The 1153433-nt window shown below is 48.8% G+C and overlaps 2 protein-coding genes and 2 pseudogenes across 11 annotated transcripts; 1 reads left to right on the forward strand and 3 right to left on the reverse strand.

Annotated features, from left to right (window-relative positions):
* The first annotated feature begins 135785 nt into the window (after window positions 1–135785).
* Window positions 135786–733279, forward strand: arhgap32b (Rho GTPase activating protein 32b). Of its 8 annotated transcripts, none has more exons than XM_070894258.1 (25): window positions 135786–135853; window positions 323395–323460; window positions 387445–387553; window positions 465744–465835; window positions 490075–490159; window positions 530704–530790; window positions 584494–584631; window positions 605781–605873; window positions 610718–610840; window positions 612525–612602; window positions 616643–616724; window positions 623420–623470; window positions 627096–627170; window positions 662526–662675; window positions 687108–687210; window positions 700207–700351; window positions 701820–701902; window positions 702572–702679; window positions 705106–705251; window positions 707613–707814; window positions 710492–710637; window positions 711487–711558; window positions 713807–715150; window positions 722614–722960; window positions 733187–733279. In XM_070894258.1, the coding sequence occupies exons 1-25, from the start codon at window positions 135804–135806 to the stop codon at window positions 733187–733189; spliced, it is 3978 nt and encodes a 1325-aa protein (XP_070750359.1). In that variant the 5' UTR covers window positions 135786–135803; the 3' UTR covers window positions 733190–733279. The 8 variants fall into 8 exon arrangements, with proteins under 8 accessions (XP_070750359.1, XP_070750351.1, XP_070750352.1 ...); XM_070894250.1 differs by having other exon boundaries at window positions 135797–135853; window positions 726166–733279; XM_070894254.1 differs by lacking the exon at window positions 135786–135853 and adding an exon at window positions 167611–167630 and having other exon boundaries at window positions 726166–733279.
* LOC139276613 (U2 spliceosomal RNA) lies at window positions 154840–154975 on the reverse strand (annotated as a pseudogene).
* On the reverse strand, window positions 422718–422955 carry LOC139276553 (U2 spliceosomal RNA; annotated as a pseudogene).
* A 338334-nt stretch (window positions 733280–1071613) lies between the features above and the next one.
* Window positions 1071614–1106584, reverse strand: LOC139276374 (G protein-activated inward rectifier potassium channel 4-like). Of its 3 annotated transcripts, XM_070894261.1 has the most exons (4): window positions 1106479–1106584; window positions 1085615–1085789; window positions 1083519–1084494; window positions 1071614–1076349 (listed from the first exon to the last, which is right to left on the reverse strand). In XM_070894261.1, the coding sequence occupies exons 3-4, from the start codon at window positions 1084444–1084446 to the stop codon at window positions 1075964–1075966; spliced, it is 1314 nt and encodes a 437-aa protein (XP_070750362.1). In that variant the 5' UTR covers window positions 1084447–1084494; window positions 1085615–1085789; window positions 1106479–1106584; the 3' UTR covers window positions 1071614–1075963. The 3 variants fall into 3 exon arrangements, with proteins under 3 accessions (XP_070750362.1, XP_070750360.1, XP_070750361.1); XM_070894259.1 differs by lacking the exon at window positions 1085615–1085789; XM_070894260.1 differs by lacking the exon at window positions 1106479–1106584 and having other exon boundaries at window positions 1085615–1086319.
* Between the last annotated feature and the right edge of the window lie 46849 nt (window positions 1106585–1153433).

The following is a 1153433-nucleotide window of genomic DNA, read 5'->3' on the forward strand; positions in this document are numbered from 1 at the left end:
GAGGGACTGAGGGACTGAGGGAGTTGGACTGAGGGAGAGGGACTGAGGGACTGAGAGAGAGAGACCGAGGGAGAGGGACTGCGGGAGAGGGACTGAGGGAGAGGGCGCTCAGGGACTGAGGGACTGAGGGAGAGGAATTGAGGGATAGTGACTGAGGAGAGGGTCTGAGCGACTCAGGGAGAGGGACTGCGGGAGAGGAATTGAGGGAGAGGGCGCTCAGGGACTGAGGGACTGAGGGAGAGGAATTGAGGGACAGTGACTGAGGAGAGGGTCTGAGCGACTCAGGGAGAGGGACTGAGTGAGAGGGACAGGGAGAGGGACTGAGGGAGTGAGAGAGAGGGACTGAGGGACTGACTGAGAGGGACTGAGGGAGAGGGACTAAGGGACTGTGAGAGAGGAACTGAGTGGGAGGGCGCTCAGGGACTGAGGGAGAGGGAATGAGGGAGAGGGACTGAGTGACTGAGGGAGAGGGACTGAGGGAAAGGGTGCTCAGGGACTGAGGGAGAGGGACTGACGGAGAGGGACTGGGGGACTGAGCGAGAGCAACTGAGGGACTGAGTGACTGAGGGAGAGGGACTGAGGCAGCGGGACTGAGCAACTGAGGGAGAGGGACTGAGGGAGAGGGACTGAGGAACTGAGAGAGACTGACTGAGGGAGAGGGACTCAGGGAAAGGGTGCTCAGGACTGAGGGATGGCGATCGAGCGAGAGCGACTGAGGGAGAGAGACTGAGGGACTGAAGGAGAGAGATTGAGGGAGAGGAACTGATGGACTGAGGGAGAGGGACAGAGGGACTGAGGGAGCGGGACTGAGGGAGAGGGACTGAGGGATTGAGCGAGAGGGACTGCTGGAGACGGACTGAGGGACTGAGGGAGAGGGACTGAGGGAGAGGGAATGAGGGACTGAGGTAGACGGACTGCGGGAGAGAGACTGAGGGACTGAGAGAGAAGGACTGAGGGAAAGGGACTGAGGGAGAGGGCGCTCAGGGACTGAGCAACTGAGGGAGAGCGACTGAGGGATAGTGACTGAGGAGAGGGACTGAGGGGCTGAGGGAGAGGGACTGAGGGATAGGGACTAAGGGACTGAGGGAAAGGGTGCTCAGGGATTGAGGGAGAAGGACCAAGGGAGAGGGACTGAGGGAGAGGGACTGAGGGACTGAGGGAGAGGGACTGAGCGAGAGATACTAATGGAGAGGGACTGAGGGACAGGGACTGACGGAGAGGGACTGAGGTACTGAGGGAGAGGGACTGAGTGACTGAGGGAGAGGGACTGATGGAGAGAGACTGAGGGACTGAGGGAGTTGGACTGAGGGAGAGGGACTGAGGGACTGAGCGCTCAGAACTGAGGGAGAGGGACTGAGCGAGAGGGACTGAAGGAGAGAGACCGAGGGACTGAGGGAGAAGGACTGAGGGACTGAGCGAGAGGGATTGGGGGACTGAGGGAGCGGGACTGAGGGAGAGGGACTGAGGGATTGAGCGAGAGGGACTGTTGGAGATGGACTGAGGGACTGAGGGAGAGGGATTGAGGAAGAGGGAATGAGGGACTGAGGTAGACGGACTGCGGGAGAGAGACTGAGGGACTGAGAGAGAGGGACTGAGGGAAAGGGACTGAGGGAAGGGCGCTCAGGGACTGAGCGACTGAGGGAAAGCGACTGAGGGACAGTGACTGAGGAGAGGGACTGAGGGTCTGAGGGAGAGGGACTGAGGGAGAGGGACTGAGGGAAAGGGACTGAGGGACTGAGGGAGAGGACTGAGGGAGAGGGACTGAGGGACTGAGGGAGAGGGACTAAGGGTCTGAGGGAAAGGGTGCTCAGGGACTGAGGGAGAGGGACTGAGTGAGAGATACTGAGGGAGAGGGACTGAGGGACAGGGTCTGAGGGAGAGGTACTGAGGCACTGAGGGAGAGGGACTGAGTGACTGAAGGAGAGGGACTGATGGAGAGGGACTGAGGGACTGAGGGAGTTGGACTGAGGGAGTGGGACTGAGGGACTGAGAGAGAGAGACTGAGGGAGAGGGACTGTGGGAGAGGGACTGAGGGAGAGGGCGCTCAGGGACTGAGGGACTGAGGGAGAGGAATTGAGGGATAGTGACTGAGGAGAGGGTCTGAGCGACTCAGGGAGAGGGACTGCGGGAGAGGAACTGAGGGAGAGGGCGCTCAGGGACTGAGGGACTGAGGGAGAGGAATTGAGGGATAGTGACTGAAGAGAGGGTCTGAGCGACTCAGGGAGAGGGACTGAGTGAGAGGGACTGAGGGAGAGGGACTGAGGGACTGAGGGAGAGGGACTGCGGGACTGACTGAAAGGGACTGAGGGAGAGGGACTAAGGGACTGTGAGAGAGGAACTGAGTGGGAGGGCGCTCAGGAATTGAGGGAGAGGGAATGAGGGAGAGAGACTGAGTGACTGAGGGAGAGGGACTGAGGGAAAGGGTGCTCAGGGACTGAGGGAGAGGGTCTGACGGAGAGGGACTGGGGGACTGAGCGAGAGCAACTGAGGGACTGAGTGACTGAGGGAGAGGGACTGAGGCAGCGGGACTGAGCAACTGAGGGACTGAGGGAGAGGAATTGAGGGATAGTGACTGAGGAGAAGGTCTGAGCGACTCAGGGAGAGGGACTGCGGGAGAGGAACTGAGGGAGAGGGCGCTAAGGGACTGAGGGACTGAGGGAGAGGAATTGAGGGATAGTGACTGAGGAGAGGGTCTGAGCGACTCAGGGAGAGGGACTGAGTGAGAGGGACTGAGGGAGAGGGACTGAGGGACTGAGGGAGAGGGACTGAGGGACTGACTGAGAGGGACTGAGGGAGAGGTACTAAGGGACTGTGAGAGAGTAACTGAGGGGGAGGGCGCTCAGGGACTGAGGGAGAGGGAATGAGGGAGAGGGACTGAGTGACTGAGGGAGAGGGACTGAGGGAAAGGGTGCTCAGGGACTGAGGGAGAGGGACTGACGGAGAGGGACTGGGGGACTGAGCGAGAGCAACTGAGGGACTGAGTGACTGAGGGAGAGGGACTGAGGGACTGAGGGAGAGGACTGAGGGAGAGGGACTGAGGGAAAGGGACTGAGGGACTGAGGGAGAGGACTGAGGGAGAGGGACTGAGGGACTGAGAGAGAGGGACTAAGGGACTGAGGGAAAGGGTGCTCAGGAATTGAGGGAGAGGGACCAAGGGAGAGGGAGTGAGGGAGAGGGACTGAGGGAGAGGGACTGAGCGAGAGATACTGAGGGAGAGCGACTGAGGGACAGGGACTGAGGGAGAGGGACTGAGGCACTGAGGGCGAGGTACTGAGTAACGGAGCGAGAGGGACTGATGGAGCGGGACTGAGGGACTGAGAGAGTTGGACTGAGGGAAAGGGACTGAGGGACTGTGTGAGAGAGACCGAGGGTGAGGGACTGTGGGAGAGGGACTGAGGGAGAGGGCACTCAGGGACTGAGGGACTGAGGGAGAGGAATTGAGGGATAGTGACTCAGGAGAGGGTCTGAGCGACTCAGGGAGAGGGACTGAGTGAGAGGGACTGAGGGAGAGGGACTGAGGGACTGAGGGAGAGGGACTGAGGGACTGACTGAGAGGGACTGAGGGAGAGGGACTGAGGGACTGAGAGAGAGGAACTGAGGGAGAGGGCGCTCAGGGACTGAGGGAGAGGGACTGAGGGACTGAGAGAGAGGAACTGAGGGAGAGGGTGCTCAGGGACTGAGGGAGAGGGACTGAGGGAGAGGGACTGAGGGACTGAGCGAGAGCAACTGAGGGACTGAGGGACTGAGGGAGAGGGACTGAGGGAAATGGACTGAGGGACTGAGGGAGAAAGACTGAGGGAGAGGGACTGAGGGAGAGGGACTGAGGCAGCGGGACTGAGCAACTGAGGGAGAGGGACTGAGGGAGAGGGACTGAGGAACTGAGAAAGAGGGACTGAGGGAGAGGGACTTGGGACTGAGGGACTGAGGGAGAGGGACTGAGGGAGAGGGACTGACGGACTGAGGGAGATGGACTGAGGGTGAGGGACCTAGGGAAAGGGTGCTCAGGACTGAGGGATGGCGATCGAGCGAGAGCGACTGAGGGAGAGAGACTGAGGGACTGAAGGAGAGGGATTGAGGGAGAGGAACTGAGGGACTGAGGGAGAGGGACTGAGGGACTGAGCGAGAGGGACTGTGGCAGATGGACTGAGGGACTGAGGGAGAGCGACTGAGGGAGATGGACTGAGGTAAAAGGAGTGAGAGAAAGAGACTGAGGGACTGAGAGACTGAGGGAAAGGGACTGAGGGAGAGGGTGCTCAGCGACTGAGGGGCTGAGGGAGAGGGACTGAGTGATAGTGACTGAGGAGAGGGACTGAGGGACTGAGGAAGAGAGACTGAGGGAGAGGGTCTGAGGGAGAGGGCGCTTAGGGACTGAGGTAGAGGAACTGAGGAAGAGGGACTGAGGGACAGGGACTGAGGGAGAGGGTGCTTAGGGACTGAGGGAGAGGGACTGAGGGGCTTAGGGAGAGGGACTGAGTGAGAGGGACTGAGGGAGAGGGACTGAGGGACTGAGGGAGAGGGTGCTCAGGGACTGAGGGACTGAGGGAGAGAGACTGAGGGACAGTGACTGAGGAGAGGGACTGAGGTACTGAGGGAGAGAGACTGAGGGAGAGGGACTGAGGGAGAGGGACTGAGAGACTGAGTGAGAGGGACTGAGGGAGAGGGACTGAGGGAGAGGGACTGAGGGACTGAGGCACTGAGGGAGAGGAACTGAGTGAGGAGGAGGGACTGAGGGAGAGGGACTGAGGGACTGAGGGAGAGGGACTGAGGAAGTTGGACTGAGGGAGAGGGACTGAGGGACTGAGCGAGAGAGACCGAGGGAGAGGGACTGCGGGAGAGGGACTGAGGGAGAGGGGGCTCAGGGACTGAGGGACTGAGGGAGAGGGACTGAGGGAGAGTGACTGAGGAGAGGGACTGAGCGACTGAGGGAGAGGGACTGAGGGACTGAGGGAGATGGACTGAGGGACTGAGGGAGAGGGACTGAGGCACCGGGACTGAGGGACTGAGGGAAAGGGACTGAGGGAGAGGGACTGAGGGCGAGGGACTGAGGGACTGAGAGAGAGGGACTGAGGGAGAGGGTCTTGTTACTGAGGGACTGAGGGAGAGGGACTGAGGGAGAGGGACTGCGGGACTGAGGGAGATGGACTGAGGGTGAGCGACTGAGGGACTGAAGGAGAGGGACTGAGGGAGAAGGACTGAGGGACTGAGCGAGAGGGACTGAGGGACTGAGGGAGAGGGATGAGGGAGAAGGACTGAGGGAATGAAGGAGAGGGACTTAGGGAGAAGGACTGAGGGACAGAGCGAGAGGGAGTGAGGGACTGAGGGAGAGGGACTGAGGGAACGGGACTGAAGGACTGAGCGAGAGAGACTGTGGGACTGAGCTAGACGGACTGAAGGACTGAGGGAGAGGGCGCTCTGAGACTGGGGGAGAAGGACTGAGGGACAGTGACTGAGGAGAGGGACTGAGGGACTGAGGGAGAGGGACTGAGGGAAAGGGACTGAGGGAGAGGGACTGAGGGAGAAAGAATGAGGGAGAGGGACTGAGTGAGAGGGACTGAGGGACTGAGGGAGAGGGACTGAGCGAGAGGTACTGAGGGAGAGGGACTGAGGGACAGGGACTGAGGGAGAGAGTCTGAGGCAGTGAGGGAGAGGGACTGAGTGACTGAGGGAGAGTGACTGAGGGAGAGGGGCTGAGGGACTGAGTGAGAGGGTCTGAGGGAGTTGGACTGAGGGAGAGAAACTGAGGGACTGAACGAGAGAGGCCGACGGAGAGGGACTGCGGGAGAGGGATGAGGGAGAGGGCGCTCAGGGACTGAGGGACTGAAGGAGAGTGACTGAGGGACTGAGGGAGAGGGACTGACGGAGCGGGTGCTCAGGGACTGAGGGAGAGGGACTGACGGAGAGGGACTGGGGGACTGAGCGAGAGCAACTGAGGGACTGAGTGACTGAGGGAGAGGGACTGAGGGAGATGGACTGAGGGACTGAGGGAGACAGACTGAGGGAGAGGGCGCTCAAGGACTGAGGGACTGAGGGAGATGGACTGAGGGACTGAGGGAGACAGACTGAGGGAGAGGGCGCTCAAGGACTGAGGGACTGAGGGAGAGGGACTGAAGGACTGAGGGAGAGGTACTGCGGGAGAGCGCTGCGGGAGAGGGTGCTCAGGGACTGAGGGACTGAGGGAGAGTGACTGAGGGACTGAGGGAGAGGGACTGACGGAGAGGGTGCTCAGGGACTGAGGGAGAGGGACTGACGGAGAGGGACTTGGGGGACTGAGCCAGAGCAACTGAGGGACTGAGGGACTGAGGGAGAGGGACTGAGGGAGATGGACTGAGGGACTGAGGGAGAAAGACTGAGGGAGAGGGACTGAGGGAGAGGGACTAAGGGACTAAGGGTCTGAGAGAGAGGACCTGAGGGAGAGGGACTTGGGACTGAGGGACTGAGGGAGAGGGACTGAGGTACTGAGGGAGATGGACTAAGGGTTAGGGACTAAGGGAATGTGCGCTCAGGACTAAAGAATAGGGTCCGAACGAGAAGGACTGAGGGAGAGAGACTGAGGGAATGAAGGAGAGGGACTGAGGGAGATGGACTGATGGACTGAGGGAGAGGGACTGTGGGCGACGGACTGAGGGACTGAGCGAGAGGGACTGAGGGAGAGGGAATGAGGGACTGAGGTAGACGGACTGAGGGAGAGAGACTGAGGGACTGAGAGAGAGGGACTGACGGACTGAGGGAAAGGGACTGAGGGAGAGGGTGCTCAGGGACTGAGGGACTAAGGGAGAGGGACTGAGAGACAGTGACTAAGGAGAGGGACTGAGGGACTGAGGGAGAGGGACTTGTTACTGAGGGACTGAGGGAGAGTGACTGAGGGAGAGGGACTGCGAGAGAGGGACTGAGGAACTGAGGTAGACGGACTGAGGGAGAGAGACTGTGGGACTGAGAGAGAGGGACTGAGGGACTGAGCGAGAGGGACTGTTGGAGATGGACTGAGGGACTGAGGGAGAGGGACTGAGGAAGAGGGAATGAGGGACTGAGGTAGACGGACTGCGGGAGAGAGACTGAGAGACTGAGAGAGAAGGACTGAGGGAAAGGGACTGAGGGAGAGGGCGCTCAGGGACTGAGCGACTGAGGGAAAGCGACTGAGGGACAGTGACTGAGGAGAGGGACTGAGGGACTGAGGGAGAGGGACTGAGGGAGAGGGACTGAGGGAAAGGGACTGAGGGACTGAGGGAGAGGACTGAGGGAGAGGACTGAGGGACTGAGGGAGATGGACTAAGGGTCTGAGGGAAAGGGTGCTCTGGGACTGAGGGAGAGGGACTGAGTGAGAGATACTGAGGGAGAGGGACTGAGGGACAGGGACTGAGGGAGAGGGACTGAGGCACTGAGGGAGAGGGACTGAGTGACTGAGGGAGAGGGACTGATGGAGAGGGACTGAGGGACTGAGGGAGTTGGACTGAGGGAGAGGGACTGAGGGACTGAGAGAGAGAGACCGAGGGAGAGGGACTGCGGGAGAGGGACTGAGGGAGAGGGCGCTCAGGGACTGAGGGACTGAGGGAGAGGAATTGAGGGATAGTGACTGAGGAGAGGGTCTGAGCGACTCAGGGAGAGGGACTGCGGGAGAGGAACTGAGGGAGAGGGCGCTCAGGGACTGAGGGACTGAGGGAGAGGAATTGAGGGACAGTGACTGAGGAGAGGGTCTGAGCGACTCAGGGAGAGGGACTGAGTGAGAGGGACAGGGAGAGGGACTGAGGGAGTGAGAGAGAGGGACTGAGGGACTGACTGAGAGGGACTGAGGGAGAGGGACTAAGGGACTGTGAGAGAGGAACTGAGTGGGAGGGCGCTCAGGGACTGAGGGAGAGGGAATGAGGGAGAGGGACTGAGTGACTGAGGGAGAGGGACTGAGGGAAAGGGTGCTCAGGGACTGAGGGAGAGGGACTGACGGAGAGGGACTGGGGGACTGAGCGAGAGCAACTGAGGGACTGAGTGACTGAGGGAGAGGGACTGAGGCAGCGGGACTGAGCAACTGAGGGAGAGGGACTGAGGGAGAGGGACTGAGGAACTGAGAGAGACTGACTGAGGGAGAGGGACTCAGGGAAAGGGTGCTCAGGACTGAGGGATGGCGATCGAGCGAGAGCGACTGAGGGAGAGAGACTGAGGGACTGAAGGAGAGAGATTGAGGGAGAGGAACTGATGGACTGAGGGAGAGGGACAGAGGGACTGAGGGAGCGGGACTGAGGGAGAGGGACTGAGGGATTGAGCGAGAGGGACTGCTGGAGACGGACTGAGGGACTGAGGGAGAGGGACTGAGGGAGAGGGAATGAGGGACTGAGGTAGACGGACTGCGGGAGAGAGACTGAGGGACTGAGAGAGAAGGACTGAGGGAAAGGGACTGAGGGAGAGGGCGCTCAGGGACTGAGCAACTGAGGGAGAGCGACTGAGGGATAGTGACTGAGGAGAGGGACTGAGGGGCTGAGGGAGAGGGACTGAGGGATAGGGACTAAGGGACTGAGGGAAAGGGTGCTCAGGGATTGAGGGAGAAGGACCAAGGGAGAGGGACTGAGGGAGAGGGACTGAGGGACTGAGGGAGAGGGACTGAGCGAGAGATACTAATGGAGAGGGACTGAGGGACAGGGACTGACGGAGAGGGACTGAGGTACTGAGGGAGAGGGACTGAGTGACTGAGGGAGAGGGACTGATGGAGAGAGACTGAGGGACTGAGGGAGTTGGACTGAGGGAGAGGGACTGAGGGACTGAGCGCTCAGAACTGAGGGAGAGGGACTGAGCGAGAGGGACTGAAGGAGAGAGACCGAGGGACTGAGGGAGAAGGACTGAGGGACTGAGCGAGAGGGATTGGGGGACTGAGGGAGCGGGACTGAGGGAGAGGGACTGAGGGATTGAGCGAGAGGGACTGTTGGAGATGGACTGAGGGACTGAGGGAGAGGGATTGAGGAAGAGGGAATGAGGGACTGAGGTAGACGGACTGCGGGAGAGAGACTGAGGGACTGAGAGAGAGGGACTGAGGGAAAGGGACTGAGGGAAGGGCGCTCAGGGACTGAGCGACTGAGGGAAAGCGACTGAGGGACAGTGACTGAGGAGAGGGACTGAGGGTCTGAGGGAGAGGGACTGAGGGAGAGGGACTGAGGGAAAGGGACTGAGGGACTGAGGGAGAGGACTGAGGGAGAGGGACTGAGGGACTGAGGGAGAGGGACTAAGGGTCTGAGGGAAAGGGTGCTCAGGGACTGAGGGAGAGGGACTGAGTGAGAGATACTGAGGGAGAGGGACTGAGGGACAGGGTCTGAGGGAGAGGTACTGAGGCACTGAGGGAGAGGGACTGAGTGACTGAAGGAGAGGGACTGATGGAGAGGGACTGAGGGACTGAGGGAGTTGGACTGAGGGAGTGGGACTGAGGGACTGAGAGAGAGAGACTGAGGGAGAGGGACTGTGGGAGAGGGACTGAGGGAGAGGGCGCTCAGGGACTGAGGGACTGAGGGAGAGGAATTGAGGGATAGTGACTGAGGAGAGGGTCTGAGCGACTCAGGGAGAGGGACTGCGGGAGAGGAACTGAGGGAGAGGGCGCTCAGGGACTGAGGGACTGAGGGAGAGGAATTGAGGGATAGTGACTGAAGAGAGGGTCTGAGCGACTCAGGGAGAGGGACTGAGTGAGAGGGACTGAGGGAGAGGGACTGAGGGACTGAGGGAGAGGGACTGCGGGACTGACTGAAAGGGACTGAGGGAGAGGGACTAAGGGACTGTGAGAGAGGAACTGAGTGGGAGGGCGCTCAGGAATTGAGGGAGAGGGAATGAGGGAGAGAAACTGAGTGACTGAGGGAGAGGGACTGAGGGAAAGGGTGCTCAGGGACTGAGGGAGAGGGTCTGACGGAGAGGGACTGGGGGACTGAGCGAGAGCAACTGAGGGACTGAGTGACTGAGGGAGAGGGACTGAGGCAGCGGGACTGAGCAACTGAGGGACTGAGGGAGAGGAATTGAGGGATAGTGACTGAGGAGAAGGTCTGAGCGACTCAGGGAGAGGGACTGCGGGAGAGGAACTGAGGGAGAGGGCGCTAAGGGACTGAGGGACTGAGGGAGAGGAATTGAGGGATAGTGACTGAGGAGAGGGTCTGAGCGACTCAGGGAGAGGGACTGAGTGAGAGGGACTGAGGGAGAGGGACTGAGGGACTGAGGGAGAGGGACTGAGGGACTGACTGAGAGGGACTGAGGGAGAGGTACTAAGGGACTGTGAGAGAGTAACTGAGGGGGAGGGCGCTCAGGGACTGAGGGAGAGGGAATGAGGGAGAGGGACTGAGTGACTGAGGGAGAGGGACTGAGGGAAAGGGTGCTCAGGGACTGAGGGAGAGGGACTGACGGAGAGGGACTGGGGGACTGAGCGAGAGCAACTGAGGGACTGAGTGACTGAGGGAGAGGGACTGAGGGACTGAGGGAGAGGACTGAGGGAGAGGGACTGAGGGAAAGGGACTGAGGGACTGAGGGAGAGGACTGAGGGAGAGGGACTGAGGGACTGAGAGAGAGGGACTAAGGGACTGAGGGAAAGGGTGCTCAGGAATTGAGGGAGAGGGACCAAGGGAGAGGGAGTGAGGGAGAGGGACTGAGGGAGAGGGACTGAGCGAGAGATACTGAGGGAGAGCGACTGAGGGACAGGGACTGAGGGAGAGGGACTGAGGCACTGAGGGCGAGGTACTGAGTAACGGAGCGAGAGGGACTGATGGAGCGGGACTGAGGGACTGAGAGAGTTGGACTGAGGGAAAGGGACTGAGGGACTGTGTGAGAGAGACCGAGGGTGAGGGACTGTGGGAGAGGGACTGAGGGAGAGGGCACTCAGGGACTGAGGGACTGAGGGAGAGGAATTGAGGGATAGTGACTCAGGAGAGGGTCTGAGCGACTCAGGGAGAGGGACTGAGTGAGAGGGACTGAGGGAGAGGGACTGAGGGACTGAGGGAGAGGGACTGAGGGACTGACTGAGAGGGACTGAGGGAGAGGGACTGAGGGACTGAGAGAGAGGAACTGAGGGAGAGGGCGCTCAGGGACTGAGGGAGAGGGACTGAGGGACTGAGAGAGAGGAACTGAGGGAGAGGGTGCTCAGGGACTGAGGGAGAGGGACTGAGGGAGAGGGACTGAGGGACTGAGCGAGAGCAACTGAGGGACTGAGGGAGAGGGACTGAGGGAAATGGACTGAGGGACTGAGGGAGAAAGACTGAGGGAGAGGGACTGAGGGAGAGGGACTAAGGGACTAAGGGTCTGAGAGAGAGGACCTGAGGGAGAGGGACTTGGGACTGAGGGACTGAGGGAGAGGGACTGAGGTACTGAGGGAGATGGACTAAGGGTTAGGGACTAAGGGAATGTGCGCTCAGGACTAAAGAATAGGGTCCGAACGAGAAGGACTGAGGGAGAGAGACTGAGGGAATGAAGGAGAGGGACTGAGGGAGATGGACTGATGGACTGAGGGAGAGGGACTGTGGGCGACGGACTGAGGGACTGAGCGAGAGGGACTGAGGGAGAGGGAATGAGGGACTGAGGTAGACGGACTGAGGGAGAGAGACTGAGGGACTGAGAGAGAGGGACTGACGGACTGAGGGAAAGGGACTGAGGGAGAGGGTGCTCAGGGACTGAGGGACTAAGGGAGAGGGACTGAGAGACAGTGACTAAGGAGAGGGACTGAGGGACTGAGGGAGAGGGACTTGTTACTGAGGGACTGAGGGAGAGTGACTGAGGGAGAGGGACTGCGAGAGAGGGACTGAGGAACTGAGGTAGACGGACTGAGGGAGAGAGACTGTGGGACTGAGAGAGAGGGACTGAGGGACTGAGCGAGAGGGACTGTTGGAGATGGACTGAGGGACTGAGGGAGAGGGACTGAGGAAGAGGGAATGAGGGACTGAGGTAGACGGACTGCGGGAGAGAGACTGAGAGACTGAGAGAGAAGGACTGAGGGAAAGGGACTGAGGGAGAGGGCGCTCAGGGACTGAGCGACTGAGGGAAAGCGACTGAGGGACAGTGACTGAGGAGAGGGACTGAGGGACTGAGGGAGAGGGACTGAGGGAGAGGGACTGAGGGAAAGGGACTGAGGGACTGAGGGAGAGGACTGAAGGAGAGGACTGAGGGACTGAGGGAGATGGACTAAGGGTCTGAGGGAAAGGGTGCTCTGGGACTGAGGGAGAGGGACTGAGTGAGAGATACTGAGGGAGAGGGACTGAGGGACGGACTGAGGGAGAGGGACTGAGGCACTGAGGGAGAGGGACTGAGTGACTGAGGGAGAGGGACTGATGGAGAGGGACTGAGGGACTGAGGGAGTTGGACTGAGGGAGAGGGACTGAGGGACTGAGAGAGAGAGACCGAGGGAGAGGGACTGCGGGAGAGGGACTGAGGGAGAGGGCGCTCAGGGACTGAGGGACTGAGGGAGAGGAATTGAGGGATAGTGACTGAGGAGAGGGTCTGAGCGACTCAGGGAGAGGGACTGCGGGAGAGGAACTGAGGGAGAGGGCGCTCAGGGACTGAGGGACTGAGGGAGAGGAATTGAGGGACAGTGACTGAGGAGAGGGTCTGAGCGACTCAGGGAGAGGGACTGAGTGAGAGGGACAGGGAGAGGGACTGAGGGACTGAGAGAGAGGGACTGAGGGACTGACTGAGAGGGACTGAGGGAGAGGGACTAAGGGACTGTGAGAGAGGAACTGAGGGGGAGGGCGCTCAGGGACTGAGGGAGAGGGAATGAGGGAGAGGGACTGAGTGACTGAGGGAGAGGGACTGAGGGAAAGGGTGCTCAGGGACTGAGGGAGAGGGACTGACGGAGAGGGACTGGGGGACTGAGCGAGAGCAACTGAGGGACTGAGTGACTGAGGGAGAGGGACTGAGGCAGCGGGACTGAGCAACTGAGGGAGAGGGACTGAGGGAGAGGGACTGAGGAACTGAGAGAGAGGGACTGAGGGAGAGGGACTCAGGGAAAGGGTGCTCAGGACTGAGGGATGGCGATCGAGCGAGAGCGACTGAGGGAGAGAGACTGAGGGACTGAAGGAGAGAGATTGAGGGAGAGGAACTGATGGACTGAGGGAGAGGGACAGAGGGACTGAGGGAGCGGGACTGAGGGAGAGGGACTGAGGGATTGAGCGAGAGGGACTGCTGGAGACGGACTGAGGGACTGAGGGAGAGGGACTGAGGGAGAGGGAATGAGGGACTGAGGTAGACGGACTGCGGGAGAGAGACTGAGGGACTGAGAGAGAAGGACTGAGGGAAAGGGACTGAGGGAGAGGGCGCTCAGGGACTGAGCAACTGAGGGAGAGCGACTGAGGGATAGTGACTGAGGAGAGGGACTGAGGGGCTGAGGGAGAGGGACTGAGGGATAGGGACTAAGGGACTGAGGGAAAGGGTGCTCAGGGATTGAGGGAGAAGGACCAAGGGAGAGGGACTGAGGGAGAGGGACTGAGGGACTGAGGGAGAGGGACTGAGCGAGAGATACTAATGGAGAGGGACTGAGGGACAGGGACTGACGGAGAGGGACTGAGGTACTGAGGGAGAGGGACTGAGTGACTGAGGGAGAGGGACTGATGGAGAGAGACTGAGGGACTGAGGGAGTTGGACTGAGGGAGAGGGACTGAGGGACTGAGCGCTCAGAACTGAGGGAGAGGGACTGAGCGAGAGGGACTGAAGGAGAGAGACCGAGGGACTGAGGGAGAAGGACTGAGGGACTGAGCGAGAGGGATTGGGGGACTGAGGGAGCGGGACTGAGGGAGAGGGACTGAGGGATTGAGCGAGAGGGACTGTTGGAGATGGACTGAGGGACTGAGGGAGAGGGATTGAGGAAGAGGGAATGAGGGACTGAGGTAGACGGACTGCGGGAGAGAGACTGAGGGACTGAGAGAGAGGGACTGAGGGAAAGGGACTGAGGGAAGGGCGCTCAGGGACTGAGCGACTGAGGGAAAGCGACTGAGGGACAGTGACTGAGGAGAGGGACTGAGGGTCTGAGGGAGAGGGACTGAGGGAGAGGGACTGAGGGAAAGGGACTGAGGGACTGAGGGAGAGGACTGAGGGAGAGGGACTGAGGGACTGAGGGAGAGGGACTAAGGGTCTGAGGGAAAGGGTGCTCAGGGACTGAGGGAGAGGGACTGAGTGAGAGATACTGAGGGAGAGGGACTGAGGGACAGGGTCTGAGGGAGAGGTACTGAGGCACTGAGGGAGAGGGACTGAGTGACTGAAGGAGAGGGACTGATGGAGAGGGACTGAGGGACTGAGGGAGTTGGACTGAGGGAGTGGGACTGAGGGACTGAGAGAGAGAGACTGAGGGAGAGGGACTGTGGGAGAGGGACTGAGGGAGAGGGCGCTCAGGGACTGAGGGACTGAGGGAGAGGAATTGAGGGATAGTGACTGAGGAGAGGGTCTGAGTGACTCAGGGAGAGGGACTGCGGGAGAGGAACTGAGGGAGAGGGCGCTCAGGGACTGAGGGACTGAGGGAGAGGAATTGAGGGATAGTGACTGAAGAGAGGGTCTGAGCGACTCAGGGAGAGGGACTGAGTGAGAGGGACTGAGGGAGAGGGACTGAGGGACTGAGGGAGAGGGACTGCGGGACTGACTGAAAGGGACTGAGGGAGAGGGACTAAGGGACTGTGAGAGAGGAACTGAGTGGGAGGGCGCTCAGGAATTGAGGGAGAGGGAATGAGGGAGAGAGACTGAGTGACTGAGGGAGAGGGACTGAGGGAAAGGGTGCTCAGGGACTGAGGGAGAGGGTCTGACGGAGAGGGACTGGGGGACTGAGCGAGAGCAACTGAGGGACTGAGTGACTGAGGGAGAGGGACTGAGGCAGCGGGACTGAGCAACTGAGGGACTGAGGGAGAGGAATTGAGGGATAGTGACTGAGGAGAAGGTCTGAGCGACTCAGGGAGAGGGACTGCGGGAGAGGAACTGAGGGAGAGGGCGCTAAGGGACTGAGGGACTGAGGGAGAGGAATTGAGGGATAGTGACTGAGGAGAGGGTCTGAGCGACTCAGGGAGAGGGACTGAGTGAGAGGGACTGAGGGAGAGGGACTGAGGGACTGAGGGAGAGGGACTGAGGGACTGACTGAGAGGGACTGAGGGAGAGGTACTAAGGGACTGTGAGAGAGTAACTGAGGGGGAGGGCGCTCAGGGACTGAGGGAGAGGGAATGAGGGAGAGGGACTGAGTGACTGAGGGAGAGGGACTGAGGGAAAGGGTGCTCAGGGACTGAGGGAGAGGGACTGACGGAGAGGGACTGGGGGACTGAGCGAGAGCAACTGAGGGACTGAGTGACTGAGGGAGAGGGACTGAGGGACTGAGGGAGAGGACTGAGGGAGAGGGACTGAGGGAAAGGGACTGAGGGACTGAGGGAGAGGACTGAGGGAGAGGGACTGAGGGACTGAGAGAGAGGGACTAAGGGACTGAGGGAAAGGGTGCTCAGGAATTGAGGGAGAGGGACCAAGGGAGAGGGAGTGAGGGAGAGGGACTGAGGGAGAGGGACTGAGCGAGAGATACTGAGGGATAGCGACTGAGGGACAGGGACTGAGGGAGAGGGACTGAGGCACTGAGGGCGAGGTACTGAGTAACGGAGCGAGAGGGACTGATGGAGCGGGACTGAGGGACTGAGAGAGTTGGACTGAGGGAAAGGGACTGAGGGACTGTGTGAGAGAGACCGAGGGTGAGGGACTGTGGGAGAGGGACTGAGGGAGAGGGCACTCAGGGACTGAGGGACTGAGGGAGAGGAATTGAGGGATAGTGACTCAGGAGAGGGTCTGAGCGACTCAGGGAGAGGGACTGAGTGAGAGGGACTGAGGGAGAGGGACTGAGGGACTGAGGGAGAGGGACTGAGGGACTGACTGAGAGGGACTGAGGGAGAGGGACTGAGGGACTGAGAGAGAGGAACTGAGGGAGAGGGCGCTCAGGGACTGAGGGAGAGGGACTGAGGGACTGAGAGAGAGGAACTGAGGGAGAGGGTGCTCAGGGACTGAGGGAGAGGGACTGAGGGAGAGGGACTGAGGGACTGAGCGAGAGCAACTGAGGGACTGAGGGAGAGGGACTGAGGGAAATGGACTGAGGGACTGAGGGAGAAAGACTGAGGGAGAGGGACTGAGGGAGAGGGACTAAGGGACTAAGGGTCTGAGAGAGAGGACCTGAGGGAGAGGGACTTGGGACTGAGGGACTGAGGGAGAGGGACTGAGGTACTGAGGGAGATGGACTAAGGGTTAGGGACTAAGGGAATGTGCGCTCAGGACTAAAGAATAGGGTCCGAACGAGAAGGACTGAGGGAGAGAGACTGAGGGAATGAAGGAGAGGGACTGAGGGAGATGGACTGATGGACTGAGGGAGAGGGACTGTGGGCGACGGACTGAGGGACTGAGCGAGAGGGACTGAGGGAGAGGGAATGAGGGACTGAGGTAGACGGACTGAGGGAGAGAGACTGAGGGACTGAGAGAGAGGGACTGACGGACTGAGGGAAAGGGACTGAGGGAGAGGGTGCTCAGGGACTGAGGGACTAAGGGAGAGGGACTGAGAGACAGTGACTAAGGAGAGGGACTGAGGGACTGAGGGAGAGGGACTTGTTACTGAGGGACTGAGGGAGAGTGACTGAGGGAGAGGGACTGCGAGAGAGGGACTGAGGAACTGAGGTAGACGGACTGAGGGAGAGAGACTGTGGGACTGAGAGAGAGGGACTGAGGGACTGAGCGAGAGGGACTGTTGGAGATGGACTGAGGGACTGAGGGAGAGGGACTAAGGGACTAAGGGTCTGAGAGAGAGGACCTGAGGGAGAGGGACTTGGGACTGAGGGACTGAGGGAGAGGGACTGAGGTACTGAGGGAGATGGACTAAGGGTTAGGGACTAAGGGAATGTGCGCTCAGGACTAAAGAATAGGGTCCGAACGAGAAGGACTGAGGGAGAGAGACTGAGGGAATGAAGGAGAGGGACTGAGGGAGATGGACTGGTGGACTGAGGGAGAGGGACTGTGGGCGACGGACTGAGGGACTGAGCGAGAGGGACTGAGGGAGAGGGAATGAGGGACTGAGGTAGACGGACTGAGGGAGAGAGACTGAGGGACTGAGAGAGAGGGACTGACGGACTGAGGGAAAGGGACTGAGGGAGAGGGTGCTCAGGGACTGAGGGACTAAGGGAGAGGGACTGAGAGACAGTGACTAAGGAGAGGGACTGAGGGACTGAGGGAGAGGGACTTGTTACTGAGGGACTGAGGGAGAGTGACTGAGGGAGAGGGACTGCGAGAGAGGGACTGAGGAACTGAGGTAGACGGACTGAGGGAGAGAGACTGTGGGACTGAGAGCGAGGGACTGAGGGACTGAGCGAGAGGGACTGTTGGAGATGGACTGAGGGACTGAGGGAGAGGGACTGAGGAAGAGGGAATGAGGGACTGAGGTAGACGGACTGCGGGAGAGAGACTGAGAGACTGAGAGAGAAGGACTGAGGGAAAGGGACTGAGGGAGAGGGCGCTCAGGGACTGAGCGACTGAGGGAAAGCGACTGAGGGACAGTGACTGAGGAGAGGGACTGAGGGACTGAGGGAGAGGGACTGAGGGAGAGGGACTGAGGGAAAGGGACTGAGGGACTGAGGGAGAGGACTGAGGGAGAGGACTGAGGGACTGAGGGAGATGGACTAAGGGTCTGAGGGAAAGGGTGCTCTGGGACTGAGGGAGAGGGACTGAGTGAGAGATACTGAGGGAGAGGGACTGAGGGACAGGGACTGAGGGAGAGGGACTGAGGCACTGAGGGAGAGGGACTGAGTGACTGAGGGAGAGGGACTGATGGAGAGGGACTGAGGGACTGAGGGAGTTGGACTGAGGGAGAGGGACTGAGGGACTGAGAGAGAGAGACCGAGGGAGAGGGACTGCGGGAGAGGGACTGAGGGAGAGGGCGCTCAGGGACTGAGGGACTGAGGGAGAGGAATTGAGGGATAGTGACTGAGGAGAGGGTCTGAGCGACTCAGGGAGAGGGACTGCGGGAGAGGAACTGAGGGAGAGGGCGCTCAGGGACTGAGGGACTGAGGGAGAGGAATTGAGGGACAGTGACTGAGGAGAGGGTCTGAGCGACTCAGGGAGAGGGACTGAGTGAGAGGGACAGGGAGAGGGACTGAGGGACTGAGAGAGAGGGACTGAGGGACTGACTGAGAGGGACTGAGGGAGAGGGACTAAGGGACTGTGAGAGAGGAACTGAGGGGGAGGGCGCTCAGGGACTGAGGGAGAGGGAATGAGGGAGAGGGACTGAGTGACTGAGGGAGAGGGACTGAGGGAAAGGGTGCTCAGGGACTGAGGGAGAGGGACTGACGGAGAGGGACTGGGGGACTGAGCGAGAGCAACTGAGGGACTGAGTGACTGAGGGAGAGGGACTGAGGCAGCGGGACTGAGCAACTGAGGGAGAGGGACTGAGGGAGAGGGACTGAGGAACTGAGAGAGAGGGACTGAGGGAGAGGGACTCAGGGAAAGGGTGCTCAGGACTGAGGGATGGCGATCGAGCGAGAGCGACTGAGGGAGAGAGACTGAGGGACTGAAGGAGAGAGATTGAGGGAGAGGAACTGATGGACTGAGGGAGAGGGACAGAGGGACTGAGGGAGCGGGACTGAGGGAGAGGGACTGAGGGATTGAGCGAGAGGGACTGCTGGAGACGGACTGAGGGACTGAGGGAGAGGGACTGAGGGAGAGGGAATGAGGGACTGAGGTAGACGGACTGCGGGAGAGAGACTGAGGGACTGAGAGAGAAGGACTGAGGGAAAGGGACTGAGGGAGAGGGCGCTCAGGGACTGAGCAACTGAGGGAGAGCGACTGAGGGATAGTGACTGAGGAGAGGGACTGAGGGGCTGAGGGAGAGGGACTGAGGGATAGGGACTAAGGGACTGAGGGAAAGGGTGCTCAGGGATTGAGGGAGAAGGACCAAGGGAGAGGGACTGAGGGAGAGGGACTGAGGGACTGAGGGAGAGGGACTGAGCGAGAGATACTAATGGAGAGGGACTGAGGGACAGGGACTGACGGAGAGGGACTGAGGTACTGAGGGAGAGGGACTGAGTGACTGAGGGAGAGGGACTGATGGAGAGAGACTGAGGGACTGAGGGAGTTGGACTGAGGGAGAGGGACTGAGGGACTGAGCGCTCAGAACTGAGGGAGAGGGACTGAGCGAGAGGGACTGAAGGAGAGAGACCGAGGGACTGAGGGAGAAGGACTGAGGGACTGAGCGAGAGGGATTGGGGGACTGAGGGAGCGGGACTGAGGGAGAGGGACTGAGGGATTGAGCGAGAGGGACTGTTGGAGATGGACTGAGGGACTGAGGGAGAGGGATTGAGGAAGAGGGAATGAGGGACTGAGGTAGACGGACTGCGGGAGAGAGACTGAGGGACTGAGAGAGAGGGACTGAGGGAAAGGGACTGAGGGAAGGGCGCTCAGGGACTGAGCGACTGAGGGAAAGCGACTGAGGGACAGTGACTGAGGAGAGGGACTGAGGGTCTGAGGGAGAGGGACTGAGGGAGAGGGACTGAGGGAAAGGGACTGAGGGACTGAGGGAGAGGACTGAGGGAGAGGGACTGAGGGACTGAGGGAGAGGGACTAAGGGTCTGAGGGAAAGGGTGCTCAGGGACTGAGGGAGAGGGACTGAGTGAGAGATACTGAGGGAGAGGGACTGAGGGACAGGGTCTGAGGGAGAGGTACTGAGGCACTGAGGGAGAGGGACTGAGTGACTGAAGGAGAGGGACTGATGGAGAGGGACTGAGGGACTGAGGGAGTTGGACTGAGGGAGTGGGACTGAGGGACTGAGAGAGAGAGACTGAGGGAGAGGGACTGTGGGAGAGGGACTGAGGGAGAGGGCGCTCAGGGACTGAGGGACTGAGGGAGAGGAATTGAGGGATAGTGACTGAGGAGAGGGTCTGAGCGACTCAGGGAGAGGGACTGCGGGAGAGGAACTGAGGGAGAGGGCGCTCAGGGACTGAGGGACTGAGGGAGAGGAATTGAGGGATAGTGACTGAAGAGAGGGTCTGAGCGACTCAGGGAGAGGGACTGAGTGAGAGGGACTGAGGGAGAGGGACTGAGGGACTGAGGGAGAGGGACTGCGGGACTGACTGAAAGGGACTGAGGTAGAGGGACTAAGGGACTGTGAGAGAGGAACTGAGTGGGAGGGCGCTCAGGAATTGAGGGAGAGGGAATGAGGGAGAGAGACTGAGTGACTGAGGGAGAGGGACTGAGGGAAAGGGTGCTCAGGGACTGAGGGAGAGGGTCTGACGGAGAGGGACTGGGGGACTGAGCGAGAGCAACTGAGGGACTGAGTGACTGAGGGAGAGGGACTGAGGCAGCGGGACTGAGCAACTGAGGGACTGAGGGAGAGGAATTGAGGGATAGTGACTGAGGAGAGGGTCTGAGCGACTCAGGGAGAGGGACTGAGTGAGAGGGACTGAGGGAGAGGGACTGAGGGACTGAGGGAGAGGGACTGAGGGACTGACTGAGAGGGACTGAGGGAGAGGTACTAAGGGACTGTGAGAGAGTAACTGAGGGGGAGGGCGCTCAGGGACTGAGGGAGAGGGAATGAGGGAGAGGGACTGAGTGACTGAGGGAGAGGGACTGAGGGAAAGGGTGCTCAGGGACTGAGGGAGAGGGACTGACGGAGAGGGACTGGGGGACTGAGCGAGAGCAACTGAGGGACTGAGTGACTGAGGGAGAGGGACTGAGGGACTGAGGGAGAGGACTGAGGGAGAGGGACTGAGGGAAAGGGACTGAGGGACTGAGGGAGAGGACTGAGGGAGAGGGACTGAGGGACTGAGAGAGAGGGACTAAGGGACTGAGGGAAAGGGTGCTCAGGAATTGAGGGAGAGGGACCAAGGGAGAGGGAGTGAGGGAGAGGGACTGAGGGAGAGGGACTGAGCGAGAGATACTGAGGGAGAGCGACTGAGGGACAGGGACTGAGGGAGAGGGACTGAGGCACTGAGGGCGAGGTACTGAGTAACGGAGCGAGAGGGACTGATGGAGCGGGACTGAGGGACTGAGAGAGTTGGACTGAGGGAAAGGGACTGAGGGACTGTGTGAGAGAGACCGAGGGTGAGGGACTGTGGGAGAGGGACTGAGGGAGAGGGCACTCAGGGACTGAGGGACTGAGGGAGAGGAATTGAGGGATAGTGACTGAGGAGAGGGTCTGAGCGACTCAGGGAGAGGGACTGAGTGAGAGGGACTGAGGGAGAGGGACTGAGGGACTGAGGGAGAGGGACTGAGGGACTGACTGAGAGGGACTGAGGGAGAGGGACTGAGGGACTGAGAGAGAGGAACTGAGGGAGAGGGCGCTCAGGGACTGAGGGAGAAGGACTGAGGGACTGAGAGAGAGGAACTGAGGGAGAGGGACTGAGGGAGAGGGACTGAGGGACTGAGCGAGAGCAACTGAGGGACTGAGGGACTGAGGGAGAGGGACTGAGGGAAATGGACTGAGGGACTGAGGGAGAAAGACTGAGGGAGAGGGACTGAGGGAGAGGGACTGAGGCAGCGGGACTGAGCAACTGAGGGAGAGGGACTGAGGGAGAGGGACTGAGGAACTGAGAGAGAGGGACTGAGGGAGAGGGACTTGGGACTGAGGGACTGAGGGAGAGGGACTGAGGGAGAGGGACTGAGGGTGAGGGACCTAGGGAAAGGGTGCTCAGGACTGAGGGATGGCGATCGAGCGAGAGCGACTGAGGGAGAGAGACTGAGGGACTGAAGGAGAGGGATTGAGGGAGAGGAACTGAGGGACTGAGGGAGAGGGACTGAGGGACTGAGCGAGAGGGACTGTGGCAGATGGACTGAGGGACTGAGGGAGAGCGACTGAGGGAGATGGACTGAGGTAAAAGGAGTGAGAGAAAGAGACTGAGGGACTGAGAGACTGAGGGAAAGGGACTGAGGGAGAGGGTGCTCAGCGACTGAGGGGCTGAGGGAGAGGGACTGAGTGATAGTGACTGAGGAGAGGGACTGAGGGACTGAGGAAGAGAGACTGAGGGAGAGGGTCTGAGGGAGAGGGCGCTTAGGGACTGAGGTAGAGGAACTGAGGAAGAGGGACTGAGGGACAGGGACTGAGGGAGAGGGTGCTTAGGGACTGAGGGAGAGGGACTGAGGGGCTTAGGGAGAGGGACTGAGTGAGAGGGACTGAGGGAGAGGGACTGAGGGACTGAGGGAGAGGGTGCTCAGGGACTGAGGGACTGAGGGAGAGAGACTGAGGGACAGTGACTGAGGAGAGGGACTGAGGTACTGAGGGAGAGAGACTGAGGGAGAGGGACTGAGGGAGAGGGACTGAGAGACTGAGTGAGAGGGACTGAGGGAGAGGGACTGAGGGGGAGGGACTGAGGGACTGAGGCACTGAGGGAGAGGAACTGAGTGAGGAGGAGGGACTGAGGGAGAGGGACTGAGGGACTGAGGGAGAGGGACTGAGGAAGTTGGACTGAGGGAGAGGGACTGAGGGACTGAGCGAGAGAGACCGAGGGAGAGGGACTGCGGGAGAGGGACTGAGGGAGAGGGGGCTCAGGGACTGAGGGACTGAGGGAGAGGGACTGAGGGAGAGTGACTGAGGAGAGGGACTGAGCGACTGAGGGAGAGGGACTGAGGGACTGAGGGAGATGGACTGAGGGACTGAGGGAGAGGGACTGAGGCACCGGGACTGAGGGACTGAGGGAAAGGGACTGAGGGAGAGCGACTGAGGGCGAGGGACTGAGGGACTGAGAGAGAGGGACTGAGGGAGAGGGTCTTGTTACTGAGGGACTGAGGGAGAGGGACTGAGGGAGAGGGACTGCGGGACTGAGGGAGATGGACTGAGGGTGAGCGACTGAGGGACTGAAGGAGAGGGACTGAGGGAGAAGGACTGAGGGACTGAGCGAGAGGGACTGAGGGACTGAGGGAGAGGGATGAGGGAGAAGGACTGAGGGACTGAAGGAGAGGGACTTAGGGAGAAGGACTGAGGGACAGAGCGAGAGGGAGTGAGGGACTGAGGGAGAGGGACTGAGGGAACGGGACTGAAGGACTGAGCGAGAGGGACTGAGGGACTGAGCTAGACGGACTGAGGGAGAGAGACTGTGGGACTGAGAGAGACGGACTGAAGGACTGAGGGAGAGGGCGCTCTGAGACTGGGGGAGAAGGACTGAGGGACAGTGACTGAGGAGAGGGACTGAGGGACTGAGGGAGAGGGACTGAGGGAAAGGGACTGAGGGAGAGGGACTGAGGGAGAAAGAATGAGGGAGAGGGACTGAGTGAGAGGGACTGAGGGACTGAGGGAGAGGGACTGAGCGAGAGGTACTGAGGGAGAGGGACTGAGGGACAGGGACTGAGGGAGAGAGTCTGAGGCAGTGAGGGAGAGGGACTGAGTGACTGAGGGAGAGTGACTGAGGGAGAGGGGCTGAGGGACTGAGTGAGAGGGTCTGAGGGAGTTGGACTGAGGGAGAGAAACTGAGGGACTGAACGAGAGAGGCCGACGGAGAGGGACTGCGGGAGAGGGATGAGGGAGAGGGCGCTCAGGGACTGAGGGACTGAAGGAGAGTGACTGAGGGACTGAGGGAGAGGGACTGACGGAGAGGGTGCTCAGGGACTGAGGGAGAGGGACTGACGGAGAGGGACTGGGGGACTGAGCGAGAGCAACTGAGGGACTGAGTGACTGAGGGAGAGGGACTGAGGGAGATGGACTGAGGGACTGAGGGAGACAGACTGAGGGAGAGGGCGCTCAAGGACTGAGGGACTGAGGGAGAGGGACTGAAGGACTGAGGGAGAGGTACTGCGGGAGAGCGCTGCGGGAGAGGGTGCTCAGGGACTGAGGGACTGAGGGAGAGTGACTGAGGGACTGAGGGAGAGGGACTGACGGAGAGGGTGCTCAGGGACTGAGGGAGAGGGACTGACGGAGAGGGACTTGGGGGACTGAGCCAGAGCAACTGAGGGACTGAGGGACTGAGGGAGAGGGACTGAGGGAGATGGACTGAGGGACTGAGGGAGAAAGACTGAGGGAGAGGGACTGAGGGAGAGGGACTAAGGGACTAAGGGTCTGAGAGAGAGGACCTGAGGGAGAGGGACTTGGGACTGAGGGACTGAGGGAGAGGGACTGAGGTACTGAGGGAGATGGACTAAGGGTTAGGGACTAAGGGAATGTGCGCTCAGGACTAAAGAATAGGGTCCGAACGAGAAGGACTGAGGGAGAGAGACTGAGGGAATGAAGGAGAGGGACTGAGGGAGATGGACTGATGGACTGAGGGAGAGGGACTGTGGGCGACGGACTGAGGGACTGAGCGAGAGGGACTGAGGGAGAGGGAATGAGGGACTGAGGTAGACGGACTGAGGGAGAGAGACTGAGGGACTGAGAGAGAGGGACTGACGGACTGAGGGAAAGGGACTGAGGGAGAGGGTGCTCAGGGACTGAGGGACTAAGGGAGAGGGACTGAGAGACAGTGACTAAGGAGAGGGACTGAGGGACTGAGGGAGAGGGACTTGTTACTGAGGGACTGAGGGAGAGTGACTGAGGGAGAGGGACTGCGAGAGAGGGACTGAGGAACTGAGGTAGACGGACTGAGGGAGAGAGACTGTGGGACTGAGAGAGAGGGACTGAGGGACTGAGCGAGAGCAACTGAGGGACTGAGGGACTGAGGGAGATGGACTGAGGGACTGAGGGAGAAAGACTGAGGGAGAGGGCGCTCAAGGACTGAGGGACTGAGGGAGAGGGACTGAGGGACTGAGGGAGAGGGACTGCGGGAGAGCGATGAGGTAGGGGCGCTCAGGGACTGAGGGACTGAGGGAGAGTGACTGAGGGACTGAGGGAGAGGGACTGACGGAGAGGGACTGCGGGAGAGGGACTGAGGGACTGAGGTAGACGGACTGAGGGAGAGAGACTGTGTGACTGAGAGAGAGGGACAGTGGGAGACGGACTGAGGGACAAAGAGCGATGGACTGAGGGACTGAGGTAGACGGACTGAGGGAGAGAGGCAGTGAGACTGCGAGAGAGGGACTGTGGGACTGAGGGAGAGGGCGCTCAGGGACTGAGGGACTGAGGGAGAGGGACTGAGGGACTGAGCGAGAGGGACAGTGGGAGACGGACTGAGGGACAAAGAGCGATGGACTGAGGGACTGAGGTAGACGGACTGAGGGAGAGAGGCAGTGAGACTGCGAGAGAGGGACTGTGGGACTGAGGGAGAGGGCGCTCAGGGACTGAGGACTGAGGGAGAGGGACATAAGAACATATGAATTAGGAACAGGAGTAGGCCATCTAGCCCCTCGAGCCTGCTCCGCCATTCAACAAGATCATGGCTGATCTGGCCGTGGACTCAGCTCCACTTACCTGCCCGCTCCCCGTAACCCTTAATTCCCTTATTGGTTAAAAATCTATCCATCTGTGACTTGAATACATTCAATGAGCTTGCCTCAACTGCTTCCTTGGGCAGAGAATTCTGCAGATTCACAACCCTCTGCGAGAAGAAATTCCTTCTCAACTTGGTTTTAAATTGGCTCCCCCGTATTTTGAGGCTGTGCCCCCTAGTTCTAGTCTCCCCGACCAGTGGAAACAACCTCTCCGCCTCGATCTTGTCTAGCCCTTTCATTATTTTAAATGTTTCTATAAGATCACCCCTCATCCTTCTGAACTCCAACGAGTAAAGACCCAGTCTACTCAATCTATCATCATAAGGTAACCCCCTCATCTCCGGAATCAGCCTAGTGAATCGTCTCTGTACCCCCTCCAAAGCTAGTATATTCTTCCTTAAGTAAGGTGACCAAAACTGCACGCAGTACTCCAGGTGCGGCCTCACCAATACCCTATACAGTTGCAGAAGGACCTCCCTGCTTTTGTACTCCATCCCTCTCGCAATGAAGGCCAACATTCCATTCGCCTTCCTGATTACCTGCTGCATCTGCAAACTAACTTTTTGGGATTCATGCACAAGGACCCCCAGGTCCCTCTGCACTGCAGCATGTTGTAATTTCTCCCTATTCAAATAATATTCTCTTTTACTGTTTTTTTTCCCAAGATGGTGACCTCACACTTTCCGACATTGTATTCCATCTGCCAAATCTTAGCCCATTCGCTTAACCTATCTAAATCTCTTTTCAGCCTCTCTGTGTCCTCTACACAACCCGCTTTCCCACTAATCTTTGTGTCATCTGCAAATTTTGTTACACTACACTCTGTCCCCTCTTTCAGGTCATCTATGTATATTGTAAACAGTTGTGGTCCCAGCACTGATCCCTGTGGAACACCACTAACCACCGATTTCCAACCCGAAAAGGACCCATTTATCCCGACTCTCTGCTTTCTGTTAGCTAGCCAATTCTCTATCCATGCTAATACATTTCCTCTGACTCCGCGTACCTTTATCTTTTGCAGTAACCTTTTGTGTGGCACCTTATCGAATGCCTTTTGAAAATCTAAATACACCACATCCATTGGTACACCTCTATCCTCAAAGAATTTCAGTAAATTAGTTAAACATGATTTCTCCTTCATGAATCCATGCTGCGTCTGCTTGATTGCACTATTCCTATCTAGATGTCCCGCTATTTCTTTCTTAATGATAGTTTCAAGCATTTTCCCCACTACAGATCTTAAACTAACCGGCCTATAGTTACTTGCCTTTTGTCTGCCCCCTTTTTTAAACAGAGGCGACAGTGACTGAGGAGAGGGACTGAGAGACTGAGGGAGAGGGACTGAGGGAAAGGGACTGAGGGCAAGGGACTGAGAGACTGAGGGAGAGAACTGTGGGAGAGGGACTGAGGAACAGGGACTGAAGGAGAGGGACTGAGGGAGAAAGAATGAGGGAGAGGGACTGAGTGAGAGGGACTGAGGGACTGAGGGAGGTGGACTGAGCGAGAGGTACTGAGGGAGAGGGGCTGAGGGACAGGGACTGAGGGAGAGGGGCTGAAGCAGTGAGGGAGAGGGACTGAGTGACTGAGGGAGAGGTACTGAGAGAGAGGGACTGAGGGACTGAGGGAGAGGGACTGAGGGATTTGGACTGAGGGAGAGGGACTGAGGGACTGAGCGAGAGAGACCGAGGGAGAGGAACTGCGGGAGAGGGACTGAGGGAGAGGGCGCTCAGGGACTGAGAGACTGAGGGAGAGAGACTGAGGGATTGAGGGAGAGGGACTGACGGAGAGGGTGCTCAGGGACTGAGGGAGAGGGACTGACGGAGAGGGACTGGGGGACTGAGCGAGAGCAACTGAGGGACTGAGGGACTGAGGGAGAGGGACTGAGGGAGATGGACTGAGGGACTGAGGGACTGAGGGAGAGGGACTAAGGCAGCGGGACTGAGCGACTGAGGGAGAGGGACTGAGGGAGAGGGACTGAGGGAGAGGGACTGAGGGACTGAGAGAGAGGGACTGAGGGAGAGGGACTTGGTACTGAGGAACTGAGGGAGAGGGACTGAGGGAGAGGGACTGAGGGGCTGAGGGAGATGGACTGAGGGTGAGGGACTGAGGGAATGGGCGCTCAGGACTGAGGGATAGGGACTGAGCGAGAGGGACTGAGGGAGAGAGACTGAGGGACTGAAGGAGAGGGACTGAAGGAGAGGGACTCATGGACTGAGGGTGAGGGACTGAGGGAGACGGACTGAGGGACTGAGGGAGAGAGACTGAGGGAGAGGGACTGAGGGACTGAGGTAGGCGAACTGAGGGAGAGAGATTGAGGGACTGAGAGAGAGGGACTGAGGGACTGAGGGAAAGGGACTGAGGGAGAAGTTGCTCAGGGACTGACGGACTAAGGGTGAGGGACTGAGGGACAGTGACTGAGGAGAGGGACTGAGGGACTAAGAGAGAGGGACTGAGGGAGAGGGACTGAGGGAGAGGGCGCTTACGGACTGAGAGAGAGGGACTGAGCGAGAGGGACTGTGGGACTGAGGGAGAGTGACTGAGCAATAGGCACTGAGGGAGAGGAACTGAGGGACTGAGCGAGAGGGACTGTGGGAGATGGGCTGAGGGACTGAGGGAGAGGGACTGAGGTAGACGGACTGAGAGAGAGGGACTGAGGAATTGAGGGAGAGGGACTGGGGGAGACTGACTGAGGAAGTGGGACTAAGGGACTGAGGGAGAGGGACTGAGGGAGAGGGACTGAGGGAGAGGGGCTGAGTGAGAGGGACTGAGGAGAGGGTGCTAAGGGACTGAGGGAGAGGCACTGAGAGACTGAGCGAGAGGGACTGAGGGAGAGGGACTGAGGGAAGGGGCCGAGGGAATGAGGGAGAGGGTCTGACGGAGAGGGAAAGAGGGACTGAGTGAGATGGACAGAGGGAGATGGACTGAGAGACTGAGGGAGAGAAACTGAGGGAGAGAGACTGAGGGAGAGGGACTGAGTCACCAGGACTGAGGGACTGAGGTAGAGGAACTGAGGGAGAGGGACTGAGGGACTGACGGAGAGAGACTGAGGGAGAGGGACTGAGGAAGGGGGACTGATGGAGAGGGACTGAGGGACTGATGGAGAGGGACTGAGGAAGAGGGACTGAGGGACTGAGGGAGAGGGACTGAGGGAGAGGGACTGAGGGATAGTGACTGAGGGAAAAGTAGTGAATGACTGAGGGAGAGGGACTGAGGGAGAGCGTCTGAGGGACTGAGGGAGAGGGGCAAAGGGCTAGTGTGCTCAGGGACTGAGGGAAAGGGACCAAGGGACTGAGGGAAATGGTGCTCAGGGATTGAGGGAGAGGGACCGAGGGAGAGGGTGCTCAGGGACTGAGGGACTGTGAAAGAGCGGCTGAGGGAGAGGGACTGAGGAGAGGGCACTCAGTGACTGAGGGAGAGGGACTGAGGCAGCAGGACTGAGGGACTGAGGGAGAGGGACTGAGGGAGAGGGACTGAGCGAGAGGGACTTATGGAGAGGGACTGAGGGACTGAGGGTGGGGGCCAAGGGAGAAGGATTGAGATACTGAGGGAAAGAGACTGAGGGACTGAGGGAGTGGGACTGAGCGAGATTGACTGAGCGACAGCAACTCGCGGACTGAGCGAGAGGGACTGGGCGAGAGAGACATAGGGACTGAGGGAGAGGGATTGAGGGACTGAGCGAGAGGGACTGAGGAAGAGAGACTTGGGACTGAGGGACTGAGGTCGAGGGACTGAGGGAGAGGTACTGAGGAGACGGGCTGAGGGACTGAGGGAGAGGGACTGAGGGAGAGGGACTGAGTGAGAGGGACTGAGGTAGATGGACTGAGAGACTGAGGGAGAGGACGGAGAGAGATAGGTTGATAGGTTGAGGGAGAGGGACTGAGGGACTGAGGCAGCGGGACTGAGTGAGAGGGACTGAGCGAGAGGGACTTGGGACTGAGGGACTGAGGGAGAGAGACTGAGGGAGATGGACTGAGGGAGAGGGACTGAGGGACTAAGGCAGCGGGACTGAGGGACTGAGCGAGAGGGACTGAGGGACTGAGCGAGAGGGACTGAGGTAGAGGGACTTGGGACTGAGGGACTGAGGGAGAGGGACTGAGGGAGAGTGACTGAGGGACTGAGGAAGAGGAACTGAGGGAAAGGGACTGAGGGACTGAGGGAGTGGGACTGAGGGAGAAGGACTGAGGAAGAGTGACTGAGGGACTGAGGGAGAGCTACTGAGGGAGAGAGACTGAGGGACTGAGGAACACGGACTGAGGGAGAGGGGCAGAGGGACTGAGTGAGAGGGACTGAGGAGAGGGTGCTCAGGGACTGAGGGAGAGGGATTGATGGACTGAGAGAGACTTAGGACTGAGAGATTGAGGTCGAGGGACTGAGGGAGAGGGACTGAGGAGACGGGCTGAGGGACTAAGGGAGAGGGACTGAGGGAGAGGGACTGAGGGACTGAGTGAGAGGGACTGAGGTAGATGGACTGAGAGACTGAGGGAGAGAGACGGAGAGAGATAGACTGAGGGAGAGGGACTGAGGGACTGAGGCAGCGGGACTGAGGGAGATAAACTGAGGGAGAGGGATTAAGGGACTGAGTGAGAGGGACTGAGCGAGAGGGACTTGGGACTGAGGGACTGAGGGAGAGAGACTGAGGGAGATGGACTGAGGGAGAGGGACTGAGCGACTAAGGCAGCTGGACTGAGGGACTGAGCGAGAGGAACTGAGGTAGAGGGACTTGGGACTGAGGGACTGAGGGAGAGGGACTGAGGGAGAGGGACTGAGGGACTGAGGAAGAGGAACTGAGGGAAAGGGACTGAGGGACTGAGGGATGGGACTGAGGGAGAATGACTGAGCAAGAGTGACTGAGGGACTGAGGGAGAGCAACTGAGGGAGAGAGACTGAGGGACTGAGGAAGACGGACTGATGGAGAGGGGCAGAGGGACTAAGTGAGAGTGACTGAGGGAGATGGATTGGGGGACTGAGGGAGAGGGACTGAGGGAGAGGGACTGAGGGACAGAGGGAGGGGGCCGAGGGACTGAGGGAGAGGGACTGAGGGAGGGGAATGGAGGTACTGAGGGAGAGGGACTGAGGGACTGAGAGATAGGGACTGAGGCAGCGGGACTGAGGGAGAGGGACTGAGGGAGAGGGATTGAGGGACTGAGTGAGAGGGACTGAGCGAGAGGGACTTGGGACTGAGGGACTGAGGGAGAGAGACTGAGGGAGATGGACTGAGGGAGAGGGACTGAGGGACTAAGGCAGCGGGACTGAGGGACTGAGCGAGAGGGACTGAGGGACTGAGCGAGAGGGACAGAGGTAGAGGGACTTGGGACTGAGGGACTGAGGGAGAGGGACTGAGGGAGAGGGACTGAGGGACTGAGGAAGAGGAACTGAGGGAAAGGGACTGAGGGACTGAGGGAGTGGGACTGAGGGAGAAGGACTGAGGAAGAGTGACTGAGGGACTGAGGGAGAGCTACTGAGGGAGAGAGACTGAGGGACTGAGGAACACGGACTGAGGGAGAGGGGCAGAGGGACTGAGTGAGAGGGACTGAGGAGAGGGTGCTCAGGGACTGAGGGAGAGGGATTGATGGACTGAGAGAGACTTAGGACTGAGAGATTGAGGTCGAGGGACTGAGGGAGAGGGACTGAGGAGACGGGCTGAGGGACTAAGGGAGAGGGACTGAGGGAGAGGGACTGAGGGACTGAGTGAGAGGGACTGAGGTAGATGGACTGAGAGACTGAGGGAGAGAGACGGAGAGAGATAGACTGAGGGAGAGGGACTGAGGGACTGAGGCAGTGGGACTGAGGGAGATAAACTGAGGGAGAGGGATTAAGGGACTGAGTGAGAGGGACTGAGCGAGAGGGACTTGGGACTGAGGGACTGAGGGAGAGAGACTGAGGGAGATGGACTGAGGGAGAGGGACTGAGCGACTAAGGCAGCTGGACTGAGGGACTGAGCGAGAGGGACTGAGGTAGAGGGACTTGGGACTGAGAGACTGAGGGAGAGGGACTGAGGGAGAGGGACTGAGGGACTGAGGAAGAGGAACTGAGGGAAAGGGACTGAGGGACTGAGGGATGGGACTGAGGGAGAAGGACTGAGCAAGAGTGACTGAGGGACTGAGGGAGAGCAACTGAGGGAGAGAGACTGAGAGACTGAGGAAGACGGACTGATGGAGAGGGGCAGAGGGACTAAGTGAGAGTGACTGAGGGAGATGGATTGGGGGACTGAGGGAGAGGGACTGAGGAAGAGGGACTGAGAGACTGAGGGAGAAGGACTGAGGAAGAGGGACTGAGGGACTAAGGGAGTGGGACTGAGGGAGAGGGACTGAGGGACAGAGGGAGGGGGCCGAGGGACTGAGGGAGAGGGACTGAGGGAGGGGAATGGAGGTACTGAGGGAGAGGGACTGAGGGACTGAGAGATAGGGACTGAGGGAGAGGGACTTGATACTGAGGGACAGACGGAGAGGGACTGAGGGAGAGGAACTGAGGATGGGGGACTGAGGGACTGATGGAGAGGGGCTGAGGAAGAGGGACTGAGGGACTGAGGGAGAGGGACTGAGGGAGAGGGACTGAGGGATAGTGACTGAGGGAAAAGGAGTGAGTGACTGAGGGAGAGGGACTGAGGGAGAGGGACTGAGGGATTGAGGGAGAGGGGCAAAGGGCTAGTGTGCTCAGGGACTGAGGGAAATGGTGCTCAGGGATTGAGGGAGAGGGACCGAAGGAGAGGGTGCTCAGGCACTGAGGGACTGTGGAAGAGCGGCTGAGGGAGAGGGACTGAGGAGAGGGCACTCGGTGACTGAGGGAGAGGGACTGAGGCAGCAGGACTGAGGGACTGAGGGAGAGGGACTGAGGGAGAGCGACTGAGCGAGAGGGACTAATGGAGAGGGACTGAGGGACTGAGGGTGGGGGCCAAGGGAGAAGGATTGAGGGACGGGGGGGCCGAGGGACTGAGGGAGAGGGACTAAGGGAGAGGGACTGAAGGACCGAGGGAGAGGGACTGAGGGAGAGGTACTGAGGGAAAGAGACTGAGGAACTGAGGGAGTGGGACTGAGCGAGATTGACTGAGCGAGAGCAACTGACGGACTGAGCGAGAGGGACTGGGGGAGAGAGACATAGGGACTGTGGGAGAGGGATTGAGGGACTGAGCGAGAGGGACTGAGGAAGAGGGACTTGGGACTGAGGGACTGAGGTAGAGGGACTGAGGGAGAGGGACTGAGGAGACGGGCTGAGGGACTGAGGGAGAGGGACTGAGGGACTGAGTGAGATAGACTGAGGGAGAGGGACTGAGGGACTGAGGCAGCAGGACTGAGGGAGAGGGACTGAGGGAGAGGGATTGAGGGACTGAGTGAGAGGGACTGAGCGAGAGGGACTTGGGACTGAGGGACTGAGGGAGAGAGACTGAGGGAGATGGACTGAGGGAGAGGGACTGAGGGACTAAGGCAGCGGGACTGAGGGACTGAGCGAGAGGGACTGAGGTAGAGGGACTTGGGACTGAGGGACTGAGGGAGAGGGACTGAGGGAGAGGGACTGAGGGACTGAGGAAGAGGAACTGAGGGAAAGGGACTGAGGGACTGAGGGAGTGGGACTGAGGGAGAGGGACTGAGCAAGAGTGACTGAGGGACTGAGGGAGAGCAACTGAGGGAGAGAGACTGAGGGACTGAGGAAGAGGGACTGAGGAAGAGGGGCAGAGGGACTGAGTGAGAGTGACTGAGGGTGATGGATTGGGGGACTGAGGGAGAGAGATTGAGGGAGAGGGACTGAGGGACAGAGGGAGGGGGCCAAGGGACTGAGGGAGAGGGACTGAGGGAGATGGACTTAGGGACTGAGGGAGAGGGACTGAGGGAGAGGGACTGAAGGACCGTGGGAGGGTGCCGAGGGACTGAGGGAGAGTGACTGAGGGAGGGGGATGGAGGTATTGAGGGAGAGGGACTGAGGGAAAGGGACTGAGGGACTGAGGGAGTGGGACTGAGGGAGAGGGACTGAGGGACTGAGGGAGATGGAGTGACGGAGAGGGATTGAGGTAAAGTGCGCTCAGGATTGAGGGAGAGAGACTGAGTGAGAGTGACTGAGGGACTGAAGGAGAAGGACTGAGAGAGAGGGACTGAGAGACCGAGGGAGAGAGACTGAGGGAGAGGGACTGAGGGACTGCGGAGCTGAGGGAGGGGGATTGTGGGACTGATGGAGAGGGACTGAGGGAGAGGGACTGAGGGACTGAGCGAGATGGACTGAGGAAGATGGACTGAGGGAATGAGGGAGAGGGACTGAGGGAGAGGGACTGTGAGACTGAGGGAGAGGGACTGAGGGAAAGGGACTGAGGGACTGATGGAGAGGGACTGAGGGAGAGGGACTGAGGGACTGAGGGAGAGGGACTAAGGGCTTGTGTGCTCAGGGACTGAGGGAGAGGGACCGAGGGACTGAAGGAATGGGTGCTTAGGAATTGAGGGAGAGAGACAGAGGGAAAGGGCGCTCAGCGACTGAAGGTCTGAGGGAGAGGGACTGAGGAGAGGGACTGAGGGACTGAGGGAGAGGGACTGAGAGACTGAGGGAGAGAAACTGAGGGAGAGGGACTGAGTCAGCAGGACTGAGGGACTGAGGGAGAGGAACTGAGGGTCTGAGGGAGAGGGACTAAGGGAGATGGAATGAAGGACTGATGGAGAAAGACTGAGGGAGAGGGACTGAGGGAGAGGGACTGAGGGACTGAGGCAGCGGGACTGAGGGACTGATGGAAAGGGACTAAGGGGGAAAGACAGAGGGACTGAGGAAGAAGGACTGAGGGAGAGGGACTTGGGACTGAGGGACTGAGGGAAATGGCGCTCAGGACTGAGGGAGATGGACTGAGGGAGAGGGACTGAGGTAGAGAGACTATGGAACTGAGGTAGAGGGACTGAGGGAGAGGGACTGTGGAGCTGAGGGACTGAGCGAGAGGGACTGAGGGAAAGGGACTGAGGGATAGGGACTGTGGGAGACGGACTGAGGGACTGATGGAGAGGGACTGAGGTAGACGGACTGAGAGAGAGGGACTGAGGAATTGAGGGAGAGGGACTGAGGGACTGGGGGAGACAGACTGAGGAAGAGGGACTGAGGGAGAGGGCGCTCAGGGACTGAATTGAGGGAGACGTATTGAGGGACTGAAGGGGAGAGGGGCTGAGGGAGAGGGACTGAGGAGAGGGCGCTCAGGGACTGAGGGAGAGGAACTGAGGAGAGGGACTGAGGGACTGAGCAAGAGGGACTGAGGGACTGAGGAAGGGGGCCAAGGGAATGAGCGAGAGGGTCTGAGGGAGAGGGAAAGAGGAACTGAGGGAGATGGACTGAGAGACTGAGGGAGAGAGACTGAGGGAGAGGGACTGAGTCAGCAGGACTGAAGGACTGAGGGAGAGGAACTGAGGGAGAGGGACTGAGGGACTGAGCGAGAGGGACTGAGGGAGAGGGCCTTAGAACTGAGGGACTGAGGGAGAGGGACTGAGGGACTGAGGGAGAGAGACTGAGAGAGAGGACTGAGGGAGAGGGACTGAGGGACTAAGAAACTGAGGGAGAGGGACTGAGGGACTAAGGGAGAGGGACTGAGGGATAGGGACTGAGCGAGAGGGACTGATGAAGAGGGACAGAGGAACTGAAGGAGAGAGACTGAGGGAGAGGGACTGAGTTACCTGAGGGAGACGGACTGAGGGAGAGGGACTGAGGGAGAGTGACTGCGGCAGAGGGACTGAGGGAGTGGAACTGAGGGACTGAGGGAGAGAGACTAAGGGCTAGTCTTCTCAGTGACTGAGGGAGAGGGACCAATGGACTGAGGGAAATGGTGCTCATGGATTGAGGGAGAGGGACCGAGGGAAAGTGTGATCAGGGACTGAGGGACTGAGGAAGAGCGGCTGAGGGAGAGGGACTGAGGAGAGGGCGTTCAGTGACTGAGGGAGAGGGACTCAGGCAGCAGGACTGACGGATTGAGGGAGAGGAGCTGAGGGAGAGGGACTTGGAACTGAGGGACTGAGTAAGACGGACTGAGGGAGAGGGACTGAGGGACTGAGGGAGAGAGACTGAGGGAGAGGAACTGAGGGAGAGGGACTGAGGGACTAAGGAACTGAGGGAAAGGACTGAGTGACTGAAGGAGAGGAACTGAGGGAGAGGGACTGAGCGAGAGGGACTGATGGAGAGGGACTGAGGGACTGAGGGAGGGGTCCGAGGGAGAAGGAATGTGGGACTGAGGGAGGGGGCCGAGGGACTGAGGGAGAGGAACTGAGGGAGAGGGATGGAGGGAGAGGTGCTGAGGGAAAGATACTGAGGGACTGAGGGAGTGGGACTGAGCGAGAGGGACTGAGCGAGAGCAACTGACGCACTGAGGGAGAGAGACATAGGGACTGAGGGAGAGGGATTGAGGGACTTAGGGATTGAGGGAGAGTGACCGAGGGAGAGGGACTGAGGGAGAGGGACTGAGGGACTAAGTGAGAGGGACTGAGGGAGATGGACTGAGAGACTGAGAGAGAGAGACTGAGGGAGATGGACTGAGGGAGAGGGACTGAGGGACTGAGGCAGCGGGACTGAGTGAGAGGGACTGAGGTAGAGGGACTGAGGGACTGAGCGAGAGGGACTGAGGGAGAGGGACTTGGGACTGAGGGAGGGGGACTGAGGGAGAGGAACTGAGGAGTGGGACTGAGGTCTGAGGGAGAGGGACTGAGGGAAAGGGACTGAGGGACTGAGGGAGTGGGACTGAGGGAGAGGGACTGAGCGAGAGTGACTGAGGGACTGAGAGAGATCAACTGAGGGAGAGAGGCTGAGTGACTGAGGAAGAGGGATTGAGGGACTGATTGATTGAGGGAGAGTGACCGAGGGAGAGGGACTGAGGAAGAGGGACAGAGGAACTAAGGGACAGAGGGAAGGGGCCGAGGGACTGAGGGAGAGGGACTGAGGGAGAGTGATGGAGGGACTGAGGGAGAGGGACTGAGGAAAAGGGACTGATGAACTGAGGGAGTGGGAATGAGGGAGAGGAACTGAGGGACTGAGGGAGATGGACTGATGGAGAGGGACTGTGGTAAAGGGCGCTCAGGACTGAGGGTGAGGGACTGAGTGAGAGCGACTGAGGGACTGAAGGAGAAGGACTGAGAGAGAGAGACTGAGAGACCGAGGGAGAGGGACTGAGGGAGAGGGACTGAGAGACTGAGTGAGAGAGACTGAGGAAGATGGATTGAGGGACTGAGGGTGAGGGACTGAAGGAGAGGCACTGAGGGAGAGGGACTGAGGGAAAGGGACTGAGGGACTGAGCGAGAGGGACTCAGGGCTTGTGTGCTCAGGGACTGAGGGAGAGGGACTGAGGGACTGAGGAGCTGAGGGAGGGGGACTGAGGGACTGATGGAGAGGGACTGAGGGAGAGGGACTGAGGGACTGAGCGAGAGAGACTGACGAAGATGGACTGAGGGACTGAGGGTGTGGGACTGAGGGAGAGGTACTGAGGGAGAGGGACTGAGGGAAAGGGACTGAGGGACTGAACGAGATGGACTAAGGGCTTGTGTGCTCAGGGACTGAGGGAGAGGGAACGAGGGACTGAGGGAAAGGGTGCTCAGGGATTGAGGGAGAGGGACCGAAGGAAAGGGAGCTCAGGAACTGAAGGACTGAGGGAGAGGGGCTGAGGGAGAGGGACTGAGGAGATGGCGCTCAGGGACTGAGGGAGAGGGACTGAGGAGAAGGACTGAGGAACTGAGGGAGAGGGACCGACAGAATGAGGGGGGGCCGAGGGACTAAGGGAGAGTGACTGAGGGAGAGGGACTGAGGGACTGAGGCAGAGGGACTGAGGGAGTGGGACTGAGGGCAAGGGACTGAGCGAGAGCGACTGAGGGACTGAAGGAGAGGGACTGAGGGAGAGAGACTGAGGGACTGAGGGAGAGGGACTGAGGGCCTGAGGAGCTGAGGGAGGGGGACTGAGGGACTGATGGAGAGGGACTGAGGGACTGAGCGAGAGAGACTGAGGAAGATGGACTGAGGGACTGAGGGTGAGGGACTGAGGGAGAGGTACTGAGGGAGAGGGACTGAGGGAAAGGGACTGAGGGACTGAGCGAGATGGACTAAGGGCTTGTGTGCTCAGGGACTGAGGGAGAGGGAACGATGGACTGAGGGAAAGGGTGCTCAGGGATTGAGGGAGAGGGACCGAAGGAAGGGGAGCTCAGGAACTGAAGGACTGAGGGAGAGGGGCTGAGGGAGAGGGACTGAGGAGATGGCGCTCAGGGACTGAGGGAGAGGGACTGAGGAGAGGAACTGAGGGACTAAGGGAGAGGGACCGACAGAATGAGGGGGGCCGAGGGACTAAGGAAGAGTGACTGAGGGAGAGGGACTGAGGGACTGAGGCAGAGTGACTGAGGGAGTGGGACTGAGGGCGAGGGACTGAGCGAGAGCGACTGAGGGACTGAAGGAGAGGGACTGAGGGAGAGAGACTGAGAGACTGAGGGAGAGGGACTGAGGGAGATGGACTGAGGGACTGATGGAGAGGGACAGAGGGCTAGGGACTGAGGGACTGAGCGAGAGGGACTGAGGGAGAGGGACTAAGGGAGAGGGACTGAGAGAGAGGGACCTGGGGACTGAGGGAGATAGACTGAGGGAGAGGGACTGAGGGACTGAGCGAGAGGTACTGAGGGAGAGGGACTGAGGGACTGAGGGAGAGGGACCTGGGGACTGAGGGAGATGGACTGAGGGAGAGGGACTGAGGGAGAGGGACTGAGTAAGATGGACTGAGGAAAAGGGACTGAGGGAGAGGGACTGAGGGAGAGGGACTGAGGGACTAAGGGAGAGGGACTAAGGGACTGAGGGAAATGGTGCTCAGGGATTGATGGAGAAAGACTGAGGGAGAGGGTGCTTAGGGACTGAGGAAAAGGCGTTCAGGAACTGAGGGAGAGGGACTAAGCAGAGGGACTGAGGGACTGAGGGACTGGAACTGAGGGAGAGGGACCAAGGGACTGAGGGAGGGGCCAGTGTGCTCAGGGACTGAGGGAGAGGGACCAAGGGACTGAGGGAAATGGTGCTCAGTGATTGAGGGAGAGGGAATGAGGGATAGGGTGCTTAGGGACTGAGAGACTGAGGAAGGGGGCTGAGGGAGAGGGACTGAGGAGAAGGCGTTCAGGTTCTGAGCGAGAGGGACTGAGGAGAGGGACTGAGGGTCTGAGGGAGCGGGACTGAGCGAGAGGGACCAAGGGGCTGAGGGAGGGGCCGAGGGACTGTGGGAGAGGGACTGAGCGATAGGGACTGAGGGATTGAGGGAGAGGGACGGAGGGAGAGGTACTGAGGGTAAGGGACTAAGGGAGTGGGACTGAGGGAAAGGGACTGAGGGATAGAGACTGAGGGACTGAGGGAGATGAACTGAGGGAGAGGGACTGAGTGAGAGAGACTGAGGGGGAGGGACTGAGAAACTGAGGGAGAGAGACTGAGGCGATGGACTGAGGGAGAGGGACTAAGAGACTGAGGCAGCGGGACTGAGGGAGTGAGGGAAAGGGACTGAGGCAGTGGGACTGAGGGAGAGGGACTTGGGACTGAGGGACTGAGCGAGAGGGACTGAGGGAGAGGGACTGAGGAGATGGACTGAGAGACTGAGGGAGAGGGATTGAGGGAAAGGGACTGAGGGACTGAGGGAGTGGGACTGAGAGAGAGGGACTGAGAGAGTGCGACTGAGGGTCTGAGGGAGAGCGACTCAGGGAGAGAGACTGAGGGAGAGGGACAGAGGGAGATGGACTGAGAGACTTAGGGAGAGAGACTGAGGGAGAGGGACTGAGGGAGACGGTCTGAGGGACTGAGCAAGAGGGACTGAGGGAGAGGGACTTGGAACTGAGGGACTGAGGGAGAGGGACTGAGGGCGAGGGACTGAGCCAGAGGGACTGAGGGAAAGGGTGCTCAGGATGGAGGGAGAGGGACTGAGGGCCTGAAGGAGAGGGAATGAGGCAGAGAGATGGAGTGACTGAGGGAGAGGGACTGAGGGAGATGGACTGAGGGACTGTGGGAGAGGGACTGAGGGAGATGGACTGAGGGACTGTGGGAGACGGACTGAGGGAGAGGGACTGAGGAAGCGGGACTGAGGGAAAGGGACTGAGGGACTGAGGGAGAAGGACTGAGGGAGAGGGACTGAGGGAGAGGGACTGAGGGACTGAGCGAGAGGGACTGTGGGAGATGGACTGAGGGACTGAGGGAGAGGGACTGAGGGATAGTGACTGAGGGAAAAGGAGTGAGTGACTGAGGGAGAGGGACTGAGGGAGAGGGACTGAGGGATTGAGGGAGAGGGGCAAAGGGCTAGTGTGCTCAGGGACTGAGGGAAATGGTGCTCAGGGATTGAGGGAGAGGGACCGAAGGAGAGGGTGCTCAGGCACTGAGGGACTGTGGAAGAGCGGCTGAGGGAGAGGGACTGAGGAGAGGGCACTCGGTGACTGAGGGAGAGGGACTGAGGCAGCAGGACTGAGGGACTGAGGGAGAGGGACTGAGGGAGAGCGACTGAACGAGAGGGACTAATGGAGAGGGACTGAGGGACTGAGGGTGGGGGCCAAGGGAGAAGGATTGAGGGACGGGGGGGCCGAGGGACTGAGGGAGAGGGACTAAGGGAGAGGGACTGAAGGACCGAGGGAGAGGGACTGAGGGAGAGGTACTGAGGGAAAGAGACTGAAGAACTGAGGGAGTGGGACTGAGCGAGATTGACTGAGCGAGAGCAACTGACGGACTGAGCGAGAGGGACTGGGGGAGAGAGACATAGGGACTGTGGGAGAGGGATTGAGGGACTGAGCGAGAGGGACTGAGGAAGAGGGACTTGGGACTGAGGGACTGAGGTAGAGGGACTGAGGGAGAGGGACTGAGGAGACGGGCTGAGGGACTGAGGGAGAGGGACTGAGGGACTGAGTGAGATAGACTGAGGGAGAGGGACTGAGGGACTGAGGCAGCAGGACTGAGGGAGAGGGACTGAGGGAGAGGGATTGAGGGACTGAGTGAGAGGGACTGAGCGAGAGGGACTTGGGACTGAGGGACTGAGGGAGAGAGACTGAGGGAGATGGACTGAGGGAGAGGGACTGAGGGACTAAGGCAGCGGGACTGAGGGACTGAGCGAGAGGGACTGAAGGAGAGGGACTTGGGACTGAGGGACTGAGGGAGAGGGACTGAGGGAGAGGGACTGAGGGACTGAGAAAGAGGAACTGAGGGAAAGGGACTGAGGGACTGAGGGAGTGGGACTGAGGGAGAGGGACTGAGCAAGAGTGACTGAGGGACTGAGGGAGAGCAACTGAGGGAGAGAGACTGAGGGACTGAGGAAGAGGGACTGAGGAAGAGGGGCAGAGGGACTGAGTGAGAGTGACTGAGGGAGATGGATTGGGGGACTGAGGGAGAGGGATTGAGGGAGAGGGACTGAGGGACAGAGGGAGGGGGCCAAGGGACTGAGGGAGAGGGACTGAGGGAGATGGACTTAGGGACTGAGGGAGAGGGACTGAGGGAGAGGGACTGAAGGACCGTGGGAGGGTGCCGAGGGACTGAGGGAGAGTGACTGAGGGAGGGGGATGGAGGTATTGAGGGAGAGGGACTGAGGGAAAGGGACTGAGGGACTGAGGGAGTGGGACTGAGGGAGAGGGACTGAGGGACTGAGGGAGATGGAGTGACGGAGAGGGATTGAGGTAAAGGGCGCTCAGGATTGAGGGAGAGAGACTGAGTGAGAGTGACTGAGGGACTGAAGGAGAAGGACTGAGAGAGAGGGACTGAGAGACCGAGGGAGAGAGACTGAGGGAGAGGGACTGAGGGACTGCGGAGCTGAGGGAGGGGGATTGTGGGACTGATGGAGAGGGACTGAGGGAGAGGGACTGAGGGACTGAGCGAGATGGACTGAGGAAGATGGACTGAGGGAATGAGGGAGAGGGACTGAGGGAGAGGGACTGTGAGACTGAGGGAGAGGGACTGAGGGAAAGGGACTGAGGGACTGATGGAGAGGGACTGAGGGAGAGGGACTGAGGGACTGAGGGAGAGGGACAAAGGGCTTGTGTGCTCAGGGACTGAGGGAGAGGGACCGAGGGACTGAAGGAATGGGTGCTTAGGAATTGAGGGAGAGAGACAGAGGGAAAGGGCGCTCAGCGACTGAAGGTCTGAGGGAGAGGGACTGAGGAGAGGGACTGAGGGACTGAGGGAGAGGGACTGAGAGACTGAGGGAGAGAAACTGAGGGAGAGGGACTGAGTCAGCAGGACTGAGGGACTGAGGGAGAGGAACTGAGGGTCTGAGGGAGAGGGACTAAGGGAGATGGAATGAAGGACTGATGGAGAAAGACTGAGGGAGAGGGACTGAGGGAGAGGGACTGAGGGACTGAGGCAGCGGGACTGAGGGACTGATGGAAAGGGACTAAGGGGGAAAGACAGAGGGACTGAGGAAGAAGGACTGAGGGAGAGGGACTTGGGACTGAGGGACTGAGGGAAATGGCACTCAGGACTGAGGGAGATGGACTGAGGGAGAGGGACTGAGGTAGAGAGACTATGGAACTGAGGTAGAGGGACTGAGGGAGAGGGACTGTGGAGCTGAGGGACTGAGCGAGAGGGACTGAGGGAAAGGGACTGAGGGATAGGGACTGTGGGAGACGGACTGAGGGACTGATGGAGAGGGACTGAGGTAGACGGACTGAGAGAGAGGGACTGAGGAATTGAGGGAGAGGGACTGAGGGACTGGGGGAGACAGACTGAGGAAGAGGGACTGAGGGAGAGGGCGCTCAGGGACTGAATTGAGGGAGACGTATTGAGGGACTGAAGGGGAGAGGGGCTGAGGGAGAGGGACTGAGGAGAGGGCGCTCAGGGACTGAGGGAGAGGAACTGAGGAGAGGGACTGAGGGACTGAGCAAGAGGGACTGAGGGACTGAGGAAGGGGGCCAAGGGAATGAGCGAGAGGGTCTGAGGGAGAGGGAAAGAGGAACTGAGGGAGATGGACTGAGAGACTGAGGGAGAGAGACTGAGGGAGAGGGACTGAGTCAGCAGGACTGAAGGACTGAGGGAGAGGAACTGAGGGAGAGGGACTGAGGGACTGAGCGAGAGGGACTGAGGGAGAGGGCCTTAGAACTGAGGGACTGAGGGAGAGGGACTGTGGGACTGAGGGAGAGAGACTGAGAGAGAGGACTGAGGGAGAGGGACTGAGGGACTAAGAAACTGAGGGAGAGGGACTGAGGGACTAAGGGAGAGGGACTGAGGGATAGGGACTGAGCGAGAGGGACTGATGAAGAGGGACAGAGGAACTGAAGGAGAGAGACTGAGGGAGAGGGACTGAGTTACCTGAGGGAGACGGACTGAGGGAGAGGGACTGAGGGAGAGTGACTGCGGCAGAGGGACTGAGGGAGCGGAACTGAGGGACTGAGGGAGAGAGACTAAGGGCTAGTCTTCTCAGTGACTGAGGGAGAGGGACCAATGGACTGAGGGAAATGGTGCTCATGGATTGAGGGAGAGGGACCGAGGGAAAGTGTGATCAGGGACTGAGGGACTGAGGAAGAGCGGCTGAGGGAGAAGGACTGAGGAGAGGGCGTTCAGTGACTGAGGGAGAGGGACTCAGGCAGCAGGACTGACAGATTGAGGGAGAGGAGCTGAGGGAGAGGGACTTGGAACTGAGGGACTGAGTAAGACGGACTGAGGGAGAGGGACTGAGGGACTGAGGGAGAGAGACTGAGGGAGAGGAACTGAGGGAGAGGGACTGAGGGACTAAGGAACTGAGGGAAAGGACTGAGTGACTGAAGGAGAGGAACTGAGGGAGAGGGACTGAGCGAGAGGGACTGATGGAGAGGGACTGAGGGACTGAGGGAGGGGTCCGAGGGAGAAGGAATGTGGGACTGAGGGAGGGGGCCGAGGGACTGAGGGAGAGGAACTGAGGGAGAGGGATGGAGGGAGAGGTGCTGAGGGAAAGAGACTGAGGGACTGAGGGAGTGGGACTGAGCGAGAGGGACTGAGCGAGAGCAACTGACGCACTGAGGGAGAGAGACATAGGGACTGAGGGAGAGGGATTGAGGGACTTAGGGATTGAGGGAGAGTGACCGAGGGAGAGGGACTGAGGGAGAGGGACTGAGGGACTAAGTGAGAGGGACTGAGGGAGATGGACTGAGAGACTGAGAGAGAGAGACTGAGGGAGATGGACTGAGGGAGAGGGACTGAGGGACTGAGGCAGCGGGACTGAGTGAGAGGGACTGAGGTAGAGGGACTGAGGGACTGAGCGAGAGGGACTGAGGGAGAGGGACTTGGGACTGAGGGAGGGGGACTGAGGGAGAGGAACTGAGGAGTGGGACTGAGGTCTGAGGGAGAGGGACTGAGGGAAAGGGACTGAGGGACTGAGGGAGTGGGACTGAGGGAGAGGGACTGAGCGAGAGCGACTGAGGGACTGAGAGAGATCAACTGAGGGAGAGAGGCTGAGTGACTGAGGAAGAGGGATTGAGGGACTGATTGATTGAGGGAGAGTGACCGAGGGAGAGGGACTGAGGAAGAGGGACAGAGGAACTAAGGGACAGAGGGAAGGGGCCGAGGGACTGAGGGAGAGGGACTGAGGGAGAGTGATGGAGGGACTGAGGGAGAGGGACTGAGGAAAAGGGACTGATGAACTGAGGGAGTGGGAATGAGGGAGAGGAACTGAGGGACTGAGGGAGATGGACTGATGGAGAGGAACTGTGGTAAAGGGCGCTCAGGACTGAGGGTGAGGGACTGAGTGAGAGCGACTGAGGGACTGAAGGAGAAGGACTGAGAGAGAGAGACTGAGAGACCGAGGGAGAGGGACTGAGGGAGAGGGACTGAGAGACTGAGTGAGAGAGACTGAGGAAGATGGATTGAGGGACTGAGGGTGAGGGACTGAAGGAGAGGCACTGAGGGAGAGGGACTGAGGGAAAGGGACTGAGGGACTGAGCGAGAGGGACTCAGGGCTTGTGTGCTCAGGGACTGAGGGAGAGGGACTGAGGGACTGAGGAGCTGAGGGAGGGGGACTGAGGGACTGATGGAGAGGGACTGAGGGAGAGGGACTGAGGGACTGAGCGAGAGAGACTGACGAAGATGGACTGAGGGACTGAGGGTGTGGGACTGAGGGAGAGGTACTGAGGGAGAGGGACTGAGGGAGAGGGAACGAGGGACTGAGGGAAAGGGTGCTCAGGGATTGAGGGAGAGGGACCGAAGGAAGGGGAGCTCAGGAACTGAAGGACTGAGGGAGAGGGGCTGAGGGAGAGGGACTGAGGAGATGGCGCTCAGGGACTGAGAGAGAGGGACTGAGGAGAAGGACTGAGGAACTGAGGGAGAGGGACCGACAGAATGAGGGGGGGCCGAGGGACTAAGGGAGAGTGACTGAGGGAGAGGGACTGAGGGACTGAGGCAGAGGGACTGAGGGAGTGGGACTGAGGGCAAGGGACTGAGCGAGAGCGACTGAGGGACTGAAGGAGAGGGACTGAGGGAGAGAGACTGAGGGACTGAGGGAGAGGGACTGAGGGCCTGAGGAGCTGAGGGAGGGGGACTGAGGGACTGATGGAGAGGGACTGAGGGACTGAGCGAGAGAGACTGAGGAAGATGGACTGAGGGACTGAGGGTGAGGGACTGAGGGAGAGGTACTGAGGGAGAGGGACTGAGGGAAAGGGACTGAGGGACTGAGCGAGATGGACTAAGGGCTTGTGTGCTCAGGGACTGAGGGAGAGGGAACGATGGACTGAGGGAAAGGGTGCTCAGGGATTGAGGGAGAGGGACCGAAGGAAGGGGAGCTCAGGAACTGAAGGACTGAGGGAGAGGGGCTGAGGGTGAGGGACTGAGGAGATGGCGCTCAGGGACTGAGGGAGAGGGACTGAGGAGAGGAACTGAGGGACTGAGGGAGAGGGACCGACAGAATGAGGGGGGCCGAGGGACTAAGGGAGAGTGACTGAGGGAGAGGGACTGAGGGACTGAGGCAGAGTGACTGAGGGAGTGGGACTGAGGGCGAGGGACTGAGCGAGAGCGACTGAGGGACTGAAGGAGAGGGACTGAGGGAGAGAGACTGAGGGACTGAGGGAGAGGGACTGAGGGAGATGGACTGAGGGACTGAGGGAGAGGGACAGAGGGCTAGGGACTGAGGGACTGAGCGAGAGGGACTGAGGGAGAGGGACTAAGGGAGAGGGACTGAGAGAGAGGGACCTGGGGACTGAGGGAGATAGACTGAGGGAGAGGGACTGAGGGACTGAGCGAGAGGTACTGAGGGAGAGGGACTGAGGGACTGAGGGAGAGGGACCTGGGGACTGAGGGAGATGGACTGAGGGAGAGGGACTGAGGGAGAGGGACTGAGTGAGATGGACTGAGGAAAAGGGACTGAGGGAGAGGGACTGAGGGAGAGGGACTGAGGGACTAAGGGAGAGGGACTAAGGGACTGAGGGAAATGGTGCTCAGGGATTGATGGAGAAAGACTGAGGGAGAGGGTGCTTAGGGACTGAGGAAAAGGCGTTCAGGAACTGAGGGAGAGGGACTAAGCAGAGGGACTGAGGGACTGAGGGACTGGAACTGAGGGAGAGGGACCAAGGGACTGAGGGAGGGGCCAGTGTGCTCAGGGACTGAGGGAGAGGGACCAAGGGACTGAGGGAAATGGTGCTCAGTGATTGAGGGAGAGGGAATGAGGGATAGGGTGCTTAGGGACTGAGAGACTGAGGAAGGGGGCTGAGGGAGAGGAACTGAGGAGAAGGCGTTCAGGTTCTGAGCGAGAGGGACTGAGGAGAGGGACTGAGGGTCTGAGGGAGCGGGACTGAGCGAGAGGGACCAAGGGGCTGAGGGAGGGGCCGAGGGACTGTGGGAGAGGGACTGAGCGATAGGGACTGAGGGATTGAGGGAGAGGGACGGAGGGAGAGGTACTGAGGGTAAGGGACTAAGGGAATGGGACTGAGGGAAAGGGACTGAGGGATAGAGACTGAGGGACTGAGGGAGATGAACTGAGGGAGAGGGACTGAGTGAGAGAGACTGAGGGGGAGGGACTGAGAAACTGAGGGAGAGAGACTGAGGCGATGGACTGAGGGAGAGGGACTAAGAGACTGAGGCAGCGGGACTGAGGGAGTGAGGGAAAGGGACTGAGGCAGTGGGACTGAGGGAGAGGGACTTGGGACTGAGGGACTGAGCGAGAGGGACTGAGGGAGAGGGACTGAGGAGATGGACTGAGAGACTGATGGAGAGGGATTGAGGGAAAGGGACTGAGGGACTGAGGGAGTGGGACTGAGAGAGAGGGACTGAGAGAGTGCGACTGAGGGTCTGAGGGAGAGCGACTCAGTGAGAGAGACTGAGGGAGAGGGACAGAGGGAGATGGACTGAGAGACTTAGGGAGAGAGACTGAGGGAGAGGGACTGAGGGAGACGGTCTGAGGGACTGAGCAAGAGGGACTGAGGGAGAGGGACTTGGAACTGAGGGACTGAGGGAGAGGGACTGAGGGTGAGGGACTGAGCCAGAGGGACTGAGGGAAAGGGTGCTCAGGATGGAGGGAGAGGGACTGAGGGAGATGGACTGAGGGACTGTGGGAGAGGGACTGAGGGAGATGGACTGAGGGACTGTGGGAGACGGACTGAGGGAGAGGGACTGAGGAAGCGGGACTGAGGGAAAGGGACTGAGGGACTGAGGGAGAGGGACTGAGGGAGAGGGACTGAGGGACTGAGCGAGAGGGACTGTGGGAGATGGACTGAGGGACTGAGGGAGAGGGACTGAGGGAGAGGGACTGAGGGAGAGGGACTGAGGGACTGAGGGAGAAGGACTGAGGGAGAGGGACTGAGGGACTAAGGGAGTGGGACTGAGGGAAAGGGACTGATAGACTGAGGGAGTGGGACTGAGGGAGAGGGACTGAGCGAGAGCGACTGAGGGACTGAGGGAGAGGGACTGAGGGAGAGGGACTGAGGGACTGAGGGAGAGGGATTGAGGGCTAGGGACTGAGGGACTGAGCGAGAGTGACTGAGGGAGAGGGACTGAGGGACTGAGGGAGAGGGACTTAGGGAGAGGGACCTGGGGACTGTGGGAGATAGACTGAGGGAGAGGGACTGAGGGAGTGGGACTGAGGAACTGAGCGAGAGGTACTGAGGGAGAGGGACTGAGGGACTGAGGGAGAGGGACCTGGGGACTGAGGGAGATGGACTGAGGGAGAGGGACTGAGGGAGAGGGACTGAGTGAGATGGACTGAGGGAAAGGGACTGAGGGAGAGGGACTGAGGGACTAAGGGAGAGGGACTAAGGGACTGAGGGAAATGGTGCTCAGGGATTGATGGAGAAAGACTGAGGGAGAGGGTGCTTAGGGACTGAGGAAAAGGCGTTCAGGAACTGAGGGAGAGGGACTAAGCAGAGGGACTGAGGGACTGAGGGACTGGAACTGAGGGAGAGGGACCAAGGGACTGAGGGAGGGGCCAGTGTGCTCAGGGACTGAGAGAGAGGGACCAAGTACTGAGGGAAATGGTGCTCAGGAATTGAGGGAGAGGGACTGAGAGATAGGGTGAATAGGGACTGAGAGACTGAGGAAGGGGGCTGAGGGAGAGGGACTGAGGAGAAGCGTTCAGGGACTGAGCGAGAGGGACTGAGCGAGAGTGACTGAGGGTCTGAGGGAGCGGGATTGAGCGAGAGGGACCAAGGGGCTGAGGGAGGCGCCGAGGAACTGTGGGAGAGGGATTGAGCGAGAGGGACTGAGGGATTGAGGGAGAGGGACGGAGGGAGAGGTACTGAGGGAAAGGGACTAAGGGAGTGGGACTGAGGGAAAGGGACTGAGGGATAGAGACTGAGGGACTGAGGGTGATGGACTGAGGGAGAGGGACTGAGTGAGAGGGACTGAGGGGGATGGACTGAGAGACTGAGGGAGAGAGACTGAGGGAGAGGGACTGAGGGAGACGGTCTGAGGGACTTAGCAAGAGGGACTGAGGGAGAGGGACTGAGAGAGAGGGACTGAGGGACTGAGCGAGAGGAACTTTGGGAGACGGACTGAGGGACTGAGGTAGAGGGACTGAGGAAGAGGGACTGAGGGACTGAGGGAGAAGGTCTGAGGGAGAGGGACTGAGGGACTAAGCGAGCGGGACTGTGGGAGACGGACTGAGGGACTGAGGGAGAGGCACTGAGGGAGAGGGACTGAAGGACTGAGGTAGACAGACTGAGGGAGAGAGACTAAGGTACTGAGAGTGCGGGACTGAGGGACTGAGAGAGAGGGACTGAGGGAGAGGGTGCTCAGGGATTGAAGGACTGAGGAGAGGGACTGAGGGACTGAGGGAGAGGGACTGAGGGAGAGGGTGCTTAGGGATTGAGGGAGAGGGACTGAGGGAGAGGGAGCGAGGGACTGAGGGAAAGGGTGCTCAGGGATTGAGGGAGAGGGACCGAAGGAAGGGGAGCTCAGGAACTGAAGGACTGAGGGAGAGGGGCTGAGGGAGAGGGACTGAGGAGATGGCGCTCAGGGACTGAGGGAGAGGGACTGAAGAGAGGAACTGAGGGACTGAGGGAGAGGGACCGACAGAATGAGGGGGGCCGAGGGACTAAGGGAGAGTGACTGAGGGAGAGGGACTGAGGGACTGAGGCAGAGGGACTGAGGGAGTGGGACTGAGGGCGAGGGACTGAGCGAGAGCGACTGAGGGACTGAAGGAGAGGGACTGAGGGAGAGAGACTGAGGGACTGAGGGAGAGGGACTGAGGGAGATGGACTGAGGGACTGAGGGAGAGGGACAGAGGGCTAGGGACTGAGGGACTGAGCGAGAGGGACTGAGGGAGAGGGACTAAGGGAGAGGGACTGAGAGAGAGGGACCTGGGGACTGAGGGAGATAGACTGAGGGAGAGGGACTGAGGGACTGAGCGAGAGGTACTGAGGGAGAGGGACTGAGGGACTGAGGGAGAGGGACCTGGGGACTGAGGGAGATGGACTGAGGGAGAGGGACTGAGGGAGAGGGACTGAGTGAGATGGACTGAGGAAAAGGGACTGAGGGAGAGGGACTGAGGGAGAGGGACTGAGGGACTAAGGGAGAGGGACTAAGGGACTGAGGGAAATGGTGCTCAGGGATTGATGGAGAAAGACTGAGGGAGAGGGTGCTTAGGGACTGAGGAAAAGGCGTTCAGGAACTGAGGGAGAGGGACTAAGCAGAGGGACTGAGGGACTGAGGGACTGGAACTGAGGGAGAGGGACCAAGGGACTGAGGGAAATGGTGCTCAGTGATTGAGGGAGAGGGAATGAGGGATAGGGTGCTTAGGGACTGAGAGACTGAGGAAGGGGGCTGAGGGAGAGGGACTGAGGAGAAGGCGTTCAGGTTCTGAGCGAGAGGGACTGAGGAGAGGGACTGAGGGTCTGAGGGAGCGGGACTGAGCGAGAGGGACCAAGGGGCTGAGGGAGGGGCCGAGGGACTGTGGGAGAGGGACTGAGCGATAGGGACTGAGGGATTGAGGGAGAGGGACGGAGGGAGAGGTACTGAGGGTAAGGGACTAAGGGAGTGGGACTGAGGGAAAGGGACTGAGGGATAGAGACTGAGGGACTGAGGGAGATGAACTGAGGGAGAGGGACTGAGTGAGAGAGACTGAGGGGGAGGGACTGAGAAACTGAGGGAGAGAGACTGAGGCGATGGACTGAGGGAGAGGGACTAAGAGACTGAGGCAGCGGGACTGAGGGAGTGAGGGAAAGGGACTGAGGCAGTGGGACTGAGGGAGAGGGACTTGGGACTGAGGGACTGAGCGAGAGGGACTGAGGGAGAGGGACTGAGGAGATGGACTGAGAGACTGAGGGAGAGGGATTGAGGGAAAGGGACTGAGGGACTGAGGGAGTGGGACTGAGAGAGAGGGACTGAGAGAGTGCGACTGAGGGTCTGAGGGAGAGCGACTCAGTGAGAGAGACTGAGGGAGAGGGACAGAGGGAGATGGACTGAGAGACTTAGGGAGAGAGACTGAGGGAGAGGGACTGAGGGAGACGGTCTGAGGGACTGAGCAAGAGGGACTGAGGGAGAGGGACTTGGAACTGAGGGACTGAGGGAGAGGGACTGAGGGCGAGGGACTGAGCCAGAGGGACTGAGGGAAAGGGCGCTCAGGATGGAGGGAGAGGGACTGAGGGCCTGAAGGAGAGGGAATGAGGCAGAGAGATGGAGTGACTGAGGGAGAGGGACTGAGGGAGATGGACTGAGGGACTGTGGGAGAGGGACTGAGGGAGATGGACTGAGGGACTGTGGGAGACGGACTGAGGGAGAGGGACTGAGGAAGCGGGACTGAGGTAAAGGGACTGAGGGACTGAGGGAGAGGGACTGAGGGAGAGGGACTGAGGGACTGAGCGAGAGGGACTGTGGGAGATGGACTGAGGGACTGAGGGAGAGGGACTGAGGGAGAGGGACTGAGGGAGAGGGACTGAGGGACTGAGGGAGAAGGACTGAGGGAGAGGGACTGAGGGACTAAGGGAGTGGGACTGAGGGAAAGGGACTGATAGACTGAGGGAGTGGGACTGAGGGAGAGGGACTGAGCGAGAGCGACTGAGGGACTGAGGGAGAGGGACTGAGGGAGAGGGACTGAGGGACTGAGGGAGAGGGATTGAGGGCTAGGGACTGAGGGACTGAGCGAGAGTGACTGAGGGAGAGGGACTGAGGGACTGAGGGAGAGGGACTTAGGGAGAGGGACCTGGGGACTGTGGGAGATAGACTGAGGGAGAGGGACTGAGGGAGTGGGACTGAGGAACTGAGCGAGAGGTACTGAGGGAGAGGGACTGAGGGACTGAGGGAGAGGGACCTGGGGACTGAGGGAGATGGACTGAGGGAGAGGGACTGAGGGAGAGGGACTGAGTGAGATGGACTGAGGGAAAGGGACTGAGGGAATGAGGGAGAGGGACTAAGGGATTGAGGGAAATGGTGCTCAGGGATTGATGGAGAGGGACTGAGGGAGAGGGTGCTTAGGGACTGAGGAAAAGGCGTTCAGGAACTGAGAGAGAGGGACTAAGCAGAGGGACTGAGGGACTGAGGGAATGGAACTGAGGGAGAGGGACCAAGGGACTGAGGGAGGGGCCAGTGTGCTCAGGAATTGAGGGAGAGGGACTGAGAGAGAGGGACCAAGGGACTGAGAGACTGAGGAAGGGGGCTAAGGGAGAGGGACTGAGGAGAAGCGTTCAGGGACTGAGCGAGAGGGACTGAGGAGAGGGACTGAGGGTCTGAGGGAGCGGGACTGAGCGAGAGGGACCAAGGGGCTGAGGGAGGGGCCGAGGGACTGTGGGAGAGGGATTGAGCGAGAGGGACTGAGGGATTGAGAGAGAGGGACGGAGGGAGAGGTACTGAGGGAAAGGGACTAAGGGAGTGGGACTGAGGGAAAGGGACTGAGGGATAGAGACTGAGGGACTGAGGGTGATGGACTGAGGGAGAGGGACTGAGGGGGATGGACTGAGAGACTGAGGGAGAGAGACTGGGGCGATGAACTGAGGGAGAGAGACTGAGAGACTGAGGCAGCAGGACTGAGGGACTGAGGGAGAGGGACTGAGGGAGCGGGACTGAGGGAAAGGGACTGAGGGACTGAGGGAGAGGGACTGAGAGAGAGGGACTGAGGGACTGAGCGAGAGGGACTTTGGGAGACGAACTGAGGGACTGAGGTAGAGGGACTGAGGAAGAGGGACTGAGGGACTGAGGGAGAAGGTCTGAGGGAGAGGGACTGAGGGACTAAGCGAGCGGGACTGTGGGAGTCGGACTGAGGGACTGAGGGAGAGGCACTGAGGGAGAGGGACTGAAGGACTGAGGTAGACAGACTGAGGGAGAGAGACTAAGGGACTGAGAGTGCGGGACTGAGGGACTGAGAGAGAGGGACTGAGGGAGAGGGTGCTCAGGGATTGAAGGACTGAGGGAGAGGGACTGAGGGACTGAGGGAGAGGGACTGAGGGAGAGGGCGCTTAGGGACTGAGGGAGAGGGACTGAGGGAGAGGGGCCGAGGGACTGAGGTTGAGGGGCCTATGGAATGAGGGAGAGGTACTGAGGGAGAGAGACTGAGGGAGAGGGATTGGGGGAGACACACTGAAAGAGAGGGACTGAGTGGGAGGGACTGAGGGACTGAGGGAGAGGGACTGAGCGAGAGATACTGAGGGAGAGCGACTGAGGGACAGAGGGAGAGGGACTGAAGGAGATGGACTGAGGCACTGAGGGAGAGGGACTGAGGGAGAGGGACTGAGGGAGAGGGACTGAGGGGCTGAGGGGCTGAGGGAGAGGGACTGAGGGAGTTGGACTGATGGAGAGGGACTGAGGGACTGAGGGAGAGAAACTGAGGGAGAGGGACTGGGTGAGTGGGACTGAGGGAGAGGGACTGACGGAGTGAGCGAGAGCGACTGAGCGGGAGGTACTGAGTGACTGAGGGAGAGGGACTGAGGGACTGAGCGAGAGTGACTGAGGGAGAGGAACTGAGGGACTGAGGATGAGGGACTGAGGGAGAGGGTGCTCAGGAACTGAGTGAGAGGGACTGAGGGAGAGAGACTGAAGGACTGAACAAGAGCGACTGAGGGACTGAGGGACTGAGGGAGAGGGACTGAGGGAGATGGACACAGGGACTGTGGGAGAAAGACTGAGGAAAAGGGACTGATGGACTGAGGGAGTGGGAATGAGGGAGAGGGACTGAGCGAGAGCAACTGAGGGACTGAGGGAGAGCGACTGAGGGAGAGGAACTGAGGGACTGAGGGAGAGGGACTGAGGGACTGAGGAGCTGAGGGAGGGGGACTGAGGGACTGATGGAGAGGGACTGAGGGAGAGGGTCTGAGGGACTGAGCGAGAGAGACTGACGAAGATGGACTGAGGGACTGAGGGTGAGGGACTGAGGGAGAGGTACTGAGGGAGAGGGACTGAGGGAAAGGGACTGAGGGACTGAGCGAGATGGACTAAGGGCTTGTGTGCTCAGGGACTGAGGGAGAGGGAACGAGGTACTGAGGGAAAGGGTGCTCAGGGATTGAGGGAGAGGGACCGAAGGAAGGGGAGCTCAGGAACTGAAGGACTGAGGGAGAGGGGCTGAGGGAGAGGGACTGAGGAGATGGCGCTCATGGACTGAGGGAGAGGGACTGAGGAGAGGGACTGAGGGACTGAGGGAGAGGGACCGACAGAATGAGGGGGGCCGAGGGACTAAGGGAGAGTGACTGAGGGAGAGGGACTGAGGGACTGAGGCAGAGGGACTGAGGGAGTGGGACTGAGGGCGAGGGACTGAGCGAGAGCGACTGAGGGACTGAAGGAGAGGGACTGAGGGAGAGAGACTGAGGGACTGAAGGAGAGGGACTGAGGGACTGAGGAGCTGAGGGAGGGGGACTGAGGGACTGATGGAGAGGGACTGAGGGAGAGGGACTGAGGGACTGAGCGAGAGAGACTGAGGAAGATGGACTGAGGGACTGAGGGTGTGGGACTGAGGGAGAGGTACTGAGGGAGAGGGACTGAGGGAAAGGGACTGAGGGACTGAGCGAGATGGACTAAGGGCTTGTGTGCTCAGGGACTGAGGGAGAGGGAACGAGGGACTGAGGGAAAGGGTGCTCAGGGATTGAGGGAGAGGGACCGAAGGAAGGGGAGCTCAGGAACTGAAGGACTGAGGGAGAGGGGCTGAGGGAGAGGGACTGAGGAGATGGCGCTCAGGGACTGAGGGAGAGGGACTGAGGAGAGGAACTGAGGGACTGAGGGAGAGGGACCGACAGAATGAGGGGGGCCGAGGGACTAAGGGAGAGTGACTGAGGGAGTGGAACTGAGGGCGAGGGACTGAGCGAGAGCGACTGAGGGACTGAAGGAGAGGGACTGAGGGAGAGAGACTGAGGGACTGAGGGAGAGGGACTGAGGGAGATGGACTGAGGGACTGAGGGAGAGGGACAGAGGGCTAGGGACTGAGGGACTGAGCGAGAGGGACTGAGGGAGAGGGACTAAGGGAGAGGGACTGAGAGAGAGGGACCTGGGGACTGAGGGAGATAGACTGAGGGAGAGGGACTGAGGGACTGAGCGAGAGGTACTGAGGGAGAGGGACTGAGGGACTGAGGGAGAGGGACCTGGGGACTGAGGGAGATGGACTGAGGGAGAGGGACTGAGGGAGAGGGACTGAGTGAGATGGACTGAGGAAAAGGGACTGAGGGAGAGGGACTGAGGGAGAGGGACTGAGGGACTAAGGGAGAGGGACTAAGGGACTGAGGGAAATGGTGCTCAGGGATTGATGGAGAAAGACTGAGGGAGAGGGTGCTTAGGGACTGAGGAAAAGGCATTCAGGAACTGAGGGAGAGGGACTAAGCAGAGGGACTGAGGGACTGAGGGACTGGAACTGAGGGAGAGGGACCAAGGGACTGAGGGAGGGGCCAGTGTGCTCAGGGACTGAGGGAGAGGGACCAAGTGACTGAGGGAAATGGTGCTCAAGGATTGAGGGAGAGGGACTGAGGGATAGGGTGCTTAGGGACTGAGAGACTGAGGAAGGGGGCTGAAGGAGAGGGACTGAGGAGAAGGCGTTCAGGGTCTGAGCGAGAGGGACTGAGGAGAGGGACTGAGGGTCTGAGGGAGCGGCACTGAGCGAGAGGGACCAAGGGACTGAGGGAGGGGCCGAGGGACTGTGGGAGAGGGACTGAGCGATAGGGACTGAGGGATTGAGGGAGAGGGACGGAGGGAGAGGTACTGAGGGTAAGGGACTAAGGGAGTGGGACTGAGGGAAAGGGACTGAGGGATAGAGACTGAGGGACTGAGGGAGATGAACTGAGGGAGAGGGACTGAGTGAGAGGGACTGAGGGGGAGGGACTGAGAAACTGAGGGAGAGAGACTGAGGCGATGGACTGAGGGAGAGGGACTAAGAGACTGAAGCAGCGGGACTGAGGGAGTGAGGGAGAGGGACTGAGGCAGTGGGACTGAGGGAGAGGGACTTGGGACTAAGGGAGAGGGACTAAGGGACTGAGGGAAATGGTGCTCAGGGATTGATGGAGAAAGACTGAGGGAGAGGGTGCTTAGGGACTGAGGAAAAGGCATTCAGGAACTGAGGGAGAGGGACTAAGCAGAGGGACTGAGGGACTGAGGGACTGGAACTGAGGGAGAGGGACCAAGGGACTGAGGGAGGGGCCAGTGTGCTCAGGGACTGAGGGAGAGGGACCAAGTGACTGAGGGAAATGGTGCTCAAGGATTGAGGGAGAGGGACTGAGGGATAGGGTGCTTAGGGACTGAGAGACTGAGGAAGGGGGCTGAGGGAGAGGGACTGAGGAGAAGGCGTTCAGGGTCTGAGCGAGAGGGACTGAGGAGAGGGACTGAGGGTCTGAGGGAGCGGCACTGAGCGAGAGGGACCAAGGGACTGAGGGAGGGGCCGAGGGACTGTGGGAGAGGGACTGAGCGTTAGGGACTGAGGGATTGAGGGAGAGGGACGGAGGGAGAGGTACTGAGGGTAAGGGACTAAGGGAGTGGGACTGAGGGAAAGGGACTGAGGGATAGAGACTGAGGGACTGAGGGAGATGAACTGAGGGAGAGGGACTGAGTGAGAGGGACTGAGGGGGAGGGACTGAGAAACTGAGGGAGAGAGACTGAGGCGATGGACTGAGGGAGAGGGACTAAGAGACTGAAGCAGCGGGACTGAGGGAGTGAGGGAGAGGGACTGAGGCAGTGGGACTGAGGGAGAGGGACTTGGGACTGAGGGACTGAGCGAGAGGGACTGAGGGAGAGGGACTGAGGAGATGGACTGAGAGACTGAGGGAGAGGGATTGAGGGAAAGGGACTGAGGGACTGAGGGAGTGGGACTGAGAGAGAGGGACTGAGAGAGTGCGACTGAGGGTCTGAGGGAGAGCGACTCAGGGAGAGAGACTGAGGGAGAGGGACAGAGGGAGATGGACTGAGAGACTTAGGGAGAGAGACTGAGGGAGAGGGACTGAGGGAGACGGTCTGAGGGACTGAGCAAGAGGGACTGAGGGAGAGGGACTTGGAACTGAGGGACTGAGGGAGAGGGACTGAGGGCGAGGGACTGAGCCAGAGGGACTGAGGGAAAGGGCGCTCAGGATGGAGGGAGAGGGACTGAGGGCCTGAAGGAGAGGGAATGAGGCAGAGAGATGGAGTGACTGAGGGAGAGGGACTGAGGGAGATGGACTGAGGGACTGTGGGAGAGGGACTGAGGGAGATGGACTGAGGGAGTGTGGGAGAGGGACTGAGGGAGCGGGACTGAGGGAAAGGGACTGAGGGACTGAGGGAGAAGGACTGAGGGAGAGGGACTGAGGGACTAAGGGAGTGGGACTGAGGGAGAGGGACTAAGGGAGAGGGACTGAGAGAGAGGGACCTGGGGACTGAGGGAGATAGACTGAGGGAGAGGGACTGAGGGACTGAGCGAGAGGTACTGAGGGAGAGGGACTGAGGGACTGAGGGAGAGGGACCTGGGGACTGAGGGAGATGGACTGAGGGAGAGGGACTGAGGGAGAGGGACTGAGTGAGATGGACTGAGGAAAAGGGACTGAGGGAGAGGGACTGAGGGAGAGGGACTGAGGGACTAAGGGAGAGGGACTAAGGGACTGAGGGAAATGGTGCTCAGGGATTGATGGAGAAAGACTGAGGGAGAGGGTGCTTAGGGACTGAGGAAAAGGCATTCAGGAACTGAGGGAGAGGGACTAAGCAGAGGGACTGAGGGACTGAGGGACTGGAACTGAGGGAGAGGGACCAAGGGACTGAGGGAGGGGCCAGTGTGCTCAGGGACTGAGGGAGAGGGACCAAGTGACTGAGGGAAATGGTGCTCAAGGATTGAGGGAGAGGGACTGAGGGATAGGGTGCTTAGGGACTGAGAGACTGAGGAAGGGGGCTGAGGGAGAGGGACTGAGGAGAAGGCGTTCAGGGTCTGAGCGAGAGGGACTGAGGAGAGGGACTGAGGGTCTGAGGGAGCGGCACTGAGCGAGAAGGACCAAGGGGCTGAGGGAGGGGCCGAGGGACTGTGGGAGAGGGACTGAGCGATAGGGACTGAGGGATTGAGGGAGAGGGATGGAGGGAGAGGTACTGAGGGTAAGGGACTAAGGGAGTGGGACTGAGGGAAAGGGACTGAGGGATAGAGACTGAGGGATTGAGGGAGATGAACTGAGGGAGAGGGACTGAGTGAGAGGGACTGAGGGGGAGGGACTGAGAAACTGAGGGAGAGAGACTGAGGCGATGGACTGAGGGAGAGGGACTAAGAGACTGAAGCAGCGGGACTGAGGGAGTGAGGGAGAGGGACTGAGGCAGTGGGACTGAGGGAGAGGGACTTGGGACTGAGGGACTGAGCGAGAGGGACTGAGGGAGAGGGACTGAGGAGATGGACTGAGAGACTGAGGGAGAGGGATTGAGGGAAAGGGACTGAGGGACTGAGGGAGTGGGACTGAGAGAGAGGGACTGAGAGAGTGCGACTGAGGGTCTGAGGGAGAGCGACTCAGGGAGAGAGACTGAGGGAGAGGGACAGAGGGAGATGGACTGAGAGACTTAGGGAGAGAGACTGAGGGAGAGGGACTGAGGGAGACGGTCTGAGGGACTGAGCAAGAGGGACTGAGGGAGAGGGACTTGGAACTGAGGGACTGAGGGAGAGGGACTGAGGGCGAGGGACTGAGCCAGAGGGACTGAGGGAAAGGGCGCTCAGGATGGAGGGAGAGGGACTGAGGGCCTGAAGGAGAGGGAATGAGGCAGAGAGATGGAGTGACTGAGGGAGAGGGACTGAGGGAGATGGACTGAGGGACTGTGGGAGAGGGACTGAGGGAGATGGACTGAGGGAGTGTGGGAGAGGGACTGAGGGAGCGGGACTGAGGGAAAGGGACTGAGGGACTGAGGGAGAAGGACTGAGGGAGAGGGACTGAGGGACTAAGGGAGTGGGACTGAGGGAGAGGGACTAAGGGAGAGGGACTGAGAGAGAGGGACCTGGGGACTGAGGGAGATAGACTGAGGGAGAGGGACTGAGGGACTGAGCGAGAGGTACTGAGGGAGAGGGACTGAGGGACTGAGGGAGAGGGACCTGGGGACTGAGGGAGATGGACTGAGGGAGAGGGACTGAGGGAGAGGGACTGAGTGAGATGGACTGAGGAAAAGGGACTGAGGGAGAGGGACTGAGGGAGAGGGACTGAGGGACTAAGGGAGAGGGACTAAGGGACTGAGGGAAATGGTGCTCAGGGATTGATGGAGAAAGACTGAGGGAGAGGGTGCTTAGGGACTGAGGAAAAGGCATTCAGGAACTGAGGGAGAGGGACTAAGCAGAGGGACTGAGGGACTGAGGGACTGGAACTGAGGGAGAGGGACCAAGGGACTGAGGGAGGGGCCAGTGTGCTCAGGGACTGAGGGAGAGGGACCAAGTGACTGAGGGAAATGGTGCTCAAGGATTGAGGGAGAGGGACTGAGGGATAGGGTGCTTAGGGACTGAGAGACTGAGGAAGGGGGCTGAGGGAGAGGGACTGAGGAGAAGGCGTTCAGGGTCTGAGCGAGAGGGACTGAGGAGAGGGACTGAGGGTCTGAGGGAGCGGCACTGAGCGAGAAGGACCAAGGGGCTGAGGGAGGGGCCGAGGGACTGTGGGAGAGGGACTGAGCGATAGGGACTGAGGGATTGAGGGAGAGGGATGGAGGGAGAGGTACTGAGGGTAAGGGACTAAGGGAGTGGGACTGAGGGAAAGGGACTGAGGGATAGAGACTGAGGGATTGAGGGAGATGAACTGAGGGAGAGGGACTGAGTGAGAGGGACTGAGGGGGAGGGACTGAGAAACTGAGGGAGAGAGACTGAGGCGATGGACTGAGGGAGAGGGACTAAGAGACTGAAGCAGCGGGACTGAGGGAGTGAGGGAGAGGGACTGAGGCAGTGGGACTGAGGGAGAGGGACTTGGGACTGAGGGACTGAGCGAGAGGGACTGAGGGAGAGGGACTGAGGAGATGGACTGAGAGACTGAGGGAGAGGGATTGAGGGAAAGGGACTGAGGGACTGAGGGAGTGGGACTGAGAGAGAGGGACTGAGAGAGTGCGACTGAGGGTCTGAGGGAGAGCGACTCAGGGAGAGAGACTGAGGGAGAGGGACAGAGGGAGATGGACTGAGAGACTTAGGGAGAGAGACTGAGGGAGAGGGACTGAGGGAGACGGTCTGAGGGACTGAGCAAGAGGGACTGAGGGAGAGGGACTTGGAACTGAGGGACTGAGGGAGAGGGACTGAGGGCGAGGGACTGAGCCAGAGGGACTGAGGGAAAGGGCGCTCAGGATGGAGGGAGAGGGACTGAGGGCCTGAAGGAGAGGGAATGAGGCAGAGAGATGGAGTGACTGAGGGAGAGGGACTGAGGGAGATGGACTGAGGGACTGTGGGAGAGGGACTGAGGGAGATGGACTGAGGGAGTGTGGGAGACGGACTGAGGGAGAGGGACTGAGGAAGCGGGACTGAGGGAAAGGGACTGAGGGACTGAGGGAGAGGGACTGAGGGAGAGGGACTGAGGGACTGAGCGAGAGGGACTGTGGGAGACGGACTGAGGGACTGAGGGAGAGGGACTGAGGGAGAGGGACTGAGGGAGAGGGACTGAGGGACTGAGGGAGAAGGACTGAGGGAGAGGGACTGAGGGACTAAGGGAGTGGGACTGGGGGAAAGGGACTGATAGACTGAGGGAGTGGGACTGAGGGAGAGGGACTGAGCGAGAGCGACTGAGGGACTGAGGGAGAGGGACTGAGGGAGAGGGACCGAGGGACTGAGGGAGGGGGATTGAGGGCTAGGGACTGAGGGACTGAGCGAGAGTGACTGAGGGAGAGGGACTGAGGGACTGAGGGAGAGGGACTGAGGGAGAGGGACCTGGGGACTGTGGGAGATAGACTGAGGGAGAGGGACTGAGGGAGTGGGACTGAGGAACTGAGCGAGAGGTACTGAGGGAGAGGGACTGAGGGACTGAGGGAGAGGGACCTGGGGACTGAGGGAGATGGACTGAGGGAGAGGGACTGAGTGAGATGGACTGAGGGAAAGGGACTGAGGGAGAGGGACTGAGGGAATGAGGGAGAGGGACTAAGGGATTGAGGGAAATGGTGCTCAGGGATTGATGGAGAGGGACTGAGGGAGAGGGTGCTTAGGGACTGAGGAAAAGGCGTTCAGGAACTGAGAGAGAGGGACTAAGCAGAGGGACTGAGGGACTGAGGGAGTGGAACTGAGGGAGAGGGACCAAGGGACTGAGGGAGGGGCCAGTGTGCTCAGGAATTGAGGGAGAGGGACCGAGAGAGAGGGACCAAGGGACTGAGAGACTGAGGAAGGGGGCTGAGGGAGAGGGACTGAGGAGAAGCGTTCAGGGACTGAGCGAGAGGGACTGAGGAGAGGGACTGAGGGTCTGAGGAACGGGACTGAGCGAGAGGGACCAAGGGGCTGAGGGAGGGGCCGAGGGACTGTGGGAGAGAGATTGAGCGAGAGGGACTGAGGGATTGAGAGAGAGGGACGGAGGGAGAGGTACTGAGGGAAAGGGACTAAGGGAGTGGGACTGCGGGAAAGGGACTGAGGGATAGAGACTGAGGGACTGAGGGTGATGGACTGAGGGAGAGGGACTGAGGGGGATGGACTGAGAGACTGAGGGAGAGAGACTGGGGCGATGAACTGAGGGAGAGAGACTGAGAGACTGAGGCAGCAGGACTGAGGGACTGAGGGAGAGGGACTGAGGGAGCGGGACTGAGGGAAAGGGACTGAGGGACTGAGGGAGAGGGACTGAGAGAGAGGGACTGAGGGACTGAGCGAGAGGGACTTTGGGAGACGGACTGAGGGACTGAGGTAGAGGGACTGAGGAAGAGGGACTGAGGGACTGAGGGAGAAGGTCTGAGGGAGAGGGACTGAGGGACTAAGCGAGCGGGACTGTGGGAGTCGGACTGAGGGACTGAGGGAGAGGCACTGAGGGAGAGCGACTGAAGGACTGAGGTAGACAGACTGAGGGAGAGAGACTAAGGGACTGAGAGTGCGGGACTGAGGGACTGAGAGAGAGGGACTGAGGGAGAGGGTGCTCAGGGATTGAAGGACTGAGGGAGAGGGACTGAGGGACTGAGGGAGAGGGACTGAGGGAGAGGGCGCTTAGGGACTGAGGGAGAGGGACTGAGGGAGAGGGGCCGAGGGACTGAGGTTGAGGGGCCTATGGAATGAGGGAGAGGTACTGAGGGAGAGAGACTGAGGGAGAGGGATTGGGGGAGACACACTGAAAGAGAGGGACTGAGTGGGAGGGACTGAGGGACTGAGGGAGAGGGACTGAGCGAGAGATACTGAGGGAGAGCGACTGAGGGACAGAGGGAGAGGGACTGAAGGAGATGGACTGAGGCACTGAGGGAGAGGGACTGAGGGAGAGGGACTGAGGGAGAGGGACTGAGGGGCTGAGGGGCTGAGGGAGAGGGACTGAGGGAGTTGGACTGATGGAGAGGGACTGAGGGACTGAGGGAGAGAAACTGAGGGAGAGGGACTGGGTGATTGGGACTGAGGGAGAGGGACTGACGGAGTGAGCGAGAGCGACTGAGCGGGAGGTACTGAGTGACTGAGGGAGAGGGACTGAGGGACTGAGCGAGAGTGACTGAGGGAGAGGAACTGAGGGACTGAGGATGAGGGACTGAGGGAGAGGGTGCTCAGGGACTGAGGGAGAGGGATTGAGGGAGACTGGCTGAAGAGAGGGATTGAGGGACTGAAGGAGAGGGACTGAGGGAGAGGGACTGAGGGACTGAGGGAGGGGGTCGAGGGAATGAGGGAGAGGGTCTGAGGGAGATGGAAAGAGGTGAGATGGACTGAGGGAGATGGACTGAGAGACTAAGGGAGATGGACTGAGGGACTGTGGGAGAAGACTGAGGGCGAGGGAATGAGGGAGCAGGACTGATGGACTGAGGGAGAGGGACTGAGGGAGAGGGACTGAGGGACTGAGCGAGAAGGACTGAGGGACTGTGGGAGAAAGACTGAGGGACTGAAGGACTGAGGCAGCAGGACTGAGGGACTGAGGGAGAGGGTACTGAGGGACTGAGCGAGAGGGACTGAGGGAGAGGGACTTGGGACTGAGGGAGAGGGACTGAGGGAGATGAACTGAGGGAGAGGGACTGAGGGAAAGAGCGCTCAGGACTGAGGGAGAGGGACTGAGGAAGAGGGACTGAGGGAGAGAGACTGAGGAACTGAGGTAGAGGGACTGAGGGAGAGGGACTATGGGACTGAGGGACTGAGCGAGAGGGACTGAGGGAGAGGGACTGAGGGAGAGGGACTGAGGGAGAGGGCGCTCAGGGACTGAGGTAGAGGGATTGAGGGAGACTGGCTGAAGAGAGGGATTGAGGGACTGAAGGAGAGGGACTGAGGGAGAGGGACTGAGGGACTGAGGGAGGGGGCCGAGGGAATGAGGTAGAGGGTCTGAGGGAGAGGGAAAGAGGTGAGATGGACTGAGGGAGATGGACTGAGAGACTAAGGGAGAGAGACTGAGGGAGAGGGTCTGAAGGAGAGGGACTGAGGGACTGAGGCAGCAGGACTGAGGGACTGAGGGAGAGGGACTGAGGGAGAGGGACTGAGGAACTGAGGGAGAGGAACTGAGGGAGAGACTGAGGGAGAGGGACTGAAGGAGAGGGATTGAGGGACTGAGGGAGAGGGGCTAAGGGTTAGTATGCTCAGGGACTGAGGGAGAGGGATGAAGGGACTGAGGGAAATGGTACTCAGGGATTAAGGGTGAGGGACCGAGGGTGAGGGTGCTCAGGGACTGAGGGACTGAGGAAGAGCGGCTGAGGGAGAGGGACTGAGGAGAATGCGCTCAGTAACTGAGGGAGAGGGAGTGAGGAGAGGGACTGAGGGGAGGGACTGAGGGACTGAGGGTGGGGCCGAGGGACTGATGGAGAGGGACTGAGGGAAAGGGACTTAAGGACCGAGGGAGAGGTACTGAGGGAAAGGGACTGATGGACTGGGAATGAGCGAGAGGGACTGAGCGAGAGCGACTGACGGACTGAGGGAGAGGGACTCTGGGAGAGAGACATAGTGACTGAGGGAGAGGATTGAGGGACTGAGGAACTGAGTGAGAGGAACCGAGGGAGAGGGACTGAGGGACTGAGTGAGAGGGACTGAGGGAGATGGACTGAGAGACTGAGGGAGCGGGACTGAGGGACTGAGGGAGAGGGACTGAGGGACTGAGGCAGCGGGACTGAGGGACTGATGGAGAGGGACTGAGGCAGAGGGACTGAGGGACTGTGCGAGAGGGACTGAGGGAGAGGAACTTGCGGCTGAGTGACTGAGGGAGAGCAAACAAGGGAGAGGAACTGAGGGAAAGATACTGAGGGACTGAGGAAGTGGGACTGATGGAGAGGGACTGAGCAAGAGGGACTGAGGGAGGGGGACTGAGGTACTGAGGGAGAGGAACTGAGGGACTGAGCGAGAGGGATTGTGGGAAATGGACTGAGGGACTGAGGGAGAGGGACTGAGAGAGAGGGACTGAGGAACTGAGGGAGAGGGACTGAGGTTCTGAGGGAGAATGACTGAGGAAGAAGGACGAAGTGAATGACGGAGATGACTGAGGGAGAGAGCGCTTAGGGACTGAGGGAGAGAGACTGAGGGAGAGGGGCCGAGGGACTGAGGGAAAGGGACTGACGGAGAGGACTGAGGGAGAGGGACTGAGAGACTGAGCGCGACGGACAAAGGGACTAAGGGAAAGGGTGCTCAGAGATTGAGGGAGAGGGACTGAGGGAGAGGGACTGAGGGAGCGGGATTGAGGGAGAAACACTGAAAGAGAGGGACTGAGCGGGAGGGACTGTGGGACTGAGGGAGAGGGACTGAGCGAGAGGGACTGAGGGAGAGAGACTGTGGGACTGCGGGAGAGGGACTGAGGGAGAGGGACTGAGGGAGAGGGACTGAGAGGCTGAGGGAGAGGGACAGAGGGAGTTGGACTGATGGAGAGGGACTGAGGGACTGAGGGAGAGAGACTGAGGGAGAGGGACTGGGTGAGAGGCACTGAAGGAGAGGGCGCTCAGGGACTGAGGGAGAGGGACTGAGGGACTGAGCGATGGCGACTGAGGGAGAGGAACTGAGGGACTGAGGGAGATGGACTGAGGGAGAGGGACTGAGGGAAAGAGCGCTCAGGACTGAGGTAGAGGGATTGAGGGAGACTGGCTGAAGAGAGGGATTGAGGGACTGAAGGAGAGGGACTGAGGGAGAGGGACTGAGGGACTGAGGGAGGGGGTCGAGGGAATGAGGGAGAGGGTCTGAGGGAGATGGAAAGAGGTGAGATGGACTGAGGGAGATGGACTGAGAGACTAAGGGAGATGGACTGAGGGACTGTGGGAGAAGACTGAGGGCGAGGGAATGAGGGAGCAGGACTGATGGACTGAGGGAGAGGGACTGAGGGAGACGGACTGAGGGACTGAGCGAGAAGGACTGAGGGAGAGGGACTTGGGACTGAGGGACTGAGGGACTGAGGGAGAAGGACTGAGGGACTGTGGGAGAAAGACTGAGGGTCTGAAGGACTGAGGCAGCAGGACTGAGGGACTGAGGGAGAGGTTGCTGAGGGACAGAGCGAGAGGGACTGAGGGAGAGGGACTTGGGACTGAGGGAGAGGGACTGAGGGAGATGAACTGAGGGAGAGGGACTGAGGGAAAGAGCGCTCAGGACTGAGGGAGAGGGACTGAGGGAGAGGGACTGAGGGAGAGAGACTGAGGAACTGAGGTAGAGGGACTGAGGGAGAGGGACTATGGGACTGAGGGACTGAGCGAGAGGGACTGAGGGAGAGGGACTGAGGGAGAGGGACTGAGGGAGAGTGCGCTCAGGGACTGAGGTAGAGGGATTGAGGGAGACTGGCTGAAGAGAGGGATTGAGGGACTGAAGGAGAGGGACTGAGGGAGAGGGACTGAGGGACTGAGGGAGGGGGCCGAGGGAATGAGGTAAAGGGTCTGAGGGAGAGGGAAAGAGGTGAGATGGACTGAGGGAGATGGACTGAGAGACTAAGGGAGAGAGACTGAGGGAGAGGGCCTGAAGGAGAGGGACTGAGGGACTGAGGCAGCAGGATGAGGGACTGAGGGAGAGGGACTGAGGGAGAGGAACTGATAGAGAGTGACTGAGGGACTGAGGGAAAGGGACTGAGGGAGAGGGACTGAGGAACTGAAGGAGAGGAACTGAGGGAGAGACTGAGGGAGAGGGACTGAAGGAGAGGGATTGAGGGACTGAGGCAGAGGGACTAAGGGTTAGTGTGCTCATGGACTGAGGGAGAGGGATGAAGGGACTGAGGGAAATGGTACTCAGGGATTAAGGGTGAGGGACCGAGGGTGAGGGTGCTCAGGGACTGAGGGACTGAGGAAGAGCGGCTGAGGGAGAGGGAGTGAGGAGAGGGACTGAGGGGAGGGACTGAGGGACTGAGGGAGGGGCCGAGGGACTGATGGAGAGGGACTGAGGGAAAGGGACTTAAGGACCGAGGGAGAGGTACTGAGGGAAAGGGACTGATGGACTGGGAATGAGCGAGAGGGACTGAGCGAGAGCGACTGACGGACTGAGGGAGAGGGACTCTGGGAGAGAGACATAGTGACTGAGGGAGAGGATTGAGGGACTGAGGAACTGAGTGAGAGGAACCGAGGGAGAGGGACTGAGGGACTGAGTGAGAGGGACTGAGGGAGATGGACTGAGAGACTGAGGGAGTGGGACTGAGGGACTGAGGGAGAGGGACTGAGGGACTGAGGCAGCGGGACTGAGGGACTGATGGAGAGGGACTGAGGCAGAGGGACTGAGGGACTGTGCGAGAGGGACTGAGGGAGAGGAACTTGCGGCTGAGTGACTGAGGGAGAGCAAACAAGGGAGAGGAACTGAGGGAAAGATACTGAGGGACTGAGGGAGAGGGACTGAGGGAGAGACTGAGGGAGAGGGACTGAAGGAGAGGGATTGAGGGACTGAGGGAGAGGGACTAAGGGTTAGTGTGCTCAGGGACTGAGGGAGAGGGATGAAGGGACTGAGGGAAATGGTACTCAGTGATTAAGGGTGAGGGACCGAGGGTGAGGGTGCTCAGGGACTGAGGGACTGAGGAAGAGCGGCTGAGGGAGAGGGACTGAGGAGAGGGCGCTCAGTGACTGAGGGAGAGGGAGTGAGGAGAGGGACTGAGGGGAGGGACTGAGGGACTGAGGGAGGGGCCGAGGGACTGATGGAGAGGGACTGAGGGATAGGGACTGAAGGATCGAGGGAGAGGTACTGAGGGAAAGGGACTGAGGGACTGAGGGAGTGGGAATGAGCGAGAGGGACTGAGCGAGAGCAACTGACGGACTGAGGGAGAGGGACTCTGGGAGAGAGACATAGTGACTGAGGGAGAGGATTGAGGGACTGAGGAACTGAGTGAGAGGAACCGAGGGAGAGGGACTGAGGGACTGAGTGAGAGGGACTGAGGGAGATGGACTGAGAGACTGAGGGAGCGGGACTGAGGGACTGAGGGAGAGGGACTGAGGGACTGAGGCAGCGGGACTGATGGACTGAGGGAGAGGGACTGAGGGACTGTGCGAGAGGGACTGAGGGAGAGGAACTTGCGGCTGAGTGACTGAGGGAGAGCAAACAAGGGAGAGGGACTGAGGGAAAGATACTGAGGGACTGAGGAAGTGGGACTGATGGAGAGGGACTGAGCAAGAGGGACTGAGGGAGGGGGACTGAGGTACTGAGGGAGAGGAACTGAGAGACTGAGCGAGAGGGATTGTGGGAGATGGACTGAGGGACTGAGGGAGAGGGACTGAGAGAGAGGGACTGAGGAACTGAGGGAGAGGGACTGAGGAAGAAGGACGAAGTGAATGATGGAGATGACTGAGGGAGAGAGCGCTTAGGGACTGAGGGAGAGAGACTGAGGGAGAGGGGCCGAGGGACTGAGGGAGAGGGACTGACGGAGAGGACTGAGGGAGAGGGACTGAGAGACTGAGCGCGACGGACAAAGGGACTGAGGGAAAGGGTGCTCAGAGATTGAGAGAGAGGGACTGACGAGAGGGACTGAGGGAGAGGGATTGAGGGAGAAACACTGAAAGAGAGGGACTGAGTGGGAGGGACTGTGGGACTGAGGGAGAGGGACTGAGCGAGAGGGACTGAGGGAGAGGGTCTGTGGGACTGCGGGAGAGGGACTGAGGGAGAGGGACTGGGAGGCTGAGGGAGAGAGACTGATGGAGATGGACTGGGTGAGAGGCACTGAAGGAGAGGGCGCTCAGGGACTGAGGGAGATGGACTGAGGGACTGAGCGATGGCGACTGAGGGAGAGGAACTGAGAGACTGAGGGAGATGGACTGAGGGAGAGGGACTGAGAGAAAGAGCGCTCAGGACTGAGGGAGAGGGATTGAGGGAGACTGGCTGAAGAGAGGGATTGAGGGACTGAAGGAGAGGGACTGAGGGAGAGGGACTGAGGGACTGAGGGAGGGGGTCGAGGGAATGAGGGAGAGGGTCTGAGGGAGAGGGAAAGAGGTGAGATGGACTGAGGGAGATGGACTGAGAGACTAAGGGAGATGGACTGAGGGACTGTGGGAGAAGACTGAGGGCGAGGGAATGAGGGAGCAGGACTGATGGACTGAGGGAGAGGGACTGAGGGAGAGGGACTGAGAGACTGAGCGAGAAGGACTGAGGGAGAGGGACTTGGGACTGAGGGACTGAGGGAGAAGGACTGAGGGACTGTGGGAGAAAGACTGAGGGACTGAAGGACTGAGGCAGCAGCACTGAGGGACTGAGGGAGAGGGTACTGAGGGACTGAGCGAGAGGGACTGAGGGAGATTGGCTTGGGACTGAGGGAGAGGGACTGAGGGAGATGAACTGAGGGAGAGAGACTGAGGGAAAGAGCGCTCAGGACTGAGGGAGAGGGACTGAGGGAGAGGGACTGAGGGAGAGAGACTGAGGAACTGAGGTAGAGGGACTGATGGAGAGGGACTGAGGGAGAGGGACTGAGGGACTGAGTGAGAGGGACTGAGGGACTGAGCGAGAGGGACTGAGGGAGAGGGACTGAGGGACTGAGCGAGAGGGACTGTGGCAGACGGACTGAGGGACTGAGGAAGAAGGACTAAGGGACTGAGGGAGAGGGACTGAGGGAGAGGGCGCTCAGGGACTGAGGGAGAGGGATTGAGGGAGACTGGCTGAAGAGAGGGATTGAGGGACTGAAGGAGAGGGACTGAGGGAGAGGGACTGAGGGACTGAGGGAGGGGGCCGAGGGAATGAGGGAGAGGGTCTGAGGGAGAGGGAAAGAGGTGAGATGGACTGAGGGAGATGGACTGAGAGACTAAGCGAGAGAGACTGAGGGAGAGGGCCTGAAGGAGAGGGACTGAGGGACTGAGGCAGCAGGACTGAGGGACTGAGGGAGAGGGACTGAGGGAGAGGGACTGAGGGAGAGACTGAGGAAGAGGGACTGAAGGAGAGGGATTGAGGGATTGAGGGAGAGGGACTAAGGATTAGTGTGCTCAGGGACTGAGGGAGAGGGACGAAGGGACTGAGGGAAATGGTACTCAGGGATTAAGGGTGAGGGACCGAGGGTGAGGGTGCTCAGGGACTGAGGGACTGAGGAAGAGCGGCTGAGGGAGAGGGACTGAGGAGAGGGCGCTCAGTGACTGAGGGAGAGGGAGTGAGGAGAGGGACTGAGGGGAGGGACTGAGTGATTGAGGGAGGGGGCCGAGGGACTGATGGAGAGGGACTGAGGGAAAGGGACTGAAGGACCGAGGGAGAGGTACTGAGGGAAAGGGACTGAGGGACTGAGGGAGTGGGACTGAGCGAGAGGGACTGAGAGACTGAGCGAGAGGGACTGAGGGACTGAGGGAGAGTGACTGAGGGAGATGGACTGAGAAACTGAGCGAGAGGGACTGAGGGACTGAGGGAGAGTGACTGAGGGAGATGGACTGAGGGAGCGGGACTGAGGGACTGAGTGAGAGGGACTGAGGGAGATGGACCGAGAGACTGAACGAGAGGGACTGAGGGACTGAGGGAGAGTGACTGAGGGAGGTGGACTGATGGAGAGGGACTGAGGGACTGAGGGTGAGGATTGAGGGACTGAGGAACTGAGTGAGAGGAATCGAGGGAGAGGGACTGAGGGACTGACTCAGAGGGACTGAGGGAGATGGACTGAGAGACTGAGCGAGAGGGACTGAGGGACTGAGGGAGAGTGACTGAGGGAGATGGACTGAGGGAGAGGGACTGAGGGACTGAGGCAGCGGGACTGAGGGACTGAGGGAGAGGGACTGAGGCAGAGAGACTGAGGAACTGTGCGAGAGGGACTGAGGGAGAGGAACTTGCGGCTGAGTGACTGAGGGAGAGCAAACAAGGGAGAGGGACTGAGGGAAAGGGACTGAGGGACTGAGGAAGTGGGACTGATGGAGAGTGACTGAGCAAGAGGGACTGAGGAAGGGGGACTGAAGTACTGAGGGTGAGGGACTGAAGGACTGAGCAAGAGCGACTGAGGGACTGAGGGAGAGGGACTTAGGGAGATGGACTGAGGGACTGTGGGAGAAAGACTGAGGGAGAGGGACTGAGGGAGCAGGACTGAAGGACTGAGGGAGAGGGACTGAGGAAGAAGGACTAAGTGAATGACGGAGAGGACTGAGGGAGAGAGCGCTTAGGGACTGAGGGAGAGAGACTGAGGGAGAGGGGCCGAGGGACTGAGGGAGAGGGTCTGACGGAGAGGACTGAGGGAGAGGGACTGAGAGACTGAGCGCGACGGACAAAGGGACTGAGGGAGAGGGACTTGGGACTGAGGGACTGAGGGACTGAGGGAGAAGGACTGAGGGACTGTGGGAGAAAGACTGAGGGACTGAAGGACTGAGGCAGCAGGACTGAGGGACTGAGGGAGAGGGTACTGAGGGACTGAGCGAGAGGTACTGAGGGAGAGGGACTTGGGACTGAGGGAGAGGGACTAAGGGAGATGGACTGAGGGAGAGGGACTGAGGGAAAGAGCGCTCAGGACTGAGGGAGAGGGACTGAGGGAGAGGGACTGAGGGAGAGAGACTGAGGAACTGAGATAGAGGGACTGAGGGAGAGGGACTGAGGGAGAGGGACTGAGGGACTGAGGGAGAGGGACTGAGGGACTGAGCGAGGGGGACTGAGGGAGAGGGACTGAGGGACTGAGGGACTGAGCGAGAGGGACTGTGGGAGACGGACTGAAGGACTGAGGGAGAGGGACTGAGGTAGACGGACTGAGAGAGAGGGACTGAGGAACTGAGGAAGAAGGACTAAGGGACTGAGGGAGAGGGACTGAGGGAGAGGGCGCTCAGGGACTGAGGGAGAGGGATTGAGGGAGACTGGCTGAAGAGAGGGATTGAGGGACTGAAGGAGAGGGACTGAGGGAGAGGGACTGAGGGACTGAGGGAGGGGGCCGAGGGAATGAGGGAGAGGGTCTGAGGGAGAGGGAAGGAGGTGAGATGGACTGAGGGAGATGGACTGAGAGACTAAGGGAGAGAGACTGAGGGAGAGGGCCTGAAAGAGAGGGACTGAGGGACTGAGGCAGCAGGACTGAGGGACTGAGGGAGAGGGACTGAGGGAGAGGGACTGATGGAGAGTGACTGAGGGACTGAGGGAGAGGGACTGAGGGAGAGGGACTGAGGGACTGAGGGACTGAGGGAAAGGGACTGAGGGAGAGACTGAGGAAGATAGACTGAAGGAAAGGGATTGAGGGACTGAGGGAGAGGGACTAAGGGTTAGTGTACTCAGGGACTGAGGGAGAGGGACCAAGGGACTGAGGGAAATGGTGCTCAGGGATTAAGGGAGAGGGACCAAAGGTGAGGGTGCTCAGGGACTGAGGGACTGAAGAAGAGCGGCTGAGGGAGAGGGACTGAGGAGAGGGCGCTCAGTGACTGAGGGAGAGGGAGTGAGGAGAGGGACTGAGGGGAGGGACTGAGGGACTGAGGGAGGGGTCCGATGGACTGATGGAGAGGGACTGAGGGAAAGGGACTGAAGGACCGAGGGAGAGGTACTGAAGGAAAGGGACTGAGGGACTGGGGGAGTGGGAATGAGCGAGAGGGACTGAGCGAGAGCGACTGACGGACTGAGGGAGAGGAACCGAGGGAGAGGGACTGAGGGACTGAGTGAGAGGGACTGAGGGAGATGGACTGAGAGACTGAGGGAGCGGGACTGAGGGGCTGAGGGAGAGTGATTGAGGTACTGAGCGAGAGGGACTGAGGGACTGAGGGAGAGTGACTGAGGGAGATGGACTGAGGGAGAGGGACTGAGGGACTGAGGCAGCGGGACTGAGGGACTGAGGGAGAGGGACTGAGGCAGAGGGACTGAGGGACTGTGCGAGAGGGACTGAGTGAGAGGAACTTGCGGCTGAGTGACTGAGGGAGAGTGAACAAGGGAGAGGGACTGAGGGAAAGGGACTGAGAGACTGAGGGAGTGGGACTGATGGAGAGTGACTGAGCAAGAGAGACTGAGGGAGGGGGACTGAGGGACTGAGGGAGAGGGACTGAGGGACTGAGCGAGAGGGATTGTGGGAGATGGACTGAGGGACTGAGGGAGAGGGCCTGAGAGAGAGGGACTGAGGAACTGAGAGGGACTGAGGGTCTGAGGGAGAGTGACTGAGGAAGAAGGACGAAGTGAATGACGGAGACGATTGAGGGAGAGAGCGCTTAGGGACTGAGGGAGAGAGACTGAGGGAGAGAGACCAAGGGACTGAGGGAGAGGGACTGACGGAGAGGACTGAGGGAGAGGGACTGAGAGACTGAGCGCGACGAACAAAGGGACTGAGGGAAAGGGTGCTCAGAGATTGAGGGAGAGGGACTGAGGGAGAGGGACTGAGGGAGAGGGATTGAGGGAGAAACCCTGAAAGAGAGGGACTGAGCGGGAGGGACTGTGGGACTGAGGGAGAGGGACTGAGCGAGAGGGACTGAGGGAGAGGGACTGTGGGACTGCGGGAGAGGGACTGAGGTAGACGGACTGAGAGAGAGGGACTGAGGAACTGAGGAAGAAGGACTAAGGGACTGAGGGAGAGGGACTGAGGGAGAGGGCGCTCAGGGACTGAGGGAGAGGGATTGAGGGAGATTGGCTGAAGAGAGGGATTGAGGGACTGAAGGAGAGGGACTGAGGGAGAGGGACTGAGGGACTGAGGGAGGGGGCCGAGGGAATGAGGGAGAGGGTCTGAGGGAGAGGGAAGGAGGTGAGATGGACTGAGGGAGATGGACTGAGAGACTAAGGGAGAGAGACTGAGGGAGAGGGCCTGAAAGAGAGGGTCTGAGGGACTGAGGCAGCAGGACTGAGGGACTGAGGGAGAGGGACTGAGGGAGAGGTACTGATGGAGAGTGACTGAGGGAGAGGGGCCGAGGGACTGAGGGAGAGGAACTGAGCGAGAGGGATTGTGGGAGATGGACTGAGGGACTGAGGGAGAGGGACTGAGAGAGAGGGACTGAGGAACTGAGGGAGAGGGACTGAGGAAGAAGGACGAAGTGAATGACGGAGAGGACTGAGGGAGAGAGCGCTTAGGGACTGAGGGAGAGAGACTGAGGGAGAGGGGCCGAGGGACTGAAGGAGGGGGACTGAGGTACTGAGGGAGAGGAACTGAGGGACTGAGCGAGAGGGATTGTGGGAGATGGACTGAGGGACTGAGGGAGAGGGACTGAGAGAGAGGGACTGAGGAACTGAGGGAGAGGGACTGAGGAAGAAGGATGAAGTGAATGACGGAGAGGACTGAGGGAGAGAGCGCTTAGGGACTGATGGAGAGGGACTGAGCAAGAGGGACTGAGGGAGGGGGACTGAGGTACTGAGGGAGAGGAACTGAGGGACTGAGCGAGAGGGATTGTGGGAGATGGACTGAGGGACTGAGGGAGAGGGACTGAGAGAGAGGGACTGAGGAACTGAGGGAGAGGGACTGAGGAAGAAGGACGAAGTGAATGACGGAGAGGACTGAGGGAGAGAGCGCTTAGGGACTGAGGGAGAGAGACTTAGGGAGAGGGGCCGAGGGACTGAGGGAGAGGGACTGATGGAGAGGACTGAGGGAGAGGGACTGAGAGACTGAGCGCGACGGACAAAGGGATTGAGGGAGAGGGACTTGGGACTGAGGGACTGAGGGAGAAGGACTGAGGGACTGTGGGAGAAAGACTGAGGGACTGAAGGACTGAGGCAGCAGGACTGAGGGACTGAGGGAGAGGGTACTGAGGGACTGAGCGAGAGGTACTGAGGGAGAGGGACTTGGGACTGAGGGAGAGGGACTGAGGGAGATGGACTGAGGGAGAGGGACTGAGGGAAAGAGCGCTCAGGACTGAGGGAGAGGGACTGAGGGAGAGGGACTGAGGGAGAGAGATTGAGGAACTGAGGTAGAGGGACTGAGGGAGAGGGACTGAGGGACTGAGGGAGAGGGACTGAGGGACTGAGCGAGGGGGACTGAGGGAGAGGGACTGAGGGACTGAGGGACTGAGAGAGAGGGACTGAGGAACTGAGGAAGAAGGACTAAGGGACTGAGGGAGAGGGACTGAGGGAGAGGGCGCTCAGGGACTGAGGGAGAGGGATTGAGGGAGACTGGCTGAAGAGAGGGATTGAGGGACTGAAGGAGAGGGACTGAGGGAGAGGGACTGAGTGACTGAGGGAGGGGGCCGAGGGAATGAGGGAGAGGGTCCGAGGGAGAGGGAAGGAGGTGAGATGGACTGAGGGAGATGGACTGAGAGACTAAGGGAGAGAGACTGAGGGAGAGGGCCTGAAAGAGAGGGACTGAGGGACTGAGGCAGCAGGACTGAGGGACTGAGGGAGAGGGACTGAGGGAGAGGGACTGATGGAGAGTGACTGAGGGACTGAGGGAGAGGGACTGAGGGAGAGGGACTGAGGGACTGAGGGACTGAGGGAGAGGGACTGAGGGAGAGACTGAGGAAGATAGACTGAAGGAGAGGGATTGAGGGACTGAGGGAGAGGGACTAAGGGTTAGTGTACTCAGGGACTGAGGGAGAGGGACCAAGGGACTGAGGGAAATGGTGCTCAGGGATTAAGGGAGAGGGACCAAGGGTGAGGGTGCTCAGGGATTGAGGGACTGAAGAAGAGCGGCTGAGGGAGAGGGACTGAGGAGAGGGCGCTCAGTGACTGAGGGAGAGGGAGTGAGGAGAGGGACTGAGGGGAGGGACTGAGGGACTGAGGGAGGGGTCCGAGGGACTGATGGAGAGGGACTGAGGGAAAGGGACTGAAGGACCGAGGGAGAGGTACTGAGGGAAAGGGACTTAGGGACTGAGGGAGTGGGAATGAGCGAGAGGGACTGAGCGAGAGCGACTGACGGACTGAGGGAGAGGAACCGAGGGAGAGGGACTGAGGGACTGAGTGAGAGGGACTGAGGGAGATGGACTGAGAGACTGAGGGAGCGGGACTGAGGGGCTGAGGGAGAGTGATTGAGGTACTGAGCGAGAGGGACTGAGGGACGGAGGGAGAGTGACTGAGGGAGATGGACTGAGGGAGAGGGACTGAGGGACTGAGGCAGCGGGACTGAGGGACTGAGGGAGAGGGACTGAGGCAGAGGGACTGAGGGACTGTGCGAGAGAGACTGAGGGAGAGGAACTTGCGGCTGAGTGACTGAGGGAGAGCGAACAAGGGAGAGGGACTGAGGGAAAGGGACTGAGAGACTGAGGGAGTGGGACTGATGGAGAGGGACTGAGCAAGAGAGACTGAGGGAGGGGGACTGAAGGACTGAGGGAGAGGGACTGAGGGACTGAGCGAGAGGGATTGTGGGAGATGGACTGAGGGACTGAGGGAGAGGGCCTGAGAGAGAGGGACTGAGGAACTGAGAGAGACTGAGGGTCTGAGGGAGAGTGACTGAGGAAGAAGGACGAAGTGAATGACGGAGAGGATTGAGGCAGAGAGCGCTTAGGGACTGAGGAAGAGAGACTGAGGGAGAGAGGCCAAGGGACTGAGGGAGAGGGACTGAGGTAGACGGACTGAGAGAGAGGGACTGAGGAACTGAGGAAGAAGGACTAAGGGACTGAGGGAGAGGGACTGAGGGAGAGGGCGCTCAGGGACTGAGGGAGAGGGATTGAGGGAGACTGGCTGAAGAGAGGGATTGAGGGACTGAAGGAGAGGGACTGAGGGAGAGGGACTGAGTGACTGAGGGAGGGGGCCGAGGGAATGAGGGAGAGGGTCCGAGGGAGAGGGAAGGAGGTGAGATGGACTGAGGGAGATGGACTGAGAGACTAAGGGAGAGAGACTGAGGGAGAGGGCCTGAAAGAGAGGGACTGAGGGACTGAGGCAGCAGGACTGAGGGACTGAGGGAGAGGGACTGAGGGAGAGGGACTGATGGAGAGTGACTGAGGGACTGAGGGAGAGGGACTGAGGGAGAGGGACTGAGGGACTGAGGGACTGAGGGAGAGGGACTGAGGGAGAGACTGAGGAAGATAGACTGAAGGAGAGGGATTGAGGGACTGAGGGAGAGGGACTAAGGGTTAGTGTACTCAGGGACTGAGGGAGAGGGACCAAGGGACTGAGGGAAATGGTGCTCAGGGATTAAGGGAGAGGGACCAAGGGTGAGGGTGCTCAGGGATTGAGGGACTGAAGAAGAGCGGCTGAGGGAGAGGGACTGAGGAGAGGGCGCTCAGTGACTGAGGGAGAGGGAGTGAGGAGAGGGACTGAGGGGAGGGACTGAGGGACTGAGGGAGGGGTCCGAGGGACTGATGGAGAGGGACTGAGGGAAAGGGACTGAAGGACCGAGGGAGAGGTACTGAGGGAAAGGGACTTAGGGACTGAGGGAGTGGGAATGAGCGAGAGGGACTGAGCGAGAGCGACTGACGGACTGAGGGAGAGGAACCGAGGGAGAGGGACTGAGGGACTGAGTGAGAGGGACTGAGGGAGATGGACTGAGAGACTGAGGGAGCGGGACTGAGGGGCTGAGGGAGAGTGATTGAGGTACTGAGCGAGAGGGACTGAGGGACGGAGGGAGAGTGACTGAGGGAGATGGACTGAGGGAGAGGGACTGAGGGACTGAGGCAGCGGGACTGAGGGACTGAGGGAGAGGGACTGAGGCAGAGGGACTGAGGGACTGTGCGAGAGAGACTGAGGGAGAGGAACTTGCGGCTGAGTGACTGAGGGAGAGCGAACAAGGGAGAGGGACTGAGGGAAAGGGACTGAGAGACTGAGGGAGTGGGACTGATGGAGAGGGACTGAGCAAGAGAGACTGAGGGAGGGGGACTGAAGGACTGAGGGAGAGGGACTGAGGGACTGAGCGAGAGGGATTGTGGGAGATGGACTGAGGGACTGAGGGAGAGGGCCTGAGAGAGAGGGACTGAGGAACTGAGAGGGACTGAGGGTCTGAGGGAGAGTGACTGAGGAAGAAGGACGAAGTGAATGACGGAGAGGATTGAGGCAGAGAGCGCTTAGGGACTGAGGAAGAGAGACTGAGGGAGAGAGGCCAAGGGACTGAGGGAGAGGGACTGACGGAGAGGACTGAGGGAGAGGGACTGAGAGACTGAGCGCGACGAACAAAGGGACTGAGGGAAAGTGTGCTCAGAGATTGAGGGAGAGGGACTGAGGGAGAGGGACTGAGGGAGAGGGATTGAGGGAGAAACACTGAAAGAGAGGGACTGAGCGGGAGGGACTGTGGGACTGAGGGAGAGGGACTGAGCGAGAGGGACTGAGAGAGAGGGACTGAGGAACTGAGGAAGAAGGACTAAGGGACTGAGGGAGAGGGACTGAGGGAGAGGGCGCTCAGGGACTGAGGGAGAGGGATTGAGGGAGACTGGCTGAAGAGAGGGATTGAGGGACTGAAGGAGAGGGACTGAGGGAGAGGGACTGAGGGACTGAGGGAGGGGGCCGAGGGAATGAGGGAGAGGGTCTGAGGGAGAGGGAAGGAGGTGAGATGGACTGAGGGAGATGGACTGAGAGACTAAGGGAGAGAGACTGAGGGAGAGGGCCTGAAAGAGAGGGACTGAGGGACTGAGGCAGCAGGACTGAGGGACTGAGGGAGAGGGACTGAGGGAGAGGGACTGATAGAGAGTGACTGAGGGAGAGGGGCCGAGGGACTGAGGGAGAGGAACTGAGCGAGAGGGATTGTGGGAGATGGACTGAGGGACTGAGGGAGAGGGACTGAGAGAGAGGGACTGAGGAACTGAGGGAGAGGGACTGAGGAAGAAGGACGAAGTGAATGACGGAGAGGACTGAGGGAGAGAGCGCTTAGGGACTGAGGGAGAGAGACTGAGGGAGAGGGGCCGAGGGACTGAGGGAGGGGGACTGAGGTACTGAGGGAGAGGAACTGAGGGACTGAGCGAGAGGGATTGTGGGAGATGGACTGAGGGACTGAGGGAGAGGGACTGAGAGAGAGGGACTGAGGAACTGAGGGAGAGGGACTGAGGAAGAAGGACGAAGTGAATGACGGAGAGGACTGAGGGAGAGAGCGCTTAGGGACTGATGGAGAGGGACTGAGCAAGAGGGACTGAGGGAGGGGGACTGAGGTACTGAGGGAGAGGAACTGAGGGACTGAGCGAGAGGGATTGTGGGAGATGGACTGAGGGACTGAGGGAGAGGGACTGAGAGAGAGGGACTGAGGAACTGAGGGAGAGGGACTGAGGAAGAAGGACGAAGTGAATGACGGAGAGGACTGAGGGAGAGAGCGCTTAGGGACTGAGGGAGAGAGACTTAGGGAGAGGGGCCGAGGGACTGAGGGAGAGGGACTGATGGAGAGGACTGAGGGAGAGGGACTGAGAGACTGAGCGCGACGGACAAAGGGATTGAGGGAGAGGGACTTGGGACTGAGGGACTGAGGGAGAAGGACTGAGGGACTGTGGGAGAAAGACTGAGGGACTGAAGGACTGAGGCAGCAGGACTGAGGGACTGAGGGAGAGGGTACTGAGGGACTGAGCGAGAGGTACTGAGGGAGAGGGACTTGGGACTGAGGGAGAGGGACTGAGGGAGATGGACTGAGGGAGAGGGACTGAGGGAAAGAGCGCTCAGGATTGAGGGAGAGGGACTGAGGGAGAGGGACTGAGGGAGAGAGATTGAGGAACTGAGGTAGAGGGACTGAGGGAGAGGGACTGAGGGACTGAGGGAGAGGGACTGAGGGACTGAGCGAGGGGGACTGAGGGAGAGGGACTGAGGGACTGAGGGACTGAGCGAGAGGGACTGTGGGAGACGGACTGAGGGACTGAGGGAGAGGGACTGAGGTAGACGGACTGAGAGAGAGGGACTGAGGAACTGAGGAAGAAGGACTAAGGGACTGAGGGAGAGGGACTGAGGGAGAGGGCGCTCAGGGACTGAGGGAGAGGGATTGAGGGAGACTGGCTGAAGAGAGGGATTGAGGGACTGAAGGAGAGGGACTGAGGGAGAGGGACTGAGTGACTGAGGGAGGGGGCCGAGGGAATGAGGGAGAGGGTCCGAGGGAGAGGGAAGGAGGTGAGATGGACTGAGGGAGATGGACTGAGAGACTAAGGGAGAGAGACTGAGGGAGAGGGCCTGAAAGAGAGGGACTGAGGGACTGAGGCAGCAGGACTGAGGGACTGAGGGAGAGGGACTGAGGGAGAGGGACTGATGGAGAGTGACTGAGGGACTGAGGGAGAGGGACTGAGGGAGAGGGACTGAGGGACTGAGGGACTGAGGGAGAGGGACTGAGGGAGAGACTGAGGAAGATAGACTGAAGGAGAGGGATTGAGGGACTGAGGGAGAGGGACTAAGGGTTAGTGTACTCAGGGACTGAGGGAGAGGGACCAAGGGACTGAGGGAAATGGTGCTCAGGGATTAAGGGAGAGGGACCAAGGGTGAGGGTGCTCAGGGATTGAGGGACTGAAGAAGAGCGGCTGAGGGAGAGGGACTGAGGAGAGGGCGCTCAGTGACTGAGGGAGAGGGAGTGAGGAGAGGGACTGAGGGGAGGGACTGAGGGACTGAGGGAGGGGTCCGAGGGACTGATGGAGAGGGACTGAGGGAAAGGGACTGAAGGACCGAGGGAGAGGTACTGAGGGAAAGGGACTTAGGGACTGAGGGAGTGGGAATGAGCGAGAGGGACTGAGCGAGAGCGACTGACGGACTGAGGGAGAGGAACCGAGGGAGAGGGACTGAGGGACTGAGTGAGAGGGACTGAGGGAGATGGACTGAGAGACTGAGGGAGCGGGACTGAGGGGCTGAGGGAGAGTGATTGAGGTGCTGAGCGAGAGGGACTGAGGGACTGAGGGAGAGTGACTGAGGGAGATGGACTGAGGGAGAGGGACTGAGGGACTGAGGCAGCGGGACTGAGGGACTGAGGGAGAGGGACTGAGGCAGAGGGACTGAGGGACTGTGCGAGAGAGACTGAGGGAGAGGAACTTGCGGCTGAGTGACTGAGGGAGAGCGAACAAGGGAGAGGGACTGAGGGAAAGGGACTGAGAGACTGAGGGAGTGGGACTGATGGAGAGGGACTGAGCAAGAGAGACTGAGGGAGGGGGACTGAAGGACTGAGGGAGAGGGACTGAGGGACTGAGCGAGAGGGATTGTGGGAGATGGACTGAGGGACTGAGGGAGAGGGCCTGAGAGAGAGGGACTGAGGAACTGAGAGGGACTGAGGGTCTGAGGGAGAGTGACTGAGGAAGAAGGACGAAGTGAATGACGGAGAGGATTGAGGCAGAGAGCGCTTAGGGACTGAGGAAGAGAGACTGAGGGAGAGAGGCCAAGGGACTGAGGGAGAGGGACTGACGGAGAGGACTGAGGGAGAGGGACTGAGAGACTGAGCGCGACGAACAAAGGGACTGAGGGAAAGTGTGCTCAGAGATTGAGGGAGAGGGACTGAGGGAGAGGGACTGAGGGAGAGGGATTGAGGGAGAAACACTGAAAGAGAGGGACTGAGCGGGAGGGACTGTGGGACTGAGGGAGAGGGACTGAGCGAGAGGGACTGAGAGAGAGGGACTGAGGAACTGAGGAAGAAGGACTAAGGGACTGAGGGAGAGGGACTGAGGGAGAGGGCGCTCAGGGACTGAGGGAGAGGGATTGAGGGAGACTGGCTGAAGAGAGGGATTGAGGGACTGAAGGAGAGGGACTGAGGGAGAGGGACTGAGGGACTGAGGGAGGGGGCCGAGGGAATGAGGGAGAGGGTCTGAGGGAGAGGGAAGGAGGTGAGATGGACTGAGGGAGATGGACTGAGAGACTAAGGGAGAGAGACTGAGGGAGAGGGCCTGAAAGAGAGGGACTGAGGGACTGAAGCAGCAGGACTGAGGGACTGAGGGAGAGGGACTGAGGGAGAGGGACTGATGGAGAGTGACTGAGGGACTGAGGGAGAGGGACTGAGGGAGAGGGACTGAGGGACTGAGGGACTGAGGGAGAGGGACTGAGGGAGAGACTGAGGAAGATAGACTGAAGGAGAGGGATTGAGGGACTGAGGGAGAGGGACTAAGGGTTAGTGTACTCAGGGACTGAGGGAGAGGGACCAAGGGACTGAGGGAAATGGTGCTCAGGGATTAAGGGAGAGGGACCAAGGGTGAGGGTGCTCAGGGATTGAGGGACTGAAGAAGAGCGGCTGAGGGAGAGGGACTGAGGAGAGGGCGCTCAGTGACTGAGGGAGAGGGAGTGAGGAGAGGGACTGAGGGGAGGGACTGAGGGACTGAGGGAGGGGTCCGAGGGACTGATGGAGAGGGACTGAGGGAAAGGGACTGAAGGACCGAGGGAGAGGTACTGAGGGAAAGGGACTTAGGGACTGAGGGAGTGGGAATGAGCGAGAGGGACTGAGCGAGAGCGACTGACGGACTGAGGGAGAGGAACCGAGGGAGAGGGACTGAGGGACTGAGTGAGAGGGACTGAGGGAGATGGACTGAGAGACTGAGGGAGCGGGACTGAGGGGCTGAGGGAGAGTGATTGAGGTGCTGAGCGAGAGGGACTGAGGGACTGAGGGAGAGTGACTGAGGGAGATGGACTGAGGGAGAGGGACTGAGGGACTGAGGCAGCGGGACTGAGGGACTGAGGGAGAGGGACTGAGGCAGAGGGACTGAGGGACTGTGCGAGAGAGACTGAGGGAGAGGAACTTGCGGCTGAGTGACTGAGGGAGAGCGAACAAGGGAGAGGGACTGAGGGAAAGGGACTGAGAGACTGAGGGAGTGGGACTGATGGAGAGGGACTGAGCAAGAGAGACTGAGGGAGGGGGACTGAAGGACTGAGGGAGAGGGACTGAGGGACTGAGCGAGAGGGATTGTGGGAGATGGACTGAGGGACTGAGGGAGAGGGCCTGAGAGAGAGGGACTGAGGAACTGAGAGGGACTGAGGGTCTGAGGGAGAGTGACTGAGGAAGAAGGACGAAGTGAATGACGGAGAGGATTGAGGCAGAGAGCGCTTAGGGACTGAGGAAGAGAGACTGAGGGAGAGAGGCCAAGGGACTGAGGGAGAGGGACTGACGGAGAGGACTGAGGGAGAGGGACTGAGAGACTGAGCGCGACGAACAAAGGGACTGAGGGAAAGTGTGCTCAGAGATTGAGGGAGAGGGACTGAGGGAGAGGGACTGAGGGAGAGGGATTGAGGGAGAAACACTGAAAGAGAGGGACTGAGCGGGAGGGACTGTGGGACTGAGGGAGAGGGACTGAGCGAGAGGGACTGAGAGAGAGGGACTGAGGAACTGAGGAAGAAGGACTAAGGGACTGAGGGAGAGGGACTGAGGGAGAGGGCGCTCAGGGACTGAGGGAGAGGGATTGAGGGAGACTGGCTGAAGAGAGGGATTGAGGGACTGAAGGAGAGGGACTGAGGGAGAGGGACTGAGGGACTGAGGGAGGGGGCCGAGGGAATGAGGGAGAGGGTCTGAGGGAGAGGGAAGGAGGTGAGATGGACTGAGGGAGATGGACTGAGAGACTAAGGGAGAGAGACTGAGGGAGAGGGCCTGAAAGAGAGGGACTGAGGGACTGAGGCAGCAGGACTGAGGGACTGAGGGAGAGGGACTGAGGGAGAGGGACTGATGGAGAGTGACTGAGGGACTGAGGGAGAGGGACTGAGGGAGAGGGACTGAGGGACTGAGGGACTGAGGGAGAGGGACTGAGGGAGAGACTGAGGAAGATAGACTGAAGGAGAGGGATTGAGGGACTGAGGGAGAGGGACTAAGGGTTAGTGTACTCAGGGACTGAGGGAGAGGGACCAAGGGACTGAGGGAAATGGTGCTCAGGGATTAAGGGAGAGGGACCAAGGGTGAGGGTGCTCAGGGATTGAGGGACTGAAGAAGAGCGGCTGAGGGAGAGGGACTGAGGAGAGGGCGCTCAGTGACTGAGGGAGAGGGAGTGAGGAGAGGGACTGAGGGGAGGGACTGAGGGACTGAGGGAGGGGTCCGAGGGACTGATGGAGAGGGACTGAGGGAAAGGGACTGAAGGACCGAGGGAGAGGTACTGAGGGAAAGGGACTTAGGGACTGAGGGAGTGGGAATGAGCGAGAGGGACTGAGCGAGAGCGACTGACGGACTGAGGGAGAGGAACCGAGGGAGAGGGACTGAGGGACTGAGTGAGAGGGACTGAGGGAGATGGACTGAGAGACTGAGGGAGCGGGACTGAGGGGCTGAGGGAGAGTGATTGAGGTGCTGAGCGAGAGGGACTGAGGGACTGAGGGAGAGTGACTGAGGGAGATGGACTGAGGGAGAGGGACTGAGGGACTGAGGCAGCGGGACTGAGGGACTGAGGGAGAGGGACTGAGGCAGAGGGACTGAGGGACTGTGCGAGAGAGACTGAGGGAGAGGAACTTGCGGCTGAGTGACTGAGGGAGAGCGAACAAGGGAGAGGGACTGAGGGAAAGGGACTGAGAGACTGAGGGAGTGGGACTGATGGAGAGGGACTGAGCAAGAGAGACTGAGGGAGGGGGACTGAAGGACTGAGGGAGAGGGACTGAGGGACTGAGCGAGAGGGATTGTGGGAGATGGACTGAGGGACTGAGGGAGAGGGCCTGAGAGAGAGGGACTGAGGAACTGAGAGGGACTGAGGGTCTGAGGGAGAGTGACTGAGGAAGAAGGACGAAGTGAATGACGGAGAGGATTGAGGCAGAGAGCGCTTAGGGACTGAGGAAGAGAGACTGAGGGAGAGAGGCCAAGGGACTGAGGGAGAGGGACTGACGGAGAGGACTGAGGGAGAGGGACTGAGAGACTGAGCGCGACGAACAAAGGGACTGAGGGAAAGTGTGCTCAGAGATTGAGGGAGAGGGACTGAGGGAGAGGGACTGAGGGAGAGGGATTGAGGGAGAAACACTGAAAGAGAGGGACTGAGCGGGAGGGACTGTGGGACTGAGGGAGAGGGACTGAGCGAGAGGGACTGAGAGAGAGGGACTGAGGAACTGAGGAAGAAGGACTAAGGGACTGAGGGAGAGGGACTGAGGGAGAGGGCGCTCAGGGACTGAGGGAGAGGGATTGAGGGAGACTGGCTGAAGAGAGGGATTGAGGGACTGAAGGAGAGGGACTGAGGGAGAGGGACTGAGGGACTGAGGGAGGGGGCCGAGGGAATGAGGGAGAGGGTCTGAGGGAGAGGGAAGGAGGTGAGATGGACTGAGGGAGATGGACTGAGAGACTAAGGGAGAGAGACTGAGGGAGAGGGCCTGAAAGAGAGGGACTGAGGGACTGAGGCAGCAGGACTGAGGGACTGAGGGAGAGGGACTGAGGGAGAGGGACTGATGGAGAGTGACTGAGGGACTGAGGGAGAGGGACTGAGGGAGAGGGACTGAGGGACTGAGGGACTGAGGGAGAGGGACTGAGGGAGAGACTGAGGAAGATAGACTGAAGGAGAGGGATTGAGGGACTGAGGGAGAGGGACTAAGGGTTAGTGTACTCAGGGACTGAGGGAGAGGGACCAAGGGACTGAGGGAAATGGTGCTCAGGGATTAAGGGAGAGGGACCAAGGGTGAGGGTGCTCAGGGATTGAGGGACTGAAGAAGAGCGGCTGAGGGAGAGGGACTGAGGAGAGGGCGCTCAGTGACTGAGGGAGAGGGAGTGAGGAGAGGGACTGAGGGGAGGGACTGAGGGACTGAGGGAGGGGTCCGAGGGACTGATGGAGAGGGACTGAGGGAAAGGGACTGAAGGACCGAGGGAGAGGTACTGAGGGAAAGGGACTTAGGGACTGAGGGAGTGGGAATGAGCGAGAGGGACTGAGCGAGAGCGACTGACGGACTGAGGGAGAGGAACCGAGGGAGAGGGACTGAGGGACTGAGTGAGAGGGACTGAGGGAGATGGACTGAGAGACTGAGGGAGCGGGACTGAGGGGCTGAGGGAGAGTGATTGAGGTACTGAGCGAGAGGGACTGAGGGACGGAGGGAGAGTGACTGAGGGAGATGGACTGAGGGAGAGGGACTGAGGGACTGAGGCAGCGGGACTGAGGGACTGAGGGAGAGGGACTGAGGCAGAGGGACTGAGGGACTGTGCGAGAGAGACTGAGGGAGAGGAACTTGCGGCTGAGTGACTGAGGGAGAGCGAACAAGGGAGAGGGACTGAGGGAAAGGGACTGAGAGACTGAGGGAGTGGGACTGATGGAGAGGGACTGAGCAAGAGAGACTGAGGGAGGGGGACTGAAGGACTGAGGGAGAGGGACTGAGGGACTGAGCGAGAGGGATTGTGGGAGATGGACTGAGGGACTGAGGGAGAGGGCCTGAGAGAGAGGGACTGAGGAACTGAGAGGGACTGAGGGTCTGAGGGAGAGTGACTGAGGAAGAAGGACGAAGTGAATGACGGAGAGGATTGAGGCAGAGAGCGCTTAGGGACTGAGGAAGAGAGACTGAGGGAGAGAGGCCAAGGGACTGAGGGAGAGGGACTGACGGAGAGGACTGAGGGAGCGGGACTGAGAGACTGAGCGCGACGAACAAAGGGACTGAGGGAAAGTGTGCTCAGAGATTGAGGGAGAGGGACTGAGGGAGAGGGACTGAGGGAGAGGGATTGAGGGAGAAACACTGAAAGAGAGGGACTGAGCGGGAGGGACTGTGGGACTGAGGGAGAGGGACTGAGCGAGAGGGACTGAGAGAGAGGGACTGAGGAACTGAGGAAGAAGGACTAAGGGACTGAGGGAGAGGGACTGAGGGAGAGGGCGCTCAGGGACTGAGGGAGAGGGATTGAGGGAGACTGGCTGAAGAGAGGGATTGAGGGACTGAAGGAGAGGGGCTGAGGGAGAGGGACTGAGGGACTGAGGGAGGGGGCCGAGGGAATGAGGGAGAGGGTCTGAGGGAGAGGGAAGGAGGTGAGATGGACTGAGGGAGATGGACTGAGAGACTAAGGGAGAGAGACTGAGGGAGAGGGCCTGAAAGAGAGGGACTGAGGGACTGAGGCAGCAGGACTGAGGGACTGAGGGAGAGGGACTGAGGGAGAGGGACTGATAGAGAGTGACTGAGGGAGAGGGGCCGAGGGACTGAGGGAGAGGAACTGAGCGAGAGGGATTGTGGGAGATGGACTGAGGGACTGAGGGAGAGGCACTGAGAGAGAGGGACTGAGGAACTGAGGGAGAGGGACTGAGGAAGAAGGACGAAGTGAATGACGGAGAGGACTGAGGGAGAGAGCGCTTAGGGACTGAGGGAGAGAGACTGAGGGAGAGGGGCCGAGGGACTGAGGGAGGGGGACTGAGGTACTGAGGGAGAGGAACTGAGGGACTGAGCGAGAGGGATTGTGGGAGATGGACTGAGGGACTGAGGGAGAGGGACTGAGAGAGAGGGACTGAGGAACTGAGGGAGAGGGACTGAGGAAGAAGGACGAAGTGAATGACGGAGAGGACTGAGGGAGAGAGCGCTTAGGGACTGATGGAGAGGGACTGAGCAAGAGGGACTGAGGGAGGGGGACTGAGGTACTGAGGGAGAGGAACTGAGGGACTGAGCGAGAGGGATTGTGGGAGATGGACTGAGGGACTGAGGGAGAGGGACTGAGAGAGAGGGACTGAGGAACTGAGGGAGAGGGACTGAGGAAGAAGGACGAAGTGAATGACGGAGAGGACTGAGGGAGAGAGCGCTTAGGGACTGAGGGAGAGAGACTTAGGGAGAGGGGCCGAGGGACTGAGGGAGAGGGACTGATGGAGAGGACTGAGGGAGAGGGACTGAGAGACTGAGCGCGACGGACAAAGGGATTGAGGGAGAGGGACTTGGGACTGAGGGACTGAGGGAGAAGGACTGAGGGACTGTGGGAGAAAGACTGAGGGACTGAAGGACTGAGGCAGCAGGACTGAGGGACTGAGGGAGAGGGTACTGAGGGACTGAGCGAGAGGTACTGAGGGAGAGGGACTTGGGACTGAGGGAGAGGGACTGAGGGAGATGGACTGAGGGAGAGGGACTGAGGGAGAGGGACTGAGGGAGAGAGATTGAGGAACTGAGGTAGAGGGACTGAGGGAGAGGGACTGAGGGACTGAGGGAGAGGGACTGAGGGACTGAGCGAGGTGGACTGAGGGAGAGGGACTGAGGGACTGAGGGACTGAGCGAGAGGGACTGTGGGAGACGGACTGAGGGACTGAGGGAGAGGGACTGAGGTAGACGGACTGAGAGAGAGGGACTGAGGAACTGAGGAAGAAGGACTAAGGGACTGAGGGAGAGGGACTGAGGGAGAGGGCGCTCAGGGACTGAGGGAGAGGGATTGAGGGAGACTGGCTGAAGAGAGGGATTGAGGGACTGAAGGAGAGGGACTGAGGGAGAGGGACTGAGGGACTGAGGGAGGGGGCCGAGGGAATGAGGGAGAGGGTCCGAGGGAGAGGGAAGGAGGTGAGATGGACTGAGGGAGATGGACTGAGAGACTAAGGGAGAGAGACTGAGGGAGAGGGCCTGAAAGAGAGGGACTGAGGGACTGAGGCAGCAGGACTGAGGGACTGAGGGAGAGGGACTGAGGGAGAGGGACTGATGGAGAGTGACTGAGGGACTGAGGGAGAGGGACTGAGGGAGAGGGACTGAGGGACTGAGGGACTGAGGGAGAGGGACTGAGGGAGAGACTGAGGAAGATAGACTGAAGGAGAGGGATTGAGGGACTGAGGGAGAGGGCCTAAGGGTTAGTGTACTCAGGGACTGAGGGAGAGGGACCAAGGGACTGAGGGAAATGGTGCTCAGGGATTAAGGGAGAGGGACCAAGGGTGAGGTTGCTCAGGGATTGAGGGACTGAAGAAGAGCGGCTGAGGGAGAGGGACTGAGGAGAGGGCGCTCAGTGACTGAGGGAGAGGGAGTGAGGAGAGGGACTGAGGGGAGGGACTGAGGGACTGAGGGAGGGGTCCGAGGGACTGATGGAGAGGGACTGAGGGAAAGGGACTGAAGGACCGAGGGAGAGGTACTGAGGGAAAGGGACTTAGGGACTGAGGGAGTGGGAATGAGCGAGAGGGACTGAGCGAGAGCGACTGACGGACTGAGGGAGAGGAACCGAGGGAGAGGGACTGAGGGACTGAGTGAGAGGGACTGAGGGAGATGGACTGAGAGACTGAGGGAGCGGGACTGAGGGGCTGAGGGAGAGTGATTGAGGTACTGAGCGAGAGGGACTGAGGGACTGAGGGAGAGTGACTGAGGGAGATGGACTGAGGGAGAGGGACTGAGGGACTGAGGCAGCGGGACTGAGGGACTGAGGGAGAGGGACTGAGGCAGAGGGACTGAGGGACTGTGCGAGAGAGACTGAGGGAGAGGAACTTGCGGCTGAGTGACTGAGGGAGAGCGAACAAGGGAGAGGGACTGAGGGAAAGGGACTGAGAGACTGAGGGAGTGGGACTGATGGAGAGGGACTGAGCAAGAGAGACTGAGGGAGGGGGACTGAAGGACTGAGGGAGAGGGACTGAGGGACTGAGCGAGAGGGATTGTGGGAGATGGACTGAGGGACTGAGGGAGAGGGCCTGAGAGAGAGGGACTGAGGAACTGAGAGGGACTGAGGGTCTGAGGGAGAGTGACTGAGGAAGAAGGACGAAGTGAATGACGGAGAGGATTGAGGCAGAGAGCGCTTAGGGACTGAGGAAGAGAGACTGAGGGAGAGAGGCCAAGGGACTGAGGGAGAGGGACTGACGGAGAGGACTGAGGGAGAGGGACTGAGAGACTGAGCGCGACGAACAAAGGGACTGAGGGAAAGTGTGCTCAGAGATTGAGGGAGAGGGACTGAGGGAGAGGGACTGAGGGAGAGGGATTGAGGGAGAAACACTGAAAGAGAGGGACTGAGCGGGAGGGACTGTGGGACTGAGGGAGAGGGACTGAGCGAGAGGGACTGAGAGAGAGGGACTGAGGAACTGAGGAAGAAGGACTAAGGGACTGAGGGAGAGGGACTGAGGGAGAGGGCGCTCAGGGACTGAGGGAGAGGGATTGAGGGAGACTGGCTGAAGAGAGGGATTGAGGGACTGAAGGAGAGGGACTGAGGGAGAGGGACTGAGGGACTGAGGGAGGGGGCCGAGGGAATGAGGGAGAGGGTCTGAGGGAGAGGGAAGGAGGTGAGATGGACTGAGGGAGATGGACTGAGAGACTAAGGGAGAGAGACTGAGGGAGAGGGCCTGAAAGAGAGGGACTGAGGGACTGAGGCAGCAGGACTGAGGGACTGAGGGAGAGGGACTGAGGGAGAGGGACTGATGGAGAGTGACTGAGGGACTGAGGGAGAGGGACTGAGGGAGAGGGACTGAGGGACTGAGGGACTGAGGGAGAGGGACTGAGGGAGAGACTGAGGAAGATAGACTGAAGGAGAGGGATTGAGGGACTGAGGGAGAGGGACTGAGGAAGAAGGACGAAGTGAATGACGGAGAGGACTGAGGGAGAGAGCGCTTAGGGACTGAGGGAGAGAGACTGAGGGAGAGGGGCCGAGGGACTGAGGGAGGGGGACTGAGGTACTGAGGGAGAGGAACTGAGGGACTGAGCGAGAGGGATTGTGGGAGATGGACTGAGGGACTGAGGGAGAGGGACTGAGAGAGAGGGACTGAGGAACTGAGGGAGAGGGACTGAGGAAGAAGGACGAAGTGAATGACGGAGAGGACTGAGGGAGAGAGCGCTTAGGGACTGATGGAGAGGGACTGAGCAAGAGGGACTGAGGGAGGGGGACTGAGGTACTGAGGGAGAGGAACTGAGGGACTGAGCGAGAGGGATTGTGGGAGATGGACTGAGGGACTGAGGGAGAGGGACTGAGAGAGAGGGACTGAGGAACTGAGGGAGAGGGACTGAGGAAGAAGGACGAAGTGAATGACGGAGAGGACTGAGGGAGAGAGCGCTTAGGGACTGAGGGAGAGAGACTTAGGGAGAGGGGCCGAGGGACTGAGGGAGAGGGACTGATGGAGAGGACTGAGGGAGAGGGACTGAGAGACTGAGCGCGACGGACAAAGGGATTGAGGGAGAGGGACTTGGGACTGAGGGACTGAGGGAGAAGGACTGAGGGACTGTGGGAGAAAGACTGAGGGACTGAAGGACTGAGGCAGCAGGACTGAGGGACTGAGGGAGAGGGTACTGAGGGACTGAGCGAGAGGTACTGAGGGAGAGGGACTTGGGACTGAGGGAGAGGGACTGAGGGAGATGGACTGAGGGAGAGGGACTGAGGGAAAGAGCGCTCAGGACTGAGGGAGAGGGACTGAGGGAGAGGGACTGAGGGAGAGAGATTGAGGAACTGAGGTAGAGGGACTGAGGGAGAGGGACTGAGGGACTGAGGGAGAGGGACTGAGGGACTGAGCGAGGTGGACTGAGGGAGAGGGACTGAGGGACTGAGGGACTGAGCGAGAGGGACTGTGGGAGACGGACTGAGGGACTGAGGGAGAGGGACTGAGGTAGACGGACTGAGAGAGAGGGACTGAGGAACTGAGGAAGAAGGACTAAGGGACTGAGGGAGAGGGACTGAGGGAGAGGGCGCTCAGGGACTGAGGGAGAGGGATTGAGGGAGACTGGCTGAAGAGAGGGATTGAGGGACTGAAGGAGAGGGACTGAGGGAGAGGGACTGAGTGACTGAGGGAGGGGGCCGAGGGAATGAGGGAGAGGGTCCGAGGGAGAGGGAAGGAGGTGAGATGGACTGAGGGAGATGGACTGAGAGACTAAGGGAGAGAGACTGAGGGAGAGGGCCTGAAAGAGAGGGACTGAGGGACTGAGGCAGCAGGACTGAGGGACTGAGGGAGAGGGACTGAGGGAGAGGGACTGATGGAGAGTGACTGAGGGACTGAGGGAGAGGGACTGAGGGAGAGGGACTGAGGGACTGAGGGACTGAGGGAGAGGGACTGAGGGAGAGACTGAGGAAGATAGACTGAAGGAGAGGGATTGAGGGACTGAGGGAGAGGGACTAAGGGTTAGTGTACTCAGGGACTGAGGGAGAGGGACCAAGGACTGAGGGAAATGGTGCTCAGGGATTAAGGGAGAGGGACCAAGGGTGAGGGTGCTCAGGGATTGAGGGACTGAAGAAGAGCGGCTGAGGGAGAGGGACTGAGGAGAGGGCGCTCAGTGACTGAGGGAGAGGGAGTGAGGAGAGGGACTGAGGGGAGGGACTGAGGGACTGAGGGAGGGGTCCGAGGGACTGATGGAGAGGGACTGAGGGAAAGGGACTGAAGGACCGAGGGAGAGGTACTGAGGGAAAGGGACTTAGGGACTGAGGGAGTGGGAATGAGCGAGAGGGACTGAGCGAGAGCGACTGACGGACTGAGGGAGAGGAACCGAGGGAGAGGGACTGAGGGACTGAGTGAGAGGGACTGAGGGAGATGGACTGAGAGACTGAGGGAGCGGGACTGAGGGGCTGAGGGAGAGTGATTGAGGTACTGAGCGAGAGGGACTGAGGGACTGAGGGAGAGTGACTGAGGGAGATGGACTGAGGGAGAGGGACTGAGGGACTGAGGCAGCGGGACTGAGGGACTGAGGGAGAGGGACTGAGGCAGAGGGACTGAGGGACTGTGTGAGAGAGACTGAGGGAGAGGAACTTGCGGCTGAGTGACTGAGGGAGAGCGAACAAGGGAGAGGGACTGAGGGAAAGGGACTGAGAGACTGAGGGAGTGGGACTGATGGAGAGGGACTGAGCAAGAGAGACTGAGGGAGGGGGACTGAAGGACTGAGGGAGAGGGACTGAGGGACTGAGCGAGAGGGATTGTGGGAGATGGACTGAGGGACTGAGGGAGAGGGCCTGAGAGAGAGGGACTGAGGAACTGAGAGGGACTGAGGGTCTGAGGGAGAGTGACTGAGGAAGAAGGACGAAGTGAATGACGGAGAGGATTGAGGCAGAGAGCGCTTAGGGACTGAGGAAGAGAGACTGAGGGAGAGAGGCCAAGGGACTGAGGGAGAGGGACTGACGGAGAGGACTGAGGGAGAGGGACTGAGAGACTGAGCGCGACGAACAAAGGGACTGAGGGAAAGTGTGCTCAGAGATTGAGGGAGAGGGACTGAGGGAGAGGGACTGAGGGAGAGGGATTGAGGGAGAAACACTGAAAGAGAGGGACTGAGCGGGAGGGACTGTGGGACTGAGGGAGAGGGACTGAGCGAGAGGGACTGAGAGAGAGGGACTGAGGAACTGAGGAAGAAGGACTAAGGGACTGAGGGAGAGGGACTGAGGGAGAGGGCGCTCAGGGACTGAGGGAGAGGGATTGAGGGAGACTGGCTGAAGAGAGGGATTGAGGGACTGAAGGAGAGGGACTGAGGGAGAGGGACTGAGGGACTGAGGGAGGGGGCCGAGGGAATGAGGGAGAGGGTCTGAGGGAGAGGGAAGGAGGTGAGATGGACTGAGGGAGATGGACTGAGAGACTAAGGGAGAGAGACTGAGGGAGAGGGCCTGAAAGAGAGGGACTGAGGGACTGAGGCAGCAGGACTGAGGGACTGAGGGAGAGGGACTGAGGGAGAGGGACTGATAGAGAGTGACTGAGGGAGAGGGGCCGAGGGACTGAGGGAGAGGAACTGAGCGAGAGGGATTGTGGGAGATGGACTGAGGGACTGAGGGAGAGGGACTGAGAGAGAGGGACTGAGGAACTGAGGGAGAGGGACTGAGGAAGAAGGACGAAGTGAATGACGGAGAGGACTGAGGGAGAGAGCGCTTAGGGACTGAGGGAGAGAGACTGAGGGAGAGGGGCCGAGGGACTGAGGGAGGGGGACTGAGGTACTGAGGGAGAGGAACTGAGGGACTGAGCGAGAGGGATTGTGGGAGATGGACTGAGGGACTGAGGGAGAGGGACTGAGAGAGAGGGACTGAGGAACTGAGGGAGAGGGACTGAGGAAGAAGGACGAAGTGAATGACGGAGAGGACTGAGGGAGAGAGCGCTTAGGGACTGATGGAGAGGGACTGAGCAAGAGGGACTGAGGGAGGGGGACTGAGGTACTGAGGGAGAGGAACTGAGGGACTGAGCGAGAGGGATTGTGGGAGATGGGCTGAGGGACTGAGGGAGAGGGACTGAGAGAGAGGGACTGAGGAACTGAGGGAGAGGGACTGAGGAAGAAGGACGAAGTGAATGACGGAGAGGACTGAGGGAGAGAGCGCTTAGGGACTGAGGAAGAGAGACTGAGGGAGAGGGGCCGAGGGACTGAGGGAGAGGGACTGACGGAGAGGACTGAGGGAGAGGGACTGAGAGACTGAGCGCGACGGACAAAGGGATTGAGGGAGAGGGACTTGGGACTGAGGGACTGAGGGAGAAGGACTGGGACTGTGGGAGAAAGACTGAGGGACTGAAGGACTGAGGCAGCAGGACTGAGGGACTGAGGGAGAGGGTACTGAGGGACTGAGCGATAGGTACTGAGGGAGAGGGACTTGGGACTGAGGGAGAGGGACTGAGGGAGATGGACTGAGGGAGATGGACTGAGGGAAAGAGCGCTCAGGACTGAGGGAGAGGGACTGAGGGAGAGGGACTGAGGGAGAGAGACTGAGGAACTGAGGTAGAGGGACTGAGGGAGAGGGACTGAGGGAGAGGGACTGAGGGACTGAGGGAGAGGGACTGAGGGACTGAGCGAGGGGGACTGAGGGAGAGGGACTGAGGGACTGAGGGACTGAGCGAGAGGGACTGTGGGAGACGGACTGAGGGACTGAGGGAGAGGGACTGAGGTAGACGGACTGAGAGAGAGGCACTGAGGAACTGAGGAAGAAGGACTAAGGGACTGAGGGAGATGGACTGAGGGAGAGGGCGCTCAGGGACTGAGGGAGAGGGATTGAGGGAGACTGGCTGAAGAGAGGGATTGAGGGACTGAAGGAGAGGGACTGAGGGAGAGGGACTGAGGGACTGAGGGTGGGGGCCGAGGGAATGAGGGAGAGGGTCCGAGGGAGAGGGAAGGAGGTGAGATGGACTGAGGGAGATGGACTGAGAGACTAAGGGAGAGAGACTGAGGGAGAGGGCCTGAAAGAGAGGGACTGATGGAGAGTGACTGAGGGAGAGGGACTGAGGGAGAGGGACTGAGGGACTGAGGGAGAGGGACTGAGGGAGAGACTGAGGAAGATAGACTGAAGGAGAGGGATTGAGGGACTGAGGGAGAGGGACTAAGGGTTAGTGTACTCAGGGACTGAGGGAGAGGGACCAAGGGACTGAGGGAAATGGTGCTCAGGGATTAAGGGAGAGGGACCAACGGTGAGGGTGCTCAGGGACTGAGGGACTGAGGAAGAGCGGCTGAGGGAGAGGGACTGAGGAAAGGGCGCTCAGTGACTGAGGGAGAGGGAGTGAGGAGAGGGACTGAGGGGAGGGACTGAGGGACTGAGGGAGGGGTCCGAGGGACTGATGGAGAGGGACTGAGGGAAAGGGACTGAAGGACCGAGGGAGAGGTACTGAGGGAAAGGGACTGAGGGACTGAGGGAGTGGGAATGAGCGAGAGGGACTGAGCGAGAGCGACTGACGGACTGAGGGAGAGGAACCGAGGGAGAGGGACTGAGGGACTGAGTGAGAGGGACTGAGGGAGATGGACTGAGAGACTGAGGGAGCGGGACTGAGGGGCTGAGGGAGAGTGATTGAGGTACTGAGCGAGAGGGACTGAGGGACTGAGGGAGAGTGACTGAGGGAGATGGACTGAGGGAGAGGGACTGAGGGACTGAGGCAGCGGGACTGAGGGACTGAGAGAGAGGGACTGAGGCAGAGGGACTGAGGGACTGTGCGAGAGGGACTGAGGGAGAGGAACTTGCGGCTGAGTGACTGAGGAAGAGCGAACAAGGGAGAGGGACTGAGGGAAAGGGACTGAGAGACTGAGGGAGTGGGACTGATGGAGAGGGACTGAGCAAGAGAGACTGAGGGAGGGGGACTGAGGGACTGAGCGAGAGGGATTGTGGGAGATGGACTGAGGGACTGAGGGAGAGGACCTGAGAGAGAGGGACTGAGGAACTGAGGGAGAGGGACTGAGGGTCTGAGGGAGAGTGACTGAGGAAGAAGGACGAAGTGAATGACGGAGAGGATTGAGGCAGAGAGCGCTTAGGGACTGAGGGAGAGAGACTGAGGGAGAGGGGCCAAGGGACTGAGGGAGAGGGACTGACGGAGAGGACTGAGGGAGAGGGACTGAGAGACTGAGCGCGACGAACAAAAGGACTGAGGGAAAGGGTGCTCAGAGATTGAGGGAGAGGGACTGAGGGAGAGGGACTGAGGGAGAGGGATTGAGGGAGAAACACTGAAAGAGAGGGACTGAGCGGGAGGGACTGTGGGACTGAGGGAGAGGGACTGAGCGAGAGGGACTGAGGGAGAGGGACTGTGGGACTGCGGGAGAGGGACTGAGGGAGAGGGACTGAGGGAGAGGGACTGAGAGGCTGAGGGAGAGGGACAGAGGGAGTTGGACTGATGGAGAGGGACTGAGGGACTGAGGGAGAGAGACTGAGGGAGAGGGACTGGGTGAGAGGCACTGAAGGAGAGGGCGCTCAGGGACTGAGGGAGAGGGACTGAGGGACTGAGCGATGGCGACTGAGGGAGAGGAACTGAGGGACTAAGGGAGAGGAACTGAGGGAGAGGGCGCTTAGGAACTGAGTGAGAGGGACTGAGGCAGAGGGACTGAAGGACTGAGCGAGAGCGACTGACGGACTGAGGGAGAGGGACTCTGGGAGAGAGACATCGGGACTGAGAGAGAGGATTGAGGGACTGAGGAACTGAGTGAGAGGAACCGAGGGAGAGGGACTGAGGGACTGAGTGAGAGGGACTGAGGGAGATGGACTGAGAGACTGAGGGAGCGGGACTGAGGGGCTGAGGGAGAGGGATTGAGGGACTGAGCGAGAGGGACTGAGGTACTGAGGGAGAGTGACTGAGGGAGATGGACTGAGGGAGAGGGACTGAGGGACTGAGGCAGCGGGACTGAGGGACTGAGGGAGAGTGACTGAGGCAGAGGGACTGAGGGAATGTGCGAGAGGGACTGAGGGAGAGGAACTTGCGGCTGAGTGACTGAGGGAGAGCGAACGAGGGAGAGGGACTGAGGGAAAGGGACTGAGGGACTGAGGGAGTGGGAATGATGGAGAGGGACTGAGCGAGAGCGACTGAGGAACTGAGGGAAAGCGACTGAGGGAGAGAGACTGAGGGACTGAGGAAGAGGGACTGAGGGAGAGGGACTGAGAGACTGAGCGAGAGGGACTGTGGGAGACAGACTGAGGGAGAGGGACTGAGGGAGAGGGACTGAGGAACTGAGGGAGAGGGACTGAGGGACTGAGGGAGAGAGACTGAGGAAGAAGGACTAAGGGACTGAGGGAGAGGGACTGAGGGAGAGGGCGCTCAGGGACTAAGGGAGAGGGATTGAGGGAGACAGACTGAGGAGAGGGACTGAGGGAGAGGGTCTGAGGGAGAGGGACTGAAGGACTGAGGGAGAGAGACTGAGGCAGCAGGACTGAGGGACTGAGGGAGAGGAACTGAAGGCGAGGGACTGAGCGACTGAGCGAGAGCAACTGAGGGAGAGGGACTGAGGAACTGCGGGAGAGGGACTGATGGAGAGTGATTGAGGGACTGAGGAGAGGGACTGAGGGAGAAGGACTGAGGGAGAGGGACTGAGTGACTGAGGGAGAGGGACTGAAGGAGAGGGACTGAGGGATTGAGGGAGAGGGACTCAGGGCTAGTGTGTTCAGTGACTGAGGGAAATGGTGCTCAGGGATTGAGGGAGAGGATCCGAGGGAGAGGGTGTTCAGGAACTGAGGGCCTGAGGAAGAGCGGCTAAGGGAGAGGGACTGAGGAGAGGGACTGAGGGGGGGGGACTGAGGGACTGAGGGAAAGGGACTGAGGGAGAGAGACATAGGGACTGAGGTTGAGGATTGAGAGAATGAGGGTCTGAGTGAGAGGGACCGAGGGAGAGGGACTGAGGGAGAGGGACTGAGGGAGAGTGTGCTCAGGGACTGAGGGACCGAGGAAGAGCGGCTGAGGGAGAGGGACTGAGGAGAGGGCGCTCTGTGACTGAGGGAGAGGGAGTGAGGAGAGGGACTGAGGGGAGGGACTGAGGGACTGAGGGAGGGGACCGAGCGACTGAGGGAGAGGTACTGAGGGAGAGGGACTTAGGACTGTGGGAGTGGGACTGAGCGAGAGGGACTGAGCGAGAGCAACTGACGGACTGAGGGAGAGGGACTGAGGGTGAGGGACATCGGGACTGAGGAAGAGGATTGAGGGACTGAGGGACTGAGTGAGAGGGACCGAGGTAGAGGGACTGAGGGAGAGGGACTGAGGGACTGAGTGAGAGGGACTGAGGGAGATGGACTGAGAGACTGAGGGAGGGAGACGGAGGGAGATAGACTGAGGGAGAGGGACTGAGGAACTGAGGCAGCGGGACTGAGGGACTGCGGGAGAGGGATTGACGGACTGAGCGAGAGGTACTGAGGGAGAGAGACTGAGGAAGATGGACTGAGGGAGAGGGACTGAGGCAGTGGGACTGAGGGACTGAGGGAGAGGGACTGAGGCAGAGGGACTGAGGGACTGAGGGAGAGGGACTGAGAGAGAGGAACTTGGGATTGTGACTGAGGGAGAGGGACTGACGGAGAGGGACTGAGGGAAAGGGACTGAGCGAGAGTGATGAAGGACTGAGGATGAGGGACTGAGGGAGAGGGACAGAGGGACTGAGTGAGAGGGACTGAGGGACTGAGTGAGAGGGACTGACGGAGAGGGACTGAGCGAGAGCGACTGAAGGACTGAGGAAGAGGGACTGAGGAAAAGGGACAGAGGGACTGAGTGAGAGGGACTGAGGGGGATGGACAGAGGGAGTGGGACTGACGGAGAGGGACTGAGCGAGAGCGACTGAAGGACTGAGGAAGAGGGACTGAGGGAGAGGGACAGAGGGACTGAGTGAGAGGGACTGAGGGGGATGGACTGCGGGAGAGGGACTGAGGGAGCAGGACTGAGGGACAGAGTGAGGGGGCCGAGGGTTTGAGGGAGCGGGACTGAGTGAGAGGGATGGAGGGACTGAGGGAGAGGGACTGAGGGAAAGGAATTGAGGGACTGAGGGAGTGGGACTGAGGGAGACGGACTGAGCGAGAACGACTGAGGGACTGAGGGAGAGGGATTGACGGACTGAGGGAGATGGACTGATGGAGAGGGACTGAGGTAATGGGTGCTCAGGGCTGAAGGAATGAAGGAGAGAGACTGAGGGAGAGGACCTGAGGGACTGAGGAGCTGAGGGAGAGGGACTGAGGGATTGATGGAGAGGGACTGAGGGAGAGGAACTGAGGGTCTGAGCAAGAGGGACTGAGGGAGACGGACAGACGGACTGAGGGAGAGTGAGAGGGACTGAGGGAAAGGGACTGAGGGACTGATGGAGAGGGACTGAGGGAGAGGGACTGAGGGACTGAGGGAGAGGTGCTAAAGGCGTGTGTGCTCAGGGACTGAGGGAGAGGAACCGAGGGAGAGGGACTGAGGGAGAGGTACTGAGGGAAAGGGTGCTCAGGGATTGAGGGAGAGGGACTGAGGGAGAGGGCGCTCAGGGACTGAGGGACTGAGGGAGAGGGGCTGAGGGAGAGGGACTGATTGGGGGACTGAGTGACTGAGGGAGAGGGACTGAGGGAGAGATACTGAGGGACTGAACGAGAGGGACTGAGGGACTGAGGGAGAGGGAATGAACGAGAGGGATAGAGGAACTGAGTGAGAGGGACTGAGGAGAGGGAGTGAGGGACTGAGGGAGCAGGACTGAGGGAGAGGGACCAAGGGACTGAGGGAGGGGCCGAGGGACTGAGGAAGAGGGACTGAGGGAGAGGGACTGAGGGAGAGGTACTGAGGGAAAGAAACTGAGGGACTGTGGAAGTGGGGCTGAGGGAGAGGGACTGAGGGAGAGAGACTGAGGGACTGAGGGAGAGGGACTGAGGGAGAGGGACTGAGGGACTGAGCGAGAGGGACTGAGGGAGAGTGATTAGGGAGAGGGACTGAGGAGAGGGAGTGAGGGACTGAGGGAGCAGGTCTGAGGGAGAGGGACCAAGGGACTGAGGGAGGGGTACTGAGGGAAAGAAACTGAGGGACTGGGGAAGTGGGGCTGAGGGAGAGGGACTGAGGGACAGAGACTGAGAGACTGAGGGAGAGGGACTGAGGTAGAGGGACTGAGGGACTGAGCGAGAGGGACTGAGGGAGAGGGACTGAGGGACTGAGGGAGATGGACTGAGGGAGAGGGACTAAGGGAGAGGGACTGAGGGAGAGGGACTAAGGGAGAGGGACTAGGGAGAGGGACTAAGGGAGAGGGACTGAGGGAGAGAGACCAAGGGACTGAGGGAGGGGCCGAGGGACTGAGGAAGAGGGACTGAGGGAGCGGGACTGAGGGACCGAGGGAGAGGTACTGAGGTAAAGAAACTGCGGGACAGGGGAAGTGGGGCCGAGGGAGAGGGACTGAGGGAGAGAGACTGAGGGACTGAGGAAGAGGGACTGAGGGAGAGGGACTGAGGGACTGAGAGGGACTGAGTGAGAGGGAGATGGACTGAGGGAGATAGATTGAGGGCGAGGGACTGAGAGACTGAGGCAGCGGGACTGAGGGACAGAGGGAGAGGGACTGAGGCAGAGGGACTGCCGGATTGAGGGACTGAGAGAGAGGGACTTGGGACTGAGGGAGAGGGACTGAGGGAGATGGATTGAGAGAGAGGGACTGAGAAAGAGCGACTGAGGGACTGAGGGAGAGGGACTGATGAAGAGGGACTGAGGGAGAGGGACTAAGGGCTAGTGTGCTCAGAGACTAAGGGCGAGGGACCAAGGGACTGAGGGAAACGGTGCTCAGGGATTGAGGGAGAGGGACTGAGTGAGAGGGTGCTCAGGAACTGAGTGACTGAGGGAGAGGTACTGAGGAGAGGAACTGAGGGACTGAGGGAGAGGGACTGAGGGAGAGGGAGCAAGGGACTGAGGGACTGAGTGAGAGTGACTGAGGGAGATGGACTGACAGACTGAGCAAGAGGGACTGAGGGAGAGGAACTGAGGGAAAGGGACTGAGGGACTGAGGGAGTGGGACTGAGGAAGAGGGACTGAGCGAGAGCGGCTGAGTGACTGAGGGAGAGGAACTGAGGGACAGAGACTGCGGGACTGAGGGAGAGGGATTGAGGGTCTAAGGGACTGTGAGAAGGACTGAGTGACTGAGGGAGAGTGACTCAGGGAGAGTGACTGAGGGAGAGGGACTGAGGGACCGAGGGAGAGGGACTGAGGGAGAGGTACTGAGGGAAATGGACTGAGGGACTGAGGGACAGGGACTGAGGGAGAGGGACTGAGGGACAGAGGGAGAGGGACTGAGTGAGAGGTACTGAGGGAAATGGACTGAGGGATTGAGGGAGTGGGACTGATGGAGAGGGAATGATGAATAGAGACTGAGGGACTGAGGGAGAGAGACTGAGAGAGAGGGACTGAAGGACTGAGTGAGAGGGACTGAAGGAGATGGACTGAGCGACTGAGGGAGAGAGACTGAGGGAGATGGATTGAGGGAGAGGGACTGAGGGACTGAGGCAGAGGGACTGAGGGATTGAGGGACTGAGCAAGAGGGACTGAGAAAGAGGGACTTTGGACTGAGGGACTGAGGAAGAGGCACTGAGGGAGAGGGACTGAGGAGAGGGAATGAGGAACTGAGGGAGAGCGACTGAGGGAAAGGGACCTAGGGAAAGGGACTGAGGGAGTGGGACTGAGGGAGAGGGACTGAGCGAGAGCGACTGAGGGACTGAGGGAAAGCGACTGAGGGAGAGAGACTGAGGAAGAGCGACTGAGGGAGAGGGACAGAGGGACTGAGTGAGAGGGACTGAGGGAGATGGACTGAGAGACTGAGGGAGAGAGACTGAGCGAGAGGGACTGAGGGAGAGGGACTGAAGGAGAGTGACGGAACTGAGGGACTGAGGGAGAGGGACTGTGGGGGAAGGACTGAGGGACTGAGCAAGAAGGCTGAGGGACTGAGGGACTGAGGGAAAAGGCCTGAGGGAGAGGGACTGTTGGACTGAGCGAGAGAACTGAGGGACTGATAGAGAGGGACAGTGGGAGACGGACTGAGGGAGAGGGACTGAGAGAGCGGAACTGAGGGAAAGGGACTGAGGTAGAGGGACTGAGGGAGAGGGACTGAGGGAGTGGGACTGAGGAAGAGGGACTGAGCGAGAGCGGCTGAGTGACTGAGGGAGAGGAACTGAGGGACAGAGACTGCTGGACTGAGGGAGAGGGATTGAGGGTCTAAGGGACTGTGAGAAGGACTGAGGGACTGAGGGAGAGTGACTGAGGGACCGAGGGAGAGGGACTGAGGGAGAGGTACTGAGGGAAATGGACTGAGGGACTGAGGGACAGGGACTGAGGGAGAGGGACTGAGGGACAGAGGGAGAGAGACTGAGTGAGAGGTACTGAGGGAAATGGACTGAGGGATTGAGGGAGTGGGACTGATGGAGAGGGAATGATGAATAGAGACTGAGGGACTGAGGGAGAGAGACTGAGAGAGAGGGACTGAAGGACTGAGTGAGAGGGACTGAAAGAGATGGACTGAGCGACTGAGGGAGAGAGACTGAGGGAAATGGATTGAGGGAGAGGGACTGAGGGACTGAGGCAGTGGGACTGAGGGACTGAGGGAGAGGGACTGAGGCAGAAGGACTAAGGGATTGAGGAACTGAGCGAGAGGAACTGAGGGAGAGGGACTTGGGACTGAGGGACTGAGGAAGAGTAACTGAGGGAGAGGGACTGAGGAGAGGGAATGAGGAACTGAGGGAGAGCGGCTGAGGGAAAGGGACCTAGGGAAAGGGACCGAGGGAGTATGACTGAGGGAGAGGGACTGAGCGAGAGCGACTGAGGGACTGAGGGAAAGCGACTGAGGGAGAGAGACTGAGGTACTGAGAAAGAGCGACTGAGGGAGAGGGACAGAAGGACTGAGTGAGAGGGACTGAGGGAGATGGACTGAGAGACTGAGGGAGAGAGACTGAGCGAGAGGGCTGAGGGACTGAGGGACTGAGGGAAAAGGCGCTCAGGACTGAGGGAGAGGGACTGAGGGAGAGCGACTGAGGGACTGAGGAACTGAGGGTGTGGGACTGAGGGAGAAGGCCTGTGGGATTGAGCAAGAGAGCTGAGGGACTGATGGAGAGGGACTGTGGGAGACGGACTGAGGTAGAGGGACTGAGAGAGCGGGACTGAGGGAAAGGGACTGAGGTAGAGGGACTGAGGGAGAGGGACTGAGGGACAGGGACTAAGAGTTAGTGTGCTCAGGGACTAAGGTAGAGGGACCAAGGGACTGAGGGAAATGGTGCTCAGGAATTGAGGGAGAGGGACTGAGGGAGAGGGTGCTCGGGGACTGAGGGACTGAGGAAGAGGGGCTGAGGGAGAAGGACTGAGGAGGGGGCGCTCAGGGACTGAGGGAGAGGGACTGAGGAGAGGGACTGAGGGATTGTGGGAGAGGGACTGAGGGAGAGGTACTGAGTGAAAAGGAGTGAGGTACTGAAGGAGTGGAACTGAGGGAGAGGGACTGAGCGAGAGCGAGAGCGACTGAGTGACTGAGGGAGAGGAACTGAGGGACAGAGACTGAGGGACTGAGGGAGAGGGATTGAGTGACTGAGGGACTGAGCGAGAGGGTCTGAGGGACTGAGGGAGAGGGACTGAGGGAGAGGGACTGAGGGACTGAGTGAGAGGGACTGAGGGAGATGGACTGAAAGACTGAGGGAGAGAGACTGAGGGAGATGGACTGAGGGAGAGGGACTGAGGGACTGAGGCAGTGGGACTGAGGGACTGAGGGAGAGGAACTGAGGGACTAAGCGAGAGGGACTGAGGGAGAGGAACTGAGGGAAAGGGACTGAGGGAGTGGGACTGAGGGAGAGGGACTGAGCGAGAGTGACTGAGGGAGAGTGACTGAGGGAGACAGACTGAGAGACTGAGTGAGAGGGACTGAGGGAGAGAGACTGAGGGACTGAGGGAGAGGGACTGAGGGACCGAGGGAGAGGGACTGAGGGAAAGGGACTGAGGGACCGAGGGAGAGTGACTGAGGGACAGGGACTGAGGGACTGAGTGAGAGGGACTGAGGGAGAGAGACTGAGGGACTGAGGGAGAGGAACTGAGGGAGAGAGACTGAGGGACTGAAGGAGAGGGACTGAGGGACTGAGGGAGAGGGACTGAGGGAGAGGGACTGAGGGAGAGGGATTTGAGGGACTGAGGGAGAGGGACTGAGGGAAAGGGACTGAGAGAGAGGGACTGAGGGAGAGGGACTGAGCGACTGAGCGAGAGGGACTGAGGGAAAGGGACTGAGGGAATGGGATTGAGACTCAGGGAGAGGGACTGAGGGAGAGGGACTGAGGGAGTGGGACTGAGTGTGAGGGCGCTCAGGGACTGACAGAAAGGGACTGAGGGACTGAGGGAGAGGGCGCTCAGGGACTCAGGGAGAGGGACTGAGGGACTGAGCGAGAGGGACTGAGGGAGAGGGCGCTCAGGGACTCAGGGAGAGGGACTGAGGGACTGAGCGAGAGGGACTGAGGGAGAGGGACTCAGGGAGAGAGACTGAGGGAAAGGGACTGAGGGAGAGGGACTCAGGGAGAGGGACTGAGGGACTGAGGGAGAGTGATTGAGGAAGAGGGACTGAGGGACTGAGGGAGAGGGACTGAGTGTGAGTGTGCCAAGCGACTGAGGGAGTGGGACCAAGGGACTGAGGGAGAAGGCACTCAGGGACTGAGGGAGCGGGACTGAGGAGAGGGACTGAGGGACTGAGGGAGAGGGATTGAGGGAGAGGGGCTGAGTGACTGAGTGAGGGGGGCCGAGGGACTGAGGGAGAGGGACTGAGGGACCGAGGGAGAGGGACTGAGGGAAAGGGACTGAAGGAACTGAGGGAGAGGGACTGAGGGAGAGGGACTGAGAGGGAGGGGAACAGAGGGCGAGTGTGCTCAGGGACTGAGGGAGAGGGACCGAGGGACTGAGGGAGAGGGACTGAGGGAGAGGGCCTGAGGGACTGAGGGAGAAGAACTGAGGGAGAGTGCCTGAGGGACTGAGGGAGAGGAACTGAGGGATTGTGGGAGAGGGCGCTCAGGTTCTCAGACCTGGCACTCTGGAGGTCCAGGTGGAGGAGGTTCCGAGGAGGAGGGATGTCCTGTATCTGCAGGGGTTGGAAGGAGCCCACCTCACTCTCCTGTCCTTCTCTCCTGCAGCAGCTGGTGTCGCTCTGCCTGGCCTCATCTCCTCCTCCCATTCCTTGTCCAGACCAAGGGGGACCCCCAGCAAGATGCCCATCGCCAAGCACGCCCTTTGTCCTAGTGACTCCAATAAGGTGGAGTAGCACAGCACTTATTCTTTTTTAGGTGAAGTCCCCAGAGAATTTCTGAAATAAACGTTGCTCAAGTGTTGGTGAAATCTTGCCGCAGTGTCCCTGGATCTCTCCGGTGTATTTCAGAGGCCCTTCTCACAGCTCCAGCAGCAATGTCCATGAAACGGTGAGTGTCCCTTTAAAAGTAACGCTTGAAATCGACATTGAGGCCGTGTTTAGTCCCGATCAGCTGGTCGTTGTTAGGAGAGGGCGCTAGGACAAACGCGAGCCACCAAAATACAGCGCAGCCTCTTATTGAGCGCTAGCACGCGATTTGTGTCAATCAGCTGTTTAACGATCCTGAGGGCAGCCCTTGTGTTGTCCTGCACCGCCCTCCGGTGGTAGCATGATGGATGTGATGCTAAGCACGTCACTGCTTCAAACATTTGGGTATAACTGGGGGTGAGTTGCTGGGCACTGGGGGTGAGTTGCTGGGCACTGGGGGTAAGCCTCACCTGGAATATTGTGTTCAGTTTTGGTCTCCTAATCTGAGGAAGGACGTTCTTGCTATTGAGGGAGTGCAACAAAGGTTCACCAGACTGATTCCCGGGATGGCTGGACTGATATATGAGGAGAGACTGGATACACTGGAGTTTAGAGGATGAGAGTGGATAGCATAAAAACATACAAGATTCTAACGGGACAGGTTAGATGCAGGTAGATTGTTCCCGATGTTGGGAAGTCCAGAACCAGGGGACACAGTCTTCGGATAAGGGTAAGCCATTTAGGACTGAGATGAGGAGAAACTTCTTCACTCAGAGAGTTGTTAACCTGTGGAATACCCTGCCGCAGAGAGTTGTTGATGCCAGTTCGTTAGATATATTCAAGAGGGAGTTGGTTATGGCCCTTTGGCTAAGGGGATCAAGGGGTATGGAGAGAAAGCAGGAAAGGGGTACTGAGGGAATGATCAGCCATGATCTTATTGAATGGTGGTGCAGGCTCGAAGGGCCGAATGGCCTACTCCTGCACTATTTTCTATGTTTCTATGTTTCTATGTTTCTGGGCGCTGGGGGTAAGTTGGTGGCTACAGCTTTTCCTGCTCTGTGCCAGCCATCAACACAAGGCAGCTGTTACCTCAACTTCTTTAGGGGATGAGCGGCAACAGCCCTATTAAGGAGGAATAGCCACCACTGAATGCCACGTACATCTCCCCTACCTTCACCCAGTGTGTCACTGAGCTGGGGCTGCTCCGTGCTCTGTCCTGGATTAGTTACCTAGAATTACATAGAATCACATCGGCCCAACATGTCCGTGCCGGAGTTTGTGCTCCACACGAGCCTCCTCCCACCCTACTTCATCTCACTCCGTCAACATAACCTTCTATATCTTTCTTCTCATATGTTTGTCTAGTTTATAGAATCATAGAAGTTTACAGCACAGAGGGAGGCCATTTCGGCCCATCTTGTCCGCGCCGGGCGACAAAGAGCTACCCAGCCTAATCCCACTTTCTAGCTCTCGGTCTGTAGCCCTGTAGGTTACAGCACTTCAGGTGCACATCCAAGTACTTTTTAAATGTGGTGAGGGTTTCTGCCTCTACCACCCTTTCAGGCAGTGAGTTCCAGACCCCCACCACCTTCTGGGTGAAGTAATTCCCCCTCATATCTCCTCTAAATCTTCTAATCACTTTAAATCTGTGCCCCCTGGTTGTTGATCCCTCTATTAAGGGAGACAGGTCCGTCCTGTCCACTCTATCCAGGCCCCTCATAATTCTATACACCTCAATCAGGTCTCCCTCAGCCTCCTCTGTTCCAAAGAAAACAGACCCAGCATCTCCAATCTTTCCTCATAGTCAAAATTCTCCAGCCCAGGCAACATTCTTGTAAATCTCCTCTGTACCCTTTCCAGGTAAATCACATCTTTCCTGTAACGTGGTGACCAGAACTGCACGCAGTTCCCCTGAAAACATCTGTCATTTAACTCAACCACTCCCTGTTCTCACCACTCTCTGGGTAAAGAAGTTTCTCCCGAATTCGCTGTTGGATTTATTAGTGACTATTTTATATTGATGGCCCCCAGTTCTGGTCTCCCCCACAGGTGGAAACACCTTCTGTACGTTTACCCTATCAAACCCTTTCATAATCTTTCAGACCTCTATTGGGTCACTCCTCAGCCTTCTCTTTTCTGGAGAAAAGAGACCCAGCCTGTTCCAGTCTTTCCTGATAGTTATATCCTCTCAGTTCTAGTATCATCCTTGTAAATCTTTTTTGCACCTTCTAAAGTGCCTCTGTATCCTTTTTACAATATGGAGACCAGAGCTATACGCAGTGCTCCAAGTGTGATCGAACCAACGTTCTATACAAGTTTATTATAATTTATCAACTTTTCAATTCTATCCCTCTAGTAATAAACCCTAGTGCTTGGTTTGCGTTTCTATGGCCTTGTTAACCTGCATTGCTACTGCTAGTATTTGTGAATCTGTACCCCATGAAACCTTTGCTCTCTCCCCCATTTACACACTATTGTTCAAGGATTATATGGTCTCCTTATACCAAAATGTACCACTTCACACTTAGCTATACTGCAATTCATTTACCAATTCTCAGCAATTATGCATGCTTATTAATGTATTCTGGTGTTTTGTATTAACTGCACCCCTCAATTTGGTGTCATCCACAAATTTTGATATTGTACTTCTGATTCCCGAGTCCACATAGTTGATGTAAATGGTGAACATCAGTGTTCTGTCCCAACACTAATCCCTGTGGAACACCTTCTGCCAGTCTGAGGAACTACCTTTTACCCCTACTCCCTGTTTACTGTCTTGAATCCAGCTTGCTTTCCATTCTGCTACTTGTTCCCTGACTCCACATTCTCTGACCTTAGTCATAAGTCCTCTATGCGGTAACTTATCAAAGACCTTTTGAAAATCCAAAGGGTCAAAATTTGTGTTGTTTGCCCCTCCCGTTAGTGCCCCCGGGTGGGGGAGTGCTAATAGGGAACGGAACACTGACTCCCACAAAATTCCACAGAAATTTGGCAACAGCGCTGACCTGTAGTTCCCCAGGTTCGCTGACCTACAAAATAATGCCTCGATTTCAAAATTCTCTTCCTTGTTTACAAATCCCTCCATGGCCTCGCCCCTCCCTATCTCTGTAATCTCTTTCAGCCCCACAACCCCCCGAGATGTCTGCGCTCCTCTAACTCTGCCCACCTGAGCATCCTGATTGTAATCGCTCAACCATCGGTGGCCGTGCCTTCAGCTGCCTAGGTCCCAAGCTCTGGAACTCCCTCCCTAAACCTCTCTACCTCTCTTTCCTCCTTTAAGATGCTCCTTAAAACCTACCTCTTTGACCAAGCCTTTGGTCATCTGCCGTAACTTCTTCTGTGGCTTGGTGTCAAATTTATCTGTTTTGTCTTATAACACTGCTGTGAAGCCCCTTGGGACTTTTTGCTGCGTTAAAGGCGCTATATAAATAATCTGACCCGTTTGACCCGTCCACCCCATAGCGCCCCGCACTGACCTCCTGGGAAATCAAGGCGGTCCAACCATCCCGACAGCGGAGTGGTGAGTAATGGCCTCCTAAGGCAAGTGTGATTGTTTGTTCTTTTTGTTATTTTAGCGATGTGTGTTGTGGTGGCGTGGGCAATGTTTGGTGAGTGTTTTTGTGGGGGGTTTTAGGTTTTTTTTCCTCTGGAGTCTGGAATGAAAGGGAGAGAAATGGCGAAGAGAAGTTTAGATAGATCTTCTCCAGTCCCTCATTCCTGCTACCATTCCAGTAAATCTGCTTTACGGTGCCCAGAATTGGACACAACACTCCAGCTGAACCCTAACCAATATTTTATGAAAGTTTAGCACAACTTCCTTGCTTTTGAACTCTATTCCTCTATTAATAAAGTCCATATATTTTTTAACAGCCTTCTCAACCTGCCCTGCCACCTTCAATGATATGTGCATATACCCCCAAGTCTCTCTGTTCATGCACCCCCGATAAAATTTTATTTACTTTATATTGCCTCTCATCATTCTTCCTCCCAAAATGTATCACTTCCATGCATTAAATTTCATCTGTCATGTGTCTGCCCATACCGCCAGTCTCTACATCCTCCTGAAGTCTGTTGCTATCCTTTTCATTGCTTACACAACATCAACCATACTGCCTCATCAACCCTCTCCGTTACTTCGTCAAAGAATTCAATCAAATTAGTCAAATACAATTTGCCTTTACCAAATCCGTGCTGACCTCCATTCTTTTCCAAGTGCCAATTAATTTTGTCCCAGATTTGTCAGCTTTGATGTTTTTGAGGAGTTAATGACAGCGAGACTGTAAAGTTTACGCCTGCGAACAGTTTGCGCCTCAGTAAGTAAGTTTGGGCAGCTGGGCCCTGAGTCAGGAGCCGCAGCGCTGAGGGAGGCGTGTACACCTCTCGCTGGGCGTTAGGATGGGAAACTCCCAAGCTAAAGAGCTGGACCAGGAGCACTCCGAGAAACACCGGAAATAAACTCACCGAAATAACGCACGCCGCTTACAATGGTTGTTTGATGCATAGATATTAAAGAGATTGCAATTCAATCCCTCCATTTTTACCTTTAGCCGTAAAAATCTCCCCTCAGTGTCCTTGTCCATCAAGGCAACATTCTCTTTTATGGATGAACTCACTAAAACAGCCACCTCTCTACGGTTATTGTTTGCGCAACTTACAAACACATTCCCTTCCAAACCTTCCAAACTCTTTCAAGGAGATCCTCATCCCTAAAGGATCTTGCAGACACAACAGGTCAGTTGAAAACTTTAAAACACTACGCTATCTTCTGCAAATCGTTCTCCCCCTCAGTCTGGTCACATTCATCGAGACCAATGTAATCATGGCTCCGAATAAAAGAAGTGTGCCTGATAATCGATCCATCATTTAATCTCTGGCCCTTCCCTCCTCTCAGGCTCCTTCCCAACACTCCGGGGCCGTTGTTGCTTTTTCCTGCTGCCTCCGGCTCTTTCTCACCCCCTGTTTGAACCTTCCCTGCAGTTTCAGCCTCTTCCTTACGTAATGTCTGTAAAGCTTGTAATGTTTGCAACTCTACACTGTGGATGTAGACGTATTGTGTACTGCAACTGCAGGGATAATAATAAACAGAACCAGGCAGATTCCGGAGGCTTCCGAGAGAGCTGCCTGCCATGTTAGGAGCTGTGTGTGCTATGCTCTGTGAAGATATCACATTTGGTGGCGAGATGGGATTTTTAGCTTAAATTTTGTTGGTGAAGGATTCAGCCAACCAACAGAGAGACTTTAGAAGTTTCTATCTTTGGAAAATACAGCATACGGTGTGAACAGCTAGAGATTAAAATGGCAGGTGTAATCTGACATTTGGGGGAATATAGACATGACCGGGAACGTTTTAAAGAGTATGTGGATCGGCTAGAAAATGTATTTTACTGCAAATAACATAATCGAAGTTCCAGACAATGCAGTCCAGAACCGGGCTGTGTTGGAACGTAAGAAAGCGATCTTCTTATCGGAGGCGGGTCCAACATTATACGAAACCCATGTAAATCTGCTTGTGCCTGACGAGCCAAAGGACCCAACGCTTAAAGAGATTTTAACGAAGCTGGAGCAGCACTATAACCCCAAACCATCATAAATTGCTGAAAGCTATCGTTTCGGGATTCAGAATCAAAAGACTAATGAAAGTATTAATGATTACATCGTAGCATTAAAAAAGCTATCGATGCACTGTAATTTTGGAAACGTTCAAAACCGAGCATTATGGGATTGTCTTGTTTGTGGGGTGAAAAATGATGCGATCAGAAGGAAGTTATTGTCAACGGATGACTTGACTTTTGAGATTGCTTGTCAGACAGCGAGGTCGATGGGCATGGCCGAACAATATTCCCAAGAATTAAATAATAATTACGGTCATCAATCAACCGAGGTAAAGGGGGCCCAAAGTCTCAGAAACTGGAAATTCTAACAGAGCGTCGAAGGACAACACATTGCTCAAAGTTGTCCATACGTGAAGGCAGAGTGTTTCTTCTGCAGAAAGACTGGGCATCTTGCGAAGGCATGCCGACTAAAGGATAAACCAGTTTATAAAGCTATGAGTCCAGCGTTCAAAGCTATGAGTAGAAATCCCAAAAGACTACATAACATGGAAGAACAACAACAGGACGAGGAGATGTTAGAGTTACACGTCATCAGGAGCACGAGGTTAATGATTCGGAAAGCATCAAAATCCACATAGATGTTGCGGGATTCAAGATACCAATGGAAATCGACACGGGTGCATCCGTGAGTGTAGTACCGGAGTCACTGTACCTCGACAAATTAGCGATTTCCAACTGGAGAAATCCAAGATAGAGCTGCGAGGCTACTCGGGAGAGAAAATTCCTGTGGTAGGTCGTATCACCGTACCGGTGAAATATAAAGATCAATTTCAGAACTTGCCTCTAATAGTAGTGAAAAGAGACAAGTTTGCCTTACTAGGAAGAAAATGGTTGAACTCACTGAAGCTGGATTGGAGTAAGATTTTCTTTGTGGAAGCGAGATTTTCATCAATGGATGAGGTTATCAAGAAGTATCCGAAGGCGTTCTGTGAAATGGGCAGTCCGATCCAAGGCTTCAAGGCGAGTGTCAGGGTACAGAAGGACGCGAGATCGGTTTACTACAAGTCACGTTCCATACCATATGCACTCAAGGAGAAAGTTGAGCAAGAACTCAAAAGATTATAGAGACTGAGAACATTATTTGTAAGATAGATCGATGTAATTGGGCTACACCCATTGTTGTTGTACCTAAGTCCGATGGTAAAGTAAGATTGGGTGGTGATTATAAAGTAACCGTAAACCATGTTCTAGAGGGTAATGTCCCCAATACATTGCCAAATATAGAAGATTTGTTCACAACACTGACAGGTGGTCAGATCTTCTCAAAACTGGATTTTACGAATGCCTACTTACAGTTTGAACTAGATGAGGAGTCCAAGTCATGGTTGACTATAAATATCATCTAGGCCTATATTAATTTAATAGGCTACCGTTTGAAGTGTCTTCCGCCCCTGCCACATTCCAAAGGGTGATGGACCAGATTTTGCAAGGTATTGAAGGGGTAGTATGTTATTTGGATGACATACTAATTTCAGCACCAAATAGGAAAATTCATAATAACATATTGAATGAAGTCCTCAAACGGCTAGAGAAGCACAGAGTATGAGTGTCTGCTCGTAAGTGTGAGTTATTTAAAAACTCAGTGGAGTACTTAGAATACAGAGTAGACAAAGATGATTTACATCCAACCATGGAAAAATTGGATGCAATTACAAATGCACTCACTCCCAGGAATGTCACTGAACTTCGTTCATTCTTGGGTCTTTTGAGAAGTTCCGACCAAATTTGGCTACAATATTACATCCACTGAATGAACTTTTGAAAAAACTGGTCCATTGTAAGTAGTCAAAAGAATGCGATACAGCATTCAAGGAGTGTAAAAGCAAATTGGTAAAGAGCACCATGTTAGTTCACTATGACACATCTAAGGAGATTAAGCTAGCATGTGATGCCTCTCCGTATGGAGTTGGGGCAGTGATCTCTCAAATATCACATAGTGGGAAGGAGAGACCAATTGCTTTTGCTTCACGCACTCTCCGTGCCAGTGAAAGTAATCATGCGCAAATTGAAAGGGAAGTTTTGGCATTAATTTTTGGGGTCAAGAATTTTCACAAACACTTGTATGGTCATAAGTTTACCATCGTTATGGACCGTAAGCCCCGAACAGCAATCCTCCATCCAAAGTCCCCAGTTCCAACATTAGCTGCAGCCCGAATGCAGAGATGGGCTTTGATTTTGTCAGCATATACATATGATTCTGAATACAGACGATCAGCTGATCACAGTAATGCTGATGCAATGTCTAGATTGCCTTCCTCATCACAAGTTACACCCGATAGGGAAGAAGTGTTTTATTTTTCATACATTGATGAACTGCCAGTCACAGCTGAAGAGGTTGGCAGAGCAAGCAAACGTGACCCAATGATGTCAAAGATGTATGAGTATATTGCAAATGGATGGTCAAACCAGGTAACAGACAAAGATACACATCCATTCTTCATTCGTAGGAATGAATTATCAGTCGATAAAGGTTGTATCATGTGGGGTGGAAGAGTGGTTATACCAAATAAATTCAGGTCCAAATTATTAGGAGACCTCCATGACCAGCACCTGGGAATGTGCTTGACCAAGAGTTTTGCACGCAGTTATTTATGGTGGCCAGGCCTTGATAAAGAGATAGAGTACATCGTGAGTCATTGTTCAACATGTCAATTGGTAAGCAAGCAACCACCACCAGTACCATTACAGCCATGGAAATGGCCTCCCAGGGTGTGGCAAAGACTACATATTGATTTTGCTAAGTTAGATCAGCAACAATTGTTCATTGTGATTGATAGCCATTCGAAGTGGATTGAGGTGTTCCCAATGTGGAAAATAATAACATTGGACATTTTACAAAATTTATTTTCTTCATTTGGCCGCCTTGAAGAAATTGTTTCGGATAATGGACCACAATTTCGTTCAGAAGAATTTGCACAATTCACGAGCAAAAATGGTGTGAAACATACCAAGGTTCCACCATACCATCCTGCTTCGAATGGTGCAGCAGAGCGCACTGTACAAATTGTAAAACGTGCCCTCATAAAACAAATGTTAGATCCAAATCCAAGGAAACGACAGTTGTCATTGGATCACAAATTGGCTAATTTTTTGATTACATATTGAAATACTCCTCATACAACTACTGGTAAAACACCAGCAGAGTTGTTTCTCAAACGACAGCCATGAACCAGATTCTCGTTGTTAAAACCAAATTTGGCACAGTCCGTAGTGGAGACACAATTAAGACAGAAAGAGAATCATGATAGAGGTAGAGTAAAAGAGAGAAGTGTGAAATTAAATCAGAAGGTGAGAGTGAAGAACTATCACCATAAATGGTTAAAGTGGTTACTAGGAAGAGTGGTGAAGATATGTGGTCCTCGCACATATTTGGTAAAGATGTTTGATAATGGACTGGTTAGGTTTGTTCATATTGATCATATTTTACCTTCAGACATGGAAGGAGTTGAAGATGGAAATGATTCAATTATTTCTGACTCATCAGATAGTTTTGATACACCAGTAGCAAATCCTAAATCCAATGTACTGGAAACAAATCCAGGAGAGAATCAGAATGAAAGTCTGAGTCCGAGTCAGGAAAACAAAGAGCCTGAAGTTAGAGTGAGTTCAAATGAAAATCAAGGAAATTCCGTGGAGGAAAACATTCCTCAAGATGAGCCTAGAATGAGTTTAGATTCGACACCTAGTTTGGAAGGTTCTGTTCGAGAGCGAAGGTATCCTCTTCGAAACAGAAAACAAGTGGTAAAGTTAAATTTGTAAATATGAAAAAAAAATAAGTCTATATCCTGTATTATGTATAAACATGAAAGTTATGTATGATGTTTGTTATAATAACTTCATTAAGGAGGGAGAAGTGCAATGTCTGTAAGCTTGTAATGTTTGTAGCTCCACACAGTGGATGTGGACGTATTGTGTACTGCAACTGCAGGGTTAATAATAAACAGAACCAGGCAGATTTCTGGAGGCTTCCGAGAGAGAGCTGCCTGCCATGTTAAGAGCTGTGTGTGCTGTGCTCTGTGAATATATCACACCTTACGTTAGGTTTGGGCCAAGGGGCTGCTCCCTCTCCCTCCTTCCGCCCCTCACTAACCTCTTCTTATATACACGTCCCTTTCTGTCCCTCGGCCAATTCCATATCCACACTGTCCCTTTAATCCCAAGGGCTTTCATTTTGCTAACAAGCCTAATATGTGGCACTTTATCAAACGCCTTTTGAGAGTCCATATACACAACATCAACTGCAGTTCCCTCATTAACCCTCTCTGTTACTTCATCAAAGAACTCAATCAAGTTAGTCAAACACGATTTGCCTTTAACAAATCCATGCTGACTTTCATTTATTGACCCATATTTTTTCAAGTGCCAATTAATTTTGTCTCGGATTACTGTCAATAACAGTTTCCCCGCCCCCACCACCAACGTGAGGCTGACCCTTACCTGGACTATCTGGGACACCCTGTGTTAGCTCTAAGCTGCTGCAATTGGTTCCCAGACTGCTTTATTTCCATTCGGACACACTCCCTCCCACAAAAGGCTTTGGCCTGGATCTCTGGTAGCATCAGGACCTGCTGTGTGTTCCACATTTGAGGGCGTGTGTAATCTCTCGATGGGAATTGGGGGCTCTTACAGAGTGCGATCACACACGACTCATCCCTTTCTCAGACATTGTTTCAATGGCGATCAATGATCTTGTAGGATCTGTTCCTCTCACAGAACAGTCAGCAGCAAATCAGCAAACACATGGATAGATTGTAAAAGACAGATTATTCAGCGATTCACAGCTCCTCTCCCCCACACATTACTGCCAACAATTACCTTTGACCCCAGTGGGCCTTGCCCTCCCCATGAGTCCTGTCTACCCAGACTGGAATGGCACTGAATCAAGGCCCAGACATTGAATAGAGCGGGGAAACGTATTCTATGTCGCTCTTTACTTTAATTTCAATCCCTCTGATAGGGCTAACAAGGAAAGAGAATACGCATTAAATGGTAGGATACTGAGAAGTGTCGAGGAACAAAGGAACCTTCGAGTGCATGCCCACAGATCCCTGAAGGTAGCAGGCTAAGTAGACAAGGTGGTTAATGTCATGTATGTACGCTGTTTGTAGCCACTAGATGGTGTCATTGTTGGAGGCCACTGAGCAACACGCACATGTTGCTGCTCTGGTATAAAAGTTCAGCCATTTTGAGAGTCAGGCACTTTGGGCCGTAATAAAGCAGAGCGAAGGTCGTACCTTGTTCAGTTAAACAGTACTCAGTCTGTACCTTTATTGCATACAAAACATTTGGTGACAAGAATACAAGAACCTTTGTTTGCAAAATGAGCACGATTGGATTTTTAGAGCCGTTTGAACCAGTACTTCATAGCCAACAAAATGAAAGGGGTCGACGATGCAGATCAGTGCCGGGCCGTGTTCCTCACTGTGTGCTGTTCAAAGATCTACGGTCTGATAAAGAATCGATTCATACTTGGTGATCCAACAGAGAAAACGTACGAGGAGTTAACAAGGCTCAGCCTGGGCCTCACAGTCTTAGTATCCCACAGCTTATTAAATGCCCTCTCATTCATGATCGATTGACTTGCCCCTGTGTCCAGTTCCATCGATACTGGTATCCCGTTAAACTTCACATTAATCAAAATTGGTTTACTCTTGGTTATGAAAGAGTACAGTCCATACAGTTCCTCCTCTGGCATCTCGGATTGTGTATCCGGATCCGTGCTAGTCTGACTCTCATCCTCCATGTGGTGTGTCGCAGCGCGTTTGCTTATCTGCGGACACTTGCGATGGAGATGCCCTACTCTCAATCAGCCTTTGCACTATATTGCTTAAATCAGCACTGCTAGTGCCGATGATTTCCCCCACAACGCCAACACGGAGAAGTCGGATACATTCCCCCTGCAGACTTTGGACAGCCACAGGTTTCGCGAACGCAGCCGGATAGGCCCTGCCATGTGCTGCTCTGCCGAACGCTGAATCAATTGCATTTACAGTACTTGCCGAGGTTCGGTTCGTCACCAATATTTGCTTTAAACTCCTGTCCGTCGTCATACATGATTGAGCGATCTAGATGGCCCTTTTTAAATCCAACTCCTCCACCGCCAGAAGTTTGTGCAGGATCACCTCGTGGTTGATACCGATAACAAAGAAGTCCCGCAGCATGTCTGCCAACACGGTCCCGAACTTGCAGTCCCGCTAGACGTCTCAGGTCGGCAACGAATTCTGCCCCGCTCTGGCCCTCTGATCGAACATGTGTATAAAACCCGTATCTCGAGATGATGATACCGTCGTCTGGCTTGAGGTGCTCCTGTACACCAAAGAACTGATAAAGGTGATTGGCAGTGCACAAATTAAAGTGTCGTATAATGGTGCAGTTCATGAGTTACCGCTGTGGATTATTCCAGGCAATGGACCAACGCTGCTCGGCAGGTGCTGGTTGGAGAAAATCAGATGCGACTGGAACGAAATAAAGGCGCTGTCGTTGTTGGATGATACATGTGCCCAAGTATTGAGCAAGTTCCCCTCGCTGTTCGAACCGGGTATCGGCAACTTCACAGGAGCCAAGATGCAGATCCACATGGACTCAGATGCAAGACCCGTCCATCATAAAGCTCGGGCAATGCCGTATATGATGAGGGAGAAGGTCGAAATTGAACTGGACAGACTCAAGCATGAAGGAATTATATCACCGGTCGAATTTAATGAATGGCCCAGCCATTGTTCCTGTGCTGAAAAGTGATGGCACAGTCAGAATCTGTGAAGACTACAAGGCTACGATCAACAGGGTTTTGAAACAAGATCAGTACCCGTTACCAAAGGCTGATGACTTCTTTGCGACGCTAGCCGGAGGGACGTCATTCACAAAACTGGACTTAACATCGGCCTTTATGTCACAGGAATTGGTCAAGTCGTCAAAGAGACTTATGTGCATTAACATGCACAAAGAACTGTTCATTTACTGCAGGTGCCCGTTTGGAATTCGCTCGGCTGCAGCAATATTCCAGAGGAATATGGAGAGTCTACTGAAGTCCGTTCCCAGAACGGTCGTGTTCCAAGATGACATCCTGATCACCGGTCGTGACTCCAAGGAATATCTGAACAACCTGGAAGAGGTTCTACTGCATTTGGACAGAGTGGGACTCAGACTTAAACGCTCGAAGTGCATCTTCATGGCACCGGAGGTCGAATTCCTCGGGAGGAAAATCGCCGCTGATGGCATCAGACGTACTGACGTGAAAACCAAAACCACCAAGAATTCACCCAAGCTGCAGAACGTGACAGAGCTGCATTCGTTCCTGGGTCTACTCAACTACTTTGGTAACTTGCTACCTAAGTTGAGCACCTTAGTTGAACCACTGCACATGCTATTGAGAAAAGGCAACAACTGGGCTTGGGGCGCATTGCAAGACAGAGCCTTCGAGAAAGCCACCAATCTGCTTTGCTCGAACAAGCTGCTGGTACATTATGACCCAAGTAAACGTTTAGTTTTGGCCTGTGATGCATCGTCATATGGAATTGGTTGCGTGTTACAACAAGCTAATGAGTCGGAGAAACTTCAACCTGTCGCGTATGCATCCAAAAGTCTGTCTAAAGCAGAAAGAGCCTACAGTATGGTGGAAAAAGAAGCTTTGGCGTGTGTGTACGGTGTTAAAAGGATGCATCAATACCTGTTCGGTCTGAGGTTCAGATTAGAGACCGATCACAAGCTAATTTCGTTGTTTTCCAAGAGCAAAGGTATCAATACCAACGCTTCATCCCGCATCCAAAGGTGGGCGCTGACATTATCTGCCGATGATTATGTCATTCGCCACAGACTTGGCACAAAGAATTGTGCCGATGCTTTGAGCCGGTTGCTGTTGCCCACACCGGAGGTGGAAACGCCACAACCGGCAGATTTAATGTTAATCATGAATACTTTTGAGAGTGAAGGTACCCCTGTCATGGCTCAACAAGTTAAGACCTGGACCAGCCAAGACCCGATATTATCAGTGGTAAAGGGTTGCATTCTCAAAGGGGATTGGTCTGCCATACCCAAGGAAATGTGCGAGGAGGCCAAACCGTACATTCGTCGCAAGGGTAAACTGTCTATTCAAGCAGATTGCATATTATGGGGCAATCGAGTTGTAATGCCTGAGAAAGGGAGAGAGAAGTTCGTGTGTGAGTTACACAGCACACATCCTGGTATAGTGATGATGAAGGCCATCGCCAGGTCACACGTATGGTGGCCAGGAATTGATTCTGAGCTGGAAGTATGCGTGCAACACCTGCATGCAGCTCAGCAAAGCACCAGCAGAATCGTTGCTGAGTCTGTGGTCATGGCCATCCAAACCTTGGTCCAGGATCCATGTAGATTTTGCAGGTCCCTTCCTGGGCAAGATATTTTTAGTGGTGGTGGATGCTTGTTCGGTGGATAGAATGCATAATTATGTCATCCAGTACGTCCACGGCCACCATAGAGAATCTCAATGTCATGTTCACAACACATGATCTGCCTGACATAGTGGTGAGTGACAATGGGTTGTGCTTCACCAGTCAGGTGTTTCTGAAGTTTGTAAAACTTAACGGCATAAAACATGTAAGGGCAGCACCGTTCATGCCTGCATCCAACAGGCAAGCAGAACGTGCAGTACAAATTATTAAGCAAAGCATGAGGAGAGTAACCCAAGGGTCACTGCAGACCTGCTTGTCTTGCATACTGCTGAGTGACAGGACAAGACCCCACACACTCACAGGGGTCTCGCCTGCTGAACTCATGATGAAAAGAGGTCTTAAGACCAAGTTATCTCTTGTACACCCGGATTTAAGTAATCATGTTGAATACAGAAGACAGGGTCAACAAGGGTATCACGATCGCGCAACTGTGTCATGCAAAATTTCTGTTAATGATCCTGTATATCTGTTGAATTATGGTCAGGGTCCCAAATGGATCGCTGGTACGGTCATGGCCAAGGAGGGCAACAGAGTATTTGTTATTAAGCTCAAGAATGGGCAAACTTTCAGGAAACACATGGATCAAACAACGTGAGGCACACAGACGAAGGTGAGGCCACAGCAGTCGGACGAAGAAACCGTTGATGACCAACCAACCTACCAGCAGCCTTCAGTGGACTCAGGGTTATCAGTGAACCCGGAATTTCCATCACGGACTTGTTCAATAAAAATGGACTTGCAATTCCTGACATGACCACTGCCACCCCCAACAAGTCAGCCATCCAGCCACCAGCCACAACAGACTCCGCACATTCACCCAAGGCCGGAATCGAACTGAGACGGTCAACCTGGGAATGTAAAGCACCGGACCGTCTCAACCTGTGAAAGGCTGTGATAAGATCTCACAGGAGGGTATTGTCATGTATTTACTTGCTGTTTGTAGCCACCAGATGGTGTCATTGTTGGAGGCCGCTGAGCAGCACGCACATGATGCTGCTCTGGTATAAAAGGCCAGTCATTTTGAGAGTCAGGCACTTTGGGCCGTAATAAAGCAGAGCCAAGGTTGTACCTGGTTCAGTTAAAACAGTACTCAGTTTGTATCTTTATTGCATACATAACAGTTACGAAATGCTTGCCTTTATTGGCCAAGGCACAGAATACAAGAGCAGGGGGGTTATGCTTGAACTGTACAAAACACTGGTTAGGCCACAGCTGGAGTATTGCGTGCAGTTCTGGTCACCACATTACAGGAAGGACGTGATTGCATTCGAGAGGGTACAGAGGAGATTTATGAGGATGTTGCCAGGAGTGGAAAATCTTAGCTATGAGGACAGATTAGATAGGCTGGGTTTGTTTTCATTGCAACAGAGGAGGCTGAGGGGAGACCTCATTGAGTTATATAAAATTGAGAGGTCTAGATATATTGGATAGAAAGGGCCTATTTCCCTTAGCAGAGGGGTCAACAACCGGGGGGGGGGGGGAATAAATTTAAAGTAATTGGTAGGAGGTTTAGAGGGGATTTGAGAGGAAATTTCTTCATGCAGAGGGTTGTGAGGGTCTGGAATTCACTGCCTGAAAGGGTGGCAGAGGCAGAAACCCTCACCACATTTAAAAAGTACTTGGATGTGCGCTTGAAGTGTCGTGGCCTGCAGGGCTACGGACCAAGAGCTGGAAAGTGAGATTAGGCTGGATAGCCTCTTGTTGGCTGGCACAGACACGATGGGCCGAAATTACCTCCTTCCTTGCTGTAAACCTTTATGATTCTATGATTTTGTGATAGGTACCAGTGTGTTTAACTCTATCCTGAATGTTTCGTTAACATTTATTAAAAAAGGTGACAAGGCAGACCTGGGTAACTCTAAGCCGATCAGTTTAAAATCACTAATATGGAAGATGCCTGAAGGAATCATAAGGGATGCAATATATGAATGCTCGGATAGGGAGAGGCATATTAGGGACACCCAACATGGCTTCATAAAGAGGTCATGTCTCACAAATCTAATTGTATTTTTTGAAGAAGTTTCAAAGTTGGTGGATGAGGGAAACCCAGTAGACATTGTATACTTAAGAGTTCCAAAAAGCTTTTGACAAGGTACTGCACAAGAGGCTTCAATATAAGGTCAGAGCCTCTAGTATTCGTGGAAATATATTGAGTTGGATACAGAACTAGCTGGCAGGACGCAGGCAAAGAGCAGTTATAGATGGATTTGGATCTGCTTGGAGATTGGTCACCAGTGGTGCCCCGCATGGATCAGTGCTGGGACCGTTGCTTTTTACTATTTTTATTAATGATCTAAATTTGCAGATGATACCAAAATCTGTGCGAGTGCTCGAACTGTAGAAGAGGCTTGTTGGATTCAGGCAGATCTTAAAGTATTGGGAGACTGGGCTCATGACTGGAAAATGATGTATAACTTAGACAAGTTCAGTGTTATGCATGTGGGCAGGGCAAATGCTCAACATTCATACACCTTCCAGGGAAAGGCATTAAAGATATTGGAGATAGAAAGAGATTTGGGTATTCTAGTGCATACATCCTTAAAGCTACACGAGCAATGGCGTACAGCGACAGCTTGAGCAAATAGGGTGTTGGGGTGTATCCATGGGACAATTGAGTATAAGATGAGGCGTACTGTTTTGTCCTTGTACAAGACCTTAGTCAGGCCACACTTGGAACACTGTGTCCAGTTTGGTCTCCTCACATGGTGGGTGATATTAAGGCTCTAGAAATGGTCAGAAGAGAGCCACTAGATTCATTCCAAGTCTAAAGCATCTTAGTTATCAAGATAGGTTAAAAGAGTTGGGACTCTTTACCTTAGAGCAGCGTAGACTTAGGGGGATCTGATTGAGGTTTATAAGATAATGAAGAGAATAGACGGTGTTCCAGCTGACAGCTTATTTCAATTACATCGGTTAGGCAGGACCAGGGAGCACAAATTTAAGTTGTACAAGGCTAGATCTAGATTAGACATCAGGAGGTGGTTCTTTTCCCAGAGAACAGTAGACCTCTGGAACAAGCTGTCGTTCCATGTGGTGGATGAATCCCTTCAAGCAAAAGCTGGATTTATTTCTGGCTGCCGCGGAGATGAACTCTTACAGAAGGTAGGTACTGCAGTCAATTCAATGGCTAGAGTGATCTCCTGGACTTGCTTTGATCGCCTAGATGGGTCGGAGAGGAATTTCCCTAAATTTTTTTCCCAAATTGGCCTCGGTTTTTTTACCTGTTTTTTTGCCTCTCCCAGGAGATCACATGGTGACAGGGTTTGGGGTGGGGTGGAGTGTATAAGTTGTGACACACAAGGTATCGCAATTGTGTGGGACCGGCTCAATGGACCAGGTGGTCTTTACCTGTCCGTCATTGTTCGCAACTTCGTCGCTTTGTAACTAGATGGTTTCTCTATGGAGCATGTGGCAGTGCCTTGATTAACAAGTTTAAATCAGTCGTGGTACAGTGTGTGTTCTCACTCTCCTGAGCACATGAACTATTTCAGGTCGTAGTATTGTCAATGTGCCTGACCATGTCTAAAACCCGTTCCTCATTCCACCTTCATCATTCATTCCACATAACAGCTCCCTCACGCACAGCATTTCACATTTGCTCACACTCCAATTTTCCAAAATCATGGCACATGTCACAGCAAATACCAACATTTCCTGTGCTTTCAGGCAATCTGACCAACAGATCGGGGGTGTCTGGAGGTCTTTGCTTATAAGAACATAAGAAATAGCAGGAGTAGGCCATACAGCCCCTCGAGCCTGCTCCGCCATTTAATACGATCATGGCTGATCTGATCATGGACTCAGCTCCACTTCCCCACCTGCTCCCCTTATCCCCTTATCGTTTAAGAAACTGTCTATTTCTGTCTTAAATTTATTCAATATCCCAGCTGCCACAGCTCTCTGAGGCAGCGAATTCCACAGATTTACAACTCTCTGAGAGAATAAATTTCTCCTCATCTCAGTTTTAAATGGGCGGCCCCTTATTCTAAGATTGTGCCCCCTAGTTCTAGTCTCCCCCATCAGAGAAAACATCCTCTCTGCAGCCACCTTGTCAAGCCCCCTTATAGTCTTATACGTTTCGATAAGATCACCTCTCATTCTTCTGAATTCCAATGAGTATATGCCCAACCTACTCAACCTTTCCTCATAAGTCAACCTCCTCATCACCGGAATCAACCTAGTGAACCTTCTCTGAACTGTCTCCAAAGCCACTATATCCTTTCGTATCTCTCCCTACATGGTCCCGATGTCTCAGGTAGTGGCTGGGCTATTACATTCATTTTCCACATTATTCAGTTTTGGCAAGGACACTACCATCTCACGGGAAAGCTATCAATTAACTATTCTTAACCATTCTTTTCTGACCTTCACGAGATTGTGTGTTGATACCAGATTGCCATCTTTTGGCTAATCATGCCCAGGTGACTTATGCCCCTCATGGATGCCCTCACACATCCCTTTCCCGAACCCCTTTGGCTGGATCTTGAAATTCACCCATAATCCCCGAGGGTGATGACCTTAGAGCCCATTTAGTTGTGTAATTGACCTGTTTCTATCTCATACCCTCAGTCACTTCCTCATGTCCAATTTACACAACCCATTATATTAATATTTCATCTCATTCATGAGCCCTGGAGGAACTTTAAGTAAGTATTCACAGTTTAGTACAATTCCTCAATATATTTTATTTGTTTTTCTTAAACCCTTCTTGGACCTGCTTTTTTAAATATCCCAAATAATTGTGCCTGAGTCCATGTTATCATTTCAAAACGACCCCAATTACAGGTCAGTCTGCAAAATGAGGTTTAATGTATTTGCTTCATGGGTTCTTTGCTTAAGAATTCATAGCAACACATTGCTATTAAGAACTAGTTGGTTTATTGACAAAAATTTAACATTTCAAAGTATACATTACCAGCTCATCCACCAGGCTCACAATGGCATACCTCATCGTGGATGACCTAGGCCCAACTGGCTGGGGTTTTATTGAGTCTTGTGAACATCATGTGACTGGCTAAGTCACTCACAACGCAACAACTCCACAAACCTGTGAGCACACTCACATTACATGAGGGATGTCAGTTACCTTTAACACAACAGTCTCCTCGGCACCAGGACCAGGCTGGACTGGGATTGTTGGACTGACAGCACTTGTAAATGTTTTATTTTATTTTAAAAAAGAACTTTCTTGCTTGATGTGCAGCATTGGGCCGGAACCACCTCGACTGGGTTCTGTGAATAACCCATGAAACTTCAGCTAAATCTTCCCTTCACGAGAGCTTAAACAGCAACTCATATCAATTTAGCTGATCAATTTCGGAAACAAATGATGGCCAAGCTTGCTGGGTTTACAACAGGGTCAGAAGTGCTTGCAATTACATGTGGAGGTAACATTCTGTCTCGGAAAATGACAGATGACCCTGAACGGGTTAAAGCCGAGCCTTCCCACACTGTGAAACTGGTTATTCGCCAATGTCTGCAGATCGGACCTTAAATCCTGAACACTACTAGATCCCCTCCTTGCACATTTCCAGCAAAGGCTGCTCCGGGACTTTGTCGAGCTACTTTCCTGTAAAGGTAATCCTGCTCTATCACCACGGGCCCCTGAAAACGCTGGTCACCAACGTTCCCGCTAAGCTCTGCAGTCACACAGCTCTCTGCCGGTCCCGCGCAGCCCAGGACCAGCTTTTCCAATCTTAAATTCTGCGCATCAGCAAAACTGTGAATGTGCTGTGCCTCCCCCTAAAGGGGCCGCGCACCCCCAAAAAATTAAAGCGAACATTGAGCCTCTTTAAACAACAGAAAAGCCTACAGAAAGCCCAATGGGTTAAATAGATGACAAATATTTGTCAATTCCTGATTTCCTCTGTCACCATGAGGAAAGATTCACCTTCCAGCTCCCCTGTAGCTCTGGGACCCTTCCTTCAACCCTTTGAGAAAGGACCCAATCACGCCCGAGGGAGCCCATTGACCCCCCCCCCCCCAGACCCTCAGTTGCCCAGGGAGATCATTGACCCCACCCCCCCGACCCTCAGTTGCCCAGGGAGATCATTGACCCCCCCCGAACCCTCGTTTGCCCAGGGAGACCACATTCCCCCTGGGCTGGGATGATGAGGCCCGAGACCCGCCCACAGGCAAATCCCATCACAGTTTGTAAGGGAACGGCGTCTATAAATAATGTAGCGTGGTGATGCAGAGAGGAATTGCATGGAGGGGAAAGATCTGTGTAATGTCAGTGTGAGTGAGTGTGAGGGGTGTATGTGTGAGTGTGTGTGTGAGGGGTGAGTGTGTGAGTGTGTTGTGAGGGGTGTGAGTGTGAGTGTGAGTGGGTGTGGGTGTGGGTGTGGGTGAGTGTATGTGTGAGAGAGAGTATCAGGAGAGTTCACTCCCAGTTACACAGCAACGGGACCTAGTTAAAATGGAACAACAGGATATCGATTTAGTTACAATCATAAAATCCTATTAACAGAATGACCCTAAGAGGAAGAGGTGGTGGAGATGGTTGGTCAGTCTGAGGGTGGACAGCAGCAGTTCATTGGGCAGCTGTCCCCCCAGTGACCCTCCAGGCGGGTCGGACATGTTCGGGCTGTTGAAGTAAACACAAAAAGGCCATGGTGTGTGATCGCCATGGCTCCTCGGGGTTCCGGCAGAGGGACTCGCACTCTGGCATATCAGGTTTGGGGATGTCTTCAACCACGAAAGGTCTCTCAGGAAGTCCATGTAGATCCCGGTGGGCTAATCCTGGTGCTTCTCAATCAGCGAGGAAACCTCAGCAGGTCCAAGAGCAGTGTTGGACACAAGCCCTGGTCACCTCCTCACTCTGTCCATCCAGGTGCAACAACAAGTGCACCAGGCTGGAATGGAACTGCCGGCAGACGGAGGGTCTGGAACCTCCCATTCTACATTTGGCCAAGTTCGCCAACACACCGCAGCCGGCACTGTCACACTCTGCCTCGAAGGGTGGGTGAATGCAGGCGAGGATTTTCTCTATAACAGGGGTGGGATGGTGTTTACTCTCAACTGAATTAAATGCTCAGAGAGTCATGACAGCACCTCAACTATCAGCACCTCCTTCTGTTCTCCTTGTGCCCCAACAGACTAATCATTGTGCACATCACTTCCGAGACCCTCGATCAGTCTTGTATTGTGCTCCAATTGTAACCTTGTCCAGGGCCCTGACACACAGCAACCTGTTGGCCAGTGTGTCTGTGTGCTGCAGTGTAAAACCAGTGGAGATTTATAAGGTCTCCAAAAAAGGAAGGCACGGTGGGTATCTGACAGCCGTGGGCAGTCAGGATCTGAGGTGCCAGCTGTTTCAGGATGTCAGTCAGACTGGGTCCTGCCCGGGCCAGCAGGACAAACCCCTTTGTCAGACTTGCAGAGATCCATCATTCTGTCCCGTCTGCCACCTCCCACCTTGTCATTAAGCACCATTTCTCCGAACTCGCGGGTCCTTTAGTGTCTGCACAGTCCACACACACATCACTGCTCCCAGATGTTTGAATCTCAACCGAGATTTCTCTCTGCTGTGATCGCCCATCAGGAACCAACCCATTGGCCAGACAAACACTCACACAGGGGGTTGAGATGGATGAGCAGGACTCTGAATACCTGCGGGAATAATGTCATCACCACCTTTGCTGACTCGGGCTCATTTATCATCTCACGCAGCCCACAGATGGCAGCCAGGGATTCTTGGCTCGAATGCTTAGTTGTTTTGATGGGATAGGTTCTGCTTATCGCAAATGGTAGCTGATGGCTGAGTATGTCCAATAGTTCTCTCATTGTACTCGTGGCCCATTCTGTGTCCTCGGCCAATGAACGACACATGTCACTGACGTTCTTGTCGAAAGGAACGGGGTAGGTGAGGAGACAGGACACAACTGTTGCTCTGTTGCGTGACGCCAATACTCCTCAGCACTGAAAGTTTCACTTCCTCATGAGGAACTGACTCTAACTGAACACTCAGCACGTGGAGTATCTCTGTCACAATATCCCGTCGTTCACTGCCACGTGCCAAGGCCACAAAGAGCAAGTTGGCCAACTGTTCATGGGCAAACACTTGGAGCAGTTGAAGGATCTGAAAGCAGTCAGAGACAATTAGTTAATCCTGAGGCTTCAAACATGCTGCCAGGTCACGGAGCTCATTTCCAGCTGTCGAACAGGAAGTGATTGCTCTGCACAACGAGGCATCAGTTGTCCAATCAGAGTCCCCATGTTATTGCCAGGCGCTACATTATCGACATTGATATAATCTCTCCTGCCTCCCACTCTATCACAGACCGTCTCTTTTGCTCTTTTCTCCCCTCCCCCCTTTCCCTGTCCCTGTACTTGCTTCAAATCTGTTACGTCTGTAACATTTTCCAGTTCTGACGAAAGGTCATTGACCTGAAACGTTAACTCTGTTTCTCTCTCCACAGATGCTGTCTGACCTGATTGTATTTTAGATTTCCAGCATTGGCAATGTTTTGCTTTTGCATGCTTTGTAGGGTTTGGGAGGTGCTGCCAAAGAAGCCTTGGCGAGTTGCTGCAGTGCATCTTGTAGACGGTGCACACTGCAGACAACACTTGCGTTTGTGCACACTCGGAGTCCGAACTCCAAACCATCAGTGGTACCTTCACTGAAGCATACGAGAGTCTGCGCCTTACATTAAACATCCGTAAGGCAAAGGTTCTCCACCAACCTGCCCCCGCCACACAGGACTGCTCCCCGATTATCAAGATCCATGACGAGACCTTGGATACCATGGACCACTTCCCATACCTTGGGAGCCTCCTGTCAACAAGGGCAGACATCGATGACGAAGTCCAACACCGCCTCCAGTGCGCAAGCGCAGCCTTTGGTCACCTGAGGAAGTGAGTGTTCGAAGACCAGGATCTCAAACCTGGCACCAAGCTCATGGTCTACAGAGCAGTAGTGATACCCACCTTCCTATATTACCGCGATCAGACTTGTCTCCTTTCTTGAAGATGGTCACAATTATGACATTTCTGAAATCCCCTGGCATGTTCTCCTCCGTCCAGACAAGAGAGATGAGTTCATGGATTCATGCCAAGTGTATTCTCCACCATGTTTTACTGCTTCGGCGGGGATTCCATCTGCTCCTGAGGCCTTGTTGTTCTTCAGTTGTCGGATTACTTTTTCAACCTCGTGTCAGGCTGGGGTTGTTCTGAGATGGTGGCGGGTCGCATGCTACGGGACGGAGTCGAGGACACTTATGTCATAGACAGAGTCTTGGTTAAAAAGACCTTCGGAGTGCTCCTTCTAGCGGGCATTGACTGCCTCTCCATTCTTGGCCAGTAGTGGGGTAGGACCTTGGGTGCTTGGGCTGTAGGTGGTCTTGACTACGCTAAAGAATCCTCGCATGTTGTGGTTGTCGGCTAGTTGCCGGATTTCTTTAGCTTTCTCCACCCACCATCTGTCCTTTAGGTTGCGGGTTTTCTGTTGGACCTCAGACATCTGTAGGTCTGTTTTTATGTCTTGAGTTGTGATGATGTTTCCAATTCAAGAATGCCTTGTGTTTATGATTTATTAACTCCTGGATCTCCTAGTCGTTCTCATCGAACCACTCTTTACAGGTGCTAATTATGGAAGCCTTGAGGGCAGGCCAGGAGCTGCGGACACTCTGCGTCTCTGGGTTACTGGGAGCCGTCGGGTTGGTAGCGAGGCGCTGGCTGAATAGGGCTTTCTTTGCAGGGTCTTTGAGTGCTCTAGTGTTGATTTTCCTGCGGTATTGTTTCTGTTGCCGTCACTGTTTTGGGGCAGTATTGATGGAAATAACAGAGCAGATTAGGCGGTGGTCAGTCCAACAGTCGTCAGCTCCTGTCATGGTGCGAGTGATGCGCACGTCCTTGCGGTCCCTTGCTCGGACAATGGCGTAGTCCAGCAGATGCTAGTGCTTGGAGTGAGGGTATTGCCATGAAGCCTTGTACTTGTTTCTCTGATGGAACAAGGTGTTGGTTATGACAAAACTATGCTCTAAGCATTTCATCAGGAGGAGGATACCATTGGAGCTGGTTTTCCCTACTCCTTCCCTGCCAATCACACCTCTCCAGAGGTCTGTGTCCTTTCCAACTCTGAGAATTAAAATCACCAAGGAGAATCAAATTGTCGCCCGTTGGAACTCGGGACAGGGATTGTTCGAGGCTGGAGTAGAATTCCTCTTAGCCTCGTCTGTAGCTTCCAGTGTTGGGGCGTACGCACTGATGACCGTAGCACATTAGTTCCGGGTTAGGGTGAGCAAAAAGGTCATCGGGCGTTTGTTTATCCCGCAAGGGGAATCTCTAAGATGCCAAACTAGCTCATTTAACCCCATGGAGACGCCGTTCTTCTCCTGGTTTGGCTTTCTAGAAGAAGATATATCCATCACCTTGTTCCTAGAGCTTGCCTTCTCCTGCCTGCCATGTCTTGCTCAGGATGGCAATGTCCATGTCAAAGCGTCTGAGCTCCCGGGCAATGATAGCAGTACGGCATTCTGGTCTGTCGCTGTTGGGGTTGTCCATGAGGGTCCTGACGTTCCAGGACCCGAACTTTATTTTAAAGGGTGTAAGATGCCTGTATGTGAATTCTTTTAACGTGGGCTGGCCTTGGTTTGGTGGAAAGGGGACCCAAGACGAATGGAGTCCAGCCTCTGCTGCGTGCCTAGCAGACACACAAAATCCCACTGACCCCCACCTCCCTCCCTCAGGTCCTCGCTCCCTGGTTTTCAGAGATCGCAGTGTAGGTGAGCACATTAACCTTGGAACAGCTTGTGCGTTTATCCATAAAATACTGACACTGTACCCCGGGTCCCCCGGCTTCAGCTGCAGCACACTGCTCTCCATTCACAGGCTCTGGCTGTGCCTCTCAGCTGCAGTAACAGCTCGTGCCTGCGGGAGGTGCCACTGTGTATCTGAGCTGCAATAACAGCCCGTGCCTGCGGGTGGCACTGTTGTATATCTGAGCTGCAGTAACAGCCGCAGTCTGCGGGTGGCGCTGTTGTATATCTCAGCTGCAGTAACAGCCCATACCTGCAGGGTGGCGCTGCTGTGTATCTGAGCTGCAGTAACAGCCGTGTCTGCGGGAGGCGCTGTTATGTATCTGAGCTGCAGTGACAGCCCGTGCCTGCGGGAGACGCCACTGTGTATCTGAGCTGCAGTAACAGCCGGTGCCTGCAGTATCTGAGCTGCAGTAACAGCCCGTGCCTGCAGTCGGAGCACTGTATCTGAGCTGCAGTAACAGCCAGTGCCTGCAGTAGGAGCACTGTGTATCTAAGCTGTACAGTGAACACCAAGCACTGAATTTTAACTCCCAAAAATGGGTGGGTTGGGGGTCGAGTCTGAGGCAAAAATTTTAGAAATCTGAAACCCGACCCCTACCTGTCCATGGCTGGGTTTAACGGAAGAGGGACTAGAGCCGGAAAGCCAACTTGCTCGCAAGAGGCGGGTTGGCAACTTACGCATTTTCATCATCATAAGCGACTTGACTTGGCGAGGATGACTTGCTTCCACACCAAAAGGGGATGAGTTCACAGATGTTTCAATGAAGGACTCAATATTCCAGTCTTGAACTCCAGGGGTGGAAGATGTCTATGCGTGGATTTTTTTATCATGTGGTGACCATAGCACATCAGCCACCACGCGGGCTTGAAAGAGCTAAGCCTTTATCCAGTGGCAAGGGTTAACCAGAACGACTGGAAACCTGCTGTGCTGCTAACTAGCAGAAGATGTAACTAGCAGAGTGGACAAGGGAGAACCAGTGGATGTGGTGTATTTGGACTTTCAGAAGACTTTTGACAAGGTAACGCACAAGAGATTGTTGTGCAAAGTCAAAGCACATGGTATTGGGGGTAATATACTGACGTGGATAGGGAACTGGTTGGCAGACAGGAAGCAGAGAGTCGGGATAAACGGGTTTTTCAGAATAGCAGGCAGTGACTAGTGGAGTGCCGTAGGGCTCAGTGCTGGGACCCCAGCTCTTTACAATATACATTAACGATTTGGTTGAAGGAATAGAGCGTAATATCTCCATGTTTTCAGATGACACTAAACTGGGTGGTGGTGTGAGCTGTGAGGAGGACGCTAAGAGGCTGCAGGGCGACTTGGACAGGTTAGGTGAGTGGGCAAATGCATGGCAGATGCAGTATAATGTGGATAAATGTGAGGTTATACATTTTGTGGGCAAAAACACGAAGGCAGAATATTATCTGAATGGCGGCAGACTAGGAAAAGGGTAGGTGCAACGAGACCTGGGTGTCATGGTTCATCAGTCACTGAAAGTGGGCATGCAGGTACAGCAGGCGGTGAAGAAGGCAAATGGTATGTTGGCCTTCATAGCTAGGGGATTTGAATATAGAAGCAGGGAGGTCTTACTGCAGTTGTACAGGGCCTTACTGAGGCCTCACCTGGAATATTGTGTTCAGGTTTGGTCTCCTAGTCTGAGGAAGGACGTTCTTGCTATTGAGGGAGTGCAGCGAAGGTTCTACAGACTGATTCCAGGGATGGCTGGGCTGTCAAATGAGGAGAGACTGGATCAACTGGGCCTTTATTCACTGGAGTTTAGAAGGATGAGAGGGGATCTCATAGAAACATATAAGATTCTGACGGGACTGGACAGGTTAGATGCGGGAAGAATGTTCCCGATGTTGGGGAAGTCCAGAACCAGGGACATAGTCTTAGGATAAGGATAGGCCATTTAGGACTGAGATGAGTAGAAACTTCTTCACTCAGAGAGTTGGTAACCTGTGGAATTCCCTGCCGCAGAGAGCTGTTGATGCCAGTTCACTGGATATATTCAAGAGGAAATTAGATATGGCCCTTACGGTTAAGGGGATCAAGTGGTATGGAGAGAAAGCAGGAAAAGGGGAATAAAGGAATGATCAGCCATGATCTTATTGAATGGCAGTGTAGGCTCGAAGGGCCGAATGGCCTACTCCTGCACCTATTTTCTATGTTTCTATGTTTCTATGCAATTTAATGAGGCTGGCAGCTTCTGATTTAACCTGCTTTACAGCACTACTTATGGGCAGGAGTGCTTCCCCAAGCAACACCCCACCCGCCCCAGCAGAACTACCAATACAAAGACCCCCGGGATTGGGGGGGGTCAGACCCCCTCCCCCCCACCCCCGAGTCAGGGAACGGATCGGACCCCTCGGGATCAGAGCTCGGACCTACTGGTTCTGCGGCCAGCACTGGAGTTCTCTCCACCCGACTGTTCGGAACCCTACTGGCTATATCCCAATTGGCTGTTTCCAGTGGGGTTCCGCAGGGCTCAGTGCTGGGTCCTTTGCTTTTTGTGGTATATATCAATGACTTGGACTTGAATGTTGGAGGTATGATTAAGAAGTTTGCAGATGATACTAAAATTGGCAGTGTGGTTGATAATAAACAAGAAAGCTGCAGACTGCAGGAAGATATCAATGTACTGGTCAGATGGGCGGAACAGTGGCAAATGGAATTCAATCCGGATAAGTGTGAGGTAATGCATTTGGGGAGGTCTAACAAGGCAAGGAAATACACATTAGGGGATACAAAGACGGGGTCGAGAGGAGAGTAAAAAAGGAGGGGGGGGTCACAGTATTAATTAAAGAAACAATTCCAGCTGTCAGACGGGATGATATGTTGGAGGGGTCAATAAATGAGGCTATATGGTTTGAACTGAAGAACAAAAAAGTGGCGCTCACACTACTGGGAGTGTACTATAGACCCCCAAGCAGTCAGAGGGAGATAGAAGAATGAATATGTGGGCAAATTGCTGCGAAGTGCAAAATCTATAGAGTTGTAATAGTGGGGGATTTCAACTACCCTAATATTAACTGGGGAAAAAGTAGTGTGAAAGGTACAGAGGGTGCGGAATTCCTAAAATGCATTCAGCAGAACATTTTTAGACAGTATGTAACAAGCCCAACAAGGGAGGAGACGGTTCTGGACTTGGTTTTGGGGAATGAAGAGGAGTAGATGGAAGGGGTATCATCGGGAGAGCATTTTGGTGCTAGTGATCATAATTCAGTTAGATTTTGGGTAGTTATGGAAAAGGACAAAGATGGACCAGGAAAAAAAGTTCGCAACTGGGGTAAATCCAATCTTGCTGAGTTGAGATGGGATTTGGCCAAAGTGGACTGGAAATAGCTAATTGATGGTAAATCAGTGTCAAAGCAGTGGGAGGCATTCAAGGAGGAGATCCTGAGGGTTCAGAGCAAATATGTTCCCTTCAAAAAAAGAGTGGGGCTAACAAATCTAGAGCATCCGGGATGTCAAGGGACATACAGGGTAAGGTAAAGAAAAAAAGGGAAGCTTATGACAGATACCAAGAACTCAACACTGCAGAAACTCTAGAGGAGTATAGGAAGTGCAGGGGTGCAATTAAAAAAGATATCAGGAAAGCAAAGAGAAAGCATGAAAGAATGTTGGCAAGTAAAATCACAGAAAACTCAAAAATGTTTTATAAATATATTAAAAGCAAGAGGACAATTCGGGAAAGAGTGGGGCCTTTTGGAGACCATAAATGAAATTTGTGTGGGGAGGCGGAGGACGTGGGTATGATTCTCAATTAATACTTTGCATCTGTTTTCACAAAAGAAAGGGGCAGTGCAGACTTTGCAATGAGGGAGGAGGAGTGTGAAATATTAGACTCTGGATCAGTACCTATGGACTGGAGGGTAGCTATTGTAACCTCACTTTTTAAAAAAGGAGGAAGAGAGAAAACAGGGAATTATAGACCGGTTAGCCTGATATCGGTAGTGGGGAAAATGTTGGAATCAATTATTAAAGATAAAATAGCAGGGCATTTGGAAAGCAGTGACAGGATCGGTCCAAGTCAGCATGGATTTATGAAAGGGAAATCATGCTTGAATCTTCTTGAATTTTTTGAGGATGTAACTAGTAGATTGGACAAGGGAGAACCAGTGGATTTGGACTTTCAAAAGGCTTTTGACATGGTCCCACACAAGAGATTGGTGTGCAAAATTAAGGCACATGGTATTGGGGGTAATGTACTGACGTGGATAGAGAAATGGTTGGCAGACAGGAAGCAAAGAGTGGGTATAAACGGATCCTTTTCAGAATGACAGGCAGTGACTAGTGGGGTGCCGCAGGGTTCAGTGCTGGGACCCCAGCTATTTACAATATATATTAATGATTTAAATGAAGGAATTGATTGTAATATCTCCAAGTTTGCAGATGACACTAAGCTGGGTGGCAGTGCGAGCTGCGAGGAGGATGCTAAGAGGCTGCAGGGAGACTTGGACAGGTTAGGTGAATGGGCAAATGCATGGCAGATGCAGTATAATGTGGATAAATGTGAGGTTATCCACTTTGGTGGCAAAAATAGGAAGGCAGATTATTATCTGAATGGTGACAGATTAGTAAAAGGGGAGGTGCAACGAGACCTGGGTGTCATGGTACATCAGTCATTGAAGGTAGGCATGCAGGTACAGCAGGCAGTAAAGAAAGCAAATGGCATGCTGGCCTTCATAGCGAGGGGATTTGAGTATAGGAGCAGGGAGGTCTTATTGCAGTTGTACAGGGTCTTGGTGAGACCACACTTTGAGTATTGTGTGCAGTTTTGGTCTCCTAATCTGAGGAAGGATGTGCATGCTACTGAGGGAGTGCAGCGAAGGTTCACCAGACTGATTCCCGGGATGGCAGGACTGACATATGAGGAAAGACTGGATCGGCTAGGCTTATACTCATTGGAATTTAGAAGACTGAGAGGGGATCTCATAGAAACTTATAAAATTCTGACGGGACTGGACAGGTTAGATGCAGAAAGAATGTTCCCGATGTTGGGGAAGTCCAGAACCAGGGATCACAGTCCAGAACTTAAAGAAGGCTAACTTTGAAGGTATGAGGCGTGAATTGGCTGAGATGGATTGGCGAATGATACTTAAGGGGTTGACTGTGGATGGGCAATGGCAGACATTTAGAGACCGCATGGATGAACTACAACAATTGTACATTCCTGTCTGGCATAGAAATAAAAAAGGGAAGGTGGCTCAACCGTGGCTATCAAGGGAAATCAGGGATAGTATTAAAGCCAAGGAAGTGGCATACAAATTGGCCAGAAATAGCAGCGAACCTGGGGACTGGGAGAAATTTAGAACTCAGCAGAGGAGGACAAAGGGTTTGATTAGGGCAGGGAAAATGGAGTATGAGAAGAAGCTTGCAGGGAACATTAAGACGGATTGCAAAAGTTTCTATAGATATGTAAAGAGAAAAAGGTTAGTAAAGACAAACGTAGGTCCCCTGCAGTCAGAATCAGGGGAAGTCATAACGGGGAACAAAGAAATGGCGGACCAATTGAACAAGTACTTTGGTTCGGTATTCACGAAGGAGGACACGAACAACCTTCCGGTTATAAAAGGGGTCGGGGGGTCTAGTAAGGAGGAGGAACTGAGGGAAATCCTTATTAGCCGGGAAATTGTGTTGGGGAAATTGATGGGATTGAAGGCCGATAAATCCCCAGGGCCTGATGGACTGCATCCCAGAGTACTTAAGGAGGTGGCCTTGGAAATAGTGGATGCGTTGACAGTCATTTTCCAACATTCCATTGACTCTGGATCAGTTCCTATGGAGTGGAGGGTAGCCAATGTAACCCCACTTTTTAAAAAAGGAGGGAGAGAGAAAACAGGGAATTATAGACCGGTCAGCCTGACATCGGTAGTGGGTAAAATGATGGAATCAATTATTAAGGATGTCATAGCAGTGCATTTGGAAAGAGGTGACATGATAGGTCCAAGTCAGCATGGATTTGTGAAAGGGAAATCATGCTTGACAAATCTTCTGGAATTTTTTGAGGATGTTTCCAGTAGAGTGGATAAGGGAGAACCAGTTGATGTGGTATATTTGGACTTTCAGAAGGCGTTCGACAAGGTCCCACACAAGAGATTGATGTGCAAAGTTAGAGCACATGGGATTGGGGGTAGTGTACTGACATGGATTGAGAACTGGTTGTCAGACAGGAAGCAAAGAGTAGGAGTAAATGGGTACTTTTCAGAATGGCAGGCAGTGACTAGTGGGGTACCGCAAGGTTCTGTGCTGGGGCCCCAGCTGTTTACACTGTACATTAATGATTTAGATGAGGGGATTAAATGTAGTATCTCCAAATTTGCGGATGACACTAAGTTGGGTGGCAGTGTGAGCTGCGAGGAGGATGCTGTGAGGCTGCAGAGCGACTTGGATAGGTTAGGTGAGTGGGCAAATGCATGGCAGATGAAGTATAATGTGGATAAATGTGAGGTTATCCACTTTGGTGGTAAAAACAGAGAGACAGACTATTATCTGAATGGTGACAGATTAGGAAAAGGGGAGGTGCAAAGAGACCTGGGTGTCATGGTACATCAGTCATTGAAGGTTGGCATGCAGGTGCAGCAGGCGGTTAAGAAAGCAAATGGCATGTTGGCCTTCATAGCAAGGGGATTTGAGTACAGGGGCAGGGAGGTGTTGCTACAGTTGTACAGGGCATTGGTGAGGCCACACCTGGAGTATTGTGTACAGTTTTGGTCTCCTAACCTGAGGAAGGACATTCTTGCTATTGAGGGAGTGCAGCGAAGGTTCACCAGACTGATTCCCGGGATGGCGGGACTGACCTATCAAGAAAGACTGGATCAACTGGGCTTGTATTCACTGGAGTTCAGAAGAATGAGAGGGGACCTCATAGAAACATATAAAATTCTGACGGGGTTAGACAGGTTAGATGCAGTAAGAATGTTCCCAATGTTGGGGAAGTCCAGAACCAGGGGTCATAGTCTAAGGATAAGGGGTAAGCCATTTAGGACCGAGATGCGGAGGAACTTCTTCACCCAGAGAGTGGTGAACCTGTGGAATTCTCTACCACAGAAAGTTGTTGAGGCCAATTCACTAAATATATTCAAAAAGGAGTTAGATGAGGTCCTTACTGCTAGGGGGATCAAGGGGTATGGCGAGAAAGCAGGAATGGGGTACTGAAGTTGAATGTTCAGCCATGAACTCATTGAATGGCGGTGCAGGCTAGAAGGGCCGAATGGCCTACTCCTGCACCTATTTTCTATGTTTTCTATGTTTTCTATATAGGACCGAGATGAGGAGAAACTTTTTCACCCAGAGAGTTGTGAACCTGTGGAATTCTCTACCACAGAAAGTTGTTGAATCCAGTTCATTGGACATATTCAAAAGGGAGTTAGATGTGGCCCTTACGGCAAAAGGGATCAGGGGGCATGGAGAGAAGGCAGGGGTGGGGTACTGAGGTTGCATGATCAGCCAAAAATGGTCTGCTCCTGCACCTATTTTTTATGTTTTTATGTTTCTAAACATAGTGAGAGAGGAAGTATTAAGGGACTTAGCAGCTATGAAAGTGGATAAATATCCAGGCCCAGATGAAATGTATCCCAGGCCGTTAAGAGAAACAAAAGATGAAATAGCAGAGGCTCTGACCATAATTTTCCCATCCTCTCTGGCTACAGGTGTGGTACCAGAAGATTGGAGGACTGCTATCCAATGTTCCATTGTTTAAAAAAAGGAGAAAGGGATAGACCGAATAAACACAGGTCAGTCAGCCTAACCTCAGTGGTGACAAAATTATTGGAAAAAGTCCTGAGGGACAGGATAAATCTTAATTTGGAAAGACATGGATTAATCAAGAAGGTCTTGTCTGACTAAATTGATTGAATTTTTCGAGCAGGTAACCAGGAGGGTCGATGAGGGCAGTGCATATGATGTAGTGTATATGGATTTTAACCAAACTTTTGATAAGGTCCCACGTGGCAGACTGGTCACGAAAGTAAAAGCCCATGGGATCCAGGGCAAAGTGGCAAGTTGGATCCAAAATTGGCTCAGAGGCAGGAAGCAGAGGGTTATGGTTGATGGGTGTTTTGTGACTAGAAAGCTGCATCCAGTGGGGTTCCACAGGGCTCAGTACTGGGTCCCTTGCTTTTTTGTGGTATACATCAATGACTTGGACTTGAATGTTGGGGGTTTGATGAAGAAGTCTGCAGATGAAACTAAAATAGGCTGTATGGTTGATAATGAAGACGAAAGCTGCGGACTGCAGGAGGATATCAATGTACTGGCCAGGTGGGTAGAAAAGTGGCAAATAGAATTCAATCTGGATAAGTGTGAGGTAATGCATTTGGGGAGGTCTAACAAGGTTCAACACTGAAAAGTGTAGAGGAACAAAGGGACCTTGGAGTGTAGGTCCACAGATCCCTGAAGGTAGCAGGCCAGGTAGATAAGGTGGTTAAGGAGGCATATGGAATACTTGTCTTTATTTGTCAAGACATGGAATGCAAGAGCAGGGAGGTTATGCTTGAACTGTATAAAACACTGCTTAGGTTGCAGCTGGAGTACTGTGTGCAGTTCTGGTCACCACATTACAGCAAAGATGTGATTGCACTGGAAAGGATGCAGAAGAGATTTGCAAGAATGTTGTCTGGACTGGAGAATTTTGGCTATGAGGAAAAATTGGAGATGCTGCATCTGTTTTCTTTGGACGAGGAGGCTGAGGGGAGACATGATTGAGGTGTATAAATTATGAGGGGCCTGGATAGAGTGGATAGGAAGGACCTGTTTCCTTTGGCAGCGGGGTTAACAACCAGGGGGCATAGATTTAAAGTAATTGGGGGGAGGTTTAGAGGTGATATGAGGGGAAATTTCTTCACCCAGAGGACGGTGGGGGTCTAGAACTCACTGCCTGAAAGGGTGGTAGAGGCAGAAACCCTCACCACATTTTTAAAATACTTGGATGTGCACTTGAAGTGCCGTAACTTACAGGGCTACGGATCAAGAGCTGAAAAGTGGGATTAGGCTGGATCGCTCTTGTTGGCCGGCACGGACACGATGGGCCGAATGGTTTCCTTCCGTGCTGTAAATTTCTATGATTCTATAATGGAAGCCAGGTCTGTCAATCAGGCTGAGTTCTGGGCAGGAAACCTGTCAGGGCCAAAATATGCACGGTATGGAGTTAAAACTACACTGCGCGTGGTGAATCCCGGATTTCCAGGTTTCCCATCCGAATCCCCGCCCCCACCCCCACACCTACGTAACCCGCACCTGTTAATATCCAAGCCCAAGTATCAGAAAGATGAGAAAGTGAAGAGGGAGATTAGCAGGGTTTGGGGACGGTGATGCACGAGGCTGCTATTTAATCGTTCGGGTGAGGATTGATGTGAGTGAGGGTCTTTTCTCACCCTTTTACTAAAGGGAGAGTCAAAAGGAGTGTGAGGCTAATTAAGGACTCAACAGAGGCGGGACCAATATCCTCGCAGGCAGGGTGGGGGGTGGGGGATGGGGAGTAGGGCTGCTAGTGCTGTTGGGGAGAGTTTAAACTAGCTTGGCAGAGCGATGGGAACCTGAGAATAGATTCAGAATGGAGAGAAGCGAAGCTGAAATTGGAAAGCAGAAAAGTAGAAAGTGAGTTTGGAAGACAGACAAAGTAAAGGCTAGAAAATAGACAAACAAGGGATAGACGGATAGACACTCATAGCTATCACTGAGTCAGAGATGGGTGTAAAAAGGGAGGGGAGGTCGCGATATTGATTAAAGAAACTATTACAGCTGTGAGGAGGGATGATATGTTAGAAGGATCATCAAACGAGGCCATATAGGGCAAACTGAAAAACAAAAGAGGGGCGATCACACTGCTGGGAGTGTACGATATGTAATGAGATAATGTATAGCGCCCTCTGGCTAGGAGGTATTGATATACTGTATAGCGCCTTCTAGCTAGGAGGTATCGGGAGCTGTATTGAGAGAGAGGGTCTGTGAAGGAACGCCATCTTAAGCTCCACATGGCTGTTTGAATCTCCCAAATAAATAGTTACGTTGAACTGAGAGTGTGCAAGAGTGTTCAAGAGACTATAAAATACACGGTGTCAGAAGCGGAGACTTCCAATTTTTCATCGAACGCATCTACAACTGAAATATTGGAACTATAAGATTTTTCAAGCCGATCGAAATCAACTTTAGCAGTGCAGTGCAGTGTAGAACGTGCTTTCTACACATCGCGCGTGGATAGTCATAAGCTTGTAAAATAATCTAGAGGCATTAGTAAAGTAAACTTAAAGCGGCAAAAGTTATTGTGGAGCCTCGATTGCAAAAGTATTTTTACAGTTACATGGCCACGATATTTTACTATTAGACTTGTTCTAGTCCTCTGGGTATTTGAGCTGTATACATCTATGTGACAAACTCAAAGTCCTAAACTCTAGCGAACTATCATGACCACCATGGTGCCAACTTCCACGTACATTCCTCTCCCACCTCCATTGCAGGTGACTGGCCAACTGGAAAGCCAACTGGAAAAAATTCAAACAGCTGTGGGACAGCTATGAAATTATCACGAATATCGTGGAAAAACCAGATAGAGTTAGGGTTGCAACATACATCACTGCCATTGGCAGCAATGCCCTAGATATCCACAGTAATCTTCCCTACAAGTCAGAGGAAGACAAGCAGAAATTTTAGATTATTTTTGTTATGTCTTTAATACTCCACGAGGTCTAGTATTGTACTTGAGCTGTTGTGACCTTAGTCCCATTCATTGTAACTCCAGAGTGAGGCACAAGCATGGTGGGCAGCCTTTTATACTGGGCCCTGCACACCTATGCAGATGACCCTCAGGTGTCCCATCGCAGTGCCCTCTGGTGGCACACCTTATGTGACGATACATGGTCTACATACATGACATCACTTCCCCCCCAAGTCTTTAATGCAAATTGACTCGGACATTGACGGTGACCTGGGCTTTGCTCTTCCTGGTTGACCATTGGAGGGTCGCTTCTGGCTTGGGTGGGTTGGTAGTAAGATTTGTTGCCAGTGGAGGTCCCCGTGGTTTCTGGTTGTGAGTCCATGACTACTCCATTCTCCCCCCCACACAGGGATCATGGTAATGGCCTGTTACATGCAAGTTGCATTCAAGTTCACACATGGGTTTTACATTTACATCTTGGTACATTTGTTGGGTGGATTACAGTGCGTTTCTTTTTGTGTGGTACATTTACATGATCAGTACAGGTATATCAGTACAGGTACACAAGGACAGTCTAGTTCCAGCACGGCCGGATGAAATCCGTGTCGTCTGGTGGTGGCAGCACCCCATGCTCGTGAGTCTGTGGGCGAGGTGAGCTCATTTTGATCGCGTTGCCAGAGCTCAGGGCTCTTGCCGTTACTCCTAGTGTTAGGCAGGCCCAAAGACAGCTGATTTGTCTGTGACCTCCCTGTTCTTTTCATTTGCACAATGTCGCTGCTGCTCCCTGGGAAGCGGTCTGAGTGAGTGAGTGTTTTGTCTAAGCGATGGTGGGGCTGCCTCGTCTTGTCTAGCAGTTTGGAGGGGACTGCTGACTCGCTTTCCTTGAGTGCACCGTTGTGAGCACTCTCTAGTTTGGGATTTTGGCTGGTCCGGGTCCCGTTCAGAGGAGCCTTTACGGGTGACCCTTCGCTCTTGGGCATTGCCGTGGTGGCGAGTGGGTTTGTGGGGTGGTGGGCGACGGTAGCCGACTGCGAGCATAGGCGCAGGTTATTGTTTCTGGCCCGTGATGGTTCATGCCACCGGGTGCCTGCAATGTTAAACCGATCTGAGGCAGGGTATCGCTGCCAGTGTCTCTGTTCTCCGGGGATCGTTTACTCTGCGGTTTGTCTACTTCTGTCAGCTGTGGGGACACTTTATGATATATCGTTGGGTAGCCTGCTGGACCTGTATACGACCGTTAGGTGTTCGCCCGCTACATTGGCTGATTGCAATTTGCCCCCGACATCGCTCAACAACATTTTGCTCGTTACAGCTGGGCTTTTACAGTGGTTACCTACTTCAAGCAGTTTATTCAAAAGTGGCGGTTGCTGGCTTCCTTTAAAATGGCCTTACTACTTTTACCCCAATCATCTGCCTTGCGTGGAACCACGTGTCGTTGCTCCATTAGCGCTGCACCTCATGGTTTGGACGCCATCTTTTCCCTGTCCATGATGTGGACTGCCGCGATTTTCTTTCCCAGGGATTGTGCCACTGAAGCTGGGAAGGCGCCCTCGGATCCAATCTTCCTCCCCAGGAGTCTTGCCACTGAAACCGGGAAGGTGCATTTGGGTCATCCCGGCCAGATCATCAGCACGCAATCGTGATGAGCGGTCTGTGCCTTGGGGGCTGCGCGGATCTGCTCTCCGGTGCCTGGTCCAACCGAAGGCGGGGGCTTGCTCTGCCTCTGAGCACGGGGGATGTCGATTGCTGGAGGGATGAAGTCTTCCCAGTTCCAATGAATCTTCCCCATCCATCTTCTTCCAAGTAGCGTTGGTCCATCACCTGAACAATCCACAATGGTAAATTGTGCACCGTGCCATGTTGGGATACACTTACATCCACACTACTAACAACTGATATCAGTTCCTTGGTGTAGGTGCGCAGCTTTGACTGAACCGGGACCAGTTTGGGTCGTTCAGCTTGATCGTTTCATACCTCTCAAAGGCTTCCTGGCTCATTACTGACTGACTCGCCCCCGTGTCCACTTCCATGAAGACTGGAATGCCATTTATCTCAACTTCCATTATCACTGGAGGACAATCTGTGGTGCAGGTATATACTCCATACACTTCATCCTGGGACTGAACTGTCTCTCTAGCCATCTCCTCGTAATCCGCGCTGGATTCACAGCCATCTGCTGACTCCTCTTCCACATGGTGAGTCACAGCTCTTTTGCACATTCTCTGGAGATGGCTCTTTGTGCTGCAGCCTTTGCACACATAGTCTCTGAACCGACACTGATGAGCCCTGTGATTACCTCCGCAACGCCAGCATGGTGTTACTCAACTTACGTTTGCACCCCTCGGCAGACTCTGAGTTAAAGGACTCGGGGGCTTGTACGCTCTGCCCTGGGCAGATTGATGTTCAACAGTTCTGCCTGTGAAAGGTGCCATTCTATTTACAGTACTTGCCGGGTTTGAGTATATGCAGACTACAGATATACTCTCTGTGTAATCACAGTATAGTTGCTTAAGATGGAGTCTTGTTACCTGATGTACTATCAATAAAGTTTACACTGTGTATATACTATGCTGGCACCACTAGAGGGTGCAACTGGTAGAGACCGGGGTTTCCTGCCCCTGTGGCAGAGGCTGTCCACCAGAGGGCACTGCAGTGGGAAACCTGAGCGTCACCTGCATAGGTGTGCAGGGCCCAGTATAAAAGGCTGCTCACCATGCTTGTGCCTCAATCTGGAGTTACAAATAAAGGACCAAGGTCACTACAGTTTGAGTACAACACATTGCCTCATTGAGTGCATTACAGACATAACAACTGGCGACGAGAATACGGACTTTCACACTATTATGGCTACCTTTGGCACACTAAAAGACTTCGCAGAGGATGATGATTGGGATGCCTTCACGGAAAGGTTTGAGCAATATTTCGTGGCAAACGACCTGGCAGGGGAGACGGACACATTGGCGGAGAAATGCAAGGCTATACTGCTGACCACTTGTGGGCCCGAGGTCTATCGCCTCATCAGGGACTTGCTGGCACCCACGAAGGCCAAGGGCAAAACATACGATGAGCTGACTGAACTAATTCACGACCAACTAAAACTATAAAACCAAAAGAGAGCATCCTCAGAACCAGGCACAGATTCTACACTCACCGCAGACCTGAGGGCCAGGAGATTGCAAAATGTGCTGCCGACCTCAGGAGACTTGCGGCGCCTGTGATTTCGGCACGTACCTCAATGAAGCATTGCGAGACATCTTCATTATGGGAATTGGCCACGAGGACCTCCTTCACAAGCTATTATCTGCTGACACCACAGTCAACCTGCAGAAGGCCATCAGCATCAGTCAGGCGTTCATGACTTCAACCTGCAGCACCAAGCGAATTATTCATCCTGTGGACTCAAACCCGGCAAGTACTGTACATAGAATGGTGCCTTTCACAGGCAAGACTGTAGAACGTGGCTCTGTCCAGGGCAGAGAGCACAGACCTCAGGGTTTCAGAACACAGAGTCCGTCGAGGGTACTAATCGAGTAGCACCATGCTGGTGTTGCGGAGGAAACCATAGGGCTCACCAGTGTTGGTTTGCTGATTACGTATGCAAAGCCTGTAACACGAAGAGCCACCTCCAGCATATGTGTAAAAGAAATTACGACTCACCGTCTAGCAGAGGAGTCGGTAGATGACTTTGAATCGGGGAGTATGATGATTTGGCCAGAGAGGCAGCTCAGCCCCAAGAAGTGTATGGAGTGTATATCTGCACCATTGATTGTCCTCCAGTGAAGATGGAAGTCGAGATAAATGGCATTCCAGTCTTCATGGGAATGGACACGGGAGCGAGCCAGTCAATGATGAGCCAGGATGTCTTTGAGAGGCTATGAAACGAAAAACGACCTTAGCTGGTTCCAGTACAGGAAAAGCTGCGCACTTACACCAAGGAGCTGATCCCAGTCCTTGGTAGTGCGGATGTAAGTGTAATCCATAATGGCGTGGTGCACAAGTTACCTCTGTGGATTGTTGCAGGTGATGGTCCTACTTGGAAGAACGTGGATGGGGAAGATCCAGTGGTCCAGCAATCGATGTCCCCCATGCTCAGAGGCAGAGCAAAACCTCACATTCGCTTGGGCCAGGCACCAGAGAACAGACCAGAGCAGCACCTGAGGCACAGACTGTCCATCATGACTGCGTGGCAATGATCCGACCGGAGCGACCTAAAAGTACCTTCCCAGCTCCAGTGGCAGGACTCCTGGGAGGAAGATCGAATTCACAGGCACTCTTCCAGCTTTTGTGGCAGCATCGCGGGAGAGAAGGATCAAGGCAGTCGATCTCAAGGACAGAGGCAAGATGGTGACCCTGCTGCAGCGAGGTGCAGTTTGGCTGAAAAAAAAGATGGCCACGACCATATCACGAGGTGCAACGCTGAGGGACCAACATGTGGTGTCTAACAAAGGATTTGTTTGAGGTAAAGTCAGCAGGATTCTCTTAAAGGACACCTGCAACCAACTGAACTTAAAGAGACATTGTATGCATGGCAATCAATGTAATGAACCAATTAAGATTGTGAACAAAATGTTGTTGCGAGATGTCGGTACCAGTCCTAATGTAAAGAACAAAATGTTGTTGCAAGATGTCGGGAATAGAGTGTCCCCAAAAGTAGCAAGCGAGCGAATTCGGGAGGGTAAATGCGCTGATCCTGATACCCTGCCCCAGGTGTCCCCACAAGTTATAGGCCAGCGCCCTCAGGAGGGTGAAGGCACTGATCCTGATACCCTGCCCCAGGTCTATCCCACGCTGCAGGCACCCGATGGCACTATTCGCCATGGACCTGGAAACGAAAATGGTGCCAATACGTACAGTCGGCCGCCGTTGCCCACCACCCAGGTGGAGACGGTGCAGCCTCCAGACCCAGTCGCTACCTTGGCCATGTCCGGGAGTGAAAGGTCAGAACCAATGCATTCCCCAAACGGGACCTGGAACAGCCAGGTTCCCAACACCGTTAGGGAGCAGGCAGAAGATTCTGCAGCCCACAAAGGAGGACAGGGAGGCCACACACATCTGTGCCTCTGCCCACCACTAGGCAACGGCAAAGGCCCCTGTAAAGTCCTGTCCCCTCAGTACAGATTCACACGAGGCATGTAGTGAAGTCAAGGTCACTCTGGACCTGCACCTTTATTTCACAGCTCTGGAATGCTGCACTTGCCTGAGACCTGTCCTTATATACCTGTCTCTTGCAAGTGCACCCCTGGTGGTAAGGAATGCTGGTGGTTACAGGTCATATCTTATTACAGTCATGTATAGCATGTTAGGATACAGTTATATATAATAATGTAAGATACATGACATCACCCTCCCCCAAGGTCTTATTGTCTTTATAGGTTCAGTCTTTCAGGTGGTCTACGCTCTTACGTGGAGTGTCTGAGTTGTGGTTCAGTTGTTTGCCTTGGTGTCTGTTTTCTTTGGGTGTGGTTGCTGGTATCTCGCCTGGGCTGTCTGTTTCGATTGGTGTGATTGTTGTTGACTCGCCTGGGCTGTCTGTTGGGATTGCCCTTTCCTCAGGTTGTTCCCTCTGTCTGTCCACCAGGTATGGTGCGAGTTCCACATTGTAGTCTGCCTCTGGTTCCGCAGTGTTGTTGGTAAATCTGCTTTTGACTTGGTCTACATGCCTCCGGCAGGTTTTGCCATTGTCCATTTGTACTACCAGTAGCCTGTTTCCTTCCTTGCCTGTTACTGTCCCTGCAATCCATTTGGGACCCCTGCCATAGTTTAGTACAAACACTTTGTCCCCTATCTCATTCCATCTGCCCCTCGAATTTCTGTCATGGTACTCAGTCAGCTTACATCGCTTTGCCTCAATGATTTTGTTCATGTCTGGTAGGATTAATGAGAGCCTTGTTTTTAAAGTCCTTTTCATCAACAATTGCGCGGGGGGATCCCAGTCAATGAGTGCGGACAAGATCTGTATGCCAGCAGCAGTCGCGACAAGCGACCCTGCAGCATGGGACCTTGGATTTTAAGCATGCCTTGTTTAATGATTTGCACTGCTCTCTCCGTCTGGCCATTGGAGGCCGGCTTGAACGGTGCCGTCTTGACATGATTTATGCCGTGGTCAATTATAAAGTCTTGGAATTCTGCGCTGGTGAAGCACGGACCATTGTCACTGACCAATGTGTCAGGGATTCCGTGCGTTGCAAACATGGTTGCGAGGCTCTCCACAGTGGTGGAGGTTGTGCTCAAGTTTAAAATGGTGCATTCGATCCACTTTGAAAATGCATCTACAACTACGAGGAACATTTTGCCCATGAATGGGCCCGCATAGTCTACGTGCAGCTGCGACCATGGTTTGGTAGGCCAGGGCCAGGGGCTCAGTGGAGCCTCCCTGGGGGCATTGCTGAGTTGGGCACAAATGGTGCACCTTCGGACGCAGAGCTCCAAGTCCGCGTCAATACCAGGCCACCAGACATGGGATCTGGCTATGGCCTTCATGAGAACGATCCCCGAGTGCTCGCGGTGGAGCTCCCGGACAAATGCCTCTCTGCCTCGCAGAGGCATGACTACTCGGCTGCCCCACATCAGGCAGGCTGCTTGTAGTGATAGCTCATGCATGCGCCTGTGAAAGGGTTTTAATTCCTCGGGGCAGGCATCGCGAGCCTCTGCCCAGTCACCGTGTTAGGACACATCTTTTTACTAAGGATAACGTGGGGTCGCTGGCCGTCCAGGCTCTGATTTGGCGAGCCGTCATGGGCGAACCTGTGGACTCAAAGGCATTGATTGCCATGACTATCTCACAGTCCTGTTCGTCAGACCCTTCCGTGGTCGCCAGGGGTAGCCTGCTGAGCGCGTCGGCACAGTTGTCTGTGCCTGGTCTATGCCTTATTGGACGCCAGCATGAGTGCCCACTGTTGAATTCGTGCCGAGGCGTTACCGTTTATTGCCTTGCTCTCGGATAGGAGGGACGTGAGGGGCTTGTGGTCGGTTTCTAACGCGAACTTGGCCCCGAAAAGGTATTGGTGCATCTTTTTGACACTGTACACGCACGCGAGCGCCTCCTTCTCTACCATTTCGTACCCGTGCTCCGCCCACAAAAGTGACCTGGAGGCATAAGCTATGGGTTGTAATTTGCCCGCACTATTGACATGTTGCAAAACGCACCCGACCCCATACGCTGACGCATCGCATGTGAGAACTAGCTTTTTACCTGGGTCAAAGAAAGTCAAAACACTGTTGGAACACAGAAGGTTTGCGTGCCTTATTGAAGGCGCGTTCCTGGGCGTCCCCCCAAAACAAATCGCACCCCTTCCTGAGTAGCACGTGGAGCGGCTCCAGCAGCGTGCTTAAGTTCTGCATAAAGTTCCCAAAGTAATTGAGTAGCCCGAGAAAAGCGCGCAATTCTGAGACATTCCGGGTCCTGGGTGCCAGGCGAATTGCTACTGTTTTGGACTCTGTTGGGCGGATTCCATCAGCGGCAATCCTTCTGCCCAAAAATTCAACCTCGGGTGCGAGAAACAGGCACTTGGATTTCTTGACTCGTAGGCCTACCCAATCCAACCGCCTTAGTACTTCCTCCAAATTACGGAGATAGGAGTCCCTGCCCGTGATAAGTATGTCGTCTTGAAATACAACCGTCCCCGGGATGGACTTGAGCAGACTCTCCATGTTGCGCTGGAATATGGCAGCTGCCGACCTGATGCCGAATGGGCATTGATTGTACATGAAAAGGCCTCGATGTGTATTGATGGTGGTGAGTAGCTTGGATTCCTCGGTCAATTCTTGCGTCATATACGCAGATGTGAGGTCTAATTTTGAGAAAAGTTTACCTCCAGCCAATGTGGCAAATAAGTCCTCCGCTCTGGGAGACTCTGTTTATGGTAGATTTGTAGTCCCCACAGATTTATACGGATCCATTAGGCTTGCCCAGTCACTAAATTCCACAGGTGATATAATGCCTTCCCGCAGAAGCCTGTCTAGTTCGTGTTCAATCTTTTCCCTCATCACATAGGGTACAGCTCTGGCCTTGTGATGGACCAGTCTAGCATCCTGTGTGATGTAGATTTTGAATTTGGCCCCTTTGAAAGTGCCCACACCTGGCTGAAAGAGATGCTCAAATCGCTTTATAACTGTTGAGCAGGAGGTCCGTTCCTCTAATGACATGGCATGGACATCATCCCATTTCCAGTTTAGTTTTGCCAGCCAGCTTCTCCCCAGCTGTGCTGGGGGGGTCTCCAGGGACAATCCACAGGGGAAGTCGGTTCACTGTCCCTTTGTGTGTGACAGAGAGCATGGCGCTGCCGAGGACTGGTACAATTTCTTTGGTATAGGTCCTTAGTGTGGTGTCGACCCTTGTGAGTTTTGGTCTGTCTCTTTTATGCGGCCACAGTCGTTCAAATTGTTGAGCGCCCATGAGAGATTGACTCGTTCCCGTATCCAACTCCATGCTGACAGATATCCCGTTGAGTAGGACCCTAATCATTATAGCAGGAGCAGTGGCCATTGATCGTGCTGACCCGCTGTACATCGGTGTCCCGGGTACTGTCCCCACCATCTTCTGGTCCGCTTTCCAACCCATCCGATTTGTATACCAGCCGAGCTGCCGTTTTTTTGCACATGCGGGCCAAATGCCCTGTGTATTCACAATTTCTGCGAACAGCCTGCTGAAATCGACATCCTCTTGCGAGTGCCCATCACCACACCTCCAGCACAGACCTGTTCCATTGTTCAAAGAGTTCCCAAAGAATGAGCTGCGTCTGGCTGATCTCTCTTGAGCTTCTCTCAGTTTGTAGTTGATTACTCGCATTGTGGGTTGATGAGGTGTGAACGGCCGTCCTGAGGCTCTTGATGGCTTCTGCCTGCTATCGAGAGCCTGTTCTCCCGATTTTGTCTGTGTGTGGGGGTAGCAGCTTGTTTAGTGCTGTGAACTTCTTGTTCCGATATTTCGTTAGTTGTCGTACCTGCATTGTAAATCAACCTCGTTTCTTCTTCCCCTACCAAGAATGTCTGTGCAACCAGTGCTGCTGCCTCTAAGGTCAGGTTCTTGGTCTCTATGAGCTTTCGGAATATGCCTGCGTGGCCTATTCCTTCAATGAAAAAGTCTCTCAGCATGTCTCTCCTCAGTTCATCGGAGAACTCACATAAACTAGCCAACCTCCGAAGTTTCACCACGAAGTTGGGTATGCTCTGGCCCACACAGCGTCTGTAGTTGTAGAACCTGTGTCTGGCCATGTGTAGGCTGCTCGCTGGCTTCAGGTGGTCTCTTACCAGTGTGCTCAATTCTTCAAACGACTTGCTTGCTGGTTTCTCGTGTGCCAACAGATCCTTCATTAAAGCGTATGTTTTCGAGCCACAGCTGGTCAAGAGATGGGCTCTTCTCTTGTCTGCCTTATCGTCGCCTAACCAGTCTTTGGTTACAAAGCTTTGCTGGAGCCTTTCTATAAAGTCCTCCCAATTGTCTCCCGCATTATACTTTTCATCTGATCCGTTGTTCGCCATTCTGTGGATTCTGTAATCCCATCCTCGTCGCCACTGTAAAGTCCTGTCCCCTCAGTACAGATTCACACGAGGCATGTAGTGAAGTCAAGGTCACTCTGGACCTGCACCTTTATTTCACAGCTCTGGAATGCTGCACTTGCCTGAGACCTGTGCTTATATACCTGTCTCTTACAAGTGCACCCCTGGTGGTAAGGTATGCTGGTGGTTACAGGTCATATCTTATTGCAGTCATGTATAGCATGTTAGGATACAGTTATATATAATAATGTAAGATACATGACAGCCCCGATTCCTGGCTAGGTGAGTGAACCAAGCCCACCATGCTAGCAGGGGGTGCAGCGCCGCTATCAGATGACTAGGACCCCGTCCAGTTGCTCTGGAACTTGCGTCTTCGCATACCTGTACTGCTACGTCAGTACTGACCATGACTGAACCATGAATGCAATCTACCCAATCCTGGCACATGACCACAAAACGTAATGAATGTAAGTCACTGAACCAAGGTGTCACGATACAAACTGTAACTTCCTTTCTTTGTACTTGCACTGTGTCTGATCCTGTATGTTAATGTAACGGGCCTGCTATACGATCTCGCTGTGGGGTGGGGTTGGGAAATGGATGTATGTAGCAATACACACACACACACATGGATCACTCCCAGAACCCACTGGAACCTCCACTGCATCATCGAACCATCCAAACTGGTAACCACTACCTAACGTTGTGGCAAAGGGACTTGGGGGTTATCAGGGAGCAAGCCAAGCCAAAGCACAGCCAAAGTGCAAGGGCTATTGGCACTTAAATCTGGGGAGAGCTAAGCCAGAGCACATAGTGCAAAGGTAATCGGCACAAAGGATTTGGGGAGAGTGATGTTATATATACAGACTATGGATATACTCTCTGTGTAATCACTGTATAGTTGCATAAGGTGGAGACTTGTTTACCTGATGTACTTTCAATAAGGTTTACACTGTGTATATACATGCTGGCACCACTAGAGGGTGCAACTGGTGGAGACCAGGGTTTCCTGCGGTGGGAGACCTGAGGATCACCTGCATAGGTGTGCAGTGCCTAGTATCAAAGGCTGCCCAACATGCTTGTGCCTCACTCTTGAGTTACAAATAAAGGACAAAGGTCACTACAGTTTGAGTACAACACATTGCCTCGTTGAGTCATTCATAAGTGCATTACAGACATAACACTGAGAGTGAGTCATCATTTGCTTTGAGCTGCGGCTTGAGATCATGAACGCCTGGCTGATGCTGATGGCCTTCTGCAGAATGACAGTGGTTTCGGCAGACAGTAGCCTGTGAAGAAGACAGTAGCCTGTGAATATGGTAGAATTCTTTATTAAGATGGAGAGTGACACAGTTGATTCAGAGACGAGGGTCCTGAACTTGGGGAAAGGTAACTTCGATGGTATCAGATGTGACTTGGCTAGAATAGACTGGCGAGTGATACTTAAAGGGTTGACGGTGGATAAGCAATGGCAAACATTTAAAGATCACATGGATGAACTTCAACAATTATACATCCCTGTCTGGAGTAAAAATAAAACAGGGAAGGTGGCTCAACCGTGGCTAACAAGGGAAATTAAGGATAGTGTTAAATCCAAGGAAGAGGCATATAAATTGGCCAGAAAAAGCAGCAAACCTGAGGACTGGGAGAATTTTGTAACACAGCAGAGGAGGACAAAGGGTTTAATTAGGAGGGGGAAAATAGAATATGAGAGGAAGCTTGCTGGGAACATAAAAGCTGACTGCAAAAGCTTCTATAGATATGTGAAGAGAAAAAGATTAATAAAAACAAACGTAGGTCCCTTGCAGTCAGATTCAGGTGAATTTATAATGGAGATCAAAGAAATGGCGGACCAGTTACACAAATACTTTGGTTCTGTTTTCATGAAGGAAGACACAAATAACCTTCCGGAAATACTAGGGGACCGAGGGTCTAGTGAGAAGGAGGTACTGAAGGATATCCTTGTAAAGCGGGAAATTGTGTTAGTGAAATTGATGGAATTGAAGGCCGATAAATCCCCGGGGCCTGATAGTCTGCATCCCAGAGTACTTAAGGAAGTGGCCATAGAAATAGTGGATGCATTGGTGATCATTTTCCAACAGTCTGTCGACTCTGGATCAGTTCCTATGGTCTGGAGGGTAGCTAATGTAACACCACTTTTTAAAAAAGGATGGAAAGAAACCGGGTAATTATAAACTGGTTAGCCTGACATCAGTGGTGGGGAAAATGTTGGAATTAATTATTAAAGCTGAAATAGCAGCGCATTTGGAAAGCAGTGACAGGATCGGTCCAAGTCAGCATGGATTTATGAAAGGGAAATCATGCTTGACAAATCTTCTGGAATTTTTTGAGGATGTAACTAGTAGAGTGGACAAGGGAGAACCAGTGGATGTGGTGTATTTGACTTTCAAAAGGCTTTTGACAAGGTCCCACACAAGAGATTGGTGTGCAAAATCAAGGCACATGGTATTAGGGGTAATGTACTAAACATGAATAGAGAACTGGTTGGCAGACAGGAAGCAGAGAGTCGGGATAAACGGGTCCTTTTCAGAATGGCAGGCAGTGACTAGTGGGGTGCCGCAGATACAGTGCTGGAACCCCAGCTCTTTACAATATACATTAATAATTTAGATGAAGGAATTGAGTGTAATATCTCCAAGTTTGCAGATGACACGAAGCTGGGTGGCGGTGTGAGCTGTGAGGAGGACACTAAAAGGCTGCAGGGTGACTTGGACAGGTTAGGTGGAGTGGGCAAATGATGGCAGATGCAGCATAATGTGGATAAATGTGAGGTTATCCACTTTGGGGGCAAAAACACGAAGGCAGAATATTATCTGAATGGCGGCAGATTAGGAAAGGGGGAGGTGCAACGATACCTGGGTGTCATGGTTCATCTGTCATTGAAAGTTGGCATGCAGTTGGTCGAGCCGCTCCGTAAATGCTTCCCAATCTTTACTCTCTGAGAACTTTTCTAATGCACCGTTAGTCATTTTTGCGTGAAAGTTCGTAATCGCGTTATGTCTTTAATACTCTTATGAATGACTCCACAAGGTCTAGTATTGTACTTGAGCTGTTGTGACCTTAGTCCCATTTATTGTAACTCCAGAGTGAGGCACAAGCATGGTGGGCAGCCTTTTATATTGGGCCTGCACACCTATGCAGGTGACCCTCAGGTCTCCCACCGCAGTGCCCTCTGGTGGCATACCTTATGTGACTATATAGTTAGTATACATGGTCTACATACATGACAATTTTGAAGCTCTGGGAAGAGCACTGTAAAGGTAAAACCAAAATCATCTATGAACGGTATCAGTTTAACAACTGTGTATAAGGGGACGAGCAGTTTGACAGATATCTCATGAAAGTGAGGGAGCTAGCATCGTCATGTGATTTCGGCAATTTGATGGATGATTCATCAGAGACCGCATAGTCTGCAGAATATTTGATAACACTCTGCGTGAGAGGCTGATGGAAAAATCAAGTCTAACACTCGATAAATGTGTGATACTCTGTAAAGCTACAGAGGCTACAGCTGTGCAAATGAAATCCATGAAGCTCACGAAAACAGACTCTGAAGATGTCAAAGCTGTCAGACAGAAACCCTGACCCACAAAGAAAGAATTCACAGACAAAGAGTTCACGAACAATTGCAGATATTATGGCAAAAGACATGAGCTGTCAAAAACTAAATGCCCAGCATATGGGAAGACCTGCACAATTTGTGGCAAACTAAAGCACTTTTCTCAAAAGTGCAGACAAAGTGGATCGAGGCAGAAATCTACACATAACCCTAAATATAAGGACAAGTCAAAAGTTCATACACTATATGTAGAGAGTTAGTATTCTGATTTTGAAGTCATGACTGTTAAGATGCTTGGTAAAGTTGATCGCACAATCATGGACAAAGCTGACAGAAAGTATCCTTACAAAATTAAGGTTAAATGGTAAAAATGCAAATAGATTGTGGGGCCACATGCAGTGTGCTACCTCTTAAATACTTACCTTAAGGCTTACAGATAAAAGAATCTAAGACAATACTGTCACTATATGACAACCATGCAACTATTCCAGTGGTAGGGACTTGTAATGTGCCACTGAAAAATACAAAGAACAAGTAAAAGTACGTTGTGCCCTTTGTGATCATTGAGGGCCAAAGTGCACCACTGATTGGCTCACGCACTGCTCAACAGCTGCAACTGATAAAAGTGCAGCATCAGAATATCGCGTTGGTAAATGAACCACGCAAATCGCAAACTACCAACAAGGCAAACGTCTTGCTAGCGTCAAAAACTGATGACAACTATGCGTATCCGGATATGTTTAAGGGACTTGCGGACACATGTCAGGGACAGTTCACCTTGAACTTAATGAATCAGCGACACCTGCTATAATGCCACCCAGACGGGTGCCAATAGCGATCAAACAAATGCTAAAAGAAGAACTCAATCATTTAGAAAAATGACAAATCATCACGAAAGTGGTTGAACCGACGGACTGGGTTTCCAGTCTAGTGACTGTACAAAATCCAAATGAAAAGATATGAGTATGTGTCGACCCTCAACATCCGAACAATGCCCTGAAACGTGGGCACTAACCACTTCCTGAGCCGAGCGCTCACTCCAGCAGAAACGCGATACTCTCAAATCTCAAGTCTTCGGAATGGAATGAAACCATCAATATGTATACAGTTGCAAGATCATGCTATGGACAGACTATAAGCCTTTGGTTGCTTTACGATGCAAGCCGTTATCTGCAGCACCCAAGCGACTACAATATCTGCTCATTCGGCTCAACCAATATGACGTTGAAATAAAGTATCAACCAGGAAAAGAAATGTAGTTAGCAGACATCCTTTGGCGCGCATATTTCGAAAACGTGGAGAGATCACTGACAGAAATTGCAATAGAATGCATCCACATAGTGAACTTTCTCCCACTCTCCAACAATACGCAACTGCAAGCGACTCCACACTACAACTGGTCATACAACAAATCACAACGGGATGGCCAGAAACGACACATGAATGCCCGCCTGAAACGCATGCATACATCAAAGTTCGTGACGATCTCACAACACAGGATGGCATAGTCTTCAAAGGCTATCGCTTTGTCATCCCAAAATCCCTAAGATCCGACATTTGTCAGCAACTTCATACTGCTCACACTGGTGTCGAGAGCACTCTTCGACATGCCAGAATCCGTTTACTGGCCAGGACTGAACAGTGACATAAAAGACTATGTTTCAAAGTGTGAAACATGTAATAACTATCAATCAAGCCAACCAAAAGAACCATTGATAAGTCACGAACTCCCACAGAGACCATGGGAAAAGATTGGTTGTGACATATTCACACTCAATGGCAAAGACTACTAATGCACAGTGGACCACTACTCAGACTATTTCGAGATAGACAATCTGCATGGAAAGAAAGATGCCACTGTCATCATCAAACACCTCAAAAAACACTTCTCTAACCACAGCATTCCATACAAGGTTCAGTTCGCCAATGGCCCTCTCTTCAACTCACAACAGTTCACAAACTTTGCCACAGAATATGGATTCGATCACGCAACAAGCTCACCAGAATATCCACAACAGAAAAGTTGAGAACGCGGTTAAGCTCACAAAGCGGTTAATCAAGAAGACAAAGAAAGACTGTGGTGACTTCTACATGAACCTTCTCATCTGGCGAAACACACCAATGCTTACAGCACAATGCTTACTCGGTCGCCACACAAAGACAAATATCCCAATCGCAAATGAACTACTCAAACCAAGGATCATACACGTCATCGTCAACAAAGAAAGGTACCATGCCAAACAAGCACACTACTGCAACAGAGGTGCTACAGCACTTCCTACACTGCAGGAAGGAGAAACAGTGAGACTCAAACAAACGTGAGAAAGCAAAGAGTGACAAAAAGCTCCGGTCAGAAACAAATCGGCATTCGATCATATCAGGTCATTACAGAAGATGGCCGTATCGCAGAAATAGGAAACATCTGAGAAAGAGCGCTGAGACATTCATCGAAACTCCAGAGATCTCAGTGTCACCCACACACGATCTGCTGCCAACACAGCCAACTAACACGCGAAACAGCACTTCAGCAACAACATGTGAAAACAGGGATATGTTGCCTGATATTTCCCCTCAGAGCACTGATAAAGGGACTAAAGCAATCAGTGCACAGAACACCACTGAAACAACCAGTTTGATGCAAAGCAACAGAATCTGCACAACACCAAAATACCTAGAGCACTGTGTACAGAAATAAGAAATCATGGACACTGGACTCTTGGATAAATAATTAATAAGACAAGAGTTTTGTTGTTGTTTGTTAAACTTGTAGTTGTTTAATACATATATTCATAAGAAGTTAACTACCAGTTTATATCAAAGCTAACTTTAATTCATTTTTATTTCTTATGAAAGAAAGGTGGAACGAGATAATGTATAGCGCCCTCTAGCTAGGAAGTATCAATATATTTTTTTGTCATTCTTGTCAGATCAACTCCAGCGCCAAAGATCACTTTGCTACTACATTTGATCTTAGCCAAAAGGCCGAGAGGGGAAGCTGCACCGTTCCTGGAAACACTGCAATAACAGGTCGGTGCGTGGAGTGGACGGAGCAAGCCCCTGTTCCATCTCTAGGAAGTATCAATATAATGAATCGATATACCTCCGAGCCCTTTAGCTAGGAGGTATAGGGAGCTGTATTAAGAGAGAGGGTCTGTGAAGGAACACCATCTTAAGCTCCAAATGGCTGTCTGAGATCTCCCAAATAAATAGTTAAGTTGAACTAAGAGTGTTCAAGAGACTATAAAATACACTATAGACCCCCAAACAATGAGAGGGAGATAGAAGAGCAAATTTCTGAGAAATGCAAAAGCTATAGGGCGGAAATAGTAGGGGATTTCAACTATCCTAATATTAACTGGGACAAAATTAGTGTGAAGAGTATAGAGGGTGTGGAATTCTTAAAAGGCATTCAAGATAACTTTTTTAGCCAGTATATAGCAAGGGAGGGAACGGTTCTGGATTTAGTTTTAGGGAATGAAGCTGGACAGATGGAAGGGGTATCAGTGGGAGAGCATTTTGGTGCTGGTGACCATAATTCAGTTGGATTTAAGGTAGTTATGGAAAAGGATAGACCAGTAATAAAGGTTCTAAATTTGGAAAAAGCCAACTTTACTAAGCTGAGAGGTGATTTGGCAATAGTGGACTGGGTACAGCGACTTGAAGGTGGGAGGCATTCAAGGAGGAGATCCGAAGGGTTCAGGCCAAATATGTGCCCTTAAAGAAAAAAGTTGGGACTAACAAATCTAGAGCCCCCTGGATGTCGAGGGACATACAAGGTAGGATAAAGAAAAAAAGGGAGGCTTATGACAGATATTGCAGGCTAAAAACTGCAGAATCTCTAGAGGAGTATACAAAGGAGGGGTAAACCTGGAGCCTGGAGCTGGAAGCTAAGTTGCAGGAAGTCAACTTTTGCAGTTACAAATTGTCCCGAAAGAAAGGTAAGGCCAAAAAAAAACAAGTGATGAAAGAACATAAGAAATAAGAGCAGGAGTAGGCCATTTGGCCCCTTGAGCCTGCTCCGCCATTCAATAAGATCATGGCTGATCTGTTCATGGACTCACTCCACTTCCCTGCCCACTCCCCATAATCCTACTCCCTTATCGCTCAAAAATATGTCTATCTCCATCTTAAATGACCCAGCCTCCACAGCTCTCTTGGGCAGAGAATTCCACAAATTTACAACCTCTGAGAGAAGAAATTCCTCCTTATCTCAGTTTTAAATGAGCGACCACTTATTCTGAAACTGTGCCCCCTAGTTCTAGGTTCCCCCATGAGTGAAACATCCTCTCTGCATCAACCTTGTCGAGCCCCCACATTATCTTATATGTTTCAATAAGATCACCTCTCATTCTTCTGAACTCCAACAGGCCCAACGTGCTCAACCTTTCTTCATAAGCCAACCCCTTCATCTCAGGAATCAACCTTGTGAACCTTCTCTGAACTGCCTCCAATGCAAGTTTATACCTCATTAAATAAAGAGATCAAAACTGTACGCAGTACTCTAGATGTGGCCTCACCAATACCCTGTACAATTGCTTTTATACTCCATCTCCCTTGCAATAAAGGCCAACATTCCATTTGCCTTCCTGATTACTTGCTGTACCTGCATACTAACTTTTTGTGTTTCATGCATAAGGATCCCCCCCAGGTCCCTCTGTACTGCAGCATTTTGTAATTTCTCTCCATTTAAATAATAATTTGCTTTTTTATTTTTTCGTCCAAAGTGGATAATCTCACACTTTCCCACATTATACTCCATCTGCCAAATATTTGCCCGCTCACTTAGCCTGTCTATATCCTTTTGTAAATTTTTTATGTCCTCCTCACAACTTGCTTTCCCACCCATCTTTGTATCATCAGCAAACTTGGCTACTTTACACTCGGTCCCTTCATCCAAATCATTAATATAGATTGTAAATAGTTGAGGCCCCAGCACCGAGCCCTGTGGCATCCCACTGTTTGCCAACCGGAAAATGACCCATTTATCCCGACTCTCTGTTTTCTGTTAGTTAGCCAATCCTCTATCCATGCTAATGTATTACCCCCAACCCCGTCAACTTTTATCTTGTACAGTAATCTTTTATGTGGCACCTTATTGAATGATTTCTGGAAATCCAAATATACCACAACCACTGGTTTCCCCTTATCCACCCTGCTCGTTACACCCTCAAAGAACCCAGCAAATTTGTCAAACATGATTTTCCTTTCATAAAACCGTGCTGACTCTGCTTGACTGAATTACGCTTTTCCAAATAATGGACTCCCAGCATTTTTCCTACGACAGATGTTAGGCTAACTGGTCTATAGTTTCCTGCTTTCTGTCTGCCTCCTTTTTTAGTTAGGGGTGTTAAATTTGCAGTTTACCAATCCACTGGGACCTCCCCAGAATCCAGGGAATTTTGGTAGATTACAACCAATGTATCCACTATCTCTGCAGCCACTTCTTTTAAGCCATCAGGTCCAGGGGACCTGTGCACCTTTAGTCCCATTATTTTACCGAGTACATTTTCTTTAGTGATAGTGATTGTTTTAAGTTCTTCCCTCCCTATAACCCCTTGATTATCCATTATTGGGATGTTTTTAGTGTCTTCTACTGTGAAGACCGATACAAAATATTTGTTCAAAGACTCTGCATTTACCAGTTCCCATTATTGATTCCTCAGTCTCATCCTCTAAGGGACCAACATTTACTTTAGCCACTCTCTTCCTCTTTTATATAGCTGTCTTACTATCTGTTTTTATATTTCTTGCTAGTTTACTTTCATAATCTATCTTCCCTCTCTGGACACTAGGTTTATTACTTTTATCCCATGTTTTCGAGGTGAGATTGAACTAAGTAAGTGTCACAGGTGGGACAGATAGTCGTTGAGGGAAGGGGTGGGTGGGACTGGTTTGCTACATGCTCTTTCTGCTGCCTGCGCTTGATTTCTGCGATGAGACTATAGGTGCTCAGTGCTCTCCCAGATGCACTTCCTCCACTTAGGACGGTGTTTGGCCAGGGACTCCCAGGTGTCAGTGGGGATGTTGCACTTTATCAGGGAGGCTTTGAGGGTGCCCTTGTAATGTTTCCTCTGCCCACCTTTGGCTCGTTTGCCGTGAAGGAGTTCCGAGTAGAGTGCTTGCTTTGGGAGTCTCGTGTCTGGCATGTGAGCAATGTGGCCTGCCCAGCGGAGCTGATCAAGTGTGGTCAGTGCTTCAATGCTGAGGGTGTTGACCTGGTCGAGGACGCTAACATTGGTGCGTCTGTCCTCCCAGGGGATTTGTAGGATCCTGCAGCGACATCGTTGGTGGTATTTCTCCAGCGACTTGAGGTGTCTACTGTACATGGTTCATGTCTCTGAGCCATACAGGAGGGCGGGTATTACTACAGCTCTGTAGACCATGAGCTTGGTGCCAGATTTGAGGTCCTGATCTTCAAGGGAAAACAACAAATATGTCACTTACTTTCTTTCCAAACATAGTTATTGAACGTAGAAACATAGAAAATAGGTGCAGGAGTAGGCCATTCGGCCCTTCGAGCCTGCACCACCATTCAATATAATCATGGCTGATCATACAACTTCAGTACCCCATTCCTGCTTTCTCTCCATACCCCTTGATCCCTTTAGCCATAAGGGCCACAACTAACTCTCTTTGAATATAGCTAACAAACTGGCCTCAACAACTTTCTGCGGTAGAGAATTCCACAGGTTAGAATTCTCTGAGTGAAGAAGGTTTTCCCTCATCTCGGTCCTAAATGGTTTACCCTTTATCCTTCGACTGTGACCCCTGATTCTGGACTTCCCCAACATCGGGAACATTCTTCCTGCATCTAACCTGTCCAATCCCGTCAGAATTTTATATGTTTCTATGAGATCCCCTCTTATTCTTCTGAATTCCAGTGAATATAAGCCTAGTAGATCCAGTCTTTCTTCATATGTCAGTCTTTCAATAGATGTCTACTTACTGTAGCCTCAATCCAGCCTAACTCCTGGTTCACTGACTTTAAAAACACGTAGCTCTGTCGCGATTGGTTGTGGGACTGCAACAGATTCTTAGGCAAATACACTTGTCACAGAAATAAAATCGAGCCTTCTTTGAAGAATACAAAAACAAAGGCAAAAGATGCTTGCATCTCTCATAATTACCTCAGATCAGCAGCCATCATTGCTTGGAATATGATGGATGGAGTCTTATTGTTGACTGACTGTGTGCCATATTGGGCGAACTGAATAGGAAGGCATCTTAAGAGGCAAAAGCAAGATACTGCGGATGCTGGAAATCTGAAATAAAAACAGAAAATGCTGGAAATACTCAGAACCTGCGGAGAGAGAAACAAAGTTAACGTTTCAGGTTGGTGACCTTTCGTCAGAACTGGGAGGCAAGGTGTCTCAAAGTGTTACTGAGGAAGACCATAGGAAGACTTTGACAATGACAGGACTGTTTAGCTCATCATCCTATTTGTTGTGATAACTGACTGCTTTGCATCCAGTCTATATTAGCATATGAGAACACATTTGTTTCAGGGACCACCATCCTGATATATATTGGCCCAAAAATTGCGGTCAAAATACAAAGATACATTGTGCGAGGCCTAGAACGGAGACTTGCTCTTCGGCGCTGCAGAGTTGTGCGCAGTGTCTGACATCAGGGAGCTCAGGAACGCAGCGTACAGCCTATGTGTAAGGAAGAGCTGTCAAAACTAAGCCACGCCCACAGAAGCTTCTCTCAGTCTCTTTCATTGAATTGCATTTAAAAACTTCTAAAAACTTAAATTGGTATTTATACTTATTTCATTTATCAGCATTTTATCAGTATTTCTTTTCTTCCAAACTCAAAATGTATTAGTCTCTATGTATACAATTTCTTGTTTTAATACTCAGTAATGGTCTAACAATGTTTTATATCTCCTACAAGTAATGTTTTTGAACTTCAGAAAGATTCCCAGCCATATAGTCAATGTGAATTTTCATGATTATATATATTAAGACCTCATTAAGACTGGTAATAGATAAATCTATTTTCGTTGTTATAGATGCATTATATTGTTTATGGTCTCATTTCTGAGTTGAAAGGACAGAATTGGTCACTGAAATCTGATAGATGTTCACTTTATTTAGCTTTCTTATTCAACTTCCCAAGTACTTAAAATGAAACTCGACCGACAAATAGTCTCCTCCACCAAAACGTACACAATAGGCATACATAGATCCTCTAAGATGTGAAACAGGCTCCTGCTCCTGCTTTCACGAACCGTAAGAAAAACGTATGTAATTGCTGTGCAGTTGAACTCTACGGCAGAAATTGGGATTTCCAAGGCGGTGCGGATTCATCTGTCAAGCTGTATCTTGACAGATCGCAGGTGTGGGACTTAGCGCATGCACAATTGGAAATCACAAACTTACGGTATGTTTCAAAGATGGTATGACAGCGTACTCTCAGAGTACGATGTCATACTCACTGCTAAATCCAGGCCATTAGTTGATCTTTGTCTGCCGTAATGTAATATATATTTTCTGTCCTATGCAGAGCCTAGCTCACAGTAAACAACATATATTTATATAGCACCTTTCACATAGTGAAACATCCCAAGGCATTTCACAGGTGTATTATGAGACAAGAAATTTCACATTGAGCCACATAAGGAGAAATTAAGACAGATGACCAAAAGCTTGGTCCAAGAGTTAAGTTTTAAGGAGCATTCTAAAGGAGAGGCGGAGAGGTTTAGGCAGGGAGTTCCAGAGCTTGGGGCCCAGGCAACTGAAGGCATGGCCACCAATGGTTGAGCGATTACAATCAGGGATGCTCAAGAGGGCAGAATTAGAGGAGCGCAGATATCTCGAGGGGTTCTGGGGCTGGAAGAGATTACAGAGCTAGGGAGGGGCGAGGGCATGGAGAGATTTGAAAACTAGGATGAGAATTTTGAAATTGAGGCGGTGCAAATTAGGTCACGGGCAGCCGAGTTTTGGATAACCTCAAGTTTACGTAGGGTAGAATGTGGGAGGCCAGCCAGGAGTGCGTTGGAATAGTTAAGTCTAAACTACAAAGTGTGCTGTTTCTGGTAACAACAGTACAAGAAAAATGTTAGCATGGACAAAAAGTACATTGTACTTTGTCAGCAGTCTTCTGAAAGTCCAAATAAAATATATCATAGAGTCCCATGATCTACTTTATTTATAACATCCTCAAAGGAGTCAAAGTAATTTGTCATAATCATGTTTTAGGAACCAGCAACTCTTGCAATCATGTTCCACATAGGAGCTGATAAAGGACAGCCCAGACACAAAGAATGGGTCACCTATCAAACAAACATTCGATCACTGAGTGGGTATCGGAAGGGTAAAGCACTGGAACTATTGTCAATGGAAAATAGTCAGTATCACTCATTTATATAGTGCCTTTAATGTAATAAAATTAACGTAACGTTCCAAATAACCTTCAATATAGGTAAAAGACAGATTTTTGAACGATAAGAGAGTCAAGGGTAATGGGGGCAGGCAGGGAAGTGGAGATGAGGCCAAGATCAGATCAGCCATGATCTTATTGAATGGCAGAGCAGGCTCGAGGGGCCAAATTGTCTATTCCTGCTCCAATTTCTTATGTAAGTGTGAGGTGGTGTATTTTGATAGGAAGCATAAGGAGGTCATATACTGCTTGGAAAATAAATGTGGTAGAGGAGCAGAGGGAACTAGAGGGACAGATAAACAAATCACTAAAAGTAGCGACGCAGGTTAATAAGGCAATAAAAAGAGCAAAGCACTGGGTTTCCTTTGTAGAGGGATGGAATTGAAAGCGAAGAAGTTATGGTAAAATTGTATAGAACCTTGGTTCGACCACACTTGGAATACTGTGCACAGTTCTAGTCTCCATATTATAAAAAGGATCATCATCATCATAGGTGGTCCCACGAACGAGGATGACTTGATTCCATGAATTCTCAGGTATTTCGATGAAGGACCCGATGTTCCAGTCCTGAACTCCAATTGAGGGGGTGGAAGATGCCTGTGCGTGAATTTTTTTAACGTGTGGTGACCGTTGCACACCAGCCACCACATGGGCTTGACAGAGCTAGGTCTTGGTTCCAGGATTAACCAGGATGACTGGAGACCAGCTCTGCTGCATGGATCAAGCGCGCACACATCCATCGCAGTGTGGGCTGGCCCGTGCTGCCCCTGGGCCCTCGGCTCTTCTGGGCCCCGTACCCTCATCTGTTGCCACGATCTCTCACCGCTCATCCTCCCCGACCTTCCCACTCCTCTGTACCTGGGTCCTCCCGACGTTCCTGCCCACGTTCCAAAATGGCGACCAGGGTTTTGATGATGTCACCCAGTCACCCATCTCAAAATTGGCGCACACTTGGAGCAGCTCACGCTGGAGGATGAAGTGGTATACTCCAGCTCTTTGATAGCCCGACCTGCGGGTCTGGATATCGAGGCACTGGATAAGATGCAAAAAAGATTTACTGGAATGAGACCAGAATTGAGAGATTGGAAGATTGAATAGGCTGGGGCTCTGTTCTCTAGAAAGAGAAGATTGAGGGGTGACCTGATAGAGGTCTTCAAGATTATGAAATGGTTTGATAGGGTAGACCACTTGCAGGTGAGATCAGAACCAGGGGCCATCAATATAAGATAGTCACTAATAAATCCAATAGGGAATTCAGGAGAAACTTCTTTACCCAGAGAGTGGTTAGAATGTGGAACTCGCTACCATAGGAAGTGGTTGAGGTGAATAGTATTGATGCATTCAAGGGGAAACTCGATGAGCATGAGGGAGAAAGCAATAGAAGGATATGTTGATGGAGTTCGATGAAGAGGGGGCAGGCAGGGGCTCATGTGGAGCATAAACCCCAGCATAGATCTGTTGGGCTGAGTTTCTGTGCTGTAAATACTATGTAATTCTATGTAAAATGTCGAATGTGCTTAACAAGAGTATATTCAAACAAAATTTGTCTCCGAGCCAAAGTAGGAGAAATTAGGTCAGATGATCAAAAGCTTGGTCAAAGAGGTGAGTTTTAAGAAGCATCAAAAAGAAATAGAGGTGAGGTATAAGGAGGGGATTTCAGAGTTAGGGACGAGACAGCTGAAGGCTTGACCACCAATGGTGGGGTGAAGGAAGTGTGGGATGCACGAGAGGCCAAATTTGGAGGTATCCAGACCTTGAAAAAATTGCACGAATTTGGGAGACAACATGATGTTCAAGGATGTTTATTGCTGGAGGAAGTTACAGAGATGGGGAGGTGTGAGACCATTGAGGGGTTTGAAAACAAGGATGAGAATTTTAAAATGGAGGCTTTGATGCACAGATGAAGGTTTCAGCAGCCTATAGGCTGAGGAGGGCAGAGACAGTCCGTGATGGAGAGGATATAGAATCAGAAGCTCAGCTCAGGCTCAACTAAGATGCCAAAGTTGCGAACTAAAAGCATAGGAACAGGAATTGGCAATTTATGCCCTCGAGCCTGTTCTGCCATTCAACGTGATCATGGCTGATCCATGACCTAACTCCACCTTTGCTCCATATCCCTTAATACCTTCGGTTAACAAAAATCTATCATTCTCAGATTTAAAATTAACAATTGACCTAGCATCAACTGTCATTTGCAGAGAGAGTTCCAAACTTCCAAAGGTGTAGGAAATACACTTCGTACAGTGAGATGCCCAGAACTGCTCACAGTACTCTGGGTGTGGTCTAACCAGGGCTCTATTGGTGGAGCATAATGTCTACCCCCTTGTATTCTGGTCCTCTAGATATAAAGGGCAGCATTCCATTAGCCTTTGTGATTATTTTCTGTACCTGTCTATGAGATTTTAACAATCTGTGTACCTGGACCACTAAGTCTCTGTGAACCTCCTCTGTTTCTAGCTTATCACCATTTAGAACGTTATATTCTTTTTAGGTCCAAAGCGGATGACCTCACATTTGCGTGTATTGAAATCCATTTTCCACATTTTTGCCCATTCACTTAATCTACGAATATCTCTGTAATTTTATGCTTCAATCTACATTGCCGACAATGCCACCTATCTTTGTGCCATCAGCAAATTTGGATATGTGGCTTTCTATCCCATCATCCAAGTCGTTAATAAATATGGTGAATAGTTGAGGCCCCCACACAGATCCCTGCGGGTCACCACTATTCACATCCTACCAATTAGAGGACCTGCCCATTATCCCCACTCTCTGACTCATCCCCCTCAGCCAATTTCCTAACCAGGTCAATAATTTGCCCCCAATTTCAGGAGCTTCAACTTTAGCTAACCGTCTCTTCTTATAAGGGACTTTATCGAATGCCTTCTGGAAGTCCATATAAATAACATCCATAGACATTGAACCTGTCCACTACTTCAGTCATCTCTTTAAAAAATTCAATCAGATTCATCAGGCAGGATTAAATGTTCCCTGTAATGTTTTATTGGGGCCACACAGCCCCTTTAACGGGCTACACAGCCCATTCAGAAGCCTGTGCATGCACATTTTATAATTTAAAAGCTGGCTCACCGGCTGCGCGGGGCCCCTGGAGTGCTGAGCAGCCACGCAGCTTCAGGGGAACATTGGCATGACCTACCCGTTAGAAATCCTGTTGAGTATCAGGCAGTGGCCAGGGAGAGGCGGGGGGGGGAGTCGGAGCTTAGGGAATGGAGTTTGTGACCTCGGTCTCCCCAATTTTTAATTGGAGCAAATTTCTGCTCATCCAGCCCTGGATGTCTGACAATTTAGAGACTGTGGAGGGGTCGAGAGAAGTGGTGGTGAGGCAGAGCTGGGTGTTGTCAGCGAACTTGTGGAAACGGACGCTGTGTTTTTGGATGATGTCGCCAAGGGGCAACATGTAGATGAGAGATAGGAGGGTCCAAGGATAGATCCTTGAGGGACACCAGAGGTAACGGTGCAGGGACGGGAAGAGAATCTATTGCTATTGAATCGATAGATAATGGAAGCAGGCAAGTGCAGTCCCACCCAGCTGGACGGTGGTGGAGAGGCGTTGGAGGAGGATGGAGTGGCCAACCGTGAGACAGGTCGAGGAAACATAGAAAATAGGTGCAGGAGTAGGCCATTCGAGCCTGCACCGCTATTCAATATGATCATGGCTGATCATGCAACCTCAGTACCCCACCCCTGCCTTCTCTCCATACTCCCGGATCCCTTTAGCCGCAAGAGCCACATCTAACTCCCTTTTGAATATGTCCAACGAACTGGAGTCAACAACTTTCTGTGGCAGAGAATTCCACAGGTTCACAACTTTCTGGGAGAAAAAGTTTCTCCTCATCTCGGTCCTATATGGATTATCCCTTATCTTTAAGACTGTGACCCCTGGTTCTGGACTTCCCCAACATCGGGAACATTCTACCTGCATCTAACCTGTCCAGTCCTGTCAGTATTTTAAGTTTCTATGAGATCCCCTCTCAATCTTCTAAATTCCAGTGAGTATATGCTTAGCCGATCCAGTCTTTCCTCATATGTCAGTCCTGCCATCCCGGGAATCAGTCTGGTGAACCTTCGCTGCACTCCCTCAATAGCAAGAATGTCCTTCCTCAGATTAGGAGACCAAAACTGTACACAATACTCAAGGTGTGGTCTCACCAAGGCCCTGTACAACTGCAGTAGACCTCTCTGCTCCAAAACTCAAATCCCCTCGCTATGAAGGCCAGCATGCCATTTGCTTTTTTTACTGCCTGCTGTACCTGCATGTAACCTCACATTTATCCACATTATACTGCATCTGCCATGCATTTGGCCATTCACCTAATCTGTCCAAGTCCCCCTGCAGCCTCTTAGCATCCTCCTCGCAGCTCGCACTGCCACCCAGCTTAGTGTCATCTGCAAACTTGGAGATATTACCTTCAATTCCTTTGTCTAAATCATTAATGTATATTGTAAATAGCTGGGGTCCTAACACTGAACCCTGCGGCACCCCACAAGTCACTGCATGCCATTCTGAAAAGGACCCGTTTATTCCTACTATTTGCTTCCTGTCTGCCAACCAGTTCTCTATCTACGTCAATACATTACCCCCGATACCATGTGCCTTAATTTTGTGGGACTTTGTTAAAAGCCTTTTGAAAGTCCAAATGCACCACATCCACTGGTTTTCCCTTATTCACTCTACTTGTTACATCCTCAAAAAACTCTAGAAGATTTGTCAAGCATGATTTCCTTTTCATAAATCCATGCTGACTTGGACCCATCCTGTCACCGCTTTCCAGATGTGCTGCTAGTACATCTTTAATAATTGATGCCAGGATTTTCCCCACCACCGATGTTAGGCTAACCGGTCTATAATTCCCGGTTTTCTCTCCCTCCTTTTTTAAAAATTGGGGTTACATTAGGTCCCCTCCAGTCCATAGGAACTGATCCAGAGTCCATGGAATGTTGGAAAATGATCACCAATGCATCCACTATTTCTAGGGTCACTTCCTTAAGTACTCTGGGATGCAGACTATCAGGCCCCGGGGATTTATCGGCCTTCAGTCCCTTCAATTTCTCTGACATCATTTCCTGACTGATAAGGATTTCCCTCAGTTCCTCCTTCTCACTAGACCCTCGGTCCCCTAGTATTTTCGGGAGGTTATTCGTGTCTTCCTTAGTGAAGACAGAAACAAAGTATTTGTTCAATTGGTCTGCCATTTCTTTGTTCCCCATTATAAATTCACCTGATTCTGACTGCAAAGGACCTACGTTTGTCTTCACTAATCTTTTTCTCTTCACATATCTATAGAAGCTTTTGCAGTCAGTTTTTATGTTCTTGGCAAGCTTCCTCACATACTCCATTTCCCCCCTCTTAATTAAACCCTTTGTCCTCCTCTGCTGAATTCTAAATTTCTCCCAGTCCTCAGGTTTGTTGCTTTTTCTGGCTAATTTATATGCCTCTTCCTTGGATTTAACACTATCCTTAATTTCCTTTGTTAGCCACGGTTGAGCCACTTTCCCCATTTTATTTTTACTCCAGACAGGGATGTACAATTGCTGAAGTTCATCCATGTGATCTATAAATGTTTGCCATCGCCTATCCACCGTCACCCTTTAAGAATCATTTGCCAGTCTATTTTAGCCAATTTATGTCTCATACCATCGAAGTTACCTTTCCTTAAGTTCAGGACCCTAGTTTCTGAATTAACTGTCACTCTCCATCTTAATAAAGAATTCTACCATATTATGGTCACTCTTCCCCAAGGAACCTCGCACAAGAAGATTGAGGAGGATAGGTTACCATGGTCAGTTACCACCGCTCCCCAAATCGCCATGGAATCAGAACATGTACAGCACAGGAGGCCCTTCGGCCCATCATGTCCACGCCGGCCAACAGCTACCCAGCCTAATCCCACCTTGCAGCTCTGGGCCCGTCGCCCTGCAGCTCATCGCACACCCAGTGCTGAGGGTTTCTGCCTCTCCCACCCTGTCAGTTGCAAACCCCCGCCACACTCTAAATGAAGACATTCCCCCCATATCCCCTCTGAGCCTCCCCCGTTACTTTAGATCTGTGCCCCTGGGTGTTGACACCACTACTGAGGGAAACAGATAGTCTCCCCCTCCCCCATCCCCATCTTACTCTGGGGCTCCGGCCTGTGCGTGTGACGCGGGGGGCGTGGCTGTGAGTAACGCAGGGGGTGGGGCTGTGAGTGACGCTTCGGATGGGAGCGGGGCTATGAGTGACGCGGGGGCGGGGCTGTGAGTGGGCGAGGCCGTGAGGCTGTGGCGGGGGCGGGGCTGTGAGTGGGCGGGGCTGTGAGGCTGAGGTGGGGGGCGGGGCTGTGAGTGACGCGGGGGGCGGGGCTGTGAGGCTGAGGAGCGGGGCGGGCGGTCGGCGGTGAGTGCGAGCGTGGTCGAGCGGTGGGTGCGGGGTCCCACAGCGAGCGGTGAGGAGATGGAGCCGGTGCGGGAGTGGGAGCGGGAGCCGGAGCGGCGCAGCCTAGTCCGCGGGTGATGAGCGACAGGCCGGTCAAGGCAGGTAGGACCCGAGGGCTGAGGCGGCGGCCGCGGCTTTGCGGGGAGAAACCGCGAGGCGGGAGTGACCGCTGGAGGGGGAACGATCCAGGCTCACACCAAGAGCGATCCTGGAGCGGCCCGCGCTCACACCGGGAGCGATCCGTGCTCACACCGGGAACGGTCCGTCTCACACCGGGAGCGATCCAGGCTCCCACCGGGTGAGATCCGGGAGCGATCCGGGAGGGATCCGGGCTCACACCAGGAGCGGTCCAGGTTCACACTGGGAGCGATGCGGGCTCACACCGGATGCAATCCTGGAGCGATGCGGGCTCACACCGGATACGATCCTGGAGCGATCTGGGCTAACGTCGGGTGCGATCCTGAAGCGATCCGGGCTCACACCGGGAGCGATTCTGGAGCGATCCTGGTTCACACCCGGACCGGTCCGTGCTCACACTGGGAGCGATCCGGGCTCACACCGGGAGCGATCTGGGCTCCCACCAGGTGCAATCCTGGAGCGACCCAGGCTCACATCGGGAGCAATCTGGGAGGGATCCGGGCTCACACCCGGAGCAGTCCAGGCTCACACTGGGAGCGATCCTGGAGCGACCCAGGCTCACACCGGGAGCGATCTGGGAGGGATCCGGGCTCACACTGGGAGCGGTCCAGGCTCACACCAGGAGCAATCCGGGCTAACACCGGGTGCGATCCTGGCTCACACCGGGAGCGGTCCGTACTCACACTGGGAACGATCCGTGCTCACACCGGGTGCGATCCGTGCTCACACCGGGGGCAATCCAGGAGCGGTCTGGGCTCATGCTGGGAGCGATCCGGACTCACACCAGGAGTGATCCGGACTCACATCGGGTGTGCTCCAGGAGTGATCCGTAAAGCAATTTGCCTTAACAGTAGACTGTACTCTAGGCACAGTGACTGGATTTGAATTGAAAAGGACACAGCCGCTCACAATGTATTTGAATGCTAGAATGGTAGAATTAGGATAGAGAGATGAGCATACTGGGTTGAAATGGCATTTCCCATCCTTGACTCTTGGTTCTTGTATTCATAGAAACATAGGGCCCAAGTTTCCACATGATTCGCGCCTGATTTTTAGGAGCAACTGGTGGAGAACGGACTATTTTAGAAATCGCAATTCTCCACATTTTTTTTTATGCAGTTCTAGTCAGGTAGAACAGTTCTAGTTTAGAACAGAATTTTTTCTTCAAAAGGGGGCGTGTCCGGCCACTGACGCCTGATTTGAAAGTTTCCACAGTGAAAATGTACTCCAAACTAAAGTAGAATGGCGCCAGTGAAGATTTTTGTAGAACTGAAAAAACCTGTTCTACACATTAAAAAATCAGGCGCAGGTTACAAATTAGGCGTCCAGAACGAGGTGGGGGGGAAGGGAACTCATTAAATTCGACAATAAATCCTTATTTATACTTCTACAAATATTATACAAATAAATCCAACCTGAATAAACATTTATAAGCCAAGAAAAGATTAAATAAACCATCTTCCTACCTGTGTGAAAGTGCTTCAGCCAGGGAGAATTCTGCAGTTGTTCGTGCCGCTGAGCGAGGGAGGGGAGAGAGAGAGAGAGAGAGAGAGGGAGGGAGGGGAGAGGGATGGAGGGGAGAGAGAGAGAGGGAGGGAGAGAGGAGGGAGGGAGAGAGGAGGGAGGGAGAGAGGAGGGGGAGGAAGGAGGGAGGGAGGGAGGGAGGAGGGGGGTGGTCGGAGAACAGGAACAGGAGCGGGTCGGGGCCGGGGGGGGGGCAGAGCGGGTCTCGGTCGGGGCGGGGGGGGACGGGTCTCGGGTGTCCGGATAGGGGGTGGGTGGGGAGCGGGTGTCGGGTCGGGGGGAGCGGGTGTCGGGTCGGGGCAGGAGGGGGGAGCGGTTGTCGGGTCGGGTCTGGTCGGTGGGGGGGGGGGCGGGGGAGAGCGAGTGTCGGGTCTGGGCGGGAGGGGGGGGGGGAGCAGGAGCTAGCCGTGGGAGGAGCCTCATTCACGCAGCTCCAGTGAGGCCATTGGGCCAGGGCTAGGGGCTGCGTGCTTCGGGCCCCTCCCACACAGTTCGGCGCCTGGAGCTACTGCACTTGCGTGCCGACTGTAGCGCGCATGTGCAGAGGTCCCGGCACTGTTTTCAGTGCCGGGGCCTGGCTCCGCCCCCCCACAGCTCGTGCTGGCTGCGCCGAGGGCCAGAGGACCTGTAAGTAGGTGGAGAATACCGAGGATTTTTTTAGGCGCCGTTTTAGGCGCGAAAAACGGGCACCCAGCTCGGAGGGGCGCCCGTTTTTTTTCTTGTGGAAACTTGGGCCCATAGAAACATAGAAAATAGGTGCAGGAGTAGGCCATTCGGCCCTTCTAGCCTGCACCGCCATTCAATGAGTTCATGGTTGAACATGCAACTTCAATACCCCCATTCCTGTTTTCTTGATCCCCTAGTAGTAAGGACTACATCTAACTCCTTTTTGAATATATTTAGTGAATTGGCCTCAACAACTTCCTGTGGTAGAGAATTCGAGAGGTTCACCACTCTCTGGGTGAAGAAGTTTCTCCTCATCTCGGTCCTAAATGGCTTACCCCTTATCCTTAGACTGTGACCCCTGGTTCTGGACTTCCCCAACATTGTGAACATTCTTCCTGCATCTAACCTGTCTAAACCCATCAGAATTTTAAACGTTTCTATAAGGTACCCTCTCATTCTTCTGAACTCCAGTGAATACAAGCCCAGTTAATTTAGTCTTTCTTGATAGGTCAGTCCCGCCATCCCGGGAATCAGTCTGGTGAACCTTCGCTGCACTCCCTCAATAACAAGAATGTCCTTCCTCAGGTTAGGAGACCAAAACTGTACACAATACTCCAGGTTTGGCCTCACCAAGGCCCTGTACAACTGTAGCAACACCTCCCTGCCCCTGTACTCCAATCCCCTCGCTATGAAGGCCAACATGCCATTTGCTTTCTTAACCGCCTGCTGTACCTGCATGCCAACCTTCAATGACTGATGTACCATGACACCCAGGTCTCGTTACACCTCCCCTTTTCCTAATCTGTCACCATTCAGATAATAATCTGTCTCTCTGTTTTTAGAGTGTGCAGTAGTTGAAGTGCTCCTTATGGGGTTTAAGACTCACTCATGACCTTGAATCATAATTTGATTTATGAATTGCAGTGTAACCCCAGCTGTTTCCACTCCTGTTTGCACATCCTACTTTGCTGGGGAATTAGGAATGATTTCTGGCTCCAAAATCTGATTTTCGTCTCCCTCTTTCACAACCACAGCATCTGTGAAAAGTGAACTCTGGAGAGATGTCCCTTCTGAGGTGTTGGTGCAGAGATACCATATAGTTCTGGGTCGATTAGTCAGCAACAAAAGCTAGCGTTTATATACTGTCGTGCTGTTCATAGAATCTTACACCACGGAAGAAGATTACTCAGCCTATCGTGCCTGTGCCGGCTCTTTGAAAGAGCGATTCAATTAGTCCCACTCCCCTGCTCGCTCCCCATAGTCCTTCAAATGTTTCCTTTTCCAGTATTTATCCAGTTCCCTTTTGAAAGTTACTAATAAATCCAATAAGAATGCGGTGTGAATATGGAACGTGCTTGCATGTGGAGTAGTTGAGGCGAATAGCGTATTTGCATTTAAGGGGAAGCTGGATAGGTACCTGAGGGATAAATGAATAGGAGATGCAGATAGGGTTAGATGAAGTAGGGTGGGAGGAGGCTCGTGTGGAGCATAGATTAATTGGGCCAATGGCTTGTTTCTGTGATTTTAAACTCCATGCAATTCTATGAATCTGCTTCTCTACTTCTTTCAGACAGTGCGTTCCAGATTATAACAATCATTTAACGTAGTAAGTCCCAAAGCACTTTGCAGGTTCGTGATCAGACAAAAAGTGACATGGAGCCAAAGAAACGTTAACCGAAAGCTTGGTCACAGAGGTGAGATGGAGAGGTTCAGGGAGGGAATTCCAGAACTTAAGGCTGGAACAGGTGAAGGCACGGCCACCAATTTGGCGCCAACAATCCGGGGTTGAATAAGGAGCCTGAGTTAGAGGAGTGCAGGATGCCAGAGGGATGTAAGGGGTAACAGAGATAGGGAAGGGCGAGGCTATGGAGGGATTAGAAAACAAGGATGAGAATTTTAAATTTGAGGCGTTGCCGGACCGGCAGTCAGTGTAAGTCAGCGAGCACAGGGATGTGATGGGTGAAGAAGACTTGGTGCAAGTTAGGACAGGGGCAGCAGAGATTTAGATGAGCTCAAGTTTATGTAGGGTGGAAGATGGGAGGCTGGCCAGGAGATATTGGGGTAGTGAAGTCTGGAGGTAACAAAGGCGTGGATGAGGGTTTCAGCAGCAGATGAGCTGAGGCAGGAGCGGAGTCGGGTGATGTTACGGAGGTGGGAATAGGCGATCATGGTAATGGAGAGGATATGGGGTTGGACACTGAGCTCAGGATCAATTAGGAAGAAAACCTATGATGGGCATTTGTTTAGTTTCAATTACAGTGCATAGACAGGGTTTTGTTTTTAACAGGTGAACAAGCTGTACAGCAGGTAACGGGTTAAGGAGCAGTGGGTTTATTGTAAGACGGTGAGCAGCAATTGGACTGGGACTGTGTGTTGTGGAATGTTGTAATACAGGTTTCCTATGGCCAGAGGTTTAGACAGCTGTGTGAAAATCCGTGAGTGTCGCTCTGCCTTGTGGCCGATTACAGAGGGCCAGAGGCCTGGAACATGCCTTTGACTGTGGGCAATGCAGAGGATCGGGGAGACCACCAGGGAGGGAACAAAATATATAAATGGGGGAGTTTGTGTATCTGGGCAGCAGAGTGAGATCACAGAATGGTTACAGCACAGAAGGAGGCTATTCGGCCCATCGAGCCCGTGCCGGCTCTCTGCAGGAACCCCTCAGCCATTCCCATTCCTCCGCCCTTTCCTCGGAGCCCTGCAACTTTTGTCCTTCAGATACTTATCCAACTCCCTTTTGAAAGCCACGATTGAGTCTGCCACCCCCACCCTCTCAGGCAGCGCATTCCAGATCCTAACCACTTGCTGCGTAAAAATGTGTTGCCTTTGGTTCTTCTGCCAATCACCTTAAATCCGTGTCCCCTGGTTCGCGACCCTTCCACCAATGGGAACAGTTTCTCTCTATCTACTTTGTCTAGATCCCTGATGATTTTGAACACCTATCTAATCTCTTCTCAACCTTTTCTGCTCCAAGGAGAACAACCCCAGCTCCTCCAGTCTCTTCACGTAACTGAAGTCCCTCATCCTTGGAACCATTCTCGGATATCTTTTCTGCACCTTCTCTAAGGCCTTCACATCCTTCCCAAAGTGCGGTGCCCAGAATTGGACACAATACTCCAGTTGAGGCCGAACCAGTGATTTATAAAGGGTCATCATAACTTCCTTGTTTTTGTACTCTATGCCTCTGTTTTTGAAGCCCAGTTTTCCGTATGCTTTTTTAACAGCTTTATCAATCTGCCCTGCTACCTTCAACGATTTATGCACATATATCCCTAGGTCTCTCTGTTCATGCGCCACCTTTAGAATTGTACCCGTTAGTTTATATTGCCTCTTGTTCTTCCTACCAAAATGTATCACTTCGCACTTTCCTGCATTAAATTTCATCTGCCATGTGTCAGCCCACTCCACCAGCCTGTTTATGTCCTTTTGAAGTCGATCACTATCCTCCTCACTGTTCATTATCCAAGTTTTGTGTCATCTGCAAATTTTGAAATTGTGCCCTATACACCCAAGTCTAAGTCATTAATATATATCAAGAAAAGCAGTGGACCAGAGATTGCTGGTTCTGTATGGCACAGAGTGAGTCATCTTTCAATTTGCCCACTCTGCTCACTTGCTGCTCTGGGCCTGTTTATAATTGCAGAGGCTGCACGGTTTCTTAGGAGGGGGAAATCGGAAAGTGGACGAGGGGTTTGAGCCTTGGCAGCAAGGCCGATCTTCAGTGGGACGTTGATTCAGTGTTGGTTGCAGGTAATGCCCTGCCAGGCACACTGAAGGCCGGGAGTTAACTGATGTATCAAATTATATTTTCTTTTCGACATCAGTGAAGGTGTGGAGGATTGGCAGTGGGTGAATGCAGAGGATGTGCTCAGCTTCACTTCAGGCTATGTGAGTTTTACAGACACTGTCACGTGGAAAATATAACTGCTGGTTTGACGTGCTTCAAGCTGTGAGGTGGGTGGGGGGAGGGGGCTGGACTGTGTTGGAGAGGGAGGGGGTTTGAGCTTTTATGCGGGGTGGGAGGGGGTTGGGCTGTGCTGTATTGCAGAGGTGATGGTTTGAGCTGTGTGGTTGGGGGGGCGCTGTCTGTCTTGTTTCGGGTAAATTACAACATTTCTAAATTATACATCGTGTCAGCTGCAGCTACAAATATTCTGAATGAAGCCTGGTTTAAGATGCCACAACTAATGCCTCCAAATGGTGAGCAGTCGATTACCGTGTTTAGAGGAAAAATGTTGTGTGTTTCTCAACTAAGCGGCGGACAATGCCGAGTGGTGTGACCTTTGACCTGTGAGCGCCATAGACAGAGGGTGTATTGTCTGCAGGCTGTGACCCAGCGCCCAGCGGCCCGCAGTACTCCTCTTGGGCTGATAAGGAAACTACGTTTTCAGCATTAAATAATCAGTTTGTTTTTTCTGAAGTTGCATTGGGAAAGGATGTGCCGATCCTCTTTGGCACTCTGCATTGTAATAGTTTACACCATGTAGACAGCTTAATGTTTGCTGTTCTCTGGGCAGGTCTCAGTACAGTAAACGTTTAGCTGTCTATTGTACTACTGGATGCGAGGATTCTGTCTTAACAACCCCCTCTCCCACACACTGGTCTTGCTCCCTCCCTATCGTCCTCTAATTCCCTCCCCTCAATTTCATTCTTTTCACTCACTGAATGCCCCCTTGGGAAAATCTCCCACCCCCGACTTGGTCTCATTCCAATCCCCCCCACCTCTCCCCTTCCCCTTGGTGGTATACACTTCTCCCCTCCCTGCAAGCCTGGTTGCTAAGATAGACAAAATTGTGGTCTCATATCCCAAAACATTTTGTGGCCAATGAGGTACGGTTAACGTGTAGTCACTGTTGGTAATGTAGGGATCACACTTCTTCCACTCAGTCTCCTTCCCTCTCTTCGTCCACTGTCCTCCTTCCCTCCCCCCAAATTCTCAATTTCATTCTTCGCAATCCTCTCTACCCGTCTCCTTTCTTCCCCTGAACACCCTTGGTCTCAATCCCTCCTCCCCCTCAGTCTCCCTTCCCCAGTTCCCTGTCTCTCGTATTGTGAGCAGCTTAATTTCCTGTGTGCTGTGAAGCTTATTCCATAAACTCCTGAGTGGCACCTCCATTCGTTAGCCTTGCATTGGCCTGAAGGTTGTGTGCGGCAGGCTCGGCAGGTCCATCTTGCGGTGCTCCAGAAAATGTTTGCGCCAGCTGCCCAAAAATGGGTCAAAGAGCTGACAGGGGCGATAAATTAACCATTGCATCATCATCATCATCACCACAGGCGGTCCCTCGAATGAGGATGACTTGCTTCCACATGAGTTCACAGATGTTTCAATGAAGGACCCGATGTTCCAGTCCTGAACTCCAATTGAAGGGTGGAAGACGCCTGTGCGTGGATTTTTAAAATCTGGGTGGTGACCATTACACACCAGCCACCACACGTGCTTGACAGAGCTGGGCCTTTATCCAGTGTCAAGGGTTGAACCAGGACGACCGTGTGGTGGCTGGTGTGCAATGGTCACCACCCGTTAAAAAAATCCATCTGCTCTGCTGCACGGACCCCTATCCCCCTGCTAACCCCATTTACTGGTGCCACTCCTCTATCTCCCCATTTACTGGTGCCACTCCCCTATCTCCCCATTTACTGGTGCCCCTCCCCTATCTACCCATTTACTGGTGCCCCTCCCCTAACCCCCCATTTACTGGTGCCCCTCCCCATCCCCCATTTACTGGTGCCCCTCCCCTAACCCCCCCATTTACTGGTGCCCCTCCCCTATCCCACATTTACTGGTACCCCTCCCCAATCCTAACCTACATTTACTGGTGCCCCTCCCCTATCCCACATTTACTGGTACCCCTCCCCAATCCTAACCTACATTTACTGGTGCCCCTCCCTATCCCCATTTACTGGTGCCCCTCCCCATCCCCCTTTTACTGGTGCCCCTCCCTATCCCCCATTTACTGGTGCCCCTCCCCATCCCCCTTTTACTGGTGCCCCTCCCTATCTCCCATTTACAGGTGCCCCTCCTCTATCCCCCATTTACAGGTGCCCCTCCCCTATCCCCCATTTACTGGTGCCCCTCCTAATCCCCCCTTTACTGGTGCCCCTCCCCTATCCCCCATTTACTGGTGCCTCTCCCCTATCTCCCATTTACTGGTGCCCCTCCCCTATCCCCCATTTACTGGTGCCCCTACCTATCCCCCATTTACTGGTGCCCCTCCCCTATCCCCCATTTACTGGTGCCCCTCCCCTATCCCACATTTACTGGTGCCCCTCCCCTATCCCACATTTACTGGAGCCCCTCCCCTATCCCACATTTACTGGTGCCCCTCCGCTATCCCACATTTACTGGTGGCCCTCCCCTATCCCCCATTTACTGGTGCCCCTCCTCTATCCCCTGTACTTGATATGGCAGTGTCAATATAACAAAAACAGATTACTTGCTGTGTCTGCATAAGGAACCACATGTGTTTCATGCACATCTGAAATAAATCAGCCGTTGCTCACCAGAGCTGGGGGGGGGGGCGAGTGGGCGCGATAACGAAAGTTTAGTTGTGCATGCGTAGAACTCCGAATCAGATCCCGGGAAAAGCCGAGTCTTAAAGGCTTCACCTGGACAGCATCCATCTTGGTTTCATGTCTCATCCGAAAGGCAGCATGTTTGACATTACAGCACTCCCTCGGTACTGCACTGAAGTGTCAAAATCACTGTTACATCTGTCTGCCGCTGCGAACTCGGAGGCTCACGCACCGTGCTGTGTGTAAACGTTGCACTGACTGTGGCCTCCAAGGAAAGGCTATAGACAACCGGAAATCCAACCCATTATGTTTTAGTATGAGAGGTAAAGTTAACCAATGACCAGAGAAGGGGTTCCCTGCTGCTTCCGCGAGTTTGGCCAGTCAGTAGCTGAAAGAGTCAATGATGCGGACTGGGGAGCCTGGAACCCTAGCCACCAGGTCCAAGTACTTCCCTTAAGTTGTTGGACTTTTTACTGCAATTTTATCTCCCCGTCCTGTCAGCCCATTCACATCAACTGATAGAATGGCGATCGTCACCCAAAGTCAAGTTTAATCAATGAACTCGTCTCCTTCACTCTGCCCACCCTGCCTTCTCTCCCCTCAGGTTGCGATAACCCGGCTCCCTCCTGCTGCAGCCACCAGCTCTCCAGCCTTGGACATCGGTACTCCCTGCAGTTTCAGCCTCTTCCTCTGATTTAAAATAGGCCCCTTGGGCCGCCCCTTGTCACTGCCGCTCCTGACTGACTGCTGCCTTCCTTCCAGCTGCTCGATCTGTGCTCATTCCCAGCCCCTCACTAGTCCCTCACAGTCCTGGCATCATGTTGTTCCACATTCCGCGCCCCCCCCCCCCCCCCCCGCCCCGGCTGCTCCTCGCTCTCTCTGTCTGGGCCACTCAATCTCCACCCGCCAATCATTGGCCCCCCCATGCAACATCCTCCCGTCCACTGGCCACCTCTTCTGTCAGCCCACACTTCTTGGGAGCCACCAATTCTCCCGTTTGCATGCAGGGATCCCCAGTTTTGGTACGAGCCTCCATCAATCTTGCCGACTCCTGTATTTATTGTGCCAAAACTGCTGCCCTGGCGCCAACCCCCTGCTCCTGCCTCCTTATGTTCTACAATATTACTTATTATATTCTCCTTTCCAGGCCTTCCAGAATCCCAGCCCAAATCCTTCGGCATTCTCCTATACACCTAACCCACCGTTACAGTCCCTGGTTGAACCCATGCAGGAATGGCAATGTCCTCTAATCTCACCCTGCCAGACCTCAGTGATTGGGGGCCATGACCTCCCACTGGCTCTGCCATTGGATAACATTAATTTGCTGTATTCCCATATTAATCAGAATGAAAGGGAGACTTTGCTTTTGGTTTTGCTCTCATTGGGACGAAATTAGTAAATCGGTTGGTGAAAAGGTACATTAGAAATAAAGAATTTGTATTTCCATGTCCTCAGGATGTTCCAAATTGCTTTTGGAGTGTGTTTATGTTATGCAACTAAACTTGACAATCAGCAATGAGAAAGGTGACAATTTGTTTTGGTGGTGTTAATTGAGACATAGATGTTGGCCAGAACATCAGGAGAACCTACTCTTTCAGTAATGTCAGGGTATATTTCACATCCACCTGGACAGCATCCATCTTGGTTTCATGTCTCATCCGAAAGGCAGCATGTTTGACGGTACTGCACTGAAGTGTCAGGCAGGAATTTGTGCTCAAGTCTCTGGAGCGGGGCTTGAACCCACCACCTTCTGACTCCAAGGGCAGAGCCAAACTGACCCTTAAGCCACAGTAAAAACATGTGGCTTCGGAGAGATCATGTAGCTGTTCCTGAGCTAAGCCCGAGTGATGCATCAACTGTGCAAGTACGAGAAATCTTTTAGTTGGCAGCCCACAGTGCTATGATGCAATGCAGCTGATACTGGAGGACAGATGGATGAGACTCAATGACATTGCAGACAGAAGGAATACTCCAGAGATATGTCACAGGGCAGTCTAATTCAAGGAAGTGTACGCTTAACATCACAGTCCATGAGGGAGGCAGTGCCAATGATCTGAAGCCAATCATAAATGCAACACGAAGCTGAGAACAGTGAGGATTTCCACTGCTATGCTGGTCATCACCAATTGTGGTGTGTTTGCTATGGCCATAACTCAAGGAGGCAGTGCCTTTGGGATAGGTACTTTGGACGGTGCGGAGATACTGAATCCCGACCCCTCACTTTGGCTGTGATGAATTTAGAATCATTACCACTGAAGCTTCACAGTGCTATCACTGGTATCAATATACTAAATAATCACAATGTGCTATTGGAAGAATCACATTTCAGTGTTGTGCGATGAGCTTTTAATTGATCACCTCAGCCACCCACTAATGCTTCGTACGGCTCAATACTACTTTTCAGACACAAGTTTTGAAGTACAAAATCTGTAACTTACTACAAGATGTTTTCACATTTCGAGGGGAGCTAGTACAACAACTTCAAACACCCAACTTAATGTTCCGAAAATCTTAGTGACAACCTTTGCAAGGTAGACTGTCTCCCAGCCCGCAGGCTTGTATTCACAGCAAAAGGGCAGTTTCCATCATCAGAACCAAAACCTGCACCCTTATACATACCTTCTAAAGGATAGACTTTGCTTTTGGTCAGGACAAAATTACCTGTTTCCACAATACAAGGCACTGGAGACTGGGCTTCTCACCATGCTCCCTGGTCCAGGTGGTAACTGTCATGGTTTCATAGCATAATGATCATTTATTTATATGTAAGATAATTGCACAGAAGGACAAACACACATCAAATAATGTCTTCACTAATCTTTTTCTCATCACATATTTATAGAAGCTTTTGCAGTCAGTTTTTATGATCTCTGCAAGCTTCATCTCATACTCTATTTCCCCCTCTTAATTAAACCCTTAGTCCTCCTCTGTCGCATTCTAAATTTCTCCCAGTCCTCAGGTTTGCTGCTTTTTCTGGCCAATTTATATGCCTTTCTTGGCTTTAACACTATCCTTAATTTTCCTTGTACCTGTAGTACAAAACTCCACTAAAATAATATTGAAACAGTCATATTTTTGAGATCTTTCCGGACTCGCTTACCTTTATTGCCTTTTGAAGCATTGCAATAGTAATGACCACTGCAGAGCCCCTCTTCATCATCTCAACGTGGAAAGAGAACAGGGAATGACAAGTTTTAGGGCAGTTTTTCAGATTAGGGCAGTTTTTCCTTTGAGGTTCTTTTCAAGTATTTATCCATAGAAGCATAGAAAATAGATGCAGGAGTAGGACATTCGGCCCTTCGAGCCTGCACCGCCATTCAATAAGATTATGGCTGACCATTCCCTCAGTACCCCTTTCCTGCTTTATCTCCATACCCCTTGATCCCCTTAGCCGTAAGGGTCACATCTAACTCCCTCTTGAATATATCCAATGAACTGGCATCAACAACTCTCTGCGGCAGGGAATTCTACAGGTTCACAACTCTGAGTGAAGAAGTTTCTCCTCATCTCAGTCCTAAATGGCCTACCCCTTATCCTAAGACTATGTCCCCTGGTTCTGGACTTCCTCAACATCAGGAACATTCTTCCCACATCTAACCTGTCCAGACCCATCAGAATCTTATACGTTTCTATGAGATCCCCTCTCATCCTTCTAAACCTCAGTGAATAAAGGCCCAGTTGATCCAGTCTCTCCTCATATGACAGTCCAGCCATCCCTGGAATCAGTCTGGTGAACCTTCGCTGCACTCCCTTAATAGCAAGAACGTCCTTCCTCAGATTAGGAGACCAAAACTGAACACAATATTCCAGGTGGGGCCTCACTAAGGGCTTGTGCAACTGCAGTAAGACCTCCCTGCTCCTATACTCAAATCCCCTAGCTATGAAGGCCAATCTACCATTTGCCTTCTTCACCGCCTGCTGTACCTGCATGCCCACTTTCAGTGACTGATGAACCATGACATCCAGGTCTTGTTGCACCTCCTCTTTTCTTAATCTGCCGCCATTCAGATAATATTCTGCCTTCGTGTTTTTGCCCCCAAAATGTATAACCTCACATTTATCCACATTATATTGCATCTGCCATGCATTTGCCCACTCACCTAACCTGTCCAAGTCACCCTGCAGTCTATTAGCGTCCTCACAGCTCACACCGCCACCCAGTTTAGTGTCATCCGCAAACTTGGAGATATTACACCCAATTCCTTCATCTAAATCGTTAATGTATATTGTAAATAGCTGGGGTCCCAACACTGAGCCCTGCGGCACTCCACGAGTCACTGCCTGCCATTCTGAAAAGGACCCGTTTATCCCGACTCTCTGCTTCCTGTCTGCCAATCAGTTCTCTATTCACGTCAGTACATTACCCCCAATACCATGCGCTTTGATTTTGCACACCAATCTCTTGTGCGGGACCTTGTCAAAAGCCTTTTGAAAGTCCAAATACACCACATCCACTGGTTCTCCCTTGTCCACTCTGTTAGTTACATCCTCAAAAAATTCCAGAAGATTCGTCAAGCATGATTTTCCTTTCATAAATCCATGCTGACTTGGTCTGATCCTGTTACTGTTTTCCAAATGCGTTGCTATTTCATCCTTAATGATTGATTCCAACATTTTCCCCACTACTGATGTCAGGCTAACCGGTGTATAATTACCCGCTTTCTCTCCCTCCTTTTTCAAAAAGTGGTGTTGCATTAGCTCCCCTCCAGTCCATAGGAATTGATCCAGAGTCGATAGACTGTTGGAAAATGATCACCAATGCATCCACTATTTCTAGGGCCACTTCCTTAAGTACTCTGGGATGCAGATTATCAGGCCCCGAGGATTTATCGGCCTTCAATCCCATCAATTTCCTGTCTAATAAGGATATCCTTCAGTTCCTCTTTCTCACGAGACCTACTATCCCCTAGTACATTCGGAAGGTTATTTGTGTCTTCCTTCGTGAAGACAGAACCGAAGTATTTGTTCAGTTGGTCTGCCATTTCTTTGTTCCCCATTATAAATTCACCTGAATCCAACTGCAAGGGACCTACGTTTGTCTTCACTAATCTTTTTCTCATCACATATTTATAGAAGCTTTTGCAGTCAGTTTTTATGATCTCTGCAAGCTTCATCTCATACTCTATTTCCCCCTCTTAATTAAACCCTTAGTCCTCCTCTGTCGAATTCTAAATTTCTCCCAGTCCTCAGGTTTGCTGCTTTTTCTGGCCAATTTATATGCCTTTCTTGGCTTTAACACTATTCTTAATTTTCCTTGTTAGCCACGGTTGAGCCACCTTCCCCGTTTTATTTTTGCTCCAGACAGGGATGTACAATTGTTGAAGTTCACCCATGTGATCTTGAAATATTTGCCATTGCTTACCCACCGTCAACCCTTTAAGTATCCTTTTGCCAATTCACGCCTCATACCATCGAAGTTACCTTTCCTTAAGTTCAGGACCCCAGTTTCCGAATTAACTGTGTCACTCTCTATCTTAATAAAGAATTCTACCATATTATGGTCACTCTTCCCCAAGGGGCTTCGCACAACAAGATTGCTAATTAGTGCCTTCTCATTGCACATCACCCAGTCTAGGATGGCCAGTTCTCTAGTTGGTTCCTCGACATATTGGTCGAGAAAACCACCCCTAATACACGCGAGGAAATTCTCCTCCACCACATTGCTACCAGTTTGGTTCGCTCAATCACTATGTAAATTAAAGTCGCCCATGATAATTGCTCTACCTTTATTGCACACATCCCATATTTCTTGTTTGATGCTGATGCCAACCTCACTACTACTGTTTGGTGGTCTGTACACAACTCCCACTAACTTTTTCTGCCCTTTGGAATTCCGCAGCTCCACCCATACTGATTCCGCATCATCCAGGCTAATGTCCCTCCTTACTATTGTATTAATTTCCTCTTTAACCAGCAACACCACCCCGCCTCCTTTTCCTCTCTGCCTATCCTTCCTAAATGTTGAATACCACTGGATGTTGAGTTCCCAGCCTTGGTCACCCTGGAGCCATGGCTCCGTGATGCCAATTACATCATATCTGTTAACTGCTGTCTACGCAGTTAATTCGTCCACCTTATTCCAAATACTCCTCGCATTGAGGCACAGAGCCTTGAGGCTTGTCTTTTTAACACACTTTGCCCCTTTAGAATTTTTCTGTAATGTGGCCCTTTTTGTTTTTTGCCTTGGGTTTCTCTGCCCTCCACTTTGACTATTCTCCTTTCTATCTTTTGCTTCTGCCTCCATTTTATTTCCCTCTGTCTCCCTGCATAGGTTCCCATCCCCCTGCCATGTTAGTTTAATTCCTCCTGAACAGCACTAGCAACCACTCCCCCTAGGACATTGGTTCCGGTCCTGCCCAGGTGCAGACCGTTCGGTTTGTACTGGTCCCACCTCCCCCAGAACCGGTTCCAGTGTCCCTGGAATTTGAACCCCTCCCTCTTGCACCACTCCTCAAGCCACATATTCATCTGAGCTATCCTGCGATTGCTACTCTGACTAACACGTGGCACTGGTAGCAATCCTGAGATTACTACCTTTGAGGTTCTACTTTTTAATTTAGCTCCTAGCTCCCTAAATTCGTCTCATAGGACCTCATCCTGATTTTTACCGATATCGTTGATACCTATATGCACCACGACAACTGGCTGTTCACCCTCCTTTTTCAGAATGTCCTGCACCCGCTCCGAGACATCCTTGATCTTTGCACCAGGGAGGCAATATACCATCCTGGAGTCTCGGTTACGGCCGCAGAAACGCCTGTCTATTCCCCTTACAATCGAATCCCATATCACTCTGGCTATCCCACTCTTTATCCTGCCCTCCTGTGCAGCAGAGCCAGCCACAGTGCCATGAACTTGGCTGCTGCTGCTCCCCTCTGATGACTCATCCCCCTCAACAGTACCCAAAGCGGTGTATCCAGGGGACCCCTGCACTATCTTCCTTGCACTACTCTTCCTGCTGGTCACCCATTTACTATCTGGCTGTGTACCCTTTACCTGCGGTAATACCAACTCACTAAACATGCTATTCACATCATTCTCAGCATCGTGGATGCTCCAGAGTTCATCCACCCGCAGCTCCAGTGCCGCAATGCAGTCCGTCAGGAGCTGGAGGCGGATGCACTTCCCGCACACGTCGTCGATCCCTGACTTCGCACATAGTACAGGAGGAATAACACGTGTCTTAGCTCTCCTGCCATGACTTAACCTTTAGATAAACTTAATTTGGCAACAACAATGCTAAATGATACTGATATAGAAAAGAAAAAAGGAAAGCTACTTACCAATTACCAGCCAATCACTTACCCCCTTGGTTGTGACGTCACCTTTCAATTTCTTTCTACTTTTTTGTCTTCTCTCCCTGCTGCTGCTGCAGCTGCACCGGCTGGCCTCTCACCGACTCACCAACGCTGGGCCTTTTTATAGGCCGCCCCACGCTGCCTCGCGCCGACTCACCAACGCTGGGCCTTTTTATAGGCCGCCCCACGCTGCCTCGTGCCGACTCACCAACGCTGGGCCTTTTTATAGGCCTCCCCACGCTGCCTCTCACCGACTCACCAACGCTGGGCCTTTTTATAGGCCGCCCCACGCTGCCTCTCACCGACTCACCAACGCTGGGCCTTTTTATAGGCCTCCCCACGCTGCCTCTCACCGACTCACCAACGCTGGGCCTTTTTATAGGCCTCCCCACGCTGCCTCTCACCGACTCACCAACGCTGGGCCTTTTTATAGGCCTCCCCACGCTGCCTCTCACCGACTCACCAACGCTGGGCCTTTTTATAGGCCTTCCCACGCTGCCTCTCGCCGACTCACGATCTCCTGCTGTCTCTTCCCTTTTGAAAGTCAAGAGTAAATCCAATAAGGAATTCAGGAGAAACTTCTTTACAACAACAATCTAGCATCTTTAATGTAACATAATGTCCCAAGGAGCTTCGCAGGAGTGATTATCAAACACAATTTGTCACCGAGCCACATAAAGAGATATTAGGACAGATGACCAAAAGCTTGGACAGAGAGGTAGTTTTAAGGAGCATCCTAATGGAGGGGAGAGAGGCGGAGAGGTTTAGGGAGGGAATTCCAGATCGTAGGGCCTAGGCAGCTGAAGGTACGGCCGTCAATGGTGGAGCGATTAAAAATTGGGTTATGCATGAGGCCAGAATTGGAGGAACGCAGAGGTGTTGAAGGTTTGTAGGGCTGGAGGAGGCTACAGAGATATGAAGATTAGTTGAGAATGTGGAACTTGCTACCACATGGAGTAGTTGAGGCGAATAGCGTAGATGGATGTATAGGGAAACTCGATAAGTATGTGAGGGATAAAGAAATAGAGGGTTAGCTGAAGTAGAGTGAGAGTAAGCTTGTGTGGAGTATAAACCGGCGTAGTCCAGTTGGGCTGAATGTCTTGTTTCTGTAAATTCTGTGCCATTATAGGCAGGCTTCATTGAAGAACAAATACATTCTTTCTCAGATTTCAGACAATCACAATATTAATAAGTTCTACCACTTCAGCAGATGAGGTGTGCACAGCAGTCTCTTGACACTAGTCATCGGAAATTGCTGGCAGAATATTGGTGAATTAACGGGACCCCCATTCTTAGTTCAGCAATCTGTGACGAGGAAGAGCTGCGCCGTGAATTACGATTCTCCGCAAATCCGCCGTCAGCCTCACAAGTTAATCGCACATGATGACATTTCTGGATTTGTTATATAAATATGAATGAATGTCGGCGTTGCCATTTAGAGCTGGTAATTCATGTCGCAAGGACCCTGTTAATGATGTGGTTTATGGTTCTGACATCCAGAAACGAACAAATGAAACTGTGATGTCTCACTCTAGCAGGTAGTAAATTGTTTCTAGAGGTTTATTACATTTTTAACACATTTGTCCTGGCAGTATTTTTATGTTATCCATACTCCTGTTAGTGTTGGAAAGCAATAATTCTCAGGATGCAAAGCTGTGTTGACACTCAGCGATGCAAATTGGACAGATTTCTTTCAAAAAATGATTTTGGGACACAGTATATGAGTAAGAATGTTTCACTTTTCACACACCTACCTTATTCACTCATTAATTACTTCTCAAGAACAACAATTCCCAAATACAACAAGGCTACAATGACCTCTTCTGCTCCTTCATAATATTTTCCTTACTTTTCCTTTCTGTCTCTTTATCTCTCTCTCTCAATCCACTCTTTCTTTCCCTCTCTCTCTCTCAATCCACTCTTTCTTTCCCTCTTGCTTTCTCCTTCTGTATCTAATTTGACGCTAATTCAACCTATTTCCTTCTCTGCCATTGGCTCTGTTTCGTTATCCCTTTGTTTGATTAATTAAGGAGATGGCCCATTGGCCCCGATGTTCAGGAGGTCCCAGGTGCCCCATTGACCTCGCTCACACTGCCAGCAATTTGTGGTGGAAATAGAGAGCGATCTGAGGTAAAATGTCCAATTCTCGTTGCTTGCCATGAGATGCCCCACTCCAGCAACTTCTGGGCCAATATTTACAATGTCAGCTAGGAGTCTGCAGTTGGATACGTTAACGATTAAAAAACACGAGGACTGGTCAAACAATCTTGATTGCATTTAGCGTACAGGCAATGATACTACCAATGACTGACCATTTCATAAAACGAATCTCCCAACTTTTAAGAATGAAACTCTCTAAAGCCAGTTTTTTAAATCACGTTGGTTTATCGTGAAGCATGGAGTACAGAAAGATCCCGATACATAACGGAGCTTCACTTCTGGCACAACAGTGCTCACTTTGTGTATGACATCAGAGTTTCAGGCCTTCAGGCAGGGATGAAGAGTTGCAGCTCAGAGAGGTGGAAGCTGACTACAGTATTGAACCCCGGGGAGTGATTGCAGATTTGATATAGCCCTCCCGGGCAGATAGAATAGAACATTTGCTCTTGTGCCACTATCTCTGTGCCCATAGTAAACAGAACGTGCTGGAAATGCTCAGAAGGTTGCAGCATCTGTAAGAAGAAAAAGCAGGTTATGACCATTGTTCCCCCTAATTTTTTGGGGGGGATTGCGTTCCCCTCCCCGGCTGCCCAGGACCAGCAGAGAGCTGCACGGCCACGCGGCTTAGAGAGAACATTGGTTATAACATATATGTTGTGTATATCAGAATGGATACGCTTCCAAAATATATTGCCTCTTATCTTTACAGATGCTGACTGACCTGTGTATTTTCAGCATTTGCAGCATTTCCGATGGGTAGCCGATTTCTGTTAGTGGGAAATTCAGGTTTGTGGTCAATAATTTCTGAGCCTTCAAACCAGGCAGCAGAGATAATGGGTTTCAGTAATTCAATCTCAGTAGTGACCCTGCATACTTGTAACAGGCAGGGTTGGATGATGTAGTTCATTTTCACAAACATGCTGTCATGTTCAGGTTAGTTTAAGCCATATTTTCCCAATTATAAGTAATGCGATGAATGCAGGATGACTAGCTGGTGCTGATGGAATGAACTGATCCATAGCAAGATCTGCTATCAAGGTAATAGAAACTGAAAGCCTGCCTGCTGTGCTTGTAGATGTAGGAGTATTCGGGGCAGATTGTAAAGCTCGCTGTTGGGGAGCACCGTGCGGTGAGAGGGTAATGATGTTAGACGTATTGTCCTGGTGCTGACCGTCACCAATTGGTAACGGTGCTACTCTTGACCCAGTGGAACAGTGTTTGTGGGAGGATCGTATGTGTCACAAAACAATATTTGGGAGCTCCCCCGACCTGGTGTACAGTTTGTTTAGGAACCTCGGAATAGGTGTAGGATATTCAGCCCCTCGAATCTGTTCTGCCATTCAATTAGATCATGGCTGTTGTGTATCTTAACTCCATCTACCCGCCTTAGTTCCATATACCTTGCCTAACAAAAATCTATCACCAAGTTACCATGTTGCACAAAGTCTAGAAGGTTTGGTTGCTGGGTTGAGTCAGGGCACCAGGATTGGACTGGGCATTTTTAGGCTCGGGAGGGGTAACACCTGACAGTTTTCCAGCTGGGAAATGCATTGGGTGGTGAATGAGATTGAATCTAGCTATGATGGCCTCACTGGTCGAATAGCCTACCAATACTCACTGTCTAGGCTTACACTCGAAGAATGGCCACTTGGGTGAAATACTAGCTGGTTGCCAATATCTGTAGAACTACACCCCAGTAAGAGTCAGCCCCTTCAGAAGAGGAGGAGAAAAAATAACAATTAAAAATGTAAAGGTGTCTTCAGAATGGAATGATGGCGATTTCATCAACCTGGAGAATGACATTGCAGTATTCTGGACCTTTTTGTTAAAGGAACATACTGACTATTTAACTTATCGATTGCTTTGGAAGTTTATTGAACTTGCTATTGGTAAAATAATGTGGATGAGGTCAGTGTATTCCGTTGAAAAGTGTTTCTGGAATTCAAGAGGTCATTTCAGTGTAAAGTAAGGAATGTGCAAAGTCTGTTTTAGATTTCTCTGGGCAGACGCCGGGAATTTGGAACGATACTGCTGAGCTTGGAGTTTGACGTGTCAAAACGGTCATTGAATAAAGAACTGGGACTTTTTAAATTTTAAGGAGTGTGGTTGGACACAGACTCAGTCACATTGGACATGAGTTTTTAGGGGTAACTTGGAGAAATTCTAAGTGTGTTACATGCAGTTTATGCTCTCAGTGCTCAGTGCTCTCCCTGTAAATTCTGGTAGATGCAGACACCAGTAGTCATAGATAGTGGAATGTGGTTTACAAGTCCCGAACTGAGGGTTTGGTGTCATAAACTGTGAAAGAACTGTCACTTGAACCATGGGAATATATTCCAGCTCTGGATTCTGTCCCCGATATATGCTCTAGCTCCTTACATAGAAACATAGAAAATAGGTGCAGGAGTAGGCCATTCGGCCCTTCGAGCCTGCACTGTCATTCAATGAGTTCATGGCTGAACATGCAACCTCAGTACCCCATTCCTGCTTTCTCGCCATACCCCTTGATCCCCCTAGTAGTAAGGACTACATCTAACTCCTTTTTGAATATATTTAGTGAATTGGCCTCAACAACTTTTCCACAGGTTCACCACTCTCTGGGTGAAGAAGTTTCTCCTCATCTTGGTCCTAAATGGCTTACCCCTTATCCTTAGACTGTGACCCCTGGTTCTAGACTTCCCCAATATTGGGAACATTCTTCCTGCATCTAACCTGTCTAAACCCGTCAGAATTTTAAATGTTTCTATGAGATCCCCTCTCATTCTTCTGAACTCCAGTGAATACAAGCCCAGTTGATCCAGTCTTTCTTGATATGTCAGTCCTGCCATCCCGGGAATCAGTCTGGTGAACCTTCGCTGCACTCCCTCAATAGCAAGAACGTCCTTCCTCAATACTCCAGGTGTGGCCTCACCAAGGCCCTGTACAACTGTAGTAACACCTCCCTGCCCCTGTACTCAAATCCCCTCGCTATGAAGGCCAACATGCCATTTGCTTTCTTAACCGCCTGCTGTACCTGCATGCTAACCTTCAATGACTGATGTACCATGACACCCAGGTCTCATTGCACCTCCCCTTTTCCTAATCTGTCACCATTCAGATAATAGTCTGTCTCTCTGGTTTTACCATCAAAGTGGATAACCTCACATTTATCCACATTATACTTCATCTGCCATGCATTTTCCCACTCACCTAACCTATCCAAGTCACTCTGCAGCATCATAGCACCCTCCTCGCAGCTCACACTGCCACCCAACTTAGTGTCATCCGCAAATTTGGAGATACTACATTTAATCCCCTCGTCTAAATCATTAATGTACAATGTAAACAGCACAGAACCTTGCGGTACCCCACTAGTCACTGCCTGCCATTCTGAAAAGTACCCATTTACTCCTACTCTTTGCTTCCTGTCTGCCAACCAGTTCTCAATCCACGTCAGCACACTACCCCCAATCCCATGTGCTTTAACTTTGCACATTAATCTCTTGTGTGGGACCTTGTCGAAAGCCTTCTGAAAGTCCAAATACACCACATCAACTGGTTCTCCCTTGTCCACTCTACTGGAAACATCTTCAAAAAATTCCAGAAGATTTGTCAAGCATGATTTCCCTTTCACAAATCCATGCTGACTTGGACCTATCATGTCACCTCTTTCCAAATGCGCTGCTATGACATCCTTAATAATTGATTCCATCATTTTACCCACTACCGATGTCAGGCTGACCGGTCTATAATTCCCTGTTTTCTCTCTCCCTCCTTTTTTAAAAAGTGGGGTTACATTGGCTACCCTCCACTCAATAGGAACTGATCCAGAGTCTATGGAATGTTGGAAAATGACTGTCAATGCATCCGCTATTTCCAAGGCCACCTCCTTAAGTACTCTGGGATGCAGACCATCAGGCCCTGGGGATCTATCGGCCTTCAATCCCATCAATTTCCCCAACACAATTTCCCGACTAATAAGGATTTCCCTCAGTTCCTCCTTCTTACTCGACCCTCTGACCCCTTTTATATCCGGAAGGTTGTTTGTGTCCTCCTTGGTGAATACCAAACCAAAGTACTTGTTCAATTAGTCTGCCATTTCTTTGTTCCCAGTTATGACTTTCCCTGATTCTGACTGCAGGGGACTTACGTTTGTCTTTACTAACCTTTTTCTCTTTACATATCTATGGAAGCTTTTGCAGTCCATTTTAATGTTCCCTGCAAGCTTCCTCTTGTACTCTATTTTCCATGTCCTAATCAAACCCTTTGTCCTCCTCCTCTGCTGAGTTCTAAATTTCTCCCAGTCCCCAGGTTCGCTGCTATTTCTGGCCAATTTGTATGCCACTTCCTTGGCTTTAATACTATCCCTGATTTCCCTTGATAGCCACGGTTGAGCCACCTTCCCTTTTTTATTTTTACGCCAGACCGGGATGTACAATTGTTGTAGTTCATCCATGCGGTCTCTAAATGTCTACCATTGCCCATCCACTGTCAACCCTTTACGTATCATTCGCCAATCTATCCTAGCCAATTCACGCCTCATACCTTCAAAGTTACCCTTCTTTAAGTTCTGGACCATGGTCTCTGAATTAACTGTTTCATTCTCCATCCTAATGTAGAATTCCACCATATTGTGGTCACTCTTCCCCAAGGGGCCTCGCACAACGAGATTGCTAATTAATCCTCTCTCATTACACAACACCCAGTCTAAGATGGCCTCCCCCCTAGTTGGTTCCTCGACATATTGGTCTAGAAAACTATCCCTTATGCACTCCAGGAAATCCTCCTCCACCGTATTGTTTCCAGTTTGGTTAGCCCAATCTATATGCATATTAAAGTCACCCATGATAACTGCTGCACCTTTATTGCATGCACCCCTAATTTCCTGTACCAGCTTAGGAAGCTGGGAAGGCGAGTTAGTCATTGGCTTCTGTTAACTTCACACTTGAGCAAGCCCCAAAGTGGACAAGTGATGCAGGCATTGGCTTGTGTCTCTGGGGAGCCTCTACCTGCTACCCTGAGATCTAGGGAGCTATAAACTGACAATTGAAGACAACGTAAATGAGAAATTAATGATCGGGTGCTGATGCGCTTGTGCTTTAAGAAAGAAAGACTTGGATTTATATAGCACCTATCACAACCGCCGGACGTCTCAAAGCGTTTACAGCCAATGCTGTACTTTTGGAGTGTCGTCACTGTTGTAATGTAGGAAACGGGGCAGTCAATTTGCGCGCAGCAAGCTCCCACAGACAGCAATGTGATAAAGACCAGATCATCTGCTTTTTTATGTTGATTGAGAGATAAATATTGGCCCCAGGACACCGGGGATAACTCCGCTGCTCTTCTTCGGAAAAAATACTGCCATGGGATCTTTTACGTCCACTTGAGAGGGCAGACGGGGCCTCGGTTTAAAGTCTCATTAAACCAGCACTGCACTGGAGTGTCGGCCTAGTTTGGAGCCTGTCATCATCATCATAAGCAGTCCCTCGAATGAGGATGACTTGCTTCCACAAGAGTTTACAGATGTTTCAATGAAGGACCCGATGTTTCAGTCCTGAACTCCAGTTGAGGGGTTGGAAGATGCCTGGTGTGGATTTTTTAACGTGTGGTGACCATTGCACATCAGCCACACACGGGCTTGACAGAGCTAGGTCTTTATCCAGTGGCAATGATTGAACCAGAACGACTGGAGACCTGCTCTGCTGCACGGACCTAGTGCGCACACATATCACAGTGTGGGCTGGCCTGTGCTGCCCCTGGGCCCTCGGCTCTTCTGGGGCCCCATAACCTCATTCGCCGCACCTTTGCCCACGATGTTGCAGGGGAAAATACCTCTGCAGTTAGTACCACCAAAATTCTCCACTCTTCAACAAAGCATAATTACAAGTTAGGCTATGCTACAACTTTTTTCAAAAATGGAAATTAGAACCTCGATTTGTTTCTTGGCCAGGTGAGATAATGTATTAATTTTTTAATTTCTTAGAAGTTCCATGAGATTCAAACAAAACAAATTGATGTTAACAACAGTTGGTTTGTAAAACAGACAGCAATGACGCCCATTTTTGTGGTCTGATCAATTGTAGGAGGAAGGGAACACTGAGGGAGGAAAGAAGTTCCAAAAGTTTTGTATCATGGAAAGAACGAGTTAGCATCATGGTTGAGAGCTGGTGACCTGTCACATGGTGACTCGGGCAGCGATATTGATCCACAGGCACTTGGAGCCTTCCAGTGGCCATCTTCATGTCTCGACAGTGATTTTTTGGGAGCTATGGGATTTCACATGATGTTGGATAACATCATTATCTGACTGAAGGACTGGGTGCTTGAGAGCTATTAGTTTTTGAGGCCAGCCAGATGGACTGCAGGGAGTTTTTTGCAGTCCTGCAATTTCCCATGCTCTAACATATGCAAACCACAACTCATTCAGAACTCTGCTGCCCTCATTCTAACCCTTCCACGGACTTGCCCCACTCTCTCTCTCCAGCTCGGTGTGTCCCAGCTCACACCACCTGCTCTTCCCACTGGTCTGTGCTTCATCATTGGTAGAGCCTTTAGTGATGACGCCCCAGCACTTTCAAACTTCCTCCCCAAAGCACTTTGTCTTGCTGCATCTCTCTCCACCTTCAAACACCACCTCCTTCAGTCACCTCATGAGCTCCCACCTGAGTCCCTGTTCTGTACCTGGTCCCTATTTATAAAACCCTTGCTATGTTAAAGACACAGTAGCCCCGGTTTTAACTGGGGGCAGCAATTGGCAACCATCCGGCAACCTGAAGCGTGAGGCCTGGGTGATTTTAACTCGTGGACCTCATTTGCCCGCCCCGGCACTGACTCCCGCCTGAAGCCAGTGGGAATGATGCCACCGCCGGGGTGGGGCGTTAGGGGGAGCTATGGAAACGCTCCCCTGGCAAGTTAAGGAATTGAGAGGTGGGGACAGGTGGGAAAATCTGTGATTGTGAGAAGGTGAGGCCGGAGATATCCTTGTGGAGTCGGGAGGAACACTCCGGCTCCTTCTGGTCCACAAAGAACCGCAGTGTTTTGTTAATCTTGGTTCTCTGGGCTTCCTGTGACCAGAATTCCGGCTGCTGCCAGCCTTTGCTGGCGGGCTCAGGGTTACGGCTGTAGTTAAAATGGCGTGTACGTCCCCATAAATGTCATTCGGGCCCGACTTTGCCGTTGAAATTAGAACCCGTTCCTTTGGGGTGGACAGCCTTCCGGTGCCTGAACTCAGGTGAATTAAAGTGGTGGGGGAGTGAATGCAGCCAGAACACCCCCCGACATCGCGTTAAAATAGAGCCGTATATTTTTGGGGCTGTGGCATAGAAATGCTTTGGTGCACTTTGCCAACATGAAGCTGCTTCTGAACTGTTGGCTGATGTATTTCCCGTGACCTCGTCTACTGTTAGATCTGCTGACAGGCTGGGGTATTGGAGATAATGATCTCTCTCCAGTTCGTGTTCTCTGTGAGAAACGGGTACGCTCATTTCTGTCACTGGAAAGATAGTTTGTGATCTAAGTGAATGGACCATTAGAGAGCACAACATTTCACTGCAACTATATTTAGATTTGGAATGATACAGTTGGGTGTAAGTTCAGACTGTTCTAGTTGTACTGTGCCAGTTATTTCTCCTTTTCTCTCTCTGGGCGTTGGTCTGGCAGTGGTGTTGTTCCACTGGGACCGGTCAATCCAGTACCTTGCCCAAGTGGCCGCTATTTATTCATTCGCCACCCCAGACAGGGACTGCTGGCACATTATTCGACTATGAAGGGCACCATAGCTGAGTCTAATCCTCACTTCACCCAACATTCACACACGGGCATTTTCCAACAGGAGATACTGAGCAGTGATCAGGAGTTGGAACCCTTGTTGAAGCTGGGCCTCAAATATGTGCTGGATCCTAATTGCTTTGGCTATTCACTACAATAACACGGAATCTTGTTCAGGCAGTTTAAATATTCATGGCTATATGACACTGGGGGAGGAAAGGATTTCTGAGCTGCTAGCTTAGAGTAGGTGTAGTGTGACTCATAGGCTTACTTTAGAGACTCGAATCCCACGCAAACCCTTGATATGTTGATTTGACTTTTTCTACATGAGATAATCTCCACAATGTGAAACCACTAAGTTTACCATTTGTCTAACTGAGGAACTGCAAATGTAAAAACCAGGAGTTCCATTTTCAAATAATTTGTAGACTATTGGAGAGAAAGAGCTTATCTTAGGCTCGCTAGATTTCTCTACAGTTTTTAGATTGCCCTGTTACAGCCGATGTCCGGTTTGGAGCTGAGGCTCAGTCCGGTTTGGAGCTGAGGCTCAGTCCGGTTTGGAGCTGAGGCTCAGTCCGGTTTGGAGCTGAGGCTCAGTCCGGTTTGGAGCTGAGGCTCAGTCCGGTTTGGAGCTGAGGCTCAGTCCGGTTTGGAGCTGAGGCTCAGTCCGGTTTGGAGCTGAGGCTCAGTCCGGTTTGGAGCTGAGGCTCAGTCCGGTTTGGAGCTGAGGTCCGCTTTCTGCTTAATTTGGGGGCGGGAGGCAAAGAAAAGTCAACACTGGATAAAGATTTGTGTTTATTGAAGTTTCAGTCTAAGCTAGCTGTGACATGGACAGAGTATCTTTCTTATATTTGTAGATGTGTCTACAATTGTGGGTCCCTCCTTTATTGGTTCACTCTGTAAACTGCAATCTCGTTTCTCTAGTTTTTGGTTGCAGCCTCTTAATTCAAATTATCTGTTAATTTTCAGCACTCAATTTCCACTTTACTGTGTTATTTATGTTCAAATGTTGGATAATTTAAATTTTTTAGCCCAATGAAATGGTTGAATTATAAGGAGCAGGCGCTAGCTGTAACTGCAGGCAGACCTTCAGAAGCTTTGGTTTAGTATTGCGGACTGAAAAAACCATCGGGTGAACTTGTTCGAATCAAGGTTTAGTGTGGGATCCTTCGCTTGAACTGCGAGCTCTGAGGCCACAAGACTCGGGAAGTGAGGAACAGTGAGCTGCGAGTGTCTTATTCCATTCCATCTGTAAAACCTGCTCACTAAAACCTTCTGCTTTGATCATGCAGGCTGCTGAGGCAGAGGCGGGGGGGGCATGTGCAGAGAGAATAGCCTCCAGAATTTGGCTTATTTAACTTTTCCAATCTTACAAGAGGAGATTGATTGTAATGTGGTTGATGAGGGTTTTCTCGGGTGTGTCAGGAGAATAATGGTTTTGACAAAGGTTGGCCAGGTTACCCTCTGAATGCTGAGACGGGTTATCTTTGCAGATTTAAAAAAATTGACTGCTGAGTCTGTGTGTGTGTGTGTGTGTGTGTGTGGCCATTTCAGTCAAACGGACACTTCTAAGATGGTTTATTTTGTCCTGCTGTTCAGTGAAAACTTTGCAATCCTGGTACCCACACAGTGATGGTCTCGCACTGAGAGGATGAACAACTTTCTGTGAGACCTCGAGGTGGCTGAGCAAATCCAGTACATCAGTTGCGTTACATCCCTTATGCAGGAAGCAGAGGAGCTTCCGATTTTATTTCCAAACATCGCTATTTGGCCTGTATCTCTTCGAACTCTGTAATGAAGCTAGCACCCCTCATAGTTAAACCTTCTCTTGTTATCTCTAGTGGAAACAGATTCTCATCTCTCTTTTTCTGTAGATGATTATTCTACATTTTTTCTGTGACTTTTCTCAGGCAAGAGAAAATGGAAATGGAAAGCTTGCAGTGCTTTTCACCCAACAAAAGACCCCACCGAAGATATTTTACAGTGGAAATGGTTGACACCGAGCAGGAGGCAGAGGAACTAATGGAAGCTGGGGCGAGGTGAAGCGGGGCGGACAGGTTCAGGAGGAGAATTCAGAGGGCAGGGAGGTGACTGCAGGCTGTGCCACCGATGGTGCAGTGGGGGCGGGTAGCGTGTGCAGTCGACCAGAGTCGAGAAGAGAAGAGACGATGTGGGCGATGATGTGGGGCTTGAGAAGTTTGCAGAGGTAGCGAGGAGCAAGGCCCGCGAGGGATTTGAAGGCAAGGTTAAGGACTTCAAAGTTAATGCACTAGGGCTAGTGAACTAATGCAGGTTAGCGAGGGCAGGGTGAAGGCACTTAGTGCAGAATAGGTTGTAAGCGGTAGTTGTGGTTGAGTTGAAGTTTATGTGGAGTAGAGCTGGGGAGACTAACAAAGAGAGTTGGATAAATGGAGCCCTGATGTGCTTGACATAGGTGAGTGGATCAGCGGTGGAGACGTGAGTTGGGGCTTTTGGGGGAGGGTGCTATATTCTGGATTTGGAAGTCCGAAGTCTTTGCGATAGACTGGAGCTAGGCTTGAATAGGATGCCGAAGCTGTGCGCCTGTGATTGCAGTCTGAGCAAGAAGCTGGAGCCCAAGGATCAATGTTTCCAGTTGTGAGTTGAACAGAATGGATTCGGATTTGTCAATATTGCACTGGAGAAAGCCTGGATTTGGCCACAGACAATAAGAACGCATTGGTTGGAGTCGTTGAAGGTGGAGGCAGAGAGTAAAGTTTGGTGTTGACCAATGATCCCTCGAATTTTTTTTAACATAATTCCGCACATGCGTGTTTTTTCCATTTAAAAGGCGGTCAGGTGGCCGTGCGGTCCGCGAACATTGGACTGTTGCCGAGTACGGAAACTCCCTCCATGTTAGATACTGTGGGGATTAGCAGGGACAGGATGGAGCCTTGGAGCACGGTCATGTTTTGGGATTATTTGTTCATTTTGCACAGAAAAGTCGATTCACTCTACTCTAAAATTCTCCTTACTGTCACATGCTGCAGCCGCTGGGACTGGCAGCTTTATGTTCACGAGCCAGACACTGAAGGTGTGTTTACACAGTGACGGTGGGGAATAGTTCATTTATTTTGTCTCAGTCTTATCGTTTGGAAGGTTTTTTTAAATTTGAGTTTAGCTTGTGTCTGCTGGGAATTCACTTCTGGGGGGAGTGCAGAGTAAAGTAGGTCATTTTATTGACCGGGCTGCTGGGGAAGGTGTGGCAAGGGCTTCTTGTAAATGCAGGGAGAGTGAAGGTGAAGTTGAGACATGAGTCAGTCGGGATGGTCTGCTGAGAGAAAGACAAGAGAGGCTCAGGCAGCGTAATGTTCCATTAATGCTGAGACAGACTAAACCCAAGTGTATTTAGCTCACCAGCCAGGACAGGGCTGCATTGGTTATTATTTTTCTTATTCACGAGGAGTGGTTTGAAGGTAAGTGAAGTGAGTTTTGATGATGACCGTCACTCTATTCACTTGCTGTCTGTAAAGTAAAGCAGCTCAGTGGTTCATATCCAGCCATGTCTCACTAAAATGTTCAGTCCGCTTGTTAAAAGGTTGGGGAAGTGTCGTGTGATTAAGGCACACTATCCCTTTCATAGCGCAAAGGGGTTACGTCGCTGGGTAATGCTGCTGTATGATTAGATTTTGAGCAGTACAGGTGCCTTCCGAATGTAAGATGCCGGCCGGGACTGTTTCTAGCAGTGACTCGCACCGCTGAGCCTGAAATGATATCTAAGGCAGACCCACAATGTAATAAGCACACTGGAGGTGACCATGCGGGTTTGGAAGGAGAAAGTGTTGCTGGAGTTGAACTAATTGTATTGGGGCTCGAAGCAAGAGGAAGGCAGTGTCACAGAGGTGAGGAACTGGAGACTTTGAAGCAGAGGAAGATTATTGAGCTAGAGAGAGAGTGCGGTGCGGCGCGATCAGTTTTGGATTGCCTTTGCGAAGAGCTGGCAGAGGCAAGGTGGGCTGAATGCCTTCCTCCTGTGGATGAAGAGGGTTAGCGCGCTGCAGTCCCAGTTCTGTCAGATCGATTGAGTTTGGGCTCCCAAAGTCAGCATCAGCACTCCTGGCTCAGGTACAATGTGATTGGATGTAAAGCTTCACATTGCTCCTGTAATCTATCTCAGCCCCAATTTGTTCCTGGTGTAACCTTTTTCTGTTTCCTGCTCCAGACATCCTTTCTGAGTGAGATTACCATTTTGTGCCCATGCTCATTAGGAGCTGGATTGAGAGTGCTGAAATTCCAGCTAGCCGTCTTGCTGTTTACAAGCCTTTCTTGCAGTCCTGGGCAGTACCAGTGGCGATGGGTGGTTATAAAATTTCCTGTGAGAGACTTCCAGGTGACCTAACTGAAGTTTACAAAATTACCAAGGAAATTGACAAAGCTCTTCTGGGCAATTTATTTATCTTGATGAATGGTTGAAAAACTCGGGACATAATATGGGAGAGGGCGAGGAAGTCAGACAGAATGACCTCAGCCACAGTAGGGGTATGGAATATGTTATCAGAGAGGGCCATTGAAGCAGTACAATCAGATTCAGGAAACAATCCAAGGTGTTTCTGGCGAGAGAGGAAACTGGGGTAATGTGGATAGGTTGGCCTATGAAAAAGTGACAGACTTGTTTCCAGTTAATATTCTTGTGCTGTAAATGGGCCGGGCAGTAGCTGGGTGGGGCCGGGCCATTGTGGCTGGTTGTAGTTGGGCTGGGCAGTAACTGGGCTGTGGCTGGGCTGTAGTTGGGCAATAACTGGGCTGGGGCTGGGCTGTAGTTGGGCTGGGCTGGGCTGCAGCTTGGCTGGGGCTGGGCTGTAGTTGGGTAGTAACTGGGCTGTGCTGGTTGGCCTGTGGTTATTAATAGATGTCTGATTATGCCCGGACAGGGAGTTTGCAGTGGGCTTGCCCTGAGGTAACGTGGCTGCAGTTTAAAAGCCTGCTTTGCTGCGTGATGAAACTGCGGCAAGGTGTGGGTGTGGGTGTTTGCAGCGTCTCAGTCCTTCACAGCTGGAGTGCAGCTTTATGAATGCAGACTGATCACTTTGTGCGATTCAATCCTGATGAGGATGAACAATTTTGGCAAGAAATATTTTGTTTGGTTTAAGATTGAGGAAAATTTTATGATGTATTTGATTTCGTTGTGCAGATCAGGTGAGCTGGATAGGCCACTGGCTTTCTTCACCTGTACTTGTTTTTGTGATCTTTGTGGATATGTGCGTGGGGCAAACTACTGTGCATTTCCTGAGTGTGGTCGGGGGATCCTTTGTCATCTTGTGGCAAGAGGTTCATTTCATTCGCATTTTACATTCTCAGTTTGTGCACGTTGATGGGAGGATAGGAATGGATTGCTTTTCCTGTTTGGCCGCATATGTCCAGACTCTTGAAGTCAGGTGCATTGTGACCAGCATAAAGCTTTCTCTGCTGTGCCTCAGCTCGGCTTTGAAAACCAGCCCCTGCTGTATGACAGTGATCCTTTCCCAGTTTCGACAGCAGCACTCTGTAGCCTTTCTGTGATGAATAATTTAGGGTAGTGCTGTGTCCTATTGCTTACTGGAGCTTTCATCCCATCACCGATGGCTGGATTGGTCCCCTGAGGTCGAAGAATAGTGCTAATATACTGTGCCACCCAGGCAGTCTGTCTCTGCCTTTTGGTGGAACCATTCCCACGAAGAGTTGGTGTGAAAGTATGATGCTGAGATTTGTACAGGAAACAGTGCTGAACTCTGCTCTCTGACCTGTGAGTAAATGCGAATGAATCTCTTAACATCTGTTGGAGCTTACGGCCATAGAGTCAGAAATGTTATGTGGATTCCATGGTGTATGAAGACAGCGTGATGGCTGTTGGTTCCCAGTCTGCTGGAGTATCTGCTGCTTGTAATTCATTAACCTGCTAAAGTGAAATCTGACTACACTGGCTCCTACATAACTACAACTTGCATTTCTGCAGCATCTTTAATGTAGAATAAACATCACAGGGAGGTGAGTACACCACCAAAGTAATTCATAGTGCTTCGATGGGATAAGTCTCTATATAGCTGCATCCATTATCTTTAAGCTTCTGGCAGCTGTATATATCCTTGGTGCAATGTGCTCTTTTACTCTTTTTTTTTATTCGTTCGTGGGATGTGTGCATCTCTGCCATGTCCAGCATTTATTGCCCATCCCTGATTGCCCTTGGTGGTGGTGAGCCAGCTTCTTGAACCTCTGCAGTCGTGATACTTCTTTGTAGCGGTTTGGTACAACTGAGTGGCTATTTCAGAGGGATGCATTTATGCTGCCAAAATGGTCGCATTGTCTCTGATTGGTTCTCCATTAGCACATGACCTACTGCTGACTGGTCCCCTTGGAGGATAAGCAACACCCTGAAGTTTCTCTGGACTGTGCAACTGGAACCGCCCAGCCTAAGTTCTGACTGACTTTGCAAATTATAATTCGATCCATTTTAACTTCAGAAGCCACAGAGGATAGACCTTCCCAAAAGCCACCAAGTTCCAACCGAAGTTCCTTACACCAGTGCAAGTGCTGCCTCCCCCAGGCGAAGTCCGTACCCGAGCTGAAGTGGATGATCTCACCCCCCCACACCCCCGCTCTCCATAGATGGGGCATTGTCGATGGGTCATGGATTCGTAACAGGTTTATTGGGTACGAAGTGAATAGTGACACTGTCTTGACTACTGGATTTCATCCACTCCAAATATGTCCCTTGTAACCGAGTTTTCCGAGAAATTGGGCGTTGGTGTGAAGGGGGTTGGAAGCACGTGATCCGGGTTCACTGAGTTCCCTCTCTCCCCTCCCGCTTCCCCTTTCTCCTCCCCCTCCCGCCGTGCCCCTCTCTCTTCCCCTCCCGTGCCCCTCTCTCTTCCCCTCCCGTGCCGCTCTCTCTTCCCCCCCCGTGCCCCTCTCTCTTCCCCCCCCCGTGCCCCTCTCTCTTCCCGCCCCGTGCCCCTCTCTCTTCCCCCCCCGTGCCCCTCTCTCTTCCCCCCCCGTGCCCCTCTCTCTTCCCCCCCCGTGCCCCTCTCTCTTCCCCCCCCGTGCCCCTCTCTCTTCCCCCCCCGTGCCCCTCTCTCTTCCCCCCCGTGCCCCTCTCTCTTCCCCCCCGTGCCCCTCTCTCTTCCCCCCCGTGCCCCTCTCTCTTCCCCCCCGTGCCCCTCTCTCTTCCCCCCCGTGCCCCTCTCTCTTCCCCCCCGTGCCCCTCTCTCTTCCCCCCCGTGCCCCTCTCTCTTCCCCCCCGTGCCCCTCTCTCTTCCCCCCCGTGCCCCTCTCTCTTCCCCCCCGTGCCCCTCTCTCTTCCCCCCCGTGCCCCTCTCTCTTCCCCCCCGTGCCCCTCTCTCTTCCCCCCCGTGCCCCTCTCTCTTCCCCCCCGTGCCCCTCTCTCTTCCCCCCCGTGCCCCTCTCTCTTCCCCCCCGTGCCCCTCTCTCTTCCCCCCCGTGCCCCTCTCTCTTCCCCCCCGTGCCCCTCTCTCTTCCCCCCCGTGCCCCTCTCTCTTCCCCCCCGTGCCCCTCTCTCTTCCCCCCCCGTGCCCCTCTCTCTCCCCCCCCCGTGCCCCTCTCTCTTTCCCCCCCGTGCCCCTCTCTCTTTCCCACCCGTGCCCCTCTCTCTTTCCCCCCCGTGCCCCTCTCTCTTTCCCCCCCGTGCCCCTCTCTCTTTCCCCCCCGTGCCCCTCTCTCTTTCCCCCCCGTGCCCCTCTCTCTTTCCCCCCCGTGCCCCTCTCTCTTTCCCCCCCGTGCCCCTCTCTCTTTCCCCCCCGTGCCCCTCTCTCTTTCCCCCCCGTGCCCCTCTCTCTTTCCCCCCCGTGCCCCTCTCTTCCCCCCCCGTGCCCCTCTCTTCCCCCCCCGTGCCCCTCTCTTCCCCCCCCGTGCCCCTCTCTTCCCCCCCCGTGCCCCTCTCTTCCCCCCCCGTGCCCCTCTCTTCCCCCCCCGTGCCCCTCTCTTCCCCCCCCGTGCCCCTCTCTTCCCCCCCCGTGCCCCTCTCTTCCCCCCGCCGTGCCCCTCTCTTCCCCCTCCCCCGTGCCCCTCTCTTCTCCCCCCCCCCGATGCCCCTCTCTTCCCCCCCCGTGCCCCTCTCTTCCCCCCCCGTGCCCCTCTCTTCCCCCCCCGTGCCCCTCTCTTCCCCCCCCGTGCCCCTCTTCCCCCCCCCCCCCGTGCCCCTCTCTTCCCCCCCCCCGTGCCCCTCTCTCTTCCCCCCCCCCCGTGTCCCTCTCTTCCCCTCCCCCCGTGCCCCTCTCTCTCCCCCCCCCCCGTGTCCCTCTTTCCCACACCCCGTGTCCCTCTCTCTCTCCGTGTCCTCTCTTCCCCACCCCCCCCCCCCGTCCGCCACCCGCCGCTTCTCTCCCTGCTGTCTGCAGGCTCTGAGGAACAATGTGGTCTGTCCATTGTGTGGCCCCACTTCCGGTTCCTGTTTCGGGCGGGAGGCATGGTGGGCGGACGCAAAAGGACAGTACAAATAGACACTCCGATTTCAGAGCGCAGTTAAGAGTCAACCACATTGCTGGTGGTCTGGAGTCACAGATCGGGTAAGGACGGCAGATTTCCTTCCCTAAAGGACATCAGTGAACCAGATGGGTTTTTACGACAATTCAGTAGTTTCATGGTCACCATTACTGATACTAGCTTCTTTAAAATATTCCAGATTTTATTTAATTAACTGAATTTAAATTCCCCAGCTGCCGTGTGGGATTTGAACTCGTGTCTCTGGATTACTAGTCCAGTAACACTACCACTATGCTACAGTACCCTGTGATTGTACTAGTTCTGGTCATTGACCTATTTGCAGGTTGTGGTAAGATCTGAACATTTTATGCTCATTTCTTACATAATTAATTTGGTGCTTTCTCTCGGTGTTTAAAAGATTTGTCTGGTACCCTGGAGTGACCCTTGCGGCTGTTGGTGTGCGGAGCTGGATGAGTGCTTGTTATCGCCGCCTGCCATTCCATTCCTGTGTGATTGGCTCACCCCTCGCTCGTCACATCGCTGGCTGCTGCTTCGATTTCGTTAAAAAAATCCAACAAAACCCAAACAAGGTCATAATTCAACTGCTGCTTTTTTGCAGAACAGAGTGTCATTGTATGAATCATTAAAAGATTAATTTTACAATCCCTGTCAGCACCAGCACACCTGGTAACAATCTCGGGGATTGTGAGGCTCTGTTATAGTTATAGACATAAACTGAGGAGGAGCAGCTGCAAGTTATTACCTCTGCAGCTTCTCCATCCAGCGAGTTGGCTGAATTAGAGCAATACAGAGGGGAAGTGGCGGATATCAGTCCATTACACAGATGGATGCAGACTCACACATGGACTTTCATGCCTCACTACTGAGCCACTTTCTGGGGATTAAGTGTTGTTGATGATTCTATTGTCACCTCTCTTCCAATGTTCTCTATTTCGTTCCTAAAGGTGCTGATTGATGTTGGGGTGTGGCTCCATGGAAGCCAGTAGCCCTCGTGGGGGCTTATCGGCCCTTTCGTCATGTATAGGCCCAGACAGTGAGTGCCAGCAGGCTATTTGCATGAAACACAAAAGGTTAGTGTGCAGGTACAGCAAGTGATCAGGAAGGCCAATGGTATCTTGGCCTTTATTGCAAAGGGGATGGAGTATAAAAGCAGGGAAGTCTTGCTACAGCTATACAAGGTTTTGGTGAGGCCACACCTGGAATACTGCGTGCACTTTTGGTTTCCATATTTACGAAAGGATATACTTGCTTTGGAGGCAGTTCAGAGAAGGTTCACTCGGTTGATTCTGGGGATGAGGAGGTTGACTTATGAGGAAAGGTTGAGTAGATTGGGCCTCTACTCATTGGAATTCAGGAGAATGAGAGGTGATCTTATCGAGACGTATAAGATTATAGGGGGCTTGACAGGATGGATGCAGAGAGGATGTTTCCACTGATAGGGGAGACTAGAACTAGAGGGCATAATCTTAGATTAAGGAGCCGCCCATTTAAAACAGAGATGAGGAGAAATTTCTTCTCTCAGAGGGTTGTAAATCTGTGGAATCGCTGCCTCAGAGAGCTGTGGAAGCTGGGACATTGAATACATTTAAGACAGAAATAGATGGTTTCTTAATCGATAAGGGGATATGGGGAGCGGGCAGGGAAGTGGAGCTGAGTCCATGATCAGATCAACCATGATCTTTTTGAATGGCGGAGCAGGCTCGAGGGGCCATATGGCTTACACCTGTCCTATTTCTTATCTTCTTATTTAGTTGTGGAAGATATCACAGCTGAGCCTGTTACTGTCCTTGCAAATGTGAAGGGTTGCTGGATAACAAATGGGAGCTGGAACCATGGCTGATGTTCTCTTCCTTTGGACTGGGTGCTGAGACCTGTTGCATTGTCTTTGCTACTAGCCCAGTGGAAAGCAAACCTGACATCTTCTGAATTCTGTGGCTCAATGGCATGAGTCACTGGGGAAATGTGGCTATGTTGAAAGTATAGTTGATTCTGTATTGATACATGGTCACTGCCTCTTGTGCCACTGGTCCTGCATGGCCTCTGACCATGCCAAAATTAGTCCATTGTTTTTCTTAAGACTGGTGACCAGGAAGCATTGATTTTTTTTCTGCTGGTGGTGCGAATTTTGAGAAGCAATGAACCGAGGAGAAGCATAGGCGATCAATACATATTGGAATGGGAATTTACACTGGGAAAGGACTTGAGATGGTGATTGAACAAGAGGGATAATTATTTGTGCAGTCAATTGGACAATACACCTACAGGAGTGATAGTGCTTCAAAAACAATAACTTGCATTTATATAGCGCTTTTAACATAATAAAACATCCCAAGATGCTTCATAGAAGCATTCTCAAATAGAACTTGAGACCAAGCAACATAAGGGCATATTAGGACAGGTAATCATAGGCTTGGTCAAAGAGGTAGGTTCTAAGGAGTGTCTTAAAGGAGGAGACAGAAGTTGGAGAGGTTTAGGGAGGAAATTCTCGAGCTCAGGGCCTAGACAGATGAAGGCACGGCCGCCAGTAGTGGAGCGATGGAAATTGGAGATGGACAAGAGGCCAGAATTGGAAGAGTGCACAGATGTTGGAGGGTTGCAGGGTTATAGGATGTTCGAGAGATAGGGAGGGGGGCGGCGAGGTTATGGAGGGATTTGAAAAAAAAGATGAGAATTTTAAAATGATAGCGTTTGCAGAACCAGGAGCCAATGTAGGTCAGTGAGCACAGGGGTGAAGGGTGAATGGGATGTGATGTGAGTTAGGAGACGGAGGCAGAGTTTTGAATGAGCTGAAGTTTCAACATTCAGCAAATGTGTGGGGAGGAGAAATGGAAGGGAATGGAACTGCGCCAAAAGTTGATAAAATATTCCATTCTCGAGTACAATGAGACGACAACAGGAAACCCAAATCCTAAAGCAGCGGGCTGGGTGCAGTGGAAACACGTTCTGTATGCTTGACCTCCTGCAGTATCGTAGCCCAATATCACCAAGCTGAGATAGAATAGATGTGAAGATTAGGTGTGCGGGAGCCAGCTATCCTGTATTCCTCTGATACATCTGTATTCGCAGATTGCTAACTGCACATATCCTGGTGTTTTGTAGCTAGTATGTGGGAGTTTTAATTGTCACGGGAAGTTGCTAGTTTATAATACAAGACCACAGACCACATAACCTTCCTTTGCCGATCTAACATTGTATGATTAACATTCAGCTTTTGTGTGGTAAGAAAAAAGTCAGATCTGAAGACGTCTTAAAAGCACCATCTTTATATTTCTTCAGTTTTTTGACGTTTTCCATTTCAGGTACGCCCAAGTCAGGTAAAGCACGGTCAGTTGCAGATTGAATTTCCTTTTAATCTGTACCAACAATGTCTCTCAGCCACTCCCAGAAGAGCACCTTCATTGCACAGTGATACATTTCTGTTCCATTTCCCACGCCAACAATCCTTAGGCCAGTCTGAGTAATAATGCCGAATTAGGCCAGTCGGAAGGGGGTTGAGACGGCCCAAGTGATCTCACTACTTGTAGCCAGCAGACAGAACCCTGATCCCAGAGGGGAAAGTGTTGAAACCGCTGCATCACCCAGTTCCTCAAACATCACTATCTTTAAGAGAATATTTGCCTTGTGGGAAAGGGAGTCATTGGATTGAGTTGTCTTCAGCAAAAGGAAGAGCTGTGGATGCTCCAAATAGGGACACTTATGGAAACTCCCCAGCAGCGAGGGAGGGGAGGAGCCAGACAGGCCTCGCGGCATCAGACAAAGTGGCAATAACTTGCTTTTAAACTGCACATTTAACGTTGTAAAATGTCCCAAGGCGCTTCACAGGGGAGTATTATCAAACAGAATTTGACGCTGAGCCGCATTAGGGCAGGTGACCAAAAACTTGGTCAAAGGGATAGGTTTTAAGGAGAGTCTTAAAGGAGGAAAGAGAGATAGAGAGGTTAAGAAGACCGGGTGAGCAATAACCATGTTGGGCCTAATGAGCGCCCTCAAAAAGAATAAATATGAAAATAAGGATGTGTTCTACTGCAGAGGCTTGAGCACAACGATCTTGGCTGACACTTCAGTGCAGTACTGAAGGAGCATTGCACTGTCGAAGGTGCCGTCTTTTGGATGTGACATTAAACCGAGGCCCCGTCTGCCCTGTCGGGTGAAAGATCCCACGGCACTATTTCGAAAAGAGGAAAGGAGTTCTCCCCTGTGTCTTGACCAATGTTTATCCCTCAACCAATATCACCTAAAAATCATTTATCTGGTCATTATCACTTTGCTGTTTGTGTGACCTTGCTGTGCACTAATTGCCTGCCGCATTTCCCACATTACAACAGTGACTACACATCAAAAGTACTTCATTAATTGTAGAGCGCTTTAGGATGTCCTGAGGTCTTTCTTTTTTATGAAACGGGACAGGGGATAAGATCCCTTATGCCATTCCTGACCATTGGTGTAGGAGGATTGTGCACTCCCAATTCATCAATTTACTATTTTGAGTCTTTATGGTCAGTCAAGGTTTGGGCGTAGGGTGCTGCCCCCTGGTCCATTGCCACAAGTCTGTGAGGAGGGCACCTGAATTGGGTTTAGTCCTAGTCTGTTTATTGAGGATTTCTTATTTAAATCACTTCCTGTGTTTTGAGTTGCCAGTTTTGAGAAGCGCTCTCATTTACAGCTTCTGTAATTCATTTTTTAAAACTTTTTCTCGGCATATGGCTGACACTGAGTATTTATTGTCCATCCATACTTGCTCTGAGGGCATTAAGTCACCATGTCCTGTGGAACCAGGTAAGTGTGGCAATGACCCTTCTCTGAAGAACATGAACTTTTGGTCTTCACAAGTCATTCAGCTTTTGTGGTCATTTTCTGGTGTTTGTACACAAATGATCAAACTTAAATAGTCGAATTTTAATTCATGTTCTCTGAGTAACATCATCCCTGCACTGTCGCCCTCTGCACTGTCACACCAGTAACATCCCCCCCACACGCTGTCGGCCCACGCTGTCGGCCCCCCCCCACACACGCTGTCGGCCCCCACCCCCCACACACGCTGTCGGCCCCCCCCCCATGCTTTCGGCGCCCCCCCCCCCCCCCCCCACACTGTCGGCCCCTCCACGCTGTCGGCCCCCACCCACGCTGTCGGCCTCCCCCCCCCCCCTCCTCCCCACACGCTGTGGGCACCTCCCCGCACACGCTGTCGTCCTCCCCCCCCCCCACACTGTCGGCCCCTCCACGCTGTCGGCCCCCACCCACGCTGTCGGCCTCCCCCCCCCCCCTCCTCCCCAACACGCTGTGGGCACCTCCCCCCACACACTGTCGTCCCCCCCGACCCCCCACACACTGTCGCCCCCCCCCACACACTGTCGCCCCCCCCCACACACTGTCGCCCCCCCCCACGCTGTCGCCCCCCCCACACGCTGTCGCCCCCCCCCACGCTGTCGCCCCCCCCCACCGCACGCTGTCGCCGCCCCCCCCCCCCGCACGCTGTCGCCACCCCCCACGCTGTCGCCCCCCCCCACCGCACGCTGTCGCCGCCCCCCCCCCCGCACGCTGTCGCCACCCCCCACGCTGTCGCCCCCCCCCCGCACGCTGTCTCCCCCCCTCGCACGCTGTCGCCCCCCCCGCATGCTGTTGCCCCCCCTGCACGGTGTCGCCCCCCACACCGCACGCTGTCACCCCCCCCGCACGCAGTTGCCCCCACCCTCACGCTGTCGCCCCACCCCCACCCCCCCACATTCTCCGCATCATTCTACACATCATTCTGCACATCATTCTACACATCATTCTACACATCATTCTACACATCATTCGACACATCATTCTGCACATCATTCTGCACATCATTCTGCACATCATTCGACACATCATTCTACACATCATTCGACACATCATTCGACACATCACTCGACACATCCTTCTACATAAACATTCTGCACATCATTCGACACATCATTCGACACATCCTTCTACATATCCTTCTAAACATCATTCTGCACATCCTTCTACACATCCTTCTGCACATCCTTCTACACATCTTTCTGCACATCATTCGACACATCCTTCTACATATCCTTCTAAACATCATTCTGCACATCCTTCTACACATCATTCGACACATCATTCTGCACATCATTCTACACATCATTCTGCACATCATTCGACACATCATTCTACACATCATTCTACACATCATTCGACACATCCTTCTACACATCCTTCTACACATCCTTCTACACATCATTCGACACTTCATTCGACACATCATTCTACACATCATTCTGCACATCATTCTACACATCATTCTACACATCATTCTACACATCATTCTACACATCATTCGACACATCATTCGACACATCATTCTACACATCATTCTGCACATCATTCTGCACATCATTCTACACATCATTTTACACATCATTCTACACATCATTCTGCACATCATTCTGCACATCATTCTGCACATCATTCTACACATCCTTCTGCACATCATTCTGCACATCATTCTGCACATCATTCTACACATCATTCTGCACATCATTCTGCACATCATTCTGCACATCATTCTGCACATCATTCTACACATCATTTTACACATCATTCTACACATCATTCTACACATCATTCTACACATCATTCTACACATCATTTTACACATCATTCTACACATCATTCTGCACATCATTCTGCACATCATTCTACACATCATTCTACACATCATTCTGCACATCATTCTGCACATCATTCTACACATCATTCTACACATCATTTTACACATCATTCTACACATCATTCTGCACATCATTTTACACATCATTCTGCACATCATTCTACACATCATTCTGCACATCATTCTGCACATCATTCTGCACATCATTCTGCACATCATTCTGCACATCATTCTGCACATCATTCTGCACATCATTCTGCACATCATTCTGCACATCATTCTGCACATCATTCTGCACATCATTCTGCACATCATTCTGCACATCATTCTGCACATCATTCTGCACATCATTCTGCACATCATTCTGCACATCATTCTGCACATCATTCTGCACATCATTCTGCACATCATTCTGCACATCATTCTGCACATTATTCTACACATCATTCTGCACATCATTCTGCACATTATTCTGCACATCATTCGCAACATCATTCTGCACATCATTCTGCACATCCTTCTACACATCATTCTACACATCATTCGACACATCCTTCTCCACATCATTCTGCACATCCTTCGACACTCCTTCTACACATCCTTCTGCACATCATTCGACACATCATTCGACACATCGTTCAAAACATCACGCCCCCCCCACGCTGTCGACCCCCCCACCCCACACGCTGTTCCCGCCCCCCACGCTGTCGCCCCTACCCCCACATGCTGTTGCCCCCCCCCCGCTGTCGCCCCCCCCCCCTACGCTGTCGCCCTCCCCCCTACGCTGTCGCCCCCCCCCCACGCTGTCGGCCCACCCCACACGCTGTCGCCCCCCCCCCCCCCACGCTGTCGGCCCACCCCACACGCTGTCGCCCCCCCCCCACGCTGTCGGCCCACCCCACACGCTGTCGCGCCCCCCCCCCCCACGCTGTCGGCCCACCCCACACGCTGTCGCCCCCCCCCACGCTGTCGGCCCACCCCACACGCTGTCGCCCCCCCCCCCACGCTGTCGGCCCACCCCCCCGCTGTCGCCTCCCCCTACGCTGTCGGCCCCTCCACACGCTGACGCCCCCCCCATACGCTGTCGCCCCCCCCCCACGCTGTCGGCCCCCCTTCCCCCAAACGCTGTTGCCCCCCCTACACTGTCGGCCCCCCCGCACGCTGTCGCCCCTCCCCCGCATGCTGTCGCCCCCCCCCCCGCAAGCTGTCGCCTTCCCCCGCAAGCTGTCGCCTTCCCCCGCACGCTGTTTTCCCCCCCGCAAGCTGTCGCCTTCCCCGCACGCTGTTTTCCCCCCCGCACGCTGTCGCCCCCCCCCCGCACGCTGTCGCCCCCCCCCGCATGCTGTAGCCCCCACAAACGCTGTACCCCCCTGCACGCTGCCGCCCCCCCCACGCTGTACCACCCCCCCCCACGCTGTCGCCCCCCCCACGCTGTCGCCCCCCCCCCGCACGCTGTCGCCCCCCCCGCACGCTGTCGCCGCCCCCCCCACACGCTGTCACCCCCCCACACGCTGTCGCCCCCCCCCCCTCTCCCCCCACACACACTGTCACCCCCACACTGTCACACCAGTGACACCTGTACCATGACCACTATACTGTTTCATTTGCAACATAATTCAGCAATTCAGTTCATAGGGCAGTGACATCTGTGTGTTGGCTTCATGTTGGTGCAGGTTTGTGACTGCTGGGGTAATGCAGCCTGCTTTGGAAATATAAACATTGGAGAAACAAAAGCACTGTTATTTATATCGTGCTGACGGTCTTAAAGTGCTTTGCTTCCAATGAAGGACTTTTTGCAGTGTATTCACTGTTGTAGTATAGGAAACCGCCTAATCCGATCCATCATTGACATCAATATAGCCCCAAAGCAAAGGGGGCAGCAGACGCAGTGTCACTAAAAAGTTAATGCCAGGGCACTTAAAGGACCCAGCTAACAGAGCCCTATACAGCCAATGCCTCACACCTAACCTGTCATGCCTTGATGACCTTGAGATGCAGAATGCCCACAGCGCTTGGTCTGCCCTCCAGGCCTCCATAACCTGTGCCTGCGAAGAGACACTTGGTCACTCAACCAGAAAACAACAGGACTGTTTTGATGAGAATGATCAGGCGATCCAAGATCTAATAGATCGCAAGTGCAGAGCATTTCTGAGCCTTAAACAACAACCAACCTAACCCGGGACCTAAAGAACAGGTGGTGGATGGCGAAAGCACAGGAGATACAATAACTAGCCGACAGCCACAATATGCGAGGATTCTTCACTGCATCAAGGCCACCACGTCCCACTCCTGGCCAAGAACACTCATCAAAGATTCTTTATCGCAGTCAAGGCCACCTACAGTCCAAACTCCCAAGGCCCCACCCCACTCCTGGCGAAGAACGGGGAAACACTCATCAAGGACACCGAGGCTGTCAGGGCCTGCTGGACGGAGCACTTTGAATATTTCCTCATTTGAGACCCTTCCTTTGACTCGAATGTTCTCGACTCCATCCCGCAGCATGCGACTCGCCACCACTTCACTGAAACCCCAATGTTGCACGAGGTAGGCAAAGCCATAAAACAGCTCAAAAATAACAAGGCTACGGGAGCAGATGGAATCCCTGCTGAGATACTAAAGTATGACAGAGAGGTGCTGTTGGCGCAATTACACGACCTCATCTCTCTCATCTGGAGGGAGGAGAGCATGCCGGGAGATCTCAGAGATGCAGTGATCGCGACCATCTTTAAAAAAGGGGACAAGTTCGACTGCGGCAACTACAGGGGAATCTCCCTGCTATCATACACGAGGAAAGTTGTCGCTAGAGTCCTCCCAACCGTCTTCTCCCTGTGGCCGAGGAGCTCGTCCCGGAGTCACAGTGCGGATTTTGTCCCCTACGGGGCACAATGGACATGATCTTTGCAGCGCGACAGCTGCAGGAAAAATGCAGGGAGCAGCACCAGCCCTTATACATGGCCTTCTTCGACCTTACAAAGGCCTTTGACACTGTCAACCGTGAAGGTCTATGGAGCGTCCTCCTCCATTTCGGATGCCCCCAAAAGTTCGTCAACATCCTTCGCCTGCTCCACGACGACATGCAGGCCATGATCCTTACCAACGGATCTATTATAAACCCAATCCACGTCTGGACTGGGGTCAAACAGGGCTGTGTCATCGCTCCAACCCTCTTCTCAATCTTCCTCGCTGCCATGCTCCACCTCACAGTCAACAAGCTCCCTGCTGGAGTGGAACTAAACTACAGAACCAGTGGGAAGCTGTTTAACCTTCGCCGCCTCCAGGCCAGGTCCAAGACCACCCCAACCTCTGTCGTCGAGCTATAGTACGCGGACGATGCCTGCGTCTGCGCTTATTCAGAGGCTAAACTCCAGGATATAGTCGACGTATTTACTGAGGCATACGAAAGCATGGGCCTTATGCTAAACATCCGTAAGACAAAGGTCCTCCACCAGCCTGTCCTCGACGCACAGTACTGCCCCCCAGTCATCAAGATCCACGGCGCAGCCCTGGACAACGTGGACCATTTCCCATACCTCGGGAGTCTCTGTCAACAATAGCAGACATTGAATGAGGAGATTCAACACCGTCTCCAGTGTGCCAGCACAGCCTTCGGCCGCCTGAGGAAAAGAGTGTTCGAAGACCAGGCCCTCAAATCTACCACAAAGCTCCTGCTCTACAGGGATGTAGTAATACCCGTCCTCCTGTATGGCGCAGAGGTATGGATCATAAGTCGCTGAAGAAATACCATCAATGATGCCTCCGCGAGATCCTACAAATCCCCTGGGAGGACAGACGCACCAATATTAGCGCCCTCGACCAGGCCAACTTCCCCAGAATTGAAGCACTGACCACATTTGATCAGCTCTGCTGGGCAGGCCACATTGTCCGCATACCAGACACGAGACGCCCAAAGCAAGCACTCTACTCGGAACTCCCTCAGGGCAAACGAGCCAAAGGTGGACAGAGGAAATGTTACAAGGACACCCTCAAAGCTTTCCTGATAAAGTGCGGCATCCCAACCGACACCTGGGAGTCCCTTGCCAAAGACCGCCCTAAGTGGAGGAAGTGCACCCGGGAGGGCGCTGAGCACCTCGAGTCTCATCGCCGAGAGCATGCAGAAATCAAGTGCAGGCAGCGGAAAGAGCGTGCGGCAAACCAGTCCCACCCTCCCTTGCCCGCAACGACTGTCTGTCCCACCTGTGACAGAGACTGTGGCTCTTGTATTGGACTGTACAGCCACCTCAGGACTCATTCTAAGAGAGGAAGCAAGTCTTCCTCGATTCCGAGGGATTGCCTATGATGATGATGATGATGATAAGAAACCTGAGCTGGCAGACTGGGCCTCGGTTTAATGTCTCCTCCGAGGACAGTCCCTCGGCGCTGCACTGAGCATGGAAGGACGGGGTGCGAATGTTGCTCAATGAACGACAGAAGCACCAAATGTAAAACGTGGTGACTGCATTGGGACTCTGAGCGGTGTGTGGAATGAGGAAGCGACTTGATGTGGGTTCCATCCTTGCAGTAATTTTTGTGACAAATTTAAAATAATGATTTAATGACTGTATGGAAGCAATAGATTAAACGGCAGCCCGTTGTGACGCATTCAGTTTATAAGAATATAAGAACGTAAGAAATAGGAACAGGAGTAGGCCATACTGACCCTCGAACATGCTCTGCCATTCAATGCGATCATGGCTGATCTGATCATGGACTCAGTTACACTTCCCTGCCCGCTCCCCATAACCCCTTATCCCCTTATCGCTTAAGAAACTGTCTATTTCTGTCTTAAATTTATTTAATGTCCCAGCTTCCATAGCTCTCCGAGGCAGCAAATTCCACAGATTTACAACCCTCTGAGAGAAGAATCCTCCTCATCTCTGTTTTAAATGGGCGGCCCCTTATTCTTAGATCATGTAATTGGCATGATATAATTGGCATCACGGAGACATGGCTCCAGGGTGACCAAGGCTGGGAACTCAACATTCAGGGATATTCAACATTTAGGAAGGATCGACAGAAAGGAAAAGGAGGCGGGGTGGCATTGCTGGTTAAAGAGAAAATTAATGCAATAGTAAGAAAGGACATTAGCTTGGATGATGTGGAATCGGTATGGGTGGAGCTACGGAATACCAAGGGGCAGAAAACGCTAGTGGGAGTTGTGTACAGACCACCAAACAGTAGTAGTAAGGTTGGGGACAGCATCAAACAAGAAATTAGGGATGCATGCAATAAAGGTACAGCAGTTATTATGGGTGACTTTAATCTACATATTGACTGGGCTAACCAAACTGGTAGCAATGCGGTGGAGGAGGATTTCCTGGAGTGTATTAGGGATGGTTTTCTAGACCAACATGTCGAGGCACCAACTAGGGAGCTGGCCATCCTAGACTGGGTGATGTGTAATGAGAAGGGACTAATTAGCAATCTTGTTGTGCGAGGCCTCTTGGGGAAGAATGACCATAACATGGTAAAATTCTTTATTAAGATGGAGAGTGACACAGAAACTAGGGTCCTGAACTTAAGGAAAGGTAACTTCGATGGATTGAGGTGTGAATTGGCTAAAATAGACTGGCAAATGATACTTAAAGAGTTGACGGTGGATAGGCAATGGCAAACATTTCAAGATCACATGGATGAACTTCAGCAATTGTACATCCCTGTCTGGAGTAAAATAAAACGTGGAAGGTGGCTCAACTGTGGCTAACAAGGGAAATTAAGGATAGTGTTAAATCCAAGGAAGAGGCATATAACTTGGCCAGAAAAAGCAACAAACCTGAGGACTGGGAGAAATTTAGAATTCAGCAGAGGAGGACAAAGGGTTGAATTAAGAGGGAGAAAATAGAGTACGAGAAGAAGCTTGCCGGGAACATAAAAACTGACTACAAAAGCTTCTATAGATACGTGAAGAGAAAAAGATTAATGGAGACAAACGTAGGTCCCTTGCAGTCGGATTTAGGTGAATTTATAATGGGGAACAAAGAAATGGCAGACCAGTTAAACAAATACTTTGGTTCTGTCTTCACGAAGGAAGACACAAATTACCTTCCAGAAGTACTAGGAGACCGAGGGTCTAGTGAGAAGGAGGAACTGAAGGATATCCTTATTCGGCGGGAAATTGTGTTAGGGAAATTTATGGGTTTGAAGGCCGATAAATCCCCGGGGCCTGATAGTCTGCATCCCAGAGTACTTAAGGAAGTGGCCCTAGAAATAGTGGATGCATTGGTGATCATTTTCCAACAGTCTATCGACACTGGATCAGTTCCTATAGACTGGAGGGTAGCTAATGTAACACCACTTTTTAAAAAGGGAGGGAGAGAGAAAGTGGGTAATTATAGACCGGTTAGCCTGACATCAGTAGTGGGGAAAATGTTGGAATCAATCATTAAGAATGAAATAGCAGCGCATTTGGAAATCAGTGACAGGATCGGTCCAAGTCAGCATGGATTTATGAAAGGGAAATCATGATTGACAAATTTTCTGGAATTTTTTGAGGATGTAACTAGTAGAGTGGACAAGGGAGAACCAGTGGATTGGTGTATTTGGACTTTCAAAAGGCTTTTGACAAAGTTCCGCGCAAGAGATTGGTGTGCAAAATCAAAGCACGTGGTATTGGGGGTAATATACTGATGTGGATAGAGAACTGGTTGGCAGACAGGAAGCAGAGAATCGGGATAAACGGGTCCTTTTCAGAATGGCAGGCAGTGACTAGTGGAGCACCGCAGGGCTCAGTGCTGGGACCTCGGCTCTTTACAATATACATTTGGATGAAGGAATTGAGTGTAATATCTCCAAGTTTGCAGATGACACTAAACTGGGTAGCGGTGTGAGCTGTGAGGGGGACGCTAGGAGGCTGCAGGGTGACTTGGACAGGTTAGGTGAGTGGGTAAATGCGTGGCAGATGCAGTATAATGTGGATAATTGTGAGATTATCCACTTTGAGGGCAAAAACGCGAAGACAGAATATTATCTGAATGGCGGCAGATTAGGAAAAGGGGAGGTGCAACGAGAACTGGGTGTCATGGTTCATCAGTCATTGAAAGTTAGCATACAGGTACAGCAGGCAGTGAAGAAGGCAAATGGTATGTTGGTCTTCATAGCTAGGGGATTTGAGTATAGGAGCAGGGAGGTCTTACTGCAGCTGTATAGGGCCTTGGTGAGAGGCCTCACCTGGAATATTGTGTTCAGAAGGACGTTCTTGCTATTGAGGGAGTGCAGCGAAGGTTCACCAGACTGATTCCTGGAATGGCAGGACTGACATATGAGGAGAGACTGGATCAACTGGGCCTTTATACATTAGCGTTTAGAAGGATGAAAGGGCATCTTATAGAAACGTAGAAGATTCTGACGGGACGGGACGGGACAGGTTAGATGCGGGTAGAATGTTCCCGATGTTAGGGAAATCCAGAACCAGGGGACACAATCTTAGAATAAGGGATAGGCCATTTAGGACTGAGATGAGGAGAAACTTCTTCACTCAGAGAGTTGTTAATCTGTGGAATTCCCTACTGCAGAGAGTTGTTGATGCCAGTTCATTGGATATATTCAAGAGGGAGTTAGATATGGCCCTTGCGGCTAAAGGGATCAAGGGGTATGGAGAGAAAGCAAGAAAGGGGTACTTGAGGGAATGATCAGCTATAATCTTTTTGAATGGTGGTGCAGGCTCGAAGGGCCGAATAGCCTACTCCTGCACCTATTTTCTATGTTTCTATACCCTCTAGTTCTCGTCTCCCCCATCAGTGGAAACATCCTCTCTGCATCCTCTTTGTCAAGCCCCCTCATAATCTTATACGTTTCGATAAGATCACCTCTCATTCTTCTGAACTCCAATGAGTAGTAGCTCAACCTACTCAACCTTTCCTCCTAAGTCAACCCCCTCATCCCCGGAATCAACCTAGTGAACCTTCTCTGAACTACCTCCAAAGCAAGTATATCCTTTTGTAAGTATGGAAACCAAAACTGCACGCAGTATTCCAGGTGTGGCCTCACCAACACCCTGTATAACTGTAGCAAGACTTCGCTCCTTTTATACTCCATCCACTTTTCAATAAAGGCCAAGATACCATTGGCCTTCCTGATCACTTCGTGTACCTGCATACTATCCTTTTGTGTTTCAAAAACAAATAGCCCCAGGTCCCGCTGTACTGCGGCACTTTGCAATCTTTCTCCATTTAAATAATAACTTGCTCTTCAATTTTTTTTCTACCAAAGTGCATGGCGTCACACTTTCTAACATTATACTCCATCTGCCAAATTTTTGCCCACTCACTTAGCCTGTCTTTGTCCTTTTGCAGATTTGTGTGTCCTCCTCACACATTGCTTTTCCTCCCACCTTTGTATCATCAACAAACTTGGCTACGTTACACTCAGTCCCTGCTTCCAAGTCGTTCATGTGGATTGTAAATAGCTGGGGTCCCAGCACTGATCCCTGCGGCACCCCACTTATTGCCAACCTGAGAATGAACCATTTATCCCGACTCTCTATTTTCTGTTCGTTAGCCAATCCTCTCTCCATGCTAATATATTACCCCCATTCTATTTGGATGCAAGGCCTATCATTTTTCTAACCTGACCCATCTGGCTGGAATATGCGCACATGCAGCTCCCACTTGGCTCGGGTTAATCCCTTGTATCTCCGAGCATTTCTATTCACTGTGAAGGTGTGCAAGCATATGCCACGTGTAAATGCGTTGATCAGAGTCGGAATGCTCCTGAAAGCAGCCCTGAGCTTGGTGTCTGAGAGCGCCTGCATTGAATTGCCCAGCCGTGTCGTACTCTGGTCGGATGCTGCAGTAATGCTTGGTGTAATGCTTGGTGTGCCTGTTCAGATACACGCAAAACAAGTTGACGAGTTGCCTGAGCAACCAGTAAAAGGTGTTGCTGGTGCAGTGCAGTGATTGTTCAGTTGGGAGTGTTCCGATGAGAGCTTGCCGCTCTTGCTATTCAATTCAAGCGCTTTCATTTTCTCTGTGCTGACAAGGCTCTCGAGGAAGATGATTTCAGGAAGTAGGTGGTGGGAAATGTTAATTAGATTGTCAAGTGTGAATGTTAAACATTAAATATTCAGCTGACTGCATGCATTGAAATGTGGCTGGAGAATGCGGGGAGTCTGAATGCTGCTCTGCAATCGAACTGAAGGATTTCTAATTGATTTGAAGGAACAGATCGTTCTGGCTGACACAAACCAATCTTTTAATGAGGCATTTAATGCAGTTCCAGGAGTGAATTTGCTATTCCTGGCTTTGTTCCACATATACAGATAAATGCATCTCTTAGATTTTAATGAACCGTTAACTGTTTAGCAACGTAGTTGAGCATATCTTTGATAGTTGTAAACGTTTAAAGGGACATCCTGTTCAATGCAAAACTGAGGTGATTGTGTTTACAATTCCAGTTTCTGGACTTCTGTTAGTAGGATCCGCAACAGGAAATTCCATGTCGCAGTTAAGGAAAGCCTCGGCCTGTGGTGAGCGAGATGTTGGTATTAACCCTTGTCGAGTTTATTGAGTATAAATCACTGCATGAGTGTGCAGGTGTTTCCTTTTACTAAACCGTTGAAAACGCATTCAACATTTTATTGACTGCGTTAGAAATTAAGATTACATTCGCGGCAGATTATAAAAGAAAGACTTGGATTTATATAGCGCCTTTCATGTCCACCGAACATTTCAAAGCGCTTTACTTTTGGAGTGTGGTCATTGTTGTAATGTGGGAAACGCGGCAGCTAATTTGTGCACAGCAAGCTCCCACAAACAGCAATGTGATAATGGCTAGCTAATCTATTTTTGTTATGTTGATTGTGGGATAAATATTGGTCATCATCATCATAGGTAGTCCCTCAAAGCGAGGATGACTTGCTTCCACGCCAAAAAAGGATAAGTTCACAGATGTTTCAATGAAGGACCTAATATTCCAGTCCTGAACTACATCCTGAAGGGTGGAAGATGTCTGTGTGTGGATTTTTTAAATGTGTGGTGCCCGTTGCACACCAGCCACCACACAGGCTTGACAGAGCTAGGTCTTGGGTCCTATGGCAAGGATTACCCAAGACAACTGGAGACCTGCGCTGCTGCACAGGCCTAGTGCTCACACATATCGCAGTGTGGGCTGGCCCGTGCTGTCCCTGGCCCCGAACTCACACCTCTCCTGGGCCCCGACCACGTCCCTCCACAATCTCTCGCCGCTCCTTCGCCTTGATCTCGCCGCTCCTGCTGTATCTGCTCAGGCTCCAATCACCAACCTGGACCTTGATGACATCACTCTTCGCTACCATCGCAGTTGGTGCTGCCCCCTGAAGTGGCCTCCACTCTGCTCCTGAACGCCCGCTCGCCGCTCCTTTTATGGCCCCGACCTGCCGCTGGTGTTCTCACGCAGGTCGGGGCCTCCACGCGGCCAGGGCACTGGGGATAACTCCCCTGTTCTTCTTTGAAATAGTGCCATGGGATCTTTTACGTCCACCTGAAAGGGCAGACGGGGCCTCGGTTTAATGACTCATCTGAAAGATAACCTACCTCCAACAGTGCAGCACTCCCTCAGCACTGCATTGGAGTGTCAGCCTGGATTTTTGTGCTCAAGTCCCTGGAGTGGGATGGAAATGAAGTGGGAGTAGAATTGTAAATTCACTTGGCCACCCTCCATTAATAAGTCAATTGGAAGCGTGATTTTAGCCCGTTTTGTGACTAGGCCTGAAGACCGAGGCCTGAGCTGACCGGTTCAGTAGACCTGGTCATTGGGTAAAGAGCGGAGACTGTACAGAGGTGCCAGCACTCTGAGCGGAAATGGAGCAGTAATTACTGGATTTTTTTCTGCTAATACCAACATCTTGCTCACCACAGGCCGATCCCTTCTGAAATGAAAGACATGAAGGGATTAACTAGGGGAAGCCAGGATGAAAGTGCAGTGTAAATTTCCCGGCGATGAGGTCAGACAGTACAGCATTAAAACACGTTGCTTCCCGGTCAAAGAAGAATGACCCAATGATGAATTGAAATAAATAACAATTAAAAGCTTTGTGGGGCCCATAGGAACTCTGAGGCCACGCCTACATCACGTGGTTTGGGTGAGTAATATGAGGTGTTCACTTTCCATCTACCCAGTCATCAGCTGCCTGAAAACAAAAGGGTCTATGCACAGCAGCCTCTCCGCATCAGGCGGAGAGAGGGCCGGTCAGCATGTCGTGTTATAAACCGTTGCCACACTTGAGACAAAGGGTCTCCTGCCTCTCTTTATCACATGCTGCTGGATCAACGGTTCCTGCTTTTACTGCAGATTTCCAGCACGCGTGTTGTGTCCTGTGATGTATGCGTCCAAGTTGCTTTAAGGATGCCCTCTGGGGTTGCAGAATATCGTGCTAAATCAGGTGTAAAGTGGGAAGGGGCTCCTTGTCCTCTTGTTGAGAAACTGTTGTCGCCGATTGAGTGATGATAGCTGTCCTTTGAATTTTTGCTGTAACATGCCCGGCAGAATGATAATCCAGGGCGCGCTGATCCACAATTCATCAATTATTGAAACCTATAATCCAGTCAGGACAAGATGGCTGTTTATTCATGTAGGAGTTCAGATAGAGGTCAGCTAAGGCAGACTGCCTTTCATTGTACTTCTCATTATCTAACGGAGTGCACTTCAGCACAATAACCTCTCACCAGCCATCAGCCAGCCGTGTAGACCAGGATTGATCACAGTCGCCCATCTACTTGTCTAAATCATTCCTGCCAATTGTCACTTGCTTTGGACTGAGATTGCATTTGTCTCCGATTGCAGACAGTTGGGGGAGGGGGATCTCCTCCCGGCTCTGCCCCTCCCCGCTTTGCCCCTGCCCCTCTTCCCTCCACTTCTGCCCTTCCCGCCTCCGCCCCTCGTACTTCTGCCCTTCCCCCCCCCCTCCACCCCTCCCACCTCTGCCCCTCGCCACCTCACTACCCTCCTCTGCCCCTCACCTCTGCCCCCCCCCAAGCCCTTCACCTCTGCCCACCCTCCCCCCCCCCCCGCCCTTCACCTCTGCCCACCCCCCTCCCTCTGCTGCTCCCGCCTCGGACCCTCACCTCTGCCCACCTCTCTGCCCCCCTCCCCTGCGCTCCACCACTGTCCCTCGCCTGCCTCTGCCCCTCTCTCCCTCTGGCCTTCCTACTACTGCCCCACCTGCCTTTTCATCTCCCACTGTTGCGTCTTGCTGCTGTCGCTGCCTAGGTATCGCTCCGCGAACCCCAGAGATTGTCACTGCCTGTATATCACACTGTGAACCCCAGAGATTGTCACTGCCTGTATATCACACTGTGAACCCCAGAGATTGTCACTGCTTGTGTATCGCTCCACGAACCCCAGAGATTGTCACTGTCTGTGTATTGCTCCGCGAACCCCAGAGATTGTCACTGTCTGTGTATCACACTCTGAACCCCAGAGATTGTCACTGCCTGTATATCACACTGTGAACCCCAGAGATTGTCACTGCCTGTGTTATCGCTCCGCGACCCCAGAGATTGTCACTGCCTGTGTTATCGCTCTGTGAACCCCAGAGATTGTCACTGCCTGTGTATCACACTCTGAACCCCAGAGATTGTCACTGTCTGTGTATTGCTCCGCGAACCCCAGAGATTGTCACTGCCTGTGTATCACACCCTGAACCCCAGAGATTGTCACTTCCTGTGTATCACACCCTGAACCCCAGAGATTGTCACTGTCTGTGTATCACACTGTGTACACAGGTCAGTCAGCATTTGCGGAGAATACAGACAGTTGATATTTTGGGCTCGTACCCTTCTGATGAAGCTGAAACATTGACTCTTTTCTACACAGGTACTGACTGAGCTGCCTTGTGTTTCCAGATTTTTCTGCTTTTGTTTCAATATTCCAGCATTTGTAGTACAGTATTTTGCTATTTATTTTTCTGGTAGTAATACTTTCATGGGAAACTTTTCACATCGAGAGCTTTGTACAGTGAGGTGCTTTGTGAACTGCACTTACTATGATGGAACCCTGTATTGCATTCGCAGCGAAATGTGTAGCAGACTGCGCTCCTCTTGCGGCTGAACTAGCATTGTAGTCTGTTACAGACCCAGCAACCCCCTTTCCTTTATGATTAACATTCCTTTAGATATGTCAAAAATTAATTTTCTCTTGTGGCTGCTTCACTCACTCAGAAAATATATCGCGGATATTTTCAAAGTTAATGCTTGCCACAGGGTAAGCTTTTCGCTGGATGGCTGGCTGCTTCTTTGGGAGGACATTGTTTTTTTTCTGTGTGACTTTTTCTCCTCATGCCCAGCATCTCCAAGATGTGTCTGTTCTGTTCCTCCTGCTGCTCAGTTTACGGCTCCCCCATGAATTACACGTTCCTCTCAACAGCCCTTGTTCAACATTCTGATTTTAGCCTGCAAAACTGAGATAGGTTGTTCACAACTGTGCACCAAGCCTGCACTTGAAGTTTGGATTGCAAGTCAGAACAAGTTCGAGTGATACTGCAGAAGTCAGTGCTGTGCCAGTTTCGGAGTACTGTGTACAGTGTTGATTACTCCACCTTAAAAAGGACATGGATCTATTGGAAAGTGTTCCGAGAGGAGGGCCACGATGATTCCAGTTCTTGGGAGAAAGTCTGAAGTGACTAAACCTGTTTGTTGGGGAAAAGCCTCAAGGGAGACCTGATATACATTTAAAGTAATGAAAATATAAGTACGTTTGACGGAAGCAAGCTGTTTAGCTTGGACTATGAACATAGGATAGAAGATTAATTTTGTAGTGGCCGAGCACTTATGAACAATCCCCATCGAGTTCAGAAATCAGGAGAAAATCACACTGTTGTGTGAGCACCATCACCACATGGACTGCAATGATTCTGTGAGATAGACTCACCACCCCCTCAGGGCAACAAGGGAGGGGCCAGAAATGCTGGCCCGTCCAGCATTGCCCACAGCCTGAGAAGAAATATATATAAAAACATCCAGTCTTCTCAAGTGTAAACATGTGTAGCTTCTGCAGTCTCCTTGCAGCGCAGTGTCTGATGCCAGGTATCGGCTGGGGAGCCCAGTTCTGCTCCTTTCCCAGAGCCATGATGTCCTTCCTGTAACATAGTGACACAGAGCGGGGCAAATCAATACCCTGTACGGGCTCAATATCACACCCGGTGCTTTGTGCTTTATTCAACAACAACAACTTGCATTTATATAGCGCCTTTAACGTCGTGAAACGTCCCAAGGTGCTTCACAGGAGTATTCTGAGATAACAAATTTGACACCGAGCTGCATAAGTAGAAATTAGGGCAGGTGACCAAAAGCTTGGTCAAAGAGGTATTGAAGGAAGAAAGAGAGGCGGAGAGGTTTAGGCAGGGAGTTCCAGAGCTTGGGGCCTACCCACAGAAGGCACGGCCGCCAATGATTGAGCGATTATAATCAGGGATGCTCAGGAGGGAAGAATTAGAGGAGCGCAGACACCTCTGGGTAGGGGGAGGGGGTTGTGGGGCTGGAGGAGATTGCAGAGATAGGGAGGGGTGAGGCCATGGAAGGATTTGAAAACAAGGATGAGAATTTTGAAATGGAGGTGTTGCTTTATTCCATGTGCGATATAATTTCGCTGGTTTGCCATATTTACTGCTGCCCACACAGGTAATCTGTCCACCATTACCGTCAAATCCTTTTACTGCGCTGTACACAAACGCCGTCTAGTCTAATCTCATCACTGCACTTGTTGACACATGGAATTTTATTTGCCTAATTTCTCAATCCATCTTGATCTCTGCACCTAACCAGTCAGCTCCTGATTGTCTGCAATCTCTCCGTCGCCCACCACCATCATCCCCTCCTGTGTCTTTATTCCCACTTGCAAATCATTGATCTACAAAGTGACTAGCAAGGATCCATGCATCAGATAATGCCACTGAGTAGCTACTGATAAGAACGACATGGACTTAGGACTTAGGTCGAAATTGCCCCTTTTTATAGCCCTGATAGCACCTTTAGCGCCCCGGGCCGTTATCTTTATTTGTCGGCCAACTCTTGGGTTGGCCCGACAATGGCGGTCCTCGCGTCGACTGGACCACCATCGTGCAGCTCCATTTTGGGCACCGGGCTGCTGGCCCGGTTGATCGCGTCCCTGGTGGCTCATTGGCGGCTACCAAAGGGCCTGCAGACTGCGCAGTGGCCCTCCCCTTTAATATCTGTGTGTTAGTGACTCAGCAGCGTGCTACCGCCCCGGGAGCGGCCCTCAAGGGAAGCGGAGCGCCGGACACAGCCCTCTGCTTCCTTTGAGGGATGTATGGCCCAATTCCGCGTTGGGGGGTGGGACTTCTGGGCCGGGAAGTTGCCACCCGCCAATTTCTAGTCCTCAGTTTAGGACATTTTATATGACAACAACAACTTGCATTTATATAAAGCCTTTAACATAGTAAAACGTCCCAAGGCGCTTCACAGGATGGTTAACAAACACAATTTGACACCAAGCCACATGAAATATTAGGACAAATGACCAAAAGCTTTCTCAAGGAGTGCCTTAGAGGAGGAGGGAGAGGTAGAGAGGCGGTGAGGTTTAAGGAAAGAATTCCAGAGCTTAGGTCCTAGGCGGCTGAAGTCACGGCTGCCGATGGTGGAGCGATGAAAAGTGGGGATGCACAAGAGGCCAGAATTGTAGAAGTGTGGAAGGTTGTAGGGCTGGAGAAAGTTACAGAGATCGGGAGGAGGTGAGGCCATGAAGGGATTTGAAAACAAGGGTGAGAATTTTAAAATTGAGCCGTAGCCGGACCGGGAGCCAGTGTAGGTCAGCAAGGTGGGTGAATGGGACTTAGTGCGAGTTAGGGCATGGGTAGCAGAGTTTTGGATGATCTCAAGATTATGGTAAAAGTCTATTGTATAAGCCTGGTTATTGCCTTTTTAGTATTTGTTGCATCTTTCTGTGAATTACAACTGTAAATAAATCTGACTGAGGAGCTAAACCTGCCTGCATTGGTCTTGTGATATTTCTGCTTTTAGAAGTGACTGGAGAATGTGGTGGGCACCCCATGTACTCAGCGAGCAATGTTCTGTCATTAAGGGTTAATGACCTCATCCATGCCTTTGTTACTGTCATGTATTCAACTGTCGTTGTAACCCATGTATAAACTGACCTAAGTTGTACACTGACCACTAGGTGGTGAACTTGTGGGAGACACTCCTAACCTGGACTTTCAGGTATAAAAGGGGAAGCTCCACCCGTCTTCTCCACTTCAGTGCTGGCTAATAAAGGTTACTGGTCACAGAGTGACCTTCTCTCTAGTATGGGCCTTGTGTGCATTTGTACATATTAGTAAGGACATATTAGTTACCTCTTGACTTGACTATTTCAATGCACTGCTGGCTGGCCTCCCACATTCTACCCTAATAAACTAGAGGTAATGCAAACCTCGGCTGCCTGTGTTCTGACTCGCATCAAATCACGCTCACTCATCATTATCATCATAGGCAGTCCCTTGAAATCGAGGAAGATTTGCTTCCACTCTAAAAGTGAGTTCTCAGGTGGCTGTACAGTCCAATGCGGGAATTACAGTCTCCATCACAGGTGGGACAGACAGTGGTTGAAGGAAAGGATTGGTAGGGAGCCAGGTTTGCAGCATGCTCCTTCCGTTGTCAGCGCTTGATTTCTGTGTGCACTTGGCGACGAGGCTCTGGGTGCTCAGCGCCCTCCTGGATGCTCTTCCTCCACTTTGGGCAATCTTGGACCAGGGATTCCCAGAGGCCAAACTCCAAGCCATCGTCAACACCCTCACCGAAGCGTACGAAAGCATGGGCCTTACGTTAAACATCCATAAGACAAAGGTCCTCCACCAACCTGACCCCGCTACACAGCACTGCCCCCCCGGTCATCAAAATCCACAGCTCAGCCTTGGACAACGTGGACCAATACCTCGGGAGCCTACCATCAGCAAGGGCAGACATCGATGACGAGGTCCACACCGCCTTCAGTGTGCCAGCGCAACCTTTGGTCGCCTGAGGAAGAAAGTGTTTGAAGACCAGGACCTCAAATCTGGCACCAAACTTATGGTCTACAGGGCAGAAGTGATACCCACCCTCCTATATGGCTCAGAGACATGGACCATATACAGCAGACACCTCAAAGCGCTTGAGAAGTGCCACCAGCGCTGCCTGCGCAAGATCCTGCAAATCCACTGGAAGGATAGATGCACCAATGTCAGTGTTCTCGCTCAGGTCAACATCCCCAGTATCGAAGCACTGACCACACTCGACCAGCTCCGTTGGGCGGGCCACATCGTCCGCATGCCCGGCACGAGACTTCCAAAGTAAGAGCTCTACTCGGAACTCCTACACGACAAGCGAGCCCCAGGTGGGCAGAGGAAATGCATCAATGACACCCTCAGAGCCTACTTGCTCACTCATCACCTCTGTGCTCGCTGACCTACATTGGCTCCCAGTTAAGCAATGCCACGATTTTAAAATTCTCATCCTTGTTTTCAAATCTCTCCATGTTCTCGCGCCTCCCTATTTCTGTAATCTCCTTCAGCCTTACAACCCCCCGAGATGTCTGCAGTCCTCCAATTCTGCCCTCTTGAACATCCCTGATTATAATTGCTCAACCATTGGTGGCCGTGCCTTCTGTTGCCTGGGCCCCAAGCTCTGGAATTTCCTCCTTAAACCATTCTGCCTCTCTACCTCTCTTTCCTCCTTCAAGACTTCTTGCTCCTTAAAACCTACCTCTGACCAAATTTTTCCTGCCGTAATTTCTCCTTATGCGGCTCGGTGTCAATTTTTGTCTCATAATACTCCTGTGAAGCGCCTTGGGATGTCTCACTACGTTAAAAGCGCTATATAAATACAAGTTGTTGTTGTTTCCTGATGTGCTTTCCCGTCTGGTTGCAATCAGAATCTGTGTCAGATGTGTGCAAATGGAAAACGTAACTCTTTTTAAGTTTCTGCTGTGACACTCGAGCATTTAATCAAAGCACTAAAAAAAAATGACCTTAGTGCTGCCAGCACTATTTGTGATGTTACCAATTGAATTTCAAATAAAAATAATCACACATATATGTCAAACTGCCAATAGAATGTTAGACAGACATAAGCAATTGTCTCACTGTAGGCCATTACTGTACCCAATGCCTTTTTAATGTTATATAGTTTTAACTTTAAACCTTTTAGATTCTATTAAAACCATATTATTGGAAATAGCTGTTGCAGAAAATCAAGAAACCATAAACAGAAAGGCAAACCCAACCATTTGTGAACTTGGGAACAAGAGTGTCGTCCGCTCAGCCCCTCGAGCCTGTTCCACCATCAATTAGATCATAGCTGATCTGTGCTTCAACGCATGGTATTGAGGATAATGTACTGACGTGGATAGAGAACTGGTTGGCAGACAGGAAGCAGAGAGTCGGGATAAACGGGTCCTTTTCAGAGTGACAGGCAGTGACTAGTGGGGTGCAGGGCTCAGTACTGGGACCCCAGCTATTTAAAATATACATTAACGATTTAGATGATGGAATTGAGTGTAATATCTCCAAGTTTGCTGATGACACTAAACTGGGTGGTGGGGTGAGCTGTGAGGAGGACGCTAAGAAGCTGCAGGGTGACTTGGACAGATTAGGTGAATGGGCAAATGCATGGCAGATGCAGTGTAATGTGGATAAATGTGAGTTTATCCATTTTGGGGGCAAAAACACGAAGGCAGAATATTATCTGAATCGCGGCAGATTAGGAAAAGGGGAGGTGCAACAAGACCTGGGTGTCATTGTTCATCAGTCACTGAAAGTGGGCATGCAGTGGTATGATGGCCTTCATAGCTAGGGGATTTGAGTATAATAGCAGGGAGGTCTTACTGCAGTTGTACAGGTCCTTAGTGAGGCCTCACCTGGAATATTGTGTTCAGTTTTGGTCTCCTAATCTGAGGAAGGACGTTCTTGCTATTGAGGGAGTGCAGCGAAGGTTCATCAGACTGATTCCAGGGATGGCTGGACTGTCATATGAGGAGAGACTGGATCAACTGGGCCTTTATTCACTGGACTTTTGAAGGATGAGAGGGGATCTCATAGAAACATATAAGATTCTGACGGGACTGGACAGGTTAGATGCGGGAAGAATATTCCCGATGTTGGGGAAGTCCAGAACCAGGGGACACAGTCTTAGGATAAGGGGTAGGCCATTTAGGACTGAGATGAGGAGGAACTTCTTCACTCAGAGAGTTGTTAACCTGTGGAATTCCCTGCTGCAGAGAGTTGTTGATGCCAGTTTATTGGATATGTTCAAGAGGGAGTTAGATATGGTCCTTACGACTAAGGGGATCAAGGAGTATGGAGAGAAAGCAGGAAAGGGGTACTGAGGGAATGATCAGCCATGATCTTATTGAACGGTGGTGCAGGCTCAAAGGGCCAAATGGCCTACTCCTGCACCTATTTTCTATGTTTCTATCTACCTGCCTTTTCTCCACAATCCTCGATACCCTCAACAACTGTGACTACACTTCAAAATCATTTCTTGGCTATGAAGTGTTTTGGTCGTCTTGAGAATGTGAAAGGCTCTAAATAAATGCAATGTGTTTTTTTTATCTCTTTTGCCAGGACGACTCGCCTAATACTGTCACAGACAAGTGATGGAAATATCACTTAGTCAATTTAATTGAAAACGAGCTTTGTTTGGTTCTGTGAAGCAGGCCCCATAGTATTCGTCCTCAAACAAATAGCAATTGACCTGCACTGTCTCCATGTCCGTCTACAACAGTGTGATGTCTGATGTCCTGAGGTACAGTTCTATGGTGGAATGAGATCAGTCCAAGCATTAATGTGGGACATTTTCAGTTTAGAGGGAGAGCTGTATGAAATCTATTAGTGCTAATAGGATTTACAGAATTGTGCTTTTAACAGAACCAATGGCTGTGCTGGCAGTCTGCTGTGGCAGATTGCTGCCTGATCTCACTGCCAGCCTCGCTCTCTCACAGCTCAGCTTAGCAGCCCTTTATTCTGGAATGGTGGGAAATGTCTTTGAAGCTGGCTTCTGTTTCTGCTGGGAGGTTTGTTTTGGATCTGAATGTGAAGCCTTGAATATTTCAACCTCCGCATGTACCGACCGGAATGTTGTTGAGGAACCGAATATGTGGGAATCAGCAAAAATTCTCTTGAGCGCCGAGGTAATCTGGGGGCAAGCAGAGGCCCAGCTGGATCCCTCACAGCATCGGGGTAAAAGCGCTTTCTTTGCATAGTGAGTTCATCCAAATCTGCCTTTGTACAGTTGGGGAAAAAAATGGAAAGTTTGAATCTGCAGAATAATCTTTGCTTCTTTATAAACATTCTCGTAACCTTTAATGCTTTGTTTATTCAATTGTTTCTGTCCGCCCAAATGTGTTTGGCCTTGGCTTGGAGGTTGTGTACACGTCCTGTGACTGGTTAATAATCTGAGGGCTCTACTATTTTACCCATTTGGAGGTAGTTTCTCTTTTCCCCTGGGTTGGGATACTGAGCCAACACAAAGAAAGACAGAAAGACTTGTATTTATATAACGCCCTTCACGACCTCTGTTGTCCCACTGCGCTTTACAGCCATTGAAGTATTTTTGAAGAGTAGTCACTATTGTAATGTAGGAAACGCAGCAGCCAATTTGCACACAGTTCCAACAAAGAGCAATGTGACAATGATCAGGTAATCTGTATTTTAAGTGTTAGTTGAGGGCTAGGTATTAGCCAGGACACCAGCAGCATTCCCTCAGCACTGCACTGGGAGTGTCACAACAGATTTACCTTCTCAAGTCTCCAGAGCGAGGCTTGAACCCACAACCTCCTGATTCAGAGACATAAATGCTGCCAACTGAGCCACGGATAACATCCAAGATTAGTCAAACAGCTAGTTCAACTAAGCTGCTGACATTGCTGGTTGCTGCATCTAATCATTTAATATATTAAGGATACTATGCTCATGAATAAATTTTAAAAGTTGAAGCATGTTGAACACAGTGATGACAGGAATTGTGAACAGTGATGTGCTGTTTCTGGGGAGAGGGATTATGGAAAAGAAATAGCAGAAATCGGGCAAGTACATAATTGGGGCGTTGACAGCAGATTATTTCAGTACAATGCTTGTGGTTTGAGCTGAAGCAATTTGGGTTCTTCTGAGGACAGGAAAGGTGCTATATAAATACAAATTATTTCCTTTGTTCCCTCTTCAAAGATGAGTGATTGTAGAATTGCAGTTCCTGATAGCCCAGTACTGAGGGCACTCTCTAGCAGACACAACATGGAGCCCACTTGTTTCTGGTCAGGTTTTTCTCTCCTCCCTTCCTCCGCTTCCTTACCTGGCCACAGTTCCATTGGTGTTGGCCACCATCAGTACTTCCCGAAATGACCATTCTTTACGTGTGAGCTGTACGGTGTGTTGGCATGCTATTCAACTGTGGAAGGTTTTACAACCAAACCCATTTCTGTCCTTGCTTGTTTCTCTTGACCCCTGACATCCTTACCTGCGGAGTTATCAGTAGGAGTTGCTGGATAGTAGCCCAGCTTGGGCCCCTCTGCTGGTTTACACCCCCCCACTCTGGAGCACTGAGCCCAGTTGTAGTTCCCCACCTGCTGCCTGAGCAACTGTAGGGTTTTTAGCACAAATAAGAAATAATGCTGGGAAATCTGAAATAAAAGCAGCAAGTTTCAGAAATGCAAAGCCGGACCATTGGGTTTAGAGCAGACTCAATGTGCCCAATGGCTGTACTATTCTATGATTCTATGGGAGTTTAATGTTTTAGGGTTCAGTCCTTTTGTCAGGTTGTGATGAGGGCTCAGTACTCGGAACAGTAACCTGTCTCTCCACTTTATAAATGCTGATGGACCAGCTGTGCATCTCCTGCACTACATGCTGAGATTTTCCGCGATGTGCTGAAATGGCCCAGAGATATTCCTGTGCCGAGGAATATGCGATAAGACTTCAGCATTGGTCGATTGTTCCAGAGGGGAGTTCTGTTAATAGGCTTGTTCTTCTTGTACTTCAAATTTTTTGTCTTGTTCTCATACATTATTGGAATTGTTATGTTTTGGAGCAGTTCGCAGAGCCAGAACAACAGAGTCTCTGGTTGTTTTTCTAATATCAGCTTTGCAATTTAATGAAATGCTACTAAGGGTGATGATAATTGAGCTGAAAGTTTAGCGAGTTAGAGTAAAGTTTACGGTTTAGCAATGGTTCAGTTTTGCAGCTAAGAAAAAAGTGACTTGTTCCCCATGGAACAGCGTAACACAGGAACAGGAGGACGCCATTCAGCCCCTCGAGCCTGTTCCACAGGAACAGGAGGAGGCTATTCAGCCCCTCGAGCCTGTCCCACAGGAACAGGAGGAGGCTATTCAGCCCCTCGAGCCTGTCCCACAGGAACAGGAGGAGGCTATTCAGCCCCTCGAGCCTATCCCACAGGAACAGGAGGAGGCTATTCAGCCCCTCGAGCCTGTTCCACCATTCAATTAGATCATGGCTGATTTGGATCCTAACTCCTTCCATCTTCCAGTTAGTTAGCAAAAATCTATTGATCGCAGATTTAAATGTATTAATTGAGCTAGCATCTACTGCCTTCTGTGGGAGAGAGTTCCACACGTCTACCGCCCTTTGCGTGAAGAAGTGTTTTCTAACTTGTCTCTTGGATGGCCAGGCTCTGATTTTAAGATTATGTCCCCTTTCCTAGATTCCCTAACCAGTGGAAAATGTTTCTCTCTACGCTATCAATTCCTTTCAAATGACTAAAGACCTCAGACAAATCACCCCTTAACCTTCTGCCAGGAAATACAAGCCTTGTTTATGTAATCTCTCCTCATAATCTAACCCTTGGGGCCCTGGCAACATTCTGGTGACTCTGTTCTGAACTCCTTGCAAATCCAGTATATCCTTCCTAAGGTGCGGTACCCAGAGCCGAACACCACGCTCCAGGTGTGGCCGAAGCAGAGCTTTGTATAGTTGCACCAAACCTCCTCCTGTGTATATTCTAGCCCTCTAGTTATAAAGGCTAACATTCCATTCGTCTTTTGTACCTGACCACTGCATTTCAGTGATCTGTGTACATGGAGCCCTGGATCTCTTTGGGCTTCCACTGTTCCTAGCTTTTCACCATTTAGTTTAATCCTAGGATCTATCTTTTTTAATTCAAAATGGATGACCTCACACTTGCCTTGATATCAATCTGCCTTAGTTTCGCCTACTTACTCAATCTATCATTGTTAAGAGAGTGCTCTGTACACTGGGTGCAAATTGCACAGTGGAGCTGTATTTTGATGCAATCTTCTTCGCAGCCGTCAGTGATGCCATTGAAAAGGTTGGTTATAAAGCTTATACCTCACTGCCGCTGACAGTTCAACATCACGAAGCTTCATAGTTTTTCTGTTTGTAAGACTGGCGAGGAGGTGATGGGGCAGCAGATTGCCGAGCTGTGGAGAGAGGGTGATGTGGAAGAGTGCTGGGCTGCAGCAGGCCAGGGCCCAGTGGATAACTTGTCTTCTGGGTGGCAGAGGAAATCATTGAAATCGCATTGCAATTTCTTTAACAATCTAATGCTGCTTTAGAATCCACTAACCTACTAAAATCTAGCCAGTAGCCCAAGTTTATTTAACACGATTATAATATGATGGCTCCCAGGGGGAATAAACACACAGCCTTTCTTTGAATCACTTCCTTTGCACTTCCGAGCACTCAGTTCAATCGTTTGTAGTGGGATGTACAATCTCCTCTGTGCAGTTTCTGTCTGCAGTTAGTTAGTAATGAAAAGCTGGCTCTCTGAGGGAGGATTCTGCTTAAACACTTCCTTGGCGCAAATCTGTGTTGAGGACCTTGCTAACGTTATAGTGCCGATGGAACCATTACTATGGTTCCCTTTTAATTGCACACATGGGCTGTCATTACTGTCAAATATTTCCACATGCATTGTACCAGAATCCCTGAAACCATTCTTTTCCCTTCAGGGAGATTGCTTGCGATATTGGAGGCTGTTTTTGCAATGTGCATTCCGTGATGCAGATGTCCCTCTGATGTACTGACGGAATTCTTAGTCGTGTTTCTACTTGTATACTGCCAAACAATTTCATGTACACTTCAGACGTGCTCCCAGTTACCCGTTCTCGATTTCACCTGTTCTCGCCTACCCTCCTCCCCCACTGTTTCCCTCCCACAACGTTCACATAGCTTGCTTCTGTGCACCAACTCACTCTCGGAGAGGGGCAGACTCCATTCAAATACTGCCATCATGAAATCTATCTTGCTTTTGTATTCTTTCATCATCGAGTCCATGCTGCAAATCCAACACAGATGGGAGGATATAGAGATCTCTCCCGGCTGCAAAGCGTCCCAGGGGAAACTGATTTTGATGCTGTTAACTCAGTGGGTACACCTGCACAGTGCAAAATTACCCAGTAATTCTGCTGCAGTGAACTGGCACTGTCACTCAAGCTGGAGAGGTTGCTCGTGAGTATGATAATGTCACACTGCTTCAGTAGTCTGTGCTCGTTTGACAAGGCATATTTAAGGGGCAGAGTTGAGAGAGTTTTACCTGCATTTAAGCCATGCTGTACTTAATCTAGGAGTTCTGGAGCAATGTAGACAGCTTTACTTATCATTTACTGGACCTAACTTGGGGAGTGCTCAATACTAATACTGGGAGTGGAAGTTGTTCTGGGTTCCATCTCAGAATCCATCATTGAGCCTGCCCTGCTCCCTGCACAACTTGGTCTTTATATAACAGCCGAGAAGTGATTGGCTGTGAGGCATGAGGTGTCAGCATGGCTCAATGTGTAGCGCTCTCGCCTCTGAGTCAGAAAGTTGTGAGTTCAAGTCCCACTCCTGAGCTTTGAGCACAAAAATCTAGGCTGACACTCGAGTGCAGTACTGAGGGAGTGTGGGAGTACATCACGTTTTTCGGATGAGACGTAAAAACGCGGCCAGTCTGCCCCCTCAGGTGGACGTAAAAGATTGCATACCAATATTTCAAAGAAGACCAGGGAGCTTGTTCTGGGCAATATTTATCCCTCAACAAACATTATGAATCAGATTATCTGGTCATTATCACATTGCTGTTTTGTGGGAGCTTGCTGTGTGCAAATTGGCTGCCGCGTTTCCCACATTACAACAGTGACTACACTCCAAAAGTACTTCATTGGCTGTAAAGCACTTTGGGATGTCCTGAGGTTGTGAAAGGCGCCATATAAGTCACTTGATTACAGAAGTTCCGGTCTCAAGCAAATTCAAAACTTGTTGTAAGAAAGGGACCATGGAATTGGCTAACTGCTCTACATGGGCCAGTGCACACTGTCAAAAACAAATACCAGCTCGGCCATTAAGACCAATTCCAGTGTCTTGCAGCGTGTACAGCAAGCTCGAACCGAAACTCCACCCAGAGCCTCCATACCTTCAACGCGCACACCTACAGACAGTCTCCAGTTTCTCCATCGTGTCCTCAGTGAACGTGGAAATCTGAAAGGAGTGGCTTATTACCCCCTAACAGGAGAGGTATCAGGAGAGACATCGAAGTACTTGGTCTTATGCAGTAGAATAGCTCGGTTCAAAGTAATGCTTGAAACATACCCCTTCTTCTCTGGTGTGTGTTAGAGGGGCTGTGGCCTCATGGACTTACTGTTCTACACATTCTGGTATTGGGCATGTCTCCAGGCCTTTTTATTAGGGGTCTTGGAGACTGAAAGGCCAGATTTAACCAGACCCTGCGCTATACCTACTTGGCTTGCTACACAGACACAGACATGCAGGCTGGCAGCTTTTTGTTTGCAGCAAGATGGTTATAGCCCAGTGCACATGGTCAGTGCACATGAGTAGAGTTCCCCTAGGGCACTTGCTAATCCAAATAGGTTACATTTGGATTGTGCATTGGGGTGGGCAAATGCTTCGAGGTTTGGGTCCCTTTTATAACATCATGCTACCTCTAACTTTTAAGAGAACCAGTCTCCTCTGCCCCGATCTGGTGAACTTAATGAGATGACTTCGATGACATGCAGCCCGTTGTCCTGTCTGAGACTTGTTAACTTGGCACCAGCTGGGAGTGAACAAGGGATATTCACCTGCAGAGCCAGTGGGGGAGCCCTCCGCCTGTTTAAATATATGGGGCTGGATTTTCGGTTCGTTGCCGCCTTTGTTTTCGCCCCGAAGAGATGGCAATGGCTGCGGAAAGCGTTTCCAGATGGCTGGCCAGCTTCCAGTGCCCCGCTGGGCCATTCGTGCCGGTTTTGTGGGGGCACAGAGGCGAGAGGTGTGCAATGTCCCTGGTTGTGACACCAGCTCAATATTTGGTTTGCGCCCGATCTGTAGAGCACTCCGTATCGCTTGCTAGTGGTGAAAGCTGGTGGTCCGAGCTGTACCGGCTGCAGTGAGGGAAGTAATGTCCACCTGAGGTAAGTGTGATTGTTTTTTATTTTTGCGATTAATGTTGATGTGGCATCAGTGTTTGGTGTTTTCTTCCCCAGATTTTTTTCCTCGTGGCAGCCTACCTTGGGGTGCTCTGAGGCCGGCTCTTTCGCTCAGAATTTTCAGTTGCTCAGCCGGCCTAGCGCCCTGAAAGAGGTGTGGAACCCTCCCTTAGCGCTCCGCCCCACACTCAGGGCCCAGCGGGTGTATTTTGTGGCTGGAGACGTAAACCATTTCCCAGTGCAACATTTACTGCTACGCCCGGGTTCACAGAGGCACGACCGAATTTCCACTCCACGATGTCTGTACCTATTTGGTCATATTCAGAACAACTGCAGAATAATTACAGACAATTTTAATCCACCACCATGCACCAGGACGTTTCAGTACTGTCTGAATCACTGCAATCTGCCAATCCTCTGTGAACTTAGGTTCTTTTAAAGATGAACATTTGTGATCTGTGTTTGGACAAAATCCTAGTGCTCTCAGAAGGAGAGCTTTGTTGACCATAATGTGAAATTTAGCTCTGTACGGATGACTGGAGATGCGAGAATAGAGTTGATGAATTGAACTTTCTGATCTTCCCATTCCATTTCCAACATGTCTCTGGGCCCCAGGTGAGGTAGTGGTGATTGATGTTGGTTGCCAGTGCTCCATGGTGTGTGCATTGTGGTACAGGTTGTACCTCTCCAGTCCTGGAAACATCCCTGGTCCGGCATCAGTTCCGGCATGGGTGGCGTCCATTGAGGAAATAAATAATTTACAAACCTCCTCCTCGGGAACATATGCTGTGGTTTGACACGCGCTTCTCGCTGCCAAGGCCGCCGCTCCTTGCCTGATCGGCTGGCGGGAATTCTCTGAAGGCTGCAGCGCCGGGCTGAGCCAACATTCTCCCCTCCCCCGGACTCGGGGCGGAGGTTGTCTGTGTCTCGGTCCGAGAAGGCTGCCGCTTTCACCAGTCAGGCTCTGCTCGCGGCTACACATGGACTGGCGCTGGGAGTAGGATCGTGGGTAAGGGGTTGGCGTCTCTCCTTGACTTTATCCTCCACTTTTGTAGGCTTTTGCACAACACATGACCTGGGTCGTTGTCAGTAGCGTTGTCACCAGTTGACCTCCCGTGGTTCGGAAAATTCTCTCGTCCGGCACGGGTCAGGTCTCAAGAGTGCCGGACCAGAGAGGCCCAACTCTATTATTTTTCTGGTAAGTGTAAGAGCTGTATGAACATGGTTGCAGTAATCATGTGCTAGGTGTGTGACGTGCGCAACATGATAAAGGAGTGGGATTCCTTTTTTTAACCAGCTGATAATTTTCTACCCCCTTTCCTTTCCCAAAGACGCTTGCAGAGTTAGGTTTCCATGAGCATCAGTATTTCACCTCGTAACTTTATATATGAGCTTAGATATTGAGTATCAGCAGGAAGTTCAACTGGGAGAGGCATCACAGCCAAGCCTTGGGCTGTCCTCACTCACCACTCACATGCAGGCATAAGCTTTCCAGAAGAGATTACTGGCTAGTGATTTATGTGGCAACCCCGTTTGATATTTTTCTGAGCTTGTGGGCACTAAGATTTATCGTACCATGTCCAATTTTGGTCTCCTTACTTAAGGAAGGATATCCTTGCTTCAGAGGGGGTGTAATGAAGGTTCACTAGATTGCTTTCCTGGGATGAGAGAGTTGTCCTATGTTCTCTGGAGTTCAAAAGAATGAGAGGTGATTTCATTGAAACGTATGAAATTCTGAGAGGACTTGACAGGGTAGATGCTGGGAGGATGTTTTCCCTGGTTGGGAAATCCAGAACTAGAGACATAGTCTCAGGATAAGGGGTCGGCCATTTAGGACTGAGATGAGGAGAAATCTCTTCACTCAGAGGGTGGTGAATCTTTGAAATTCTCTGCCCCAGAGGCCTGTGGATGCTCAGCCGTTGAGTATTTTTCAGGACTGAGATTGATATATTTTTGGGCACTAAGGGGAATCGAGATGTGGGGATAGTGCTGGAAAGTGGAGTTGCTGTAGAAGACCAGCCATGATTTTATTGAATGTGGAGCAGGCTCAAGAGGCTGCATGGCCTATTCCTGCTCTTATTTCTTATGTTTTTGTGTTCTGCAGTTGCTAACCTGGCTACTGTCAACCAACTCAGCATAGACAGTTGTGGTGTTATGGGCTCGTGCTGCACCACATGGTATCTAACCCCTCACGGAGTTCAGAGCAGCTTGCAATCCCTTAATATTTTATGTTATTGATATTTGATGAGCCGCCTGTCCCGCAGTAAGAGAATTGTTGAATTATTTGTGTCAGTGCACAATTACCATGCGTTTATTGCTGGTACTTTGAACAATGGAGAAAAGGCAGGGTGTTGCTGTTAGTCCCACCCTGGGGTAATTAACTAAAGGGACACTGATTAGTTGTCCCCCTCAGATTGTTGCTCGGTGTACGTGACCGACGTGGTTACACTTCATGCTCGATTCGTATGCTGCAGTTTCTATACTGACCAGGCTTATACGTAGGAGTTACAACACGAAACAGGCCATTCCGTCTGTGTCGCCGTTTACCCTCCACAGGAGCAAATAGTTCTAATCACACTTACCCACCCCATTCCCATATCCCTTTGACCCCTCTTTTCACAATCAACCAAATCTAATCTTGAATGTTGACATCGTTTCTGCCTCAACCACTAACCCTAGATGTGAATTCCACAGCCTCACAACACTCTGTCAGCCATGGCTCAGTGGGTAGCACTCTTGCCTCTGAGTCAAAAGGTAGTGAGTTCAAGTCCGAAAGGCTGACACTCCAGTGCAGTACTGAGGGAGTACTGCACTGTTGGAGGTGCCGTCTTTTAAATGGGACGTTAAACCGAGGCCCCGTCTGCCCTCTCGGGTGATCGTAAAAGATCCTATAACACTATTTTGAAGAAGCGCGGGGAGTTCTCCCCAGCGTCTTGGCCGATATTTATCCCTCAACCAACATTACTAAAACAGATTATCTGGGCATTAGCACATTGCTGTTTGTGGGAGCTTGCTGTGCACAAATTGACTGCCGCGTTGCCTACATTTCAGTTGGCTATAAAGCGTTTTGAGACATCTAGAGGACATGTAGAGCGCTATATAATGCAAGTATTTCTTTCTTTAAAGAAGTTTCTCCTACTCTGTTATAAATCCCTTACATTTAATCTTGTATCATGGTCCCTCAGTCTAGACCACTGGAAATAGCTTGCTTCTATCTATCCTGTCCCATCCTTTCATAATTTTAACCACAGGGGCTTGGAATTAATAATTTTTCTCTCGGCAATTAGGGATAAGGCTGCCTTGTTATGAAATCGAAGTGCAGGAGATAAAGGATCAATAGATGAAATATTCTGATTTAGTGTTTATTCACAGTCTGAGGCAATGACCCAGTTTTCCATGTCAGGAGGATTGATGTTAACTTGCTCTCATTTGGAGACAGGATCTGAATATGCAGCTGCAGCTCTCCACACTTTGATGCTAATCTTCTTCAATTTATAACCTAAACCATTTGTTCAGTTGGAAGGCAAATGTTCAGGAATGCAGCATCAGTCATAACTCATCCAGAATTCACCATTCGTTTCCTAACGCCACGAGCATCAGTTTAAAAACATTTAAATTAAATTAAAAATCTACAATTGCTAAAGTTATTCTCTTTAAACTAGAGACCTGCTGAATTAGAGACTTGTACTGGCTGTTGGAACCAAGCTCTCTGCAGTATTCATGGAATAACTGCATTACTCTGAGTTATTTCTGTGATAGGTGATTAGTGTTTTGTGATCGTAAAAGTCCTGCCTAACCCTTGTATACAGTGATTTGAACATTTTAATCCAATATCGATGTCGTCTTGTGTCTGGGTCATCCTGTGACGTACTGTGTGTTTGTGTATAGCTCTGAGTCATGGCCACATTATCGGACTGTATTCTGGGCAGTTTTGTTTGCCTTATTTGCTCTGGTTAGTCAGACAATCTAAAGCACTCTTGGATGAAGATTTAAACATGCGTTGGGTAAGGTTCTATTCTAGGAGAATCCCTTGGCGACTATTGGGGATGCTCTTGTGTTGAGTTCCCACAGTGACCAAGGTTACCTTAAAACTAGAAAGATCCAGCAGATTAGGGTCGTAAACACATGAAGGGCTTGGTGATGCATAACCAACTCAGCTTATTACATCTTTATTCACATAGGCCTTGGTAATCCTCTGTTCAAGTGAGGTTAGGTTTTTGAAGCAGGCTGTTCAGCAAAAACGAATCCAGTCTTTCTGCTGGAACCAGAGAGGATCTGATCCCAGAATGAGCCACAGCTGACAAATGTGGCCAGGTATAAAGCAGGATTAGAATTTACAATCAATTTTTAACTCAATCTGAATTTTTGAATTGGCTTTTCTTTGAGTGGTGCTTTCCCTGGGTAACTTTGATTCTTCCAGTCTCTGCAGTGGGAGCTTCCATTCAGTGCCGTATCCTGACTTTTCAGGCCACAGCTGCTTGTTGTTTAGCAAGTGGCAGCTGTGGCTCAATGGACATCCCTCTCACTTCTGTATCACAAGAACATAAGAACGCCGAGCAGGAGTAGGCCATTTGGCCCTTCGAGCCTGCTCCGCCATTTAATAAGATCATGACTGATCTGATCATTCTGTCAAATATATTCAATGACCCAGCCTCCGCAGCTCTCTGGGGCAGAGAATTCCACAGATTTATAACCCTCTGAGAAAAGAAATTCCTCCTCATCTCAGCTTTAAATGGACGGCCCCTTATTGTGAGACTAGGTCCCGTAGTTTTAGTTTCCCCTATCCTCTCTGCATCCATCTTGTTGAGCCCACTCATTATCTTATATATTTCAATAAGATCACCTCTCATTCTTCTGAACTCCAATGAGTATAGGCCCAACCTACTCCACCTATCTTCATATGTCAACCCTCTCCTCTCCGGAATCAACCTAGTGAACCTTCTCTGAGCAGCCTCCAATGCAAGTATATCCTTTCTTAAATACGGAGACCAAAACTGTACGCAGTACTCCAGGTGTGGCCTAACAATACCCTGTACAGTTGTAGCAGGACTTCTCTGCTTTTATACTCCATCCCCCTTGCAATAAAGGCCAACATTCCATTTGCCTCCTGATTACTTGCGTACCTGCATACTCACTTTTTGTGTTGCATGCACAAGGACCCCCAGGTCCCTCTGTGCTGTAGCACTTTGCAATTTTTCTCCATTTAAATTATAATTTGATTTTCTATTTTTTCTGCCAAAGTGGATAATCTCACATTTGCCCACATTATACTCCATCTGCCACATGTTTGCCCAATCACTTAGCCTATCTATATCCCTTTGCAGATTTTTGTGTCCTCCTCACAATTTGCTTTCTCACACATCTTTGTATCATTAGCAAACTTGGCTACATTACACTCGGTCCCTTCATCCAAGTCATTAATATAGATTATAAATTGTTGAGGCCCCAGCACTGATCCCTGCGGCACCTCACTAGTTACTGTTTGGCAACGGGAAAATGACCCATTTATCCCGACTCTCTGTTTTCTGTTAGTTAGCTAATCCTCTATCCATGCTAATATATTACCCCCAACCCCGTGACCTTTTATCTTGTGCAGTAACCTTTTATGTGGCACCTTATCAAATGACTTCTGGAAATCCAAATACACCACATCCACTGGTTCCCCCTTATCCACCCGGCTCGTTACATCCTCAAAGAACTGCAGCAAATTTGTCAACATGATTTTCCTTTCATAAACCATGCTGACTCTGCTTGATTGAATGATGCTTTTCCAAATGTCCAATTCCAATTGAATAGATTGTAATATCTCCAAGTTTGCAGATGACACTAAGCTGGGTGGCGGTGTAAGCTGTGAGCTGTAAGAGGCTGCAGGGAGACTTGGACAGGTTAGGTGAGTGGGCAAATGAATGGCAGATGCAGTATAATTTGGATAAATGTGAGGTTATCCATTTTGGGGGCAAAAACACGAAAGCAGAATATTATCTGAATGGCGGCAGATTAGGAAAAGGGGAGGTGCAACGAGACCTGGGTGTCATGGTTTATCAGTCATTGAAAGTTGGCATGCAGGTACAGCAGGCGGTGAAGAAGGCAAATGGTATGATGGCCTTCATAGCTAGGGGATTTGAGTATAGGAGCAGGGAGGTCTTACTGCAGTTGTACAGGGCCTTGGTGAGGCGTCATCTGGAATATTGTGTTCAGTTTTGGTCTCCTAATCTGAGGAAGGACGTTCTTGCTATTGAGGGAATGCAGCGAAGGTTCACCAAACTGATTCCAGGGATGGCTGGACTGACATATGAGGAGAGACTGGATCGACTGGGCCTTTATTCGCTGGACTTTAGAAGGATGAGAGGGGATCTCATAGAAACATATAAGATTCTGACGGGACTGGACAGGTTAGATGCGGGAAGAATGTTCCCGATGTTGGGGAAGTCCAGAACCAGGGGACACAGTCTTAGGATAAGGGGTAGGCCATTTAAGACTGAGATGAGGAGGAACTTCTTCACTCAGAGAGTTGTTAACTTGCGGAATTCCCTGCCACAGAGAGTTGTTGATGCCAGTTCATTGGATATATTCAAAATGGAGTTAGATATGGCCCTTATGGCTAAGGGGATCAAGGGGTATGGAGAGAAAGCAGGAAAGGGGTACCGAGGGAGTAATCAGCCATGATCTTATTGAATGGCGGTGCAGGCTCGAAGAGTCGAATGGCCTACTCCTGCACTTATTTTCTATGCTTCTATGTCCCGCTACTGCTTCCTTAATAATTTTCCCAACGACAGATGTTAGGCTAACTGGTCTGTAGTTTCCTGCTTTCTGTCTGCTTTTTTTAAATAGGGGTGTTACATTTGCGGTTTTCCAATCCGCGAGAACCTCCCCAGAATCCAGGGAATTTTGGTAGATTACAACCAATGCATCGACTATCTCTGCAGCCACTTATTTTAAGACCCTAGGATGCAGGCCATCAGGTCCAGGGGACATGTCCGCCTTTAGTCCCATTATTTTACCGAGTATTCTTTAGTGATAGTGATTACATCCTCCATACCTATAGCCCCTTGATTATCCACTATTGGGATGTTTTTAGTGTCTTCTACCGTGAAGACCGATACAAAATATTTGTTCAAAGTCACTGCCATTTCCCGTTTCCCATTATTAATTCCCCAGTCTCATCCTCTAAGTGATCAACATTTATTTTATCCACTCTTTTCCTTTTTATGTACCTGTAGAAACTCTTACTGTCTGTTTTTATATTTCATGCTAGTTGACTTTCATAAATCTATCTTTCCTCTCTGCTCAAGCTCCAATCCAGAGACTTGAGCACAAAATCTAGCACTCCCTCAGTACTGCACTGACTTTCAGATGAGATGTTAAAGCGAGGCCCCATCTGCCCTCTCAAGTGGGTGTAAAGGATCCTTTGGCACTATTCGAAGAAGAGCAGGGGAGGTCTTCCAGTATCTTGGGCAAAATTTTTCCATCAACCAATACCACCAAAACAAATTACTAGTTTACTCACATTGCTGGTTATGGGATCTTGCTGTGTGCAAATTGGCTGCCATATTTCCTAATAGTGACTATTCTTAAAGCATTTAATTGGCTGGGAAGTGTTTGGAATGTCCTGGGGTTGTGAAAGGCACTACAGAAATGCAGCTCACTCTTTTATTTATGTGTCTTCCTACATTACAACAGTGACTAGATGCCAAAAGTACATCAGTCTCTCTAAAACACTTTGAGATCTCTGGTGGTCGTGAATGGCGCTATATAAATCCAAGTCTTCTTTCTTTTCTCAGGAGCTTTAATGCATTACAGCTGCACACCTCTCATCAAAGAGGTGTGGAATAATCAGTGTCTGGAGCATGTTGCCTGCTTTTCCTCTCATTTAGGGAGTGATGTGTCATATTGGAAAGACAAAGAGAGAGATTCAATTGACGAGGTGTACAGTTTGGAAGTAAAGAATTTACTGTAGAAAATCTATTTATTGCAGTGTCTCGCTTAAAGGTCGAGTTTTGGTCCTGTCGTGGTTATGGCTCGGATTGATTTTAAGCATTTCGTAGATAATAAAATCAGATCAAAAGTTGCATGTTGCCTCTGAATCCCAAGGAATACTTTTGCTCTGTATGGAGAGTGTGAATCGATGCTGCTTGTGTGAAATAATTGCGTGTGACTGACCCAGAGTCTTTCAAATACTTAAAAAGTTGCATCAGTTACACAAAAGAAAGTGTCTCTTGAGACTGAATTTTTCCCTGCAATTTCTCCCCCGGTTGCTGGGATACAGTTCGAAGATATTAGTAGCCGGCTAATACATTATCCAAGCGCTCATTCTTCAACAATGCATGTCAGCAGGCTCTTCCATTGCGGGTGGCATTTTAGCTGAACTTGATCCTGTTCCAACCATGTTTCCCCACAGCCACACATACAGCACAGATCTGTGGAGCATTCAGGAGCAGGAACCCTGGCTGATTATCACTTTCCAGACCAGGGTGTAGCAGTCTTTGTGGCACTCTGTTATTGTGGTTAAAGTTCACTAATTGGACCTCGGACCTTCCTGTACAGCTCAGTTACTGTTTCAGCATTGGGGAGCTTGTGTCTTTAAATTCATAGGAGTGAAGATTGCATTTATTTCTGCTGCCAAATGTTCAGTATCTTTGCTGAACAGCAATATATTTTTCTACGGTAGGATTTATTTGGGTGCAGCAGTTACATTTTATTTGTTATCCTCTTCTGTGTCTGTTCTGAGTATGGGTGGGTGAGCAGGAGCTGCTTGGAGCAAGTAACCAGTCAGCTCTCCCTGTCTCCCAGGGGACATCATCCAGCCCCACTCATCGGATGCCTGTGTTGCGACTGTGACGGGAAGCTTGTGCGGGAATCACAGGCACAGATGTTCGTTCTTTCACTGTGTGGCACAGTAAATTGGTGTTGCATTGCGATGTTGCACAGATCCAGTTTGTCAGTAACATTTATAGGGAACTGCAGCTTTAAAATGGATTGAGATTAGTTAAGGAATAAACAGGTTGGAGTTCTTTATTACCATGGGATCTCACGGTGTGGTGTGCCTTTAGTGATGCTGGCCTGGACTGGATGCTGCAGCATTACTCTTTAAGCAGTGAGGTAAGTGCTGCGTGTGTATTACATTTGCATGTGTAGGTAACCAGGAAACGGGGAGCTGCTTCTGACTGTGCTGTATGTGTGTGTGTGTGTGTGTGCAGGAGTTGTGACACAGTGAGGAGCTTGCTGGCACTGGCTGCACTATGGCTGGATTCAGGTACGGGTGTGTAAGCTGCGTTGTACATAAAGGCAAGGTGCACAATATGTTGCTGTATGTATTTTGATCGATGCATCTTTAAATCTATTGCTCTGTAAGCCGTCTACTGGTCAAGCTGACTCGGGGAGCGGTGGAGTGAAGGAAACAGTAGCGCGTGCCTTCAGTGATGCAGCATTATTGAATTCTGGGTCTCGCTGCTCAGGTGGTTACGTGTTCTTTTACCTCACTCTGATGTGGTGACCTATATTTTTAATGGCTGTAACAAGAAATGACAAGAGAATGCAATTATGAGTGTGAGCCTGACTGGCCAGCCCTTCCCCATTTGTCTTAAAGCTGTATGTTAGGCGAACTGTGAAACCAGTTTGAACAGGAGTGGAAGGAAAGCTCATTGCCCCAGAAGCAACATCTGATCCGCCTCGGAACAAACATCTGATCCGCCTCGGAACAAACATCTGATCCGCCTCGGAACAATGATGCTAACCAGACAGGCTGCTTCCTTTGCAAATTACTTGCCAGCGTGTGTACACCTGCTCAGAGCCTGAACATGTGCAGGAGATGCCAAAGGTTTTGGTAACACGGTCGGGATATATCAGTACCCCCTCCCCTCCCCGCCTCTCCCAAGGACCACTCTAATCCAGGTCCATGCGGGCATAAACTGCAGTGACCGGAATAATTCATGTGATTTTAATATTAAGCATTTGTTAAAGTTTAAAAACTGCAAACCACTCCCATAATGAGCTTAAGTAGTAAATGTCACAATGTCGACGTTGTTTGCACATCTCAGTATCTACACTAACTGTGCAGGGATGATAAAACCCATTGAAACTGTGACCCGGAGTGCATTCCTGCTCCTGAGGACACTGGTAATTGACAGCAGTGGCTGTAACACATTTGGATATGGACATTTTTCAGTGTTTGCATGCTCAAGAGTGTTTAAAAAAAATTAAATGTGCCGCAACATTCCAGCAATGTCAACCGCAGAGTGTAAAAAAAGTTTAAAAAAGTTCCTCGGTGCTTTGATCAGAGGAGAGATTGTAGTTCAGACACCCCTACAGCCAACATGTTGCAGTGAGGCGGAAGTGTTGATGCAGTGTGCTTCAGCTATCTGCTTGTTGCTGTGGTGACTAATGTGACAAGTTGGAGTAGTTCTACTTAATAAGCAAAGGCATGTTGTAGTTACAGGGATAGGAATGTGGCTCTCTGCCAGTGAGGAGTTGGCCTTACCCTGGACGTCGCTCCTTCAGGGCAAGACGAGTTCACACTGTGATCTCTTCCGTGCAGAGATCAGTGATTCGTAAAACATCAACCTTGAAACTCGATGCTACTTTCGATTTGCATTTGAGCAAAGCGTTGAGGTGTGGGTTATTGTATTCGCCCACTGTGCAGATGCCCCCGCCTTATAATTGCCCTTTAATTTTAAACTGTTTAAAGATTGCTCATTCAGACTCCCCACCCACTCCCACCTCAATTTCTGGTCCCCCATTTGCTGATGGATGTGACTCGTGCTGGAGTACATTTTAATGCTTTTGCACTTCTGGTTGTTTGCTGGAATCTCTTACAGTTATTGTTGTGGGTGAGTGGTGTGTTGTAATACACTAACTTGCATTTATATAGCACCATTATCGTAGTAAATGTCCCAAGGCACTTCACAGCAGCATAACCAGACAAAATAAAATGACGTCAAGTCAAAGCAGTAGACTTTAGGATAGGTGGCCAAAAGCTGATACTAACCCTACAGCCAATCACTCCAGACTGGTTTATTTTCTGCAGTGCTCTTTGTACTGTGCTGTCAGCAGAGGCCAGTTCTGCTCACCCCCTCAGCAGAAGCTGTTGATGTTTGTGTGTTGCCTGCTAGTCCTGGGCAGAAATACGCTCTTAAAAGTTCTATTTTTTTTATGTGTGAAGGTATCCCTGAAAGATGAGTTGATGATGATATCACCCAATGTTGCTCTCGGCCATACAGACCAGGAGATCGTAGCTTCGATTCTCGGTCTTTGACTCAGGAGCCTGGGCAAGCGAGCGAGGGGAAAAGTCAGCCTGGGTTACTGCTACTGATTGCTCTCCAGTAACTTGTACTGGAAGTGAGCTTGTGATAAAATTGGACTGTGATACCTTTCATGACAGGTTGTTCTGTTGACTCACTGTCTAAGTCTGTCATATGAAGAGTAGCCACGAGTGCAAGCATTGGGAGGACTGACAGTTCAGCGCAGTTACTCCTGAATGTTTATTGAGCTCCACAATTAGTTTATTTAGTAACTTTTTTAGTTTGCTAAAACCCTTTTTCTTCTGAGAAAGTTACTTTTCATTTGAATAGTGCAACACATCTGTGGAAAGTGAATGGGTTTTAGACGGGGAGTGAAGTTCGCTGAATGCAGATTAATGCTCTATGCTGCTTTTTCACGTTTGAAGTTCAGGCTGCGTTGGAGAAAAGGCCAGTGCTTTGTGTCACATCCTTTTGTGCTGCCCAGCTGCTGCAGAGCAAACTTTCAGCACAAATCGACTTTTCATTTCAAATGAAGAAGCAATGGGGCAGTTTGAAGAATGCGTTCCCTTTGTGAAAAGCAGAGTCTAGGACTAGGAGACTTCGTATAAAAATTAGAGCCAGGTCTTTCAGAAGTGGAGTTAGGAAACACTTCTACTCGCAAAGTGTGGTAGAAGTTCAGAATTCTCTTCCGCAAACAGCGGTTGATGCTAGGTCAATTGTTAATTTTAAATCTGTTCACCAAAGGAAGTAAGGGATATGGGGCAAAGGCGGGTATATGGAGTTAAGTCACAGATTATCCATGATCTCATTGAATGGCGGAACATGCTTGAAGGGCTAACTGGCCTGCTTCTGTTTCTATAACCAGAAAACAGATGCACTTTGTTCTGAGTTGGGCAAGGAAGAAGATACTGAAACACATAGGATTACATAGGATACATATCACAGAAACAGGTCCAACCAGTCCATGCCGGCATTTATGCTCCATTCGAGCCTCCTCCTGTATTCCTCATCTAAATCTATCAGCATAATCCTCTATTCCCTTCCTCCTCATATGCTTGTCTAGCCTCTCCTTAAATGCATCTATACTATACGCTTCAACCACTCCCTGTGGTTGTGAGTTCCACATTCTCACCACTCTCTGGGTAAAGAAGTTTCTTCTGAATTCCCTATTGGATTTCTTGGTGACTATCTTATATTGATGGCCTCTGGTTATGCTCTTTCCCACAAGTGGAAATACTCTCTCTGTATCTACTCTATCAAAACCTTTCATAATTTTAAAAGCCTCTATTAGGTCACCCCTCAACCTTTTCTTTTCAAGGGAAAAGAGACCCAGCCTGTTCATCCTTTCCTGATGTCTTACATTTCTGGTATAATTCTTGTAAATCCTTTTTGGACATTCTCCAGTGCCTCAATATCCTTTTTATAATATGGTGACCAGAACTGTACATAGTACTCCATGTGTGGTCTAAACAAGGTTCAATACAGTTTAGCATAACTTCACTACTTTTCAATTCTATCCCTCTTGACAATAAATCCTCATGCTGGGTTTGCTTTTTATGGCCTAGCTTACCTGTGTCGCTACATTTAGGAATTGTGTATTTATACTCCAAGATCCCTTTGCTCCTCTACCCCATTTAGATTTGTGTTTTCCAAGTAACATCTGACCTCCCCGTTTTTCTTACCAAAATGTAATATCTCACATTTTTCTGTGTTGAACTTCATTTGCCAATTATGTGCCAATTCTGCAAGTTTATTAATGTCTTCTGGTAATTTGTTGCAATCCTCCTCAGTATTTACTGCCCCCTCCCCCCCAAATTTGGTGTCATCCGCAAATTTAGAAATTATATTTTTGATTCCAAAGTCTAAAACGTTAATATAAATTATGAACAACAGTGGTTCCAGCACTGATCCTTGTGTCCACCACTTCTTATCTTCTGCCAGTGTCAATAGCTACTCTTTACCCCTGCTCTCTGCTTTCTGTCTTGAAGCCAGCTATTTATCTATTCTGCTACTTGTCCCCTGACTCCGCATTCTCTGACCGTATTCATTCATCTATTATGGGGTACCTTATCGAAGGCCTTTTGAAAATCTAGATAAATTACATCTATTATGTCTACTCTCTCTGTTACCGTTTCAAAAAATTCTATGAGGTTGGTCAAGCAAGACTTTCCCTTTTGAAATCCATGCTGACTATTCATTATTATATTTTTGGTTTCTAGATGTTCTTCTATTTTCTCTTTAAGTAGGGATACCATTATTGTTCCTAACACTGATGTTAAGCTGACTATAATTCCCTGCAGATGTTCAATCCCCATTCTTAGGTACAGGTATTACATTAGCTATCTGCCAGTCCTCTGGCATGACACCTTTTTCTAATGAATTATTAAATATGTGTAGTAATGCCTCTGCTATCTCTTCCCTAGAATCTTTTAAAGGGCGCGGATGTAATTCATCTGGACCAGGGGTTTCATCCTCTTTGAGTTTGATTAGTTTATTTAATATTTCTCCTCTTTTAATTTTAAATGCAGTTATCTCATTTCTAATCTCATCGTCTGATATGTTATACCTTGCAATGTTTAATTCCCAGTGCTGATTTTTTTGTAACCATGACTCAGTAATCCCTAATATATCTGGTTCCTCACAAATTATTGCTGTGTGCATTGCTGTACAGACAGCTTAACTCATTTTTCTACCACTTCCTCTCACTTTTTTAATCATCTTTTTATACTCCTGTTGTATAAGTCTATTCCCTGGCCATCAATGTCCTCACTTACTTTATTCTTTCCTATGCTCTCCTTTCATTTTGTCATAGTTTAGAGCCTTTGCCACCTCCCTGTTTGGCTTCATAAAGTTTCATACAGTTTGTATGTAGTACAGTATTGCTGAATCAAGCCAAGATCTTTACTTTCCTATACATTTCTCATTGTGAATAAACACCCCCAAAAAATGTGAACTCTTTGACTGTAATCACCTCAGCACACTGCTAACAATGGGCATCCTGATATTAATGGCTAGATAGGCTAAGTCAGTGGGCAAAAATTTGGCAGATGGAGTATAATGTGGCAAAATGTGAGGTTATCCACTTTGGAAGGAAAAATAAAAAAGTAAATTATTCTTTGAATGATAAAATGCTGCGGTACAGAGGGACCTGCGGGTCCTTGTACATGAGACACAAAAATGCATGTTTAATGCCTCTGACATCTCCTCAGCCTCCTTTAATATTCTGGGATGCAAACCATCAGGGCTTATTTGACTGCCCTTTCAGTTATGGGTTTAGACAATCCCTTGCTATTTCCGTCACACTCCTTGATGTCCTTCTTAATCTCCTTTTATCCTTCCCTTCTATAATTTGTATATTTTTACATTTTCTTCAATTATTATCATCCCTATATTTATCTCATATGTCTCTTTTAAAACTTCGCTGTTGTTCTAATCTCTCAACCCCCCCGCATCTCAGGTACAGCAAGTAATCTGGAAGGCAAATGGAATGTTGGCCTTTATGGCAAGGGGGATAGAGTATAAAAGTAGGGCAGTACTGCTACAACTGTACAACGTTGGTAAGACCACACCTAGAGTACTGCGTACAGTTCTGGTTTCCTTATTTAAGGAAGGATATACTTGCATTAGAGACAGTTCAGAGAAGGTTCATGAGGTTGATTCCTGAGATGAGGGAGTTAAGAGATTAGAACAACAGTGAAGTTTTAAAAGAGACTTATGAGATAAATATAGGGATGATAATAATTGAAGAAAATTAAAAAATATACAAATTATAGAAGGGAAGGATAAAAGGAGATTAAGAAGGACATCAAGGAGTGTGACGGAAATAGCAAGGGATTGTCTAAACCCATAACTGAAAGGGCAGTCAAATAAGTCCTGATGGTTTGCATTTCAGAATATTAAAGGAGGCTGAGGAGGAGATGTCAGAGGCATTAAACATGAATTTTGAAAAATCTTTGGAAACCGGCATAATGCCAGAGGACTGGAGGGTGGGTATGCGGCACGCTGTTCAATAATGATCAGCCTCATCATCGGCAGTCCCTTGAGTCGAGGATGACTTGCTTCCACGCCAAAAAGTTCACAGGTGTTTCAATGAAGGACCTAATATTCCAGGTCCCAAACTAAATCTTGAAGGGTGGAAGATGCCTGTGCGTGGATTTATTTAACGTGGGGTGGCCGTTGCACACCAGCCACCACACGGGCTTGACAAAGCTAGGTCTTAGTCCAGTGGCAAGGGTTACCCAAGACGACTGGAGACAGCTCTGCTGCATGGACCTCGTGCACACACATATCGCAGTGTGGGCTGGCCCGTGCAATAAAACAGTATGGGATAAGCCAGAAATTATAAGCCAGTCGGTCTTTCTTTGGTTGTGGGTAAACTCCACATCCTGCTTATGAACTCTGAACACTTGGGGAGGCATGGACTGATCAGGGACAGACAGCATAGATTTGTAAAGGTCAAATGGTGCTTTACTAATTTAATAGAATTGTTGAGGAAATCACTTTGTGCGTATATAAAGGAATGTGGTGGATGTTTTGGTCTCCTTATTTAAGGAGGGATATACTTGCATTGGAGGCAGTTCACAGAAGGTTCACGAGGTTGATTCCTGAGATGAAGGGGCTGTCATATGAAGAAAGGTTGAGCAGGTTGGGCCTGTACTCATTGGAGTTTAGAAGAATGAGAAGTGATCTTATTGAAAGGTAAAAGATTCTGAGGGGGCTCGGCAGGGTAGATGCAGAGAGGATGTTTTCCCGTGGAGAAATCTAGAACTAGGGGGCATAGTTTCAGAATAAGGGATGGCCCATTTAAAACGGAGATGTGGAGGATTTTTTTCTCCCAGAGTGTCGTGAATCTTTGGAATTCTCTACCCCAGAGAGCTGTGGAGGTTGGGTCATTGAATATATTTAAGGTGGAGATAGTCAGATTTTTGAGTGATAAGGAAGTAAAGTGTTATGGGAAGTGGGCGGGGAAGTGGAGTTAAGGCCAAGATCAGATCAGCCATGATCTTATTGAATGGCTCGAGGGGTCAAATGCCCTACTCCTGCTCCTATTTCTTATGTTCATGTGTTGTCTACATTGATTTGAAAAGCATTTGATAAGATGCCATATAAAAGGCTTGCTACGAAAATTAAAGCATGTGGAGAGAGGTGGCTGAGGGTCAGAATGGGGGCAAGTGGAAGGATATGTGAATCATTGGGGTGCCCCAGCAATTTGTGGTGAGGCCTTTTGTTTTTCATTCATGTAAATAATCTGAACACAGGCATATGGAATGATATTGAAGTTTTCTGAAGTAAATGAGTGGAATCGCAAATTCAGAAAGAATCTAGGAAATGACAGGAGGATATAGAGAGGTTAGCAGATAGAAACGGTCATAAAAAGGAAAATAAGATTCTTGGTTTTATACATGCGCATTGATTATAAAAGCAAGAAAGTAATGCTGAATTTGTACAGGACATTGGTTAGCGGTATTGTGTGCAGTTCTCGAGGATATGAAGAATATTAGAGCCATGAAAAGGATACAGTAAAGATTCTCCAAAATTTTACCAGGAACGAGGGGTCATAGTTATGAAGAGAGAACTTTTTCACGAGACTAGAGACGGTTAAGTGAAATCGAAAATTATGAAAGGTTTTGAGAAGTTAAACAATGAGGAATTCTTTCCCTGGTTGGAAAGTTGATACGGAAGGGGAGGAGGGGCACAGACTAAAGATTTACATTTTTTAAGTTCTCGGCATGTGGACGTCGTTGGCAAGGTCGGTATTTATTGCTCTTGCCTAATTGCCCTTGAGAAGGTGGTGGTGAGCCGCCGCCTTGAACCGCTGCAGTCCGTGTGGTGAAGGTACTCCCACAGTGCTGTTAGGGAGGGAGTTCCAGGATTGTGATCCAGTGATGATAAAGGAACTGCCGATATATTTCCAAGTAAGAATGGGGGGCAATTTGCAGGTGATAGTGTTCCCATGCACCTGGTGCCTTTGTCCTAGGTGATGGAGGTCGCAGGTTTGAGAAATGCTGTCGAAGAAGCCTTGGCGAGTTGCTGCAGTGCATCCTCTAGAGAGTACACTCTGCAGCCACATGCGTTGGTGGGGAGAGCGGATATTTGAGATGAGATGCCAATCAAATAGGTTGCATTGTCCTGGATGGTGTCGAGTTTCTTGAGTGTTGTTGCTGCTGCACTCGTCCAGGCATGTGGAAAGTATTCCATCACACTCATGACTTGTGGCTTGTAGATGGTAGAAAGGCTTTGGAGAGTTGGGAGATGAGTCACTCGCTGCAGAACACCCAGCCGCTGACCTGCTCATGTAGCCACAGTATTTATGTGGCTGGTCCAGTTAGGTTTCTGGTCAGTGGCGACCTCAGGATATTGATGGTGGGGGATTTGACGATGGTAATGCCATTGAATGTAATGGGGAAGTGGTTAGACTTTCTTTTGTTGGAGAGGGTCATTGTCTGGCACTTGAGTGGCGTGAATGTTACTTGCCACTCGTCAGCCAAAGGCTGAATGCTGTCCAGATTTTCCTGCATGCAGACACGGAGTGCGTCATTATCTAAGTCCCCAATTTTCTTCACCCCACCGTTGGCGGCCGTGCCTTCAGCTTCCTCCGGAGGTCCCCACCCTCACAGAGGACAGCCTTCAGTCAATTCGATTCATTCCACGTGATATCAAGAAACGGCTGAGCGCACTGGATACACAAGCGTGACTGGTGCTGGAAATGGAGATGACACACCTGATAAAGCTGATCTGAGATTGGAGATTGATGGTACAAGACTTAATCAAAATATTAAAGATCAAAGCGAACAAGTTTGGCTTGATGCTGTTAAATATTAAAAAAATCTTTTTGAACTCAGTCATTCTGCTGTGCAATGTGATGGAGCCAAGAGTCTGAGATTCAAAGAAGCCTCTTGTGTGCAGAACAGATCTTTGACTGTGTTTAATCCAAATGCACTGAGAATGGTGATTGAGACCACGGAGAGCAGAAGTAGTCCAGATCGAGTGCCTTTAAATTGCTTTTATATTCTTTAGCTGGTAGCTCCCACCAAGTCAACTGCAACTGCAGGATGCCAAAGGGAAATAGTGAGGTTATCTAAAACCATAATCAGACTTTAGATCACACTACAGGAAGGATATTGAGGCTTTAGAGAGGATACTATACAGCTTCACCGGGATGCTGCCTGGTATGAGGAAATACAAATATGAAGAAAGACTTGAAAAATTGTTCTATTTTTGTTGGGACAATGCAGGTAATGGGGTGATATAATAAATGTTTCAAATTATGAAAGGATGGAACAGGGTCGATAGAAGCAACTGCTTCCAGTAGTCGAGGGGTCGAGAATGAGGGGCCATAAATACAAGATTAACTGTGAGAGATTTAGAACAGTGAGCAGGCGGAACTTCTTCACACACAGAGCTGTGAGGCTGTGGGATTCACTTCCAGGGTTATTGATTGAGGCAGAAACATTGTCAACATTTAGGATTAGATTGGATGGGTGGATGAAGGTGGGGAAATGCGCTAAGGACTATTTGCTCCTGTAAATGCCGACACTGACTGACTGGGCTGAATGGCTCATTTCTGTGTTGTATTTTCTATGCATACTGGATAGTTCAGAGCCACAAAATCTAAGAACAGCCAAAAAAGCAATTGAAAAAAGCCCTGTGGATAGCTGTGGTAGTGATAGCAATGCCTGTCTTTAGTTATGGTAGGAGTCAGAGTGATCAAAGATTGCAGAGAGCTTTTGAGAGATCCTCCAGGGCATATTTATGTGAAGTCCAAAGATATTGCTAAGATGCCGAATAGTTACTTTGCATCTGTTTTCAGAGCTGAAAGATGGATAAGATGCAAAAATTAAATGGGTTGAAGTTGATTCAGAATTAGACGTGGCTAGGAGTTGGCAGATGAAGCTGCTGGCTCCGATGGTATTGGCCTTAAAGTACCAAAAAAAATGGGTGCAATGTTGTGTTTTTTGGCTGTCGGTGAGCTCTGCTCTGAGTGCACAATGAACAAAACAGATCGATTCCGAATCTGATCAAAAACATCAAATTTAGTCCAGAGCCCCAATGAACATTTGCCATATTATTTAATGAACTTTTATGCTTCTCCCTCCACTGACAATCTGACAGAAATCCTCCTGCGCTCTGTTCACCCCTCGCCTCCACATGGTACAGTCATCTCTTATATTGTGTGAAGATCATCTGTGATTCCTGGAGTCTGCTCACACTTTGCCGTACAGATAATGAGTTGCAGCCTCCTACCCTCCCACGCTCGTACCGTGGGTGTAACAAGTCAGCCTGTTGAATCTTAAACCTACGGGTGTTCATTTGTTTTTTGAACCAGTGAAAGTATAATCATTAAAACAGAAATTGAGGACTAACAACAAATTTTAACTCTCTAAACCCTTTAACCCTTTGAGTGTCAGAGCAGTGATTTACAAATAAGGCTGGTGTTTTACTGCAATTACCAGGAGCAGGAACCTTGGCTGTTTCTCCCCAGAAAAGATAGTGTGGGGAAAATGCGAGGTGGAATAGCTGTACTTATCAGGGATAACATGATGGCAGTAGAAAAAAGTGACACAGCCATCATCAAGACAAAAATAGAATCCATATGGATAGAGATAAAAGATAATAAAATATCAATCACACTAATAGGTTTAGTCTACAGACCATCTAATAGTGGAAGGGAGGTGGAGGAAGAAATATGCAGACAAATTACAGAAATGAGTAAAAACATAGAATAATAATCATGGGGGATTTCAACTACCCCGATATTAATTGGACAGAAGAAGTAGTAAAGGGGATAAGGGAATGGAGTTCCTACAATGTGTACAGGACTCCTTTCTAACCCAACATGTAAAAAGCCTAACAAGGGAGGATTCACTATTGGATCTAGTAATGGGGGATGAACTAGAGCAGATAAGAGAAGTAAAAGTAGGGGAACATCTAGGCAATAGTGACCATAATATATGCTTTAAGATGATATCTGAGAAGGATACAAGTATGACGAAAACCAGGGTAATAGATTGGAGAAAAGCTGACTTTAGGAGCTGAGAATAGAACTTGGGAAAATAAAATGGGTAACAATATTGGCAAACAACGATGTAGAACAGCAATAGGAAACATTTAAAACGGTGTTCAACAGAGTGCAGGAAAAATATATTCCGCGAAAAGGGAAGAACAAGTTAAACACTAATGAGACTCCATGGGTGAATAAAGCCATAAGGGCACAATTGAGGGTAAGGAGAGAGGCATACATTAAGTACATAGACAGCAGGGGAGTGTACGATAAGGGAGAATACGAAGAGATTAGAAGAGAAGTAAAAAATACAATTAGGAAGGCAAAGAGGAACTATAAAATTTAATTATCAAGGAATATAAAACAAAACAGTAAAATATTTTACAGGCACATCGATAAAAAAGGAAGGTTGGGAATAGGGCCATTAAGGGGTAGACAGGATAATACCACAGATAACGATAGAGAGATGGCAGAAATATTAAATAATGATTTTGCTTCAGTATTTACCAGGGAGATAGAACAGGTGGACATGACATTGGATGATGTGATTAGTAATGAGATAACAGCATTTAAAATAAAAAGAGGGGATATGTTAAATCAACTAATCAATCTCAAAGAGGATAAAACTCCTGGTCCGGATGGATTACATCCACGCATTTTAAAATAATCTAGGGAAGAGATAGCAGAGGCATTGCTACACATATTTAATAATTCATTAGAAAAAGGTATAGTGCCAGAGGACTGGCAGATGGCTAATGTAATATCTATATTTAAGAAGGGGGATAGACCATGTCCAGGGAATTATAGACTAGTCAGCTTAACATCAGTGGTAAGAAAAATAATGGAATCCCTACTAAAGAAGAACATCTAGAAACCAAAATTATTATAATGAATAGTCAGCATGAATTTCAAAAGGGAAGTCTTGCTTGACCAACCTCATTGAATTTTTTGAAGCGGTAACAGAGAGTAGACAAGGGTAATGCAGTAGATGTAATTTATCTAGAATTTCAAAAGACCTTCGATAAAGTTCCCTATAATAGACTGATGAACAAGGTCAGAAAATGTGTAGTGAGGGGAGAAGTAGCAGAATGGATAGCGAGCTGGCTTCAAGACAGAAAACAGAGAGTAGGGGTAAAGGGTAGCTATTCACAGTGTCAGAAGGTGGGTAGTGGTGTTCCACAGGATCAGTGCTGGGACCGTTCAAAATTTATATTAACGATTTAGACTTGGGAATCAAAACACAATTTCTAAATTTACAGATGACATCAAATTGCGGGGGATAGTCAATACTGAGGAGGACTGCAACAAATTATAGGAGGACATTAATAAACTTTCAGAATGGGCATATAATTGGCAAATGAAGTTCAACACAGATAAATGTGAGGTATTACATTTTGGTAGGAAGAATTGGGAGGTCACTTATTACTTGGAGGGTGCGAGTCTCGGTGGGGGAGAGGAACAAAGAGATCTTGGAGTACAAATACACAAGTCACTAAAAGTTGCTACACGGATTAGCAAGGCTGTAATAAAAGCAAACCAAGTACTAGGGTTTATTTCTAGAGGTATAGAATTGAAAAGTAGGGAAGTTATGCTAAACCTGTATCGAACCTTAGTTAGATTACATTTGGAAGACTGCGTACAGTTCTGATCGCCATATTATAAAAATTATATAGAGGCGCTGAAGAGGATGCAGAGAAGATTTACCAGGATAATACCAGAAATGCGAGGGTATACATATCGGGAAAGGATGAGCAGTCTAGGTCTCTTTTCTCTTTGAAAAAAGCCTGAGTGGTAACCTAATAGAGGTCTTTAAAATTCTGAAATTTTTGATAGAGTGGATAGAGAGAAAATGGGCCGAAATTTACCGTTTCTGATGCGGTTTTGCTGCCGCACCGGATGAGGTCGCTTCTTTCCGTAAATTCAGCTCTTTGTCCTTTCTTTTGAAGCGGCCAGGAAATCAGTCATAATGGGGGTGGAAGTGGGGCGGTAAGTACTCAGTCAGCAGCGGAGCGGAGATGATATCACGACAGGTGTGCGTCACCACGCTCGATTCTTCACTTAAAGGGGAGAGCCTTCGGCACTTGAAATTTCGGTCCACTGGGCCACCAGGAAGGGTTTTGGCCGGACCAGCGGCCTGGCACCCAAGAGCGGGTGTCAGTCTGCCTGCTGGCGGCCCGGCTGAACCTGGGGGCATAATTGACGGCCCGACCTGGCAGTCGGCCGACAAAAAAAAAACACGGCAGCTGCGGCAGTGCGCCCGCCCCTTGAAGGGCCGCCGTGCTGCCATGGCTCACAGAGTGAAAGCAAGGGCAGAAAAAGCTGTCGGGGGCACCGTGCGGCAGATTAAAGATTTTTGTAGCTAAATTTCGTGGGAGGTGCCATGTAGGTGCAGGAGATCGGCAGAGTGCCCTTTGATGACGCACTTAGCACGGTGGCAGCAGCGACGCGCAAGTGGGGACCGCCAGAAAAATCTCCGAGCTGAATCTCGCTGGCGGCGGCCATTGGACCGGGCGACTTTCTGGCAGTGAGAGGACTTTTTGGGGAGCTGAATTTCGGCCCCAATGATTCCACTTGTGGGGAAGAGCATAACTAGAGGCCATCAATATAAGATAGTTACCAAGAAATCCAATAGGGAATTCAGAAGAACCTTCTTTACCCAAAGAGTGGTGAAAATGTGGAACTCGTGACCACAGGGAGTGGTTGAAGTGAATTGTAAAGATACATTTAAGGGGCTAGACATATGAGGTAGAAGGGAATAGAGGAGGCTCGAGTGCGGCATAAACACGGGACTGGTTGGGCTGAATGGCTGGTTTCTGTGCCGTATATCCTGTGTAATCCAATGTAATCTTAACACAGGAGTACTAATTCCAGTTGTAATGCCCTTACCACTACCCTGGTTGAGATCAGGTACCTCACCATTGACTGGGAACTGAACCATAAACTATCCTGGTCTGCATGGCTGGGCTATCCAACTCATTGCCCAGCTGAACTATTGAGAAATGGTTTATTTGATATGTAAAATTTTCTGTTTTGTTCTGCGATTCCCAATGAAGTCAGCTGGGGACTTCGTGTCACAGGTTTCCCAATATTATTTCAACTTAACCAACATCTTTGGTCGGACATTAAAATGCTCACAACGCCATCACATACGAGACGATTCATACAGACTTCTGCCGCAACATAATCAAATGCTAACAGAGAGCATGAGGAATTCTTGGCCAGTAATATTAAGGAAAACCAAAAGATGATGTTCTATAAATATTTGAAGAGTAAGAGGGTAACTAAAGAAAGGGTAGGGCCGATTAGAGACCATGAGGGTAATCTTTATGTGGAGGTGGAAGATGTTGGTAGGGTTCTTACCGAATACTTTGCACCTGTTTTCACAAAGGAAAGGGGCAATGCAGATACTGCTATCAAGGAGGAGTGTGATATTCTGGATGAAATAATTATAGTGAGAGAGGAAGTATTAAGGGATTTAGCAGCTTTGAACGCAGATAAGTCCCCAGGCCTGGATGAAATGCATCCCAGGCTGTTGAGCGAAGTAAAAGAGGAAATAGTAGAGGCCTTGACCATCATTTTCAAGTCCTCTTTGGATCTGGGCATGGTGCCGGAGGATTGGATGACTGCTAATGACTCCCTTGTTTAAGAAGGGAGAAAGGGATAGGCTGAGTAATTACAGACCTGTCAGCCTAACCTCAGTGGTGGGAAAATTATTGGAAAAAATCCTGAAAGATAGGATAAATCTGCATTTGGAAAGGCAAGGATTAATTAGGGACAGTCAGCATGGATTTGTTAAGGGAAGATCGTGTTTGACGAACCTGATTGAATTTTTTGAGGAGGTAACCAAGAGGGTAGTGTGTACGATGTAGTATATATGGACTTTAGCAAGGCTTTTGATAAGGTCCCACAGAGACTGGTCATGAAGGTTAAAGCCCATGGGATACAGGGCAAAGTAGCAAGTTGGATCCAAAATTGGCTTGGAGGTAGGAAATATAGAAACATAGAAAATAGGTGCAGGAGTAGGCCATTTGCCCTTTGAGCCTGCACCGCCATTCAATAAGTTCATGGCTGAACATGCAACTTCAGTACCCCATTCCTGCTTTCTCGCCATACCCCTTGATCCCCTTAGTAGTAAGGACTACATCTAACTCCTTTTTGAATATATTTAGTGAATTGGCCTCAACAACATTCGTGGTAGAGAATTCCACAGGTTCACCACTCTCTGGGTGAAGAAGTTTCTCCTCATCTCAATCCAAAATGGCTTACCCCTTATGCTTAGACTGTGACCCCTGGTTCTGGACTTCCCCAACATTGGGAACATTCTTCCTGCATCTAACCTGTCTAACCCCATCAGAATTTTAAACGTTTCTATGAGATCCCCTCTCATTCTTCTGAACTCCAGTGAATACAAGCCCAGTTGATCCAGTCTTTCTTGATATGTCAGTCCCGCCATCTCGGGAATCAGTCTGGTGAACCTTCGCTGCACTCACTCAATAGCAAGAATGTCCTTCCTCAAGTTAGGAAACCAAAACTGTACACAATACTCCAGGTGTGGCCTCACCAAGGCCCTGTACAACTGTAGTAGCACCTCCCTGCCCCGTACTCAAATCCCCTCGCTATGAAGGCCAACATGCCATTTGCTTTCTTAACCGCCTGCTGTACCTGCATGCCAACCTTCAATGACTGATGTACCATGACACCCAGGTCTCATTGCACCTCCCCTTTTCCTAATCTGTCATCATTCAGATAATAGTCTGTCTCTTTGTTTTTACAACCAAAGTGGATAACCTCACATTTATCCACATTATACTTCATCTTCCATGCATTTGCCCACTCACCTAACCTATCCAAGTCACTCTGCAGCCTCATAGCATCCTCCTCTTAGTGTCATCTGCAAATCTGGAGATTCTACATTTAATCCCCTCATCTAAATCATTAATGTACAATGTAAACAGCTGAGTCCCCAGCACAGAACCTTGCGGTACCCGACTAGTCACTGCCTGCCATTCTGAAAAGTACCCATTTACTCCTACTCTTTGCTTCCTGTCTGCCAACCAGTTCTCAATCCACGTCAGGACACTACCCCCAATCCCATGTGCTTTAACTTTGCACATTAATCTCTTGTGTGGGACCTTGTCGAAAGCCTTCTGAAAGTCCAAATACACCACATCAACTGGTTCTCCCTTGTCCACTCTACTGGAAACATCTTCAAAAAATTCCAGAAGATTTGTCAAGCATGATTTCCCTTTCACAAATCCATGCTGACTTGGACCTATCATGTCACCTCTTTCCAAATGTGCTGCTATGACATCCTTAATAATTGATTCCATCATTTTACCCACTACCGATGTCAGGCTGACCGGTCTATAATTCCCTGTTTTCTCTCTCTCTCCTTTTTTAAAAAGTGGAGTTACATTGGCTACCCTCCACTCCATAGGAACTGATCCAGAGTCTATGGAATGTTGGAAAATGACTGTCAATGCATCTGCTATTTCCAAGGCCACCTCCTTAAGTACTCTGGGATGCAGTCTATCAGGCCCTGGGGATTTATCGGCCTTCAATCCCATCAATTTCCCCAACACAATTTCCCGACTAATAAGGCTTTCCCTCAGTTCCTCCTTCTTACTCGACCCTCTGGCCCCTTTTATATCCGGAAGGTTGTTTGTGTCCTCCTTAGTGAATACCGAACCAAAGTACTTGTTCAGTTGGTCTGCCATTTCTTTGTTCCCCGTTATGACTTCCCCTGATTCTGACTGCAGAGGACCTACATTTGTCTTTACTCTTTTTCTCTTTACATATCTATAGAAACTTTTTCTCTTTACATATCTATAGAAACTTTTGCAGTCCGTCTTAATGTTCCCTGCAAGCTTCCTCTCGTACTCCATTTTCCCTGCCCTAATCAAACCCTTTGTCCTCCTCTGCTGAGTTCTAAATTTCTCCCAGTCCCCAGGTTCACTGCTATTTCTGGTCAATTTGTATGCCACTTCCTTGGCTTTAATACTATCCCTGATTTCCCTTGATAGCCACGGTTGAGCCACCTTCCCTTTTTTATTTTTACGCCAGACCGGGATGTACAATTGTTGTAGTTCATCCATGCGGTCTCTAAATGTCTGCCATTGCCCATCCACTGTCAACCCCTTCAGTATCATTCGCCAATCTATCCTAGCCAATTCACGCCTCATACCTTCAAAGTTACCCTTCTTTAAGTTCTGGACCATGGTCTCTGAATTAACTGTTTCATTCTCCATCCTAATGTAGAATTCCACCATATTATGTTCACTCTTTCCCAAGGGGCCTCGCACGAGATTGCTAATTAATCCTCTCTCATTACACAACACCCAGTCTAAGATGGCCTCCCCCCTAGTTGGTTTCTCGACATATTGGTCTAGAAAACCATCCCTTTTGCATTCCAGGAAATCCTCCTCCACCGTATTGCTTACAGTTTAGTTAGCCCAATCTATATGCATATTAAAGTCACCCATGATAACTGCTGCACCTTTATTGCATGCACCCCTAATTTCCTGTTTGATGCCCTCCCCAACATCACTACTGTTTGGAGGTCTGTACACAACTCCCACTGACGTTTTTTGCCCTTTGGTGTTCTGCAGCTCTACCCATATAGATTCCACATCATCCAAGCTAATGTCCTTCCTAACTATTGCATTAATCTCCTCTTTAACCAGCAATGCTACCCCACCTCCTTTTCCTTTTATTCTATCCTTCCTGAATGTTGAATACCCATGGATGTTGAGTTCCCAGCCCTGATCATCCTGGAGGTACATCTCTGTAATCCCAATCACATCATATCTGTTAACATCTATTTGCACAGTTAATTCATCCACCTTATTACGGATACTCCTTGCATTAAGACACAAAGCCTTCAGGCTTGTTTTTTTAACACCCTTTGTCCTTTTAGAATTATGATGTAATGTGGCCCTTTTTGTTTCTTGCCTTTGTTTACTCGGCCTTCCACAATTGCTTTTTACCTTTCTACCAAAGGGTAATGATTGATGGATGTTTTTATAACTGGAAGGATGTTTCCAGTGGGGTTCTGCAGGGCTCAGTACTGGGTCCCTTGCTTTTTGTGGTATGTATAAACGATTTAGATTTGAATATAGGGAGTATGATTAAGAAGTTTGCAGATGACACTAAAATTAGCTGTCTGGTTGATAATGAAGAGGAAAGTCATGGGCTGCAGGACTCTCTTGGTTACCTCCTCAATCTACTGGTCAGGTGGGCAGAGCAGTGGCAAATGGAATTTAATTCAGAGAAGTGTGAGGTGATGCACTTTGGGAGGGCTAATAAGGAAAGGGTATACACGTTAAGCGGTACGCAACTTAATAGTGTAGATGAGCAAAGATGTCCACAGATCCCTGAAAGTAGCAGGCCAGTTGGATAAGGTGGTTAAGAAGGCATACGGAATGTTTGCCTTTTTTGGCCGAGGCATAGATTATAAAAGCAGGGAGGTTATGCTTAAGTTGTATAATACTTTGGTTCGGCCACAGCTGGAGTATTGCGTGCAGTTCTGGTCGCCGTATTATAGGAAGGACGTGATTGCACTCGAGAGGGTGCAGAGGAGATTTACTAGGATGCTGCCTGGAATGGAGAATCTTAGTTATGAGGACATATTGGATAGGTTGGGTTTGTTCTCATTGGAACAAAGCAGATTGAGAGGAGACCTCATTGAGGTGTACAAAATATTGAGGGGCCTGAACATAGTGGATAGTAAGGGTCTATTTCCATTGGTGGAGGGGCCTATAACGAGGGGGCATAGTTTTAAGTTGGTTGATGGAAGGTTTAGAGGGGATTTGAGTGGGGGGGGGGGCTTCTTTGCAAAGAGGGTTGTGTGGATCTGGAACTTGTTGCCTGGAAGAGTGGTGGATGCAGAAGCCATCACCACTTTTAAGAGATGGTTGGATGGGCACTTAAAGTGCAGTAACCTGCAGGGTTATGGACCTAGAGCTGGTAATTGGGATTAGACTGGATGACCTTTTGTTGGACGGCGCAGATATAATGGTAAGTACTGCAGGGAATAGAATATGGCTAGGGTGATCTCCTGGACTAGTTTTGATCGCCTGGATGGGTCGGAGAGGAATTTTTCCAGATTTTTTCTTCCTAAATTAGCCAGGGTTTTTATCTGGTTTTTGCCTCTCCCAGGAGATCACATGGCTCTGGTTGGGGTGGAGTGTAGAATGTTTCAGTATAAGAGGTGTCGCAGTTGTGTGAGGCAGACTGGTTGTGCTGGGTGCTCTTTGCCTTTCCGTCAGTGTTCACAGGTTTATATGTAACCTTTAAGGCTGCTGACCAAGGGCCGTGCGGCTCTTTGTCGGCCGGCGTGGACATGATGGGCCGAAATGGCCTCCTTCTGCGCTGTAAATTTCTATGTTTCTTTCTATGTTTCTATAACAAAAAAAAGCAGATTATCTGGTCATTACCATATTGCTGTTTGTGGGAGCTTTGCTTGTGTGCAAATTGACTGCCGCGTTTTACACATTACAGCAGTGACTACACTCCAAAAGTACTTTGGCTGTAAAACGTCCGGTGGTCGTGAAAGGCACTTAATGGGCCCAAGTTTCGGCCTGAGTTGCTCCTGATTTTTTGGAGCAACTGGTTTAGAACGGAGTATCTTAGAAATTTGAATTCTTGGCATTTAGTTTGCTCCAGTTCTAGTTAGTTCGAACAGTTTCACTTTGGAACAGAATTTTTTTTCAAAGGGGGCGTGTCCGACCACTTACGCCTGTTTTCAAAGTTTCGGCAGTGAAAACTTACTCCAAACTAACTTAGAATGGAGTAAGTGAAGATTTTTGTACGCTCGAAAAAACCTTGTCTACACTTTAGAAAATCAGGCGTAGGTTACAAATTAGGCATAGGGAACGAGGTGGGGGGAGGGAGCGGGGGGGGAAGGGAAGCCATTAAATTCTACAATCAATCCTTAGTTATACTTATACAAATATTATACAAATAAATCCAACCTGAATAAAAATTTATAAGCAAAGAAAAGATTAAATAAACCATGTTCCTACCTGTGTGAAACAGCAGCAGCCTTCGAGCTGCTGTGCTTCAGGCAGGCCTTTCATGTTGGAGACAGGCAGGGGTGTGGCGTCAGTGTCTCGACGGCAGCCCCAACAGCGGCAGCAAGCAGCCTTCGAGCTGAGCTGCGGTGCTTGAGGCAGGCCTTCATTCTCTTCGTGGCTGGCCGCGAAGAATCAACACCGGACGGACTTGAGGCCATTTGGCCATGGGATAGGAGCGGTGTCAGTGGCTGGCCGCGAAGAATCAACACCGGACGGACTTGAGGCCATTTGGCCATGGGATAGGAGCGGCGTCAGTGGCTGGCCGGCAGCCAAAGAATCAGCACCGGACCGACGTGAGGCCATTCGGCCATGGGATATCAGCGGCGTCAGTGGCTGGCCTGCAGCCGAAGAATCAACACAGGACACACGCAGCTCTTTAAGGTGCTTGAGGCCATTCGGCCACGCTTTAGGGGCGGCGTCAGTGACTGGCCGGCAGCTAAAGAATCAGCACCGGACGGACCCGAGGCCATTCGGCCATGGGATTTCAGCGGCGTCAGTGGCTGGCCAGCAGCCAAAGAATCAACACCTGACACACGCAGCTCTTTAAGGTGCTTGAGGCCATTCGGCCACGCTTTAGGGGCGGCGTCAGTGGCTCGACGGCAGCCGAAGATACAGCAGCAGCCTTCGAGCTGTGAGAGGGACTGAGGCCATTTGGACAGGGAGAGCCAGCCACATAGATAGTTTTATTCTTCGATTTGCAGAATGGGTGCTGCATTGTCAACACCACGTATTATGCAATGGTTCGCCATCAATTCACTGCATAGGAGAGAATTGATTCTAGCTCACCGCACCAGGAACGTCGTAGCCCGTAGGTTGATGGGCAGGAGACCTTACCCACGTCGACAATATCGAGCCAGGCGCTCGTACCTGGACATGAGCGAGGCTGATTGTGTGAAAAGGCTGCGTTTTCGCAGAGAAGTTGTCACTGAGATCTGTGATATGGTGAGAGCAGATTTGCAGCCCAGAAGCAGAACGCCAACTGCCCTGTCTGTTGCAGTGAAGGTAACAGCTGCACTTTCTTTCTATGCCTCGGGATCGTTTTAGGCTACAACTGGAGATGTGTGTGCCATCTCTCAACGTGCAATACATGCCTGCGTTTACCAGGTCACGACTGCACTGTATGCGCGAAGGAATGACTTAATCAATTTCCCAATGACCGCACAAGCGATCCATGAGAGGGCTGTGGGCTTCTTCAGGATTGCCGGCTTCCCAAAGGTACAGGGCTGCATTGATTGCACCCACATAGCCTTGCGAGCACCTGTGGAGGATTCTGAGCAGTACCGAAATAGGAAAGGTTTTCACTCTATCAATGTGCAGCTCGTGTGTGACGACAAGCAGCGCATCATGTCAGTCGATGCGAGATACCCTGGCAGCACCCACGATGCGTTCATCCTACACGACAGCGTTCTATCTGACATGAAATGTTTGAGCAGCAGCCAGAAGGGCAGAGCTGGCTACTGGGAGACAAAGGGTACGGCCTGACCACCTGGTGCCCCGACGCGTGACACGGACAGAAGCTGACCTTCAATACAACATGGCGCAGCATCATTGAGAGGACCATTGGCATATTGAAACAGCGATTCCGATGTCTGGACCATTCTGGAGGACAGTTGCTATACTCTCCTCAGATTGTCGGTCACTTCACTGTTGTGTGCTGCATGCTTCATAACTTAGTCATCATGAGGCAGCAGGAGCTGGTAGTGGAACCAGAAGACCCATGTGAGGGTCCAGTGCATGATAATATTACGGAACAGCAGGATGTGGATGATGACGACGATCAGGAAAGCATGCAAGTGCCTGATGCCAAAGCACGAGGTCGGAGTAGGGCCGTCCATTGTGCCCCTTTAACGATTGCTCGAGCCTTGCGCCAGCAGCTCATCCGTGAACGCTTCAACTACTGATGCCTGAGGGCTCTGCGACCACTTTTGCGTATGGACATGTTTATTCTTTGCAGTTGTTCCTATGTTGTCTTGTGTTAATGGAACATGAAACAGTTTTAATGAAAAAATATTTTATTGAAAAGTTAACGTTACTCCAATAAAATATTTGTTGTATCAAACTATACCTTTTAATATGACTCTTGAAGATCACTTATAAGCTTGTAAAGTTACAAAAGTTACAAAACACTTTCTATGTGAAAAATTTTACACTCTAACATCACTTACACTTCAAGATCACTTTTTAGATGCAAAATTAAATAATTTACAGAATGTGAGAGCATTTACACTATAAGATCACTTGAAAGCCCTGAGATCACTTATATGTTGTAAAGTTACAAAACTTACAAAACAGTTTCATTGTGAAAAATCTTATTCTCTGAAGAACACTTAAACTTCAGGATTACTTTTTAGGTGCAAAATTAAATAAGATACAAAAAAATGTGAAAGCATTTACACTATAAGATCACTTAAAAACCATAAGATCCCTTATAAGTTGTAAAGTTACAAAACTTACAAAACAATTTCAATTTGAAAAACGCTACTACAGCTACATCAAGAACAAGAACAAAAGCAGCAAAGAAAGGCTGCAACCATGTCTCATCCATATCTCAGTGAATGTTCACTTCCTCATGGGGGTGTCATTTGGCCGGGCTGTGTGCCCTTATTGCAGCAGCTACCTCAACCAGGCCCTCCCTGACGGCCTGTGCCGTCGATTGCACTCCCTCGGACATTCCCTCCCTAAGTTCCCGTGTCATTGCTGCTATTTCTCCCGTCCGGACCGTCAACTCTTCACCTACTGCACTGACGCCATCGATGAGTGATCGGGTAAGCTCATTGATCTCCATACCCAATGCCACAACCTGAGTCGCATCTGTTGCACGCTGCATCTCAGGAGAGCGTATCTCCAATCTCCTTCTCCTCTGCCTGGGTCTGCCTCGTGGCACCACTACACTGGGAGGCGCGGGCTGGGACTGTGGGACGCTCTGTGTTCCAGACGGCTGAACTGGAGGGAGAGGCTCGGGCTGGAATGGTGGGATACTCTGTGTTGCAGACGGCAGAACTAGAGGGAGAGTCTCGGGCTGGGATGGTGGGGCGCTCGGTGTTCCAGACGACAGCACTCGAGTGCGAGCTGTGGGCTGGGATGTTGGATGAATGGGTGTAAACTGCTCCATGATATCAGCAGCAACACTGGGACCCGAAGCGTCGGAATCAAAACCATAGTAGGTGGAACCAGAACCTATGCGAGAGGGAGGCGCAGGCTCGGACGGTAGTGCACTGACTGTAGAATGCTGCATTATACCAGCAGCACCACTGGGACTCGCAACATCGGAAGCGAAACCATGAAAGGTGGAACAAAGACCTATGCTAGGGGTTGAAACTCTGATGCCCCTTGATGGGGGTTCATAAACATTAAATTGGAAGCTCTCCCCTGCAGACATTTCAGTCATCGCTGCCATCATTCAGTCTGGTTCGTCCGCAGCTGGTTGTACTGGTTCTTGTTCTGTATCCCCGGGATCCTCAGGGTTGGCAGCAGCAGCAGCATCGTCATCATCGTCATCATCGTCATCATCATCATCATCATCATCATCATCATCATCATCATCATGTTCTGCAAAATACATCAGAACAGTCAAATGCTTAACAGCAAGGGAGGGGGTCGGATGGGTGGCATGAGTGCTCTCACACATAGCAGGTTAGGCAGCAGGTTGATTTAAAGGGCCACGATGCATTTTCAGGACTTACCCTCTTCCTCGCATGCGGGCCCAACTTGTGCTGTATCGATTGCTTTTCTCCATGTACGACTCATCATCGCAGCTACCCTTTGTTCCAAGGGTGTCAGTGGATGCAGATTGGGCACGCCTTCTCCTGTCCGAGTTGCCTCCCTTTTGTTGTGGGCCAATTTCTTCTGCAAAGAGTAAAATCTAACTTTTTACAGTGTGTCAGTCTGCAAGGTGGGACATACAGATAGCCAGGTTACACTTACGATTAAATTAAAAATGGGAAATATTACTTACACTAACTACTTGACCAAGGTCGTGCCATTTCTTTTTACACTGGCTTCCAGATCTCCTGGTATGCACCACTGCGCAGTAATCTTCTGCAACTTGGTTCCAGCGTTTCTTCATTTCTTTTGGTGGTACGTTTATGCGACCTCTGTTGCTGGTATCTAGCTCCTGCCATCTCTGCTCAATTACGTTGACTAATATCTCCACTTCCTCATGCAAGAAATTCTTTGTTCTTGGTGGACGTTGATCCATTGCAAAGTTGAATTGGCACTCATTTCTCAAAACACACAGTCCTTAATTTGCATGCACCAATGCAGCACCGGTTCTGCAAGTTTAGCAGTGAAAAGCTGAACTCACTGATTTCAGCAGGTGATTTATTCAACACTCCCTCACACACAGAAATATCACAAAAATTAAATTACAAACCTTTGCAGGGGTCCAAGAGACAAATCTTCACTTTTTCTCCAGTCCTTTTAAAAATGGCCGAGTGCCAATGTTTGTTTGACATTGCGCGTGTGCGCACGCTCCAACGCACACGCGCAGGGTTGCCGGCACCACGTTGGCTCATTTAAATTGGACCCGCCCCCCACTACTTACAGAATCGGTGTGAGTGTTTGGCTCTGCCCCCTGCTGTGAAGAGTGCGCTGCGCCAAGCTGAGATCGAGCTCCGAGGAGCAGGAGAATATCGCAGTTTTTTTCTAGCGCACTTTTAGGCGTGAAGAACAGGCGTCCAGCTTGGAGGTGTGCCGTTTTCGGCGCGGGCCGAAACTTGGGGCATATAAATGCAAGTCCTTCTTCTTTCTTTATCCATCTAATTAGAGTTGGGTATGCCCTGTGTAGGATCTTAATCTGCATTGTGTTGCTGCATGTTACATGGCTGTTGGTAGAAGCTGCCTTGCTGCTGAGTATCTGCAGTATGATTTGTAAACTTCTCCTTTACATCTTGAATTAATCTCGCATCTAGCTGCTTTCGTCTGCATGGTTGTACTGCAGTTAATCAGGTGCTTGTCAGACTTGTAATTGAAAGAACTGATTATTAGATTGCGAGTTTGCACTTCGCTCTGACAAGGAATGCGTGCCACCTTTCCCATTTCGCTGGATTGCTGCTTAGATGCAGGCATTGGTTCGTAGATTTACAGCGAAATTATTGGGGCCCTTTACAGGAGGCGTTACAGTTGCTGTCCGCTGTGCCCCTGCCTTGCTCGGAAACTGAAACTGTCAGCTGACCATTCTTACCTTGGGTGGAGGAAAATTGTAAAATGATTTTGATTAGGTCTTCTGTACTTTGATGTTTGCTGGGTATTTCGACCCTGTTTGGAACAGCATGTGTCACACTTTCCCATTACATTCCACCAGTTGCAGGCTCTGGAGGTGTGCTGTGTACAGAGTACCACTGCATGACCTTGTAGGAACAGGCAGAGGAACCTTGCAGTACATTTGCGGGGCTAGTTTTGCCTGGGACTGCACTGTATGTACTTGGCTCCTTATGTTTCATGCCGCTATTGGAAAGCCTTATGTCTGTAACTCCAGTCATATAAAAAAACAGCAATAATCATGCATTTATATAGCGCCTTTCACAGACGTCCAAAATCACTTCACAGTCAATGAATAACTTTTGAAGTGATGTAATGTAGGAAACACAACAGCCAATTTGCACACAGCAAAGGCACATAATGATAAATTACCAGATTATCTGGGTTTTTTTGTGGTGTTAGTTGAGGAATAAAAGGTGGCCAGGACATCAGGCATACTCTTTGAATAGTGCCATGGGATATTTTATATTCATTGGAGAGGGCAGACAGTGCCTTGGTTTAAAATCTCATCCAAAAGACGGCACCTCCGACAGTGCAGCACTCTCTCAGTACAGTACTACACTGGAGTGTCAGCCTAGATTATATGCTGAGGTGTGTGGAGTGGGGTTTGAACCGACAACCTCTTACTCCGAGGTGAGAGTGCCACCACTTAGCCACGGCTGACCCCTCCAATCTGGTTTTTAGGAACATAGGAATTGCTAGACGAAAAAAGACAAATGTCTGTCTAGTTTGTCCTCTACTAGCCTGGCACGCGCATAGTGGACTAATCACAGCAGTCAGTCTCTATCAATTAGGCTACACCAGACCCAGACATAAGGCGAGGTAAACCCCAGTGGTGGAAAGATTTAAGAAAGAAAGAATTGCATTTATATAACTCCTTTCACAATCACCAGATGTCTCAAAGTGCTTTACAGCCAATGAAGTACTTTTGGAGTGTAGTCACTGTTGTAATGTGGGAAACACGGCCAATTCGTGCACAGCAAGCGCCCACAATGTGATAATGACCAGATAATCTGTGTTTGTTGTGTTGATTGAGGGGTCAATATTGGCCAGGACACCGGGGATAACTCCCCTGAGCTTCTCTAAAATAGTGCCATAGGATTATTTACGTCCACCTGAGAGAGCAGACAGGGCCTCGGTTTAACGTCTCATCCCAAAGACGGCATCCCCGACAGTGTAGCACTCCCTCAGCACTGCACTGGGAGTGTCAGCCTAGATTTGTGTGCTTGTGTCACTGGTCCAAAGTTTGGTCCAAAGTCACCTGTTGCTCCAAAGCAGGCTACACTTAACACATGTCATGTCTCAAATTACTCATGTCCTATAGGAACATAGGAATTGCTTGTTTTATTATTGAGTGGAATGAATTATTTTACCAATCTTATGTTATTCTCGGGTTGTGAGAGCGAAAGCCTTCCTTGAACTGATGCAGTCCTCTGTTCTGTTACCACTGTTTCACTACTCAATGGTTTGTTAGGTATGCAGAGTCAACCACGTGTTGTGGAACTGGAGTTACGTATAGGACAGACTGGGTAAGGAAGGCTGTCAGGTTTTCTTGCCTGGAGGCTGTTGGTGAACCAGTGGGTTTTAGGGCAAACAGCAGCTTTTGTTCATTTTACAGTGGTGGCAGCCCACACAGTGACTAGATTTATTGGGAGATGAACCATCGGCTGTAATCATCACCGCTGGATATTATCATCAGATTTATGGAATTCAATTTCACAACTTGTCACAGTGGGATTTGCACTCTCAACCTTGGTTGCTAGTCCAATGCCACAACCATTAAAATATTGTTCCTCTGATTATATGTACACGTGGGTAGAAAGGTGAATTTGTCTGACCTCTGTAGTAACTAGGTCCGATTGTATATGGGACATGATTATTTGTGACATTCTGTTTACCAACCCTCTCGCACCCTTACAGACAGCGGTGACTGTACTTTCTCTCACTGCTAAATTGAAGCGTGTTATTTAGTGTCTGTGGTATCTGCTGTGGTGTTATCAGGAAGCAGGATATCCTGTTTATGGCTGTGTTGGAAACAGCAGTGACTCAAATCTCTTTGTATTTTCTACTTTGCTGAAAAGATCACCAGATTTCATACCACAGTAACAAAAAAGCCACATCAACCAAAAACTTAAAATATATATAAACTTCAGGCCCATGAAAATGTGAGAGGAGTTCGATTCAAATCATGTTGTGATGCAGATTCCATGTTGAACGCTTAATCTATTTATGTTTTCGATATTGATTGAATTCCACGTATAGATAGAAAATTGTCAGCACCCTGGGAGAAAATTAGCCTTTAAAAAAATCATGCCCTAAATGTTCAGATAAAAGTTCAATCTCTTCAGGAGATCGCTTGTCCCCCAGACCAGAAAAACATGTCATTTTGTGTTTATTGGTTTCTACTTTTTGAGGAGAATGGTTCATATCATCACCCAGACAGTGAATGCCACATCTCTTATTCCTGCATTACGTAAATCTCCAGGGCCTGCACTACTGTCCTAGTTTGCTAAGGATTTTATTCAAACGTCATTGCCAAAAGTTTGATAAGAAGTCGCCAGCCTTGGTCCGGGAATGGGTTAGATTAGATAGAGGAGAAAAAAATCCTGTTAAATCAGTCTTGTTCGTCCGTGTTTTTCAGGTTTCCCTGGAGTCTAATACTTTGGCACCGGGCAATGGCTCTCAATATTCTTAGCATTTTTAAATTCTTTCCTGGGATGTGGGTATTGCTGGCAAGGCTGGCATTTATTGCCCATCCTGAATTGCCTTGAGAAGGTGGTGGTGAGCCGTCTTCTTGAACCTCTGCAGTCCGTGTGGTGAAGGTGCTCCCACAGTGCTGTTGGGGAGGGAGTTCTAGGATTTTTACCCAGTGACGATGAAGGATGGTATGTGACTTGGAAGGGAACTTGGAGATGGTGGTCTTCTCAAGCGTCTGTTGCCCTTGTCCTTTTAGGCGGTAGAAGTCGCGGGTTCATAGATATGCAAATGGTCATATATGGCTTATCTCCTTATATGGCTGGGTGTCAATTTTTTTTGATAACACACCTGTGAAGCGCCTTGGGATGTTTTATTACGTTAAAGGCGCTGTCTAAATATAAGTTGTTGTTCTATGATAATACCAATGGCCAAAACCTGGGTGGTCATGTGAGCACCAATAAACCATGGGGTAGAAAGGAACTGGCAGGGTTAGCGTATAAGAAGCTAAGCCACAAGTTGAAACTTTACACTCCGCACAGAGCGCATGCCCCAGCTTAGTGCCTTTACGCAATGAGTAAAGAGCCTAACAGCTGTTGCAAAACATCTCCAGAATAGGCACAGACTTTGGTGCTTGTTGAAGCATCCTAGGGTTGCCTTGACATAGTTGGCAAATAAGCTGTTCCCTGAAAAGGGCAGCTCTCCATCAGCTTTTTCAGTTAATCAGGTGGAAAACCTGCGGTTCTCAGCCAAGCATAAGAATAGTAGTGCAAACTGGCCTTTGTGGAGAGCACATCCATCGTTCATTGCCACCTGGCCAACCTGGTCCACATTGGCTCAATTCTTGGATGGAACAGCAACTTAGATATTAGCCAAATCCATTTCAATGGGCAATTTGTACAGAGATTTCACTCTTTGGCAAGAGATCAGATGAAGCTGGTGTGTTCTCTTGAGTGAAACACTTTTCCTTGGATGCCAAGTGTTTTTTTTATGCCTATTCCGGAGAATCTGATGGAGAGAAAGCAGGAAAAGGGAACATTGTAAAATGAATCCTGGAGAGGGGCCTATATTCAGCTCGAAGGACCCAGTGGTGGTATTCTGTGCTAAAAATCTATATTTCTGTTTCTGCATTTCTGAAAGCCTCTACTTCATTTGGACTTTAGATTATCACTGAACCAGTGGGTGATTGTGTAAAAACAAAAGTTACTGCCTGCTGCGTTCCTAGATAGTTGGAGCCGTGCAGAAACGGGATTAGCAGAAATATCCACCACCAATGCTGATCTTGTTTGACCCAGGATTAACCTTTGGCTTGACCCACATTGAGAGACAATCCAAGCAGTATCGTCAATAAATCTGCATATACCAAAGTGTTTTACAGCTAATCAAGTACTTTTTAAGCACTGTTGTACTGTAGAGAGAAGTAGTAGCCAATTTGTTCACAGCAAGGTCCTGTACACAGCAATGTGATAAATGACGAGATAATCTGATTTTTAGTGATGTTGGATAAGCGATATACATTGGTCAGGACACCAAGAACTACCCCGCTCTACTTTAAATAGTGTCATGGGATCTTTTACAACCACTCGAGGTTTAATGTCTTACCTGAAACACAGCACCTACAACAGAGCAGTGTCCTAGGCCCGACCATCCTCAAGTGCTTCATCAATGACCTTCCCTCCATCATAAGGTCAGAAGTGGGGAATTTCGCTGATGATTGCACAGTGGTCAGTTCCATTTGCAACTCCTCAGCCCGCTTGATTGGCACCTTAAACATTCACTCCCTCCATCACTGGCGCACTGTGGCTGCAGTGTGTATCATTTACAAGATGCACTGTAGCAACTTGCCAAGGCTTCTTCGGCAGCACCTCCCAAACCCGCAACCTCTACGTTGGACAAGGGCAGCAAGCGCATGGGAACACCATCACCTCCATGTTCCCCTCCAAGTCACACATCATCCTGACTTGGAAATATATCGGCCGTTCCTTCATCATCGCTGGGTCAAAATCCTGGAACTCCCTCCCTAACAGCACTGTGGGAGCACCACCACCACACGGACTGCGGCAGTTCAAGAAGTCGGCTCCACACCACCATTCTCGAGGGCAATCAGGGATGGGCAATAAATGCCGGCCTTGCCAGCGACGTCCACATCCCGTGAATGAATAAAAAAAACCTCCCTCGGTCCTGCACTGATGTGTCAGCTTAGATTATGTGCTCAAATCTCTGGAGTGACTTCAAACCATTAACTTTTGATTCAGGTGAAAGTGGTACCACTGAGCCACGGCTGACAAGAGGACTTTATTAGATCATTTTTGTTTGCCATTTCCTCCATGAAGAAATATAAAATCTAAGAGAAGGAAGCACCTGTATTAAAACCATGAAATCGGTTGCCAGGAGCCATCTATTATTGGAAGGTGTTGTGTTGCATTTAAACTTCAACAGCACTGTGTAGTAAATGTGTGATATTGTTTCTATGTGCCAGCTTTGTATTTGCTATCCGTGGGAACTAGAATGATAGAATGATACAATGCAGAAGGATGCCATTCGGCCCATCGCGCCATTACTGGCTCCTTAGTTATCCAATTAGTTTCACCCCCCCTGCTCTTTCCCCACAGTTCTGCAAATTTTTACGGTTCAAATATTTATCCAGTTGTCTTTTGAATGTTACTGTTGAATCTACTTCCACCACCTTTTCATTCCATTTCATTGGTGCATTCCAGATCACAACAACTCACTATGTGAAAAGAATGTTTCCTCATGTCGCCTCTGGTTCTTTTGCCAAACACCTTAAATCTGTGTCCTCTGGCCCTGCTTTTTGTGGACAGGACAAACTTGGGCAATATTCCAATTTGTCGGCTAGGTGCCAGTGTTGTAGTTGTAGGAGAACAGCTTGGCTGGAGGCGTGGCTAGTTTTGGAGCACAAGTCTTCAGCACTACAACCGGATGTTTTCGGGTCCCATAACCTTTGTTGTATCCAGTGCACTCAGCTGCTATCACATGAAGGGAATCAAATTGTCGGAAGACTGACATCTGTGTTGGTGGGGATCTCAGGAGCCAGGCCTCGGGACACTGGACCACTATGCTACCGTACCTCATGTGGTGAAGGTACTTGCACAGTGCTGTTATGCAGGAAGTTGCAGGATTTTGACTTGGTGTCAATGAAGGATCTATGTCCAAGTAATGATGATATGTGACTTGGAGGGGAATTTGGAGGTGGTGATGGTATTCCCATGCCACAGCTGTCCTTGCCGAAGGTGGTAAAGGTTGTGATTTCGGGAGAAGAAGAAACCTTGGCAAGTTGCTGCAGTGCATTCTATAGATAGTAGATAGTACAAACTACAGCCACGGTGATGGAGAGGGTGGATTTTTAAGCTGGTGACTGAGGTGCTGATCATAAGAACAGAAGAATACAAGAAATAGGAGCAGGAATCGGCCATTTGACCCCTTGAGCCTGCTCCACCATTCAATAAGATCATGGCTGATCTGATGATGGACTCAGCTCCACTTCCCTGCCCACTCCCCATAAACCTTTATTCTCTTATCGCTCAAAAATATGTCTATCTCTGCCTTAAATATATTCAATGACCCAGCCTCCACAGCTCACTGGGGCAGAGAATTCCACAGATATACAATCCTCTTGAGAGAAGAAATTCCTCCTCCATCTCAATTTTAAATTGGCGGCCCCTTATTCTGAGACTATGTCCCCTAGTTTTAGTTTCCCCTATGAGTGGAAATATAGGGCGCAAGTTTCCACAGGATAAAAAACGGGTGCCCCTCCGAGCTGGGCGCCCATTTTTCGCGCCTAAAACGGCGCCAGAAAAAAAACGCACGATTCTCGAGCGCTTTGCAGCTCCTTGTCTGTTTGGCGCGGCGCCCAGGGGGGCGGAGCCTACACTTGCGCCGATTTTGTAAGTGGGAGGGGGCGGGTACTATTTAAATTAGTTTTTTTCCTGCCGGCAACGCTGCGCGTGCGCGTTGGAGCGTTCGCGCAGGCTCAGTGTGAAAAGAAACATTGGCACTCGGCCATTTTTGTAGTTCTTTGTAGCTGTTTAATTTTTGAACATTTTTTAATAAAATCACATTGCCATCAGCACTGAGGCTACCCTTCTCACTGTCTCCTTCCCCTCCCTCCCCTGCGCGGCAACAAGCCGCTGTCTCCTTCCCCTCCCTCCCCTCCCTCCACGGCAACAAGTCGCTGTCTCCTTCCCCTCCCTCCCCTCCCCTGCCCGGCAACAAGCCGCTGTCTCCTTCCCCTCCCTCCCCTCCCTCCACGGCAACAAGTCGCTGTCTCCTTCCCCTCCCTCCCCTCCCCTCCACGGCAACAAGCCGCTGTCTCCTTCCCCTCCCTCCCCTCCCCTCCACGGCAACAAGCCGCTGTCTCCTTCCCCTCCCTCCCCTCCCCTCCACGGCAACAAGCCGCTGTCTCCTTCCCCTCCCTCCCCTCCACAACAACAAACCGCTTTCTCCTCCCCCTCCCCGCCCCCCCTCCCACTCAGCGGCACGAACGGCTTCCCCCCCCCCCCCCCCCCCCCGCTCAGCGGCACGAACGGCTTTCTCTCCCGCCCCCCTCCCGCTCAGCGGCACGAACGGCTGCAGAATTCTCCCTGGCTGAAGCACTTTCACACAGGTAGGAAGATGGTTTATTTAATCTTTTCTTTGCTTATAAATGTTTATTCAGGTTGGATTTATTTGTATAATATTTGTATAAGTATAAATAAGGATTTATTATAGAATTTAATGACTTCCCTTCCCCCCCCATCTCATTCTGGACGCCTAATTTGTTACCTGCGCCTGATTTTTTAATGTGTAGAACAGGTTTTTTCAGTTCTACAAAAATCTTCACTTGCTCCATTCTACTTTAGTTTGGAGTACGTTTTCACTGTGGAAACTTTGAAATCAGGCGTCAGTGGCCGGACACGCCCCCTTTTGAAGAAAATATTCTGTTCCAAAGTAGAACTGTTCTACCTGACTAGAACTGCAGAAAAAAAAATGTGGAGAATTGCGATTTCTAAGATAGTCCGTTCTCCACCAGTTGCTCCTAAAAATCAGGCGCAAATCATGTGGAAACTTGGGCCCATACTCTCTGCATCCATCTTGTCCAGCCCTCTCATTGGGCCCAAATTTCGGCCTCAGTTGCTCCTGATTTTTTGGAGCAACTGGTGTAGAACGGAGTTTCTTAGAAATTTAAATTCTCGGCATTTAGTTTGCTCCAGTTCTAGTCAGTTAGAACAGTTTCACTTTGGAACAGAATTTTTTTTTCAAAAGGGGGCGTGTCTGGCCACTTACGCCTGTTTTCAAAGTTTCGGCAGTGAAAACTTACTCCAAACTAACTTAGAATGGAGTAAGTGAAGATTTTTGTACGCTCGAAAAAACCTTGACTACACTTTAGAAAATCAGGCGTAGGTTACAAATCAAGCGTAGGGAATGGGGGGAGGTGGGGGGGGGGCGGAGGGAAGTCATTAAATTCTACAATCAATCCTTAGTTATACTTATACAAATATTACACAAATAAATCCAACCTGAATAAAAATTTATAAGCAAAGAAAAGATTAAATAAACCATGTTCCTATCTGTGTGAAAGATCAGCAGTCTTCGAGCTGCTGTGCTTCAGGCAGGCCTTTCATGTTGGAGGCAGGCAGGGGTGTGGCGTCAGTGTCTCGACGGCAGCCCCAACAGCGGCAGCAAGCAGCCTTCGAGCTGAGCTGCTGTGCTGCAGGCAGGCCTTCATTCTGTTCGTGGCTGGCCGGCAGCCGAAGGATCAACACCGGACACCCGCAGCTTTTCAAGGGGGTTGAGGCCATTCGGCCATGGGATAGGAGTGGCGTCAGTGGCTGGCCGGCAGCCGAAGGATCAACACTGGACGCACGCAGCTTTTCAAGGGGGTTGAGGCCATTCGGCCATGGGATAGGAGCGGCGTCAGTGACTGGCCGGCAGCCGAAGGATCAACACTGGACGCACGCAGCTTTTCAAGGGGGTTGAGGCCATTCGGCCATGGGATAGGAGCGGCGTCAGTGACTGGCCGGCAGCCGAAGGATCAACACTGGACGCACGCAGCTTTTCAAGGGGGTTGAGGCCATTCGGCCACACTTAAGGGACGGCGTCAGTGGCTCGACGGCAGCCGAGTCCTTTTAAAAATGGCCGAGTGCCAATGTTTGTTTGACACTGCGCGTGTGCGCACGCTCCAACGCGCACGTGCAGGGTTGCCGGCACCACGTTGGCTCATTTAAATTGGACCCGCCCCCACTACTTACAGAATCGGCGCGAGTGTTTGGCTCTGCCCCCCCACTGTGAAGAGCGCGCCGCGCCAAGCTGAGATTGAGCTCCGAGGAGCCGGAGAATATCGAAGTTTTTTTCTTGTGCTCTTTTAGGCGCGAAGAACAGGCGTCCAGCTCAGAGGTGCGCCGTTTTCGGCGCGGGCCGAAACTTGGGGCCATTATCTTATATGTTTTGATAAGATCACCTCTCATTCTTCTAAACTCCAATGTGTATCGACCCAACCTACTCAACCTATCTTCATAAGTCAACCCCCTCATCTCCAGAATCAACCTAATTATCCTTCTCTGAACAGCCTCCAATGCAAGTATATCCGTCCTTAAATACGGAGACCAAAACTGCACGCAGTACTCTAGGTGTGGCCTCACCAATACCCTGTGCAGTTGTAGCAGGACTTCTCTGCTTTTATACTCCATCCCCCTTGCAATAAAGGCCAACATTCCATTTGCCTTCCTGATTACTTGCTGTACCTGCATACTAACTTTTTGTGTTTCATGCACAAGGACCCCCAGGTCCCTCTGTACTGAAGCACTTTGCAATTTTTCTCCATTTAAATTATAATCTGCTTTTTCTGCTTTTTTCTGCCAAAGTGGATAACCTCACATTTTCCCACATTATACTCTATCTGCCAAATTTTTGCCCACTCACTTAGCCTGTCTATATCCCTTTGCAGATTTTGTGTGTCCTCCTCACAATTTGCTTTCCCACCCATCTTTGTATCATTAGCAAACTTGGTTACATTACACTCAGTCCCTTCATCCAAGTCATTAATATAGATTGTAAATAGTTGAGGCCCCAGCATCGATCCCTGTGGCACCCCTTTAGTTACTGTTTGTCAACCGGAAATTTACCCATTTATCCTGACTCTCTGTTTTCTGTTAGTTAGCCAATCCTCTATCCATGCTAATATATTACCCCCAACCCTGTGAACTTTTATCTTGTGCAGTAACCTTTTATGTGGCACCTTATCGATTGCCTTCTGGAAATCCAACTACATCACATCCACTGGTTCCCCCTTATCCACCATCCTCAAAGCAATGCAGCAAATTTGTCAAGCATGATTTCCCTGTCATAAAACCATGCTGATTCTGATCGAATGGACTGCTTTGTCGTGGATGGCATTGTTCATGTTGAAAGTGTTGTTCCAGGTGCATCCCTCCAGGCAAGTGACTCAAATGAAACTGAGAAGCAAACTTTGGTGAAAACTCCAGGTGAGTCATGTCAGAATGCCAAATCAAACATGCTAACTTATAATAAAGCCTTGTAGTTTGCTCCCTCTGCAACCTAAAACTAACACTAACACTGCAGCTTTCTGTGCAAGAAACAAAACATGCATATTTCAAAAGGGTTGAAAGGTGGAGACGTTAATTTGTGAAGCATTATGTTTGGTCTCCCCTGAGAACCAGTGAAGGCTTACCTGGGCACAATTTCCAAATAAAATGCAATACCATTAGCTCATTCCCCTGAATGGTATAAATATGAATGGGCTATGAAAGGCTGAAGTAACCACAACATAAACCTGGTCAGTGTTGGACAGATGTTCTCGACAAATCTTCTAGAATTTTTTGAGGATGTAACTAGTAGTGTAGACAAGGGAGAACCAGTGGATATGGTGTATTCAGACTTTCAAAAGTCTTTTGACAAGGTCCCACACAAGAGATTAGTGTGCAAAATTAAAACACATGGTATTGGAGGTAATGTATTGACATGGATCGAGAACTGGTTGGCAGACAGAAAGCAAAGAGTAGGAATAAACGGGTCCTTTTCAGAATGGCAGGCAATGACCAGTGGGGTACCGCAAGGTTCAGTGCTGGGACCCCAGATATTTACAATATACATTAATAATTTAGACTAAGGGATTGAATGTAATATCTCCAAGTTTGCAGATGACACTAAGCTGGGTGGCAGTGTGAGCTGTGTGGAGGATGCTAAGAGGCTGCAGGGTGATTGGACAGGTTAGCTGAGTGGACAAATACATGGCAAATTCGGCATAATGTAGATAAATGTGAGGTTATCCACTTTGCTGGTAAAAGCAGGAAGGCAGATTATTATCTGAATAGTGACAGATTAGTAAAAGGGGAGGTGCAACGAGACCTGGGTGTCATGGTACATCAGTCATTGAAAGTTGGCGTACAGGTACAGCAGACGGTGAAGAAGGCAAAAATGGCATGTTGGCCTTCATAGCGAGAGGATTTGAGTATAGGAGCAGGAAGGTGTTACTACAGTTGTACAGAGCCTTGGTGAAGCCACACCTTGAATATTGTGTACAGTTTTGGTCTCCTAATCTGAAGAAGGACATTCTTGCTATTGAGGGAGTGCAGCGACGGTTCACCAGACTGATTCCCGGGATGACAGGACTGACATATGAACAAAGACTGGATCGACTAGGCTTATATTCAATGGAATTTTGAAGAATGAGAGGGGATCTCATGGAAACATATAAAATTCTGACGGGATTGGACAGGTTAGATGCAGGAAGAATGTTCCCGATGTTGGGGAAGTCCAGAACCAGGGGTCACACTCTAAGGGTAAGGGGTAAGCCATTTAGGACCGAGATGAGGAGAAACTTCTTGACTCAGAGTTGTGAGCATGTGGAATTCTCCACCACAGAAAGTTGTTGAGGCCAGTTTGTTAGATATATTCAAAAGGGAGTTAGATGTGGCCCTTACGGCTAAAGGGATCAAGAGTTATGGAGAAAGCAGGAATGGGGTACTGAAGTTGCATGACCAGCCATGATCATATTGAATAGTGGTGCAGTCTCGAAGGGCTGAATGGCCTACTCCTGCACCTATTTTCGAGGTTTCTATGCTGGAGGTATTGTAGAATATGCAGGACATCGGTGGAGATGGGACTGACTTAGAGCAGCACCCACTGCACAAATCTTTTCCATTTTGTGTTACAAGGTATATTTGTGGTTATCCTGTGGGAACTAATTGCACTAGCTCACTCTGAGTGGGACACCTGATCTTTTGATAACCAGGTATCAACCAGACTTTGGATACAATATTTGAACACTCCCTCCAACTGAGAAAGGAGATTGCTCTTTTAAATGGGAGCATGGACATTGTGTTAGGACAAGGATCCTTGTTGGTTTTTCTCCTCCCAGCTCAGGGAGGATGCAGCAAAGCAGAGGGTTCCGACAGCTGCCAGGTTACGATCAACCAACTCACACTGACCTAGAATCAAGCCTGGGACCTTCTCATCTTACAGGTTAGTGCCATACGCAGTGGATAGGTGAAATAGAAATGTCCCTGACAGGGTGGGGTACCAACCTTACTGGCTGACAGCAAATGGGCAATACAGCAGTCCACCCGGCACATCAATCCATTGGGACTAAGGGCAGTAAAACAGGTCTCGCAGCAATCGCAGACCAAAGTAAGGCATCAACGGGGCAGTGAAGGCTTACCACTCTAACATTTGCTTGGTATGCTCAAATCTTCTGAATTTCCTGTGGGATTGGGAAATGGAGGAAACACATGAAGAAACCTTTGCATCCAAGGGAAAGTGAGACCAGACAGACTGACAATGCCTCTGTCACCAAACAGAAGCATGGGGGTCGTGGTCCTTGGAAGAGGCATGCAGGTTCATTTCCAGATAGTGGTATAGTGGTAAGCCTTCACTGCCTCACCCAACTCTTGCTGTAAACTGTAAAGTCCTGCCGTAAAGCGTTGCTATGCTAACTAATTGCTGGCCTGTAAAGGTAATCCTTTGACTCGCGCTGGTGTACTAGTATGATCACATCTTTTCAAAAGAATGGAAGTGCGTCTCTTTCAACCTATACTCTCCCCTCCCACCCCAGTCCTCAGCCTGTTGATGGAGCAGGCCATCGTAGTGTCACGTTGATGCCTTACTTTGGTCTGCGATTGCTGCGAGACCTGTTTTACTGCCCTTAGTCCCAATGGATTGATGTGCCGGGTGGACTGCTGTATTGCCCATTTGCTGTCAGCCAGTAAGGTTGGTACCCCACCCTGTCAGGGACATTTCTATTTCACCTATCCACTGCGTATGGCACTAACCTGTAAGATGAGAAGGTCCCAGGCTTGATTCTAGGTCAGTGTGAGTTGGTTGATCGTAACCTGGCAGCTGTCGGAACCCTCTGCTTTGCTGCATCCTCCCTGAGCTGGGAGGAGAAAAACCAACAAGGATCCTTGTCCTGATTTCTAACTTGTGGCCGGCCCCTGCTGGAAAGTGCATGTGTTTATTGACTGACCCATCAGGATCCCATACAACAGCTCAATGGGGCTGAGGGCAATTGATGTACATCTCTCTCTCCCTCTTCTATGGCTTTCAACATACTTGCCGCTCCATTTGTATGATGGTCTGTATCCAATTGGGGGGGGTCATTGCTGCAGAGAGAGAGATACTGGGGTTGTTGTGCTTGATCGGAGAATTGCAATTGAACTGGGCTCATTACCCATTAATATGGATTTCTCTGGTAACTGTGGAATGAGCTTACAGCTGTAACAGTCTGATGTGGTGGAAGTAGAAGGCGTGGGTGAGGGGAGGGTCGGGTCGGTGTTGAATTCAAGCCCCACTTAAACTGCATACATGTGTGCTATGCCTGTCTGCCGTGTTCTGCCTTGTATGCAGACGTGCCTAGGACGTGTGAGAAGTCTGCTCCATCTTTAATATGGGTTGATTGGATGTGGTTTGGGGCAAAACACTCTCAGAACTAAATGATTTTGAATGATACTAATTTGTCAGAGGAGCAGTTTTTGAGTTCGGTGGTGCTGACCGTGTGGGTAATGTAGCTCAGCTAGCGGAGCAGGCGAATAATCAGGCAGGCCAGTGCTGTTCCTCATCAGAAGGTGGGACCCTGTGCACTTGGGCTGTGTGTGTGTACACAGTTTAACCACACCCAATCTGATAGAATATGGAGGAGCATTGTGAAATGAAGCGTTTTCAAATGTTTCTCTTTGAAGACTCGGGTATAAAGTGATCCGAAAATGCTTTAAAACGGTGATGTGCTGTGGGTTACCACTGCTGGGGTCAGGTTTTTTGCCCTGTTTATTTCATACAGATGTTACAACACCTGAAAAGAGCATTGTTGTCCATCTTTTATGCTATAATTTGTAACCCCACTTTTTAAAAAAGGAGGGAGAGAGAAAACAGGGAATTATAGACCGGTCAGCCTGACCTCAGTAGTGGGTAAAGTGATGGAATCAATTATTAAGGATGTCATAGCAGCGCATTTGGAAAATGGTGACATGATAGGTCCAAGTCGGCATGGATTTGTGAAGGGGAAATCATGTTTGACAAATCTTCTGGAATTTTTTGAGGATGTTTCCAGTAAAGTGGACAAAGGAGAATCAGTTGATGTGGTATATTTGGACTTTCAGAAGGCTTTCGACAAGGTCCCACACAAGAGATTAATGTGCAAAGTTAAAGCACATGGGATTGGGGGTAGTGTGCTGACGTGGATTGAGAACTGGTTGTCAGACAGGAAGCAAAGAGTAGGAGTAAATGGGTACTTTTCAGAATGGCAGGCAGTGACTAGTGGGGTACCACAAGGTTCTATGCTGGGGCCCCAGCTGTTTACATTGTACATTAATGATTTAGTTGAGGGGATTAAATGTAGTATCTCCAAATTTGCGGATGACACTAAGTTGGGTGGCAGTGTGAGCTGCGAGGAGGATGCTATGAGGCTGCAGAGTGACTTGGATAGGTTAGGTGAGTGGGCAAATGCATGCAGATGAAGTATAATGTGGATAAATGTGAGGTTATCCACTTTGGTGGTAAAAACAGAGAGACAGACTATTATCTGAATGGTGACAGATTAGGAAAAAGGAAGGTGCAACGAGACCTGGGTGTCATGGTACATCAGTCATTGAAGGTTGGCATGCAGGTACAGCAGGCGGTTAAGAAAGCAAATGGCATGTTGGGCCTTCATAGCGAGGGGATTTGAGTACAGGGGCAGGGAGGTGTTGCTACAGTTGTACAGGGCCTTGGTGAGGCCACACCTGGAGTATTGTGTACAATTTTGGCCTCCTAACTTGAGGAAGGACATTCTTGCTATTGAGGGAGTGCAGCGAAGATTCACCAGACTGATTCCCGGGATGGTGGGACTGACCTATCAAGAAAGACTGGATCAACTGGGCTTGTATTCACTGGAGTTCAGAAGAATGAGAGGGGACCTCATAGAAACGTTTAAAATCCTGACGGGTTTAGACAGATTAGATGCAGGAAGAATGTTCCAATGTTGGGGAAGTCCAGAACCAGGGGTCACAGTCTAAGGATAAGGGGTAAGCCATTTAGGACCGAGATGAGGAGAGACTTCTTCACCCAGAGAGTGGTGAACCTGTGGAATTCTCTGCCACAGAAAGTGGTTGGGGCCAATTCACTAAATATATTCAAAAGGGAGTTAGATGAAGTCCTTACTACTCGGGGGATCAAGGGGTATGGCGAGAAGGCGGGAAGGGGGTACTGAAGTTTCATGTTCAGCCATGAACTCATTGAATGACGGTGCAGGCTAGAAGGGCTGAATGGCCTGCTCCTGCACCTATTTTCTATGTTTCTATGTTTCTATGTAAATGGGAAGGTTTCCCACTTTAAATGCGCTGAAGATTGGAGTTCACAATATGAAGTGTGCTCACTGCTGGGTTCCATGAATCGGGCAAAACTGGAGCCCTCCCAGATCTCAGTACCAGTAGGCTGTATAAACGTGGCATTTGATCGGTAACTGAGTAGAGATTAAGTAACACCCTACTCCACCCGAGTCCTGGATACTGGGGGCTGGATTTTCGGGTCTGCTGATTTCGGGGCAATAATGGCGACAGGATGGTAAAGTTTGCGCCCGGGAACAGTTTGCGCCTCGGTCAGTAAAATTGAGCAGCGTTGTACACCGCTCTTAGGGCGCTGGGCCGGCTGAGCTTGGGAAAATCTTGAGCTAAACGGCCGGCTCGGGAGTGCTCTAAATCAGGCCTGAGGAGAAAAAAAAAACCCAACCAAAAACATTCTCAATAAATAACTCACGCCACCACAACATAAATTGTTAAACCCCCCTCCCCTGAAAAAAACAATCACACTTAGCCGAGGTCGACATTACTTACCTCACTGCGGGCGCTACAGCTCAGACTGCCCGCTTTCACAGGCAGTCCCAGCATACGGAGGGTGGGAGCCAAACATCGAGCTGGTGTTGCAACCAGGATCATTGCACACCGGCTCGCCTCTTCTGGGCGGTAATGCTTCGCACCCTGCCGAAACTGGCCCCGAAAACCCCCGTGGGGTGCTGGAAGCTGGCTGCCTGCCCGGAAGAGCTTGCCTCTGCCATTGTCATCCCACTTGGTCGAAAACAGAGCCGGTAACAAGTGGAAAATACAGCCTTGGTTGTTTAGTTGATGGAACAACTTACGGTCCTTTAATCTCTGGGTTTGTAGTTGCAGCATGACTGTGTCAACAGTCTGGGTGACACACCCAAACCCCCCTGAGAGAACCCCCTTCGTGCTGAAATCATTGTTTATCACAAATATTCCCGTCATGACACTTGCGCTACATGAAACTTACAGTCGGAGCTCCTGTGGTTCTGGAGAGATGGGATCTGAGCTTTCACTACTGGCTGAAAAGTATATGGAGTAAGTTCTTTTCTAACTTTTTATTATAAAAATAGTGCCCCCAGAAGCGATATCAATTGTTAAAAATTGTTATGTACGCTCATTGTGGTACAATGACTCCCACCTCACCTGACCCGTGTCCCGGTCAGGAATGGAGTGATACTGCTGGAATTGGGGGTTCCAACATCCCCTTGATCTAACTGGCCCCACTGCACAGTAAGGGGTGAAAGATTCACCCTTGATTTCCCACTCTCCCCTCACTCCCAGTAGTCTATGAGTGAGGTTAAGTTACGGACAGTATTTTTTGTTTTCAGGTGATGCTGGCAAGGCTGCATTTTTTTTTTAATTCATCCCTTTTTGCCCTTTTTAAATTGCTGGTTGATTGTACAACTGAGTACCAGGCCACTTCAGCGGGCATTAAGCATCAACCACATAGTGTGGGACTGGAATCCCATGCAGATTTGTTAGGATCCCTTCCTCGGAGGACATCAGTGAACAATTCTAGCAGCTTTCTTGCCACCTCTTGCTAGGTGAGATTGAATGTACACATTTTTTTCCTACATTACAACAATTCAATAGTACCTCATTGGTTGTAAAGTGCTTTGCGATGTCCTGAGGTTGTGAAAGGCACTGTATTGTCTTTCTTTGGTTTGGGTTGCTAGTCCACACTACCGAACCCCATTGTATGTGTGTCTACAGACTTCCCTGAGAAATAGTGTCGGACTGTGAGAATACTAAGTGCCCATTGCTGCTGTAGACCAGCAAGCATTCTCCCGCACCTGTTTTTGTAAAAAGTGATGAGCACGAATGGTTTGATGGGTTGCTAGCAGTGCAGTGGCATGTTAAAGGTGCTGGTAATCTGCCCAATGTGCACCACTCCTGCACAACTCACTGCCAACTTCCATATGAGCAGCTTCACCGGATGAGCTCATTGGTTGAAGAGAATGCCAAGGGCACAGGATTTAGCTCAGGACATTGGTTGAGCTGTACATTGAATTTGCTATGTAGCAGCAGTCACAGTGCCACACACAATCTTTCCCGAGCTTCATTGTGCGCTGTGTTTAGGGATATGGGGATCGGGCAGGAAAGTGGAGTTGAGGTAGTAGATCAGTCATGGTCTTATTGATTGACGGAGCAGGCTCGAGGGGCCGAGTGGTTTACTCCTGCTCCTATTTCTTATGTCCCTTAAATGATTAATTGTGTGCAGCGTTTTGAAATGTATTTGCATAATAAGCTGTATATAAGTGAACAAATTGCATATCACTTAACTGATTGTTGGATGAATATTTATAGTGCAAAAAATCAGAACATTTTATTTAAGGATTTTCAAAGATAAATCTGGTAATAATTACATAAACACAAAATGCAGCAGATGGCAAGTTCTTCCATAACTATGTGATCCACAGTGAAGGAGTGCACTGGGGAAGAAGACCACACCGGAATTAAATCTTTCCCGAGCTTCAGTGCGCGTGGTGTTTGCAGGCCAGCAGCGAGCGAAGGGACTGAGATCCTCAGAACTCCTGTGATACACAAACATGTGATTCTCCCATTCCTCTTTACAGACCGAGCAGGTCACAAAGGTCACAGCGCCAAGCTGAGAGAGGATTCCTACAATAAGGAACCAGAGTTAACACGATATATAGAAATCCATATTTGTGTTAATTTAATATTTGGAATAATGGTTCGACCAACAAGAGACTTGGAAGCAGAGGTGATGAAGGGGGAGGGAGGGGGGGGGAGGGGAGAGTTGAGAGGAGAGAGACAAAGCAATATGATGGACTTTTAGACGATTATTTTTTTTAAGTTGCTGTCGGATTACTTTTACCCCTTTTGTGGCTCCCTGGTGATTATGTGTGACTGGTTGTTACTGCTGCGTGGAGTCTCAGTACGAGCTGGCTGTACCGGGTGTGGCACATTGCAAAATTCTATAAGATTGATTTGATTTAGTGGCAATGTTCCGCCTTTGTAAATGTACTGTCCGCCTCTCGTAGTTTAGCGCACACTGGATTAGTGCACGCTGGATCCGATGAATAAGAATGACGATTTCACCATTTCTGTTACAGCCCTGCCTTTGAGCGCAGCATGTAATATAACCAAAGTGGTGTACACGCCTTCGGAAGTAATTTTTCTTGCCGCCTCTGGAGGAACAGTGCTACAGGAGCAAATGTACGTCCCAGCTGCGGGCAGGGTGGGTACTGTTGTTCTTGACCTTGTATAGGCTGAAATACCATCCCACTGTACGTGGCAGCATTGCAGTTTTCACCTGAAAGTCCCAACAGGACCTTCCCCAACATCAGGAACATCCCTGGCCAGAAGTGGAAAGTCCTACACTGGTCTTACACTTCTCCAGTTGTGCTGTTCTGCCTCTTAAAAACACCCTCTGCATGACATATGGGTCAAATTGGAACAGAGGCAGCCACGTAACTATTGGATGCAGTCCTGCTGTATAATTGGGTGATTAAATCTGCTGAAAGGCTGCTGCCTTCTTTCATGCTTGGTGCTCAGTGAGTGATTTGGATAGCAGTCCTTCAGCTCAGATGGCTGCAGAGTACTTCACAATGCCTTGCTGTGTGGCGATGACAGGGTGATAAGTGTTGGATATGGGGTGGCGTGGAGACAGCTGACTTTGGCATCTGTTAAAGGTTACAGTGTGCCTGTTCTTGGCTCGTTCCCCTGTACAAAAGGGACTGACAGTATGCCTTGGTACAGTGCTCAAATTCTAGAGATTAAATGGGAAAATACAGCAACTTTTGAGGAGCGTTATGAATGAAATACTTTCAGACTTTCCTCCTCCCATATTTCTAATATGAGATTAGTACTGGGGCTGTGTTCCTGGCATTGCGTTTCAAGCAGTCATTGCAAAGGGCAGTGCTGTCATTTTCTAATGTAACAGCAAGTAAAACTATGTATCTGGAGCATGAAATTATCAAGGTGTTAGCTATGCCTTGCAGTGCTAGACATTGCAACATTCAATTTCCTTTCTTGGCTATTTGTGAGCACTGAACCACCAGTTCTAACAACCAGTCCACTAAAATCACCGTATCCCTCCTGCCCCAGTTACCTCCAGCCCGTTACCATTTAACATCTATTCCATATCCTCGCTTCTACCTGGCCATTCTTAATGTATAATCTAGACATTACGTTCAATTGTGGAGGTATCACAGCTAATGAGCCTGATCCTGTCTCGTGCAGTGCCCACAAACATGGGAGATTGCAGTATCCGGTATACACAATGAGGGGCTTATATTTACGTTCCTTGGGCCACAAAGGTGCTCTCCAGATGTAGAGGACACAAACTTCACTGATGGATGTGACGAGTGACTCTGAACTTGACAGGAAATCTACACGCACACAAATCACTAAAAGTAGCGACACAGGTTAGCAAGGCCATGAAAAAGCAAACCCAGCACTAGGGTTTATTTCTAGAGGGATAGAATTCAAAAGTTTGGAAGTTATGCTAAACCTGTATCGAACCTTGGTTAGACCACACTTGGAGTACTGCGTACAGTTCTGGTTGCCATATTATAAAAAGGATATAGAGGCACTGGAGAGGGTACAGAGAAGATTTACAAGGATGATACCAGAAATGCGAGAGTACACGTATCAGGAAAGGATGAACAGGCTGGGTCTCTTTTCTCTTGAAAAAAGGCTGAGGGGTGACCTAATAGAGGTCTTTAAAATTATGAAAGGTTTTGATGGAATAGACACAGAGAGAATGTTTCCACTTGTGGGAAAGAGCATAATTAGAGGCCATCGATATAAGATAGTCACCAAGATATCCAATAGGGAATTCAGAAGAAACTTCTTTACCCAGAGAGTGGTGAGAATTGGAACTCGCTACCACAGGGAGTGGTTGAAGACAATATTATAAATGAATTTAAGGAGAGGCTAGACAAGCATATGAGGGAGAAGGGAATAGAGGGTTATGCTGATAGATTTAGATGAGGAAAGACGGGAGGAGGCTCGAGTGGAGCATAAACGCCGGCATGGACTGGTTGGGTTGAATGGCCTGTTTCTGTGCTGTATATCCTGTGTAAGGTGCTGTGTACAGTCTCTGCTCTTTCTAACATGCACCATTAATTGTCACAGCGTGTGCTCTGTAATCTGCTGTGATATTACTCTCCTTTTGTATTCAGTTTTGCAACATGTGCTCTGTAACAGGTTATTATTTATTAGTGTGTGCTGTATAACACCTGCTTCTTATAGTGTGTGCTTTGACAAGCCTTGTTATTAGTGTATGCTATATAATGTAGTTAGATTTTGTGCGTGGTTTGTAATGTATACCGCTCTTTTCAGTGTGAGCTCCATAATGTGGATTGTTTCTAGTGTGACTTCCAGCACGTGGTGTTATTTTTAATTGTTGCTGTTTGGGACCTTGATGAAAGATTGAACTTGTGACATCAGTACAGCTCTCTCAAAGAGCCGGCACAGGCACGAGGAGCCAGGTGGCTGCCTTCTGAGCTGTTAGATCCTTTGGTTCTATTTCAGGTTAAAGGAAGTTAGTCTGCGGTGAATGAGTCCAGCAGGGGTGTATTGGGAGATTAAAAACTGACTCTGCATTTTAACCAAGATTAAAGCTGGTTATCTTCCGGAGACCAGCCGTGTGCCGTTGTACTAATCATTTCTTGCACTGATCTCAGAACTACTCCCTTGATGTGATGCAAGCGCAGCATAACTTTAAACATCACATTCCCTTGTTCTCTGCAGCTCTTCCACTTCAATAACTGAATGAGTGTGTCTTTAATGACTTTTATCTCTGCACTTAATCTGGAGTCTGGCTCAATTTCTCGATATCCTTTTGGATTCACAGTTGTGCTTTTTTGGAAGTATTCATGTGGCATTCAAGTACATAATTAAACCATTTCTGCTGTAGTATCTGGAACATCGGTGGTTGTTGTGGCCCCCTGCCCCCCGCCCTCTCGCTGTGCCCCCCCACCCCCTCTCGCTGTGCCCCCCCACCCCCTCTCGCTGTGCCCCCCCACCCCCTCTCACTGTGCCCCCCACCCCCTCTCGCTGTGCCCCCCACCCCCTCTCGCTGTGCCCCCCCCCTCTCGCTGTGTCCCCCACCTTCTCTCGCTGTGCCCCCCACCCTCTCTCGCTGTGCCCCCCACCCTCTCTCGCTGTGCTCCCCACCCTCTCTCGCTGTGCCCCCCACCCTCTCTCGCTGTGCCCCCCACCCTCTCTCGCTGTGCCCCCCACCCTCTCTCGCTGTGCCCCCACCCTCTCATTGTGCCCCTTACCCTCTCGCTGCGCCCCTCGCACTGTGCCTCTGTCTTTGGCCTCATGTGCATCCCCCACTCTTTGTTCCCCATTGACGGCTGTGGATTCAACGACTAGATTACACTCTGTAGAATTCCCTGTGCCATTGTTCCTCCCATAAAACTCACCTCTTTGACCAAGCTTTTAGCCATTCTTTCTAATTGTTCTCCTCTTGGGTTTGGTGTTCATTTTTTCTTACCTCTCTGTGAACCGCCTTGGGACATTTCCTCTATGGTAATGTCACTTTCTAAGTGTGATACAATATTCTAATTCTGCTAAATTATGCAACGAAAGATTGATAAATTGATGGTAAATAAACTTAAATATCCTCCATTCCCCTGTGTGACAAGGAATCAGTAAGTGAGCAGCAGGATGCTGTGGGTGTGGAAAAGAATGAAGATATTCCGCAGGTCTGGTTCTGAGCAAGCTGCTTGTCTTCCTATCGGTTTGTTGTGTTTGGACAATGTGGGACAAACGCCCTTCGGCCTGTGAACACTATGAATATTTATGGGACTGAATTTGAAAGCAGTCTAAGAATTCTGACCGACAGAGGAGATGTTTTTGTCCTGGAGAATCAGTGGGCTGGTGTGTCAGGAGACGAATGTGCTCCGTCCGCTGACAGTGCAGTACGCAGGCTCCCAGATAACAGCTTCACTCTTTAATCCAGCCAGAATGACAGAGGAGGAAAGTGCTGCTTTTGGTAAAAGTTTAATTTAATCTATCTCTGTGCTATTAATAACTGCTCAGCGAAGGTTTCGTCATCTTTATGCTGCCTTATTGTGCTGCTGTTCCACAAAGTGCAGCCGCTCAGCATTTTGCCGAACTGTGTGCTCTACATTGTGATCAGGATCTCTTCCCTGGGACGTGCTGGGAGTGTAGCTGGTGCAGCAGCATTACTGAAAAGCCCCCACTTTCCCTGTCTTCAGCATGCCCCGCTCTGCTCCAGAGTGTTGCAATGCCCTGGCTCGATTTGTGATTTGGATCGGTCCCTTGCACGTTAGCTGCAGTAATTGGGCCTTGTCTGTGGGCTGGGCTGGGGCTGGGCTGGAATGGGCTGGGCTGTGCTGTGCTGGAATGGGCTGGAATGGGCTGGGGCTGGGGCTGGGCTGGGCTGTGCAATGCAAGCACCATCCAGCTGGATGAGGACGTGCAGCTGAATTTTAAGCTGTGCCCTTTTTCACTGTGATTTAGCATCAGTTGTATTTTGTACAAAGAAGCAGTTGACAGCTAGGCTTTAATGCGCGTGTGTTTTAAGTTGTGGTTGTGAACAATGTGCTGATTTGCAGACTGAAAGATTTTGTAATTTAATCAAGCATTTGATGGTCGGAGACGGCATTGGCTGGGCTTGTTGTTGGGCAGTGGGCTTTCCCTGTGCTGTCTCGTTACAGGCTGGTGGACGGAGAGAAGGAATAATATCGTGTCAGTCCTGAAGGATGTGATGTGAAGTCGGCTATCTTGGTGGTAAAGTCAGTCACTGCTCTTTCAGGAGATGAGTTATTAATCTTGGAATAATTTTTTGAGCGGCAGGTACTGCGAGTCGGGTCAGTGTGCTGAGCTGTGCAGGACTGCAGTACTGGCACCTGTCCAACACAGAGGCACAGGTTGCGACAGCCTGCTGTGGAGCTGCCTGCCTGCCCTGCTGAGCTGGGGGTGTTGAGAAAGCACGCAGCTTCAGTGCAATGGGTCGACAGCTATTCGGTGCCCAGGTGGGGACAGCAAATTACTCAGTTTGTTGTCTTTCAGGAAATCCAAATTTGTTTTTAAAAAAGCTGCAATCGCTTGGCATTAACCCTCAGCTCGCTGGAGATTTTGGTACATGTAGAGAATGAGCTTTACTCATTTTCATTTTCATACTCATTTTCAGTTACCGTTCATCCTTTATTTAGATCTTGACTCATGCTTTGTGTATGATGGGCATTTTTCTGTCAATTATAGAGCTGGATATTTGGCAGTGAGCTAATTTATTTGGCTCTTTTGGTGTACAGACAGATAACCCCGGGCAATGCCCCGAGTGAGAAGCAGGGGATTTGCATTGGAAGCACTCAGTGACATAACAGGAAATGAGCGCAGACTGACCTGTGAGAGGCACTAGTGCAGCAATGTTTGGGGTGCCATGAATCGAGCCAGTTAATTATTTACAGTGCTCTGAACAGTGAGCTGAGTCCTGACTAACTTCCAGCCACTAAGTGACGGACTTAATTTGCTGGTGGATTCCAAGACAACTGCCAGAACTGGGGTTTGTTCCAACTGGGGAGTGGCTTCCTCGGCAGATCCCGTTTTCTCACGGGATGGACCTTTTGAGATATCAGCATTCCATTGTAGGCACCTCCTTTTGTAGTTGCTGCTCCTGTACCTGGTTCGATACCAGTGGAGTGTTGTCCCTGCACCATATACTATTGTGTAGAGCGACGTGATCGGTGCCCAGGAAAGCCAAGGGCCCAGGGGCAGCACGGACCAGCCCATACTGCGATATGTGCGCACTAGGTCCGTGCAGCAGAGCAGGTCTCCAGTCATCCTTGTCACTGGACCAAGACCTAGCTCTGTCAAACCCGTGTGGTGGCTGGTGTGCAACGGCCACCACACGTTAAAAAAATCCACGCACAGGCATCTTCCACCCTTCAACATGTAGTTCGGGATCGGGAATATTCGGTCCTTCATTGAAACACCTGTGAACTCATCCCTTGTTGGTGCGAAAGCAAGTCATCCTCGATACGAGGGACCGCCTAAGAAATCCATTCATGGAGAACTATTGTTTCAACACCATGTGGTCTCCTGGATCTTTACTGAGCACTCTTCAGTTGCAGTCTCATTGGGCCTTGCATATTTTTCATCATGTGTAAAGCTTATGAATTTGTTGTACAATTTCATTGCATAGAGCTTGTGGGAGAAATCTGTGGATGCATGGCTCTGCGTGTGCTGGGAGTAGCGTGAGTTTAAGGATTTGTCACAGTTTGGTATTGGTTTTTGGGCTGGGGAAGTGGTCACCCCACCTCCTAATACTGTGGTTGCTGGATCACCACTGCTCCCTTGCATTTCAACATGTCCTGGCCAATATTTATCCCTCAATCAACATAACAAAACAGATTATGTGGTCATTATCATATTGCTGTTTGTGGGAGATTGTTGTGCGCAAATTGGCTGCTGCATTTCCTAAATTACAACAGTGCCTACACTTCAACAAGTACTTCATTGGCTGTAAAGCGCTTTGAGATGTCCGGTGGTCGTGAAAGGCGCTATATAAATGCAAGTCTTTCTTCTTTTATGGTTACAGTTAGTGAGCTTCCAAGAAATGGCCCCAGGCTGCTTGGTATCATCCCCAGATTCAGATAGAGGCTGACCATTCTTTGGATTATGAAATATTCCACAGGGCCTCCAATCCCCCACAGTGCTGAGAGGTAGCTTCTCGCAATTAGTAACGAAAGCTGTGCCAGTCTGAATTTTGACATGCCTCACTCTCCGGTGGGACTCTCTCTCTCCAGTGGGACACTCTCTCTCCGGTGGGACACTCTCTCCGGTGGGACACTCTCTCCGGTGGGACTCTCTCTCTCCAGTGGGACTCTCTCTCTCCAGTGGGACTCTCTCTCCAGTGGTACTCTCTCTCACCGGTGGGACACTCTCTCTCCGGTGGGACTCTCTCTCTCCAGTGGGACTCTCTCTCTCTCCGGTGGGACACTCTCTCTCCGGTGGGACACTCTCTCTCCAGTGGGACTCTCTCTCTCCAGTGGGACTCTCTCTCTCCAGTGGGACTCTCTCTCTCCGGTGGGGCACTCTCTCTCCGGTGGGACTCTCTCTCTCCAGTGGGACTCTCTCTCACCGGTGGGACACTCTCTCTCCGGTGGGACTCTCTCTCCGGTGGGACTCTCTCTCTCCAGTGGGACTCTCTCCAGTGGGACACGCTCTATCCGGTGGGACTCTCTCTCTCCAATGGGACTCTCTCTCTGCGGTGGGACTCTCTCTCTGCGGTGGGACACTCTCTCCAGTGGGACTCTCTCTCTCCGGTGGGACTCTCTCTCTGCGGTGGGACTCTCTCTCTCCGGTGGGACACTCTCTCTCCAGTGGGACTCTCTCTGCGGTGGGACTCTCTCTCTGCGGTGGGACTCTCTCTCTGCGGTGGGACACTCTCTCTCCAGTGGGACTCTCTCTGCGGTGGGACTCTCTCTCTGCAGTGGGAATCTCTCTGCGGTGGGACACTCTCTCTCCAGTGGGACTCTCTCTCTGCGGTGGGACACTCTCTCTCCGGTGGGACTCTCTCTCTGCGGTGGGACACTCTGCGGTGGGACACTCTCTCTGCGGTGGGACTCTCTCTCTGCGGTGGGACACTCTCTCTGCGGTGGGACACTCTCTCCCTGCGGTGGGACACTCTCCCTGCGGTGGGACACTCTCTCTGCGGTGGGACACTCTTTCTGCGGTGGGACTCTTTCTCTCCAGTGGGACTCTCTCTCTCCGGTGGGACACTCTCTCCGGTGGGACACTCTCTCTCCAGTGGGACTCTCTCTCTGCGGTGGGACTCTCTCTCTGCGGTGGGACACTCTCTCTGCGGTGGGACACTCTCTCTGCGGTGGGACACTCTCTCTGCGGTGGGACTCTTTCTCTCCAGTGGGACTCTCTCTCTCCGGTGGGACTCTCTCTCTCCAGTGGGACTCTCTCTCTCTCCAGTGGGTCTTTCTCTCTCCAGTGGGACTCTCTCTCTCCAGTGGGACTCTCTCTCTCTCTCCAGTGGGTCTTTCTCTCTCCAGTGGGACTCTCTCTCTCCAGTGGGACTCTCTCTCCGTTAGGACTTGCTCTCCACTGCCCTTCAATCTCATAGAATCATAGAAATTTACAGCACGGAAGGAGGCCATTTCGGCCCATCATGTCTGTGCCGGCTGACCAAGAGCTACCCAGCCTAATCCCACTTTCCTGCTCTTGGCCCATAGCCCTGTAGGTTACGGCACTTCAAGTGCACATTCAAGTAGTTTTTAAATGGTGAGGGTTTCTGCCTCTATCACCCTTTCAGGCAGTGAGTTCCAGACCCCCGCCACCCTCTGGTGAAAACATTTCCCCTCGTATCTCCTCTAAACCTCTCTCCATTATTTTAAATCTATGCCCCCTGGTTGTTGACCCCTCTGCCAAGGGAAATAGGTCCTTCCTATCCACTCTAGCCATGCCCCTCATAATTGTATACATCTCAATAAGGTCTCCCCTCAGCCTCCTCTGTTCCAAAGAAAACAGACCCAGCATCTCCAACCTTTCCTCATAGCCAAAATTGTCCAGTCCAGGCAACATTCAGGGGTATATGGACCTGCATTCCAAGGTCCCTATTCAGTCCTCTACACATTTCAGTATCATACCATTTAATGTGTATTCCCTTGCCTTGTTAGACTTCCCCAAATGCATTACCTCACACTTAGCCGGATTTAATTCTATTTGCCACTGTTCTGCCCACCTGACCAGTTGACTGATATCTTCTAACCACACAGCCTATTTTAGTGTCATCTGCAAACTTCTTAATCATACCCCCTACATTCAAGTCGAAGTCATTGATATATACCACAAAAATCAAGGGTCCAGTACGGAGCCCTGCGGAACCCCACTGGAAACAGCCTTCCAGTCACAAAAACACCCATCAACTATTACCCTTTCCCTTCTGCCTCTGAGCCAATTGTGGATCCAACTTGCCACTTTGCCCTGGATCCCATCGGATTTTACTTTCATGACCAGTCTGCCATGTGGGACCTTATCAAAAGCTTTGCTAAAATCCATATACAGCGTCCAAAATCCGGAGTTCCGTAATGTTCCGAAATCTAGACTCCGGACCGATTGGTGGCAGGGTCGTCCGGAATCCGTAAAATGTTCCGGAATCTGGACCCCTCGAACTTGCCGACCTCAAGGTGCCGCCGCTGCCTGACCTCGGGCCTCGACTCACCGTTGCTGCCCTTACCTCGAGGCCTCCTCGCCGGCCCGCCTGAACACCACCTCTGCGATGGGCCCACCCGACCAGCTCCTCGGCGGCAGGCCCCGCCGGAACATTTCCATGGCGGTGGGGCCTGCCCGAACACCTCATCGGGCGGCGGGGCCTGCCCGAACACCTCATCGGGCGGCGGGGCCTGCCCGAACACCTCATCGGGCGGCGGGGCCTGCCCGAACACCTCATCGGGCGGCGGGGCCTGCCCGAACACCTCATCGGGCGGCGGGGCCTGCCCGAACACCTCATCGGGCGGCGGGGCCTGCCCGAACAGCTCATCGGGCGGCGGGGCCTGCCCGAACAGCTCATCGGGCGGCGGGGCCTGCCCGAACACCTCATCGGGCGGCGGGGCCTGCCCGAACACCTCATCGGGCGGCGGGGCCTGCCCGAACACCTCTTCGGGCGGTGGGGCCTGCCCGAACACCTCATCGGGCGGCGGGGCCTGCCCGAACAGCTCTTCGGGCGGCGGGGCCTGCCCGAACACCTCATCGGGCGGCGGGGCCTGCCCGAACAGCTCTTCGGGCGGCGGGGCCTGCCCGAACACCTCATCGGGCGGCGGGGCCTGCCCGAACACCTCATCGGGCGGCGGGGCCTGCCCGAACACCTCATCGGGCGGCGGGACCTGCCCGAACACCTCATCGGGCGGCGGGGCCTGCCCGAACACCTCATCGGGCGGCGGGGCCTGCCTGAACACCTCATCGGGCGGCGGGGCCTGCCCGAACACCTCATCGGGCGGCGGGGCCTGCCCGAACAGCTCTTCGGCAAGCAACCCCCCCCCCCCCCCACCCTTTCTGATGTTATAAAATCCGGAAATACTCGAACCTGGGCTCGGGTGTTTCCGGATTTGTGACGTCAGAAAGATGTTCCAAAATCCGGCAAAACGCAAAATCCGGAATGTTCTCGGTCCCGAGGTTTCCGGATTTGGGACGCTGCACCTGTACATTACATAATATTTTATCGACTCTCCTGGTTAATGCCTCGAAAAATTCAATCAAGTTAGTCAGACAAAACCTTCTCTTAACAAATCCATGCTGACTGTCCTTGGTTAATCCATGTCTTTCCAGATGAAGATTTATCCTGTCCCTCAGGATTTTTTCCAATAATTATCCCACCTCCGAGGTTAGGCTGACTGGCCTGTAATTACTCGGTCTATCCTTTTCTCCCTGTTTAAACAAAGGTACAACATTAGCAGACCTCCAGTCCTCTGACACCACACCTGTAGCCAGAGAGGACTCGCCTTCAATGGGACTCGCTCTCCAATGGGACTCCAGTAGGCTTTGGGCTGTTCCCCCTCTGATTGGCAGACCTGTCCTGGTGTTTAGGATCCCATAGACTATTGTTCCAGTTGGAACGTTACACCAAGACAAGTTGTACTGATTGAATTGAGTGAGTCCGATCATAACTCTTGCTTTGAATGTTCACATTGTGTATGAGAAATAAAACAGCATAATGTTTCATTCTGGGCTTGTCTCTGAAGTGTAAACAATCTGCGTACTGGGAGACTGGATAAGCAAACTTGAGGGCATGTGCTAACAACACAACATCCAGCTGGTATGCCAAGGGGGAGGGGGGCACCTTGTTACATCCCCTGCATTACACTATTTTATAAGATATTGGGCAGTGTAAGTCAACTCCATCAAGTTTTTTTATTATTCATTCCGGAATGTGGGTGTTGCTGGCAAGGTCAGCATTTAAGGTCGAATGAAAGAGAAGAGGTAATATAAACTAAATGTACAGTTTTAAAGGGGTGGAGGAACAGAGACTCCTGAGGGTGTATGTATACACGTCTTTGAAGGTGGCAGGGCAAATTGAGAAGGCTGTTAAAAAGGCACATGGTCTCCTTGGCTTTATAAATAGAGTAAAAAGCAAGAAAGTTATGCTAAACCTTTATAAATCACTGGCTAGGCCCCAGCTGGACTATTGTGTCCAATTCTGGGCCACGTACTTTAGGAAGGGTGTCGAGGCCTGAGGGAGGATGCAGAAGAGATTTATTAGAATGGTACCAGGGATGACAAATTTCAGTTATGTGGATAGACTGGAGAAACTGGGGTTGTTTTCCTTAGAGCAGAGATTTGATGGAGGTATTCAAAATCATAGTGTTTCCAGTAGCAGAAGGGTCAGTAACCAGACGGCACAGATTTAAGGTGATTAGCAAAAGAACCAAAGACAACATGAGGAAAATAAAATGAGGTAGCAAGTTGTGGTGATCTGGAATGCACTGCCTGAAAGTTTGGTGGAAGCAGATTCAATCGTAATTTTCAATAGAGAATTCGATAAATGCTCGAAAGGAAACATTTCCAGGGCTACGGTGAAAGAACGGAGTGAGAATAATTGGATAGCTCTTTCAAAGAGCCGGCACAGATGTGATAGGCTAATGGCCTCCTTCTGTGCTGTATCCCGCACAAGAGATTGGTGTGCAAAATTAAAGCACATGGTATGGGGGTAATATACTGACGTGGATAGAGAACTGGTTGGCAGACAGGAAGCAGAGAGTCGGGATAAACGGGTCCTTCTCAGAATGGCAGGTAGTGACCAGTGGGGTGCCGCAGGGCTCAGTGCTGGGACCCCAGCTATTTACAATATATATCAATGATTTAGATGAAGGAATTGAGTGTAATATCTCCAAGTTTGCAGATGATACTAAGCTGGTTGGCGGTGTGAGCTGTGAGGAGGATGCTAAGAGGCTGCAGGGTGACTTGGACAGGTTAGGTGAGTGGGCAAATGCATGGCAGATGCAATATAATGTGGATAAAGGTGAGGTTTTCCACTTTGGTGGCAAAAACAGGAAGGCAGAATATTATCTGAATGGCGGCAGATTAGGAAAAGGGGAGGTGCAACGAGATCTGGGTGTCATGGTACATCAGTCATTGAAGGTTGGCATGCAGGTGCAGCAGGCGGTGAAGAAGGCAAATGGCATGTTGGCCTTCATAGCTAGGGAATTTGAGTATAGGAGCAGGGAGGTCTTACTGCAGTTGTACAGGGCCTTAGTGAGGCCTCACCTGGAATATTGTGTTCAGCTTTGGTCTCCTAATCTGAGGAAGGATGTTCTTGCTATTGAGGGAGTGCAGTGAAGGTTCACCAGACCAATTCCCCGGATGTCAGGACTGACATATGAGGCGAGATTGGATCAACTGGGCCTGTATTCACTGGAGTTTAGAAGGATGAGAGTTGATCTCATAGAAACATATAACATTCTGACAGGACTGGACAGGTTAGATGCAGGAAGAATGTTCCCAATGTTGGGGAAGTCCAGAACCAGGGGTCACAGTCTAAGGATAAGGGGTAAGCCATTTAGGACCGAGATGAGGAGAAACTTCTTCACTCAGAGTTGTTAACCTGTGGAATTCCCTACCGCAGAGAGTTGTTGATGCCAGTTCATTGGATGTATTCAAGAGGGAGTTAGATATGGCCCTTATGGCTAAAGGGATCAAAGAGTATGGAGCAAAAGCAGGAAAGGGGTACTGAGGTGACTGATCAGCCATGATCTTATTGAATGGTGGTACAGGCTCGAAGGACCGAATGGCCTAGTCCTGCACCTATTTTCTATGTATCACTTCCTTATAGTTGAGTGCACAGGATGATGTTTTTCGGAATGTACTGTACATAAGAGCCTGCTCCACCATTCAATAAGATCTGATCTAGGCCTCAGCTCCACTTTACTGCCCTCGCTCCATAACCCTTCGCTCCCTTATCCTTCAAAGATCTGTCTACCTCCACCTTAAAATTACTGCATTCGCACCTCCGCTAACTCCCGCACAATTTTGTGGGAGCCCATAGTGCTCCCCCATCCCTTGCTGGGCGAACTATTTTTCCCCCCGAAGGGGCACAACAGTGGAATTTCGCCTCCCGCAGAGTGTAAATTGGAGAATCTGCTTCTGTTATCTGCCATTTTTGTGGGTTTGCAATGCAGTCGGCTCTGCAAACCTTGGCTTTTTTACACTAAAGGCGCAACTGATGGAGAGGCCTGTCTCCAGATGCACTCCTGTAGAGTAAAAGCATCCGACAAGATTTCACCCAAGACATTAACCTGCCTTCCCTCTCGTGGGTGCTGTGCAGTCTGAGAGGGTTCTGATTTTCTTTCGAAACGAGCTGGAGTAGGTGTAATTCGTTTGGTCGTACTGCTACAGCGGGAGATTCACTCAGTCCTATTGCCAGCCAGTGGTGTCTCTGGGGGTTGGCTGTGTGAGATGGCCATGCTGTCAGTATGAAGGAGGTGAGCTCTGCTTTTCTGTGGGCCCAGAGAATGGCTGGAGGCAGCAGTGCAAGTGGGACCAGAGGCCCGCTGGTGAAGGAAGACCTGCGGTGCCAAGGGACACATAAGGAGTGCTTTCTCGGTGGCAGATTGCACAAAATCTCGTGAGATTATATCCTGGCATACCACAACCTGACAGCGGGCATAGAAAAATCTGATTGGATGTACAGCAGTCCTATCGGTCATCACCCCAATCCAGGTTTGCTATTGGATATTCTGACTCTGAAAAGCAGTTTCTTTGCTGCCTACAAATCTATCACAGTGTATTGTACTGAAGTATGGACATGTGGTGATCTGGACCGAACATCGACTGGTCCGCCTGATATTGAAGTTGCCTACGTCGCATCATCTGGAATCCGTACAGCAATAAGAGAAAAAATATGATGAGACAGGAGAGTTTGTTTGGGTTGGCATTAGGATTCTGCAGCGATTGCAGGATTTAGGCACTGTGCTGTCCAATCCTGTGTAAATGATGTTCTTGCCCAAACCCTTGCTGAGTTACCATCGTGAGATGTTCAGTACACCCCTGCAAATGTCAGACTGTGTGGGCGATAATTGATCACCGGTGCTTGCCTGGCTTACCTGCCTGCCGTTGTTTGATGGTAGGGTCATCTTTCAGTTGTAAACTTGCTGCACGGAGATAAAAAGAAAGGAATGTTAATTTGCTGCTCTCAGTAGATGGTTCCTTAAGCATACTAGTCGAGTGTTGAATGTCCTGTGCAGGTGTGACAGTTTTGACATCGTAAAGTTGATTGCCCCCGTGGTACTGACCTGTGTCTGTGAAGTTGGCTTGACATAAGAACATAAGAACATAAGAAATAGGAGCAGGAGTAGGCCATACGGCCCTTCGAGCCTGCTCCACCACTTAACACGATCATGGCTGATCCGATCATGGACTCAGGTCCACTTCCCTGCCCACTCCCCATAACTCCTTATTTCCTTATCGTTTAAGAAACTGTCTATTTCTGTCTTAAATTTATTCAGTGACCCAGCTTCCATAGCTCTCTGAGGCAGCGAATTCCACAGATTTACAACCCTCTGAGAGAAGAAATTTCTCCTCATCTCAGTTTTAAATGGGCGGCCCCTTATTCTAAGATTTTGCCCTCTAGTTCTAGTCTCCTCCATCAGTGGAAACATCCTCTCTGCATCCACTTTGTCAAGCCCCCTCATAATCTTATACGTTTCGATAAGATCACCTCTCATTCTTCTGAATTCTAATGAGTAGAGGCCCAACCTACTCAACCTTTCCTCATAAGTCAACCCCCTCATCTCCGGAATCAACCTAGTGAACCTTCTTAAGGAACCATCTATTGACGTTTGGCTTCAGTGCGCTGAAAACTATGGCCCAATTTACTCTTTTCAACTAGTAAAAATCATTTGTTCAATTGATCAATAAAATTCCTGCTGGCAGCTTCCCAAAGTTGCAGTGTAAAGGTGTAGCACTAAGTTGTACAGACCAGAAGGTCCCAGATTTGATTTCGCTCTGTGCTGAATGAGATGATTTCAGCTGGGGCAGTAGAGTATTACAGCTTGTTCCAGTGCCCATGGGCTGGGGAAGGAGAGTCAGCCAAGGTTCCCGCTCATGGTTTCTATTATGGGCCCGAAATTCAGTACTGCTGGAAAGCTGGTGCTCCCCCCACCTTTTTGTGGCCATTAGTGCCAAAAGGTTTTTGTGGCTGTGCCACCCCATTTTCAGCTCCAAAAGTGAACAAGTAGGTTCCAGCGCTAATGAACCCTTCCAAAGTGGATTTTTCAGCGGTGTTGGCTGTCTTAATTTGAGCATTATCACCACAGAGAAATTCAGCATGCAGGTAAGGGTTTCTAACCAGCCAGCTGCTCCCTGGCCTTTTTAAAGACCAGGGTTTACAGCAAGGCCCTAAGGGGCGAAGGAGTTTGGAAGGATGGCTGGTGTAAGAGATGCAAGGAGAGCCAACAGGTTCACTGATATGGAGCTGGAGACACTGATGGATGGTGTGGAGGACAGAAGGATACTGTTTCCTGATGTGGGGAGACCTGGCAGACCGCCAGTACATAATGCATGGAGGGAGATTGCAGGGGAGGTGTCAGGCACCTCCATATATGTGAGGATGCACCCTCCCAGGAGGATGCTGGGCAGTCTGAACCCAGCCCTTCCAAGGTGGCGATGGGTCGAAGCCTCCTAGCTCTGGGGCAACGGGGATCCTCCTCTTCCACCTCAGGTGGTACTGCTGGCTCAACCTCCAGCGGCTGTCCCCTCATGATGTCCAGGTTGTGCAGCATGCAGCAGACCACGACAATGATGGGACACCCGTTGAAGAGAGTACTGCAGGGTGCCACCAGAGCGGTCCAGGCACCGGAACCTCTGCTTAAGGATACCTACGCACTGCTCGATGATGCATCTGGTGGCACAATGAGTGCCATTGTAGGCATGCTCTGGCACTGTCCTGGGGTCCCGCAGTGGAGGGTACAGGGGATATCCCTTGTCCCCAAGCAGCCAACCGCAATGCTGATTCGGGCTGGTGAAGACGGCGGGCACACTGGTCTGACGCAGAATGAACGAATCATGGCTGCTGCCTCCCTCACCCGCTGCCTGTCTGCACGGTGCTGATGGCGACACCTTCACCTGCATGCCGCCCTGCTTCTGAGCAGGTGTACCAGGTGTCGCCCTCCCAACACTCCTCCCATCCTCAGGGTGAACCCTGCCAAGCAGGTCTCTGCAGCCCACAGGCCTCCACTAAATAGTCAGACCTGAAAATTGTACAAAAGTACAGGGGTATGTGCAAACCTCTGAGCAGCACTCAGCAGGTTGAATGGAGCCAAAACAATTAATAAAACTATTAAAAGATAAATACAGTGGATGCTGTAATCTTAAATAAAAACACTAAATTAATAAAACTATTAAAAGATAAATACAGTCGATGCTGTAATCTTAAATAAAAACACTAAATTTATAAAACTATTAAAAGATAAATACAGTGGATGCTGTAATCTTAAATAAAAATACTAAAATTTATAAAACAATTTCCTTACCAAAGAGCCCCCCCCCCCTCTGATTGCGGCAATACTCCAGCGGTGTCCCGTTCGAGCACCGACTGGAATACCTCCCGGGGACACCGCTGGGAAAACGCTTACCTTTTTGCAGCTGAAAATCCTGGTCCTTGCCGCTTTCCAGCGGCCCGCATGCTGCAGAGCTCACCGCTGGAATGTCACATTTAGCGCGGCTTCACCGCGCCGTTTCCGGCGGAAGAGCACACCGCTCAACACCCCCCGCCCCCCCCCCCCCCGAGCTGAATATGGCTCGGGGAGGGAAACTCATCCGACCACGGCGGCCCATCTATTTTTTTTCCATGGTAGTTGTCCCTTCGGGTACGGTGAATTTTGGCCCCGGTGACTCCTGGATAATGCATGTGTAGGGATTAGGTTTGGCTATGGTACCTCCCACAGTGGAATAGCCTGCTAATGCACGCTATCTTCATTGGCCATTTGGGGTGAGTGCCTGAGCAAGTTACCTGTGAATCTGTACCAGCAAGAGCTGCCGCTTTCAGCAGGTGGGAGGGAAATTGGCAAATTTCTTGCTGCACTCAGGATTTGGGGCTGGGGCGGGAGTGGTGTGAGAAATTATTTTCTGAGATTTCTACACGTGACAAAGCCTTGTAGCATCTCTCATTGTATGTGGCAACTGATGGGGTGAGTCACCCTTCTTTCACTAAATCCCCTCGTGAGGATCATCGGGAAGCTTTGCAAAATGGTTGGAAAATTTTACTTTCAAATTTTTTCTTCCACAACTGACCAGAACTCGCTCCCCTCAGTTCAGTTATGGGATTTAACTCGCATCCACGAATCAGGGTGAAGTTTCCTCTTTATGCCCTGAACAAAAAATACTGGGGTGAACTGACTTGGGTCGAGGTGCAGGAGGTGGGTTTCATTGTGTACCATGTCCCTGGGTGCTTCGTTGGATTTGAAATTGTAATGTATTTGCCTCATGGGTTCTTTGCTTAAGAATTCATAGCAACACATTGCTATTAAGAAATAGTTAGTTGATTAATAAAGGTTTAAAAATCACACTACACATTACCAGTTCATCCACCAGGCTTACAATGCACACCTCATCGTGGATGACCTAGACCCAACTGACTGGGATTTTATTGAGTCTTGTGAACATCACGTGACTGGCTAAGCCACTCACAGTGCAACAGCTCTGCAACTATTTTAAAATAGACAGATAAAGCCGGCTGCCCCCTTATTAAAGGGAACTTTAACAAATCAAATTAAAATTCTGTTCCCTGTTGAAATGATGCACTCCAGTCCCTCTGGTGCCCACCTCTCGCAGAAGGCCGCGAGCGTACCGGTAGACACCATGTCTATCTTCAGGGACACCCTGGCACGAACGTAGCCATGGAAGAGAGGCAGGCAGTCAGTCGGGCTGAAGGACCCCCTCGATCCCCTGCCTGGACCTGGCCAGGCCCAGAAGCAGAACACAACAGCTCGACAAACCTGTGAGTATGCTCACAGGTGATACATTACAGAAATCAGTGCTGATCCCAGCAGCTGTTCAACATGGGCTTACCATGTTTATACTCTGAACATTTTCTTCACCGTGTCAGTCAGTGGAATACGATATTTCAGTGGACTTTCTGAAATATTTCCTGGGATTACCTCAGATAGAAACTTCTCGCATTTGGAGCCTGTTTCATTGTCGTCCTAAACATCAGCATGTGTCGGTGATTGAAAGAACAGGAGCCAAACCAGTCAGAGGAGCCCTAAAATGGATGGTGTTAGCTGTCTGTCCTGGAATCATTGGGTGATGGTCTGATCTGTGGGTTCTTGTGACAGAATGCCGGATTGGGTTTGTGATTATAACAGTTTGCACCCCTTGATTAAATGGCTTCCCAGAATAATTCCCATTCTCTTATTATCCCGCCCAATAGTGCTCAGTATACAAGTACAAGATATGTGTACTGAGTATTTAACTTGCATGCCCTGGGATTTGAATCCTTTACTATAGTGAGCAATTTGCCTGGATAAACTTTCGCCAATCCCTTTAGTAATCTTAAAAACTCCAATTAGGTCACCTCGAAGCCTCCGCTTTTCCAAAGGAAATAACGGCGTCACTGTTTTCTGAATCTGTCACACCGTTGAAACCTATCCCTAGGCAACTGTTCTAGATATAATTGTCACAGTGTTTGAAATAACTAGTAACATGTACATAGTTTCCTATAGAATTATAAGGATCAAATGTTCCACATTTATTCTAAGTCTTGTTGAACAGCATCAAAGTGAAGTGACATTTTGCTATATTCCCCCCCAGATTGGTGGTGAGCCTGGTTTGCTCCCTCCTTTCTGTATGCCCAGGTTGCCAGTGTTCAGGTTCTCCCCATCCTCCGTTGATGCTCTTACCTGTTAACCGAGTATATTGCGTTTAATTTTGGTTTCAGCACACTTTATATACAGGAATTTTGCCAGCGATGCTGTCCATTGATTGAATGTTCTCAGGAGACTGGCGAAGACGGAGAAAATCAACATTATATATCTTGGCGACAATAATCGATGCTTTAGTATTTTTATTGATGTGTCAACTTAACCGACACGGCATCAGTTGTGCTAATGTGCAGTATTACCTTGTCTCTGCGCCAGCTGTGTAAGATTTAGAGATTTCACATTGCAGCATTTGTCCTTTAATTCTTTTGATAGAAGGCAAACTCTCAGTCGAGCTTCAGGAGCAGTATCTCATCGTGGATACTCAGCCTCTGATCTGAAGATGAACCTTAGCTAGCGCCTCCACTTTCTTTACAGCAGAGGCTGTGCACGGTCCGTCAGTTGACTTATGGGAGCAGGCAGGCGTGTGGGCCCATCAGAGTGTCTATTCAAGAAAGGCCCTATAGGTTTCCGTTGCTGCACCAATTGTTTCTTGAATAGTTCAAGCTTTCATCTCCACTACTCTACCCAGAAGACCATTCCATGTATTGATCACTGTGTGACGAAGAGCTTCTGGATAATGGCCCTAAATTTTCTTTTCACTAGTTTGAGTCGGTGTCACCTTGTCTTACTCTCATGGTTTGCTTTTAGAAGGGCTCAAAACAAATAAATCACCATTCGGAATTATCTTGTGAAGACAGACAAGTGGGTCTGTAGGTGTTTGCTTTGTCATCCTTTCTGACAAAAGACATCAGCATTTCCAATCTACTGCTACCTCTGCAGTTCTATTCACTCCCTCATCTTGATAGTTGATGACGCGCACAAATCTCCTTGACAGTACTCTGGAATAAATTCCACCTATCTCCGGGTATTTGTTTTGAGACCTTTTATCCTAACTGAGACTTCCAGCTCATTTATATCAGTCATTAATGCAGCTTGGTTATCTCTGCTTGGGGTGAAGGCATTCTAGTCACATAATCTCTTGTGAATACCTGGCCCAACCATCATCAGCTGCTTCATCAATGACCTTCCCTCCATCATAAGGTCAGAAGTGGGGCTTTTCCTGATGAGTACACAGTGTCCAGCTCCACTTGCAATTCCTCAGATAATGGAGCAGTCCATGCCCGCATTCAGCAAGACTTGGACAACATCCGGGCTTGGGCTGATAAATGGCAAGTAACATTTGATACACACAATAGTGTACCATCTACAATTTGCACCTCCCGCCTTCGGCAGCACCTCCCAAACCCATGACCTCCACTGGCTAGAAGGACAGCTGGTGCACAGAAACACCATCACCTCCAAGTTGCACAGCATCCCGACTTGGATATATATCACCATTTCTCGAACTCCCTCCCTTACAGCACTGTGGGAGCATCTTCACCACACGGACTGCAATGGTTCAAGAAGGCGGCTCACCACCACCTTCTCAAGGGCGACTAGAGATGGACAATAAATGTCGGCCTTGTCAGCGACGCCCACATCATGAGAATGAAAATAAAAGTAATAATTCAGAATGTTAATCTGTGCTTGTCTTCGACGCCGATGCACTGGGTCATGAGGCTATCAACCGTTGCATTGAACAACTCGAACTCTGAACCGCTTGGGTATTTGCTTGATTGAAGTCACCCATTAAAATAACCTTCAGCTCTCGTACACCCTTCCTATCTCTTCATAGAGCACTGGTTCCTTTCACATACTGACCTGTTGGTGTGCCGCCTGCCCATAGTGTTATCTTTGCATTTCCGCATTAAATAATTCGTTATGCAACTTTACAGCCCTTCCAGAATCCACTTCTTGAACCCTTCACGTGCCCTTGACATTTAGGGCTGCACCTGCTCTTTTCCTGCCTACTGTATTGCTCTGAACACTCTATCCATATTTATATGTTGTATCTTATTTATTTGCAAAGGAATAAATGGTACAATAAAGATTGGGGTAAAAATAATCAAAATCCAAACACTAGAGTAGCACCATTACCACAGTAACCGGGACCCCGGGTTGTCCACTTTTGATCTGTTTGCTGCTTTGGTTTCTACAGAAAGGTAATCACCTCTTTCCAGCTTTTCAAAAAGTAATTTGCTGAATTCTTAAAAGATGCATTAAGTTGCGGGTGGGGGGTAACAGCACTATATAAACAGTTCCATGAACTAGTGCCAGGTAAATAGTTTAGTGAACGGTGTTTGTGTTCAATAAGCATGTTTCGTTCAACCCATGAGCATTAACCGCATTTTGGCTGCTCCTAAGCCAATTGTATGCCAACCTGTTGTGTGGAGGATAGCTGGATCGTTAGCCTAATCACCCCAACTCTGACAATCACCCATCTCATCGCTGTCGTTCTGTCCATCTGAGAATTCTTGCTTCAGAATACACACATGGTTACTGTATAAATGAGCTGTAACATCAACCTTCCATTGATTAGGTGACGATCTTTGTCTTGGACCAGTGATGTTGTGGAATCTGGGAGTGTGTTGTATGGTCTGACTGGCAGGATCTGGGATGCTGTATTGTTTGAAGAAAAAACATGCTTAATGTTTTAAAAACCTTACCTACCATTTGTTTTTCCTCTATTCAGCTTTTATTTTACCTTATTTCTTTCGGAATATTTTAACTGTAGTTGTTTTGTATTGAGATAGAAACTGGGCAGTAATGATCCAGTATACATTAGGCATGCAGCATTATTTGTAAGGCTTTCAGAGCTGCTGCTACCAGCGTGGGCGTTTGAAACCATAAGCCTGGATTGAAATTACTGTGTTTGGGAGGAGTGGGTGGCATCAAGGGATCTGAATATTAAATGTCTGGGCCTGCTAAATGGCAGTGTTTCTGCATCAAAGATTCCTTAAGCTCAAGGATCTATTTGTATCCTGATGGGCCGTATTCACATCCTGACCAAGCACTTGGACTGATTTGAAATGAGTCTTTTCCGCCTGTAGCTCTGACTCCAGTGTTCCCTCCTTGCACCTCCTGGTTTGGAGGTGATGACCGATGGGAGCTGGTTCAATGGTGCCTCGTCCAGGAGCTCACCCTTCACATCTATCAGCCTGAAGATGGGCCTGCCAGTTTGAACATTGGGCTTGTTAATGAGCTCGGACCAGTCCTCACCCAGAATGTGCACATCACTTACAGCAATGATCAACAATAATGGGTGTTTTTCTCCCATCCCTGGGGACAATGAGGCCAGGCAACTCTTTCCTGCCTTAGGAGACAACAGCACTGACCAACCATGGAATGGGGGTCTTCGTGGTCTGTCTGATTCAGCACGTGGGACGTTTACTCTGAGCTGTTGAAATATATTTTAATCCGATCAAATTTCACATGAAGAAATAATTACCTTGAATGAAGCGGCAGTTAGCACTCACTTATCCTGTGAATCAGCCAAAGTATCGCACACTAATATTCTGCTTATCATCCAGCGTGTTTACTTGGAGAGTAAATGTTTATAACCCTGTACCAAGTTCAAGTATTTAGAGTTTCCAACGGACGGAGTAAGCAAACCTCCTATAAACTGCAGCAAGTGTAATGAGAGCTGCTCAAAGTGAATGACTGATTGCAAAGTGAAGGTTGTTTTTAGAGGAAACCTCTTTGCTGTTGAGGTGAAGTTGTAATTTAGCACTCAAAAGACAGGGAGGCTGCAATTGAAAACTCTGACCCTGTATGTGCTGTCCTTACATGCTGTGTCATGGAGAATTCAGTAAGGGGTTGATATCTGTCAACTTGCAAAGGAAATAAAGCTAGAATCTTGCCACTAGAGATTGTGTGTGCACTCGATAGATGGTTTCAACCCTTACCCGTGCTGACAGCTTACACAAGCAGGGTGCACCATGGGGACAAAGGCTGCCAGAAAACATAGGCAGTGGCAGCCTGCGTGGTCCTGTATAGAGCTCCCTGGTCTGTTGGGGATCTCCAGCACAGTATCTGCAAATCATGACTTTAACACATGTTGCTACACTTAATATGCAGCGGAGGGAATCAAATGTTAACAAACGAGTCGTCAAAGGTGGGTCCGCGGACCATAGGGAAAGGTGGGTACGGTGACCAGAGGGAAAGGTGGGTACGGGGATCAGAGGGAAAGGTGGGTCCACGGACCAGAGGGAAAGGTGGGTACGGAGACCAGAGGGAAAGGTGGGTCCATGGACCAGAGGGAAAGGTGGGTACGGGGACCAGAGGGAAAGGTGGGTCCGGTGACCAGAGGAAAAGGTGGGTACGGTGACCAGAGGGAAAGGTGGGTACGGGGACCAGAGGGAAAGGTGGGTCCACGGACCAGAGGGAAAGGTGGGTACGGAGACCAGAGGGAAAGGTGGGTCCATGGACCAGAGGGAAAGGTGGGTACGGGGACCAGAGGGAAAGGTGGGTACGGAGACCAGAGGGAAAGGTGGGTCCGCGGACCAGAGGAAAAGGTGGGTACGGTGACCAGAGGGAAAGGTGGGTACGGGGACCAGAGGGAAAGGTGGGTCCACGGACCAGAGGGAAAGGTGGGTCCACGGACCAGAGGGAAAGGTGGGTACGGAGACCAGAGGGAAAGGTGGGTACGGAGACCAGAGGGAAAGGTGGGTACGGAGACCAGAGGGAAAGGTGGGTACGGAGACCAGAGGGAAAGGTGGGTCCGCGGACCAGAGGAAAAGGTGTGTCCGTGGACCAGAGGGAATGGTGGATACGGGGACCAGAGGGAAAGGTGGGTACGGGGACCAGAGGGAAAGGTGGGTCCGCGGACCAGAGGAAAAGGTGGGTACGGAGACCAGAGGGAAAGGTGGGTCCGCGGACCAGAGGAAAAGGTGTGTCCGTGGACCAGAGGGAAAGGTGGGTACGGGGACCAGAGGGAAAGGTGGGTACGGGGACCAGAGGGAAAGGTGGATACGGGGACCAGAGGGAAAGGTGGGTATGCGGACCATAGGGAAAGGTGGGTCCGCGGACCAGAGGGAAAGGTGGGTATGGGGACCAGAGGGAAAGGTGGGTATGGGGACCAGAGGGAAAGGTGGGTCCATGGACCAGAGGGAAAGGTGGGTACGGAGACCAGAGGGAAAGGTGGGTACGGGGACCAGAGGGAAAAGTGGGTACGGAGACCAGAGGGAAAGGTGGGTCCATGGACCAGAGGGAAAGGTGGGTACGGGGACCAGAGGGAAAGGTGGGTACGGAGACCAGAGGGAAAGGTGGGTCCGCGGACCAGAGGGAAAGGTGGGTACGGGGACCAGAGGGAAAGGTGGGTACGGGGACCAGAGGGAAAGGTGGGTACGGGGACCAGAGGGAAAGGTGGGTCCGCGGACCAGAGGAAAAGATGTGTCCGTGGACCAGAGGGAAAGGTGGGTACGGAGATCAGAGGGAAAGGTGGGTTCACGGACCAGAGGGAAAGGTGGGTACGCGGACCAGAGGGAAAGGTGGGTACGGTGACCAGAGGGAAAGGTGGGTACGGGGACCAGAAGGAAAGGTGGGTCCATGGACCAGAGGGAAAGGTGGGTACGGAGACCAGAGGGAAAGGTAGGTACGGGGACCAGAGGGAAAGGTGGGTACGGAGACCAGAGGGAAAGGTGGGTACGGAGACCAGAGGGAAAGGTGGGTCCATGGACCAGAGGGAAAGGTAGGTACGGGGACCAGAGGGAAAGGTGGGTACGGAGACCAGAGGGAAAGGTGGGTACGAGGATCAGAGGAAAATGTGGGCCTGTCAGCAGCCTCACTGTGATGAACAACAAACCTTAAAAGGCAATGGCTGTCTTGCCTCATTCTTTAAAGGAGCATTGTCTTCGAGAAAAGGTATTGGCAGATGTAGGGGGGAGGGGAGGATGCGTGTGTTATTTTTATCCCAGTGATGGCATGTGTAAATGATGTACGGTATTGAGATATGATTTACACCTACACCTCTAAGTGAGTGAGAGAATTTGGTAAACACTTCTAACATGACAGTGTACTTCTCCTGAAAAAAGTGATCAGAGGACCATCAAAAATTTGAAGATTTGTTAGTGCTGGCACATTGGAGGAGGAGCTGGATATTTCTGGCATTAGAAGCAATTGAGTATGAGAGGAATGAATGTAGGAATTCATTGAGGATTATGAGCGGTAAAGAAAAGAAAGATCTTGCATTTCTATAACATCAGGACATCCAAAACCATTTTATATCCAATAAAGTACTTCTTGAATTGCAGTCACTGTTGTAATGTAGGAAACACAACGATCAATTTGTGCATAGCAGGGTCCCAATAACCAATGATGAGATAAATGACCAGATAATCTGTTTTAGTGATCTTGGTTGAGGACTAAATGTTGGCTAGGACATTGTGAGTAATCCCATATTCTTCTTCAAATAGTGCCACACGATTGTTCATGTCCATCTGAGAGGGCAGATGGGGCTTTGGTTTAATGTCTTATCTGAAAGACGTCAGATTCAACTGCAGCACCTTCTTGATACTGCACTGAAATATCAGTCGAGGGGTGGAATATAAGAGCAAGGAAGTTATGCTTGAACTGTATAAACCACTGGTTAGGCCACAGCTGGAGTACTGCATGCAGTTCTGGTCACTACATTACAGGAACGATGTGGTTGCTCTGGAAAGGGTGCAGAGGAGATTTCCAAGACTATTTTCTGGACTGGAGAATTTTGGCTGAGGAAAGATTGGAGATGTTGTGTCTGTTTTCTTTGGAACAGAGGAGGCTGAGGGGAGACTTTATTGAGGTGTATAAAATTATGAGAGGCCTGGATAGAGTGGATAGGAAGGACCTATTTCCCTTGGCAGAGGGGTCAACAACCAGGGGGCATAGATTTAAAGTAATTGGGGGGGAGGTTTAGAGGAGATTTGAGGGGAAATTTCTTCACCCAGAGGGTGGCGGGGGTCTGGAACTCACTGCCTGAAAGGGTGATAGAGGCAAAAACCCTCACCACATTTAAAAGGTACTTGGCTATGCACTTGAAGTGTCGTAACCTACAGGGCTATGGACCAAGAGCTGGAAAGTGGGATTAGGCTGGTAGCTGTTGGTCGGCCGGCGTTTGGGCCAAAATAGCCTCCTTCCGTGCTGTAGATTTCTGTGATCAGTCTAGATAATGTGCTCAAGTCTCTGAAGTCGAGCTTGAATCCATGAAGCTTTGAGTCAGAGGCAGGAATGCTACCACTGAGCCAAGGTAAGAGAGTAGGATGGGATTGAGAGTGTGGAGGATGGGATTAAGAGGTTTGAGAAAGACTGTAGGATGGTAGAATGTGAAGAAGGGGCGTGAGAGTGTGTTGGATGGCATTGAGGGGTGTAAATTCAGGATATGATTGAGGAGTTTGAGAGCGTGCAGGATGGGATTAAGTGGCTTGAGAGAGGGTGCATGTTCGGATTGAGGGGTTTGAGAGTATAGAGTTGGATTGAGGGGTATGAGAGAGTGTGTAAATGAGGATCGAGGGGTATGAGAGAGTGTGTAAGTGAGGATCGAGGGGTATGAGAGTGTGTAAGTGAGGATCGAGAGGTATGAGAGTGTGTAGGTGAGGATCGAGGAGTATGAGAGTGTGTAGGTGAGGATCGAGGGGTATGAGAGTGTGTAGGTGAGGATCGAGGGGTATGAGAGAGTGTAGGTGAGGATCGAGGGGTATGAGAGAGTGTAGGTGAGGATCGAGGGGTATGAGAGAGTGTAGGTGAGGATCGAGGGGTATGAGAGAGTGTAGGTGAGGATCGAGGGGTATGAGAGAGTGTAGGTGAGGATTGAGGGGTATGAGTGTGTGTAGGTGAGGATCGAGGGGTATGAGAGAGTGTAGGTGAGGATCGAGGGGTATGAGAGAGTGTAGGTGAGGGTCGAGGGGTATGAGAGAGTGTAGGTGAGGATCGAGGGGTATGAGAGTGTGTAGGTGAGGATCGAGCGGTATGAGAGTGTAAAATACCTTTTTGAACAGGTGAAATGGATCTCAATGTTTCTGTCTTGCATTCATGGATCTTTAGTGATCAACAAAGTGAATATAAATCAGGCGATAATGGAGTGAAGTGCCCTGCCGCAGTAATGGAGAAATCTTTCCTCACTCTGTTATGCTTGACAATAATGCAGGATGTGAGATGATGGAACTTGCACTTCTGATATGCTCTGAGAGTGTTTCTGAAGCAAGTCTGGAGGTTATAGTGTTGTGTGGAAGTGTTGAGACTGTTGAATGTAGAATGTGTGCAGCCTTCCCAACACCCAGAACTAGTGTAAATAAAGCGGCTCGGGAGCTGATGAAAATGGCCATATAAAATCTGGTTTCCCTGTACCATCTCCTGGTGAAATGAAGAAGGTGGGATGTTTTTCTGCGCTAACTAATTACAGATGTAGTACCTTTCACACCAATTAAACTGCTTAATTTAATCTGAATACATTCAGTTTGAAATGCTGGACTTGTACAGCCCTCATAAAAATGCAAGAATGTGAGTTTGTCTGGAGAGGAACAATTTAACCGTTGTGTACCCAGCCTTGTTTTTTTGTGTCCCCCGAGTGTGTGTTGAGTGTGAAATTACCCAGTGTGATTCACAGCAGAATGCAATGCCTGGCCATCGCATAGCTTAAGAGAATTCTTGAAATGTTTAGCAACAGCTGTTGTGTGTTCTGGCACATTCTTGCTGCGATAGTGAAGCGTTGGAGAACATTACGGCAGTGATCAGCAGAGAGGTGCGCTGCCGGTTTGGGTTGTGTGACAGACATCTCGTGCAGTCTGCCAGCGGGCAGTTTGGTTTCTGAGTGAAAGGGCTGTCCAGAAATTGCTAAGGTAAACCAGATGGTCAAAGTCTTGAGTTAATTCAAATAAAAGTCTGTTATTTTTGATGTGGAACAATTACTTAATTGAGATTATTAAGGGATTTTAATGTCTTTTCAACAAAGCAGCACATTGACCCTGGCCTGCGCCGAGCCTGCAGCTGGGCTATGCTGAGCAAGCTGGAGGAGAGGCCACTTTTTCCCTTTGAAAAATTTTGTGTGAACTCTTTGAGCTGGATTTTCGGTTGTTAGCGTTGTTAGCCTCAGTTAGCGCCCAGAGGGGGCGTTAATGCGGGTGTTGGAGCTTAGCGACTGGGTATGCAGCTTTTAGTGCCCCGACAGAAAATTCATTATCGTTATCACCCCCCCCCCTCCTCCCCCAGCTCTGGTGTGCAGGGGTGATTTATCGCCCCTGTTAGCTCTTCGACCGATTCTGATGCATTTCTGGGCGGGAGACACAAACTCTTTCAAGGTGCTAAAAGTACCGCTCCGCCTGGATTAACGCCGCAACAGAGGGGCGGCTGAATTTCTCTCCCTTTGTTTATTAAGATGAGGGTTAACAGTGCTGTGAATAAAACGTTCCCAGTTTTTGAACCCAATATCAGTACGAACCACTCCCAGACCTGAAGCCACTACCTCAGAAAGGTACCCCGACTCGTGCCAGTGAGGGTTTCTTCGCCTCTCACACCAGCTCTCATGGGCCCTCTGAATGTTGGTGTCATGTCAGGAGACATTTCCTGCTCATTGTCACTGGGGGGCTGGCTTGGACTGCCTTCGGACATCAACCATCCCGTCAGCCGACACTGGTTCCAGACCAGATTGTAAAGGTAACAGAACATCATAACCCAATCCAGTCTTAAAATGTTGTACAAAGTTCTACGGCCAGCACGACATTCAACTGCTTCCCCTGGTGGAAATATCTGACTGGCTTGTGTAACTATAAAGAAGGATTAAACCTTCCAATTGGGATTGACTGGTCACTCCCAGCCAGATCACACTGAGGCCTTAAAGTGTGTAAGGACATGAGGCAGTGCCCAGTAAAGCCAATGCAGAATTCGATATCAGGACTGAAGTAGAAATGGCTCTATATGCGATGTTTGTGTGAGTTAGCTGATCGTGATGGGATACAGCAGAGATGCTTCACTTGTCCTTCGTGCCCCTGGCCGAGGGAGAGAATATCAACCAGCGTTCCACTTTCACATCACTATCCAGCGGCCCTGTGGATTTTGGGTGAGGACAGGATTGAGTGTAGCTGCGATGGTATCTATGGTAGAATAGCCTCCCATTAAGCCTCAATCATGTTTTCAGGTGTTTTTGGTTGAGCTTTTGGCTGAGCTGCTGCCTTCTCACGATGCCCACTGGAGCTGGGTACTTCCACAGAAGAGGAGGGAGGCGATTGGTGCAGGCAAGGCAGACGGGCTCGATCCTCTCCCATTCTTATTCAGCTGTGGCTAGGGTTTGGGTCGTTGGTTACTGAGTGGATTGAATTGTACACCAGCTGTCCCGGTACAGTTCCGGAGTCAATTCCGCAGTTTAAGTGCATGGGAGTTGTGCAACTGTCAGGTGACTGGCTGACGGTAGTGAATCGGGTATATTTATCTTGGGATGACCGCTGACTGTGAGACCAGAATATTGACAGCCAGTGACACTAGCTTTAACATGGCACGAGACCCACACTACAACATCCATAACAACTTGCATTTACATAGCATCTTTAACATAGTAAAACGCCTCAAGGTGTTTCACAGGAGTGCTATCAAACAAGATTTGACAGTGAACTACATAAGGAGATATTAGGACAGGTGACCTAAAGCCTGGTCAAAGAGGTAGGTTTTAAGGAATGTTTTAAAAGAGGAGAGAGAGGTGGAGAGGTTTAGAAAAGGAATTCCAGAGCTTTGGGTCTAGCAGCTGAAGGCACGGCCACCAATGGTGAATTGAATAAAATCGGGGATACGCAGGAGGCTAGAACTGGAGGAGTGCAGAGATCTCGGAGGGTTGTAGGGTTGGAGAAGGTTACAGAGATACTGACGAGGCCATGGAGGGATTTGAAAACCAGGTTGAGAATTTTAAAATCCAGGTGTTGCCAGACCGGGAGACAATGTAGGTCAGCAAGCACAGGGATGATGGGTAAACGGTAAGAGTATAGAAACATAGAAACATAGAAAATAGGTGCAGGAGTAGGCCATTCGGCCCTTCTAGCCTGCACCGCCATTCAATGAGTTCATGGCTGAACATGCAACTTCAGTACCCCATTCCTGCTTTCTCACCATACCCCTTGATTCCCCTAGTAGTAAGGACTCCTTTTTGAATATATTTAGTGAATTGGCCTCAACAACTTTCTGTGGTAGAGAATTCCACAGGTTCACCACTCTCTGGGTGAAGAAATTCCTCCTCATCTCGGTCCTAAATGGCTTCCCCCTTATCCTTAGACTGTGTCCCCTGGTTCTGGACTTCCCCAACATTGGGAACATTCTTCCTGCATCTAACCTGTCTAACCCCGTCAGAATTTTAAATGTTTCTATGAGGTCCCCTCTCATTCTTCTGAACTCCAGTGAATACAAGCCCAGTTGATCCAGTCTTTCTTGATAGGTCAGTCCCGCCATCCCGGGAATCAGTCTGGTGAACCTTCGCTGCACTGCCTCAATAGCAAGAATGTCCTTCCTCAGGTTAGGAGACCAAAACTGTACACAATACTCCAGGTGTGGCCTCACCAAGGCCCTGTACAATTGTAGCAACACCTCCCTGCCCCTGTACTCAAATCCCCTCGCTATGAAGGCCAACATGCCATTTGCTTTCTTAACCGCCTGCTGTACCTGCATGCCAACCTTCAATGACTGATGTACCATGACACCCAGGTCTCTTTGCACCTCCCATTTTCCTAATCTGTCACCATTCAGATAATAGTCTGTCTCTCTGTTTTTACCACCAAAGTGGATAACCTCACATTTATCCACATTATACTTCATCTGCCATGCATTTGCCCACTCACCTAACCTATCCAAGTCACTCTGCAGCCTCATAGCATCCTCCTCGCAGCTCACACTGCCACCCAACTTAGTATCATCCGCAAATTTGGAGATACTACATTTAATCCCCTCGTCTAAATCATTAATATACAGTGTAAACAGCTGGGGCCCCAGCACAGAACCTTGCGGTACCCCACTAGTCACTGCCTGCCATTCTGAAAAGTCCCCATTTACTCCTACTCTTTGCTTCCTGTCTGACAACCAGTTCTCAATCCATGTCAGCACACTACCCCCAATCCCATGTGCTTTAACTTTGCACATTAATCTCTTGTGTGGGACCTTGTCGAAAGCCTTCTGAAAGTCCAAATATACCACATCAACTGGTTCTCCCTTGTCCACTCTACTGGAAACATCCTCAAAAAATTCCAGAAGATTTGTCAAGCATGATTTCCCTTTCACAAATCCATGCTGACTTGGACCTATCATATTACCTCTTTCCAAATGCACTGCTATGACATCCTTAATAATTGATTCCATCATTTTACCCACTACCGATGTCAGGCTGACCGGTCTATAATTCCCTGTTTTCTCTCTCCCTCCTTTTTTAAAAAGTGGGGTTACATTGGCTACCCTCCACTCCATAGGAACTGATCCAGAGTCAATGGAATGTTGGAAAATGACTGTCAATGCATCCACTATTTCCAAGGCCACCTCCTTAAGTACTCTGGGATGCAGTCCATCAGGCCCTGGGGATTTATCGGCCTTCAATCCCATCAATTTCCCCAACACAATTTCCCGACTAATAAGGATTTCCCTCAGTTCCTCCTCCTTACTAGACCCTCTGACCCCTTTTATATCCGGAAGGTTGTTTGTGTCCTCCTCAGTGAATACCGAACCAAAGTACTTGTTCAATTGGTCTGCCACTTCTTTGTTCCCCGTTATGACTTCCCCTGATTCTGACTGCAGGGGACCTACGTTTGTCTTTACTAACCTTTTTCTCTTTACATATCTATAGAAACTTTTGCAATCCGTCTTAATGTTCCCTGCAAGTTTCTTCTCATATTCCATTTTCCCTGCCCTAATCAAACCCTTTGTCCTCCTCTGCTGAGTTCTAAATTTCTCCCAGTCCCCGGGTTCGCTGCTATTTCTGGCCAATTTGTATGCCACTTCCTTGGCTTTAATGCTATCCCTGATTTCCCTTGATAGCCACGGTTGAGCCACCTTCCCTTTTTTATTTTTACGCCAGACAGGAATGTACAATTGTTGTAGTTCATCCATGCGGTCTCTAAATGTCTGCTGTTGCCCATCCACAGTCAACCCCTTAAGTATCATTCGCCAATCTATCCTAGCCAATTCACGCCTCATACCTTCAAAGTTACCCTTCTTTAAGTTCTGGACCATGGTCTCTGAATTTACTGTTTCATTCTCCATCCTAATGCAGAATTCCACCATATTATGGTCACTCTTCCCCCAGGGGCCTCGCACAACGAGATTGCTAATTAATTCTCTCTCATTACACAACACCCAATCTAAGATGGCCACCCCCCTAGTTGGTTTCTCAGCAGCTGAGATTTGGATGAACTCAAGTTTATGGAGAGTGGAAGATGAGAGGCTGGCTGTGAGAGCATTGGAATAGTCAAGCTTAGAGGTAATGGAGTGGATGAGGGCTTCAGCAGCAGATGAGTTGAGGCAGTGGTGCAGTTGAGTGATGTTATGGAGGTCGAAGTAGGCAGTACAGGTATTGGTGATGAGCTTCCAACCACTTATCTGCTCCAGTTCTGGGTGAAACACAGCACCAGGGCTGTGAATGGTCTGGTTCAGCCGCAAGACACTTGACAGGGAGAGGGTTGGAAGTGTGGGCTAGGGCACGGAGTTTGTAGCGGGGACCGAAGACAATGGCTTCAGCCTTCCCAGTTTTAAGTTGGAGGAAATTTATGCTCAGCCAGCATGACAAATTGGAGACAGTCGAGGGGGTCAAGTGGTGGGGAGGTAGAGTTGGCTGTCGTCAGCATACATATGGAACCTGATGATGTGTTTTTGGTGATGCCACCGAGGGGCAGCAGGTAGATGAGAAATAGGAATGGGCCAAGGATAGATCATTGGGGGATTCCACAGGTAACGGTGCAGAAGCGGGAAGAGAAGCCATTGCAAATGAATCTCTGGCTACGACTGGATAGATAAGAATGGAAAAGCAAAGTTCAGTGGACACTAGAAATCTGAAATCTAAACAGAAAATGCTGGAAACACTCAGCAAGTCGGGCAACATCTGTGGAGAGAGAAACCGTTAACGTTTCAGTTCGCTGACCTTTCATCGGATCGGAATGGAACCGGCAAGGGCAACCTCGCCTAGCTGGACGATGAAGAAGAGGTATTGGAGGAGGATGGTGTGGTGAGCTGTGTCAAAGACTACAGGCAGGTTGAGAAGGATGAGGAGGGATAGTTTGCCACAGTCACATAAGATGTCATGTGTGACTTTGATGAGGTCGTTTCAGTACTGTTGCAAGGGTGACAAACAGATTGGAGGGGTTAAGAACATAAGAAATAGGAGCAGGCCATGAGGCCCCTCGAGCCTGCTCCGCCATTCACTGAGATCATGGCTGATCTGTTCAAACATGGAGTTGCGGGAAAGATGTGAGTGGATTTGGGGGTGATAGCACGTTCAAAGATTTTGGAGAGAAAAGTAGAGGTTGGAGATGGGGTGGTGGGACGGAGGGGTGGAGGTTGGGAGGGTATTGGAGACCGGGCAGTAGTTTGCAAGGACAGAGGGGTTAAAGGTGTTTTTTTTGAGGAGAGAAGTAATGATGACAGATTTGAAAGGGAGGGAGACAGTGCCTGAGGAGAGGGAACGAAACCACGAACAATAACAGCTGACACTATTGCCACCACTACCTGGGAGCCTCCAAGCTGAACGTAATATTTCTGGGACCTGCAAAGATGAGCACCCGGAAAACTGGTTTGGGATTGCCAACGTTAGCAGGACTTGTATATTAGGAGCCTGGATACTAACATGGATCCCATGCAATATAAAAGGAAGTTTTATTGGTTATATACTTGCAATATCTACAGTGAGAGAAATGGAGACGGTGCCCATGGTACTGACCTGGGTTGATGGGTTTGGTGGGTGGGGGGGTTAATGCAGTGATGCAACTGATCGGTATAATTCAAGGTTCATGTAAAACCAGGCCAGAACTCGGCAGAGGAACAATGCAGTTCTGGAGCAAATGGAACGAATTGAAGTGATCAGTGAGGTGAATAAAGTGAGGATTATTCATTAATTTAAAGCACTGTGTTTCAATGTGGGGATTAGCGACACTGTTCCAGCCAAGGCAATCTATTATCAAACTATTTCTAGATGGTTGAGCTGCTTCCTGTTAAGTCAGCTCTTGGCTTTTGCCCTGCAAACATCCGGGGAACTATCAGAATGTTTTTCATGTCCTTACACCTGGGAAGTCTTTACCTGTGGGTGTTTGTGCCAGTCTTGACAATTTGTGCAATTTCCACAACTCCACGCACAGGCCACGGATGGCTGTGGGCCGTGTCTGTGTTCTCTCACCCCCTGTTCCAGATGTCGGGTTGTATGATGGGGAGACTTCAGGCATAGGCCTTCCCCACAGGAAGGGAAGGGAATTTGAGTGGAGTTAGCAGAAGGCTATGCACCCGCACCTTTTGAGCAAATTAATTGGCAGTTGACTGGGCACAGGCCTACTGCTCACCCTCTCACTCACCGTGATGGCTGAACTGGAATAAATCAGTAATGTAAGAATGAGGCTTGGGGTGAGGGGTATGAACTGACGAGATTGGCCAGGGTGCGCTCATTGCTGGTTTTGCATTGTCAGGTGATCCTGTCTTGTGGAACTTGTTACCGCAGTGCAGAGGGAGAGGAATGGTTGGATTTGGATGGGGAGGCTATGGGAAATGATTGGAAGCCGCGGCGTGGAGGAGTGCATGGGGAGAGAAGAGGGGGAACAATGGAGTACGGTACTGGCAGAGAATTGGCCGGAGGAATGATGCCTGTTGGTGGGAGGTGTTGGTGTGAACAGTATGTGCAGTTACCGGTGTGACTGAGAGAGCTGGAATTACTCGCTCCCGGGAATCAGGAAGACTTGTGTTTGTGGCAACAGACTGTGGTAATTCAGCAACCTGCTCGGTGAGAACTGTATGCAGGAAGTGGAAGATTCCAAAATATATATAACAAACTGTCAAAGCAGCGCATTGGCAGAATACAGCTGGCCAGTGACTCGGTGCGGAGAGAGGGAGAGAGCTCCCTGATCACTCACTGACGGTGGGTTTGTCCCGTCAGTGGGGTCCCACTGAAACTTCAAAACGATCAAACTGATGGTGAGGACGGGCAGATCTCGGTCAGTCGGACAGCCGGCACGGATTCCGTGCTGCAGAGCTTCACTTGCAGTGCTTGACTTATTGTTGCTGCGATTGAGCTGCAGTGCCCAGGCATCGGACCATGGAGGTACTGGCAGGCAAGGCACTGAATGGTTCGGTGCGAGCTTTGGAGAAGCTGGCAACTGCAAATCATATCACCAACCAGATTTTAGAATATGTACCTCAGCTTGATTTAATCAAATGTTTCTGACACAGCACTAAAATGGAGGCGGTGCCTATTGCTGTATGTCTAATAGCTCACTCTCTCTCTTTCTCTCTCTCTCAGGCCATTGCTGCAGTGTGACATGGAGGGCGCTGCTGGTGCTGGAGGGACTGCCGATGATTTTGTGAGGTGAGTCTGATTGGCAAAGACAGTCTCTTCAGCAAGGACGATAAGAATGTAGGGCTGGAGGGAAAGAATCCATAAAATGTTGCAGCTTTACTGAAAGGTGTAAGAGAAGCTGTAACAGGGGTTGTTGAGGGACCCACTATAGCACGGGGAGGGAGCGGTGGGGGATGGACGGTAGCACGGGGGGTGGTGGAGGGGCCGTTACACAGGGTGGCGGGGGAGGGGCCGTTACACAGGGTGGCGGGGGTGGGGCCGTTACACAGGGTGGCGGGGGAGGGGCCGTTACACAGGGTGGCGGGGGAGGGGCCGTTACACAGGGTGGCGGGGGTGGGGCCGTTACACAGGGTGACGGGGAGGGGCCGTTACACAGGGTGGCGGGGGAGGGGCCGTTACACAGGGTGGCGGGGGTGGGGCCGTTACACAGGGTGACGGGGGAGGGGCCGTTACACAGGGTGGCGGGGGAGGGGCCGTTACACAGGGTGGCGGGGGAGGGGCCGTTACACAGGGTGGCGGGGGAGGGGCCGTTACACAGGATGGCGGGGGAGGGGCCGTTACACAGGGTGGCGGGGGAGGGGCCGTTACACAGGGTGGCGGGGGAGGGGCCGTTACACAGGATGGCGGGGGAGGGGCCGTTACACAGGGTGGCGGGGGAGGGGCCGTTACACAGGGTGGCGGGGGAGGGGCCGTTACACAGGGCGGTGGTGGAGAGGCCGTTACATGGGGCGGTGGGGGAGGGGCCATTATACAGCGTGGCGGGGGAGGGGCCGTTACACAGGGCAGTGGGGGAGGGGCCGTTACATGGAGCGGTGGGGGAGGGGCCGTTACATGGGGCGGTGGGGGAGGGGCCGTTACACAGGGTGGCGGGGAGGGGCCGTTACATGGGGCGGTGGGGGAGGGGCCGTTACATGGGGCGGTGGGGGAGGGGCCGTTATACAGGGTGGCGGGGGAGGGGCCGTTACATGGGGCGGTGGGGGAGGGGCCGTTACATGGGGCGGTGGGGGAGGGGCCGTTACATGGGGCGGTGGGGGAGGGGCCTTTATACAGGGCGGTGGGGGAGGGGCCGTTACATGGGGTGGCGGGGGAGGGGCCGTTACATGGGGCGGTGGGGGAGGGGCCGTTGCACGGGGCGGTGGGGGAGGGGCCGTTACATGGGGCGGTGGGGGAGGGGCCGTTATACAGGGTGGTGGGGGAGGGGCCGTTACACAGGGCGGCGGGGGAGAGCCGTTATACAGGGTGGCGGGGGAGGGGCTGTTACATGGGGTGGCGGGGGAGAGCCGTTATATAGGGTGGCGGGGGAGGGGCTGTTACATGGGGCGGTGGGGGAGGGGCTGTTTCACAGGGCGGCGGGGGAGGGGCCGTTGCTGAAGGAAACTTTAAGGGCCCAAGTTTCCACATGATTTGCGCCTGATTTTTAGGAGCAACTGGTGGAGAACGGACTATCTTAGAAATCGCAATTCTCCACATTTTTTTTTCTGCAGTTCTAGTCAGGTAGAACAGTTCTACTTTGGAACAGAATTTTTTCTTCAAAAGGGGGCGTGTCCGGCCACTGACGCCTGATTTCAAAGTTTCCACAGTGAAAACGTACTCCAAACTAAAGTAGAATGGAGCCAGTGAAGATTTTTGTAGAACTGAAAAAACCTATTCTACACATTAAAAAATCAGGCGCAGGTTACAAATTAGGCGTCCAGAACGAGGTGGGGGGGGGGAGGGAGGGAGGGAAGGGAAGTCATTAAATTCTACAGTAAATCCTTATTTATACTTATACAAATATTATACAAATAAATCCAACCTGAATAAACATTTATAAGCAAAGAAAAGATTAAATAAACCATCTTCCTACCTGTGTGAAAGTGCTTCAGGCACGGAGAATTCTGCAGTCAGCCTGAGGCGCCCGTTCTTCCCGCGGGGGGGGGGGGCGGAGAGGAGGCGCCCGTTCTTCCTGCGGGGGGGGAGGGGGGCGGGAGGCGCCCGTTCTGCCCGCGGGGGGGTGGGGAGAGGGGAGAGGAGGCGCCTGTTCTTTCCCGCGGGGGGTGGGGGGGAGGGAGGGAGGGGAGAGGAGGCGCCCGTTCTTCCTGCGGGGGGGGGGAGCCCTTTCTGCCCGCGGGGGGGGAGGGGAGAGGAGGCGCCCGTTCTTTCCCGTTGGGGGGAAGGAGACAGCGGTTTGCCGCCGCGGAGGGGAAGGAGACAGCGGTTTGTTGCTGCGGAGGGGAGGGGAAGGAGACAGCGGTTTGTTGCCGCAGAGGGGAGGGAAGGGAAGGAGACAGCGGTTTGTTGCCGCGGAGGGGAGGGAGGGGAAGGAGACAGCAGTTTGTTGCCGCGGAGGGGAAGGAGACAGCGGTTTGTTGCCGCGGAGGGGAGGGGAAGGAGACAGCGGTTTGTTGCTGCGGAGGGGAGGGAAGGGAAGGAGACAGCGGTTTGTTGCCGCAGAGGGGAGGGAGGGGAAGGAGACAGCGGTTTGTTGCCGCGGAGGGGAGGGAGGGGAAGGAGACAGCGGTTTGCCGCCGCGGAGCGGAGGGGAGGGGAGGGAAGGGAAGGAAACAGCGATTTGTTGCCGTAGAGGGTGGGGAGGGGAAGGAGACAGTGAGAAGGCTGCAAGTGCTGATGTGCTGATGGCAATGTGCTTTTATTAAAAAAATGTTCAAAAATTAAACAGCTACAAAGAACTACAAAAATGGCCGAGTGCCAATGTTTTTTTCACACTGAGCATGCGCGAACGCTTCAACGCGCACGCGCAGCGTTGCCGGCAGGAAAAAAACTAATTAAATAGTACCCGCCCCCTCCCACTTACAAAATCAGCGCGAGTGTTGGCTCCGCCCCCCTGGGCGCCGTGCCAAACAGACAAGGAGCTGCAAAGCGCTCGAGAATAGAGCATTTTTTTTCTGGCGCCGTTTTAGGCGCGAATTACGGGCGCCCAGCTCGGAGGGGGGCACCCTTTTTTTTATCTTGTGGAAACTTGGGCCCTAAGTGTCGAGTAGCTGTGCAAGAGTTGTTGAGTTGTCTGCCTAGAATTAATGCAGTACATATTAAGGGAATGTTGGCAAAGATTGCACAGGGGACAGGTAGATACCCAGTGCTGGTAGCCTATGCGGGGGTAAACAATATGTCACATATGCAAGGATTGCCTCAAAGATCAAAGCTGGGGGATGTTCTTGGTGCACTCTTGACATTTAGAAAGGGAGGAGAGTTTGCTCAAAAAATTGCAACTTAATGTGACATCAACAATGTTATCTTCATACATAGCTAAGAACATTTTCAGAACAAAAAGCAATGAAATAGAGACGGACTTTATCATAATTCAGTTGGAACAAAGACTTGCGAGGAACATTAAGAAGCAATCAAAATTGATTTAAACTAGCTAGGTGTGGGCGGGCACAGGGAAAACCGTACCCCAGGCAGGACAGATCGTAACAGTGGTTCTCAATCTTTTTGTGTTCGCGGCACACTTTCGAATACTAGAATTTTTGGCGGCACACTTGAAGGGATTAAAAGGTGAACACAGGTATAAAAAAAAAGCAAGTTTCAGAAAATTTAAAAAACATTTTAATAATCACAGTATATAAAGATATACAACATTGTACACATGTATGTTATTAATTACTTTTTATTTTGAAAGCAACAATAAAATAATAAACTAGAATAATGATTCCTCACATTAATTATAGATTAATTAGTATTTTAATGTGATACTTGAGCCTGACCATTTTTTAGTTATGTCACTAATATTAGGGCGTATAACCAATAAGGTGACTCTCATTTCGTGTTCAAGTTCGCTAAGTTTTTCCCGTTTTTTGCATTTGATGTTCGTAAGAGTTGAGAATCCCAATTCACAGAGATATGATGTTGAAAACTGTCTCAGAATTATCAAGGCTTTTTTTGTTATTACAGGATATTCTTCTTTAATAGAAATCCAGAATGCATCAAAAGACATATCTGAATGTTTCATTTTAAGACCGCGGTCTGTAGAAATAGAAGTCAATTCTCCTTCTTCTTGCAATGTAAAATCAAAATCTGACGGACTAATTGGAGAAAATGGATTTCTTACCCAATCATACTTCTCTGCATCCAAAGATGGAAAATATTTTTTGATGTTGTCTTCCAGTGATGCCAAATGCTCTATCACGATAGGAGCAACCTTTTTAATTCTGTGATTTGGTATCAAAGGGAACATTTCAAGATTTTTTTCTGTTGCTCTCTTTTTCCAGATAGAAATTTTTTTCTGAAAAGCTAATAGCATGTCTATAGAGGTGAGCATGTTTTCATTTCGCCCTTTCATACTGGTATTAATGCTGTAAGGCCAGTTAAATATACCTGCCAAATATGTTAACTTAGAAACATAGAAACATAGAAAATAGGTTCAGGTGTAAGCCATTTGGCCCTTCGAGCCTGCACCGTCATTCAATAAGATCATGGCTGATCATTCCCTCAGTACCCCTTTCCTGCTTTCTCTCCATACCCCTTGATCCCTTTAGCCGTAAGGACCATATCTAACTCCCTCTTGAATATATCCAATGAACTGGCATCAACAACTCTCTGCAGCAGGGAATTCCACAGGTTAACAACTCTCTAAGTGAAGAAGTTTCTCCTCATCTCAGTCCTAAATGTCCTACACCTTATCCTAAGACTATGTCCCCTGTTTCTGGACTTCCCCAACATCGGGAACATTCTTCCCGCATCTACCTGTCCAGTCCCGTCAGAATCTTATACGTTTCTACGAGATCCCCTCTCATCCTTCTAAACTCCAGTGATTAAAGGCCCAGTTGATCCAGTCTCTCCTCATATGACAGTCCAGCCATCCCTGGAATCAGTCTGGTGAACCTTTGCTGCACTCCCTCAGTAGCAAGAACGTCCTTCCTCAGATTAGGAGACCAAAACTGGACACAATATTCCAGGTGAGGCCTCACCAAGGCCCTGTACAACTGCAGTAAGACCTCCCTGCTCCTATACTCAAATCCCCTAGCTATGAAGGCCAACATACCATTTGCCTTCTTCACCGCCTGCTGTACCTGCATGCCAACTTTCAATGACTGATGAACCATGACACCCAGGTCTCGTTGCACCTCCCCTTTTCCTAGTCTGCCGCCATTCAGATAATATTCTGCCTTCGTGTTTTTGCCCCCAAAATGTATAACCTCACATTTATCCACATTGTACTGCATCTGCCATGCGTTTGCACACTCACTTAACCTGTCCAAGTCACCCTGTAGCCTCTTAGCGTCCTCCTCACAGCTCACACCGCCACCCAGTTTAGTGTCGTATGCAAACTTGGAGATATTACACTCAATTCCTTCATCTAAATCGTTAATGTATATTGTAAATAGCTGGGGTCCCAACACTGAGCCCTGCGGCACTCCATGAGTCACTGCCTGCCATTCTGAAAAGGACCCGTTTATCCCAACTCTCTGCTTCCTGTTTGCCAACCAGTTCTCTATCCACGTCAGTACATTACCCCAAATACCAAGTGCTTTGATTTTGCACACCAATCTCTTGTGCGGGACCTTGTCAAAATCCTTTTGAAAGTCCAAATATACCACATCCACTGGTTCTCCCTTGTCCACTCTGCTAGTTACATCCTCAAAAAATTCCAGAAGATTCGTCAAGCATGATTTCCCTTTCATAAATCCATGCTGACTTGGACCGATCCTGTCACTGCTTTCCAAATGCACTGCTATTTCATCCTTAATGATTGATTCCAACATTTTCCCACTACTGATGTCAGGCTAGCCGGTCTATAATTACCCGTTTTCTCTCCCTCCTTTTTTAAAAAGTGGTGTTACATTAGCTATCCTCCAGTCCATAGAAACTGATCCAGAGTCGATAGACTGTTGGAAAATGATCACCAATGCATCCACTATTTCTAGGGCCACTTCCTTAAGTACTCTGGGATGCAGACTATCAGGCCCCGGGGATTTATCGACCTTCAATCCCATCAATTTCCCGAACACAATTTCCCGCCGAATAAGGATATCCTTCAGTTGCTCCTCCTCACTAGACCCACTGTCCCCTAGTACATTCTGAAGGTTATTTGTGTCTTCCTTCGTGAAGACAGAACTGAAATATTTGTTCAATTGGTCTGCCTTTTCTTTGTTCTCCATTATAAATTCACCTGAATCTGACTGCAAGTGACCTACGTTTGTCTTCCCTAATCTTTTTCCCTTCACATATTTATAGAAGCTTTTGCAGTCAGTTTTTATGATCCCTGCAAGCTTCCTCTCGTACTCTATTTCCCCCTCTTAATTAAACCCTTAGTTCTCCTCTGTTGAATTCTAAATTTCTCCCAGTCCTCAGGTTTGTTGCTTTTTCTAGCCAATTTATATGCCTCTACCTTGGTTTTAACAATATCCTTAATTTCCCTTGTTAGCCACGGTTGAGCCACCTTCCCCGTTTTATATTTACTCCAGTCAGGGATGTACAATTGCTGAACTTCATCCATGATGTGATCTTTAAATGTTTGCCATTGCTTATCCACCGTCAACCCTTTAAGTATCACTCGCCAGTCTATTCTAGCCAATTCACCCCTCATACCGTCGAAGTTCCCTTTCCTTAAGTTCAGGACCCTAGTTTCCAAATTAACTGTGTCACTCTCCATCTTAATAAAGAATTCTACCATATTATGGTCACTCTTCCCCAAGGGGCCTCGCACAACAAGATTGCTAATTAGCCCCTTCTCATTACACATCACCCAGTCTAGGATGACCAGCTCTCTAGTTGGTTCCTCGATATATTGGTCAAGAAAACCATCCCTAATACACTCCAGGAAATCCTCCTCCACCGCATTGCTACCGGTTTGTAGATTTGTAGGTTAAAGTCACCCATGATAACTGCTGTACCTTTATTGCACACATCCCTTATTTCTTGTTTGATGCTGTCCCCAACCTCACTACGACTGTTTGGTGGTCTGTACACAACTCCCTTTGGTATTCCGCAGCTCCACCCATACCGATTCCACATCATCCAGGCCAATGTCCCTCCTTACTATTGCATTAATTTCCTCTTTTACCAGCAACGCCACCCCGCCTCCTTTTCCTCTCTGTCTATTCCTTCCTAAATGTTGAATAACCCTGGATGTTGAGTTCCCAGCCTTGGTCACCCTGGAGCCATGTCTCCGTGATGCCAATTGCATCATATCCGTTAACTGCTGTCTGTGCAGTTAATTCGTCCACCTTATTACGAATACTCCTCACATTGAGGCACAGAGCCTTTCGGCTTGTCTTTTTAACATACTTTGCCCCTTTAGAATTTTTCTGTAATGTGGCCCTTTTTGTTTTTTGCCTTGGGTTTTTCTTCCCTCCACTTTTACTATTCTCCTTTCTATCTTTTGCTTCTGCCTCCATTTTATTTCCCTCTGTCTCCCTGCATAGGTTCCCATCCCCCTGCCATGTTAGTTTAACTCCTTCCCAACAGCACTAGCAAACACTCCCCCTAGGATATTGGTTCTGGTCCTGCCCAGGTGCAGACTGTCCGGTTTGTACTGGTCCCACCTCCCCCAGAACCGGTTCCAATGTCCCAGGAATTTGAATCCCTCCCTTTTGCACCACTCCTCAAGCCACGTATTCACCTGAACTATCCTGCAATTCCTATTCTGACTAGCACATGGCACTGGTAGCAGTCCTGAGATTACTACTTTTGAGGTCCTACTTTTTAATTTAACTCCTAGCTCCCGAAATTCGTCTTGAGAGACCTCATCCCGTTTTTTACCTATATTATTGGTACCTATATGCACCACGACAACTAGCTGTTAACCCTCCCTTTTCAGAATGTCCTGCACCTGCTCCGAGACATCCTTGACCCTTGCACCAGGGAGGCAACGTACCATCCTGGAGTCTCGCTTGCGGCCGCAGAAACGCATATCTGTTCCCCTTACAATCGAATCCCCTATCACTATAGCTCCCCCACTCTTTTTTCTGCCCTCCTATGCAGCAGGGCCACCCACGGTGCCATGAACCTGGCTGCTGCTGCTCCCCCCGATGAGTCATTCCCCTCAACAGTACCCAAAGCGGTGTGTCTGTTTTGCAGGAGGATGACCGCAGGGGACCCCTGCACTACCTTCCTTGTACTACTCTTCCTGCTGGTCACCCATTTACTATCTGGCTGTGTACCCTTTACCTGCGGTAAGACCAACTCGCTAAACGTGCTATTCACGTCATTCTCAGCATCGTGGATGCTCCAGAGTTCATCCACCTGCAGCTCCAGTGCAATGTGGTCCGTCAGGAGCTGGAGGCGGATGTACTTCCCACACACGTAGTCGTCAGGGACACCGGAGGCGTCCCTGACTTCCCACATAGTACAGGAGGAGCATATCACATTTCACTCTGAAGGCATTTGCAACAGGTATCGTTTGCATCTCTTTCCAAAAAATACTGACAATTGTTCTTTTAAGTTCAAATACACGACATAAGACTTTTCCCTTTGAAAGCCATCTTGCCTCTTTATGCAAAAGTAAACATTTATGCTGTGCATCCATAGCTTTGCAGAGCTGTTTAAACAAGTGAGTTTTTAAAGGTCTTGATTTTATATAATTTACAATATTAACAACTTGATGTAACACAGATTTTAATTCTAGCGGTAATATCTTTGCAAGAAGTGCTTCTCTATGCAAAAAGCAATGGGTGAATAATATACTTGGATTATGTTTTTTTGCGAGCGTAATTAATCCTTTGACACACTCCACCATAGATGGAGCACCGTCCGTGCAGATTCCAACACATGAGTCCCATGAAATTTTCAAGTCTTCTAAATATGAATTCACAGAATCAAATATGTCTTGACCTCTAGTATTCTCTGGAAGTTCTCTACAGCACAGAAATTGGTTCAATATCTTGTTTTCATGAATGAAGCGAACAAATGCTAATAATTGTGCTTTACCACTAATGTCGTGGACTCGTCGATTTGCAAAGCAAAATTCGAGTATGTAAGTTTCTCGGCTACATTTTCTTCAATGTTAGATGACATTATCATTTATCCTTCTCTGAATTGTATCGTCAGACAGCGGAATTTATGCAATTTCTTGTTCCGCTTCATCACCAAGCATTATTTTGACAATTTTACGACATGCTGGCAAAATAAGTGACTCAGCGATAGTATGAGGCTTCATTTTCTGTATTAATTCAGCAACTTCATAAACAGCAATTTAAACCTTATCTGACACCTTAACATTTTTTTCAAAATATTTCACTTGTTTTGATTGTGTTGCCATCAATCTCCTAAAATAACTCTGATCTTTTGTTGCAAGATGTGCATGTTTCGTAGTAAAACGATGTTTGACAGTTTCTCGCCGCATACTACACACAGTGGGATGGGGCATTCTTCTTCTCCTGTCCATGAAAAACCGAACCTCAAATAATCCTCCATATATTAACGATGAATTTTGGATTTTTAGGATTTGGTTTGGCGCCGCTTGTACTGGAGTTGGTTGTAGGCCTACTACCGCCACTTGTAGTGGCACTGTCATTGATAGCTCCTTGCTCATTTTTACATTTTCTTATGATGAATTTGTCCATTGCGGGGGGACAAGCTTTATTCGTCTGAGTGATCCAAACTCCAGACAGACAGGAACCGAGTCTTCCAATTTCCAAACTCCAGAGGGTCCAGACAGAAACAAACCTAGAGTTGAACAGGAAGTTTTGATTTTGACTATGTTCAAAATATGCGAAAAGCCAACTCTCAAAAATCAAAGGAACCGGTAGGGCGGCTAGGCCAGGTCAAATTGGATGCCGCATACATCAAAGGAGCCGCTAAATGGCGTTATATCAGGTCAAAGCGTCAAAGATGCTGCCAGTCCTGGCCACACACCAAGCTGCAGATCAATAAACAAAAATAACAAAATATAAATAAGAATGTGGTTAAATGTAATTAAATAGTTTTTGATATTTTATTATAAAAACTACACTTTTTGCTGCATATGTGTTAGACTCCTCTTTCATTTCTTTCATCCAAATTAATAATCAAATTTTAAACTTTTCACATGAAGAATTGAATACTAATATTTTGGATTGGGGGTAGCCATGGCCCAAGTGCCCCCACCCCAGGCTATGCCCTTGGTACAGATGCACATACACACACAAACGTAAATATACATACACACGCTTGTACACACACACAGTCTCTTCCGGTGGTAGGCACTCGCACTTCTCTATCAGTAATGGGAGGGAGTAAGGGAATGGGAGAGGCGGGAAGGGTGTCGAGTACTCAAAGGAAACACATTTTGCCAAAGGATTTTGTTCTAAGTATGGACATTTAAATTGTTTGTGTGTGTTGTCTCTTGTCATTATTACTTGTACAATTCGAGAACATAGTTTTTTTGATAATAGTAGAGATAAATAGAAAGTTATTTGTCAATATTGGCAATGTTTACTACAGCAATGGCGTCATACATATAGGTAGATGACATATGTGTTCTTGTCTGTCTCTCTCCCCCTCCCCTTCTGTTTCAGAATTAAATGGTTTGTGTTTCATTGTGAAATCAGCTAAAGTCCACCATAGTCTTACACAATTTGGAGGCACACCTGTGAAGGGTTCACGGCACACCAATGTGCCGCGGAACACCGGTTGAGAACCACTGTTGTAGAAGGTGGTTGGTATGGACCTAGACTCAGTGTAGGGAGAAGTATTATAAAGTTTTCAGATGATACAAAACTTGGCAAAGTAGGAGACAGCGATGAGATACCCAGGGAGCCATCCATGAACTGGAAACCAGGACTAAGCAGATACTGGGAGACATGAAAGGATATACATCTATAATAAAATGTGTATACATGACTGCTAGAAAGATGTGAAATGAGATGCCTGAAATGGAGGTTCTGTAGCAGTTGTGAACTACAATGCAGTGGGAATTTCAGAAACATGGCTTAATACAAGAGATGGAAATTAATAAATTCTCGATCAATATATCTCCAGTTTAACAAGGAAGCAAGCAATGTTGGATTTGATTCTGGGAAAGTAAGTCGGGCAATTGGAGTGTGTTACAGTAGGAGATCATGTAGCTAACAGTGACCACACAACATAATGTGGTTTAAAGTAATTATGGAACGAGAACAGAAAATATCGAAGGTAAAATGCTCAACTGGGGAAGAGCTAAATTCAGTGATTTAAGACGGAACCTGGCACAGATAGATTGGAAAAGATGATTGCAAAGTAAAGCAGTAATGGAGCAATGGCTTTCAGGGAAGCGATAGTTCAAAAATAGGCATGTTCCTTTGTGAGGGAAAGATAGAGCATCCTAAAGCTAATGCCCTGAATGACATGGAAATAAAAGTTAAAATATAACTGATAAAGGAGGTGTATGATAAATGTCAGGAGCAAGATTCAGTTAATAACCAGGAAGATTATGGAAAGTCCAGGAGGGAATTGATGTATATATGGACTTTCGGAAGCCATTCCACTCAGGAGATTTACTAAGAAGATGGAAGCCCATGGGATTAAGGGGAAAGTGGCAGTATGGATACAGAATTGGCTGTGACAGAAAGCAAAGGGAGGTGGTCACGGTGGTGGATGATGATGATGATGGATGGGTGTTTTTCAGTGGTGTTTCCCAAGGATCAGTTTTGGATCCATTACACAGTGTAATTTTTATAAATGAACTAGACTCAGTGTAGGGAGAAGCATTATAAAGTTTTCAGATGATACAAAACTTGGCAAAGTAGTAGATAGCGATGAGGATAGTTATAGGCTTCAAGATGGCATAGACAGGATGGTAAAATGAGCAAAAGCATGGCAGATTTTACTGGCATGGATTGAAAATTGGCTAACTGGGGAAACCAGAGAGTAGGAATAAATGGGTCTTTTTCAGGGTGGCGGGCAGTGACTAGTGGGGTACCACAGGGATCAGTGCTTGGGCTCCAGCTATTCACAATATATATAAATGATTTGGATGAGGGAATCAAATGTAATATTTCCAAGTTTGCTGACGACACAAAACTAGGTGAGGAGGATGCAAAGATGCTGCAAGGCAATTTAGATAGATTGAGTGAGTGGGCAAACACATGGCAGATGCAGTATAATGTGGATAAATGTGAAGTTATCCACTTTGGCAGGAAAAACATAAGGACAAAGTATTAATTAAGTAGTGATGGCCTGGAAAGTGTCGATGTACAGAGTGACCTGGGTGTCCTTGTACACCAGTCATTGAAAGCAAACATGCAGGTGCAGCAAGCAGTTAGGAAGGCAAATGGTATTCATAGCAAGAGGATTTGAGTATGTCTTTACATCTTTAATTGCAAGGATGTCTTACAACAGTTATACAGAGCCTTGGTGAGACTGCACCTGGAGTATTGTGTGCAGTTTTGGCCTCCTTACCTAAGAAAGGATATAGAGGGAGTGCAGCAAAAGGTTCACCAGACTGATTCCTGGGATGACAGGACTGTCGTATGAGGAGAGATTGGGTCGACTAGGCCTGTATTCACTAGAGTTTAGAAGAATGAGAGGGGATCTCATTGAAACGTGTAAAATTCTGACTGGGTTGGATAGACTGGATGCGGGAGGATGTTTCCCCTGGCTGGGAAGTCTCGAACAAAGGGGTCACAGTCTCAGGATACAGGGTAGGAAATTTAGGACCGAGATGAGGAGAAATTTTTTTCACTCAGAGGATGGTGACCCTGTGGAATTCTCTACCACAGAAGGCTATGGAGGCCAAGTCACTGAATATATTTAAGAGGGAGATAGATAGATTTGTAAAAACTTGTTATCAGTTAGGCAATTCTTCCCTCATTTGGAATAATTTTACAAATAAATTCTTCAAGGTGTATGGAGGAAAAAGCGGGAATATGGTGTTGAGATAAAGGATCAGCCATGATCATATTGAATGGCGGTGCAGACTCGAAGGGCTGAATGGCCTACTACTGCTCCTATTTTCTATGTTTCTAGATGGGGTTCAATTCGGGCAAGTGTGAAGTGATGCACTTTGGGAGCACTGGTATAAATGGGCTGATTTTGTAAAGTGTAGATGAGCAGAAAGACCTCGGTGTCCATATGCACAAATCCTTAAAGGTGGCAGAGCAAGTTGACGAGGTGGTTATAAAAGCAGATTGGTTACTTGGGTTTATAAATAGAGGAATAAAATATCAAAGCAACGGTATCATGCAAGAATTTTAGAATCACTTGTTAGGTCACGGCTGGAGTATAGTGGATAATTCTGGGAACCACACCTGGAAAGATGTAAAGAGACGGCAAAGACATGATGGGCTGAATGGCCTTCTTATGTGCTGTAAACATCTATAGTTCAAATATTGCAGCATTATTCTATTGAATTGTCTGTTGCTGGGTAGATGTGATTTCAAGCAAATGCTTCTGACCTTCATTGCAAAGCTTATCTCGGATTTCGGCAGCCCTTGGGATGTCGACATATGGGGGCTGAAATTGCCCTCGTCTTTAAGGTCGGTAATGGGGTGGTAAGGCCTTTCCGACCGGGGGCAGGCGGATGGGCCGACCCATCAGAAATTGCCCCCGAGACGGGGGGGCGGTGGAAACGGCTTTCTGCCCTGGCCCGTCGGACACGCGCCGACCCCTTTCCGGCCCGCGAGTGAGGTTGCCCCGTGGGAATGGAGTCGCTGCCGCTCGGTGCCCCCGACAGCTTTTCCCGGCGGTATGCTGCCAGTGGCTGGGTGCCACTTTAAGTCGGCCCTTAAAGGAGAGGGTGCACTGCTGCGGCCGGCATTTTATTTTAATTGTTGGCCGACACTCAAGTCAGCCTGACAGTGGCGGCCACGGGTTCGTCCGGGTCGCCAACAGGCAGCCCGTCACCCTCTCTTGGGTACCGGGCCGCTGGCCTGGCTGAATCCCTCCCTGGTGGCCCAGTGGGCGCCACGAAAGTGGCTGCAGAGCTCACAGTGGCTCTCTCCTTTAACTGAGTTGAGTTCGAGTTGTGCTGATGTGCTCAGCGTGGCGCTGATGACACCGTCTACCTTCTGCCCCGCTCCCAAACCACTTCCCCCCCCCTCTCAGCCACCCCAAACACTACCTGGACAATTTCTAAAAGTTAAAGAGGCCCATTTCCCTCTATTCTCCACCCCATGGATTTGACCGGAGAATATTCATTTAATTCAAATTTTTCGCCCCATTTGGGGTGGAGGGCAATTTCGGCCCCATGTTCTGTTGTTTTATTAGCTTAAAATTTGAATTTTTCTGACAGCAAATCTAAATGTAAGTTATAAGGCAGCTTTTGAACTTAAGTCATTTTGAGTTTTATAAAGGTGAAGCTGTTTTAATCGCAGTGGTTATTAAGTATCAACGCCAGGATACTGTCGGGGGAGAAAGCTGGAACGGAGAAGATCACTGTACTGGTTTAAATATTTATATACTCTAAGTGTGGAGCATTCCCTATAAATAAAATGGTGCGGAATGAAAACAAACATTTGCATAACTGTGGGAACAGGCTCGCTGAGCACCAGGGAATGGGAGTTTGTGAAACCACTAATGGAGTGTGTGGCTTTGGCAGAAGATGCTGGCAGCTGCTGCTGTTGTCACAGTGTTGTTCCAGCAGCAGCCGCCATGTGGGCATGAGCAGACCCAGCTTTTCAGAAAGAGACCTGACTTCCTTTAAAGGCCCATTAGCTGATGGTTTGGTGTGTGTCAGACACTAAAATGATGACCTTGCATCGCTCTACTGTAGATTTTCCTGTTGCCAATCTACTGTCGCCCTCTTGGAATCTGAAAGAGTGCATGGAAACCTCTTCTTCTGTGCATGTGTGTGACCGTCCATATTTCCATTTCCTCCTATAATCTGTGCACATTTTTTGTCTCGTAGTACTCCTGTGAAGCGCCTTGGGATGTTGCACTATGTCAGAGGTGCTATAGAAATACACGTTGTTGTATTATTCTCTTGTGGGAGGTGTCTAATGAAAACGTGTTTTGTCACTTTGGGAAAAAAGAAAACCTGCTAACCCTAACCCTTTTCCGCAAAATTTTCTGACATGGCATAAAAAGTCAGCTGGTGGAAGGAGGCACCTAATGAGCCTGGGAATTGCTGCTCAGCCCGTTCCGTATGTCTGAACAAGGCACGGTGCTTGCATCCTGACAAAGCATTCAGACAAAGAACCAGCTCGGGTGTTTATCGGGCCGGAGGAAGATGCAGTGGATCCGTTAGCAGATTGTGAGCCTCTCGGTAAACGTGGATCCCTGTGGCTGTCCTCTGCAGGGAGCTCGGGCCATCAATGGTTAGCAGTGTCAGCAACAGCATGGGGGATATGCACCTGCAGTCGATGGAACTACAAGAGGGTATGTAGGATAAGCGGGGTGTGGGGCGCTCCTGCAGTAGATGGCACCCACACTCAGTTCTGCTTAACTGCTGAAGCCTTTCTGACAGCTGCAAATTTAAATGGTGAATTCTGCTTGTTGGTTCATAAGTAACCAGAAGCATTTAGTGAAATCTTTCAACAATAAGAATTCTGTCATTTGGAGCGGTTTTTAGAAAGTATAAAAATTGAACCTAATGTTAGTTCTACAGTCGCATGTAAGAATTGAGGTCAAGTTTAATGAACACATGATTTGAACCTAAAAGTGTTACCTTGCAGAATTTGAAGAAAGGCAGCGGGGATTTGGTGGGATCTGTTGGCTGACGTTGGCGTATGTGGGTAGATGAGATGCTTAATCATTCTGATAGAGTGCAGATGAGATGACAGAAGGGAGCTGATTCATAGTGGGACTGAGACGGAGCCTGCTGGGTTCTCATTAATATTATACTTCCTCCATCGCCGAGGTCGTTATGACTAATAGGCCTCGAGTCAGGTATGCAAATAATCCATTCCAGTCGGAATTCTTTGTGTCTGTGGGCTCTTCGTCTGTTCTCTGTTGACATCATATAGCCAAATCTCATGATTGCAAATGGCAACTAACAAAGTCATGCTTACTAGGGAATTATGAAGTATTTATGTTGCATCTCTGATCTGAAAAGGTTACTCCGTTAAGAACGGAATTGAATGAAGAGGGTTTCATAAAGAAGCGCTTCAGTCTCCCTTAGCTTCTGGTGCTTTGGAACTTGTCTTGGCAGAAACCCAATGGGGGAGAAATTCGGCTGCGCCTCTGTTGTGGCGTTGTCCCAGGCGGAGTGCGGTAAATTTGGCGCCAGCAAATGGATTGCGTCTGCTGCCGCAAAATTCATCAGCTGGGCCTGGAGTTTGGAGCGGAGCTAAGGGAGGGTGTTGCACACCTCTTTTAGGGCACTAGGCCAGCTGAGCATTGGAAAATCCCGAACTAAACAGCCGGCCTTGGAGCTCCCTTCACCCAAATCATTCCCAATCATGACTCACGCCACCACAACATAAATCACAAAAAGGAACAATCACACTTGCCTGAGGTGGACATTGCTTACCTCACTGCGGCTGCTGCAGCTTGTAATGCCAACTTCCACAGGCGGTCCGAGCAGGGCGCTCTGCGGAGCGCTACGGGTCAGGCAGCAGCCAAAGATTGAGCCGGTGTCACAACCAGGGACATTGCACACCGGCTCGCCACTTCCAGGCGGTAATGCTCCGTGCCCCCGCAAACCTGGCACTGAATGCCCCGGCGGGCCACTGGAAGCTAGCCGCCCGCTTGAAAGTGGTTATTGCCACCCCTGTGGCGTTGTATGGGGGCGGCAGAAGACTGAAAATCCAGCCCCTCGTGTGGTGGGTGGTTTGATGGTCTGTATAGGCAGGTGACGTTCTCAGAATGACGGCTGGCGGCAGCTATTTCTATATGATGTTTGGATTGAGCGTCTTGTGACTTGATGCTCTGCATCACCTCCTTTGCTTCTCAGCACTGCTGCTGAAGCTGGGCTGTCAGTGGGAGCATTGCCATGTAAATGTAGTATTGTCTCAGAGGCCATTTAGAGGGATAAGACTGACCTTGAAACTTGTTTTGTGTCCCATCCCATTTTATCTGTGTCTTTTCTAACTTGTTAGAGCCCCTTGTTGTTGTCTCCATACTTGAGAAAATGTCAAGTGTATTTGAAGGAGCTTATTGTGCAATATTATAATATATTGAATATTTTAACAAAAGCAATCTAGTTTCTCGTACAGCTGTGCTGTGACTAGGGAAGTTTGTGTGTGCTGCACCTTAACAATTTTTGTATTGATGGGAAAAAAAATTGGAGATTAAAATTATTAAAGCTTTTAAAAAATATATAAACTGACAGATTTTTTTTAGGGGCACATTCCTATTTAGCCGTCACATGAAGGTCCCATCTGAGTTGCAGCACATATGAAGTTAAAGGGAGGATGTTCTCTTCATCATCTCCAGGCCAGATCCAAGACCGTCCCGACTTCTCGTCGAACTACAGTACACGGACGACGACAGCGTCTGCACACATTCAGAGACTGAGCTCCAAGTCATAGTCAACATCTTCACTGAGGCGTATGAAAGCATGGGCCTCACACTAAACATCCGTAAGACAAAGGTCCTCCACCAACCTGACCCCGCCACACAGCACTGCCCCCCAGTCATCAGGATCCACGGCGCAGCCCTGGACAACGTGGACCACTTTCCATGCCTCGGGAGCCTATTATCAGCAAGGGCAGACATCAGCGATGAGGTTCAACACCGCCTCCAGTGCGCCAGTGCAGCCTTCGGCTGCATGAGGAAAAGAGTGGAGAAATACCACCAACGATGTCTCCGCAAGATCCTGCAAATCCCCTGGGAGGACAGACGCACCAATGTTGGCGTCCTCGACCAGGCCAACATCCCCAGTATCGAAGCACTGACAACACTCGACCAGCTCCATTGGACGGGCCACATTGTTCGCATGCCTGACACAAGACTCTCAAAGTAAGCGCTCTACTCGGAACTCCTACACGGCAAGTGAGCCCAAGATGGGCAGAGGTAACGTTTCGAGGACACCCTCAAAGCCTCCTTGATAAAATGCAACATCCCCACCGACGCCTGGGAGTCCCTGGCCAAAGACCACCCTAAGTGGAGGAAGTGCATCCAGGAGGGCGCTGAGCACCTCGAGTCTCATCGCCGAGAGCATGCAGAAAACAAGAGCAGGCAGCACTTGTGCGGCAAACCAGTCTCACCCACCCTTTCCTTCGTTGGCTATCTGTCCCACCTGTGACAGAGACTGTAATTCCCATATTAGACTGTTCAGTCACCTAAGAACTCACTTTTAGAGTGGAAGCAAGTCTTCCTCGATTTCGAGGGACTGCCTATGATGAGGTATGAGTGTGGTGTTTGGTGAGGGGAGAAGCTCCTTGATGCAGACGCATTGGCAGAGAGAAGCTCTGTAATGCAAGGTAGATTGGGACCCCGATTCCCCCACCTGCCCAACCCCGATCTCTCTTCCCCCCCGCCTCGATCTCTCTTCCCCCCCCCCGCCCCGATCTCTCTCCGCCCCCGCCCCGATCTCTCTCCGCCCCCTCCCCGACCTCTCTCCGCCCCCGCCCCGACCTCTCTCCGCCCCCGCCCCCGCCCCGACCTCTCTCCGCCCCGCCCCGACCTCTCTCCACCCCTGCCCCGACCTCTTTCTGCCCCCTCCCCGATCTCTGAACTGAGCAGAGTTTTCCATGTGCTCAATTGTTCATTGCTTGAGGTTCCCAATACTACACACAGCGCCAACTAGCGATAGGGTGATATTGCACACAGCTGCACCTGGGGCAGGTGATATTACACAGCTAGGGGCAATGAGTTGCTACATACCTAGTCACTGCAGGGTATCTTCTTCACCCAGAGGGTGGTGGGCGTCTGGAACTCACTGCCTGAAAAGGTGGGAGAGGCAGAAACCCTCACCGCATTTAAGAAGTACTTGGATGTACACTTGAAGTGCTGTAACCTACAGGGCTACGGACCGAGAGCTGGAAAGTGGGATTAGGCTGGATTGCACTTTGTTGACCGGTGCAGACACGAAGGGCCGAAATGACCTCCTTCCATGCTGTAAATTTCTATGATTCTATGTCATAGTGGGGTATTACACACCTGGATCTTTCAGATTTTGATAATTCAGGTTTTTGGTATTGGATTTGAGAGTATGGATGGAAATGTAGCTGGCAGAAGCTGTTGAAACTGTAATATATGGTTAGGATATTCTGACATGGCCATGAATCTGATTGAAGAGTGCCTGTGGCAGGAAATCTGATTGAAGAGCGTTGCATAGTATTCAGATTCAGAAAGGACGTGCCTTTGACAGCAATACTTAAAAACTGTTCATCTGCCAACACCTGGTATCCAAACTGTTTGAGCTAATGGTGCATTGTAACCATAGTATTCTTGCACTTGGTGTCCAGGCAATTCAACTACAGTATCTTTTGCAGCACTTGAAAGGGGCATTTCCCCTTCACAACCCTGAACCTGGACCCTCTTGGAAGTGGTGTTTATTTTGCGTACATCATGTATCTTGTTAATTATCGTCTGTGGGCGAGGAACCAAAGCTCATCATTCTTCAAGCTCTTCCATCTAACACCAGGGATCAGCCTTTTTGCCTGCACTGTGTCTCATTTGTGTCTTTGTCGATTATTCCAAAGATCTCCTGTCACCTTCGTCCGTAAACCCTACAACCTCGCTTCCCCGTATTTTTCATTCCTCTGATACGGCCGCCTACTCCCTTTATCCCACCATTGGTGACTGTGACTTCAGCCCCCTTCCGAAATTGTTCTGCCTCTCCAACTTCCTCTCCTCCTTTAAGATCCTCCCAAAGCTCATTCTTTGGCCGAGCTTTTGGTTACCACTTGTAATCTTGCCTTCTTTGACTTGGAGTCCATTGTAATTGCAGAAGCTTGCATTTATATAGCACCTTTAAGATAGAAAATGTCCCAAGATACTTTGCAGAATCAAAAAAATAGGTGCTCAGACGAAGTGGGAAATTTTACTCCTCTGTGAAGTGCCTTGGGTCCTTACTGGTCTTGCTCCACAAAAAGGAATACATGGATGACCAGTTCATCTCTTTTGATGGTGTTGTTTGATGGATAATTGTTGGCCAAGACATTGCTCTTTTATGTTGACATGTGCAGAGCAATCAGTTATCATTTTACCCGAAGGACAGCATCTCAAGACCCTCTCTGCTGCACTGAAGTGTCATCCTGGATTATGGCACAAGTCCTGGAGTTGAAATTAACCATCAACTTTCTGACTGAGTCAAGATTGCTACCACTCATCCATGCTGACACTCGATTTATGTAGATCAGAAACAACAGGGGCCCCAGGACTGATGCCGGGCACACACTCCTGATTGCATCTCTTCAGCTCCCCCAACATTACTCTCATTAGCCACCTCCAAGGATGCCCACTGCCTTATGTTTGTCTTTTATGTGGAACTTTATTAAAGACTTTCTGGAAATGTCGGTGCGCTATATCACAAGAGCTTGGCAGCACCACTTGGGGATCTCACTTCCTCCAAAAAAGCCATGTTGGTCAGGCAGGATCTAAAACTGTGTTGGCTGTCCTTTACCAAGTTTCTTTCATTTAGATAGTCCCCCGCAACATTGTTCCTAATGATCGATGCCATTATTTTGCCAGTTATTGATGTAAGACTAATGAGTCCGCACTTACTAACATGTCGTATGTACTTTTCTGCATGCTCAGTAGACTATCCCTAATGTCTTCAACTCACGTTTTCTTGTGTATGGCCCCATTTTATCTGTTTAATTGCTTTCCTTATTGATTTGAAGTTGGCCCTTTTAAATTTGTATACCTGACTGTGGATTATCAAATTTAATTATTTTCTGGCTACTGGTTACTTGTCATTACAAGTTGAGCTACCTCTTGTGGCATACCTAATGCGCCAAACACAAAGTATTCATGCATTGCCATAAGAACATAATAAATAGGAGCAGGAGTAGGCCATACAACTCCTCGAGCCTGCTCCGCCATTCAATAAGGTCACGGCTGATCATCGACCTCAACTCCACTTCCCCGCCGGATCCCCATATCCCTAGAGTCCAAAATCTATCTGTCTCAGCCTTGAATATATTCAAAGCCATTCACCAGCACAGATCCAACTTGGGGATTCCCAGTTTTTGGGGTTGGTTAATATCTTTTGTTAGTATGGTTTTTCTGTTTACATGTATTTTTCTTCTTGCTTTATAGATTAATTTCCTCTCCTTTTTAGAGTCCCAATGTGTCCCACTTACCAGCTCCTTGTTTCTGGCCCTCCATCCCCCATTGTAACCTTGTTTCCCCTGCTGTTTCCTCCCCCTTAGCCAAACATCTCCATGTCTTGCTGTTCATACTCACTGACTTCTTTTGAGTCTCTCAAGCAGGACTTCAAAGGTACAGTACATCATATGACTCCTCCCAAAACCATGTGATTTCCTGGGAGAGGCAAAGTAAACAGATAAAAAAACCCAGGCCAATTTGGGAGAAAAAAAAATCTGGAAGATTCCTTTCTGACCCATCTAGGCAATCAAAACTAGTCCAGGAGATCACTCTGGCCTTGATTTCCCTGCAGTCCCTACCTTCTGGAAGAGGTGATCTCCGCCGCAGCCAGAAACAAATCCAGCTTTTGCTTGAACGGATTCAGTGAGTCTGCATCCACCACATGGAACGGCAGCTTGTTCCAGAGGTCTGATGTTCTCTGGGAAAAGAACCACCTCCTGATGTCTAACCTAGATCTAGCCTTGTACAACTGAAATTTGTGCTCCCTGGTCCTGCCTAACCGATGTAATTGAAATAAACTGTCAGCTGGAACACCGTCTATTCCCTTAATTATCTTATAAACCTCAATCAGATCCCCCTAAGTCTACACTGCTCTAAGGTAAAGAGTCCCAACTCTTTTAGCCTATCTTGATAACTAAGGTGCTTTAGACTTGGAATGAATCTAGTGGCCCTCTTCTGACCATTTCCAGAGCCTCAATATCACCCACCATGTGAGGAGACCAAAACTGGACACTGTATTCCAAGTGCGGCCTAACTAAGGTCTTATACAAGGACAAAACAGTACGCCTCGTCTTATACTCAACTATCCTATGGATACACCCCAACACCCTATTTGCTCAAGCTATCGCTGTACGGCATTGCTCGTGTAGCTTTAAGGATGTATGCACCAGAATGCCCAAATCTCTTTTCCAACTCTAATATCTTTAATGCCTTTCCCTGGAAGGTATATGAATGTTGAGCATTTGCCCTGCCCACATGCATAACACTGAACTTATCTAAGTTATACATCATTTTCCAATCATGAGGCCAGTCTCCCAACACATTAAAATCTGCCTGAATCAAACGAGCCTCTTCTACAGTTCTAGCGCTCACACAGACCTTGGTATCATCTGTAAATTTACAAATTGTGCCGCCAACCCCTGAATCCAGATCATTAATAAAAATAGTAAAAAGCAACGGTCCCAACACTTATCCCTGCGGGCACCACTGGTGACCGGTCTCCAAACAGATCCAAATCCATCTATAACTGCTCTTTGCCTGCGTCCTGCCAGCCAGTTCTGTATCCAGCTCAATATATTTCCACAAATGCCAGAGGCTCTGATGTAGAGAAGCCTCTTGTGCAGTACCTTGTCAAAAGCTTTTTGGAACTCTTAAGTATACAATGTCTACTGGGTTTCCCTCATCCACCAACTTTGTAACTTCTTCAAAAAATACAATTAGAGTTGTGAGACATAACCTCTTATGAAGCCATGTTGTGTGTCCCGAATATGCCTCTCCCTATCCAAGTATTCACATATTGCATCCCTTATGATTCCTTCAAGCATCTTCCCTATTACTAATGTTAAACTGATCGGCTTATAGTTACCCAAGTCTGCCTTGTCACCTTTTTTAAAAATGAGGACTACATTAGCCTCCTTCCAACCTGTAGGAACCATTCCAGAGTGCAGTGAAACATACAGGCCAGAGGCTCGCACAGCACATGTCCCATCTCCCGGAGGACCCTCGGCTGGATATCGTCCGGCCCTGCTACTCTATCTATTTTCAAGTTCTTAATCCTTTCTAAAACAATATGTTTATCTATGTTACAGGTGCAACGTCCTGAATTCGGAACTCCGAAAACTGGACATTTTGCGCATAGCTGATGGAATCGTCCGGAATTATTGTCCGAAAACCGGACATTTTTGAGGCAAAACCCAAAATCCGGCACGGAATCGGTCGAGAATTCCATATTTCAGACAAGGAAATCAAGTCAGAAATCCGGAATCCTCGACGAAATCCGGAATCCTCGACATAATCCGTGCCGGATTTTGAGTTTTGCCAGACTTCGAACCTCGCTACTCAGAACCCGGCATGGATTCGGTCAAGGATTCCAGATTTCAGAGTATTGATTTTCTTGTCTGAAATCCGGAAAAACCCAAAAACTGGAACGGACAATGTCCCGAAGATTCCGGATGCGGTACCTGTACTAACACAAATAGTACAGGTGTATTACTAAATTCAATATTCGAGCATCATCTTCAAGAGTGAAGACGAATGCAAAGTACTCAATTAATATTTCTGCCATACTCAGTGAATCCTTTGTAACCTGTCCTTGAACAGCCTTCAGTGGCTCAGTAGAGTCTTTGTTAGTGCTTTGACTCTTCACATAACTAAAACAGCTCTTCCCCTTACTGCCACAATTGCCTACAATCCTTTTTTCCATTAGTCTTTTTGCTGATCTAATAGCAGTCTTTGTTTCTTTAGTTGTTCCTTGTATTCAACCCTGTTTATTTGAGTATTAAATGTTTTTAATTTATACAAACATTTCTGTTTATATCTTATTTGTATTTGTACATAACCAGTCAACCACTTTGGCATTTTCTTACCACATTTCCTCGTTTTAATTTTGGGAACATGTTTGTTTTAAAAGCATAAGAACATAAGAAATAAGAGCAGGAGTAGGCCATTTGGTCCCTCGAGCCTGCTCCGCCATTTAATAAGATCATGGCTGATCTGATCATGGACTTAGCTCCACTTTATCGAGCCCCCTCATTATCTTATAAGTTTCACTAAGATCACCTTTCATTCTTCTGAACTCCCATGTGTATAGGCCAAACCTACTCAACCTATCTTCATAAGTCAACCCCCTCATCCCCGGAATCAACCGGTGAACCTTCTCTGAACAGCCTCCTATGCAAGTATATCCTTCCTTAAATACGAAGACCAAAACTGTACGCAGTATTCTAGGTGTGGCCTCACCAATACCCTGTACAGTTGTAGCAGGACTTCTCATTTGTAATCTTGTTCTTAAAAACTTTTCATTTATATTCAACATCGGTTGCATCACCACCTAGGAGGGTTCGCCAATTTACTTGTCATCTGCCATTTTAGAGAAGTTTGCTCTTCTGAAATCCGGTGCGAGTTGCATGTCCCCAGTATCTTTAGCTCTATGAGCCAACTGGAACCGTATAATGTTGTGGTCACTGTTATCCAGATGTTCCCCCACATAGAGGCCTGATACGAGGTCAGGCTCACTACTAAACACCAGATCCAATATAGGATTTTCCCTAGTTACTTCATTAACATGAGTCAGGAAACAGTCTTGTATATTTTCAAATAAATGTTTGAGCTGTACGTCTCACCACAACAGCAGGTTAATCATTGTGCCACTGAATGCCAGAAAAATTAAAATCACCCACCAGACAAAGGTAGCATTTTATATTAAAGCATCAGTGATCTGTTTCCATAATAACTCATCAAATTCAAGTGACTGACCCGGGGGCCTATAACAATTACTGCTAATTAATCCCTGCCCGTGAGCTCGGTCCACTTGAACCCAGTTGCTTCAGCAGTCATCATCATCATAAGCAGTCCCTCAGAATCAAGGAAGACTTCCCTCTACTCTTTGCATGAGTTCTTAGGTGGCTGTACAGTCCAATACGAGAAGCACAGTCTCTGTCACAGGTGGGACAGACAATGGTTGAGGGAAAGGGAGGATGGGACTGGTTTGCTGCACGATTCTTCCGCTGTGTTTATTTTCTGCATGCTCTTGGTGACGAGACTCGAGGTGCTCAGCACCCTCCCGGATGCTCTTCCTCCACTTAGGGCGGTCTTTGGCCATGGACTCCCACTTTATCAGGGAGGTTTTGAGGGTGTCCTTGTCACGTTTCCGCTTCCCACCTTTGGCTCGTTTGCCATGGACGAGTTCCGAGTAGAGCGCTTGCTTTGTGAGTACCCGATATCAAGTCTCTCTCTGGTTGTTAGATTCTCATTGATACAAAATAGCAACCCCACCTCCCATTGACCTTCTTTCTGAAACCCTTGTGGCCTTTAGGTGAATTTCTGTACCATCATTTTCATCTAGCCATGTCTCAAACACACAATGGGGGAGAAATTTGGTTGCATCTCTGTTCAGGCGTTAATCAAGGCGGAGCAGTACTTTTAGCTGCTTGAAAAGGTTTGCGCCTCCGGCCCAGAAATTTGACAGAATCAGTCGAAGAGCTGAGGGGGAAGCTAAATCAGCTATTGCACATGAGAGCTGGGGGAACGCTAACGAAAATGCTGGCGCTAAATTTAACCGCCTGTCCTCATGGCCTGTTGTGTTCTCCAAATCACAAAGCGGGGCATACCTGTTCAAAGTACTAAGAGATCTGGTGGTATCAATGTCCGACAATGAAGACTTATATTTCGTCTCTATGTAAACTAGAGGTGATCCAAAACTCGGCTGCCCATGTGCTAACTCGCACCATGCCCCGCTCACCCATCACCCCTGTGATCGGTGACCTACATTGGCTTCTGGTTAAGCAACGCCTCGATTTCAAAACTCTCATCCTTATTTTCAAATCCCTCCATGGCCTCGCCCCTCCCTATCTCTGTAATCTCCTCCAGCTCTTCCCCCCTTCCCCCCGCCTCCCCCCGAGATGTCTGCGCTCCTCGAATTCTGCCCTCCTGAGCATCCATGATTATAATTGCTCAACCAGTGGTGGCTGTGCCTTCTGTTGCCGAGGGTTAGGAACTCCCTGCCTAAACCTCTCCGCCTCTTTATCTCTCTTTCCTCCTTCAAGACACTCCTTAAAACTGACCTCTTTGACCAAGACCTACGCTAATTTCTATTTACTTGGTTCGATGTCAACTTTTTAATCGTATAACACTCCTGTGAAGCGCCTTGGAACATTTCACTACGTTAAAGGCGCTATATAAATACAAGTTGTTGTTGCCCCAGTTAGGAAGTCGTCAAAGTCCACGAAGTATGTCAGTTGGTCAATCTTCTCTTTTCGGCAAATGATGATCTGCTGCAGAGACAAAAAACCTGGACACATTTACTGCAAGTGAAATCCCACAATGGTTCACCTTGACACCATTTCTCTCTAACATTATCTTAAAGGTGTAAATGGAGCACACCTCACATTGGAGTCGTTCTCCTTTCCTTTGAGACCCAAGGGCCACCATCCTTATTTTTTTAAGGAATCTACAAAGAAAGCAGGAAAAAAGAGGAGCAGACAGAAAAAGTAGTCCTGGTTCCCTCGGCCCTCAGCCCTCGGCCCCCAACTCTCAGAAACAAATGCCCACACTCCGCTGAAATCACACTGTCCCCATTCAGCTTGGCTTGCATTGCTTAATAACGCATTATCCAGTGTGGTTATCCGTTGAACCATTGGGAGAGCCAAATATCCTTTTCTGATTGCTTTTGACGTTGTGTTTCAATATTCTGAGCGCAGTTATTAATCGCCATGGTCCTCCTGACCACCAGGGAGTGCTGCTTTTTGTTGCCAGGAAGAACGACACCCTGAATGGCCTAAGCCACAGGTTACCTTATTCAGGTGTGTGCGACTGGAATAACTCAATGCGGAAATACTGAGTAGGGAGCGCCGATTGAGCTAGGATCCAGTGGCATTAAGAATCCAAACAGGTAATCAATTCCTGCAGCCGTGATCCACACTGTGTAGTGCTGCATGCTTTGTTTACATACTGTTTGCAAAATATACCAGTGACATCCAGTGGCAGAAGATCAGGTTGTCATTAACCTGCTGACAGTGTCCATTTTGGACAGTCTGGTGTCCAGGGTAAATTCATTGGATGGGAACCAGGATCTAACACCGCTGGGGACAGAGAGAGCTCCTGAATTGTTAAAGTCTCATTGTCATCCAGGTCCTCTGCTGCTTGTGGTGCTTCAGTTAAGAGCTGCTTGGCTAACCCTTTACAACAGCAGAACATATAAAAGATGAATCTCATTCAGAGTACGTGAACTGGGTGTGTGATGGTCCTGCCCCTCCGTTCTCAGTAACCACGTCATGTGATGGGAATTCTCTTCAGTACATGTGGTTATTTTTGCTTCATACAAAAGTTGTTTTGAAGCTGCTATAGAACAGGGAGTACTTTGAGGATGATCACAAGGATATTTTAAAAATATGACTGTATAAATTCAAGTTTCCAAAGGGCTGTTAAATGAAATACATGAAGATCATTTATGCCATCCTGAATTTATTTCTCCCTGATGTTTAAATATCGTCTTCTCTTCACTGATAAATTTAATTACAATTTTCCAGTCCCTGTCTGATTTCCACTGGCGTTTAAACCTGACTATCTTTCCTGTTATCTATTAATTGCAGCAACATTTGTTTAATGAGATTGGATTGGTTTACAGCATTGACAACAATTCAGTGCTTTGATCTTGCCCTATAAATAGGCATTGACAACACCGTGGATAATTGCCAAATTAACTCCATTTGGCAGGAAATGTGCCACTGGGATTCACATTCACAGCAAATTAAAATTGAAAATTAAATTAAGATTTAAAAACACATTCTTCCTCATTTGTTCAAATTCTAAAGGTGGTTAGGATTTACCACAATCAAGGGATACTGTTCCTTTAAGAATTGCCCCCTGACACAGCAATCTTTTCATTGAAGGCCTCTTTTTAATTTAAACCCTACATTTTTTTTCCTATCGGTTATCTGAAAATGGAAAGGACATTTCAAACTGACCGCCTGCGCTGTCAAGTCGTGCAGAATACAGTCCCTATCGTAAACTGTAAATTCCCTTTGGAACTTAATTGTGAGGTGGATGTGGTAAGAACCGAGGTACAGGATTTAAAGCAATACATATACAAGTTACTCCTGGCTTCCCATGGTGCCTGTAGCAGAAGTGCTTCTCCTGAAGTGGTTCTGGATACCAGCTGTGCTGGAGGAAGGTTCTGTTTGTGATGCAGAATGGTGTGTATAATATTCAGATCCACTTTAAAACAACTGAGTAAGTGATTATTATTTTAAAACCATTAACAGCAACCATTTGTCAGTGTTCCATGGAAGGTCCACACAGGTTAATGGGAACAAATGGCTTTGATGGCCTGCATGCGATGGGCGTCAGTTCAGCTAGCTAGCCCACTGATGGCTAAATGTGGAGCTCGTGGGCCAGTGGAGCCATAGCATGAAGCCACCTCGTGCTGGTGCTTGCTGTGCCTTGGCACAAATGATGTTTCATTTACATTACTGGTTTCCTGATGATTTGAGGATTGCAAACTATCGATATTTTGGTGTGACGCCTACATTGTGATCTTTGTCTAGAGCTACTTCCTGGGACATCCACCAACAGGGTGCTGAGCCTTTTAGAGTAATTCTCTTCATTGTACATGGAGTGATTCCAGCTGCAGCTAGGCTTGTTTAGGTTCTGACCAAGGGCCAAATGTAGCTCCAAACACTGGCAATCTGGCCTAAGAAGCCCAGATAACTCCATTCGAATCGCACTGGTATTTTTCCTTTGCTCTCTCTTAATGTTGTGGACTGAACGTTTTTATTTGGCCCTCGGTGATACTAAGACACCCAAGGTAAATGCAGTAACATTTGCAAGCAATGGCACATGTCACGTGATCAATGTCACGTAGTCGAATACCACATAATCAAATGTCATGTGATTGAACCTCCGGGAATACATCCAACCAGGGTTAGCAACACTCTTCTGACTCTTCAAATCCCTGCGCCGTCTCCAAGACTTGGGTCAGGAATGCAATGAAATACTCACCACTTACCTGGCTGGTTACAGCAATGGAGAAACTCAGCACCATCCAGGACAGAGCAGTCTGTTCGATTGGCAGCCCTTCCACTGAACTCAGTAGTATCCCCTCCAGCACTCATACACTGATTGCAGTATATACTTTCTGCAGCAACTCGCCAAGCTTATTTCCATTGCACCTCTCAGCCCTGCCATCTTTACCACTGAGAAGGACATGAGCAGCAAGATCATGGGAACACCGTCAGCTCGAAGTTCCTTTGCGAGTCGCACATCACCCTGACTTGGACATGAATTGCCATCTCTTCATTGTCGCTGGGTCAAAATCCTGGAATTCACCGGCCTAAAACTAAGGTGGATGCAGCATCAGCACAAGGACTACTGCAGCTTCTCCGGGAAACTGGGGACGGGAAATAAATGGTCCACGCACATCCTGAGAGATGAAAAATTCACGCTCGCCCTGCATGTGGAAGGCATGGTGTTCACAGGTGGAACCTCACCTTGTGCCGTCCGCCCCCAGCAGCACAGGCTGAGGTGACTTTATTACATCTCAGACCATGACCCACAATCCAGCTCACTTCAACCAATCTACCAACCTCCGAATCCAACTTGACATTGGAGCCTCAGGCCCACCTTCCTTGATAACCAGAAGCTCCCATCCTTCCTTCGGGCTAAGTTCACCAGACTGTGGGCTCCACACTACAGCGGGAAAAGTGGTCCTCTCGCTCGGCACCAGCACCTTCACCTCAGCAAAGAGGCATAAAAAATTCCAGGCCACGCAGCACAAAACTGAATAATGCTTATCCAGTGCTAACCCTCGCAGGGCAGTGCAGAGTTGCCTGAAGCCCCGATCCTGGCCACTGAGCTCCAGCAGGCTGCAAGGAGGATCCTGCAAAGCTGGCATTGACATCCGCTCGTGTCACCATGCATGGCGAGGACGTCATCGCCGGTTGCGTGGTGTCCCAGGGTGCTAACCATGGGGCGCGGCACTGTCATGGCAGCGTCTCTGCAAACTCCCGGGCAATTCCCCGGGAGCCGATAGCGTCCCCCTTCCCGGTGGAAAGTATTTTCTGCCCTGTTAGCTCCCACCCCCCCTGGGAGACACTAATGGGCCTCTAAAAAAGGGGCACTATCACCCTCATTATATGTTGTATTTTTTGAACAGACATTGATTGCTGGTACACTGGTCTTGAAGGTAATTTTGCTGTTCCTGTTTTATAGCAGCCCCAACAGTAAATCTGAGATTCTCAGATCAATATGTGTCGACCATTCACGGGTTGTCTGTACTTGCCGTGGTTCCCTGAGCTCACGACTGTCTGCTTTAGAAGGCAGGGAAGTCATACTGCAGAGAGCTACTCTGTGAGGCGAGGTAACAGCAGCATCATGGAACAGTAACTGGTATCGTTGTTAGCTCTTAATTCTAGTTGCTGATAGCGGAAGGACATGCGCTTCTGACATACAGAGCGGCCAAGGTTGCAAAGACTGTCACATTGGGCTGTGCTTACAGGCAAGCCAGTCCCAAAACCCAGGAATAACTAGAATCTGCCAAGTTTCAGCTCAGAGGATCAGGAGTTGCAGGAAACACCTTTTGCTTGTTTGTCAATGTTGCTACACTCAGGATGTTCAGCAGGATGGACACGAGAAAAACTGGGAGATCTGCACATGTATATATCATTCTGGCTTTTCAACGTTCATTAATGGTGTCTATTTTTTGCTAATGTTTTTTTGAGAAGATACGTGTTTCAGTGGTACAGTGCAAAACAGTCTCTCCGCGGAATCACAAGGTTGATTCCGGGGTTGAGGGAGTAGGTTGGGCCTCTACTCATTGGAATTCAGAAGAATGAGAGGTGATCTTATCAAAACATATAAGATTATGAGGGGGCTTGACAAGAGAGGATGTTTCCACTAATGGGGGAGACTAGAACTACAGGACATGATCTTAGAATAAGGGGCCGCCCATTTAAAACAGAGATGAGGAAAAATTTCTTCTCAGAGGGTTGTAAATCTGTGGAATTCACTGCCTCAGAGAGCTGTGGAAGCTGGGACATTGAATAAATTTAAGGCAGAAATAGACAGTTTCTTAAACGATAAGGGATTATGGGGAGTGGGCGGGGAAGTGGAGCTGAGTCCATGATCAGATCAGCCATGATCTTATTAAATGGCGGAGCAGGCTCGAGGGGCCGTATGGCCTACTCCTGTTCCTATTTCTTATGTTCTTATTAAAATCAGCTCTCCTGACAGGTCGCATGTGGGTCAGCCTAACGATAGTTCTGCGCCTCATCGAGGCACTTTCTGCAGCAATTGAAACCAAATTATGTAGCGTGGTCATGTCGGTTCCTCAGCAGGTCTGTCCAAGTTTTGCAGCCATCTTTTGAGATAAACTGGGCATTGTAAATCGCTCACTATGCTCAGCCTCGAAGTTGAGCTTGTGTTGCTTTGCTGTCCGCAATAGTATCTGCTTCTTAACACCTCGTTGTCTTAACCTGACTTTCCACCTTGCCAGGTGAGACATTTAGATGTTCAGTGGCAGTGAGCTTTTTGGTTTGAAGCACAGTACTGGGACATGCACCGTTTCATTTGAAGTAGGAAATGTTATTGCTGATGCTGCATTGATCAGACTAATTTGTAAATGCAGACACTTTAAACATTTCAAACACAGAGGCTCAGCACAGCATCATCAAGGTCTTTGAGATCGGACTGAGATTCTGTAAAACCATCTGATTCGGGGGCTGAGATCAGTGAGGTTACATCATTGACTTGCATTTCACACCTTCCAACATCAGCTATTAAACTGTGCTCTCAGCTTCTGAAATGTCAGCTCATTGAGAGATATATTTATGGGTTCTCCAGTTTGGATTGTTGGAAATCCTTGTTTGTTTGCTAATTTCTCGTGTTTACACAGCTAGCTGAACTACTGGCTTTTTATTTTAAGCACTATACTAGGAGATATACTGCTGTAATTTGAAATAGGAAATTGTAATGCTGATGCTACATTCATCATGCTGTGTGATATAATTCGTAGGGATACATTAGAGATTGGTTTGGGTACACCAGAGATTAGTTCCAATACAGTTACAATGGGGAAAACAAGGGACAAGAACAAGTGGAAAAATTAACAGAGATTAAATCTGCAGCAGTAGCCACATAACTGGAGTGGTGGAACTTCATAGAATCATAGAAGTTTAAGCACAGAAGGAGGCTATTTCGGCCCACTGTCTCCGTGCCGGCCGACAAAGAGCTACCCAGCCTAATCCCACTTTCCAGCACTTGGTCCGTAGCCCTGCAGGTTACTTCAAGTGCACATCCAAGTACTTTTTAAATGTGGTGAAGGTTTCTGCCTCTACCACCCTTTCAGGCAGTGAGTTCCAGACCCCCACCACCCTCTGGGTGAAGAAACTTCCCCTCAAATCTCCTCTAAACCTCCTACCATTTACATATGCCGCCTGGTTGTTGACCACTCTGCTAATGGAAAGAGGTCCTTCCTATCCTCTCTATCTAGACACCTCATAATTTTATACACCTCAATAAGGTCTCCCCTCAGCCTGCGCTATCCCAAAGAAAACAACCCCAGCCGATCCAATCTTTCCTCACAGCTAACATTCTCCAGTGCAGGCACCATCCTTGTAAATCTCCTCTGTACTCTCTCTAGTGCAATCACATCTTTCCTTTAATGTGGTGACCAGAACTGCACACAGTACTCCAGCTGTGGCTTCAGGGCTGAAGTGTTGGCTCATCTCACTGCAACGTGGAGAGCCAGCTGACAGTCACAGCTGCAGGAACTCACCTGTGCACAAGTGTGCACGCGCGTGTACATCATAGGTGGTCCCTCGAATGAGGATGACTTGCTTCCACGAGAGTTCACAGATGAAGGACCTGATATTCCAGTCCTGAACTCCAATTGAAGGGGTGGAAGATGCCTGTGCGTGGATTTTTTTAACGTGTGGTGACCGTTGCACACCAGCCACCACTCGGGCTTGACCGAGCTAGGTCTTTATCCAGTGGCAAGGGTTAACCAGGACGACTGAAGACCTGCTCTGCTGCACAGACCTAGTGCGCACACATATTGCAGTGTGGGCTGGTCCGTGCTGCCCCTGGGCCCTCGGCTCTTCTGGTCCCCGAACCCTCATTCGCCTCACCTCTGCCATGATCTCTTGCCGTTCCTCCGCCACAAACACTCGCCGCACCTCCGCCACGATCTCCCTCCGCACCAAACATTCACCGAACCTCCGCCACGATCTCCCATCAAATATCAGCCACGATCCCTCATCGCTCCTCTGCCCCGATCATTTGTCGCAAGTCCGCCATGACCTTCCCGCTCCTCTGCTTTACCAGAGTTCCGCCGATGCTCCTGGCCACGCTCCAAATGGCGCCCTGGGTCCTGCGCGTGTACATACGTACAATGGCATTCGTATTCTCAACAGTCAGCAGGTGAAACCGGTGTGTTGGAACCTTCTGTGGGGTATATCAGCATCTGGTGAATGATGTCTGTGTTTCGATATTCCAGTCGCCTTGTAATACATGAATTTGCCCGTTGCATGTGTAGACACACAATCCAACGCTAGTTGTTTAGGTGTGGGCGTCACTCCATGGGACGTGTGCTTCAGTTGTTGCAATGCTATCAGGGACCCTGTGTCTGGCAGAAACCATTTACATAAACCTTGTCCTGACCCTAACTCTACAATTTGCTATTAAGAACGGTAAGGTTTGAATTTATTTACAATCAACAACAACTTTTATTTATCTAGCGCCTTTAACGTAGTGTTGTCACAAAACAGATAAATTTGACACCGAACCACGTAAGAAGAAATTACAGCAGATGACCAAAAGCTTGGTCAAAGAGGTAAGTTTTAACGAGCTATTTAATTCAAAGAACACTCCGCTCCTTTCTTCCTCATTCATTCAGCCTGCCATACAAAATGAATGCCCTCAATCAATAGAGAGAATCACTTGAAAAGCCATCCTTTTAAGAGATTTGTGCCATTGTGCTGCGGGGTAAAGCTCTCCCGCTCACTTGTACAGAGGCTGGGATTGAGACTAGAGCGTTTAGTTCGCATTCATGGTGTTTTAATGTAAAGTGGAAAAATGAGATGTAAGCTGAGCAAGCAGTCCCCGAGCTGGGAATAAGAAGAAAAACAAACCGTGCAGAGGTCACCGGGAAAAAGGACGGGAGAAAACGGTGGAAGGAGTGTGGGAAATTGTCGAAACAGATCACAAGCGGTTCGAGGTGTAAGGAGGATAGCTAAAAATGTTAAACACAACATTAAACAATCCTCCAGTAACATAGCAGTAAAACTATTGGAGACAAAATTTGGAATTCAAAAAGGTGGAAGTAGAGGAAGGAGGGAATGAAGGTAACACTAACACTGCCCAGCTCCTGGGGTACACCAGTATCTTTGAGGGATTTGAAGTTAGCATGGCAGAGCTGCCGAATCAGTTAAGAGGACTTGAGAGGAATATCCCAGGCCAGGTGCTATTTACACCGAGTGCTGAAGGAGACCAAAGAGGAAACTGCTGGCCATTGGACATTGACATGGACCAATCATTGTGGACGTACTGCAAGTGCAGAAGTAAGCAAATATTTTTTTTAAAGTTACAAATTTGGACATGCGTCTGAAAGTCTATTAGCCAACTTCATTGGAAAATAATAGTGTAAGAGGTAGGGTGAGTAACAACTTAAAACAACCAGAATGCCTGAGAAACCTTGACTTCTTTGAGGATGTTGTAAAGTTCATTTGGATATTCAGAAAGCTTTCAACAAGGCTACAGATGAAAGGCTTTTCACTGAACTATCTCCCTATCTCCCTCTCTAACTCTGCAATCTCCTCCAGTCCCATAACTCCCCTCTCCCCCCGTCCCCCGAGATGTCTGCGCCCCTCCAATTTTGTCCTCCTGAGCATCCCTGATTATAATCGCTCAACCATTGGTGGCCGTGCCTTCTGTTGCCTAGAGCCTAAGCTCTGGAACTCCCTGCCTAAACCTCTCCGCCTCTCTACCTCTCTTTCCTCCTTCAAGACGCTCCTTAAAAACTACCTCTTTGACCAACCTTTTGGTCACCTGCTCTAATTTCTACTTATGCGGCTCGGTGTCAAATTTTATTCGCATAATACACCTGTGAAGTGTCTTGGGACGTTTCACTACGTTAAAGACACTATATAAATACAAGTTGTTTTTTATTGTTGTTGAACTAAAATCCACAATAATCCAGGGACTGGTTGGAATCTGATTAAAAAACAGAAAACAGAGTACTTGTATGAAACTTTGGGAGGGCCGGAACAGATGTACAGGGTGTGTGAACAGTGATGCTCCATGCTGCTAACAGCTGAATCTCAAAATTCTTATGCGAAATAGAACTATAAAAGTTAATACAGCATAAAACCGTGCACCATTTAAACGTGTGCATTTGCTCGAGCATTCTTGCTCCTTCCCAAATATACTTATTTATTTTTCTCTCTGCAATCTGGTTTTACTGATGTATTTTTGTCCTGTTTTGCACTCTTGCTCCCAGTTTCAATCTCTCACCCTGATTTTAAGAACACTGAATTTATTTAATCTAATCCAGTTTGCCAGATGATCAGTGACATATATTGCAATGTTATCATTGTCAATGAATATTTTGCCAGAACCATTAAGCGGTTTATCTTGTATTCTTATGAGCACTGATTTTTAAAAAAGGATCAATTACTTGTGCAACGTTGCATTGTGCTAGTCGATGCCCAGTGATCACTAGTCGATGCCCAGTGATCACTAGTCGATGCCCAGTGATCACTAGTCGATGCCCAGTGATCACTAGTCGATGCCCAGTGACCACTAGTCGATGCCCAGTGATCACTAGTCGATGCCCTCTGATTGCAAGTCGATGCCCAGTGATCACTAGTCGATGCCCTCTGATTGCAAGTCGATGCCCAGTGATTACTGCAGTGGAAGAGTTGCTTTCTGCATACTACTAACTGTTATCGTTAACTATGGAGAGTGGCCTCAATGACAGCCCAGCACATTGACTGGAAAGTGCTTGTGTGGACTGTGCATGAGGACAGGATGGAGTTGGGTTGTGACAGCCTCCACTGTTGCATTGACTGCTGATACCCACTATCTGGGCGCTGACAGGAAGAATGTGTATTTGGAAGGAATAATGAAGGCCTAGTGCTCTTGGAGCTGGTATGGATAACCTTCAGAACAGTTGTGTGTGTGGGGGGGTGGGGGAGGGGGGGAAGCGGGGATTGGAGGAAGGATGAAATCCCAGACTTAAGATAATAATGGGGAACAAATTAACTCCGGATTGTAAATTACCCCATTGCTCATCATTTACTGCAATGTGGATGGGGGGGGGGGGGGAGTTTGGTTTGAAATCACAATGTTTAATAAGTAATTCCAGTTGCGATTTCATTAAAGCTGCGGTTGCTTTACTCCATTAATTGTTCCCAGAACTATGAAGTACTTTGAGGAAATGTTGGAGATAAGGATTTTTAGTTTTTGCAGCTGTGTTCATGTGTGACTGATGCCATTTAAATCTGCGGTTAATGTGAGGGCTCGGTAAAACCCTGTGGTGCGATGCACTGGCACTTCCACTCATGTTCTGTGCTACACTGAGCTGATCAACACATCTGCCTTTCTGGTGTGAGGATTGTCACAGAGACTATAGCACCATGTGAGCAACTGGTGAGTTCACAGAATTCTGCTTGAAAGGAAAAGGACATGGAGCTAAACCCCATGTGTGATTCGTCAACAGTGATGGTGCTTCCTGCGTTATATTGTATGTGACACAAAGGCCATGATTTTTGCAGCATGGCAGCTACAGGAAAAATTCAGGGAGCAGCACCAGCCCTTATACATGGCCGCCTTCGACCTTACAAAGGCCTTTGACACTGTCAATCGCGAGGGTCTATGGAGCATCCTCCTCCGTTTCGAATGCCCCCAAAAGTTCGCCACCATCCTTCACCTGCTCCACGACGACATGCAGGCCGCGATCCTTACCAACGAATCCATTACAGACCCAATCCATGTCCGGACCGGGGTCAAACAGTGCTGCGTGATCACCCCAACCCTCTTCTCAAAGAAAAAGAGTGGGAGAGCGATAGTGATAGGGGATTCAATTGTGAGGAGCATAGATAGGCGTTTCTGCGGCCGCAACCAAGACTCCAGGATGGTATGTTGCCTCCCTGGTGCAAGGGTCAAGGATGTCTCTGAGCGGGTGCAGGACATTCTAAAAAGGGAGGGAGAACAGCCAGTTGTCGTGGTGCACATTGGTACCAACGACATAGGTAAAAAAAGGGATGAGGTCCTACGAGACGAATTTAAGGAGCTAGGAGCTAAATTAAAAAGTAGGACATCAAAAGTCGTAATCTCGGGATTGCTGCCAGTGCCACGTGCTAGTCAGAGTAGGAATCGCAGGATAGCTCAGATGAATACGTGGCTTGAGCAGTGGTGCAGCAGGGAGGGATTCAAATTCCTGGGGCATTGGAACCGGTTCTGGGGGAGGTGGCACCTGTACAAACCGGGCGGTGTGCACCTGGGCAGGACCGGAACCAATGTCCGAGGGGGAGTGTTTGCTCGTGCTGTTGGGGAGGAGTTAAAGTAATATGGCAGGGGGATGGGAACCAATGCAGGGAGACAAAGGGAAACAAAATGGAGACAGAAGCAAAAGACAGAAAGGAGATGTGTAAAAGTGGAGGGCAGAGAAACCCAAGGCAAAAAACAAAAAGGGCCAATGTACAGCAAAATTCTAAAGGGTCAAAGTAATAAAAAGGCAAGGCTGAAAGCTCGGTGCCTCAATGCGAGGTGTATTCGGAAACCAGGAGAGGGCTCTGAGCTAGTTAGAGTGGGTGAGAGCGCAGATGAACAGGACCCCAAGAAAGAATGCAGAGTAGCACTGGGGTAAGTGTAAACCACAAGGTGATAGGAAGGGACAATATGTATGAATATAAAGGGGCTGCAGGAGGGGTCAAAACTAAAAATCATGGTTTTAAAAATTAGTATTAAAACACTTACCTGAACGCACGCAGCATTCGAAGTAAAGTAAATGAGTTGACGGCACAAATCATTGCAAATGGGTATGATTTGGTGGCCATTACAGAAACATGGCTGCAGGGTAGCCAAGACTGGGAATTAAACATACAGGGGTATCTGACAATTCGGAAGGATAGACAAGAAGGGAAAGGAGGTGGGGTAGCTCTGTTAATAAAGGATAATATCAGGGCAGTTGTGAGAGATGATATTGGCTCTAATGAACAAAATGTTGAGTCATTGTGGGTGGAGATGAGAGATAGTAAACGGAAAAAGTCACTGGTGGGTGTAGTTTATAGGCCCCCAAATAATAACTTCACGGTGGAGCGGACAATAATCAAGGGAATAATAGAGGCATGTGAAAAAGGAACGGCAGTAATCATGGGGGATTTTAACTTGCATATCGATTGGTCAAATCAAATCACACGGGGTAGCCTGGAGGAGGTATTCATAGAATGCATACGGGATTGTTTCTTAGATCAGTATGTTACAGAACCTACAAGGGAGCAAGCTATCTTAGATCTGGTCCTGTGTAATGAGACAGGATTAATAAACGATCTCCTAGTAAAAGATCCTCTCGGAATGAGTGATCACGGTATGGTTGAATTTGTAATACAGATTGAGGCTGAGGAAGTAATGTCTCAAACGAGCGTACTATGCTTAAACAAAGGGGACTACAGTGGAATGAGGGCAGAGTTAGCCAAAGTAGACTGGGAACACAGACTAAACGGTGGCACAATTGAGGAACAGTGGAGGACTTTTAAGGAGCTCTTTCATAGTGCTCAACAAAAATATATTCCAGTGAAAAAGAAGGGCGGTAAGAGAAGGGATAACCAGCCGTGGATAACCAAGGAAATAAGGGAGAGTATCAAATTAAAAACCAATGCGTATAAGGTGGCCAAGGTTAGTGGGAAACTAGAAGATTGGGAAAATTTTAAACGACAGCAAAGAATGACTAATAAAGCAATAAAGAAAGGAAAGATAGATTACGAAAGTAAACTTGCGCAAAACATAAAAACGGACAGTAAAAGCTTTTACCGATATAGAAAATGGAAAAGAGTGACTAAAGTAAATGTTGGTCCCTTAGAAGATGAGAAGGGGGATTTAATAATGGGAAATGTGGAAATGGCTGAGACCTTAAACAATTATTTTGCTTCGGTCTTCACAGTGGAAGACACAAAAACCATGCCAAAAATTGCTGGTCACGGGAATGTGGGAAGGGAGGACCTTGAGACAATCACTATCACTAGGGAGGTAGTGCTGGACAGGCTAATGGGACTCAAGGTAGACAAGTCCCCTGGACCTGATGAAATGCATCCCAGGGTATTAAAAGAGATGGCGGAAGTTATAGCAGATGCATTCGTTATAATCTACCAAAATTCTCTGGACTCTGGGGAGGTACCAGCGGATTGGAAAGCAGCCAATGTAACGCCTCTGTTTAAAAAAGGGGGCAGACAAAAGGCAGGTAACTATAGGCCGGTTAGTTTAACATCTGTAGTAGGGAAAATGCTTGAAACTATCATTAAGGAAGAAATTCGGGACAGCTGGATAGGAATAGTGCAATCAAGCAGACACAGCATGGATTCATGAAGGGGAAATCATGTTTAACTAATTTATTGGAATTCTTTGAGGATATAACGAGCATGGTGGATAGAGGTGTACCGATGGATGTGGTGTATTTAGATTTCAAAAAGGCATTCGATAAGGTGCCACACTAAAGATTACTGCAGAAGATAGAGGTACGCGGAGTCAGAGGAAATGTATTTGCATGGATAGAGAATTGGCTGGCTAACAGAAAGCAGAGAGTCGGGATAAATGGGTCGTTTTCGGGTTGGAAATCGGTGTTTAGTGGTGTGCCACAGGGATCGGTGCTGGGACCACAACTGTTTGCAATATACATAGATGACCTGTTTGATCTTTTTGAATGGCGGAGCAGGCTTGAGGGGCTAGATGGCCTACTCCTGTTCCTAATTCTTATGTTGTTATGTTCAATCTTTCTCGCCGCCATCCTCCACCTCACAGTCAGCAAGCTCCTCGCTGGAGCCGAACTAAACTACAGAACCAGTGGGAACCTGTTCAACCTGCGCTGTCTCCAGGCCAGGTCCAAGACCACCCCAACCTCTGTCGTTGAGCTGCAGCATGCGGACGAAGCCTGCGTTTGCGCACATAGAGCCTGAGGCATATGAAAGCATGGGCCTTGTCTTACGCTAAACATTCATAAGACAAAGGTCCTCACCGCACAGCACTGCTCCTCAGTCATCAAGATCCATGGCATGGCCCTGGACACAGTGGACCACTTTCCATATCTCGGAAGCCTGCTATCAACAAGAGCAGTCATCGACGACGAGATCCAACACTGACTCCAGTGCGCCAGTGCAGCCTTCGGCCGCCTGAGGAAAAGAGTGTTTGAAGATCAGGCTCTCAAAACTGCCACCAAGCTCATGGTCTACAGGGCTGTAGTAATACCCGCCCTCCTGTATGGCTCAGAGACATGGACCATGTACAGCAGTCCCACCCACACCTTCCCTGAACGACTATCTGTCCCATCTGTGGCTCTCGTAGTGGACTGTTCAACCACCAAAGAACTCGCTTCAGGAGTGGAAGCAAGTCTTCCTCGATTCCAAGGAACTGCCTATGATGATGTATGTGTTAAGGTGCTGAATTTCCTCACTGGACTCAAAGTCCTTGGGCCACTTGCGTCTGCACAAGGACTTCCAGGTCATGTTGAATTTCGCGGACCTTCCCTGATAGATGGCGAATGCATGGGTTGTATTGATCGTCTCTGTGGGCAGCTGTGAGCTCAGGTTGGCAGAAGCTGGGTATTCTGTGGCTAGTGTCACACCTCCTGACTCCCCAGAGACAATGGCTCCAGACCCCTGTTTGTCACTACCAGTGCATTGTCTCTGGCAGTGTGAGAAGAAGCCCCCTGTCGAGGTGGATCTCCGCACTCCTAGTGGTATGAGCGCCACCTTGTTTATATTACAGCACCAGCACTGGAGTATGCAATGCACCACTATTCTGTGCCCACGCAAACTCTCCATGCAATTTATTTTCTCTGTCACAGAATTTCTCACTGCTGTTTTTTACCCTTTGTCCGTTCCCAGTTTTTCCCATTGTAATAATATTGGAGTGACTATTTAGTCAGCCTTGGCTTAGTGGTAGCTCTCACCTGAGTCAGCCAATGCTCACACGCAGCAAGGCCTGGACAACATTCAGGCTTGGGCTGATAAGTGGTAAATGTATTTGTGCCACACAAGTGCCAGGCAGTGATCATCTCCAACAAGTGAGAGTCTAACCACCCCCACTTGATATTCAATGGCATTACTATCACCGAATCCCCAACCATCAACATCCTGGGGGTTACCATTGACCAGAAACTTAACTGGGCCAGCCACATAAATACTGTGGCTACAAGAGCGGGTCAGAGGCTGGGTATTCTGTGGCGAGTGTCTTACCTCCTGACTCCCCAAAGCCTTTCCACCATCTACAAGGCACAAGTCAGGAGTGTGATGGAATACTCTCCACTTGCTTGGGTGAGTGCAGCTCCAACAACACTCGAGAAGCTCGATACAATCCAGGACAAAGCAGCCCGCTTGATTGGCACCCAATCCACCACCTTCAACATTCACTCCCTCCACCACTGGCGCACCGTGGCTGCAGTGTGTACCGTCCACAAGATGCACTTCAGCAACTCGCCAAGGCTTCATTGGCAGCACCTCCCAAACCCGGGATCTCTACCACCTAGACGGACAAGGGCAAACAGGCGCATGGGAACACCACCACTTCCATGTTCCCCTCCAAGTCACACACCACCCTGACTTGGAAATATATCGCCGTTCCTTCATCGTCGCTGGTTCAAAATCCTGGAACTCCCTCCCTAACAGTACTGTGGGAGTATCTTCACCACACGGACTGCAGAAGGTCAAGAAGGCGGCTCAGCACCACCTTCTCAAGAGCAATTAGGGACGGGCAATAAATGCCGGCCTTGCCAGTGAGGGCCACATCCCAGAACGAATAAAAAAAAAACAAGGTTGTGAGTTCAAGCCTCAGCCCAGAGACTTGAGCACAAGATTTCACACCTTGCACATTGCTAGATATGTCAAATCTGCATGTTATGACTGGCATACGGATTACCCTGCTGACCTCAGCTGCTCCATACATTGGCTTTCTAGAAGCTCTGAGTTCAATCTTCACTGATGCTATTGTATCTCCTGGGTTGGTGAGCACCCTTTCAGTGTTACATTTTGTCTGTTCAGAAGTGTATCTGCTCAGTTTAATATGCAGCTGAGGTGACCATGCTTTTGACTGCAACAGGAGTTATGCCCATCATCCTCGCCCCCTCGCCCCTCTCCCCCCTCCCCCCACCCTCTCCTCCCCGCCCCCTCCCACCGCCCACCCCCTCGCCCTCCTCCCACCCACCCCCTCGTCCTCCACTGCTCCCTCGCCCCCTCCCCCACCCCCGCCCCCTCGCCCTCCCCCTGAATCGTCCCCCTCTCCCCGTCTCCTCTCCCCGCCCTGCCCCACCCCCTCGCCCTCTCCCCCTCGCCCTCACCCCCTCCCCTCGCCACACTCCCTCGCCACACCCCCCTCCCCTCTCCCTAGCCCCCTCTCCCTCGACCCCGCCCCCTCACCCTCTCCCTGCCCCCTCACTCTCTTCCCGCCCCCTCGCTCTCTCCCCTCGCCCCCTCCCTCTCCCCGTCCCCTTGCCCTCTGTCCATCATCCCCACTCTGCCCGGATGCTCTCTTGCTGCCTGAAAATGGCCCACATACTTTGCACAGCCTGTGTGATACTGGTTTGTGCACGCTAAACTCTGTCACTCTGTGTTTATACTACTATTCACAGTGGAGAAGACTTCACGGGTAAGATTGCACCTAACAGATCAGTAGATGATAGCAGGAAATAAATTTGTTCCTTAGAAATCTGCCTAAGGCCAATGTGAAGGATGTGACATGGGAGAGGAAGATGAGGATTGATATCTGAAATGCTACTGCAGTGCACACCTTGTCAGCCTGCTGGATCAGGTGTGAATATTCTAGGTATATTTTCAGGTGCAATATTTTGAAAACAAAATATTCCAATTGCAAAATAATTTTCATCCGAATGCGTGATATTTCTTCATGCCTGGCATCCTTTGTGTTGCTCTCTCTGGAAGGCACGTGTTTTTGTCTGTCTTGGAGCTATTCTGTGGCAATTGTGGCTGTGTTCAGACAGTGAGTGTCAGGCTATTAGACGGTGAGTGCTGCTGAAGAGTTCTTTAAAACAACAACCACCAAGAATTTGCATTTATATAGCACCTTTAACATTGTAAAACATCCCAAGACGTATTCAAACAAAATTTGACACTAAGCCACATAAGGAGATATTAGGGCAGATGACCAAAAGCTTTGTCAAAGGGGTAGGTTTTAAGGAGCATCTTAAAGGAGGAGAGAGAGGTGGAGAAGCAGATAGGTTTAGGGAAAGAATTCCAGAACTTAGGGCCCAGGCAGTTGAAGGCACGGCCGTCAATGGAGGAACGATGAAAATCGGGGTTGTACAAGAGGCCAGAATTGGAGGGGCGCAGAGATCTCAGGGGGGTTGTGTGGCTGGAGGAGATCACAGAGATTGGAAAGGGCAAGGTCAGAGAGGGATTCGAAAATGAGGTTGAGAATTTTAAAATCGAGGCGTTCCTTATCTACCTGCTGCTGCAATACAACACAAGTAACACAGAGCACCTGTACTCAGACCTTTTCCTTTCTTTCTCATACTCTTCTACTATTTCAGTTCCTACCTTTGAAAAACATTCCATATCTTCTGCTTCTACATTCCCATAGTTTCAAGTCCCCCCAGTCCCCCATTTTAATGCTTCGCTGTTTGAATCAACCCTTGCCGCATCTACTGTTCTCTTGATCCACCTTTGGAGAGATTGAAGAAATACTTGTGCATAAGACACATAAACCTTGTTCAGATTATAGGGGGTTCCTTTATACATACCTGGGTTATACTGTCATATAAGTAGATGTTATCATAGGCGGTCCCTCGGAGTCGAGGAAGACTTGCTTGCACTGTAAAAGTGAGTTCTCAGGTGACTGAAGAGTGCAATGCGGGAATTACAGTCTCTGTCACAGGTGGGACAGACAGTGGTTGAAGGAAAGGATGGGTGGAGAGTCTGGGTTGCCGCACGCTCCTTCCGCTGTCTACACTTGGTTTCTGTTTGTTCTCGGCGATGGGACTCGAGGTGCTCAGCGCCCTTCCAGATTCTCTTCCTCCATTTTGGGCGGTCTTTGGCCAGGGATTCCCAGGAGTCGGTGGGGATGTTGCAGTTTATCAAGGCGGCTTTGAGGGTGTCCTTGTAATGTTTCCTCTGCCCACCTGGGGCTCGCTTGCCGTGTCAAAGCTCCGCGTAGAGCGCTTGCTTTGGGAGTCTCGTGTCAGGCATGCGGACACTGTGGCCCGCCCAAGGGAGCTGATCGAGCGTGGTGAATGCTTCAATGCTGGGGATGTTGGCCTGAGTGAGAACACTGACGTTGGTGCACCTATCCTGCATGTAGATGTAGGGCAGTGTGAATCAATTCCCATCATAGTGAGACTGCTTAAGGGAATGACTGAAGCAACTGAACCAGTGAAGGTACCTACGCCAGACCAAAATTCAGAACTGTAGCTAATGTAAAAATATTAAAACTTTTTCAAAAACTATTTCACGTACCCATGAAATTGCTCAACTCGTCAGAAATGCATTCAGTTGTGCCTTGCCATTGGTGGCCTCGGATAGGGATGTGGGCTCTGGTTTTGCTCTGATGCTGACATTTGTGCTTCTGGTGAGACAGTACTGCCAGGCCTCGCTTGGACCCTCCACCCACCGCTGCCCACACCCTCAGCCAAATCCACATCCTGCTCCCCATTCTCCCTGATCCACTCCAAGCCTGTTGCATGTCTTCCTCGTCATGCCTGGTCCCCACCTATTGTCCTGCGCCTGCCGCACTCTGATGCACCTCTGACCTTTTCCCAGGCCTACTGTTCTCAGTGTTTTTAAACTGCGAGGCCCCGACCTACGAGGGAACATCAGCGGCCATAAAAGCAGCGGCGGCCATGGACAGCCTGGAGGCCACTACAAGGTACAGCGCGAGCTAGTGCAGGAGGGCGCGGGCTGTGAAGAGTGACGTCATCAAGATCCAGGTTGGTGATTGGAGCATGGGCAGATACATCAGGAGCAGTGAGGTCGGGGCGAAGGAGCGGCGAGAGACTGTAGAAGGATGTGATCGGGGCCGGGGAGGTGCGAGTTCGGGGCCAGGGGCCCAGGGGCAGCACGGGCCAGCTCACACTGCGATACGTGTGCGCGCTAGGTCCGTGCACCAGAACTGGTCTCCAGTTGTCTTGGTTAACCCTCGCCACTGGACCAAGACCTAGCTCTGTCAAGCCCGTGTGGTGGCTGGTGTGCAACGGCCAACCCCGTTAATAAAAATCCACCCACAGGCATCTTCCGACCTTCAAGATGTAGTTCGGGTCCTTCATGAAAATACCTGTGAACTCGTCCTTTTTTTGGGTGCATGGAAGCAAGTCATCCTCGTTTCGAGGGACCGCCTATGATGATGATGATGATTTTATACTGCATTTGTCCTCATGCTCCCAGACCCCAGGACCACCCTCTTCTCCCGAGTTCTTGCAGGATGTGAACCCTCTTCCCCAGTGCTCCCAGACAGGAAGCCCCTCCTTAGTGCTACTGTGTCCTAGGACCCCTCCCCCAGTGCTACAGACACAGTGGCATCCAGTACCTCCCCAGGGACTTCCCTTTCAATATTTCTGTGACCCGCACTGATGCCTGACCAAAAGGAGCTCCCAAATGCATTGGGTTTTGGGGAGCCCACTCCCAGAGATACCAGTCAGGGACCTTGGTCTTCACTGCTCTCACGTCTGTTTGCATTCTGTGATCATAGAAACATAGAAAATAGGTGCAGGAGTAGGTCATTCGGCCCTTCGAACCTGCACCACCATTCAATAAGATCATGGCTGATCATTCCTGCTTTCTCTCCATATCCCTTGATCCCCTTAGCCGTAAGGGCCATCTCTAACTCCCTCTTAAATATATCCAATGAACTGGCATCAACAACTCTCTGCGGCAGGGAATTCCACAGGTTAACAACTCTCTGAGTGAAGAAGTTTCTCCTCATCTCAGTCCTAAATGGCCTACCCCTTATCCTAAGGCTATGTCTCCTAGTTCTGGACTTCCCAAACATCGGGAACATTCTTCCCGCATCGAACCTGTCCAGTCCCGTCAGAATCTATACATTTCTATGAGATCCCCTCTCATCCTTCTAAACTCCAGTGAATAAAGGCCCTTATGATCCAGTCTCTCCTCATATGACAGTCCAGCCATCCCTGGAATCAGTCTGGTGAACCGTCGCTGCACTCCCTCAATAGCAAGAACGTCCTTCCTCAGATTAGGAGAACAAAACTGAACATAATATTCCAGGTGAGGCCACACTAAGTCCCTGTACAACTGCAGTAAGACCTCCTGCTCCTATACTCAAATCCCCTAGCTATGAAGGCCAACATACCATTTGCCTTCTTTACCGTCTGCTATACCTGCATGCCCATTTTCAGTGATTGATGAACCATGACACCCAGGTCTCTTTGCATCTCGGCTTTTCCTAATCTGCCACCATTCAGATAATATTCTGCCTTCGTGTTTTTGCCCCCAAAATGGATAACCTCACATTTATCCACATTATACTGCATCTGCCATGCATTTGCCCACTCACCTAACCTATCCAAGTCACCCTGCAGCCTCTTAGCGTCCTCCTCACAGCTCACACCGCCACCCAGTTTAGTGCCATCTGCAAACTTGGAGATATTACATTCAATTCCATCATCTAAATCATTAATATATATTGTAAAGAGCTGGGATCCCAGCACTGAGCCTTGCGGCACTCCACTAGTCACTGCCTGCCATTCTGAAAAGGACCGTTTATCCCGACTCTCTGCTTTCTGTCTGCCAACCAGTTCTCTATCTACATCAGTACCTTACCCCCAATAACATGTGCTTTGACTTTTCACACCAATCTCTTGTGCGGGACCTTGTCAAAATCCTTTTGAAAGTCCAAATACATCACATCCACTGGTTCTCCCTTGTCCACTCTGCTTGTTACATCCTCAAAAAATTCCAGAAAATTCGTCAAGCATAATTTCCCTTTCATAAATCCATGCTGACTTGGTCCGATCCTGTCACTGCTTTCCAAATATGCTGCTATTTCATCCTTAATGATTGATTCCAACATTTTCCCACTACTGATGTCAGGCTAACCGGTCTATAATTACCTGTTTTCTCTCCCTCCTTTTTTAAAAAATGGTGTTACATTAGCTACCCTCCAGTCCATAGGAACTGATCCAGAGTCGATAGACTGTTGGAAAATGATCACCAATGCATCCACTATTTCTAGGGCCACTTCGTTAATACTCTGGGATGCAGACTATCAGGACCCGGGATTTATCGGCCTTCAATCCCATCAATTTCTCTAACACAATTTCCCACCCAATAAGGATATCCTTCAGGTCTTCCTTCTCACTGGACCCACTGTCCCCTAGTACATCCGGAAGGTTATTTGTATCTTCCTTTGTGAAGACAGAACCGAAGTATTTGTTCAATTGGTCTGCCATTTCTTTGTTCCCCATTATAAATTCACCTGAATCCGACAGCAAGAGACCTACGTTTGTCTTCACTAATCTTTTTCTCTTCACATATTTATAGAAGCTTTTGCAGTCAGTTTTTATGTTCCCTGCTAGCTTCCTCTCGTACTCTATTTTCCCCCTCTTAATTAAACCCTTAGCCCTCCTCTGTTGAATTCTAAATTTCTCCCAGTCCTCAGGTTTGTTGCTTTTTTTAGCCAATTTATATGCCTCTTCCTTGGCTTTTACACTATCCTTAATTTCCCTTGTTAGCCACGGTTGAGTCACCTTCCCCGTTTTATTTTTACTCCAGACAGGGATTTACATTGCTGAAGTTCATCCATGTGATCTTTAAATGTTTGCCATTACTTATCCACCGTCAACCGTTTAAGTATCCTTTGCCAGTCTTTTCTAGCCAATTCACACCTCATACCGTTGAAGTTACCTTTCCTTAAGCTCAGGTCCCTAGTTTCCGAATTAACTGCGTCACTCTCCATCTTAATAAAGAATTCTACCATATTATGGTCACTCTTCCCCAAGGGGCCTCGAACAACAAGATTGCTAATTAGTCCCTTCTCATTACACATTACCTGGTCTAGGATGGCCAGCTCTGTAGTTGGTTCCTCGACATATTGATCCAGAAAACCATCCCTAATACACTCCAGGCCCATCACCACCCACCCCCAACCTGCCTAACCCTAAGACTTCCAGATCCCACCCCTGTGCTACTAAACACCAGGTAGTCGCCCTCCTCCCCACCGCAGTTGTTAAATATTATTCTAAAATTGTGACTCATGAGTAACACTATGGGAGTACTATTAAAAAACACTTGTGTTTGTTGCATTTCAGAAGTCACAGTGTCTAATGCAAATTTGTGTCATACTTTTATAAAAATAAAGTATGAAGAAACAAAGGCAGTTATTTGTAATGTGCAGATGAAGTCCAAAAATGGAAAATGCCAGAGCCACAAAGCCTGCAACCTTTTGTGGACCTTCGGATAAGTAAAGCCAGGGTTCTGTCGCCACAAAAGCAATTAACCATTAAATGACCTCACACGGAATATATTTAGACGTTGCAGCCTTGAACGAACATACAATGACACTTTAGCCACAGGATTTGACATGGTTCCTTTGTTCCGAACATGGTGCTTCCTCTGACTTAGTATGAGCAGTGCCACAGCTGTTTTAGGATATATAAATGTCACATTTAGCCCATCGCACTTCAGGTATGTCGGTCCCTGAGTCTTTCACTTGTCATGTTAAGTACGCTTCACACTTGCGACTGATTGCTGAAAATTTCATGTGCGTAAAACAACAATTCACAACCAAAGGGGTAGGGAATGTAGGAATTAACTGAGGAAAACGGATAGATACATTTCTAACATTAAACTACGATGGACATCGGAAAACAATGAATGAAAAATGAGTTCTCCACAAAATCTACTAATAAAAAAGAGGAGAAGCGCTAATAAAATCACTCCAAATATTTTTGAAATTTCTTCAGGCTTGTCATCTTGATTCCTCTACTATATAATTTTCTTTAACATAATATGCATAAAATCCCACAACATTTGTATGAAAATAATTAAACTTACGTGTGCATTTTAGCCTTTTCCATTTTGAAATGCTGCAATGATGTTTTCTGTCAGAAGGCTGTGCCACTGTGATAGGCCAGAACCTCAGTTAATGCAGGTTTCCAGACATATCACTGTCAGCTGAAGAGACTAAACAGAGGTAGCTGTAAAATGCATTTTGTGCGTACAACTTAAGAAAACTATTCATGATTACTAGTAAGACTGGCCATTGACAAAGTGCAGCAGGTCATGCTGTTTGTAAGGCCTATGCCCTGTCATGGGAAATGTCCGAGAATCACACACCCGAGGGAAACCATTTTAGCAGTAACTAGGCTTAATTTATTTTGTGTAAAACATTGGAACAATGCAAAGTACAAAATCAGCATTTTCTCAGGTAACTTTGAAAACAAAATTATATAAATTGTGAAAATTACGGTCAGAGGCTTCCTTCATACGAATGCCTCCAACCCGAAAAAAATCTACAAAAGTATCTGGTGGTCCTGGAGGAATATAGGATCCCGGTCGGAGGCCGAGATTCGTTACGCAGCGCACGGGGAGATGCCTTTCATGTACGTAATGCTGGAGTCATGTGGGCCTGGACCACCAATCACGATGCAGTTTTCTCATTGATTAAAAATGGGAACTCCCTTTGTGCGAGCTCCCATTACTATCAATGAGGAAACCTCCGAAGCACAGCAAAATAAATAAATAAAACACCTCACATATTTAAAATTAATTGAAATTAAACGTAATTAAATGTTTTCGAAAAAATATTTTTTTTTTGGCTTTTTTTTAAATGTTTTTTATAGGGTTAAAAATAAATTTACCTTAATGGACAGGGCTTTTTAATATAAAAAGGAGTGTTTAATTTTAAATTTTATATATTTTAGAAGAGCTACCTTGGTAAAGTAAGCTATGTTCCTGCTTTTATCAGGTGTAAAAGTTTGAAGGACATTTTCTTGGCATGAGTTGGGCAAATGGAACACATTCAATCATTGCAACAGTATGAAAATGGGCTTCTGCTTGTCCTTTTGAATCAGTGTCCCATTGTTCCAGATACCATTGATTGCTTTAATTGCAGTAATCATTTTGTGCAGTGATAAATGTGGACATTGCAGACACCATTCTGAGGGCTGAAGTCTGGGGGCAATGTAACACGCGGCTATTTCGTGAGGTCCATGTGAAATCTTTATATCCATTTATGGCATAATGCTAGAGGCACAGGGGCCAAAATTGCCCCTTTTTTGCGCCCCGATAGCGCCTGCAGGTGGCACTAATGGGTGGCAATGGCCTTTTCACCCAGGGGCGGCATGCTGTAGGGCCTCGGGCAAAATTGCCCCGGAGGTTTTGGGGGCAATATGCCGGCAGCACCGTGCCTCGCAATTAGGGTCCCGGGCCGGCACGCAGCGGGCTTATGACATCATTGCCGAGTGCGCTGACCCCTTTGCGCGAGGGTGGCACAGGTGGATGTCAATGCCAACTTCGCGCGAAGCTGTGGGATATCCGCCGTCAGAGCGCCCCTTAAAGGGGAGGCTGTGTGCGCCATGGGCCGCCATTTTATTTTGTCGGCCGACTCTTCAGTCGGCCTGGCAATGGCGACCCACGCCTCGACTGGGCCGCCATCATGCAGCCCGGCACTCCCTTTTGGTGGGCCTGCAGAATGCGGGGTGGCCCTCCCCTTTTACTGAAGGGGAGGGGAGTTGTAGCGTGCTGCACTATGTGGAGCATCCGCATAGCGCTGGCCTCTTCAGCGTGGCGCTGCACTTGGCGCCGAGCTGTCGCCCAGGGAGCGCCCCTCCAACCACGTGGAGTGCCTGAGACGGCGCTCCGCCTCGTTTCAGGGGCGCAAAGCCCAATTCCATACTGGGGCGGGACCGCCGGGCTGGGTGATAAAAGTCCCAGCCCCGGAGCGCCGGGTAATCTTGGCCCCAGAGAGTTGTTGGGTGTCCATTTTGCATCATGAGAAAATGATCAGAAATGGAATTTGCCTAGTGAGAGTCTGATTTTTAGTTTTTAATTTGAAAGCTGGTTTTGTGGAGTTCAGAATCTTAAATTCTCCACTTGTGATACTATCAAAGCTTTTCGGGCCTATGCATTCTGCAGCCAGCACATTGTATAAGCAAACTACTAATGTCCAGTGCAGTGAACCAAACATTACAAAGAAGTGTTCTTTTCACTGGCCGATTGTTCATCAGTTGTGGTCTAACTCATAGATACGTGGAATTATCACAGCATTTGAAAAGAGGATTGATCAATAAAGAATAGGAAATGACCTTCTGCTTTTCACTTCAACCCTGCTCTTTCCAGATTATCTCTTGAACCCATTTGATTTATCCTTTTCAGTGGCCTTCCCGGGTAAATTACTGCACAACTCTATTACCCCTTGGGTAATTTATTTGTTTTGTCTTATAATATTCCTGTGAAGCGCCTTGGGACGTTTTACTACGTTAAAGGCGCTATATAAATACAAGTTGTTGTTGGGTGAAAGTATTCTGCTACTTCCCCTTTTCTTCCCTTACTTATTTCCCATCAATTTACTTCCTTAAAATTCTTTGCCATACACAGAATTGTGGGATCTTATGGGCCTATTTAGTTTGGGAATGCTACTTACTTATTGTACTTTCCAGGGAATCAGATGACATGATAAATGTGCATAGGGATGGCCATTGAGCTGATCTTTGCTCAGGAATGTAAAATGCCTGTTCTATCCAGCAAGCATCTAGTTCCAGTTGCTGTGTATGAGATCTGTTTCAGCCTCAGTAAAGAAGGCAGGAAACCCAGTCGGAAGGGGCAAGACTTTCCCACGACCCTGTTGGCAGGCTGCCCAAGGAGTGATCATGTTGATGTGTGTGGTGGGGTTGACCAAGGTGTAGGTGCTTGGAGGGGGAGTCAGGGGAGAAATGAGGAACTTACGAGTCACTGCACAGAAGCAGTAATGCCACGGGGTATGTGCCGACTGCATGTGACTGAAAGTAATGGGCGAAACCAGTTTGTCTGGTGCTGTGTGGAACACTGCAGCATTTTACAATGAGTGTGCAATGTGATATTTCAGGGATTTTACTCAGCCTGAGCACTGGAATATTTCTAACAGTTACTCTTACACTTCAATGTACTTCACTTTTCTCTCCTGGCCCCAGCCCCAGCGAAGAAGATGCTGTCGCTGTGTCGATGCCCAGGGATGCCTCAGGGGAGGTTTGACGGTGGGTGAAGGGAAGGGGGGGGGCGGCGGGGGAAGCAGTAGAGGCAGCGAAACGGACGGTCTCATTATTCGTGATAAAGAAGCCCATGAGCACCTTACACCTGCTGTGGGAGGTGAGCGTGGATACGACTGGAGAGGGTTAGAAGTGGAGGAAGGATGCTGGGAGTTATCATTGCTTCCCAGGATGATCCTGGTCTAGTGGGTGGAATGAGCAGTAGAGGTTGGAATGGACTGAAGATTAACGGTGAAGGATGGGAAGCCACACAAGAGAGCATTGGTTCCCATCCCCACTACTTCCTTCCCTTTGTTCTGTTTCTCTTTAAATGCTGTTGGTCTGTAATATCCCAGTTGTGAGGAAGAGTTCTTATTCAAAGTCCACGATTTCTGCCTGGCCTGCTGACTGCGTCCAGCGTTTTCTATTTTTGTTTCAGATTTTCAACATCTGATTTATTTTTTTAGAGTTTAGGAGTAATTGGGTCTTGAGGTGACAAAGACATGAATGAGGAATTTAGTGGCAGATGGGTTACAGTAGGGGTGGAAGAGTGCGATATTACAGAAGTGGGAGTCGGTAATCTTTGTAATAAAAAGGATATGGGGTCAGAAGCTCGGCTCAGGGTCAAGCAGTATGTTTAACTGAGCAGATTATTTATCTTAGGCAGTGAGCACAGAATAGACACGATTCATAAGATGAGCGATTAGAATAATCTTTTTGTTCCGAGGAATATGGCCACGGAACAGAATCCCAGAGAAAAGAATTAACTCTGGGTTAGTTGATGCCTTTAAAAGGATCTGGATCAATAACTGTTGAGGAAGGGGTTTTACAGATAGCAGTAATTGATTTGGTAGTGAGGAAGAGGGCACACCAGCCACCACACGGGCTTGACAGAGCTGGGTCTTGTTCCAGTGGCAAAGGTTAACCAAGGCGACTAGAGACCAGCTCTGCTGCACGGACCTAGTGCGCACACATATTGCAGTGTGGGCTGGGCCGTGCTGCCCCTGGGCCCACGCCTCTTCTGGCTGCAAACTCATGCCTCTCCCGGGCCCCAATCGCGTCGCTCCACGATCACTCGCCGCTCCTTCGCTCCGATCTTGCCGCTCCTGCTGTATCTGCCCACGCTCCAAACACCGACCTGGGTTATGGTGATGTCCAATCCAGTCGCCTCTTTGCTGTCGTCGCCCTCCTGCACTACCTTGCAGTGATACGCTGCCACGCTGCTCCAGGCCGCTGCTCGCCGCTCCTTTTATGGTCCCGACCTGCCGCTGATGGTCTCTCGCGTGGCGGCCCCGACCTGCGAGAGAATTGTAGTCATGCATGGAGTGTAGCAAAGCCCTTGTCTCAAACCTTCTCAAGTTGGCTAGTTCAAGACAGAATTGTTCTGTTGAGTGTATCCCTACCATTTAACATTCCTTTTTGTTCATTTAATCTCCCGAGTTTTTATAACATGGAACATGTAAAACTAGCCTTGGATCTTACCAGTGACCTAATACATGTCTGCTCCAACTAGCATTAGACTCGTGTTGGGAACATGAGGAAAAATCAATGCTGATCTCTCAAATACCAACCTGTTTTGTGCTTCTACCAAAGCATCTGCTAGTGTCTGTACACGATATTCTTTCTAAATGTCATTCACTCATTGTTAGGCCGAATAACTTGCAGTAATGTGTATCCTCACTCCATTGTTCTGTAGTTATTAATAAAGCAAGCTCATCATGAGTAAGGTTTGTTGCATAAAAACCTGTTCCAAGCCGGAGTACTGTAATTACAAGTGCAGTTAGTGTGGGAGGAGAATGAATAGATTTTGCATGTATTCCATTGGCTGTACTCTAACTATACTGACCGTGTACTTGTTGAAGGTGCCTTCTGCTAATTGCTGTGAGATTTATCTGGATGTCAGACTATATACAGGACTTCAACAGAACATCAAATGATTTGCCATCTGCAGGATGCAGTGCTGGCTGATGGCAACTGATTAGTGCTTAAAAGCTGTTATTTAAATTTCGACATTGCCATGTGCTCAATTAGAGGTCAACTACTTGTCCAATGTTACGATAATTTTAATAAAGAGGTGTTTATGAGCACTGTCTGTAATTTTGAGTTGGCACAATGGATGTGTTGTTCAGTGTTGATTCTGTCTGGGACTTGAAGCACAGCTTTTAACTAATAGGCATTTTGTTATATAAATGCATTATTGAAAACTATTGCTGGCTTTGTGCAGTGAAGTTTAGACATAAGAAATAGCAGGAGTCGGCCATTTGGCCCCTCGAGCCTGTTCCGCCATTCTTGTGCTCAGCTCCACTTCTCTGCCCGCTCCCCGTAACCCTTTATTCCCTTATCACTCAAAAATCTGTCTACAAAAATCTGTCTATCTCCACCTTAAATATATTCAGTGATCCAACCTCCACAGCTTTCTGAGATTGACAATTCCACAGATTCACAACTCTCTGAGTGAAGAAATTCCTCATTTCCATTTTAAATTGGCAACCCCTTATTTTGACACTATGCCTCCTAGTTCTAGATTAATCCCCCACGAGGGAAAACATCCTCTCTGCATCTACCCTGTCAAGCCCCCTCAGAATCTTATACATTTCAATAAGATCATCTCTCATTCATCTAAACTCCAATGAGTATAGGCCCAACCTGCTCAACTTTTCTTCATCTCACAAATCAACCGAGTGAATCTTCTCTGAACTGCCCTCAATGCAAGTATATCCCTATTAAATAAGGAGACCAACACTGTACGCAGTACTCTAGATGTGGCCTCACCATTACCCTGCATAACTGTAGCAAGACTTTCCTGCTTTTATACACTATTCCCCTTGCAATAAAGGCCAACATTCCATTTGCCTTCCTGATTACTTGGTGTACCCACATGCTAACTTTTTGTGTTTCATGCACAAGGACCCCCAGGTCCCTCTGTACTGCAGCAGTTTGTAATCTCTCCCCATTTAAATTATAATTTGCTTTTTTATTCTTCCTACCAAAGTGGATAACCTCACATTTTCCCACATTATATTCCATCTGCCAAATGTTTGCCCACTCACTGAGCCTGTCTGTATCCCTTTGCAGATTTTTATTGTCCTCTTCACTTTTTCCATTGTTTGCTCACTCTTTGCTCTTTGGGAACAGGGTTAAGTGCCCCGAACAACACTCTGATTAATCCCAGTTTCCCACTTCAGTTTGCTCCTCTAAACTGTTCAAACTACAGGTTCTGAATTGGCACCATGTACACCAATGGGTTCGCGAATAAAGTGACAGTGACAGGGACTCTGGGTGCAGCCGATTCCTCCTGGCCCGCTGACCGGATGAATTCCTCTTTTTCTCATGCACCCCCAGTTTACGATCACTTTGGCTCAGTGGTAGCAGTCAGAAAGACGTGGTTTGAAATCACACTTCAGAAACTCGAACACATAATGTTGGCTGGCAAACTACTGCAGTACTGAGTTGTAGTGCTGTATTTCAGATGAGGTATCAAACGGAGGTCGTGTCTGCCTGTTTAGGTTGACATAATAGTTGCAATGGCACTTTTCAGAGAAGAGCAGTGGAATTTTCCTGGTGTCCTGGTCTACATTTCTTTCTTAATCAACGCTGCCAAAAGAGAGAGACTGGTTATTTATCTTTGCAGTTTGTGGGACCTTGCTGTGCAGAATCATAAAAACTTACAGCATGGAAGGAGGCCATTTTGGGCCTATCGTGTCCGCGCTGGCCGACCAAGAGCTATTCAGCCTAATCCCACTTTCCAGCTCTTGGTCCGTAGCCCTGTAGGTTATGGCACTTTACGACGTAATTTTTAAATGTGGTGAGGGTTTTTGCCTCCACCACCCTTTCAGGCAGTGAGTTCCAGACCTCCACTACCCTCTAGGTGATGAAATTTCCCCTCAAATCTCCTCTAAACCTCCCCCCAATAACTTTAAATCTATGTCCCCTGGTTGTTGACCCCTCGTCAAGGGAAACAGGTCCTTCCTATCTACTCTGTCCAGGCCCCTTATAATTTTATACACCTCAATCAGGTCTCCTCTCAGCCTCCTCTGTTCCAAAGAAAATAGACCTAGCATCTCCAATCTTTCCTCATAGCCAAAATTATCCAGTCGAGGCAACATTCTTGTAACTCTCCTCTGCATGCTTTCCAGTGCAATCACATATTTCCTGTAATGTGGTGACCAGAATTGCACACAGTGCTCTCGCTGTGGCCTAACCAGTGTTTTATACAGTTCAAGCATTAGCTCCCTGCTCTTGTATTCCATGCCTCGACTAATAAAGGAAAGTATTCCATATGCCTTCTTAACCACCTTATCTACCTGGCCTGCTACCTTCAGGGATCTGTGGACCTGCACTCCAAGATCCCTTTGTTCTTCTACACTTTTCAATGTCGTACCATTTAATGTGTATTCCCTTGCCTTGTTAGACCTCCCCAAATACATCACTTCACACTTAACCGGATTGAATTCCATTTGCCACTGTTCTGCCCACCTGACCAGTACACTAATATCTTCACGCAATCCGCAGCTTCTCTAACTGTGCCTCAAAAGTAAAGTGGTTGTGAAGCGACTATAAGGCATCTTGAGGACCTGATGGGTGCTATATAAATGCAAGAAGGAAGCCATTATCCAGTCAGGTCTGTGCCGGTTCTTTGCATGAGCATTCCAAAATTAATGTCACTGCCCCTCTTTTCCCTGTAGCCCTGTATCTGCCTCTGCTTCAAATATTCATCCACTTTTCTATTAAAAGGTCCCTGCTTCAGCCATGCCTTTATAATGAGACATCGCATGCTCCAAAAACCCTCTGCTTAATTTCTACTATACTCTCTTATTGACTATTTTAAATTGATGACCCATCTCCACTGACTCCCTAATTAGAGGAAAAGCCTTTCCCTATTCACTCTATTAAAACCCTTCGTAATTTAAATTATCTCTGTTAAATCTGCACTTGACCTTCTATGCTCTAGTAGAAACAGTTCCACTATCTCAAGACTCTCCTCATAACTATCGTATCCCATCCCTAGCATCTTCCTGGTGAATCTGTACTGTATGCTCTCCTTTCTATAATTTGGTGCTCAAAATTGCTCATGGTAACTGTGGCTAAACAGTGTTTTTGTACAAATTGATCATTACTTGTATTCTGTGCCTCTATTTATGAAACCCAAAACGGTATTCATTTTTACAGCATTATCAATCTGCTCTTGTGATTTCAGAGAATGGTATATTTGAATCCTTAGGTCTCTGAGTTCATCCACGCCCTGCTATGTCGTTCCATTGAGTGTGTGCTCCCATCTGGTTTTACCTGTCAAAATGTATTACCTCAGATTAAATTGTATCTGTCACCTCTGCCCATTCTGTTAGTTAGCCAATCCTCTATCCATGCTAATATATTACCCCCAATTCCGTGAACTTTTAGCTTGTGCAGTAACCTTTTATGTGGCACCTTGTCAAATGCCTTCTGGAAGTCCAAATACACCACAACCACTGGTTCCCCTTTATCCACCCTGTTCGTTACAGCCTCAAAGAATTCCAGCAAATTTGTCAAACATGACTTCCCCTTCATAAATCCATGCTGATTCTTCCTGACCGAATTATGCTTTGCCAAATGTCCTGCTATTGCTTTAATAATGGACTCCAACATTTCCCGACCAACAGAGTTGCTATTGTTAGGAGGCCTATAGACTACGCCCACCAGTGACTTTTTCCCCTTATTATTCATTATTTCCACCCAAACTGTTTGAACATTCTGATCATTTGAGCCAATATCGTTTCATAATATTGCAGTGATTCCATCCTTTATCAATAGAGCTACCCCACCTCCTTTTCCTTTCAGTCTGTCCTTCGGATTGTCAAATATCCCTGAATATTTAATTCCCAGTCCTGGTCACCTTGCAATCACGTCTCTGTAATGGCTATCAAATCATACCCATTTCTAATTCCAGCTTTACTCCCCTCTCTACTGAATCTATTCTCAGGTTCCCCTCCCCCTGCCAAGCTAGTTTAAACCCTCCCCAACAGCACTAGCAAATCCCCCCTCCCCATGAGGGTATTGATCCTGGCTCTGTTGAGGTGCAACCCGCCCGGCTTGTACAGGTCCCATCTCCCCCAGAAGTGGTCCCAATGCCCCAGGAATCTAAAGCCTTCTCTCCTGCAACATCTCTCCAGCCACGTATTCATCTGCTCTATCCTCCTAGTTCTGTACTCACTAGCACGTGACACCGGCATTATCCCAGAGATTACTACCTTTGAGGTCCTGCTTTTTAATCTCTCTCCTAGCTCCCTAAACTCTGCCTGCAGGACCTCATCCCTCTTTCTTCCTATGTCATCGGTCCCGATATGGACCATGACCTCTGGTTGTTCACCCTCTTCCCCCCAGAATGCCCTGCAGCCGTTCGGTGACATCCTTGACCCTGGCACCAAGGAGGAAACATACCATCCTGGAGTCACGTCTGCGGCCGCAGAAACGCCTGTCTGCTCCCCTGACTATAGAAACCGCTACCACTATCGCTCTTCCATTCTTCTTCCTTCCCCCCGTGCAGTTGAGCCACCCGTGGTGCCGTGGACTTGGCTCTGGCTGCACTCCCTGGAGCCACCATCGCTCTCACCGGTGCTCAGAACAGAGTACCAGTTGAAGAGTGAGATGGACTCAGTGGACTCCTGCACTACCTGCCTAGTCCTCCTCTTCTGTCTGGCGGTCACCCACTCCCTCTCTGCCTGCATACTCTTAAGCTGTGGGGTGACCACCTCTAGAAATGGGCTATCCACGTAGCTCTCAGTCTCACGGTTGCACCACAGTGACAACAGCCGCCGCTCAAGCGTCAAAACGCAGAGCTCGGGTTGGTGCAGCTGGAGACACCTCCTGCACACGTGGTCGTCCCGGCTGTGCGAAGCAGCCAGGATTTCCCACATGCCACTGGATGTGCAATCCATGTGACTAAGCTGCCCTGCCGACCCTCTAGTTACACTCACAACTATTCAAGTAGAACTAAACTCTGAACCTTAGCAAAACTGCTACTCAGCTGCTACTCAGCAAACAGTCGATTTAATTAATTAGTTCTGCTTAGATAATAAAGATCACTTATCTATTTAATTGCAGTTCCTAACTTACACTAATGCCCAAGGTTTCTTAAAGAAAAGAAAAGAAAAAATATTCACCAATCCACCAGCCAATCACTTACCTGCTTGGCTGTGACGTCACATTTGGATTTTGATTCTTTTTACTTTCTGTCCCTGTTGCAACGGGCTTCTCCCGACTGCCGCTGTTTCAACCTGCTGCCCCCCTTTGTGCTCCTGCGCCCGCTCAGGTCTCGCGATTCTAGGCTGCTCCTCCCGAGAGCCCAGTAACACATCCACCTTGAGTTCTGTTCATTTTTTTTGAACCAATTCCTTTTATACAGTTATCTCTAACAATTGTTCCATCTCCTCCTGCAATGCACCTGTCCCTCTCACAGACCTGATCCTTGTCTTCACTCTAGACACAGCTATCAATCAAAATCACTACTCCAGGATGTTACATAGGATGTTTGGAATTGAATGAATGGCTTGATTCATTGATGTATGACGAGTTCTTTAAATTGCCTGTTGGATGGGAACCTGTCCAGATACAATAACATCTCTTGGGCTGTGTCTGTGTCGGTGTAAAGCTAACCACATTGAATGGAATGACAGCTGAGCGGATCTTGGACTATGCTCCTAAAGAATAATGCTTTTGCCCCAGACGTTGAACATGTTCCTGTAACTTGCAGAAACTGCCACCAATAACCAATAACCTGTGGGTACTGTGGCCAGCAATAAAGTGATACATCATCATCATCATCATCATCATCATAGGCAGTCCCTTGGAATCGAGGAAGACTTGCTTCCACTCTAAAAGTGAGTTCTCAGGTGGCTGAACAGTCCAATGCGGGAATTACAGTCTCTGTTACAGGTGGGGCAGACAGTGGTTGAAGGAAAGGGTGGGTGGGGAGTCTGGTTTGCCGCACGTTCCTTCCGCTGCCTGCGCTTGTTTTCTGCATGCTCTCAGCGCCCTCCCGGATGCACTTCCTCCACTTAGGGCAGTCTTTGACCAGGGACTCCCAGGTGTCGATGGGGATGTTGCACTTTATCAAGGAGGCTTTGAGGGTGTCCTTGAAACGTTTCCTCTGCACACCTGGGACTCACTTGCATGTAGGGGTTCCGAGTAGAGCTCTTGCTTTGGGAGTCTTGTGTCAGGCATGTGGACGATGTGGCCCACCCAACGGAGCTGATCGAGTGTGGTCAGTGCTTCGATGCTGGGGATGTTGGCCTGAGCGAGAACACTGACATTGGTGCGTCTATCCTCCCAGTCAATTTGCAGGATCACATAATCTACCACAGGCAAAAGACCTGTCACATCCCTTGTGCCTTGTCACCTCCCTTACTGCTTTCAAAAGCTTCAAGCATTTTTGTTCGACTCTTATCTTTGGTTCCCCATCCTGGCTTCTCCACTTCTCCCCTTATCGTGTGCTCAACACTCTGGACATGGGTTGTCCATTGTATTGCTTTCTTCCTTGTTGTGAGTGCTCTAAGGCATCTCCCAGCATGTGAGGAGCATTATATAAATACACATTATTGTTGATCGAGAAAGAAATACTACACCTTGTTATGCCTGTTCTCAAAGTGCATCACATACCATTTTTAACATCTAAAATCATCCCAGCACCACACTGAATGTCATCATCCTACATTATGGGATGAGTGCAACATAGCCAAGTATGCTGATGATACAAAGATGGGAGGAAAAGCTGCAAAAGGACATAGACAGGCTAAGTGAGTGGGCAAAAATTTGGTAGATGGAGTATAATGTTGGAAAGTGTGAGGTCATGCACTTTGACAGAAAAAAAATCAAAGAGCAAGTTATTATTTAAATGGAGAAAGATTGCAAAGTGCTGCAGTACAGCGGAACCTGGATAGTATGCAGGTACAGCAAGTGATCAGGAAGGCCAATAGTATCTTGGCATTTATTGCAAAGGGGATGAAGTAGAAAAGCAGGGAAGTCTTGCTACAGTTATATAAGGTATTAGTGAGGCCACACCTGGAATACTGCGTGCAGTTTTGGTTTCCATATTTCCGAAAGGATATACTTGCTTTGGAGGCAGTTCAGAGAAGGTTCACTAGGTTGATTCCGGGGATGAGGGGGTTGACATGAGGAAAGGTTGAGTAGGTTGGGCCTCTATTCATTGGAATTCAGGAGAATGAGAGGTGATCTTGTCAAAACATATAAGATTATGAGGGGGCTTGACAAGGTGGGTGCAGAGAGGATGTTTCCACTGAGAGGGGAGACTAGACCTAGAGGGCATGATCTTAGAATAAGGGGTGCCTATTTAAAACAGAGATGAGGAGAAATTTCTTCTCTCAGAAGGTTGTAAATGTGTGGAATTCGCTGTCTCAGAGAACTGTGGAAGCTGGGACATTGAATAAATTTAAGACAGAAATAGACAGTTTCTTAAACGATAAGGGGTTATGGGGAGCGGGCAGGGAGGTGGAGCTGAGTCCATGATCAGATCAGCCATGATCTTATTGAATCCTACTCCTGTTCCTATTTCTTATGTTCATATTATATGCTCAAGCCCATAGTCAGGCTTGAACCAAGAACTTTCTGACTACCAACTGAGCCAACACTACATTGCTATTGCACAGGTTGTGTCTGGAGTTGGCGAAGCAGCAGGGGTATGAGTCCAGTGTCTTCTTTTTCAGTTTTGGTCTCCTAATCTGAGGACGGACGTTCTGGCTATTGAAGGAGTGCAGCAAAGGTTCACCAGACTGATTCCCAGGATGGCAGAACTGACATATGAGGAGAGACTGGATCGACTGGGCCTTTATTCACTGGAGTTTAGAAGGATGAGAGGGGATCTCATAGAAACATATAAAATTCTGACGGGACTGGACAGGTTAGATGCAGGAAGAATGTTCCCGATGTTGGGGAAGTCCAGAACTAGGGGACACAGTCTTAGGATAAGGGGTAAGCCATTTAGGACCGAGATGAGGTGAAACTTCTTCACTCAGAGAGTTGTTAACCTGTGGAATTCCCTACCGCAGACAGTTGTTGATGCCAGTTCGTTGGATATATTCAAGAGGGAGTTAGATGTAGCCCTTATGGCTAAAGGGATCAAGGGGTATGGAGAGAAAGCAGGAAAGGGGTACTGGGGTGAAAGATCGGCCATGATCTTTGGTGGTTGTGCAGGTTCGAAGGGCTGAATGGCCTATTCCTGCACATATTTTCTATGTTTCGAGAATACTTTGCTCCACCCTCACCCAGAGTCCTCACAGCTGAAGGGAGCCCAGAGCCACCTGTGAGCAAAGGATCCCCGACACACAGAGGGGAGTGCCATTGAGCGAGTGCAACGAAGGTTCACCAGACTGATTCCTGGGATGGGTGATTGTCCTATGAGGAGAGATTGTGTAGAATGGCCTATATTCTCTCGAGTTTGGAAGAATGAGAGGTGATCTCATTGAAACATACAAAATTCTTACGGGGCTTGACAGGGTAGATGCAGAGAGGATGTTCCACCCTGGGTGGGGGTCTAGAACCAGGGGTCACAGCCTCAGAATAAGGGGTCGGCCATTTAGGACTGAGATGAGGAGAAATCTCTTCACTCAGAGAGTGGTGAATCTTTGGAATTCTCTACCCCAGAGGGCTGTGGAGGCTCAGTGTTTGAGTATATTCAAGACAGAGATCGATAGATTTTTGAATATTAAGAGAATTATGGGATATGGAGATAGTGCAGTAAAGTGGAGTTGAGGTTGAAGTTCAGCCATCATCTTATTGAATGGTGGCACAGGCTTGAGGGGCCGAATGGCCTATTCCTGATCCTAATTCATAAGTTCTTATGACACCTCACCCTCATCCCTGAAGTTTCCAAAGGCACTTTGTTGTGATTAAGCGGAGCATTCACTGACCTGAGCCTATGGCCAAGCAATTGTCTGTCCAGTCAGTGAGTAAATGTACTTCGAGGTGGATCTGAAATGTCCAAAAGGTCATCAATCGACAAAGCATGTACATTTTGTACAACTCAGAAACAAAAGTTTGATTCTCCTGGCTGCAAAGTTTGACCATGAGTGCTGCTGTCACACTTTTAGCGCCACCATGTGCCGTTTAAAGTTGGACATTGTTTGTAGTCAGGGCAATTCTATTAAAAAAAATAAAAATACAAATCCAATATATTTTCCTGTCTTTAACATTCCCACCGAAGAAGGAACGGTTTAGTACTCAAGGCTGAAGCATCTTTCCCTGATCGAATCTTGAACCCAGCAACTCTCTCCCCTGTATGGTATGGAGCTTGGATCTTGGATAATTTCAGTGGCCGTGTTGATTTAGGACTCGGGAGGTCTCTGCTTGGGGTCGACCATTAAGCGATGTCTCAGTTATATAAATCCTGACTCTTCGCTTCAGGTTTGCACTGACCTGGGATTCAAGGATATATCATCTCCTATTCTAACACTAACCCTTAGAAAGAAAGCAGTTGTATCCCTCTATAAATGCTGTCCGTTATGTAAGCTGTGGCTGGAGCGCTGGCTTCAGGTAGCAGCGCACCCACTCATATTAGTTTATGCAGATCCTTCTGCCAACCTGGGCCACCCCACATTATTGTAGAACTAATCAAACTGCTTAAAGTTTGAGTTATCCTGTTGCATTGCAGCTTGTTGCTGTGCTCACATACTCTTCGTGTCCATCCTTATCAAAGCCCTGCTCCAGTCCTGTGAGTAAAGTGTGGATCGCATGAGGAACTTCCTGATATGAATCCTAAAATGACTCTCTATTAGTCCGAACTGCTCTGGTATGTTTTTTGTTGAGTGTCTGATTTTTGTTTTCTCTGCTGCTGTTTGTAGGTTGACGAGAGGCTCCCCACAGCTAGAGGAAGATGATTACGTCCCCGAACTGCTGCTGACGCTGCCCCCTCGTGATCGTCTCGATTGGGAAGAGACAATCAGTGCTATGGTAATGCCTCCTTGCACAATGTTCTTGTGGACGAATTGAGATTCAATCTTTCATTTGTTGTTCTGCTTATTAAAATCACCATGTCCAATAATTCGAATGACACCTGGCATCCCTTGCGGAACTGCTGAATCCAGAATAAGCAAAATGATTTGTGTGCTTTCAATCCTCGTTTCATTGATGTGCAAAATCCGTAGCTCATCAAAATCCGTAGCTCATCAATCCATGTACAGTTTAATTGATGTTACAAATACAAATCTGTGGCCATATTGGGCTCTACCACGCCCAATTATTAGTTTTAGCAGGAGGCAAAGCCAAAGGTCAAAGCATTGTTATGGATGTTAAAAAGCAAGTCTGCACACACCTTTAAATTCATTATTCCTGTGCAATAATCAGTGCCCAAACTGATTACTAATACATAAGACTGAGACTGAGGGACAGGACTCATGCTGTCAGCAGATAAAGAGAATGAAATATGTTGCCAACATTCCCAAATTCTAACCTGATAGGTTAACCTGCCTTTTCTCTCTCTGATGCTGAATCAACGGTGTACGTACAGCATTTTCTGTTTTTTTGTTTCTGACATCTAGATTTTTTTCTTTCCATTGAATGCTGGAAATCTGAAACAAAACCAGGAAATGCCGAATACACAGCAGGTCACTCAGCATCTTAACGCAAAAAGACCAACTAAAAATAGACATCCTTGCAGTATTTTGCTGCCTCTATGATCTAACACAGATTACTGATACTGGTTTGAGTAATTTTGCCACTTTAGGGCCTTGGTGCTTTCAATATTAAATCAGGGAATAAAATTGCAATGCTTGTTGAAATACATGTGCCCATTGTGAACGTCAGCTCTGTTGAAGTAGCACTGAAACATGTGTTTTCAAACACATGCAAGTGCTCCTGGATCCTTAAAAGATTTTATTTTGAACCACCTTGTTTGTAGAGAAAGTTTAGGGTACAGCATGATGGTGGAATGGATTGAAGCCCGAAGTTCTGCACAACAGGTCATCCTTCACACACTGAGCAGTGCTTCCCAGCTCGGCTACTGTGAATTGAGATTAAATAGAGGGAAAATGTGAGGCTACATCACCTTAGGCCTTGTGACACACTCCTCACAGGTGATTTTAGTGTTGTCGGCAGAGCCCTGAGAGGCAGAGAAGCAATTTCTACTAGCTTCCATCACGTAAGTGACCAACGGACCCATCACAGACCCATTCCACGTTTGGACCGGGGTCAAGCAAGGCTATGTCATCGCATCAATGCCCTTCTCGATCTTCCTTGCTACAATGCTCCATCTCACCGTCAGCAAGCTCCCTGCTAGAGTGGAGCTAAATTACAGGACAAATGGGAATCTGTTCAACCTCCGCTGCTTCCAAGCCAGATCCACGGTCGTCCCATCCTCCGTCATCGAGTTACAGTACAGTCTGCGCACACTCGGATTCCGAACTCCAAGCCATCATCAACACCTTCACCGAGACGTACGAGAGCATGGGCCTTACACAAAACATCCGTAACACAAAGGTCCTCTAGCAACCTTCCCCCGCCACACAGTATTACCCCCCAGTTATCAAAATCCACGACGAGGTCTTGGACAACGTGGACCATTTTCCATACCTCAGGAGCCTATTGTCAGCAAGGGCAGATATCGACGACGAGGTCCAACACTGCTTTCAGTGTGCCAGTGCAGCCTTCAGTCGCCTGAGGAACAGAGTGTTCTAAGACCAGAACCTCAAACCTGGCACCAAGCTCATGGTCTACAGAGCAGTGGTGATACCTCCTATATGGCTCAGAGACATGGACTATGTACAGCAGGCACCTCAAAACACTGGAGAAATACCACCAACGCTGCCTCCACAAGATCCTGTAAATCCATTGGCAGGATAGACGCACCAACGCCAGTGTTCTCGCTCAGGCCAATATCTCCAGCATCGAAGCACTGACCACGCTTGATCAGCTCCACTGGGCCACATTGTCTGCATGCCTGACACAAGACTCCCAAAGCAAGCGCTCTACTCGGAGCTCCGACACGGCAAGCGAGCCCCAGGTGGGCAGAGGACACGCTTCAAAGCCTCCTTGAAAAAGTACAAGATCCCCATCGACACCTGGGAATCCCTGGCCCAAGCCCGGCCCAGGTGGAGGAAAATCATTCGGGAAGGCGCTGAGCACCTCGAGTCTCTTCGCCGAGAGCAAGCTGAAGCCAAGCGTCGACAGCGGAAGAAGTGCGCGGCAACCCAGGCTCCCCACCCACCCGTTCCTTCAACCACCGTATGCCCCACCTGTGACCGAGACTGTAGGTCCTGCAATGGACTCATCAGTCACCTGAGAACTCATTTATAGTGTTGAAGCAAGCCTTCCTCAACTCCGAGGGACTGCATAAGAAACGAAAGAAGAACAGGGGAGAACCATAAAATACATGTTGGAGTTACAGAAAATAAAACACTGAGTGCGCTGGTCATGTAACTCATGTCTCCACAACTCGGCTGCTGTTGTTCAAACTAAAAGAAGTTTAAATGTGTTATTTCTTTCCTGATTATTTGGGCAAAACTCTTGCTTTCTTCGTGGAGCAACATGTGTGGCTTAAACAGAAAGAAAAAGGGCTCAAATTTGGCCCGCCCCTTTTTTCGGCCCACTTACCGGAGATGCGCCGCTTTTCTCCATTGATAAGTGTGGCGAAAAAAATCGCTCCCCACTTTGGCCGCTTTCCGGCCTCTCCTTGGTCGTCACGCCATCGGGGCGGAGCCAGCGTCCTGCGCTGAAAACAGTGCCGGGACGTCTGTACATGCGCAGTGGAGTGTCCGCGCATGCTCAGTAGCTCCTCGCCTCCAGTATGCACTGTAGCTATTTTTGAACTTTCTTAATGGCTTGTCATTTTCCTGGACTTTTGGATATTTTGAAAAAATTATGTAAATATACATGGTTCATTCTCTGGTCGGCAGTCAATAACTAGTGGGGTGCTGCAGGGATCAGTGCTTGGACCCCAACTATTTACAATCTATATTAACGACTTGGAAGAAAGGACCGAGTGTAACGTAGCCAAGTTTGCCGACGATACAAAGATGGGAGGAAAAGCAATGTGTGAGGAGGACACACAAAATCTGCAAAAGGACATAGACAGGCGAAGTGAGTGGGCAAAAATTTGGCAGATGGAGTATAATGTTGGAAAGTGTGAGGTCATGCACTTTGGCAGAAAAAAATCAAAGAGCAAGTTATTATTTAAATGGAGAAAGATTGCAAAGTGCTGCAGTACAGCGAGACCTGGGGGTACTTATGCATGAAACACAAAAGATTAGTATACAGGTACAGCAAGTGATCAGGAAGTCCAATGGAATCTTGGTCTTTATTGCAAAGTGGATGGAGTATAAAAGCAGGGAAGTCTTGCTACAGTTGTACAGGGTATTGGTGAGACCACACCTGGAATACTGCGTGCAGTTTTGGTTTCCATATTTCCGAAAGGATATACTTGCTTTGGAGGCAGTTCAGAGAAGGTTCACTAGGTTGATTCTGGGGATGAGGGGGTTGACTTATGAGGAAAGGTTGAGTAGGTTGGGCCTCTCCTCATTGGAATTCAGAAGAATGAGAGGTGATCTTATCGAACCATATCAGATTATGAGGGGGCTTAACAAGGTGGATGCAGAGAGGATGTTTCCACTGATAGGGAAGACTAGAACTAGAGGGCATAATCTTAGAATAAGGGGCCACCCATTTAAAACTGAGATGAGGAGAAATTTTTTCTCTGAGGGTTGTGGATCTACGGAATTCGCTGCCTCAGAGAGCTGTGGAAGCTGACACATGAGTAAATTTAAGACAGAAATAGACAGTTTCTTAAACGATAAGGAGATAGGAGATTATGGAGAGCGTGCAGGGAAGTGGACATAACTCCATGATCAGATCAGCCATGATCATATTAAATGTTACATAGAAACATCGAAAATAGGTGCAGGAGTAGGCCATTCGGCCCTTCGAGCCTGCACTGCCATTCAGTGAGTTCATGGCTGAACATGCAACCTCAGTACCCCATTCCTGATTTCTCCCCTTGATCCCCCTAGTAGTAAGGACTATATCTAACTCCTTTTTGAATATGTTCTTATGTTACGTTCTTTTGAGAAAAAAAAACTAAACTAAAAAAAATCCGAACTAACTCACTTACACTGGCGCAAATTGAATGTGCAAAATGGGGATTTTTAAGATACTGCAGAAAAATCAAGTTGCTCCCCAAAAACGAAGCAACTCCTGGCCAAAATTTACCTCATTGAAGGCACAAACTGAGAATCGACAGATGTTCAAATAAAGTGTTTGGGTGGATGGATGATTATTCTTCTTAGGCCGTCCCTCGTATCGAGGATGACTTGCTTCCACGCCAAAAAGGGATGAGCTCACAGGTGTTTCGATGAAGGACCTAATATTCCCGATCCCGAACTGCATCTTGAAGGGTGGAAGATGCCTGTGCGTGGATTTTTTTAACGTGTGGTGGCCGTTTCACACCAGCCACCACACGGGCTTGACAGAGCTAGGTCTTGGTCCAGTGGCAAGGGTTAACCAGGACGACTGGAGACCTGCTCTGCTGCACAGACCTAGTGCGCACACATATTGCAGTGTGGGCTGGTCCGTGCTGCCCCTAGGCCCTCTCCTCTTCTGGGCTCCGTACTGACGCCTCATTAAAAACCTGACTCTCCATTTTCAATTAAAGTAATACATTAAATACCTGACTCTCCATTTTCAATTAACGTAATACGTTCGCACAATTTAATCTAGAAAGCGTCACCAGCAGTATAATTACCGAAACAAGATGCTACATTCACTGCACAATGGTAGATATCAGAAACTGAATCTAATTAAATTAACATTTTAAATACATAATTGTGCTGCAATTTCAATTTTTTAAACAATGAAATTCCCAAGTTAATATTGCATTGTTTTTCAATTTTTTTAGCTTTCTTAACCTCTTGCTATCCCTCCCTGCTCCCCCCATGCCCCTGCACAACTAAAACTACAATTGTTGAATTTTTCTCTGTAGCTTATCCAAGTTTTACTCTGCTTTAAAACATGTTAAAGGAAGGCACTCTGAACTTAGTTGGTCATGTGAAGCTGTGTTTCGTTCATGAACCAATACAGATCAATGTGCCACAAAGCAAAATTACCACAGCAGGAAACAAAGACAGCATCAGAGTTTTATTCTCCAGTTTAATTATTTTAAAACGAGTCGCAAAAAGTCACAATTGCTAAAATGATAAACACGTTAAATCTAAAAAATCAATATATGAACAAATGAAATTCTTTCGACTGTGATTAAAATTGCATTGATTACTGTCTATGTCAAGTTATAAAGCAAGACGTCCTTTAAGAAAACGGAAACATTACTTTTGTACAAGGCTGACTCTCCAGTTTCCAAGGAGGACTGTCCAAGTTTTCCTCTTTAATCAAAGTGAACAGAAACAATGGTACAGGCCACAACCAAGCTTGAGTTGTTAATTTGGTCAGCACTCTGTAAAACCGAATCTCAGCCCTTAGCCTCTGATAGCCAGGTGATAGTTTATGCTGTAATATTTGATGTTACACTGGAGCTTTCATAAAAATCAGATTTATTATGGAATAGAGTATCCATTGTAGACGTTTAGGATAAATTATTTCCTCTCAATCCAGTAGTTCCTCAATATATCCAAAAGGCACCAATCCCCAAGGTAATATGAAAGAACTAGGGATACATCAGCAATAAAGAATTCATTAAATACTGAATGTTTTCCATGTGACTGCTAAAACCAGCTTTATAGATGAGGAAGAATATTAGCGTTACCAATTTATTTTTTCATGGGTGTTCTCAAACATATTGCAGTAGAAAATGTAATAGTTATACAATGCAGTTTTGAGATCTATGACACAGGTACTATAGAAATCAGTCACATATTCAATCGAAGTAAAACATAGTATGTACACAGTAAGAGAGAGTTGTAATACTGAATTGTAATTGGCAAACATGTCTGGTAACAGTATAGGATTCTTTTGATCAACACTGCTAGCATTCCCAACATTAACTATGTACAAATGCAGCATTTTGAGACATATCGCATTAATCGCACACAAGGCACAGTCGATTCCATCTAAGTGACCAGACAATGGAAAATTAAAGCCATTGTCCAGCAAGCCTCAGCATTGCTGTAAAAGGAAACAGGTTCAGTTATAAATTGTTGGTAATTAGATTACATACTACACTGTTTACAGCTCAATCTGCATTTGGTCATACAGTGCCTCGTTTTGGCCATTTTTTTCTGTTGGGAACAATATCGAAGATTTTTTGCTCGAAGGTACATGCTCCAAAAGCACTTGTTAGGACCAGTTCAATATAATTCTGCAAAGGTAAGGCATTCAGGTCACAGGAATCACCGATGCGAATGTCTTCCATGGGTTCCGTGTACTGCTAATTATATACATATATGGTACCAATTTCTAACCCTACCCATTTACGCCAATGTTGTAAGTTTGTCAATCAGATCATCAATTGTGTATACTATTAATTTGACAGCAAATAAATGGGAAAGATGATGGTGGATGGATGCAGTAATGAGTTAAACCATCTTTCTGCACACTACACTTGCACACTGACCCTCTGTTGATGCAGGGCTGAGTGTGGAGACAAAGCAGTATTAAAGAGCTACTGATGGTGCTGTTAGCTTGGTTTTGGGGGACTGGCTCCAGAATCTATAGCTCACTTATCCCAGAGGCAGGCTGGTAGACCCAGGTGTTTACAGATACAATTCTCTCATAACCTAAATTGCAGAAAAAATGTAAGAAAATGATACCAGAAATGGGAGATTATACCAATCAGGAAAGAGTGAACAGGCTGGGGCTCTTTTCACTAGAAAAAGGGAAGGCTGAGGGGTGACCTAATCGAGATCTTTAAGATTATGAAATGGTTTGCTAGGGTAAATGTAGAGACGCACCAACATCAGTGTCCTCGTCCAGGTTAACATCCCCAGCATTGAAGCACTGACCACACTCGATCAGCTTCGCTGGGCAGGCCACATAGTTCGCATGCCAGACACGAGACTTCCTAAGCAAATGCGAATCTCAATGCCGAGAGCATTGAGAGGTCAAGCGCAGGCAGCGGAAGGAGCGTGCGGCAAACCAGTCCCACCCATCCCTTCCCTCAATGACTATCTGTCCCACCTGTGACAGAATCTGTGGCCCTCGTATTGGACTGTTCAGCCACCAAAGAACTCACTTCAGGAGTGGAAGCAAGTCTTCCTTGATTTCGAGGGACTGCCTATGATGATGATGAGAGATGTTTCCATTTGTGAGGAGTCCAAAATTAGGGGTCATAAATATAAGATAGTCAACAATAAATCTCAAATTTCAAGTTCAGTTGGAGGGTGAGAAAGTTGGATCTCTAACCAGTGTCTTAAGCTTAAATAAAGGAGACTACAAAGGTATGAAGGCAGAGTTGGCTAAAGTGGACTGGGAAAATAGATTAAAGAGTGGGACGGTTGATGAGCAGAGGCAAACATTTAAGGAGACATTTCCTAACTATCAACAAAAATATATCCCAATGAGAAGGAAAGGCTGTAAGAGAACCATCCGTGGCTAACTAAGGAAACAAGGGATGGTATCAAATTGGAGTTCAGAAGAATGAGAGGGGATCTTATCAAAATAATGTAAAATAATGAGGGGGCTCGACAAGTTGGATGCAGCGAGGATATTTCCACTCAAAGGGGAAACTAAAACTAGGGGGCATAGTCTCAGAATAAGGGGCCGCCCATTTAAAACTGAGATAAGGAGGAATTTCTTCTCTGAGGGTTGTAAATCTATGGAATTTTCTGCCCCAGAGAGCTGAGGAGGCTGGGTCATTGAATATATTTAAGTCGGAGATTGACAGATTTTTGAGTGATAAGGGAATAAAGGGTTATGGGATGGGAAGTGGAACTGAGTCCATGATCAGATCAGCCATGATCTTATTAAATGGTGGAGCAGGCTCGAAGGGTCAAATGGCCTACTCCTGCTCCTATTTCTTATGTTCTTATAAATCCAAATGGGAATTCAGGAGAATGTTCTGCACTCAGACATGATTAGAATGTGGAACTCTCTACTGCATGGAGAGAAGAAATTCCTCCTTCTCCTCAGTTTTAAATGGGCGGCCCCTTATTCTGAGACTATAGAAATATAGAAATTTACAGCTAAGAAGGAGGCCATTTCGGCCCATCATGTCCACGCCGGCCGATATAGAGCCGCACGGCCCTCGGTCAGCAGCCCTAAAGGTTACATATAAACCTATGAACGATGACAGAAAGGCAAAGAGCATCCAGCCCAAACCAGTCCGCCCCACACAACTGCGACACCCCTTATACTGAAACATTCTACACTCCACCCCAACCGGAACCATGTGATTCCAGGCCAATTTAAGGAGAAAAAATCTGGGAAAATTCCTCTCCGACCCATCCAGGCGATCAAAACTAGCCCAGGAGATCACGCTGGCCGTATTCTATTCCCTGCAGTACTTACCATTATATCTGCGCAGTCCAACAAAAGGTCATCCAGTCTAATCCCAATTACCAGCTCTAGGTCCGTAACCGTGCAGGTTACTGCACTTTAAGAGCCCATCCAACCATCTCTTAAAAGTGGTGAAGGTTTCTGCATCTAACACTCTTCCAGGCAACGAGTTCCAGATCCCCACAACCCTCTGCGTAAAGAAGCCCCCTCTCAAATCCCCTATAAACCTTCCACCAACCACCTTAAAACTATGCCCCCTTGTAATTGACCCCTCCACCAAAGGAAATCAGCACTTATTATCCACTATGTCCAGGCCCCTCAATATTTTGTACACTTCAATGAGGTCTCCTCTCAACCTCCTCTGTTCCAATGTGAACAAACCCAGCCTATCCAATCTGTCCTCATAACTAAGACTCTCCATTCCAGGCAGCATCCTAGTAAATCTCCTCTGCACCCTCTCTAGTGCAATCATGTCCTTCCAATAATACGGCGACCAGAACTGCATGCAGTACTCCAGCTGTGGCCCAACCAAAGTATTGTACAATTTAAGCATAACCTCCCTGCTCTTATATTCTATGCCTCGGCCAATAAAGGCAAGCATTCCATATGCCTGCTTAATGTCCTTATCCACCTGGCCTGCTACTTTCAAGGATCTGTGGACAAGCACTCCAAGGTCCTTTTGTTCATCTACACTATTAAGTGGCCTACTGCATAATGTATATACCCTTTCCTTATTAGCCATCCCAAAGTGCATCCCCTCACACTTCGCTGAATTAAATTCCATTTGCCACTGCTCTGCCCACCTGACCAGTAGATTGATATCCTCCTGCAGCCCATCACTTTCCTCTTCATTATCAACCACACAGCCAATTTTAGTGTCGTCTGCAAACTTCTTAATCATACTCCCTATATTCAAATCTAAATCGTTGATATATGCCACAAAAAGCAAGGGACCCAGTACTGAACCCTGCGGAACCCCACTAGAAACATCCTTCCAGTCACAAAAACATCCATCAATAATTACCCTTTGCTTCCTACCTCCAAGCCAATTTTGCATCCAACTTGCCACTTTGCCCTGTATCCCATGGCTTTAACCTTCATGATCAGTCTATCACGTGGGACCATATCAAAAGCTAAAGTCCATATATACTACATCATATGTACTACCCTCATCGACCTTCTTGGCTACCTCCTCAAAATTTCAATCAGGTTAGTCAAACATGATCTTTCCTTAACAAATCCGTGCTGATTGTCCCTAATTAATCCTTGCCTTTCTAAATGTAGATTTATCCTGTCTTTCAGGATTTTTTCCAATAGTTTCCCACCACTGAAGTTAGGCTGACAGGCCTGTAATTACTTGGCCTATCCCTTTCTCCCTTCTTAAACAAGGGTACTACATTAGCAACCCTCCAATCCTCTGGCACCATGCCCATATCCAAAGAGGACTGGAAAATGATGGTCAAGGCCTCTGCTATTTCCTCTTTTACTTCGCTCAACAGCCTGGGATGCATTTCATCGGATCTGGGGACTTATCTACTTTCAAAGCTGCTAAACCCCTTAATACTTCCTCTCTTACTATATTTATTTCATCCAGAATATCACACTCTTCCTTGATTAGCAGTATCTGCATTGCCCCTTTCCTTTGTGAAAACAGATGCAAAAAGTATTCGGTAAGAACCCTACCAACATCTTCCACACAAAGATAACCCTCATGGTCTCTAATAGGCCCTATCCTTTCTTTAGTTACCCTCTTACTCTTAATATATTTATAGAACATTTTTGGGTTTTCCTTAATTTTACTGGCCAAGAATTTCTCGTGCTCTCTCTTAGCATTCCTAATATCCTTTTTAATTTTGCCTCTTAACTTTCTATATTCCTCTAAAGATTCTATAGTATTTAGCTGTTGGTATATGACATAAGCGTCCCTTTTTTTTCTTAATCCTCCCCTAGACATCCAGGGAGCTCTAGAATTATTTTTCCCAGCCTTTTTCTTTAAGGTCACATGTTTGGCCTAAGCCTTCCGGATCTCCTCCTTGAATTCCTCCCACTGTTCCCACACTGATTAACCCACAAGTAGCTGTTTCCAATCCACTATAGCCAAATCACTCCTTAACTTAGCAAAATTAGCTTTTCCCCAATTCGGAACTTTTATTCCAGGCCTATCCTTGTCCTTATCCATAACCAACTTGAATCTGGCTGAATTATGGTCACTGGCACCCAAGTGCTCTCCCACTGATACCACTTCAACCTGCCCAGCTTCATTCCCCAAAACTAAATCCTATGTCCCCTATGAGTGGAAATATCCTCTCTGCATCCACCTTATTGAACTCCCTCATTATCTTACATGTTTTGATAAGATCACCTCTCATTCTTCTGAACTCCAATGAGTATAGGCCCAACCTACTCAACCTATTTTCATAAGTCAACCCCCTCATCTCCGGAATCAACCTAGTGGACCTTCTCTGAACAGCCTCCAACATATGTATATCCTTCCTTAAATACAGAGATCAAAACTGTACACAGTACTCTAGGTGCAGCCTAACAATACCCTGTACAGTTGTAGCAGGACTTCTCTGCTTTTAAACACTATCCCCCTTGCAATAAAGGCCAACATTCCATTTGCCTTCCTAATTACTTGCTGTACCTGCATACTAACTTTTTGCGTTTCATGCACAAGGACCTCCAGGACCCTCTGTACTGCAGCACTTTGCAATTTTTCTCCATTTAAATTATAATTTGCTTTTCTATTTTTTCTGCAAAAGTGGATAACTTGATATTTTCCCACATTATACTCCATTTGCCAAATTTTTGCCCACTCACTTAGCCTGTCTATACCCCTTTGCAAAATGTTTGTGCTCTCCTCACAATTTGCTTTCATCTTTGTATCATCAGCAAACTTGGCTACATTACACTCGGTCCCTTCATCCAAGTCATTAATATAGATTGTAAATAGTTGAGGCCCCAGCACCAGTGAATTTTATTTTTCCAAATGTCCTGCTACCGCTTCCTTAATAATGGACCCCAGCATTTTCTCAACGACAGATGTTAGGCTAACTGGTGTATAGTTTCCTGCTTACTGTCTGCCTTTTTAAAATAGGGGCGTTATATTTGCGGTTTTCCAATCCGCTGGGACCTCCCCAGAATCCAGAGAATTTTGGTAGATTACAACCACTGCATCCATTATCTTTGCAGCTACTTCTTTTAAGACCCTAGGATGCAAGCCATCACGTCCAGGCGACTTGTCCGCCTTTAGTCCCATTATGTTATCGAGTACTACTTCTTTAGTGATAGTGATTGTATTAAGTTCCTCCTCCCCTATAGCCCCTTAATTATCCACTATTGGGATGTTTTTAGTGTCTTCTACTGTGAAGACCGATACAAAATACTTGTTCAACGTCTCTGCCATTTCCCTATTCCCCATTATTAATTCCCCAGTCTCATTCTCTAGGGGACCAACATTTACTTTAGCCACTTTTCTCCTTTTTATGTACCTTTAGAAACTCTTACTATCTGTTGTTATATTTTGTGCTAATTATTATTTTTTTAGTCGTTCTTTGCTGGCTTTTCAAAGTTTTCCAATCCTCTGGCCCCCCACTAGTTTTGGTCACATTGTATGCCTTTGTTTTCAATTTGATACCCTCCCTTATTTCCTTAGTTAGCCACGGATGGTTATCCCTTCTCTTACAGGGATGTATTTTTGTTGCGAGTTATGAAATATCTCCTTAAATGTCCGCCACTGCTCGCCAATCGTCCGATACTTTAGTCTATTTTCCCAGTCCACTTTTAGCCAACTTTGCCCTCATACCTTTGTAGCCTCCTTTATTTAAGCTGAGGACATTGGTTTGAGATCCAACTTTCTCATGCTCCAACTGAATTTGAAATTCAACCATGTTATGGTCACTCATTCCTCGAGGATCCTTTACTAGGAGATTGTTTATTAATCCTGTCTCATTATACACGACCAGATCTAAGATAGCCTGCCCCCTGGTTGGTTCCGCAACGTACTGTTCAAGGAAACTATCCCGGATGCACTCTATGAACTCTTCCTCAAGGCTACTCTGGCCAATTTGCTTTGTCCAATCAATATGAAGATTAAAATCGCCCATGATTATTGCCGTTCCTTTTTTTACTGCCTCCATTATTTCTTGATTTATTCTCCGTTCAACAGTGTAGCTACTGTTAGGGGGCCTATAGATTACGCCCACCAGCGACTTTTCCCCCTTATTATTCCTTATCTCCACCCAAACTGATTCAACATCTTGATCTTCTGAGCCAATATCATTTCTCACTAATGCACTGAGCTTATCCTTTATTAATAGAGCTACCCCACCTCCTTTTCCTTTCTGTCTGTCCTTCCCAATTGTCAAATACCCGTGAATATTTAATTCCCAGCCTTGGTAACTTTGCAACCACGTCTCTGTAATGGCTATCAGATCATACCCATTTGTATCTATTTGTGCCGGCAACTCATCTATTTTGTTACGAATGCTGCGTGCATTCAGGTAAAGATCATCCTCAAAGATGGCGGAGCCCAGCACACAAGTGCAAAAGACAAGGCTGAAGCATTTGCAACCATCTTCAACCAGAAGTGCTGAGTGGATGATCCATATCGGCATCCTCCTGAGATCCCCACCATCACAGAAGCCAATCTTCAGCCATTTTGATTCACTCCACACGATACCAAGAAGTGGCTGAGCGCACTGGATACAGTAAAGACGATGGGCCTTGACAATATCCTGGCTATCGTGTTGAAGACTTGTGCTCCAGAACTAGCCGCGCCTCTAGCCAAGCTGTTTCAGTACAGCTACAACACTGGCATCTATCCGACAATGGAAAACTGCCCAGGTATGTCCTGTCCACAAAAAGCAGGACAAATCCAATCAGGCCAATTACCACCCCATCAGTCTACTCTCAATCATCAGCAAAGTGATGGAAGGTGTCGTCGTCAGTGCTATCAAGCGGCTCTTACTCACCAATAACCTGCTCACCGATGCTCAGTTTGGGTTCCTCAAGGACCCATGGGCTCCAGATCTCATATAGTCTTGGTCCAAATGTGGATAAAAGAGATGAATTCCAGAGATAAGGTGAGAGTGATTGCCCTTGACATCATGCATTTGACTGAGTGTGGCATCATGGAACCCTAATAAAACTGAAGTCGTTAGGAATCAGAGGGGCAACTCTCCTGGCTGAAGTCATACCTAGCACAATAGAAGATGTTTGTGATGGTTAGCGGTCAATCATCACAGCCCCAGGACATCGCTGCAGGAGTTCCTCAGGGCACTGTCCTAGGCCCAACCATCTTCAGCTGCTTCATCAATGACCTTCCCTCCATCATAAGATCAGAAGTGGGGATGTTCACTGATGACTGTTCAGTTCCATTCGCCACCCCTCAGATAATGAAACAGTCCATGCCTGCATGCAGCAAGATCTGGATGACATTCAGGCTTGGGCTGATACTTGGCAAGTAACAGTCATGCCACACAAGTGCCAGGCAATGACTACGTCCAACAAGTGAGAGTCTAACCACTGCCCCATGACATTCAATGGCATTACCATTGGCGAATCCCCCACCAACATCCTGGGGATCACCATTGACCAGAAACTTAACTGGACCAGCCACATAAATACTGTGGCAACAAGAGCAGATCAAAGGTTGGGTATCTGTGGCGAGTATCTCACCTCCTGACTCCCCAAAGCCTTTCCACCATCTACAAGGCACAAGTCAGGAGTGTGATGCAATACTCTCCACTTGCCTGAATGAGTGCAGCTCCAACAACACTCCAGAAGCTTGACATCATCCAGGACAAAGCAGCCCGCTTGATTGGCTCCCCATCCACCACCTTAAACATTCACTCCCTGCACCACCGGTGCACTGTGGCTGCAGTGTGCACCATCTACACGATGCACTGCAGCAACTCGCCAAGGCTGCTTCGACTGCATCTCCCAAACTCGCGACCTCTACTACCTAGAAGGACAAGGGCAATAGGCTCATGGGAACACCACCACCTCCAAGTTCCCTCTCCAAGTCACACACCATCCTGACTTGGATGTATATCGGTGTTCCTTCATCGTCAATGGGTTAAAGTTCTGGAACTCCCTTCCTAACAGCACTGTGGGAGCACCTTCACCACACGAACTGCAGCGGTTTAAGGCGGCGGATCACCACCACCTTCTCAAGGGCAATTCGCGATGGGCAGTGACGCTCACATCCCATTAACGAAGGAATGCGATAGAATTAGATGAAGAGGGGTCGAAGGAGGTTCGTGTGGAGCATAAACACAGACATGGGCCAGTTGGACCGAATGGCCTGTTTCTGTGCTGTAAATACTGTGTAATTCTATGTATATTCAAACAGCTCCCAAAAAGCAACAGTTTAAATAAGGCTGCCCGATTGCAGTAGAGGAACCAAGAGATACCCCAAAGGGCAGAAAACGTTGATGGGAGTTGTGTATAGACCACCAAACAGTAGTAGTGAGGTTGGGGACAGCATCAAACAAGAAATAAGGGATGTGTGCAATAAAGATATAGCAGTTATCATGGGCGACTTTAATCTACATATTGATTGGGCTAACCAAACTGGTAGCAATGTGGTGGAGGAGAATTTCCTGGAGTGTATTAGGGAAGGTTTTCTAGACCAATATGTCGAGGAACCAACTAGAGAACTGCCACTGGGTGATGTGTAATGAGAAGGGACTAATTAGCAATCTTGTTGTGCGAGGCCCCTTGGGGAAGAGTGACCATAATATGGTAGAATTCTTTATTAAGATGGAGAGTGACACAGTTAATTGGGAAACTAGGGTCCTGAACTTAAGGAAAGGTAACTTCGACGGTATGAGGCGTGAATTGGCTAGAATAGACTGACAAATTATACTTAAAGGGTTGATGGTGGATAGGCAATGGCCAGCATTTAAAGATCACATGGATGAACTTCAACAATTGTACATCCCTGTCTGGAGTAAAAATAAAACGGAGAAGGTGGCTCAAACGTGGCTAACAAGGAAAATTAAGGATAGTGTTAAATCCAAGGAAGAGGCATATAAATTGGCCAGAAAAAGCAGTAAACCTGAGGATTGGGAGAAATTTAGAATTCAGCAGAGGAGGACTAAGGGTTTAATTAAGAGGGGGAAAATAGAGTATGTGAGAAAGCTTGCTGGGAACATAAAAACTGACTGCAAAAGCTTCTATAGATATGTGAAGAGAAAAAGATTAGTGAAGACAAACGTAGGTCCCTTGCAGTCGGATTCAGGTGAATTTATAATGGGGAACAAAGGAATGGCAGACCAATTGAACAAATACTTTGGTTCTGTCTTCACAAAGGAAGACACAAATAACCTTCCGGATGTACTAGGGGACCGAGGGTCTCGTGAGAAGGAGGAACTGAAGGATATCCTTATTCGGCAGGAAATTGATGGGATTGAACACCGTTAAATCCCCGGGGCCTGATGGTCTGCATCCCAGAGTACTTAAGGAAGTGGCCCGAGAAATAGTGGATGCATTGGTGCTCATTTTCCAACAGTCTATCGACTCTTGATCAGTTCCTATGGACTGGAGGGTAGCTAATGTAACACCACTTTGTAAAAAGGGAGAGAGAGAGAAAACAGATAATTATAGACCGGTTAGCCTGACATCAGTAGTGGGGAAAATGTTGGAATCAATCATTAAGGATAAAATAGCAGCGCATTTGGAAAGCAGTGACAGGATCGGTCCAAGTCAGCATGGATTTATGAAAGGGGAATCATGCTTGACGGCTTCTGGAGTTTTTTGAGAATGTAACTAGCAGAGTGGACAAGGGAGAACCAGTGGATATGGTGTATTTGGACTTTCAAAAGGCTTTTGACAAGGTCCCACACAAGAGATTGGTGTGCAAAATCAAAGCACATGGTATTGGGGGTAATGTACCGACGTGGATAGAGAACTGGATGGCAGATAGGAAGCAGAGTCGGGATAAACGGGTCCTTTTCAGAATGGCAGGCAGTGACTCGTGGAGTGCTGCAGGGCTCAGTGCTGGGACCCCAGCTCTTTACAATATACATTAATGGTTTAGATGAAGGAATTGAGTGTAATATCTCCAAGTTTGCGGATGACACTAAACTGGGTGGCGGTGTGAGCTGTGAGGAGGATGCTAAGAGGCTGCAGGTGACTTGGACAGGTTAGGTGAGTGGGCAAATGCATGGCAGATACAGTATAATGTGGATAAATGTGAGATTATCCACTTTGGGGGCAAAAACACAAAGGCAGAATATTATCTGAATGGTGGCAGATTAGGAAAAGGGGAGGTGCAACGAGACCTGGGTGTAATGGTTCATCAGTCATTGAAGGTTGGCATGCAGGTACAGCAGGCGGTGAAGAAGGCAAATGGTATGTTGGCCTTCATAGCTAGGGGATTTGAGCATAGGAGCAGGGAGGTCTTACTGCAGTTGTACAGGGCCTTGGTGAGACCTCACCTGGAATATTGTGTTCAGTTTTGGTCTCCTAATCTGAGGAAGGACATTCTTGCTATTGAGGGCGTGCAGCGAAGGTTCACCAGACTGATTCCAGGGATGGCTGGACTGTCTTATGAGGAGAGACTGGATCAACTGTGCCTTTATACACTGGAATTGAGAAGGATGAGAGGGGATCTCATAGAAACGTGTAAGATTCTGACGGGACTGGACAGGTTTGATGCGGGAAGAATGTTCCCGATGTTGGGGAAGTTCAGAACCAGGGGCCACAGTCTTCAGATAAGGGATAGGCCATTTAGGACTAAGATGAGGAGAAACTTCTTCACTCAGAGAGTTGTTAACCTGTGGAATTCCCTGCCGCAGAGAGTTGTTGATGCCAGTTCATTGGATATACTCAAGAGAGAGTTAGATATGGCCCTTACGACTAAAGGGATTAAGGGGTACGGAGAGAAAGCGGGAAAGGGGTACTGAGGGAATGATCAGCCATGATTTTATTGAATGGTGGTGCAGGCTCGAAGGGCCGAATGGCCTACTCCTGCACCTATTTTCTATGTTTCTATGTCTCAGCAGTTTTCACTCCTTGAAGAGTTAAGTGTATGTACATGGTGAGACTTTTTCAGACAGATTAAATGCATGTTATATGTTAATAATGTCCATTTGGTTCGTTGCTAGCACGCTCTTCTGAGTAGGAAGGTTATGGGTGCAAGACCATCTCCAGGATTTAAGTTCATAATTCAAGCTGAACTCCAGTGCATTGGTGAGAGAGTGCTGCATATTTTGGATGAGACGTTACAGTGAACCCCATCTCCCTATTCTGGTGGGTGTAAAGGTCCCATGACCCTGTTTGAGCAAGAGCAGGGCAGTTCTCTGGTATCCTGGTCAGCATTCCTCCCTCAATCAACACCACAAATGATTTCTTCCATTTGCTGTTTGTGGGACCTTTCTATTAACAAAATGATCTGCTGCACTTGTCGACAAAACACTGATAGCATTTGAAAAGTAATTCAATGATTCTGAAATGCTTTGAGATTTCCCGAGGATGTGATAAAGCTCTGCATGAAAGCAACTTTGTCCTTTACAAGGGTGAGGATGGTGATGTGGATGGTATTGCTCCTTAATGGTTAGCTGTTATAATGAAAATTCTGAGTATTGTTATGCTAAACTTTTGTTGCTGTGTGTTAGCCGTGACTCAGTGGGTAGCACTCTCGCCTCTGAGTCAGGAGGTCGTGGCTTCAAGTCCCACTCCAGGGACTTGAGCACAAAAATCTTGGCTGACACACCAGTGCAGTACTGAGAGAGTGCTGCATTGTCGGAGGTGCCGTCTTGCGGTTGAGACGTTAAACCCCATCTCAAATGGACATAAAAGATCCCATGGCACTATTTTGAAGAAGAGCAGTGGAGTTATCCCCGGTGTCCTGGCCAATATTAATCCGTCAACATCACTAAAAACGGATTATCTGGTCATTATTACATTGTTGTTTGTGGGAGCTTGCTATGCACAAATTGGCTGTGTGTTTCCTACATTACAACCTTGATTACACTCCAAAAGTATTTCATTGGCTGTAAAGCACTTTGAGACGTCCGGTGGCCATGAAAAGCGCTTTAGAAATGCAAATCTTTATTTCTTCCTGATTTGTTTCCATATTCCGCAAATATGGTAATTGAGGCCATTCTAAATCCCAAGGCGGTTTCAATGAGAAAAACAACATGTAGCATCAGTTGTCGAGATGTCGAACTGTCAGTCCCAGGGAATGAATGGGTAGCAAGTTACCATGGCGATTGAAGTACTGAAATTTGTTTGCTATTCTGGATCAGCACAGTGGGTTTCTGTGCATGTCTCCTGTGCACTGCTGATTACCGGTGAGAATGTCTGAGGGCTTTGTCTGGCAGGCCACTTAAAAAAAATCATTAAGGCGTTTTATAGAAAATGTGCATATCCCAAAATGTCTGAAGTGATCAATGAGACATCACATGGCCCCAGAAATTGCTGGCAGAATATTGGCGAATAATCCCCCATTATTAGTTCAGCAATTTGTGATGAGGAAGAGATACACCATGCGTTCCGATTCTCCACAAGTCTCTGGACGATTTGCACCGCTCCGCCGTTAGCCTCACAAAAACTGGAAAAATTACAACGTCACCGTGAGTCTCTCCATTGAAATTAATCGCACGGCTTGAAATTGCTGGATTTGTGATATAGATATGAATGAATGTCGGCGCTGCCATTTAGGGCTGGTAATTCATGTCGTAAGAACCCTGTTAATGATGTGGTTTATGGTCGTGATGTGAAACGTAACCATAGAAGCCCATAAAGGAACAAATGAAACTGGCGTCTCACTCGCAGGTTGTAAATTGTTCTTTGAGGTTTTTAAAATTAAAAATTTAATTTTTTTTCTTACCTTCCCTTTCTGTCTCTTAATCCGCTCTCTTTCTTTCCCTCTCTAGTTCTCTATCATTAATTCATCCTATTTCCTTCTCCGTCTCTTCCTGTTTATTTCTCTGTCCTGTTTGATTAGTTAAGGAGATGGGCCCGACGTTCAGAAGGTCCCAGATGCCCTGTTGATCCCTGTTATCAATTCACAGTTCCAGCAATTTGCAGTGCAAGTATAGTGCAATTTGAAGGCTGAGGAATGAAGTCCAATTCATGTTGCTTACGTGACCGTGTGTTGAAATCTCGACCTCCGAAAAAAATGACTCCGACACTTACAGCTCCGGCAGAAGTTTCTTTAATTTACTTGCTAGCAAGGGGCAGGTCACACTCAGTCAATGGCTAAGTGAACACCTCCGAAATGGTACAGTTTCACAAGATATTTATACAGTAAAACCCAAGATATGGCCTCTCCCTGTGTATTGGCTCTGTCTCGCAGTCAGTGAATACAGATAAAGAGTTAATTACAACATCCTTGTCCTGACATGGTTTCCAGATATTTCCTTTTGTCAGGGTTATTAGTTGGCCAGCCGGCCATTACTCCATGAGAGTGTGGTAATGAGCTATTACCTATCTTGCATTGTGTCAGGATTGTCCAGTTTCCTAGTCAGTTATCTTTTTGCATCAAATGGATGAGGTCTCTGCAAGAGATAATGGCTGGTGGTTTGAGTACTTCGAAAAGGGTGGGGTGGCATGGAACTGGTGTCGTATAGACAATAGGAGAGCACCATGGCGGGGGGGGGGGTACTTGTCTCAGCATGACTTGTCTCCTAGCTGTCTGATGGCCATCAGCCATCTCAAACCAGGTTTAGCTGTTTATGCAAGCCGACTGCTTTTATGCAGAAAGTTCTGGAAGGACCAGGACTCCATTTTGTTATATATATTGCAAAGGGCACACAAATACCGTGTGGTATCAGCTTAGATAAAAAATACATTTCCACACGTGTCATTCTGACAATTTCTGGGCCATGGTGTCCGCACACTGCCACTGTTTTAACTGGGAACACGGGTAGTCATTATGCAGGCAGTGATTGACCATGGTGGTGTTTCTGAGACGTGTACAATAGCACAGAATATGTACGCTAACTCAAGCATAAATATCAGTTGCAACAAACAATTCAGTAAAGCAATTTTAGTTAAAATGAGTAATGCCCGATATTGTACACAAACATTGCTTAGTTTGCCGAGGCATGTCTCCTACCCCAACAGCAATTCAGGTAGACTGGCCCTTTAATGAGTGTTAAATGAGGCCCTGTTTGATTTCCACTACTTAACCTAACATCTGTTGTTGGGAAAATGTTGGAGTCCATTATTAAGGAAGCAGTATCGGGACATTTGGAAAAATATGATTCAATCAAGCAGAGTCAGCATGGTTTTATGAAAGGGAAATCTTGTTTGACAAATTTGCTGGAGTTCTTTGAAGATGTAATGAGCAGGGTGGATAAGAGGGAACCAGTGGATGTGGTGCATTTGGATTTCCAGAAATCATTCGATAAGGTGCCACATAAGAGAATACCGTACAAGATAAAAGTTCACGGGGTTGGGGGTAATATATGAGCATGTATAGAAGATTGGGTAACGAACAGAAAAGAGTGTCGGGATAAATGGGTCATTTTCCGGTTGGCAAACAGTGACTAGTGGGATGCCGCAGGGATCTGTGCTGGGGCCTCAACTATTTACATCTATATTAATGACTTGGATGAAGGGACCGAGTGTAAGGTAGCCAAGTTTGCTGAGGAAGAAGGCAAGTGGTATGTTGGCCTTCATAACTAGGGGATTTGAGTATAGGAGCAGGGAGGTCTTACTGCAGTTGTACAGGGCCTTAGTGAGGCCTCACCTGGAATATTGTGTTCAGTTTTGGTCTCCTAATCTGAGGAAGGACATTCTTGCTATTGAGGGAGTGCAGCGAAGGTTCACCAGACTGATTCCCGGGATGACAGGACTGACATATGAGGAGAGACTGGATCGACTGGGCCTGTATTCACTGGAGTTTAGAAGCATGAGAGGGGATATCATAGAAACATATAAAATTCTGACGGGACTGGACAGGTTAGATGCAGGAAGAATGTTCCCGATGTTGGGGAGGTCCAGAACCAGGGGACATAGTCTAAGGGTATGAGGTAAGCCATTAAGGACTGAGATGAGGAGAAATTTCTTCACTCAGAGAGTTGTTAACCTGTTGAATTCCCTGCCGCAGAGAGTTGTTGATGCCAGTTCATTGGATATATTCAAGAGGGAGTTAGATATGGCCCTTATGGCTAAAGGGATCAAGGGGTATGGAGAGAAAGCAGGAAAGGGGTACTGAGGTGAATGATCAGCCATGATCTTTTTGAATGGTGGTGCAGGTCGAAGGGCCAAATGGCCTACTCCTGCACCTATTTTCTATGTTTCTATGATACAAAGATGGGTGGGAAAGCAAATTGTGAGGAGGACACTGTTAGATCTCTTAATTTCCAATGAAATACGAACTCCGATTGTAGTTTTAATGTAACTTTATTCTGGCAGCAGCAACAAGCTTCTGGCTTTAAGCCAGGCCTTTGTCCTTCTGAGACCACATGGCCAAAATGGCTGTACTTATCCCTGGTTCAATTTACAGAAAATAACTTCTTTGACCTTATTGGCTCAATTAATAGTGTGTTAACCTTTAATTGGCTCGCTACCCATGGTCCTAAAGTGTCAAGTTGATTGATGACTTAATGCAACATGCTGAGTTGCACGTAGCAGCTTTGACTTGGGGTCTGTGAATTTTCACAAAACTGCAGCCAGGCTGCAGAGCTTGAATTTTCTATCAATCCCCCCTTTGATTCTTTCACAAATTGAATCATAAAACATCAGCTATCACTGGTTAAACATTCTACAAAATAAATTTCATACATGTTAATAGAGTTTCCTTCTAAAATTTGTTGAGGTGTTTTGCCACATGTCCGGACTAGTAGCTTCCACACAAATTTACACCAACCCGAGTTCCATCGTGGCCACAATGGAAGTCTGGTTTTAGGAGGTTAATTAACCTTATTCCAATTTAATCCAAATCAATATCTTAATTCAACCAGTAAACAACCATCCCTTAAGCATAACATACCCCTGTGCCACGTACAGACGGTCTGCTGGGACCTGCAAGGTGTCTCACCTGCGGGACAGCAGCTACAGCCGCCTGGTCGCAACAACATTTAATCAACATAAACAAACAATATAAAAGTAAAACAATTACAACAAATAGAATTAAACCTTCCACCAATGAAGTTCCTATTGAACCTAGCCATTCAGTGGCTCTGCTTCACAAAGTGAATGATGGGAGTTGCTTAAGTTTTTCTACCTCCTTTTGGATATGCTCCGCTAAGTGGGTAATTTCTTCGGAGCTATCTGGGATATATGTGCAACACTCAGTTCCGAGTAGGGCGCAAGTACCTCCCTTTTCAGAATTCCGGGAGCAGTTACTATAATTCCCTTGCTACCCTACTATTTCCCTTTGGTGCAGAGGGTCGGCTAGTAAGAAGTAGGCTTATACCTGGAATACCTACAATCAGTAATACAGTAAATTTATACATTTTGGCAAAAAGTAATTGTCCTTATTAGATTTCAGCTTCAGTTACGGGTGCTCGTTTAACGTGTGAAGCGTGGATCCAGGCTTTCTTTCCTTGGACTTTAACAGCTGCCTGGGTGGTCAATAACACTTGATAAGGTCCCTCCCACTTGGCACCCAAAGGTTCTTTATGCAACGTTTTCACATACACCCAGACTCCCGGGATGATGTCGTGTCCTCCTTCGGATGGATTACCCCAAGCTGCCGATACCTGTCAGGAAACAGAACTAATAGCATTGATTAGGTTCTGACAGTATGATAACAAAGTGTCACTCATTAAGTGAACATCAGCTTTCCGTAAATCGATAGTTCCTGGCAGCGACATGGGTCTTCCTGTTATAGTTTCAAATGGGCTTAGACCTGTATTTCAGTTCGGGGTTGCCCTAATGCTACATAGCACTATTGGTAGTGCCTGGGGCCATGGTGTTCCTTCTTGGTGATATTTGGCAAGCTGTTGTTTCAGAGTTCGATTCATTCGCTCTACTTGTCCTGATGATTGTGGATGATAAGGGCAGTGTAAATCCCACGTAATGTTCAGTAATCTACAGACTTCTTGGCAGACAGCACCTGTGAAGTGTGTTCCCTGATCTGAGTCAATGCTACTCGGGACACCCCATCGGGGAATGTAATCCTTTCATAAGACCTTTGCAGTGTGATTGGCTGTGGCTCTTTTAGTTGGGACAGCTTCTACCCATCTTGAGAATCTGTCGACCATGACAAGAATGTTAGTGTATCCTTGGCATGAAGGAAGAGATATATAATCAACCTGCAGATGCTGGAATAGTCTGACAGGGGCAGGGGGCCTCAGTTGGGGCATTACCGTGATGGGTCCAGAATTATTTTTCTGACAGACCACACAGCAGTCTGTTACCAGCTGGGCATGTTTTTTAAATCCCCGACCCCACCAGCTTTTCTGGAACCATGCCGTCATCTGTTGTGAGGCCAAATGTCCCCACGAGTGGATCTGTTGGGCTAAAAAAGGCATAAGCACTTGTGGCGCACTGGCTTGTCGGTAAATTTTTGTCTCCAGACACCATCTTCACATAGCTTAATTCCTGCCTCAATCCATGTCCATTTTCCTCTCGGGAGCACTCGCCTTGCATTGTTTGAACGTCTCGTGTCAGATTCCTGAGTGCTTCCAATCTGCACATCTGTGTTGGTTCTTCTGGGGGAACGCCCTGTGAGGCGGCATCTTTAGCTGCCTGGTCAGCTAGGGCATTTCCCTGTGCTCCGTGGTATTTTCCTTGGTATGGGCCTCACACTTCAGGATGGACACTTCCTGAGGTAATTGTATGGCCTCTAGTAAGTCTCGGACTTCTTTTCCATTTCGGATAGGTGTACCAGCAGCAGTGAGGAATCCTCTTTTCCGCCACAACAGACCAAAGTCGTGAGCGACTCCAAAAGCATAACGCGAATCTGTGTAGACATTAGCTGTCTGTCCTTCTGCTATTCGACATGCTTCTGACAGGGCCCGTAACTCGGCCTGTTGTGCTGACGTTCCTGAGGGTAAACATCCTTTTACCACTACCTCATATAAGGTTGTAACTGCCCATCCTGCTTTTGTGGTACCATGGCAGGAGAGCTTGGACACGTGTTATGCTCCTCCTGTACCATGTGGGAACTCAGGGACACTTTCGATGTCCCTGACGACTACGTGTGTGGGAAGTGTATCCGCCTCCAGCTCCTGACAGACCGTGTTGCAGAATTGGAGCTGAGGGTGGATTCACTCTGGAGCATCCACGATGCTGAGAATGACGTGACTAGCACGTTTAGTGAGTTCGTCTTACCACAGGTGAAGGGTCCACAGCCAGAGAGGGAATGGAAGACCAGCAGTGCAAGGAAGGTAGTGCAGGGGTCCCCTGCAGTCATCCCCCTGCAAAACAGATACACCGTTGAGGGGGATGACTCATCAGGGGAGGGTACCAGCAGCCAAGTTCATGGCACCGTGGCTGGCTTTGCTGCACAGGAGGGTAGGAAAAAGAGTGGGAGAGCGATAGTGATAGGGGATTCAATGGTAAGGGGAATAGATAGGCGTTTCTGCGGCTGCAACCGAGACTCCAGGATGGTATGTTGCCTCCCTGGTACAAGGGTCAAGGATGTCTCGGAGCGGGTGCAGGACATTCTGAAAAGGGAGGGTGAACAGCCAGTTGTCGTGGTGCACATTGGTACCAACGATATAGGTAAAAAAAAGGGATGAGATCCTACGAGACGAATTTAAGGAGCTCGGAGCTGAATTAAAACGTAGGACGTCAAAAGTAGTAATCTCAGGATTGCTACCAGTGCCACGTGCTAGTCAGAGTAGGAATCGCAGGATAGCTCAGATGAATACGTGGCTTGAGCAGTGGTGCAGCAGGGAGGGATTCAAATTCCTGGTGCATTGGAACCGGTTCTGGGGGAGGTGGGACCAGTACAAAACCGGACGGTCTGCACCTAGGCAGGACCGGAATCAATGTCCTAGGGGGAATGTTTGCTAGTGCTGTTGGTGAGGAGTTAAACTAATATGGCAGGGAGATGGGAACCAATGCAGGGAGACAGAGGGAAACAAAAAGGAGACAAAAGCAAAAGACAGAAAGGAGGTGAGTAAAAGTGGAGGGCAGAGAAACCCAAGGCAAAAAACAAAAAGAGCCACTGAATGTAAAGGGGCTGCAGGAGAGGTCAAAACTAAAAATCATGGTTTAAAAACGAGTATTAAAACACTACCTAAACGCACGCAGTATTCGAAATAAAGTAAATGAGTTGACGGCACAAATCATTACAAATGGGTATGATTTGGTGGCCATTACAGAAACGTGGTTGCAGGGGAGCCAAGACTGGGAATTAAACATACAGGGGTATCTAAAGATTCGGAAAGATAGACAAGAAGGGAAAGGAGGTGGGGTAGCTCTGTTAATAAAGGATGATATCAGGGCAGTTGTGAGAGACGATATTGGCTCTAATGAACAAAATGTTCAATTATTGTGGGTGGAGATTAGAGATAGTAAGGGGAAAAAGTCACTGGTGGGCGTAGTTTATAGGCCCCCAAATAATAACTTCACGGTGGGGCGGGCAATAATCAAGGGAATAATGGAGGCATATGAAAAAGGAACGGCAGTAATCATGGGGGATTTTAACCTACATATCGATTGGTCAAATGAAATCGCACGGGGTAGCCTGGAGGAGGAATTCATAGAATGCATACGGGATTGTTTCTTAGAACAGTATGCTACAGAACCTACAAGGGAGCAAGCTATCTTAGATCTGGTCCTGTGTAATGAGACAGGATTAATAAACGATCTCCTAGTAAAAGATCCTCTCGGAATGAGTGATCACAGTATGGTTGAATTTGTAATACAGATTGAGGGTGAGGAAGTAGTGTCTCAAATGAGCGTACTATGCTTAAACAAAGGGGACGACAGTGGGATGAGGGCAGAGTTGGCTAAAGAAGACTGGAAACACAGATTAAACGGTGGCACAATTGAGGAACAGTGGAGGACTTTTAAGGAGCTCTTTCATCGTGCTCAACAAAAATATATTCCAGTGAAAAAGAAGGGCAGTAAGAGAAGGGATAACCAGCCATGGATAACCAAGGAAATAAAGGAGAGTATCAAATTAAAAACCAATGCGTATAAGGTGGCCAAGGTTAGTGGGAAAATAGAAGATTGGGAAAATTTTAAACGACAGCAAAGAATGACTAAGAAAGCAATAAAGAAAGGAAAGATAGATTACGAAGGTAAACTTGCGCAAAACATAAAAACGGATAGTAAAAGATTTTACAGATATATAAAACGGAAAAGAGTGACGAAAGTAAATGTTGGTCCCTTAGAAGATGAGAAGGGGGATTTAATAATGGAAAATGTGGAAATGGCTAAGACCTGAAAAAATTATTTTGCTTCGGTCTTCCCAGTAGAAGACACAGAAACCATGCCAGAAATTTCTGGTCACAGGAATGTGGGCAGGGAGGACCTTGAGACAATCACTATCACTAGGGGGATAGTGCTGGTCAGGCTAATGGGACTCAAGATAGACAAGTCCCCTGGTCCTGATGAAATGCATCCCAGGGTATTAAAAGAGATGGCGGAAGTTATAGCAGATGCATTCGTTATAATCTACCAAAATTCTCTGGACTCTGGGGAGGTACCAACGGATTGGAAAGCAGCTAATGTAACGCCTCTGTTTAAAAAAGGGGGCAGACAAAAGGCAGGTAACTATCGGCCGGTTAGTTTAACATCTGTAGTGGGGAAAATGCTTGAAACTATCATTAAGGAAGAAATAGCGGGACATCTAAATAGGAATAGTGCAATCAAGCAGACGCAGCATGGATTCATGAAGGGGAAATCATGTTTAACTAATTTACTGGAATTCTTTGAGGCTATAACGAGCATGGTGGATCGAGGTGTACCGATGGATGTGGTGTATTTAGATTTTCAAAAGGCATTCGATAAGGTGCCACACAAAAGGTTACTGCAGAAGATAAAGGTACGCGGAGTCAGTGGAAATGTATTAGCATGGATAGAGAATTGGCTGGCTAACAGAAAGCAGAGAGTCGGGATAAATGGGTCGTTTTCGGGTTGGAAATCGGTGGTTAGTGGTGTGCCACAGGGATCGGTGCTGGGGCCACAACTGTTTGCAATATACATAGATGACCTGGAAGAGGAGACAGAGTGTAGTGTAACAAAATTTGCAGATGACACAAAGATTAGTGGGAAAGCGGGTTGTGGAGAGGACACAGAGAGGCTGCAAAGAGATTTAGATAGGTTAAGCGAATGGGCTAAAGTTTGGCAGATGGAATACAATGTCGGAAAGTGTGAGGTCATCCACCTTGGGGGAAAAAAAGCAGCAAAAGGGAATATTATTTGAATGGGGAGAAATTACAACATGCTGCGGTGCAGAGGGACCTGGGGGTCCTTGTGCATGAAACTCTTTTGGAGTTTACCTGTAAAACATAAACATTAATCGGTGCCACCCGACCTGGATGACACACCAGACATTTACAAGGCCCCTTTTTTTTTGTGTTTTTCTTTTTTTTTGGTTTTTTTTTGGGCACTAAAATCACATTTTTTTCTTCTTTTTTTTCCCCCTCCAGTGCCCCCTATAAAACGGGAGGGAGACACTAAAAGCACCGGCAATTAAAACAAATTAAACTTTAAAACGTAAAATCAAATTAAAATTTGGTTGCCGGGCGTGATGATGCACTCCAGTTACTCCGGTGCCCACCTCTCGCGGAAGGCCGCGAGCGTACCGGTGGACACCGCGTGCTCCATCTCCAAGGACACCCTGGACCGGATGTAAGAGCGGAAGAGAGGCAGGCAGTCAGGTTGAACGACCCCCTCGATCGCTCGCTGCCTGGACCGGCTGATGGCACCCTTGGCCGTGCCCAGGAGCAGTCCCACGAGGAGGCCCTCGGACCTACCCGCTCCCCTCCGCACAGGGTGCCCAAAGATCAGGAGAGTGGGACTGAAGTGCAGCCAGAATTTCAGGAGCAGCCCCTTTAAATAATGAAACAGGGGCTGCAACCTCGTGCACTCAATAAAAACATGGAACACGGACTCCTCCAGACCGCAGAAATTGCAGGCGGCCTGGGAGTCCGTGAACCGGCTTAAAAATTTGTTGCACGGCACTGCTCCGTGCACCACCCTCCAGGCCAAATCCCCGATGAATAGTGGGAGGACTCCGGCATAAAGTGCCCTCCATCGGGGACCCCCGCCTCCTCCGGACAGCAAGATGGTACGCCATGGCGTGTCCGGACGGCCGGCGAGGATGGCAAAGTTGAGAGTGTGCAGGAGCAGCCCGTACAGGAAACCCCTCCACGCGGAAATGAAAGGCACGGAGGGTATTTCCCCGAGGTGGCTCAAGATGTGAGGCGCCGGCCCCCGAGGGAGGTTCCGGGGTTTGGCGCCAATGAGGAATTCCGTTCGGACGGGGGTCAGTTCGGACGGGATCTCCCCACGTGCTTGAGCCTCCTCGATGCACCTAACAGAGTCAGGGCCCAAAGCTGTTTTTAGCGACTCGATGCCTTCGGCCGCGTGGCGGACGTTGGCTGAATTTAGGCGCCGCGCCAGCGTGCCTGGCGCCATCCAGCCCGCTCCTCCGCCATCGAGCAGGTCCCTGACCCTGGTCACCTCACCAGCCACAGCCCTCTCTTCCGACCGCCACAGAAAACCTCGGTCGTGGAGGTACGGATTCCCGAGCAGCGGCTCCTGCAGGACAGCCGCCACTCCAGCCGGCGGAGAGCTGCGCTTGGTGGAGACTTTGTTCCAGACCCTGATGGAGTTCCTTGTAAAAGACAGGCAGCTACCGGAGGGCGGTCCTGACACCCCCCCAGTTCACAAACAGGAGCTGCGTGTCGTAATTGAGGTCGCGCTGCTGGTGGAAGAAATACGTCGCCAGAGCACACCACCTAGGAGGGGGCTCGACGTAAAGGTATCTCTGCAGGGTCTGAAGACGGAAAGTCGCGAGCTGGGTGCTGACGCACACCAACGACTGACCGCCCTCCTCAAGCGGGAGACTCAAGACCGCAGCAGAGACCCAGTGCTTCCTGTTGTTCCAGAAGAAGTCCACCAGCTTCTTCTGTATCTTGGTGACAAACGCAGGGGGAGGGGTCAAAGTGACCAGCCGGTACCACAACATTGCGGCCACCAGCTGGTTTATGACTAGCGCTCGACCCCTGTAGGACAGCACTCGGAGCAGTCCTGTCCAGCGCCCTAGGCGAGCGGTGACCTTGGCCTCCAGCTCCTGCCAGTTCGCCGGCCAGGCTTCCTCGTCGGGGCTAAGGTCGACTCCCAGATAGAGGAGATGGGTCGTGCTCCAGGCAAAAGGCCTGAGCTCCTCCGGCAGGGAGTCCACCCGCCACTGACCCACCAGGAGTCCGGAACATTTCTCCCAGTTGATTCTGGCGGAGGATGCGGCCGAGTAAATCTCCTGGCACTCACGCATCCTCCGCAGGTCAGCGGGATCCTCTACCGCGAGGAGCACGTCATCGGCATAAGCCGAGAGGACGACCTCCACGGCCCTTGCAGAGCCAGTCCCGTCAACCTCGTCCGCAGGAGGCGCAGGAAAGGCTCCACGCAGACGGCATATAACTGGCCGGACATGGGGCATCCCTGGCGCACCCCTCTCCTAAAGTGAAGGGGCGCCGTCAAGGACCCGTTAACCTTAATCAGACACTCCGCGGCGGCGTACAAAAGTCGGATCCGGGCGACGAAATGCGTCCCGAACCCGAAAGCGTGCAGAGTTCCGAGCAGATAGTCGTGATCCACCCTGTCGAACGCCTTCTCTTGATCGAGGGATAGGAAGGCGACCGAGAGACCAGCCTCCTCGGAATAATGGATGAGGTCCCGGACCAGATGGATGTTATCGTGGATTGTCCGGCCCGGGACCGTGTAGGACTGGTCGGGGTGGATCATGTGGTCCAGCACGGCGCCGAGGCGAGCAGACATCGCCCTGGCGAAGATTTTGTAGTCCGTGCTGAGGAGGGAGACCGGGCGCCAGTTCTTAAGGAGGCGGAGATCGCCTTCTTAGGCAGCAGGACGATGACTGCCCTGCGCCAAGAGATGGGCATCTCCCCAGTCGCCAGACTTTCCCCCAGGACCCGTGCGTAGTCGCTCCCCAGGACGTCCCAGAGCGCTCTGTGGAACTCCACAGTCAGCCCGTCCAGCCCCGGGGTTTTTCCCCTCGAGAGCCGGTCGAGGGCACCGGTCAGCTCCGCCAGGCTTAGCGGAGCTTCCAAATTTTCACCGCCCTCCGGGCTGACTTTCGGCAAGTCCTCCCACAAAACTCGACGCGCTTCCTCGCTGGACGGATCCGGAGAGAACAGAGCTCCGTAATATTCACGGGCCCTGTTGTTGACGCCCTCCGGATCCGAGACGAGAGAGCCGTCGTCGGCCAGCAGCGTCAAGAGCTGCTTACGGACACTCTGCCTTTTTTCCAGCGAGTAGAAGAAGGGGGAGCCGCGGTCCAGATCCCGCAGGAACCGGATCCGCGACCTCACGAACGCGCCTCGGGACCCGACGAGCTGCAGGTCCTTCAGCGCGGCCTTCTTAGCTTCGTACACCGTCCGCAGGGCCGGGTCCTCGACGACTTGACCGAGACGGGATTCCAGGTCGAGCACCTCTTTTTCTAGGCGCCCGACCCTGGCCTCTTGGTTGACCCCCTCGCGTACTCTTGACAGAAGACGCGGACGTGAGCCTTGCCCACGTCCCACCATAGCCTCAAGGAGGGGAAGCCCCCCTGCTTCCTTCTCCAGTCGGCCCAGAATCGACGGAACGAGTCCTGGAACCGCACGTCCTCCAGCAGCCGGTTGTTAAAGTGCCAGTACGCTGACCCCGTCCTCGCGCGGAGCGAAGCGAGCTCCACCCACACCAGGTGGTGGTCCGAACACGGCACCGGCCGCATGGAGGCCGCCGGGACGCAGGAAACGTACGCCCGAGACACGTAAAGGCGGTCGACTCTGGACCATCCTACTCCAGGCCTCACCCAAGTAAAGGCGCTGGAGTCGGGGTGGAGATTTCGCCAGACGTCCACCAAGTCGAAGGACCCGACCAGGTCCCTCAATTTCTCGATCGCCGTCATACTCTGCCGGGCACCGGAGCGGTCCCTCGCCTCGAGGGTGCAGTTAAAATCCCCCCCGAGGACAATGCAGTCGCCGACGTCGCCGGAGCCAAGAAGAGCGGACACTTCTTCGAAGATGCGCGCTTGCTGCGGGCCGGGCTGAGGGGCGTACACGTTCACGAGATGGAGCGGCACGTCCCCTAGGCGAACCGTTACGTGCAGCAAGCGGTCTGGCACGGGCTCCTCGACCCCCAAGATCTCCGGCTGAAAATGCGGGCCCAGCAAGATGGCCACCCCACTAGAAGTGGCGGTGAGGTGGCTCATGCGGACCTCTCCTTGCCATTCCAGGAGCCACGTGGCTTCATCTCCCGGAACGGTGTGGGTTTCTTGCAGGAAGCACACCGCATATTTCCCCTCCCGCAGGAGCGAAAAATTGTCAAATCTACGGCGTGCCCCTCTGCCGCCGTTGATGTTGAGGCTGGCTATGGTTATCTTCATGGCAAAAGCATAGTGCAACCTCTACCTTAACCTATTGTGGGCGAGGGGGCGGAGTCTTTTGTTGACCTCCACTCCCTCTGCAGCCCAGCGAGGAGTCCCTCGAGCTCGCGCTGCTCAAGGTGTTGCTCCTTTGTCAACGGCCCGCCCGCGGCCAAGGTTTTAGCGGCGGCGCGGACGGACCCCTTGATCAGCTCTGGCTCGGACCATTTTTCCAGGGCCAGTCGGGCTTGATTGCAGCGACCCCGGCTCTGGGCCAAAAAGTCCCGGAGTTCCTTTGCAGGAATGAGGAGGGTCTCAGCGGCGGTCGCGAGCAGATCCACCTCTTCACTGGCGGTGGTCTCTCGATCTTCTCCCGCGTCCCCCACCGAGTCTCCGTCCTCCTCCGGGAGGTGGCCGCCAGCAGCCGGCCCATCGACCGCACAAGGTACGGCAAATGACCCGGCCGCTCCAACCGGCCCTGGCTCTGCCCCGATCCCACCCCCAGGATCGTCGGCAGAGGAGTCCCCACTGGGCTCTTTTAAAAACGGTGCTGGGTCGGGAAACGACAGCGGAAGGCGTTCCCCCTCCGCCCCAGGAACCGGGGAACAAGGAGAGACCCGGCCATGGGAAATCCCCAGGCCCTCCAAGTGCTCCAGCTCCAAAGTAGGGGGCGAGGGTGGGTGTTCCTCCCCCTCCCCGCTGCCACTCCCCGGCCCAGCATGTACAGTGTCATTAAAATTCTTAATTCCATTTTCTGCCGGGTCGAGCGAGTCCCGGGGGAAGTTGGTTAATAGCTGGGTGGGCTCAGGTTCGGCCTTTTCGGCCCCGCCCGCCTCAGTCCCCGGGACGCTCGGCCCAGCGGCAATGCATTCCTCCGCTGGCCCCACGCCCCCCACGACAGGCAGATCCTCCACGCCATCCTCGGGAGGCAGAGGCTGGGCAGCCTCGACTGTCTCACCCTCCCCGGGGTCAGACTCCTCTCGCCTACAGCGCAGTTTGGGGGCGCTGGTGGGGGACGCGGGACACGCGGCGGGCACCGACTCCTCCGCGGAGGGATGTTGTTCCCCCTCCGCCTCATCGGAGCGGCGCCTCCTTTTGTTCCTGGGGGTGCGCGGAGGCAGGGAGACCTCCATGTCTGCCGAGGCCTCCCGCTCCACCCCCCCCTTTTTCTTTTCTTGCCCGCGCCCGAGCCCGTCTGCGGTATTGGTCAAGGGCTCGGGCACGGGCTCAGGGCACCCCGCGCTCGCCGGTGACTGGGTTGGGCTGAGCGCGGTGTTCAAGCTGTCTGGCGCACCGAGGGGACCCGCCTCGAGATGTTTCGCCTTCTCACGCGCCTTCATTCCGATCGGATTCTCTCCCTCCCCCCCCGCCAGAGGCCGTGAAAGCAAAGGCCCCCGGCGATGCCCGCGCACCCACGGCTCCCGGCACGCGGACGCTAGTAGGGGGAGGGGTGGCGGTGGCGCCAGCCTTGGCCGCCCTCGGTGGTTTGGAGGCGGGGCAGTTCTTGCGAACGTGCCCCATCTCCCTGCAGGCATGGCACCGCACGCTGTCCGACGTCTAAAAGACGCGGTAGGCAGTCCCCTCGTGCACCACATTAAAACTGCCCTCCGTCGTCTCCTCCCTCGCCAGCCGGACAAAGAGCTGGCGGCGGAAGGAGAACACGTGGCGCAGGCTGTTCTCCCTGAGGCCGAGCGGTATGGGGTTGATCCCCGACCTTACCTCCCCCAGTTGGTGTAGGTGAGGGAGGAGGAGCTCAGCGGGAACGAAGGGCGGGACGTTTGAAATGATGACCCTCTGCGCGGTGGCCTCGAGGGTCCACCGGCAGGAACGTCCCGCCCACCGTGAGCCCCTTTTCAAGGGCCAGGGACACCGCCCGCTCCGACCCCAGGAAGAACACAGCCTTCCCAGACATCTTGGAGGCCGCGACAATGGCCGAGGGCCCGACTACCCCAGCCATCGCCCGCACGCACTCCTCGATGCTCATTGTGGGGCGAGTGTAGCTCTTGACCCCGTGTTGTTTTGTAATCAATCTGAAAGGTGGCAGGGCAGCAGGAGGCGCAGGACGTGCCGTGGATGTCGACTCTGCCTGCGCATACGTCCTAGCTGGCCCTGCCACCGGCGTGGATGGAGTCGCCATCACGGGGTCCCTTTAAGGCTGCACCCACCCCAAAGTCACAGGCCTTAATGGTCTTTAAATGGCCTCGTTCAAAAGACTGAGCAGAGGAGCTCTTAACGAGGCACACCTCTCCCCTAGTTGACAATTGGGGAGGGGCCTTGCTTCCTCTGCTCAGTTGTTTTAATTGTTTTAAAAAATTAGGAGGAAGGGCTCTCAGAGAGAGAGGGGAGAGACAGAGAGAGAGAGATGGAGAAAAGGGGGTGTGGGAAAGAGGGAGGCTGCGAGGGCAGGTCTCCCCTCACAGCAATGGGTGGGTGCACTCCCCAGATGGCAAAAAAACAAAAGCACAGTCTTTGGGGTGGTCTTCGGGTGGGGGGAGAAGATGTCTTCACCTGGGGCAGCTGGAGCCACACAGGCACACACTCCCAACGATGTTCAATAGGGTGATTAATGAATGTTCAGCCTGGTAGCTCCAGCTATCCCAGGCTAGGCAATGGGGGAGGGGTGCTTCAATTGTGTGTGGGGCCTAGTTGTAAGCAAGGCCCCCACACACACTTCCACACACACACACCCCCCGCGATGTTCCGGCCCTCGAAAAGTCTTCTTTCCTCCCCCCACCAATACAACAAAGTCTTTTAGGGGGGGAATGCACCAAAACACACCCACCTTTGGTTGTTGAAATTTCTCCCTCCTTCCACACTGGATGGTGTTCTTTTTCCTCTCTCTCCAACTCTCTGTAGCAGTAATAAGATGGTTGAATTTGCAGCTCTCCTCCTCTCCCTCTGGATGGATTAGAATTGTAGAAAGCCCCTTCCCTCCTTCTCTTCCTGGGCTGGTCTCAGGGCTCTCAAGGCCTTCCAAGGCAGGAGCAAAGTTGGTAGCTCCTTCTCTCACTGCTCACTCACCCAATTGAATAGGCCACGCCTCCACTGCTCCACGATTGGTCCTTGTGCATGAAACTCTTTTTAATTTTTTAATTTTTATTTATTTATTTATTTATTTATTTATTCGTAGCCAATCTTTCCAATTCTTTGTCAAATCACAAACGCCAGAGGTCACCTTGCACACATCAAGGATCACTCTGCGCCAATGCTCTTAGCCAAAAGGCCGAGAGCCACTGCACCGTTCCTGGAAGTACTGCAATACCAGGTTCGTGCCATGGAGGTGGATGGATCAGCAACCCCACACACCTCCGTGGAGGTGGATGGGTCAATCCACCCCACACACCTCCTATTTTCAAAAAGCATAGGAGAACCACCTTCCTGATCCAGGGAGAACCACTTTGGGGTCATGGTTACTCCCTTGTCAGGTCAGTTACGCATGATCTTAGCCAAAAGGCCGAGAAGCGATGAATCCCAAAAGGTTAGTTTGCAGGTGCAGCAGGTAATCAGGAAGGCGAATGGAAAGTTGGCCTTCATTGCGAGAGGGATGGAGTACAAAAGCAGGGAGGTCCTTCTGCAACTGTATAGGGTTTTGGTGAGGCCGCACCTGGAGTACTGCGTACAGTTTTGGTCACCTTACTTAAGGAAGGATATACTGGCTTTGGAGGGGGTACAGAGACGATTCACTTGGCTGATTCCGGAGATGAGGAGGTTACCTTATGATGATAGATTGAGTAGACTGGGTCTTTACTCGTTGGAGTTCAGAAGGATGAGGGGTGATCTTTTCGAAACATTTAAAATAATGAAAGGGATAGACAAGATAGAGGCAGAGAGGTTGTTTCCACTGGTCGGGGTGACTAGAACTAGGGTGTACAGCCTCAAAATACGGGGGAGCCAATTTAAAACCGAGTTGAGAAGGAATTTCTTCTCCCAGAGGGTTGTGAATCTGTGGAATTCTCTGCCCAAGGAAGCAGTTGAGGCTAGCTCATTGAATGTATTCAAGTCACAGATAGATTTTTAACCAATAAAGGAATTAAGGGTTATGGGGAGCGGGTGGGTAAGTGGAGCTGAGTCCACGGCCAGATCAGGCATGATCTTGTTGAATGGCGGAGCAGGCTCGAGGGGCTAGATGGCCTACTCCTGTTCCTAATTCTTATGTTCTTATTGTCAACAAAGGAGGAACCATCTGTAAACAGGATGAGGTCTGGGTTGTTCAGAGGCTCCTCTGCTGCTCAGGCTGCTTCTTCTGTTTCTTTAAAAATCTCCACGCAGTCGTGCTCTTCACATTCTCCCCCCCACTTGCTCCCTCGATTCTGACATCGGGAGCATAGTTGTGGGATTAACCGGGCTGGCCCGGACGATATGGAAATTCGAAGCTTCCAAAACTGCTGTCCAGCGGGTCCATCTAGCTGCCGTCACCTGAGACATTCTATTCATAGACAGCAAAGCATGTACGGTGTGGGGACACTTGACAATCAGCTTTTGGTCGAGGACTAGATCCGCAGTGATCATTACCGCTCGACATGCAGCTTCCATGGCCCTTCGGCAACTTCCTCATTTGAGGGCTACCGCATCCAGTTTTGCCGAATAATAGCCAATAAGTCTTTGCCGATTCCCATGTTCTTGTGTCAGTATAGCTGTCATGTATCCTTCTTTCTCATGGACAAACAGGGTAAATGGCTTACCACTGTCGGGGATTCCCAGAGCCTGTGCCGAACACAAAGCCTTTTTCAAACTCAGGAAGGCCTCATGCTGTTCCTTAGTGAGGGTGATGGCTTCTTTAGAGGCACGTTTCCCCTTTAAGATATCATGGCTGAGCAAGCTGTGTGAAGGAGTCAATCCAATTTCTGTTAAAGTTACACAATCCCAAAAAAGACCTTCGTTCCTGAATAGTGGTGGGTTTTTCAGCAGCCCGAATGGCTTCAGTTCTATCCTGGGTAAGTTCTCTCTTTCCTTGTGAAATCTTTTGTCCCAGATATACAACCTCTTCTTGGGATATTTGTGCTTTGTCGATGCTGGCTTTATGTCCTTTCAGCCAAAGGTGGTCCAGCAAAGCTCGTAAATCTTGTTCATGCTGTTCTTCCGTGTTTGAAGCTAGCAGGATATCGTCTACATATTGGATGACAGGGGAGGTAATTCTCGCAAATGGCTTTGTAAAGCCATGTGGAATACCGTAGGGCTGTTGTGGAAACCCTGTGGTAACCGGGTCCAAGCATACTGTTGTCCTTGGACAGTGAAAGCAAACCACTGTCAGAGGAAGCAATCAAAATCCGTTGGCCATATCTATAACCGAGAAATATTTATGTTCCGGTTTGAGGGCATTAAAAGTGGTGGAGGGATCTGCGACTAAAGGAGCTTTTTGATCAATACACTGTCTAGCGTTCCTATAATCGACAGTCAAACGCCAAGTCTCATTAGATTTCTGTACCGGCCACACGGGGCTATTGGAGGAGCTATGCATTTTAATAAGCACCCCTTGTTTCTCCAATTGCTGAATAACCGGTAAGATTCCCGCGATGGCAGTTGGACTGATGGGATACTGTTTAGTGCATAGAGGCTTGGTCCCGTTAAATGACGCAGGCTCCATCTGGAGTCGGCCACAATCGTTCTTATCTTTAGCCCATATCGGGTGTTCCTTCAATTCTTCTTTCTTCAAAGTTCTAATTGACCATGTCACCCGACCATCCTCGAAATGCAATGATGAATCGACTTGGATTAGAACGTCCATTCCCAAAATGGGTTGATCTACTGATCTATCCAGACCGGCGTGGTTAGTTCATGTGGACCCAGCCCTATAAGTACCGGTGTTGTCCTTTTAATTTCCATTTTATGGCCCCCAACTCCATAGGCTGTACATGCCCTTCCATCTAACGGCAAAAAGTCTCCATATTGTAGGGGTAAGCATGTTAATTCCGCCCCTGTGTCTAAAAGACAGTCCACATTCTGATCACCCACCCTCACAGTAATATATATCCCATCTCCCCACTGTTGTATTAGTGCGAGGAGGGGGGCCAGGGTGGGCTCTAATCGTTTTTTGCTATCCCAAGTAACTCCTTCTGTTGTTGTATTGTCAGTCGCTTAAATGCTTCTATGAGGTCGGTATCTTGTGACAAGCCTGGTTTGTTGGCTGAATTGTATCCCTGACTGCGTCCTCTTCCCCGGCCACGACCTTGCTGTTTTGCCCTGCACGTCTTGGCCCAGTGACCTTCTTTCCCACAATAATGATATTTTCTGGGTAATTTTCCTAATAACTGTTTATCGGAATGCTGGGATTTCCATCCCATAGCCTGTACAGCTCGGACTTTAGCTCCCATATCCCGATCTAATTGGTTACATCGATCCACCAATGCTGCAAAGGGAGTTCCTCTACCTTCCCAGTCCGGTAACACTACCTTAAGTATTTTAGACAGTTCTGGCTTTAGACCTGCCATGAAAGCTGCTTTCAGGGGTCCAAACAATTGTTCATCCATTTCCTCATCTGTATTATTCATACCCGAATGTTCTAGCCTCGTGCATCTAAACCGCTCGTCATACTCCAGGACCTCCTCTGTTCCTTTCTGTTGGCAGGCTGCAATTTTTCCCCAGTCTGTCTTAGCTGGACTGAAGGCTTGCAGCCAGTGTTTAATCGCCTCCCATCCTGCGTTTAATTCTTGCTCATCCTGCCCCAAAGCTTCTTCTACCTTGTCGTGCAATTTGCTTCCCTGTGTTTTTGGCACCATTATGGTCAAAATTTGCACTCCGTCCCAGGGATGAAGTTGATATATATTTCTTAAGCGGTCCAATTGGTCCCACGTTTTCACTCCCCCTTTCTTTGGATTGGGCAATTCCTTGGACCATTTATCAATTTTCTCTGGGTCTGCCGGATCATGAAATAAGTATTCTGCATACATCCTTTTCCTCGTTTTTTTGGTTCCGCCCTCATCCGCAGTCTCTTCTGATTTGACTACAACTCGTCTTTTTTAAACGGGGCAAAGCGCACCCCTAATTCTTCATCATCCGACCCTGTATCGTCAGAGGATTCAGAATCCGTATCTATTCCTCGGTCGTGTCTTCGGGTTTGCGCTTTTAATTGATCCAAACATGAGTACCCTGGGAATTGACCGATATATTTCCCTTTTCCTATTACTGTCTCTTGACCGAATGATTTTTTCCATTCTTTAATTTCACCTTTAAGATCTTTAACTTCCGCTTCCGACTTTTCAAGTTCAAGTCTTTTCTGTCGCAGCTGTGCACAAACAGCTAGCAATTGATCCTTTGTACTGGTCAGTTCTCGATCATGTTGGGAACGCATTATAATTTCATTCCGCTTTCGGATCTGTCCCATAACGGCTAGGGACCATCTAGTTCGCTCTTTATTTTTCATACGGGTCGTTTTTCCCCAGACCTTTTTAATCTCGTCCAAGGACCATTGTCCTTTGGAGGTACCGTATTTTTGTTCGATCTTAATACAGGTTTTAGATAAGTTGAATTATTGCTCTATGTATTCTTTCAACTGTTGGAGGATTTCATCTATTGAAACCTCAGGCGGTGCCCGCCCGCCTTTAACAGTTGTAGGCAATTCTTTGCTCTTATCTCCTGCTGCCATAATACTGATTTCTTTACTGGGGTCTCAAGTCGTAGGGTTTCCAGCTGATCAGTAGGTCGGTGATTAATTAACTAACACACCGCCGAAGTTAGTTGTCGATGGGACCTCGAGCCGACTACCAACCGGAGGGTTCGCAAACCGGAGGCTTTCGGAATCGCGTAGAAGGAGAGGCGAATTTAGACTTTTGACCGAGGACTTTTATAAAGAGGAGTCCTTACCTCAGTATGTAGGTCCGATGTCCAAAATTCAGTTTCTTCCCTCAGCGATCGTGTTCGTGACGCCAAAATTGTTAGATCTCTTAAATTCCAATGAAATACGACTCCGATTGTAGTTTTAATGTAACTTTATTCTGGCAGCAGCAACAAGCTTCTGGCTTTAAGCCAGGCCTTTGTCCTTCTGAGACCACATGGCCAAAATGGCTGTACTTATCCCTGGTTCAATTTACAGAAAAGAACTTGCATTCTTTGACCTTATTGGCTCAATTAATAGTGTGATAACCTTTAATTGGCTCGCTACCCAAGGTCCTAAAATGTCGAGTTGATTCATGCAGCATGCTGAGTTGCACGTAGCAGCTTTGACTTGGGGTCTGTGAATTTTCACAAAACTGCAGCCAGGCTGCAGAGCTTGAATTCTCTATGAGACACAAAAAATCTGCAAAGGGATATAGACAGGCTAAGTGAGTGGGCAAACATTTGACAGATGGAGTAGAATGTGGGAAAATGTGATGTTATCCACTTTGGCAGAAATAATAGAAAAGTAAATTATAATTTAAATGGAGAAAAATTGCAAAGTGCTGCAGTACAGAGAGACCTGGGGGTCCTTGTGCATGAACCACAAAAAGTTAGTATGCAGGTACAGCAAGAAATCAGGAAGGCAAATGGAGTGTTGACCTTTATTGCAGAGGGGATAGAGTATAAAAGCAGAGAAGTCCTGCTACAACTGTACAGGGTATTGGTGAGGCCACACCTGGAATACTGTGTACAGTTTTGCTTACAAAGAGATCTTCCGGTGTTCTGACCAACATTCCTCCTTCAGACAATACCACACAAAATCAACAACCCCTCATTGCTGTTAGTGCGACACTGCTGATGCAGAATGGCTGCTTGGTTTGCCTAATAACAGTAGTCATTGCACTTCATATTAGTTCATTGTGTGGAACACTTTCAGATGTTTCAACTGTATGAATACTAGTGAACGGACAGACACTTGCCGTCCTGACCCGCTCTGGTCTATATGTAACTCCAGACCCACAGCAATGTGGTTGACTCTTAACCTTCCTCTGAATTAGCCTAGCAAGCCACTCAGACCGCTACAAAGAATTATAATATGAATAAAACCGTATGGACCACTCGACCTCGACCTAGGCATCGGATTCGGAAACGATAAAGGCACATCTCAACCCCAGGCCATCGCTGCAGAAGTTCCTCAGGGCAGCATCCTTGGCCCAGCCATCATCAGCTACTTCATCAGTGACCTTGCATCATAAGGTCAGAAGTGGGAATGTTCGCTGATGATTGCACAGTGTTCCATTCCATTCGCAACTCCTCAGATAATGGAGCAGTCCGCATGCAGCAAGATCTGGACAACATTCAGGCTTGGGCATGGGCAATTGTGTGGCAAGTAACATTCATGCTACACAACTGCCAGGCAATGACCATCTCCATCAAAAGAGAGCCTAACCACCTCCCCTTGACATTCAATGGCATGACCATCATCATACTACTACCATCAACATCCTGGGAGTCAGCATTGACAAGAAACTTAGCTGGACAAGCCATATAAATACTGGTCAGAGGCTGGGTACTTTGTATCAAGTGGCTCAGCTCCTGACGAGTATTCCCTCTAGTGCAGTAATGGAGAAGGTCCCGTGCAACCCACTCACCAGCTTTTACTTTGTAAATACCGCGCATGCGCAGAAATTTAAAGGGCCCATGCATTAAAAGACCAAAGCGCAGCAACAACCATTGCTCTTGACTTCACACCACCTGCAAGCCACAAGTCAGGAGTGTGATGGAACACTCTCCACTTGCTTTGATGAGTGCAGCTCCCAAAACACTCAATAACCTCGACATCATCCAGGACGAAGCAGCCCGTTGATTGGCACCCCATCCACCACCTTAAACATTCACTCCCTCCACCACCGGCGCACCATGGCTACAAGATGCACTGCAGCAACTCGCTAAGAAATCTTTGATAGTACCTCCCAAACCCACGACCTCTACTATCTAGTAGGACAAGTGCAGCAGGCGCATGGGAACACCACCACCTCCACGTTCCCTTCCAATCACACACCATCCTGACTTGGAAATATATCACCGTCCCTTCATCGTCGCTGAGTCAAAATCCTGGAACTCCCTCCCGAACAGCACTGTGAGAGCACCTTCACCTAATGGACTTCAGCAGTTTAAGAAGGTGGCTCACCACCACCTTCACATGGGCAATTAGGGACGGACAATAAATATTGGCCTTTTCTAGCGATGCCCACTCCTCGTGAATGAATAAATAAAATTTTTTAAGGTATCAATTTGTTAGTTGACACATAAATGGATTGGAACCTTTAGTGGCACGATTTCAGGCACAAATTCAGAATCAATCAGCTTATGTGTGGATGACGACACTGCAGTGGTCTGTTACATCTTGTCCCTGGTTTCTATGAAACTGCTAATCAGCCACTGCTCAGTCAGTGCTGATCTTTGCTCAATACATTGCTGAAGTGAACAACAACAGCCAATGCAGGCAGCCAAACCCCTATCTGTCCTTATTGGTGAACAATACAACTGGAAGTTGATGTGGATAATCTTCCAGGCATGAGGTTACCCTTCAGTAGACCTGTTTGCACTGATGGACACACTATTTCCCTGCTCATGCCAAGGACCTTGGACAGATCAGCTTGGAGGCTGGAGAGTTCATCACTGTTGTGGAGCTGGGCATTTCTGTGTGTGTTTCATCCATTCCCTCTCATCTCCATGGCCTTTCAAAAGGTCCAAATAGAAAGTTTGACAGTGACCTTAAAAGCTCCATCTTCGCTGCAGAAGTTATTCTCAATCTCAGTTGGCCACAGTAGGATATCTTTGTTGAGCTGGCTACACCAAGAGCTCATTTTGATCTGGTTATTGAAGAATAGTTTCTTCGACTCAATATCTTTCTTGCCTATTGGAAATCCTTCAGTGCAGCTGTTCTAAACATATTAATCATATTGTGTGATATCTCTGTATTTTGGTGCATGGTCAACATTTGGCATTCCTTTAGCTGAAGTGAATTGTATGAAAGTTCATGGGGAATATTTTTTCGCAGCTCTCCACAGATTTGCCCTAGCTTTGTGAAAAGGGTGTAGCAACTGAATGTCGTGTGTCGTCGCAAGCTGGTGCACTGCTTGGTCAGTCTTGTGCAGTGTGTGGAGGATGCTTAGAATAAAGACGTTGTCTTCTCTTGAGGGTTGTCTTCAATTTGAGGCATTTTTCACACTCAATTCCTACTTAACCATCCCCTCGGGATTTGTTCATTCCTGTTTCTGTCGGTCAGACCAAATAGAATGTGTAGACTTTGGAATGTGCCTTTGATACAGAAGGCCATAATGGGTGTAGTTGTGATACAACAGATGTCAAAAATAGCTGGAAATAATGCTGTCCATTGAGATTTTCCCACTAACATTGTGAATCCTTCCTGCAACATGTAGGGTATGCTTCACCTTGAGGAATAACAATGAAATAACACATCTTTTATCTTGCACACAGATAATGACAAGTCTTCATTTGTTCATACAAATAATTCATTTGAAGAGAGGTGATGTGGATATGTCTCATCCATCAGTAGTGATCACACTGTATTGTTTTTGTGAGTGTCAGGATGAGCTGTTGAAGAAGGCACAGATAAGTCTGTTACAGTTCAGGCTTTTTCTCCACACAGAGCCCCTCATGAACTGAAAGGTGTATCTATATTCACTGCTGTTTTTGGGTTAGCAGAGCCCTGGTGTCTCAGTTAACCGTGAATCATGGAAAGTTCCTCACTGGAGGGTATGTAGGATGCCAACCACATTTTGTAGTCATCTCAGACAGTGGAAAACACCCCACACCCCACCAGCAGACACTGCATTCAGGTCAAACATTGTCCTGATTCATTTACAGACATAATACACTGACAACAAAAAGACACAAGCAAGATGCTAATATAGCACAAAAATCAAACCCACTGCATAAAAATTGGGTTAACAGTTTTAAAACAGCGACTTAATCATTCTTAAGCTTCCCTTGGCATGCTCTGTAAAAGACCCATTTGTAAGCCATCCTCCCAAACTGGGCGGATGCTTCCGACCGCAAACGTTTCTGAGAAAGTACCTGGTGGTCCCGGAGGGTCGGAGACTTCTGGTCCTGGGCCTCTATGCGTAGGCCTACGTAGGGGCCCACATATCCTAGGGACTTGAGCGGTTTGTACGCCCAACCTATCAAAATGGGGGATTCCCATTCATACTTGTGGTGAGTTCTGTTTCTACAGAGCTGCCATATGTATGAATGGGAACACCCCAAAACACACATTAAATACATTTTAAAAATTACATAATTAAAATGCAATAAAATGTATTTTATATGTTTTAACAGGGCTAAAAATAAACTTACCTTAATGGACAGGGTTTTTAATATATAAATGAGTGATTACATTTTATTTTTCTATTTTTTTTAAATTCTTACGCTGGTAAAAGCAGGCCTTGCTAAGAATTTGCATTCGCCGGCAGGAGTGGGGCAAATAACTACGCCTGCGAAGGCCCTCTTCCTTCGGATGCGGTGGATCTGTCGAGACAATTCTTGACATGTCGTATGTTCCGGGTTTAGGCATATGCTCTTCGCATACCTAAATCCAGAAGGTGCGGGGCCCCTCTGGGCGCGTACGTACTTCCCCGTAGGGGCCGCGATTTAAGGCCCACAGTCTACGGTGGTACATACATTAGATTATTTTTCTTAATCTCTTTCCACCCATCACCCCATGACGACTAGAAAGCAAATGACTACGTGGCCTGATGTTTATATATTGAATTTCTTTGAAGTAGAAGCAGTATCTAAGCAGATTTTCATTGCAATAAAAAAAATGGGTGGAGGGCTTACAAATGATGTGTCCTCCTACTGGTGGCCACGAGCCAGCTTTAATAACGGACAACAGTTGATCATTACATTTTTGAACTATTATCACAAAAATAATTTCCTATTAAATAGCCAAGCTGTGGAGGATCCCATGGAAACGGTGAGCTGTGTTTTGGAACAAGAAGGCAGCAGTTAGGTCAGGCATTCACATTGAATATGGTAAGCATTGGAAAAAAAATAGAGTTACTTACATTGCAGACAATCACATGTGTTGGCTATTGACGAGCTAAATTCAGGCGCACAGTGATGGAAACATCGTACGTTCCAGACACACAGCTGCTGATGCTACTTAAATAATAAAAGAGCAGTTTTGGTCACAGTGGCTATTCCTGCGACTTCCTGAGACACTTGCCCAAGTGGCTGCACAATTGAAAATGTATTTGTTGCACATAATTCCTTTGGAGAACGATTGAGGATATCGGTAGCGCTTTCACAGACAAGGGATGAGCTCAGCAGCTGTGATAACAGCTTCAGTTTAAAACAGTCGGAGGTCTGCATGGAGCAGAATTAATGACTGCTTCTCTAACACTCTCTAAAGTGCAGGTTTTGTACAGCAGAGAACTGAGCTAAAAGTGCTCTCTGCTACGGTGTATAGCCACCTACATACATCACTGAGCTGCTGGACACAAACATTGCATATTAACAAAATTGGATTTGAGCATTAATCTTAAAGGTTAGCATGCTTTAATAAGAATCACTACAACTGCTAACATTTTGGGAGGAATGTTTTGGAGCCTACAGGGCAGAGGGTGGCAAGAGCACCCCCACCTCCCAATCCTGCCACCTTGGTCTCCCCTCTGCTCCCCCGTATGCATGGCTGCCCTCATCTGTTTGCGGTGACAGTTTTATTAGTGTCATGTTTTGGGCTCTCACTGGTTCCTCAGTTCTCACTCCTGCGTTCGTTGAGCAAGGAGCTGTGGGTCTGCTACAGACTGAGGTTGTGCAGTTGAAAAGATCACCTCACTGATCAAGATGCACAGTTTCTTAAGCGAACAGGGCCCAGATTATATTCCCACCCGGGGATCATTGCATTTCCTATTTATGTATGGGAGTCGAACTTCGGAATCCTAGAGTTTGTAACCAACCTCTCAGATCTTATCATAGAATGATACAGCAAGGAAGGAGGCCATTTTGCCCATTGTACCCATCTATGGTAGAGCTATCCAATTAGTCCCACTGTTCTTTTCCCATAGCCCTGTATTTTTTTTTCCTTCAAGTATTTATCCAATTCCCTTTTGAATGTTACTATTGAATCTGCTTTCACCACCGTTTCAGGCAGTGCATTCCAGGTCATCATAACTCGCTGTGTAAAATAATGTTTCCTCATGTCGCCTTTGGTTCGTTTGCCAATCACCATTGTAATGTATTTAACTCTGTGTAACCTGCATGACACCTGACCACCAGAGGGCCCAACTGTTGGAGCAGGCCACCCACGAGGTACCTGTACTCTGGAGTCTTATTAAAGGAGCTAAGGTCACACTTGCTCATTGTACACAGTACTCAGTTTCATCCTTTCTTATGAGTGTACCAATTGGCGACAAGGTAACGAACAACCGCCCGAAAATGCAAAGAACAGTCGGTATCCTGGAGAAGTTCTCAGAAGGGAGGCGTTTGTGGAGAGAGTCGACCAATACTTCGTGGCCAACGAGCTGGAAGGGGATGAGAACGCAACCAAACGAAGGGCGATCCTCCTAACTGTCTGTGGGCAACAACCTATGGCCTCATGAAGAACCTCCTGGCCCCGGCAAAACTGACGGAGAAATCCTACGAAGAATTGTGTACGCTGGTCCGGGAGCACCTAAATCCTAAGGAAAGCGTTTTGATGACGAGGTATCGGTTCTACACGTGTCAACGATCGGAGGGCCAGGAAGTGGCGAGCTATGTCGCCGAACTAAGGCGCCTCACAGGATATTGTGAGTTTGTGGGATTCTTAGAACAAATGCTCAGAGACTTTTTTGTACTGGGCATTGGACATTAGACAATCCTTCGCAAACTGTTGACTGTAGAAACTCCGAATCTTAAGTAAAGCCATATCGATAGCCCAGGCATTTATGTCCACCAGTGACAACACCAAACAGATTTCGCAGAGTAAAGAAGTTTCGGCCAGTACTGTGCATAAAATAACGTCGGTCTCGAGCAGAAATGTACAGGGCAGAACGTACATGCCGGCTGCTGTGGCCCAACCTCAATTGACCCAGAGTCTGCCATCAATCGTTAATGCGAGGCAGTTAACACCTTGTTGGCGCTGCGGAGGTGATCATCGGTCCCATCAATGCCGCTTTAAGCACCATGCGTGTAATGGTTGCAGAACAATGGGGCACCTCCAACGAATGTGCAGGCGAGCTGCAAACCACTGTGGGTTAGGCTGAATTGGAGACTCGTACGGAGGAGGCAGAAGTATACGGGGTACACAAATTCTCTACGAAATGTGCACCAATAATGTTGAAAGTTGAACTGAACGGTATTCCAGTATCTATGGAACTGGACACAGGGGAAAGTCAGTCCATAATGAGTAAAAGGGCCTTCCGACAGGCTGCGGGGCAAAAAGGCACACAGGCCCGAACTCAGTCCCGTTCACACCAAACTAAGGACTTACACCAAGGAACTAATTCCTGTAATTGGCAGTGCTGAAGTCAAAGTCTCCTATGATGGAGCACTACACGAACTCCTGCTGTGGATTGTGCCAGGGGATGGCCCCACGTTGTTTGGTAGAAGCTGGCCGGGAAAATTCCGCTGGAACTGGGATGACATCCGAGCGCTTTCGTCCATTGACGGCGCCTCGTACCCAGATTCTGAGTAAGTTCCCGTTATTCGAGCCAGGCATTGGAAGCTTGCAGGGAGCGAAAGTGCAGATCCATTTGGTTCCCAGTACGCGACCCATCCACCATAAGGCATGGGCGGTACCGTACATGATGCGTGAAAAAGTGCAAATTGAGCTGGACAGGTTGCAACGTGAAGGCATCATCGCGCCGGTGGAATTCAACGACTGGACCAGTCCGATTGTCCCTGTACTTAAGGAGTACGGCACGGTTAGAATTTGCGCGGATTATAAAGTAACGATTAATCGTTTTTCACTACAGGACTAGTACCCGCTACCCAAGGCAGAAGACCTATTTGTGACCCTGGCTGGAGGGAAGACGTTCACCAAGCTGGGCCTGACCTCGGCCTACATGACGCAGGAGCTGGAAGAGTCTTCGAAAGGCCTCACCTGCATCAACACGCATAAAGGTCTGTTTATCTACAACCAGTGCCCGTTCGGGATTCGGTCGGCCGCAGCAATCTTCCAGCAGAATATGGAGAGCCTGCTAAAGTCGGTTCCTTGCACAGTGGTTTTCCAAGATGACATATTGGTTACAGGTCGGGACACCATGGAGCACTTGAAGAATCTGGAAGAGGTTCTTAGTCGGTTGATTCGCGTGGGGCTCAGGTTGAAATGCTCGAAGTGTGTTTTCCTGGCACAGGACGTCGCGTTTTGGGAAGAAGAATCGCGGCAGACGGCATCAGACCCAACGACGTCAAGGCGGAGGCCATCAAGAACGCGCTGCGGCCACAGAACATGACAGAACTGTGGTCGTTCCTGGGACTCCTTAACTATTTTGGTAATTTCCTACCTGGATTAAGCAGCCTGCTAGAACCCCTACATGCGCTACTGCGCAAGGGAGACGACTGGATATGGGGAAATTCACAAGCGGCTGCCTTTAAGAAAGCCAGAAATCTGTTGTGTTCAAACAAACTGCTTGTCTTGTATAATCCTTGTAAACGATTAGTGCTGGCTTGCGATGCGTCGTCATACGGGGTCAGGTGTGTGTTACAACAGGCTAATGAATCGGGGATTTTGAAACCGGTCGCTTATGCGTCCAGGAGTTTGTCCAAGGCCGAAAGGGCCTACAGCATGATTAAAAAAGAGGCTCTGGCGTGCATCTATGGGGTGAAAAAAATGCACTAGTACTTTTATTTGGCCTCAAGTTTGAGCTTGAAACTGACCACAAGCCGCTCATATCGCTGTTCTCTGAGAGCAAAGGGATTAATACCAATGCCTCTGCCCGCATCCAAAGATGTTGACATACAACTATGTAATCCGCCACAGACCGAGCACAGAGAACTGCACAGATGCTCTCAGTCGGCTGCCATTGTCCACCACCGGGGTGGAAATGGCACAGCCAGCGGACTTGCTCATGGTCATTGAGGCATTCAAGAATGAGAAGTCCCCCGTTATGGCCTGCCAGATTAGGACCTGGACCAGCCAGGATTCTTTACTATCTTTGGTAAAAAAAACTGTCCTGCATGGGAGCTGGTCCGGTGTCCCAGTGGAGATGCAGGAGGCGATTAAGCCGTTCCACAGATGCAAAGACGAGTTGTCCCTACAGGCGGACTGTCTATTGTGGGGCAATCGTGTGGTCTTGCCCAAGAAAGGCAGAGATATGTTCATATGTGAACTGCACAGCATCCCCCCAGGCATCATAATGATGAAAACCATAGCCAGATTCCATGTGTGGTGGCCCATGGTCGACTCAGATTTAGAGTCATGCGTGCGCCAGTGCAACACTTGCTCTCAGCTGAGCAATGCACTCAGAGAGGCACCGCTAAGTTTGTGGTCGAGGCCCTCCAAACCGTGGTCGAGGATCCATGTAGACTATGCAGGCCCATTTCTAGTTTTTGGTTGTCGTGGACGCTTACTCAAAATGGATTGAATGTGCAATAATGTCTGCAAGCACGTCTACGGTCACTGTCGAAAGCCTACGAACCATGTTTGTCACGCGTGGCTTGCCTGATGTCCTAGTCAGCAATAATGGGCCAGTGCTGAGTTCAAGGAATTCATGACCCGCAATGGGATCAAAGACATCACATCTGTTCCGTTCAAGCCCGCATCCAACGGCCAGGCAGAACGGGTAATTCAGACCATCAAGCAAAGCTTTAAACGTCTGTCGGAAGGCTCCCTGCAGACCCGGCTGTCCCGTTTGCTGCTCAGCTACCGTACCAGACCCCACTCACTCACCGGGATTCCCCCAGCTCATGAAAAGGGCGCTCAAAACAAGGCTCTCGCTTGTCCACCCTGATCTCCATGATCATGTGGAGGGCAAGCGGCATCAACAAAGTGTGTACCATGACGGCGCAAATTTGTCACGCGATATTGAGATCAATGGTCCTGTGTTTGTGCTCAATTATGGAAATGGTCCCAAACAGCTCGCTGGCACGGTCACAGCCAAAGAGGGGAGTAGCGTGTTTCAGGTCAAATTGGCCAATGGACAAACGCACAGAAAACATTTGGACCAAATCAAATTGCGGTTCACCAACAGCTACGAACACCCGAAGAAGACACCACCAACTTTGACCCTCCAACACACACACAAGTGGCAACTGACATGGTTGACCACGAAGCCGAACTCACCATCCCCAGTAGCCCGGCAAGGTCGGCTGCCCAACAGCCCAGTGAAGAACTAACCAACTCACCCACACCCGCATTTGTACCGAGACGATCGACACGGGAGCGTAGAGCCCCAGATCGTCTCACTCTGTAAATAAGTGTACTGTTGGCTTCACAGGGGAGTGATGTAATGTATTTAACCCTTTGTATCCTGCATGACACCTGACCACCAGAAGGCCCACCTTTTGGAGTCCCAAGGGATCCCAGCATCCCTTGGGAGCACAGTATATAAGCAGGCTACCCACGAGGTACTTGCACTCTGGAGTCTTATTAAAGAAGCTAAGGTCACACTTGCTCATTGTACACAGTACTCGGTTTCATCGTTTCTTTTGAGTGTACCAACCTTAAATCTGTGTCCTCTGGTTACCAACCCTTCTGCCAATAGGAACAGTTTCTCCTTATTTACTCTATCAAAACCATTCATGATTTTGAACACCTCTATCAGATCTCCCCTTAACCGTCTCTGCTCGAAGGAGAACAACCCCAGCTTCTCCAGTCTCTCCACGTCACTGAAGCCCCCCATCTCTGGTACCATTCTGGTAAATCTCCTCTGCACCCCTTGACACCCTTCCGAAAGTGCCGCTCAGAATTGAATACAGTACTGCAGCTGAGGACTAACCAGTGATTTATAAACATTTAGCATAACTTTTGAGCTCTATTCCTCTATTTATAAAGCCAAGGATCCCATATTCTTTTTTAACAGCCTTCTCAACTTGTCCTGCGACCTTCAAAGATTTGTGCACATACACCCCCAGGTCGCTCTGTTCCTGCATCCCCTTTAACATTATACCATTGAAGTCATATTGTCTCTCCTCATTCTTCCTACCAAAATGTATCACATCACACTTCTCTGCGTGAAATTTCACCAGTCTGTCCATGCCCTCCTGAAGTCTGTTGTCCTCTTCATTGTTTGCTACATTTCTCAAGTTTTGTGTCATCTGCAGACTTTGAAATTGTACTCTGTCTACCCAAATGCAGGTCATTAATATACATCAAAAAGAGCAGTGGTGCTAACACCACTGTATTCCTCCTTACAGTCTGAAAAACAACCGTTCACCACTACTCTCTGCTTACTGACTCGTAGCCAATTTTGTATCCATGCTGTCACTTTCTCTTTAATACCATGGGCTTTAATTTTGCGAATAAGTCTATTGTGTGGTACTTTATCAAATGCTTCTTGAAAGTCCATATACACAACATCAACCACACTACCCTCATCAACCCTCTCTGTTACTTCATCAAAGAACTCGATCAAGTTAATCAAACACGATTTGCCTTTTATCAAATCCGTAACACCTTTCATTTATTAGCCCATACTATTCCCAGTATCGTTTACTTTTATCCTGGATTGTTGGGCCCAAGTTTCCGCCCCCTGTAAAAACGGCGCATCTCCATTAGTTGCGTCGACTTTTAGAATAAAAAGGGCGCCGAAAACTTACCTTCTAATTCTCCGAGCTCCTCAGGACGTCTTCGGCCTCGGAATAGTGCAGCACAAGGGGTGGGGGGGCGGAGCCAGGTCCCGGCGCTGACAACAGTGCCGGGACCTCTGCACATACGCGCTAGAGTGTGCGTGCATGTGCAGTAGCTCCTCGCAGCCCGACGCTCTACAGGCTGTGTGGGAGGGGCCCGAAGCACGTTGGCCCTAGCCCTGGCCGAATGGGCTCAGTCATCAGCGGCCTGCTCCCGTGTATAGACTCTTCCCTCTCCCCCTCGCGTTCAGCCTCCGTTCACCCCGCCTCTTCCTTCCTGCAAATAAGTGCTTTATCTCTACTGCCAACAGTTGGGTTTATGCTTTGAGAAGAAATTAATTTTTAAAAATTTGCATTGATATATATGTAACTACTAGTTTAAAGATACTTAAAATAAGTATCTATGGTATCAGCTTCAAGTTATAGCTAGCATGCAGATTTGATGATTGCACCTAATTACCTGTTAAAAACGGTGTTGTAATAAATGCATGTTTACACAGTATGTACATCTTTCTTTCCCGACATGAAAGTCAATTCATGTTTTATATAGCTTTGGGAGGAACAGAAAATGTTAATATAATTAAGACTGCAAAACCACGATGCAGTGAAAATATCGCAGACTAGCTTCTTCACGTCGGTGGCCAGGATTTAGCAGTTCTAATTTTGGCTGCAAGCACCCCCATGGTCAGGTATAACGGAGGTTCAATAGAGTTATGCCTTTGCTATACTAGAATTATCACACTAGATTCATGTTGTTGTAAATTTGGAGCAAAAATTCTGCCACAAAGCAGCCAATTGATGGGTTCTGCTTCCAGCGATGCAATCTGAAAGTAATGTGAAGCCACAAAAAGTTATGCAACTCCAGTAAACAAGTGGAATTGGCACATCACACTGTGCACTCAAAGGAGACATTCAGCCTCCGTTCACCCTCACTCCACCCCCGCCCCCGCGTTCAGCCTTCCCCCTCCACTCCTTCCCCCTTCCTCCCCCCTCCATTCCCTCCCGCTCCCCCTCCCTCCTCCTCCTCCTCCCTCCCTCCTCCTCCCCCCTCCACCTCTACCCGCTCTCCCCCCACTCCTCACTGTCAGAAACACAGAGAGACACTGACAGAGACAGAGAGAGAGACACTGACAGAGACAGAGTGAGATACATTGACAGACAGAGAGAGTGACACTGACAGAGACACAGAGAGAGACACTGACAGAAACACAGAGAGAGGCTGACACAAACACCTTCCCTTCACATAAAGGTAGGACTTCTATTTTTTATTTGTTATTGATTGGTTGCTTATTACGTTGGTCTTGGAACTTTAGGTGCAGAGTTCCTTCTTGCTTATTTATAAAATGAGAAACAACTGTCCTCACTCAGCAGATATAAGGCAAAATATCATCGCAAGAGGTTTTTGGTTGCTTATTACGTTGGTCTTGGAACTTTAGGTGCAGAGTTCCTTCTTGCTTATTTATAAAATGAGAAACAACTGTCCTCACTCAGCAGATATAAGGCAAAATATCATCGCAAGAGGTTTTAGGCCATTTTAAGTGATGTGTTTAATGCTTTAGTCCTTTTTATTTGTTAATTAATTACTAATTACTTTTTGTGCTTTGTTTAGTGCTTAGTGCTTTAAATGTACTTATGTTTCTTTAATGTTGTTGTGAAGGTGTTTAGTGCTTTTGAAAATCCTCTAACTTCCATTCCCCCCCCTGTTGATGATGTGTCTGCCTCAGCCGGGAGCCTACACTTGCTTATTTATAAAATGAGAAACAACTGTCCTCACTCAGCAGATATAAGGCAAAATATCATCGCAAGAGGTTTTAGGCCATTTTAAGTGATGTGTTTAATGCTTTAGTCCTTTGTGTTTAATGCTTCCCACCACCACCGTCTCTGGCTGTGCCTGCACTGAACTTAACTCTAGGTAAGGTTTTCAGAACTTACAAAAGTGGACATTTACTCCATTCTAAGTTAGTTTGGAGTAACCTTTAGCAGTGCAAACTTGCAAAACAGGCCCAAGTGGCTAGACACCCCCCCTTTTGGAAAAAAAACTGAACTAAAACGAAACTAAACGAACTCACTAGAACTGGAGCAAACTAAATGCTGAGAATTGCGATTTCTAAGATACTCCAAACTAAACTACTTGCTCCAAAAAAATTGGAGCAACTCCACCCGAAACTTGGGCCCAATGTCTCTAACAGTTTCCCCATCACCAATATTAGGCTGACTGGCCTGTAGTTGCTGGGTTGAACCCTCTCATTTTTAAATAGGGTTATAACATTTGCAAACCTCCAATCCTCTAGCATCATCCCCATATCCACGGAGGATTGGAAGATTATGGCCAGAACCTCGGCAATTTGAACCCTTCTCAAAGTAACCTCGGATCAACGTTCCCCCCAAAGGTGCACAGTTGCACACCAGTCGGAGACCGTTCACCAGCTGCCGCCACTGGAATAGATACCGCGCTTGTGTGACTGCAGCAAATTTAGAGGGACCATGCACCAAAAATAATAATAGAGGGAAGATTGCTTAGGATACATCCCATTAGGACCGGACAGGATCTTCTGGCTTGAATATCAATCAGTCCGATTGGATCCCACACAAACAGGGTCTTCGAAGACAGATTGAGGGGAAAAGTGGCTCAGCGACCTGCAGAATTCCTATTTGATGGTATTCCTCTTATGAGCAGCTGCTGAACTAAGCCGGGATTCTGCTCAGCGTAGCTGAAACACTCCGGGGAGATTGTTTCAAAGTGAGTTAGACACTGACCTTTTAACTCTGGGATCTGAGATCAAATTATTAGTGAAAGTTTCTCTCTGCTGTCTGTATAATGCTGTGTGAAATGAGTCTGAGCACTCTAAGTTCAGTTCTTCAAGGACATGATCCCTAAGCACAAAACTGGCCCGAATTCTTCATTAATCGGCAATCACTTGCTGAGGCCGTACAATGGCTCTTGTGGGAAATGGAAAGATGGCTTTCTGGCACATTAAGGGGTACTCCTGAGGGTGAGGCTGAGGAAGCTTTTCCTTGTATTTGAGCTGTGCTGTGTTTGATGCTTGATGCTACTATAAAAATTAATTCAAACAAATTACCAGTTGTGCCTTAACCTGTAAGGCGACGAATGCAAAATAAATTGATTGATTCTGAGATAAACGTAATCTCTGGGGCACCTTTATCTTTACCTCCTTGTTGGTGGAAGTCTTGTGTGTGAGCCATCATCACAGGTGGTCCCTCGAATGAGGGTGACTTGCTTCCACAAGAGTTCACAGATGTTTCAATGAAGGACCCGATGTTCCAGTCCTGAACTCCAATTGAAGGATGGAAGATGCCTGTGCGTGGATTTTTTTAACGTGTGGTGACTTGAACACCAGCCACCACACGGGCTTGACAGAGCTAGGTCTTTATCCAGTGGCAAGGATTAACCAGGACGACTGGAGACCTGCTCTGCTGCACGGACCTAGTGCGCACACACATCGCAGTGTGGGTTGGCCCGTGCTGCCCCTGGGCCCTCGGCTTTTCTGGGCCCCGTACCCTCATTCGCCGCACCTTCGCCCACGATTTCTCAGGGCCCGGCACTCCAGCTCTATTTACAGCCCTGACCTACGGTGGTGTTCTCACACAGGTCGGGGCCGCACGCTGTGATGGGCAGACTCTTGACAATGCCTGCATGGTCAAGTTAACTCATGTCTGAACGTATTGATGCCAGAACATTTAAACCCAAAGTTTTATCTGTGAAATTCATACTCTTGTTTTCATGCAGAAGGTTTATGAGCTGCATGCACTAGTGGTAAAGCCACCTTATCTTTGGCACCTGGAGAGTGTTGGACTCTACCCTACCAGAAATTGCAGCTTTATTCAGCACCTCACAATTCCTCCGGCACAACAAGTATCTGTGAATGTGCTCAGCGCATTACATTTCTGCTTCAAACCAAGAGTATCTATTTTTGCATAAACAAGATATTTGATGAAGACACCACTAAACAGAGATCCGCAAACTGAGCAGTAGAATGTATCTTCTTGGGTTGGGCTATTCTCCCTGGACCAAAATCAGCACAAAATGTCAGAGCTCGTTTCACTTGTGTTATCTGAATGGCCACGACCTGGAGTGACTAGAGAGCTTGCACTAAACATGTGCCTTGATCTGAAGGCCAACAACAATGCTTTGGTGTACATTTATTAAATGGACATTTTTTTCTCTTCTATATCAGTGAGTAACTTTTAACACTGTTATTGCCAATTTAAGTTAATCTAAGGGTTAAGTCATGGCAGGAGAGCTCGGACACGTGTTATGCTCCTCCTGTACTATGTGGGAAATCAGGGACGCCTCCGTGTGCGGGAAGTATATCCGCCTCCAGTTCCTGACGGATCGCGTTACGGAATTGGAGCTGAAGGTGGATTCACTCTGGAGCATCCACGATGCTGAGAATGACATGAATAGCACATTTAGTGAGTTGGTCTTACCGCAGGTAAAGGGTCCACAGCCAGAGAGGGGATGGAAGACCAACAGGAAGAGCAGTGCAAGGAAGGTAGTGCAGGGATCCCCTGCGGTCATCCCCCTGCAAAACAGTTACACCGCTTTGAGTACTGTTGAGGGGGATGACTCATCAGTGGGGAGCAGCAGCAGCCAAGTTCATGGCACCGTGGCTGGCTCTGCTGCACAGGAGGGTAGGAAACAGAGTGGGAGAGCGATAGTGATAGGGAATTGAATTGTAAGGGGAATAGATAGGCGTTTCTGCGGCCGCAACCGAGACTCCAGGATGGTATGTTGCCTCCCTGGTGCAAGGATTATGGATATCTCGGAGCGGGTGCAGGACATTCTGAAAAGGGAGGGTGAACAGCCAGTTGTCGTAGTGCACATTGGTACCAACGATATAGGTAAAAAACGGGATGAGGTCCTCCGAGACGAATTTAAGGAGCTAGCAGCTAAATTAAAAAGTAGGACCTCAAAAGTAGTAATCTCGGGATTGCTACCAGTGCCACGTGCTAGTCAGAGTAGGAATCGCAGGATAGCTCAGATGAATACGTGGCTTGAGCAGTGGTGCAGCAGGGAGGGATTCAAATTCCTGGTGCATTGGAACCGGTTCTGGGGGAGGTGGGACCAGTACAAACCGGATGGTCTGCACCTAGGCAGGACCGGAACCAACGTCCTAGGAGGAGTGTTTGCTAGTGCTGTTGGGGAGGAATTATCTAATATGGCAGGGGGATGGGAACCTATGCAGGGAGACAGAGGGAAACAAATTGGAGACAGAAGCAAAAGACAGAAAGGAGATGAGTAAAAGTGGAGGGCAGAGAAACCCAAGGCAAAAAACAAAAAGGGCCACTTTGCAGCAAAATTCTGAAGGGTCTAAGTGTGTTAAAAAGGCAAGCCTGAAGGCTCTGTGCCTCAATGCGAGGAGTATTCGGAATAAGGTGGACGAATTAACTGTGCAGATAGCAGTTAACGGATACGATGTGGTTGGCATCACGGAGACATGTCTCCAGGGTGACCAAGGCTGGGAACTCAACAAACAGGGGTACTCAACATTTAGGAAGGATAGACAGAAAGGAAAAGGAGGCGGGGTGGCGTTGCTGGTTAAAGAGGAAATTAAGGCAATTGTAAGGAAAGACATTAGCTTGGATGATGTGGAATCGGTATGGGTGGAGCTACGGAATACCAAGGGGCAGAAAACACTAGTGGGAGTTGTGTGATGTTGGGGAGGGCATCAAACAGGAAATTAGGGGTGCATACAATTAAGGTGCAGCAATTATTATGGGTGACTTTAATATGCATATAGATTGGGCTAACCAAACTGGAAATAATACGGTGAAGGAGGATTTCCTGGAGTGCATAAGGGATGGTTTTTTAGACCAATATGTCGAGGAACCAACGAAGGGGGAGGCCATCTTAGACTGGGTGTTGTGTAATGAGAGAGGATTAATTAGCAAGCTCGTTGTGCGAGGCCCCTTGGGGAAGAGTGACCATAATATGGTGGAATTCTGCATTAGGATGGAGAATGAAACAGTTAATTCAGAGACCATGGTCCAGAACTTAAAGAAGGGTAACTTTGAAGGTATGAGGCATGAATTGGCTCGGATAGATTGGCGGATGATGCTTAAGGGGTTGACAGTGGATGGGCAATGGCAGATATTTAGAGACCGCATAGATGAACAACAACAATTGTACATCTCTGTCTGGCGTAAAAATAAAAAGGGGAAGGTGGCTCAACCGTGGCTATCAAGGGAAATCAGGGATAGTATTAAAGCCAAGGAAGTGGCATACAAATTGGCCAGAAATAGCAGCGAATCCGGGGACTGGGAGAAATTTAGAACTCAGCAGAGGAGGACGAAGGGTTTGATTAGGGCAAGGAAAATAGAGTGCGAGAGGAAGCTTGCAGGGAACATTAAAATGGACTGCAAAAGCTTCTATAGATATGTAAAGAGAAAAAGGTTAGTAAAGACAAACGTAGGTCCCCTGCAGTCAGAATCAGGGGAAGTCATAACTGGGAACAAAGAAATGGCAGACCAATTGAACAAGTACTTTGGTTCGGTATTCACTAAGGAAGACACAAACAACCTTCCGGATATAAAGGGGGGGCAGAGGGTCTAGTAAGAAGGAGGAACTGAGGGAAATCCTTATTAGTCGGGAAATTGTGTTGGGGAAATTGATGGGACTGAAGGCCGATTAAATCCCCAGGGCTTGATGGTCTGCATCCCAGAGTACTGAAGGAGGTGGCCTTGGAAATAGCGGATGCATTGACAGTCATTTTCCAACATTCCATAGACTCTGGATCAGTTCCTATGGAGTGGAGGGTAGCCAATGTAACCCCACTTTTTAAAAAAGGAGGGAGAGAGAAAACAGGGCATTATAGACCGGTCAGCCTGACATCGGTAGTGGGTAAAATGATGAAATCAATTATTAAGGATGTCATAGCAGCGCATTTGGAAAGAGGTGACATGATAAGTCCAAGTCAACATGGATTTGTGAAAGGGAAATCATGCTTGACAAATCTTCTGGAATTTTTTGAAGATGTTTCCAGTAGAGTGGACAAGGGAGAACCAGTTGATGTGGTATATTTGGACTTTCAGAAGGCTTTCGACAAGGTCCCACACAAGAGATTAATGTGCAAAGTTAAAGCACATGGGATTGGGGGTAGTGTGCTGACGTGGATTGAGAACTGGTTGGCAGACAGGAAGCAAAGAGTAAGAGTAAATGGGGACTTTTCAGAATGGAAGGCAGTGACTAGTGGGGTACCGCAAGGTTCTGTGCTGGGGCCCCAGCTGTTTACATTGTACATTAATGATTTAGACAAGGAGATTAAATGTAGTATCTCCAAATTTGTGGATGACATTAAGTTGGATGGCAGTGTGAGCTGCGAGGAGGATGCTATGAGGCTGCAGAGTGACTTGGATAGGTTAGGTGAGTGGGCAAATGCATGGCAGATGAAGTATAATGTGGATAAATGTGAGGTTATCCATTTTGGTGCTAAAAACAGAGAGACAGACTATTATTTGAATGGTGACAGATTAGGAAAAGGGGAGGTGCAACGAGACCTGGGTGTCATGGTACATCAGTCATTGAAGGTTGGCATGCAGGTACAGCAAGCGGTTAAGAAAGCAAATGGCATGTTGGCCTTCATAGCGAGGGGATTTGAGTACAGGGGCAGGGAGGTGTTACTACAGTTGTACAGGGCCTTGGTGAGGCCACACCTGGAGTACAGTTCTGATCCCCTAACTTGAGGAAGGACGTTCTTGCTGTTGAGGGAGTGCAGCGAAGGTTCACCAGACTGATTCCCGGGATGGCGGGACTGACATATCAAGAAAGACCGGATCAACTGGGCTTGTATTCACTGGAGTTCAGAAGAATGAGAGGGGATCTCATAGAAACGTTTAAAATTCTGATGGGTTTAGACAGAGTAGATGCAGGAAGAATGTTCCCAATGTTGGGGAAGTCCAGAACCAGGGGTCACAGCCTAAGGATAAGGGGTAAGCCATTTAGGATCGAGATGAGGAGAAACTTCTTCACCCAGAGAGTGGTGAACCTGTGGAATTCTGTACCACAGAAAGTTGTTGAGGCCAATTCACTAAATATATTCAAAAAGGAGTTCGATGCAGTCCTTACTACTAGGGGGATCAAGGGGTATGGCGAGAAAGCAGGATGGGGTACTGAAGTTGCATGTTCAGCCATGAACTCATTGAATGGTGGTGCAGGCTAGAAGGGCCGAATGGCCTACTCCTGCACCTATTTTCTATGTTTCTGTGTTTCAGTGTGATTTTTCATTGATGAATGAAGGAAGTCCTTATTGTATGTGAAAATGAAATTTTTCAAAAGATAGGACCATACTACTGGGAGGTTACTTAATCTACGTAATGTTTAGATGAGGTTGTCCTATAAGTATTGACATTAACCAGAGTGCCAACCACCAGAATGTCGAAGTCCCGACCTAGTTACCACTGCAGATATGTTGCTTCCATTTTGGAATCCCAAATCCTAACATTTGTCTTTTATGCTTTTCCAGGAAAAATATTTATTTTGGCGATTTGAAGTTCATTTTCTCAGCAATGTGTGAAGGTACTGCATCTGCCTCTGTACCTTTGGAATAGGATCATGTTGGAGAGGAGTAGGAATGTGCAGCTGGTGTACTCTCACCAGCCAGGAATTAAATGGGGAATTTGCAGGAAGAGCAGGAATGTTTCCATTATTGGCATTGGTTTAAAAAATAGGGTATTGCTTTTAAAAAAATACATGTGCTTTAGGCTAGTCATGTCCAAATCGCTGGTCATAGAGACTCATAATATGGCATGGTGAGGCCTGTCTCCCCTGTCCTAGGACACCCACTACCACTTGTTACAATGCCTTTATAATTGTTTACATTAGCAGGCTGTACCCTGGTGAACTGAAGTCCATGTGTGCAAAATTGCCCTGCGCCCCGATTGGGGGTGGTAACTTTCTGGCACTGCGACTTTTAGCGCCCGGCGCGGAAGTCCAGCCCCGCCACGGAATTGCCCTTACCGGCCCTGAAATAACGCGTGGCGCAATCTCCCGTGCTCCACTTCCTTCAGGAGCGGTAACTGGGACGCCACTGGGGCGGGGGAGTCCAGCGCTAAGCAGATAATCCCCATAACGCTGACGCGCTTCAATGACCCTCGCCTGCGCTTAAAACGGAGGGCCGCTGCGCACTATGTACGACCTCTGATGGCCTCCACTGGGCCACCAGGGCAACGTGCGACTAGGCCAGCAGCCCAGTACCCAAGACGGAGTGCCGGGCTGCACGAAGGCGGCCCGGACTACGCTGGGGCCGCCATCGTCGCGGTGACCCGAGAGTCGGCTGACAAAAAAAGGTGGTGGCCCGGTGAACTGGCACCCTCCCCTTTAGGAATCGCCCTGAGAGTGGATGTCGACCATCTTCGTGACCCGCGGGGCAGTGAAGGGTCGCTGCGCACGGTGATGGCGTCATCGCCGGTTGCTCGGTGGCCCGGGTCAGCGTCTCCGTAAACTCTTGGGCAATTTCCCGGGAGGCAGTAATGCCCCCCCCCCCCCGCCCCCTTCCCCTCCCGCCTGGGCGAAAACTGTCTTGTGCCCCCCGGAGGTGCTAACGGGACTATAAAAGTAGCAATTTCACCCCCTGTGTCTTGTCACTCTCTGCCACACCAAGTTAGTGTAGCTCGGACTACTGATTAACGATTGTGGTCAATTGCTGTCTGGAAAGCCAACCATGGAAAATATGATACACAGTAATAACAACTTAAGCAAGAGAGTGTAGTGCTGCATGAGTGAACTGCAATTGGTCCCCAAGGAATTAATATCCGCTTTCCAGAAAACTACCCTTTTTACAGTTTATTGGAATGGAATAGTTTCTTTGGATGAATGAGCTGAACTAATTCAGTCCATAGTCTACAGTCCAATCGTACATCTTTCAGATTGAGATGTTAATATGCAGAATACATGAGCCATAAATGATTGTGGAGTTTGTCGTCTTCTTTCCAGATTGGGATATTTATCGTGGGCTCTCTGTGCAGGCAGGCCCACACAATGTTAGCAGTTCACACACCTTGGTAGATACCTGTCGGCAACAGTTATTTTTCTGCATTTTCCACCAATACTGATTTCATTTATAATTAGAACTAGCAATTACATGTCAAAAGCTGCATCCATTAACATTTTAACCATCACAGGAATTCCTTTATTAGGTGATGTGTGAACTGTGACCTTCCCAGCTTCACACAGGCGGAGCCTGTCCTGTTTCTAGTCAGGTACACTAATTCGTATTTAGCAAAAAGAGAAACCTGCATTTTAAGATATAAGATTCTGAGGGGGCTTGACAGGGTAGATGCAGAGAGGATGTTTCCCCTCGTGGGAGAATCCAGAACTAGGGGGCATCATTTCAGAATAAGGGGTCGCCCATTTATAACGGAAATGAGAAGGAATTTCTTCTCTCAGAGGGGAGTGTATCTTAAGAATTCTCTACCCCAGAGAGCTGTGGAGGCTGGGTCATTGAATATATTTAAAGGGGAGATAGATAGATTCTTGAACTGTATGGGAATCAAGGGTTATGGGGGGTGGGCAGGGAAGTGGAGTTGAGGCCAAGATCTGATCAGGCATGATCTTATTGAATGGTGGAGCAGGCTTGAGGGGCCAGATGGCCGACTCCTGCTCTTATTCCTTATGTTCTTAAACTCCAGCTTCTTGGAACTAGGTCAAGCAAAGATAAAATTCGAACATATTTCACGTGTCTGTCTGTGACTGGCTGGTTGTCAGGAGTGGCGTGCGGAGTCCCAGGAGCAGCGTGGAGGTCCCAACGTGTGAGTGACCATCAGCGGCAGGTCGGGGCTATAAAAGGAGCGGCGAGTGGCGGCCCCTGGGCAGCGTGGAGGCCACTACAAGGTACAGCGCGAGCTGGTGCAGGAGGGCGACGGCAGCGAAGAGTGACGTAAGCAAGGTCCATGTCGGTGATTGGAGCGTGGGCAGATGCAGCAGGAGCAGGAGCGGCGAGGTCGGGCGAAGGAGCGGCGAGAGATTATAGAGGGACGTGATCGGGGCCCTGGAGAGGCGCCAGTTCGGGCCCAGGGGCAGCACGGACCAGCCCACACTGCGATATGTGCGCGCACTAGGTCCGTGCAGCAGAGCTGGTCTCCAGTCGTCTTGGTTAATCCTTGCCACTGGACCAAGACCTAGCTCTGTTAAGCCCGTGTGGTGGCTGCTGTGCAATGGCCACCACACGTTAAAAAAATCCACACACAGGCATCTTCCACCCTTCAGGATGCAGTTCGGGTTCTTCTTTCGAAACACCTGTGAACTCATCCTTTTTTTTGGCGTGGAAGCAAGGCATCCTCGTTTCGAGGGACCGCCTATGATGATGGGGTTGTCAGGTATTGCCTCTTCCCCTTCCTACTTCCCTCCTCGCTGTCCCTTGCAGTGGGAGTCCATGGGAATGAAAACTTGACTTCTCTGGCTTCCTTTACCCTGGAAGTCGCTCTGCCTCAGAGTGACTGGCCATTCGAGTTAATTGTTACTTCCCCTTTGCCCTCTTTGGGGAAGTGTTTTGGTTCAGCATCAGAGCCAGCTGTTGAGCAGGGAGCTCAGTGTGTGAGAATTGTTGGCACAGTTCCATACTCCCTCACTCCATAGAGCTTGCGTGGACTCCAGCAAAGAACTGCAGTGAGTTATGGCCCTGGACAGAAACTGAGCAATGCTGCTAACCCTAACCCAGTCCCAACCCAGGACTTCCCGGAACTGGCACCACAAAGCAATGGTGGCAAGACTTTTCATCACAGGCACTTCAAGCTGCTCGACCCTAGCATTTAATGTGAGCAAGAGAGAATGTGAGTGCTTCACCTCCCAACTGATCCAATTTCTGCATTTAAAAAATATACATATTTATTTATACTGATAACAGGTGCAGCGTCTGAAATCCAGAGTTCCGTGACGATCCGTGGCAGGGTTGTCCGGAATCCGTAAAATGTTCCGGAATCTAGAGCGGACGACCCTGCCGCCCTCGGGGCCCCGCTGCTGCCCGACCTCGGGCCTCGCCTCGCTGCCGCTTGCCTCACCGCCTTACCTCGGGGTTTCCTCGCCGGCCCGCCCAAACACCTCCTTGGTGGGGGCCCCGCCCGACAACAACAACCTCGGTGGGGCCGGATGGGCTGAACAGTTCTTCGGCGGGAATTCCCCCCGGCTTTCTGACATTCCAAAATCCGGAAATACCCAAACCTGGACTCGGGTGTTTCCGGATTTGTGACATCAGAAAACAAATCGAAAATCCGGAAAAACCCAGAACGGCCTCGGTCCCAAGGGTTCCAGACTTTGGACGCTCAACCTGTACATAAATTCGAATCGTAGCCTCTGGAAGAACCATTTGTTATTTTCTGTTTTATACCCGGTGTCTCACCAGCCATCTGTAACTGATTTCACTTCCATTCAGTTTCTATCTTTGTTTCCATTATACACCAGTTTAACATCATCTGAGGCAATACAAGTGTGAGTTGAAGTGGTCACAGTGAGACAGTAAGGGTGTTCCAGTGTGTCAGTAAAACGTTTTGCTGTGTGGTGCTGATTTGCTCCTGGATTCGAGCCACATTGTGTGAAATGACCAGGCGGGTTCATCACTGTTAGCCGGTGTCCGGATGCATCTAGCTACATGAAGGACATTCCGTGCTCCCTTGCACTGTGTGTCTATACAGCTCTGCGTCTCCTATTTTAGTACTGATCTCCTTGCTCTTTGCTGTGCACGCTTTCCCTGCCACAGCTGGGGGAAGGTGCATACTATAACAGCAGGACAGCCCTGGGCTTCCTTCAGCCTCATCGACCTGACCGATCCTCCTGTGCTTGGAAGAGCTGTACAGCCCCAGTACGTTTCCCGCTTCAGCCCGAGTGATTACACAGTTACAGACACTCCGTACAGTGCTGTGGTCCCTGAGACTCGGGGAGGGGTCGCGGGTCAATCTGGCTGTGGGGTGTGAAGAACATGGAACTTCACAGAGTGACGAACCACTGTTGGTAAAGATGGCCAGCGATTGTATTCCACATTTCAAGTCCCACGGTCTGAAAGATTGTATTGGTGACGTGGTGGAGGCAATCTCCGTGGTCCTGCGGGTCTCTGTTTATAAAGTTGGGAGCGGGAGTACGAGGAACAGGGACTCTTTACAAGCGAACTACTTTACACTCCAAGCTGCTTTCCGCTTGCTCGAGGTGATGTAACCTGGTCTTTTGTTGAGTTCATTTCCTGTTTTTGCGATAGCCACAGATGTGCTGTGAAAGACGTGGTTTTGTTTGGCAATGTGGGTTAGGAGGAGCTGTTGATGTGGTTGTCGTGGAGACAACAGTGCTTCAGTAAGAATTTATGACCTCAGTCTGGTTGTCCTTTCCTAAAGAGCATGCATTGTGATTTAAATATATTGTAAAACCAAACCTTGGCCACGGCCTGCAAGGTATCGGGGAAATTCATTCTGGTGCCAGGGTATCGGGGCAAATGTCAGGGCAGGGTATCAGAGTGATTTTCAATACGATGCCAGGGTATCGGGTGAAATTCACAAATTACACAGACTAGTCTAGAGTGGGACATTGCAGTTTACACGGACTAGTCTGGAGTGGAATATTACAGTTTACACAGACATTACTTACAGTGACATACATTTGCAGGAAATTTGCGGCATTTCTACTGTTTGGGTTTATGTCTGGGGAGAACGGGGTTGGGACATGTGATTTCTCTGCTCTATTTCCCGATGTCCATTACGATATGTCCTGGCTTTTCCTGTTGGTGTTTGTGCTCCTGCTGGATGTCAAGCAGTAGTGTGATGTAGATGCACATAGAAACATAGAAAATAGGTGCAGGAGTAGGCCATTCGGCCCTTCGAGCCTGCACCTTCATTCAATGAGTTCATGGCTGAACATGCAACTTCAGTACCCCATCCCCACAGAATGGGCTTGGGGGCTTTTGGTACCACAGTTGTCCAATAGAAATCACTTGACTAGCCACATGTGTGAATGGGGCGACACTGTTTTAGCCACATGCATTAATTTTAGTAAAAAGCATTCACACAATACCTAAGGTAAATACCTAACTCACATCTACCATCACGCAGTGCAAAACTTGTCAGTTTTTCTCATTAACCAATATTTGGAATTCTGGCATGAATTTATCAGACACAGCACATCTTATTGCTGCCTCTAGGTGTGGTCCAGCAGTTGTGAGCGATACTTTGACTTCATTAGCGTGATTGCTGAGAATGTTGACTGTACACCCAAGTTGAACCGAACATGGTTCACAGGTGATTCTCAGTCGCAGGTGTTCTTCCTCAGCCAGAGCATCTAGCAGCATTTTAAGCGCACAAAGTCCTTCTCAATCATGGAAACACTTTATAATCCTAGATTCACACAGCACAGAAGTGCCTGTGCTGTCTCTTTGAAAGAGCTATCATTTAGTCCCACACTCCTGCTCTTTCTCTGAAGTCTCTGCAGCATCAGCACATTTATCTCCAGTCCACATCTGTCCACAGCTGTTGCACTACTTTCTGTGGGTTCCAGATGTCACAGTGCAATGGATCTTCCATGAACTGAAAAACTAGACTGAAACCGTCAAAATCAGCAAATCTCTCCCCCAATTTTTGCATGAAATTTTGAAGCCAAGCAGCATAATGATCTGTCTCACAATCACGGGCAGCTGCGTGCTGCTGCAAATTTGGAACGTGAGTCAAACCTTGCTCTTCCATTTGCCAAATGAACAGCTTCAACTTTGCGTGCAATTCTGTCGTGTAGCGTCTCGCCTTTTCCCTGCGGTTTGGTGTTCAGTTTCTTCCGGTGACTTGATATTGGTGAGAAAGAACAAATCACATGATCACATGCCCAAGCTTCATCTTTGACTTGCGAGAAATTGTCCAGTTTCCCATTCTCATCAGGACAGTCTCTGAACGCAGCAGTTTGACGAATCTTTCCGACACTTTACCCCAACTCAGTACACCATTCCCAAGTAAAGGGCTACAGGCTCTTTCAGCAGATCGAAACTGATGATGATGTCGTACTTCGGATCGACTAAAATTGACGATGTGTGTAACAGTTTCCATCTCCTTTTTCAACCAATCAGCAGCTGACATCTAATTGCCAGCTCTCTCGGTGCTCCACGCTCCTGGACAGACAGCTCCTGAGGGAGTGCCTTGCTGTGTGCACCTAGATCCTTGGCCATCTGTTGTACTTTCTCCGCACAATCTCCTCTCCTGCATGTTAAAGTGGGTGCATTTTAGCCCTAACTACAAGTTAACTGCCAGTTTAAAGTGACCACTGCCCTTACCGTAACCATGCCCACTGCCCAACCCACTGACCATGCCCACTGCCCATATCCCGACCCTGCCCACTGCCCAACCCACTGACTGTGCCCACTGCCCATATCCCGACCCTGCCCACTGACTGTGCCCCCGACCATGCCCACTGCCTTTCCCCTGACCATGTCCACTGTCCTTACACTGCCCTTACACTGACCATGCCCACTGCCCTTACACTGACCGTGCCCACTGCCCTTACACTGACTGTGCCCACTGCCCTTACGGTGACCGTGCCCACTGCCCTTATGCTGACCATGCCCACTGCCCTTATGCTGACCGTGCCCACTGCCCTTATGCTGACCGTGCCCACTGCCCTTACACTGACCCTGCCCTTACACTGACCGCACCCACTGCCCTGCCCACTGCCCTTACACTGACCCTGCCCTTACACTGACCCTGCCCACTGCCCTTACACCGCTCTTACACTGACCGTGCCCACTGCCCTTACACTGACCCTGCCCCCGACCCTATCCACTGCCCTTACCCTGATGATGCTCTTTATTTTCCTCAGTGGTCACTGGATCTTTGCTCAAATTTGGCTCCCAATTTCCTTGACTTCTGGACATCAAGACTGCGCTTCTGTACTGGACTACACTATAAGACGTAGCTGCTGTGTCGCTGATCTACTGCTCAGTTGCTTACATTTTAAAGTAACTTTGATTACCTTGCCCCACTGCTGCTGTCACCTGCTGAGCCTGTGACTGGCCTCCTACTCCCCCTGGTTTTTCAGTTTCAGGCACATTCTGCGTCTTAGCCAGAATTTCATTCTCCTGGTCCCAGGTCCATTTCTTTGCCGCCTCTGGATCTTATGGTGATCTCCAACTTCACCGTCTTTCTGCTCCGCGATCGATTCTGCAAATCTGCGATTCTGGAAATACCTCCTGCAGTGCGAACCTCCAGTACTCTACTTTTCAAATAGCTTCTGGGCCACTCGTCCCCCCACACCCGCCTCCGAACTTGGACGTCAGTTCGGCAATGCTCCAAGCTGATTCCACCCGACCTACATCAACTTTGTTCCCAACAGGACCGTTGACTTTATCTCTGCTCTCTCTTCCTCGTTTACTACCAGCACATATCTATCCTAATCCTGCTACGGAACCAGGCCTATGTAACTTGAATTTGCCTGTGTCCAGTTGCGAGTGCCTTTTGGCTGCCAGTCCGGACCCAAGCCCATCACTTCTATTTCCAGTTTTTCCTCACCTTTCTTTTCTCTTTCCCCCTCCTCGACCCCTCTCTCCAGTTGTCATGCCTCCTTTCATCTCTCCTCCCTCGAGCACTCTGCCGCCCCAAATCCCTACTCCTCGACCTTCCTACTCTCCTGCCGCCATCCCAGGTTTCCCAGATGACTTTGTACAAAAGGCAGAGTGGCTTCTCGCACTTTCCGCAAACTGAATTTCTCGTTCGTAGTGAAATGTTCATCCACCTTTCGCCCCCTGCCAACTGACGAAGGGTCCACTGGCTCATCAATCAGCTCTCCTGAAGAGCTATTCGCAGAAACTCATTGTGTGCCATTTTCTTGCAACACATCTATTCAATCTTTGACTTATTTTTCTTTCACGGAGCACATCACAGAAATGTAGGAATTGACGGAAAAAGACCGAGCTCCATCTCGTTCACCTTCTCCCACCCTGGCACTCACATAATACAGCGATAATGGAGTGGTTGACTAACTATGGTAACCACTCTCTCTCGATGAGTCTACAACACACCCAGCCATGAGGTGAGGAAACCCCAGTGGTGGTGAGCTTGAGGAAACCACAGGCCCCTGTTCCTCCCGAGCACATCAGACGTCATGTCTCAAATTACTCATTTCCTGTATCCCAAAATATTGTTTTCTGAAAGAAATCTATCTGATTGGCATTTGAAGAATCCATACTGTTTGCTTCCACTAACTTACTGAAATAATGTTTCTGCGGATTAGTTTTGAATTGACCTGCTTCCCGCTGTGTCCTCTGGTTCTACTGTCCTGGACACGGTGAAACAGCTTGTCGTGGTCACATTATCGCGTCCCTTTACAATTCTATAACAATCACATCACCTCTCAACCTTCTCTTTTCCAGTGAGGACATGTTCAATTTGTGTAATAGCTCCTCATAAACCAGTGCCTCAATCCTCTCTGTCAATCTCTCTCCTGCATCCTCTCAACAGATGCAACAGCAGCAGACCTGCCCCCGCTCTCCGTCCACAAAACCCTGGCTGTTGCCGGATGCTCCCTGCTGGGGCTGCTCGCTACCGCTTGGACTGGCTTTCGCCTGCTGACCTGGAATGCTTATTCCGATTGGGAGAGCGGGCCCTGATCACCGCTCCCCTTTTCCTTACAATGTTGCTGGTGTTTCCACCGCGCTGAAGTCTAGTGTTCTCACCCCTGTCACACACTAATAAGCAGATAACCAATAAGCAGAAACCAAGGAAGTAAAGCACACACAACGATCACAAAAACACTTGTATGCTCTGCATTTCATCCTACCATTTTAACAACAAACGCATTAAAAGGATAAAGGCCACATAAACATCCCTGTCAAATAAGAATATTGAAATGGCATGCAGGCTTGAAGGGCCGTATGGCCGACTCCTGCTCCTATTTCTTATGCCGACGTATATTTCTATCATTAATTTTTTATTTACGAATCAGAAATCCAATTTGCCACATCTAGATCCCCAATTTGCCAGATGTGACTCGTGGTGAATGTTGGACAACACTGCAGTGAAGAGCTGAATTCAGGGTAGCAGCTCTGGCTTTTACTTGTGATGAAGAAATTCTTTTGAAATCACGCAGTGCAGTGATTCACGAGCTAATGTGTTCAGGAAATGTGCACGTTCGCTTCCAGCCGAGGTTTGAGATAAACACCAGACAGTCACACGCAGCTCCTGTCTATTCACTATGAAGTTTATTACTGGAATTTATGGAGAGGTTTCAAATTCAGACAATTGATTTTCAGTACGAGCCCAGGAATGTAAGGGGTGTTCACTGCAACCTCAATATAAACACGCTGGGGCAATCAGCGTGCTCTGTGATGGTTAGAACCTCTTCGATGGTGTGTCTGCATCTTGGACGTATGTAACAGGTCGCAGTTGACACGAGCAGTGATACTTTTAAATACAAGATGTATTTGGAGTGCTGCACCTTGAAATGAAAGTGTGCTCAGCCTGTTCTCCAGTGCCTCAAAACTATCCTGCAACAGTGAAGGCTGCCATCCTAGAATGCTTTTGCTCAAGTACTAAATACAAGTTTAAGTGACCGAGGTTTTATATTTGGAGAGCCAGTGGGGCCAAAATTCAGGCCTGCCAGAAACCTGCGCACTTACAGTTTTATAAGTGTTTTCACCGCCGGGCAGAATGAGGTCGACTCTTGATCGATATTCAGCTCTTTGTCCCTTTTTTTGGAAGCGACCAGGAAGTTGGTCATAAAAGAGGCGGAAGTGCGGCGGTAAGTGCTAGTGGGGGTGGGTCGGATTTTCCTCCGCTGTCAGTCAGTAGCGGAGCGGTGGTGATGTCAGTGCGCATCTGCGTCAACGTATCTCCCCTCCTTTAAAGGGGAGAGAATCGGCGATTATTTAGGATCGGCCCACTGGGCTATCGGGGAGGGTTTCGACCGCGCCAGCGGTCTGGCACACAAGAGGGGGTGCCAGGCTGCCTGTTGGCGACCCGGCCGAACCCGGGGGCATAATAGTCCGGCCGACATGGAAATCGTCGGGCAAAAAAAGTTAAATGGCTGGCGCTCGCCTTTAATGGCCGGTGTGCAGCGAGAATGAAAGAAAGAATGAAAGGTACACCGACAGAAAAAACTGTCGGGGGGCATCGCTCGGCAGGCATTAGATTTTTTGGCCTGAATTTCGACGGAGGTGGGGTGTCCCACCGGTGCGCGCACTGATGACGCCGTAAGGAAGCGGCGGGGCGGAAGTGGGGACCCCCCGCCCCCCCGTGCTGAATTTGGCTGCCGGCGGACATTCCACCAGAAAGCGGCGGCCATTGTATTCCGCCACCTGGTCACCACATTCCGGCGGTAGCGTGCCTTATTGGGACCCTGAATTTCGGCCCCAGTAATAAAAGCCCATCGCTGCTGTTCTACAGGTGCTTGGGACACAGATGGTGTAAGCACTGACTGACATTGTCCTTTGCTGGCAGCTATAGTGTCATGGGAGTTTGAGCAAAGTCTCATTCGCCAGAACTTTAATCCCTTACTATGTGTGTACCCTGACATGCCCTCCTTCTTCACGGACAGTCAATGTCTCAGATTCAGTGTCCACATTTAGCAGGAAAGGTCAGTGCATTCCAGCTTAATTTGCTCTTCCGAGGCTGTTGCACAAGCCGGTGTGGCTCAGTTCTCTGCACATGGTACCTGGCTTTGACACCTGCATTTGGTGGAGAGGACAAGTGGTGAGGATTTAATTACATTCTGACTGTATCACAACATCTTCCTGAGGTAATACATTCCAGTGCAAGCGCTAAGTGAATCTGTACTAACATCAATTCAAATTAAAATTTACCTCACAGACGCTTGTGATTTATTCTGAGTTGAGGGAAATGCCCCACTGGGACCTCACCCCCACTCGACCTTACGGACAGTGAATGTCCAGCTGTGCCAGAGAGCTGAGGGTCAGTTTCTCACAGATGGACTGAGGAGGACAGCAGCTTACAATGCACACTTATTTTTACTGGCAAATATGAGAACTAGACACTGGAAACGCTTTTGATATTATTTCCACATGTCATAACTCTCTGATTGTCCACGTTTCAGTTGCCACCATTTTGGGTCTGTGTCAGTTTTCTTTGAAGATTATTTTTCAATAGTTTTCGAGGTTGGTATGTTAGGGAGTTGGAGCTGGAGGTAATTTCTTGTGAGCCAGGGATGCAACGTTTGTGGGTTTAATAGTCACATACTGCCCCCTCGAGGCTCTGCTTCTTTGACTGTAAGCATGGTGAGCTCTCCTGTTCACTGAGCACCACGGTGAGACCGTTCGAGGATTATTTCCTGTCCAGGTGAAGTCACCTTTGATGATTTAGCACAAACAGATCCATGCTGTTTCAGTGTATAGATTGTGCACTGACTAATCGGTTTAGAGTGTGCACTGACTGATTAATTGGTTTAGAGTGTGCACTGACTGACGGTAATCGGTTTAGAGTGTGCACTGAGTGTAATCGGTTTAGAGTGTGCACTGACTGACTGTAATCGGTTTAGTGTGTGCACTGACTGTAATCGGTTTAGAGTGCGCACTGACTATAATCGATTTCGAGTGCGCACTGACTCTAATCGGTTTCGAGTGCGCGCTGACTGTAATCGGTTTCGAGTGTGCGCTGACTGTAATCGGTTTCGAGTGCACAATGACTGTAATCGGTTTCGAGTGCGTGCTGACTGTAATCGGTTTCGAGTGTGCACTGACTGTAATCGGTTTAGAGTGCGCGCTGACTGACTAATCGGTTTCGAGTGTGCGCTGACTGTAATCGGTTTCGAGTGCGCGCTGACGGTAATCGGTTTCGAGTGCGCGCTGACGGTAATCGGTTTCGAGTGCGCACTGACAGTAATCGGTTTCGAGTGCGCACTGACTGTAATCGGTTTAGAGTGCGCACTGACTGTAATCGGTTTCGAGTGCGCACTGACTGTAATCGGTTTCGAGTGTGCACTGACTGTAATTGGTTTAGAGTGCGCACTGACTGTAATCGGTTTCGAGTGCGCACTGACTGTAATCGGTTTCGAGTGTGCACTGACTGTAATTGGTTTAGAGTGCGCACTGACTGTAATCGGTTTAGAGTGCGCACTGACTGACTGTAATCGGTTTAGAGTGTGCCCTGGTTTGTCGGATAAAGTTATTGAGCTGAAATTCATCTCCCTACTGACACGCCGTCGCGCCATGAAATGCCAATAAAATGAGGGCCGCCGCTCTTTTGCCGCCCGGTGTCAGATCCCTCGGTGGCCGCAATATTGCTCGCCCCCTTTGCGCTGACGGTAATGGGTAGAGCTCTGGAAAAGAAATGGCAGCACGTCTATCAGTGTGCAACGATGACTTGTGTGGTTGGTTTTTCGGGTTTAGGGGTTTTTGGACGAAAACGCAAGCCATAAGTGAACATTAACATTTTCGCTGCACTAACGATTTAAGGCCTAACCTTCGGACTTTGGGCCAGTGAGGCGTTGCACAAGTGTTCTCGGTGCAATCTTTAGTGTGGGGTTGGGAGCGCTGCGAGAGAGGCCTTGGGAGGGGGGGAAAAAGAAAGTTCCCCCAAAATTCCCAAAACATTTACAAGACCCTTAAGTAACTAATTGCTGCAAAAAAATGTAAAAATAAAAACTTTAACTTAGCTTTTTTGCAGGTTTTCTACCTTACTGCTGCTGGCAGGGCTGCACCGACAGGTTTGACCTGCCGCTGTTCTGGGCGCGGCGTACGAGTCGGGAGAGTGCTGAAACTCGCTCGCAAACGCAATCGGAGTCGTTTCACATCGGCGCACCTCTCTCCCAGAAGCGCCGCTGCAAACAAGTACCCGAGAATCCCGCCCAGGAGTTGCGACCGGGTTTTCGCTGCGGAAGGTCAAATCGCGGCCAAAACCCGGTCGCAAACCTCTCGAAAATCCAGCCCAACATCACTAACGCGAATTTCAACCCTAACGTTGAATTCAGTGCTGGGTCACCAGGGGCGTGCAAACAGACCGACAGTGGCGATGTCTGCAGCTCTTAAAGTGACACACACATCATTCAGATAAGTTTTGAATCCAAGGATTTGGACTTTTTATTTTATTGAAGTGGTGGCTTGCTGCAATGGATGGGAAAACTTCATTCTTGTTTTCAAATTGCTCTATGCCCTCGCCCCTCCCGATCTCTAACCTCCTCCAACCCAACAAACCTTTGAGATCTCTGCGCTCCTCCAATTCTGGCATCTGGCACATCCCGATTTTAATTGCTCCATCATTGGTGGCTGTACTTTAGCTGCCTGGGATCCAAGTTCTGGAATTCCCTCCTGAAACCTCTTCGCCTCTCTACCTCTCTCTCCTCCCTTAAGATGCTCCTTAAAACCTACCTCGTCAACCAAGCTTTTATTCATCTGTTCTGATATCCTTATGTGGCTCAGTGTCAAAATTTTCATTGACAACGCTCCTGTTCTACGCCTCGGTACGTTTTGCTACGTTTGGCACTAAATAACTGCAAGTTGTTGCTGAGAAGGTGTAGTGGAGATTTACTACAATGGTACAGGACTTCAGTGACATGGATAGACTGGAGAAGCTGGGGTTGTTCTCCTCAGAGCAGAGAAGGTTAAGAGTAGATTTGATCGAGGTGTTTAACATCATGAAGGGTTTTGATCACGTAAATGAGGAGAAACTATTTCCCCAGAAGGGTCGGTAATCAGAGGACACAATTTAAGCTGAATGGCAGAAGAACCAGAGGCGCCATGAGGAAATATTTTTTTACGCGAGTGTTGTGTTCAGGAATGCACTGCCTGAAAGGGCGGTGGGAGCAGCTTCAGTAATAACTTTCAAAAGCAAATTCGATAAATAGTGCTGTGCTCCATATTACTGGACATTATAGTACTGTGGCCCATATTACTGGATATTATAGTACTGTGGCCCATATTACTGGATATTATAGTACTGTGCTCCATATTACTGGACATTATAGTACTGTGGCCCATATTACTGGACATTATAGTACTGTGGCCCATATTACTGGATATTATAGTACTGTGGCCCATATTACTGGACATTATAGTACTGTGGCCCATATTACTGGACATTATAGTACTGTGGCCCATATTACTGGATATTATAGTACTGTGCTCCATATTACTGGACATTATAGTACTGTGGCCCATATTACTGGACATTATAGTACTGTGGCCCATATTACTGGACATTATAGTACTGTGGCCCATATTACTGGACATTATAGTACTGTGGCCCATATTACTGGACATTATAGTACTGTGGCCCATAATACTGGACATTATAGTACTGTGGCCCATATTACTGGACATTATAGTACTGTGCCCCATATTACTGGACATTATAGTACTGTGCTCCATATTACTGGACATTATAGTACTGTGCTCCATATTACTGGACATTATAGTACTGTGCTCCATATTACTGGACATTATAGTACTGTGCCCCATATTACTGGACATTATAGTACTGTGCTCCATATTACTGGACATTATAGTACTGTGGCCCATATTACTGGACATTATAGTACTGTGGCCCATATTACTGGACATTATAGTACTGTGGCCCATATTACTGGACATTATAGTACTGTGGCCCATATTACTGGACATTATAGTACTGTGGCCCATTTTACTGGACATTATAGCACTGTGCCCCATATTACTGGACATTATAGTACTGTGCCCCATATTACTGGACATTATAGTACTGTGGCCCATACTACTGGACATTATAGTACTGTGCCCCATATTACTGGACATTATAGTGCTGCGGACCATATTACTGGGTACTGTAGTACTGTGGCCCATATTACTGAGTACTGTGGTGCTGTGGCCAGATTGCACACTGTCACACTATAATACTCAAAGCTGTCGTACTGCATACTAAGTACCGTGCACCACAGTGCTGTAGACACCATCATCATAGGCAGTACCTCGAACGAGGATGATTTGCTTCCACACCAAAAGGGATGAGTTCATAGATGTTTCAAAGAAGGGAGGACCTTGAAATAATCACTATCACTAGGGGGGTAGTGCTGGACAGGCTAACGAGACTCAAGGTAGACAAGTCCCCTGGTCCTGATGAAATGCATCCCAGGGTATTAAAAGAGATGGCGGAAGTTATAGCAGATGCATTCGTTATAATCTACCAAAATTCTCTGGACTCTGGGGAGGTACCAGCGGATTGGAAAGCAGCTAATGTAACGCCTCTGTTTAAAAAACGGGCAGACAAAAGGCAGGTAACTATAGGCCGGTTAGTTTAACATCTGTAGTGGGGAAAATGCTTGAAACTATCATTAAGGAAGAAATAACGGGACATCTAGATAGGAATAGTGCAATCAAGCAGACGCAACATGGATTCATGAAGGGGAAATCATGTTTAACTAATTTACGAGAATTCTTTGAGGATATAACGAGCATGGTGGATAGAGGTGTACCGATGGATGTGGTGTATTTAGATTTCCAAAAGGCATTCGATAAGGTGCCACACTAAAGATTACTGCAGAAGATAAAGGTACGCGGAGTCAGAGGAAATGTATTAGCATGGATCGAGAATTGGCTGGCTAACAGAAAGCAGAGAGTCGGGATAAATGGGTCGTTTTCGGGTTGGAAATCGGTGGTTAGTGGTGTGCCACAGGGATCGGTGCTGGGACCACAACTGTTTACAATATACATAGATGACCTGGAAGAGGGGACAGAGTGTAGTGTAACAAAATTTGCAGATGACACAAAGATTAGTGGGAAAGCGGGTTGTGTAGAGGACACAGAGAGGCTGCAAAGAGATTTAGATAGGTTAAGCGAATGGGCTAAGGTTTGGCAGATGGAATACAATGTCGGAAAATGTGATGTCATCCACCTTGGAAAAAAAAACTGTAAAAGGGAATATTATTTGAATGGGGAGAAATTACAACTTGCTGTGGTGCAGAGGGACCTGGGGGTCCTTGTGCATGAATCCCAAAAAGTTAGTTTGCAGGTGCAGCAGGTAATCAGGAAGGCGAATGGAATGTTGGCCTTCATTGCGAGAGGGATGGAGTACAAAAGCAGGGAAGTCCTGCTGCAACTGTACAGGGTATTGGTGAGACTGCACCTGGAGTACTGCGTGCAGTTTTGGTCACCTTACTTAAGGAAGGATCTTCTAGCTTTGGAGGGGGTACAGAGACGATTCACTAGGTTGATTCCGGAGATGAGGGGGTTACCTTATGATTGAGTCGACTGGATCTTTACTCGTTGGAGTTCAGAAGGATGAGGGGTGATCTTATAGAAACATTTAAAATAATGAAAGGGATAGACAAGATAGAGGCAGAGAGGTTGTTTCCACTGGTCGGGGAGACTAGAACTAGGGGGCACAGCCTCAAAATACGGGGGAGCCAATTTAAAACTGAGTTGAGAAGGAATTTCTTCTCCCAGAGGGTTGTAAATCTGCAGAATTCTCTGCCCAAGGAAGCAGCTGAGGCTAGCTCATTGAATGTATTCAAATCACAAATAGATAGATTTTTAACCAATAAGGGAATTAAGGTTTATGGGAAGCGGGTGGGTAAGTGGAGCTGAGTCCACGGCCAGATCAGCCATGATCTTGTTGAATGGCGGAGCAGGTTTGAGGGGCTAGATGGCCTACTCCTGTTCCTAATTCTTATGTTGTTATATTCAATGAAGGACCCGATGTTCCAGTCCTGAACTCCAATTGAAGGGTGGAAGATGCCTGTGCGTGGACTTTTTTAATGTGTGGTGACCATTGCACACCAGCCATCACACGGGCTTGACAGAGCTTGGCCTTTATCCAGTGGCAAGGATTAACCAGGACGAATGGAGACAGGCTCTGCTGCACGGACCTAGTGCGCACACACATCACAGTGTGGGCTGGCCCGTGCTGCCCCTGGGCCCTCGGCTCTTCTGGGCCCTGTACACTCATTTGCCGCACCTCTGCTACGACCTTGTCCGCTGTGCCTGGGCCCCGCCGATGTTCCTGCCCACGCTCTAACCGGCGACCTGGGCCTTGATGACGTGACTCAGTCGCCCACCTCAAAGTTGTCACAAACTTGGAGCGGCTCGCGTTGGAAGCTGTAGTGGATTGCTCCAGCTCTTTATACTCTCGGCCTGGGGTGGTGTCCTCTCGCAGGTCGGGGCTCCAGATCTTTATACTCCCAACCTGCTGTAGACATAAGTACTGCTCACTGTACATACTGCAAGTGTAATACTACTCACTTCATAGTTCACCTAATGGTGCATCCTTAGCTATCAGGAAAGGATGAACAGGCTGGGTCTCTTCTTTTGGAAAGAGGAGGCTGAGGGGTGACCTAATAGTGGTCTTTAAAATTATGAAAGGTTTTAATGGAGTAGACACAGAGAGAATGTTTCCACTTGTGGGGAAGAGCAAAATTAGAGGCCATCGATGTAAGATAGTCACCAAGAATTCCAATCGGGAATTCAGAAGAAATTTCTTTACCCAAAGAATGGTGAGAATGTGGAACTCGCTACCACAGAGAGTGGTTGAAGCGAACAGTATCAATGCATTTAAGGGGAGGCTAGACAAGAGTATGAGGGAGAAGGGAATAGAGGGTTATGCTGATAGATTTTGATGAGGAAAGACGGGAGGAGGCTCGAGTGGAGCATAAACGTCGGCATGGACTAGTTCGGCCAAATGGTCGGTTTCTGTGTTGTGAATAATAACTGAACATTGTGTGTGTCCTGAGTGCTGATCAATGTCTCCTTCTGTCCACAGGCGAGGAGCGCCGATGTTCCCGATCTCCCCGGAGAACTCCCTCTCCGCCCATGTGGCAGCACAGCCAGCATGAAAGTCAAACACGTCAAAAAGTAAGAATGGGTGTAGTCCTGTTTGCACAGGCCCCGGCTCGCCTGGTTGGCTTTGGGTTTGGGATTGTGATGCTGTTCCACTGTGAAGCTTATCCCCACAGGCGTTTCACTGCACTGATCAAACTGTACTACAACATCTAATCAAACGCATTTGTGTTTATTTTCATCCCTGGTCCCTTTCTTGTTTTATGTTTGGTACAGAATGTAATGTTTCCTGTGATGTGAATGAGTGTGACAGATGTTGGGTGTTCAGTGATGCACTTGTGCCCCTCACAGGCTGTGCTGGATTTTCAACACTTCAGAGAATGCTATTGATGCATAATTTACATCCATGGAACTTGCAATGTGCAATTACTTTATTAGAAATGAGAAAATTAAATATCCTCTACAATTTTCTTTCCTATGTTGAATGTTGATGAATAGATTTAATTCCAGCCATGCTGTTAATTAAAGTGATGGACATTCTCAAGAACACTAATAGATGGGAAACTCCTAGTGTCGTGGCCTCTGGGATTGAAAGTGATGGAAACACGGCAATTACAGGTGTAACATATTAACAGGAACAACAGTATCCGGCCAGTGCTGACCCACGGCGACCCTCCCAGTGTCTGCTCTCTGGGCAGTGCTGACCCCAGAGACCCTCCCAATGTCTGCTCTCCGGCCAGTGCTGACCCACGGTGACCCTCCCAATGTCTGCTCTCGCCGGCCAGTGCTGACCCATGGCGACCCTCCCAATGTCTGCTCTCCGGCCAGTGCAGACCCACGGCGACCCTTCCAGTGTCTGCTCTCCGGCCAGTGCTGACCCATGGCGACCCACCCAATGTCTGCTCTCCAGCCAGTGCTGACCCCAGAGACCCTCCCAATGTCTGCTCTCCGGTCAGTGATGACCCCAGAGACCCTCCCAATGTCTGCTCTCCGGCCAGTGCTGACCTATGGCGACCCCCCCAATGTCTGCTCTCCGGGCAGTGCTGACCCCAGAGACCCTCCCAATGTCTGCTCACCGGCCAGTGCTGACCCACGGCGACCCTCCAAATGTCTGCTCTCCGGCCAGTGCTGACCCACGGTGACCCTCCCAATGTCTGCTCTCCGGTCAGTGATGACCCCAGAGACCCTCCCAATGTCTGCTCTCCGGCCAGTGCTGACCCACGGCGACCCTCCCAATGTCTGCTCTCTGGTCAGTGATGACCCACGGCGACCCTCCCAATGTTTGCTCTCCGGCCAGTGATGACCCCAGAGACCCTCCCAATGTCTGCTCTCCGGTCAGTGCTGACCCCAGAGACCCTCCCAATGTCTGCTCTTCGGCCAGTGATGACCCCAGAGACCCTCCCAATGTCTGCTCTCCGGCCAGTGATGACCCCAGAGACCCTCCCAATGTTTGCTCTCCGGCCAGTGATGAACCCAGAGACCCTCCCAATGTCTGCTCTCCGGTCAGTGCTGACCCCAGAGACCCTCCCAATGTCTGCTCTTCGGCCAGTGATGACCCCAGAGACCCTCCCAATGTTTGCTCTCCGGCCAGTGATGAACCCAGAGACCCTCCCAATGTCTGCTCTCCGGTCAGTGCTGACCCCAGAGACCCTCCCAGTGTCCGCTCTCCGGTCAGTGATGACCCACGGCGACCCTCCCAGTGCTCGGCCCAGTGTCTGTCGTCAGTCAAACGGTGTCGGGCTTGAATGATGTATGTCTGGGACAAGGGACTGATTAAACCCTTCAAAAAAAATCAAGAATTTGCAAAATCAAACTGAAACCTGGCTTTGAGTCGCCTGATGTGGCAGTGGGAAACAGCAGAGACATTGGAATACTGGAAGGGCCAGAAGAGGGTTAATTTAAACTAATGGGGTGAAGGGCAGGGGTTATTCACAAATGGGGTGAAGGACAGGGGTTGTCCACATAAGTCAGGATTGACGGGTAGCAGATATGTAAGACTGTAGGAGGTCGCAGATATAGGGCCCAAGTTTCGGACTGCGCCTAGAAAGGCGCAGCCCGGAGGACGCCCATTTCCGCGCCACAAAGTGCGCCTAAAAAAAACGTACAGATTCTCCGGCTCCCTGCTGGTCCTCTGGAGCCGGGCGCGGCGCAGCACGAGCTGTAGGGGGCGGAGCTAGGTCCCTGCGCTGAAAACAGTGCCGGGACCTCTGCACGTGGGCGCGCATGTGCAGTAGCTCCAGGCGCCCAAAACTGTGTGGGAGGGGCCCGAAGCACGCAGCCCCTAGCCCTGGCCGAATGGGCTCACTGGGGCTGCGTGCATAAGGCTGCCTCCCATGCCCAGATCCTGCTTCCTCCCGATCCGACCCGACTCCCGCTCCCCCTCCCCGAACCGGACCCGCCCCCCACGCGACCTGACCTCCCTCTCCCTCCCTCCCTCCCGACCCGCGCTCCCGACGTCCCCCACCTGGACCCGACCCGACCCAACCTGACCTCCCTCCCCCCGCCCCGTCACGAACCGATCCGACCCGACCTCCCTCTGCCCCCCCTCCACCCGAACCGAACCGACCCGCGCTCCCTCCCTACCCGAACCAACACGACCTCCCACCTCCACCCCCCCCGACCCGACCCGCGCTCCCTCCCTACCCGAACCAACCCGACCTCCCACCTCCACCCCCCCCCGACCCGACCTGAGCCGCGCTCCCTCCCTACCCGAACCAACCCGACCTCCCACCTCCACCCCCCGGTCCGACCCGACCCGTGCTCCCGACCGCACCCCCTCCCCCTCCCGCCGCCAGACCCGACCTCACTCCGCGCTCCCCGCCACCCGACCCGCGCTCCCCCCCCCACCCGACCCGCGCTCCCCCCCCCCCACCCGACCCGCGCTCTCCCCCACCGGACCCCCGACCCAACCCAATGCCACCTACCTGTAAATCTGGTGCTGGCTCTGCCCAAAGTCTTGGGCCCAGCCGGGCCCGGCCCGTTCAGCCTCCCTCCCCCTCCTCCTTATCCCCCCTCCCCCTTTCTCCTTACCCACCCTTTCTCCTTCCCCCCCCCCTTTCTCCTTACCCCCCTTTTCCTTTCCCCCTTCTCCTTTCCCCCTTCTCCTTTCCCCACCTTCTCCTTCCCCCTCCCGTTCTCCTTTCCCCCCGTTCTCCTTTCTCCCCCCGTTCTCCTTTCCCCCCCTTCTCTTCCCCCCCTTCTCTTCCCCCCCTTCTCCTTTCCCCCATCTCCTTTCCCCCTTCTCTTTTCTGCCCCTTCTCCTTTCCCCCCGTTCTCCTTTCCCCCCCCCGTTCTCCTGTCCCACCCCCTTCTCCTTCTACTCCCTTCTCCTTTCCCCCTTCTCCTTTCCCCCCACCTTCTTCTTACCCCCCCTTCTCCTTTCGTCCCCCTTCTCCTTCTCCCCCTTCTCCTTCCCCCCCTTCTCCTTCCCCCCTTCTCCTCCCCCCCTTCACCTTTCCCCCCTTCTCCTCCCCTCTCCTTCCCCTTCTCCCCCCCTCTCCTTCCCCTTCTCCCCCCCCTCTCATTCCCCTTCTCCCCCCTCTCTCATTCCCCTTCTTCCCCCCCCTCTCATTCCCCTTCTCCCCCCTCTCCTTCCACTTCTCCTCCCCTCCCCATTCCCCTCCCCATTCCCCTCCCCCTTCCCCTCCCTCTCTCCCCTCCCCTTCCCCTTCCCCCCCTTTCCCTTCTCCTTCCCCTTCCCCTTCTCCTCCCCTTCCCCATCTCCTCCGCCCTTCACCTCCCCCCCCTTCCCCTTCTCCTCCCCACCTTCCCCTTCCCCCTTCCCCTTCTCCTCCACCCCTTCCCCTTCTCCTCCCCCCTTTCCCCCCCTTCTCCCCTTCTCCCCCTTCCCTCCCTTCTCCCCTTCCCTCCCCCTTCCCTCCCCCCCATCCCTCCCCCTTCCCCCATCCCTCCCCTTCCCTCCCTCCCCTCCCCCTTCTCTCCCTCCCTCCCCTCCCCCTGCCCCCCCCCTCTGCCTCCCTCCCTCCCCTCCCCCTGCCCCCCTCCTCCCCCTCCCCTCGCTGTCAGAAACACAGACACTGACAGACAGAGAGTGAGAGACACACAGACAGACAGAGAGATAGAGACACTGACAGAGACACACTGGGGGTGGGGTGGGGGTGGGGGGGGGGGCATCCCAGCACGTTGTTGGAGGGCTCCCGGTGCTGCAGTCGGTAAGTAGAAAATGTTTTATTTATTGATTTAAAAAAAAATTATTTCTTATTAATTTTTTTTGATTGATTTATTGGTTGATTTATTGATGTTTTTATCATTTATTATTGATGATGGCTCTTTATTTGTAAAACTGAAGTTTTGTAAACTTCCCTTTTAAACCCCACCCCCCATTCCCTATGCCTGATTTGTAACCTACGCTTGATTTTATAAAGTTTGGACAAGGTTTTTTCGAGCGTACAAAAATCTTCACTTACTCCATTCTAATTTAGTTTGGAGTAAGTTTTCACTGCCGAAACTTTGAAAACAGGCGTAAGTGGCCGGACACGCCCCCTTTTGAAAAAAAATTCTGTTCCAAAGTGAAACTGTTCTAACTGACTAGAACTGGAGCAAACTAAATGCCGAGAATTTGAATTTCTAAGATACTCCATTCTACACCAGTTGCTTCAAAAAATCAGGAGCAACTGAGGCCAAATCTTGGGCCCATAGTGTGGGCCAAAGCTGTAGAGGAGTTTGAAGTTGATGACAAGAAGTTTAAATGTAGTATGTTGGCAAGTTGGCAAGGATGAGAGTGATGGGTGAGAGGGAGTTGGTGCGAGAAAAGAGATAGATATGGAGTGTGGAGGTGAGCAATGTTGTCTCAGATGGAATTATAAATATCCCCTCCAACTGAATATTGGGAAGACTGAAGCAATTGTCTTTGATCTCCGCCACAATCTCAGTTCCTTAAACATCGACTCCATCCATATTCGCAACCTTGGTATTGTTTGACCCTGAGATGACCACATCGCTGCTCCATCACCAAGACTGCCTACTTCCACCTCCATAACATCGCCCGACTCCAATCCTGCCGCAGCTCATCTGCTGCTGAAACCCTCATCCATGGCTCTGTTACCTCTAGACCTGAGTATTGCAATGTTCTCTTGGCTGGCCTCCCATCTTCCACCCTCCATAAACTTGTGCTCATCCAAAACTCTGCTGCCCATATCTTAACTCCCACTAAGTCACCTAAGAACATAAGAACATAAGAATTAGGAACAGGAGTAGGCCATCTAGCCCCTCGAACCTGCACCACCATTCAACAAGATCATAGCTGATCTGGCCGTGGACTCAGCTCCACTTACCCGCCCGCTCCCCATAACCCTTAATTCCCGTCTTGGTTAAAATTCACCCATCACCCCTGTTCTCGCTGACCTACATTGGCTCCCAGTCCTATAACACCTTAAATTTAAAATCCTCATCCTTGTTTTCAAATCTCTTCATGACCTTGCACCTCCCTATCTCTGTAACCTTCTCCAGCCCTACAAGCCTTCAATTTCTCTGCACTCCTCCAATTTTGGCATCTTGCACATCCCTGATTTTAATCACTCCACCCTTATTGGCCCTGCTTTCAGCAGCCTTTGCTCTAAGCTCTGGAATTCCCTCCCTAAATCTCCTTGCCTATCTAAGATGCTCCATAAAATGACCTCATTGATCGAGCTTTTGGTCATCTGTCCTGTGGGTCGATGTCAACATTTCTAATGAGAATGTTCTTGTTAAGCACCTTAGGAAGTTTTGTTATGTTAAAGGCGCTATATGAATGTGAGTTATTGTTGTAGGTGGTTCTGGTGATGGGCTTGAAGCTCAGCTCAGGGTCGAGCAGGACAGTCTCGTTCAGTGTGAGTGAATGTAAAGAAGTTAGTTGGAAAGCAGCGGAGTTTATGGCTTTGGTCTTCCCAATGTGTAGGGAGTGTTGTCCGAACTTGTAGACGATGCTAAAATGGAGGCGCAATAAATAATTCTGAGGACCAAAAGAACCTGCAAAGGGACATTGGTAAGATGGTGGAATGGGCAAACAAGTGGCAGATGGAGTTCAATGTCAGTAAATGTGATGCATGTTGGTTTATAATTTCAATAGGGCAAAGCTGGGTGATGTGGACGAGCAGAGGGATTTGGGAGTTCAGATTCTGGAGACATTAAAAGCAACACTTTAAGTGGGTAAGACCATTAAAAAAAACAAATGGAGTTCTGGGATTTATGACAAAAGGTATAGAATATAAAAGTCGTGATATAATGGTGAATTTACTTAAAACATTAGCATGACCACAGTGCAGTGTTGGGCTCCGCACTGCAGGAAAGGCAATAGAGAGGGTATAGCACAGATTCACCAGGATGCTGCCTGGTATGAGGAAATACAACTATGTACAAAAACGTGACCATTTTTGGCTGGAACAGGGGAAATTAAGGGGCAATTTGATTTTGGATACATAAAATTCTGAAACGATAGGCGCAGACTGCTTTGTTAGGTAAGGGTATCAAGGGATATGGAACAAAGACAGGTAAGTGAAGTTCGGATACAGATCATAAGAACATAAGAAATAGGAGCAGGAATCGGCCAATAAGATCATGGCTGATTTAATCCTGGCCTCAACTCCACTTCCCCGCCTACTCCCCATAAACCATAATTCCCTTATCGTTCAAGAATCTAACTCCACCTTAAATATATTCAATGACCCAGCCTCCACAGCTCTCTGGGGTAAAGAATTACAAAGATTCACGACCCTCTGAGAGAAGAAATTCCTCCTCATCTCCGTTTTAAAATGGCGACCCCTTATTCTGAAATTATGCCCCCTAGTTCTAGATTCCTCCACAAGGGGAAATATCCTCTCTGCATCTACCTTGTCAAGCCCCCTCAGAATCTTATATGTTTCCCTCTCATCCCCTCTCATTCTTCTAAACTCCAATGAGGATATGCCCAACCTGCTCAATATTTCTTTATAAGACAACCCCTTCATCTCAGGAATCAACCAAGTGAACCTTCTCTGAACTGCCTCCAGTGCAAGTCTATTCCTCCTTAAATAAGGAGACCAAAACTGTATGCAGTACTCCAATACCCTGTACAGTGTAGCAGGACTTCCTTACTTTTATACTCCATTCCCCTTGTAATAAAGGCCAACATTCCATTTGCCTTCCTAATTACTTGCTGTACCTGCACACTAACTTTTTGTGTTTTATGTACATGGACCCCCAGATCCCTCTGTACTGCAGCATTTTGTAATCTCTTTCCATTTAAATAATAATTTGCTTTTTTATTTTTCCTACCAAAGTGGATAACCTCACATTTTCCCACATTATACTCCATCTGCCAAATTTTTGCCCAATCACTTAGCCTATCTTTGCAGATTCTTTGTGCCCTCCTCACAATTTGCTTTCCCACCCATCTTTGTATCATCAGCAAATTTGGCTACATTACACTCTGTCCCTTCATCCAAGTCATGAATATAGATTGTAAATCGTTGAGGTCCCAGCACTGATCCCTGTGGCACCCCACTAGTTACAGTTTGCCAACCGGAAAATGACATGATTTAATTGAATGGCAGAACAGGCTCGAAGAGCTGAATGGCCCACTCCTGTTCCTTTGTTTATAGTGGTTAAGGAGTCTATACTGAGAGGACATATATATATAATATTAAATGGACAAGATCTAGAACCAAAAGTAGGAGAGTCTTGCTTTTTACACACAAGGTTATGAGGCTGTGGAATGCACTACCAGAGTTAGTGACTAAAGCTACATTTAGGTATAAGTTATACAAGTGATTGAAGGGAAGGGGAATGAAAGGTTATGGGAGTAATGCAGGTACATGACACGAGGACTTATTGCTTGTGTGGGAGATAAATCCCAAACATGGACTGGTTGGGCTGAACGGCCTCTCACTCACTTTGGATTTTGATGTTAAGTTGGAGGGTTGTGGCTTGTCAATGACTTGATGTAGGACGGCACTCTGCCAACACAGAGATGATCGTGGGATATATCTCTCCCCATTTCTTTCTCCGCCCGACAACCCTCCGAAATCCCCGTGCACCTCCAAATCAGGCTGCTTGGGCCCTAAGCTTTGCCAATCCCTCCCTAAACCTCTCTGTCTCTCTGTCTCTTTTTCCACTTTAAGATGTTCCTTAAAACCAATCTCTTTGACCCACTTGTCCTAATATCTGTTTATGTGGCTTGGTGTCAAATTTTGTTTGATAACACATCTGTGAAGCGCCTTGGGACATTTTACAATGTTAAAGACGCTATATAAATAAAAGTTGTTGTTGTACAGAGGGAGACCGTTAAAGCTCAGTATCATCAGAATACAAGTGGAATCTGACACCCGTGTCCCCCAGTCCCTGTGACCCCCTATCCCCTATCCCATGTCCCCGTGACCCCTTATCCCATGTCCCCGTGACCCCCTATCCCCTATCCCATGTCCCCGTGTCCCCCTATCCCCAACTCCATGTCCCTGTGTCCCCATGTCCCCCTACCCCATGACCCCCTATCCCCTACCCCGTGTCCCCATGTTCCCAGTCCCCATGTTCCTCTGTCCCGGGTCCCTCAAGTCCCCTGTCCCCGTGACCCCCTATCCCCTACCCCTTGTCCCCCTGTCCCCCAGTCCCTCATGTCCCCGTGTCCCCCAGTCCCGGGTCCCTCATGTCCCCGTGTCCCTGTGTCCCCCAGTCCCTCGTGTCCCCCAGTCCCCATGTTCCTCTGTCCCGGGTCCCTCATGTCCCCGTGTCCCCCAGTCCCCATGTTCCTCTGTCCTGGGTCCCTCATGTCCCCTGTCTCATGTCCCCGTATCCCCCAGTCCCTGTGTCCCCCAGTCCCTCATGTCCACGTGTCCCCCAATCCCCATGTTCCTCTGTCCCGGGTCCCTCATGTCCCCGTGTCCCCCAGTCCCCATGTTCCTCTGTCCTGGGTCCCTCATGTCCCCTGTCTCATGTCCCCGTGTCCCCCAGTCCCCATGTCCCCCAGTCCCCATGTCCCCATGTTCCTCTGTCCTGGGTCCCTCATGTCCCCGTGTCCCCCAGTCCCCATGTTCCTCTGTCCTGGGTCCCTCATGTCCCCTGTCTCATGTCCCCATATCCCCCAGTCCCCCAGTCCCTCATGTCCCCGTGTCCCCCAGTCCCCATGTTCCTCTGTCCCGGGTCCCTCATGTCTCCGTGTCCCCCAGTCCCCCAGTCCCCGTGTCCCCCAGTCCCCATGTTCCTCTGTCCTGGGTCCCTCATGTCCCCTGTCTCATGTCCCCGTATCCCCCAGTCCCCCAGTCCCCATGTCCCCCAGTCCCCATGTTCCTCTGTCCCGGGTCCCTCATGTCCCCGTGTCCCCCAGTCCCCATGTCCCCCAGTCCCCATGTTCCTCTGTCCTGGGTCCCTCATGTCCCCTGTCTCATGTCCCCGTGTCCCCCAGTCCCCGTGTCCCCCAGTCCCCGTGTCCCCATGTCCCCATATTCCTCTGTCCCGGGTCTCTCAAGTCCCCTGTCTCATGTCCCCGTGTCCCCCAGTCCCCGTGTCCCCCAGTCCCCGTGTCCCCCAGTCCCCATGTTCCTCTGTCCTGGGTCCCTCATGTCCCCGTGTCCCCCAGTCCCCGTGTCCCCATGTCCCCATGTTCCTCTGTCCCGGGTCCCTCAAGTCCCCTGTCTCATGTCCCCATGTCCCCCAGTCCCCCAGTCCCCATGTTCCTCTGTCCTGGGTCCCTCATGTCCCCTGTCTCATGTCCCCATATCCCCCAGTCCCCGTGTCCCCCAGTCCCCATGTTCCTCTGTCCTGGGTCCCTCATGTCCCCTGTCTCATGTCCCCGTATCCCCCAGTCCCCCAGTCCCCGTGTCCCCATGTCCCCCAGTCCCCGTGTCCCCATGTCCCCATGTTCCTCTGTCCCGGGTCCCTCATGTCCCCCAGTCCCCATGTTCCTCTGTCCTGGGTCCCTCATGTCCCCTGTCTCATGTCCCCGTATCCCCCAGTCCCCGTGCTCCCCAGTCCCCGTGTCCCCCAGTCCCCGTGTCCCCCAGTCCCCGTGTCCCCATGTCCCCATGTTCCTCTGTCCCGGGTCCCTCAAGTCCCCTGTCTCATATCCCCGTGTCCCCCAGTCCCTGTGTCTCCATGTCCCCAGTCCCCATGTTCCTCTGTCCCGGGTCCCTCATGTCCCCTGTCTCATGTCCCCAGGGGTTGTCACTCTCACCGTATCTCTGGAATTCAGTTCTTTTGCCCATTATTGGACCAAGTTTTTAATGAGGTCTGGAGCTGCTGAACCCAAACTGGGCTTCCGTGAGGAGGTTATTGGTGAGTAAGTGCTGCTTGATAGCACTGTCGATGATACCCTCCATCACTTTGCTGACGATCCAGGTTGGATTTGTCCTGCTTTTTATGGACAGCACATACCCGGGTAGTTTTCCACATTGTTGGTAGATGCCAGTGTTGTAGCTGTACTTAATAGATGCACCAACATCAGTGTTCTCAATCAGGCAAACATCCCCAGCATCGAAGCACTGACCACACTTGATCAGCTCCGTTGGGCGGGCCACATTGTCCGCATGCCCGACACAAGACTCCCAAAGCAAGCGCTCTACTCGGAACTCCTTTACAGCAAGCGAGCCCCAGGTGGGCAGAGGAAACGTTTCAGGGACACCCTCAGAGCCTCCTTGATAAAATGCAACATCCCCACCGACACCTGGGAATCCCTGGCCAAAGACCACTCTAAATGGAGAAAGAGCATCCGGGAGGGCGCTGAGCACCTCAAGTCTCGTCGTCGAGAGCATGCAGAAACCAAGCGCATGCAGCGGAAGGAGCGTGCGGCAAACCAGACTACCCACCCACCCTTTCCTTCAACCAATGTCTGTCCCACCTGTGACAGAGACTGTAATTGGACTGTTCAGTCACCTGAGAACTCACTTTTAGAGTGGAAGTAAGTCTTCCTCGATTTCGAGGGACTGCCTATAATGATGATGATGATGTACTGGAACAGCCTGGCTAGAGGTGCGGCTAGTTCTGGAGCACAAGTCTTCAGCACAGCAGCCGGGATGTTGTCGGGGCCCGTAGCATTTGCTGTATCTAGTGCGTTCAGGTGTTTCTTGATATCACGTGGAATGAATCAAATTGGTTGAAGACTGGCTTTTGAGATGGTCGGGACCCTCAGGAGGAGGCCGATATGGATCATCCACTCGGCACTTCTGGTTGAAGATGGTTGCAAATGCTTTAGCCTTGTCTTTTGTAATCGCATGCTGGACTCCGCCATCGTTGAGGATGGGGATAATCATGGATTCTCCTCCCGTTAATTGTTCAATGGTTCAGCACCATTCCCGACTGGATGTGGCAGGACTGCAGAGCTTTGATCTGATCCATTGATTGTGGGATCGCATTAGCCCTGTCTATAACATGCTGCTTCCACATTTTAGCATGCATGTAGTCCTGTGTTGCAGCTTCCCCAGGTTGGCACCTCATTTTTAGGTACACCTGGTGCTGCTCCTGGCATACTCCTCTATACTCCTCATTGAACCAGGGTTGGTCCCCTGGTTTGATGGTAATGGTAGATTAAGGGATATGCCGGGTCATGAGGTTACAGATTGTGGTGGAATACAATTCTTCTGCTGCTGATGGCCCACAGCGCCTCATGGATGCCCAGTTTTGAGCTGCTACTTGTTCTGAATCTATCCCATTTAGCACGGTGGTAGTGCCACACAACACGATGGAGGGTGTCCTCAGTGTGAAGATGGGACTTCAACTCCACAGTAACTGTGAGGTGGTCGCTGCTCCCAATGCTGTCATGGACAGATGCATCTGCAACAGGTAGATTGGTGAGGACGAGGTCAAGTAGGTTTTTCCCTTATGTTGGTTCTCTCACCATCTGCCGCAGGCCCAGTCTGGCAGCTATGTCCTTCAGGACTCGGCCAGCTCAGTCAGTAGTGGTGCTACCGAGCCACTATTGGTGATAGACATTGAAATACCCCACCCAGAGTACATTATGTGCCTGTGCTACTCTCAGTGCTTCTTCCAAATGATGTTCAACATGGGGGAGTACTGATTCATCAGCTGAGGGAGGGCGGTAGGTGGTAATCAGCAGGAGGTTTCCTTGTTTATGCTTGACCTGAAGCCATGAGACTTAATGGTGTCCGGAGTCAATGTTGAGGACTCCCAGGGCCACTCCCACCCGACTGTATACCATTGTGCCGCAATCCCTGGTGGGTCTGTCCTGCCGGTGGGACAGGACATATCCAGGGATGGTGATGGAGGAGTCTGGGACATTGGCTGAAAGGTATGATTCTGTGAGTATGACTATATCAGGCTGTTGCTTGACTAGTCTGTGGGACAGCTCTCCCAATTTTGGCACAAGTACCCAGATGTTGGTGAGAAGGACTTTGCCGGGTCGACGGGCTGGGTGTGCCGTTGTTGTGCCTGTAGCCGGTGCCGAGGTCGATGCCGGGTGGTCCGTCCAGTTTTATTATTCTTCTTGTTTCTTGTAGCGATTTGTTACAACTGAGTGGCTTGCTACTGCATTTCAGGGGGCAGTTAAGAGTCAACCACATTGCTGTGGGTCTGGAGTCACATATAGGCCAGACCGGGTAAGGATGGCAGATTTCCTTCCGTAAAGGACATTAGTGAACCAGATGGGTTTTTACGACACTCCTGTAGTTTCATGGTCACCATTACTGATACTAGCTTTTTATTCCAGATTTATTTAATTAACTGAATTTAAATTCTCCAGCTGTCGTTGTGGGATTTGAACTCGGGTCTCTGGATCATTTGTCCAGGCCTCTGGATAACTACAAGAGCAGTTCTGATGAAGGGTCATCGACCCGAAACGTTACCTCTGCTTCCTCCCCACAGATGCGGCCTGACCTGCTGAGATTTCCAGCATTTTCTGTTTTTATTCCCCTGGATTACTAGTCCAGTGACGTTACCACTATGTTACCGTTCCCGATGTTGGACTGGAATACCAAGGGGTGGAAATTATGTTAAGTTGTATAAAGCTCTGGTTAGATCCCTTTAGAGTACAGCTTGAATCTCCCTTATCCTGCACCCTCAGGACCTGGCCTGTGCCCAATAAGGAATTTTACCGGATAGGTCAGTGGTCCGGGGAGGGTGAGAGGTCGCCGCCCCAGGTGGGCCACGAAGTGTCAGCAGGCCATGAAGCAAGTGTCGGGGGGGCCCAGCGGGCCGAGTGTCAGGGGGGCCCCAGCGGGCCGAGTGTCAGGGGGGCCCCAGCGGGCCGAGTGTCGGGCCCCCAGCGGGCCCAGTGTCGGAGCGGCCCCAGCAGGCCGGGTGTCGGAGGGGCCCCAGCGGGCCGAGTGTCGGGGGGGCCCAGCGGGCCGAGTGTCGGGGGGCCCGGCGGGCCGAGTGTCGGGGCCCCCAGCGGGCCGAGTGTCGGGGGGCCCGGCGGGCCGAGTGTCGGGGCCCCCAGCGGGCTGGTTGTCGGGGGGCCCAGCGGGCCGAGTGTCGGGGGGCCCAGCGGGCTGGTTGTCGGGGGTCCAGCGGGCCGAGTGTCGGGGGGCCCGGCGGGCCGAGTGTCGGGGCCCCCAGCGGGCTGGTTGTCGGGGGGCCCAGCGGGCCGAGTGTCGGGGGGCCCGGCGGGCCGAGTGTCGGGGCCCCCAGCGGGCTGGTTGTCGGGGGGCCCAGCGGGCCGAGTGTCGGGGGGGCCCAGCGGGCCGAGTGTCGGAACGGCCCCAGCGGGCCGGGTGTCGGGGGGCCCAGCGGGCCGAGTGTCGGGGCCCCCAGCGGGTTGGTTGTCGGGGGGCCCAGCGGGCCGAGTGTCGGGGGGGCCCAGCGGGCCGAGTGTCGGGGGGGCCCAGCGGGCCGAGTGTCGGAACGGCCCCAGCGGGCCGGGTGTCGGGGGGCCCAGCGGGCCGAGTGTCGGGGGGGCCCAGCGGGCCGAGTGTCGGGGCCCCCAGCGGGCCCAGTGTCGGAGCGGCCCTAGCTGGCCGGGTGTCGGGGGACCCCAGCGGTGGAGGTGGAAGTCGGCTGCATTCTGCACATGCCCCCCCGGAATCATGCTAGACGAAGGGTGATGCCGGATAAGGGAGTCCCAGATAAGGGAGGTCCAACCTGTACTGTGTTCAGCTCTGGGCACCACATCTCAGGAAGGATATATCGGCCTTGGAGAGAGTGCTGTGCAGATTCACCAGAATGATACCGGGGCTGAAAAGGTTACATTATGAAGACAGGTTGTACAAACTAGGGTTGTATTCTCTTGAGTGTAGAAGATTAAGAGGTGATGTAATTAAGATGTTTAAAATATGATATGATAGGGAGATAGAGAGAAACTATTTCCTCTGGTGGGGGACTCAAGGTAAGGCGACAAAACCTTAAAATTAGAGCCAGACCGTTCCAGGGTGATGTCAGAAAGCTTAATAAAACTCAGATGATCTGGTCATTATCACATTGCTGCTTGTGGGAGTTTGCTGAGCGCAAATTGGCTGATGCATTTCCCACATTACAACAATTAAAAAAAAATACTTCATTGGCTGTAAACCATTTTGGGATGTTGGGTGGTCATGAAAGGCGCTATATAAATGCAAGTATGTATTTTTTATTCATGCAAAAGGTAGTGGAATTCTGGAACACTCTTCCAAAAAGCTATTGAGGCTGGGAGTCATTTGAAAATTTAAAAACTGAGATTTCTGTTGGGCAAGGATATTAAGCGCTACAGAACCAAGATAGTTGGATGGAGTTGAGATACAGATCAGTCATGAGACCATCTCCTCCTTTTCCTATGGTCTTTCCTGTCAGTGAAACCAAAGGGCAGAAAACACTAGTGGGAGTTGTATACAGATCACCAAACAGTGGTAGTGAGGTTGAGGATGGCATCAAACATGAAATTAGGGATTCGTGCAATAAAAGTACAGCAGTTATCATGGGTGACTTTAATCTACATATAGATTGGGCTAACCAAACTGGTAGCAATAAGGTTGAGGAGGATTTCCTGGAGTGTGTAAGGGATGGTTTTCTCGACCAATATGTCGAAGAGCCAACTAGAGAGCAGGCCATCCTAGACTGGGTCTTGTGTAATGAGAGAGGATTAATTGGCAATCTTTTTGTGCGAGGCCCTTGGGAAAGAGTGGCCATAATATGGTAGAATTCTTCATTAAGATGGAGAGTGACACAGTTAATTCAGAGACTAGAGTCCTGAACTTAAAGAAAGGTAACTCCGATGGTCGGAGACATGAATTGGCTAGGATAGATAGGCAAATGATTCCATAAGGATTGACGGTGGATAGGCAATGGGAGATCTTTACAACTTCAACAATTGTACATCCCTGTCTGCCGTAAAAATAAAACGGGGAAGGTGGCTCAACGGTGGCTAATAAGGGAAAATAGGGATAGTGTTAAATCCAAGGAAGAGGCATATAAGTTGGCCAGAAAAAGCAACAAACCTGAGGACTGGAAGAAATGTAGAATTCAGCAGAGGAGGACAAAGGGTTTAATTAGGAGGGGGAAAATAGAGTACGAGAGTAAGCTTGCAGAGAACATAAAAACTGACTGCAAAAGCTTCGAAAGGTACGTGAAGAGAAAACGATTAGTGAAGACAAATGTAGGTCCCTTGCAATCAGAATTAGGTGCATTTATAATGGGGAACAAAGAAATGGCAGACCAATTGAACAAATACTTTGGTTCTGTCTTCAGTGAGGAAGACACAAATAACTTTCCGGAAATACTAGGGGACCGAGGGTCTAGCGAGAAGGAGGAACTGAAGGAAATCTTTATTAGTCAAGAAATTGTGTTAGGGAAATTGATGGGATTGAAGGCTAATAAATCCCCAGGGCCTGATTTTCTATGTTTCTATGTCTACATCCCAGAGTACTTAAGGAAGTGACCCTAGAAATAGGTGCATTGGTGGTCATTTTCCACCATTCTATAGACTCTGGATCAGTTCCTATAGACTGGAGGGTAGCTAATGTAACCCCACTTTTTAAAAAAAGGAGGGAGAGAGAAAACAGGGAATTATAGACCGGTTAGCCTGACATCGGTAGTGGGGAAAATGTTGGAATCAGTTATTAAAGATGGAATAGCAGCCCATTCGGAAAGCAGTGACAGGATCGGTCCAAGTCAGCATGGATTTATGAAAGGGAAATTATGCTTGACAAATCTTCCAGAATTTTTTGAGGATGTAACGAGTAGAGTGGAAAAGGGAGAACCAGTGGATGTGGTGTATTTGGACTTTCAAAAGGCTTTTGGCAAGGTCCCACACAAGAGGTTAGTATGCAAAATTAAAGCTCATGGTATTGGGGGCAATGTATTGACGTGGATCAAGAACTGGTTGGCAGACAGGAAGCAGAGAGTCGGGATAAACGGGTCCTTTTCAGAATGGCAGGCAGTGACTAATGGGGTACCGCAAGGTTCAGTGCTGGGCCCTCAGCTATTTACAATATACATTAATGATTTGGACGAAGGAATTAAATGTAATATCTCCAAGTTTGCAGATGACACTAAGCTGGGTGGCGGTGTGAGCTGTGAGGAAGATGCCAAGGGTGACTTGGACAGGTTAGGTGAGTGGGCAAACGCATGGCAGATGCAGTATAATGTAGATAAATTTGAGGTTATCCACTTTGGTGGCAAAAACATTATCTGAATGGTGATAGATTAGGAAAAGGGGGGATGCAACGAGATCTGGGTGTCATGGTACATCAGTCATTGAAAGTTAGCATGCAGGTACAGCAGGTGGTGAAGAAGGCAAATGGCACGTTGGCCTTCATAGCTAGAGGATTTGAGTATAGGAGCAGGGAGGTCTTACTGCAGTTGTACAGGGCCTTGGTGAGGCCACACCTTGAATATTGTGTACAGTTTCGGTCCCATAATCTGAGGAAGGACATTCTTGCTATTGAGGGAGTGCAGCGAAGGTTCACCAGACTGATTCCCGGGATGGCAGGACTGACATATGAAGAAAGACTGGATTGACTAGGCTTATATTCACTGGAATTTAGAAGAATGAGAGGGGATCTCATAGAAACAAATAAAATTCTGATGGGATAGGACAGGTTAGATGCAGGAAGAATGTTCCTGATGTTGGGGAAGCCCATAACCAGGGGTTACAGTCTAAGGATAAGGGGTAAGCCATTTAGGACCGAGATGAGGAGAAACTTCTTCATTCACAGAACAGAAAGTTGTTGAGGCCAGTTCGTTAGATATATTCAAAAGGGAGTTAGATGTGGCCCTTATGGCTAAAGGGATCAAAGGGTATGGAAAGAAAGCAGGAATGGGGTACTGAAGTTGCATGATCAGCCTTGATCATATCGAATGGTGGTGCAGGCTCGAAGGGCCGATTGGCCTGCTCCTGCACCTATTTTCCAAGTTTCTCCCCCCACCCCTCCCCAACCCCTGTCCCTGGCTGCTGGAAATATATTAATTTTCTCGAGCACGTGGAAAGCAGAGACCCCACTCCAGCCGGGAGCTGTTGGTTCCTGCCCCAGGGCTGCCTGCCACCTGATCACTGTGTGTCTGGGAGTTTTCTCATCTCGTGCAGAGATTTCGGGAAATAACTTTGCATTTCGTCCCCTTAAGTCAGCTGAGCATGTAAAGTGTTGGCGGGGGTTTGCAGTTAATCTCCGCACACATGCTGCTGGTATACTTCTATGTAATTGCAGCTAGTAGGTGTACTGCTGTGGGATGCAGGGCGACAATCTACTAAGCTCCATGGTGTACTTTGGATCTGAATGAACGCTTTGCTGATAGGGCATCCAAGCACGTTGTGTAATTTCGGCTCATTCCCAGACCCCATTCCTGTCCCTCTGACCCGGTTTGTACATCATGCAAGCAAGTAAATGTTTGTGTTACAGCAACTGCAGTGATCAGAGCTTCAGAAATGGCACACCTGGCACCTGCCTTACAGCGCATGATCTAAGCTGGTCCTTTCTATTCTGACACACCCTGTACTAAGGTAGTCTGTGGCCACTGTTAGTGTCTATAGTCCCTTTATCCATTCTCATCTTTGTTTACAAATCACTCCCTGGACTTGCCCCTCCTTAGCGCTGTAATCTTTTTCAGCCTCACAATCCCACAAGATGTCTGCGCTCCTCAAATTCTAGCCTCTTGAACATCCCTCATTATAACTGCTTAACCATCGGTGGCCGTGCCTTCAGTTGCCTGGGCCCTAAGCTCTACCTCTTTAAACAAGCTTTTGATCATCTGCCTTAATTTCTTCTGTGGCTTGGTGTCAAATTTATCTGTTTGTCTGTAACACTGTTGTGAAGCGCCTTGGGATGTTTTACTACGTTAAAGGGCGCTATATAAATAAAAGTAATTATTATTTATATTTGGCTATTCAATACAGGTAACGTATAATGACACATGTTAAAGGGTGTGAATTTTGATGTTCAGCAGGGTGTGGGATGTTTTTGCTGGGGTTGGGACATGGTGCTAGTGACCAGTATTTTCAGGTTAGGGATGCACAGTAAAGCTCCCTTTGATATGCCCAAACAATGTGTCTCTGGCCCACCTCAGAGGAGGCTCTCCTGCAGCATTGTGAATTTTCTCACATCTCTGTGACCTCTCTGAGTGAGACTGTTCAAAAAAGGGGAGAAGAATAAAGCTGGCAATTACAGACCAGTCAGTTTAACGTCGGTGGTGGGGAAGCATTTAGAAACCATAATCCGGGAGAAAATGAACAATCACTTGGACAACCATAGACTAATAAAGGAGAGCCAGCACTGATATGTATGAATGTAAACCTCACCAATATGTAAGACTTGCCACTAGGAGGCACACCTGAGGGAGACCTAAGGGTCACCTGTGCACCCTGGGGCAAGCAGGTATAAAAGGTGATTCATCATGTTGCTTCTCCACTCTGGAGTCTGAATAAAGAGACTAAGGTCACAATAGTTTGAGCTTGCGATACAGTCCTGTGGATTTATTCTGAACACAACAAATTGGCACCGAGTAACGAATCACAAACTTTCATGAGGTAATGGCTGCCGTTGGTATTGTTGAGGGTGATGATTGGGAAGCCTTCGTTGAACGCCTCGACCAGTATTTCATGGCCAATGAATTGGACAAGGCTGAGACTGCGATCAAGTGCAGGGCGATTCTCCTTACCGTATATCGGTCTTCGATATATGGCCTCCTCAAAAATCTGCTGGCACCGGTCAAACCAACGGACAAGTCTTACACAGAGCTGTGTACGCTGGTTAGGGAACACCTCAAGCCGAAGGAGAGCATCTTGATGGCCGGATATCGCTTTTACACGCACCATCGCTCCGAGGGCCAGAACGTGGCGAGTTTAGTCGCCGACCTAAGACGCCTTGCGGGACAGTGTGAATTTGCCGGATCTTTGGGGGAAATGTTGCGGGATTTTTTCGTGCTTAGAATCGGCCACGAGGTCATTCTTCGCAAACTGCTGTCTGCCGAATCCCTAGATCTGAGCAAGGCCATCACGATAGCCCAGGCTTTCATATCCACGAGCAATAACACGAAACAGATATCTTCACAGAATCGAAGCTCACCGGCAAGTACTGTGCATAAAATAATGTTTTCAGCAGGCAGAACTGTACAGGGCGGGGCCCACAAGACCGCAGAGGCCAGACCTAGGCCTAGAGTGACTCAGAGTCTGCCGTGGAGCATGAATGCGTATCCATTAACACCATGTTGGCACTACAGGGGCAGTCATAGAGTTCATCAATGTCGATTCAAGCCCTATGTGTGCAAGAGCTGTGGAACAATGGGGCACCTCCAGCGAATGTACAAACGACCTGTGACTCACCACGTGGCAGAATCAGGAGAGGACGACCGATCCAGCGAGGATCACACTGAACGAGCAAGAGAGGCAACTCAACCTGAGGATGAAGAGGAAGTATATGGGATACACACCTTCACCACCAAAAGCCCTCCGATAATGTTAAAAGTTGAATTCAACGGCACTCCAGTCTCCATGGAATTAGACACGGGGGCGAGTCAATCAGTTATGAGCCAGAAGGCATTTGAGGGGCTGTGGGGCGACAAAGCCCAGCGACCCAAGCTGATCCCGATTCAGGCAAGGATGTGCACCTACACCAAGGAACTGATACCAGTTATTGGTCGTGCGGACATAAGAGTATCCCATGAGGGAGCAGTGCACGATTTACCACTGTGGATTGTTTCAGGTGATGGGCCAATGCTGCTTGGTAGAAGGTGGATGGAGACGATTCGATGGAACTGGGAAGACCTCTGTGTACCTTCTCTGGAGAACGATGTCTCCCCTGCTCAAAGGCTGAGCAAACCCCTACCTTCAGCTGAACCAGGCATCGAAGTGCAGATCCATTTGCAGATCCCCGAGGCCAGGCCGCTCACCATGACCACGAGGAGGTAAAGATCAACCGAGCAGCGGTACAGACGCGGTAACCACCACCCAAAACCGACGACCTCTTCGCGACGATGTAAGAGGCTCCAGGTCGACAATGCAGAGTGGGACTCCGGCTGAAACGATCCGAATGCGTCTTCCTGATGCCAGAAGCCAAATCCCTGGGGAGGAAGATCGCGGCAGTCAGCATCATGGACACGGACTAGAGTGCGTCCATACCACGGAACGAAGGTGCGTCCAGACCACGGGACGAGAGAGCATCCAGATCACGGGATGTCGCCGCAACGGAACAAAGGAATGTGTTGCCCAGCAAGGAAGACGACTGGGTTTTGGGCAAAGATAAAAGGGCGGCCGCTGAGAAGGCCAGGAACCCCACTACTTTCCAGTAAGTTGTTTGCACTATGTAACCCATGTGAGCATTCTTTCGCGACCAATTATGTACTACCATATGGGGTTGGGGGCACCTTACAACAAGCCAAAGTAGCGGGTGAACACCAACCAGTTGTATATGTATCTGACAGAGTACTTGTTACAATTGATGTGTTATCACACGGGGCCGGGTGTGTTGTGCAGCAAGCCAAAGTAGTGGGAGAACTCCAATCAGTTGTACATGTATCCAATAAGTTAATCAAGGCAGCAGCTTGGGTTCACAGGACAAAAGAGATATACCAAAGAGGGTCCCAATATTTGCTCGAGTCAGACAAGCTGCCCATCCCACAGTTTTGGGAGAGCAGAAGCACCATGATCGATGCGTTGTTTCGAGAATGTCTAACGCAGTCTGTGCACTGTAACATGATCCGCCACGGGCCAGGCACTGAGAACGGCGCTAATGCCCTCAGTTGGTTACTGTTGCCCACCACCGGGGTGGAAACGGCACAGCCTGCAGACTCACCCGTGGTCATGGAAGTGTAGAAAGCGAGGGGTCAACCGTAACGGCCCCCCAGTTTAGGACCTGGACCAGCCGGATCCCACGTTACCGCCTGCCAACGGTAAACCGCTAGACGGGATGTTGCAACTTATCCGTCGCAAAGACGCAAGGCCCATCTCAACGTTGCAATGCAAGGGCGGCTACACACAGTCGGTGGTCCGGGGCCCCCATACTATTGTCCAGGACCACGCGGCCTTCCGCCATTACTGAAAGTCTCAAGGCCATATCAGCCATGCTGGGCTTGCCCGACCTTAGGGTCAGCGACAATAGTCCGGAGCAGGCAGCCCAAATCACAAAACTAAACATCATCCCGGGTGCTACGCAGTCACCAGACAGAATCACTCAGAGCCGAGCTTTCCGTATGCTATCAGTAGAGAATGTACCATGATCGCACGGCTGCTCCACGCGACATAATAATAAGTGATGTAGACCATGTTCAGGCCCCAGATGGGCCGCTAGCACTGTATTAGCCAAAGGGGGGGAATGGAGTGTTTGATTGTGAAACCATTACTGGCCAAATGCAGAACGCATTTGGACCAGACCAAACTGCGAACTACAGATAACCAGGAACCACTGTGAAAGGACCTGGCCCCCAGCGACCCACTAACACAATCGACCTCGCTGTCAACCACGAGGATGAACCCACCATGACAGGACTTCAACCCAGGCGATCGACCCGGGGACACAGGGTGCCAGATCACCTCAACTTGCAAATAACTTATACATAAGACTTGGGGCGGCGGGGGGGGGAGTGATGTTATGTATGTATGTAAACCTCACCAATATGTAAGACTTGCCACAAGGGGGCACACCTGTGGGAGACCTAATGGTCACCTGTGCACCCTGGGGCAAGCAGGTATAAAAGGTGATTCACCATGTTGCTTCCTCACTCTGGAGTCTGAATAAAGAGATTAAGATCACAACAGTTTGAGTTTGCAATACAGTCCTGTGGATTTATTCTGAACATAACAAGCATGGATTTGCTAAGGGCCAATCATGTTTGACTAACTTGATTGAGATTTTTGATGAGGTCGAGAGAGTGGATGAGGGCAGTGTGGGTTGATGTTGTGTATATGGACTTTCAAAAGGCATTTGATAAAGTACCACAAATTAGGCTTGTTACCATGGGTTTAAAGAGGCAGTAGCAGCATGGATACAAAATTGATTAAGGGATAGAAAACAGGGAGTGTGGTAACTGGTGTTTTTCAGATTGAAGGGGTATACAGTGGTGTTCCCCAGGGTTCAGTACTGAGACCACTCCTGTTTTTATGAATATTAATGACTTGGACTTGGGAGTACAGGGAACAAGTTCAAAATTTGCAGATGATACGAAACTTGGAAGTGTAATAGACAGTGAGGAAGATAGTAATAAAGGTAGAGGACATAAACAGGCTGGTGAAATGGGCGGACACATGACGGATGAAATTCAAGGCAGAAGAATGTGAGGTGATACGTTTTGGTGGGAAGAATGAGGAGAGACAATATAACCGCAATGGTACAATTTTAAACTGAGAGACCTGGGAGTGTTTGTGAGCAAATCTTTGAAGGTGGCACGACAGGTTCACAAAGCAGTTCACAAAGCATATGGCATCCTGGGCTTTATAAATAGAGCTATATCGTAATAAAGCCAGGAAGCTTTGCTAAACCTGTATAAAACACTTGTTCATCCCCAGCTGTAGTATTGTTTCCCATTCTGGCCACCTCACTTTGGGAAGGATGTGAGAGGCAACTCGAATGGTTCCAGAGATGAGGGATTACAGTTATGTGGATATAAGAGGAAATTTGATAGAGGTGTTTAAAATTATGAAGGGTTTGGATAGAGTAAATAAGGAGAAACTGCTTCCAATGGCTGAAAGGTCGATGATCAGAGGGCACAGGTTTAAGGTGATTGACAAAAGAACAGAGGCAGCGTGAGGAAAAACTCTTTTACGCAGAGAGTGGTTAGGACTTGGAATGCACTACCTGATGGGGTGGTGGATACAGACTCAATAAAAGTCTTCAAAAGAGAATTGGATAAATACTTGAAGGAGGGAAACATTGCAGGGATATGAGGAAAGAGCGGGGAAATGGGACTGACTGGATTGCTCTTCAAAAGAGCCGGCACAGACTCGATGAAAAGCAACCTTTGATTTCCAACCGCTGCCAAATGATGTACCTTTTGGGGCCATGAACCCACTAAGAACTAGATTAAATTGACCAAACAGTTCAAGTAGACTGAGGAAACTTCGTCCCTCTGTCTGGGCTTGACTTGGACCCAGAGGCAAAATGTCAGAGTCTGACCCAGTGCACCATACAGGGGCATTCATTTAAAGGGTCGATTTGCTCGCACCCATTGTCCTTATTGATTCTGCAATGTTTGCACATTCGGGAGAATTCGGAACACTGGAGCTATTCATACAAAAACTGGAGGAAGAGGGTGCCTCTACAAGGTCCTCTGCTTCTGTTTGCCATATTTGAGCCATTCCTGACACTACCTTCGGCCAAGCTATTCTCAGGATGTGGCCGTCGCAGGCTAGGCGATCCCTAGTCGCTCTGAGAAGGTGGTGGGTCTTCCTTGAGCCACTGCAAGCAGTCTGATACAACACGAGTGGCTCGCTAGGCCACTTCACAGGGCTGTTAAGAGCCCACCATGTTGGTGTGGGACTGGAGTCACATATAGGCCAGACTGGGAAAGGGCAACAGGTCCATGTACCAGTTGGATTTTTAACCACAATCCTTCTTCGTGGTACCAGCTTTTTATTATTTCCAGATTATCTTAACTGAACTCCAATTCCCAACCTGTCGCGGTGGGGGTGCTGGATTATCATAACCCTGCCTGGCGGCCCCTCAGAATGGCGGGAACCGGAGCATGCTGGACGGAAATGGGCCATGGTCCCGGGCCCTGATGATAATTCTGCGCAGTGGATGGGGAAAAATCGGCTAATGGTGGTGCCGGTGGGGCTGGGGGAGGGAAATTCAACATCCAGTTTTACCCCCGTATCCACCTCTATCCTGTCAGTTTCTGGGAGATACAGTGGAGGAAAATCTACTCCTGGTGTCGAGGTTGGCCCACTCCAGCTGAGCAGGGACATGTTACCACAGCTGTTACATGCACGACACAAGTTCAAGTTGTTACTGTTGAAAGTGCAGGCTAGCTCTAATGATGCGCTCCTCTTGATGTTACAGGCTGGCATTCACTAAAGGTCACTTTCCCAAGCTGGCTGAATGTGCCCATTTCCACTACGAGAACGTTGACTTCGGCTGCATACAGGTGAGTGGCACTTTACAGATACCACATTGTACCGTAAGACGGTGCTGTTGTTTATAACTGTAATGCTGTGAAAGTTTAGATTGTGTGCTGTGTGCTGTAATGAGCCTGTGTCTCGTTGTTAAAGCCCAGCGTATATGTTGATAAAACCATCACAGGTTGATTGAGTGCGAGCTGAGTAGTTTCTTTTGGAGGTGGCGGTCCCTTCTAATAACTGCCAATTGATGCAGAATTAGAGGGCGTTTTCTGCCGTGATCCCGTCGAATTGGATTGAAGTAATCAAACCTGAATTCATTTTGGATCTTTGCAGCTGGGAGAGAGGGAAGACTTTAATCCCATTTGTCTGGGCAGCATTCAAACGTAGGTCCTGCAGCTAACCCTAACCCTGCAGGTGCAAGGCTAGTGAGCAAACTCGTTGTCCCACCCAGCCGCTGGCTGCTGGATCATCCCCAGCACCCACAGTGAAAGGACTGTACCGATTGACTGTGCCAACCATTCTCTTCATACGGAACATTTTAAATCAAAACTTCTCCGAGGTACAGTAAAGATTCAAAAATCTAGTTTGGATTGCAGTAGTTGGTATTTAAATGTCCGACATCCTTTGATGAGGCTGCGTGCTGTAATGAGCAGCTTGCACTGTAATGTGCTTGGAGCAATGTGGCGTTATTCAATCAATGACAGTTTTGTGGCACCTGCTCTACAGCAGCTGTCCCCCTCCTGCTACTTTATAAAGTGTATGTTCGGCATCATTGTGTCAACCAACTTGTACTAAAATCGTACAATGGTACTCGGATCAATCATCATCATCATAGACGGTCCTTCATATCGAGGATGACTTGCTTCCACACAAAAAGGGATGAGTTCACAGATGTTTCAATGAAGGACCCGATGTTCCAGTCCTGAACTCCAGTTGAGGGAGATGCCTGTGCGTGGATTTTTTTAATGTGTGGTGACCGTTGCACATCAGCCACCACACGGGCTTGACAGAGCTAGGTTTTATCCAGTGGCAAAGGTTAACCAGGACGACTGGAGACCTGCTCTTCTGCACGGACCGAATGAGCACACATGTCGCAGTGTGGGCTGGCCCGTGCTGCCCCTGGGCCCTCGGCCCTTCTGGGCCCCGTACCCTCATTTGCCGCACCTCCGCCACGATCTCTCGCCGCTCAACTCTTGTCAGTCATAATCCAATTGAATGGCGGAACAGGCTTGAGGGGCTGAATGGCCTCCTCCTGTTCCTATGTTCCTACTGCACCACTGGGTAGGTTTGAGTTTTTCTAATTAATCTCAGGGTGCGGCTAATGATGCCAAGGCTGCCTTTATTGCCCTTCCCTAGTTGCCCTGAAAAGTGTTGGGTCCTTGTGATGTTGCTGTCACAAGGGGGTTAGGTAGGAAGCTCCACGATATTCAGCACATTCCTGACTTGAGCTTTGTAGATGGTGGATGGTCTTTGAGGAACCAGGATACATGCGAACGTATGAAACTGATGGGCAGCTGGTCCATCAAACCTGCCCCATACTTATGGTGCCTGGAGCATCGTGACGAGACACTTTCTATGCACCCCCAATGCCATCTAATCTCCTGGGAGAGACAGAAAACCCCAGAAAAAAACCCCAGGGTCACAAAGGGGAATAAAAATCTGCAAAATTCCTCTCCCACCCATCAGGCGATCGAAACCAGTCCCAGAGAGCACATGGACCAAGAGTACGTTACCTATGAATCCGCTTACCTTCTATATGACGCGATCTCCGCCCCAGCACAGAACCGATCCAACTTCCTCTGGGCGGCAGGCAGAGGGTCAGCTCACACCGCATGTTCTAGAGGTTCCCTACTCTCTGGGAAAAGAAGAACTGCCCAACCTCCAGCCTATTCCTACCCTTGCACAGGCTTAATACATGTCCCTTGGCCACCCCCCAATCTGCCAAACTGAAATCATCCGTCACAAACACAAACAGCAATTGCTGGATAAACGCAGCAGGCCCGTCAGCATCCGTGAAGAGAGAAATCGTTAACGTTTCAGCCCTGAGTCCCTTTGTCAGAACTGGAAAAGTTGGAGGTGCAGAGGCAGGGAAAGGGGGAAAGAACAAAAGGGATGGTCTATGATAGGGTGGGAGGCAGGAGTGGTTAAATGTTGGCAAATTAGGGGCAGAGAACATGGTCTGAAATTTTTGAACTCGATATTGAGTCTAGAAGGCTGTAAAGTGCCTGATCGAAAGATGAGGTGCTGTTCCTCGAGCTTGCGTTGAACTTCGTTGGAACAGTGCAGGAGGCCGAGGACGGTGATGTCAGAGTGGGAATGGAGCGGAGAATTAAAGTGACAGGCGACCGGAAGCTCGGGGTCACGCTTAGGGACTGAACGAAGATGTTCCGCGAAGTGGTCACCCAACCTGCGCTTGGTCTCCCCAATGTAGAGGAGACCACATCGTGAGCAGCGAATACAGTATACTAAATTGAAAGAAGTACAAGTAAATTTCTGTTTCACCTGGAAGGAGTGTTTGGGGCCCTGGACAGTGGAAAGGGGAAGTGGGGGTATAAGGGCAGGTGTTGCATCTCCTGCGCTTGCACGGGAAGGTGGCGTGGAAGGGGAGGGGGTGCTGGGGGTGACTGCGGAATGGACCAGGGTGTCGCGGAAGGAGCGGCCCCTTCTGAATGCTGAGAGGGGAGGGGAGGGGAAGATGTGATTGGTGGTGGGATCATGCTGGAGGTGGCGGAAATGGCGGAGGACGATCCGTTGAACGTGGAGGCTGGTGAGGTGAAAGGTGAGAACAAGGGGAATCCTGATGTGGTTCTGGGAGGGAGGGAAAGGGGTGAGAGCAGAAGTGCAGGAAATAGAACGGACATAGTCGAGGGCCATATTAACCACGGTAGAGGGGGAATCCTCAGTTGAGGAAAAAGGAAGACATATCGGAACATAAGAATTAGGAACAGGGGTCGGCCATCTAGCCCCTCGAGCCTGCTTCGCCATTCAACAAGATCATGGCTGATCTGGCCGTGGACTCAGCTCCACTTACCCGCCCGCTCCCCATAACCCTTAATTCCCTTATTGGTTAAAAATCTATCTATCTGTGACTTGAATACATTCAATGAGCTAGCGTCAACTGCTTCCTTGGGCAGAGAATTCCACAGATTCACAACCCTCTGGGAGAAGAAATTCCTTCTCAACTCGGTTTTAAATTGGCTCTCCCGTATTTTGAGGCTGTGCCCCCTAGTTCTAGTCTCCCCGACCAGTGGAAACAACCTCTCTGCCTCTATCTTGTCTATCCCTTTCATTATTTTAAATGTTTCTATAAGATCACCCTTCATCCTTCTGAACTCCAACGAGTAAAGACCCAGTCTACTCAATCTATCATCATAAGGTAACCCCCTCATCTCCGGAATCAGCCGAGTGAATCGTCTCTGTACCCCCTCCAAAGCTAGTATATCCTTCCTTAAGTAAGGTGACCAAAACTGCACGCAGTACTCCAGGTACAGCCTCACCAATACCCTGTACAGTTGCAGAAGGACCTGCCTGCTTTTGTACTCCATCCCTCTCGCAATGAAGGCCAACATTCCATTCGCCTTCCTGATTACCTGCTGCACCTGCAAACTAACTTTTTGGGATTCATGCACAAGGACCCCCAGGTCCCTCTGCACCGCAGCATGTTGTAATTTCTCCCCATTCAAATAATATTACATTTTACTGTTTTTTTTCCCCAAGGTGGATGACCTCACACTTTCCGACATGCCAAACCTTAGCCCATTCGCTTAACCTATCTAAATCTCTTTGCAGCCTCTCTGTGTCCTCTACACAACCCGCTTTCCCACTAATCTTTGTGTCATCTGCAAATTTTGTTCCACTACACTCTGTCCCCTCTTCCAGGTCATCTATGTATATTGTAAACAGTTGTGGTCCCAGCACTGATCCCTGTGGCACACCACTAACCACCGATTTCCAACCCGAAAAGGACCCATTTATCCCGACTCTCTGCTTTCTGTTAGCCAGCCAATTCTCTATCCATGCTAATACATTTCCACTGACTCCGCGTACCTTTATCTTCTGCAGTAACCTTTTGTGTGGCACCTTATCGAATGCCTTTTGAAAATCTAAATACACCACACCCATCGGTACACCTCTATCCACCATGCTCGTTATATCCTCAAAAAATTCCAGTAAATTAGTTACACATGATTTCCCCTTCATGAATCCACGTTGCGGCTGCTTGATTGCACTATTCCTGTCTGGATGTCCCGCTATTTCTTCCTTAATGATAGCTTCAAGCATTTTCCCCACTGCAGATGTTAAACTAACCGGCCTATAGTTACCTGCCTTTTGTCTGCCCCCTTTTTTAAACAGAGGCGTTACATTAGCTGCTTTCCAATCCGCTGGTACCTCCCCAGAGTCCAGAGAATTTTGGTAGATTATAACGAATGCATCTGCTATAACTTCAGCCATCTCTTTTAATACCCTGGGATGCATTTCATCAGGACCAGGGGACTTGTCTACCTTGAGTCCCATTAGCCTGTCCAGCACTACCCCCCCTAGTGATAGTGATTATCTCAAGGTCCTCCCTTCCCACATTCCCGTGACCAGCAGTTTCTGGCATGGTTTCTGTGTCTTCCACTGTGAAGACCGAAGCAAATAATTGTTTAAGGTCTCAGCCATTTCCACATTTCCCATTATTAAATCCCCCTTTCCTCTTCTAAGGGACCAACATTTACTTTAGTCACTCTTTTCCGTTTTATATATCTGTAAAAGTTTTACTATCCGTTTTTATGTTTTGCGCAAGTTTACCTTCGTAATCTATCTTTCCTTTCTTTATTGCTTTCTTAGTCATTCTTTGCTGTCGTTTAAAATTTTCCCAATCTTCTATTTTCCCACTAACTATGGCCACCTTATACGCATTGGTTTTTAATTTGATACTCTCCTTTATTTCCTTGGTTATTTCTCTTACCGCCCTTCTATTTCACTGGAATATATTTTTGTTGAGCACTATGAAAGAGCTCCTTAAAAGTCCTCCACTGTTCCTCAATTGTGCCACCGTTTAGTCTGTGTTTCCAGTCTACTTTAGCCAACTCTGCCCTCATCCCACTGTAAGCACCAGTATGGAAGGCGGCGGCGTCAGAACAGATCCGGCGGAGACGGAGAATTTGGGAGAATGGAATGGCGTCCTCACAGGATGCGGGATGGGAGGAAGTGTAGTCCAGGTAGCTGTGGGAGTCAGGGGGCTTACAGTAGATGTTTGTAGAAAGCCTATCCCCTGAAATGGAGACAGAGAAGTTGAGGAAGGGATGGGAAGATTCAGAGATGGTCCATGTGAAGGTGAGGGAAGGGTGGAAATTGGAAACAAAGTGAAAGACATTTTCTAGTTCATGGTGAGAGCAGGAAATGGCACCGATACAGTCATCAATGTACCGGAAAAAGAGGTGAGGGAGGGGAACCGAGTAGGACTGGAACAAAGAATGTTCCACATATCCCACAAAATAATCTATCAATAGGCAGTCCAGCCCTTTCATTATTTTGTATACCTCTATCAGGTAATTTCTAAACCTACATTGCTCTTTAAGTAACTACATTTCTTTAAGCTAGGAATTATTGTTGTAGCTCTCCTCTGAACCTTTTCCAAGGCCACTGTATCACCCACCATGTGAGGGAATCCAAACTGGGTGCAATAATCTAGCTGCGGTCCAATCAAGGACCTGTATCAGAGCAATGAGTCCTTTGACTAGTATTGAATGGCTCTATCAATGCACCCAATGCCTTGTTTGCTTTGGCTACAGCTTCTCTGCATTTGTTATGAACCATGAGTGATCTGTGGACAGTAACATCCAGACCTTTTTCTCTCTCAACCGTTTTCAGTATTGTTCCCTGAAAATAATATTGGGCCGAAAATTCCAGCCTCGCTAGGTGCGTATGAAGTGCGCACAGACCCGGCGAGGCCTCGCAAAAGCCGGTTTTCGGGGCACGATGTGCATGTGCCGAAAACCAGCTTTTCCGATCTGTCCAGATCCCCGGGAGAAGGACATCCGCACGGGAGAGATTGGGCTATTTGTCCAATTCTTGCCCAACGAATATCCTTCAAACTTTTACGCCTGGTAAAAGAAGGCGCATAGCTTACCTTTACCAGAAAAGAGTTTTAAAACATATAAAAATTGAATTTAAACACTCATTTTTATATTAAAAACCTTGTCCATTAAGTAAGTTTATTTTTAACACTATTAAAACATACACAAAAAAATTCTAAAAATATATATTTTTCTAAAACATTTAAATACATTTAATTTCAATTAATTTTAAATATGTGAAGTGTTTTATTTATTCTGTGTTTTTCTCATTGATAGTAATGGGAACTTGTACAGAGTTCCCATGTTTATCAATGAGAATATTACACAGTAATTGGTAGTTCAGGCTCATGTGACTTCAGCAGTTAATTCAGAGACTAGGATGCTGAACTTATAGGGCCGTGCCTAGAACGGCGCAGCCCCGACCTGGAGGCCCATTTTTTGCACCACAAAGTGCCCCTAAAAAAACTTACAGATTCTCCGGCTCCCTGTAGACCCTCTGGAGTCGGGCGAGGCGCAGCACGAGCTGTGGGGGGGGGCGGAGCTAGGTCCCTGCGCTGAAAACAGTGCCGGGACCTCTGCACATGCGCGCTACAGTGGGCACGCATATTCAGTAGTTCCAGGCGCCAAAAACTGTGTGGGAGGGGCCCGAAGCACGCAGCCCCTAGCCCTGGCCGAATGGCCTCACTGGGGCTGCGTGCATAAGGCTACCTCCCACGCCCAGCTCCTGCTTCCTCCCGACCCAACTCGACTCCAGCCCACCCCCCCCGCCCCCGGACCGGACCCCCAGGGCTGGATCCGACCCGCGCTCCTGACCCCCGCCACCCGGACCGGACCCAACCTGACCTCCCTCCCCCCCACCCCCAACACGAACCGACCCGACCCGACCTCCCTCTGCCCCCCCACCCGAACCAACCCGACCTCCCTCCTCCCCCCTCCGACCCGACCCGTGCTCCCAACCGTACCCTCCCCACCCTTGGACCCGACCCGACCTCCCTCCGCCCCCCCCGGCCCGACCCGGGCTCCCGACCCCGGACCCCGGACACGACCCGACCCAATGCCACCTACCTGTAAATCTGGTGCTGGGGACGGGCCCTGCCCGAAGTCTTGGGCCCGGCTGGGCCCGGCCCGGCCCGTTCAGCCTCCCTCCTCCTTCTCCTTCCCCTCCCCCCCTTCTCCATTCCCCTCCCATCTTCTTTCCCCCCCTTCTCCTTCCCCCCTTCTCCTTTCCCCCCTTCTCCTTCCCCCTTCTCCTTTCGCCCCCTTCTCCTTTCCCCCGCTTCTCCTTTCCCCCCTTCTCCTTTCCCCCCTTCACCTTTCCCCCCCTTCTCCTTTCCCCCCTTCTCCTTTCCCCCCTTCTCCTTTCCCCCCCTTCTCCTTTCCCCCCCTTCTCCTTTCCCCCCTTCTTTCCTTCCCCCCCTCTCCTTCCCCTTCTCCCCCTTTCTCTTTCCCCATCTCCGCTCCCCCCCTTTCCCCTTCTCCTCTCCCCCCCTTTCCCCTTCTCCTCTCCCCCCTTCCCCTTCCCCCTCCTTCCCCTTCTCCTCCTCCCCCCTTCCCCTTCTCCTCCCCCCTTTCCCCTTCTCCTCCCCCCTTTTCCCCTTCTGCCCCCCCTTCTCCTCCCCCCCTTCTCTCCTCCCCTCCCCCTTCCCTCCCACCCCCTCTGCCTCCCTCCCTCCCCTCCCCCTGCCCCCCCTCCCTCCCTCTATCCCCCTCCTCCCCCTCCCCTCGCTGTCAGAAACACAGACACTGACAGACAGAGAGTGAGACACACACACACACACACAGACAGATAGAGACACACTGGGGGGAGCGGGGGGCACCCCGGCACACTGTTGGAGGGCTCCCGGTGCTACAGTCGGTAAGTAGAAAATGTTTTATTTATTGATTAAAAAAAAATTATTTCTTATTAATTTTTTTTGATTGATTTATTGGTTGATTTATTGATGTTTTTATCATTTATTATTGATGATGGCTCTTTATCTCTTTATTTGTAAAACTGAAGTGTTTAATGTTGGTAAGCTTCCCTTTAAACCCCCCCCCCCCCCCCCCATTCCCTACGCCTGATTTTCTGAAGTGTAGACAAGTTTTTTTCGAGCATACAAAGATCTTCACTTACTGCATTCTAAGTTAGTTTGGAGTAAGTTTTCACTGCTGAAACTTTGAAAACAGGCGTAAGTGGCCGGACACGTCCCCTTTTGAAAAAAAAATTCTGTTCCAAAGTGAAACTGTTCTAACTGACTAGAACTGGAGCAAACTAAATGCCGAGAATTTGAATTTCTAAGATACTCCGTTCTACACCAGTTGCTCCAAAAAATCAGGAGCAACTGAGGCCGAAACTTGGGCCCAAAGAAAGGTAACTTCGATGGTATGAGACGTGAATTGGCTAGGATAGACTGGCGAATGATACTTAAAGGGCTAATGGTAGATAGGCAATGGCTGACATTTAAAGATCACATGGATGAACTACAACAATTGTACATCCCTGTCTGGCGTAAAAATAAAACAGGGAAGGTGGTTCAACCGTGGCTCACAAGGGAAATTAGGGATAGTGTTAAATCCAAGGAAGAATCTTATAAATTGGGCAGATAAAGCAGGAAACCTGAGGACTGGGAGAAATTTAGGATTCAGCAGAGGGAGCACTAAGATTTTAATTAGGAGGGGGAAAATAGAGTGTGAGAGAAAGCTTGCAGGGAACATAAAAATTGACTGCAAAAGCTTCGATAGATATGTGAAGAGAAAAAGATTTGTGAAGACAAATGCAGGTAGGTCTCTTGCATTCAGAATCAGGTGAATTCATAATGGGGAACAAGGAAATGGCAAACCAATTGAACAAATACTTTGGTTCTGTCTTCACTAAGGAAGACACGAATAACCTCCTGAAAATACTAGGGGACCGAGGGTCAAGCGAGAAGGAGGAACTGAGGGAAATCCTTATTAGTCAGGAAATGGTGTTAGGGAAATTGAAGGGAGTGAAGGCCGATAAATCCCAAGGACCTGATAGTCTGCATCCCAGAGTACTTAAGGAAGTGACCCAAGAAATAGTAGATGCATTGGTGGTCAGTTTCCAACATTCCATGGACTCTGGATTAGTTCCCATGGATTGGAGGGTAGCTAATGTAACCTCATTTTTAAAAAAAGGAAGGAGGGAGAAAACAGGGAATTACAGCCTGACATCGGTAGTGGGGAAACTGCTGGAATCAATTGTTAAAGATGTAATAGCAGCTCATTTGGAAAGCAGTGACAGGATCGGTCCAAGTCAGCATAAATTTATGAAAGAGAAATCATGCTTGACAAATCTAGAATTTTTTGAGGATGTAACTAGTAGAGTGGAAAAGGGAGAACCAGTGGATGTGGTGTATTTGGACTTTCAAAAGGCTTTTGACAAGGTCCCACACAAGAGAGTAGTGTGCAAAATTAAGGCACATGGTATTGGGGGTAATGTATTGACGTGGATAGAGAACTGGTTGGCAGACAGGAAGCAAAAAGTGGGAATAAACGGGTCCTTTTCAGAATGGCAGGCAGCGACTAGTGGGGTACTGCAAGGTTCAGTGCTGGGACCCCAGCTATTTACAATATATATATTAACGATTTAGACGAAGGAATTAATGTAATATCTCCAAGTTTGCAGATGACACTAAGCTGGGTGGCCGTGTGAGCTGTGAGGAGAATGCTAAGAGGCTGCAGGGTGACTTGGGCAGGTTAGGTGAGTGGGCAAATGCATGGCCGATGCAGTATAATGTGGATAAATGTGAGGTTATCCACTTTGGTGGCAAAAACAAGAAGGCAGATTATTATCTGAATGGTGACAGATTAGTAAAAGGGGAGGTGCAACGAGACCTGGGTGTCATGGTATATCAGTCATTGAAAGTAGGCATGCAGGTACAGCAGGCAGTAAAAAAAGCAAATGGCATGTTGACCTTCATAGCGAGAGGATTTGAGTATAGGAACAGGGAGGTCTTGCTGCAGTTGTACAGGTCCTTGGTGAGACCACATCTTGAGTATTGTGTGCAGTTTTGGTCTCCTAATCTGAGGAAGGACATGCTTGCTATTGAAGGAGTGCAGTGAAGGTTCACCAGACTGATTCCTGGGATGACAGGACTGATATATGAAGAAAGACTGGATTGACTAGGCTTATATTCACTGGAATTTAGAAGAATGAGAGGGGATCTCATAGAAGCATATAAAATTCTGAAGGGATTGGACAGGTTAGATGCAGGAAGAATGTTCCTGATGTTGGGGAAGTCCCAGAACCAGGGGTCACAGTCTAAGGATAAACGGGTAAGCCATCTAGGACCGAGATGAGGAGAAACTTTTACACCCAGAAAATTGTGAACCTATGGAATTCTTTACCACAGAAAGTTGTTGAGTCCAATTCGTTGGATATATTCAAAAGGGAGTTAGATGTAGCCCTTATGGCTAAAGGGATCAGTGGGTGTGGAGAGAAGGCAGGAATGGGTACTGAAGTTGCATGATCAGCCATGATCATATTGAATGGTGGTGCAGGCTCGAAGGGCCGAATGGCCTACTCCTGCACCTATTTTCTATGTTACTACGTACATACGTACCTGAAAGACATCTCCCCGTGCGCTGTGCAGCGAATCTCGGCCTCTGACCAGAATCCTATGGTCGTCCGGGACCACCAGGTACTTTTGTAGATTTTTTTCGGGTCGGAGGCGTTTGTACAAAGGAAGCCTCCGACCGCAATTTTCCCCGCAGTATATTCTGTGTTAGTCCTACCTACATGCATCACACTGTATTTATCTAGGTTAAATACCATTTTCCATTGTCTGACCCATTTCCTTAGCGCATCTAAATCCTTTTTGTGGAAGATTGAACTCCTCTAGTCTTAACTTGTGTACAAAGTTTAATATCATCTGCAAACTTACTGACGATATTCCCAACACCACTGTCCAGGTCATTAATACAAACAGTGAACGGTAGGGGGCCCAACACCAATCCCCAGGGGACACCACTCGTAACCTGTCTCTAGGCTAATCCATAACCGCTGACAACAACATTTTCCCTGAGGAATTGGAGCTAATTCCTAATCCACTGATACCACAAGATTCTATCTCGTGAAGTAACCTTATCAAAGGCTTTCTGAAAGTCCAGATAATGTCAACCAGATTATCCTCATCCACTAACCTAGGAACTTCTTAAAAAAAACTCAATCAAGTTTGTAAGACACGATCTTCTTTCCCACAAACTGTGGTCGAGTATCTCTAATGGCCCCTTCTCTTTCCCAATGATCATAAAGAGCATGTCTTAACATCCTTTCATCTTCCCAATGATTGATGTCAAACTGTAGATTCCCCGGCTCCGATTTGCCCGCCCTTTTTTTGAAATTCTGCACTATATGAAGTTGCCTTCAGTCTAAGGGGGCAATGCATAACTCAATTGTGCTTTTCCTCCATGTTATCAAATCCTTCCATGGCTTCGACCCTCCCTATCTCTGTAACCTTCTCCAACCCTTCAGCAGTTGAAGATAGTTGGTCCGAGGATGTTTCCCTGACTAACGCCTGCAGATCTCTGTGCTCCTCTAATTCTAGCCTCTTGAGCATCCCCGATTTTCACCACCCCACCATTGGCAGCTGTGCCCTCCATAAACCTCTCCACCATAAACTCCCTCCTCCTTTAAGACGCTCCTTAAAACCCACCTCTTTGATCAACCTTTTGGTCATCTGTTCTAACATCTTATGTGGCTTGGTGTCAAATTCTGTTTGATAACCCTCCTGTGAAACACCTTAGGATGTTTTACTACCTTAAAGGCACTATGTAAATGCAAGTTGTTATTAAAGATATAGGCAAGGTGCTTACATAGTTCCTGGCCCATCTCTTTAATCACCCACAGCAATGAGATGAGCAACATTTTGCAAAGTTCCCAGCCTCTGCTCTGCTGCTATGTTAATGAGGCTGGTTGAGTTAAGCTTCTGGGCACTGGTGATGCTCAAGATGTTGATGCTAAAGATCAACGGGAGATGACTGGACTTTCGTTCCAGATGGTCATTATTTGCCACTTAATTTGACACCTCAGTGTTACCTGCCTCTTGTTAGTCCTGGCCTGGATGTTGTCGGTGGGCATAAGCTGCTTCATGATTGGAGGTGTTGTGAATGGAGCTGATCACTGTGGTATCAGCAGCAAACAGCCCCACTCTTGATCTTATGGTGGAGGGTAGGCCATTGATGAAGCAGTTGAAGATAGTTGGTCAGAGGATGCTTCCCTGAGGAGCTCTTGCAGCGATGTCCATGAACTGTGATAACTGGCCTCTTACAACCACGATCATCTTTCTTTGCGACAGTCATGATTCCAGCCACTGGAAATTTTGCCTTGACTGCACGTCCCCCCCCCCCCATTTTTTCGATGGCACCTTGGTGGCATGCTTAGACGAACGAAAAACTCAGAGCATGAAAGAATTTTGGAAAGTATAATCAAGGAAAACCCCAAGATGTTTTATAAATACATTAAGAGAAAGAGTGGGGCCTATTAGAGACATAAAGGTCATCTGTGTGTTGAGGCGGAAGACGTGGGTATGGTTTTTAGGGCCGCTGGCAGTCTCCCTGTTTTCTGGTCGCTCTCCCCTCCGAGCAAGTTTGGTGAGGTCCTCACGCCGGCGGGGAGAGAAGACCGCTGGGGAGCGTCCGCTGGCGTGCGCCGGTGTGCAACACCGACAGAAGTCCTCCTGCCCGCCCGCTCCCTCCCCAGATTGGTCCAGGCGGCCCTCCGCTCTGGCAGGGGGAAGAGACTGCCGCATGGAGGCAGGTCTTACCCGAACGGTAAGTATGAAGGCCTGTAAGAAAAAGTTAGTGCACCTGTTTTCTTCATTTCTTTTGCAGCGATTTTGGTGGATAAGGTCGTCTGAAGGATTTGTAATAGTTTTTTTTTCATGTTGAAAATTTGTTGTCTGGGCCCGACTCTATCCTCGGCCTTACTTTGCCGAGAATCGCATTTGCCGCCCAGAATCCGACCTACCGCCCGCTGCTGCCCAGAATTGACGTGTAACACCCATTTTTTTCGCCGGGCGGTTTTTCTCCCCATTTTTTCACCAAACTTCCGCCCAAAGTACTGTCAGGATCTTAGTGGTTCTTTTGACGGGACTTGGGTTTGATTAAACTCGGGCCCAAAATGAATGCTTTGTGTCTGTTTTCACAAGAGAGGGACAATGCAGACATTGCAATCGGAGGAGGAGTGTGAAAGTTAGACAAAATAAACATAAGTGAGAGAGGAAGTATGAAGGGGTTTAACAGCTTTGAAAGTGGATAAATCCCCAGGCCCGGATGAAATGTATTCCAGCCTGTTAAGAGAAACAAGAGAGGAAATAGCAGCGGCTCTGACCATCATTTTCCAATCCTCTCTGGATACAGGTGCGGTGCCGTAGTACTGGAGAACTGCTAATGTTGTACCTTTGTTGAAAAAAGGAGCAAGGGATCGACCGATTAATTACAGTCCTGTCAGCCTAACCTCAGTGGTGTGAAAATTATTGGAGAAAATTCTGAGGGACAGGATAAATCTTCATTTAGAAAAACATGGATTAATCAGGGACAGTCAGCATGGATTTGTTAAGGGAAGGTCGTGCCTGACTAACTTGTCTGAGTTTTTTCAGGAGGTAATAAGGTGGGTCGATGAGGGGTAGTGCATTTGATGTAGTGTATATGGATTTTAGCAATGCTTTTGATAAGGTCCCACATGGCAGACTGGTCATGAAAGTAAAAGCCCATGAGATCCAGGGCAAAGTGGCAAGTTGGATCCAAAATTGGCTCAGAGGCAGGAAGCAGAGGGTTATGGTTGATGGGTGTTTTTGTGACTGGAAGGCTGTTTCCAGTGGGGTTCTACAGGGCTCAGTACTGGGTCCCTTGCTTTTTGTGGTGGAAATATCAGTGACTTAGACTTGAATGTAGGGGGTATGATTAAGAAGGCTGGGGTTGTTTTATTTGGAACAAAGGAGGCTGAGGTGTATAAAATTATGAGGGGCCTAGATAGAGTGGATAGAAAGGACCTATTTCCCTTAGCAGAGGGGTCAACAACTAGGGGGCATAAATTTAAACTCATTGATAGGAGGCTCAGAGGGGATATGAGGGGAATTTTTTTCACCCAGAGGGCAGTGGGGGTCTGGAACTGAAAGGGTGGTAGAGGCAGAAACCCTCACCACATTTAAAAAGTACCTGGGTGTGCACTTAAAGTGCCGTAACTTACAGGGCTACGGACCGAGAGCTGGAAAGTGGGATTAGGCTGGGTAGCTCTTGGTCGGCCGGCGCGGACACAATGGGCCAAAATGGCCTCCTTCTGTGATGTAAATTTCTATGATTCTATGAATGCTGCGTTGATATTGAGGGAAGCTTCAAACCTTTCCTCTGGCATTCAGCTCTTTTTAAAACATTTGTTCATGGGATGTAGGCGTCGCTGGCAAGGCCGACATTTATTGCCCATCCCTATTTTCCTTTGCGAAGTGAGACACCTTCTTGAACGGCTGCAGTCCGTGTGGTGGAGGTGCTGTTAGGGAGGGAGCTCGAGGATTGTGACCCAGTGAGGATAAAGGAATGCCGATATATTACTAAATCAGGATGGTGTGTAACTAGGAGGTCATGGGGGCCGATTTTGGTGCCGGTTGTGCCTGCAGCCGCGAGGATCCGCTGTAAATGTATGTTTTCTGGGCGATTCCTCCGGAACCGTCTAGGTTCCGCCCGGCGCGAGATTGGTCACGGAGGGATTTGCCGGCATGATGTCATGCCGCCCGCTGCATATCGGCCATTTTGGTGAGGGATGCTGGCCTCAGATTGACCTGCCGCCCGCCAGAAGGATCACTGGCAAAAGGCAGGTCTGACCTGGCCGTGAGTCGGGTGGCAGGGAGAAGGGCTCCGAGTGCTGCAGCGCTGCACATCGCGGGGATCGTGCAGGTGCTCGACCGTCAGGAGTGGGACTGCTGGAACATAGGGTCCAAGTTTCGGGCCGCGCCTAGAACGGCGCAGCCCCGACCTGGACGCCCGTTTTTCGTGCCACAAAGTGCGCCTAAAAAAAACTTACAGATTCTCCGGCTCCCTGCTGGTCCACTTGAGTCAGGCGCGGCGCAGCACGAGCTGTAGGGGGCGGAGCTAGGTCCCTGCGCTGAAAACAGTGCCGGGACCTCTGCACACGCGTTACAGTGGGCGCGCATGTGGAGTAGCAAAAGGCGCCTAAAACTGTGTGGGAGGGACCCGAAGCACGCAGCCCCTAGCCCTGGCTGAATGGGCTCACTGGGGCTGTGTGCATAAGGCTGCCTCCCTCGCCCAGATCCTGCTTCCTCCCGACCCCGACCCGACTCCCTCTCTCCGACCCGACTCCCGACCCCGACCCGACTCCCGACCCCGACCCGACTCCCTCTCTCCGACCCGACTCCCGACCCCGACCCGACTCCCGCCCCCAGACCGGACCCGACCTGACCTCCCTACCCGAACTCCCTCCTCCCCTCCCCCCCTCCCCCGACCCGAACCGACCTGCCTCCGTCCGCCCCCCCCCCCCCCATCCCAACCCGACCCGACCCAACCGGACCTGCGCTCCCCCCCCGACCTCTCTCTCCCTCCCGAACCGACCGACCTCCCCCCCGACCCGACCCACGCTCCCGACCCCCACCCCCCCCCCCCCCCAAATCCGGACCCGACATGACCTAACCCGACCCGCGCTCCTCCCTCCCTCCCTCCGACCTGAATTGAACCGACCTCCTCCGTCCCCCCGACCCGACTCGTGCTCCCGACCCCGACCCGCGCTCCCCCCGACCCGACCCGCGCTCCCGACCCAGGACCCCGGACCCGACCCGACCCGACCCAACGCCACCTACCTGTAAATCTGGTGCTGGAGACGGGCCCTGCCCGAAGTCTTGAGCCTGGCCGGGCTGTTCAGCCTCCCCCCCCCCCCCCCTCTTCTATTTCCACCCCCCTCTTCTCCTTCCCCCCCTCTTCTCCTTTCCCCCCCTCTTCTCCTTTCCCCCCCTCTACTCCTTCCCCCCTCTTCTCCTTCCCCTCCTCTTCTCCTTCACCCCTCTCCTTTCCCCCCCTCTTCTTCCCCCCCTCTCCTTCCCCCCTCCTTCCCCTCCCTCTCCTTTCCCCCCCCTCTCCTTTCCTCCCCCTCTCCTTTCCTCCCCTCTCCTTTCTCCCCCCTTCTCCCCCTTCTCCTTCACCCCCCACTTTTCCCCCTTCTCCTTCCCCCTTCTCCTTCCCCCCCTTCCCTTCCCCTTCCCTTCCCCTTCCCCCCTTCCCCTTCCCTTCTCTCCTTCCCTCCTTCCCCTTCCCCCTTTCCCTTCCCCCCTTCCCCTTTCCTCCCTTCTCTTTCCCCTTCTCCTCTCCCCCTCTTTACCAATCTCCTCCTCTCCCTTCCCCTTCTCCTCCTCCCCCCTTCCCCTTCTCCTCCTCCCCTCCTTCCCCTTCCCCTTCTCCTCCCCTTCCCCTCCTCCTCCTCCCCTTTCCCCTTCCCCTCCTCCTCCCCCCCTTCCCCTTCTCCTCTCCCCCCCTTCCCCTCCTCCTCCCCCTCTTCCCCTCCTCCTCCCCCCCTTCCCCTCCTCTTCCTACCCCTTCCCCTTCTCCTCCTCCCCCCTTCCCCTTCTCCTCCTCCCCTTCCCCTCCTCCTTCTCCCCCTTCCCCTTCTCCTCCTCCCCCGCTTCCCCTTCTCCTCCTACCCCCCTTTCCCCTTCTTCTCCTCCCCCTTCCCCTTCCCCTCCTCCCCCTTCTCCTCCTCCCCCCCTTCCCCTCCTCCTCCCCTCCCCTTCCCCCCCTTATCTCCCCCCTTCTCCCCCTTCCTTCCCCCTTCTCCCCCCATCCCTCCCCCTTCCCTCCCTCTGCCTCCCTCCCTCACCTCCCCCTCCCCCCCCTCTCTCCCTCTACCATCCTCCTCCCCCTCCCCTCGCTGTCAGAAACACAGACACTGACAGACAGAGAGTGAGAGACACACACAGACAGACAGACAGAGAGATAGAGACACTGACAGAAACACACTGGGGGGGGGAGGGGGTATCCCAGCACGCTGTTGGAAGGCTCCCGGTGCTGCAGTTGGTAAGTAGAAAATGTTTTATTTATTGATTTAAAAAAAATATATATTTCTTATTAATTTTTTTTGATTGATTTCTTGGTTGCTGATTTATTGATGTTTTTATCATTTATTATTGATGATGGCTCTTTATTTGTAAAACTGAAGTGTTTAATGTTTGTAAACTTCCCTTAAAACACCCCCCCCCACCATTCCCTACGCCTGATTTGTAACCTACGCCTGATTTTCTAAAGTGTAGACAAGGTTTTTTTGAGTGTACAAAAATCTTCACTTACTCCATTCTAAGTTAGTTTGGAGTAAGTTTTCACTGCCGAAACTTTGAAAACAGGCGTAAGTGGCCGGACACGCCCCCTTTTGAAAAAATAATTCTGTTCTGTTCTAACTGACTAGAACTGGAGCAAACTAAATGCCGAGAATTTGAATTTCTAAGATACTCCGTTCTACACCAGTTGCTTCAAAAAATCAGGAGCAACTGAGGCCGAAACTTGGGCCCAAAGTTAGGTGGATGTTGCTTTGCTTTCGTGCTGATGGTCAGGTTTAATTTGGATGTGATAAAAGCGACTGAAATGTGTCTCGGCTGATGGAAACTTTTTTCTTTGACCTTGCTGAAAGACCTTCATTAAGAAGCCCAATGGTGAAGGCAAAATAATTATGAATAAGTGAAAAGTCACATTTTGTCCAACCAAGCCGATTAATTAATTCTGTGACACAGTCCTTCAAGAAGTTCTCAGAGAAGCACTACATATCACATAGAGGATGAGAGGGCTAGGGTTAGAATGATCTATTGTAAGCCTGAGGCAGCTGCAGTCTCTGACAACATTTGTATGGGAGGAAAAGGGTATAAAGTTACAGCTATTCGACTTTTGGAGCAAAGCGCTTACAGACCAAACTGAGGAAGGATTACAGTCAATAGAACACAGCAAGAAACAGCGCTGTGGTGACTCAGTGACATAGCGTTGAGGTTTCAACGAAGAGTCTGTCACTATCGCCTTGTTAATGTGTCTTTCTTTGTACTGCAAGGAAACTACTTCATAAAATCTGTTCTGATTCATCACAAAAGACCTGTACCCAGCGTGCCTTGTGGTGACGGACATAAGTCTATTCTGAGAGATGTAATTAATCTGGCACATCGAATAACCCTCACAGCACATAAAGCATGTTGCGATGGCCTGATGACCATACCCATTATACAGTGCAGTCAGATATGGATGGGAAGATATTCCTGATAAAGCAGATGACCTGAGGGGCAGATGTGTGTTTTTCACAGGGCACCACACATGATGTTAAAATCAGACACTCACCAAAAGAGGGTCAACAATGTGAGTGTATTTACAAGTGCACAATAAAAAAGGTTACATAACATTATTACAGTTATAAACATTTACACCACCAACACCCACCTCTCTACCCGGCACCAACAAGTCTCTTTCTCCCCCCCCCCCATCCCCCCGCCTTGAAACGATGCCCAAGCTCCTCTTCCTTGCCCCACCTACAACATGGCATCCCGCTCTCCTGCCCCTCTCTGCCTCTGGTTGACGAGGTTGTGCAGGAGGGCAGCATGATGTCTGCAGACATGTGCGTCTTGGTGAGAAGGCAGGGGGCGTGACCGAAGGCACCGTGACCGAAGGCACCGGGATCTCCTGCTCCATCGTATCTGTCTGCCTTGAGGGTGTGGGCTCGGGGGCTTGCACTTCGCGTCCAGAAGCCATCTCTTGCCTCATCGCCACAACGGTCTCAGTTGTGAGCTCCAACACAGTGATGATCCTGTCATCATGCTGCTGGGTGAAGGTGGCCATGTTGGCCGCTATCCCAGTCATGGTCTGGAGCACATCGTGACCTATCTGCACGCTTGTCCTTGATAGCTGGACCATCTCTAGAATTGCAGAGAGCAGTGGTGAATCCTCAGGTAGATACTCACTGCTGGTGGGTTCTGGCGCCTTGCTTGCCTTCGGCGCCATGGCCTCTGCGCTTGGTTGAGCTTGCCAGGGTAGAGTCCGTTCCAAACCCCAGGAACTCGGAGGCCGACGCCGAAGTTCTGCTGACACCTGGCTCACATGGCAGGAGGCTGCTGTCATCCTGTTCCTGCTCCTGGAGCTTAAGGGGCTCAAAGACAAGCTCTTCTCCCTCTCTCTCCTCTTCTGCGTGGCTCAGGGTAGTGGAGGTGGGAGCGGTGGAAATGGGTGCCCTGGGTGGGTGGGGGGGCGTTGAGTGGAGGAGGGATCTGCTGTCTTGGACTGTTGTGCTGGGGGTGATGTCTGTGTGGGAAACGTTGGGGTCTGACAGCTTCTCTGGAAGCCAGGGGTCGATGGTGTGCCTTGATCCGTGTTGTCCAAGTCATCATCTGCAAGTAGAGGATGACATTTCAGTCTGTGGGGGGTGATGCTGGTCAAGCTGAGATGTCAGCCGTGCCATCTCGCTTTCAGCCACTAAGGAATTCCATCTCTACATGGGCACAACAATAATGGCCAACAAAGTGTGCGGTAAACCACAAGTGCATTAACATTGCATGACCTCTCATGCCATGAGCATCGCTTACACCGCAGATTAGTATAACCTTACCATGTTGTGGCATTGGATCTGCATCAACCGTTATGGTTGCATGGCAGCGGGCACTCACCAATGCCAACGCACGCTCCTCCAGCCTGCTCAATTTAACACCTCTGCTGCTCCCCCTCCCGTCACTCTCAGGCTTGCTGCCTTGGATTCGTTTTTCTTCTGCACAAAGAAACGTTGCAGCCTTTAGCCCCTTTGCTGATGCCCCCACATACTCCCACACACACACACATCTGGCGCATAACCTTTTTGGCATTGGACAGGAGGGGGGCGAATAAATTTGTACTCACTTGCTGCCGCCAGCAAATCGTTCCAACGTTTCCGGCATTGGTCCCCGTCCCGTTCATTGTTGCCCATTGCGGACACGATCTCACCCAACTCCCTCCAAATGCGTCGGTATTTGGGGTGGTGGAGGCTTGTCACGACCATTCCGGGTGGAGTCTTTGTACCTGCGCTCCACCTCCGTCACAGGCTCCTCCAATTTCTGCTCATTAAACCAGGGAGCTCTGGGCCTGGTTTTGCCAGTCTTCATTGCTGATTTCTGCCCACTTATCGTCAATGGGGTGACGTCGGTGTGGGAAACGTTGGGGTCTGACACCTTCTCTGAAGGCCAGAGGTTGATGGTACTGTCCAAGTCAACATCTGAATGATGAAACGAGTGGCTGCTCAACAGTTTGTGGGTCTCAATTTCTCCAACTGCCCCTTCCAACTCTGTCCTCTCCAACCTCCAACTCTGTCCTCTCCAACCTCCAACTCTGTCCTCTCCAACCTCCAACTCTCTCCCCTCCAACCTCCAACTCTCTCCCCTCCAACCTCCAACTCTCTCCCCTCCAACCTCCAACTCTCTCCCCTCCAACCTCCAACTCTGTCCTCTCCAACCTCCAACTCTCTCCCCTCCAACCTCCAACTCTCTCCCCTCCAACCTCCAACTCTGTCCTCTCCAACCTCCAACTCTGTCCTCTCCAACCTCCAACTCTGTCCTCTCCAACCTCCAACTCTGTCCTCTCCAACCTCCAACTCTGTCCTCTCCAACCTCCAACTCTCTCCCCTCCAACCTCCAACTCTCTCCCCTCCAACCTCCAACTCTGTCCTCTCCAACCTCCAACTCTGTACTCTCCAACCTCCAACTCTGTCCTCTCCTACCTCCAACTCTGTCCTCTCCAACCTCCAACTCTCTCCTCTCCAATCTCCAACTCTGTCCTCTCCAACCTCCAACTCTGTCCTCTCCAACCTCCAACTCTGTCCTCTCCAACCTCCAACTCTGTCCTCTCCAACCTCCAACTCTCTCCCCTCCAACCTCCAACTCTCTCCCCTCCAACCTCCAACTCTGTCCTCTCCAACCTCCAACTCTGTACTCTCCAACCTCCAACTCTGTCCTCTCCAACCTCCAACTCTGTCCTCTCCAACCTCCAACTCTCTCCTCTCCAACCTCCAACTCTCTCCTCTCCAACCTCCAACTCTGTCCTCTCCAACCTCCAACTCTGTCCTCTCCAACCTCCAACTCTGTCCTCTCCAACCTCCAACTCTCTCCTCTCCAACCTCCAACTCTGTCCTCTCCAACCTCCAACTCTCTCCTCTCCAACCTCCAACTCTGTCCTCTCCAACCTCCAACTCTCTCCTCTCCAACCTCCAACTCTCTCCTCTCCCCCTCACACTCTCCGATGAAATAAAGTGATGTGCCTTTATACGCGTGCGCAGTACTTCAATCAGCTTCAAATGGCCCCGAAATGATGACCTGTCGGAAGACAAAAACTACCCCCCAAAAAATTGTGACGTCTCGTGGATGCGCGGTGGAGGCCCTCCGAAGATCCCCGAGTGGAGAGGCCTCCAACTGCTGCACACTGATGATGTCAGACACTCACTCCCACTCCTGCCTGGTGACTGCTGCTGCTGCCCAGACAACGGAGCCGAAAGTGGCTCCCGACGGACCCAGTGGCAAAGGGGGCCGCCAAGAAATGGACGGTGACCAAATTTAGCCCCATGGTATTCCTTTAGCGTCTGCTGCACTTGTCCTTCTAGGTGGTTTAGAAGGTTCTGTCGAAGAAACCTTGGCGAGTGCATCCTGTAGATGGTACACACTGCAGCCACGGTACGTAGGTTGTGGATGGGGTGCCAATCCACCATCGTAAACATTGTGTTCATGTCTGGATCGAGGCTGTGATGAGTCAGTTGGTGTTCTTTGGTTTTGGACGTATATTTTTAATGACAAAACACAGTAACTGACCAATGAAAATCGGGAGATGATTTTATGACTACTTGTGGTTAGTGCATGATGGTCAGTTTGAAAATTGCACGTGCTATTCTTAGCCTTGAGTCCATCAGTCCCACCGCATACATGAACGGACAGACTGTTGGGCTTCCCTTCCAATGAGTGGGCTCATCCCTTCCTGTTTGCTCTGAAGGTGCTGACTCTCACTGGGTAGATTCCCTCTGAAGGTGCTGATTCTCACTGGGTAGATTCCCTCTGAAGGTGCTGACTCTCACTGGGTAGATTCCCTCTGAAGGTGCTGACTCTCACTGGGTAGATTCCCTCTGAAGGTGCTGACTCTCACTGGGTAGATTCCCTCTGAAGGTGCTGACTCTCACTGGGTAGATTCCCTCTGAAGGTGCTGATTCTCACTGGGTAGATTCCCTCTGAAGGTGCTGACTCTCACTGGGTAGATTCCCTCTGAAGGTGCTGACTCTCACTGGGTAGATTCCCTCTGAAGGTGCTGATTCTCACTGGGTAGATTCCCTCTGAAGGTGCTGATTCTCACTGGGTAGATTCCCTCCGAAGGTGCTGATTCTCACTGGGGTAGATTCCCTCTGAAGGTGCTGACTCTCACTGGGGTAGATTCCCTCTGAAGGTGCTGACTCTCACTGGGTAGATTCCCTCTGAAGGTGCTGATTCTCACTGGGTAGATTCCCTCTGAAGTTGCTGATTCTCACTGGGTAGATTCGCTCTGAAGGTGCTGATTCTCACTGGGTAGATTCCCTCTGAAGGTGCTGACTCTCACTGGGTAGATTCCCTCTGAAGGTGCTGACTCTCATTGGGTAGATTCCCTCTGAAGGTGCTGATTCTCACTGGGTAGATTCCCTCTGAAGGTGCTGACTCTCACTGGGTAGATTCCCTCTGAAGGTGCTGACTCTCACTGGGTAGATTCCCTCTGAAGGTGCTGATTCTCACTGGGTAGATTCCCTCTGAAGGTGCTGATTCTCACTGGGTAGATTCCCTCTGAAGGTGCTGACTCTCACTGGGTAGATTCCCTCTGAAGGTGCTGATTCTCACTGGGTAGATTCCCTCTGAAGGTGCTGACTCTCACTGGGTTGAGAGTTCCGATGACGGCAGCAGCTCATTCAAGCGGCTACACTTCATGTGTGAATGTCGGCAGTGAGGAGAGCGAGGCTAATTCAGTGTACGGGATTCACAGCCGAGACTGTTTCTGTCTTTACCTACTATCTACACTTGCACTCTTGAGCAGGTTTGTTGGATGGTAATCGGGTGCAGGAGTTCTGGCTGCTCTCCCCAGTCTATGGATGGTGTGGCCAATTATAATGCCTCATCTGTTTCTCCGCTGAAGATGAGTGAACTCAGCACTGACCGCGGATCAAACCAGGGACCTTCTGGTCTTCGTTATTTAGGTCTCCTGGAAAAGGCAGCACATAACGATTAGGTGACTGAATTCATCAGTTTAATAACAACTAGTTGAGAAATTCGGGGTTGGATATGGGTTAGCAGAGTTAGGGAATTGGAAGGGGGAGGAAAGCACAGTTACAATTAGTGGAGACTCCGTGTGGGTGCTTGAGGGTCCACTTGTTGGGGTTCAGGGTCAGGGGCCAGCACGGTCTTCGTTGAGAGTGGTGAAAGTAACACAATTGTATTTGCGGGGGAGCCAGGTACTGGAGCTCAATGAGCAGGGAAATGGAGGGTGAGGTGGCCTCATGTGGCTGCAGGACATGTGGGTGTGACACAAGAATATAGAAATGCGCAGGACCATATAGGCTGTGTGAGACCACCAGGCTGGGCGCAGTGTCTCGGAAATGTCAGACTCCACAATACCTCACGTACTCCGCTATCAAATATTTCTCCAAGAACTCATCCGACTCTCTCGGATTTGCTGATACACTTGGCTCCACTGCCCCCCTGAGTACGCATTCACCACCCTCTTTGTAAAATAGTTACTTATAAACTCTCTCCTCATCTTCTGTTATCTTTAAGTTTGAGGCTACGCCCTCCTATTGTACAATCTGTGGCTGTGTTATACATACTGACATGTCTACATCCTTCAGGATCTTGAATCCTGAGAGACCATCCCTGAGCCTTCTCTCCAGTGTCAACATTCCCAGCACCTGGTGCCTCTCCTCATTTCTGCAGTGCCCCGTCCCAGCCTTAGTTCCTTTGTCCTTCGCTGCCCCTTTCCATTGCCTGGATGTCTTTCTCTCAATACTATGATCAGTGCCGTACCCAGGACCCCAGTTGGGGCTGTACCCAGAGAATCGTTGCCTGAGATTTGTCTGCTCCTCTGGTTACGAGGTCCAAGGTCTTGCTAGATCTCTTCAATGTTGCTGCACACGGTGCCAACACCTCCGTGATCTATTTTCCAGTACTTCCAAATCCCTCTCCTGTTGTGTCCTGTACAATAATGCCATTGTGTTGGCACTGTTTATTATCTGTTGCCAATCTCATGACTTAGCATTTACCCACATTAAATGACACCTGCCACTCGCCAGCCCAGCTCCCCAATCTATCCAGGTCCCTCTATATGTGTTTGGCCAGTTCCCTGTTGTCTGCAGTCCCTCGCAGTCTGGTATCATCAGCAACTTTTGTTTCTGTCCTTACTTCCAATGATCTCTGAGGCACTCTTTGACAGCTTGTGAGCTATGTTTGACGCTTGATTGGTTGGGTGTTGGGGTGCTTGACGCTTGATTGGTTGGGTGTTGGGGTGAGTAACGCTTGATTGGTTGGGTGTTGGGGTGAGTGACGATTGATTGGGTGGGTGTTGGAGTGAGTGATGCTTGATTGGTTGGGTGTTGTGGTGATTGACGCTTGATTGGTTGGGTGTTGGGTTGAGTGACGCTTGATTGGTTGGGTGTTGGGGTGAGTGACGCTTGATTGGTTGGGTGTTGGGGTGAGTGACACTTGATTGGGTGTTGGGGTGAGTGACGATTGGTTGGGTGTTGGAGTGATTGTCGCTTGATTGGTTGGGTGTTGGGGTGAGTGACGCTTGATTGATTGGGTGTTGGGGTGAGTGATGATTGGTTGGGTGTTGGAGTGCGTGATGCTTAATTGGTTGGGTGTTGGGGTGATTGACGCTTGATTGGTTGGGTGTTGGGGTGAGTGACACGACTGAGAGACGTCAGTCTTTTCTCACTTTTCATCAAGTGAAATAAGGGGTCGCACATTCAAAACAGAGATGAGGAGGAATTTCTTCTCTCAGATGGTCATGAATCTTTGGAATTCTCTGCCTCAGAGAGCTGTGGAGGCTGGGTCATTTTTGAATGATAAGGCAGTGAAAGATTATGGGAAGCGGGCAGAGAAGTGGAGTTGAGGCCAAGATCAGATCAGCCATGATATTGAATGGCGGAGCAGGTTCGAGGGGCCAAATGGCCGAATCCTGCTCCTATTTCTTATGTTCTTATGTTCTTATGAAATGGCTGCCCTCTGCTGGCCACCAGTATTCATAACTTTTCCTGTGTGCTGAATGGGCTGCTTCTGTCCCTAGATGGCAGCATTTGCAGTAATTTACAGGCACCCATGAATCTTAAATGTGATCTCAGCCTCGTACATTGCCTGCATTTTAAGCGCTGACGGAATTTGGTAGCATTCGAAATACCGACGGAGACTCGAAGGGCCGAATAACCTCTTCCTGTGCTGGACAATTCTGCGATTCTATGACTTACAGGACACTGTGCCCAGACAGAAAGGATACTGCTCTCTGAATAAACGAGTACAGAATCTATATTTTCCAACATATCTCCAACTCGTGTGTGAGAGTTGTCAGATCAGCCATTATCAAACAAGCGCTTTGTCATCCCTGATGCTTTATCTTCTGTTGCAAGTTGTCTACGTCTGTTGTTGCTTGAAGAAGCGACTAAATGGAACAGTACTCATTCACCTCTGGGACCTGGCCTCAAAGTTTCTTCTCTCTACTCACCATCATGGTTGTACATGCAGTGATAAGCGTATGAAAGGAAAGCTCTACTCTCAGGCCATACAGTAATACCAATACCCAATCATTTAGAAAACAAATACAGCAGGGAAAACAAATGAGCTTTCGCATACAAGTGGCTATGGAATTTTGCACTCAGTAGAGAATATGCCCGCAGCTGTTCTTGGCATTACGCACACCCTTCAGCACTGAGCCATGCGATACATTGCCTGCATCACAACAGCCTAAATAGGTCAGCATATCTGTGCCAACATCTGCCAAAGGCTTTAAATACTGTGCAAACCCAATATTCTAGTCACGATCACTGACACGAGCGTTGCATCAAATGCTTGCCATACTGCAATGTGCCAGATTTGCCCCAGGTACCTGTACCTGGAAGGAATGGCTGTATGATGTTCAGAATTAGACAGACCAGCGCAGTAAGTCGAGGAGACCCAGCTAAGCCCAGAGATCCCTGTCAGCACTGTATGGTGTTGAAAAGGAAATTGGATATATACTTAAAAAGGAGAGATTTGCAGGGCCATGGGGAAAAAGCAGGGGACTGGGACTAATTGGCCCTCTTCTGTGCTCTATGATTTGATGATCAATACAACGAAAAACCTTTTACGTCCTTCAGTGAAATGCCTTGTCACTTAAGAGAAAGATATTAGTAATGTCTGTTACTACTGTCATGCCACCAATCTGTGAAAGGGAAATCATGCTTAACAAATCTTCTGGAACTTTTTGAGGATGTTTCCAGTAGAGTGGACAAGGGAGAACCAGTTGATGTGGTGTATTTAGACTTTCAGAAGGCTTTCGACAAGGTCCCACACGAGAGATTAATGTGCAAAGTTAAAGCACATGGGATTGGGGATAGTGTGCTGACATGGATTGAGAACTGGTTGACAGACAGGAAGCAAAGAGTAGGAGTAAATGGGTACTTTTCAGAATGGCAGGCAGTGACTAGTGGGGTACCGCAAGGTTCTGTGCTGGGGCCCCAGCTGTTTACATTGTACATTAATGATTTAGACGAGGGGATTAAATGTAGTATCTCCAAATTTGCAGATAACATGAAGTTGGGTGGCAGTGTGAGCTGCGAGGAGGATGCTATGAGGCTGCAGAGTGACTTGGATAGGTTAGGTGAGTGGGCAAATGCATGGCAGATGAAGTATAATGTGGATAAATGTGAGGTTATCCACTTTGGTGGTAAAAACAGAGAGACAGACTATTATCTGAATGGTGACAGATTAGGAAAAGGGGAGGGGCAACGAGACCTGGGTGTCATGGTACATCAGTCATTGAAGGTTGGCATGCAGGTACAGCAGGCGGTTAAGAAAGCAAATGGCATGTTGGCCTTCATAGCGAGGGGATTTGAGTACAGGGGCAGGGAGGTGTTGCTACAGTTGTACAGGGCCTTGGTGAGGCCACACCTGGAGTATTGTGTACAGTTTTGGTCTCCTAACTTGAGGAAGGACATTCTTGCTATTGAGGGAGTGCAGCGAAGGTTCACCAGACTGATTCCCGGGATGGCAGGACTGACAAGAAAGACTGGATCAACTGAGCTTGTATTCACTGGAGTTCAGAAGAATGAGAGGGGATCTTATAGAAACGTTTAAAATTCTGATGGGTTTAGACAGGTTAGATGCAGGAAGAATGTTCCCAATGTTGGGGAAGTCCAGAACCAGGGCTCACAGTCATTTAGGACCGAGATGATGAGAAACTTCTTCACCCAGAGAGTGACGAACCTGTGGAATTCTCTACCACAGGAAGTTGTTGAGGCCAATTCACTAAATATATTCAAAAAGGAGTTAGATGTAGTCCTTACCACTAGGGGATCAAGGGATATGGCGGGAAAGCAGGAATGGGGTACTAGATTTGCATGTTCAGCCATGAACTCATTGAATGGCGGTGCAGGCTCAAAGGGCCGAATGGCCTACTCCTGCACCTATTTTCTATGTTTCTATATTTTTATGTTTCTATCTGTGCTGCACTCTGTCAATCTCCGGCAGATCCCTTTATGGGGTAACTACAGGTACAACGTCCGAAATCTGGAATCCTCGGGACCGAGTCCGTTCCGGCTTTTGGGTTTCTCCGGCTTTCAGACAAGAAAATCAATAGTCTGAAATCCGGAATCCTCGACCGAATCCGTGCCGGATTTGGGGTTTTACTTCAAAAATGTCTGTTTTTTCGACAATAATTCCGGATATGCACAAAATGTCCAGTTTTTGGACAATTCCGGTTTTCGGAATTCCGGATTTGGGACATTGCCACCTGTATTATATAAGAACGTGAGTAGGCGGCATAGGCCATACGGCCCCTCGAGCCTGCTCTGCCATTCAATAAGATCACGGCTGATCAACGACGTCAACTCCACTTTCCCGCCCGATCTCCATATCCCTTGATTCCCCATGACTCTAGAAATCTATCTATCTCCGCCTTGAATATATTCAGAGACTGAGCCTCCACAGCCCTCTGGGACAGAATATTCCAAAGATTCACAACCCTCTTGAGTGAAGAAATTTCTCCTCATCTCAGTCTTAAATGGCTGACCCCTTACTCTGAGACAGTGACCCCTGGTTCTCGACACTCCAGCCAGGAAAAACAACCTCTCAGCATCTACCCTGTCAGTGTTATTGGTCCAATAATTTTGGCATCCCCCTCAGATAGAGACTCCCGAGCTCAGAAACTCCAGCACCGACCAGAACAGTGCCAGTACTGACTACCTGTTGAACTGTTCCTAAGGATAGTTAGACCAAAACATGTACTCTCCTGGGGAACTTTGGGAAGCCTCTCCAACCCTAACCCGAAGAAGTATCCTGAAGCAAACTCTGCTTCGTACCCACCCCCGCCTCCTGCCATGAGTGATGGGTCTCCACTACTCTTTGTACAGGCATGGTTCTCGTCTACAGACTCCGTGTTCACAGTTGTCTCCGGCATACCTCAACGTTCTGCCCTAGCCTCCTTCTCTTCCTTAGATACTCACTGCCTCTCTGTGACATTATTTATAAGCAAAGTGTCAGCTTCACCTCTTTATCATCACCTCGACTTCACCATTGTTGCTGCGCTGTCCAACATCCAATGAGCTTCCTTCAGAAACTCTGTTCCTGGTTCTCATCGGTTTGCTCAGGCAGAACGTGACAGTATGCTGCCGCACTCAGTGGAGCTTCAAACCTCACATCTAGCTCATCAATAAGACCATCTTTCTCGGTCTATCTGCACCGAGACCTTTGACCACATTTTCATCATCTCCATGCTCAACAACTCCCAATGCTTTCTCCTGACCCTGACTCAACATCAACACAAACTCACCCCGGATCCTGCTGCCCACATCCTAGCCCACAATAAATCCCACTCATCCATGCCAACCTTTGCTGGCTCCCTGTCTCTTTGACCTATGAAACCCTTTAGGATCTTTGCCCACTTCATCCTGACAGCCTCCTCCAGGCTATGTCACAGCTCATATCCTTCACGCTCCTGAGTCTGGCCCATTAGACCCGGCGTCTCTTCCCTTCCCCCTGGCCCGTATACCATTGGTGGTGGAACCTTCAGGCCCTACGGCCTTACTCTCTGCAGGCCGGGGCCATTGGAGGGAGCAGTGTGCGGTGGCCCGGCCTGGAAATCGGCACGGTCCCGGCCTGCAAGACAATCAGCAGGCCGGGGCCATTAGAGGGAGCAGCGTGTGGCGGCATACCACTGCAGGGAGCAGGCCATGCTGCTGCAGGAGGGTGACGGCTGCGAAGCCAGGTCACTGACTGCAGTGCGGGCAGGCACAGCAGGAGGGGCGAGGTCGGCGCGAAGGAGTGGCAAGAGTTTGTAGAGGGAAGTGACCGGGGCCCAGGAGAGGCGTGAGTTTTGGGGCTCAGAAGAGCCGAGGGCCCAGGGGCAGCATGGTCCAGCCCACACTGCGATATGTGTGCGCACTAGGCCCGTGCAGCAGAGCAGGTCTCCAGTCGTCTTGGTTAACCCTTGCCACTGGACCAAGACCTAGCTCTGTCAAGCCCGTGTGGTGGATGGTGTGAAACGGCCACCCCACGTTAAAAAAATCCACACACAGGCATTTTCCACCCTTCAACATGTAGTTCAGGACCTGGAATATTCGGTCCTTCATTGAAACACCTGTGAACTTTTTGGCGTGGAAGCAAGTCATCCTCGATTCGAGAGACCTATGATGATGATGACTCTCTGCAATTCTCTTCCTATACCCCACCACTTCACTACAGCTCTCTCCACCCTCAAAACTCTCCTTAAAATCCCTCCGACCCTTTCTTGGCTTCTCCAGTAACTCCTCCCAATTGCAGCGGGGTCTTTAACACCCCCCCCCACCATGAGGCCCTGGAGGGTTTTACAGCATTAAAGCATTATTTAAGAGTACAATGACGTTCTCCGCCATGTTTTAAACTCGAGAGTCTTCATACCACCTCCTGCTCTAACTCGTTCTTCTCCAGGATCTGGAACTGTAATGGTAAGGCCCAGCTGTAAATCCAGGATCTCTGCTGTCAAAGCTGGAAATGCTGGGAATAAACAGCTGGCCCCTTCTGTTTTGCGTTTTTTGTATTTGCAACTCGTTGTAGTTAGTGCCAGTGTGTGCAAACTTAAAGTGGGCTTGGCTTTTCAGCTTGATTAACTTAATAGAGAGATTCTCCTGATGTAACCAAGCCATTTGAAGAGGAGTGTTTATGATGGGGTGTTTGACGTAAAGTTTATTTTTTTCCTTTGAGCGGCGAAGTGTTTGAGTTTCGGCCCACTATTGATTGAAGCTTGGGAATGGAGTGGTTTGTGTATCGTTGGTACGCGATGAATCATCCTGGTCTCCCTGGATGTGTAAAGCTGATGACTCCCGAGCCAAGCAGTAGCCAGTGGTCTGAAACTGACGGGCCAGGCAGCAGAAACTGAGGTGTAACTGCAGGGCGGAGGTGAAGGTTTGTCCCCTGTGGGTCACTGCTAGCAGTGTGATGGTCACAGTGAGTTTGTAACCATCGTGCACTGGGTCCTGTTTCTCCAGTAGCGAAAGTCCCCAATGTCGTGAGTTATTTTCAAAGTGGTTCACACCTGCAGGAGCCGAGAGCCTGGAGCATAACCTCGTGGTTTCTCTGAAGCGCTGACAGGCACTTTTGTAATTTAGTCTCGGTCCATTCTATAATAGCAATATGACTGCAGGAGAGCATCCTGAATAAGCGGGGGGGGGGGGGGGGCTGTATTTGAGCACAAGAACACGTTCAGCATTTCTTCAGAGAGACTGTCCCATTATACGTATCTGTGTCTCTGTGTGTGTCTGTGTCTGTGTGTCTCAGTGTGTGTGTGTATCTGTGTTGCTGTGTGTCGGGCTGTGTGTGTCACTGTGTGTCACAGTTTGTGTATCTATGTCGCTGTGTCACTGTGTGTCTCAGTGTGTGTATATCTGTGTATCTGTATCGCTGTGTGTCTCAGTGTGTGTGTATCTGTGTATCTGTGTCACTGTGTGTCACAGTTTGTGTATCTATGTCGCTGTGTCACTGTGTGTCTCAGTGTGTGTGTATCTGTGTATCTGTGTCACTGTGTGTCTCAGTTTGTGTATTTATGTCACTGTGTGTCTTGGTGTGTGTGTGTGTACTTAGTGTTCGGGACTATTTGAATTTGAACAAAATAGCTGTTGTTGACTTAGTGCCAGATCTACCCAGTCTGCTATTTCTATTGGAGCTTGTATAAACCTATCTGAGGCGAGAGTTATGCAGATTTAAAATTCATCAACACAGGGCTGCCTAGTAGCCTCGTGAGTGAAGCTGAGTGTAACACTAACCGCACTGGCTGATGGTACGACTTCAGTTCCCAGTCTGCACTGGGGTGGCAGAGGGATTGGTACGCGAGGCCTGGGCTAGGGATTGGTGCTCACTGTCTATAGAAAACATACCTTGGTAAGGACATTGGGCCATGATGCCCTCCGCAGTCAGACAGCATTCCAACACTCGCACATGCAGAGCTGCCAGAACCATCTGCAAGTTTCATGTAAAACTGCTGGGACTTCGAAATCAGCAGTCGGAAAGGCACATCTTTACAGTCAGTTTGTAACCAGCTGGGTGAGCGCTGTGCTTCGGGAGCTGATGGCACTCATGTCAGGCAGTGTCACATTGTGTCGTGCAGGGTTGCACAATGTAATGCCGTGTTGTGCAGTGTCGCGGAGTATAATGTCGTGTTAGTCTGCGTTACGCAGTGTAATGCCATGTTATGCAGGGTAAAGCCGTGTTAGTCTGCATTACGCAGTGTAATGCCATGTTATGCAGGGTAAAGCCGTGTTAGTCTGCATTACGCAGTGTAATGCCATGTTATGCAGGGTAATGCCGTGTTAGTCTGCATTACGCAGTGTAATGCTGTGTTATGCAGGGTAAAGCCGTGTTAGTCTGCATTACGCAGTGTAATGCCGTGTTATGCAGGGTAAAGCCGTGTTAGTCTGCATTACGCAGTGTAATGCCGTGTTATGCAGGGTAATGCCGTGTTAAGCCTTGTTGTGCAGTGTAACGCCATGTCGCGCAGTGCAACGCAGTTTCAGTGAATTGCAGAGTAATATTTTGATGATGTTCTGACTGAACCTATCTCAATAGTGTATTGATTATATAAATGATTCAGTTCTTCAAAGCCAGTCCATTCCAATGAAAGGAGTTCAGTAAAATGCCACTCATCTCGATGCCCCTGCCGTTGCTCTGACTGAGCTGGTGTGATGAAGATGCCTCGTTCATGTTCCCGTGGTGACAGCATGATCACAGAGCTGCTCGATACTCCGCTCTGAAAGCCTAGTGCTGAGTCTTGCTGTTTGGCAGGGGTGCGAGGAGGAAAAAGGCTGCATAGCAAATCAGCATTGGAGCAGTACATCTGCCTTCCTGGTTGATGCACAGTACACATGGGACCTGAAAGGAGAGACAGCAACGGAATGTACAGGCGCAGCGCTTCTGTGATCAAATGCAAACTCTTGTGTTCTCAGTTTGGTTCGCGGGTGATGGAAATGAGAACCCTGACCATTTCCTGTTTACCTGAGATGTGTAATGTGATCTGATTTCACCTCAGTCCTGCGGCGATTGTGAGGGGTGTCTTCCAGCTGTTACCTGTGTGTTAGTTCCACACCCTGACAATGGTGGGCCGTGTTTCTGCTTTACAATTGTTTGCTCAGCTTATCAATTATTCAGACTGACGCAGATCTGGCGGAGCACTAGGTGAAGCTATCTCCTTCAGTATGTGTTTGTTGGTGCGTGTTTTTGCTGTCTTTGGTGTGGCGCCCCTTTGAGTGACCCTTGGTGCTGGTGGAAGGAGCAGCTGCTGTGGACTGTGGATCACCACACATCTACAGGCACGGGCCATTGCTTTATACAGGTACGGGTTAATAAGCATGCTCTGTTTTAGGGAGCTGTTCAGTCTGTGTGCAGTGCTGATTGCAATTCATCGTCCCCATTCCCTGACAGAGCTGCACACTTCCTGCTTTGGGAGTTAGTTCTCCGAAGATGGGCAGTGTCTCCGAGTCCTGTGCTGGCTTGTTATTAGTTCCTGAAAGGCCGGTTAATGTATTTAGTTCTAATTTTGCGGCTGGAACACGCAGTGGGATGTGTTGGCCATGTAATAACTGAGATGAGGGAAGACTTCTTCACTCAGAGAGTTGTTAACCTGTGGAATTCCCTGCCGCAGAGAGTTGTTGATGCCAGTTCACTGGATATATTCAAAAGGGAGTTAGATATGGCTCTTACGGTTAAGGGGATCAAGGGGTGTGGAGGGAAAGCGGGAGAGGGGTTGCTGAAGGAATGATCAGCCATGATCTTATTGAATAGCGGTGCAGGTTCGAAGGGCCGAATGGCCTACTCCTGCACCTATTTTCTATATTTCTAATAATTAACCGGGGCTGTGAGTGTTTGCTTGAGATTCATTTGCCATCTGTGTAATGCAGAAGGATAACAAATAAACACCCAGCAAAGCCTCAAACTGACAGAGAGGCAGGTCAGGCAGTTGCCTGCCAATAATGTAGGAGCCCCAGGTTTGATGAGGTACATGAGCTCTCGGGTAAAGGCTGGAGCTGTGGAAACGAAAATAGGTGTGTCAGAAATCACAGTGGTTGACACTGACCTCACGGTGCGTTGTTGCTGGTGACTCTGGCTGGCTGGTGGAGCCTGAGAAGCTGTACTAGAGCTTCAAACCTGGGGACATTAAGCAGTGATGTTCTCCAGCTCGTGAGGTTACACTTGAACAGCCTTCTGAGCCACAGTGCGTTGTGGCTGTCTGCCCTGCAGTCTTTCTCCTTGGCTTCACAGGTAGCGAGTACATTGTATCTGTTGGGCAGGACTAGTATCTGCAGCACCTCCTTCTCAACCTCTTCTAAATCCCCGCTACCCGGCTCCCTTCTCTCTTTCTCTTTCTCTCTCTTTCTCACTCACCTCACTCACTCACTCACGCACTCACTCACTCACTCACTCACACTCTCTCGCTCACACTCACTCACTCACTCACACTGACATTCACTCACTCACACCGGCACTCGCTTTACATCTGGATCTGGAGAAGAGATATAGATACTAACATTAGAATGTGTGACGTTGATTCCCAGGAGCCCGAGTCATTCATTTGGTCTCTAATGCCACTCTCAAGTACAACTTAGCAGCCCCGTGGTGAGTCCCGGCGGTTCGGCAAGGGGTAGGAAGCTTGTGACCTTGTCTCTCCGACCGTATCATACGCAGATGCCCAGTTCTTTTGAAGCATGTGGGAAAAGTGGGGACAGAGTGTGCTCACAATGATCTGGATCTAATGCTCTGCCATCTCAGTGCAATCCTGTGACCTGGTGAAGGACCTGTGTAAAAAAGGGTGTGTGCTCTTCATTCAAAATATCGATCCTCCGGCTCACCTTTGCAGAATGGGCATCTTGGGCAGGTGAGCGGCTTTAGCTATGGGGAGTGTCGGAGAAACTGGGCCTCTATTCATTCAAACAAAGCAAGGTCAAGAGTCGAGCCAATAAAAAGGGTCAAAATGATGAGGTTTTGATAAGTTAACTGAGAAAAACTATTTTCACTGGTCAGTCAGTCAGTAAAAAGCAAGATCATCACCAAAAGAGTGAAGGGAGAGGTTCGGGGAATGCTTATATATGCAGATGGTTGTTCGGTCATGGGATGCCTGGCCTGAGACTGTGGGAACCAGAATCCATTATAGCTTTCCAAAAGGAAGTGGCTAACTATTTGTAAAAAAGGGATATTTGACAGTGTTTGCGGAATAGGACTAATTGGATCATTGAGAGAGCTGGCACAGATGTGATAGACACTTGGGATTCCCCGGGAGATCCCTATACACAGTGACTGTCCGCAAGGTGTAACACCTTATTCCCTATACACAGTGACTGCCCGCAAGGTGTAACACCTTGTTCCCTATACACAGTGACTGCCCGCAAGGTGTAACACCTTGTTCCCTATACACAGCGAGTGTCCGCAAGGTGTAACACCTTGTTCCCTATACACAGCGAGTGTCCGCAAGGTGTAACACCTTGTTCCCTATACACAGCGAGTGTCCACGAGGTGTAATGCCTTGTTCCTTATACACAGTGAGTGTCCACGAGGTGTTCCCTATACACAGTGAGTGTTCGCGAGGTGTTCCCTATACACAGCGAGTGTCCGCAAGGTGTAACGCCTTGTTCCCTATACACAGTGAGTGTCCGCGAGGTGTAACACCTTGTTCCCTATACACAGCGACTGTCCGCGAGGTGTAATGCCTTGTTCCCTATACACAGCGACTGTCCGCGAGGTGTTCCCTATACACAGCGACTGTCCGCGAGGTGTTCCCTATACACAGCGAGTGTCCGCGAGGTGTTCCCTATACACAGCGAGTGTCCGCGAGGTGTTCCCTATACACAGCGACTGTCCGCGAGGTGTTCCCTATACACAGCGACTGTCCGCGAGGTGTTCCCTATACACAGCGACTGTCCGCGAGGTGTTCCCTATACACAGCGACTGTCCGCGAGGTGTAACGCCTTGTTCCCTATACACAGCGAGTGTCCGCGAGGTGTTCCCTATACACAGCAACTGTCCGCGAGGTGTTCCCTATAGACAGCGAGTGTCCGCGAGGTGTTCCCTATACACAGCGAGTGTCCGCGAGGTGTAACGCCTTGTTCCCTATACACAGCGACTGTCCGCGAGGTGTTCCCTATACACAGCGATTGTCCGCGAGGTGTTCCCTATACACAGTGAGTGTCCGCGAGGTGTTCCCTATACACAGCGACTGTCCGCGAGGTGTTGCCTATACACAGCAACTGTCCGCGAGGTGTTCCCTGTACACAGTGAGTGTCCACGAGGTGTTCCCTATACACAGCGACTGTCCGCGAGGTGTTCCCTATACACAGTGAGTGTCCACGAGGTGTTCCCTATACACAGCAACTGTCCGCGAGGTGTTCCCTATACACAGTGAGTGTCCACGAGGTGTTTCCTATATACGGCGACTGTCCGCGAGGTGTTCCCTATACACAATGACTGTCCGCGAGGTGTAATGCCTTGTTCCTTATACACAGTGACTGTCCGTGAGGTGTTCCCTATACACAATGACTGTCCGCGAGGTGTAATGCCTTGTTCCTTATACACAGTGACTGTCCGTGAGGTGTTCCCTATACACAAATACTGTCCGCGAGGTGTTCCCTATACACAGTGACTGTCCGCGAGGTGTAATGCCTTGTTCCTTATACACAGTGACTGTCCGTGAGGTGTTCCCTATACACAATGACTGTCCGCGAGGTGTTCCCTATACACAGTGACTGTCCGCGAGGTGTAATGCCTTGTTCCTTATACACAGTGACTGTCCGCGAGGTGTAATGACTCGTTTTGCTTTTTGTGCATGAGCTGAAATTCTATTTCCCTTTTTGTTCTTCCTGATTATCTCAGCTCCTCTAATGCAGGTGCTGACTGGGGCACAGCTGCACAATGGGAGGATGGGCAAGAGTCAGTCAGAGGAGTGGAGAGCTTGCGGAGGGCGGGGGGATTTCAGTCAGAGTTGATGCTGACAGCAAGCATGCAGTGTGGGGGCGCGGTGACGTGGATATGATACGTGCCTGGTTTGATACCATGCGGGGCAAGAACACTAAAGGTTGTGCTGGGAAGGGCAGGAGCTGAGAAGCAGACAGCAGAGAAAGAATCGGGGGAGGCCAATGGCAGGACTTACTGAGAACAAGGTGTTGGAAATGTGTTTAAGTGTGTGGGAAGGTCTACTACATGCCCACCTTTAACTCTGTCTCCATGTATGACGTCCCATCCTGGCTTGTACTTGTTTCAGCTCCTCTTCTCATCTCTTCATTGTGCTGGGTCTGAGAAAGCGTTGTTGCTCATTCCTTGATATTTCAAAGTCGAATGTTGTTGGACTTTGACCCTGCGATGAACAGCAGTGTCCAAGGCCAGTAACAGTCCGAGCTGGTCCACCTTACATGGTGGATGGTGGAGGCCCTGCAAGGTCTCATTGGCTGGGTAGAGATAAACTATTTCCTCTAGCGGGGGAGTCCAGAATAAGGGGGCATAACGTTAAAATGAGAGCTAGGCCATTGAGGGGTGATGTAAGGAAGCACTTCTTCACACAAAGGATAGTGCAAATTTGGAACTCTCTTTCCCCACCCCCCCCCCCCCCCCCCCCAAAAGCTGTTGAGGCTGAGGGTCAATTAAAAAATTCATATTTGAGATTGATATTTTTGTTAGGTACAGATATGAAAGGTTACGGAACAAAAGCGAGTAGATAGAGTTAAGATACAGATCAGCCGTGATCTAATTGAATGGTGGAACAGGCTCGAGGGGCTGAGTGGCCTCCTGCTGTTCCTGTGCAGTAGTGAGAACCATCTTCTGTCCCCGGGACTGAAAACCTTCATACACACTTCTGAAGGACATTATGATAGCTTCTTGGGCAAGAGCAGAGTGGATGCCATGCGTGTAGGAGATGGTTATTGTTCATGATGCAAGAGATGAGCATCAGGTGCAGTGAATGTCAAACCCCCCCCCCCATGCCCCTGGGGGGAGCATACACAAAGAACGCAAACCATATACTAACATTCAAATATCTGTGCATCGGTAACCAGACTGAGAGCTAAATTAACGGAAATCACACAGAATATGCCATCTAAAAAAGTTAAAACACAAATTGCAGCTTTCGAGCTCAGCAACTGCAGGAGTTCAGCCTTTTTTGCCACAAAGCTCTATATTTGGTGGATTTGCGCCTGCATTGCCTGTCAGTATTGGTAAAACACAGGGTGCGGTGATCGGATTAAAATCACTGACAGATTGCTGAAACAAAAGCGAATAAATGTGCAGCTGACCCGAGCACACCCTGTCGAATGTAAAAAGCTTTACTGGTTTGTGCGTGTGTCCCCGTGATCTGAGATGGGGGATGGGTTAGCAGTTCCGTTATCATTATTAAAGAAGCAGAGGCCAAACAAAGCACCTATCTGGTGAAGTTACTGTTAAAATGCAGCATGTGTGGTTTTATTAACGGGATGATCAAATGAAGGGAAATGTTTGGCTAATTCTACTAGAGCTAACTTCCCTAATAACTGTACTGCTCTGTCTCCCTGGGCTCTAGAGCAGTGCTCAGTGGTGCATAATAAGAAATGGCTCTGCTCCCTGAGCTGGAAGTAAGGAATAGCATTATAATTTTATCAGTGAAGTTGCAGACCTGATATCTGCAGCCCTCCCCAGGGTGAAATGCAACACTGGTCCGTAAATAACCCAGTGCCGGAGTTTAACCCTTTAGAGGCCAATCACCTTTTAAATTCCGTCTCTTTTCCTGTGCGAAGCTTCCCCGATTTCCGTTGTGAGATATCGGAATTGGGTGCGAGCGTGGGGTCTTGGGCATCTCATTCGCGTGATCAGAACACGTTTCACTGTGCATCGCGCCTGTGGAGAGGTCCCGCTGTTTAATCCGAAAGGGTTAATGGGCTTTGCTTGCAGTCCCATATCTTGTGGCTATTCTCCAAGTGGCTGAAAGCTTCAGGGCACATTCTGTTCGGTTTGCTTTCGTCATCCACACACATTGTCTCAACCAGTCCTCACATTTCAGAACTTCAGTGTGTCCTTTGAAAGTGGACTCTTTGCTCAGAGCCAGCTCCTGATTTTGAAATCCTTGTACATATTCTGATGTCAAGTCTGCGTTGCGTTTTATTTTAAATGGAGAATTGCCGGGGGGGAGGTTGCGATGAGCTCAATGCCATGTGCAGTTTGTGCGGGGAGGTGGGGGAGGAGAAGCCCACAGCCAGCACGGAATCTGCTACCAGAAGCTGAAGCACAGCTTATGTAAGCACAGTGTTTGGTTAAGTTGAAAATCCTCAGTTCTGACTGGCATTATTGAAATAATTTCTCCAGTAAGAGAAATTTAAAAAGGATGATTCAGAATAGAAAGTTCAGGACTAAGCAAAGCTCTGCACTTCTGGTTTGAAAAGGATATATAATGTGAGAATTCAGCGTCTTGTCCATGAGCTCAACCCTAATAGGCTTCCAGCGCACACAGTCCGTCTGAACAGCGCTGCATGGCTGCTCAGAAGCCAAGCCTTTTTATTTAATGAGTGAATGTCATGTTTGAGATAAAGATTCTTACATGAACTGTTTATGTCCCCACTGAATGCTTTGAGTAGTGAAATGTCTGGCAGGCACATCATTGCTGCACGTATTCCTGTGTTGCTCTTGGCTGTTGCCGAGCTCCATGCTGTCGGTCCTCATCCTGTGGGACGCTTCCTACTACAGAGCAGCTGCCTGAGCTGAGGAAATGGAGCATGAAGCGGGCAGTGCAGAAACGGGTTAACGGGGAGCTCAGCGACTCGGGCTCGAAACAATCTGGATGATCGCAGCGAGGGCAGCTCGATACAGCCAGCGGATTCGAACAGCTTGATCTTGGGCTTATCACAAGGGAGGTCGGGATTTTCCTTGCCGTATGGTTCGAGCATTTAGCTTGTGCCTGGACTTGACTCAAAGAGCTGCTAGACCTCTGCTGGCCTGCATATTGTGAGAGAGGCATTGTTAGGAAGGGTAAGTGTGAGGCTGCAGTGGGATTCTCCCCCTGAAATAGGAGCTGCTCAGTGCACATCGATCATTCAGTGGCTTGTTTCGCAAACCTTTTGTTAACTAATAAATGTGCAGCATCAGAAGGATAGGCACTTTAAGCGATCCATGTGCTTTTCTTCCTCATTAAACCCTGTGTTTTGCTAGAGTCTCATCGCTGTCATGGTTGTCCTGCACAGATAAAGCAGGGTACATGCCTGTCCCCACAATCTGATGGTGCAGTCGGAAAACACGAAAAAGATTTTATTTTTGTCAGATTGCATACCGGTTCCACCTTTTGTTTTACCCTGGGGCAGAATTGGAAAAGGCACCAAAGGATTTGTTACAAATGAATGGCCCATCCTTCTCTTTATACTAATTGTGCGCTGTGTGGTTTTATTATATCCAGGAGGGCTTTGTGTGTGTGTGTGTGTGTGTGTGTGTGCGCGAGTGTGTGTGTGTTTAAATTGAGTGCGGATTATGTTAACACTTTGGACCGGGACCTATATGTGAATCTGAAGCTTCCTGCAGTGATCAGCCCATTTTTAAACATAGATTGGGTCTGGCTGGAAATCACTGACTGACGAGATTCCCGTATTACCCAGCGTGTAATGACATCACTGATTGTACCTGTTTCCCCCCCCCCTCCCCTCGCTCCAGTTCCCCGAACACAGACTCCAGTGTAATATACTGCAGGGTCAGCAGTGACAGTCAGGCCCTCATGCATTATTTACTAGATTGTTTGTCCTTGACCTAATGTGTTTTTTTTTATATCTTTTTGTCCCTTCCACCCCCCTCTCCCCTCCCCGATTCCTCGGCCTTGTGTAGCTGGCGCTGACAGAGGAGCAGAGTGATGTGAGCAGGAATGGCGCCGACACCAAAGACCTTGTGTTTCTGGTTCAGGTCTCCTGTCAGGTAAGGTTACATAGGCTGCTGGTTATTACTTGAACTAGATGAGCCCCTGTACTGATACGGTGACATGCTAGTCGAGGCAGATAATCCAGGACCTGGAAACAGTGCAGAAGGCTGAGAAATGCATGGGCCTGAATGTGAAGGCAGTGCGGTTAGACTCCTGGACTGATGCGATGCTGCACTGCACTATCAGGGCGTCTGCCTGCATGTGGCGGTCGGACCCCAGCCAAATTATTACCAAATTGCTGGAATCAGTGGCCAGACGCGAACATGGGTTCCAAATTATATTGAGACCCTCCTTTCCTCCCTTAATCTCTCCCTTCATGTCAGCTCCCCCGCCCAGATACACAGCCACCTCCCCGATCTTATCATTACACGTTGCCTCGCTATCCCCTCTGTGACCATCACCGATAAGGCAATCTCCGACCATTTACGTGTATCGCTCTCAACCCATAATTCCCCTTCACCTTCCTAAACCCACTTCTTTCCATATCCGCCCCTGGAAAAATTCTGTCCCTCAAGTCTCTTACCACTGCACTTTCTAATTCCCACCTACCTATATTTTGGCCTACAATTCTTCATGACATCTCTACAGCTACTGACTTACTAAATCAAACCGTCTCCACTATCTTTGATGCCCTTGTCCCCATTAAAATCATTGCACTCTCACACCCTCGTCATTCTCCCTGGTATACACCCATCTCCGCTCTCTTAAGTCCAAGGGAGGCAGATTTGGCTAGATCATGTAAAGCACTACCGGGTCCTGCTCCCCATTACTAGAACCGCCCACTATTCAAAGGTCATCCAGGATGGCAAAAATAACACCAGGCTTCTCTTAACCACTAACCGTCTTCTCAAATCACCCGCCCCTGCACCTCCTCCTTCATCTCTAACAATAAGTGTGAGGAGCTCATGGGCTCCTTTATAAAAAGACCAGCAACATCCACCCATCTGCTTCTGCTTTCAATTCCCCGCCCCCCGCAGCTAGTTCACCGGACCTCACTTCCTCTCAGTTTCCCTGCCCTAATTCTAAATTTGCATATTTCTCTGATTTCTCTCCTATCTCCCCTCTTTCCCTATCAAAGTTCATCTCGACAATGAGACCAACCTCCCACTCTCTCGACCCGATTCCAACTAAATTGCTGACAATCCAACTTTCCTTCCTGGTTCCCATATTAGCGATTATTGTTAATTTTTTTTATCCGTTCATGCGATGCGGACGTTGCCCATCTCTAATTGCCCCTTGAGAAGGAGGTGGTGAGCTGCCTTCTTGAACCGCTCTGCAGTATGTGTGGTGAAGGTACTCTCACAGTGCTGTTGTGGAGGGACTTCCAGGATTTTGACCCAGCGACAAGAAAGGAATGGCGATATACTTCCAAGTCAGGATGGTGGTGGTTATACTCTTGCTTGTTGGAGATAGTCATTGCTGGCACTTGTGTGGCGCGAATGGTACTTGCCACTTATCAGCCCAAGCCTGAATGTTGTCCAGGTCTTCCTGCATGCGGGCATGAATTGCTTCATTATCTGCGGAAGTGTGAATGGCACTGAACACTGTGCAATCATCAGCGAACATCCCCACTTCTGACCTTATGATGGAGGGAAGGTCATTCATGGAGCAGCTGAAGATGGTTGGGCCTAGGACACTGTCCTGAGGAACTCCTGCAGTGATGTCCTGGGGCTGGGATGATTGACCTCTAACAATCACAACCATCTTGCTTTGTGCTAGGCATGACTCCAGCCAGTGGAGCGTTTTCCCCCTGATTCCCATTTACTTCAGTTTTACTAGGGCTCCTTGATGCCACACTCGGTCAAATGCTGCCTTGATGTCGAGGGCAGTCACTCTCACCTCACCTCTGGAATTCAGCTCTTTTGTGCATATTTGGACAAAGGCTGTAATGAGGTCTGGAGCCGAGTGGTCCTGGCAGAACCCATCGGTGAGCAGGTTATTGGTGAACAAGTGCCGATTGATAGCACTGTCGACGACACCTTCCATCACTTTGGTGATGATTGACATTGGTCTGATAGGACGGTAATTGGCCAGATTGGATTTGTCCCGATTTTTGTGGACAGGACATACCTGGGCAGTTTTCCATTGTCTGATAAATGCCAGTGTTGTACCTGTACTGGAACAGCTTGGCTAGAGGCGCGGCTAGTTCTGGAGCACAAGCCTTCAGCGCTACAGCCGGGATGTTGTCGAGGCCCATTGCCTTTGCAGTATCCAGTGCACTCATCCGTTTCTTGATATCACATGGAGTGAATCGAATTGGCAGAAGACTGGCTTCTGTGATGGTGGGACCCTCAGGAGAAGGATCATCCACTCGGAACTTCTGGCTGAAGATGATTGTAAACACTTCAGCTTTGTCTTTTGCACTCACGTGCTGGGCTTCGCCATCATTGAGGATGGGGATATTCATGGAGCCTCCTCCTCCTGTTAGTTGTTTAATAGTCCACCAGCACTCATGATTGGATGTGGCAGGACTACAGAGCTTTGATCTGATCCATTGATTGTGGGATCGCTTAGCCTTGTCTATAGCATGCTGCTTCCACTGTTTAGCATGCATGTAGACCTGTGTTGCAACTTCCCCAGGTTGGCACCTCATTTTTAGGTACGCCTGGTGCTGCTCCTGGCATGTTCTTCTACACTCTTCATTGAACCAGGGTTGGTCCCCAGGCTTGATGGTAATGGTAGAGTGAGGGATAACCCGGGACATGAGGTTACAGATTGTGGTGGAATACAATTCTGCTGTTGCTGATGGCCCACAGCGCCTCATGGATGCCCAGTTTTCAGCTGCTAGATCTGTTCTGAATCTATCCCATTTAGCACGGTGGTAGTGCCACACAACACGATGGAGGGTGTCCTCAGTGTGAAGACAGGACTTCATCTCCACAGTAACTGTGAGGTGATCGCTGCTACCAATGCTGTCATGGACAGGTGCATCTGTGACAGGTAGATTGGTGAGGACGAGGTCAAGTAGGTTTTTCCCTTATGTTGGTTCTCTCACCACCTGCCGCAGGCCCAGTCTGGCAGCTATGTCCTTCAGGACTCGGCCAGCTCGGTCAGTAGTGGTGCTACCGAGCCACTCTTGATGATGGACATTGAAGTCCCCCACCCAGAGTACATTCTGTGCCCTTGCTACTCTCAGTACTTCTTCCAAGTGGTGTTCAACATGGAGGAGTACTGATTCATCAGCTGAGGGAGGGCCATAGGTGGTAATCAACAGGAGGTTTCCTTGCCTATGCTTGACCTGAAGCCGTGAGACTTAATGGTGTCCGGAGTCAATGTTGAGGACTCCCAGGGCCACTCCCACCCGACTGTATACCACTGAACCACCACCCCTGGTGGGTCTGTCCTGCCGGTGGGACAGGACATACCCAGGGATGGTGATGGAGGAGTCTGGGACATTGGCTGAAAGGTATGATTCTGTGAGTATGACTATGTCAGGTTGTTGCTTGACTAGTCTGTGGGCAGCTCTCCCAATCTTGGCACAAATCCCCAGATGTTGGTGAGGAGGACTGTGCAGGGTTGACTCGGCTGGATGTGCTGTTGTCATGTCCGTAGCTGGTGCCGAGGTCGATGCCAGGTGGTTCATCCGTTTTTTTTAAATCTTACTGTTTCTTGTAGCGGCTTGTTACAACTGAGTGTCTCGCTGGGCCATTTTAGAGGGCAGTTAAGAGTCAACCACATTGCTGTGGGTCTGGAGTCACATATAGGCCAGACCGGGTAAGGGCGGCAGATTTCCTTACCTAAAGGACATTAGAGAACCAGATGGGTTTTTCTGACAATCCGACATTAATGACACTAGCTTTTTATTACGGATTTTTATTTAATTTACTGAATTTAAATTCCCCAGCTGCCGTGGTTCTGTCTTCCATTGGCTCCCAGTGAAGCAAAGCCTCGATTTTAAAATTCTCATCCTTATTTTCATATCCCTCTATGGCCTTACCCCTCCTTATCTCTGTAAACACCTCCAGCCCTATAATCCCACTAGACCTCCGCGCTCTGCCTATTTTGGCTTTTTGAACATTCCCGATCTTAAATGCTCCACTATTGGCGGCTGTGCCTTCAGCTGCCTAGGTCCTAAGCTAGGGAATGCCCTCCCTAAACCTCTCCGCCTCTCTACCTCTCTTTCCTCCTTTAAGGCGCTCTTTAAAACCTACCTATTCAACCAAGCATTTGGTCATCTGCCCGAACATTTCCTTATATGGCTCTGTGTCAACATTTTTTTAATAACATTCCTGTGAAGCAACTTGGAACGTTTTATTGCATTAGGCACATATATACCTTGTTGAGACGAGGTTAACTTACCTTTTCCATCTCTTGCTGATGTGTGCATGGAACGCTACATTAATATTGCTTTTTACAGATCAGTAGAACCTTGGCTAGACCACACTAGTAGTACTGTGCACATTTCAGGTCTTCATATTACAAAACGGATATAGAGGCGGTGGAGAAGGTGCAAAAATAATTTCCAAGGATGATACCAGAACTGAGAGGTGTTCTACCTGTCAGCAAGGACTTGAACAGGCTGGGGCTCTTTCCTCTAGAAAAGAGAAGGCCGATAGAGCTCTTTAAAATTATGAAAGGGTTTGATTTAAAAAAAAGACTTGCATTTATATAGCGCCTTTCATGACCACTGGACGTCTCAAAGCGCTTTACAGCCAATGAAGTATTTTTTGGAATGTAGGAAACGCGGCAGCCAACTTGTGCACAGCAACTCCCACAAACAGCAATGTGATAATGACCAGATAATCTGTTTTTTTGTTATGTTGATTGAGGGATATATATTGGCCAGGACACTGGGGATAATTCCTGCTCTTCTTAAATGGTGCCATGGGATCTTTGACGTCCACCTGAGGGCAGACGAAAGATGGCACCTCTGACAGTACAGCACTCCCTCAGTACTGCATTGGAGTGTCAGCCTAGATTTATGTGCTCAAGTCCCTGGAGTGGGATTTGAACCCACAACCTTCTGACTCAAAAGGCAAGTGTGCTACCCACTGAGCCACAGCTGACACTAAAAGAAGCATATACACTAATGACACCCAGCTCTACTCAACTTCTGTTTGAGGCTGAACCACACTGTTCGCAACCTTGGTGTCATATTTGATCCTGAAATGAGCTTCCGGCCACATATCCGCAGCATAACTAAGACCGCCTCTTTCCACATCTGTAACATCGCCTTGCCTCAGCACATCCGCTGCTGAAAACCTCATCCATGCCTGTGTTACCTCTAGACTTGACTATTCCAACGCTCTCCTGGCTGGCCTCCCACATTCTACCCTATGTAAACTTGAGGTGATCCAAAACCTGGTTGCCGGTGTCCTAACTCGCACCAAGTCACATTCACCCATCACCCCTGTGCTCGCTGGCCTACATTGCCTCCCAGTTAAGCAACGTCTCGATTTCAAAATTCTCATCATTGTATTCAAATCCCTCCATGGCCTCGCCCTTCCCTATCTCTGTAATCTCCTTCAGTGCCACAATCCCCCGAGATATCTGATTCCTCTAATCCTGCCCTCTTGAGCATCCCTGATTATAATCGCTCAACCATTGGTGGCCGTGCCTTCTGTTGCCTGGGCCCTAAGCTCTGGAACTCCCTCCCTAAACCTCTCCGCCTCTCTACCTCTCTTTCCTCCTTTAAGATACTTCTTAAAACCTACCTCTTTGACCAGCTTTTGGTCACCTGCCCTACCTTATGTGGCTCGGTGTCAAATTTTTTGTCTCATCATACTCCTGTGAAACACCTTGGGATGTTTCACTGTGTTTAAGGCACTATATAAATACAAGTTGTGGTTGATGGGGTAGACATAGAGACAATGTTTCTATTTGTGGGGAAGTCCAAAACCAGGGGTCATAAATATAAGATAGTCACTAATAAATCTAAAAGGGAATTCAGGAGAAGCCTCTTTACCCAGAAAGTGGATAGAATGTGGAACTCGCTACCACAAGGAGTAGTTAAGGCGCATATCATGCTTGCATTTAATGGAACACTAGCTAAACACATGAGGGAGAAAGGATAGTGTTGGACGAAGAGGTGTGGAAGGAACATAAACACAGATATGGGCAAGTTGGGCTGAATGGCCTGATTCTGTGCTGTACATTCTATGTAATTCTATGTAATAGAGAGTCTGTCTTACTCTGCCCTTATGTCTCTGCTTTTCTCCCTGTATTTTTCTCTCATTTTCTTAGTTTCTGTTTCTCTTTCAGTGTTTCTGTTAGTCTCCCTATTGCTTACTGTGTGTGTCTGCTACACTTTTCCTTTTTATGTTTCTCCTTTTCTCTCTTTCCTCCTTTCTGTCTCTCTCATGCTCTAGTAAACAAAAAAAGGACTCGGGAATTGGGTTACAGTCGCACTATGATTCCATGTCCTATCCAATTGCTCTGTTACGATTAGGACCCTTTTTCAACACTATATGATCTCATTCAAAGAGAAGTTTCCTAAAGCTTTCCCTCATGTGTAAGGTGACTTGAACACTATGGCCCCAAGTTTCCACACGCGGCAAAACAGGCGCCCCTCCGAGCTGGGCGCCCGTTTTTCGTGCCGAAAACGGCGCCTGAAAAATAACGCGCTATTCTCGAGCGCTTTGCAGCTCGATGTCAGCTTGGCGCAGCGCCCAGGGGGCGGAGCCTACCACTCGCGCCGATTTTGTAAGTAGGAGGGGGCGGGTATCATTTAAATGAGTTTTTTTCGTGCCGGCAACCCTGCGCGTGTGCGTTGGAGCGTTCGCGCACGCGCAGTGTGAAGGAAACATTGGCACTCGGCCATTTTTGTAGTTCTTTGTAGCTGTTCAATTTTTTACATTTCTTAATAAAACCACATTGCCCTTCCATGATCAGCACTGAGGCTTCTTGCAGCAGTGAGAAGGCTGCAGGAAGCCTCAGAAGTTGAGGCAGCCGTTTCCCGACGGGCCCGACCGATGGCAGGGGGGCCTTCCCCCCCCCCCCCTGCTGTTGGGAATGGCTGCCTCAACTTCTGAGGCTTCCTGCAGCCTTCTCCCTGCCTCCCCCCCCTGCTGCCGTCGGTCGGGCCCTCACTGCCTCCCCCCCCGCTGCCGTCGGTCGGGCCCTCACTGCCTCCCCCCCGCTGCCGTCGGTCGGGCCCTCACTGCCTCACCCCCACTGTCGTTGGGAACGGCTGCCTCAACTTGTGAGGCTTCCTGCAGCCTTCTCCCTGCCTGAAAGGCCTGCCTGAAGCACTTTCACACAGGTAAGAACATGGTTTATTTAATCTTTTCTTTGCTTATAAATTTTTATTCAGGTTGGAATTATTTGTATAATATTTGTATAAGTATAACTAAGGATTTATTGTAGAATGTAATGACTTCCCTTCCCCCGCACCCCCACCTCGTTCCCGACGCCTAAATTGTAACCTGCGCCTGATTTTTTAATGTGCAGACAAGGTTTTTTCAGGCCTACAAAAATCTTCACTTGCTCCATTCGAAGTTAGTTTGGAGTGCGTTTTCACTGTGGAAACTTTGAAATCAGGCGTCAGTGGCCGGACATGCCCCCTTTTGAAAAAAAAAATCTGTTCAAAAGTGAAACTGTTCTACCTGACTAGAACTGCAGAAAACTTAAATGTGGAGAATTGTGATTTCTATCGGGGCCTATGGCCCCAAGTTTCCACATGATTTGCTCCTGATTTTTAGGAGCAACTGGTGTAGAACAGAGTATCTTAGAAATCGGAATTCTCGACATTTAGTTTGCTCCAGTTCGAGTCAGTTAGAACAGTTTCACTTTGAAACAGAATTTTTTTTCAAAAGGAGGCGTGTCCGGCCATTTGCGCCTGATTTCAAAGTTTCATGAGTGAAAACTTACTCCAAACTAACTTAGAATGGAGTAAGTGAAGATTTTTGTACGCTCGAAAAAACCTTGTCTACACTTTAGAAAATCAGGCGTGGGTTACAAATTAGGCGTAGGGAACGAGGTGGGGGGGGGAGGGGGTGGGAGGGAAGTCATTATATTCTACAATCAATCCTTAGTTATGCTTACACAAATATTATACAAATAAATCCAACCTGAATAAAAATTTATAAGCAAAGAAAAGATTAAATAAACCATGTTCCTACCTGTGTGAAATAGCATCAGCCTTCGAGCTGCTGTGCTTCAGGCTGGCCTTTCATGTTGGAGACAGGCAGGAGTGTGGCGTCAGTGTCTCGATGGCAGCGGCAGCAAGCTTCGAGCTGAGCTGCAGTGCTTGAGGCAGGCCTTCATTCTCTGTGTGGCTGGCCGTGAAGAAGCAGCACCGGACGGACCCGAGGCCATTCGGGCATGAGATATCAGCGGCGTCAGTGGCTGGCCGGCAGCCGAAGAATCAACACCTGACACACGCAGCTCTTTATGGTGCTTGAGGCCATTCGGCCACGCTTTAGGGGCGGCGTCAGTGGCTCGACGGCAGCCGAAGATACAGCAGCAGCCTTCGAGCTGTGAGGGGGACTGAGGCCATTTGGACAGGGAGAGGCAGCCACATCGACAGTTTTATATTTAAATTTGCAGAATGAATGCTGCATTGTCAACACCACGTATTATGCAATGGTTCGCCATCAATTCACTGCATAGGAGAGAATTGATTGGAGCTCACCACACCAGGAACATCGTAGCCCGTAGGTTGATGGGCAGGAGACCTTACCCACGTCGACAATGTCGAGCCAGGCGCTCGTACCTGGACATGAGCGAGGCTGATTGTGTGAAAAGGCTGCGTTTTCGCAGAGAAGTTGTCACTGAGATCTGTGATATGGTGAGAGCAGATTTGCAGCCCAGAAGCAGAAGGACAACTGCCCTGTCTGTTGCAGTGAAGGTAACAGTTGCATTTTCTTTCTATGCCTTGGGATCGTTTCAGGCTACAACTGGAGATGTGTGTGCCATCTCTCATCGTGCAATACATGCCTGCGTTTACCAGGTCACGGCTGCACTTTATGCGCAAAGGAATGACTTCATCAATTTCCCAATGACCGCACAAGCGATCCATGAGAGGGCTGTGGGCTTCTTCAGGATTGCCGGCTTCCCAAAGGTACAGGGCTGCATTGATTGTACCCACATAGCCTTGCGAGCACCTGTGGAGGAATCTGAGCAGTACTCTATCAATGTGCAGCTCGTGTGTGACGACAAGCAGCGCATCATGTCAGTCGATGCGAGATACCCTGGCAGCACCCACGATGCGTTCATCCTACGCGACAGCGTTATCTCTGACATGTTTGAGCAGCAGCCAGAAGGGCAGAGCTGGCTACTGGGAGACAAAGGGTACGGCCTGACCACCTGGCGCCCCTACGCGTGACACGGACAGAAGCTGACCGTCAATACAACATGGCGCACATTGCGACGCACAGCATCATTGAGAGGACCATTGGCATATTGAAACAGCGATTCGATGCCTGAACCATTCCGGAGGACAGTTGCTATACTCTCCTCAGATTGTCGGTCATTTCACTGTTGTGTGCTGCATGCTTCATAACTTAGCCATCATGAGGCAGCAGGAGCTGATAGTGGAACCAGAAGACCGACGTGAGGGTCCAATGCATGATAATATTACGGAACAGCAGGATGTGGATGATGACGACGATCAGGAAAGCATGCAAGTGCCTGATGCCAAAGCACGAGGTCGGAGGAGGGCCGTCCATCGTGCCCCTTTAACGATTGCTCGAGCCTTGCACCAGCAGCTCATCCGTGAACGCTTCAACTACTGATGCCTGAGGGCTCTGCGACCACTGTTGCATATGGACATGTTTATTCTTTGCAGTTGTTCCTACGTTGTGTTGTATTAATGGAACATGAAACAGTTTTAATGAAAAAATATTTTATTGAAAAGTTAACGTCACTCTAATAAAATATTTGTTGTATCAAACTATACTTTTTAATATGACTCTTGAAGATCACTTAAAAACTTTAAGATCACTGATAAACTTGTAAAGTTACAAAAGTTACAAAACACTTTCTATGCGAAAAACTTTACACTCTAAGATCACTTACACTTCAAGATCACTTTTTAGATGCAAAATTAAATAATTTACAGAATGTGAGAGCATTTACACTATAAGATCACTTGAAAACCCTGAGATCACTTATATGTTGTAAAGTTACAAAACTTACAAAACAGTTTCATTGTGAAAAATCTTACACTCTCAAGAACACTTAAACTTCAGGATCACTTTTTAGGTGCAAAATTAAATAAGATACAAAAAAATGTGAGAGCATTTACACCATAAGATCACTTATAAGTTGTAAAGTTACAAAACAAACAAAACAATTTAAATTTGAAAAACACTACTAAAGCTACATCAAGAACAAGAACAAAAGCAGCAAAGAAAGGCTGCAACCATGTCTCATCCATATCTCAGTGAATGTTCACTTCCTCATGGGGGTGTCATTTGATTGGCTGGGCTGTGTGCCCTTATTGCAGCAGCTACCTCAACCAGGCCCTCCCTGACGGCCTGTGCCGACACTTGCATGCCCTCCCTGATGACCTGTGCCGTCGATTGCACTCCCTCGGACATTCCCTCCCTCAGTTCCCGTGTCATTACTGCTATTTCTCACGTCAGGACCGTCAACTCTTCACCTCCTGCACTGACACCACCGATGAGTGATCGGGCAAGCTCATTGGTCTCCATACCCAATGCCACAACCTGAGTCCCATCTGTTGCACGCTGCATCTCAGGAGAGCGTGTCTCCAATCTCCTCCTCCTCTGCCTGGGTCTGCCTTGTGGCACCACTACACTGGGAGGCACGGGCACGGACGGTGGGATGCTCGGTGTTGCAAGCGGCACCACTACACAGGGAGGCGCGGGCTGGGACTGTGGGACGCTCTGTGTTCCAGACGGCTGAACTAGAGGGAGAGGCTCGGGCTGGAATGGTGGGATGCTCTGTGTTGCAGACGGCAGAACTAGAGGGAGAGGCTCGGGCTGGAACGGTAGGACGCTCGGTGTTCCAGACGACAGCACTCGAGTGCGAGCCGTGGGCTGGGATGGTGGGTGAATGGGTGTAAACTGCTCCATGATATCAGCAGCAACACTGGGACCCGAAGCGTCGGAATCAAAACTATAGTAGGTGGAACCAGAACCTATGCAAAAGGGAGGCGCAGGCTCGGATGGTAGTGCACTGACTGTAGAATGCTGCATTATACCAGCAACACCACTGGGACCCGCAACATCGGAAGCGAAACCATGGAAGATGGAACCAAGACCTATGCTAGGGGTTGAAACTCTGATGCCTCTTGATGGGGGCTCATAAACATTAAATTGGAAGCTCTCCCCTGCAGACATTTCAGTCATCGCTGCCATCATCCAGTCTGGATCGTCCGCAGCTGGTTGTACTGGTTCTTGTTCTGTACCCTCAGGATCCTCAGGGTTGGCAGCAGCAGCATCGTCATCATCATCATCATCATGTTCTGCAAAATACATCGGAACAGTCAAATGCTTAACAGCAAGGGAGGAGGCCGGATGGGTGGCATGAGTACTCTCACACATAGCAGGCCAGGCAGCAGGTTGATTTAAAGGGCCATGATGCATTTTCAGGACTTACCCTCTTCCTCGCGTGCGGGCCCAGCTTGTGCTGTACCGATTGCTTTTCTCCATGTACGACTCATCATCGCAGCTACCCTTTGTTCCAAGGGTGTCAGTGGATGCAGATTGGGCACGCCTCCTCCTGTCCGAGTTGCCTCCCTTTTGTTGTGGGCCAATTTCTTCTGCAAAGAGTAAAATATAACTTTTTACAGTGTGTCAGTCTGCAAGGTGGGACATACAGATAGCTAGGTTACAATTACGGATTACATTAAAAATGGGAAATATTACTTACACTAACTACTTGACCAAGGTCGTGCCATTTCTTTTTACACTGACTTCCAGATCTCATGGTATGCACCACTGCGCAGTAATCTTCTGCAACTTGGTTCCAGTGTTTCTTCATTTCTTTTGGTGGCACTTTTATGCGACCTCTGTTGCTGGTATCTAGCTCCTGCCATCTCTGCTCAATTACATTGACTGATATCTCCACTTCCTCATGCAAGAAATTCTTTGTTCTTGGTGGACGCTGATGCATTGCAAAGTTGAATTGGTACTCTTATTTCTCAAAACACAGAGTCCTTAATTTGCATGCACCAATGCAGCACCGGTTCTGCAAGTTTAGCAGTGAAAAGCTGAACTCACTGATTTCAGCAGGTGATTTATTCAGCAGTGCTGCTAAAAGCACTCCCTCACACGCAGAAATATCAAAAAAAATTAAATTACAAGCCTTTGCAGGGGTCCAAGAAACAAATCTTCACTTTTTCTGCAATATTTAAAAAAATGGCCGAGAGCTAATGTTTGTGTGAGACTGCGCGCATGCTCCAACGCGCACGCGCAGGGTTGCTGGCACCACGAAGACTAATTTAAATTGTACCCGCCCCCTGCTACTTAGAAAATCGGCGCGAGTGTTAGGCTCCGCCCCCTGCTGCGAAGAGCGCGCCGCGCCAAGCAGACATCGAGCTCCAAGGAGCTCGAGAATATCAGACTTTTTTTTAGGCGCAGTTTTCGGTGCGAAAAACAGGTGCCCAGCTCGGAGGTGCGCCGTTTTCGCCGTGGGACGAAACTTGGGGCCCAAACCTCCAAGCTAATAACTGACAGTCGAGATTGACGCCGGAAATATTATTAGTCGCCCATTGCATACTGCTGCTCCGATAAATGGAAAAAAGAATACAGTGGGGAAAAAAAATCAGCCAATTCAGGCTAAAACTGCTAATTAGGTTTATTATGGAAAATAATATACAAAGAGGCAAGTTAAGTCAGCAGATAAAACAACAATACAGTGCTTAATTTTGATAACAATTCATTTGGTGAAAGCAATGTAACTGTTTTGAATTCTTGAAGTACTTTCTCAAATCCTTTAAACTGATTTTGATGAGCTCTTTGTGAAGTGCTCAATTTTGTGTTTGCGGAGTTCTGTTTCACCGCAGCTCCCGGAAGTACGGATGATGTAAATTAGGGGCAACCGTGCTCAAAAGGCAGCAGTAAATTACACCCAGTACAGGAAGCTCTCACATCTCAGATAAAGAGTTTTTTCCCCCCTCACTATATAGATTTCTTTGAAGCAGCCTCCGATTCTTTTTCAACAGGCTGGAAGCAAGACTTTATAATCAATTATATCTTGAGGCAAAGAGAACATGAACTGCTGACTTTTGAAGCTAAGACTTCAGGTCCTAAGCGATCATAATGCATTTCCTCTCAGTGTCATATATTAATATTTCACGAGGCTGTGGTGTTCAGCCAACTACTTGCAGCCCGGTGAGGTAATGCTTACCACCAAAGGCGTAAACAAAGGATGGGTGACCTCTCTTGCTCCTTATTGTGTGTATTTACTCACCTACAAACCCTCGCATCAAGACAAATAATCAGGGAAGATCATCAGAACCAGCAGCCGTGGATGATTTCAATATTAAACATCCCATGCTTAGCTACTATTCAAATGAGGAGCTACAGTATAGAATATTTTCTGATTTGAAACCGGGCTGACTCTCGCTGCCATCACATGCTCTCTCACTCCAGCAATCTCTACTGCATCCTATTCATCCACCTCTCCTTCCCAATGACTTCCACAGCCACTTCTCTCTTTGAAAGTTGTCCTTACATTCTCTGTCTTTCAAATCTTGCCAATTTGAGATTAGTAACGAGACAAAATATTGAAAGGAATGTAAAAAGAGCCAAATATACGTCACCTCGCTCCTCCCTGAATGGATCTTGTTGCTGCCCTGCAGAATGGGCTGGGTAAATTGTTTCGGGATTCAGCATTTTGGGAACCTCTAGACTAAGCCAGACAGCATTGTAGCACATTCTGTAAAGCTCACACTGAATAAGACAGAATCAGAGATGCATGTTCGCCACAGTTTCCATTCAGACATGTCTGTAAGGGTGATTTCATACATGGTAGACCTTGGAACAGCTATCACCCTCCCCTCCAGTGGCCTATAAAACAACCAGCGAAAGGAAAGTTCTTATTGATGGTGGTGCTCAGACTGAGTCTGTCTTGTTTCACTATGTTATCGACCACTGAAGAGTGGGAAAATTAAAATGAGATTTAAAGGCAATTTTAAGAATTTTGCAGTGCAGTAATAAAATTTGTAACAGTGAGATGGTGTGGGTGAAGTAGAGTAGAGTGGCGGGGGTGGGGTGGGGTGAGGGAGTGGAGCGGAGCGGAGTGGGATGGGGTACATTCTTGGGGCACCGTTGTGATATTTAAAAAGGAACTCTTTCTCATGGCTTCAAATACAGAAATGTGGAGGTGGGTGGGGGCTATAATCTGGGGGGTGCGACGGCACAAGGACATGATCAGACTAGTGGAGAATAAACATTTGGGACGAGTCACTGGAGAGTGACGGGTTCCCCAGCGAGAGTCTGTGCCTTTTGAAGAAAATTAGGGGAATGCCCACTGAGCTCTAAATTTTGCTTCCAAATCAGTTTGTATAATATACAGATCTATAATCTGTTAATGGGGGGAATCACTAATGAAGAGAATCTGTCAGATTTCAGGGCACAGGAGGAGACGATTCGTGGATTTATAAGATTACATTTCTATTTAGGAAATGAATATGTTCTTGAAGGCTAAGTAATGTCTCAAGGGTGGGGTGGTGGGGTATATTCTATGCACTGTCTTGTGATAAACGTATAAAAATAAACTCTTGCCTCTTTTTATACATGTAAATTTTCTGGTCTCCATGACGATTTATCAGTTCCCGCCCTCACTGTTAGTACCACCCATTGTTCCTTAGACAACTCATTGATTCAATGGGGTCACGGCTTTGGACTGTCTTAAGAGCCGATGCAGAGCTGCTTGACCCTGGGAAAGCATGCTGTCAGCTGGGGGTGAGGATTCAAGCTCCCCCTGGTCTAGTGTTGCTACTCTCATCGAATCAGGCTGCAGGGTGAAAGATAATAAAACGTTTTTTAGTTATATTAATAGAAAACGAACAATGAGGGATGGAGTGGGGCCACTGAGAGTGGGATTGGGAGCGGGCAGGATCACTGAGGTTGCACAAACTGCAAAAGTGTTGGATAAATCTCACATGAGACAGGTGCACATACCTTATTTGATGTGGAAAGTGAACTTGAAGATAAGTTGCAGAGATAAGTTGTGACATTATTCACATTACTATCACTACTGCTGCCGAACAGCTGTGCAAACTTCAGGTGAATAAATCTCAGGGCCGGATAAGATGCATCCGCGATTTCTAAAGGAAATAAGGGAGGAAATTGCAGGAACTCTAGCAGAAATCTTCCTGAAATCACTGCATACCGGAGAGGGGCCTGGGGACTGGGGGAAGGCAGATGTTACTCCTATTTTTTTTAAAAGGTCACAAAAGTGACCCAGGAAACTACAAACCATTATAGGAACTCTTATTAAAGATAAGATCATCGAGCATCTGGATAGAAATGAAATAAAAGATCGCCAAATATGGATTCCAGAATGGGAGGGCTTGTCAATCTGATTTACTGGTTTTCTTTGAGGGTGTGACGAAGACGCAAGGGAGTGGATTTGGTGTACTCTGTGGAGTTCCTCTAGAAAGGCTGGTACTGGAAATAAAGAAAGCGTGAATCAATGGAAATATTTTACAATGAATATGTAATCAGTTGACTGATAGGCCCCAGAGGGTGGTGGTTGGGAGAATGTTACTAGTGGGGTCCCACAGTGCTCTGTTATGGGACCGCTTTTGTTTAATACTTCATAAATGGTCTGGAGCTATGAGTCACAAGCACAATGGCTAAATCTGCAAATGATGCAAAGCTAATGAAGATAGTAGGCTGCAAAGCTGAACAGGATAACCTACAGGAGGATTTGAATATCATCATCATAGGCAGTCCCCCGGAATCGAGGAAGACTTGCTTCCACTCAATGAGTTTTTAGGTGGCTGAACAGTCCAATACGAGAAGCACAGTCCCTGTCACAGGTGGGACAGATAGTCGTGGGAAAGGGTGGGTGGGACAGATTTTCCGCACGCTCTTTCCGTTGCCTGCATTTGTTTTCTGCTTGCTCTCGGCGATGAGACTCGAGGGCGATCTTGAGCTAGGGACTCCCAGGTGTCAGGGAGGCTTTGAGGGTGTCCTTGTAACGTTTCCTCTGCCCACCTTTGGCTCGTTTGCCGTGAAGAAGTTGGGAATTGGGCAGGCAGATGGAATTCAACGTAAAGAAATGCAAAGTGCTTCACGCGAGGACAAAAAGTCCACGAAAAGAATATTATTAAAACGGAAAGAAAATAATGTACTTGGAAGAGATCTGGGATAATCGAAGATACCAGAAGAATGCTCGGTAGCAGTGAGTAAAGCAAATTAGATGCTGGGGTGCATTGAAAGATTTAAAAGCATTGAGCCGAATGAGTGAGGTAATCCTGCCACTTTATCAATGATTGGTGAGACTGCACTTAGAATGCTGGGTACAGTTCTGATTGCCTCAGTACAGAATGGGTATTGCAGCTATTGAAAGGATACAGATGAGACTGACTAGAACGTTGTGGGGATGGAGGGATTGGATTACGAAGAGCGATTATTTAAATTGGGCATGTTCTCACTGGAGAAGAGAAGGTTGAGAGGGGATATGATTGCTGCTTTTACCATTTTAAGGGGACTAGATAATGCAGCCCATGAAAGCTGTCTCACCGAGTCCAGAACGGTGGGACCAGAGGACATGGTCTGCGCTCGAAGGGAGTAAATTCAAAATGAATCTGCGGAATTTTCCCCTCGAAAAACAGGTGGGTTTGGAGCGTGGGGGCACCTATGGGATTCCCAACCTGATCCCCCCCTCCAACCCGCCCACTTCCGGGTTTGCCAGGGGGGTGGGGGATAGGGGGGGCGACCAACATGCTCCCAAGGGATGGTATATCACTTTAAATACAATGAGGCTGGAAGTCTCTTTTTTTCCCCCCCACCATTTTGTGTTTAACCCTGCGGTTTCAAACAATCCGTGAAACCCGGCAGCTAAAAAGAGGCGGTGATTGCTGGATCCAGGAGGTAAGTGGCTTTATACCTACCTCCTCGTTCCATGGTCCCTACCTAACCCCCCCGCCCCCACCACCTCCCAATGATGATGAGGAGGAGGTAGGTATAAAGCCACTTACCTCCTGGATCCAGCAATTCTCGCCTCTTTTTAGCTGCCGGGTTTCACGGATTGTTTGAAACCACAGGGTTAAACACAAAATGGTGGGGGTGGGGGGAGGGGAAGAGGCTTCTAGCCTCATTGTATTTAAAGTGATATACCACCCCCTGGGAGCGTGTTGGTTGGCCCCCCGATCCCCCACCCCCCCGGCAAACCCGGAAGCCATTATCCTTTCTCCCTTTGCTGAAATCTCCCCCCCCCCCCACCAGATCCTGCCGATTCTCTCTCGCTCCCCCCCCGCCTTCCGACCCTGGCTGATCCTCTATTTCTCTCTCCCTGTCCTGATCCCTGACACCAGCCAATCCTCTTCCCCACCCCCCCCCATCATCCAATCCCTGCTGATTGCCGATCCTCCTCCCACAATCCCTTTCCTGGACTGACCCCTCACTTCTGAGGCCTACCCGCCCGCAGCCAGCCAGCCTCTCAATCCTGCTCACCTCGGAGGTCCCCCACCCGCAACCCACCTCCCTAGAGAACATTCCAGCTAATGTTTCAGGGTGGAAGAGGTTACTTATTGCGTACCCCCTTCCAGATCTACCAGCTGCCCACCTACCCCTCCAGTCCAAGCAAAGCCCATTTCGATGTACTTTTCGTCTCACCAGCAATTTCAGCAAGTGCTCTGCTACTGAAAATGGCAAGGCAAGGCAAGGCAAATGTCACGACTTTGCTTCTCCACACTGGTACTTTGTGTATTCTTCCGAACACTACCTGTCTTTAGCCATCTGTCCATTTTGTACTGTTATGTCCCGCTAGAAATCGTGATATTGCGATGTATACAACCGAAAAAAACCCCGACTTAGTTCTGAGCTCAGTTGGGCTGGATGGTTGCTGAGTAACTGAAACCACGCTGTGATGTATGGTGATTGGAGCCGAGGGTTCTGTGCATCATCTTATTTGTGTATCTGTGTTCCCATTGATACAGTTTCAACTAAAGTAACTACTTTATATAACAAATTCCTAGAGTTTTAAAGCTTTGTCTGAGTAGCCTATTATAAAAATGCAATAAATAAATATAGAAAATAATTAATAAATAAAATTTGCCTTTCGTCAATTTCCCCCGCAAGAACTGTCTTGTGCTCGTACCACAGTTTGGGAACCCCTGTTCTATAAAACAGGCTCCCTAGAGAGAAACAGTAGAAGCAGCTCGGATTGATTCATTCAAATGCAAACCGGACTATTTTCTTTCAGAAAACAATATTTTAGAATCGAGTATATGAGTATTTTGAGACATGACGTGTGGTGAGTGTAGCGTGCTTGGGAGGAACAGGTGACTGTAGACATTCCTGAAGCTCTCCATCACCAGGGTTTACCTCCCCTTACGCCTACAGTCTCTTTTTGCGTGTCTCAGCTGACATTGGTCTGTTGTAGACTAACTGCCAGAGATTGATTGCTATGATTAGTCAACAACTCCATTAGCGTTGTATTGTGCGACTATCAAGGTGGTGGAAGATAAACTAGGTGGACCGTGGTCTTTTTTCGAACATCAGTTCCTGAGATACGCCTTGCGACTCTACAGGGAGAGCAGAAAATTGCCTTTTTTTTTAGTAAAGTGCTTTTGTAAGGCTGATCTGTGTTGACCAGTCCTGTAATCCTCACTCCTGAGATGGAGATGATTCCATTGTCGAATCAGTCAGGGATGGTGCTGCTCTTTGGGGCTTTGTTCCCTGAAAGAGCAGTAAACTAGTTTGAGCATGAATCAGCTGAATTTATAGGGAATACAATTGCACATTCGCTTGCTTTCTTGGTTATCAGTTTTCTCCCCCCCCCGCCCCCCGCCCTCACCTGGAGATGTTGAATGTAGCTGGGGTACAGTTCCATGGATGCTGGCAGAGCTCTGATTCCTCGACCCTGCCCTGTGCTCACCTGATCTCTGCGTCTGCAATTTCCACCAGTGCTCAGTGGGTACAGACCAGGAGCGTGAATCCTGGCTCATTTTAGTTTTTCCTTTTTCCTTCTCCCAGCCCAGGGGCTAGACATCAGCGAAGCCGCCACTGACGGAAGCTGGGATTTTCTGTTCTGTGGTTTAGGGGTTCAGCGGGCAGAGTCTTTACCGACAGGGTCACCAGGGGAGCCTTGTGTCCTTTATTGTGAAAGTGCAAGACTTTGCCGTCAACACCTCCAGTCGCGATGTGGACGGGCTCAAGGCTCCATACTCGTGCTCAGCTCCACCAGTTTCTCGGTGCAGTTATCTTCACATCAGTGTGACATTGTGGTCATCCATTTATTCAGTCTTTAGCTTACTGGCGAACACACTGACTGATGTGGATTGGTGATTGCTGAATCAAATCTGTCAGAGGAAACGTAAAGTGTACAAGAGAGAATCTGTCACAATCTAATGGGTGACGGGCTCTATATATGTTTGAAACAGGCGTAATCTGCAGATCCCTGTGCCTGTTATTGAGTTAGCATTACCTAATGTTTGTGACTGGGTCGCTGGTCTGATCTCTGTCTTCCGCCATTTGCCACTGAAAGTTCACCTGTTTAAGCTCCGAGGATTTCATTCTGTGAAAGCTCATCAATCAATTACTCATTTCTTGCTTTAGCAAATAATTTGCTGGAGCTGTGGTTTTACATTCTGGAGCACTAAGTTGTTTAATGACATGCAGCTCATGCACTGAGAGTACCTTTTCCTGTAATTATCAGCTCTGAGTTCTTCCCAGGTTGCTGGCTGATTCAAATCTTATTGCAGTTTCTCTAATTGAGAGGGAAGTGTCCCTAAATTTTATATCCTTCTCCTCTCGGCTGCTGAAGTTGCTGACTCTGGCGATATGATACCCTCTATTAACTCACCCAAGGGACCATTCTTTGTGTATGAGCCTTGGTGTTGAGTGCAAGACTTGCATTTTTATAGCGCCTTTCACAACCTCAACGTCCCAATCACTGTTGGCCAATCACTGACTTTGATTCTGTCCTCACCCTCAGGTATCCCCTCTGAACACTTCCAGTAGAGGGTCACTGGATAGCCAGTGATGGGGAGTAGGAACCCTGGCTGATTCTACCCTCCCTTTTCCAGGACCACAGATACCAATTGTAGCACTATGACTACCACCTCTGCTGAGAGCAGTTACCTCAGGACAGACCAGGGGCCAAGCCTGAGTCTGTATAGCCCAGCCACTAGATGTCTTTATCAACTGAGCAAAACTAAACAAAGCTTGTGCAATTCAAATTAATCAGGATTCACAAAGTAGCTCGATTAATCACAGTTATATAAACGCAAGTTGTGTTATTATCGAAGCGTTGAGTGCTATCTAGGTCGGTCTGGTGCAAGCATCTCCTACTCAATAACGTCAATACCACTCAGCTTCCGGTTGTGCTTCGAAAACTCCTTAAAATGCTTCCTCTGCCCACTTCATGGATGCCTGCCATGATTATCTCATTATATAGAACACACTAGGGAAGTCTGTTGTCAGCCAGTTGCACATGAGCTGTGCATTTATTCACATTGTCTCAATGCTGTTTAATACTGTTCATTTCTGCCTCTTTCAAATTATATTATAGTCCTGGGATTGGATATAATTTATGGCTTTGAGGTAGGGCAGCTGAGCTCTTTGCCCAGACAGCACAGAGTCGACATCACAATCGTGTGATAAGCTTTGAGCTTCATAGGCAGTCCCTCGAAATCGAGGATGACTTGCTTCCACTCTAAAAGTGACTTCTTAGGTGACTGAACAGTCCAATACAGGAACCACAGTCTCTGTCACAGGTGGGACAGACAGTTGTTGAAGGAAAGACTGGGTGGGGAGTCTGGTTTGCCGCACACTCCTTCCGCTGTCTGCACCTGTTTTCTGCATGCTCTCGGCGACGAGACAGGGATAAGCTTTGAGCTTCATATGAAACTTGCTGCTGCACTAATTACAGACTGACCTTTACATTCTGAGCAAGCACCTCTTCATAAATAAGAGCAGTGTTTGACAACTTGCTTCACGGATAAACCCCATTACGTCATTCAGCTCAGTATCGCGGCGATGCTGATAGCCTATTGGTGCAGGTGGTACATTACCTCTTCTCTTTGAGCTGATAGTAAGCTGGTGATCTTTCTCCCACTGCTGTAAATCTGTCCAGCATCAGTTGTAGATCACAGTTGTAGCTTCAAGTGCACAGGACATGATCAAATAGACAAGTAACGGGCCGAAGCCTCTTTACATTCAGTACTTTGTAGTTCTGTTCGCGAGGGAGACCCCCAGGTGACATCTCCTGTGGCTAAAATCATTTATTTTATCCCAGAGTTGGAATAGTTGAGATAAGGCAAGTGGAATTAGCAATGTAAACATGGAGAGCAGGCACGCAGCCAGATAGATGTCTCTTGTTACTGGAACCACAGAAGTGCTCAATATAAAGAGGATGTCAGCCTTGGCTCAGTGGTAGCACTCTCACTTCTGAGTTCGAAGGTTGTGGGTTCAAGCCCTGCTCCAGAGACCTAAGTACATAATCTAAGCTTCAGTGCAGTACTGAGGCAGTGCTGCACTAATGGGAGGTGCCGCCTTTCAAATAAGACGCTATACTGAGGCTCTGCCTACCTCTCAGGTGGACATTAAAGATCCCCATGGCATCATTCAAAGAAGAGCAGGGAGTTCTGCCAGTATCCTGGCCAGCATTGCTCCCTCAACCTACAGCACCAAGACACATTATCTGATCAATTATCTTGTTGCTGTTTACGGGACTTGCCTATATTACAAGCGACTACATTTTAAAAGTACTTCATTGGCTGTGAAGCGCTTTGGGACATTCTGAGGACGATATAAATTCTCCTTTGTTCATTCTGTGGAAAGGCTCCTCATCAATAACTAGTGCGCAGGAGGAATTGGGAGTATTCTGTACTGAAAAACATTGCTCTAAATATACTTGGTAATCTTTCAGATTGTTGGACCTGGGGTGCACTAACCCACCCAGTGTGGAGAGTAAGGACATGGCTTCCAGTCCCCAGGGGATTCGGTCCACTCGGGGAAACTGCCACCTAACCATTGATAGGAGTAAAGGTGTTGGGGAAGAGCATGAACTGTAATATATCACACATTGATTTATAACCCCCTCCTTCCGTTATCTGTCTCCCACATTATAATGCAGGGCCACAGATATTAACCAATGTTGATATATTGGACGGGTAAGTTTGTACATAAAGCTGCTGTAATCCAGTCGCTGTGTGTTTGGTAACGAAGCTTGTTTGCAATAAACTATCTGAATAGAGCACCCGGTGCTGGTGGAATTCCTCATGAGGGTCCCCGAAATATCCAGAAACTTTGTCGTCTTTGTCCATTTCCAGTTACTGGCGGGTATTCTACGGGCAATGATTCACTCAAAGGTTTTGCTGCTGTGAGCACTGCAATAGGCCTGATTATCCCGTGTCTCTGACTGCAGAAGGATGAAACAGGCGCTCGGCAGAGTTAGCGCGAATTCACGGAGTTCTTTCAAACAGAATTTGTGTCGTTACCTAGCAGGAGTGGGATTGCAGGTTAGAGGGATACGTTGGGTAAATAGTTCTGGAGCACTGGTGTATTCACTACATGATGAGACTACGCAAAGGAGGGTCAATGCTTTGTCTCTTGGAAGATTTACTTCGCTTGAATTTTGGTTGGGTTGGGTGGAGGCCATGGCAGCTTAGCTGGGTAGAGTAAGTTGGCGGGAATAGGCTGAACCGCCTTTTCAAATTCTGAGTATCTAATATTCTGATATTTCAGCTTACGTAGCACTGAGGTTTCAATTACAATGCAGGGTGTGTAACGGGAGATCGTGATATTAGTGTGTAACGGGAGATGGTGACATTAGTGTGTAACGGGAGATGGTGATATTAGTGTGTAACGGGAGACAGTGATATTAGTGTGCAACGGGAGATAGTGATATTAGTGTGTAACGGGAGATAGTGATATTAGTGTATAACGGGAGATGGTGATATTAGTGTGTAACGGGAGGTAATGATATTAGTGTGTAATGGGAGATGGTGATATTAGTGTGGAACGGGAGATAGTGATATTAGTGTGTAACGGGAGGTAGTGATATTAGTGTGTAACGGGAGGTAGTGATATTAGTGTGTAACGAGAGGTAGTGATATTAGTGTGTAACGGGAGGTAGTGATATTAGTGTGTAACGGAGATAGTGATATTGGTGTGTAACGGGAGATAGTGATATTAGTGTGTAACGGGAGATAGTGATATTAGTGTGTAACTGGAGATAGTGATATTGGTGTGTAATGGGAGGTAGTGATATTAGTGTGTAACGGGAGATCGTGATATTAGTGTGTAATGGGAGATAGTGATATTAGTGTGTAACAGGAGATGGTGATATTAGTGTGTAACGGGAGGTAATGATATTAGTGTGTAATGGGAGATGGTGATATTAGTGTGTAACGGGAGATAGTGATATTAGTGTGCAACGGGAGATAGTGATATTAGTGTGTAACGGGAGACAGTGATATTAGTGTGTAACGGGAGACAGTGATATTAGTGTGTAATGGGAGATAGTGATATTAGTGTGTAACGGGAGGTAATGATATTAGTGTGTAACGGGAGATAGTGATATTAGTGTGTAACGGGAGATGGTGATATTAGTGTGTAACGGGAGATAATGATATTAGTGTGTAACGGGAGGTAATGATAATAGTGTGTAACGGAAGATAGTGATATTAGTGTGTGACGGGAGATAGTGATATTAGTATGTAACGGGAGGTAGTGATATTAGTGTGTAACGGAGATAGTGATATTAGTGTGTAACGGGAGATCGTGATATTAGTATGAAACGGGAGGTAGTGATATTATTGTGAAACAGGAGGTAGTGATATTAGTGTGTAACAGGAGGTAGTGATATTATAGTGATATTTGCCTTCGCCCCCGCCCCCGACCGAGCCCTGGCAATCTGGCCCCCTTAGCCCAGGTCCTATTCGATGGTTCATCCTGCTTGAATTGCTTGGGTCTGGAGGCTTGGAATGGACTGCTCTTATTGCTGTGTTTCTTAACTCTCTATGCCCTCAGGGCAGCTAGGGATGGGTAATAAATACTGCCCTGCAATTAAAAATAAATCACGCTGCCCAATCTCCTAACTTTAACCTCTCTATTAAATTCAATCTGCCCACTGACCCAGCTTTTTTAGGTCCTGTTGGATTTGTGCATATTGATGACCAGCACTTGCCATTCATTGCTTCCAGTTTGGTGTAAACTTGACATTTAGATCGAATTCCATCTTCTGGAAATTATAAATAGCATTGACCCCTGTGGGTGCTGTCACCCCCATACCTCCCCACACAACACAACTTGTTACTGTCCACTCAGCAGCCAATTGCTCATGCAGTCTAATACATGGCCGTCTATCCCAGGGGTCCAAAATGTAGTAGTATCATGTGGGACTGCATCAAATGCCTTCCTAAAATCCGGGTGTACAGTGCACCTTGTCTCACTCCAATCCACTAGGTGTGTAACCGTCTATAAATTGATTAACTATTATCTACCGCTCCTAAGACCATGCTAGCTTTCTCTAATGCGTACCCCTAAAGAGGATCCCTCATTTTGTCACTTCTAATAGTTTCAAACAATTTTCACGCTACTTAGGTAAGGCTTATCATATAGAAAACAGAAAATGAATTTCTCTGGTCAGTTCCAAGCTCATTCCACCAATCAGGAGAGTCTTCAGAACTCATTTCTAACTTGATGCTAATAAAGAGTAAAATTCTGAAAATACTGAACATCTGACACAAAATCAGAGAAAGCTGGAGATAGTCAGCAGTACACGGTGCATCTGTAGAGAGAGCACAAATCATTTCAGGTATAAACCCTTCCTCAGAACTGAAATATATTACAGAGTAACACTATTTCAAAAGGAACAGAAGCAGGGGAAGGGGGAAATAAAGCAAAAAGGCACAAAATGACCAAACACAGGAAAATACATCGAACAACCTGCCCAAACATGCTGAGGGAATCAGGTTAAAGGGCAGAAGTGATGTGTGCAGGAGACACAATATGAGAAATCAAACACATTTATGAGACATGAAGCACGTCAAGAACTGGGACTGTAATCACTGAAGGTGGGAGGCATGGTGGAAGATGATCTGTCGAAAGCGGAGGCTGGTGGGGTGGAAGGGGAGTGCACAGAGCAGCCTCACATGCTTCTGAGAGGGGGAGATGGGGTAAGAGCAGAAGCACAGGAAATGGGTTGAACTTGGTTGAGAATCCTATCAACTATGGCGGAGAGGATTTGGTCTCCGGAAAAGAGAGAACAGTTCGGAAACTCTGTTGTGGAAGCTGACATCATGAGAGCAGATGTGACGGCGAAACTGGCAGAAGGGAGTGGAGTCCTTATGGGAAGAGGGTTAGGATTAGTAAGGGGGTGGGAAGTATAATGCAGATAGTTGAGGGAGTCCGTGAGCTTGTTAGTGTAAGGGAAGGGAAGGAAAGAGTGGAGGGAGAGGATGGAGTACCACGTGACGGTAACGCGGGGTGGAAATTTGAAGCAAAACTAAAGTTCTCTAAATCAGTACAAGAGCAGGAAGCAGCACTGACACTGTCATCTAATGGAAAAAGAGATCAGGGAGGGGACCTGACGAAGATGGGAACAACCACTGCTCCACATATCCCACAAAAAAACCCAGGCATAACTCGGACCCATGCGGGTTCCCACAGCAACACCACTCACCTGAAGAAAATGAATGGAATCAAAGGAAAAGTTAGTGTCAGAGCAAATCCAGCCAGGCGCAGGAGTGTGGCGGATGGGGACTGGTTGGGCTGCTCTTCAGCAAAGAAGCGGAGAGCCCACAGGCCGTTCTGGTGAGCGATGGGTGTGTAGGGGAACCAACGGCCATAGTGAAAAGAAGGCAGTTAGGGCCACAAAAAACGGCTTTGGTTAAAGTGACGTATGGCATCCCCATCCATCTGGGAGAACAAGGAGTAAACAACTTGTAGTGGTTTATTTGTGGAATGTGTCAGATATTCCCCAGCTCTTACTGCGTGTCACTAGGGGATCATGTGCTAGTCTCCCACTTCCTGACGATGCTATTTGTTCTTGTTTCTTCATGTCCGAGTTCGAAGAGGATGACAGGTAGTGTCCCTGTGCTACACAGGTTGTGTGTCTGTGTAGCTGTGCAGGACAATGATGGAGCAAGTGACATCATAAGAACATAAGAAATCGGAACAGGAGTGGGCCATAAGGCCCCTCGAGCCTGCTCCGCCATTCAATAAGATCATGGCTGATCTGATCATGGGCTCAGCTCCGCTTCCCTGCCCGCTCCCCATAACCCTTTATCCCCGTATTGCTCAAGAAAGTGTCTGTCTTAAATTTATTCAATGACCCGGCTTCCACAGTTCCCGAGGCAGCGAATTCCACAGATTTACAACCGTCTGAGAGAAGAAATTCCTCCTCATCTCTGTGTTCTGACTGTAGAACTGCCGATCCACACTGAGAATGCAAGCTCAGCGTTTGTGCACAGTGTGTAATCTTTCTGCTCTGTCGGGAGTTCCCTGATGAATAGACTGTTGTGATCCAATTATTGATCTTTTCGGTTCACTTGCTGCACTATTTGAGCTCAGCCGCAGGGAGAAAGCTCATCATGAAGGTAGGCAGTGAATGGGTTACAAGAAACGCATCCACTTACATTGAAACAATTTCAGCTTTTAGCCATATTAAGTCAGCTCTCTCTCTCCCTGCTGCTGAGCTCAAATAGTGCAGAAAGTAAACCGAAAAGATCAATAATTGGATCACAACAGTCTATTCATCAAGGAATTCCTGACAGAGCAAAAAGATTACACACTGCACAAACGCTGAGCTTGCATTCACAGTGTGGATTGGCAGCTCTACAGTCAGAACTTGAGCCACAAAGCCTCTCCTGATTGTTCAGCAATTGGACAGGGCGTCCTACATTTTTTACAAGCATCAGCAAAATTTTTACCTTCCAGCGGGAAAAATTATTTATCTATTTCCCCCCTTCCAATATTTCAAATATATTCCCATTTCCTCTTAAACGCTATAATAGATTCTGCTTCTCCCACTGTTTTTGGTCAGGCATCCCATGTCTTAACAAAGCTACATGTAAAAAATATTCTAACCTCTCCCTTTGCTCTTTTGGTGATAATCCCCGAGGTACCAATGCACTAATCAGCTGAAATAGTTTTTTCTGATTTATTTTAGGAAAACCCCATCTTGATTTTGAACATCATTATCAGATCTCCTAACTTTCTTTGTTGTAATGAAAAAGGCCCCTGTTTCTTTAGTCTCCCTTTTCATCCCTGGTATCTTCTTTGTGAATCTCTTCTGCTGTACCCTCACCATGTGCTGTACCCTCACCATGTGCTGTACCCTCACCATGTGCTGTACCCTCACCATGGTCTTGACATCCTTCCTAAAGTGTGGAGCCCAAAGACTGGATGCAGTATTCTAACTGTAACCTAACCATAATGTGTATAGGTTTAGCATTATCTCTTTGCTTCTGAACTCTGTCTCTATTTATAAAAGCTAGGATCCCATATACTTTATTCTGCTTTGTCTACTTGCAAGGGAACTTCCAAGTCTGGCTGCTCCTATATTCCTTTTAACGTTTTACTAGTTAGTGTATATTTCCTCCTTGTTCTTCCTCGCAAAATATATCAGCTCACAGTTCTTCACATTATATTTCGCCTGACATCGATCTGTCCTCCTGAAGTCACTTACAATCCTCTTCACAGTTAACCACACCACCAGTTTTTGTTTTGTCTGCAAATGTTGGTATTGTAGCTCCGACACCCAATCCCAGATTATTTATATAAATTAAGAGCAATGGTGCCAACATTGACTCCTGGAGAGCGCCACTACTTGTAGCTCTCAGTCTGAAAAACATTCCATATCTATGACTCTCTGTTTCTGTCCTTTAACCAACTCCTAATCTGTGTTGCCTCACTCCCTTAATTACCATGTGCCTTTATTTTATCAGCAAGCTCCCTAGCCAGCAACACCGTTTGAAAACTCATATACAGAACATCCACCACACGCACTTTGTTTACTTAGTCTGTTATTTCCTCAACGTATTCGCCTTGTCTAGGTGAAATCAGTCAGGAGCATCATTAAACAAATATAGCGCTCTTTAAAAATGAGCTGCTTGCAAAGATATTTTTTAGGGCTGGAGGGGTGTAAGCAGAGTCGGGAGAATATTTTTTTTGCCTTTCAAAAGGCATCTTATTTTTCAGTGCAGCTGATGATGCCACCACGTGTATGTCGAAAGGGCTCCTTGATTGGTTGTTGCCGTGTGTGTCAGTACAGAACTGTTTGCTGGATGGTGCTGATGGTCCCTGTGATCGGGCACACTCCACTGAACTGCTTGATTAAAAGTGGATGTTGCATTCAGCATGCACTCTGATTGTTTAAACAGGTAGGCTGTCCGTTGATGTTAAACTTTGTCCTGCTGAGACCAGCTGCTGCTGACAGGAGGGTGCTTGATCCTGAGGCTGGGTGGGTGGGGGGGGGGGGGTCTTGTCTAACCCCCTCGGATCTTTCGTGGGTTTGGTGGCTGGTGAGTCGAGCATGTGCATGGAGTAACATCGAGCAGGTCAGCTGGTAAATGAGCTGCTCCAGTGCCGTCTGACCTTGCCAGAGGAACAGAAGGGTGTGCTGCAGGGGAGAGAAGCAGCAAAGGAAAAGCAACACATTCACAATTCAGAGCAGCAATCAGCAATGGCACTTGGGGTCTCTCAATGATTTCCAGTTTTCATTATCTGTTGGAGGCCCGCTCCCTCATGGTGAATAATGGAGATTTGACTACAGCCTGAGATGCTATGTGCAATGCTGAAACATTTCCAGTTTTGTAACTAGTAGCTGAGAGGAATTTAGAATTCTGCCCGTGAAATTGACAGAAGAAAGCTTGCATTTATATAGTCGCCTTGACATCCTCGGCACGTCCCAAATCACTTCACTGCCAATGAATTACTTTTGAAAGGCAGTCACTGTTGCTTTGTAGCCAAACACAGCAATCAATTGACACACAGCAAGATCCCACAAATAGCAAGGAGATAAATTACCAGGCAATCTGCTTCAGTGGGAGGCAAAATCACAAAGCTAAATACAGATCAGGGAAGGCCATCAAACTCGTCCTTTCATAGAAACCTAGAGCCCCCCAGTCACAGTATCTGACTGACACGTAAGTGGTCGCACTGATCACAGTTTTTGCCTCCACTCGCCCACCTAGAGCTCAGTCTAGCTTGGATCAGTGCATGTGAAGACGGGTTGAACTTTAGGACCGAGGTGAGGAGAAACTTCTTCACTCAGAGAATTGTGAACCTGTGGAATTCTCTACCACAGAAAGATGTTGAGGCCAGTTCGTTAGATATAGTTAAAAGGGAGTTAGATGTGGCCCTTACGGCTAAAGGATCAAGGAGAGAAAGCAGGAATGGGGTACTGAAGTTGCATGATCTGTCATGATCATGTTGAATGGTGGTGCAGGCTCGAAGGGCCAAATGGCCTACTCCTGCACCTACTTTCTATGTTTCTATGTTTGCCATTTCCCTGTTTGTACCAGCGCCCCTTGTCCTACACTCACTGTTTAACTTGAAGTGGCACTCAGGATGACCCCTTTCTATTCCAGTATGCACCTCTCTAAGGTCTCCTTTCATACACCTTTCAAAGCTAGAGATTCCAAGTCTTCCCTCGCCTTTCCTCAAAGCTCACCTCTCTGACACTAGGGATCAACCTCATTGCCCTTCTCTGCACCGTTTCTCGGCCTTGTGCGTTGGTGACCAGAATTGAACGCAGTATTTGACCTGACCAGAACACAGCTCAGTTTCAGTATGAGGGTCTCAGACTGCACCCTGCTGATTTAGCAACATACTCAGCATTTGATTTGCTTGTTGAGTGTTGCTCTGCAGTCACATGATAACAGCTGAGCCTATTTTTCACCCAAATTTTTCACCGTTTGTCTCCAACTAACTTAATGACATTAAGTATGTTTCTCATTTTACTTCATGTGAACACCTTGCACTTACCTGTATCGATTTTCATCTGCAATAAAAGAAATACTTGCATTTATATAGCCTCTCAGGACGTCCCAAAGCACTTTACAGCCAATGAAGTACTTTTGAAGTGAAGTCACTGTTGTAATGTAGGAAGTGCGGCAACCAACTTGCACACAGCAAGCTCCCACAAACAGCAATGTGTTAATGGCCAGATAATCTGTTTTTTATGATGTTGGTTGAGGGATAATTATTGGCCAGGTCGCCAGGAAGAACTCCTCTGCTCTTCTTCAAAATAGTGCCATGGGATCTTTTACGTCCACATGAAAGAGCAGACGGGGCTTTAACGTCTTATCCGAAAGATGGCACCTCCAACATTGCAGCACTCCCTCAGCACTGCACTGGAGAGTGAGCCTAGATTCTTCCCACTTGCAAATGCGGTCTAGGTCTTTCTGTAATATCTTGACTGCCCCCGAATTTACTGTCTGTGAACCTGGCCCCTCCCGTTGTGATTCTGAATCCAGGTAATTTATGTAGATTAGAAATAGGTACCTTGGCGCTGATCTTTAGAGCACTTCACTTAGTTTGCTAGCTGTCAGCCTTGACTCACTGGGAAGCATTCTCATCTTTGAGTCAGAAGGTCGCGGATTCAAGCCCCACTCCAGACACCTGAGCACATGATCTAGCTGGCACTTCAGTACACTACAGAGGGACGCTGCACTGTCAAGAGGTGCCATCTTTCAGATAAGACATTAAACCAATGCCTGCCCTCTCAGGTGGGTGTGAAAGATCCCATGGCACTATTCGAATAAGAATAGGGGGGTTTTCCGGGTATCCCGGACAACATTTATTGCTCAACCAACACCTAAAGACAGATGAATTGATCATTTATCTCATTGATTTGTGGGACTTCACTGTTTGCAAATTGGTTGCTGTATTTGCCGACATTACAACAGTGACTATAATAAAACAAATAATTAATTAATTGGCTATGAAGTGCTGTGGGATATCCTGAGGATGGGTAAGGTGCTTTATAAATGCAAGATCTTTCATTATTTCTTTCTCAGCAGATGCTGGAAATCTGAAATAAAATCAGAAACTGCTGGAAATGCTCAGGCAGTGTGGGGAGAGAAACAGTTAATGTTTCAGGTCTATGACCATGTTCTGATGAAAGGTCATCGATCTGAAACATTAACTCTTTCTCTCTCCACAGATGCTGCCTGACCTGCTGAGTATTTCCAGCATTTACTGTTCGTATTTGATATTTCCTGGAACTTTTCACAGAGGCTAACTTGCTACCCAGTTTTTATAGTCAACCCATTAGTCTGGAAACTTTTGAAATCAGCATAACAGGGGTGCTTGATAAACGAAAGGAATCCAGACCAACAAATAAATCCCCTAGGGAAGGCGATTTCACCATGCTGTTCACCTTGGGGCTGGGAGGATTACGAAGGGGCTTTTGGGGTCAAAGAGCACTGGGCAGGGGCCAGGATTGGGTCAAGTGGGAAAATAAGAGGAATAGATCAGGTGAAGAACTTGTTGAGGGTGGAGAGAGTGACCAGAATAGGTCAGCAGGAACTAGGAATGAGGTGGCCATTTTAATTACATGGGATTACAGACATAGGATAAATTTGAGGTTTTATGCTGCTCGTGTTGTCTCCAGACCCAAGCAGCTTCTGCAGTAAAATTCTGGAAGTTCTGGACCTCAGGGTCATAACGATCTGTGGGGATTGTCAGGCAGAAGGTTGAAGGTTTCTGCCTACTGCTTCCCATCCTGCGTTCTGATCATAGCGCATCAGGGAATGGGGAATCTTGAAAACTGGCATTTGGAGCTGAGTGAAGCTACATCAGTCTTATAGACCCCCAAGTGCACTGCTCTTGCTGCCTCCTCCCTGCCCGCTCTTCTCCCCTCCCTTCTCCTCTCCCTCCTCCCTGCACCCTCCTCCTCCCTGTCCCCCCGCCCGCCCCCTCCTCCCTGTCTCCCCGCCCTCTCCCTCCTTTCTGTCTCCCTGCCCCTCCTTCCCGTCTGCTCCTCCCTGCCCCCTCCTTCCCGCCTGCTCCTCCCTGCCCCCTCCTTCCCGCCTGCTCCTCCCTGCCACCTCACTCAAACGCTGCAAGTGATGAGCCTGAGGGTCAAAAAGACTTAAAGGGGAACAATAAATGGGCAAATTTGGGCAACGGGCCAATTGAGAGAGGAGGCATAACTGTGAGTAGTAGTCTGAGTATGGTGGGGCTTGAGTAGTACAAATTGGATGTAGTATTTCTTGAGTGTTGACTTACTAAACATAATTATTTGGGACTTGAAGTGACAGCTACATCATTACTCAGTCAGCGCGCTTGCTATAACTGTCATTAGTTCAGGTACATCACAGCGGAGAGTTACTGCCACGGGCCTGCATTGTCTGAGCTGTGCACAGTATGGAAGTGTTCTCAGCACATTCTGTTCAAGCTTCGTCATCGATCAAAACTTTCCAACCAGGGTTTAGGAATGAGAACATTAGACATTACCTTCCCAGAACTATGGGTTTGAATGTGGGCTTGAACCCTGGGTGTGACTGGTTCTACTTAATACTCTGAAATACAGCATGTTTTTCATCCCTGTAGCTCTATCAAGCCCGTGTGGTGGCTGGTGAGTAACGGCCACCACACGTTAAAAAAAATCCACACAGGGGCATCTTCCACCCTTCAGGATTTAGTTCAAAACCTGGAATTTTGGGTCCTTCATTGAAACACCTGTGAACTTTTTGACGTGGAAGTTATCCTCGATTCGAGGGACTGCCTATGACTTACTGTATCATACATGGAAAACCAAAGTTTGGGGTTTAGCTAATTTCCCCAAGGGTGCGTAATCGGCTGGTTGTGTTATTGAGAAGTAGTAATGTTCTCTGGGGGCGAAATTTCCTCCTTGGGAAAGGTGCTAATTTATTAATCATCCGGGCGTAGCGGGCAGAGCCCACACTGCCCGGAATTGCCCCCGGGATTCTGCGGGCGAAAGCGGGTTTGCGCCACGCCCCATACTTTTCTCCCCAGGCGGGGGCCTCACACGCGATGTCATCATCCCCATGCATGCCGACCCCTTTGCGCCCCGCGCGCAGGGGAAATTGCCCCGCGAGGTTGACACTGGGCAATGCCAATGTCAGCTTCGATGGGCTGCGAAGCTGGGGCGCGCCGGCCGCCTTAAAGTGGTGGGGGGGGGGGGGCCTTGCAGTGCGGCAGGCATCTTTTTTAATCGAACGATTTTGCAGTCGGCCCGAGAATGGTGGCTGCTGGTTCAGCCGGGCCACCAACATGCCGCTGGCCCAGCTCAAACCCTCCCTGGTGGCCCAGTGGGCGTCACGAAAGTGGCCGCAGAGTTCTCAGAAGAAGCCTTGTGACGCGTCAGTGCTCTGCTGTGCTTCGCGCCCCGACAGCGCCCCGCGGAGCCCATTCCCACCTCCCAATATCACCCCGCAACTTTTTCTCTTTCTACGTGCCCAATTCATTAGGATTTAGTAGCCCATCTCACCGGGTTCCAATACTTCACTTAATTCAAATTGAGTGTCCTATACGGGAAGCAGGACAATTTAGCACCCCCGGCCCCCGCTCCATGTCAGTTGCCTGATCTGCAAACAGGGCGTACTCTGACAGGCCACTCTCCAATCCAGCCGGATGCTTTCACTGCTTCATTCCTGTGCCCGTTGATTGCTGTTTCCCATTTACAGTGTGCTTCCCACCCCTTTGGGCTTGTTGAAGGCCAGTCGGTCAATACCTCAAGTTTTGCAATAGGTCTTGCGGCAGCTCTCGAGATGCCAGACCTTGGACAAGACCGGAGTGTTCTCTCCATTTAATATCTATGATGTGGTGCCGGGAGAATCATTAACATCCGTCCTGCGGCCCTTGCTGTGCGAAAGTGCCATCTCCACATCTCATTTAACTGGTGTAGAAGGATCCTTTAATGTTTAGTGGTACATTTCATGATCACTAAGCACTTTTCTGGCCAGTTACTTGCTGATTTAATGGGAGTTGCTTTGAGTCACTTCCGACCACACTAATATATTAAAATCCCTCTCCCTTCGAGTCCTTTTTATCACGCTGCCAATGGGAAAATAAATATAAAGTGCAGTTTTCTAACTCTGGTGGCTGGAACCAAGCACCTCAAGTTACATTGAGTTTGCAGAACAGGAACAGGCCATTCAGCCCAACTGGTATATGCTGGTGTTCATGCTCCCCCCATTCCCCACCCCCCCCCCCCCCCCCCACCGCTTCCTCCTCTCAGTCCATCAACAGTCCTTTCTCCCTCATACGTTTAACAAGCCTCCCCTTAAGTGCATCGATACTATTCACCTCAACCACTCCCTGTGGCAGCGAGTTCCGCATTCTCACCACTCTGGGAAAGAAGTTTCTCCTGAATACCCTATTGGATTTGTTAGTGATTATCTTAGTTTTATGACCCCTAGTGCTGTCTCCCCCACACGTGGAAACACCTGCCCTATAAAACCCTTTCATTATCTTAAAGACCTCAAACTGGCCACCTCTCGGCCTTCCCTTTTCTAGAGAAAGGAGCCCCAGCCTGTTCACTCTTTCCTGATGGGTATAACCATTCCATTCTCATTTGTGAATTTTTTGCACCTTCTCCACTGCCTCCTTTTTATAATCTGGAGACCAGAACTGTTCACAGTACTCCAAGTGTGGTCTGACCAAGGTCCTATACAAGTTCAACATAACTTCCCTGCTTTTCAATTCTATTCCTCTATAAATGAACCCCAGCGCTTGGCTTGTTTTTTTTAATGGCCTTATCAACCTGCCTCTCTGCTTTTAGTGATTTGTGTAGCTGTACCCCTGATCCCTTTGCGCGTCCACCACATTTAGACTTTTATTATCTGAGCAGTATGTGGCCCCCTTATCCTTTCGACCAAAATGCACCATCTCACATCTCTATTGAAATTAATTTGCCAATTATACTCCTATTCTGCAAATTTATAATGTCTTTTGTCGAACGTATTTTGTCGCATTCTTCCATTGTGTTAACTACTCCCAATTTGGCGTCATCTGCAAATTTTGAAATGATACTTCAGATGTCCATGTCCAAATCGTTGATGTAAATTGTGAACAGCAGCAGTCCCAGCACTGATCCGTGTGGAACACCATTTTCCACCTTCTTAACCCCAACTCTCTGTTTTCTTTTATGTAGCTAGCTTGCTATCCATTCTGCTACCTGTCCCTGGCTCCATATACTCTAACCTTAGTCATGAGACTACTATGTGGTACCTTGTTGAAGGTCTTTTGAAAATCCAAATATATTGCAGCATTACCCTTATCTATTCTTTCTGTGACTTCTTCAAAGAATTCAATAAGGTTGGTCAAGCATGACCTTCCCTTTTGAAATCCATGCTGAGTTATTATATTTTCGGTTTCTCTAATGTTTTTTTAATATATCTTTTGAGTAAGGATTCCATTATCTTTCCTACCTCTGATGCTAAGCTAATTGGTCTGTAGTTCCCTGGACTTGCTCTATTTCTCTTTTTAAATATAGGAATCACATTAGCTGTCCACTAGTCCTCTGGCATTATTCCCTTCACGAATGAATTTTTATATATATGTAATAATGCCTTGGCTATTTCATGCGTCAGCTGTGGCTCAGTGGGCAGCACTCTCGCCTATGAGTCGGAAGGTTGTGGGTTCAAGTCCCACTCCAGGGACTTGAGCACAAAAAAAATCTAGGCTGACACTCCAGTGCTGTGCTGTGGGAACGCTGCACTGTCGGAGGCGCCATCTTTCAGATGAAATGTTAAACCGAGGCTCCATTTGCTCTCTCAAATGGACGTAAAAGATCCCATGGCACTATTTGAAGACGAGCAGGGGAGTTATCCCCGGTGTCCTGGCCAATATTTATCCTTCAATCACCATAACAAAGAGATTATCTGGTCATTATCACATTGCAATTTGTGGGAGATTGCTGTGTGCAAATTGGCTGCTGCATTTCCTACATTACAACAGTGGCTACACTCCAAAAGTACTTCATTGGCTGTAAAGTCCTTTGAGACGTCCAATGGTCATGAAAGGCGCTATATAAATCTAAATCTTTTTTTCTTTTTTCTTCCCTAACTCATTTTAATATGCGTGGATGCAATCCATCGTAAATGTCTTTATATCTGTTTTGATCTCCCCTTCTAATGCCATGTCCACTTTTTGAGTCTCCCTGGTAAATACTGAGGCAAAGTAACTGTTCAATATTTCTGTCATTTTGCTGTCATTACCTGTGAGTTTATTGTGTGTATTCATTAATGCACCTATCCCTAACCTGATTTTTCTCTTGTTATTTATGTGTTTGTAGAATACTTGACTATTTATTTTTATATTCTTGCTGCTTGCTGCGGTGAGAATACACAAGATATACCCCACAGTCCTCACTAAATCCATCTGGTCCTTTAGGGAAGGAAATCTGCCGTCCTTACCCAGTCTGGCCTATATGTGACTTCAGACCCACAGCAATGTGGTTGACTCTTAACTGCCCTCTGAAATGCCCTAGCAAGCCACTCAGTTGTACACAACCCTACAAAAACCTATAATAAGAATAAAACTGGACGGACCACCTGGCATCAACCTCGGCACCGGCTACAGACACGACAACGGCACACCCAGCCCGTCGACCCTGCAAAGTCCTCCTCACCAACATCTGGGTACTTGTGCCAAAATTGGGAGAGCTGTCCCACAGACTAGTCAAGCAATAGCCTGACATAGTCATACTCACAGAATCACGCCTTTCAATGTCCCAGACTCCTCCATCACCATCCCTGGGTATGTCCTGTCCCACCGGCAGGACAGACCCACCAGGGGTGGCAGCTCAGTGGTATACAATTGGGAAGGAGTGGCTCTGGGAGTCCTCAACATTAACTCCGGACCCCCTGAACTGTCATGGCTTCAGGTCAAGCATAGGCAAGGAAATCTCCTGCTGATTACCACCCACCTCCCTCCCTCAGCTGATGGATCAGTACCCCTCCATGTTGAACACCACTTGGAAGAAGCACTGGGGGTAGCAAGGGCACAGAATGTACTCTGGGTGGGGGACGTTAGTGTCCATCACCAAGAGTGGCTCGGTAGCCCCACTACTGACCGAGCTGGCCGAGTCCTGAACGACATAGCTGCCAGACCTCGTCCTCACCAACCTACCTGTCACAGATGCACCTGTCCATGACAGCATTGGTAGCAGCGACCACCGCACAGTCACTGTGGAGACAAAGTCCCGTCTTCACACTGAGGGCACCCTCCATCTTGTTGTATGGCACTACACTGTGCTAAATGGGATAAATTCAGAGCAGATCTAGCAGCTTAAAACTGGGCATCCATGAGGCGCTGTGGGCCATCAGCAGCAGCAGAATTGTATTTCACCACAATCTGTAACCTCATGGCCCGGCATAACGCTCACTCTACCATTACCATCAAGCCTGGGGCTCAACCCTGTTTCAATGAAGAGTGTAGAAGAGCATGCCAGGAGCAGTACCAGGTGTACCTGAAAATGAGGTGCCAACCTGGGAAAGCTGCAACACAGGACTACATGCATGGTAAAATGTGGAAGCAGCATTCTATAGACAAGGCTAAGCGATCCCACAATCAATGGATCAGATCAAAGCTCTAGTCCTGCCACATCCAGTCGTGAATGGTGGTGGACCATTAAACAACTAACGGGAGGAGGAGGCTCCATGAATATCCCCATCCTCAATGATGGTGGAGCCCAGCACGTGAGTGCAAAAGTAAAGGCTGAAGTGTTTACAACCATCTTCAGCCAGAAGTGCCGAGTGGATGATCCATATCGGCCTCCTCCTGTGGTCCTCACCCTCACAGAAGCCAATCTTCACCCAATTCGATTCACTCCACGTGATATGAAGAAAGGGCTGAATGCACTGGATACAGAAAAGGCAATGGGCCCCGACAACATCCCGGCTGTCGTGCTGAAGACTTGTGCTCCAGAATTAGCCGCGCCTCTAGCCAAGCTGTTCCAGTACAGCTACAACACTGGCGTCTATCCGACATTGAGGAAAACTTCCCAGGTATGTCCTGTTCACACAAAGCAGGACAAATCCAATCTGGCCAATTACTGCCCCATCAGTCTACTCTCAATCATCAGCAAAGTGATGGAAGGTATCGTCGACAGTGCTATCAAGCGGCACTTACCAATAACCTGCTCACTGATGTGCAGTTTGGATTCCGCCAGGACCACTCAGCTCCAGACCTCATTACAGCCCTGGTTCAAACATGGACAAAAGAGCTGAATTCCAGAGGTGAGGTGAGAGTGACTGCCCTCGACATCAAGGCAGCATTTGACCGCGTGTGACATCAAGGAGCCCTAGTAAAACTGAAGTCAATGGGAATCAGGGGGAAAACTCTCCACTGGCTGGAGTCATACCGAGCACAAAGGAAGATGGTTGTGGTGGTTGGAGGTCAATCATCTCAGCCCCAGGGCATCACTGCAGGAGTTCCGCGGGACAGTGTCCTAGGCCCAACCATCTTCAGCTGCTTCATCAATGACCTTCCTTCTATCATAAAGTCAGAAGTGGGGATGTTCGCTGATCAGAACATAAGAAATAGGAGCAGGAGTAGGCCATACGGCCCCTCGAGCCTTCCCGCCATTCACTAACATCATGGCTGATCCGATCATGGACTCAACTCCAGTTCCCTGCCCACTCCCCATAACCCCTTATCCCTTTATCGTTTAAGAAACTGTCGATTTCTGTCTTAAATTTATTCAATGTCCCAGCTTCCACAGATCTCTGAGGCAGCAAATTCCACAGATTTGCAACCCTCTGAGAGAAGAAATTTCTCCTCATCTCTTTTAAATGGATGGCCCCTTATTCTAAGATCATGCCCTCTAGTTCTAATCTCCCCCATCAGTGGAAACATCCTCTCTGCATCCACCTTGTCAAGCCCCCCTCCTCATAATCTTATATTTTTCGATAAGATCACCTCTCATTCTTCTGAATTCTAATGAGTAGAGGCCCAACCTACTCAACCTTTCCTCATGTCAACCCCCTCATCCCCGGAAGCAACCTAGTGAACCTTCTCTGAACTGCCTCCAAAGCAAGTATATCCTTTCGTAAATATGGAAACCAAAACTGCACGCAGTATTCCAGGTGTGGCCTCACCAACACCCTGTATAGCTGTAGTAAGACTTCCCTGCTTTTATACTCCGTCCCCTTTGCAATAAAGGCCAAGATACCATTGGCCTTCCTGATCACTTGCTGTACCTGCATACTATCCTTATGTGTTTCATGCACAAGTACCCCCAGGTTCTGCTGTACTGCAGCACTTTGCAATCTTTCTCCATTTAATTAATAACTTGCTCTTTGATTTTTTTTTCTGCCAAAGTGCATGACCTCACACTTTCCAACATTATACTCCATCTGCCAAATTTTTGTCCACTCACTTAGCCTGTCTGTGTCCTTTTGCAGATTTCTTGTGTCCTCCTCACACATTGCTTTTCCTCCCATCTTTGTATCATCAGCAAACTTGGCTACGTTACACTCTGTCCCTTCTTCCAAGTCATTAATATAGATTGTAAATAGTTGGGGTCCCAGCACTGATCCCTGTGGCACCCCACTAGTTACTGGTTGCCAACCAGAGACTGAAACATTTATACCGACTCTCTGTTCTCTGTTAGTTAGCCAATCCTCTGTCCATGCTAATATATTACCCCCAACTCTGTGAAATTTTAGCTTGTGCAGTAACCTTTTATGCGACACCTTGTCAAATGCCTTCTGGAAGTCCAAATACACCACATTCACTGGTTCCCCTTTATCCACCCTGTTCGTTACATCCTCAAAGAACTCCAGCAAATATGTCAAAACATGACTTCCCCTTCATAAATCCATGCTGACTCTGCCTGGCCGAATTTTGCTTATCCAAATGTCCTGCTACTGCTTCTTTAATAATGATGACTGCACAGTGTTCAGTTCCATCTGCAACTCCTCAGATAATGAAGCAGTCCCTACCCACACGCAGCAAGACCTGGACAACATTCAGGCTTGTGCTGATAAGTGGCAAGTAACATTCACGCCACACAAGTGCCAGGCAATGACCATCTCCAACAAGTGAGAGTCTAACCACCCCCACTTGATATTCAACGGAATTACCATCGCCGAATCCCCCACCATCAACATCCTGAGGATCACCATTGACCAGAAACTTAACTGGACCAGTCACATAAATATTGTGGCAACAAGAGCAGGTCAGAGGCTGGGTATCTGCGGCGAGTGTCTCACCTCCTGACTTCCCAAAGCCTTTCCACCATCTACAAGGCACAAGTCAGGAGTGTGATGGAATACTCTCCACTTGCCTGGATGAGTGCAGCTCCCACAACACTCAAGATGCTCAACACCATCCAGGACAAAGCAGCCCGCTTGATTGGCACCCCATCCACCACCTTCAACATTCACTTCCTCCACCACTGGCGCACCGTGGCTGCAGTGTGTACCATCTACAAGATGCACTGCAGCAACTCACCAAGGCTTCTTCAGCAGCACCTCCCAAACCCGCGACCTCTACCACCTAGAAGGACAAGGTCAGAAAGTACATTGGAACACCGCCACCTCCACGTTCCTCTCCAAGTGACACACCATCCTGATTTGGACATTCCTTCATTGTTGTTGGGTCAAACTCCTGGAACTCCCTCTCTAACAGCACTGTGGGAGCACCTTCACCACACGGACTGCAGCGGTTGAAGAAGGTAGCTCACCACCATCTTCTGAAGGGCAATTAGGGATAGGCAATAAATGCTTGACTTGCCAGGGATGCCCACATCCTGTGAACAAATACAAAAAAAATAGGAGCTGGAGTAGGCCATTTGGCCCTTGGAGCCTGCTCCGCCAGTAACGATTGCAGAAATGCCCTCAGCTTCTGGTTTTATAATGGGCTGCAGTTTTGCCTGTTAATGTTTGACAGTGCATGGTGCTAATTTCCAATTACTGAGCCAGCCAACACTGGTATTGAGATAATGAACACTGAATGCATTGTGTTGCTGGTTGTTAGAACTGCATGGGGAACTGCAATGGTAGAATATTGCAACGGCTCTTTTTGGCTGAGTTTTATTCTACGGATATCCGATGAGCTCACAATCTCGTCTGCTCCTCCTAAAGACAGAGGTATACGGCATTATTTCTGCACTTCAGTAGAATTGAGCACACACTCCCATCTCTCCGGCCTGTTTGGAAATGATTCCTGCTTCCCCTTACAATACATAACAGTGGAAACCCACAGGGCCACTCTGCAAATGTTGACGGAAATGTGCTTACTTCGAAATGTGGGTGGAGTGTTCAGTGCTCCAGAGGATTAACAAGTAGGCAGGATAATCATATACAACATCCTCAGCTGCAACAGCCTCCAGACTGTTTTCATTGAGTTTAATCTAAAAAAAAAATCTCTTTGGTGTGCTGCTGGAATTGATAACTGTATATAGTAAAGATCCCTTTGCACTCTGTTAGATGGGAGAAGGTAGTAAAATAAGATGGCATTGTGTAAGCTGGTGCTATAACAGGCAGTTGGGGAATGTGTTTGGTATTATTGATATACCTGGCCAGCGGGAAGGGCTGGAGAGTGCATCCGACATTTGTAATATCTTCGGGTAGAAGGGGATGAAATCTCAGATTTGCCTGTGTTTGACGCAACACTTCTATACTTTCATATTCTCAGAAAATTGGGGACAATGTACATTGACATTGAAATGGTTAATCTAGAAGGCCCTGAACCAAGCCAGTGCCTTTGTTAAATTCTGTTTTATGTGATGTATGAAAAAAATTCTCCCCTCTCACTTCTGTGGAATTCTCGTGCCATGATTGTCATTGGATCAGAAAGTGAGAAACTTCCCTGTGCCAATACTGCTTTATAAGTGGTTACGTAGCTCAGGCGAGGCTACAGAATCTCCTCCTTTGACTAATGGTGTCTGTTAGGAAGCTGTACTGGGGCCTTAGCTTTTCCCTACATTTATAAATGACTTAAATGAAGGAATCAAGAGCCGTATATCAAGGTTCATTGACGACACTAAGTTAGGTGGCACAGTCAGTAGTGTAGCTGGGACCAGAAAGTTGCAAAGGGTCATTGCTAGATTAAGTCAGTAAGCAAAACTATTTGCAGATGGAATTTAATGTGGGAACTGTGGAGGGGCAGAGAGATTTAAATGTCCATCTGGAGAAATCACCAATAGTAGAGAGGTACAAAAAATAATTAGAAAGGTTAATGGAATGTTGGCCTTTATTTCAAGGGAGGTGAAATACAAAGGGATGGAAGTTATGTAAAGTTATCATCATCATCATCATAGGCAGTCCCTTGGAATCGAGGAAGACTTGCTTCCACTCTTAGAATGAGTTCTTAGGTGGCTGTGCAGTCCAATACGAGAACCACAGTCTCTGTCACAGATGGGACAGACCGTCGTTGAAGGAAAGGGAGGGCGGGGAGTCTGGTTTGCCGCACACTCCTTCCGCTGCCTGCGCTTGATTTCTGCATGCTCTCGGCGACGATACTCGAGGAGCTCAGCGCCCACCCAGATGCACTTCCTTCACTTAGGGCGGTCTTTGGCCAGGGACTCCCAGGTGTCAGTGGGGATATCGCACTTGATCAGGGAGGCTTTGAGGGTGTCCTTGTAATGTTTCCTCTGCCCACCTTTGGCTCGTTTTCCATGGACGAGTTCCGAATAGAGCGCTTGCTTTGGGAGTCTCGTGTCTGGCATGCAAACTATGTGGCCTGGACGAGGACGCTGATGTTGGGGCATCTGCCCCCCCAGGGGATTTGCAGGATCTCGCGGAGCCATCGTTGGTGGTATTTCTCCAGCGACTTGAGGTGTCTACTGTACGTGGTCCATGGGGTAAGCTCCAGCCCTTGCCCTAATAGACCCTAATAGGGGGTCTTAAACACTTAAATCCCCACTCTAACTCCAACCCCGCGAATGCAAGGCTCTAGTTAGACCCCATCTAGAGTATGCATTCAACTCTGGGCACGGCACCTCGGGATGGATACATTGGCCTCGGAGACGGAGCAGCGCAGAGTCAACAGTCAACCTGGGGCTAAAAGTTTTAACTTACGAGGACAGGTTGCACAAACTGGGCTTGTAGAAGATTAAGGGGTGATCTAATTGAGATGTTTAAGATGATCAAAAGATTTTCTACGGTAGTAGCAGAAACTATTTCTTCTAGTGGGGGAGTCCAGAAGAAGGAGCCATATCTTAGAGCTAGTCCATTCAGGGGTGATGTCACAAAGCACTTCTTCACACAAAGGGCGGTGGGAATTGGGAAGTCTCTCCCCAAAAAGATGAGGCTGTGGGGTCAAATGAAAATGTCAAGACTGAGATCGATAGATTTATGTTAAGCAAGGGTACAAGGGGTAGGGAACCAAGGCGAGTAAGTGGAGTTATAATACAGATCAGCCATGATCTAACTGAATGGCATAACAGGCTTGAGGAACTGAATGGCCTCCTGTTGTTCCTATCTCCATGTGGAAATGTCTGGCACAGTGGCAGGGCTAAATGCAGTGTTGTCACATTATTAGTCCCAGAACCTTGTCGGAAAAATTACTTTTGAGCTAGTGCATTTTAATTTTGTATGATGGGCTTCTTGGATGATGCTTTTAATCCATTCCCTCAAGCTGCTTATTACTGTCCCCAGTCAGACTTGTCGTTAACCCCAGTATTATACAGCTCACAACGCTCTGTCCAGACACAACCCAATTGTACTGCCAGGTCTTCTCACACTGTGGGGCAGTATGGAAGCTTCCCTTTCTCCTTTTCCCTTCCCCCTTTTCCTTTTCCCTTCCCCCTTTTCCTTTTCCCCTCCCTTTCCCCTTTCCTTTTCCCCTCCTGTTTTCCTTTCACTTTTCCCTTCCCCATCTTCTCCCCTTTCTATTTCCCCCTCTCCCTATTCTGCCTTTCCCTTTCCCCCCCCTTTTCTCCTTCCCACTTCCCACTTCCCCCTTCCCCGTCCCTTCCACCTGTCATTCATGAACCTGAAATCTGTGAGTTGTATTCTTCAGCAAGTTCCACTAATCCAATGGAATAACTTTACATTTAAAATCTAGTATGTTTCTGCTTAAAGATTTGTTGCTGGTTTTACGTGCTGCCCTTTCTGCTGCATTCCTGGCAATCTTTCTCCTGCTGGATCTGTTTTGGGAGTAAGTTTCACAGGAAAACTGCCCTGGCTTTGGGACAGGGCTTTCCTCCAACACAGAATGTTACTGCATCTGTTTCAGGTTTCTAGCTAACGGCCACTTCACCAGACCTACAGTATCCAGTGATCCCCGCTGGAAACTGTGGGCGAGGGTATCGGGGGTAGGGCGTCGACGGGGCCAGGCTCCGCTCAGATGCCCCCCACCATAGGATGGACTAGAACAGTCACACCTGAAGGATGGCCACTTTGGCAAGATAGCTGAGGGCAGCCAGTGCCCACTGATGGAGTCAGTAGGTGGCAGCTATTGCCATGTTTCCCAGCAGCCAATTCTCCAGCTGGCCCTTGTGTGGCTGACCTGTGACCTCATCGGTGCTGAGGCTGTGCTAATTGGGGTGGACTTATGCTCTGGGAAAAGTGTCCTTCAAACTTTGTAGCTAGCGTGACATGTTTATAAAGTGAGTCATGGAGAAAAGGCCAGCGTGTTTCGAGCTGAGAGACTGAGCCCTGTGTGCACTCTGTTAAAAAGGATGTGTTTCAATAGAGGAAAGAGCTGCTGAGTGTGACGCATTCATTACGTCGTCACCTCCTGCTTCAGTAAAGTAGCAATCATTACCAAACCATTGTGAATGTGGTTCTGTTTTAAACAGCGGCTAATAAAGCTGCCGCTTCAGTTAACAGAGATCACCCTCACCTCACTGCCTGTGACATGCTGGGTTAGTCTTTACTACAATTGCATCGTGAGATTTCTGGGAGTCAGAGGGTTTCTGTTAATCTTTCGAAGCTGTAGTGATCTGTCCAGATTTTTCTGATTTAAGGAGAACAAGAGTGCAATGAATTTGCTTGTGAATTACAGATGCCCTTTGCCTCAGCACAATGACTGTAACTGTGTCGTGTCTGAGAGAACCCCTTTGGATGGGAGCAGTGGGAGTTGGGTTGTGTGCAGAGGGACAGGATGATTTTATTTTTGTGTGTTTTTGGGGAGGTGAATTTGGAGTTTCTCCCACTTTCCTCAGGTGCTGGCACTGAAAGCACTAGTGTTTGTCCTAGTTCCATCTAACAGGTCTAGGGGCCATCCACAAACGCCACCATTTTGCCAGGAGGATAGAGTACTTTTGGGGAGGAATCAAATACATAATAAAGTCAGTGGCCGTGATTTCTCCACATGCGGCAGGATCGATGCAGCCGGGGTTGGAGGCATGTGGAAAGCCCACTCCCGACTTGAGCCCGGTCTCTCTCCCGAATCGTCCGATGATAGGCCCGGCTAATTAAGAGGAAGCCGGTCTGATGGCGTCATTTGATGACGGGTCATCAGCCGGTTTCCTTAGAGGGACCATGCCCACAATGATTTTGATAGTTGTGCTGTCCATGTTCTGCAGCATTGAGCTGCTGCAAACATTGACAAGCAGTGCACAAAGCTGGCTCTCCCATAACTCCCTCCAGATGCTTATGGAGTGAGTCACAGCACACAGACCGGAAGGGACCTCCCCAGGCCACCACACAGCCTGGTTGCACATTGTGCAGGAGGGCACAAGTAGGGATGTGGTCAGGAGGACCTGTCTGCAGTGGCACAAGCCTTTCAATGATCTCAGTAGAGCACAAAACATTACTCAAAGCCACACTCAACTCACACTCTGCCACTCATCACATCCCCATCACTCTACCTTCCCTACTCTACCCCTGCACGTCCTTACTAACACCAACTTACCTTGCACCTAAACCCATCCCTCCCTCTCTCTATCTGCATTATCAGTTCCCCATCTCACTAGCCACCCTTCACACTCATCTCATCCTTGTCAATCATACCAACTAACAACACACAAGGATAGGCACTTGGGTCCTTTAGCCAATGTTCATGTATAGTTAATGTTGATGTGTTGTCAAACATTGAAATGTTTATTTTCAGCACTTTTCATTCTTGGACAGATTTGTGAACACCTGTGGAAGTGGATTAGTGAGTTGCAATGAATGGTGAGACATAAGGGTTCCCCCACAATGGTGGTGAGTGTGAAAGGAATGACTTGGACATTGCAAGGATGGTTTATGGAGCTGGTGGTGCCAACCTGGCGCATCATGTGGCAGTCAGGGCGTACAGCGTCAAGTGAAGTAAATGTGGCCATGGTGAGCCCATCTCTGGTGTCCTGGGCAGCAACGTGTTTGGGTGCTGCTGCCCTGTGTTCTGTGCAGCATCAGGTGATTGTGGAGAAGGTTGGTGTTGCTGTTGGTGATGTTGGTGTGCCGAGTGATGTTGGTGTTGGGGCTGATCGTGATGGGATTCTGAAGATCAAGGTGAGATTTTTTTCAAGGGCACCGATGCTTCTGGAATAGATGGCAGGTGAGGTTGAGATGACAAGCGATCTGTCAATGGTGAGAGCGGTTGCTCCAAGGAGGTGACAGTGATTGGAGAGTTCGTTGCAAACACTTCCAAATTGCATACAGATCAAAGTCACTTCCAAATCCTGAAGGTTTCAGCTTCTGACATTGGAAAGTGAACGGGTGAAATGGTAACTTTTATACCATTTCTGCAGCTGGTAACTAACCAAAGTGATGGAGAGTCACTGAGAACCCAACTCCACTTACCTGGCGTGAATCCCGAGGCATGGCAAACCCGTCAAAAGGTTGGTAAAATAGGAAGTGCACACTTTTAACCATCTTGACGACCTTTTAATTATGTAAATTAGCTGTCCCGCCGCTTGCTGTCGGGTCTGCTATTGGAACGCAGATCTGACAGCTGAGAAACTGACAAGGAGGCGGGTTCAGAGCAGGATCCCAACCCGCTGTCAATCACGGCCATTTTGACAGTGGGCCCGCCTCCAAACCCGCTCTCTCAGGGCTGGGAAGATTCCGGCCCGTGTGTGGGTGTAGCTGTGGATTTTTTAATGTTTAGGCAACTGATTCAGGACATGGTCAGGTGAGGAGGAGTTCTCAAGTGAAATATTCCTGCCTCAGATTGGCCAGCAACACACGCATTTCACCGCAGGTTATGTTGTGACTGTGAATGGGAACCGGGCCATTCATGCAATATCTTGTCAGTACAGATGATTTTGAGGCTTTCAGAAATAACAGAAGCTACACATTTCTCAGGAAAAAAATGTGCCTGCACATACATTATAATTAAATATGGTCTGACAGATTATACACATGATTCCAAATTCTGGTGTGAGATTCCTATCATCAGACAACCCATTAGAGAGCATTTCCTCGCTGTGGAGGTAACAAAGTGATGTGATTCTGGCCGTTACTCACTAATCACAAATGGAAACCGGAGCTACTGAATGTAATGGCTGGTCAGGGGCTGAATTAGAGACCTCATTGTTTGACTCTTTTATAATAAATGTTAGCTGAGCATTTCCCATATGTGTTTCTGGTAGTGTTACAGCCTTCAGTCCGTGTGAGTGTTGGACACGCAGCCAGAGGCTGGCTGTGCCTGACAAACGCTCCTCTGACCATCGTTGATCAGCAGCACAATCGACGTACTCATAAAGGCTGTGCAGACACGTGCTTTGTATTGTGCCAACCCCATCTCATCGTAAAGGAAGTTTATTGTGCCCAGTTTCAACATGGCAATTGTACTTCTCACAACTGGTTGCCTTTAAAAGCCTCGTTTAAAGGGCTGTGTGTGTGATGAAATGTATGGAGCAGCCTAGTGCCTGCAGGGAGGGGAAATGATGCATCCATGGTCATTGGGAGCACAAGTTCAGGACACTTCTCAGCACTGCAGCTCCTCAATGGGGTCTTTCCCATTCATTCAATACCATTATATAGTGTCTCCTGTATTTACACTGTAGGATTCCTCAGGGAACAGCTTATGCCTCTTTTAGTCATCCACCAAAAAACAGAATTCACACGGGGATTTAGTTACCACCATCATCCGTTTGAGATACTGACAGCTGAACAGTAAATCCACCTGAATGTACAGGTACTCCCACCTTGGGTGAGCATGTAGAAATCAAACTACCGCAACGTTCACGAACCTGTATTCGGCACATGTGCCTGGCTCGTCTTGCCATCGACTACAGTTAGGAACAGAAACTGCTCAACATGCCTTGGAGTGGAGGCCATGGGCACTCACCTTGTTGTAAGATGCTGTGGTCGCTGGCTGCGACTTGTAACTAATGGACAGTAAGGGTGGGAGAACAGGAGGCATCACAATTGTATGCAACAGGGTAGATGGACTAGTGGATCTTTTCCTGTTTGTCATTTTTGTCAGTTTGTATGAGCGGTGAAACTCGCCAAGGCTTCTTCGGCAGCACCTCCTCAGCCCGCGACCTCTACCACCTAGAAGGACAAGGGCAGCAGGCGCATGGGAACACCGCCACCTCCACGTTCCCCTCCAAGTCACACACCATTCCGAAGTGGACATATATCGCCGTTGCTTCATTGTCAATTGGTCAACATCCTGAAACTCCCTTCCTAACAGCTCAGTGGGAGTACCTTCACCACACGGTTCAAGTAGGTGGCTCACCACCATCTTCTCAAGGGCAATTAGGGATGGGCAATAAATGCCGGCCTTGTTAGCGGCATCCACATCCTGTGAATGAACGAAAAAAAATGGCACTGATATGGAGAAGGAACAGAGTGGGAGAACTGAGCCCTGGGTGGGAAAAGAGTTAAGAGTTTGTGGCATCAGCGGCAGCATCAGACAATGCTGCTTTCACACAACCTGCAAACAGTTATACTGGAGTGGAGTCAGAGAGAGCCACATAGCTTGTGCATGGTGCTAGAATCCTGTTAAAAGCTTTGAGGACATTCAAAAAATAATAAGTGATTGGTCGAATTCTTCAAGAGTGGAGTTGCGGACCTATGTAAAATGGGCAAGAATATCGACTGTCAAATGATGACATCCACAGCATGAATCAGGCCCGAGCTTTTAATAATCTGCCCGTTACAGCAAGTAATCTTCATAACTTCTAATGGAAGAGCAATTAGATGGCAGTTCGAAGAGTAAGAGTGGATCATCTTCCTTGGGGATAACACAGGCACAAGCAATTATCCATTGTGGAAAAGTGGACGAGTAAGTGGCTGAAAGGATATCACAGAAGAGGATTTCAATAGTAGATTGCTATTTAAATGTGCAGCCTCTGCACTTGCTTCTGGTGTGGGACACACCTCTGGCTGGGGCAGGGCATGTAACTCTGGCAGGGGTGGGGGAGGGCACACAGTTTTGACTCTGGATGTAGTCCGTTTCCAGATAACACCATGTCCTTGGAAGCGGCACACATACACACACACACACATTGTAAAGGCCCCTCACACACACTCTCTCACACACACCCTCTCTCACACACACACTCGCACACACACACACACACACACACACACATTGTAAAGGCCCCTCACACTCTCTCACACACACACACACACATTGTAAAGGCCCCTCACACACACTCTCTCACACACACCCTCTCTCACACACACACTCTCGCACACACACACACACACATTGTAAAGGCCCCTCACACTCTCACACACACACACACACACACACATTGTAAAGGCCCCTCACACACCCTCTCTCTCACACACACTCTCGCACACACACACACACACACACATTGTAAAGGCCCCTCACACTCTCTCACACACACACACACACATTGTAAAGGCCCCTCACACACCCTCTCTCACACACACACTCTCGCACACACACACACACACACACACACACACACACATTGTAAAGGCCCCTCACACACCCTCTCTCACACACACACTCTCGCACACACACATTGTAAAGGCCCCTCACACTCTCTCTCACACACACACACACACACATTGTAAAGGCCCCTCACACACCCTCTCTCACACACACACTCTCGCACACACACATTGTAAAGGCCCCTCACACTCTCTCACACACACACACACACACACATTGTAAAGGCCCCTCACACTCTCACACACACACACATTGTAAAGGCCTCTCACACATACTCTCTCACACACACACATATACTGTAAAGGCCCCTCACACACACACACACACATTGTAAAGGCCCTCACACACACTCTCACACACACACACATTGTAAAGGTCCCTCACACACGCACACACACACACACACACACACACATTGTAAAGGCCCTCACACACACTCTCACACACACACACATTGTAAAGGTCCCTCACACACGCACACACACACACACACACACACACATTGTAAAGGCCCTCACACACACTCTCACACACACACACATTGTAAAGGCCTCTCACACATACTCTCTCACACACACACACACACACACACACACACACACACACACACACACATATACTGTAAAGGCCCCTCACACACACACACACATTGTAAAGGCCCTCACACACACTCTCACACAAACACATATTGTAAAGGTCCCTCACACACACACACACACACACACACACACACACAATAAGGGCCCCTCACGCACTCGCACGTGCACTGTAACGGACATGTTGCACACACACACACATTGTAAAGGTCCCTCACACACACACACACACACACACACACACAATAAGGGCCCCGCACGCACTCGCACGCGCACTGCAACGGACATGTTGCACACACACACATACACACACACAATAAGGGCCCCGCACGCACTCGCACGTGCACTGTAACGGACATGTTGCACACACACACATACTGCAGCCTGCAGAAAGGAGCCTGCATCTCCCATTTTCTATGAGAATCAGAACACTGTTGCATTCCTGTTTAGCCAAGAGAGTTGGGTTCTTTTAAAGTTTTTAAATATGTAGCAGTGATCGTGTGTAGGCTGTGAGAAAGCAGCATTCTCTGCTTACACTGATGTGTTGCAGCTTTAAAGGTCAAAGGAAGCAGGCTGTGGTCTAATTCCTCGCGGACCAGGGCCTCGGCATTGGCTCTGGAGCAGTAAGAAATGAAAAGTCTAAACTGACAGATGCTTTGACAGAGCACAGATGTTTTTTCGGAAAATAGTTCCTGTTTAATAAAAGTGCTCATATTCGTCATTTTTTTCTATAGGAATGGTTTGTGCTGATTATGTGGTGGGATGTTTTGAATGTTATTTATATTCCCACCTCCCTTTCCCACAGCTTTTCCTTGTACCAGGGGTCTGGCTAATTACTCTGTTTGAGATCCGAACAGCATACAATGCTTCCTGAAATTCTTGATGAGTTTTGGACACCATTCCTAATTTTCTTGTTTAGCAAACAGGTCTTTTAGGCACCGTGTCTATGCGTGAGTGCTTCCATCGCCCGCAAGGTAACCAGTTTAAGTGTAAAGAGGAAAGCAAGTGCATGGAGAATACTTTTTGATCCGAGTGAAGATGAATACACTGAGGAAAAAGATCGTACGCTTTTTAAAAACAAAACTGAGCAGGGACATGCCGCACTGTCGGGGCTGCTCTCCCCCTCGTGTAGGCTGCTCCACTGAGCTCATCAATTGGAAGGGGAGGGGAGGGGGAACGCTCCTTTGTCACTCAGCTGCTTACAGTTTTATGGAAACAATTGTTAAATGGTTAGAAGTATTTAAATGATTAGAGACTGTAAAAAGTTGAAGAACTTGCATTTAAATAGCTCCTGTCATGACCTCAGGATGTCCCAAACCACTTTGCCACTAATGGAGTGTATTGGCTGCTGTAATGTGGAGAAACACAGCTGCAAAGCTGCGCACAGCAAGGTCCCGCAAGAAGCAATGCGCCTAATGACTAAGATAGTCTGCTTTCGTGATGCTGGTTGAGGGATAAATATTGGCCGGGATACTTTAGAGCTTTCAGCACAGAGTGCTGGCGAATTAGATGCGGGGAAACTTATTCTGGGGTAGTATCTGTTAAGTTTAAAGATGCTGGGGGCCAAATTGCCCCGTTTTGGGCGCATAATCCGGATGAAATAAAAATGTATCACCTAGCGAAAGGAGAACAATGACCTGGAATTGGGGACTTGGTGAATGAGAAAACATCCGGGCGGTTTCTGAGGCGCTGTGCGCAGGGCGATAGACGGACGGAAGTGTGGCGATGTCCCGCTGATGCGTCACTAAGTCACTCCCCCTCTCTGAAAGGGGAGGGCCGCTGCAAACTCAGCAGCCACTTCCGTGGCAGTGGGCCCGGCACCTGTTGGCAGCCCAGCCAAACCAGCGACCGCCATTGTCATGCTGACTGCAACATCCCAGCCACTACAGCTTTGTGACCCACTGTCGGTGGTATTGCCCCGCGCTACTGGGCCGCCATCCCGGGGGCAATTCCGGGCAGGCCGCTTCTGCCGCCTGTCCCGGGGCAAAAAGTCTTTCTCGCCCCGTTCGCGCCTCCTGGTGGTGCTAACCTGCCTTACGGAAAGGGGCAATTTCGGCCCCGCTGAGTCTGTACTCGAGTGGTAAACTGAACCTTACTGCTGTTGTATAAGTCTGCATGTGAATGCCCTGTATCTGAGCAGTGAGCACATATCCCAAAAACTAGTTAGCTGAACATCAGTGTTGGGTTGATACAAGGTGCTATTCACCTGAACCATAGAGACTAAGCAACAGTTCAGATGGATTTAGCAGTAACGGGCTCTGCTCTTGAACCTACTGGAGTCCATGCAGTTTGTAACAACTTGGTAGACCAGGTCCATTCAATGGATATAATCCAGATAGGGTTCTAACATGAGACTAAAAATGATGATGATGATGATCATCATCATAGGCAGTCCCTCAGAATCGAGGAAGACTTGCTTCCACTCTAAAAATGAGTTCTTAGGTGGCTGTACAGTTCAATACGGGAATTACATTCTCTGTCACAGGTGGGACAGACAGTGGTTGAAGAAAAGGGAGGGTGGGGAGCCTGGTTTGCTGCATGCTCCTTCCGCTGCCTGCGCTTGTTTTCTGCATGCTCTCGGCGATGAGACTCGAGGAGCTCAGCACCCTCCCGGATGCACTTCCTCCACTTAGGGCAGTCTTTGGCCAGGGACTTCCAGGTGTCAGTGGGGATGTTGCATTTTTATCAGAGAGGCTTTGAGAGTGTCCGTGAAATGTTTCCTCTGCCCCCCTGGGGCTCGCTTGCCGTGTAGGAGTTCCGAGTAGAGCAGAAGACATGAAATGAATATCAAAAATGTGTCACCTGGATTGAAAAGTGCCACGAAAAAGAAGGAGATAATAATTCGCAAAAGCCTTGTGGTGGGTGGGAGTGGGAGAGAGGGGGTAGGTGCGGGCTGTGACTGGTGATGTTACTCAGGAGCCTGTACTGATCAGCAATGGCCTGTCGGTGGGAACTTGTAATGTAACATTTGTTGACCCTCAACTTCATTTGATGCAGGAGTTTGCTCCATTTTAGTCGAAGCTAAGTCGTGCGGACAGGCATCAAGTTTAAAAGTGGCAACTTTTTAAACAGGCAATGGTCTTCAATATTTAATAATGTTACTCAGCTCGTGTTGGAACATGATGAAGGCCATCCATCAGGGAAGATGAGAAAGGATTTGGTTTTTAACCTTTGAGTGGATTGATATTTGCTGAAAGTACCAGTTAATGTGAAGTTAATAAAATACTAGGATGCAACTTTAAGATGGTTCTTTTTTAAAATTGCTTGTTTTTTTTGTCTCTGTTCTCAAATGACATATATTCAGTATCTTCAGTAAACTCTCCTCTATCCGCAGGGCAGGAGTTGGATTGTGAAGAGGAGTTATGAAGATTTCCGGGTGCTGGATAAACACCTCCATCTCTGCATTTACGACCGGCGTTTTTCCCAGCTGGCGGAGCTGCCGCGTACCGACTGGCTGAAGGACAGTGCAGAGGTACGGTACCCAGCGCCACCCTGCCCCGTGGGTGGGCAGTGCAGAAAATAACCACTAATTGTCGGGAGATAGGGAAGGAAACAGCTGGACTGGTGTTGTTCACGGAGCTTACAGCGCACATGTGGAGTAGCATTGGTGGCAACTTTCAAACTGCAGGCGAGAGATTGCGGGAGACCTCTCCCCTCCTTTTGCTTCAACGCAGCCAAGGCTTCAAATGCATTTTAGGAGCAAAAATGAAGACCCATCCCTCACTTTAGGCCTATTTGCATGACCCGCCCTCATCTATTTGCCTGCCCCCATCCTTGTCCATACTTGTCTATGGCAGGACTTGCTCTTGTCCCCTTATTCTCTTTACTTTCTCCCCCGCTTACTCTTTTTTCTCCTCCCACTGCCTCTGCTCTGCTTTCTCTTCCTCCTACAGTCCTCGTCCTCTTCCCTCCCATTATTTACTTTCTCCAGGTCCCTTTGTCTCTTTGCTTCCTTGGTCCTGCTCTTCTTCCCTCCTCTCCTTTCCCCTTCTTCTCACCCCTGTACTTTTGCCTCCCTTCCCCCCTCCCCCCTTCTCTTTCCTCTCCTGCTCCCCCTCTTCTCTCCTCTCCTCTCCTGCCCTACCATCCCTCTCCTCCCCCGCTCTCCTCTACTGCTCTCGTCTACCTTGCTCTCCCTTGCTCCCCTCTTCTCCCCCCTCCTCCTCCACTCTCCTTTTCTGCCCGCTCCCATCCCCTCTACTGCCCTCTTCTCTCTTGCTTCCCTCTCGTTCCCTGTTCCTCTCCCATGCTCCCCTCCTCTCCTCCCCTCCCTTTCCCATATTTCCTGCTCCCCCCTTCCCCTCCCCCCCCAGCTTTCCCTCCTTTTCTTCTTTGATTCCACTGCAGCAAATAATCACATTGCAACTGGGAAAGGCACATTATCTAGCCAGTAGAGTTCTTATTCTATCACGAGGACAGGTTAAAGGAGATCACAGAATGTATTGAACACTTTTCAGCAACATGAAATACAGTAAGTGCTTTCTTCCTGCTCCCAGAAGTGGTTTGAAAAGTTTGCTGCACTTTGTTTCAGTTGCAGTGTAAATGTGTCCGGTCATTAATGGGAGTGATTCCCCAAGTGCTATCACTGCTATAGTGCTGATGCAGCACACTCGCTTCCTCGCTGATAGATTCTGTAATCTGGGTACTCAGGGCAGAGCTGCGAATGTACTTAATGGTAGAATATATGACTTGATGCATTCCGTCAAACGATCTCACAGCTCACAGATCATTCAGACCTGCTCTCAGCTCACTCTCATTGCAGGTGAAGAAAGATAGACTTGCATTTATATAGTGCCTTCAGCACGTTCCAAAGCACTTTACAGTCAATGAATTACTTTTGAAGTGTAGTCACTGTTGTAATGCAAGAATTACAACAGGTATTGTTCAGGTTTTCAAGTTGAAGCAACTGTTTCCTTCCTAGTGGACGTTCTCACCTCAGGTGAAGCAGAGCAGGCATTGGCTGCAGAGAACACTGCACCGCTGTGGTGGAAAATGGGGAACTTAAGACAAGTCAGACTTTGTGCAGCTCAAAAAATACCCGAGAGATGCAGTCACACCTAATTGTAGCAAGCTGCTTTATTAAGAACCGCATTTATATAGCCCCTTTCATGTTCTTCGGGCGTCCTAAACTGCTTCGCAGCCAATGAACTTTCCGAGCAGAAAGGTTAAATAGGGAGGTGGCAAAGGCTTTAAACTAATAAAATGGGCGGAGGCATCTACAAGAAACATAACCAGCCTAAATATAAACAAAACAGCATAGGAAAGAATAAAGTAAGGGAGGACATTGATGGCAAAGGAATAAATAGTTATAGAACAGGAATCTAAAAAGATGGTTAAACATAAAGTGAGAGGAAATCCTATTAAAAATGAGTTAAATTGCACAGCAATACACGCAGTGTCTGTAATAAAACAGGGGAACTGGAGGCAATCATGCGTAGGGATTACTGAGACGTGGCTACAGAAAAATCAGGACTGAGAATTAAACATTGCAGGCTATAACATATTTCGAAAAGATAGAGAGGGAAAAAGGAAAGCTGGAATAGCTGTACTTATTAGGTTTAACATAATGGCAGTAGAAAAAAGTTACACAGCTATCAGCAAGACAAAAATAGAATCCATAAAAGATAATAAAGGGTCAATCACACTAATAGGTTTAGTCTACAGACCATCTAATAGTGGAAGGGAGGTGGAGGAAGAAATATGCAGACAAATTACAGAAATGAGTAAAAAAACAGAATAATAATCATGGGGGATTTCAACTACCCCAATATTAATTGGACAGAATAGGAAGGTAAAGGAGATAAGGGAATGAAGTTCATACAATGTGTACAGAACTCTTTTCTAACCCAATATGTAATTCAATCCAATATGTAAAAAGCCCAATAAAGGAGGATTCGCTATTGGATCTAGTAATGGGGAATGAACCAGAGCAGATAAGAGAAGCAAAAGTAGGGGAACATCTAGGCAGTAGTGACCATAATATAATACGCACTAAGATGATAATTGAGAAGTACTTAAGTATGACGAAAACCAGGGCAATAGATTGGAGAAAAGCTGAATTTGAGGGGCTGAGAATAGATCGATGTAGAACAGCAATAGGAAACATTTAAAACGGTGTTCAACAGAGTGCAGGTACAATATATTCCACTAAACGGAAAGAACAAACTAAACACTAATGAGACTCCATGGATAAATAAAGCCACAAGGGAACAATTGAGGGTAAGGAAAGAGGCATACATTAAGTACATAGACAGCAGGGGAGTGCATGATAAGGGAGAATACGAAGAGTGATCACAGTATGGTTGAATTTGTAATACAGATTGAGGGTGAGGAAGTAGTGTCTCAAACGAGCGTACTATGCTTAAACAAAGGGGACTACAGTGGGACGAGGGCAGAGTTGGCTAAAGTAGACTGGAAACACAGACTAAATGGTGGCACAATTGAGGAACAGTGGAGGACTTTTAAGGAGCTCTTTCATAGTACGCAACAAAAATATATTCCAGTGAAAAAGAAGAGCAGTAAGAGAAGGGATAACCAGCCGTGGATAACCAAGGAAATAAAGGAGAGTATCAAATTAAAAACCAATGCGTATAAGGTGGCCAAGGTTAGTGGGAAAATAGAAGATTGGGATAATTTTAAACGACAGCAAAGAATGACTAAGAAAGCAATAAAGAAAGGAAAGATAGATTACGAAGGTAAACTTGCGCAAAACATAAAAACGGATAGTAAAAGCTTTTACAGATATATAAAACGGAAAAGAGTGACTAAAGTAAATGTTAGTCCCTTAGAAGATGAGAAGGGGGATTTTATAATGGGAAATATGGAAATGGCTGAGACCTTAAACAATTATTTTGCTTCGATCTTCACAGTGGAAGACACAGAAACCATGCCAGAAATTGCTGGTCACAGGAATGTGGGAAGGGAGGACCTTGAGACAATCACTATCACGAGTAGGGTAGTGGCTAATGGGACTCAAGGTAGACAAGTCCCCTGGTCCTGATGAAATGCATCCCAGGGTATTAAAAGAGATGGCGGAAGTTATCGCAGATGCATTCATTATAATCTACCAAAATTCTCTGGACTCTGGGGAGGTAGAAGCAGATTGGAAAGCAGCTAATGTAACGCCTCTGTTTAAAAAAGGGGGCAGACAAAAGGCAGGTAACTATAGGTCGGTTAGTTTAACATCTGCAGTGGTAAAAATGCTTGAAGCTATCATTAAGGAAGAAATAGCAGGACATCTAGATAGGAATAGTGCAATCAAACAGACGCAGCATGGATTCATGAAGGGGAAATCATGTTTAACTAATTTACTGGAATTCTTTGAGGATATAACGAGCATGGTGGATAGAGGTGTACCCATGGATGTGGTGTATTTAGATTTTCAAAAGGCATTCGATAAGGCGCCACACAAAAGGTTACTGCAGAAGATAAAGGTACGCGGAGTCAGTGGAAATGTATTAGCATGGATAGAGAATTGGCTGGCGAACAGAAAGCAGAGAGTCGGGATAAATGAGTCGTTTTCGGGTTGGAAATCGGTGGTTAGTGGTGTGCCACAGGGATCAGTGCTGGGACCACAACTGTTTACAATATACATAGATGACCTGGAAGAGGAGACAGAGTGTAGTGTAACAAAATTTGCAGATGATACAAAGATTAGTGGGAAAGCGGGTTGTGTAGAGGACACAGAGAGGCTGCAAAGAGATTGAGATAGGTTAAGCGAATGGGCTAAGGTTTGGCAGATGGAATACAATGTCGGAAAGTGAGAGATCATCCACCTTGGGGGAAAAAAAACAGTAAAAGGGAATATTATTTGAATGGGGAGGAATTACAACATGCTGCAGTGCAGAGGGACCTGGGGGTCCTTGTGCATGAATCCCAAAAAGTTAGTTTGCAGGTGCAGCAGGTAACCAGGAAGGCGAATGGAATGTTGGCCTTCATTGCGAGAGGGATGGAGTACAAAAGCAGGGAGGTCCTTCTGCAACTGTATAGGGTATTGGTGAGGCCGCACCTGGAGTACTGCGTACAGTTTTGGGCACCTTACTTAAGGAAGGATCTTCTAGCTTTGGAGGGGGTACAGAGACGATTCACTCGGCTGATTCCAGAGGTGAGGGTAGATTGAGTAGACTGGGTCTTTACTCGTTGGAGTTCAGAAGGATGAGGGGTGAGCTTATAGAAACATTTAAAATAATGAAAAGAATAGACAAGATAGAGGCAGAGAGGTTGTTTCCACTGGTCGGGGAGACTAGAACTAGGGGCACAGCCTCAAAATACGGGGGAGCCAATTTAAAACCGAGTTGAGAAGGAATTTCTTCTCCCAGAGGGTTGTGAATCTGTGGAATTCTCTGCCCATGGAAGCAGTTGAGGCTAGCTCATTGAATGTATTCAAGTCACAGATGGATAGATTTTTAACCAATAAGGGTTATGGGGAGCGGGCGGGTAAGTGGAGCTGAGTCCACGGCCAGATCAGCCATGATCTTGTTGAATGGCGGAGCAGGCTCGAGGGGCTAGATGGCCTACTCCTGTTCTTAATTCTTATGTTCTTATGAGATTAGGAGAGAAGTCGAAAATACAGTTAGAAAGGCAAAGAGAAACTACAAAATTAAATTATCAAGGAATATAAAACAAAATAGTAAAATATTTTTCAGGCACATCAATAAAAAGGGAAGGTTGGGATGGGAATAGGGCCATTAAGGGATAGACAGGATAATACCACACGCAATGCCAGAGAGGTGGCAGAAATATCATTATTTTGCTTCAGTATTTACCAGGGAGATAGAACAGGTAGACATGGCATTGAGTGATGAGATTAGTAATGAGATAAGTGCATAAAAAGAGGGAATATATTAAATAAACTAATCAAACTCAAAGAGGCAAAAACCCCATGTCCAGATGAATTACATGCACATATTTTAAAAGAATCTAGGGAAGAGATAGCAGCGGCATTACTTCACATATTTAATAATTCATTCGAAAAAGGTGTGGTGCCAGAGTACTGGCAGATAGCTAATGTAATACCTGTATTTAAGAAGGGGGTTAGAACATATCCAGGGAATTATCTGTCAGCTTAACATTGGTGGTAAGAAAAATAATGGAATCCCTACTAAAGGAGAAAATAGAAGAACATCTATAAACCAAAAATATAATAATGAATAGTCAGCATAGATTTCAAAAGGGAAGGTCTTGCTTGACCAGCCTGATTGAATTTTTTGAAGAGGCAATAGAGAGAGTAGACAATGGTAATGCAGTAGATGTAATTTATCTGGATTTTCAAAAGGCCTTCGATAAGGTACCCCATAATAGAATGATGAACAAGGTCAGAGAATGCAGAGATGGGACAAGTAGCAGAATGGATACTGGCTGGCTTCAAGAGACAGTGGCAGAAGATGGGTAGAGGTTTTCAACAACGATCCGTGGGACCAGTGTTCACAATTTGTATTAATGATTTAGACCTTGGAATCAAAATATAATTTCTAAATTGTGGCGGGAGGGAGGGGTGGGGGGGAGGGAGGAGGGAGATAGTCAATACTGAGGAGGACTGCAACAAATTACAGGAGGACATTAATAAACTTGCAGAATGGGTATATAATTGGCAAATGAAGTTCAACACAGATAAATATGAGGTATTACATTTTGGTGGGAAGAATTGGGAGGTCACTTATTACTTGGAGGGTGCGGTCACTTATTACTTGGAGGGTGCGAGTCTGGGTGGGATGATCTCGGAGTACAAATACACAAATCACTAAAAATTGCGACACAGGTTAGCAAGGTCATAAAAAAGCAAACCAAGCACTAGGGTTTATTTCTGGAGGTATAGAATTGAAAAGTCGGGAAGTTATGCTAAACCTGTGTCGAACCTTGGTTAGACCACACTTCGAGTACTGCCTACAGTTCTGGTCGCCACATTATAAAAAGGATATAGAGGCACTGGAGAGGGTGTAGAGAGGATTTGTAAGGATGATACCAGAAGTACGAGGATACACATATCAGGAAAGGATGAACAGGCTGGGTCTCTTTTCTCTTGAAAAAAAAAAGCTGAGGGGTGACCGAATAGAGGTCTTTAAAATTATGAAAGGTTTTGATAGAGTGGATACAGAGGGGGCGAAATTGCCCCACACCCCGATTGGGGCGAATATCTTCCGGGGCCGGGACTTTTATTGCCTGGCCAAGAGGTCCCGCCCCCAATGTGGAATTGGACCTACCGCCCCTCAGGGACAGAGAGCTTACTCTGTCGCTCTGCTTCCTTTCGGGGCGTGTCTCGGGGCGATAGTGCGTCGTTGAGTCCAGCGCAATGCGGATGCTCCGCGTTGCGTTGACGTGTTACAACGCCCCTCCCCTTCCGTTAAACGGCAGGGCCGCTGCACACTCTGCATGGCCCTTTCGTAGCCGCCACGGGACCACCGGGGCTGCGTGAGACCGGGCCAGCAGCCCGGCACCTGAGACGGAGTGCTGGGCTGCACAATGGCGGCCTGCACCACGTTAGGACCGGCATCGCCGAGTCCACCCGCAAGTCAGCCGATGAAATAAGATAGCCGCCTGCGCCAACCCCTTAATGCTCCGCGGGGGAAATTGCCCCGTGGGCCGTGAGGGATATTGCCCCGTGGGCCACGAGGGAAATTGTCCCATGGGCCGCAAGGCTGGCGCAGGTAGCTATCATCGTCGATTGCGCGGCGGCCCGAGCACTAACCGGTATATTGCCCCACCCCCTCCCCCTGGGTGCTAACGGGATGCAAAAACGGGCAATTTAGCCCCCAAAAACAATCTTTCCACTTGGGTGAAGAGCATAACTAGAGGCCATCAATATAAGATAGTTATCAAGAGGGCTTGATAGGTAAATGCAGGGAGGATGTTTCCCCTGGCTGGGGAGTCTAGAACCAGGGGTCACGGTCTCAGAATAAGGGGTCAGCCATTTAGGACTGAGATGAGGAGAAACTTCTTCACTCAGGGAGTGGTGAATCTTTGTAATTCCCTACCCCAGAGGGTTGTGCAGACTTAGTCGTTGAGTATATTCAAGACCGAGAGCGATAGATTTTTGGGCATTAAGGGAGTCAAGGGATGTGGGGACAGTGCAGGAAAGTGGAGTTGAGGTAGAAGATCAGCCATGATCTCATTGAATGAAGGAACAGGCTAGAGGAGCCGAATGGCGTCCTCCTGCTCCTATTTCTTATGTTAAATCCAATAGGGCATTCAGAAGAAATTTCTTCACACAAAGGGCTAGAATTTAGCCGACTGTGTGACTCTGCAACTAAACCCGGTCGGCGGGTCTTCGGGCATCTTTTTGTGGTGGCGCTTCCACGTACCGCTGGGGAGAGATGCGCTGACGTGAAACGACATGCAACATCACGGATTGCGTTACCGTCGTACTTTCGGCACACTCCGCCACTCCCAGAATACCGACGGGTCACACCTGTCGGTGCAGCCCTGCCAGCAGCGGTAAGTGTGAACACCTGCAAAAAAAGGTAAATTAGCGTTTTTATTTTTTAGTTCTTTTTCAGCGATTTTGTAGGTAAGGGTTTAAGTGAATGTTTTTTGCAATTTTTTTTTGTTTTTCCACCCTCCCACGGCCTCTCTCGCAGCGCTACTGGCCTTGGACTAAAGTTGCTGAAACTCGCGGTTTGTGCCGCGAATCCTCGTGCAACGCCGATTTTACCGATGAAGTAAAGGCCGAAATTTAGGCCTTAAAACGGTAACGCAGCAAAAACGGTAATGGTAATTTTGGCGTAAAACTACCGTTTTTACTGACAACTGAAAATCTAGTCTAAAGAGTGGTGAGAATGTGGAGCTCGCTACCACAGGGAGTGGTTGAAGTGTGAATGATATAGATGCATTTAAAGGGAGGCTAGACAAGCATATGAGGGAGAAGGGAATAGAAGGTTACGCTGATAGATTTAGATGAGGAAAGACGAGAGGAGGCTCGAATGGAGCTGGTTGGGCCGAATGACCTGTTTCTGTGCTGTATATCCGATGTAGTCACTATCAGGTTTCCTTGTAGGCTGCACTGTGCTTTCAATGCACAGTCCTTTTAAATTTCTGCATGAGCTACTGTTAAACAGGCAAACTTAGAAGGAACTGGCCAACTTTGTTCTCAGCTCTGTAAGGAGCCCATATCAGATGGTTCTGATAGTTTCCATGGGTTTATAATAAGATTTGAAAGCCTACTATTTTTAGGTGTTTTGCTCTGGCTATCTGTGGTCACTACTAGCAAGTGATGTTCACGAGCCTTTTTCGGACCTCTCGAAGTTTTGAATATAAACCCTTCAGTTACTTGGGTAAGATGTACTGCAGACCTGACTGACCAGACATCTCTGGGAGGTTTGACCTTGAGCTGCATCACTTGGTCAGATTACATAGCATTACTTAGCATTTTACAGCACAGAAATAGGCCTTTTAGCCCAACTGGTGTTTAAGGTCCACACGAGCCTCCTCCCACCGTACTTCATCTTACCCCATCAGCATATCCTTCTATTCCTTACTCCCTCATGTACTTATCTAGCTTCTCCTTAAATGCATGTATTCTATTCGCCTCAACTACTCCATGAGAAGGAAAGAAAGAAAGAAGGAAAGAATTAGTGACTATCTTCGATGTAGGACCCTTAATTTTTGACTCCCCCGACAAGTGGAAATATCTTCTCCACGTCTACCCTATGAAGCCTCTTCATAACTTGGGTGACCGACTGGAAGTTTTTAGTCAGTCTTGCATATGCATATAATTTAAAGCATAGAAACAGGCCAATCGCCCAACTGCCTCATGCCTGTATTTACACTCCATACCATCCTCCTCCCACCCTACTTCAACATCAACAAAAGCTTGCATTTATCGAGCCTTTAACATGGTAAAATCTCCCAAGGGGCTTCACAGGAGCGATTATCAAACAAAATTTGACACTGAGCCTCTTGAGAAAAGAGCCCCAGCCTTTCCGGATAAGTGTACCCTCTCAATTCTGGTATCATCCTTGTGAATCTTTCTTGCACTCTCTCCGATGCCTCTATATCCTTTTTATAATATGAAGACCCGAACTGTGTGCAATACTCCCCCAAATGTTTGCAATTTTTATGGCCTTGTTAACTTGCATTACTACTTATAATCATTTGTGTATCTGTATCCCGAGATCCCTTTACTCCTCTATCCAGTTTAGACTTTTATTATCCAAGGATCATGTGGCCATTCTTATTCCTCCTACCAAAATGTCCCACCTCACATTTATCTATATTGAAATTAATTTGCCATTTCCAACACCCATTCTCCAAGTTTATTACTGACTTGTATTTTGTCGCGGTCTTCCTCAGTATTAACTGCACTTCTAATTTCCTGTCGTCTGCAAATTTTGATAATTGCACTTCCGGCTCCCTAATCCATAATGTTTTTGTAAATGGTTAACCTCAGTGGTCCCAGCACCGATTCCTGCGGACTATATCCAACCTTCTGCCAGTCTGAGTGACTACCTTTTATCCCCATCTCTCTCTTTTTCTGTTTTGTAGGACGCTTGCTATCCATTCTGCTACTTGTCCCCTTACTCCAAATGCTCTGACCTTAGTAATGAGTCGACTATGTGGTACCTTATCAAAGGCCTTTTGAAAATCCAAGTATATTTCATCTACTGCATTACCCTTGTCTACTCTTTCCATTACATCTTCACAGAATTAAATAAGTTTTGTCAAGCTTGACCTTCCCATTTGAAATCCATGCTGACTATTTTTTATCTAATACATCTTTGAGTAAAGATTCCATTATTTTTCCTATTACTGACGTTAAGCTAAATTGTCTATAGTTTCCTGGACGTGTTCTGTGTCCCATTTTAAATATAGAAATCACATTAGCTGTTCGCCAGTCCACTGGCACGATTCCCTTTTCTAATGCATGTTTATCTATATGTAATAGTGTCTACTATCTCTTGTTTAGCTTCTTTTAATGTGTGCGATGAATCCATCTGGATCAGGGTTTTTATCCTTTCTAAGTTTAATTTGTTTTTCAATTATCTCCCGCCTTTATATTCTGGCAGAGTAATTACTCAGTATTATCTATGAGTTTATCATGAGTATCCTGTGGTGTATCCTGAATTTCCTTTTATTTATGTGTCTGGAGAATTCTTTACTATTTCTTTTTATATTCCTCTCTGCTTTCCTAATTGTTTTTTCAAACCTCTTTCCTCGCCTCTTCGTATTCCCTTTTGTCATCCTCTTTACTATCTGTACTTAGAGTATGCCTTTGTCTGTTTCAATTTTATGTTTATTACTTTATTCATCCTTGGTGTTTCGATATTGGCTAGCTTGTTCTTGATTTTTAGAGGAATGTATTTCTCCTGAACTCTGTCACAGTTTAAATATTTCCCACTACAGTTCTATCTTTTTGTCAATATTTTTAGTTTATTTTCCCTACCTCAATCCTCCCCTCAAAATCAGCTTTTGCCTCATCTAATACTTTGGTTTTTGTTTTGCTTATGTGTCTCTCAATCATTATTTTGAACCTGATTATGTTGTGATCACTATTGTCTAGATGTTCCCCAATGCTTATTTTTTTTATCTGCTCTGGTTCATTTCCAATTACTCGATCCAGCAGTGATTCCTGTCTTGTTGGGCCTCTTATATACTGGGTACGAAAGGAATCCTGATCATTCTTTTTCCCATTCCCTACATCTTGCCAGTTTGTTTAAAGTAATTAAAATCTCCTACATTTATCATTATATGTCTTTTACTCAATTCAAAAATGTGCTTACATATTTCTTCCTCTACTTCCCTTCCACTATTCAGTGGTCTATAGAATACCCCAAATATGTGATCAGTCCCTTCTTATCCTTTATCTCAATCCTTATGGATTCTGTTTCTATCTTAATGTTAGTTATGTCCCTTTTTCCGACTGCCATTGTTGTCTCTAATTAGTGCAGCTACCCCACTCCTCTTCTTCCTTCTATATCTTTTCTAAATATATTATATCCTACAATATTTAACTGACAGTCCCATTCTCTATGTTTCAGTTGTCCCTACTGCCTCTGACTCCTCACTATGGGTTATTGCCTCCAATTCTGCCATGTTGTTTTGGCTGCTCCGCACATTGCTGTACAGGCAATTTAATTTCTTTATAGAAACATAGAAAATAGGTGCAGGAGTAGGCCATTCGGCCCTTCGTGCCTGTACCAGCATTCAATATGATCAAGGCTGATCATGCAACCTCAGTACCCAACCCCTGCCTTCTCTCCATACCCCCCGATCCCTTTGCTGTAAGGGCCACATCTAACTCCCTTTTGAATATATCCAACGAACTGGACTCAACAACTCTTATATTAACTCTTTACCTCACTTTATTTCAAGCTGTTATTTTGGGCTGGATTTTAGGCTTTTCTGTTTCTGAGGTGAAAACAGAGGCGGGGCGGGAAAGTTAGCGGCCAGGAATATGCGCTTTAGTAAGGAAGTTGGGTATCTGGGCCCTGCGTCAGGGTGCGCAGCGCGTAGGGCGCGTTGTACAGCATTCGTGGCGCAAAAATGGGAAACTCGCAAACTAAAGAGCCGGGCCGGGCCGGGCCGCGTGTGCTCCGAGAGAGGCCTTGGGCGGGGGTGTGGGGACATTCCCAACACATTGCCCACGCCACCACAACACAAATCGCTAAACAAATTAAAAGAACAAACACTCGTTACAGCCCTTTACCTTCCTCACCGCCGCCGGCACAGCTGGACAGCTCTGGTATCCCAGGCGGTGATTGTGAGGCGCAATTCCAGGCGTACGAGTTGGGTTCGACTCAACACTCGGACGGTGTCGCAACCAGAGGCGTTGCACACCCAGCGCAGCTCTTCCCGGCGGTGCTGCTCAGCGCCTCCGCAAAACCCGACCCGAAGATCGCGACCGGACGCAGGAGTTATCAGGGGCGTTATCGGGGTCATCATCATCATAGGCAGTACCTTGGAATCGAAGACTCGCTTCCACTCCTGAAGCGAGCTCTTTGGTGGCTGAACAGTCCAACACGAGAGCTACAGACTCTGTCACAGGTGGGACAGATAGTCGTTGAGCGAAGGGGAGGGTGGGACTGGTTTGCCGCACGCTCTTTCCGCTGCCTGCGCTTGATTTCTGCATGCTCTCGGCGATGAGACTCGAAGTGCTCAACGTCCTCCCGGATGCTCTTCCTCCACTTAGGGCGGGCTTTGGCCAGGGACTCCCAGGTGTCGGTGGGGATGTTGCACTTTATCAGGGAGGCTTTGAGGGTGTCCTTGTAACGTTTCCGCTGCCCACCTTTGGCTCGTTTGCCATGAAGGAGCTCCGCATAGAGCACTTGCTTTGGGAGTCTCGTGTCTGGCATGCGAGCTATGTGGCCTGCCCAGCGGAGCTGATCAAGTGTGGTCAGTGCTTCAATGCAGGGGATGTTAGCCTGGATGAGGATGCTGATGTTGGTGCGTCTGTTCTCCCAGGGGATTTGTAGGATCTTACTGAGATATCGTTAGTGATATATCTCCAGCGACTTGAGGTGTGTCTACTGTACATGGTCCATACCTTTGAGCCATACAGGATGGGAGGGTGTGGTAGGTGTGGGTGAGTTATCGGGGATGGAGGGGAGGGAGTTATCGGGGATGGAGGGAAGGGAGTTATCGGGGGTTTGAGTAAGTTATCAGAGATGGGGGAAGGGGTGAGATATAGGGAGTTTAAGTGAGTTATTGGGGATGGCGGGAGGGGTGAGTTGTTGGGGATCGGGGGAAGGGAGTTATCGGGGTTGGGGGGAGGAATGAGTTATCAGGATGGAGGGAAGGGAGTTATCGGGGGTTTGAGTGAGTTATTGGGGATGGAGGGGAGGGAGTTATCGAGGGTTTGAGTGAGTTATTGGGGATGGGGGGAGGGGTGAGTTATCGGGGATGGGGGGGGAGGGAGTTATCGGGGGTTTGAGTGAGTTATCGGGGATGGAGGGGAGGGAGTTATCGGGGGTTTGAGTGAGCTATCGGGGATGGGCGGGGAGGGAGTGCTGCCAGTGCTGTGGATCACATCCGCGCTCAGTCACTGCCATGAGAGGCGATCATTTTTTGAAACTCACTCGTGGTTTTATAAAGAAGAAAACCCTCCCCCAGAATTCTCCTCCCAGGGCCTCGTCTGGCAGTCGTTGGATATCAAGTGTTTGAGTACTTTAGTTCAAAGCTTGGGATTAAGTTTCAGTACTGTGTCTTTGAAAATAAAGTGAGAGAGAAAAAGGTGCAAAATGACGTTGCGAAGAGCTGCAGTGGGGAAGATTGGATGCGGGCGATGCGAGGGGTTGACCGGTGATGGGGACGGAGGGCAGCGTACTCCCAGGTCTGGGTCTCAGTGATGCATCAATCCTGTCTGCCCTGATGTAAAGCTCCTATATCTTTTCATGGAAAATGAAGGTTAATGAAAAAGCTGCGTGTGTTTACGGGATTAAATCTCTTCGCAGCAGAAGATTAAAAGGCACAGGTGGAGGATGATGTGTGGCTCCAGTGATTGTGCATGTCATTGACTGTGAGGTAATGTCCTATTTAGCTAGCTTGGGGCAGGTTTGACTGTGTCCTTGCTGCTGTTCAGCCTTTCACAAGCGTCATTTGGGGGGAAAGGTGGCATTTTCCCCCCATGTGAGCTGCATTGAGCAGTGGTGCTGAACAAAGGATGTAGCATCTCCAAGAGGAGTAATTTACGGACAATGAGAGGGAGAAGAGCCTGGGTGCTCCCAGTTGGCGACTATGGGATACAAAATAGAAACCGAAAGGAATAAAGTGGAGGGTAAGTACCGCAGTGCACAATGCCAATGTGCTCCCAATCCCAATCTGTGGTTATAGGATGTAGCATCGGTTAGAGGGGATGACCAGAGCACCAAGCTCATCAATCAGGGTGTGTTAGGGCAGTTGGAGGGGTGACAATTGAACTATGGAAAGGACAAGGACTTTACCATCATCATCATAGGCAGTCCCTCGGAATCGAGGAAGACTTGCTTCCACTCTTAAAATGAGTCCTTAGGTGGCTGAACAGTCCAATACGAGAGCCACGGGTGGGACAGATAGTCGTTGAGGAAAGGGGTGGGTGGGACTGGTTTGCCACACGCTCCTTCCGCTGCCTGCGCTTGATTTCTGCATGCTCTCGGCGATGAGACTCGAGGTGCTCAGCGCCCTCCCGGATGCACTTCCTCCACTTAGGGCGGTCTTTGGCCAGGGACTCCCAAGTGTCAATGGGGATGTTGCACTTTATCAGGGAGGCTTTGAGGGTGTCCTTGTAGCGTTTTCGCTGCCCACCTTTGGCTTGTTTGCCATGTAGGCGTTCCGAGTAGAGCGTTTGCTTTGGGAGTCTCGTGTCTGGCATGCGGACAATGTGGCCTGCCCAGCGGAGCTGATCAAGTGTGGTCAGTGCTTCAAGAACCTTAACTGAGGGTGTGGCTGGGGAGGTTAGTCTGGGAGCAAAGTGCTGACACGCAATTTGTGTCATTTATGGTCATGGAACTTTTCTCCTCATTCCTCTCGTTTTACTGTCAGATCTCTGTCAAGTCTGGTTTATTCGAGCCTGTACTGCGCGTTCCACAGTCGCGGATCATGCTGCCTGTGTTTCTCTGGGTCACTGGCCGAGTTGGAGCAAAGTGCGACCATATCCAAAGCGGTGCCATAATTCACAAAGACACGAGGCCTGGAATCCGTGGCTGGAGCCAGCAACCTCTCCAATTCCTGGAATATTGTAGACTCACTTCTGTGTGTTTGGAGCCAAATGCTACAGAAGGATTTTTTCCCCCTGCCACGTCCTCATTCCTCGCTGGGATCCAATTATGTGGGCTCCTGACACTCTCTGGTATTTCATCATTCAAGTAATCATAATTCATCTGGGAACCTTGCTGTGTGTTCTCAGCATGTGCACTTCCAATTAGAGAATGTCTGGATAGCGATCAGGAGCAAGAACCCTTGCATGTCTTGCCCCCTCTAGCCGAGAGACACTGAACAAATATAGCCCCTCTGCTGTTACATGCAGGAGTGGGCACACTTAGCGGTGTTGGAGCAAAAACATGAAGCTGTCGAGAAAAATGATTTTATTTTCTTGTTTTGTAAATCATCATCATTATCATCATCATAGGCAGTCCCTCGAAGCGAGGATGACTTGCTTCCACGCTGAAAAAGGATGAGTTCACAGGTGTTTCAATGAAGAACCTAAGACTCCAGATCCCGAACTACATCTTGAAGGGTGGACGATGCCTGTGCGTGGATTTTTTTAACGTGTGGTGACCGTTGCACACCAGCCACCACACGGGCTTGACAGAGCTAGGTCTTGGTCCAGTGGCAAGGATTACCCAGGACAACTGGAGACCAGCTCTGGTGTGCGGACCTAGTGCCCACACATATCGCAGTGTGGGCTGGCCCTTGCCTCTCCTGGACCCTGATCACATCCTTCTACGAACTCGTGCTGCCCCTTCTCCCCGACCTCACCGCCCCAGCTGTATCTGCCCGCACTGTAGTCAGCCTTCGCCCTCCTGCCTCTCTCATTCATATAGTGCCTTTAACGCAGTGAAACATCTCACGGCGCTTAACAAGATTGATATCAATAAAAGAAAAACATTTTTGACACAGAGCCATAGAACAAGATATCAGGACAGATGACCATAAGATTGATCAATGAGATAGTTTTTAAGAAGAACCCTGAATGAGGAGAGCTGGAGGTTAGGGGGAATTCCAGAGCTTAGAGCTTCGGCAGCTGAAGGCACGGCCACCAATGATGGAGCGATTAAAACTTGGGGATACTCAAGAGGACAGATTTGGAGGAGCCCAGGGAACGCGGAGGGTTGTGGGGCTGGAAATTACAGAGACAGGGAGGGATGAGGCCACGGAGAATTTTGAAACCAAGGATGAGAATTTTAAAATCGGGTCGTTGCTTAACCGGGAGCCAATGTAGGTCAGTGAGCACAGGGGTGATGGGTGAATGAGGTTATAGCAATAGGCCCTGAATTGCATACACTCTTGGTGAGACCCAATCTTTGTTTTGCTGCATTAGATACTGCCTGTGTGATCATCACACTAGATCTAGCATTGTGTTCAGTATTACACTATGTTCTCATGGATGGCTCCACTTACACATCAAAATCATCGGTGTCCACAAATAACCCACATCTCTACCCCGTCTCCCTCTCTCTCTACCCCGTCTCTCTCTCTCTCTCTACCCCGTCTCTCTCTCTCTCTCTACCCCGTCTCTCTCTCTCTCTACCCCGTCTCTCTCTCTCTCTCTCTCTCTCTACCTCGTCTCTCTCTCTCTCTCTCTCTCTACCCCGTCTCTCTCTCTCTCTCTCTCTACTCCGTCTCTCTCTCTCTCTCTCTCTGTCTCTCTCTCGACCCCGTCTCTCTCTCTCTACCCCGTCTCTCCCTCTCTCTGCCCCGTCTCTCTCTCTCTCTGCCCCGTCTCTCTCTCTCTCTCTCTCTCTGCCCCGTCTCTCTCTCTCTGCCCCGTCTCTCTCTCTCTGCCCCGTCTCTCTCTCTCTACCCCGTCTCTCTCTCTCTGCCCCGTCTCTCTCTCTCTCTGCCCCGTCTCTCTCTCTCTCTGCCCCGTCTCTCTCTCTCTGCCCCGTCTCTCTCTCTCTCTGCCCCATCTCTCTCTCTCTCTGCCCCGTCTCTCTCTCTTCTGCCCCGTCTCTCTCTCTCTCTGCCCCGTCTCTCTCTCTGCCCCGTCTCTCTCTCTTTCTGCCCCGTCTCTCGCTCTGCCCCGTCTCTCTCTCTGCCCCGTCTTTCGCTCTGCCTCGTCTCTCTGTCTCTCGCTCTGCCCCGTCTCTCTGTCTCTCGCTCTGCCCCGTCTCTCTCTCTCTCTGCCCCGTCTCTCTCTCTCTCTGCCCCGTCTCTCTCTCTCTGCCCCGTCTCTCTCTCTGCCCCGTCTCTCTGTCTCTCGCTCTGCCCCGTCTCTCTCTCTCTCTGCCCCGTCTCTCTCTCTCTCTGCCCCGTCTCTCTCTCTCTGCCCCGTCTCTCTCTCTGCCCCGTCTTTCGCTCTGCCCCGTCTCTCGCTCTGCCCCGTCTCTCTGTCTCTCGCTCTGCCCCGTCTCTCTCTCTCTCTGTCCCGTCTCTCTCTCTCTCTGCCCCGTCTCTCTCTCTCTCGCTCTGCCCCGTCTCTCTCTCTGCCCCGTCTCTCTCTCTGCCCCGTCTCTCTCTCTGCCCCGTCTCTCTCTCTGCCCCGTCTCTCTCTCTCTGCCCCGTCTCTCTCTCTGCCCCGTCTCTCTCTCTCTGCCCCGTCTCTCTCTCTCTGCCCCGTCTCTCTCTCTCTGCCCCGTCTCTCTCTCTCTCTGCCCCGTCTCTCTCTCTCTCTGCCCCGTCTCTCTCTCTCTCTGCCCCGTCTCTCTCGCTCTGCCCCGTCTCTCGCTCTGCCCCGTCTCTCTCTCTGCCCCGTCTCTCTCTCTGCCCCGTCTCTCTCTCTGCCCCGTCTCTCTCTCTCTGCCCCGTCTCTCTCTCTCTGCCCCGTCTCTCTCTCTCTCTGCCCCGTCTCTCTCTCTCTCTGCCCCGTCTCTCTCGCTCTGCCCCGTCTCTCTCTCTGCCCCGTCTCTCTCTCTCTGCCCCGTCTCTCTCTCTCTGCCCCGTCTCTCTCTCTGCCCCGTCTCTCTCTCTCTGCCCCGTCTCTCTCTCTCTGCCCCGTCTCTCTCTCTCTGCCCCGTCTCTCTGTCTCTCGCTCTGCCCCGTCTCTCTCTCTCTCTCTCTGCCCCGTATCTCTCTCTGCCCCGTCTCTCTCTCTCTCTGCCCCGTCTCTCTCGCTCTGCCCCGTCTCTCTCTCTGCCCCGTCTCTCTCTCTCTGCCCCGTCTCTCTCGCTCTGCCCCGTCTCTCTCTCTCTGCCCCGTCTCTCTCTCTCTGCCCCGTCTCTCTCTCTCTGCCCCGTCTCTCTGTCTCTCGCTCTGCCCCGTCTCTCTCTCTCTCTCTCTGCCCCGTATCTCTCTCTGCCCCGTCTCTCTCTCTCTCTGCCCCGTCTCTCTCGCTCTGCCCCGTCTCTCTCTCTGCCCCGTCTCTCTCTCTCTGCCCCGTCTCTCTCGCTCTGCCCCGTCTCTCTCTCTCTGCCCCGTCTCTCTCTCTCTGCCCCGTCTCTCTCTCTCTGCCCCGTCTCTCTCTCTCTCTGCCCCGTCTCTCTCTCTCTGCCCCGTCTCTCTCTCTCTGCCCCGTCTCTCTCGCTCTGCCCCGTCTCTTGATCTGCCCCGTCTCTCTATCCCACCTCTCTCTATCTCACCTCTCTCTCGATCCCACACCTCTCTCTATCCCACCTCTCTCTATCTCACCTCTCTCTCGATCCCACACCTCTCTCGATCCCACACCTCTCTCGATCCCACACCTCTCTCGATCTCACCTCTCTCTCTATCCCACACCTCTCTCCGTACCACACCTCTCTCCGTACCACACCTCTCTCCGTACCACACCTCTCTCCGTCCCATACCTCTCTCCGTCCCACACCTCTCTCCGTCCCACACCTCTCTCCGTCCCACACCTCTCTCCGTCTCACACCTCTCTCCGTCCCACACCTCTCTCCGTCCCACACCCCTCTCCGTCCCACACCCTCTCTATCCCACACCCCTCTCTATCCCACACCCCTCTCTATCCCACACCCCTCTCTATCCCACACCCCTCTCTATACCACACCCCTCTCTATCCCTCACCCCTCTCTATCCCACACCCCTCTCTATCCCACACCCCTCTCTATCCCACACCTCTCTCTACCCCACACCTCTCTCTATCCCACACCTCTCTCTATCCCACACCTCTCTCTGTCCCACACCTCTCTCTGTCCCACACCTCCCTCTGTCCCACACCTCCCTCTGTCCCACACCTCCCTCTGTCCCACACCTCCCTCTGTCCCACACCTCCCTCTGTCCCACCTCTCTCTCTATCCCACCTCTCTCTGTCCCACCTCTCTCTCTATCCCACACCTCTCTCTATCCCAGACCTCTCTCCATCTCATCTCTCCCTCTATCTCCATCTCCCTCTATCTCCATCTCCCTCCATAAGAACATAAGAACATAAGAATTAGGAACAGGAGTAGGCCATCTAGACCCTCGAGCCTGCTCCGCCATTCAACAAGATCATGGCTGATCTGGCCGTGGACTCAGCTCCACTTACCCGCCCGCTCCCCGTAACCTTAATTCCCTTATTGGTTAAAAATCTATCTCTCTGTGATTTGAACACATTCAATGAGCTAGCCTCAACTGCTTCCTTGGGCAGAGAATTCCACAGATTCACAACCCTCTGGGAGAAGAAATTCCTTCTCAACTCGGTTTTAAATTGGCTCCACCGTATTTTGAGGCTGTGCCCCCTAGTTCTAGTCTCCCCGACCAGTGGAAACAACCTCTCTGCCTCTATCTTGTCTATCCCTTTCATTATTTTAAATGTTTCTATAAGATCACCCCTCATCCTTCTGAACTCCAACAAATAAAGACCCAGTCTGCTCAATCTATCATCATAAGGTAACCCTCTCATCTCCGGAATCAGCCTAGTGAATCGTCTCTGTACCACCTCCAAAGCTAGTATATCCTTCCTTAAGTAAGGTGACCAAAACTGCACGCAGTACTCCAGGTGCGGCCTCACTAATACCCTGTACAGTTGCAGCAGGACCTCCCTGCTTTTGTACTCCATCCCTCTCGCAATGAAGGCCAACATTCCATTCGCCTTCCTGATTACCTGCTGCACCTGCAAACTAACTTTTTGGGATTCATGCACAAGGACCCCCAGGTCCCTCTGCACCGCAGCATGTTGTAATTTCTCCCCATTCAAATAATATTCCCTTTTACTGTTTTTTTTCCAAGGTGGATGACCTCACATTTTCGAAAATTGTATTCCATCTGCAAAACCTTAGCCCATTTGCTTAACCTATCTAAATCTCTTTGCAGCCTCTCTGAGTCCTCTACACAACCTGCTTTCCCACTAATCTTTGAGTCATCTGCAAATTTTATTACACTACACTCTGTCCCCTCTTCCAGGTCATCTATGTATATTGTAAACAGTTGTGGTCTCAGCACCAATCCCTGTGGCACACCACTAACCACCGATTTCCAACCCGAAAGGGACCCATTTATCCCGACTCCACCCGCATCTCACTCTCTCTCTACCCCATCTCCCTCTCTCTATCCCATCTCTCTCTCTCTCTTTCTATCCCATCTCTCTCTCTACCCTATTCCCATCTATCTTTATCTGTACCCATAGTTCCTGTTTTATCTTCCTCTGATCTGTGTCCATAATTCATGCCGTTACTCCGATCTGTGCTGCCAATTCTTTTTTTGTTCCGATCTGTGTCCGTAATTCCTAACTCTAGTTTAATTTCTTGCCCCAGCTTTGATCCGTGCTCTATGTTCTGTCCTATAGTTCCTTTGAGTCCTCCTTTTCCAGGTTGGGTGATTGGCCTGCCCTAATATAGTTAGAGAATGCATTACGTTTAACGAATGCTGAGATCCATCCCAAGGGTGGAGAACACATCCAATCACAGCTTTCTGAAAGTTCCTTTTCATCAAGTCAATGTTTGAGAGGAGAGAGACCATCTTCATATTTCCAATTGCTAAGCTTAACTTTCCTGAGGTTAGCTGTCTCTCTTCCTCTTTGCCAGTTGGGACTGGAGAGTTGGATTTAACAGTCTCTCTTTGTCTTGCTGGTATTTGGGAGTAGTTTACCATCCTGTGTACCGGTGTCAGCATTAACAATCTGCCATTGTTTTTCTTTCACAGGCCGTTACCCAGATGCTGATGGCGTATCTTGCCAGGCTCACTGTCATAGCAGATAACAAGATCAACTGTGGGCCTGCTCTCACGTGGATGGAGGTATGTACTCTGCTTCTGTGTCCTGCGATGTAATGTCACAGAGCAGGCATTAAAAAGTGCAGCACTGAACAGATTTAAATTCGCAATGCCTCTAGTCACCGACTGCTGTTGTCATTGTAGAATGTGTAGGAACAGGAGCAGGCCCCTCGAGCCTGTTTCGCCTTTCAGTTAGATCGTGGCTGCTCTGTATCTTAACTCCATTTATCCACCTTGGTTCCGTAACCTTACCTAACAAAAATTGATCAGTCTCAATTTTGCAATTTTCAATTGACCCCAAGTCTCAACAGCTTTTTGTGGGAGTCAGTTGCAGATTTCCACGACCCTTTGTGTGAAGAAGTGCTTCCTGAATTATCCCTGAATGGACTAGCTCTCATTTTAAGGTTATACCCTCTTGTTCTGGATGAGTAGCAACTATTAGGCTCGGACCTCCTTTAAATAAGCGAGCATGGGAGCCTGGATTATTAATACAGGCGGCTTCGCTGACTACTGTGGGATTTTGGTCGACTGCTTGGGATGGCAGTTCCTAACCCAGTACCCAGCCTGGTGACGTGTGGTGGGACAACCCTTTTATACACAGCTGGATCAGGATCCACCTTCACCAAGGCTCACTGAAAAGCCCAGTGAGCGTGCAGCAGGCCCCAGGCCAATCCTGCTTTCTGCCACATTAGTCAATCTCCGCCAGGTGGTGGGAGTGCTAAGGTCGGCCCCAGAGCCCTGAGCCAGAGCAAAGAATCAGCGAGGGCCTCCCCAGCTGATTCAAGCCCTGATTGTGCTCGTTTTGGGAAGGGGGAAGTCAGCACGGATTCCTTTTCCTAATTGCTATCCATTGGCTTCTTATGGGAAATGTGTGCAAACATAAGTGGGCTCTAGGTGAGCAGAATTTGACTCCGTTGCGATGCAATCGGTGGTAGAATAGCCTGCTACATCTTGTCTCGGCGCGCATACAGAGTTTGGACACTTAACAACAACTTGCATTTATAGAGCACCTTTAACGTAGCAAAACATCCCAAGGCGCTTAAACAGGAGCGATATCAATACAAACACTTTTGACACTGAACTACAGAAGGAGCTATCAGGACGGATGACCAAATGTTTGGTCAAAGATTTAGGTTTAACGGAGTATCTTAAAGGAGGAGAGAGGCAGAGAGGTGTAGGGAGGGAATTCCAGAGCTTGGGGCCTAGGCAGCTGATGGCACAGCCACCAATGGTGGAGCGATTAAAATCAGGGATGCACAAGAGGCCAGAATGAGAGGAGCAGAGAGATCGAAGGCTTGTAGGACTGGCGGAGGTTACAGATAGGGACAGACGAAGCCATGGAGGGATTGTCAGATCAGGAGATAGTGCAGCTCCGGGGTGATGGGTGAATGAGACTTGGTGTGAGTTCAGAGACAAGCTGCAGAGTTTTGGATGAGCACAAGTCTTTGAAGCTGAGAGGCCGACCAGGGGAGCATTGGAATAATCAAGTCTGGAGGCAAAAAGGGCACGGATGTGGGTTTCAGCAGCAGCTGAGCTGATGGAGGATTGGAGTCGGATGATGTTACGGAGTTGGAAGTAGGCAGTCTTGGTGATGGAGTAGATACGTGGTCGGAAACTCATCTTGCGGTCAGTCACAATACCAAGGTTGCGAATGGTCTGGCTCAGCTTCAGACAGTGGCCAGGGAACAGAGTTTCTGGTGGGGACCAAAAACAATGTCTTCCCCAATATTTAGTTGGAGGCAATTTCTGCTCCTCCATTATTGGATATAGGACAATCAGTCTGACAAATCAGAGTCTGGAGGGGTCCAGAGAGACGGTGGTGAAATAGTGCCGTCAGCGTACATGTGGAGCCTGATATGTTTTCAGATGCTATCACCTGGGGTAGCATGTAGTTGAGAAATAGCAGTGGGCCAAGGATAGGTCCAGAGGTAATGGTGCGGGAGTGGGAAGAGAAGCCAATACTAAGACTCTCTGGCTACGATTCGATAGATAAGAATGGAACCAGACAAAGGCTGCTCCACCCAGCTGGACGATGGTAGAGAGGCGTTGGAGGAGGATGGTGCGGTCAACCGTGTCGACTGCAGACAGGTTGAGAAGAATGAGGAGGGATAGGTTATCACAGTCACAAAGGATGTGATTTGTGACTTTGATAAGGGCCGTTTCAGTACAGTGGTGGGCCTAATTGGACAGATTCCAACATGGAATTGCGGGAAAGATGGGCATGCATTTTGGAGGCGACAATACGTTCAAGGACTTTGGAGAGGAAAGTGAGGTTGTAGATACAGTGGTAGTTTGCAAAATCAGAGGGGGGTCAAGGGTGGGGGGGTTTTGCGGAGGGGGTGATGACGGCAGATTTGGCGGAAACAGTACCTGAGGAGAGAGAACAATTAACAATATCAGCTAACATGGGACCCAGGAAGGGAAGTTGGGTGGTCAATAATTTGTTCAGAGTAGGATCGTGGGGGCAGGAGGTGGGTCTCATGAACAGACTGACCTCGGAGCGAGCAAGGCAGGAGATGGCATAGAATCTAGAGAAAGACGTGAGTTGAGGGCTCGGGCAGTGGGGGACATGAGGGGACGTTCGGCGTAGGCTAGGGGAAGGGAGGGAAGCAGCAGAGGCAATTGAACGGATTGCCTCAATCTTTGTGGGGGAAAAAGTCCGTGAGCTCCTCGCACGTTGTTGGAGATAAGTGTAGATGAGGCAGGGGAGAGTGGCTTAAGAAGGTGGTTTGTGGTGAAGAGAAGGCAGGGGGGGGGTTATGTTTGCATTCCTGGATGATCTTTGACTAGTGAGCAGTTTTAGCGATGGTGAGCAGAACCTAATCATGTTTGTGTGGTCCAGTTAGATCTGGTGATGGATGGTTAACCAGTTGTCTGCCATAGGTGTTCAAATTTGCATCTCTTGAACTTCAAGAAGCAGAGATGAGGGGTACACCAGCGGGAAAAATTAGATAGCAGAGAGGTGCCTGACACCTGTAGAGTTATACCTGTAATGTATGTACCTGTGAGTATGCTCACAGGTTTGTAGAGCTGTTGAGTTGTGAGTGTCTTAGCCAGTCACGTGATGTTCACAAGACTCAATAAAATCCCAGCCAATTGAGTTTGGGGGATCCTCGACAAGACAGGTGGTTGTGAGCCTGGTGGATGAACTGGTAGTGTGATTGCTAAACCTTTTTAGACATGGACCATGTACAGTAGACACCTCAAGTCGCTGGAGAAATACCACTAATGATGTCTCCGCAAGATCCTGCAAATCCCCTGGGAGGACAGACACAACAATGTTGGTGTCTTCGACCAGGCCAACATCCCCAGCATTGAACATTGAAGCACTGACCACACTTGACCAGCTCCGCTGAGCGGGCCGCATTGTTCGCATGCCTGACATGAGACTCCCAAAGCAAGCGCTCTACTTGGAACTCCTTCACGGCAAACGAGCCAAAGGTGGGCAGAGGAAACGTTTCAAGGACACCCTCAAAGCCTCCTTGATCAAGTGCAACATCTCCACCAACACCTGGAGTCCCTGGCCAAAGACCGGCATGAATGGAGGAAGTGCATCCAGGAGGGCACTGAGCACCTTGAGTCTCATCGCCGAGAGCATGCAAAAATCAAGCGCAGGCAGTGGAAAGAGCGTGCGGCAAACCAATCCCGCCCACCCCTTCCCTCAACGACTATCTGTCCCACTGGTGACACGGACTATGGTTCTCGTATGGGACTGTTCAGCCACTTAAGGACTCATTTTGAGAATGGAAGCAAGTCTTCCTCGATTCCGAGGGACTGCCTATGATGATGATGATTTTGCCAATAAACCAACTAGTTCTTAATAACAATGTGTTGCTATAAATTCTTAAGCAAAGAACCCATGAAGCACATACATTATAATACCCGCAAGTCTCAGTGCCCGAAGGAGTGGGATGAGGAACTGGGGAAGCAGGCATGCAGTGAAACCCCGTCTCCACTTCAACCTGTTAAAGCCCCTGATGGACTATCAGTCGACGGTTTGAATTTTGCCGTATGGATGCCATTTGCCTCCTTTTAAAGAGAAATTCCCACTGTTGAGATCCTTATAAAAATTATTGGTTACAAGGAATTCTGATAAACTTGTGACATCTAAATTGTTTTTGTCTGGATAGCGAGTGTTGGAAGAATGAGCTCAGTAGGGTTACTGAGGGAGCTGGGTGAACACACACCTGATGCTGCATTGTATCTCACTTACTGAATATTCAACTCCCTCACTGGCTCCTTCAGATAAGCTCAGGTGATATTATTTACTGTTGAAATGATGGTCAGCAATTGGACTGAACAGAGTGAAATAATGTTAGTGCTGACTCTTTGTAAATGCTTTCTGCTTCTCCCAGTATTCTCTGTCCTTTTGTGTTTTCTCATGCTGTAGATGCTGGCTCTCGCTCCCCAATCACCCTTTATACGTGAGCTTCACGGATGAGGGGGCGGTATCACAGTCGAGTCTGATCCTATTCTCACCCGACCGTGACTCCCACCAGGAGGCACTGGATAGTGATCAGGAGCGGGAAACATGAATGATTTCTTTTGTTTGAAAGCACAGGGGCTCTGAGCATTCCCACCACTATCGCGGCTGAGAGCAGCTACCTCAGCACAAATGAATTGGCCCATGATCTTCTGGCCAGCATGACCACCATGCCCATGTCACACAATTAGCCCCTGATGCTCTCGGGACTTCTCTTTGTAACTGATGTCGGGACATGATCCTGATGGGAAGACTCGAGCGTTTGTTTGGGTGTATCTGCTCGTGTGTGTTTGGACTGTGCGGTGTGTGTATTCAGTAAAGTGTTGTCCTATTGAGGAAGTTTACGGGTGTGTGTTGCAAGTGACACTGCTGAATCTTCTCACAGATAGATAACAAAGGGAACCATCTACTGGTGCACGAAGAGTCCTCCATCAATGTTCCCGCCATTGCTGCTGCGCACGTGATCAAGCGATACATCGCCCAGGCTGCGGACGAGCTGTCCTTTGAGGTGAGTTACCACCTAATGACAGGTCACAACCCGCCTGATAGAATGAGAGGTGATTTAATCACTCTCTTGTATTTAAATTTCCTCCTCCAGTTTCCCCCCTCCTCCTGAAGATGCTGACTTGTTCCATGAGCTCAGTTAAGCTCTCCCCACTGGCCATTCTTTCATATGTGAGCTTTTGACAGTACTGGTCAACTGTGGGGGAATCACAGCCAAGCCTAATCCTGATCCTATCCTCATTATTGTCCATACATATGTACATATAAGCAGGCGTCACTGGATAATGATCAGGCACATGAGCTGTACCTTATTGCACTGACCAACTACTGCCTCATTAATGGACTCAGCACGGACTGGAAATTGAACCTGGGACCAGCTTGGCTCAGGTACACACTTTCCTTATCAACTGAGCATCAGGGAGCTGTACTCATACCGCTGTAATGGGTAAAACTGGCTGGCTGGCATGAGCCAAAACCCAACTTATTGGTTTCTTTGGATTTGAAATATCCAATCAGATTAACAGATCTAAAATCAAAAGTCCCAGTTTTCTCAGTCCAGTGAGATTTGCAGCATTTGGGGTTCCGGCTTGGGCTGCTCAGTAAGTGGAGAATCGCCCCAGCCGCGAGGATTGTGAGTGAGCCCATCCTGGTGCACAGCCGCTGACTCCTCCGCCCGAGCTTCTTGCAGCGCCACCATTTGGAACCAAGTTGTATTTACAGGCATGAATGTGGGCTCAGAGACCCCCTGCAGAATTTCTTAGATCTGTCGGCCATCTGCTTGGTAGGGAGTCAGCGGACACCCAAGGGTGGGAGCACGTCAGCTAATAGCCTATGACTATATTCCACCAAATTTTGCTGGAGAAATGGGCTTTCTTTACAATGTCTAGAGTGTTTGACATGATGGAACAATGAAAATTGTAGAGATAACTTCATGGGTAGCTGGGCCATTTTAAGTTGCCTTTATCACCGATGAGCATAGCTAGGCTGTGGATGTACTTTGACAGTTTTATATCTCGCTGGGGTTCTGGCAAAGTAGTGTTAAAGCAGAAATGCTTGAACTGCGAAGGCCACTCTGATGTTTTTCAAATTCCAACCCACTGCCAGTTCCTGCTGGAGCAGTTTGAAGGGAGTGGAGGCCTTCATTTCTATGGTTTTGATGACTATTTGGGGACCTGTCGAAGGTCCGTTGCTGGATCATGTCCAAGGTATGCAAGTTGCTTCCTTTTACCCACACTCTGCTGGCAATGGGAATACTGGGACCTGCCACCAACACACCAGCATTATAAAACACTGTCTAATTCAAGCAGGCCAGCTGTGCACCACCAGCCTCTGGACTGCCTGTCTCAAACTGGTTTGAAACGTGATTTAGTTGCACTGCCTGCAGATACTCTTGAGACTCCCCTGTGATTGTCCTACACTGTCTGTGTAGTGTACCCAGGACTGATCACAATTCTTGTGCTGTGTAAAGCCAACGTGCCAAGAGTTTTGCACCGTGTGCTCAGAGTGGGATTTGTCACAGTTGTACAGATGTGTTTGTATTTCCTTGCCTTTGTTACTTGACTGCATCCATTGCCCATTAAGCATGGGTGTGAAGAGATCCTGGTTGCTGGGAGGAGACCAGTGCACTCGTGTGCTAGGGGAAGCAGTGAGGAGGCTGACTGAAGCCCTGTTTCTGCTCTGTTTTCTAGGTTGGAGATATAGTATCTGTTATTGACATGCCTCCCAAAGAAGATACCACATGGTGGAGAGGAAAGCATGGGTTTCAGGTAAGGACTCGATGCAGGAGTGTGTTGGAATAGACGTGTCAGGGGCTGGGCACTGAACGAACATTTTACCATGACATGCTGTGGACCCTCTTTTGCAAATGTATTTGTTGCTGTAAGTTTGAACAGGTCATTTCTTAAACATAGTGTTCAGTTGAACATGACCTGGATTATTGAATGACTAAAACTCATGTTGCCAACATGTTCATAGCTTGGTGTTACATACCATTAAATAGCACCGTTCTTTCCTTACTCTTGCCCTCCATACACATAACACTCACTTAACTGGAATCGAGGTGGAAGATCAGCCATGATCTTATTGAATGGCGGAGCAGGCTTGAAGGGCCGAATGGCCCACTCCTGCTCCTATTTCTTATGTTTGTATTATCTCCCAGTACTATGCGCTCACTACACTTTTTCACCCAGTTCTTGCCGTTTCTGTTGAATTCTTCCCTTTAAACAGTCGGGATGCTGGAAGAGATTAAATCTGTGAAAAGCTATGTTTCATATTCCTGTGAGAATATATTGCTGGGACTTGTTTTTTTGTGAAATTGCAATGCCTTTGTGTTTTCCACAGCTGCAGTGCAAACAGTATTTATTACACAAGTGAGAACATTCTGACAGTTTTATCACTGAGAGTTACAACTTAAAATCTCCCTCATGTGCGGAATAGCTGTTGCATTCTACTTACCCCTTCTGTCCTATGTTTATTGTTTATATCCGTTTTATAGCACAGAAGGACATTCAGCATTGCGTCTGTTAACTCCCTGGAGGAGCCATCCACTTCATTCTATCCCACTGTCCATTCCTCATGCCCTTTTACATTTTTCTTTGTCAAATATTTAGCCACTTCCCTTTTGAAAGCTATCCTCGATTCTGCTTCCATCATTCTGAATCCAACAACCCCTTGCATGGACATCTCTCCGAACCCCTTCTTTTGTTCTTTTGCTTAACTTAAATTAATGCCCTTTAATTACCGACTGACTGACCAGTGGGAATAGTTCCTCCTGTTTTACCATATCAAAACCCCTTGTCATTTTGAACACCTCTCTGCTCTAGTGGAATATACCACAATTTCTCCAGTCTAATCTCAACCGAATCCTCTCATCCCTGGGATCATCACAGTGAATATGTTCTGCACTTTCTCCACGGCCTTAACATCCTTTCTAAAGTAAGGCACACAAAACTGGACTCAGTATTCTTCTGCTGCCGAATTAATGACGTACAGCTTTAAATTCCCTCTTAGCTTTTGCGATCAGTGCCCCTATTTATAAAACCAAGGTTCACTTTTTTTTTTACAGTTTTAGCAACTTGTCCTCCAACTTGTAAAAATTTGTGTCTCGGCCTTGGCTGAATTGTAGCACCCTCACCTGTGAGTCAGAAGGTTGTGGGTTCAAGTGACGATGGGGGCTGATGTGCCAGTGCAGTACTGAGGGAGCTGCTGCTGCCTCTTTCAGATAACACGTGAACCGAAGTCCCACTTGGCTGTTTCGATGGATATGAAAGATCCATTGGCACTATTCACAGAAGTACAGAGGGGACCTATGAGTCCTGGCCAATATTCCTGCATCAAGCAACACTGCCAAAAGCAACTGGCCATCTATCGCATTACTGTCTGGGACCCTGCGTTGTTCAAATTGGCCATATTTCAGATATAACTCACTGGATGTGAAACATAATGGGCTGTATAACTATAATATAAAAACACAGAAGAATGGCCTCGTGCAATAGAATAATAAGTGTAATAGTTTAATAGATGAGCACAAAAGGCTGGGCAGTGAGCTGTAAATGTGTCATCATCATAGGCAATCCTTCGGAATCGAGGAAGGCTTGCTTCCACTCTTAAAATGAGTCCATAGGTGGCTGAACAGTCCAATACGAGAGCCACAGTCCGTGTCACAGATGGGACAGATAGTCTTTGAGGGAAAGGGTGGGTGGGACCGGTTTGCCGCTCGCTCCTTCCGCTGCCTGTGCTTGATTTCTGCACGCTGTCGGCGATGAGACTCGAGGTGCTCAGCGCCCTCCCGGATGCACTTCCTCCACTTAGGGCAGTCTTTGGCCAGGGACTCCCAGGTGTTCAAATTGGCCATATTTCAGAAAGTAAGTCACTGGATGTGAAACGTAATGGGCTGTATAACTATAATATAAAAACACTGAAGAATGTGTATGATCCAGTCGGGGCCTCAATCAGGACTGAGCTGTGAATGTGACGATGATATTGTCCTGACTAAAATGAGTTGGGACCCATTCTGAAGCTGGTTTCTTTGCATGGGGCGGCTGGGGAATCGGTGCTGCTGGGTGGGTTGGGACACTGCAGAAGTGCCGAGGGGACGCTCAGTGTCTGGGCTGGGTCAACCAGTTGATTTCCCAAACTGACTGTCCCTCAGAGACTGACCCTTCTTTTTTTTAAATGCAATACTCAGGAAATCACTTCTAAATACTTAAAACTCCACAGGTAGGAGACATTTACATACAAAATCCTACCTGTCCCAGCGTTAGCTTTGATTCGATCATCCCTATTTGTACCCCACGGCTTGAGCCCCTGGTTTATACCTAAACAAAATCTTACTTTCAGATTTAATTATTTTATTCATTTTGATTTACTGAGGAGAAAACAAGCAAGTTATAAATTCCTTGGAAATGTAAATGTGTAAATGATTATCATCACAGGCGGTCCCTCGAACGAGGATAACTTGCTGCTACATGGGTTCATAGATGTTTCAATGAAGGACCCGATGTTTCAGTCCTGAACTCCAATTGAAGGGGTGGAAGATGCCTGTGCATGGATTTTTTTAACGTGTGGTGACCGTTGCACATCAGCCGCCACACGGGCTTGATAGAGCTAGGCCTTTATCCAGTGGCAAGGGTTAACCAGCACGATTGGAGACCAGCTCTGCTGCACGGACCTAGTGCGTGTACACATCGCAGTGTGGGCTGGCCCATGCTACCCCTGGGCCCTCGGCTCTTCTGGGCCCCGTACCCTCATTTGCCGCACCTCCACTACAAACATTCGCCGCTCCTCATATACTGACCTATTGTCTACCCACCAATCACAATGTTGTAACAGCTGTTGCTGTAACAGTACTTGTAGAGAGGCACTATACACTATACGGTTTAAAGGAGGTACAGGAACAGAGATCTGGGGGTGTACGTACACAAGTCAAATTATCATTTCTCTTTTAGCTGCTTGTGAAATCCATGCCATGTGCACATTGACTGTTGTGTTTGCCTACATACCAATGGTGTTTACACTTAAAAAAAAAGTAATTAATTGACTCTACAGGGCACTGGGACATCCTGAGGGTGAGAAAGATTATATCATAGAATGATGCAGCATAGAATGTGGCCATTCGCCCCTCGGGCTTGTTGAAAGAGCTAACCAATTAGTCCCATTCCCCCGCTCTTTCTCCATAGTCCTGTAAATTTTCCCCCTTTAAGTATTTATCCAATTCCCCATTGAAAGTTACTATTGAATCTGCTTCCTCCACCCTTTCAGACAGCGCATTCCAGATCATCATAACTCGCTGCGTATTTTCTTTTCCTCATGTCACCTCTAGTTCTTTTGCCAATCATCTTAAATCCTCGTCCTCTGGTTACCGACCTTCCTGCCAGTAGAAATAGTTTCTCCTCATTTACTCTATCAAAACCTTCATGATTTTGAACACCTCGATCAAATCTCCCTGTAACCTCTGTTCTAAGGAGAACAATCCTAGCTTCTCCAGTCTATCCGCGTAACTGAAGCCCCTCATCCCTGATATCATTCTAGTAAATCTCCTCTGCACCCTCAAAGTCGTTGACATCCTTCGTAAAGTGTGGTGCCCAGAATTGAACACAGTACTCCAACTGGGGCCTAACCAGTGTTTTATAAAGGTTTAGCATAACTTCCTTGCTTTTGTAATCTATTTATCAAGCCAAGGATCCCGTATGCCTTTTTAACAGCCTGATCAACTTGTCCCGTCACCTTCAAAGACTTGTGTGTGAATGAACAGCTGTGAACAACGTCAGGATTTAGTGTCTGATCCGTCCCTTTGTTTGATTTTCAGGTCGGGTTCTTTCCCAGCGAGTGTGTGGAGCTCATTAATGATAAAGTTCCTCATTCTGTGACTAGTGCAATGCCAAAGCCAGGTACAGTAATTATATTTATTCTGCACCCACTGTGCAGACTGCATCAAACCCAGTGCTGATTAATATGGGTGTCAGAATCTCTAGACGCTGACAGATTATTTCCACAGAAAGGTGTGAATAGCTGGCAGTGAGCATATCGCTCTGAAATGTTAATCTGCCCAACTTGGTTGATATGTAATTGTATTTTTGCACAAAAGTGAGTCATACCTTACACAATCATTCAAGCGTGGCGTTTGGTGAGACAAAGCTGTTGAGCTCTGGAATTTGTGTATCAAAGTGTAACAGATACTTCTCGGAGAAGGAACTATGTGCAGCGTCTCAATGTGCCTTGGACAAGGTGTGCCCTTTGTAATCTCTGAAGACTGACCGAGGAATGTGTACATTGCAAAACTGGAATCCACAAAATGGCAGTGTAATGTCCTTGCACACTACTATAAATTCACACGAGGCACATTCTGCAGACAAGGTCACTCTGTGACCTGAACCTTTATTCACAGGACCAAGAAGTGATGACCCTGCGTGGGACCTCCCTTTATATACCTGGATGACCAGGTGAGGAGTGTCTCCCACAAGTTCACCCCCTGTGGCCAAGGTGTGCATTTCTTAGGTGTATACAGTATGCAGTGTTGTTATGAAGGTTACAGTTACATGAAGGTTCCATACATGACATCACCTCCCCCCCCAACGTCTTATGGGGTCAATGATTAAGTCTTTCAGGTGGTCGACGCTCTCTCGTGGAGCGCCGCAGTTGGGGCTCTGGTTGTTGAGCCTTGGCGTGCGTCTCTGTCACCTGTGATGATTCTGGCTTGTCCGGGCTGGCCGCAGGGACTGCATGCTGCTGAATGTTCTTGTTGCTCGATCACTGGTGGTGGTGTTCCTCATGTTCCTCAGTGTCCATGCTGAACTTTTTTTTACTTGGTCCAGATGTTTGCGGCATATCTGTCCATTGTTAAGTCTGACCACTATGACCCTATTCCCCTCTTTGCCAATTAAAGTACCCTCAAGCCACTTGGGCCCCAAAGCGTGATTAAGAACAAATACAGGGTCATCGATTTCTATAGATCTCCCCTTTGAGACTGGCGCTTGCCCTCAACAATGTCTGACAGGACAGGATGAATGAGGGACAGCCGAGTTTTAAGTGTACGTTTCATGAGGGCGGGACTCCCGTGAGCGAATGCAGTCGGGACCTATAGGCCAGCAGGAAGCGAGATAGGCGGCATTGAAGGGAGGGTCCATGAATCCGGAGCATGCCCGGTTTTATGATTTGGACCACACGTTCCGCCTGGCCATTGGAAGCCGGCTTGAATGGTGCCGTCCTGATATGTTTGATGCCATTACCCGACATGAACTCCCGGAATTCATAGCTAGTGAAACACGGGCCGTTGTCGCTAACCAGGATGTCCGGCAAGCAGTGGGTCGCAAAGACCGCATGCAGACTCTCCACAGTGTTGGATGCCGTGCACGAATTCAATATGATGCACTCGATCCATTTCGAGTACGCATCAACAACAATGAGGAACATTTTTCCCATGAACGGGCCCGCGTAGTCTACGTGAATATGTGACCATGGCCTGGTGGGCCAGGGCCACAGGCTGAGTGGGTCCTCCCTGGGGGCATTGCCCAGCTGGGCACACGTCGTGCACCTGCGAACACAGTGTTCCAGGTCTGAGTCAATTCCCGGCCACCATACATGTGACCGGGCAATGGCCTTCATTAGCACGATGCCTGGGTGCTCGCGGTGCAGTTCCCTGATGAATGCTTCCCTTCCCTTCTGGGGTGTGACTACCCGGCTGCCCCATAGTAGGCAGTCGGCTTGGATGGAGATCTTATCCATCCGTCTGTGAAACGATCTGACCTCCTCGGGGCATGCTCCGTGTGCGGGCGCCCAATCCCCAGTCAGGACACATTGCTTAATCAAGGATAGGAGGGGATCTCTGTTGGTCCAGATTTTGATCTGGCGGGCTGTGATGGGGGAGCCTGCGCTGTCAAAGGCTTCAATGGCCATGACCATCTTAGCGCTTTGCTTCACTGCCCCCTCAGTGGTGGCCAGTGGAAGCCTGCTGAGCGCGTCAGCGCAATTTTCGGTGCCTGGCCGGTGCCGTAGTGTGTAGTCATACGCAGCCAGCGTGAGAGCCCATCACTGTATGCGAGCTGACGCATTGGCATTGACAGCTTTGCTGTCTGACAACAGGGATGTTAACGGCTTGTGGTCCGTTTCTAACTCGAACCTTCTGCCAAAAAGGTACTGGTGCATCTTTTTCACCCCGTAGTCACATGTGAGTGCTTCCTTTTCAACCATCCCATATCCCCATTCTGCTTGGGAGAGCGACCTGGAGGCATAAACCACAGGTCGGAGTTGGGCCTCATCATCACTCTGCTGCAACACGCACCCAACCCCACAGGATGATGCATCACATGTCCACTGAAGTTACAATTTCTACAGATAAATTGTTGAAACCTACATGAGCTGAGATCGTTGTGAATAAAAGGGCTGTTACTCGGCATTCCTTTCTGATTGTCTCTTTGATGACTCTTGAGCACTGTTAATGGGTGTCAATGGCCCCATCCCGGGACGCATTGTCCACCATGATGGCGTAAATGTCCGTTCAACCTGCCACTGTCTCTGTTGAGGACCCACTCTAGAGTCTGTTGCTGCCTGGGTGGTGTCGAATTGCCCTTGCCTGCCTGTGGGGTTCTGAGTCGCGCTTACAATGTTAACTCCCTGATCCATCGCCACGTTGGAAGCAGAGTTGCGCGCGTATATTATCTTGATTTCCTCCTCCCACGCCATGAAGGTCTGAGCCATCAACGCCGCCACTTCCAAGGTCAAGTCCTTGGTCTCAATTAGCTTTCTGAAAATCCCAGCATGACCAATGCCCTCAATAAAGAAATCCCTTAACATCTCCCTCCTGCAGATGTCTGTGAACTTACAGAGGCTGGCCAAACGCCGAAGGTCCGCAATGAAGTCCGGTATGCTCTGTCCTTCCCGGCGTCGGTGTGTATAGAATCGGTGTTGGGCCATGTATATACTGCTCGCCGGTTTGAGGTGCTCACCGATCAGTTTGCTGAGCTCTTCAAAGGTTTTATCCGCCGGTTTCTTGGGTGCGAGTAGGTCTTTCATCAGCGCGTACGTCTTAGGTCCACAGCTGGTCAGTAGATGAGCCCTTCGCTTGTCAGCTGCTGCATCTCCCAGCCACTTCTTCGTGACAAAGCTCTGCTGGAGCCTCTCAACGAAATCGTCCCAGTTCTCACCGTCACAGTACCGTTCCTCTGTGCTACCGGTGGCCATTCTCGTGAGTCGTTGATTCCCATTTCTCGTCGCCAAATGTAATGTCCTTACACACTACTATAAATTCACACGAGGCACATATTGCAGACAAGGTCACTCTGTGATCTGAACCTTTATTCACAGGACCAAGATGTGATGACCCTGCGTGGGACCTCCCTTTATATACCTGGATGACCAGGTGAGGAGTGTCTCCCACAAGTTCACCCCCTGTGGTCAAGGTGTGCATTTCTTAGGTGTATACAGTATGCAGTGTTGTTATGAAGGTTACAGTTACACGAAGGTTACATACATGACAGGCAGTGTTGAAGAAATAGAGCCCCGTCAAGCACGAGAGCACCTAACACAAGTCAGTGCACCAGAGTCTTCCAACCAGGCTCAGGATTTCAAAGAGCCACAGGTTCTCAGGCTGTCCTCTTTGCAGATTATTGCTGATAGGTGCTGTGTTCTCACTCCCCTGGTACAGGTACATGCTGTGGCCACAGTGTGTTGCTGAACATGAGGGGTATTGTTAGAGTGTGTTTATTCCATCCAATTACTGATGCTCACAGGCAACTGAGCAATAGCATTTTTGAGCTGACTTCCAGTCCTTCGAACACACTCCCAGGTAGTTTAGCAGTGAATAAAATTAAATGAATGTCATCTCCTAATAATTTTGCTAAATATATTTCTCCATAGAGGACTTCATTTTAAAATGTTAGCCCCTTACTGAGGTTGCAGTCCCACTCCCTTACTGGCTGTCCCCTCAAGACCAGCTCATCATTATAGGCAGTCCCTCGGAATCGAGGAAGGCCAGCTAATGATACAGGAGCTGATCTACCTGCCTAAACCAACAACTTGCAATAACATAATAGAAGAGTGCAGACACTTAACTTGGCAAATAAGGGAGACATGACTTGCGTTTGATGACCCGACTGTGCTCTGTAACGGAGTTTGTTACAGTGAGGCTGTCCTGTCCTGTGTTGGAGTATAATTGACCGGTGTGCTTTCTGTGAGGAGCAAGTTACTGGCATGTTACATACCAGGTCCAGATAAGGTCCGTTATTCATGCCAAACTCAGTAACAAATAGCATTGATAATGTCTTAATGATACCGGTCTCACAATGAAAATTAAACCAGTTTGTTTGTTTAAGTAAAAATAAAATCAGATAATTCTGGAATGGTACATGAAGTCAGTCCACAGCTTAAAGAGAAGCGACAGTCCAATGTTTGGTGTATGAGTCCTTTATCAGCATTTCAGTTTCATTTATGTGTAAAAGCTCTGCGTGAATCTTCTATCATGTGGAGCTGAATTATCAGAGATAAACAAAATGCACATAGGCCAGATCGTTTGTCCTTTAGGTGAAGGAACTTGGGGAATGTGGGACAGGAAGCTGTGAGGAGAACACAGTGTCTGCAAAGGGGTATAGATAGACGGAGTGAGTGGGCCGTAAGGTGGCAGATGGAGTATAATGCAGGGAAATGTGAGGTTGTTCACTTTGGTAGAAAGAATAGAAAAACAGGGTTTTCAAATGGTGAGAATGTTTCAAATGTTGGTGTTGCGAGAGATTTGTTTGTCCTCGTGAAGGAAACACAGAAAGCTAGCGTGCAGGTACAACAAGCAATAAGGAAGGCAAATGGCATGTTGGCCTTTATTGCAAGGGGATTGGAGCATAAGAGTAAGGAAGTCTTACTACAATTATACAGGGCCTTGGTCAGACCACACCTGGAGTATTGTGCACAGTTTTGGTCTCCTTATCTAAGGAAGGATATACTTGCCTTGGAGACGGTGCAACAAAGGTTCACTAAGGGATGAGAGGGATGTCTTAAGAGGAGAGATTGTGTAGAATGGGCCTATACTCTCGAATTTAGAAGAATGAGAGGTGATCTCATTGAAACATGCAAGATTCTGAAGGGGATTGACAGGGTAGATGCTGAGAGGATGTATCCACTGGCTGGAGAGTCTAGAACCAGGGGGTACAGTCTCAGGATAAGGAGAAGGCCATTTAAGACAGAGATGAGGAGGAATTTCTTCCCTCAGAGGGTTGTGAATCTTTGGAATTCTCTGCCCGAGAGGGCTGTGAATGCTGAGTCTCTGAATATATTCAAGGCGGAGATAGATAGATTTTTGGAGTCTAGGGGAAATCCAGGGATATGGAGATCGGGCGGGAAAGTGGAGTTGAGATCGATGATCAGCCGTTATCTTATAAAATGGTGGAGCAGGCTCGAGGGGCCGTATGGCCTACTCCTGCTTTCGTTTATTATGTTCTTATATTATATATCCAGGAGTAATTGATGATTGTTACAGCAGTAGCGAGTGACAGGATCTGATCCCAGACTGAGAGCGCCGGGCTCCAGGATTGATCCCAGACTGAGAGTGTTGGGACTGATCCTAGACTGAGAGCGCTGGGCTCCGGGACTGATCCTAGACTGAGAGCGCTGGACTCCAGGACTGATCCCAGAGTGAGAGTGCTGGGCTCCGGGACTGATCCCAGACTGAGAGCGCTGAGCTCCGGGACTGATCCCAGACTGAGAGCGCTGGGCTCCGGGACTGATCCCAGACTGAGAGCGCTGAGCTCCAGGACTGATCCCAGAGTGAGAGTGCTGAGCTCCGGGACTGATCTCAGACTGAGAGCGCTGGGCTCCAGGACTGATCCCAGTTTGAGAGCGCTGGGCTCCGGGACTGATCCCAGTTTGAGAGCGCTGGGCTCCGGGACTGATCCCAGACTGAGAGCGCTGGGCTCCGGGACTGATCCCAGACTGAGAGCGCTGGGATCCGGGACTGATCCCACACAATGACCTGACTCTGCATGTTTGGTGGAGCAGTTGGAATATCATTAGTGACGGTCACAGAAACCCAACAGGACTACTTTGCCCCAGATTTAGTTTCTTATTTCATATTTTCAACTGGATGTGCAAACCAGACCAGTGCTAGTGCTGTATTGCAAGATATTTGCTAAATTGTGGCCTGCTACTTGATACTCGCGGAGTCCTTTCGCATGGTAGAGGCATGGTGATAAGGTCGAGTGGGTCCATGTGCACTATGTCAGCTGTGGCTCAGTGGGCAGCACACTGAGTCAGAAGGTTGTGGGTTCAAGTCCCACTCCAGGGACTTGAGCACATAAATCTAGGCTGACAGTGCAGTGCTGTGGGAGTGCCGCACTGCTGGAGGTGCCGTCTTTCAGATGAGACATTAAACCGAGGCCCTGTATGCCGCTGGTGTGCAGCACTGGAGGAAATGCGATCATCAACAGTGCCTTACTGCATCATTCCTGCAAAAAGCAATGCGGCTTGAATTGAAACTACTGTAGCAGTGTGCGCTGTGATAAACAGGTGGAAACCTGAGACGGTTCCACTTACTAACTGTGCATCCTTCTCTCTGTTTTACCTGTGTGTGTATTTAACACTGTCTCTGGTTGTCCTTTCCTAGTTTCTCCAGGACACGGAATTCGCCCAGCCTCCTGGAGTTACTTTTCACCCTGTACGTCTTCAGCTCTCCTGTCACATAGATTACAGAAGCCAGCTGGCAGTAATGATTCAATTAAGCTAAGAACATTATAGTCCAGTAGACGGTAGAATTATTAGTTAGACCCGCTCCAACCCTTTCACTGGTGAAGCTCCAGTTCTCTTCTGAACAAATGATGGGAGTATTGGCTCATACCATTGATGCTCTTGTTAAACAGACTGCATGATCCCTGTTAACAGTGCAATGTAAACCTCTGAGATAAGTCCCTGATTTGGTCGGTGACTGTCCATTGTTGGTTTTCATGTGACGTTTTCCTCCTGAAAGGGCTGACTGTTTCAGAGGTATAATTCCCCAGACGCAAGCACCCATCATCACCCATCCAAATTCCATTCCTCATAGCTGAACCTAGACACCGAGTGTCCGATCCTAACCTCACCCACCATTCACACACGTGCGCGCTACAGCAGGGAGTCATTGGCGAGTGATCAGGATTGGGATCCCCAATCAAGACCTTTCTTCCTCCCTAGAGATCTGGTTGACTGATAAAATGCAACATCCCCTGGGAGTCCCTGGCCAAAGACCGCCCTAAGTGGAGGAAGTGCATCCAGGAGGGCGCTGAGCACCTCGAGTCTCATTGCCGAGACAGTACAGGCAGCGGAAAGAGCGTGCGGCAAACCTGTCCCACCCACCCTTTCCCTCAACGACTATCTGTCCGGCCTGTGACAGGGACTGTTCAGCCACCTAAGGACTCATTTTAAGAGTGGAAGCAAGTCTTCCTCAATTCCGAGGGACTGCCTATGCTGATAATGGGGTTGAGGTTAGTTAACTGAACACAGACCAAGACTTGCACTTGGGGCTGCCTGGTCTGTATCGCTGAGTGCCAGAGCAAGTGTTTCCCAGTGCTGGCCTTTCACTGTTCCTCATCAGTGAGAAGTTGCCATTAAAGCAGTCAGTCCAATTAAAATGTTAGTCAATTAAAACAAAGGATATTTTAAGAAAACGTGGCACTTTCACAGGGGTCAGTGTGGACACGATGAACCAGTGAAAGGGTTACTTTGACTTAATTTAAATGAATTGTCGAGTTTTATGCGACAAGTTTCAGCGAACTCCGCCCATCAGTGTATTTTTGTAAATGGAGCCATCACCTTCAACAAAGCAAACACATTCCAGTTCAACGAAATGCCCTCGAGTCCGTCAAGAGCTCAATTACACTCAGTGCAGGAACATTGCCTCTGACATCCCTCTTACTCCGAACTCGGAAAGGGTGGTCTGGGGTCGGCATCCTTTGCCATAGTGAATTTACCGGGATCAGTACTCTTGATTTCCTTCAAAATTCAAAGTTTAGATCATCTCACAATTGTCTCTTTTTTAAGAAAACAAGTTCAGCTTCCTTAACTTTCCCTCCTAACTTACGTTCCATATACCTAGAATCCTTGGGCTTTGCTGATTTCGGGGCGGTAATGGCGCCGGGGCGGTAAAGTTTGCGCCCGGGAACAGTTTGCGCCTCAGTCAGCAAAATTGGGCAGCTGGGCCCTGAGTGTGGGGCGGAGCGCTAAGGGAGGCGTTGTACACCGCTCTTAGGATGAGCATGAGAATATCCCGAGCTAAAGAGGCGCCCTGGCCCAGGAATGCTCTGAGAGAGGCCTGGGGAGAAGAAAAAAAACATGAAAAATACCCACCAAAAACATTCCCAATCCATAGCCCATGCCACCACATCATAAATTGCAATATAAATAAAAACGAACACAATCACATTTATCTGAGGTAGACATTTCTTGCCGCACTACAGCCGGTAAAGGTCGGACCGCCCGTTGTTTCAGGCGGTCCCAACACGGGGCGCTGCAGGGCGTACGGGTCGGGCGGGAGTCCAAAAGCAAATCGGTGTCGCAACCAGGGGCATTGCACATCAACTCTTCTCTTCCGGGCGGTAATGCTCCCCACCTCGCCGAAACCAGCCCCGAAAACCCCCGCGGGGAGCTGAAGCTGGCTGCCTGCCAAGAAGAGGTCACCACCGCCACTGCCAACCCTCCGGGACGAAAACATAGGCAGACATCACCGGAAAATCCAGCCCCTTGTTACTCATCTCTTCCCCCTCTCAAACGCAGTAATACCCTTCTTACCTCTTTCCCCAAAAGAGGGGACAAGTCTTGATTTCTGAACAGACAGATACTGGCCTCCGAATCTGTGGTTGGCTCTGTTCTTATGCCCCTTGCTCTGGGGCAGTCGGGTGCATCAAGTGCACAAGCAAAGCAGGGGCAAAATCCAGCTGGGCGGCTGTGTTTTGTGACTGTGGGCTCAGGGTGCTTGTTAATAAACATCCCAGTTGGTAGACTTGAATTGAGTGTATCCTGACTTGTTGATCTGCTGGCTGCCTGTGAGAGGGCTGCCTGCAAAATCATCGTGTGAAGAAAATCATGTACTCCCCAAGGCTGGAGTAAATCTGTGCAATCTGTTCCCAGTGCTTGGCCCACTGCCAGTGACTGGCTGTAACGTCAGCATCAGCCTCCACATCAGTCCCCCGACAGGGAGCCGGAGCGCACATACCCCTCTCCTGGCCGAATCCCCCACTGTCAAAATCCCCAGGACCCAACCAAGACCCACCAGCCACAGACACGATGGCTGAACAAAGTCATACACACACCAGCACTGCTGCATCACCTCCATCCAGTCCCCAGGGTCCTGTACAACACCAGGCACTCCGTAACGCTCACACAATGCTACCGTGCTCCGTATGTCATGCACCAAATGCTCTGTATACTGTGAATACAATACACATCAGCGTGTTGTAACCAAGGGATAATTGCAGTTAAGAAGGGGCAAGATGACGAGTGTAGCACACATGTCCCCCCCCTCAGTAACTGGGGTTGGGCTCAGTCTGCAGTGCTCTGATGAATGTCTGGCTCCATTTCATGAAAAAAACAAGACTCTTTAAAAGGGCTGGATTTTTGGCTTTTAGGATTTTGGGGCGTTAATGGCGGTGGGGCTGTCCTGATACCGCCCAGAAAAAGTTTGCAAAATTGGGCAGCTGGGCCCTGAGTGTGGGGGCAGAGCGGTATGGGAGGCATTGCACACCTCTCTTGGGGCACTATGGCCGTCTGGGCATGTGAAAATCCCGAGCTAAAGAGCCAGCCTGTGAGCGCCATGAGGTCGGTGGAGAAAAGAAATACCTGAAATAAACCCACCAAAAACATTCCCAATACATAGGCCATGCCACCACAACATAAATCGCAAAATAAAGAAAAGACAAAGACACTCACCTGAGGTCGGCATTACTTCCCTCACTTCGGCCGCTTCAGCTTGGCCCGCCCGCTTTACAGAGCGCTACGGATCGGGCGGGAGTCAAAAATCGAGCCGGTGTCACAACCAGGGGCAATACACACCGGCTCGCCTCTCCCAGGCGGTAATGCTCCGCGCCCCTCCGAAAGCGGCCCCGAAAACCCTGGTGGGTGCTGGAAGCTGACCCCCCCCCCCGCCCGGAAGAGCTCACCACCGCCATTGCTGCCCCTCCGGGACGCTAATGGAGACGGCCAGGACCGGAAAATCCAGCCCTTTTTAATGAAATGATCAGAGTAATGGTATTGAGATGCAGGATCCTGGGAACTAATCCTTTGAGCTGATCTATTTTTCCCTTTGCATGCAGATTTGGAGATGGAAAATGTAAACCCAGATATTGCATGTGTTGCAGTCCCTCTAGTGCGATCCCGACCGTGCTCAGGTAGACATGATCATGGGCGGTTAACACCACGTTCTGTGTCTTAACTCTCAACTAACACTGTCTGTTACTGTTGCATTCTCAGCTATACTAACGCTAATTGTCAGACATTTGCAGAGGCACTATGGCATGAAGTAGAAATAGAAAATGCTGGAAATCTCGGCGGGTCAGGCAGCTTCTGTGGGAAGAAGCAGAGTTAACGTTTCAGGTCGATGACCCTTCGTCAGAACCAGAAAAGTTTGAGATATAACAGATTCAAGGAAGTGCCGGGGCAGTGAAAGGGGGAGGGAAGGAAAGAACAAAAGGGAAGGTCTGTGATAGGATGGGAGGCAGGAGAGATTAGAGAGACAAAAGGGACGATGGGGGCAAATTGAGATGGTAATGGCACAAATTAGGAAACAAAAGATGAGTCTAGATAGGGTGTGAATGGCAGAATAATTACCAGCTGCCATGGGAAACAAAAAAAAATAAATAGGGGGGTTTGTAAAAAAGAACAGAGTGACTATTTGTATAAGTTTTTTGCATGTCCTTCTGCGCATGCGCACATTGGACTCCGTCCCCTTTGAGTGCAACCTACGAGGAAGTCGAAAGTGGGAGCTGGATTGGCTTCTAGCTTTTGTATTATTTGGAACATTTGTGCGGCCTTCTGAGAGAGAGAGAAAACATTGGAGGTATTGGGAGAGAGAGAGACGTGGGGGGGGGAGGGGCAGTGGGAGAGAGAGAGAGTTGCAGGGGGGAGCGAGAGAGAGAGAGAGACGTTGGGAGGGGGGGAGTGAGTGAGAGACGTGGGTGGGAGAGAGAGAGAGACTTGAGGGGGAGGTGGAGAGAGAAAGAGAGAGAGAGAGAGACTTTTGGGGGGGCGAGAGAGAGACGGGGGAGAGAGAGAGAGAGAGACGTGGGGGAGAGAGAGAGAGAGACGTGGGGGAGAGAGAGATGTGGTGGGGGGGGGGGAGAGATGTGGTGGGGGTGGTGGGGGGAGACAGAGACGGGAGAGAGAGATGGGGTGAGAGAAATGGGGGGGGGTGGGAGAGAGAGAGACGGAGAGGGAATGGAGAGAGAGAGACGGAGAGGGAGTGGGAGAGAGCGACGGGGTAGGGGGGAAGAGAGACAGAGACTGGGGGAAGAGAGAGGGGATCGGAGGGGAGAGAGAGGGAAGACGGATCACGTTCTTCCAGCCCCACCCACTGAAATCCGGAAGTCACGACGGAGGTTAAGGAACTTGGGCTGGGGGGGAGTCAGGAATTTGAGCTGGGGGGAGGGGGCTCTATCCTGTCTGGGGTCTGAAGTCAGAATGGCTTGAATTACACTTTGCAAAGTCACTCAGAACTTGGGCTGGGCGGTTCCAATTATACATTCCAGAGAAACTGCTGGGTGTGGCTTATCCTCCAAGGGGACCAATCAGCAATCAGGGCATGTGATCATAGAGAGCCAATCAGAGCATTTTCTAGTGGAAATAGCTACGTCCAGGAGGAAAGGGAACAAAATATGGCCAGAGGTTCTGGTCTGAAATTGTTGAACTCGATGGTGAGTCCAGAAGGCTGTAAAGTGCCTAAACGGAAGATGAGGTGCTGTTCCTCGAGCTTCATTGGAACAATGTAAGAGGCCGAGGACGGAGAGGTCAGAGTAGGAATGGAACAAAGAATTAAAGTGACAGGCAACCGGAAGCTTGGGGTCACGCTTACGGACTGAACGGAGGTGTTCTGCAAAGCGGTCACCCAGTACCTACCTGTCTGACCCGCTGAGATTTCCAGCATTTTCTGTTTTAATTTCAGATTCCAACATGCGCAGTATTTTGCTTTTGTGTGGCATGAAGTAGTGTTAGCAGCACACTGCACAGAGTCGCTGCAGGCGAAGCCAACTCTAATTGAAACAGCTTGCTTTCAGGAAATAGATGCAAGAATAATAGCCGAGCTGGCAGCTATACATTGAGCTCGAACCTAACTCTTGGATCTATGTTTAAGCTGTTTATAGAGGCTTATATAGCTGAATTATACTGGCAAAAGAAGAGTGCAGAAGGTGGGTGGGGTAGGGGAGTGAAATGGGTGGTCTGGCATAGCTGTAAGAAACGGATTTACGCAGTCTGTGGAAAGGGATAAAAGTATCAAAGTTTCAATCGTTCTTCAGCACCCGCAGTGCTGCAACTCCTTTGTAGGAGAATGTACCATTGGATTAGTTTTAGTTACTATGCTATAGCTGCCAGGTAATTGGGCTGTACCTTCAGTATTGATCTGTTAGTGCCTGCAGGGAGCTTCCTTCCTCCGACAGAGGACGGCAGAGTATTAGCACCAGAATTATAAACAAAGACAGTGAATCTGGGGCTGATTTTCACTCCGTTTTCAAGCAGGGAACAGGCAGTAGTGGGCTGAAAATCGGAGTACACGAGTTTCCGTCCTGTTCTCCCGACATACACTCCACAACGATTGGGATAGGCTGGGGAATAGGCGGGAGCCTGCTTAAACATGCAAAGCAGGGTCCTGCACCGCGTGTGGGCCCCTGATGCGATGTTAATGTTGCACGGGGCAGAGCAAGCTCTCCACCCAGTGCCCGAACCAACGGTCTTTAAAGGGACAGCACATCATCATAGGCAGTCCCTTGGAATCGAGGAAGACTTGCTTCCACTCTTAGAATGAGTCCTTAGGTGGCTGAACAGTCCACTACGAGAGCCACAGTCCCTGCCACAGGTGGGACAGACAGTCGTTGACGGTAAGGGAGGGTGGGACAGGTTTGCCACGCGTTCCTTCCGCTGCCTGCACTTGATTTCTGCATGCATTCGGCAATGAGACTCGAGGTGCTCAGCGCCCTCCCGGATGCACTTCCTTCACTTAGGGCGGTCTTTGGCCAGGGATTCCCAGGTGTTGGTGGGTGCCGCACATTATCAGGGAGGCTTTGAGGGCGTCCTTGTAACGTTTCCTCTGTCCACCCTTGGCTCGTTTGCCATGAAGGAGTTCCGAGTAGAGCGCTTGCATTGGGAGTCTCGTGTCTGGCATACGGATAGCGTGGCCTGCCCAGCAGAGCTGATCAAGGTGGTCAGTGCTTCAATACTCGGGATGTTGGCCTGGTCGAGGACGCTAATGTTCGTGCGTCTGTCCTCCCAAGGGATTTGTAGGATCTTGCGGAGACATTGTTGGTGGTATTTCTCCAGCGACTTGAGGTGTCTACTGTACATGGTCCATGTCTCTGAGCCATACAGGAGGGCGGGTATTACTACAGTCCTGCAGACCATGAGCTCGGTGGTAGATTTGAGGGCCTGGTCTTCGAACACTCTTTTCCTCATCAATGTCTGCTTTTGTTGATAAGAGGTTCCCAAGATATGGGAAATGGTCCACGTTATCCAGGGCCGCGCCATGGACCTTGATGACTGGAGGGGCAGTGCTGTGCGGCGAGGGCAGGCTGGTAGAGGACCTTTGTCTCCCTGCTGTTTAGCGTAAGGCCCATGCGTTTGTACGCCTCTAAATACGTCGACTATGTCCTGGAGTTCAGCCTCTGAATGTGACAGTTACAACCCACTCGGAAAACAAGGAATGAACTGTTGTGGTACAGGATTTTGTGGGGCCACAAATGCTCCTTGCCCCATAAAAATCTTCACACCTGCAGCCGGTATCTTTGTGCCCATCCCCCCTCCCCCCCCACCCCCCGCAACCTGGTGACTGCTCCGACTCTCCATGTGGCTCAGCTCCGCAGAGGAGCGCCTAATTTCCCGCTGCCCCCCTCCCCCCATCGATTGGCAAGCTACCTGTCGATGGTATTCTAACTAGACCTGACCGTGAATATGGGTCGGGCCTCTGGCTAGTAGCAGTGGAATATTCAGGACACTTTTCATCAAGTGAAGCATAGGCAAGTACAGGACCAGAAAAGGCTGTGCATGTCATCTGGTTGCTCCCGAAAACTACTCCCTCTCAATCATTCAATCCCTCAAATATGCATTCCATTCTCCCTAAAATATTTTCTCGCCTACCTGGGCATTCCTTCCACACGTTTATCACCCGCTGTGTGAAATTAATTCCATTCTGCCTCTGCACATTCTCCCTTCAGTGCTTCCGTTCGATAACATGATGTCTGAATGTTGTCGCAGGTAGTGTGAGGCCACTCGATTGTTCTGAGCACTTGCGGTGTGTAACCAAGATCAATGCCTGCGTTTGATTATTAGTCTACGGCCCCAGTACAGCCCCCCCCCACCCCTCACCCCCCACTGTCCAGACCCACCCCCCCGTACAGCCCCCCTACTGTACAACCCCCCCCCCCTGTACAACCCCCCCCACGTACAAACCCCCCCACGTACAAACCCCCCCCACATACAAACCCCACTCCTGTACAAACCCCCCCCCCGTACAAACCCCACTCCTGTACAAACCTCCCACCGTACAAACCCCCCCCACATACAACCCCCACTCCTGTACAAACCCCCCCCTTCCGTACAAACCCCGCCTCCATTCAAGCCCCTCTATACAAACCCCCCCTGTACAAACCCCACCGCTGTACAAACCCCCACTGTACAAACGCCCCCTACACAAACACCCCTTTGTAAACCCCCCCCCCCGTACAAACCCCCCCCCCCCCGTACAAACCCCCCCACCTGTACAAACCCCCCCCCCACCCCGTACAACCCCCCGCCTGTACAAACCCCCCCCCCCCCACTGTACAAACACACCCCCTGTACAAACACCCCCCCCCCCCCCCCTGGGTACAGCCCCCCCCCATAGAAATCCCCCTGTACAACACCCCCTGTACAAACACCCCCCCCCCCCCCCCTGGGTACAGCCCCCCCCCATAGAAATCCCCCTGTACAACACCCCCTGTACAAACCCCCCCCCCCCGGTACAGCCCCCCCCATACAAATCCCCCTGTACAACACCCCCCCCGTACAGCCCCCCCCATACAAATCCCCCTGTACAACACCCCCCATACAGCCCCCCCTCATACAAATTCCCCTGTACAACACCCCCCGTACAGCCCCCCCCATACAAAGGCCCCTGTACAACCACCCCCCCCGTACCAATCCTCCTCTTACAGCCCCCCACTGTACAACCCCCCCACCTGTACAGACCCCCCCCCCCCCCCCCCCACTCCCCGTAAAGACACTTTCCCCGTACAGACCCCCCCTCCCCCATCCCTCATCCCTCTGTACACCCAGCCACCATGGATGAATAAAGAGATGGGGTGAAATTGAAATTGGAGAAACGCATACTCTTAAGAACCTGGACAGTAAAGGAGAAGATGACCAAAGGGATTGCACAAAGATGAGGAAATACCCTCAAGAAATAATTAGGAACTACAAAATGAAATGATCAACTACTATAAAAAGAAATAATAAAGTATTCTACAGATACATAATTTTTTTAAAAAAGGACAATTAAAATAGAGTTAGGGCCACAAAAGGATGCACAAAATAACCAACAGAAAAATGGCAGAAATATTGAATAGTTACATTGCCTCTGCATTTACCGGAGGGACTAACAAGGTGAACATGACATCAGAAGAAGAGATTGAAAAGGATGTCAAGACATTTAAGATAAATAGAAGGGAGATAATTGATAGATTAGACAATCTTAGAGAGTATTAAAGCTGATTTGGATGGATTACATCTGCGCATACTCGAAGAAGCTAAGGAAGAGATAGCAGATGCTCTAGTGTATATATAATGTCTTCGATAAGGTACGGCACAGCAGACTCATGACTAAGATCAGAGCATGTGGAGTTGGGACAATTAGCAGACTGGTTAGAAAACTGGCTAAAAATCGAAAACAGAGAGTAGGGTACTCAGACTGACGGAAGGTGAGGGGTGGTGTTCCAACAACAGTTCCACTGTTGTTCACTATTTACATTAATGATTTAAACCCAGGAATCGGAAATACAATTTCAAAATTGGCTGGATGACACCAAGTTGAGGGGTATTGTTAATACTGGACTCTTTTCCCTTCAATCTGTTTCAGCGAATTCACTGACACACAAACACTTTTAGTCTTAGCAACATAAGACCTTTATTAGAGAATCTCCCGGCCGGGACCTGTTAAGATAAAGGGGAACACTCTCGAGTCGAGCTTGTCCACCTCTGTCCTGACAAGCTACGTAACAGTACAAAAGCTCAACACTTATACATTGTTACAGCAGAACACATTTGAGTGACACTCAGTTTATACAATCATTGGTCGATTTCCCCCATAGCATACCCAATTGCAGGCTAACAACTCTCCAAATAGGGCGGGCTCTAGGGATGTGTTTATTGTTTCGATTTTCATAGCATTTCCCTATTTCATGGCTGGATATAGCAGCCCCTCGTCTGACTCATGTCTGACTTTGCTTTTCGCGTAACTTGTGTTTGACCACAACTCTTGAGTAACCCCTTTTTGTGTCGACATTGCAAATATCTCAGCTTGACATTTTCTTTTAGCCATTTTCCCATGATTCCCTATCTCCATCCTTTTGCTACCTTCTCTAGCCCTCTACCACTTTCGCAATTCTTTTTCACATTCTCATTCCCCCCTTTTATCATTCCATGATAACCTTGGTGATTATTCCAGGAGTATCGCATTCAGCCGTTCGCATTCTTGTTTCTCATACTCTTCTTGATTCTCGAGTAAATCTTTAGTCTGTTGAACCAGATTCCGGGAGCCCGTGACTGTAAGAGTTTGCTCCAATTTTGCCATCATTACTTTACAACAGACATTAAAGCAACCAATAATCAGACAACAGGTAACTATTATCATAACGAGAATAACTGCACCATGCATTAAATAAGATCCCCAGGATCCTCCAAATAACCAATCCAACCAACTATTTCCTTTCTCTGGGTATACCCCCTTTTGGGGCATGGGACAGTGAGTGGTCCTATAGTTCCGACTGCAAAGAGGACCGGGAGGGTCGGTGTTGCTGTCTTGAAGGTGCCATTGAGGAGGAACACGAATCCTTCCTTAGCTCTTTAACACTTTACGTCGGTGTTGCTAACACTTGTGAACTGCTTATACCACCAATTGCTCGGTTCCCTTGAATTTGAGCCTGATCCTACCAATTGGTAAGCATCAAACGGGTATGCCCATGTTTCTGAGCTGACATGAGTTCCGTTACACTGACCGCAGATAACTTGCCTTCCTGCGGTCACGTTCAGGCATCTTTGCTCGTTACAGGTACAGGTAAATTGGCCCTTACGCACTCGACAGTGCTGACGGGCACACTGTGTCTGCACACAGGTGGCGTTCCCGGGGACCAGGGCATATACACAACCCCACCCTTGTCCTGAGAAGCAAAGCGGGTAGCTTGCAATGTCCGAGCATACCGCTCCGTTCTTTCCCTGGGATCCCCTGCACTCAGGATTCATGGAGTCTATTAATTCCACACATCTTCCCGGTATACCCCTTCTATATTCGCCCGTTTGTCCCTCGCCGTATATAAGTCACGGGGAGTCCACCCAGGGGTAGCCACGAACAGGGCCTCTACTGATTAGGCTAGTGGGTAACACACAGTTCGATTGCCATGCAATCGGGTATGGGTCTGATAAAATAAGTTATCCTGTAGCCCTTCTAGTTCTGCTAGGATAGCACAAGATAGCACAATTATACCTGCTAGCTTACACATGTTTAAATAATTTTAGACGATACTATACATTAGTTAACAATAAGATAAGGACAAATCAAAAACAGCTAAGTCTGTTTGTTCCTTTCTTTTCCCGTGTTCTTGGTGTTTTTCTTCCTGCCCCAAGGATGTGGTTTATTCAGCTATGGAGGAGAGGAAGTCTGGAACAGAAACAAGGGTTAGGACGACCAGTGAGAGGCTCATTATGAAGTAATAAGTTTAGAGTGGTGCAGGTGAACCCAGGCACTTCTCCCTTCAACCTTAGCTGCGGTGGGGGTAGTGAGTAACACCTGAAAGGGCCCCTCCCATCATGGCTCTAGTCCCTTTCGAATCCATTTCTTAATCAGGACATACTTCCCTGGTGCCACGAGGGACGATTCGGGTAAAACTGGAAGGTCAAGGTGAGCCTCTCGAACCTGGTTGTGAGCTAGTCGCAGAGCCTGAGTCAGAGAAAGAACATAGGTGGTCATCAGTCGAGCTGGGATACCATATCTAGGAACAATTTCCCTCATTAACACCTTAACAACAGTTTGAGCCTTATTGTCCAGGGTAGGGTAGGCTTCAATCCATCTGCTAAACACATCTACTATTACTAACACATATTTGTAATACTGAACTTTTTGCAACTCAATGTAGTCCAACTGCAAGGTCTCAAAGGGACCTTCTGGTAGGGGCGTCTTACCCTGATCACAGGGGACTCCCTTCCCTGGATTATGCTGTTGGCAAACAAGGCAACAACTACTGATGTTCTGGGCTAGCATCTGGAGTCTAGGGTGCCACCAAGTGGCCAAAAGCGTGTCACTTGTTGTCCTTGCTCCACAATGAGTAGCAAAATGCATACATTCAATAATCCATAGAACCAACTCGTCAGACATGCAAGTCTGTTCTGCGGGAGTGGTCCAGAGTTTAGAAACATTGTCATAAGTACATCCATAATCTTTCCACAACAGTTTATCTTTTTCAGGAGCGTCCTCCTGTGCTTTAATGACATCTTGGATGGTTGGCATTGGTTTTTCCGAGGCTAACTTATCCTTGGCAGGACTTTTAGTTTGACTCATCATTCTAGGCACCACCATTTGTTGTCCACAAGAGGCCTTTTTAGCCTCTTTGTCAGCACAGCGGTTTCCTATATCAACCGGAGAGTTTCCGGTAGTGTGGGCAGTGCACTTGACAATAGCAATATGTTTAGGGAGCATGAGGGCTTGCAACAAATCTGATACTAGTTGCCTATGAGATATCTCGTTTCCCTGTGAGGTCAGGAATCCCCTATTTTTCCATAACTGTCCGAAATCATGGGCTACCCCAAAGGCATACCTAGAATCGGTATAGATATTGACTTTGAGGTCTTTGGCCAAGATACAGGCTCGGGTGAGGGCGAATAGTTCAGCTTGTTGGGCAGAATAGGCGGTTTCAAAGGCGGCAGATTCCAAGACCTGATTCTCCTGGTTTACTATGGCATATCCTGAGATTCGTGCACCTTCTGGATTAATAGAAGAACTTCCGTCAACATACATAATACAGTCTGGGTCTTCCATTGGTACGTCAACTAAATCTTCCCTGACCGATGAGGCCTCCTGAATTAAAAATAAACAATCATGACTGGGTTCTTCCTCATCTTGGGGTGGCTCAGTAAGAAAACAGGCCGGATTAATGGTAGTACAGTGCCAAAAGGTCAGCTTAGGATTATTCAGTAGGTAGATCTCGTATCTGCTTTGCCTGGCCATTGTAAGGTGTTGAGTCTGCAGTTGGCCCAGGAGGGCGGCTACGGAGTGGGAGGTGTTAAGATAACGGTAGCACAGTCTTTCAGGATTGTACAATACAGTTGAAAGGGCCGATCATAGAGGGGCCGGCCCAAAGCCGGAGCTTGCAGCAGGGCTGTCTTTAGTTCCTTAAAGGCTTGGACGTCTGCAGTTTTTATTTCAAAGCTGCCTTCCTTATTTGTATATGGGGTGAGGTGCTTAGTCATCAGGGCAACATTAGGGATCCAGGATCTGCAGTAATTGATCATCCCCCACCACTGTCGCATTTGTTTAGCCGTGCTAGGGACTGGAAACTGGCAAATTGGTTCGTCATCCGGGGAGGTTCTCTGTACAATCAAGCTACGTAATCGGGGGACGGTTGGCCAAAGGGGTTGTTCTGGGAGAAGTTAGTGTAAGATCCCCGTCCTCTCCCCCCTTGCCCCCCTCCTCTTCCTCCTCTTCCTCTTTCGTGCTGACGGGAGGGACACTCACTACTCCAATTTCCTTCTTGCCCACAATTAAAGCATCCATCTCGTCTTTCCCAGCCCCGACCTCTTCCCATACCAGGCCGGGGACAGTAGGGCGGTCCATAATTAGCAGGGCCCGGACCATTTGGGTGTTTGGTATAACCGTATCCCTGTTTATCCACCCAACCCTGCACGCAACACTGCGGTTCCATCTGGTATCCCCTTGGGTCGGGTTTTGGTCCTTCCACCCGAGGCGGCTCTTCCTTTCTAGTCACGTATTCAGTCTTGACCCGGGTTGGGGGCACACCTCCCCCTTCTCCTTTCTTTTCCTGCCAATAATATTTAACCGCCCTTTCCATCTGGGCTTTACTGTTATCTGCCCAATTCATATTATTTGTCCGGATAGCGTGAGCAATCGAATAGGGCAGGTACTGAAGTAGGATAGCGCAGAATTGAGGTGAATTATCCCCTGCCCTGAAGGCATTATCTCCTGATTGACCTCCGTATATTTCAATAAATCTTTCCATGAATTCATCGGCAGTTTCTTCTCGTTTGGGTTTAGTTTCTAATACTGCTGCCATACTGATGGGCTTCTGAAGGGTCTTGCTGAGAGCATTAAAGATAGCATCTAGGCGATCCTGGGCATTATTAGGGTGAGCAGTCACTAATTCATCATGGGTGGCTCGCCCCAAATTTTCTAAGAACCGGACGTGTTCAGTCGGGCTCAGGGTCTGCTGCACTAAGGACCACAAGTCTCTTGATTCTGCATTATAATCTGAAATAGTAGTTCGAAGATGATCTATAAACTGGAGTCCGTTTGGGCTTGTCGTTTCATTGGTGTAGGGTTACATTTATCTTTAACTCCTCTCGCCGGAGTGTAAGGTGGAGGGGGATGGGAAAGAGGCTGTGACAAAGGGTCAGAGGCTGCAGGAGGCGCCGTTGGGCGCGGCTGTGTCCATTCATCAATTTAATCATCAGCCTCGGTCAACGCAAAGCCAACCATTCGACTACGTAGTCTATCTGTACCCTTCTCAGAGGTCCCAAGGGAACTTTAGTACGTTTTTCGTGCGCGCACTCTTTCTTTAAGACGTCTACAGTTTTAACATGTCCTCCTTCTGTCAAGGACAGCCCTAATTTAGTGGCGTTTTCCTGCCAGCTTGACAGAAGGGACTCATCTTTCAGCTTTTGACAGTACTGTCTCCATTTGGCTATTAAATCCTTTTTTAACCACCGGGACCATATATATATATATTTTTTTTTAAACTCAACAAACCTATCCTTTGTGCATTTCCTGGCTCCGTAACTTATCATCCGAATATACGTAATTCAATAAGGTTCACACTCTTAAACTTCCCACATACAGGACAACACTACGAAGGGTTAAAAAAACTTTCACTGTTTGAAAAAGTGGGTGGAGCTAAAGCAAACCACAACTCCCCGGTTTCCCCACACAAGCTTCCTTCTACTCAGTAAAAAGCATACAAGCATTTAAAACAGACGTTCACAAGAGTCTCTCTTTTTTTTTTGGATCCCTGACCTTTCAGGGAATTCGTAGTTTTATCTAAATTACCCATCCTTGTGTCGCCGCACGTTGGATCAGGGTCCTAATTGTCCTAATTGTCTCCAAGTCGCCCCGTGGTGGTTTCAGTTATCTTACCCAGAGCCTAGGCGGACCAAGTGATATACAAGATCGACACCGCATCTGGCGTAAGTACAATTTTAAATTTACACAGTCCCGCGTAGTCCCACAGCTTAATTTTACGTAATTCCCTAACCTCCGCGTTTCCCTACGCGGTTCGCGCGATTTTTCTCTTCGTGTCGCTACACAGCTACGCGATTTTTCTCTTTGTGTCGCTACACGGCTACGCGATTTTTCTCTTCGTGTCGCTACACGGCTACCCAATTAAATCCAATCAGTGCCTAGACGGGCCAAGTGATATACAAGGTCGACGTCACACCTGACTTGGACACTTATTTCCTAAGTTTAGAAAGTGTTCGCCAGATCGACTTGGATCTCGTTCAGACACCACCTGAGAACCAGCGAGTGGCTAAACTTTCCTCAGACTTTTGAAACCGGAGGAAATTATACTTACTCCAGTGGCCATTTTCCTCTCGTCTCGTCCAAGGCTAGTCTAGCTCTTAATTCGCAAGTTTTCGGCAGTCGTCCGTTGAGATCCCATTTCTGACACCAAATGTTGATACTGGATTCTTTTCCCTTCAATCTGTTTCAGCAAATTCACTGACACACGAACACTTTTAGTCTTAGCAACATAAGACCTTTATTAGAGAATCTCCCGGTCGGGACCTGTTAAGATAAAGGGGAACACTCTCGAGTCGAGCTTGTCCACCTCTGTCCTGACAAGCTACGTAACAGTACAAAAGCTCAACACTTATACATTGTTACAGCAGAACACATTTGAGTGACACTCAGTTTATACAATCATTGGTCGATTTCCCCCATAGCATACCCAATTGCAGGCTAACAACTCTCCAAATAGGGCGGGCTCCAGGGATGTGTTTATTGTTTCGATTTTCATAGCATTTCCCTATTTCATGGCTGGATATAGCAGCCCCTCGTCTGACTCATGTCTGACTTTGCTTTTCACGTAACTCGTGTTTGACCACAACTCTTGAGTAACCCCTTTTTGTATCGACATTGCAAATATCTCAGCTTGACATTTTCTTTTAGCCATTTTCCCATGATTCCCTATCTCCATCCTTTTGCTACCTTGTCTAGCCATCTACCACTTTCGCAATCCTTTTTCACATTCTCAGTATAGTTAATACTGAGGCAGACTGCAGAATATAAGAAGATATTAACAAACTTGCAGAATAGGTGTGTAAATATCAAATGACTGTCAATGTAGATAAGTGTGAGGTGGAGCAATAAGGCACCCATCTACTCCTTATAAAATAAGTCTAAATAGGATAAAGGTGCAAAAGGATCTAGGGGTACTGATTCACAAATTATTAAAAGTATAAGCAGGAGAGTTTAACAAAGCCCTACAAATCCAAACAAAGTATTGGGGTTCATTTCTACAGCAATAGAATTAAAAAGCAGAGAAGTTATATTAAATTTGTATCAAACCTTGGTCAGACCACATTTGAGTATTGTTCCCAGTTCTGGTCTCCATATTATAAAAAGCATATAGAGGCACTGGAGAGGGTGCGAAAAAGATTCATAAATATGATACCAGAACTGAGAGGATATACCTATCGGGCAAGAAAAGAGACCCGATAGAGGCCTTCAAGATTATCAAAGTGTTATGATGTCTGTAAGTGCTGTAAGCTTGTAATGCTTGTAGCGCCATACTGTGGATGTGGACGTATTGTGTACTGCAGCTGCAGAGTTATAAGAAACAGACAGGCAGCTTCTGGTAGCTTCCGGACAGAGCAGCCTCCATGTTAAGAAGCTGTGTGTGTTGTGCTCTGTGAAGATATCACAGTTGGTGCCTGAGGATGAAGATTTTTCGGATGTTTAAAGCTTAAATTTTGTTGGTGAAGGATTCAGCCAGCCGACAGAGAGACTTTGGAAGTTTCTGTTTTTGAAAAAAAAGCTACAAAATCCGAGGTAAACTACAGCACACGGTGAGAACAGCTAGAGTTTAAACATGGCAGGTGTAATCGAATATTTGGGTGAAAAAAGACACGACCGGGAACGTTTTAAAGCGTATGTGGATCGGCTAGAAATGTATTTCACCGCAAATAACATAATCGAAGTTCCAGACAATGCAGTCCAGAACCAGGCTGTATTAGAACGGAAGAAAGCGATCTTCTTAACAGTGGCAGGTCCGGCATTATACGAAACCCTTGTAAACTTTCTTGTGCCTGACGAGCCAAAGGACACAATGCTTAAAGAGATTTTAACGAAGCTGGAGCAGCACTATAACCCCAAACCGTTAGAAATTTCTGAAAGCTATCGTTTCGGGATTCGGAATCAAAAGGTTGATGAAGGTATCAATGATTATATCATAGCATTAAAAAAACTATCGATGCACTGTAATTTTGGAAACTTTCAAAACCAAGCATTATGGGATCGTTTTGTTTGTGGGGTGAAAAATGATGCGATAAGAAGGAAGTTATTGACGACGGATGACTTGACTTTTGAGATTGCTTGTCAGACAGCGAGGTCGATGAGCATGGCTGAACAATATTCCCGAGAATTAAATAATGATTACGGTCGTCAGTCAACCGAGGTAAATCAGCTGCAGGTTCAAAGTAAAAGACGGCCATGGCCGAAAGTCTCAGAAACTAGAAATTCTAACAGAGTGTCAAAGTCGTGCTATAGGTGCCTGGGACAACACATTGCTCAAAGTTGTCCATACGTGAAGGCAGACTGTTTCTTCTGCAGAAAGACTGGGCATCTTGCGAAGGCATGCTGACTGAAGGGTAAACCAGCTTTTAAAGCTATGGAGTCCAGCTTTCAAAGCTATGAGTAGTAATCCAAAGAGACTGCATGGCTTGGAAGAACAACAGCAGGACTAGGAGATGTTAGAATTACATGTCATCAGGAGCACGAGGTTAATGGACAGCGATTCGGAAAGCATCAAAATCCACATAGATGTTGCGGGATTCAAGATACCAATGGAAATTGACATGGGTGCCTCCGTGAGTGTAGTAACGGAGCCACTGTACCTTGACAAATTGCGTGATTTCCAACTGGAGAAATCCAAGATAGAGCTGCGAGGCTACTCAGGAGAGAAAATTCCTGTAGTAGGCCGCATTACCGTACCGGTGAAATATAAAGATCAATTTCAGAACTTGCCTCTAATATTAGTGAAAGGAGACAAGACTGCTTTACTAGGAAGAAATTGGTTAAGCTCACTGAAGCTGGATTGGAGTAAGATTTTCTCTGTGGAAGCGAGATTTTCATCAACGGAAGAGGTTATCAAACAGTATCCGAAGGTGTTCTGCGAAACGGGCAGTTCGATCCAAGGCTTCAAAGCGAGTGTCAGGGTACAGAAGGGTGCTAGATCGGTTTACTACAAACCATATTCCGTACCATATGCACTCAAAGAGAAAGTTGAGCAAGAACTCAAAAGACTAGAGACTGAGAACATTATTTGTAAGGTAGATCTATGTAATTGGGCTACACCCATTATTGTTGTACCTAAGTCTGATGGTAAAGTAAGATTGGTGATTATAAGGTAACTGTAAACCAGATTCTAGAGGGTAATGTCCCAAATACATTGCCGAATATAGCAGATTTGTTCACAACACAAACAAGTGGTCAGATCTTCTCAAAACTCGATTTTACGAATGCCTACTTACAGCTTGAACTTGATGAGGAGTCCAAGTCATGTTTGACTATAAACACTCATCTAGGCCTATATCAATTTAATAGGCTACCGTTTGGAGTGTCTTCCACCCCTGCCATATTCCAAGGGGTGATGAACCAGATTTTGCAAGGTATTGAAGGGGTAGTATGTTATTTGGATGACATACTAATTTCAGCACCAAATAGGCAAATTCATAATAACATTTTGAATGAAGTCCTCAAACGGCTAGAGAAGCACAGAGTACAAATGTCTGCTCGTAAGTGTGAGTTATTTAAAAACTCAGTGGAGTACTTAGGGTACAGAGTAGACAAAGATGGTTTACATCCGACCAAGGAAAAATTGGATGCAATTAGAAATGCACCCACTTCCAGGAATGTCACTGAACTTCGTTCATTCTTGAGTCTTTTGAACCATTATGGGAAGTTCCTGCCAAATTTGGCTACAGTATTACATCCACTGAATGAACTTTTGAAAAAACAAGTCCAGTGGAAGTGGTCAAAAGAATGCGAAACAGCATTCAAGGAGTGTAAAAACAAATTGGTAGAGAGCACCATGGTAGTTCACTATGACATATCTAAGGAGATTAAACTAGCATGTGATGCCTCTCCGTATGGAGTTGGGGCAGTAATCTCTCATGTATTAAGTAGTAGGGAGGAGAGACCAATTGCTTTTGCTTCACGCACTCTCAGTGTCAGTGAGAGAAATTATGCGCAAATTGAAAGGGAAGCTTTGGCATTAATTTTTGGGGTCAAGAAGTTTCACAAATACTTGTGTGGTCGTAAGTTTGCCATTGTTACAGACCATAAGCTCCTAACAGCAATCCACCATCCAAAGTCCCCAGTTCCAACATTAGCTGCAGCCCGAATGCAGAGATGGGCTTTGATTTTGTCAGCATATGCAAATGATATTGAATACAGACAATCAGCTGATCACAGTAATGCTGATGAAATGTCTAGATTGCCTTCCCCATCACAGGTTACACCCGATAGGGAAGTAGTGTTTTATTTTTCATACATTGATGAACTACTAATCACAGCTGAAGAGATTGGTAGAGCAACCAAACGTGACCCCGTGATGTCAAAGGTGTATGAGTATATTGCAACTGGATGGCCAAACCAGGTAACAGACAGAGATACACATCCATTCTTCATTCGTAGGAATGAATTATCAGTAGATAAAGATTGTGTCATGTGGGGTGCAAGAGTGGTTATACCAAAGAAATTCAGGTCCAAATTATTAGGAGACCTCCATGACCAGCATCTGGGAATGTGCTTGACCAAGAGTTTTGCACGCAGTTATTTATGGTGGCCAGGTCTTGATAAAGATATAGAGTACATTGTGAGTCAGTGTACGATATGTCAATCAGTGAGCAAGCAACCACCACCAGTACCATTACAGCCATGGAAATGGCCTCCCAGAGTGTGGCAAAGGCTACATATTGATTTTGCTGAGTTAGATGGATAACAATTTTTCATTGTAATTGATAGCCATTCAAAGTGGGGTGAGGTGTTTCCAATGTGGAAAATAACAACAAGTTAAACATTGGACATTTTACGAAAATTATTTTCTGCATTTGGCCTCCCTGAAGAAATTGTTTCGGATAATGAACCACAATTTCGTTCAGAAGAATTTGCACAATTCACAAGCAAAAATGGTGTGAAACATACCAAGGTTCCACCATACCACCCTGCTTCGAATGGTGCAGCAGAGCGCACTGTACAAATTGTCAAACGTGCCCTCATAAAACAAATGTTCGATCCAAATCCAAGAAAACGACAGTTGTCATTGGATCACAAATTGGCTCATTTTTTGATTACATGTCGAAATACTCCTCATACAACTACTGGTAGAACGCCAGCGGAGTTGTTTCTCAAACGACAGCCATGAACCAGATTCTCATTGTTAAAGCCAAATTTGGCGCAGTCTGTAGAAGAGACACAAATTTGACAAAAAGAGAATCATGATAAAGGGCGACTGAAAGAGAGAAGAGTGAAATTAAACCAGAAGGTGAGAGTGAAGAACCATCACCATAAATGGTTAAAGTGGTTACCCGGAAGAGTGGTGAAGATATGTGGTCCTTGCACATATTTATTAAAGATGTTTGATAATGGACAGGTTAGGTTTGTCCATATTGATCATATTTTACCTGCAGACATGGAAGGAGTTGAAGGTGGGAATGATTCAATTATTTCTGACTCATCAGATAGCTTTGATATACCAATAGCAAATCCTAAATCCAATGTACTGGAAACAAATCCAGGAGAGAATCAGAATGAAAGTCTGAGTCCGAGTCAGGAAAACAAAGAGCCTGAAGTTAGAGTGAGTTCAAATGAAAATCAAGGAAATTCCATGGTGGGAAATGTTCCTCAGGATGAGCCTCAAATGAGTGTGAAATCAACACCATGTTTGGAAGGTTCTGTTCGAGAGCGAAAGTATCCTCTTCGAAACAGAAAACAAGTGGTAAAGTTAAATTTGTAAATATGTATAAAAATGAAGTTATTTATGATGTTTGTTATGATGGCTTTGTCATTAAGGAGGGAGAAGTGTGATGTCTGTAAGTGCTTAAGCTTTTAATGCTTGTAGCTCCATTCTGTGGTTGTGGACGTATTGTGTACTGCAGCTGCAGAGCGATAATAAACAGACAGGCAGCTTCCGGACAGAGCAGCCTCCATGTTAAGAAGCTGTGTGCGTGTGCTCTGTGAAGATATCACAATAGGGTAGACGTCGAGAAGATGTTTCCACTTGTTGGGGAGTCCAAAACTAGGGGACATGAATATAAGATAGTCACTAACAAATCCAATAGGGAATTCAGACAAAACTTCTTTACCCCGAGAGCGGGGAGAATGTGAACAGGTAGTGGTTGAGGTGAATAGTATCGATGGATTTAAAGGGAAGCTCGATGCGTACACGAGGGAGAAAGGATTAGATAAATACGCTGATGGGGTTCGATGAAGTAAAGTGGAAGCAGATCCGTGTGGAACGTAAAAACCGGCATAGACCAGTTGGGCCGATAGCCTGTTGCCTGCTGTAAAATTCTATGTCATTCTAATTTAAAAATGAATGAGTGTGGATTTGGAAATATCTGATTGAAAAACCTGCTGGAAAGTTAGGTCTGGAGTTAAAGATGGCTATAAAACATTCTGAAGAATGTGAGGTATGTGCAGGAGTGACAGCACATACTGCAGAATGAACACGCAGCTTTCTATTTGGAAACGCATGTCGGAGCGGAGACCAAGCAACAGCTACCACACGCAGCATGCTCAGGCATGAAGGTCTCCCAGATGAACCGCTGTCATTTATACAAGCTGGCATGCTGCAGGAAGAATGGGCTCCAGTAATAGTGAGGAGGTGGTTCGGGGAATCGCCCACTCATTCTGAAACCCTAAGTGATAAATAGTTGAATCATTGTGAGACGGAGGCAGTCCAGTTCCCTGTGTCCCGTGCAGACTCCATTCCAGTTCCAGTTCCAGTTCCACGAGCCTTTTTACTGGGTCATCTGGGTGGCCTCCCTCAGCGCCTTCTACTGGTCAGGTTGTGGTAACGAAACCCCACCTCTCTCCGACCAGTCTGAAAGTATCTGATGAGTGTCCGTCCTGTCATTACATTGACACATGGGTAACATGGACAGGTATGCTAACACCTGGGGTTATTGTGATTCACAGCCAAACTAATCATTCTGACGTTTGGCTTGCTACTGAGTCACAATTCGTTCCTGCCCGGGTCCTGTTCTAGCCATTCCTTTAACCCTGCCTGATGAACATACAAGGACGTAAAGTGTGGAATTTGAGTGATTCCTACTAAATGATGTGGTACAAACATCAGTGCTGCTGTGATTTGTTTTGACATTCTCTGGCTGCAAGGGTAGGTTTGGAAATTTTGAAGAATTCCCAGTAATGTAGTTTTCCCGGTCCAATGATCTTGGGTTCATGTGAAGAGGCAGAGTCTAAAACGTTGCTCAATGAATTTGGAAGTAACTTTTCTCCTGCACTACAGCCCTCTCCAGAGTGGCGTTTGGCCACAGAAATATTGTATTCCTCCCCCCACACATTGCCCGATAGCTCTCCCCCCCCCCCCCCCCCCCACACACACACACTGCCTGATCGCCCCGCCGCACTGCTCAATTCCCCCCCACCCTGCTCTACCCAACCACCACCTGCACCAGGAGTGGTCCCTCCTCCAACTGCACCGCACGATCACCGCCCCCCCCCCCCCCCCCCGCATCGGACGATTTCACATCCCGCTTCCCCTCTCCCCGCACTGAATCTCTGCTGAACCATAAGAGATGCGCAAAAAAAGCTAATTCTTTTCCCCCAAAACTTGGCACCAGTCTCTGGGAATTGAACTCGCCGCTTATGTAAATATTTTGTCATCAAACTCTGGGGCCGTTGTGCGGCTCACTTCAGCTCGGCAGTAATAGACGAGCAGCACATTGCAGACCTGAAGGAAACTGGCGCATAACCTTCACTCCTAATTCACTGCTCCTGTGCTGGCTGTGCACCTGCTCTCCTGACATACAGCAGCAGGGTACCGACCCTTGTATTCTTCATTGCTTGAGTAGAACATTGTGTACAATACCAGTCCTAACTGCAGTAAGCAACACTTAACACTTTGCCCAAATATTCTGGGGATTACAAGCTGTGTGTGTCACAGCACTTTGGTTGCAACATGAATTTCAGATCTGATAGTTTGTGAACCTAGATGACCTCATTAAAACTGTGCTCATTTACTACAAACTCTGAGAAACAACGTGCACACACTGCATTGGGAGCTTAGTTGATGCTCTCCGCAGCGTGGAACTGAGCAGTATAGACTAGTATGATGCATGATTTGATCTTCACTATGTCCTGAGGTGGTTTAATTCAGCTAGGATAGCGTTGTGAGCACTTATAGTTAGCCGTTAATTCCCTGAGCCAGAATCCCAGTCTCCTGCTATCTGATGTTGCTGCTGAAGAGAATGGGCATGTGTGGACTAGAACCAGTCGAGCTGTGATGACTCCACGATTGAATAATGTGCCAACACTCAATGGGCTCACACGTTGAGCTTGGCTACTTGGGTGAGGTATTGGGAGTGTGGTTTGGCACCTTTGGGACTGGACCCCAGTATAAGTAAATATCCTTAGCTGAGGAGGGGGAATTGGAGCAATAAAAAATGAATGAATTGGAAAAGGCAATGTTGCCTGGTGTTTTATGGATGAGAGGAGCACTGCTTCAGATCTGGAACCTGAACTAGTCCCAATTCACATCACTGACATCACGCAGGGAAACAATTAATCGGCACTGTTTTATAGGTTTCCATGAATTGATCCATCTTGTCAAACTTTAGGTAATAAAGTCAATATTTGGTTGAGCTTTTGATGATATAGTGTCAGGGGGGTGCCTTATGGTCTCAGGACAGGTCTTGTTTCCCAGTAAAAGTTGTTTATTTGAGGTCTGATTCATTTGTTCCTGGATTCTGCTCCTCTTATTTGATTGAAATGGAAAGGACTTGCCTTTCACGGCCTCAGCATGTCCCAGATGTGCTTACGCACCTGGAGAGGCCGCAATTCTCGGCCCGTACAATTGTTGGCGAGACTCCAGAGGGGAGCTCCAAGGCTAATTCCTGAGCTTGAAGGGCTGCATTAGGAGTGAGGACTGTCTTACCCTCGGCCATTACTGTTTGGAGGAGAGGAGGACAGGGCATGGGGCTGGGAAGAGATCTTTAAGATTTCCACGGGTGTGGAGAACATTCTATTGAGCATGGGATTCGAGGACTTGAGAGACAGAGTAAAGTTGACAGGAAAACAGGAAACTTTTTAGTAAGAGTACGTTAAAATTGTGCAACTGATTAGTGGTGGGGGCAGTGGAACATAAATCAATGGCAGTGTTTAAAGAAGGGACTGCATGGCTTGTTCTTTGGAATGGGTGCTGTTCGTTGCCTGGACTGGAGAATTTTGGCTATGAGGAAAGATTGAAGATGCTGGGTTTGTTTTCTTTGGAACAGAGGAGGCTGAGGGGATTGAGGTGTATAATATTATGGGTTGCCTGGAAAGAGTGGATAGGAAGGACCGGTTTCCCTTGGCAGAGCGGTCAACACAAGGGGGCATACATTTAAAGTAATTGGGGGGAGTTTTGAGGGGATTTGAGGGGAAATTTCTTCACCCAGAGGGTGGTGGGGGTCTGGAACTCACTGCCTGAAAAGGTGCTAGAGGTAGAAACCCTCATCACATTTAAAAAATACTTGGAGGTGCACCTAAAGCAGGCTACGGACCAAGAGCTGGAAAGTGGGATTAGGCTGGATAGCTCTTGGTCGGCCGGCGCAGACATGATGGGCCGAAATGGCCTCCTTCCTTGCTGTAAATTTCTCTGATTCTATGTGATTCTAGTTCCAGAATCATAGGAAGGAAACTGGTGGGGAGGAGGGCATGAGATGGACCAATGACCTTCTGCCTAAAGCTTTACTGTACTGGTGAACATGAGGAGAAATGCTACTTACCGAATCTATACACCCATCCCTATTAATGCAGGAACAAACAGGAGGCTTCATTAAACAGGAGATGAAGCAATGAGTGTCGTCTAAACCAGAATGTCCATATAAAGGAAGTACATCCTTCATATACACCCACAGTGAGAATAAAGTACTATTTGCTCACCTGTAATAACGGATAATGAGTCATCCGAGTGCTTTGAATACTTGTGTTATGAGTGGCTGTTGAGGTTAATATTGCATAATGTCTGCATCAATGTTGTCAAATGGGATCTCGGGTGTTTGAGAGGCCGCAGGTTATTTTTTTACACTTGTAAAGTCAGCATGACGCGGAGCCACCTGGCCAATCGGAATGACCTGGCTTTGGGAGGAGCCCAGGGCCTCTGCCCGGTGTTCTGCTTCCTCCCACACTGACAGCTGATCTGCACACAGTTTCCCCACGCCTGCTCGTGAGTCAGGCTCAGTTGCTGCTGATTGTGTGGTGACTCGATTGCTGACATCTTGTGCAAACAGCACCTGTCAGTTTTATAGCGCACAGCAAAGGAGAGAGCAGAGTGGAAGGATTTTAAAGGGAGATTGTTTCACCCCTGAGTTTGGTACATTGTCTTTTGCTAGTTTTACTCTCTTCTCTCCTCTCGCTCTCCTAAAGGTACTGACGGCGGGTGGGGTCTGATGCCGTGGCCACCTTTGTTACATTACCCATCCTTCATGGATGAGCCGAGACATTGAGTCCCAGAAGGAGACCATGGGAACATGAGGGTTGAGCTCCAATGTCAGTGAGCACTTCCCGGCAATTCCCGAGATTGTAATCAGGAACAGGGACCCTGGCTGATTTATCTTTCCCCAACTCCCAGTTGCTGAGCCCAATGTCGTCTTTCCTTCCCAGGCTGAGCTGAGCGAATTCTGCCCACGTTCGGAATGGCCTTAGTGTGACACAAGGTTGTTCCTCTGCCCAGTGGGCTGCCAGGAGAGCTCTCAGAAATAACTTGGGAACTAGAATAGGCCATTCAGTCCCTTCAGCGTGCTCTGCCATTCAATTCGATCATGGTTGATTGGTATTTTAACTCCATTTACCCGTCTTTACTCCACACTCCTGAATACCTTAGCTAATAAAAATCTGTTGCTATCAGTCTTGAAAATTATCGCCCAGCATCCACATCCTTACGAGGGAGTCGAGAGTTATGGGAAGTGGGCGGGGAAGTGGAATTGAGGCCAAGATCAGATCAGCCATGATCTTATTGAATGCTGGAGCAGGCTCGAGGGGCCAAATGGCTGACTCCTGCTCCTATTTCTTATGTTCTTATGAGAAAAAGCATTGCAGATTTCCACTGCCCTTTGTGTGAAGTAGTGATTCCTGATTTCCCTACTGAAAGGCCTGGTTTTCGATTCCCCAATAAATTAAACTTTTTTCCCACAGCCTCATTGAGGCAGCTGAGATTCTGGATTACAAACATACGGGAGAAGCCCTTCTGCCTGGATCTCATTAACTGTTGAACACCGTTTCCAAATGGATTAGTGACTAATACTGATTCATTTTTTTTTAAATCCGTTAGATTTAAGATTTCAAAACATTACCATTTATAATAACAGGGCCAGATTCTGAATTCAGTTCTGTGTAAAAATATTTTACTCAGAAGGATCAGTCTTTGTTTCCGGTTATAGCGCACCAGCTTTTTGTTAAAATAAATTCCAGTTCTTGTCCAGTTAACAATGCAAGGCGTAGTACGAGGGCCCAGTCTCAGAGTGTGTTCTTTGAACATTGAAATCAATTGACTGAGGCCTGTGCAGGCAGCTGGAGGTGCCTTGGAGCTTCAAATTCAGAATATGGTTAAAATTCCTGCTCTCCCTGCTACCTCATTCCCAATTTCCTGGCAAACTCTCTTGGTGAGGCCCAATGCACCACTGTCTGAGTCCTGTGTGGCACACAACTCTGTGGCAGCCACAACTCCTCCCCCAGCTCAGGCCATGCACTATTTTGGAAATAAATTCTCAATTATAGCCTCACATTTACTGAGAGACTCGGCTTCACAATGCAGGGCATCTCCAAGGTAAAAAGAGAAGATGAGCCAGCCGTGCAAGGAAGTGATTATAAGAGTGAGAAAGGGCACGATCGTGAGACAAAGAATCTGGCAACTAGCACAGGGAATATCGCTGTGAGGTTAGTGACTATCATGAGAGGCGCCTGTGCGCTGGTCCCTGTCAAGTTGATTTTTACGATGAGTATATATGGGAGCAATCCGTTATCCTAGAAATTTCCTTTGCTTAATTTATATCTCAGTTCTGGGAGGAGTGTATTGAAAATCCCTCCATGTTTTGCAAATTTGTGTACAGGAAGGTCCCACAAACTGCAAAATGACCAGATAATTTGTTTTAGTGATGTTGGCTGAGGGATAAGTGTTGGTCCAGGACCACGAGAACATTAAGACGGATTGCAAAACTTTCTATAGATATGTAAAGAGAAAAAGGTTAGTAAAGACAAACGTAGGTCCCCTGCAGTCAGAATCAGGGGAAGTCATAACGGGGAACAAAGAAATGGCGGACCAATTGAACAAGTACTTTGGTTCGGTATTCACGAAGGAGGACACAAACAACCTTCTGGTTATAAAAGGGGTCGGGGGGTCTAGTAAGGAGGAGGAACTGAGGGAAATCCTTATTAGCCGGGAAATTGTGTTGGGGAAATTGATGGGATTGAAGGCCGATAAATCCCCAGGGCCTGATGGACTGCATCCCAGAGTACTTAAGGAGGTGGCCTTGGAAATAGTGGATGCATTGACAGTCATTTTCCAACATTCCATTGACTCTGGATCAGTTCCTATAGAGTGGAGGGTAGCCAATGTAACCCCACTTTTTAAAAAAGGAGGGAAAGAGAAAACGGAATTATAGACCGGTCAAATGATGGAATCAATTATTAAGGATGTCATAGCAGTGCATTTGGAAAGAGGTGACATGATAGGTCCAAGTCAGCATGGATTTGTGAAAGGGAAATCATGCTTGACAAATCTTCTGGAATTTTTTGAGGATGTTTCCAGTAGAGTGGACAAGGGAGAACCAGTTGATGTGGTATATTTGGACTTTCAGAAGGCGTTCGACAAGGTCCCACACAAGAGATTGATGTGCAAAGTTAGAGCACATGGGATTGGGGGTAGTGTGCTGACATGGATTGAGAACTGGTTGTCAGACAGGAAGCAAAGAGTAGGAGTAAATGGGTACTTTTCAGAATGGCAGGCAGTGACTAGTGGGGTACCGCAAGGTTCTGTGCTGGGGCCCCAGCTGTTTACACTGTACATTAATGATTAAATGTAGTATCTCCAAATTTGCAGATGACACTAAGTTGGGTGGCAGTGTGAGCTGCGAGGAGGATGCTGTGAGGCTGCAGAGCGACTTGGATAGGTTAGGTGAGTGGGCAAATGCATGGCAGATGAAGTATAATGTGGATAAATGTGAGGTTATCCACTTTGGTGGTAAAAACAGAGAGACAGACTATTATCTGAATGGTGACAGATTAGGAAAAGGGGAGGTGCAAAGAGACCTGGGTGTCGTGGTACATCAGTCATTGAAGGTTGGCATGCAGATGCAGCAGGCGGTTAAGAAAGCAAATGGCATGTTGGCCTTCATAGCAAGGGGATTTGAGTACAGGGGCAGGGAGGTGTTGCTACAGTTGTACAGGGCATTGGTGAGGCCACACCTGGAGTATTGTGTACAGTTTTGGCCTCCTAACCTGAGGAAGGACATTCTTGCTATTGAGGGAGTGCAGCGAAGGTTCACCAGACTGATTCCCGGGATGGCGGGACTGACCTATCAAGAAAGACTGGATCAACTGGGCTTGTATTCACTGGAGTTCAGAAGAATGAGAGGGGACCTCATAGAAACATTTAAAATTCTGACGGGGTTAGACAGGTTAGATGCAGGAAGAATGTTCCCAATGTTGGGGAAGTCCAGAACCAGAGGTCACAGTCTAAGGATAAGGGGTAAGCCATTTAGGACCGAGATGCGGAGGAACTTCTTCACCCAGAGAGTGGTGAACCTGTGGAATTCTCTACCACAGAAGTTGTTGAGGCCAATTCACTAAATATATTCAAAAAGGAGTTAGATGAGGTCCTTACTACTAGGGGGATCAAGGGGTATGGCGAGAAAGCAGGAATGGGGTACTGAAGTTGAATGTTCAGCCATGAACTCATTGAATGGCGGTGCAGGCTAGAAGGGCCGAATGGCCTACTCCTGCACCTATTTTCTATGTTTTCTATGTTAACTCCCCTGCTCTTTTTCGAGATATATTGCCATGGGATCTTTTTACATCCACCTGAGAGGGCAGACGGGATCTCTGTTTAACGTCTCATCTGAAAGACAGCACCTCCCTCAGTACTGCACTGGAGCACTTAGTTACCTCCAGATTTGACTACTCCAACACACTCCTGGCTGGCCTCCTACATTCTACCCTACGTAAACTTGAGGTAAACCAAAACTAGGCAGCCCATGTCCTAACTCTCACCAAGTCCCGTTCACCCATCACCCCTGTGCTTGCTGATCTACATTGACTCCTGGTTAAGCAACGCCTTGATTTCAAAATTCTCATCTTTGTTTACAAAATCCCTCTATGGCCTCGCCCCTCCCTAAGTCTGTCAGCTTCTTCAGCCTCACAACCCCCCTGAGATGTCTGCGCTCCGCAAATTCTGCCCTCTTGAGCATCCCTGATTATAATCGCTCAACCATCGGTGGCCATGCCTTCAGCTGCCTGGGCCCCAAGCTCTGTAACTCCCTTCCTAAACCTCTCCGCCTCTCTACCTCTCTTTCCTCCTTTAAGGCACTCATGCACTCTTTAAAACCTACCTCTTTGACCAAGCTTTTGGTCATCTACCGTAATTTCTTATGTGGCTCGGTGTCAAATGTATTTGTTTTGTCTTATGACATTCCTGTGAACCACCTTGGGACGTTTTACTACATTAAAGGCGCTATATAAATAAAAATTGTTGTTGCAGTATCAGCCTGGATTTTGTGCTCAAATCTTTGGGGTGGGACTTGCAACCAAAACCTTCTGACTCAGAGGCGAGAGTGCTATCCACTGAGCCGCGGTTGACATTGGAGTAGGCAGTGGGCCCATCAGACCTGGAACTGAGCGAGTTCTGCTCAAGCTTATGGTGCATGGTGCAGACGATTCCTCCTTTTCAAATACTTAACCAATTCCACTTTAAATGTTGCGATACTCCGAACAATTTAAGAGGTGACCCTATTTCCGTGTAACTAATTTTAAACTGTTGTGCTGATGGTGAAAGTTTATTCAATCCAAACGGACAATGCCTCATTGTGCTGCCGTTTGCACAGCTGGAGAGTCGGGCCTGCTTCCCTTTGAGGTGCCGGTTTGGGGAGAGCCGTCACCTGTGTGTATAAGGTAGAACATGACCTGACAAAGCACTTTTTCAAAACAGAAACCTACTGCTTTGTGCTGGGGGTACCGTGAGCTTTTGGGCATTGCACGTGCTCATTGGGCAGGCCTGCCTTGAACTCTGACCCTGTGCTGGGCCTGCACTACTACTACTACTACTACTTCTTAGGCAGTCCCTCGGATAGAGGATGACTTGCTTCCACGCCAAAAAGGGATCAGTTCGATGAGTTCACAGGTGTTTCAATGAAGGACCTAATATTCCAGATCCCGAACTACAATTCAAGGGTGGAAGATGCCTGTGCGTGGATTTTTTTAAATGTGTGGTGGCCGTTGCACACCAGCCACCCACCACACAGGCTTGACAGAGCTAGGCCTTTATCCAGTGTCAAGGATTACCCAAGACGACTGAAGACCAAGCTCTGCTGTAATCGATGTGATACACATTTGGGGAGCAGTATTGGCTGCGGGACCCATGCAATGGGAGAAGAGGGGATGACAGCATTACTGTTAAATGTCTGAAGGCTCTTCGACATTACGTGTCCTGTGTATATCTCTTTTCTCTCTCAGAAGTTTTGCTTGTGACAGGCAGAACTATTGTTATTTTGATCCTGGCTAAGTGTTTAGAGGATGCCCCTGTAACTCAATAGGTAAATACACCACATTGTGTGGAATGCTGCAGCACCAGTGACTGCTCTAGGGGACTGGCTGGTGTCGAGTTTAGCCTGTTTATGTGAGCAGGTACTGCTGGCAAGACTGCATCGATCAGTTTGTCAATGTGAAACCACTTTCTGAGAGTGAAACCTGTGAAAGAGGCTGAAAGCTAACCATACTGGGCAGGTGCTGCTAGCTGCTGCAGACTTCACCTCGAGCAGTATCACTGCTTGTGTTGCACAAAGCTTTTCCCTCAGCTGCTGTAAATTCCCAGATACCTGCTCAAGGTAAACAAATCAGTAAGAGGGTGTGACATAGTGAACCAACAGCCAATGAGGCTATCCCTCCCACAGCAATCGCTGAATGGGCAAGCGGAGGGTGGGGCAGGAGAGTCAGGCTGCCTGAAGTGAGAGGAGGATTTCTGGTATTTTACATTAAGCAGCGTACTCCAGGGCCATGTGTTTAAGGGCAAAGGTACAATTGCCAGTTAATACTGCTGAGGTGAAGAGAGAGACACCGGAGGAACAGGCCAGGAGACCTCAACTACTTTCAAAGGCTTAGATACCTGCCTGCTTGTGCTCTGGTAAAGATCCATAGGGTGGAATGTGGTGCTGGGAGTCTGTCTGAAGTCGCACTTCAAACCTACTTTGAATAGACAACTGAGAGAGTCAGCTACAGGCCAGGGTAAGGACCACGTTTATATTTATTGCGTTGTGTGATTTAAACTGTCAAATACTTGCTCTTGTTAATAGCGCAGAAAAAATATTGTGTTCTTAATGTGGATCCATTTCAAATTGGCACTATTTCCACTTCCATACCTGCTGGTGTGTTTAACACTCCACAAGATCTCCAGGTCTCTCTTACCAGTGTAATTGGCGCTGCCGCCTAGAATTCCGTGAAGTATAAAGATAGCTGTGTGAAACCTGGTGCTACCATCTGAACTATAAACATCACCCAGCAGCACAACTGTAGATTACAGTATAGTTACAGCACAGTACGATTGCAATAGTTACAGCACAGTACAATTGCAATAGTTACAGCACAGTACGATTGCAATAGTTCCAGCACAGTTAGATTACAACACAACTATAGTTAGCTTAGAATAGTTACAGTACAGTTGGATTATATTATGAATGAGATTATTTTTGGTTTCAGTAGTTAGGTTACAATATAGTTATAGTTAGATTACAATAATTATAAAACAGTGACAGTGCAGTTAGATTACAATACAGTTATCGTGCAATATAGTTACCATAGTTATATTTCAATTGTTACACTGTTAGATTGTAATGCAGTTACAGTAGTTTGATTATAATATTATTACAGTGCAGTCAGATTATAGGTTCTGCTGATCCAGATTTGGAGAATACTTTTAGCTGGTGGTGGCAGTAATGAGAGCAATTTAAGGTGATGCTCAGTAATGCTTATTGGCTTCAGTGTGATTTTTCTCCCCTATAATTGTGTTATATCTTTGTGTTACTAGTGAGTTGAGAAGGATCCTGTATATTTGTGTTAAGGGCCGAGCAATTTGCTTCAACTTTTTCAACTCTAACGCGGGTTTTTTTACAACCAGCCGCTCCAACTCCCTTAGCTGCTAAAACTGCCGTGAAGTGAACAGGCCTAGAGTGCCTTGCTCCTGAAGGAATTGTGTAGCCTAATGTTTTATTCCTGTAACATGTTGTTCTGCCCATTGGAATGTGCGTGTAGCTGTATTAAGCTGACTGCACCTCCCAGTTGCCCGGTCAGTATTGTTTCTACCACGCAGAGAGAAGCTGAAGCAGGCAGTCGGTTACAGCTCCAGCTCTCTCTGCTCTCATGTTTCTGCAGTGGGGGTCAGGCTCAGGAATGTTATGGCTATGTGCTCACTCCATTGAATCCTGCTCGTCAGTCCTGAGCTCCGAGTCTGCAATCTGAACAAACCCAGCTGGAGATGAGAGTTTAGCAGTGTGACTGCACAGCTCCAAGTTCCTGAAGCCGACCTGTCCCAAAGATCTGTCATGGACGGCGCTGGGAAGAACCGTGCTACAGGTACTGCAGCATCCCTCCGCTCAGACCTGTGATCGCAAGGTTGGTGTTGGGGCGGCACCTTCACTTCTATCACTTGGTTAGCATTTTACATTGGCTGTAGGTATACTCGAGGGGACTCGGTTGAGGGGACTCGGTGGAGGGCACCTTGATGATGTTTTGTTGGGAAGAGAACATGCCTGTTTCGGAAGAGCTTAGGGGGCGCTGTGCCTGTCTGATAGTTTATTGTTGAAACAAATTCCTCACTAACTGCGACAGGTCAGCCAGTGTAATGCACTCTTGTTGAGCATCAGTGTTCAACTTTGGGTCGATTTAATTGTCTTGGTTTGACAGATGTGAAGGAAAAGCTGTGTTGATTATATTCACAGTTTGAATGGATAGTGATCTCCTGCAGTATCAGTTCCCAAACTTCACATCAGTCAATCCGTGAATCACGTCAAGTAATCTCGGCCTTATGTTATAACACCTTTCAGTCTCAATCGGAATTGTGGGTCAGTTTAGAGAAAATACAGTTGAATTGTTTTTTATGCAATTAGGAACTTGGCAGTTTGTTTATTGGCAGCAAACAATTCTCTGCTGTATCAGACTCAGGGCAGTGTCGTGTTACCTGGCTGGCATTCAGCGCCTCTTGGTAATGTGATTTTCTTTTTATTCGTTCATGGGATGTGGGCAGCGCTGGCAAGGCCAGTATTTATTGCCCGTTCCTAATTGCGCCTTGAGAAGATGGTGGTGAGCCGCCGCCTTGAACCGCTGCAGTCCATGTGGTGAAGGGAGGGAGTTCTAGGATTTTGACCAGCGGCAATGAAAGAATGGCGATATACTTCCAAGTCAGGATGGTGTTGACATGGAGGGGAATGTGGAGGTGATGGTGTTCCCATGTGCCTGCTGCCCTTGTCCTTCTAGGTGGTAGAGGTGGCGGGTTTGGGAGGTGCTGCCAAAGAAGCCTTGGCGAGTTGCTGCAGTGAATCTTGTAGATGGTGCACACTGTAGCCACGGTGCGCCGGTGGTGGAGGGAGTGAATGTTTAAGGTGGTGGATGGGGTGCGAATCAACGGGCTGCTTTGTCCTGGATGGTGTCGAGCTTCTTGAGTGTTGTGGGAGCTGAACTCATCCAAGCAAGTGGAGAGTATTCCATCACACTCCTGACTTGTGCCTTGCAGATGGTGGAAAGGCTTTGGGGAGTCAGGAGGTGAGACACTCGCCGCAGATACCCAGCCTCTGACCCGCTCTTGTTGCTACAGTATTTATGTGGCTGGTCTAGTTAAGTTTCTGGTCAATAGTAATCCCCAGGATGTTGATGGTGGGGGATTCGGCGATGGTAATGCCATTGAATGACAAGGGACAGTGGTTAGACTCTCGCATGTTGGAGATGGTCATTGCCTGGCACCTGAGTGGCGTGAACATTACTTGCCACTTATCAGCCCAAGCCTGGGTGTCATCCAGGTCTTGCTGCATGCGGGCATGGACTGCTTCATTATCTGAGGAGTTGCGAATGGAACTGAGCCCTGTGCAATTATCAGAGAACATCCCCACTTCTGACCTTATGATGGAGGGAAGATCATTGATGGAGCAGCTGAAGATGGTTGAGCCTAGGACACTGCCCTGAGGAACTCCTGCAGCGATGTCCTGGGGCTGTGATGATTGACCTCAAACAACCACAGCCATCTTCCTGTGTGCTCGGTATGACTCCAGCCAGTGGAGAGTTTTCCCTCTGATTCCCATTGACTTCAGTTTTACTAGGGCTCCTTGATGCCACACTTGGTCAAATCCTGCCTTGATGTCAAGGGCAGTTACTCTCACCTCACCTCTCTCCTCTGGAATTCAGCTCTTTTGTCCATGTTTAGACCAAGGCTGTAATGACTGGATCCGACTGGTCCTGATGGAACCCAAACTAGGCATCGGTGAGCAGGTTATTGGTGAGTAAGTGCTGCTTGATAGCAACTGTCGATGATACCTTCCATCAATTTGCTGATGATTGAGAGTAGACTGATCGTGCGGTAATTTTACGGATTGGATTGGCCCTGATTTTTGCGGACAGGACATACCTGGGCAGTTTTCCATATTGTCGGATCGATGCCAGTGTTGTAGCTGTACTGGAACAGCTTGGCTAGAGGTGCGGCTAGTTCTGGAGCACAAGTCTTCAGCGCTACAGCCGGGATGCTGTCGGGGCCCGTAGCCTTTGCTGTATCCAGTGCATTCAGCCATTTCATGATATCACGTGGAGTGAATCGAATTGGCTGAAGATTGGCTTCTGTGATGGTGGGGACCTCAGGAGGAGGTCGATATATCATCCACTCAGCACTTCTGGCTGAAGATGGTTGCAAACGCTTCAGCCTTGTCTTGATATTCATGGAGCCTCCTCCTCCCATTAGTTGTTTAATGGTCCACCACCATTCATGACTGGAGGTGGCAGGACTGCAGAGCTTTGATCTGATCCGTTGATTGTGGGATCGCTTAGCCCTGTCAAAAGCATGCTGCTTCTGCTGCTTAGCATGCATGTAGTCCTGTGTTGCATCTTCCTCACATGCTCTTCTGCACTCCTCATTGAACCAGGGTTGGTCCCCTGGCTTGATGGTAATGGCACAGTGAGGGATATGCCGGGCCATGAGGTTACAGATTGTGGTAGAATGCAATTCTGCTGCTCCTGATAGTCCACAGCGCCTCATGGATGCCCAGTTTGAGCTGATAGATCTGTTCTGAATCTAACCAATTTAGCACGGTGGTGATTGAGTAGGGTCTGCTCTCAGACCCACTACTGTTTGGGGATTCTGTGTGTATGCTGCCATTTTTTTAAAGGAGAAAATCGATGCCTGCATTATGCTGCTATGACGGGGTTCCATATCTCTTGCGTTGCTGTTTGAGTGTTGGGGGTAGTTCTGTATCTCTTGCATTGCTGTTTGAGTGTTGGGGGTAGTTCTGTATCTCTTGCGTTGCTGTGTGTGTTGGGGGAGGGGCTGGTTCTATATCTCTTGCATTGCTGTGTGTGTTGGGGGAGGGGCTAGTTCTGTATCTCTTGCGTTGCTGTGTGAGTGCGGGTTTAGGTGCCTGTTATATGGCTATTCCGGGGGGTGATACAAGATTTAACCCCAACTATGAGGCATGAAAGGAATAGGATCTGGTTATCTGACCGAAGATTCACTTTGCTCTCTCTCGGCTCCACTGAAAGCTGTAGGTTATTGAGATTAGTAATGGTTCTCACTGTGATAATGCCGAGTTATTCCGGTCCCATTCTGTGTACTATTCTATTCTATCTGCTTGACCTTTCAGTGTGAAATTAAGCCATCAAAATTATTTTGAACATGATCATCATGTTTTGATTGTAACTGCTTCCTCATACTTCCCTAGCCACCTCAGACATCTCATCACCAGAGCAGTGAGCTGTGGTATCGACACCCATTCATAAGAACATAAGAAACAGGAGCATGAGTAGGCCATACGGCGCCTCAAGCCTGCTCTGCCATTCAATAAGATCATGGCTGATAATGGTTGGGCTGTTTTGATTCCAGTGAAGGATTTATTGAAATGCAGATTTGTAGATTCTCTACTCTCCAGCCAGCTACATATTGTAGATGGAATGATGGCCGCTTTGTTGATTCCAGCAGACAGGGTCTGTAGTTCAAGCAGAAACACCTTCAATGTCTGGCATCTCTAGAGGTTTGTGTGAGCCCAACGTTCCTGTAAAACCTTGACTGCATCCTCTGAACAGTCCTCGTAATTAAATTATTGAATAGCTCTTGGCATGCCTTATTGTTGCTGTTTTGTTATGTGAGTTGTGTATTGTGCGGAGTGACCTGAAAGGAGCGCGGGGAATTGCAGATGCACAATTCTCTACGATAAATGATCCGCATCCTGTAAACCTTGGACAGCATCATAACCGCACAAACATGTGGGTCTACAGTGTGCCGCTGCAGTAAGCCTCCCAATGTAACAATCTAACACAAGGAGGCACTCCTCCACAATAGGGTCTTCTTATTTGTATCGTAGCCCAGTGATCCTATGGCGACCAGAGCCCAACAACAGTGTATATATGGCTACTCTCCTGGGACAGAAAGGAAAAGGTTCTCAACATACAAGGCTGAGTCCCTGAAGGAATGAGCTGTCCCTTAGTTCCCGATGGCTCAGTGTGTTTATCCAGTGGCCAGGTCATACAGATTAGGAAGGACCCAGGTTAATCCCTGCTGAATTAGCTAATAAAACTGCCTGGTAACTGGGGGACTGCATTTGGCTTCCAACACTCACTGTTCGTGTTCTCTGATCAGTAATGGGCACCTTGTGGGGCAGGGGGCGTACCTGCTGGACTGAGTCAGCATCTTCAGGACAGGAGAGAAACTTGGTGAGAACAGAAGTCTCCCTCACTGGGGAGTTCAGACCATGAGTGCGGCTCAACAAACAGCATGTGTGTTTGACTCGGGGCTTTCCTGCTGACATATTCAAATCTGTAAAATACTCAGGCTGTAACTGTGCACTTTGACAGCTCCCATCCTAGCATTGTGATGGGAGACATCAGGATATTTCCAGAGATTTCTTGATGTTAAGAACATAGGGAGAGAAAGAGAAAGGAGCCACAAGCTCAGCTCTCAGTGACAGGCTCCATACTCCATACCCTAGACCCAAACTCTCACCTCAGTGACAGGCTCATGGTCTATACCCCAGGAAGGCAGAGAAAACACTTCACAGCCTCCTTGAAAAAGTGTGACATTGCCACCGACTCTTGGGCATCCCTGGTCCAAGACCGCTCAAAGTGGAGAAGCATCCGAGAAGGTACTGAACACTTAGAGTCTCTTTGCACGCAGAAGCCAAGTACAAACAGCGGAAGGAGTGTACGACAAACCAAACACCCCACTCACCCGTCCCTCCAATCACCATCTGCCCCACCTGTGACACAGATTGTAGATCCCACATTGGTCTCATCAGTCACCTTTGAATTCATTTTAGTGTGGGAGCAAGTTATCCTCGACTCCGGGGGACTGCCCAAGAAGAAAAGACTCCATACCCTAGACCCAAACTCCCAGCTCAGTGACAGGCTCCATACTCCATACCCTAGACCCAAACTCCCAGCTCAGTGACAGGTTCCATACTCCATACCCTAGACCCAAACTCCCAGCTCAGTGACAGGCTCCATACTCCATACCCTAGACCCAAACTCCCAGCTCAGTGACAGGTTCCATACTCCATACCCTAGACCCAAACTCCCAGCTCAGTGGCAGGCTATATACCTCTGTTTTTGGTAGTTTTCTCTCTGTCTTCCATCCCCTCACCCCCTCTCCTTAGGATTCCACAGATGCAGCAGCCATTGAAGGAAACCATTACCCTATCATGTCTTCCAGCTCCTGGTTAAAACAATCTAAAACTAACCCCACTGGCCTCTAGCACTCCACCATCAAGCACTGGTTCATCAGGGAAGCTTGGACTCTTGTTCAATCAGGATTCTTTCCATTTTATTCTCTCTCCTGCTGGACAATTCCAGTCGGACTCGATGGGTAGTCATTAGGAACAGAAGCTATGGCTGATGTTTTTACCACTCTCCCTTGCCCGGCAGTGTTGAGGCTTCTGTGTAGCTGCCCAGTGCTGCCTAGACCAGCAGTTGTACCCGAGAGCTTCCTGCTTCGTACAGCTCAGTAACACACCAGCAGTGCCTTCACCCATTGAATCATTGCAGAGCCCTTTGCAGGGCCTCTTTTCAGCCCCTTCCAACTGCCACAAAGCAAGATGGTGCAGTAGTTGGGTCAGAGATACAGATCACACTGATGAACTAAAGTTCGTTGTCTTTCTTTGTTTTTGTTCCACAGTTTCGAAAAAGCACGGCAAGCTCATCACCTTCCTGCGCACCTTCATGAAGTCTCGGCCGACCAAACAGAAGCTGAAGCAGCGAGGAATCCTGAAAGAGCGCGTGTTTGGCTGTGACCTGGGCGAACACCTGCTCAACTCCGGTTACGATGGTAAGGATCAAACGTGCAGGGGTTACATGGTGATGTTTATAGCAAATAGTCCATCAGTCATTACGTTGCCTTGTCTGCCATCCCGTTGTGTATCCTCGGCATTCCTGTCGAATTACTGCTGCATCTTAAACTATTCCCTGCTCTCTTTGGGACTCTGTGTGAGTGTTACTCAGTGCTGGTACATCCTGATATTGGTGTTCCTCCATTTTATACAGCTGGAGGTTCAGTCTGGAAAAGTTTCAGTTGTGTTTGGTTGTGTTCCTTTTCCAATTTGTTTTTATTGATGTAATGAGAGACGCTTTGTTGTGTTAGTTAAACTTGAGCTCCTCCAAAACTCTGCTACCTGTGTGCTAACTCGCACCAAGTCCCATTCACCCATCACCCCTGTGCTCGCTGACCTACACCCGGTTGAGCAACGCCTCGACTTTAAAATTCTCATCCTTGCTTTCAAATCCCTCCATGGCTTCACTCCTCCCTTTCTCTGTAATCTCCTCCAGCCCCACAAGCCTCTGAGATATCTGCGCTCCTCTAATTCTGGCCTCTTGATCCCCAATTTTAATCGCTCCACCATTGGTGGCCGTGCCTTCAGCTGCTAAGGCCTAAAGCTCTGGAATTCTCTCCCAAAACCTCTCCGCCTCTCCACCTCTATTTCCTCCTTTCAGACACTCCTTGTAACCTACCTCTCACCTGCCCTATTGTCACCTTATGTGGCTTGTGAAGCTCTGTGGGACGTGTTGCTACGTTAGAGGCACTATATAATATTGTTAATTTAACAAACAGGGCTTTTTAACTTCAGATTTTATCAGGTCACACTTTAATGAGCTGAGAAGTAATATTTGCAAAGGTGTCAGAGATTGGGAGGTATTGAATGTGGCGGCGTGCTCTCTAGCTGAATTTATACAGAGATGGGACAGCCCAAATCAATCTCCCAGTGGCCGGCCTTAGCGAATCCAGCATGTTTATTTGGGAATTGCCGCCATCTGCACCAAGCCTGTATGTCGGGAGCAGTGGTCCTAACAGTGTACCGAATAGTAAAGCAGTGTGTCAGGAGCTGGATTATGCTGCTTGGTGGGAGGTTGGTTGTGCTACTTCAGGTTAATAGTTGATCCATTATCTTCAAGTAGGTCAGATGTATTGAAGTGAAAGTTTGGCTTCTCATCCATTGTTTTTCTTTAATAGTTAGGTTTGTACATTTCTCACTAGTTATCAAGTATGTGAAAGAGCCTGTGAAATTCATCCGTTAATTTTATACTGCTTTGCAGTACTTTTGGAATCAAATTCAGTGTTCAGATGACTTCTAGGACTATGCGCTCAGCTGCTTGTTATGCAGAGTGGGTTTGGCCATGTATTATATGTGGCGGGGGGTGGCAGTGGTGGGTTAAATGTAGGCTGGGGTTTGGAAGGTTACACTCGAGTCGGGTTGGTTTGGGTCTGGTCGTTTGTTACATGTAGCCCTGTCACCCGCCCATCCCGAACCTGCCCTGGCTCCTGCTCTGTACCGCTCCCGCTCTGTACCGCTCCCGCCCTGGCTCCTGCCCTGGCTCTGTCCAAACCTGTCACCTGCCCATCCCGCTCCAGCCCTGGCTCCTGCCCTGGCTCCGTCCAAACCCGTCACCTGCCATCCTGCTCCTGCTCTGTACTGCTCCAGCCTTGGCCCCTGCTCTGTACCGCTCCCGCCCTGGCTCCTGCCCTCGCTCTATCCAAACCTGTCACCCGTCCATCCCGCTCCTGCCCTGGCTCCATCCAGCCCTGGTTCCATCCAACCCTGTCACCTGCCCGTCCCGAACCCGCCCTGGCTCCTACACTGTCCCGAACCCGCCCTGGCTCCTACATTGTCCCGAATCCGCCCTGGCTCCCACCCCGTCCCGCTCCAGGCCTGACTCCCGACCACCCTTACTGAGCTCTGGCTCCAGCCTCGTCTAGCACCCAGTTCCAGGCTTTAGCTCTGTTCAGTCAATGTCCCTGATTATTTTGCGTGTCTTCACTTTAAGCATGGCTTCTCCAGTTTCACCTGCTCTACAAGTGCCCTCAGCGTTTTTAGACGAGGGCGAGAAAGAATCTGCAGTGACTCCTGTGGGACAATGTGCATACTGGACATGGTCACTGAGGTGCTAAGGCTGTTGGCCCAGACAGCTCAGATGGGGGGAGTGGGAAAATCTAAAAATGGTGTCTGAAGTCGACTTGAAAGTCACTTGAAGAAATTTGAAAAATGGTAACAGTGGCATATTATTGGAATGGATCAGCAAACTGTCCTTTCAGGAGGGGTCGGCGACTGTGTCGGAGGGGTCGGCCACCGTGTCGGAGGTGTCAACGGTTGTGTCGGAGGTGCCACGGTGAGATCAGAAGTTAGCATTTCCAGAGCACCAGTAGCATTCTTGCACTAAAGCCTCTATTTTATTGTTAAGTCTCCATTTCCAATACACAAATGGCTGGTGAGTAGAAACATAGAAAATAGGTGCAGGAATAGGCTATTCGGCCCTTCGAGCCTGCACCACCATTCAATAAGATCATGGCTGATCATTCCCTCAGTACCCCTTTCCTGCTTTCTCTCCATACCCCTTGATCCCCTGAGTCGTAAGGGCCATATCTAACTCCCTCTTGAATATATCCAATGAACTGGCATCAACAACTCTCTGTGGCAGGGAATTCCACAGGTTAACAATTCTCTGAGTGAAGAAGTTTCCCCTCATCTCAGTCCTAAATGGCCTACACCTTATCCTAAGACTGTGTCCCCTGGTTCTGGACTTCCCCAACATCGGGAACATTCTACCCGCATCTAACCTGTCCCGTCCCGTCAGAATCTTATATGTTTCTATGAGATCCCCTCTCATCCTTCTAAACTCCAGTGTATAAAGGCCCAGTTGATCCAGTCTCTCCTCATATGTCAGTCCACTCATCCCTGGAATCAGTCTGGTGAACCCTCGCTGCACTCCCTCAATAGCAAGAATGTCGTTCCTCAGATTAGGAGACCAAAACTGAACACAATATTCCAGGTGAGGCCTCACCAAGACCCTGTAGAACTGCAGTAAGACCTCCCTGCTCCTATACTCAAATCCCTTAGCTATGAAGGCCAACATACCATTTGCCTTCTTCACCACCTGCTGTACCTGTATGCCAACTTTCAATGACTGATGAACCATGACACCCAGGTCTCGTTGCACCTCCCCCTTTTCCTAATCTGCCGCCATTCAGATAATATTATGTCTTCGCGTTTTTGTCCCCAAAGTGGATAACCTCACATTTACCCACATTAAACTGCATCTGCCATGCATTTGCCCACTCACCTAACCTGTCCAAGTCACTCTGCAGCCTCCTAGCGTCCCCCTCACAGCTCACACCGCCACCCAGTTTAATGTCATCTGCAAACTTGGAGATATTACACTCTATTCCTTCATCCAAATCATTGATGTATATTGTAAAGAGCTGGGGTCCCAACACTGAGCCCTGCGGCACTCCACTAGTCACTGCCTGCCATTCTGAAAAGGACCCGTTTATCCCGACTCTGCTTCCTGTCTGCCAACCAGTTCTTTATCCACGTCAATATATTACCCCCAATATCATGTGCTTTGATTTTGCACATCAATCTCTTGCGTGGGATCTTGTCAAAAGCCTTTTGAAAGTCAAATACACCACATCCACTGGTTCTCCCTTGTCCACTCTACTCATTACATCCTCAAAAAATTCCAGATTTGTCAAGCATGATTTCCCCTTCATAAATCTATGCTGACTTGGACCGATCCTGTCACTGCTTTCCAAATGCACTGCTATTTCATCCTTAATAATTGATTCCAACATTTTCCCCACTACTGATGTCAGGCTAACCGGTCTATAATTACCCGCTTTCTCTCTCCCTCCCTTTTTAAAAAGAGGTGTTACATTAGCTACCCTCCAGTCCATAGGAACTGGTCAAGAGTTGATGGACTGTTGGAAAATGATCACCAATGTATCCACTATTTCTAGGGCCACTTCCTTAAGTACTCTGGGATGCAGACTATCAGGCCCCAGGGATTTATCGTCCTTCAATCCCATCAATTTTCCTAACACAATTTCCTGCCTAAAAAGGATATCCTTCAGTTCCTCCTTCTCACTAGACCCTTGATCCCCTAGTACTTCCAGAAGGTTATTTGTGTCTTCCTTCGTGAAGACAGAACCAAAGTATTTGTTCAATTGGTCTGCCATTTCTTTGTTCCCCATTATAAATTCATCTGATTCTGACTGCAAGGGACCTACGTTTGTCTTCACTAATCTTTTTCTCTTCACATATTTATAGAAGCTATTGCAATCAGTTTGGTCCTATCATTATGGTGGGAACGCTCTGTCTGTTACAAATACAGAGACGTTCAGTGCGGAAGAATGAAGAGGAGTTGGTGTTGATTTGTTTCTGTGTACTGTTTGGTAGCCCAGTGAGCCTCCCCCGAGAGCAGGTCTGCTGAGGGGAGTGATGTTGCAGTCAGATCACTGCGGAGCTACAGACTGCGATGTATGAAAACAAAAGACACAGAATCTGATTCTATCACATTTGTTCGAGACCTTTTATATCCGCTCACACCAGAGATACAATTCAATCACACTCTGACCCGCAAGTTCAATTTCATCATCATCATCATAGGCAGTCCCTCGGAATTGAGGAAGACTTGCTTCCACTCTAAAGGTGAATTCTCAGGTGACTGTACAGTCCAATACGGGTATTATAGTCTCTGTCACAAGTGGGTCAGACAGTGGTTGAAGGAAAGGATGGGTGGGGAGTCTGGTTTGCCGCACGCTCCTTCCGCTGCCTGCGGGTTGGTTTCTGCATGCTCACAGTGATGAGACTCGAGGTACTCAGTGCACTCCCAGATGCACTTCCTCCACTTAGGGTGTTCTTGGACTACCCGGTGTCGGTGGGGATATTGCACTTTATCAAGAAGGCTTTGAGGGTGTCCTTGTAATGTTTCCTCTGCCCACCTTTGGCTCATTTGCCATGTAGGAGTTCCGAGTAGAGTGCTTGCTTTAGGAGTCTTGTTTCAGGCAGGCCAACATGTCCTCGACCAGGCCAACGATTTAATAACTCCTCCTTGTTGCCAAATGATTCTGTGGTTCAGTAGCTCTCAGAATGTGTCTGGGATAATGGGTGCAATTTACCATTTGCTTTGCCCTGTTTGATATGCTCACACCCATCAGAATAGGTTTCTTCCCAACTCGTGCTTGTGGTTTGGTTTCAGTCATAGAGCTTCATTCCGCACAGTTCTGAGCCTGTATCAGTGCTGCAATGAAGCAATCACAGTTCCTCCCTCTGGATAGTGCTCGCCACGGAGATTGCTCTTCAGTGCGAAATTGGTTTAGCAATGTTTAGGAAGAACTAAGAGAAGTGAGTGCAGGGTCTGGTGTCAGTGGAAGAGCTTCGAATCATGATTCACCATTGACGAATTCCCAGTCGTTTTCTTAAGCTCGAGTGATTGGAGTCTCATTTCCCAGTGCTGCTGAGTTAGCTGACCACAGCTCGGGTATTGGTGGGAAAACGACAGTGCCCCTCGGCCAGGGGTGGCTAAATCCAGCCAGTGTTCCTTGTCTAGTTACCCGGGCTGGAAACTGAGTAAACGCTGGGAGAGGACAGGAGCAAGCTTTGCTTGCCATAATGTTACAATGAATCGGTAAAATGTGAAAGGATACAGGATATGGGATTAGAGTAGTGAGCTCTGAGCATCATACGGGCACGACAGGGCTTTTGTGTGCGGATATTTCTCTGATGCTATGAACTGCTGTAACGGACTGAATATTAAACTCTCCTGGTCCTCACCTGCCCGTGTCCCTGCCCCTCACCTGCCTGTGTTCCTGTATCTCAGAAACCTCAAGCACTTCACATACCTTGAATTACTCCGAAGTGAAGTAACAGTTATGTCGTAAAAATAACTCAGTGGGGTAATTCTGTAATTTGATTCAGGGTGTGGTGGGGTGCAGGATTGAGATAATAGGGGTTACAGTTGTGTAATGGATCGGAGTGCAGTAGCAGTCAGTGATTGAGATGCCAGTATTTATCCCTCAACCAACACCACCAAAAATAGATTCATTTATCTCATTGAAATTATTTCCTTGCTATGCACAAGTTGGTAGCCACATTTCCTTCCAACATCTTGCAATTATATAGCGCCTTTAACGTAGCAATACAAACATTTTTGACACCAAGCTACATAAGGTGATATTAGAGCAGGTGACCAAAAGCTTGCTCAAAGAGGTAGGTTTTCAGGAACGATTTAAAGGAGGAGATAGAGGTAGAGAGGTTTAGGCAGGGAGTTCCAGAGCTTAGGGCCCAGGCAGCTGAAGGCACGGCCGCCAATGGAGCAATCAAAATCAGATTGCACAAGAGGCCAAAATTGGAGGAGCGCAGCTATCTCGGAGGATAGAATCATAGAAGGTTTACAGCACAGAAGGAGGCCATTCGGTCCATCGAGCCTGTGCTCGCTCTCTTCAAGAGCACTTCAGCCAGTCCCACTCCTTTCCCCATAGCCCTGCAATTTTATTTTCCTTCAGCTACTCATCCAATTCCTTTTTGAAAGCCACAATTTAATCTGCCTCCACCACCCACTCGGGCACTGCATTCCAGATCATAAACACTCGCTGCGTAAAAAGAGTTTCCTCGTGTCGCCTTTGGTTCTTTTGCCAATCACCTTAAATCCATGTCCTCTGGTTCTCGACCTTTCCACCAATGGGAACAGTTTCTTTGTATTTACTCTGTCTAGACCCATCATGATTTTGAACACCTATCAAATCTCCTCTCAACCTTCTCTGCTCGAAGGAGAACAACCCCAGCTTCTCCAGTCTATCATAGAAACATTATGCTTAAATTGTATAATACTTTAGTTAGGCCACAGCTGGAGTACTGCGTACAGTTCTGGTTGCCGTACTATAGGAAGGACGTGATTGCACTAGAGAGGGTGCAGAGGAGATTTACTAGGATGCTGCCTGGAATGGAGAATCTTAGTTATGAGGACAGATTGGATAGGCTGGGTTTGTTCTCATTGGAACATAGGAGGTTGTGAGGAGACCTTAATGAGATGTACAAAATATTGAGGGGCCTAGACATAGTGGATAGTAAGGGCCTATTTCCATGGGTGGAGATTTTTTTTACGAGGGAGCATAGTTTTAAGGTGGTTGGTGGAAGGTTTAGAGGGGATTTGAAGGAGGGCTTTACATATAGGGTTGTGAGGATCTGGAACTCGTTGCCTGGAAGAGTGGTGGATGCAGAAACCCTCACCACTTTTAAGAGGTGGTTGGATGGGCACTTAAAGTGCTGTAGCCTGCAGGGTTACGGAGTTAGAGCTTGTAATTGGGATTAGACTGGATGACCTTTTGTTGGACGGCGCAGATATAATGGTAAGTACTGCAGGGAATAGAATACGGCCAGGATGATCTCTTGGACTAATTTCGACTGCCGGGATGGGTTGGAGAGGAATTTTCCCAGATTTTTTTTCTCCCTAAATTGGCCCGCGTTTTTATCCGGTTTTTACCTCTCCCAGGCGATCACATGGCTCCATTTGGGGTGGAGTGTAGAATGTTTCAGTGTAAGGGGTGTCGCAGTTGTTTGATGTGGACAGGTTGGGCTGGGTGCTCTTTGCCGTTCCGTCATTGTTCATAGGCTTATATGTAACCTTCAGGGCTGCTGACTGAGGGCTGTGCGGCTCTTTGTCGGCCGGTGTGGACACGATGGGCCAAAATGGCCTCCTTCTGCACTGTAGATTTCTATGTTTCTATAGAAAATAAGTGCAGGAGTAGGCCATTCTGCCCTTTGAGCCTGCACCGCCATTCAATAAGATCATGGCTGATCATTCCCTCAGTACCCCTTTCCTGCTTTCTCTCCATACTCCTTGATCCCTTTAGCCGTAAGGACCGCATCTAACTCCCTTTTGAATATATCTAACGAACTAGCCTCAACAACTTTCTGCAGTAGAGAATTCCACAGGTTCACAATTCTCTGAGTGAAGAAGTTTCTGCTCATCTCTGTCCTAAATGGCTTACCCCTTATCCTTCGACTGTGACCCCTGGTTCTGGAGTTCCCCAACATCGGGAACATTCTTCCTGCATCTAACCTGTCCAGTCCCGTCAGAATTTTATATGTTTCTATGAGATCCCTTCTTCTTCTTCTAAATTCCACATAACTGAAGTCCCTCATCCCTAGAACCATTCTCGTAAATCTTTTCTGCATCCTTTCTAAGGCCTTCACATCCTTCCTAAAGTGCGGTCCCCAGAATTGGACTCGATACTCCAGTTGAGGTCAGACCAGTGTTTTATAAAGGTTCATCATAACTTCCTTGCTTTTGTACTTTATGCCTCTATTTATGAAGCCCAGGATCCCGTATGCTTTTTTAGCCACTTTCTCAACCTGCCCTGCCACCGTCAACAATTTGTACACATCTCTCCGTTGGTCTCTCTCTGTTCATGCAGCCCCCTTTAGAATTGTCATCCATCATCATCATAGGCGAGGATGACTTGCATCCATGCCAAAATGGGATGAGTTCACAGGTGTTTCATGAAGGACCTAATATTCCAGGTCCCGAACTACATGTTGAAGGGTGGAAGATGTCTGTGCGTGGATTTTTTTAACGTGTGGTGGCCATTGCCTCTCCTCGTTCTTCCTATCACTTTGCACTTTTCTGCATTAAATTTCATCTGCTACGTGTTCGCCCACTTCACCAGCCTGTCCCTGCCCTCTTGAAGTCTATCACTATACTTCCAGGTTTTGTGTCATCTGCACATTTTGAAATTGTGCCCTGTATTCCAAATCCACATCATTAATATATAGCAAGAAAGCAATGGTCCTCGTACCGACCCCTGGGAAATCCCACTGTGTACCTTCCAACAGCCCGAAAAACAACGGTTCATCGCTACTCTCTGTTTCCTGTCACTGAGCCAATTTCGTATCCATGCTGCCACTGTCCCTTTTATTTCATGGGCTTCAACTTTGCTGGCAAACCTATTATGTGGCACTTTATCAAACGCCTTTTGGAAGTCCATGTATACCATATCATCCACATTGCCCTTATCAACCCTCTCAGTTACCTTATCAGAACACTCAAATCAAGTTGGTTAAACACGATTTACCTTTAATAAATCCGTGCTGGCTTTCCTTAATTAATCCACAATTGTCCAAGTGAGAATTTCGTCCCTGATTATCATTTCTAAAAGCTTCTCCGCTACCGATGTTAAACTGACCGGCCTATAGTTGCTGGGTTCATCTTTACCCCCTTTTTTTGAACAAAGGTGTAACATTTGCAATTCTCCAGTCCTCTGGCACCACCCCCATATCTAAGGAGGATTGGAAGATTATGGCCAGTGCCTCCGCAATTTGCACATTTATTTCCCTCAGCATCCTATCCTATCCTGGGGACTTATCTACTTTAAGTACAGCCAGCCTTTCTAGTACCTCCTCTTTATCAATTTTTATCCCATACAGTATCTCAACTTCCTCCTCTTTCACTATGACGTTGGCAGCATCTTCCTTGGCAATGTACTCATTTAGTATCTCAGCCATGCCCTCTGCCTCCATGCTTAGATCTTCCTTTTTGGTCCCTTATTGGTCCCACCGCTCCTGTTCCAGACCGGTTAGTATTTATCTGCCTATAGAGGATTTAAGCTTCCTGTTTATGTTAGCTGCCAGTCTATTCTCATACTCTTTGCCGCTCTTATTTCTTTTTTCACTTCCTCTCTGAACTTTCTATATTCAGCCTGGTTCTCATGCGTATTCTCAACCTGTCTCTATCTCTTACATCATCCAAGGAGCTCTGGTTTTGGTTGCCTTACCTTTCCCCTCATGGGAATGTACCTCGGCTCTTTAAAGGCAGCCCATTGTGCGATCACAGTTTTGCCTGCCAATCCTTGATTCCAATTTACCCAGGCCAGTTCTCAACCCACTGAAATTGGCCTTCCTCCAATTAAGTATTTTTACTCTAGATTGCTACCTGTCCTTTTCCATAGCAAATATAAACGTTATGATACTATGATCACTGTTCCCTAAATGTTCCCCGACTGACACTTGCTCCACCTGATCCACCTCATTCCCCAGAACCACATCCAGCAATGCCTCCTCCCTCGTCGGGCCAGAAACACACTGATCAAGAAAATTCTCTTGAACACACCAGAAATTCTTCCCCCTCTCTTCCCTTTACATTACTATCCCAGTCTGTATTAGGATAGTTGAAGTCACCCATTATCACTACTCTATAGTTCTTGCACTTCTCTATAATTTCCCTGCAAATTTGCTCCTCTATATCTTTCCCACTAGCTCGCGGCCTATAGAATACACCTCGTAGTGTAATGGTACCTCTATTGTTTCTTAACTAACCAAATAGATTCTGTCCTTGACCCCTCCAGGACATCTTTTCTCTCGAATATTCTCCTTAATCAATACTGCCACCCCCTTTCTTTCCTTCGCTATCTTTCATGAACATCTTATATCCAGGAATATTTTGTACCCAATCTTGCCCTTTAAGCCAGGTCTCCGTTGTCGTCACAACATCATATTCCTCTGTGGCTATTTGCACCTGCAGCTCACTAACCTTATTTACCACCCTTTGTCCATTCCTACACATGCACTGTCTTAGACCTTCTTGTATTCTCTCTTGGTCTGACCCCATCTAATATCGTACCATATCTTACTCTAGTGCTATCTGTCTTTCCCAATTCTTTGTGAATCTTGTTTTTCCTTTCTAATGCTACATCTTAGAGCCCATCCCCCTACCAAATTAGATCAACCCTCCCCAACAGCACGAGCAAACTGTCCCTCTCCCCCCACCCCGAGGATATTGGTCCCGGTACTGTTGAGGTGCAACCCGTCCGGCCTGTGCAGGTCCCACCTCCCCCAAAACCGGTCCCAATGTCCCAGGAATCGAAAGCCCTCCCTCCTGCCATGCATTTATCTGCTCTATCCTCCTATTTCTATACTCACTAGCTTGAGGCACCGGGAGTAATCTGGAGATTCTGGCCTTTGAAGTATAGCTTTTTAATCTCTTTCCTAGTTCCCTAAAATCTGCCTGCAGGACCTCATCCCTCATTCCACCTATGTCATCGGACCACGACCTGGGACTGTTCACCTTCTCCCCCCAGAATGCCCTGCAGCTGCTGTGTGACATCCTTGACCCTGGCACCAGGGAGGCAACATACCATCCTGGAGTCGCGGCTGCAGAAACATCTGTCTTTCCCCTAAGATTGTAGGGCTGGATGAGGTTACAGAGATAGGCAGGGGCAAGACCATGGAAGGATTTGAACACAAGGATGAGAATTTTAAACTTGAAGCATCAGCAAGCACAGGGGCAATGGGTGAGTGGGACTCGGTGCGAATTAGCATATGGCCAGCAGAGTTTTGGATGAGCTGAAATTTAGGGAGGGTGGTGGGTGGGAGACCGGCTAGGAAAGCATTGGAATAGTCATGCCTAGATGTAACATGATAAGGGTTTCAGCAGCAGATGAGCTGAGGCAGGGGCAGAATCAGATGATATGATAGAGGTGGTAGTAGGTGGTCTAGGTGATGGTAATAATATGCGGTCGGAAGCTCAGTTCAGGGTCAAATAGGACACTGAGGTTAGGAACAGTCTATTTCCATCTTAGATAGTTTCCAGGGAGGGGGATAGAGTTGATGGCTAGGGAATATAGTTTGTGGCAGTTGCCAAAGACAATGGCTTCAGTCTTTCCAATATTTAACTGGAGTCAAAACTGCTCATCCAGAGCTGGAGGAGTCGAAAGAGGTGGTGGTGAAATAGAGCTGGGTGTCGCCAGCATACATGTGGAACCTGACGTTTTCTCAGTAATATCACTGAGGGGCAGCAGGCAGATGAGAAATAGGAGTGGGCCGAGCAATGTTCCCCCTCATTTTTTGGGGGTGAGCGGCCCCTTTACAGTTTCACTTTTGCGTGACATTTAACATTGGAGAAGCCGGTCCTGGGATGCGCGGTATTGGCGAAGACCTGCGCGGTCACGCAGCTTAGAGGCAACATGGAAGCCAAGGATAGATTCTTGGGGGACTCCAGAAGTAACAGTGCGAGAGTGGGAAGAGAAGCCATTGCAGGAGGTTCTCTGGCTATGATTGAATAGATAGGAATGGAACCAGGCAAGGGCAGTGCCTCCCAGCTGGACGACGGAGGAAAGGCATTGGAGGAGGATAGTGTGGTCAACCGTGTCAAAGGCTGCAGGCAGGTCGCGAAGGACGAGGGGGGATAGTTTACCTTTGTCACAGTCACAAAGGACGTCATTTGTGACTTTGATAAGTGCCGTTTCAGTACTGCGGCAGGGCGGAAACCTGATCGGATTGGTTCAAGTATGTTGTTACAGAATAAAAATAATTACATTTCGAAGTAATTCATTACTGAAGCGTTCTGAGGATGTGAAAGTGCATGGTTTTCTTCTTCGACTTATTAGCTTCAGTCTTTTTCCTGGACGGGAACTAATGCATTTGTGGTTTTATTGGTCTGTTTTTTTAACTTTTCTTCATAAATTTGCACCACGTTAGCCAGTTCCATAAGAACATAAGAAATAGGAGCAGGAATCGGCCATTTGGCCCCTTGAACCTGCTCCGCCATTTAGTAAAATATGATCGTGGGATCAGCCCCACTTCCCTGCCTGCTCCCCACAACCCTCCACTCCCTTATCATTCAAAAATCAGTCTATATCCACCTTAAATATATTCAATGATCCAGCCTCCACAGCTCTCTGGGGCAGAGAATTCCACAGACTTACAACCTTCCGAGAGAAGAAATTCCTCCTCTTCAGTTGTAAATGGGCAACTCCTCATTCTAAAACTATGCCCCCTAGTTCTAGATTCCCCAATGAGTGGAAACATTCTCTCTGCATCTACCCTGTCAAGCCCCCTCAGTATCTTATATGTTTCAATAAGATCATCTCTCATTCTTCTAAACTCCAATGAATATCGGCCTAATCTGCTCAAACTATCTTCATAAGTCAACCTTTTCATCTCAGGAATCAACCAAGTGAACCTTCTCTGAACTGCTCCCAATGCAAGTATATCCCTCGTTAAATAAGGAAACCAAAACTGTATGGAGAACTCTAGGTATGGTCTCACCAAAAGCCTGTACAGTTGTAGCAGGACTTCTCTGCTTTTATACTCTACCTACCTTGCAATAAAGGTCAGCATTCAATTTGCCTTCCTGCTGTGCCTGCATACTAACTTTTTGTGTTTCATGCACAAGGACTCACAGGTCCCTATGTACTGCAGCTATTTGTAATCTCTCTCCATTTAAATAATAATTTGCTTTATTATTTTTCCTGCCAACGTGGATAACCTCGCACTTTCCCACATTATACTCCATCTGCCAAATGTTTGCCCACTCACTTAGCCTGTCTATATCCCTTTGCAGATTCTTTCTGTCCTCCTCACAACTTGCTTTCCCACCCATCTTTGTATCATCAGCAAACTTGGCTACATTACACTCTGTCCCTTCATCCAAGTCATTAATATAGATTGTAAATAGTTGAGGCCCCAGCACCGATCCCTGTGGCACCCCACTAGCTACTGTTTGGCAACCCATTTATCCCGATTTTCTGTTAGTTAGCCAATCCTCCATCCATGCGAATATATTACCCCCAACCCCGTGAGCTCCTTTTCGAATGCCTTCTGGAAATCCAAATGCACCACATCCACTAGTTCTCCCTTATCCACCCTGCTTGTTACATCCTCAAAGAACTCCAGCAAATTTGTCAAACATGATTTCCCTTTCATAAAACTATGCTTACTCTGCTTCACTGCATTGTGCTTTTCCAAATGTCCTGCTAATCGTGTAATGATCAAGAGTCTGATTACTGTAAACTCACTCAGGGGCAACCTGATCCATCTTTCTTCCAGCCCAAGAGTGCCAGCGTGACAAAGACACCCAGCTTATATACAGGTGACCAAGCACACATGCCACATGCATACAGCCTGATGACCTCCAATCGCAGCGCCCTCTGGTGTCTGGTGAACCCCAAGCATTAATGCATAACAAATGAACTCCAGCATTTTCCCAATGACAGATATTAGGCTAACTGGTCTATAATTTCCTGCTTAATAGTCTAGCAGGACTCTCCTCTCCCCTCCCTGTTAAACACCTTCAAAATGCCTGTTCGCATTCCACGGCTCTTGCTGCTTCTCTCTTGGTACCTTTGGATAAAGCCTGTCCATCCCTGGGCTCCCAGAGTGTTTGCCAAAACAATCTTAGATAAATTTACCCAAGTCTGCCCATGTTGATTTATTTCATCTTCTGTATATTGGAATGATAAAAGAAAAAGTTAAAAGGGTATGGAGAAGGTGCATGGGAGAGGGATTAAGTGGAGAAATCTTTCACACTCAGCACATGCCTCCTCCCGTGTGTAAAATTCAACGATTCTCCACATAGGTTTGAGTATAAACATCGGCAGAGAACAGTTGGGCCAAATGGTCTTTAGCTCATCTTATGTGGATAATGGAGAAGGGTTGAATTGTGCACACAGGAGGAGGACTGTTGGACCATCATGCTGTGCTAAGTCTGCCCTTTCTCATACCCTTTCAGCTTTCTCTGTATTTAGCTGTGCCACCCGGTGAGTTATGGCAATAAATGTGTCGATTTACTGCCACTCCTACAGCACTGTGTTTTACAGATATCGAAAGATGAAAGGATAGGTGTGAAGAAACTGTTTCCACTTGTGGGTGAGACCAGAGCAAGGGGACATAAATATAAGCAAGCCACTAACCGATCAAATAAAGAATTTAGGAGGAATTTATTCACGCAGTAAATGGTGAGAATGTGGAACTCCCTGCCACATTGAGTGGTTGAAGCAGAGAGCATTGATGCATTTAGAGGGGAGGCTCGATGCATTCATGAGGGAAAAGGGAAATGAATGTCGTAAAATATCCCAAGGCTCTTCGAAGGAGTGTTATCAGATTAATATTGGCAAAGAAGGAGATATAGAAACATAGAAAATAGGTGCAGGAGTAGGCCATTCGGCCCTTCTAGCCTGCACCGCCATTCAATGAGTTCATGGCTGAACATGCAACTTCAGTACCCCATTCCTGCTTTCTCGCCATACACCTTGATCCCCCTAGTAGTAAGGACTTCATCTAACTCCTTTTTGAATATATTTAGTGAATTGGCCTCAACAACTTTCTGTGGTAGAGAATTCCACAGGTTCACCACTCTCTGGGTGAAGAAGTTTCTCCTCATCTCGGTCCTTATACTTAGACTGTGTCCCCTGGTTCTGGACTTCCCCAACATTGGGAACATTCTTCCTGCATCTAACCTGTCTGAACCCATCAGAATTTTAAACGTTTCGATGAGGTCCCTCTCATTCTTCTGAACTCCAGTGAATACAAGCCCAGTTGATCCAGTCTTTCTTGATAGGTCAGTCCCGCCATCCCGGGAATCAGTCTGGTGAACCTTCGCTGCACTCCCTCAATACAAGAATGTCCTTCCTCAAGTTAGGAGACCAAAACTGTACACAATACTCCAGGTGTGGCCTCACCAAGGTCCTGTACAACTGTAGCAACACCTCCCTGCCCCTGTACTCAAATCCCTTCGCTATGAAGGCCAACATGCCATTTGCTTTCTTAACCGCGTGCTGTACCTGCATGCCAACCTTCAATGACTGATGTAAAAATCTGGATGAGGCAATCTCCTCTACCTAGGACAGGTGACCAAAAGCTTGGTCAAAGAGGTAGGTTTTAAGGAGCGTCTTAAATGAGGAGGAGTGCCAGAGGTTTAGGGAGGGGGCCGGGACAGCTGAAGGCCCGGCCACCACTGGTGGGAAGAAGGAAGTGGCCAGAGGAATGCGGCATTGTCAGAGTCCAGAGATAACACCCTTTCTTACTGATAACGGGCAGAAAGTGAAACTGATCTGCACCAAATGTGGCATCTTAGTGATCCCTGTGACATCAAATAGTCATTTTAGTGACTTGGAAATATAGAAACATAGAAATTTACAGCGCAGAAGGAGGTCATTTCAGCCCATCGTGTCCGCTCCGGCCCTCGGTCAGCAGCCCTGAAGGTTACATATAAACCTATGAACAATGGCGGAAAGGCAAAGAGCACCCGGCCCAACCGGTCCGCCCCCCACAACTGCGATACCCCTTGTAAACAGGACCCTCACCCCCCCCCTTTGTAACAATGAAACTGACCCTGATCAAAGCTGTTTCAGAGTAAAATATGCTCAAACAATGCTCATTATCGTGATGCATTCTATAAAATGAGAGCAAATCCACATTCATGTCATCACCACTGTAACTCTGGTTCAAATTGGAATCTGCTCTGGATTGGCTCCCCATTGGTTACTCTGCGCGCTGAGGACACGTGCCTTCTGGACTGGGGTATTGCTGCTGGAATGGATAAATTCAGCACTGGAAAAAAGTGTAGTGTGCATGGGAAGGAGCACAAGGCGGGTGAGTGCACTGCTGCCACTGCTATCTGATTTAAATGCTGATGTATCTAAGAAGTCCTTTGTTGCTATCAGTCCATTTTGAATAGATGAATCTTGTCCCCATGCTGTTCTTATCATTGCAGAAACAACAGAGCCCACTGGTTTCCCACCGTGATTGCCAGAGTTTGCAACGGCTGCTCTAATTAACCCAGCATGTGTGCTCCGGGCCTTTTACTATTGACATAAAAACAGAAGAGTTTTTAAGGAGCAAGAAAGGGTTATTCGGTCCAATAAGCCTGACCCTCGTTCATAGCTTAACCCCACTATCTCACCATGGTCCTCAACTCCTTTTTTGCTCCAGTTATGTTTGGTTGTCTCGTGAACTGATTTATAGTGTCTCCACTTCAATGGGCTTCTCTTGAGGCTTACTCCATAGCCTGGTTACCTTTTGGATTAAATGTTTCCCCTGACTTCCCTTCCTACTCCTCAATCCCTGGGTCCAGGGATTGGACCCATCACCAAAGTGAACCATTTACCTGAACCAGTGTTTGCGAATCTCCCTTACAGAATTCAATGTTGTCGGTTTGTGGGGTGGGGATGGGATGGAGTTCTTCAGTGATCTGTTATGATCTGTGTCTGAACTGGGAGTTGTTGGCCCGCTGTCCCTGTGCACACATACCTTCTAGTGGGATCATCATAGTCAGTCCCTCGGAATCGAGGGAGACTTGCTTCTACTCCCAAAGTGCGTTCTTTGGTGGCTGAACAGTCCAATACGAGAGCCACAGACCCTGTTACAGGTGGGACAGACATTCGTCGAGGGAAGGGGTGGGTGGGGCTGGTTTGCCGCGCGCTCCTTCCGCTCTCTGCGCTTGACCTCTTCACGTTCTTTGCGTTGAGACTCGAACAGCTCAATGCCCTCCCGGATGCACTTTCTCCACCTCGGGCGGTCTTCGGCCAGGGTCTCCCAGGTGTCAGTCGTGATGTCGCACTTTACCAGGGAGGCTTTGAGGGTGTCCTTGTAACGCTTCCACTGCCCACCTTTGGCCCGTTTACCATGAAGGAGCTCCGCATAAAGCATTGACACATGCAGTACAGTGCTGTTGTAGAGGGGGGGTCCTGTAAGTGGGGGGGTGGGTGGGGATTCTGTAGAAGGCACTCTGCAGGACAGCGAAAATCTAGGGAGGGAACAGACATGTTGATGTTTCGGGCGTGGATATTCCTTATTCATATCAGAAGATGGGATCATGAAATGTGAAAAAGCACAGAGAGAGGAATGATAAGTGGAAAGGATGTAACAATACAATCACTGCGGTGTGTAAAGTGATGCACATTGAGAGGTGGGAGAGCTGTCTGCTCTGGCCAGCTGCTGTGTAAGGAGGGAATGGTGGTCAGTGTTGCAGACATTGATGCTAGATTCCATGCTGATACAGGGTGGTTCCTGCTCTCAGTGGGGTCGAGTCATTGCAAGCTCCGTGCTCACTAGAAAGGCATCTCATCGGCTGCTTGGTAAATTCCATGTACTGATTAGAAAGGCAAATAGCAGAAAGGGTTTTAAAAGGTCGGATTTGATGACTGTCAGGAATTTGTACAGAGCAGGTAGTTAAAATGCCTCCACTGAAGTTTTTCCAGCTGGTAGATTTTCCCTGACTTTAATCCCTCATTGCCTGAAGGCGTGACTCGAATGGGCACAGTTCCATGGGCAGCAGCAGCTTTCATACCTCAGCCACGTGGGCAGTCTACAGGAATGAACTTGCTGAATGTTGGTAGGCTGTTCAAGTGTGAGGGAACATTATAGCTGCACTTCATTCTGTTCCCATCTAACAGTGAAGGGAGTTGAGAGTTATGGGGAGCGGGCAGGGAAGTGGAGTTGAGGCCAAGATCAGATCAGCCATGATCTTATTGAATGGCGGAGCAGGCTCGAGGGCCGTATGGCCTACACCTGCTCCTATTTCTTATGTTCTTATGTTATCTAAATGGTGGCAGATTAGGAAAAGGGGAGGTGCAACGAGACCTGGGTGTCATGGTTCATCAGTCATTTGAAAGTTGGCATACAGGTACAACAGGCAGTAAAGAAGGCAAATGGTATGTTGGCCTTCATAGCTAGGGGATTTGAGTATAGGAGCAGGAAGGTCTTACTGCAGTTGTACAGGGCCTTGGTGAGGCCTCACCTGGAATATTGTGTTCAGTTTTGGTCTCCTAATCTGAGGAAGGACGTTCTTGCTATTGAGGGAGTGCAGCAAAGGTTCACCAGACTCATTCCCGGGATGGCTGGACTGACATATGAGGAGAGACTGGATCAACTGGGCCTTTATACATTTGAGTTTAGAAGGATGAGAGGGGATCTCATAGAATCATACAAGATTCTGACGGGACGGGACAGGTTAGATGCGGGTAGATTGTTCCCGATGTTGGGGAAGTCCAGAACCAGGGGTCACAGTCTAAGGATAAGGGGTAGGCCATTTAGGACTGAGGTGAGGAGAAACTTCTTCACTCAGAGAGTTGTTAACCTGTGGAATTCCCTGCCGCAGAGAGTTGTTGATGCCAGTTCATTGGATATATTCAAGAGAGAGTTAGATATGGCCCTTACGGCTAAAGAGATCAAAGGGTATGGAGAGAAAGCAGGAAAGGGGTACTGAGGGAATGATCAGCCATGATCTTATTGAATGGTGGTCCTGCACCTATTTTCTATGTTTCTATGAACGCCAGCGGTAATCCAGGCTAAATTTATTTTCCTCCTTCCTAGTCTGGGGCAGGGAGGTCAATCTTAGCCCTCCCTACCCAAAACTGGGCTGTTACAGTTGGCCTTTGTTCCACCACAGCAAAAAAACACATTTTGTAATCTGCGAGGATAAGGACAACATGGAAACAGGGACAAAGGGTTCCTCAGATTGATCAGAATTTAAATCTATGAACCAAATTCTGTGCCCTAATCCATGCCTTGTCTGGGATAGTGTGCTCAGGATTACCAACAAACCTTTCAATGTGATATCGGTCACTGGAGATAACACGGGAAATGCCCAACATGGTGAATAAGCATTCTGTGTGATCTCCAGTGGCCAATATCACATTAACCGGGTAATTGGAAAAAATCAGACCATCAAACCAAAGTGTGTAGGCTAAACTAATAGATTCATTTACAAATAGAATACACAGATGCAGTAAGAAGCAGGGAGGAAGAGGAGCACAACAAATAGACTTGTGCAATACGTATGAACTGTTTCAAAACAAAAGGAAATGAGTTGTAATAAAAACAGAAAATGCTGGAAATCTCAGCGGGTTAGGCAGCATCTGTGGAGAGAAAAACTGAGTTAACGTTTCAGGTCCTTCATCAGAACTGGCAAATGTTCGAAAAGAACACATTAATAAGAAGCACTGAAAGGTTAGGGTTAGGGAAGAAAGAACAAAAGGGAAGGTCTGTGATAGGGTGGAAGGCAGGAGAGATTAGAGAGACAAAAGGGATGATGGGCCGACTTGAAATGATAATGACAGGAGTTAGAAAAAGGTTAATCTAAATAGGGTGTGAATGGTGGGATAATGACCAGCTGCCATAGGAGACGAGGAGAAAAAAAACATAAGATGGGGGCGTGAGGGGGGGCGGGGAGTCAAAGATGGCCAGAGGTTCTGGTCTGAAATTGTCGAACTCGATGTTGAGTCCAGAAGGCTGTAAAGTGCCGAAACGAAAGATGAGGTGCTGTTCCTCGAGCTTGCGTTGAGCTTCGTTGGAACAGTGCAGGAGGCCGAGGACGGAGAGGTCAGAGTGGGAATGGAGAGGGGAATTAAAGTGACAGGCGACCGGAAGCTCGGGGTCACGCTTACGGACTGAACAGAGGTGTTCCGCAAAGCGGTCACCCAATCTGCGCTTAGTCTCCCCAATGTAGAGGAGACCACATCGTGTAGTTCTTTTCAGTCGCTATGCGAGAAACTGTCGTAGAAACGACATGGGATCTGACTGTCATGGAGCCCCTTCTTCACACCCTCACATGGGGGAGGCAGTGCAAGGTCAGGGAACTGAGAACTACAGGTTAACTCAGTTATTTGGCTACCCACTTTCATGTTACAGTGTCTCCATTTGTTATCAAATGGGCTTCTTATCACTGGTCGGGTAATTAAGATGTTTAGCATTTGGCGCGCTGCACTTCAGTGGATGTCATCATCATAAGCAGTCCCTCGGAATCAAGGAGGACTTGCTTCTACTCCCAAAGTGAGCTCTTTGATGGCTGAACAGTCCAATACGAGAGCCACAGACATACGAGAGTTACAGGTGGGACAGACATTTGTCGAGGGAAGGGGTGGGTGGGGCTGGTTTGCCGCGCGCTCCTTCCGCTGCCTGCGCTTGACCTCTTCACGCTCTTTGCATTGTCCAGGCTAACATCCCCAGTATTGAAGCACTGACCACACTCGATCAACTTCGCTGGGCAGGCCACATAGGTCGCATGCCAGATACGCCGCCTCCAGGCCAGGTCCAAGATTACCCCAACCTCTGTTGTTGAGCTGCAGTACGCGGACGGCGCCTGTGTCTGTGCACATTCTGTGGCTGAACTCCAGGATATAGTCAATGTATTCAGTGGATAAGCTATCAACTGTAATCCTCTGGCCATCTAAAGGGCTGTTTGCTTTGGCCACCTGATAGTCATTGAGACCATACATTGCCTGGAGCTGGAGTCAACACATACAAAACACATTGTCCTTTAAAGGAGCAATGCTTTGAGTAGCTTGGGTACAAAGGTTACTGGGGCTTCCGCCCGACTTTAGTCTTTCATCTTACACTTAGGTTAAAAAAAGAGAGACTTGCTTTTTTGTAGTGCCTTTCACGACCCGGGCCACCCAAAGCATTTTATAGCCAATTCAATACTTTTGAAGTGTAGTCACTGTTGTGTTGTAGGGAAACATGGCAGCCAATTTGCGCACAGCAAGGCCCTACAAACAACAATGAGGTAATGACAAGATAATCTGTTTTAGTGATGTGGGTTGAGCGATAAATATTGGCCATAGTATCTGTAATTCTGTTTTGGTGGGAACAGGGGTTGATGTTCATGCTGGGAAAATTGTTGTGAACATAATTTGCACACAGCAAGCTCCCACAAACAGCAGTGTGATAATGACTAGATTTTGTTATGTTGACTGAGGGAAAAATATTGGCCAGGACATCGGGGATAACTCCCCTTCTTCAGAATAGTGCCATGGGATCTTTTACGTCCACCTGAGAAAGCAGACGGGGCCTTGATTTAACGTCTCATCCGAAAGACTGCACCTCCGACAGTGCAACACTCCCTCAGCACTGCACTGGAGTGTCAGCCTTGGTTTATGTGCTCACGGCTTTGGAGGGGGACTTGAACCCACGACCGCGAGAGTGCTGCCCATTGAGCCACGGCTAACATGGGGATGTGATACAAAAATGCAACTGTCTTAAGGTGTGTATAAGCTGGTACAGGAGCTGACATTCCTGTTTTAAATCCAGCGTCTGTATCTGTAATAGAGACCACAGCTGTCAGTGATTATTTAATGACCATCCCACACCCTATAATCACTGAACAATATTAGTGGCCTGCTTAAAATATTTGAAGGTTCCCCATTTTCTCAGGTGGTCAATTCAGTGAGTAACAGTTTAATCCAGAGAAGAGCAGGGAGTTCTCAGTGTTACGACCAACGTTTCTCCCTGAACCAGAGACCCAAATCAGATTAACTGGTCATTCATCTCCGTACTGCTGGTAGGCAGTGTAAAACCTCTGCTGTTTTAACCTGCGTAATAAAATGTAATGGCTCTTCACAGCAAGTTTGAAGTAGTTCATTGTTTGCAAAGCGCATTGGGATGGTCCTGAGAGGAGTTATATAAATACAAGTCTTTATTTTCTAAAGTCAGCACATCAGGGATTGAACCTGCAACCCTTGTGTTATTTATGACTCAGTCCCACACTGTCCACTGAGCCATTGGGGAGCCATACTGATTAACATCCTACTATGTTATGTTGTAGTCAGACTGTCAGTTCGGCTCCATCTGTGTGAGGAGAATCCATTGGGAGGCTTACACTTCCTTATCCATCTGTTGCTGATGCTCCAAAGATGCTCATTTCTGACTTGAGAGGTAAGGTTCCACAGGCATGTGATAGTGGGGGGTAGCGAGGGCAGGTTCCCATCCTATTGGTGGAGGTTCTACCCACTAAGTTGTCTTCAGATGTCAGGCAAGTTGAAGACAATACAAATCCCCTCAATCCTTCACATGTGCTCCTGCCTCAAAACCAGCTGCTTTTTAGTCCTTTCAGGGCTGACTGCATTTTTATTTCATGCAATGTTCAAAATGTACTAACTGAACATGCAACCAAAAGTGGATAGCGATAATGGATTAATAAAATTTACTACCATTGCAAATCTTGTCCTCAGGGAGCGCCGCACTGTCGGAGGTGCCGTCTTTGAGATGAGATGCTAAACCGAGGCCCCGTCTGCTCTCGCAAGTGGAGGTAAAAGATCCCCTGGCACTACTTTGAGGAAGAGCAGGGGAGTTATCCCCGGTGTCTTGGCCAATATTTATCCCTCAATCAACATCACAGAAACAGATTATCTGGTCATTATCACATTGCTGTTTGTGGGAGCTTGCTGTGCACAAATTGGCTGCTGCGTTTCCCACATTACAACAGTGACTACACTGCAAAAGTACTTCATTGGTTGTAAAGCGCTTTGAGACATCCGGTGGTCGTGAAAGGCGCTATAAAAATGCAAGTCTTTCTTTCCTTTTTGGAGACTATGTGGAGACTTATAACCTATATGCCAAGGATTCTGCTGGAAATCGCAACGAGTTCTGACGGGTCATCGACCGGAAACGTTAACTCTGTTTTTCTCTCCACTGATGCTGCCTGACCCGTTGATATTTCCAGCATTTTCTGTTTTTATTTCAGATTGCAGCATCCGCAGCATTTTGATTTTGTGCCAAAGATTGTGTTTAGTTGACTGACGTTTGTATCATTGTACTAATAGGTGCAGATGTCCCGGTATTACCCCAGATGCTGTCATGGCTTGTTCTGTTTTTATTGGCACACCTGTGGACCAGGTAGAAACAATGGCAATGTCAGTGCTGGCAATGTTCAGGAGCTTCTCATCTCTTCGGAGGCTCCAGTCTGTCAGTACGGTGAAAATCTGCGCTGTTTTTGATCTTGATTTATTTTAGCAGCGAGCTTATTGTGATCTTGCGGAGACATTGTTGGTGGTATTTCTCACTTTTAGAGTGGAAGCAAGTCTTCCTCGATTTCGAGGGACTGCCGATGATGATGATATTGTGATCCCATTTAAACAGAGGGAGCATCATAAAAGTGTAAATGCTTTAATTTGTAGAGCAGAAACACCCCTCGTGCCCTCAAAGAGTAAATGAGCCAGATCACACTGTTCATAGGAGGGGTGATCTTCCTGATTTTAGGGTGGATTTCTCCGGTCACTGAAACCGTTGCAGCTGTAGCCACTTCAATAAACATTTGGTGAAAACACAGCAATGATGCGAACAAAACATCTACCTTCAAACACAATCGCAGTGAAAACCGGTGCGATGGGGACTCTCTGTAGCAACAGTTTACAGGTAAACTTGGAGTAAATGATGTTGTCCCTTGTCCTAGCCTGAGCATCCAGACTGTTTTACAGAAATGTCCTTGGTATGATTGTGTAAGTTGGGACAATTGAGCTCAATTCAATTGTCTTCATGCAGAAAATAAGTGGTAGTGTTCCTAAAACAGGCTGGCCTCTGGCACACAGAACTAGCGGCACATACCAGATTAGATGGCGAGGGAGCGTTGCTTAGGATGAGGTGACTTTGAGGTACTCCCAGGGCTAAAAATGTCAAAAAGTAGCTGTTCTCTCAACACATACCTGAAACGCTGCACCTGTCTCATACTTCAGAGTACCTGAACATTTCCAGGTGGCTTCTTTGAGAGCTGTGCGCAGTTGTGTTTAAGAGTTTATACCCACAGTTTACCTGTTGGAGGAGGATAGGAAAGGGAATTGCTCACCTATAGTGAAGGTCGATGAGGCTGTTTCCCTTGCTTTGTACCTGTGAGGAATGTGCTGCTTTTTCTGAGTTTGTGACGGGTCTCCCCTTCTCTTCAGTTCCCCAGGTACTCAAAAGCTGCACAGATTTTATTGAAAGACATGGAGTTGTGGACGGCATCTACCGACTTTCGGGAATTGCATCCAATATTCAGAAGCTACGGTAAGCTGCTGCAGTAGAAGAATGGAGGGTTTGCCATGACAACTGATTTCACCCAACATCTTCCTCTTAAATCTCTTTATACGTCATAAATTGCCAACTGGAGACATAAGCAGTATGTGAAAAGCAGGAGGGCACAGAATGCTTGAGTACCAGCACTCCAGCTCCATACAATGGGAGAGTGAGCTCAGTTGCTCCATTCTGAGGCAGCACAGATCAAAGATGGGCACTTCCCACGGGACTGAGGGAGACTGGTGGGGCACCTTAAGGCAGCAGGTCCCTTGGGAGACTGGTGAAGTACCTTCTGGGCAGCAGGTCCCTAGGGAGACTGGTGAGGTATCTTCTGGGCAGCAAGTCCCAGGGAGACTGGTGGGACACTATCTGGGCAACAGGTCCCTAGGGAGACTGGTGAGGTACCATCTGGGCAGCAGGTCCCAGGGAGATTGGTGAGGTATCTTCTGGGCAGCAGGTCCCTAGGGAGACTGGTGAGGTACCTTCTGGGCAGCAGGTCCCAGGGAGACTGGTGGGACACTATCTGGGCAGCAAGTCCCTAGGGAGACTGGTGAGGGTACCATCTGGGCAGCAGGTCCCAGGGAGATTGGTGAGGTATCTTCTGGGCAGCAGGTCCCCAGGGAGACTGGTGAGGTACCTTCTGGGCAGCAGGTCCCAGGTAGACTGGTGAGGTACCTTCTGGGCAGCAGGTCCCAGGGAGATTGGTGGGACAATATCTGGGAAGCAGGGCCCCTGCCCAACCGTCTTATTTGCTGATGAGGGCCTGTGATGACTGACAGGTGAATAGAGGTTTTAAAACAAAACAGGATTACTATGTGAAAAATTCAAATACTGATAGATTTAAGAGTGAATCAATAAGCATTAACCAGAAACGTCGGAACAAGATTGGGCATTCAGCCGCTCAAGCCTCTTCCACCATTCACTTAGATCATGGCTGATCTGTACCTCACTTCTGTTTATCTGCCTTTGTTCCATATCTCTTACTTAACAAAAATCTATCTTGGTTTTCAAAGTTTGAATTGACCCAGCATCCACTTTTGGGGGAGTGAGATTTCCTCCACCCTTTGTGTGAAAAAATACTGCCTGAACTCCTGAACTCTAATTTTAAGGTTATGAAACAAAAGTAAATATGCTTAAGCACCTGTGAAGCTGGGTGAACGGGTTTAAATCACAGCTATGTTATAATGAGAATTTCCACAAGAATTCCTGTAATGGTTTTCCCCTCCATTCAGTTCCAACATGTGGCCCAGTTCCACACTGCCACTCGAAGTGATTTCAAATCACATCTATTTTCCAATATATGCCACTATTGTCTCCTTCCATGTCATTGTTTGCCCTCCCTGAAATCGCCACTCCTTGCTGAGGTCACTCTGTTGCCCCATGAAAGTGGCCATTATTAATTTATGAGTCTAGACATGAGTGAGACTTCTTAAACAGAGAGAGCATCACAGCCAAGTAATTCCTGTGCTTAGACATGTATAGTTCCAGTAGGGGCTGCTGGAAAGCAACCAAGAACAGGACTTCCCTTCACAATGTATTGGCCCTTTGATCTGTGGCTCTGCTGCTGCCAGCAGGGTAAACATCAGTAATCCTGCTCCTGATTCGTTGGGAAACCAGACCTTGAAACTGGCTCTTGTACAATTGAATTATTGACTATGTGATGTAGTTCCAACTCTAAATATAAAATATTGGAACATGCAGGAGAACACAGAGCAATGATTGTCGAGATCTTCAATTGAAATATATAAATACATAACATAAATACACGGGCCCAGAAATCGCTGTTTCTTCTTCCCGCGAGCATTCGACTAAAAATAGGAGAAACGATGCGCACCTACCTTTTGGTCGAACGCTCGCCAGAGATCCCGGACTTGAGGCCTCCTCTTCTTGCGCAACGGAGCGCGTTCACGTTGGGACGTCCGCGGGAGTCACGTGGGCCTGGGCACCCAATCACAGTAAAGTATTTTCGGAAATCCGAAACTCCTATTACTATGAATGAGAAACACTCAAACAGTCAAACACTGCATAAAACATTAAAAAAAACACCTCACATAAATACACTGTAGAAATTAAAGTTGATAGACATGTTTTTTTAAAGAAAAAAAATTGCCGATTTTAAAAAAAAAGTTTTAATTATGATTAAAAATAAATTTAACATAGTGGGCAGAGTTTTAAAAAATACGTGCTTTTTAAATTTAATTTAATTATATTTTTGTATATTTTTAAACTCTTACGCCTGTAACAGTAGGTTATGCACCTGCTTTTATCAGGCGCAAGAGTTTTGAGGACATTTGCTGGGCAAGATATGGGTAAATCTCGCAATCTTGCCCGTGCAAATGTCCTCGCTCCCGAGATACGGAGGATCTGTCAAGCCAGAAACTTGACATAGAAACATAGAAATTTACAGCGCAGAAGGAGGCCATTTCGGCCCATTGTGTCCGCACCGACCGACAAAGAGCCACACGGTCCTCGGTCAGCAGCCCTAACGGTTACATATAAACCTATGAACAATGACGGAAAGGCAAAAGGCACCCAGCCCAACCAGTCCACCTCACACAACTGCGACAACCCTTATACTGAAACATTCTACACTCCACCCCAACTGGAGCCATGTGATCTCCTGGGAGAGACAAAAACCAGATAGAAACCCAGGCCAATTTAGGGAGAAAAATCTGGGAAAATTCCTCTCCGACCCATCCAGGCGATCAAAACTAGTATTCTATTCTCTGCAGTACTTACCATTATATCTGCGCAGTCCAACAAAAGGTCATCCAGTCTAATCCCAATTACCAGCTCTAGGTCCGTAACCCTGCAGGTTACTGCACTTTAAGTGCCCATCCAACCATCTCTTAAAAGTGGTGATGGTTTCTGCATCCACCACTCTTCCAGGCAACGAGTTCCAGATCCCCACAACCCGCTGCGCAAAGAAGCTCCCCCTCAAATCCCCTCTAAATCTTCCACCAACCACCTTAAAACTATGCCCCCTCGCAATAGACCAATGGAAATAGACCCTTACTATCCACTATGTCCAGGCCCCTCAATATTTTGTACACCTCAATGAGGTCTCCTCTCAACCTCCTCTGTTCCAATGAGAACAAACTCAGCCTATCCAATCTGTCCTCATAACTAAGATTCTCCATTCCAGGCAGCATCCTAGTAAATCTCCTCTGCACCCTCTCTAGTGCAATCACGTCCTTCCTATAATAAGGCGACCAGAACTGCACGCAATACTCCAGCTGTGGCCTAACCAAAGTATTTTACAATTTAAGCATAACCTCCCTGCTCTTATATTCTATGCCTCGGCCAATAAAGGCAAGTCTTCTTAACCACCTTATCCACCTGGCCTGCTACTTTCAGGGATCTGTGGACAAGCACTCCAAGGTCCCTTTGTTCATCTACACTATTAAGTGGCATGCCGTTTAATATGTATACCCTTTCCTTATTAGCCCTCCCAAAGTGCAATACCTCACACTTCTCTGAATTAAATTCCATTTGCCACTGCTCTGCCCACCTGACCATTAGATTGATATCCTCCTGCAGCCCATGACTTTCTTCTTCATTATCAACCGCACAGCCCATTTTAGTGTCGCCTGCAAACTTCTTAATTATACTTCCTATATTCAAATTCAATTGATAGATCGGAAAAGCCGGTTTTCAGTGCATGCGCATTGTGCGCTGAAAACCGGCTTTTCCGATGCCTTCCCGGGTCCGTAGAAACTTCGTACGGACCCGGGGGAGGAGGGGGCGAGTGATTTCTGGGCCATGGTGTCAGCTGTGGCTCAGTGGGTAGCATCCTTGCCTCTGAGTCAGAAGGTTGTGGGTTCAAGGCCCACTCGAGGAACTTGAGCACATTAAAAAAAAGTAGGCTGACACTCCAGTGCAGTACTGAGGGAGTGCTGCACTGTCGGAAGGTGCCATCTTTCGCCTGCCCTCAGGTGGACGTAAAAGATCCCATGACACTATTTTGAAGAAGAGCAGACGATATCCCCGGTGTCCTGGCCATTATATTCTCTCAATCAAAATAAAAAAACAGATTCTCTGCTCATTATCACGTTGCTGTTTGTGGGAGCTTGCTGTGCGCAAGTTGGTGCCGCATTTCCCACATTACAACAGTGACTACACTCCAAGAGTACTTCATTGCCTGTGAAGCACTTTGAGATGTCCGGTGGTCACGAACGGCGCTATATAAATACAAGTAATATTTATCACAGCTGTTCAAGAAAGGGGTAAACTAGTCAACTGCACATCAGAGAACCTGACATCGGTGTTGAGAAAGTTTCTAAAGGCCGTTGCACAAGATAATCGGAGTTCTCAAATTTAGAACAGAGAATGTATGTCTTTCCACATCTGCAGAGAGGAAAATGCAGATGAATATTTCGGATCATAGCCGTCAGAGGATGTTGCTATCTTACGAGCTCCCTCGGCGCTCCCTCACTACTGCCCTTCCGACAGTGCGGTGCTCCCTCAGTACTGCCCCTCCGACAGTGCGGCACTCCTTCAGTACGGCCCCTCCGACAGTACGGCGCTCCCTGAGTACTGCCCCTCCGACAGTGCGGCGCTCCCTCATCAAATTAAGTGTACTGCCATTAATGCCAGAATTTATATCTTGCATCGTATTTACAAAGTTAATGGTGCAGAATGTCAAGAGACCAGTGCTGGTTTTCCTTATAGCCTGTTTCACCACATTTAAAGCACCTCACCTTATTGTCTTCAGATCTCTGACTGCTGCATGGCTGTCTCAACCTCCAGCCTCCCCAGAGCTGCGGGGCGATGCGCGGGGGCGGTGGGGCGCTGGGCGGAGTTTGAGGGGCGCCGCGCGGGGTTTGAGGGGCGGGGGCTGCGGGGCGCTGCGCGGGGACGGTGGGGCGCTGTACAGTCACGCAGCTTAAAGAGAATATTGTTTGGGGTCCTTTAATTTGAACAAAGAAGGTTAAGAGGAGATCTGATAGAGGTACTCAATTTTAGGAGGGGTCTTGATAAAATAAACCGAAGAAAATATTTCCATGGGTCAGTGAGATAGTAACTGAAGGTTATGACTAAAATGACAGTGGTGGAAGTGGATCTCTGGCTGTTAGTGAAGTGGATAAATATTTTAAAAAGAAAAATGTAAAGAAATATGGGGAATGTTTAGGAAAATAATGCTGACCAGATAGCCCTGTCAGAGAGCTGACTCAGGCAGATTGGGAAGAATGGCCTCATTCTGGGCTGTGAAATTCTGTAGAATTATCGCTGTGCTGAACAGTTGCACAGCCTCCGGGAGCTGCATGTGACAGCTGATAGTTTGGGTCCGGTGTCAAGCTGCCAGCACCACAGGCGACCGTGGTTTGTGCCGTATAGTGTCTGTCTTTGGTCAGGTAATGTTCCCTTTCCTTGCTGTGGATAAAGGCCTCAACTGGAACCTGACATCAGGGGGCCGAAATTCAGGGTCGTTGAGGCTCGTTTCTGCCGTTTTGCGGCGGCCATGCAGCGGAATCGCGTGGCCTTCATGTTGCAATCGATTGGCCGCCATGACCCAAATTCAGGTCGGGGATTTTTCGGCCTCTCCCCACTTCCGCCCGCCGCAAACGCGTCATCAAAACACGCACCGCCGCTCTCCCGCACCTTCAGAATACTCCCACCCAAATTTAGTTTAAAAAATCGTTGCCCCTGCTTTCTCTGTCAGTGCACCTTCTCCTGACTGTGTGCGGCCCGGCAGCGTGGCAGCCCTGCAAGGGGAGGGCCCACTGCCGCGGCCGCCATGTTTTTATTTTTGCCGGCCAACTTCCCAATTGGCTGGCAAAATAGTGCCCCCGGGCAGCCTGGCACTCCTTCTTGGGTGCCAAGCCACTGGCCCGGCCGAAACCCTCCCTGGTGGCCCAGTGGCCGAAGCTAAGAAAATCCGATTCTCTCCCCTTTAACGGAAGGGAGAGAGCATGGTGATGTGCACGCGCTGTGCTGTCACCACTGCTCTGCCGCTGAGTGACAGCAGCGGAGACTCGATCCCTCCCCAACTTCCGCCCCTCAGCAGGATTACCGCCGCACCTCCGCCCCCCACTATGACCGACTTCCGGTCCGGCAGCAAAATAGTACTCAGTGCCTAAAATCGATCCAGAGTCCACCTCAACTCTCCCGGAGGGAAAACCAGGTCGGACATCGTTGGTGCATCAGCTTTCTAGCTTGCCTGAATTTTGGCCCCCTGTTCTTTTGCACACAGTGTCAACTTTTGTTAAAATTCTGTTGGATTAATATATCTGTTTGTACTGTTAGTCTTTTTTCCTATAAAGTTGGATTTAGCCTTTACTTCATTTTCATTGAGTTTTGATTTGCAAAGGCGTCAGTGCCGTGCTCTTCTGCATCGTGTATTAGTTGGTCAAGGCCCATGGTGCCTCAGGCAGATGAGTGTTGCCACCCAGGTTCAACGTTTGCAATAATGGTTATGGATCCTTCCCAGTGCCAAACACCACATTGGCTTGTGTCAGTTTCCAGATCTGTGAAGTCTGTTCCAAGCTCGGTAGCAGAACTCTTATTTGCATTTCCTTTGCTGCTAGGAAATTCTTCTGACCAGAACACAAGAGAGTCCAGATGCTGGTTCCTCTTAAAGCCTTCTGTATATTCTCGATGTGAATCAGGGAGAGCGACACTCGAGGTCCCTGATCCCCCAGTGTCGCCATCCACTTCTCAGCGTATTGCTGGCCGTTGTTTGCCATCTACCCCTCTGAATCCATTCTTGGGATCCACAAGACATCGGGTCCCAGCTGCTGTCATAGCCGCGGAGCATACCTCAATTAGTTGCTATTGGGAGTATTGTGCGCCTATCTCTGACAGTAAGTTATTAACAGAATAAGAGAAGCAAATTCAGAGCAACATAGTAGTGCCGATAAAATCTGACAGGCCATCTGTAACAGAGAGCTTGCAGGTGGGAGACAGATCTGCTGCACGCTTTCTCTTGTATACTGTCCAGGAATATGAGAGATGTTGGAGCCTCCTTGACATAGGGGTAGTCTTAGGCACAGCTGAGATTTAGAGAGGGTGAACAATTGTTGAGTAGAAAAGAAATGTTTTATATAAAGGAGACGCTGAGCTTCCTGGAAGCTGATCACAGGAGATGAAAGTAACGTCACTGAGCGAGAAAATGAATATCAGATGAGCCTTTCAGATTCCATATTGAGAGCGCATGTCTCTCATCTCCTCCTTTTATTGGGTTGGCGGTTCACCAGGCAATTCAGGTCGGACTCGCTTTAGCCCTGCTGCAGTGCATTCATTACCAGGATCTTGAAAGGATCTGCCTTAAAAGCCTGCAGTGCTGATTGAAAGAGGATTGTGCATTGCTGTCAGTGTTGTGACTATAACCCATGGCTGGGACAGTGCAGCCACTCTGCTTATTCAAGATCTGCTGATCAGAGTCCATCAGTTGCCTTTGGCACAGTGTTCAGCTGCTAATATTCAGTGGTATTGAGACCACATAAACTTCTATTGAACAATTAACCCTAGCTGGGAATTTAATTTTGTCCCTGGTTTGTTGCGATGTTAGAGCTGTGTTTGCATTGGCCTTGGAGGGGAGCCTGAGGTGCTAGTTTCCGGCAAGTGGGTCTTGTATATGCAATGGCAAATGCACTCAATCTGGTTAAATCTGCTAAAGAAGTTCTACAAACAAGCGCCTCTCCGAGGATAGTGTAAAAGCAGCATAAATTTCATACTTTTAAAGATTATTACCCTGCTGTTACTCACAGGCTCAATGAACTTCGAGCACTGGCCGTGTACCCTAATAGGTTCTAATAGGTCGTCTTGATGTCTATAAGTTTTGTATCTGGACAATTGTTGGGTCTTTTTACTGGGCACCAATTGGGGATCTCCGCATAGAGGCCAGATTTTGCTGGTCTGTATGACTGTTTCAGTCCGTACTGTGTGTTCTGTGCAGCTCTATAGTTCTATGACGATTATTGTTCCAAACCTTTAGTCACAACTTTGTTTCTATTAACCAGCTGAACCATGCCCGGCATTCTGCACAGTGTGAATGTTCGGCTGTCTGTCAGCAGATTGAGGGAGGGGCATAAACAAAGTGAAAGCACAAATAATCGACTGGAGTTTATCTGAGAAAACCAATAGACCAGGGGATCCCAAACTTTTTTTTTGCTGAGCCCTCGTTTGAAGATTCATGTCCCACAAGCACTTCTTTTTAAGAAAGTGTTTTTGTACAATCAATGTTCGTGTCGATATAGCGGGTAACCAAGAATACTTCACTTTTGACACTTTAGCAATTTAAATCTGCTCCTTTATACTTCTGGGTTTTAATATGATTAGATTCTCAGAGCTGCTCCCACTTCACTGCTCGTAGTTTGCCGGAAGTACAACTACTGGAGAAAATAGATATTGCAGACAATTCCTGTCAGTGAGTTACAGCTGGCGTCCTCCTCACACACCCCCTGATAACCACACTGCACACACCCCCAGTTTAGGAGTCTCTACAATAGACTACAGGACCGCTGGCCCAGCCGAGGCCCTCCCTGGTGGCCCAGTGGGCGCCACTAATATGGCTGCAAAGCTCGCAGCGGCCCTCCCCTTTAACGTCAGTGTGGTGCTGATGACACTGCCCACCTTCTGCCCCGCCCCCGACCCACTTCCGCCCCTCAGTCGCCCGAAACACCACCGGACAAAGTTAAACATTTAAAGAGGCCAATTTCCCTCTATTCTCCACCCCAATGCATGGTGTGGAGAATAAGTTCATTCGAATTATCCGCCCCATTTGGGGCGGAGGGCAATTTCGGCCCCATTGACTCCCTGGGCACGGGTTACACAGACACTGTTTCTCCATGGGGTACGGCTTACACAGACACTGAATCTTGCTGGGGTACAGATTCTTTGCCTGATAGCTACATGTATATGTATGTCCCAGAACAAAGCCTTGGATAAATGTACCCGTGTCCACTTGGCTCTGGCTGTATTGTTGCCTTCAGGTCAAAAAGTTACAGGTTGGACGCCCACCCAGAAACTGTGTGCATAGTCCAGGCTGACACTTCAATGCAGTACTGAGAGAGTGCTGCATTGTCGGAAGTGCCATATTTCAGATAAGACATTAAATCGAGGCCCTGTCTGCCTGTTCGGAGTGTGAAAGAACCTACTGCCCTATGCAAGGAAGAGTAGGAAGTTCTTCCGGAGTCCTGGCCAATACCTACCCCTCAACCAACGCCAAAAACAAATGAACTGCTTATTTATCTCAGTTGCTCTTTGTCCTGTATATAAATTGCCCATTCATTTGTCTGCATAACAATTGTGACTACACTTCAAAAATAGACCCATCAAGTGATTGAAATGTAATTTCCACAAAGTGCCGCTCTCAATAGTATAACTCCTGATGGAGAGGCACCAAGTCAACTCCTTAGTCCTTTTAGAAACCAAACTATCCTTGGGATGAGTACAGAATCGTCACATGAACAAAGAGCATTAAATTATCAGATCACAACATAATAAGCAATAATGCTTTGTGTGTCTTTGGATCGGGCAGGTGTTCGAGGGGTGGGTAGAACTTCAGAATTTACACAAACCAGCTTTATCTGTTCCAGTCTCTCCATATTTATCCCACCCCATGATTATTTCTAGCGCCCATCACATCGAGTGTTTTAACTTTACAGTACTTGTCGGTGGTACATTTTATGCTTGATGAATGTTGAAAAGTGTGGTTTTGCTATTTTTTAAACTTAGTAATATATTGAGTCGAGATGCTGTTTGGAGCATGTATTAAAGGTATTTGGAGGATACTGGGAGGTCAGACGCACCAAAGTCAGTGTTCGTTCCCAGCATCGAAGCACTGACCACACTCGACCAGCTCCGTTGGGCGGGCCACATGGTTCGCAGGCCCGACATGAGACTCCCTAAGTAAGCGCTCTACTCTGAACTCCTACATGGCAAGCGAGCCCCAGGTGGGCAGAGGAAACGTTTCAGGGACACCCTCAAAGCCTCCTTGATAAAGTGCAACAACCCCACCGACACCTGGAAGTCCCTGGCCAAAGACCACCCTAAGTGGAGGAAGTGCATCCGGGAGGGCGCTGAGCACCTCGAGTCTCATCGCCGAGAGCATGCAGAAACCAAGCGCAGGCAGTGGAAGAAGCGTGTGGCAAACCAGTCTCACCCTCCCTTTCCTTCAACCACTGTCTGTCCCACCTGTGACAGAGACTGTAATTCCTGCATTGGACTGTGCAGCCACCTGCGAACTCACTTTTAGAATGGAAGCGAGCCTTCCTCGATTCTGAGGGACTGCCTATGATGATGATGATGATGATGATGAAGGGTATTGCCTGCCTATGAAAGTACAATTTTTTTTTCTTTCTGTTTATGGGTTGGTGGGTGTGATATAGATGTTTGGCAGTGGAACTCTACTGTGTGTGGTCTGGACTAATCATCATCATAGGCAGTCCCTCGAAATCGAGGAAGGCTTGCTTCCACTCTAAAAGTGAGTTCTCAGGTGGCTGCACAGTCCAATACGGGAATTACAGTCTTTGTCACAGGTGGGACAGACAGTGGTTGAAGGAAAGGGTGGGTGGGACTGGTTTGCCGCATACTCTTTCTGCTGCCTGCGCTTGTTTTCTGCATGCTCTCGGCGACGAGACTTGAGGTACTCAGCGCCCTCCCGGATGCTCTTCCTCCACTTAGGGCGGTCTAGTGCCAGGGATTCCCAGGTGTCAGTGGGGATGTTGCACTTTATCAGGGAGGCTTTGAGGGGGTCCTTGAAACGTTGCCTCTGCTCACGTGGGGCTCGCTTGCCGTGTAGGAGTCTCGTGTCTGGCATGCGGACAATGTGGCCCGCCCAACGGAGCTGGTCGAGTGTGGTCAGTGTTTCGATGGTGGGGATGTTGGCCTGAGCGAGAACGCTGAATAAAGTTGTGATGATTGAGGCTTGCTTGTGGTTAGACTGTTCCCTTCACTCAGACAGTAATGGTGTAAAACTGGAGCACAACAGTAAAAGACCAGCCCCCCTGGAACGTGATGTTTAATCATGTCCTTTCAGAACATCAATGTGGTGCAAGATTCCCCATTAACCCTCGAGGCCTCTGATTGCCTGAATGTTTACTGCTAGAGGCTGTGTAAGCTGCAGGCTAGTGCCTATTCTATCAGTGATGTGCCAGCCTTTGTACAGAGAAGTATCTTCAACACAGCGAGTCCGTTTGATAACTGGGCATGACTTGTGTGTGCGTTTGGGCTAATGATACATGACCACCACTATTTTGTCTATATTGCAAGAAATTTTCAATTAGAGAGGCTGGGTGGTATGAGCTCGGGCTGAGATCCAACTGAACTTGCTGAAAGAGGATTAATGTTCTGATTGATGACATTCATCTTTTTGTTGCTGTTTTTTTGGTGTATTTACATCTGGAAATTATTTTGAAGTGGGGGGGGGGGGTGGGCGAGAGATCTTGAAAATGTTTAGATTGTTCTCCCATCTTTTAATTCAAAAGCAAATTGATTCATGGGGAGGGGGGGGGGAATCACCAGGGGCACTGGACCCACAGAGTTTACAGCCAGCCCATACTGTTACCAGAATGAGGAAAATAAATTTCTTTTCTTTCATGGGCATCAGTTTATTCTGTTACTGACAGATCTTGATCAAGCTTTTTGTTGCTAATATCTCTCTCTGTGACTCGGTGTCAAGTATTGCTTGGTACCGCTCCTGTGAAGTGCCTTGAGCCATTTTACTATGTTAAAGGTGCTATATAAATGAAATATATTTTCCATTATTAAATCATTAACAGTGTGGATCCCTTTGCAAAGTCCTTTTCAAAAAGGTTTGTTTGTTCTGCAATTTCTTACTATAACGAGTTCCAGACCTGGCCAGCGCCATGAGAATAGACAGTAAGCAGATGTTTAAATGATTTTATTGAATTTTTTAAGCCATCTCTTCCTTTGGCCTCTGCCCCATTCCCCATGATGTTCAATCCTCTGATCTCTGCACTGAAACGTACACACACTGCTTAGTATTGTCTGGAATTAATAGGTCTCTTGTGTTAAAATAAAATGTGCAAATGCAAGAGATAACCACGAGTTGAGTCACCTGCAATCATGCTCTCACTGAGTAAATATCTTCCAGCTGAGATACAAAGACACTCTGGCAGGAGTTAGGGGCTGTGGACCTTCGGTCTGCCCTGTGGTGACAATGTTGCCCCCACACAGCCCCGATCTTGTGATTTAACTCGGCACTGCCCCCTTGTGGTGTTTCACTCTCGGGGAATGCTATTCCTTGAAAGTTCAGGAACTATTGGTGATGCAGTCTATCCTGGTTAGACCGCATCTAGAGTACTGCAATCAGTTCTGGGCACGGCACCACCGGCAGGGTATATTGGTTGTGGAGGGGGTGCAGTGCAGACTCAGCAGAATTATATCAGGACTAAATTAAATTATGAGGACAAGTTGCGTAGACTAGGCTTGTGTCCCCTTGAGTGTGGAAGATTAAGGGGTGGTCTAATTGAGATGTTTAAGATGATTAAACGAATTGATTGGGTAGATAGAGCGAAACTGTTTCCTCTGGGGGTGTCCAGAACACAGGGGGCATAACCTTCAAATGAGAGCTAGTCCGTTCAGGGGTGCTGTCAGGAAGCAGTGGGAATCTGGAACTCTCTCCCCCAAAAGCTGTTCAGGCTGGTTCCATTGAAAATGTGAAAACCGATATTGATAGATTTTTGTTCGGCAATGATGTTATGGGTTATGGAACCAAGGCGGGTAGATGGAGTTAAGTTACAGATCAGCCATGATCTGATTGAACGATGGAACAGGCTCGAGGGACGGCGTGGCCTCCTCCTGTTTCTAAGATCCAGTCAGACTTGCCCTTGCCCAACCAATGGCTTGCTGTGTGTAACACCCAGTGCCTGCCTGAAGGATTGCAGTGATTCTGAGGTTGTGATGGAGTTCAGCATTTGCAAACTGGGAAAGGAAGATCAGGTGAAATGTGCACTGTATACCTTCAGTTTGCGTTCCATCACTGAGTTACTGGAGGCCAATTTTGTCTCATTTCTCTTGTAGGCATGAGTTTGACTCTGAGCAGATCCCGGAGTTAACGAAGGATCTCTACCTCCAGGATATCCATTGTGTTGGGTCTCTGTGCAAGCTCTACTTCAGAGAGTTACCCAACCCACTGCTAACCTACCAGCTGTATGAGAAATTCTCCGTGAGTACCTTCACCCATCGGTGAATTAAAAACAACCCTGAGCTGTTCATGATCGTGTAATTCAAAGGGCAGTGGTTTTACAGAACTCCATAACAGGCAGCGAACTGTTACCAACAGCTTAAACATGGCAATCGGATCATCGTCCAGAGTATGCCTGGCTCAGGACCTTGCGCTTCCTGCACTCATCCTGTGCCCCACTGGACGACACTTCACTCCTGCTTTCCTGATACAGCCACCGTTTGTTTCCGTGCTACCACACTCGATCCCAGCCCCAAGCCAAGGGGCCCGGCTGCTAGTTGAGATCGAACTGGCTCTCCCTGCTCTCTGAGTACACACATCATGTATTATTGTTTCTCAGTGGCTGAAGTGTCTTTAGTGTCTATATCTGCCAGCGAAGGTTCAGCAAGTGGAATTAATCCAGTCCAGTCTGCTTCAAGGACGCTGTTAGATTGCAAAAGAGAAAATACACTGCTTTTTCTTTGAGTGTCATCTACTGAGAGCACCATTGCCCACGCACTGACAGTGACACCCAGGCACAGACCCACACATTGGGACAGTGACACAGACACAGACCCACACACTGAGACAGTGACACCCAGACACAGACCCAGACTGAAAAACAGAGACAATAACAGACCCAGCCACTACCAGAAATATTATCAGACACAGGGAGACAGCGACACACTCAGCCACAGCAACGTGCACAAAACCAAACACTGGCTCTTTCAATTCGCATTCTTTACATAATGTTCTACCACACTTTCACATTTATTGCGCTAAATTCTACTGTTCACTCAGCTCAGTAGTACCACAGCGTGACAGGTATACGGACCGACACGGACACACACAAAGGAACAAGGACAATGATGCCCAGCAAAAAATACGGCAACAAGGTCACGCTCCAAGCCTGCACCCTTTACTTGTCACCCCTGATCTCGCAGGGCCATTTCCCAGTGAGGTGGTGGGGGGGGGGGGCGGCTGGGTGTGTTCAGTCGGGGGGTGCTGGGTGTTCAGTGAGGAGGGGGGCTGGGTGTTCAGTGAGGGGGGTGCTGGGTGATCAGTGAGGCGGTGGGGGCTGGGTGATCAGTGAGGGGGGGCTGGGTGTTCAGTGAGTCGGGAGGCTGGGTGTTCAGTGAGGGGTGGGGGGGCTGGGTGTTCATTGACGGGTGGGGGGGCTTGTGTGTGTTCATGGAGGGGCGGGGTTGGATGTGCTCAGTGGAGGGGCCGGGGGGGGTTGTGTGTGTTCAGGGAGGCGGAGGCAGTTGGGTGTTCTCAGTGAGGGGGGGGCTGGGTCTTCAGAGGGGGGGATGGTTGTGTGTGTTCAGTGAGTGGGGAGGGGGGGGCTTGGTGTTTTCACTGAGTGGGGGGGCTGGGTGTGTTCACTGAGGGGGGTGGGCTGTGTGCTCAGTGAGGGGGGCCTGGGTGTGCTGGGGGGGGTACTGACTGACTGCCTGCTTGTGTCCTGCAGGATTCTGTGTCGGTGGCTTCAGATGAGGATCGCTTGATTAAAATTCACGATGTGATCCAGCAGCTTCCTCCTCCGCATTATAGGTACGTACACTCCGCCTGGACACTGGGGGGCATTTCCACATGCCTACTCTTTCATATAATCATTGCTGATAAATTTTGCATTGGAAACAATGTAGGAGCTGAATATCGAATGGATTTAATCTCTGCGTTCCGTTAACAGTGGCAATAGTATCTCTCTAATTCCTGGTGCAAAAATACAGCCGCAGCACTCAAAGGAAGAAAATTAAGAACTGCTACATGGGTAGGTTTGGATGAAGGGGCAGCACTGGGTTTGCAGTAACCCCACGCAGGTTACACGAGTATCTCTGCCACACCAAGCGCCGTCAGAGTCTGCTGCACTTAGGGCACTGTTGCACGCGGCTTTTATTCACAACTGTTGACACAGCATTGTGTGCCGCGATGACTGGTTTGGGACGTTGTGTGCTCTTACTCCTGCTCCTCTCACTTATGGCAACCGGGTGTCACTTTACTTGCTCCCAACTGTATTAATTTGCCGAAGTGTAAACAGAATTGCATTAACATCACCGGATTAATGCACACCACTCCTGTAACTGCTTCCTTCTCTTTGAATTGGCTGTCTTAGCAGCACTAGGGTGAGGTGTGACTGCCGTACTTGTGAAATTCTTCCTCCATGTGCTCTGTTGATATTATGCTGAAACTTGGGTAACTGGTGATTTATTCTGTGTCCAGGACCCTGGAATTCCTGATGAGGCACTTGGCTCGATTGGCGACCTTCAGTTACATCACCAACATGCACACCAAGAACCTGGCTATCGTCTGGGCTCCAAACCTTCTGAGGTGAGAGCAGGCGCACCAATAACTGCGGGATCGGAGCTGCGGAGATGTTGCGATGTTGGGGCTGGTGTATACAGGCCTTCACTGTTAAACTGACTTTGCCAGAATCAAAATAGTCCACCCCACACCAAGTGTTTGTGACAGATGGCACTGGAGATAGGCAGTGAAAAATATCTTGAGACGTATGTCAGGTCAGCCTACAGGGATCTCTGGTGACCCATTTACTGTTGGAGGCAGCTGTGTACGGTTAAAGTGACCATTGAGTTAGAGGTTAATGCAGGCGATGATCAGTGTGGAGCAGTGTGCCTACTTAATGACTTTGCTAAAACTGAGGTTATTGTCACAACATTTTGCACTGTCTTTCTGTTGAACTCAGCTAGCAGATTTCTGTCGATAGAAGTAGCCTCTGGGGGTTTCAAGAACGGTGATGTTAATGGCTGGTACAGATCATGAATTGAAAGCTTGGACATTTCTTTGTTTATAGGCAGGGCTGTGGCTGCACATTGAACATTTATGAACATGTCTTACTCACAGATACTGACTTAGATTGTCAGCAGGTTCAGGACTTTCATTAGAAATAAAATACTTAAAACCCTTTAACACCTCGCTGTCCCTTCCTCCACCTCCATACTTTCTCCCTCTCTCTTAACTTTATACGTCTTTTATTTCTACCTCATCAATTTTGAAGTACCTGCTGTGGCTCAGTGGGTAGCACTCTGAGTCAGGAGGTTGTGGGTTTAAGCCCTACTCCAGGACTTAAGCACAAAATCTAGGCTGACACTCCAGTGCAGTACTGAGGGAGAGCCGCACTGCCGGAGGTGCCCTCTTTCAGATAAACTGAGGCAGTGCTTGTTTTCATGGCTCTGTCTGGAGAGCAGGGGAAGACTTGTGCTCTGGTCAACATTTACCAACATCGTTAAAACAAAATGATCATTCATTCCAGTGCTTAATACCCTTAATATATTTGCTCATCATCATCTGGGTTTTCATTGGCTGAGAGTTAGCTTTAAAGGCTCACAGTGTAAGTGATGGTTTGACCACTTGACTAATGCAAGCCTGGGCCCCGGGGGCATCAGTTGGCACTCGACTGGCAGCCCCGCTCATGGTGAAACAGGGGCAGCACTTTCAGGTGGACATTGTTGAGATTGAGTAGAAGGAGTTGTACTCCACAGGTATGTGTGTAGTACCTGAGCTGGGACTGCTTGGTGTTGGCAGCAGTACCATTCAGCCAGGTGTGTGTTTGTTTGTTGAATACTGGAATGGTGCAGTGTTAAGAGGCAGCACCGGCGGGCAAATTCGGCTTCATGGGCAAGGTTACATTGCAGAGGTTGCACTGATGGAGATCAGCTGCTAAATCGGCATTGTACCTCGTTAATGTGTTGTCTAACGGTTGTTAAAGTAATTGGATTTACAGTTCTGTGGGAGAGGGCAGCCGCTGTTACAGGGGGAGGGGGTCTCTGTTACTGGGGGAGGATCTCTGTTACTGGGGGAGGTCTCTGTTACAGGAGGAGGGGGTCTCTGTTACTGGGGGGGTCTCTGTTACAGGGGGGGGTCTCTGTTACAGGGGGGGTCTCTGTTACGGGGGGGGTCTCTGTTACGGGGGGGGTCTCTTACTGGGGGAGGGTCTCTGTTACTGGGGGAGGGTCTCTGTTATTGGGGGGGGTCTCTGTTACAGGGGGAGGGGGTCTCTTACTGGGGGAGGGTCTCTGTTACTGGGGAGGGGGTCTCTGTTACTGGGGGAGGATCTCTGTTACTGGGGGGGTCTCTGTTACAGGGGGAGGGGGTCTCTGTTACTGGGGGAGGGTCTCTGTTATTGGGGCAGGATCTCTGTTACTGGGGGGGGGTCTCTGTTACAGGGGGAGGGGGTCTCTGTTACTGGGAGGGGGTCTCTGTTACTGGGGGGGTCTCTATTACTGGGGGAGGTCTCTGTTACAGGGGGAGGGGGGTCTCTGTTACTGGGGGAGGGTCTCTGTTACTGGGGGGGGTCTCTGTTACAGGGGGAGGGGGTCTCTGTTACTGGGGGAGGGTCTCTGTTACTGGGGGGGTCTCTGTTACTGGGGGAGGGGGTCTCTGTTACTGGGGGAGGGGGTCTCTGTTACCGGGGGAGGATCTCTGTTACTGGGGGGGTCTCTGTTACAGGGGGAGGGGGTCTCTGTTACTGGGGGAGGGTCTCTTACTGGGGGAGGATCTCTGTTACAGGGGGAGGGGGTCTCTGTTACAGGGGGAGGGGGTCTCTGTTACAGGGGGAGGGGGTCTCTGTTACAGGGGGAGGGTCTCTGTTACTGGGGGAGGATCTCTGTTACTGGGGGGGGGGTTCTTTGTTACTGGGGGCCTCTGTTACTGGGGGGGGGGGTTCTTTGTTACTGGGGCTCTCTGTTACCGGGAGGAGCTGCATGTTTCTAACTTTCACGGTCTGACTCTGTTCTTAGGTCCCGGCAGATCGAGTCAGCCTGTTTCAGTGGCACTGCGGCTTTTATGGAGGTCCGTATTCAGTCTGTGGTGGTGGAATTCATCCTCAATCATGTGGACGTACTGTTCAGCACCAAGCTCAGCTCAGTTATCCGGGAGGGAGCAGGTAGGTCCCAGGCCAGTCTGCTGTGCTGCTTTGGTATAAACCTATTATGTAATATTCAGTGAATAGGTAATAATCTAACGATCGGCCTTCACATTCTCCATACCCGCATGAGTTAATCCGGTCTGGTTTCACTCCGGGGTGGTCCTTTGCTGGGTTTGCTCGATTGATAACGATATACGACACATTTTGGGACGCCTAGACACGCCAGCCTGCTTCTGCATTACAAATATCCCCAGACAGGAATGCCTATCTCTGTTCCTGCAGAAACTGTATACTGAAGTACACTTACTTTATTCCAGAGTTCTCTTTCTGGTCAACTATTAAACAAAGAGCAAAGATAGAGGAGAATTGCTGGCACCACTTGCCCATCAACTGCCTGTAAACTCATCGCTGAATCACGTCACTCAGCCCACTTCTACCACTTACCGTCTCTGGATATTATCAATGTTTCTGTTGGCTCTGCTATTGGGGTTTGAGTTTTTAGTCTGCATCCCTCCAGGGCGGTTTGAGTCCTTGTCCCATACGACACAGGACAGAATCGTTACAAAGAATCGCAGGCATCACCTGTGTGTCAGAGGTACTGTACAACAGGCAGTCTCCATCTCTCCAGAGAGAGGGTCTCCTGAACAGCCTGTGGTGATTTGACCCAGAGTTTGCGAGTTATAAGCTTCAGCAATCAGTCAGCCCTCTTTGATCTGCTACTCTGACCACATAGTGTAATGGTGCAGGTTAGGACACGGGTTTCTGGCTGAAGTAGTGTCTCAGTTTAATTTAGAACAGGAGATTGTAACCCTTTCCTTTGCTCATTCACCACACAAGTTGGGACAGGGGTTTCGTTTCATCTAAGCTGCCATGTGAAGTAACCTCTGTCTATGTATTAAACAGTGTAGATTGACAATGTTCCACCCTCCCCAATACGGGCCATTCCTCCTCCCAGCCTTTGTCTTGTTACGTTAGGCTCCCAGTGTGTGTAGGATGGTGAATGAGGACGTCAGACTTATTACCTCCCTTGGAGGGTCTTAATTCTGCAGATGTCTCACATCTTCCTCAAGATTCGTGATCTCGCTGCCATCCCTTAAGACCTGTTCTGGCATTTAGTTCTGATCCGTAATCAACTTCAATTAGCTATAGATCAAAACACGCTGGATCTCTGGTACTAACCCTGTGGTGTGTGAGGTCAATGCTACATGTAGCACCACGTACAGTCTTGATGTACAACTCCACTCTGGAGAAGGAGGAGGCCAGAACTCATGGAACCAAGGAAGGGGCAATAGACAACAGTTTGAGTATACGGACACAGCCTGTGACAGAACGGAAATGTCATTGAGTGAGTGTGCCTCGCTGGTGGTTTCCCCTGAATAAATCCAGGCCCCCGATCAACTTCTGTGGTGTGTGGGGGATGCAAATCATTTTGAGCATTAAGGCCTTATGAGGGCAGTGATTTATCTTTTGGGCGATAAAGGCTATGGAATAAAATTATTTTCGATAATGCTGTTGTGGGAACAAGCGGGAGGACTGAGATACGATTCTCCTTGGGAATAAAGGTGCTTTATAGGGTAAGGAACATTTTAGAGTGTAATGGGGTGAGATGATGCTGTCGGGGGCTGGGAGAGGTGGGAGTTTTGGGAAACCTGAAGGATAAGAGCTTTGGGAGTGAGGGGCTGTGGGATGAGAGTCTCTGGGAATGAGGGGCTGTGAGATGGGATTATCTAGGAGTGAGAAGCTGTGGGGTGGGATGAGATTCTCTGGGAGTGAGGGGCTGTGGGATGGGATTCTCTGGGAGTGAGGGGCTGTGGGATGGGATTATCTAGGAGTGAGAAGCTGTGGGGTGGGATGAGATTATCTCTGGGATTGAGGAGCTGTGGGATGAGACTCTGGGATTGAGGGGCTGTGGGGTGGGATTCTCTGTGGGATGGGATTATCTGGCAATGAGGGGCTGTGGGATGGGATTCTCTGGATTGAGGGACTGGGATGGGATTATCGCTGGGATTGAGGGGCTGTGGGATGGGATTCTCTGGGAGTGAAAGACTGGGGTGGGATTTTCTGGGAGTGAGGAGCTGAGGGAACAGATTCTGTTTGGTGGAGTGCTGTGGGATTGACTCTTTGGGGTGGGGACTGGCGAGAGCTGTGCTGTGTTAGTGACTCTGCTTTCGGTGGGGTGGTTCTGGGATATCCAAGATGATGTTCTTGCCCTAGATTTCTGTGCCTGCTGAATTCAATGAGTATCAGTTTTTAAAATCACGAACATATTGCCCTTGCCCACCCTCACACCAAGACCTGTGCAAGCTCAGTCTGTCACTGCGCCGCTATGATGGGAAGCATTCAGTGCTATTTGTCCTTCCATTTTTCTGTTCTGTGCAGGACACGCGTCTCTGTCTCGGCCCAAGTCCTTGCTGGTGTCGTCGCCTTCTACCAAACTACTCACCCTGGAGGAGGCCCAGGCTCGGACCCAGGTCCAGATCAGTTCCCCTGTCACTTCAGACAGCAAGTACATTGAAGTAGGTGATGGGCCGGCGGCGTTACAGGGCAGATTCCACACGGTCATCGAATTTCCCATTGACAGGTAAATACAACTGTCACCATTCAAAATCCCCCTTGTGTAGCAGGTCTTTAGAAATGTGCGTGGGATCTGTGATAGTAACACTGCACTGAGGCCGGGAACTCTGGTTACACACTATCCCTCACTCGTGCTTGCTCTCGCTCCCTCTCCCTCGCTCCCTCTCGCTCTCTCGCTCTCTCGCTCCCTCTCTCTCCCTCGCTCCCTCTCTCTCCCTCGCTCTCTCTCTCTCCCTCGCTCTTGCTCCATCTCTCTCCCTCGCTCGCTCTCTTTCCCTCGCTCCCTCTCTCCCTTGGCCCCTCTCTCCCTTGGCCCCTCTCTCCCTCGCGCACTCTCTCTCGCTCTCCCTCTCTCCCTCGCCCCCTCTCTCCCTCGCCCCCTCTCTCCCTCGCCCCTTCTCTCCCTCGCCCCCTCTCTCCCTCGCCCGCTCTCTCCCGCGTTCGCTCTCTCTCTCTCCCTCTCTCCCTCGGCTCCTCTCTCCCTCAGCCCCTCTCTCCCTCGGCCCCTCTCTCCCTCGGCCCCTCTCTCCCTCGCCCCCTCTCTCCCTCGCGCTCTCTCTCCCTTGCTCTCTTTCTCTCTCTCGCTCCCTCGCCCGCGCTCTCTCTCTCGCTCACTCTCTCCCCTCGCTCGCTATCCCTCTCTCACTCGCTTCCTCTCTCACTCGCTCCCTCTCTCCCCTCACTCTCTCTCTCTCCCTCACTCGGTCTCTCTCTCTCCCTCGGTCTCGTTCTCTCCCTCGTTCTCTCGCTCGTTCTCTCCCTCGCTCTCTCTTTCCCTCGCTCTCTCTTTCCCTCGCGCTCTCTCTCCCTCGCTCTCTCTCTCCCTCGCTCTCTCCCTCGCTCGCTCTCTCCCTCGCGCTCTCTCCCTCGCTCTCTCTCCCTCGCTCTCTCCCTCGCTCTCTCTCTCTCCCTCGCTCTCTCTCTCCCTCGCTCGCTCGCTCTCTCTCTCGCTCACTCTCTCTCTCTCACTCGCTCTCTTCCTCTCTCACTCGCTCTCTTTGCCTCTCTCTCTCTCTCTCCTACGTGCTCTCTCCCTCGCGCTTTCTCTCTTTCTCTCTCTTTCTCTCTCCCTCACGCTCTCGCCCTCTCTCTCACTCCCTCCCTCTCTCTGGACCGGGGACTTCTGGTTACACTCTCTCCCCTCTCCCTCTCTCCCTCTCTCTCTCTCTCTCGCTCTATCTCTCCCCCCCCCTCTCTCTTCCCCCCCCCCTCTCTCTTCCCCCCCCTCTCTCTTCCCCCCCCCTCTCTCTTCCCCCCCCTTCCTACCCCACTCTCTTCCTTCCCCCCTCTCTCTCTTCCCGATCTCTCTTCCCGATCTCTCTACCCCCTCTCTCTCTACCCCCTCTCTCTCTACCCCCTCTCTCTCTACCCCCTCTCTCTCTACCCCTCTCTCTCTACCCCTCTCTCTCTACCCCCCTCTCTCTCTACCCCCCTCTCTCTACCCCCCTCTCTCTACCCCCCTCTCTCTACCCCCCGTCTCTCTCTACCCCCCGTCTCTCTCTACCCCGTCTCTCTCTACCCCGTCTCTCTCTACCCCCCTCTCTCTCTTCCCCCCTCTCTCTCTTCCCCCCCTCTCTCTCTACCCCCCTCTCTCTCTCTACCCCCCTCTCTCTCTCTCTACCCCCCTCTCTCTCTCTACCCCTCTCTCTCTCTACCCCCCTCTCTCTCTCTACCCCACTCCCTCTCTCTCTCCCCCCCTCTCTCTCTTCCCCCCTCTCTCTCTCCCCCACCCCCTCTCTCCCCCCCCCGCTCCCCCTCTCTCTCTCTGTCTGGACCAGAGACTCCTGGTTGCACTCGGCGTATGCCTGGCCTGGATATTAACGGGCGGATTACTTAAGCGTGGACGTAGTTTGCATGCTGCGGAATTTTAGCTCCGCAGCATACGTCTTTTGTCCTTGATAGGTTCCCTGTCTGAAAGTCAGCCTAATTGACAGGCTTGGCTTCCAGTCGGATGGGTAGGACTCAGTTCGGACCGATCCACGGGGAGGGGGTAGGATTCGATCTCTAACCTGCAGGTCTTTAAACGGGGGGGACGGGGGAAGCTTAGAGGGCTGTGGGGAATCACTCTGGCTCCTCCTGGCCCACAAGAAGTGCTGTAAAGGCACTTGCCTTCTCTCTGAAGCTGTCCTCGCCTCCCTTCAGCTGCCGGATTTCCCGAGGCCTAGGAAACCCGGCAGGCCATAGTTAAACTTGTAAAGCAGGTTAAATCGGAGGCTGCCAGTCTCATTAAAATATTTAAATTGACAATCTGCCTCCTGTTAAACCTGGAAGTGGTCGGGTTGAGATTTTTAAAATTTTAAACTCTGACCCGCTCCCCAAACCACTGGCTTTTTGGGTGTGAAAATCCAGCCCACGTGTCAACAACCTCCTGACCCCTGACCTCAGGATATTTCCCCCTTCCTTCACCCCATCGTTGGCAACTGCACTGCAATTTCCTCCCGAAACCCCTCTGCCTCTCCATTTCCCAAGACCCTCCTTGAAACCCACCTCTCTGACCAAGCCTTTGGTCACTGCTCCTAATTTCGGCAACTTTGGCTCGATTTGCATTTTAATCTGATTCCGCTTCTGTGAAACATCGAGGCGCAACTTTTTATGCTAAAGGTGCATGTAAATACACGTCATTATTTGCCTGTCGCCAATGCAGAGTGGCCCACTGTCTCTAACCTTTTACCATTCTCCTCCAGGAAGAGGACGACAAATAAACCTAAGAAGTCACCTGTTGGCACCTGGCGCTCCTTCTTTAACCTGGGCAAGTCCTCCTCTGTGACCAAGCGCAAGCTGCACCGTAACCCCAGCGAGCCGACCGAGATGAAGTCCATGGTTTTGGCAGGTGGGTGATATCAGATTACGCGGGAAGGGGAGGGGGGGCTTTCCCCCTTTTACTCTGGTTGAGTGATGGTTCCCACTCTAAAAATGAGTCCTTAGGTGGCTGAACTGTCCAATACGAGTGCCAGTGACCACTCGACACACGCAAGAAGACACGGTGAGTGTTTCCAGGGTTACTCAGCTGAAGGTTGAGCTCGTGCCTATCCCGACCTGATGGCTTTAGAGCTCAGCACCATGCAGGACATCGGGAAGCTACAGCAAAGGACTTTTAAATGAGGTTTTGTCTTGACTTACTTATTGCAACACACTCCTGGTGGCCCTCCCAAACTCGGCTGCCCATTCCCTAACTTGCACCAAGTCCCCAAATTCTCATCCTTGCTTTCAAATCCCTTCATGGCCTCACCCTTCCCTATCTTCTGTAATTTCCTCCAGCCCTGCAGCCCTCTGAGATCTCTGCAGTCCTCTTATTCTGGCCTCTTGAGCATTTCTGATTTCCATCGCTCTGCCAGTGGTGACCATGCCTTCAGCTGCCTAGACCAGAAGCTCTGGAATTCCCTCCCTAAACCTCTCCACCTCTCTATCTCGCTCTCCTCCTTTAAGATGCTCCTTAAAACCTACCTCTTTGACCAAGCTTTTGTTCATCTGCCCTAATATCTGCTTAGGTGACTCGGTGTCAAATTTTGTTTATAACGCTCCTGTGAAGCGCCTTGGGGTACTTTGCTATGTTAAAGGTGCTATATAAATATAAGTTGTTGTTGTTTAAAGTCATAGATCCAGCAACTAAGGGCCGTGTGATTGACAGGTAGAGCTGGTTTCATTCTGTTCATTTGTGATTTTGTTGTCTTCCCATCAGCAAGGGGTGATTCAGGAACACTCCGCTCTGCTAAAAGTGAGGAGTCTCTTTCATCTCTGCACAATGTGGACGGTTAGTACAATGCATTCACCTTATTGTCATGGTTCCTTACATGTTGTAGTGTATTTGCCACATATACCAGTGTATGTATTTGGCAGCATGTTTCAGTGTTGCAGTATGTTTTTGACCTGTAGCACTTTGTGCATTTTTCCAATGCTGCAATCATGCTAATATTCCAATATGCTGCTGTCACTACCCGTAGTTTTGGTCTGTTAATGATTATGCCCAGTAACACTGGTATTACACAGCTTGACTGGGCGAGCAAGCACTGAGTAATCCCAGTGTCACTGGGCCCGTACTGTGTACTCCCAGTTTCACTGGGCCCACACTGAGTGTAATCCCAGTGTCACTGGGCCCGCACTGTGTACTCCCAGTTTCACTGGGCCCACACTGAGAGTAATCCCAGTGTCACTGAGCCCACACTGAGTGTAATCCCAGTGTCACTGGGCTAGCTGGCAGTGACTGCCCAAACCTCCTGTTTATTATTGGTACTTTGATGACTGAGTGGACTCCTGGTACATTTGCTCAGTGAATGCGGTGATCTTTGCTTTGGGACAAGAAGCAAAATACTGCGGATGCTGGAATAAAAACAGAGATTGCTGGAAATCTCAGCGGGTCAGGCGGCATCTGTGGGGAGCGACCGAGTTAACGTTTCAGGTCAACTACAGTTCTGACGAAGGGTCACCGACCCTGAAACGTTAACTCTGTTTCTCTCCACAGATGCTGGCTGACCCGCTGAGATTTCCAGCATTTTCTGTTTTTATTACTTTATTCCCATATATCAGCTCACAATGGGACAGATTTAGGCCTTGAGATAAATGTTTGGATTTAGCCAGAGCTCACGTACTGAAGCGCTGCAGCAGACACTTGCTAATTAAATCATCCACCAATCTGTGCCTCCCAGTCAGAACACCATTATAAGATTAAGGCAGTCTTGAGAATTAATTAAACACTTCCTATTTCCTTGTGTACAATATTAGGTTGGCTACCTGCTTACTAGGTCCAGAGGTAACCAGAGTGAGCGAACAGATGTCCATTTATTGTGATCTCTCTGCCAGATAGCTGATGGATTTGAGATAAAAATATCCCTCGTGTTTCAGTAAACATGAATCTGGGGCCAATATTCTGGAGCTTAATTGGGTTAAGATGGTTACAGCATAAACAGGCGTGGAAAGAGTAAATTGAGAACTAAAAATGGTGCCGACGGTTATGCGGTCGTGCTGTGTAGGTCAGTGTACGCTGGAAGACGGAACTCACTGTATGATGAGCTCTCGGTCTCCGGTAATGCCGCTACAACATAGGAACAGGAGGAGGCCATTCAACCTCTCAAGCCTGCTCCACTATTCAGTTAGATCATGGCTGATCTATATCTTAACTCCATCTGCCCACCATGGTTCTGGAACCATTAATACCTTTGCCTTACAAAAACCTATCAATCTTGGTTTTGAAATTTTCAATTGGCCCCAGCTTCAACAGATTTTTAGGTGCGGGGGAAGAGTTCCAGATTCCCTCTGCCCTTTGTGTGAAGGAGTGCTTCCTAACATCACCCCTGAACGGCCTGGCTCTCATTTTAAGGTTATGCCCCCTTGTTCTGGATACCCCCACAAGAAGAAATAGTTTCTCTCTATTTACCTGATCAAATGCCTTAAACACCTTGATTAGATCCCCTTTAAATTTCTATACTCAGGGGAATACAAGCCTAGTCTGTGCAACCTGTCTTCATAATTTAACCCAGTTAACCCCAGTATCAATCTGGTGAATCTGCACTGCACCCTGTCCAAAGTCAATACATCCTTCCTGAGATGAGCGCACTGCTCTAAATGGGGTTTCACTACAGCATAACTTCCATCCTTTTGTGTTTCAGCCCCCTAGCCTTTCTAATTACTTTTTGTATCTGGCCACTAGTTTTTATTGATTGTGTTTCTGGATTTGTGTTTCTGGGTCAGCAGGGAGTGTTGGGAGTACAGTGGGTTTGTGCTTGCACCCAACCGTCTACACTCCGTTATTCCCTTATTAAAGGCAGAGTGAGGGAAGAACAACTGGTTTTCAGAGCTACATGAGAGAGAGTTATTGGACATGGTGACATGACATTCTGACTTACTCATGACACAAAAGTCATGTAATTTGTAAGATCATTCTAAACTGTATAGAGAAATATCAATGCAGTGGTAGAACATCTGGTTTGATTACTCAGGTAGCTTACACATACTGACGTTATCACCAGCCGGTGGTCAATGATGTGGTGTTGGTTCTTTCCTAGGAGAATCCAGGTTGTACAGACCCAGAAGGCCTCGGTCCAGCAGTGATGCCCTGTCTGTTTCCTTCAATGTTGGGGGCCTCCCCAGCCTCAACCACTGCAACTCCTATGACAACCTACCCAACGATGAGAGTGAAGGAGAGGATGCTATACTCCAAGTGCCTGCACTGGTGTCTTCCAGGATGGAGGAAGTAGAACTGAGTCCACCAGATATGGGAGCAGCCGGGTTGGACTTTGACCCGATGTCCTTTCAGTGTAGTCCACCACGGGCAGAACTTTCCCCGCCTGACTGCAGCTCTCAGGCGGATTCCTCAGCCAGTGGCAAAGACAAATCGAGTAGCAGCAAGAGGGAGCCAGAATTGGGCAGTTTGTGTCTGACCCCCGGTAGTGCTACTAGTTCTGAACCAGTCTCTCAATCCCCGGATAAGCTAATGAGCCCCTTCTTCTCTCCAGATCTGAGCCCTACTGATGAAAAACTGGCTAAACCAACTTCTTTTGCAGAAAAGGTCGTTCATGCCTTCTCCCCAAAGATCGGACGCAAGTCACCCAAGACTCCTCTGTTGAGTATTTCTGAACCTATTACAATTTCTGTACCAACGCGAGTATCTGAAATGATTGGCAGTATGGCAGCCGTTACACTGGGTACATCTCCACCTCACACCAACCCAGCAGGGAACAGCAATGTCAGCAAATCACCTCCACAGATGATGTCAATGCTACTGAAGACCAGTGACATGCAACTACCCGAGGGATGCCGTCAGGAGATCCACACTAAGCTTTCTGCTGCTGTAGCAGGGTCAGAGGCCAAAGGGCAAAGTCTGGATTGGCATGATCAGACCTATCACTACAAGGCTGTACGATCTACCCACTCACAGGCAGGAGCAAAATGGCAAAGTCCAGATTGGCATGAACTGAACAATCAAAACAAGACTGTACCATCTACCCATTCACAAATGGGGACGAAAGGGCAAAGTTCAGATTGGCATGAACTAACCAATCAAAACAAGCCTGTACCATCTACCCATTCACAAGGAGGGACAAAAGGGCAGAGTTCAGATTGGCATGAACTGACCAATCAAAGCAAGACTGTACCATCTACCCATTCACAAATGGGGACGAAAGGGCAAAGTTCAGATTGGCATGAATTAACCAATCAAAACAAGACTACACCATCTACCCATTCACAAATGGGGACGAAAGGGCAAAATTCAGACTGGCATGAACTAACCAATCAAAACAAGACTATATCATCTATCCATTCACAAATGGAGGCTAAAGGTCAAAGTCCAGACTGGCATGAACTGACCAATCAAAGCAAGGCAGTACCATCTACACAGTCACACGCGGGTAAGTGTTGAATAAAAATTGTTGCGCTTGGTCAGACATCATTGCGAGAGGCTCACAGTACATGCTACATTTTAGGTATATGTGCACAATCCTGGTATATGAGAGAACTCAGATTTTCAGTCATGACAGGGACAGCTTGTGTCACTCCATGCCTCATCACCCGGCAGATAGTTATACCCGAGCTCTTCCCACCGCCCCCCACTCCCCATCTGCCACTGATTTGCGCCAAGGTATTATTCAACGAATAGCGTCAGACGTACTGTACTGCGCCAAACCGCTCATCTTCATACGTAAGGCAAGACTGTTCGATGGGGGGCGGGGGGCGGAGGGCGGAGGGGGCACAGTGTCTCTCTCAGTCCCTGTGGGGGGGGGGGGGCACAGTGTCTCTCTCAGTCCCTGTGGGGGGGGGGGGCACAGTGTCTCTCTCAGTCCCTGTGGGGCGGGGGGGCACGGTGTCTCTCAGTCCGAGGCGGGGGGGCACGGTGTCTCTCTCAGTCCGGGGCGGGGGGGCACGGTGTCTCTCTCAGTCCGGGGGGGGGGGGGCACGGTATCTCTCTCAGTCCGGGGCGGGGGGGCACGGTGTCTCTCTCAGTCCGGGGGGGCGGGTGGACACGGTGTCTCTCTCAGTCCGGGGCGGGGGGGGGCACGGTGTCTCTCAGTCCGGGGCGGGGGGGCACAGTGTCTCTCTCAGTCCGGGGCGGGGGGCACGGTGTCTCTCTCAGTCCGGGAGGGCGGGTGGACACGGTGTCTCTCAGTCCGGGGCGGGGGGGCACGGTGTCTCTCTCAGTCCGGGGGGGGCACGGTGTCTCTCTCAGTCCGGGGCGGGTGGACACGGTGTCTCTCAGTCCGGGGCGGGGGGGCACGGTGTCTCTCTCAGTCCGGGGGGGGCACGGTGTCTCTCTCAGTCCGGGGGGGCGGGTGGACACGGTGTCTCTCTCAGTCCGGGGCGGGGGGGGGCACGGTGTCTCTCAGTCCGGGGCGGGGGGGCACAGTGTCTCTCTCAGTCCGGGGCGGGGGGCACGGTGTCTCTCTCAGTCCGGGAGGGCGGGGGGGCACGGTGTCTCTCAGTCCGAGGCGGGGGGGCACGGTGTCTCTCTCAGTCCGGGGCGGGGGGGCACGGTGTCTCTCTCAGTCCGGGGGGGGGGGGGCACGGTATCTCTCTCAGTCCGGGGCGGGGGGGCACGGTGTCTCTCTCAGTCCGGGGGGGCGGGTGGACACGGTGTCTCTCTCAGTCCGGGGCGGGGGGGGGCACGGTGTCTCTCAGTCCGGGGCGGGGGGGCACAGTGTCTCTCTCAGTCCGGGGCGGGGGGCACGGTGTCTCTCTCAGTCCGGGAGGGCGGGTGGACACGGTGTCTCTCAGTCCGGGGCGGGGGGGCACGGTGTCTCTCTCAGTCCGGGGGGGGCACGGTGTCTCTCTCAGTCCGGGGCGGGTGGACACGGTGTCTCTCAGTCCGGGGCGGGGGGGCACGGTGTCTCTCTCAGTCCGGGGGGGGCACGGTGTCTCTCTCAGTCCGGGGCGGGTGGACACGGTGTCTCTCAGTCCGGGGCGGGTGGACACGGTGTCTCTCAGTCCGGGGCGGGGGTGCACGGTGTCTCTCTCAGTCCGGGGGGGGGGGGTGCACGGTGTCTCTCTCAGTCCGGGGCGGGGGGGCACGGTGTCTCTCAGTCCGGGGGGGGGGCACGGTGTCTCTCTCAGTCCGGGGCGGGGGGGCACGGTGTCTCTCTCAGTCCGGGGGGGGGTGCACAGTGTCTCTCTCAGTCCGGGGCGGGGGGGCACGGTGTCTCTCTCAGTCCGGGGGGGGGTGCACAGTGTCTCTCTCAGTCCGGGGCGGGGGGGCACGGTGTCTGTCTCAGTCCGGGGCGGGGGGGCACAGTGTCTCTCTCAGTCCGGGGCGGGGGGGCACGGTGTCTGTCTCAGTCCGGGGCGGGGGGGCACGGTGTCTCTCAGTCCGGGGCGGGGGGGCACGGTGTCTCTCTCAGTCCGGGGTGGGGGGGCACGGTGTCTCTCTCAGTCCGGGGCGGGGGGGCACGGTGTCTCTCTCAGTCCGGGGCGGGGGGGCACGGTGTCTCTCAGTCCGGGGCGGGGGGGCACAGTGTCTCTCTCAGTCCGGGGTGGGGGGGGCACGGTGTCTCTCAGTCCGGGGCGGGGGGGCACGGTGTCTCTCTCAGTCCGGGGCGGGGGGGCACGGTGTCTCTCTCAGTCCGGGGGGGGGGGCACAGTGTCTCTCTCAGTCCGGGGCGGGGGGGGCACGGTGTCTCTCAGTCCGGGGCGGGGGGGCACGGTGTCTCTCTCAGTCCGGGGCGGGGGGGGCACGGTGTCTCTCAGTCCGGGGGGGGGGGCACAGTGTCTCTCTCAGTCCGGGGCGGGGGGGGCACGGTGTCTCTCAGTCCGGGGCGGGGGGGGCACGGTGTCTCTCAGTCCGGGGGGGGGTGCACAGTGTCTCTCAGTCCGGGGCGGGGGGGGCACGGTGTCTCTCAGTCCGGGGGGGGGTGCACAGTGTCTCTCAGTCCGGGGCGGGGGGGCACGGTGTCTCTCTCAGTCCGGGGCGGGGGGGCACGGTGTCTCTCTCAGTCCGGGGGGGCGGGTGGACACGGTGTCTCTCTCAGTCCGGGGCGGGGGGGGCACGGTGTCTCTCTCAGTCCGGGGCGGGGGGGCACAGTGTCTCTCTCAGTCCGGGGGGGGGTGCACAGTGTCTCTCAGTCCGGGGGGGGGGCACGGTATCTCTCTCAGTCCGGGGCGGGGGGGCACGGTGTCTCTCTCAGTCCGGGGCGGGGGGGCACAGTGTCTCTCTCAGTCCGGGGCGGGAGGGCACGGTGTCTCTCAGTCCGGGGCGGGAGGGCACGGTGTCTCTCAGTCCGGGGCGGGGGGGCACAGTGTCTCTCAGTCCGGGGCAGGGGGGCACGGTGTCTCTCAGTCCGGGGCGGAGGGGCACAGTGTCTCTCTCAGTCCGGGGGACGGGGGGGGCACAGTGTCTCTCTCAGTCCGGGGCGGAGGGGCACAGTGTCTCTCTCAGTCCGGGGCGGGGGGGGCACGGTGTCTCTCTCAGTCCGGGGTGGGTGCACGGTGTCTCTCTCAGTCCTTGTGGGGGGTGCACGGTGTCTCTCTCAGTCCGGGGGGGGGGGGGGGGGAGGTGTGCACAGTGTCTCTCTCAGTCCCGGTGGGGAGGGGGGCACAGAACTGGTTGGCAGACAGGAAGCAGAGAGTCGGGATAAACGGGTCCGTTTCAGAATGGCAGGCAGTGACTAGTGGAGTGCCGCAGGGCTCAGTGCTGGGACCCCAGCTCTTTACAATATACATTAATGATTTGGATGAAGGAATTGAGTGTAATATCTCCAAGTTTGCAGATGACACTAAACTGGGTGACGGTGTGAGCTGTGAGGGGACGCTAAGAGGCTGCAGGGTGACTTCGACAGGTTAGGTGAGTGGGCAAACGCATGGCATAATTGTGAGGTTATCCACTTTGGGGGCAAAAACATGAAGACAGAATATTATCTGAATGGTGGCAGATTAGGAAAAGGGGAGGTGCAACGAGACCTGGGTGTCATGGTTCATCAGTCATTGAAAGTTGGTATACAGGTGCAGCAGGCGGTGAAGAAGGCAAATGGTATGTTGGCCTTCATAGCTAGGGGATTTGAGTATAGGAGCAGGGAGGTCTTACTGCAGTTGGTGAGGCCTCACCTGGAATATTGTGTTCAATTTTGGCCTCCTAATCTGAGGAAGGACATTCTTGCTATTGAGGGAGTGCAGCGAAGGTTCACCAGACTGATTCCTGGGATCGCTGGACTGACATATGAGGAGAGACTGGATTAACTGGGCCTTTATACATTGGAGTTTAGAAGGATAAGAGGAGATCTCATAGAAACATACAAGATTCTGACGGGACGGCACAGGTTAGTTGCGGGTAGATGTTGGGGAAGTCCAGAACCAGGGGACACAGTCTTAGGATAAGGGGTAGGCCATTTCGGACTGAGATGAGGAGAAACTTCTTCACTCAGAGAGTTGTTAACCTGTGGAATTCCCTGCCTCAGAAAGTTGTTGATATAAGTTCATTGGATATATTCAAGAGGGAGTTAGATGTGGCCATTACGGCTAAAGGGATCAAGGGGTATGGAGAGAAAGCAGGAAAGGAGTATGAGGGAATGATCAGCCATGATCTTATTGAATGGCGGTGCAGGCTCAAAGGGCTGAATGGCCTACTCCTGCACCTATTTTCTATGTTTCTATGTCTCTCTCAGTCCGGGGGGTGGGAGGCAGGCATGGTGTCTCTCTCAGTCCCTGCGGGAAAGGGGTGGCAAGGGCAAGGTTTGGGTTCGGTTCGGTCTTGGAGGGCTGTAGCTCTGTTTGCCGCACCATTTGCTGTCTGGTTGTGATTACCTCACTCAGTTGGGACCGAAAGAGCTCAGACTCCCTGAAGTGTTTGGTTTTGTGCTGCACTTGCTGTTTGGTCTTTTACCCTTTGAGCATCTCTCTTCTTTCGGGGCAATTCTTCAGGTTGCTGATCAGTGAGGAACACGTCATTGGAAATGTTAAAAGATACTTAGGATTGTATTTTTTTTAAAAGCACCACTTCGACACACTACAGACTAAGAGCTGGAAAGTGGGATTAGACTGGATAGCTCTTTGTTGGCCCGCGTGGACACGATGGGTTGAAATGGCCTCCTTCTGTGCTGTAAATTTCTATGATTAGTCAGGCATTGAATCACTGACCCTGAACTGGCCCTCGAGTCAGGGTAACTGGACCCCTGACACTAGTTATAGGAGGTCCTTGCTTGTGGCTGGTCATTGTAAAGGTGCATCAGTCTCAAAGCCACTTGTACTTGAGCCACTTGGATTTTTTACACCATTTTTTCTCTGCTCCCCTCCTGTAGATGCTGACTCGCTGGCTACAGTTCCACAGGAGCTGCTTGCCCCTCTGTGTTACCCAGTGCACATTCTTTATGCGAGAGCGTAGACATGGAGTGTCATCAGGCTATTCAGTCACGGAGTGGGGAGGGCATCATGGCGAGATTGATTCTGTGCTTCGACAACATCAGTAGACACACATGCAGTTTACGGCTGTACTCGCTACATCGCAGTCTGCAGGAGGAAATATGGCTGATTCCCCACCCCCAACTAAAAGCACTGCGGCCAGGGCTGCGCTCTGAGATCAGTTAACTTAGGGTACTGGCTGTTGTTTACATCCGATGGCTGTGATTACTAACTGAGATCACATTAGTCACACACAGTAGTAGTAGAATTAATAGCAAACTGCACAATGATAGATGTGTCTTTTCAACAGATGGAGTTACAAACATTAGGGATTGTGGCAGTCTTTCTAGAGGAAGGCAGGCTGACAGGTTAGTGGAGTGAGCAGGCGCTGGCAAATGCAGTTCATCGAATTTATAGCTCAGAACAGTGAGGGAAACAGGAACTAGTAGTACATTTGGGGAAAGAGCAGTACAAGAATGTGTCGGTAAAGGTGAATGGTACGCCAGGTTTCGTAATAAAAAGCAAGGAAGTGATTTTGATTTTGTGTAAGACATTCGTTCAGCCACTGTTGGAGTATTGTGCCCAATTCTGGGCGTCCCGTAGGAAGGAGAGGGGACAGCATAGTTGCACTGAGGTGAGACCAAACATGAGAGTTTCTAATTAGAAATAAGAGCTTGTAAAATATTCCACAGGGAAATTCAGGGGGATCTGATAAACGGTTTCAAAATCATGAAAGGTGTTGAGAAAGTAAATAATGAAAGGTTGGGATAATGCTGGAGTATCAGTAGCAGGACATTTGGAAAAACATAATACAGTCAAGCAGAGTCACCATGGTTTTATGAAAGGAAAATCATGTTTGACAAATTTGCTGGAGTTCTTTGAGAATGTAACAAGCAAGGTGGATAAGGGGGAACCAGTGGATGTTGTGTATTTGGATTTCCAGAAGGCATTTGATAAGGTGCCACATAAAAGGTTACTGTACCAGATAAAAGCTCACGGGGTTTGGGGTAATGTATTAACATGGATAGCGAATTGGCTAGCTAACAGAAAACAGAGAGTCGAGATAAATGGGGCATTTTCTGGTTGGCAAATGGTAACTAGTGGGGTGCTGCAGGGATCAGTGCTGGGGCCTCAACTATTTACAATCTATATTAATGACTTGGATGAAAGGACCGAGTGTAATGTAGCCAAGTTTGCTGATGATATAAAGATGGGTGGAAAAGCAAGTTGTGAGGAGAACACAAATAATCTGCAAAGGGATATAGATAGGCTAAGTGAGTGGGAAAACATTTAGTAGATAGAGTATAATGTGAGAAAGTGTGAGGTTATCCACTTTGGCAGGAAAAATAAAAACACAAATTATTATTTAAATAGAGAGAAATTATAAAATGCTGCAGTACAGAGGAACCTGGGGTCCTTGTGCATGAAACACAAAAAGTTAGTACGCAGGTACAGCAAATAATCAGGAAGGCAAATGGAATGTTGGCCTTTATTGCAAGGGGGACAGAGTATAAAAGCAGAGAAGTCCTGCTACAATTGTACAGAGTGTTGGTGAGGCCACACCTGGAGTACTGCGTACAGTGTTGGTCTCTGTATTTAAGGAAGGATATACTTGCATTGAAGGCTGTTCAGAGAAGGTTCACTCGGTTGATTCCTGAGATGAGGCGGTTGACTTATGAAGATAGGTTGAGCCTTGAGCCTGGTGTTTAGAAGATTGAGAGGTGATCTTATCGAAACCTATAAGATATTGAGGGATATAAGATACTGAGGGGGCTCGACAAGGTAGATGCAGAGAGGATGTTTCCCTTCGTGGGGGACTCTAGAATTAAGGGGCACAGTTTCAGAATAAAGGGTCGCCCATTTAAAACTGAGATGAGGAGGAATTTCTTCTCTCAGAGGGTTGTAAATCTGTGGCATTCTCTGCCCCAGAGAGCTGTGGAGGCTGGGTCATTGAATATATTTAAGGCGGAGATAGACAGATTTTTGAGCGACAAGGGAGTGAAGGGTTATGGGGAAGTGGAGCTGAGTCCATGATCAGATCAGCCATGATCTTATTGAATGGCGGAGTAGGCTCGAGGGGCAAAATGGCTGACTCCTGCTCGTATTTCTTATGTTCTTATGTTGGCTCCAGTACCTGGTAAATCAGATTATCACCAGGAAGTTAAAGTGCACACGGAGGGGTATTAGAAGAGGGACTGTTTTGCCACAAGGGACATAAACTAAATCATCATTTAAAAAGGAATTGGAGATGGAAGAATATACTGAAGATACAGTGAAAGGGTTAGAGCAGCTAGTGCCCGTTGAAGAACCAGTGCTGGTACAGGTACAATGGGCTGTATGGCATTCTCCTGAGCTGTAACTTCTGTGAAGATGTCGCTAATACTGTAACATTTGTAAAGGATTGTGTCATCTATAGTGCACAAGACAGATTATGGTCTAATTGCATAGGGGTTTTTTTTTCAGTTAATTAATATCTGTTCTGTTTGCTCTGCAGTGACTCCAGTGGAATCGCCTCAGGAGGCCCCTCCGGTTAGCTCCGTGCCTCTCATTCCACCACCTCCGCCCCCAAAGAGTGCTGCCCGCTTGCTGGCCCTGGCTCTGGCTGAGAGTGCCCAGCAGGCCACTGCGCAGTCTCAGAGGAAGCCTCCTCCCGGGCGGCAGGCCTCGGAGGATCAGTATCCTCACACTGCCCCATTCACAGAGCCATGCCCAGCACCAGTTGCTGCCACACCTCACACAACAGCCAGCTACGCGATAACTGCGCGGCCGCTTGTCGAACCGCAGCCCGCCACTGGCCAGGTCCCTCCCAGCACCGCAGTGGGGCCCACAGCTTCAGGCCAGGTAAGGCAAAGGGTTCATCCGTCAACTGCACTCTACGAATTTGCTGTAATGTGGGCAGACTTCCTCGCTAGATGTCTGACTGAAAGAAAATGAATTGAAGCATGAATAAATGAAGCTATTTTACAGTTGGAATTTTTCTCTCAATAATCACCAATATAAATAGGTCTCTTCATGAGGTAAAAACTATTTGTAAAAAGGTCGGGCTGTGTAACAAGAAATAAACCTGGACATTCCTATGTCCCTCTGTGAAGCGCAGTATCGGGAACGCTTATCCTTACAGTCAACGCCAATCACCCATCCCCTTATCCACACTTTAATACAGAAATGCATTTAAAAACTTAACAATGTCCCCTCCACCCAGGAATTTCACTCGGGAGCGGTTTGGTGCAGTGTCCCGTACAATGCATTCTACACTAAGGGCTATACAGCACGCTCCTGCTCCTTTCAGCAAAGCAGCCGATAAGTACTGCAAATACAAAATTTTTTTATATAAGCCTGTCAAACACACTGCAGATTCAGAGGTCGCTATACCTGCCACTCAAAGGATTTTGTGGGAGGTTTGAGTGAATGGTTCTGTTAACCAGTGGTATTAGCTGAACGTGTTAGAGTGAAGGGGAAGAATTGAAATCACTTCCCCTCACTGACTATCCCCCTACCGTGCGATACCAATCGATACAACAGGACACACTGCCAGAGCTGGGAATCTGAAATAAAAACACAAATCCTGTGAGGTGTAGCAGGACAGGTCAACCATTCTCTTACATAAGAACATCAGAAGCAGGAGTAGGCCACCTGGCCCCTCGAGCCCTGCTCCGCCATTCAATAAGATCATGGCTGATCTGATCTTAGCCTCAACTCCACTTCCGTTCCCCAAAAATCTGTCGATTTCCGCCTTAAATATATTCAATGACCCAGCCTCCACAGCTCTCTGGGGTAGAGAATTCCAAAGATTCACGACCCTCTGAGAGAAAAAATTCCTCCTCATTTCTGTTTTAAATGGGCGACCCCTTATTCTGAAATTATACCCCCAGTTCTAGATTCCCCCACGAGGGGAAACATCCTCTCTACATCTACCCAGTCAAGCCCCCTTAGAATCTTGTGCGTTTCAATAAGGTCACCTCTCATTCTTCTAAACTCCAATGAGAATAGGCCCAACCTGCTCAACCTTTCTTCATGAAATAACCCTTCTCAAATACTGACTCAGCTGCTGTGTATTTCCAGCGTTCTCTCTCTTTTATTGCAATACCAAATGAATTATTAAAGTACTCCATACCCTGAAAAGAGCTCAACTGATTAAGGGCTTCTCATAGGCAGTCCCTCGAAGCGAGGATGATTTGTTTCCACGCCAAAAAGAGATAAGTTCACAGGTGTTTCAATGTTCCTGATCCCGAACTAATATTCCAGATCCCGAACTACATCTTGAAGGGTGGAAGATGCCTGTGCGTGGATTTTTTTAACATGGGGTGGCCGTTGCACACCAGCCACCACACGGGCTTGACAGAGCTAGGTCTTGGTCCAGTGCAAGGATTATCCAAGATGACTGGAGACCAGCTCTGCTGCATGGACCTAGTGTGCAAACATATCGCAGTGTGGGCTGGCCCGTGCTGCCCCTGGGCCCTCGCCTCTTCTGGGCCCGAACTCTCGCCTCTCCTGGGCCCTGGTCACTTCCATTTACAAACTTGCCGCTCCTTCGCCCTTCCTGCTGTGCCTGCCTGCGCTGCAATCAGCGACCTGGATTGAGGACTTCGATCCCTGCTGGAAGGATAGACTAACACACAGTAATATTTGCAGGGCTGGGGATCGGCAGCTGTGGGTTAGCAGTACTGGGTACAATGGAACAGATTCTGGTTTATTTCACTTACTGAGTGAGTAGGTTAATTAAAGCCTTTGCTAAACTCTACCATCTCTGCCAACTTAAAACATATTTAAACCAATCTTCTTCTTCAAATGTGCTCGGTATTTTGGAATATAACAGGACAATCCCTAACAAGGCCCTTCCAATCTAATTTCAAACAATTTGTCCACTCAAAGAAATCACATTCTGTCCAGGGGCAGTGAGTGAATGGAAACTTTGATCTAAAAATAAAATTCAATTACTGCTGATTATTCAGATTGTTTAGTGTTTAAAGGGCTTGAATTAATTACTTTTGAGTTTGGGCATTGATCAGTGGGGGGCAGGGCTGTACCTTTGTAAGTCAGTGCAGGGGACCTGTATCAGCAGAAACCATCCCAATCAACTCCGTAACTGCAAGAGGTGAGGGACACCCCTAAATGCATGCCAAAAAAATCTGGATGCACAAGTGAAATAATTGTAAACATTACACAATTTCTTAAGTAATTAAAAACATTTTTTTTCCCCCATTTTAGACTTGTTCATTTTAGCTGGATTTGCTAATATCAGCACCGACACTGTGGCTTTATATTGGAAATAAGTTTATCTGTACATTTCTTGCATATTCAAATATCTCTCGCACTGTGCAGATATTTATACATTTTATGTCATATATTCCCTGCTGGTGCACAGTCCAATGTTCCATTCTTACATATAAGTGTAGATGTAGGCACCTCACTTTAAATCTCTTTATTTGCATTTATTCTGGGAAACTCAGTACAATAACGTTGAGCTCTGACTGTCTTGTGTGTCAGTTTGTTCCGATTAGAATCTGATCATTCCAATTATTTATAGTTGAAAACATTTTTTTAAATCTTGCAGATTTTCTTCCTTCACTCACAAACATTCACTTGAAAGTTTTATTGTTACACAGTTTAATTTATTTCCTTCAAATGTAATGATGCTCATATTAATTTGGCAGCAAAACAGGAGGAAATGTCAGCCTTTTATGCAGAAGCACCTGAACTGTGGCTCTGGGATTACAGTTAGCGATCTGAGCCTCACTGTCAGGGGAGTCGAGAACTCGCGCACCTCGTGGTCTTAGAGAGGTCCAGCCAGAGATCTGGGGGTAACAGAGCAGGATTCAGCTGTTGGCGCAGGCAGGGAGAGAGAGGAAATTGGAAGGCAGCTGATTGCAGAACACTGAAGTGAAGCGTCTAGAATCAAAAGGAGCATCAAATCTGGCTAGCAAATCAGTCATGGTATGGGAGACGAAGCACGAATAATTCAAGTAATGTCCGAACAAAATATTTCTTAAAAACTGGTAGCTATTGGATCATTTCCTGTTTTTTTTTTTTTTATCCCCCTTTCCAGGTTCGAACAGTAGTGTCTCCAGGAACTCCCGTGAGACAGTCGGAACCACGTGTTGCTGAACAGTCGGGGTCAACTTTCAGCTCCGATAACAGCTACATCGCACGCCCTGCCACGGTCATGGCTGTTCACAGCGGACATCAGGAGAAAGCAAGAGACAGTGTCCAAGCACCAGCTGTACACCCGAGAGCTGAATCTGTGCCTATGGATCACAGCGCTTACAGTAACACCCCACCAGTGCCGCCCCTCCGATCAGTGGAAAGCAGGGTGCCACCTAGCCATTCCATGTCTGATACCATTACTGCCTCCAACTTCCATTCATTCCTAGCTTCAACGACCATCCCATCATCCATAGAGGATGCCTTGCCCCCACCTCCTCCTCCCAAACCCCCTTTTCTCTGCCAGTCACATCCTTATCATTCCAAGATGGAAAGCTTGCCAGATCTGGACAATCACTACCAACAGAAGCATGCTCACTCCATGCAGCCGCTGATCTACCAATGCCGTGCTGACAGTGTCCCCCAGCACTTGTCCTATCAGCCCAGGTCAGAAAGCACCCCGCAGCATCTGCTGTATGGTTCCCGGCCTGAGAACATTCCCTCGGCTGCATCTCGATTCAACAGTTTCACCAGCCAGCCCAAAGCAGCCTCTGTTCACCTATCCAAGTCTCGCCTTTCCAGGTCCGACTATGTCCCAGCGGGCAATCCTGCCATGCGAGCATTTGTTTGCCCACACTCCCAGTTTGAGGAGCCAGTGTACCCCACGATAAGGCGGGTACATTCTCTGCATGTGCCGCCATCTTCCATCCGCTCAGTTCCCATTTCAAGAACTGAGGTGCCTCCAGATGATGAGCTCTTCTATTACCAGAGACCCATCTATCAGTACAAACCCTGCCAGCCACCACCACCTCAGTCCGATTATCACGTCACTCAGCTGCAGCCGTATTTTGAAAATGGCCGAGTTCAATACAGGTACAGCCCTTACTCCACCTCTGGACTCAATCTACATGGGACTGAAGGTGCCATTTATGACCTTGCCGATCCCTACAGTTCGATAAGGCTGAGACAGTTCCATTCTTTCACCAGCCGAGACATCCCACCTTACGCTGGCAGGCTGCAGGGTAAAATCTTTCCCTATCCCAGTGCGCCGCCCTACCCACGCAGCAGTGCCCACGCCAACCCGATGGGTCGAGAGCACAGTTTTGTAAGCCGCGATGTGCCTCCGTCTCCGAATGTGAAACTGACTCACATGATGTGGGACCCGGAGGAGGCGGAGAAATCCCGCTTCCAGTCCATTCGCCGAGAAATCCGCAGCCGGCAGAAAGCCAAGGGGTTGGTGATGTCGCAGTACGACAACGTGACCCCAGTCCTACAGGAGGAATTCGGAGGCCTGGAAATCATCCATTCCAGGAGTAAGTCGGATCCTGGGAAAACTGGCATGGTGGCGAGCGAGGGAAAGGAGAGGTGGTATCCCGCTGCCTCAAAGACCCCAGACCCTGAGCCAGCGTACGTCTATCAGCACCCGGATTGTGAACTGGACAGTGGGCCGTATCTCGAGCCATCTGCTCAGCATCACGGACCCTTTGGAAATGGGCAACTGGAAAAGCCAGCACTTCCTCAGAAACAGACCACCAACAGGTCCAGGAGGCCACACGAACCTCCCTACGAGCAGTCACAGTATGATTCCTGTCAAAGGCCCCCTTCAGACTTGAAAGGGGGCCAGATGTACAGCTCGCACACTGCAGTTCCAGCGGGCTACGGACTGAAGCATAGGCCAGACCATCCGGACTCACGAACATATCCATCGGCGACCGGTAAATACGTGCTTTCTTCTCACGAGCCTTTGCGGGGTTACGAAGATTCCTTCCGGACAGCAAACGAGCGGCCGGAATTGGAAAGACCCAAAGTGAGAGGGGGCGGAGGGGACCAGCCTTCCAGAGACTGCTACAGCGAGGAGGACGAGGAGCTGGCCAGGCCATTGGTATCCAGCCAGCCCACACGGAGCTACAGTACCAGGTTTCAGCAGCACCCCGAGCCCCTGGGGAGGGAACAGTCTCTGTCGTACCCATACCCGTGCCTGGGCCACCCGGGCAGTAAGCGGCAGAGTACATTGACCGTGATGTCACAGTACGATAACTTGGAGGACTATCACACTCTGACCCAGCAGCAGAGGGGTGGTCTGAGAGGAAGTGCCACATTCGTACCTCCAGGCTTCAGTCACCCCCAGGGGAGAACATTCAGCACTGCTTTGGGCCAGGGAAGCTTCATGGCCACCGAGCTGGCATTGCAGAGGGCAGAAGCGGAAGTACACGTGGAATGAGCAGAAATTTTACTCTGTGCAGTCTCTGCTGGGCAGCGGGCTGTTTTATTTTTTAAAAGATAACCAGAGTACTGTTTTTAAACACACAATATGCCGAATGTTGCACCTCTTGTGTTGTGTATTCGAGTACATGTATGAAACGTGAGGTTGCATTTGTGCCCTTGGTGAATGACTCTCACCTCAGTGTTAACAATTGTCAGGACACTGCATGAGTGCTCAACAGTTAAGGGAATTATCTTCCTGGCTTGTTTCTAGTGAGAAAAATTATTTGGGTCAGTGGAGCTGCTGAGGAGAGATTGTGAATCGCTCTGCCTCTATCAATGCCCCTCCTCCCTCACCCCCCAAATTCCTCCGCTGCAGGGCTGGCTCTGCCTCTATCAAACCCCCCAGGTCCCCTGTTGCGGATCTGGCTCTGCATCTATCTACCACCCCCCACACCCCAGTTCCCTTGTTGCAGGTCTGGCTTTGTCGCTTCTGCCACCCCCCCAGTGGAACAGTTACTGTTCTGATAGATTTTTCATCATATTTGTGTCAGTAACACAGTCTCTCAGAGAATTAATCCCCCTCCGTTTTGGAGGTTTTGTTTATTAGAAGCACAGAGCTAGCCCTGCACTCGTGTCTCTGACTTCAAGCATAGTGGGGAAAACAATTAGTAGAAAATAACAACACAAAATAGCACTTAGCCAATGCAGAGTGACAACATATCTAGCTCCCATCAAGCCACCTCGATGCCAGCCATAGCAAACAGCTATTGGGACTTGGCAGCTTGTGAATTTAGCAGAGTTTAAATATATCTATTTTTTGTCCACTATGCTTGTATGTAGATACTAACTTACTGTTGCAGGAATTGAAACAAACTGAGATTTGGGTGTCAGACTGCCATTTGATTGGATATATCAAAGCTTGATCGTTTTCATAACCAGTTTGAATCCAGTATATAAGTTGCACATAACTATAAGACTCCCATGCGGAGGAATCCTTTCCATAGCTCCGTGCTATGGCTCGGGCGGTGCTCCCATTGTGACACAGGCAGGAAGCAAAGCCCTATCCCCTGTGGCCAGCTGAGCCGCGCGGGGAGTGAGTGTGAGTGTGCGTGCACGCGCAAGGGAATCTCTGAGCGTGAGCAGGTTGGTGCTTCGCGTGAGCTGATTATATCGGCCTTGGATCAATTGTTCAGAGATTGAGCCGTTGTCACCTCCCTTGTCCTCTGTGGACTCAGCCCTTTCTTGTAGACATTTCAAGGTGTTTGAGAATAGATGTTAATGTTTGTGCACAGTCTGCAGGGGAAGCAGTAACACTGTGAATAACTCCAACAGACCTCGTGTTTTGGGTCACCTTGTGTAGATTTGTTTATATTGTTCTTTTAATTTACAGAGTGACACATTCAGCAAAATATTTAACTTGGGAAAGGATATTAAAACTGTGATTATTTTTACAGCAATCCCCGCCCTGTGCACAAATATTATTGGATGAATATTACTGGATTATCATATGATCAGAAATAGCCACTGGGAGCCACTAGCCTCGACCCTGCCCATAAATGACAGTGTTCTTGCTGATTTATCCCACCTCGTCTCAGTCACAAAGTAAAGCAGGTTTCACATCAAGTCCCTCAAACATAATATTCCACTGTGAAAACTGAACAAAGTAAATGTCTGTTACTAGGATTTGACTAATCCCAGCAGCCTTAGATATGGTCTCCATGTGTGTCGACTTGTAGCTCACAGATTACAGACAGCACTCGACACGGGTCCTGCAATATGCAGCACATAGAAATTATGGGCTGCATTGGCCAAGGGTTCCTGAAGAGGAGAAGCCCTCCATCTAGAGATGTGGGCATCGCTGGCAAGGCTGGCATTTGTTGCACATCCCTAAATGCCCTCGAGAAGGTGGTGGTGAGCTGCCGCCTTGAACTGCTGCAGTCCGTGTGGTGAAGTTACTCCCACAGTGCTGCAGACCTTTAAAACAAGGCTTCTGAATATTGAGGTTGACTTTCACAACCTGCTCCTCTTGAGTAGTTTAAACAGTGAGTCTTGCTATTTTTGAGAGTTGCTGAGCACAACAGTGTGAGGAGGTCAGTTTACAGACAATATCTCTTAAAATAAAAACAGAAAATGCTGGAAATATAGAAAATAAGAGCAGTAGTAGGCTATTCGGCCCTTCGAGTCTGCACCGCCATTCAACATGATCATGGCTGATCCTCTATCTCAACACCATATTCCCGCTTTTTCCCCATACCCCTTGATGGCTTTTGTGTCCAGAAATCTATCCATCTCCCTCTTAAATATATTCAGTGATTTGGCCTCCACAGCATTCTCTGGTAGAGAATTCCACAGGTTCACCACCCTCTGAGTGAAAAAAATTCTCCTCATCCAGTCCTAAATTTCCTACCCTGTATCCTGAGTCTGTGACCCTGAGCAGGTCAGGCAGTCATCTGTGGAGAGAAAAACACAAGTTAATGTTTCAGGTCGCTGAACTTTCATCAGAACTGGAAAGTGTTTGAGATTAACAGCTTTTAAGCAAGTACATAGTCGGGGAAAAGAGAGCAGGAAAATAATAAATGGGAAGTTCTGTGATAGGGTGGAGGGCAGGACAAAAGGGATAATGGTGCAATGCAAAAGGAGCTGATAATTGGACAAGTAAAGCTGGGTCCAGAGGGAGGTGTAAATGGTTAAAGCAGAATAGCAGGGGGAGGGAAGCGTGGGAAATCTGGCTAGGCAGAGAGAGTTGCCGTGGCCTGGGAATATGGAGGAGAAAGGAGGATAGCCCTCCCAGGTCTGTGGACCACCCCACCAGCCGTGTACCAACAGTGGATCTCCACCCCAAGCCCCTGCCCTTACCTCGCCCACTCCCAGTGCAGCCATCCTCCATTACCAGCACCTATATCTGATGTAGCATTGAGTTCATCATCATCAGCATAGGCAGTCCCTTGAAACAAGGATGACTTGCTTCCACACCAAAAAGGGATGAGTTCACAGGTGTTTCAATGAAGGACCTGATATTCCAGGTCCTGAAATAGATCCTGAGGGATGGAAGATGCCTGTGCATGGATTTTTTTAACGTGGGGTGGCCGTTGCACACCAGCCACCACATGGGCTTGACAGAGCTAGGTCTTGGTCCAGTGGCAAGGGTTAACCAGGACAACTGGAGACCAGCTCTGCTGCACAGACCTAGTATGCACACACATCACAGTGTGGGCTGGCCCCGAACTCACGCCTATCCTGAGCCCCGATCACATCACTCCACAGTCTCTCCCCACTCCTGCTGTACCTGCCCACGCTCCAATCACCGACCTGGACCTGGACATTGAGTTCGAAAGGAGCAGACTGCAGTGAGCAAGGCTGCAGCCTCACCGTATGTACAGGATGGGTGTGTAGAGGGGCCCCTCTCTGCTATCTGCAGAAATGAAACTGACATTTGACTGCCTTCAAACCTCGGGCAGGGACAGTGAAGAGATCACTATCCACTACCTTCATTAAATTGTGAGGCGTACTGTAGGTGAATTGGATGAAGGCCTTTCTACAAGTCAGTCCCGCAACACTGCAGCTGTGTGTGTATAGTGGGACTCTGTTCGATCCCGTTCTATCAGGTACTAAAGCATGTAGGGTTGGCTGGTATTGTGCATTCTCTCAGTGAATAGATTGTGTTGCACAGCGACAACGCAGAGCTCAAACTGAAAAACAAACTGAAGAAAGTTGGAAATAGACAGGTCTGTCAGCCTCTGAAAGAACCAGGCTGACATTTCAGGTGGTGCGACTGTCTGAACTGGTCACTGCATGAATGGGGATAGAGCGGGACACTGGAGCTGATGTAGAAGTTCTGCCCAGCCAGACTTTCCATGCTTCCCTCTCCCTCTGCTATTCTGCTTTAACCATCATATTGAATGGCCTACTCCTCCTGCTCCTATTTCTTATTTTCTTATGAACCTGTCTTGTCAGACCTGCTGTGTATTTCTAGCATTTTCTGTTTTTATTTCAGATTACCGGCATCCTCTGTTTCTTTTAGCTGGGAATGAAAGTTCCGGTATAAGCAAGGTTCTTTTACAGGTGGGATAATGAACAGGAACAATGATTTCTGCTGGGTGATATTTCCGTGCTGCAATATCCACCTGTAAACTTAGCCATGACTCCCCAAACAACAAGCTCGTTTCAGTCCCTGCACAGTGCTCCGTGTAAACACAGTGTAAAATGGGCTCTGACCCATTTCTGATTACCACTAAATGCATCGTCAGTCTTGATATATGCAGGGAGCAGTGTCACAGCAGCTCCAGTTAGAGCTATCTAGTGTCAAACTGCGGGAACAGCATGAAGTGTATATTTCACCCAGTGCCTGAAGAAAGGGGTCAAGACGTTTGTGCTCGACCCGTGCTGATAAGACATACAGCATTCCAGAAACGTGTTGGCGATATTCTTTAGGAGAAATATAATAGCCCAAATTTGCGACACTTCTGAGTTCCTGATGGATCTAGTACTGCGAGATCGTCATCCAATTGTGTCAATTGCTACATGTAATTGATCTGTCTATTTTCTGTGTCTTTTTGGGTTTTATTTCGTGTCTTGGTGTAAAGTGTGAAAAGCAAAGCTGTTGTAACTATGTGTAAATACTAGATTCTGTTTGTAATTCCTGTACATATCGGACACCTCCTGCTGCCAACCTTGTATCGAAACGAGTTGATTTTTTTTCTGTTTTTTTTTGTACTGTACAGTGATGAGCCGGACTTGCACAATTCAACAGTGTCGCATTGTTCCATTACACAGGATCTCAACTGCATTACATAAAAAAGGCAACATCAACCCAATCCATCTCCGCTTTGGTTCTCTCATTGATTGAATACCTCAGGTCCATCGAAATATCATCAGGGGATTCACAGTATTCTGAGCACACACATGACTTCACCATATCTCCTGTCTATGCTGACGAACCATATTCTGGAACAGGATGCATGTCCTACACGTGCCCTTCCCATACTGAATACATGCACTGCATGCAGAGGCGGTAATGGACCTTAAGGAGGAGGGCAAATGCGGCCCCTTAATGTTTAGTTAGTGCCTGGGGGATGTTGCCCAGCCTAAGGCACAGGTCCAACTTCAGAGCAGCAGTGCTGAGAACAAATCATTTTAATAAAGCTCTCCATCCTGACAAGCAGTGACCAGTAGTGTGGAGGCTCCGTATTCTGCACCAGCCCATTGATCACCTCTTGCCCCTTCCTCACCACTGCTGTGTGCAATATCCTGTACCTCCCCCTTTGTATCGACACACTGAGATACTCAGGCATAGGCTGGCACATGATGCGAGTGGTGATATGGAAAACACCTTCTCTGCGAGAATGTTGAGCTGTTCGTGTTGATCATGAGAAGGCAGTGGGAATTTGCAACAGGCCAGCTGTTGCAAGTCTCCAACCTCAATAACAGCCTCCCACTGTCTCCATATCAATGTCGATTGGGATCCTTTGCTCAAAGGTTTCATTGTGTTGCTGTTTCCTCCAGTGTCCCTGTGGACCCAGCTTTTTCTGTGAAAGTGACAAGTTGTACTTTGTGCAGCAAGATCCCTACAGTGCTGCATTAGCTTTTCCTGAACTGCTACACCATGCACAATGCGAATCACATGGCCCCTAATTTATAAGCTTCCCCTTTATTGTGACATATTTACACAGTTATACTTGTATCAGTACAAGGGTAATTGTAGCTGCTGTAAGAAGCTTTTCAATACTGTAAGCTATCAGGTGAACATATGTAAGTACAGTATTAGCTTCGAGAACTCAGATACACCTGCCAGTTTCATTGGCAGAAACGGAAACATTTCAATTAATTTGTTCTAAAGGAGGAAAATAATGGCTGGAGGTTCCATTTGCTGGCGTACTCACTTAAAAAAACACACACGGTCACATTGATGGTCTCCTGTGGATAATCCAGGTGGTGCTTGAAGAGTTTAGCTTGTAGCTGTAGACATCAAGGCTGCATCCTTCTACATAGGGATCAGAGAACATGAGACTGAATATGGTAGCTGTTCATTCGGTGCATAATACTTACATGGTGTTTATAAATGCAAGTCGAGGTTGATGTTTAGCAGATCCCCGTTAAAGAACGAAAGACTTGCATTTAAAAAGCGCCTTTCACCACCACCGGACATCTCAAAGCACTTTACAACCAATTAAATACTTTTGGAGTGTAGTCAGTGTTGTAATGTAGGAAACGTGGCAGCCAATTTGCGCACAAGCAAGCTCCCAGAAATTTAATAATGACCAGATAATTTTTTTGTTTGTTATGTTAATTGAGGGATAAATATTGGCCAGAGCTCCCCTGCTCTTCTTCAAAATAGTGCCGTGGGATCTTTTACATCCACTTGAGAGAACAGACTGGGCCTCGGTTTAACATCTAATCCAAAAGACAGCATTGCATTGTCAGCCTGGATTTTTTGATGCTCTAGTCCCTGGAGTGGGACTTGAACCCACAACCTTCTGACCCAGAAGTGAGAGTCTACCCATTGAGTCACAGTGAAAAAACAGCTGTTGGTGCTCCTCTGGATGCAGCATCTTCTCTGGGCCTCTTTTGATGGACCAACAAGGGCGATACTAGGTCAACAAACAAGAATCATCCCGACAAGGGCCCCCTTTAGTGCACGTTGATACAGGAAAGAATCACACTAAAAGAAGCCAAAATAATTAACATAGTCCAAACAAAAGCAAAGAGCCACCTTCCCAACAAAATAAAAATTTTATCAATGTCTGTACACTACCCTATGGTGCACTTTCACCAAGTTAACATTCTGGAGACATGTGTCCAACCTTAACATCATCGAAGGAGTCACAAGCTCCGGGACATGGTGTAAATGGTGTTTACGCTGGTTTTATGGGGTTTCTGTAGGTTTTTTTGCTGAAGTTGTAGTGTGAGTGGAAGAATCCCTGTGGAAATTCACCCCCAGTTCCATCACTGAATCAGAAGATATCCCAGATACACGTGATGCATGATCTATGCTTTGCAGGAGACACCTTTCAGACCATGCAGGCTGTGGTTTCACTGCCACTGGAGGCTTATAGTCATTCAGGGTGAATGCTTCCCCTTCAATGCACAATCTAAGAATGACAAAACAAACTGTGTTTGTTGCTTATGCTGAAGGCTCTTCAGAGAATCTTTGCACCGCAATCTTCTAACCCACTGCTCACATCTGTAATCCTCATTGTCCCACTGTCCACATCTGTACTCTTCATTGTCCCATAAAGTTACCATCAATCAAGAGTCAGTCAATGCCTCAAAGTGGACGTCTTGTGACCAATATTCTTGGTAGATTGTGACTGTAATTTCCGATTCACCTTTTACGCAAATGACCATTTCCCACTTAGACGTAGCTTTGACCCAAAGACCTGGTACCAATAGTAGAATTCATGACACAACTACTTCACACAGCATAGCCGTGAAAAACGGTGAGGGTCCTGCAATCATCGGGTACATATACAAGGAAGGACATGATCTTCATTTGATTTACCTTGATACCATGTCAATGCAACACTGTTAACTAAAATCTTCTCTGCTTAACATCTTGTGAGCACACAATATATTGAGAGGGGTGAGGAGGGGTAGAACATCCTTTTACATTGCAGGAGAGTTGTCCATACCAAGTCAATAACATGAATTTTAACAGAAATAAATGCTAGAAAGAGAAAAGTTCAATGCAAAACTCATCCTTAGCCATTGCACACAGGCTCTCCTCCAGAGTGTAAATAACTAGTCTGCGTCCCCCCCCCACCGTGATAACGCACAATCGCACATGCACTGAAGATAGTAACGCAATCATGAGAACAGCAATAACTGTTGAAAGTCCCTCATTTTCTGCAGGATTAACGTTGACTGAAGCGTTGGGTTGGGCTGTCTAATGAAGTTTGGAATCAACGATAGGCGCAGTTCTTCATCGTGTCAGATTTTAAACTCTTCAAGATGCTTCTTGAACATGATGGGTTCCCAAGAATGCTCCATTGTATCAACAGTCTACTAATAGATGAATCAAAGCAATATTTTTCATGTGTTTTATTTCAGAACCCTTGGTAAAAGGGATGGGTCGAAAAGAGTAAGAGAGTGGTCAAAGTAAATCGAGAAATAGTGATGAGGTGATGCCAAGTTTCAGTTCTAGAAGCCTGTCTATTGCAGGAGCAAGGTGAGGAGAATTAAGCTTCTGGGAAAGGATGACTTGAGTAGATGAATCTTCATTTCAACACATGGATGGAGGAAGGACAAAGGAGCACACATATTTGCAGAGTAGAAGGAACAGGAGCGAAAAGTTCAGGAGCGCTGACCATAGCAGGATCAATAACTAAATAACTTGAATTTCTATAGCGCCTTTCACCACCTCAGGACACCCCAAAGTTCTTGGCAGTCAATTAAGTACTTCTGAAGTGTGGTCACAGTTGTAGGAAACGCGGCAGTCAATTTATGCGCAGCAAAATCCCACATACAACAACGAGATAAATGACCAGATAATCTGTTTGTTAATTATGCTGGTTGAGGGATAACTATTGGCCAAGTCACCGAGGAGAACTAGCCTGCTGTTCTTTGAATAGTGCCGTGGGTTTTTTCACATGCACCTGAGAGGGCACATGGGGCCTCAGTTCAAGTCCTACTACAGAAAATTCGTAGAATTACAGAAATTTATAACACAGAAAGTGGCCATTCAGCTCATTGCGTCTGTGCCGACTAAAAAATAATTATCCAGCCTAATCTCACTTTCCAGCTCTTGGTCCGTAGCCCTGTACCTTATGTGCATATCCAGGTACGTTTTAAATGCAATGAGGGTTTCTGCCTCTACCACCCTTTCAGGCAGTGAGTTCCAGACTACCACCATCCTCGGTGAAAAAATGTTTCCTTAACTCCCCTCTAATCCTTCTACCAATTACTTTAAATCTATGCCCCCTGGTTATTGCTAAGGGAATTAGGTCCTTCCTATCCACACTATCTAGGCTCCTCATAATGTTATACACCTCAATTAAATCTCCTCTCTGCCTCTGTTCCAAGGAAAACAACCCAGGCCTATCCAATCTTTCCTCATAGCTAAAACTCTGCAGTCTTGGAAACATCCTTGTAGATCTCCTCTGTACTCGAGTCACATTTTTCCTGTAATGTAACTAGAACTGCACGCAGTACTCTAGCTGTGGCCTAACTAGTGTTTTATATAGTTCTAGCATAACCTCACTGCTTTTATATTTTGTGCCTCAGCTAATAAAGGAGAGTACCCCATGCCTTTTTAACTACCTTATCTGTCCTACTACCTTCAGGGATCTGTGGATAGGCATTTCAAGATCCCTCTGTTCCTCTACACTTCTCCGGATTGAATTCTATTTGACACTTTTCCACACAGCTGATCAGTCCATTGATATCTTCCTGCAGTCTACAGCTTTCTTCCTCACTATCAACCACATGGTGAATTTTTGTATCATCTACAAACTTCTTAATCATGCCCCCGATATTGAAGTCAAAATCATTCTATATACTGTTCTCTGACACCATTTGGTTTGTTGCAATTGTTAAATTCTGGTCTTAACTCATTTATGGGGCTGATGGTTGGAAACATTTCAAAGTACGGAATATGAAGTAAATAATTAGTTCAATCTGTATTTGGTTCATTAAACATTCATCACACTAGAGGGACTGGTGCTAATAGCACCCAAAATATCATTGAACCAGTCCAGGCATCTTGGGCCTTTAAGGTATTTTAAATGCCCTTATTTACTTAGATTCAACTGGCATAAATGGTGACGACAAGGTTTCTTGCTTTAGTAAATTAGAACAGTTTGTTAAACACAATACACACATGCATTATACAAACTTGGGCAGTGCAGACTTAGTTAAAATACAGGCTTTACTTCCCATACAACTAAGGACATGGAACGTGCTGACATGGGACGCCTCGCTGGACACCCTCCCTTCTTTGAAGTCGCCTCCTTCGTGTGATGATGGGTTTGGAGGTAAACGTTCTTACACCCTTTCGATATACAATCATCACATTCTTAATTGATGGCCGTCTGAGCTTTGCCTCGTTCTCTTGATAATTGAATTATCGGGTTCCAATCTGTTCCCAGTTCCTGTCTTTTGTGACTGTCTTCCAGTCAAGGAGCATTTAACCAGCCATCATCATCATAGGTGGTCCCTCGAACGAATTCCACATGAATTCACAGATGTTTCAATGAAGGACCCGATATTCCAGTCCTGAACTCCAGGGCGGAAGATGCCTGTGCATGGATTTTTTTTAATGTGTGGTGTTCGTTGCACATCATCCACCACACGAGCTTGACAGAGCTAGGCCTTTATCCAATGACAAGGGTTAACCAGGACGACTGGAGATCTGCTCTGCTGCACGGACCCAATGCGTACACATATCGCAGTGTGGGCTGGCCTGTGCTGCCACTGGGCCCTCAGCTCTTCTGGGACCGTACCCACATTTGCCACACCTCCGCCATGATCTCGCGCCACTCCTCCGCCACAAACATTAGCTGCACCTCTGCCACGATCTCTCACCACTAGTATACCACTACAACTTCCAGCGCGAGCTGCTCCAAGTATGCAACGGATTTGAGGTGGGCGACTGGGTGACGTCATCAGGATCCAGGTCACTGTTTGGACCGTGGACAGGAGCATTGGTGGGGCCCAGGTACAGCAGAGGAGCGGGAGGTCGTGGCGGAGGTGCAGCGAGTGATCGAGGCAGAGGAGCAATGAGGGATCGTGGCTGAGATTCGGTGGGTGATCGTGGTGAAGGTTTGGTGCGGAGGTGTGGCGAGTGTTTTCTGGTGGAGGAACGGTGAGATTTAACCAGTAAGCATAATTACAATAGCCGTTTTCATAAGTTTATTAACATATCTGACACTGTCAAAGTTTCACTGTAAAGCTGGTACAGAAACTGGTATTTGTGGTCAACAGGAAAGAAGGCATTAACTCATCCTCATAGCAGTCCCTCAGAATCGAGGAAGACTTGCTTCCACCCTTAAAATTAGATGGCTGAACAGTCCAATACGAGAACCACAGTCTCTGTCACAGGTGGGACAGATAGTCGTTGAGGGAAAGGGTGGGTGGGACTGGTTTGCCGCACGCTCATTCTGCTGCCTGCGCTTGATTTCTGCATGCTCTCGGCGATGAGACTCGAGGTGCTCAGCGCCCTCCCGGATGCACTTCCTCCACTTAGGATGGTCTTTGGCCAGGGACTCCCAGGTGTCAGTGAGGATTTTGCATTTTATCAGGGCGTCTTTGAGGGTGTCCTTGTAACATTTCCTCTGCCCACCTTTGGCTCATTTGCCATGAAGGAGTTCCGAGTAGAGCGTTTGCATTGGGAATCTCGTGTCTGTCATGCAAACAATGTGGCCTTCCCAGCAGAGCTGATCAAGTGTGGTCAGTGCTTCAATGCTGAGGATGTTGGCCTGGTCAAGGACGCTAATGTTGGTGCGTCTGTCCTCCCAGGGGATTTGCAGGATCTTGCGGAGACATCGTATTTCTCCAGAGACTTGAGGTATCTGCTGTACATGGTCCATGTCTCTGAGCCATATAGGAGGGCGGGTATTACTACAGCCCTGTAGACCATGAGCTTGGTGGCAGTTTTGAGGGCCTGGTCTTCAATCACTCTTTTCCTCGGGCGGCCGGTGCACTGGAGGCGGTGTTGGATCTCGTCATCAATGTCGGCTCTTGTTGATAGGAGGCTCCCAAGCTATGGGAAATGGTCCACATTTTCCAGGGCTGTGCCGTGGATCTTGAAGACTGGTGGGCAGTACTGTGCGACGAGGACAGGCTGGTGGAGGACCTTTGTCTTACGGATGTTTAGCGTAAGGCCCATGCTTTCGTACTATTACATTGTAACTATTACATTGGTCGACCCCGAGAAACCTTTGACTGGTCTGGCTTCAAAGGCAGAGCTACCAGAGAAGCTGGTATTCTTGTGTTTTACAGGAAAGAAGGAAATAACTGAGGTGGCTTCTGTGATTATTGGTTTCTGTGGAAATATTAACTCCTACAGCCCAGATGTTTAAAGGAGATGGCGATCAAAATGAATGACCCTTTCTGTGGTGTCCCTGCACCTTACTACAAATTCACACGAGGCATGTACTGCAGACACAGTCACTACGTGACCTTAACCTTTATTCCCAGGACGAAGGAGGGACCTCCCCTTTTATACCTGGAAACCCAGGTGAGGAGTGTCTCCCACAAGTTCACCCCCTGTGGTCAGGGTGTGCAATTCTAGGGTATAAGTACAGTGTACAGGAGTTGCATGAAGGTTTCAGTTACATGAAGATTACCGTTGCATGATGGTTACATACATGACACTTTCAGCTGACATTTCTGTACGTTTGCTAGAGTATGGAAACTGGGTAGCATTTTATTCAATCATTTTTTTTTAAAGGATTAAGAGAAAGACTTGGAAATATAGACCAGTAAGTTTAACACACTATGGAAAGTCTGACATTTTGAGATCTGAGTGCAATTCAGGAGAGGCAACACGGATTCAGCAAAAGGAGGCAGTGTAAGTAACGTGGGAGTGTTTGAAACATCACTGGCCTAGTAACAAGAGGCACTACAGAGGGTGCAGGGGAGATTTACAGGGATGTTGCCTGGACTGGAGGATTTTAGCTAAGGAAAGATTGGATAGGTTGTTTTATTTGGAGGCTGAGGGGTTGACCTTATTGAGGTGTATAACATTATGAGGGGCCGAGATAGACCCCTTAGCAGAGGGGTCAACAACCAGGGAACATAGATTTAAAGTAATTGGGGGGAGGTTTAGAGGTGATTTGAGGGGAAATTTCTTTCCCCAGAGGGTGGTGGGGGTAACCCTAACCCTAACCCTCCCACCACATTTAAAAAGTACTTGGATGTGCACTTGAAGTGCCGTAACCTACAGGGCTACAGAGCTAGAGCTGGAAAGTCGGATTAGGCTGGATAGCTCTTTGTCGGCCGGCGCGGACATGATGGGCCAAAATGGCCTCCTTCCGTGCTGTAAATTTCTATGATTCAAACAAAGCAAATATAGTCAGTGTTCTAAACCTGAACTTTACAGACAGCTTTTGACGAGAATTTATATCATCCATTTACAACACGGAACAGGAGCTACATGACAGTGCAGGATACAGACGTGCTTAAAAATGGAACGGAGGATCGCAATCGACAGGAACAATGCCTGCTGCAAAAAGGCGTTGACCAGTATAATCCTAAAACAAAATGTGTGTTAAATCATCATAGGCAGTCCCTCGAAATCGAGGAAGACTTGCTTCCACTCTAAAAGTGAGTTCTCAGGTGACTGAACAGTCCAATATAGGAATTACAGATTCTGTCACAGGTGGGACAGACAGTGGTTGAAGGAAAGGGTGGGTGGGGAGTCTGGTTTTCCGCATGCTCCTTCCGCTGCCTGAGCTTGGTTTCTGCATGCTCTCGGCGATGAGACTCGAGGTGTTAAATGGGACTGTGGGAAAGGGTGCGATCAGGAGAGAGATCAAGGGGTTATAGGGTGTGTTGAATGGGACAATGGAACAGTGGTCATGATTCATTCAGCCTGCAGCAAGAGGTGCACAAGTAGCAGTGACATCGACCCTCGCTGCCGGAGCTCAGAGCAGCTGGTCCAAGAGTATTTCATCTAAACCATCCCTCCCTTCCCCAATACACCAACTGTCCCACAATCCTAATCACCACCGTCCTCACTACCACCGTCTCATTGCCTTCCTTCCTTATGGGTCTTGTCGTCACTTCACTACAGATATTACCATCAAATCCAGAATAAACAATGTAATCCAACAGCTCAATTCCATCTATGTATAATATTTAACAGGAATCATGCAACCCCCATACTGCCTGTCTTGTGTGCTTGTTTCCCGATGCTGGTGTCGAACCAGTTTTCCCAGTGGCTACAGAATGCTGCGTCTCGGCCTGGCTGGGGCAGTCTGTCCCAGCTGGCTATGTGGCACAAGAGCACTGGTGTAGTGGGTGACAATGGGAGCAGGCATGCTGTCATTATGAGAGAGGACAGCAGGTGCCTCCCATGGAGACAGGGCCACTCACCTGGAACGGAGCCTCAGCACTCCGAAGGCTCTGCGTGAGAACAGGGTGCAGGAGTGAGGTGATGCTCTGGAATGTGATCTTGTCCTCCAGCGAACTGGCACCTGTGACATCCTCTCTCCCTGCCCCGGCTCCTGCACATGTGCCACCATGTGAAGGCCCCTCCTCGCCCTACCCTCTAAAGTGCGTGTGGTGCCATGCTCTGAGCTGGTGCTTGCGAGGGTATGATCAAGTGACGCTGCATCTTCAGGAAGGCTGGGCTCCTCTTCCTGAAGTGGCAGTGGGACATCCACATTCTCAATAGAGAGAGGGACAAGAGTTAGATTTTAGTGTGAAGGGAGAGCAGAGAGAAGTCTGGTGAAAACGGCGGCAGTTCATCATACAGAGTGGGCTGAGTACGAAGGGACAAAGAGGATAAAGTGTGAAGGAACCCTGTGCGCTTCTCCTCCAGTGTTTCCAGTCACCACAGCCGCCATTCTCCCCCTGCCCATGATGGGCAGCATGGCTTCCTCCAGAGGGAGAGGATGAGCAAGCGGTCTCACCCTCCTCCGGGCTCGGCCTCTTCCCCAAACGTTTACAGCCAATGAAGTACTTTCGAAGTGCAGTCACTGTTGTAATGTAGGAAATGTGGCAGCCAATTTGCGCTAAGTAAGCTCCCATAAACAGCAATGAGATAAATTAGCAGATTATTTTTTAGTGATGTGGATTGAAGGATAAATATTGGCCAGGTCACCGGAGAGAACTCTACTCTTCTTCACAATAGTGCCATGGGATCTTTTACATCCACCTGAGAGAGCAGATGGTGCCTCGGTTTAATGTTCGGCACAGTATAAATCAGGAAATTAGAGGTGCATGTAATAAGGGTAATACAGTAATCACGGGGGACTTTAATCTACATAATGACTGGGCAAACCAAATATGCAGTAATAGTGTGGAGGACAAATTCATGGAATGTATACAAGATGGTTTTTTAGATCAGTATGTTGGGGAACCAGCTAGGGAACAGGCTTGACAGTGATGCCCATATCCCAAGAATTATTTTTTTTAAGAAGGCAGACCACCTCGATTCTCCGATGCAGTTGCAAAATTGCTCATGGACAAGTGAAGAACAGGAAGGAGGATGTCTTTCCTTCAGATAGGTAACGGATGCACCGGCACATTAGACAGCGAAGAGAAGTGGATGAGCAAGTGAAAGCACAGTTCACCGAGACCGGCTGCAGTGCAGGAAGAAATTTATTGACCGCACCAGGTCTACCAAGTTAAGACTTGGTTTTACTTTTCTCTTATTTTCCACAACCCCCTTGCGCCAACCTACTTTAGCAGCATCGCTAGTAATCCTCCGCTCACCTGCTTCCAAAGCCTCTCCTCCAATCACAACAGGACACTTCACGACACCTCCTGCCTGCACTCATAAGAATATAAGAAATAGGAGCAGGAGTAGGCCATACGGCCCCTCGAGCCTGCTCTGCCATTCAATAAGATCCGACTGATCTTCTACATCAACTTCACTTTCCCGCCCTATCTCCATATCTCTTGATTCCCCCAGTGTCCAAAAAAGGCTAACACTCAGCACTTTCTATAGCCTTCATTCTGACTCACCTGCTTGCCCATGCTTACAGCTGCTTTTTCTCATTATACACACAATTCTAAGATGCCTCATTCATCTTCAAAACCCTTCAACGGGACAGTGCCACTGTTCTTGCAAGCGAAGCGTGCCCATAATCGATGGAGATCTCAGGAGCGGAAGGTACCCCGCTACAATGCAAACCCTGACTCCAGTGGAGGACATGGCCATCAACATCATTCCAGAGAGGGCATGCAGTATTGGAGATGGTCAGACTAGAGGGCATCTTTTCTGGGCATCTTTCCTTCCTTCTCTCCTTCCACTCTCTGTCAGTGTCACTCACACACACACATACACAGCATGACAACCCGATGCTGAGTTGAGCTGTCCCTTATCTGCTACTGTCTACCTTTACCATTTCCATTCCAACCCTTATCTCTCTGTCTTTTTCTAGGTCCTTAGATGACATGGGCTCTGCAGATGCCCAGACTGAGGGAGAAAATCCTCCAAAAGATGCACAGTCACTCACTCTCACCTTTCGAAGCACCAGTACAGAAATCGGCTCAGGCCATTAAAAGAAGAATGATTTCTGTGCACTGGAAATGGCTGAATGTGTTGGACTACGTGCCATGCGTTGGAGAGTGTGGAGGAGTCCACTAACAATGTGTGTGGGGTTCTGGGGCATGGCATCGACACCCTGCACTCAACCATGGAGCATGTGATCCCCTCAATGGATGATCCAATCGGCGAAGGTTGCAGGAGTCCTACATGTCAAAAATATTTAATTGGTTGTACGCGCTTTGGGAAGTCATGAAAGGCGCTGTAGATATCCAAGTTCTTTCTTTCATTCTGTGGCACCACTTCGATCATCTCTCAGGCTCTGAGCTGCATCATGTCATCTTCCTTGGACTGGCTAGGAGAGTGAATGGACACAGGTTGGGAGAGTGAATGGACACAGGTTGGGAGAGTGAATGGATACAGGCTGGGAGAGTGAACAGATACAGGCTGGGAGAGTGAATAGACACAGGTCGGGAGAGTGAATGGACACAGGTCGGGAGAGTGACTGGACACAGGTCGGGAGAGTGAATGGACACAGGACGGGAGAGTTAATGGACACAGGTTGGGAGAGTAAATGGATACAGGCTGGGAGAGTGAATGGACACAGATGGGGAGATTGAATGGACACAGGTCGGGAGAGTGAATGGACACAGACTGGAGATTGAATGGACACAGGTCGGGAGAAAGATTGAATAGACACAGGTCGGGAGAGTAAATGGACACAGGCTGGGAGAGTGAATGGACACAGGTTGGGAGAGTGAATGGACACAGGTCGGGAGAGTGAATGGACACAGGCTGGGAGAGTGAATGGACACAGATCGGGAGAGTGAATGGACACAGGTCGGGAGAGTGAATGGACACAGGCCGGGAGAGTGTAAAGACACAATCGGGAGAGTGAATGGACAAAGGTCTGGAGAGTGAATGGACACATGTCGGGAGAGTGAATGGACACAGGTCGGGAGAGTGAATGGACACAGGCTGGGAGAGTGAAAAGACACAGGTCGGGAGAGTAAATAGACACAGGCTGGGAGAGTGAATAGACACAGGTCGGGAGAGTGAATGGACACAGGTCGGGAGAGTGAATGGACACAGGTCGGAAGATTGAATGGACACAGGTCGGGAGAGTGACTGGACACAGGTCGGGAGAGTGAATGGACACAAGTCGGGAGAGTGAATGGACACAGATCGGGAGATTGAATGGACACAGGTTGAGAGAGTGAATAGACACAGATCGGGAGAGTGTATGGACACAGGTCGGGAGATTGAATGGACACAGGTCGGGAGAGTGAATGGACACAGACTGGAGATTGAATGGACACAGGTCGGGAGAAAGATTGAATAGACACAGGTCGGGAGAGTAAATGGACACAGGCTGGGAGAGTGAATGGACACAGGTTGGGAGAGTGAATGGACACAGGTCGGGAGAGTGAATGGACACAGGCTGGGAGAGTGAATGGACACAGATCGGGAGAGTGAATGGACACAGGTCGGGAGAGTGAATGGACACAGGCCGGGAGAGTGTAAAGACACAATCGGGAGAGTGAATGGACAAAGGTCTGGAGAGTGAATGGACACAGGTCGGGAGAGTGAATGGACACAGGTCGGGAGAGTGAATGGACACAGGCTGGGAGAGTGAAAAGACACAGGTCGGGAGAGTAAATAGACACAGGCTGGGAGAATGAATAGACACAGGTCGGGAGAGTGAATGGACACAGGTCGGGAGAGTGAATGGACACAGGTCGGAAGATTGAATGGACACAGGTCGGGAGAGTGACTGGACACAGGTCGGGAGAGTGAATGGACACAAGTCGGGAGAGTGAATGGACACAGATCGGGAGATTGAATGGACACAGGTTGAGAGAGTGAATAGACACAGATCGGGAGAGTGTATGGACACAGGTCGGGAGATTGAATGGACACAGGTCGGGAGAGTGAATGGACACAGGTCGGGAGAGTGAATGGACACAGGCTGGGAGAGTGAATGGACACAGGTTGGGAGAGTGAATGGACACAGATCGGGAGAGTGAATGGACACAGGTTGGGAGAGTGAATGGACACAGGTCGGGAGAGTGAATGGACACAGGTCGGAAGATTGAATGGACACAGGTCGGGAGAGTGAATGGATACAGGTCGGGAGAGTGAATGGACACAGGTCGGGAGATTGAATGGACACAGGCCGGGAGAGTGAATAGACAATCGGGAGAGTGAATGGACAAAGGTCTGGAGAGTGAATGGATACAGGTCGGGAGAGTGAATGGACACAGGTCGGGAGAGTGAATGGATACAGGCTGGGAGAGTGAATGGACACAGATCGGGAGATTGAATGGACACAGGTCGGGAGAGTGAATGGACACAGACTGGAGATTGAATGGACACAGGTCGGGAGAGTGAATGGACACAGGTCGGAAGAGTGAATGGACACAGGCTGGGAGAGTGAATGGACACAGGCTGTGAGAGTGAAAAGACGCAGGTCAGGAGAGTGAATGGACACAGGTCGGGAGAGTGAATGGATACAGACTGGAGATTGAATGGACACAGGTCGGGAGAGTGAATGGACACAGGCTGGGAGAGTGAATGGACACAGGCTGGGAGAGTGAATGGACACAGGTCGGGAGAGTGAATGGACACACGTAAGGAGAGTGAATGGACACAGGTCGGGAGAGTGATTGGACACAGACTGGAGATTGAATGGACACAGGTCAGGAGAGTGAATGGACACAGGCTGGGAGAGTGAATGGACACAGGTCGGGAGAGTGAATGGACACAGGTCGGAAGAGTGAATGGATACAGGCTGGGAGAGTGAATGGACACAGATCGGGAGATTGAATGGACACAGGTCGGGAGAGTGAATGGACACAGACTGGAGATTGAATGGACACAGGTCGGGAGAGTGAATGGACACAGGTCGGAAGAGTGAATGGACACAGGCTGGGAGAGTGAATGGACACAGGCTGTGAGAGTGAAAAGACGCAGGTCAGGAGAGTGAATGGACACAGGTCGGGAGAGTGAATGGATACAGACTGGAGATTGAATGGACACAGGTCGGGAGAGTGAATGGACACAGGCTGGGAGAGTGAATGGACACAGGCTGGGAGAGTGAATGGACACAGGTCGGGAGAGTGAATGGACACACGTAAGGAGAGTGAATGGACACAGGTCGGGAGAGTGATTGGACACAGACTGGAGATTGAATGGACACAGGTCAGGAGAGTGAATGGACACAGGCTGGGAGAGTGAATGGACACAGGCCGGGAGAGTGAATGGACACAGGTCGGGAGAGTGAATGGACACAGACTGGAGATTGAATGGACACAGGTCAGGAGAGTGAATGGACACAGGCTGGGAGAGTGAATGGACACAGGCTGGGAGAGTGAATGGACACAGGTCGGGAGATTGAATGGACACAGGTCAGGAGAGTGAATGGACACAGGTCGGGAGAGTGAATGGACACAGGTCGGGAGAGTGAATGGACACAGACTGGAGATTGAATGGACACAGGTCGGGAGAGTGAATGGACACAGGTCGGGAGAGTGAATGGACACAGGTCGGGAGAGTGAATGGACACAGGCTGGGAGAGTGAATGGACACAGGCTGGGAGAGTGAATGGACACAGGTCGGGAGATTGAATGGACACAGGTCAGGAGAGTGAATGGACACAGGTCGGGAGAGTGAATGGACACAGACTGGAGATTGAATGGACACATGTCAGGAGAGTGAATGGACACAGGTCGGGAGAGTGATTGGACACAGGTCGGGAGAGTGAATGGACTCAGGCTGGGAGAGTGAATGGACACAGGCTGGGAGAGTGAATGGACACAGGTCGGGAGAGTGATTGGACACAGGTCGGGAGAGTGAATGGACTCAGGCTGGGAGAGTGAATGGACACAGGCTGGGAGAGTGAATGGACACAGGTCGGGAGAGTGATTGGACACAGGTCGGGAGAGTGAATGGACTCAGGCTGGGAGAGTGAATGGACACAGGCTGGGAGAGTGAATGGACACAGGTCGGGAGAGTGAATGGACACAGGTCGGGAGAGTGAATGGACACAGGCTGGGAGAGTGAATGGACACCGACTGGAGATGGAACGGACACAGCGATGAATCAGTTCACGGATGCGCTACAGTCTGCTGCCCTACATTGTGGGTTTGCTGAGCCACGGCCGATACAGGGGCAACTGTGCAATGGGAAGGGAACATATTGATTATCTCGGGATGCCAACACATCCTGGCCCTCACCATCCCCTAAACCAACGCCCATCCTGGTGCCAGGCACCCACTGAGTTGCTGCAGTTTGTAGTCGGGCCCTCTCAGGCCTGAATGCCTGGAGGTCCCTGATCTGAGCCTTTGACTGATGTCATCAGCCTTCCACCTCCCATGCCTGTTACTGGGGGAGAGCCTCACTGAGTGGGTAAGAGAGCTCCATTGGCTCACATCTGGGAGATAATTAGGTTATAGACATTCGTGTAAACCAATCTTTTTGAAACCTTTGTCCGTAGCGTGTTGGTGTAGTAGCTGGTGACCCTCCATCCACCAGACCTGTCCTGGCAGCGGGATCGATGCTGGAGGATCCAGTGATCTGATCGATGAGGCATGTATATGACTCATGGATCTGATTGTGGTGGAGTTCGAAGCCCAGCTCTTGGAAACTCATGAGAGGAGTCATGAGCCATTGATTTGAGCATTGCGCTTGTCTCCAATAAACTTATCTCTAACTTGCCCTAAAGGAGCCAAGAGTTGGGGGTGATGGGTGATTGACCCCAGATAGAAACATTGCAGGAGGGCACGCACTGCTGGTGATCCCACATTAATGAAGTGGAAACCCTTACGATTCATGAAAGCAGTGGGATTGTGTGAAGAAGCACACAGGGCAATGTGGGGCAGTCAGTGAGGCCCTGGACTGGGGGGAACCCTGCAATATGAGCAAACTCTAGAGCCCAGTCCTCCTGCTTGCATGTTGTCCATGGGGAAGGTGGTGAAAGTCTTTGTTTTAGCAAACAAGGCATCAGTCATAAGAAATAGGAGCAGGAATTGGCCATTTGGCCCCTTGAGCCTGCTCCGCCATTCAATAAGATCATGGCTGATCTGATCTTGGCCTCAACTCCACTCCCCGCCCGCTCCCTAATGCATGCACGAACTGCAGATTGACTGATGTTGATATCAACCTGGAAGAAGCTGGAGGCAAAGAAAGTGAGGGCTGCAGAGACCCTGACTGCAACAGGGAGCTTTCCTGACATCTGCCCAACAACAACCGCTTATTTGCAACAAAAATATATCAAGATGAATTGTACCCTCTAAAGCCTCAATATCCCTCCTATTGTGTGGACCCAATGCTGCTCACAGTACTCTGAGGCCTTTTTAAGGTTTTATTTAGGCTCATCATCATCTCTTCACTTTTATATTCCATTTCCCCTGTGATAAAACCTATAAATTTATTAGCATGTTTTTTAAAACCTTATCAAGCTGAGGTGTTGCCTTTAATGTCCTGTGAACCTGTACCCCAAATCCCTCTACTCCCACAGCACTGAGCCTGCTCCCACTCACAGTGTCAGACTGCTTTCTTTGACCAAAATGCATCACCTCACACTGACATTGAATTCTATCTGTCACATTTTTAGCCCATTCCCATCTTACCAATGTCCTTTTGCAGCTTCCTTCAGTCTGCGAAAAGATGAACTATTCCTGCTACGTTGGCATTTCAACACCACACCCTCTTGCCCTGATATACACGGTGGACAGACATCAGTGCCAACTTCCAACTACTCTGAGAAACTGCCCTTAACTCCAACTTTCGCTTTCTTCCTTCAAACCAATTTTAATCCAGTTTGCTACCCTCTCCTGTAATCTTCTCCAGTAATCTCCTGTATGCTACTTTATCAAAGTCTTTCCTACAGTCCATGTACACCATGTACACTGCATTTGTCCATCCACCATGCCTGGTACCTCCTCTTAAGATTCTTTGAGGTTTGTCGATCAAGATCGTCCCTTTTGAAAGCTGTCCTGGCTCCTTATCATATAATCATAGAAATTTACAGCACGGAAGAAGACCATTTCAACCCATCTTGTCCACGCCAGCTAACCAAGAGCTACCCAGCCTAATCCCACCTTCCAGCTCCTGGTCCGTAGCCCTGTAGGTTATGGCACTCTAAGTGCACATCTAAGTATTTTTTAATGTGGTGAGGGTTTCTGCCTCTACCACCCTTTCAGGCAGTGAGTGCCTCTGGGTGAAGAAATTTCCCCTCATATTTCCTCTAAACCTCTCCTCAATTACTTTAAATCTATGTCCCCTGGTTGTTGACCCCTTCGCCAATGGAAACAGGTACTTCCTATCCACTATGTGCAGCCCCCTCATAATTTTATACACCTCAATCAGGTCACCCCTCGGTCTCGTCTGTTCCAAAGAAAACAGACCCAGCATAGAAACATAGAAAATAGGTGCAGGAGTAGGCCATTCGGCCCTTCGAGCCTGCACTGCCATTCAATGAGTTCATGGCTGAACATGCAACTTCAGTACCCCATTTCTGCTTTCTCGCCATACCCCTAACTCCTTTTTGAATATATTTAGTGAATTGGCCTCAACAACTTTCTGTGGCAGAGAATTCCACAGGTTCACCACTCTCTGGGTGAAGAAGTCTCTCCTCATCGCGATCCTAAATGGCTTACCCCTTATCCTTAGACTGTGACCCCTGGTTCTGGACTTCCCTAACATTAATAAGAACATAAGAATTAGGAACAGGAGTAGGCCATCTAGCCCCTCGAGCCTGCTCCGCCATTCAACAAGATCATGGCTGATATGGCCGTGGACTCAGCTCCACTTACCTGCCCGCTCCCCGTAACCCTTAATTCCCTTGGTTAAAAATCTATCTATCTGTGATTTGAATATATTCAATGAGCTAGCCTCAACTGCTTCCTTGGGCAGAGAATTCCGCAGATTCACAACCCTCTGGGAGAAGAAATTCCTTCTCAACTCGGTTTTAAATTGGCTCCCCCATATTTTGAGGCTGTGCCCCCTAGTTCTAGTCTCCCCGACCAGTGGAAACAACCTCTCCGCCTCTATCTTTTCGAGCCCTTTCATTATTTTAAATGTTTCTGTAAGATCACCCCTCATCCTTCTGAACTCCAACGAGTAAAGACCCAGTCTACTCAATCTATCATCATAAGGTAACCCCCTCATCTCCGGAATCAGCCTAGTGAATCGTCTCTGTACCCCCTCCAAGGCTAGTATATCCTTCCTTAAGTAAGGTGACCAAAATTGCACGCAGTACTCCAGGTGCGGCCTCACCAATACCCTATACAGTTGCAGCAGGACCTCCCTGCTTTTGTACTCCATCCCTCTCGCAATGAAGGCCAACATTCCATTCGCCTTCCTGATTACCTGCTGCACCTGCAAACTAACTTTTTGGGATTCATGCACAAGGAATCGGCGCCAAACCCCGGAACCTCCCTCGGGGGCCGGCGCCTCACAACTTGAGCCGCCTCGGGGAAATCCCCTCCGTGCCTTTCAGTTCCGCGCGGAGGGGTTTCCTGTACGGGCTGCTCCTGCACACCCTCAACTTTGCCATCCTCGCCGGCCGTCCGGACACGCCATGGCGTACCATCTTGCCGTCCGGAGGAGGCGGGGGTCCCCGATGGAGGGCACTCTACGCAGGGGTCCTCCCACTATTCATCGGGGACTTGGCCTGGAGGGTGGTGCACGGAGCAGTGCCGTGCAACAAATTTTTAAGCCGGTTCACGGACTCCCAGGCCGCCTGCAATTTCTGCGGTCTGGAGGAGTCCGTGTTCCATGTTTTTATTGAATGCACAAGGTTGCAGCCCCTGTTCCACTATTTGAAGGGGCTGCTCCTGAAATTCTGGCTGCACTTCAGTCCCACTCTCCTGATCTTTGGGCACCCTGTGCGGAGGGGAGCGGGTAGGTCCGAGGGCCTCCTCGTAGGACTGCTCCTGGGCACGGCCAAGGGTGCCATCAGCCGGTCCAGGCAGCGGGCGGTCGAGGGGGTCGTTCAACCTGACTGCCTGCCTCTCTTCCGCTCTTACATCCGATCCAGGGTGTCCTTGGAGATGGAGCACGCGGTGTCCACCGGTACGCTCGCGGCCTTCCGCGAGAGGTGGGCACCGGAGGGACTGGAGTGCATCATCACGCCCGGCAACCAAATTTTAATTTGATTTTACGTTTTAAAGTTTAATTTGTTTTAATTGCCGGTGCTTTTAGTGTCCCCCTCTCCTTTTATAGGGGGCACTGGAAAAAGGAAAAATTTGATTTTAGTGCCCCAAAAAAAAAACACAAAAAAATAAATAAAAAAGGGGCCTTGTAAATGTCTTGTGTGTGTCATCCAGGTCGGGTGGCACGGATACATGTTTTATGTTTTTGCAGGTGAACTCCAAAAAGAGTTTCATGCACAAGGACCCCCAGGTCCCTCTGCACCGCTACATGTTGTAATTTCTCCCCATTCAAATAATATTCCCTTAACTTTTTTTTTCCAAGGTGGATGACCTCACATTTTCCGACTTTGTATTCCATCTGCCAAACCTTAGCCCATTCGCTTAACCTCTTTGCAACCTCTCTGTGTCCTCTACACAACCCGTTTTCCCACTAAATAGCATCTCCAATCTATCCTCATAGCCAAAATTCTCCAGTCCAGGTATCATTCTTGTAAATCTCCTCTGCACCCTTTCCAGTGCAATCACATCTTTCCTGTAATATGGTGACCAGAACTGCACACAGTACTCCAGCTGCGGCCTCACCAGTGTTTTATACCTCCTTGTTCTTGTATTCCATGCCTCGACTAATAAAGGCAAGGGCAAGTATTCCATATGCCTTCTTAACCACCTTATCTAGCTGGCCTGCTACCTTTAGGGATCTGTGGACCTGCACTTCAAGGTTCCTCTACACTTTTCAGTGTTGTACCTTTTAATGTGTATTCCCTTGCCTTGTTAGACCTCTCCAAATGCTTACCTCACACTTATCCGGATTGAATTCCACCCACCTGACCAGTACATTGATATCTTCCTGCAATCTGCAGTTTTCTTCTTCATTGTCAACCACACAGCCTATTTTAGTGTCATCTGCAAACTTCTTAATCGTACCCCCAACATTCAAGTCCACGTCATTGATATATACCACAAAAAACAAGGGACCCAGGACTGAGCCCTGCGGAACCCCACTGGAAACAGCCTTCCAGTCACAAAAACACCCATCAACCATTACCCTTTGCTTCCTGCCAACCATGGCAATATTTCGAAGAAGAACAGGGGGTATGCCAGTACCCTCAGCCACTCAAAATAATAGCTGAATACTGCTTTGCTTTGAATGGGAGTTTGTTGCTCTCTTCTTGTCTCTCCCTCCCTCAGTCTCACTCCCGCTCTCCCTCTCCCTTGCTCTCCATCCCCCTCTACTTCTCTCCCTCCGTCTCCCCTCCTTATCTTTCCCTCTCTTTCTCCCTCTGACACTACTGCCCTTGGAATGGGCCCCAATCCAAGGATCTGGTAGTAGTGGGGCCTGTCTGTCCCCACTGCTACCAGACCCTTGGATTGAGGCCCTTTGTCGTGACTGGGCTTGTTGAACAAAAACTTGTAGAAAGGGAGTGGGCGACTAGCAGGCCAGGTAGACAGGGGAGGTTACAAAAACCACACCAAATATTAATAATTTCCAGGTGCTTTAAGATCAGAACTGACAGTTCTTGGATCGTTTATTTACTGAAAGGAAAATTAAAATGTATTTTGGAATTGATATAAAAAAAAAGAGATCAATAGTGTTTAAGCTGCACACAATTTCCTCACCAGTAGAGGTCAGCCTGAGACAGCCCTGGATTGTGTTACATAGAATTACATAGAATTAACAGCACAGAAACAGGCCGCTTGGCCCAACAGGTCAATGTCGCTGTTTGTGCTTCACACGAGTTTCCTCCACCTCTCTTCGTCCAACCCTATCAGCATCTCCTTCTATTCACTTCTCCCTCATATATTAATCTAGCTTCCCCAGAAATATATTTGTACTATTCATCTCAATCACTCCCTGTGGCAGCGAGTTCCACATTCTCACCACTGCTCCTGAATTCCTTACTGGATCCATCTCCATTTATGCATCCCCCAGAATGTGGTGCTGCCTGATTCTGGGACAAAGAGCTGGGCCCATCTGCCACTGTTTGGGCTGGAAATTCGGTTGAAGGATTTTTAAGGCGTTAATGTCAGGCGGTGGGAAACGGTTTGCGTCGGCAGCCAACAAATTCAGTGGTTCGGCCGTGACAGTGGAGCGGAGCACCACGGGAAGCCAGGTGAGCAACCGAATATCCCGCGCTAAAGACCAGGCTTCGTAGCGTCCTGAGAGTCCCTGCAAAAAAAAGAATTGGAACAAAAAACACAAAAAAAACACTCCCTATACATTACTCACTCCAAATAAAGGTAAATCACAAGAAAATGAAAAATAAAATAACTTACACTTACCCCAGGCAGTCATTCCTTCCCTTAGCGCCCCGGCACAGCTCTACACGCCAGCTTTCTCTGGCGGGGTCACTAGGGGGTGCTATGGGTTCGGCACAAATCAAATTGCGTTGATACCGGGGGCGTTGCACACCGGCGCGGTGCTCCCGGGCGATACTCAGCACCGCCGGTACCGCTGCACTGAATTTGCCGAGTAGCACGAATGCCAGCGCTCGCGGCTGCAAACCCGGTAGAGCCCCTGTTCCGACCTCCGCGAGTGGCGCAATCCCAGCAAATTTCTAGTCCATTACAACAGCACAGATCCGGTGTCCACACCCTCCATCGGTACAGGAGCATCTGCTGCACAGACCCTGAAACAGCCCTTGGATCCGGGACCCCAGTGAACCTGCTGCTTCAGGAGTTACATCCTCGTACCACAGCGTGGTCATCAACCAAACGCATGAGCTGTGGGCCGGAAGTTTACTCTGACTGGAAGCTGTTAGATTGGGAGATGACCTTGGGTGAACTGGTCCCACTGCCAGAGTTGGGCCTAATGGAACATAGTGTAAAGGAAAGTGACTCGGCCAAGATGTAGGATCACGCAGTTCAGTAACCTGACTTATCCTGTGGAGCAGAGAGAAATGTTCTGTAAGGAATTGGAGAGTGAGGAGCAGATCCATGGTGACGAAGTTGTACATGGTCTGTGGAAGACGTGGGCTGAAAGGTTCTAGATTTTAGGTTTTTCTGTTGTTAGGGAAAAACGGAGACGGGGCGGGAACGTTACCGGCCGGCAATAGTTTGTATCTTGGTACTTAAGTTCAGCCACCTGGGTCAGGGGGCGCAGTGCGAAGGGAGGCGTTGTACACCTCTTTTGATGCAAGGATGGGAAACTCCCGAGCTAAAGAGCTGTGCCGTGTGCGCTCCGAGCGAGGCCTGGGTGGAAGGGACAAAAACATTGCCCACGCCACCACAGTACAAATCGCAAGAAAAATTAAAAGAACAAACACTCGCACGTTCCTTCGCAGTCCCATTACCTTCCTCTCTGCCGCCGACATGGCTGGAATGTTGATTTCCTAGGCGGTCATGGCGGGCGCGATTCTGGGTGGACGGGTTTGGCAGGACCTCAGACGCCCATCAGTGTCACAACCAGGGCCGTTGCACACCCGGCACAGCTCTCTCCGGAAAACCTGACTGTAGGATTGCGGCAGGGTGCTGGAGACTTGACCGCAGCCTTTCACACTGCTCCGGGGTGAAAAACGGAACCAAGAAGACCAGATAGAATGTGGCCGATGCTGCCTAGGCCATATTTATTGGCCAGCCTCTTCATGGGATGTTGAGGTCTACCTCTGGGATATCAGCATAAATATTCAGCTTTCTTTCAAGGCCTGTTCTCTCTTGGTAGCACTAATGTTACTCTTCTGGAACTGAACTCTATGTTCACTAAATTATTTGCCATCTCTGACTACTAGAGCTCTTAAGTCTTTCTGACCTCCTGTAACCTCTCTCTCTTAAAAGCCTTCTATCCCAGAGGATTGCATGGCTACTGGTGAGCAGGGAGTGTGGGTGGGGAGGGGGTATCTAATTACGATGCTGCAGTCAGCATGACTGTGTGCGGGCAAGCTTGTGGATCAGTCTTTTCCTGCCTGTCATTGTTGTATGTTTGTTTGTGTTATGTTCAGAATAACTCCACAAGACTGTATATTGTAAGCTCAAACTGTTGTAACCTTGGTCTCTTTAATGTAACTCCAGAGTGAGGAAGCAGCATGGTAGATTGCCTTTTATACCTTGACCAGGGTATACAGGTGACCCTTGGGTCTCCCACAGGTGCGCCCCTAGATGGCAAGTCTTACACATTGGTAGTGTTTTCATACATAACATCATTCCCCCCCCCCCCAAAGTCTTAGATACAAATTATTTACAAGTTGAGGTGATCCGGGGCTCTGCGTTCCCGGGTTGATCGCCTGAGTTGAAGTCCTGGCATGGGTGAGTCGGTGGGATCATTGCTGCACTGTGGTGTAGCGGACTGTTGGGCATGGTGGGTTCATCCTCGTGGATGACCGCGAGATTGATTGCTGGTTGGGTGTGTGTGGGTAGATCAATGATGGCAATGTCCTCTTCAAACTGTTCTTGGTTGTCACTGAATCGCAGTTTGGTCTGATCCAAATGCTTTCTGCATGTTTGTCCATTCACAAGTTTGACAACAAACACTCTATTCCCCTCCTTGGCCAGAACAGTGCCAGCAACCCATTTGGGACCATGACCATAATTAAGAACAAACACAGGGTCATTGACCTCAATGTCACGTGATACAGCCGCGCGATCGTGGTACATGTTATGCTGGTGACGCCGGGTTTCTACATGATCATTGAGATCCGGGTGGACTAAGGAGGGCCTGGTTTTGAGTGCTCTCTTCATTAACAATTCTGCAGGGGGAACCCCGGTAAGCGAATGGGTCGCGTGCGGTAGCTGAGCAGAATCCGAGATAACCGGGTCTGCAGGGAACCGTCCGTCACGCGTTTCAAGCTCTGCTTGATAGTTTGAACTGCCCGTTCCGCTTGACCATTGGATGTGGGCTTAAACGGCGCAGACTTGACATGTTTGATGCGATTGTGGGTCATGAACTCGTTGAATTCCGAGCTGGTGAAACATGGTCCATTGTCGCTAACAAGAATGTCGGGCAAGCCATGGGTGGCGAATATGGCCCGGAAGCTTTCAATGGTGGCACTGGACGTACATGATGACATTATTATACATTCAATCCATTTAGAGTAAGCGTTCACTGCTACTAGGAACATCTTTTCTAGACAGGGGCCAGCGAAATCTACGTGGACCCTGGACCACAATTTGGAGGGCCATAACCACAGACTCAGTGGGGCCTTCCTTGGTGCATTGCTCAACTGTGAGCAAGTGTTACATTGGTGTACGCATGACTCCAATTCCGAGTCAATGCCGGGCCACCAAACGTGCGACCTGGTGATAGTCTTCATCATGACTATGCCTGGGTGGGTACTGTGAAGGTCGCATATAAACGTTCCCTGCCTTTTTTTGGCAAAACTACACGAACCCTCCATAGGAGACAGTCCGAATGGATGGACATTTCATCCTTGCGTCGGTGGAATGGCTTAATTTCATCTTGCATTTCCCCGGGAACTGGCAACCAGCTCCCATTGAGGGCGCAGCTTTTTACTAGTGATAGCAGAGGGTCCCGGCTAGTCCAGGTCCTGATCTAGCAAGCCGTGACGGGTGACCCCTCGCTCTCAAAAGCATCCATTACAAGAAGCAAGTCTGCGGGTTGCAACACTTCCACCCCGGTGGTGGGCAATGGTAGCCGACTGAATACGTCAGTGCAGTTCTCAGTGCCTGGTCTGTGGCGGATTACATAGTCATACGCAGATAACGTTAGTGCTGATCTTTGGATGCGGGACGAAGCATTGGTGTTAATACCTTTGCTTTCTGAGAACAGCGAAATAAGCGGTTTGTGGTTGGTTTTGAGCTCGAACCGGAGTTCAAATAGGTATTGGTGCATTTTCCTAACCCTGTATACGCATGCTAATGCTTCTTTCTCAACCATACTGTAGGCTCTTTCAGCCTCAGATAAGCTTCTGGACACATATGTAACCTGTTGCCGTTTGCCAGGCACATTGGCATGCTGTAACACACAACTGACCCCGTACGAAGATGCATCACAAGCTAGTAGTAAACGTTTACACGGGTCATATAATACAAGTAATTTGTTAGAACATAGCAGGTTTCTGGCCTTGTTAAAGGCTGTTTCTTGAGATTTACCTCGAACCCAGTCGTCACCCTTGCGTAGCAATAAGTGCAAAGGTTCCAGCAAAGTGCTCAGCCCTGGTAGAAAGTTACCAAAATAGTTGAGGAGTCCCAGGAACGAACGCAGCTCTGTCACATTCTGCGGTTTGGGTGCATTCTTGAAATCCTCCGTCTTGGAGTCCGTGGGTCTAATGCTGTCCGCCGCAATCTTTTTCCCCAGAGATTCGACCTCTGGTGCCAGGAAAACACACTTGGAGCGTTTCAGCCTGAGTCCCACTCTGTCCAGTCACTTTAGAAACTCTTCCAATGTGGAAATGTATTTTTATCTAAGCTGATACCATACGGTATTTGTGTGCCCTTTGCAATATATATATATCAAAATGGAGTCCTGGTCCTTCCAGAACTTTCTGCATTTTAGCAGTCAGCTTGCATAAACAGCTAAACCTGGTTTGAGATGGCTGATGGCCATCAGACAGCTAGGAGACAAGTCATGCTGAGACAAGTACCTCCCCATGGTACTTTCCTATTGTCTACACTACAGGAGTTCCATGTCACCCCACCCTTATCTTCTAGCCATTATCTCTTGCAGAGACATCATCCATTTGATGCAAACAGATAAACTGACCAGGAAATTGAACTATCCTGACACAATACAAGACAGGTGATAGCCCATTACCTATGACTCATGGAGTAATGGCCGGCTGGCCAACTGATAACCCTGACAAAAGGAAATATCTGGATACCATGTCAGGACCAGGATATAGTAATTAACTCTTTATCTGTATTCACTGACTGTGAGACAGAGCAATACACAGGGAGAGGCCATAACTTGGGTTTTACTGTATAAATATCTTGTTAAACTGAACCATTTCGGAGGTGTTCACTTAGCCCTTGACTGAGTGTAACCTGCCCCTTGCTAGCAAGCAAATTAAAGAAACTTCTGCCGGAGCTGTAAGTGTCAGAGTCATTCTTTTCGGAGTTCGAGATTTCGACAGTTACTTCTTGGAGGTTCCACCGAGATGCATACTCTCTGTCCTGTGAGTAAAACGGATACAGGCATAGTGCCTCTCCAGTGAAAGGCTTCAGTGGCCAAACAAGGTGAGTCTTTTGTTCACAAGAGGTTTCTTCACTGTTGAATCGCATATGTAATCTGTTGTCCACAGGGGAGGTACTGCAATCTACAAGACTCGGCATTTAAAAGCTGAAGGTATTTTTTATAACCATTTCTTTCTCAGCTCGCCAGCAGAAGAGAACAGGTTCTGGAAAAATCTCGAAACAGCCCGGGGAAGGTTTCAGTAGGTAAAGGAGCGCTAGTCGATCGAAAAGGGTTTCAGATTCTTATGTGATAAGATTTTTATTGTTTTTAATTCGGAAGGGGTTCTTATGTGATAAGAGTAGAAAAAAAAAAGAAAGCGCTAATCGATCGAAGGTTCTTATGTGATAAGATTTTTATTGTTTTTAATTCGGAAGGGGTTCTTATGTGATAAGAGTACAGAAAAAAAAAAGAAAGCGCAATCGATCAAAGAATTTGGGTATGGAACCATAAGTTTTATCATTTTTTTATTAGGATAAGTTAAGGACTTGGTCTGTAGTGGTGTACAACGCAGACTGAGAATTTGTTTAGATAAGGTGTAAGGTTATGATTTGTGTACTCGCGGGAATATTGTTTGTTGTCCTTGTTATACTGTTGTGTGCAATACCTTTGTGAGAGATTGCCATTAGAGAAACGGGAAGAGTCACTAGGGAAAATTGTGATTCGGGAAAAAAAAAACACAAGGATTGATTAAGAAAAGAAACAGTAACTGATTGATCAACTATGGTTGATTCGTGCCAACATATCTCACACACCCAGACTGAGCCAGAATTAAGAGCCTTTTCAGACCACGTAACGGCCAGGAGAAGTGGGCGTAGAGAACTCGGTTGGCCGAAAGGATTGTGAGATCAGAAACTGTGGAAAATCTTAATCATCCAGAATAGGTGCCGGAGCAAGTTAAAACACCACAAAAGGCACACCAGCCTATGTCATGCTCCAGAATTGTGGTCAGTCTTCAATTGACCAAAGAAACAAAAACCGGTAAAGTAGACTAAGGGTGAAAACAGGCCATTTCCACCCGATGGTTCATTTAATTTAGAGAGAACAACATGTCTAGAGGAGTGTCTTATAAACAGAGATCCAGGTAGAAGAAAAAAAAAGGAAAGTAATAGAAAAGGCCTGGGTTCCGATTCTTCAAACCCATGTAAAATTAACAGGTGACATGATAGGTCCAAGTCAGCATGGATTTGTGAAAGGGAAATCATGCTTGACAAATCTTCTGGAATTTTTTGAGGATGTTTCCAGTAGAGTGGATAAGGGAGAACCAGTTGATGTGGTATATTTGGACTTTCAGAAGGCGTTCGACAAGGTCCCACACAAGAGATTGATGTGCAAAGTTAGAGCACATGGGATTGGGGGTAGTGTACTGACATGGATTGAGAACTGGTTGTCAGACAGGAAGCAAAGAGTAGGAGTAAATGGGTACTTTTCAGAATGGCAGGCAGTGACTAGTGGGGTACAGCAAGGTTCTGTGCTGGCGCCCCAGCTGTTTACACTGTACATTAATGATTTAGATGAGGGGATTAAATGTAGTATCTCCAAATTTGCGGATGACACTAAGTTGGGTGGCAGTGTGAGCTGCGAGGAGGATGCTGTGAGGCTGCAGAGCGACTTGGATAGGTTAGGTGAGTGGGCAAATGCATGGCAGATGAAGTATAATGTGGATAAATGTGAGGTTATCCACTTTGGTGGTAAAAACAGAGAGACAGACTATTATCTGAATGGTGACAGATTAGGAAAAGGGGAGGTGCAAAGAGACCTGGGTGTCATGGTACATCAGTCATTGAAGGTTGGCATGCAGGTGCAGCAGGCGGTTAAGAAAGCAAATGGCATGTTGGCCTTCATAGCAAGGGGATTTGAGTACAGGGGCAGGGAGGTGTTGCTACAGTTGTACAGGGTATTGGTGAGGCCACACCTGGAGTATTGTGTACAGTTTTGGTCTCCTAACCTGAGGAAGGACATTCTTGCTATTGAGGGAGTGCAGCGAAGGTTCACCAGACTGATTCCCGGGATGGCGGGACTGACCTATCAAGAAAGACTGGATCAACTGGGCTTGTATTCACTGGAGTTCAGAAGAATGAGAGGGGACCTCATAGAAACATTTAAAATTCTGACGGGGTTAGACAGGTTAGATGCAGGAAGAATGTTCCCAATGTTGGGGAAGTCCAGAACCAGAGGTCACAGTCTAAGGATAAGGGGTAAGCCATTTAGGACCGAGATGCGGAGGAACTTCTTCACCCAGAGAGTGGTGAACCTGTGGAATTCTCTACCACAGAAAGTTGTTGAGGCCAATTCACTAAATATATTCAAAAAGGAGTTAGATGAGGTCCTTACTACTAGGGGGATCAAGGGGTATGGCGAGAAAGCAGGAATGGGGTACTGAAGTTGAATATTCAGCCATGAACTCATTGAATGGCGGTGCAGGCTAGAAGGGCCGAATGGCCTACTCCTGCACCTATTTTCTATGTTTCTATGTTTCTATGTTTCTATGTAACAGAGGAAGTAAATCAAATGTAAAAAAAAAGAGAACCTGATAGTGACTTATGGATTAAAAAAAAAATAAAGCTAGCCAAAAAAAAGCTTTATTGAATGGAGAGAGACTTTTGTGAATGTCTTGTCTTTGAATGAGAGTGCGTGAATGTCTTGTCTTTGAATGAGAGTGCTTCTGTGTTTCTTCCTTGTGTCTGGAAACCTGTTTGGAAAGGTTGTGGAGCTGCCTGTTTGTTTTAGCTCCACCCACTTTTTCAAACAAAGTGAAGTTTTTTAACCCTTCATAGTGTTGTCCTGCATGTGGGAAGTTTAAGACATTTTAAGTTAGAAGCGTAGGTGTGGATTTATTCGGATGAGAGGTTACGGAGCTAGGAAATGCACAAAGGATAGGTTTGTTGAGACATGGTCCCGGTGGTTAAAAGTTGTAATGCCTTTTTTAAAAAAAAAAAGCCTTTGTGGGTCTCTCGAGGTGCAGGCTGGGGGAGTACACTCTCATTGTCCTTGGTGTAAAATCTTGGTATAAAAACTTCTAGCTCAGTAGGAGGATTTTTTCTTTTGGATAAAGAGTGGCAGTACAATAGTTGAATTGGGATTTTGAGATATTTCAGGTGATCTTGATCAACATTTTGGGTGTATTGGAAAAATCTTGGGTTTGGAAGCCTTTTAATAAGATTAGAAAACAAGTACTTTACATTCTGTGATCTGTGAATCACTACAAGCATAAATGAGAAGTCCGTGTAACACACAGATTCGTCCAGTTCAGAAGCCCACACAAATGGAGGTTTGTCCATGACCTACGAGCTGTGAATGAATCTACTATATTCTCACAATGCTTAAAGGATGTGGAATGAAGTATCCCGGAATGCTTTCCAGAGTCTTAAGCAGTCCATCACTTCAGCACCAGCCTTGGGATTACCAGATTACACTAAGCTATTCAACTTATTTGTGCATCACAAGTCGGGTTTTGCACAATCTGTTTTGACTCAGTTACATGGGGACAGGCAGCGACCGGTAGCATATTTCAGTACCCAACTAGACCCAGTGGCACGCGGACTACCAGAATGTCTTCCTTCAATGGCACCAGCTTATTATGCTATGCAACAGGCTCAGACAATAACTCTAAATCATCAGACCATTTTGTATATCCCACACTCTGTCGAGATTTTACTTACTAAATGTGCCACCCAACACCTAACCGCCACAAGAACCATGAAATATGAAGTCGAACTGTTATCAAATCCGAACCTTATCAAAAGATGTATTACCTTAAATCCAGCCACTCTACTCCCCACGGAAGACGACGGCGAACCCCATTCATGTGAAATGGTAACCGAATTAGTGACTAAACCACGTATCAATCTAACAGATGTACTAATGTGTAACCCTGATCTAATGTACTATGTTGACGGATCAGCCCTACGAAATGATAGGGGCCAACCTAGAGCGGCTTATGCAATTGTAACTCAGTTTAATGTTGTCAAAACAGCCTCTCTTCCTGACTCCTTTTCAGCCCAAAAAGCCGAATTGTTTGTGTTAACTCGAGCCTGTATTCTGGCTGAAGGACACACAGTTAATATCTACACTGACTCCAGGTATGCTTTTGGGGTATCACATGACTATGGACAAATTTGGAAGATTCGCGGGTACCTGACTTCTTCAGGAACCCCTATCAAAAATGCAGAACAAGTGGAAAATCTCCTGCGAGCCATTCAATGCCCCTTGAAACTTGCCATTATCAAATGCCAAGCACATACAGGCCAGTCGAATGAGGTGGCACTTGGGAACGCCAGAGCTGATAATGCAGCTAAGTCAGCAGCTCTGTCAAAAGGGGGGATGCAGGTGTCATTGTTCCCACTAAGGAACAATAATTGCTCAGACCCACCACCCACTATTAATGATGTGCTGGCCTTTCAGACACAGGCCAGTACGGAGGAGGTGGTGACCTGGACGAAGGATCAATGTTATAAAAATCCAGAAGGAATATGGGTTCACCACGACGGCCGCGTGGTGGCCCCCAGATCCTTACTTCCATGGATTGCCCGATGTGTTCATACATTCACACATGCAGGCAAAGGGGGATTGGCAGATTATATTTTGGCAACTTGGTATGCACCAGGTATTTCGGCAATTGCAAAACAAATCTGTGAAAATTGTGTTACCTGTCAGACAATGAATCCGGGTAAGACGGAAAAAGTAGAATCTGCCTCTCACCCAAATCGAGTGGGGCCTTTTGTACATTTACAAATGGATTTTATTGAATTACCTATGTGTATGGGATCCAAGTATGTATTAGTTATTGTAGATGTGTTCTCTAGATGGATTGAAGCCTTTCCATGTAAAAAGGCCGATGCCACTACTGTTGCTAAATGTTTGTTAAAAGAAATCGTACCGCGCTTCGGAATCCCTGCTAAGCTTTCTAGTGATAACGGGTCACATTTCACGGGAACTGTTATAAGAGAAATGTGTAAAGCTTTGCAGATTAATCAACGTTTTCATTGCAGTTATCATCCACAATCAGCTGGACTTGTTGAAAGATATAATGGAATGCTTAAAAATAAGCTGGCAAAACTATGCAATGACACTGGATTGAAATGGACAGAACTGCTGCCCTTAGCTTTGATGGTAATGCGATCTGCAACCAACAGAACAACAGGCCTGTCACCGCATGAGATAGTTATGGGACGTCCCCAACGACTACCTTTTACAGCACCATTTACTGCAAAACAGATGGACATCCACAAAATGGAGGAAAATATGTTGAATTATTGTATTGCACTAACCAAATGTATTTCCAGCTTTCATTCACAGGTAAAGGAAGCCCAAGTCAAGCCAGCGGAAGGGAAGTGTCATAACCTGGAGCCAGGGGAATTCGTTTACATCAAAATTTTTAAAAGAAAAAGCAGTCTACAGCCAAGATTCGAAGGACCATACCAGGTCTTGCTGGCGACCAATACTGCAATCAAGGTAAAGGAAAGACCAACATGGATCCACGCATCCCATTGCAAACGGGCACCCGACCAGGAGGAAGGGAAGAAGGAACCAGAGGAACAGAAAAAGGAAGACTGAATAAGGAACTGTATGGACTATGGGGACTGATGGTGCTGGGCTTGACAGGGTTTTACTTTACATTATTGATTACACCAGGGGTACAGACACACCACCGAAGGGAATCGCACGTAAACGTCTTTAAGGCACTGAGTCATAGGTCTGCTCAAGAAAGAAACTTGTCGAGTTGTTGGATATGTTCCCATGTACCTGTCCACTCCGAAGGGGGTATTCCCCTGAGATCTGTCCCCTTTAACGAATCAGAAATGGTAGAATGGTTAACAGTGCAAAATAGGACAAACCTAACTAAGGGGCCAGAAACGAAGGAGCAAACAGAATGGAGGTCGGCAGGGTGTAAACTTACAGCCTTACAGGGATGGTAATAGCCCAATTATGATAATAACCATCAGCCTCCCTTCCTAAGCATTACTCCCAGAATAGGAAATCCTGAAGGTATAATATGCCTAGTGAGTAATGAGACTAAAGGACCAGAAATGGGACGCAGCAAGTGTTCCCAAATGATTAAATGGCAAGCCACAACTAATCCCACTGAGAGAAAGATAGCAACCGTTGGCTGGACAACGGTCCATAACAAAGCCCCAGGTGAAGGGTGGGAAGGTGAGACCACTCGAGTAGGGATAGTGCGAAAGGACCAGGAGCTGACGCCCTATAATTGCACCTACTTTATTTGTGGCCATAAAACCTACCCATGGTTACCAGCCAACTGGACAGGGTCCTGTTACTTAGGATATGTGGTACCCCTTATCAGATCAGTAAAGACTCTAAGGGAGGCCTATGGAAGTCACAGATTTAAACGGGATTTGACATGGCTAAACGGAATATTCAAGGTAATGGTGCCACCCTATGGAATAGCATCGAGCGAATGGCAGTTACGAGAACTGTCTAACTTAGTCGAATCAGTGGCCAACGCAACTTCCCAAGCCTTTGAAGGGATAAATGACGAAATGGTAGCTATTCGAACAGTGGCTCTCCAAAATCGTATGGCCTTAGATTATCCCCTAGCCAAGGAGGGAGGGACATGCGCATTAATAGGTGGAGAATGCTGTACGTATAGCCCAGATAAATCAGAAGATATCGGCAGTCTAGCTGAAAACATCAGGAAAAAGGTAATAGAGTATAAACAGACAGTTGGCCAGGACGGTATCACCTTGTGGGGTTGGGCATCGGGATGGTTGTGAGCCCTGGGGAAATCTGTGGTACAGGGTTTGATCATATTCCTGCTGATAGTCTTCGCCCTGTATCTATTATTTGTCATCGTTAAGTGTTGCTGTGCCAGGGTGGGAGAAACTATGTTACCTACCGAGACCACGGCTAGAGTTATGGTAGCAACAACTGCTGAAGGCTCTTGTGTGGAAATGGAAATGGAGAGACTGTACAAGATCAGAATGGATTAAGTTGTCCTTGTGAAGGACAAAATGGGGGAATGTGGAAATGTATTTTTATCTAAGCTGATACCATACGGTATTTGTGTGCCCTTTGCAATATATATATATCAAAATGGAGTCCTGGCCCTTCCAGAACTTTCTGCATTTTAGCAGTCAGCTTGCATAAACAGCTAAACATGGTTTGAGATGTCTGATGGCCATCAGACAGCTAGGAGACAAGTCATGCTGAGACAAGTACCCCCCCATGGTGCTTTCCTATTGTCTACACTACAGGAGTTCCATGTCACCCCACCCTTATCTTCTAGCCATTATCTCTTGCAGAGACCTCATCCATTTGATGCAAACAGATAAACTGACCAGGAAATTGAACTATCCTGACACAATACAAGACAGGTGATAGCCCATTACCTATGACTCATGGAGTAATGGCCGGCTGGCCAACTGATAACCCTGACAAAAGGAAATATCTGGATACCATGTCAGGATCAGGATATAGTAATGAACTCTTTATCTGTATTCACTGACTGTGAGACAGAGCAATACACAGGGAGAGGCCATAACTTGGGTTTTACTGTATAAATATCTTGTTAAACTGAACCATTTCGGAGGTGTTCACTTAGCCCTTGACTGAAGGTATGCTGGTGGTTACAGGTCATATCTTATTACAGTCATGTATAGCATGTTAGGATACAGTTATATATAATAATGTAAGATACATGATATCACCCTCCCCCAAGGTCTTATTGTCTTTATAGGTTCAGTCTCTCAGGTGGTCTACGCTCTCGCGTGGAGCATCTGAGTTGTTTGCCTTGGTGTCTGTTTTTAGAAACATAGAAACATAGAAAATAGGTGCAGGAGTAGGCCATTCGGCCCTTCTAGCCTGCACCGCCATTCAATGAGTTCATGGCTGAACATGCAACTTCAGTACACCATTCCTGCTTTCTCACCATACCCCTTTATCCCCCTAGTAGTAAGGACTTCATCTAACTCCTTTTTGAATATATTTAGTGAATTGGCCTCAACAACTTTCTGTGGTAGAGAATTCCACAGGTTCACCACTCTCTGGGTGAAGAAATTCCTCCTCATCTAGGTCCTAAATGGCTTACCCCTTATCCTTAGACTGTGTCCCCTGGTTCTGGACTTCCCCAACATTGGGAACATTCTTCCTGCATCAAACCTGTCTAACCCCGTCAGAATTTTAAACGTTTCTATGAGGACCCCTCTCATTCTTCTGAACTCCAGTGAATACAAGCCCGGTTGATCCAGTCTTTCTTGATAGGTCAGTCCCGCCATCCCGGGAGTCAGTCTGGTGAACCTTCCCTGCACTCCCTCAATAGCAAGAATGTCCTTCCTCAGGTTAGGAGACCAAAACTGTACACAATACTCCAGATGTGGCCTCACCAAGGCCCTGTACAACTGTAGCAACACCTCCCTGCCCCTGTACTCAAATCCCCTCGCTATGAAGGCCAACATGCCATTTGCTTTCTTAACCGCGTGCTGTACCTGCATGCCAACCTTCAATGACTGATGTACCATGAGACCCAGGTCTCTTTGCACTCCCCTTTTCCTAATCTGTCAACATTCAGATAATAGTCTGTCTCTCTGTTTTTACCACCAAAGTGGATAACCTCACATTTATCCACATTATACTTCATCTGCCATGCATTTGCCCACTCACCTAACCTATCCAAGTCACTCTGCAGCCTCATAGCATTTATTGCCTTGCTCTCAGATAGGAGGGACGTGAGGGGCTTGTGGTCGGTTTCTAATGCGAACTTGGTCCCGAAAAGGTATTGGTGCATCTTTTTGACACCGTACACGCACGCGAGCGCCTCCTTCTCTACCATTCCGTACCCGCGCTCCGCCCGCGAAAGTGACCTGGAGGCATAAGCTATGGGTTGTAATTTGCCCACACTATTGACACTAAAATGCACCCGACCCCATACGCTGATGCATCGCATGTGAGAACTAGCTTTTTACCTGGATCAAAGAAAGTCAAAACACTGTTGGAACACAGAAGGTTGCGTTCCTTATTGAAGGCGCATTCCTGGGCGGCCCCCAAAACCAATCACACCCCCTCCTGAGTGGCACGTGGAGAGGCTCCAGCAATGTGCTTAAGTTCTGCATAAAGTTCCCAAAGTAATTGAGTAGCCCGAGAAAGGCGCGCAGTTCTGAGACATTCTGGGGCCTGGGTGCCAGGCGAATTGCTTCTGTTTTGGACTCTGTTGGGCGGATTCCATCAGCGGCAATCCTTCTGCCCAAAAATTCAACCTCGAGTGCGAGAAACAGGCACTTGGATTTCTTAACTCGTAGGCCTACCCGATCCAACCGTTTTAGTACTTCCTCCAAATTACGGAGATGGGAGTCGGTGTCCCTGCCCGTGATAAGTATGTCGTCTTGAAATACAACCGTCCCCGGGATGGACTTGAGCAGACTCTCCATGTTACGCTGGAATATGGCAGCTGCCGACCTGATGTAGAATGGGCATCGATTGTACATGAAAAGGCCTCAATGTGTGTTGATGGTGGTGAGTAGCTTGGATTCCTCGGTCAATTCTTGCATCATATACGCAGATGTGAGGTCTAGTTTTGAGAAAAGTTTACCTCCAGCCAATGTGGCAAATAAGTCCTCCGCTCTGGGCAGCGGGTACTGGTCCTGTAGGGAGATTCTGTTCATGGTAGATTTGTAGTCCCCACAGATTCGTACGGATCTATCAGGCTTCATGACTGGGACGATGGGACTTCCCCAGTCGCTAAATTCCACAGGTGATATAATGCCTTCCTGCAGAAGCCTGTCTAGTTTGTGTTCAATCTTTTCCCTCATCACAAAGGGTACAGCTCTGGCCTTGTGATGGACCGGTCTAGAATCCTGTGTGATGTCGATTTTGACTTTGGCCCCTTTGAAAGTGCCCACACCTGGCTGAAAGAGATGTTCAAATCACTTTATAACTGTTGAGCAGGAGGTCCGTTCCTCTAATGACATGGCATGGACATCATCCCATTTCCAGTTTAGTTTTGCCAGCCAGCTTCTCCCCAGCAGTGCTGGGGGGTCTCCGGGGACAATCCACAGGGGAAGTCGGTTCACTGTCCCTTTGTGTGTGACAGAGAGGACTGGTACGATTTCTTTGGTATAGGTCCTTAGTTTGGTGTCGACCCTTGTGAGTTTTGGTCTGACTCTTTTATGCGGCCACAGTTGTTCAAATTGTTGAGCGTCCATGAGAGATTGACTCACTCCCGTATCCAGCTCCATGTTGACAGATATCCCGATGAGGACCCTCATCATTATAGGAGGCGTCCTGTTGTAGGAGCAGTGGCCATTGATCATGTTGACCCGCTGTACATCAGTGTCCCGGGTACTGTCCCCACCATCTTCTGGTCCGCTTTCCAATCCATCCGATTTGTATACCAGCCGAGCTGCCGTTTTTTTGCACATGCGGGCCAAATGCCCTGTATTTTCACAATTTCTGCAAACAGCCTGCTAACATCGACATCCCCTTGATGAGTGCCCACCCCCACACCTCCAGCATGGACCTGTTCCATTGTTCAAAGTGTTCCCAAAGAATGAGCTGCGTCTGGCTGATCTCTCTTGAGCTTCTCTCAGTTTGTAGTTGATTGCTCGCATTGTGGGTTGATGAGGTGTGAACAGCCGTTCCTGTGGCCCTTAATGGCTTCTGCCTACTGTCGAGAGCCTGTTCTCCCAGTTTTGTCTGTGTGTGGGGGTAGCAGCTTGTTTAGTGCTGTGAACTTCTTGTTCCGATATTTTGTTAGTTGTCGTACCTGCATTGTAAATCAACTTCGTTTCTTCTTCCCCTACCAAGAATGTCTGTACAACCAGTGCTGCTGTCTCTAAGGTCAGGTTCTTGGTCTCTATGAGCTTTCGGAAAATGCCTGCATGGCCTCTTCCTTCAATGAAAAAGTCTCTCAGCATTTCTCTCCTCAGTTCATCGGAGAACTCACATAAACTAGCCAACCTCCGAAGTTCTGCCCCGAAGTCAGGTATGCTCTGGCCCACACAGCGTCTGTAGTTGTAGAACCTGTGTCTGGCCATGTGTAGGTTGCTCACTGGCTTCAGGTGGTCTATTACCAGTGTGCTCAATTCTTCAAACGACTTGCTTGCTGGTTTCTCGGGTGCCAACAGATCCTTCATTAAAGCGTATGTTTTCGAGCCACAGCTGGTCAAGAGATGGGCTCTTCTCTTGTCTGCCTTATCGTCGCCCAACCAGTCTTTGGTTACAAAGCTTTGCTGGAGTCTTTCTATAAAGTCCTCCCAATTGTCTCCCGCATTGTACTTTTCATCTGATCCGTTGTTTGCCATTTTGTGGATTCTGTAATCCCGTAACTCGTCGCCACTGCAAAGTCCTGTCCCCTCAGTACAGATTCACACGAGGCATGTAGTGAAGTCAAGGTCACTCTGGACCTGCACCTTTATTTCACAGCTCTGGAATGCCGCACTTGCGTGAGACCTGTCCTTATATACCTGTTTCTTGCAAGTGCACCCCTGGTGGTAAGGTATGCTGGTGGTTGCAGGTCATATCTTATTACAGTCATGTTTAGCATGTTAGGATACAGTTATATATAATAATGTAAGATACATGACAATTCGTTCCTGGGATTTGGGCGTCGCTGGCAAGACCAACATTTATTGCCCATCCCTAATTGCCCCTTAAGAAGATGGTGGTGAGCCGCCTTCTTGAACCGCTGCAGTCCGTGTGGTGAAGGTGCTCCCGCAGTACTGTTAGGGAGGGAGTTCCAGGATTTTGACCCAGCAACGATGAAGGAACGACGATATATTTCCAAGTCAGAATGGTGTGTGACTTGGAGAGGAACGTGGAACTGGTGGTGTTCCCATGTGCCTGCTGCCCTTGTCCTTCTCGGTGGTAGAGGTCGCGGGTTTGAGAGGTGCTGGCGAAGAAGCCTTGGCGAGTTGCTGCAGTGAATCTTGTAGATGGTACACACTGCAGCCACGGTGCGCCAGTGGTGGAGGGAATGAATGTTTAAGGTGGTGGATGAGGTGCCAATCAAGCAGGCTGCTTTGTCCTGGATGATATTGAGCTTCTTGAGTGTTGTTGTAGCAAGTGGAGAGTATTCCATCACACTCCTGACTTGTGCCTTGTAGATGGTAGAAAGGCTTTGGGGAGTCAGGAGGTGAGACACTCGCTGCAGAATACCCAGCCTCTGACCAGCTCGTGTTGTCACAGCATTTATGTGGCTGGTCCAGTTACGTTTCTGGTCGATGGTGACCCCCAGGCTGTTGATGGTGGGGGATTCGGCGATGGTAATGCCGTTGAATGTCAAGGGGAAGTGGTTAGACTCTCGCTTGTTGGAGATGGTCATTGCCTGGCACTTGTGTGGCGCGAATGTTACTTGCTATTTATCAGCCCAAGCCTGGGTGTCATCCAAGTCTTGCTGCAAGCGAGCATGGACTGCTTCATTATCTGAGGAGTTGTGAATGTGCAGTCATCAGCAAACATCCCCACATCTGACCTTATGATGGAGGGAAGGTCATTGATGAAGCAACTGAAGATGGTTGGGCCTAGGACACTGCCCTGAGGAACTCCTGCAGCGATGTCCTGGGGCTGTGATGATTGACCTCCAACAACCACAGCCATCTTCCTTTGTGCTCGGTATGACTCCAGCCAGTGGAGAGTTTTCCCCCTGATTCCCATTGACTTCAGTTTTACTAGGGCTCCTTGATGCCACGTTTGGTCAAATGCTGCCTTGGTGTCGAGGGCAGTCATTTTCACCTCTCCTCTGGAATTTAGCTCTTTTGTCCATGTTTGGAGCAAGGCTGAAATGAGGTCTGGAGCCGAGTGATTCTGGCAGAACCCAAACTGGGCATCGGTGAGCAGGTTATTGGTGAATAAGTGCCGCTTGATTGAACTGTTGGTGGCAATTTCCATCACTTTGCTGATGATTGAAAGTAGACTGATGGGGCGGTAATTAGCTGGATTGTATTTGTCCTGCTTCTTGTGGACAGGACATAGCTGGACAGTTTTCCACATTGTCAGATAGATGCCAGTGTTGTAGCTGTACTGGAACAGCTAGGCTAGAAGCGCAGCTAGTTCTGGAGCACAAGTCTTCAGCACGACAGCCGGGATGTTGTCGAGGACCATTGCCTTTGCTGTATCCACTGTGTTCAGCCGTTTCTTCATATCACATGGAGTGAATCGAATTGGTAGAAGATTGGCTTTTGTGAGGGTGGGGACCTCAGTAGGAGGCCGATATGGATCATCCACTCGGCACTTGTGACTGAAGGTGGTTGTAAACCACTTCAGCCTTGTCTTTTGCACTTGCGTGCTGGACTCCGCCATCATTGAGGATGGGGATATTCATTGAGCCTCCTCCTCCTGTTAGTTGTTTAATGGTCCACCACCATTCACGACTGGATGTGGCAGGACTGCAGAGCTTTAATCTGACCCGTTGGTTGTGGGATCGCTTAGCCTTGTCTGGAGCATGCTGCTTCCACATTTGAGCTTATGTTGCAGCTTTCCCAGGTTGGCACCTCATTTTTAAGTACGCCTGGTGCTGCTCCTAGCATGCTCTTGTGCACTCCTCATTGAACCAGGGTGGTCCCCAGGCTTGATGGCAATGGTAGACTGAGGGATATGCCGGGACATCAGGTTACAGATTGTGGGAGAATAAAATTCTGCTGCTGCTGATGGCCCACAGTGCCTCATGGATGCCCAGTTTTGAGCTGCTAGATCTGTTCTGAATCTATCCCATTTAGCACGGTGGTAGTGCCACACAACACGATGGATGGTGTCCTCAATGTGATGGGATTTCGTCTCCACAAGGAATGTGCAGTGGTCACTGCTACCAATAGAAACATAGAAACATAGAAAATAGGTGCAGGAGTAGGCCATTCGACCCTTCGAGCCTGCACCACCATTCAATATGATCATGGCTGATCATGCAAATTTAGTACCCCTTTCCTGCTTTCTCTCCATACCCCTTGATCCCTTTAGCCTTAAGGGCCACATCTAATTCCCTTTTCAATATATCTGACGAACTGGCCTCAATAACTTTCTGTGGTAGAGAATTCCACAGGTTCACAATTCTCTGAGTGAAGAAGTTTCTCCTCATCTCGGTCTTAAATGGCTTACTCCTTATCCACAGACTGTCACACCTGGTTCTGTACTTCCCCAACATGGGGAACATTTTTCCTGCATCTAACCTGTCCAATCCCGTCAGAATTTTATATGTTTCTCTGAGATCCCCTCTCATTCTTCTAAATTCCAGTGAATATAAGCCTAGTCGATCCAGTCTTTCTTCATATGTCAGTCTTGCCATCCCAGGAATCAGTCTGGTGAACCTTCGCTGCACTCCCTCAATAGCAAGAATGTCCTTCCTCAGATTAAGAGACCAAAACTGCACACAATACTCAAGGTGTGGTCTCACCAAGACCCTGTACAACTGCAGTAAGACCTCCCTGCTCCTATACTCAAATCCCCCTCCCTATAAAGGGCAGCATGTCATTTGCTTTCTTTACTGCCTGCTGTACCTTACCTGCATGCCTACCTTCAATGACTGAAGTACCATGACACCCAGATCTCGTTGCACCTCCCCTTTTACTAATCTGTCACCATTCATAGAAACATAGAAAATAGGTGCAGGAGTAGGCCATTCGGCCCTTCGAGCCTGCACCACCATTCGATAAGATCATGGCTGACCATTCCCTCAGTACCCCTTTCCTGCTTTCTCTCCATACCCCTTGATTCCTTTACCCGTAAGGGCCATATCTAACTCCCTCTTGAAAATATCCAATGAACTGGCATCAACAACTCTCTGTGGCAGGGAATTCCACAGGTTAACAACTCTCTGAGTGAAGAAGTTTCTCCTCATCTCAGTCCTAAATGGCCTACCCCTTATCCTAAGACTGTGTACCCCTGGTTCTGGACTTCCCCAACATCGGGAGCAATCTACCCGCATCTAACCTGTCCCGTCCCGTCAGAATCTTGTATGTTTCTATGAGATCCCCTCTCATCCTTCTAAACTCCAATGTATAAAGGCCCAGTTGATCCAGTTTCTCCTCATATTTCAGTCCTGCCATCCCGGGAATCAGTCTGGTGAACCTTCGCTGCATTCCCTCAATAGCAAGAACGTCCTTCCTCAGATTAGGAGACCAAAATTGAACACAATATTCCAGGTGAGGCCTCACTAAGGCCCTGTACAACTGCAGTAAGACCTCCCTGTTCCTATACTCAAATCCCCTAGCTATGAAGGCCAACACACCATTTGCCTTCTTTATCGCCTGCTGCACTTGTATACCAACTTTCAATGACTGATAAACCATGACACCCAGGTCTCGTTGCACCTCCCCTTTTTCTAATCTGCCACCATTCAGATAATATTCTGTCTTCACGTTTTTGACCCCAAAGTGGATAACCTCACATTTATCCACATTATACTGCATCTGCCTTGCATTTGCCCACTCATCTAACCTGTCTAAGTCACCCTGCAGCCTCTTAGCGTCCCCCTCACAGCTCACACCGCCACCCAGTTTAGTGTCATCTGCAAACTTGGAGATATTACACTCAATTCCTTCATCCAAATCATTGATGTATATTGTAAAGAGCTGGGGTCCCAGCACTGAACCCTGTGGCACTCCACTAGTCACTGCCTGCCATTCTGAAAAGGACCCGTTTATCCTGACTCTCTGCTTCCTGTCTGCCAACCAGTTCTCTATCCACGTCAGTACATTACCCCCAATACCACGTGCTTTGATTTTGCACACCAATCTCTTGTGTGGGACCTTGTCAAAAGCCTTTTGAAAGTCCAAATACACCACATCCACTGGTTCTCCCTTGTCCACTCTACTAGTTACATCCTCAAAAAAATTCCAGAAGATTTGTCAAGCATGATTTCCCCTTCATAAATCCATGCTGACTTGGACCGATCCTGTCACTGCTTCCCAAATGCGCTGCTATTTCATGCTTAATAATTGATTCCAACATTTTTCTCACCACTGATGTCAGGCTAACCGGTCAATAATTACCCGCTTTCTCTCTCCCTTTTTAAAAAAGTGGTGTTACATTAGTTAACCTCCAGTCCATAGGAACTGATCCCGAGTCGATAGACTGTTGCAAAATGATCACAATGCATCCACTATTTCTAGGGCCACTTACTTAAGTGCTCTGGGATGCAGACTTCAGGCCCCGGGGATTTATCGGCCTTCAATCCCATCAATTTTCCAAACACAATTTCCCGCCTAATAAGGATGTCCTTCAGTTCCTCCTTCTCACTAGACCCTTAGTCCCCTAGTACTTTCGGAAGGTTATTTGTGTCTTGCTTTGTGAAGACAGAACCAAAGTATTTGTTCAATTGGTCTGCCATTTCTTTGTTCCCCATTATAAATTTACCTGAATCCGACTGCAAGGGACCTACATTTGTCTTCACTAATCTTTTTCTCTTCACATATCTATAGAAGCTTTTGCAGTCAGTTTTTATGTTCCCGGCAAGCTTCTTCTCGTACTCTATTTTCCCCCTCTTAACTAAACCTTTTGTCCTCCTCTGTTGAATTCTAAATTTCTCCCAGTCCTCAGGTTTGCTGCTTTTTCTGGCCAATTTATATGACTCTTCCTTGGATTTAACACTATCCTTAATTTCTCTTGTTAGCCACGGTTGAGCCACCTTCCCCATTTTATTTTTACTCCCCACAGGGATGTACAATTGCTGAAGTTCATCCATGGGATCTTTAAATGTTTGCCATTGCCTATCCACCATCAACCCTTTAAGTATCATTTGCCAGTCGAATCTAGCCAATTCACGCCTCAAGCCATCGAAGTTACCTTTCCTTAAGTTCAGGACTCTAGTTTCTGAATTAACTGTGTCACTCTCCATCCTAATAAAGAATTCTACCATGTTATGGTCACTCTTCCCCAAGGGGTCTCGCACAACAAGATTGCTAATTAGTCCTTTCTCATTACACATCACCCAGTCTAGGATGGCCAGCTCTCTAGTTGGTTCCACGACATATTGGTCTAGAAAACCATCCCTAATATACTCCAGGAAATCCTCCTCCACCGAATTGCTACCTGTTTGGTGAGCCCAATTAATATGTAGATTAAAGTCACCCATGATAACTGCTGTACCTTTATTGCATGCACCCCTTATTTCTTGTTTGATGCTGTTCCCAACCTTACTACTACTGTTTGGTGGTCTGTACACAACTCCCACTAGCGTTTTCTGCCCCTTGGTATCCGCAGCTCCACATCATCCAAGCTAATGTAATTTCTTACCATTGCATTAATTTCCTCTTTAACCAGCAATGCCACCCCGCCTCCTTTTCCTTTCTGTCTAACCTTCCTAAATGTTGAATACCCCTGGATGTTGAGTTTCCAGCCTTGGTCATCCTGGAGCCCTGGAGCCATGTCTCCATGATGCCAATTACATCATACCTGTTAACTGCTATCTGCGCAGTTAATTCATCCACCTTATTCTGAATACTCCTAGCATTGAGGCACAGAGCCTTCAGGCTTGTCTTTCAAACACACTTTGCCCCTTTAGAATTTTGCTGTAATATGGCCCTTTTTGCTTTTTGCCTTGGGGTTCTCTGCCCTCCAATTTTACTTTTCCTCTTTCTATCTTTTGCTCCTGCCCCCATTCTACTTCTCTCTGTCTCCCTGCATAGGTTCCCATCCCCCTGCCATATTAGTTTAACTCCTCCCCAACAGCCCTAGCAAACACTCCGCCTCGGACATTGGTGCAGACCATCCAGTTTGTACTGGTCCCACCTCCCCCAGAACCGGTTCCAATGTCCTAGGAATTTGAATCCCTCCCTGCTGCACCACTCCTCAAGCCACGTATTCATCTGAGCTATCTTGCAATTCCTACTCTGACTAGCACGTGGCACTGGTAGCAATCCTGAGATTACTACTTTTGAGGTCCTACTTTTTAATTTAGCTCCTAGCTCCCTAAGTTCGCCTTGTACGACCTCATCCCTTTTTTTTTACCTATATCGTTGGTACCTATATGCACCACGACAACTGGCTGTTCACCCTCCATTTTCAGAATGCCCTGCACCTCCTCCGAGACATCCTTGACCCTTGCACCAGGGAGGCAACATACCATCCTGGAATCTCGGTTGCGGCCGCAGAAACGTCTATCTATTCCTCTTACAATTGAATCCCCTATCACTATAGCTCTCCCACTCTTTTTCCTGCCCTCTTGTGCAGCAGAGCCACCCACGGTGCCATGAACTTGGCTGCTGCTGCCTTCCCCTGGTGAGTCATCCCCCTCAACAGTACCCAAAGAGATGTATCTGTTTTGCAGCGGGATGACCGCAGAGGATCCCTGCACTAGCTTCCTTCCCCTGCTCTTCCTGTTGGTCATCCATTCCCTATCTGCCTGAGTAACCTTTTCCTGCGGTAAGACCAACTCACTAAACATGCTATTCACGTCATTCACAGCATCGTGCATGCTCCAGAGTGAATCCACCCGCAGGTCCAGTGCCGCAGTGCGGTCCGTCAGGAGCTCAGCCGGATACACTTCCTGCACACATAGTCATCAGGGACACCGGAAGCATCCCTGACTTCCCATATAGTACAGGAGGAGGATAATAATCTGCCTTCCTGTTTTTGCCACTAATGTGGATAACCTCACACTTATCCACATTATACTGCATCTACCATTCATTTGCCCATTCACCTAACTTGTCCAAGTCCCCCTGCAACCTTCCAGCTTAGTGTCATCTGCAAACCTGAAGATATTACATTCAATTTCTTTGTTTATATCATTAATGAAAATTGTAAATAGCTGGGGTCCCAGCACTGAACCCTGCGGCACCCCACTAGTCACTGCCTGCCATTCTGAAAAGGACCCGTTTATTCCCACTCTTTGCTTCCTGTCTGCCAACTAGTTCTCTATCCATGTCAATACATTACCCCCAATACCATGTGCCTTAATTTTGCACACTAATCTCCTGTGTGGGACCTGGTCAAAAGCCTTTTGAAAGTCCAAATACACCACATCCACTGGTTCTCTTTATCCATCTACTAGTTACATCCTCAAAAAACTCCAGAAGATTTGTCAAGCATGATTTCTCTTTCATAAATCCATGCTGACTTGGACCAATCCTGTCACTGCTGGATAGATGCATCTGCGACAGGTAGATTGGTGAGGACAAGGTCAAGTAGGTTTTTCCCTCGTGTTTGTTCTCTCACCACCTGCTGTAGCCCCAGTCTGGCAGCTATGTCCTTCAGGACTTGGCCAGCTCGGGGGGGTTAGCATCATGGGCACAATGTGTGTGCCAGTTTCTAGAACGCTTTCACTGGCCTTGAGCACTGTGCTTATAATGTCCAAAGCTGGCTCTAATTTGTGGACAGCACCATCATTACCAGTATTCATTGGGAGTGAAAAGTTCAAGCAGAGTGCGGTGCTGAGTGATTGAAGCCACGACCCCACGAAGAAGCCACATCAGGAACGGCAACAAAAAGGTAAGTGTTTTTACACACTCGGCCGCCTCGCCCGATATGGATCCCCTTCAGCTGTCGGTGTTTCCACCCGGCCGATGCTGCTTGGGGCGAAAGTCAATCTTGGGGCCCGGGCGCTAATGGGGCGATGCGCACAGCGATGACATCATGATTTCCGGGTGCAGGAGATCGAGCGCAACACAGTAGCGCCTCTCTTAACCTCCCGCCCAATATGTTGTGAGTCGGTAATAGTGACGCGCCCGGTTGCAAACTCATTTGCGCTCTTGTTAGCATCGCCCGGGAATACTAACGGGAGACACAAAGCAGCCGAGTTTGGCCTCCTTAATATCTAAATTACTACCAGCAGTTCTTAGCTTCTGCATAGATGCAGTGTATGTGAGGTCTGAGGGTGAGTGAGGTGTGAGGATATGCGAGGTGTGAGGGTGAGCGAGGTGTGAGGATGTGGAGGTGCGAGGGTGTGCGAGGTGTGAGGTGTGAGGGTGTGCAAGGTGTGAGGGAGAGCGAGGTGTGAGGATGTGAGGATGTGCGAGGTGTGAGAGTGCGAGGTGTGAGGGTGTGAGGATGTGCGAGGTGTGGGTGTGCGAAGTGTGAGGGTGTGCGAGGTGTGAGGGTGTGAGTATGTGCGGGGTGTGAGGTGTGTGCGAGGTGTGAGGGTGTGCGAGGTGTGAGGGTGTGCGAGGTGTGAAGGTGTGCGAGTGTGACGGTGTGAGGATGTGCAAGGTGTGAGGTGTGATGGTGTGCGAGGTGTGAGAGTGCGAGGTGTGAGGGTGTGAGGATATGCGAGGTGTGAGGGTGAGCGAGGTGTGAGGATGTGGAGGTGCGAGGGTGTGCGAGGTGTGAGGTGTGAGGGTGAGCGAGGTGTGAGGGTGTGAGGATGTGCGAGGTGTGAGAGTGCGAGGTGTGAGGGTGTGAGGATGTGCGAGGTGTGGGTGTGCGAAGTGTGAGGGTGTGCGAGGTGTGAGGGTGTGAGTATGTGCGGGGTGTGAGGTGTGTGCGAGGTGTGAGGGTGTGCGAGGTGTGAGGGTGTGCGAGGTGTGAAGGTGTGCGAGTGTGACGGTGTGAGGATGTGCAAGGTGTGAGGTGTGATGGTGTGCGAGGTGTGAGGTGTGAGGTTGTGAGGATGTGCGAGGTGTGAGGATGTGCGAGGTGTGAGGGTGTGACGTGTGTACGAGGTGTGAGGGTGAGCGAGGTGTGAGGGTGTGAGGTGTGTGCGAGTTGTGAGTGTGAGCGAGTTGTGAGCGTGAGCGAGGTGTGAGGTGTGAGGGTGTGCAAGGTGTGAGGGTGTGCGAGGTGTGAGGTGTGTGCAAGTTGTGAGCATGAGCGAGTTGTGCGTGAGCGAGGTGTGAGGGTGTGCGAGGTGTGAGGTGTGAGGGTGTGCGAGGTGTGAGGGTGTGCGAGGTGTGAGCGTGAGCGAGTTGTGCGTGAGCGAGGTGTGAGGTGTGAGGGTGTGCGAGGTGTGAGGGTGTGCGAGGTGTGTGCGAGTGGGTTTGAAGCTAATTGATATTTAATAAGAGACAGTGGTACCTGCTCTATATGTAGAAATGAAGCAATAATTTCTCTGTTTCCCCATCCTGACCGAGCCCATCACCCAGATGGACAATGACAATGTCTCATTAAAAGATAGGGAGAAGCATTTAGGAAAATGTTTAGTAGCTGTGTTAAATGTAATCTCATTGGTGGCCGACCGATAATTAGATTCACTCCCCAAGGTCCTCACAGGCACTTTATCTCTCAGAGAGAGAAAATATTTGTGGTTGAGATTCCCAGCCTCGTTCCTTTTTTTACGATTTGAAACTAACACTGATGGAGAATTGATACCAGATGAAATATTATCCTGCAATGCCTAGCTGCGGTTGCTGAGGAGCAGACAATAAATCACTTCCCTGATTTATTCCTCTGCGCTGATAGAGTTCGTAGCAGAACAAGAGTATCGAAGCCCAGCGTGAATCAAAAGCAGCAATTAGTGAGTCGCTGGGGAATTTCTGCAACTGTATAGTGTTGTAGCTCACATTGTCAACTGACTGAGACAGCGCACAAACATTCCTTGATACATCTGTGCACTGAAAGCTGCAGCCATTAGTGCCAGGGCCACTCACACAATCTCAGCAATCTTTCAGATACAAAATAATTCATCGTTAGAAATTTGTAGCCTAAAATAAATGATGTTAGGCCTAAAAAATTGGGTCAGTGATTCATCTGCTGCATCATCACAGAAACAACTTACTCTCAATGTAAACCAGTTAGGGCACAATCAGTTAATCATTCATATCTGTAACATACCCGTTGTGTATCTGTAAAGCATGCACTTCCATGTTCCGCCACCAGGAAGTGCATCCCCTGAAGTCCCAGGGATCCCAGCATCCCTTGGGAGCACTGTATATAAGCCGGCCCCTAAGGCCTGTTACTCACTCTGGAGTGTCTTAATAAAGACTGAGGTCACTGTTACTTTAACCTCCCTGTGTGCAGTCTCATCTGTGTAAGGAACACAACAACTGGCGACGAGTACACAAATCTAACGCAAAGATGCAACAAACTGTGGACATCCTGGAGAAGTTCTTGGAGGGTGAGGACTGGGAAGCCTATGTTGAACGGTTAGACCAGTACTTTGTAGCCAACGAGCTGGACGGAGAAGGAAGCGCTGCAAAAAGGAGAGCGGTCCTCTTCACGGTCTGCGGGGCACCGACCTACAGCCTCATGAAGAATCTTCTGGCTCCGGTGAAACCCACAGAAAAGTCATAGGAGGAGCTGTGTACACTGGTTCGGGAGCACCTTAATCCGAGGGAGAGCATGCTGATGGCGAGGCCTCGGTTCTGTACGTATCAGCGATCTGAAGATCAGGAAGTGGCGAGCTACGTCACCGAGCTAAGCCGACGTGCAGGACAATGTGAGTTTGATGGCTACCTGGAGCAAATGCTCAGAGACTTTTTTGTACTGGGCATTGACCACGAGACCATCCTACGAAAACTTTTGATTGTAGAGAGACTGACCCTCAGCAAGGCCATTGCGCTAGCACAGGCGTTTATGTCCACCAGTGATAACACCAAACAAATCTCTCAGCACACAAGTGCTAGCAATGTTCATAAATTAACTGGAACTGTGTTTGCGAGCAGAAATGTACAGGGCAGAAACCACAAGTCTGCAACTGCCAGCAGGCCTCAGGTGACCCAGATGACTCAGAGTCCGCAACAAAGGATGAATGCAAGGCAATTCACACTTTGTTGGCGTTGTGGAGGCTTCATTCAGCCTATTCATGCCGCTTCAAAGGGTATGTTTGCAAGAGCTGTGGAACAATGGGGCACCTCCAAAGAGCTTGCAAACAAGCTGCAAGCTCTGCAAAACCTGCTAACCACCACTTGGCAGAGGAAGATCGGTCCATGGTGAATCAAAGCAATTTTGAGCCTCAGAGAGAGGAGGCAGATGCTGAAGTACACGGGGTGCACACATTTTCGACGAAATGTCCACCTATAATGCTAAACATAAAATTGAATGGCTTACCCATAGCCATGGAACTGGACACTGGCGCTAGTCAATCCATCATGAGTAAAAAGATGTTTGAGAGACTGTGGTGCAACAAGGCACTCAGACCAGCCCTGAGCCCCATCCACATGAAACTGAGAACGTACACCAAAGAGCTTATCACTGTCCTAGGCAGCGCTTTGGTCAAGGTCACCTACGAGGGCATGGTGCATGAACTGTCACTCTGGATTGTCCCGGGCGATGGCCCCACACTGCTTGGAAGGAGCTGGCTGGGCAAAATCCACTGGAACTGGGATGACATCCGAGCGCTATCACATTTCGATGACGCCTCGTGTAACCAGGTTCTCCACAAATTTCCTTCCCTTTTTGAGCCAGGCATTGGAAGCTTTTCTGGGACGAAGGTGCGGATCCACTTGGTTCCAGAGGCACGACCCATTCACCACAAGGCACGAGTGGTGCCTCACATGTTGAGGGAGAGAGTGGAAATCGAGCTGGACAGGCTGCAACGCGAGGGCATCATCTTCCCAGTGGAATTCAGCGAGTGGGCCAGCCCGATTGTTCCAGTACTCAAAAGTGATGGCACGGTCAGATTTGCGGCGATTATAAAGTAACTATTAATTGTTTCTCGCTACAGGACCAATACCCGCTACCTAAGGCAGATGACCTATTTGCGACGCTGGCAGGAGGCAAGACGTTCACCAAGATCGATCTGACTTCAGCCTACATGACGTAGGACTCTTTGAAGGGCCTCACCTGCATCAACACGCACAAGGGACTGTTCATCTACAACAGATGCCCGTTTAGAATCCGGTCGGCTGCAGCGATCTTCCAGAAAAACATGGAGAGCCTACTCAAGTCGGTACCACGCACGGTGGTTTTTCAGGACGACATATTAGTCACGGGTCGGGACACCGCCGAGCACCTACAAAACCTAGAGGAGATCCTCCAGCGACTGGATTGCATAGGGCTGCGGCTGAAGAGGTCGAAATGCATCTTCGTGGCAACAGAAGTGGAGTTTTTGGGGAGAAAGATCGCGGCGGAGCGCATTCGGCCCACAGACGCCAAGACAGAGGCTATCAGGAACTCGCCCAGGCCACAGAACGTCATGGAGCTGCGGTCGTTCCTGGGACTCCTCAACTATTTTGGTAACTTCCTACCGAGGTTAAGCATCCTCTTAGAGCCCCTACATGTGTTATTGCGCAAGGGTGAGAACTGGGTATGGGGAAAAAACCAAGTAATTGCTTTTGAGAAAGCCAGAAACATTTTATGCTCCAACAACTGCTTGTATTGTATAACCCGTGTAAAAGACTCGTGCTAGCAAGTGATGCGTCGTCGTCAGGTGTGTATTACAACAAGCTAACGTTGCGGGGAAATTGCAACCTGTCGCCTATGCTTCCAGGAACTTGTCTAAGGTCGAGAGGGCCTACAGCATGATTGAGAAAGAGGCATTAGCGTATGTGTTCGGGGTAAAGAAAATGCATCAGTACCTGTTTCGCCTCAAATTTGAGCTGGAAATCGATCACAAGCCCCTCATATCCCTGTTCGCTGAAAACAAGGGGATAAATACTAATACCTCAGCCCGCATACAATGGTGGGCACTCGCGCTATCAGCGTATAACTATACCATCCGCCACAGGCACCGAGAACTGTGCGGATGATCTCAGTCGGCTACCATTGCCTACCACGGGGGTGGAAATGGCGCAGCCTGCAAACTTGTGGATGGTGGCGCAGCCCGCAGACTTGTTGATGGTCATGGAAGCGTTTGAAAATGATAAATCACCTGTCACAGCCCGCCAGATTAGGACTTGGACCAGCCAAGATCCTCTGCTGTCCCTAGTAAAAAAACTGTGTACTGCATGGGAGCTGGGCCAGCATCCCCGTTGAAATGCAAGAGCTAATCTAGCTGTTCCAGCGGCGAAAGGACAAGCTGTCCATTCAGGCAGACTGCCTGTTGTGGGGTAACTGCGTAGTGCTACCCAAAAAGGGCAGAGAGACGTTCATTTCAGATCTTCACAGCACGTACCCGGGTATAGTAATGATGAAAGCGATAGCCAGATCCCATATGTGGTGGCCCAGTATCGACTCTGACTTAGAGTCCTGTGTACGGCAATGCGGCGTGTGTGCTCAGTTGAGCAATACGCCCAGAGAGGCACCACTAAGTTTGTGGTCCTGGTCCTCCAGACCATGGTCGAGGATCCATGTCAACTATGCAGGCCCATTTCTCGGTAAAATGTTCCTGGTGCTGGTGGATGCTTTTTCAAAATGGATTGAATGTGAAATAATGTCGGGAAGCACCGCCACCACCACCATTGAAAGCTTGAGAGCCATGTTTGCCACCCACAGCCTGCCTGACATACTGGTCAGTGACAACGGGCCATGTTTCACCAGTGCCGAATTTAAAGAATTCATGACCCGCAATGGGATCAAACATGTCACCTCGGCCCTGTTTAACCAGCCTCCAATGGGCAGGCAGAGCGGGCAATACAAACAATCAAACAGAGCCTCAAACGAGTCACAGAAGGCTCACTCCAAACCCGCCTGTCCTGAGTACTGCTCAGCTACCCCACGAGACCCCACTCACTCACAGGGGTGCCCCTGGCTGAGTTACTCATGAAAAGAACATCTAATACCAGACTCTCGCTGGTTCACCCCAACCTGCATGATCAGGTAGACAGCAGGTGGCAGTAACAAAATGTAAACGATGGTCGCGCCACTGTGTCACGGGAAATTGATCTGAATGACCCTGTGTAAGTGCTAAACTATGGACATGGTCCCAAGTAGATCGTGGGTATGGTGATAGCTAAAGAAGGGAGTAGGGTGTTTGTAGACAAACTAGACAATGGACAAATTTGCAGAAAGCACCTGGACCAAACGAGGCTGCGGTTCACAGACTGCCCTGAACAACCCACAGCAGACACCACCTTTTTCGAACCCACAACACACACCCAAAGGATCAACGACACCACGCCGGACCAGGAAATCGAACCCATCACGTCCAACAGCCCAGCAAGGCCAGGCTCACCCAGCAGCCCTGCAGGGCCAACAACACGCCAGCCCAGCGAGGGCACAACCAACACACTAGCATAAACATTTGTACCGAGGCGGTCCACCAGGGAAAGAAAGGCTCCCGACCGCCTCACCTTGTAAATAGTTTTCATCTTGACTTTGCGGGGGAGTGATGTAGTGTATCTGTAAAGCATGCACTCCCATGTTCTGCCACCAGGGAGCACATCCCCTGAAGTCCCAAGGGATCCCAGCATCCCTTGGGAGCACTGTATATAAGCCGGCCCCTAAGGCCTGTTACTCACTCTGGAGTGTTTTAATAAAGACTTAATTTAACCTCCCTGTGTGCAGTCTCATCTGTGTTAGGAACACAACAATACCCATTCTACCTGTCACCTCCCTACACTACCTAACCATCACCCTCACTCCTCACCTCAACCTGCCCATCACCCTCACTCCTTCTCACCTCAGCCTGCCCATTACTCACAGTCCCTCTCACCTCAACCCATCCATTACCCACACTGCCTCTCACCTCAACTGCCCATTACCCACACTGCCTCTCACCTCAACCTGCCCATTGCCCACACTGACTCTCACCTACACCTGCCCATTACCCACAGTCCTTCTCACCTCAACCTGCCCATTACCCACACTCCCTTTCAACTCCCTACACTACCTGCCCATTATCCACACTGCCTTTCACCTCAACCTGTCCATTACCCACACTCCCTCTCACCTCCCTACACTTCCTATTCATTACCCACACTCCCTCTCACCTCTCTACACTTCCTGTTCATTACCCACACTCCCTCTCACCTCTCTACACTTCCTGTTCATTACCCACACTCCCTCTCACCTCTCTACACTTCCTATTCATTACCCACACTCCCTCCCACCTCTCTACATTTCCTGTTCATTACCCACACTCCCTCTCACCTCTCTACACTTCCTATTCATTACCCACACTCCCTCCCACCTCTCTACATTTCCTGTTCATTACTCACACTCCCTCTCACCTCTCTGCACTTCCTGTTCTTAAATGCATTCCCTCTCACCTTCCTGCACTTCTGCAGTAGGGCAAAGGTAGTTTGTTGGATTAAAGCTTTACATTTCATTCCGCAGAACACATTGGGAGGCCGGAAAGGCACATTTAAAAGGTGTGTGAGAACCGGAACAGTTCAGAGTGATAATATTGAAAAAGTAACATCACAGTCTGCACGGTGGGAGCAGCGGTGGAAGCAGAAGAAATGTTTAATTAATTATCCACAGTAATTTCAACTATAATCCAATCTATCGACTTTAAATAAGTAATTAAATAGGTAAAAAAAATATCAGTAATTAATTACAAATTAATTTGTGATCAGACTAAATCCATCTCCTAATTATAATCTAGACCTCAAGTAATTCTATAAATATGGTAACAATAAATAACTAAATGAATAAAGATTAGAGATGGCAGTATTCCGGCAGAATATGAGAGTTTATGGACAGCGAAACTGTCCCAATTGCCACATGTGTAGGAAATGTCACTGCCTTGAGTCACTCTAGCTGAGAGACCTTGAGCTGGAGTGCGAGTTGGAAACACTCCGACACATAATGGAGGCGAGGGATTTCTGGATAGTTTGCTCCAAAATAGAGTCGCACTTCAGAGGAAAGCACAGGTGCAGGAAGGGGAACGTGTGACTTTCTATCATCAGGATCTGGGAAACCTAGGGGAGGTAGAGAAGGAGGTCTCGTAGACACTGGTCCTGTCCAACAGGTGCAATAGAATTGCTATCTGTGAGGATAAGGATAAAGGCTGCAGAGAGGATGGCCTGAATGCTAACCATGGCCGTACAGCAGGAGGCTGGCCAAGCGGGGGAAGGAGCAGAATAGAATGGTTGTAGTCATAGGTTGAAAAGGCCATAAGAAGGAAACAAAGCATAGGGGATTCATATCTATAGGAATAGAATTCAAAAGGATTGGCATCGACATTTACCTATCCACGACGGGCGTGAGAGGGATGGGGAGGGTGTTTGTCATTTTTAGTGGCGTCTGAGTGCCCTGCATCGGTGGTTCTGTTTTAAAATTCTCTTCTGCTGAAACTGTGTGTGGAGGCTGGGGGACGTGGAATTCAGAGCCCAGCCTCTTTACACTGTAGAGAGAGTGGATATGTGGACTATGGTCTCGTTACACTCTTTGTCGGGGGGAATCGGGCTGGCTTACACTCTGTGTGGAGTGGGGCGGGGAGGGGGAGGGGGTGATATGTAGACCCCAGCCTCCTTACACTCCGGCCCCAGGTGTGCTCGGAGCAGGTGGGTCTGATATTGTGTGGGGAACCCAGAAGAATTTCCAGCCTGTCTGTCTGCGGCATTTTAATGCAGCCACCACATTACAATATTACTGCCGGGTTTGGCGTGTAATGTCTGACAGCACACATGTCAGACCCACATGACTCAATCTCAATTGGAGCATTTAAAGAACCAATCCAAAAAAATACACCAACTTCAACCTTTGTGCCTCTGAAAATGGAAATGAAAGAGGAGGAAGAGGAAGAGAAGGAGGAGGAGGAAGTGAAGGAGGAGGAAGATGGCGACCCCAATGCAGCATCAGACACTCACTTTGCTGCCCAGGATGCCAATGATTCCTTTGTAGCTGTAAGGTTCAACAACAACATGCATATAGTGCCTTTAATGTAGCACAATGTCCCAAGAGCGATATCAAGAGAAACATTTTTGACATCAAGCCACAGAAGGAAATATCAGGACAGATGAGCAAAAGTTTGGTCAAAGAGGTAGGTTTTAAGGGGCATCTTAAAGGAGAAGAGAGAGGTAGTGAGGTAAAGAGTTGAAGGGAGGGAATTTCAGAGCCTAGAGGCAAGACAGCTGAAAGGTCGGCTGTCAATGCTGGAGCGATTAAAATCGGGGATGCACAAGAGTCCAGAATTGGAGGAGTGCAGAGATCTTGAAGGCTTGTATGACTGGAGGTTACAGAGATAGGGAGGGGGGAGGCCACAAAGGGATTTGAAAACAAGGATGAGAATTTTAAAATTGAGGCGTTGTCGGACCGGGAGCCAATGTAGGTTAACAAGCACAGGGTGATGGGTGACCGAGACTTGGAGCAGGTTTTGGATGACCACCAGTTTATGGAGGGTGGAAGATGGGAGGCCTGCCAGGAGAGCATTGGAATAGACATGTCTTGAGGTAACAAGGGCACAGATGAGGGTTTCAGCAGCAGATGAGCTGATGCGTGGGCGGAGACGGGCAATGCTATGAAGATAGAAGTTGGCAATCTTGGTGATGGACCAGATATGTGGTCATAAGCTCTTGCTCACCTGTGAGCTGCGAGTCGACAGGTGAAAACCCAGTTCTCTGACTAACTGCAACTATCAAAGTGAGAGTATCCTTCCGATAGTCCATATATACAACGTCAACTGCACTACCTTGAGCAACCTTCTTTGTTACCTCATCAAAAAATTCATTCAAGTTAGTCAGACGCAGAAAGGTAGAAATCTGGCCGCGTCTCTGTTGCAGCATTAATCCAGGCGCAGCGATAAATTTTGTGCCAGGAAATGGTTTGCGTCTCCAGCCACACAATTCACCAGCTGGGCCCTGAGCGTGGAGTGGGGCGCAAAGGAAGGTGCTCAGCCGGCCTAGTGCCTCTTTTAGGGCTATGGATCGGGCACAAACCAAATATCAAGACGGTGTCACAACCGAGGGAGTTGCACACCGGCTCGCCTCTCCTGGGTGGTAATGCTCCGCGCCGGGCCCTCGCAAACGTGTCACCGAATGTCCCGGCAGGGGCACTGAAACCTGGCCGCACGCTTGGAAATGCTCTCCGCCACCATTACCACCACTCCGGGGTGAAAACAGAGGCGGCAACAAGCTGAAAATCCAGCCCAATTTGCCTTACCAAATCCATGCTGGCTCTCCTTGATTAACCCATGCCTTTCTGCATAAAGTTTATTTTGTCGTGTTAATAATATCCAATTACTCCCCCACCACCGATGTTTAGTTTCCTGGTTTATCCCTCTATCCTTTCTTGAATTGTGGTATTACATTAGGAACTCTCCAGTCCTCCGGCTCTACTCCTGTATCCAACGAGGATTGAAAGATTGTGACCAATGCCTCTGCTATTTCTACCTTTGCTTCTTTTAACAACTGAGATGGATTGTATTCCATCTGGACCAGGTGACTTAGCAACTTTCAATAATGCTAATCTTTTGAGTACATCTTCTCTATCTATTACTATCCTGTCCATAACTTCCCTCTCCTCTTTTAGTGTATCCTTCACATCCTCCGCTTCCTTTGTGAAAATATTAATTTATTACTTTAGCCATGGCCTCTGCCTCTACATGAAGATTTTCCTTTGAGTCCTTAAAAGGCCCAACTTTTTCCCGAGCTAACTGCTCACACTTTGTGGCCTAGAAATTAGCCTCCTTTGCACCTCCCATTAGCGCCTCCGAGGGGCGATAATGGGGCGCCACCAGCTTTGCTACCAGGCAGAGCGAGAGTAACGATGTCTGCGAACTTCCTGTTGAGGTTTGTGGCGGCGGTAAATCCTAACCCCACGATCTGCTGCGCCTGGAGATCGTGGCGTTATCGTGCAGCGCATCACCCTGGTAGCGTCCAGGACCCGAACTTGAGTTGCGCCCCCTGCAGAATCGCTGGCTGAAAATACCGGCAGCTACAGGAAGCGTTGTTCAGGAGGCCGGGCACTTTGGGAGCGCTGATGGATGCTGGGAGAAAAAATTTGTCGCCATGGCTAATGTTAATTTTTCAGGATTTTTCTTGGGCCGGAATCGATCAGTCCTGCACTCTGCTAGAGTGCTTGGGGCTGATCACAGCGGTTCATGGCTGCCATCGGCGATGAGGGACCTCTTTTCATTGCAGAGCCTGCAGCGATGGCCCTTCCCTTTAAGCGAAGGAAGGAATGTCCGTTCCTAGCAGCGCTGCCCTCGACATTGGGCAGCGCTGCACCGCTATCGCCCCTCCTGCCGGCTTTAACGCTCCAAGGGAAGTGGTAACACTTGATTTAGCGCTGCCCTTCCTTCCTGGAGCGCTAAACCAGAAGTTCGCATCGGAGTCCCTCGCATAGCGCCCGTTGATACTCCCACAAAAGTTATCGCCCCAAACGAGGCGCCACACAATTTCTCACCCTATGTGTATAACATGTTTTCATGTCCAATTTAATGTTGCTCGCTAATCTTTTCTCACAACCTCTCTTTGCCTCCCATATTACCTTTTGCAATTCCCTCCTGCACATTCTGTAATCTTCCTGGTTATTAACTGAATCTTGCTCCTGACATTTGTCATAAGCCTTCTTTTTCTGTTTTATTTGAACTTTTATTTCCTATGTCATCAAGGGCGCATTAGCTTTGTATACTCTACCCTTTCCCTTCAAAGGAATATGCTTGAACTATCTCTTCCCTGAATGGTCTCCATTGCTCCATTCCTGCTTTACCCTGCAATCGCCTTTTCCAATCTACCTGTGCTTGTCTCCAAACCAAGATACAGAGAGGTCTACACCATGAGAATTCTGTTAACTTGGTAAAAATCACAGTTTCATCATGTTTATTTGTTAACAAAGGAATACAGGGCCCATTGGGTTAAAGGCAGGGCTAACTGAAGCAGACCCAACTCGCTCAGTGTCTGCGCTCTATCTAATCTATTGTGCCTCTATCTGAGCCATTAATCTCATATTTCTAGTTGCTGCTTCTGATCTGAAGCACATTAAGTAAACTATAACATTAATTAAAGTGACACTGAGCCCCTGAATGTGGCATCACTGTTGGAATTTTAATGGTGCTGGACCTGACTGCAGTTAGTTTTAGGATAGTGCAGGAATCTGTGTGATTGAGTTGTGTAAGCTGTTTGTTACTGAACTAGAGGTGTCTGCAGGCTCCTTTCCGACTACTGAACACTTTAAGCCCAGAATGATTCTCCTTTTAAAGTGGGGCTCACGGTGAGCTGCTTTGAATAATTCTCCATCCTTCACAGGCACTCAGTAATTAGACTAACCTTACTATGGCATTATACGCCAATCCTTCCTTCAGGAGCGTCAGCCACACTATGCAGACACCATACCCCTAAAAATATCTACAAAGCCCTAACCTTCATCATTGTTTACAGCATTCTGTATTATACATAGGTCACACAACTCTGTGTACCAGAGATATGGAGTGCTTTGGGATGGCCTTGGAGGCCTGATTAGACATTATATAAATGTGTCTTCTTTCTCCTAATTCGCACATAATTCACACACTAAAGGACACTTGTGAGTCGGAGAAGGACAGAACTGATTGACCTTGGTGCACATCTGCCAATGGAGGATCATGACAAAGTAAAATCGTGAACAACCGAAGAAAGCTTCATTTTCAGAAACTTCCACAGGGCCAACACAGAAATCTTAATATCCGGGGAGGAGAGAGGAGCATGTCAGCTACACCAGTAGGTGGATGGTCCCTGCCATCTTTAGTCCCCGCCACAAACTCAGTTCCCTAGCCACTGACTCCATCCCTCTCCCTGACAACTCGCTAAGGCGGAACCAGACTTTGTGTCATATTTGACCCCAAGATGAGCTTCCGACCACATATCCTCTATCACCAAATCCGCCTATTTCCACTTCCATAACATTGCCCGTCTCCGCCCCTGCCTCAGCTCATCTGCTGCTGAAACCCTCATCCATGCCTTTGTTACCTGTAGACTTAACTATTCCAATGCACTCCTGGCCGGCTTCCCACATTCTACCCTACGTAAACTTGAGTTCATTAAAGGTCCTAACGCACCAAGTTCCCGTTCACCCATCACCCATATTATCTGAATGCTGGAAGATTAGGAAAAGGGGAGGTGCAACGAGACCTGGGTGTCATGGTTCATCAGTCACTGAAAGTGCGCACGCAGGTATTGCAAGCGGTGAAGAAGGCAAATGGTATGTTGGCCTTCATAGCTAGGGGATTTGAGTATAGGAGCAGGGAGGTCTTACTGCAGTTGTACAGGGCCTTAGTGAGGCCTCACCTGGAATATTGTGTTCAGTTTTGGTCTCCTAATCTGAGGAAGGGTGTTCTTGCTATTGAGGGAGTGCAGCGAAGGTTCACCAGACTAATTCCAGGTATGGCTGGACTGTCATATGAAGAGAGACTGGATCGACTGGGCCTGTATTCACTGGAGTTTAGAAGGATGAGAGGGGATCTCATAGAAACATATAAGATTCTGATGGGACTGGACAGGTTAGATGCGGGAAGAATGTTCCTGATGTTGGGGAAGTCCAGAACCAGGGGACATAGTCTTAGGATAAGGGGTAGGCCATTTAGGACTGAGATGAGGAGAAACTTCTTCACTCAGAGAGTTGTTAACCTGTGGAATTCCCTGCCGCAGAGAGTTGTTGATGCCAGTTCATTGGATATATTCAAGAGGGAGTTCGATATGGCCTTTACGGCTAAGGGGATCAAGGGGTCTGGAGAGAAAGCAGGAAAGGGGTACTGAGGGAATGATCAGCCATGATCTTATTGAATGGCAGTGCAGGTTTGAAGGGCCGAATGGCCTACTCCTGCACCTATTTTCTATGTTTCTATATTTCTACTCCTGTGCTCGCTGACCGTGTCCTAACTCGCACCAAGTTCTGGGCACCCATCACCTCTGTGCTCGCTGACCTACATTGGCTCCCAGTCTGTCAGTGCCTCAGTTTTAAAATTCTCTGTCTTGTTTTCAAATTCCTCCATGGCCTCACCCCTCCCTAGTTCTGTAACCTCCTCCACCTCCTACAGTCTTCCCGGATCTCGGCGCTCCTCCAATTCTGGCCTCTTGCGCGTCCCCGATTTTAATCGCTCCACCATTGGCGGCCGTACAATCAGCTGCTGAGGCCCTAAGCTCTAAAATTCCCTCCTTAAACTTCTCCACCTCACTACCTCTCTCTCCTCCTTTAAGACACTCCTTAAGACCTATCTTTTTAACCAAGGTTTTGGTCGCCTATCCTAATATTTCCTTATGTGGTGTTATATAAATTTAAGTTGTTGTTGTCGGTCTCTCAAAACTCTCTTAAGGAGCAGAAGTAGTCTTGTACTTTGGGCACAGAAGAGGGTGTGAATGTTGGCCAGAATAGCTTAGTCAGCTGAGTATCAATCGAATTAATAAGCATTGGGAGTGTTTGCTAACAGGGGACAGTTGGCCAAGGTTTCAGTCTGTTGACATAAGGGCCTGGATTTTCCTCCGCTTCCCTGCCCCAAATTGAGTAGGATAGCGGCGGAATTAGTGAGGAACATTGAGCAGTGACACATCCCTACCCTGATCCAAGTTTCCCCTCTAGCAACACAATCGCCCCTGTTCCTACACCACCCCACCAGCCCACCCCATGATTGCCAGGTGAAGCCTGGTGATAGTCACTGTGGTAGTGGCAGAAAGGCTCTGCTGTCCCCTGGTGAAGAGGAGGATCCTGCAGCGGCCTCTTGTCTCTCCATTTAGCCCAGAGAACCTACCTGCTGAAGGTTGTGACAGGCATACAGGTGGATAGTTGTTCCAGCCTTTTCTGGCTTTTTAATAGGGCTCACAAATCTTCTGGTGCTGCGGCAAAGGCCATGGACTCTGCTGCGTCATTGGCGGGCTGCAGCTTATTGCTGGCAGTGCTGCTGGGAGCCTACCGTGACTCGTTAACCATTGCTGACCCCGGAAATTGGGTGGGGGTCATGGTGGGGTCAGCGTGGTGAGCGAAGGTCCCACCCTAACCAGGTGCGGGTGGGTAAAGGAAAATCCAGACCACATTGCCTTGGCCATCCAATCCCATGAAGAGAAATTGATTATCTGTGCACCATAACCGCAGCATCTGAGGAATGGAGTCAGCCAACGGGACGAGGCTTGGGTAAATAGACCGGGGTCAAACTGGCTGCTAACTGCCAGTTGTTAATATTGACCGTCGCTTTTCATTTGGCCACGTTGTAACTCCTCCCCCCCCCCACGCCACGCCCCCAAACATGTTCCATTGGCTTGTTCGAACACCACAATGGCCATTTTGAGAATGCTGTCCTCATTTTTCTTACCCCGATCTTCGTCCATAAAAGGAAGCAGTAATTGAGGAATAGTGAATTCAGCCTGCCATGCTTTTGATTGTTCAGGCTGTTACTGTGATTTACTTTCTCTATTGGAGTCCTGACCAAGCACACACCTGGGGTCTCGCAGGTAATGAACAGCCCCTTTTTACTGCACAGAACAAGACGTGGCTTTTGATGAGCTGACTATAAAATTTGAAAGTCATTCATCACCTGCATCACTTCCTGAGTATTCACCAGCAACAGTACTCACCCTGACAGAATGCAATTACACCCTTGGGTAGTGCAGGCAAATTACATCCCAAATCTGTCAGGCTGTAATATTTCATCTGTTTCAGAGTGACCGGACAGGACAGGAGGCCCTGGGCTTGGGTTAGTGACGACTCGGTGATCCTGGGCTCCAGCATCCCCCTTCCTGCAAACACAAATCTCCTTTGTCCAATAAATGAGAATTGCAGATCTCACTAAAATGGAGAAAGTAAAGGGCCGATTTTAATCCGGGAATTGGTCGAAATGTCATCGGACCGTTCCCGCTGTGTTCATGACACGCTCATGCCCGCCGCCATTTGAAGTGTCAGCTGTGGCTCAGTGGGTAGCACTCTTGCCTCTGAGTCAGAAGGTTGTGGGTTTAAGTCCCACTCCAGGGACTTGAGCACAAAAAAATCTAGCCTGACAGACCAGTGCAGTGCTGAGGGAGCGTTGCACTGTCGGAGGTGCTGTCTTTCGGATGAGACATTAAACCGAGACCCCATCTGCTCTCTCAGGTGGACGTAAAAAATCCCAGGGCACTATTTCGAAGAAGAGCAGAGGAGTTATCCCGGTGTCCTGGCCAATATTTATCCCTCAATCAACATAACAAAAAAACAGATTATCACGTTGCTGTTTGTGGGAGTTTACTTGTGCGCAAAGCTGCCGTGTTTCCCACATTACAACAGTGACTACACTCTAAATGTAGTTACTTCATTGGCTGTAAAGTGTTTTGAGATGTCAGGTGGTTGTGAAATGCGCTATATAAATGCAAGCCTTTCTTTCTTAAGTGCTGGGTTTTCAAACAGATTTGAGGCCAGGTGGGCAGGGGCCTCATTAATATTTAGTTGTTGGGGTCCAATGACATCATTCAGACCATGCTGCGATTGTAACCCCGGGTTGTGCGCAGTGTGGGAGCTGCCGGCGAAACCTAGCGGCAGGTAGGATCGGAGACAGGTGGTTTCCTTGTGTGCCAGGAACGTCCCGAGCACGATCGTCTCCAGACCCCATCCCCCGCTCACCACGCGCCTTATTGCGGGGACCATTCCCCCTGGTACCAGACGGTGACCACCTGCCGTGTGAAATTCCACCTGCCACCTCATCATTCCCGCCAGGATCACTGGTAGATCGTCTTCCTATATGGTAACCTCAGACTGCTGCAGTCCGGGGCACTTCCCTCCCATCCCTGCCCCGCATCACGCATCACGCACACACACCCTGAGTTAAAACCCGGGGATAACTTTACATTCTCTGGCCACTACCTCGGCGGGTCCAGTGCGGTCGGGATCGATGGAGGATCCCGACCTCGCTGCCAGCACCAGTCCACTGTGTGAAATTAATTTATGCTGATTGGGCTTGTTAAGTTCACCCAGTGCGTTTTCCAGCCAATTGAAAGAAGCAGGTCTGATGACATCATTTGATGATGCATCATCAGCCAGTTTGCTTAAAGGGACCATGTGCAAATTTAGTTTGACAGTTGTGCTATCAGTGTTTTACAGCATTGAGCTGCTGCAAACACTGACAAGCACTGCACACGTGCACAGTTACACCCAGGCTCTCCCATAATGCCCTCCATAAGCATATGTGATATACTCATAATAAAGGATGAAACTGAGTACTGTGTACAATGAGCAAGTGTGACCTTAGCTCCTTTAATGAGACTGCAGAGTGCAGGTACCTCGTGGGTGGCCTGCTTATATACTGTGCTCCCAAGGGATGCTGGAATCCTTTGGGACTCCAACAGGTGGGCCTTCTGGTGGTCAGGTGTCATTCAGGTTACAAGGGGTTAAATACATAACATCACTCCCCTGTGAAGCCATCAGTACACTTATTTACAAGGTGAGATGATCTGGGGCTTTTCGCTCCCTTGTCGATCGTCTTGGTACAAATGCGGGTGTGGGTGGGTTGGTCAGTTCTTCACTGAGCTGTTGGGCAGCTGGCCTTGCCGGGCTACTGGGGGTGGTGAGTTCGGCTTCGTGGTCAACCATGATGTCAGTTGCCACTTGTGTGTGTGTTGGAGGGTCAAAGTTGGTGGTGTCTTCTTCGGGTTGTTCGTAGCTGTTGATGAACTGCAATTTGATTTGGTCCAAATGTTTTCTGCGCGTTTGTCCATTAGCCAATTTGACCTGAAATACCCTACTCCCCTCTTTGGCTGTGACTGTGCCAGCGAGCCATTTGGGACCATGTCTATAATTGAGTACAAACACAGGATCATTGATCTCAATATCGTGTGACAAATTTGCGCCGTCATGGTACACACTTTGTTCATGCCGCTTGCCCTCCACGTGATCATGGAGATCAGGGGGACAAGAGAGAGCCTTGTTTTAAGTATCCTTTTAATGAGCAGCTCGGCTGGGGGAACCCTGGTGAGTGAGTGGGGTCTGGTGTGGTAGCTGAGTAGCACTCAATACAGCCGGGTCTGCAGGGAGCCTTCCGACACACGTTTCAAGCTTTGCTTGATGGTCTGAACTGCCCGTTCTGCCTGGCCATTGGATGCGGGCTTGAATGGGGCTGATATGACGTGTTTGATCCCATTGCAGGTCATGAATTCCTTGAATTCAGCACTGGTGAAGCACGGCCCATTGTTGCTGACAAGGACATCAGGCAAGCCGTGTGTGGCAAACATGGCTCGTAGGCTTTCAATAGTGGCCGTGGACGTGCTTACAGACATTATTACACATTCAATCCATTTTGAGTAAGCGTCCACGACAACTAAAAACATTTTGCCTAGAAATAGGCCCGCATAGTCGATATAGATTCTCGACCACGGTTTGAAGGGCCACGACCACAAACTTAGCGGTGCCTCTCTGGGTGCATTGCTCAGTTGGGAGCAAGAGTTGCACTGGCGCATGCATGACTCTAAATCTGAGTCAATGTCAGACCACCACACATGGGATCTGGCTATGGCCTTCATTATTACGATGCCTGGGTGGGTGCTGTGCAGTTCACAAATGAATGTGTCTCTGCCTTTCTTGGGCAAGACCACGCGATTGCCCCACAAAAGACAGTCCGCCTTCAGGGACAGCTCATCTTTGCATCTGTGGAACAGCTTAATCGCCTCCTGCATCTCCGCTGGGACACCGGACAAGCTCCCATGGAGGACACAGTTTTTTACCAGGGACAGTAAAGGATCCTGGCTGGTCCAGGTCCTGAACTGGTGGGCCGTAACGGGGAACTTCTCGTTCTCGAATGCCTCCATGACCATGAGCAAGTCTGCTGGCTGTGCCATTTCCACCCAGTGGTGGGCAATGGTAGCTGACTGAGAGCATCTGTGCAGTTCTCTGTGCCCGGTCTGTGGCGGATTAGATAGTTGTATGCCGACAGCGTGAGCATCCGTCTTTGAATGCGGGCAGAGGCATTGGTATTAATCCCTTTGCTCTCAGAGAACAGCGATATGAGCGGCTTGTGGTCAATTTCAAGCTCAAACTTGAGGCCAAATAAGTATGGTGCATTTTTTTTACCCCATAGACGCACACTAGAGCCTCTTTTTCAATCATGTTGTAGGCCCTTTTGGCCTTGGACAAACTCCTGGACGCATGAGCGACCGGTTGCAAGATCCCCGATTCATTAGCCTGTTGTAACACACACCCGACCCCGTATGATGACGCATCGCAAGCTAGCACTAATCGTTTACAAGGGTTATACAGAACAAGCAGTTTGTTTGAACACAACAGATTTCTGGCTTTCTTAAAGGCAGCCTCTTGTGAATTCCCTCATACCCAGTCGTCTCCCTTGCGCAGATGCGCATGTAGGAGTTCTAGCAAGGTGCTTAACCCGGGCAGGAAATTACCGAAATAGTTAAGGAGTCCCAGAAATGACCGCAGCTCCGTCACGTTCTGTGGTCTCGATGCGTTCCTCATGGCCTCTGTCTTGCCGTCGGTGGGTCTGATGCCGTCTGCTGCGATTCTTCTTCCCAAGAACTCGACGCGCTGTGCCAGGAAAACACACTTCGAGCATTTCAACCTGAGCCCCACGCGAATCAACCGACTAAGAACCTCTTCCAGATTCTTCAAGTACTCAATGGTGTCCCGACCTGTAACCAATATGTCGGCCTGGAAACCCATGGTGCAAGGAACCGTCTTTAGCAGGCTCTCCATATTCCGCTGGAAGATAGCCGCGGCCGACCGAATCCCGAACGGGCACTGGTTGTAGATGAACAGACCTTTATGCGTGTTGACATAGGGAAGGCCTTTCGAAGACTCCTCCAGCTCCTGTGTCATGTAGGCCGAGGTCAGGTCCAGCTTAGTGAACATCCTCCCTCCAAATAGGATCGCAAATAGGTCATCTGCCTTGGGTAGCGGGTACTGGTCCTGCAGCGAAAAACGGTTAATCGTTACTTTATACTCCCCACAAGTTCTAACTGTGCCATCCTCTTTAAGTACCGGGACAATCGGAATGGCCCAGTCCTTGAATTCCACCAGCGCGATGATGCCTTCTCGTTGCAGCCAGTCCAGCTCAATTTCCACTTTTTCATGCATCATGTGCGGTACCGCCCGTGCCTTGAGGGGGATGGGTCGCGTACTGGGAACCAAATGGATCTGCACTTTCGCCCCCGAGAACCTTCCAATGCCTGGTTCGAACAGCGATGGGAACTTGCTCAGAACCTGGGTACATGAGGCGTCGTCGACGGACGAAAGCGCTCAGATATCATAGAAACATAGAAAATAAGTGCAGGAGTAGGCCATTCGGCCCTTCGGGCCTGCACCATCATTCAATATGATCATGGCTGATCATGCACTTCAGTACCCCATTCCTGCTTTCTCTCCTTACCCCTTGATCCCTTTAGCCGTAATGGCCACATCTAACTCCCTTTTGAATATATCTAACGAACTGGCCTCAACAACTTTCTGTGGTAGAGAATTCCACATGCTCACAACTTTCTGAGTGAAGAAGTTTCTCCTCGTCTCGGTCCTAAATGGCTTACCCCTTTATCCTTAGACTGTGACTCCTGGTTCTGGACTTTCCCAACATTGGGAACATCGTTCCTGCATCTAACCTGTCCAATCCCGTCAGAATGTGATATGTTTCTATGAGTTCCCCTCTCATTCTTCTAAATTCCAGTGAATATAAGCCTAGTCGATCCAGTCTTTCTTCATATGTCAGTCCTGTCATCCCGGGCATCAGTCTGGTGAATCTTCGCTGCACTCCTTCAATAGCAACAATGTCCTTCCTCAGATTAGAAGACCAAAACTGTACACAATATTCAAGGTGAGGCCTCACCAAGGCCCTGTACAACTATAGTAAGACCTCCCTGTTCCTATACTCAAATCCTCTCACTATGAAGGCCAAAATACCACTTGCCTTCTTCACCGCCTGCTGTACCTGCATGCCAACTTTCAATGACTGATGTACCATGACACCCAGGTCTCGTTGCACCTCCTCTTTTACCAATCTGTCACCATTCAAATAATATGCCTTCCTGTTTTTACCACCAAAGCGGATAACGTCACATTTATCTCCATTATACTGCATCTGCCATGCATTTGCCCACGCACCTAACCTGTCTAAGTCACCCTGCAGCCTCTTAGCATCCTCCTCACAGCTTACACTGCCACCCAGCTTAGTGTCATCTGCAAACTTGGAGATATTACATTCAGTTCCTTCGTCTAAAACATTAATGCATATTGTAAATAGTTGGGGTCCCAGCACTGAACCTTGCGGTACCCCACTAGTCACTGCCTGCCATTCTGAAAAGGACCCATTTATCCCTACTCTTTGCTTCCTGTCTGCCAACCAGTTCTCTATCCACATCAATACATTACCCCCAATACCATGTGCCTTAATTTTGCACACTAATCTTTTGTGTGGGACCTTGTCAAAAGCCTTTTGAAAGTCTAAATACACCACATCCACTGGTTCTCCCTTTTCCACTCTACTAATTACATCCACAAACAATTCTGGAAGATTTTTCAAGCATGATTTCCCCTTCATAAATCCATGCTGAATTGGACCGATCCTGTCACTGCTTTCCAAATGCGCTGCTATTTCATCTTTAATAATTGATTCCAATAGTTTCCCCACCACCGATGTCAGGCTAACCGGTCTATAATTTCCTGTTTTCTCTGTCCCTCCTTTTTTAAAAAGTAGGGTTACATTAGCTACCCTCCAATCCATAGGAACTGATCCAGAGTCTATAGAATGTTGGAAAATGACCACCAATGCATCCACTATTTGTAGAGCTACTTCCTTAAGTACTTTGGGATGCAGACTATTAGGCCCTGGTTATTTATCGACCTTCAATCCCATCAATTTTCCTAACACAATTTGCTGACGAATAATTTCCTAGACCCTCAGTCACCTAGTATTTCCGGAAGGTTATTTGTGTCTTCCTTAGTGAAGACAGAACCAAAGTATTTGTTCAATTGGTCTGCCATTTCTTTGTTCCCCATTATAAATTCACCTGATTCTGACTATAAGGGACCTAGAAGCTTTTGCAGTCAGTTTTTATGTTCCCTGCAAGCTTACTCTCATACTCTATTTTCCCTCTCCTAATTAAATCCTTTGTCCTCCTCTGCTGAATTCTAACGTCCCAATTCCAGCAGATTTTTCCCAGCCAACTTCTGCCAAACAACGTGGGGCACAATCCACAGCGGGAGTTCGTGTACTGCGCTGTCATAGGAGACTTTGACTTCTGCACTGCCAATTACAGGGATTAGTTCCTTGGTGTAAGTCCTTAGTTTGGTGTGAATGGGGCTGAGCTTGGGCCTGTGTACCTTTTTGCCCCACAGCCTGTCGAAGATCTTTTTACTCATTATGGACTGCCTTGCCCCTGTGTCCAGTTCCATAGATACTGGAATACCGTTCAGTTCAACTTTCAACATTATTGGTGGACATTTGATGGTGAATTTGTGTACCCCGTACACTTCTGCCTCCTCGGTACAGTCTCCAATTCAGCCTGATCCACTGTGGATCGATCTTCCTCTGCAACGTGGTGGTTTGCAGGGTTTGCAGCTCGCCTGCATATTCGTTGGAGGTGTCCCATTGTTCTGCAACCATTGCACGCATAGTGCATAAAGCGGCATTGATGGGGCCGATGATCACCTCCACAACGCCAACAAGGTGTTAACTGCCTCGCATTAACGATTGATGGCGGACTCTGGGCCAACTGAGGTTGGGCCGCAGCAGCCAGCATGTACCTTCTGCCCTGTACATTTCTGCTCGAGACCGACGTTATTTTATGCACAATACTGGCCGAAACTTCTTTACTCTGCGAAATCTGTTTGGTGTTGTCGCTGGTGGCCATAAATGCCTGGGCTATCATTATGGCTTTACTTAAGATTCGGAGTTTCTCCAGTCAACAGTTTGCGAAGGATTTCTCACGTCCAGTGCCCAGTACAAAAAAGTCTCGAAGCATTTGTTCTAGGAATCCCTCAAACTCACAATGCCCTGCGAGGTGCCTTAGTTCAGCGACATAGCTCGCCATTTCCTGGCCCTCCGATCGTTGACATGTGTAGAACCGATATCTCGCCATCAAAACGCTTTCCTTAGGATTTAGGTGCTCCTGGACCAGCGTACACAATTCTTCGTAGGATTTCTCTGTTGGTTTTGCCGGGGCCAGAAGATTCTTCATGAGGCCATGGGTTGTTGCCCCACAGACAGTTAGGAGGATCGCCTTTCATTTGGCAGCGTTCTCGTCCCCTTCCAGCTCGTTGGCCATGAAGTATTGGTCGAGTCTCTCCACGAAGGCCTCCCAATCGTCCCCTTCTGAGAACTTCTCCAGGATACCGACTGCTTTTTGCATTTTCGCGTGGTTGTTCGTTACCTCGTCGCCAATTGGTACAGGCTTAATAAAGGATGAAACTGAGTACTGTGTACAATGAGCAAGTGTGACGTTAGCTCCTTTAATAAGACTCCAGAGTGCAGGTACCTCGTGGGTGGTCTGCTTATATACTGTGCTCCCAAGGGATGCTGTGATCCCTTGGGACTCCAACAGTGGGCCCTCTGGTGGCCAGGTGTCATGCAGGTTACAAGGGGTTAAATACATAACAATATGGAGGGAGTCACAACACACAGCAAGGTTCTCTTCCCTTCCAATGGGCGGAAGACATCTCTCCAGGAGATCAACACAGTCTGATTGCACATTGCATAGGAGGGCACAAGCAGGGATGTTGTCAGGGGGACCTGGCTGCTGTGGCGCAAACCTTTCAATGATCTCAGTAGATCACGAAATGTTACTGGAAAGCTACAATCAACCTCACCCTGCTGTGCCACTCATCACATCCCCATCACTCTGCCTTCCCTACCCTACTCCTGCATATCCTTACTCACACCAACTTACCTTGCACCTCCACCCATCCCTCTCTATCTACATTATCACTTCCCCATCTCACTAGCCACCCCTCACACTCACCCTCATCCTAGTCCAATCATACTAACTAACAACACACAAGGTTAGGCACTTGGGTGTTTTAGCCAATGTTCATGTAAAGTTTCTGTTAATGTGCTGTCAAACATTGAAATCTTTATTTTCAACGTTCTTGAACAGATTTGTGTGCACCTTTTGAAGTGGCTTAGTGAGTTGCAGTGAATGGTGAGACATAACGGTACCCTCCCGCAATGGTGATGGGCTTGGAGGGACGCTTTATGGTGGTGCTGTCATCATCGTCATCATCATAGGCAATCCCTCGGAATCAAAGAAGACTTGCTTCCACTCTTAAAATGAGTCCTTAGGTGGCTGAACAGTCCAATACGAGAACCACAATCCCTGTCACAGATGGGACAGATAGTCGTTGAGGGAAGGTGTGGGTGGGACTGGTTTGCCGCACGCTCCTTCCGCTGCCTGCGCTTGATTTCTGCATGCTCTCGGTGATAAGACTCGAGGTGCTCAGCACCCTCCCGGATGCACTTCCTCTACTTAGGGTGGTCTTTGGCCAGGGACTCCCAGGTGTCAGTGGGGATGTTGCACTTTATCAGGGAGGCTTTGAGGGTGTCCTTGTAGCGTTTCCTCTGCCAACCTTTAGCTCGTTTGCCGTGAAGGAGTTACGAGTAGAGCGCTCGCTTTGGGAGTCTCGTGTCTGGCATTCGAACATTGTGGTCTGCCCAGCGGAGCTGATCATGTGTGGTCAGTGCTTCAATGCTGGGAATTTTGGCCTGGTCGAGCACGCAAGTGTTGGTGCGTCTGTCCTCCCAGGGGATTTGTAGGATCTTGCGGCGACATCATTGGTGGTATTTCTCCAGCGACTTGAGGTGTCTACTGTACATGGTCTATGTCTCTGAGCCATACAGGAGGGTGGAGTATTACTACAGCCCTGTAGACTATGAGCTTGGTGGCAGATTTGAGGGCCTGGTCTTTTTCTCAGGCAGCCGAAGGCTGCACTGGCGCACTGGAGGCGGTGTTGAATCTCGTCATCAATGTCTGATCTTGTTGATAAGAGGTTCCCGATGTATGGGAAATGGTCCACATTGTCCAGGGCCATGCCGCGGATCTTGATGACTGGGGGGCAGTGCTGTGTGGCGAGGACAGGCTGGTAGAGGACCTTTGTTTTACGGATGTTTAACGTAAGGCCCATGCTTTCATATGCGTCAGTAAATACGTCGACTATATCCTGGAGTTCAGCCTCTGTATATGCGCAGATACAGGCGTCGTCCACGTAATGTAGCTCGACGACAGAGGTTGGGGTGGTCTTGTATCTGGCCTGAAGACAACGAAGGTTGAACAGCTTCCCACTGGTTCTGTAGTTTAGTTCCACTCCAGCGGGGAGCTTGTTGACTGTGAGGTGGAGCATGGCGGTGAGGAAGATTGAGAAGAGGGTTGAGGCGATGACGCAGCCCTGTTTGACCCCGGTCCGGACGTGGATTGGGTCTGTGATGGATCTGTTGGTAAGGATCACGGCCTGCATGTCATCGTGGAGCAGGCGGAGGATGGTGACGCACTTTTGGGGGCATCCGAAACGGAGGAGGACACTCCATAGACCCTCGCGGTTGACAGTGTCAAAGGCCTTTGTAAGGTTGAAGAAGGCCATGTATAAGGGCTGACACTGTTCCCTGCATTTTTCCTGCAGCTGTCGTGCTGCAAAAATCATGTACGTTGTGCTCCGTAGGGAACGAAATCCACTTTGTGACTCCAGGAGGAGCTCCTCAGCCACAGGGAGAAGGCGGTTGAGGAGGACTCCAGCGACGACTTTCCCAGTGGCTGATAACAGGGAGATTCATCTATAGTTGCCACAGTCCGACTTGTCCCCTTTTTTTAAAGATGGTCACAATCACTGCATTTCTGAGATCTCCCGGCATTCTCTCCTCCCTAAGATGAGAGAGATGCGGTCATGTATTCGCGCCAACAGTGCCTCTCCGCCATACTTCAGTCCCTCAGCGGGGATTCCATCCACTCCTGTAGCCTTCTGTTCTTAAGCTGCCTTATGGCTTTTTCTACCTTGTGCAGTGTTGGGTTTTACTGAAGTGGTGGCGGGTAGCATGCTGCGGGATGGAGTCGCAAACACTCGAGTCAAAGGCAGAGTCTCGATTGAGGAGATCTTCGAAGTGCTCCTTCCAGCGGGCCCTGACTGCCTCGGTGTCCTTGATGAGTGTTTCCCCATTCTTGGCCAGCAGTAGGGTGGTGTCTTGGGTGTTTGGACCGTAGGTGGCCTTGACTGCGGTGCAGAATCCTCGCACATCATGGCTGTCGGCCAACTGCTGTATCACCTGTGCTTTCCCCATCCACTACCTGTTCTTTAGGTGCCGGGTTTTTGTTGGACCTCAGCCTTGAGCCGTCTGTAATGCTGCTTTGCTGCTCCCGAGTTGCGTTGTTGTTTCAGGCTCAGAAATGCCCTTTATGGTGGTGGTGTGGGGTGGTGCCAACCTGACACATCATTTGGCAGCTGGGGTGCACAGCATCAAGTAAAGTAAATCTGGTTATGGTGAGTCCATCCCTGGTCTCCTGGGCAGCAAAATGGGCAGGTGCTGATGCCCTGTGTCCTGTGCAGCATCAGTTGATTGCGGAGAAGGTTGCTGATGTTGGTGGTGCTGCTGGTGTGCCTGGTGCTGCTGGTGTTGGGGGTGATTGTGGTAGATTCTGAAGTCCAAGATGAGATAGTTTCAAGGGCACAGATGCTGATGTAATAGATGGCAGGTGAACTTGAGATGACAGAAGCGATCCGTCAATGGTGAGAGAGTTTGTTCCGATGAGGTGACACTGGATAGAGAGTTTGCTCCAAACACTTGCAACCTGCATAAAGCACAATCTGCCTTCCAAATGCAGTGAGCATCAGCTTCTGAGTTTGGAAAGTGAACAGCTGTGAGATGGGAGATTTTATAGCATATTTGCAGCTGTCAAGTAAAGAAATGAATTCCTGGTAACACAACTCCCGACGTCCTTACCTGACGTGATCCCTGAGCAACATAGACCTCGTGGATGAGCTGGTAAAATGGTAAGGTGAGCTCAGGCCTGTTAACAAGGTCATAATGACCGAAGCCCCCACCGCTGCGTGTCGTGTCACCACCTCTGCCCCTCCACTGACTGAACGCAAGTTGTTATTGGGTCTGTGAGGGTTGTTGTAAGCGCAGTGCTGCTGAGCTCTCATTAAGTGCCCTGAGGAAATCTGTCAGTATACAAATAGATGAAATAGAGGACAGTGTCCTTGGAGAGAACCATGGCAGCAAGTCCAGTATAATGTCAACTACTCACCATTTGACAGCGGACAAAGTGCTGTCCAGCTGGGATTACTGATCTGTGCACACGTCCTTATCTAGACATGTGTAACATTACTGATCATTTTCAAGAGAACAAAAGGGATTGGCTGAAGGTGACTTTGGAAATCCTGACGACTATTGATGGCTCACAGTTGCATGACATGCTCATCATGCACAGGCTGTCACACGGATGAGACATCGGACAGTCAAACATTGCAGCAAGCACCACAGCTGGCATCCAGGTTCATTTATTTGTTGGATTTTCGGCCAGTTTGGCCCAGAACTTGCTAGAGCGAGCAGCAAGAATTGGATGTTATTCCTCAACTATCTGATCGCTCTATGGGCTGGATTTTTGGCTTTGCTGATTTCGGGCGATACCGGCGACAGGGCAGTAAAGTTTACGCCCAGGCACAGTTTGCACCTCAGTCAGCAAAATTAGACAGCTTGGTCTTGAGTGTGGGGCGGAGCGCTAAGGGAGGCATTGCACATCTCTCTTAGGGCGCTAGGCCGGCTGAGCATGTGAAAATCCCGAGCTAAACAGCCGGCCCGGGAGCGTTCTGGGGAGAAAAAAAAACATCAAAAACATTCCCAATACACAGCCCACATCACTGATGTTGTGTCAGACTGAACACTGTGAGCTCAAAGTAAAGTGTGACCGTAGTCTTTTATTGTAGGTCTCCAGAGTGCTTCTCCAACCTGTGAAGCCTCCTTAAATACCTGTGCTCCCAAGGGATGATGGGATCCCTTGGGATTCCAGGGGATGAGCCCTCTGGTAACTGTACAGAGTAAATACAAGTATACATATATAACAACACCCTCCCCCAAAGTCAATAGTGTAACTATTTACAATGTGAGTCGATCTGGGGCCCTTCTTGCCCTGGTTGATCGTCTCGGTGTGAAAGCTGGTGTTGTTGAATCACTTATTGGGCCCTCGCTGGGCTGCTGTGCAGCTGGCCTTGCTGGGCTGCCTGGTGTGTTGGGCCCTGATGGGCTGCTGTGGATGATGGGTTCTGCTTCGTGGTCAACCGTGGTGCCAGTTGCCACTGGTGTGTATGTTGGGGGATCAAAAAAGGTAGGGTCCAAGGTGGGTTGTTCAGGATAGTCCGTGAATCATAGTTTGATTTGGTCCAAGTGTTTCCGGTGAATGAGTCCATCTGAAAGTTTGACCCGAAACATCCTGCTCCCCTCTTTAGCCACGACAGTGCCAGGAAGCCACTTGGGACCTTGTCCATAATTTAATACAAATACAGGATCATTGATTTCAATCTCACGTGACACATTTGCGCTATCATGTTGAAGCCGCCTGCTTCTACCTGTTCATATCGATCAAGGTGAACTAACGAGAGCGTTGTCTTAAGTGCTCTTTTCATGAGCAGTTCAGCAGATGGGATCCCAGTGAGTGAGTAGGGTCTTGTGCGATAGTTAAGCAGGACTCGGGATAGGCGAGTCTGCAGTGAGCCTTCAGTTACCCTCTTCAAGCCTTGCTTGATGGTTTGCACTGCTCTCTCTGCCTGACCATTGGACACTGGTTTAAATGGGGCAGATGTGACATGTTTGATCCCGTTACGGGTCATAAATTCTTTGAACTCAGCCCTGGTAAAACATGGCCCATTGTCGCTAACCAGGACATCCGGTAGGCCGCATGTGGTAAACATGGCCCGCAGGCTTTCAGTAGTGGCAGCGGACATGCTAGCCGACATTATCTCACATTCAATCCACTTGGAGTACGTGTCTACAACCACAAAGAACATTTTACCCAAGAACGGGCCTGCATAGTCGACGTGTATCCTAGACCACGGTTTGGAGGGCCAAGACCATAAACTTAGCGGTGCTTCCCTGGGTACATTGCTTAACTGCGAGCATGTATTACATCTGTGAACGCTCGACTCTAAGTCTGCATCAAAACCGGGCCACCACATGTGGGATCTGGCTATCGCTTTCATCATTATGATGCCTGGGTGGGTACTGTGGAGGTCATTGATGAAGGTGTCTCTGCCCTTCTTGGGGACCACTACTCAATTGCCCCACAGAAGTCAGTCTGCCTGAATAGACATTTCAGCTTTGCGCCGCTGGAACGACTTTATCGCTTCCTGCATTTCCACTGGGACACTGGACCAGCTCCCGTGAAGCACACAGCTTTTGACTAGAGATAATAAGGGGTCCTGCCTTGTCCAAGTTTTGGTCTGCCGGGCAGTGATGGATGATTGCTCACTCTCAAATGCTTCCATAAACATAGCTAGATCTGTGGGCTGTGCCATTTCCACTCCCGTGGTGGGCAATGACAGCCTACTGAGAGCATCGGCGCAGTTTTCTGTGCCTGGCCTGTGGCAGATGGCGTAGTTGTATGCGGACAATGTGAGCGCCCATCTCTGGATGCAGGTCGATGCGTTGGTATTCATCCCTTTATTCTCGGAGAACAGGGATATAAGTGGCTTATGGTCAGTTTCCAATTTGAATTTTAGCCTAAACAGGTATTGATGCATTTTCTTTACCCGATAGACACATGCTAACGCTTCTTTCTCAATCGTGCTGTAGGCTCTCTCAGCCATTGACAGACTCTTGGACGCATAAGAAACCAGTTGCAGTTTCCCGAAATCATTAGCTTGTTGCAATACACACCCGACGCCATATGACGACGCATCACATGCTAGTACCAAACGCTTACATGGATCATACAACACAAGCAATTTGTTTGAGCATAACAATTTTCTCGCTTTTACAAAGGCATTTTCTGGGCTTATGCCCCAAACCCATTCGTCCCCTTTTCGTAGTAAGACATGCAGTGGTTCTAACAGTGTGCTGAGACCTGGTAAGTTACCAAAGTAGTTCAGGAGTCCCAGAAATGACCACAGCTCCGTCACGTTCTGTGGCCTCGGTGCGATCTCGATTGCCACCGTCTTCGCATTGGTGGGCCTGATGCCATCCGTCGCAATCCTCCTTCCCAGGAACTCCACTTCAGGTGCCAGGAAAACGCACTTCGAGCATTTTAACCTAAGCCCCACGCGGTTGAGTCGACTAAGAACCTCCTCCAGGTTCTGCAGATGCTTGACTGTGTTCCGACTTGTGACCAAGATGTCGTCCTGGAAGACCATGGTGTGCATGACCAACTTCAGTAAGCTTTCCATGTTTCTCTGGAATATCGCCACCCCCGATCGGATTCCAAATGGGCATTTGTTATAAACAAAAAGACCTTGGTGCATGTTGATGCAGGTGAGGGCCTTCGATGATTCCTTCAGTTCCTGCATCATGTAGGCTGAAGTCAGATCCAGCTTCGTGAACATCTTTCCTCCCGCCAGTGTTGCAAAGAGGTCGTCGGCCTTTGGTAGTGGGTATTGGTCCTGCAGGGAGAAACGATTGATAGTTACTTTGTAATCGCCACAGATTCTGACGGTGCCGTCTCCCTTGAGGACTGGGACAATAGGACTGGCCCACACGCTGAACTCGATCGGGGAAATGATGCCCACTCTTTGCAGCCGGTCTAGCTCAATCTCTACCCTTTCTCTCATCATGTACGGAACTTTTCTCGCCTTGTGATGGATGGGTCGTGCCCCCGGAATTAGGTGGATCTGCACTTTTGCTCCTTGGAATTTCCCGATGCCTGGTTCGAACAGCGAAGGAAATTTGTTTAAGACCTGAGCACACGAAGTGTCATCAGCGGGCAATAGCGCTGACGTTGTCCCAGTTCCAGCGTATCTTTCCCAGCCAGCTCCTGCCAAGCAGCATGGGACCATCGCCCGTTAGCTTGTGCACTGTTCCATCGTAGGCAACCTTTACGGTAGCACTGCCGATTGCAGGAATCAGTTCTTTCGTGTAAGTTCTTAGTTTTGTGCGAACTGGAGTTAAGACTGGCCTTGAGGCCTTGTTCCACCACAACCTTTCGAAAGTCTTTTTACCCATGATGGACTGGCTCGCGCCCGTGTCCCGCTCCATTGACACCGAGAGTCCATTTAGTTCAACATTCAGCATTATCGGGGGACAATTCGTGATGAATGTGTGCACCCCATGTACAGCTGCCTCCTCGATCTGAGGCTCTGGTTCGTCGTGATCCTCCGTGGGTCTGTCCTCCTCTGCAACATGGTGGTTTGCAGGTTTAACAGGCTTTGCAGCTTGCCTGCACACTCGTTGGAGGTGTCCCATTGTTCCACAGCCCTTTCAAACGTACTCTTTGAATCGGCATGAATGGAAACGATGATCACCCCTGCAGCGCCAACAAGGTGTTAATGGCCTTGCATTCATCACCCTTCATGGTGGACTCTGAGACATCTGCAGACGTATAGCTGCAGGTATGCATGACCTGCCCTGTACGTTACGATTTGAAAACAACATCACTTTGTTCACAGTACTTGTAGGAGCACTTGTGTGCTGAGAGATTTGCTTCGTATTGTCACTGGTGGCAATGAACGCCTGGGCTATCGCTATAGCCTTACTCAAGGTTGGGGTCTCTACAGTCAAAAGTTTGCGAAGTATGGTTTCATGGCCAATGCCAAGTACGAAAAAGTCTCTGAGTATGTGCTCCAAATGTCCTTCAAATTTGCAATGTCCTGCAAGATGTCTTAGCTCGGCGACATAACTCGCCACTTCCTGGCCTTCAGACCTTTTGTAGGTGTAGAACCGGTACTTCGCAATCAGAACGCTTTCCTTCGGGTTCAAATGCTCTCGGACCAGTGTGCACAAATCGTCGTACGATTTCTTCGTGGGTTTCGCTGGAGTGAGCAGATTCTTCATGAGGCCATACGTTGGTGACCCACAGACGGTGAGGAGGATTGCCCTTCGTTTGGCAGCGCTCTCTTCCCCATCCAGCTCGTTGGCCACGAAGTATTGGTCGAGTTGTTCCACAAAAGTTTCCCAATCATCTCCCTCCGAGAATTTCTCTCGGATGTTCACTGTTCTCTGCATCTTTGGGTTCGCTATCTGTATCTCGTCGCCAGTTGTTGTGTATGGAGAAAGAGTCAGACTGAATACTGTGAGCTCAAAGTAAAGTGTGACCTTAGTCTTTTATTCAGGTCTCCAGTGTGCCTCTCCAAACTGTGAGGCCTCCTTAAATACCTGTGCTCCCAAGGGATTATGGGATCCCTTGGGACTCCGGGGATGAGCCCTCTGGTGGCTGTACAGGGTAAATACAAGTCCACATATATAACAACCACGACATAAATTGCGAAAGAAAAATCAATCACGCATACCTGAGGTCAACATTACTTACCTCAGGACAACCGGTACAGCTCGGAGCACTCGCTTTCACAGGCGGTCCCAGCACGGTGCTCTACGGGGCGCTACAGATCGGGCCGGAGTCAAAAATCAAGCCGGTGTCGCAACCAGTGGGGGTTGCACACCGGCTCGCTTCTCCCCGAAAACCCTGGCGGCTGCTGGAAACCGGAAGAGCCAGTAACAAGCGAAAATTCAGCTCTATATTTCCATCACAAATTGCTGGTAGTGTGAGCTGATAATGGCACAGCAAGGTCAATGGGTCACCTGGGACCTCCTGAACATCGGGGTCAATGGGCCATCTCCTTAACCAATCAAACAAAGGGATAGAGAAACAAACAGAGCAAACGGCAGAGAAGGAAATAGGATGAATTCAAGTCAAATTAGATACAGAAAGAGAAAGCAAGTGGATTAAAAGAGAGAGATGAAGAGTTAGAAAGGAAAAGTAAGGAAAAAAATTAAAAGTTTAATAAACTTTGGAATAATTTACTACCTGCTAAGAGTGAGACTCCATAGTTTCATTTGTTCCTTTCTGGGCCTCCAGGGTTGAGTTTCATTTTAGGACCACAAACCACATCATTAACAGGGTCCTTACGACATCAATTACCAGACCTAAATGGCTGCGGAAAGATTCATTCATATTTATATCACAAATCCAGCAATTTCATGCTGTGCAATTAATTTCAATGGAGAGGCTCACAACGAGGTTGTCATTTTTCTGGTTTTTGTGAGGCTAATGGCGGAGCAGTGCAAATCATCCAGCAACTTGTGGAGAGTTGGAACTCATGGCATATCTCTTCCTCGTCACAAATTGCTGCATTTTTTGTCAACTGATAACGGTGAGTGCGTGAACTCGCCATTATTTTGCCAGCATTTTCTGAGCCAGAAATTCACCAAAAGGATGGAGTAGAAGCTGGTTTCGCAAAATGAAGCAGTGCAGAAATGGTGAGAGCTAAAAGTGGGTTTAACAGGGTTTCAGTATCACTGTCAGGTTTGGTCAAAACCTTCAGCCCGCAGTTGACTGGGATGAAATATTAGCTCCACACCTCTCCATAGCTTGTGTGTCAGCCATGGTTTACTGAGGCACAAGGTTGTGGGTTCAAGTCCCACTCCAGAGATATGAACACATAATCTGGGCCGACATTCACAGTGCTGCATTGTCGGAGGCGCTGGCTTTCAAATCAAATGTTAAACCGAGGCCCTGTCTGCTCTCTCAGGTGAATGTAAAGATCCCATGACATTATTGGAAGATGAGCAGGGGTGTTCTTCCCGATGTCTTGGCCAATATTTAACTCTCAACCAACATCCCAAAAAAAAGATTATCTGGTCATTATCACATTGCTGTGTGTGGGAGCTTGCTGTGTGCAAATTGGCTGCTGCGTTTCCTACATTCCAACAGTGACCACACTTTAAAAGTACTTCATTGGCTATAAAGCACTTTGGGGCATCCTGCGGTCTTGAATGCAAATCTTTTTTATTTTTCTGAAAGCTGAAATCATCTTCTTTGCTGTTTTCTGAATTGTTTTCAGAACAATTCAGTACTACACACTGTGGCAATATTTCAACATTCGCTCAATGATTAGATATTTTATTTTTGATTAAACGGTTGAACACTCTCCCCAAGTATCACCTCCTACATCCCACTCCCTCACACCTCACACTTATTCCTCACACTCCCTCACAGTAAAATCCTGTTCTCTCACCTCCAATCTGTGTCTCTAACACAGTGAGCTAGATTTGTGTCTATGATGGGGGGGGTGGGGACGGGGAGACGGTTGGTGAAAGCGGGGCGGGGGGGTGGGGGCATCTATGCTGCCCACCTGATGCAATTGGTTGGAGGACAGATAATCTGGCAGGTCACCACCACTTAAAGACAGCCTGCAGCTCTTAAAGGGGAGGTACATTTGTCAAAGGTGGTTAGTGGAGAGTGAGCTATTAGGCCAGCGTGCCATCGTGGGCCACCCCGACCTGCGAGAGAACACCACCGCAGGTCGGGAGTATAAAGAGCTGGAGCATGCCACTGCAGCTTCCAACGCGGGCTGACACAAGTGTGCGATGGGTTCGAGGTGACGTCATCAGGACCCAGGTTGCTGTGTGAAGCATGGACACAAACATCGGCAGAGCCCTGGTACAGCAGAGGAGCGGGAAGGTCGTAGTGAACTTGCGATGAGTGATCGGGGTGGAGGAGTGATGAGGGATCATGGCTGAGATTTGGTGGATGATCGTGACGGAGGTTCGGCGAATAGTGCGGAGGTGCGATGGAGATCATGGCGGAGGTGCGGCGAGTGTTTGTGATGGAGGAGCGGTGAGAACTTGTGGCGGAGGTGCAGCAAATGAGGGTTCGGGGCCCAGAAGAGTCGAGGGCCCAGAGGCAGCACGGGCCAGCCCACACTACAATATGTGTGCGCTCTAGGTCTGTGCAGGAGAGCAGGTTTCCAGTCGGCCTGGTTCAACCCTTGCCACTGGATGAAGGCCTAGCTCTGTTTAGCCCGTGTGGTGGCCGATGTGCAATGGTCACCACACATTAAAAAAATCCATGCACAGGCATCTTCCACCCCTCAATTCGAGTTCAGGACTGGAACATCGGGTCCTTCATTGAAACATCTGTGAACTCTTGTGGAAGCAAGTCATCCTCGTTTGAGGGACCGCCTATGATGATGATGATTTGGCCAGCATGACATCATCCAGCCCCCCCCCCGCCAACCTCCGCACCAGCCCCGATGCAGCCAGGGAGATCCTAATATAGCAAGTGACAGCAGGAGGAATGCCTCTTCCCCTCAGACATGCGTCGGCTGCCCTGTCGCCTGAGGATCAGTTCCTCCCATTTGTGGAGGGTGGGCCTAGGGATCTAAGATCTGCCTGTCCTGATTGATCGCTGCGTGTTAGGTCCCAACGCCTAGTGTTCCGAGGGATGAAGAGGATGGTGCTACTGGTGAGAGCTGGTGCTATGACTCTCCATACTCAGACCACAGGGTGTTATTTCTGAGGCTGCCAGCTGTGCTTCTCAGAGCAGGCACAGTGCCTATCTGAAACGAGCCTGAGTTTTCCTCCGGCAGAAAGAACGTCCCCGGAACAACTGGCCACTTGCATGTGTCACTAAGTCCTATCTCAGTGATGACGGAAGAGCACACAAGGTGGATGTCATAGCCTGCAGCACTGGCACGCATCGCAGCTACCCGAGACCGATCTCGGAACTCGTACAGAAGGCACCCGCCTCGAAACTATTCCCACGAACTAGTGAGAGCTGAACTCTAACTATAATAGTTTGGCTAATTAGTAAAAATTCAATGCTTATTATTTTTAGACGGGGAGGGTGATGGTCTGAGACACTTTCTGACATCTCAGAGATGCCATAGTGTGTCTTACCATTTCCCGCCTAAGGGAGGCGCCCTTCTGATCCGGGAGGACAGAGTGAAGAAGCCAGCCAGAAGCATGGCAGTCAGACAGTTTGCTGAGAAACTTTAACATATTGTTAGTTAGGAATTAGACTCTGGTAATGTGACCCCTCCAGAACCACAGTTAAGTCAGTCATTTCTCTTTATTGCTGCTTTATCGGATTGGTCTCGGATTATTGTATTGTTCCCTTTGATTTACTGCAAGAAATCGAGTGTGTTCCTCGTTAGTATTTCTACAGTTCACCGTGCACATATTAAAGAAATTGCATTCCGAAGCTCTGGTCTTTGGCCATTCTTGGTGTTGCGGTTGACGCTAGCTGGCGAAATGAGAGTTCTCGCTTGCCTCAAGCTACATTCTTACAGTACACTATCGCTTCTGAATTCCACCCCGATTCTGGTGGAATTCCTGTCAGGGGCTGGGTACCTCGACTCAAACGTGTAAATGATCCCGGAGCCAGAAATATGGCTGGGGGTGGGGAGCCCCAGCCTCGAGAGGGCAGAGGAGATTTACCAGAATGAGGGACTTTAGTTATGTGGAGAGATTGGAGCAGCTGGGGTTGTTCTCCTCGGAGCAGGTAAGGTTCAGGGGAGATTTAATTGAGGTGTTCCAAGTTATGAAGGGTTTTTATACAATAAATAAGGAGAAACCGTTCCCACTGGCAGAAGGGTCGGTAACCAGAGGACACAGATTTAAGATAATTGGCAAAAAGTCAGATGGGGTGGTAAGTAAGGAGAATGTGCTTTATGCAGCGAGTTTTATCTGAAGCCGGTTCAAAAATAACTTCCAAAAAGGAATTGAATAAATACTCATAAAGAAGGAATTTCCAAGGCTGTGAGGAAAGAGCAGTGGTGTGGGACTAATTAGATAGCTCTTACAAAAAGCCGGCATAGGCACGATGCACCAAATGGCCTCCTCCTATGCTGTAGGATTCTGTGATTCGACGAAGTCCCGCTCCGCCCACTGGAGTCCCCCTTCTCCCCAATCAGCAGGCTGATGCCTCAACTTTTAATGCCGTTATCAGAATCATTTACAAATGCTGTGGCTGCACATTTACTGATGGTCTAGAATCATAGAATAGAGTCACAGAATTGTACAGCACAGAAGGAAGCCATTCAGCCCATTGAATCTGCAGCGACTCTTTCGAAGAACAATCCAGTCAGTCCCATTCCCCCGCTTTTTCGCCACATCCCTGCAATGTATTCTCCAAATATTTATCCAATTCCCTTCTGAAGGCTACTATTGAATCAGTATTCACCACCCTATCAGGCCGTGCATTCCAAACCTTAAACACTCGCTGTGTAAAAAAGTTATTCCTCCTGGCGCCTCATCTTAAATCACCTAAATCTGTACCCACTGGTTATCGACCCTTCAGTCACTGCAATCAGGTTCTCTTTATCTAAACCCAACAGGATTTTAAACCCCTCTATCAAATCCCCTCTTAGTTTTCTCTGGTCCATGGAGAACAATCCCAGATTCTCCAGTCCATCCACATAACTGTAATCCCTCATCCCTGGAGCCATTCCAGTAAATCTCTTCTGTCATTTCTCCAAAGCCTTCACATCTTTCCCAAAGTGTGTTGTTCAGAATTGGACACAATACTCCAGCTGTGGACAAACTAGTGTTTTATATCAAATAAAAACAGAAAATTCTGGAAGTACTCAGCAGGTCAGGCAGCGCCTGTGGAGAGAGAAGCAGAGTTAACGTTTCAGGTCTGTGACCTTTCATCAGAGCTGAAATAGTGCTTCCTGTGAACCTGCCTTTATCTAAACCACTGATTAAGCCAATTGTTTTATCTTCGGTCCCCAGTTTTCTCCCCTCCTCTCCTGATCGTTCCATCTTCCCCATTTTCCAATCTAGACAATGAGCATTGGCTAGCCATTCCACCCTGAGGAGCATCACAGCCAGGCCCCCTCCTGTCCTCAGTCAATGACCACGCCTGCTCTTTCTGTGGAGATCACTGGGCAGCCATGAAGAGTAGGCGTCCTGGATCTTTCCTCCCTTTCAGTTTGGAAGTCTGAGTACATAGACCAGGTGGTTCCTTTATCCCGAGACCATCTGTGTGGCCTGCCTGCCAATCTTTAAATAAAAGCATTGATTAATCTCATTCGAATCACAGACCATTACAGCCCAGAAACTTGGAACAACACATTAGTGCCGATGCTTTTCTCTACATCAGTCATCATCTCTCCCTCACTCTCCTTGTTACATACACCCTTTAATATTTCGATATTTCAAACAACCCGGGAGCGGTAGCATCGTGCTTATGTTACTGGACTAATGATCCAGGAACATAAGAACATAAGAATTAGGAACAGGAGTAGGCCATCTAGCCCCTCGAGCCTGCTCCGTCATTCAACAAGATCATGGCTGATCTGGCCGTGGACTCAGCTCCACTTAGCCGCCCGCTCCCCATAACCCTTAATTTCCTTATTGGTTAAAAATCTATCTATCTGTGATTTGAATATATTCAATGAGTTAGCCTCAACTGCTTCCTTGGGCAGAGAATTCCACAGATTCACAACCCTCTGGGAGAAGAAATTCCTTCTCAACTCGTTTTTAAATTGGCTCCCCTGTATTTTGAGGCTGTGCCCCCTAGTTCTAGTTTCCCCTACCAGTGGAAACAACCTCTCTGCCTCTATCCTGTCTATCCCCTTCATTATTTTAAATGTTTCCATAAGATCACCCCTCATCCTTCTGAACTCCAACGAGTAAAGACCCAGTCTACTCAATCTATCATCATAAGGTAACCCCCTCATCTCCGGAATCAGCCGAGTGAATCGTCTCTGTACCCCCTCCAAAGCTAGTATATCCTTCCTTAAGTAAGGTGACAAAAACTGTACGCAGTACTCCAGGTGCAGCCTCACCAATACCCTATACAGTTGCAGCAGGACCTCCCTGCTTTTGTACTCCATCCCTCTCACAATGAAGGCCAACATTTCATTCGCCTTCCCGATTACCTGCTGCACCTGCAAACTAACTTTTTGGGATTCATGCACAAGGACCCCCAGGTCCCTCTGCACCGCAGCATGTTGTAATTTTTCTCCATTCAAATAATATTCCCTTTTACTGTTTTTTTTCCCAAGGTGGATGACCTCACATTTTACTGACATTGTATTCCATCTGCCAAACCTTAGCCCATTCGCTTAATCTATCTAAATCTCTTTGCAGCCTCTCTGTGTCCTCTACACAACCCGCTTTCCCACTAATCTTTGTGTCATCTGCAAATTTTGTTACACTACACTCTGTCCCCTCTTCCAGGTCATCTATGTATATTGTAAACAGTTGTGGTCCCAGCACCGATCCCTGTGGCACACCACTAACCACCGATTTCCAACCCGAAAAGGACCCATTTATCCTGACTCTCTGCTTTCTGTTAGCCAGCCAATTCTCTATCCATGCTAATATATTTCCTCTGACTCCGCGTACCTTTATCTTCTGCGGTAACCTTTTGTGTGGCACCTTATTGAATGCCTTTTGGAAATCTAAATACATCCATCGGTACACCTCTATCCACCATGCTCATTATATCCTCAAAGAATTTCAGTAAATTAGTTAAACATGGTATCCCCTTCATGAATCCATGTTGCGTCTGCTTGATTGCACTATTCCTACCTAGATGTCCCGCTCTTTCTTCCTTAATGATAGTTTCAAGCATTTTCCCCACTACAGATGTTAAACTAACCGGCCTATAGTTACCTGCCTTTTGTCTGCCCCCTTTTTTAAACAGAGACGCGAGTTCAAATCCAACCATGGCAGCTAGGGAATTTAAATTCAGAATAAAAAGCTAGCACCAGTAATGGTGACTTTGAAACTGTCGGATTGTTGTAAAACCCATCGGTTCCTTCACCAATGTCCTTGAGGCAAATAAATGTGCCATCCTTACCGGGTCTTACATCAGACCCACAACAATGTCTTCTTCTTAGGCAGTCCCCCGGAGTCGAGGATGACTTGCTTCCACGCTAAAATGAGTTCTAAGATGACTGACCAGACCAATGCGGGATCTACAGATTCTGTCGCAGGTGGTGCTTGGGTGTCGTGCGCTCCTGCTGCTGTTTGTACTTGGCTTCTGCGTGCTCCCGGCGATGAGACTCGAAATGTTCGGCACCTTCCCGGATGCTTCTCCTCCACTTTGAGCGGTCTTGAGGGCCAGAGATTCCCAAGAGTCGGTGGTGATGTTGCACTTTTTCAAGGAGGATTTGAAGGTATCCTTGAAGCTTTTTCCCTGCCCTCCTGGGACTCGCTTGCCGTGTCGGAGCTCGGAGTAGAGTGCTTGTTTCGGGAGTCTAGTGTCGGGCATGTGGACAATGTGGCCCGCCCATTGGAGCTGATTGAGCGTGCTCAATGCTTTGATGCTGTGGATGTTGGCCTGAGCGAGAACACATGTTGATGCACCTATCCAGCCAATGGATTTGCAGGATTTTGAGGAGGGAGCATTGGTGGTACTTCTCCAGTGCTTTGAGGTGCCTGCTGTTCATAGTCCATGTCTCTGAGGAATATAGGAGGGTGGGTGTCACTACTGCTCTGTAGACCATGAGCTTGGTGCCGGATTTGAGATCCTGGTCTTCAAACACTCTTCCTCAGGCGACCAAAGGTTGCACTGGCACACTGGAGACGGTGCTGGATTTTGTCATCAATGTCTGTCCTTGTTGACAGTAGACTCCCAAGGTATGGAAGTGGTCCACGTTGTCCAATGTGTCATGATGGATCTTGATAATCGGGGGGGGCAGTACTATGTGGTGGGGGCAGGTTGGTAGAGAATCTTTGTCTTATGGATGTTTAATGCAAGGCCCATACTCTCATAAGCTTCGATGAAGGTATTGATGATGGTTTGGAGTTCGAGCTCAGAGTGTGCACAAAAGCAAGCGTCATCTGCGTCCTGTAATAGAAACATAGAAAATAGGTGCAGGATTAGGCCATTCAGCCCCTCGAGCCTGCACCGCCATTCAATAAGATCATGGCTGATCATTCCTTCAGTACCCCTTTCCTGCTTTCTCTCCATACCCCTTGATCCCCTTAACCGTAAGGGCCATATCTAACTCCCTCTTGAATATATCCAGTGAACTGGCATCAACAAATCTCTGCGGCAGGGAATTACACAGGTTAACAACTCTCTGAGTGAAGAAGTTTCTCCTCATCTCAGTCCTAAATAGCCTACCCCTTATCCTAAGACTATGTCCCCTGGTTCTGGACTTCCCCAACATCAGGAACATTCTTCCCTCATCTATCCTGTCCCGTCCCGTCAGAATCTTATATGTTTCTATGAGATCCCCTCTCATCCTTCTAAACTCCAGTGAATAAAGGCCAAGTTGATCCAGTCTCTCCTCATATGACAGCCCAGCCATCCCTGGAATCAGTCTGGTGAACCTTCGCTGCACTCCCTCAATAGCTGGAACATCCTTCCTCAGACTGGGAGACCAAAACTGAACACAATATTCCAGGTGAGGCCTCACTAAGGCCCTGTACAACTGCATTAAGATCTCCCTGCTTCTATATTCAAATCCCCTGGCTATGAAGGCCAACATACCATTTGCCTTCTTTACTGGCTGCTGTACCTGCATTCCCACTTTCAGTGACTGATGAACCATGACACCCAGGTCTCGTTGCACCTCTTCTTTTCCTAGTCTGCCGCCATTCAGATAATATTCTGCCTTTGTGTTTTTGCCCCCAAAATGGATAACCTCACATTTATCCAAATTATACTGCATCTGCCATGTATTTGCCCACTCACCTAACCTGTCCAAGCCACTTTGCAACCTTTTACCGTCCTCCTCACAGCTCACACCGCCACCCAGCTTAGAGTCGTCTGCAAACTTGGAGATATTACACTCAATTCCTTCATCTAAATCATTAATGTATATTGTAAAGAGCTGGGGTCCCAGCACTGAGCCCTGCGGTACTCCACTAGTCACTGCCTGCCATTGTGAAAAGGACCCATTTATCCCAACTCTCTGCTTCCTGTCTGCCAACCAGTTCCCTATCCATGTCAGTATATTACCCCCAATACCATGTGCTTTGATTTTGCACACCAATCTCTTGTGCGGGACCTTGTCAAAAGCCTTTTGAAAGTCCAAATACACCACATCCACTGGTTCTCCCTTGTCCACTCTGCTCGTTACATCCTCAAAAAATTCCAGAAGATTCGTCAAGCATGATTTCCCTTTCATAAATCCATGCTGAGTTGGTCCGAGCCTGTCACTGCTTTCCAAATGCGCTGCTATTTCATCCTTAAATGATTGATTCCAACATTTTCCCCACGACTGATGTCAGGCTAACTGATCTATAATTACCCGCTTTCTTTCTCCCTCCTTTTTTAAAAAGCAGTGTTACATTAGCTACCCTCCAGTCCATAGGAACTGATCCAGAGTCGATAGACTGTTAGAAAATGATCACCAATGCATCCACTATTTCTAGGGCCACTTCCTTGAGTACTCTGGGATGAAGACTATCAGGCCCCGGGGATTAATTGGCCTTCAATTTCCCTAATGCAATTTCCTGCCTAATAAGGATATCCTTCAGTTCCTCCTTCTCACTAGATCCACTGTCTCCTAGTACCTGTGGAAGGTTATTTGTATCTTCCTTCGTGAAGACAGAACTGAAGTATTGGTTCTTTCTTTATTCCCCATTATAAATTCACCTGAATCCGACTACAAGGGACTTACGTTTGTCTTTATTAATCTTTTTCTCTTCACATATTTATAGAAGCTTTTTCAGTCAGTTTTTATATTCCCTGCAAGCTTCCTCTCATACTCTATATCCCCCCTCCTAATTAATCCCTTAGTTCTCCTCTGTTGATTTCTAAATTTCTCCCAGTTCTCAGGTTTGTTGCTTTTTCTAGCCAATTTATATGCCTCTTCGTTGGCTTTAACACTATCCTTAATTTCCTTTGTTAGCCATGGTTGAGCCACCTTCCCAGTTTTATTTTTACTCCAGACAGGAATGTACAATTGCTAAAGTTCATCCCATGTGGTCTTTAAATGTTTGCCACTGCTTATCCACCTTTGAGTATCCTTTGCCAGTCTATTCTAGCCAATTCACGCCTCATACCGTCAAAGTTACCTTTCCTTAAGTTCAGGACCCTAGTTTCTGAATTAACTTTGTCACTCTCCATCTTAATAAGGAATTGTACCATATTATGGTTACTTTTCCCCAAAGGGCCTCGCACAACAAGATTGCTAATTAGTCCCTTCTCATTACACATCACCCAGTCTAGGATGGCCAGCTACCTGGTTGGTTCCTCGACATATTGGTCTAGAAAACCATCCCTAATATGCGCCAGGAAATCCTCCTCCACTGCATTGCTACCAGTTAAGTTAGCCCAATCAATATTTAGATTAATTCAATGACAGATGTTGGAACGACCTTAGATCTGGAGTTGAGGTGACAGAGGTTGACTAATTTCCCATTTGTCCTGTAGTTTAACTCCACTCCAGCGGGAAGTTTGTTGAGGGTGAGATGGAACATTGAAGCGAGGAAGATTGAGAAGAGCGTTGGTGTGATGACACAGCTTTGCTTGACACTGGTCTGCACGTGTATTGGGTCTGTGGTGGATCCATTGGTAAGAATCGTGGCTTGTATGTCATCGTGAAACAGGCGGAGGATGGTGACATGTTTTTGAGAACAGCCGAATTTGAGAAGGACACTCTATAATCCCTCCCGGTTGACAGAGTCGAAGGCCTTTGTGAGGTCAAAGAAGGTCATGTACAGAGGTTGATGCTGCTCCCTACATTTTTCTTGGATTTGCTGCGCGGTGAAGATCATGTCCATTGTGCCCCTTAGTGGGCGGAATCCACATTGCGACTCTGGGAGGAGCTCTTCAGCCACTGGGAGAAGACAGTTGAGGAGGATTCTTGCGATGACTTTCCCTGTTGCAGACAACAGGGAAACGCCTCTGTAATTACTGCAATCGGACTTGTCACCTTTCTTGAAGGTGGTCACAATTACGGCATCTCTGAAATCCCCTGGCATGCTCTCCTCCTTCCAGATGAGAAATGTGTTCATAGATTCGCGTCAAGCATACTTCTCCGCCATGTTAGTACTTTGGCGGGGATTCCATCTGCTCCTGAGGCTTTGTTATTCTTCAGTTGTCGGATGGCCTTTTCAACCTTGTGCCGGGCTGGGGTTGTGCTGAGATGGTGGCAAGTAGCATTCTGTGGGATGGAGTCGCGGACACTCACGTCAAGGAGATCTTCGAAGTGCTCCTTCCAGCAGGCACTGACCGCCTCTGTCTTTTATGAGCACCTCTCTGTTCTTAGCCTTCAGTGGGGTAGGACCTTGGGTGCTTGGACCGTAGGTGGTCTTGACTGTGCTAAAAAAATCCATGCACTCATGGTTGTCGGCTAGCTGCTGGATCTCCTGTGCTTTTTCCACCCACCATTTATTCTTTAGGTCACAAGTGTTTTGTTGGACCTCGGCCTTCAGTTGTCTGTAAATCTTCTTTCTTGCTCTCGAGGTGTGATGTTGTTTCCAAAACAAGAATGCCTTGCGTTTGTGGTTTATTAGCTCCTGGATCTCCTGGTCAGTCTTATCGAACCAGTCTTGATGTTTTCTGGTAGAGTAACCAAGAGTCTCTTCGCAGATGCTAATTATGGGGTGGACTTGAGGGCAGACCAGGCGCTGTGGACACTCTGGGTCTCTGGGTCACTGGGAGTTGTCAGGTTGGCTGTGAGGCGTTAACTGAATAGGGCTTTCTTAGCAGGTTCCCACAACAATGTGGTTGACTCTTAACTGCCCTCTGACATGGCCTAACAAGCCACTTAGTTGTAACAAACAACTGCAGAAAACAATAATAAGAATAAAACCGGATGGACCACCTGGCATCGACCTCACGCTGACTTTAGACACGACAACACACCCAGCGCAGTCGACCCTGCAAAGTCCTCCTCACTAACATCTGGCGACTTGTGTCAAAATTGGGAGAGCTGTCCCACAGACTAGTCAAACAACAGCCTGACATAGTCGTACTCACAGTACCATCATCGTCATAGGCAGTCCCTCGGAATCGATGAAGACTTGCTTCCACTCCTGAAGTGAGTTCTTTGGTGGCTGAACAGTCCAATACGAGAGCCACAGTCTCTGTCACAGGTGGGATGGATAGTCGTTGAGGGAAGGGGTGGGTGGGATTGGTTTGCCACGCTCTTTCCGCTGCCTGCGCTTGATTTCTGCACGCTCTCAGCGTTGAGACTCGAGGTGCTCAGCGCCCTCCCGGATGCACTTTTTCCACTTAGGGTGGTCTTTGGCTAGGGACTCCCAGGTGTCAGTGGGGATGTCGCACTTTATCAGGGGGGCTTTGAGGGTGTCCTTGTAGTGTTTCCGCTGCTCACCTTTGGCTCGTTTGCCGTGAAGGAGCTCCGCGTAGAGCGCTTGCTGTGGGAGTCTCGTGTCTGGCATGCGAACTATGTGGCCTGCCCAGCGGAGCTGATCGAGTGTGGTCAGTGCTTCAGTGCTGGGGATGTTAGCCTGGTCGAGGATGCCAGTGTTGGTGAGTCTGTCTTCCCAGGGGATTTGTAAGATCTTGCGGAGACATCGTTGGTGATATTTCTCCAGCGACTTGAGGTGTCTACTGTACATGGTCCATGTCTCTGAGCCATACAGGAGGGAGGGTATTATTACAGCCCTGTAGACCATGAGCTTGGTGGCAGTTTTGAGGGCCTGGTCTTCAAGCACTCTGTTCCTCAGGCGGCCGAAGGCTGCACTGGTGCACTGGAGGCGGTGTTGAACCTCGTCGTCGATGCCTGCTCTTGTTGATAGGAGGCTCTCGAGATATGGGAAGTGGTCCACGGTGTCCAGGGCCGCGCCGTGGATCTTGATGACTCGGGGGCAGTGTTGTGCGGTGAGGATAGGCTGGTAGAGGACCTTTGTCTTACAGATGTTTAGCGTAAGCCCCATGCTTTCGTACGCCTCAGTAAATACGTCGACTATGTCCTGGAGTTCAGCCTCTGTATGTGCGCAGATACAGGGATCGTCCATGTCCTCACTTTTTAAAATAGGAGGGAGAGAGAAAACAGGGAATTTTTGACCGGTTAGCCTGACATCAGTCATGGGGAAAATGTTGGAATCAATTATTAAAGATGAAATAGCAGCGTATTTGGAAAGCAGTGACAGGATCGGTCCAAGTCAGCATGGATTTATGAAAGGGAAATCATGCTTGACAAATCTTCTCGAATTTTTTGAGGATGTAACTAGCAGAGTGGACAAGGGAGAACCAGTGGATGTGGTTTATTTGGACTTTCAAAAGGCTTTTGACAAGGTCTCACACAAGAGATTAGTGTGCAAAATTAAAGCACGTGGTGTTGGGGGTAATGTATTGACGTGGATAGAGAACTGGTTGGCAGTCGGAATAAACAGGTCCTTTTCAGAATGGCAGGCAGTGACCAGTGGGGTGCCGCAGAGTTCAGTGCTGGGATCCCAGCTATTTACAATATACATCAATGATTTAGATGAAGAAATTGAGTATAATATCTCCAAGTTTGCAGATGACACTAAGCTGGGTGGTGGTTTGAGCTGTGAGGAGGATGCGAAGAGGCTGCAGGGTGACTTGGACAGGTTAGATGAGTGAGCAAATGCATGGCAGATGCAGTACAATGTGGATAAATGTGAGGTTATCCACTTTGGTGGCAAAAACAGGAAGACAGAATATTATCTGAATGGTGACAGATTAGGAAAAGAGGAGGTGCAACGAGACCTGGGTGTCATGGTACATCAGTTAATGAAGTTTGGCATGCAGGTACAGCAGGCGGTGAAGGTAAATGGCATGTTGGCCTTCATAGCGAGAGGATTTGAATATAGGAGCAGGGAGGTCTTACTGCAATTGTACAGAGCCTTGGTGAGGCCACACCTGGATTATTGTGTTCAGTTTTGGTCTCCTAATCTGAGGAAGGACGTTCTTGCTATTGAGGGAGTACAGCGAAGGTTCGCCAGATTGATTCCCGGGATGGCAGGACTGACATATGAGGAGAGACTGGATCAACTGGACTTGTATCCACTGGAATTTAGAAGAATGAGAGGGGATCTCATAGAAACATATAACATTCTGATGGGATTGGACAGGTTAGAGGCAGGATGAACATTCCCACTGCTGGGGAGTTCCAGAACCAAGGGTCACAGTCTAAGAATAAGGGGTAAGCCATTTAGGACTGAGATGAGGAGAAACTTCTTCACTCAGAGAGTGGTTAACCTGTGGAATTCTCTACCGCAGAAAGTTGTTGTGGCCAGTTCATTAGATATATTCAAAAGAAAGTTAGATATGGCCCTTACGGCCAAAGGAATCAAGGAGTATGGAGAGAAAGCAGGAAAGGGTTACTGAGGTTGAATGATCCCATGACTTTATTGAATAGCGGTGCAGGCTCAAAGGGCTGAATGGCCTACTCCTGCATCTAATTTCTAAGTTTCTATGTACTGTAGCTTGACGACAGAGGTTGGGGTGGTCTTGGACCTGGCCTGGAGATGGCTGTCGTGCTGCAAAAATCATGTCCATTGTGCCTCATAAGGGACGAAATCCGCACTGTGACTCCGGGAGGAGTTCATCGGCAGCGGGAAGAAGACGGTTGAGGAGGACTCTCGCGATGACTTTCCCAGTGGCTGAAAGCAGGGAAATTCCTCTGTAGTTGCCGTAGTCGGACTTGTCCCCTTTTTTAAAGATAGTCACGGTTACTCTGAGATCCTCCGATGTGCTCTCCTCCCTCCAGATGAGAGAGATTAGGTCGTGTATTCGTGGCAGCAGTGCCTCTCCGCTATACTTCAATGCCTCAGCAGGGATTCCGTCCGCACCCGTAGCCTTGTTGTTTTTCAGCTCTCTTAAGGTTTTTTCTATCTCGTGTCGTGTTGGGGTGTTACTGAGGTGATGGCAGGTAGCATGCTGCGGGATGGAATCGAGAGCACTCGGGTCAAAGGCAGAGTCTCTATTGAGGAGATCTTCGAAGTGCTCCTTCCATCAGGCCCGGACAGCCTCAGTGTCCTTGATGAGTGTTTCCCCGTTCTTGGCCAGGAGTGGGGTGGGGCCTTGGGTGTTTGGCCCGTAGGTGGTCTTGACTGCGATAAAGAATCCTTGCACATCATGGTTGTCGTCCAGTTGTTGTATCTCCTATGCTTTCTCCATCCATCACCTGTTCTTTAGGTCCCGGGTTTTTTGTTGGACCTCAGCCTTGAGCCGTCTGTGTAAAGTCCTTACACAATACCAAAAAATCCACACAAGACACATTCTATGGACAAGGTCACTCTGTGACCTGCACCTTTATTCACAGGACCAAGAAGTGATGACCCTGCGTGGGACCTCCCTTTATATACCTGGATGACCAGGTGAGGAGTGTCTCCCACAAGTTCACCCCCTGTGGTCAATGTGTGCATTTCTCAAGTATATACAGTATTGCAGTGTCATTATAGGAAGGTTACATACATCACCTCGCCCCCAACGTCTTATTGGGATCACAGATTAAGTCTTTCGGGTGGTCTGCACTCCCTCGTGGAGCGCCGCAGTTGGGGCTCTGGCTGTTGAGCCTTGGCCTGCGTGTCTGTCCCCTGTGGTGATTCTGGCCTGTCCGGGCTGACCGCAGGAACAGTGCATGCTGCTGAGTGTTCTTTTTGCTCATTCACTGGCGGTGGTGTGAATACCATCTCATGATCTTCCTCAGGTTCCTCAGAGTCCATGCTGAACCTTTTTTTTACTTGGTCCAGATGAACCTATTCCCCTCTTTGTCTATTACAGTACCTTCAAGCCATTTGGGCCCCAAAGCGTGATTTAGAACAAATACAGGGTCACCAATTTCTATACATCTCCCCCTTGAATTACGGTCATGGTACTCATTTTGGGACTGGCGCTTGCCTTCAACAATGTCGGATAAGACAGGATGAATGAGGGACAGCCGAGTTTTGAGTGTACGTTTCATAAGGAGCTCCACGGGCAGGACCCCCGTGAGCGAGTGCGGTCGGGACCTATAGGCCATCAGGAAGCGTGATAGGCGGCATTGAAGGGAGGGACCTTGAATCCTGAGCATGCCTTATTTTATGATTTGGACCGCACGTTCTGCCTGGCCATTGGAGGCCAGCTTGAACGGTGCTGTCCTGACATGGTTGATGCCATTACCTGACATGAACTCCCGGAATTCGTAGCTATTGAAACATGGGCCATTATCGCTAACAAGGATGTCCGGCAAACCGTGGGTCACAAAGACCGCACATAGACTCTCCACAGTGGTGGATGTCGTGCACGAATTCAAAATGATGCACTCGATGCATTTCGAGTACGCATCAACCACGATGAGAAACATTTTCCCCATGAGTGGACCTGCGTAGTCCACATGAATGCGTGACCATGGCCTGGTGGGTCAGGGCCACGGGCTGAGCGGGGCCTCCCTGGGGGCATTTCCCAGCTGAGCACATGTCGTGCACCTGCGAACACAGTGTTCCAGGTCTGAATCAATTCCTAGCCACCAAACGTGTGACTGGGCAATGGCCTTCATCAGCACGATGCCTGGGTGCTTGCTGTGGAGTTCCCTGATGAAAGCTTCCCTGCCCCTCTGGGGCATGACTACCCGGCTGCCCCATAGTAGGCAGTTGGCTTGGATGGAGAGCTCATCCATCCGCCTGTGAAATGGTCTGACCTCCTCAGGGCATGCTCCGTGTGTGGGCGCCCAATCCCCAGTCAGGACACATTTCTTAATCAAATATAGGAGGGGCTCTCTGTTGGTCAGGTTTTGATCTGGCGGGATGTGATGGGGGAGTCTGCACTGTCAAAGGCATCAACGGCCATGACCATCTCAGCGCTTTGCTCTGCTGCCCCCTCAGTGGTGGCCAGTGGAAGCCTGCTGAGTGCGTCAGTGCAATTTTCAGTGCCGGGCCTGTGCCGGATGGTGGTCGTCATACGCAGCCAGCGTGAGAGCCCATCGCTGTATGCGGGCTGACGCAATGGCATTGACAGCCTTGCTGTCTGACAACAGGGATGTTCACGGCTTGTGGTCCATTTCTAATTCGAACCTCCTGCCAAAAAGGTACTGGTGCATCTTTTTCACCCCATAGACACATGCGAGTGCTTCCTTCTCAACCATCCCATATCCACGTTCTGCCTGGGAGAGCGACCTGGAGGCATAAGCCACAGGTTGGAGTTGCCCCTCAGCATTGCACTGCTGCAACATGCACCCAACCCCATAGGATGATGCATCACATGTCAGAATCAATTTCTTACAGGGGTTGTACAGGGTCAGCAACTTATTTGAACAGAGCAAGTTACGCGCCCGATTGAAAGCCCGTTCTTGACAGTGCCCCCAAAACCAATCGCAACCCTTACGCAGGAGCACGTGTAGTGGCTCCAACAATGTGCTTAAGTTCGGCAGAAAGTTCCCGAAATATTTCAAGAGTCCCAGAAATGAACGCAACTCCGATGTGTTGCAGGGCCTGGGCGCTCGTCGAATCGCCTCTGTTTTGGATTCGGTGGGCCGAATCCTGTCTGCAGCAACCCTCCTGCCCAGAAACTCGACCGGGAGCAAAAAACACACACTTCGGTTTCTTGAGTCGCAGGCCTACCCGGTCCAGTCGGCGTAGCACCTCTTCCAGGTTGTGGAGGTGTTCCTCGGTGTCCCGACCCGTGATGAGGATGTCGTCCTGGAATACGATCATTCCAGGAATGGATTTGAGCAGGCTTTCCATGTTTCTTTGAAAGATCGTGGCCGATGATCGAATGCCAAACGGGCACCTGTTGTAAACAAACAGTCCCTTGTGCGTGGTGATTGTGGTCAGTAGTTTGGATTCATCGGCCAGTTCTTGGGCCGTGTCGGCTGAAGTGAGGTTCAACTTGGTGAACAGCTTGCCGCCTGCCAGCGTGATAAAAAGATCCTCCGCTCTCGGAAGCGGGTATTGGTCTTGTAGGGACACCCGGTTGATAGTGGCCTTGTAGTCGCCACAGATCCTGACCGAGCCATCTGCTTTTAGGACGGGAACAATGGGGCTCGCCCAGTCACTGAATTCAACGGGTGAGATGATGCCCTCGCTCAGCAAACGGTCCAATACGCTTTCAATTTTCTCCTGCATCACATACAGCACAGCTCTGGCTTTGTGGTGCACTGGTCTGGCATCCGGGGTGATGCGAATCACTACTTTGGTACCTTTGAACGTCCCGACGCCAGGTTGGAATAGCGACTCAAATTGCTGTAGGACCTGTGAGCATGAACTTCGCTCCACAGATGACACTGAGTGCACATCCTCCCATTTCCAGTTCATCTCAGCTAACCAGCTCCTCCCCAACAGTGCAGGGCCATTGCCCGGGACAATCTAGAGCGGCAGCCGTTTCACTGATCCATTGTGTGTCACAGCTAACATTGCACTGCCTAGCGCTGGAATTATTTCTTTGGAGTACGTCCGTAATTGAGTCTCAATGCGTTCTAGTTTGGGTCTGCTGGTTTTGAGTGGCCATAGCTTTTCGAATTGTTGAACGCTCATGAGTAACTGGCTAGCCCCCGTGTCCAGCTCCATGCGTACCGAGATGCCGTTTAAAAAGACCTTCATCATCATAGGTGGCATTTTGGTACATGAGATGTGAATGTTTGCCACATGAACCCGCTGAACTTCAGTGTCAATTGATTTGCCCCATGCGTCATCCTGCCTCGCAGACCCCTCTTCTGGTCCATCCGCCTCATATATTAACCTGGTTGCAGGCTTCCTGCACATTCTGGCTCAATGGCCAGTAAGGTTACAATTTCTGCAGGCGCACTGTTGAAACCTGCAAGTCCTGGCAGCATGTCTGCCCCCACACCTCCAGCATAAACTGAGATTCCCATTGTTGTGACAAAAGAGCTGTTACCAGGCATTCCTCGCTGATTGTCCCTTTGACTACTCTTGAGTACCCTGTTAGTGGGTGTCAATGGCCCCATCCCAGAACGCATTGTCCACTGGGATGGCATAAATGTCCGTTCAGCCTGCCATTATCTGTGTTGAAAACCTGTTCTGGGGTCTATTGATGCCTGGGCTGTGTCGAACTTCCCTTGCCTGCCTGCCTACTGGGCTCTGAGTCGTGTTTATGATATTGACCCCCGATCCATCGCCACGTTGGAGTCAGGGTTGCGCGCATATATTATCTTGGTTTCCTCCTTCCCCGCCATAAAAGTCTGAGTCATCAACGCCGTCGCTTCTAAGGTCAAGTCCTTGGTCTTGATTAACTTTCTGAAAATCCCGGCATGACCAATGCCCTCAATAAAGAAATCCCTTAACATCTCCCCCCTGCAGGCGCCTGTGAACTTACAGAGGCTGGCCAAGCGCCGGAGGTCCGCAATGAAGTCCGGTATGCTCTGTCCTTCCCGACGTCGGTGGGTATAAAATCTGTGTCGGGCCATGTGTATGTTGCTCGTCAGTTTGAGGTGCTCACTGATTAGTTTGCTGAGCTCTTCAAAGGTTTTGTTCGCCGGCTTCTCGGGTGCTAGCAGGTCTCTCATGAGCGCGTAAGTCTTAGATCCACAGCTGGTCAGTAGATGAGCCCTTCGCTTGTCGGCTGCTGCATCTCCCAGCCAGTCCTTCGTGACAAAGCTCTGCTGAAGCCTCTCAATGAAATTGTCCCAGTCCTCACCAACACAGTACCGTTCCTCTGTGCTACCGGTGGCCATTCTCGTGGGTCGTTGATTCCCGTTTCTCGTCGCCAATGTAAAGTCCTTACACAATACCACAAATCCACACGAGGCACATTCTATGGACAAGGTCACTCTGTGACTTGCACCTTTATTCACAGGACCAAGAAGTGATGACCCTGCATGGACCTCCCTTTATATACCTGGATGACCAGGTGAGGAGTGTCTCTTACAAGTTCACCCCCTATGGTCAATGTATGCATTTCTCAAGTATATACAGTTTTGCAGTGTTGTTACATGAAGGTTACATACATGACAGTCTGTAATGCTGCTTTGCTGCTCCCACATTGGGTTGTTGTTTAACATAGAAACATAGAAAATAGGTGCAGGAGTAGGCCATTCGGCCCGTCGAGCCTGCACCGCCATTCAATGAGTTCATGGTTGAACATGCACTTCAGTACCCCATTCCTGCTTTCTCACCATACCCCTTGATCCCCCTAGTAGTAAGGACTACATCTAACTCCCTTTTGAATATATTTAGTGAATTGACCTCAACAACTTTCTGTGGTAGAGAATTCCACAGGTTCACCACTCTCTGGGTGAAGAAGTTTCTCCTCATCTCGGTCCTAAATGGCTTACCCCTTATCCTCAGACTGTGACCCCTGGTTCTGGATTTCCCCAACATTGGGAACATTCTTCCTGCATCTAACCTGTCTAAACCAGTCAGAATTTTAAATGTTTCTGTGAGATCCCCTCTCATTCTTCTGACCTCCAGTGAATACAAGCCCAGTTGATCCAGTCTTTCTTGATATATCAGTCCCGCCATCCCGGGAATCAGTCTGGTGAACCTTTGCTGCACTCCCTCAATAGCAAGAATGTCCTTCCTCAAGTTAGGAGACCAAAACTGTACACAATACTCCAGGTGTGGCCTCACCAAGGCCCTGTACAACTGTAGCAACACCTCCCTGCCCCTATACTCAAATCCCCTCGCTATGAAGGCCAACATGCCATTTGCTTTCTTAACCGCCTGCTGTACCTGCATGCCAATCTTCAATGACTGATGTACCATGACACCCAGGTCTCAGAAATGCCCTGTGCTTGTGATCTATTAGCTCTTGGATCTCCTGATCATTCTCATCAAACCAGTCCTGGTTGAATGACAGAGCGTCTCTTTGCAGGCACTGATAATGGAGGCCTGGAGGGCAGACCAAGCACAGTGGCCGTTCTGCATCTCAGGGTCATTAAGGCACTGCAGGTTAGCAGTGAGACGCTGACTGTAAAGGGCTCTCTTAGCTGGGTCCTTAAGTGCTCCGCCGTTGACTTTTTTGCAGCACTGCTTCTGCTGCCCCCTGCGCTTTGGGGCTATGTTGATGTCGATAATGGATCGGATTAGGCGGTAGGCCAGCAGTCGTCAGCTCCTGTCATGACACAGGTGATGCGCACATCCTTGCGATCCCTGACTCGGATGATGACATAGGTGCCAGTGCTTGGAGCGAAGGTGTTACCACAATGCCTTGTATTTGTCCCTCTGGCTTAATAAGGTGTTGGTGATGGCAAGTTCGTGCTCTAGACATTTTGTCAGGAGTCGGGTACCACTGGAGTTGGCTTTCCCTACCCCTTCTCTGCCAATCACGCCTCCCGAGAGGTCTGTGTCCTTGCCAACCCTAGCGTTGAAGTCATCGAGGAGGATCAGTTTGTCGCACGCGGGGACGCAGGACATGGATGTGTGCGTGATGGCCGCCGATGTGGTAGTTTCCTAGGGAGCTCCCCAGCTCCAAACAACTCTCACCAGCTATCGGTAACTTTCCAACCCCCAACCTTCCCCCCCTTCCGCTGTCGAAACCTCCCCTCGCCAAATAGACCCTAATAGGGGGTCCTAAGGCCGTAAACCCAAACCCTTACCCTGGTCCCAACGCTGAGAATCCCATGAGTTCGGGCCATTCGGGCCTACCTCATGCTTCCCACATGTGTATCATGCCACAGTATCATACCTTTCACCCCATCCACCACCTTAAACATTCTCTCCCTCCACCACCGGCGCACCGTGGCTGCAGTGTGTACCATCTACAAGATGCACTGCAGCAACTCGCCAATGATTCTTTGGAAGCACCTCCCAAATCTGTGACCTCTATCCCTAGAAGGACAAGGACAGCAGGAACATGGTAACACCAGTACCTCCACATTCCCCTCCACGCCATCCTGACTTGGAAGCATATCACTGTTCCTTTATCATCGCTGGGTCACAATCCTAGAACTCCCTCCCTAACAGCACTGTGGGAGTACGTTCACCACACGGACTGCCGCGGTTCAAGGCGGCGGCTCACCTCCACCTTCTCAAGGGCAATTGGAAATGGGCAATAAATGCCGGCCTTGCCAGCGACGCCCACATCCCGGAAACAAATTTTTAAAAAACAACTATCTAATTCTCGTTGTAAATGATGGACTTTCCTTTAATATCAGTTTGCAGCAGAGAATTCCACATTCTAACCACTCTCTGAATAAAGAAATGTTTTCCAACCTCCCCTTTAATTCTTGTTTAGATTGATTTAAATTTATGTCCTGTCTCACTGACCAGTGGAACCAATCTATCACTATCTACCGTATCAGAACCCATCATAATCTTGAAGATCTATATCAGGTCTCCCCTTAACCATCTCATGTCCAGTGAGAAAAACATTACATTCTCAAGTCTCTCCAAACTGTAACCCACATCCCAGGAAACATCCCAGTGAATTTACACTGTAGTTTTTCCATTGCTTCTATATACTTTAATGCGGTTTCCAAAACAGTACACAATACAGTTGGTGAAAGGATGTAATTTTGTCTGTTTTGTGATATTTTATTTTGGTTAAAGAGAGAAAGGGCGAGAAATTCAGAATCGGCCAGTTTGAGGCATAAATCCTGTCGGGCCTGTAACAATAGCGCCCCCTGAAAGTTTGCACTGCCTACCACGAGATTAGGTTTATGCACCTCAAGGGAGAACGAGCGCTAAATCAATCCTTGCACAATACTCTTAGGGCAGTGGAACCGAAAATCTCAGCGGTTAATTTCCAGAAGGAAAGCGCTTGCTGCGAATGGCGCTTTACATCCTGTGGGCAGCCGATTGTTAAAGACGTGGTACAGTAAGTATGCACATGCGCAGTTCCAGCTTCACAGTCTGTTCAAAGCGGGAAAATGGAGGAAGAAGTAGATCGCCAGCGCGCTCATCGGTTCTCGCCCGCGGCCGTCGACACGTTAGTGGAGGCAGTGTAGAGACGGCGGAATGTGCTGCAACCTTCCAGTGGAAGGAGACCCGCTCCGAGAGTCTTCAGGAGGTTATGGAGCTAGGGGGCTCAGCACGTCTCCCTCCGCCAGCAGCACGGTGGCCAGAACTGCGTCACAATGTCGCAAGAAGTTCAACGACCTGACTAGGGTAGTCAGGGTGAGTACCCTTTCTATTAGCATTGCAATGCCTTAATGTGAACCTCACTGTCTCACACAATGTCAATTCTTTGCAGTACCTGCTCCTTCACTATGTGTAGCAGGCTCATTGTCTTTGTTGGTGAAGACACTAGCAAAGTTCAGGTGCAGTTCAGCAGCCATGCCCTGGTCATTCAAGTGGCACTGACCTTCTTCCTTCCTACTCAGCCCGACCTCTCCTCACATTACCGCTTCATTCTTGATATGTGTTCGCAACACTTCACCCTCATCCTTCACCTTGGGTGGTTGCCACCTAATCCCACCGTTCACACAGCCACTCTGCGCAGCCACGCAGATTCAAATAGTGATCTGTGCACTTCCGGACAGTAGCCGCTATTCAGGAAGGCACATGTGGTACACGATGAGCTGCACACTCACTCACACCTTCTTGTGTTTGTTATTGCAGTCAAAACTGGCACACAACAGGCGCGAACAGAGGCGCACCGGAGGAAAGCAATTTGACATCCTGGACCTCACGGAGGTGGAGGAGCGAGTGTCCGCCCTCATGGACATGCCAGTTGGTGCGGTAGTGGTCGGGGAAGGGGCACCCTCTGGGGACAGTGACGGTATGTTAATGCCCTTTGTGTTTAATGTGAGACCCTTTACCCTTTAGACCACATGCCTTACCCCTGTTACATATAAATGTCTGATGCTACCTCCTTCTTCCCTTTCTGCCCCCTCCCCTGCTGCTAACCACAGTTCTGTCGCTTTGTGCTTACAGATGGTGAGGCAGAAGCACAGCAGCCTGCCTGTAAGCCCTCCACATCCAACGACGGCAGAGACGAGGAAGAAGGGGACCAAAGTCTAGCCACAGGGCGGGATCCTCCATCATCAGCACCGAGTGACAGCTTATGGGTGCATTGGAAAGGGTCCCGCAGAGCATGGATGCACTGGCTCCGAGGTTGGCGGAGGCCGCCTCAAGCATTGCCCGTGACTCTCAGCAGTCCATCCTTGTCCGCTAACAGAGGGAGATAGACTCAACCAGCGACAGTGGAGTCCCAGAGGTGATGGCGCGTACCATGGTTGACGTGACAGCAGCTATCACATCGCAGACCGAAGCCACGCAAGGCTTTTGTGATGTGACGCAGTCACTGGTTGCTGCTGCGTTTCAGACTCAGTGTGCTGTGAGTCAGTCTCAGATTGATGCCATGCAAACACTGGCTGCTGCCATCCTCTCTGTGTTCCCCACAATCCAACGGGGAAGTGACGATGTGGAATGCTGAGGCTCTGCCCCGGGAGAGTGGCAGTGGGCTGCTGGAAATGGAAGGTGCTGTCCTTGCTCAAGATGACAGCAATCCGTCTCCCACCACTGCTATTCCGCCTTTGCCCCTGCCGCGGTTTACACTCCAGATTGCTGCCGCCCATGCTGAGGCGGTGCAGTCCACAGCCGGTCCAGGGCGTCCTGCTAGGCTGCCTGTAGTGTCTGTCCTGCAGACACAGCAGCCTTAAAACAGTCTTGCTGCAGGCAATGCGGCCCAATTAAGGAGGAGCAGTAGGCGTGGGAGGGGGGGGTTAAGGAAAGGGATGGAAAATCGCTGAGCAAGTCTCAATAAAGGCTTTGGCCACCATGGAAATATTGTAAATATCCTGTTGCCGTTGTTTAACGCCTGCTATTGGTGTATGGGTCTGGGCCTAATATGGCACATGGAAGCTGGTAGGCAATTATAAATGGCAGGGGCGTTTGTACAAATATTGCTGAAGTTGACTGTGTGTTATGCTGTTTCAAGGGGCATTTGTTACATTTTTATTAGTTGCTGGTGAGGGGTTGTTGCTGTGCTGTTTGAGGTGAGACTTTTGATGCAGTTAATAAAATGTTCATTTGACCGCTTGCATTCCCGTCTTATGTATTAAAGTGGAATTTCACCGAGATGTGTCATTATCGTAGCATATAGCCCGGCCAATATCAGCTGCTTCAGTCAGCGTCCTCCATTGAAGAGAAGCGATGCATTATGAGCCGCTGACGTGTGGCCCTTGCAGCGGCAACATTGCCACGGTGAGACCTCTGCACTGCTGCTCCTCCTGGTGTGGCTGGCCATTCGGGGCCTCGGCAGGCTCCTCCTCTCCTCCTCCTGAGGTGGGGCTGCAATCCCACTGGCAATGCCTGGGCCCTCATTATGGCCACGTTGTGCAGCATGCAGCACACCACAATGAATGCCCCTATTTAAAAAAAGGAAGCAGACAAAAAGCAGGAAACTATAGACCAGTTAGCCTAACATCTGTGGTTGGGAAAATGTTGGAGTCCATTATTAAAGAAGCAGTAGCAGGACATTTGGAAAAGCATAATTCAGTCAGGCAGAGTCAGCATGGATTTATGAAGGGGAAGTCATGTTTGACAAATTTGCTGGAATTCTTTGAGGATGTAACAAACAGGGTGGATAAAGGGGTGTTATGTATTAATGCTTGGGGGTCACCAGAAACCAGAGGGCGCTGTGGTCGGAGGTCATCGGGCTGTACGCATTTGGCATGTGTGCTTGGTCACCTGTATATAAGCTAGGTGTCTTTGTCACGCTGGCACTCTTGGACTGGAATAAAGATGGATCAGGTTACACCTGAGTGAGTTTACAGTAACCAGGTTCTTGAGTCATTACAAGGGGAACCAGTGTATGTGGTGTATTTGGACTTCCAGATGGCATTTGACAAGGTGCCACATAAAAGGTTACTGTACAAGATAAAAGTTCACAGGGTTGTGGATAATATATTACCATGGATAGAGGATTGGCTAACTAACAGAAAACAGAGAGTCGGGATAAATGGTTCATTCTCGGGTTGGTAATCAATAACTAGTGGGGTGCCACAGGGATCAGTGCTGGGACCCCAACTATTAATCTATATTAACGACTTGGATGAAGGGACAGAGTGTAACGTAGCCAAGTTTGCTGATGATACAAAGATGGGAGGAAAAGCAATGTGTGAGGAGGACCTAAAAACCTGCAAAAGGACATAGACAGGCTAAGTGAGTGAACAACAATTTGGCAGATGGAGTGTAATGTAGGAAAGTGTGAGGTCATGCACTTTGGCAGGAAAAAATTGAAGAGCAAGTTATTATTTAAATGGAGAAAAATTGCAAAATGCTGCAGTACAGCAGGACCTGGGGGTCCTGGTGCATGAAACACAAAAGGTTAGTATGCAGGTGCAGCAAGTGATCAGGAATACCAATGGAATCTTGGCCTTTATTGCAAAGGGGATGGAGTATAAAAACAGGGAAGTCTTGCTACAGTTATACAGGGTATTGGTGAGGCCACACCTGGAATACTGCGTACAGTTTTGATTTCCATATTTATGAAAGGATATACTTGCTTTGGAGGCAGTTCAGAGAAGGTTCACTAGGTTGATTCTGGAGATGAAGGAGTTGACTTATGAGGAAAGGTTGAGAAGGCTGGGCCTCTACTCATTGGAATTCAGAAGAATGAGAGGTGACCTTATCGCAACGTATAAGGTCATGAGGGGGCTCAACAAGGTGAATGTGGAGCGGACGTTTCCACTGATAGGGGAGACTAGAACTAGGGGGCATAATTTTAGAATAAGGGGCCGCTAATGTAAAACTGAGATGAGGAGGAATTTCATCTCTCAGAGGGTTGTAAACCTGTGGAATTTGCTGCCTCAGAGAGCTGAGGAAGCTGGGCCATTGAATAAATTTAAGACAGAGATAGATAATTTCTTAACCAATAAGGGAATAAGGGGTTATGGGGAGCGGGCAGGGAAGTAGACCTGAGTCCATGATTGGATCAGCCATGATCGGATGAAATGGGCGGATCAGGCTTGAGGGGCCGTATGGCCTACTCCTGTTCCTATTTCTTATGTTCTTATGTAATAGCGACACGTGTTGACGGCAGTATTGAAGGCTGCCTCAGAAACGCTGCTCTAGCACCCCTATTATCTGCTCGATTATGTTGGAGGTACGGCTGCATGGCTGCCGGTGTAGCATTGCACCGCTTGGGTGGTGGGGTTGCAGAAGGGGGTCACTAGCCAGGTGGCTAGGCCATATCCTTTGTCCCCGAGCAGCTAAAGTACGGTTCAGGCACCGTGCTCTGTCGAAAGGAGATGAGGAAAAGTGGAGGGCAGAGAAACCCAAGGCAAAGAACAAAAAGGGCCATTGTACAGCAAAATTCTAAAAGGACAGAGGGTGTTAAAAAAACAAGCCTAAAGGCTTTGTGTCTTAATGCAAGGAGTATCCGCAATAAAGTGGATGAATTAACTGTGCAAATAGATGTTAACAAATATGATGTGATTGGGATTACGGAGACGTGGCTCCAGGATGAGCAGGGCTGGGAACTCAACATCCAGGGGTATTCAACATTCAGGAAGGATAGAATAAAAGGAAAAGGAGGTGGGGTAGCATTGCTGGTTAAGGAGGAGATTAAGGCAATAGTTAGGAAGGACATTAGCTTGGATGATGTGGAATCTATATGGGTAGAGCTGCAGAACACCAAAGGGCAAAAAACGATAGTGGGAGTTGTGTACAGACTTCCAAACAGTAGTAGTGATGTTGGGGAGGGCATCAAACAGGAAATTAGGGGTGCGTGCAATAAAGGTGCAGCAGTTATAATGGGTGACTTTAATATGCACATAGATTGGGCTAACCAAACTGGAAGCAATACGGTGGAGGAGGATTTTCTGGAGTGCATAAGGGATGGTTTTTTAGACCAATATGTCGAGGAACCAACTAGGGGGGAGGCCATCTTAGACTGGGTGTTATGTAATGAGAAAGGATTAATTAGCAATCTCGTTGTGCGAGGCCCCTTGGGGAAGAGTGACCATAATATGTTGGAATTCTGCATTAGGATGGAGAATGAAACAGTTAATTCAGAGACCATGGTCCAGAACTTAAAGAAGGCTAACTTTGAAGGTATGAGGCGTGAATTGGCTGAGATGGATTGGCGAATGATACTTAAGGGGTTGACTGTGGATGGGCAATGGCAGACATTTAGAGACCGCATGGATGAACTACAACAATTGTACATTCCTGTCTGGCATAGAAATAAAAAAGGGAAGGTGGCTCAACCGTGGCTATCAAGGGAAATCAGGGATAGTATTAAAGCCAAGGAAGTGGCATACAAATTGGCCAGAAATAGCAGCGAACCTGGGGACTGGGAGAAATTTAGAACTCAGCAGAGGAGGACAAAGGGTTTGATTAGGGCAGGGAAAATGGAGTATGAGAAGAAGCTTGCAGGGAACATTAAGACGGATTGCAAAAGTTTCTATAGATATGTAAAGAGAAAAAGGTTAGTAAAGACAAACGTAGGTCCCCTGCAGTCAGAATCAGGGGAAGTCATAACGGGGAACAAAGAAATGGCGGACCAATTGAACAAGTACTTTGGTTCGGTATTCACGAAGGAGGACACGAACAACCTTCCGGTTATAAAAGGGGTCGGGGGGGTCTAGTAAGGAGGAGGAACTGAGGGAAATCCTTATTAGCCGGGAAATTGTGTTGGGAAAATTGATGGGATTGAAGGCCGATAAATCCCCAGGGCCTGATGGACTGCATCCCAGAGTACTTAAGGAGGTGGCCTTGGAAATAGTGGATGCGTTGACAGTCATTTTCCAACATTCCATTGACTCTGGATCAGTTCCTATGGAGTGGAGGGTAGCCAATGTAACCCCACTTTTTAAAAAAGGAGGGAGAGAGAAAACAGGGAATTATAGACCGGTCAGCCTGACATCGGTAGTGGGTAAAATGATGGAATCAATTATTAAGGATGTCATAGCAGTGCATTTGGAAAGAGGTGACATGATAGGTCCAAGTCAGCATGGATTTGTGAAAGGGAAATCATGCTTGACAAATCTTCTGGAATTTTTTGAGGATGTTTCCAGTAGAGTGGATAAGGGAGAACCAGTTGATGTGGTATATTTGGACTTTCAGAAGGCGTTCGACAAGGTCCCACACAAGAGATTGATGTGCAAAGTTAGAGCACATGGGATTGGGGGTAGTGTACTGACATGGATTGAGAACTGGTTGTCAGACAGGAAGCAAAGAGTAGGAGTAAATGGGTACTTTTCAGAATGGCAGGCAGTGACTAGTGGGGTACCGCAAGGTTCTGTGCTGGGGCCCCAGCTGTTTACACTGTACATTAATGATTTAGATGAGGGGATTAAATGTAGTATCTCCAAATTTGCGGATGACACTAAGTTGGGTGGCAGTGTGAGCTGTGAGGAGGATGCTGTGAGGCTGCAGAGCGACTTGGATAGGTTAGGTGAGTGGGCAAATGCATGGCAGATGAAGTATAATGTGGATAAATGTGAGGTTATCCACTTTGGTGGTAAAAACAGAGAGACAGACTATTATCTGAATGGTGACAGATTAGGAAAAGGGGAGGTGCAAAGAGACCTGGGTGTCATGGTACATCAGTCATTGAAGGTTGGCATGCAGGTGCAGCAGGCGGTTAAGAAAGCAAATGGCATGTTGGCCTTCATAGCAAGGGGATTTGAGTACAGGGGCAGGGAGGTGTTGCTACAGTTGTACAGGGCATTGGTGAGGCCACACCTGGAGTATTGTGTACAGTTTTGGTCTCCTAACCTGAGGAAGGACATTCTTGCTATTGAGGGAGTGCAGCGAAGGTTCACCAGACTGATTCCCGGGATGGCGGGACTGACCTATCAAGAAAGACTGGATCAACTGGGCTTGTATTCACTGGAGTTCAGAAGAATGAGAGGGGACCTCATAGAAACATATAAAATTCTGACGGGGTTAGACAGGTTAGATGCAGGAAGAATGTTCCCAATGTTGGGGAAGTCCAGAACCAGGGGTCACAGTCTAAGGATAAGGGGTAAGCCATTTAGGACCGAGATGCGGAGGAACTTCTTCACCCAGAGAGTGGTGAACCTGTGGAATTCTCTACCACAGAAAGTTGTTGAGGCCAATTCACTAAATATATTCAAAAAGGAGTTAGATGAGGTCCTTACTGCTAGGGGGATCAAGGGGTATGGCGAGAAAGCAGGAATGGGGTACTGAAGTTGAATGTTCAGCCATGAACTCATTGAATGGCGGTGCAGGCTAGAAGGGCCGAATGGCCTACTCCTGCACCTATTTTCTATGTTTCTATGTTTCTATGAAACATTGCACTCACTGTGACCTCTGATTAACCCGGTTGCTCCTCCCTTCAAATAGCCTCCAGGTATCAGCTACAGAAGTTGGTACCGCTGGTTTCTCCGGCACGTTCAGCGGCGGAAGCTAAATGAGGCGGAGAAACCTAATTTTGCGAGCGGGTGATAGCGAGTGATTGCACGCGTACTGACGTCATGATCTGACAGAAGTTAGACGGCGAAGCAGTAACGTTTTGCACCATACTAATCGTGAACTAAATTTCCCGGCGGGATGCTACAACCGGTGCTGCCGGGCGGTAAGCCATTTGAAATGCATTAACGCCCCTCCGAGGCACTAAATGAGGTGCTACTCAACCGAATTTCTCGACCATAGACTTTGTTGGTATCAGGTCTAATCACCGATCACATTGATTGGTAAGACACATCTGCATACAGAGAAAAAACACTGTGATTGGAGTGACAATCAAATAACGACAACATTTCTCCAAGCACAGCATTTATAGAAGCATAGAATGATGCAGCAGAGAAAGAGGCCATTTGGCCCATCATGCCTGGGGTAGAGCTGTCCAATTAGTCCTACTCGCCTGCTCTTTCTATAATTTTTTCCCTTCGAGTATTTATCCGATTCCCTTTTGAAAGTTACTATTGAATCTCTCTTTCGGGCAGCGTATCTCAGAACTCGTTGCATCATTTTATTCCTCATGTCGTCCCTGCTTGTTTTTCCCAGTTACCTTAAACCCGTGTCCTCTGGTTACTGACCCTTCTGCCACTGGAACCAGTTTTTCTTTATTATTACTTCAAATTATATAAAGTGATAGTGTTTCTGAATTTCCTGCATCATGTTTTAAATTCAAATACATTCAACTGATCTGTGTTCATTGTGTGACATCAACAGGGAGTATTTTACATGCCCTGATGCTGTACAGCCCACAAATTCCCCACCTGCGTTCCCAATGGCTGAGACTCCTTCCTGGGAGGGGCAACTCATAGTTACCCACGTATCAGCTGTGGCAGGTTGTGGGTTCAAGTCCCACTCCAGAGACTTGAGCACAAAACCTAGGTTGACACTCCAGTGCTGTGCTGAGGGAGCGCCGCACTATCGGAGGTGTCATCTTTCGGATGAGACGTTAAACCGAGGCCGTGTCTGCTCTCTCAGGTGGACATGCAAGATCCCATGGCACTATCTTAAAGAAGAGCAACAGAGTTATCCCTGGTTCCTGGCCAGTATTTATCCGTCCATCAACATCACTAAAATACAGATTATCTGGTCATTATCACATTGCTGTGTGTGGGAGCTTGCTGTGTGCAAAATGGCTGTCATGTTTCCTACATTACAATGGTGACTACACTTCAAAAGTACTTCATTGACTGTAAAGCCCTTTGGGACCTCCGGTGGTCGTGAAAGGCTTTCTTTTTACTTTTCCTGGTGTGATACTCTCATGGTTGAATATCATACAGCACAGAAGGAGGTCATTCGGCCCGTTGACCCTGTGCCAGCTCTCTACAAGAGCATTACAGCTAGTCCCACTTCCCTCCCCTTTCCTCGTAGCCCTGCAAGTTTTTTTTCCTTCAGGTACTTATCCAATTCCCTTTTGAAGCCACGATTGAATCTGCCTCCACCATCCTTTCAGGCAGCGCATTCCAGATCCTAACCACTCGCTGCATAAAAATGTTTTTCCTCGGGTCGCCTTTGGTTTTTCTGCCAATCACCTTAAATCTGTGTCCTCTGGTTCTCGGCCCTTCTGCCAATGGGAACAGTTTCTCTCTACTCTAATGACTTCTTTGCATACTGCCTCATATCCCTCTATTCTCTTCTCTCTCGTGTATGCATCAAGCCTCCGTTTAAATACATCAATGCTCTCTGCTTCAACCACTCCATGTGGCAGCGAGTTCCACATTCTCACTACTCACTGTGTAAAGAAATGACTCTAAATGATTTACTTGATCTGTCAGTGACAGCCAATTCTGCACACAGCACGGGCCCACAAACAGCAATGAAATAAATGACTCGATCGTCTGTTTTAGTGATGTTGGTTGAAGAATAAATATTGTCCAGGACACCGGAGAGAACTCTCCTGCTCTTCTTCGAGTAGTACCATGGGATATTTTATGTTCACCTGAGAGAGTAGACGGGGCCTTAGCTTAACGTCTCATCCGAAAGACAGCACCTCCAACAGTGCAGCACTCCCTCAGTGCTGCACTGGAGTGTCAGCCTAGATTTTGTGCTCAAATATCTGGAATGGGACTTGAGCCCAAAACCTTCTGACTCAGAAGTGAGAGTGCTAGCCAAAGCTAGTTAGGATAATTTCTACTGTATAAAAAAAAACATAAATATTGCTCATCATTTGTTTCATAAATGTGTTCACTGGGACTGATGTGATGCTTTATTGCATTTACAGGACTGGAGAGATCCTGTGAGGCTTAGCTTAAAAATAATGAATAGGCAGAGTTTTCTATTTGTTATTCCAGGCATCTAACGGAAAGTTTATGCATATATTAAAGATGGAGAAGATACTCTCAATGGCAGAGCAAACTCGGACTCACCTCTGACAGCGGTTTAAGATATAAGAAGGGAACAATCTAGAGCAAGATGGCAGAAGAATGTATCAGCCTCCCCCCGCTAACAGACACACTCCTTTTCCCCCATTCATCGATTCACTGAAGCGCACCTCACTGCTGGTCCCAGCTCCAATCTTTACCTCATGCTGTTGCTGTGCTCCAGATTGGATCCTGTGCTGTGGGCTGGAATCCTGATCTCACAAAACCTGCCGTACATGGTCTAGAGTTCCTGCTGCTGGAACAAAGTATCAGCATCACATACGATCTCAGAAACCAGCTATTGCAATGTGAACTTCCACTACAATTGATTTTCTGTTTCAGTGGGGAAAAGTGTTTGAGTTGCGTACCTATACCTGACTCCAAGGGTGTGGAGCTATTTCACAAAGTCCAAGAAATGCAAACTTACACAAAGCAACCTGCAGTTCCTGGTCAAAACTTTTCAACGGCTAATTTTTCAGCCAATTGAGAGACTGTCATTGAACCAGACATGCGATTAGACAGTCTATCTGTATTAGTATCACTTGTCTTCATAGAATCATACAGCACAGAAGGAGGCCATTTGGCCCATCATGCTGGGGATCTACCCATTGTTTATCTACCATCATACCTTTTAATCTAATTTCCCAATCTACCTTAGCCAACTCGGTCTTCATATCTATGTAATTGGCTTTAATTAAGTTTTATACTCTAGTTGCAGATTTAAGTATGTCACTCTCAAAGTCAATGTGAAATTCTATCATATTATGATCACTCTTCTCCAGAGGATCCCTCACTATGAGATTACTAATTAACCTTGTCTCATTGCACAAGACTAAATCTAAAATAGCCTGTTCACTGGATGGTTCTAAGAATGCATTCCATGAACTCATCCTCCAAACTACTTTTGCCAATTTGATTTGTCCAGTCTATATAAAGATTAAAAATCTCACGATTATTGTATTACCTTTGTAACAAACTCCTGTTATTTCTTGACTAATATTCAGTCCAACAGTATAGCTATTGTTAGGGGCCTATAAACTACTCCAATCAGTGTTTTCTGCCCCTTGTTATTTTTTCTCTCCACCCATACTGATTCTACTTGCTGCTTTTCTGAGCCAAGATCCTTCCTCAACACTGTCCTTATGTCATCTTTATTATCAGGACGATCCCCTTTTTCATTTTGTTTGTCTTTTCAAAATGTCAAGTAACCTGGCCTCTTGCACATTCCCGATTTTAATTGCTTTACCATTGGTGGCCGTGCCTTCAGCTGTTCAGGCCCCAAGCTCTGGAACTCCCTCCCTAAACCTCTCTGCCTCACTATCTCTCTCTCCTCCTTTAAGACAATCCTTAAAACCTACCTCTTTGACCAAGCTTTTGGCCATCTGTCCTAATATCTCCTTATGTGGTTCCGTGTCAAGTTTGTTTGTTAACGCTCCTGTGAAGTGCCTTGGGACATTTTACTACGTTAAAGGCGCTAAATAAATACAAGTTTCTGTTGTAAGGGGCAATTCCAGAATCTAAAGTGGGGGAGGGGGCTGAGGAGTATGTTACTCAATGGAAACGAAACAGGAAGTACACATGGCTCCCTCCTCACCATTGGCTGTTCTTACAGCCACATCATAGATATATGAGAAAGAACAGTAACTGGTTTGTCCCCGGATTTTAATGACTGCCTCTATTGAGGAGGATGGGCTGCTCAGGAAAGTGGATTTCTCCAAGACTACCTTGTCAACAGTCATTTAACTTTTCAACCATAGTTAAGTGCAGGAAATACCCTGCCGGTTACCTCTGACCTGGAAATGGTTGCATGGTTGACATGCCATGTCCTACAATGACTGATGACTACAAGCCCCAGGATTTCAAACTGTGCAATCTCTTCCAGTTTGTTACTGACTGAACTCAATAACGACTGAACTCAATAACAACTCCACATGGTGTCCAAATAGAAATAATTGGCTCTGAAGCTACAAGCATGTTTCAACGGGATGTAGAAGAAAGAAAGAGAAGATGAGAAGGTGAGTGTTGCCTTCTATAACATCTTGAGGTTTCAGCTATGATATGATACAGCACAAATGCAAACGAGGCCCATACTTGAAAGAAGGTCACTCTGTGACCAGTAACCTTTATTCGCCAGCACTGAAGTGATGAAGGTGGGTGGAGCTTCCCCTTTTATACCTGAAAGTCCAGGTTAGGAGTGTCTCCCACAAGTTCACCACCTAGTGGTCAATGGTCTCACGGTGTACAACTTAGGTCAGTTTATACATGGGTTACAATGACAGTTGAATACATGACATCACCTCCCCCCCCAAAGTCTTATTGGGATCACAGGTTAAGTCTCTCTGGTGGTTTCCGCTCCCTTGTAGAGCGCCTGAGTTGGGGCTCCGGTTGTTGAGCGCTGGCCTGAGTGTCTTCTGTTTGCGGTGCCTCAGGCCTGTCCGAACTGCCCACAGTGACTGGGCTCTCCTCCACTTGGTTCCGGTGGTCGGTCACCTGTGGAGGAGTGAACTCTACATCGTGTTCTTCCTCTGCTTCTTCTATGGGGTTGCTGAACCTCCTTTTTGTTTGATCCACGTGTTTGCGGCAGATTTGTCCATTGGTAAGTTTAACTACCAGAATCCTATTCCCCTCTTTGGCAATCACAGTGCCTGCAAGCCATTTAGGCCCTGCAGCGTAGTTGAGAACAAAGACCGGGTCATTGACATCAATACACCACGCCCTCGCATTCCCGTCATGGTAGCCACATTGTGACTAGCGCCTGCTCTCAACGATTTCTTTCATGGTGGGGTGTATAAGGGATAACCTGGTTTTGAGCGTCCTTTTCATTAGCAGCTCCTTGTGTGGGACCCCTGTGAGTGAGTGTGGTTGGGGTCTATTGGCCAACAGGAGGCATGATAAGCGGCTTTGTAGGGAACCTCCTTGGATTCTGAGCATCCCCTGTTTAATTATCTGCACTGCTCGTTCCACCTGGCCGTATGAGGCCGGCTTGAACGGTGCCGTTCTGACAGGGTTGATACCATTTCCTGCCATGAAGTCCTGGAATTCAATGCTTGTAAAGCACGGGCCATTGTCACTGACCAAGACGCCCGGTAGACCATGGGCGGCGAACATTGCCCGTTAACTTTCTATCGTGGCAGAGGATGTGCTTGAATTGAGAATGTCACACTCAATCCATTTAGAGTAGGTGTCTACTACAACCAAAAACATTTTTCCCATGAAAGGACCTGCGTAGTCCACATGGATGCGTGACCATGGCTTGGCAGGCCAGGACCAGGGGCTAAGGGGGGGCTACCCTGGGTGCATTGCCTAGCTGGGCACACATGTTGCACCTGCGAACACAAAGTTCCAGGTCTGCATCTATCCCTGGCCACCAAACATGTGACCTGGCAATTGCCTTCATCATGACGATGCCCGGGTGCTCATTATGGAGTTCTCTGATGAACATCTCTCTGCCCATCTTGGGCATGACTACTCGGTTTCCCCTTAGTAGGCAATCGGCCTGAATCGAGAGTTCATCCTTGGGCCTGTGAAATGGTTTGAATTCCTCAGGGCATGCCCCGTACGTGGCTGCCCAGTCCCCATTCAGGACACATTTCTTGACTAAAGACAGTAGCGGGTCTCTATTTGTCCAGACTTTGATCTGACGGGCTGACACAGGTGAGCCTTCGCTTTCGAAAGCTTCAACAGCCATGACCATCTCAGCAGCATGCTCGGTTGCCCCCTCGGTGGTGGCTAGTGGGAGCCTGCTGAGTGCATCGGCGCAGTTTTCAGTGCCCGGTCTGTGCCGAATTGTATAGACATAGGCAGCTAACGTCATAGTGCCCACCTCTGTATGCGGGCCGATGCATTTGCATTTATGGCCTTGTTGTCGGCCAAAAGGGACGTTAGGGTTTTGTGATCTGTCTCGAACTCAAATTTCCTGCCAAACAGGTACTGATGCATTTTTTTTACAGCATATACACATGCAAGCGCTTCCATTTCTACCATCCCGTAACCCCTTTCTGCCTGGGACAGACTTCTGGAGGCATAAGCTACCCGCTGTAACTGACCCTTGGCATTCACATGCTGCAACACATACCCGACACCATCGGACGACGCATCGCACATTAAAACAAGTTTCTTGCAAGGGTCATATAGCGTTAACAGATTGTTGGAGCATAACAGATTGCGTGCTCTATCAAAAACCCTTTCCTGGCTGTCCCCCCAGATCCATACGCGACCTTTGCGTAGGAGCACGTGTAGCGGCTCTAACAGCGTGCTCAATTTGGGAAGAAAGTTACCAAAATAGTTCAGGAGCCCCAGGAACGAATGCAGCTCCGTCGTGTTGCAGGGTCTGGGTGCTCTCTGCATTGCTTCCGTTTTGGACGCAGTAGGTCTGATCCCGTCTGCTGCTACCCTCATCTCCAGGAATTCTACCTCTGAAGCTAAGCGGATGCACTTCGCCTTTTTCAGTCGCAGCCCTACCCGGTCCAGTCTGCGTAGCACCTCCTCCAGGTTGTGGAGGTGTTCTTCAGTATCGCAACCGGTGATGAGGATGTTGTCTAGAAAAACCATCATCCTTGGAATCGACTTGAGGCTTTCCATATTTCGTTGAAAGATCGCAGCGGTCGAGCGAATACCGAACGGACATCAGTTGTACTCAAAAAATCCCTTGTGTGCCGTGATGGTGGTCAGCTTCTGCGACTCACTCGCTAGCTCCTGGGTCATATAAGCTGAGGACAGGTCCAATTTTGAAAAAAGTTTGCCATCTGATAGTGTCGCAAAGAGGTCCTCCACTCTCGGTAGCAGGTACTAGTCTTGGAGTAACACCCGATTGATGGTGGCCTTGTAATCACCACATATCCTGACCGACCCATCCGCCTTGAGCACCGGCACAATCGGGACAAGATAGAGGCAGAGAGGTTGTTTGCACTGGTCGGAGAGACTAGAACTAGGGGGCACAGCCTCAAAATAGGGGGGAGCCAATTTAAAACCGAGTTGAGAAGGAATTTCTTCTCCCAGAGGGTTGTGAATCTGTGGAATTATCTGCCCAAGGAAGCAGTATTCAAGTCACAGATAGATAGATTTTTAACCAATAAGGGAATTAAGGGTTACGAGGAGCGGGCGGGTAAGTGGAGCTGAGTCCACGGCCAGATCAGCCATGATCTTGTTGAATGGTGGAGCAGGCTCAAGGGGCTAGATGGCCTACTCCTGTTCCTAATTCTTATGTTCTTATTATGTTCTTATGGGCTCGCCCAGTCACTGAATTCGACTGGCGAGATAATGCCTTCCCTCAGCAGGCGGTCCAATTCGCCTTCTATCTTTTCCCGAATCTTGTATGGCACCGCTCTGGCCTTGTGGTGTACTGGCCTAGCGTCCGGGTTTATGTGAATCACTACCTTGGTCCCCATGAAAGTGCCAATGCTGGGTTGAAATAATGAGTCAAATTTGTCCAGGACCTGTGAGCATGATACTCGTTCCACAGAAGAAATTGCATTGACATCGCCCCATTTCCAGTTCATGACAGCAAGCCAACTCCTCCCCACTAGTGCGGGACCGTTCCCCGGGACAATCCAGAGTGTCAATCTGTTCTCCGAATCTTTGTGGGTCATGACCACCGTGGCGCTGCCGAGCACCGGAATGATCTACTTTGTATATGTCCGTAGCTGTGCGTCAATCGGCAATAATTTTGCCCTCCTGGCCTTGGACGCCCACAACTTGTCGAACTGTTTGATACTCATCAGGGACTGACTGGCCCCCGTGTCTAGCTCCATTGATACTGGGATGCCTTTGAGGAGCACCTTAATCATTATCGGTGGCGTCCTGGTGTATGAACTGTATATGTGCTCCACATGAACTCGCTGAACTTCAGCTTCCATCGATTTCCCCCAGTGTTCATTTGGCCTCGTAGGGTTTACATCGGGCCCGTCCTCCTCGTACATCAACGTGGCTGCAGGCTTCCTGCACATATGCACCAAGTGACCGCTGACATTGCAATTTCTGCAGGTATATTGCTGATACCTGCAAGCTCTGGCTGGGTATTTGCCTCCACACCTCCAACATGAGCCGTTGTTGGAAACAAAAGGTCCATTACCAGTCGATCGTCTCTGACTGTCTCTGTAACTGCTCTTAAGCGCACCAGTGATAGGTGTTGATGGCCCCATTACTGGCCGCATTGTCCCTTGCTTTGGCGTGAATCGACGTTCAGCTAGCCATTGTCTCTGTTGAATTCCCCCTTTGGGTTCGACTACATGCTCGGGCATGTCCGATTGCTCCTGTCTGCCTGGAGAACTGTGTGCCACATTAACAATGTTGACTCCCTGTCCATTTGCTGCATTTAAGCCAAGATTTTTGTCATACATCATTCTGGTCTCTTCCTCCCCTGAGATAAATATCTGGGCCATCAAAGCCACCTTTTCCAGGGTCAAGTCTTTGGTCTCAATCAGTTTCCTGAAAACCCCAGCGTGCCCGATGCCCTCAATAAAAAAGTCTCGCAGCATCTCCGCTCTGCATGCATCTGGGAACTTACATAGACTCGCCAGTCGCCGGAGGTCTGCCACGAAGTCTGGAACACTTTGCCCTTCTCGCCGCTAGTGCGTGTAAAACCAGTGTCTTGCCATGTGCATGCTGCTCGCCGGTTTAAAGTGTTCCCCGATCAACTTACTGAGCTCTTCAAAAGTCTTGTCCGCAGGCTTCTCTGGCGCTAGAAGGTACTTCATCAAGGAGTACGTCCTGGACACACAAACCGTCAGGAGATGAGCCCTGCGTTTGTCGGCCGAATCCTGTCCCAGCCATTCCTTAGTGACTAAAATTTGCTGTCGTCTCTCAATAAAGTCGTCCCAATCATCACCAACACAGCACCTCTCATCTGTGCTGGTAGTGGCCATGCTCGCATGGTTTAAATCCCAGTTTCTCGTCGTCAATGATATGTCCTTACTAAATAGTATAAATGCACACGAGGCCAATACTTGAGAGAAGGTCACTCTGTGACCAGTTACCTTTATTAGCCAGCACTGAAGTGATGAAGGTGGGTGGAGCTTCCCCTTTTATACCTGAAAGTCCAGGTTAGGAGTGTCTCCCACAAGTTCACCACCTAGTGGTCAATGGTCTCACTGTGTACAACTTAGGTCAGTTTATACATGGGTTACAATGACAGTTGAATACATGACATCACCTCCCCCCCAAAGTCTTATTGGGATCACAGTTTAAGTCTCTCTGGTTTACGCTCCCTTGTAGAGCGTCTGAGTTGGGGCTCTGGTTGTTGAGCACTGGCCTGAGTGTCTTCTGTTTGCGGCAGATTTGTCCATTGGTAAGTTTAACTACCAGAATCCTATTCCCCTCTTTGGCAATCACAGTGCCTGCGAGCCATTTAGGCCCTGCAGCGTAGTTGAGAACAAAGACCGGGTCATTGACATCAATACACCATGCCCTTGCATTCCCATCATGGTAGTCACATTGTGACTAGCGCCTGCTCTCAACGATTTCTTTCATGGTGGGGTGGAAAAGGGATAACCTGGTTTTGAGCGTCCTTTTCATTAGGATCTACTTAGGGGGGACCCCTGTGAGCGAGCGTGGTCGGGATCTATTGGCCAACAGGAGGCGTGATAAGCGGCTTTGTAGGGAACCTCCTTGGATTCTGAGCATCCACTGTTTGATTATCTGCACTGCTCGTTCCACCTGGCCGTTTGAGGCTGGCTTGAATGGTGCCGTTCTGACATGGTTGATACCATTTCCTGCCATGAAGTCCTGGAATTCAATGCTTGTAAAGCACGGGCCATTGTCACTGACCAAGACGTCCCGTAGACCATGGGCAGCGAACATTGCCCGTTAACTTTCTATCGTGGCAGAGGATGTGCTTGAATTGAGAATGTCACACTCGATCGATTTGGAGTCGGTGTCTACGACAACCAAAAACATTTTTCCCATGAAAGGACCTGCGTAGTCCACATGGATGCGTGACCATGGCTTGGCAGGCCAGGACCAGGGGCTAAGGGGGGCTTCCCTGGGTGCATTGCCTAGCTGGGCACACGTGTTGCACCTGCGAACACAAAGTTCCAGGTCTGCATCTATCTCTGGCCACCAAACATGTGACCTGGCAATTGCCTTCATCATGACGATGCCCGGGTGCTCATTATGGAGTTCTCTGATGAACATCTCTCTGCCCATCTGGGGCATGACTGCTCGGTTTCCCCATAGTAGGCAATCGGCCTGAATTGAGAGTTCATCCTTGGGCCTGTGAAATGGTTTGAATTCCTCAGGGCATGCCCCGTACGTGGCTGCCCAGTCCCCATTCAGGACACATTTCTTGACTAAAGACAGTAGTGGGTCTCTATTTGTCCAGACTTTGATCTGACGGGCTGTCACAGGTGAGCCTTCGCTTTCGAAAGCTTCAACAGCCATGACCATCTCAGCAGCATGCTCGATTGCCCCCTCGGTGGTGGCAAGTGGGAGCCTGCTGAATGCATCGGCGCAGTTTTCAGTGCCCGGTCTATGCCGAATTGTATAGTCATAGGCATCTAACGTGAGTGCCCACCTCTGTATGCGGGCCGATGCATTTGCATTTATGGCCTTGTTGTCGGCCAAAAGGGACGTTAGGGTTTTGTGATCTGTCTCGAACTCAAATTTCCTGCCAAACAGGTACTGGTGCATTTTTTTTACTGCATATACACATGCAAGCGCTTCCATTTCTACCATCCCGTAGCCCCGTTCTCCCTGGGACAGACTTCTGGAGGCATAAACTACCGACTGTAACTGCTGCATTCACATGCTGCAACACACACCCGACACCATAGGATGACGCATCGCACGTTAAAACAAGTTTCTTGCATGGGTCATATATCGTTAACTGATTGTTGGAGCATAACAGATTGCGCGCTCTATCAAAAGCCCTTTCCTGGCTGTCCCCCCAGACCCATTCGCGACCTTTGCGTAGGAGCACGTGTAGCAGCTCTAACAGCATGCTCAATTTGGGAAGAAAGTTACCAAAATAGTTCAGGAGCCCCAGGAACGAACGCAGCTCCGTCGTGTTGCGGGGTCTGGGTGCTCTCTGGATCGCTTCCGTTTTGGACGCAGTAGGTCTGATCCCGTCTGCTGCTACCCTCATCCCCAGGAATTCTACCTCTGAAGCTAAGCGGATGCACTTCGCCTTTTTCAGTCGCAGCCCTACCCGATCCAGTCTGTGTAGCACCTCCTCCAGGTTGTGGAGGTGTTCTTCAGTATCGCAACCCGTGATGAGGATGTTGTCTAGAAAAGCCATTGTCCTTGGAATCGACTTGAGGATGCTTTCCATATTTCGTTGAAAGATCGCGGCGGCGGAGCGAATCCCAAATGGACAGCTGTTGTACTCAAACAATCCCTGGTGTGCTTTGATGGTGGTCAGCTTCTTCGACTCACTCGCCAGCTCCTGGGCTATGTAAGCTGAGGACAGGTCCAATTTTGAAAAACGTTTGCCATCTGATAGCGTCGCAAAGAGGTCCTCCGCTCTCGGTAGTGGGTCCTAGTCTTGGAGTGACACCCGATTGATGGTGTCCTTGTAATCACCACATATCCTGACCGACCCATCCGCCTTGAGCACAGGCACAATTGGGCTCGCCCAGTTACTGAATTTGACTGGCGAGATGATGCTTTCCCTCAGCAGGTGGTCCAATTCGCCTTCTATCTTTTCCCGCATCACATACGGCACCGCTGTGGCCTTGTGGTGTACTGGCCTAGCGTCCGGGTTTATGTGAATCACTACCTTGGTCCCCATGAAAGTGCCAATGCCGGGTTGAAATAATGAGTCAAATTTGTCCAGGACTTGTGAGCATGATACTCGTTTCACAGAAGAAATTGCATTGACATCGCCCCATTTCCAGTTCATGACAGCAAGCCAACTCCTCCCCACTAGTGCGGACCGTTCCCCGGGACAATCCAGAGTGTCAATCTGTTCTCCGAATCTTTGTGGGTCACGACTACCGTGGCGTTGCCGAGCACCGGAATGATCTCCTTTGTTTATGTCCGTAGCTGTGCGTCAATCGGCAATAATTTTGCCCTCCTGGCCTTGGACCCCCATAACTTGTCGAACTGTTTGATACTCATCAGGGACTGACTGGCCCCCGTGTCTAGCTCCATTGATACTGGGATGCCTTTGAGGAGCACCTTAATTATTATCGGTGGCGTCCTGGTGTATGAACTGTATATGTGCTCCATATGAACTCGTTGAACTTCAGCTTCCAGCGATTTCCCCCAGTGTTCATTTGGCCTCGTAGGGCTTACATCGGGCCCGTCCTCCTCGTACATCAACCTGGCTGCAGGCTTCCTGCACATACTCACCAAGTGACTGCTGACATTGCAATTTCTGCAGGTATATTGCTGATACCTGCAAGCTCTGGCTGGGTATTTGCCTCCACATCTCCAACATGAGCCGTTGTTGGAAACAAAATGTTCAACATCAGTTGATCGTCTCTGACTGTCTCTGTAACTGCTCTTAAGTGCACCATTGATAGGTGTTGATGGTCCCATTACTGGCCGCATTGTCCCTTGCGATGGCATGAATCAGCTAGCCATTGTCTCTGTTGAATTCCCCCTTTGGGTTCGACTACATGCTGTGGCATGTCTGATTGCCCCTGTCTTCCTGAAGAACTGTGTGCCCCGTTAACAATGTTGACTCCCTGTCCATTTGCTGCATTTAAGCCAAGATTTTTGTCATACATCATTCTGGTCTCTTCCTCCCCTGAGATAAATGTCTGGGCCATCAAAGCCACCTTTTCCAGGGTCAAGTCTTTGGTCTCAATCAGTTTCCTGAAAACCCCAGCGTGCCCGATGCCCTCAATAAAAAAGTCTTGCAGCATCTCCGCTCTGCATGCATCTGGGAACTTACATAGGCTCGCCAGTCGCCGGAGGTCTGCCACGAAGTCTGGAACGCTTTGCCCTTCTCGCCGTGGGTGCGTTTAAAACCGGTGTCTTGCCATGTGCATGCTGCTCGCCGGTTTAAAGTGTTCCCCGATCAACTTACTGAGCTCTTCAAAAGTCTTGTCTGCCAGCTTCTCTGGCGCTAGAAGGTCCTTTATCAGGGAGTACGTCCTGGATCCACAAACCGTCAGGAGATGAGCCCTGCGTTTATCGGCCGAATCCTGTCCCAGCCATTCCTACGAAACTTTGCTGTAGTCTCTCAATAAAGTTGTCCCAATCATCACCAACACAGTACCTCTCATCTGTGCTGCTAGTGGCCATGCTTGCATGGTTTAAATCCCAGTTTCTTGTAGTCAATGATATGTCCTTACTATACAGTACAAATGTACACGAGGCTCATACTTGAGAGAAGGTCACTCTGTGACCAGTAACCTTTATTAGCCAGCACTGAAGTGATGAAGGTGGGTGGAGCTTCCCCTTTTATACCTGAAAGTCTAGGTTAGGAGTGTCTCCCACAAGTTCACCACTTAGTGGTCAATGGTCTCACTGTGTACAACTTAGGTCAGTTTATACATGGGTTACAATGACAGTTGAATACATGACAAGCTAAGTACTCTAAACTGAAACAAAATCTATGGGGGCAATTTTTGCCCAATATCTTTGGTGTTAAAGAGCCTCTGAGGTGGCCAAGATGTCGTCTTAAGCTGCAATGCCGGTTTAGCCAACATTTAGCACAAGATGCCATATAGGTAAAGGAGCTGAAGCCAGCGCTAGGAACCGCTGCCCGGAGGCTTGTTAAACAGCTGATTGCCACTGAAACTGCCTGCTAGGGTTCATTATAGAGGCTGCATGGCATTCTGGTGGCTAGCGCTTCAACTAACGCCAGCAACCAGCTGTTTGGGAGTAAAATCGTGTTTATGATAATTTCAAGCACTACTAAATGGGATACTCACCACTTAGAAACATAGAAAATAGGTGCAGGAGTAGGCCATTCGGCCCTTCGGGCCTGCACCACCCTTCAATAAGATCATGGCTGATCGTTCACCTCAGTACCCCTTTCCTGCTTTCTCTCCATACCTTAGTGACGAAACTTTGCTGTAATCTCTCAATAATATCCTTATAAAATCTTGATCCCTTTAGCCATAAGCGCCATTTCTAACTCTCTCTTGAATATATCCATTGAACTGGCATCAACAACTCTCTGCGGTAGGGACTTCCACAGGCTAACAACTCTGAATGAAGAAGTATCTCCTTATCACAGTCCGAAATGGCTTACCCCTTATCCTTGGACTATGTCCCCTGGTTCTGGACTTCCGCAACATCGGGAACATTCTTCCTGCATCTAACCTGTCTAGTCCCGTCAGAATTTTATATGTTTCTATGAGATCCCCTCTCATCCTTCTAAACTCCAGTGAATACAGGCCCCGTCGATCCAGTCTCTCCTCATATGTCAGTCCTGTCATCCCGGGAATCAGTCTGGTGAACCTTCGCTGCACTCCCTCAATAGCAAGAACATCCTTCCTCAGATTAGGAGACCAAAACTGAACACAATATTCCAGGTGAGGCCTCACCAAGGCCCTGTACAACTGCAGTAAGACCTCCCTGCTCCTATACTCAAATCCCCTAGCTATGAAGGCCAACATACCATTTGCCTTCTTTACCGCCTGCTGTACCTGCTTGCCAACTTTCAATGACTGATGTATCATGACACCCAGGTCTCGTTGCACCTCCCCTTTTCCTAATCTGCCACCATTCAGATAATATTCTGCCTTTGTGTTTTTGCCACCAAAGTGGATAACCTCACATCTATCCACATTATACTGCATCTGCCCTGCGTTTTCCCATTCACCTAACCTGTCCAAGTCACTCTGCAGCCTCTTAGCATCCTTCTCACAGCTCACACTGCCACTCAGCTTAGTGTCATCTGCAAACTTGGAGATATTACATTCAATTCCTTCATCTAAATTATTAATGTATAATGTAAATAGCTGGGGTCCCAGCACTGAGCCCTGCGGCACCCCACTAGTCACTGCCTGCCATTCTGAAAAGGACTTGTTCATCCCGACTCTCTGCTTCCTGTCTGCCAACCGGTTCTCTATCCACGTCAGTACATTACCGCCAATACCATGTGCTTAAAGGGAAACTCACCATTTCATGGTCACTGCTGCTGGAGTTGTGAAGAGGACCTCTGAAACACATCCAGTGACTTGCTGGGATATTTTGTCAAGACTTTATCAACAGTTGAGTACCATTTATTCCATAAATTCTCTGAGGACTTCACCTAAAATGAGTAAGTGCTGGGCTACTCCACCTTACAGGAGTCACTATGTAGTGCTTGACCATGGGCATCTTTCTAGGGGTCGCCTTGGTCTGGACGAGGAATGGGAGGAGGAGATGAGGCCAGGCAGAGCAGCACCAGCTGCTGCAGGAGAGAGGGACAGGAGGGCGAGGTGGAATCCTTCCCACCCCTGTGTGTACAGGACATCCCTCCTCGGGACCTTCTCCACCGGAACCTCCAGTGTCGCATCCGAGAACCTGAGCACCCTCTCCCTCAGTCCCTCTCTCTCAGTCCCTCTCCCTCAGTCCCTGAGCACCCTCTCCCTCAGTCCTTGAGCGCCCTCCCTCGGTCCATCTCCCTCAGTCCATCTCGCTCAGTCCCTCTCCCTCAGTCGCTCTCCCTCAGTCCCTGAGTGCTCTCTCCTCGGTCCCTCTCCCTCAGTCCCTGAGCACCCTCTCCCTCAGTCCCTCTCCCTCAGTCCCTCTCTCTCAGTCCCTCTCCCTCAGCCCCTCTCCCTCAGTCCCTGAGTCCCTGAAGACTGTCGCTGTGTGCCAGCCAGCCCACTTCACACTTCAGTGGAACTGGATGCCTGGAGCCCACATTTACTGCTCCAGGAAAATTGCATCTAATCAGCACCTGAGTGCTGGTTTGTGGTTAGCGCCTGCAGGCATCTTCAAAACATGTTAATCTATTAGCTCAAAAATTGCATGATAAATCTGGACTTTCAAACAGGCATTTCTTATTAGCACAGCACCCATTTAGTGCCTGTTTTCACCCTTTGACCAAAATAACCCCTATTTTTCACTATTTCTGCTCTGTGTCAGCTTATCAACTAAAATGCCATTGTAAAACAAAATTACAATGTTAAGTACTGGAAATTCAGCAACTGTTCTGTTCTCTGCAAACTTATTATTCAAAATGCACCATTTTCAGCAAAATCAGAAATGGCAGGCAATTTAGCTGACAATTAGAAATGCTTTAGAAAAATCTGGAGCAATTATGAGATTGCTTTGGATCTCATTAAGCAGCAAAAAGATGTCAGAACTGCTGCACTAATTACATCCACCAGCAGAGAGGCAGCAAATATGTTCCATGGTCTTCGATTTGAGACATGTGAAGACAAGACAGAGGTTAGCCTAGAAATTCTGACTAGTTTTGGACATACAATCTTGAAGTCATCCAAAACTCAGCAGCCCGTGTCCTAACTCGCACCAAGTCCCGATCACCCATGCCCCCTGTGCTTTCTGACCTATATTGGCTCCCGTTTAAACCACGCCTTGATTTCAAAATTCTCATCCTTGTTTACAAATCACTCCATGGACTTGCACCTTCCTATCTCTGTAATCTTTTTCAGCCTCACAACCTCACAAGATGTCTGCCCTCCTCAATCTCTGCCCTCTTGAACATCCCTCATTATAACTGCTCAACCATCGGTGGCCGTGCCTTCAGCTGCCTGGGCCCTAAGCTTTGGAACTCCCTCCCTAAACCTCTCCGCCTCTCTACCTCTCTTTTCTCCTTCAAGTCATTCCTTAAAACTGACCTCTTTGACCAAGCTTTTGGTCACCTGCCTTAATTTCTTCTTTTGTGGCACGGTGTCAAATTTATCTGTTTTGTCTTGTAACACTGCTGTTATTACGTTAAAGGCGCCATATAAATAACAGTTACTATTATTATTATACAATCGGGGCAGGAGAACCCAGCTCCTGAGTGTAAATTCTATCGAAAATGTCAAGTCACTGGAGTGCTTCCCAGCTTGCCTTCTGACAAGACAGGAGAAGGTGTTAGATCGGAGTATCCAGCACACACAACAAGGGGTTTATGTCCTGATCCTTGGTTATAGTATCGCATCACTTGATATTGGGCAGTAAAAGTCTACTCCTGATCCTGGGGACGTGCAGTCGACTTACAGGAGTGACTCATGGAAGGAAAGGTTGAGTAGGTTGGGCCTCTACTCATTGGAATTCAGAAGAATGAGAGGTGATCTTATTGAAATGTATAAGATTATGAGGGGGCTTGACAGGGTGGATGCAGAGAGGATGTTTCCACTGAAGGGGGAGACTAGAACTAGAGGGCATGATCTTAGAATAAGGGGCCGCCCATTTAAAACAGATGAGGAGAAGTTTCTTCTCTCTGAGGGTTGTAAATCTGTGGAATTCACTGCCTCAGAGAGCTGTGGAAGCTGGGACATTGAATAAATTTAAGACAGAAATAGACAGTTTCTTAAACGATAAGGTGTTATGGGGAGCAGGCAGGGAAGTGGAGCTGAGTCCATGATCAGATCAGCCATGATCTCATTGAATGGCGGAGCAGGCTCGCGAGGCCGTATGGCCTACTCCTGTTCCTATTTCTTATGTTCATATGATGCTGAGCCCAAGAGGATATCGAAGTGTGGATCCTAAGCACAGGCTTCTTTCCAACATGACATTTTCCACAACATTTACATCCTAGGGTCATAAGAGAAGTGGCAGCAGAAATAGTGGATGCATTGGTAGTAATCTACCAAAATTCCCTGGATTCTGGGGCAGTCCCAGTGGATTGGAAATGTAACGCCCCTATTTAAAAAAGGAGGCAGACAAAAAAGCAGGAAACTATAGACCAGTTAGCCTAACATCTGTGGTTGGGAAAATGCTGGAGTCCATTATTAAGGAAGCAGTAGCGGGACATTTGGAAAAGCATAATTCAATCAAGCAGAGTCAGCATGGTTTTATGAAAGGGAAATTCTGTTTGACAAATTTGCTGGAGTTCTTTGAGGATGTAACGAGCAGGGTGGATAATGGGGAACCAATGGAGGTGGTATATTTGGATTTCCAGAAGGCATTTGACAAGGTGCCACATAAGAGATTACTGCACAAGATAAAAGGTCACGGGGTTGGGGATAGTATGTTAGCATGGATAGAGGATTGGTTAACTAACAGAAAACAGAGAGTCAGAATAAATGGGTCATTTTCCGGTTGGCAAACAGTTGACTAGTAGGGTGCCGCAGGGATAGGTGCTGGGGCCTCAACTATTTACAATCTATATTAATGACTTGGATGAAGGGAACGAGTGTAACATAGCCAAGTTTGCTTATGATACAAAGATGGGTGGGAAAGCAACTTGTGAAGACACAAAAAATCTGCAAAGGGATATAGACAGGCTAAGTGAGTGGGCAATAATTTGGCAGATGGAGTATAATGTGGGAAAATGTGAGGTTATCCACTTTGGCAGAAATAATAAAGTGCTATCTGGATAAGAACATACATTATCAGCAGAGATCCCATCAACTCAAGCAGGAGGGTCTCCTGGTGATTCCAGCACAGACTGTTGGAGTTCCTCCACCAAAGCTTGACACACAACCGTTCCTGGCCTATGTGTGGGACATGAGGTGCAAGACAAGACTGAGGGGGTGAAATTCATTAGCGGTCCATTTGGGGGCAGTAAAATCCGGGAGGCACGAGAGTTAGCGCCAGGTGCAGAAGTCCTGCCCCTCTCGAGAAATTCAGGTTAGCGCCCCCGGAGGGCACACTGGGCCGCGCACTGAAAGGGAAGGGCCCACGCTACCAACTCTATATAAGCAAAAGGCACCTAGCTGGCCCACCGCGTGGGGGTGATGCACAATCAGCCCGGCAGTCAAACAGAGTGTCGGGCAGAGCGATTGCGGCCAGGACCCCACCAAGAAACCGGAGCAGCAGCAGGAAACATAAGTGATGTTTTTTTCCCCCCGACCACCTCGCCTTTAATCATCGCTGTGGTAGCGGCCAGCCGCCCAATCCACGCCCCATGCAGTTGTCGGTATTTCCGCCCGGCGCTGCTGCAGGAGGCGAAAGTGAATTTCGGGGCCGGGGCAATGCATGCAGCGATAACATCACAGTCTCCAGGCAACGCCATAGCGCCGCCGCTAAATTCCTGCCTAATATGGCACCGAATCGTTGTCAGCGTCGTGCCCAGGCGGTAAGGCATTTGCACCACATTAGTGTCCCCCAAGGACGCTAACGCGAGGGACAAATGCACCGAATTTCTAGTCCTGAATGTCTCATACAGCAGGAGAACATCGAACAGATCCAGGCACCTCACTCACAGTATTTATGCTCGGTTATTGTGCTGGAACTTTCCTGACTGTGCTGCTGATTACTGTATGTGTTTAGCTCACAGTCTCACAGCTCATACCTGCCGTACAACTGCACTCCAGCTACCCCATACCTCTCCCATTGTGCTGCACTCTGTCTCTTGCCTGTCACTCATCTTTTCCATTTCTCATTTCTTATTATGTCTCCTGGATCATAGAATGTTCCAGCACAGAGAGTTTATTTGACCCATCAAGTCCAAGATGCCATTTTTTTCCAGATTAAACGTTGTTTAATCCCACTATCCTGCTTACTCCCCATACCCTTTAATATCCCACCCAGTCTAATCCCACCGTCCTGCTCACTCCCCATGCCCTTTAATATCCCACCCAGTCTAATCCCACCGTCCTGCTCACTCCCCATGCCCTTTAATATCCCACCCAGTCTAATCCCACTGTCCTGCTCACTCCCCATACCCTTTAATATCCCACCCAGTCTAATCCCACTCCCCCTATCTCCCCATACACTTTAATATCCCACCCAGTCTAATCCCACTCCCCCTATCTCCCCATACCCTTTAATATCCTACCCAGTCTAATCCCACTGTCCTGCTCACTCCCCATGCCCTTTAATATCCCACCCAGTCTAATCCCACCGTCCTGCTCACTCCCCATGCCCTTTAATATCCCACCCAGTCTAATCCCACCGTCCTGCTCACTCCCCATGCCCTTTAATATCCCACCCAGTCTAATCCCACTCCCCCTATCTCCCCATACACTTTAATATCCCACCCAGTCTAATCCCACTCCCGCTATCTCCCCATACCCTTTAATATGCTACCCAGTCTAATCCCACTGTCCTGCTCACTCCCCATGCCCTTTAATATCCCACCTCAGTCTAATCCCACTCTCCTGCTCGCTCCCCCTTCTCTTTAATATTCCCCATTTTTCAAACAGCTTTCTAATTCTCTTTTCAAAGAATTGATGGATTCTGCTTCAACAATGAGTTTTGACAGATAATTCCACATTCTAACTACCCTCTGGGTAAAAATAGGATTTTCTAACCTCCTCTTTAATGTTTATCGTAAATCTGAGCCTTGCCAATCAGTGGGAACAATCTATCACTATTTACAGCAAGTAACATTCGCCCCACATGAGTATCAAGAAATGATCATCACCCACAAGAGAATCCAACCACCTCCCCTTGACATTTAACACCAAACCATTGCTGAATCCTCCACCATCAACACTCTGGGGTTCACCATTGACCAGATATTTAACTGGACCAGCTACAGAAATGCTGTGGCTACAAGCACAGGTCAAAGGCTGGGTATTTTGCGGTAGGTGGCTCATCTGACTCTCCACTTGCCTGGATAAGTGCAGCTACAACACACAAGAAGTCCGGCATCTTCCGGGACAAAGCAGCCCACTTGATTGGCACCCCATCCATCACCTTAAACATCCACTCCCTGCACCACCGGTGCACCGTAGCTGCAGTGTGCACCATCTACAAGGTGCACTGCAACAACTCACCAAGGCTTCTTCAACAGCACCCCCCAAACCCGCGTTCCTGGAATGTGGGCATCGCTGCCAAGGCAGCATTTATTGCCCATTGGGAAGGTGGTGGTGAGCCACCCTCTTGAACTGTTGCAGTCCGTGTGGTGAAGGTACTCCCAGTGCTGTTAGGGAGGGAGTTCCAAGATTTTGACCCAGCGACAATGAAGGAAAGACGATATATTTCCAAGTCAGGATGGTGTGTGACTTGGAGGGGAACTTGCAGGTGATGATGTTCCCATGCATCAACTGCCCTTGTCCTTCTAGGTGGTAGAGGTTACGGGTTTGGGAGGTGCTGCTGAAGAAGCCTTGGCGAGTTGCTGCAGTGCATCTTGTAGATGGTGCATACAGTACGCCGGTGGTGGAGGGAGTGATTGTTTAAGGTGGTGGATGGGGTGCCAATCAAGCGGGCTGCTTTGTCCTGGATGGTGTTGAGCTTCTTGTGTGTTGTTGGAGCTGCACTCATCCAGGCAAGTGGAGAGCCAGATGAGTCACTTGCTACAGAATACCTGTGACCTGTGCTTATAGCCACAGCATTTATGTGGCTGGTCCATTTAAATTTCTGGTCAATGGTGACCCCCGGATGTTGATGGCAAGGGATTCGGCTATGGTAATGCCGTTGAATGTCAAGGGGAAGTGGTTAGACTCTCGCTTGTTGGAGATAGTCATTGCCTGGCACTTGTGTGACGTGACTGTTACTTGCCACTTATCAGCCCAAACCTCGGTGTCGTCCAGGTCTTGCTGCATGCAGGCATGGACTGCTTCATTATCTGAGGAGTTGTGAATGGAACGGAACATTGTGCAATTATCAGCAAAACTCCTGATTTCTGACCTTATGATGGAGGAAAGTTAATTGATGGAGCAGCTGAAGATGCTTGAGCCTAGGACACTGCCCTGAGGAACTCCTGCAGTGATGTACTGGGGCTGAGATGATTGACCTCCAACAACCACAACCATCTTCCTTTGTGCTAGGTATGACTCCAGCCAGTGGAGAGTTTTCCCCCTGAATCCCATTGACTTCAGTTTAACTGGGGCTCCTTGATGCCACACTCAGTCAAATGCTGCCTTGATATCAAGGGCAGTCACTCTCACCTCACCTCTGGAGTTCAGCTCTGTTGTCCATGATTGGACCAAGGCTGTAATGAGGTCAGGAGCCGAGTGGTCCTGGCAGAACCCTAACTGGGCATCAGTGAGCAGGTTATTGGTGAGCAAGTGTCGCTTGATAGCATGTCAACGGCACCTTCCATCACTGATTGAGAATTGAGTGATGGGGCTGTAATTGGTCGGATTAGATTTCTCCTGCTTTTTGTGGACAGGACATACCTGGGCAATTTTCCACATTGTCAGATAGATGCTAGTGTTGTAGCTGTACTGGAACAGTTTGGCTAGAGACACGGCTAGTTCTAGAGCACAGATCTTCAGCACGACAGCCAGAATGTTGTCAGGGCCCATCGCCTTTACTGTATCCAGTGTGGTCAGCCATTTCTTGGTATCACGTGGAGTGAATCGAATTAGCTGAAGACTGGCTTCTGTGATGGTGGGGAAAAATAAAAATAAAGAAAGACTTGCATTTATATAGCGGCTTTCACGACCACTGGACATTTCAAAGCAAAGTACTACTTTTGGAGTGTAGTCACTGTTGTAATGTGGGAAACATGGCAGCCAATTTGCGCACAGCAAGGTCCCACAAACAGCAGTGTGACAATGACCAGATAATCTGTTTTTGTTTTGTTGATTGAAGGATAAATATTGGCCAGGACACTGGGGATAACTCCCCTGCTCTTCTTTGAAGTAGTGCCATGGGATTTTTTACGTTCACCTGAAAGGGCAGATGGGACCTCAGTTTAACGTCTCATCCAAAAGATGGCATCTCCAATAGTGCAGCACTCCCTCAGCACTGCACTGGGAATGTCAGCCTAGATTTATGTGCTCAAGTCCCTGGAGTGAGACTTGAATCCATAACCTTCTGACTCAGAGGGGTGAGTGTGCTACCCACTGAGCCACAGCTGACACAGGGACCTCAGGAGGAGGCCACTCAGCACTTCTGGCTGAAGATGGTTGCAAACACTTCAGCATTGTCTTTTGCACTCGCGTGCTGAGTTTCGAGGATGGGGATATTCATGGAGCCTCCTCCTCCCGTTAATTGTTTAATTGTCCACCACGATTCACAACTGGATGTAGCAGGACTGCAGAACTTTGATCTGATCTGGTGATTATGGGACCTCTACCACCTAGAAAGACAAGGGAAACAGGTGCATGGGAACACCATCACCTCCAAGTTCCTCTCCAAGTCACACATTATCCTGACTTGGGCATATATCGCCGTTCCTTCATTATCGCGGGATCGAAATACCAGAACTCCATCCCTAACAGTACTGTGAGAGCACCTTCACCACACGGACCTTGAGAAAGTCCATTACCACCTTCTCAATGGAGTTAGCAATCCCATTAAGTTGATGCAACGCTATCTGAAACCAGATTATTGCCTTGTATGTGATGATTACATTGACAATTTATTATTCATGGTCGTGTAGCAGTAGCAAAATAAAATAGTTGTTAGTAACTCATGAAGTCGTGTCCTGCTTGATCCTTGAAATCTTTGAGCTAAGAGTTAAACGGTATTTGAATCACAGTGCCATTTATTTCATTCTGACGGCTGGGCTGATTTAGTTAAATTGGCTTTTTTGGGAAGATTCAGAGTCAAATTAGACATTTGAGCAAAAAGTCTATAAACACGAAGTTGAATCCCGATTATTTTCTCCCAGGTATTCTTTAAATATGCACAAGTAAATAAGTTAAAATGTAAATGAAATGGATGCCACTGGTTGAGGCTGTGATTGAGGTGTGTCCAATTAAATCTGTTTTTGTCTCTGTACATTACCACCGACTATTGTATGTGTGATATTCTGCTCACGTTGTTTTGAGCTTCTTTGGGAACTGGAATCTTCGATTTGAAGAATTTTGCCTGAAAGAGCAATGTCTTCTTGACGAGCTTCAAAGGAGCGAGTGCAGTTAGATCTTGATCTGTGAAGAGCCTTGTAATATCCAACTGAACACAGAATCAAATCAACAACCCGTCTGAGACAAGGATACTGTCATGAAAGCCTGACAGCAAAATGTATGACTGGGGAAAGATAAAGGGAGTACTTGTAGCTGTGCTGAGTAGGGCCATAGCTGACACAAGACCCTTTAGTATTATCACAGAATAAATTGGAAGGAATGAATGCCTCTCTACTTGTCAATTAAAATTTTCAAGACTGAGATCGACAGATTTTTATTAGGTTAGGGTATCAAGGGACACAGATCAAAGGAAGGTTATTGGAATTAAGATACAGATCAGCCTTGATCTAATTGAATGGTGGAACAGGCTTGAGGGGCTGAATGGCCTGTTCCTATTCCTATGTAATCTCAGTTACCTCAGGAGGTATTTTTTCTCTGAAGGCTGTTCGAGTGTCTGGGCGGTTCTCAGTACACAACACACTGCTATACTTGTCCAATAGGGACACTCAGACATGCCGTAAGACATGTGAATAAATGATTGGAGCAACACGAGATACCCAAGTAGCCTATCATTGATGTTTACATCTGCACTTCCTCCAGAGACACTTATAGTGAAATTCCGATTATTTGGCAGGGTATAAACCTGCTCGATCTATTGGGAGGAGTTGGAATTCGGGTGGTAGATTGGATCTGCCGGTCTTACACCTCATTTAAGTTCTGCCCTAAATTCGGCAGGAAGTGAGGGGGTGTAGGATGTGCCCACCGTAGCTAACAAGGTCAATGATGGGGAGGGGTCAGGATGATAAAATCAGTCCTAAATTCCATCACTTGCACCCTACAATCTGCCGATCTTATGCCACTACACACAGGACAAGAGCGCAGAACAGGGTAAGGCTGGCACTAGGATCGCCGTGGTGAAAAGCTGCATTGCGTCGTGCTGTTAGATGCACACTCATTTACTTTCGATTGGTCAATTGTTCATTCTTGGGGGTCTTTTTATTTTGAATGCTTCGAGCTTCATTGGAAATCTCCCTCGAGCCTGTTTTTTTGTGTGGAAATATTCCACGAAGCATACAGCGTGGTTTCAGTATGGGTTTTGCAATGGGGATTCCCCTGTGTATGATACATCTGTCGGAGGAGGAGGAGGAGCAGATACATCTGGAATTCTGCATCAGGCAGCACCACAGGAGATCCAGGTACTCCAGCAGTTACCCAGTCACCAGGATATAGTGACACAGAATGGGTCGAAATTCAGTTACGCCCCATTTGGGGGCGGGGACCGAGGCGGGCGGGGCTTTCTGTGCCCAGGGTGAAATCCTGGCCCGGTTGCAAAATTCTAGTTATCGCAATATCGCGCACTCCACTTCCTTTTGGGGTGGGATCAGCGGCGTTACGCCAGCACATCGCTTAGCGCTAACATGTTTCAATGCCCCTCCCCTTCCGTTAAAGGGGAGGAACGCTGTGAGCTTTGCAGCCCCTGCGATGGCCTCCACTGGGCCACCGGGGCTAAGGGGTGCCGTGGCCACAGCCCGGCACCAAGGCGGAATGTCGGCTTGTCCGATCGCGGGCCCAGACCCCATGAAAGGAGCAGCGAAAGGCCCGACCAATAAGCAGGGGCAATAAAAGATGGCGGTGCAGCACAACTCCCTTTTAAGTTTTGCCCCGCGATGGGCGACTGATCCGGTTTGCGACCCGCGACGGCCTCACGGGGGTGCTGGCCAATTTCCGCCGTTGGGTGAAAAGGGGTTGGTGCACATGGCGATGACGTCTTCGCTGGAGGCTCAGTGGCCCAGGGCGCTACCAGCGGGGGCTCTGCGCTAACTCCCACGCCCCGTCAGCACCCCCTATAGTCGCTAATGTGAGGCGCAGAACAGGGAAATTTCGGCCCCTTGATTTCAGACTCTCCCTGGAGTTATGTGCGAGGAAGTTGCGGTGGACCCAGAAGCTCTGGAAGAGCTTCGCACCATCCTACAGGGAGATAGGCCAACTTCCCCAAGAGGCAAGACAGCGCCCAGAAAGTCACTACTGTGCCTAATTGCTTGCCCATTGTCTCATTTCAAGGGGGAACAGGTGACTTCAGCCCAGTCAATCAGTGTGCTGCGTATTTGGCAGAAGGAAAATAATTATCTGCCTGTTTTCCAGGGTCTAGACATAGAAGGAGCAGAGGGGCATCCTGGTCAAATGGGAAAGGGGGAGATTCCTCTTTTTTCTGTGGAAACCCTGAAGAATCCCACGCCCCCTTGGGGGAGGCAGTCCGCCTCGGTAGTAGTAAGACAACTGAGTGAGTGGGTCACTCATTGTTGTCAGATTGCTGGGTTTCCATGAGTGCTTGGAGCTACAGGTTGTACTCAGGTGGCCGACTATCAGCCCACGCCTTTAGGTCAACCGAGACCTTCTATCTTTAATGTCCCATTAGTGTGTGACAGGCAGAGGTTTCTGTATGTGGGGAGCTGCCACGATTCATCCATCCACTCATGTAGTCTAGTGTCCTTGCACTCTTTCAGAACCAAGTGAAAAGCCCTTTTTGTAGATGTCATGTATGTACTTTTGGGATCACTAGCCACTAGATGGCATCACTGTTGGAGGCCATTGGCGTGCAGCCCAAGTATAAAAGGCCAGCCATTTTGTATACTCGTCACTTTGGGCCTTAATAAAGCAGAGCCAAGGTCATACCTCTTGGAGTTAAACAGTACTCAGTCTAACAGTTATTGTATACACAACATTTGGCGACGAGGCAACAAGAACCTTTGCATACAAAAATGAGCACAATTGGATTGTTGGAGCGATTTGTGGAAGGAGAAGATTAGGCAGAGTTTGTGAGCCGTTTGAGCCAGTTCTTCATGGCCAACAAAATGGAGGAGGTCAGCGACGCAGATCGGCACCGGGCAGTGTTCCTCACGGTTTGCGGTCCAAAAATTTATGGTCTGATAAAGAATCAACTCCTGCCTGTAAGTCCAACAGAGAAGACTAATGAAGAATTGTGTACACTGGTACAGAACCACCTTAAGCCAGATGAAGGCATCATCATTATCTTGAGATACAGATTTTACACGCACGTTCGCTCAGAGGGCCAGAATGCAGCGGACTTCATTGCCAAGCTGAGATGTCTAGCGGGACCGTGTAAGTTCGGGGCTGTGTTGGCAGACATGCTGTGGGACTTCTTTGTAATCGGCGTCATCCTGCGTAAACTACTGGTGGTGGAGAGGTTGGACTTGAACAGGACCATCACGATCGCTCAGTCATGCATGGCGACGGATAGAAGTCTAAAGCAGATATCAATGAAAAATCGAAACTCGGCAAGTACCGTAAATATGATTGATTCGGCGTTTGGAAGAGTGGTACATGGCAGGGCCTACCCAACTGCTCTCTGTGTTGGTGTTGTGGGGGAAATCACCGGCACCAGCAGTGCCGATTTAAGCAATATAGTTGCAAAGGCTGTCTGACAGTGGGGCATCTCCAGCGCAAGTGTCCACAGATGAGCAAGCGTGCTGCGACACATAACGTGGAGGATGATGGTCAGACTAGCGTGCATCCTGATACGCAATCGAGATACCAGAGGAGGAAGTGTATGGACTGTACTCATTCCTAACTAAGAGCAAACCGATAATGATCAACGTGAAATTTAATGGGGTGCCGGTATCCATAGAACTGGACACGGGAGCGAGTCAATCTTTAATGAGCCAGAGGGCATTCGAAAGCTGTGGGATACTAAGGCTGTGAGGCCCAGGCTGAGTCCAGTCAATGCCAAGTTGTGCATGTACACCAAAGAACTCATAACGGTGATTGGCAGTGCCACAATTAAAGCGTCATATGACAGTGCGGCTCACGAGTTACCGCTATGGATTGTCCCAAGCAATGGCCCAACGCTGTTCGGCAGGAACTGGCTTGAAAAAATCAGATGCGATTGGAATGACATCAAGGCGTTGTCATCGGAGAAAGATACATGTGTCCAAGTACTAAGTAAGTTCGCCTCGCTATTCGAACCAGGCATCGGCAACTTCACGGGAGCGAAGGTGCCGATCCACATGGACTCGGATGTAAGACCTGTCCATCATAAAGCTCGGGCAGTTCCGTATATGATGAGGGAGAAGGTCGAAATCAAACTGGACAGACTCCAGCGTGAAGGGATCATATCACCAGTTGAACTTAATGAATGGGCTCGCCCCATTGCTCCTGTGCTGAAAAGTGATGGCACAGTCAGAATCTGCGGAGACTACAAGGCTACGATCAACAGGGTTTTGAACCTGTTACCAAAGGCTGATGACTTGTTTGCAACGCTAGTCGGGGGGAAGCCGTTCACCAAACTGGACTTGACGTTGGCCTACATGATACAGGAGCTGGTTGAGACGTCGAAGAGACTTAAGTGCATTAACACGCATAAAGGATGTTTATTTATCACAGGTGCCCTTTTGGAATTCGCTCGGCTGCAGCAATATTCCAGAGGAACATGGAGAGTCTACTGAAGTTCGTTCCCAGAACCGTCGGGTTCCAAGATGACATCCTGATCACAGGTCGTGACTCTGAGGAACATCTGAACAAAGTGGAAGAGGTTCTATATCATCTGGACAAAGTGGGACTCAGACTGAAATGCTCGAAGTGCGTCTTCATGGCACCAGAGGTCGAATTCCTGGGAAGGAAAATTGCTGCTGACTGCATCAGGCCCACGGCATCAGGCAAAAACCAAGGCCATCAAGAATGCACCCAAGCCGCAGAATGTGATGGAGCTGCGTTCGTTCCTGGGTCTACTCAACTACTTCGGTAACTTCCTACTTAAATTGAGCACCTTATTAGAACCACTGCACTTGTTGCTAAGAAAATGCGACAACTGGGTGTGGGGTGCGCCTTAAGACAGAGCTTTTGAGAAAGCCACTAATCTGCTTTGCTTTAACAAGCTGCTGGTACATTATGACATTATGATCCATGTAAACGTTTAGTATTGGCCTGTGATACTTCGTCATATGGAATTGGTTGCATATTCCAATAAGCTAATGCATCGGGTAAACTTCAACCAGTCGCGTATGCTTCAAAAAGTTTGTCTAAAGCAGAAAGAGCCTACAACATGGTAGAAAAAGAAGTACTAGCCTGTGTGTATGGGGTTAAAAAGATGCAGCAGTACCTGTTTGGTCTTCGGGTTGAACTGGAGACAGATCACAAGCTACTCATTTCACTGTTCTCTGAAAACAAAGGTATCAATACCAATGCTTCATCCCGCATCCAGAGGTGGGCGCTGACATTATCCGCTTATGATTATGTAATTCGCCATAGACCTGGCACCGAGAATTGTGCCAATGCTTTGAGCTGTCTGCCGTTGTCCACACTGGAGGTGGAAACACCACAACCGGCAGACCTATTGTTAGTTATGGATGCTTTTGAGAGTGAAGGAACCCCTGTCATGGCTCAGCCAGCCAGGACCCGATTTCATCCTCAAAGGTGATTGGTCTGCCATACCCAAGCAAATGTGCGAGGAGACCAAACCTTACATTCGTCGCAAAGACGAACTGTCTATTCAGTCGGATTGTATACTGTGGGGCAATCGTGTTGTTATGCCCAAGAAAGGGAGAGAGAAACTTGTACATGAGCTACATAGCACACATCCCGGCATTGTAATGATGAAAGCCATCGCCAGGTCTCATGTATGGTGGCTGGGAATTGACTCTGACCTGGAATAATATGTGCATCAGTGCAACACTTGCATGCAGCTCAGCAAAGCACCAGCAGAATTTCCGCTGAGTCTGTGGTCGTGGCCATCTAAACCATGGTCCAGGATCCACATAGACTTTGCAGGTCCCTTCCTGGGGAAGATATTTTTAGTTGTGGTGGATACATATTCGAAGTGGATAGAGTGTATAATCATGTCATCCAGCACATCCACAGCTACCATTGAAAATCTCAGTTTCATGTTCATGACACATGGTCTGCCTGACATCGTTGTTAGCGACAACAGATCGTGCTTCACCAGTCAGGAGTTTCAAGAGTTCATGAAACTCAATGGTATCAAACATGTAAGGTCAGCACCATTCAAACCTGCATCCAATGGGCAAGCAGAACGTGCTGTCCAAATCATAAAGCAGAGTATGAAGCGAGTAACCCAGGGGTCACTGCAGACACGTCTGTCATGCATACTGCTTAGTTTCAGGACAAGACCACACACACTTACTGGGGTCTCGTCTGCTGAACTAATGATGAAGAGAGGTCTTAAGACCAAACTATCTCTTGTACACCCTGACTTTAATAATCATGTTGTATATAGAAGACAAAGTCAGCAAAGGTATCACGATCGCGCAGCTGTGTCACGTGATATTTCTGTAAATGATCCTGTATATGTTCTGAATTATGGTCAGGGTCCCAAGTGGATCGCTGGTACTGTCATGGCCAAGGAGGGCAACAGAGTATTTATTGTCAAGCTCAAAAATGGGCAAACATGCAGGAAACATGGATCAGACAAAGCTGCGACACACACGAACTGGAACAGTCAGAGGAAGAGACAATCGACGACCAACCAACCTACCCCGAGTCATCAGAGGACTCAGTGGTCATAAGTGAATTGGGACTTTCAATCACTGACATGCTCAATGAAAATGGACTTTTAATCCCTGACATGGCCATTGCCACTCCCACCAGGTCAGCCACCCAGCCCCCAGTCACAACAGACTCCGAACACTCAACCAAGGCTGGAGTTAAACTGAGATGGTCAACCCGGGTGCGTAAAATACCAGACTGTCTCAATTTGTAAAAGACTGTGTTAATATCTCAGAGGTGGGTATTTTCATGTATGTACTTATGGTATCACTAGCCACTAGATGGCATCATTGTTGGAGGCCATTGCGCTGCACGCACGTGTGTGCAGCCTAAGTATAAAAGGTCAGCCATTTTGTATACTAGTTATTTTGGGCCTTAATAAAGCAGAGCCAAGATCATACCTTTTGGAGTTAAACAGTACTCAGTCTAACAGTTATTGCATACACTACAGTAAACAAGGGACATCCAACACTGCAGCAGCTTCCAACACCATTGAGAGGGGTCACCAGTGAAGTGGAGGAAAGTTAATCGAAGCTCACATCCGCAGCCGAATTACAAAGGTGCTTGTTTACATGAGCTTGCTTCTTGTCAGGTTAGGTGTTTACATTTTGTAATAGCTGGAGAGCACAGAGTTCATTCCTTGCCCTAAGTGAATCTCAAACTCTTGATTAGGTATCTTGCTGAGTCTGCTTTGCACTGTAACGGTTCAGAGAGTTCAGGGTTGGAACAAATCAGAGCTCCGAGTATGGGAAAATCACGTGGGGTCTCTGGAGAATGCTGAGCGCCATCCAGACTTTCAGCAGGTCTTCTGATGCAGCACATCGAGTTTTACTCAAAGCGATTGACTTTCCATTATTACCCAAGGGTGAGGTGAGCAGATTTCTGGTTTAGAATTTCTACAACTATGAGCACCGCCGGGAAGCTCATGATTCAATCTGCACGACTGCAGTTTAACAATGCTCATGATGGAGAGTGTGGCTCTGGTTCAGAGTTATCATCAAATCTGGGAGTTACAAAAGAGCAAGCGATGGATAAAACATTTTCATTTCATCGCAACTATCATCACACAGTGGTGGCTGGTGTGCAACAATCCACGCACAGGCATCTGCTACCCTTCAGGATGTAGTTCGGGATCCGGAATATCATTGAAACACCTGTGAACTCATTCGCTTTCGGTGTGGAAGCAAGTCATCCTCGTTTCGAGGAACTGCCTATGATGATGATCGCATAGTGAACTCTATGACCATCATCACTGAACCCGGCGGAGTAAGGTCATACCGAAACATCAATGGGGAAAATGATTTGCCCTCAGCCGAAGACTTGTTTTTTTTAATTGGTTTCTTTGCTCCTTCAATGATGCCGCAATGCAGTGAGTAACTGGGCCATGCTGACTAAGGCTGACCTCTCTGCTACGTTACCTACCCTCAGCTACCGTGGCAGGAGGGAATGCAACAGCTAGTGTCAGCATGCCTCGGTCAGGGAAAGGAAGGTTGGCCCAAACTGTTAACACCCATGGTGAATGTGATGTCCTGGTTTTGATCACCTTAGGGAGCCAGAGAGGAATTTTCCAGATTTTCTTCCTCCATATTGGCCCTGTTTTTTCCCCCTGTTTTGTTGGCCGCACCCTGGAGATTACAGGAGAGAAATTGGCCTCCTTTGGGCATACTGTTAGCGCCTTGGGAAGCGATAACAGGGTGCTAACGGCTTATCGACCGGGCCTGGCGAAATTACCGACGCCTGCGAACTTGCATGGCGGATACCGCTGGCACTAAAACTTAACGCCTCGATCTCCTGCGCCCCAGAGATTGTGTGCGCACCGCTCCGTTATCGCCCCGGAAACGATATTCGCTCCCGCCCCCTGCAGCTATGCCAGGCATCAACAATGGCAGCTGCAGGAGACATTGTGACCTTGGCCTGCCAATTGGGGAGTGGTCATTAAAGGTAGTGGTGGTCAGGAAGGGCAAAATGTTATTATCATCCCAATGTGCTGTTTTTTGAATGTTTGCGATCCCATGATTGATGAGCCCAGCACTCTCTGTCAGTGCATGGGACTGCTCTTCGCGCATCACAGAGGCCGTCACCCTTCATTCCCAGCCTTACCTTGAAACGACCTCAGCAATGGCCCTTCCCTTTAAGGGAGGAAGGAACCTGTGAAACCGGCAGCGCTGCATGGGACATTGCTCAGCGCTCTGCCACTACTGTCCCTCTCGCTCCCTTTAGCACTCCAAGGGAAATGGTAGCACTTGATTTAGCACTCCATTTCCTTCTTGGAGCGTTAAACCAGAAGTTCAGGTCGGAGTCAATCGTGTAGCGCCCACCGATACTTTTGCGCTCCGGCAAAAGTTATCGCCCCAAATGGGGCACCACGCAACTTTCTAGCTCTACATGGCTGTGGGGGTCATAGAAAGTGTTTAGTCATGATAATCCAGGCACCATAAATGTGGGGCAGGCTTGATGGACCAGCTGGTCTTTTCCTGCCCGTCATTTTCGTATGTTCAGATGAGTTCCTGCTCCTGATTGCAACCCATGACCTCTGCTGGAAATGCACGTGTGGGAATGTTGGGGATGACATGTTGGGCTGATGGGATGGTGTCTCTGTTGTCTGACTATCTAGACTCACACAAGAAGAATGGGCACCTGGTATGGTACTAGATAGTGTCTGGCACCCATTGAATCCCATCGCATTCATTAGGGAGTCAGTCGCCTGGATCATGTAAGGTTCTCTATTGAGAGATTGATGAATCCCCAGAGAAACCAGAGTCCGAAGTTACGATGGGAAATTGAGAGAACCCTGCGGAAATTCAGAGCCAACGGTTGAGAAATTCGGTTGTACCTCAGTTAGGGCGGTGTCCCGGGCAGAGTGGTAAATGGTTTGCGACTTCCACCGCAAAATTCACCAGCTGGGCCCGGAGTTTGGAGCGGGGCGCTAAGGGAGGTGTTGCACACCTCTTTTAGGGCATTAGGTCGGCTGAGCAAGGGAAAATCCCGAGTTAAACAGCCAGCCTCAGAGTGCCATAACAGAGGCCTGGGGGTGGGTGACAGGTGGGGCGAACCCGGAATAAAAAGCATCAGAAACGTTCCCAATTCATAGCTCACGCCACCACAACATAAATCGTAAAAAAAAATGTTTTGAAACAATCACACTTGCCTAAGGTGGACATTACTTACCTCACTGTGGCCGCTACAGCTTGGAACGCCCGCTTTCACAGGTGGAGTCTCACCAAGCCGCGCAACGGAGAACAATCCAACTTACCGTGCGTGAATGTTTATTGGAATGTTTTTATTGAAACTCCATTGTCTCAAGCTGATGTGGCACGTGGGATGAACCATTCTGGACAGACACTACGCTATGACATCTCAATTCCTAATCAGCATTTCCAGAAGATGCATGTTTTGGATTTAACCTCTTGTGAGCTGAATAACATCATCCTAAAACGAACAAATAAGCTCTCCCAGATTAAATAGTCAAAATCCCAAAAAGTGAAATTTATTTACAACCAATAAGTGCAAGGTTCCACAGCTATTGAAGCACTTTGAATGAGAACTTCCATAAAATACTCAGCACTCAGCATTGTCTTGGTCAAAGCATTTTCACACACCCATTAGAGGGCCAACGTTCTTCTCTTTGTGAGTTTGCACTATAAAGTACATGTGTGAAGAATGGTGGAATGAGAGGAGAAAGTGACAGTCGATTAATCGTCTTTTTCCCACCATTTTGCATAAGCATTTCTGGCACCTTTCTCGAGGAGTAGGAATGGTCAGACCATCCTAATTAAACTTCAACACATCGAGAACTCCAGTGCCTGCATGCTGTTCCACACACAGTTCTGCTCATTCACTCTGATTTTCACCGACCTTTGAACATTTCGTGCCCCTCAGCACCAGGACTTCAAGATCCTCACCCTTGTTTGTGACTCCCTCCCCCTCTCTGCATTCTCCTCCACTCTATGTGCATGCCTGTTCGCTCCGCCTTTCCAGCTCTGATTGAATGTGCGTTTCCCCCTGCCTCCAGTCTACCATTGATAGTAGAGCCTTGAGCAATCTGGGACTATGTTCCTAGCCTGACCCCAACCCCTTCCCTTCATCCCCTACCTTGCTTTATCTCTCCACAACTTCAGAAGCCTCCTGGAACCTACCTCTTTGACTGATCTTTCAGCCATCTCCCCTAATCCCCTCCTGCTTGGATCCAACTGTGAGCTAGGAAGTACCCTGGGATGTTTTGCTACATTAAAGGAACTGTATAAATGTAAGTTGTTGTGAACTGGGGCAAAACATTCTTCAATAAGAGCTGTTTAATAATAGACTTACAAGGTCTGTACAATTCAGTAAGGCAGCTCAGCAATCTGGGCATATACCATCTGGATCCTTGTCAAGCATCACCATTGCTACTGTGTCCCCACCGGGGAAAGGTGCCTCACCTGGTGCTTCCTCCATTTTCATTAGTGTCAACATCTCCTGTGTGTCTTTGTTCTGGTGCCTCTTGCCTCTAGTTGGGGCTGATGAGAGTTTGTGACGGTTGGTGATACTCGACGGCTGCAGCTACTGATCCACTGGATTGTCCTCAGTTTGGGAAGAGAGCAGATAGTTCGTTATGACTACATGGATACACTTATCCATTTGGGCACTGTATATTAATACATGTATGCATTATTTACACATTAGTTTACAATCAGTATGGGTTGAGGAGTTCAGGAATATGGTGTGAAGTTGGGGTTGAGGGATATGATGGGAAAGTGGAGTTCAGAGATATGGTGAGAAGGTGGGTGGGTGGGATTGGGAGACACATGGGGGAGGGGGTGTGTGGGGTGGGGAGACCATGATGAGAGACGGGGAGGGTGGGGTTGATCACTGAGAAAGTAACAAGCTTGCTGAATCTCACGGCCCTTTCCTGTTTTTATAAATTCTCATGTTTGCCAGCAGTACCTGAGGGTGAGGGTTGAGCAGTTGCAGGAATATCACTGTGGACAGACATCTGCCTAATGTGTGAGAAGAAAGATTACTATGGCATACAGACACAGAGACGGGAGCAGCTCATCATCTGAAGTTAGAAGCGATGGAAAATGATTCTAATTCTAATTTTAATTTGAATGATCTCACAGTAATTATAGGTATACTTTTCCATCAGATTGGAACTGGTGCCCTGCTCGTGGCTGAGAGCTGAGCCTTTGTTACCATCAATCACACACTGTCACTGTGCCACTATCTGACAGGCCTTAATAGCCATTTACTGTGATAACAGAGAGGCAATCAGAGTCTACTGCAATTACCCAGCCTTTCCAACTGCAACAGCTGCACTTAAAGATGAAACATACTGGTAATAACAGAACTGCTCTAACACGTGATGCAGGTATCTGCACAAGGCAAGTATCAAGGGCCCTATTCTCACAGTTTGAGTGTAGGGGCATGGTGAGTGGAAATAGAGGAAGACTTGCTTCCACTCTAAAAGTGAGTTCTTAGGTGGCTGTGCAGTCCAATATGGGAATTACAGTCTCTGTCACAGGTGGGACAGACAGTGGTTGAGGCAAAGAGTGGGTGGGGAGTCTGATTTGCTACATGCTCCTTCCCCTGCCTGCACTTGGTTTCTGCATGCTCTCGACAATGAAACTCGAGGCACTCAGCGCCCTTCTGCATGCTCTTCCTCCACTTAGGGCGGTCTTTGGCCAGGGACTCCCAGGTGTCGGTGGGGATGTTGCATTTTATCAAGGAGGCTTTGAGGGTGTCCTTCAAACGTTTCCTCTGCCACCTGAGGCTCACTTGCAGTGTAGGAGTTCCGAGTAGAGCGCTTGCTTTGGAAGCCTTGTGTCAGGCATGCGAACAATATGGCCCACCCAACGGAGCTGGTCGAGTGTGGTCAGTGTTTCGATGCTGGGTATGTTGGCCTGATCGAGGACCCGACCATTGGTGCGTCTGTCCTCCCAGGGGATTTGCAGGATCTTGCGGAGACGATTTGAGATGTCGATTTGAGATGTCTACTGTATATGGTCCATGTCTCTGAGCCATACAGGAAGACAGGTATCACTATAGCCCTGTAGACCATGAGCTTGGTGGCAGTTTTGAGTGCCTAATCTTCGAACACTCTCTTACTCAGGCGGTCGAAGGTTGTGCTGGCGCACTGGAGGCGGTGTTGAACCTTGTCATCGATGTCTGCCCTTGCTGATAATAGGCTCCCAGGGTATGGAAAGTGGTCCATGTTGTCCAGGGCCGCGCCATGGATCTTGATGACTGGGGAGCAGTGCTGTGTGGCGGGGTCAGGTTGGTGGAGGACCTTTGTCTTACGGATGTTTAGTGTATGGCCCTTGCTTTTGTACTGGACATCAACTGGCTGCTGGCTGGGCAAATATACATAAGAACATAAGATTAAGGAGCAGGAGTAGGCCATTCGACCCCTCGAGCCTGCTCTGCCATTCAATGAGATCATGGCTGATCTTCTACCTCAACTCCATATTCCAATACTATCTCCATATCCCTTGATTCCCTTAGTACACAAAAATCTATCTATCTCTGTCTTGAATATACACAAAGACTGAGCCTCCATAGCCCTCTGGGGTAGAGAATTCCAAAGATTCACCAGCCTCTGAGTGAAGAAGTTTCTCTTCATCTCTGTCTTAAATGGCTGACCCCTTATTCTGAGACTGTGATCCCTGGTTATAGACTCCTCAGCCAGAGGAAACATCCTTCCTGCTTCTACACTGTCAAGCCCTACAAGAATTTTGTACGTTTCAATGAAATCACCTCTCATTCTTCTAAACTCCAGAGAATATATGCCTAGTCTACTCAATCTCCCCCATCACTGCCAACACTGGGTTAGCCTGCTTAGGATGTTGGCAGTAATCGCAGTTAAATCTCAGAATGGGGTGAAATCAAAAATGGCAACTGTGACTGAAAAGCCGGATGCCCAGGTTCATGGAGGCAGAGCTGGTGGAGGGGCCAATGATCGGGGTCTGAATTTGTACAACCAAATGACTCTAAGCTGATACGGAGCTCTGGTCTGCACTGGTGGTGAGTGAGAATCCCAACTGGCAGCATAGATTCATGAAAATTGATCCCAGAGAGTCCTGATTTTTGGAAGAAGAATACAAATTCAGGCCAACACACTTTAGGAAGAATGTCAAAGTCTTGGAGAGGTGCAGAGGCGATTTACTAGAATAGTACTTGTGCTAGTGCATCCTCAAGGCTGAGAGCTTCGTGGATAGTACATTTTGGAAGGTGGCCACCCTGCAGGTAAGGAGTGCGCAGGCAGAGAGGGAATAGTTGACCTCCAGACAGAAAAGGAGGTAGTGCATCATCATCATAGATATTCCCTTAGAATCGAGGAAGACTTGCTTCCACTATTACAATGAGTCCTTAGGTGGCTGAACAGTCCAATATGAGAGCCACTGATATGATAGTCCCTGCCACAGGTGGGACAGATAGTCGTTGAGGGAAAGGGTGGGTGGGACTGGTTTGCCGCACGCTCTTTCCGCTGCCTGCGCTTGTTTTCTGCATGTTCTCGGCGATGAGACTCAAGGCGCTCAGTGTCCTCCCGGATGCATTTCCTCCACTTAGGGCGGTTTTTGGCCAGGGACTCCCAGGTGTTGGTGGGGATGTTGCACGTTATCAGGGAGGCTTTGAGGGTGTCCTTGTAATGTTTCCTCTGTCCACCTTTGGCTCGTTTGTCATGAAGGAGTTCCGAATAGAATGCTTGCTTTGGGAGTCTCGTGTCTGGTATGCGGACAATGTGGCCTGCCCAGTGGAGCTAATCAAGTGTGGTCAGTGCTTCAATGCTGGGGATGTTGGCCTGGTCGAGGACACTAATGTTGTTGCGTCTGACTTCTGTCGAAATCTCGACCTCCGAAAAGAAAGACTCCGACACTTACAGCTCCGGTAGAAGTTTATTTTTTAATTTACTTGCTCGCAAGGGGTAGGTCACACTCAGTCAAGGGCTAAGTGAACACCTCCGAAATGGTTCAGTTTAACAAGATATTTATACAGTAAAACCAAAGTTCTGGCCTCTCCCTGTGTATTGCTCTGTCTCACAGTCAGTGAATACAGATAAAGAGTTAATTACTATATCCTGGTCCTGACATGGTGTCCAGATATTTCCTTTTGTCAGGGTTATCAGAAAGCCAAACGGCCATTACTCCATGAGTCATAGGTAATGGGCTATCACCTGTCTTGTATTGTGTCAGGATTGTTTCAATTTCCTGGTCAGTTTATCTGTTTGCATCAAATGGATGAGGTCTCGGAAAGAGATAATGGCTAGAAGATAAGGGTGGGGTGACGTGGAACTCCTGTAGTGTAGACAATAGGAGAGCACCATGGGGGTTACTTGTCTCAGCATGACTTGTCTCCTAGCTGTCTGATGACCATCAGCCATCTCACAGCAGGTTTAGCTGTTTATGCAAGCTGACTGCTAAAATGCAGAAAGTTCTGGAAGGGCCAGGACTCCATTTTAATCAAAAGGCACACAAATACTGTATGGTATCAGCTTAGATAAAAATACTTTCCACATTCCCCCATTCTGTCCTTCACAAGGACAACTCAATCCATTCTGATCTTGTACAGCCTCTCCATTTCCATTTCCACACAAGAGCCTTCAGCAGTTGTTGCTACCATAACTCTAGCCGTGGTCTCGGTAGGTAACATAGTTTCTCCCACCCTGGCACAGCAACACTTAATGACGACAAATAATAGATACAGGGTGAAGACTATCAGCAGGAATATGATCAAACCCTGTACCACAGATTTCCCCAGGGCTCCCAACCATCCTGATGTTTTCAGCTAGACTGCCGATATCTTCTGATTTATCTGGGATATACGTACAGCATTCTTCACCTATTAATGCGCATGTTCCTCCCTCCTTGGCTTGGAGATAATCTAAGGCCATACGATTTTGGAGAGCCACTGTTCGAATAGCTACCATTTCGTCATTTATCCCTTCAAAGGCTTGGGAAGTTGCGTTGGCTACTGATTCTACTAAGTTAGCCAGTTCCCGTAACTGCCATTCGGTCGATGCTATTCCATAGGGTGGCACCATTACCTTGAATATTCCGTTTAGCCACGTCAAATCCTGTTTAAATCTGTGGCTTCCATAGGCCTCCCTTAGAGTTCTTACTGATCTGATAAGGGGTACCACATATCCTAAGTAACAGGACCCTGTCCAGTTGGCTGGTAACCATGGGTAGGCTTTATGGCCACAAATAAAGTAGGTGCAATTATAGGGCGTCAGCTCCTGATCCTTTCGCACTGTCCCTACTCGAGTGGTCTCACCTTCCCACCCTTCACCTGGGGCTTTGTTATGGACCGTTGTCCAGCCAACGGTTGCTATCTTTCTCTCAGTGGGATTAGTTGTGGCTTGCCATTTAATCATTTGGGAACACTTGCTGCGTCCCATTTCTGGTCCTTTAGTCTCATTACTCACTAGGCATATTATACCTTCAGGATTTCCTATTCTGGGAGTAATGCTTAGGAAGGGAGGCTGATGGTTATTATCATAATTGGGCTGGTACCATCCCTGGAAGGCTGTAAGTTTATACCCTGCCGACCTCCATTCTGTTTGCTCCTTCGTTTCTGGCCCCTTAGTTAGTTTTGTCCTATTTTGCACTGTCAACCATTCTACCATTTCTGATTCGTTAAAGGGGACAGATCTCAGGGGAATACCCCCTTCGGAGTGGGCAGGTACATGGGAACATATCCAACAACTCGACAAGTTTCTTTCTTGAGCATACCTATGACTCAGTGCCATAAATACGTTTACGTGCAATTCCCTTCGGTGGTGGGTCTGTACCCCTGGTGTAATCAATAATGTGAAGTAAAACCCTGTCAAGCCCAGCACCATCGGTCCCCATAGTCCATACAGTTCCTTATTCTGTCTTCCTTTTTCTGTTCCTCTGATTCCTTCGTCCCTTCCTCCTGGTCGGGTGCCCGTTTGCAATGGGATGCGTTGGTCTTTCCTTTACCTTGATTGCAGTATTGGTCGCCAGCAAGACCTGTTGTGGTCCTTCGAATCTTGGCTGTAGACTACTTTTCCTTTTAAAAATCTTGATGTAAACGAATTCCCCTGGCTCCAGGTTATGACACTTCCCTTCCGCTGGCTTGACTTGAGCTTCCTTTACCTGTGAATGAAAGCTGGAAATACATTTGGTTAGTGCAATACAATAATTCAACATATTTTCCTCCATTTTGTGGATGTCCATCTGTTTTGCAGTAAATGGTGCTGTAAAAGGTAGTCGTTGGGGACGTCCCATAACTATCTCATGCGGTGACAGGCCTGTTGTTCTGTTGGTTGCAGATCGCATTACCATCAAAGCTAAGGGCAGCAGTTCTGTCCATTTCAGTCCAGTGTCATTGCATAGTTTTGCCAGCTTATTTTTAAGCATTCCATTATATCTTTCAACAAGTCCAGCTGATTGTGGATGATAACTGCAATGAAAACGTTGATTAATCTGTAAAGCTTTATACATTTCTCTTATAACAGTTCCCGTGAAATGTGACCCGTTATCACTAGAAAGCTTAGCAGGGATTCCGAAGCGCGGTACGATTTCTTTTAACAAACATTTAGCAACAGTAGTGGCATCGGCCTTTTTACATGGAAAGGCTTCAATCCATCTAGAGAACACATCTACAATAACTAATACATACTTGAATCCCATACACATAGGTAATTCAATAAAATCCATTTGTAAATGTACAAAAGGCCCGACTGGATTTGGGTGGGAGGCAGATTCTACTTTTTCCGTCTTACCCGGATTCATTGTCTGACAGGTAACACAATTTTCACAGATTTGTTTTGCAATTGCCGAAATACCTGGTGCATACCAAGTTGCCAAAATATAATCTGCCAATCCCCCTTTGCCTGCATGTGTGAATGTATGAACACATCGGGCAATCCATGGAAGTAAGGATCTGGGGGCCACCACGCGGCCGTCGTGGTGAACCCATATTCCTTCTGGATTTTTATAACATTGATCCTTCGTCCAGGTCACCACCTCCTCCGAACTGGCCTGTGTCTGAAAGGCCAGCACATCATTAATAGTGGGTGGTGGGTCTGAGCAATTATTGTTCCTTAGTGGGAATTAATGACACCTGCATCTCCCCTTTTGACAGAGCTGCTGACTTAGCTGCATTATCAGCTCTGGCGTTCCCAAGTGCCACCTCATTCGACTGGCCTGTATGTGCTTGGCATTTGATAATGGCAAGTTTCAAGGGGCATTGAATGGCTCGCAGGAGATTTTCCACTTGTTCTGCACTTTTGATAGGGGTTCCTGAAGAAGTCAGGTACCCGCGAATCTTCCAAATTTGTCCATAGTCATGTGATATCCCAAAAGCATACCTGGAGTCAGTGTAGATATTAACTGTGTGTCCTTCAGCCAGAATACAGGCTCGAGTTAACGCAAACAATTCGGCTTGTTGGGCTGAAAAGGAGTCTGGAAGAGAGGCTGTTTCGACAACATTAAACTGAGTTACAATTGCATAAGCTGCTCTCAGTTGGCCCCTATCATTTCGTAGGGCTGATCCGTCAACATAGTACATTAGATCAGGGTTACACATTGGTACATCTGTTAGATTGATACGTGGTTTAGTCACTAATTCGGTTACCATTTCACATGAATGGAGTTCGCCGTCGTCTTCCCTGGGGAGTAGATGGCTGGATTTAAGGTAGTACATCTTTTGATGATAAGGTTCGGATTTGATAACAGTTCGAACTCGTATTTAGTGGTTCTTGCGGAGGTTAGGTGTTGGGTGGCACATTTAGTAAGTAAAATCTCGACAGAGTGTGGGATATACAAAATGGTCTGATGATTTCGAGTTATTGTCTGAGCCTGTTGTACAGTGTAATAAGCTGCTGCCAATGAAGGAAGACATCCTGGTAGTCCGGTGCCACTGGGTCTAGTTGGCTACTGAAATATGTTACCGGTCGCTGCCTGTCCCCATGTAACTGAGTCAAAACAGATTGTGCAAAACCCGACTTGTGATGCACAAATAAGTTGAATAGCTTAGTGTAATCTGGTAATCCCAAGGCTGGTGCTGAAGTGAGGAACTGCTTAAGACTCTGGAAAGCATTCCGGGATACTTCATTCCACATCCTTTAAGCATTGTGAGAATATTTGTGTGGGCTTCTGAACTGGACGAATCTGTGTGTTACACGGACTTCTCATTTATGCTTATAGTGATTCACAGATCACAGAATGTAAAGTACTTGTTTTCTAATTTTATTAAAAGGCTTCCAAACCCAAGATTTTTCCAATACACCCAAAATGTTGATCAAGGAGATCACCTGAAATATCTCAAAATCCCAATTCAACTATTGTACTGTCATTCTTTATCAAAAAAAATCCTCTTACTGAGCTAGAAGCTTTTGTACCAAGAATTTTTCCACCAAGGACAATGAAAGTGTACTCCCCCAGCCTGCACCTCGAGAGACCCACAAAGGCTGCTTTTTTTTTTAAAGTCATTACAACTTTTAACCACCGGGACCATGTCTCAACAAACCTATCCTTTGTGCATTTCCTAGCTCCGTAACCTCTCATCCGAATAAATTCACACCTGCGCTTCTAACTTAAAATGTCTTAAACTTCCCACATACAGGACAACACTATAAAGGGTTAAAAAACTTCACTTTGTTTGAAAAAGTGGGTGGAGCTAAAACAAACAGGCAGCTCCACAACCTTTCCAAACAGGTTTCCAGACACAAGGAAAAAAGACAGAAGCACTCTCATTCAAAGACAAGACATTCACAAGTCTCTCTCCATTCAATAAAGCTTTTTCTTTTACTAGCTTCATTTTTTTTCATAAGTCACTATCAGGTTCTCTTTTTTTTTACATTTGATTTACTTCCTCTGTTAATTTTACATGGGCTTGAAGAATCGGAACCCAGGCCATTTCTATTACTTTCCTTTTTTTTTTTGGATCTCTGTTTATAAGACACTCCTCTAGACATGTTGTTCTCTCTAAATTAAATGAACCATCGGGTGGAAATGGCCTATTTTCACCCTTAGTCCACTTTACCGGTTTTTGTTTCTTTGGTCAATTGAAGACTGACCACAATTCTGGAGCATAAAATGGGCTGGGGTCCCTTTTGGTGGTGGTTTATTTGCTCCAGCCTCCATTCTGGATGATTTAAGATTTTTCCACAGTTTCTGATCTCACAATCCTTTCGGCCAACCGAGTTCTCTACGCCCACTTCTCCTGGCCGTTACGTGGCCTGAAAAGGCTCTTAATTCGGGCTCAGTCTGGGTGTGTGGGATATGTTGGCACGAACCAACCGTAGTTGATCAATCAGTTACTGTTTCTTTTCTTAATCAATCCTTGTGTTTTTTTTTTTCGAATCACAACTTTCCCTAGTGACTCTTCCCGTTTCTCTAATGGCAATGACTCACAAAGGTATTGCACACAACAGTAATACAAGGACAACAAACAATATTCCTGCGAGTACACAAATCATAACCTCTAAACAAATTCTCAGTCTGCGTTGTACGCCACTACAGACCGAGTCCTTAACTTATCCTAATAAAAACTGATAAAACTTAAGGTTCCGTACCCAAACTCTTTGATCGATTGCGCTCTTTTTTTTTTATAATCTTATCACATAAGAACCCCTTCCGAATTAAAAACAATAAAAATCTTATCACATAAGAACCTTCGATCGATTAGCGCTTTCTTTTTTTCTCTTTTTTTTTAATAGTCTTATCACATAAGAACCCCTTCCGAATTAAAAACAATAAAAATCTTATCACATAAGAACCTGGAACCCTTTTCGATCGACTAGCGCTCCCTTACCTACTGAAACCTTCCCCGGGCTGTCTCGAGATTTTTCCAGAACCTGTTCTCTTCTGCTGGCGAGCTGAGAAAGAAATGGTTATAAAAAATACCTTTAGCTTTTAAATGCCGAGTCTTGTAGATGCAGTACCTCCGCTGTGGACAACAGATTACATATGCGATTCAACAGTGAAGAAACCTCTTGTGAGCAAAAGGCTCACTTGTTTGGCCACTGAAGCCTTTCACTGGAGAGGCACTATGCCTGTATCCGTTTTACTCACAGGACAGAGAGTATGCATCTCAGTGGAACCTCCAATAACTGTCGAAATCTCGACCTCCGAAAAGAAAGACTCCGACACTTACAGCTCCGGTAGAAGTTTATTTTTTAATTTACTTGCTCGCAAGGGGTAGGTCACACTCAGTCAAGGGCTAAGTGAACACCTCTGAAATGGTTCAGTTTAACAAGATATTTATACAGTAAAACCAAAGTTCTGGCCTCTCCCTGTGTATTGCTCTGTCTCACAGTCAGTGAATACAGATAAAGAGTTAATTACTATATCCTGGTCCTGACATGGTGTCCAGATATTTCCTTTTGTCAGGGTTATCAGAAAGCCAAACGGCCATTACTCCATGAGTCATAGGTAATGGGCTATCACCTGTCTTGTATTGTGTCAGGATTGTTTCAATTTCCTGGTCAGTTTATCTGTTTGCATCAAATGGATGATGTCTCTGCAAGAGATAATGGCTAGAAGATAAGGGTGGGGTGACATGGAACTCCTGTAGTGTAGACAATAGGAGAGCACCATGGGGGTTACTTGTCTCAGCATGACTTGTCTCCTAGCTGTCTGATGGCCATCAGCCATCTCACAGCAGGTTTAGCTGTTTATGCAAGCTGACTGCTAAAATGCAGAAAGTTCTGGAAGGGCCAGGACTCCATTTTAATCAAAAGGCACACAAATACTGTATGGTATCAGCTTAGATAAAAATACTTTCCACACTTCCCAGGGGATTTGTAGCATCTTGCGGAGGCATCATTGGTTCTCCAGCGACTTGAGGTGTCTACTGTACATGGTCCATGTCTCTGAGCCATACAGGAGGGCAGGTATTACTACAGCCCTGTAGACCTCGAGCTTGGTGGTAGATTTGAGGGCCTGGTCATCAAACACTCTTTTTCTCAGGCGGCCGAAGGCTGCAGTGGTGCTCTGGAGGCAGTGTTGAATCTCCTCATCAATGTCTGCTCTTGTTGATAAGAAACTTCCGAGATATGGGAAATGGTCCATGTTGTCCAGGGCCGTGCTGTGGATCTTGATGACTTGGGGACAGTGCTGTGCGGTGAGGACAGTCTGATGGAGGACCTTTGTCTTACAGATGTTTAGCGTAAGGCCCATGCTTTCGTATGCCTCAGTAAATACATCGACTATGTCCTGGAGTTCAGCCTCTGTATGTGTGCAGACACAGGCGCACGACGCAGACGAATGCCCACAGCGCTTGGTCTGCCCTCCAGGCCTTCATAACCATTGACTGCGAAGAGACGCTTGGTCACTCAACCAGAAAACACCAGGACTGGTTTGATGAGAATGATCAGGAGATCCAAGAACTAGTAGATCGCAAGTGCAGAGCATTTCTGAGCCTTAAGCGACAACACAACTCGGGAGCAGCAAAGCAACATTACAGACGGCTCAAGGCTGAGGTCCAACAAAAAACCCGGGACCTAAAGAATAGGTGATGGATGAAGAAAGCACAGGAGGTAGTGCAGGAGTCCCCTGAGTGCATCTCACTCTCTAAATAATATTCTCTGGAGAGTGCAGCCAGAGCCAAATCCACGGCACCACGCGTGGTTCAGCTGTACCGGGTGGAGGTAGAAGAATGGAAGAGCAATAGTGATCGGGCAGTCAATAGTCAGGGGAGCAGACAGGTGTTTCTGTGGCAGCAGACGTGACTCCAGGATGGTATATTGCCTCCCTGGTGCCAGAACATTCTGAGAGGGGAGGGTGAACAGTCAGAGGTCGTGGTCCATATCGGTACCAATAGGTAGAAAGAGGGATGCGGTCCTGCAGGCAGATTTTAGAGAGCTAGGAAAGAGATTAAAAAGCAGGACTTCAAAGGTAGTATTCTGTGGATTACTCCTGGTGCCACGAGCTAGTGAGTACAGAAATAGGAGGACAGAGCAGATGAATGTGTGGCTGGAAAGATGATGAAGGAGGGAGGGATTTAGATTCCTGGAGTATTGGGACCGTTTCTGGGGGAGCTGGGACCTATTCAGGCCGGATGGGTTGCACCTCAACAGGGCCGGAACCAATATCCTCATGGGGGGGTTTGCTTGTGCTGTTGGGGAGGGTGGGTTTAAACTAATTTGGCAGGGGGCTGGGCACCAGGCTGTAACACTGGAAAGGGGAATTAGGTGATCAAAGGATTGGGAGAGGCAGAGAGCACTAAAGTAAGAAATAGTAAGACTTTAGGTAGGGTCCAACTAAGAGAGATACAGGATGGTCTAAAATGGGTTTACGGTGTATGTATGCGAAAGCAGAAAGCTTAGTAAATAAGGTAAGTGAGCTGCAGGCACAAATAGCCACATAGGAATATGATGTTGTGGCATTAACTGAGAACTAACTCAAAAAAGGGCAGGATTGGATGTTAAATATTCCTGGTTATAAGGTGTTCAGGAAAGATAGGGAAGAAAGGTAGGAGGTGGTGTGGTAGTATTGGATAAGGAGAATATTGCAATGCTGGAGAGGATCTCCTGGCGGGGTCAAGGACAGAATCTATATGGCTAGAGTTGAGAAATTATAGAGGTGCCATTACTACTAGGTGTATTCTATAGAATACTAGGTATATTATTGAATTGCGGAGCAGGCTCAAGGGGCAGTACGGCCTACTCCTGTTCCTATTTCTTATGTTCTTATGTTCTTATGACCACAAAATAGTGGGAAGGATATGGAGGAGCAAATTTGCAGCGAAATGACAGAGAGACCTAATATTCCAACTGCAGCCTGTCCGATAATTATTTCCCAAAGTAGAAGGAGGTGAAATTCAATGACTGGAGGTGCGGAATGGGCTCTAACAGGAAGGAGAATCGAGCGAGTGTATTGCGGGCGGCTGATCCACCTGCCCATGTTGAACCCCCGCAGCAGTTGGATTTCACCCCCAAGGTGTTGCAGGTCAGTAAGGAATGCAGAAGGTGATTCCTGGTCAGTGCTTCACCTGTCAGATGTCAGCTGATATCACTGATTACAACACGGCACGGAATGGTACGGTACTGGCACAGAATGGCACAGCACGGTACCGGCACCCTTCCAACAAGTCTGGAAGAGGAAGGGAAGAAACCATGGGGCAGATTTTCACCTTCACTGACTGTGGCGCTAACATGCCAGATCGGATAATGGGAGCAAACTCTTAATTTCCATCAAAATCAACAGAATGGTTCTATATAGAGCAGACAATCCGGTTCACCAGATTACCAGCTGGGTGGTGAAGTTGAAATGTTATGGCTTTATCACCCGGCACTGCGTCCAAGTACTGGGTCAGTGTCAAACAGTTTGTTTTTTGGAGGAAATTGCAGAATATCATTCAAATGACACGTGGGAATTGGTGTCAGGGCTCTGACTCCACAGCAAGCGGAGGAAATCTCAGGGTGTGGCTCAGGCTGAAACGTGCCCTCCTCTCAGAATCCCAGATTAGACGTTAATTATTTCTGCTCAGGCTCACTGTCTCATCTCATAGCTGGCTGAATTATCACCTTTGCCAGTTTCAGAAAAAATAATTTAATCAGTGGCTGTGAGTTACTGACATTATTCTGTGGAAATGTAATAGTGTATCTAATTAAAGAGGCACTGAATCGTGTCAATGTTTCTGCTGGTACCGGAATACAGGACAATCTAACCACACGCTGTGGTCCATAGCTCTGTCACTCAGTCTCTCTGAGTGAAAAATAATAAATCTCATTATTGGTTCTAATTTTTTTTTTCCTCGCAACCCTAATTCTAATCCTAAATCTAATCCTAACCCTAACCCTAATCTTGATCCTAATCTTAATCTTGATCCTAACACTAGTCCTAATCCGAATGGTAATCCTAATCCTAATCTTAATCCTAGTCCTAATCCTAGCTCTAATCCTAGCCCTAACCTTAACCCCACAAAAAGTAAGGAAGTTATGCTAAACCTTTATAAAACACTGTTTAGGCCTCAGCTAGGAGTAGTGCGTCCAATTCTAGGCCTTGGAGAGTGAGAAAAGGTGATTTACTAGAATGCTACCATAAATGAGGCACTTTGGTTACATGGAGAGACTGGAGAAGCTGGGATTGTTCTCCTTAGAGCAGAAAAGAGCAGAGATTTAATAGAGGTATTCAAAATGTTGATGTGTTTTGATAGAGTAGAGAGAGAGGAATTATTTCCAAAAACAAATACTGCGGATACTGGAAATTTGAAACTATTGACAGGAGGGTCAGTAACTGGAGGACACAGATTGAAGGTAATTGGCAAAAGAACCAGAGGTGACATTTTTTTATGCAGTGAGTTGTTACGATCTGGAACGCGCTGCCTGAAAGGGCGGTGGAGTCAGATTAAATAGTAACATTCAAGAGGGAGTTGGATAAATACTTGTAAAGGAAACAATTGCAGGGCTCGGAGTGTTACTGTGGTGAGGTGTAATGTGAGAATGCTGGGGTATTCAGGGAGGTATTTCTCTGTATTTGTGCCTGCTCTTGTGTCTGTCTGAACATCATCTACTTTAGCACTGTGGTGGTGTTCTGTCGGCAGGAACAGTCTCTTGTGGAGTAGTTACTACACTGAGGGCTGGTACCTTCCTCTCAAAGCTTTACAGAAGTAAAACAGAGGACTTAAGAAAGAACTTGCATTCATATAGCGTCTTCCACATCCTCAGAACATCCCAAAGTGCTGCCCAGCCAATGAAGTATATTTGAAGCGTAGTCACTGTTAGTTTGTAGCGTGTTTCCAGTGATGTTTCTGGTTCGAATTCCCAGCATCTGCAGTTGATTGTTTGGTGCCAGCTATTTAAATGCTGTAGTGTTTTCCGTCGGCAAGCACAGCGGCCAATGTTGCTACACCAAGGGTCCACAAATAGCAATGAGATAAATATTCAGATAATGTGTTGAGTGGTGTTGGTTGAGGGTGGAAATGTTGGCCAGAACACCGGGAGAAATCTGTTCAATCCAAAGGCAGTAGCTCTAACAATGCGGCGTTCTCTCACTCCTGCACTGAGGACTCAGATTGCACAATATGCTCAGGCCCTGCTTTCTGACTCAGAGGCGAGAGTGCTACCAACTAAGTCAAACTAACACCTAATTTAAAGACTCACTGAAACCACGCCTGACTTCTCAGGTGGAGGTAAAATGGCCCATTGCACTTTTCAAAGAAGTGCAGGGAGGACTCACGGTGTCCTGGCCAATATATATATCGCAACATCATCAAAAACAGACTAAGTGGTGATTTACCCCACTGCTACTTGTGGGATCTGGCTGTGTATCACTTGGCAGCCTCGTTTCCTACATGATAACAATAACTACACTTCACAAGTGCTTCATTGGTTGGGAAGCACTTGGGGACACTCTGAGGTCATGAAAGGTGCTACATTAATGTAAGTCCTTATTCAAGCATGGAGATGTGGTTAGATTGGCCGAGATTTGCGAAGTAACATGTTCAAGGAATATTGCGAGCAAAGGGAGGTTGGAGTTGGAGTGGTATTTTTCGATGATGGGAGGCTCAAGATTGAGTTTTTAGAGGAGGGGTCTGATGACAATGGGGCGAGGGAATCAATCCCAACCCTACTCCCAACATTTTATTGTGGGTGTGTGGACAGCAATCAGGACCAACACCACTGACTAATGTCCCCACCCTATCGCATGAACAATAAGGCCATTTGCTGCTGAAGTTGAGATTAGTTAACGCAGCTCAGACCTGCGATCAAACCTAAATCTGTCTGGTTTTGCCTTTGTTCACTGGGGGAGCTTGCGTGGGCATTCGATGTTGTCACAAGGGGCAGCTTGGGAAGAAGGAGGCTCCAATATGCTTGAGCCATGATTCGGTCATACTGACACTCAAAGGAACAGCTCCCAGTGAATCACAGATTCATTCACACATCTGAACCGAAGATTGCCGGACTTGCTGCAGTACTTCACTCAACATTTTCAAACGCATTCATTTCAAACAGATTGCCATTATCAATGCTACAATAGGCTCGCCCTGAATAGCATCATTCAAGTGAGGTACACTGAGTCCTTGGATTTAATCAGAGAATTCTCAATACAGGGAAGAGAACACTCAGTGTATTGACATTAGAGCCCAACAGACTGAGTGTGATTGGCACTCGGAGACTGAATTACAGAGCACAGGTATTTAATTTTCAGAAATAATGATGCTTTGTACGGTTTCACACTCTGTGCTTAGAGCACCTGAAAGCTGCAACAAAGTTAGATCAAGGATATCCCCAGCATGTTACCCTGGAAACGTGAAAATCGTAATCAATGCAGACTTCATGTTGTATGTGTGGTGGTGCGAGCCTCAGACCTTTAGCTTAATGCTGAGAAAGGGACAGTGTTAAAGTTACCTGGGGAAACCTGCTCACACAATGGTGCAAGTTTGGCCTGAGCTGGTTCTTGGACATCCCTCACACATTGATATAACGCCACACCACAGCTAATTCATTACCTTTCAAGTGCAGTCATGTTGTTTTGTAAGCTAGCTTGGCAACCAATATGCACACTTGTCCATTGTTAACTTCAACAGAAGAGATACAGAAATCCCAGAAACACACAGTAAGCACCACTTACACTGTTTGTCAGGGCTTCCGCAGCTCTTCCACTGAACTTGCATAAGATTGTAAATCCACCCCTTTACAATTACATTTAAAATCTGCTTAATTTTACGTATTACCTACACACACATCTTTTATTTTCACAGTTACTGATACAAAGTCTGATGATTTGTGACTAAAGTACCAATAACTTCCCAATTAATATACTTTATTTCATTATGTTCTTGATCGTGTTTATAGATGGAGTTATATTACTTGCTCTTGCTGTACCTTTCTTACAGCACGGGCCTCAGGGAGGTCGGGACCTAGGGAAGGTACAGCACGGGCCAGCAGGGAGGTTGGGACCCAGGGAAGGTACAGCACGGGCCAGCAGGGAGGTCGGGACCCAGGGAAGGTACAGCACGGGCCAGCAGGGAGGTCGGGACCCAGGGAAGGTACAGCATGGGCCAGCAGGGAGGTCGGGACACGAGACCAGCAGTGAGGCCGGGACACGAGACCAGCAATGAGGCCAGGACACGAGGTCAGAATACGCGTGGTCACTAGTAAAGAACCAATGACCAAAGCGTGAGCGGCTGGAGAGAGAGTCTATGCAGGGAGAGCAGTGAGCTGGAGCTGGAGCCGGGGGGCCCTGGGTACAGTGTCAGTGTTCTATGGACAAATATGCAAGCTACTCAATTAATGCGCTCACCTACACTGCGATCTCTGAAAACCAGAGAGAGAGGACCTGAGGGAGGGAGGGAGGGAGGGGGTCAGTAGGAATTAAGTCTATGCAGCAGAGCCTGGTCCCCAATTGTCTTGCATCCCCTTGCCATTGGACCAAGACCTTGTCTGTCAAGTCAGTGTGTTAGCTGGTGTGCAACGGCCCACCCACAGGCATCTTCTACCCTCTACAATGAAGTTCTGGACCTGACATCAGTCACCTTAGAACTTATTTTAGTGTGGAAGCAAGTCATCCTCGACTCCGGGGCACTGCCTAAGAAGAAGAAAATATTATTTAATGATCATTTTATTTAAATATTCTGTTGTGACTCATATATTACTCTTGTTATATTATTGTACAGTAAAGATTCAACACCCACTGTGATTATTTAAACTTCAAAGTTAATGTGGGCAGCGTCCCTTTAAGGATCCCGGCTTAAAAGGCGACATGAATGACGTCACCAGAGCCGCTCCATCTCATTGGGCCGGGTAATGCGCTGGGTGGGTTTAACAGGCCCCATTAAGGTAAGTTCATTCTGTACAGCGGGTTGGAAGCAGCAGCGGGGTCATGACCCGCCATGGACACCGACCGCACCGTCCCACCCAAGGTAAGGAAAATGAGGCCAATGTGTTTAGTGGTATTGGTTAAGAGAGCAAATGTTGACCAGGACATGGGGAGAACTCTATTTCATCCAAAGGCAGTAGCTCCAATAATGCAGCGTTCTCTCACTCCAGAGACTTGAGCACAAAATCCAGACTGACACTCCAGTGCAGTACTGAGGGAATGCTGCACTGTTGGAGGTGCCGTCTTTTGGATGAGATGTTAAACCCCGTCTGCCCTCTCAGATAGATCATGCTACATAAAAAAAAGTTCAAAAGCACTAAGAAATAGGGAATAATTTCTGGAACTATGGGAATGGGATTCCCGCTCCACTACTGGCAAAATTATGGCTATGGAGCAGGAGCATTTCTGAGGAAATTCTCGGTCTACGTGTTACCCGCCTCAACCAAATATTCTTCCAAACAATTTTTATGAAGTAAGTGCTCAGTTTCCTTTTGGTTTCAGTCTATGATTCTAAATCAGTGGGAGGTGCACGGAAACACAGGTAACTGAGACCCTGGATGGGGCGTTACATCGCGGTCCGTTCTGCTCGCAAGTAAAAGAGCTCCTAGTGTAATTGGAAGAGCAGGGAGACCACCCAGCAGTGACATCCAGTGTCCTGGCCAACATTCCACCCTCAACCAACACCACCAAAAACAGTTCAGTCATTTAACTGTCTGTGTACATATTGGTTGCCGTGTTAGCTTACACAACAGGACTGCACTTGAAAGGTAACGAATTAGTTGTGGAACACACAGGGATGTCCTGGGATGTGGTGCGGCGTGTGAGGGATGTCCAGGGCCCAACTCAGGCCAGACTTGCACCATTATGTGAGCAGGTTTCCCCGGCTAACTTTAACATTGTCCCTTTCTCAGCATTAAGCTAAAAGTCTGAGGGTCGCACCACCACACATACAACATGAAGTCTGCATTGATTGTGATTTTCACGTTTCCAGGGTAACATGCTGGGGATATTCTTGATCTAACTTTGTTGCAGCTTTCAGGTGCTCTAAGCACAGAGTGTGAAACCGTACAAATTATTTCTGAAAATTAAATACCTGTGCTCTGTAATTCAGTCTCCGAGTGCCAATCACACTCAGTCTGTTGGGCTCTAACGTCAATACACTGAGTGTTCTCTTCCCTGTATTGATACGGTGAGAATCCTCTGATTAAATCCAAGGACTCAGTGTACCTCACTTGAATGGTGCTATTCAGGGCGAGCCTATTGTAGCATTGATAATGGCAATCTGTTTGAAATGAATGCATTTGAAAATGTTGAGTGAAGTACTGCAGCAAGTCCGGCAATCTTCGGTTCAGATGTGTGAATGAATCTGTGATTCACTGGGAGCAATTCCTTCGAGTGTCAATGTGACCTAATCATGGCTCAAGCATAATGGAGCCTCGTCCTTTCCAAGCTCCACCCAGTGACAAACATCGAATGCCCACACAAGCTCCCCCAGTGAACAAAGGCACACTGATGCTGAGCAATGCCAGCATTTTCTGATTGTATTTCAGATTTACAGCATCTGTAGTACTTTGCTTTTGTACACCAGAGGAATCTTTGTCCACCTGCCTACCACACGGCCACAATTACAGACCAGAATTCCCCAATTATTAGAGGAACGGTGCTTACACACGCTGTTATTCACGAGGAAGGCTTTAAATGTGTTGCACAATATGTTACAAGGTGGCCTGCAGCCAAACCTTGTCTGTAGGTAAGACACTCACTGTGGCTGTGAAGGTCACAACAGATTTTAACTTTACAAGCTGGTCAAAGGTGCCATTGGTGACATCACCCACATTACTCAATCTGCAGTACATAGATCTATCAAACAAATGACTGATGCCATGTTTGCTCAGGCAACTAAATTCACCTTCTGATGGACAACTGATATCAGTATGAGAGAGCTTTGCAAAGTTAACACAGGCAGGATTCTGAAGGTCCAGTGAGTTATAGGGCTCAGTTTTCCCCAATTATCTGCACTGTTTTCTTGCTGTAAATTCAAATCTCCACGTTTCCCCAAAGTTTCTGCGCTAGCGTAATTCACTTCGGTACGATTTTTTTAGGCTATGATCTTTTTACCTGACACCCACACCAATTCTGGCCATTTAAGCAAGTTTGGCCAGCTCCGATTTACTCCATTTTTCTTAGGACGACTTATGCGACTAGTCTGGAGAAACCTTCTGGGCAGTTAACAAAATCGCCGCAGGGAAGAAAATCAGCCCTGCAGATGCAGTTCCACGGCCGGGACAGCAGCAGCAGAAAGCGGGAGGAGAGGAGAGATGCTGGGAGGAGAGGAGAGAGAGGAGAGAGGAGAGGAGAGGGGGGGAAGGGGAGAGGAGAGCAGGGGGGGGGAGGGTGTTGCGGGGGGGGGGGGGGTGATGGGGAAGGAGAGAGGGAAGAGAAGAGAAGGGGTGGAGAGGAGAAAAGGGATGGAGAGGAGGGGGGGGGGGAGGAGAGGGGGCGGGGGGAGGAGAGACGGGGGGGAGGCCTTTCAGCCAGAGTTAGGAGCAGCACTGAGCACCGGGGGGGAAGGCGGGGATAGACTTTTGGCATAAACTCTTTACTAATTTAATGCTGGCATGCTGCTGCAATGTGCAAGGTGCTTGTGTAAGTTGCTGTGAGATGGGCAGAATGTGTTGTATGTTTCATTTACCAGCCTCAGTCCGCAGTGTGTCTCTCATTACCCTGGCAACCCGATCTTTTTGACGCACAACTTAGGCTCCACGCCCAAAGCTAAAGGACAGGCTAGGCGGTGCCAAAATCAACAATTCAAATGGAGAATGTAGGATGATTTTTTTTTTGGCGTAGATGGGCCCCCAAAAAATGGGTGTAACTCTTCAAGTATGCCAAAAAACGGCATTGGGGAAAATTGAACCCATAGTTTGTACCCAGGTGGCCCTTTGCTCTGCCTGGCACATTGCCAGTACTTACAGGAATGGAAAAGGATTCCACTCTGTGAATGTACGACTCACTGGATTGATGGAATCAATTATTAAGGATGTCATAGCAGCGCATTTGGAAAGAGGTGACATGATAGGTCCAAGTCAGCATGGATTTGTGAAAGGGAAATCATGCTTGACAAATCTTCTGGAATTTTTTGAAGATGTTTCCAGGTCGAGTGGACAAGGGAGAACCAGTTGATGTGGTATATTTGGACTTTCAGAAGGCTTTCGACAAGGTCCCACACAAGAGATTAATGTGCAAAGTTAAAGCACATGGGATTGGGGGTAGTGTGCTGACATGGATTGAGAACTGGTTGTCAGACAGGAAGCAAAGAGTAGGAGTAAATGGGTACTTTTCAGAATGGCAGGCAGTGACTAATGGGGTACCGCAAGGTTCTGTGCTGGGGCCCCAGCTGTTTACACTGTACATTAATGATTTAGATGAGGGGATTAAATGTAGTATCTCCAAATTTGCGGATGACACTAAGTTGGGTGGCAGTGTGAGCTGCGAGGAGGATGCAATGAGGCTGTGAGTGACTTAGATAGGTTAGGTGAGTGGGCAAATGCATGGCAGATGAAGTATAATGTGGATAAATGTGAGGTTTTCCACTTTGGTGGTAAAAACAGAGAGACAGATATTATCTGAATGGTGACAGATTAGGAAAAGGGGAGGTGCAACGAGACCTGGGTGTCATGGTACATCAGTTATTGAAGGTTGGCTTGCAAGTACAGCAGGCGGTTAAGAAAGCAAATGGCATGTTGGCCTTCATAGCGAGAGGATTTGAGTACAGGGGCAGGGAGGTGTTGCTACAGTTGTACAGGGCCTTGGTGAGGCCACACCTGGAGTATTGTGTACAGTTTTGGTCTCCTAACTTGAGGAAGGACATTTTTGCTATTGAGGGAGTGCAGCGAAGGTTCACCAGGCTGATTCCTGGGTTGGTGGGATTGACCTATCAAGAAAGATTGGATCAACTGGGCTTGTATTCACTGGAGTTCAGAAGAATGAGAGGGGACCTCATAGAAACATTTAAAATTCTGATGGGTTCAGACAGGTTAGATGCAGGAAGAATGTTCCCAATGTTGGGGAAGTCCAGAACCAGGGGTCACAGTCTAAGTATAAGGGGTAAGCCATTTAGGACCGAGATGAGGAGAAACTTCTTCACCCAGAGAGTGGTGAACCTGTGGAATTCTCTACCACAGAAAGTTGTTGAGGCCAATTCACTAAATATATTCAAAAAGGAGTTAGATGAATTCCGTACTACTCGGGGGATCAAGGGGTATGGCGAGAAAGCAGGAATGGGGTACTGAAATTGCATGTTCAGCCATGAACTCATTGAATGGCGGTGCAGGCTAGAAGGGCTGAATGGCCTACTCCTGCACCTATTTTCTATGTTTCTATGTTTCTATGTTTCTATGTTTCTATGCACATTAATGGGGCCAAATTCACTCTGCCCTCTCCAAAAGAGCACCTGGAAAATGTGTGCAACGCAGAGGCAAAATGGGTGTTAATTTTTTGCTCCCATTCCGTTTCTCAAAAGCACAGCACCGGAACTTCCTCTATGGCGTCTCTGGTCTACTTAAATGCAAATTGTTGTTATTGTTGTTATCTTTCTCAATCTTCCTTGCTGCCATGCTCCACCTCACAATCAACAAGCTCCCCGCTGGAGTGGAACTAAACTACAGAACCAGTGGGAACCTGTTCAACCTTTGCGTCTCCAGGCCAGATCCAAGACCGTCCCAACCTCTGTCGTCGAGCTACAGTATGCGGACGATGTCTGCATCTGCGCACATTCAGAGGCTGAACTCCAGGACATAGTTGATGTATTTACTGAGGTATACGAAAGCATGGGCCTTACGCTAAACATCCGTAAGACAAAGGTCATCCACCAGCTTGTCATCGCCGCACAGCACTGCCCCCCAGTCATCAAAATCCACGGCGCGGCCCTGGACAATCTGGACCGTTTCCCATACCTCAGGAGCCTCTTATCAACAAGAGCAGGCATTGACGACGAGATTCAACACCGCCTCCAGTGCGCGAGTGCAGCCTTCGGCCGCCTGAGGAAAAGAATGATTGAAGACCCGTCCCTCAAAATGCCACCAAGCTCATGATCTACAGGCTGGAGTAATACCTGCCCTCCTGTATGGCTCAGAGACATGGGCCATGTACAGCAGATACATCAAGTAACTGGAGAGATACCACCAACGATGTCTGCTCAACATCCTGCAAATCCTCTGGAAGGACAGATGCACCAACATCAGTGTCCTCGACCAGGCCAACATCCCGAGCATTGAAGCACTGACCACACTCGATCAGCTCCGCTGGGCAGGCTGCATAGTTCGCATGACAGACACAAGACTCCTAATGCAAGCGCTCTACTCGGAACTTCTTCACAGCAAACGAGCCAAAGGTGGGCAGAGGAAACATTACAAGGACACCCTCAAAGCCTCCTTGAGAAAGTGCAACAGCCCCACCGACACCTGGGAGACACTGGCCAAAGACTGCCCTAAGTAGAGAAAGTGCATCCGGGAGAGCGTTGAGCACCTCAAGTTTCAACGCCGAGAACGTGCAGAAATCAAGCGCAGGCAGCGGAAAGAGTATGTGGCAAACCAGTCCCACCCTCCCCTTCCCTCAACGACTATCTGTCCCACCTGTGACAGGGACTGTGGCTCTCGTATTGGACTGTTCAGCCACCTAAGGACTCATTTTAAGAGTGGAAGCAAGTCTTCCTCGATTCCGAGAGACTGCCTATGATGATGATCTGAGTGCAGCTGAAGAGGGTACAGCAATGTAAGTTACATGACAATAAATGTAAGAGGGCTGTGTAACATGATTTCCTTAACATCATAGAATCTTACAGCACAGAAGGATATCATTCAACCCACCATGCCTGTGCCGGCTCTTTGTCCAATTTAATCCCGCACTTTCCCCCCATAACCTGCAGATTAGTTTCCTTCAAATACACGTCCAATTGCCTTTTAAAATTTCCTATGGAATCTGATTCACCACCTTGTCAGGTAGAGCATTTCTGATCATAACAATCCTCTGTGTGAAGCAAACTCCTCTCACTTCCCTCTCGTTCTTTTGCCAACGATTTTAAATCTATGACCTCCCTATCAAAACCCTTCGTAATTTTGAATACCTGCTATTGGGTCTCCCTTTTCTACGCTGCTCTACAACAGTGACTGCACTCCAAAACTAAAGCGCTTTGAAACATCCAGTGGTCGTGAAAGGTGCTATATAAATGCAAGTCTTTCTTTTTAAAGAGAATAATCCCAGCTTCTCCAATCTTTCCACATAATTGAAGTCTCTTGTCCTGGATATCACCCTGGTAAATCTCCTCTTTACCCTCTCCAAGGTCTTGACATCCTTCTGAAGTGTGGAGCCTAGAATTGTACACAGTGTAGAATTTACCAATATCTCGCAAAGATTTCATGTACCTTTCCCCTACAGAGGAGAAGAATCCCTTTCTGGGTTTTTAAAATGAGTTTAAAGGGGCAGACGAAGCCTGCGGGGGATAAAAGGGGATGCATTCATGGAGACCCCCCCCCAGTGTTTGGACTCATAGGAAAGGGAATTCAAAATGCACCTAAATTACAGAAGCTTGAGATCCCCTAAACATCTATGGGAAGGAGCATATCAATTTTAAGATTCTACAACATTTTGGCTGCGAAAAAGAGTTACCAAATACAGGAGGTGGAGCCAATGTCTGAAGCAAATTCGTGTATTAAGGATCCCAGGCTGTCTGGGGGAACTATTCACCCCCTAAGAGATAATCAAATTACCCAATCAAGCACAATGGAAATCATGGTCAGAAAAACTGGGCAATCCTAAAACAATGCAAAACCAGTGATAGCACATTGTCACACCCTAATCGAGTTACTGCTGACAAAGGAGATATTTGAAAATCAATGGACAGACAGTTAAAACAGAGCCCAAGAGATTTGATGGGAGATAACAGCCTTTTTTTGGGGATATATCTATCCCCCAGTTTTACAAGGAAAGACGATCAGAACACAGAAACTAGCAGAACACAGGAGAGAAGCAGAACACAGACTCGAAAGAAACACAGACAGACACAAGCAGCCGTAGTGAAGAAATGGAGTCGTGAAGGAACTTACAAGAAATCGTCAAGGACCGACTGAGCACGAGGCCCACGAAATGGAAGGTTGTCAGCAACCAAATTGACAAACCCGGGCTACCACAACCAGTGAAACGACCAATCAAAACCAACTCAGCAAAAACCGAAGAATCGCCATTTATTTCCACTCTACAATCTACTTCTGAATGGCCAACGGGTGAGAAATTACCTTAAAGGACTAACTAAAACCAAAGAAAGTGGGTACTTATCCCATACATCCAAAACGCAACTTAGCGCATCAAAGGACGCACCCCAACCGAAGACTACGCAGTCCGAAGTCCTCTCCTCCGTCCGGGGTATGGCTCGCCTAGAAGGTCAAGTGCAGCGAACCCCAAAACCGTGATTCACCGGCAACTGTCGAAAGGGATTGGTGAGCATAGCCTCTGAACCCTCAGAGCTATAACTTAGTTAGTTAGGGAAATTGGGAGGGGGGGGGAGGCTGGGATAACTTGTGCAAATGTATCTGCATTCTCCTCTTTACCCCATTTAGAGTTTAAGCTGTATTCTTTTCCCCACAGGCTGTAATTTGACATTTTATTCAATGTGTTGTACCCTTCAGTGTGTATTGGTCTGTGTGTGTTATTAAAGGTGTGCTTTTTACTTCTTTTTAAACACAATAAAGCCATACCTGCTTCCTACCTTGAAACCAATTGTCTGTCCAAGTCTGTCACAGTCCCTTCATAATTCCAGTGTCTAGAACCAAGGGTGTGGGAGCGATTCGGAACCGCTCATATAAGGTCAGAAGGGAAAGCTGACCCTCTGCAAACCACCCCTTACAACAGTGAGGTGAGGGCTAACCAGGGATTTGTAAAGGTTGAGCATGCCTTCCTTGTTTTTGTATTCAATGCCCTTCTTTACAAAATAATGTGTTCCTTATGCTTTCTTTAACAACCATATCAACTTGCCCTGCCACCTTCAAAGATTTGTGAATATGCACCCCCAGGTCCCTCTGCTCTTGCACCCCTCAAAATAGTATAACTTAGATTACACTGCCTCGCCACATTGTTCCTCCCAAAGTGCATCACTTCAGAATTATGCGCATTAAATTACATCAACATGTGTCTGTCCATTTCATCAGTCTCTCTATGTTCTCCTGAAGTCTGTCATTATCTTCCTCACTACTACGTTGCCAAGTACTGCATCATCCACAAATTTCAACATTGTACTCTGTATACCTATGTCAAGGTCATTTGTATGTAACAAGTAAAGCAATGGTCCTAAACTCCACTACATAATTCTCTCCTGTTAAGTCCTAGTTCGGGTGGTCAGCTGCATTCGACAATAATCGAGTCAGATACCTTCAATCTTTACGTCTTTATTGAAGCAGCTTCGGACCTGTTACCAAACTGCCAGCACAGAGTCTACAGATTCCGGGGCAGGCAGACAAAAGGTCTGCCTATCCTCACAGACGCATCCCTTTTATTCTTACAAACCGAAGAAGGTATGGCCTGCTTCATCAATCACAGTGTGTTACTCGGGCTTCATGAATTGACAGCCTGTTTATCTTTAGAATACTTTATGCTTTTACGAGCGGAATAGCCCAGCTTAATCACACGAAGCAAATGTGTACTTTATCAAGTCATGGCCATAAACCCTTGTTTATCAGTGATGGTCACACAAGCGACTTTGTCCACTACTTTCTCACGGGAAACCAAGTCTGTCTTTTCTTATTTTCTTATTGATTCCTAGAACCATTTTATTAACCCTTTCATGATTCTTCCACCTACATTCACACTCCAGTCAGTAAAACATCCATTCACCACTAGTCTCTGTCTCCTATCCCTTAGCCAATTATGTACCCAAGTTACCACAGTCCCATTAATACAACATGGTTCTATTTTCCGAATAAGTCTGTTGTATGGTCCTGTATCAATTTTTTTGAAAGTACATATATACAACATCGACTGCACTAGCTTCATCAACCCTGTCTATTACTTCATCAAAGAACTTAATCAGGTTAGTCAACCTTTAACAATTCTGTGTTGGCTGTCTCTTATTAACATCTTTCTCCAAATGAGCCTTAATTTTGTACTTGACAATAGTCTCTAGTCGTTTTCCCATCACTGACGTTTGACTGATTGGGCAGTAGGTACCTTAGGCTGGATTTTCTGGCCCTTTGCGCTCCAGCTTTACCCCAGAGCAGCGTGGAAGGCAGCGTTGAGGTCTCTTGTGCTCCGTCGCGATCCTCCAGTCGGGTTTAGTGACGGCGCTGAGCAGCACCGCCAGGAAGAGCTGAGCCGGGTGTGCAATGCCTCTGGTTGGAACACTGGCAGGAGTTTTGACTTTTGCCCGACCCGTTGCCCGGAAGTGCATGCGCAATGACCGCCTGGGAAATCAGAGCGGTCCAACATAGCCGGCGGCGCAGAGGAAGATAAAGTACTCTGAAGTGCTTGTTCTTTAACATTTTTTTGCGATTTGTGTTGTGGTGGCGTGGGCAATGTTTGGAAAAGTTTTTTTTAATGTTTTTTTTTTAAGTGTCCCTGACTACTATGTGTGCAGGAAGTGTATCCAGCTGCAGCTCCTGTCAGACCGCATTGCGGAACTAGAGCTGCATATGGACTCACTCTGGAGCATCCGCGATGCTGAGGACGTCGTGGATAGCACATTTAGTGAGCTGGTCACACCTCAGGTAAAAGGTTACACAGGCAGGTAGGGAATAGGTGACTATCAGGAAGAGCAGTGGAAGGAAGGTAGTACAGGGGTCCCCTGCGGTCATCTCCCTCCAAAACAGATACACCGCTTTGGGTACTGTTGAGGGGGATGACTCATCAGGGGAGAGCAGCAGCAGCCAAGTTCATGGCACTGTGGGATGACTCTGCTGCACAGGAGGGCAGGAAAAAGACTGGGAGAGCTATAATGATAGGGGATTCTATTGTAAGGGGAATAGATAGGCATTTCTGCGGCTGCAAATGAGACTCCAGGATGGTATCTTGCCTCACTGGTGCAAGGGTCAAGGATGTCTCGGAGCGGCTGCAGGGCATTCTGGAGGGGGAGAGTGAACAGCCAGCTGTCGTGGTGCATATAGGTACCAATGATATCAGTAAAAAATGGGATGAATTTAGGGAGCTAGGAGTTAAATTAAAATTAAATTACAAGCTGAATTTAGGGAGCTAGGAGTTAAATTAAAAAGTAAGACCTCAAAGGTAGTAATCTCAGGATTGCTACCAGTGCCAAATACGTGGCTTGAGGAATGATGCAAGGGGGAGGGATTCAAATTCCTGGGACATTGGTACCGGTTCTGGAGGTGGGACCAGTACAAACCGGACGGTCTGCACCTGGGCAGGACCGGAAACAATGTCCTAGGCAGAGTGTTTGCTCGTGCTGTTGTGGAGGGTTTAAACTAATATAGCAGGGGGATGGGAATCTTTGCAGGGAGGCAGAGTGAAGTAAAAAGGGGGCAGAAGCAAAAAGAAGGAAGGAGAAAAGCAAGTGTGGAGGGCAGAGAAATCAAGGGCAAAAATCAAAAAGGGCCACATTACAACATAATTCTAAAAGGACAAGGAGTGTTAAAAAAAGAAGCCTGAAGGCTCTGAGTCTCAATGCGAGGAGCATTCGTAATAAGGTGGATGAATTAACTGCACAGATAGCTGTTAATGGATATGATGTAATAGGGATTACGGAGACATAGGTCCAGGGTGACCAAGGCTGGGAACTCAACATCCAGGGGTATTCAATATTCAGGAAGGATAGACAGAAAGGAAAAGGAGGTGGAGTAGCATTACTGGTTAAAGAGGAGATTAACACAATAGTAAGGAAGGACATTAGCTTGGATGATGTGGAATCGGTCTGGGTAGAGCTGCGAAACACCAAAGGGCAGAAAACATGAGTGGGAGTTGTGTACAGACCACCAAACAGTAGTAGTGAGGTTGGGAACAGCATCAAACAGGAAATTAGGGATGCATACAATAAAGGTTCAGCAGTTATCATGGGTGACTTTAATCTATATATAGATTGGGCTAACCAAATTGGTAGCAATACTGTGGAGAAGGATTTCCTGGAGTGTACAAGTGATAGTTTTCTAGACCAATATGTCGAGGAGCCAACTAGAGAGCAGGCCATCCTAGACTGGATTTTGTGTAATGAGAGAGGATTAATTAGCAATCTTGCCGTGCGAGGCCCCTTGGGGAAGAGTGACCATAATATGGTAGAATTCTTCATTAAGATGGAGAGTGACACAGATAATTCAGAGACTAGGGTCCTGAACTTAAGGAAAGGTAACTTCAATGGTATGAAACGTGAATTAGCTAGGATAGACTGGCGAATGATACTTAAAGGGTTGACGGTAGATAGGCAATGGTGAAATTTAAAGATCACATGGATGAACTACAACAATTGTACATCCCTGTCTGGCGTAGAAATAAAACGGGGAAGATGGGTCAACCATGGCTAACAAGGAAAATTAGGGATAGTGTTAAATACAAGAAAGAGGCCTATAAATTGGCCAGATAAAGCAGCAAACCTGAGGACTGGGAGAAATTTAGAATTCAGCAGAGAAGGACAAAGGGTTTGATTAGGAGGGGGAAAATAGAGTATGAGAGTAAGCTTGCAGGGAACATAAAAACTGACTGCAAAAGCTTCTATAGATGTGTGAAGAGAAAACGATTAGTGAAGACTAATGTAGGACTCTTGCAGCCAGAATCAGGTGAATTCATAATGGGGAACAAGGAAACGGCAGACCAATTGAACAAATATTTTAGTTCTGTCTTCACTAAGGAAGACACAAATAACCTCCCAAAAATACTCGGGGACCGAGGGTCTAGTGAGAAGGGGGAACTGAGGGAAATCCTTATTAGTCAGGAAATGGTGTTAGGGAAATTGATGGGATTGAAGGCCAATAAATCCCCAGGGCCTGATAGTCTGCCAGAGTACTTAAGGAAGTGGCCCTCGAAATAGTAGATGCACTGGTGGTCATTTTACAACATTCCATGGACTCTGGATCAGTTCCTATGGATTGGAGGGTAGCTAATGTAACCCCACTTTTTAAAAAAGGAGGGAGAGAAAACCGGGAATTATGGACTGGTCAGCCTGACATCGGTAGTGGGGAAATCCTGGAATCAATTATTAAAGACGTAATAGCAGGGCATTTGGAAAGCAATGACAGGATCGGTCCAAGTCAGCATGGATTTATGAAAGGGAAATCATACTTGACAAATCTTCTAGAATTTTTAAGGATGTAACTAGTAGAATAGATAAGGGAGAACCAGTGGATGTGGTCTATTTGGACTTTCAAAAGGCTTTTGACAAGGTCCCACACAAGAGATTGGTGTGCAAAATTAAGGCATATGGGATTGGGGGTAATGTATTGATGTGGATAGAGAACTGGTTGGCAGACAGGAAGCAAAGAGTGGGAATAAACGAGTCCTTTTCAGAATGGCAGGCAGTGACTTGTGGGGTACCGCAAGGTTCAGTGCTGGGACCCCAGCTATTTACAATATATATTAATGATTTACACAAAGGAATTGAATGTAATATCTCCAAGTTTTCAGATGACACTAAGCACAGTGGCAGTGTGAGCTGTGAGGAGGATGCTAAGAGGCTGCAGGGTGACTTGGACTGGTTAGGTGAGTGGGCAAATGCATAGCAGATGCAGTATAATGTGTAAGTGTGAGGTTATCCACTTTGGTGGCAAAAACAGGAAGGCAGATTATTAACTGAATGGTGACAGTTTAGTAAACGGGGAGGTGTAATGAGACCTGAGTGTCATGGTACATCAGTCATTGAAAGTAGGTATGCAGGTACAGCAGGCAGTTAAGAAAGCAAATGGCATGTTGGCCTTCATAGCGAGAGGATTTGAGTATAGGAGCAGGGAGGTCTTACTGCAGTTATACAGAGCCTTGGTGAGACCACACCTTGAGTATTGTGTGCAGTTTTGGTCTCCTAATCTGAGGAAGGACATTCTTGCTATTGAGGGAGTGCAGCGAAGGTTCACCAGACTGATTCCCGGGATGGCATGTGAAGAAAGACTGGAACGACTAGGCTTTTATTCACAAGAATTTAGAAGAAAGAGAGGGGATCTTATAGAAGCATATAAAATTCTGATGGGATTGGACAGGTTAGATGCAGGAAGAATGTTCCCAATGTTGGGGATGTCCAGAACCAGGGATCACAGTCTAAGGATAAGGGGGTAAACCATATAGGACCGAGATGAGGAGAAACTTTTTCACCCAGAGAATTGTGAACCTATGGAATTCTCTACCACAGAAAGTTGTTGAGTCCAGTTTCGTTGAATATATTCAATAGGGAGTTTGATGTGGCCCTTACGGCTAAAGGGATCAGGGGGTATGGAGAGAAGGCAGGGGTGGGGTACTGAAGTTGCATGATCAGCAATGATCATATTGAATGGTCGTGCAGGCTCGAAGCGCCGAATGCCCTACTCCTGCACCTATTTTCTATGTTTCGATGTTTCTATGTCTACCTGAGGTAATTGTGATTGCTTTTAATTAAAAAAAAAATTATATCCTGCAAATCCCGTGGGAGGACAGACGCACCAGATCAGTGTCCTCGCCCAGGTTAACATCCCCAGCATTGAAGCACTGACCACACTCGATCAGCTACGCTGGGTAGGCCACATAGTTTGCATGACAGGCACGAGACTTCCAAAGCAAATGCTCTACGCAGAGCTCCTTCATGGCAAATGAGCCAAAGGTGGGCAGCGGAAACGTTACAAGGACACCCTCAAAGTCTCCCTGATAAAGTGCAACATCACCACTGACACCTGAGAGTCCCTGGCCAAAGACCGCCCGAGGTGGAGAAAGTGCAAGCGGGAGGGCGTTGAGCTCCTCGAATCTCAATGCTGTGAGCGTGAAGAGGTCAGGTGCAGGCAGCGGAAGGAGCGTGTGGTAAATCAGTCCCACCCCGCTTCCCCTGACAAATATCTGTCCCACCTGTGACAGGGTCTGTGGCTCTCGTGTTGGACTGTTCAGCCACCAAAGAACTCACTTTAGAAGTGGAAGCAAGTCTTCCTCGATTCCGAGGGACTGCCTATGATGACCTGAGGTTCGTGTGATTGCTCTTAATTATTTTATTTTTGCGATTTGTGTTTACATAAGAACAAAAGAAATAGGAACAGGAGAAGGCCATATGGCCCCTTGAGCCAGCTCCGCCATTCAATAAAATCATGGCTGATCTGATCATGGACTCAGCTCCACTTCCCTGCCTGCTCCCCATAACCGCTTATTCCTTTATTGTTTAAGAAACTGTCTATTTCTGTCTTAAATTTATTCAATGTCCCAGCTTCCACAGCTCTCTGAGGCAGCGAATTCCACAGATTTACAACCCTCTGAGGGAAGCAATTTCTCCTCATCTCTGTTTTAAATGGGCGGCCCCTTATTCTAAGATCATGCCCTCTAGTTCTAGTCTCCCCATCAGTGGAAATATCCTCTCTGCATCCACCTTGTCAAGCCCCCTCATAATCTTATACGTTTCGATAAGATCACCTCTCATTCTTCTGAATTCCAATGAGTAGAGGCCCAACCTACTCAACCTTTCCTCATAAGTCAACCACCTCATCCCTGGAATCAACCGAGTGAACCTTCTCTGAACTGCCTCCAAAGCAAGTACAGGTTGAGCATCTGAAATCCGGAAACCTTGAGAGTAAATAAACTGGAGTAAGATCAGGCCTGAACTAACTCACCGTACTTAGCCTCGTAGAGTTATTCGATATTTAACACCTTCGTATTTACAAGTTGCAGAATTGGAGGAGGATCAGAGTTGGAAACATCTATCCCGTAGATGCTCAGGGTAGACCTACCCGTGCGCTGCCACCTGTGGTTACTATTGTAACTAGGATTGTCTGAAGAAACGTGCACATTCGGACTGGAGTTTTGGGTCTTTTGTGCTCTGTTTTTCGCCCCGGAGCGCCAGCAGTGGCGGGCGTGAGGAGTTCTGGCCAGGAGGTCAGCCTCCTGCGCCTCGCAACGAACCTCGGGTCCGGTTTAACGGTGGCGTGGAGCAGCACCGCCCAGAATAGCTGTGCCCGGTGTGTGCAACGCCCCTGGTCGCGACATCAGCGCGAGTTTGAACTTCAGCCCGACGTGTCCGCCCGCATCGTGCCCCGCATTGACCGCCTGGGAAATCAGGCGGCCCCACCATCCCGACAGCGGAGAGGTAAGTAATGGACTCGTAAGGTTAGTCTGACCGATGGATGTGCTGTATTTAGATTTTCAGAAGGCATTCGATAAGGTGCCACACAAAAGGGAAATGTATTAGTATGGATAGAGAATTGGCTGGCGAACAGAAAGCAGAGAGTCGGGATAAATGGGTCCTTTTCGGGTTGGAAATCGGTGGTTAGTGGTGTGTCACAGGGATCGGTGCTGGGACCACAACTGTTTATAATATACATAGATGACCTGGAAGAGGGGCCAGAGTGTAGTGTAACAAAATTTGCAGATGACACAAAGAAAGCGGGTTGTGTAGAGCATACAGAAAGGCTGCAAAGAGATTTAGATAGGTTAAGCGAATGGGCTAAGGCTTGGCAGATGGAATACAATGTCGGAAAGTGTGAGGTCATCCACCTTGGGAAAAAAAACAGTAAAAGGGAATATTATTTGAATGGGGAGAAATTACAACATGCTGCGGTGCAGAGGGACCTGGGGGTCCTTGTGCATGAAACTCTTTTGAGTTTATCTGTAAAATAAAAAAACATTAAACCGTGCCACCCGCCCTGGATGACACAGCAGACATTTACAAGGCCCTTTTTTTTTCCTTTTTTGTGTTTTTATTTGTGTTTTTCTTTTTTTTTTGGTTTTTTTTTGGGGCGCTAAAATCACATTTTTCCAAGTGCCCCCTATCAAAGGGGAGGGGGACACTAAAAGCACTGGTAATTAAAACAAATTAAACTTTAAAACGTAAAATCAAATTAAAATTTGGTTGCCGGGCGTGATGATGCACTCCAGTCCCTCCGGTGCCCACCTCTCGCGGAAGGCCGCGAGCGTACCGGTGGACACCGCGTGCTCCATCTCCAAGGACACCCTGGACCGGATGTAAGAGCGGAAGAGAGGCAGGCAGTCAGGTTGAACGACCCCCTCGACCGCCCGCTGCCTGGACCGGCTGATGGCACCCTTGGCCGTGCCCAGGAGCAGTCCTACGAGGAGGCCTTCGGACCTACCCGCTCCCCTCCACACAGGGTGCCCAAAGATCAGGAGAGTGGGACTGAAGTGCAGCCAGAATTTCAGGAGCTGCCCCTTCAAATAATAAAACAGGGGCTGCAACCTCGTGCATTCCATAAAAACATGCAACACGGACTCTTCCAGACCGCAGAAATTGCAGGCGGCCTGGGAGTCCGTGAACCGGCTTAAAAATTTGTTGCATGGCACTGCTCCGTGCACCACCCTCCAGGCCAAGTCCCTGATGAATAGTGGGAGGACCCCTGCGTAGAGTGCCCTCCATCGGGGACCCCCGCCTCCTCCGGACGGCAAGATGGTACGCTATTGCGTGTCCGGACGGCCGGCGAGGATGGCAAAGTTGAGAGTGTGCAGGAGCAGCCCGTACAGGAAACCCCTCCGCGCGGAACTGAAAGGCATGGAGGGGATTTCCCCGAGGCGGCTCAAGTTGTGAGGCGCCGGCCCCCGAGGGAGGTTCCGGGGTTTGGCGCCGATGAGGAATTCCGTCCGGACGGGGGTCAGTTCGGACGGGATCTCCCCACGTGCTTGAGCCTCCTCGATGCACCTAACGGAGTCAGGGCCCAGAGCTGTTTTTAGCGACTCGATGGCATCGGCCGCGTGGTGGACGATGGCAGAATTTAGGCGCCGCGCCAGCGTGTCTGGCGCCATCCATCCCGCTCCTCCGCCATCGAGCAGGTCCCTGACCCTGGTCACCTCACCAGCCACAGCCCTCTCTTCCGACCGCCACATAAAACCTCGGTCGTGGAGGTACGGATTCCCGAGCAGCAGCTCCTGCAGGACGGCCGCCACTCCAGCCGGCGGAGAGCTGCGCTTGGTGGAGACTTTGTTCCAGACCCTGATGAGTTCCTTGTAAAAGACAGGCAGCTCCCAGAGGGCGGTCCTGACGCCCCCCAAGTTCACAAACAGGAGCTGCGTGTCGTAATTGAGGTCGCGCTGCTGGCGGAAGAAATACGTCGCCAGAGCACACCACCTAGGAGGGGGCTTGACGTAAAGGTATCTCTGCAGGGTCTGAAGACGGAAAGTCGCAAGCTGGGCGCTGACGCACACCAACGACTGACCGCCCTTCTCAAGCGGGAGACTCAAGACCGCAGCAGAGACCCAGTGCTTCCTGTTGTTCCAGAAGAAGTCCACCAGCTTCTTCTGTATCTTGGCGACAAACGCAGGGGGAGGGGTCAAAGTGACCAGCCGGTACCACAACATTGCGGCCACCAGCTGGTTTATGACTAGCGCTCGACCCCTGTAGGACAGCACTCGGAGCAGTCCTGTCCAGCGCCCTAGGCGAGCGGCGACCTTGGCCTCCAGCTCCTGCCAGTTCGCAGGCCAGGCTCCCTCGTCGGGGCTAAGGTAGACTCCCAGATAGAGGAGATGGGTCGTGCTCCAGGCAAAAGGCCTGAGCTCCTCTGGCAGGGAGTCCACCCGCCACTGACCCACCAGGAGTCCGGAACATTTCTCCCAGTTGATCCTGGCGGAGGACGCGGCCGAGTAAATCTCTTGGCACTCACGCATCCTCCGCAGGTCAGCGGGATCCTCTACCGCGAGGAGCCCGTCATCGGCGTAAGCCGAGAGGACGACCTCCACGCCCGGCCCTTGCAGAGCCAGTCCCGTCAACCTCGTCCGCAAGAGGCGCAGGAAAGGCTCCACGCAAACGGCGTATAACTGGCCAGACATGGGGCATCCCTGGCGCACCTCTCTCCTAAAGCGAAGGGGCGCCGTCAAGGACCCGTTAACCTTAATCAGACACTCCGCGGCGGCGTACAAAAGTCGGATCCGGGCGACGAAATGCGTCCCGAACCCGAAAGCGCGCAGAGTTCCGAGCAGATAGTCGTGATCCACCCTGTCGAACGCCTTCTCTTGGTCGAGGGATAGGAAGGTGACCGACAGACCAGCCTCCTGGGAACAATGGATGAGGTCCCGGACCAGATGGATGTTGTCGTGGATTGTCCGGCCCGGGACCGTGTAGGACTGGTCGGGGTGGACCATGTGGTCCAGCACGGCACCAAGGCGAGCAGACATCGCCCTGGCGAAGATTTTGTAATCCGTGCTGAGGAGGGAGACCGGGCGCCAGTTCTTAAGGAGGCGGAGATCGCCCTTCTTAGGCAGCAGGACGATGACTGCCCTGCGCCAAGAGAGGGGCATCTCACCGGTCGCCAGACTTTCCCCCAGGACCCGCGCGTAGTCGCCCCCCAGGACGTCCCAGAATGCCCTGTGGAACTCCACGGTCAGCCCGTCCAGCCCGGGGATTTTCCCCTCGAGAGCCGGTCGAGGGCACCGGTCAGCTCCGCCAGGCTTAGCGGAGCTTCCAGATTTTCGGCGCCCTCCGGGCTGACCTTCGGCAGGTCCTCCCACAAAACTCTACGCGCTTCCTCGCTGGACGGATCCGGAGAGAACAGAGCCCCGTAATATTCACGGGCCCTGTTGTTGACGCCCTCCGGATCCGAGATGAGAGAGCCGTCGTCGGCCAGCAGCGTCAAGAGCTGCTTACGGACACTCTGCCTTTTTTCCAGCGAGTAGAAGAAGGGGGAGCCGCGGTCCAAATCCCGCAGGAACTGGATCCGCGACCTCACGAACGCGCCTCGGGACCCGACGAGCTGCAGGTCCTTCAGCGCGGCCTTCTTCGCTTCGCACACCGTCCGCAGGGCCGGGTCCTGGACGACTTGACCGAGACGGGATTCCAGGTCGAGCACCTCTTTTTCTAGGCGCCCGACCCTGGCCACCCGCCTCTTGGTCGACCCCCTCGCGTACTCTTGACAGAAGACGCGGACGTGAGCCTTGCCCACGTCCCACCATAGCCTCAAGGAGGGGAAGCCCCCCGCTTCCTTCTCCAGTCGGACAAGAATCGATGGAACGAGTCCTGGAACCGCACGTCCTCCAGCAGCCGGTTGTTAAAGTGCCAGTACGCGGACCCCGTCCTCGTGCGGAGTGAAGCGAGCTCCGCCCACACCAGGTGGTGGTCCGAACACGGCACCGGCCGCATGGAGGCCGCCGGGACGCAGGAAACGTACGCCCGAGACACGTAAAGGCGGTCGACTCTGGACCATCCCACTGCAGGCCTCACCCAAGTAAAGGCGCTGGAGTCGGGGTGGAGATTTCGCCAGACGTCCACCAAGTCGAAGGACCCGACCAGGTCCCTCAACTTCTCCATCGCCGTCATGCACTGCGGGGCACCGGAGCGGTCCCTCGACTCGAGGGTGCAGTTAAAATCCCCCCCGAGGACAATGCAGTCGCCGACGTCGACGGAGCCAAGAAGAGCGGACACCTCTTCAAAGAAGCGCGTTTGCTGCGGGCCGGGCTGAGGGGCGTACACGTTCACGAGATGGAGCGGCACGTCCCCCAGGCGACCCGTTACGTGCAGCAAGCGGCCTGGCACGGGCTCCTCGACCCCCAAGATCTCCGGCTGAAAATGCGGGCCCAGCAAGATGGCCACCCCACTAGAAATGGCGGTGAGATGGCTCATGCGGACCTCTCCTTGCCATTCCAGGGGCCACGTGGCTTCGTCTCCCGGAACGGTGTGGGTTTCTTGCAGGAAGCACACCGCATATTTCCCCTCCCGCAGGAGCGAAAAATTGTCAAATCTACGGCGTGCCCCTCTGCCGCCGTTGATGTTGAGGCTGGCTATGGTTATCTTCATGGCAAAAGCATAGTGCAACCTCTACCTTAACCTATTGTGGGGGAGGGAGCGGAGTCTTTTGTTGAACTCCGCTCCCTCCGCAGCCCAGCGAGGAGTCCCTCGAGCTCGCGCAGCTCAAGGTGTTGCTCCTTTGTCAAGGGCCCGCCCGCGGCCAAGGTTTTAGCGGCGGCGCGGACGGACCCCTTGATCAGCTCTGGCTCGGACCATTTTTCCAGGGCCAGTCGGGCTTGGTTGCAGCGACCCCGGCTCTGGGCCAAAAAGTCCCGGAGTTCCTTTGCAGGAATGAGGAGGGCCTCAGCGGCGGCCTCGAGCAGATCCACCGCCTCCCTGGCGGTGGTCTCCAGTTCTTCTCCCGTGTCCCCCACCGAGTCCCCGTCCTCCTCCGTGAGGTGGCCGCCAGCAGCCGGCCCATCGACCGCACAAGGTACGGCAAATGACCCGGCCGCTCCAACCGGCCCTGGCGATGCCCCGATCCCATCCCCACTGGGCTCATTTAAAAATGGTGCTGGGTCGGGAAACGACAACGGAAGGGGTTCCCCCTCCGCCCCAGGAACCGGGGAACAAGGAGAGACCCGGCCATAGGAAATCCCCAGGCTCCCCAAGTGCTCCAGCTCCAAAGTAAGGGGCGAGGGTGGGTGTTCCTCCCCCTCCCCGCTGCCACCCCCCGGCCCAGCATGTGCAGTATCATTAAATTCCTTGATTTCGGTTTCTGCCGCGTCGAGCAAATCCCGGGGGAAGTTGGGTATTGGCTGGGCGGGCTCAGGTTCGGCCTTTTCGGCCCCGCCCGCCTCAGTCCCCGGGACGCCCGGCCCGACGGCAATGCATTCCTCCGCGATCCCCACGCCCCCCACGACAGGCAGATCTTCCACGCCATCCCCGGGAGGCAGAGGCTGGGCAGCCTCGACTGTCTCACCCTCCCCGGGGACAGACTCCTCCCGCCTACGGCGCTGCTTGGGGGCGCTGGTGTGGGACGCGAGACACGCGGCGGGCACCGACTCCTCCGCGGAGGGATGTTGTTCCCCCTCCGCCTCAACGGAGCGGCGCCTCCTTTTGTTGCTGGGGGTGCGCTGAGGCAGGGAGACCTCCATGTCTGCCGAGGCCTCCCGCTCCGCCCCCCCCTTTTCCTTTTCTTGCCCGCACCCGTGCCCCTCTGCGGTGTTGATCAAGGGCTCGGGCACGGGCTCAGGGCACCCCGCGCTCGCCGGTGACTGGGTTGGGCCGAACGCGGTGGTCAAACTTTCTGGTGCACTGAGGGGACCCGCCTCTAGATGTTTCGCCTTGTTCCGCGCCTTCTTTCCGGTCGGATGCTCTCCCTCCCTGAAAACAAAGGCCTCCGACGATGCCCACGCACCTATGGCTCCCGGCACGCGGACGCAACTAGGGGGAGGGGTGGCGGCGGCGCCAGCCTTGGCCGCCTTCGGTGGTTTGGCGGCCTTGGAGGCGGGGCAGTTCTTGCGAATGTGCCCGACCTCTCTGCAGGCATGGCACCGCACGCCGTCCGACGTCCAGAAGACGCGGTAGGCAGTCCCCTCGTGCACCATATTAAAATAGCCCTCCGTCGTGTCCTCTCGCGCCAGCCGGACAAAGAGCTGGCGGCGGAAGGAGAACACGTGGCGCAGGCTGCTCTCCCTGAGGTCGAGTGGTATGGGGTTGATCCCCGACCTTACCTCCCCCAGTTGTTGTAGGTGAGGGAGGAGGAGCTCAGTGGGAACAAAGGGTGGGATGTTCGACACGATGACCCTCTGCTCGGTGGCCTCGAGAGGATCCACCGGCAGGAACGTCCCGCCCACCGTGAGCCCCTTTTCGAGGGCCAGGGACACCGCCCGCTCCGACCCCAGGAAGAACACAGCCTTCCCAGACATCTTGGAGGCTGCGACAATGGCCGAGGGGCCGACTACCCCAGCCATCGCCCGCACGCACTCCTCAATGCTCATTGTGGGGTGAGTGTAGCTCTTGACGTCGTGTTTTCTTGTAATTAATCTGAATGGTGGCAGGGCAGCGGGTGGTGCAGGAGGTGCCGTGGAAGCGGTTGCCACGTGCGCATATGTCTTTGCTGACTCTGCCACCGGCGTGGATGGGGTCGCCATCACGGGGTCCCTTTAAGGGCTACACCCACCCCAAAGTCACAGGCCTTAATGATCTTTAAATGGCCTCGTTTAATAGACTGAGCAGAGGAGCTCTTAACGAGGCACACCTCTCCCCTAGTTGACAATTGGGGAGGGGCCTTGCTCCCTCTGCTCAGTTGTTTTTTTTTTGTTTGGTTTTTTTTTTAAATTAGGAGGAAGGGGTCTCAGAGAGAGAGGGGAGAGACAGAGAGAGAGAGATAGAGAAAGGGGGGGTGCGGGAAAGAGGGAGGCTGCGAAGGCAGGTCTCCCCTCGCAGCTGTGGGTGGGTGCAATCCCCAGATGGCAAAACACAAATAGTCTTTGGGGGTGGTCTTCGGGTGAGGGGAGAAGATGTCTTCACCTGGGGCAGCGAGAGCCACCAGGCACACACTCCTAACGATGTTAAATAGGTGGTAAATATTCTTGAGCCTGGTAGCTCCAGCTATCCCAGGCTAGGCAATGGGGGAGGGGTGTTCAATTGTGTGTGGGGCCTAGCTGTGGGCAAGACCCCCACACACACTTCCACACACACACACCCCCCACGATGTTCCGGCCCTCAGTGGTCTTCTTTCCTCCCCCCCACCGATATAACAAAGTCTATTGGGGACTGCACCAATACACCCACCTGTCGAAATGGTAGAGTCTCCCTCCTTCCACACTGGATGTTGTTGTTGGTCTTTCCCCCTCTCTCCAACTCTTTGTAGAAAAGGTAAAGATGTTCAAAGTTTTCTGCTTCCCTCCTCTCCCTCTGGGTGAAAGTTGGTGGTGAAGCCCCTTCCTTCCTTCTCTTCCTGGGCTGTTCTCAGGGCTCTCCAGGCCTTCCCAACAGGAGCTAAGGTTGGTAGCTGCTCCTCTCTCAGCAGCTCAGCTCCAACTGAGTAGGACACGCCTCCACTGCTCCACAATTGGCCCTTGTGCATGAAAATCTTTTAGAGTCTACCTGCAAAACATAAAACATTAAACCGTGCCACCCGACCTGGGTGACACACCAGACATTTACAAGGCCCTTTTTTTCCTTTTTTTTTTTGTGTTTTTCTTTTTTTTCTTTTTTTTTTGGGGCACTAAAATCACAATTTTCCCAGTGCCCCCTATAAAAGGGAAGGGGACACTAAAAGCACCGGCAATTAAAACAAATTAAACTTTAAAACGTAAAATCAAATTAAAATTTGGTTGCCGGGCGTGATGATGCACTCCAGTCCCTCCGAAGCCCACCTCTCGCGGAAGGCCGCGAGCGTACCGGTGGACACCGCGTGCTCCATCTCCAAGGACACCCTGGACCAGATGTAAGAGCGAAAGAGAGGCAGGCAGTCAGGTTGAACGACCCCCTCGACCGCCCGCTGCCTGGACCGGCTGATGGCACCCTTGGCCGTGCCCAGGAGCAGTCCTACGAGGAGGCCTTCGGACCTAGCCGCTCCCCTCCGCACAGGGTGCCCAAAGATCAGGAGAGTGGGACTGAAGTGCAGCCAGAATTTCAGGAGCAGCCCCTTCAAATAATGGAACAGGGGCTGCAACCTCGTGCACTCAATAAAAACATGGAACACGGACTCCTCCAGACCGCAGAAATTGCAGGCGGCCTGGGAGTCCGTGAACCGGCTTTAAAATTTGTTGCACGGCACTGCTCCGTGCATCACCCTCCAGGTCAAGTCCCTGACGAATAGTGGGAGGACCCCTACGTAGAGTGCCCTCCATCGGGGATCTCCGCCTCCTCCGGACTGCAAGATGGTACGCCATGGCGTGTCCGGACGGCAGGCGAGGATGGCAAAGTTGAGAGTGTGCAGGAGCAGCCCGTACAAGAAACCCCTCCGCGCGGAACTGAAAGTCACGGAGGGGAATTCCCCGAGGCGGCTCAAGTTGTGAGGCGCCGGCCCCCGAGGGAGGTTCCGGGGTTTGGCGCCGATGAAGAATTCCGTCCGGACGGGGGTCAGTTCGGACGGGATCTCCCCATGTGCTTGAGCCTCCTCGATGCACCTAACGGAGTCAGGGCCCAGAGCTGTTTTTAGCGACTCGATGGCATCGGCCGCGTGGCGGACGTTGGCAGAATTTAGGCGCCGCGCCAGCATGTCTGGCGCCATCCAGCCCGCTCCTCCGCCATCGAGTAGGTCCCTGACCCTGGTCACCTCACCAGCCACAGCCCTCTCTTCCGACCGCCACATAAAACCTCGGTCGTGGAGGTACGGATTCCCGAGCAGCGGCTCCTGCAGGACGGCCGCCACTCCAGCCGGCGGAGAGCTGCGCTTGGTGGAGACTTTGTTCCAGACCCTGATAAGTTCCTTGTAAAAGACAGGCAGCTCCCGGAGGGCGGTCCTGACACCCCCCAAGTTCACAAACAGGAGTTGCGTGTCGTAATTGAGGTCGCGCTGCTGGCGGAAGAAATACGTCGCCAGAGCGCACCACCTAGGAGGGGGCTCGACGTAAAGGTATTTCTGCAGGGTCTGAAGATGGAAAGTCGCGAGCTGGGTGCTGACGCACACCAACGACTGACCGCCCTCCTCAAGCGGGAGACTCAAGACCGCGGAAGAGACCCAGTGCTTCCTGTTGTTCCAGAAGAAGTCCACCAGCTTCTTCTGTATCTTGGCGACAAACGCAGGGGGAGGGGTCAAAGTGACCAGCCGGTACCACAACATTGCGGCCACCAGCTGGTTTATGACTAGCGCTCGACCCCTGTAGGACAGCACTCGGAGCAGTCCTATCCAGCGCCCTAGGCGAGCGGCGACCTTGGCCTCCAGCTCCTGTCAGTTCACCGGCCAGGCTCCCTCGTCGGGGCTAAGGTAGACTCCCAGATAGAGGAGATGGGTCGTGCTCCAGGCAAAAGGCCTGAGCTCCTCCGGCAGGGAGTCCACCCGCCACTGACCCACCAGGAGTCCGGAACATTTCTCCCAGTTGATCCTGGCGGAGGACGCGGCCGAGTAAATCTCCTGGCACTCATGCATCCTCTGCAGGTCAGCGGGATCCTCTACCGCGAGGAGCCCGTCATCGGCGTAAGCCGAGAGGACGACCTCCACGCCCGGCCCTTGCAGAGCCAGTCCCGTCAACCTCGTCCGCAAGAGGCACAGGAAAGGCTCCACGCAAACGACGTATAACTGGCCGGACATGGGGCATTCCTGGCGCACCCCTCTCCTAAAGCGAAGGGGCGCCGTCAAGGACCCGTTAACCTTAATCAGACACTCCGCGGCGGCGTACAAATGTCAGATCCGGGCGACGAAATGCGTCCCGAACCCAAAAGCGCGCAGAGTTCCGAGCAGATAGTCGTGATCCACCCTGTCGAACGCCTTCTCTTGGTCGAGGGATAGGAAGGCGATCGACAGACCAGCCTCCTGGGAACAATGGATGAGGTCCCGGACCAGATGGATGTTGCCGTGGATTGTCCGGCCCGGGACCGTGTAGGACTGGACGGGGTGGATCATGTGGTCCAGCACGGCACCAAGGCGAGCAGACATCGCCCTGGCGAAGATTTTGTAGTCCGTGCTGAGGAGGGAGACCGGGCGCCAGTTCTTAAGGATGCGGAGATCGCCCTTCTTAGGCAGCAGGACGATGACTGCCCTGCGCCAAGAGAGGGGCATCTCCCCGGTCGCCAGACTTGCCCCCAGGACCCGCGTGTAGTCGCCCCCCAGGACGTCCCAGAACGCCCTGTGGAACTCCACGGTCAGCCCGTCCAGCCCCAGGGATTTTCCACTCGAGAGCCGGTCGAGGGCACCGGTCAGCTCCGCCAGGCTTAGCGGAGCTTCCAAATTTTCAGCGCCCTCTGGGCTGACCTTCGGCAGGTCCGCCCACAAAACTCTACGCGCTTCCTCGCTGGACGGATCCGGAGAGAACAGAGCCCCGTTATATTCACGGGCCCTGTTGTTGACGCCCACCGGATCCGAGACGAGAGAGCCGTCGTCGGCCAGCAGCGTCAAGAGCTGCTTACGGACACTCTGCCTTTTTTCCAGCGAGTAGAAGAAGGGGGAGCCGCGGTCCAGATCCTGCAGGAACCGGATCCGCGACCTCACGAACGCGCCTCGGGACCCGACGAGCTGCAGGTCCTTCAGCGCGGCCTTCTTTGCTTCGTACACCGTCCGCAGGGCCGGGTCCTGGACGACTTGACCGCTTTTGCTAGGCGCCTGACCCTGGCCGCCCGCCTCTTGGTCGACCCCCTCGCATACTCTTGACAGAAGACGCGGACGTGAGCCTTGCCCACGTCCCACCATAGCCTCAAGGAGGGGAAGCCCCCCTGCTTCCTTCTCCAGTTGGACCAGAATCGACGGAACGAGTCCTGGAACCGCACGTCCTCCAGCAGCCGATTGTTAAAGTGCCAGTACGCGGACCCCGTCCTCGCGCGGAGCGAAGCGAGCTCCGCCCAAACCAGGTGGTGGTCCGAACATGGCACCGGCCGCATGGAGGCCGCCGGGACGCAGGAAACGTACGCCCGAGACACGTAAAGGCGGTCGACTCTGGACCATCCCACTCCAGGCCTCACCCAAGTAAAGGCGCTGGAGTCGGGGTGGAGATTTCGCCAGACGTCCACCAAGTCGAAGGACCCGACCAGGTCCCTCAACATCTCCATCGCCGTCATGCACTGTGGGGCACCGGAGCGGTCCCTCGCCTCGAGGGTGCAGTTAAAATCCCCCCCGAGGACGATGCAGTCGCCGACGTCGACGGAGCCAAGAAGAGCAGACACCTCTTCAAAGAAGCGCGTCTGCTGCGGGCCGGGCTGAGGGGCGTACACGTTCACGAGATGGAGCGGCACGTCCCCCAGGCGAACCGTTACGTGCAGCAAGCGGCCTGGCACGGGCTCCTCGACCCCCAAGATCTCCGGCTGAAAATGCGGGCCCAGCAAGATGGCCACCCCACTAGAAATGGCGGTGAGGTGGCTCATGCGGACCTCTCCTTGCCATTCCAGGAGCCACGTGGCTTCGTCTCCCGGAACGGTGTGGGTTTCTTGCAGGAAGCACACCGCATATTTCACCTCCCGCAGGAGCGAAAAATTGTCAAATCTACGGCGTGCCCCTCTGCCGCCGTTGATGTTGAGGCTGGCTATGGTTATCTTCATGGCAAAAGCATAGTGCAACCTGTACCTTAACCTACTGTGGGGGAGGGAGCGGAGTCTTTTGTTGAACTCCGCTCCCTCCGCAGCCCAGCGAGGAGTCCCTCGAGCTCGCGCAGCTCAAGGTGTTGCTCCTTTGTCAAGGGCCCGCCCGCGGCCAAGGTTTTAGCGGCGGCGCGGACGGACCCCTTGATCGGCAAGATGGTACGCCATGGCGTGTCCGGACGGCAGGCGAGGATGGCAAAGTTGAGAGTGTGCAGGAGCAGCCCGTACAAGAAACCCCTCCGCGCGGAACTGAAAGGCACGGAGGGGATTTCCCCGAGGCGGCTCAAGTTGTGAGACGCCGGCCCCCGAGGGAGGTTCCGGGGTTTGGCGCCAATGAGGAATTCCGTCCGGACGGGGGTCAGTTCGGACGGGATCTCCCCACGTGCTTGAGCCTCCTCGATGCACCTAACGGATTCAGGGCCCAGAGCTGTTTTTAGCGACTCGATGGCATCGGCCACGTGGCGGATGTTGGCAGAATTTAGGTGCCGCGCCAGCGTGTCTGGCGCCATCCAGCCCGCTCCTCCGCCATCGAGCAGGTCCCTGACCCTGGTCACCTCACCAGCCACAGCCCTCTCTTCCGACCGCCACATAAAGCCTCGGCCGTGGAGGTACCGATTCCCGAGCAGCAGCTCCTGCAGGACGGCAGCCACTCCAGCCGGCGGAGAGCTGCGCTTGGTGGAGACTTTGTTCCAGACCCTGATGAGTTCCTTGTAAAAGACAGGCAGCTCCCGGAGGGCGGTCCTGACACCCCCCAAGTTCACAAACAGGAGCTGCGTGTCATGATTGAGGTCGCGCTGCTGGCGGAAGAAATACGTCGCCAGAGCACACCACCTAGGAGGGCGCTCGACGTAAAGGTATCTCTGCATGGTCTGAAGACGGAAAGTCGCGAGCTGGGCGCTGACGCACACCAACGACTGACCGCCCTCCTCAAGCGGGAGACTCAAGGCCGCGGCAGAGACCCAGTGCTTCCTGTTGTTCCAGAAGAAGTCCACCAGCTTCTTCTGTATCTTGGCGACAAACGCAGGGGGAGGGGTCAAAGTGACCAGCCGGTACCACAACATTGCGGCCATCAGCTGGTTTATGACTAGCGCTCGACCACTGTAGGACAGCACTCGGAGCAGTCCTGTCCAGCGCCCTAGGCGAGCGGCGACCTTGGCCTCCAGCTCCTGCCAGTTCGCAGGCCAGGCTCCCTCGCCGGGGCTAAGGTAGACTCCCAGATAGAGGAGATGGGTCGTGCTCCAGGCAAAAAGCCTGAGCTCCTCCGGCAGGGAGTCTACCCGCCACTGACCCACCAGGAGTCCGGAACATTTCTCCCAGTTGATCCTGGCGGAGGACGCGGCCGAGTAAATCTCCTGGCACTCACGCATCCTCCGCAGGTCAGCGGGATCCTCTACCGCGAGGAGCACATCATCGGCGTAAGCCGAGAGGACGACCTCCACGCCCGGCCCTTGCAGAGCCAGTCCCGTCAACCTCGTCCGCAAGAGGCGCAGGAAAGGCTCCACGCAAACGGCGTATAACTGGCCGGACATGGGGCATCCCTGGCGCACCCCTCTCCTAAAGCGAAGGGGCGCCGTCAAGGACCCGTTAACCTTAATCAGACACTCCGCGGCGGCGTACAAAAGTCGGATCCGGGCGACGAAATGCGTCCCGAACCCGAAAGCGCGCAGAGTTCCGAGCAGATAGTCGTGATCCACCCTGTCGAACGCCTTCTCTTGGTCGAGGGATAGGAAGGCGACCGACAGACCAGCCTCCTGGGAACAATGGATGAGGTCCCGGACCAGATGGATGTTATCGTGGATTGTCCGGCCCGGGACCGTGTAGGACAGGTCGGGGTGGATCATGTGGTCCAGCACGGCACCAAGGCGAGCAGACATCGCCCTGGCGAAGATTTTGTAGTCCGTGCTGAGGAGGGAGACCGGGCGCCAGTTCTTAAGGAGGCGGAGATCGCCCTTCTTAGGCAGCAGGACGATGACTGCCCTGCGCCAAGAGAGGGGCATCTCCTCGGTCGCCAGACTTTCCCCCAGGACCCGCGCGTAGTCGCCCCCCAGGACGTCCCAGAACGCCCTCTGGAACTGCACGGTCAGCCCGTCCAGCCCCGGGGATTTTCCCCTCGAGAGCCGGGCGAGGGCACCGGTCAGCTCCGCCAGGCTTAGCGGAGCTTCCAGATTTTCGGCGCCCTCCGGGCTGACCTTCGGCAGGTCCTCCCACAAAACTCTACGCGCTTCCTCGCTGGACGGATCCGGAGAGAACAGAGCCCCTTAATATTCACGGGCCCTGTTGTTGACGCCTTCCGGATCCGAGACGAGAGAGCCGTCGTCGGCCAGCAGCGTCAAGAGCTGCTTACGGACACTCTGCCTTTTTTCCAGCGAGTAGAAGAAGGGGGAGCCGCGGTCCAGATCCCGCAGGAACCGGATCCGCGACCTCACAAACGCGCCTCGGGACCCGACGAGCTGCAGGTCCTTCAGCGCGGCCTTCTTCACTTCGTACACCGTCCGCAGGGCCGGGTCCTGGACGACTTGACCGAGATGGGATTCCAGGTCGAGCACCTCTTTTTCTAGGCGCCCGACTCTGGCCGCCCGCCTCTTGGTCGACCCCCTCGCGTACTCTTGACAGAAAACGCGGACGTGAGCCTCAAGGAGGGGAAGCCCCCCTGCTTCCTTCTCCAGTCGGACCAGAATCGACGGATCGAGTCCTGGAATCGCACGTCCTCCAGCAGCCGGTTGTTAAAGTGCCAGTACGCGGACGCCGTCCTCGCGCGGAGCGAAGCGAGCTCCGCCCACACCAGGTGGTGGTCCGAACATGGCACCAGCCGCATGGAGGCCGCCGGGACGCAGGAAACGTACGCCCGAGACACGTAAAGGCGGTCGACTCTGGACCATCCCACTCCAGGCCTCACCCAAGTAAAGGCGCTGGAGTCGGGGTGGAGATTTCGCCAGACGTCCACCAAGTCGAAGGACCCGACCAGGTCCCTCAACTTCTCCATCGCCGTCATGCACTGCGGGGCACCGGAGCGGTCCCTCGCCTCGAGGGTGCAGTTAAAATCCCCCCCGAGGACAATGCAGTCGCCGACGTCGACGGAGCCAAGAAGAGCGGACACCTCTTCAAAGAAGCGCGTTTGCTGCGGGCCGGGCTGAGGGGCGTACACGTTCACGAGATGGAGCAGCACGTCCCCCAGGCGAACCGTTACGTGCAGCAAGCGGCCTGGCACGGGCTCCTCGACCCCCAAGATCTCCGGCTGAAAATGCGGGCCCAGCAAGATGGCCACCCCACTAGAAATGGCGGTGAGGTGGCTCATGCGGACCTCTCCTTGCCATTCCAGGAGCCACGTGGCTTCGTCTCCCGGAACGGTGTGGGTTTCTTGCAGGAAGCACACCGCATATTTCCCCTCCCGCAGGAGCGAAAAATTGTCAAATCTACGGCGTGCCCCTCTGCCGCCGTTGATGTTGAGGCTGGCTATGGTTATCTTCATGGCAAAAGCATAGTGCAACCTCTACCTTAACCTATTGTTGGGGAGGGAGCGGAGTCTTTTGTTGAACTCCGCTCCCTCCGCAGCCCAGCGAGGAGTCCCTCGAGCTCGCGCAGCTCAACGTGTTGCGCCTTTGTCAAGGGCCCGCCCGTGGCCAAGGTTTTGACGGCGGCGCGGACGGACCCCTTGATCAGCTCTGGCTCGGACCATTTTTCCAGGGCCAGTCGGGCTTGGTTGCAGCGACCCCGGCTCTGGGCCAAAAAGTCCCGGAGTTCCTTTGCAGGAATGAGGATGGTCTCGGCGGCGGCCGCGAGCAGATCCACCGCCTCGCTGGCGGTGGTCTCTAGGTCTTCACCCGCGTCCCCCACCGAGTCCCCGTCCTCCTCCGGGAGGTGGCCGCCAGCAGCCGGCCCATCGACCGCACAAGGTACGGCAAATGAACCGGCCGCTCCAACCGGCCCTGGCTCTGCCCCGATCCCACCCCCAGGATCGTCGGCAGAGGAGTCCCCACTGGGCTCTTTTAAAAATGGTGCTGGGTCGGGACATGACAGCGGAAGGGGTTCCCCCTCCGCCCCAGGAACTGGGGAACAAGGAGAGACCCGGCCATAGGAAATCCCCAGGCTCCCCAAGTGCACCAGCTCCAAAGTAAGGAGCGAGGGTGGGTGTTCTTCCCCCTCCCCGCTGCCACCCCCGGCCCAGCATCTACAGTGTCATAAATATTTGTTTCGGTTTCTGCCGGGTCGAGCGACTCCCGGGGGAAGTTGGGTATTGGCTGGGCGGGCTCAGGTTCGGCCTTTTCGGCCCCGCCCGCCTCAGTCCCCGGGGCGCCCGGCCCGGCGGCAATGCATTCCTCCGCGGTCCCCACGCCCCCCACGACAGGCAGATCTTCCACGCCATCCCCGGGAGGCAGAGGCTGAGCAGCCTCGACTGTCTCACCCTCCCCGGGGACAGACTCCTCCCGCCTACGGTGCTGCTTGGGGGCGCTGGTGGGGGACGCGGGACACGCGGTGGGCACCGACTCCTCCGCGGAGGGATGTTGTTCCCCCTCCGCCTCAACGGAGCGGCGCCTCCTTTTGTTGCTGGAGGTGCGCTGAGGCAGGGAGACCTCCATGTCTGCCGAGGCCTCCCGCTCCGCCCCCCCCTTTTTCTTTTCTTGCCCGCGCCCGGGCCCCTCTGCGGTGTTGTTCAAGGGCTCGGGCACGGGCTCGGGGCACCCCGCGCTCGCCGGTGACTGGGTTGGGCCGAGCGCGGTAAACAAATTGTCTGGCGCACCGAGGGGACCCGCCTCTGGATGTTTTGCCTTGTCCCGCGCCTTCCTTCCGTTCGGACGCTCTCCCTCCCCCCCGCCGGAGGCCCTGAAAACAAAGGCCCCCGGCGATGCCCGCGCAACTACGGCTCCCGGCATGCGGACGCAACTAGGGGGAGGGGTGGCGGCGGCGCCAGCCTTGGCCGCCTTCGGTGGTTTGGCGGCCTTGGAGGCGGGGCAGTTTTTAGGAACATGCCCCACCTCCTTGCAGGCATGGCACCGCACGCCGTCCGACGTCCAGAAGACGCGGTAGGCAGTCTCCTCGTGCACCACATTGAAGTGCCCTTCCGTCGTGTCCTCCCGCGCCAGCCGGACAAAGAGCTGGCGGCGGAAGGAGAACACGTGGCGCAGGCTGTTCTCCCTGAGGCCGAGCGGTATGGGGTTGATCCCCGACCTTACCTCCCCCAGTTGGTGTAGGTGAGGGAGGAGGAGTTCAGCGGGAACAAAGGGCGGGACGTTTGACACGATGACCCTCTGCGCGGTGGCCTCGAGAGGGTCCACCGGCAGGAACGACCCACCCACCGTGAGCCCCTTTTCGAGGGCCAGGGACACCGCCCGCTCCGACCCCAGGAAGAACACGGCCTTCCCAGACATCTTGGAGGTCGCGACAATGGCCGAGGGGCCGACTACCCCAGCCATCGCCCGCACGCACTCCTCGATGGTCATTGTGGGGTGAGTGTAGCTCTTGACCCCGTGTTTTTTCGTGATTAGTTGAAAAGGTGGCAGGGCAGCGGGTGGCGCAGGAGGTGCCGTGGATGTGGACACCGCCTACGCATATGTCCTTGCTGGCCCCGCCACCGGCGTGGATGGGGTCGCCATCACGGGGTCCCTTTAAGGGCTACACCCACCCCAAAGTCACAGGCCTTAATGGTCTTAATTGGCCTCGTATATAGACTGAGCAGAGGAGCTCTTAACGAGGCACACCTCTCCCCTAGTTGGCAATTGGGGAGGGGCCTTGCTCCCTCTGCTCAGTTGTCTCAATTGTTTTTTTTTGTAATTTGGAAGGAAGGGCTCTCAGAGAGAGAGGGGAGAAACAGAGAGTAACAGAGAAAGATAGAGGGGGCTGGGAAGGGGGGGGGGAACTGCGAGGGCAGGTCTCGCCTCGCAGCTGTGGGTGGGTGCAATCCCCAGATGGCAAAACACAAATAGTCTTTGGGGTGGTCTTCAGGTGAGGGGAGAAGATGTCTTCACCTGGGGCAGCTAGAGCCAACCAGGCACACACTCCCAACGATGTTTAATTAGGTGTTTAAAGAATCTTCAGCCTGGTAGCTCCAGCTATCCCAGGCTAGGCAAATGTGGGGGGGGGGTCCAATTGTGTGTGGGGCCTAGCTGTAAGCAAGGCCTCCACACACACTATCCACACACACACACCCCCCGCGATGTTCCGGCCCTCAGTGGTCTTCTTTCCTCCCCCCACCGATATAACAAAGTCTTTTTGGGAAATGCACCCACACCCACCTGTAGAAGATGTAGAGTCTCCCTCCTTCCACACTGGATGTTGTTGGTCTTTCCCCCTCTCTCCAACTCTTTGTAGAATGTTAAAGTGGTGAAAGTTTTCTGCTTTTTCCTCCTCTCCCTCTGGGTGAAAGTTGGTGGTGAAGCCCCTTCCTTCCTTCTCTTCCTGGGCTGTTCTCAGGCCTTCCAGGCAGGAGCTAAGGTTGGTAGCTGCTCCTCTCTCAGCAGCTCAGCTCCAACTGAGCAGGACACGCCTCCACTGCTCCACAATTGGCCCTTGTGCATGAATCCCAAAAAGTTAGTTTGCAGGTGCAGCAGGTAATCAGGAAGGCGAATGGAATGTTGGCCTTCATTGTGAGAGGGATGGAGTACAAAAGCAGGGAGATCCTTCTGCAACTGTATAGGGTATTGGTGAGGCCGCACCTGGAGTACTGCGTGCAGTTTTGGTCACCTTACTTAAGGAAGGATATACTAGCTTTGGAGGGGGTACAGAGACAATTCACAAGGCTGATTCCGGAGATGAGGGGGTTACCTTATGATGATAGATTGAGTAAACTGAGTCTTTACTCGTTGGAGTTCAGAAGGATGAGGGGTGATCTTATAGAAACATTTAAAATAATGAAAGGGATGGACAAGATAAAGGCAGAGAGGTTGTTTCCACTAGTCGGGAGACTAGAACTAGGGGGCACAGCCTCAAAATACGGGGGAGCCAATATAAAACTGAGTTGAGAAGGAATTTCTTCTCCCAGAGGGTTGTGAATCTGTAGAATTCTCTGCCCAAGGAAGCAGTTGAGGCTAGCTCATTGAATGTATTCAAGTCACAGATCGATAGATTTTTAACTAATAAGTTTATTAAGGGTTACGGGGAGCGGGCGGGTAAGTGGAGCTGAGTCCACGGCCAGATCAGCCATGATCTTGTTGAATGGCGGAGCAGGCTCGAGGGGCTAGATGGCCTACTCCTGTTCCTAATCTTATGTTCTTATGTTCTTTTAATTTTTTTTGCGATTTGTGTGATGGCGTGGGAAATGTTTTGGGAATGTTTCAGTGGTAATTTTATACGTTTTTTTTTCCCACCAGGCGTCTCTCGGAGCGATCCCGGCCTGCCTCTTTAGCTCGGGAGTTTCCCATCCTAGCGCCCCAGGGAGAGGTGTACAGCGCCTTCCTTGCCGCTGCACCCCCTGACTCGGGGCCCAGCTGCCAAAACTTACTTACTGAGGCGCAAACTGTTCCCGGCCGCTAACTTTCCCGCCCCACCGTCGTTATCGCCCCGAAAATATCAAGGCCGAAAATCCAGCCTTGAAGACTATAATTTGCAAGCATGCCCTTCTGTGGAGTAGTAGATCCCAGCAGGCCTGAATGTAGCTGCCACCTGGTGTAACCTATCCATCAAGATGCAGGGCCTCTTCCTGGCTCCCTTGGTTTTCTCACTTGGTTCATCTCACTATGAAAATGCAGTTGAGATGCTGGAAACACACGGATAAAGAACTTCTTTATAGAAATGGAAGAGAGAAGGTGTATGTGACACTTACCACCAACTTCCAAGCCTGAAGAATGGTGTGTGAATGAAGCACTTATCGTGCTTCACCTAAGTTTACTCGGCCTTCGTTGGTCACGCTGAGTTTGTACATGCTTCACGCCAGTACTGATGTACCAGCAAATGAGCGCCACGGGTAACTGGAGCGTAACGTCCTGTCGGAGCGATCACATTACGCAACGGCATAATAACGGTGTCAATTAGATTGAGGAAATTCCCGGTCTATGATTGATAGAGGTAGCCAATGACTGAGCAATGCAGTCTCCCACAGACAGGCCGTGATCTACAGTGATCGCCAGGGAATGTGTTTGTCACTCATTCCTTCCAGGCAGCAGCGGGAGACGTGGGAGAAATCTGCCAACCAGTGACAGCACAGCTCCACATTGCAGGTACATTGTACAGAATGGCCATGGATGTCCCTATCCAAACCAACCGGCCACATGACTGAGCTGTGCCCTCTACCATCTGACAATATGCTGGAAACACAGCCACCTGTCCACTATAGTCCGTACAGGCAATTGTACACAACCATTTACAGCAACTTTCACAGGCACTGCCCAGGCAGGTGGCACAACCCCTCCAATTTATCATAAATGATAATGTCACCAGTATTTCAATCAAACGGTGATTAACAGCAATCAATAGCAACTGTAAACAAACAGCAGCCAATAAAAGACTAATAAGGAGATTAATGATGGATAAAGGGGAACCAGTGGATGTGGTGCATTTTGATTTCCAGAAGGCATTTGAAAAGGTGCCACACAGAAACATAGAAACATAGAAAAATAGGTGCAGGAGTTGGCCATTCGGCCCTTCGAGCCTGAACCGCCATTCAATCAGAGTACCCCTTTCCTGCTTTCTCTCCATACCCCTTGATCCCCTTAACTGTAAGAGCCATATCTAACTCCCTCTTGAATATATCCAATGAACTGGCATCAACAACTCTCCACAGGTTAACAACTCTCTGAGTGAAGAAATTTCTCCTCATCTCAGTCCTAAATGGCCTATCCCTTATCCTGAGACTATGTCTCCGGGTTCTGGACTTCCCCAACATCGGGAACATTCTTCCCACATCTAACCTGTCCCATCACGTCAGAATCTTATATGTTTCTATGAGATCCCCTCTCATCCTTCTAATCTCCAGTGAATAAAGGCCCAGTTGATTCAGTCTCTCCTCATATGACAGCCCAGCCATCCCTGGAATCAGTCTGGTGAACCTTCGCTGCACTCCCTCAATAGCAAGAACGTCCTTCCTCAGACTAGGAGACCAAAACTGAACACAATATTCCAGGTGAGGCCTCACTAAGGCCCTGACAAACTGCAGTAAGACCTCCCTGCTTCTATATTCAAATCCCCTAGCTATGAAGGCCAACATACCATTTGCCTCTCTTTACTGCCTTCTGTACCTGCGTGCCCACTTTCAGTGACTGATGAACCATGACACCCAGGTCTTGTTGCACCTCCCCTTTTCCTAGTCTGCCGCCATTCAGATAATATTCTGCCTTCGTGTTTTTGCCCCCAAAATGGATAACCTCACATTTATCCACATTATATTGCATCTGCCATGCATTTGCCCACTCACCTAACCTGTCCAAGTCACCCTGCAGCCTCTTAGCGTCCTCCTCAGAGCTCACTCTGCCACCCATTTTAGTGTCATCTGCAAACTTGGAGATATTACATTCTATTCCTTCATCCAAATCGTTAATGTATATTGTACAGAGCTGGGGTCCCAGCACTGAACCCTGCAGCACTCCACTAGTCACTGCCTGCCATTCTGAAAAGAACCCGTTTATCCCGACTCTCTGCTTCCTGTCTGCCAAGCAGTTCCCTATCCACGTCAGTATATTACCCCCAATACCAGGTGCTTTGATTTTGCACACCAATCTCTTGTGCGGGACCTGGTCAAAAGCCTTCTGAAAGTCCAAATACACCACATCCACTGGTACTCCCTTGTCCACTCTACTAGTTCCATCCTCAAAAAATTCGAGAAGATTCGTCAAGCATGATTTCCCTTTCACAAATCCATGCTGATTTGATCTGATCCTGCCACCGCTTTCCAAATGCGCTGCTACTTCGTCCTTCATGATCGATTCCAACATTTTCCCCACTACTGATGTCAGGCTAACCGCTCTATAATTACCCGTTTTCTCTCTCCCTCCTTTTTTAAAAAGTGGTGTTACATTAGCTACCCTCCAGTCCATGGGAACTGATCCAGAGTCGATAGATTGTTGGAAAATGATCACCAATGCATCCAATATTTCTAGGGCCACTTCCTTGAGCACTCTGGGATGCAGACTATCAGGCCCCGGGGATTTGTCAGCCTTCAATCTCATCAATTTCCCTAACACAATTTCCCGCCTAATAAGGATATCCTTCAGTTTCTCCTTCTCACTAGACCCACTGTCCCCTAGTACCTTCAGAAGGTTATTTGTATCTTCCTTCATGAAGACAGAACCGAAGTATTGGTTCAATTAGTCTGCCATTTCTTTGTTCCCCATTATAATTTCACCTGAATCCGACCGCAAGGGACCTACGTTTGTCTTCACTAATCTTTTTCTCGTCACATATTTATAGAAGCTTTTGCAGTCAGTTTTTATATTTCCTGCAAGCTTCCTCTCGTACTCTATTTTCCCCCTCTTAATTAAACCCTTAGTCCTCCTCTGTTGAATTCTAAATTTCTCCCAGTCCTCAGGTTTGTTGCTTTTTCTAGCCAATTTATATGCCTCTTCCTTGGTTTTAACACTATCCTTAATTTCCTTTGTTAGCCATGGTTGAGCCACCTTCCCAGTTTTATTTTTACTCCAGACAGGGATGTACATTTGCTGAAGTTCATCCATGTGATCTTTAAATGTTTGCCATTGCTTATCCACCGTCAACCCTTTTAGTATCGTTTGCCAGTCTATTCTAGCCAATTCACGCCTCATACCGCCGAAGTTACCTTTCCTTAAGTTCAGGACACTAGTTTCCGAATTAACTTTGTCACTCTCCATCTTACTAAGGAATTCTACCATATTATGGTCACTTTTTCACAAGGGGCACAACAAGATTGCTCATTAGTCCCTTCTCATTACACAATACCCAGTCTAGGATGGCCAGCTCCCTAGTTGGTTCCTCGACATATTGGTCTAGAAAACCATCCCGAATACAATCCAGGAAATCCTCCTCCACTGCATTGCTACCAGTTAGGTTAGCCCAATCAATGTGTAGATTAAAGTCGCCCATAATTACTGCTGTACCTTTATTGCACACATCCTTTATTTCTTGTTTGATGCTGTCCCCAACCTCACGACTACTGTTTGGTGGTCTGTACACAACTCCCACTAGCGTTTTCTGCCCTTTGGAATCCCGCAACTCCACCTATACCGATTCCACATCATCCAGGCTAATGTCCTTCCTTCCAATTGCATTGATTTCATCTTTAAACCAGCAACGCCACCCCGCCTCCTTTTCCTTTCTGTCTATCCTTCCTAAATGCTGAATACCCTTGGATGTTGAGTTCCCAGCCTTGGTCACCCTGGAGCCATGTCTCTGTGATGGCAATCACATTGTATCCGTTAACTGCTATCTGCACAGTTAATTCATCCACCTTATTCCGAATACTCCTCGCATTGAGGCACAGAGCCTTCAGGCTTATCTTTTTAACATACTTTGCCCCTTTAGAATTTTGCTGTAATGTGGCCCTTTTTGATTTTTGCCTTGGGTTTCTCTGCCCTCCAATTTTACTATTCTCCTTTCTATATTTTGCTTCTGCCTCCTTTTTATTTCCCTCTGTCTCCCTGCATAGGTTCCCATCCCCCTGCCATATTAGTTTAACTCCTCCCCCACAGCACTAGCAAACACTCCCCCTAGGATATTGGCTCCGGTCCTGCCCAGGTGCAGACCATCCGGTTTGTACTGGTCCCACCTCCCCAAGGACCAGTTCCAATGTCCCAGGAATTTTAATCCCTCACTTCTGCACCACTGCTCAAACCACGTATTCATCTGAGCTATCCTGCGATTCCTACTCTGACTAGCACGTGGCACTGGTAGCAATCCTGAGATTACTACTTTTGAGGTCCTACTTTTTAATTTAGCTCCTTGCTCCCTAAATTCGTCTCGTAGGACCTCATCCCGTTTTTGACCTATGTCATTGGTACCTATATGCACCACGACAACTGGCTGTTCACCCTCCCTTTTCAGAATGTCCTGCACCCGCTCCGAGACATCCTTGACCCTTGCACCAGGGAGGCAACATACCATCCTGGAGTCTCAGTTGCGGCCGCAGAAATGCCTATCTATTCCCCTTAAAATTGAATCCCCTATCACTATCGCTCTCCCACTCTTTTTCCTGCCCTCCTGTGCAGCAGAGCCAGCCACGGTGCCATGAACTTGGCTGCTGCTGCTCCCCCCTGATGAGTCACCCCCTCAGTAGTACTCAAAGCAGTGTATCTGTTTTGCAGGGGGATGACCGCAGGGGACCCCTGCACTACCTTCCTTGCACTGCTCTTCCTGTTGGTCTTCCATTCCCTATCTGGCTGTGTAACCTTTACCTGTGGTAAGAGCAACTCACTAAACGTGCTATTCACGTCATTCTCATCATTGTGCATGCTCAGAGTGAATCCACCCACAGCTCCAGTTCAGCAACCTGGTTCGTCAGGAGCTGGAGGCGTCCCTGATTTCCCACATAGTACGGGAGGAGCATAACACGTGTCAGAGATCTCCTGCCATGACTTAACCCTTAGATACACTTAAATTGGCAACAACAATGCTAACGGTTACTCACTGATATAGAAAAGAAAAAAGAAAAGCTACTTACCATTCACCAGCCAATCACTTACCCCCTTGGCTGTGACGTCACCTTTCTATTTCTTCCTACTTCTTTTTTGCCTTCTCCCTGTAACTGCAGCTGCACAAGCTGAGCCTTTATAGGCCTCTGCCGATCTCGGGACTCACGCCTCAGGGACCACGAACTCCTGCTGCCTCTCGCGGCCTTTATAGGCCTCTGCCGATCTCGGGACTCACGCCTCAGCGACCACGAACTCCTGCTGCCTCTCGCGGCCTTTATAGGCCTTTGCCGATCTCGGGACTCACGCCTCAGCGACCACGAACTCCCGCTGCCTCTCGTGGCCTTTATAGGCCTCTGCCGATCTCGGGACTCACACCTCAGCGACCACGAACTCCCGCTGCCTCTCGTGGCCTTTATAGGCCTCTGCCGATCTCGGGACTCACGCCTCAGAGACCACGAACTCCCGCTGCCTCTCGCGACCTTTATAGGCCTCTGCCGATCTCGGGACTCACGCCTCAACGACCACGAACTCCCGCTGCCTCTCGCGGCCTTTATAGGCCTCTGCCGATCTCGGGACTCACGCCTCAGTGACCACGAACTCCCGCTGCCTCTTGCGACCTTTATAGGCCTCTGCCGATACCCGGACCCACGCCTCAGCGACCACGAACTCCCGCTGCCTCTCGCGGCCTTTATAGGCCTCTGCCGATCTCGGGACTCACGCCTCAGGGACCACGAACTCCTGCTGCCTCTCGCGGCCTTTATAGGCCTCTGCCGATCTCGGGACTCACGCCTCAGCGACCACGAACTCCTGCTGCCTCTCGCAGCCTTTATAGGCCTTTGCCGATCTCGGGACTCACGCCTCAGCGACCACGAACTCCCGCTGCCTCTCGTGGCCTTTATAGGCCTCTGCCGATCTCGGGACTCACGCCTCAGCGACCACGAACTCCCGCTGCCTCTCGTGGCCTTTATAGGCCTCTGCCGATCTCGGGACTCACGCCTCAGAGACCACGAACTCCCGCTGCCTCTCGCGACCTTTATAGGCCTCTGCCGATCTTGGGACTCACGCCTCAACGACCACGAACTCCCGCTGCCTCTCGCGGCCTTTATAGGCCTCTGCCGATCTCGGGACTCATGCCTCAGTGACCACGAACTCCCGCTGCCTCTCGCGACCTTTATAGGCCTCTGCCGATACCCGGACCCACGCCTCAGCGACCACGAACTCCCGCTGCCTCTCGCGGCCTTTATAGGCCTCTGCCGATCCCCGGACTCACGCCTCAGCGACCACATAAAAGGTAACTGCACAAGATAAGAACTCACGGGGTTGGGGATAATATATCAGCATGCATAGAGGATTGGCTAACTAACAGAAAACAGAGAGTCGGGATAAATGGGTCACTTTCAGGTTGGCAAACAGTAACTAGTAGGGTGCCACAGGGATCAGTGCTGGGGCCTCAACTATTTACAATCTATATTGATGACTTGGATAAAGTAATGTAATGTAGTCACATTTGCTGATGATACAAAGGTGGGTGGAAAAGCAAGTTGTGAGGAGGACACAAGGGGCTGAAATGGCCTTCCCCCGGAAACAGGGCACACCTACTGCATTTTAGCGTACCTTACCGCTAACTGTAGCGGAGTGGTAATGACGGATAATGTGCTGGTTTCAGTGGGGTGGCGAAATTCTGCTTCTAGCCATTTGATCCTCACGATCCAGCTGCTTCCCGGCATTCTTAAAGGGCAGGCTTTGCAGCCGTGTCGTGACTTCACTCTGAGTTGCTTCAGAGGAGATGGCTGCAGGGGGGCCTTTGAGGAGTGCCAGCCACTTCAGCGACACTGAGCTGGAAAGCCTGATGCAAGCTGTGGAGGGAAGGAGGCGGTTACTCTATCCCGATACTGGTGGGCAATCAATTAGGAGCATCTTCCTAACTGCCTGGAGGGAGATTGCAGAGGAGCTTTTGGGGATCTTCATTCACTACGCACCCCCACCCAATGCAGGAAAAGGCTCACACACCTGATTCGACAGATGAAAGTGGGTCCATGTTCCCCCAACTCCTCACCTTCCATCTGCAAGACTCTCCTTCACCTTAACTTCTTTCTCACCAGCACTACATAATCGCTGAAGTGCGTGTTGATTGCTAGGCCTGTATGTGCGCACACTCACAATGGAGGCTCCCTTGCATATGAGTTTCACAGCTGCACGCAATGGACCCAGACTTGCACTCATTGCTGACTTACCCACCCTTCGTTGCTTTGTAGGCCAAGGTGACGCACAACCGTGCCCAGCAACAAGCCACTGCTGGTGGGGAATCGCAGAATGTCCCGCTGACTGACATGGAGGAGAGGGTGCAGTGGCCAGTGGGCGCGCACGTTGGTCTCCCTGTGGCTGCTGGTCGCTCCGAGGGCGCTGGGGGTAGTATGGGTAAGTGAAGACCTTTGTGCAATGCCATCTCTTCCTGGCAGTGCAATGGGCGACCTGGCTATTGCTTATGCTTGTGTGCAAGCTGCTTGCTGCATGTTGCTATGGAGTACCTCACCCTCACAGCAACCCTTTGTCCCTTTTATGATTGCAGATGGGACCCCGAGTGTCATCATGAGCGACACAGAGACCCTTGACGCGATTGGCAGCCACAGTCATGAGGAGACCCTTGATGCGCTGGATGATCTTGACGGCATGTTGGATGAGGGAAATGGAGAGGGGAAAAGCTGTGCCAGCAACAACGTGTCACTGCTTCCTACAGTCCGACACACCAGCTCAGATACTGGGAGTACGCGGTCGGGTCTCTCAGATTTAGGAGAGGGGTCTGCACTGGGTATTGCAGGGGGACCTAGTGGGCTGCAGCATGGTGAAGGACAAAGGGAACCTCGGGTACCATCTCTCCGGGGGGGGGGTGGGGCGAGGGCGCAGCCGAGTCCTGCTGAGGAGGACTCAGATGAGCCCATCGATGTTGGTGCTTATGAACAAAGGGTGATGGCCATGCAATCGGAGCTCTTGGCGGCAATGCAAGAGGTGCCCGAGAGGCTGTCGCAAGTGGTGAGGAGCGTGGAAGAGTCCGCCTCCTGCATTATGGACAGCTCTGCGCACAACATGAGGACTATCATTGCCAGTGTGCAGGCGATGGTGGAGTCACAGAGTGACCGTGTGGATCCAGTTGCGATGACGCGTCTCTTGGCCGAGGTGACAGCAAGCATTGCAGCACAGGCGCGAGGGTGCGCTCCTTTAGTTCCTCCGTCTAGCGAGAAGGAGGAACTAAAAGAAATCCTTATTAGTCAGCAAATTGCGTTAGGAAAATTGATGGGATTGAAGGCCAATAAATCCCCAGGGCCTGATAGTCTGCATCCCAGAGTGGCCCTAGAAATAGTGGATGCATTGGTGATCATTTTCCAACATTCTATAGACACTGAATCAGTTCCTATGGACTGAAGGGTAGCTAATGTAACCCCACTTTTTAAAAAGGGAGGGAGAGAGAAAACAGGGAATTATAGACCGGTCAGCCTGACATCGGTGGTGGGGAAAATGTTGGAATCAATTATTAAAGATGTAATAGCAGCGCATTTGGAAAGCAGTGACAGGATCGGTCCAAGTCAGCATGGATTTATGAAAGGGAAATCATGCTTGACAAATCTTCTAGAATTTTTTATGGATGTAACTAGTAGAGTGGACAAGGGGGAGCCAATGGATGTGGTGTATTTAGACTTTCAAAAGGCTTTTGACAAAGTCCCACATAAGAGATTAGTATGCAATATAAATATATTCAAAAGTGAGTTAGATGTGGCCCTTACGGCTAAAGGGATCAAGGGGTATGGAGCAAAAACAGGAATGGGGTACTGAAGTTGCATGATCAGCCATGATCATATTGAATGGTGGAGCAGGCTCGAAGGGCCGAATGGCCTACTCCTGCATCTATTTTCTGTTTCTATGGCCAGATGGAGGCTCAGCTGGCCATTCAGTTATTTGAACCGCGTAGCTATAAAATGACTTTGCGCTTCCCTTGCTGGGTCACGATGGCGACGCCAACCCCTTCATGGCTGGATATCCGCATCCTGTTCTTTCCCCTGTGCCTCCTCCTCCTCCTCCTCCACAGGTGCCACTGCTGCCTTGTCATCCAATGGCTGCGCTCTCATAATGGCCAGGTTGTGGAACATGCAGCACACCACCACGAATATAGAGACACGCTCAGGCGAGTACTGCAACACTCCACCCGAGCGGTCCAGGCAACGGATCCTCTGCTTCAGAATCCCAATTGTGTGCTTGATGATGGTTCTGGTGGCCGAGAGACTATCATTATAGGCCTGCTGTGCAGCAGTTCTAGGGTTGTTAAGAGGAGTCATGAGCCAAGTGCTCAGTGCATAGCCCTCGTCACCAAAGAGCCAGCCGCAATCTTCATTGGGACCAGTGAAGAGGCCTGGCACACCGCTCTGCCGCAGCATGAAAGAATCGTGGCTGCTGCCAGGAAACATAACATCATAAGTGCTATGTATTTAACCCCTTGTAGCCTGTATTACACTACCACCAGAGGGCCTACCTGTTGAAGTCCCAAGGGATCCCAGCATCCCTTGGGAGCACGGTGTATAAGCAGGTCACCCACGAGGTACCTGCACTCTGGAGTCTTATTAAAGGAGCTAAGGTCACATATTTGCTCATTGTACACAGTACTCAGTTTCATCCTTTGTTATGAACGTACCAATTGGCGACGAGGTAACAAACAACCGCGCGAAAATGCAAAGAACAGTTGGTATGCTGGAGAAGTTCTCAGAAGGGGACGATTGGGAGGCCTTCATGGGAAGGCTCGACCAATACATTTTGGCCAACGAGCTGGAAGGGGACGAGAATGCTGCCAAACGAAGGGCGATCCTCTGAACTGTCTGTGGGGTAACAACCTATGGCCTCATGAAGAATCTCCTAGCTCCGGCAAAACCAACAGATAAATCCTATGAAGAATTGTGTACGCTGGTCCGGGAGCACCTAACGTTGCGAATTTGAGGGATTCCTAGAACAAATGCTGAGACTTTTTTGTACTGGGCATTGGCCATGAGGCAATCCTTCGCAAACTGTTGACTGTTGAAATTCCGAATCTAAGTAAAGCCATAACGATAGCCCCGGCATTTATGTCCACCAGCAACAACACCAAACAGATTTAGCAGAGTAAAGAAGTTTCGGCTAATACGGTGCATAAAGTAACGTCATTTTCGGGCAGAAATGTACATGGCAGAACGTACACGCCGGCTGCTGCTGCCCGACCTCAGGTGACCCAGAGTCCGCCATCAGTCATTACTGCGAGGCAGTTAACACCTTGTTGGTGCTGTGGAGGGTGATCATTGGCCCCATCAATGCCGCTTCAAGCACTCTGCATGCAACGGTTGCAGAACAATGGGACACCTCTAGCAAATGTGAAGGCGAGCTGCAAACCTTGCAAGCCCTGCAAACCACCACGTTGCAGAGGAAAATTAATCCACTGTGGATCAGGCTGAATTGAAGACTCATACCGAGGAGGCAGAAGTGTACAGGGTACACACATTCACTACGAAATGTCCAGTAATAATGTTGAAAATTGAACTGAACGGAATTCCAGTATCTATGGAACTGGACACGGGTGCGAGTCAGTCCATAATGAGTAAAAAGGCCTTCGACAGGCTGTGGGGCAAAAATGCACACAGGCCCAAGCTCAGCCTCATTCACACCAAACTAAGGGCTTACAACAAGGAACTAATCCCTGTAATTGGCAGTGCAGAAGTCAAAGTCTTCTATGATGGAGCAGTACACAAACTCTTGCTGTGGATAATGCCAGGGGATGGCCCCACGTTATTTGGCAGAAGCTGGCTGTGAAAAATCTGCTGGAACTGGGACTACATCCGAGCACTATCGTCCATTGACGACGCCTCATGTGCCCAGGTTCTGAGCAGGTTCCCATCGTTGTTTGAGCCAGGCATTGGAAGCTTCTCGGGGGCGAAAGTGCAGATCCATTTGGTTCCTGGTACGCGACCCATTCACCACAAGGCATGGACGGTACCGTACATGATGCATGAGAAAGTGGAAATTGAGCTGGACAGGCTGCAGCGAGAAGGCATCATTGCGCCGGTGGAATTCAACGAGTGGGCTCGTCCGATTGTCCCATTACTTAAAGAGGACGGCACGGTTAGAATTTGTGGGGACTATAAAGTAACGATTAACCGTTTTTCGTTACAGGACCAGTGCCCACTACCCAAGGCAGACGACCTATTTGTGACCCTGGCTGGAGGAAAGACATTCACCAAGCTGGACCTGACCTCGGCCTACATGACGCAGGAGCTGGAGGAGTCTTCGAAAGGCCTCACCTGCATCAATACGCACAAAGATCTGTTCATCTATAACATCTATAATGCCTGTTTGGAATTCGGTCGGCCACGGCAATCTTCCAACATAACATGGAGAGACTGCTAAAGTCGGTTCCTCGCACCGTGGCAGGATGACATACTAGTTACAGGTCGGGACACCATTGAGCATCTGAAGAATCTGGAAGAGGTTCTTAGTCGGTTGGATCGCATGGGGCTCAGGTTGAAACGCTTGTAGTGTGTTTTCCTGGCACAGGAGGTCGAGTTCTTGGGAAGATTCGCAGTAGACGGCATCAGACCCACTAACGCCAAGACAGAGGCCATCAGGAACGCACCAAGACTACAGAACGTGAAGGAGCTGCGGTCGTTTTTGGGACTCCTTAACTATTTCGGTAATTTCCTACCTGCGTTAAACACCCTGCTAGAACCCCTACATGCGCTACTGCGCAAGGGAGACGACTGCGTATGGGGGAATTCACAAGAGGCTGCCTTTAAGAAAGCCAGAAATCTTTTGTATTCAAACAAACTGCTTGTCCTGTATAACCTTTGTAAAAGATTAGTGCTAGCTTGCGATGTGTCGTCATATGGGGTCGGGTGTGGGTTACAACAGGCTAACGAATTGAGGACTTTGCAACCGGTCGCTTATGCGTCCAGGAGTTTGTCCAAGGCCGAAAGGGCCTACAGCATGATTGAAAAAGAGGCTCTGGCATGCATTTACGGGGTAAAAAAAATGCACCAGTACTTATTTGGTCTCAAGTTTGAGCTTGAAACTGACCACAAGCCGCTCATATCGCTGTTCTCTGAGAGCAAAGGGATTAACACCAATGCCTCTGCCGCATCCAAAGATGGGCGCTCACGCTGTCGGCATACAACTATGTAATCCACCACAGACCGGGCACAGAGAACTGCGCAGATGCTCTCAGTTGGCTGCCATTGCCCATTACCGGGGTGGAAATAGCACAGCCAGCAGACTTGCTCATGGTAATGGATGCATTCGAAAACGAAAAGTCCCCCGTTACGGCCCACCAGTTCAGGACCTGGACCAGCCAGGATCCTTTACTGTCCTTGGTAAAAAAACTGTGTCCTCCATGGGAGCTGGTCCAGCATCCCAGTGGAGATGCAGGAAGTGATTAAGCCGTTCCACAGGCGCAAAGACGAAATGTCCCTGCAGGCGGACTGTCTGTTGTGGGGCAATCACGTGGTCCTGCCCAAGAAAGGCAGAGATACGTTCATTTGTGAACTGCACCTACCCAGGCATTGTAATGATGAAAGCCATAGCCAGATCCCATGTGTGGCAGCCGGGCATCGATTCAGATTTAGAGTCATGCGTGCGCCAGTGCAACACTTACTCTCAGCTGAGCAATTCACCCAGAGAGGCACCGCTAAGTTTGTGGTCGAGGCCCTCAAAACCGTGTTCGAGGATCCACGTGGACTATGTGGGCCCATTTCTCGGCAAAATGTTTTTGGTCATCGTGGACGCTTACTCAAAATGGATTGAATGTGCAATAATGTCTGCAAGCACGTCCACGGTCACTGTCGAAAGCCTACGAGCCATGTTTGCCACGCACGGCCTGCCTGATGTCCGAGTCAGCGACAATGGGCCGTATTTCACCAGTGCTGAATTCGAGGAATCCATGACCCACAATGGGATCAAGCACGTCACATCTGCCCTGTTCAAGCCTGCATCCAACGGCCAGGCAGAACGGGCAGTTCAGACCATCAAGCAAAGCCTGAAACGCGTGTCGGAAGGCTCCCTGCAGACCCGACTATCCCGAGTGCTGCCCAGCTACTGCATCAGACCCCACTCACTCACCGGAGATCCCCCAGCCAAGCTGCTCATGAAAAGGATGCTCAGAACAAGTCTCTCCCTGGTCCACCCTGATCGCCATGATCATGTGGAGAGCAGGCGGCATCAACAAAGTGTGTACCATGACCGCGCAAATTTGTCACACGATATTGAGATCAATGATCCTGTGTTTGTACTCAATTATGGACATGGTCCCAAATGGCTCGCTGGCACGGTCACAGCCAGAGAGGGGAGTAGGGTGTTTCAGGTCAAATTGGCCTATGGACTAACGTACAGAAAACATTTGGACCAAATCAAATTGCGGTTCACCAACAGCTACGAACAACCCGAAGAAGACACCACCAACTTTGACCCTCCAACACACACACAAGTGGCAACTGACATCATGGTCGACCACGAAGCCGAACTCACCACCCCCAGCAGCTCGGCAAGACCGGCTGCCCAACAGCCCAGTGAAGAACTGACCAACCCACCCACACCCGCATTTGTACCGAGACGATTGACAAGGGAGTGAAAAGCCCCAGATCGTCTCACCTTGTAAATAAGTGCATGATTGACTTCATGGGGGAGTGATGTTATGTATTTAACCCCTTGTAACCTGTATTACACTACCACCAGTGGGCCTACCTGTTAGAGTCCCAAGGGATCCCAGCATCCCTTGGGAACACGGTATATAAGCAGGCCACCTACGAGGTACCAGCACTCTGGAGCCTAATTAAAGGAGCTAAGGTCACACTTGCTCACTATACACTGTACTCAGTTTCATCCTTTATTATGAATGTATCAATAAGAACAGAAGAAATAGGAGCAGGACTAGTCCATTTGGCCTCTCGAACCTGCTCCGCCATTTAATAAGATCATAGCTGATCTGATCATGGACTCAGTTCCACTTCCCTGCCCGCTCCCCATAACCCTTTACTCCCTTATCACTCAAAAATCTGTCTATCTCCGCCTTAAATATATTCAATAACCCAGCCTTCACAGCTCTCTGGGGCAGAGAATTCCACAGATTTACAACCCTCTGAGAGAAGAAATTCCTCCTCATCTCAGTTTTAGATTCTAAAGCTATGTCCCCTAGTTTTAGTTTACACTATGAGTGGAAATATCTTCTCTGCATCCACCTTGTCGAGCCCCTTCATTATCTTATGTTTCATAGAAACATAGAAACATAGAAAATAGGTGCAGGAGTAGGCCATTCGTCCCTTCTAGCCTGCACCGCCATTCAATGAGTTCATGGCTGAACATGCAACTTCAGTACCCCATTCCTGCTTTCTTGCCATTCCCTTTGATTCCCCTAGTAGTAAGGACTTCATCTAATTCCTTTTTGAATATATTTAGTGAATTGGCCTCAACAACTTTCTGTGGTAGAGAATTCCACAGGTTCACCACTCTCTGGGTGAAGAAGTTTCTCCTCATCTCGGTCTTAAATGGCTTACCCCTTATCCTTCGACTGTGTCCCCTGGTTCTGGACTTCCCCAACATTGGGAACATTCTTCCTGCATCTAACCTGTCTAAACCCATCAGAATTTTAAACGTTTCTATGGGGTCCCCTCTCATTCTTCTGAACTCCAGTGAATACAAGCCCAATTGATCCAGTCTTTCTTGATATGTCAGTCCCGCCATCCCGGGAATCAGTCTGGTGAACCTTCGCTGCACTCCCTCAATAGCAAGAATGACCTTCCTCAGGTTAGGAGACCAAAACTGTACACAATACTCCAGGTGTGGCCTCACCAAGGCCCTGTACAACTGTAGCAACACCTCCCTGCCCTTGTACTCAAATCCCCTCGCTATGAAGGCCAACATGCCATTTGCTTTCTTAACCGCCTGCTGTACCTGCATGCCAACCTTCAATGACTGATGTACCATGAAACCCAGGTCTCGTTGCACCTCCCCTTTTCCTAATCTGTCACTATTCAGATAATAGTCTGTCTCTGTTTTTACCACCAAAGTGGATAACTTCACATTTATCCACATTATACTTCATCTGCCATGCATTTGCCCACTCACCTAACCTATCCAAGTCGCTCTGCAGCCTCATAGCATCCTCCTCGCAGCTCACACTGCCACCCAACTTAGCGTCATCCGCAAATTTGGAGATACTACATTTAATCCCCTCGTCTAAATCATTAATGTACAGTGTAAACAGCTGGGCCCCCAGCACAGAACCTTGCGATAACCCACTTGTCACTGCCTGCCATTCTGAAAATTACCCATTTACTCCTACTCTTTGCTTCCTGTCTGACAACCAGTTCTCAATCCATGTCAGCACAATACCCCCAATCCCATGTGCTTTAACTTTGCACATTAATCTCTTGTGTGGGACCTTGTCGAAAGCCTTCTGAAAGTACAAATATACCACATCAACTGGTTCTCCCTTGTCCACTCTACTGGAAACATCCTCAAAAATTTCCAGAAGATTTGTCAAGCATGATTTCCCTTTCACAAATCCATGCTGACTTGGACCTATCATGTCACCTCTTTCCAAATGCGCTGCTATGACATCCTTAATAATTGATTCCATCATTTTACCTACTACCGATGTCAGGCTGACCGGTCTATAATTCCTTGTTTTCTCTCTCCCTCCTTTTTTAAAAAGTGGAGTTACATTGGCTGCCCTCCACTCGATAGGAACTGATCCAGAGTCAATGGAATGTTGGAAAATGACTGTCAATGCATCCGCTATTTCCAAGGCCACCTCCTTAAGTACTCTGGGTTGCAGTCCATCAGGCCCTGGGGATTTATCGGCCTTCAGAAGAATGAGAGGGGACCTCATAGAAACGTTTAAAATTCTGACGGGTTTAGACAGGTTAGATGCAGAAAGAATGTTCCCAATGTTGGGGAAGTCCAGAACCAGGGGTCACAGTCTGAGGATAAGGGGTAAGCCATTTAGGACCGAGATGAGGAGAAACTTCTTCACCCAGAGAGTGGTGAACCTGTGGAATTCTCTACCACAGAAAGTAGTTGAGGCCAATTCACTAAATATATTCAAAAGGGAGTTAGATGAAGTCCTTACTACTCGGGGGATCAAGGGTTATGGCGAGAAAGCAGGAAGGGGGTACTGAAGTTTCATGTTCAGCCATGAACTCATTGAATGGCGGTGCAGGCTAGAAGGGCTGAATGGCCTGCTCCTGCACCTATTTTCTATGTTTCAATCCCATCAATTTCCCCAACACAATTTCCCGTCTAATAAGGATTTCCCTCAGTTCCTCCTCATTACTAGACCCTTTGACCCCTTTTATATGCGGAAGGTTGTTAGTGTCCTCCATAGTGAATACCGAACCAAAGTACTTGTTCAATTGGTCCGCCATTTCTTTGTTCCCCGTTTTGACTTCCCCTGATTCTGACTGCAGGGGAAGTCAAAACAGGGGTGTCTTTACTAACCTTTTTCTCTTTACATATCTATAGAAACTTTTGCAATCCGTCTTAATGTTCCCTGCAAGCTTCTTCTCGTACTCCATTTTCCCTGCCCTAATCAAACCCTTTTCCTCCTCTGCTGAGTTCTAAATTTCTCCCAGTCCCCGGGTTCGCTGCTATTTCTGGCCAATTTGTATGCCACATCCTTGGCTTTAATACTGTCCCTGATTTCCCTTGATAGCCACGTTGAGCCACCTTCTCTTTTTTATTTTTACGCCGGACAGGAATGTACAATTGTTGTAGTTCATCCATGCGGTCTATAAATGTCTGCCATTGCCCATCCACAGTATCATTCGCCAATCTATCCTAGCCAATTCACGCCTCATACCTTCAAAGTTACCCTTCTTTAAGTTCTGGACCATGGTCTCTGAATTAACTGTTTCATTCTCCATCCTAATGCAGAATTCCACCATATTATGGTCACTCTTCCCCAAGGGGCCTCGCACAACGAGATTGCTAATTAATCCTCTCTCATTACACAACACCCAGTCTAAGATGCCTCCCCCCTCGTTGGTTCCTCGACATATTGGTCTAGAAAACCATCCCTTATGCACTCCAGGAAATCCTCCTCCACCATATTGCTTCCAGTTTGGTTAGCCCAATCTATGTGCATATTAGAGTCACCCATTATAACTGCTGCACCTTTATTGCATGCACCCCTAATTTCCTGTTTGATGCCCTCCCCAACATCACTACTAATGTTTGGAGGTCTGTACACAACTCTTACTAACGTTTTTTGCCCTTTGGTGTTCTGCAGCTCTAGCCATATAGATTCCACATCATCCAAGCTAATGTCCTTCTTAACGATTGCATTAATCTCCTCCTTAACCAGCAATGCTACCCCACCTCCTTTTCCTTTTATTCTATCCTTCCTGAATGTTGAATACCCCTGGATGTTGAGTTCCCAGCCCTGATCATCTTGGAGCCACGTCTCTGTAATCCCAATCACATCATATTTGTTAACATCTATTTGCACAGTTAATTCATCCACCTTATTATGGATACTCCTTGCATTAAGACACAAAGCCTTCAGGCTTGTTTTTTTAACACCCTTTGTCCTTTTAGAATTTTGCTGTACAGTGGCCCTTTTTGTTCTTTGCCTTGGGTTTCTCTGCCCTCCACTTTTCCTCATCTCCTTTCTGTCTTTTGCTTTTGTCTCCTTTTTGTTTCCCTCTGTCTCCCTGCATTGGTTCCCATCCCCCTGCCATATTAGTTTAACTCCTCCCCAACAGCACTAGCAAACACTCCCCCTAGGACATTGGTTCCGGTCCTGCCCTGGTGCAGACCGTCCAGTTTGTACTGGTCCCACCTCCCCCAGAACCGGTTCCAATGCTCCATGAATTTGAATCCCTCCCTGCTGCACCACTGCTCAAGCCACGTATTCATCTGCGCTATCCTGCGATTCCTACTCTGACTATCACGTGGCACTGGTAGCAATCCCGAGATTACTACTTTTGAGGTCCTACTTTTTAATTTAGCTCCTAGCTCCTTAAATTCGTTTCAGAGGACCTCATCCCTTTTTTTACCGATGTCGTTGGTACCAATGTGCATCACGACAACTGGCTGTTCTCCCTCCCTTTTTCGAATGTTTCAATAAGATCACCTCTCATTCTCTGAACTCCAATGAGTAGAGGCCCAACCTACTCAACCTTGCTTCATAAGTCAACCCCCTCATCTCAGGAATCAATCTTGTGAACCTTCTCTGAACAGTCTCCAATGCAAGTATATCCTTCCTTAAATACGGAGACCAAAACTGTACGCAGTACTCCAGGTGTGGCGTCACCAATACCCTGTACAGTTGTAGCAGGACTTCTCTGCTTTTATACTCTATCCCCCTTGCAATAAAAGACAACATTCCATTTGCCTTCCTGATTACTTGCTGTACCTCCATATTAACCTGTTGTGTTTCATGTACTGCAGCACTTTGCAATTTTTCTCCATAATAATTTGCTTTTCTATTTTTTCTGCCAAAGTGGATAACCTCACATTTTCCCACATTATATTGCATCTGCCAAATTTTTGCCCACTCACTTAGCTTGTCTATATCCCTTTGCAGATTTTTTGTGTCTTCCTCACACATTGCTTTCCCACCCATCTTTGTATCATCAGCAAATCTGACTACATTCCACTCAGTCCCATCATCCAAGTCATTAATATAGATTGTAAATAGTTGAGGACCCAGCACCAATCCCTGCGGTACCCCACTAGTTACTGTTTTCTAACCAGAAAATGACCCATTTATTCCGACTCTCTGTTTTCTGTTAGTTAGCCAATCCTCTATCCATGCTAATATATTGCCCCCAACCCCATGAACTTTTATCTTGTGCAGTAACCTTTTATGTGGCACCCTAGCGAATGCCTTCTGGAAATCCAAATACACCATATCCACTGGTTCCCCCTTATCCACCCTGCTCGTTACATCCTCAAAGAACTCCAGCAAATTTGTCAACATGATTTCCCTTTCATAAAACCATGGTGACTCTGCTTGATTGAATTATGCTTTTCCAAATGTCTACTGCTTCCATAATAATGGACTCCAGCATTTTCCCAACAACAGATGTTAGGCTAACTGGTCTTTAGTTTCCTGCCTTTTGTCTACCTCCTTTTTAAAATAGGGGCGATACATTTGCGGTTTTCCAATCCGCTGGGACCGCCCCAGAATCCAGGGGAATTTTGATAGGTTCCTATCAATGCATCCATTATCTCTGCAGCCACTTCTTTTAAGACCCTAAGATGTAAGCCATTAGGTCCAGGCGACTTGTCCACCTTTAGTCCCATTATTTTACCGAGGCAAACACCTCTGCTGCCGAGAATGAGAGCTCCTGCCTGCTGCCGCCCAGTTTGGTGGCGTATGTCATCCATTTGCCTCCCACCAACCTTTGAGGGACCTCGGCGATGAATATCCCACCCAAAGTGCCGCCCGGTACCTCGCAACCATCGGCGGCACTTTGGGCGGCACTTGGGCGGGCGGAGGCCTTGATGAAAATCGGCCCCTTGGTCTCCTTATTTAAGAAGGGATATACTTGCTTTGGAGGCATTTCAGAGAAGATTTACGAGGTTGATTCCTGAGATGAAGGAGTTGTCTTACGAAGAAAACAGTGCTGGAGAAACTAATGGGACTGAAGGCAGCTAAATCCCCAGGGTCTGATGATCTGCATCCCAGAGTACTAAAAGAGGTAGCCATGGAAATAGTAGATGCATTGGTTGTCATCTTCCAAAATTCTATAGATTATGGAATAGTTCCTGCAGATTGGAGGGTGGCAAATGTAACCCTACTATTTAAAAAAGGAGGGAGAGAGAAAACGGGGAACAACAGCCCGGTTAGCCTGACATCAGTAGTAGGGAAAATGCTGGAGTCTATTATAAAGGATGTGATAACGGCACACTTAGATAATATCAACGGAATTAAACAAAGTCAACATGGATTTATGAAAGGAAAATCATGTTTGACAAACCTACTGGAGTTTTTGAGGATGTAACTGATAGAATAGATAAAAGAGAACCAGTGGATGTAGTATATTTGGATTTTCAGAAGGCCTTTGATAAAGTCCCACATAAGAGGTTAGTGTGCAAAATTAAAGCACATGGAATTGGGGGTAATGTATTGGCATGGATTGAAAATTGGTTAACTGACAGGAAACAGAGAGTAGGAATAAACGGGTCTTTTTCGGGGTGACGGGCAGCGACTAGTGGGGTACCACAGGGATCAGTGTTTGTCCCCAGCTATTCACAATATATATAAATTATTTGGATGAAGGAACCAAATGTAATATTTCCAAGTTTGCTGACGACACAAAACTAGGTGGGATTGTGAGTTGTGAGGAGGATGCAAAGACGCTGCAAGGCAATTTAGATAGGTTGAGTGAGTGGGCAAACAGATGGCAGATGCAGTATAACGTGGATAAATGTGAAGTTACACACTTTGATAGGAAAAACATAAGGACAAAATATTATTTAAATGGTGATGGCTTGGGAAGTGTCGATGTACAGAGGGACCTGGGTGTCCTTGTACACCAGTCATTGAAAGCAAACATGCAGGTGCAGCAAGCAGTTAGGAAGGCAAATGGTATGTTGGCCTTCATTGCAAGAGGATTTGAGTACAGGAGCAAGGATGTCTTACTATAGTTATACAGGGCCTTGGTGAGACTGCACCTGGAGTATTGTGTGCAGTTTTGGTCTATAAAAGAGCTGGAGTGGCGGGCCCTGGGACATCGTGGTCCCCCCGACCTGCGGGAGAACAGCTCCGCAGGTCGGGAAGTAAAAGAGCTGGAATGACGTACCATTCAACCTCCAGCGCGAGCTGCTCCAAGTGTGCGACAATTTTGAGATGGGCGACTGGGTGACGTCATCAAAACCCTGGTCGCCATTTTGGAGCGTGGGCAGGAACATCGGGAGGACCCAGGTACAGAGGAGTGGGAAGGTCGGGGCGGATGAGCGGCGAATGTTTGTGGCGAGATGCGGTGAATGTTTATGGTGGAGGAGCGGCGAGAGATCGTGGCGGAGGTGCGATAGATGAGGGAATGGGGCCCAGAAGAGCCGAGGGCCCTGGGGCAGCACGGGCCAGCCCACACTGGTTAATCCTTGCCACTGGATAAAGGCCTAGCTTTGTCAAGCCTGTGTGGTGGCTGGTGTGCAATGGTCACCACACGTTAAATAAATCCACGCACAGGCATCTTCCACCCCCTCAATTGGAGTTCAGGACTGGAGCATCGGGTCCTTCATCGAAACACCTGTGAACCCGTGGAAGCAAGTCATCCTCGTTCGAGGGACCGTCAATGATGATGACTAAAACTAAGATAAGAGCAGCTATCACATTGTGCTCTTAAACAAAATATATTCTCAAACTCGCTTGAAGGCTGAGTTTTCATAGAGATGTACAAATGCTCATCTCTGCTGCTGTATGTTGCCCCACCTCTACACCTTGAGGTGTGTGCCCAACGTTCCTTTACTGATGAACTGTACATCAGACAGAGTGTAAAACAGGCACACACCAAAACTGCAAAGTCTATCTTGGGAGTGCCAATGCATCAAAGAGTTGAATAAAACAGTGATTTGTGGCTTCACCAAGACCATGTGTCACTCACTGTACTTAGTGTAACCCATCCTTGAGCCACTGGTTTGCTCTGTTGAACGTGTATTTGCCAGTGAGCTGTCGGGGGCACAGAGCGATCTGACAACCCCTGGTTGTTTGTTCCAGAGAATCTCCAGAAAATGTTCAGCGAGACTCACAGGAACAAACCAGCGTCGTCATTGCAAGCGGATAATTGAATCTGTCTCTGCTCTGCACATTGTTCTCACTGTGGCCAGTGTTCAGACCCGAGTATGTGGCGTTAATGTTAGGATAACGTCAATTGTGTATATTGCAGAATAATATCCATGGAAACTCTCTGTGAGTGTAATGAGGCCCAATTGTCATTTACTTTGGAGTAAAGCCAAGATAAAAGCAGCTGAGTCCATGATCGGATCAGCCATGATTGTATTAAATCAGACCAACCAGGATCTTATTGAATGGCGGAGCAGGCTCGAGGGGCCGTATGGTCTACTCCTGTTCCTATTTCTTATGTTCTTATGTGCTTTTAAATAGAAAACATTCTCAAACTCGTTTCGGCTGAATTTTCATCAGTATGTACAGATGTTAAGAAAGAAAGATTTTCATTTATATAGCGCCTTTCACGTCTACCGGACGTCCCAAAGCGCTTTACAGCCAATGAAGTACTTTTTGAAGTGTAGTCACTGATGTAATGTAGGAGATGGGGCAGTCAATTTGTGCACACAAACAGCAATATGATAATGACCAGATAATCTGTTTTTGTTATGTTGATTGAGGGATAAATATTGGCCAGGACACCGGGGATAACTCCCCTGCTCGTCTTCAAAATAGTGCTCTGGGATCTTTTATGTCCTCCTGAGAGAGCAAATGGGGCTTCGGTTTAACATCTCATCCGAAAGACAGCACCTCCGACAGTGCAGCACTCCCTCAGTACTGCCCTGGAGTATCAACTAGAGTGGGATTTGAACCCACAACCTTTTGACTCAGTGGTAAGAATGCTACCCACTGAGTCACAGCTGACACCAAATACTCACTTCTGTGCTTTGAGGTATGCAGATGTTATCCCCACCTCTGTCCTTCATGTGTGAAGATGTTATCCCCACCTCTGCTCCTTGATGTGTGAAGATGTTGCCCCACCTCTGCTCTTTGAGCTGTGCAGATGTTGCCCGTACCTAAGTCCTTGAGATGTGATCTCCCACCTCTGCTCCTTGATGTGTGGAGATGTTGCCTGCACCTCTGGTGCTTGAGATGTGCAGATAACCCATCTCTGTTCCTTGAGGTACAGATGTTCTGCTCCTTGAGGTTTCCCCTACTTCTCTCCTACATAAGAACATAAGAAATAGGAGCAGGAGTAGGCCATACAGCCTCTCGAGCCTGCTCCACCATTCAATAAGATCACGGCTGATCTGATCTTGGCCTCAACTCCACTTTTCTGCTTGTTCCCCATAAATCTTGACTCCCCTACAGTTCAGGAATCTTTGAGATGTGCTGACGTTCGTCTCACCTTTGCTCCTTGTTGTGTACAGATGTTGGCCCTGCTCTGTAAGGTCTGTGAACTCTACACCTTATAAATATTTAGCTCCTGGGTTCAATTTTCCCCAATGCCATTTTTTGGCGTATTTCAAGAGTTACACCCATTTTTTTTTGACCCGAATAATACTCAAAAAGAAAACTTGCAAGTTTCCCCATTCTAATTTCTAAAATTGGTGCTGCGCAGCCTGTCCTTTAGCTTCGGAGGGGGTGGAGCCTAATGTCTGTGCCGAAAAAAGGATGCCCTCCCTCCCACCCCCTTCTGCACATGCGCAAAAAAAAAGACATATTTTACGTGACTGCTGTGGGCGCGCATGCCCAGTACAGCTCCCAGTCCGCGTTCAGCCATTTTTAAAGAGCCAGTTGTGTGTGAGAACTTTAATTCTCAGTGCAAAAATCAGAGCTGCTCTATGCAACACGGCTCAAGGACCAAGAATTTCTCACAGGAGGAAGTAGAGGCGCTAGTTACTGCATTTGAGACCAGATGGCACGTGTTGGACACCAGCAGAGGTCACATACAAGAAATGAAGAAACGCTGGAAGCAACTTGTAGAAGATTATTGTACAATGGCAACCATCCCGAGGTCTGGAGGCCAGTGCAAAAAGAAGTGGCAGGACCTTGGTCAAGTAGTTAGTGTAAGTAATATTTTTATTTATTCACTGGAATTGCATTTGTAAATGTGACCATCTGTGTGTCCCACCCAGCAGAAAGGCACCCTCTCTAAAAAGTTATATGTTCATCTTTGCAGAGGAAGGTCATACACAACAAAAGAGAGAGAACTCGAGCAGGAGGAGGCCCGGCAAATCTGCAGCCACTGACACCCTTGGAAGACAGGGTCGCTGCTTTGATGGGTCCTGCCTGCACAAGCTGGGCCCACACTCGAGGGAGGGGGTAAGTCCTGCAAATTCCACAGTCTGGCTTTGCTAAAAGTCAAGTACTGCTCGGGCTAGCCATGCTTCGGTCATGGAGATATCTCCGTCAGCTGTGCTTCGCTTGGTGCAATGTGCTATCATTCATCGTGGTCCATCAAATCAACCTGCTGTCCGCACTGTGTGAGCCTACTCATGCCACCCACCCTGCCCCCTCCTCTGCTGCTAACCATTTGTCTGTTCTGTTTTATTTTGCAGAACTTGTGGCCAACCCTGACGAGGCTGAAGCCGATGCAGAATAAGATTCAGATGCGGACGAGCCTGACGAGGAGAACATCTTCCAAACCCACCTTCCAAACCAAGAGCATGGGGGTGAGGGGGAGGGGGAAGGGGAGGATGAAGTCCCCACTGTTGTACTCACTCTGGAGGAGGTGCAGATGCCGCCCATTGAGGTGCCAGCCTCTTTCCTGAGTGGTACAAGTGCTGGGACATTCCATGATTTTACAAAGTCTGAGGCTGCGGGTTCCAGTGGGGTGCAGCAAGCTACACCCAGGGCCCCACTGTCTGAGGCTGCAGGTCCCAGTGAGATGCAGCAAGCTACACCCAGGGTGAGGAGGGGAAGGAGAGCTCGACCGCGCTCTCCTGAGATGCAGGATGTAACAGATGTGGTTCATATGATGGCAATGAGTGCGGATCACTCCTGGACACGAGCAGTGGAATGGTGATGAAATATCAGGACTGTCGGGAGAACGGTCTCACAAGAAATGGGAACACTGTTGGTGCACATGATGGAGGGAATGTCGGAGGCAGCTGATATACTGTCAGTGAATGAGGGAGGGAATGTCGGAGGTAGCTGCTGCAATAAGGGAACATGCCCAGACCCCACGACCATTGATGGAATCAACTGCCACTCCCACTCCAATCCCCAGACCAGCCTCTGAAGAGGCCCAAGTTGAGCCTTCCATATTACCGCATGCCCATGCCCCCCATCAAGAGATGCTCAAAAGAATAAGCTTGGTACCAATCCAAGAAACACTGCGCCACCGCCTGCGGCAGGGATGGAGTCACCAAGACCAAGCGCAGCGGGCGGTCTTAGAATAAGATGGAGGAGAGATGGGTGCAGCCTTTCTTTGCTGCTGTTGTTGTTGTTGTTGTTACTGTTGTAACTGTTCTCAAATTAAAAGTTTTTTGTAAGTTATGAAAATTTACAAGTTTAAAAGTTTGTAAGTGATCTTAAAGTTTTTAACTGATCTTAAAGTTTGTAAGTAATCTTAACTGAAAACTTTAAAGTTTGATACAAGAATATTTTTATTAAAGTTAAGTACAAACAATTGTTAAACTTTTGAATAAAATATATTTTAAATTATAACTGAATCATTTCCATTATTTGTTCCATTATTAACACAACTTTTTGAACCAAAAAGAATCATTTACATTATTTGTCCCATTAACACAACACAACATTATGGAACAGGTCCAAACAGTAAACATGTCCATTTGGAACAGGCAGCAAAGCGTTCACGAATGAGCTGCTGGCGCAAGACTCGAGCAATCGTTAAAGGGGCACGACGGCCCGCCTCCTCCGCCATTGTGCTCCGGGTTCAGGTAGTTGCATGGCTTCCTCCTCCTCTTCATCATCTGCATGTTCCTCCTCATCATCAGCCACTCTCACCTCAAGTGGGTCTTCTACTACCAGCAGCTGCTGCCTCATGATGGCTAAGTTATGCAGCATGCAGCACACAACAGTGAACTGACCGACAATCTCAGGGGAGTATTGCAAGTAGCCTCCGGAATGGTCCAGGCATCGGAAATGCTGCTTCAAGATGCCAGTGGTCCTCTCCATGATACTGCGCATCGCAATGTGCAACATGTTGTATTCCCGGTCAGCTTCTGACGGGTTACGCGTAGAGGCGTCATGAGCCAGGTGGCGAGGTCGTACCCTTTGTCTCCCAGTAGCCAACTCTGCCCTTCTGGCTGCTGCTGAAACATGGCAGATATAGGGCTCTCGCGTAGGATGTACGCATCATTGGTGCTCCCAGGGTATCTCGCATCAATTGCCATGATGCGATGCATGTCGTCACAGATGAGCTGTACATTCACGGAGTGGAAGCCTTTTCTGTTCCTGTACATCTTGGAATCCTCCAAAGTTGCTCGCAAGGCGATGTGGGTACAATCAATGCAGCCCTGTACCTTTGGTAAGCCAGAAATCCTGGAGAAGCTCACAGCCCTGTCACGCATTGCCTGGGCAGTCATGGGGAACTTTAGGTAGTCATTCCTCCGGGTATCATCATCGGCGGTCCCTCGAACGAGGGTGACTTGCTTCCACAAGAGTACACAGATGTTTCAATGAAGGACCCGATGTTCCAGTCCTGAACTCCAGTTGAAGGGGTGGAAGATGCCTGTGCGTGGATTTTTTTAACATGTGGTGACCGTTGCACATCAGCCACCACACGGGCTCGACAGAGCTAGGTCTTTATCCAGTGGCAAGGATTAACCAGGATGACTGGAGACCAGCTCTGATGCACGGACCTAGTGCGCGCACACATCACACTATATGCCTCCAGGCACATAGTGCAGTAGTCACCTACCAAATGCAGATATATGTTGCATGTCAAGAAATGGCGTACACATCCCCAGTTGTGGCCTGGAATGATCCAGATGATAGAATGAAAGTGCAGCTGTAACCTTCACTACAACTGATAAAGCAATCCTCCTGGCGCTTCTCAGGTGCAGGTCTGCTTTTATTAACTCACAGATTTCGGTTACAACTTCTTTGCGGAAACACAGCCTTCTGACACAGTCTGCATCACTCAGGTGCAGGTATGAAAGCCTATCTCGATATACTTGATGTGGGTAAGGCCTCCTGCCCATCATCCTCTGAGGTTCCTCATGCGATGATGTCTAATCAATCGTCTCCTCCGCAGCATGGTCATGCAGAAGGCTTGCACGAGGTATGGCATTGTCAATATTGCCCCCATAATTTAATTGTAGCTTTGCAAGAAGCTCAAAACAACAGGACAAAGCACTCAAACCTTCTTTCTCCTCTCTCTCTCCCCAAGGTGGACGCCCTAGTATGGACCACACCCTGGTCTGCGCATGTGCAATAGGCTTGCTTAGAACGAGAAGCTAGGCATTCAATGAAGACATTTTGAGCAACGAAGTCTAATGCAATTCTTTAATTTTTTATTTTTTTCTCAGTACCACTCTATCACTGACCGACTGTCTCCTCACCGGGCTCGAGGGTAAGCTGGCAGAATCGCCTCTTCGCCCGGACACAGGGGCTTGACATCGGCCACCCCACTCCCCGGGCTTTTTAAACTGCTGTTTAGCCGAAGGGTTCTCATCCCTTCAGTTTGGCTTCCACCCCACCCTCCTGTGCTTCTTTTCAAACTGTGGTATAGCCTAAGGCCTAAGGTAGATGCAGTAAGGATGTTTCCACTCATGGGGGAATCTAAAACTAGGGGGCATAGTTTAGGAATAAGGGGCCGCCCATTTAGAACTGAAATGAGAAGGAATTTTTTCTCTCAGGAGGTTGTCAATCTGTGGAATTCTCTGCCCCAGAGAGCTGTGGAGGCTGGGTCATTGAATATATTTAAGGCGGAGATAGACAGATTTTTGAGCGATAAGGGAGTAAAGGTTATGGGGAGTGGGCAGGGAAGTCGAGCTGAGTCCATGATCAGATCAGCCATGATCTTATTGAATGGAGGAGCAGGCTCGAGGGGCCAAATGGCCGACTCCTGCTCCTATTTCTTATGTTCATATACATAAATCACAAAAAATAATGATGCAGGTTAATAAGGTCATAAAAAGAAAGAAAGACTTGCATTTATATAGCGCCTTTCACGACCACCGGACGTCTCAAAGTGCTTTACAGCCAATTAAATACTTTTGGAATGTAGTCATAGAAACATAGATAGAAACATAGAAAATAGGTGCAGGAGCAGGCCATTCAGCCCTTCTAGCCTGCACCGCCATTCAATGAGTTCATGGCTGAACATGAAACTTCAGTACCCCCTTCCTGCTTTCTCGCCATAACCCTTGATCCCCCGAGTAGTAAGGACTTCATCTAACTCCCTTTTGAATATATTTAGTGAATTGGCCTCAACTACTTTCTGTGGTAGAGAATTCCACAGGTTCACCACTCTCTGGGTGAAGAAGTTTCTCCTCATCTCGGTCCTAAATGGCTTACCCCTTATCCTCAGACTGTGACCCCTGGTTCTGGACTTCCCCAACATTGGGAACATTCTTCCTGCATCTAACCTGTCTAAACCCGTCAGAATTTTAAACGTTTCCATGAGGTCCCCTCTCATTCTTCTGAACTCCAGTGAATACAAGCCCAGTTGATCCAGTCTTTCTTGATATGTCAGTCCCGCCATCCCGGGAATCAGTCTGGTGAATCTTCGCTGCACTCCCTCAATAGCAAGAATGTCCTTCCTCAAGTTAGGAGACCAAAACTGTACACAATACTCCAGGTGTGGCCTCACCAAGGCCCTGTACAACTGTAGCAACACCTCCCTGCCCCTGTATTCAAATCCCCTCGCTATGAAGGCCAACATGCCATTTGCTTTCTTAACCGCCTGCTGTACCTGCATGCTAACCTTCAATGACTGATGTACCATGACACCCAGGTCTCGTTGCACCTTCCCTTTTCCTAATCTGTCACCATTCAGATAATAGTCTGTCTCTCTGTTTTTACCACCAAAGTGGATAACCTCACATTTATCCACATTATACTTCATCTGCCATGCATTTGCCCACTCACCTAACCTATCCAAGTCACTCTGCAGCCTCATAGCATCCTCCTCGCAGCTCACACTGCCACCCAACTTAGTGTCATCCGCAAATTTGGAGATACTGCATTTAATCCCCTCGTCTAAATCATTAATGTACAATGTAAACAGCTGGGGCCCCAGCACAGAACCTTGCGGCACCCCACTAGTCACTGCCTGCCATTCTGAAAAGTACCCGTTTACTCCTACTCTTTGCTTCCTGTCTGACAACCAGTTCTCAATCCACGTCAGCACACTACCCCCAATCCCATGTGCTAAAACTTTGCACATTAATCTCTTGTGTTGGACCTTGTCGAAAGCCTTCTGAAAGTCCAAATATACCACATCAACTGGTTCTCCTTTGTCCACTTTACTGGAAACATCCTCAAAAAATTCCAGAAGATTTGTCAAGCATGATTTCCCTTTCACAAATCCATGCTGACTTGGACCTATCATGTCACCATTTTCCAGATGTACTGCTATGACATCCTTAATAATTGATTCCATCATTTTACCCACTACTGAGGTCAGGCTGACCGGTCTATAATTCCCTGTTTTCTCTCTCCCTCCTTTTTTAAAAAGTGGGGTTACATTGGTTACCCTCCACTCCATAGGAACTGATCCAGAGTCAATGGAATGTTGGAAAATGACTGTCAATGCATCCGCTATTTCCAAGGCCACCTCCTTAAGTACTCTGGGATACAGTCCATCAGGCCCTGGGGATTTATCGGCCTTCAATTCCATCAATTTCCCCAACACAATTTCCCGCCTAATAAAGATTTCCCTCAGTTCCCCCTCCTTACTAGACCCTCTGACCCCTTTTATATCCGGAAGGTTGTTTGTATCCTCCTTAGTGAAAACCGAACCAAAGTACTTGTTCAATTGGTCTGCCATTTCTTTGATCCCCGTTATGACTTCCCCTGATTCTGACTGCAGGGGACCTACGTTTGTCTTTACTAACCTTTTTCTCTTTACATACCTATAGAAACTTTTGCAATCCGCCTTAATGTTCCCTGCAAGCTTCTTCTCGTACTCCATTTTCCCTGCCCTAATCAAACCCTTTGTCCTCCTCTGCTGAGTTCTAAATTTCTCCCAGTCCCCAGGTTCGCTGCTATTTCTGGCCAATTTGTATGCCACTTCCTTGGCTTTAATACTATCCCTGATTTCCCTCGATAGCCACGGTTGAGCCACCTTCCCTTTTTTATTTTTACGCCAGACAGGAATGTACAATTGTTGTAATTCATCCATGCGGTCTCTAAATGTCTGCCATTGCCCATCCACAGTCAACCCCCTAAGTATCATTCGCCAATCTATCCTAGCCAATTCACGCCTCATACCTTCAAAGTTACCCTTCTTTAAGTTCTGGACCATGGTCTCTGAATTAACTGTTTCATTCTCCATCCTAATGCAGAATTCCACCATATTATGGTCACTCTTCCCCAAGGGGCCTCGCACAATGAGATTGCTAATTAATCCTCTCTCATTACACAACACCCAGTCTAAGATGGCCTCCCCCCTAGTTGGTTCCTCAACATATTGGTCTAGAAAACCATCCCTTATGCACTCCAGGAAATCCTCCTCCACCGTATTGCTTCCAGTTTGGCTAGCCCAATCTATGTGCATATTAAAGTCACCCATTATAACTGCTACACCTTTATTGCATGCACCCCTAATTTCCTGTTTGATGCCCTCCCCAACATCCCTATTACTGTTTGGGGGTCTGTACACAACTCCTACTAACGTTTTTTGCCCTTTGGTGTTCTGCAGCTCTACCCATATAGATTCCACATCATCCAAGCTAATGTCTTTCCTAACTATTGTATTAATCTCCTCTTTAACCAGCAATGCTACCCCACCTCCTTTTCCTTTTATTCTATCCTTCCTGAATGTTGAATACCCCTGAATGTTGAGTTCCCAGCCCTGATCATCCTGGAGCCACGTCTCCGTAATCCCAATCACATCATATTTGTTAACATCTATTTGCACAATTAATTTATCCACCTTATTGCGGATACTCCTTGCATTAAGACACAAAGCCTTCAGGCTTGTTTTTTTAACACTCTTTGTCCTTTTAGAATTTTGCTGTACAGTGGCCCTTTTTGTTCTTTGCCTTGGGTTTCTCTGCCCTCCACTATTCCTCATCTCCTTTCTGTCTTTTGCTTTTGCCTCCTTTTTGTTTCCCTCTATCTCCCTGCATTGCTTCCCATCCCCCTGGCATATTAGTTTAAATCCTCCCCAACAGCACTAGCAAACACTCCCCCTAGGACGTTGGTTCCGGTCCTGCCCAGGTGCAGACCGTCCGGTTTGTACTGGTCCCACTTCCCCCAGAACCGGTCCCAATGCCCCAGGAATTTGAATCCCTCCCTGCTGCACCACTGCTCAAGCCACGTATTCATCTGCGCTATCCTGCGATTCCTACTCTGACTATCACGTGGCACTGGTAGCAATCCCGAGATTACTACTTTTGAGGTCCTACTTTTTAATTTAGCTCCTAGCTCCTTAAATTCATTTCGTAGGACCTCATCCCTTTTTTTACCGATGTCGTTGGTACCAATGTGCACCACGACAACTGGCTGTTCTCCCTCCCATTTCAGAATGTCCTGCACCCGCTCCGAGACATCCTTGACCCTTGCACCAGGGAGGCAACATACCATCCTGGAGTCTCGGTCGCGGCCGCAGAAACGCCTATCTATTCCCCTCACCATTGAATCCCCTATCACTATTGCTGTCCCACTCTTTTTCTTGCCCTCCTGTGCAGCAGAGCCAGCCACGGTGCCATGAACTTGGCTGCTGCTGCCCTCCCCTGATGAGTCATTCCCCTCAACAGTACTCAAAACGGTGTATCTGTTTTGCAGGGGGATGACTGCAGGGGACCTCTGCACTGCCTTCCTTGCACTACTCTTCCTGCTGGTCTTCCATTCCCTATCTGGCTGTGGACCCTTTCCCTGCGGTAAGACCAACTCACTGCACGTGATACTCACGTCATTCTCAGCATCGTGGATGCTCCAGAGTGAATCCACCCTCAGCTCCAATTCCGTAACGCGGACCGTCAGGAGCTTGAGGTGGACACACTTCCCGCACACGTAGTCGTCAGGGACACCGGAAGTGTCCCTGAGTTCCCACATGGTACAGGAGGAGCATAACACCCGACCGAGCTCTCCTGCCATGACTGAACCCTTAGATACACTTAAATTGGCAACAACAATGTTAAAAGTTACTGACTAATATAAGAAGAAAAAGAAAAACTACTCACCAATCACCAGCCAATCACTTACCCCCTAGGCTGTGACGTCACCTTTGTTTCTTTCTTTGCTTTCTCCCTGTAGCTGCACCGGCACGCCTCTCGCCGACCCCGGACTCGTGCTGCTCTGAGCTCCCGCCTGCTCGACTGACTGCTCGACTCCCGCTGGTCTTTATAGGCCTCTCGCCGACCCCGGACTCGCGCTGCTCTGAGCTCCCGCCTGCTCGACTGACTGCTCGACTCCCACTGGTCTTTATAGGCCTCTCGCCGACCCCGGACTCGCGCTGCTCCGAGCTCCCGCCTCCTCGACTGACTGCTCGAACTGCTCGACTCCCGCTGGCCTTTATAGGCCTCTCGCCGACCCCGGACTCGTGCTGCTCCGAGCTCCCGCCTCCTCGACTGACTGCTCGAACTGCTCGACTCCCGCTGGCCTTTATAGGCCTCTCGCCGACCCCGGACTCGCGCTGCTCCGAGCTCCCGCCTCCTCGACTGACTGCTCGAACTGCTCGACTCCCGCTGGCCTTTATAGGCCTCTCGCCGACCCCGGACTCGCGCTGCTCCGAGCTCCCGCCTCCTCGACTGACGTCACTGTTGTAATGTGGGAAACGCAGCAGCCAATTTGCACACAGCAAGCTCCCACAAACAGTCATGTGATAATGACCAGATAATCTGTATTTTTGTTATGTTGGTTGAGGGATAAATATTGGCCAGGACACCGGGGATAACTCCCCTGCTGTTCTTCGAAATAGTGCCATGGGATTTTTTACGTCCACCTGAGAGAGCAGACGGGGCCTCGGTTTAACGTCTCATCTGAAAGATGGCACCTCCGACAGTGCAGCGCTCCCTCAGTACTGCACTGGGAGTTCAGCCTAGATTTTATTTTTTTATGTGCACAAAAAGCAAACCAAGCACTGGGGTTCATTTTAGAGGGATAGAATTGAGAAGCAGAGAAGTTACACTTGTATTGTACCTTGGTTTGATCACACGGCTCAAGTTCATCAACGCTTTAAGAGCTTTAAGAGATAGAGCGAGCTGGAGGCAAGGATAGAAGACTGATTGCTGAATGGATCTCAGCTGATAGTGGGTAACTTTATGTCACTAGCTCCCCTGAGCGCCCTGTGAACAGTTCTGAGGGCAAAATTTGGTAGTGCCCATTTGGGACGGTAAGTTTTTACTTTTAGAAAATGTAGTGCCCGGCGAGATGCCATGCCAAATTGTGTGATATTCGATGTTTTTGCACCAGGAGTGAAGGAGGCACTAATGGCCTCAGCTGGGTGTTGCAGGGATGCTATTAGAGGTTAGAGGTTAGGTTAGTAGAGGGGTCTGCACTGGGTGATGCACCGGGGACAAACGGGCTGCATCAAGGCCAAGGGGAAAGGGAACCTCGAGAGCTATCTCTCCGGTGGGCGAGTTCACGTGCGAGTTCTGATCCACAGGACTCAGATGAGGACCTCAATGGGAGGCGTTCACACAAGGGATAATGGCATGGTAAGTGCAATGGCAAGGGTGCCCGAGAGCCTGTCGGAAGTGGTTAGGGGTGTGGAGGAGTCCGCCTCCAGCATTGCACAGAGCCCTGCGCACACCATGGAGCCCATCATTGCCACTCTGCAGACGATGGTGGACTCCCAGAGAGACCATGCAGATCCAGAGCTCATGACACATGTCATGGGTGATGTGGCAGCTTCCATTGCAGCACAGGTGGAAGTGACTCAAGGTCTTAGTGCTTTAATGCAGACAATGGTTGGTGTCATGAAAGCTCAGACAGTTCTCATGCAGTCTCAGCTTGGTCCCATTGGTACTGTGGCTGCTACCATCGGCGCTGGATCCACCAGATCCACCGGGGATCTCACGGTGTCGCAGCAGCCCACCGAACTGTGTCTCCGCAAGATCCGACAAATCCCCTGGGAGGACAGATGCACCATTAGTGTCCTCGACTAGGCCAACATCCCCAGCATCGAAGCACTGACCACACTTGATCAGCACCGCTGGGCGGGCCACATTGTCCACATGCCAGACACGAGTCTCCCAAAGCAAATGCTCTACTCGGAACTCCTTCATGGCAAACGAGCCAAAGGTGGGCAGAGGAAGCATTACAAGGACACCCTCAAAGCCTCCCTGATAAAGTGCAACATCCCCAGCGACACCTGGGAGTCCTTGGCCAAAGACAGCCCTAAGTGGAAGAAGTGCATCCGGGAGGGCGCTGAGCGCCTCGAATCTCATCGCCGTGGGCATGCAGAAATCAAACGCAGGCAGCAGAAAGAGCGTGCGGCAAATCTGTCCCACCCTCCCTTACCCTCAACGATTGTCTGTCCCACCTGTGACAGGGACTGTGGTTCTTGTATTGGACTGTACAGCCACCTAGGGACTCATTTTAAGAGTGGAAGAAAGTCTTCCTCGATTCCGAGGGACTGCCTATGATGATGATGCTCCAGCAGATTGGTGGGGATGCTGAGGTGCTGCCCCGGGGGAGTGGGTCAGTAGAGCAGGAACCTGCTGTCCTCTCTCAGGAAGAGAGCATTCCTGAGCCCACCACTGCCACTCCGCCATTGCACTTGTCATTGGCGGTCACCCAGCCAGCCCAGACTGCTACCGCCCTGCCTGAGGTGGTGCAGCCTATAGCCGGGCCTTCCAGGTCCAGAGCTGGCCGAGGGCGCCCTGCAAGGCCATCTGTAGTCTCTGGCCCTGAACACAGCAGCCTTCCACCAGCCGTGCTGCAGCCACAGGGGACATACTGCTGCCTGTGGTGTCCGTTATACACCCTACCCGTTCCACGCCTGCCCATTATATACCCGCCCATTATACACCCTACCCGTTCCACGCCTGCCCATTATACACCCGCCCATTATACACTCTACCCGTTCCACGCCTGCCCATTATACACCCGCCCATAATACACCCTACCCGTTCCATGCCTGCCCATTATATACCCGCCCGTTATACACCCTACCTGTTCCACGCCCATCCATTATACACCCACCCGTTATACATCCAACCTGTTCCACACCCACCCGTTATACAACCGTCCGTTATACACCCCCCCATTATACACCCACCCGTTATACACACCATCCATTATACACCCCGCCCGTTAGATACCCTGCCTGTTATACACCCACCCGTTACACACTGTGTCCGTTATACACTCCGCCTGTTATACACCTGCACGTTAAACACCCCGCCCATTATACACCCTGCCCGTTATACATCCCACTCATTATACACCCATCCATTATACACCCTGCCCTTGAAACACCCGCCCGTTATACACCCACCCGTTATACATCCCGCCCGTTATAGACCCAGCCCGTTATACACCCTGCCCGTTATACACACTACCCGTTCCACACCTGCCCGTTATACACCCCGCCCGTTATACACACCACCCATCCCACACCCGCCCATTATACACCCGCCCGTTATACACCCTGCCCGTTATAAACCCCGCCCGTATTTCACCCACCAGTTATACAACCACCCATTATGCACCCGCTGTTATATACACCCACCCGTTATACACCCGCCCGTTATACACCCACCCGTTATACACTCCATCTGTTATACACTCCGCCATTATGCATCCCGCCTGTTATACATCCGCCTTTTACACACCCTGTCCGTTATATACCCACCCTCCCGTTATATACCCCACCCGTTATACACCCGCCCGTTACACACCCTGTCCGTTATACACCCACCCTCCCGTTATACACCCTGCCCGTTCCACACCCCGCCCATTATACATGCGCCTGTTATACACCCCGCCTGTTATACACCCGCCTGTTAAGCACCCTGCCCATTATACATCCTGCCCGTTATACATCCTGCCCATCATACACCAGCCCGTTATACACCCCGCCCGTTATATACCCCGCACGTTATGTACCCCACCCGGTGTACACCCGCTTATTATGCCCTCCGCCCATTATACACCCTCCCATTATATAACCCGCCCGTTATACCCCCGCCCATTATACACCTTGCCCATTATACATCCTGCCCATTATACACCCACCCGTTATGCAATCTGCCCGTTATATACTCCATCTATTATATACCCCATCTGCTACACACCCGCCCGTTACATACCCGATCGTTATGCACCCCACCCGTTATACTCCACGCCCGTTACACACCCCGCCCATTATACACCGCACCCGTTTTACACCCCGCCTTTTACACCCCGCCCATTACTCACCCCGCCCATTACTCACCCCACCCATTATACACCTCGCCTGTTATACACCTGCCTGATGTTCTATTTTACTGAACTGAACAGTGTGTGTAAAGACCCTTGCCTAAACCCAGTGATATACTGGTGAAGTGAAGGTCAAGCAGTAAAACATCTCATGGATCCCGGCATCTCTGTGAGCTGATTGGCACCTCTGATCTTTTAAAATAGTGTAACCCATCCTTGAGCCACTGTTTTGCTCTGTTGAATGTGTATTGGCCAGTGAGCTGTCGGGGGCACAGAGCGATCTGACAAACACTGGTTGTTTGTTCCAGAGAATCTCCAGAAAATGTTCAGCGAGGCTCACAGGAACAAACCAGAGTCATCATTGCAAGTGGATAATTGAATCTATCTCTGCTCTGCACATTGTTCTTACTGTGGCCAGTGTTTAGACCCGAGTATGTGGCGTTAATGTTAGGATGACGTCAATTGTGTAAATTGCAGAATAATATCCATGGATACTCTCTTTCAATATAATGAGGCCCAATTGACATACACTTTGTACTAAAACCAAGATAAAAGCAGATATCACATAGAAACATAGAAAATAGGTGCAGGAGTAGGCCATTCGGCCCTTTGAGCCTGCACCGCCATTCAATACGTTCATGGCTGAACATGCAACTTCAGTACCTCATTCTTGCTTTCTTGCCATACCCCTTGATCCCCCTAATAGTAAGGACTACATCTAACTCCTTTTTGAATATATTTAGTGAATTGGCCTCAACAACTTTCTATGGTAGAGAATTCCACAGGTTCATCACTCTCTGGGTGAAGAAGTTTCTCCTCATCTCGGTCCTAAATGGCTTACCCCTTATCCTTAGACTGTGACCCCTGGTTCTGGACTTTCCCAACATTGGGAACATTCTTCCTGCATCTAACCTGTCTAAACCAGTCAGAATTTTAAATGTTTCTATGAGATCCCCTCTCATTCTTCTGAACTCCAGAGAATACAAGCCCAGTTGATCCAGTCTTTCTTGATATGTCAGTCCCGCCATCCTGGGAATCAGTCTGGTGAATCTTCGCTGCACTCCCTCAATAGCAAGAATGTCCTTCCTCAAGTTAGGAGACCAAAACTGTACACAATACTCCAGGTGTGGCCTCACCAAGGCCCTGTACAACTGTAGTAACACCTCCCTGCCCCTGTACTCAAATCCCCTCGCTATGAAGGACAACATGCCATTTGCTTTCTTAACTGCCTGCTGTACCTGCATGCCAGCCTTCAATGTCAGATGTACCATGACACCCAGGTCTCATTGCACCTCCCCTTTTCCTAATCTGTCACCATTCAGATAATAGTCTGTCTCTCTGTTTTTACGACCAAAGTGGATAACCTCACATTTATCCACATTATACTGCATCTGCCATGCATTTGCCCACTCACCTAACCTATTGAAGCCATTCTGCAGCCTCATAGCATTCTCCTCGCAGCTCACACTGCCACCCAACTTAGTGTCATCCGCAAATTTGGAGATACTACATTTAATCCCTTCGTCTAAATCATTAATGTACAATGTAAACAGCTGGGGCCCCAGCACAGAACCTTGCGGCACCCCACTAGTCACTGCCTGCCATTCTGAAAAGTACCCGTTTACTCCTACTCTTTGCTTCCTGTCTGACAATCAGTTCTCAATCCACGTCAGCACACTGCCCCCAATCCCATGTGCTTTAACTTTGCACATTAATCTCTTGTGTTGGACCTTGTCGAAAGTCTTCTGAAAGTCCAAATACACCACATCAACTGGTTCTCCCTTGTCCACTCTACTGGAAACATCCTCAAAAAATTCCAGAAGATTTGTCAAGCATGATTTCCCTTTCACAAATCCATGCTGACTTGGACCTATCATGCCACCTCTTTCCAAATGCGCTGCTATGACATCCTTAATAATTGATTCCATCATTTTACCCACTACCAATGTCAGGCTGACCGGTGTATAATCCCCTGTTTTCTCTCCCTCCTTTTTTAAAAAGTGGGGTTACATTGGCTACCCTCCACTCCATAGGAACTGATCCAGAGTCTATGAAATGTTAGAAAATGACTGTCAATGCATCCACTATTTCCAAGGCCACCTCCTTAAGTACTCTGGGATGCAGACCATCAGGCCCTGGGGATTTATCGGTCTTCAATCCCATCAATTTCCCCAACACAATTTCCCGACTAATAAGGATTTCCCTCAGTTCCTCCTTCTTACTAGGCCCTCTGACCCCTTTTATATCTGGAAGGTTGTTTGTGTCCTCCTTAGTGAACACCAAACCAAAGTACTTGTTCAATTGGTCTGCCATTTCTTTGTTCCCCGTTATGACTTCCCCTGATTCTGACTGCAGGGGACCTACGTTTGTCTTTACTAACCTTTTTCTCTTTACATATCTATCGAAGCTTTTGCAGTCCGTCTTAATGTTCCCTGCAAATTTCCTCTTATACTCTATTTTCCCTGCCCGAATCAAACCCTTTGTCCTCCTCTGCTGAATTCTAAATTTCTCCCAGTCCCTGGGTTCACTGCTATTTCTGGCCAATTTGTATGCCACTTCCTTGGCTTTAATACTATCCCTGATTTCCCTTGATAGCCACGGTTGAGCCACCTTCCCTTTTTTATTTTTACGCCAGACAGGAATGTACAATTGTTGTAGTTCATCCATGCGGTCTGTAAATGTCTGCCATTGTCTATCCACTGTCAACCCCTTCAGTATCATTCGCCAATCTATCCTAGCCAATTCATGCCTCATACCTTCAAAGTTACCCTTCTTTAAGTTCTGGACGATGGTCTCTGAATTAACTGTTTCATTCTCCATCCTAATGTAGAATTCCACCATATTATGGTCACTCTTCCCCAAGGAGTCTCGCACAACAAGATTGCTCATTAATCCTCTCTCATTACAGAACACCCAGTCTAAGATGGCCTCCCCCCTAGTTGGTTCCTCGACATATTGGTCGAGAAAACCATCCCTTATGCACTCCAGGAAATCCTCCTCCACCATATTGTTTCCAGTTTGGTTAGCCCAATCTATATGCATATTAAAGTCACCCATGATAACTGCTGTACCTTTATTGCATGCACCCCTAATTTCCTGTTTGATGCCCTCCCCAACATCACTACTACTGTTTGGAGGTCTGTGCACAACTCCCACTAACATTTTTTAACCTTTGGTGTTCTGCAGCTCTACCCATATAGAGTCCACATCATCCAAGCTAATGCCCTTCCTAACTATTGCATTAATCTCCTCTTTAACCAGCAATGCTACCCCACCTCCTTTTCCTTTTATTGTATCCTTCCTGAATGTTGAATACCCTTGGATTTTGAGTTCCCAGCCCTGATTATCCTGGAGCCACATCTCTGTAATCCCAATCACATCATATCTGTTAACATCTATTTGCACAGTTAATTCATCCACCTTATTACGGATGCTCCTTGCATTAAGACACAACGCCTTCAGGCTTGTTTTTTTAACACCCTTTGTCCTTTTAGAATTCTGATGTAGTGTGGCTCTTTTTGTTTCTTGCCTTTATTTACTCGGCCTTCCACTATTGCTTTTTACCTTTCTACCATCTGTTTCTGACTCCATATTACTTCGCCCTGTCTCGCTGCATAGGTTCCCATCCCCCTGCCATATTAGTTTAAACACTCCCGAACTGCATTAGCAAATGTTACCCTCAGGACATCAGTTCCAGTCCTGCCCAAGTGCAGACCGTTCCTTTTGTACAGGTCCCACTTCCCCAGAACTGATTCCAATGTCCCAAGAATTTGAATCCCTCCCTCTTGCACCACTGCTCAAGCCACGTATTTATTCTAACTATCCTGCTCCTTCTACTCTGATTAGCACGTGGCACTAGTAGCAATCCAGAGATTACTACCTTTGAGATCCTACTTTTTAATTTAACTCCTCGCTCCCTAAATTCAGCTTGTAGGATCTCTTCCCGCTTCTTATCGATATCGTTGGTACCTACATGTACCACAACAACTGGCTGTTCACCCTCCCTCGTCAGAATGCTCTGCAGCTGCTCCGAGACATCCTTGACCCTTGCACCAGGGAGGCAATATACCATCCTGGAGTCTCAGTTGCGGCCGCAGGAACTCCTATCTATTCTCTTTACCATAGATTCCCCTATCACTATAGCTCTCCCACTCTTTTTCCTGCCCTTCTGTGCAGCAGAGCCACCCATGGTGCCATGAACCTGGCTGCTGGTGCCTTCCGCCGGTAAGTCATCTCCCCCAACAGTATCCAAAACGGTATATCTGTTTTGGAGGGAGATGACCGCAGGGGTCTCCTGCACTACCTTCCTACTCTTGCCTTGTCTCTTGGTCACCCATTCACTATCTGTCCTAACCCTTACCTGCGGTGTGACCAACTCACTAAATGTGCTATCCACAACATTCTCAGCATCACGCATGCTCCAGAGTGAGTCCATCCGTAGCTCCAGAGCCGTCATGTGGTCTGTCAGGAGCTGCAGCTGGACACACGTCCTGCACACATAGTAGTCAGGGACACTGGAAGCGTCCCTGACTTCCCACATAGCACAGGAGGAGCATGACATGGGTTCGAACTCTCCTGCCATGACTTAACCCTTAAATTAATTTACTTAGTAGTTTGCTGCCAATTAAACCAATCCAGAAGTCAGTCTAAAAGAGAGTTATACTTACCAGTCGAACAACCAACCACTTACCAGCTTGGCTGTGACGTCACTTCTTGATTTCGCACCCCTCTATCTTTGTCTGCAGCTGGTTGGGCTGGTCTCTGGGCCTCCGTCTTCTACTCTCGCACTCCTTATCAGCTGCTTTAGTGTCAGCACTGGTAGGAAAAACAAGACAAAACAGCACCTGCCACCCCCTCTTGCCCAAACTCACCCACTTACCAAACTCAACGAATGCCACTCTATGCTGCTGCACTCATTGCGCTGCACGAGCTGCCTCTTTTTAAACTGTATCTAGGTCAGATGACTCACTACTGGTCAGTCATTTACAGAACTGGTTTTAAATCGCTGCTAATTGCCTCCTCCTGGAGAGTTACCTTGTTTTTCTCTACCTAAACCTGAAAGATTCCCAACTATTTAACTTTTCCCCTTTAAATTAAACTGCTACTTACTTCGAAGCTACTGGCAATTGCTCCAGCCTCCAAATGGTTAAACGAGAATAACCCTTAAAACTCACCCACTTACCAAACTCACGAATGCCACTCTATGCTACTGCACGTTATAATTTTAAGTAGAAAACATTCTCAAACTCGCTTTAAGGCTGAATTTTCATTAATATGTACAGATGTTAAAAAAGAAAGAACGATTTTTATTTATATCGTGGCTTTCACGACCGTCGGACGTCCCATTTTTGAAGTGTAGTCACTGTTGTAATGTGAGAAACGGGGCAGCCAATTTGTGCACAGCAAGCTCCCACAAACAGCAATGTGATGATGACCAGATAATCTGTTTTTAGTGATATTGGTTGAGGGATAAATATTGGCCGGGACACCAGGAATAATTCCCCTGCTCTTCTTCGAAATAGTGCCATGGAATCTTTTACGTCCTCCTGAGAGCAGGGCCTCGGTTTAACATCTCATCCGAAAGACGTCACCTCCAACAATGCAGTACTCCCTCAGCACTGCACTGGGAGTGTCAGCCTAGATTTTTGTGCTCACATTTCTAGAGTGAGATTTGATCCCACAATCTTCTGACTCAGAGGTCAGAGTGCTACCAACTGAGCCACAGCTGACACTAAACCCTCACTTCAGCTCCTTGAGGTGTGCAGATATTTCCCATTTCTCTGCTTCTTTAGCTGTGCAGATGTGCCCATATCTCTGTTTTTGAGATATGCAGATGTTCCTCACGTCTGCTTCTTGAGGTGTGCAGATAACCTGTCTCCTTCTCTCCTACATAAAAAGATAAGAATATAAGAAATAGGAGCAGGAGTAGACCATAATGCCCCTTGAGCCTGTTCCGCCATTCAATAAGATCATGGCTGATCTGATCTTGGCCTCAACTCCACTTCCACGCCCGCTCCCCATAACCCTTGACTCCTCTATAGTTCAAGTATCTGTCTATCCCAGCCTTGAATATATCAATGACCCAGCTTCTATAGCTCTCTGAGGTAGAGAATTCCAAAGATTTACGACCCTCTGAGAAGAAATTCCTCCTCATCTCCGTCTTAAATGGGCGACCCCTTATTCTGGCCTTAAGGCTTGGAGATGTTGCCCATACCTCTGCTCTTTGAGGTGTGCTGATGTTACTCTCACCTTTGCTCCTTGTTGTGTACAGATGTTGCCCCTACTCTGTAAGGACTGTGAACTCGACACCATATAAACATTCAGCTCCTGGATTTGGTACTCAGATCTGAGCTGAGCTGAATCAACAAATTGGAGAAGATAGCTGGAAACCGAACCTAAAGAATGTTTCGGCCCCCGTGTCACGATTGGAAATATTGGCCCTGAAATTCCGGCCTTTCCCGGTCCGTACGGAGTTCCTGCGGATCCGAGAAGGCATCGGGAATGCCGGTTTCCAGTGTGCAATGCGCATGCACTGGAAACCGGCATTTCCGATCTGTCAAGTTTCTGGCTTGACAGATGGCCGCATCTCGGGAGCGAGGACACGTGTAAGTGGAAATTTCCGATATTTACGCTTACAAATGTCCTCAAAAATCTTGCCCCTGAAAAAGCAGGCGCATAGCCTATTTTACAGATGCAAGTGTTTTAAAAACACAAAACATATAAAAATATAGTTATTAAAACATATTTTATCATTAAAAACCCTTCCCACAATGGTAAGTTTATTTAAAAAAACGTTTTAAAAAATTGGGAAATTATTATTTTTTTAAGACATTAATAACTTTAATTTAAATGAGTGTATTGTAATTATTTTCTATTCTTATTAGTGTTTTGGGTGTTTCAGGCTCTATCACAATCATAGTAAGAGGAGGTTAGGACCCTGCGGAACTCCTATTACTATGATACTTTACCTAATTGGCTGCCCAGAGCCATGTGACTCCAGCTCGAGGCCTGCACACGCGTCGACGTGCACGCGCTATGAATCGCAGTCGACGGAGGCCTCAGCATCAGAAAGTCGAACGTGGGCGTAGAAACATAGAAAGATAGAAAATAGGTGCAGGAGTAGGCCATTTGGCCCTTCGAGCCTGCACCGCCATTCAATGAGTTCATGGCTGAACATGCAACTTCAGTACCCCATTCCTGCTTTCTCGCCATACCCCTTGATCCCACTAGTAGTAAGGTCTACATCTAACTCCATTCTGAATATATTTAGTGAATTATAAGAACATAAGAACATAAGAATTAGGAACAGGAGTAGGCCATCTAGCCCCTCGAGCCTGCTCTGCCATTCAACAAGATCATGGCTGATCTGGCCGTGGACTCAGCTCCACTTACCCGCCCGCTCCCCATAACCCTTAATTCCCTTATTGGTTAAAAATCTATCTATCTGTGATTTGAATATATTCATTGAGCTAGCCTCAACTGCTTCCTTGGGCAGAGAATTCCACAGATTCACAACCCTCTGGGAGAAGAAATTCCTTCTCAACTCGGTTTTAAATTGGCTCCCCCGTATTTTGAGGCTGTGCCCCCGAGTTCTAGTCTCCCCGACCAGTGGAAACAAACTCTCTGCCTCTATCCTGTCTATCCCCTTCATTATTTTAAATGTTTCTATTAGATCACCCCTCATCCTTCTGAACTCCAACGAGTAAAGACCCAGTCTACTCAATCTATCATCATAAGCTAACCCCCCTCTTCTCCGGAATCAGCCTAGTGAATCGTCTCTGTACCCCTTCCAAAGCTAGTATATCCTTCCTTAAGTAAGGTGACCAAAACTGCACGCAGTACTCCAGGTGCGGCCTCACCAATACCCTATACAGTTGCAGAAGGACCTCCCTGCTTTTGTACTCCATCCCTCTTGCAATGAAGGCCAACTTCCCGATTACCTGCTGCACCTGCAAACCAACTTTTTGGCATTCATGCACAAGGACCCCCAGGTCCCTCTGCACCGCAGCATGTTGTAATTTCTCCCCATTCAAATAATATTCCCTTTTACTGTTTTTTTTTCCCAAGGTGGATGACCTCACACTTTCCGACATTGTATTCCACCTGCCAAACCTTAGCCCATTCGCTTAACCTATCTAAATCTCTTTGCAGCCTCTCTGTGTCCTCCACACAACCCGCTTTCCCACTAATCTTTGTGTCATCTGCAAATTTTGTTACACTACACTCTGGCCCCTCTTCCAGGTCATCTATGTATATTGTAAACAGTTGTGGTCCCAGCACCGATCCCTGTGGCACACCACTAACCACCGATTTCCAACCCGAAAAGGACCCATTTATCCCGACTCTCTGCTTTCTGTTAGTCAGCCAATTCTCTATCCATGCTAATACATGTCCTCTGACTCCGCGTACTTTTATCTTCTGCAGTAACCTTTTGTGTGGCACCTTATCGAATGCCTTTTGGAAATCTAAATACACCACATCCATCGGTATACCTCTATCCACCATGCTCGTTATATCCTCAAAGAATTTCTGTAAATTAGTTACACATGATTTCGCCTTCATGAATCCATGTTGCGTCTGCTTGATTGCACTATTCCTATCTAGATGTCCCGCTATTTCTTCCTTAATGATAGCTTCAAGCATTGTCCCCACTACAGATGTTAAACTAACCGGCCTATAGTTACCTGCCTTTTGTCTGCCCCCTTTTTTAAACAGAGGCGTTACATTAGCTGCTTTCCATTTCGATGGCACCTCCCCAGAGTCTAGAGAATTTTGGTAGATTATAATGAATGCATCTGCTATAACTTCCGCCATCTCTTTTAATACCCTGGGATGCATTTCATCAGGACCAGGGATTTGTCTACCTTCAGTCCCATTAGCCTGTTCAGCACTACCCCCCTAGTGATAGTGATTATCTCAAGGTCCTCCCTTCCCACATTCCTGTGACCAGCAATTTTTGGCATGGTTTTTGTGTCTTCCACTGTGAAGACCGAAGCAAAATAATTGTTTAAAGTCCCAGCCATTTCCACATTTCCCATTATTAAATCCCCCTTCTCATCTTCTAAGGGACCAACATTTACTTTCGTCATTCTTTTCCGTTTTATATATCGGCAAAAGCTTTTACTATCTGTTTTTATGTTTTGCACAAGTTTACTTTCGTAACCTATCTTCCCCTTCTTTATTGCTTTCTTAGTCATTCTTTGCTGTCGTTTAAAATATTCCCAATCTTCTAGTTTCCCACTAACCTTGGCCACCTTATACGCATTGGTTTTTAATTTGATACTCTCCTTTATTTCCTTGGTTATCCATGGCTGGTTATCCCTTCTCTTACCGCCCTTCTTTTTCACTGGAACATATTTTTGTTGAGCACTATGAAAGAGCTCCTTAAAAGTCCTCCACTGTTCCTCAATTGTGCCATCGTTTCGTCTGTGTTCCCAGCCTACTTTAGCCAATTCTGCCCTCATCCCACTGTAGTCCTCTTTGTTTAAGCATAGTACGCTCGTTTGAGACACTACTACGTCACCCTCAATCTGTATTACAAATTCAACCATACTGTGATCACTCATTCCGAGAGGATCTTTTACTAGGTGATCGTTTATTATTCTTGTCTCATTACACAGGTAGCTTAAGATAGGTACGTATTTTTTCTCTAAAAAGCTCGCGGGAAGGCCAAACCGGAATTTCAGGGCCATTATGGCCGGGAATCTCCGTGAGCTGCATGTGCGGTTTTCCACTGTACTTGCACTGAAGTTACACGGCTGGGAAGGAGCAGTGCTGTGGAAATTCCTGGTGTGCCCCTATGTCTTGGAACCCAGGGATCCTGGCACAATGTATAAGTAGCAATTCCAGCTTGTGTGGCTACTGACAGTAGGACCAAGCGTGTGGTCCTGGACTAAGTACAGTCCAAGTTCTGCTCTCCAATTGGCTGGATGAGGACATGAGGAGTGTCTGCTCCATACCAGAGCTCACTCTCTACAATGTCAGAGAGGTGCAGCCAGCCTGTCGATCCTCCATGAGGTAGTAACTAGGTTAGGAGAATAGCACCAACAACTTGTATTTATACAGCAGCTTTAACAGGGACAGATTAAAAAGAAAACAATGGTGAGGCACAGAAGAAGATGTTCGGAGGTCAAACAGGTGACATTTACGGAGGGTCTTAAAGAATAGAGGTTGGTGAGGAGATGAAGAAGATAAGCAAGAGAATTTCAGAGCATCTGTGTCAACCTGTGTCACTCGATAACAGTTACTTTTCACTTTCTGTCTCAGAATCATAAAGCACAGGAGGCCATTCAGCCCACCGTGTCTGACCTAGCTCTTTGAAAGAGCTAACCAATTGGCTCACTCCCCTGCTCTTTCTCCATAGCCCTGCAAATTTTTCCTTGGGAAATTTATACTTTTCCCAAGTATATATCCAATTCCCTTTTGAATGTTACTATTGAATCTGCTTCCACCACCCTTTCAGGCAGCACATTCCACATCACAATAACTCGTGGCGTCCAAAAAATGCTCCTCATCTCCCTTCTGGTTCCTTTGCAAATTTCTTTAACTCTGTGTCCTCTGGTTACTGACCCTGCTGTCAGTGGAAACAGTTAATAAACTTGCAGAATGGGCATGTAATTGGCAAATAAACTATAATATAGATAAGTGTGAGGTGGTACATTTTTAATAGGCAGAGTAAGAAGGTCCTGTACTCCTTGCAAAATGGGGTAGAGGTGCAGAGGGATCTGGGGGTACAGATACATAACCTTCTTCTTAGGCAGCCCCTCTGACTCGAGGATGACTTGCTCCCACACTAATATGAGTTCTAAGCTGGCTCATGAGACCAATGCGGGACCCACAGTCTCTGTCACAGGTGGGGCAGACGATGGTTGAAGGGACGGGTGGGTGGGGTGCTTGGTTTGTCGTGCGCTTCTTCCGCTGTTTGTGCTTGGCCTCCGCGTGCTCCCGGCGAAGAGACTCGAAGTGTTCAGTGCCTTCCCGGATGCTTCTCCTCCACATTGAACGGTCTTGGGCCAGGGATTTCCAGGTGTCGGTGAAGATGTTGCACTTCTTCACGGAGTTTTTGAGGGTGCCCTTGAAGTGTTTCCTCTACCCACTTGGGGCTCGCTTGCTGTGTCGGAGCTCGGAGTAGAGTGCTTGTTTTGGGAGTCTAGTATCGGGCATGCGGACAATGTGGCCTGTCCATCAGAGCTGATCGAACGTGGTCAGTGCTTCGATGTTGGCCTGAGCGAGAACACTGGCGTTGGTGCGCCTATCCTGCCAATGGATTTGCAGGATTTTGCGAAGGCAGCGATGGTGGTACTTCTCCAGTGTTTTGAGGTGCCTGCCATACATAGTCCATGTCTCTGAAGCATAAAGGAAGATGGGTATCACTACTGCTCTGTAGACCATGAGCTTGGTGCCAGGTTTGAGATCTTGGTCTTCAAACACTCTCTTCCTCAGGTGGCCAAAGGCTGCACTGGCGCACTGAAGATGGTGTTGGACTTAGTCATCGATGTCTGCCCTTGTTGACAGTCGGCTCCCAAGGTATGGAAAATGGTCCACGTTGTCCAAGGCCTTGTCATGGATCTTAATAATTGGGGGGAACAGTACTCTATGGCGGGGGCAGGTTGGTAGAGAACCTTTGACTTACGGATGTTTCCTGTAAGGCCCATGCTCTCATACGCTTCAGTGAAGGTGTTGACGATGGTTTGGAGTTCGACCTCTGAGTGTGCAACATACACAAGCATCGTCTGCATACTGTAATTCAATGACAGAGGATGGGATGGCGGTGGATCTGGAGGCAGCAGAGGTTGAACAGATTCCCATTTGTTCTGTAGATTAGCTCCACTCCAGCAGGGAGTTTACTGAGGCTGAGATGGAGCATTGCAGAAAGGAAGATCGAGAAGAGCGTCAGTGCGATGACACAGCCTTGCTTGACTCCGGTCCGCACGTGTATTGGGTCTGTGGTGGATCCGTTGGTCAGGATCACGGCTTGCATGTCATCGTGAAGCAGGGCGAGGATCGGGACGAATTTTTGAGAGCAGCCGAATTTGAGGAGGACGCTCCATAATCCCTCACGGTTGACAGTGTCAAAGGCCTTAGTGAGGTCAAAGAAGGCCATGTACAGAGGCTGGTGCTGCTCCCTGCATTTTTCATGAATTTGACGCATAGTGAAGATCATATCCATTGTGCCCCTGAGTGGGTGGAATCCGCATTGCGACTCTGGGAGGAGCTCTTCAGCCACTGGGAGAAGGCGATTGAGGAGTATTCTTGCGATGACTTTCCCTGTTGCAGACAGCAGGGAAAGTCCGCCATTACCGCAATTGGACTTGTCACCTTTCTTGAAGATGGTCACAATTACAGCATCTCTCAGATCCACTGGCATGCTCTCCTCCTTCCAAATAAGAGAAATGAGTTCATGGATTCGCGCCAATAGTGCTTCTCCACCATGCTTTAATGCTTCGGTGGGGAGTTCATCTGCTCCTGAGGCCTTGTTGTTCTTCAGTTGTCAGATGGCCTTTTCAATCTCATGCTGGGCTGGGGTTGTGTTGAGGTGGTGGCGGGTAGCATGCTGCAGGATGGAGTCAAGGGCACTCGCATCGATGACAGAGATATCGCCACCCTAAGCGAGACTCGGCGGGCGGGGGAAGACCAGCTCAAGGAACAGGGTGGTGGTTACACCCTTTTATGGCGAAGCCTATCCCAGCGTCTCTATGGGATAGGCTTCGCCATAAAAAATGAGCTAGTTGGGCATCTCAGAGAATCCCCTTGGGGGATAAACAAACGCCTCATGACCCTTTGCCTCACTCTAGCCTGGAACCAGTGTGCTACGGTGTTCGATGTGTACGCCCCAATACTGGAAGCTACAGATGAGACCAAAGAGGAATTCTACTCTAGCCTCGAACAATCCCTGCGCCGAGCCCCACCAGGCGACAAGCTGATCCTCTTCAGCAACTTTAACGCCAGAGTTGGGAAGGACACTGACCTCTGGGGAGGTGTGATCGGCAGAGAGGGGGTAGGAAATGCCAACTCCAATGGCACCTTGTTCCTGATGAAATGCCTAGAACACGGTCTTGTCATAACCAACACCTTGTTCCGTCAGTGAGACAAGTGCAAGGCCTTATGGCAGCACCCTCGCTCCAAGCACTTGCATCCGCTAGAATACGTCATTGTCCGAGCGAGGGACCGCAAAGACGTGCGCATCACCCGCGCCATGACAGGAGCTGACGACTGCTGGACGGACCACTGCCTAATTCGCTCTGTCATTTCCATCAATGTAGTCCCAAAACAGCGGTGGCAACAGAAACACTGCCGCAGGAAAATCAACACTGGAGCACTGCTAAGAAAGCCCTATTCAGCCAGCGCCTCACAACCAACCTGACGACTTCCAGTGATCCGGACACACAGAGTGTCCGTCGTGCCTGGTTTTCCCTTAAGGCCTCCATTATTAGCACCAGTGAAGAGGCGCTTGGTCACTCCACCAGCAAACACCAAAACTCGTTCGATGAGAATGACCAGGAGATCCAGGAGCTGATATCATCATTATCATAGGCAGTCCCTCGGAATCGAGGATGACTTGCTTCCACTCTAAGGTGGCTGTACAGACAATGCGGGAATTACAGTCTCTGTCACAGGCAGGCAGTGGTTGAAGGAAAAGGTGGGTGGGGAGTCTGGTTTGCCGCACGCTCCTTCCACTGTCTGCGCTTGATTTCTGCATGCTCTCAGCGCCCTCCCGGATGCTCTTCCTCTATTTTGGGTGGTCTTGGGCCAGGGATACCCAAGTGCTGGTGCAAATGTTGCACTTTATGAAGGAGGCTTTGACGGTGTCCTTGAAACATTTCCTCTGTCCACCTGGGGCTCGCTTGCCGTATAGGAGTTCTGAGTAGAGTCCAACACCGCCTCCAGTGCGCCAGTGCAGCCTTCGGTCGCCTGAGGAAGAGAGTGTTTGAAGACCAGGACCTCAACCAGGACCAAGCTTATGGTCTACAGGGCAGTAGTGATACCCACCCTCCTATATGGCTCAGAGACATGGACTATATACAGCAGACATCTCAAAGCGCTGGAGAAGTACCACCAACGCTGTCTCCGCAAAATCCTGCAAATCCACTAGGAGGATAGAAGCACTGTCAGTGTTCTCGCTCAGGCCAACATCCCCAGCATCGAAGCACTGACCACGCTTGACCAGCTCTGTTGGGCGGGCCACATCATCCGCATGCCTGACATGAGACTCTCTAAGCAAGTGCAGGGCTTTCTTGAACTGGAAACCGCAACACAACTCAAGAGCAAGAAAGCAGCTCTATAGATGTCTGAAGGCCGAAGTCCAGCATAAAACTCACGACCTAAAGAAAAAGTGCAGGAGATCCAGCAACTAGCCAACATCCAAGACGTGCGAGGATTCTTTAGCGCAGTCAAGGCCACCTACGGACCAAGCACCAAAGGTCCTACCCCACTGAGGGCCAAGAACGGAGAGGTACTCATCAAGGACAGAGAGGCAGTCAGTGCTCGCTGGAAGGAGCACTCCGAAGATCTCCTTAACCGAGACTCTGTCTTTGATGCGATACATAAATCACTAAAAGTAACGATGCAGGTTATTAAGACCATATAAAGAAAGACTTGAATTTATATAGCACCTTTCACGACCACCGGATGTCTAAAAGCGCTTTACAGCCAAGTAAGTACTTTTGGAGTGTAGTCACTATTGTAATGTGGGAAATGCTACAGCCAACTTGCGCACAGCAAACTCCCACAAACAGCAATGTGATTGAGACACAAGGACATAAGAACATAAGAAATAGGAGCAGGAGTCGGCCATTTGGCCCCTTGAACCTGCTCCGCCATTCAATAAGATCATGGCTAATCTGATCATGGACTCAGCTCCACTTCCCTGTCCGCTCCCCATAACCCTTTACTCCCTTATCGTTCAAAAATCTGTCTATCTCCGCCTTAAATATATTCAATGACCCAGCCTCCTCAGCTCTCTGCGGCAGAGAATTCCACAGATATACAATCCTCTGAGAGAATAAATTTCTCTTCATCTCAGTTTTAAATGGGCAGCCCCTTATAAGACTATATCCCCTAGTTTTAGTTTCCCCTATGAGTGGAAATATCCTCTCTGCATCCACCTTGTCGAGCCCCCTCATTATCTTATGTTTCAATAAGATCACCTCTCATTCTTCTGAACTCCAATGTGTATAGGCCCAACCTACTCAATCTATAAGTCAACCCCCTCATCTCTGGAATCAACCTAGTAAACCTTCTCTGAACAGCCTCCTTGCAAGTATATCCTTTCTTAAATACGGAGACCAAAACTGTACGCAGTTGTACGATAATGACCAGATAATCTGTTTTTTTGTTATGTTGTTTGAGAGATAAATATTAGCCAGGAAACTGGGGATAACTCTCCTGCCCTTTTTCGAAATAGTACCATGGGATCTTTTACGTCTGTTATGTATGTAAACTTTATAATAATGTAAGACTTGCCACCAGGGGGAGCACCTGTTGGAGATCCAAGGGTCACCTGCACACCTCATGCAAGCAAGTATAAAGGATTGTTTACCATGCTGATTCTTCAGTCTGGAGTTAGATTAAAGAGACCAAGGTCACATCAGTTTGAGCTTACAGCACACAGTCTTGTGGAGTTATTCTGAACATAACAATGTCCATCTGGGAGAGCAAATGAGGCCTTGGTTTAACATCTCATCCAAAAGACACTGGAGTGTCAGCCTAGATGTTATTTTTTAAAGTGCTCAAAAAGCAAACAAAGCAGTGGGGTTCATTTTAGAGGGATAGATTGGAAAGCAGAGAATTTACACTTGTATTGTACCTTGGTTAGATCACACTTGGAGTAGTGTGAACAGTTCTGGGGAACGGAATTTGGTAGTGCCCCGTTTGTGGTGGTAATTTTTCACATTTTGAAAATTTAGCACTCGGTGAGATGCCTGGCCAAATTCTGTGAAATTCTGCGTTTTCACCCAAGAATTGAATGGGGCGGTAAATGAGGAGCTAATGGCCTCAGCTGGGTGCTGCAGGAGCACTATTGACAGAGAGTTACCCAATTTCAGCCGAGTTCCATTCTGCAATCAGCCTTCAATCCTTGACTCCAGCTCGATCTGGCTCTTAAAGGGGAGGTCATTTCAACCTGCTGCTGCTCATTTTCAGCAATGCTGTACTTGAGTCAGTGATTTGTGGGCCTGAGGAACATTCTGAAATTACTGCTGTTAATCTCCCTTCAAGGGAGAGAGCCACATGATTTAACAGTGTGTCTTTGGAGGCATTGGTGGGGGCACTGGAGACCAGGAGGGAGTTGCTGTTCCCAGCATTGGGAAGGAGGCCATCACCGCAGGTTTCCCGGGCCATGTGGTGAGAGGTGGCCCGGGAGGTGTTGGCCAGCACTGAGGTGCAGAGAAGCCTCACCCAGCGCAGGAAAACATTTAATGACCTGTCAGGTGGTGAAGGTGTGTACAAGCTCCCCCACCTACTCCATACCAGCCTCTCAACCTCAGTCTGTGCACAGAATACAAACCATCACTTCCACACCACTCAACCACCAAGCATCTGCAGATACACACACTCATATCTTCATCTCTGTAAAGTTCGGTCCCCTCAGTACAGATTCACACGAGGCATGTAGTGAAGTCAAGGTCACTCTGGACCTGCACCTTTATTTCACAGCTCTGGAATGCTACACTTGCCTGAGACCTGCCCTTATATACCTGTCTCTTGCAAGTGCACCCCTGGTGGTAAGGTATGCTGGTGGTTACAGGTCATATCTTATTACAGTCATGTATAGCATGTTAGGATACAGTTATATATAATAATGTAAGATACATGACATCACCCTCCCCCAAGGTCTTATTATCTTTATAGATTCAGTCTCTCAGGTGGTCTATGCTCTCGCGTGGAGCGTCTGAGTTGTGGTTCAGTTGTTTGCCTTGGTGTCTGTTTTTCTTTGGGTGTGGTTGCTGGTATCTCGCCTGGGCTGTCTGTTTCGAACGGTGTGATTGTTGTTGACTTGCCTGGGCTGTCTGTTGGGATTGCCCTTTCCTCTGGTTGTTCCCTCTGTCTGTCCACCAGGTATGGTGCGAGTTCCACATTGTAGTCTGCCTCTGGTTCCGCAGTGTTGTTGGTAAATCTGCTTTTGACTTGGTCTACATGCCTCCGGCAGGTTTTGCCATTGTCCATTTGTACTACCAGTAGCCTGTTTCCTTCCTTGCCCGTTACTGTCCCTGCAAGCCATTTGGGACCCCTGCCATAGTTTAGTACAAACACTTTATCCCCTATCTCATTCCATCTCCCCCTCGAATTTCTGTCATGATACTCAGCCAGCTTACGGCGCTTTGCCTCAATGATTTCGTGCATGTCTGGGAGGATTAATGAGAGCCTTGTTTTTAAAGTCCTTTTCATCAACAGTGGCGCGGGGGGGATCCCAGTCAGTGAGTGCGGACGAGATCTGTATGCCAGCAGCAGTCGCGACAGGCGACCCTGCAGCGTGGGACCTTGGATTTTAAGCATGCCTTGTTTAATGATTTGCACTGCTCTCTCTGCCTGGCCGTTGGAGGCTGACTTGAACGGTGCCGTCTTAACGTGATTTATGCCGTGGTCATTTATAAAGTCTTGGAATTCTGCGCTGGTGAGGCACGGACCATTGTCACTGACCAATATGTCAGGGATTCTGTGCGTTGCAAATATGGTTGCGAGGCTCTCCACAGTGGTGGAGGTTGTGCTCGAGTTTAAAATGGTGCATTCGATCCACTTTGAAAATGCATCTACAACTACGAGGAACAGTTTGCCCATGAATGGGCCCGCATAGTCTACGTGCACCCGCGACCAAGGATTGGTAGGCCAGGGCCAGGGGCTCAGTGGAGACTCCCTGGGGGCATTGCTGAGTTGGGCACAAATGGTGCACCTTTGGACGCAGAGCTCCAAGTCCTTGTCAATACCAGGCCACCAGACGTGGGATTCATGAGAACGATCCCTGGGTGCTCGCGGTGGAGCTCCCGGACAAATGCCTCTCTGCCTCGCAGAGGCATGACTACTCGGCTGCCCCACATCAAGCAGTCTGCTTGTAGTGATAGATCATGCATGCGTCTGTGAAAGGGTTTTAATTCCTCGGGCAGGCATCGCGAGCCTCTGCCCAGTCACCGGTTAGGACACATCTTTTTACGAAGGATAACGTGGGGTCGCTGGCCGTCCAGGCTCTGAGTTGGCGAGCCGTCATGGGCGAATCTGTGGACTCAAAGGCATTGATTGCCATGACTATCTCAGAGTCCTGTTCATCAGACCCTTCCGTGGTTGCCAGGGGTAGCCTGCTGAGCGCGTCGGCACAGTTGTCTGTGCCTGGTCTGTGCCTTATGGTATAGTTATAGGACGCCAGCATGAGTGCCCACCGTTGAATTTGCGGCGAGCGTTGGCGTTTATTGCCTTGCTCTCGGATAGGAGGGACGTGAGGGACTTGTGGTCAGTTTCTAACGTGAACTTAGCCCCGAAAAGGTATCGGTGCATCTTTTTGACACCGTACACGCACGCGAGCGCCTCCTTCTCTACCATTCCGTACGCGCGCTCTTCCCGCGAAAGTGACCTGGAGGCATAAGCTATGGGTTGTAATTTGCCCGCACTGTTGACATGTTGCAAAATGCACCCGACCCCGACGCATCGCATGTGAGAACTAGCTTTTTACCTGGGCCAAAGAAAGTCAAAACACTGTTGGAACACAGAAGGTTGCGTGCCTTATTGAAGGCGCGTTCCTGGGTGTCCCCCCAAAACCAATCGCACACCTTTCTGCGTATCACGTGGAGAGGCTCCAGCAGCGTGCTTAAGTTCTGCATAAAGTTCCCAAAGTAATTGAGTAGCCCGAGAAAGACATGCAGTTCTGAGACATTCCGGGGTCTGGGTGCCAAGCAAATGGCTTTTGTTTTGGACTCTGTTGGACGGATTTCATTACCGGCAATCCTTCTGCCCAAAAATTCAACCTCGGGTGCGAGAAACAGGCACTTGAATTTCTTGACTCGGAGGCCTACCCGATCCAACCGCTTTAGTACTTCCTCCAAATTACGGAGATGGGAGTTGGTGTCCCTGCCCGTGATAAGTATGTCGTCTTGAAATACAACCGTACCCGGGATGGACTTGAGCAGACTCTCCATGTTGTGCTGGAATACTGCAGCTGCTGACCTGATGCCGAATGGGCATCAATTGTACATGAAAAGGCCTCGATGTGTGTTGATGGTGGTGAGTAGCTTGGATTCCTCGGTCAATTCTTGCATCATATACGCAGATGTGAGGTATAATTTTGAGAAAAGTTTACCTCCAGCCAATGTGGCAAATAAGTCCTCCGCTCTGGGCAGCGGTTACTGGTCCTGTAGGGAGACTCTGTTTATGGTAGATTTGTAGTCCCCACAGATTCGTACGGATCCATCAGGCTTCATGACTGGGACGATGGGACTTGCCCAGTCGCTAAATTCCACAGGTGATATAATGCCTTCCCGCAGAAGCCTGTCTAGTTCGTGTTCAATCTTTTCCCCCATCACACAGGGTACAGCTCTGGCCTTGTGATGGACCGGTCTAGCATCCTGTGTGATGTAGATTTTGATGTTGGCCCCTTTGAAAGTGCCCACACCTGGCTGAAAGAGATGTTCAAATCGCTTTATAACTGTTGAGCAGGAGGTCCGTTCCTCTAATGACATGGCATGGACATCATCCCATTTCCAGTTTAGTTTTGCCAGCCAGCTTCTCCCTAGCAGTGCTGGAGGGTCTCCGGGGACAATCCACAGGGGAAGTCAGTTCACTGTCCCTTTGTGTGTGACAGAGAGCATGGTGCTGCCGAGGACTGGTACGATTTCTTTGGTGTAGGCCCTTAGTGTGGTGTCGATCCTTGTGAGTTTTGGTCTGTCTCTTTTATGCGGCCACAGTTGTTCAAATTGTTGAGGGCACATGAGAGATTGACTCGCTCCCATATCCAGCTCCATTTTGACAGATATCCTGTTGAGTAGGGTCCTCATCATTACAGGAGGCGTCCTGTTGTAGGAGCAGTGGCCATTGATCGTGTTGACCGGCTGTACACCGGTGTCCCGGGTACTGTCCCCACCCGCTTCTGGTCCATTTTCCGACCCATCCAACTCGTATACCAGCCGAACTGCTGTTTATTTGCACATATGGGCCAAATGCCCTGTATATTCACAATTTCTGCAAACAGCCTGCTGAAATCGACATCCCCTTGCTGAGTGCCCACCCCCACACCTCCAGCACAGACCTGTTCCATTGTTCAAAGAGTTTCCAAAGAATGAGCTGCGTCTGGCTGATCTCTCTTGAGCTTCTCTCAGTTTGTAGTTGATTGCTCGCATTGTGGGTTGATGAGGTGTGAACGGCCGTTCCTGTGGCCCTTGATGGCTTCTGCCTGCTGTCGAAAACCTGTTCTCCCGTTTTGTCTGTGTGTGGGGGTAGCAGCTTGTTTCGTGCTGTGAACTTCTTGTTCCAATATTTCGTTAGTTGTCGTACCTGCATTGTAAATCAACCTCGTTTCTTCTTCCCCTACCAAGAATGTCTGTGCAACCAGTGCTGCTGCCTCTCAGGTCAGGTTCTTGGTCTCTATGAGCTTTCAGAATATGCCTGCATGGCCTATTCCTTCAATGAAAAAGTCTCTCAGCATTTCTCTCCTCAGTTCATCGGAGAACTCTCATAAACTAGCCAACCTCCGAAGTTCCGCCACAAAGTCGGGTGTGCTTTGGCCCACACAGCGTCTGTAGTTGTAGAACCTGTGTCTGGCCATGTGTAGGCTGCTCGCTGGCTTCAGGTGGTCTCTTACCAGTGTGCTCAATTCTTCAAATGACTTGCTTGCTGGTTTCTCGGGTGCCAACAGATCCTTCATTAAAGCGTATGTTTTCGAGCCACAGCTGGTCAAGAGATGGGCTCTTCTCTTGTCTGCCTTATTGTCACCTAACCAGTCTTTGGTTACAAAGCTTTGCTGGAGCCTTTCTATAAAGTCCTCCCAATTGTCTCCCGCATTGTACTTTTTATCTGATCCACTGTTCGCCATTCTGTGGATTCTGTAATCCCGTAACCCGTCGCCACTGTAAAGTCCTGTCCCCTCAGTACAGATTCACACGAGGCATGTAGTGAAGTCAAGATCACTCTGGACCTGCACCTTTATTTCACAGCTCTGGAATGCTGCACTTGCCTGAGACCTGCCCTTATATACCTGTCTCTTGCAAGTGCACCCCTGGTGGTAAGGTATGCTGGTGGTTCCAGGTCATATCTTATTACAGTCATGTGTAGCATGTTAGGATACAGTTATGTATAATAATGTAAGATACGTGACAATATCATGCCTTGTCTACATTCACAGCTGCTCAACCATGGCAGGCATGTCTTCCACATACACAGCTGGACTCTTACTCACAGCAGTTCCTTTCTTTTGCAGGCCAAGATGGCACATAACAGAAGGGAGCAGCAGAGAACTGGAGGATGGGAACCTGAACTGCAGCCACTCTCTGACCATGAGCAGCGAGTGCTACAGCTCATTGGCTCGCAGATGGTGAGTGCTGTGGACCATGCTGGGGTCAACAAAGGTATCTTTATCCCCTCTCCTTCTCTCATACCACTCCCGCCACCCCTGCATACCAGAAGGTTTTATCACTTTCCAACTCTTGAAACTTCTGCATTCCTTGCTCCATTCCTGCCCCACTGCCCTCACCTTAATGCGAGTCTTGTGTCGTTTATTAATGAGCAAGTTATTATTCAAATGGAGAAAGATTGCAAAGTGCTGCAGTACAGTGGGACCTGGGGGTACTTGTGCATGAAACACAAAAGGATAGTATGCAGGTCCAGCAAGTGATCAGGAAGGCCAATGGAATCTTGGCCTTTATTGCAAAGGGGATGAAGTATAAAAGCAGGGAAGTCTTGCTACAGTTACACAGGGTATTGGTGAGGTCACACCTGGAATACTGCGTGCAGTTTTGGTTTCCATATTTACGAAAGGATATACTTGCTTTGGAGACAGTTCAGAGAAGGTTCACTCGGTTGATTCCGGAGATGAGGGGGTTGACTTATGAGTAGGTTGGGCCTCTACTCATTGGAATTCGGAAGAATGCGGGATGATCTTATCAAAACGTATAAGATTATGAGGGGGCTTGACAAGGTGAATGCAGAGAGGATGTTCCCACTGATTGGGGAGACTAGAACTAGAGGGCATGATCTTAGAATAAGGTCCTGCCCATTTAAAACAGAGCTGAGGAGAAATTTCTTCTCTCAGAGGGTTGTAAATCTGTGGAATTTGCTGCCTCAAAGAGCTGTGGAAGCTGGGGCATTGAATAAATTTAAGACAGAAATAGACAGTTTCTTAAATGATAAGGGGATAAGGGGTTATGGAGAACGGGCAGGGAAGTGGAGCTGAGCCAATGATCAGATCAGCCATGATCTTATTGAATGGCGGAGCAGGCTCAAGTGGCCATTTGGCCTACTCCTGCTCCTATTTCTTATGTTCTTATCTTTTCAGATAACCAGGCAGAAGCTGTAAAGCCTGCACCTGAGCCTCCCCAAGACATTCTGGAGGCAGAGGACGAGCAGGAAGAGGAGCCAAGCACGGTGTCATTGCTTCTCTCACCCGCAGGCACCTGCTCAGAGACTGGCACTACGCGTTTGTTAGAGGTTAGGTTAATAGAGGGGTCTGCACTGGGTGATCCACCGGGGCCTAGTGGGCTGCAGCAAGGCCAGGGGAAAGGGAGCCTCGGGAGCCATCTCCCTGGAGGCCGAGTTCGCATGCGAGGCCTTGGGCACAGGATTCAGATGAAAACCTCGAAGGGGAGGCGTTCACACAAAGGGTAATGGCCATGCATTCTGATATCATAAGTGCAACGGCAAGGGTGCCTGAGGGTCTCTAGGCAGTGGTAAAGGAGTGTGGAGGAATCCACCTGCAGCATGGAGCCCATCATCTACAGACGATGGTGGACTCCCAGAGAGACCGTTCAGACCCAGAGCTCATGACACATGCCATGGGCAATGTGACAACTTCCATTGCAGCACAGGTGGAAGTGACTCAAGGTCTTAGTGCTTTAATGCAGACAATGGTTGGTGTCATGAAAGCTCAGACAGCTCTCAGGCAGTCTCAGCTTGACGCCATGCATGGTCTGACTGGTGTCATGCAGTCAATGATTGGTGGCATCAAGGCTCAGAATGCTCTCATGCAGTCTCAGCTTGATGCCACGCATGCTCTACCTGCTACCATCCGCACTGGGTTCACCACAGTCCACCGGGGATCACATGGTGTTGCAGCAGCCCACCAAACTGTGCTCTCGCAGATTGGTAGGGATGCTGAGGTGCTGCCCCGGGGGAGTGGCACTGGGTCAGTGAAGCAGGAACCTGCTGACCTCTCTCAGGATAACAGCATTCCTCAGCTCACCACTGCCACTCTGCCATTGCACGTGTCACTGCCTGTCACCCAGTCAGTCCAGACTGTTGCCGCCCAGCCTGAGGTGGTGCAGCCTACAGCCGGGCCTTCCAGGCCCAGAACTGGTTGAGGGCGTCCTACAAGGCCATCTATATTTTCTGGCCCTGACACACAGCAGCCTTCCAGTATGGAAGGAAAAATGGATGTGGTGATGGGGAAGTCCGGAGGAACCTGGAAGTGGGATGAATTCACTGGAACCGAACTCTGATGAGACAGTCGCGGATCGCCCTTGCAGAATCGCAATGGACTCGCTGCCTCCTCCGTCGCTGTTGTTGTACTCCAGACTTGTCCTCTTTCTCCTCATCTTCCTCCTCCCGCTCCTCCTCCTCCTCAGGTCGTGCGGCTATGCCTGGTGTCAATGGCACTGTCCTCATGATGGAGAAGTAGCACAACATGCAGCAGATGACAGTGAATCGGGACACCCGCTCAGCCGAGTGCTGGAGGACTACTCCCGAGTGGTCAAGGCAGCAGAACCGTTGCTTCAGCACCCCGATGGTCTGCTCAATGATGTTACATGGCTCTTGTTATATGAGTGCTGGGCAGGAGTGTTGGGGTTGTGGAGGGGAGTCATGAGCCAGTGGAGAGCGGATAGCCCTTGTCTCCGAGCAACCAGCCGCGAGCTTGATGTGGTGACTGGAACAGAGCTGGCATATCGGCCTGGCGCAGGATAATGGCATCGTGGCTGCTGCCAGGATAGCGGGCATTGACGGTGAAGATTCTGCGTGTGTGGTCGCACACCAACTGTACATTCAGTGAGTGGAAAGCCTCAGGATTGTGATGCGGTGCCCGTAAAGTGACATGGGTGCAGTCAATGGTGCCCTGCTCTTCTGATGAAGCCACATGCATGCTCGTGCTGCAGCTCTCTGGTCATGGGGAAGGAAACATAGTCCCTCCTCCTTCTGTACACAGCATTTGTGACCTCTTGGATAGAGCAATGGATGTCAAACTGGGAGATGTTGGAGATGCTTCCTGTCGCACCCTGGAAGGATCCATCGGTGTAGAAATTGAGCATGATGGTGACCTTGACTGCCACTGAGAGAGCTGTCCTCACCCTGGTCTGAGGCTCGAGGTCGGGTTGCAGGAGGTTTCAGAGCTCTGTGACCATGTCCTTGCTGAAGCACAGCCTTCGCACACACTGTTCCTTAGTTAAACTGATGTCGGAGAACTGCGGCTGAAATACCCTGGGAGGGTAAGGTCTCCTGTTGCCTGTTGGGCTTTCTCCCTCTTGTCATGTATCTTACATTATTATATATAACTGTATCCTAACATGCTATACATGACTGTAATAAGATATAACCTGTGACCACCAGCATACCTTACCACCAGGGGTGCACTTGCAAGAGACAGGTATATAAGCACAGGTCTCAGGCAAGTGCAGCATTCCAGAGCTGTGAAATAAAGGTGCAGGTCCAGAGTGACCTTGACTTCACTACATGCCTCGTGTGAATCTGTACTGAGGGGACAGGACTTTACAGTGGTGACGGGTTACGGGATTACAGAATCCATAGAATGGCGAACAACGGATCAGATAAAAAGTACAATGCGGGAGACAATTGGGAGGACTTTATAGAAAGGCTCCAGCAAAGCTTTGTAACCAAAGACTGGTTAGGTGACGATAAGGCAGACAAGAGAAGAGCCCATCTCTTGACCAGCTGTGGCTCGAAAACATACGCTTTAATGATGGATCTGTTGGCAGCCGAGAAACCAGCAAGCAAGTCGTTTGAAGAATTGAGCACACTGAAGCCAAGGAGCAGCCTACACATGGCCAGACACAGGTTCTACAACTACAAACGCTGTGTGGGCCAGAGCATACCCAACTTCGTGGCGGAACTCCGGAGGTTGGCTAGTTTATGTGAGTTCTAAAAGAGAGACCAAAACTCACAAGGGTCGACACCACACTAAGGACCTATACCAAAGAAATCGTCCCAGTCCTCAGCAGCGCCATGCTCTGTCACACACAAAGGGACAGTGAACCGACTTCCCCTGTGGATTGTCCCCGGAGACCCCCCAGCACTGCTGGGGAGAAGCTGGCTGGCAAAACTAAACTGGAGATGGGATGATGTCCATGCCATGTCATTAGAGGAACGGACCTCCTGCTCAACAGTTATAAAGCGATTTGAACATCTCTTTCAGCCAGGTGTGGGCACTTTTAAAGGGGCCAAAGTCTAAATCTACATCACACAGGATGCTCGACCGGTCTATCACAAGGCCAGAGCTGTACCCTATGTGATGAGGGAAAAGATTCAACACGAACTAAACAGGCTTCTGCGGGATTTAGCGACTGGGCAAGTCCCATCGTCCCAGTCATGAAGCCTGATGGATCCGTACGAATCTGTGGGGACTACAAATCTACCATAAACAGAGTCTCCCTACAGGACCAGTACCCGCTGCCCAGAGCGGAGGACTTATTTGCCACATTGGCTGGAGGTAAACTTTTCTCAAAATTATACCTCACATCTGCGTATATGATGCAAGAATTGACCGAGGAATCCAAGCTACTCACCACCATCAACACACATCGAGGCCTTTTCATGTACAATCGATGCCCATTCAGCATCAGGTCGGCAGCTGCCATATTCCAGCGCAACATGGAGAGTCTGCTCAAGTCCATCCCGGGGACGGTTGTATTTCAAGACGACATACTTATCACGGGCAGGGACACCGACTCCCATCTCCGTAATTTGGAGGAAGTACTAAAGCGGTTTGATCGGGTAGGCCTCCGAGTCAAGAAATCCAAGTGCCTGTTTCTCGCACCCGAGGTTGAATTTTTGGGCAGAAGGATTGCCGCTGATGGAATCCGCCCAACAGAGTCCAAAACAGTAGCAATTCGCCTGGCACCCAGCCCCCGGAATGTTTCAGAACTGCATGCCTTTTTTGGGCTATTCAATTACTATTGGAACTTTATGCAGAACTTAAGCACACTGCTGGAGCCTCTCCACATGCTACTCAGGAAGGGGTGCGATTGGTTTTGGGGGGATGCCCAGGAACGCGCCTTCAATAAGGCACGCAACTTTCTGTGTTCCAACAGTGTTTTGACTTTCTTTGACCCAGGTAAAAAGCTAGTCCTCACATGCGATGCGACAGCGTATGGGGTCGGGTGCGTTTTGCAACATGTCAATAGTGCGGGCAAATTACAACCCATAGCTTATGCCTCCAGGTCACTTTCGCGGGCGGAGCGCGGGTACGGAATGATAGAGAAGGAGGCGCTTGCGTGTGTGTACGGTGTCAAAAAGATGTACCAATACCTTTTCGGGGGCAAGTTCACGTTAGAAACCGACCACAAGCCCCTCACGTCCCTCCTATCCGAGAGCAAGGCAATAAACGCCTTGGCGCGAATTGAACGGTGAGCACTCATGCTGGTATCCTACGACTACACAATAAGGCACAGACCAGGCACAGACAACTGTGCCGACGCGCTCAGCAGGCTACCCCTGGCAACCACGGAAGGGTCTGACGAACAGGACTGTGAGATAGTCATGGCAATCAATGCCTTTGAGTCCACAGGTTCGCCCATGACGGCTCGCCAAATCAGAGCCTGGATGGCCAGCGACCCCACGTTATCCTTAGTAAAAAGATGTGTCCTAACCGGTGACTGGGCAGAGGTTCGCGATGCCTGCCCCGAGGAATTAAAACCTTTTCGCAGGCGCATGCATGAGCTATCACTACAAACAGACTGCTTGATGTGGGGCAGCCGAGTAGTCATGCCTCTGTGAGGCAGAGAGGCATTTGTCCGGGAGCTCCACCGCGAGCACCCGGGGATCGTTCTCATGAAGGCCATAGCCAGATCCCACGTCTGGTGGCCTGGTATTGACGCGGACTTGGAGCTCTGCGTCCGAAGGTGCACCATTTGTGCCCAACTCAGCAATGCCCCGAGGGAGGCTCCACTGAGCCCCTGGCCCTGGCCTACCAAACCGTGGTCGCGGGTGCACGTAGACTATGTGGGCCCATTCATGGGCAAACTGTTCCTCGTAGTTGTAGATGCATTTTCAAAGTGGATCGAATGCACCATTTTAAACTCGAGCACAACCTCCACCACTGTGGAGAGTCTCACAACCATGTTTGCAACGCACGGAATCCCTGACACATTGGTCAGTGACAATGGTCCGTGCTTCACCAGCGCAGAATTCCAAGACTTTATAATTGACCACGGCATAAATCACGTCAAGACGGCACCATTCAAGCCGGCCTCCAACAGCCAGGTGGAGAGAGCAGTGCAAATCATTAAACAAGGCATGCTTGAAATCCAAGGTCCCACGCTGCAGGGTCGCCTGTCGCGACTGCTGCTGGCATACAGATCTCGTCTGCACTCACTGACTGGGATCCCACCCACGCAACTGTTGATGAAAAGGACTTTAAAAACAAGGCTCTCATTAATCCTCCCAGACATGAACAAAATCATTGAGGCAAAGTGCCGTAAGCTGACTGAGTACCATGACAGAAATTCGAGGGGGAGATGGAATGAGATAGGGGACAAAGTGTTTGTACTAAACTATGGCAGGGGTCCCAAATGTCTTGCAGGGACAGTAACGGGCAAGGAAGGAAACAGGCTACTGGTAGTACAAATGGACAATGGCAAAACCTGCCGGAGGCATGTTGATCAAGTCAAAAGCAGATTTACCAACAACACTGCGGAACCAGAGGCAGACTACAATGTGAAACTCGCACCATGCCTGGTGGACAGACAGAGGGAACAACCTGAGGAAAGGGCAATCCCAACAGACGGCCCAGGCGAGTCAACAACAATCACACCAATCGAAACAGACAGCCCAGGCGAGATACCAGCAACCACACCCAAAGAAAAACAGACACCAAGGCAAACAACTGAACCACAACTCAGACGCTGCATGCGAGAACGTAGACCACCTGAGAGACTGAACCTATAAAGACAATAAGACCTTGGGGGAGGGTGATGTCATGTATCTTACATTATTATATATAACTGTATCCTAACATGCTAGACATGACTGTAATAAGATATGACCTGTAACCACCAGCATAACTTAACACCGGGGGTGCACTTGCAAGAGACAGGTATATAAGGACAGGTCTCAGGCAAGTGCAGCATTCCAGAGCGGTGAAATAAAGGTGCAGGTCCAGAGTGACCTTGACTTCACTGCATACCTTATGTGAATCTTTACTGAGGGGACAGGACTTTACAGCTCTGGCCACATTTTTCTGCCTTTCTCCCTGCGCCTCTCCCTGTCTTGCTCCATGCCCTTCTCTATGGCTTTCTCTCTGCATTTGTCTCTGCCTTTATCTTCACTTAAGTAACCTCCAAAAGTGACGTCAAACAGGAGGTCGAGTGCCAACACAGCCCCCATGAAACAGATAAAAGCTGTGGTTTCAAATCTGACCCCAATGATACAAGGGAATAGTTCGCAGGCAGAATAGTTCTTGAAGTGAAAATCACTGAATTATGTCCACCAGCCACCCTGCCTATGTGTTCTCAAGCTGCAAAGAGTAATGGCCAACAAAAATAGTTTTTCAAGATGACGCCTTTAAATAACACTCCTCCAGCTGACTCCAGACTCCATCTCGACAGCTGAAGCTGTCGTTGTCACCGCCAGGCGGTAAATGAGGGGACACGGCCGAATTTCACTTCTGGGGCGGTAACAGTGTGATGTGCACGGCGATGATGTCATCATTGCTGCGTGCATTTGAGCGGGGCGCTGTCCGCAGGAGTGAGGCACTACCTCTGAGCGCTTCTGTAAACCACCCACAATTCCGCAGGGAGCGTTGTTCTCGCTGCGCCCGGTTAGCGCTTCCTGCCAGCGCTAACGACAGGCGCACAAGTGCCCAATTTTGGCCCCCAGTTGGTCTCCATATTATAAAAAGGCTATAGAAGCACTGGAGAAGGTGCAAAGAAGATTTACTCGGATGTTACCAGAATTGAGAAGTTATAACTATCTAGAAAGATTGAACAGGCTGGGGTTCTTTTCTCTAGCAAAGAGAAGGCTGAGAGGTAATTTGATAGAGGCCTTAAAGATTATGAAATGATTTGACAGGGTACACATAGTTAAGATGTTTCCACGTGGGCAGGGGTCGACCAGAACTAGGGGCCATCAATATAAGACAGTCACGAATGAACTCAACATGGAATTCAGGAAAACTTCTTTATCCAGAGAGTAGCTAGAATGTAGAACTTACTACCACAAGGTGTGGTTGAGGCAACTTGCACAAATGCATTTAAGGGAAAGCTAAATAAACACGTGAGGGAGAAAGGAATAGAGGATATGTTGATGTTTTTAAAAATTGATTCCTAGGATGTGGGCGTCGTTGGCAAGGCCATCATTTATTGCCCATCCCTAGTTGCCCCTTGAGAAGGTAATGGTGAGCCACCTTCTTGAACCGCTGCAGTTCGTGTGGTGAAGGTGCTCCCACAGTACTGTTAGGGAGGAAGTTCCAGGATTTTGACCCAGCAATGATGAAGGAACAGCGATATATTTCCAAATCAGAATGTTGTGTGACTTGGAGGGGAACATGGAGGTGATGGTGTTCCCATGCGCCTGCTGCCCTCGTCCTTCTAGATGGTAGAGGTCATGGGTGTCATGTATTTAACCAACTTGCAATGTCATAGTCATGTAACTGTAACTCATATACACTGTACCTGTACCCTAGAAATGCACACCCTGACCACAGGGGGTGAGCTTGCGGGATACACTCCTCACCTGGGTTTCCAGGTATAAAAGGGGAGGTCCCACCCAGGGTCAGCAGTCCTTGGTCCTAGCAATAAAGGTGAAGGTCACAGCGTGACCATGTCTGATACATCTATGCCTCATGTGAGTTTGTAGTGAGGTGCAGGGACACTACATTTGGCGACGAGAAATGGGAATCACCGAACCATGAGGATGGCCACCGGTGGCACAGAGGAACGTTACCGTGTGGATGAGGACTAGAAAAGACTCCAGCAGAGCTTTGTCACAAAGGACTGGCTGGAAGAGACAGCGGCTGACAAGCGGAGGGCACATCGACTGACCAGCTGCGGACCACAGACGTATGCGCTGATGAAAGACCTGCTCGCACCCCAAAAGCCGGTGGTCAAGTCCTTTGAAGAGCTCAGCCAGCTGATCAGTGAGCATCTCAAACCGGCGAATAGCGTACACATGGCCCGGCACCGGTTTTATTCTCACCGGCGTCGGGAGGGTCAAAACATCTCGGATTTCGTGGCGGAACTGCGGCGTTCGGCCTGTCTCTGTAAGTTCTCCGATGCCTGCAGCGGGGAGATGTTAAGGAACTTTTTCATCAAGGGCATTAATCAAGCCGGCATTTTCAGGAAGCTCATAAAGATGAAGGACTTGACTTTAGAAGGGGCGGCGTTGATAGCTCAGACCTTTATGGCAGGGAAAGAGGGGATCAAGCTAATTTACGCGCGCAGCCCTGGTCAAAACGTGGCGACAGATCAGGGAGTTAACATGGTGAGCGCGGCTCCGGACCCCGCAGGCAGGCAAGGGCATTTTGAAACCGCCCAGGCAGCAACAGGCTCTAGAGTGGGCCCGCAACAAGGACAATGGAAAGCGGATCAGCAATTCACGCCATCTCGAGGAACAATGCGTCCCGTGATGGGACCATTAACACCCACCATCAGAGTGCTTAGAAACAGCCAAATGGGCAATCAGAGAGGAATGCCTGGTAATAGTCCTTTTGTTAACAGCAATCTCAATCTCAGCTCATGCTGGAGGTGCGGGGGTAGACACACTGCGAAAAGCTGCAGGTTCCAGCAATATACCTGTAGGATTTGTAATGTCAGTGGTCACTTGGCCAGGATGTGCAAAAAGGCAGTAGCGAGACTAATCTGCGAGACAGAGGAACCAGACGAGGGGTCTGCAATGCAGCATGAGACCTGGGGTAAAGCCATAGATGCTGAAGTTCAGCGGGTTCATGTGGCTGATGTCCAGAGCTCATACACTAAAACGCCACCCATGATGATGAAAGTCTTATTGAATGGCATCATGGAACTGGATACGGGAGCTAGCCATTCATTCATGAATGCCCAACAATTTGAGAGACTATGGCCACACAGAGCTAGCAGGCCTAAACTGGAACGCATTGAGACGCAGCTATGGATGTACACCAAAGAGATCATCCCAGTGTTGGGCAGTGCAAACTTGGTGGTAACACATAATGGATCACAGAACCGGCTGCCACTCTAGATCGTTCTGGGAAATGGCCCCGTGCTTTTGGGGAGGAGTTGGCTAGCTGAGATGAATTGGAAATGGAGGGATGTGCACATCATTTCATCCGTGAAGCGAAGTTCATGCTCATAGGTCCTGCAAAAATTCGGGTCACTGTTTCAACCTGGTGTCGGAACGTTCAAGGGCACTAAAATAGTGATACACATCACTCCGGACGCCAGACCAGTGCACCGCAAAGCCAGAGCGGTGCCGTATGTGATGCGTGAAAAAAGCGAATGTGAACTGGACAGGCTGCTCAAAGAGGGCATAATTTCGGCCGTTGAATTCAGCGACTGGGCAAGTCCCATCGTTCCTGTCCTCAAAGCAGATGGCTCGGTTAGGATTTGTGGCGACTACAAAGCCACCATCATCCGAGTATCGCTGCAAGACCAATACCCGCTTCCGAGAGCGGAGGACCTTTTTGTCACGCTGGCAGGTGGCAAGCTGTTCACAAAATTGGACCTCACTTTGGCCTACATGACTCAGGAACTGGCTCAAGAATCCAAGCTTCTGACCACCTTCACGACGCACAAGGGATTATTTGTTTACAACAGGTGTCCGTTTGGCATTTGTTCGGCAGCAGCCATCTTTCAGAGAAACACGGAAAGCTTGCTCAAATCCATTCCTGGAACGATCGTATTCCAAGATGACATTCTCATAACGGGGTCGAGACACCGAAGAACACCTCCACAACCTGGAGGAGGTGCTACGCCGATTGGATCGGGTAGGCTTGCGGCTGAAAAAGGCCAAGTGTGTGTTTTTGGCCCCAGAGGTCGAGTTTTTGGGCAGGAGGGTTGTCGCAGACGGGATCCGGCCCACTGAATCAAAAATGGAGGCGATCCGCCGGGGGCCCAGGCCCAGCAACACGTCGGAGTTGCGATCATTCCTGGGACTTTTGAACTATTTTGGGAACTTTCTGCCGAACTTAAGCACATTGTTGGAGGCGTTACACATGCTCCTGCGTAAAAGTTGTGAATGATTTTGGGGGGCACTGTCAAGAACGGGCTTTCAATAAGGTGAGGAACCTGCTGTGTTTCAACAAACTGTTGACTTTGCAGGACCCGTGTAAAAAACTGGTCTTAACATGCGATGCGTCATCCTACAGGGTTGGGTGTGTGTTGCAGCAGGGTAACGATGACGGCCGACTCCAACCGGTGGCAGGCAGAGCGTGGATACGGCATGGTTGAGAAGGAAAGCGGGTTCTGTAGAGGACACAGAGAGGCTGCAAAGAGATTTGGATAGGTTAAGCGAATGGACTAAGGTTTGGCAGATGGAATACAATGTCGGAAAGTGTGAGGTCATCCACCTTGGGAAAAAAAACAGTGAAAGGAAATATTATTTGAATGGGGAGAAATTACAACATGCTGAGGTGCAGAGGGACCTGGGGGTCCTTGTGCATGAATCCCAAAAAGTTAGTTTGCAGGTGCAGCAGGTAATCAGGAAGGCGAATGGAATGTTGGCATTCATTGCTAGAGGGATGGAGTACAAAAGCAGGGAGGTCCTGCTGCAACTGGAAAGGGTATTGGTGAGGCCGCACCTGAAGTACTGCGTGCAGTTTTGGTCACCTTACCTAAGGAAGGATATACTAGCTTTGGAGGGGGTACAGAGACGATTCACTAGGCTGATTCCGGAGATGAGGGAGTTACCTTATGATGATAGATTGAGTAGACTGGGTCTTTACTCGTTGGAGTTCAGAAGGATGAGGGGTGATCTTATAGAAACATTTAAAATAATGAAAGGGATAGACAAGATAGAGGCAGAGAGGTTGTTTCCACTGGTCGGGGAGACTAGAACTAGGGGGCACAGCCTCAAAATACGGGGGAGCCAATTTAAAATCGAGTTGAGAAGGAATTTCTTCTTCCAGAGGGTTGTGAATCTGTGGAATTCTCTACCCAAGGAAGCAGTTGAGGCTAGCTCATTGAATGTATTCAAGTCACAGAGAGATAGATTTTTAACCAATAAGGGAATTAAGGGTTACGGGGAGCGGGCGGGTAAGTGGAGCTGAGTCCACGGCCAGATCAGCCATGATCTTATTGAATGGCGGAGCAGGCTTGAGGGGCTAGATGGCCTACTCCTGTTCCTAATTCTTATGTTTATGTTCTCATGCACTCACGTGTGTTTACGGTGTGAAAAAGATGCACCAGTACCTTTTTGGTAGACAGTTCGAGGTAGAGACGGACCACAAGCCGTTAACATCCTTGTTGTCTGACAGCAAGGCTGTCAACGCCAATGCGTCAGCTCGCATACAGCACTGGGCCCTCACGCTGGCTGTGTATGACTACACCATACGGCACCGACCAGGCACCGAAAATTGTGCTGATGCGCTCAGCAGGATCGCACTGGCCACCATCAAGGGGGTGTCGGAGCAGAGCGCCGAGATGGTCATGGCCGTTGAGGCTTTTGACACTGCGGGCTCCCCCATCACAGCCCGCCAGATCAAACTCTGGACCAACAGAGACCCCCTCCTATCCATGATAAAGAAATGTGTCCTGACTGGGGATTGGGTGTCCGCACACAGGGCGTGCCCCGAGGAAGTCAGACCGTTTCAGAGACGGATGGATGAGCTCTCCATCCAAGCCGACTGCCTGCTATGGGGCAGCCGGGTAGTCATACCCCAGAAAGGAAGGGAAGCGTTCATCAGGGAACTCCACAGCGAGCACCCTGGCATCGTGTTAATGAAGGCCATTACCCGGTCACATGTATGGTGGCTGGGGATTGACTCAGACCTGGAACACTGGGTACGCAGGTGCACGATGTGTGCCCAGCTGGGCAATGCCCCCAGGGAGGCCCACCAGACCATGGTCACGTTTTCACATACACTATGCAGGCCCGTTCATGGGGAAAATGTTCCTGATTGTTGTCAATGCATACTCAAAGTGGATCGAGTGCATCATATTGAACTCGTGCACGACATCCATCACCGTGGAGAGTCTGCATACGGTTTTCCCGACCCATGGCTTGCCGGACATCCTGGTCAACGACAATGGCCCGTGTTTCACCAACCATGAATTCCAGGAGTTTATGTCGGGCAATGGGATCAAGCACGTCCGGACAGCGTCGTTCAAGCCGGCTTCCAATGGCCAGGCGGAACGGGTAGTCCAAGTCATAAAACAGGGCATGCTACGCATCCTCACTTCAGTACCGCCTGTACTCCTGCTGGCCTACAGGTACCGCCTGTACTCGCTCACGGGAGTGCCACCAGCGGAACTCCTCATGAAACACACGCTCAAGACGTGGCTGAGCCTCATTCACCCAGCCCTGTCAGACATTGTTGAGGGCAAGCGCCAGTCCCAAACCGAGCTCCATGATCGAAACTCAAGGGGGAGGTGTATAGAAATAAATGACCTGGTATTTGTTCTTAACCATTCTTTTTGACCCAAATGGCTTGAGGGAACCGTAATTGGCAAAGAAGGAAATAGAGTCATGGTGGTTCGACTAAACAATGGGCAGATATGCCGCAAACACTTGGACCAAGTAAAGAAAAGGTTCAGCAGAGACACGGAGGAACCTGAAGAAGTGCATGAGGTGGCACCCACACCACTGCCAACGGACGAGCAACACAGACAGTCCTCAGCATGCACAATCCCTGCGGCCAGCCCGGAGAGGCCGGAATCACCTCAGGTGACAGAGATGCGTGCCGAGGCTCAGCCACCAGAGCCACAACTGCGGCGCTCCATGAGAGAGTGCCGACCACCCGATAGACTTAACCTCTGAAACTAAAAGACTTAAGGGGGAGGTGATGTCATGTAGTTAACCATCTTGCAATGACATAATCATGTAACTGTAACTTATGTACACTGTACCTGTGCCCTAGAAATGCACACCCTGACCACAGGGGGTGAACTTACAGGAGACACTCCTCATCTGGGTTTCCAGGTATAAAAGCGGAGGTCCCACCAAGGGTCAGCACTCCTTGGTCCTGGCAATAAAGGTGAAGGTCACAGAGTGACCGTGTCTGATATATCTATGTGAGTTTGTAGTAAGGTGCAGGGACACGACAGTGGGTTTGGGAGGTGCTGCCGAAGTAGTCTTGGCGAGTTGCTGCGGCGCATCTTATAGACGGTACACACTGCAGCCATGGTGCGCGGTGAGGGAGGGAGTGAAAGTTTAAGGTGGTGGATGGGGAGCTAATCAAGTGGACTGCTTTATCCTGAATGGTATCGAGCTTCTTGAGTGTTGTTGGAGCTGCACTCATCCAGGCAAATGGAGAGTATTGCATCACACTCCTGACTTGTGCCTTGTAGATGATGGAAAGGCTTTGGGGAGTCAGGAGGTGAGACACTCACCACAGATACCCAGCCTTTGACTTGCTCTTGTTGTCACAGTATTTATGTGGTTGGTCCAGTTATGTTTCTGGTCAATGGTGACCCCCCGGATGTTGATGGTGGGAAATTTAGTGATGGTAATGCCGTTGAATATAAAGGAACAGTGATTAGACTCTCGCTCGTTGGAGATAGTCATTGCCTGGCACTTGTGTGGTGCGAATGTTACTTGCCACTTATCAGCCCAAGCCTGAATGTCATCCAGGTCTTGCTGCATGTGGGCATGGACTGCTCTATTATCTGAGGAGTTATGAATAAAACTGAACACTGTGCAGTCATCAGCAAACATCCAAACTTCTGACCTTATGACAGAGGGAAGGTCATTGATGAAGCAGCTGAAGATGGTTGGGCCTAGGACACTGCCCTGAGGAACTCCTGCAGCAATGTCCTGGGGCTGTGATGATTGACCTCCAACAACCACAACCATCTTCCTTTGTGCTAGGTATGACTCCAGCCAGTGGAGAGTTTTCCCCCTGATTCCCATTGACTTCAATTTTAGTAGGGCTCCCTGATGCTACCTCGATGTCGAGGGCAGTCACTCTCACCTGACCTCTGGTGTTCATCTCTTTTGTCCATGTTTGGACCAGGGCTGTAATAAGTTCTGGAGCTGTGTTGCCTTGGTGCAACCCAAACTGAGTATCAGTGAGCAGGTTATTGGTGAGTAAGTGTCGCTTGATAGCACTGTCGACAACACCTTCCATCACTTTGCTGATGATTGAGAGTAGACTATGGGGTGGAAATTGTTCTGCTTTTTGTGGACAGGATATACCTGGACAGTTTTCCACATTATCGAATCGATGCTAGTATTGTAGCTGTACTGGAACAGCTTGGCTAGAGGTGCAGCTAGTTCTGGAGCACAAGTCTTCGGCACAACAGCCGAGATGTTGTTGGGGCCCATTGCTTTTTCTGTATCCAGTGCACTCAGTTGTTTCTTGATATCACGTGGAGTGAATCGAATTGGCTGAAGACTGGCTTCTGTGATGATGGGGAACTTGGGAGGTTGCCGATTTGGATTATCAACTCGGCAATTCTGGCTGAAGATGGTTGCAAACGCTTCAACCTTGTCTTTTGCACTCACTTGCTGGGCTCTGACATCATTGGGGATGGGGAGATTCATGATGCATCCTCCCCCTGTTAGTTGTTTAAAGGTCCATTCCCAACTGGATGTGGCAGGACTGCAGAGCTCTGATCTGATCTGTTGCAGCTTCTCCAGGTTGGCACCTCATTTTCAGGTACACCTGATGCTGTTCCTGGCATGCTCTTCTGCAGTCCTCATTGAACCAGGGTTGGTCCTGGCTTGATGGTAATGGTAGAGTGAGTGTTATGCCGGGCCATGAGGTTACAGATTGTGGTGAAATACAATTCTGCTGCTGCTGATGGCCCACAGCGCCTCATGGATGCCCAGTTTTGAGCTGCTAGATCTGTTCTGAATCTATCCCATTTAGCACGGTGGTAGTGCCACACAACACGATGTCCTCGTGTGAAGACGGGACTTCATCTCCACAGTGACTGTGCGGTGGTCACTGCTTCCAATGCTGTCATGGACAGATGCATCTGCAACAGGTAAATTGGTGAGCCGGAGGTCAAGTAGGTTTTTCCCTCGTGTTGATTCTCTCACCACCTGCCGCAGGCCCAGTCTGGCAGCTATGTTCTTCAGGGCTTGGCCAGCTCGGTCAGTAGTGATGCTACCGAGCTACTCTTGGTGATGGACATTGAAGTCCCCCACCCAGAATACATTCTATGCCCTTGCTACTCTCAATGCTTTTTCCAAGTGGTGTTCAACATGGAGGGGTACTGATTCAACTGAGGGAGGGTGGTAGGTGGTAATCAGCAGGAGGTTTCCTTGCCTATGCTTGACCTGAAGCCGTGAGACTTCATGGTGTCCGGAGTCAATGTTGAGGACTCCCAGGGCCACTCCCTCCCAACTGTATACTACTGAGCCACCCTTGGTGGGTCTGTCCTACCGGTGGGACAGGACATACCCAGGGATGGTGATGGAGGAGTCTGTGCCATTGGCTGAAAGATATGGTTCTGTGAGCATGACTATGTCAGGCTGTTGCTTGACTAGTCTGTGGGACAGCTCTCCCAATTTTGGCATAAGTGGCCAGATGTTGGTGAGGTGGACTTTGCCGGGTCGACAGGGCGTGTTGGGTGTGCTGTTGTCATGTCCAAAGCTGGTACGAGGTCGATGCCGGGTGGTCCGTTCGGTTTTATTCTTATTTTTGTTTTTTATAGCGGTTATGTACAACTGAGTGTCTCGCTGGGTCTTTCAGAGGGTAGTTAAGAGTCAACCACATTGCTGTGGGTCTGGAGTCACATATCGGCCAGACCGGGTAAGGATGGCAGATTTCCTTCCCTAAAGGACATTAGTGAACCAGATGGGTTTTTACGACAATCCAATAGTTTCATGGTCAGCATTACGAGTACAAGATTTTTTTATTCCAGCTTAATTTAATTAACTGAATTTAAATTCACCAGCTGCCCTGCATTGCTTGCATTGGAGGCTGTTCAGAGAAAGTTCACTCGAAATGAGGGGGTTGACTTATGAAAGTAGGTTGGGTCTATACTCATTAGTGTTCAGAAGAATGAGAGGTGATCTTATAGAAACATATGCTAATGAGGGAACTGGACAAGATGGATGCAGAGAGGATATTTCCACTCATGGGGGAAACTAAAATTAGGGGACATAGTCTCAGAATAAGGGGCGCCCATTTAAAACTGAGATAAGGAGGAATTTCTCCTCTCAGAGGGTTGTAAATCTGTGGAATTCTCTGCTCCAGAGAGCTGTGGAGGCTGGGTCATTGAATATATTTAAGGCGGAAATAGACAGACTTTTGAGCGATAAGGGAATAAAGGTTTATGGGGAGCGGGCAGGGAAGTGGAGCTGAGCCCATGATCAGATCAGCCATGATCTTATTGAATGGCGGAGCAGACTCGAGGGGTCAACTGGCCGACTCCTGCTCCTATTTCTTGTGAATACATATCAGTGGATCATTAGTCCAGACCTCTGGAATACTCGTCCAGTAACATAACCACTATGCTACCGTTCCCGATGTGGTTAAATGAAGAAGAATGAGAGGAGGCTCGTGTGGAACATAAACACTGGCATAGACCTATTGGGCCAAATGGCCTTGTTTCTGTGCTGCAAATGCTGTGTACTACACTGCTGAAGGCACAGACGCCAATGGTGGGGCAAAGGGGTAGGTGCACAAGAGGCCAGTGTGAAGAGTTTAAGGGAGAGGTTTGTAGGGCTGGAGAAATAGGGAGGGCGAGGCCATGGAGGGATTTAAACATAAAGATGGGAGTTTTAAATTTGATGCATTGTTGGTCTGAAAGCCAATGTAGATTAGCGGGGGGTAGGGATTGATGGGGCAACGTGACTTAGTGTGAGTTAGGATACGAGCAGCCAAGCCTTGAATGAGCTGAAGTTTATGGAGGGTGGAAGTCTGGCCAGGAAAGCATCGGAATAGTCGAGTCTAGGAGGTGACGAGGCATGGATGAGGGTTTCAGATGAGCTGAGGAAGGTATGATGACATCGTGGAGCTGGGAGTAGGGTTCGAATAGGTTGCAAAGTTGCAGACAGTCTGGTCCAGCTTGAGACAATAACCAGGGAAAAGGATGGCACTGATGCAGTTTGTGGCAGGTGCTGAAGACAATGGCTTCTGTCTTCCCAATGTTTAACTAGAGGAAACTGCGACTCACGGATGTAATGTCTGTAAGCTTGTAATTTTGTAGCTCCACACTGTGGATGTGGACATATTGTGTACTACAACTACAGAGTTAATAATAAACCATGGAGGAGGTTCTGGAGACTTCCGAGAGCTGCCTGCCATCTTAGAAAGACCTGTGTGTGCTGTGCTCTGTGAATATACCACGTTTGGCGACAAAATGGGATTTTTCGGATGATTTATAACTGAAATATGTTGGTAAAGGATTCAGCCAGCCGACAGAGAGACTTTGGAAGCTTCTCTGTCTTTGGAAATAACTACAAAATCCGAGGTAAAATACAAGCACACCAGTTATTGCAGAGTTTAAAATGGCAGCATCCATAGAAGTCATGAGGCATTTAGTGAATATAACCATGACCAGGAAAGGTTTAAAGTGTATGTGGAATGGCTAGAAATGTATTTCACTGCAAATAATATAATCGAAGTTCCAGAGAATGCAGATCAGAACCAGGCGGTGTTCAAATGGAAGCAAGCTGTCTTCTTATCAGAAGCCGGTCCTGAATTGTATGAAACCCTGGTAAATCTGCTTGTGCCTGACGAGCCAAAAGACACAACGCTTAAAGAGATTGTAACAAAGCTGGAGCAGCACTATAACCGCAAACCTTTAGAAATTGCTGAAAGCTATCGTTTCGGTATATGAAATCAAAAGACTGATGTAAGTATCAGTGATTGCGTTGTCGCAATAAAAAAGCTATTTATTCACTGTAATTTCGGAAACTTTAAAAACCGAGCATTGCGGGATCGTTTTGTTTGTGGGGAAAAATTGATGCCATCAGAAGAAAGTTATTGATGACGGTGGACTTGACTTTTGAGATTGCTTGTCAGGCAGCGAGGTCGATGGGCATGACCGATCAATATTCCTGAGAATTTCATAATAATTACAGTCATCAGTCAACCGAGGTGAATCGCCTGCTGGTTCAAAGTAAAAGGTGGGGGGGGGGGGCCCAAAGTCTCAGAAACTGGAAATTCTAACAGCGTCGAAGTCATGCTTATCGGTGCCTGGGGCAACACGTTGCTCAAAGTTGTCCATATGTGAAGGCAGAGTGTTTCTTCTGCAGAAAGACTGGGCATCTTGCGAAGGCATGCTGACTGAAGGGTAAATCAGTTTTAAAAGCTATGAGTAGAAATCCCCAGAGACTACATAGCATGGAAGAACAACAACAGGACGTGGAGATGTTAGAGTTACACGTCATCAGGAGCACGAGGTTAATGGACAGCAATTTGAAAAGTATCAAAATCCACATAAATGTTGCGGGATTCAAGATTCCAATGGAAATCGACATGGGTGCATCCATGAGTGTAGTACCGGAGTCGCTATACCTTGACAAATTGCGTGATTTCCCATTGGAGAAATCCAAGATGGAACTGCGAGGCTACTCGGGAGAGAACATTCCTGTGGTAGGTCGTATCACCGTACCGGTGAAATACAAGGATCAATTTCTGAACTTGCCTCTAATAGTAGTGAAAGGAGACAAGCCTGCCTTACTAGGAAGAAATGGGTTGAGATCACTGAAGCTGGATTGAAGTGAGATTTTTCATGTTGAAACGAGATTTGCATCTACGGAGATGTATGTTATCAAGAGTTATCCGAAGGTTTTCTGCGAAACGGGCAGTCCGATCCAAGGCTTCAAGGTGAGTGTCAGGGTACAGAAGGACGCCAGTTCGGTTTACTGCTAGCCACGTTCCATACTATATACACTCAAGGAGAAAGTTGAGCAAGAACTCAAAAGACTAGAGACTGAGAACATCATTTTTAAGATAGATCGATGTAATTGGGCTACACCCATTGTTGTTGTACCTAAGTCCGATGGTAAGGTAAGGTGGTGATTATAAAGTAACCATAAACCAGGTTCTAGAGGGTAATGTCCCCAATACATTGCCGAATATAGAAGATTTGTTCACAACACTGACAGGTGGTCAGATCTTCTCAAAACTGGATCTTACGAATGCCTACTTACAGCTTGAACTAGATGAGTAGTCCAAGTCATGTTTGACTATAAATACTCATCTAGGCCTATATCAATTTAATAGACTACCGTTTGGAGTGTCTTCCGCCCCTGCCATATTCCAAGGGGTGATGAACCAGATTTTGCAAGGTATTGAAGGGGTAGTATGTTATTTAGATGACATACTAATTTCAGCACCAAATAGGCAAATTCATAATAACATATTGAATGAAGTCCTCAAACGGCTAGAGAAGCACAGAGTACGAGTGTCTGCTCGTAAGTGTGAGTTATTTAAAAACTCAGTGGAGTACTTAGGGTACAGAGTAGACAAAGATGGTTTACATCCAACCAAAGAAAAACTTGATGCAATCAGAAATGCACTCCCAGGAATGTCACTGAACTTCGTTCATTTTTGGGTCTTTTGAATTATTATGGGAAATTTATACCAAATTTGGCTACAGTATTACATCCACTGAATGAACTATTAAAAAACAGATCCATTGGCAGTGGTCAAAAGAATGCGATACAGCATTCAAGGAGTGTAAAAGCAAATTGGTAGAGAGCACCATGTTAGTTCACTATGACTTATCTAAGGAGATTAAGCTAGCATGTAATGCCTCTCCATATGGAGTTGGAGCAGTAATCTCTCATGTATTAAGTAGTGGGGAGGAGGGACCAATTGCTTTTGCTTCACGCACTCTCAGTGCCAGTGAGAGTAATTATGCGCAAATCGAAAGGGAAGCTTTGTCATTAATTTTTGGGGTCAAGAAGTTTCACAAATACTTGTATGGTCATAAGTTTACCATCTTTACGGTCCATAAGCCTCAAACAGTAATCCTTCATCCAAAGTCTCCAGTTCCAATATTAGCTGCAGCCCGAATACAGAGATGGGCTTTGATTTTATCAGCATATACATATGATATTGAATACAGACGATCAGCTGATCACAGTAATGCTGATGCTTGTCTAGATTGCCTTTCCCATCACAAGTTACACCGGATAGAGAAGAAGTGTTCTATTTTTCATACATTGATGAACTGCCAGTCACAGCTGAAGAGATTGGTAGAGCAACCAATCGTGACCCAGTTATCTCAAAGGTGTATGATTATATTGCAAATGGATGGCCAAACCATGTAACAAAGATATTCATCCATTCTTCTTCAAAGGAATGAATTATCAGTCGATAAAGATTGTATCATGTGGGGTGCAAGAGTGGTTATACCAAATAAATTCAGGTCCAAATTATTAGGAGACCTCTATGACCAGCACCTGGGAATGCATTTGACCAAGAGTTTTGCACGCAGTTATTTATGGTGGCCAGGTCTTGATAAAGATATAGAGTACATCGTCAGTCAGTGTATGACATGTCAATCGATAAGCAAGCAACCACCATCAGAATCATTACAGCCATGGAAATGGCCTCCCAGGGTGTGGCAAAGGCTACATATTGATTTTGATGAACTAGAAGGACAACAATTGTTCACTGTGATTGCTAGCCATTCGAAGTGTGTTGAGGTGTTTCCAATGTGGAAAATAACAACAAGTAAAACATTGGATATTTTGCGAAGTTTATTTTCTTCATTTGGCCTCCCAGAAGAAATTGTTTCTGATAATAGCCCACAATTCCGTTCAGAAGAATTTGAACAGTTCACAAGCAAAAATGGTGTGAAACATACCAAGGTTCTACTATACCACCCTGCTTCGAATGGTGCAGCAGAGCGCACTATACAAATTGTAAAACATGCCCTCATAAAATAAATGGTAGATCCAAATCTAAGGAAACGACAGTTGTCATTGGATCACAAATTGGAGAATTTTCTAATTACATATCGTAATACTCCTCACACAACTACTGGTAGAACACCAGCAGAGTTGTTTCTCAAATGACAGCCACGAACCAGGTTCTCGTTGTTAAAACCAAATTTAGCATAGTCTGTAGAAGAGACACAATTAAGACAGAAAGAGAATCATGATAGAGGTAAGGTAAAAGAGAGAAGTGTGAAATTAAACCAGAAGGTGAGAGTGAAGAACCATCACCATGAATGGGTAAAGTGGTTACCAGGAAGAGTGGTGAAGATATGTAGTCCTCGCACATATTTGATCAAGATGTTTGATAATGGACAGGTTAGGTTTGTTCACATTGATCATATTTTACCTACAGACATGGAAGGAGTTGAAGATTGGAATGATTCAATTACTTCTGACTCATCAGATAGTTTTGATAGACCAGTAGCAAATCCTAAATCGAATGTACTGGAAACAAATCCACGAGAGAATCAGAATGTAAGTCTGAGTCCGAGTCAGGAAAACAAAAAGTCTGAAATTAGAGTGAGTTCAAATGAAAATCAAGGAAGTTCCTTGGAGGAAAACGTTCCTCAGGATGAGCCTTGAATGAATTTAGATTCGACACCAAGTTTGGAAGGTTCGGTTCGAGAGCGAAGGTATCCTCTTTGAAACAGAAAACAAGTGGTTAAGCTAAATTTGTAAATATGTCAAAATAAGTCCATATCCTTTATTATGTATAAATATGCAAGTTCGGTGTGATATTTGTTATAATAACTTCTTCATTAAGGAGGGAGAAGTGTAATGTCTGTAAGCTTGTAATATTGTAGCTCCATACTGTAGATGTGGACATATTGTGTACTTCAACTACAGAGTTAATAATAAACAGAAGAGGAGGTTCCGGAGACTTCCGAGAATTGCCTGCCATCTTAGAAAGACCTGTGTTTGCTGTGCTCTGTAAATATATCACAACGGATATTGCTGGTGTTTACAGCAAAGTGCGGCTGTGTAGCAAGGGTTGCTCAGCCATGCCTCTGCATTCCGCATCAGCATTGTACATCAGCAGTGAGGTAGGCACGTGTACATGGTCCATGTCTCTGACCCATATAGGAGGGCGGGTATCACTACAGCCCTGTTGACCATGAGCTTGGTGGCAGTTTTTAGGGCCTGGTTGCTGGAAAAATACCACCAACAATGCCTCCGCAAGATCCCACAAATCCCCTGGAAGGACAGATGCACCGACATTAGTGTCCTCGACCAGGCCAACATCCCCAGCATTGAAGCGCTGACCACACTTGATCAGCTCCGCTGAACAGGCCATGTAGTTCGCATACCAGACACAAGACTCTCAAAGCAAGCTCTCTACTCGGAACTCCCTCATGGCAAGCAAGCCCCAGGTGGGCAGAGGAAACGTTACAAGGACACCCTCAAAGCCTCTCTGATAAAGTGCAACATCCCCATTGACACCTGGGAGTCCCTGGCCAAAGACTGTCCCAAGTGGAGGAAGTGCATCCGGGAGGGCGCTGAGTACCTCGAGTCTCATCGCCGAGAGCACGCAGAAATCAAGCGCAGGCAGCGGAAAGAGCGTGCGGCAAACCAGTCCCACCCACCCTTTCCCTCAATGACTATCTGTCCCACCTGTGACAGGGACTGTGGTTCTCGTATTGGACTGTTCAGCCACCTAATGACTCATTTTAAGAATGGAAGCAAGTCTTCCTCGGTATTCCGAGGGACTGCCTATGATGATGATGGATGCACGTGTATGTTGCTCTCGACCCTTGCCCCATAGTTTGACTGTAGGGTGAACATTTATAATACAAACAAGAGCAGTTCATTGAGTGATGAGAAAGCAGGTTACTGGGTGGGAATGACCGGAGACAATTGTTCACTTGCTCAGATGCACTCACTGATAGAGCAAAAGCTTCTCTCGAGCCTGCTCATCATCTCCGTTTGGTAAATAGTGGGTGGAATTGTCAGCGTTTTTTCCCGTTCCATGGCTGTAACTTTGGCGGAAGCCCTGTTAATGCGTTAACAGGATTTCCACTGAATTTCTCCCGATGTTAAGCCGGTGGGTGTGGGACAAACCCCAAGGAAATTCACCCCCATAGCTTAGGAGACAGTTTACAAAGGAACAGCTTTATACGTACAGTCCCCACAATTAAAACGTCTACATATAAAATGAACAGTTGCTTATATTGGACAAAAGGAATAACTCTTTGTCATTTGCAATGTTAATGTCAGAGTAAGGGTAAGTGCACCGTTTATTTCGGGCAGAAGCGGCTGTGTTTAACCACGTGTTAAAGTGCACTGACTGCAAGAACAAACCCAAGTAAATCAAGCTGGTTAATGGTCAATTCAAACTGGTGCATGTCTTTAAAAATATATTTATATTTAACAAAAATAACACTTCATGCACAATTTGATGATTTCGGGGCGGTAACGGCGGTGGGGCAGTAAAGTTAGCGCCCGGGAACAGTTTTGCGCCTCAGTCAGTAACATTAGGCATCTGGGCCCTGAGTCAGGGGGCGCAGTGCTAAGGGAAGTGTTGTACACCTCTCTTGGGTGCCCGCATGGGAAACTCCCGAGCTAAAGAGCTGGGCCGGGAGCGCTCCCAGAGACACCTGGGGGGGGGGGGGGGTGGGCGGGGAATAAAACCTGAACAAAACACCCACAAAAACTTTCCCAATACATTGCCCACACCGCCACAACATAAATCGCAAAAAAAAAATTAAAAGAAAAAACAATCACACTTACCTTAGGACTGCATTACTTGTCTGCAGTCAGTATAGGTTGGACCGCCCCATTTCCCAGGCAGTCACTGCGGGGCGCGCTGCGGGGCTGATGGGTTGGGCGGAAATCAAAAATCACGGCGGCATCGTAACCAGGGGCATGGCACATAGGGCACAGCTTTTTCAGGGGGTGCTGCTTCGTGCCGCCGCTAAACCAGCCCCGGAAACCGCCGCTGGGCGCTGGAAGCTGAGCGCCCGCACAGAAGACATCATCGCCGCCATTGTCGCCGCTCCGGGGCGAAAATCAAAGCGCAAAGGACTAGAAAATCCGCCCCAATATGTGTTATTTAAATGGTTGTTCAAAGAAGGGGTTAAGATTTGTGTGTTTTTCTCTTATCACTGGATCTTGCTATGATGCTCTACCCGCTAATGTTTTGTTTGTAAATGGGTCCTGCTCCTCCAAGCTCCTGATGCCCATGGCCAGGGTGAGGTTGGTGTTGTGCAGCCCGGGGGTCCTGGGTTTAGAGCCCAGCAGGTAAGGGCCTTGAGAGGCACGGATGTTGATGAGCAACCGAATATAGTGGCACCCCGTTAAACCGGCCATCACGTATAACGGGCAAATCACCATCACATGACCATGCCCGCTATAAGCGGTGTGACAGGAAACGATAGTTATGCCCAAGACGCCGGCCGCTCTTTCATAGATCGACCCCACATACTCCTCAACCTGCCCCACTGTCCCCTCTACTCTCGAAACACATCAAACTGTCTCTTGAACCCATTGGCCCTTCCTTCTCTCTTTCCCTGGTAACCATTCCATAACTCGATCACTGACAATCAAGATCACACAAGCTTTTGGCCCTCCACCACAAGAGCTGAGGGCACCTGTGTTTCATAGTGACAGATGTACCGACCTCTGGAACTCCTCACTTACTACTCTCTCCGGAGCTAGCCCTGCCTGGCCTTCTGGGCACTTTGACAGTAGACATTTTAGGGGCTGAAATTCAGCTCCCGAATAGGGCCTGTTACCGCCGGATCGTGGCAGCCATGCGGCAGAGTCGAGCGGCTACTGATTCCTGGTTGAATGGCCGCCGCACGCTAAACTCAGCAGTGGTGTTTTTCTGGCGGTGCCCACTTCCGCCCCGCTGCTGCCGAGCGGCCGTGAGTATGTCATCGTCCGCGCAACGCCGGGACCCTCACCTCCCTTGAAACTCAGCTGTAAACTCTAATGCCTGCCGAGTAGTGCCCCCGACAGCATTTTCTGTCGGTGCACCTTTCATTCCCTCTTTCAGCCCTGGCTACACAGCGGCCATTAAAGGCGAGTGCCCACTGTCGCGCCGACCATTTTATTTATTTTTTGCTGCCCGACTTCCATGTTGGCAGGACTATTGTGCCCCCAGGTTCGGCCAGGCCGCCAACAGGCAACCTGACACCACCTCTTGGATGCCAGGCCACTAGCCTGGCCGAAACCCTCCCTTGTAGCCCAGTGGGCCGATCCTAAATAATCGGCGATTCTCTCCCCTTTAACGGAGGGGAGATACGTGGTGAAGCAGATGCGCAATGGTGTCGCCACTGGGGTACTGAGGTGAATGATCAGCCATGATCTTATTGAATGGTGGTGCAAGCTCGAAGGGCCGAATGGCCTATTCCAGCACCTATTTTCTATGTTTCTATGTTTCACCGCTTCGCTGCTGACTGACAGCAGTGGAGAATCCATCCTGCCTCCACTTCTGCCCCCTGTATGACCAACTTCCTGGCCGCTTCAAAAAAAAAACAAAGAGCCGAATTTCGGGAAAGAAGCGACCTCATCGAAATAGCGGTAAAAACACTTTGAAAAAGGTAGGTGTGCCAGGTTTCCAGCAGGGCTGAATTTCGTCCCCTTAGATCTCAGTGAGCAAGACTTAGCCTAGAAATGACACTTTGTGGTATTAGTGTGTAAACACATTAGGAGCGGATTCTTGGCTTCTTTCCACTCCGTTTTTCGCGCGGAGTGGCGACAATGGCGGCGGTAATCCTCCAGCGCCCCGCAGCGATCCTCGGGTCTGGTGCTGAGCAGCACCGCCCGGAACATGTGCAACGCCGCTGGTTGTGACCCCGGCACGACTTTTGACTCTTGCCCGACCCGTACTCCCCGAAGCTCGCCCCACAGTGAATGCTGGGGAAATCAGGCAGTGCAATGATCGCGACAGTGGAGAGGTAAGTAATGTACTCCTGAGCTAAGTGTGATTGATTTTTCTTTACATTTCCTTTGCGATTTGTGTGGTGACGTGGGCAATGTTTTGGGAATGTTTTTGTCGTTTTTTTAGTTTCCTCCCCTCCCCTGCCCCCTGGCATCTCTCGGAATGCTCCCAGCCCGGCTCTTTAGCTCGGGAGTTTCCATCCTAATGCCCCACGAGGGATGTACAACGCCTCCCTTAGTGCTGCGCCCCCCTGACGCAGAGCCTAGCTGCCCAAATTTAAATACTAAAGCGCAAACTATTCTCGGGCACAAACTTTACCACCCCGCCGCCATTATCGCCCCAAAAACATCAAAGCCAAAATTCCAGCCTATAATATTACATCAACCAATTCAGTACTAGCTGTTGTCATTTCATAGCATTGTAAACACGGCCATCACCCTCTGCCCAACTCCCTTCAGTCATCATAGGTAGTCCCTCGAACGAGGGTGACTTGCTCCCACGAGAGTTCACAGATGGTTCAATGAAGGACCCGATGTTTCAGTCCTGAACTCCAATTGAGGGGGTGGAAGATGCCTGGTGTGGATTATTTTAACGTGTGGTGACTGTTGCACACCAGCCACCACACGGGCTTGACAGAGCTAGGCCTTTATCCAGTGGCAAGGGTTAACCAGGATGACTGGAGACCTGCTCTGCTGCACAGACCTAGTACGCACACATATCGCAGTGTGGGCTGGCCCGTGCTGCCCCTGGGCCCTCGGCTCTTCTGGGCCCCGTATCCTCATTTGCCACACCATCGCCCATGATTTTCCAGGGAATGGCACTCCAGCTCTATTTATAGCCCCGACCTGCAGTGGTGTTCTCACATAGGTCGGGGCCGCCCACGAGGTTCCCTTCAGTACACGGTATCTGACCATCCAGTCACTCATGTCACAGGCGGATCTCACAGCGGGGCGTATGTTTAATGCAAAATTCTCACCCCCAGGGACGAGGTGAGTGCAATGGGTTCAGACGCTGACCTGGGTTTGACCCAGTTTGGACGGGTGGCAGTAGATCTCCCCGTTGGGCGGTGACACTAAGCTGACCGCTCGTGATACACCCTGCCCCATTTAACCTTCCCGTTGACCAACCAGACCTGCCAGTGGTTTGCCCAATGGGAGCAAAGGGCAGCGAGAGGTTCGGAACTTTGGTTGTAAGTGGGTGGTTAGGAATTAGGTGGGAAGCCGAATCCAAAATAGTTTTGAAAAGGGGCGTGTATTAATATTTGAGAAAGGAGAATGGCCTCCTTCTGTGACGTAAAGTTCCATCATTCCTCTACAATGATTCTTTTCTCGGTTATTTGTGAAGCTTTGGTTGATTTTAATCATTCCACCATTTGCGGCCATGCCTTCAGCTTCCTCGGCCCCAAGTTCTGGAATTCCCTCCATGAACCTCTCTACTTCTCTCTCCTCTCTCTAAATAAAGAGGTAAACTGGGAATGCCGGGAACCTGAAACCCACAGCAGAGATTGGTCGAGATTACAGCACAGTGGGGGGGCTATTAGACCCATCCTGACAGAGCCAGTGTCAACTCTGTACTCCAGTCCCCTTTCCATGGTCTTCGATTTTACTTAAACCGTTTGAAGGAAGGAAGGCTGCTTAATGTTCAGGTAGACCTGCCAATTGTAAACCTGTCTTTTCTCTGTACGGATGCTGCTGGGCCTGCTGTGTCTTTCTGTCTTTATACGGTAGCACAGGGAACGTGTCAGAGCTCTCGGGTCGGAGATTGTCAGGTGGCTGTCAGTGGGAGCCCAGAAGGTCCTTCAGTGAACCTTTGCAGTGGATGTGTGCTCTGTTCTCAGGGCTGATATCACAGGCTGGTGCTGTCTCTGTTGCTAGGATACGCAAGTTACACAGCAACCTGTTGCCAAACCTCATTATCTGCACAGCTTCAGCCTACTGTCTGCTGCAGTTTAATAATTAACTCCCAGACAGCACAGAGCAAGCTTATTGACTCATTGTCCAAGCTGCTGCAGTGATTGAGGACAGAAAATGGACTGATGACTGCGACTCACGTGGCTTAAAGCTGGCTTATTCCAGAATTATTTTTGTCTGATCTGGAGCAGGGACAACAATGACAGCTCACTGACATCAGAACTGGGACCTGTCCTTTACCTCATGGGTAAAGGTAAAATGGACACACAGATCCCAGAAATCACAGAGAGCTAGAGAGAGAGAGAGAGAGGAGACAGAGGCAGAATGGCACAGAAAGAGAGAATGAGACAGAGAGAAAGCAAGAGGGAGAAAAAGGCAGAGAGAAAGAGAGAGAGGGAGGGAGACAGAAAGTGCGAGAAAGAGGAATCAATAGAGAGAAAGAGATGGGAGAGAGAAAGTGAGAGAGAGAAAAGAGAGAGAGAGACAGAAAATGATAGAGAGAGACAGTTACACATTATACAATGTGAACGGCAGAGAAATAGATAGAGTAGTGAGAGAGACAGAGAGAGAGAGAGAGATCACCAGAATTGCACAGTTTGATTTTGCAGCCAGTCTCTGAGCAGGTCCCAGCCTGCGATCATTATCTCCCCTGCCTGCCCAACGCCCCCCCCCCCCCCCACCGAACACAATTTCTCGTTGATTATGAATGGAAAGCATGCCTTTTTTCTCTCCATTGCTTTCTCTGTCTCTCCCTCATTCTCTCTCTTTTTTTCCCTCTCTCCCCTCCCTCTTTCTCTGTTCTCATTTGTCTTGTTATTTTGGTCAAAGGGTGAAAACAAGTGCTAAATAATAAGATTAGCCTGTTTTAGCACGCAATTTTGATCCAATTTGCTGATTACCATCAGTTGAGCTTGCCTGGTGGTGCTAAGCAGACACCTGGGCGAGAAACGGGGTTTGGTAACGCAGGTTTATCGGGATCTACGAGTGCCCTTCAGGTTCCAAAATGGAATCCGCGATGTACATGCACACTTCTGACGCGGAGTGCGCCGGATGCCATCTTGGTAAAGGCACTAGCACGCGCGCTTAATGACCGCCGGCAGTATGCAGAACGAGCAGATCATGACGTCAGATTGTAGTGTACGTAGGCACCTTTAGTAATGACTCCACGAGGCAATGTATGATACTTAAATTATGTCGACCTGTAGTCCTTTATTTGTAGCTCCTCGAATGAGGACAACAAGCTGTGAGTTCCTTTTTATACTAGGTTACCTGCAGTGTGCAGGTAACCCTTAGGTCTCCAGCAGCAGCACCCTCTGGTGTACAGGTATAGTGTGTACAGTGTAAGGGTACATTCAGTGTAGCATAACAGTGTTACAGACATGCATACACAACAACACTCCCCCCTAAGCATTTTTCATATCCTTATTGTCATGACCAGGGGAGGTGATCAGTGGCAGGCTATGGGAGGTGGTGGTGAAGGTTGTGTGGTTGCCAGGTGTGACCCCTGTGCATGAGGCTGACCTCGTAAGTTTCCCCTCCCTCACACACAGACCAAGTGGGTGTCACTGTTGTGAGATTCCTCAGCGGGGGTAAACATAGAAGCATAGAAAATAGGTGCAGGACTCGGCCATTCAGCCCTCCGAGCCTGCACCACCATTCAATATGATCATGGCTGATCATTCACCTCAGTGCCCTTTCCCGCTTTCTCTCCATATCCCTTTAGCCGTAAGGGCCATATCTAACTCCCTCTTGAATATATCCAATGAACTGGCATCAATGACTCTCTGCGGCAGGGAATTCCACAGGTTAACAACTCTCTGAGTGAAGAAGTTTCTCCTCATCTCAGTCCTAAATGGCCTACCCCTTATCCTAAGACTGTGTCCCCTGGTTCTCAACTTCCCCAACATCGGGAACATTCTTCCCGCATCTAACCTGTCCCGTCCCGTCAGAATCTTTTACGTTTCTATGAGATCCCCTCTCATCCTTCTAAACTCCAGTGTATAAAGGCCCAGTTGATCCAGTCTCTCCTCATATGTCAGTCCAGCCATCCTTGGAATCAGTCTGGTGAATCTTTGCTGCACTCCCTCAATAGCAAGAACGTCCTTCCTCAGATTAGGAGACCAAAACTGGACACAATATTCCAGGTGAGGCCTTACCAAGGCCCTGTACAATTGCAGTAAGACCACCCTGCTCCTATAGCCACGGCAGCAGTGGGTGGTGTGTATACACTGTGATGTGGGTAGTTGTGGGGTGGTGGACAAGGCCACAGGACTGGGTGGACTCCTTGTCCACCAATTGGGATGAGGGGCAGGTCATCCCAGGGTTTGCCAGGGACGCTGGAGGGTATTGGCCTCACACTCCTGGTGTTGGCCCTGGTGGCCAGGGGATGTAGGGCTGGTCTGGTGCAGGTTGTCATTGGCGGTGGCTGGGCTGTCCATTGACCACTGTCCCTGTATGGGTCTTCTCCCACTGCCTGTGTGTGTGTCCTGCAAGGAGCATCACATTCATTCCAAAGGTCCAGGCTACATGGTCAGGTAGCCTGCTGGACCTGGGGGTCTCCCACAGGGGGATTCCAATGGCATCAGCATGGTCCCTGTAGGACCCAATGTCCTTTGGCAGTGTCTTACCGCTATACATGACACCTTGGCTGTCAGGGTCGAGCCTGCATTGTACATTCTAGCATTTGCATCACTTTTGGGTGTCCTGGTTTCAACAAACATGGTTATATTAGGTATTTCACATTCTCTATCATTATTGTTAAGCAGAATAAACTTGTTCTTAACCTTACTGACACCTGTGTTAATCTCACCAGTCACATTAGTTAAACCAGCATCACAATTCATTGTAACATTGCATACATTTTCATACTTGCACCCTTTAATTGCATCTTTAGCTTTAAAGTCCTTGTACTCAAATAGTTGAAACTTCCCCTTTAAATTTCTTTGGTTATCGGTCACCTTTAAGGGAGCCTTCAAATCCGATTGGCCGCTCGGTGTCACGTGATGCTCCTCCAATGCTGCCCCTCGTGGTATGGCCGTGGCTATTTTGATTTTAGGTCCTGCTCCTCGTGGTGCGGCCGCCATCTTCTGGCTCTCCTCCAGGTAGGCTGTGGTGCTCTTTTCTTCCACAGGTTCGACTCTGGTTGTCGGGAATCCATTTCTTTCGCCGATGTTCACCTCTTGGAATGCTGCCTCGACCCGGAAAGTGGAGTTTTGATCCTCAGTCCTGGAGATTTCGCTGGGGTGCTGTGGAGTCGAGCTGGACAGTGGAACCTCAGGATGCAGCGATGGATCCATGTTCGAGGTCGATTGCCGGAGCCCGGAGGCCTGGGAGCAGCTTCGCTTGGACAGACTGCCGTTGTGGTCGATTGGCGGGATTCATCCAAAGTTCTTCAAAGGTCGCTTGGCTCATCGCAGACTGGCTCGCCCCTGTGTCGCTCTCCATAGAAACTGGGACTCCGTCGACATCTACTTTCATCGCCCACGGAGAACTTTGGGAGGAGCAGGTATGAGTTCCATACTCTTCTCCCAGGGGTTGAGCAACTTCACCTTCCTCTGTGTCGGAGCCCCGGTGATCAGCCAACTCATCAGAGACGCGGTGAGTACAATTTTTTTTGCGCATCCTTTGAAGGTGTCCTTTTTCTTTACATGCATAGTCTTTGTAGAGGCACTGGTGGGTCCTGTGGTTTCATCCAGTTTGCCCCATGTGGCGGACTCAGGGTTGCGGGACTCGGGGCAGCGTTTCTGCCCTTAGAAGTATCCATACGGTGAACTGCTCTCGTCGGTTTAGAGACCCTTACTGCTTCATTTAGGTGGTCGCCAAGGTCGCACGGTGCAGCCAGTCTCCTTAAGTGTTCCAATCTTCCCCATCGGTAAATTGCTGAAAGATGCTGAGATTCGACAAGCTGAGCATGTGGTTCGTGACCTTGTATTCTCGTCACCAGTTGTAGTGTATGTAGGCACCTTTAGTAATGACTCCACGAGCCAGGGTATGATACTTAAACTGTGTAGACCTGTAGTCCTTTATTTGCAGCTCCTGAGTGAGGACAACAAGCTGTGAGCTCCTTTTTATACTGGGTCTCCAGCAGCAGCTCTGTACACACTTTACCTGTACCCTCTGGTGTACAGGTAAAGTATGTACAGTGTAAGGGTACATTCAGTGTTGCATAAAAGTGTTACAGACATCACACAGTAAACAGGCATGCATACACAACAGACAGCTTGCAACGCTGATTTGATGCCAGCGCTGCCATTTTGTGGCTCTACCGATGTTTTCTCTTAAACTCATAGCTGAACACGCGTTAATTGGACGGAAGGACACCCCACCGGCGCTATTTAAAGGGATCATCAACGACTTACAGGTTACTTTCTGGTTAATATCTTCTGGCTGTTGTTACAATTCTACAGGGTTTGGTGCTTTCCATAGTTGGTTCAAGTTTCAAAAGGTTACAGGTTCTGAGGTACTTTTTGCTGATCGCAAGTTTTTTGCACAAACAACTGTCTCCCAGACATGAGTGCACGAGTCGGCCTTCCTCTTGGAATCCAGCCTGACCGGGAGAATGAGTAGAGACCACGCAGAGCAGGACAAGCTGCAAGAAGAGGGAGGAGGAAGAGGGGGAGGAGGGCTCTCAACAGGAGGCCATTTCCACCCAGGGTGGTCAGGAAGAAATTCGCTGACCTGAACCTCAGCGAAGAACAATATGTGAGACTGTTTGGCACATTTACAAAATAAATAGTGTGCAATTTTTGATACTTTTAAAAACAATACTGAAACAGCACTGAAACCTGCCCTCTTCTGCCCCCAGTTGACCACGGGCCAGCCATGGGATTCCGGCGCATGGCCGCAGCAAGCGAGCAGTACAGTGACCCTGAATTTTGGTTCCATTGAGTACAAAAGCGAGGTAGTTACGCTAAATCTTTATAAAACACTGGTTAGGCCTCAGCTGGAGTATTGTGGCCAATTCTGGGCACCACAATTTAGGAAGGATGTCATGGCCTTGGGGAGGGTGCAGCATGGATTTACCAGAATGGTCCCAGGGATGAGGAACTTCAGTTAAGTGGAGAGACTGCAGCAGTTGGGATTGTTCTCCTTAGTGCAGAGAAGGTTAAGGAGAGATTTGATGAAGGTGTTCTAAATCATGAAGGGTTCTGTAAATGAGGAGTGGCACAAGAATGAGTAACCAAACGACACAGATTGCACTTAATTTACAAACGGACCAGAGGCGAGATGAGGAGTTTTTTTAAAGCGGGTGAGTTATTGTGGTCTGGAAGGCACTGCCCGGAAGGGTGGTGGAACAGATTCAACAGTAACTTTCAAAAGAGAATTGGATAAATACTTGAAGGGGAAATATTTGCAATGCTATGGGAAAAGAGTGAGGGAGTGGGACTAATTGTATTGTGCCATAAAAGAGCGAACACTGGCGTAATGGGCTAAACGGGCTTCTTCTGTGCTGTGTCATTCTGTGATAATTGCTTCACTTCATTTCGCTCTCCTTCCTCTCCTGCATTGTGCCCTCCTCTCCCATTCTTCTCTTCATAGAAACATAGAAACATAGAAAATAGGTGCAGGAGTAGGCCATTCGGCCCTTCAAGCCTGCACCACCATTCAATAAGATCATGGCTGATCATTTTCTCAGTACCCTTTGCCTGCTTTCTCTCCATACCTCTTAATCCCTTTAGCCGTAAGGGCCATATCTAATTCCCTCTTGAATATATCCAATGAACTGGCATCAACAACTCTGCGGCAGAGAATTCCACAGGTTAATATGAGATCCCCTCTCATCCTCCTAAACTCCAATGTATAAAGGCCCAGTTGATCCAGTCTCTCCTCATATGTCAGTCCAGCCATCCCGGGAATCGTCTGGTGAACCTTCACTGCACTCTCTCAATAGCAAGAACATCCTTCCTCAGATTAGGAGACCAAAACTGAACACAATATTCCAGGTGAGGCCTCACCAAGGCGCTGTACAACTGCAGTAAGACCTCCCTGCTCCTATACTCAAACCCCCTAGCTATGAAGGCCAACATAGCATTTGCCTTCTTCACCGCCTTCTGTACCTGTATGACAACTTTCAATGACTGAAGAAGCATGACACCCAGGTCTCGTTGCACCTCCCATTTTCCTAATCTGCCGCCATTCAGAAAATATTCTGTCTTTGCGTTTTTGCCCCCAAAGTGGATAACCTTACATTTATCCACATTATACTGCATCTGCCATGCATTTGCCCACTCACCTAACCTGTCCAAGTCACCCTGCAGCCTCTTAGCGTCCCCCTCACAGCTCACACCGCCACCCAGTTTAGTGTCATCTGCAGACTTGGAGATATTACACTCAATTCCTTCATCTAAATCATTGATGTATATTGTAAAGAGCTGGGGTCCCAGCACTGAGCCCTGCAGCACTCCACTAGTCACTGCCTGCCATTCTGAAAAGGACCCGACTCTCTGCTTCCTGTCTGCCAAGCAGTTCTCTATCCACATCAGTATATTAACGCCAATACTATGTGCTTTGATTTTGCACACTAATCTCTTGTGAGGGACCTTGTCAAAAGCCTTGTCAAATACACCATATTCACTGGTTCTCCCTTATCCACTCTACTAGTTACATCCTCAAAAAATTCCAGAAGATTTGTCAAGCATGATTTTCCCTTCATAAATCCATGCTGACTTGGACCGATCCTGTCACTGCTTTCCAAATGCGCTGCTATTTCATCCTTAATAATTGATTCCAACATTTTCCCCACTAGTGATGTCAGGCTAACCAGTCTATAATTACCTGCTTTCTCCCTCCCTTTTTAAAAAGTGGTGTTACATTAGCTACCCTCCAGTAAATAGGAACTGATCCCGAGTTGATAGACTGTTGGAAAATGATCACCAATGCATCCACTATTTCTAGGGCCATTTCCTTAAGTACTCTGGAATGCAGACTATCAGGCCCCGGGGATTTATCGGCCTTCAATCCCATCAATTTCCCAAACACAATTTCCCGCCTAATAAGGATATCATTCAGTTCCTCCTTTTCACTAGACCCTCAGACCCCTAGTTCTTCCGGAAGGTTATTTGTGTCTTCTTCGTGAAGACAGAACTAAAGTATTTGTTCAATTGGTCTGCCATTTCTTTGTTCACCTGAATCCAACTGCAAGGGACCTATTTTTGTCTTCTCTAATCTTTTTCTCTTCACATATCTATAGAAGCTTTTGCAGTCAGTTTTTATATTCTCAGCAAGCTTCTTCTCATACTCTATTTTCCCCCTCTTAATTAAACCCTTTGTCCTCCTCTGCTGAATCTAAATTTCTCCCAGTCCGCACGTTTGCTGCTTTTTCTGGCCAATTTATATGCCTCTTCCTTGGATTTAACACTATCCTTAATTTCCCTTGTTCGCCACGGTTGAGCCACCTTACCCGTTTTATTTTTATTCCAGACAGGAATGTACAATTGCTGAAGTTCATCCATGTGATCTTTAAATGTTTTCCATTGCCTATCCACCGTCAATCCTTTAAGTATTATTTGCCAGTCTATTCTAGCCAATTCACGCCTCAAACCATCAAAGTTACCTTTCCTTAAGTTCAGGACCTTAGTTTCTGAATTAACTGTGTCACTCTCCATCTTAATAAAGAATTCTACCATGTTATGGTCACTCTTCCACAAGGGGCCTCGCACAACAAGATTGCTAATTAGTCCTTTCTTATTACACATCACCCAGTCTAGGATGGCCAGCTCCCTAGTTGGTTCCTCGACATATTGGTCTAGAAAACCATCCCTAATCCACTCCAGGAAATCCTCCTCAACTGCATTGCTACCAGTTTGGTTAGCCCAATCAATCTGTAGATTATAGTCATCCATGATAACTGCTGCACCTTTATTGCATGCATCCCTAATTTCTTGATTGATGCTGTCCCCAACCTCACTACGACTGTTTGGTAGTCTGTACACAACTCCCGCTAGCGTTTTCTGCCCTTTGGTATTCCATAGCTCCGCCCATACCGATTCCACATCATCCAAGCTAATGTCCTTTCTTACTATTGCATTAATTTCCTCTTTAACCAGCAATGCCACCCCGCCTCCTTTTCCTTTCTGTCTATCCTTCCTAAATGTTGAATACCCCTGGATGTTGAGTTCCCAGCCTTGGTCACTCTGGAGCCATGTCTCCGTGATGCCAATGACATCATACCTGTTAACTGCTATCTGTGCAGTTAATTCGTCCACCTTATTCCGAATACTCCTCGCATTGAGGCACAGAGCCTTCAGACTTGTTTTTCTAACACACTTTTCCCCCTTAGAATTTTGCTGTAATGTGGCCCTTTTTGCTTTTTGCTTTAGGTTTCTCTGCCCTCCACTTTTACTTTTCTTCTTTCTATTTTTTGCTTCTGCCCCCATTCTACTTCCCTCTATCTCTCTGCATAGGTTCCCATCCCCCTGCCATATTAGTTTAACTCCTCCCCAACAGCACTAGAAAACACTCCCTCCAGGACATTAGTTCCTGTCCTGCCCAGTTGCAGACCATCCGGTTTGTTCTGGTCCCACCTCCCCCAGAACCGGTTCCAATGTCCCAGGAATTTGAATCCCTCCCTTCTGCACCACTCCTCAAGCCACGTACTCATCTGAGCTATCATGCGATTCCTACTAACTCTCTTCTCCATCTCTTTCCCTCTCCTCCTCATTCTGTCTCTCCACTTCCTATCCCACCTCTTGTCCTCTCCGTCTCACCTCCTCATCTTTCTCCTGCCTCCCCTCTCTCTCTTCGCCCTGTTCACAGTACCCTTCCCCTCCTCCATCCTTCTCTACCCTCTCCAGAACCCCTCTCCTCTCCTTCTCTCTTTCCATCCTCTTCCTTTCCTCTCTCCTCTTCTCCCAGCCTCTTCTTTTTCCTCCTCTCCTCCTCCTATCTTCTTTTCCTCTTCTCTTCTCCTCCTCTCCACTTCTCTCCTCTCCTCTCCCCTCTCTCCTCCTCTCCCCTCTCTTCCTCTGTCTCCACCCTCTTTCTTCCCTCACCCCGTACCCAGTCCCCTTCCCCATCCTCACCCTCTCCCCTCCCTCACTTTAATCCACATCATCCTCCTCTATACTCCCGTCCTTTCCTCTCATCTCCTTTCCACCTTTCTCCACACATGCACACGGACAAACGCACAGAGACACACGCACACCGACACATGCACACTGACACACGCACACAGAAACACGCGCACACATACACACACACAGACACACACACAGATACACACATACACCGACACACGCACAAACACAGACACACACAGACACACACCGACACACACACAGATACACACGCAGACACACACACAGAGACACACACACAAACACGCGCACACAGACACACAGAGACAGACACCGACACACACACAGATACACACACAGAGACACAAACACCGACATGCACACACCGACACACACACAGATACTACATGCACAGATACACATACAGAGACACACACACAGATACATACACACACTCGCAGATACACACACAGACACACACACACAGATGCACACACCGACACACATACACAGATACAAACACACACAGATACACACACACTGACACACAACTGAATACCTTCCACTCAACCAGCCAAATACTCACATGGGATGCTTGCCGATTTTCACTCTGCTCTCGCTAACATTAGCTCAAGACGACTGATATTCAGGAATGAAATACCTTTCCAGTTTTACTCGAAACTTTTCACTGATGGTACGTCGGATCACTGAAGACTCTCTCAACCGCTTGCTCTTTGTTTTGGGAGGTACGGTGGCCCATTGGTTAGCTATCGCAGGGCACATTAAACAGTCAACATTTTTAAATCTCCTCTTGATCGCGGGAATTGGAGGTGTATAACAGCAGGGCAATAGGAGGGCGATCAATATCAATCCCCTCAGCCTCCCAGAAGGGCTGACTCTCAATGTCATGACCTGTCCCTCCATGAAGTCTATTGGAGAAAGCCAAGCAGGTGGCCAAGTTGAATCTGCAGGCTGGTACCAAATCCTACATCTTTCTTTTCCCTCAAGCAATGTATCGTTCATTAAGGCATTCATCAGTGGACAATGCACCAGGCACATATCATGTCATGACATGTGTTCGATTCTGAAATGTATGTTTCAATATTTGCTTCCTCCTATTCTATTTTCATAAGTTCTGCAAAGCAGCAGTAGTTTGGAAGGTCTGAAGCCAAGGGTTTAACCACCTCACATGAGACAACACCACACACTCCACCAGCTAGCCTCAAATGCATAAACTTGGTTTGTGTTCCTTTGCTTTTAGAAAGAAATAAAGACTTGGATTTATATAGTGCCTTTCACAACCACCAGATGTCTCAAAGCACTTTACAGCCAATAAAGTACTTTTGGAGTGTAGTCGCTGTTGTAATGTGGGAAACACCAATTTGCGCACAGCAAGCTCCCACAAATAGCAATGTGATAATGACCAGATAATCTGTTTTTGTTATGTTGATTGAGGGATAAATATTGGCCAGGACACCGGGGATGTCCACCTGAGAGAGCAGACGGCCTCGGTTTAACATCTCACCCGAAAGACAGAACCTCCAACAATGCAGCGCTCCCTCAGCACTGCACTGGAGTGTCATCCTAGATTTTTGACTTGGACCCACAACCTTCTGACTCAGAGGCGAGAGTGCTGCCCACTGAGCCACGGCTGACAACAGCTGATTGAAGGGTGATCTGATCGAGGTGTTTAAAATGTTAAAAGGGTTCGTTTGATAGGTCGCCCCGACCTGTGTGAGAACACCACCGCAGGTCGGGTCTATAAATAGAGCTGGAGCGCTGGGCCTTGGAACATGGGCGAAGGTGCGGCGAATGAGGGTACGGGGCCTAGAAGAGCCAAGGGCCCAGGGGCAGCACGAGCCAGCCCACACTGCGATATGTTTGCGCACTAGGACCGTGAGCAGAGCAGGTCTCCATTCGTCCTGATTAATCCTTGCCACTGGATAAAGACCTAGCTCTGTCAAGCCCGTGTGGTGGTTGATGTGCAATGGTCACCACACTTTAAAAAAATCCACACACAGGCATCTTCCACCCTTCAATTAGAGTTCAGGACTGGAATATCGGGTCCTTCATTGAAACATCTGTGAACTCCCGTGGAAGCAAGTCATCCTCGTTCGAGGGACTGCCTATGATGATGAGACGGAGAGAAACTATTTTCTCCGATGGAGGAAGCAAGAACGAGGAACCATAAACTTAAAATTAGAGCTAGGCTGTTCAGGGGTGATATCGGGAAGCACTTATTCGCACAAAGTGTAGTGGGAATCTGGAACTCTTCCCACAAAAGCTGTGCACACTGGGGGACAACTGGAACTGCACCAAGGGATATGGAACAAAGGTGGGTAAATGGAGTTAGACAGATCAGCCATGATCTGATTGAGTGGCGGAGCAGGCTCGAGGTGCTGAATAATCTGCTCCTGTTCCTCTCACAAAAACATCCATTCTAGGGAAGAGTTAGCGGGTGGCTAGATACAACTCACATGAAGAGGAACAAGGGTTTGTAGCAAAGCCCACACCACAGAGCAGCATGCGGTTCCTGCTTCCCAATGCTGCCCGGGCCTTCATAGTGCCCATCATCTGCCCTTGGACTCCTGCTGTACCCCTCCCTGTGCCTGGCACAGTCTGCTTTACCTTAGAATTACACCACCATCCTTACACCTCCCTTACCTTCAAAACAAGTTCTGTCTTAAAACTATTACAAACTTCATTTTGAATGTTCCTTCTGGAGTCACCAAAGAATGATCTAATACGCAGCTCTGTGGGGAGTACATTGCCCACACATTCCTGGACATAGTAGGCTATGAAGCCAGGGAGCCATCAAAAACAGACTCTTTCATTTCATCCCTTTTGTCATTTAATCTCTCCTGCCTTCCACCCTATCACAGACCTTCCCTTTTGTTCTTTCCTCCCTCCCCCCTTTTCCTGCCTCTGTACCTGCTGAAAACCTTTTTTCATTTATTTTTTTCCCTTCCCAAGCCCAATGGGTCAAGAGGTCACTAGTAATGGAGGAATGGCTGCGGCAGAACAGACAGGGAATGAAACCTGGAACCTTCTGATCTGTTTGAGTTCGCATTGAAGTGGGGGAGGGGCTCCTTTACCCATAAGCCATCAGGAAAGATGACCGTCTTTCTGGAAATCAGCCGTAGTGTTGAAATCATATCGTGCAATAGTAATCAGGAACATGTTAGCCGGCTCCTTTTAGGGCCAATTGTCCATTTAGTGAGTATTTCAAATGAAGAAAGAATGAAGAAAGACAGACAGACTTGGATTTATATAGCGCCTTTCACAACCACCGGACGTCTCAAAGCGCTTTACAACCAATAAAGTACATTTAGAGTGTAGTCACTGTTGTAATGTGGGAAATGCGGCAGCCAATTTGCACACAGCAAGCTCCCACAAAAGCAATATGATAATGACCAAATAAATATTTCTAGTTGTTTCAGTTTCCAATTGCAATATTTTCAGCTGTTGCAATGTTTCCAGGTGTTGCAATGTTTCCAGCTGTTGAAATGTTTCCAGGTGTTAGTTTCCAGGTGTTGCAATGTTTCCCGGTGTTGCAATTGTTCCAGCTGTTATAGTTTCCAGCTGTTGCAATGTTTCCAGTTGTTTGTTTCCATTTGTTTCAGTTTGCAGCTGTTACAATGCTTACCACTTGGGGGTCTCGTGGCTTTCTGCCAGGTCCCCTCAGGCCTCCACCTGTGATATTTTTACAGAGACCACTAACAGCACACTCTACAAGATGGCTCCTTCATAACAGAAACTGTCATCATGTGACTTTGCCACATGACCTTTTATTTTCATTACATCAGTAGCTGCATTACATCAGCAGTCCACGAGGTGGAGCTCCATAACACCACCATTCTGAAGAGCGTTCCTGGTGCAAGCCTGACCGTGGCCCCCCCTACTGGCCACCCCATTGCCCTCCAACAGGAACTTGAGGTGGGATTGTCCCCTCTCACCCCATTTATTGGTCATTGATGGGACCATACCCATTGCAGCTTCAGGCCCTACTCCATCCCCAAGGAGAATGCTGCAAATCCTTGAGCAACACAAGGGGTCCCAACTTGGTGTAATGGATCTATGCCCCCGTTTCCTGACCTTTGTGCCCGGGGAATGGACATTCTATGGGGCAACGATGAGGAAAATCAACCCCCTAATATTTTGTCCAATATTTTATTTTGAATGAGTTAATTCTTTGGTTGAAATAACAGAGAATTTTCACTTGAACGTGTTCAACATTGGTGCTAATAACACACGCACATTTTTAACCCTTAGGTTGCTGAAAGTAAAGTTTTGTAATGAGAGGATTACACCCACAGTCTGCAGACTGGTTGTGGAGTGAGAAGAGACTGTATTAACTGACAGATTCTGTGACGAGGGCCCCGGACAAACGGTCCCAACAACAACAACTTGTATTTATATAGCACTGTTAACGTAGTGAAACATCCCAAGGTGCTTTACAGGAGTATTATGCGATAAAAATTTGACACCGAGCCGCATAAGTAGAAATTAGTGCAGGTAAACTAAGTTTTAAGGAGCGTCTTGAAGGAGGAAAGAGTGGTAGAGAGGTGGAGAGGTTTAGGCAGGGAGTTCCAGAGCTTGGGGCCTAGGCAACAGAAGGCACGGCCACCGATGGTGGAGCAATTATTATCAGGGATGCTCAGTAGGGCAGAATTAGAGGAGCACAGACATCTTGGGGGGTTGTGGGGCTGAAGGAGATTACAGAGATAGGAAGGGCGAGGCCATGGAGGGATTTGAAAATGAGGATGAGAATTTTGAAATCGAGACGTTGCTTAACCGAAAGCCAATGTAGGTCAGCGAGCACACAGGTGATGGGCGAGCGGGACTTGTGCGAGTAAGGACATGGGTGGCCGAGTTTTGGATCACCTCTCGTTTATGTAGGGTGGAAAGTGGGAGGCCAGCCAGGAGTACAAGCCAGCCCTTCATTTCTCCTGATTTCTTCATGACTCACCATCCTATCAGCTAAGGCAACTAATGACAACTGATTTCCTGCCCCGCATCCTTATCAAGAAGATTCCCACAGGCAGCAGCCACCTCTGAGAACTATTGACGATGATAATGTCTGTCACAGGCGGAGATGGCAGGACCCTGCGGCCATTACTGGTGAACGGGGACATTCCGCCTTGCCTCTGTACAGTGTCTGACCCTGCGCAGCTCTGCCAATGATTGAGTCACTTAACAGTGACCAGGGAAAGATAACTAGAATGCCTCTCTCTGTGAGCAATCTCACACCACTCTCAGTCCAGCAGTTCTTTCTCAATTAATTCTCTTCACAATCACCACGGCTCTCAGCACAGACTTGATTCGAAATCTCCAGAATTTACCTTCACTGGCTGTGGCATTATTATAGTATTAATGAATACGGTCTAGTAATTTTAATTATGGAGTAGTATTTATGATTAGGGTTCAGTGCGTATAATTATGGATAATACAGGGGAGAGCGCTGGGGAGGGGGCGGGGTGGGGAGGGGTCGGGGAAGATCGCGGGAGAGGGGTCGGGGGGATAGGTGGGGAGGGGTCGGGGAGAGCGCGGGGGGAGGGGGCGGGTGGGGAGGGGTCAGGGGAAATCACTGGGGAGGGGTCGGGGGGATAGGTGGGGAGGGGTCGGGGAGAGCGCGGGAGGAGGGGGCGGGTGGGAAGGAGTCGGGGGAAATCACGGGGGAGGGGGCGTGGGGAAGGGGCAAGTGGGGAGGGGTCGGGGGAGAGCATGGGGGGTGGCTAGAATGTGTTTGGGAAGCCCTGGAGAATGGGTTTCCTACAGGCACTGCCAAATTTAATGGCAGAACCTGATCAGCATCAGAACGGTGTGTTTCCTGCCAGCAGCCAGCTGGATGGAGAGTATTGGCTGTCTGCGGGCAGGAAGGCCTGCGGCTGCAAAGAGGAGTGAGGGAGGGAGGGATTGGGTTAATCAGGGCCAGAGGAGGATCGGACGGGAGGGAGGTGGGGGAGGGGGGGAAGAGTGTGGGGGAGGCTGGGAAGAGTGTGGGAGTGGCCAAGAACGTGATCAGGGGCCGGAGGGGGGATTGGAGGGAGATCGGAGGCCTCGTGGGGGGAATCGGAGGCCTTGTGGGGGGAATCGAGGCCTCGTGGGAGGACTTGTCCTAACATGGGCGGTGGGTGAGACAGCAGTTTATAAAGACACCTACCTCCTGGATCCAGCAGTCCTTGCCTTCCTTTAACTGGTGGGTTCCCCGAGGCCTGCCAAACCTGACCTGCCAAATCTGTAATGGCTTTTAAAATTCATTCCTGGGATGTGGGTGTCCCTGGCATGTCCAGCATTTACTACCATCCCTAATTTCCCTTGAGAAGGTGGTGGTGAGACACCTTCTTGAACCGCTGCAGTCCGTGTTTTGTTTTTCGCAGCGGTTTGTTACAACTGATTGTCTCGCTGAGCCATTTCAGAGGGCTGTTAAGAGTCAACCACATTGCTGTGGGTCTGGAGTCACATATAGGCCAGTAAGGCCGGCAGATTTCCTTCCCTAAAGGACATTAGTGAACCAGATGGGTTTCTCCGACAATCTGACAGTTTCACCCTTACTGACACTAGCTTTTTATTCTGAATTTAAACTGAATTTTAATTCCCCAGCTACCATGGTGGGATTTGAACTTGTGTCCAGTAACGACGCTACCGTACCATACCATGATCACCATGAGGCTCGCCAGCTCATGATAATATATAAAGGTCCGATCTGTCTGCTAGGAGCGGATTGGCTGCCCACCCGTCGTTCCGCCTCCGTTAAATCCGGAATTGGGCGGGTTGGGGTCGGGATTCAGTTTTTAACTTTTTTAACCTCCCACCCGACCCCAACCGTCCCATTTTTTGAGGTTAAAATTTCTTCCCCTGTGTGTCAATTTACAGGCCCATCTGATAACTGTATCAGACAGGCCTTGGGTGTCAGGGACGGATGAGGTGCCCTCCAATTTTCAACTGCTGGCCACCCATTTACAGGTGAGGAGTGGGCCTCCGGCAGGTAAAATTGCCCCCCCTCTTTGAGTCCGTGAGTCTGTTCACCACCACTCTTCAGTGTAACCTCCCATCCCTTGCTTTAGCACCTAAACTGTATGACCTCACATTGATTCACGTTAAAATGCATCCTCCATTTGTCTGCTGATTCTGCTAACATGATAGTTTTCCTGAAGTATTTTACAATCCTTCGCGCTGTTTGGCAAACCTCCAATTTCAAGATGATTTTCCCTATTCCACCAGTCCAACTCAATCATATATATTGAGAGCAACAGTGAACCCCTGAGTTCATCACTTCTAACCCTTCTCCGAACCGAACAACACACATTTCATAGAATCATAGAAGTTTACAGCGTGGAAGGAGGCTATTTTGGCCCATCGTGTCCATGCCAGCCGACCAAGAGCTATCCAGCCTAATCCCATTTTCCAGCTCTAAGTCCGTAACCTACAGGTGCACATCAAAGTACTCTTTAAATGTGGTGAGGGTTTCTGCCTCTACCACCTTTTCAGGCAATGAGTTCCAGACCCTCACCACCCTCTGCGTGAAGAAATTTCCCCTCAAATCCCCTCTAAACCTCCTACCAATTACTTTAAATTTATGCCCCCTGGTTGTTGACCCCTCTGCTAAGGGAAATAGGCCCTTTCTATCCACTATATCCAGGCCCCACATAATTTTATACACCTCAAGGAGGTCTCCCCTCAGCCTCCTCTGTTGCAATGAAAACAAACCCAGTCTATCCAATCTGTCCTCATGACTTAGATTCTCCACTCCCGGCAACATCCTCGTAAATCTCCTCTGTACCCTCTCCAGTGCAATCCCGTCCTTTCTGTAATGCGATGACCAGAACTGCACACAGTACTCCAGCTGTGGCCTAACCAATGTTTTATACAGTTCAAGCATAACCCCTTCTGCTCTTGTATTCTATGCAAGCATTCCGTATGCCTTCTTAACCATCTTATCTACCTAAGTGGATGTGGTGTATTTGGACTTTCAAAAGGCTTTTGACAAGGTCCCACACAAGAGATTGGTGTGTAAAATTAAAGCACGTGGTATTGGGGGTAATGTACTGACGTGGATAGAGAACTGGTTGGCAGACATGAAGCAGAGAGTCGAGATAAATGGGTCCTTTTCAGAATGGCAGGCAGTGATTAGTGGAGTACCGCAGGGCTCAGTGCTGGGACCCCAGCTCTTTACAATATACATTAATGATTTAGATGAAGTAATTGAGTGTAATATCTCCAAGTTTGCAGACGACACTAAGCTGGGTGGCAGTGTGAGCTGTGAGGCGGATGCTAAAAGGCTGCAGAGTGACTTGGACAGGTTAGGTGAGTGGGCAAATGCATGGCAGATGCAGTATAATGTGGATAAATGTGAGGTTATCCACTTTGGGGGCAAAAATACATAGGCAGAATATTACCTGAATGGCGGCAGATTAGGAAAGGGGGAGGTGCAACGAGACCTGGGTGTCATGGTTCATCAGTCATTGAAAGTTGGCATGCAGGTACAGCAGGCGGTAAAGAAGGCAAATGGTATGTTGGCCTTCATAGTGAGGGGATTTGAGTATAGGAGCAGAGAGGTCTTACTGCAGTTGTACAGGGCCTTGGTGAGGCCTCACCTGGAATATTGTGTACAGTTTTGGTCTCCTAATCTGAGGAAGGACGTTCTTGCTATTGAGAGAGTGCAGCGAAGGTTCACCAGACTGATTCCCGGGATGGCTGGACTGACATATGAGGAGAGACTGGATCAACTGGGTCTTTATACACTGGAGTTTAGAAGGATGAGAGGGGATCTCATAGAAACTTACAAGATTCTGACAGGACTGGTCAGGTTAGATGCGAGAGGAATGTTCCTGATGATGGGGAAGTCCAGAACCAGGGGACATAGTCTTAGGATAAGGAGTAAGCCATTTAGGACTGAGATAAGGAGAAACTTCTTCACTCAGAGAGTTGTTAACCTGTGGAATTCCCTACCGCAGAGAGTTGTTGATGCCAGTTCATTGGATATATTCAAGAGGGAGTTAGATATGGCCCTTACAGCTAAAGGGATCAGGGATATGGAGAGAAAGCAGGAAAGAGGTACTGAGGAATGATCAGCCATGATCTTATTGAATGGTGGTGCAGGCTCGAAGGACTGAATGGCTTACTCCTGCACCTATTTTCTATGTTTCTATGTTACCTGGCCTGCTATTTTCAGGGATCTGTGGACATGCACTCCAAGATCTCTTTATTCCTCTACACTTCTCAGTATCCTATCATTTAATGTGTATTCCCTTTCTTTGTTAGCCCTCCCCAAATGCATTACCTCAAACTTCTCTTGATTAAATTCCATTTGCCACAGTTCTGCCCACCTGACCAGTTGATTGATATCTTCCCATAGTCGGCAACTTTCTTCTTCATTATCAACCACACAGCCGATTTTAGTATCATTCTTAATCATACCCCCTATATTCAAGTCTAGATCATTGATGTATATCACAAAAAGCAAGGGACCCAGTACTGAGCCTGTGGAACCCCACTGGAAACACCCTTCCAGTCGCAAAAACACCCATCAACCATTTACCCAACTTTCTATCCATGCTTTTACATTTCTTCTTAAATGATATGTCTACATTTTTTTAACAAGCCTTTTGTGAAACATCTTATTGAATGTGTTCATATACACTGCATCCACTGCATTCCCTGGCTCTATCCAACCAGTCACTTTTCAAAAAAGTTTATAAAATTTGTCACACATGACTCCCCTTTCACAAATCTGTGCTGGCTGCCCTCTGCATTTTTGGATTGCTCACTAATTTTATCCCTAATTGTGGAGAGTTCTCCCATTTCTGATGTTAGACTAATTGGCCTGTAGTTACCTGATTTATCCTTCTGTCCTTTCTTGAATAGAATTATTACATTTGCTATCCGACAATCCCATGGTTCAATTTCCAAAGTTAAGGAAGATTTAAAAAATTGTGGTCAGAGTGTCTGCTTGCTCCTCTCTCACCCCCCTCAACAGTGTCAGCCGTGGCTCAGTGGGCAGCATTCTTGCCTGAGTCAGAAGGTTGTGGGTTCATAATCCCATTCCAGGAACTTGAGCACATAAATCTAGGCTGATACTCCAGTGCAGTGCTGAGGGCATGCTGCACTGTTGGAGGTGCCATCTTTTGGATGAGACATTAAACTGAGGCCCTGTCTGCCCTCTCAAGTGGATGTAAAAGATCCCATGGAACTATTTTGAAGAAGAGCAGGGGAGTTATCCCTGGTGTTATGTAATGATGTGTGTATCGTCCCAGTACCTTAAATGTAATGTAAGCACTATGCCACACCACAGAGGGCGCTGTGGTAGGAAACCCTGGTTGTACCTGTAACAGATGCTATATAAGGCTGACCACCACACCTGGGAGGCATTCTGGAGCTGAACAATAAAGGACGAAGGTCACAGCAGTTAGACTTACACCAGACCGTGTGGAGTCAGTGATTTGTGTGCTACATACACCACAGTGGCAACGAGGAAGCGGACGAACTCCACGCAACCATGGCTACTCTGGGCTCGCTAAAGGATTTTACCGTGGGCAATGATTGGGAAGCCTTTACGGAAAGGCTCGAGTACTACTTCACAGCAAATGACCTGACGGAGGACACGGACACAATGAGAGATAAGCGTAAGGCGACATTGCTCTCCAGTTGTGGAGATGAGGTTTACTGTCTCGTCAGGGATTTGCTGGCACCCGGGAGCGCCAGGGACAAGTCATACGAGGAGCTGACTGAACTCATTCGTGACCAGTTGAAACCGAAGGAGAGCATCCTCACGGCCAGATACAAATTTTACCATCACTGCAGACCTGAGGGCCAGGATGTCACCAAATATGCTGCGGACCTCAGGAGATTCGCCGCGCCGTGTGATTTTGGCGCACACATTGACGAGGCTTTGCTGGACGTTTTCGTTATGGGGATTGACCACGAGGGCCTCCTTCACAAGCTGCTGGCCACGGAACCCACAGTCACCCCGACAAAGGCCATTACCATCAGCCGGGCACATATGACCTCGACTTGCAGCACCAAACAAATGATCCACACAGTCTCAAACTCGGCTGGCACTGTCCACAGGATAGCGCCCACCAAGGACAAAACTGCAGAACGTGGCTCTGCCCGGGGCAGAGAGCACGGACCTCGGGATCCTGGAACTCAGAGTCCGCTGAGGGGGGCCAATCAAGCAGCACCATGCTGGCGTTGTGGAGGAAGCCATGGGGCTCACCGGTGCAGGTTTGCGAGTATACGTGCAATACCTGCCACGTTAAAGGCCACCTTCAGCGTATGTGTAAAAGAAATCAGACTCACCATGTGGCTGAGGAGATGGGGGATGATCTACTGTTCAGCGAGGAGCAGGTAGAAGAAGATGAGGTGTTGGGACTGTACACGTGGACCGACGATTCACCCCCAGTGATAAGGGAAGTAAAAATCAACGGAGTCCCAGTGAGTATGGAAGTGGACACGGGCTCGGGTCCGTCGTTGATGAGTCGGAGAACTTTTGATAAACTGTGGATTAACCCAGCTGCACGACCCAAGCTGGTCCCGGTCACGGCGAAGCTGCGTACCTACACCAGGGAACTGATACCTGTTCTTGGCAGAGCGATGGTGCAGGTATCCCACGGGGACGAGACACACGCTTTACCTTTGTGGGTCATTGCAGGCGATGGGCCGACACTCCTCGGCCGGAGTTGGATGGGGACGGTCCGTGGGAGCTGGGAAGACTTCATCACCCGACAGGCTGCTGCTCCCCGGGGTGCTGCCGTGCCCCGGGTCCCCAGAGAGCAGTGCCGACCGAGCTGGAGCTGCAGCCTCAATCCACCCACAGGCAAGCCCCAGGCCCAGACCTCACACACAGATCCCGCAGCCTCTGCCCCCACAGGCAAGCAGCCCTGCAAAGAGGGGCCTAGTGGGGGGGGGGGAGTGAGCCGGCTCAGTGCGATGGATCCAGGATGGCCGGCGGTTCGGAAGAGCCCCGCCAATGAGCTGTTAGTGTCGGGCGGCGGCAGCAGCTGGAGGTCGGGGGCTACGGAGGCCGCGGGGGACGCAGCAAGTGTGGCCGCTGGAGAGGCCACAACGGCCGCAGGAGAGGCGGCAAGTCAGGTGGCAGCAGAGGGGAACGGAGGCTGCGATGGCGGAGGGCATCCGGAGCGGCGGAGAAGATGATGGCGGCGGCATCGTGTCGGAGCAGCAGAGCATCAAAGATGGCGGTGCCCAAGGAGAAGCCTCGTGGAATCCTCCTGCATCAAAGATGGCGCCTTAAAAAGGAAATGCACCCGGGAGTCTTAAAAGGGCCTTACCAAGAGGTGGTCCGCACAAAGGATTTCTGTAAGGCAGAGCGAGTCTAAAATGAGCTATGTTAATGTGAGATAGTGAATTTATAATAAGAATTACTTTTTTAATGCTGAATGGCCACTGTATTTGTGTAAAATAATGGATGAAGTACAATTAATGATAACGGCTAACAAGGAAATCAAGGATCCGTTACCAGTCAATAACCAGTTAATGTACCGTACTAACGCACTGTCTATGCCCACCTGCCTTCCGTTGGACAAGTGATGATGTTATGTAATGATGTATGTATCGTCGTCCTGTGTCCTGGTGGGGGGGGGGTGGGGGGGGGAAGGTGATGTTATGTAATGATGTGTGTATCGTCCCAGTACCTTAAATGTAATGTAAGCACTATGCCACACCACAGAGGGCGCTGTGGTGGGAAACCCTGGTAGTACCTGCAACAGGCGCTATACAAGGCTGACCACCACACCTGAGAGGCACTCTGGAGTTGAACAATAAAGGACGAAGGTCACAGCAGTTAGATTTACACCAGACCGTGTGGAGTCAGTGATTTGTGTGCTACATACACCACACCTGGTGTCCTGGCCAATATTTATCCCTCAATCAAAATAACAAAAACAGATGATCTGCTCATTATCACATTGCCATTTGTAGGAGCTTGCTATGCACAAATTGGCTGCCGCGTTTCCCACATTACAACAGTGACTACACTCTAAGAGTATTTCATTGGCTGTAAAGCGCTTTGAGATGTACGGTGGTTGTGTGAAAGGCGCTATATAAATGCCAGTCTTTTTTTACTTTTCAACAGCCCAGGCTGAAGCCTCAGGGTCCAGTGATTCATCCACCTTGAGTTCGGCAAATTGTTTTCAGAACAATTCCTTTTATTCAGCTATCTCCAATAATTGTTCCATATCTTTCTCCAGCACATTACATTCTCACTTACATCATCATTTGTAAAAACGAGTGGAAAATACTGAATTATTATCACTGCCATACTGTCATCTTCCTCAGTTACACTCACTGAGTGTTGCTTTACTCTTTTACTTTTTATGTGCATATAAAAGCCCCGACTATGTCCTTTTATGTTGTCTGCTTGCCTTTTACATATTCCCTTTTGATTTCTTTTTCTACCTCCTGACAATTTCTATATTCCTGAGTATCTTTAGTATTGTTAGCAATAACTTTTAGTTTCAGTTTAGTATAAATCTCTCTATTTATCTACAGAATCTATTTTTAATCCACCCCTTTTTTCAGTTTATAGGAATATTAGGAATATATTTATCTTGTACTCTATCCATCTCATATGTGAATATTCCCCACTGCTGTTCTGTTGATCCGTTCCTTAATTTTTCAGCCCAGTTAATTTGCGGCAGGTCCTTTCTTATCCGACTAAACTTTGTCTATTTTGAGACCCGTATCCTAATCTTTGACTCTATTATGCTTTACTTTGAACCTCTTCTTCTTTGGCAGTCCCTTGGAGTCGAGGATGACTTGCTTCCACTAAAATGAGTTCCAAGGTGACTGATGAGACGAATGCAGGGTCTACAGTCTCTGTCACAGGTGGAGCAGGTGGTGGTTGGAGGGACGGGTGGGTGGGGTGCTTGGTTTGTCGTACTCGCCTTCCGCTTTTGTACTTGGTTTCCACCTGCTCCCAGTGAAGAGACCAAGGGGCCAAAAATGATGGCCTTACCGCCCACTGTCGTCGACGTTCCTCCTTGAGTTACGGCCAGTTTTCATTTGGGGTGGAGTGGGCGGGAGGGGAGAGCTGCCAGGAACCGCCCGCTGATGTCAGCGGACCGTTGAGTGGTACAAGTGACCTCCCGCCCGCTGAGCTCCCAGATTGGTGCGGGCGGGAATCAGCGGGAGTCGGCGCCAGAACGGGGGTGGACCGCTGCAAGGAGGCTGGTCTGTCCCCGACGGTGAGTGTGAAGAGCTGAAAAAAATGTTAGTAAACAATTTTAATATTTTTTCTTTACAGCAGCTTACCTTGATGGGGGTCCCCTGAAGGTCTTCCGATGTTTTTTTTTTGATGCTTTTTATTTGCAGCTCTTCCACCCTCCGTGGGCCCGACTCCATCCTCGGCGGCACTTGGGCGGCAAGTGCCTTTGTCGCCATGAATGAGAGCTCCCGCTCGCACCGCCCAGATTGACAGCGTACTTTCCTCTTTTGCCGCTAGTCGCCCGTTCAAGGACCTTTTTGCCAAAAACCCCACCCAGAGTACCGTCAGGTATCTCGGCGGCCATCGGCAGTCCTTTTGGCGACCCTTGCCCTTCAAGTGTTTGGCGCCTTCCCGGATGCTCCTCCTCCACTTTGGGTGGTCTTGGGCCAGGGATTCCCATGAGTTGGTGGGGGTGTTACATTATTTCAAGGAGCCTTTGAGGGTGTCCTTGAAGCATTTTCTCTGCCCTCCTGGGGCTTGCCTGCCGTGACGTAGCTCGGAGTGGAGTTCATGTTTCAGGAGCCTAGTGTCAGGCATGTGGACAATGTGCCCCGCCCATCAAAGCTGATCGAGCTTGGTTAATGTCTCGATGCTGGGGGTTTTGGCCTGAGAGAGAATGCTGAAGTTTGTGCGCCTATTTTACCAATGAATTTGCAGGATTTTGCGGAGACAGCGTTGGTGGTACTTCTCCAGTGCTTTAAGTGTTTACTGTACGTAGTCCATGTCTCTAAAGCATATAGGAGGGTGGCTATCACTACTGCTCTGTAGACCATGAGCTTGGTGCCAGGTTTGAGATCCTGGTCTTAGAACACTCTTTTCCTTAGGTGGCAGAAGGCTGCACTGGCGCACTGGAGCGGTGTTGGACTTCATCATCGATGTCTATGCTTGCTGATGGTAGGCTTCCAAGATATGGGAAGTGGTCTACGTTATCCAAGGTCTCGTCATGGATCTTGATAATCGGAGAGCAGTGCTGTGTGGCAGGGACAGGTAGGCAGAAGACCTTTGTCTTACTGATGTTTAATGTAAGGCCCAGACTCTCGTATGCTTCAGTGAAGGTGTCAACAATGGTTTGGAGTTCGGCCTCCGAGTGTTCACAAATGCAAGCGTCATCTGCATATTGTAATTCAATGACAGAGGTTGGAACAACCTTGGATCTGAATTGGAGGCATTGGAGGTTGAACAATTTCCCGCTTGTCCTGTAGATTAACTCTACTCCTCACCTTATTAAAGGTGAGATGAAGCATTGCTGCGAGGAAGATGCAGAAGAGTGTTGGTGCGATGACACTTTCCTTTCCAACTCTGGCACTAAAGTCATCAAGGAGAATCAACTTGTCCCCTGTTCGGACTTGGGACAGGGATTGTTCAAGGCTGGAGTAGAATTCCTCTTTAGCCTCGTCCGCACCTTCCAGGATTGGAGCGTACGCACTGATGACCGTAGCATACTGGTTCCAGGTTATGATTACTGTTTTGTATGTGAACCTCACTTATGTGTAAGACTTGCCACTAGGGGGCACACCTGTGGGAGACCTATAGGTCACCTGTGTACCCTGGAGCAAGCAGGTATAAAAGGCAGTCCACTATGCTGCTGCCTCACTTTGGAGCTATATTAAAGTGACCAAGGTCACAATGGTTTGAGCTTACAACACAGCCTCGTGGAGTTATTCTGAACTTAATAACTGGCAACGAGTTACAGATCACGAACTTTCACACGGAAATGGCTGCCGCTGGTATTCTTGAGAGATTTGTTGAGGGTGATGATTAGGAAACCTTCGTTGAGCGCCTCGACCAGTATTTCATGGCCAATGAGCTGGACACAGCTGAGACTGCGATCAAGCGCAGGGTGATTCTCCTTACCGTATATGGGTCTTCAATATATGGCTTCCTCAAAAATCTGCTGGCACCAGACAAATCGACGGACAAGTCATACACAGAGCTGTGTACGCTGGTTAGGGAACACTTCCAGCCGAAGGAGAGCATCTTAATGGCCAGGTATCGCTTTTACACGCACCATCGCTCCGAGGGCCAGAACGTGGCGAGTTTTGTCGCCGACCTAAGACGCCTCGCGGGACAGTGCAAATTTGCCGGATCTTTGGGGGAAATGTTGCGGAACTTTTTCATACTTGGAATTGGCCACGAGGTCATTCTTCGCAAACTGCTCTCTGCCAAATCCCTAGATCAGAGCAAAGCCATCACGATAGCCCAGGTTTTCATGTCCACGAGCGACAACACGAAACAGATATCTTCACAGCATCGTAGCTCACCGACAAGTAAAATAATGCCTTCAGCAGACAGAACTGTACATGGTAGGGCCCCCACGACCGCAGAGGTCAGGCCTAGGGTGACTCAGAGGCCGCTGTGGAGCGCTAATGCGAATCCATCAACATTATGTTGGCACTGCGGGGGCAGTCATAGAGCATTATGTGTGCAAGGGCTGTGGAACAATGGGGCACCTCCAGCAAATGTGCAAGCGACCGCTGACTCACCATGTGACAGAGTCAGCAGAGGATGACCGATCCAGCGCGGATCACACTGAACGAGCAGGAGAGGCAACTAAACCTGAGGATGAGGAGGAAGTGTATGGGGTACACACATGCACCACCAAAAGCCGTCCGATATGTTAAAAGTTAAACTTAACGGCATCCGAGTCTCCATGGAATTGGACACGGGGGCGAGTCAATCAATTATGAGCCAGAAGGCTTTTGAGAAAGTGTGGGGCAACAAGGCACTGAGGCCAAAACTGAGCCCGATTCACACAACTCTGCGCACTTACACCAAAGAACTCATACCTGTTATCGGCAATGCGACAGTGAAAGTATCGTACGACAGAATGGTGCATGATTTACCACTATGGATTGTACCAGGCGATGGCCCAACGCTGTTCGGCAGGAGCTGGCTTGGCAAGATCCGATGGGATTGGGGTGACATCAAAGCACTGTCTTCAGTGGATGATGCCCCATGCATCCAGGTGCTAAACAAACTTCCGGTGTTATTCGAACTTCACAGGCGCCAAGGTGCAGAGCCATCTTGTTCCTGGGGCATGGCCCGTTCATCACAAGGCCCGAGCAGTCCCATATATGATGCGAGAGAAAGTTGAGATCGAGCTGGACTAACTTCAACGAGAGGGAGTCGCCAAAGAGTGTAGAATTTACCAATATTTCATAAAGATTCCTGGTACCTTTCCCCTGCAGAGGAGAAGAATCGCTTTCTGGACTTTTAAAATGGAAGGAAAAACTTTGGGACACAAATGAGTTTTAAAGGGGGAGGCGAGGCCTGCAGGGGATAAAAAGGGATGTATTCATGGAGACCCCCCCCCAGTGTTTGGACTCATAGGAAAGGGAATTTAATTTGGAACTATCTACCAGAAAGTTTGAAATCCTAAAGTGCACATGGAAGAAACTACGAACTTTAATCAAATTTGGGATTTTTAAAAGGTGAATATTGGGTCTGCAAGAAAAGGGGTGGAGTCAATCTCTAAAGGGCCAGTTTGGACATTGGAGCTAATCAAATTGTCTGGGAACTGTTTACCCTCGAAACTTGCCCCTAGAAAACATTAGCATTCAAACAATTGACCATGGAAGAAACATTATCGCCCCACCCAGAGGACCCAAATGTCACATACATATTCCAACACCTTTTCAACAGGCATAGAAATATCTGGCTCAGGCCAGAGTAGCACAATAGACGAGAGTTCATCAACTGCGAAAAGCCTATTAACGCCAGATTAAAACCACTTAATCAAGTTTCAGTTAGCTGGGCTGCAAAATCGAAACAAAGACCTGGGCCAGATTTGGTGGGAGATAAGGAAGCCTTTTTGGGGTATATCTATTCCCAGTTCTACCAGGTAAATACACAGACTCGAACACAGACACAGGCACAAACAGCCGGAGCTGGGGAGTGAAGAAATGGAGTAGTGAAGGAAACTACGAGAACTCATCAAGAACTGACCGAGCAAGAGGCCCATGAAACGGAAGGTTGTCAGCAACCAAATTGACAACCACTCTACAATCTACTTCTGAATGACCCAATGGGTGAGAAATTACCAAAAAGGACGAACTAAAACTATTCCTAACCAAAGAAAATGGGTACTTACCCCATACATCCAAAACACAACTGACCGCATCAACGGACGCACCCCAACCGAAGACTACGCAGTCCGAAGTCCTCTCCTCCGTCCGGGGTATGGCTCGCCTAGAAGGCCAAGTGCAGCGAACCCCGAAACCACGATTCACCGGCAACTGTCAAAAGGGATTGGTGAGCATAGCCCCTGAACCCCCAGAGCTATAACTTAGTTAGTTAGGGGAATTGGGAGGGGCGGGGGAGAGGCTGGGATAACTTGTGTAAATATATCTGCATTCTCCGCTTTACCCCATTTAGAGTTTAAGCTGTATTCTTTTTCCCACAAGCTGTAATTTGACATTTTATTCAATGTATTGTACCCCTCAGCGTGTATTGGTATTACTATTCTGTGTGTGTTATTAAAGGTGTGCCTTTTACTTCTTTTTAGACACAATAAAACCATACCTGCTTCCTACCTTGAAACCGATTGTCTGTTCAAATCTGTCACAGTCCCTTCATAATTCCAGTGTCTAGAACCAAGAGTGTGGGAGCGATTCGGAACTGCTCATATAAGGTCAGAAGGGAAAGCTGACCCACTGAAAACCACTCCTTACACGAGTGGCCAGTTGAATTCAACGAGTGGGCCAATCCAATCGTGCAGATGCTAAAGAGCGATGGGACGGTCAGAATCTGTGGGGACTACAAGGTGACGATCAACCGAGTCTCATTGCAGGACCAGTACCCGTTACCCAAAGCAGAGGACTTATTTGCAACTCGAGCAGGGGGAAAGTCATTCACCAAGCTAGACCTAACCTCTGCTTACATGACACAGGAGTTGGCTGTACCGTCAAAGAAGTTGACATGTATCAACACGCACAAAGGACTGTTCGTGTACCACAGATGCCCCTTTGGGATTTGCTCGGCTGCGGCCATCTTCCAGAGGAACATGGAGAGTCTGCTGCAATCGGTTCCATGCACTGTGGTATTCCAAGATGACATCTTGATCACTGGTCGCAACACCACTGAACACTTGCACAACCTGGAAGAAGTTCTAAAGTGACTGGACAGAGTGGGACTCAGGCTGAAACACTCCAAGTGTGTTTTCCTGGTGCCAGAGGTCGAATTTCTGTGGAGAAAGATTGCGGCGGATGGCATCAGACCCACAGATGGAGGCCATCAAGAATGCACTCAGACCACAGTTCATTCTTGGGACTCAACTATTTTGGTAACTTTCTACCGGGATTGAGCACTTTGCTGGAACCCTTGCATTTATTGCTACGCAAGGGTGATGACTGGGTTTGGAATAAATCTTAAGAGACAGCCTTCAATAAGGTCAGAAACCTGCAATGCTCTAACAAGTTACTTGTATTGTATGACCCACGTAAACGCTTAGTACTAGCATGTGATGCGTCGTCGTACGGGGTCGGTTGTGTGTTACAGCAAGCAAATGTGTCAGGCAAACTGCAACCGGTTGCATATGCATCCAGAAGTTTATCCAAGGCTGAAAGAGCCTACAGTATGGTTGAGAAAGAAGCGTTGGCTTGTGTATACGGGGTTAAGACCAATATCTATTTGGTCTCCGGTTCGAGTTCAAAACCGACCACAAACCGCTTACTTTACTGCTCTCAGAAAGCAAAGGTATCAACACCAATACTTCGTCCCACATCCAAAGCTGGGCACTAACATTGTCAGCATATGACTATGTAATCCGCCACAGACCAGATACTGAGAACTGCGCTGACGACCTCAGTCAGCTGCCATTGCCCACCACTGGGGTGGAAATGGCGCAACCTGCAGACTTGCTTCTGGTAATGGATGCTTTTGAGAGCGAGGGGTCACCCATCACGGCTCGCCAGATCAGGACCTGGACTAGCCAGGACCCCCTGCTATCACTAGTAAAAAGCTGCATCCTGAATGGGAGCTGGTCAGCGGTTCCCGGGGAAATGCAACACGAAATTAAGCCTTTTCATTGATGCAAAGACAAACTGTCCATACAGTCGGATTGTCTCCTATGGGGGAATCACGTGATTTTGCCCAAAAAAGGCAGGGAAATGTTTATATGCGACCTACACAGTATCCACCCAAGCATAGTCATGATGAAGGCTATCGCCAGGTCACACGTCTGGTTGCCTGGCATTGACTCTGAATTAGAGTCATGCATACACCAATGCAACACTTGCTCACAGCTGAACAACGCACCCAGGGAGGCCCCTCTGAGCTTGTGGTCATGGCCCTCCAAACCGTGGTCCAGGGTCCATGTAGATTTTGCTGGCCCCTTTCTAGCGAAGATGTTTTTAGTAGCAGTGGACGCTTACTCTAAATGGATTTAATGTATAATAATGTCGTCATGTACGTCCACTGTCACCATTGAAAGCCTCGGGGCCATGTTCGCCACCCATGGTTTGCCTGACGTCCTTGTCAGTGACAATGGACCATGTTTCACCAGCTCAGAATTCAACGGGTTCATGACCCGCAATGGCATCAAGCATGTCAGGTCTGCTCCATTTAAGCCCGTATCCAACGGCAAAGCGGAACGGGCAGTCCAAACCATCAAGCAGAACTTGAAACGCGTAACGGACGGCTCCTTGCAGACCCGGTTATCTACGGTCCTGCTCAGCTACCGAACGCGCCCCCAACTCGCTCACCGGGGTTCCCCCTGCAGAATTGTTATTGAAGCGAGCACTCAAAACCAGGCTCTCCTTAGTCCACCTGGATCTCAATGATCATGTAGAAACCCGGGGCACCGGCATAACGTGTACCACAATTGCGTGGCGGTATCGCGTGACATTGAGGTTAATGATCCGGTGTTTGTTTTAAATTACGGTCACGGTCCAAAGTGGATAGATGGCACTGTCTTAGCCAAGGAGGGGAATACAGTGTTTGTTGTGAAATTGTTGAATGGGCAAACGTGCAGAAAGCACTTGGATCAGACCAAACTGCGATTCACGGACAACCAAGAACAGTTTGAAGAATACCTTATCATCGATGATCCACCAACACACACCCAACCAGCAATTGACCTCGCTGTCAACCACGAGGATGAACCCACCATACCTGACAGTCCGATCAAACCAGCCGCGCTGCCGTGCAGCAATGATCCGACCAACTCACCCATGCCAGGACTTCAACTCAGGTGATCGACCCGGGAACGCAGAGCGTCAGATCGCCTCAACCTGTAAAAAACTTGTATATAAGACTTTGGGGGGAAGTGATGTTATGTATGTGAACCTCACCTATGTGTAAGACTTGCCATTAGGGGGCACACCTGTGGAAGACTTACGGGTCACCTGTGTACCCTGGAGCAAGCAGGTGTCAAAGGCAGTCCACCATGCTGCTGCCTCATTTTGGAGTTATAGTAAAGAGACCAAGGTCACAATGGTTTGAGCTTACAACACAGCCTCGTGGAGTTATTCTGAACTTAACAATTACGACATCTCTGACATCCTCTGGCATGCTCTCCTCCTTCCAGATAAAAGAGATGGTGTTGTGGATTCGTGCCAAGAGTACTTCCCCGCCATGCTTTAGTACTTCGCCAGGGATTCCATCTGCTCCTGAGGCCTTGTTGTTTTTCAGTTGTCGGATGGCCTTTTCAACCTCATGCCGGGCTGGGGTTGTGCCGAGGTGATAACGGGTGGCATGCTGTGGGATGGAGTCAAGGACACTCACGTCAAAGACAGAGAGGGCTAGACTTTCCCTAAAGCCCCTCACCACCCGATTGCCACCCAGAAACACCGCTAACGTTCTGCAACTAACGCTGGTGAAAATTTCCATAATAAAGGTAAAAAATATCGCCCGCCGAGAAACTGGATCTTGCACCAAGATTCTCAGCGGTTTCTCGGTGGTTAAAGGCGAAACTAGGTGAAATGGGTGATTCTTACCAGAATGGACGGTAAATGCTTAAAATTTAGTCTGAGGCTGCGGTTGGGCCTAGGTAGGGGGAAAAAACTCAAAGTATTTTTTCACTTAAACAAAAAATAAAAAGTTATAAAACATTCTCAACGCACTTTTTAATGTAATCTCTATTTTAGAATTTTAAAAATAATTATAAAAACCTTTAACTTACCTTTCTCTGCAGGGTACTCACCTACCGCCCTGTTCCGGCAGCTTTTCGTGGGCAGTTTCCTCGGCGGTGTGTATGGGTCCTCCATTGAGGCAAAACTTAGACCCTGGCGGTTTTCTCGGCGGTGCACGCTGATGCACTTGCGCGGGTTGCTCCCCGGCGGTCTTTTCAAAATGTGGGCAGAACTCTTAAAAAATAAAGGGGAAACTTTCACCAGGTGGTTTTTCATCAAGAAACAGCTGTACTGTCGAGAAAACCACCGAAAAAGGCGAAAGTCTAACCCTCCAGAGTCTTTGAAACTAACCATGTTGTCGTTCCCAATTGTTCTCCTATTGTTACATTTGCTCCACTTCATTTAGAATCATATACACTTACGGCACAGAAGGAGACCATTCGGCCCATCGTGTCTGTGCCGGCCAAAAAAGAGCCTAATCCCACTTTCCAGCTCTCGGTCCATAGGTTACGGCACTTCAGGTGCACGTCCAAGTACTTTTTAAATGTGATGAGGGTTTCTGCCTCTACCACCCTTTCAGGCAATGAGTTCCAGACCCCCACCACCCTCTGGGTGAAAAAAGTTCTGGAATCCCCTCTAATCCTTCCACTGAATGCTTTAAATCTATGCCCCCTGGTTATTGACCTCTCTGCTAAGGGAAATAGGCTTCTAATCCACTCAATCTAGGCCCCTCAAGATTTTATACACCTCAATTAATTTTCCCCTCAGCCTCCTCTGTTCCAAAGGAAACAACCACAGCCTATCCAATCTTTCCTCATAGCTAAAATTCTCCAGTCCTGGCAACATCCTCGTAAATCTGCTCTGTACCCTCTTGGGTGCAATCACATCTTTCCTGTAATGTGGTGACCAGAACTGTACACAGTACTCTTGCTGTGGCCTAACTAATGTTTTCTACAGTTCTAGCATAACCTCCCTGTTCTTATATTCTATGCCTTGGCTAATAAAGGAAAGTATCCTGTATGCTTTCTTAACCACCTTATCCTGCTCCTTCAGGGATCTTTGGGCCTGCACTCCAAGGTCCCTCTGTTCCTTACACTTCTCAGTATTCTACCATTTATTGCCTTGCCTTGTTAGCCCTCCCAAAATGCATTATCTCACACTTCTTCAGATTGAATTCAATTTGTCACTTTTCTGCCCACTCAGTCAGTCTATTGAAATCTTTCTGAAGTCTGCAGCTGTCTTCCTCACTGTCAACCACACTGCCAATATTTGTATAATCTGCAAGCTTGTTAATTACATCCCCGACACTCATGTCTAAATCACTGAAATATACCACAAAAAGCAAGGGACCTAGTATAGAGCCCTGCGGAACCACACTGGAAACAGCCTTCCAGTCACAAAAACACCCGTCGATCATTACCCTTTGCTTCCTGCCTCTGAGTATTTTGGATCGAACTTGCCACTTTGCCCTGGATCCCATGGGCTTTTACTTTTCTGCCAAGTCTGCCATGTGGGACCTTATCAAAAGCATTGCTAAAATCCATATACACTCCATCAAATGCACTACCCTCATCGACCCTCCTTATTACCTCCTCAAAAAATTCGATCAAGTTAGTCAGACATGACCTTCCCTTAACAAATCCATGCTGATTGTCTTTGATTAATTCATGCTTTTCTAAATGACGATTAATACTGTCCCTCAGAATTTTTTCCAATAATTTTCCCACCACTGAGGTTAGGCTGACTGGCCTGTAATTACTCGGTCTATCCCTTTCTCCCTTTTTAAACAAAGGTCCAACATTAGCATATCTCCAGTCCTCTGGCACCACACCTGTAGCCAGAGAGGATTGGACAATGATGGCCAGAGCCTCTGCTATTTCATCTTTTGCTTCTCTTAACAGCCTGGGATACATTTCATCTGGACCTGGGGATTTATCTACTTTCAAAAATGCAAAACCCCTTAATATTTTCTCTCACTATGTTTATTTCTTCTAATATTTCACAATTCTCCTCCTTAATTACAATGTCTGCATCATCTCTCTCTTTTGTGAAGACAGGTGCAAAGTATGCATTAAGAACCATACCCACATCTTCTGCCTCAATACCCAAGTTGCCTTTTTGGTCTCTAATAGGCCCTCCTCTTTCTTTAGTTATCCTCTTGCTCTTTATGTATTTATAAAACATCTTTGGGTTTTCCTTGATTTTACTTGTCAATATTTTTTCATGCCTTCACTTTGCTTTTCTAATTTCCTTTTTAATTTCACCCCTGTACTTTCTGCACTCCTGTAGGCTTGCTACAGTATTTAGCTCAGTATCGAACATAAGTTTCACTTTTTTGCCTTATTCTACCCTGTATGCCCCTTGACATCCAGAGGGCTCGAGATATATGAATCCCACCTTTTTCTTTAAGGGAACATATTTGGTCTGAACCCTCAGAATCTCCTCCTTGAATGCCTCCCACTGCTCTGTCACTGATTTACCTTCAAGTAGCTGTTTCCTGTCCACTTTTTCTAAATCACTTCTCAGCTTAGTAAAATTGGCCTATCCCAAATTGAAAACTTTTGCTCTTGGTCTACCTTTGTCCTTTCCCATCACTACCCTAAATCTAACTGAATTATGATCACTACCACTAAAATACTCTCCCACTGATACCCCTTCCGCCTGCCCAGCTTCATTCTCTAAAACTAAATCCAGAACTGCCCCATCTCTTGTTGGGCTTGCTACGTACTGGCTAAAAAAGTTCTCCTGAATGCATTTTAAGATTTCTGCACCCTCTATTAATGTTTGGGTAGTTGAAATCTCCTAATATTACTGCCCTATTGTTTTTAGAGATGTGCCTACATAATTGCTCTTCTAACTCCCTCTGACTGTTAGGGGGTCTTCCGTGCACTCCTTCAGTTCGACCCATATGGCCTCATTTAAGAACATAAGAAATAAACATAGAAACATAGAAAATAGGTGCAGGATTAGGCCATTCGTTTCTTCGAGCCTGCACCGCCATACAATAAGATCATGGCTGATCATTCACCTCAGTACCCCTTTCCTGCTTTCTCTCCATATCCCTTGATCCCTTTAGCCGCAAGAGCCACATCTAACTCCCTTCTGAATATATCTAACGAACCGACTTCAACAACTTTCTGTGGTAGAGAATTCCACAGGTTCATAATTCTCTGATTGAAGAAGTTTCTCCTCATTTCGGTCCTAAATGAATTCAGCAGGTGAGACCCCTGTGAGGGTGTGGGGTCTTGACCTGTACCTCAGCAGTATGCAAGACAAGCAGGTTTGCAGTGACTCTTGGGTTACTCTCCTCATGCTTTGTTTGATGATTTGTGCTGCACGTTCTGCTTGCCCGTTGGACGCAGACTTGAACGGTGCTGACCTTACATGTTTCTTGCCGTTAAGTTTTACAAACTCCTGAAACTCCTGACTGGTGAAGCACAACCCATTGTCACTCACCACTATGTCAGGCAGACCATGTGTCGTGAACATGACATTGAGATTCTCTATGGTTGCCTTGGACGTACTGGATGACATGATTATGCATTCTATTCACTTCAAATAAGCATCCACCACCTCTAAAAACATCTTGCCCAGGAAGGGACCTGCAAAATCTACATGGATCCTGGACCAACGTTTGGATGGCCATGACCACAGACTCAGCGGCGATTCCGCTGGTGCTTTGCTGAGCTGCATGCAGGTGTTGCACTGATGCACGCATGCTTCCAGCTCAGAGTCAATTCCTGGCCACCATATGTGTGACCTGGCGATGGCCTTCTTCATCACTATACCAGGATGTGTGCTGTGTAACTCACGCACAAACTTCCCTCCCCCTTTCTTAGGCATTACAATCAATTGCCCCACAATATGCAATCTGCTTGAATAGATAGTTCGTCCTTGCAACGAATGTATGGTTTGGTCTCCTCGCACATTTGCTTAGGTATGGCAGACCAATCCCCTTTGAGGATATAACCCTTTACCACCGATAATATTGGGTGCTGGCTGATTCAGGTCTTAACTTGTTGAGCCATGACAAGGGTTCCTTCACTCTCAAAAGCATCCATGATTAACATCTGCCGGTTGTGGCGTTTCCACCTCCGGTGTGGGCAACGCAACCGGCTCAAAGCATCAGCACAATTCTCTGTGCCAGTTCTGTGGCGAATGACATAATCATAGGCAGATAATGTCAGCACCTCCCTTTGGATGCGGGATGAAGCGTTGGTATTGATACCTTTGCTCTCGAAAAACAACGAAATGAGTGGCTTGTGATCGGTCTCTAATCGAACCTCAAACCAAACAGGCATTGATGCATGTTTTTAACACCATACACACACGCTAAAGCATCTTTTTCCACCATACTGTAGGCTCTTTCTGCTTTATACAAACTTTTGGATGCATACGCGACAGGTTGAAGTTTCCCCGACTCATTGGTTTGTTGTAACACGCAACCAATTCCATATGACGATGCATCACAGGCCAAAACTAAACATGGGTCATAATGTACCAGCAGCTTGTTCGAGCAAAGCGCCCCACACCTAGTTGTTGCCTTTTCTCAATAACATGTGCAGTTGTTCAAGTAAGGTGCTCAATTTAGGTAGGAAATTACCAAAGTAGTTGAGTAGACCCAGGAATGAACGCAGCTCCGTCACGTTCTGCGGTTTGGGTGCATTCTTGATGGCTTTGGTTTTCACGTCAGTAGGTCTGATGCCATCAGTTGCGATTTCCCTCCCGAGGAATTCAACCTCTGGTGCCATGAAGATGCACTTCGAGCATTTAAGTCTGAGTTCCACTCTGTCCAAATGCAGTAGAACCTCTTCCAGGTTGTTCAGATGTTCCTTGGAGTGACCGATGATCAGGATGTCATCTTGGAATACGACGGTTCTGGGAACGGACTTCAGTCGACTTTCCATATTCCTGTTGAATATTGCTGCAGCCGAGTGAAATCCAAACGGGCACCTGTGATAAATAAACAGTCCTTTGTGCGTGTTGATGCATGTAAGTCTCTTCGTCATCTTGACCAACTCCTGCGTCATATCCTCATAGGCAGTCCCTCAGGATCGAGGAAGACTTGCTTCCACTTTTAGCATGAGTTCTTAGGTGGCTGTGCAGTCCAATATGAGAACCACAGTTTCTGTCACAGGTGGGACAGATAGTCATTGAGGGAAAGGGTGGGCAGGGAGCCTGGTTTGCCGCACGTTCTTTCCGCTGCCTGCGCCTGATTTCTGCATGCTCTCGGCGATGACACTCGAGGAGCTCAGCGCCTTTCCGAATGCACTTCCTCTACTTAGGGCGGTCTATGGCCATATAGGCCGATGTCAAGTCCAGTTTTGTGAACGGCTTCCCCCCGGCTAGCATTGCAAACAAGTCATCAGCCTTTGGTAACGGGTACTAACCCTGTTTCAAAACCCTGTTGATCGTAGCCTTGTAGTCTCCACAGATTCTGATTGTGTCATCACTTTTCAGCACAGGAACAATGGGGCTGGCCCATTCATTAATTCGACCGGTGATATAATCCCTTCATGCTGGAGTCTGTCCAGTTCAATTTCGATCTTCTCCCTCATCATATACGGCACCCGAGCTTTATGATGGACAGGTCTTGCATCTGAGTCCATGTGGATCTGCACCTTGGCTCCCGTGAAGTTGCCGATACCCGGTTCGAACAGTGAGGGGAACTTGCTCAGTACTTGGGCACATGTATCTTTCTCCGAGGACAACGCCTTTATGTCGTTCCAGTTGCATCTGATTTTCTCTAACCAGCTACTGCCGAGCAGCGTTTGGCCATTGCCTGGAACAATCCACAGTGGCAACTTGTGAACCACACCATTATACGACATGTTAATTTGTGCACTGCCAATCACCTTTATCAGTTCTTTGGTGTACGTACGCAGCTTGGCATTAACAAGGCTCAGGCTGGGCCTCACAGTCTTAGTATCCCACAGCTTATTAAATGCCCTCTCGTTCATGATTGATTGACTCGCCCGTGTCCAGTTCCATCAATACCGGTATCCCGTTAAACTTCACATTAATCAAAATTGGTTTACACTTGGTTATGAAAGAGTACAGTCCATACAGTTCCTCCTCCGGCATCTCAGATTGCGTATCCAGATCCTCGCTAGTCTGACTCTCATCCTCCACGTGGTGTGTCGCAGCGCGCTTGCGCATCTGGAGATGCCCCACTCTCAGACAGCTTCGCAACTATATTGCTTAAATCAGCACTGCTGGTGCCGATGATTTCCCCCATAACACCAACAAGGAGAAGTCGGATACATTCCCGCTGGCGGACTTTGGGCAGCCACAGGTTCGCGAACGCAGCCGGATAGGCCCTGCCATGTGCCGCTCTGCCGAACGCCGAATTAATTGCATTTACAGTACTTTCCGAGGTTCGGTTCTTCACTGCTATTCGCTTTAGACTCCTGTCCTTCATCATACATGATTGAGCGATCTGGATGGCACTTTTTAAATCCAACTCCTCCACCGCCAGAAGTTTGCGCAGGATCACCTCGTGGTTGATACCGATAACAAAGAAGTCCCGCAGCACGTCTGCCAACACCATCCCGAACTTGCATGGTCCCGCTAGATGTCCCAGATCGGCAACAAATTCCGCCGCGCTCTGGCCCTCCCTCCGATCGAACGTGTGTATAAAACCCGCATCTTGAGATGATGATGTCGTCGTTTGGCTTAAGGTGCTCCTGTACCAATGTACACAACTCCTCATACGTTTTCTCTGTTGGATCACTAGGCATGAGTAGATTCTTTATCAGACCGTAGATCTTTGAACCGCACACAGTGAGGAACACAGCCCGGCACAAATTTGCATCATCGACCCCCTTCATTTTGTTGGCCATGAAGTACTGGTTCAAACGGCTCACAAAGTTTACCCAATCTTCTCCCTCCACGAATCGCTCTAAAAATCCAATCATGCTCATTTTGCAAACAAATGTTCTTGTATTCTCGTCGCCAAATGTTATGTATGCAATAAAGGTTCAGACTGAGTACTTAAAGGGTTGACGGTGGATAGGCAATGGCAGACAGTTAAATATCACATGGATGAACTACAACAATTTAACATCCCTGTGTGGTGTAAGAATGAAAAAGGGAAAGTGGCTTAACGTGGCTAACAAGGGAAATTATGGAAAGTGTTAAATCCAAGGAAGGGGCATATAAATTGGCCAGAAAAAGCAGCAAACCTGAGGAATGGGAGAAATTTAGAATTCAGCAGAGGAGGACTAAGAGTTTAATTAGGAGTGGGAAAATAGAGTATCAGAGTAAGCTTGCAGGGAACATAAAAACTGACTGAAAAAGCTTCTACAGATATGTGAAGAGAAAAAGATGAATGAAGACTAATGTAGGTCCCTTGCAGTCAGAATCAGGGGAATTCATAATGGGGAACAAGGAAATGGCAGACCAATTTAACAAATACTTTGGTTCTGTCATCACGAATAACCTCCCGAAAATACTAGGGGGCCGAGGGTCTAGCGAGAAGCAGGAACTGAGGGAAATCCTTATTAGTCAGGAAATGGTGTTAGGGAAATTGAAGGGACTGAAGGCCGATAAATCCCCAGGGCCTGATAGTCTGCATCCCAAAGTACTTAATGAAGTGACCCTAGAAATAGTAGATGCATTGGTGGTCATTTTCCAACATTCCACAGACTCTGCTTCAGTTCCTATGGATTGGAGGGTAGCTAATGTAACCCCACTTTTTAAAAAAGGAGGGAGAGAGAAAACAGGGAATTATAGACCGGTTAACCTGAAATCGGTAGTGGGGAAAATGCTGGAATCAATTATTAAATGTGTAATAGCAGCGCATTTGGAAAGCAGTGACAGGATCGGTCCAAGTCAGCATGGATTTATGAAGGGGAAATCGTGCTTGACAAGTCTTCTAGAGTTTTTTGAGGATGTAACTAGTAGAGTGGATAAGGGAGTAGTTGGACTTTCAAAAGGCTTTTGACAAGGTTCCACACAAGAGATTAGTGTGCAAAATTAAAGGCACATGGTATTGGGGGTAATGTATTGACGTGGATTGAGAACTGGTTGGCAGACAGGAAGCAAAGAGTGGGAATAAACAGGTCCTTTTCAGAATGGCAGGCAGTGACTAGTGGGGTGCCGCAGGGTTCAGTGCTGGGACCCCAGCTATTTACAATATACATTAATGATTTAGATGAAGAAATTGAAGTAAAATCTCCAAGTTTGCAGATGACACTAAGCCGGGTGGCAGTGCGAGCTGCGAAGAGGATGCTAGGAGGCTCCAGGGGGACTTAGACAGTTTAGGTGAATGGGAAAATGCATGGCAGATGCAGTATAATGTGGATAAATGTGAGGTTATCCACTTCGGTGGCAAAAACAGGAAGGTAGGTTATTATCTAAATGGCGGCAGATTAGTAAAAGGGGAGGTGCAACGAGACCTGGGTGTCATGGTACATCAGTCATTGAAGGTAGGAATGCAGGTACAGCAGACGGTAAAGAAAGCTGGCCTTCATAGCGAGGGGATTTGAGTATAGGAGCAGGGAGGTCTTATTGCAGTTCTACAGGGCCTTGGTGAGACCACACCTTGAGTATTGTGTGTAGTTTTGGTCTCTTAATCTGAGGAAGGACATTCTTGCTGTTGAGGGAGTGCAGCGAAGGTTCATGAAAGAGAATTCAAACAGGCTGCATACAGGCAGTCTGTGAGAAAGCACAGACCCCCCAGTCAGAGCTGCTACGTGAGTGGGAGCATGTTGCATTAAGTCATCAATCAACTTGACATTTCAGGACCTTTGGTAGCGAGCCAATGAAAGGTTAACAGAATATTAATTGAACCAATAAGGTCAAAGAAGGCGCATTCTTTTCTGTAAATTGATCAGGTATAAGAACAGCCAAGTTTTGCCATGTGTTCTCAGGAGGACAAAGGAACTGGCAATCAGCCAGAAGCTAGTTGCTGCTGCCAGAATAAAAGTTATGTTAAAACTACAACCGGAGTTTGCATTTCATTGGCAATTAAGAGATCTAACAATTTTGGCGTCACGATCAGGATCGCTGAGGGATAAAAATGAATTTTGGATATTGGACCTACAAACTGAGGTAAGGACTCCTCTTTATAAAAGTCCTCGGTCAAAAGTCTAAATTCACCTCTCCTTCTACGCAATTCCGAACCCCCGGTTGGTAGTCGGCTCGAGCTCCCATAGACGTCTAAACTTCGGCAGTGTGTGAGTTAATTAATCACTGACCCACTGAAAGCCTACGACTCGAGACCCCAGTAAAGAAATCAGTATTATGGCAGCAGGAGATAAGAGCAAAGAATTGCCTACAACTGTTAAAAGTGGGCAGGCACCACCTGAGATTTCGATAGATGAAATCCTCGAACAGTTGAAAGAATACATAGAGCAACAATTCAACTTATCTAAAAGCTGTATTAAGATCGAAGAAAAATACGGAACCTCCAACGGACAATGGTCCTTGGACGAGATCAAAAGGGTCTGGAGAAAAACGACCCGTATGAAAAATAAAGAGCGAATCAGATGGTCCCTAGCCGTTATGAGACATATCCGACAGCGGAATGAAATTATAACGTGTTCCCAACATGGTAGGGACATATCAAATTAAAAACCAATGCGTATAAGATGGCCAAGGTTAGTGGGAAACTAGAAGATTGGGAAAATTTTAAACGACAGCAAAGAATGACTAAGAAAGCAATAAAGAAAGGAAAGATAAATTACGAAAGTAAACTTGCGCAAAACATAAAAACAGATAGTAAAAGCTTTTACCGATATATAAAATGGAAAAGAGTGACTAAAGTAAATGTTGGTCCCTTAGAAGATGAGAAGGGGGATTTAATAATGGGAAATGTGGAAATGGCTGAGACCTTAAACAGTGGAAGACACAAAAACCATGCCAAACATTGCTGGTCACGGGAATGTGGGAAGGGAGGACCTTGAGACAACCACTATCACTAGAGGGGTAGTGCTGGACAGGGTAATGGATCTCAAGGTAGACAAGTCCGCTGGTCCTGATGAAATGTATCCCAGGCTATTAAAAGAGATGGCGGAAGTTATAGCAGATGCATTCGTTATAATCTACCAAAATTCTCTGGACTCTGGGGAGGTACCAGCGGAATGGAAATCAGCTAATGTAACGCCTCTGTTTAAAAAAGGGAGCAGACAAAAGGCAGGTAACTATAGGCCGGTTAGTTTAACATCTGCAGTGGGGAAAATGCTTGAAGCTATCATTAAGGAAGAAATAGCGGGACATCTAGATAGGAATAGTGCAATCAAGCAGACGCAACATGGATTCATGAAGGGAAAATCATGTTTAACTAATTTACTGGAATTCTTTGAGGATATAATGACATGGTGGATAGAGGTGTACCGATGGATGTGGTGTATTTAGATTTCCAAAAGGCATTCGATAAGGTACCACACAAGGTTACTGCAGAAGATAATGGTATGCGGAGTCAGAGGAAATGTATTAGCATGGATCGAAAATTGGCTGGCTAACAGAAAGCAGAGAGTCGGGATAAATGGGTCCTTTTCGGGTTGGAAATCAGTGGTTTGTGGTGTGCCACAGGGATCGGTGCTGGGACCACAACTGTTTACAATATACATAGATGACCTGGAAGAGGGGACAGAGTGTAGTGTAACAAAATTTGCAGCTGACACAAAGATTAGTAGGAAAGCAGGTTGTGTAGAGGACACAGAGAGGCTGCAAAGAGATTTAGATAGGTTAAGCGAATGGGCTAAGGTTTGGCAGATGGAATACAATGTTGGAAAATGTGAGGTCATCCACCTTGGAAAAAAAAACAGTAAAAGGGAATATTATTTGAATGGGGAGAAATTACAACATGCTGCGGTGCAGAGGGACCTGGGGGTCCTTGTGCATGTCTCCCAAAAAGTTAGTTTGCAGGTGCAGCAGGTAATCAGGAAGGCGAATGGAATGTTGGTCTTCATTGCGAGAGGGATGGAGTACAAAAGCAGGGAGGTCCTGCTGCAACTGTACAGGGTATTGGTGAGGCCGCACCTGGAGTACTGCGTGCAGTTTTGGTCATCTTACTTAAGGAAGGATATACTAGCTTTGGAGGGGGTACAGAGACAATTCACTAGGCTAATTCCGGAGATGAGGGGGTTACCTTATCATGATAGATTGAGTAGACTGGGTCGTTACTCGTTGGAGTTCAGAAGGATGAGGGGTGATCTTATAGAAACATTTAAAATAATGAAAGGGATAGGCGAGATAAAGGCAGAGAGTTTGTTTCCACTGGTCGGGGAGACTAGAACTTGGGGGCACAGCCTCAAAATACGGGGGAGCCAATTTAAAACCGAGTTGAGAAGGAATTTCTTCTCCCAGAGGGTTGTGAATCTGTGGAATTCTCTGCCCGAGGAAGCAGTTGAGGCTAGCTCATTGAATGTATTCAAATCACAGATAGATAGATTTTTAACCAATAAGGGAATTAAAGGTTATGGGGAGCGGGCGGGTAAGTTAAGCTGAGCCCACGGCTAGATCAGCAATGATCTTGTTGAGTGGCGGAGCAGGCTCGAGGGGCTAGATGGCCTACTCCTGTTCCTAATTCTTATGTTCTATGTTCTTATGTTCTTATGACCAGTACAAAGGACTAATTGCAAACTGTTTGTGCACAGCTGCGACAGAAAAAACTTGAACTTGAAAAGTCGAAGCGGAAGTTAAAGATCTGAAGGGTGAAATTAAAGAATAGAAAAAATCATTAGATCAAGAGACAGTAATAGGAAAAGGAAAATGTGTCGGTCAATTCCCAGGGTACTCATGTTTGGATAAATTAAAAGCGCAAACCCGAAGACACGACCAAGGAATAGATACGGATTCTGAATCCTCCGATGATACAGGGTCGGAGGATGAAGAATTAGGGGTGCGCTTTGTCCCTTTTAAAAAAAGACGAGTTGTAGTCAAATCAGAAGAGACTGCGGATGAGGGCAGAACCAAAAAAACGAAGAAAAGGGTGTATGCAGAATACTTATTTCATGATCCGGCAGACCCAGAGAAAATTGATAAATGGTTCAAGGAATTGCCCAATCCAAAGAAAGGGGGAGTGAAAACGTGGGACCAATTGGACCGCTTAAGAAATGAATATCAACTTCATCCCTGGGACGGAGTGCAAATTTTCACCATAATGGTGCCAAAAACACAGGGAAGAAAATTGCTCGACAAGTTAGAAGAAGCTTTGGGGCAGGATGAGCAAGAATTAGACGTAGGGTGGGAGGTGATTAAACACTGGCTGCAAGCCTTCAGTCCAGTTAAGACAGACTGGAGAAAAATTGCAGCCTGCCAACAGAAAGGAATAGAGGAGGTCCTGGAGTATGATGAGTGGTTTAGATGCACGAGGCTAGAACATTCGGGTATGAATGACAAAGGAACTGGCAATCAGCCAGAAGCTTGTTGCTGCTGCCAGAATAAAAGTTATGTTAAAACTACAAACGGAGTTCGCATTTCATTGGAAATTAAAAGATCGAACAGTTCACCAGACTGATTCCCGGGATGGCAGGACTGACATATGACATATGAAGAAAGACTGGATTGACTCGACTTATATTCACTGGAATTTAGAAGAATGAGAGGGGATCTCATTCAAACATATATAATTGGACAGGTTAGACCAGGAAGAATGTTCCCGATGTTGGGGAAGTCCAGAACCAGGGGTCACAGTCGAAGGGTAAGGGGTAAGTCATTTAGGACCTAGATGAGGAGAAACTTTTTCACTCAGAGAATTGTGAACCTGTGGAATTCTCTACCACAGAACGTTGTTGAGACCAGTTCATTAGATTATTCAAAAGGGAGTTAGATGTGGCCCTTACAGCTAAAGGGATCAAGGGGTTTGGAGAGAAAGCAGGAAAGGGATACTGAAGTTGCATGATTAGCCATGATCATATTGAATGGTGGTGCAGGCTCGAAGGGCCGAATAGCCTACTCCTGCACCTATTTTCTATGTTTCTATGTTTCCATGTACAAACTTGCTTCTGCTTTATTTTGGCCCAAAGTGCCTGACTCCAAAAATGGCTGGCCTTTTATACCAGAGCAGCACCATGGTGTGCTGCTCAGTAGCCTCCAGCAATGACACCATCTGGTGGCTACAAACAGCATGTACATAGATGACAGATAGAGTAAACAAGGAAAAATGGGTGAGAAATGTTAAACTGAAGCCCCGTCTGCCCTCTCAGGTGGACGTAAATGATCCCATAGCACTATTTTTGAAGAAGCGTAGGGGAGTTCTCCCCGGTGTCCTGGCCAATATTTATCCTTCAACCAACATTCGTAAAAACAGATTATATAGTTATCTCATTTACTGATAGTGGGAGCTTGCTGTGCACAAATTGGCTGCCGCTTTCCTACATTACAATAGTGACTGTACTTCAAAAGTATTTGATTGGCAATGAAGCCCTTTGGGACATCCTGAAGTTGCAAAAAGCGCTGTAGAAATGCAAGTTCTTCCTATACTTTGGAGAGGAACCATTCTGTTGCACTGATGGATGATGTCTAATACAAACCATCGGCATTGAAATTGGAAAGCTGTTCTTTCTAAAGTGGTTTGTGATTTAGGCACACACAATGACACAGGAATCCCCCTCAGTGACAGGGGCGAGTGAAGGCTTTGGTGTAGGACTATACAGCAATGTTAATCACAACCTCGGCCGCCTGTTGTGGGCACGCTTCCTGGATGGAGTTATCGAAACATGAAAGCAATTTCTTAATAGTAATGCAAAATGTATTAATCCCTCCTGGGAGATGTGGTGAAGCACAGTGGAAATAATTAGTCTGTCTTTGGCAAGAGAATGAAACAGAAAAATTAGGGAATTATATCATCAAAAAGATTAAAAGGAAGGACCACATTGCGGCCAGGCCGGTGGATGAGTACAGGATAGAAGTGCTTTCCTTGTGTTGCCTGACAAAATAACAGAATATGTATCATTGTGTGGCTTCTTCAGGGGCTGATCTAATCTGGTTAGGCCTGGCATCCCCACTCAGGCCTGAGCTAAATTTGCTGTCGGGTCCCGGGAGACAGTGATGTCATCGGGGCGTTCCCTGCGTATGTGAAGAAGGATTCCTCCTGCTCTGGAGAGCTGGTTGAATTCCCGGGTGGTGGGATCCTAGAGCTTTACGTCGAATAGCTAACCTGGGCGATTTTCACTGCCCAGTTTCCCTTGCAGTATGCATGGATCCAGAGAATGCAGAGCCACAACTGCTTGGTGTGCAATCCCACTGTCCTCCAGCACTGACCACACCAGGGGCTGGTGGGATTGCACCAATTAACCTTGGGAAGGTGGGCGACATTGCCACTACAGGCACATCTACAATGCCTGCCTGCACTATTAGCCAGAAACTCTGGCACCTGCCTGAGATTGGGGAGTGCGAGTTACCCATGACCCTTGACCTCAGCCATGTTCTGCCCCTTGACCTCTGAGCAAGGTTCCTGTCTAGTAAAACACTCAAAATAGAATTTTCAGAGATTTCTTCAGGGTCCTGGCTGCTTCCATGGACTAGACTCCAGTGTTGGCTCACAATCTAGCTCACCTGTGCGGAAACCGATCCCCCTCACCTTGCTGACACTTTCCCCGTTCCCCTCCCCCAAATCCCTCCCCTGTGTGGTGAATGGTGCTCCTCACCTATGTGGAGACCAGAGACCCTCACCTGTGTGCAGATGGATCCCCCTCACTTGTGTGGAGATGGGATCCTCGCACCTGTGCGGAGACCAGAGACCCTCACCTGTGTGGAGATGGGACCCCCTCACCTGTGAGGCAACCAGGTCCCCCTCACCTGTGCAGACACCAGTATCCTTCAACTGTACAGATACAGTAGTAGGGCATCAGTAATAGAGAAAATGCTAGGATCTATTATAAATGATGGGATAACTGGGCACTTAGAAAATAATAATAAGATTGGGCAGAGTCGGCACGGATTTATGAAAGGAAACTAATGTTTGACAAATCTATTATCAGTAGGTAACCTTTATCATTGTTGTTGCCAAATTAAGTTAATCTAAGGGTTAAGTCATGGCAGGAGAGTTTGGACACGTGTCATGCTCCTCCTGCGCTATGTGGAAAGTCAGGGATGCTTCCAGTGTCCCTGACGACTACATGTGTGGGAAGTGTATCCTGCTGCAGATCCTGACAGACCGCATTGCGGCACTGGAGCTGTGGGTGGATTCACTCTGGAGCATGCACGATGCTGAGGATGCCGTGAATAGCATGTTAAGTGAGTTGATCATACCGCAGGTAAAGGTCACACAGACAGATAGGAAATGGATGATCAACAGGAAGAGCAGTGGAAGGAAGGTAGTGTTGAGGTCCCCTGCGGTCATCCCCCTCCAAAACAGATACACCGCTTTGGAGACTGTTGGGGGAGATGACTCATCAGGGCAGGGCAGAAGCAGCCAAGTCCATGGTACCGTGGCTGGCTCTGCTGCACAGGAGGGCAGGAAAAAGAGTGGGAGAGCTATAGTGGTAGGGGATTCTATTGTAAGCAGAATAGATAGACGTTTCTGCGGCCGCAATCGAGACTCCAAAATGGTATGTTGTCTCCCTGGTGCAAGGGTCAAGGATGTCTCGGAGCAATTGCAGGACATTTTGAAGGGGGAGGTGAACAGCCAGTTGTCGTGATGCATATAGGTACCAATGATATTGGTAAAAAATGGGATGAGGTCCGACAAGCTGAATTTAGGGAGCTAGGAGTTAAATTAAAAAGTAGGACCTCAAAAGGTAGTAATCTCAGGATTGCTACCTATGCCACATGCTAGTCAGAGTAGGAATCGCAGGATAGCTCAGATGAATACGTGGCTTGAGGAGTGGTGCAGAAGGGAGGGATACAAATTCCTGGGACATTGCAACCGGTTCTGGAGGAGGTGGGACCAGTACAACCCGGGCGGTCTGTACCTGGGCAGGACCGGAACCAATGTCCTAGTGGGAGTGTTTTCTGGTGCTGTTGGGGAGAGGTTAAACTAATATGGCAGGGGGATGGGAACCTATGCAGGGAGACAGAGGGAAGTAGAATGGGGGCAGAAGCAAAAGCTAGAAAGAAGAAAAGTGAAAGTGGAGGTAGAGAAACCCAAAGCAAAAATCAAAAAGGGCCACATTACAGCAAAATTCTAAAGGGGCAAAGTATGTTAAAAAGACAAGCCTGAAGGTTATGTGCCTCAATGCGAGGAGTATTCATAATAAGGTGGACAAATTAATTGTACAGGCAGCAATGAATGAATATGATATAATTGACATCACGGAGACATGGCTCCAAGGTGACCAAGGCTGGGAACTCAACATCCAGGGGTATTCAACATTCAAGAAAGGAAAAGGAGGTGGGGTATAATTTCTGGTTAAAGAGGAAAGTAACACAATAGTAAGGAAGGACATTAGCTTGGATGATGTGGAATCTGTATGAGTGGAGCTGCAGAATACCAAAGGGCAGAAAACACTAGTGGGAGTTGTGTACAGACCACCAAACAGTAGTAGTGAGGTTGGGGACAGCATCAAACAAGAAATTAGGGATGTTTGCAATAAAGGTACAGCAGTTATCATGGGTGACTTTAATCTACATATAGATTGGGCTAACGAAACTGGTTGCAATACGGTGGAGGAGGATTTCCTGGAGTGTATTAGGGATGGTTTTCTAGACCAATATGTCGAGGAATCAACTGGAGGGCTGGTCATCCTAGACTGGGTGTTGTGTAATGAGAAAGGACTAATTAACAATCTTGTTGTGCGAGGCCCCTTGGGGAAGAGTGACCATAATATGGTAGAATTCTTTATTAAGATGGAAAGTGACACAGTTAATTCAGAGACTAGGGTCCTGAACTTAAGGAAAGGTAACTTCGATGATATGAGATGTGAATTGGCTAGAATAGACTGGCAAATTATACTTAAAGGGTTGACGGTGGATAGGCAATGGCAAACATTTAAAGATCACATGGATGAACTTCAACAATTGTACATCCTTGTCTGGAGTAAAAATAAAACGGGGAAGGTGGCTCAACCATGGCTAACAAGGGAAATTAAGGATAGTGTTAAAACCAAGGAAGAGGCATATAAATTGGCCAGAAAAAGCAGCAAACCTGAGGACTGGGAGAAATTTAGAATTCAACAGAGGAGGACAAAGGGTTTAATTAGGAAGGGGAAAATAGAGTATGAGAGGAATCTTGCCGGGAACATACAAACTGACTGCAAAAGCTTCTATAGATATGTGAAGAGAAAAAGATTAGTGAAGACAACATAGGTCCCTTGCAGTCACATTCAGGTAAATTTATAATGGGGAACAAAGAAATGGCAGACCAGTTGAACAATTACTTTGGTTCTGTCTTCATGAAGGTAGACACAAATAACCTTCCGGAAGTACTAGGGGACCAAGGGTCTAGTGAGAAGGAGGAACTGAAGGATATCCATCAGATAGGAAAATTGATGGGATTGAAGGATATCCTTCAGATCGGGAAATTGATGGGATTGAAGGATGATAAATCCCCGGGGCCTGATAGTCTGCATCCCAGAGGACTTAGGGAAGTGGCCCTAGAAATAGTGGATGCATTGGTGATCATTTTCCAACAGTCTGGATCAGTTCCTATGGACTGGAGGGTAGCTAATTAACACCACTTTTAAAAAAAGGTGGGAGAGAGAAAACGGGTAATTATAGACCGGTTAGCCTGACATCATCAGTGGGGAAAATGTTGGAATCAATTATTAAAGATGAAATAACAGCGCATTTGGAAAGCAGTGGCAGGATCAGTCCAAGTCAGCATGGATTTATGAAAGGGAAATCATGCTTGACGAATCTTCTGGAATTTTCTGAGGACGTAACTATTAGAGTGGACAAGGGAGAACCAGTGGATGTGGTGTATTTGGATTTTCAAAAGGCTTTTGACAAGGTTCCCCACAAGAGATTGTTGTGCAAAATTAAAGCACATGGTATTGGGGGTAATGTACTGACGTGGATAGAGAATTGGTTGGCAGACAGGAAGCAGAGAGTTGGGATAAACGGGTCCTTTTTAGAATGGCAGGCATTGACTAGTGGGGTGCTGCAGGGATCAGTGCTGGGACCCCAGCTATTTACAATATACATTAATAATTTGGATGAAGGAAATGAGTGTAATATCTCCAAGTTTGCAGATGGCGGTGTGAGCTGTGAGGAGGACGCTAAGAGGCTGCAGGGTGACTTGGAAAGGTTAGCTGAGTTGGCAAATGCATGGCAGATGCAGTATAATGTGGATAAATGTGAGGTTATCCACTTTGGGGGCAAAAACACGAAGGCAAAATATTATCTGAATGGCGGCAGATTAGGAAAAGGGGAGGTGCAACGAGATCTGGGTGTCATGGTACATCAGTCATTGAAAGTTGGCTTGCAGGTACAGCAGGTGGTGAAGAAGGGAAATGGTATGTTGGCCTTCATAGCTAGGGGATTTGAATAAAGGAGCAGGGAGGTCTTACTGCAGTTGTACAGGGCCTTGGTGAGGCCTCACCTGGAATATTGTGTTCAGTTTTGGTCTCCTAATCTGAGGAAAGACATTCTTGCTTTTGAGGGAGTGCAGCGAAGGTTCACCAGACTGATTCCCGGCTGGACTGACATATGAGGAGAGACTGAATTGACTGGGCCTTTATTCACTGGCGTTTAGAAAGATGAGTGGGGATCTCATAGAAACATGTAAAATTCTGACGGGACTGGATAGGTTAGATGCAGGAAGAATATTCCCGATTTGGGGAAGTCCAGGACCAGGGAACACAGTCTAAGGATAAGGGGTAAGTCATTTAGGACTGAAATGAGGAGAAACTTCTTCACTCAGAGAGTTGTTAACCTGTGAAATTCCCTATTGCAGAGAGTTGTTGATGCCAGTTCATTGTCCATATTCAAGAGGGAGTTAGATATGGCCCTTATGGCTAAAGAGATCAAGGGGCATGGAGAGAAAGCACAAAAGGGGTACTGGGGTGGATGATCAGCCATGATCTTATTGCATGGTGGTGCAGGCTCGAAGGGCCGAATGGCCTACTCCTGCACCTATTTTCTATGTTTCTATGTTTCTATGTTTCTATGTTAGAGTTTCTTGAGGTTGTAACTAGCAGAATAGACAAAAGGGGAACCAGTGGATGTGATGTATTTGGATTTTCAGAAGGCATTCGATAAGGTGCCATGTGAGGTTATTAAACAAAATTAAGGTGTAATATATTAGCATGGATTGAGGTTTGGTTGATGGACAGAAAACCGAGAGTAGGAATAAACGGGTCAATCCTAGAGGGGGTGCCAGGCTACCTGTTGGTGGCCCGGCTGAACCCGGAGGCATAATTGTCGGGCTGACATGGCAGTCGGCCAACAAAAAAAAACATGGCGGCAGCGGCAGTGTGTCCTCCCTTTAGTGGGAGCCGCACCGCCATTTCAGAAGGCCACAACCTCGCTGCACCATCTCAAAAAAGCAGCTTTTGGCACCGCCAGGCGGAAGGAAGATTTTATCAGCGGAATTTTGCTGTCGTGCGGGGGGCAGGGGGGCGGGGGGGCAAAACATCGGCGGTGCACACTGTGATGACACACTTAGCACGGATCGGCAACAGCGGAGCGGTGGGAGGGGGAGCGGGTCACCGCCGGGATACCGCAGGAGCGGAATTTTGATAATGATGGCCATTACTCGAAAAATTGGCAGCAATTGCACCCCGCAGTGTGGCCGCCGATTTCTGGTGGTAACAGGCGTTAAGGGAAGGATCAATTTCAGTCCCTAAGAGTAAAGACATCTTACTGCAATTATTTCAAGCCTTGGTGAGACCACACCTGGAGTATTGTGTACAGTTTCTTTTCCTTACCTAAGGAAGGACATGTTTGCCATAGAGGGAGTGCAACAATTGTTCACCAGACTGATTCCTGGGATGGGGGATTGTCCTATGAGGAGAGATTGAGTAGACGAGGCCTATACTCTCTAGAGTTTAGAAGAATGAGAAGTGATCTCATTGAAACATACAAAATTCTTACAGGGCTTGACAGGGTAGATGCAGGGAGGATGTTTTCCCTGGCTGGGAGAGTCTAGAACCAGGGGTCACAGTATCAGAATAAGGGGTCAGCCATTTAGGACTAAGATGAGGAGAAATTCCTTCACTCAGAGGGTGGTGAATCTTTGGAATTGTCTAGCCCAGAGGATTGTGGAGGCTCAGTCGTTGAGTATATTCAAGACAGAGATCGATAGATTTTTGGATATTAAGGGAATCAAGGGATATGGTGATCGTGCAGCAAAGTAGAGTTGAAGTAGATCAGCCATGATCTTATTGAATGGTGGAGCAGGTTCAAGAGGCCGAATGGCCTACTCTTGCTCCTATTTCTTATGTTCATATACTAGTACCTGCCCCTCACCTGTGCGGTGAGCAGCACTCCTCACCTGACTGCACATATTACCATCCACAGACACACCAGGTCACAGTCTGACCACTGTGAGTGAGAACTCTGACTTAGGGAGTCTGCATTCCTGTCTCCACCCCCTTGCCATCATTTGTACAAGTCGAGTAGAGGTTCCAACGCTTAGAAGGAAAATCGGAAACCACGGACAATGTTGGAGATCCGCCATTTTCGGGGAATTCCATCGGTGTCTCAGCAAGAAACTGGGAGAATCCCTCAGGAATTTTTGCTCCGAGTATTTGATTCCTCTTCTTGGTGTAAATGTGATCTCATGTTACACTAAGACACATACTTCAGAGAGATGAACATATTGTGAAGAGTCCGACCTGCAAGTTAATACACCTTTCTATAATATTGTGGCAATGGGTTTCCCAATGGGGATTGCCTTTACTTACTTTTACCTGGCGGAAGAAGAGGAAAAGTCAGGAATGAATACAAGTCGGGCTATCTGCTAGTATTCACTCATGGATATTTACAGGCAGAGGCACTGTCATGTTTCAGAATTCTTGAATATTTTTCCACAGACAGAATTGAGAAAAAGAGTTACATTTTGTAATGACTCAAGAGTCTGCTTACTGTAAACTCACTCAGATGCAACCTGATCCACCTTTATTCCAGCCAAAGAGTGCTAGCGTGACAAAGACACCCAGCTTATATACAGGTGACCAAGCACACATGCCACATGCATACAGCCCGATGACCTCCGACTGTAGCGCCCTCTGGTGTCTGGTGATCCCCAGGTATTAATGCATAACACATTTAAACATGGCGAGGGTGGTGGGGGGCCGGGGGGGGTTGAGTTGGACAAGGCCTGAAAACAGGCCTGATCGTGATGCTCGATTTGCCCGCGGCCATTGAAAGTAAACAAATTTTGCGTGCTGTCTGTTCATTTACATAATTGAAGTGCTGAGGCCAGAGCTAAATGTGCTGATGGTTGCTCAGTGCTCAACAGGAGGCCCAATATCGTGGGAAGGCTGCTCTGTATTCAAAATTTGCCTGCAGAGTGAAAGGCTGAACTTCTCAAAGGGGAGGAGCTTTGTGATAGAAGTATCTCATTCTGATTGGAGCTGGAAGTTAGTAATGTCACAACAGGGCAGAGAAAGAGCACCTCAGTTCACCGATGCAGCGCTGGAGGCCTTTGTGCAGTATGTCTATAGGAGACAGGTCCTCTACCTGCAGGGGGCCAGGAGCCATTCCAGACACACTGATCTGAGGCAGTGGGAACAGATTGCTGAAGCAGTCAGTGCCACTGGTCGTTTCCCCAGAACCTGGATCCAGTGCCGGAAGAAGTTTAATGACCTCACACGAGTGATCAAGGTGAATGAATGCATCCTCAAATGCCTTATCACACCAACTGCACCACTAACCTCACACACTGCACAATGCACCACACCCCATCACTCACCTACCAACAATTTCTAGCAATCACAACTCAAACCTCACAATCATAGCTTCACCTCACCCTCACACAATGCTGCAAGGGTCACATTCACATCTCACAGCTTACACACAATGCCAGCTGTTCAACCATTACATCCACATCACCCAAACACATTGCACCACAATCACTGACACACTTGTGTTTCTCTTGCAGGCCAAGGTGGCTCACAATCATTGCGAGCACAAGCAAACAGGCGGGGCCAGACACCTCTGCAGTTACCACCCTTACTTCCTCAGCACCTGGGATGCACCGATCCAGACTAGACTTTCTACTTTGAGTGCAGCCAACATTTTAATTCCTCCTTTTAACTATTTTTATCCCAATTTCTCTTTTACCTCCTCCTTCACTGTGGCATTGGCAGCATCCTCTTCTTTAGAAACATAGACATTTACAGTGCAGAAGGAGATTACAAAAAGTGAAGATAGATGGAAAGCACCTCAGCCTCCACTAGATCTCTTTAAGGTCCCTAATCAGCCCCACCCTTCCTTTGACTACCCTTTTAATATTTATATGACTATGAAAAACTTTTGGGTTCACTTTTATGTTACTAATCTAAACAACTACACTCTGTCCCTCTTTTTCGCTTTTACAGTTCTCCTCTGCACTCTCTATATTCAGCTTGATTCTCTATTGTATTATGAGCCTGACATTTATCAGAAGCCTCCTTTTTCTGTCTCATTTTAATCTCTAGTTCTTTTGTCATCCAGGGAGCTGTAGCTTTGGATGCCCTTCCTTTCCCCTCGTGAGAATGTGTGCAGTCTGTACCCGAACCATCTCCTCTTCGAAAGCCTCCCTCTGCTCATTTACTGTTTCACCTGATTCCAATCCACCTGGGACCTTCTCAACTCACTGACGTCAGCACTCCTCCAGTTGAGAATGTTCAGGTTTGATGTTTCCTTGTCCTTTTCCATAACTACTCTAAACCTAATGATATTATGATCACTATTCCCCAAATGCTCCCCCACTGAAACATGCTCCACTTGCCCCACTTCATTCCACAGATCCAGCACGGCTTCCTTCCTCATTGAGCTGAAACCCTCGATCAAGAAAGTTCTTGTACACATTTCAGCAATTCCCTCCTAGTCTTTGCTCTTTACGCTCTGTATTAGGAAAATTGAAGTCCCCCATTATTGTTACTCTAAAGTGCTTGCATCTTTGTGAAATTTGGCTGCAAATTCTCACTTTTGAGGCAAAACCTCTATCTCTTTCCCACTATTTGGTGGCTCTAGTATACACCCAGTCGCTCCTCTATTGTTCCTTAATTCTAATCAAAAAGAATCTGTTTTTGAACCCTCAATAACATCATCCTTTTCCAGTGTTATAATAGTTTCTTTGATCCATACTGCTACCTCCTGCTTTTTTACTTTTCCTATCTTTCCTGAATACCTTATAGCCAGGAATATTAAGTGCCGAATCCCCTGCCTCCATTATTGGCACTATATCATAATCCAATATGTTGACTGTATCTACAGCTCACCAACCTTATTTCCCACGCTCCGTGCTCTTACACACATGCACTCCAAACCCATCCTAGTCTGCCTCACCTTTCCCCCTATCTGATCCCCTATTTCTGAACTACTCTTTATTCTATTGAGAGTGAGTGAGCCATGAACAAAAAGGGGCTTCAAATAGAAATAAAATATTTACTGCTCCACTCCTGCTAATGCCCCAATTTGGCTCCACACCATATTTAACAGTGACCGATTTCCTGCTGTGGGGCGAGGCAGCCGAACCTTTAACCGGCACCCCTCTACATCCAAGGGATGTTCCCTGGCTGTCCTCGCCATTCTCAACAGGCTGGGGCTCCTTTCTCCAGAAAAGAGAAGGCTGAGAGGTAGCCTGATCAAGGTCTTTAAAATGATGAAGAGGTTTGATGGGGTAGATGTAGAGATGTTTCCACTTGTGGGGGGTGGGAGCGACCAAAATGAAGAGCCATAAATATAAAATAGTCACTAATAAATCCAAATAAGGAATTCAGGAGGAACTTCTTTACCAAGAAAGTGGAACTCACTGCCACAGGAAGTGTTGAGGCAAATAGCAACGATGCGTTTAAGGGGAAGCTAGATAAGTGCATGAAGGAGAAAAGAATAGATGGGTAGACTGATGGGGTGTGATGAAGTAAGGTGGGAAGGAGCTCATTGAGTCCTCAGCTGGCATCGGGGGTATTTATGCCAACCGAGAGCTGGGGTGAGTTCTTGAGGCCGCAGAACTTATACGGGTAAAAGGTAATTGATTGGGGCCAATCCATTACTTTCAATTTCTTACCTTAAGGCCTTCAGCTGCCTAGGTCCTAAGCTCTGGAACTCCCTCCCTAAACCTCTCCACCTCTCTTTTCTCCTTTAAAACGCTCCTTAAAACCTACCTTCTTAACCAAGCTTTTGATCATCTACTGTAATTTCTTCTTATATGGCTCAGTTTTTGTTTGTTTGTCTTATAACATGCCTGTGAAGTGCCTTGGGTGTTTTACTATGTTAAAGGTGCTATATTAATACAAGTTTTTATTGTTGTTGTAAAGCTCCCTTTGAAGCTGAAGCTATTTTAAAAATCACTTTAATCTCCATCCAGTGGAAGGAACCCTGGGCACTCCGTGAAGCAGGATTGTGGAAGGCAACACCCCCACCCCAACTTGATATAATATCTGGGGGCTTCAATCATGGGCACATTAGGGTCTCACTCCACCTTCCACTGGCAGAGTGACACCACACTGCGTACTACCTTCTGAAAGAACAAGAATCACCAGTCAATTGTAACTTGTAAGAACTACTTTATTTTAATATTTAAAATATCTGAAACCCTTCCAGAATAAATTATACTTTTATTGAAGTGCTAAATATACAGGCCAAAACACACCAAAAATAGTGCCACCTGACCTTCTAGGAAATAAACCTACCAGATTCAACACTGTGAAACATGCATTTTTGTGTCCTTCAGTTTGTCCCTGCAGTACAGTATCAGGTATAGAGTACAGCTTAACTTGCAGCAAGCTCCTGTCCCACTGCGCTCTCAGTGTATCCACTTGTTGTCACCACAGAGGCAAGGCATTTAATTTTTCACAGAAAAAAAGGGTCTGGATTGTGCAATGTGATCCTGGGACAGTGTTGAAAGTCCTGGAATGCTGTGTGATGAAGCAGAATCTAACATGATCGGTCACTGTACGCAATGACCCTGGCTGTGTTTGAGCTCTTGGTCATTATTTGACTGGTTAGAATTTCCAAGGAGTGGTTCAGCAGCTTTTTGTATACTGACCGAGTGTATGAATATATTGAAACCACTCGGGAGAGTGTGGCTACTTGGGACAGAGCTAAGCAGAATCATTTACACTTTACAGTGTCAGTGTGGCTCAGTCAGTAGCACTTTCGCCAGCCCACACTGTGATATGTGCGCGTTATTGGTCTGTGCACCAGAGCTGGTCTCCAGTGAGTCTTGGGTAATCCTTGCCACTGGACCAAGACCTAGCTCTGTCAAGCCCATGTGGTGGCTGGTGTGCAACGGCCACCACACGTTAAAAAAATCCACGCACAGGCATCTTCCACCCTTCATGATGTAGTTCGGGATCCTTCATTTTGGCATGGAAGCAAGTCATCCTCGCTTCGAGGGACTGCCTATGATGATGACTCTTGCCCTGGAGTCAGAAGGTTGTGGGTTTAAGTCCCACTCCAGACATTTGAGCACAGAAATCTACGCTGACACTCCAGCACATTGCTGAGGGAATGCTGAGGTGCCGTCTTTCGGATGAGATGTTATAAACCGAGGCCCTGTCTTCCTTCTCAACTGGACGTAAAAGATCCCATGGCACTATTTCAAAGAGGTGCAGGAGAGTTATTCCTGGTGTCCTGGGCCAATATTTATCCCTCAACCAACATAAAAAGACCAGATTATCTGGTCATTATCACAATGCTGTTTGTGGGAGCTTGCTTTGTGCAAATTGCCTGCCGCATTTCCTACATTACAACAGCGACTACACTCAAAAAGTACTTCATTGGTTGTGAAGTGCTTTGGGATATCTGTTGTTTGTGTGAAAGGCGCTATAGAAATACAAGTCCCTCTTTGTATCAGTCAGCTGGTTGGAGGATTTTGTTTTTCAGCAGGTGGGCGCAGCCGCCTGACCAAGTGCTGCAGTTGGCCAGTACCTCGGTGTGAGATGGGCTCCACCTATAGTCCACATGGACTTCTGACCACTTACTCCAGATCCAGCAGGACAATACTGGCGAATGGCTAAAAATCTGGGAAGTTACTCAATGCAATTGGAAAAGACACCATTTGCATAAACAGCAGGGAATGCCCTTGTTGGGAAGCACTGAGGCAGTCTGAACTGTTATATACTGTACTCAGTGAGATTCATCTCTCACCCAATCTCTCCGGATCAAATCTCATGGTTGGTAAATGCACCACCCCGGGGGAAGCAGAGTGCTACTGAGGAGGAAGGGGCCCTGATTTAACTCCTGGCCTGCACCGAGTCTACTGTTCTTATCTGGGGAGAGATTGTGGTGCTACCAATGGCCTCACTTTAAAGTACTTCATTGTCGATAAAATGCTTTGGGACGGCCTGAGGTCATGAAAGGCACTGTATAAATGCAAGTCTTTATTTATGTAAAACTCCATCACCCTAACTCCCTTCTGAATTGAACAATGTGAAGCCCACATTTTCCTCATATATCGTGCTCCAATAGGATAGCTGTAAGCAGGTTAGTGGAAGAAATCCAAAAGGAACCTGCTACCCACTCACCTTTAGTCTGGCAACAGTCCCAAGCACCGGCACTTGCTGGATGGCTGCACTCAGGATGCTCCAATGCTATATACCCCAGAGAGGTGGGATGCCAGCCTGCACTTCTGGGTCCTCCTTCCCGCCCCGCCCAGAGAGCACCCATTCCCAGTCAGGCCCAGTGACAGTGAGGCACTTCCCGTGGACTGGAGGAAAGCCCATAGAAGCTGTAGACCAATACTTTCAATTAGTTGGAAGCTCCTTCCACCCACACAAGACGGGAGTGAGGAGGCGGACTAGTATGGGAAATGGAAACACACTGAGCACATTAAGGAGGAAAGGCTTGCCTTTATATAACACGACAAAGCACATGACATGAATTACTTTTGAAGAGTAGGCACTGTTATTATGCTGGTAATTCTTTGCGTGGCTCAGACCTTCGAGGGAACATCAGCAGCAGGTCCGGGGCCTTAAAAGGAGCCGTGTGCGGCGGCCTGGGAGCAGCGAAAGATTGTAGAGTGATGTTCTGCATTGTTCCTGCTGCTTTTATGCCTTTTACAGGAGAGGCGTGATGTTTGAGGCCCAGAAGAGGCGAGGGCCCAGGGGCAGCACGGGCCAGCCCATACTGCGATATGTGTGCACACTGTCCGTGCAGCAGAGCAAGTTAAAAAAATCCACGCACAGGCATCTTCCATCCTTCAGGATGTAGTTCAGGACCTGGAATATTAAGTCTTTTATTGAAACACCCGTGAACTCATCCCTTTGTGGCATGGAAGCAAGTCATCCTCGATATGAGGGACCGCCTAAGAAGAAAAGCTGGTAATTACAGCATACAACCAGGTCCCTCCAACAGTAATGAGATAAATCCGATTTAAATCGGAGATAAACCAGCTAATCTGATTTTGGCCCTATTGGATGAAGGAGGAATGTCGACCAGGGCATCAGGAAACCTCCAGGCTCTTCTTTGAAAAATGTCATGACATCCCGAAGGGCCACTTGACCAGACAGACAAGGTCTCGGCTTAAATCCCTTCGGCCAATGCAGCATTTCAGTACTACATGGAGTGGCACTGCTCAAATCCTGGAGTGGGCCCGAGAGTCACAACCTCCTGCCTCAAAGTTACCAACTGAGCCAAGTTGAAAGATCATGTGGGAATCAGAAGGGAAGCGTGGAGGCACGTTCCTGTCTGGCAGTAGAGCAAGGGCAGGCAGAGAATGCGATGGAATATTAGAGGTAGCACAAGGGGCGAGGATCATCCATCTATAGAAACATTGAAAACACTGGTCAGAAAAGGAGTGTGAGAAAGAGAGAAAGATTAGTTTTAACTGAGCCCTTTGACAGACGGATGAATGCTGGATAGTTTCATCTCAACCACATTCTGGTGTTTGCTCCGCCCAAAACATATGAGCAGCAGGAATAATGTAGAACAAATCACAGGCCAGCCAGACTGCAGCACAGCCCCAGGCCATAGGCACAATGCCACAGGATAGGAGAGGCAGATGGCAACTGGCTCCTGGGATATAGTGAATACCACTTTCTTTTCAAAACCTGGCATTTCACAGTGGGCAGTAATCCAAAGAAGCTGCCAGCCTGTCACTCATCAGCTACGGTGCCTGCTGATCCCGGGTTGTGATGGGACCGTCGGGCTGGGTCACTCAATCACCAACCACTAGGATTGTAGATCGGTCAACAGGCATGGTCTCGAATAGACTTCCATTGTTCCGGGTATTCAGGCACATCACAATAGGAATCACGTTGCAGTAATTTCTTTCCCACTGAATTTCCGATTTCCAAAAGCCAAACCCAGCCACCATTTGTTAAACAGCAGGATTAAGTCGATCATTTGAGTTGTGAGCTACCAGAACGGAGGCTGCGCAAAAAGAGAAGGGGGCTTGGGGCCACTGGACTGATCTTGTGGACAAACCTGATGTCTGCAGACTCCCCCCCTCACCTGGAGAGGTACAGTACGCAGTGTGCGCGAGCTCAGTTCTATACAGCTGCCATTCTGTAGGGTTGGGATGGCTGTGTGTCAGAAACCATGAGTGGAGGTCAGCAATAACCCTATCAGAGAGGGGCTGTACTGGCATGGCAAGCTCATAGGGCCGTAGAATCAAGAAGAGTGAGCACGTATACTCAAGCACAGCTCATTGCTTAGGAGCAGAGTGAAGGGTGATGTTTGTTTTTTTATGTACAAATGATGCTATCCCAGTCCCTAATTCTGACTGATGCACACGGTACATGATGGGTATAATGGTGAAATTCTCCTATATATATATATATATAATACATCTTGAATTCAGTTCTGTTTACATTGTTAAACACCAGTTTGGTCAGCCAGTAACAGAACAGTAGCATGTGGTGCAATCCCACAGCCCGCTGGAGTCAGGGTACCCTAGAGTTTCTGTGCTTCAAGTCCTTGTATGAACCTGGCTGAAAACCCTGTACAATAGTCAGAGTCTTCGATTGTGGAGAAAGGCATTGAATCCCCAGCTTTGGCAGCGGGGCAGTTTCCTTCTATATCCGCGTTGTCTACCAGCTCAGTACCAACATCCTCACTGGGAAGGTATGGGCAAGACACCTCGGACAGGATCCGGCCTGCCCTCAGCATCTCGGACATTTGCTTGGCGCTGCAGACTGGGGTGTTTGTTTCGTAGGTCTCATGGAAACTGTTATAATCCACTTCATAGAAATCTTTCTCCAGAGTCAGCACTGGGTTGAATCGATGTCCCCAAAGAACCTCAGAGTCAGAGTACGAGCTTCTGGCTTGACAGGTCATTCCTGTTGGAAAAGCACATTGAACAGGACAGGGTGAATGCACACAAGCGACCATTCATGTGTGAAATACAAGCGAGTCGGCTATATTGCCCCTTAGACGCTTTATATGGAGATATCTACACTTCTCTGTGGCGCAGTGGGTAACACTCTCAGCTCAAAGTCAGAAGGTCATGGGTTCAAGTCCCACTCTAGAGACTTGAACCACAAAATCTAGGCTGACAAATGAGATGTTAAATTGAGGCCCCATCTGCCCTCTCGGGTGGATGTAAAAGATCCCATGGCACTATTTCGAAGAAGAGCAGGGGAATTATCCCCGGTGTCCTGGGGCCAATATTTATCCCTCAATCAAAGACACTAAAACAGATTATCTGGTCATTATTACATTGCTGTTTGTGGGGGTTTGCTGTGCACAAATTGGCTGCCATGTTTCCTACATTACAACAGTGACTACACTCCAAATGTACTTCATTGGCTGTAAAGAGCTTTGGAAGTGCTGTAAGTGTCCCCAAAAACAAGTCTTCCTTTTTTTAAACTAATGTGAGGTATCGGTACATTTACTGGCTGGTCATGGTTATCTACAACTTCTGACTAATGGCAGCCTTGGAGCAGTTATGTTGTGGACAGTTAGTCCTCCTGCGATATCATTGACATCAGTATGTGGTCGACAGTTTGCTCTCCCTACAGTGTCATTGGATCGGAAGTCAGTGCCACGAAAAGTCACGCCTGTTTGTTTTTTTGATGCATGCTCCCGGAGGGCGAGGGGCCACACCTGGTACTCACAATCAGAACATTTAGTCTAAAATATCTGCTTCCAGACTGCATCGAACCAGCAGCTGTGCAGAGTCAACACAGGTACTGGGGGAGGGGGCTTCAGGTCTTCCTCTTTGCCTCACTCCAAATTCTAGAATTGGCGATATCTCGATAACTTATTACCCCCGATTGCACTGATTCTAGATTACAAAACTGAGTAACAAGGAGACACGTCAGCAAGTATTCAAAAAGTCCCCATTACAAAACTTCCAATTACAGGGTAGCTTGGTAGAATATGCTGATCCTTTAATTCAGTGCCTCTATGACAACCATAAAGTCTGCACAATTTTAATATCGCTTCCGAAGATGTGGTTGGCCCCTTGAAATCGGATGACCATATTCCGAAAGAGGGGTTGATTTCCCTTTGCATTGTTACCCGGGACACACTTAATTCCCAGATACAAAATAGAGGAAAAAGGGATAATGTTGTCAGATCCCTGGCTCCTTTGCATGCCACACACGTTGCTGAAGATATCCATGGGAGGGGAGGACCCTTGTACCTAGAGTAGGCGCAAGTATGAAAATACCTTTATAGATCACTGGTTAGGCCTCAGCTGGAGTATTGTATCGAATTCTGGGCACCACACTTTTGGAAGGATATCGAGTCCTTGGTGAGGGTGCAGAAGAGATTTACCAGAATGGTTTCAGGGATGAGGGACTTCAGTTACTAGAGAAGCTGAGAAGGTTAAGGGGAGATTTATTGGAGGGGTTAAAAGTTATGAAGGGTTTTGATAGGGTAAATTAAAGAGAAACTGTTTTCACTGGCAGGAGGGTCTGTAAGAGAGTTGGGGAAAATGAAAGCGTGTGAAATTTGAGACAACCTTTTGATATGGGTAGGGAGTTGGTTAGGTGCTAGGTGATGGAGAGTAGGGACAATGGGTATGTACTCCAATTGGCAGGGTGTGACTAGTGGTGACCCCCAGGTTTCTGTACATCCTTTCACAATATTTATAAATTCATAGAGAGCTGTATATCCAAGTTAGGTGGCACAGTAAATAATGTAGATGTGAGCAGAAAGTTGCAAAGGGACATTGATAGATGAAGTGATTGGGCGAAACTGGCAGATGGAGTTCAATATGTGAGGTCATCCACTTAGGACTGTAGAAAGATAGATCAGAGTATTTTCTAAATGGTGAGAAGCTAGGATCTGTGGAGGAGCAGAGAGATTTAGGGGTCAATGTACTGAAATCACTAAATCCAGTTGACAGGTACAAAATATAATTAAAAAGGCTAATGGAATGTTAACCTTCATCTCAAGGGGGTTGGAAAACAAATGAATGGAAGTTATACTACAGTTGTATAAAGTTTGTTCGATCAGATCTGGAGTACTGTGCCCAGTTATGGGTGCTACACTTCAGGAAGGCCTAGGAGAGCATGCAGTGCAGATTCACCACAATGTTACTGGCGCTAAAAGGGTCAAATTATGAGGACAGGTTGCAGACTGGGCTTGTATTACCTCAAAGATAGAAGATTAAGGGGTGATCTAATTGAGGGTAGAGTTTCAGCTTTTGGTACAGTTGGGAAAACGTGCTCGAAGTTGCGCTGGTGAGGTTACAGTTCAAGTTTCCGCTAAAATTTAATAGCATAATCACAAATGTAAAATCTTCCACGAACCATGCAATCGGACAGAGTAATAGAGTGCAATCATTTCTTTTTATTGCTTCCCATTAAAAAGAATTTTTATTCAAGAGATTACCTAAAATAAGAATATTTAATAAGAGTATCTAGTCCTCCATCCATGAGTAACCAGATTTAAAAATCACTAAAATGACGTAAAAAAAATATAATTAACCGTTTAATAGTTTCATTGTTTTATACTAGTCAGTTTCTCAGTAAATTAAATCTATTTTGCTAGGAGAAAAGATTTAAATCGTGCCTATTTGCACCTAAAAAAACGTGCGCAATTTAAAAACCTTCTTGAAACAGCGCAATCGGTGGAATCATAGAATCACAAAAATTTACAGCAAGGAAGGAGGCCATTTCGGCCCATCGTGTCCACGCCGGCCGACCAAGAGCTAATCAGCCTAATCCCACTTTCCAGCTCTTGGTCCGTAGCCCTTAAGTTACGGCACTTCAAGTGCACATCCAAGTACTTTTTAAAAAGTGGTGAGGGTTTCTGCCTCTACCACCCTTTCAGGCAGTGAGTTTCAGACCGCCACAACCATCTGGGTGAAAATAATTCCTCAAATCCCCTGTAAACCTCCTATCAATTACATTAAATTTATGCCCCATGGTTGTTGACCCCTCTGCAAAGGGGAATAGGTCCTTCCTATCCAGGCCCCTCATAATTTTATGCACCTTAATTAGGTCTCCCCTCAGCCTCCTCTGTTCCAAAGAAAATAACTCCAGCCGATCCAATCTTTCCTGATAGGTAAAGTTCTCCAGTCCAGGCAACATCCTCGTTAATCTACTCTGTACCCTCTCGAGTGCAATCACATCTTTCCTGTAATGTGGTGACCAGAATTGCACGCAGTACTCTAGCTGCAGCCTAACTAATGTTTTATACAGTTCAAGCTTAACCTCTCTGCTCTTGCATTAACGCAAGAACATAGAACACAAGAAATAGGAGCAGGAGTAGGCCATTTGGCCCCTTGAGCCTTCTCCGCCATTTAAGAAGATCATGGCTGATCTGACCATGGACTCAGCTCCACTTCCCTGCCTATTCCCCATAACCCTTTACTCCCTTATCACTCAAAAAATCTGTCCATCTCCACCTTTGAATATATTCAATGACCCAGCCTCCACAGCTCTCTGGGGTAGAGAATTCCACAGGTTTACAACCCACCGAGAGAAGAAATTCTATGCCTCGGCTAATAAAGACAAGTATTCCGTATTCCTATCCTTCAGGGGTCTGTGGACATGCACTCCAAGGTTCCTCTACACTTCAGTGTCCCACCATTTAATGTGTATTTCCTTGCCTTGTTAGTCCTCCCTTACCCTTCTCTGGATTGAATTCTGCCCACGTGACCAGTCCATCGATATCTTCCTGCAGTCTACAGCTACAGTCGAATCGTGCAATTTTAGCCGGAGGTGGTGGCCAGTTTTGTTGGTGTGGCCTGATCTGGACAAATTAAATGTTGAACCAGCGTAAAATATTGTGGAAACCGCGAAGGCAAGTGGTTTTTGGGTGTAACTTGCATTTAAAATGCCCTAGTTTTCAGCGCTGGTTCGGTCGATTGTGCTGGAAACTGAGCACAAAACTAATGGAAACCCGAGCTGTTTATGATTAAAGGATTTGATTGGGGAGCTAGAGAAAAACTATTTCCTCTGGTGTAGTGAGTCCAGAACATAGGGGAATAATCTTAAAATGAGAGCCAGGCCGTTCAGGGGTGCTGTCAGAAAGCACTTCTTCACACAAAGGGCAGTGGAATTCTGGAACTCCCTTCCCCAAAATGCTGTGGAGGCTGGGGGTCAATTGAAAATTTCAAGATGGAGATGGATAGGTTTGTGTTGGGCAAGGGTATTAAGGGTTATGGAACCAAGGCAGGTAAATGGAATTAAGATACAGATCAGTCATGAACTAACTGAGGTAGAAGAGGCTCAATGGGCTGAATGGCCTCCTCCTGCTCATTGGTTAAGAACCAGAGGACACCAATAATTGGTAAAAGAACCAGACGGGAGATGAGGAGAATTTTTTCACGCAGCGAGATGTTATGATCTGAAATTCACTACTTGAAAGGAAGGTGGAAGAAGATTCAATAGCAACTTTCAATAGAGAACTGGATATATACTGAAACAACAAAAATAAATTTCGAGCTATAGGGAAAGAGAAGGGGAGTGGAACTAACTAGATTGCTCTATCAAAGAGCCAACATCAGCCAATGGTCTGAATGGCCTCCTGTGCCGTAAGATTCTATGATCTGAAATACAATACAAGGCAGGAGTAACGACACCTCCCATGCCATTCTGGGGCTGCTTTGGTCAGAGGCCTGATGATATCAGCAGCCACAGTAGGTGGCCCTCTGTGATGGAGTCTGAGCAGAGGCTGGAGGAACCACCTGTAGCCACCAAAAAGGCAAATGGCTTTTAAAAGGACAACATAGTCCAGCAGACAGCCATTGAGCAAGCGGAGTCCTGGCTGCTGTCTTTGTGAAGAAGCGAGGAAGCTCAAGCAGGTCTCTTAAATCTGCAGCAGTGGGACAGTACTGACCCCACTTTTGTATGTCAGCTCCTTCCAAAGGTGGTCCCTGTGCTGTGTGTGTGTGTGTATGTAGGGGGTGGGGGGGGAGGAGGGAGTGTTGGGCCATTATAATGAGCTGAACCCACAAATACCGAGCGGACTTTGGATGTACTCTGACCATCGCAGGCGGTGGAGCCTCGGAGACGGGAACAGAAGTTCCTGCCGCGTGCCTCTCAGATTACTTGTTTCTCTACTGTTGCCCCTGATGTAAAACATCACTTCAAAACCCAGATGAAAATTGTCTGGACAGAAGATGTCCAACAGGCACTTGTGCTCACGCGGGGGAGCCATCATTCCTAGACATGAACGTACTGATCCAGAAACCAGTAACGGAATGCTTGGTTGGTCCGAAAAGAGTCAACTGAAAATCAGTGTGTTGGTGAGCGTTGCACATGTGTTTGTGTCAGGGACCCTGTATACATTTTCCACTCTGTTCCTTTACTTTTAAATAATCTGATACTTAATTTCCCACATTACAGCAGTGACGACACTTCAAAAGTACTTCATTGGCTGCAAAGCGCTTTGAGACTTCCAGTGGTTGTGAAAGGCGCTATATAAATCCAAGTCTTTCTTTCAAGTTTATAAACTATGGCCAAACAGATTGTTCATTTTTCTGTTTTCTGAAGAACACGAGTGCGCTGGTGACAATATCAGTATGTTTTTGAACCCTGGACCCATTACTTTACCGGATATGGTGAAAATAAAGGCACCGGCATTGGTTACGGGATTGACGTGTTGCACTGAGAAATATCTGTCGATGCCGAAAAACAGAAGAGTCAGATTAGGGACCGGATACTATCTGGGGACTCAGAGCATGGGTGTGAGCTCTCGTTTATGACCATGGTGCAGTACAGGACAGGATGATACTCTGCAGTCCATCTGGCTTTGCCTATAACCAACACCCCATAATCACCCATTCCCTCAAATATCGATCCAATTCTCTCTCACCTGTTCCCATACGGTCTGACTCACTGGCTGGTCTGTTGGAACACTCACTGCTCTCTGTGCAGAGTTGGTTTCCCCACAATGGCTACTTGCTTCCAGGGGTAACATGTTTCTTTAAACACTGAGGCACTATGAAAAAGTTGTCGACAAACCACTGCTAAATATTCAGAGCTGAAATTATTCGATCTAAAAAAAAAAGTTCCTCATGTACCACCATTTCTGCACCCTGACTAGTCAAGTGGAAATTGAAATATATCTACTGAATTAAGACTTGCATTTCTATAGCGTCTTTCACGACTTCAGGCCGTCCCAAAGCGCTTTACAGCCAATGATGTACTTTTGGAGTGTGGCCACTGTTGTGATGTAGGAAATACGGCAGCCAATTTGCGCACAGCAAGCTCCCACAAACAGCAATGTGATAATGAGCAGATAATCTGTTTTCGTGAGGTTGGTTGAGGGATAAATATTGGCCAGGACAGCGGGGAAAACTCCCCTGCTCTTGTTCAAAATAGTACTGTGGGATATTTCACATTCCCGAGAGGGCAGTCAGGGCTTTGGTTTAACGTCCCCCATTAGAAAGCTGGGGGGGGCAAGGGGAAAAAGGGGGCAGTTAAATAAGGGGAAGGACTTCCTCGCTCCATCACACTGCCAGCCATTGTCCACAGGGCAAATAGTGCTCTACCTGGCTGGGTGTGGGGGGTGCGGGCAGGCGGGACTACGATGAATGCCATGATCGAAGTTCTAGCCAGTCAGATGGGCTTGGAACAAAACATGTTTCAGATCACAGACTCTTAAAGCATAGAAGGAGGCCATTCAGCCCATCGGACTATCTTGGTTCTTTGATGTTGGAATTTGAAATAAACAGAAAATTGCTGGAAATCTCAGTGGGTCAGGCAGCATCTGGAGAGAGAAACAGTTGACGTTTCAGATCATCCCAGAAACATTAATGTTGTTTCTCTCCACAGATGCTGCCTGACCCACTGAGATTTCCTAGATTGGCTCAGCCTCCAGCTCCTGTGAATGACCTACTCCTCACCCCTCCCCTTAGAAATCGGCTTTTGTCCCAGTTAGGTGCCACACTACAGACACAATGCTCGCGTTATCTACCACAGACACAATGCTCGCGTTATCCCACACACCACAGACACAATGCTCGTGTTATCCCACACACCACAGACACAATGCTCGCGTTATCCCACACACCACAGGCACAATGCTCGCGTTATCCACACGCTACCTGTTGCTTCCACCATGCCTTCAAGGATGGCGACAATCTCAAACTCCTCCTTCTCCAGCTGACTTCTGCTCATCTCCCAAAAGGGGCTCTTCTCATTAATTTCGTGCGAAATGATGAGCGGCGACACCAGGAAGAGCCGGTCGTCCCCCGTGTCAAAGCCCACATTGATGTCAGTCTGGTTGAGGGGGATGAATTCTCCTTCTTTGGTCTGCCGGGATTTGATGAGCTTGGCTCGGATGGAAGCCTCCACAATGTGAGAGTTGCGAAGATCTCCAACTCGGAACATGAGGCACAGCTTCTCGTCGCGGAGAGAGATGACGGCACGGTGGGAAAACATGAGCGTCTCGGCTCGGTTCTTTGGCTGGGAAATCTTCACAAACATACAGCCAACCATCAGAGCGTTGACAATGGATCCCAGGATGGCCTGGATCAAGAGCAGGATAATGCCCTCTGGGCACTTCTCCGTTATAACCCTATGGCCGTAGCCAATTGTGGTTTCAGTCTCGATAGAAAATAAAAACGCAGACACGAATCCGTTCAAATTATCCACACAAGGAGTCCACGTTGAATCTTCCAAGTGCTCCAGGTCTCCTCGGATGTAGGCTATAAGCCACCAGATGAAGCCAAAGAAGAGCCAGGTAACAGTGAAGACCAGCGTGAAGATCAGAAGGTTAAACCGCCATTTCAGGTCCACCAAGGTGGTAAACAGGTCACTGAAGTATCTGTAGGTCTCCTGAACATTTCCATGGTGGACATTGCACTTCCCATCCTTGTCAACATACCTTTGCTTGAGTTTCTTTGGCTCAGCCAGTAGACGTGTCCGGTCCGTTGTTAAGATGTTGTCCCGTACGTGTTTAGGCAATTTCTTTGATTCTCTAGTGCTCGATCGAATGTCCACGTCCGGGAGAACTCCAGAATCTCCTGCCATTCTGCAGCTACTGCGGATCAAATATGGATCTCAATCCAATATTACCACCTGAAAGAGAGAGAATGTGTCAGCTGTAAGGTCGTACAGTTGCGCACTTTGCTTACACGGAATCTGCAGGAGTACAATAACTCCGACAACATAACTTCAGTATTAGGGTCATGGGGAGGAAGGGGGTTGTTGGGGAGGGTGGGGAGGAAAGGGGTTGTTGGGGAGGGAGGGGGTTGGATCGCTATTGTTGCGGGCTTTAAAGTGGCGATATACTCCCATCTTCACTGTTGCATAAGCCCATCACTCCTTCGATGGGACATTTGTGGAGCCTATATATAGGACCCCGGTCTTGTTTTGTCTAAGAACACCATGCGCATTGGGATGTATTACTATCAAATGTGGATCTCAATCCAATCTTACCACCTGAAATAGAGAGAATATTTCAGCTGTGAGATCGTACAGTTGTGCACTTTGCTTACACGGAATCTGCAGGAGTACAATAAATCCGACAACATAACTTCAGTATTAGGGTCATGGGAAGGGGGGGGGGGGATTGTTGGGGAGGGAGGGGCTTGGCGCGATATAAATACAATTTGTTGCAGCCTCCTGAGAATCTCTACACTATTCACACTGACTGGTGCGTGCCCGACATTGGTTTATCCAGCTGCAAATGAGGGAGGGGGGGTTTGACCAACAGGGAGATCCTTTACTTTTACTCACAAACAGCTCAATCCTTTTCCCGATGGTGCTTCCTTGTATCGCACCATCGGCACCAGTTGCCCTGGGTACATGGTCCAATTGGCCATTATTAATTTTTGAGCGGATTTGGTGATTGCCAACAGGCTATTCAACTATGGACATGGAGCTCTGTCCACTCCTGATGCTGGCGTGGACCACACGTCCCTCCCTGGGACAGAGTGTCTGCCTGGCTTTGTCCCCGGGACAGAGTGTCTGTCTGGCTTCTATCCTGAACACTCATTTTGTTGCCCATCATCCCTTTTGTCTCTCTAATCCCTCCTGCCTCCCACCCTATCACAGACCTTCCCTTTTGTTCTTTCCTCCCCTCCCCCCTTTCACTGCCTTAAGAATCAGTTACATCTGTAATTTTTTTCCAGTTCTGACGAAGGGTCACAGACCCGAAACATTAACTCTGTTTCTCTCTCCACAGATGCTGCCTGACCTGTTGAGTGCTTCCAGCACTTTCTGTTTTCAGTTTAGATTCCAGCATCCGCAGTGATTTGCTTGTGTCAGTCTGGCTTCTCTCCTGGTCGAGTTGGCTAGTTGAGGTGATGGATTTTTTGAATTACAACTGGTTGCTGGCAGGCCTAATTACATGGCTTCATCACAGCGGATAGCTGCAGGAGTAAAACACACATTGCGCCTCAATCACAACAGTGCTCGGTCAAGGTGAAACACTGCAATCAAATGCAGTTGTTTTCCTGCTGACTGCGGTTACTATAATTCCCAATCTGCCAGCCAGTTTACTGATAGAGCGGCACGAGTCCGCTCGTGTGCCTTTATAGAACCGCTCATTCTGAAGCAACTTATTTAAATGAAAGGAGTTGAGGTAAACATGAACAAGGTAGATTCGCTGAACAAAGTTCTGTCCTCTGACTATATACTCCGTCACCAGCCTGCTGACATGGAGATGATTAAAAGGTGCTGTACAGCACCAGAATCAAGATCATTCAGATGTCCCATTGCACAGTTTGCCTGCATAACAGTGACTGTGATTGATTATCTGTGAAGCTCCCTGGGATGTCCCGAGAGTTAGTGAGGCACCACATCAGTGCAGCTTCTTTCTTTCATCTTTCAATGAGCAATTTAGTCATCATTTGACCTTTTTATCGACACAAAACCCCTGTTCCCCCGATCCTCACTGGACAAGGGATGAAATTGCCCCTGTTTGTAGCCCTGTTAGCACCTCCGGGGGGGGGGGGGGGGGCGTTAATGGGACGGAAGAGACTTTTTCCTCCTGGGGGAGGGGACGCTACCGCTTCCCAGGAAATTGCCCGCGGTTAGTGCCCCGAGCCACCGTTCAACCGCCGATGTAATCGCCATGCGCGGCAACCCCTCACCAACCCCTTGCCGCCCCGCAGGGGAAGTTGCCCCGGGGGCCGCGAGCGGATGTCAATGCCAGCTCCTCGGGTCGTGAAGCTGGCAGACGATCGCGCTCGGGGCGCTGCTTAAAGGGGAGGGCGCCAACGCCCCGGGCCACCATCTTTTTTTGACTGCCGACTCTCGGGTCAGCTCTACGATGGTGGCACTGGAGCGATCCGGGTCACCATCTTACAGTCTGGCACTACGTTTTGGGTGTCCGGCTGAAGGCCAAATCCATGCTGCCCTGGTGGGCTAGTGGAGGCCATCAGAGACCTTGTGGAATGCACAATGGCCCTCCCCCTTTAAGCGAAGGGGAGAGGCATTGAAGCATGTCAGTGCTACGTGGAGCATTCATCCAGTGCTTTTCTTTGCAGCCTGGGAACCGCCCCCAAAGGAAAATGAAAAAGCAAAATTATTATTTAAATGGGGAGCGATTACAAAATGCTGGGGGAGAAAGAGACCTGGGGGTCCTTGTACACAAAACAGAAAAAGTTAGCATGCAACACAGCAAGTAATTAGGAAAGCAAATTAAACATTGGCCTTTATTGCAAGGAGGATGGATTATAAAAGCAGAGAAGTCCTGCTACAACAGCACAGGGCATTTGTGAGACCATTCTGGTGTGTCTTATTTAAGGAGGGATATACTTGCATTGGAGGCAATTCAGGAGAAGGTTCACAAGGTTGATTCCCGAGATGAAGGGGTTGACTTATGAAGAAAGATTGAGCCTATACTCATTGGAGTTTGGAAGAATGAAAGGTGATATTTTTGAAAGGTATAAGATTCTGAGGGGGCTTGACAGGGTAGACGCAGAGAGGATATTTCCCCTCGTGGGGGAATCTAGAACTAGGAGGCATAGTTTCAGAATAAGGGGTCATCCATTTAAAATGGAGATGAGGAGGAATTTCTTCTCAGAGGGTCGTGAATCTTTGGAATTCTCTGCCCCAGAGAGCTGTGGAGGCTGGGTCATTGAATATATTTAAGGTGGAGATACAGATATTTGAAGGATCAGGGAGTCAAAGGTTCTGGGGAGCAGGCAGGGAAGGGGAGTGGAGGCCAAGATTAGATCAGCCATGATCTTATTGAATGGCGCAGCAGGCTCGAGGGGCCAAATGGCCGACTCCTGCTGCTATTTATGTTTTTATGAAATGGAGCGTGCGAGATTGCGATCCGCTTCCTTCGAGGGGTGATAAGGGCAATTCCGCAGTGGGGTTGGGACTTCTGTGCTGGGCATGGAAAGTCCCGCCCCCAGATGGTTACCGCTCCCAATCAGGGCGCAGGGCAATTTCACCCCCAAAGACTCCATCTTCGGCTGGGACACCGGTTGTTACCAAGCAACAAAGGTTTGGCACAGCGAGCCTCAGTACTGGGCAGCTTTGCCTTCGAGCAGCCTCCATCTCTGGGTCCTGCACGGTGAACCCATGAGGATGGCATGCTATGGCTCAGAGGCCAGCCCTCCTCAGCCACTTCGTTCAGCACCGACCACACATGGAGTGCGGAGCTGCTACACTGTGTCCCCGCAACACTCGAGCAGCACCCTGGGTTTCCTTTCACTTTGCTTTTCGTAGCCGTCTCCGCCTTGAGTTTTGGTAAGTATTATGTCTGTAATGTACTTATGAATGACTCCACGAGGCAATGTGTTGTACTCAAACTGTAGTGACCTTGGTCCTTTATTTGTAACTCCAGAGTGAGGCAGCCACATGGTGGCTGCCCTTTTATACAGCCCCTGCCACCAGGGCAGGAAACCCCGGTCTCCACCAGTTGCACCCTCTAGTGGTGCCAGAATAGTATATACACAGTGTAAACCTTATTAATAGTACATCAGATAAACAAGTCTTCATCTTATGCAACTATACAGTGACTACACAGAGTCTATCTATAGTCTGCATATATAACAGTAAGGATCGTCGACAGGCTGAGATACCTTCGGAGCCTTTCTGCAAGGCTGTAAGAATTCTTGTCCACTTACTCAGACACATGCCTTTAATTGTCTGTGTGCCTTGGCTCAGTGGTAGTATCAACGCCTCGGAGTCAGGAGTTCATGGGTTGGAGCCTCACTGCAGGCAGTGCTGGTGAGCGAGACCAGAGTTACGGCCTCTGTTGACATCCAGTGGGGGTACTAGTGCCTGATGGGACTCCACTGCATCCAACAAGGACCTGGGAGTCAGGTTAATGGCCTGTCCATATAAAAATGGACTTGGTTATGGAGACAACCCAGGGCCGATCTGCTGGATGTAAAAGCATTGCAGGAAACAGGCTGCCTCGTGCACTCCAAGGTAGGGAAAGATGACGACAATGTTCCACTCCCACCACCAGTGAGCTCCCCAATCTATCGGCAACCTCTGGTCATCTTCGACTCTTTGTGTCAAGTACACATCGCATGATAACCACGTCAGTCGCTTTACTGGAGCGTTGGTTAATTGAGCTGATTATTACAGCCTAGAAAGTGCCTCAGATGGTCGTGCTTTGCAAACAGATGAACAGCTTCTACTTCACTTCCCTGTTACAGGCACAGCCTTTGGTGGTAAAGTGGGCGAGAGGGTTTTGTAACATGTTCCTTCCTTGTACAACATCAATTAAGGAATTAGGCAAATTCCCCAGTTAGTAATGCACAATTTCGGTGTCTGCCAAGACGAAAGCAGGTTTGATAGCAGCACAAGGAGCTGCTTGAGTTGTCTAGATTCATAGTAGAGCGGGCTAAATTCTACAGCTAATACATTGTTGCCATCAGCAGCTGTGCTTAGTGCTGGAGTCGGACGTAATTAAGGAGGAACAGGATGGAGATCATCAGAGTGCACGGGATGGAGAGGTTGTAGGAAAGTATTTAGTGGGGGTCTCGGCAACCCATTCATGTGAAGTACTTTCCAGGGGAATGTCCAGAATTAAGGGGCGTCTTGAAGCAGGAAAGAGAGGTAGAGAGTCGGAGAGGTTTAGGCCAGAGGTTCCAGAGTTGGAGCCTAGGCAACAGAAGGCACGGCCACCAATGGTTGAGCGATTATAAGCTGGGATGCTCAAGAGGGCAGAATTAGAAGAGCGCAGACATCTGTTGCACTGTTACACAATCTGGTATTTTGGACGTTGCCACTTCTTTTAATGCACCCTCCACAGCATGCACTGCAGAGAGGCAGTATAATAGACCTCCGAGCAGTGCTTCTTAAATGGACACCCACAACTTTCAACTATTTTACATATTTGCTTCTGTGCCGACTTCTTGACAGTGCATCGGAGTAGTGGCTTGGTGCAATATATTTAAGTTGTTATTAGTGTGCAGGGAATGCTGCTGGACATTTGCAAGGCTTTTCTTAAAAGAAAGCGTGCAAGAACACCACTTGCTCCCAGTACTGGGGGCTGCAGCAGGACATGGAGCAGAGGCAGCAAAGGGGACAAGCTGGTTGCAGAGGGATGAGGAAGAACCATAGGAAGAAGCAGAAGGAGTAAGAATAAGGAGGCTACCCAGTCAACCCCTTTCTGGTCAGGATATCTGGGAGCGAATCACCTGCCTGCATTACCAATGAACCCAATCATAACTTGCCTTTCAATATTAGTCTCACATATTACGGTGAAGATACTCCCCACAGCGCTATTAGGGAGGGAGTTCCAGGATTGTGACTCAGTGACGATGATGGAACGCCGATATATTTCAAAGTCAGGATGGTGTGTGACTTGGAGGGGAACGCAGAGGTGGTGATGTTCCCATGCGCTTGTTGTCCTTGTCCTTCTAGGTGGGAGTGGTCGTGGATTTGGGAGGTGCTGCCGAAGAAGCCTTGGCAAGTTGGTGCAGGGAGTGAATATTTAAGGTGGTGGATGGGGTGCCAATCAAGTGGGCTACTTTGTCCTGGATGGTGTCGAGCTTCTTGAGTGTTGTTGGAGCTGCACTCAGCAAGGCAAGTGGAGAGTATTCCATCACACTCCATCATGGGTCTAGATTAAATGTGAGATTTAGAACAGTGAGCAGGCAGATCTTCTTCAGAGAGCTGTGAGGCTATGGGATTCACTTCCAGGGTTAGTGCTGGAGGCAGAAACTATGTCAACATCTAGGGTAAGAATCATGGGATCTTACAGCCCAGAAGTTGACCATTCGGCCCATCTTGCCTGCTCTTTGAATAACTCTTTCAATTAGCCCCACTCCCTACTCATTTCTCATCGTCCTGCAATTTTCTCCCAATCAATTATCCAATTACCTTTGGAAAGTTACTATTAAATTCCACCATCCTTTGACGCAGTGTATTCCAGATCACAACTTGCTGCTTAAAAAAATTCCCCTCATCTCACCTCTGGCTCCTTTGGCAATTAACTTAAATGTGTGTCCTCTGGTCAATGACTCTTCTGCCACTGGAAACAGTTTCTTCCCATCTACTCTATCAAAACACAATGATTTTAAAAAGGAAAAGCTGCTGGAAGGAAAACAAATTGCAGTTTCTCTCGTCTCTCCACCCATTCAATAGGTGGGTGAAGGAGAGGTGCTGAAGGGATATGGGAAGGGTGGGTGGATGTGATTGGGATGGTTGGCTCACGTGTAATGGACTGGTTGGGCTTAATGGTCGGTTTCCTTGCAATGTACATGTATTCCTAGAGCAGCTACTTGTCCCATGGGGCAATGCAGCATCAGGACCCTCCGTCTCAAAATGGGAGTTGTTGTGACTCAACCAGACCAGGAGAGGGTCCCTCATCAGCACTGCATCCCCATTGGCTGATGAGTTCAGTCACCTGTTGGAGATGTCCCTGACCTCGGCCAGTTTGAGACACGTTACTACACCCGATGTGGCGCCAATGGTCCTTTTCACCTTCTCCATGCTTCCAGAAAATTCGCCAGAGACCCTGAGCCACAGCAGATCAGGCAAACATATATTTACTGTTATGCTGGTTTTTCCCAAGAGTACAGAACATAAGCACATAAGAAATAGGAGCAAGAGGAGGCCATTTGGCCCCTCGAGCCTGCACCTCCAGTCTATAAGATCATGGCTGATCTGATCCAGACCTCAACTCCACTTCCCTGCAACCCTGGACTCTCATCATTCAAAAAGGGCATACTTGATGTGACAACAATTCAGCACTGATTTATGAGTCAAGGATGTACATTGATCCAAAGGGAATTCACTGACAGTGCATGTGAAATGAGACATCTATATTCTCAGACAATCAGCTCTTTCACGCTTGTTCAGAGGGGTTACAGAGCAGTCAGCCACTTTCTACGAAGTTTACCATTTGTTTAGGCTGAAAAATACCTTTAACATGATGACCTGGGACTTCGTGAATTTAAATAACAAATACAAAAAGGAGCATCACTAAAGCAGGTCCTGACATCATGCAAAATGTTTGTATTTGAATGGAGCAGCTTGACCTCTCCTCTCCTTCATCACTTGTTTTTCAGACAAACCTACAAATTACTATAACAAAATGCAACAGGAATCAGCTGGAATATTTTCTGTGACTGAAGCGGTTTTGTTACTCCTGACATAGCTGTCAGAGTTTAAGTCAATTCCACACTAAAACGGGGCAAAATTCGGTAGCATCTCATTTTGGGGCAGTAAAAGTCGTGAGGAGAGAGTTCCTGCGCCAGGCGTGGCAGTCCTGCCCCGCAACCTATACCGCGCTTACCGTCAGACAGGAATTGCAGTGCAAAATCTCGCGCTCCAGTTCCTGTCAGGGCGCAAAGGGATGCGAAGTTTCCAGCACTACGCGGTGGGATGCGTAGTGCTGGTGGGTAGACAGGACCCCCCCACTTCCATTAAAGGGGAGGGTCAAGCTGCCGACTCTGCGGGTGGGAAATGGGGCCATCGCTGGACCACCGGGGAGCAGGGGGAATCCACCCTCAGCTCCAATTCCGCAACGCGGTCCATCAGGAGATGGAGGCGGATACACTTCTTACACATGTAGTCGTCAGGGACACCGGAAGCATCCCTGAGTTCCCACATGGCACAGGAGGAGCATATCACGTGACCGATCTCTCCTGCCATGCCTTAACCCTTAGATACCCTTAAGTTGGCAATAACAATGCTACAGTTTACTTACTGATATAAAAATAAAAAGAAAAGCTACTCACCAATCACCAGCCAATCACTTACCCCATTGGCTGTGACGTCACCTTTTGATTCCTTTCTACTTCTTTTTTGCTTTCTCTCCCGCTGTAGCTGCACCGGTACGCCTTTTATAGGCCGCTCCGACACTGCTCCCGCCTCTCACCAACTGCCGCTGACTCTCGAGCTCCCCCTGGGCCTTTTATAGGCCGCTCCGACACTGCTCCCGCCTCTCACCAACTGCCGTTGACTCTCGAGCTCCCGCTGGGCCTTTTATAGGCCGCTCCGACGCTGCTCCCACCTCTCGCCAACTGCCACTGACTCTCGAGCTCCCGCTGGGCCTTTTATAGGCCACTCCGACGCTGCTCCCACCTCTCGCCAACTGCCGCAGGTCGGGTGGGCAGAGGTCGGGGCTTTGGGCGGGGGGGGGTGGCGGGGTGGGCGAGGGTCGGGGCCCAGGGGGCGGAACAGCATGTATCAGCATTGGGGTCGGAGCAGAAGCGTGCGAGCGCCTGGGGGTGGGGAGTGCGATAGAGCAGGGGGGCGAAAGAGTGGGAGCGCGTGGGAGCGCGGGGGGTGGCGAAAGATCGGGAGCGCGCTCTCGCGAGGGGGCCATAAGAGCGGAAGCGCGCGCTCGCGTTGGGGGGGTGGGGGGGCAAAAGAGTGGGAGCGCGCGGGCGGAAGTCCATGTAGATGATATGGATATTATGAAGTTCCTCATAAGAGACTTAAGAAAAATAATGGCACACACGTTTGGAGGTAGAGTGATCTTTCCTGGGCGCAACTTTTCACCAGATTTATTAATGGCTTGGCTAAAGGGAGAGAGTTGCACATCCAAGTATTCAGATGACACTAAGTTCGGAGCGAGAGTAAATAGCGCCAATGGGATCAGGAATTTGCAGAGAAACATTGAGAGATGAACTAAATGCGACAAACTACAACAGATGGAGCCTGGGGAAGAGAGTCACAAGATCAGAGTATTTTGTAAATGGGGAGAAGCACAGAACTGGATGAGCAGAGAGATTTAGGGGTCAATGTACAGAAATCACTCAAAGTTCGTGGACAGATACAAAATATAATTCAAATGCTAATGGTATGGGTGGAATACAAAGGGGTCAGGCCCCATCTGGACACTGTTCAGTCCTGGGCACTGCATCGCAAGAAGGATATATCGGCCTTGGAGGGGATGCAGTGCAGATTGACCAGAATGATACCGGGGCTGAAAGGGTTAAATGAGGACATGCTACATAAATGTGGCTTATATACTCTTGGGGTATAGAAGATTTAAGGGGGGGGGGATTTAATTGGGGTGTTTAAAGGATCTGATTGGGTAGATACAGAGGTGAACATAATCTTAAAAATGAGAGCTAGGCTGTTCAGGAGTGAAGTCAGGAAGGACTTTCCCCACACAAAGGGTAGTATTGAATTCTCTCCTCCAAAAGGCTGTGGTTTCTGGGGGACAATTGGAACTTTGTGTATCAAGAGATACGAAGCTGTTGCAAGTAAATGGAGTGGAGGTACAGATCAGCCGTGATCTTCGTGAATGGTGGAGCTCGAGATATTTGTTCCCATTATCGTATGTTCCCATACTCCAGGACCCCACTCGAAAATAAATCTCACGCCTCCAGCACTCACCGTCCCCTTCAGTTATTTCTACAAGCAGTGTCATGTCGTTTACGTTTCTTCCCCTGCAGTGAGAATGTGGGGTATATTTGGGTATAATATGACAAAGCAGACCTTTGTGCTGAGAGTGTCGCCGGGGTTGTGCCAGCTTGTGCTCATTAAATCGTGGCTGGCATGCCTGAAACTCAACGTTCAGCTCCAAGCTAATCTTCTCAGCAGGATACTCAATCCAGCATGGCTCTGTGGGTCAGGTCGCAATACGCCACACCGCGTCAATCAATAGCTGATTATTCACTCAGCGGTTCTGCAGTAAATCCCAATTGCCTGCAACAATGCATTGCAATTCTCCCAACCACACAGCAATTCCACATCAGTGTCCCGCAGAAGCCGCTCATTAATAATTAACTTCTTTTTCTTTTTCTGGCTTCTTTTTCGACAAATCAAAATGTTAGATGTTCCAAGATTCAGGGGTTTTAAACAAAATGAGCTGCAATCCAGCTCCCAGAGCAGCTTTCATCACAAGCACACTCAACAATCGACCGTCGCTGCATCAATACAGTTAAAAACCAACACAGCACCTCATTTGAAAGAATCCAAAGGATCAATCTTTTTGATTCTATATTCTGTTTCCCCGCCCCCCCCCCAATGATCGACAGCTCTTTCTAAACAAGGCTGACCTGCCAGTCAAAATAATAAATCATAGAAATTTACAGCATGGAAGGAGGCCATTTCGGCCTATCGTGTCCGCGCCGGCCGACAAAGAGCCATCCAGCCTAATCCCACTTTCCAGCTCTCGGTCCGTAGCCCTGTAGGTTACGGCACTACAAGTGCACATCCATGCACTTTTTAAATGCTATGAGGGTTTCTGCCTCTACCACCCTTTCAGGCAGTGAGTTCCAGACTCCCTACCACCCTCTGGGTAAAAAATGTCTCCTCAAATCCCCTCCCAACCTCCTACCAATTACTTTAAATATATACCCCCTGGTTGCTGACCCCTCTGCTAAGGGAAATAGGTCCTTTCTATCCAGGTCCCTCAATTTTATACAATTCAATCAGGTCTCTGTTTCAAAGAAAACAACCCCAGCCTATCGATCTTTCCTCACAGCTAAAATTATCCAGTCCCGGCAACATCCTCGTAAATCTACAGTACCCTCCCTAGTGGAATCACATCTTTCCTGTAATGTGGTGACCAGAACTGCATGCAGTACTCTAGCTGTGGCCTAACTACTGTTTTATACATTTCAAGCATAACCTCCCTGTTCTTATATTCTATGCCTCGGCTAATAAAGGCAACTATCCCTTATGCCTTCTTAACCACCTTATGGGAAAAAAAAAGCTTGTAAACCCTTCAGGATTCTGTGGGCCTGCACTCCAAGGTCCCTCTGTTCCTCTACACTTCTCAGTGTCCTATCATTTATTGTGTAATCCCTTGCTTTGTTAACCCTCCCCAAATGCATTACCTTACACTTCTCCAGATTGAATTCCATTTGCCACTATTCTGCCCACCTGACCAGTTCATTGATATCTTCCTGAGGTCTACAGCTTTCTTCTTCATTATCAACCACAGCCAATTTTTGGATCATCTGCAAACTTCTTAATCATACCCCCTACATTCAAGTCTAAACCATTGATATATACACCACAAAAAGCAAGGGACCCAGTACTGAGCCCTGTGGAACCCCACTGAAAACATCCTTCCAGTCACAAAAACACCTAGCAGCCATTACCCTTTGCTTCCTGCCTCAGAGCTTATTTTGGATCCAACTTGCCACTTTGCCCTGTATCCCATGGGCTTTTACCTTCATGATCAGTCTGCCATGTGGGACCTTATCAAAAGCTTTGCTAAAATCCATATACACTACACCACCCTCGTCGATCCTCCTCGTTACCTCAAAAATGCAATCAAGTTAGTCAGACACGACTTTCCTTAACAAAGCCATTCTGACTGTCCTTGATTAATCAGTGTCTTTCGAAATGAAGATTTATCCTGTCCCTCAGAATTTTTCCAATAATTTTCCCACTACCAAGGTTATGCTGACTGGCCTGTAATGACTTGGTCTATCCCTTTTTAAACAACGGTACAACTTTAGAAGTCCTCCAGCACCACACCTGTAGTCAGAGAGGATTGAAAAATGATGGTCAGAGTCTCTGCTATTTCCTCTCTGGCTTCTGTTAACAGCCTGGATACATTTCATCCGAGCATGGGGATTTATCCACTTTTAAAGATGCTAAATCCCTTAATATTTCCTTTCTCACTATGTTTATTTCATCTAATATTTCACATTCCTCCTTCTCTGATTGCAATGTCTGCATCGTCTCTCTCTTTTGTGAAAACAGATGCAAAATATTCATTAAGAACCATACCCACGTCTTCCACCTCCACACAGATTACCTTTATGGTCTCTAGTAAGCCCTACTCTTTCTTTAGTTATCCTCTTGCTCTTAATGTATTTATAAAAAAACATCTTGGGTTTTCCTGGATATTACTTGCCAATATTTGTTCATGCTCTCTCTGCTTTCCTAATTTCCTTTTTAAATTTCATCCCTGCATTTTCTATACTCTAGAGTTTCTGCAGTATTGATCTGTCATAAGCTTCATTTTTTTTCCTTTATCCGACCTTGTATGTCCCTTGACATCCAGGGGGCTGTAGATTTGTTAGTCCCTCCCTTTTTCTTTAAGGGAACATACTTGCTCTGAACCCTCAAGCTCGTATCCTTGAATGCCTCCCACTGCTCTGACACTGATATACCTTCAATTTTACAGTCCACTTTGGCTAAATCACAAGTTGGTCTTAACGCAGGTGAAGGGTCCACATCCAGCTAGGGAATGGAAGACCAGCAGGAAGAGCAGTGCAAGGAAGGTAGTGCAGGGGTCCCCTGCGGTCATCCACCTGCAAAACAGATATACCGTTTTGGGTACTGTTGAGGAGGATGACTCATCAGGGGAGGGCAGCAGCAGCCAAGTTCATGGCACCGTGGCTGGCTCTGCTGCACAGAAGGGTGGGAAAAAGAGTGGGAGAGCTATAGTGATAGTGGACTCTATTGTAAGGGGAATAGATAGGAGTTTCTGTGGCCGCAACAGAGACTCCAGGATGGCATGTTGCCTCCCTGGTGCAAGGGTCAAGGATGTCTCGGAGCGGCTGCAGAGCATTCTGGAGAGGGAGGGTGAACAGCCAGTTGTCGTGGTACATGTAGGTACCAACGATATAGGTAAGAAGCGGGAAGAGGTCCTACAAGCTGATTTTAGGGAGCTAGGAGTTAAATTAAAAAAGTAGGACCTCAAAGGTAGTAATTTCTGGATTGCTACCAGTGCCACGTGCTAATCAGAGTAGAGGGAGCAGGATAGTTAGAATAAATACGTGGCTTGAGCAGTGGGGCAAGAGGGAGGGAATTCAAATTCCTGGGACATTGGAACCAGTTCTGGGGGAAGTGGGACCTGTACAAAAGGGATGGTCTGCACTTGGGCAGGACTGGAACTGATGTCCTGGGGGTAACATTTGCTAATGCAATTCGGGAGTGTTTAAACTAATATGGCAGGGGGATGGGAACCTATGCAGCGAGATAGGGCGAAGTAATATGGAGTCAGAAACAGATGGTAGAAAAGTAAAAAGCAATAGTGGAAGGCTGAGTAAACAAAGGCAAGAAACAAAAAGGGCCACACTACATCATAATTCTAAAAGGACAAAGGGTGTTAAAAAAACAAGCCTGAAGGCTTTGTGTCTTAATGCAAGGAGTATCCATAATAAGGTGGATGAATTAACTGTGCAAATAGATGTTAATGGATATGATGTGATTGGGATTATGGGGATGTGGCTCCAGGATGATCAGGGCTGGGAACTCAACATCCATGGGTATTCAACATTCAGGAAGGATAGAATAAAAGGAAAAGGAGGTGGGGTAGCATTGCTGGTTAAAGAGGAGATTAATGCAATCGTTAGGAAGGACATTAGCTTGGATGATGTGGAATCTATATGGGTAGAGCTGCAGAACACCAAAGGGTAAAAAACATTGGTGGGAGTTGTGTACAGACCCCCAAACAGCAGTAGTGATGTTGGGGAGGGCATCAAACAGGAAATTAGGGGTGCATGCAATAAAGGTGCAGCAGTTATCATGGGTGACTTTAATATGCATATAGATTGGGCTAACCAAACTGGAAGCAATACGGTGGAGGAGGATTTCCTGGAGTGCATAATGGATGGTTTTCTAGACCAATATGTCGAGGAACCAACTAGGGGGAAGGCCATCTTAGACTGGGTGTTATGTAATGAGAGGGGATTAATGAGCAATCTCGTTGTGCGAGGCCCCTTGGGGAAGAGTGACCATAATATGGTGGAATTCTGCATTAGGATGGAGAATGAAACAGTAAATTCAGAGACCATGGTCCAGAACTTAAAGAAGGGTAACTTTGAAGGTACGAGGCGTGAATTGGCTAGGATAGATTGGCGAATGATATTTAAGGGGTTGACTGTGGATGGGCAATGGCAGACATTTAGAGACCGCATGGATGAACTACAACAATTGTACATTCCTGTCTGGCGTAAAAATAAAAAAGGGAAGGTGGCTCAACCGTGGCTATCAAGGGAAATCAGGGATAGTATTAAAGCCAAGGAAGTGGCATACAAATTGGCCAGAAATAGCAGTGAACCTGGGGACTGGGAGAAATTTAGAACTCAGCAGAGGAGGACAAAGGGTTTGATTAGGGCAGGGAAAATAGAGTATGAGAGGAAGCTTGCAGGGAACATTAAGACGGACTGCAAAAGTTTCTATAGATATGTAAAGAGAAAAGGTTAGTAAAGACAAACGTAGGTCCCCTGCAGTCAGAATCAGGGGAAGTCATAACGGGGAACACAGAAATGGCAGACCAATTGAACAAGTACTTTGGTTCGGTATTCACTAAGGAGGACACAAACAACCTTCCGGATATAAAAGGGGTCAGAGGGTCTAGTAAGAAGGAGGAACTGAGAGAAATCCTTATTAGTCGGGAAATTGTGTTGGGGAAATTGATGGGATTGAAGACCGATAAATCCCCAGTGCCTGATGTACTGAAGGAGGAGGTCTTGGAAATAGCAGATGCATTGACAGTCATTTTCCAACATTCCATAGACTCTGGATCAGTTCCTATCGAGTGGAGGGTAGCCAATGTAACCCCACTCTTTAAAAAGGAGGGAGAGAGAAAACAGGGAATTATAGACCAGTCAGCCTGACATCAGTAGTGGGTAAAATGATGGAATCAATTATTAAGGATGTCATAGCAGCGCATTTGGAAAGAGGTAACATGATAGGTCCAAGTCAGCATGGATTTGTGAAAGGGAAATCATGCTTGACAAATCTTCTGGAATTTTTTGAGGATGTTTCCAGTAGAGTGGACAAGGGAGAACCAGTTGATGTGGTATATTTGGACTTTCAGAAGGCTTTCGACAAGGTCCCACACAAGAGATTAATGGGCAAAGTTAAAGCACATGGGATTGGGGGTAGTATGCTAACATGGATTGAGAACTGGTTGTCAGACAGGAAGCAAAGAGTAGGAGTAAATGGGTACTTTTCAGAATGGCAGGCAGTGACTTGTGGGGTACAGCAAGGTTCTGTGCTGGGGCCCCAGCTGTTTACATTGTACATTAATGATTTGGACGAGGGGATTAAATATAGTATCTCCAAATTTGCGGATGACGCTAAGTTGGGTGGCAGTGTGAGCTGCGAGGAGGATGCTCTGAGGCTGCAGAGTGACTTGGATAGGTTAGGTGAGTGGGCAAATGCATGGCAGATGAAGTATAATGTGGATAAATGTGAGGTTATCCATTTTGGTGGTAAAAACAGAGAGACAGACTATTATCTGAATGGTGACAGATTAGGAAAAGGGGAGGTGCAACGAGACCTGGGTGTCATGGTACATCAGTCATTGAAGGTTGGCATGCAGGTACAGCAGGCAGTTAATAAAGCAAATGGCATGTTGGCCTTCATAGCGAGGGGATTTGAGTACAGGGACAGGGAGGTGTTGCTACAGTTGTACAGGGCCTTGGTGTGGCCACACCTGGAGTATTGTGTAGAGTTTTGGTCTCCTAACTTGAGGAAGGAAATTCTTGCTATTTAGGGAGTGCAGCGAAGGTTCACCAGACTGATTCCCGGGATGGCAGGACTGACATATCAAGAAAGACTGGATCAACTGGGCTTGTATTCACTGGAGTTCAGATGAATGAGAGGGGATCTCAGAAACGTTTAAAATTCTGACGGGTTTAGACAGGTTAGATGCAGGAAGAATGTTCCCAATGGTGGGGAAGTCCAGAACCAGGGGTCACAGTCTAAGGATAAGGGGTAAGCCATTTAGGACCGAGATGAGGAGAAACTTCTTCACCCAGAGAGTGGTGAACCTGTGGAATTCTCTACCATAGAAAGTTGTTGAGGCCAATTCACTAAATATATTCAAAAAGGAGTTAGATGTAGTCCTTGCTACTAGGAGGATCAAGGGGTATGGCGAGAAAGCAGGAATGGGGTACTGAAGTTGCATGTTCAGCCATGAACTCATTGAATGGCGGTGCAGGCTCGAAGGGCTGAATGGCCTACTCCTGCACCTATTTTCTATGTTTTCTATGTTCAGCTTAGTAAAATTGGCTCTTCCCCAATTGAGAACTTTTATTCCTGGTCTATCTTTGTCCTTTCCCATCACTACCCTGCATCTAACTGAATTATGATCACTAGCACCAAAATGTTCTCTCATTGAGACCCCTTCTACCTGCCCAGCTTCATTCCCTAAAACTAAGTCCAGAACCACCCCCTCCCTTGTTGGACTTGCTACGTACTGGCTAAAAAAGTTCTGAATGTATTTTAAGATTTCTGCTCCCTCTATACCTTTCACACCAATTCTATCTCAGTTAATATTATAGTTCTCTGATTGGGAGAAGGAAATTTCATTTTACACAGCAGCTCTGCAAGTGACTAGTTGGGAGACATTTCTGTGAATATGAGGAGAGAGTTTCTAATTATTAGGACACTGAGGATCAGCAAGTGCACAATGAAATGGTAGCTGTTTCAATGGAAAGATGACACAATAAATCAATTTAATAACACTAATATCATTTTGAACCAGCCTGGTTTTACCCAAGCACTATAAATAACGGTATTGTCACAGGGATGACTGGACCTCCGGACAGCTACAGGCTATACTTTAACTCGTGGGGGATTCAGCTGGTTTCCAATCTGGGCTGAATTTCAATGTGTGTTGGTGGTGGGACTCTCACCCACTGACCGCTCACCATTTCCTGGGACACAGGACAGTGAGCGAGGCCGCACGCTGTCAGTCAAAGCTCAGAATTCTACTGGTCAGTGAATTGAGAAACCGAGGCAACGTGGCCAAGACCCACAGTGCAGGAGGCCGCCGAGAGTGGGAGAGATCATGGCTTTGGAGAACTGGAAAAGGAGTTAGAGATGGAGCCAGGGAGCTGAGTCTTGGGGCGAAATTGCCCTGCACCACCATTGGGGGTGGTAAACTTCTGAGTTAGGGCTTCCTGCGCCCGGCGCAGATGTCCTGCCCTGGCGGCTGAATTGTGCTCACCGCCCCTCAAAAGAAGTGGAGTGCAATCTCGCGCACTCCACTTCCTTTAGGAGCAGGTCCAGCGGCACTAACAGGGCGAGTAGTGCAGCGCTACACGGATGCTCCGTGTGGCACTGACGCACTTCAACGCCCCTCGCCTTCGCTTAAAGGGGAGGGCCGCTGTGCATTTTGCATGGCCTCTGATGGCCTCCACTGGGCCACCAGGGCAGCGTGGGACCGGGTCTGCAGCCCGGCACCCAAAAGGGAGTGGCAGGCTGCACAATGGCTGTCGACCACCCCTTTACCTTGCGCCTAGTGAGTGAAGGTTGGCCAGCTGCGCGACCCTGCGACATCTGCTCACTCCAGCAGCTCGGCAATTTCCCACATGGTAAGGGGTTTGCGCATGGCGCTGAGGGGTCGCTGCGCACGGTGATGACGTCATCAGCAGTTGAGCAGCGGCCCAGGGCTCTACCCATGGTAGCGTCTCCGCAAACTCCTGTGCAATTTCCTGGGAGCTGATTGGGGGGGGGTGGCGCGGCGGCGCCCCGCGCCCTCCCCCCCCACCCCCAGCAAAAAGCGTCTTGTGCCTCGCTAGCGCAGGTAGGGGTACCAACGGGCCTCTGAAAAAGGGTCAATTTCGCCCCCTCTTAATTGAGGACTCCAGTTGAAAGATCACCTATAATATCTGCAACAATTAATATGCAGGAGTGATTTTCCAGGTGGAGTCTTAGTCAAGGGGTTTGGGCAGTTTACAGGTACCCGGGAGTGATGGGGTTGGGCGGGGGGTGCGGAGGGGGGTAAATCTGTCGGCCAGGCTCAGGAGTGAAGATTGCATCAGGGCAGGGCCAGATGGAGAGAATCAAACACTGCGATTTCATGGGTTACGATATGTGGGAGGTGTAGTGTGCTGGAGGGGAGCTGGTTTCCAAGCTCTCCATCACTGCAAGTTTACCTCACCTCATGGCTGGGTCTCTGGTAGACTCATTGATAGAGGTCGATTGCTGTGATTCGTCAACAACTCCATTGTCGTTGCATCATGCGCATGCCAGGATAGCCAAAGGCAAAGTAGGTAGACCCTGGTCTTTCTTCGACTAACAATTTCTAATTTATATGAGCTATTCCCAGTGAGAACCCGTACCCCAGAGAGAGTCAGTATATGTGGAACTGTACCCCAGTGAGGGTCAGTATATGTGGAACCCATACCCCAGTGAGAGTCAGTGTCTGAGGAACCCGTACCCCAGTGAGAGTCAGTGCGTGTGGAACTGTACCCCAGAGAGAGTCAGTGGTGTGTGGAACCCATACTCCAGAGAGAGTCAGGAGAAAGGAAAAGTGCCAAAAACAAATAAATCATCCAACTACAAGACAAGCGGAGTTCAAACACGTGTCACAATAGGATTACACAAGATATACGGCACAGTAACAGGCCAGTCCATGCCAGCATTTATGCTCCACTCGAGCCTCCTCCCATCTTTCCTCATCTAAATCTATCGGCATAACTCGATTCCCTTCTCCCTCGTATGCTTGTCTAGCCGCCCCTTAAATGCATTTATAATATTCGCTTCAACCATTCCCTGTGGTAGCGAGTTCCACATTCTTACCACTCTGAATTCCCGATTGGATTTCTTGGTGACTATCTTATATTGATGGCCTCTAATTATGCTCTTCCCCACAAGTGGAAACATTCTCTCTCTATCCATTATAAAAACCTTTCATAATTTTAAAGACCTCTAATAGGTCACCCCTCGACCTTTTTTCAAGAGAAAAGAGATAGCCTGTTCATCCTTTCCTGATATGTGTACCCTCGCATTTCTGCTGTCATCCCTTTAAATCCTCTCTGCACCCTCTCCAGTACCTCTATCTTTTTTATAATATGGTAATCAGTACTCCAAGTGTGATTTAACCAAGATTCGATACAGGTCGAGCATTACTTCCCAATGTTTCAATTCTATCCCTCTAGAAATAAACCCTAGTGCTCAGTTTGACTTTTTTTAATGGCCTTGCTAACCTGTGTCGCAACTTTTAGTGACTTGTGTATTTGTACTCCGAGATCCCTTTTGTTCCTCTACCCCACCCAGACTCGCACCCTCCCAGTAGTAAGTGACCTCCCTATTCTTCCCACCAAAATGTCATCTCAATCTCCCTGCTATGTATTTAATGGATGCCTCTTTCCTTACCATCAATTGTTCCTTATGGCTTTATTCATCCACGGAGTCTCATTAGCATTTAGTTTGTTCTTTCCTTTTAGCGGGTTGGGTTAAGTTATTAGAATACACTGTCATATTGGACAATAGTATTCTAGTTCATGAACACGCAATTACTTATTATTAGAAGCATATCCAGAAGGAGGCCATTTGGCCCATTATACCTGTGCCAGTTCTTTGAAAGAGCTGTCCATTTATCCCATCTACTCTTTCCCCAGAGCCCTGCACATTTTTCCTTTTCAAATATTTATGCCATTTTCTTTTGCGAGTTACTGTTGAATCTGCTTCCACCGGTCTTTCAGGCAGTGCGTTGGCTTTTTTTTTGACCAATTATCTTCAATTTGTGTCCTCTGGTTACCGACCTTGCTGCCACAGGAAACCGTTTCTCCCTATGCACTATCAAAATTTACTAATTATAATATTAACCACAATTAAAAATAGAACATTCAAGTTCAGAGGTAAAGTAAATGGGTAACTGACAGAGAAAAGTGCAAATGAGATTTAAAAAACTGATGTGACTAAGTGAGTGAGCTCCCTCTGAGGGAGCCCTGCACTGTCGGAGCTGTGTGTTTTGGATGAGACATTCAACCGAGTCCCATCTGCTCTCATGTGGATGTAAAAGATCCCATGGAACTATTTTGCAGAAGAGCGGGGGAGTTATCCCGTGCCCTGGCCAATATTTATCCCACAATCAACATTTAAAAAATTATCTGGTCATTTCACATTGCTGTTTGTGGGAGCTTGCTGTGTGCAAATTGGCTGCTGCATTTCCTACACTACAACAGTGACTGCACTCCAAAGAGTACTTCATTGGCTGTAAAGTGCTTTGAGGCGTCTGTGGTCGTGAAAGGCGCTATACAAATGCAAATCTTTCTGCTGTGTGTGTGTGGTGGCCTGTGTTTCACACACTTGGCACCAGTTGAGCTGTTACCTGGACAGACAGCGCCCCCTGCGACCCATAGCTCAGTTCCACTCGCCCCACTGAACAGCTCCCAACTCAGGAGGCAAGTCAGTGACAGATCAACCGACAGAGAAAGCCACAAATTGCACAGCAGGCCTGGCCACAGCCGGAGCCGAACCTCACTGAGAAAGGAGAGATGTTGTGGTGCCTCTGTCCTCATAATCTCACCTGCTGGCACTTCGGCGACAGCCAGGCCGACATCTCCGGACTTTCACAAAACTCATTTCAGCTGCTGACCCGGGAGGGAAGAGAGAGAGAGAGAGAGAGCGCGCGGCTGGGCAATCGGGTCCAACTCCTGCTGCCACAGGTGATCCGGGGGAGCCCCTTTCACACCTCAGCTGGCACCAGATGCGGTATAACTGGAGTCTGCCTGGTGTGAGCCCACAGGGCGGGTGTTTTTCCCCTGTAATCCGGATTCAGAGCACTCCCCTCTGCTCAGTCTCAGCGTGTGTAACCGACCAGACTTCGCGTTTAAAATAAAATCTCCCTGGTCAAACCCCCACCAGGAAACTCTGTCAGCGCTCACTGAATCAGCCGCCCGCCAGCAATGGGGGAGGGGGAGATGCAGCCTCCAGCCCTCCCTCCGGGCTCTGTCCTGGCGCAGGATTGACCCAGCGCCCTCTCCAAGCAGCACCTCCACTGGCAGTGCAAGTCATCCCACTTCAAACCCTTCTCGTCCAAAACTGCACAGTAGGTGGTTGCAGGCGAGTCCAGACCCCGTCCCCAGACCCCGGGCTCTCTGACTCACTGACCCCCAGACCCCCATCCACTGTCCCCCAGACCCTCAACCCCAGGGCTCTCTGACCCTGACCCCCAGACTCCCATCCTCAGACCCCGGGCTCTCTGCCCCAGACCCCCAGACCCCGGGCTCTCTGCCCCAGACCCCCATCCTCAGACCCCGGGCTCTCTGCCCCAGACCCCCATCCTCAGACCCCGGGCTCTCTGACCCACACCCCCAGGGCTCTCTGACCCACTGTGCCCCAGACCCCCATCCTCAGACCCCGGGCTCTCTGCCCCAGACCCCCATCCTCAGACCCCGGGCTCTCTGACCCACACCCCCAGGGCTCTCTGACCCACTGTGCCCCAGACCCCCATCCTCAGGGATCTCTGATCCAGACCCCCAGACCGAGGGCTCTCTGATCCAGACCCCCATCCCCAGACCCCGGGCTCTCTGACTCACACTCTCTGACCCACAGTGTCCCAGACCCCCATCCCCAGGGCTCTCTGATCCAGACCCCCAGACCCAGGGCTCTCTAACCCACTATGCCCCAGACCCAGGGCTCTCTGATCCAGACCCCCCAGACCCAGGGCTCTTTGACCCACTGTGCCGCAGACCTCCATCCCCAGGGCTCTCTGATCCAGACTCAGGGCTCTCTGATCCAGACCCCCAGACCCCCATTCCCCATGCCAGATCCCGGGCTCTCTGACCCACTCTCCCCCAGCCCCCGGGCACTCTGACCCTGACCACCAGACCCCCATCCCCGGGCTCTTTGACCCACACCCACTGACTCCCAGACCCTCATCCCCTGGCTCAGGGCCAAGCTGGTGCTCGCAGCCCAAACTTCAGCCCTCCTGCAACCCGGCCCGCAACTATCTGCAAACTGCATCGTTAGACTTACAGCACAGCCCCGGGTCAATGCCTCGGTCCCTGCTCCATCACAGATCAGATCCGATCCGATCCGATCCGCCTCTGTCTGTATGTCTGTCGCAGCAACTCTCGATTCCGCTCCCTAGCAGCCAGCGAGCGAGATATAAATGGGAGAGAGGGAGCCATGTGATCACAGCATCAGCCGCCGTCACAGTTTAGTAATTAACAATGCTGAGTTGGAACAGGGCTTTCAGGGTCTGTCCCGTTCTCCTGCTCAAATATCATCTGTACTCTCTATCTCTTTCTCTCTCTCTTTCTCTCTCTCCCTATCTCTCGCTCTCTATCTATCTCTCCATCTCTCTCTCTCTCTTTCTCTTTCTCTCTCTCTCCCTCTATCTCTCCATATTTCTCTATCTCTATCTCTCTTTCTCTCTCTCCTCCCTATCTCTATCTATCTCTCCATATTTCTCTCTCTCTCTCTTTCTCTCTCTCTATCTATTTCTCTATATTTCTCTCTCTATCTATCTCCCTCTATCTCTATTTCTCTCTCCCTATCTCTCTCTCTCTATCTCTCTATATTTCTCTCTCTCCCTATCTCTCTCTCTCTCTCTATCTCTCTCTCCCTATCTCTCTCTCTGTCTATCTCTCCATATTTCTCTCTATATCTCTCTCTCTTTCTCTTTCTCTCTCTCCCTATCTCTCGCTCTCTATCTATCTCTCCATATTTCTCTCTCTCTCTCTCTCTCTCTCCCTATCTTTCTCTCTACCTCTCCCTATCTCTCTCTATCTATCTCTATGTTTCTCCCTCTCTCTCTCTCTATCTCCCTCTCCCTATCTCTCTCTCTCCATCTCTCTATATTTCTCTCTCTCTCTCTCTCCATCTCTCTCTCCCTATCTCTCTCTCCCTATCTCTCTCTCTATCTCTCTCTATCTCTCTCTCCCTATCTCTCTCTCTCTCTCTAATCCCTGTGATATTGGATAGTTTTAAAGCTATGTGTTCATAACGGTCATGTAACTCCTGCCCTAGACATCACCCCAGGACAGCGAGCATGGCAGCAGGGATAAAAACTGAAAATGCTGGAAATCTCAGCAGGTCAGGCAGCATCTGTGGAGAGAAACAGATCGTTTCAGGTCGATGACCCTTCGGGGTCACAGACCCGAAACGTTAACTCTGTTTCTCTCTCCACAGATGATGCCTGACCCGCTGAGATTTCCAGTATTCTCTGTTTTTATTTCAGATTCCAGTATCCGCAGTATTTTGCTTGTGTTACGGTCGCAGGGATGGGCTACTATGCTGTACCCCTGACTGTCTGATCTCTCTCAGTGTGAGCAGGACTGCAGCCGAGAGCCTTGTACAATGAGCACAGTTCTCTATTCCATGTTGACGTGTGAAGTAGAGTGTGGAGCACCTCTTCACTGTGCTATAGTTAAAGCACTTTCAGCAGAGCCCCATTAAGAGCCTGCAGTGTACTGCAGGGAACAGCGCGTGCTGCTGCAGGAGGGCGATGGCTGCGAAGCCAGGTCGCTGATTGCAGTGCGGGCAGGCACAGCAGGAGCGGCGAAGGAGCGGCAAGAGTTTGTAGATGGAAACCAGGGCCCAAGAGAGACGTGAATTCCAGGCCCAGAAGAGGCAAGGGCCCTGCGACAGCACACTGCGATATGTGCGCGCACTAGGTCCATGCAGCAGAGCTGGTCTCCAGTCGTCTTGGGTAATCCTTGCCACTGGACCAAGACCTAACTCTGTCAAGCCCGTGTGGTGGCTGGTGTGCAATGGCCACCCCACGTTAAAAAAATCCACGCACGGGCATCTTCCACCCTCCAAGATGTAGTTCAGGATCTGGAATATTAGTTTGGGATCTGGAATATTGAAATACCTGTGAACTTATCTCTTTTCGGTGTGGAAGCAAGTCATCCTCACTTCGAGGGACTGCCTATGATGATGATGATTAAGAGCCCTTGGGGCCATGGGCAAGAATATTCAAGCACCCATCCTTATCCACACCCACCCTGGCTCTAATGAACAAAATGTTGAATCATTGTGGGTGGAGATTAGAGATAGTAAGGGGAAAAAGTCACTGGTGGGCGTAATTTATAGGCCCCCAAATAATAACTTCATGGTGGGGCGGGCAATAATCAAGGGAATAATGGAGACATGTGAAAAAGGAACGGCAGTAGTCATGGGGAATTTTAACCTACATATCGATTGGTCAACTCAAATCGCACGGGGTAGCCTGGAGGAGGAATTCATAGAATGCATACGGAATTGTTTCTTAGAACAGTATGTTACAGAACCTACAAGGGAGCAAGCTATCTTAGATCTGGTCCTGTGTAATGAGACAGGAAAAATAAACGATCTCCTAGTAAAAGATCCTCTCGGAATGAGTGATCACAGTATGATTGAATAAGTAATACAGATTGAGGGTGAGGAAGTTGTGTCAGAAACGAGCTTACTATGCTTAAACAAAGGGGACTACAGTGGGATGAGGGCAGAATTGGCTAAAGTAGACTGGAAACAAAGACTAAACGGTGGCACAATTGAGGAACAGTGGAGGACTTTAAAGGAGCTCTTTCATAGTGCGCAAGAAAAATATATTCCAGTGAAAAAGAAGGGTGGTAAGAGAAGGGATAACCAGCCGTGGATAACCAAGGAAATAAAGGAGAGTATCAAATCTAAGACCAATGCATTTAAGGTGGCCAAGGTTCGTGGGAAACTAGAAGATTGGGAAAATTTTAAACAACAGCAAAGAATGACTAAGAAAACAATAAAGAAAGGAAAGATAGATTACGAAGGTAAATTTGCGCAAAACATAAAAACAGATAGTAAAAGCTTTTACAGATATATAAAACGGAAAAGAGTGACTAAAATAAATGTTGGTCCCTTAGAAGATGAGAAGGGGGATTTAATAATGGGAAATGTGGAAATGGCTGAGACCTTAAACAATTATTTTGCTTCGGTCTTCACAGTGGAAGACACAAAAACCATGCCAGAAATTGCTGGTCACAGGAATGTGGGAAGGGAGGACCTTGGGACAATCACTATCACTAGGGGGGTAGTGCTGAACAGGCTAATGGGACTCAAGGTAGACAAGTCCCCTGGTCCTGATGAAATGCATCCCAGGGTATTAAAAGAGATGGCGGAAGTTATAGCAGATGCATTCGTTATAATCTACCAAAATTCTCTGGACTCTGGGGAGGTACCAGCGGATTGGAAAGCAGCTAATGTAACGCCTCTGTTTAAAAAAGGGGGCAGACAAAAGGCAGGTAACTATATGCCGGTTAGTTTAACATCTGAAGTGGGGAAAATGCTTGAAACTATCATTAAGGAAGAAATAGCGGGACATCTAGATAGGAATAGTGCAATCAAGCAGACGCAGCATGGATTCATGTTTAACTAATTTACTGGAATTTTTTGAGGATATAACGAGCATGGTGGATAGAGGTGTACCGATGGATGTGGTGTATTTAGATTTCCAAAAGGCATTCGATAAGGTGCCATACAAAAGGTTACTGCAGAAGATAGAGTTACGCGGAGTCAGAGGAAATGTATTAGCATGGATAGAGAATTGGCTGGCGAACAGAAAGCAGAGAGTCGGGATAAATGGGTCCTTTTCGGGTTGGAAATCGGTGGTTAGTGGTGTGCCACAGGGATCGGTGCTGGGACCGCAACTGTTTACAATATACATAGATGACCTGGAAGAGGGGACAGAGTGTAGTGTAACAACGTTTGCAGATGACACAAAGATTAGTGGGAAAGCGGGTTGTGTAGAGGACATAGAGAGGCTGCAAAGAGATTTAGATAGGTTTGGCAGATGGAATACAATGTCGGAAAGTGTGAGGTCATCCACCTTGGGAAAAAAAACAGTAAAAGGGAATATTATTTGAATGGGGAGAAATTACAACATGCTGCAGTGCAGAGGGTCCTGGGGGTCCTTGTGCATGAACATTTTTTTAACTGCCCTCTTTTTTTTTGTGTGATTTTTTTTTGGGGCATTAAAATGATATAATTTACAAGTGCAATTACAATTTACAATAAAAGAGGAGGGGGACACTAAAACCCGGCAATTAAAACAAATTAAACTTTAAAACATATAAAATCAAATTAAAATTTGGTTGCCGGGGGTGATGATGCACTCCAGTCCCTCCGGCGCCCACCTCTCGCGGAAGGCCGCGAGCGTACCGGTGGACACCGCGTGCTCCATCTCTAAGGACACCCTGGCCCGGATGTAGGCACGGAAGAGAGGCAGGCAGTCAGGCTGAACGACTCCCTCGACCGCCCGCTGCCTGGACCCGGCTGATGGCACCCTTGGCCGTGCCCAGGAGCAATCCTACGAGGAGGCCCTCGGACCTATCGCTCCCCTCCGCACAGGATGCCCAAAGATCAGGAGTGTGGGACTGAAGTGCAATGAGAATTTCAGGAGCAGCCCCTTTAAATATTGGAACAGGGGCTGCAACCTCACACATTCAGTAAAAACGTGGAACACGGACTCTTCCAGACCGCAGAAATTGCAGGCGGCCTGGGAGCCCGTGAACCGGCTTAAAAATTTATTGCACGGCACTGATCCGTGCACCACCCTCCAGGCCAAGTCCCCGATAAATAATGGGAGGACTCTCGCGTAGAGTGCACTCCATCGGGGACCCCGCCTCCTCCGGACGGCAAGATGGTACGCCATGTCGTGTCCGGACGGCAGATGAGGATGGCAAGGTTGAGAGTATGCAGGAGCAGCCCGTACAGGAAACCCCTCAGTGCAGAACTGAAAGGCACGGAGGGGATTTCCCCGAGGCGGCTCAAGTTGTGAGGCGCCGGCTCCCGAGGGAGGTTCCGGGGTTTGGCGCCGATGAGGAATTCCATCTGGACGGGGGTCAGTCCTTGTGCATGAATCCCAAAAAGTTAGTTTGCAGGTGCAGCAGGTAATCAGGAAGGCGAATGGAAAGTTGGCCTTCATTGCGAGAGGGATGGAGTACAAAAGCAGGGAGGTCCTGCTGCAACTGTATAGGGTATTGGTAAGGCCGCACCTGGAGTACTGCGTGCAGTTTTGGTCACCTTACTTCAGGAAGGATATACTGGCTTTGGAGGGGGTACAGAGACGATTCACTAGGCTGATTCCGGAGATGAGGGGGTTACCTTATGATGATAGATTGAGTAGACTGGGTCTTTACTCGTTGGAGTTCAGAAGGATGAGGGGTGATCTTATAGAAACATTTAAAATAATGAAAGGGATAGACAAGATAGAGGCGGAGAGGTTGTTTCCACTGGTCGGGGAGACTAGAACTAGGAGGCACAGCCTCAAAATATGGGGGAGCCAATTTAAAACCGAGTTGAGAAGGAATTTCTTCTCCCAGAGGGTTGTGAATCTGTGGAATTCTCTGCCCAAGGAAGCAGTTGAGGCTAGCTCATTGAATGTATTCAAGTCACAGATAGATAGATTTTTAACCAATAAGGGAATTAAGGGTTATGGGGAGCAGGCGGGTAAGTGGAGCTGAGTCCACGGCCAGATCAGCCATGATCTTATTGAATGGCGGAGCAGGCTCGAGGGGATAGATGGCCTACTCCTGTTCCTAATTCTTATGTTCTTATGTTCTTCAGGGAGCACTTCTCCTACCTGCACCTAAGCCAGGAGCAATGTATTAGGAGGCTCCGCTTCACCGAGAACGTGGGCACAGAACTCTGCCACCTCCTGCGACCAGACCTACAGCCTGAGAGCAGGGCAACGATGGCTCTCCTAGGGGCTCTCAATGTCACCATGGCCTCAATTCTTTCACCACTGGATCCTTTCAGTTTGGAGCAAGAGACATAGCTAACATCTCCCATTTGCCATCCATCGCTGTATCCGTGAGGTCACAGAAGCTCTCTACTCCAGGAGAAGGGATTACATTATTTTCTCTCTAAACAGAGAGTAGCAGGATGAGCACGCATGTGGCTTTGCCAAGATAGCGGGTTTCCCCATGGTTCGGGCACCGTATACCAATCCTGAGGTGTTCCGTAACTGCAAAGCCTACCACTCAATTAATGTGCAGTTAGTGTGTGACCACACCCAGCGCATCATAATGGTGAGTGTCCGCTGTCCTGGCATCAGTCATAGTGCGTTCATCCTGTGCCAGTCCGTTGTGCCAACAATCTGTCAGCCACCATGTCACACCCAAGGGTGGCTGCTCGGAGACAAGGGCCATCTACTGTGCACCTGGCTGGTGACTCCACAGCCCCGACACTCATGGCCAGGACTCATATGATGCTAGCCATGTTACCACGGGGAATCTCATCGGGGTGCCCAAGCAATGTGTCCGCTGCCTTGACTGCTCGCGAGGAGCCCTCCAGTGCTCCCATTTTTTGGCACTCTGCTACATGCCCCACAACTTGTCCATCATGAGGGCACAACCCTTGCCACCATGGGTTCCAGGACCACCTCAAGAGGAGGAAGAGGAAGAATAGGATGGGCAAGAAGGGAGGAACATACTGTCATCATCAGCGATGCTTTCCACTTGTCCGCTGGCCACTGCTCTGTCACAGACCCTCCAATTATGTCGAACACTTCTTCCTCCAGGGCAACCCTTGCTTGGCCGCTTCCCGTCTGCTGTTGCTCTCAGCGGTAATCAGCCACCTTTGCCACCAAGAGAAAGGGAAATGTGTCAGTGAGTATAGTGCGATGTGTTTGTGTGATGTACCTGCCGTGATTGAATATCTGGCACTGTGTGCAGTCTGTGAGATGTGGGTGTCAATCTTGCAGCAGTGGTAAGGATGTGAAGATGAAGTGAAGCTATGATTGTGAGATAGAGATTGTTGATAGGTGAGTGATGGGGGTATGGTGCATTGAGCAGTGTGTGAGGCTTGTTCAAATGTTGGGAAATGGCATTTGCTGATGCCGTCACTCACCTTGATTTTCCCTGTGAGGTCATTCAACTTTTTGCAGCACTGGATCCAGGTTCGGGGACAGAACTCGTTGCTGTGAAGATTTGAGCAATCTCCTTCCAGATCCTTCTACTGTTCAACTTTGAAGGTGTCCTGCCTAGATGTGGGTATAGGATGTCCCGTCGTCGTTGGACCCCAGGACCAAGGCTTCCATTTTTCCCTTTCTCTCAGGTGTTGCGCTATGCCTTGCTTTCACCTGACAATGAGGGGCTTCTACAACAAAACACCTCCCCTTTAAGTAGTAGAGAGCGCCAAGGCCAAACTTTATTGGCCAGTAGACTGCACGCAATATTGCCCCCTCCCCCCCTTGTTGAGTCCTAAGCTAATCAACAGCACGTATAGTGCTGAGATCAGCACTGCAATCATGTAATGAGCATGAATTTAACGGGCACAGGCAAATATCGCTGGGCGGTGCCCCCACACATTACTGGGCCTTCAATTTCTCGGCCTTCTGTTTGAAAGTCTGGTTTTAGCACGCAATTTTGGTCCAAATTGCTGATTACCATAATTTGAACTTGCCCAGAGGCGCTAAAACAGACACCTGCAGGTTTAACACTCAAGCTCTGATTAGACGCAATTTTCCTGCAGCAGTAAATGTGGGCTCCTCACACCCAGTTCCACTGAAGATGTGGAATAGGCTGGCTGGCACACAGCCGCAGGTTTCAGGGTGGCTCAGGGACCGAGGGAGAGGGACTGAGGGAGAGGGACTGAGGGAGAGGGACCGAGGGAGAGGGACTGAGGGAGAGGGTGCTCAGGGACTGAGGGAGAGGGATTGAGGGACTGAGGGAGAGGGACTGAGGGACTGAGGGAGAGGGTGCTCAGGGACTGAGGGAGAGGGACCGAGGGACTGAAGGTGAGGGACTGAGGGGGAGGGACTGAGGGAGAGGTGCTCAGGGATTGAAGGAGAGAGACTGAGGGAGAGGGACCGAGGGAGAGGGCGCTCAGGGACTGAGGGAGAGGGCGCTCAGGTTCTCAGACCCGGCATTGGAGGTCCTGATGGAGGAGATCCAGAGGAGGAGGGATGCCCTCTATCGGCAGGGGAAAAGGATGCAACCTCGCTCTCCTGTCTCTCCTGTTTCTCTCTCCTGCAACAGTTGGTGCTGCTCTGTCTGGCCTCATCGCCTCCTCCCATTCCTCCTACAGTCCAAGGGAGATTCCTAGCAAGATGCCCACGACCAAACACTCCCTTTCTCCTGGTGAATCCTATAAGATAGAGTAGCACAGCACTCACTCTTTTTAGCTGAAGTTCTCAGAGAAGTTCCAGAATAAATGTTGATACAATGTTGGTGAAGCCTTGACAAAATGTCCCAGAAAGTCTCTCAATGTGTTTCAAAAGCCCTCTTCAAACTTCCAGCAGCATGTGAACAGTAAAAGAGGGCATTGGGTCACGTGCTATCCACCCAAGTGCCGTGCAGCCTCATTAACGGGCGCTAGCAGGCAATCAGCCCCATAACGATCCTCTGGGCGGCCATTCCTAGTGCAAGTCTTTTACCGAGTAAGCATCTTGCCTAAACACGGGCTAAACCAACGTTTCAGCTGAAGCTATCTTTGCTACCTCGGAGGCTCTTTAGCGTCTGAAGGAGCTGTCGAAAATCGTCCCTGTGTGTCTCAGTGAGGGTTCTTCAAGCTGATTGGTTGAAGAGCCTCGCTGTTGCTTGGCCTGCTCACACACATCACAGATCCCCTGCAGAGGGCGACACTCAGTAATCCACGACAACTCTATGGCCAACTGTCAGCGTAGAGAATGGAGAGCGCTCGTTCCTTCGCCGCTGAACACAAACTCCGGGCCGTAAGATAAAACATTGAATACTGATGTACATTACTCACACCCAAGAAATTTACATATGTTTGCAGCCCAAAGTCAATCAAACAGTAACCCAATGTTCCACCACCTAAAGATAAATAGACATGAAATGGCATAAAAAATAATTGCATTTCATCTTGATCAATATTTTAATATAAAGACTAAAGTAGCAGAATGGTTCCAGTTTTTTCTACATTAATCTTTTATAAAATGATAAATGTAGAATTATTAGTCAGCACTTTTTGCAGCCTGTTCTCTGTGCAATGCTGTAAATTCTGGCAGATTTGCAATTAAAAAAACAACCAGAGAAGCCTAGCACGGGATTTGATTTTAATATTTAACATTCTATTTGCATCACTGCAATTTTAGCTGAATAAATAAATAAGCTCTCTGAACTGGAACCTTCATTTCGAAATGAGGTTAAATACCCCTAGCTGCTCTTAGATTTTAAGCATTTTCAGAAGCAAAGGATGGATTTTCTTGCTTGCGCGCCTTAAACCTTGTTTTAAAAATCATTAATTAAATAGCTCTTTAAAATTGATGAAAAATCGCAACTGTCAGAAACGCATTTGAGAGAAAAGATATTGATTTAATGTAATTATATTCTAATTTTCATAGAATCATAGAATGATACAGCATAGAAGGAGGCAATTCGGTCCATCGTGCCTGTGCCAGCTCTTTGAACGAGCTATCCAATTAGTCCCACTCCCCCGCTACTGCCCTTTCAGGCAGCGCGTTCCAGATCATAAAAATTCTGCATATTTATTTCCTCATGTAGCCTCTGGTTCTTTTACCAATCACCTTAAATCTGTGTCCTTTGGTTACTGACTGTTCTGCCATTGGAAAAAGAGTAAATAAGGAGAAACTCTCAATACCTCTATCAAATCTTCTCTGCTCCAGGGAGAACAAGCCCAGCTTCTCCAGTCTCTTCACATAACTCAAGTCCTTCATTCCTGATCATCATAGGCAGTCCCTCGAAATCGAGGAAGGCTTGCTTCCACTCTAAAAGTGAGTTCTCAGGTGGCTGTACAGTCCAATACGGGAATTACAGTCTCTGTCACAGGTGGGACAGACCGTGGATGAAGGTAAGAGAGGGTGGAGAGTGTGGTTTGCTGCACGTTCCTTCCGCTGCCTGTGCTTGTTTTCTGCAGGCTCTCGGCGACAAGTCTCGAGGTGCTCAGCTCCCTCCCGGATGCTCTTCCTCCACTTAGGGCGGTCTTGGGCCAGGGATTCCCAGGTGTCAGTGGGGATGTTGCACTTTATCATGGAGGCTTTGAGGGTATACTTGAAATGTTTCCTCTGCCCCGCTGAGGCTCACTTGCCGTGTAGGAGTTCTGAGTAGAGCGCTTGCTTTGGGAGTCTTGTGTCGGGCATGCGGACGATGTAGCCCACCCAATGGAGCTGGTCGACTGTGGTCAGTGCTTCGATGCTGGGGATGTTGGCCTGATCAAGAACACTGATGTTGGTCCGTCTGTCCTCCCAGGGGATTTGCAGGATCTTGCGGAGTCATCGTTGGTGGTATTTCTCCAGCGATTTGAGGTGTCTACTGAATATGGTCCATGTCGCTGGGTGATACAGGAGGGCGGGTATCACTACAGCCCTGCAGACCATAAGCTTGGTGCCAGATTTGAGGTCCAGTTCTTCAAATTGTAGACTCCAAGTGACTGGCGCCTGGCTCTAATGAGGCCATCATCATCATAGGCTGTCCCTTGAAATCAAGGAAGACTTACTTCCATTCCAAAAGTGAGTTCTCAGGTGACTGAACAGTCCAATTTGGGAATGACAGTCTCTGTCGCAAATGGGACAGACAGTGGTTGGAGGAAAGGGTGGGTGGGGAGTCTGGTTTGCCGCACGCTCCTTCCGTTGCCCGCGCTTGTCCCTGGTACCATTCTGGTAAGTCTCCTCTGCACCGTCTCCAAGGCCTTGACATCCTTCCTAAAGTGTGGTGCTGCGGTGTCCAGAATTGGATACTGCACCTGGGGCCTAACCAGAGTTTTATAAAGGTTTAGCACAGCTTCCTTGCTTTAGTACTCTCTGGGGCTGAAATTGCCTATCGCTCCGTTTGGGGACGGTGACATTCTGCGCCCGTGCAGAAGTCCTGCCCCGGAAGCGAAATTGGGCTCACCGCCCCTCACAGGAAGTGGAACGTAATGTCAGGCCTTCCTATTTCTCTCGGGGTGGGATCGGAGCGCTACCCGGGCGAACGTCGGAGCGCTATGCGGCCTCTCTGCGTAGTGCTGACATGGTCCATGGGCCCTCCCCTTCCATTAAAGGGGAGGGATGCTGCGAGCTCTGCAGGGCTTTTGATGGGCCTCCACTGGGCTATGGGGTGCCGTGGCTGCATGATTGCGGCCTAGATCTTGTGAAAATGGACTTCGAGGTCGGACTGCTACGTCGGAGAGCGGCGCAAAATGGCGGCGTGCACCTTCCCTTTAAGTCTCGCCCACACACACATCTCACTACCACTTCTCTCAAGCCCACTGCTGTCTCTAAATTGTCAGACTGCTTGTCCGACATCCAGTTCTGCAAGAGCAAAAATATTGTCCAACTAAATATAGGGAAGACTTCGGTCTCTGTCACAAGCTCCGTTCCATAGTCACCGACCATCCCTTTACCTGGTTACTGTCTGAGGCTGAACCAGACTGGTCCGAACCTTGGCATTCTAGTTGACACTGAGATGAGTCCCTGTCCACATTGTCCACTCCAATACCAAGAGCACCTACTTCAACCTCCATAACATCACCAGTCTCTGCCCCGCCTCATCTGCTGCCAAAATCCTGATCCATCTCTTTGTTATCTCTAAGCTTGACTATTCCAATGCTTTTCTGGCCAGACTCCTATTTTCCACCCTCCATAAACTTGATCTTCCAAAACTCTGCTGCCCGTGTCCGAACTCGCACAAACTAGCACCCTTCACCCTTGTGCTTGTTGACCTACATTCGGTTCCGGTCCAGCAAAGCCTCGATTTTAAAATTCTCATTCTGTCTTCAAATCTCTCCATGGCCTCACCCCTCCCTATCTCTGTAATCTTCTTCAGCCCCATAACCCTCAGAGATCTCTGCGCTCTTCCAATCCCGGCCCCTTGCCCAACCCTGATTTTAATCACTCCACCATTGGTGGCCGTGCCTTCAACTGCCGAAACTCTAAACTCTGAAATTATCTTCCTAAATCTGTCCACCTCTCTATCTCTCCTCCTTAAAGATGCTCCTAAAAAACTACCTCTTTGGCCAAGCTTTTGGTCCGTTCTAATTGTGATCGGTGGCGTACCACTGGAGTACGTCTCTAACCTGCAAAACATGTACAAATTCACCACCAGACATCCAGGCTGCGAAGAGTTGTGATCTCAGGCCTCCAGCAGTACCCCTACGTAAAGGCCCACAGATCCCAGGAATGCAGGCAGTTCCAAATTGTCCCTGGGATCACATGGGCCCCATCATCCAATCACAAAGGAGAATTCCATTGAAATCATTTATGAAGGGAATCCCCTAATAATTATAAATGCACTGAATTTCAATTTTATTCATAAGTTCCTTCATTGCACTGACCTCAATAAAACTAATGTTTTAATAAATAATTTGAAACATCTTAATCTGGGCCAATATTTGCATAAACTCATTTTAAAGTGTATGTGTATCATTTTGCATTTTTAAATGTTTTATTTAAGCATTATATATACCTTTTTGTTGATAAGCACAGGCCCTATGAGTTACATGGGCAATTGCAGCTTTTGGGCAAATAGCCCAACTCTGCACCTGCAGTACTCATTATCCAGTTGGTTTGGGTAATCTGTCAAGGTGTACTTGACAGATTGCAAATTCCGAATTTCGCACAATGCATTCACATGCAGAAATACAGAACCTCCGGGGCCTTTCAAAGGGAATACGTCAGCGTACTCTGATAGTATGCAATCGAAGGCACCCCAGTTCCTTATGTGGCTCTGTGTCACATTTTGTTTGATAATGCTCCTGTTTTAGTACACTATAGATGCCATATAAGTGCTTGTTGTTGTTGTTGTTGTTAGTTGAAGCTTAGGAGGATGCTGAGCTTCCATTGGTGCTCGTGGTGGGTTACCTCGAGCAGCGCTGGGCCGGGATTGCACAATTTTGGCCTGGGCAGCACTCTGGGCCAACTGGCTGAAGTACATCGGTCCAGACTGCTGCCCAGCGGAGTAGCTGGTTTGGAGGACAGTCGGTTCCTCGCCCATGGAGCCAAGGCCACTCTCCTGGGCGGTGCCTCGATGATCCCAGTGCTCTCCTGTGTGATGACCTTGAAGCCCCATTTAACAGTGGCACCCAGAGCCAAAGTGGCAGCCGTCTGTCCTGCTATGGAAGCTGTCAGATTGGGCATGAGACACTGCATCATGGTGGTTCCACTGCAGTGCTGATGGTAGTGAGCGCTCTGTGCAAAGCCCTGCACCGAGTTGGAATCAGACTCCTCCATGCTCCATGACATTACGCACAAGCTCTCTGGCAGGCTGGTCAGTGTACCAGGCATTTCTTGGCATTTGCCCATCACCCTTCCTCTGTGGCCTGGCTCATTGAAGTCAGCACCTGAGTCTTCTGCAGTGGAACTAGTCTGCGATCTCGGCCTCCAGTGCGCTGGTGCCTGTGGCCCCCTCCTCCCCACCCTGGCTCTTGCTCACTTGTGCTCGGTGACTCACCACATGCGGATTCCTCCTCAGCCCTGTAAAGTCCACGTGGTACCAGTATCTGAGCTGGTGCTTGCGAGCGTGACTCGAAGCGACGGTGCACCTTCAAGTTCACTCTGCTCCTCTTGCCCCATCAGCTGAGGGACCTCCACATTCTCAGGACAAGGGTCAGGTTGTGGTGTGGGAAGAGCAGAGAGAGAGAAGTGCATGTTGGAAGCAGCTGCAGTTTCTCAGGCAGAGTTTGGGTTGGGGGGGGGAGGGGGTGATGGGAGGGCGCGGGGGGGTTGAGCGGAGAAGAAAAGGAGGATTAGGTTTGCAGAAACCCTGCTCGGCAATTCCTCCAGCGCGCCAGTGGCCATGGCCTCCACTCTGCTCCTTCCCATTATGGACAGCACCGTCTCTTGTCAGATCGTTATACTCTTTCCTGCATTGTATCCGTGTCCTAGGAGCAATGCTCCAAGGTAATCTCCAACTACTGTCTCCTCATCATGTGCCTGGAGGACCTCCTACCCCCCTGAGGATAGAGGGTGTTCCGCCTGCTCTTCACACCCCCCCTCCCACCGCGCCCACCCCCCGGAAATAGAGGGTGTTCCTCCTGCTCTCACTGCCTGCACTAAGGCCTCCAGTGCAGCATCAGAGAACATTGGTGTCCACTTACTCCCAGCTTCAGCCACTTCACTAGAAATGAGCTACAACGTACTGCACCTTAATGAGTTGCGGACCACTTTTCAGTTGCGTCATGGCCTTCTGAAATGCAAACCTGCATTCATGATCAGTGAGGTTAGAACTACACAGCACAGAAACAGGCTATTCGGCCCAACAGCTCTAAGTGGTTTATTTTCCACAAGAGCCTCCATCTCACCCTATCAGCAAACCTTCTATTCCTTTCTGCCTCATGCACTTATCCAGCTCCCCCTTTCATGCACCTATACTATTCGCCTCAACTACTCCCTGTGATCGAATGTTCCACATTCTATCCACACTCTTGGGGAAAGAAGTTTCTTCTGAATTCCTTATTGGTTTTATTCATGACTCTCTTGATTTATGGCCCCTAGTTTGGGTTTTACCCTGAAAGATAGACAAACAATGCAGGTACTGCAAATAGTTCGTGTTCAGGAATGTTATTGCAGGAAAATTCAGATCAAGCTTTACGACAATGACTTTCCTGTAAAGGGGGCAGCCCATTACAATGATGACTAAAGACCAGGCCCCTGAAATTGCTCAGACCCTCACGCTGGAGGTCATACTGGAATTGCACCTTCCAGCGTGGGCCCCACTGGAGGGTGTGGGATAAGTGGGCCAGGCACACACCGGCTCCTCTTTGGATGTCTCTCCATATGAGGAAGGGGACCACTCATTTTCTTTCTAAACCTGTGGTCTTCGGGAGATGGTCACTTGGTGAACTCACGTCCATCCTTGCGGAGGCCAATGTGCCCCATTTGGCTCGGACCTTCCGCCCCTTATAATGCATCCAGGAAACTCACAAACTGATCTTCACTGAATCCTAGGAGTTTTGCTAGCCTCCCACTGGAGTTACAGCAGAATTCCTGGGAAGTTTTAGGGCTCATTAATTTAATGAAAAAGGTTAAAAAAAAAACGAATACCAAATTCTTACTAGCTGTAGTCAGTGTTGCAGTACTGTGGGTCGGGGCTAAATTATCACCTCCCCATCTCACTAGCCATCCCTCACACTCACCTCATCCTTATCAATCATACCAACCAACAACACACAAGGGGAGGCACTTGGGTCCTTTAGCCAATGTTCACGTAAAGTTTCTGTTGATGTGTTGTTAAACATTGAAATCTTTATTTTCAGCACTTTACACTCTTGGATAGATTTGTGAGCACCTTTGGATGTGGTTTAGTGAGTTGTAGTGAATGGTGAGACATAAGTGTTCCCCCACAATTGTGATGAGTGTGAAAGGAATGGGCTGGATATTGCAAGGATGCTTTATGGAGCTGGTGTGGGGTGGTGCCAACCTGACGCATCATGTGGCAGTCAGGGTGTACAGCGTCAAGTGAACTAAATGTGGGCATGGTGAGTCCATCTCTGGCCTCCCGGGCTGCAATGTATTTGGGTGCTGATGCCCTATATTCTGTGCAGCATCAGGTGATTGCGGAGAATGTTGGTGTTGCTGCTGGTAATGGTGTGTTTAGTGAAGTGGTGGGATTCTGAGGACTAAGGTGCGATTTTTTTCAAGTGCTCTGATGCTGCTGGAATAGATGGCAGCTGAAGTTGAGATGACAGAAGCGATCTGTCAATGGTGAGAGCGATTGCTCCAAGGAGATGACAGTGGATAGAGAGTTCACTGCAAAAACTTCCAAATTGCATACAGCTCAAAGTCTCTTCCAAATTCTGAAGTCTTCAGTTTCTAACATTGGAAAGTGAACAGCTGTGAAATGGTAGCTTTTATACCACTTCTGCAGCTGTCAACTAGCCAAAGCAATGGAGAGTCACTGAGAACCCCAAACACTGACCTGTTGTGAAACCCGAGGGACGGCAAAGCTGTCAAAAGGTTGGTAAAATTGTAAGTGCCTGCTTTTAACCCTCTTAACTATCTTTTATTTATGTTATTTACCTGTCGGGTCAGCTATCTGAATGCTGACCTGACAGCTGAGAAACTGACACGGAGGCAGGTTCCGAGCAGGATCCCGACCCGCTGTCAATCAGGGCCCACCTCCAAACCCGCTCTCGCAGGGTGGGAAGATTCCGCCCTCAGTAAATGAGGGAATTGGGGAGAGTCTTTAAATGGGGGAATTAAGGAAGAGCCAGTAAATGATTAAATGGGTGAGGGGAGGGTACCAGTAATTAAAGGAACTGAGAGTAGAGGCACCAGTAAATGGGGTAATTGAAGGAGGGCACCAGTAAATGGGGTAATTGAAGGAGGGCACCAGTAAATGGGATAATTGAAGGAGGGCACCAGTAAATGGGATAATTGAAGGAGGGCACCAGTAAATGGGGTAATGAAGGAGAGCATCAGTAAGGGGTGAGAGCAGCAGTAAATGGGGTAATTGGGGGAGGGAACCAGTAAATGTGGTAATTGGAGGAGGGAACCAATAAATGGGGGAATTGGGGGAGGCACCAGTAAATGGGGAAATTGGAGGAGGGCAGCAGTAAGGGGTGAGGGCAGCAGAAATGGGGAGGGGGAGGGCACCAGTAGATGGGGTAATTGAAGGAGGGCACCAGTAAATGGGGTAATGGGGCAGAGCACCATTCATATTAGATTTCCCAGACCATTGCTGACAATAATTCAGAGGCTCCGCTGTTGGGAGGATGCGAAAGCTCTCGAAGTGCACATCTCCAGTGAGCAACTTGAGCAAAATATCCCCAGAGGCAGTGGAGCAAGTCTTTTACCAGTGCAGCCAATGGATAGTGCGGATAGCGCTGGCTGCACGCTGCAATCCTGACAATGAACAGGATATTGTGTTGCGGGTTATTTCCACACTGCGACCCAGCGCATCCCCTCCTGTGCTATCGAACTTCTGGGACAAGATGTTTCAAGTGGGTATCCGTCAACAGAACTAAAGACTAAAAGATAATCATGAATTTACATACCAATGAGGATGTTTAACATGCAATATCTGCTTGTTAAAACAGTCATGTATTTATTTACATTTTATACAACTTTCCCAATCTCAAGGAAAATAATTCATGCATTCAGCTGTCTCTGTTGTAATTCTATTTAAGGATTGTTTATAGCAATTTGAGAGTCAAATTAAGCTTTAAACAGTTGAAACCTTCCATTCTGTGTTGTATTTTAATGGCTGCAACAGCTGCCTGGCTTTTGTTTGTACGGAATTTTGAAAATAATTGTTCACACAAGCAGATTTATTTATCTAACTGTGATAGTTATTTATTTTCCCGGATGCCAGAATAAAAGACTTGCTCCACTGCCTCTCGGGATATTTTGCTAAAGTTGCTCGAGAGCTTTCGCACCCTCCCAACAGCGGAGCCTCTGAATTATTGTCAGCAATGGTCTGGGAAATCTAATATGAATGGTCCATCGTGTCTGTCCTTCTGCAGATGTCTTCCCTCTATCATATTTCAAATTTACCATCAAGCATTTGCAAAGAGTAGAACAACAGAAAATACTTTGGGCTAGAAATTACGTAGTGCACCGTTTGGGGCGGTAGCTGGGAGTGCAAAAGTATCGGCGGGCGAAAAATAATTTTTGTTCCCGGGAATTTCCGCTTTAGCACTCCAAGAGAGAAGTGGGGTGCTAAATCAAGCGCTATCAGTTCCCTTAGAACGCTAAAGTGAGTTAGTGGAGCGGGAGCGGCAGAGCGCTGAACAATATTCTGTTCATTGCTGCCATCTTTGGAGGCTCCTTCCCTCACTTGGTGTGCCCTCACTCCTCATGCTATGTCTGTGGGGCCACGGGACTTATGCCAAGCACAGGCCAGCCCAAGCACTCCAATAGAGTGCAGGACTGTAGAATCGTGGCTTCAAAACAAAGCAGGAGGCACCAGATTGGGGCGATAAATAAATATTGGCCTACCTGATTACCACTGCCCTTAAATATCGCTCCCCAAGCGGCCAGCCGAGGTGACAATGCCTCCTGCAGCTGCCGTTGTTGACGCCCGGTGATGCAACAGGGGGTGGAACCGAATATCACATCTGGAGCGGTAACGGGGCGCTGCACACTGGATGACCTCATTATCTATGGGACGCTACAGAGCGAGGCGGTAAGTGTAAGAGCCAATGCAAAACCGCCAGGGAAGTTCACGGGAGATGGTGATATTGCTGTGCCCAGTCGGTAACCCTTAGCGCTACGTTACCAACCCCCCTCTCCGCCCATGGGCGCAAACGGGAGGCACAAACCCTACAATTTCTCCCCCTTTGTTGACATGGTGACCAGGATCACTTCCGCAATCACTTTTTTTTTAACGCATAAAAAAAAACAATTACATAGAAACATAGAAACATAGAAAATAGGTGCAGGAGCAGGCCATTCAGCCCTTCTAGCCTGCACCGCCATTCAATGAGTTCATGGCTGAACATGAAACTTCAGTACCCCCTTCCTGCTTTCTCGCCATACCCCTTGATCCCCCGAGTAGTAAGGACTTTATCTAGCTCCCTTTTGAATATATTTAGTGAATTGGCCTCAACTACTTTCTGTGGTAGAGAATTCCACAGGTTCACTACTCTCTGGGTGAAGAAGTTTCTCCTCATCTCGGTCCTAAATGGCTTACCCCTTATCCTCAGACTGTGACCCCTGGTTCTGGACTTCCCCAACATTGGGAACATTCTTCCTGCATCTAACCTGTCTAAACCCATCAGAATTTTAAACGTTTCTATGAGGTCCCCTCTCATTCTTCTGAACTCCAGTGAATACAAGCCCAGTTGATCCAGTCTTTCTTGATAGGTCAGTCCCGCCATCCCTGAAATCAGTCTGGTGAATCTTCGCTGCACTCCCTCAATAGCAAGAATGTCCTTCCTCAAGTTAGGAGACCAAAACTGTACACAATACTCCAGGTGTAGCCTCACCAAGGCCCTGTACAACTGTAGCAACACCTCCCTGCCCCTGTATTCAAATCCCCTCGCTATGAAGGCCAACATGCCATTTGCTTTCTTAACCGCCTGCTGTACCTGCATGCTAACCTTCAATGACTGATGTACCATGACACCCAGGTCTCGTTGCACCTTCCCTTTTCCTAATCTGTCACCATTCAGATAATAGTCTGTCTCTCTGTTTTTACCACCAAAGTGGATAACCTCACATTTATCCACATTATACTTCATCTGCCATGCATTTGCCCACTCACCTAACCTATCCAAGTCACTCTGCAGCCTAATAGCATCCTCCTCGCAGCTCACACTGCCACCCAACTTAGTGTCATCTGCAAATTTGGAGATACTGCATTTAATCCCCTCGTCTAAATCATTAATGTACAATGTAAACAGCTGGGGCCCCAGCACAGAACCTTGCGGCACCCCACTAGTCACTGCCTGCCATTCTGAAAAGAACCCGTTTACTTAAACTCTTTGCTTCCTGTCTGACAACCAGTTCTCAATCCACGTCAGCACACTACCCCCAATCCCATGTGCTTTAACTTTGCACATTAATCTCTTGTGTGGGACCTTGTCGAAAGCCTTCTGAAAGTCCAAATATACCACATCAACTGGTTCTCCTTTGTCCATTTTACTGGAAACATCCTCAAAAAATTCCAGAAGATTTGTCAAGCATGATTTCACTTTCACAAATCCATGCTGACTTGGACCTATCATGTCTCCATTTTCCAGATGCACTGCTATGACATCCTTAATAATTGATTCCATCATTTTACCCACTACTGAGGTCAGGCTGACCGGTCTATAATTCCCTGTTTTCTCTCTCCCTCCTTTTTTAAAAAGTGGGGTTACATTGGCTACCCTCCACTCCATAGGAACTGATCCAGAGTCAATGGAATGTTGGAAAATGACTGTCAATGCATCCGCTATTTCCAAGGCCACCTCCTTAAGTACTCTGGGATGCAGTCCATCAGGCCCTGGGGATTTATCGGCCTTCAATCCCATCAATTTCCCCAACACAATTTCCCGACTAATAAAGATTTCCTTCAGTTCCCCCTCCTTACTAGACCCTCTGACCCCTTTTATATCCGGAAGGTTGTTTGTATCCTCCTTAGTGAAAACAGAACCAAAGTACTTGTTCAATTGGTCTGCCATTTCTTTGTTCCCCGTTATGACTTCCCCTGATTCTGACTGCAGGGGACCTACGTTTGTCTTTACTAACCTTTTTCTCTTTACATACCTAGAGAAACTTTTGCAATCCACCTTAATGTTTCCTGCAAGCTTCTTCTCGTATTCCATTTTCCCTGCCCTAATCAAACCCTTTGTCCTCCTCTGCTGAGTTCTAAATTTCTCCCAGTCCCCAGGTTCGCTGCTATTTCTGGCCAATTTGTATGCCACTTCCTTGGCTTTAATACTATCCCTGATTTCCCTAGATAGCCACGGTTGAGCCACCTTCCCTTTTTTATTTTTACGCCAGACAGGAATGTACAATTGTTGTAATTCATCCATGCGGTCTCTAAATGTCTGCCATTGCCCATCCACAGTCAACCCCCTAAGTATCATTCGCCAATCTATCCTAGCCAATTCACACCTCATACCTTCAAAGTTACCCTTCTTTAAGTTCTGGACCATGGTCTCTGAATTTACTGTTTCATTCTCCATCCTAATGCAGAATTCCACCATATTATGGTCACTCTTCCCCAAGGGGCCTCGCACAATGAGATTGCTAATTAATCCTCTCTCATTACACAACACGCAGTCTAAGATGGCCTCCCCCCTAGTTGGTTCCTCAACATATTGGTCTAGAAAACCATCCCTTATGCACTCCAGGAAATCCTCCTCCACCGTATTGCTTCCAGTTTGGCTAGCCCAATCTATGTGCATATTAAAGTCACCCATTATAACTGCTACACCTTTATTGCATGCACCCCTAATTTCCTGTTTGATGCCCTCCCCAACATCCCTATTACTGTTTGGAGGTCTGTACACAACTCCTACTAACGTTTTTTGCCCTTTGGTGTTCTGCAGCTCTACCCATATAGATTCCACATCATCCAAGCTAATGTCTTTCCTAACTATTGCATTAATCTCCTCTTTAACCAACAATGCTACCCCACCTCCTTTTCCTTTTATTCTATCCTTCCTGAATGTTGAATACCCCTGAATGTTGAGTTCCCAGCCCTGATCATCCTGGAGCCACGTCTCCGTAATCCCAATCACATCATATTTATTAACATCTATTTGCACAATTAATTCATCCACCTTATTGCGGATACTCCTTGCATTTAGACACAAAGCCTTCAGGCTTGTTTTTTTAACACCCTTTGTCCTTTTAGAATTTTGCTGTACAGTGGCCCTTTTTGTTCTTTGCCTTGGGTTTCTCCGCCCTCCACTTTTCCTCATCTCCTTTCTGTCTTTTGCTTTTGCCTCCTTTTTGTTTCCCTCTGTCTCCCTGCATTGGTTCCCATCCCCCTGCCATATTAGTTTAAATCCTCCCCAACAGCACTAGCAAACACTCCCCCTAGGACATTGGTTCCGGTCCTGCCCAGGTGCAGACAATCTATATTAATGACTTGGATGAAGGGACCGAGTGTAATGTAACCAAGTTTGCTGATGATACAAAGATGGGTGGGAGAGCAAATTGTGAGGAGGACACAAAGAATCTGCAAGGGGACATAGACAGGTTAAGTGAGTGGGCATATATTTGGCAGATGGAGTATAATGTGGGTAAGAGTAAGGTTATCCACTTTGGAAGGAAAAATAAAAAAGCAAATTATTATTTAAATGGAGAGAGATTGCAAAGTGCTGCAGTACAGAGAGATTCTAGGTTGATTCTTGAGAAGAAGGATTTCTTATGAAGAAAGATTGAGCAGGTTGGGCCTATACTCATTGAAATTCAGAAGAATGAGAGGTAATCTTATTGAAACATATAAGATACTGAGGGGGCTCGACAGGGTAGATGCAGAGAGGATGTTTCCACCTTTGGGGGAATCTCGAACTAGTGGGCATAGTTTAAGAATAAGGTGTCGCCCATTTAGAACTGAGATGAGGAGGAATTTCTTCTCCCAAAGGGTTGTAAATCTGTGGCATTCTCTGCCCCAGAGAGCTGTGGAGGCTGGGTCATTGAATATATTTAATGAATATATTCAAGGTGGAGATAGACAGATTTTTGGACAATAAGGGAGCGACTGGCAAATGATACTTAAAGGGTTGACAGTGGATAGGCAATGGCAAAATTTAAAGATCACATGGATGAACTTCAACAATTTTACATCCCTGCCTGGAGTAAAAATAAAATGGGAAAGGTGGCTCAACCATGGCTAACAATGGAAATTAAGGACAGTATTAAATCCAAGGAAGAGGCATATAAATTGACCAGAAAAAGCAGCAAACCTGAGGACTGGGAGAAATTTAGAATTCAGCAGAAAAGGACAAAGGGTTTAATTAGGAGGGGGATAATAGAGTATGAAAGGAAGCTTGCCAGGAACATAAAAACTGACTGCAAAAGCTTCTATAGATATGTGAAGAGAAAAAGATTAGTGAAGACAAATTCAGGTGAATTTGCAGTCAGATTCAGGTGAATTTATAATGGGGAACAAAGAAATGGCAGACCAGTTAAACAAATACTTTGGTTCTGTCTTCACAAAGGAAGACACAAATAACCTTCTGGAAATACGAGGGGACCGAGGGTCTAGTGAGAAGGAGGAACTGAAGGATATCCTTATTAGGTGGGAAATTGTGTTAGGGAAATTGATGGGATTGAAGGCCGATAAATCCCTGGGGCCTGATAGTCTGCATCTCAGAGTACTTAAGGAAGTGGTCCGAGAAATAGTGGATGCATTGGTGATCATTTTCCAACAGTCTATCGACTCTGGATCAGTTCCTATGGACTGGAGGGTAGCTAATGTAACACCACTTTTTAAAAAAGGAGGGAGATAGAAAACAGGTAATTATAGACCGGTTAGCCTGACATCACTGGTGGGAAAAATGTTGGAATCAATTATTAAAGATGAAATAGCAGCGCATTTGGAAAGCAGTGACAGGATTGGTCCAATTCAGCATAGATTTATGAAAGGGAAATTATGATTGACAAATCTTCTGGAATTTTTTGAGGATGTAACTAGTCGATTGGACAAGGGAGAACCAGTGGACGTGGTGTATTTGGACTTTCAAAAGGCTTTTGACAAGGTCCCACACAAGAGATTGGTGTGCAAAATTAAAGCACATGATATTGGGGGTAATGTACTAACGTGGATAGAGAACTGGTTGGCAGAGAGTCGGGATAAACGGGTCCTTTTCAGAATGGCAGGCATTGACTAGTGGGGTGCCGCAGGGTTCAGTGCTGGGACCCCAGCTCTTTACAATATGCATTAATGATTTAGATGAAGGAATTCAGTGTATTATCTCCCAAGTTTGCAGATGACACTAAGCTGGGTGGTGGTGTGAGCTGTGAGGAGGACATTAAGAGGCTGCAGGGTGACTTGGACAGGTTAGCTGAATGGGCAAATGCATGGCAGATGCCGTATAATGTGGATAAATATGAGGTTATCCACTTTGGGGGCAAAAACACGCAGGCAGAATATTATCTGAATGGCGGCAGATTAGGAAAAGGGGAGGTGCAACGAGACCTGGGTGTCATGGTACATCAGTCATTGAAAGTTGGCATGCAGGTACAGCAGGCGGTGAAGAACGCAAATGGTATGTTGGCCTTCATAGCTAGGGGATTTGAGTATAAGAGTAGGGAGGTCTTACTGCAGTTGTACGGAGCCTTGGTGAGGCCTCACCTGGAATATTGTGTTCAGTTGTGGTCTCCTAATCTGAGGAAGGACGTTCTTGCTATTGTGGGAGTGTAGCGAAGGTTCACCAGACTGATTCCTGGGATGGCAGGACTGACATATGAGGAGAGACTGGATCGACTGGGCCTGTGTTCACTGAAGTTTAGAAGGGTGAGAGGGGATCTCATAGAAAAGTGTAAAAATCGGATGGGATTGGACAGGTTAGAGGCAGGAAGAATGTTCCCAATGTTGGGGAAGTCCAGAACCAGAGGACACAGTCTAAGGATAAGGGGTAAGCCATTTAGGACTGAGATGAGGAGAAACTTCTTCACTCAGAGAGTTGTTAACCTGTGGAATTCCCTACCACAGAGAGTTGTTGATGCCAGTTCATTGTATATATTCAAGAGGGAGTTAGATATGGCCCTTACGGCTAAAGGGATCAAGGGGTATGGAGAGAAAGCAGGAAAGGGGTACTGAGGTGAATGATCAGCCATGATCTTATTGAATGGTGGTGCAGGCTCGAAAGGCCGAATGGCTTACTCCTGCACCTATTTTCTATGTTTCTATGTTTCCATGTTTCTATGAAGGGTTATAGGGAGTGGGCAGGGAAGTGGAGCTTAGCCCAATATCAGATCAGCTATGATCTTATTAAATGGCAGAGCAGGCTCGAGGGGCCAAATGGCCTACTCCTGCTCCTATTTCTTATGTTCTTAATATTCTTCTGACCTGCAACCTGAAATACAAACACTTCCCAAACTGGAACGTGCCCTGATCAAACAAGAATTGAAGTTATTTGATGGCCTTAAAAGGACTTCATCAGCAGAATAATAAATTGCATGTTGTACGGTGTAAGTATCACAGTCGGAATTGCCATCAGTCACCTCCTTCTGGCTGTGCTAACTTTGAAAAGCTATTCTCTCGTTAAGAACAAAACCTCTGGATGCCTACCTATCGAAATTTCCTTCAGCTACATTTCCCTTGGGAGGATGTACCTATTTAGACTATTTCTGACAGGGAGAAACGGAACAGTGGCCTTAAAGGCAGTCTACTGTCGAAAATCACAATGTGCTGCAAATCGCACACTGCGGCCTGAATTTTACCTATCTGGGAGTGTCCGGTGCGGGCAGTGTCCGGGGATGGGTCGCGACCCCACTGCTGGCTCCATCCACAGATTGGTGCATACCTCTGGGAGTGGGTTCGTGAGTTGCAGTGAATGGTGAGACTAATGGCAGCCCCAGCAATGGTGTTGAGTGTGAAAGGAATAGCTTGGGCATTGTAGGGTTGCTTTATGGTGTTGGTGTAATGCCACCCTGTGGCAGCCATATGGGTGTACAGTGACGTGAAGTAAATCTGGCCTTGATGAGACCATCCCTGGCCTCCCGGGCAGCAATATGTGCTCGGGTGCTGATGCCCTGTGTCCTGTGCAACATTTCGGCAGATACAGCAGGAGAGGCAGCAAGCAGCAGAGGAGCGGCGAGGTCGGGGCGAAGGAGCGGTGAGTGATCTTGGAGTGATGTGATCGGGGCCCAGGAGCGGTGTGAGTTGGGGGCCCAGAAGAGGCATGGGCTCAGGGGCAGCACGGGCCAGCCCACACTGTGATATGTGCGTGCACTAGGTTCGTGCAGCAGAGCAGGTCTCCAGTCGTCTTGGGTAATCCTTACCACGGGACCAAGACCTAGCTCTGTCAAGCCTGTGTGGTGACTGGTGTGCAAAGGACCACCTAAGAAGAAGGAATGCAGCATCAGGTGATTGTGGAGAAGTTGGTGCTGCTGGTGGTGGTGGTTCTTGTGGACTGATTCTGAGGACCAAGGCAAGACAGTATTAACGGCACCCATGTTAACGGAATACATGGCAGGTGATGTAGAGATAACAGAAGCAATCTGTCAATGGTGAGAGAGTTCTACCAATGAGGTGACACTGGATGGAAACTTTACTGGGAATGGGCTGAGCGACAGCTTCTGCCTGAGGAGCGTGATCATCTGTCAGAGGGGAGCTTTCCACTGTCAAAAATAACACCTTTCTCACCTGACCCGCCAACGATCCCCACCGCTGCCACCCCGGAAAATTCCCGCCTCTCTGTCAGTGACAACATGTGACGTCAACTGATATATTAGTGAATTACTGTAATATAATTATTAGAATATAATTGGCAGAAATACTGGAGCTAAAATATTTCGGATATTTTTTCTCACCGATTTGGTATATTTTAATAATAAATGATTAATTAGTGAACCAGCTGGGATTTTACAAGAACCAACAGTTTTCATGGTCATTTTGTTTGCTGGCCGTTTTACTAATTTAATCAAAAAAACATTAAAATTCATTCTCGGGCTATGATCATCACTGGCAAGGCCAGTATTTATTGCCCAATCCTAGTTGCCTTGAGAATATGGTGGTGAGCCCCCTTCTTGAACCGCTGCAGTCCGTGTAGTGAAGGTCTGTTAGGAAGGGAGTTCCAGGATTTTAACCCAGCCACGATGAAGGAATGGCAATATATTTCCAAGTCAGGATGGTGTGTGACTAGGAGAGGAAAGTGGAAGTGATGGTGTTCCCATGCGCCTTCTGCCCTGGCCCTTCCATGTGGTGGATTCTGTGGGTTTAGGTAGAGGTCGGGGGTTTGGGAGGTGCTGCCGAAGAAGCCTTGGCGAGTTGCTGCAGTGCATCTTGTAGATGGTACACACTGCAGCCACGGTGCGCCAGTGGTGGAGGGAGTGGGTGTTTAAACAAGGGATGGGGTGCCGACCAAGTGGGTTACTTTGTCCTGGATGGTCTTTTTGAGTATTTTTGGAGCTGCATTCATCCAGGTAAGTGGAGATTATTCCACCACATTCCTGACTTGTGCTTTGTACATGGTGGAAAAGCTTTGGGGAGTCAGGAGGTGAGACACTCGTCGCAGAATACCCAGTCTCTGACCTTCTCTCGTAGCCACAGCATTTAAATGGCTGGTCCAGTTGATTTTCAGGTGAATGGTGATCCCAGGATGGAGATGATAGGGAATTTGGTGATGGTAATGCCACTGATTATCATGGGGAGGTGGTTAAACGCCCTATTGTTGGAGATGGTCAGTAGTGAACAGCCCCAATTCTGACCCTTCTGAAGGAGTTATAGACAGTTGGACCTGGACATTGCCCTGAGGAACACCTGTAGCAATGTCCTGGGGCTGTGATGATTGACCTCCAATACCTCAACCATCTTCCTTTGTGCTAGTTGTGACTCCAGCCAGTGGAGAGTTTTCTCCCTGATTCCCATTGACTAGAATTTTACTGGGACTCCTTTTGCCACACTCGGTCAAATGCTGCCTTGGCCAAGAGCAGCTGTTCTCACCTCACCTAGAGTTCAGCTCTTTTGTCCATATTGAGACCAAGGGTCTAATGAGGTCTGGGGCTGAGTGGTTGTGCTAGAATCTAAACTGAGCACCAGTCAATCAATCAATCAATCAATCATATGCAGTCCCTCGGAATCGAGGAAGACTTGCTTCCACTCCTAAGGTGAGTCCTTTGGTGGTTGAACAGTCCAATACGAGAGCCACAGACCCTGTCACAGGTGGGACAGATATTCATCGGGGGAACTGATTTGCCGCATGCTCCTTCCGCTGCCTGTTCCTGACCTCTTCACGATCGCGGCGTTGGGATTTGAAGAGCTCTACACCCTCCCGGATGCACTTTCTCCACCTCGGGCGGTCTTTGGCCAGGGACTCCCAGGTGTCAGTGGTGATGTCGCACTTTACCAGGAAGGCTTTGAGGGTGTCCTTGTAACGTTTCCGCTGCCCACCTTTGGCCATCAGTGAGCAGGTTATTGGTGTGTAAGTGCCTCTTGATAGTACTGTCAATGAGCCCATAGCCTTTGCTGTATATAGTGCGCTCAGTCTTTTCTTGATATCATGTGGAGTAAATTGGATTGGCTGAAGACTGTCTTCTGTAAGGATAGGGACCTCAGGAGGAGGCTAAGATTAATCATCCACTCGGCACTTCTGGCTGAAGGTGGCTGCAAACACTTCAGCCTTGTGTTTATGCACTCATGTGCTGGGCTCTGCCATCATTGAGGATGGTGATGTTCATGGAACCATTTCCTCCCGATGATGTCTGTAAGTGCTGTAAGCTTGTAATGCTTGTAGCTCCATACTGTGGATGTGGACGTATTGTGTACTGCAGCTGCAGAGTTATAAGAAACAGACAGACAGGCAGCTTCCGGTAGCTTCCGGACAGAGAGCCTGCCATCTTAAGAGCTGTGTGTGTGTGCTCTGTGAAGATATCACAGTTGGCGACTGAGGATGGAGATTTTTAGGATGTTTAAAGCTTACATTTTGTTGGTGAAGGATTCAGCCAGCCGACAGAAGACTTTGGAAGTTCTGTCTTTGAAAAAAAACCTACATAATCCGAGGTAAACGACAGCACACGGTGTGAACAGCTAAAGATTAAACATGGCAGGTGTAATCGGATATTTGGGTGAATATAGACATGACCAGGAATGTTTTAAAGCATATGTGGATCGGCTAGAAATGTATTTCACTGCAAATAACATAATCGAAGTTCCAGACAATGCAGTCCAGAACCAGGCTGTATTAGAACGGAAGAAAGCGATCTTTTTAACAGTGACGGGTCCAGCATTATACGAAACCCTTGTAAATCTGCTTGTGCCTGACGTGCCAAAGGACACAATGCTTAAAGAGATTTTAATGAAGCTGGAGCTGCACTATAACCCCAAACCGTTAGAAATTGCTGAAAGCTATCGTTTCGGGATTCGGAATCAAAAGCTGATGAAAGTATCAATGATTATATTATAGCGTTAAAAAAACTATCGATGCACTGTAATTTTGGAAACTTTCAAAACCGAGCATTATGGGATCGTTTTGTTTGTGGAGTGAAAAATGATGCGTTCAGAAGGAAGTTATTGACGATGGATGACTTGAATTTGGAGATTGCTTGTCAGACAGCGAGGTCGGTGAGCATAGCCGAACAATATTCCTGAGAATTAAATAATGATTACTGTCATCAGTCAACCGAGGTAAATCACCTGCAGGTTCAAAGTAAAAGACGGACATGGGCAAAAGTCTCAGAAACTGGAAATTCTAACAGAGCGTTGAAGTCGTGCTATAGGTGCCTGGGACAATACATTGCTAAAAGTTGTCCATACGTGAAGGCAGAGTGTTCCTTCTGCAGAAAGACTGGGCATCTTGCGAAGGCATGTCGTCTGAAGGGTAAACCAGCTTTTAAAGCTATGAGTCCAGCGTTCAAAGCTATGAGTAGTAATCCAAAGAGACTGCATGGCTTGGAAGAACAACAACAGGATGAGGAGATGTTAGAATTACATGTCATCAGGAGCACGAGGTTAATGGACAGCGATTCGGAAAGCATCAAAATCCACATAGATGTTGCGGGATTCAAGATACCAATGGAAATTGACACGGGTGCCTCCGTGAGTGTAGTACCGGAGTCACTGTACCGTGACAAATTGTGTGATTTCCAACTGGAGAAATCCAAGATAGAGCTACGAGGCTACTCAGGAGAGAAAATTCCTGTAGTAGGCCGCATCACCGTACCGGTGATATATAAAGATCAATTTCAGAACTTGCCTCTAATATTAGTGAAAGGAGACAAGACTGCTTTACTAGGAAGAAATTGGTTAAGATCACTGAAGCTGGATTGGAGTAAGATCTTCGCTGTGGAAGCGAGATTTTCATCAACGGATGAGGTTATCAAGCAGTATCCGAAGGTGTTCTACGAAATGGGCAGTCCGATCCAAGGCTTCAAGGCAAGTGTCAGGGTACAGAAGGAAGCGAGATCGGTTTACTACAAGCCACATTCCGTACCATATGCACTCAAGGAGAAAGTTGAGCAAGATCTAAAAAGACTAGAGACTGAGAACATTATTTTTAAGATAGATCGATGTAATTGGGCTGCACCCATTGTTGTTGTACCTAAGTCTGATGGTAAAGTAATATTGTGTGGTGATTATAAGGTAACTGTAAACCAGGTTCTAGAGGGTAATGTCCCAAATACATTGCCGAATATAGAAGATTTGTTCACAACACTAACAGGTGGTCAGATCTTCTCAAAACTGGATCTTACGAATGCCTAATTACAGCATGAACTAGATGAGGAGTCCAAGTCATGTTTGACTATAAACATTCATCTAGGCCTATATCAATTTAATAGGCTACCGTTTGGAGTGTCTTCCACCCCTGCCATATTCCAAGGGGTGATGAACCAGATTTTGCAAGGTATTGAAGGGGTAATATGTTATTTGGATGACATACTAATTTCAGCACCAAATAGGCAAATTCATAATAACATTTTGAATTAAGTCCTCAAACGGCTAGAGAAGCACAGAGTACGAGTGTCTGCTCGTAAGTGTGAGTTATTTAAAAACTCAGTGGAGTACTTAGAGTACAGAGTAGACAAGAGATGGTTTACATCCGACCAAGGAAAAATTGGATGCAATTAGAAATGCACCCACTCCCAGGAATGTCACTGAACTTCATTCATTCTTGGGTCTTTTGAACTATTATGGAAAGTTCCTACCAAATTTGGCTACAGTATTACATCCACTGAATGAACTTTTGAAAAAACAGGTCCATTGGAAGTGGTCAAAAAAATGCGATACAGTATTCAAGGAGTGTAAAAGCAAATTGGTAGAGAGCACCATGTTAGTTCACTATGACATATCTAAGGAGATTAAGCTAGCATGTGATGCCTCTCCATATAGAGTTGGGGCAGCAATCTCCCATATATTAAGTAGTGGGAAGGAGAGACCAATTGCTTTTGCTTCACTCTCAGTGCCAGTAAGAGTAATTAATGCCAAATTGAAAGGGAAGCTTTAGCATTAATTTTTGGGGTCAAGAAGTTTTGCAAATACTTGTATGGTCGTAAGTTTACCATCGTTATGGACCATAAGCCCCTAACAGCAATCCTCCATCCAAAGTCCCCAGTTGCAACATTAGCTGCAGCCCGAATGCAGAGATGGGCTTTGAGTTTGTCAGCATATACATATGGTATTGAATACAGACAATCAGCTGATCACAGTAATGCTGATGCAATGTCTAGATTGCCTTCCCATCACAGGTTACACCCGATAGGGAAGAAGTCTTTTATTTTTCATACATTGATGAACTACCAGTCAAGCTGAAGAGATTGGTAGAGCAACCAAACGTGACCCAGTGATGTCAAAGGTGTATGAGTATCTTGCAACTGGATGGCCAAACCAGGTAACAGACAAAGATACACATCCATTCTTCATTCGTAGGAATGAATTATCACTAGATAAAGATTGTATCATGTGGGGTGCAAGAGTGGTTATCCCAAATAAATTCAGGTCCAAAATATTAGGAGACCTCCATGACCAGCACCTGGGAATGTGCTTGACTAAGAGTTTTGCACGCAGTTATTTATGGTGGCCAGGTCTTGATAAAGATATGGAGTACATTGTGAGCCAGTGTACGACATGTCAATCGGTAAGCAAGCAACCACCATCAGTACCATTACAACCATGGAAATGGCCTCCTAGAGTGTGGCACAGGCTACATATTGATTTTGCTGAGTTACAAGGACAACAATTGTTCATTGTAATTGATAGCCATTCAAAGTGTGTTGAGGTGTTTCCAATGTGGAAAATAACAACAAGTAAAACATTGGACATTTTATGAAAATTATTTTCTGCATTTGGCCTCCCTGAAGAAATTGTTTCGGATAATGGACCACAATTTCGTTCAGAAGAATTTGCACAATTTACGAGCAAAAAAGGTTCCACCATACCACCCTGCTTCGAATGGTGCAGCAGAGCGCACTGTACAAATTGTAAAACGTGACCTCATAAAACAAATGTTAGGTCCAAATCCAAGAAAATGACAGTTGTCATTGGATCACAAATTGGCTAATTTTTTGATTACATATTGAAATACTCCTCATACAACTACTGGTAGAATGCCAGCGGAGTTGTTTCTCAAATGACAGCCACAAACCAGATTCTCATTGTTAAAGCCAAATTTGGCACAGTCTGTAGAAGAGACACAAATTAGACAAAACGAGAATCATGATAAATGGAGAGTAAAAGAGAGGAGTGAAATTAAACCAGAAGGTGAGAGTGAAGAACCATCATCATAAATGGTTAAAGTGGTTACCCGGAAGAGTGGTGAAGATATGTGGTCCTCGCACATATTTGTTAAAGATGTTTGATAATAGACAGATTAGGTTTGTCCATATTGATCATATTTTACCTACAGACATGGAAGGGGTTGAAGACTCATCAGATAGTTTTGATATACCAATAGCAAATCCAACTGGAAACAAATCCAGGAGAGAATCAGAATGAAAGTCTGAGTCCGAGTCAGGGAAACAAAGCCTGAAGTTAGAGTGAGTGCAAATGAAAATTCCATGGAGGAAAAGATTCCTCAGGATGAGCCTCAAATGAGTGTGAAATCAACACCATGTTTGGAAGGTTATGTTCGAGAGCGAAGGTATCCTCTTCAAAATAGAAAACAAGTGGTCAAGTTAAATTTGTAAATATGTATAAAAATGAAGTTATTTATGATGTTTGTTATAATGGCTTTTTCATTAAGGAGGGAGAAGTGTGATGTCTGTAAGTGCTGTAAGCTTGTAATGCTTGTAGCTCCATACTGTGGATGTGGACGTTGCACAGGAGGGCACAAGCAGGGATATCGTCAGGAGGACCTGGCTGCAGTGGCATAAACCTTTCAGTGATCTCAGTGGGTCACGAAACGTTACTGCAAAGTCACACTCAACCTCATCCGTCTGTGACACTCATCACATCCCCATCACTCTGCCTTTCCTAACCTACTAAACATCCTTACTCACACCAACTTACCTTGCACCTCCACCCATCCCTCTTTATCTATATAATCACTTCCCCATCTCACTAGCCACCCCTCACACTCACCCTCATCCTAGTCCAATCAAACCAACTAATAATACACAAGGGTAGGCACTTGTTTTATCCAATGTTTATGTAAACATTCCTGTCAATGTGGTGTCAATCATTGAAACCTTTATTTTGAAGACTTTGCAGTCTTCCGTCCTTTGGAAGTGGCTTAGTGAGTTGCAGTGAATGGTGAGACGTAATGGTACCCCCTGCAATGGTGATGGGTGTGAAAGGATTGGCTTGAGCATTGTAGGGAAGCTTTATGGAGCTGGTGTAGGGTGGTGCCAACCTGGAGCATCATGTGGCAGCAAAGGTGTACAGCATCAAATGAAGTAAATCTAGCCATGATGAGATCATCCCTGGCCTCCTGTGATCGAATGCTGATGCCCTGTGTCCTGTGCAGCATCAAGTGATTGCAGAGAAGGTTGGTGTTGTTGTTGGTGCTGCTGGTGTGCCCAGTGATGCTGGTGTTGGGGCTTATCGTGGTGGGATTCTGAGCACTAAGGTGAGATAGTTCAAGGGCACGAATGTTGATGTAATAGAACTTGAGATGATGGAAGCGATCTGTCAATGGTGAGAGAGAATGATTCAATGAGGTGACAATGGATAGAAAGTTTACCCCAAACACTTGCAACCTGCATAAAGCTCAATCTGCCTTCCAAAAGCAGTGAGCACCAGCTTCTGAGCTTGGAAAGTGAACAGCTGTGAGATGGGAGCTTTTAGTGCACATTTGCAGTTGTCAAGTAATGAGATGATTTTATGGTAACACAACTCCTGACGTCTTTACCTGATGTGATCCCCGAGCAGGGTGGACCCCATGGGCAACCTGGAAGTGAGCTCAAAATAATTGTTAATGGGCTGTTAACAAGTTCATGATGAACTGAATTGCCTCCCCATCGCTGCGTGTTAGGTCTGCTCAGTGAAATTTGAGAAAGGTGCATGGTGATGGGTTGACAGCGGAGTCCCCCCCCGACCCACTGTCAAAAAAAAACATTTTCCCACCTGACTCGCTACCGATCGTGCCTGATGACCCCTCCCCCCGCCCCCCGCACAATTTCCCCCAAGGTCGTGATACATAATGCAATGTATTGCACTCAGTAACCTGAAGATACCACACATCTCCTACTGGTGCTGATTCCAAGTGCTGGACTGACTGTATGTATGTGTGCACTTAGCTGGGCATTCAGTGACCTCATTTATGGAGCAGTGAGTTTAAAGTGGTTGAACCATGAGCAGGATCCTGTGGTATAACAGCTCAGAGCCCTCATGGTTTGCACTGCTCTAGTGCTGCACAACGGATGGTACTTTTTTTGACTGGAAGTCTGCTTCTATGAAATGACGTGGTTCAATAATAGCATCAGGAATGAAATGCAGCCGAGTGGTAATCCTCAGTGAATTGCAAGTATCTGACTCAGGAAGAGTGGTAATAGTGCTTCCGAATCACTGCATCCTAGCATTCTGCCTTCCGAGCCATCTAAACTCTTGGGCTATTCGCTTGCTCCTCTTCCCAAGCCCATCAATATCGTTATATTAAAAGGCAAATCATTGCTGTTAAGTGTACAGAAACACTTCTCCTCCGATAGTTCTGTGAAATGTCTCGCACGGTACTCATTGCAAGGATCCTGCCAGCTTCCCCCTCCTGTTTTAGCACCAGCTGCTACTGGGTGTAATTCACACAATGTGCGTGTGTGTGGAAAGTCAAATCTGCTGAAAGGGAGAAGCTGCTACATTTCCACAGAGCCTGACGAACTTCGCAATATTCCCGCTCGAGCTTTCACTGTAACAAAGCTGTGAGCTCACTTCATTAACTCCCACAGGATGAAGCTGGAACAACATCATTGAATTTGCTTTAGGCATACAGGTGTTTCCACAATGGTTTTGTGACTGGTGCATATGAGGCGTGGGCCTAATTGGGTGTCCTTATTTTCAAAAAGGTAATTTTATGCACCGTAAAAATTGTCCCAAGCATCTTGAAGAGCTCCCAATCAGCTGCAACATTGCTAAGATGTTGGTGCTGGAAGAGATCTATCAACAAAACTGATGTGCCAAGGACAGCACCTGTACAGGGAAACCTATTCCTAATGCCACTCTCAGAAGGCAGACAACTGTGGGGCCAGGAGTGTATGTAGGTTGTGGGTCTGGGTGGGGCTGGGTGTGTGTGTGCAGGCTCTGGGTCTGGGTGGGGCTGGGTACTTGTGAGTTCTAGGTCTGAGTGGGTCTGGGTGTGTCTGGGTACGTGTGGGTTCTGGGTCTGGGTGGGGCTGGGTGTGTGTGCGGATTCTGGGTCTGGGAGGGGCTGGGTACGTGTGGGTTCTGGGTCTGGGTATGTGCATATTCCGCTGAGTGTTGTCAACAAGTTAGCATTTGGAAACAGGGACAGCGGTTGCAGGGGTGAATCAAACTCTGGATAGCAGCAGGGATAAAAGAGCATCCAGTAACAATCCATCGATCGTCATGATCTTCGGACTCAGGTACTGTACGTACAATGTGACGTCAGGCTGTATCCCGTGTTTTAAGGTTTAAAAGATCTTGGTGCATTGAAAGCTGTCTATAATTCGTAATTTGTGAGTGTCGGTGGTAGTAGTGTCTCTCTTGTATATTTTACATTATTTGGGTCTCTCAATGTGTCCGTTTTTGGAGAATGCCGTTTATACAGGGGTCACTCTAGCTCCTCATCTCTGACTGTGAATCACAGATATTCTTATGTCCGTGATGACTCTAATTAAACATCAGTGCTTCTGCTCAAATGCTAAAGCCACTGCCAAGAATTCAGTGCCAATCACTTCTCCCTTCAACCACTCGCTATAAATTGTGCTCAAGACTTGAACCCTGCCTCCTTACCAGGGCAAGCTCCTCCAACAACTCTCTCAACTCCGAGCAGCATATAAGATAAAGCTCTTCACAGCTCGCCTCCAGCCTCCCTCACTCTGTGTCACAACCTTTCTTATCTCGTGCTCTCTTATTAAGGTCATTGCACCTTTGAACTCTTCACTCTGTTCCTCGTAGCTCTCTGTAGTGTATGAATAAAGGGTCTGACCAGATACTGTGAGCTCAAAGTGTGACCTTAGTCTTTTATTGCAGGTCTCCAGAGTGCCTCTCCAGCCTGTGAGGCCTCCTTAAGTACAGGTTCTCCCAAGGAATTGTGGAATCCCTTGGGACTCTAGGGGATGAGCCCTCTGGTGGTTAAACAAGGTATTTACAGGTATTTACATAGATAACAACACTCCCCCCCAATGTCAATAGTGTAACTATTTACAAGGTGAGTCGATCTGGGGCCTTTCTTTCCCTGGTTGATCATCTCGTGCAAATGCTGGTTGGGCCCTTGCTGCGCCTTGCTGGGCTGCCTGGTGTGGTGAGTCCTGCTGGGCTGCTGCGGGTGATGGGTTCTGCTTCGTGGTCAACCGCTGTGTCGGTTGCCACTGGTGTGTGTGTTGGGGGGTCACAAAAGGTAGGGTCTAATTCGGGTTGCTCTGGATAGTCCGTGAATCTGAGTTTTGTTTGGTCCAAGTGTTTCCTGTAGATGAATCCATTTGAAAGTTTGACTCGAAACACCCTACTCCCCTCTTTGGCCACGACCAAATACAGGATCATTAACCTCAATTTCGCGTGACACATTTGCGCTATCATGATATGTACTTTGTTGAAGCTGCCTGCTCTCTACCTGTTCATGGAGATCAGGGTGGACTAACGAGAGCCTTGTCTTAAGTGCCCTTTTCATGAGCAGTTCAGCGGGTGGAATTCCAGTGAGCGAGTGGGGTCTTGTGCGGTAACTAAGTAGGACTCGGGATAGGCGAGTCTGCAGTGAGCCTTCCGTTACCCTCTTCAAGCTCTGCTTGATTGTTTACACTGCCTGACCATTGGATGCTGGTTAGAATGGGGCAGGTGTGACATGTTTGATCCTATTGCGGGTCATGAACTCTGAACTCGGCACTGGTGAAACATTGCCCGTTGTCACTCACAAGGACTTCAGGCCGTGCGTGGCAAACATGGCCCGCAGGCTTTCAGTGGTAGCAGCGAACGTGCTTGCCGACATTATCTCACATTCAATCCATTTGGAGTACGCATCTACAACCACTAGGAACATTTTTCCCAAGAACAGGCCTGCATAGTCGACATGGATCCCAGACTACGGTTTGGAGGGCCAAGACCATAAACTTAGTGGCGCCTCCCTGGGTGAATTGCTTAACTGTGAGCATGTGTTACATTTGTGCAGGACTCTAAGTCCACATAGATACCGGGCCACCACACGTGGGATCTGGCTATTGCTTTCATCATTACAATGCTTGGGTGGGTACTGTGAAGATCACTAATGTAAGTGTCCCTTTTTTCGTACTACTACCCGATTACCCCACAGAAGGCAGTCTGCCTGTATACACATTTCATCTTTACGCCGCTGGTACGGCTTTATTTCTTCCTGCATTTCTAATGGGACACTGGACCAGCTCCCGTGAAGCACACAGTTCTTTTACTAAGGACAGTAAGGTGTCCTGGCTTGGCCAGGTTCTAATCTGTCGGGCAGTAACAGGTGATTGCTCACTATCGAATGCTTCCATTACCATAACTAAATCTGCGGGCTGTGCCATTTCCACCCCCGTGGTGGGCAATGGCAGCCTACTGAGAGCATTGGCACAGTTGTCTGTGCCTGGCCTATGGCGGATGGCGTAGTTGTATGCGGACAACATGAGTGCCCGTATCTGGATGCAGGCCAATGCACTCGTATTTATCTCCTTACGTTCAAAAAAGAGGGATATCAGTGGCTTATGGTCAGTTTCCAATTTAAATTTGAGCTCAAACAGACATTGATACATTTTCTTTACCCCATAACCACACGCTAATGCTTCTTTTCAATCATGCTGTAGGCCCTCTCAGCCTTAGACAGACTTCTGGATGCATAAGCTATCGGTTGCAATTTCCCAGATTCATTAGTTTGTTGCAATACACACCCGACACCGTATGACGATGCATCACATGCTAGTACCAAATGCTTACATGGATCATACAACACTAGCAATTTATTTGAGCATAACAATTTTTGCGCTTTTACAAAGGCATTTTCTTGGCTTTTACCCCATACCCCATACTCCATCTCCTTGAAACAGTAAGGTGTGCAGTGGTTCTAACAGTGTGCTGAGACCCAGTTACCAGAGTAGTTCAGGAGTCCTAGGAACGACTGCAGTTCTGTCACGTTCTGTGGCTTCGGTACGTTCTCGATCGCCTCCGTCTTCGAATCAGTGGGCCTGATGACATCCACCGCGATTCTTCTCCCCAGGAACTCCACTTCAGGCGCCAGGAAAACGTACTTCGAGCATTTTAACCTGAGCCCCATGCGATTAAGCCGACTAAGAACCTCCTCCAGGTTCTGCAGGTGCTCGACGGTGTCCCGACCTGTAACCAAGATGTCGTCCTGGAAGACCACGGTGCGCAGGACCGACTTCAGTAAGCTTTCCATGTTTCTCTGGAATTGTGCTGCAGCTGATCGAATCCCAAATTGGCATCTGTTGTAAATGAAGAGACTTTTGTGCGTGTTGCTGCAGGTGAGGCTCTTCGATGATTCCTCCAGCTCCTGCGTCATGTAGGCTGAGGTCAAGTCCAGCTTCGTGAATGTCTTTCCTCCCTTCAGCGTCTCAAGAAGGTCATCTGCCTTTGGTATTGGGTATTGATCCTGCAGGGAGAAGCGATTGATAGTTACTTTGTAATCACCACAGATTATGACGGTGCCGTCTCCCTTGAGGACTGGAACAATTGGACTAGCCTACTCGTTGAATTCGATCGGCGAAATGATGCCCTCTCATTGCAGCCGGTCTAGCTCAATCTCCACCCTCTCTCTCATCATGTATGGTGCCGCTCTTGCCTTGTGATGGATGGGCCCCCGGAATTAGGTGGATCTGTACTTTTGCTCCTTGGAACTTCCCGGTGCCTGGTTCGAACAGCGAGGGGAACTTGTTCAGGACCTGGGCACACGAAGTGTCGTCGACGGATGAGAGCGCTTGGACGTCATCTCAGTTCCAGAGTATCTTTCCCAGCCAGCTCCTGCCGAGCAGCGTGGGACCATTGCCCGGTACCACCCAGAGTGATAACTTGTGCACTGCTCCATCATAGGAGACCTTTACAGTAGCACTGCCGATTACGGGAATCAGTTCCTTTGTGTAAGTTCTCAGTTTAGTGTGAATGGGAGTCAGGACTGGCCTTGAGGCCTTGCTGCACCACAATTTATCGAAAGTCTTTTTGCTCATAATGGACTGGCCCGCGCACGTATCCAGTTCCATTGACACCCGGAGTCCATTTAATTCAACCTTCAGCATTATCGGAGGACACTGTGTGGTAAATGTGTGCACCCGATATACCTCTGCCTCCTCGGTCTGATTCGTCGTGATCCACCGTGGATTTGTCTTCCTCTGCAACATGGTGGTTTGCAGGATTAGCAGGGTTTGCAGCTCGCCTGCACATACGTTGGAGGTGTCCCATTGTTCCACAGCCCTTGCAAACATATCCTTTGAAGCGGCATGAATGGAAATGATGATCACCCCCGCAGTGCCAACAAGGTGTTAATGGCCTCGCATTCATCACTCTTGCTGGTGGACTCTGAGACATCTGCGGACGTGTGGCTGCAGGCATGTTACGATTCGAAAACAACATTACTTTGTTCACAGTACTTGTAGCAGCACTCATATGCTGAGAGATTTGCTTGGTATTGTCATTGGTGGTGATGATCGCATCGGTATCGCTATGGCTTTACTCAAGGTTGGGGTCTTTACAGTCAAAAGTTTGCGAAGTATTACTTCATGGCCAATGCCAAGTGCAAAGAAGTCCCTGAGCATGTGCTCCAAGTGTCCTTCAAATTTGCAATGTCCTGCAAGGCGTCGTAGCTGGCGACGTAGCTCGCCACTTCCTGGCCTTCTGACCTCTTGTATGAGTAGAACCAGTACCTCGCCATCAGAACGCTTTTCTTCAGGTTAAGATGCTCCTGGACCAGTGTGCACAAATCATCATATGATTTCTCTGTGGGTTTCGCCGGAGCAAGCAGATTTTTCATGAGGCCATACGTTGGTGCCCCGCAAACGGTGAGGAGAATCGCCCTTCGTTTGGCAGCGTTCGCTTCTCCTTCCAGCTCGTTGGCCACGAAGTATTGGTTGAGTTGTTCCACGAAGGTTTCCCAATCATCTGCCTCCGAAAATGTCTCCAGGATGCCCACTGTTCTCTGCATCGTTGCGGTGGGATTCGTTATCTGTATCTCGTCGTCAGTTATAGTGTATGAATAAAGATTCTGACCAAATACTGTGAGCTCTAAGTACAGTGTGACTGTAGCCTTTTATTGCAGGTCTCCAGGGTGCCTCTCCAGTCTATGAGGCCTCCTTAAGTACAGATGCTCCCAAGGGATGCCCCCTTGGAACTCTAGGGGATGAGCCCTGTGGTGGTTAAACAAAGTATTTACAGGTTTACATATATAACATTATGTACTTAGTTCTATATTACATAATAACATAAGAACATATGAAATAGGAACAGGAGTAGGCCATTTGACCCTTCGAGCCTGCTCCGCCATTCAATAAGATCATAGCTGATCTGATCTTGGCCTCAACTCCACTTCCCTGCCTGCTCCTCATAATCCTTCACTCCCTTATCGTTCAAAAATATATCTATCTCTACCTTAAATATATTCAAGGTAAATATATCCTCTTCCTCCTTACATCCTCATTGTGTTGAAATCAAGATTCATTGCATGATATTTCCTAACTCTTTTTTTCTTGGGACTTATTCATTCTGAACTCCTTGCCTAGCTCAGTCTAGATTGATTCCTGGAATGAGAGGACTATCCTATGAGGAAAGGCTGAGTATATTGAGCCTATACTCTATGGACGGGAACGTCAGGTCGGAGGCCTCCATCGATTGCACCAGAAGGGCGTTATATGGCAAGTTAGTGTTGCGCTCCACATCGCCAACCTCCAGAGCCAATTTTTCAAAATTAGCGTGGTGGCCATTTTCGGTGGCCGTTAACTCGAGTTGCCTGTGGGAATGAGGCTGTGGTATTGTGGGAAATCACAGGGTATTGTGGGCAATTAAAGGGGCTATTAATTAAAGGGGCAATGCATTCCAAACTAATAAAAATTAAAAATTAAAATCAAGTGAAAAAATGCATTTTCAGCACTTATTCCCTTTCAAAAGAAACATAAAATTAAAAATAATTCCTAAATGGCAGTCTTTAGCTTTTAAAGCTGAATTGTCTACCACACCTAAAAAAAATGGGGAAAGTGCTTCAGCACCAACTCAGCAAGACAGGGAAGAGACAGTCAGGATCTCGCACGCAGCACTCCAGCTTTGTGCAGGGGTCAATGCTGCTAGAGAGGTCCTCTACCCACAGGGGCCAGGAGGCCCTCCAGAAAGAATGATTTGGAACCAAAGCCGTCACTGCCAGCAGTGTCACCCCCACCACCAGGCTCCAGTGCCCAAAGAAGTTTCATGACCTCAGAACACGGGCAAAGGTCAGTGAAAGCATCTTCAAAAGCCATCTCCTACCAACTGCATCACGAGCCTCACAAACTGCTCAATGCACTCCCATCCCATCACTCACCTTCCAACAACCTGTATCAATAACAAGGGGCATTCCCCATCACCTCACCTCCTTGGAGGAGATGGTGGAGGCCATTCTTGGCAGGGGCATGGCTAAGCCCTTATCCAGGGGAGCGGATGAAACAATACAAGATGCTGGTATCCTGATACGTTATCCTCCTTCGGGCATGCACCTCTTGCTTTCCTGCCCGCTTATCACCACAACTCCACCCTTGTGGCTTCCCCATTTCACACACCCAAGAAATGCAGCCTGCCCAGCCAATGGGTGACCAAGAAGAGGGAGAGAAGAGTGAAGAAGAACAAGAAGAAGAAGATTGATTTGACACGCCCACCACCAGCTCCACAAGGTCAACCAGCAAGGCCATTTGCAGTGTCCCCCACTGAAAGTCAGCAGCCTTCCACCAGCCGTGTTACAGCCAAGGTGAGGACGGCTCTCTCAGTGGCAGTCAAGGTCACCATCGCACTCAATTTCTAAGCCAGTGGATTCTTCCAGTGTGCAACACGAGACATCTCCAACATCTCCCAGTTTGCAGTGCATTGCTCCATCCGCGAGGTCAGAGATGCTGTGTACAGAAGCAGGAGGGAAGGAGGGACTACAGTTCCTTTCTCATCAGCAGACAGAAGCAGCATGAATGAGCCTGTGAATTTGCCATGGTTCAGGGCACCATTAACTGCATCCACGTTGTTTTGCAGGCTCTGCATAACAATCCTGAGGTATTCTGTAACCGCAAAGGCTACCACTCACTGAGTGTGCAGTTGGTGTGCGACCACACATATGCAGAATCCTCACCGTCTGTTATATATGTAGACCTGTATATATCTTGTGTAGCCACCAGAGGGCTCATCCCCTGGAGTCCCAAGAGATCCCACAATCCCTTGGGAGCACAGGTACTTAAGGAGGCCTCACGGGCTGGAGAGGCACTCTGGAGACCTGCAATAAACGACTAAGGTCACACTTTACTTTGAGCTCACAGTATCCAGTCAGACTCTTCATTCATACATAACACCGTCAATGCCCACTTTCATGGCAGCAGCCAGGATGCTTTCATTCTGCGCCAGGCCAGTGTGCCAGCACTCTTCCAGCCACCACATCAAGCTCGCTACTGGCTGGTCAGAGACAAGGGTTATCCACTCTCCACCTGGCTCATGACTCCCCTCCGCATCCCCAACACTCCTGCCCAGCACCCATATAATGAGCCATGCTGCCACCAGGAACATCAATGAGCAGACCATCGGAATGCTCAAGCAACGGTTCCGTTGCCTTGACCGCTCGGGAGGAGTCCAGCATTACTCGGCTGAGCGGTGTCCCTTTTCGTCGTCGACTGCTGCATGCTGCACAACCTGGTCATTATGAGGGTGCAGCCATTGCCACCAGGCATATTCCCGGTTGGTGTGCACGTCCCGATCATTACATCAATTTCTCATTCCATAGCAGAGCCCCAAAACTGAAGTGGGAGACAGCACCAAATATGTAACATCCCAATTAAATTTTTATCATAAAATGTGAACCACATATATATACAACAATTACATTTACTATTCATCCTTGTGCAAAACCTTATATCCCCTCTTAACACTGGCTTTACCTAATCTACTGCTCCTGGTGTCTCCCCAGTGGCTGCAGCACGGCCAGTGGAAGGCTGCTGAGTGTCAGGGCCAGAGATTACAGATGGCCTTGTAGGACACCCTCAATCAGCTCTGGGCCTGGAAGGCCTGGCTGTAGGCTACACCACCTCAGGCTGGGCGGCAGGAGTCTGGGCTGGCTGGGTGACAGGCAGCGACAAGTGCAATGGTGGAGTGGCAGTGGTGGGATCAGGAATATGTGAGAACAGGCTGAGCTTCGATGCCAGCAACCATTGTCTGCATTACAGCACTAAGAAATTGCGTTGTTTCCGCCTGTGCTGCAGTGGAAGTTGCCACATCACATGACACGCGTCATGAGGTCTGGGTTTCCACGGTCTCTCTGATAGTCCACCATCGCCTGCAGACTGGCAATGATGGGCTCCATGGTGTGCACAGAGCTCTGTGCATTGTTGGAGGCAGACTCCTCCATGCACCTTACCACAGCCGAGAGGTTCCCGGGCACCCTTGCCATTGCACCAATCATCTTGGAGTGCATGGCCATTGTTATGTCTCGAATAAAGCAATGTGACTGAGTACTGTAGACGTGAGTAAGTGTGACCTTAGTCTCTTTATTCTAACTCCAGAGTGTTGGTACAGCATGGGAGTCCTGCTTATATACAGTGCTCCCAAGGGATGCTGGGATCCCTTAGGACTCCAACAGATATGCCCTCTGGTGGCAGTAGAATACTGGTTACATAAGGTTGCATACAGAACAGCAATCCCTCCCAAAGTCAATAGCACACTTATTTACAGGGTGAGACGATCTGGGGTCTTTCGCTCCCTAGTCAATTGTCTCGGTACAAATGCAGGTGCAGGTGAGTTGATTGGTTCTTCGCTGGGCTGCTGCGCAGCTTGCCTTGCTGGGCTGCTGGTGATGGTGAGTTCAGCTTCGTGGTCAACCATGATGTCGGTTGCCACTTGTATGTGTGTCGAAGTTGGTGGAGTCCTCTTCAGGTTGCTTGTGGCAGTCTGTGAATCACAGTTTGGTTTGATCCAAATGCTTTCTACAAGTTAGTCTATTTGTGAGTTTGACCTGAAACACCCTACTCCCTTCTTTGGCTACGACAGTGCCAGCAAGCCATTTGGGACCATGTCCATAGTTGAGTACAAATACAGGGTCATTGACTTCAATATCACGTGACAAATTTGTGCGATCATGGTGCTTGCTTTGTTGATGCCGCCTGCCCTCGACGTGATCATGGAGATCAGGGTGGACAAGAGAGAGCCTTGTTTTGAGCACCCTTTCCATGAGCAGCTCGGCTGGGGGAACCCCGGTGAGCGAGTGGGGTCTGGTGCGGTAGCTGACTCAAGGACTCGGGACAGGCAGGTCTGCAGGGGACCTTCCGACATGCATTTCAAGTTTTGCTTGATGAGTTGGACTGCCCGTTCTGCCTGGCTTTTGGATGCGGGCTTGAACGGGGCAGATGTGACGTGCTTGATCCCATTGTGGGTCATGAATTCCTTGAATTCAGCACTGGTGAAGCACGGCCCATTGTTGCTGACAAGGACATCAGGCAGGCCGTGCGTGGCGAACATGGCTCGTAGGCTTTCGATGGTGGCCGTGGACGTGCTTACAGACATTAATAAATACTCAATCCATTTTGAATAAGCATCCACAACAACCAAAAACATTTTGCCTAGAAACGGGCCAGCAAAGTCAACGTAGATCCTAGACCACGGTTTGGAAGGCCATTACCACAAATTTAGCGGTGCTTCCCTGAGTGCATTGCTCAGTTGAAAGCAACTGTTGCATTGGCACATGCAAGACTCCAAATCTCAGTCGATGCCAGCCACCACACATGGGATCTGGCTATAGCTTTCATCATTACTATGCCTGGGTGGGTACTGTGTATGTCGCGTGTGAACGTTTCCCTGCCTTTCTTAGGCAAAACCACGCGATTACCCCACAAAAGACAGTCCGCCACGATGGACATTTCATCTTTGCGCCGCTGGAACAGCTTGATCTCTTCATGCATCTTTGCTGGGATGCTGGATCAGTTCCCATGGAGGACATAGTTTTTTACAAGGGACAGTAAAGGATCCTGTCTGGTCCAGGTTCTGATCTGGCGGGCCGTAATGGGTGACTTTTCATTTTCAAATGCATCCATCACCAAGAGCAAGTCTGCAGGCTGTGCCATTTCCACCCCAGTGGTGGGCAATGGTAGCTGACTGAGAGCATCAGCGCAGTTCTCTGTGCCTGGTCTCTGGCGAATTACATAGTTATATGCAGACAGCGTGAGCGCCCATCTTTGGATGCGAGCAGAGGCATTGGTATCAAAACCTTTGCTCTCTGAGAATAGTGATATGAGTGACTTGTGGTCAGTTTTTAACTAGAACTTAAGCCCAAACAGATATGGTGCATTTTATTTACCTGTAAACGCATGCCAGAGCTTCTTTTTCAATCATGCTGTAGGCCCTTTCGGCCTTTGACAAACTCCTGGACACATAAGCGACCGGTTGCAATGTTCCTGATTCGTTTGCTTGTTGTAACACACACCCTACCCCGTACGAAGACGCATTGCAAGCTAGCACTAAACGTTTACATGGGTCATACAGAACAAGCACTGTATTAGCACATGCTTTACTGCCCCTTTCCTTCCTGGGAATCAAATCCTTTGCGCCTGGTGCTAAATTTTCAAACTGTTAAAAGGGAACGTCCCAAGCGGCGCACTGCCGCATTCCTTCTCCAAGGTCCCTGCAGGGTGAAAAAGCACAGGGCTGCAGCGTCGAGTCAAGGTCTGCTTGCAAGAAGTTCAGTGAGACCATCACAAGAGGGAGAAGCCCAATAAAATACCCAACAATGACCTCTCACTGCCAGCAGTGAGTTGTGAGAGATACCCATTATAGGGATGCTGAGCATAAAAGCAGGGCAGTCGTGTTAAATTGGTTGAAGATGTTGATGAGGCAACAGTTGGAGCAGTGTGTGTAGTTTGGGGCTGTCCATTATAGAAAGAGTATTAGAGCCATGGAAGGAGACTGAAGAGTCTCCAGAATAAGAGGATGAAGAAAGGCTCAAAGAATTGAGCTGTTTTCCCCATAACAGAGGATTTTTAGATAGATCTAAAAGAAAAAGAAATAACTTACATTTGTAATTTAGGAAACACAGCAGCCATATTGCACACAGCAAGCTCCCACAAACAGCAATGTGATAGTGGGCAGATTATCTGTTATTTAGTGATGTTGATTGAGGGATAAGTACTGGCAGGCTAGTGCAGCACTCTCTCAGTACTGCACTGGGTCATCAGTCTAGATTTTTGTGCTCAAGTCTCTGGCATGGGACTCGAACCCACAACTTTCTGACTCAGATGCAAGAGTGCTATCAACTGAGCCACAGCTGACACTCTAATTGAAACTTTCAAAGTTATTAAAAGTAGTGAGCAGGTAAATAGTGAAAAGTTTGTTGTTAAATGATTAATAATTGGTCACAGAAGGAGGATTAAAGTTCGACATTTTTCACAGAGGGTTATTAGAGCAGCAAACACTTTATCGTGGGACTATTGTGAGAGAGACTATGGCATTGTGTAAAGGGAACTTGGATTAGTATTTGTAAAGGAAGCATATAAAAGGATAGAGCAGCCAGCTTCAGTCAAAGGGCTAGCACCAGCCTAGGTGAGATGGACTGAATGGCCTTCTTCTGTGCTGTAACTTGTGTGATTCTAAAAAAATTGATATATATATTTTTTAAATTTTGTGCTGAGCAAAGAGGGATGTTAGTGCTCGAGAATGGAGGGTAATTGTTCCAATATTCCTCTCCCCTCCACCAGGGCAGCAGTGAGAGGCACAATGCACCTGAAGTGTACTCTATGTCACCTAAGATTAACCCACCTGGAACTGTGGATTCAGGTTATTCTTCATAACCCTGATGTGCCCCTGGACCAAACCCACCATGGTGCCCACAACAGCACCATTACTGCTGATTGAAGCCTTTTCATGTCAAAAACAGCAGCCGAAGATCAGGATTTCAGTGTTGCTGTGGGAAGCAAAGGCCACTTACCTTTCTAGGCCTCCCTGTTGCCTTTTTCTCCCTAACTCTTGGATCTAACGATGGAATCGGCTGAAAGGACAAGCGACGGCTTCTTCAGCTGCCCCTTAAAATGAATGCCCAACTCGCCTTCCCAGAAGAAGCTGAGCAGGGAGCCATTGTTAGGCCATGCCTGTGTCATGGAAAGGCCCAGAGATCCAAGGATAACGTCCAAGTCTGTGATTGGAGCGTGGGCAGGTACTGCAGGAGCAGCGAGGTTGGGGTGAAGGAGCAGCGAGAGACTGTAGAGGGGCGTG

Source organism: Pristiophorus japonicus, chromosome 11, assembly GCF_044704955.1.
Source record: "Pristiophorus japonicus isolate sPriJap1 chromosome 11, sPriJap1.hap1, whole genome shotgun sequence".
NCBI classification, from domain to species: domain Eukaryota; kingdom Metazoa; phylum Chordata; class Chondrichthyes; family Pristiophoridae; genus Pristiophorus; species Pristiophorus japonicus.

What these genes read in the sequence shown, in the direction of transcription:
- arhgap32b (XM_070894250.1), top strand. Translation starts at nt 135,804, where the DNA reads ATGTTCCATTGTTTAAAAAAAGGAGAAAGGGATAGACCGAATAAACAC. An exon ending in GCGATCCCGACCGTGCTCAG is followed by an intron (nt 627,171 to 662,525) that starts GTAGACATGATC and finishes TTTGTTCCACAG; the next exon opens with TTTCGAAAAAGCACGGCAAG. An exon ending in TCCAATATTCAGAAGCTACG is followed by an intron (nt 687,211 to 700,206) that starts GTAAGCTGCTGC and finishes TTTCTCTTGTAG; the next exon opens with GCATGAGTTTGACTCTGAGC.
- LOC139276374 (XM_070894259.1), bottom strand. Translation starts at nt 1,084,446, where the DNA reads ATGGCAGGAGATTCTGGAGTTCTCCCGGACGTGGACATTCGATCGAGC. An exon ending in AGGCATGGTGGAAGCAACAG is followed by an intron (nt 1,076,350 to 1,083,518) that starts GTAGCGTGTGGA and finishes CTTTTCCAACAG; the next exon opens with GAATGACCTGTCAAGCCAGA.